Source organism: Notamacropus eugenii, chromosome 2, assembly GCF_028372415.1.
Source record: "Notamacropus eugenii isolate mMacEug1 chromosome 2, mMacEug1.pri_v2, whole genome shotgun sequence".
NCBI classification, from domain to species: domain Eukaryota; kingdom Metazoa; phylum Chordata; class Mammalia; order Diprotodontia; family Macropodidae; genus Notamacropus; species Notamacropus eugenii.
Genome location: NC_092873.1, coordinates 126,823,041 through 127,976,473, shown reverse-complemented (window position 1 = coordinate 127,976,473; position 1,153,433 = coordinate 126,823,041). Strand labels below are relative to the sequence as shown.

The 1,153,433-nt window shown below is 35.1% G+C and overlaps 1 protein-coding gene and 1 pseudogene across 6 annotated transcripts; one reads left to right on the top strand and one right to left on the bottom strand.

Moving 5' to 3' along the window:
- Positions 1 to 202,602: 202,602 nt before the first annotated feature.
- On the top strand, positions 202,603 to 1,129,091 carry KHDRBS2 (KH RNA binding domain containing, signal transduction associated 2). 6 transcript variants are annotated; one of them, XR_011974338.1, is made up of 14 exons: positions 202,645 to 203,026; positions 300,423 to 300,533; positions 403,193 to 403,320; positions 560,472 to 560,588; positions 702,895 to 703,041; positions 826,587 to 826,714; positions 844,525 to 844,723; positions 997,870 to 997,952; positions 1,026,008 to 1,026,066; positions 1,049,421 to 1,049,594; positions 1,051,530 to 1,051,590; positions 1,085,416 to 1,085,522; positions 1,088,692 to 1,088,881; positions 1,128,956 to 1,129,091. XR_011974338.1 is itself a non-coding variant. In XM_072642543.1 (10 exons), the coding sequence occupies exons 2-10, from the start codon at positions 300,470 to 300,472 to the stop codon at positions 1,049,516 to 1,049,518; spliced, it is 1,023 nt and encodes a 340-aa protein (XP_072498644.1). In that variant the 5' UTR covers positions 202,645 to 203,026; positions 300,423 to 300,469; the 3' UTR covers positions 1,049,519 to 1,050,515. The 6 variants fall into 6 exon arrangements, 2 of the variants coding, with proteins under 2 accessions (XP_072498643.1, XP_072498644.1); XR_011974335.1 differs by lacking the exon at positions 300,423 to 300,533; XR_011974336.1 differs by lacking the exons at positions 300,423 to 300,533; positions 1,088,692 to 1,088,881; positions 1,128,956 to 1,129,091 and adding exons at positions 1,094,076 to 1,094,227; positions 1,096,935 to 1,097,922.
- On the bottom strand, positions 759,984 to 796,363 carry LOC140530401 (charged multivesicular body protein 6 pseudogene; annotated as a pseudogene).
- Positions 1,129,092 to 1,153,433: the final 24,342 nt, after the last annotated feature.

The window sequence follows — 1,153,433 nt, the reverse complement described above, 5'->3', positions numbered from 1 at the left end:
TTTTAAAAGGCATTTAAGACTCAGAAATCTTCTTGATTCAATATATCCTATGCAACTGGGTTTACCTAAAACAACAAAGTAAACCAATTATAACAGAGAAGGCAGAAGCAATAGATATAAATTAATAAAGACAAAAAGGAAAGTTACCTAATTCAAAAATTTGTTCAGTATTAAGCAGAGGAGGGGAACAGATATATGATTAGATAAAGTTAAAATAAAGGTGAATAAGATAAGGTCATTCAGAGAATAGGTAAGGTGACCTTCACTCCAAGTGAAGTGTTCTTGATAAGGTCTGTTGATCTAGTGAATGGGAAAAAAAAAAGATTTCAGACATCATCGTAAAGGCAACTACAAGCTCATTATCAGTCCATGGAGAGTCATTGGCAACTGTGCTGGCACCTCTCCAAGCATTACTTTGTATCCTGCGTCATCTCTGTTAACAAGTTCAGAGGACATTCCTGTTGAGTGAATTCTCATCTGTATCTCCTTTCCTTTCAGAGAATTTGGTTTCTCTACTCTCTTCCTTCATGGTAAGTTGACCAAATCAAGGAAACTTAAATAGAATTTAATGACCAAAGATGCTCAGAGGAAAATCTTATGACAGTTGAAGAAACGTAGTGAATTAAGTAATTTTCTCAGAAAAATATGTAGGAATGGGGAAAATAAAAGCTTTCAGTAATTTAGTTCATCAGAAAGTAATGGTCTTAGTTATTCCTCAATTTCTTTTCAAACATAACATTCCATCCCCTTTCTCCATGATTTTGCATTGCCTATTCCTCATACCCCCTTCTCTCTTCTTAAACAGCACTACATTGTACAGGTTCTCATTTTTTCAAGCCTGGGCTATTATGATCGCTTGTTGGTTTGTTCCCCAGGTACACATCTGGCTGAACTTACTCCTGTTCACCTTCATTCGACTCTCAAATCCATCTTCCCAAAGTATAATTCTGACCATGTCACACACACACACACACACACACACACACACACACACACACACACACACTCTTCTCAAAGAACTCCATTGGCTATTTATCATCTTTAGGAACAAACAGAAAATCCTCTGTATTCACAGATTTTCACAACCTATTACCTTTCCCTCAGCGTTCTAGATTTCTTGTACCTTGTAGCCCATTTAATTACATATAGTGACACTGGTCTCCTTTCTGTTCCTTCAACAATATACTCATCTTACAACTGTGGGAATTTTCAATGTCTATTTCCCAATGCTTCAAATGTTCTCTTTCATCATCAGCTGGCTTCTCTGAATTTCAATTATAAATTCTATCTGCTTGGAGGTGGAGCCAAGATGACAGAGTAGAAGCAGGGACCAGCCAGAGTTCCCCCCTCAAACCTCTCAAAAATGTGTAAATTATGACTCTAAACAAATTCTAGAGGAGCAGAAGTCACAACATGGCAGACTGAAACAAATTTCTATTATGCTGGACTGGGCACAAATTGACATGGGCTGTGCCAGTGTGAACAGAGCTGGAGCAAACCTAAGGGGATGAAGTTGCTGGGGGCTGATGCGGTTTCCAGACTTCTAAACCCACAAACATCAAAGACAGCTTCAAAGTTCAGTGGAAAGGGTCTCTCACCTGGCTGAGCAGGAAGTGTGGTCCAACCCCAGCCCCAACCCTGCTCTCAGTCCCAAGGTTGTCATCAGGCCCTGCTGAAGCAGAGGCTGCTTCTGGAACCCTCCACTTAACAAAGAGTTCAAAGTCAATCAATTGGCTGGTGGCTGCCTCTGGAGTCCTCCACTTAAGAAATAGCCCAAAAGTCAAATAATCTTGTAGGAAAATGAGCAAACACTGGAAAAAGAAACAGACTAAAGATTTTTACTTTCTTGGTGAATAGGTATTTTCTTACATCACTGGTGATGAGGAATATCCAGACATACAACCAAAAGAAGACAACAAAGCCAAAGTTCCTGCATCCAAAACCTACAAGAAAAATACATATGTGTCTCAGGTCACAGAAGAGCTCAAAAAACATTTTAAAAATCAAGTAAGTAGAGCAAAAATTGGGAAGAAAAATGAGAATGATGCAAGAAAATCATGAAAAACGAGTCAATAGCTTGTTAAAAGAACCCGCCACCCAAAAGCTGAAGAAAACAGCACCTTTAAAAGTAGAGAAACACAAGTGGAAAAAGCAGTCCAAAACATCATTGAGAAGCAGAATGCCTTAAAAAGAAGAATGGAACAAATAGAAAAAAGAGGTCCAAAAGGTCACTGAAGAAAATAATTCCTTAAAAATTTGAATGGAGCAGATGGAAGCTAATGACCTTGTGAGAAATCAAGGAATTATAACACAACAGCAAAAGAATGAAAAAATAGAAAACACTGTGAATTATCTCACGGGAGAAGCAAGTGACATAGAAAATGAATCCAGGAGACGTAATTTTAAAAATATTGGACTGCCTGAAAACCATGATAATAAAAAAGAAGCTACATATTGTCTTTCAAGAAATTATTAAGGAAAACTACCCTGATATTCTATAACCAGAGAGTATAACAGAAATGGAAAGCATGCACTGATCACTTCCTGAAAGAAATCCCCAAAGGAAAACTCCTAGGAATATTGTAGCCAAATTCCAAAATTCCCAGGTCAAGGAAAAAAAGATTATAGCAGCCTGAAAAAAACAATTCATTGAATAGGCCTGTTTAAGAAGTAACCAGGGCATGGCCCCTTTAATGAGGCCAAGAAAAGAAAGACTTCAGGCTGAGAGGAAAACAGCAATAGTTACTATTGATAATCATTTCAAAGGTAGGAGGGTCCAAAAAAGGCCTTAGGCAGGGGCCCATTGGAGTCCCAGCTTCAGAGAGCAGTAAATTTAAGGTTTTGGGAAAAGACAGGAGACAGGACAGCACAGGAGAGGAGGGCAGGCCAGGGGACAGGAGAGGAGAGGGGAGGGGAGGGGGGAAGGGGAGGGGAGGGGAGGGAAGGGGAGCGGAGGGGAGGGGGGAAGGGGAGGGGAGGGGGGAAGGGGAGGGGAGGGGAGGGGAGGGGGGAAGGGGAGGGGAGGGGGGAAGGGGAGGGGAGGGGGGAAGGGGAGGGGAGGGGAGGGGAGGGGGGAACGGGAGGGGAGGGGAGGAGAGGGGAGGGGAGGGGGGAACGGGAGGGGAGGGGGGAACGGGAGGGGAGGGGAGGAGAGGGGGGAACGGGAGGGGAGGGGAGGGGAGGGGAGGGGAGGGGAGGGAAGGGGAGGGGAGGGGAGGGGAGGGGAGGGGAGGGGAGGGGAGGGGGGAAGGGGAGGGGAGGGGAGGGGAGGGGGGAAGGGGAGGGGAGGGGAGGGGAGGGGGGAAGGGGAGCGGAGGGGAGGGGGGAAGGGGAGGGGAGGGGGGAAGGGGAGGGGAGGGGAGGGGGGAAGGGGAGGGGAGGGGAGGGGGGAAGGGGAGGGGAGGGGAGGGGGGAAGGGGAGGGGAGTAGAGGAGAGGAGAGGAGAGGAGAGGAGAGGAGAGGAGGGAAATCAGTATGAAATTGAAAGACAATGTTATATAAAAAGATTCATTAGCTCTAGTCAAAACTCAGCATAATAGCTTGGAAATGACAAAGAAGAACATTTTAGTCTAAGTAGAAGAGCATTTTAGTCTAAGTAGAAGAGTATTACTGAAATTAACATAAAGATTAAAATAAAAAAATTCTAAAGGTTAGCAAAACTATGTTCACATGGTTCATCTTTTATAAGTGTGACAAAATATCTCTTTAAATTGGCATTTCATCATGGAACTAAGCATGGGTTCTTGAAGACTATCCTAAGAGATCAGTAGATCTACAAGGTTCTATCTAGCTTGAAACGCTTTGATAACATATGTAATGACTATTCACATTCATATCAATTGAAGACCAGTCTGAATAATTATATGTGAACTGATTACTAATAGGGCAACTCTTTGGTAAAGAATTATTTCAATATGAACATCCATGAGTTGCCTCAAATATAATATATTACACATAAGTTTATTAGTGTTTGGAGAAGGAGGTAAGGCAGGCAGATACAAAAGGAAGGAAGGGAGGGAAAAGAAAGGAAGATAAAAGTAGGAAAGAAAGAAGGAAAGAAGAAAGGAAGAAAAAGGTGCAAAAAGGAAGGAATAGATGCAGGAAGGGGAAAGAATGCATAGAAAGAGGGAGAAAGAAGGAAGAGGGGAAAGAAGACAAAAGGAAAATTGTGTAGCAATCCTCCATAGAAGAAATGAGGAAGGGGAAAGGTAATAGGAAGATGACATTGATTTTGCATAGATTTTAATGACAGAAAACTCACTGGCAAGGATTATTTAAAGAAGGAAAAAAAAACAGAATGTCAGCAAAAAGTAATACAAAACTCAAAAGCATATACAGTAAAACAAAACATATATCCAGTCACCATCAGTCATTTCTTTTACTAAAGCACACCTTCTAAGACTTTATCCCATAAAGGACATAATCATAATTTAACCCTTACTTCTGTTTGGCTATTAAATTACTGAGTCATAGTATTTTCTCATGTAATGCATTTAGACAACGTGTGTTTACAATCAGAATCTCTATGGGTTCAAGCTTTAGTAGTTCACATTTTTCTCATTTATAAGTTGTCTAGCTATTTGGATATGTTTCTTAAAACTATTATTTTTATAGTTTGCACTAAAATCACATCACTTTGGGGTTCGTTTCCCCTTACCTATTGTTCTTTAGTGTCCTCATTAATCTTTGGCCCCAGGCATTGGGGACATCCCTGTTTCCATCTATTCCAGATCATCAAATATAGTCAACTTGAATAAGATTTTGTCTAGTAAATGTGTCACTAGATTGGTTCAGATATAAATTAATACAAATAACTGACATATCTTAACTGTCCCAACCTTACCTCCCCTACCTGTGTCAGTTATGAAGAAATATAAATATACAGATTACTCTCATTCTATGTCCCCCATATTTCCTATGGCTTCTGTCCTCAAAGCAATGACAGTACTTTTGTCTGTTCACTTACCTTTCATCAAACAGAATACTTATTTTCATCCTAAATTTTAGATTATATGAAGTTATAAATTTTAATAATTCTATCTTTTTCCTCTGACTATAAAACGACCTCATTACCAAGAGTCTCCCTTCCTTTCTCAAATATTCATTCAGTGTCTACTATTCAGGAAATTGTTTCTTAAAAGAAATTCAAGGTCAGCTACTGTACTGATGATAAATTCTTCATTTTGAGAAGGGTGCAAGCCAAGACCAAAGTGGAGGGAGTATTGGTGCGTGATTTTCTGTTTGCAGATGATTGTGCACTCAATGCAGCCTCTGAAGCTGAGATGCAACAAAGTAGGGATCAATTCTCTGCTGCCTGAGCTAATTTTGACCTAATAATTAACATCAAGAAAACACAGGTGCTCCATCAGCCACCACCACACTATCCATACATGGAACCATCAGTTACAACAAATGGAGTTTTGAATGCTGTAGATAAGTTCACTTATCTTGGTAGTATAATTTCCAGGGATGCACACACTGATAATGAGGTGGACACGTGCATTACCAGAACTAGCTCAGGGTTTGGGAGGTTCCAAAGAAAAGTAAGAGAGAGAAGTATTAGACTGACTCCTAACCTGAAAGTCTACAAAGTTATTGTGCTGACCTCGTATGCCTGTGAAACTTGGACAGTCTATCAGTGCCACGCCAGGAAACTGAATCACTTCCATTTGAACTCTCTTAGGAATATTCTGAAGATCATCTAGCAGGAGAAGGTACTAGACACTGAGGTCCTTGCTCGAACTAAACTGCCAATCATTTAAACAATGCTTCAGAGAGCCTAACTCCAATGGGCTGGCCACATTGTTGGAATGCAAAAGGTATGCTTGCCAAAAAGACTATTTTATGGAGAACTAGCATGGGGCAGGTGATCACATGGTGGTCAGAAGAAGTGATGCAAGGACACTCTCAAGGTCTCTGTCAAGAACTTTGGATTTGATTGTGCAACATGGGAGACACTGGCACAGGACCACTCAGGATGGCGTGCCCACATCAGAGAGGGTGCTGTTCGCTATGAGCAAAACAGAATTAAGACAGCACAAAGGACACATAGAATGTGCAAATTTGGAGTATCCACCCCAAATGTTCACATGATCTATCTGTGGTAAAGCATTCCAAGTTCATATTGATCTGATTAGCCACAGTTGGACAAAATGAAATTTGACTTTATCATTGTGATGTCATTTTGATCCTCTTTGAGAACAAAGGGCAACAACCAACCAGCCAACCAGCATATAAACACATATACATACATATACACATGTATCACTATATACACATATACGTAATTCTATTTGTATGCATGTATACACACATATATTCATGCACAAATAAACATACACATATATGTATACCCACATGCCTGTCATGAACACTGGGCTAAACCTGAAAGGTTATTTCCTGAGGAGACATCAATGCAAAGTCTTATTTCTAGATTTGCCAGTGACTAGCTATGTGAACTTGGAGATACTTAACTTCTAGATGTCAACTTCTAGATGTCAACCGTTACTGGATAATTTTATCTTGTATCTCTTCCAGTGTGAGAAACTAGACGTTTCAATAATTAGAGGACTGTATTTGCAATCAAGAAGAGATGAGTTCATATTCAGCCTCAGAGCCTTACTATCTATGTAATATACTTTGTTTCCCTCAGTTTCCTCAATCAGAGAAATGAAGATAATAATGGTATACACCTTCTCATGCTTGCTGAGAGGATAAAATAATATAATATTTATAAAAGTGAGGTTTTTGCAAGCCTTAAATATTATTATTATTATGCAGATTGCAGGATATTCATGTTATTTTGAGGTAGATAATATCTTTCTCTGAGAATCTTGATTCATTTTTTATATGCTTGAGAGTCTGTTGGGCAGTGTATAAGAATTACTAATTTTTGAGTCCAAACATCTGGGTTTAAGTCTTACCTCTGTCGTGCTGGGCATGTCACTCAAACTTTTTAACTTGCAATTCCGTTGTTTGTACATTGAGAAATGGACTTGCGATTTCATTGATTTAGGGAACTCCCAGGTGAGGAAACTCTCTTCTAATGCAGGCTGGTAATTTCTCTGCAAATTATAATCTTAGAGAATTGACTAAAGATCCTAGTGGTTAAGAACTTTAACACACATGTCAGTACATGTCGTAGGTAGAATCTGAACCCATGTCTTTTGGATTCTGAGACCAGATTTCAATCTGATATATCATAGATGGAAGTATAGGCATGGGCGTAGGCTTTTTATCCATGCTAGCTCACACTTAATATTCCAGCAGACCTCTTCAGGAATTGGAGTTACCAGAGGGTCCAGAATCTGTCACATCTTTTTTCCTAATTTCTGAGAACATCTGTTCACTGCATCTTCTTCTGCTACTACAGCTCTATCTTTTCTGCACTTTCCTCTCTCTTGCTTGCTTCTTGGGAGAATAAGGTCAGAAAGTTTGCCTGCTCTCCCTATTCCTGACTCCAGAAGATCCCCAGTTCTTCCTGAAGAAACCATTCGGCTCTTGCTGAATTAATGAAAAATGACAGTTTTAGAATGATTGTTCTTTCTTTTTGAATCATTCCCCTTTATTTTCCATGAATAATCCCTTTTTTTCATCCTGAAGCTCTGGTTGGCATGAACACAGAAACAAAAATAGTTAAAATTTTACATTATAAATGAATGTAGCTGTAGTCACAAGACCTTAATCCTCTACCTTGGAACTTTATTATAAAGCCTATCTCTAGAGAAACAGGATCGAGTCAGAAAGATGACTTTTAAGGCAATAAAAGCTGAAAAGGTCACTCTGTATTTTAGAATAAGGGAAGGTTTGGTTGCTAATGGAAAAATATCTTTTCTTTAGCTTGTTATGAATTAAAATATTTTATAATTAAATATTTGACAAATGATTTTTTAAAAATTAGGAATAAAATTACCTAGGAACACACACTAATGAGATGTGCTACACATGTCTATGGATGATGATATTTGCACTTCAGAGGCAGTGGGGCATAATAAATGTGTAGTCATCTGGCCTCAACATTGATGGAGAACTGAGTATCATCAAGTATTACTGATGATACATGCTAGAATACATAGTATACATAGATGCTAGATACATTCTAAACCAGTCAGTTAACCTCTTAGTGACCCCAGCCTGCTTTCTAAAAATTTAATTGTAAAATACAGGCTGCTTAGCCTTTGTAAAGGGACTTTATTCATTAGGATTTCCTTGGATTGATGAAAACATAACACTGATTTAAAAAAATATTTGTTTCACCTACCTGTTGGGACTGCTCTGAGAAGAGTTCTAAAGCCTTTTAAAACACCATTAGCATGTAGGCTATGATTAAACTTCTTGTAATTTATTCTTCTAAATCTCAAAGAAAATAAGTATTTGACATTTTTAATTTGCTTATGAAGGAACTAAGATAATGTATGTGACTCAGGTTAGGCTAGAGAAGAAACTTTAGGCTATCAACTCCTAATTCAATGAAAAGAAGCAGTGTACTCTAATGGTTAGATAGATCATTGTGTTTGAAGTGAGGAAAATTTGTGTTCAAATTTCTCTTCTAGAAGTTAGTAGTTAGAGTTACTGTGCTAATTAGTTCACAACTATGTCCTCCAGCAAGATTTTAATCTTTAAATGGATTATTATGGTTAAAGAAATTCTTGAACCAACACTTCCCCATGCAGATGTTTGAGGAAATTAGTGCACCTACCTGGGTACTTCTGTCATCTGAAAACTCCCTGTGGAACTTCATACTAGATATAAAAATAGAAATGTAAATTCAAGTCAGTAGCCCCTTGAGTGCAGGGCAATATCAAAATAAGAATGGAAATCTAAACTAAAAACCACTAACCTTGAAAATAGTTTGAGAAGAGATAATTTTAAAATTATTGAATTACTTGAAAGGACCTCTACTACATATTTGAAGAAATTTTAAAGGAAAACTGCTTCAATATTTTAGAACAAGACAGTAAAATAGAAATTAAAAGGTCAACCATTGGTTAATTTGATTTTTTAAAAAGGAAAAAACCAAATTACCAATATAAAAAAAAAACCCCAACAACAACAAAGTGGTAATTGTACCATCCATGAAGGTGAAATAAAAGCCATTATAATGAGTGATTTTGACCAATTTATGCCATAAACCTGACAATCTAAGGGAAATGAATAAAAAATTTACAAAAGTGTAAATTATTGAGATTACTAGAAGAGGAAAAATAATATTTGTATAGCCTCATCTTTAAAAAAATTTAAAAAGCCATAAATTAGCTCCCTAAGAAAAATAATTCCCAGGACCAGATGGAATCACAACTGAATTTTAGCAAGCATTTAACAAACAATTGATTCTAATACTATGAAAATTATTTGAAAAAAATAGGCAAAGGTGTCCTATGAAGCTCATTTTGTAGCACACGTACTATTTTGGTACCTAAACTAGGGGGAGCAAAAACAGAGGAATAAAGCTATGGACAAGTTTTCCTAATGAATATTGATGCAAAAATTTCATTGCAAATACTAGCATGGAGATTACAGCAAGCTATCACAGAGATCATACACTATACTGAAATGGGATTTATTCCAGGAATATGGTGCTGGTTCAATATTAGGAAAACTTTCTGCATAAGTGACCATATCAATAACAAAAACAACCAAAGGAATATGATTACATCAATGGATGGAGAAAAATTTGTTTTAGAAAAGGCAGTACCTGTTCTTATAAAACAACTGTAGAAAATATAGGAATAAATGGAACTTTTCCTAAAATGATACATGGTCTCTATCTAAAACCATGGGAAAATACATGTAATGAGGATAAACTGATTGGTTGTTGTCCTTCATCTTTGAAGAGGACCAAAGTGTCATAACCATGATAAAGTGAAATTTCATTGTGTCCAGCTGTGGCTGATCAGACCACTATGAGCTCCAAATGCTCTACCACATGTTAGGCACAGAGAGTCCAGGTGAATACTTGGGGTGGAAATCCCTAATTTGTGAATCTTGCATTTACTTTGTACTGTCTCAATTTTGCTTTACTCAAAGAGCACAGCACCCTTTCAGATGTGGGCACACCATGCTGAGCGATCCTGTGCCAGTGTCTTCCATGTTGCACAGTCAAATCCAAAATTCTTGAGAGAGACCTTGAGAATGTCCTTGTATTGCTTCTTCTGACCACCATGTGATTCATGCGAGTTCTCCATAAAACAGTCTTTTTTGGCAAGAGTATGTTTTGCATTCCAACAACGTATCCAGCTCAATGGAGTTGAGCTGTCTGAAGCATGGTTTGAATAGTTGGCAGTTCAGCTCAAGCAAGAACTTCAGAGTCTGGTACCTTATCCTGTCAGGTGATTCTCAGAATCTTCGTAAGACTGTTCAAAAGGAAGCGATTCAGTTTCCTGGCATGGCATTGATAGACTGTCCATTTTTCACAAGCATATAACCATTGTTATATGTCAGCACATATTATGTTATAGGACATGTTATATAGGTCAGCACAACAGCTCTGTAGACCTTCAGTTTGGTAGTCAGTCTAATACCTTTTCTCTCCCAAACTTTTCTGAGGAGCGACTCAAACACAGAGCTAGCTCTGGCAGTGTGTGCATCAACCTCATTGTCAATGTGTACATGCCTGAAAAGTACACTATCAAGTTAAGTGAACTTATCCACAGCATTCAAAACTTCTCCATTTGCCATAACTGATGATTCCATGTATGGTATGGATGGTGGCTGATGGAGCACCTGTAGGTATGGGGGTGTAGGATGTGTTCAGGGAGGATCAGTACTTTTGTTGTGGTGGCTGCCAAGCCCTTTTCTGCGCTCTTTTCACCTTTGGTGTCCATCTGTTCCATGCAACTCTCACCTGTTGCTCCAAGAAGCTGCAGCATGCACAGCAGCCACACCCTGGCAAACCGTTTCAGCATATGGGCCAAACTAGATTAAGAGTAACCAAAGGTTCTCAAACCCATTGGTGAGTTGGAGGTATCTACCCCAACCATGTGAATACTTCCTCTGGTGAAATGGGTGTTTGAGAACAATTTGCTCCAATGGCCATGAAGGCAGCTGAAGAAAGCAGTGTGGAGCACTTAGAGCTTGGTTAGACATAGAAGACACCAAGGTCATCCACTGCATCCTGAGCCATCACTAGCTGTCTTGACTCTGTTCTGCCACTGGACTATGACGACTCTGGAGGAGAGAGTGAGGTTGACGACTTTGTGCATCTCTGCCTCACTTAAATCCAATTTATGCACAAATCAAAAGATATCAACCATACCATTTCATTATTATGTCTGAAATTCTTATGGCAATACACAAATGAAGAAGCAGGTGTAGATACCCTGGGAGCTGTATTCACAGCCCTGCACACAGATGGCCCAGGCCATAGGGTCGTTTCTCATGAGAAGCAGCAGTGGGACTCCAATCCCCTGGGTGTCTGAGCAACCTTTTGAGGATTGCACTGTTCACCTCCTGGTATGAGAAAGGGGTCTAGAAAAAGTGCCCTAAACATTGTCTGCTTACCCAACCCTGGCTTGATTACCCTGGCAGGCAAGGAATCCCACTATGCGGTCAAAACACACACAAAAAAATGTACAAAATTTGGGAAAACATCTGCAAAGATGATTCCACTCACCATTGACTTGTGGAAAGTACGCACAACAAAAGACAACACAAAATCCAGTAGGCCTGGAAGGACCACTGCTCTTGTTGCAAGAGAACTCAATAGGTATCGCATCTAAATAACAACCCTTAGTGAAACAAGATTGGCAAATGAAGGCCAACTTACTGAAGTTGGAGCTTGATACACCTTTTTCTGGAGGGGGCACAGTGAAGGGGAGCGCCGTGAAGCTGGCATGTGTTTGGCAATCAAAACTAATCTAATCAGAAAGCTGGTATGCCTGCCAAAAGGAGTGAATGATAGCCTCATGACAATGAGATCGCAGTCACAGGAAAATGCCATCCCACCATCATCAGTGCCTATGCTCCCACCATGTCAAATCCTGATGAAGTCAAAGAAAAATTTTATGAAGATCTAGAGACCTTTATTGTTAATGTGCCAAAAGAGGACAAGGTTATAATTCTGATAGACTTTAATGCTGCAGTAGACTGAGGATAAACTAGAATCCTTCCAAATAAGTTTGAGTGAAGCAAGAATTCCTTTTATCTCCATCATCATTCAACATTATATTACAAATGCCAGCTATAGCAATGACAAGAAAAATAAATTGAAAGAATAAGAATAGGAAATAAGGAAATAAAACTGTCAATTGTTGCCAACAGTTTTAAGGTATGCAAAGAGAACCTTAGATAATCAACCAAAAACTAGGTGAAATAATTAGTAACTAACAAAGTTACAGTATGTTAAATAAGCCCACATAAATCATCAACATGTCTACGTATTATCAACAAAATCCATCAGGAAGTGTTAGAATGAAAAAAAAACCTCATTTAAAATAACTGCAGACCAAAAAAAAAATACTTAGGAATCTACCAGCCAAGACAGGATCACAACAAATAATAATCAATGACTATAGTAATCTAATGATTGACAAATCCAGTGATCCAAGCTTTGCGGACAAGAATTCACTATTTGACAAAAAACACTGTAAAAACCATAAAGCAGTTTGGCAGAAACTGGGCATAGACCAATATATCACACTATATACAAATATGAAGTCAAAAAGAGGACACAATTTAGGCATAAAAGATGATACCATAAGTAAATTGAAGGAGTATGAAAAATGTTACCTGTCAGATCTACAGATAAGGGAAGATTTTATCACCGAACAAGAGATTGAAAAAAATCACAGGACATGGAAAGAATAATTCTTTGCCCCTACAAAAAGTAAAGCAAAAGAGAGCAAAAAAAGGAAAAAATGACCCACATGTACAGAAATACTTATAGCAGCTAACTTTGTAGAGACAAAGCATTGCAATCTGTGGGGATGCCCATTAATTGGAAAATGGTTCATCAAGTTCTGCTACATGACTGTGATGGAATTCTATTTTACTGTAATAAATGATGAGGAGTATGCTTTCAGAAAAACCTGGGGAGACCTAGAAAATTTCTGCAGAGTGAAATGTGCAAAATTAGAATACTGTTGTACAGAGTAGCAGCAATATTAATAATAATGATCAACTGTGAAAGACATAGATATCAACAGTGATCCAAGTTGTTTCTGAATGACTCATGATGAGGTGAAAAATTATGTAAAGTAATCAAAATCATCTAAATAGTCAAAATATGCCTTATTTTTTGACTACATTACAAACATTTCTTGAAAATTATTTTAAACTTATATAGTACATACATTTTAATTACTCATGTATAGGACAAATACAATGTAATTATGAGGCATATACATTTTTATGGGGAAAACTCCTTCAGTAAGTGGAACCAGGATGAGTCTATTCACTTTTCTCAAGGCCATTTTTATATTGAATATTCATTCTTTTTGTAGGAAAGTAGGAAAATATGACCCTGGAAGGAGAAATAAAATTACAATATTTCATATGTATTGTTTTTCTAATCTCATTTAACAGGCACTGGAAGATTTATCTGTAAGGTACTGGTTGTGCTCATTTTCCCTGATTGGACATAAACTGTAATTAGTCACAGGATACTATGTTGGCATGAAAGCTACAACTTGATGTTTTGTATAAAGGGAATACATGAGGAAGATATTTCTCAAGAAGAGGCAGCCATAATTAGTAACACATACTTTTGCCAAATACATAAATTTATCAGCTTCATTTCTTAAAAATCTCATTAAAATTAGTCTTTAAATTTGTTATTATATTATTTCTCCATTTTATCCTTGAAATGATAAGGAGAGAATTAAATTGAATAAGCATGGTTTACTACCAAAATGCTCATTTAGAAAAGCATTTGAGAATTTCATAAATATATCAGTGAATATTATTTCTTAGTTAGTTAACATGTTATTAAATTTATCATATCATAATAGCTCATTAGAGACAAATACAAACAAAATGTCTTGAATAAGTGTGGAGTACTAGAAAGAACATTAAACTTAGAACAGAAGATCTGTTTCGAACCGTAACTCTCCTATTTAGTAGTTATATGACTGTGAAAAATTAATTTTACCTCTCTAGCTCTGTGTTTCCTTATCTAAGCAGTTAAGTATCATACAGAGTGCTAGCCCCTGAGCCAGGGAAATTGGAGTTTAAACCTTACCTCAGACATCAAGAGGAAGGAAGATGAAAGGAATAAAAATTTTTATAGTACTTACTAAGGGCCAAAAATGTGCTAATTATTTTCTAAGTATTATTTTCCCCCTCAGAACAGCACTGTGGAGTATGTTCTGTTATTTTCTTCATTTTACATTTGAGGAAACTGAGACAAGCATAAGTTAGTGGACTTGCCCAGGGACTCACAGTTAGTATGTGCCTGAGACATGATTTGAGCTCATATCTGCCTGACTTTAAGCCCAACAATCTATCCACTATACTGCCTAGTTTCCTCTAAGCTGCATGATACTGGGCAAGCCGTTTAATCTCTCAGCCTCAGTTTCCTCACCTGTAAGATGTATATAATAATATTACAGTTGTGAAGATATATATGTAACACATATGATACATAACACATATACAATGCTTTGCAAATCTTAAAACACAAAAAGGCTACAAAATGAAAGGAATAATGCTTTCCCATTACCTACTTCAGAAAAGAAACATTCTGAGAAAAAATATTTTGTAAATTGTAAGGCGTTTTAGAACTGCCAACTATGTATTTTTGTTACTGTTACTCATTGCTTCTTAATCTGACTATTCAGCACAACTATTCCAGTCACCTTAACTCCCAACCTAGGAGTCACACATAATTCTTCCTTCTTCCTCTATCTCATATCCAGTCAGTTGCCAAGGCTTGTCGATTTTACCTTCACCTTTTTCTCCATGCACACACAAACTTGACCTTACTTGGGGTCCTTCTGATCTCTGGCCTGTACTATCACTATAGATTCCTCAGTTGTTTTCTTGCCTTAAATTTGGCACTTCTGTAATCCACTCCTCACTGAGCTGTCAAATTCTTCTTAGAAAGTACAGAACTAACCATGTTGCTTCCATGTGAAGAAGCTCCAGGGAGCATCACCTTCATTTTTGAAAGGAAATCTCTTTGGTTTGGCTTTTAAAGCTTCAGAGTACCTTTCCTAGCTTAGTGCACATGATTTTGCCTTACACAGGATACAATCACACCAAACTGACCTTCTTGCTGTTTTCTCCCAAGTTGTGTCCTGTCTGAGGTCATAAAAGCTTGAAATTGTCAGAAATAGGATACAAACAATACTATTCCTTACTCACTTATGCTAAAAATCCTACAAAATACAGCTGTAGAAGGCTTTTTTGATATAAAAAAGCATCTATTTAAAGTAAAAAAAATAGCAAAATATACAATAAGTACATCACTATAAGCTTTTCCAACAAATACAAGAGTAAACAAATGTGGTCTCCTTACACAGTAATAGATGTTAGCAAAAGCTAGAAGGCAAGAAAAATTAAAGTTATGAAAATAGGGGAAATGGGAAAAATGTCTCTACATATTGATCTACTAAGAAAATTCTAGGGAATCAGCAAAAAAATCAGTAGACAAAAACTTCAGTGAAGTTTTAGATGGGAAAATATACCCCCCAATCAAGAACATTTACAAATGACAAAAAAGAAAACTCAATAGTCACTAACAGAAAGTGAATTCCTGTTCAAAAATAATTAAAATATGCACAAAATATCAGAGAGTCAATCTGTTAGAACATACTCAATATTTTCATAGAAACAATTACAAAATGCTTTATAAAGAAATAATGAAAAACTTAATAACTGGAGGGTTATTCAGTGCTCAAAACTGGACCATGCAAATATAATAAAGATGACAGCACTACCAAACGCAATTTAGAGATCTAGTGCTATGCCAGCGGAAGAGAGACTTTACAGAGAAAGACAAACTGGTAACAGAATTCATTTGAGGGAATATACTATTTAGGATATGCATGAAAATAATGAAGAAGTAGGAATGAAGAGGCATTAGCACTCCCAGATTCCAAATTATATTATAAAACTGTAATCTTCAAACCTTTTGGTACTTAACTAGGATAAAGCTCATTTTTTGTTGAATGTATTATATCCAGCAAAACTCATGTATCCTGTTTATAGACTTATCTTTTATCTTCCTTCTATTTTTATGGTGTTTGGAGATATACTGGTTTTTCCCTCAAAAGGCTACTTTGTCTGAATACCTTAGATTTTCGGAAAACAACCTCACTTCTAATTATCTTTTATATTTGTTATTTTGCTTTGTTGTTTCATTTACTTATTCTTTATAATTACATCATTTTTCTCCATCTAAATCCGAAGTTTTACATCAAAATTTCCCTTTTGCGCCTAATTTTCTTGCAGTGTAGATGCCTACAATTATATTTGATGCATTTTCACTTCCTATATTTATTTATAAAACATGTCATAAAATGTGGTCAATTTTTGGAAAGCTGTAATATATAATTCATGAATATTATATATCTCATAATTTGGTAATTACCAAAAATCAACATGACTGATTTTTCTCATATTCAGATGTCTTCTTCTTCTTCTTCTTCTTCTTCTTCTTCTTCTTCTTCTTCTTCTTCTTCTTCTTCTTCTCCTCCTCCTCCTCCTTCTTCTTCATCTTCTTCTTCTTATTCTTCATCTTCTTCTTCTTCTTCTTCTTCTTCTTCTTCTTCTTCTTCTTCTTCTCCTCCTCCTCCTTCTTCTTCATCTTCTTCTTCTTCTTCTTCATCTTCTTCTTCTTCTTCTTCTTCTTCTTCTTCTTCTTCTTCTTCTTCTTCTTTCTCCTTCTTCCTCTCTCTCTTTCTTTTTTTTAAATTTATTGTTGGATTTGTCTGGATCTAAAGGAACCATGTTTAATTCTTTAGTTTATTTTTTAACATCTCATTCTCTCTGTACTGCAGTTATCTTTTCTTTGAGGACTTAAATATCTGTGTTATTTGGTTCATATTATTTTAATGTTATTCTTTCATTATGATGCCTTTGTGATATAATGGGAGTTACTTTGTTAACTTTCTCAAACATGTTGAATTTTATTGCTGACTTATGAAATCACGATTGACAACTCTTGTTGTATTGGATTTAACTGAAGAGAAATTGATTTCACTATAACTCCTCTTTTTAAATCTATATACATAATATATATATATATACATATATCTTCATGGTTAAATATATGTTTTGCAAATAACCATTTGGTTTCTATTTATTTCTGGTTCATTGATCCATTCTGATACCTCCTCTGTTTTATGGGGAAGTTTATCTTATCCCCATTCATGGTTAAGGTTCCCTCCTTCATTATACACTGTTATGATGTTCTTTGCTTCCCACTCTTCTTTTAAAAGAAAAAAAGAGGAATGAAGAAGAAAATTTGTGTTACGATCCTTAGATGGTATAGTCTGATCCTTAGTTTCTCCTTCTTTCTACTCAAGCTTGAACTCAAAACAGTGTCTTGTTCACAGTTTAAGATGTTGCTCATTGCGTTTCTCTGTGACTCCAGTAAATACTGTATTTTTTCATGCAGAATCTGAAATAAAACCTATGATTTATCCTGAGACTTCTGTTCTTCAAAATTCCTCCCTGACCACATCTATGAAACTGGACAAATCTTGATGACCTTGGTAATGAAAAGTTGGAGGAAAGTATTGTTTTCTTTGATATCAGCTAGGATGTGTATCATGTGCTCCCACCTCTCAACTACATTTTACAGTCAACAGCCATTTCATTATATTTTAATTCTGAGCCTCAATCACTGAACTAGCTTGAGATAGGCCTAGCCCAGAACATCTACCCAAATTACAGGAAGTCTTACTTCAGAGAACACAATGTTACTTAGGTTTATTTGTTTTAGCTTTTGCAAGATTCACTCTCCTTAGGACTCAGAACTGGGGGAGGGAAGACTTTTTTTTTTTATGAGTGACCCATTTTTAAGGTTCAAAGGCACTGGTGAAACAAAAGGAAAGCCTCCTTAAATTTATGTTTCACAATTCATGCTAGAGCACTACATTTGTTTACAACCATTTCTTTATTAAGTTAGCTAATTGGTACTATCAGCAGGGCACATAACAATTATTTATGGATTTTGTCTGTTGGTTTCAATAAAAACAGAAGTTGTTCATGCTGGGGTTTCACTGTTTGGTTGTCAAAATGCAGTATAATGTTATTAAAGGAGCTAAGGTTAATTATGCATTCCTTTGAATCAGGCATTCTGTGGTTAGAGTTTAGCTCACAAACATAGCCCATGAACACAACTTGGATATTAAAGCAGTAAATCATCATGTAAAACTCTGAAGCTCCATTTGTTCTGATACCTTTAGGGAGCCCTGGCATTAGGTTAGATAATATTATGAGATTAAAAGAATATCCAGGTTTTGGACATATAAAATCTTAAATTTTTTTTGTCAATGTTTACTCATATGGAGATAATAATGAAAATTCATGGGTTAAAAGTTAGAAATAAACAAAATTTTTACAATACCAAATTATTGAATGGAATGACAGCTACCTAGTCAGTTTCACATTCCCAAGTCAATAACAGTTTACAAAGTGAACTCTATGTCCAAAAAATGCATCTCACTCTGCATATTTATCCCATCATTCTTCATCATCATTAAAATGGAACCATTATTTGCCATGGGGTTGATCAGACTGCTTAATGCTTTGAAAGTTGTTTTTTTATAGTTTGTAGTTAAAAAATATTTTCATTGTTCTCTTTATCACATTTTTGGTATAATTGTTTTGCTTTCCTTCATCTTTTTTAACATGTGATGTAAGGAGGTAAAGAAAAGAAAGTCAATACTTCTTAACTAAAAGACAAAATCAAGTGCCTATAATGTTTGAGGGACAGTTTATTGGGCTGAGGACACATGTGTTCACATACATACATACATACACACACACACATACACACACACATACTCTAAGCCCTGCCTTATAGAAGCTTACAATCTATCAGGGGTAGGGCATGTAAGTAAATAGCAATAGAGTAGGGAACTCACTTGAATTAATGGAGTGGACTAATGCAAAATTACAAGGAATCTTCTTTGATTTTCAGTGTTGGTGCTTCCATGATATCATGACCTAGGTGTCAGAAATATCTGGAGTCAAGTCTTCTCTCTACCACATAATGTCTGAATGACTCTGAGCAATTTTCTGAGACAATACATTTCAAAGTAGCTTCAGGAGTAAATGATATATTTACCACAAGTTCCCTATACCACCAAAATCACATATCTAACCAAAATGGAAAAGTCATCATTTGTGGAATCCTGAGGTCACAGTGTTGGGTAATCACAAGGATAAAAGGAGAATTTACAAAATATAAAAGCTATCTTTGACCAATAGTTCAATACTTACCTGCAAAATAACAAACAAACAAAAACCAAATAAAACAAAACAGAGACAATCCTCTAATCTGTTGCTTAACATGAAGAATATAAATGTCAGAAGACTGTAACAAATGACTCCAAACATCTTCTCATTTCTGCAAAGGGAAGGAGAATGGGAAAATTACCCTGGAAAATTAAACTTAAAAAGAATAATATTAAAAAAGGAATTCAGGGAAATTATGTTTCTAAAAGGAATCTGGACAGAAACATTGTTACCAGAAGATAATGACGGAGGTAAAAACATCCACTATCAGGCCAAACAAAATGAATTTCCCAGACAAGATTCCAAAATATGGTACCCAGACATTTACCATTCACTCACACATGAACCCCCCCCCCTTAAAAGCTACCCAAGTCAAACATGGTCTATTTATAGTTCTGTATCCTCTTAAATTTGTCTATCTTGTCTAAGTTAATTAGGACCACACAGTTTCTTATATGGAACAATGTTGTTATCCTCATTCCACGTTTTCACATTCATACCTCATAAAGTAAATCTAGTAAGCACACATTAGATAGGAAGGCATACATGTTCTGGGGGATTTTTAATACATGAGAATAAAAAGAAAACGTTGGAAGAATTTTTTACAGTTTGGTCTAGCTTGAGTGACATTAAAGATAGGCAGATCACCTTTATGCAACAAAAGAGGAGAGATCAGTAGTTTCTTCATTGTGTGATAAATGAATTATTAAAGGAGCTCTCAGAGTATTGAATAACGTGATTATAAGAAACTGGAAATAGTAGGTTAGCTACCCTATTCTTCTATTTCACATCCGGTTCTCCATGATTAAGAAAAAAAAATTATGGAAAAATGGGATTGAATTTAGCTCATGGTCTTCAGACAATTTCAGTTAGAGAAGAATACACCAAAAGTAAAAACAAAGAGCTTTTGTTCTGGAATTAGAGCGGATTGAGGGGCTACCAGATAATGAGGTGCTGAAAAAATGTATAAGGACTAATTCAATTAGCTCAAACCTGATAATAAAATAAAGGTCAGTTAAGAAACCTAAGGGCAGTACCTAACATGACCTTTTTATTGCAAACTTTTCAGCCTGCCAGAGGAGGGAGAGATGCCTGTATAAGCAGATGCTCTGGGAAGAGTTGTGATAACAAAAAGAAATTCTAATAATGGTATAATGATGATGATGATGATGATGATGATGATGATGATAATAGGTGGAATAATCAAATAGGTTTCGTATTTCAAATTTGAACATATTCCAGTAAAATATACTTCCAAGTGCAACAATAACAAAAAAATAAAAATATTTTATTTCTTACTCTTAGTAACAGGTGTCTTACAAGAACTAATTAATAAGTTGAAAAATTATATCTTGGTCTTTAAAAACCAATTGTTATTAAAATGACTCTCTTTTAGTTTATCTTATACTTTGGTGAGACCTTGACCTCATTAATGTGGTTATTACTTCTTGTGGTACAAGTTGCATTCTATCCATGCCTTTTCATTTTGGTTGATCCTTATTTGTTTATCTATAGAATCTTTGGTCAAGTCTTCCATAACTTTTAGCTCCTTTGCAGAGATGGTCATGGAACTGGTTAGGGGCAGTGAGGTGGTGCAGTGGATACAGCATCCATGCAGGAGTCAGGAGGACCTAAGTTCAAATCTCACCTCAGACACTTGACACTCACTAGCTGTGTGACTTTGGGCAAGTCACTTAACCCCAATTGCCTCATCCTGGGTCATCTCCAGTCATGCTGATGAATATCTGGTCACTGGATTCAGATGGCTCTGGAGGAGAAGTGAGGCTGGTGATCTGCATAGCCCTCCCTCACTCAAAACAGTCAAGTGCAAGTCATGTCATTATTTCTCTGATGACATGGTCTTCTGTGGCAATGAAGGATGAACAGACAGACACACACACACACACACAAAATAGCTCAAAAGCGTGACTTAAAAACATTTATCTTTACTGGTCAGTAAGCAGATCAAGTTAACTCAAAGTAAAAGCATAAATGAAAATTTTAAGAAGAAAAGCAGCAAGAGAGCTCCCCCTCCCATAATGTTGAGGCATTTTCATCCATAAATACATGCTCCAGCAATTGGAAGAGTGAGAACACCTTGGGAAAACCTACCAAGGGGTATATGTATGGTGCCAGAACCTATTTAGAGAAGTTTTATTGTTTTGATGTTGTAGAAGGTTTTATTGTTTTGATGCTATAGAACTATCAGTATCTTCTGGTAATGTTGTCACATTATCCCTGTTGAGACTGTTCACCGCATAGAATGAACTCACAGTAAGGCACATAGTCTCTGTTGACGATGAGTTGGCAAACTATGATTGGTGGGCCACATCAAAAATCTGAAAAACATTCTTAGCACAAAACCAGAACAGAAAGAGGGAATGGGGTTGGATATGTCTTCAGGATATAGTGTGCTGACCCCTCCTATAGATCATTTACTCCATCAGTGTCCAATTGTTCTCTTTCAATTTCATGATCACTTGATTCAGGGACTGACTTTTAACTTACCTTTTCTCTTTTGGACTAATCTCATAGTAGGGCCCGCTGAACACCTCATTCCTTGTCTGCTATGATAAATATTTGAACAAAGGAAGGAAAGGGAGTGGCATTTCTTGGATGAAGGCAAGTTCTTTTCAATGAAAAGCCTGAAAAGGGATTGGTTCAATAAATTCATAAGGCATATTTGCAATCAACGATATTATTTGTGTAAAAACCATTAATGTTTTGAAGCTCTTCAAAAGTTTTTTCTTTAGTAGTGTGGACATTCCCTCTATTAAAAAAAAATCTATTAATTGATCTATTTTCAGTTTGTAACATTCACTTCTACAATATGTTGAGTTATAGATTTCCTCCCCATCTCTCCTCTCCCACACCCCAAGATAGCACGCATCCTGATTACCTCAAGACGTAATCTGTAGTCCCTTTAATCATCACTACCACCTCCCCCACCCCGCTTATCCCTTTCACTTCTATTTTCCTGTAGGACAAGATAGATTTCTATACCCCATTCCCAGTACATCATACTTCCAAGTTGCATGTAAAAGCAATTTTTAATATTCATTTTTAAAACTTTGAGTTTCATATTCTCTTCCTTCCTCACTCCCCACTCACCCTCATTGAGAAGGCAAGCAATTTGATATAGGTTATACATGTAGAGTCATGCAAAGCACTTCTACAACAGTCATGTTGTGAAAAACTGTTTCCCTCCACCCTATTCTGCCTCCCCAATTATTATATTCTCTCCTTTTACCTTGTCCATCCTCAAAACTGTTTGCTTCTGATCACCAACCATTTGCCCTACTTCTATCATTATGCCCCTCTCTTATCTCCTTCCTTGCTACTTTCCTGTAGGCTGACAGATTTCAATAACCAATTGAGTATGTATATAATTCCCTCCTTAAGCCAAATACAATGAGAGTTCACTTGCTGACTTTCACCTCCCCATGTTCCCCTCCATTGCAAAAGCTTCTTTTTTGTCTCCTTTATGTGAGATAATTTACCCCACTCTACCTCTTCCTTTCTCTTTCTCCCACTACATTCCTCTCTCACCCCTTAATTTTATTTTTTAGATATCATCTCTCCATGTTCAACTTATCCTATGCTCTCTGTCTACACACATACACACACACACACACACACACACACACATTCGTTGCAATTACCCTAATGCTAAAAAAGGTCTCATGAGTCAGAAATATCACCTTTACATGTAGGAATGTGATGAGTTCAACTTTAAAAAGTCCCTTATGATTTTTCTTTCCTGTTTATCCCTTCATGCTTCTCCTGATGCTTGCATTTGAAAGTTAAATTTTCTATTCAACTCTAATCTTTTCATCAAGAAATCTTGAAAGTCCTCCATTTCATTGAATATCTGTTTTTTCCCCTGAAGGATTGCACTCAGGTTTTCTGGGTAAGTGATTCTTGGCTTTAATACTAGCTCCTTTGACCTCCAGAGTATCATATTCTAAACCCTCTGATCCCTTAATGTAGAGGCTGCTAAATCTTGTATTGTCCCAATTGTGTTTCCAAAATACTTGAATTGTTTCTTTCTGGCTCCTTGTAATATTTTCTCCTTTACTTCAAAACTCTGGAATTTGGCTACAATATTCCTAGGAGTTTTCCTTTTGGGATCTCTTTCAGGGGGTAATAAGGGATTCTTTCAATTTCTATTGTACCCTCTGATTCCAGAATATCAGGGTAATTTTCTTTAATAATTTCTTGAAAGATGATACCTAGAATCTTTTTTTTTTATCATGGATTTCAGGTAGTCTAATAATTTTTAAATTCTCTCTCCTGGATCTATTTTCCAGCTCTGTTTTTTGCAATGAAGTATTTCACATTGCCTACTACTTTTTCATTCATTCCATTTTGTTTTATAATTTCCAGATTTCTGATAAAGTCATTAGCTTTCATTTGCTCCATTCTAACCTTTAAGGAATTATTTTCTTCAGTGAGCTTTTGGACTTCCTTGCCCATTTGACCAATTCTGCTTTTAAAGGCCTTCTCCTCATAGGCCTTTTGGACCATTTTTCTGCCATTTAGTTTACTCTAAGCTTAAGGTTTTATTTTCTTGAGTATTTGGGGAGTCTCTTTTGCCAAGCAGTTGACTAGTTTTTCATTATTTTTCTTGCATCACTCTCATTTCTTTTCCTAGTTTTTTCTCTGCTTCTCTTAATTTTCAAGATTTCTTTTGAGCTCTTCCATGGCCTACAACCAATTCATATTTTATTTTTGGAGATTTTGGATAATGGAGCTTTGATTTTGTTGTCTTCTTCTGGTTGTGTTTTCATCTTCCTTGTCACCAAAGTAAGTTTCAAAAGTCTGAGGGTTTTTTTATCTGTTCTTTGCTCATTTTTCCAGCCAATTACTTGACTTTTTAGCTCTTTGTTAAGGTAGGGCTCTGCTTCCAGTGTGGAGGGGGCATTCCCCCAAGTTTCTTTCTACAGCTATTTTCAAATATATTTCTAGGGACCTGTAAATTTTCAGTTCTTCCAAGCTGATATAATCAAAAGAGAGGTGTTACTCCTCTCCTGGCCTGTGCTGGTTTGTGAGTGACCACAAGCATTCTTTTCTGCTTTGGTACTGTGAGGAGGATTCCCTCTGTACCATAGCCACAACTTCTACAATGCTAGAGCTCCTCCATGCCCCAGGATCACCACCCAGGAATGTCACCTATATCCAAGCACAAGCAAAGCAAGAGAATTCTGCCTCAGAAAAAGATCCCTGCAATCCCCTTCTAATCAACCACTCAATCGCCCCACCATCTGTGGGCCAAGAACACTGGAAGCAGCCACTGCCTCTGCTGCCATAACTGCTCCTGCCCTAGGGTGGGGGCCTGAACACACTCCTCTCGCGCAGAGGTCTGACAGACCTTTCCTAAGTTGTCTTTGGCATTTTGGAGTTGAGAATTCTGGAAACTGCTACAGCTGCCAGTGACTCAGTGCCCTCAGGCCTGTTCCAGGTTTGCTCTGGCCTCATCTGTGCTGGCATGGCCCACACTGGACTGCACTCTTCTCTCAAACTGGTGCAACAAACCATGTCCATCAACCTTCCATGTGGTCTTGGCCTGGAAATTTGTTTCACTTTATCATTTTGCTCTAGAATTTGATTACAATCACTTTTTTTCAGGTATTTGGAGGGGTTTGGGGGAGAGTTCAAGTAAGTCCATTCTTTTACTCCACCTCTTCCTCCAGGCTCCACCTCGCCCTCTGAAATAAGAGCAAAATTATATCTCAAATACAACCAGAGAGATGCCACTATACCCACCTAGAAGCAAAAGCAGCACAGGGAATTCCAGGTTAAAGTCATTACTTAATTATTTTAGTTCCCCTTCTGGATGACTTGGGGCAAGGTTTTTTTTGTTTTGTTTTTTCTGAGCCTCTACCTAAATTAGGTTTAAATTGTCAATTGCTGTTTAATTGATGATTACTGAATTAGCCCCCTTAATGGATGGTATTTGAACAAACCATCAACCAGCTCTCTGGGATTGAGTTGCTTCACTCCCACTTTGCTTTTTTCATTCACCTGATTTTGGTCTAGGGTAAATGAATTCAAAGGGAGAAAGACAAAGAATAAAAAACCTAGTTCAAACCTCCTCTGTTTCAATCATTTGTGCCAACATTCTCCCTCTATGTGTCCAATAACAAAATACACACACACACACATTGATAGAACTGAAACAGAGAGAGAGAGAGAGAGAGAGAGAGAGAGAGAGAGAGAGAGAGAGAAAGGAGAAAAAAAGAAAGAACAGGAAGAAGGAAGGAAGGAAAGAAGGAAGAAATAAAGAAAAGACAGTGAGTTGCAATCCAACAGTGGAGCATAGTCAATGCAACAGCTTAGAGCAGAGAGATATAATGATGAATATTTAGGAACTACTAAGTAGATTGGCTTGACATGAACAAAGTATGAAGGAGAAAAAATATATAATAACCCTGGAAAAGTGGAAGCATGATTGTGAAAGACTTTGAATCTTAAAGTGAAGAACTTGTATTTAATCTAAAGGCAATAGGGAGCTACTGGAAATTCAAGTTCAATGGTCACCAGAATGGTAACCACAGCCTTGTCTGAATCTCAAGTGGAATATTTCTTCAATGAATAGTCTGTAGTGGAAAGTTGGCTGATATCCTATACCCTTTTCTATAACCCAGTATGGAGATTGTCTCCAACACTTTATTTACCTTCATCCTTCAATTCTCCCTTACCCTGACTTCTACTTTATGCCAACCCCCAAGCACCCTGCTTCTGAGACAGTCATTGACCTTTTAGGGCAACTATAGCTTAACTGGTACCTAGGCACACACAGAAGGGGTTATACAAGTGCCATAAAGAACTTCCTCCCCTTGCTTTCTCAAATTACACCCATCCTCTGTCCCTAGATCACCTCACACCTGTGGAGGTATCTTTCAGAAGATGATTTCTAAGTTTGGAAGTAACAACTAAGTTCCTTACCTTCCCTCTTTCCAAACTGGATTTAAAAAAAAGAACAACAGGTGATGGGTTATGATCTTCATCTCAGGTCAATTTGCATTATATTTCCATTCCCTCTCCCAAACCTCTTTATTAATATTGAGTACACGATACCATCTTTTACTCCTTCAAGTTCATCTTTAATTCATTCCTCCTTATTTCAGAAATTTGATGTCCACAGATCTTGGAATTTATACTTCTGCATCTCTCACATTTGTCCCCTTCTGTTTCATTTTCATAGCCACCACTCTAATTTAGGTCATCACCATCTTCCATTTTCACTATTGCAATAACCTTCTGAGTGGTCTCTCAACTTCAAGTCATTCTCACTCTCATCTATCCTATATGTAGTTGACATAATGATTTTTCTGAAATGTAGATTTGACCATATTTGTCCCTTACTCAATTAGATCTAATGCCTCCATATTAACTTTGGGATTGAATATTTCATCTTAACCTTATCCTATTTTAATTCCTATTTTGTATAAGTTACAGTATGAGCATAATTATTAGTAGAGTACTATATGCATATAATTTATATAAATTATGTATACACATGTTGTTGATGCATACTTAAGAAAATTTAAGCATATGGGTATATTATCAAAAAAAAATTTAGGAGACCACTGTTTTAGAGGAGTGGTAAGGATGATTTATACTTTTATATTATGACCCTATGGACCATACTGTACATACTTCTTAGCAAATATATAGGAATGATTTGTTATTTCCTACTCTAGCTCATTTTATAGAGGCAACTGAAGTAAACAGAGTTAAGTAACTTGCTGGGGGTCACTCAGCTAGTAAATGTCTGAGACCAGATTCAGATTCAGGTATTTCTGACTCCAGGCTCAGCATTCTGTCCACTGAGCCATCTAGTTGCCTCAGTGCTAATAAATTATTGTTGACTTATTGGACTGGAAGAAGAGAAGATTTTAGGTAAAAAAATGTTCAGTGATCTAAATTTTTTGGATATGTTAAAATTGACATACCATTCAATGATGTCCAACAGCCAGATGATGACATGGAATTGGATCTCAAGAGATTAGGATTGGATATATATTGGAGAATAGGGAACATCATGCATAGTCCTAAATGTTGTAAATAGTGAATGACCTTACAATCTTCCCTCAGGTGACAGAAACTATAAACTGGTCATGACACCTACCCAGAATGATTCCTTCTGACTCCAATGACTTGAATTCTACGCAGGAGTCCGCACTAATAAAGTGTGGCCTGATGTCCCATTTCCTCTTTTTTTATGTTAAACAGAATGCATGTGGGGCACAGTACAATAAATACTACATGATCTCCAGCCCCTTCTACGAATAGATGTGTTTTCTTTTACTTCCAGACTCTTCAGTTACAGGATCTGGGTTCAAATTCTGGTTCTGCCATGTCTTACATGGGTGACTAGACAAGTGACTTAACCTTTCTGTGCTTCAGTTTCCTCAGCTATAAAATAAGGGGTTGAACTAGATCACCTTTATTAAAGTAACTTCCCATTCTAAATCTACAGTCTTTTGATTCATAGGGAATTAAGGGAATGATAGTAATATATTAGTTTATCTACAGACAAAAATGTTTCAAAAATTTATATAGGAATGTCTGGCATATGGACAACTGGTAGCAAGTTGAGGTGTCAGATTGTATGAGTGTTGGAATATATCATTTATTTTTTTTTATTTCAGTGATGTATCAATATGTTCCTTATCCCTTTCAAGTACTTCTTTAAAGACAATGGTAAGTTCTACATAAATTCTTTTGAGACTTTTTTTTCACTAAGGAATGAGTAGGTCAGTAATCTATGGCTTCTCTTGCTTTCTGAAATTGTGAAAAATCCAGAAAACTCCTTGCTACAGTTTAGAAAATTTCCTGTTGTCAGTAAAGCCTTGAAGTTTACACAGAAAAGAAATAGATGTCTAATGTTCCTTCTGGGCCATTTTCAGTTGTATGGTTGACATTTCAGGATAAATAAAATATGAAAAGTAGCATGAAAGGTGAAAATTAGGATCTGGAATAGCTTTGCCAATAGATATACTAATATAATTTCCTAAAGCTATTATTCTATGTGAAAATCTCTTGAGAAGGAAATAGCAAGAGCTCTGTAATTGCAGAAAATATCAGCATATTACAATTGCTTCATGGGAAGACACTTAAAATGATAGCTCTCTATGTGGAAACTTTAGTAGTAGTAACTACCTAATTAAAAATACTTGGCTGTAGTAAATCAAAAAATTTATTCAGTCTCTTGCAACTCTTTGCATGAATAAATCATGCTAGTAGTTAAGCAAAGCAGGAATAGTCAGGAGTTTAAATCAAGTGAAAGACTCACCTATCATTTTAACTTTTGGAATGCTTTGTCAATTTCATGGAGTGACAGATTGTCAATGGTACTATACTTATGCCCCCTAAGTAATCTACTTTATAATTCTCATGGAGAAGACATTCTGTGGCACTCAATTTCTCTCTAATTCTGGATTTTATATAGATTAAATCTTACACATGAGATGTCAAAATGTGGCAAAAGGGAATGTAACATCATTGTATATTAATTTCAGCTCAGCATCCTGAATGGGCAAGAAGCTATTGAAATATCCATTGATGGAAGTTAATTCTTTTTAATGTCTTCATGGACTTTTTGCCAACATGTGATGATCTGGAAGCTTTCTGAGTTCTCTGGTTATCACTATCTACAAAAGGAAACGAAAGCGTTTGAAATCTTGGGTATATTTTGTTGCTTTCTTCTGGAAAGATAAGGGAAAGCTAAGATAGTTTACTTTGCATCATCATCATTAGTATTTATTATTTTTAGTGTTCCCTTTTTATTATTTCATTTGTTTTATATAGCATTCTACAATCATTTCCACATATCTTAGATTTTTTCCCCTCCCTCCCCCTTCTTTCACCCTACCTCCCCACTTCTTCCTTGAGATGTCAGATAATTTTATACAGGTTCTATACATACATTCCTATTGGATACATTTTCATCTCAGTCATGTTGTATAGAAGAGTTAAAATGAATGGGAGAAATCATAAAGCAAAATAAAACATAATACAGAAAAAAGTAGCCTGCTTCATTCTGCTATTGAATTATATAGGTCTTTCTCTGGATGTGGAAGACCTTTCGCCTTAAGAGACCAGTGGGAATTTTTTAACTCCTTGCATTGCTATGAAGAACTAAGTCTACCAGAAAAATTCCTCATACATTGTGGTTGTTGCTGGGCACAAAGTTCTCCTGGTTCTGCTCCTTCCACTCGGCATCAGTTCATATAAGTCTTTCCAGGCCTCTTTGAAATCTTACTATTCATCATTTCTTATAGCACAATAGTATTCCATTAAATTCATATACCACAATTTATTCAGCCATTCCCCAATTAATGGGCATCCCCTTGATTTCCAGTTTTTAGCTACCACAAAGAGGGCTGCTGTAAATATTTTTGTACATGTGGGACCATTTCCCATTTCCATGATCTCTTGGGGATACAGTACTAGAAGAGATATTCCTGGGTCAAAGAATATGAACATTTTTGTAGCTCTTTGGGCGTAGTTCCAAACAGCTCTCCACAATGGTTGACTCAGCTCACAGCTCCACCAACAATGAATTAGTGTTCCAACTCTCCCACACCTTCTCCAACATTTATCATCATCCTGTTTTGTCATGTTAGCCAATCTGATAGGTGTGATGTGTTATCTCAGAGTTGTTTTGATTTTCATCTCTCTAATCAATAGTGATTTAGAGTATTTTCTATATGACTTTAGATAACTTTAATTTCATCCTCTGAAAACTGTCTGTTCATATCCTTTGACCATTTATCTATTGGGGAATGATTTGTGTTCTTGTACATTTGACTCAGTTCTCTATATATTTTAGAAATGAGGCCTTTATCACAGATACTAGTTGCAAAATTTCTTTCCCAATTTTCTTCTTCCCTCCTAATCTTGGTTACATTGGGTTTGCTTGTGAATAAACTTTTCAATTTAATGTAATCAAAATTATTCATTTTATACTTCATAATGTTTTCTATCTCTTGCTTAGTCAAAAATTCTTCCATTCTCCATAAATCTGATAAATACACTATTCCTTGCTCCACTAGTTTTTTTATAGTATAAATCTTTATACGTAGATCATGTACTCATTTGGAATTTATTCTTGTGTACAGTGTCAGGCATTGGTCTATGCGTAGTTTCCACCACATGTTTATCCAGTTGTTCCAGCCATTTTTGTCAAACAGTGAGTTCTAATCCCAGAAACTGGTGACCCTGGGTTTATCAAACAGTAGATTGTAAAATTAGTTTACTACTTTGTCTTGAGTACCTAACCTATTCCACTGGTGTAACCCTGTTTCTTATCCAGTACCAAGTGGTTTTGATAATTGCTGCTTCATAATACAATTTGATATCTGGTACATCTGACCACTTTCCCTAGCATTTCTTTTCATTAGTTCCCTTGATATTCTGAAATTTTTGTTCTTCCAGATGAATTTTGATATTATTTTTTCTAGCACTAGAAGATAATTTTCTGATAGTTTTATTAGTAAGGTACTGGATAAGTAAATACTTTAGGTAGTATTGTCATTTTTCATTATATTGGCTCAGTCTAACCACGAGCAATTGATGTTTTTCTTCTTACTTAGATCTGACTTTATTTGTGTGAAAAGTGTTTTATAATTGTGTTCCTATAGTCTCTGGGTTTGTTTTGGCAGGTAGACCCCAAAATGTCTTTTTTGTGTCTATTATAAAATCTGGTTGTTTTCAAGATTTTACTGAAAACCCAGATTTAACTTCATGCAACTTATCTTGCATGATTCATTAACTGACACTAGTGAAGCGAAACCAGGTGGTTTAATGGATCCATTTTCTTTACTTAACATAGGTCAAAGCAGAGAATCCAGAGATACATTTTAGGATGTTTTATTCCTTCCAGGCAATCCCTTCATCATATAGCTTCTCAACATGAAGGCTGTGGCAAAAACAGTATCTATGAGGGTCTTTAACATATAGATTAGTTTATTATTTTTTGTCTTTACCAAAAGGCAAATAGACTATGTCCAGGTCTTGATTGGTCTAGCAACTTGGACTTGAGCCTTTGACAAGTTCACCTAAGTATGAAAAGAAGGCCAGCCTGAGTACTTATTATCACTAAAGCTAGGTAGATGTCCAATTGTTATGTGAGCCACTATTTCCTACTGACCACAATTTTTTGAAGGAAATAAATGGAAAGGAGGAAAGTGGGAGGGAAAGTACATCTATCTAATATAGTGGTGTCACTTCTGTGTATCTTTTTAATGCTATGGCTAAGCATTGATCAATATTAGATGCTTCATGAGTGTTTCATTTCATTCCAGTTTTGAACCTGCCAGACTGACTTGAGTTAAGCCTGGTCTGCAATAAAAGTCCAACATTTTCCATTGTTAGTCACTTAAGACCTACCATATTACTTGTAATATCTTTCGCTTTTTCATATTATTTCATTCTTTTCCTTATTTTTCTGAACAGATTTTGACCTAACTTCTGTAGTACTATTTCTTTCTTTCAGTTTCTCAGGAATGCCAGGATAAATTTTCATCTATCTATTGTCTCTCATTCTTACCTACATCACAGGCCTACTTACTTTTCTGTTCATAAATAGGATCACGAAATTCAGAATTAATGAGGCTTAAAAGTCATCTAGTCTCCCTGTCTGAAAAGAGATTAAGACCCAAAAAGTTACATGACTTCCCCAAGGTCTCAGAGATAGACAATATCAGAGCTGAGATTAGAACTTTGGTCCTCTGACTCTATTAGCTCAGTTTAAACATTCTTTTTATACTTTGTTGTTCCTTCTTCTTATTTACTCAGTTTTTTTATTCTAATCTTAAGACAGCAAACAGCATGAGCATTTCCATCTACAGTGTTGAACAGAAACTCTAAAGGTCTATGATATAGATCTTGATTTTTTCTTAAAATAGGTAAAAATCTAACCTGCAACTTTTAAAGCTGCCTTGCCTGTATATAATGATGTTGAGGGCTAGGATGGAGTGTAGTGTCAAGTCAAGGCCAGAATTTCAGGAAAGCTTGTTCTCTGAGACTGCTCATTATCACCCACTATTGCTCTTCATACCCCCCTGGATGTAGTTGTCTCCATGAGATAAACAAGAGAACTACAAAGTACAAGGAATATGTAAGATAGAAGGATGCCCTCTAGGATAACATTCCTTAAGACAATAAGACTGGTCAAATTACTAGGACAAGACAAGCAAATTGTCATGTAGATGTGTAGTTTTTGTCTTTTTAAAGTTGGACCCTCAATAAAGTGGAATTGTCCTATCTACTCTTGCCTGCCTATGTCTTTCTTCTTCACTGAGCCACATGAGGATGCCTGCTGGCCACCGCATATTTGTTTTTGTCTTTCCTTTTTTTTGGGGGGGTGGGGTGGAGGAGAGAACCATAGAACTATCCACAATCCCTTATTCTTAACTACTTTTTCCTATATTCAGTTGCTCTTTTCAATCTCATTTTCTTCAGGTTCTATGGAGTCACTCCTCACATGGTGCATTGTTGCCTGAAAGTATGGAGACTAAAAATAGTGCCTTATTGCTGTTGCTAATGAAAATACAACCCAATAGAAATGGTCATAGTTTTTGTTTTTCCAATTTTGACTGTGTGTGTGTGTGTGTGTGTGTGTGTGTGTGTGTATGTGTTTCCATCAGGCCTATGATTTCCTTGTTACAGGGATCTCCTGGTAAAGAGATTTTTCTTCACACCAGATTGGTCACTATTGAAAAACATGGAGTCTTCAAAATTCAGTTGGAATTGGGGTAACTAGGTGATACAGTTCATAGAGAACTGGCTCTAGAGTCAGGAGGAGTCGAGTTCAAATTTGGCCTCATATATTTTACCATCTGTGTTATCCTAGGCAAGTCACTTAATCCTGATTGCCTCAAAAAAAAAGTTCTTATGAAAACTGATTGGTTGACTTGCCCAGGTCACACAGCCGGAATGTGCCATGGGATAGATTTGCACTAAGGGCTTGCTTACCCCTAGGCCAAATCATTATCCACTATTCCACAATGCTTCAAATTTTTTTATGCTTTTGAGAAAATACGTGTAATAAAACATGTACTGTTTTCAAAGTCAGTAATCTTGGTAAGAATTACCTTGATTCAGTGCTTCTACTTCATTTCCACCAGCCATCACCTTTTGGCTTTGGGATCTTGCTTCTGTCATAACTCTTCTAATGAAATTGATTTCACACAGGTCACCAATGACCTTCCTAATTGTCAGATATGATAATTTTTTTTCCACTCATCTTGAAATTTATCCCTAGGCAGTAGTTTACACTAATGATTATTTTTGCTTTCTGGATACTCTTGTCCTCTCTTGACTTTGGATAAACCATACTGTTCTTTCTCTCTTCTTGCCTTTCTAGTTGCTCTTTTTTATCTCCTTCACTGGCCACTCACTCTCTTCTAAACACCTTATAAAGATAATTTCTTAAAGATGTGAACTTAGACCTCATTTTCCCTCTTTATGCTTCTTCCTTTAGCAATTCTCTTAATTTCTCAATTTACATAATAACTATGTTCACATTATAGGCACATATAGACTTTCTCCAGACTTCTTGTTCTTCATTTCCAATTATCTACAGATATCTATTCATACACATCTCTTCTCACTTCAAATCTATTATGTCCCAAACCAAATTTATTATCTTTCTTCAAATCTGAACCACAATTTGGATTAACTGCAGATTGGTGGAATAGCATATAGATCATTGGACTTAGATTTGAGAAGATGAGTCTAAATCCTGTCTCAAATTCTTATGAATTGTGTGGTGTTTGGCAAGTCATTTAACCTTTGTCATACTCATTTTCTGAATCTGTAAAATATAGATAATAGTAGCACCTACCTTACAAGGTGGTTGTGAAGATCAAATGAGATAACACATCTAAAATGTTTTTCAAACTTTAAAATGCTATAAAAGAGCTAATTGTTGCTACTGCTGCTACTACTACTACTACTACTACTACTACTACTACTACTACTACTACTGCTACTACTACTACTACTGCTACTACTAAATTCTCTGAGGGAAACTGACAGTCTTCCATCTCCTATGTTGCAATGTTTATTATTATCTTTCTTTTAATAACTTAGCAGTACCTTTTTTTGTTGTTGTTGCACTTATCCAGGCAGTTACCAAGTGCTGTCAGATCTAACATAAAGTACTTCAGTAATGTAATGGAGCTCTAATTTTAACAGTGCTTTTATTTACTCCATCTTTCTCATTGTGAGGGACATGTGTCAATGTTCTCCCATCAGTTCTCCTTGAAGGATTTATGCAATTTTATTAGAAGTCTTTCTTTTAGATGTTTATTTGCTTCATGGGTATGAAATCATACATTTTTTAAATAAAAAAGGTGATCCAGTGCAACTTCCTCTTTTTTATGAAATTAGGGTACTTAAATGTTAAAAGATTTCCCCCACCCAAGGGTCACATATGAAATGAAGTGTTTTAAGTTATATTCAGATCTAGTTCTTCTTGACTCCAGATTTAGTACTTTTCCCCACTATACCACCCTGTCTTTCATGAGGTGTAATGATCACAGGATAATGTATGTAGAGCTAGAAGGGAAATCACAGGGCACCCAATCAAAGCCCCTCTCCAAAAAGATGAGGAAACTGAGGCCCAAGGAAACAAAATGATTTGTCCAAGATCATATAGGATTTAAAAGGGTGTCCTTGTCTTCAGAACCACAACACTTTCCATTATACCACACAAATATCTATCTCTTATTGGCATCTCATCCCATGATTACTCTATCTCTTTTTCCAAAACAACCATGATTTTCACGACCTTGAATGCCAATGCGATATTCCATAGCAGCCACTATCAGTATGCAGGTGTATTTCCAGAGTAAATTCCCAAAATACAATAAATCTCTTCCTCAAAGGCAAAACAAAAATATTTATTTGAGATATCATTAGAATACCAGGAGGTAAGATTTAACAGAGTACTTATCACTAATCCAGGAAGTACCTATATCTTAGACCTTCTTTCTGTCAGACCTGCCCACAAAAACAAGTTCCACTAGACAAATTCCTCCCTCCACCCACTCACCGGTTACTTCTCTCTCTCTCTCTCTCTCTCTCTCTCTCTCTCTCTCTCTCTCTCTCTCTCTCTCTCTCTCTCGGCTCCTTGGGTCAACTGCTCCCACTCACAGCTTACTTCTCTCTCTCTCCTCCTTGGACAAACTCCTTCCAGTCTGAACTACATGTGACCCAGACTCCATGTCATCACAGACTCCATGTGTGAAGTCTATTAATGGGGAGGAAAGATCTTCCTATTCTCTTAACATTACACCACGTTATACATATATACACATATATACATGTATATCATATGTGAAATATATATATATATTACAACAATCAAAAGATATAGAATCACTGAGGAAATGCCTTTGTTAAAATGCATTTTTATTTTGTTTTGCTTTGGATGATTGAAACCACTGTAATGTCTCCCACAAGCAATTAATTCTATTCTCTTTGATTCTAGACCAAGATCATCATCCCGAATGTATACATCAACATACTAACCCAATGGACTGACTGTGAAGTTGTGGTTGGGGTAGAAGATATTTTTCATTTATTGGGATATTTCCCCCTCTGAATTGTTAATCTAGTATCTTTTGAGCAATGAAGGATCTCATTGCCAAGGTGCTGAATATTTGATGTAATCAGCACAACATAACCCACAAAAAGAGGCAAATAGAGGCTCTCACAATGTAGAAGGAATCTTTTTTTCTTTTTACATTTTGAACCCCTAGAGTGTGGCTAACAACATCTGTGAGCATGTGGTTATCTGTTTTATACCTTGTTCTGCCTAAGGGAAGGTACACTTCAATGGCCAAAAGCTGCCTTTTTACCCTTGGGTTTACTGATTAGATTTCTTGCTCAAAGACCAAGCTTTAAACCCAATTCACTCTGCAGTTCACTGATTGGACAATAGATCCCTACCCCCAATCCCCACTCCAGCACAGAAAGGATGTAAATTGTTTCTCTTTTTGCCCAGGAAGCCTGAGGGTCTTTCCCTCCCAGTTTGATTTTTTTTTTTATTAAAATAGGCATTCTTTGAATAACTATTTAAAAAGGCCTATTCATTAAATGGATGTGTCTCACTCAAAGTGAGGATCTGAAAAAAATTTAAAATGGCCATTCACTGCATCCTGGGTCATCTTCAGTCTTACTAATGAATATCTGGTTACTGGACCCAGATGGTTCTAGAGGAGAAAGTGAAGCTGGTGACCTTGCACAGCCTGCCCTCACTCAAATGATAATTAAAGCAAGTCGTGTCATCATCTCCCTGATGTCATGGTCCTCTTCAAGAATGAAGGACAAAACAGCAACACAAACTCACTTGACAGGAACAGTCTATTTATTTATTTATTATTTTTTTTTTTTGATAGTGAATTAAAGCATTTTTTTTTCTTTTTTTTTTTATTAATTTTTTTATTTTTTTAATGTTTAACAATCACTGCCATACAATTGCGATTTTATCCCTCCCCACCCACCCCCCACTACCTCCCTCCCTCCCCACGACTGCATACAATTCTGTATAGATTCTACATATACTTTCCTATTGAGTATATTTTCACTATAGTCATGCTGTGTAGTCAGACTAAGATAAATGAAAGAATCCGTATAACAAATCAGAACATGATACACAAACACATACACATACACAAACATGATCTGCTACATTATGTGAGTGACTTCCATATTTCTCTCTCTGAGTGTGGAAGGCATTTTGCCTTGAGGTCCACCATTGGGATTTTTTTTTTTTTTCAGAAGTTCTTGTGTTATTACAAAAATCTAAGTCTACCAGAAAAAACTCTCACACACTGTGGTTGTTGCTGTGCATAAAGTTCTCCTGGTTCTGCTCCTTTCACTCAGCATCAGGTCATATAAGTCCTTCCAGGCCTCTCTGAAGTCTTCTTGTTCATCATTTCTTATGGCACAATAGTACTCCATTACATTCATATACCATAATTTATTCAGCCATTCCCCAATTGATGGACATCCCCTTGACTTCCAGTTTTTGGCAACTACATAGAGTGCTGCTATAAATATTTTTGTACATGTGGGACCCTTTCCCATTTTTATGATCTCTTGGGGATATAGTCCTAGTAGCGATATTGCTGGGTCAAAGGGTATGCACATTTTTGTAGCCCTTTGGGCATAGTTCCAAATTGCTCTCCAGAATGGTTGGATGCGCTCACAGCTCCACCAACAATGAATTAGTGTTCCAACTCTCCCACATCCTCTCCAGCATTTATCATTTTCTTGTTCTGTCATGTTTGCCAATCTTATAGGTGTGATGTGGTACCTCAGAGTTGTTTTGATTTGCATCTCTCTAACCAATAGTGATTTAGAGCATTTTTCCATATGATTATAGATAGCTTTAATTTCTTCCTCTGAAAATTGCCTGTTCATATCCTTTGACCATTTATCAATTGGGGAATGACTTGTATGATTATACATTTGGGTCAGTTCTCTATATATTCTAGAAATGAGGCCTTTATCCCCGAGCTTAGCTGTAAAAATTTTTTCCCAATTTACTACATCCCTCCGGATTTTGGTTGCATTGGGTTTGGTTGTGCAAAAACTTCTCAGTTTAATGTACTCAAAGTTATCCATTTTGCATTTCATAATGCATTCTATCTCTCCTTTAGTAAAGAATTCTTCCCTTCTCCATAGATCTGATAAATACACTATTCCTTGCTTCTCCAGTTTGTTCATGGTATCAATCTTTATACCTAAATCATGTACCCATTTGGACTTTATTCTTGTGTACGGTGTCAGGTATGGGTCTATGCCTAATTTCCGCCACACTGTTATCCAGTTTTCCCAGCAATTTTTGTCAAACAATGGGTTCTTATCCCAGAAGCTGGGGTCCTTGGGTTTATCAAACAGAAGGTTGCTATATTCCTTGCCTACTGCGTCTTGAGTGCCAAGTCTATTCCACTTGTCTACCTCTCTGTTTCTTAGCCAATACCAAGTGGTTTTGATAATTGCTGCTTTATAGTACAGTTTAAGGTCTGGTAGTGCTAGGCCACCTTCCCAAGCATTTCTTTTCATTAGTCCCTTTGATAATCTGGACCTTTTGTTTTTCCAAATGAATTTTGATATTATTTTGTCCAGGTCTAGAAAGTAATTGTCTGATAGTTTAATTGGTATGGCACTAAATAAGTATATTAATTTGGGTAGAATTGTCATTTTTATTATATTAGCACAGCCTACCCATGAGCAACTAATGTTTTTCCACTTACTTAAATCTGACTTTATTTGTGCAAAAAGTGTCTTGTAATTGTGTTCATATAGTCCCTGGGTTTGTTTTGGCAGGTAGACTCCTAAGTATTTTATACTGTCTGCCCTAACTTTAAATGGGATTTCTCTTTCTATCTCTTGCTGTTGAACTTTGTTGCTAATATATAGGAATGCAGAGGATTTGTGTGGGTTTATTTTGTACCCTGCAACTTTGCCAAAGTTGTTTATTAATTCAAGTAATTTTTTACTTGAATCTCTGGGATTCTCTAGGTAAATCATCATATCATCTGCAAAGAGTGATAACTTAGTTTCTTCTTTGGCTATTCTAATTCCTTGAATATCTTTATCTTGTCTAATTGCTACAGCTAACATTTCTAGTACCATATTGAATAATAGTGGTGATAATGGACAACCTTGTTTCACCCCTGATCTTATTGGGAATGCATCTAGCTTATCCCCATTGCATATAATGCTTGCTGAAGGTTTTAGATAGATACTGCTTATTATTTTATGGAAAGTTCCCTTTATTCCTACGTTCTCCAATGTTTTTAGTAGGAATGGATGTTGTATTTTGTCAAAAGCTTTTTCTGCATCTATTGAGATAATCAGGTGGTTTTTGTTAGCTTTGTTGTTGATGTGGTCGATAATGCTAATACTTTTCCTAATATTGAACCAGCCCTGTAGTCCTGGTATGAATCCTACCTGATCATAATGTATTAATCTCGTGATAAGATGCTGTATTCGTTTTGCTAAAATCTTATTTAAAATTTTTGCATCTATATTCATTAGGGAAATTGGTCTATAATTTTCTTTCTCTGTTTTGTCTCTTCCTGGTTTGGGTATCAAAACCATATTTGTATCATAGAAAGAATTTGGGAGGACTCCTTCTTCCCCAATTTTCAAGAATAGTGTATGTAGTATTGGAATTAACTGTTCTTTAAATGTTTGATAGAATTCACTTGTGAATCCATCTGGCCCTGGAGATTTTTTCCTAGGGAGTTCATTGATGGCTTGTTCAATTTCTTTTTCTGAGATGGGGTTGTTTAAGTATTCAACTTCCTCTTCTGTTAATCTGGGCAATTTGTATTTTTTAAAATATTCATCCATCTCGTTTAGATTGTCGAATTTGTGGGCATAAAGTTGGGCAAAGTAGTTTCTAATTATTGTTTTAATTTCCTCCTCATTGGAGGTGAGTTCACCCCTTTCATTTTTAATGTTAGTAATTTGGTTTTCTTCTTTCTTTTTTTTGATCAGATTAACCAAAGGTTTATCAATTTTATTAGTTTTTTCATAAAACCAACTATTGGTTTTATTTATTAATTCAATAGTTTTCTTAATTTCAATTGTATTAATCTCTCCTTTGGTTTTCAGTATTTCTAATTTGGTATTTACTTGGGGATTTTCAATTTGTTCTTTTTCTAGCTTTTTCAACTGCAAGCCTAAGTCATTGATCTCCTCTTTCTCTATTTTATTTATGTAAGCATTCAGAGATATAAAACTTCCCCTAATAACTGCTTTTGCAGTGTCCCATAAGTTTTGGTATGTTGTCTCACTATTGTCATTCTCTTGAATGAAGTTGTTGATTGTTTCTATGATTTCTTCTTTAACCCAATCCTTCTTTAGAATTAGATTATTTAGTTTCCAATTGATTTTTGGTTTCTCTTTCCATGGACTTTTATTACATGTAATTTTTAATGCATTATGATCTGAAAAGGATGCATTGATTATCTCTACCTTTCTGCACTGGATTGTGAGATTTTTATGTCCTAGTACATGGTCAATTTTTGTAAATGTTCCATGTACCGCTGAGAAAAAGGTATATTCCTTTCTATTCCCATTTAATTTTCTCCAAAGATCTATCATATCTACCTTATCCAGAGTTTTATTTACCTCCTTAACCTCTTTCTTGTTTATTTTAAGGTTGGATTTATCGAGTTCAGAGAGGGGGAGGTTGAGGTCCCCCACTAGTATAGTTTTGCTATCAATTTCTTCCTTCAACTCCCCCAACCTCTCCTCTAAGAATCTGGATGCTATACCACTTGGAGCATACATGTTTAGTAATGATATTGCTTCATTGTCTATGGTGCCTTTTAGTAGGATATAGTTTCCATCCTTATCCCTTTTGATTAGATCTATTTCTGCTTTTGCTTTGTCTGAGATTAGGATTGCTACTCCTGCCTTTCTTACATGAGCTGAGGCACAATATATTCTGCTCCATCCTTTGACCTTTATCCTATGTGTATCCCCCCGTTTCAAATGTGTTTCTTGTAAGCAGGATATTGTTGGATTATGGCTTTTAATCCATTCTGCTATCCGTCTCCGTTTTGTGGGAGAGTTCATCCCATTCACATTCACAGTTATGATTACAATCTGTGTATTTCCCTCCACCCTCTTTCCCACCATTTGTGCTTTTAACTCTCCCGTCTCCCTTCCCCTCCTCAATAGTATTCACTTTTCTCCCCCTCCTCCTGCAGTCTTCCCCTCCTTCTTTTAGCCCCCCTCCCTTTTACTCCCCTTTACTCTTATTGCTTCTTTCCTCCCTTTTAGCCACCCTCCCCTTTCTTCCCCCTTCCCCTCCTACTACCTATAGAGCTAGTTAGGATTATCTGCTTAAGGTTATTGTTCCCTCCTTTGAACAAATCAGATGAGAGTACCTCTCAAACAATGCTCATCTCCCTCCCCTCCTTCCCTCTACTATGGTTTTGTACTTTTTCCTGTGATATAATTTGCCATTTTCTGCTTCCCCCTTTCCACACCTCCTATTACATTCCCTTCTCATACTTAAATCATATTTTTGACATGACATCATTTACTTTATGCCCTTTCCCTCTACATATATCCCTTTTATCATAATAGCTGCACAGTTCTCAAGATTAACAGGTATCTTCTTCCCTTACAGGGAGGTAAACAGATTGCCCTAATTGAGTTGCAAGTTTTTGTTTTTGTTTTTTCCCCTCTGTTTACCTTTTTATGATTCTCTGGAGACCTGCATTTGAAGATCAAATTGTCTATTGAGTTCTGGTGTTTTGGTCAGGAAGCTCTGGAAATCCCTTATTTCGTTGAATGACTTTCTCCTTGCCTGAAATGTTATGCTGAACTTTGCTGGGTAGTTGATCCTCGGTTGGAGTCCCAACTCCTTTGCCTTACAGAATATTGGGTTCCAATTCTTTCGATCTTTTAATGTAGAAGCTGCAAGGTCCTGTGTGATCCTGACTGTGTGCCCTTGATATTTAAATTGTTTCTTTCTGGCTGCTTGTAGTATTTTCTCCTTCACTTGATAGCTCTGGAATTTGGCAACTATATTTCTTGGGGTTTTGAGTTTGGGATCCCTTTCCGGTGGGGAACGGTGGATTCTTTCGATGACTATTTTGCCCTCTGAGTCTAGTACTTCTGGGCAGTTTTCCTTGATTTCCTGGAAGATATTGTCCAGACTCTTTTCTTCATCATGGGTTTCTGGCAGGCCAATAATTCTTAGATTTTCTCTCCTGGATCTGTTTTCCAGGTCAGTTGTTTTTCCAATTAAATATTTTAGATTTTCTTCTATCTTTTCATTCTTTAGATTTTGTTTGACTGATTCTTGTTGCCTCATTGAGTCATTAGTTTCTACTTGCCCAATTCTAATCTTGATCGTATTGTTTTCTTCAGTTAGCTTTCGCATCTCCTTTTCCATCTGGCCAATTTTTCCCTTTAAGGAGCTATTTTCTCCATTTAATTTTTGTACTTCTTTTTCCATTTGACCAATTTTCCCAGTTAGGTTTTGGGTTTCCTTTTCCATCTGATCAATTTTCCCTATTAGGTTTTGAGTTTCCTTTTCCGTTTGATTAACTCTTCCTTTTAGGGAATTATTCTCTCCAGTTAATTTTTGAACTTCCTTTTCCATTTCTTCAATTTTCTTTTTCAGATTGATGTTCTCATCAGTGAATTCTTTTTTTATGGTTTTAAAATCATTGGCCAGTTTTTCTTTTATATCCTTCTTCAGACGTTCCAGGTAATCTAGTTGTGCTTGCGAGAAATTCATAGTCCCATCTGAGGTTTCAGATGGAAGTACAGTCTCAGCTCTGACCTCTTTGGTGTTTGTGTTTTGGTCCTTATCCCCATAGAAAGATTCTATGGTTTTTTCACTTTTCGTCTGCTTTTTCCGATTCATGATGTTGGCTGAGTGTTGTAGCTTTTGGTTCTTTCAGTCAGAAGATACAGATCTTTTAAGTTGAGTTGATGTTTGTCTAGGCTAAAAGCAGGCTTTTTTTTTGTTGTTGTTGTTTCCCAGATCAACCCTGGGTTTAGCTTGATAGGTGTGTGGGAGGTGTGGTCTGGTCTCAGGATATCTCCTCAGCTGGCCTGAGGCAAAGGCAAGGTCCAGGGGATGGTGATCCCAGCTTCCCTATTGTCTTCCCTTTTCCCCTGGAGGGCTGGGGCACGCCTAGAGGCTAATGCGTGTTCCCGCCCCTCCTGGGGCTCGTCTCCCGGGCTGCGGCTTGCTTGGGTCTCAGTGCGAATTTTTCTCTGCCCTGGGTCGTCTGTCCCTCCAGATAGCCTCCACCACGGTAGGAAGAATCCCCCTTTGCCACCTCTCCAGCCTCTGGTGTTATGAGACCACCCGTCCCCTTCTGCTGCTCCCACTGATCCAGGATCAATCTGGGGAAGAATTTTATGGTTCCCTCACGGTCATCGGGGGGGAGGGGAGAGCACTTACTGATCACTCCGGCATCCCAGCTCCTGGATGTTCAAGTAGTGACCCACTGAAGTCCCGTCTTTAGGCTGAAGATTTCAAAGGCTGTTGCGCTGATATCGTTGGCTTGGCCAGGCTTATCTCCTGCTCCGCTGGTCTCGCCTGCCACTCTCGGGCCCCTCGGGTCGCCTCCGCCCTGCCGCGCCGACCGTGCTGCGCTGTGCGCCGGGGTCTTACCCCCGCGGAACAGATCCCTCCCGTGGACCCCCCAGTCCAGCCTGGGCTCCGAATCTGTCAAAGTCCGTCTCCCACTGGATTCTACACCTCCAAAGCCTGGTCAGAATCTCCCCCCAGATATATCCAGAGGAGTTTCTCCAGGAGCTTAGGTGAGTCGTAGCTTTCACTCCGCCATCTTGGCTCCGCCCCCCCCAGTCTATTTATTTTTAAGTTATAGTTATAAGTTATAGTTATCTCTGAGTTCAATTGAATTCATTGAGGATTAGGTACCTGCAAAGTAACATGTTCTGTGTTGTTCAAGGAAAGATAATAAACACACATACACACACAACACACACACTAAAATAAAATAAGACCTTAGCACTTGTATTCAACAGCATTTAATCCATTTTCTATGAACTTTTTTCTTTTTTCTTTTCCAATTAATAAGATTTCATTTTTTCCAAATTTGATGTAAAGATAGTTTTTAACATTTCTTTATAAGATTTTAATTCCAAATTTTTTCTCCTTTCTTAACTCCCCAAAAGGGCAAACAATCTATATAAGCTATACATGCACAATCATATTAAAATATTTCCACATAAGTCATGTTGTGATAGAAGTATCATAACAAAAGAGAAAAGCAATAAGAAAGAAAAAACAACAAAAAAGAGAAAATATTATGCTTCTATCTGCATTCAGATTACATATTTCTTTCTTGGGGTGTGAATAGCATTTCCCATCATGAGTCTTTTGGAGATGTCTTAGATCATTGTACTGGGGAAAAAAATCAATTCTCTAAAAAGTTGGTCATCACACAATGTTGCTATTACTGAGTACAGTGTTCTCCTGGTTCTGCTCATGTCACAAAGCACCAGATCATGTAAGCATTTCCAGATGTTTTTGAAATTTTTCTGCTCATCATTTCTTACAAAAGAATAATATTCCATTACATTTATATACCACAACTTGTTCAAGTATTCCTCAATTGATAGGTATTCCCTCAGTTTTCAACTCTTTACTACCATAAAGAACAAGCTGCTATAAATATTTTGTATACTTGGGTCCTTTCCCCTTTTTTATGATTTCATTGGAATATAGACCTAGCAGTGATATAACTGGATTCAAGTGTATGCACAGTTTTATGACTCTTTGGGCATACTGCCAAATTGCTCTCTAGCATTGTTGGATCAGTTCACAACTCCACCAATAATGCATTAATGTTCCAATTTTCCCATATCTTCCCCAACATTTATTATTTTCCTGTTTTGCCATATTAGTCAATTTGGTAGGTGTGCGATGGCACTTCAGAGTTATACTGATATACATTTCCCTAATCAGTAATGATTTAGAGCATTTTCTCATGTGATCATGGTTAGCTTGAATTTCTCTATCTAAAAACTGCTTGTTCATAGCCTTTGACTTTATATCAATTGGGAAATGACTGGTATTCTTATATGACTCCATTATTTGTCCATTTTAGAAATGAAGTCTTTATCAGGACACTGACTACAAACATTGTTTCTTAGCTTTCTGCTTCCCTTATAATCTTGGTTGCTTTGGCTTTGTTTGCATAAAAACTTTTTAAATTCATGTAATCAAATTTATCAATTTTGCATTTCATAACGTTCTCTATCTTTATTTGGTCATAAGTTCTTCTGTTCTCCAGAGATCTGACAGGTAAACTATTCCTTGATCTCTTAATTTGCTTATGTTATCAACCTTTTATGTCTAAATCATGTACCCATTTTTACCTTACATTGGTATATATTGTAACATGTTGGTCTATGTCTAGTTTTCTTCCACACAATTTTCCAGTTTTCCCCACAGTTTTTGTCAAATAGTGAATTCCTATTCCAGAAGCTGGGAGTCCTTGGGTTTATCAAACGGTAGATTATAATAGTCATTGACTACTGTGTCTTATGTACCTGCCTTATTCCATTTATCTACCACTATATGTATATGCCACTACCAAGCAGTTTTGATGATTACTGCTTTCATAATACAGTTTTTGATCTGATCTTCTTCACTTGCATTTCTTTTCATTAATTTCCTTGGTATTATTGAACTTTGTTCTTCCAGATGAATTTTGTTATTATTTTTCTAGCTCTGTAAAATAATTTTTGGTATTTTGATTGGTATGGCCCTGAATAAATAAATTTATTTATGTAGAATTGTCATGTTTTATTTCATGAACTCAGTCTACCTACAAGCAACTGAGATCTGACTTTATTTGTGTGGAGAGTATTTTATAATTGTGTTCACATAGTTCCTGTTTTTGTCTCAGCAGTTAAACTCCCAAATATTTTATATTATCTACCATTATTTTAAGTGGAATTTCTCTTTCTTGGGTTTTGTTAATAATATTTAGAAATGCCAGTGATTTATGTGGTTTTATTTTTTTATCTTTCTACTTTGCTAAAGTTTTTAATTATTTCAAGTTTTTTTTTAAATTGATTCTCTAGGATGCTCTAAGTATACCATACTATCATTTGCAAAGAGTGATAGCTTTGTTTTTTTTTTTTCATTTTCCACTCTAATTCGGTAGATTTATTTTTCTTCTCATTACAAAAGCTAACATTTCTAGTACAACATTAAAAAACAGTGGTAAACATGGATATCCTTGTTTCACCTGTGATCTTCTTGGAAATGCTTCTAACTTGTCCCCATTACATATAATTCTTGCTGTTGTTTTTAAATTTATACAGCCTATCATTTTAAGGACAACTGCATTGATTCCTTTGCTCTCTAGTGTTTTTAATAAGAATGTGCTGTATTTTGTCAAAAGCTTTTTCTGCATCTACTGAGATAATTATATGATTTCTGTTACTTTTGTTATTGAATTGGTCAATTATGCTGATAGTTTTCCTAATATTGAACCAGTCCTACATTTATGCTTTAAATCCAACCTGGTTATAGTGTATCATACTAGTGATAAATTGGTGTAATCTCTCTGCTAATATATAATTATATTTTTATATTGATATTCATTAAGAAAATAGGTATATAATTTTCTTTCTCTGTTTTAGCTCTTCCTTGTTCAGGTATCATCACTATATTTGAGTCATGAAAAGAATTTGAAGGGACTCTTTTTTTCCCTATTTTATGAAATAGTTTATATAATGTTGCAATTAATCTTAAAAATTTTGTAAAATTCACTTGCAGCTTGATCTCACGCTAGTGATTTTTTCTTAGGAAGTTCATTGATGGCTTATCAATTTTTTTTTGAAATGGAGTTAAGTATTTTTTCTTTTATGTTAATCTGGGAAATATATATTTTTTCATAAATATTTATCCATTTCCCTTAGAATGTTGTATTTATTGGCATACAGTTTGGCAAAACAGTTCCGAATTATTGTTTTAATTTCCTATTCATTGGTGGTGAATTCACCATTTTCACTTTTAATACTAATTATTTGGATCTCTTCTTTTGTTTTTTTTAAATCCAACTAACCAAAGTTTTTTAAATTTTATTATTTTTTCCATTAAACAAGCTCTTAGTTTTATTTATTAGTTTGATAGTTTTCTTGATTTCCGTTTTATTACTCTCCTTTGATTTTCAGAATTTTTGTATGATAATTTAGGATTTTTAGTTTGTTCATTTTCTAGCTTTTTGGTTGCATGTTAATTCATTGATCTTTATTTTAATCATATAAGCATTTAGAGATAAACAAATTTCCCCTAAGTATTTCTTTGGTTGTTTCCTATAAGTTTTTGTGTGTTGTCTCATAATTATCATTCTCTTTGAAGAAGTTATTGATTGTTTCTATGATTTGTTGTTTGACCCAGTCATTCTTCAGGATTAAATAATTTAGTTTCTAATTAAGTTTTAGCTTATTTTTTCATGGCCTTTTGTTACAAGGAATTTTTATACTGCATCATGATCTGAAATTTAAAATTTCTACCTTTCTGCATTTGATTGTAAGGTTTTCATGCTGTAAATACGGTCAGGTTTTTTTTTTTTTTGTAGGTGCCTTTTACCGCTGAGAAAAAGGTGTATTCCTTTCTATTACCATTCTGTTTTTTTCCAAATGTCTATCACATCTAGTTTTTTGTAAAATTTTCTTCACCTCCTTTACTTCCTTCTTGTTTATTTTATGGTTAGATTTATCTAATTCACAGAGCAGGAGGTTGAGGTCCCCCACTAATATAGATTTGCTGTGTTTTTCTTCCTATGACTCACTTAACTTCTCTAAGAATGTGAATGCTAGAACCAGGAGAACTTTGTGCACAGCAACGACCACAGTGTGCGAGAGTTTTTTCTGGTAGACTTGGAATTTTGTAATAACGCAAGAACTTCTTATAAAAAAAAAAAAAAAACCAAAGGTGGTTCTCAAGGCAAAATGCCTTCCACACTCAAAGAAATATCGAAGTCATTCACAAAATGTAGCAGATCATGTTTTTGTATGTGTATGTGTTTGTGTATCATGTTTTGATTTGTTATATGATTTCTTTCATTTATTTTAGTCTGACTACATAGCATGACTATAGTGAAAATATACTCAATAGGAAAGTTTATGTAGAACCTATACAGAATTGTATGCAGTCGTGGGGAGGGAGGGGGGTAGTGGGGGGTAGGTGTGGGGGGATAGAATCTCAGTTGTATGGCAGTGATTCTTAAACATTAAAAAATAATAATAGTAAAAAAAAAGAATATGAATGCTATACTACTTGGTGCATGCATGTTTAGTATTAATATTACTTCATTGTCTATGGTGCCTTTAAGGAGGATGTAGTTTCCTTCCTTATCTCTTTTAATTATATCTATTTTTGTTTTGATCTTGTCTGAGATCAGGATTACTACAGCTCTTTCTTCTTTCTTTTTTACTTCAGCTGAAGCATGCTATATTCTGTTCCAGTCTTTTACCTTTACTCTGTATGACTCTCTATGTTTCAAATATGTTTCTTCTGAACAACATATTGTAAGATTCAGGTTTTTAACCCACTCACCTACCCATTTCCATTTTTATAAGAGAATTCATCCCCTTCACATTCACAGTTATGATTAGTAGCTGTGTCTTTCTCTCCACCCTATTCCCACTCTCCTTTATACTTTTCTTTCTTGTTTCACCCTTTCCCTCCTCACCAGTGTTTTGCTTCTGACCAGCACTGCCCTCAATCTGCCCTTCCTTCTATCAGTCTCCCTCTCTTTTCTTTTCTACATCCCCTACTATATTTCCTTCCCTTCTGCCCCTAGTTCTAACAAGCCCCCTTCCTTTTCTTTCTAATTTCTCCTCATACTTCTCTATCAGATAAAATAGATTCCTATAACCAAATGACTGTGTATGTTATTCCCTCTTTGATCCAAATCCAATGATAGTAAGGTTCAAAGAATAGTCATCCCCCTACCTTTTTCCCTCTACTGTAATAGGTGTTTCTATCTCTTCATGTGATGTGGTTTACTCTATTCTGCCACCCTTTCTTCTCCTAATGTAATCTTTTTTTCACCCTTTAATTAATTTTTATCACATCAAAATGAACTTCTATCACTTCTAACTGTCTTAATAAAGAAAAAGTTCCCAAGAATTACAGATATCATCTTCCCATATGGGGATGGAAACAGTTTAACCTTACTGAATAGCATCTTTTTTTTTTCCTTTCCTGCTTACTTTTATAGGCTTCTCTTGAGTATTATATTTGAAGATCATATTTTCTGTTCAGTTCTAGAATTTTTTCATCGTGAATGATTGAAAGTCCCCTGTTCCATTGAATGTTCAGCTTTACTATGAAAGATTATGCTCAATTTTGCTTGGTAGTTGATTCTTGGATGTAATCCAAGCTCCTTTGACTTCCAGAATATCATATTCCAGACTTTCCAATCTTTAATGTAGAAGCTACTAAGTCCTCTTAATTCTGACTGTGGAGTCATGATATTTATTATTTTTTTCCTGGTTACTTAAATATTTTCTTCTTGACTTGGTAATTCTGGAATTTGCCTACAACATTCCTTGAAGTTTTCATTTTGGTACCTCTTTCAGGAAGTGATTGGTGGATTCCCTCAATGTCTATTTTATCTTCTAGGTCTAGGATATTAGGACAGTTTTCCTGATAATATCTTGAAAGATCCTATTGAGACTTTTTTTGACCATGGCTTTCAGATAGACCAATAATTCTTAAATTATTTCTCTTGGATCTATTTTCCAGGTAAATTACTTTTCCAGTGAGACATTTTATGTTTTCTTCCATTTTTTTCATTCTTATGATTCTGTTATATTGATTCTTAATGTCTTGTACAGTGTTTAGCTTTCACTTGCCCAATTCTCATTTTTAATAATTATATTCATCAGTTAGCTTTTAAACTCTTTTTCATTTGACTAATTCTACTTTTTAAGAAGTTGTTTTCTTCAGTGGATTGTTTCCCCCATTTGGCCAAATGCATTTTTTAAAAGTTTATTTATTTATATTTTTAGTTTTCAACATTCCCTTTTATAAGATTTTGAGTTCTGAAATTTTCCACTCTCTTCTCTTCTCCCCTCCTCAAGATGGCCAATATATTTATGTATTAGCCATGTTATTAAAGAAGAATCAGATCAAAAGGAAAGAAAAATGAGAAAGAAAACTAAATTTTAAAAAGAGAGAAAATAGTATGCTTTGATCTGCATTACACTATAGTTCTTTCTCTGCATTTGGATAGTAGTTAGGGTTAGTCTTGAGTCTTTTAGAATTGTCTTAGATCATTGCATTGCTGAGGAAAACTAAGTTTATCAAAGTTGAGCGTAGCAAAACATTGCTGTTACTGTGCACAATATTATCCTGGATCTGCTTGTTTCACTCAGTATTAAGTCATGTAAGTCTTTCCAGGATTTTCTGAAATCCTCCTGCTTATCAGTTCTTATAGAACAATAGAATTCCATTACATTCATAAAGTACAACTTGTTCAGTCATTCCTGAATTGATGGATATCCCTCAATTGCCAATTCTTTGTCACCATAAGAAAAACTGATATAAATATTTTTGGACATGTAGGTCCTTTTTCCTCTTTTTATGATCTTTGAGATAGAGACCTAGTATTGGCATTACTAGGTCAAAGGTTATGTACAGTTTTGTAACCCTTTGGGCATAGTTGCAAATTGCTCTCCAGAATTTTTGGATCGGTTCAAAACTCACCAACATGCATTAGTGTTCCAATTTTTCCACATTTTTTCTGACATTTATCATTTTCCTGTTTTGTATGATAGTCAATCTGATAGGTGTGATACAGTACCAGAATTGTTTTAATTTTCATTTCTCTAATCAATAGTGATGTAGAAATTTTTTTTCATATGACTATATATAGCTTTAATTTCTTTATCTGAAAACTGTCCATTCATATCATTTCACCATTTATCCCCATTATGTTTCTTAAGGAATTGTTTTCTTCAGTCAATTTTTTTGTCCTTCCTTTTCCAAAATATTAACTATCCCTTGTACACCTCTCATTATTTTCACAATTTTTCTTCTACCCCTCTTATTTGAGTTTTAAAATCCTTCTTGAGTTCTTACAAGAAGGCTTTTTAGACTCGAGACAAATTCATATTTCCCTTTCAGTTTTTGGGTGTTGGTACATTGAGAATATTGTCCTCTTCTGAGTTTATGTTTTAATCTTTTCTGTCACCATAGTAACTTGCTATGATCAATGTTCATTTTTGCTTCTTGCACATTTGTTTTTTGCCTATTTCTTGTCTTTCAAAGTTGAACTCTCCTGCTGGAACACAGCAGGTACTCTCCTAAGTTTCTTGTGCTAGAGGTTAGAAACCAGGTCACTGAATTTGTGTGCTGAGGTCTCTGTTGCTGGCACCTGGATGCTTGTAGGGGTTTGGCAGTTTACCTGGTCCTGAGTTGGGGTACTAGGAGTGGTGTCTTAATGTGCTGAGATCAGGTGGGTTTTTCTGTATTTCTCTGGTGCTACATTGAAGCAGGTAGATGTTCCACTGTTGGAGGATGCCTGCCTGCCCTGGACTACGCTAAAGTATGTGATGATGCCTGGAGCTGGAGTCTTCTATTTCTCCAGGCTATGCAGAAGAGCCTGAGGGTGGTGTTTGGGTTTCTAGTGTTGGCATCTAATTCTTCCACCACACTAGAAATTAGGATCCCCTTATGGTTTGCTGTGATGTGACTTGGTGCTGACTAGCTAGGACAACTCCTCTCCTGGATTGTGCTTCCCTTTTACCTGAATGATGCAAACTGTTCTTGCCAATCTTACAAGGCTCCCAGGCTAAAAGACTGCTTCATCCATCTTTCCACTTACTCTGCTGTTCCAGGATTTGTTCTGAGGTGCTATTTTATAATTGTTTGGAAGAGAATATGGGAGAGTTGCAGTGATTTACTGTTTATTCTATCATCTTGGCTTTTGGAACTTGTATGATCTTTTCATGTAAATGAGACTTCAAGTTGGCACAATGACTTTTAAGGTTGGATCTTCCTCTAAGTCACTTAGAAATACATAAACAAATAATAAATACAGTTGTGCCTTGCATTTTCTTCACATTAAGTAAATTGTGTTATGAAGAACATGTGTTCTATACGAAATCATAGTATTATCAGTTCAAAGAGACCTTGTAGATCATTTACTCTACTACAAGCATAACATGCGTTAGGTAATTGAAGCCAAGAAAGCTCAAGTGACTTACTTAAGGTCAAATATACATTTAATAAAAACTGTAGATGACACTGTTGTTTTCCTACCTCTCTATATATTCATACTATAGCCTGTCTCATGTTTATACATCTTCTTTCTGCCAACCTTTACCATAATACTAGTTTTGAAGAAGGAATAGAGCTTTCCTTTAAGTATCTTGCCACCTATTTCCTTTCAAAAAATGTATTCTAAACTTTTAAATCAATACTATCTAGAAAAGTTGTAGTATTCTGTAAATCTAATTTCACCTGTGGAAATTTTATTTCCCATTCAAAACAGTTTCTTCATAATACAATAGCAATAAGAAAGTTTTTTATATGTGGAATTAAATTCCAATTCAGCTTCTTAATATTTTTAATCATAATCTAATAGATTAAAATTAAATGCATTCCTTAAATTTAATCTTCATGCCTTGAATAAAGTAGCAGCTCCAAATATTTTTTGAGTTATCATAATGTCAGTAGTATTACAGCAAGGAATTCTCTACAGAAAATTTATGTATAGAAAGCCATAGACAAGAACTGCACAGGGTGAGAAAACATAAAGGAGATGAAATCTCATTTGTGAAAACTTAGCATTTTTAAAAATAAAGAGTACCATGAATATATGTATATATCATTCTCATAACAAGTTTTTTGTAAAGATTATAAAGTAAGTATGTGGATGAATATTTACTGAATTGTCTTTTTGGGGTACCAGTATTGTCTATGAATTTTCTATTCATTTAGTGTATTCTTTCCCCTGAGTCACTTTTCTGCCAATTCAGCAGCAACACTATGGGTGCCAAAGAAAAATGAAGGATTTTTTTTTACAAATTATAATTTATTAATTTTATTAAATTACTAATTACTAAAATAAATTTTACTAATTTACTAATTAATAATTTACATTTTTTTTACTATTCCCTTAATGATTTGCTCTGGACAAAGAATCCATAGAAAAAGCCAACCCACTTGTGATCTATTTCTCTGTTCTTATCAGGGTTTAGTCCTTGGTAAAAGACTGTCTTTGACCGCAATGGTACTTGAGACCTTAGTTTCCAGAAGACTAGAAGATAACTTGGCTATGCAGCCACAGACAATCCAAAATCCTGTGGCTAACCTTACTAGAAGAACCAGTTACAGTATATCTGCACATACTCCAAGGTACATGTGGAAAATCAGTAGAGCTTTCTGTGCTTACTCATAAGGACAAGGCTTATTGTCCCTTTTCTTGTTGCACTTCCCATATGTCTAGACTTCATGCCAGCTCAAGATGAATCAGACTCACTTCAAGTGTTTTTGACACAGAGTTGACACTTAAGGAATGCTTATTGAATTCATTTGGATTGAATTGAATTGAACTGAAATAAACGGAGTTGATTGAAGCATATAAGTCTCTACTTTGCAATGACATTTAGTATGCATAAATTAAGGGCATAATAATGACAAGTAGATAAGCACCATACAAGCGTACTCTAATCTTCTGTTCTCTTACCTGAATATTTATTAACTTTGTATGAAGTCTTTTGTCCCCAGTCAATTCTCTGATTTGTGAGTTAGATGTTATGTCTGCCTCCAAATCTCTGATTGTTGGTCAGTTTCCTCTAAAACCATTTGAAGATTCCATCCAAAAAAACACAAGAATATTCAGACCAGTAAAGACAAAATACTCCTCAGACACATAATGTTCCTAATTAGTGTGCAAATTTATATAGCAGTCAGGACAAAAGAAGTAGTTAAAGCCAAAAAGGCAGAGGAAAGCAGAGAAGAGGGAGGAGATGGGTTAGATCTCTTCATCTACATTCCTGCCTTTATTATGTGAACCTGTCAGTAATTAACTTATTGGCATTTGCTTTGGATTCTTTCTTAGTTTAAAAACAGAAACAAAAACAAAACAAAACTTGTTGGTATTCCTACACAGGCCTAAAATGTTCTGGTATTCCTTTCAATATAACTAAATAGATTTAGAGTTTCACCATACTCATCAATTAATGGAAAAAGGTGGGGGAGAAGGGCAGCTTGACTTTATAATGAAATTGTAATAGCTCCTCTTTTGAATTTATGCTATGATACAGTGGACCTGAGAGTTTGGTTAAAAGAGGCAAACAGGCTAAATTCATATTGTTTATTCCCTTAAAGCTAGCAGTTACATGATCATGGAGCCAGAAAGAAACTTCTGACTATCTGATACAAGGATGACCAGGCTTAAATCTGTTTTAGGACAATCCAAGGATGTCTGCCTTCCTCAGATTTGTGGTTTCTATGTTCAAAGTGTCAATTGAAATTATTACCCAAGATATCTGTGTTTTCTTTACCATTAACATGCCATAACATGGTATATGTCTACAAAATATTTAGATAAGGAAAAAGTTCCATTATTCCAGATCCTGTCTCTGATTAGGGGTCTCATAAAGTATGCGAAATCATCTCCTTCTGGCCTTGTTGACGTAGGAAGAGGTATTCTCTGAATTTACTTCAGAGAACAAAGGCTGTTAGGTCCAGGCTCTTCTGATTGATTAATTCAGGATCTGGCACTTATTAAAGTCCAAAAATGGTATTAAATGATTATCAATATCTATCTCAATTGTTAGTATTGTATTTTTATGCACATACACTTTATCTGTTTAAAATGAGATAACTGTGTAAAGTACCTTGATCACTGCCTGGCACAAGGTTGGTGCTTAATAAATGCTTGGTCCTTTCCCTCTGCTCCCCATGCTAATGGACTATACATTCCTAAAGGGCAGTAACTTGGTACAACTTTTTTTTTCTAAAATATGGGGAGTATCCCCTATTCCACCTATTAATGAATCAAATGTACCAGAACCCAATCTGTTAGGACATCAGACCTACCTAGGATGTTTTTAGGCCTCAGTCATAGCACACATGATGAACTCACGAGTTCACAAATTTTACTAACTAATAAAAGGCACACTCACAAGTCTCACTCAATTGTCCCTTTTTATTCTTTCTAAAATATCCCTCTGCAAGCAGATATTCTATGTATAACAGCTAGTTTGTATACAGCATACAGGTAGACTACAGTAAAATAAATGAGAAGAACAATACTCAAAAAACAATCAATATTGAATGTTGTGAAATTTAAAAGACCAAGTTTGGCCCTAAAGAGGAGATAAAAAAATATACTATTCCTAACTCCTACACAGAGGTCAGAGTCTATTGATAGGAAATGGTGAAGCATAAGATGTCAGATTTTTTTTTTTTTAATGTGATCATTGATTTTGGTAAATTGGATTTTTTTCTTTTCTTTCTTCTTTTTTCTTAAAAAAATCTTTATTATAAGAAATAGCTCCTTGGGGGAGGAAGGTGGACAAAACTCTAGGAGATATCACAATTTTAAAAATTAATAAAACTCTCATAAAAAATATAGAACAGTGATATTCATTCTGACTGCTCTCTTTAAATGCCATGGCAACAACAGCCCAGGGCAGGAAATCCAATTCAATTAGACATTTCGCATCAACTTTTCTCAGTAACCTAGGTACAGTGAACATCTCTTAAGGCAGTCACCAATAGCCAGCTATACCTGTACTTTCCTTTGCTCTATAATCCACTGTGCTTCCTTTCCCTTGATGCAATTAATCATCTTTGTACACTTCAAAAGACTTGTATTCAGTCTGTTGAATAAGTAAATTAAGAGACAGGCTCTTAATAGTAACATCAAGGAATGCAGAGAGTTGAATGAAATTATTAGTCTGGTTAAAAGCTAGTCAGTATTTTTAGGACAAAGCGGATAGAGAGCTAGTCTCCGATACATGAAGGCCTCAAAAAATAACTTCTGCTATATACTGATTGTGTGGCCCTGGATAAATTACTTATCATTCTAATGTCCTAGGTAAGTCTCTAATATTCTAAGTTGCAAAGGAGGCATGCAAAGCTGCAACGATAGTACAAATTTCCTTTCTGATTCTATTATCTATAAAATGAGGGGATTCATCTCCAAGGTCCCACCAACCTCTAACATTATACTTCTAGAATGTTATGTTGATTGGAGTGGGGGGGAATGGGTTTATACTGAGCATATTTCTTGATGATCAAATGACTTGTTCTAAGAAGAATTTCTTACGTAAGTGCCACATACTAGAATATACTTAATTGTCTCTAACTAAATGGACCACAAGACTAATTGTGGTTTCAATCCATGGGGGAGAATATTGCGGTCTCCTTCAAAGGAGGAGAATATTTTACATTTTCTTGACCTTCATGAAAGTGAACTGTCTTTCCCCTTGCTCTATGAAGCAATTGGTTTAACTAGCTTTATATTTTCTGATTTTGTTATTAATTTGGGAGGACATATAGAATAGATTCAATAATTACTGCGAAAATATTTGAAAACATTTGGACACAGAAGTTACACAGAAAGGCAAGACAGAATATTTTTTCCTCTTTCCTACTTAAGGAAAAGGTTATTTCTGGTTACCATTTTCCATTTGCTCAATTTATATTCCATGTTCATGGAAGAGGTGCTTCCTATAAAGTATCCTGTAAATAGAAGTCATGGTAACTGAGTCATACACCAATTCACAGCAGGCTGCTGGCCATGTGAAGTTAATCTTCCAAGGTGGATATTCATCCTGGCATTGTGACCCGCACAGGAGAATAACATGACTTCTATCTATATTCATGCTTAGATAGTGAGAGTACATTCATATTGATTTGCAACTGTCAAAACCATGGTAACATATGAATGCTCACTCTTTTGTATAAAACAATTACATTTAGAAATAATCTTTTGAGAAAACTGGAAGGCTTTCAGTTGAATGCTTCTCTGAGTATAATGTTCTGTCCTAATGAAAAAGTAAGTGACCAATGCTTATGAGCTTCCAAAATCTTCTATGTGGAAAAATTAGAGATTTCTTCAATATCCTGGTATTTGCTTACTGATTGGAGGAAAATGTAGCACATATTACTCAACTCAAAACCAAATGCAGTTGGAAATGATAGTTACTAAAATGAAAACTCAAGCAGGTTAAGATGAGGAGGCTTCATCATCCAAAGGTTTCTCGCAATTTGAATAAAGGTTGAAGGAAGTAGACCAACCCAGGAGAAGTTTCTTTTAAGTTTTGCGAAGTATAAAAAGGTAGCAAAAACCATGGCAAAAATTAAGAAAAATTAATAAGTTAATTTTAAAAATGATTTTTGGTTTAAGCATGCTAGTCATTTTGCACTGGGCTCTGCCATTTGCCATCCAACTTTTTCACTAAATAATGACAGGCGGGAAAAATTCTGTAGTATGAACTGCTGTAAATGGGGAATGACATTTGTAAATTACTGTCATGTCTTATTAATTAAAGCAGAATTGTTAGTGTAATGGATAATAACAGAGTTTAGGCTAAAGTTACACTTTTTCTTATGAGATAAAAAATTAATAACCTTTACAACATACTAGCCTCATCATTGTTCATGCTTGACCTCCTCAGCTTGAGCAATCTTCATTTCAATTCTGTTTCACATTCTCACAAGTACAACTAGGGCTTCATTACTACTCAGAATGTTTAAATCTTAAAGAACTCAATTTCTGAAAATCCCTTGCTGAACACAACCTTACGATAGGATAATTAGACTACAGAATTAGGACTGGAAGTAACTTCAGAAGTCATCTAATCAATAACTCATTTTACATGTGAAGAATCTGAGACTCATTGAGATTAAGCTAATTGTCCAATATCAAAAGCAAGCAACAACAACAGAAAAAAACACCAACAACTGTAAGTACTAGAAGCAGGATTTGAACCCAGATGGGTCCTCTATTTCCCAAACTCCATTATATCAGAATTTCTTTATACCAGACTGCTTCCTTATCTTTCATTTCTCATTTTCCCAATCTTCATAAACCTACTTTTCACTTATATAGAATATTCAAACACTGAAATACTTCCCAAGTATTTGTATGTATATATAAACACATACATACACACACCCCATATACATATATACATATATATATTCATACACAATTTTTTTTCTGTTATGAACACCTCCTATGCTAATCCCCAACCTATATATAATCCTGTTTTCTGCTTAATTGTGTTCCCCTGCACAGGCTGCCAAATATTGTTGGACATAGTCACAAAATTGTGCCAATTATTGATAATAACAATTTATACTATGCCTATCATGCCATTTCTCTCTTGAATGATCGAGTGCATGAATGAGTAAAAAAGTGAATAAATGAATGAAAGAAAAAGCATTTATTATCACTTACTGTGTCAAGCTCTATTATAATCCCCTTTATAATATTCAGTGCTATCAGTGAGTTGGCATTCTAATATTAGGAAAAAAAATATGTAGAATGGCTCAGATTTATGACACAAAACAAACTGTACTTTCACCTTGTTGTGTCTATCTTCTTACTAAAACAGTTGCCCATATTTGCTTTTTATTTATTTATTTATTTATTCATTTATTTATTTATTTATTTATATATATATATATTTTTTTTTTATTTAGCTTTTAACATTCATTTTCACAAAATTTTGGGTTACAAATTTTTCCCCTTTTCTCCCCTCCCCCCCCAAACGCCAAGCATTCTAATTGCCCCTATGACCAATCTGCTCTCTCTTCTATCATCCCTCTCTGCCCTTGTCTCTGTCTTCTCTTTTGTCCTGTAGGGCCAGATAGCTTTCTATACCCCTTTACCTGTATTTCTTATTTCCTAGTGGTAAGAACATTACAGTTGATCCTAACACTTTGAGTTCCAACTTCTTTAGCTCCCTCCCTCTCCACCCCTTCCCTTTGGAAGGCAAGCAATTCAATATAGGCCAAATCTGTGTAGTTTTGCAAATGATTTCCATACTAGTTGTGTTGTATAGGACTAACTATATTTCCCTCCATCCTATCCTGTCCCCCATTACTTCTATTCTCTTTTGATCCTATCCCTCCCCATGAGTGTTGACCTCAAATTGCACTCTCCTCCCCATGCCCTCCCTTCTATCATCCCCCCCTACTCTGTTTATCCCCTTATCCTCCACTTTCCTGTATTGTAAGATAGGTTTTCATACCAAAATGAGTAGGCATTTTATTCTTTCCTTTAGTGGAATGTGATGAGAGTAGACTTCATGTTTTTCTCTCACCTCCCCTCTTTATCCCTCCACTAATGAGTCTTTTGCTTGCCTCTTTTATGAGAGATAATTTGCCCCATTCAATTCTCCCTTTCTCCTCCCAATATCTTTCTCTCTCACTGCTTGATTTCATTTTTTTTTTAAGATATGATCCCATCCTCTTCAATTCACTCTGTGCACTCTGTCTCTATATGTGTGTGCGTGTGTGCATGTGTGTGTGTGTAATCCCACCCAGTACCCAGATACTGAAATGTTTCAAGAGTTACAAATATTGTCTTTCCATGTAGGAATGTAAACAGTTCAACTTTAGTAAGTCCCTTATGACTTCTCTTTGCTGTTCACCTTTTCATGGTTCTCTTCATTCTTGTGTTTGGAAGTCAAATTTTCTTTTCAGCTCTGGTCTTTTCATCAAGAATGCTTGAAAATCCTCTATTTCATTGAAAGACCAATTTTTCCCCTGAAGTATTATACTCAGTTTTGCTGGGTAGGTGATTCTTGGTTTTAGTCCTAGTTCCTTTGACTTCTGGAATATCCTATTCCATGCCCTTCGATCCCTTAATGTAGAAGCTGCTAGATCTTGTGTTATCCTGATTGTATTTCCACAATACTTGAATTGTTTCTTTCTAGCTGCTTGCAATATTTTCTCTTTCACCTGGGAGTTCTGGAATTTGGCCACAATGTTCTTAGGAGTTTCTCTTTTTGGATCTCTTTCAGGGGGTGTTCTGTGGATTCCTTGAATATTTATTTTGCCCTCTGGTTCTAGAATCTCAGGGCAGTTTTCCTTGATAATTTCATGAAAGATGATGTCTAGGCTCTTTTTCTGATCATGGCTTTCAGGTAGGCCCATAATTTTTAAATTGTCTCTCCTGGCTCTATTTTCCAGGTCAGTTGTTTTTCCAATGAGATATTTCACATTATCTTCCATTTTTTCATTCTTTTGGTTTTGTTTTGTGATTTCTTGGTTTCTCATAAAGTCATTAGCCTCCATCTGTTCCATTCTAATTTTGAAAGAACTATTTTCTTCAGTGAGCTTTTGAATCTCCTTTTCCATTTGGCTAATTCTGCTTTTGAAAGCATTCTTCTCCTCATTGGCTTTTTGAACCTCTTTTGCCAATTGAGTTAGGCTAGTTTTCAAGGTGTTATTTTCTTCAACATTTTTTTGGGTCTCCTTTAGCAGGGAGCTGATTTGCTGTTCATGCTTTGACTTCATGTCTCTCATTTCTCTTCCCAGCTTTTCTTCCACCTCTCTAACTTGATTTTCAAAATTCGTTTTGAGCTCTTCCATGGCCTGTGCCCATTGAGTGGGCTGGGACACAGAAGCCTTGATTTCTGTGTCTTTGCCTGATGGTAAGCATTGTTGTTCCTCATCAGAAAGGAAGGGAGGAAATGCCTGTTCACCAAGAAAGTAACCTTCTATAGTCTTATTTCTTTTCCCTTTTCTGGGCATTTTCCCAGCCAGTGACTTGACCTCTGAATATTTTCCTCACACCCACCTCACCTCCTGATCCTCCCAGCCAGTGTTTGGGGTCTGAGATTCAAATGCTGCTTCCAGCCTCAGGGCTTTGGGCGGGGGCAGGGCTGCTATTCAGTGTGAGATTAAATTCAGATGCTCAGGTGAGGGCAGGCCTGCCTCTCAGGCTCAGTTCCCTCAGGGAGTTTATGCACAGACCTTCAACAATGGATCCAGGCTCCTGCCTGCTTGGGGAGCCCTGGTCTGCCACTGCCCCTCAGCTTCTGTCTCCCGAGGGGGCCCGAGCCATGGGGGCACCCCACTCCCCCCTCGACCCGCCAAAGGGACTCTCTCACAGACCCCCGTCACCTGTGGGTGGAGGTACTTGTGCGGCCGCTGGAGATCCCGTCCCTGAAGCCCGCTCGGATCTGTTCCTCTCGGTGCCGCGGCCACGGCAGGGCTGTACTCAGCTCCCAGTCCCGGCGCCCAGTCCGCACCACGAAGGACCTTTTACAAGAGGTTTGCAGGTCTCTCCGGAACAGAAATCTCCCTCGCTCCAATGTTCTGTGGCCTCTGGGTGCAGAATTCGCCATGAGTTACTTCTTTGTAGTTGTTCTATGGGTTGTGGGTTTGGAGCTATGTGTATGTGCATCTTTCTACTACGCCATCTTGGCTCCGCCCCCCAGTTGCCCATATTTGTGACGAGCACGTCTCAACCACTCTGTCATTCCAACACCTTGCAATTTGACTGCAGCTGTCATGAATTTACTAAATTTGCTGTATTTAAGGTCATTAATTACATTGTAATAATCTGTTAGTGTTAATTCAGTCCTTACCATCTGAAGTAGTTGATTCTATCCAACTGTGGAATCATAATTAGAGGGGACCTCACATTCAATTTTAATTTGCTCCATCTCTGATCATAAATTTTGTAACATTAATAAAAAATGCTTTAAAATATTCATTGAGGGGGAAATTCCTACTTCTAGACCACCTCCTCCTACAAACTTTTCTCCGCTGCTTTAATGAGACTGCATTTTCCTGGTTTCCTAGTACTTGTATGGCACAGTGGATAATTCCACTCAGGAAGACCTGAATTTAAATTTGGCTTCAGATCCTTATTAGCAGTTTGACCCTAGACAAGTCTTTTAGTCACCATCTTCCTCTCTTTCCTCAAATTCTAAGTAGGAATAGCAATAACATTGCCTCGCAGGGATGTTGTGAAGGTCAAATGAGATAATACTTGTGAAACGCAGTACCTGCCAAATAGTAGGCCCTTGAAAAATTCTTGCTCCCCTCTTATCTTCTTCATTTCCTTTCTCTGTCCTTCACTAACCCCTCTTCCTTTATTTCTGCACCCTAAAAACAATGACTCTGCAAGGGAAGTTATTCTGGCTTCTTTACTCTTCTGTAACTGTCATTTATCTTTTCTCCATACTCTTTCTCTGAAATATAATTCCCTTTGCTACCACCTAGTTCAGGCCCTCATTGCCCCCTGCTCAGTTGAACCAATAGTCTAATACTTGATCTACTCACCTTTCCATATTGTTGCCAGTTTGACCTTTTTCTTTTAATCTATAAACACATCTCTGATCATACCATTTCCTTATCCACAAATCTTTAATACTTCATCATGATCTATGTAATAAATTTGTTGAGTTTTTATTGCTTCAATCAATGCTATAATAGGGGAAAATGCTGAATTTGGAGTCAGAAAAGCCTTATCTTGAATTCCACTTCTGATATTTGCTTACTGAATGGCCAAGGGACTGTTACTTCATCTCTAAATATCAGTTTCTTCATCTGTAAAACTAGGTTAATGATGCCTGTAATATCTCCTTCATAGGTTGCTGAGAAACTCAAATGAAATAATGTATGTAAAGTGTTTCATAAAGCTTAAAAATCTTCTGAGAAGCATCATGGTATAGTGGATAGAGTGCTCTACTTAAAGTTCAGAAGACCAACTCAAATCTTGTCTCTGATACTTTTTAGCTGTGTGACCCTGAGCAAGTCACTTAAACTTTCCATCAGTTTTCTCATCTGTAAAATGAGGAACTTATACTACATGAGGATCTCTGAAACTCCTACTAGCTTCAAATCTATAATCCCATGACTTGAATTGAAGACACATCTCTCACCAACATTTGATGGATGGACACAACTTCTCAATGCTTCTGGCAACTTGCTAATACTATGAGTTGCAGAGTAGTTACTGAGCCACTTTGGTAGTAGAAATCCCTCACCAGTATCTCTGTATACTAAGGAAAGCATTGCCCTGTTGTATGTTTCTTTTTTAAGTGTTATATAAATATCACTTATTCGTTTCACTTTTATCTGTTTCCCTTCCAGTTCTCATTATATCAATTCATGTACTCTCTAACCCTTCAAAAGGTCAGTGCTTACTCACTGTCTTAAAAACTTTCCCTCCAATCCTCACACCTTTGCTTATGTTTTTCAATCCACTTCAAATTATTTTCCCCTCATCTTATCCTATTTGTACTACCTACTCTAGGATACTAGCTACTAGTAAACTCAATCTTCCATGAATAGTTTATATTTCCTCAGCTAAAAGCAATTTATCCCTATCAAAATAGCATTTTATTTACACTTCTTTTTTGTCATTTATGTAATAATATTTTTGTGATACAGTACTATGTCTTCCTGCAATATTTCATACTGAAACTGACATGACTGAATTTTAAAAAAGGTTAGCATCATCTTTGGCAAACTTTTACAAAAGTAGAATGAAGTTAAGAAAAGAAATGCACAGGAATTGTATCATGAGGCAGACTATTCAGTTAAGAGTGATGGAGATCCTTAGAAACAAACAAAAAAACACATCTTAGAAAAATCTGAAACCTACTACCATCATCATTCATCCTGTATATCACACGTGGTATAAATCTCTAAGTCTGGTGAAACAATGTTGAGCACCTTTTTAGTGGGGTGCGAATGCACGGCTAAAATAAAAGGGTGCTATTGAGGAATAATAGACTGGGCCATGTGAAGGAACAAAGACATCATTCAAGTATATTTATAGGATATAAATATACTTTCATGTAGTAAATGGACTTTACATGATCAGTGAGTAAATGAATGATGGAAATGATTGAGTGAATACATCAGTATCTAGCTTAAAGTACAAATTGGAAGAAAAATGCTCAAGCAAGCAATGGACTTGAAGCGATTAAGAGGAAAGATTCACATATAGACAAGTATTCTCCCTGTACACTCATATGTAGTTACCATAGTAGTTACATTTGTATAATGTTTTCTTGGTTAAAATTTTGAGTTCATTTTAAGGGTTGAGAAGTAGAAGATGGAAATATTCAAAAAAATGAATGTAATAGAAAAAATGACAACATTGGCAACACAAGACCCTCTTAAAATTTGAACTTAAGCCAGATAGGATGAGACACTTGGGTCACATGGTAAATCAATCGATAAATAGCTTTCCAATCATGCCTAATAACTCCTATTTCTCATTAGTGGCTCAGAAATGATTATCATGGTGCGGATACTCTCATCTGACCAGTACTGTATGCTTTTAACAGTTCTAGTTATAGAGTATTCCTTGTTTTCCTTTGTTTCATTAAAGTTAAAATTATAAAACGAATTGTTTTCATCTGCTCTCACCACAGTTTTCACTTTCAGTGCTATTTTCTTTCTGCCCTGATAACTCAATAATGTGTCTCCAAATATAATCTCAGAAATTCTGCAAAAACATTTGGTTTTACACTTCTTTTTTTCTCTCCTCCCTTTATAAGTCCTGCCTTGAAGATGTATTTACTTGGCTAAAATATAGCTGTTGATTTATAGCTAATTCATGCAGGGAAATGTGTAGTCCAGCTTTATAAATATTTAAACCACAGTAATAATAGGAAGATATATAGAGGATACCTTTCATCTTATTATTGGACAATGGTTCCTTTTACATTATGCCATGGATTAAATACCTCACAGTCAACATAGAGAAGAAGAAAACCATTTTTCTTTCAAGATACATGAAATGGTACCTCATATTTTTTCATTTCTATAGATTTATACTAATGCCATGACATTTTCAGTACTTCCTTTAAGTAAATGATTTGTACCTTTGGTGGTAAACAAGTCTGATGGAAATTTTCTGACTCCCTATTTTCCATATGTCCTCAAGTTGCCATGTATGACACTGTAATCCATTACTTGCATACTCAACACTTTCTTAATTTAGTCTATGGAATTGGAAACAAAGGCTACCAATTATCTTAGTCTTTCTAACTTAGAGTTTTGTTATAATATTATTTAATATTTCTACATGAAGCCCTTCTGTCTTATGGTCTATGCAAGGGTCGTCATTTCTCAATTAGCGAAAAGATCTCAGTGGCATGGATCTTAAAGGGTTCCAGAGTTTTAATGTAGATTTTATTTTTATGGTGGTACAAATCAATTATTGTAGGGGAAAGAGTTAATAATTCATGGTGGTATAAATTATGTTTCTATGGGAAAGGGTGGATCTGTGATTTCATAATTATAGGGAACTTTGAGTTAAAAAACATGCCTCTGTAACTGTTTTAGAGTGTTGTTTTGGAGGTAAAATGACTTGTTCAGGTCATACAGTATGTATCAGAGAAGGGACTTGAAGCCAGGTAATCCTGACTCTGAGGTCAGGTCTCCATCTCCTATACTAAAACTATTGATAATATCAACTGTACTATGAAGGAAAGAACTCATATGTGACTTGCAATCCCTTATTTCTTTCACAGACTGACTCTTGTTCATAGCTTGGCCTCTTTTCTTCCAAAGAACCAACCCATCTCAGGTAATTTGCAAGTCAGGTTGGACTGTTTGTTGCTATGGTTTCTCAGCAGACATTGGCTATGCCGTGTTACTTCATCATGCCCTTGTTGCATTTTCTCTTTCCACTTCAACTTTAAGTTGCTCTGTTTCAGCTTATCATGCCCTGTTACCTCATCAAGTATTTGTTGTATTTTCTCTTTCCACCTCAACTTCGGTTGCTCTGTTTCAGCTTATCATGAAGTAAAAATCTGTTCTTTAATCTGGATTTACCTGAATGCAGCAAAATGTGATATATTCAAATAATGAAGGGAGACATGTCCAGTGCAGCTCATGAAGATGATCTTGTGAGTGCTGAAGGAAGACCTCTATTGAGCTGTGTGATCTAGATGTGCAGAATTAAGCTAAATATAGCCTTTGATCATATCTTATTCTGATCCTGCTGAACTCACATAAACCTATGATGTAAATAAGAACTGCATACAATGGATAGGCTATGATCTGTACCTGGGGTGGGGGGACGTACTCACATTTGTGAGATAACAAGATCTGCTGAAATATCAAATTGGATTGTTCCAACGCATTGCCTTCATGTACTCAAGACCAGGCACTATGTCTGCAAGACAATAGTGCTGAATAAATGTTTGTTGACTAATCAACTTTCAAAAGTCATGTGGTATCAAATGGCAGAACTGAAATTTAAACCCAAATCCTCTGACAGAAAATCCTATCATTCTTTGCACCATATCACATTGCCTGTTCACTCAACACAAACATGTGATCCAAATTGTATTCTTTCTAAATATGGCATCTTGAAGAATTTTTTGTGATATTTTACCATTTCATTTTTTGAAAAAATTATTTTTAGTGTTTGTATTGAATTTTTATTGGTAGCAGAGGATAAGGCATAGGGAAAGAGAAAAGGAAATAGGCAATGTAGAAACCACAAATTAGCAGTCTAAAGGCACCAGGGAAAGGAATACAGGCTAACCAGTGAGCTATGAAATCAATGTTAAATCATTTTAACCTTTTCCTTAGTGGATGTATCCTCAAATTCACATACATACAGATGCACACACATTATTTGTGCACAAACAGCACATACACAAACTTGCACACATACATACACCTTATAAAGCAGTGTTACACAGTGTAAAGACCCTCAATTTAAAGACAAGGGCCTCTTCTCTGCCCCAAAACTGTGGTCAGGGCCCCTACTCCCTTGATGCAACAAGCATTAAGTGCCATGGGATCAAAAACCAGAAGAGGATATGGGCAATATAAAGAGGTCCTGCACCCTATGCCACTAAAATGTCCTGATGAATTGTCCAACCTTCTGACTGTTTGTGACCTGACAGCTCCTGAAGTTCCTGCTGCCACTCATGAAGAAGCCTCTTCTGGCCTTGCCAGGCCTATTTCTGCCTTGTCAGAGTGTGGTGTATTCTGCATTGTGTTCCAGGGCTGACCATCACCCGTGTGAAACAGATGTTTCCTACTGACCTTGTAAGTTTTCTTTGATTAGAAAATTGTCTCATCCTGACCTTTTGTTTGCTCTGCAGCTCCAGATTTCAATTTGAGTTATTATTTTAAAGTTGTTTGGAGAAGAATTTGGGGACATTCAGGTGAGTTCCAGCTTTTTAAATTGTTTTTAACTGAAGTGAAATATTTCACATTTTCTCCTGCTCAGTTCCCAATGTTATATTAAGGGTGTCATTCTGGACTACAGAGATATTTCTGATTTTTTTCTTCTTTTAGCAACATTTAATATGTTGTCAAATTTTGTCTCACATGTTTATAGGAAAAAAAAGGTTTCCTAGAGCTTCATCCAAGTCCTCAGTGTTGAATAGAATAGGACTGAGAAAGCTGTGCGTTCAGGGGAAAAATATATTTCAGTGCTATGACTAACAAAATATTAAAACAGTACTTCATAAGGTCAAAACATAGGATAGACACAAATGATGGCAGTACAGAAAGAATGATTTGAACAGAATGAGAATGGGCCTACGAAACACAGGCGACAAGAAAACAAATTCTCCATTAGATCATTGAAAGGGTGGAAGGAAAGGAAGTTTTGGTCATGGTTCTAAGGATTATGGTAAAAAAGCACACTCAACCACATCAATGACTTGCACTAAAAACTAGAAGATATATGTGGGGGTTTTAGCGGACTGCAGGCTTAAAATTATTCAGTAACATAACGAAGTAATGTTATTCTAAATGGAATGAATAACATTACAAGTCCAGAAGAGACGAGGTAATGCTACTGCCATTTTCTGTGCTACCAAGAGTATTTTCTTTAGTTTCTGCCTCTTTGTTTTAGGAAAGGATTGATAAAAAATCCCAGAGACCATACTTAACAAGGATCATAATAACTATCATCATCATTTACAAAAAATATATAGAATTTGTTTGGAACTTTGCATGTTATCTCATTTGATCCTTGAATCAAAGATTAACTATATATGGGGGAAAAAACTTCATAATAAGTAGAAATATTACCAAAAAATTAAATGGGTGTTTGTATTCACTAGAGGTCTTTAAGATTAGGTGATCACTTGTTGTAGCTTGAAGAGTCTTATTAGCATATCTTTCATGGCGCCTACCACCATCCCAACTGGCAAATGCTCATGAGTAAAAATTTACTCTTCACTTTTCCATGAGAAACTTCAGAAACCAACATGGAAAATTGCTGATCTAAGAAAAGAAAAAAAAATGTGCTAAAAGTCAAGTATGCGCGCTATGCTGGCTAGTGATCAGGAACTGTGACCTGAACCTGTAGTGCTGAAATTGATTTTTACCCCTTTTTGCATGTGTCATCAATATCAGCATATGTTTGGAACTATTACTTTAGATTTTGTTATGAAATGTTGAGGTTGCAGTCTGTAAGAATGATTGGTTTTGTGGACAGCTACTGTGTTCATTTGTCCAAAGACAAAAGGCACATGCAAGCAGCTCTACAAAGCTATAAAACGGGCACTAGGTAGTTATACAAGGGAAGAAATGTAAAAATCTATTTAAACCTGTGATTGAAAATATGCATTGAAATAATAAAAATGGGATTGATTCTCAGTCCATGAGTTAACAAAATTGCAATTGTGGAGGATATGGTCCCATATGTGAGCAAATTTTAACAGCCTCAAAAAATGGTGAATTTGCTACTTGCAATTTGGAAACATTATAGGAAGGATCATAGAATTCATGCTTTGAATTTTTCTACAAAGAAAATCTTCAGGTATTTAAAAAACATACATTAAACTTTGGTAAAGGTTCTCAAAGGTTTGCACATACCTTTGCTTATATTACTTATTCAGGGCACATCTTTCTTTATATATTCCATTTTATTGTTACTTTCTTATCTAGCATTTGGCTTCGATCTTTGTACATGATAGGGTTAATTCAATAGTATTCCAGAGCTCCAATATATTGCTACATTTGGGATAGTCATGTATTAGGACTATGTTCTAGCGAAAAAGGTTAATTTCTTCTGCATTATCAAATAATAGGTCTCTTCAGATGGAATAGTGGTGATATGAAAGACTAATAACAGGTGCCTTAGGGCACCCCAGAATAGATCACTAAATCTTTAGGATATTTTCAGAGCCATAAGTAGAATTACATGATTGAAGTTTTTCCCATGGTAATGAATTTAGGTGGTATTGAAATAAGAAGTCACTGACAGTACTTGTGAGCTTTCAATAGTAGAGAAACAATGGAGTTTAACACCTAGCTAGCAAGAATATTTACTTAACATAGAAAATCACTAGTGGCATCTCGCCCTATATCACAGAACTAAAAATGAGTTTCATGCCACTTATTTTGAATGTGGTTTATGGCACGGCTGTAATCATAGGGGGTCAATAATACTACAGTGACACATAATTTTGTAGCACATTGGAAAACAGATCTATACAAGAGTATATTCTTGGACATTAGATCAGTTTAAGCTCAATTTTAATTCTGAGTTACTCTGAAAAGCTATTTTGAATACTGATTATGGAACAGATTTGGGGTTACAATCGCTTCCCTTTTTCAAATAACATTTGTTAGGGCCTTTTAAATAAGTGGTCAATGGAACACTGAAATTTTGGTTGTCTGAACATATTCAATAGAACAGAGATTATTTTTCTCAAAAGACGAAGCAGAGTTATTCAGTGAGTTTTTAAAAGAATTCTTAGTTCAAGAACAACATGCAAATCTATCAAAATGCCTTCTACAGATTGAGAATACAATTCTTCACAACAACAATAAAGATACAAGAAACATGAAAGCATTTCTCCTAATAAAATGGAATAAGTTCGCAAATCAATACGACACATGGACTTAATTGAGCTGGCTTTGACACAAGGTCACATTGATCAGATCAACAACCGAGAAAGAGAGGTAGAGAGAGAGAGAGAGAGAGAGAGAGAGAGAGAGAGAGAGAGAGAGAGAGAGAGAGAGAGAGAGAGAGAGAGCGCTCCCCTGGATGTTTCTCTTTCCATTAGATAAAGACTAGAAGAGTCTAAACCAAGAGACAGTGGGAATTCTCTGTTCCATTTAAATCGTTTTCCAGTAATCACAATTTCCACTGTGGAAGTCATGACTCATTGCCTCCTTGTGCCTATATTATCTCTAGCACATTTGAAGCTCTTCCTGACAGTTAGAAATAAAATACCATCACTGACTTCTTAAGTACTATGCCAGATATAAGTGTTATTCCAGAGTCCCCATCTTTTTTTGAAAGAAAAGACCACTCTCTTAGCTTAGTCATAGAACCTAGTAGTGGATGTTATTCTAAGGTCAACCTTTCTGACAAGTGCTGAGGAGGAGAGAAAATGCAAAAAGGCATCCTCCCTTCCAAATAGCTGGAAGCTATTGAGGGGTCAGTTGATAAGAAAGCAACAACACTGATATTTTCAGGCACAGCCCTGCAGTAAGATTCTTAAATTAAAAAAAAAAAATTGATTTATTAGAGCATTTCTGAGTTGTTGCCAATTATCTAGATCAAGTGTTCTTAAACATTTTTTTATCGTGTCAGGGATCTTTTTTTCAGTCTAGTGATGTCTATAGATACCTTGACAGAATTACTTTTAATAATAAAATAAAATATGCAGTCTTAAGAAGGAAACAAATTATATTGAAATACACTTATCTCTATGTCTTTCTACTTATTTTTTTGTGTTTTCTCTTTTTTCATTCTTTTTCTCCTTCCTTCCTGCTATCAGTCAAGATCATGGAAACTAAGCTAAAAATCATCTTTATGAACCCACCACCCCCAAAGGCCCATTCAGGATTATATCACATAAAAAGGTTTCTGCCCCTTTTGTACTGGACAGTAATGGTGCTACTACTTCTATCCTCAATGTCTGGATAGCTTTAAATTCCCTGGAGTTGTCTCTAAATGTCTAGCATGGACTGGGATTATGTAAATGTCTAATGAGTTCTAAACAGTTATAGGCCAAGCTCCAAATAAAACTTGGCATTTAGCCTCGCAAAATTCACTGTGTTGTTTTCCAAGGCTTTTCCAATATACTTTTAAAACCTAAAACATTTAATATTACACAAACCACAAATAGCACCTTACACCTCAAAAACAACAACACTAATAACAATAAAAATTCATTTGTTTTAATTTTGGCATGCATTGAATTGATTTTACTAGCAGCATTATCTTCCTATTAATATTTTCCTTAGGTTAATTCCTTAGGAATGCTCTGGTCTAGGATCATCATCTTGCTATGGATCATCTATTAATGAGATTAGTTTGTATCCAGATACTTTTAGATAAAACTATTGACTTCTACCCTCTCCTCCTTGTAGATGTCAATGTAAAAGGAAGGAGATATTTCTTTCAAAGGGGGAGTACCCTACTACAATTTCCACCTTTTAGTTTATTCATGAAATAATAGTTGTCTTTTATACTTAAAAGTATAGACCACTTACAACAACATCTATTAGTACTAATGGGAATTTTGTGTCATAAATCATTTCTGCACCCAGAAAATGTACTGAAATATCTTGTTAATTACCTGGTGTGCATACCCCTAGGTTTTTCAGGAATGATGAGCTATCATAGCCAGTGGAATATGGAGATTATTACTGCTTCCTTGGTTCAATATCAACCACCTGTTTTCTTAGGTTACGTTGCATGTGTACATGTGCATACATTCACAGAAATGCATTTATGAAAAGTTCAGGACGGAGCAAAGGAGAGAATTTGGACACTGTGGTATTGTAAATATATTTCTCATTAGTTTCAAAAGAGGTTACCAGTATGATTTAGATATTTATGTACATACTGTAATTTTATTTGGAGTTCACATTTTAAAAGAATTAATTTGAAAAGCCCTTGAAAATAACATGTTATTACAGATAAGATGTGAAAAAAATTAATATGCTGAAATACTAGGTCCAATGAGAGAAAGTTTGGTATAGTGAATTGAAAATTATGCAAATATTTGAAAGTAATGGGTCACACCCTAGTTTTAAATCTTACCATCTCAGTAATTTCAGGTCTAAGGGAAAAAGTATTTGTTCTCTTTTTAACACCAACTATATGTATACCAGCCACTTTGCTAAGTGCTTTGCAAATATTATTTCATTTTGTCTCATTCAGGCACATCACATAACCTATCTGACTTATAAGTTTCCTTTTCAAAATGTGAGAATGATATGCCACCTTAAAATTTGTTCTTTCAGATGAGATGACATAAGTAAAAGGTTTCATTCTTTTTTATTTCCTTTATGGGGTGAATGACGATCTGGACTGATCTTGTGATAGCCATATAACACTGACTATAGAAACTCTTTTCACTCACACAGATAATCAACTGTCATGTGACATTCTTTTTTTTAGAAGTTGAATATTTCCCATTATATGTTTAAAAACAGCATCGTAAAAAATCTGTAATCCAATTTTTCTACTATCTTCCTCTTTGAGAAGACAATTTGCTATTGAATATACATTTGAAGTCATGCAAAACATATTTATATACTAGCCATGCTGTGAAAGAAAACACAAATAAAACAAAAGTGAAGTGAAAGAGAATACTTCACTCTGTAATTAGTGATCACCAGTTCTATCTCCAGAGGTAGATTACATCTTTCATCCTAGATCCTTTGGAATTTCCTTGCGTGATTGTCTTGATCAGAATAGCTAAGTCCTTCACAGTTGATCATTCTCATAATGTTGTTACTATGTACAAGGACCTCCTGGTTCTACTATGCTCTTCATGAATTCATAAAAGTCTTGCCAGGTTTTTCTAAAATCATCCTGCTCACCATTTCTTATAGTAAAATAGTATTCCATCACAACAATATACCACAGCTTATCTAATAATTTCCTAACTGATAAGTACACCCTCAATTTCCAATCCTTTGTCAAGGCAAAAAAATCTACTATAAATATTTGTGCACAAAGAAGTATTTTTCCCCTTTAAGTTTATCTTTTTGTGATACACACCTAGTAGTGATGTTGCTGGATCAAAGGGTACACAGCTATATTGGACTTTTGGCACAGCTCACATTTTTTTCACCAGAATGGTTAGAGTAGTTTACAACTCAACCAGTAGTGAATTAGTGTCTCAATTTTTCCACCCACCCCTCAGAATTTATCATTCAACTTTTCTGTCATGTTAGTCAATCTAATAAATACATGTCAGAATTGTTTTAATTTGAATTTTTCTCATCAATAATGACATAGAGCATTTTTCATGTTACTATTGATAACTTTACTTCCTTCTTCTGAAAACTTCCTATTCATGTCTTTGATGACTTGTCAACTGGGGAATGGCTATCATTTTATTTTTTTTCACTAATTTGGTTCAGACTACTATATATTTGAAAAATGAGGTCCTTAGGGGAAATCATTATAGTTTTCTTCTAATTTTGGCTGCATTGGTTTTGTGTATGCAAAGCCCTTTTAATTTCATGTAGTCAAAATTATCTATTTTAGTTGCCATAATCCTCTTTATTTCTTGTTTGGTCACAAAAAACCTTTCCATATCCACAGATCTGACAAGTACATTTCTCTGTGCTCCCTTGATTTACTTATAATATTATACATTTTGTCTAAATCATTTGCCCATTTTGACCTTAATTTGGTATACAGTAGGAGATGTTGGTCTACAAGTAGTTTCTGCCTAACTGCTTTGCAGTTTTTCCAGTCATTTTTGTTAAACAGTGAGTTCTTGCCTCTCTAGACTTGAATTTGGGGTTTATCAAACACTGGGTTGCTATCATCATTTGCTACTATTTATAGTGTACCTAGTGAATTCCATAGATTAACCACTCTAATTTTTAGACGGTATCAGATTATTCGGATTATCACTTTGTAATATAATTTGAAATTTTGAACTAAAAAAAAAGACTAGGCCACCTTGATTATCCTTTATTTCCCTCCATTGATTCCCTTGATATTCTTTTGTATTTCCTCCACTGATATGTTTGACTTTTGTTTTTCCAGGCGAATTTTGTTTCTATTTTTTCTAGTTCTATAAAACAATTCTTCGGTAGTTTGATTGGCATGGCACTAAAGAAATAAATTAGATAGAATTGTCATATCTTATATTGACAGCCTACCTATGAAAAATAAATATTTCTCCAATTATTTAGATCTATCTTTATTCATGTGGAAAATGTCTTGTAATTCTGTTCATACAATCACTGGGTTTGTCTGTAGGCAGATTGACTTCCAAGTATTTTATATTGTCTATAGCTATTTAAAATGGAATTTCTCTTTCCATCCCTTACTGTTGGAGCTTGTTAGTATCCTGATGATTTGTGTGGATTTATTTTATATTCTAGAATTTGGCCAAAGTTGTTAACTATTGCAACCACTTTTAAAATTGGTTCTCTAAGATTTTTCTAAGTAGACCATCATATTATTTGCAAAGAACAATAGCAATGTTTTCTAATTGCCTATTATTACTCCTTCTTTTGTTTTCTTATTGCTCTACTTATGAATTTTAGTCCAGTGTTTTAACTTGTTTTACCCAATTATATGTAAAGACAATTTTTAACATTTATTTTTTATTCAATTTTGAGTTTCAAATTTTCTCCTTCTCCTTCTTCCCTAAAAAAGTAGACAATTTGATATGTTATGTATTTGCAGTCATGTAAAATATATTTGTCTTGTTGTGGAAAAAAAGAACAAATATAAAAATCACACAAAAATAAAGTGAAAATAGTATGCTTCAATCTGCAGTTCGATCCCATCAATTTTTTTCTCTCTCGATATGGATATGACATTCTGTCATGTGACTCTTCTAATTGTCTTGGTTCATCATGTTGTTGAGAATACCTAAGTCATCCATAATTGATCACTGCACAATGTTGTTGTTACTGTGTATAATGTTTTCCTGGTTCTTCTAACTTCACTTTGCTGTCATGAAATCAGAGTGAGAAATAACCCAATCTCAGAAAAACAAATGTATCTAGCTAAAAACAAACTACCAGGGAGGGGGTGAACTTGTCATCCTGATAGACTTGCAGGAAAACTCTATCAAAATTAAAAAAAAAAAAACAATTTATTCCAAAAGCTTCAGAAAATTTTCCCAAAATTTGAGAAAGAAAATCCCCAGATCAGAATTTGTTTATGAGATATATTCCTAATACCTAAATCATTTTTTGTTTAGTATTTTATTTTCCCTTAATTACATGTAAAAAAATTAACATTCATTTTAAAACATTGAGTTCCAAGTTCTCTCCCTTCCTCCCTTCCATACCTCCATCATTGAGCAGGCAAACAATTTAATATAGGTTAAACAAGTGTAGTCATGCAAAACATATTTCAATATCAGTCATGTTGTGAAAGAAAACATAGGCCAAAAGTATTTTTTTAAGAAAAACAAAGAAAATAAAAGAATATGCTTCAATATACATTGAGACACCATCAGATTTTCTCTGGGAATGGATAACATTTTTCATCCTAAGTCCCTCAGAGTTGCCTTGAATTATTGTATTGCTGAGAATAGCTAAGTCCTTCACAGCTTATCATCTTACAATGTGGCCATTGCTATTTACCCAGTACATGTCACTTTGCATCAGCTTCTGTAGGCCATTCCAGTTTTTTTCTGAAAGCATCCTGCCTTCTCTATAAATCTGATAAGTACACTATTCCTTGCTCTCCTAATTTGTTTATAGTATCAACCTTTATACATAGATTATGTACTCATTTGAATTTTATTCTGATATATGGGGTCAGGCCTTGGTCTGTGCTGAGTTTATGCCACACTATTATCCAGTTTACCCAGCATTTTTTTGTCAAACAGTGAGTTCCTATCCCAGAAGCTGGGGTCCTTGGGTTTATCAAACAGTAGATTACTATAATCACTGACTACTGTATCTTGTGTACCTGACCTATTCCTCTGATCTACCTCTCTATTTCTTAGCCAGTACTAAGTGATTTTGAAGATTGCTGCTTTATAATACAATTTGAGATCTGGTATGGCTAGTTCACCCTCCTTAGCATTTCTTTTCATTGATTCCCTTGATATTCTGGAACTTTTGATATTCCAAATGAATTCTGTTATTTTTTTCTAGATCTAGAAAATAATTTTCTGGTAGTTTGATTGGTATGGCACTGAATAAATAAATTAATTTAAGCAAAATTGTCATTTCTTTCCCCTCCTCATTTGTATGGATAGCTCAGTCTACCCATGAGCAACTGATGTTTTTTCCAATTAATTAGATGTGACTTTATCTGTGCTAAAACTATTTTGTAATTATGTTCATATATTCCATGGACTTCTTTCAGCAAGTAGGCTCTCAAATATTTTGCAGTGTCTACTGTAACTTTAAATGGGATTTGTCTTTCTGAATCTTGCTGTTGGGCTTTGTTAGATATACACAGAAATGCAGATGATTTATGTGGGTTTATTTTGGATCCTGCAAATATGCCAAAGTTGTTTATTTTTCAAGGAGTTTTCTGCTTGATTCTCTAGGATTATATAAATATATCATCATATGATCTGCAAAGAGTGATATCTTAGTTTCTTCTTTGTCTGTTCTAATTCCTTCAATTACTTTTTCTTCTCTTATTGCTAAAACTAGCATTTCTAGTACCATATTGAATAACAGTGGTGATAATGGACATCCTTCCTTCACCCCTGATCTTACTGGAAATGCATCCAGCTTATCTCCATTACATACTCTTGCTGATGGCTTTAATGTAGATAATGTTTATTATTTTAAGGAAGGCTCCCAGTATTTTCAATAGGTATCAGTGTTGTACTTTCTCAAAAGCTTTTTCTGCATCTATGGAGATAATCATATGGCTATTGCTACTTTTGTTGTTCATGTGATCAATAACACAAATGGTTTTCTTAATATTGAATCAGTTCTGCATTCCTGGTATAAATCCTCTCTGATCATAGTGTATTATTCATATGATAAGTTGCTGGGATCTTTTTTCTAATGTCTTATTTAAAAATTTTACATCTACATTAATTAGGGAAATTGGTCTACAATTTTCTTTTTTAGCTCCTTCCAGGTTAGGTATCAGAACCACAAGTGTATCATAAAAAGAATTTAGTAGGACTCATTCACCACTTTTCCCAAATAATCTATACAGTAATGGAATCAACTGTTCTTTAAATGTTCGATAGAATTCACTTGTAAGTTGATCTGGCCCTAGAGATATTTTCCTGGGAAGTTTTTTGATTGCTTGTTCAATTTCTTTTTCTGAGTTGGGATTATTTAAGCATTTTACTTCTCCTTCTATTAATTTGGGCAATTTATATTTTTGTAAATATTCATCCATTTCACTTAGCTTGTCAAATTTATGGGCATGCAATTGGTCAAATAATTTCTATTTATTGTTTTAATTTCCTTTTCATAGGAGAAGAGTTCAACCATTTTATTTTTGATATTGGAAATTTGGTTTTCTTCTTTATTTTTTAAATCAAATTGATCAAAGATTTATCAGTTTTATTAGTTTTTTATAAAACTAACTCAGTAATATTTATTAATTCAATAATTTTCTTAATTTCAATTTTATTATTCTTTCCTTTGGTTTTCAGTATTTCTAATTTGGTACTTAATTGGAGATTATCAATTTGTTCTTTTTCAGGTGAATGCCCAATTCATTAATCTTCTCTTTCTCTATTTTATGCGTGTAAGCATTCAAAGATATAAAACTTCCCTTAAGAACTGATTTTGTGGCATCCCATAAGTTCTGTTAGGTTGTCTCATCATTCTTATTCTTTTGAATGAAGTTATGGATTGTTTCTATGATTTGTTGTTTGAGCCACAAATTCTTTAGGATTAGATTATTTCATTTCCAATAAATTTTGGGTCTATCCATGGTCCTTTATTACAGAAATTTTTCTTATTGCATTTTGATCTGAAAAAGATGCATTTACTTACTACCTTTCTGCACTGGATTGTGAGGATTTTATGCCCTTTTACATGGTCAATTTTTGCATATGTGCCATGTAACACTGAGAATAAAATGTATATTCCTTTGTATCCCCATGCAATTTTCTCCAGATGTCTATAATATCTACCTTGTTCAGAATTCTAGTCACCTCCTTTACTTCTTTCTTATTTATTCTGAGGTTAGATTTTTCAAATTCAGAGAGGGGGAGATTGAGGTCCCCTACTAGTAGAGTTTTGCTGTCTATTTCTTCATGTAACTCCCTTAACTTCTCCTCTAAGAATCTGAATGCTATACCCCTTGCCACATATATGTTTAGTAATGATATTATTTCACAGTTTATGGTACCTTTAAACCTTCCTTATCTCTTTTGATTAGATCTATTTCTGCTTTTGCTTTTTCTGAGATTAGGATTGTTACCACTTTTTTTTTTACTTCAGCTGAAGCATAATATATTCTACTCCAACCTTTTACCTTTACCCTGTATGTGCCCCCTACCCTGTTTCAAATGTGTTTCTTGTAAACAGCATATTGTAGGATTATGTTTTTTAATCCATTTTGCTGTCTACCTCCATTTTATGGGAAAGTTCATCTTTCTTTCTATCCTAGTTGCCTCCTCTTTTTATTTCTCCCTTCTCCCTTCCCTCAGTAGAGTTTTATTTTTGACCACCATCTCCCTCAATCTTCCCTCCCTTCTATAAACCCCCTCCTTTTTATTCCTTCTTTCCCTTACTGCTTCTTCCCCCCATTTCAATGCCCCCCCCTTAGTTTTCTTTCCACTACTACTGTCTGTTGGGCAAGTTAAATGTCTATATTTAACTAAATATATTGTCCATTACTTGAAGCAAATCTGATGAGATTGCTCAAGCAATGATCATCTTCCTCCCATTTCCCTTTACAACACTATTGTTTGTGACTCTTTTTATAATGTAATTTACTTTTTTCTGTCTCCTCCTTTTCTCTTCTCCCATTGCAGAATCCCTTCACATCCTTTAATTATGTTTTTTATTTTCAAATCAGTTAATTTATACTCACTCTCTCTATACATGTATATCCCTTTTAAATGTCTTCAAATATATACATTTCTCAAAATTAACAACTATTATTCTCTGGATATAAACAATTTGCCCATATTGAAAAACAAGGTTTTTTTTAACCTGTTTACCTTTGTATGACTCTCTTGAGTATTGTATTTGAAGATCAAATTTTCTGTTGAGCTCTAGCCTTTTCATCAAGAAGGTCTGGAAATCCCTCATTTCATTGAATATCTATCTCCTTGTATGAATGATTATGCTGGGTAATTGATCTTTCATTGTAGTCCAAGCTCTTTTGTCTTAAGAAATATCATATTCCAATCCCTTCAATATTTTAATGTAGAAGTTCCAAGTTTCTGTGTGATCCTGACTGTAGTTTGTCAATATTTGAATTGTTTCTTTCTGACTGCTTGCAGCATTTTCTCCTTAACTTGATAGTTATGGAAATTTGGAAACTATATTCCTTGATATTTTCAATTCATGATCTCTTTCATGAGGTGATAGGTGGATTCTTTCAATCATTATTTTGCCCCCTGGATCTAGGACCTGAGCGCAGTTTTTCTTGGCAATTTCTTGGAAGATATTGCCCAGGCTCTTTTTTTTTCATCATTTTTAAATTCTCTCTCCTGGATCTATTTTCCAGGTCAGTTGATTTTTCAATGAGATATTTCACATTTTTTTTCTATTTTTTCATTCTTTTGGTTTTGTTTCATTGTTTCATAATTTATTGATTACTCATAAAGTCAATAGATTCCATCTGCTCCATTCTAATGTTTAAAGACCTATTTTCTTCAGTGAACTTTTGAATCTCTTTTTCCATTTGGTAAGTTCTACTTTTTCAAACATTCTTCTCCTCATTGGCTTTTGCCATTTGGGTTACTCCATTTTTAAAGGAGTTGTTTTCTTCAGCATTTTGTTTTGGATCTACTTTAGCAAGTTGTTGATTCACTTTTCATGATTTTCTTGCATCGCTTTCATTTCTCTTCCAGATTTTTCCTTCACTTCTCCTATTTCATTTTCAGAATCCTTTTTGAGCTCTTCCATGGCCTGAGACAATTGCATATTTTTTTGGAAGCCTTGACTTTGCTGTCTTCTTCTGCTCATCTGCTTACTCTTCCTCATATGAAAGGGTGGAGGAAAATACCTTTTCACCAAGAAAGTAACCTTCTATAGTCTTACTTTACCCCTTTTGTGGGCATTTTCCCAGTCAGTTACTTGACTTTTGAGCCCTTTGTCAAGTAGAGGATATACTACCCCAGGCTTCAGAGGTTTTGTGTAGCTATTCTCTAAGATATCTCTAGGGACCTGTAAGTTCTCAGTTCCTCCAAGATGGCACAATCAAGCAAGAAGACTTTACTCCTCTCCTGGCCTGAAGTCTGGTCTGTGAGCAACCAAAAGCACTATTTTCTGCTCTGGAGCTGTAAGTAGGGTTCCCTCTTCACAGCTGTCACCAGTTCTGCCATATCAGCTCTCCTCCTCACCCCAGGACAGTGACTCCGAACTGAGATCCAGATTATCCAATCGATTCCCCCATAGGGTCCTTATGCTGAGGGATCCAAAAGGGGATGCTGCTGCCACAGTGGCTGCCACTGCCCTGGGGCACGGACTGGGACTGGTCCATGCTCCCTTCTCACCCAGGTGAAATAGCTTTCTTAATGAACTTTGAAGATGTTTTTTGCATTTGTGGGTTGAGAAATCTGGAAACCACAGCAGCTATCCATGATTCTATGCCCTGAAGCCTGTTCTAGTACTGTCCACTTCATGTGTCCCACTCTGGCCTGCAGTCTGCTCTGAGCCTGGTGTGATAGACCTTTACAGTCAGCCTTCCAGGCTATCTTGGGCTGGAAATCTGTTTCATTCTGTCATTTTGTGGCTTTTGCTACCATAGAATTCGTTTAGAGTCGTTTTCATAGGTATTTTAAGGGTTGTGGTGGAGAGTTAGAGCACATATGTCCTTCTGATCTGTGATGTTGGCTCCCCATAACTTTTATTTTACCAATATATTAAAAAACCACTTTTTTATCATTGTGATAGCTAAGAATTAAAAATAAATAAATTACAATTGTTATGGAATGGATAAATAAATTGTGGTATGTGAAGGTAATATTCATTGCACACTGTGCTGCAAGTGACGTGTGTAATGAATACAGAGAGCCATGGAATCATTTGTGCAAACTGATTCAGAGTGAAGTAAACAGAGTCAAGAAAATAGTAAACATAGGGACTAAAAATATAATTCAAAAAATAAATGATGATTCATCAAAATGTCAAAAGCAAAGGTAAAAAATATTATGAAACTCAAACTGAATTCAAATGAGGAGACAAGGGGCATAGACAAGATGACAGAGTAGAAAGACAGACCTGTAGAGGCTCCCCCACCATAGCCCATAAAATACCTGTAGAAATTACTAAACAAATTCTAGAGCAGCAGAAGCCACAAAATGACAGAGTGAAAGAGATTTCCAGCCCAAGAAAGCCTGGAAGGCTGACAGGAAAGATCTATTGCACCAAGAACAGAGTACAGTGCAGCCCAGCCTTGACCACGGCATGGTAGGGACAGGATTGGAGCAGGCCTCAGGAGATCGAACCACTGGAGGTTCCCAGATTCCTCAACCCACAAGCACCAAAGACAGTTTCAAAGGGCAGTGAAAAAACTCTTTCACTTGGGTGAGAAGGGAACGTGGTCTTGCCCCACCAGCAGCAACCATTGAAGCAATAGTGTCCATTTTTGGAGCCCTCTGCCTAAAGACACTGGGGGAATTGAGCTGCTGATCTGCATCTCAACCCTGAGAGGCAGCCCTGGGGTGAGGAGGAGTGCTGGGGTAGTGGAACTGCAAGTGGTTCTGGAGAGGGAATTCTATTCACAGATCCTGGGCAGAAAAGCTTTTGAATGCCCCCAGACCAGTGTGCAGGCCAGAAGAGGAGTTTACCCCCCTCCCTTGATTGTGCCACCTTGGAGGAACTGAGAACTTACAGGTCCCCAGAGTATACACTCCTCTTGACAAAGGACTCAAAAGTCAAGTAACAGGCTGGGAAAATGCCCAAAAAAGGAAAAAAAAAAGACTCTGCAAGGGGAGAAGGGGATAAGTGGGGTGAGGGGAATGATAGAAGGGAGGGCAAGTGGGAGGAAGGAGTAATTAGAAATAAACACTTTGGTGGACAGACAAGTTCAAAAGAGAGAATAGAATAAATGTGGGGCAGGAGAGGGTGGAAAGAAATATAGTCTTATACAACATGACTATTAGGGAAATTTATTTCAGAACTACACATACATAGCCTATATTGAATTGCTTGCCTTCTCAGTGGGGATGGGTGGGGAGGGAGGAAGGGTGAGAAGATGAAACTCAAAGTTTTAGGAATGAATGTTGAGAATCTTTTTTGCATACAACTGGGAAATAAGAAATACAGGGTATAGAAATCTGTCTAGGCCTACAAGAAAAGAGAGAAGATGGAGATAAGGGAAGGACTGAGATAGAAGGGAGGGCAAATTTGGGGTAGGGGAGGGGAGAGAAGGGGAGAAAATTTCACACTCAAAACTTTGAGGAAATGAGTGTTGAAAACTAAAAATAAATAAATAAACATTTTTAAAAAAGAATAAAAAAACAAATGAAGAGAGAAGACCTTTTAACCTGCTCTTTCATGGAGGTGACAGGTCTACAGATACATTGCACATATTTTCAATGCATCAGTTGCATTGATCTTTTTTCCTCTGCAAGCATTATTTGTCAAATAGGATGGCTCTCTGGAAAGAATAGAGAAAGAGATACTTGGGATAACTATGGTGATACAAGAAATAAAATATCAATACATACTTAGAGAAATAAAGAACCATGAAAAAGAAAAAAGAAAAAAAGAACTATGATGTGAAATTGTCCTTTCTTAATATCGTTATTACATTTTCCTACATATTAGTAATTAGTGTTCACAACAGCTCATTTAAAAGCAGTATGTCCCCAATTGATAAATGGTCAAAGGATATGAACAGGCAATTTTCGGAAGAAGAAATTAAAGATATCTATAGTCATAAGAAAAAATTCTCTAAATCACTATTGATTAGAGAGATGCAAATCAAAACAACTCTGAGGTACCACATCACACCTATAAGATTGGCAAACATGACAGAACAAGAAAATGATAAATGCTGGAGAGGATGTGGGAGAGTTGGAACACTAATTCATTGTTGGTGGAGCTGCGAGTGCATCCAACCATTCTGGAGAGCAATTTGGAACTATGCCCAAAGGGCTACAAAAATGTGCATACCCTTTGACCCAGCAATATCGCTACTAGGACTGTATCCCCAAGAGATCATAAAAATGGGAAGGGGTCCCACATGTACAAAAATATTTATAGCAGCACTCTTTGTAGTTGCCAAAAACTGGAAGTCAAGGGGATGTCCATCAATTGGGGAATGGCTGAATAAATTATGGTATATGAATGTAATGGAGTACTATTGTGCCATAAGAAATGAGGAACAAGAAGACTTCAGAGAGGTCTGGAAGGACTTATATGACCTGATGCTGAGTGAAAGGAGCAGAACCAGGAGAACTTTGTGCACAGCAACGACCACAGTGTGCGAGAGTTTTTTTCTGGTAGACTTGGAATTTCGTAATAACGCAAGAACTTCTTAAAAAAAAAAAAAAAATCCCAATGATGGTTCTCAAGGCAAAATACCTTCCACACTCAGAGAAAGAAATATGGAAGTCATTCGCAAAATGTAGCAGATCATGTTTGTGTATGTGTATGTTTTTGTGCATCATGTTTTGATTTGTTATATGATTTCTTTCATTTATTTTAGTCTGACTACATAGCATGACTATAGTGAAAATATACTCAGTAGGAAAGTATATGTAGAACCCATACAGAATTGTATGCAGTCGTGGGGAGGGAGTGGGGTAGTGGGAGGCAGGTATGGGGGGGATAAAATCTCAATTGTATGGCAGTGATTGTTAAACATTAAAAAATAATAATAAAAAAAATCAGGAAAAAAAAAGAAAAAGAAAAAGCAGTATGCATGGAGAAATATCTACCACAGTGATACATCATTGCATATTTATCTGAAATGACTAATAGAGATTTTAACAAAAAAAGTTCTTAGTTTAATAGAAGCTATTCATTTTTCATTAAACTAGGGAATTAAAAGGCTTAGAAAATAAAGTGAGTGGAAAGTATCACTTTACTTGAGCAGTAGAAGGAGTAGTGGCATTATAATATGGTGGAAATAGTTTTGGATTTGGATTCATAGGATGTAGGTTTAAATTATCTAACCCCGTCATTAACTGTATAGCCTTGGGCAAATTAATAAATCTTTCTAGATTTTGGTTTCCTTTCCTAATCTGTAAAAAGAAAGTTTTTGACTTGATAGCTTGTGATGATTCCTTTAGCTTAATATGTATGTATGTGTGTGCATACATGCATGTGTGTGTGCATACACACATATATACATACATACAGATACACATATATGCACATACATATATTCATGCATATAACTATTTGCATTCATATATGCATATATATATGTATAGGTTTGAGTGTATTAATAATACATATGTGTGTATATGTACATATACACACATATGTGTTTTTTTAATCATCATATTTATGCCCTACTTTATTGTGTGCATATTCTCTACCCCATGCTGATAGACGATGTAGTTCTGGTGGATTGGATTCCATCTATATATGACTCAGTTTTGGGTTGAGCCTCTTGAATGGCTGTTGAACTGAAATTCCATGGGTATGCCAAATGACTGATGTGTCATCAGTTCTTTTTTTTTTTTTTTTTTTTTTTTGCTTTGTGCTTCAAAGTATCTCTGAGCTATGCAAATGGTCAGTTGAGACACAAGTCTATTGTCTGATATACCACTTTGGCAGAAGTCATTAGGCCATCTATTGCATATGTAAATTGGTGACTGGAATAAAAGTTCCTCCTTTTTTGATTTTTATTTTCTTTATTACAGGGCCTTTTGAGAAGCTGAAATGGCCAAGGCCTGGTGACACAGCAGTGACGTTTTCTACCAACAATGAAGACAGTAAACTAGTCATAATGTGGAGTGGCACAGGTTGCTTTAAGAAGCAATGCTCTGCACTGAATAGTTTGACCTTGAACAAGAGACAGAGTCCAAGCAGTACCAGGAGAGGGTTGGTGCTAAAGCAGGAATTTGGATCAGATAGCAACCACTATAAAGGTAAAGCTCATTGACTGATGTGACAGTCAGGTCAGAAAATCTAACATAGTTAATAAGAAATCAATCAATTAACAAACATTTATTTAGTGCCTACTATGTGCCAGATACTGTGTTAAGGCTTGACTTCAATTTTGTTATTTTAAATGACTGGTAGTAGTAAGTGAGTTATTGAATTCTGTCTCTGTAATTCTATGATGTATGTTGTGGTTCTCTTGTAGATATCTTTGTTTTATGAGCAGAAATAAATCACTTGTCCTGTGTGTGATTAATGTTTATGCACATCTCTATTACTAACCTTTCTTGAGACAAGCCCAAGACAAAGGCCAAAAATCACGTTGTCCCCAGAGAAACAAGAATGGTAATGATGAAGCAATGAATCTATGTGTGGAAAGACCAACCCTCTGAGAAGTCTGTCTTCCCTAGAGATGAACTTGGCACAATCTCTTAGCTAGGGAGAAGTAGGTACCATGAACCCCTATTTGTTACAGTTGTTTATATCCTTTTTGCTAGATGAATAACTTTATCAAATAAAGCCCTGAAAAATTATGAATAGATAAAAATGAGTTGTACTTTTGGGGAACTTACTATATTAAAATCTATTTAACCTAGTAATTTTATGTCCCCTCTTGCTAGTTTTACTTTTTTTCAAGTTTTTAAAAAAAATTTTATCATTATTCCACAGTAATTTCCCCTTAACTCTTCACTCACTGAATATTCTCTAGTAATAAATAAAAATAATATTTAAGCAAAACCAATCAAGACAGCAACTATGTTTGACAGCATATATCTCATTCTACACCCATGGTCTCATCTCTTTATTGAGAGGAGGGATATGTGTTTCACTATAGGTTCTTTTTGAGCAAGATTTATTGTGACAATTAACCAGAGATCACTTGCCTTTGAAAGGTGTTTTGTTTATATAACTATAGTCATCTAATTCTAGTTCTATTTATTTTACTGGGCATTAGTTTTTACAAGTAATACCATGTTTCCTTGAATTTCTTATATTTTTTGTTACTTATAAGATAATAGTTTTTATTATATTAATATACCACAATATTTTTGGCTATTTTGCAATCAATTGGGATTAATTTGTTTCTGAATTTGTTTCTATAATATAAAATTCTATATAAATATTTTGATATGTGAGAGACCTTTTCCTTTTTTTTAACTTCTTTGGAATATATTTCCAGTAAAGAGATCATGAAATCAAAAATATAAACAGACAAATGACTTTTATGGCCTATTCTGAAATATTTTCTAGAAAATTTTTAAATAGCTACAATAGTACAGTCGTATGTTTTTCTTTCCTTGAACATTTCTATGCTATTTTAACTAATTTTCTATATTGTCTATTATAATTTCATATCATCTTTGCAATGTTGAAAGTTCTCAGTTAATAGTTAAGAGCTATTTTAAATAATTTTTCTTATTAATAGATTATATCTTTCATATATTCATTGACAATTTACAATTCTTTTGAAAACTGTCCATATTGTTTGAAAGCTTATCCATTAGAAAATGGTCTTTGTTGCTCTATGTGCTTTGATTCTCAATAAGTCTTGGCTACCAGAGTCAGGGACATCCGTTGCAAAAAAATTTCATCACTCAACCATTATTCTTAGCTGAATTGATTTTGTTTCTACAAAATCTTTTCACTGTTAATGAATCAAAATTTTATATGTTCTCTTTTGTGATTTCTTTTATATTTGATGATCCACTTCACATTTGTTGTTGTGAGTGTTATCTCTTGTGATTCTAATATCTATGCTTTTAAATGATGTGACCATTTTATGTTTTCTGTTATCCTTTTGGAGGTATTGTGGAGTGCTGTATTCAAATACTTCTGGTCCATGTGTATGTAGTTTGCTCTACAGATTGACTTGCCCTCTTTTTAACTATTATCAAATCATTTTAATGGTTGATGCCTTAAAGCATAGTTTGTTATATAATTTGAAGTGTCAGGACCCAAAATTTTTATTATTTTCATTGTGATCCTAGAATTTTTTTTACCTACAAAGTGAATCTTATCATTCTTACACTTGCAAAAGGCAAATCTTTGGTACCTTGGTCAGTACAGACATAAATTTTTAAAGCAATAGAGGTAGTACAGATAATTATATAATATTGATGTGGGCTATCATTGTCAATTAATACCACTCAATTTATTTTTCTCCCTTCATTTCTGCAGAGTATTTGGGGTTTCATTTATGCAAGCCCAGATTTTGTATTAATAACTTAACTGCCATATAATATTGATATTCTGTAGCTATTTTTAATGAAATTTCTCTTATGATATTTCCTGGTTACTTTTGTTAAAACTGAATAGAGAAGATATTTTTAAGATTGTTTAATATGTCACAACTTTACAAAAACTATTAATAATCTCTGTTGGTTTCTGCACTTATTATTAATCTATTATAAATAAAGCACAATATCATTTCAATAAAAGAAAATTCTTTTCTTTTCTTTGCTAGTTTTATACCTTTCAATTCTCTCTGTGTTACCTTATTGTTACCACGAACATTTCAAATTATGTCATGTTACATAGTTATTATGAGAAATGACATAATTTCTTTAACTTTGCACTTCATAGCAAATATGATAATAATTCACTGTTGCACAAAATATTAGTTCAATTTTTGACACATAATTTTATCATATTGGAGTACCATTACTTACCTATGATATTTAGCATTTTTCAAACATAATATGATACTATATTTTGCAGAAGGCTTTTGTCTTACTTCTTGGTGTAATAAGGCAGCATACGGTTTAGAGATACAGAACAGATCCAGAATTTCCTAATAAGTAACCTCTTTCACTAAATACAGTCAAAATGTCTCCTTCAGTTCATAATCAAAGAATTGCTAAAAATTCTGAGAGCTTGTATGACTTGTCTTGAAGCATTCAATTTTTGTCAGCAATGGCATATGCAACTAAGTCTTCCTAATTTTAAGGTTAACACTCTATCCACTAACCCATGCTGCCTTTTGTGGTTGTTATAAATTATGTGGTTTTCCTAATATTGATACATTCTTTCTTTCCTGGTATATGGAGATATACGAAATGAGTTGTGACTCTACTATATTGTCATTTTCTCTTTCTTAAGTTTTTGCAAAATATTTTAAATCAGCAATAGTAAATGATTTTTTAAAAAATTCACTTTCTCTTCTTTTTATCATTTCCAATTAATTATTCTTCTCTCCTAGTTTGGCCATCAGATCTACACTTGTCATAAATGTCATTTAGTGGAATTATTTATTAACCATTAAAAACTGACTTCTGTTAAAGACACGAATTGCTCTTTAAATATATGATGAAAATAATTTTCAAATGTATTGGAACAAAAAGTTTTTCCTTGATATTTCATTTGTGGTTTACTCAATAGATATTCTAAGATTAGCCTGGTAAAAACTTTACATTTTATATACACACCTATCTCTATGTATACATGACATTTATTTGTTTGTTTGTTTTGAGGAATTTGTGTAGTACAGAATCACAAATCCTGTTCTTACTACTAACTCATATCCATCACTTGTCTATCAAAAGAAAAGTATATATCACCCATTTTCCCATCCTGATCTCCCAGTGTGAGAATCCCAATGATAAACTTCCACCTGTGGGGTAAGATGCCATCCTGGAACCCACAGCCCTTGTTAAAAGGGTTTTCCACATTATCCATTTTCACAAAGGGTCCATTCACGCCCCCCCTCCCATTTTGTGAATACATTTTAACATATCTCTCTCCCATCACATGATACACATGCCTAGGATGAGGAATGTGTCCTACTTTCCTACCCAAATTTTTCTCTCAAGTGTTATTATTTCACTTTACCATGTTTAAGTCAATGAGAAAAGAAGTTATTTTTCTTCTCTTTACTCAAAGGTAGAAAAACTTGGAGTTCATCTCCACCTTCCTCATATTACTTTGCTTCTGTTTATCTTACTTGAATAATTTTCCTCTAAGTTAGAGATTTTATTTAAAAAAATGCATTTAGGCAGCAACATGTGTCTTATTCCATGTAAGGTTAATTTATTTTATTATCTTGAATATTTTTGCAACAGTTTCTCTTTTTCCTCTTTGGCTGTCAACTAATACAAGATTTTTAAAATAGCAGACTTATCTTGTTCTAAAATTAGAAAAAGGCAAATTTTAATAAGGTTTTTTAGGCAGATGGGTATTACTGGTTTGTTGTTTAATATACTTATTCATATTCTTTCTTCCTTTTAGAGTGGTCAAGTGTCAAATAGTCTATTGACCTCTAATTTCTTTTGAATAAATAATTTAAATATTTTCCTTTTGGTAAAATTCAATCAATTTTGGTTGAATAAGATATCCAACTCTGCAGGAAATGTTTTGACGATGTGCATTAATCTCATTGGACTTTCAGAATTTTTTAGTCTCATAACTTCTTTGTTTTCCTCTATTTAAGGAATAGACCTATGTCACTCAATTTGGTTTTCCTTCATAACTGATGACCTTTTGAATCTAATCTTAGCTGACTGAAATATCTGTTCTTTGACACTGAAAATCTAAAGTGTCTCTGTTTGGAAACATCTAAGGGAAGGGTTCATTTACTCCTAACAGTTATACAGTAAGGGAGAGAGGACCTGAGTTGTGAGGAAATTGCACGTTGCATATCAAGATGAAATCAAAATTGGTACATGATTTATACATGAAGGGCCATATCAAAAACAAATTAGAGGAGCATGGAAAAATTTACCTCTTAGATCTCTGGATGAGGGAAGATTTTCTAACCAAACAAGAAATAGGAAGGATTACATGTGGTAAAATTTCTAAGTTTGTTTATATTAAATCAAAAAGGGTTTTACACAAACAGAATCAGGGCAGCTAAGATTAGAAGGAAAGCAGAAAAGTGAAAAAAGTAAACATTTCTCTGATAAAGATTGTATTTTTCAAATATCTAGGAAACAGTCAAATTTATCAAAATAGGGGCCATTGCCCAACTGATAATAGTCAAAGGATATGAACAGCCAGCTTGCAAAAGAAAAAAAATCAAAGGTATCAATAGTCATATAAAAATGTTCCAAATTACAACTTTGAGGTATCACCTCACATCTATCATATTGGCTGTCATGACTAAAAGGGAAAATGACAAATGGTGGAGGGAATAAAGGGTAACTAAGTGACACAATTGATAAAGAGTGTCAGGACTGCATCCAGGGGGACCTGAGATCAAATTTGGCCTCAGACACTAACTGTGTGATCTTGGACAAGTCATTTTAGCACTGTTTGCCTGAGTTTCCTTATCTGTAAATGAGCTGGAGAAGGAAATGGCAAACCACGCCAGTATCTTTGACAAGAAAACCCCAAATGGGGATATGTAGAATAGGACATGACATAAATGACTAAACAACAACAACAAATACAGTGTGGCTGGAGTTGTGAAGTGGTCCAACTACCTTGTAGAACCATCTTTCCAAAGGGCTATAAAGCTGTGTCTATCTTTTGATCCAGAAATACCAGTACTAAATGAAAAAAATTATTATTTTCTATAACACTTTAGCTCATTGCTAAATAGGATCAGACTTTTCCCCCCTCATTTAGGAACCGGCCCCTGTAGGTCAATCAGTCAGTCTCCCAAGGGCATGGCTGATGAAGGAGATTGCCCTAATACTTGGAATATATGCTTCTCAATTTTGTACAGGATGTCACCTAAGTAGGAGGCCTTACTTCTGTTTGAAGTGTAAACAGAATCCAATTTAGGTGAATTCTTGTCCTGCTAGCATAAGCCAATATACTTGTATCCCTCCACTGGAGTTTTGGGTGGTCCAGTCCAGGAAGGAGAAAAACCATTCAGACTGATCCAGTTGGAGATGGAGTTCTCTGTCCAGATTGCTTAAGATTGATGAGTCTCATGATTAAGCTGCATTCTCAGCAAGAGGAGCTAAAGACTTTTAGCTTGCCTCCTCCTTAATTGTTCACCAATCAGGTTAATTTTCACATGTGGGACACCTGCTTTTTTAAGGATATTTAAACATTCAGTATCTCTATGGTTTTGTCTTTGGTTACTGAGAGAAAACCATGACCATCAATTTATTGATTATTAGGTCATCTGATTAATAAATTGATTATTAATTACCCTGAAACTTTGTCCCTCAGGTTTTTTTTTTTTTATTCATCACAGAAGCAGAGAATTGGAAATTGAGGAGATAATCATCAACTGGGGAATGGTTGACCAAATTGTGGTAAATTATTGCAATGTAAAAATTGTATTTTAAGAAATGACAAACGTTACACATCTATACCCTATATTGAATTGCTTGCCTTTCCAGTGGAGATGGGTGGGGAGGGAGTAAAGTAGAGTACTTGGAACTCAAAGTTTTAAAAATGAATGTTAAAACTTGTTTTTACATGCACCTGGGAAATAAGATGTATAGGCACTGGGGTTTAGAAATCTATCTTGCCCTACATGAAAATAGAGGGGATGGGGATAAGAGAAAAGAGGGATGTGATAGAAGCGAGGGCAGATTGGGGGAAGTGGTAATCAGAATGCATGCTGTCTTAAGGTGGGCAGAGGGTAGAGATAGGGAGAATATTTGGAGCTCAAAATCTTGTGGAAGTGTCTGTTGAAAATGAAAAATAAATAAATGAGTTTTAAAAAAAATGACAAACTGTGTGGTTTCAGAAAAAACAAAGCTTGGAGGTACATAAATCAACTGATGCAAAGTGAAGTAAGCAGAACTCAGAGAACTTTGTTCACAGTAGCAAGAATTGCAAAGATTATCAACTCTAAAAGACTTAGCTACATTAATCAATGCAATTATCCAAGATAATTCCAAAGGACTTGTGAAGTAAATTGTTATAAACTCTGAGTTCAGATTGAAATAACTTTTCACTTACTTTATTTTTGCTGTATTTTGAAATATTGAAGGAAGGAAATATATCCTTCATGTCTTCAAAGATATAATTGATGTATTGTTTGTCTTCTTAATAGTTATTAGGGGAGATATTAGAAAGGGTTTGAAAATTTGGAACTCAATTTTTATAAATGAAGGTTAAAATAAAGCATAATTATTATTAGAAGTCCTAAGATAGTCTCTATCATATCTTTGATACAGGTTCCAAGAAGAGAGTACTCCATTACATTCATGTTTCAAAATCTGTTTTGTCATTCATTACCTAATGTTATTTTTTTTTTTATTTTGACATCAGGAAAAAAAAAAAAAACTTTTCCTACATCTTTGATCCCTTTGTGGTATATGCTTAGCATTGACATAGCTGTCAAAAGGCATTCATTATATAGTAAATTTTTGTATATATAGTTACAAATTGCTTTTGACATTGATTGTACCCATTCATAGCTCCACCAATAGTTTGAGATATTTCCTGAGCTTGGAAATATTTGTCATTTTCTTTTTCTCCTATATCTGACAATTTTATGAGTATGAGTTGAATCTAAGAATTGCTTTTGTTTGCATTTTTCTGTATGTCATTAATTTGGATAATCTTACAATGAGCTTATGTGCCTGAGTTTAAATGAGCCTGAGTTTCTTCCCTAGAGAACTTTTTGCTTATTTCTTTTAACCTTTTGTCAATTAGAAAATGGTTCCGATTCATATAAATTTGCATAGCTCCTTAAATATCTTGGAAATGAGATCATTATTAGAGAAAATTGTTGCAAATATATTTTCTCAGTTTATTGTTTAAATCTTAGCAGTTTTAAATTTGTTTGTGTAAAAAATTGCCCATTTACTCTTTTGTGATCTTTTCTATCCCTTGTTTGGTCATTAAATTTTGTTCTGTCTATGAACCTGACAGATAATTGTGGATTATTAAAAAAAAAAACTATTACTAATAAATTATCTCTGGGTAAGTTCTTTGGCTCTCCCCTATACCTGGAAACGCTTTCCCTCCTCTAGTAAGACTACCGAGTTCTCTGGCTTCCTTTAAGTGCTAATTAAAATCCTGCTATTTACACGAAGCCTTCCCTAACCTCTCTTGATCTCAACAACTTCCCTCTGTCAATTGTCTCCAATTTATCCTTGCTTTCTATAAATTTGTTTGCATATTCTGTCCTTCAGTAGATTCTAAGCTCCTTAAGAGAAAGTACTGGTTTTTACTTGACTCTTTTTGCATCACTAGTTCTTAGCACAGTGCCTGTCATATAAAAGGTGCTTAATAAATACTTATAAATTAATTGAATATATTTAATGTCACAAGGTCAATATTTAATATTTTAGACACTAATCAAGACTTCAATTAATGGTGACTACCAGCCTCAATGCCATAGAGAGAAGTTGCAACTAATAACTTCATAACAAATATGTGAGAAAAGAAACTTTTAAAGATTTTGGATGCAAGTTTTATTCTTCGACATGTTCAGATATAAAATTTAACTATTCACCATATTACAGGATTTCATTCGACTTTATTGTATCCTGATATGATGTAATACTGATCTTTCAAGGATTTTTCTGAGTTTTTAAAAGTAATTTTCCAAGTTTAATTGCTAGCATCCTATTATTCCCTCCCTGAGCTGTATGAACTATGATTTTTTCCTATTTTAATATATATGAAAATAAATCTATATACAGAAATATAATGATATGAAATATATTTTAGAATTGATTTTTCAATGGCATATAATTAGGTGAGGCAAAATCAGATTATTTAAAAGTTTTTTGTGGCTTTCATTGCATAGCTTTTAAGTAGTGGAGCCTTACAAAACTAAATATATTGCAAAATTCTCTAAAGTTCTGAACTCCCGATGGATCAATGCATAATAGTCTGTTTTGGGAGACCACTTGACTTGGATGTAATTTAAGAATCCTTTAAATAAGAAAATGAGAAACCAAGGAACATTCAGATCTCTAATATATGAACTATTCATCTCCTACAATTTTATGTTTGGCAGTAAAATCTACTGGATATATTCTTGACTATGTTTTTTATCATTTCTGAAATGCAAAAATAATTCCTTTTTGGATCTACTTTTATTACTTTCACTGTCTTGAAATTTCACAACTCAATAGGAAACACATCTTTCATCAATTCTTAAAGTGAAGTTTTTATGGTGACCAAGATGTTATTTCACAGATTCATAGAGTGCTGAAATCAACCTTCTGTCAATGACCTGAGGCCTCCACTACAATAATAGCCCTAATGTAAAGGGAATGTCTGATTAAAAGACATGTCAGTCATGTAGGAAGAAGCTGAACCTATGTCCTTTTAATTTCTAAACATTATTCCTAGGACATGTATGTGGAGCAAAGCAAATAAAGTCAGTTAAGCATGCATTAAGCACATGTGATATTCTAGAAACTATAGTAAGTATTTGTGTTATGAAGAAGGGCCAAAAAGTACCCTGCCTGCAAGACATTCACATTCTAATAGTGGAAATAACACCTAAAGAACTATATACATACAAGATAAATACAGAGTGAATTTGACGTAATTTTGAAGGTAAGGTACTGGCATGAGAGTGGGGAGGAGAAAGTTCAGAATGTTCTCTTAGAGAGTTTGGGATTTTAGCTTAGTGTTGAAAAATGCCAAAGTATCTGGGAAGTGAAGATGTAGAAAGGTTTCTAGGCATGAGGGCATATGTAAAAAAAAAAGAATTTAAAGAGAGATGGAGTTTTGTGTTCTAGAAAAACCAAGAAGTCTCATTTTGCTGGATAAAGGGAAGGGAGTAAACTGTAAGAAGACTAGAGTTAGAAAGGGACACATTATAAAGGAAATTGAATATCAAAGAGATAATTTTATATTTGGTTTTGGAGGTAAAAGGAAATCATTGAAGTTTATTGAGAGTGGTGAAGATGGTGAGACCTTTACTTAAGGAAGATCATTTTGGCAGCTGAGTGGAGGATGAATTGGAATAAGGAGAAACTTGGGCAGGGAGATTAAACAGAAGTCTATTGCATCAGATGAGGTATGAAATTATGATCTATTATGCTAAAATTGTGCAATATTTGAGGAGAAGAGGAACTATATACAAAAGATATTTGGAAGGTCTAGCTGATAGGAATTCAAAAAAGACTGGATAAGTAGGTGAAAGGTACATCAGAAATCAAGGCTGATACTTAAATTATAAGCCAAGGTTTTAGAAGATGGTAGTGCCCATGGTGGCAACAGGAAAGTTTAGAAGAGTTCTAAGTTCCGTTTAGGATATTTTAAGTTATCTTTGAAACAACCAGTTCTAGATGTTTAAAAGTCAAATAGAGTCAACAATTACACTCGAAATATTACTCTAAGCCTTGGAGATACAATAAACAAACAAAAACCCCAACAACAAACATTAATCTACCTCTCAGTAGACTGAATTGCAAAAATCTTATAGTAGTTCTTAGATTTAACAGTTTAAATATTATAATAGGTGAGGCAATATGTAAATGGCTATGTACCAAGTTATGTACATGACAAATCTGAGATATTGATAGAAGCAAAACACTGATACTAAGGGGGATTGACAAAAATTTCTTGAAAAAGGTGAAATTTTAGCTGGAAATTGAAGGAAGTCAGGAAAGACAATAGATGGATATGAGTAGAAGATTATTCTAATTATTCCAGAAATATTGTCCAATCAGAGAAAATGACCAGATTCAATAAATGGAATCTCTTACTTGAAGTGTAAGAAGGAGGTCAATGTGACTGGATTGAAAATTATAGAGGGGGATGAAAAATGTAAGAAGGCTGGAAAGACAGGATGGAAAGTGGAATTGTGAAGGCCATTAAAATCAGAGTATATTATATTTGATCTTGGATGTAATAGAGAGTCACTGAACTTCATCAAATGGGATGACATATGGCCAGAACTTCACTTTAAGAAGACATAGATAGATAGATAGATAGATAGATAGATAGATAGATAGATAGATAGATAGATAGACAGAGATTGAGATATTCAGATATACACATATGTATATGTATGTAAGTGTATACATACATATATATAGTATACAGGTATATGTAATTTTTAATTTAAAAAAAATCTTCCTTTCTCCCTCCCTCCTGAATTGAGAGCAAAACAGAATTTTTGTTACAAACATGTAAAGTTAAAGATGTAAAGTTAAATTTTGTCATTGGTCATGTCAAAAAAAATACACATCTCCTGTATTTGAGTCCTTCATTTTTCTCTCCAGAGGTACGTGGTATATCTCATCACTATTATTCTGGAGTGGCCATTGGTCTTTTCTTTTTAGAGTTCTTAATTCTGTCATACTAATTTGTCTTTCCAATATTGTTTTCTTTGTATAATTTTTTCTATAAAATATTCACTGTATCATTTCTTACAAGACACTATCTTTGTTCATAATTGAGTGACTGTTATCTGCAGAGTTCTTCCCTCACCCTATGAATTTGTTCCTGCTCTCTTTGCCTCTCATACTCTATATGCATCCTCTCCCTCTCTAATCATTCTCTTTCGACTCTCTCTTTCTAGACACTGTCTTTGAACAAGTCTCTCATGAGTTATTTCCAGGCCTTCTCTTTCTTCTTGCTTCTGCAAGGTGTGAATTCATTCCTCTCTTATACTTCATTCTCATGCACGTTGGGACTCTGAGACTTTGACCTTCCTGGAGTCTCTGAACTTACCAAATGACGTATCAAAATGTCCCACAAGCCAGCCATAAGCCCCACCTCACCGAACCAGTGGGAGATCCTGAAGCTGGTGCAATGCAGGAGGCAAATATCAACACCATGATCCCCAACAAGTTCCAGCATAGTCACTGGACTTTGTTTCAGCATAACCCCAGAAAATCAGGCAAATTCCAGTAGCTCCCACTAGCCTCTGTACATGCCATACCCTAGCACTAGAACCCAAGCCAGAGCCCTATGGCCTGTAGCATCAGCCATCCCCATCCCATTCACTCAGCAAAGTACCAGACACAAAGGTGTCCCGTGGGCCTCAGGGCAAAATCACTGTAAAAACAGGTAAATTGACAGGGCCTGAAGACCTTGGCATAAGAAGCCTGAGACAGTGCCCCTTCCATATCAGGAGCAAAGGTCAAATTTAAAAGAAAGAAAAAAAGTACAAAAATAATTAACCAAAAACAGCAATAAAAAAGAATTTGACCATAAAAAAGTGACTATGGTGACAGGGAAGATGAAAATACAAACCCAGAAGAGGACAACAATGTCAAAACACCTATGGGCACAACATCAAGCATAATGGGAAGTGATTTGAAGTCCAGAAAGAACTCACAAAAGAGCTCAAAAAGGAGGTCAAAATCAGGTAAGAAAGGGAGAAGAAACATTGGGGAAAGAAATGAGAGTGATACAAGAGCATTATGAAAAAAAAGAGTCAATAGCTTGGAAAAAGAAAGCAACTACTTGAAAAGTAAAATCGACCAGTAGGAAAAGTAGATACAAAAATTCACTGAAGAAAATAACTACTTAAAAATAAAACTGGCAAAATGGAAAAGAAAGTAGAAATGTTAACTGAGGAAAACAACTGTTTAAAAATTTAGATTGGGCAAATAGAAGGCAATGACTTTATGAGACATCGAGAATCAATTGAACAAATTCAAAAGAATGGAAATAAAGGAAGACAATATAAAGTACCTCACTGACAAAAAAACAAACAAAACAAAAGCAAAAATTACCAAATAAACAAACCAAAAACTGACTTGGAAAACAGATCCAGGAGAGGCAATGTCAAAATCACTGACCTATCTGCAAACCAGAACTTTGACAGCATCATTCCAGAAATTATGAAGAAAATATTGCCCTGATCTCCTGAAATGGGAGAACAAAATATGCATTGAAAGAATCCACCAATCTCCTCAGGATAAAGATCCCAAAAGAAAAACTACAAGGAACAATACATCCAAATTACAGAGCTATCAAGTGAAGGAAAAAAATACAATTCAAATAACAGGGAGTGACAATCAGGATTATGTAGGACCTAGCAGTTGTACCAGTGAAATATCGGAGATCATTCTGGAAGGCAAAGGAGCTAGGACTACAATCAAGAATCAACTAGCCAGCGAAATTAAGAAAAATATTTCAAAGGAAAAAGTAGTCATTCAATGAAATAAAAAAATGTCAAGCTTTCATAGGGAGAAAACCAGAAAGAAATAATAGCAACAAAAAACAATGATCTCTGATATCAAGACCCAAGAGAAGCCTAAAAAGTTTAAAAGGGGAAAGAATGAGAACAGCTTCAGCAGAGCCTAACTGTTTACCCCTCTCTACATGGGAAGATAATACTTGTAATATATTCCTCTAATAATACAACTATTTCTCTCTCTCTCTTTCTCTCTCTCTCTCTCTCTCTCTCTCTCTCTCTCTTTCTCTCTCTCTCTCTCTCTCTCTCTCTCTCTCTCTCTATATATATATATATATATACATATATATATGCATATATATGTATATGTATATAAATATATATATATATATATATGCATACATAGAAAGAGGGTACAGGTATAACATGAATTGGAAGAAATGACAAAAAATAATTAAGGGATGAGAAAAAGGAATATTCTTGATGCAAAAGGAAGGGAGAGGCGCAATGGGGTAAATTATTTCAACTGAAGAGGAACTAAATCCTATTACAGTGGAGGAAATGATTGGAGGGTAGACAAGGGGCATTGTTTGAATCTTACCCTCATCAGTCTTGGATCAAAGAGGGAATAATATACACAATAAGTTGAATATATAAATCTATCTTATCAAACAGGAAAGTAAGAACGGAGGAGATTAAGTAAAAGATGTGTGTGTGTTGGGGAGGACTGACAGAAGAGAAGACTGATTGGGGGAGGAGGTAGAAGTTGATGACTGTCAAAGACAGAAAGGGTAAAAAGAGAAAGAGGACAAGCAGGAGTAAAAATAGGATAGAGGGAAATACACAGTAATCATAACCATGAATGTGAATGGGATGAATTCTCTCATAAAACAGAAGCAGATAGTAGACTGGATCAAAAACCATAATTCTACAATATTTCATTTAGAAGAAACACACTTGAAGCAGAGAAATGCACACAGAGTAAAGGTTAGGGGCTGGGGTAGAATCCATTATGCTTCAGCTGAAGTAAAACAAAAAATCACACTGTAGCAATCCTGATCTCAGACAAAATAAAAGCAAACAATAAACTTAATTTAAAGTAATAAGGAAGGAAACTATATCTTGCTAAAAAGTACCATAGTTAATGAAGCAATAAAAATACTAGATATAAATTCAGCAAATGGGATAGCATCCAAATTATTAAAGGGTTCATTAAGTCAGTTACAGGAAGAAATAGATAGCAAAATAATACTACTGTAAAACTTCAAATGTCCTTTCTCAGAATTTGATAAATCCAACTGAAAAGTAAACAAGAAAGGAACTAAGGAGGTCAATGAAATATTAGAAAAATTAGATATGATAGACCTTTAGAGAAAATTGAATAAGAATAGAAAGGAATATACCTTTTTCTCAGCATCACATGGCACCTACACAAAAATTGACCAGGTAATAGGATATAAAACTCAAAATCAAATGTAAAAAGGCAAAAATATTAGATGCATTATTTTTCTATCATAATTCAATAAAATCATGTTTAATAAAGGGCAGTGGGAAAAGATTAAAATTTAATTGAAAACTAGATAATTTAATCCTAAAATGAAAAATGGTTCAAAGTGCAAATAAAAAAAAAACAATAAATGAGTTCATTAAAGAAAATGACAATAAGGAGATAGCATCCCAAAATTAATGGGATGTAGCCAAAGCACTACTTAGGGGAAAATTAATTTCTCTAAATTCTTACATCAACAAACTAAAAAGGATAATAATGAATTGGGCATGCAACTAAAAAAGTAGAAAAAGAACAAATTAAAAATCCCCAATTGAGCTCCAGATTGGAAATTCTGAAAATCAAAGGTATGATGGTTAAAATTGAAAGAGAAAAACTATATGAAGTTAATAAATAAAACTGGAAGCTGATTATATGAAAAAAAATCAATGAGACAGAGAAGTCATTGGTTAATTTGGTTTTTTAAAGTAAGAAGAAAACCAAATATTCAATAGCAAAAGTTAAACATGTGAAATCAACACCAATGAAAAATAAATTAAATAATCATTAGGAAATATTTTGCCCATTTATATGCCAAGAAATCTGACAGTTTGAGTGAAATTGATGAACATTTATGAAATTATAAATCACCTAAATTAACAGATCAGGAAAAAGAATGACATTAATGAACGCCCTAAGAAAAAATCTCCAGGAAAATGGATTGACAAGTGAATTCGATGAAATATTTACGAATAATTCATTCCAGTATAATATAAACTTTGGGAAAACAGGTGAAGAAAGAATCCTGTCAAGCTCCTTTTATGACACAAATACAGTGCTGATACTTAAACCAAGAAGAGTTAAACAGACAAAGAAAACAATAGACCAATATCACTAACGAATATCAATGCAAATTTTTAAAACAAAATACTAACAAGATGATTACTGAAATATATCACAAGGATTAGACAATGTGGCCAGGTAGGATTCATATCAGAAATGTAGGGCTGGTTAAATATTAGGAAAATTATCAACATAATTGACTATATCAATAATAAAACCAGTTGAAATTGTATGATTATCTCAATAGATGCTCAAAACACTTTTGATAAAATACAGCACCCATTCTTATTAAGAAACACTAGAGAGCATAGGAATAAAGGGAACACTCCTTAAAATGATTAGCATTAGCTATATAAAACCATCAGCCAGTATTATCTGTAATGGAGATAAGCTAGAAGCCTTCTCAATAAGATCAGAGGTGAAACAAGGATGTCCATTATCACAACTAGTGCTCCTTATCACAAATAGTTCTTGGAACATTAGCTATAACAAAAGGAGAAGAAAAGTAAACCAAAGGAATTAGAGTAGGTGATGATGAAACAAAACTATCACTTTTTGCAAAGTGTATGATGATATAAATAGAGAACGCTACCGAGTCAACTAAAAAACTTTAAAATAATTAACAATTTTAGCAAAGTTGCAGGATATAAAATAAGCATTCATAAATCATCACCATTTCTTTATATGACCAACAAAATTCAGTAGGAAGAGACAGAAAGAGAAATCCTATTTAAAATAACTAAAAACAATATGAAATTCTTGACAGTCCACCTGCCAAGACAAACACAGGAACAATATGAACAGAATTACAAAACACTTTTCGCACAAATAAACTCACAGTTAATAAAGTAATAATCTTTTTTTAAAAAAAAAAGGAAAAAATGTCAATTGCTCAAGGGTAGGCTGAGCCAACATTTTGAAAAAATTGCAATTCTGCCTAATTCTCTTATTTTTAACTTACTTATTCAGTGCCATACCAATCAAACTGCCATCAAATCATTCTTTAGAGCTAGAAAAAATAAAATCAGAATTCATCTGGAAGAACAAAAGATTAAGAACACAAAAGGAATAAATGGAAAAGTACAATGGAAAGTCTTCTAGCAATACCAGATCTCAAATTATATTTAAAAGGAGTAACCATCAAATCTATCTGATATTGGCTAAGAAGAAGAGAAGAAGAAGAGTAGTGGATCAGTAGAATCAGTTGGATACATAAACAGTGTAGTAAATGACTATAGTAACTAAAGCCAAAGACTTCAGCTTTTGAGATAAGAACTATTTGACCAAAAGTAAGAAAAAATAGCCCTTCTGGGAAAAGTGGAAAAAATAGGCGCAAATTATTTGTAGAGCAACATCTCACACCCTATACAAAGATATTATCAAAATGGCTACATGATTAAGATATGAGAGGTGATACCTTAAGCAAATTAGAAGAGCAAGGAATAGTCTACATTTCAGATCTATGGAGAAGGAAAGAATTCATGGCCAAACAAGAGATAGAGAGCATTGTAAAATGTAAGATAGATTATTCTGATTATATTAAGTTTAAAAGTGTTTGCACAAACAAAATCAATGCAACCAAGATTAGAAGAAAAGCAGAAAGATGGGAAACAACCAAATTAATAAAGGTCTCATTTCTCAAATATATAGAGAACTGAGTCAAATTATAAGAATACAAGCTATTTTCCAAAGGAACAATGGTCAAATGTTATGAACAGGCCGTTTTCAGGTAAAGAAATCATAACTATGTATAGGTACATGAATAAGTGCTCTACAGCATAATTGATTAGAAAAAATCAAATGAAAACAGCTCTGAGGAACTACCTCACGTATACCAGATTGATTAATATGACAAAAAAGGAATATGATAAATGTATGGGAGCATGTGGGAAAATCGAGATACTGATGCACTGTTGGTGGAGTTATGTACTGATCCAGCCATCCTAGAGAGCAATTTGGAACTATGCCCAAAGGGTTATAAAATTGTGCATACTCTTGGATCCAGCAATATTATCCCAAAGTATCCCAAAATACTAGCTCTGTATCCCAAAAAGGTCATAAAAAAGGGAAAAGGACCTACATGTGCAAAAGTATTTACAGCAGCCCTTTTTGTGATGGCAAAGAATTTAAAACTGAGGGGATGACCATCAACTGGGGAATAACTGAACAAGTTGTGATATATGAATGTAGTGGAATGCTAGTGTGCAATAGGAAATGACGAACAGGCAGATTTCAGAAAAAAAAACAACAACTAGAAATTCTTGTATGAGCTGATGCAAAGTGAAATGAGCAGAACCTGGGAAACATGGCATATAGTATCAGCAACGTTGTGTGATGATCAACTATGAATGACTATGCTATTCTCAGCAACACAATGATCCAGGACAAATACAAAGGGCTCATGAAAGACAATGCTATCAATCTCTTGCAAAAAACAACAACAACAACAACAACAACAACAACAAACTTTTGGACTCTGAATGCAGATGGAAGCATACTTTTTAAATTTACTTTATACTTTTTATGACTTTTCCTTTCAATCTATTTCTTCTTTCATGACTGAGACTCATATGGAAAAATGTTTTCCTTGATAGTCCAAGTATAACCTATATCAAATTGCCTACCATTTTTGGAAGAGGGGAGAGGAGAGAGGAACTAAAAATAATGTGAAAATAGATTCTAAAATTGTCTTGACATGTCATTGGGGAAATAATAAAATACTATATAAAAAAAACAAATCATAAAAGCAAACCACCCAGTTATTTTAGAATCAGAGGACAAATAGAAACCACTATTCACCTCTTGAAAGAGAATCACAAATAAAGCTTCCAAGAATTACATAGACAAAATCTAAAGCTTCCAGATCAAAGAAAAAGAATAAAACAAAACATTTCAAGAAGTTAGTGAGAAAGTAACACAGATCCTCAGCCAAGATGACACATAATTTAACACTTACAATCTTGAAGAAACAGTGAACTTGGAATGAAATATTCCAGAATGCAAAGGATATAGGTGTAAGACTGAGAATAACCTACCTAGCCCAACCTAGTTATATAAGAAAAAAAGAACCCTTTTTGAAACAGAGGAAATTCAAATACTCCTCTTTTTTTAAAGAGATGAATAGATATTATGAAATGCAAACAAAAGATTCATCAGAAACAGGACAGTCAAAAAATTAGCAAGAAAGAAGTAAAGAATGTGAATATAATGTTAGAAAAGTTATATAAGATTGTTCTATGAATATCATAGAACAGAACTAGAGAGGAATACTGTGTACATACTTCTTACCTCTGAAAGTCACCTCCACAAAAATTGACTATGTATTAAGTATGGAAAGAAGACAAAAGGAGAATAAGAAGAACATAGACAGACTAGAAAATGAAAGTTGTGAAAAAATTCCTCGCACCTTAGAAATAAATAGTTTCTGGATAGGACATTTTACACATAAAAAAGAAAGAGTCATACATTTTGTCCCCACATTCATAATCTTTATCAGAAGCTCTATGGAATTGTTTCAGACACAAGTATGGGAACCAATTACTGAGTCAAAAATGTCTCTATGGCTAATCTTCAAAGACTTACAGGTTATTGCACAGAAATTTGAAATCACAGAATTTCTCATTGAGAAGTCACCCCAAATCTGTATCATTAAATTTCTGCTGAGAAAATGAATTTTTCTCTGAAAATTTCAGAACCATTTTGGATCTTTTGGCCCTTTATTTATTGTAATGGCAGACAAAGTAGGATCTTTGTTGTTTTTCTGGATTGTTTTAACCAAGCAGATATGTGTATGTGGGCTCTAGCCAATCAGATGCTGAGTAGAACTATATATAAAGAGAGATCTGATGTTGAGAAAGCAGACCTGAAGAGAACCAGCCTTGAATGAGTGAGACTACTTTGAGAAGAAGAGAGCTGGTAGGAGACCTGAGGGAGGAGACCTCTGAGCCTGGGAGAAGACCTTTGGGCTGAGGGAGGAGACCTCTGATCACAGAGACTTGCTGAATTTAGAAAGCAAATAAAGCTGTAGGGCAGAAAGACACACATGAGGGTTAGCCCCTTGTGTGAGCTGTTAAAGTGAACTGAGATGTTAACACAGAGCCTCTGGACTTTGAAGGCGAACTAAGGTTATAGTGCAGGTGGAGTGTGTCAGTATTGTTGTTGCCCTATTGAGCTTTGTTTTCCCAGAGGCAGAAGCTGCTGAGTGGAATAGTCCACTTGAGCTGAGACATAGAACAGGAGTGGAGAGCTGCCTACATGTGAATCCAGGCAAGAGTCAGGAGTGGTCAGCTCACAGAAGAAGAGTCATGGGACTTGGAAGTTAACCTCGAGTTAAGATGAAAGAGGACTTTACTTGGACGCTTTGGTATTGATTAGGAAGATACTTCTTACTGTGACCTAGGGGTGGATAGTGTGAACTTTACTTGGACACTTGGCATTGATTAAGGATGTTGCTATAAATATTATGCTTTACTTTGTTGAACAATGTTTAGTTTATTGCTGAATAAATAGAAAGTTCATTATGCTATATGTTTAGACCCTTGAAATTATTCACAGCAGCAGTCCTCAGGTGTGCTGTCATGATTGGTGTTACTTATCAGATTTGATTTCACATAATGGTTATTCATTCATCAATAGACCAATTTAGATATTATTATATCCTGCTCTATGTTAGGGATTATATAGGCCAATGAGAATACAAAAAAAAAATATAAGAAGAAGGAAGTCCAGCTCCAAGAAAATTACAACCAAAGGAAGGAAGAGTAGAGATATGTTAAGCCAAAATGGATGATTTTGATTATATGAAATTAAATGTTCTAATATGAAGAAAATCAATTTAACTAAGATAACATGGGTAGTAATCAACTGGGGAAAATTTTGCATCATATGTCTCTAATAATGACCTGACAGAAGCTATGTAGTCTATAATTAATATGTCTGACAAATAATTCTTTGGAGAATAGTAAATTAATAATATAATTAATAATAATCGTATCAATCAATGTTCCAAATCACTAATCACTAATGTAAGATAAATGCAAATAAAATAACCCCTAAGTTTCAGGTCATACCCAGAAAACTGAAATGATGTCAATAGCATGTCCCTCTCTTCAGGGGTTTTGTGCAGCTGTTTTTAGAGATATTTCTAGGTACTTGTAGCTTTAGTGCAGCCCTAGAATTTGTTTAGAGTGATTTTTAAAAATATTTGAAGGATTTTGGGGGAAAAGTTCAGGTAACTCCCTGTCTTTACTCCACCTCTGCTCTTTACACATTTTTAAGATGCATTAAAACAAAGTACAGATTTCAAAAGAAAGGAAACGATAGTGTTTTTATTCTAGACTCTACCCTAATTAGAATATACTTGGAGAGTTATGTTGGCTTCCTGGAGTCAATTTTGTGAAGAATAGTGATCACATCAAGCCTATGCCAAAAACTAAAAATAAAAAAGGCAAACAAAAGTACACAAAACCTTTTCGTTAAAGGGGGGGAGGGGAATACATTTTTTAAAGGAACCAACTGTTTAGTTTGGGGTGGAGAGAGTCAAGGAGAACATGGTTAGTAACAAAATATTTTAGGGTTATTAGAAAATAAATTATACTTGATAATAGAATTATTATCATTAAATGAAATTCGCAGATAGATTTCAGATTGGTTTTTGATGGGAAAATCTTTTTTAACAATGACAAAAGTAAGTAAGTTTCCAAAGGAATTAAAGAATTTCTTAATTGTTTGAAGATTTCAATTGGAGGTCATTTATTATATATTTTCCTGGTGAGTTTTCTGCTTAAGTATATGGGCTAGATCAGATTAGATGCCTTCATATATTGTGATTCTGTGATTTTATCAACGCAATTATATCATATCTCTAAGGGGATTCATTGAGGATGAAATTGGTCCTGTAGACTGGTATCTGGAACATGGTTATATTGAAATTTTATTTTACCCAGGAGGTCTAAGGAATCCACTATAGTTGGGTGAAGTAGAACTTTATGACACAATGTTCCCAAAGGATAATTTGTGAGAATGTATCTTTCTTTTCCCTGACTTTAATTTTAAAACATCTCGTTTCCTTTAGTAACTCATTACAAGCTTACTCTACATTAATTGAGCTAAGACTTTTAGAAAGTTCATTATATTAATTACCTGCCTTCATGTAGAACTGCCTTCTATTTATTTTAAATACTTTAAACTTGAAGGGGTGGCTCTTAGTGTTCTGAGATTTGAGAAATTTTGATTATTTTGACAAAAGTCAATCATATCACCCTTAAATCTTTGTCATTTCAGACATAAGAGCTTTAATTTGTAGTCTGTAATCATGTTGTTAGTCTTACTCCATTTTAGTTACCCTTCTGTTAGACTTCTTCATTGTTGCTGTATCTTTGCTGAAGTAATTACTAGCATTCACTGTTCTTTTCCAAGAAATAAAAGTTGGAAAAAAAATCACCAGGCATCAATTCTAGGGAAACAGAATTCTGTCATCTGCTCTGCTCTCCACAGTGATATGGATTTTCCCCATCTGTCACTGATTTTTTTTTTTCTTGTGAGGAGTAATTACTTTTACTCCCCAATGCTATTCAACTCCCCACTTCTTTTTTTCTATCACTTTCTAAAATATCATTAACCTTTCTGTCATCCAGGATTAGATTACGGTGGTTTTATTTTAATCCTTGCTATCCATCTCTTTTAATATCCAAGCCCTTTGCCAAAAACAGTCGTTGATTTTCTGCTTCTAAAACTTGACTTGTATCTCTAGTAGTAAGATGCCATCAATATTGTAGCTATTCTTAAAATCTTGATTAAATAAATTTACTATTCTGCTAAGCTCCTCATTTTCACCTTTCTCCTCTCCAGCTTATTCAGCACAGTTAACATATTAAATGCTCTTTTGTATCAAAATCAGTACATTCTCCTACATCTAGAATCTTTGCATTAGTTTCTTTCTTGGAGATCAGGAATGATATAAACATCATTTTTCTCTACTTCTAATAAATTAAATCCATTCAAATCAAATGTTTCTTCATTGTAATCTTACTTCATCATATATCTATTATTGACTGACTTTATCTAATTTATTCCTTAAGTCAACCACTTAAATGTTCTCTCATTAAAACAAATTATTTAAGAGTAATGTCCATCTAATGAAAACCACTTAGAGACCTTGTAAATACAAAATGAAAGAATTATATTCTAGACAGAAGGACCTAGACCATTTGGCAACAGAGAGAACACTTTATTTTTTCGATCTGCTTCTACTGATTATGTATAAAATCACTAAGAAGATAAGCTGAACAAACATAACTAAGTTTTGACTAGGGAAATGGAGCTGTTGTTATGCTATAAATGAAAGATTAATGTTCCAAATGAAAGAAGACTTATGAAAGAGAGGTACATTTTTTCAAAAAAAGAATGATATCATTCTTCAACATTAATAGCACTTTCCTAGGATATCAGTGGATTTACAGTCAAGAACGGAAAATGTGAATGGAAACTCTAGAAGATTAACAAAAAATACTCTTGAAGTAAAGCAGTAATTTTAACCACTGTGATGATACACAATTACATTTCTTCCACCCTAGATAACAGAAAATGAATAATCAAAAACATTATTTTACCCTCCTTAGGAAGAGAAAAAGGAAGAGAAAAATGTTATAAGCAAACATCTGTTAAACACAAAACATGATGATGACTTGGATAGGAGTAAAGGGCAAAGGATTATATTTATGGTTGGGATGGAGGAAAATGGGGAAGATTCTGACTCAGTTGGGCTGGACTGGCAGCTAAAGAGAATTGCAGTCATCGATTTCATAGGAAGTAATTCAGCTCAGTTTAGAATATTGCAAAACATTTGTAGGTAATAAGTATAAAACAGCAAAAATAGAATGAACTAGACTAGTAAGTTATTAATGAGATTAAATAACACAAATAGAATTATCTCTAAAAGAAAGCGAAAGACAGAACATGCTTCAAGTAACCTTTTCAGTTCCCTTGTGAAACATAATCCTTTGAGTTCATTGGAAAGATGAATGATGCAAAGTTAATTTTTTTTATTTTTCTCAATAACATGTAAAAACAATTTTAGTATTTATTTTTTTGAAATTCTGATTTCAATTTTCCTCTCTCCCTCCCTCCCTTCCCCCACCATTGAGGAAGCAAACAATTTTATATTGGTTACACATACACAGTCACACAAAATACATTTCCATATAGTCATGTTGTAAAAGAAAACAGACAATTAAAATTAGAAAAAAGCTTTGATCTGCATTCAGACTTTATCAGTTCTTTCTCTGAAAATGGATAGCCTTTTCATTTTAAGTCCTTCAGAATTGTGTTGAATCATGATATTGCTGAGAATAGCTGTCATTCACCATTGATCATCATACAATATTGCTGTTACTATGTACAATTTTTTTCCTGCTATAAATATTTTTGCATATATAGATCATTTTTCTTTTATTCTTTTAAAACTTTCCTGGGGCTACAGACCTAGTAGTGGTATTGCCAGATCAAAGAGTAGGGATGGTTGTACAGCCCTTTGGGTTTAGTTCCAAATTGTTCTTAATAATGACTGAACCAGTTCATGACTCCAACAGTGCATCTGTTTCTCAATTTTCCCACATCCCCTCCAACATTTATCATTTTCTTTTTCTGTCATATTAAACAATCTGATAGGTGTGAGGTGGTACCTCAGAGTTATTTTAATTGGCATTTCTCTTAAAAAGTAGTTATTTAGAGCATTTTTCAATGACTATGGAGAGTCTTGACTACTTCATCTGGAAAATATCTGTTTATATTCTTTGTCCATTTATCAATCATAATTTTACAAATTTAACTCAGTTCTGTCTTTGACAAATGGAGTTTTTATGAGAAATTTACTGTATATTTTTTCAGCTATGATTACTGTTTATATTTCTCTCTATCCTATTCCCACCATTTTTTTCTATGCTCTCCTTTTATACCATCCATCCTGAAAAGTATTTTGCTTCTAACACCTCCCCCAATGTACCCTCCCTTCTATCAGCTCCTATTTCCCCCAGGATTTGATAAATTTCTATACCCAAATGGGTATAGAAATATATATATATATATATATATATGTATATGTATATATACATACATACATACATACACACATACATAAATACAGAAAGACACATGGACATATGTATACATATACATTTTTTCTTATGCTAATAATTTATTGAACATAGTTCTGTACACAGCAAACCTTACTGTGGGACCTAAGACACCAGAACTCCCCTACACCTTCCACCGTCCCTGTCCCAGGAGGCTGAAGGGGACAGTGGTAAGGGCAGATGGGAATATAGCTAAGGATGGAGATATGTGCATTGCAAATCATTGCACCATTTTCCTTAAAGAAAAAAATTGTTACAATCTATTTAGACCCCAGGAGGAAGAGAAGAGGTTAGTTAGCAATAAAGAGAGTCCTGAGATAGGGTGTGGTCTAGGGGTGGGGAAACTGCTGCCATATGTGGCCCTCTAGGTCCTCAAGTGCAGCACTCTGAATCCTTGGATTCCATCAAACAGCTGCACTTGAGGACTTAGAGTGCCACATGTGGCCTCAAGGCCACAGTTTCCCCACCCCTGAGCTGGTCCTATTTATAAAGGACAAATGGTGGGGGTGGTGGTAGGAATGAATGAGTTGGGGGCTTAGTGATTAAACCCCAGAACCAAGCCCAGACAGACTCTTCTTTCTCAATCCAACCCCACCCAGCCCCTACACCCAGTTAAATTCATCTGTGACAAAGCTAATTAGGCCTCTCTGCTCAGCGTGGGATAGGGGGAGAGGAAGAGAGGATAAAGGGGATAACCCATCTTCCATTTCCCCTAGTAGGCTCTTTCCTCTGTGAGGTAGGAGGGGCCTGAGTCCCTTTCCTTGCCCCCATCTAAAAACTGAACCCAACCAGAGATATGCAGAGAACAGGCTCTAGGACACAGGCCTCCAACCCAGGGCTTCTGAGACAGAAGGGGCAAGGGGTGCATATCTCTTTGAGGCCTGAGATGGAGTTGCCTTCACGTGTGAAAGGTTATTAAGGCTTCACAGGATGGAGAGGTCATCAGGGCTAAAGTGGAAAGGGGATGAGGTGGAGAGCACAACTGTGCGCTATTGGGTATCTGGACCCTGAGCTGCCTAAGTCATGGATGAACCGATGGGCACAGGCCTCATGGACACCCCTCCATGGCAGGAGTGGACCGCAGTGGGTGGGAACACAGTGTGATCACCTCTGATTGGGTCTATGCCTTACAGACCTTTGTCCACACACAGGCCTTAATCAGGAGGAACGTAAACTCGGTGTAATGTGAGTTCATCTCCAGATTTGTTCTCGTGTTGTCCTATATTTCTATACCCACTTGGCTACACAAACACATATGTACACACACGTATGTTATTCCTTCTTTGGGCTAATTCTAATGACCATAAAGTTCAACCATCCTCTTTAATCCTTCTCCAATTTCTCCTTTAACTGTAAAAACTCTTTCATGCGTTTTTTATGGGATATAATTTACCCCATTTCTACCTCTCTCTTTTATTTTCTTTCAGTGAATTCCTTTTTCACTCCCCTCCATTTTTTTTAACATTTCCTATCATGGTTAACTCATTGCTTCTAGCTGCCCTAATAGTTAGAAAGTTCATAGGAGTTATATGGTTCATTTGCCCATGTATCAATGTAAACACTTTTACCTCATTGAATCCCTAACAATTTTTGTCTCCTATATTTTTATGACTCTCTTGAGTCTTGTATTTTATTTCTTCAATTAATTAATTTACTTTTAGTTTTCAACATTCATTTCCACAAGATTTTAAGTTCCAAATTTTCTCCCTATCTCTCTCCTCCCCCCACCCCAAGACACGATGCATTCTGATTACCCCTATCACCAATCTGCCCTCCCTTCTAACATCCCTCCCTTCCCTTATCCCCATCTTCTCTTTTGTCCTGTACAGCAAGATAACTTTCTATACCCAATTACCTGTATTTCTCATTTCCTAGTTGTATGCAAGAACAATACTGAATAGTTGTTCCTAAAACTTTGAGTTTCAATTTCTCTTCCTCCCTCCCTCCCCACCCTTTGGTAAGACAAGCAATTCAATATATCCCATATCTGTGTAGTTTTGCAAGTGACTTCCATAATAGTAGTGTTGTGGAAGATTAACTATATTTCCCTCCATCCTATCCTGCCCCCCATTGCTTCTATTCTCTCTTTGGATCCTGTCCCTCCCCAAGAGTGTTGACTTCAAATTGCTCCCTCCTCCCATTGCCCTCCCTTCCATCATCCCCCCACCCTGCTTATCCCCTTCTCCCCCCTTTCCTGTATTGTAAAATAGGTTTTCATACCAAAAGGAGTGTGAATTTTATTCCTTCTTTTAGTGGAATGTGATGAGAGTAAACTTCATGTTTTTTCTCTCACCTCCCCACTTTTTCCCTCCACTGAAAAGTCTTTTACTTACCTCTTTTATGAGAGATAATTTGCCCCATTCCATTTCTCCCTTTCTTCTCCCAATATATATCTCCCTCTGTTAGGGGTGGAGCCCTAATTACCACATCAACTCACCCTGCCCAGGGGTCTTCAGACTTCTCTGGCTCCCCCCTTGGGGATCAGGGGGAGAAATTATCAGGCAGAACTCCGGAGGTGGATAAGAGCACCTTTATTACATGATAGTCAGCCAGAAGTCCCCCCCGTCCCCTTCCGTGTTGTGCCTCAAATCACCCAGAACTCGCCCTCCTATTCCGGGTAAGCCCCTCCCCAGTTCCTCCCTGAGGGCGGAGCCCAGCCCAGTCCAGTAGAGCCGCCCCAGTGCCAGCGTGGCAATGCCGCGTCAGCAGTGCCACCGTGGCAAAGCCACGTCAGCAGGTCCAGACTCTTGGGCATCTCCTATCCACCCAGGGGGCCCAGGTCCAGAGCGCCCCTCACATCCCTCACCCCTTAATTTCATTTTTTTAAGATATGATCCCATCCTATTCAATTCACCCTGTGCTCTCTATCTCTATCTCTGTCTCTGTCTCTGTCTCTCTGTGTATGTGTGTGTGTGTGTGTGTGTGTGTGTGTGTGTGTGTGTGTGTGTGTAATCCCACCAACTACCCACATACTGAAAAAAGTTTCAAGAGTTACAAATATTGTCTTTCCATGTAGGAATGTAAACAGTTCTACTTTAGTAAATCCCTTATGATTTTTCTTTGCTGTTTACCTTTTCATGATTCTCTTGATTCTTGTGTTTCAAAGGTCAAATTTTCTTTTCAGCTCTGGTATTTTTTTTCAAAAATGCTTGATAGTCCTCTTTTTCATTGAAAGACCATTTTTTCCCCAAAGTATTATACTCAGTTTTTCTGGGTACGTGATTCTTGGTTTTAGTTCTAGTTCCTTTGACTTCTGGAATATCATATTCCACATGGAACCGATGTTTCCCATGGGCCTTTTAGGTCACCCTGGGCTGGAAAACTCCTCCACTCTGTTGTTCTCCACTTCTGCTGCTCTAGAATTTGTTGAGAGTCCCTCTCTACAGGTATTTTATGGGCTGTGTGGGGAAAGCCTGCATATGTGTATCTTTCTACTCCACCATCTTGGCTCTGCCGCCCTTCACATTTGTTTTTAAAACTTTGAGTTCCAACCTCTCTCCTTTCCTCCCTCTCCACCCATCTCCACTGAGAAGGCAAGCAATTCAATATAGGTTATACATGTGTAGTTGTGCAAAAGACTTCCATAAAAATCATGTTAGAAAGACTATATTTCCCTCCATTCTATCCTGCCCCTGATTTATTCTATTCTCTCATTTGACCTTTTCCTTCCCCAAAAGTGTTTACTTCTAATTACCCCCTCCTCCCATTTTTCCTCCTTTCTATCATCCCCACACACACTACTTATCCCCTTCTTCCCTACTATCCGGTGGTTTAAGATAGATTTTCATATCAAATTGAGTGTGCATGTTATTCCCTCCTTAAGCCAAATGTGATGAGAGTAAGCTTCATTTTTTCCCTCTCACCTCTTCCCTTTCCCCTTCCATTGCAAACGTTTTTCTTGCCTCATTTATTAAAGATAATATGCCCCATTGCTTTTCTCCCTTTCTCCTCCCAATATATTCCTCTCTCACCCCTTAATTTTTTTTAGATATCATCCCTTCCTATTCAACTCACCCTGTGCCCTCTGTCTACATGTATATAGTCCTTCCCACTACTTTAATTCTGAGAAAACTCTCAAGAGTTACAAATATCATCTTACCATGTAGGAATGTAAACAGTTCAACTTTAGTAAGCCCCTTAAGATTTCTCTTTCCTGTTTACCTTTTTCATGCTTCTCTTGATTCTTTTGTTTTAAAGTCAAATATCCTGTTTAGCTCTGGTCTTTTCATCAAGAATGCTTGAAAGAACTCTATTTCACTGAATGACCATTTTCCCATGAAGTGTTTTACTCAGTTTTGCTGGGTAGGTGATTCTTGGTTTTAATCTCAGTTCCTTTGACTTCTGGAATATCATCTTCCAAGTCCTTCGATCCCTTAATGTAGAAGCTGCTAGATTTTGTGTTATCCTGATTGTATTTACACAATACTTGAATGGTTTCTTTCTGGCTGCTTTTAATATTTTCTCCTTGACCTGGGAACTCTGGAATTTAGCTACAATGTTCCTAGGAGTTTTTCTTTTTGGATTTCTTTCAGGAGGGGATCAGTAGATTCTTTCAATATTTATTTTACCTTCTGTTTCTAGAATATCAGGGCAGTTTTCCTGGATCATTTTATGAAAGATGATATCTAGGCTTTTTTTTTGATAGTGGCTTTCAGGTAATTCCATAATTTTTAAATTGTCTCTCCTGGATCTATTTTCCAGGTGAATTGTTTTTCCAATGAGATATTTCACAGTCTGCTATTTTTTCATTCATTTGGTTTAGTTTTATAATTTCTTGATTTTTTGTAGTCACTACCTGTTACATTCTATTCTTTAAGGAATTATTTTCTTCGTTGAGCTTTTGGATCTCCTTTTCTATCTCACCAGTTGTGCTTTTTTAGGGCATTCTCCTCACTGACTTTTTGGATCTCTTTTGCCATTTGGGTTGGTCTACTTTTTAAAGTGTTACTTTCTTCAACATTTTTTGGGTCTCCTTTAGCAAGCAATTGACTCACTTTTCATGATTTTCTTGCATCACTGTCAGTTTTCTTCCAGATTTTTGCTTTACTTCTCTTAGTTAATTTTCAGAATTCTTTTTGAGTTCTTCCATGACTGGAGACCAAAGCATATTTTTCTTGGAGGCTTTCAATGGAGGAGTTTTGACTTTATTTTCTTTTGTTTATATGCTTTTTCTCTTCCTTGTCACCAAAATAAGATCCCATAGTCTGATTCTTTTTCTAGTTTTTGCCCATATCCCCAGTCATTTATTTGACTTTTAAGTTATTTGTCAATGTAGTTCTCTGTTCCCAGTGGGGGTGAGGGGTGTAATGTCAGTTGCTCAATCGTCCCACAATCTGTGGGCCTAGAACTCCAGAAACAGTGACTGCAGTTGCCCCTGCTGCTTCTGTGGCTGCTGAGGGTTCCTCTGCCCCCTCCCCTTCCTACAACCCTGGGGATGGGACAGGACCAGTCCATTTTCCTGAACTGGTCCCACAGGCTTTTCCCATTGACCTTCCAATTTATCGTCAGTATTTTGGGTTTATGAAGTCTGGAAATCACAACAGGTGTGAGAGATTCAGTCTCACCAAGCCCTGCTCAGGTCCCTTCTGAGCACTTGCAGCCCACACTGGACTGTACCCTGCCCCCATCGTGGCATGATAGACTCTTCCCTTGGACCTTTCAAGCTGTCTTGGACTGGAGAATTGTTTCACTTCATCATTCTGTGGGTTCTTCAACTCCAGAATTTTAGAGCCATTTTTGTGGGTATTTGGTTGGAGTTGGAGGGAGTGCTCTAGAAAGTCTTTGCTGTTACTATGCCTTCTTGGCTCCACCCCCAAGTCTTGTATTTTAAAATCAAATTTTCTATCTTGCTCTTTTTCGGTTCTGTAATTTTTATCAGAAATGCTTGAAAGTTCTCTTTTTTATTAAATATCCATTCCCCCCCGCCAAGGGTTATATACAGTTTTACTAGGTTGATGATTTCTGGTTGTAATTATAGCTCCTTTGCCCTGCAGAATAACACATTCCAATGCTTCTGATTTTTTATGTAGAAGCTGCTGAATTTTCTGTGGTCCTAATTGTCGGGCCATAATGTTTGATTTATTTCTTTATGGCTGCTAGCAGTATTTTCTCCTTCTCCTCCTACAGAGCTCTGGAATTTGGCTATAATATTCCTCATTTAAATTGGGATCCATCTATCTATCTATCTATCTATCTATCTATCTATCTATCTATCTATCTATTTATCTATATGCTAGTTTGAGACCAATTCTCAGTTTTCTTTGCGACTTTGCATGTGACAGTTTTGACTTTGTTGTCCTTTGAGTTTGTGTTTTTATCTTCCCTGCCACAATTGTGACCTTCAATGGTCAGGTTCTTTTTGGTGTTGTTTGCTTATTTCCCCAGTCTGTTTCTTGACTTTTAACTTAATGTTAAAGTTGAGCTCTGCTCCTGGGGTGAAAGAAGCACTATCCAAAAGGTCAAATATTTTATGCAATTGTTTTCAGAGGTAGTTCTAGTGGTCTTTAAGTTTTCAATTCTTCCAAGGTGGTATGATCCAAGGAGAGGACTGTCTACTACTTACTCTCCTGGCCTATTTTGGGAGTTCCAGAAGCTGCTGCTTTCTCAGTCAATGATTCATTTCCCCCAAGGTTTTCTGCTGCTTTGATGGGTTGATGGAGTGTGGCCTACACAGGCTGTGCTGAGCTGCCCTGCACTCCCACCTTTGTGGGACAGACCTTTTCTGCTGATCTTCTGAGTTGTCTTGGGCTGGAAAATTGTTTGACCTCATACTTTGTGGGTTCTACTGCTCCAGAATTCATTTTGAAGCATTACTAAAAGTTGCTTGGAAGGGAATTTGAGAGAGCCATCTTGTTCCACTCTCATGGTTTTTTTTTGTTTGTTTGTTTTGATTTTTACATTATGTTTTATCGTTCTTTTCCTTGAATATTGCTTGACTTTGACACAAAGATGACTCGCTTGTAATATTTTGTAACTACAATTTATAAAATTTGTGTCAAGTAAAAAAAAAAGGTTTTGTGTCTCATTTGTGATTTGTTTTGGAATGATATTGCTGCATCTATTCTACCTTCCATGAAATTTAAATATTTTTTTTAATTTAAAACTTTTTAATGAATTTATTTAACTAAAATCAGGAAGATAAAAGGAATAGTTTTTATTACTTGGAATGCCTCCCATTGCTTTGAACTCACTGGGATAAATCAGTTTTCAAAAATTTAGGAAAACAACTCTGAATGTCAGATTACTAATGCTACAATGTTAATATTTGTTTTAAAATATGAAGTGTCCTTTATGTTTCTCTAAAATAAATTACTATTTTGATGAACTCAAATTTCATTATTTAAAGACTGAATTTTTTGTTTCAGTAATTTTAATGGAAATAATTCATACATTGCTTAAGAAAAATGTTACAATAATCAAGTCTGTTCATTTGTGAGTCAAAGTCATCTATTTATTGTATTTATTCCCCTAGTGTATAAATGTAGATGATTTAGGATATTAGGTTGAATTTGTTTTAATATCACTGAACTCCTTAATTGGACAAGATAGTTATAGGAGCCTGTATTCTTGTCATTTTCCTCTTTCTTATAAAATTCTAAGCAACAAGAGCAACAGCAAGCATTCATATTTTACTTTCAGGTTTGCCAGACACTTTTAAAAATATCATTTGATCCTTATAATGAGACTGTAATGGAGGTGATATTATTATCCCCATTTTATATGAGGATCCTGAAGCTGAGAAAGTATAAATGACTTGTCCAGTATCTGAACTATGAATTGAAATCAGGACTTCCTGACTTCACATCCAGCACTCTACCAACTACACCACCTTTCTACTGACTAGAACTGACTAGAACAGGGGTTCTTAATCTTTTTATGTCATGGACTCTTTTGGCAGTTGGATAAAACCTATGAGCCCCTTCTCAGAATGTTTCTAAATGAAATATATATATATATGATTATAAATTCATAGAATTACCGATCATATCCAAATATAATTAGCAAAATATTTTAAAAGTGCTTTCCTTTTAAAGTGTTCAGTCTCTCATTAGTTACTGAGTCTTGCCAATTTTGCCTTTCCAATATCTTTCATATATACTTGCTTCTCTTCTCTGACATTACCAATACCCTGGTACAGACTCTCATCACCTTATACTTGGATTATTGCAATCACTGGCTAATTGGCTTCTTGGCTTTGAGTATTTCCCCACATTAGTACATACACACTTGATAAAAAACTCTTAGCTATCAAAACCATCTTCCTAAACTATAGATCTGATCATGTCACCTTCTATTTAAAAAAATTCTGATTATATACTACCTCCAACATCAAATATGAAACCTGTGTGGCATTTATAATCCTTTTTATCTTGATCTTTCTCTGCCTTACCAAATTTCTTACTCCAGAGGTGGTCAGTATTCTGTCCATGGGTTGCACGCAGCCCACACCACTTTTGAACTGCTTTCCTTTGTGATTATTTTCAATTTATTTGTGTGGACTGCTTATGCATGATTCTTGACATGTTGCCTCCACCACAATGCGAGCTCTATGAAGGCATGTATTATTGTTGCCCCTCTTTGTATCCCCATCACAAGGCATATTGTAGAATAAGGAATTAATAAATACGATTGACTTGATATGTTTTAGTATGTACATGATTGTATAATATACTGTATGCACATTGTACAGTCAGGTACACATACTTGATTGGTTTACATATTGTGAACAAAAAAAAGAAGCTGGTTAAATTGTGCAATGTCTGTAGTTTAGTCTAATTGTATACCGGAGGGGAATGGAGAAATTGCTGTTTCCTTGATGACTACCTTAGAAGTGTTAAAAGTAATAACAACTATTCTAGAACATACACCATTTGACAGTGGAATTGCTTCTAGTATTTTATTGTCTTTCTCTTCCAGTTCACAAAACAGGTCACGCATTTCAAGTACACAGAACTTTACTATAGTCTCTCCGTAATATGGGCTTTCTTTTGTTTGTCTAGTAAACAAATTCATAGGATACTTTTAGAAAAGTGTGTGTGTGTGTGTGTGTGTATTTGTGAAATGGCATATTTTAGTTTTAGAGGTGGTCAGGCTGTTTCCAGTTGAGCTTTATTTGCACAAAAGGAATCCCATCTTCAGATGTATTTTTAGGATGTACAGATGTTGAGTACCCTTTCAAATTTACTGTCTTCAAGATTCTGTTAAAAAACAGCTTTTGTTTACCATAATACTGATTATAGTTGGTGAAAACACATAATTCATTATTTTTTACACAATTATTTCTTTGGCATTTCAATTTAAATTCGTTGTGTAAGAATGCAATAAATCTAAATAACGAATACCATTGATTTTTATGAAAAATATGTTTTTATATTTTAAAGTGATGCTCTTGATACATCTGCATGGAAAAAAGTACTTTTACTTTAATTAAGTAATACATAGAATATTTGACAAATTTGTATGACAAGTAAGTAGGAAGAGGCATGCTTTAAAATTTGTCCATAGATTTAATGCTTCTAATGACTAATCCCTTTGGTAAATAACTGAGATGATAGAAATTACTCAGGAATTACATCCTTTCTGGAATTCAGTTATTGTAATGCATGAAGTCATGTGATTTTCTGTGCAGTGCTAGAAATAATTGTTCTCATTTCTGATATCATGTAGAGTTTTCTTCCAAAATGATTTTTATTGTTCATCATTTTTGCAAAATAATAATGCATAAACCCACACTTATTCCATATACTGTATGAGCATACCTTTACTTCATAACAATGTTCAAAAAAGTGTAAAGAGAAAAAAATAAATTGAAATAAAACCTTTTTGTTCACAGAAAATGTAACACTGTACATGACCTATATCACTCTGAAAATTGTTAGCAACAATAAAGTTACTTTTAATAACACTCAACTGTCAGGCATGTTTGAATTCACTTGATTTACATTCCTATTTACAAAAATTCCTTACTACTTTATGGAGAGTTAATCATTTTCATTCGAACTGCCAAGTTTTGTAAATCCTTAAAAAATAATTAAAAATATTGAACTCTTACATATTAAACAGGGAGCAATTGTAGATAGAGAATCCTAGAAAAAATGTAGTTATCTAGGTCACCAATAGGAGAATTCATTACCACCCATTATTTCCTGAATGACTATTCAACCAAGAGTTAATCACCTATTTCACAAGAGCTTGCATAAAATAGGAAGACTGTAATCACATGTGTTCTTCCAGAGGGGTTATTACCTATAGTAAGTTTGAGATAATTATGAACATAATTAAATTTCAAGATATCCACAACAGCTATATTGTGGTGTCAAAATACTTGTGATTTCCATTGGTCTTAAATTCATAGGTACTAGATAACACTACTATAGTTTATTACCTATGTTCATAATTAATGAAAATAAGGGTTTTTTTTTCCTTTACGATTTATGGAACTCTTGAAATCTAGCCATTAAGTTCTTGGGAATCTGGAAAAGTCAGCTTAAGAACCTTTAGCCTAGAAGGTGGTGCAGTTAAATGACTGCTTTTCTGCCAAGATAGTCATTGAGTCCAAGACTGAAACATTATTGTTGAAGTGGTTTACTTGCTCTCAACAAAATCATCACTTTTGTTGTGAAATAAGTTTTCAGCACCATTCAAAATAATCTACCTTATTTTAACTTTCTTAGTTACTTCTAAAGGTGTAGATTGAAAGCTTGCTTTGAGTTAGGAAGGTGTAGGTCAAATAGTACCTCTGACAAATATCTCCTGACCCAGGACCAAAGTGTTTAAACTCTTTCACACTATAAGAAAGAATAACAATAGTGAGAGCTAGCATTTATATAGCAAATAAATGTTTAAAAAGTATTTTTTTCATGTTACCGCATTTGATCCTTGAAATAATGTTGTGAGGTGGGTGCTGTTATTTTTCCCATTTTACAAATAAGGAGCATAAGGCTCAGAGGATTTAAGTGACTTATCTAGGGTCATATAGGAAGTAAGTATCTTGGGCAGGATTTCACTCAATCACTTCATATATTGAAGTATCTAATTAAGAGACAGTTTTCTAACTTCAATTGTATGGGCACTACTACTACCAGTTCAATTCATGACCCTTTCACATCTCCCTCAGACAGATGCAGGAATTGCTGTAGCAAAATGAACAAAAAGTATCTATTGGCAAGCCTTCCCTTGAGGGGTCTCTATAACTTAACTATGCTCATTTTGAGGTGGAATTTATCTCCTCCTCTGTACTCAAAGTCCTACTAACTTGACTTACCCTAAGAGAGCTTGATATTCTACCTTTCAGAACTCAGAGTTGCCTCTGCGCTATCATGAAACATTAGAGTTTCTGCCAATGTAATATTAATTTCAGGTTAATGGCAGATGGGTGGAAGAGTTAAAGATCTTCCCTGCTCATTAATAGACCTCAATATCTTTTGTTAATTTCTATTGAGGGACTGAGTCAGAGGGTCCTGCCCTCAGACTCTGAAAAGTGTATAAATACTCTGATGTGAGGTTTTACTTTGGGGCTTACTCATTAGAAGTATTTGTTTGACCAGATGAGACTCTAGGCAGCTGCTAAGGAGCCTCCTGGTTTTGAAAATCCAAATGTTGGTGCTTCTCTCTCTGATAACTATGTATGTATCGTCAGAAAGTTGGATCTGTCTGTTGCTCTGTGATATATGTATTGCTTACTGTCAGTCAGTTGAAGTTCTGTATGTTGATTTTGGTTTCTCTGTATTTTCTCCGAAGCTCAGGGTGCTGATTTTTTTCCCTGAACTAAGTGAATACATGTGCTTGATTAAAGTGATTTTTGACTGCTCAAAAATTGCCTTACCTTTTAGAAAACAGCTCTAAGTATCTGTGATAGCATTGCCTCCAGTGTATGCAAGAATTCTTGCATTTATAGCCAATGTTTCTTAATATCAAAATGAGAAAATAATGGAGGCATCTTAATTTGCGCCTCTATGACTTTTCAAGCTATAAATCTAAATCAGGAGTCTTTTAATATTTTATGTCATAGTCTTCTTTGCCAGAATCATCCCCTTCTCAAAATAATGTTTGTAATTGCATAAAATAAAATACACAGGATGAAAAAAGAAACCAATAATATTTAAATTTAGCTACATATATTTGCATGTATGCTAATAATCATGTGTGTGATTATATGTTAATGAACACATATATTTTATATGTATGTGTGTGTATGTTCATTAACCTTCAGGTTAAGAATGTCTATTTCAAAAAAGACTTAGTAAAAGACTCAGTAAAAAGAATTAGTATTTCTTTCTTTCTTTATACTCTTTCCATTCACACTCTAATTTTTAGATTAGTGATCAAAATTAGACTTTTTAAGCTACACAATATAAATGAAAGAAATATACATTTTTTTAAAGTCTACACAATATGCAAAGCACTGTGCTAAGTCCAGAGGGTACAAACAGGAAAGTAAGGCACTCTCAAAGATCTCAGATTCTAAGGTGGGAGGCTACACACACAGTTACTCCATCTTTAACACATATGATTGTACAGCCCTATGGCATTTAACCACTCAGATAAGTCTCTGACTGTAAGAGAAAGAAAATGTGTAAAACTGCATCGAGGATATTTCTCCAAAACAAATTTCTTTAAATAAGTAAAATCATAATTCCAGTAGTTATTTCTTTTGAAAATTTACCTTTATTTAATAATAAAACACTTAGGTAAATATGTTGTATTGATTAGATTTGGATAAGGTTTTATAATATTTATGGAATGAACTTGTACTTACTATCATTCACCTCCATGAACGTGGATATGCAGATAAATTGGAGAAAACCAATGAACCTTCCTCCCCAGTGTTTATCAATGTCACTGTAAGATAATATAGTAAGTATCATTCTTGACTACATATATATATGTATATATATAAAAATACATATGTATGTTTTTTATGTTTAAACAATGTAGTATGTCACTTTTGTTAATAATTCACTAATGTGAAACTTCTCTGTTTAAAGACATTAATTTGGTTATTATATACCTAGACTGATAAAATTATTTAATCTTCTTAAGCTGTTTTTAATGATGGAAAGAGAAAATGGAATGTGTACAAACATCTTTATATAATCATGCTCTCTGCACTACGGGATTTTGAAAAAAAAAAGACTAATATTTCATCCTAAATTGAGTGAAAGATATTGTTGGAATGCACACATTTTGGTCATGAACTGCAATAATCTACCCTTATCACTAATTCCCCATACTTTCTCTAGTAAGGTCAGCATGTTTACCATGTCCTTCATGTGGTTCACTAAGACTACTTCCACTAAGATTATATATAAAAGACCTACAATTGCTACATAGAAAAACCCATTAATTCTTCCCCAAAATCTGCAAAAATCTCATTCAGTCTTGAGTTTGTCTAATATAAAGTCTTCCAGATCCTCATGCTTGATTCCCAATGATTTTGACTGCTCTGGTTTTTGACCCAGTTATTCCTTTACCCTTATCTCTCAGTATTTAAGTAAAAAAGTATTACTCCATAAAAATTGTATACTTAGTGGAAAGAGATGTCAACAGGTCAAATTATTTTCAGGATCACAGGACCCAAAGTCTGAAATCATTTTGTAGATTGTTGACTCCTTACACTATCAATGTGACCTTGGGAAAAACCCCACTGAACCTCAGTTTACTCAATACATTGTCAGAATAATTATACTTCTACTGCTTACCTTTGAGAACTGTTGTTGGCATCAAATTGCATAATGTATTCTTGCTTTTCAAACTTTTTTTATTTAAATGTAAGATCTTTTTTTTTAAGAAGCTTGATATTACTTGTTATTGGTCTGAAATTATAGTTGAGACCTCTGATCATGGAATCCAGCTGTCTCCTAAATAAGATGCACAGGGAGGTAGAGCCAGGGTGCTGGAGTAGAAAGACATACACATTTTAGCTCTTCCCCCACAGCCCATAAAATACTTATAAAGAAAGACTCTCAGCAAATTTTAGAGCAACAGAAGCCACAGAAATTTGGAATGGAGGAGTTTACCAGCCCAGGGTGACCTGGAAGGTCAACAGGAAAGATCTGTCACACCAGATGCAGAGGGGAGTCCATCCCAGTCTCAGCTGCATGACTCTGGGAGAAGCAGGTCCTGAGTAGGCTTAAGGGATGAAATCCCTGGAAGCAGCAGTGGTTTGCAGATCCGCAACCCACAGGCACCAAAAGTCAGTGAGAGGGCTTTTTCAACCTGTGGGAGAAGGGAACAGAGTCCTCCCCTGGCCATGGCCCAAGGCTGCTGTGGAGGCTGGGCAGCAGAAGCTTCTGGAGGCTGCAGCAGGCAGGTATTGTTCATTTGTTGGAGCACTGAGCACAAAGCCTCTGGGGGAATTTAGAGCTGATCTGAACCTCAGTCTTGAGTGGCAACACTGCTCCACATAAAGCTCCTGAGGGAATTGAGTAGTTGATCTGAATCTCAGTCTTGAGCATGGTCCTGGGGTGAGCAGGCGCATTAGGACCCTTAGGAGCCTTCTCTTACTGAAGCACTCAGAAGCCAAGTAACTGGCTGGGAAAATACCCCAGAAAGGGAAAAAAATAAGACCATAGAAGGTTACTTTCTTGGTGAACAGGTATTTCCTTCCATCCCTTCAAATGAGGAAGAACAAAGCATACTGTCACAAGACGTCAAAGCTTCTGCATCCAGTAACTCCAAAATGAATATACAATGGACCCAGGCCATGGAGGAGCTTGAAAAGTGAGTCACCAGCTTGCTAAAGGGGACTCAAAAATGCTAAGGAAATAGGCTACCTCAATTGGAAAAAGAGATCCAAAAAGCCAATGAAGAGAAGAAGACTTTAGAAGGCAGAATTACCATAATGGAAAAGGAGGTTCAAAAACTCACTGAAGAAAGCAGTTCTTTAAAAATGAGAGTGGAGTTCAAGGAAGCAAATGACTATATGATAAACTGAGAATCTGCAAAACAAAACCAAATGGAACAAACAAAGGAATGAAAAAATAGAAAATAATGTAAAATATCTCATTGGAAGAACAACCAGCTTGGAAAATAGATCCAGGAAAGACAGTTTAAAAATTATGGCACTACATGAAAGCCATGATCAAAAAAAGAACCTAGATATTATCTTTCCTGAAATTGTCAAGGAAAACTGCCCTGATATTCTAGAACCAGAGGGCAAAATAAATAATAAAAGAATCTACTGATCACCTCCTGAAAGAGATTCAAAAAGAGAAACTCCTAGGAATATGGTGGTCAAATTTCAGAGTTCTCACATCAAAGAGAAAATATTGCAAGCAGCTAGAAAGAAACAATTCAAGTATTGTGGAAATACAATCAGGATAACACAGGATCTGGAAGCTTCTACATTAAAGGATTGAAGGGCTTGGAATAGGATATTCCAGAAATCATAGGAACTGGGATTAAAACCAAGAATCACCTACCCAGCAAAACTGAGTATATACTTCAGGGGAAAACATGGTCATTCAAAGATACAGAAGACTTTCAAGCATTCTTGGTGAAAAAACCAGAACTGAAGTGAAAATTTGACTTTCAAACACAAGAATCAAGAGAAGCATGAAAAGATAAAAAGGAAAAAGAAATCATAAAGGTCTTTCTAAAGCTGAGCTGTTTACTTTCCTATATGGAAAGATAATAGGTGTAACTCAAGACTTTTCTCAGTATTTGGGTAGATGGGGGGATTATACACACACACATACACACACACACAGAACGTAGGCTGAGTTGAATCAGAAGGAATGATATCTATAAAAAATAAAATTAAGGGGTGACAGAAGAATATATTGGGAGGAGAAAGGAAGAAATGGAATGGGGCACAGTATCACTCATAAAAGAGATCAGAAAAATCTTTTTTCAATGGAGAAGAAAAGGAAAGAGGTGAGAGAGGAAAACTGAAGCTTACTTTCATCACATATGACTTAAGGAGGGAATAACATGCTCACTCAATTTAGTGTGAAAATCTATCTTACACTACAGGAGTAGGGGAGAAGGGGACAAGTGGGGTTAGGGAGAGGATAAAAGGGAGGGCAAATGGGAGAAGGAAGTAATTAGAAGTAAAAACTTTGGGTAAGGGGTAAGGTCAAGTGAGAAAATAGAATAAATGGGGTTGGGGTAGGATGGAGGGAAATATAGTTAGTCTTACACAACATGGCTATTATGGAAATCTTGTGCAAAACGACATATATAACTGGGAAATAAGAAATACAGGTAATGGGGTATAGAAATCTATCCTGCCCTTCAACAAAAAAGAGAGAAGATGCGGATAAGGGAAGGATGGGGTGTAATGGAAGGGAAGACACATTGAGGGAAGGGGTAATCAAAATGCAAGGTGTTATGGGGTGGGAGGAGGGGAGAGATGGGAGAAAAATTGGAACTCAAAATTTTATGGAAATGAATGTTGAAACCTAAAAATAAATAGATAAAGTATAAAAAAGTGTTAATTAAGCTTCTGTTAGGATCAAGGGATTGGGCTACATATTGAAGATAAAAAATAAAAAAAACAGTACATAGTTTTTAACAAAAAAAAATTAAAATAAAATAAAATGCACAGAGGTGCTGAGAGCAAGAGAAATTCATACTGATAGTGAGACACCAAGAGATTTGGGGACCTTTGAAACTAAGTTATAGATGAATAAATCAAAGTAAAATTTCCTTTAACATTGAACAAATATTGTTGCTTTTTCTTACTGAAAGCAGTTGGCAGTTCCATTTTTATCCAGGAAACATGTAAATAAGGTCTAAGAAAGATATTTCTTAGAATGGTTAATATTTATGTTAGTTTTACTATCCTATGGCAATATTTTATAGGCAAGTGTTTCAAGGTAAAGGAAATTCAAAAGTTTTGTCGTGAAAATAACTAGTGCCATCAATTAATGTTCATGAGAATACATAGATATTCCTTTTAGAACTTCCATAGATATCTTTGTTTTCCTTCTTCTGTTAAATTTACTTATTCTCAAACACTAATGGCAAAGAATTTATTCTTTTTTAGAAAATCCATACTAGCTTTTTTCATTTATCAGTTTGTTTTCCTTATGGTGTATCAAGATAGTTATGTTTATCAGTTTTTAAAAAATATTTTAAATACTTTATAGGTACATTTTATGTTTAAAATATAAAAGGAATTCTATAGTATTATATTCTACCATTTTCATAACATTATAGTTTCTTTATCTCTCCTCCCCATTTAATGGACTAAATAATTGTTTTATGTGATAATTGGAAAGTCTGGCTCAACTCAATCATTTACTCTATTGATGAAGATGTCTTCTTATTCCACAGGTCTGATCAAGTAACTGCCAGTCTTAAAAATCCTTCTGAAACCTTGTTCTGAAGTCACATCCCCTTAACATGTCATGTAAGTCTATATACACTATGGTTTCTAACTACTGCAACTTGTACGTTTCACTTTACTCCCTTTCATGACCTCTAAATTCCTGTCAAGCTGTTGTCCACTCCTGTCAACCTATTTTCTGTCTCTACATTTGGACATTCATGGTATGTTTTATTCCTGAATTGCAACCCATCTATATCTCTGCTTAATAACATCTTGTTCTTTCTTTAGGACCTATCTCAGTTGCCCCTCCCCACTCCTTTATAATTTTATGATGTCGCTTCTTTTATTTCATAAGATACTTTGATAATAGGTAAAAAGCTGAAAATATCACCAGAAATCATCCAGTACAACTTTCCAACTTTTTTGATGTGAAAAATTAGGCACAAAGAGGCTTGTCCAATGTCATAAAGGTAATATTCATTAGAGAAGGAATTTGACCCATGCTTTCTGACTTCAGTAATAGTGCTCTTTCTACTTTAGTTCAACAATTAAGGCCCTATTTTAAGCAAGGAAATTTGATAGCTTTGCAGTTATCCAAAGATAAGCAATGACGCAAGCCTTGTTTTCTAGGAGATTCAAATCACCACTCCACATGAAAATCAGCAAGGAGATTGACAAGGGTAAGTAAATTAGAAAATAATGAGCATAGAGATGATATATTTGATTTGATAAGATCAGAAATGAAGTAATATAGAGGGATAAGAGAAGGACCCAGGACAGAACTCCAAAGAATGCCTGTAATTAAAGAGTTTAACTGAGAAAATGATCCAGCAAAGGAAGCAGAGAAGAAGTGGTCATATAGGCAGGAGGAGAACCAAGAGTAAGGAGTGTTCCAAAAACCTCTAAAGAAGAAAGAATCAAGGAAGAGAGAGTTATCAATAGTGTCAAAGGCCCCGAAAAGGCCAAGGAGACTGAAGATTGAGTAAAGGCCAGCCCTCGTGACTGGACTACTGAAACTGTCTTGTTGATGGTATTCCTGCCATAAGTCTCTCCCCACTGCAGTCCATTCCATCTTTCACTCAGATGTCAGAGTGATCTTCCTAAAGCCCAGATCTCATTATGTCACCTCATTCCCCTGCCCCAACTCAGTGAACTCAAGTGGCTCCCTATCACCTCCAGGATCAAATGTTAAAAAAAAAATAAAGGTACTGTTTGGAATTCAACAGCCTTTTTAACCCATATCTCCCCCCATCCACACTGTTCCAGTTTTCTTACATATTACCCCATATATATATCCAGTGATATTGATCTTCTTACTGTTCTTCACACAGCACATACTTTCTTTCTAATCTAATAATTTTCTTTGACTCTCCTATCACTGAAATTTTCTACCTCTATGCCTGTACCTACTGGATTGCCTGCCTTACTTCAAGTCATTGAAAAATGTCAGCTTCTAAAAGCTAACTTTTTAATGGCCTTTAATGTTAATGACTCCCCTGTTGGTTATCTCCAATTTATCCTGTAAATATTTTCTTTATACATAATTGTCTGCATATTATCTCCCAATTAAACTGTGAGGTCCTTGAGAACAGGCACTTGTCTTTTATTTCTATTTGTATCCTGAGCACTTAGAACAGTACTTGGCATATTGTAGGCCTTTTAAAAATGTTTATTGACTCACTGAAGAAAGGAAAAAAAAGTAGGCTGGGAAGGAAAAAAGGAAGTAAGGAGTTAGGAAGAAAGGAAAGAATTAAAATAAGAGGGAGGGAAGGAAGCAGACTAATGATTATAGATGTAATCAAGTTCAAGACTTAATTTAAATATGAACAAAGCTAATTCTAAAAAGACAAAGGAGGGGTGGTCAGAACCAGAGAGGCAGGGAATAACTGAGCTGAAATTTGAACCTAGGCCCACCCATTCCAAATTCAGTCCTTTTTATATAATACAGCATTACCTCTCTCTTAATATATGTAGATAGATAGATAGATAGATAGATAGATAGATAGATAGATAGATAGATAGATAGACAGACAGACAGATAGATGGATATAGCCTAGTTAAATGACTTTTTCTAGATTTGATTTTCCAGTGAATAAAAGTACAATTTGTCATTGATCCTTAACTGTCCAAGGAAATATGAAATGTTTAGAACTCCTTGATTAGACATTCTTATTATTTTATTCCTGAGATGTATTGTATCAGTTATCACTAATAATTATTTGAAACTATCGATTAATAGACCTCTCTCCTTTACCTTCCATCTCTTGTTCCAGAGAGGGTTGTTCTGAATTTCTTAAATTCTCAGTCAATATGATGAACTTTCCACTTTAAAAAGCCCCTTCTGTCCAGAACAAATTTTGGTGTTTCAAATGCCTGGGTAGTTGGTTTATCAGTTGTGGATGGATGAAAGTGTGAAACGAATGCCTTCTTAGGATAAAATCAAATTCAATCTTCTGTGTGAAATGTGATGGATATAATTATCAGAGAAAAGTAACAGATAAGCAGAAATTCTACTTTAAGGAATTCAATAACATTTTGTCACTATATCAAGCGTAGTCCTGAATAAAACATTGGAAAAAGTAATTTCTGCATACATTTTAAAACATAAAACAGTCCTGAACTGGAACAAAAAAGCCTATGGTCCTATGAAAAGAAAATTCTACATGAATAAACTCAGCATGCAAAGTTGATAAATATTTTTTTTAAACTTTGAAACTCTAATGGATTAGTGGTTTCTGAAGTAATATTCGTTTTTATGTAGAACATTAAGCATGCAGACCCTCTCTGAAGAGATATATCAAGGGAATGTTAAGATTAACAAAACTCAGGAGTAGGGAAGATTATCTGCAAAGTTTAACAAAAGGCCATCTTAAGATCATGACCCCAGAAAATTTTAGATGCATAAAGAGTACATACAGGAAATCCAATTTCATTTAATTACCTTTATTACCTTGACCTTTATCTATAAATTAGCAAAAAGAAGTTCATAAAACACAGTTTATTTTACAGAGAATTTCATTTTGTATGTTTGCCTCAATACAGTTAAGAAAACATTTCCAAATTGCTTTATCAAATCATTGACATAAAAACCAAGGCATCCTTTGACTTGAAGAAAAACTGTTTGTTAGTTTTAGTGATTCTGATTAATTAATGGTTTTCCTCATATATTTCAAAAATGGCTTTAATTGTTCTACTTTTAATCTGAAATCATTTTTGTAAATGCAATATAATTCAACGAATATTTGGGTTTTTTTATTCTAATATATAATTTATTTTTGGTTCTTAAGCTTCACTTCCACAAGAATGGGAATTCAAAATTTTCTCCCCATTTCTCCCTACCCCCACCCCAGGACAGTATATTCCTCATCCACCCCTTCCTCCAGTCTGTCCTCTCTTCTGTTACCCATGTTTCTTTCATCACCCTTCCCCTTTATTTTCATATAGAGCAAAATAGATTTCTGTACTTCATTGCCTGTATAGCTTAATTTTCAATTGCATGCTAAAAGAATTTTTAACATTCATTCTTAAATATTCTTTGAGATCCATATTCTCTCTCTCCCTCCCCACCTACCCTCATAGAGAAAACAAATAATTCAATATAGGTCATAAATGTGTAATAATGCAGAGCACTTCCATAATATTTATATTGTAAAAGACTAACCACATTTTCCTCTGTCCAATTCTGCCCTCCATTTATTCCATTCTCTCCCTTTACCAGTCCCTCCACAATAGTGTTTACTTCTGATTATCCCTTTCCCCAATGTGCTGTCCCTTCTATCATCTTCCCTCTTCTATCCTTTTCCCCCTTTCCTTCCTGCAGGGTAAAATAGATTTCTATATCCAATTGAGTGTGTGTTATTCACTCCTTAAGCCAAATCATATGAGAGTAAGGTTCAATTATTTCCTTTTATCTCCCTATTCTTCCCCTCCATTGTTGAAGATCTTTCTTCCCTCGTGTACTTGAGATGATTTGCTACATTCTATCTCTCCCTTCCTCTTACTCCTAATACATTGCACTCAACAGTAAATTTTATTTTTTTAGATATTCTCCCTTCATATTCAGCTCACCCTGTGCCCTCTCTCTATGTGTGTGTGTGTATACACACATACACATATATTCATACATATCTATATATATACCCACATTTACATATACATGCCTATACATATGTAATATACATACATACCCATACACACACACATATATTCCTTCCAAATATCCTAATACTGGAAAAGGTCTCATGAGTTACAAATAACATGTATCCATGTAAGAATGTAAAAAGTTCAACTGTAATGAGTTCCTTAAACCTTCTCTTTATGTTTTATGTTTCTGCTTTTTATGTTTCTGTTTTCATGTTTCTCTTGATTCTTGTATTTGAAAATCAAATTTTTAATTCAGGTGTGATCTTTCCAACAAGAATGCCTGGAAGTCCTCTATTTCATTAAAATTTCATTTTCCCCCTGCAGTATTATATTCAGTTTTGATGGGTAGGTGATTCTTGATTTTAATCCTATGTCCTTTGATCTCTGGAATATCATATTCTAAGCCCTTTGATCCCTTTATATAGAAGCTGCTAAATACTGTGTTATTCCAATTGTATTTCCATAGTACTTGAATTGTTTCTTTCCTGCTTCTTGTAATCTTTTCTCCTTGACCTGGGAACTCTGGAATTTGACTACAATATTTATAGGAGTTTTTCTTTTCAGATCTCTTTTAGGAAGTGATAAGTGAATTCTTTCCATTTCTATTTTATCCTCTGGTTCTAGAATATCAGGGCAGTTTTCCTTGATAATTTCTTGGAAGATGATGTCTAGGCTCGTTTTTTGATCATAGTTTTCAGGTAGACCAATAATTTTTAAATTATCACTCCTGGCTTTATTTTCCAAGTTAGTGGTTTTTCCAGTGAGATATTTTGCATTGTCTTCTATTTTTTCATTTTTTTGGTTTTGTTTTATAATTTCTGGGTTTCTCATAAATTCATTAGCTTCCATCTGCTCCATTCTAATTTTTATAGAGCTATTTTCTAAAGTGAGTTTTTGAACCTCCTTTTCCATTTGGCTAATTCTGTCAATTTAAAAGCATTCTTCTCTTCATTGACTCTTTGGACCTCTTTTGCCATTTGGGTTAGTCTATTTTAAAGGTGTTATTTTCTTCAGCATTATTTTCGGTCTCCTTTAGGAAGCTGTTGACTCACTCTTCATGATTTTCTTGCATCACTCTCATTTCTCTTCCCAATTTCTTCTCCACTTCTCTTACTTGATTTTCAAAATTCTTTTTGAACTCTTCCATGGTCTGAGACCATTGTATATTTATTTTGGAGGTTTTGAATGTAGAAGACTTCACTTTTGCATCTTCTTATGATGGAATGCTTTGTTCTTCCTCATCCAAAAGGATTGAAGAAAATACCTATTCACCAAGAAAGTAACATTCTGTAGACTTATTTTTCCCTCTTTATGGCCTTTCTCCAGTCAATTACTTGACCTTTGAGTCCTTTATAAAGTGGGTGGTGTACTTTAGGGGCCTGTAAGTTCTCAGTTCCTCCAAGGTGACACAATCCAGGGAGAAGAGTTTACTCCTCTCCTGGCCTGTGCTCTGATCTTTGAGCAATCATTGGCACTCTTTTCTGCCCGGGATCTGAGAGAAGAATTCCCTCTCCAGAGCCTCAACCAGCTCTACCATGCCAATGCTCCTCCTCACTCCAGGGTCACCATTCAGGAGTGAGACTGAAATCAGCTGCTTGATTTCCTCAGGTTCTTTAGGCAGAGACCTCCAAAAGTGAGTGCTGCTATTGTTCTGGGGCTGGGGCTATGGTCAGACAGGGCTCTCTTATCAGTCATGTGAAAAAACTTTCTTACTGACCTTTGAAACTGTCTTTGGCATTTGTAGGCTGAGAAATCTGGGAACCACAGCTGCTACATGTGATTCCATGCCCTCAGGCCTGCTACAGTCCTGTCCATGCAGTGCTTGAACAGACTTTCCTGTTGACCTTCCTGGCTGTCTTGGACTGGAAATCTCTTTCTCTCTGTAGTTTTGTGGCTTCTGCTGCTCTAGAATTTGTTTAGAGTTAGTTTTTACAGGCATTTTATAGGTTATGGGGGGAGAGCTACAGCAGGTCCATCTTTCTACTCTTACATCTTGGCTCTGCCCTCAACAAATATTTGTTAAGGATCTACTGGAAAGAGATCATAGTACTATGTAGTTAAAAAAATAAACAGTGTCAGTGGAAAGATGTTATTTGTACCCATATTTGAGACCATTGTCCACTATCCACAATGAGCTCATGAGATCGTTGAATGAAATAGTATAGAAATAAAAGTGAAGGATCAGGAGAGACCCACGGAATTACATCCATGGTCTCTAGATGTGACCTTGATTCAGGTCTAATAAAGGAGAGTGAGAAGGAGTGGCCAAAATGGTATGAGAACAAGGAAATGGAAGTGTCATGACAATCTAGAGACAAGAAAATACCAAGAAGAAGAAGGTGAGGAGTTGTGCCAATTGCTTCACAGAGATCAAGAAAGATATTCATTGAGAAAAAATTCATTAGATTTGGCAATTATGAGATGAAAGGAAACTTAGAGAAAGCAAATTCATTTGAATGAAGAAGAAAGTGAAAGGAAAGGACATGTAGGCATTGATTATGGATGCTCTTCTCAAGAGTTTAACCACAAAAAGGAGGAGAGATATGGAATGATAGGCAATAAGGATAGATGGATCAAAGGAAAGATTTTTGTGGATAGTAGAGACACGGCCACATTTGTAAGGCAGTTAACAGGGAGAAATTGAAGATAAATGAGTGAGTGGACATAATAGGTGGGACAATGTGCTGCAGAAGACAAGGAGAATAGGAATTACTTGTGCATGTAAAGGGATTTGTCTTGTCAAATCAAAGGACTTCTTTTTAAGACAGGTTTTATGAATGATCTTCATATTGACAAGGATGACAGTTACTTTGCATCTAATGCACACTATATAAGGAAGAAAAAGAAAGAAAAATGAGGAGGAGGAAAGAGAGGAAGAGGCTTAGGAAGAGGAGGAGAAGAAGAAGAAAAACAAAGGAGAAAGAAGAAGAGCAGAGGGGAGGGGAAAAGAGAGATGGAGAGAGAGGACAGGGAAGAGCGGGGATAGAAGCAAGAAATTATTATTTGCCCTTTCAGCTTAAACAAACAAATGGAACCTGAGGAGGGCAGTATGATGTAAGAACCCTGACCATGGCCACAGTCACCGATGCTGCAAACTCCAGATAAAACAGATATACTCTAGGAGGAGAGGAAAAGGACAGTTCATGGGATCTTGTTTTCAGCTCGTAACTCTGCCACTAATATTCTGTGTAACTTTGGACAAATAACTTAATTTTTTGTGCTAGGGTTTTCCCATTTTTAACTAAGTAGGACACTTATTCAACTCTAAGCATCTTGCTGCAATTATAGGATGGTAAAACTGTATCAGAATTTGGGGAATGGTACATAAAGTTCTTGTGAAATGACAATTAATGACTTGGCTTTTTGTAGGTTTCTTTCAATTCTAATAAACTGTTTTTCTTAGTAGGATTATAGCAAGAAAGTTGACAGGGACCTTAGTCATCTAGCATAGAAAAAAATCTCATTTTTTTCAGTTAACAATGCATATGTTTCATAGATGAGGAAATTTGTGCACAGAAACTTTAATTGACTTGCCAAAGATCGCATCAAAAATGGCAGAGCCTAGATCTGAGCTCAAGTCTTCTGGTTTTGAAGCCAGAACTCTTACGACTACATCATGCTTCTTCCCAAGGGAAGCTTCCCAATAAATTTTTGGTTTTGGTTGTTGTCCTTCATTCTCAAAGAGGACAAAAATGACATCACCATGATAAAGTCAAGTTTCAATGTGTGTGATTGTGGCTAATCAGATCAATACGAGATTGGAATGCTCTACCACAAACTGGACACAGATAGTACGTGTGAATATTTGGGATGGATACTCCAAATTTGCACATCCTGTGTTTCCTTTTTTCTGTTTCAATTCTGCTTTGTTCATAGAGCACAGCACCCTTTCTGATGTGGGTATGCCATGCTGAAAAGTCCTGTGCCACTGTCTCCCAAGTTGCACAATTAAAGCTAACATTCTTGAGAAAGACCTTGAGAGTGTCCTTGTATCACTTCTTCTGACCACCTGCCCCATGTAAGTTCTCCACAAAATAGTCTTTTTGGCAAGCGTACATTTTTGCATTGGAACAACAAGGTCAGCCCATAGAAATTGTGCTCTCTGAAGCATAGTTTGAATGCTTGGCAGTTTAGTTCGAGCAAGGACCACATTGTCTGGTACCTTATCCTGCCAGGTGATCTTCAGAATCTTCTTAAGACAGTTCAAATGGAGGTGATTCAATTTCCTGGCATGACACTGGACTATCCAGGTTTCACAGACATGCAACAATAAGGTCACCACAATGGATCTGTAGACTTTCAGTTTCACAGTCAATCAAATACCCCTTCACTAATGCACTCTTCCTCGCAGCCTCCCAAACACTGAGCTAGCTTTGGCAATGTGTGCATCAACTTCATTGTCAATGTGTACATCTCTGGAAAGTACGCTACTGAGGCAAATGAACATATCTACAGCATACAAAACTTCTCCATTTGTTCTAACCTATGGTTCCACATATTGGTGTTGTGGTGGTGGCTGATGAAATGCTTGTGTTTTCTTGGTGTTAATTATTAGACCAAAATTAGCACAGGCAGCAGAGAATTGATCCAAAATTTGTTGCATCTCAGCTTCAGAGACTGCACTGAGTGCACGATCATCTGCAAACAGAAAATCATGCACCAACACTCCCTCCACTTTTGTCTAGGCTTGTAGACTTTTCAAATAAAAGAATTTACCATCAATATGGTAGCTGACCTTGATGTGTTTTTCATGCTCATAGAAAGCATTTGACAACATGACTGAAAGTATCATGCTAAAAAGCATGGGAGCAAGCACACAACCTTGTTTCACTCCATTGGTTGCTGGGAAGGCATGAGAGTATTGTTCACTATCCACAACCTGGGCAAACATGCCATCATGAAATTTGTATACAATACTGATGAACTTCTCTGGGAAACTAAATTTTGACATAATTTTCTGTAAGCCCTCACAACTAACAGTGTCAAAGGCCTTGGTCAGATCTACATTGTGTACAGAACTTTGTTCTGCTCCTGGCATTTCTACTGGAGTTGTCAGGCAGCAAACACCATATTAACTATTCCTTGGCCCTTTCTGAAGCCACACTCACTCTCAGGTAGATGAACATTTTCCAGGTGAAGGAACAGCTGATTAAGGAGGACTCTGACAAGAATCTTGCCAGCAATGACTAAGAGACAAATTCCCCTGTGATTGTTACAGGACAATCTATTTCCTTTACCTTTATAGAGATGGACAATGGAGACATCCTTGAATTCCTGGGGGATAGCCTCTTGCCGTATAATATTTTTTGACTTTTAAATCTCAGCTGGAATAGAATCAGCACCAGGTATTTTGACACATGAAAGGAGCCTAATGGAACTATTCTTTAGCTTGAAGTTCAGCTAATGAGAGATTGACTTCACCTTGAGGTAAATGGTCAATGGTCTCAGCATTGATTGATGAAGGTCTGTTGAGAATAGTATAGAAGTATTCAGCCCATTTCTCTAGGATCATGTCCTTATCACTAATCAATATGGCATCATCAGCACTGAGTAGTTGTGATGCACCATAGGTTTTTGATCCACAAATAACTTTCAGGGAATCATAAAAGCACTTTGGATTGTTATTATTGGCATAAAATTGGATTTCATCTACCTTCTTACTGAGCCAGAGATCCTGCATCTCTCTAAGCTTTCCTTGTATGTTAGTTTTGATGGAATTTATACTGCCTTCTTAGAGATGGATGAAATACACTGCTGGTAAATCCTGTGGATTTCTTGTTTTTCATTTAGCAGCTTCTGAATTTCCCCATCATTTTCATCAAACCAGTCTTGGTGTACGTGAGTGTTCTGACCCAGATGAGCAAATGCAGTACTTTACATCAAATCCCTGAAACCTGCCTACTCCTTTTCTGCTCCACTGTTGCTAATTGTGTGTTGGCTCAACTTTCTCTTAAATTTAGCAACAAACTGTTCATACTCAGAGAAGAGCTCTAATTTGTTGACTTTATTTCTTCTGGTAGTCATTTTGCCTTGGAGGCAGCACTTTTGATGAATGCAAATATGTAGCTTGGAAAGGACAAGTCTTTGATCAGTCCAGCACTCTGCACCACACATGGTCTTCCTCACTATCACATCTTGTCTGTGTCTTCTTACAATCACATCATCTATTAAATACCAATGTTTGCTATGAGGGTGCATCCATGAGTTCTACTGAGTTTAGATAAATGGAAAACAGTGTGGTAATGAGAAGGTCATGCGATGCACAAGTCTGCAGCAGTAAATGACCACTACTATTGCTGTTTCCAACTCCATTTCTCCCTAGGACTCCTTGCCAAGTCTGGCAGTATGGGCCTACTCTAGCATTAAAGTCACCCAGAATCATAAGCTTGTCCTCTTTTGGCACATTGATGATAAGGGTCTCTAGGTCTTCATAAAATTTTTCTTCAACCTCATCAGGATTTGTCATGTTGGCAGCATAGGCATTGATGATGGTGGCATGACATTTTCTTACAATTGGCAATTGCATTTTCATGAGCCTGTCATTCACTCCTTTTAACAAATATATCAGCTTGCTGACTAGATTAGTTTTGATTGCAAAACCTACTCCAGTTTCATGGCTGTCCCCTTCCATAAGGCCACTCCAGAAAAGTATGTATCCATTTCTGATTCCAGTAAGCTGGCCTTCATTTGCCAGCCTTGTTTCACTCAAGGCTGCTATTTGTATATGATATCTATTGAGTTATTTTGCAACAATAGCAGTTCATCTTTCTCATCTACTGATCATAAGAAGAGACAGACAAGATGTGACAGTGATGAAGGGCAGGGTTGGGTAAGTAGACAATTTTAGGGCTCCATTTCTAGCCCCCTTCCTCATATCAGAAGGTGAGAAGTGCAATCCTTAAAAAGATGCTCAGGGGGCAGAGCCAAGATGGCGGAGTAGAAAGACGCACATATACATAGCTCCGAACCCACAACCCATAGAACATCTACAAAAAAAGTAACTCACAGCGAATTCTGCAACCAGAGGCCACAGAACATTGGAGCGAGGGAGATTTCTGTTCCAGAGAGACCTGCAAACCTCTCGCAAAAGGTCCTTTGTGCCGCCGACTGGTCGCCGGGACTGGGAGCTGAGTACAGCCCTGCCGCAACCGCAGCACCGAGAGGAAAATATCCAAGCGGGCTTCAGGGACAGAATCTCCAGCGGCCATATGGGTCCCTCCACCCACAGGTGACAGGGGTTGGTGAGAGGGTCTCTTTGGCGGGTCGAGAGGGGAGTGGGGTGGCCCCATAACTCAGGCCCCCTTGGGAGGCAACAGCAGAGATGGGAGCGGACCGGGACTCCCCAAGCAGGCAGGAGCCCAGATCCATTGTTGAAGGTCTCTGCGTAAACCCCCTGAGGGAACTGAGCCTGTGAGGTGGCCCTGCCCCCACCTGAGCACCTGAACTTAATCTCACACTGAACAGCAGCCCTGCCCCCCGCCAAAAGCCCTGACGCTGGAAAGCAGCATTTCAATCTCAAACCCCAAGCGCTGGCTGGGAGGATCCTCAGGCGAAGTGGGTGTGAAGAGAATATTCAGAAGTCAAATCACTGGCTGGGAAAATGCCCAGAAAAGGGAAAAGAAATAAGACTATAGAAGGTTACTTTCTTGGGGAACAGGCATTTCATCCCTTCCTTTCTGATGAGGAAGAACAATGCTTACCATCAGGCAAAGACACAGAAGTCAAGGCCTCTCTATCCCAGCCCACTCAATGGGCTCAGGCCATAGAAGAGCTCATAGAAAATCAAGTTAGAGAGGTGGAAGAAAAGCTGGGAAGAGAAATGAGAGACATGCAGTCAAAGCATGAACAGCAGGTCAGCTCCCTGCTAAAGGAGACCCCAAAAAAATGCTGAAGAAAATAACACCTTGAAAAATAGGCTAAGTTAATTGGCAAAAGAGGTTCAAGAAGCCAATGAGGAGAAGAATGCTTTCAAAAGCAGAATTAGCCAAATGGAAAAGGAGATTCAAAAGCTCACTGAAGAAAATAGTTCTTTCAAAATTAGAATGGAACAGATAGAGGCTAATGACTTTATGAGAAACCAAGAAATCACAAAACAAAACCAAAAGAATGAAAAAATGGAAGATAATGTGAAATATCTCATTGGAAAAACAACTGACCTGGAGAATAGATCCAGGAGAGACAATTTAAAAATTATGGGCCTACCTGAAAGCCAGGATCAAAAAAGGAGCCTAGACATCATCTTTCATGAAATTATCAAGGAAAACTGCCCTGAGATTCTAGAACCAGAGGGCAAAATAAGCATTCAAGGAATCCACAGATCACCACCAGAAAGAGATCCAAAAAGAGAAACTCCTAGGAACATTGTGGCCAAATTCCAGAGTTCCCAGATCAAGGAGAAAATATTGCAAGCAGCTAGAAAGAAACAATTCAAGTATTGTGGAAATACAATCAGGATAACACAAGATCTGGCAACTTCCACATTAAGGGATCGAAGGGCGTGGAACAGGATATTCCAGAAGTCAAAGGAACTAGGACTAAAACCAAGAATCACCTACCCAGCAAAACTGAATATAATACTTCAGGGGAAAAATTGGTCTTTCAATGAAATTGAGGACTTTCAAGCATTCTTGATGAAAAGACCAGAGCTGAAAAGAAAATTTGACTTTCAAACACAAGAATGAAGAGAAGCATGAAAAAGTAAATAGCAAAGAGAAGTCATAAGGGACTTTACAAAAGTTGAACTGTTTACATTCCTACATGGAAAGACAATATTTGTAACTCTTGAAACTATTCAGCATCTGGGTACAGGGTGGGATAACACACACACACATGCACACACACATAGAGACAGAGTGCACAGAGTGAACTGAAGAGGAGGGGATCATATCTTAAAAAAAATGAAATCAAGCAGTGAGAGAGAAATATATTGGGAGGAGAAAGGGAGAAATGGAATGGGGCAAATTATCTCTCATAAAAGAGGCAAGCAAAAGACTTTTTAGTGAAGGGAAAAAGAGGGGAGGTGAGAGAAAAACATGAAGTTTACTCTCATCACATTCTACTAAAGGAAGGAACAAAATGCACAGTCATTTTGGTATGAAAACGTATCTTACAATACAAGAAAGTGGGGGATAAGGGGATAAGCAGGGTGGGGGGGAGGATGGAAGAGAGGGCACGGGGAGGAGGGAGCAATTTGAGGTCAACACTCATGGGGAGGGTCAGGATCAAAAGAGAGAACAGAAGTAATGGGGGACAGGATAGGATGGAGGGAAATATAATTAGTTCTTACACAACACTACTATTATGGAAGTCATTTGCAAAACTACACAGATCTGGCCTATATTGAATTGCTTGCCTTCCAAAGGGAAGGGATGGGGAGGGAGGGAGGGCAGATTGGTAGACAGGGGCAATTAGAATGCTCGGTGTTTTGGGGTGGGGGGAGGGGCCAAAAGGGGAGAAAATGTGGAACCCAAAATTTTGTGAAAATGAATGTTAAAAGTTAAATCAATTAATTAAAAAAAAAAAAGATGCTCAGATACCCAGTGGGCTGCCAAATCCCACTGCTGCTTTGAGTGGGAAATTTCCCTATGGCCTGTGCCCCTGTGTGAAGAGTTATAACTATAACTCCCAGTGTATCCACACCTGCTGCTTCATTACTTGCCTTGTCACAAGACTTTGCGGTATAATAATAAATTGGTATGAGTGATATGCTTTGATTCATGTGAAAATTGGATTTAAGTGAGGTAGAGTTACACGGAGTTGTCTGCCTCATTCTCTCCTCCAGAGTCATCATAGTCCAGTGGCAGGACAGAGTCAAGATGGTTGGTGATGGCTCAGAATGCAGTGGATGACCTCTTCATCTTTGGTGTCTAACCAAGCTCTAAGCACTCCACATCGCCTTCTTCCGCTACCTTCATGGCCATTGGAACAAACTGCTCTCATCCACCCATTCAGGGGAAGTCTTCACATGCTTGGTGCAGACATCCCCTGAACTCACCAATGGGCCTGAGAATCTTTGGTTACCCTTAACTAGGTTTGGCCCATCTCCCGAAATGCTTTACCAGTGTGTGGCCTCTGTGCATGCTGCAGCTACTTGGAACCACAGGTGAGAGATGGTAAGAGCAGGTGGACACTAAAGTGGAAAACAGCCCTGAAAAGGGCTCAGCAGCCATCACACCAAAAGTACTGGATCTCCCTGAACACACCCAATACCACAACATCCAGTCAAGAACTGGAGAAGAAGATGACAAACCATTTAAATGTCTTTTCTAGGAAAACCCTAAATGAGATAACGAAGAGTCAGAAATGACTGACAGAACTGAACAGATATATGGCATAATTTAAATACTTGATGATGATATTCTCCCTTCCTCTTTCCCTCCTCCTGAATCATGTATATGAGTAAACTAACATGTGTATCTAGACATAATACATATAATCACATATCCACTGATTCCTTCACCAGAGAATATAAAAATGGTCAGATCTCTACATCTGAAAAATCTTCCCCTTAGTTATGAATTCCCATTGAACTATTGTCACATCTTTTTCTCTCTCCTGATTGCCATCCTTACTAAAAGATCAGTCTTTACTAGTTGTTTTCACTATCTTATCACATTATTAATTCCCATCTCCTTTTCTGATTTTTGCTCCTACAAATCCACTCAAACTGCTTTCTTGAAGGTTACTAATAATAACTAGTCTTTATATAATGCTTTATAATTTTCAAAGATTATTTTTATATTTTATTTGAGCCACACAGCAGCTCCATGAGATAGCTAGTATATGGATTATTTTGCAAACTTTTCAACTTCAAAATTTTGAAATGCAATGTATTTAATTTAAGCCTCTCTTATTGCAGATCAGGAAACTGAGATGCAGAAAAGTTAATTGACATTCCTGCAGTTGTAGTGTGTCTGAGGCAAGGATTGAAACCAAGTCTTCTTCATTCAAAGTCTAGTGCCTGACCCACTATTCAATGTTGCCTAATTTTCATTTTACATATGAGGCACAGAGAAGTTAAAAAACTTGCCCTTGTCTTTGGGTTAGAAATAATCACAAATCTAGGTTTTTTCTGATTCCTGGTCCATATATTTTCCTCTCACGCTACTTTGCCTCTTGATCTTAATCACCAAATCACCACTTTCTTAGTATATGCAATGAAAAGGAAAAGTCTGGGGCAGTGTTGGGTGGGTAGGGGACCAGATAGGCAGTGCTTGAACTTAATTGTCTTTTGCATTGGTTCTAGGAGAGAAGTATATCTATATCTATATCTATATCTATATCTATATCTATATCTATATCTATCTATGTATCCATATAGATAGATAGACCCCCACACACATATGTATATATACACAAGTATATGTATATGTGTATGTGCCTGTATATGTGTATATATATACATACATACATATATATATACACATACACACACACATACACACACACAGACAGTTGGATATAGGAGTTCTTGCCCAACAAGGAAGAATTAGGGGAAGAGTAAAAGAGAAGGAGTATATTAAGGGTCAGGCAATGCTCAGAAGCAAAACAAACTTTTGATGAGGACATATTATTAAAAAAACAGAATGACAAGTAGAAGAGAATATAAAGGAGAGAAATAAAGAATTATCAATCATAATTAATAATGTGAGTGTGCTGAACTCATGTGAGAATGGAAGATAACAACAGAATGAATTAGGGAACAGAATCCAACTGTCTATTAAATAGAAGATACACACTTGAAACAAAGACACACACAGATTTAAAATAATGAATTGGAGCATAATCTATTATGCATCATCTGAAGTTAAAAACAAAAGAAAGGTAGCAAGCACAATCTCATACAAAACAAAAGCAAAATCAGACCCCATTAAAAGGAACATTCAGGGAAATTACATTTTTCATTTAAGTGTCATAGACAATGAATTAATGTTTGTTCTGAACATGTATGTACCAAATTGTGAAGCATACAAATTCTTGAAAGAAAATTCAAATGAGTTACAGGAGGAAATAGAAAAAAAACTGTAGGACTAGAGGATTTATTTTTACCTCAATCTGACAATAAAATAAATGAGAAAGAAGTTAAGGAGATAATAGAATTTTAGAAAATTTAGATATGATAAATCTCTAGAGAAATTTGAATATGCAGATGTAAATATGTTCTCAGTTATTGAACCTTCACAAAATTTGACCATGTATAAGGGCAAAATTATCTCACAGACAAATGTAGAAAAGCAGAAATTTTAAATGCATTTTCTCCAACCACCATGTAATAAGGATCACATCAAGTAGGGATTTCTGGAAGTTTAGTTTAATAATTAATTGGAAACTAAATAGTCTAATCTTAAGAATATGTATGAATCAAAAATATAGAAAAATCAATAATTTCATTAAAGATCATGACATCAATGAGAAAACATACCAAAATTTGTGGCATGAAGCCAAAACTGTATGTATAGGATAATTTATATTTCCAATACATCGGTAAATCAGAGGAAAAAGGAAATCAATGAATGATGCCTTCAGCTAAAAATAGAAGAAAAAATTAAATTCCAAAATAGAAATCATAAATATCAAATTATAGATTAACAAATTTAAGAAGAAAAAATAAGCATTGAAGTAATAAACTATTGGCTAATTTTCTTTTGAACAGATAAAACATTGGTTAATTTTGTTAAAAAGATGAAATTCAAATTACTTCTATCAAACATGAAAAGGATGAAATCATAAACAATGAAGATAAAATGAAAGCAATTATTGGGAGCTATTTTGTCCAACTTTATATCCATAAAACTAAATTGAAGTGAAAAGGATGAATATTTACAAAAATATAATTTTCTCCAATTAATGGAAGAGTAAATAGAATGCTTAAATAACACTAAATTAAAAACTGAAGAATTGATAAATGAACTTTCTAAGAAAAAAAAAACAGCACTATTTGGAATTACAAGTTATTTCTACCAAATATTTTAAAGAACAGGTAATTCCAATATTATATAAACTCTTTTAAAAATTAGGTTTAAAAAAGGAGTCCTACTACATTCATTCTTTAAATGTATATTTTGATGAGTAAAACAAAGAGCAAAAACAGATATAGAAAACTATAGGCCAATTTATTCTTTTCTAACTTTTTTATTTTTCCCATTACATATAAAATAATTTTTAGCATTTGTTTTTAAAACTTTGAGTTGCAAATTTTCTTCCTCCCTCCTCAAGCACTGTTATTGAGAAAACTAACAATTTCATATAGATTATGCATGTGCAGTCATTCAAAACATTTCCATAGCAGTCATGTTATGAAAGAAAATGAACTAAAAAACAAAAGAAAAAAATGTAAATACAGTTCAGTCTGTATTCACAAACCATCAGGTTTTTCTTCCCCCTTTGGGGAAAGATATAGCAATTTTCATCTTAAGGCTTTCAGAGTTGTGTTGGATCACTGTATTGTTGAGAATAGCCAAATCATTCACGATTGATCATCTTAGATTATTTCTGATATTGTGTAGACAGTACTTTTCACTTTGCATCAGCTCATGCAAAAATTTCAGGGATTTTCTGAGATCATCTCACTCATCATTTCCCATGATACAGTAGTATTCCATCACAATCATATACCACAAGTTGTTCATCCATTCCCAGACTGATGAGCATCCTCTCAATTTCCAATTATTTACCAATCAGAAACGAATTGCTATAAAAAATTTTGTACATATAGATCCTTTTTCCTTTCAAAATATTTTTTGGAATACAGACCTAGTAGTAACATCGGTAGATCAAAGCATAGTGTTATGGTCCTTTGGACATAGTTCCAAATTGTTCTACAGAGTAATTCAAATCAATTACAGCTGCACCAGTGTTGCATTAATGCCCCATTTTTCTACTTTCCCTTCAACAGTTATCATTTTCCTTTGTTGTTCTATTAGCCAATCAAATAATTATGAGGTAATAGCTCAGGGTTATTTTAATTTGCATTTCTCTAATCAATGGTGAGCTTGAAAATAATTTTTCATATGGCTATAGATAACAGATTACTTCACCTGAAAACTGTTCATATATTTTGATCATTTGTTAATTGGGGAATGGCTCTTACTTTTATAAAATTGATTAAGTTATCTGTATGTTTGAGAAATGATGCATTTGTTAGAGAAACTTGCTTCAATTTTTTCAGTTACTCTTTCTATTTCACTTCATCCCAATCCCATGTTTATTCTATTCTCCCTCTTCTTTCCCCCTGTCCCTCCTCAAAAGTGTTTAATTTCTCACTGCTCCCTGCATCAATTTTCTATCACCTCCCCCTTTTCTTATTCCCTTCCCCTCCTACTTTCATGTAGGGTAAGATAGATTTCTATATCCATTTGATAAGACTCCTTCTTTGCCAATTTCCCTAATAGTCTATATTGTATTGAAATTGACTGTTCATTAAATATTTGATAGAATTCACTTGTAAATCCATCTGACCCTGAAAATTTTTTCCTAGGAAGTTCACTGATGACTTGTTCAATTGCTTTTTCTCAGATAGGTATATTTAAAATTTTTTCCATCAATCTGGGCAACATATATTTTGTAAATATTCATCCATTTCACTAAGATTGTCAAATTTATGGCATACAATTTGGCAAAATAATTCCTAATTATTTTTTAATTTCTTCTTCATGGAGCTGATCTCACCTTTTCATTTTTTATACTCATAATTTGGTTTTCTTTACAATTAGTTTATTAAATTTCCAATTAATTTTTTATCTGTCTTTCCATTGCCTTTTCTTATGAAATTTTTATTTGCATCATGACCTTAGAAGGATGCATTGAATATTTCTGCCTTTCACCACTGAATTGTGAGGTTTTTATGCCCTAGTACATGGTCAATTTTTGTTTATGTCCCATTGACCACTGAGAAAAAGGTATATTCCTTTCTATCCCCATTCACTTTTCTCCAGAGGTCTATCATATCTACCTTTTCCCAGAATTTTATGTATCTCCTTAGCTTCTTTCTGGTATATTTTGAGGTTAGATTTAACAAGGTCAGAGTGGGGGAGACTGAGGTCCCAAAATATAGTTATGCTCTCTATTTCTTCCTGAAACTTCCTTAACTTCTCTTCTAAGAATCTGGATGCTGTATCACTTGGTGTATATATGTTTAGTAATGATATTACTTCATTGTATGTGGTGCCTTTTAGCAGGATATAGTTTCCTTCCTTATCTCGTTTCATTGATCTATTTTGGCTTTTGTTTGTCTGAGATTAGGATTGCTACCCCTGCCTTTTTTTTGCATAAGTTAAAGCATAATGCATTCCACTCCAGTCTTTTACCTTTGCCTTTTGTATAATCCCCTGTTTCAGATATGTTTCTTAAAAACAACATATTGTAGCTTTATGGTTTTTATTCCATTCTGCTATCATCCTCTGTTTTATGGGAGAGTTTATCCCATTCACATTCTCAGTTAGGATTACTATCTGTGTCTTTCTGTCCATCCTACCCCACTCCGTTTATGCTTTTATTTTTGCCTTCTCCTTTCCTCTCTCCAAAAGAGATTGACTTTTGACCAAGCCTCTCTCAATCGGTCCTCCCTTCTATCACCCCCCTCCCTTTTCTTTCCCTTATCCTTTACTACTTCTTCCCTCCCTTCTAACCACCCCCTCTGTTTTCTTTCCCCTTTCCCCTCCTATTGCCTGTAGGAAAAGTTAGATTTCTATAGTCAGCTGAGCATGCTATTCCCTCCTGGAATCAAATCTGATGAAAATAAAGCTCAAACAATGCTCATCCCACTCCATTCTTTCCTTCTACTATCATATATTTTTGTGCCTCTTCATGTGATAGAATATACCCTTTTCTGCCTCCTCCCTTTCTCTTTTCCATTCCCACCACTTAATTAGTATTTTTTTGTTATCAAGTCAGTTAATTTATACCTACACCCACTGTCTATGCATGTCTCTCTTAAATGCCACAATAAATATACAATTCTCAAAATTAACAAGTATCCTCCCATATAGGGTTGTAAACAGTGTGCTCAAATTGAATAAAAAGGTTTGATTGATTCTTGATATCTTGTAATATCATTAGCTTCCACTTGCCTCCCCAATTCTAGTTTCTACAGCATTGTTTTGTTGAGTTAGTTTTTGTACCTCCTTTTCCTTTTGTCCAAATTTTCCTTTTAAGGAGTTATTTTCTCCAGTTAAACTTGTACTTCCTTTTTCATTTGGCCAATTTTACTTTTTAAGGAGCTGACTGTATTTTTACAGTCATTGGTCCATTTTTCTTCTTCCTCTGTACTTTGGCTTTTAAAATATTTCTTGAGCTTTTCCAAGAATGCTCTTTGGGCTGGAAACCAGTTCATATTCCCTTTTCAGGTTTCATATATGTGTATAGTATCAATGCTATCCTCTTCTGAATTCATATTTTGATGTTCATTTTCCCTGTAATAAGGTTCTATGTCTTTGCTTTTCTTATTTCCTTCTTACTCATGGTCATTGCCTTTTCCCCTGGCTTACATAGCAGAACTCTGTTTCTGGGGGACAGGGGGCTCTGTCTCACATTTCTAATGTTGTGAGCTAAGTGTCTGGTTACTGACTTTGTGTGCTATGGCCTCTAGGTCTTTCTTCTAGAGGGTATATAATGCTACTGAGCTGCCTGGTGTGTGCCAAGGAGTAGTTGCTGTTGCTGCTATGGGCTCTGTGTTTCTCTCTCACCTAGCTCCACCAGATTCCCCTACTGTGCTGAGAGGTTTTGGAATCAGCACTGCTGCTACTGATTCAGGCCCCCTGGAGCCATTCCTGCTCCTTGCTGGCTGAGCCTTAGCTAGATATAGGATGCTGTTCTGTGCTCCACCAGCCTGGTGTAACAGATTCTTCTCATACACCTTTTGGCTGTCCTGGGATGGAAATCTGCCACACTCTGTCTGTGGATTCTGCCATGCTAGAATTTCTTCAGATTTATTTTTTAGAGGTATCTAAAAGAATTGTGGAAGAGCTAAGGTGAGTCCTTCCTTTCACTCTGTCTTCCATCTTGACTCTCCACCCTCCACAGCAAAATCAATTATAATATTCTTCTTTTAGAAATGAATTATAATTGCAGGCCTAGAGCATAGTTCTTCCCCATTATCAAAATTCAGTTAACACTATTATAATTGACCTTTATTTCCACAATTATTTTGAATTAATGCTTATTTGTTTTCATTGTAAAATGAGTTTCCAGTTTTTCATGAGGATTAAAACTCTTAGTTCAACTCCTGTTTTATGTTCTTATTCTTATAGGTTCTTACACTTTAAAATAATAATTATAATACAAGCATTTGGTTAACATTTTTGTAACTTATACATCTGTCTAACAGATATTTCAAATGTTACCTAATTTATACAGATCACCACAGTATATGGAAGCAATTTTACTACTCTTAGAAATAAATAGGCAAACAATTGAATTCATCCATTCATTCCATAAATATGTATTGTATTTTAGTTGTTGACAATATTGGGGTAGGCACTTTAGGGCACAGAAAAAAATCAGAAATAATCTCTATACTTATGCAACTAACAGTCTGTTAGTGAATATAAGATGTGCATGCAAATGATTAATAGAAGACTAAGAAATTGTAATCATAGTTATATACAGAAATATATGAATTCAGATGGGGGAGAGTCAGCATTAGGAGCAAGATGACAAATTAGAGTCAGCATTAGGTGCACGATGACTTGTGAGCAAGTTCTGAATGGAAGATTAGGAATTTTCTTGCAGAGCTGACTGGATTCAAGTGTTTCAAATGGAATGAACAGCATAAATAAATCATCTGAAAGGAGAAAGAAAAGTATATGTTTGTTAGATTAGAATGTGCTTGAAGGAGAACAGCATAAAAGAAGTCTGAAAAAGTTGAGGCCAAATATCTGAGCGCCTTGAATACCAAGTGAAGAAGATTGTTTTTCAACATGATTAATGTGAAAATATGTTTAATAAAAATGTATATGTAGAGCCCATATTGGATTACATGCCATCTTTGAGAGGGGCAAAGGGAGGCAATTTAAAACTTATGGCAATGAATGTTGAAAACTAAAAATAAATTGATTTATATTATAATTTATATAAAATTATATATCATATACATTAATTTATTTAAAAGCGTGTCAAATTTCAAATTTTTTTTTATTTTAGTTTGGTAGGTAAATGGAAATTATTGAAGCTTTTAATAGAAACTCTGTGTGTGTGTAGGTAGGGGAGTCTACAATATTATCCGATCTTTGATTTAAGAAAATTCATTTGAAAATTGTTGGTAGGAAGTCTTGGAAGGAAGTATTACAAATATAGAGATCAGAGTTAGTGATGGCCTAAATTATGGTGATAGAAATTGGAATGGATAGAAAAAACTCATGACAAAAAATGTTATTCATCTCCAGAGAAAAAAACTGATGTCTAAAAATGAACTAAATCATGCTGCATTTCTCTTCTTTCCCTCCTTCCTTCCATCTTTTCTTCTTCTATTTCTTTTATTCTTTCTGTATGAGTTTTCTCATGCAAAATGATCAATATCAATCATGTTTTACATGATTGCACATGTATGATCTGTTTCAGATTTTTACTGAGGGAAGGAAACTTAAAAGACTTAAAACTTAAAAAACTTAAAAGAAAACAAGTGTTAAAATTGTTTTACACATAATTGGAGGAAAATAAATACTGTTTTTAAAAAATAAAAATTTAGTATGCAATGGTTATTTGAAGAGGAGGAAGAGACAGAAGGAATAAATAGTTATTAATCAATGATAACAGATTTTCAGCCTATGGAATTGAAAGAATATGGATAGTATCAAGAAGTAGGAGGATGAAGTACAATTTTTGTAAAGGTGGATAATGCTTTTGAGCATGTACAATTTCTGTTGCTAGTGGAATATACAGTTAATTATATCCAGTATATGGTATGAAAAATAAACTTGAAGATCACGAATATCAGGATCTAAAATTAAATGATTTTAGAGTTAGTTAGGCAGATTTGATAATAACTGTTCCATATAACTCCATGAGATGATTAGTTCCACTTAAAAAGTGAGAAAACAAAGGCCTGGAAAGGTTAAGCAATTTTTCTGTCGTCATATCTCTAATAAGTTTTGGAGGCAGAGTGTGAACCCAAAACTGACTCCACATCTAATGCGTTATTTATACTATATTGGTTCTCTAATAATGATCAACTCTGGAAAGAGATAGAGATCGCCAGGAAAAAATCATATTGAAAGAGAATGGAAGTAAAGCAGTCTAATAAGTACTAAAATTTAAGAGTAGAAAGAAGGGAATAGAGAGATTGTTTGCTGTCCTTCATTCTTGAGAAGCATCAAAACAGCATCACTATGTTGGAGTCAAAGTACAGAGTGTCCAACTATGGATGATTAGACCAATACAAGCTCTGAAGGCTCTACCACAGTTGGGCAAAAGAGTTCCTGTGAACATTTGGAGTGGAGATGTTTCTAAATTTGAGCATCTTATGTTTCTTTTGACCTACTGCAATTTTGCTTTGCTCCTAAAGTACAACACCTTCTTTGAGGCAAGCCTGTCATGCTGAGTGGTCCTTTGCTAATGTCTTCCAGGATCTAGAGTTCTTTAGAGAGACTATCACAGTGTCCATTTATCACTTGTTCTGACCACCATAAGAGCACCTACCTTGCATAAGTTCTCTGTAAAACAGTCTTTTAGATAGGCTTATGTTTGGAATTCAAACAATATGGCAAGCCCATCAGAGTTGTTCTCTCTGCAGTAGAGAGAGTGTGAATACTTGACAATTTAGCTTGAGAAAGGTCTTCAGTTTCCAGTATCTTATCCGGCCAAGTCATCTTCATAATCTTCCTAAGACAATTCTTATGGAATTCTTATGGAACTGTTTCATTTCCTGTTGTTGGTATAGTGTCCAGGTTTTACAGATATACAGCCATGAGATCAGTACAATCATTCTGCAGACCTTCAGTCTGGCAGGCAGCCTAATGCGTCTTCCTTCCCATACTTTTCCTTCCAAGCTTCCCAAACACTGAATTAGCTGTACCAATGTTAACAATCAATTTCACCATCAATTTGTATATCCCTGGAAGGTATACTACCAAGGTAAGTGAACCTATCCTCAACTATATTCAACGCTTCCCTATTTTGCTGTAACAGAGTTTCTCATATAGGTGGTATGGTGCAGGATAGTGGAGAATTTGCATTTTCCGGGTGTTAATTGTTAGACCAAAACTAACACAAACAGCAAAGAATTAATTTATTCTTTGTTGCATGTTAACTTCAGAGGCTGCCTTTTGTCATTTGTCAACAAAAAACATGGCGCCAACTTTCCCACTACTTTGGTATTGGTTTATGGACCCTTCAAGTTAAATAATTTATTATGATTGCGGTAGCTGACCTTCATCCTCATTGAAAACATCTCACATGGTGAATATGGTCGGTCCTGTAAGGGAGGACTCTCAGGCAATTGATGATGACCAGGAAAAAAAGGTAGTGAGAGAGACAAAGATATTATGAGATTGCTAGAGGAGAATCAGGAAGATTTTATGTCACAAAAGTCAAGGGAGGTGAGAGTTTTAAGAATCAGGCAGTGAGAAATAGTTTCAAATAAAGAAAAAAGAGGTCAATGAAGATTAGTGCATTCATATCTCTGGAGTTGCTAACTATGTCCCATTATGTAGAGCTATGGTCAGATTGTTATCCAAGAGGTAGTAGTGCAGTATTCTTATCTAAGAAAATGACCCTTGGATACGTGGAATATATATGCATAGGTATAAATATATATATATATATATATATATGTATACGTGTATATGGGCATATATATGTGTATGTGTATTTGTTTGTATTTGTGTATATATGTGCACATACACATGTGTATACATATAAATATATATATATACACATATATATGTAATATAGTATATATATGGAGAGAGAGAGAGAAAAGGAAATAAGAGAGGGAGGAATCTTCTAATTGCTGATGAGGAATTGATCTTTCAGAGAAGAGTTTCCATATAGTGGTGGGATTAGAAATCCGAAAGAAGGAACTGGCAATTTTTAGAATTTATTTTTAAATTAATAAATTTATTTATATTTAGTTTTCAACATTCACTTTCATAAGATTATGAGTTCCAAATTTTCTCCTCCTTCTTCTCTTTAACCATCCCCAATATGGCACGCAATCTGATATAGGCCATACATGCAAAATCATATTAAACATATCTTCACAATAGTCACGTTGTAGAGAAGAATTAGAAACAATGAGAGGAACAACTATAAAGAAGAAACGAGAGAGAGAGAGAGAGAGAGAGAGAGAGAGAGAGCACAAAAAGTATGCTTTGACCTGCATCCAAACTCCACAATTCTTTTTTTCTGGATGTGGATAGCATTTTTTATCATGAATCTTCTGCAGGTGTCTTACCTTCCATTGCTGAGAAGAACTAAATCTGTTGAAGCTATTCATCAATGCATCAATGTTGCTGTTTTTGTGTATAATGTTCTCCTTGATCTGTTCCCTTCACTCAGCATGTAAATCTTTCCAGGTTTTTCTGAAATCTGCCTCCTCATCATTTCTTGTGGAAAAAATAGTATTCCATTACATTTGTATACAGCAACTTGTTCAACCATTCCCCAGTTGATGGACATTCAATCAGTTTCCAATTCTTTTCTGCCACAAAATGAGCTACCATAAATCTTTTTTTGTATATGTAGGTCTTTTCTCCCTTTGTAATGATCTCTTTGGAATACAGACTTAGAAGTGGTAATTCTGGATCAAAAGTTATGCACAGTTTTATAGCACTTTAGGCATAGTTGCAAATTGTTCTCCACAAAGTTTGATCAGTTTAAAATTCCATCAACAATGCATTAGGCTCCCAATTTTCCCACATCTTCTCCAACATTTATCATTTTCCTGCTTTGTCATGTTAGCCAATCTGGTAGGTGTAATGTGTTATGCCAGAGTGGTTTTGATTTGCATTTCTCAGATCACTAGTTGATTTAGAACATATTTTCATATGACTGTAGATACCTTTATTCTCTTCATCTGAAAACTACCTTTTCATATCCTTTGACCATTTAACAATTGGAAAATGATTTGTATTCTTATAAATTTGACTCAGTTCTCTATATATTTTAGAAATGAGGGCTTTATCAGAGACATCGTTTATAAAATTTTTTCTCAGCTTTCTGTTTCCTTTCTAATCTTGGTTAGATTGGCTTTATGCAAAAACTTTTAAATTTAATGTAATATATGCAAAATCATTCATTTTGCATTTTATGTCCTCTCTCTGTTGTTTAGTCATAAAGTCTTCTCTTCTCCATAGATCTCACAGGTAATGGATTGTCCTCTCTTAATTTCCTTATAGCATCAGCCTTTATATCTAAATTTAACCTTGTCTTGGTATAAGATGGAAGATGTCAGTCCAGGCCTAGCTTCTGTCATATTATTTTCCAGTTTTCCCAGCAGGTTTTGTTAAATAGTGAGTTCGTCTTTGTCTTTGAGTTTACCAAACAATAGATTACCATCATCATTGACTGTTGTGTCTTGTGTACCTAACCTGTTCCATTGATCTATCATGCCATTTCTTAGCCAATACCAAATCAATTTAATGATTCCTGCTTTATAATACAATTTAAGATCTGTTGCAGCCATGTCACCTTCCCTTTTGTTTATAATTTCCTTGATATTCTGGACATTTTCTTTTTCTAGATCAATTTTGTCATTTTTTTTAACTCTACGAAATATTTTTTTTGTAATTTTGATAATATTCAATTTTATTGTATTAGTTTGGCATACTCACGAGCAACTAATATTTTTCCAGTTATTGAGATCTGACTTTATTTGTGTGAAGTGTTTTGTTATTGTTTTCATTTAGTTCCTGGGTTTGTCCTGTCAGATAGACTCCCAATTATTTTGTAATTTTTACTGTAATTTTAAATTGAATTTTTCTTTCTATCTCTTGCTGTTGGGCTTTATAATATACAGAAATGCAAATGCTTCATGTGGGTTTATTTTATATCCTAGAACTTTGCTAAATCTGTTAAGTATTACAAGTGTTTTTTAAATTGATTCTCTAAGTCCTAGACTATCATTTAATCTTCAGAGAGTGATAGCTTTGTTTCTTCTTTGCCAATTCTGATTCCTTCAATTTCTTTTTCTCGTCTTATTGCTAAAACTGATATTTCTACTACAATATTAAATAACAGTGGCTATAATGGGAATTCTTGTTTCACTCTTGATCTTATTGGAAATGCTTTTATCCCCATTATATATAATGCTTGTTGACAGATAAATGCTATTTATCATTTTAAGAAAGTCTTCGTTTACTCCTGCACTCTTTAACGTTTTTTAATAGGAATGAGAAATGTATTTTATCAAAAGATTTTTCTGTATGTAGTGAGATAATCATAAGATATCTGTTAGTTTTGTAGTTTATTTGGTGAATTATGTTGATAATTTTCCTAATATTGAGCCAGTCCTGGTACAAATCCTACCTGGTCATAATCTACTATCTTCTCCATGAGTTGCTGTAATCTCTTTGGTAATATTAAAAAAAAATTTGCATCTATATTCATTAAGGAAATTTACCCATAATTTCCTTTCCCTATGTTTGTTGTTCCCAATTTAGGTGTAAGTACCATGTTTGTATCAGAAAAATAATTTGTAAGACTCCTTGTTCACTTATTTTCCCAAATACTTATATAATACTGGAATTAGTTGTTCTTTATTCACTTGTAAATCCATATGGTCCTAGAAATTTTTTTTAGGAGTTCTTTTATGACTTGACCAGTTTATTTTTTGGAAATTGGGGTTAAGTAATTTATTTCCTCTTCCATTAATCTAGGCATTTTATGTTTTTTTGTAAATAATCATCCATTTTACCACGATTGTCAATGTTATTGGCATAGAGTTGGGCAAAATAGCTCCTAATTTTTGTTTTAATTTCCTCTTCATTGGAGGTGAATTCACCCTTTTATTTTTGTTATTGGTGATTTGGTTTTCTTCTTTCTTTTTTTAAAATTAAATTAAACAGAGGTTCATCGATTTTATTTTTTTTTTCATAAAATGAGTTCTTACTTTTATTTATTGGTTCAAGTTTTCTTAGTCTCAATTTATTAATCTATCTTTTGGTTTTCAGAATTTCCAATTTGGTATTTAATTGAGGACTTTTAATTTGTTGTTTTTCTAGCTTTTTTAATTATACGCCCAATTCATTGATGTTCTTTTACTCTATTTTATTAATGTAAGCATTTACAGATATGAAACTTCCCTTAAGAGTCATTTTTACTGCACAACATAAATTTTGTCATATTGTGTCATTATTGTTATGCTCTAGGATGAAGTGATTGTTTGTGTGACTTGTTGTTTCACCTATGTATTCTTTTGGCTTAGACTATTTAGTTTCCAAATAAATTTTAGTCTTTCTTTCCATGGCCATTTATTACATGAAATTTTTATTTGATCATGATCTCAAAGGGTGCATTCAATATGTCTTATATTCTACATTGGACTGAGAGGATTTTATTCTCTAGTACATGATCAGTTTTGTATAGGTTCCATGTACTGCCAAGAAGGAATATTCCTTTCTATCCCCATTCTATTTTATCCAGAGGTCTCCCACATCTAACATTTCTAAAATTCTATCCCCCTCCTTGATTTCTTTCTTGTTTATTTTGTTGTTACATTTATCTAGCTCTGAGAGTGGGAGGTTGAGGTCTCCCACTAATAGAGTTTTCCACTCAATTTCATCCTGTAACTCTCTTAACTTCTCCTCTAAGAATTTAGGTGATATACCACTTGATGCATATATGTTTAATATTTATATTACTTCATTGTCTATAGTACCTTTTGGTAGAATGTAGTTTCTTTCCTTATTTCTTTTAATTAGATGCATTTTTGTTTTTGCTTTGTCTGAGACTAGGTTGGCTCCCCCTGATTTTTTTTTTGCTTCAGTTAAGCATAATATGTTCTTTTCCAGCCTTTTACCTTTACTCTGTGTGTATCCCTTTTCTTCAAATGTGTTTCTTATAAACAACACATTTTTAGAGTATAGCTCTTATGGTTATGGTTCTTAATCCACTATGCTGTCTGCATCCATTGTATGGGAGAGTTCACCCCATTCACATTCAGAGTCATGATTACTGTCTTTGTTTTTATCTATCCTATTCCTATACCCCTCATTTATGCCTTTCTCTCCCTTTTCTTCTTTTCTCTCCTCAGTAGAATTTTGTTTTCATCTACCACATTGCTCATTTCCATCCCTCATTTTCATCCCCTTCCCTTTTCTTTCCCTCTTTCCCCTACTACTCTCTATAGGTTAAGTTAGATTTCTATACTTGAGTATATTAATCTCTCCTTGAGCCAAATCTGATGAGAGTAAAGTTCAAACAATGGTCATCTCCCTCCTTTCTCTCTCTCTACTGTAATAAGTCCTTGTGCTGCTTCACAGGATATACTGTACACTTTTCTGCCTCCTCTTTTCCTCTTCTCTTTATCTAGATCTGAGAAGAGGAGGTTGAGGTCTCCCATTAACAGAGCACACTGCAATATAATACTATACAGTACCATACCTTTTTACCACTTGATTTGATTTCTTATTATCACATCAAAGTCAACTTATACCCACACCTTCTGTCTAGGTATTCCCTTTCTAAATGCTGTAATAAAGACAGAGTTCTCAAGAGTTATAATTATCATATTCCCGTGTAGGGATGTAAAGAGTTTTCTCTTATTGCATGACAATATTTTCTTTCTTGTTTGCCTTTTTATGCCTCTCATTTTATGCCTTCTACATTAAAAGATCAAAAATTTTTTGAGTTCTGGTAGTTCATATGAAAGGTTTGGAAGTCCTCTGTTTCATTGAATGCCCATCTTCTCCCCTGAAAGATTATGTCAATTTTGCTAGATTGTTGATCCTTGGTTTTAATCCAAACTCCTTTGTGTTATAGCATATCATATTCCAAGCCCTCTGATCTTTTAATGTAGAAGCTACAAGGTCCTGATTGATCTTAACTCTCTTCCTGCAATATTTGAATAGTTTATTTCTAGCTGCTTACAATATTTTCTCCTTGACCTGATAATTCTGGAATTTGGGTACAATACTCCTTGGTGTTTTCATTTTAGCTTTTTTTTCAGAAGGTGATCACTGGATTCTTTTAATGACTATTTCACCCTCTGATTCTAGGACCTCAGGGAAATTTTCCTTGATGATTTCTTGAAAGGTGTAGTCCAGGGTCTTTTTTTCATCATGGCTTTCAGGTAGACAAGTAATTCTTAGATTATCTCTCCTGTATTCATTTTCCAGGTCAGTTGTTTTTCCAGTGAGGCATTTTCTGTTTTCTTCTTTTTTTTTTCATTCTTTTAATTTTGTTTCATTGACTCTTGATATCTTATAGTATAATTAGCTTCTACTTGCTCCCAATTCTAATTTTTAACTAATTGTTTTCCTCAGCTAGCTTTTATACCTCCTTTTCCATTTGACTACATTTTTGCTCAAATGGAAAAGGAGGCACAAAAAACTCACTGAAGAAAAGAACTCCTTAAAAAGTAGAATTGGCTAAGTAGAAGAAATAATTTTCCTAGAAAATAGATCCATGAAAAATAATTTAAGAATTATTGGTCTACCTGAAAGCTATGATAAAAAAATGAACCAAGAAGCCAGAAAGAAACAATTTAAATATCATGAAAGCATAGCCAGGGTTATGTAGGACTTAGTAGCTTCTACATTACAGGATTGGATGTCAAGGAATATGACACTTCATAAGACAAAGGAGCTTGTTTTATAATTAAGAATCAGCTCCCCAGCAAAACTGAGTATAAACTTGCAGGGGAAATGATGAACATTCAATGAAATAGTGGACTTTCAGTCATTCCTGTTGAAAAAACCAAAGTGGATCTGAAAATTTTATCTTCAAATACAAATACTAAAGGGAAACAAAACAAAAGACAATCAGGAAAGAAAAAAATAAAAATGTTATTCAGTAAGGTTAAACTGTTTACATACAGGAAGATGCTATTTGTAACTCTTGAGAATTTTATCTTTATTACAGCATTTAGAAGAGGTATACATAGACAGTTGGTGTAGGTGTAAGTTGACTTTCATATGATAATAAAACAATTAAAGGGTGAGAAAAAAGTAATCTACTGAGAGGAAATGACAGGAGGAGGCAGAAAATGGTAAATTACATCACATAAAGAAGCATAAAGATCTATTACAGTGGAGGGAAAGAAAGGAGTGAGGCATGCATTGTTTGAACCTTACTCTCATTGAATTTGGATCAAAGAGGAAATAATATACACATTCAGTTGCCTAAAGGAATCTTTCTTACTGTAGAAGTAGGAGGAGAAAGGGAAAAGAAAAAGGAGGGGAGTAGATAGAAGAGAGGGCACATTGAAGGAGATGGTGGTCAGAAGCAAAATTCTGGTGTGGACCAAAATGATGAAAGGAGGGAGGAAAGTATAAGCAGGGTGGGGGGTGGGGAATAGGATGGAAAGGAAGAAACAGGTATCATAACTGTGAATGTGAATAAGATGTAGTCTTACATAAAATAGAAATGGATAGTAGAATGAAATAACATCTGGAATCCTGCAATATGTTGTCTATAAGAAACTAATTTGAAGCAAAGAGATACATACAGAGTAAGGGAAAAACTGGAGCAGAACATATTATTCTTTAACTGAGGTAAATTAAAAAGAAAACATGGGTAGCAATCCTGATCTCAGACAGAGCAAAAGCAACAATAGATCTATTCAAAAGAGATAAGGAAGGAAACTACATCCTACTCAAAGGCTTTAGGCAGCAGCAGCACAGTGGAATGGCAGAGTGGCAGCCCACAGCAGGAGACCAGCAGAAGCCATTCCAGTTACAGCTGCTGAGCCACAGGTATCAACCACAGCCACCACTGAGAATTTCATTCCACAGATTAAACATCTGTAAATCACTTACTTGAACTTCTGGGAGCCAAAATGGCAGAGTAATCAGTAAATGTTCTCTCTCCCTCCCCTTGTTGACCTCTAAAGAACCATAAAATACTTCCCCAGAAAAATTCTGGATCAGTGGGATCAATAGAAGGGGCAAACAGTCTCGTAGCACCTGAGGCTGGGAAAATCTCTAAAGAATATTGCTCTAACTGTGGTGGAGGCAAAGTAGAAGGACAGGAGCCCCAGGGGGTGGAGCCTCAAACTAGACCCAGGTGTGCCTCAGCACTCCAGGGGAAATGGGAAGACAATAGAGCAGCCAGAATAAGCTTTCATTTGCTCTAGCTTCCCTCCCCCACACTTCACAAGTTAGCCCCAGGGCTAATCCAGGAAACACTAAACAAAAAGAAAAAAGGCACCTGCCCTTTGTTTCTCACACCAGCAGAAATAAATCTAATCAAAAGAGATAAGAAAGGAAACTATATCCTTCTAAAAGGCACCATAGACAACCAAGCAATATCATTACTAAGCATGTATGCTGCAAGTGGTATACCATCCAAATTCTTAGAGGAGAGGTTGGGGGAGTGACAGGAAGAAATAGACAGAAAAACTATACTAGGGGGGGATCTCAAGTCCCCTGTCTCTGAGCTTGATAAACCTAACCTTAAAATAAACAAGAAAGAAGTTAAGGAGGTGAATAAAAATCTGGATAAGGCAGATATGATAGATCTCTGGAGAAAACAGAATGGGGATAGAAAGGAATATACCTTTTTCTCAACATACACAAAATTTGACCATGTTCTAGGGCATAAAAACCTCACAATCCAGTGCAGAAAGGCAGAGATAGTCAATGCATCCTTCTCAGATCATAATGCACAAAAAAATTACATGTAATTAAAGGCCATGGAAAAATAAACTAAAAATTAATTGGAAACTAAATAATCTAATCCTAAAGAAGAAGTGGGTTAAACAACAAATCCTAGAAACAATCAACAACTTCATTCAAGAGAATGACAATAATGAGACAACCTACCAAATCTTATGGGATACTGCAAAAGAAGTTCTTAGGGGTAGTTTTATATCTTTGAATGCCTACATGAATAAAATAGAGAAAGAGGAGATCAATGACTTGGTCATGCAGCTGAAAAAGCTAGAAAAAGAACAAATTGAAAACCCCCAAGTAAAGACCAAATTAGAAATACTAAAAACCAAAGGAGAGATCAATAAAATTAAAATTAAGAAAACTATTGAACTAATAAATAAAACTAAGAGTTGGTTTTATGAAAAAACTAATAAAATTGATAAACCTTTGGTCAATTTGATTTAAAAAAAGAATGAAGAAAATCAAATTATCAATATCAAAAATGAAAGGGCTGAACTCACCTCCAATGAGAAGGAAATTAAAGCAATAATTATAAATTACTTTGCCCAACTTTATGCCCATAAATTCGACAATCTAAATGAGATGGATGAATATTTTAAAAAATATAAATTGCCCAAACTAACAGAAGAGGAAGCTAAATACTTAACCCCATCTCTGAAAAAGAAATTGAACAAGCCATCACTGAACTCCCTAGGAAAAAATCTCCAGGGCTGGATGGATTTACGAGTGAATTCTATTGAACATTTAAAGAACAGTTAATTCCAATATTATGTAGAATATTTGGGAAAATTGGGGAAGAAAGAATACTCCCAAAATCTTTTTTATGATGCAAATATGGTTTTGATACCTAAACCAGGAAGAGACAAAACAGAGAAAGAAAATTATACACCAATTTCTTTAATGAATACAGATGCCAAAATTTTAAATAAAATTTTAGCAAAAAGAATACAGCAAGTTATCACAAGAATAATACATTATGATCAGGTAGAATTCATCCCAGGAATGCAGGGCTGCTTCAATATTAGGAAGACTATTTGCATTATCAATCATACCAACAATAAAACTAACAGAAACCACATGATTATCTCAGTAGATGCAGAAAAAAGCTTTTGACAAAATACAACACTCATTCCTGTTAAAAATACTTGAGAACATAAGAATAGAGGGAACTGTCCATAAAATAATAAACAGTATCTACCTAAAACCTTCAGCAAGCATTATATGCAATGGAGATAAGCTATACACATTTCCAATAAGATCAGGGGTAAAACAAGGATGTCCATTATCACCATTGTTATTCAATATAACAATAGAAATGTTAGCTGTAGCAATTAGGGAAGGTAAAGAAATTGAAGGAATTAGAATAGGCAAAGAAGAAACTAAGTTATCACTCTTTGCAAATGATATGATGATATACTTAGAGAGTCCCAGAGACTCAAGTAAAAAACTAATGGAAATAATAAACAACTTTGGCAAAGTTGCAGGTTACAAAATAAACCCACACAAATCTTCTCCATTTTTATATATTAGTAACAAAGCACAACAACAAGAGATAGAAAGAGAAATTCCATTTAAATCTAGGGTAGACAGTATCAAATATTTGGGAGTTCACCTGCCAAAACAAAGGCAGGGACTATATGAACACAATTACAAGACACTTTTCACACAAATAAAGTCAGATCTAAGTAAAGTGGAAAAACATCAGTTGCTCCTGGGTAAGCTGAGCCAATATAATAAAAATAACAATTCTGCCTTAATTAATTTGCTTATTTAATGTCATATCAATTAAATGATCAGATAATTATTTTCTAGAGCTGAAAAAAATAAAATAAAAATTCATCTGGAAGAACAAGAAGTCCAGAGTATCAAGGGGGCTAATGGAAAGAAATTCTATGGAAAGTGGCCTAGCACTACCAGATCTCAAATTGTATTTTAAAGCAGCAGTTATCAAAACCACTTGGTATTGGCTAAGAAACAAAAGAGCAGACCAGTGGAATAGGGGGAAAGTAAGAGGGAGGGAGGGGAAAAAAATCTAAGTTATCTGGTAGTGATTGTAGAACACAGAAAATGAATAACATTAATAAATAAAAAAAGAAAGCATTAAATTTTAAATAAAAGAATAAATAAATATACAATAGAATAACATTTCTGATTTTAAGTAAAAACAAGCAAAATATTTATTGTTCCTACTTTGCAGAATCATATTAGAAAACATGAATATTTTAGTGCAATTATCATTTGTGAGTATATTAGTGATTTTGTTGTTGTCAAAAAGTTTAATATTGAGTTCATGTTTTCAAAACTACATCAACTTTCATCATTTTGTGAACTAATACTTTTAAATTTTATTTCATTATAGCAAAGTTATTTGATTTTTCCTATTATGCAATTGTAGCGGTATATGTCTACAACAATTCCGTTTTATATATTAAATTAAAAATTGTTGTAAACCTATATTTCACTTGACTTAAAAATCCCCTCACCCCATTTTCAGCTTCCTATTGTGTCTTCTCATTCTCCACTAAAATATAACCTCCTTGAGAGCAGAAGGTATCTCGTTTTCTTATTTACATCTCCAACACTTGGCACAGTGCCTGGCCTTTGGAAGGCACTTAATAAATGTTTATGAAATTCAATTAAATTGAAGATATGTAGGTTAACATGGCAGTAATAGATACTGACCTTTGAGCAAAAGAGAAAATGCTGGAGGGAAAGGTTTACAAGTAGACCATTTTTGCTAGACTGTATTCTGTCAAGAGAACAGAGCACAAAAAGGGGAAGATGACAGTGGCTGAAGATAACTAGGAACAAGTGATCTAATTGGTAATAAGAAGGCAGTGGTAGAGTGGTGGGCTTAGACAAGGGAAAAGTATATACCAAAGAAAGACAACAGAAAACATAATAAAGTTACTTTTCCTCCAAATAATATTTTTTTCCTTAATTTAGATGCTATGGCAGTACCAGGTTTGGAATCAGAGAGACCTAAGTTCAGATCCTGTCTGAGATATTTATTAGCTATAGATCCTTGAGGAAAAGTTTATTTTGTCTCAAATTCACTATCTTTATCAATATTTTGTAGTTAGCAATTATTAATTCTATGCTATGTGTCCATCACTATCCAAATATCTCATTGGTTTTTAAAAAAATATTTTCTTACTGTTTTATATTAGCAGTTTGTTGTAAAGGAAATATTTCCTTTGCTTTTAAACAGAGACATAGTTGTAAGGAATAAAATAAAATTTGAAATAAGCACAAAACAGGATTTTTGGAAGATTATTTTTTGGCCTTTATGCAAAACTAAACTAAACTAAACTAAAATGCTAAACTAAAATTACTGTGATGTTGTCTACTGTAGAAATAACAAACAAAATGATACATAGCATTATTAGTCTGAAATAAAGAATTCAAGAATATTATTTTATTTATTAGTAGAGGTCACTATATCAAGTAATTGTGGTTAATTTCTATTGGTAAGCCATTACTTTTAATTCTAAAGGAAAATATTTTTGTAGCAAGAAGAGATTGCAATGTAAAATAACAGAATGCAATATTTGTAAAAGAGATAAAACTCAATGAGAAACTGTTGGAATCCAAAAGCAGATTGTCTTCATCCAACTGATTTCCTTTTCTATGAAAATACATTCCATTCTTCCTCCCAAGTGGACATATTACAATTCCTTCTGGCTAGAATTGGCAGTGCCCTTTTATTTACTTGTCTTATTTCTCAATTTAATCTCATGTGCTAGACCATCATTCTTTATTTTATGTCTTTACTGCCAGTAAGCTTTTATTTTCAACTCATTTAGGAGGCATTATGCTTAGAAAATGGATTGCCTGCCCACGAGACTAAATTATAATTTCTTAAAACTTCATTTTAATCAGTGCCAGGGGCAACCTAATAGACACAGGATTAGTCAGAAGAAGTTCTACTTCTAGATTTGCATCTCTTGGGAAGAGGGTATATGTACATGATATATGAATATATGGCAATACATGAAGTTTTTTCTCTTGTCATCAGATCCATGATTTTATAGTTGTATGGAGATTGTGGCAATGAATAAATTCTTGTGAGAAACTTCCTCTATCAATTCTGTACGGCAGGTATTTTAGAACTTTTAATCCTAGAGTCGCCTTTCTCTGTGTATCTATAGCTATATATTTCCTGTAATTATAATTTCATGTCATTCAAAATTATTTTTACATGATAATCATAGGAAAAAAGAAGGCAGTTATTATTCCATGTATCAGTCGAGTTCTGAACCCATGCCAAAAGAAAGACTTACTATATAGGAAAAAAAATTACCATGTCAATTAACATGACTGTTGTCCTTCTAGGACAATAATACCAAATTAAGAATTTATTTTAGGCAAACTTGTAAATTTGATTAATGTTAACACTTCAAATAAGGAATCTCCTCTACCAAAATATAATGGCATTTTTTTCTGGAACGTGGAGTATTGCTTGGGAATTTACCCATTTTTGTGTTGTCACAAACTATGATGAGTTAAAGGGAGAGTTAAAGTCAAAGTCTCCCAAGTCTTCTAAATTCTAAGGCTGCCACTTCCAAATTTTTCACTGTAGGAAGAATCTATCCTTTCCCATTTCTTACTGCCTTTATAATATCTCTTTGGAGCTATAGAGGGAATATAAAGTACTTTTTTGTTATTAACAAAATTAAGAAACTGATATAGTGAGACAATGGCTAAATGCACAAATTGTTTAACTTTGAGAGAAAAGTCAGTGAAATCAATTGTCCATTTTAATTATCATAAAAACTAACTTGTTTGTAATCATGAAGTAATTTGGTACCATAAAAGGAGAACTGGATTTGGAATCATACAACTTAGCTTCAAATCCCAAAGTTGATATTCACTACTTAAGTAAAACTCACAACCTCTGTGGTACTAGAAATGTATGTATATAGCTACACTAGCTCTTAACAACTTGTTTCTATTGTGAGAAAAGAAATTCAAGCTATTTGAAAGAGTTGGAAACCATGCCAGTTAAAGTATACTTTGCAGAGCTTCACAACTAATATAAAGGAATACTATTGGGCTATAAGAAATGATGAGCAGGAAAACTTGTGAGAGACATGGAAAAACTTATAGGAACTGATGCTGAGTGAAAGGAACAGAACCAGGAGAATTTTGTACACAGCAACAACCACTGTGTGTGAGCAATTTTTTCCTGGTAGACTTAGTCCTTCACAGCAATGCAAGCATCCAAAAAATGCCCAGTGGATTCTGGAGGCAGAATGCTTTCCACATCCAGAGAAAGAACTATGGAATTGGAGTGCAGGATGAAATAGACCTTTTTCTTTAGTATTATGTTATGTTTGGTTTACTTCTGCTTTATGGTTTCTCCCATTCATTTTAACTCTTCTACACAACCTGACTAAGGTGAAAATATATTTAATAAGAATGTATGTGTAGAAACTAGATAAGACTGCACACCATCTCAGGGAGGAAGTAGAGAGGGAGTGGGGAAAGAGGGGAAGGGAGGAGAGAAAATCTTAGATATATGGAAAGGATGATATAACACTGAAAACAAATAAAATATTTTTTAAAAAAATAAAGCAAAATAATACCCTTTCATCTGTTAGCAAGAATAAGAAAGAGAAGTTTAGTAAACAATGCATTTTAAAACTGGAAAGCCAATCCAAACTAAAATAAGCACAAAAGAGGTTTTAAAATTAGAGGGGACATTGAGATACTGGTAACAAAAATGTTATACAAATGATAAATAAGCCTAAAATCTGATGCTTTGAAAAGACTAATAAAATTGATAAATTCTTAACCAATCTTGTAAAAAAAAGCCAGAGAGCAGAAAGTCAAACAAATTAGGAAATGAGAAAGATAAAATGACAGCAAAACCAGAAGAAATTAAAATTATAATGAGAATTTATTTGATGAAGCCATCTGATAACAATGAGAACACAAAAGAAATGGAGAAATACCTTTAAAATATAAGATATTTCTATTTTTCGTTGTATAGTTTCAACAAAACTTTTTCAAAAAGAATTCATAAATTCATAGAAACACCAATCATACATTAATATTCCTTTTCCTTCAGCCATTGTAGTAGCTGTTTTTATTTCTTTGTCATCCTTGGGAATTTCAGGACTGTGAAATGAATTCTTGCAGTTGATACAATTTGCTCTTTCCAAATTGTTAATAATTTGGAACATTTTTTTCAAAATATGGTCGCTCATATGCTTGCATTTCTTTCTCACAGCAGTGTCTTTTCTTACTCTTTAAATGGAAAATGACTCTAATTATAAATTTAAATCATTTCCTTTTATATATTGGAATTAATACTTTAATCTGAAAAAAAAAATTATCACATGGATACTTTTCCCTCAGCTTCTCATCCAATGCTACCTGCCTTGGGTTTTTTGTTCAATACTTTTAAATTTATGCAATCAAAATTACATGTTTAACTTCTGTGAGCCTGTCTATAGTTTTATTTGTTCACAAACTCTTCCCAATCCATTTATCTGAAAGTCAATTTGTTCAATAGATCCCTAATGTGTTTATGATGTCATCCATTATCTTTCAATTTTGTATCAGTTTGGAGCTTATCTTGGTAAGTAGTAGGAAATATTAATCCAGACCTAATTTCTGTTAGAGTGCTTTTCAGGATACTAAAGAAATTTGTGTCACATATTGAGTTTTTACCCCATTGAAACTGGTGTGTTGAGATTTATTAAAAATTAGACAATTATGTCCATTTTCTTCTGTGTGTTGCGTACTTAATCTGCTTTTCTGTTTTCACCTTTCATTGTTTCTTTTGAGACTGTAGATCTTTCTTTTCCCTTTAGATGATTTTTGAAATTGTTCTAGCTATATAAAGTTATTCCTCAGTAACTGCTGTGCGTAAATGATTTAGATAGTATTTTCATTTCAGTTTCTCTTTATTTGGTAACCTGAACATTATGAATTATATATTATATCTCTGATCATTTGAATGCATCTTCAAAGATATACATATAATATACATACACATCTTCAAAGATATACATATAATTTATATTTGTATGTATGTATCCTGACAGATTGTTTTTATTTCTTAATGTAATATATCTTTCTATCCTTTCTTTCTTGGTTGTATTGATAATGTAAACACATGTTTACGATACATTTGGGCTTATTTTATATACTTCAACTTTGTGAATTCATTTTCAATTAATTTTCATTGATTCCATAAAGTTTTCTAAGGGAACTATTATATCTTCTTCACAAGTAATAGATCTGTTTCTTCTTTGTCCACAATTATTCCTTGTAATGTTAAGGTAATTTGAAGATCTTCCCTGCCCCTTCATAGGCCCATGTTTCCTACTTTGAGCTTGGACCCAGTCTACAGCCTGTTTAACATGAAGTCCATGTTGGGAGGAGCTTGCTGCAGGGATGGGAGAAGAAGGGTGCAGCAGGAAGAGAGAGTGATGCAGAGCTGAGAGAGAGGCAGCAAACAGAGCAGAGCAGAGCAGCCAGCCTGGGGGAGAGAGTGACATTTTGCCTAAGGGGACTTGTTTGTGGGGAGGCCTGATGGAGGGAAGGCTTGGAGTTGCAGTCCTCCCTCTATTAGTAAAAGGTACAAAATTATTTGTTACCATGGTGGAATCGGCTTTGTGGTATCTGGATATATATTTTGGTTTCATCTTTGAGGAAGAGAGTCTATATTTTGCAACTTAACCTTAGAAATATAAAGTGTTGCTTATAAAAATTTAATCTTTTATTTTTAATGTGCATATGCATGGTAAAATCTAGAATTTATTTCCTTTCATATTGAATATTACATTGGTGCAATTTTCCTTTAATTACAATTACTTTTTCTATTGCTTTAACTAGAATTTCAAGTAGTTACATAACTGAATTTTGATTTTAAGTAGTTACTACTTACACTGAAGTTTATCTATTTTTTTTTGAGTTTTCAACTTTCACTTTCATAAGAATTTGTATTCCAATGTTTTTTTCTTCCTCCTGCCTCCTCTCCCCAAGATGACATGCAATCTGATAGAGGCTATACATGTACAATCATATTAAATCCATTTCCCCATTAATCATGTTGTGAAAGCAGAATCAGAATAAAAGGGGATAAGAATGAGAAAGAAAAAAAGAGAAAAAAGTATGCTTTGATTTACTTTCAGACTCCATAGTTCTTTCTCTAGATGTGGATAAGATTTTCCATCTTCAGTCTTTTAGAACTGTCCTAGACCAAGAGAATTGTCTTAGAGAAGAGCTAAGTCTATCAGGGTTGGTTATCACACAATGTTGCTGTTACTGTACACAGCGTTCCTTTCCTTCTTTTAAGGAATGATCTATTTTGTCCCCTGCAAATCAACTCCTCTATTTGTTAATTCAATTTCTTCTCATAATCAATAATATAGAATACTAAATATAATATATATTACATAGTGTAATATATTTGTATTAATAATATAATATGATAATATACAATACTTAATTCTAACATAAAACACTATTTAATATACAATACTTTTCTTCCGTTTTGCATATACTGTCATTTGTCCTGTAAGTTAAAAGAGTCTACAACCCTGTTGAAGTCAGATATTTCATCAAATCAAGACTTTGCAGTATATTACCTATAAGGCTAAATTTCCCTATTTGGGTTGGATATTTAGTTCCTCTTGCTTACTGCTGATCAATTTCTACCGAAGAAAAATATTGTCTGAAAGACCCAAAAATTATGATTTGGAAAACTTCCTCTTTCCCTGGGAGAATTTTTTGCCTTGGTCCTCTAAATTGATTGGTCTCTAATTATCACGACACAGCAGTTTAACTCCCTCTTTTGAAGATCTCTGCTGCAAGCTATTTTCATTTCATGTAATATTCGTTTAACTTGGCATGATTGCATGGCCTCATTGAGGGCAGTTTGATACCTTTTCCTTGGTTTAAATAGGATTCATCTTACTGTTAGTTATTTTTATTTTGCCTCTATCTGAAGATTATAGGATCATGGAAATTAAAAGCAGAAGGAAGAGAGAGCTGCAGGAGGAGATGGAAGAAGACCTTGTGGTCAAAGGGAAATTTCTTCCTCTTCTATCCAGAGGCTGGAAGACTTCCTTCAGGAAACACATACAGAAGGAGATAGAAGTTTCGGGATCAGAGGAATACTTCACTTCTTTTCTCAGTAACCTTTTATTAATTGTTTATCATGTGTCAGGCACCATATTGTGCCATGCAGATAGCTACAAAGAGAAAAGTGAGATGTCCCTGCTTTAAAGACCCTATATTCTCATGTGGGAGAAAATATGTATACATGTAAATGATGGCAGCAAAGCATGCACCTGAAAGTAAGGACATCAAGCAACTGATGATGGTGTTTTGAGGGAATATGGAAATGTATGTTTAAGTGTCCTATTATAAAGAGAGGAGATAGGGTAGATACAAATATTGTGATCCAGACACCATACGAATTCTTTGAGAAGTAAAGAATAACTTGGTGTTTAATATATATTAAGCACAGGGATCTTGATTAAATGATACATTTATATATAGTGAACATCAAAGGAAAAAGATGCTAATTGATGTCCATAAAGGAAGGATCTTAAAGTGACAAGAGAAAGCAAGGACACTTCTGACCCCCTAAAAACCAATGTTTTGTACAGGAGGGAAAAATACAACCAATGCTGAAGATGGTGGAGGGGAACATGGTTATCATCTGAGGTTAGCCAGGTCTTTATAAATATCAGAAATTCAAAAGAGTTTAATAGGAAGAAATCTAACATTAAAGAAGCATATTAATTCTGGAAGGATTTGAGAGAAAATGATAGTGAGAGAAGGTACTACATTTCCAAGAGTGTTAGGAATCCATTGTATTTTCTGGGCATAGGATGACTTATCAGACTCAAATATCAACAAAGAACTGTATAGGTCAAGAAATTTACTGTTTGCCTAAGTGAAGTCAGTACCCTGGAGAGAGCAACTGAAATCTTTCCCTCCAACTGATTGCCTCTACAATAATCCCATTGCTTCAGTCTTCAATCTATCCTGAGATAATCCTTGCTGCCTACAAACATTCCCAATTTTCCATCATTCTTTAAAAAGAAAAACAAAAAAGCCATGATTTGACCTTACCATCTCCTCAAGCTATCATCCCATATTGGTCATTCATTTATCAATTACATTTCACTAAAAAAGCTTTTTGCTCCCTTTATCTCTATTTTCTCTCCTCACTTTGCAACTAGTACCATAAGTGGCCTTAGGGAACTTGTGTTACCATATTTGTAAGACTTAGGAATATGTAATAAAATTCTGTTATCACAAAGTGTATAAATGTTTTGTTCTTTTTGTTAATAGGTAACTGTTTTTGATCTGTTTGGGAGCAAACTGGTACAAGTGGAAAGGATGCTGAAGTTGGAGACTGTTGACATGGGTTCAGATCCTTACTCTAGAGCATATTACTAAGTCACCTTGACAAATCATTTAATGTCCCTTGTCTCCATTTCCTAAAAAAGGGAGGGAATTGATGACTATATGATCTACAAAGTCACTTCAGACTCTGAACTGAAGATCTTATGCTCTTTTACATACAGCCAACATTGCGTTTGACTGTGGAGCTGGTGATAGCATATCAAATTGTTCTTTAAGTTTTTCTAAAATCATTAATTTGGAGCCAGAATGATGAATCACAGATTTATCAAAAGTCTTTTATTCATATGTATCTTTTATATGCAATAATATTTGCAAATGAGAGTAAATTTATTGTTAATAATTGACTATTAATATTTCAAGAAGAAATATATTGATCTGGATAAACACTCTCCATTGTTGTGCATACATATGTATTGCAACACATCCATAAAGGGGACTCTCTTCATGAGTTACTACAGACAAAAACAATTATCTTGTGACCAACCTTTTAGTCACGAGCCTTGCTAGATTTAGTTAGGCTAGATCACAGGGAGTGAACACAGTCCATCACTAGTCCTGCACTTTAAAACTTTTCATCTTGGTGTAGGATACATTCAGGTTTCTTGTTTGCTAGCATAGACCCAAAGAGCAACTTGCCTTGATGAGACATCAGAATAGAACTTTAGTGGAGGATTAATAATAATAAATATTTGCAATGAAGTAAGCATGCCATAATAGAAAGAAATCAAGTCTTAGAATTATCCCACTTTGACTTTAAGTCCCATCTCAAATACATCTGGCTGAACCACATTAGGCAAGTTAGTTAACATCTCAGTGCTGTGGGAGAAAAAAGAAAGAACTTTATGATCATAACTTGGAGAATAGTTGCCAAACTCATTACTAAACAGTGTACTACATCAAAGAAATAATAGAAGCAACCACAAAAAATTATTAATGAGATGACAGTAAGAGTAACAGCAGTTCAATCATGTCAGTGGATAAGTAGAAATATAAATGCAATCTTAAGAAAAAAATTTGAATTTTATATAAACTCTGATTCAAAATGAACATACTTTTAAAGATAACACTCTATACGACCACATGAAGCAAGTAAAATATGTATGAAAGACCATATTATTCAAAGATATCCTTGAGATGTCAAGAGAAATCAAGTAAAACACCAAACAGAGTGGTTTTAGTCCTGTGATGAAATTTGAGAACATGGATAAGAATTTCACTAGATGGACAGTAAGGAGTGGATTTTTACCTGCATCATTGGAGGGAATACATATATTGCAGAACTCACAAATCCAATGGAATACTGGTAGGGTTGAGATTCTCATGGATCTAAGAACTTTAACTTCTGAGACAGAGGAGGGTATGGGATCTGCCTCCACATTGAACATTTATCTTTTGTTTACATACCAATAGTTATCTTTGGTGACAAACTACTACATATTATTACAAAAATAAATTAACATTTTCTTGGTATTTTTAATATGTAGACATTTCCATATATATATAGCTTCTAGCTAAACAGTGTTTTTTACCTTGAAACCATAATTTGAAATCAAATGATCCTGTGGAGAAAAGATGCAATAAAGATTTAGAATTTAATTCAGTCTTAGGACATTGCCTCTTAAGGAACAATCTCTGATAGCTTTTCAGAATAGAATTTAGGACCAAAGGCTATTAGGCATCTGCAATCTTCGACTGGAAGTATAGAGATTCAATTTTTGAATACATTAAGAAAACACTGTGTCTGCATATTTGTAAGGAAGTGAAAACATATTTTAAGAGAAGACTTTTTCCAGTATAGTAACGGGAATGAAAGTGTTGTCTTGAATACAAAATCGTTTATTCTAGAAATCAATCCATTTGGATTAAGTGTTCTTGAATATCTTACAAAACTTTGTCATTCCTAAATATCCCTTTTAAATTTGCTGTGTGTTCAGTTGTCAATAGTAATATCCTGCTTTGCCTTTTCCAGTGTGACAGTTTTTTCTTACATTAATGTATGTTTTTTAAAAAAAGAAATTGAACACAATATTCATCCTGAAATTGCACTGGATTTTCCCTGTCCTTTTTTGTTAGTACAGTTTGTACTTTGATTAGTTTTATTTAAAGATTTTCTGTCATGGAATGTTGACTTATCATTTAGATTTTCTTTTTTTTCTAAATCATTGATTTGGTTTCATTTGTTCTTCTGGTTTGCCTTTTAGGAGATTTACATTTCCATTCATTTTGCTTTTCACAAGCTGACACCATGATATTTGCTTCTTTAAAAACATCGCCAAAGTGAACCTCAGAAACATTTTGTGGAAGAGCACATTGCCAATAATTTTGTCCAATACATATTTTATATTTAATGAAGGGATATATTAGTATTCTTGAGAGAATGTTGTTAATGAGGGGGTATATGTTTTCAGCTGGATGCCTCACAAAAAACCATTTTTTAACAATGAAAAACTTTTCTGAAAATGAAAAAGCTAGAAATGACCATAAGAAATTATTTAGATTATTCCCTTGCCTTTAGGTAGAATTCATTGAATGTGTTTACTTTTCAAAGGGAAGCATGGTATTTGAAAATAGTTTTTACATGGTTCATTTGGATTGTCTTAGAAGTCCTACTTTTCACAAATGAACATTTTCTGCCTGAAGTTCTGCTTGGTTTGAACTCCAAGGAAAATGAAACCTTACCCAGGATAAGCTGATCACCTGAAAATTTATCATGATGCCAAGTCAGTTTTGGATACTTGACACTTTTCCAGCTACCTCAGCTTCCTTTTTCTTCTGATTAGTGGTTGAATCACCAACTCCTCCCAAAGCTTTCCTTTATAGGGACCTGCAATTCGGTCTTTACAGGTAACTCTCCACTTTGCATCTGCTTGTTTGAACTCCAACGGACATGGTAATCTCTGGTCCCCCACTCCCTACATACCCACCCATTCCTAACTTTCTTTTGTGTGTTATCTTCCCTTATTAAATTATAAGAAGAACATTTCTTTTTTCTTATTTATAAGAACTTAGTAAATGCCTGACATATAGTAAGGTCCCAATCACTCAGTATTTCATAAATTGAAATGATAAACACCATAGGAATCTTTCTTAAGAGTAATTCTTACTCTTATTAAATATTACAAATTAAGGTACCAAATAACTTTATAAAAATGACCATTTAAAATTCTTTAAAAGGCTTGAAAATAGTTAAATGAAAAATATCACAAATTGGATATTTCCTGAAGCATTGCTCATTGTCTGGATGTAATAGGATATTATTGTGCTACAAGAAATAATGAACAGGTGAAATTCAAAAAAACCTGGAAAGACTTATATGAAGTGATGCTGAGTGAAGTGAGCAGAACCAGGCAAACACAGTACACAGTGGGAGGCACAGTACCTGATGAATGATTTTGATAGCCTTAAGTCCTTCTCAGTAATGTAAGGAGCTAAAACAATTCCAAAGGTCTCATGAAAGAAAATGTCATCCTCATCACAAGAAAAAAGTATGGAGAGTTAAATAGACTATTTTCTTCCTTTTATTATTTATCATGGTTTCCCCCACACATTATAATTCTTCTATGCAACATCAATAATGTGAAAATGTGTTTGATAGAAATGTATGTGTAGGATTTTGGGGAGAGAGGGAGTGGGGGATGGGGAGAAAATTTAAAACTTATGGAAATGAATGTTGAAAACTGAAAATAAATTAATTAAGGAAAAATTAAAATAAAATCCATTTTGAGTTCTTCCATAGCCTGAAAACACTGATTCATATTTTTCTTTGAGGCTTTGGATATCAGAGTTTTGACTTTGCTGTTTTCTTCTGCGTGTGTGTTTTGATCTTTGTTGTCACCTTACTTTCTATAATCACATGTTTTTTTTTTTTCATTTACTCATTCTTCCAGGCTATTTCTTGACTTTGCTAAACTCTTCTCTAAAGTGAGGCTCTGCTTCCATGGTGCAGGGTGCACTGTTCAAAGCCTTAGGGCTTTTGTGTAACTGTTTTCAGAGTTACTTCTAGGAACCTGTAAGTTTTTGGTTTTTCCAAGATTGTATGATCTAAGAAGAGGAGTTATTGCTACTCCCCTGGCTTGTACTCTGCTCTATGAGTAAGCACAAGCAGTCTTTTCTTTCCTGGAGCTATACCCTGCTCTGCTGAGGCCACAAGTTCTGGTATTCTAGTACACCTCCTTGCACTGGAATTATTTCCCAGAAATGTGCATTGGGACAGAGTATGGGAAAAGTGGCAGAGGCCTGCCCCTAATACTAGGAAAGAAACCTTTCTGAGCAGTTGTACCTCCTTTCTTCCTGTGGGCTGATTCACTGTCTCCCAAGGCCTTCTCCTGGTTTGCTGGCAACTTGGTGTGCACTGGTTCAGCCTGCACTGAACTATGCTCCACTCTCACTTTCATTAGACAGACCTTTCCTACTGACCTTCTAAGTTGTTTTGGGCTAGAAAATTGTTTCAACATCCTTTTGTAGGGTCTACTATTCAAGAATTTTTTTTAAGTGGGGCATTATTTATAGATCTTTAGAGGGTTTTGGGGGAGAACTCAGGTTACTCTGTCTTTTCTCTGCCTTTTCTTTACCCTCCCACCTTATTTCTCTTATTTCATATTTAATTTGTATATACCTCATATAGATTATACAGCATTGTTTGTTTCTTCTCTCTCACATTAGGTTGTGAGCTTCTTTTAGGCAGGAACTCTCTTTTGCATCTTTGCATCCTTAGCACTTAATATAGTAACTAGCACATAGTAGGTTCATTTTAAAAATTTTTCTAAATTTTTTAATTTTTTGTTTATTTAAGTTCCTTAAAAATTATTTATTTATTTTAAGTTTTCAAAGTTCATTTCCACAAAATTGAGTTCCAAATTTTCTCCCCATATCTCCCCTCCCGCACCTCAAAACATGAAGCATTCTAATTATCCCTACCACCAATCTGCCCTGCCTTCTAAAATCCCTCCCTTTCCTTGTCCCCATCTTCTCTTTTTGTCCTGTAGGGCAAGATACATTTCTATACTCCATTATCTGTATTTCTTATTTCCCAGTTGTATGCAAGAACAATACTCAACAGTTGTTCCTAAAACTTTGAGTTCCAATGTCTCTTCCTTTCTCCCTCCCCACCCATCCCCTTTGGGAAAGCAAGCAATTCAATATAGGATGTAGGATGTGTGTGTGTGTGCGTGTGTGTGTATATATATATATATATAGATATATATAGATATATATATGTATATATGTGTGTGTGTGTGTGTGTGTGTATGTGTGTGTGTGGTTTTGCAAATGATTGTGTAAGGCCAACTATATTTCCCTTCATCTTATTCTACCCCCCATTTCTTCTATTCCTTCTTTTAACCTTGTCCCTCCCCAGGAGTGTTGACTTCTAATTGCTTCTTCCTCCCATTACCCTCCCTTCCATTGTCCCCTGCACCCTGCTTATCCTCTTTTCCTCCACTTTCCTGTACTGTAAGATAGTTTGTCATACCAAAATGAGTGTGCATTTTATTCCTTCCTTGGATCAAAGGTGATGAGAGTAAGTTTCATGTTTTCCCTCTCACCTCCCCCCTTTTTCCCTCCGTTGAAAAAATCTTTTTCTTGCCTCTTTTATGAGAGACAATTTGCCCAATTACATTTCTCCCCTTCTCTTCCCAATATTTTCCTCTCTAACCCCTTAATTTTATTTTTTAGATATGTTCCCTTCCTATTCAACTCACCCTGTGCCCCCCCTCTCTCTCTATGTGTGTGTGTGTGTGTGTGTGTGTGTATGTTTGTGTGTGTATGTGTGTATGTATAATCCCACCAACTAAAATACTGAAAAAAGTTTCAAGAGTTACAAATATTGTCTTTCCATATAGGAATGTAAACAGTTCAACTTTAGTAAGTCCCTTATGATTTCTTTTCGCTGTTTACCTTTTCATGCTTCTCTTGACTGTTGTGTTTGAAAGTCAGATTTTCTTCTCAGCTCTGGTCTTCTCATCAAGAATGTTTGAAAGTCCTCTATTTCATTGAAAGACATTTTTTTCCAATGACATATTATGCTCAGTTTTACTGAGTAGATGATTCTTGGTTTTAATCCTAGTTCCTTTGACTTCTGGAATATTATTCCACACCCTTTGATCCCTTAATGTAGAAGCTGCTAGATCTTGTGTTATCCTGATTGTATTTCCACAATACTCAAATTCTCTCTTTCTAGCTGCTTTCAATATTTTTTCCTTGACCTGGGAACTCTGGAATTTGGCTACAATGTTCCTAGGAGTTTCACTTTTTGGATCTCTTTCAGGAGGTGATCAGTGGATTCTTTCAATATTTATTTTGCCCCCTGGTTCTAGAATATCAGGACTGTTTTCCTTGATAATTTCATGAAAGATGATGTCCAAGCTCTTTTTTTGGTCATGGATTTCAGGTAGTCCTATAATTTTAAAATTGACTCTCCTGGATCTATTTTCCAGGTCAGTTGTTTTTCCAATGAGATATTTCACACTGTCTTCTCTTTTTTCATTCTTTGGATATGTTTTATGATTTCTTGGTTTCTTATACAGTCATTAGCCTCCATCTGTTCCATTCTAATTTTTAAAGAACTATTTTCTTCAGTCAGTTTTCAAACTTCCTTTTCCTTTTGGCTAATTCTACTTCTTAAAACTTTCTCCTCATTGGCTTTTTGAACCTTTTTTTCCAATTAAGTTAGCTTATTTTTAAAAGTTTTTATTTTCTTCAGCATTTTTTGGGTCTTCTTTAGCAAGTTGTTGAATTGCTTTTCATGCTTTTCTTGCATCTCTCTCATTTCTCTTCCCAGTTTTTCCTCCACCTCTCTTAATTGATTTTCAAAGTCCTTTTTGAGCTCTTCCATGGCCTGAGCCCCATTGAATATTTATTTTGGATGTTTGGGATACAGAAGCCTTAACTTTTATGTCTTTCCCTGATGGTAAGCATTGTTCTTCCTCATCTGAAAGGTTGGGAGAATATATCTGTTCACCAAGAAAGTAACCTTGTATAGTCTTATTTTTTTTCCCTTTGTTGGGCATTTTCCCAACCAGTTACTTGACTTTTGGGTCCTTTGTCAAGAGTAGGGTATACTCTGGGGATCTGTAAGATCTCAGTTCCTCCAAGGTGGCACAATTAAGCGTGTACACTGGTCTGGGAGCAACCAGAAACTTTTGTGCCCAAAATCTGTGAATAGTAGATTCCTCTCCACAACCACCTGGCCTCTACTTGCACCAAGCCAAGACTGGGGGCTGAGATTTGGATAAGCTGCTCAATTTCCCCAGGAGCATTAGGTGGGGGCAAGGTCACCACACAGGGCTGAGGTAAGAATCAGCTGCTCAGATCCCCCCAGGGCTTTACAATCCAACAATGGATGTGGGCTGCTGTGGGAGCTGCTGCTGCCTGATCTGGCCTCTGACTCTGCCTCCTGAGGCCAGAGATATTGGAAGACTGTGCTCCCTTCTCAGTCAGCTGAAAAAACCCTCTCACTGACCTTTGGAGCCTGTGGGTTGAGGAATCTGCAAACGCTGCTACAGCCACTGGGGATTTCGCCCTAAGGCCTGCTCTGGTCCTTCTCCCAGAGCTGTTCAGTGGGGCCAAGGTTGGGCTGGGCTCTGCTCTGTGTCCAGTGCAACAGACCTTTCCCATTGGTCTTTCAGGTCACCCTGGACTGGAAATCTCCTCCACTCTGTTGTTCTCTGGCTTCTGCTGCTCTAGAATTTTTTGAGAGTCTTTCTTTACAGGTATTTTATGGGCTGTAGGGGAAGAGCTAGTGTATATGCATCTTTCTACTCTGCCATCCTGGCTCTGCCCCCACATAGTAGGTTCCTAATAATGTTTATTAAATATCTGACTGAATGATTTCTACCTTCTTGGCATTCTGCGTGTGTATGCTGATATACTGTATGTATATATTTATACAGTATGTGTATATATATATATATATATATGTGTGTGTGTGTGTGTGTATGTGTGTGTGTGTGTGTATTATTGTTGTTGCTATGTTTGCCCTTCATTCTCGAAGAGGACCATGACATGTATGTATGTATGTATGTATGTATGTATGTATGTATGTATTACTTTTTCTCCACTCACACCAGCAGCACTTTGGTATAGATCCTTATCATTTCACAACTGGATCATTAAAATAGTCTTCTGGTTTCTCTTACTGTCTCATGATTTTCTCCACTCTGATCAATTATCTATTCAGATACTAAAGTGATTTTCCTAAATTATAGGTATGATTATGTCATTTTACTATTCAATAAACTCCAGTGGCTCCCTATTACCTCCAGGATCAAATGATCAATCTGACATTTAACTCCTTTACTATATTATCCATTTCTACAATTCTAATTTTTTGTAATTTGCTTTATGCACTACACAGTCTAGGAGTACCTTCTCTCTTGATATTCCTCACATATGATGCTGCATTTCCCAACTCCTCAAATTTTAATTGCTCCCCTCCATGCCTAGAATTTTCTCCTTGCTCATTTCTAACTATTGACTTGCCTGACTTCTTTCAAGACTCAGCTTACTGAATCATTCAGTAAATGACCCTTCCAAGTGCTTCCTACCACACTCACACTCCAGATATTAATGTCTAATTCCTGAGATTACCCTCCATTTGGAGAAAGAGAGAGACAGAGAGACGGAGACAGAGGCAGAGGAAGTCAGAGACAGAAACACACACAGAGTGAGACAGAGACAGACAGACAGACTGACAGACAGACAGAGACAGAGACAAAGACAGAGACAGAGTGGAAGGGAAGGAGAGAGGGAGTATATTGTTTCCCCCATTAGAACAAGAAGTTGTTGAAGACAGGAACCATATTCTTGTCTTTCTTTTTTCTTCAGCAATCAGCACTGCATTTGGCATATAGTTAATGCTTAATAAATATTTGTTGAGCTTCTGATCTCCATAATTAGATTCCACTGGTCAGATCTAAAATTAATAATTTTAGTTCCTGGGGCAGAAAAGACACTTGATATGTGCACTCAAATCTATTTATGAAATGAAAATAATATGAGGAATAAATAAGATTCATCTGTACAGGAGGAGGAGTTACAACACTTTCCATGCTGCTGAAAGAAAGCATAAGCTAAATTTTTGTGTATTATGAAACTTCTTCCATTGATACAAATTGACAGCTCATGAATAATCTGTAGTCTGAGCAGTAACAAGTCAATCATTTTGTTTATGTACACACAACTAGTTTGTGTCAATGAGTGAACTTGACTACACATCTTCTTGACTCTATGTGTTGTCCTATCTCCAATAGAGATTCTCACTATTCTGTCTTAGTGACAGCAATAATGTGGTTTTTTTTTTGGTTGTTTGTTTTGTTTTGTTTTGCTTTTTTGGTATTCAGATCATAACTTTTACTGTGTTTTCATCCTAGCTGAACTTATTTGTCTCACAGTGATTTCAACCAAGACCCACTTCTAGATGGGGCTCCAGGACCTACTCTTAGATCAAATCTCTGAGAGTGGCTGTATCCATGCAACACTGCGTGTCTCTTAGGTAAATTATTTAGTTAGTAAGTCAGAGGCACCTTGAAGCAGTTAATGCATTTTTCCCTCCTTTTTTCTCCCCAGAGTGCTGAGCAAAATCCCAGGCAGTTACTTACATACTGTGAGCATCTGGCTTAATATGTCACATTTGTCACAATATTATATATATAATGTATAAACTGTCTGGACAATAAAAGTGCTATACAAACTGTTATTTTTCACACTGTCCTATGAAAAAGATTGTTAATATTTTGCTGTCTAGATAAAGAATACATACACGCAAGTTGATGAATTGACTTATGTAACATTGACACCAGAAGGCAGGAGGTACTGATATAGTAGAAGGTGTTGGAACAGATACAATTCCCCAAAGGACTTAATTCTCTCTGTTATTACCAGCCATGAACACCTTTGGAGCCCTGACCTGCTCTGCAGAAAAAGCACACCTTTTCTCATAGTTATTTAGAAATATTTCCCTACTGCGTTAACCATATTTAAAACAAGGGAACACAGACCGAATTTAAGGACCAACACTCACACGCAATTGTGCTATTACATGATCCCAACTGACCTTACATATTCTAAAACATTTCTGTAATTTCATGTGATTTACTCTGTCATCTAATTTCATACCAAAGTCCTTGGAATCTGAACCATATTTTTAGATTCATACTATGCTTCTGCTTACACCCTCTTGTCCAATTCACATTTCTGGACACTTACCTGGTTTGACTACTTGAATCTTCTATTTTGACTATTCATCCTATGACTAAAAAATTCAGAATCAGCAATTACAATATGGAGAAAGTTGCTATTCATGGTGCTGATACACATGACCCAAAAGACATTCCAACACCTGGAAGTAACAAGACAAATGACTCCCATGATAGAGTTATTTCTATAAAAAGATGTTGAGGTGAGGTAGTAGCTGCAGTAGTCATGGTAGTGATATAAGCAGATATCAGACCATAAGAAGCAGTAAAAGAGCTGTGCCCAAATCTATCTATCTTACTAGCATTTCCTCTCATACGGATGGGAGTGTCTTCAGAGTCTTATTGTTGAGTGAGGGTAGGTTGGCACTATATGTTTTCTTCTGAGGTTTCTGCACATGTAAACTCTACTGATTTGTATGCCTCTTTCAGTTGCTGAATTGTAGTGCCTTGGACTTGGTGGGAAGGATTGTCTCTGTGCTGTAATTTCTCTATATCATTGTAGAAACTCCTGCTTGTGAGTGTGTGTGACAGGAGACTAGAGGAAATTGGGACCTGGTCTTTATTTTGGTGAGGAGAAGTAAGATGTTGATGTGCACAATAGTCTGTTCCCTCATAATGTATACACACTTATGCATACGTAGTTATAGACACATATAGACATGCCATATATAATATGCTATACAACATGTTTATAACTTATCTATAGATACATATATATACATCATATATATACATGATGTAATATGTAATAAAATAAGTAATGCATATTAAAATCATATGGGATTTCCTAATAAATAGCATGGCTTACTTTAGTGATACTATGATTATCAGTATTAACTGAGGAATGACAAATTTGTTGTGTTTGTCCTTTGTTCTCAAAGAGGATGATGACATCAAGATGATGACATGACTTGTACTTGACTTTGACTTGAGTGAGGGAGAGCTATGTGAGGCTACCAACCTCACTTTCTCCTCTACAGCCATCTGGGTCCAGTGGTCTGATGTTCATCAGAACAACTGGAGATGACCCAGGATGCAATGTGAGTCACTGGCCATTTTAGGTGATAGGGTCTTATCAGATTCTCACTTTGAGTGATATACATCCATTTGATGAATAGACCTCTTTAAAAAGTTACTCAAGGGATGGCCCCTTTTAATAAAAAAAAAAAAAGCCAAACTGGGAGGGGAAGAACATCGGGATTTCTGGGTAAAAGAGAAAGAGTTACTATTTAGTGTCTACATTCACTTTGTGCTAGGTGAGTGGGAACCTGTTGTTCAATCTATGAGATTCAGAGTGAATTGGGCTTAAGGCTTGGTCTTTGAGCAAGAAATCTAGTCAGTAAAGCCAAAGGAAAAAAATAGCAGCTTTTGGCCATGATAATGTACCTTACCCTGGGTAAAGCATCCCAGGCATGAACAGAGAGGAGGGGAAGGGAGAGGAGGGGAGAGGAGGAGAGAGAGGAGGGAGGAGGTGTTGCTGCTCACTCATAGGCTGTGTTTGTCCTTCAGCCTCGGAGAGGACCATGACATCAAGATGATGACTTGATTTGCTCTTGACTTTGATTTTAGTGAGGGAATAATGTAAAAAAACAGTGATAAAATGATGCTATCAAGTAGTTTTCTGAAGAAGAAAGTTAACAATCTTAAGTTGCTCCTATCCACTAAGATTAAGGTTAATGAAATTTAAAACTACTTTTTGTTTCTCTCTTAAAATCATCAGATTGACAGTGATCTTGAAAAGAGAAATTCTAGTTGTTTATTGGGATATGGGGAGTCAAGGACACTAATGCAGGGTTGCTGGAGCTTAGTTGTCCAAAATTTAAAAAAAATAACATAACTATATGTCAAAAGTCACTAAGCTATCTATAACCTTTCACTTAACATTACTACTTTTAAGCCTAGACCACAAAGAGGACAAGGAAAGAGAAAAAGAAATTATATAAACCAAATATATCTATATCATTTTTTCTGCTGTAGCAAAGAGTTTAAAACAAAATGAATGTTCATCAATTAGAATATGGTTGAAGTAATTTTGAAAGCACAGTATTATTTTCACAACAAATTATGACAAGCACGGATTCAGAGAAACTTATGAAATCTTGAAAAATTGATTAAGACTGAAATAGAAAAAAATAGCAGTTTGTATAGTCACAATAATTTTTAAAAAATCCTTTGAAAGGCTTAAGAAATTTGATAAATGAAGTGACCAATTGTGGCTTCAGAAGACTGGTGATGAAGCCTGTTTCTTGCATCTTGGCAATGGTACAAAGGACAAGGGATGCAGAATTAGTCATACATTTCACATATTTCTCAGGTGTGAATTTATGCTTTAATATTCTAAAATATGAAAAAATGATTAAGAGGAAAAGAAATTCTGATAAAAACACAAGCAATTTTATTATAATTGCATGCAATTTACATATACTTTAAAATATGACTTTATAAAAGTTTATTAAAAAGCTTCATTTTCTCTTCTTTGTGTCTGGAAACATTCATATTTGTTGAGCTATATAAGGGCATAATAGAATATTTTGAAAAGTTATCAGCCTAATAATGATGCAGAAAAAAATGGATGAAGAATGTACATTATGCCAGTTATGGTAAAAAGATAGATAGACCATTTGATTAGTCAATCTTTATATTTATGTTGGAAAGACATTGAAGATGGGCAACATTTTAGTATATGTCAGGTTGAATAGAAAGAAGAAAATAGGAAGAATTGGATTTGAGAAATTGCACCATAATTTTAATAAACAATAACAAACAAACAATATCATCTGATATTAGAAACACCATGGTACAGTGTCTAGAAAGGTAGACTCAGAGCCAGAAAGACCTGGGTTCATGTTTCATTTTTTATTTTATGTATGACAATTCTTTGAAAGTGGGTAAGGTTCTTAACCCTTCAGTGCCTTAATTAATTGTTTAAATATCATAGATTGCAGTGAAGGTATTTACCTACAATGGTGCTGACAGTTTTCTCATTGAAGAGTCAATAATATACATTAAATCATAGGTACACTCCCTATCTCCAATATAGAGATATATAGAAAATGAGAAGTTTGCAAAGTGTTTTAATTACTTCATCCAAATTAATCCCAGTATATACATATACATATATGTATACATATATGTATATATATTATATATATTCTAGACATGATTATAACTATGTGTATTACTTTTCTCTAGATCTCGTTATACCAGCTTTAAATATCAACACTGGGTTCAATGATGTTAAGTGCTTTGTATATGATAACATAGCTGGAAGCTCCAAAAGTCTGATTTGAAGCATGATGTCTCCTTACTCGACTTCAGAAATTCTTTGCATTGTACCAGGCAGTACATTTCAAGTTGTGCCATGACAAAAATCCATCATTTTCACACCAATACTTCTTCAAGTATTAATACAATTCATAGAATACCATAATCTAAAAAACCAAATTTTGGATCACCTAAAGGATAACTACTGAGGGATGAAAGATGAGCACAAATAGGCTGAAATATATTGTTAATACTTTCTTATGTACAAATAATATCATACAATATATTGCCAAGGGAATTTATGTTTAAAGAGGAACTGGAGATATGTATGAACAAGGCACAATAAACAGCTGGAATTCTGTTAATTGATTAAAAATCTATTAGATGGTGAAAGCTGTAAAGGGATTCATCGTGTTGTTGAGTAAATAACAGGGGTTGGGGTGGGGAGAACATGGACAAGAGTTATACAGAACAAGGTGGAGGTGGAATATGATCTATACTACTAGATGGAATATTCACATCATGAAGTCATAGATCCAAAACAGTATCAAAATATATTTCCCCATATCAACCAAGATTAAAATTTATTTAAAAAGTCAAAAAAGGGACATGTTATCTTTAGAAGAGACAATAGGAACAAAGGGAAACGTTTTCCCTCTCCTATTGGCAAAGATGATTGGGAAGGGCTGTGAGAGAGATTATAAGATTATAAAAGAGATTATGAAATACTTTTGGTTGGAAAACCCATTGAGCTACCAAAGATGGGGAATCTGTGGCCTTGAGGCCCTCTAGGTTCTTAAATGCACCCCTTTGACTGAATCCAAACTTCACAGAACAAATCCCCTTAATAAAAGGATTTGTTATGTCAAACTTGGATTCAATCAAAAGACCTCACTCAAAGACCTAAAAGGCCACATGTGGTCTCTAGGCTGCTCATACCCTACCCCTAATTGCCTATCTGTACATCTACTTAGGTGCAGGCATTGCAGTTGAATAACATGCCAGTATTAGAGTAAAATAGGGAGATGAGAAAGGGACTGATTGTTTTTTTTTTTTAATTAGACCATGAATAATAACATACTAATATATAGTACTTTGTGATTTGTAACGTGCTTTAATTACTGTATCTCATTTACTCTTCAGAATAGTCCAGATGGAGGAAAAAGTGAGCCAAAAGTTTTCTGAAGAAAAGAAAGTTGAAAATAGACTATTTAAGAGGTACGTTAATTTATATATGACATATTTTGTAACTTAAGCACTGATCAATGATGTTAGCAAAAAAAGCTATTGTAATTTTGTCACTATTATATTTGAAATTATTTCAATTTAAATATATGATTATCATAAGAAGTTATTAATCTTTCCTTGTAAGTTTACACAACACAGCTGTTAGAAATTTCTGAATTATTTGCAGATCAAAAGGAGCTAAATATCAGTTTAATATGTGATACATTTGTTGTTTCTTATATCAGATTAATTTTATGTGTCATATTCTAGATCATCCCCAGTAAACTACTTCCATAACTTTAACTTTGTCACATTAATTGAACTGATGTGCATTTTTTTACATTCTTGTGCTTGTGATCTAGAAATTTACTTTCTTACGTTAAGAATTTTGAAGATTTATTAGAGCAAGAGAGTTTTTAATTAGTAGAAATTTGTTGAATTCATGAATTCATATATTTTAGATCCAAAAGAGACCTTGCTGTCCATAAAATGCAAGCTATTAATTTTACAGATGAAGAAACTGAGGTCCAGAGTGATTTACACAAGGTAATACAATTAGTAAATGACAAATCCAGGACCCAAACCCAGTTCTTCAGATTCGATTTAATCACAGTTTTGTGCTGCACACTTTTGTGCTATTTTGTGCTGCACACGTGCAACTTTAAAATATGAGAATATGTGTTGCATTAAGAAAACCTAAAAATCTCTACCCTTAAGCAGAGAGCATTCAGAAGTAAATAATTGGGGGAGGATTGGACATATTTTAGAGAACAATGTAGCTTACATGACATTGATTGCAAAAGTCTGTCAGAGTTTGCCATTATGTGAAAATGTATTTAGGGTAAAACAAAAATCATGAAAAACACCATGGGAAAAAATCTCCTTCAAAGGACCTTGCATTTTGAGTTGCTTATTGAGTAACTTCAGAATGATAAGGTGACGAAGGACATATCTCTTAATAAATGTTGTGCGGTAGAAGAATTTATTTCTTCCCACTTGAAAGAATACAAAATCACAAATGTTTGCAGAAATCAATTACCTCTTAAAATGTGCACCTTTTCTCCATTTAATTTTTTTATTGTTTGAACTAATACTTGTCACTAGCGGTTCAAATGATATATAAGGTGTCTTAAGCTCTCAAATGAATGAAAGGAACCAGTTAGCCATTAATATTGACACAATCAAAATTCCTTCAATATTCCACAGTGAATAGTGAAATTATACTAGCTTATGCTGTCATTTTCATCCTTTTTAGGTTATATTATTTAGGGAATATCTGAAAAGCTCCTACCCTTCCCGTGTAATTAGTAAACAGAGTTTGATGGCTGAAGTGGATTAAGCTAAGTTACTTCTTCCCCATATGTATGAGTGTGCAAGTATATATTCTTTTTCAACTAAATAAACCCAAGTACCTGCCATTTCATTACCAGTATCTGACAAGAAAGGAATCTGAATGAAAGAAGCAACTGCAACATAACCAGAATAAATATGAAGAGGAAGAGATCCTCATTAGCACAGGAATTATTCTGAGGAAGTGATCTAAGGAAAACTTATTCCTTTACTGGTTCTGACTTTTAGATTGTAAAATTCTTAATTTCAACTGCTACACCACTTGCCATAGCAATACCAGGGTTGCTTATCAATGAATCCTAAAACTCTTTCCTCTTCCCTCTCCTGATGAATCAAAGTAAATACTAAAACATGAAGAAGTTATTGCTTCTTTCTTTGCTCACATAGGTGATGCAGTCGATAGAGCACCAGTGCAAGAGGCAGGAGGACCTGAGTTCATATCTCACCTCAGACACTTGACACTCACTAGCTGTGTGACCTTGGGAAAGTCACTTAACCCCAACTGCCTCATCCTGGGTCATCTTCAGTCATTTCTGATGAATATCTGGTCTCTGGATTCAGATGGCTCTGGAGGAGAAGTGAGGCTGGTGACCTGAACAGCCCTCCCTCACTCAAAACAAAATCAAGTGCAAGTCATGTCATTATTTCTCTGATGGCATGGTCTTCTTCGGCAACGAAGGACGAACACACATACAGGTATTCAACAGATGCATTTTTGATTATGTAGAACAAGTTTACATGGGACATAGTATATTTGTCTGCACAGTGCCTACTGTACTAAATACTATACTACTGAATAATATATACCATAAAATACTGTACTAAATACTACAATATTAAAATAAAGAGTTAGGAGAGTGTAGGGTATAACCAGGAATTCATTAATCATCTGTCAGAAATAATACAAAAACCCATTTTAACACCAATATTCCTCTAGTAATGTTGTATGACTGACAATCAAAATTATGGTTAACTCAAAGGACAGTGGGGAAATGCAAGATAATTGCAAGTAGGTTATAGTACATCAGCAATCATGACTGGTATATAAGAGGTGGCAAAAATTATATTTCTTAGGAAAAGGAAATGAGCTGCTTATGAATGAGTGAGATGTTTAAAATAAAGGATAATAAATCACTTCACACTTGGAATATTGCAATAACTTGCTGGTTTTGTCTCCCTGCCTCATCTCTTTCCATTCAGCTGCCAAAATGATCTTCCTAAAGTATAGGCCTGACTGTCACTCCCTCTTCAGTGAATTCCAATGGCTCACTCTTATTTCTAGGATCAATTAAAATCCCCTATTTGACTTTCAAATCTCTTCATAACCAGGACCTGTCCTATCTTTTCAGTATTCTTACACTTCACTCTGATCCACTTTTCAATCCAGCGGCATTGACTTCCTTGCTATTGCTCACATAAAGCATGGAAGCACCAAACCTCATATATTTTCACTGGAATTTGTTTTTCAGACTTGGAATTCTCTCTTGCCTCCTGGCTGCTTCCTGGCATCCTCCATGCTTTAGCTAAAAATCTAACCTTCTGAAGGAAGCCATTCCCAGTCCACCTTAATGCTAGTGCTTTTAATCTGTTTTTTTTCCCTAGTTTATCCTGTAATATCTTGTTTCTACAAGTTTATTTCATAGTATCTCTCTCATTATATTATGAATCCTTTCAGGATAGGGACTGTTTTTGCCTTTCTTTGTATCTCCATTGCTCAGCACAGTGCAAGGCACCTAATAGGTACTTAGTAAATGCTTCTTGACAGATTTACTAATTTTTTTTTTAAATAGCCTACCAGTACCCATGAACTTAAAGTGATGCCCCAGAATGTTAGGTAAATCATCTTCAAGGAATTTATATATATAATGAACATAATGAGAAGATCTGGATATATTACATTAATAGGTGTAATGTCATAACAGTTAGATTTCGAAGTTTAGATATATTTCCCTTTTTAGTAACAAAACTTACAAAAACCTGAATTATGTGCTGAATTCAGAGATGAGGGTAAGAATGAAGACAAAATTTTCATTCTCTCCTATTGTCAAATTGGGGTGACACAGAAACAAGGTTGAGGAAAAAGGTGATGGCAGAAAAAAACATCAGTAGAGGTGACAAAAAAAAGAAAAGGGGACAATTCTTAAATATATAGACAGAAATTCTCACATATGAAACAGTATTATCTAAAACATTTTTATGCTTTATTTTTAAAGAATATGTTATTTTATCTGTATGTCTAATCCCTTTACTGGCACATACCAGTATGCTAAAGTGCCCATCAACTGTTGTGGCAAAACAGACAAATGAACAAACAAGTTGAACCTAATTCTCTGGTGATAGTAGTCTCTAAATTTAGCTAGGCTGGTCTTGGACAGTAGAAATCCTGTTCATCACCAGCCCTAAATTCCAGTTTTTGAAACTTGATAAAATTGTCAGTATTTGTGTTCCACTTGTATAACCTTTTGTGATCAAGAATAAACTGTCTATTATAATGAGGCATTGGACTAGCATTTTGTAAATAAATCAAAATTATTATTGTTAAACAAATAGCACTTACAGGTTTTCAATGTACCTTATGGCATCTTATTGTGTCATGAAAACAACCTGGAGCTATAGGCGCTATTATTTTAATTTCCATTTAATACATGAGGAAAGTAGGAGAAAAGAAGTTTAAGTGACTTGCCCAGGGTCACAGTGCTAGTTAGTTTCTAATGAGACACTTGAACTGAAGTCTTCCTGACTCTAGGTCCAATCTTTGAGACCAATGAGTGCCATTGCACCATATTTCCTGATTAAGGGCTTGGGCTCTTTGGGGCTGATGAATTTTTTGGTTATTTCTGGCCATGTGCTGGTCCAGCCCTGAAAGGTCTTGTTCTTTTGTTAGTGCACAGAAACCCTTGGCATTCCTCTAAATGTGATTGTGGCAGAGGAGTAGTTTGTGTAGTTAGTTAAAATAACAAAGAACTTTTGACCTATTTTTCTCCTTTATGTAGCATTATGTAACAGAGAATGACAGTGAAAGATAGAGAAGAGCTGATTCTTCTCCACTCCAACATCATAATGACTTTAAAGATTTGGTAGTTTTATCAGGGCCCTCAATGAGGTGTATTTGTATGTCATCCCTTATATCCTTCTTCCAGTTTTGTGTTTCCTTTCCTGAATGTCAGTCCTCAGAAAAGCTTAGAGATACAGTTGTGCTTTTGAGAGGTATGGAGGTTCATCAGGTTCATGGGACATGAGCCCAGAGAAATTTCTTCATCTGAGAAAGTGCCCATTTGAAGAAAAATAACTTTAATTTATTTTTTACTATGCATAAGTGAGGTAAAATGTGGCTGTGGTCATCCAATAGTCCTGAGACTTTTATGTCCTGATGAGGTTTAGGAATCAACATAACAGATATTGTAACAGCAGTTATATGTTAAAATAATGAATCTTGTTTTATATTGTTCTGTCAATGTGCTCTGTGGTTCTACACTTCTTATTATGTCAAGAGTAGCACCATGTTTGGGGGTACAGCCAAAGTGGAGAAGTAAAGGTAGGGACTTGCTTAAGCTCTCCCCAAACCTTTCCAAATACCTGAAAAAAATGACTGAACAAATTCTAGAACAGAAGAACTCAAAAAATGACAGAGTGAATCACATTTCCAACTCAATACAACATGAAAGCTAGACAGGAAATGTCTCTTGCACCAGCATGAGAGAAGAGTACAGTCCAGCATGGGCAGCATCAGCACTTATGAGGCTAGAGGGACTGAATCACTGACAACTGTGGCAGTTTCCAGACTTGTAAACCCACAAAAGTCAAGGACAACTTGAAAGGTCAATAGGAAAGGTCTCCTGGACCAAGGTGAGAGATGAGCAAGTTGGGTCCTGGCCCCAACCCCAGGGAGACAGTGGTGGTGGAGCTGCTTCTTGAATTCTTAACCCACAGAGAGTGGGGGAGATGTAGTGGCTGATCAGAAGTGTACTGAAAGGATCTCTTTGGTGGCACTGAGGCAGATTCTCTTGCCTTGCCCATGCTTGGATCTAGACTGAACTCCTGGATGATGGCCCTGGGATGAGGAGGAATGCTTGTGTGGCAGAATTTGTGGTGGTGGTGGAGAGATATAAACACCTCTCCTTTCATCATGCAGCCTTGGAAGAACTTAAAATTTATAGGACCCTAGGAATATCTTTGAAAACAGCTGCACAAACCCCTGAAGCTTTGGACAATACTCCACAGTGGAAGCAGAGACTGACCTTGACAAAGAGCTAAAATGTCAAGTAATTGGCTGGGAAAATGAGCAAACCAGAAAAACAAAAAAAAACAAAAAACACATTATAGGGTCTTACTTTGGTGACAAGGAAGATCAAAACATACAACCAGAAGAAGACAACAAACTCCTACATCCAAAGCCTCCAATAAAAAATATTAATTGTTTGCAGAAGTGAATGTTGAAAGTTAAAACTAAATTAACTGATTTTTAATTTTTTTTTTAAAAAGAGTGACATCATCTTCATAGTTAGCAAGAACAGCAAGGATTGCAAGTTCATTATAATCCTTTACTCTTTACTTTTAATCAGCCTATACATCCAATAAGTTGCCAAATACTGTCATTTCTATCTCAATATCTCATGTATCCATCCCCTTCTATCCACTGATACAGATAACTGAGGTCAGCTTTGCCTTTACCTCCACTACTATAATAGCCTCCTAGTGATACTCCAAGTTTTATTTATTTATTTTTTACTTTCAGTTTTATTAATCTCTTCTTTGATTTTCAGTATTCCTATGTTGGTGTTCAATTGAATATTTTTAATTTGATCTTATTCTCTTTTATTTTGGGGAGGATTACATGTCCAATGCATACACCTATTCTATCTCTCTTTTACTGATGCACACAGTTAGAGATATGAATTATCCTCTAAGTATTACTTTGTCTCCATCTTGCAAATTGTGTTCTGTTGTCTCAGTGTTATTTGTTTTAATGAAATTATTGATTGTTTCTATGATTCATTCTTCTACTCACTCATTCTTTAGGAATACATTATTTATTTTCCAAACAAATTTTAATCTATGTTTCTATTGACCTTTATTACTTGTAATTTTTATGGCATTTTGGTCAGAAAAAGGTGTATTTGATATTTTTGCTCTTGTTTGTTTCTTTGTGAGGTTTTTGCATCCTAATACATTTTCCATTTTTGTGAAGGTACCATGTTCAGTTGGGAAAAAGGTATACTCACGTCTACTCCCTTTCAGTTTTCTCCAGTGGTTTATCATATTTAACTTTTCTAAGATTGTACCCACCTCCTTAATGTTTTTCTTACTTTTTTTAGGGTTGGATTTATATAGTTCTTAGAGGAGAAATTTGAGATACCTCACCTCTCTAAAATTACATTATACTTCTTACTGAAATTCCTTTAACTTTTCCTTTAAGACTTTGGATGCTATGACATTTTTTCATATATGTTTCATATTGATATTACTTCATGGTCTGTGATACTTTTAGTAAGATGTAGTTTTATTGCTTATCTTTTTTAATTGGGTAAATTATTGCTTTTGCTCTGTAGGATATCATAATTACTATCCCTGCCTTTCTTTTAACTGTATCTGAAGCATGATAGATTCTGCTGTAGACTCTTATTTTAATTTCTTGTATGTGTTTCTGTTTCAAGTGTTTCTTGTAAATAATATTTTGTGGGATGATGTTTTCTAATCCATCATTCTTCTATCTGCTTCTGTTTTATGGGCAATTTCACCCCATTCACGCAGTTACAATTACTAATTGTGCATTTCCCTCAATCTGTTTTCTTCTTTATCCTTTTCCCTCTCTTTATCCTTTCTTCTGAAGTCTATTTTGCTTCCAATCACTGTCTTTCTTTTTTTGTCCTCTGTTTTATTATTTTCACCTTTCTCTTATCTCCTTCCCCTTCTACCCTCCTATTTGGTAAGCCAAATTGCTATGCCCAGTTGAATGTACGTGTATTTTCCTTTTTTGAACCAATTTAAATGAATAGGATTCAAGCACTGCCAACTTTGACAATTTTCTCTTCCACTGAAAAGTCCTTCTTTGTGAACCTCTTTTATGTGAGATAATGCTCCCCATTATTCCTCTTTTTCACCCTTCTTCCCATTAATTCTTCTTTCTCAATAATCCATTTTTAAGTACCATCTCAGTGTTATTGCCTCACTGTAGTACCTTTTGCCTATGTAGAATCCTTATGTCTGCCCTAATAATCATAAAGTTCTTAGAAGTTACATGTGTCATCTTTCTATATAGGGACATAAACAGTTTAACTTTATTTTGTCCCTTATTGTTTTTCATGTTTTACCTTTTTATCCTTCTCTTGAGTCTCATATTTAAAAGTTACTTTTTCTATTCAACTCTGACTTTTTCATGAGGAAAGTTTTAAGTTCCTCTCTTTTATTTAATATCTATTTTCTCCCTGAATCATTATACTTAGTTTTGCTTTATAGATAATTCTTTGTTGTAATCCTAGCTCTTTGCTATCTGGGATATCATATTCCAAGCCCTCTGTTCCTTTAACATGATAGCTGCTAAATTTTAAGAGATCCTGACTGTGGCTTTTGTCTCATGATTTCTTTCTGGCTTCTTGAAGCATTTTCTCTTTGACCTGGAAGTTGTGGAATGCGGCTTTAATATTCCTGGGAATTTTCATTTTGGTATTTGTTTTAGTTGGTAATATGTAGATTATTTCCATATCTGTTTTACTCTTTGGTTCTAGGGTATCAGGGAAGTTTTCTATGATAATTTCTTGAAATTTGATATTTATCCTCTTTTTTTGATGGATGACGTCTTTTAGATAGTCTAATAATTATAAAATTATAAATTCTTGCTCTAATTATTGGAACAGTTATTTTTTACCAAAGAGATATCGCATATTTTTATTTATTTATTTTCATTCTTTTAACTTTTTAAAATAACAGTTTTCTGGATTCTCATAGAGTCATTAGTTACCATTTGCCCGATTCTAATTTTTTTTAAAAAAATATATTCTCTTCAGAGACTTCAGTACTTTTCTTTTGATTTGGCCAATTTTACTTTTTAAAGGAGTATTTTTCTTCAGTGAAATTTTGTACCTCTTTTACCATTTGACGAATTCTAACTTTTATGGTATTTCTGGCATGAGGTAGTGAGTGAGGGATGCTTTCCCAAGCTTCAGTATTTTTTATAGTGCTGTTTTAGAACTATTTCTAAGAGTTTTAAAATTTTTGGTGCTTCTAAGGTGTTGGGATGCAGTTAAAGACATGATCCCTACTCACTTGTTCTGACCTCTGGTCCTTAACTCAGGAAGGAACTGATCCTTTGGGATTGCAATTGATATTACTCCGCAGGACCTTTCTTTACTTATGAACAGAAATGATCCTCATTGCTCTGGAATTTTGTCCTGGAAGTGGATATAGCAAATTGAATTGCCAAACAATATCCATTTGTACACCTGCTTGCATGGACGTCCCCTATAGTTGCTTTCTGATTTCTTGCCAGATCCCCTTAACATCTCTGGGTTAAGATTTACTGAAGCTGTGGCTGCTTCTGTCACCAGAATGAAGTCTCACCACCGTGTTGCATCCACATGGGCTCCAAGGCAACAGCCAACCTCATGTCGCAGGTCCTTCTAACCTTCCAAGGTGTCCTTGACTATAAGAGAATGTCCCCTGAATTTTTATTGAGTATGCTTCTCTGGAATTTGATTTGAGACATTATTTTAAAGATTTTGCTGTGGAATGTTGGTATAGATTGGTCCAGTTCTGTTTCTACTCTACCATCTTTCCCCTACCCCAGAAGTCCACATCAATAAAATATGTAGAATTTTCAACTCTTCTTGTTTGTATCTTTAAATGACTTAGGTATCAAGGAAAGTATTTATCAATTTGTATCAGCCCCTATTATGTCTTTGTTTTCATGCCTTACTCAGAATTATTACATGCATAAAATATTCTGCATTGATGAGCTTTTTGTATTTTTCTAGCTACTCTGACTTTGTTTAGTTCTTTAAAGTCTCATGTTTTATTATTTTGACACAGCCCCAAAATGAACAAATGTATGCATATCTAATTATTTTCCCTTTATTTCTGCAAAGATTGATATGTAGTTCTAATCATATAAGTTATGCATGTCTCTATAGATTAGTTAATCAAGTATTTTATGTATTTTGACATACTCAAAAATAGAATTTAATTTTTCAGTTGTTTGCAGTTTGCAGTTTTCAGTTGTTTTTTTATTAGTAATATCCACAAGGTCAATGACTGTTGATTAATTTTATCCTATTATTTTACTGAAATCATTAATAAAGATTTTCTAAAAGAACCATATAGAAACAGAGATAGTTCTTCCCCTGAATTGCTCATTTTCCCCTTTTTAAAAAAATTCTAGCCTTATTGGTAGAGATAGCATTTCTGGAAACACATAAAATAATGAAAGTGACAGTGGTCATTAAGGTGTTAACATTGCTCTTACTACAAAGGTTTCTAATGTTTCTTCATTATAAATAGAGCCTGTTGACTTTACGTAAAGATAATTTATCATATTAAATAAAAAATCTTTTGTTAGTATGTACATTATTGTTTTAGATGCATTTTTTCTATAACATATTAAAGATTTTTCTACATCTATTCATATAAGCATATGATTGTTACTACTTTCATATTTATTTGTTTTATGTTAATAGTTTTCCTGATATTGAACCATTCTTGAATTCCTGATATATATTCAAATTGGTCATATATATTCTGTACTTTTTGCTTCCATAATAATTAGTGATGTTGTTCTATAGTTCTCTTTCTCTGCTTTATAATTTCCTAGTTTGGTTATGAACACCATATATGGAAGAGACATGAATAAGGTGTGTTCTCTCTTTTTTGAAATGTATTCTTTATGTTGTTGTTTAGTCATTTTTCAGTCATGTCCAAATCCTCTTAACCCCATTTGGGATTTTGTTGGTAAAGATACTGCTATTTATTCTTCAGATCATTTTACAGATGAGATACTGTGATAAATAGAACTAATGACTTGCCCAGGGCACACAGCTAGAAAATGTCTGAGGCCAGAAACCGTCTTAATTTGTTGAACCAATACTCATATAAAATATTTTTCAATTCCATTATTATGATGACATACTATAGACTGAGTTCAGTTTTCAAAAGAAGACTTTTCCAAATGATGAGAAAACCAAGGCACTCTTCAGCCTGTTTACTATTTGAGAAATGAAGCAACAATTGACCATTTTGAAACTTTATGGTTTTGGAGCTTTGTGTAATGGGGTCAGCTTTTAGACATTAATAATGTTTTAGACCTGAATCCTTAGCTCCATTATGGAAAAAATATAGTAATGAATTTGTTTCATTATATATGACTTACCTATGTACATGCAAACATATACATATGCATACATTTGTGCATATATATGTATACACATATGCATCTAAACACCTACTTGTGCAAACATATGCATTTGTGGTACATATCTATATATTTGGCAGTATAATTTTACATGGAATACTCAATCAGAAAATTGCAACACAGTTGACTTAATGGGTGCCTAAAAATGAAACAGAAAGGTTCAATGTAGTCTAATTTAAGAACTTTGGGGTATAACCCTGTATGAAGAGATAGTCTTCTTTTTATCTCTTTCTAAATAAAATGAGGAACTAAAACATAAGGAAAAATAAGAGGTGGTCAGGTACAAGAAGTTGGAAATGATAAGGAGTGTGGAGTTTGCTAGTGTCTTAACTTAGGATATAGCAAGGGAGGCAGGGAATGATACATAGGGTAGAGTTATAGGGTATAGCTGTTGCCATGAATGCTGGCATGATAGTGGATGAGATATTGGGGTGGAGGAGAGAGACAACCTACCCAATGCAGAGTGTCACTGGCTGTCCCTGATGCTGAGAACAAAAATGGTGAAACTCTTCTCTTATTATTATTTACCTCATATTAACTCTTTTACAGACCCTTATATCATTTCTTCTTTCTTTAAGAATTTTATCATTCTCCATTTGCCATATGTTCTCAAACAAAACCAGTCATTCTAACATGCATGTATACACATACACATAAACACACATATTATATATTATTATATATAATATATATTATGCAATATTTTATATTTTCATATATTATATATACATGCATTGTATATTATATCTATATATATTATTATATACATGTGTTATGTATATAATATCTATGTGTATATATGTGTATATGCATACACATATACACACATACAAAATATACACACATCTATAAGCATATATGTATGCATAACATATGTGTTATGTGTTATATCAGGAATATTTCTAAGGTCACTAAAAGATACCAAAAGGTAGAATCTTTGTGTAATGCCTGGTATTTTTCCAAGTGGGAAGCTTGAGGGAACAAAATAGACTATGTGTATATGCAAATACACATATATCCATATCCATATGTACATTTATGTGCCTATGTGTATGTATCTATATAGTTCCCAAAGAACGGAAAATATCAATTTAATATGGACTTATCCTGAGACACAGAATGAACAAATAATGTTCTATTAGGAAGAGATAATTTTCTAATTAGATTTAAAAGAAAGTCTTTATGAGGCAGTGGTCTCTACCAACATACCTCCACATTATTCTCTGCCTCAGACAGATTTCATGGAAACATTTCCTGTTTGTGGGAGAACTGATAGTCAGTTATTAGATAGAAATTCATGTCTGTAGGGAGAAACCAAGAGTTGGTGACCAAGACCACTAGATAGTTCAAGTCAGAGAGAAGGAAAAACTAGTTCTTTTCAGATAAATACTTCTATTCCCCAGTTAGACATATCAGATTTTATCTCCTACAAACTTTCAAAAATGTCAATTATTTTATTCCTCTAATTTGTCCACCCTCCACCCTTGGATGAAGGGATACTGGATAATACAAACTTTTTCATTTTGACTCCCAGTAAGGATAGCTAGTTATTCAATTAATGCAACCTTATAATCATTGAAATATAGATCTGTTTGATCTGTATATCCCCTGGAATGAACCTCAGTGGTCAATTGATCCAGCCTCCTCATTTTACCGATGAGGAAGCTGAACTCTAGCAAGCTAAATGGATTTGATCAAGTTGACACAGCAAGTAAGTGGCAGAGGTGAGATCTGAACCATATCTAAACACCATAGTCATTATTCTTCCCCCTGAAGAAGAAAAAAAACAAAAACAAAAACAACACACTGACCAAATTAGAAATACTGCAGGCCAACGGAGAGACTAATAAAATAGAAATTAAGAAAACTGTTGAACTAATAAATAAAACTAAGAGTTGGTTTTATGAAACAACAATAAAATTGATAAACATTTGGTCAATTTCATTTAAAAAAAAGAAAGAAGGAAACCGAATAACCAATATCAAAAATGAAATGGGTGAACTCACTTCCAATGAGGAGGAATTTAAAACAATAATTATAAATTACTTTGCCCAATTTTTTGCCCATAAATTAGACAGTCTGAATGAGGTGGATGATTATTTTAAAAAATATAAATTGCCCAGATTAACAGAAAAGGAAGTCGAATACTTAAACAACCCCATCTCAGATAAAGAAATTGAACAAGCCATCAATGAACTCCCTAGGAAAAAGTCTCAATGGCCAGATGGATTTACAAGTGAATTCTATCAAACATATAAAGAACAGTTAATTCCAATACTATATAGACTACTTGGGAAAATTGGAAAAGGAGTCCACCCAAATTCTTTTTATGATACAAATATGGTTTTCTTACCTAAACCAGGAAGAGACAAAATAGATAAGGAAAATTATAGGACAATTTCTCTAATGAATATAGATGCAAAAATTTTAAATGAAATTTTAGCAAAAATAATATAGCAACTTATCATGAGAATAATACATTTTGATCAGGTAAGATTCATACCAGGAATGCAGGACTAGTTCAAAATCAGGAAAACTATTAGCATTTTTGATCATATCATCAACAAACCTAAGAGAAATCACATGATTATCTCAATAGATATAGAAAAAGCTTTTGACAAAATACAACACCCATTCCTATTAAAAAACACTGGAGAACACAGGAATAGAGGGAACTTTCCATAAAATAATAAACAGTATCTACCTAAAACCTTCAGCAAGCATTATATGCAATGGGGATAAGCTAGATGCATTTCCAAGAAGATCAGGGGTGAAACAAGGATGTCCATTATCACCACTATTATTTAATATGGTACTAGAAATGTTAGCTGTAGCAATTAGACAAGATAAAGAAATTGAAAGAATAAAAATAGGCAAAGAAGAAACTAAGTTATCACTCTTTGCAGATGATATGATGATATACTTAGAGAATCCCAGGGATTCAAATAAAAAACTACTTGAAATAATAAACAACTTTGGCAAAGTTGCAGGTTACAAAATAAACCCGCACAAATCTTCTGCATTCCTATATATTAGCAACAAAGTACAGCAGCAAGAGATAGAAAGAGAAATCCCATTCAAAGCTAGGGTAGATACTATAAAATACTTGGGAGTTTACCTACCAAAACAAACCCAGAAACTATATGAACACAATTACAAACCACTTTTTGCAGAAATAAAGTCAGATTTAAGTAAGTGGAAAAACATCAGTTGCTCATGGGTAGGTCGAGCTAATATAATAAAATGACAATTCTACTTAAATTAATTTACTAATTTAGTGCCATACCAATTAAACTATCAGAAAATTATTTTCTAGAGCTGGAAAAAATAATATCAAAAATAATATCAAAATTCATCTGGAAAAACAAAAAGTCCAGAATATCAAAGGGACTAATGAAAAGAAATGCTAGAGAATGTAGCCTAGCACTACCAGATCTCAAATTTTGCTTTAAAGCAGCTATTATCAAAACCACATGGTACTGGCTAAGAAACAGAAGGGTAGACAAGTTCTTGCCTTCAAGGAGCTCACGATCTAATGTAAGGATGAGAACAGATATGTATAATCAAGGCTTATAAAAATGAATTAAAAATAAGCATAGATGGAAAACACTGGGATTAAGGGAGAGTAGAAAAAAATCTTCTTGAAGAAGGTATGGTTGATTTGAAGCTTGAAGCAAAACAAGACACCCAGGAAGTACAGAGCAGAAGGAAGAGGATTCCAGGCATGAGATACAACTAGTGATAATTCATAGATTTGGGAATTAAAGTTTGAGGACAACCAAAGAAGCCTGCATAAGTTCAGCAAAGAATGCTTTGAAGGGAGTAATGTGTAAAAATCCTGGAAATATAGTAGAGGGATAAATAATATAGGAGGGATTTAAAAGTCTAAGAGAGGAATTTTTGTTCAATCCTAGAGGAAACACAAAGCCCCAGGAATTTATTCAATGGGGAAAAATAGAAGTAACATGATTAAACCTGTGCTTTAAGAAAATCATTTAGTGGCAAATGTGTTGGAGTTGGGAGAAACTTGAGGCAAAAATATCAAGAAGCAGATTGTGGCAATACAATCCAGGCATGAGGTTATGAGGGCCTTCATCAGGGTCATTTATCACGAAACTACAATATTAGTTATTTTTTATAGTCTGATAATATTGCAATGTACTCATATACCATGATTTGTTTCATTACTATTATTTTATATGGGGAGTTATAATTTTATGTTTATTGACATATTCTGTGTAATTTTCAATGTTTGATATAGGATATAATGTTTTCAAACCTTTAAAAAATTTTTTGATATTCTTTAAGAAAACATTACTGGACATTTTTATGGTGATCAGTACTTCCTAAATAAAATCAGTAGATTAAGTTGGTGACATCTAAGACATTTTCATGATAAAAAATATATGTTCCTATGCTGATATTTCAGTATGACATGGGTGTGACTTAGGGTTTCATGTTTCATTTTAATGGAATCTAACACAAATTGTGTTTGTCATTGAAGGATCAGCCTAATTAAATGCATCGATGTTCATTAGCAGATGGTTAGTCACAAAGTGATGCTTTTGGCCACAGCAATTCATGAAGAATGTCTATGAAGGAGCATAAGGGTTGCAATCTGCATTATTCTAGGGAATACTCACACTGCTGAAATCAAGATTCTTGAAGTGTTATATTATGTCAACACATCCACAGCTAAACTGTTGTATCTTCTAAATGTACACTTAATCATGGAAGAGAATGTTGTGAATATATAATGTAATTGTAAGACAGAATAATATAGTAAAATATCTGCATCATTTTAATTCATGAAATTCGGTTTCTGTGTACCTCTCTGATGGGTGCATACCATTGGTCTCTTGTAGACTATATAACAAAATGTGAAAGCAATCATTATCCAATAAGAATGGCTATTTATTCCAATTTATAATTCCCCATCCCATACTTTTAATAAATGTTAGCTCTGTTTCTCACCTAACTCTTCTCAGCTACTGCAGTAACTGCCAACAACTGTCTATCAAGTAAGAATTGCTCTATTTGTAATTTGCTGCAGGGTCAGGACCATGGACAGAAAACAGTGCAAAGGAACTTTCTAGGGACTAAAATCTATTCAAGCTGCTGAGCATGATTAGTCTCTCAAGGCAGTACTTCTGTCTGAACTCATTCCTAAATTACAATAACATATAGAAGCTAAAAGTTGCAAAGAGGTGACCAAAGATTCAAGAAGAATTGGATTTAGAAATGGATGAGGAGAGGAAGTGTGGTATAGAGATCTGGGAGTCAGTGGATTTGGTTTTGTGGAAGAGCACTAGAGGAAGGAGTTATAGGACCTGGACTTGAGTCTGTCACTTTCTAAATGTTTGGTTTTATGTCTGTCACTGAAGCTCTCTGAGACTCAATTTACAAATTCAAATCTTTAAATTGAGGCGGTTGATCCATAAGCCTTCTAGTTATAAATGCACAGTCCCAGTTTTACCCAGTTAAGTGACTAATGAATACTATCTACATCATTTTCCTCTCCTATAAAAAGGCAGAAGTCATATCTACTCTATCTACTTCATAAGTCTGTGATGATGAGAAGAACATGAATTTGAAGGTGTTCCAGCAGTTTTAATGTTATAAAATAAATATACTATAATTATTATGAAGAGAGAATATATATTTTGGGAGTATGGGTTTTTTCAAGTTATATAATGGTAAAGTATTATTATTTGTTATTGTACATGGAACAAAAGGGATTTGAAATCCAAAAGGAACAACATATTACAAATACTAATTTAAAAGTGAAGCAATTCAATTCTAAGCACATGTACTTTGCTGTTAAGTTAGCCTGAAAAATGAAATAATAATAACTTGCATTTATGTATCCCTTTAAATAATTATCTCAATTGATCCTCACAGATAATCTGAGAAGAATTTTCCATTACGTCTCCATTTTACAGATGAGGAAGTGGGTCCAGGAAGATTATGCGAATTAAAGGGAAACATTTCTGGGAGGGAAATCACCCCAATAACACACTCTGGATCATTAAATAATGATTTAAAGGTATAGAATAATTTTTTGCATGAAGATTCCATATTGCTTAGGCTCTTGTGTAAATGGAACTCGTGCTTTGTGTACCACTATTCCAGCAGTACAGATGACACCTGAGATCTGAAACCTCTTAGCTCTGGAATATAGTGCGATAGTCACTGGAACAGCGTTGGTCTATGGTCAAATGCTATGTTCTCTTAGAAGAAGGGAAAGGCAAGCATAAGAACTACCTGGTTCAGTGTCCCTTTCCTGATTTTCTTTTTGAATTTCTTCCTGAACTGTTTAGCTAAGTACTTGAATTTAGCTTCTAGATTAAGTGAAGTCGGGCAGGAAAGAAAAAAAAAAGAAACCAAAACTCTGCTCTATTTACTATACTCTAGAGGATTGTCACATATTAATACCCTTAAATCATTGGAGGTGATTTATCTTTTTTTTTCTTCAGTGAAGTTCCTGCGTTATCTAAATAATGCCTTTCTCAAGCCAATGTCCTTATGTCTTTAGTCTTTGAGATTATGTGTGTGTGTTTGGGGGGTAGAGACACTCCTGTATTTTAATTATTTCACGGTTCAGAAAGGCATTTACTATAGAAGACACTTGTGCTCTTAGAGACGCTGATGAAGTAGAATCAGCCCTTGAGAGACTTACTCTAGCCGTAGTGCATACTCCATCCCGACCTTTTCCACTTTTCATCACTAAACCTCTTTTTTTCCCCCTGTCCGGATTTTGGTCCCTATATCCTATCTAGGTAGGGCCAGAATCTTTTCTGCCAACACCGGACGATACCCAGAACTCTCCTAATACAAATGCTCAAGCTCAGTAGGCAGGGCAGGTCGTGGTCGTATGAAGGCTGCTTTTGCTCTGCACTGCTGGACTCCCTCCGCCGCCAGCTCCTGCTCTGGTCTGCCCGTCAGGCGGTCAGACTAAGCTATCAGCCCAATCGCGACACCAGAACCTTCTTTGGGTTCTCCGCCTCCCCGGGCGCGGTGGCCAATGAGCAGTCCGAAGAGGTGGGGTGGGGGGACCCCTTCCTCCCGCCTCTCTAGTTAAGGCCGCTGCAATTAGACTGAGCTCAGAAAGAGAGCGAGGGGAGAGCTAGAGGGGTCTGTGTCTGCGCGGGGCAGCGGCGGCGGCGGCGGTGGCGGCGGCGGTGGCGGCGGCGGGAGAAGGTAGTGCACAGCCAGCCCCACAGCTGCATGGGTCAGTGAGAGCTCCGCGCCAAAGGCTAGGAGGCGGCTGCGGTGGCAGTAGCGGCGGCAGCTGCCGTGGAGGAGGCGGCGGCGGAGAGGGAGGACGAGGAGGAGGAGGAAAGGGAGAAGGAGGAGGGGAGAGGCATCAGGCGCCACTGCCATTTGAGCAGCGCCTTTTTAGCTTTTGCGCGCTGACCGCCGCGCCGGAGTGCCCGCTATGGAACAGGAGAAATATCTGCCTGAGCTGATGGCAGAGAAAGATAGCTTGGATCCATCCTTCGTGCATGCAACGCGCCTCCTGGCAGAAGGTAGGTAAGACTGGTCTGGCGCGTGATGGGTAGATATCGACTGACTGGCCGGCTCGTGCCTGGCTAGTGTGTTAGGGAAGTGAAGTTGGGGAAGCAGACCTGTCTCCTCCTAGCCGCCCAAGCTCTGGCTTACCTAGCATCCTAGGAAGATAAGAGTCAGGGCTTGGGAGTCTGCAGATGTTTCCCCGCCCTCTTCTTCTTCCTCTGCGTTTGCATTTTAAATTGAGAATCAGCCCATGAGAGAAAAGCTACCGAGATTGTGACCTGTCAGGAGAATGGGTAAGGAGGATTCTGATAAGGGTTCAAGGATTGTCAGAAAAAGAAGCTGAAAGTGGAAAGGCGGTCTGCACAACAAGACACTTGGGGAATGAGGGAGATAGATGGATGATCAGTTGGGAAGTCATTTATGTTCCCAGTAGGATTCCACGCCTGATCCTTAACGAACCTTGTCGCTACCGACTAGCGCTTCCGCAGCATTTTGGAAGGGATCTGATGCCATTTAAGCCAATCAGACAGTCTTTACCATAGCCTATCTAAGTCATGTTACTAAGTAAGTCAGATGAGACCACCCGTATGTATGTATTTACATGTGGGGAAGCATAAGATGGGATGGCTGGTAAATCTATTTCAAGGGTGATGATTAGGCGCTGGGCAAGATGTACCCAGACACGCTTTCGCCAATTGAACAGCTGTTTTACAAAGTATGTGTTTTCTTTTGTGAACCTCTAACGTAAAAGACATTACATTCCTAGGGATGCACGAGGACTCTTCCTTAAGGAAGGCTCTTGTATATTGTTAGGATTAAAGAAATGGATAAATGCAGGTTCAAATAATGCTCTTCAACTACAACTTTAAAATAAAAACAGCAATTAAGACTAGCAGAGATCAATACATTTTTTTTTAAAGAAACTACAGTGGGGAGGAGTGCTCATCAATTATTAATTTCCTCATTATCAAATTAGCCAGAATGCAGTTATGTAGCTTGGGTTGCTGTGGGCTAGTGTATGCTAAAATAAGTCAAAAGTTGGGTATTTTAATGAAACATGAAAATATGCTTATATTGTTTGTATGGATAGTTCATATAGAAAAAATATGCATGCTACTATTTCATACACAATTAAGACTGGTTTTCAATGCACTTATTTACTTTATAAACACATAGATGAAAGTTTTATTAATACTTGTGCTTTCAAAAGTAAAAAATGCAACTATTTCCCTTCTTTATTCTTTAGTTATATAAGAAAATAGCTACAGACAGTTTTGCAACAGTATTCGTGATTTAAGTAATTATCTGAAGAACTTAATCTGTGAGAATTTGGGAGAGGGAAGACTGCATTCATAATTTCCACAGTGCTGGGTACTGAATGCAAGATTGAACAAATGAAAGTTGAAAAGTCAGTTATTTTTGTCCACTTTTCCTCTCCTTAAAAAAAAAATCAGGAACAAATAAGAAAAACATATTTAAGAGTATGAGAAAGTACAATTAAAGAAATTTAAATTTTTTTCAAGACAGCAAATAAAGTCATGAAAAAACTCATAATCATACCCCTGAAAAGGAGTACACTTTGAAATATAGAATTGGCTTATCTGTCCCTGTTTTGTCCATTTGTTGTTATTGTTGTCTTTAGTTTATAAATTCAGTTTTAATCTGGTATACTAATTAACAGTTCTCTTTGGAACAATGGATTTTATGATTAATAAATAGTTTAAAAAATCAATTGAGTTTGACAGTTTGTAAGAGAAACACTAAAGATAGCTGATAGCTCTACTGTGCCTGGTAAGACAATCAAAATACTTGGTGTACTTTATTAGGAATCTTCTATTGAGGACACAGACTATTTCAGCATGTAATTTAATATTTTTCCAGCAGGGGGAGGCATCCACTGCTTTTCTAAAAGAGGAGGGGGGGGGGGAAGCATTGGGGAAAATTACCTACAGAAAGAAACAAAAGAGTGAGGCTCGATTTGAATTCATATTGTAGAGGAAATGGGTAGAATATGATTTCTTTTGGGTTTCTCAACTTTCTGTCGATGTATATGACATACATTTACATTTACATATACATATATGTAAAATGAATGAATAACTTTGTGGTATACTCTGAGTTTACCTAGGGACGAATGTAAATGGATATTACAAAGGACTAAAGTGAGCTATCTTTGGCATCTGTAGGGAATGTTAATGTAGACTTCACACTATATACCTCATATAATCCTATATACAACACCATCTACCAAATATTTTGAAGATGGTTTCAATCCTCTTCAGAAGAGTTTTAATTCAGGATTGTGACAAAGTTACTAGTAAAAGTGGTGCACATAAAATAATTCTATCTTCTCATTGAAAAAAAGCACTGACAAAAATTTTCAGTGAGCAGGAAAGCAAGCTTCAGTGTTTATTTCATTGTCTTGCTGGCAGACATAACAGTGAGAGCAATAAAAATGATACAGAAGATTTTTTTTCTCACAATGCTTTCCCTGGATCCAGGTCCCTGTGGGGGGGACAGGGGAAGATGATTGCTTAAAGTTTGTAATAGAAACTAACTAGCATTCTCAGGTAGTTGTTTCATATAGTTTATGATTGTGTAATGGCAATCTATGGCCAAATAATGGCTGTTCTTATTTAATACGGTTAAGCTAATCCTTGAACTTAAAATTGCTATTATTTTCCTCATATTACTTGGGATATTGACACCAGAGAGAATTCTCAGGAAACTATTGGAGGGACCTAAGAATTCCATAAATTTTGTCAATATACAGAACTGATTTTATATAGTTTGTTGTGAAAAATTTAATGGTTTTTTATTTATTTTCTTTAGAGAAATGATGGATTACAGTATTCTCATTTGACTTAAAAAACTTCTTGTTGGTATATGTGGATTATTTATCCATTGTTTTAGAAGATAATTTTGAGAGGATAGCAAAATGACAATACAGCATCTCTCCAATTGGCCTTACTCAAATACTGACTTTGTTTGTTTGTTAAGATTCTTCAATTTCCTTATCTGGGAAAGTTTCATATACTTATGAAATTACAGGTCTTGACAAAAAAAATAAATGCAAGAAATACTAATTGCTATATGAATATTGAAATAGAATAGCTAGCTGTAACCTGAGAGCTGGATCTTGAAGAATGTGTGTGATTTTAATAGACTAGGATATATATGATATATATGTTATATATGTATGTATACATATATGTATATATTTATAATATTTTTGGACACACTCTTAAAAGTCAAGGGTAAAATAGATTTTTTTTTTCAGTTTGACTGAGTGTATATTTCAATAGAATATTAGCTTCTTCCCTGTTCTGCTTTGGTCTTTGAATCTCCAGATTTAGCATATTAGTCAATGTTTATTGAAAGGAGTTGAAATGAATTGTGTATGCTATCAGCACTAGATGTTGTTTATGACTTCTATGAGCAAAGCAGCACCTTGCCAAGGTACTGAAGAAAGGAGATATAACATACTTCTTTCCCTTAAGGTGTTTGTTGTCTAGTTGTAAAGACTGGAATATACTCAAAGACTCTATTGGATCTAAAATTTCATTGATTTGTAATTTCCATCTAATGATGTAAAAAACAAAACATCCATATCTACCTATGCTATGCAACTCTTACCCACGGCCTCCCAAAATTTGACCATAAAGAATCCTCTCAATTTGCTAGGAGTCTTCCTCACATTTTCACAAGGGTGTTAGTGAAACAGTGACTATCCACTTGTTATCTCAGTGAGGAATTTCACCAGGTATAGAAAGAGAGATAACCATATTGTACGAAGGTTTGTACGAAGGAAATGTACAAAGGTTTAGTTGATAGAGTAATGGACTTGGAATTAAGAAGACCTGTGTTCAAGTCCCACATTTGACACTTACCATTTGTGTAATCAAAGATAAGTCACATCTTCTCAAAGTCTCAGAGAGTTCTCTGAGACTATAAATAGATCAAAGAAGTCCTGTGCAAAAGAAATTGCAAATCCTTGTGTGCATGGGCATAAATGATATGGTGCTCAGCACAAATGATTCCTTTTATCTAGAATGCACTTCCTTTTCATCTTTACTTCTTGAAATCACTGGTTTTCTTCATGACACATTCTGGTGCCACCTCCTTGATGAGTCTTTTCTTGATGCCAAAGTTGTTAATGTTCTCTCCTTGAAATAATTTTGTAATTCTTTGTATTTTCTTATCTGTGCACACATTATATGCCTTTATTACATGTAAGCTTCTTGGTGACAAAATCCATGTTATTTTAGTCTTAGTTTTAATAGTACCTTACAAGTGTGTGACATTTAACGCCTACCACCTAGTTGTTGAATTTTGTTGAAGATGAGAATTTGGCATATGAAATGAGTGGTAAAAATGATGAGATCTATAGGGACAGAAAATTCCCTCACAATATGGTGTAATGGAATGAATGCTGGATATGAAGGTAGGAGACAAGTTTGACACTTTATAGGTGTGTAACAGTGAACAGTGGCAGTGACTGGGCTCTGCAGGTAGGAATATTGTACATTTACAAAGGCCAGACAATTATATTGATAACAAAAAAATAAAAATAGACAAGGAGGAGCTATATTTCAAATTAGTAAATGTTAAGACTGCTAGATGCTGGACATATAAAGATTCAGGTATTCTTTAAAGTGGAAAATAAAAATTAAAAGTCAATCTAATAATCACAATAAAAACTGAATGATGGTAACATATTGTACTAAGTTCTGGAAGAATTATGACACTTAAATAAGTTATCACTCTTATCTCATTGAGCTTATGGACCAATAAGGAAAAAAAAAAGACAACATAAACCTATCCATATATATATAAATATAACATGGGTTAAATTAAAAGTATTTTGGAAATAAAAGTGTATTAGAGAAGGACAGAACAAAGTCTCTATGAAATATGAGGAGAAAGATTATTAGTAACAGGGAATATGAGGGACTGTTTCATTGAGGGGACATTTGAATCTGTATTGCGCAATGGAAAGTTTGCTGGATTGGAGCAAAAGTTGCAGAGCTTTATTCTTGATCATGATATTTGCTAACTATATGATCTTGGCCAAGGCATTTAGTCTTCTTTTGATTCAGTTTTCTTATCTATAAAATGCAGAGTTGGAGTAGCTGCTAAGTTCCTCTCTAGTATTAAAATCTTATGAATGCTTTGGAATCCAAAAGAGAAAGAGAGGCAATCAAGGGAAACCATTCAAGGCACTAGGAAAAGCATAAGCAAAGGCAACAGGCCAAGAAAACACAGGATATGTTTGGGTGTAATCATATTTTGTTGGAGCACAGAAAAAACAGAGGCATGTAAATAACAAAAAGTTAGTGGTGAAGAAATGGGTGCAATGAATGCTGACAAACTAAACATTGACTGATAAAAAAGAGAAAGAGAGAGATAGAGAGAGAGCTGAGGGGAGCTGACAGAGCACATTTTGAATGGCCTCAATCTTCTTAGTGAAGTAAGTTATAGGCTTTGCATATTAGGAAGTAGAGGTTTGGGGGTCTCAGGGGAGAATAAAATGTTTCAGTATTTATGCAGAATGTGGTAGTAAGTTGTTTATTCTGTGTTAGAAGTGTATGTAAAGTGACTGAAAATAAAATGAAGATGAAGTGTATGTTTAGTGTAAATTAGTGGGAATAGTAAAGAAATCAGAGGTCATGGATCAGAGAATTGTAGCTTTAGATTTGGAAGGTGGATGGTACACCATCTAATTCAACTACTTAATTTTTCATATGGAGAAACTGAGACCAGGAAAAGTTCCTGAGGTAACACAAAAAAGAAGCAACAAATTTAGGATACGAATCTAGGTCATCTGACTACAAATTTAATATTATTTCTGCCACATCACTTTATGTCTTATTGGAACGTGAAATTTCACAATTCAAAATCTTGGAACAAATGGAGTTCTGAGAGATAGTGAGTTATAAGGTGTAATATGAGAAATGACATAATCCCTGTCCTCAAAAAAATTTCAATCCAGGCAAGCTGGAAATAGAAAATATACTTCGGTTATAAGGCAGGAATTATTGTCAGGTATTCTAACACAATGCTTGACTTGAGTGGCAGATAGGACTTTACTCTGATATTTAGAAGTTTTAATATTGAGAACAGCAGGGCAACAGTGAAGGGATGTAGGAAAGAGCAGAAGTCTTGGTGGGTTTGGAAGTTCAAGAATTACATGCAAAATATTAGTTATATTATAGATGAAGTGACATATATTAAGTGGTAGTTTAGGGGCAGCCAAATGTCTAATTGGACATTTTCAAAACTTTTGGGGAATTTATAGCATAAGGATTGTATTCCAAAGATCCATTCCAAAGTTAGTATTTTTTGGTAGGGTAAAATAAGTGTTGTCAGTAATGGGGATTTTTTTGGAAATTAGGAGTAACTAGACTGGAAGTAGGAAGAGATAAAGGCAATACTGAGAGTAATCTAATTTCTGTAGCAATGTTAAATCAGAAGCAAGAGTTGAATTTTACAGTAAATTCTTCATTGTTAATGATAGGTGCCCTTCAATACTCCTAGACGCTGAGAAGTTAGTAGTGGAAGCTCTTTTGTTTTCAAGGCAGAAAGCAGAGCAATTAAATTAAAAAACAAACAAGAGGACATTGAGTTAGTGTCTTCTATGTTCAAGGCATTGTCCAAGAGATAAGGATATAAAGGTCCTCAGTCAAACTGAGACCTGTTTTAAGACCTTAGCTTGAAAAGACCAAGGTCCCCCACTGCATCTTGGTCATTGAGGCTGGTGACTTTGAACATCCCTTCATTCCTTCTCTTTGTCATTCTCTCTCTGTCTCTCTCTGTTTCTCTCTGTCTCTGTCTCTGTCTCCCTCCCTCCCCCCCACCTCTCTCTCTCTCTCTCTGTCTCTCTCTCTGTCTCTCTCTGTCTCTGTCTCTGTCTCTCTGTCTCTCTGTCTCTGTCTCTGTCTCTCTCTGTCTCTCTCTGTCTCTCTCTGTCTCTCTCTCTCTGTCTCTCTCTCTCTCTCTCTCTCTCTCTCTCTCTCTCTCTCTCTCTCTCTCCCTCTCTCTCTCTCTTTCTCTCTCTCTCTTTGTCTTTCGCTCCTTCTCTGTCTTTCTCTTTCTCTCTCCATAGGGTATCACAACCTTACCTGTGCTCTGCCCAAAGGCAATGTAAATTTTAATCTTTGAGAATTTATTTTGTTATATTTTTTCTTTTAAAGACCAGCCTTAACCTCAAATCCCTCTGATTTCTCTTCCATTGCCCAACTGTAAATTGCAAGTCAAACCCTACTTGGTCATTGTTTGAGTCCAGATTGGCTCTAAATGAATGTAAATAGCAATTGTTTCTGTTTTGACCAGAAAGCTTAAGGATCTTCCCCTCCCAGAACTATTTTTTTAAAAGAGGCCATTCTTGCCTCATCTCTTATTAAGTGTTAATCACTGAATAGGTGCTGCCTCACTCAAACTAAGACCTTTTCAAGACCTTAGCTAAAAAGGCCAAGGTCCCCCACTGCATCCAGGCCATTTCCAGTCATCCTAATCCATATTTGGCCACCAGACCCAGCAGGATCCCAAGGGGAAAGTGAGGTTGGTGACTTTGCACAACCCTCCCCCTCTTAAATCCAATTCGCTTGCATGTCATGGTGTTACCTCCCTTATGTCATTGTGCTTTTTGAGAATAAAGGAAAACTAGAAGTAACCTTTGTGAGCAAGGGATATAAAGATAAAAATGAAAGAGTCCCTGACATCAAGAACTTGACTTCTATAATGTGGACACAGAGACAACATAAAAACAATATAAGGAGGGAAGAGACAGAGACAGAGACAGAAGAAGACAGACAGGGACAGAGAGAGACAGAATTAACCTCTGAGAGGAATCAGAATGCTTTGAGTTGAAACTAACAAGAAAGCTGAGGTTCTAAGAATGTAAGAGTTTTTTTGTGATAATTTGATGGTAGTACATTCAGACATATTTAGTGTCCTATGTGAAGACAAAGAAAAATGGAATGTCAAGTTTGAGGAAAAGATAATGTCAGTTTTTCTGGAACATAGAATGAATAGAGAGTAACCTCATATAAGTATGGAAAGGTAAATAAGGGCCATACTGTAAAGGCTTGTAAATACTAGGTAGAAGAGTTTGCATTTTCATCCTCGAGCTAAGATGGAACCATTGAAGTTTTTTTTGAGATATGCAATAATATGATTAGACCAGTGCCTTAAGAACAGTGATTTAACAACTAAGAGAATGTTCAGTTAAGGGAGAACTAAGGGAGAAATGATAATCAGGGGAAACAGAGAAGACTTGCATTAATATAGGCAGAAGTAATGAGGGTTTGTGAGTCAGAAAAAAGAAGATGGAATCAAAAGATGCTGAAGGTAGCATAACTTAGCAATTCAGTGGATATAAGAGGTGAGGGACAGTGGATTCAGTGATGACTTTGCAGATGTATAGCTGAATGATAGATAATTACCACCTCAACAGAAATGGAAAGTTTAGAGAATGAGTGAGTTTGTGGGATATTATGAGTTCCATTTTGAAAGGCAACTGATGATAACTACCTCAAAAGAAAAGGAGAAATGTAGAGGAATAGTGGGTTTAGAAGGGAAAACAATGAGTTCCATTTTGAGTATGTTGAATTTGAGACTCAAAGTGGGACATATGGTTGGAGATGGCCAGTCAGTAATTGTTGATGCAAGACTTGAAAGTAAGAGGAAGATCAGTGCTAGATATATAGATGTATTCTATATATTCTCTATATATTATCATCTTCATATAAATTATATTTGACCTCATGGGAGCCAATGAGATTACTGACAATACATAGAGAGAAGAGCAGAGGGCACAAAATGAAACCCTGAAAAGAACTCATGTTTATTATGTGGATGTTCTAAAATGATACATCCAAGTATACTGATGAAGAGAGGTCATTTAGGTAGGAGAAAAAAACAATTTTATACCATAATAGAAGTCAAAAGGAGATGGCATATTCTGTAGAAGGGGGGGTTAGGTGCTTACTAGTATCAAAAATAAAGGAGAATTAAAGAATAAGTAGAGATATAAAGGGCATTGCATTTAGTAGGTAAAAAAGCACAATTTTTTTTTTAAATTTTGGCGTAATGAGGGCAACTTTAAATTTTTATTTTTTATAGAATCACCTCAAAATCCAACAGAACTATATTTTTCTCCCTTTTATAGTTACTTTATATCTAGTTGCACATTGAAGAATTTGAAAAGAATAGTTTCAGTGTAGTGGTAGTGTTGAAAGCTATTTTAAAAAGGATTGAAATTCGAGTTGTAAGATATGAAATGGATTCTACAATCAAAGACAACTCCAGGAGTTTTGTTGTGAATGGAGGAAGAGATATAGAATATTGCTTTAGGAAAAGGCAATGTCATATCTAGTTACTCCCCATGATGAGGAAGACCTGTGTCCATAGGAAACAGAAGGAACAATGGCCAATGAACTTGGAATAAATGGAGATAAGAAAAATAGAAGGGGATGAATGAAGGGTTAAGCTCCAATAAGATAAAACATAGGGTGGTTTTAAGAGTTTTAGTAGTAAAGGAGTTGGCCTAGGAAAGGAAAAAGGCTGTGTCTTTTCAAAGATCTGAACAACATCAGAGAAAATATAAAATGATGCTCTAAGTTTTGAGGGGTGAAGTAAGGAAGAAGTTAGAATTAATCACAGATATCTCTATTTTCTCAGCACAATAGAAGATGAGACTGTCAGCTAAGAGAGACAGGGAAGCAGGTAGTGCAGGGGTTGAAGAGAGAAGAGAAGGTTTAAAGCAGTTACTGTGAGACATATGGTAAAGAATCAATCAGGGAAGAACGAACAGTTTGCATGCACCAATGAGGGTCCAGTTGAGATTAGGTAACATTAATTTCGAGTTAACCCAGTTGTCATGGTTATGGATTTCCCCAGCAGCATTTGACAGAAAAAGAATACGAGTGAAGAACGCACAACCTGTTTTGGAGTTTGGAATGATGTGACTAGCAATAAGACAAGTGGGAAGGTATTTAAAAGTAGAGGACAAAGTTCAGTTGAATTTGCTAACTATAGAATCAAAACTGTAAGTAGAGAAAACTGAGGCAAAAATTGAGGCTATTGGAAGAAGGGGGAATGTCATAAGGAAACAAAGTTATGGTGAGATTAAGTATTATGGCACTAGCCCAGTAATGTGTGATATTAGCCTAAGCTGTAACCATGAATATGGGTGGCCAAAGTAGATGTAAGTAAGTGGAGCTGATGAACTGGGAGGTGAGTTTTGTAAGAGGATACCAAAGTATATAGCGATGTACAGATAGAAAGTATGGACGTAAGTTTTAGGAGTTTGTTTTAATAGACAATTTTGAAGTTTAAGAACATGGCAAAAGCATAGTAACATGGGATTGTAGGATCTAAGCAGTGACCAACCATGTGGGTGGAGCATGTGGAGTCAAAATATAAGTCATGGGAGCTGATGAATTAGAAGGTGAGTTTTCTGAAGGGATATCAAGGGTATGGTAAAATCCTCAAGCTGAATGGCAGGACTTGTGGAGAATCAGAAGATTGTGAAATAGGGACTTAACTGGAAGATAGTATGTGAATAAAACAAGGATAATGGACTTGGTGATGTCAGATGGCATGAAGATCAAAGCAGACAAGTTACTTGGATACAGGGGTAGTATGAAATTTATAATTAGGAGGAAGAAACACAATTGCTCTTTCTCTTGACCTGTTATATTTGGGGGCAGTGGAAAAGGCCTGTCCAGTTCTGAATACTTACAATGAAAGACTTAGAAAGTGTGAACTAGAATATTTGTTTTTTGTTTGTTTTCCACTTGGGGATATGCATTTACTCAACCTACAATCTCAGGCAGAATTCTGCTTTCAGAATGGTTGTTGGTGGACTATCCAGGTGCACAAAGTACTTAGAGCAGTATACTTGTGGTTATGCTGTTTGTATACAAATCAATTCAAGTACTCATCATTAGCACTAACCTTCCTACAGGGATTGGTCATTGCTGAAGCAAACAAGCATGAACTATCAGTTACCAACTTTAAACAGTTAATGGAAATAAACAATTATTTCATTTCATTAGAGATAGCTAGTGGGATTTTTAAAATTAATTTTTATTTTCTTTATTATGAATGTATCAATCATTAACAAAACAAAAACATTTCAATGAATGAAAAATGATTGCATAACAAACAACTTCTTGGAAAAGTTTTTTATTTTTTTTATTTTTTTAAGAAATGCTTGTTTCTTTCAGGAAAAGTAAAGATATGTGTGTGTGTGTGCGTGTGTGTGTGTGCACATGTGTGTGTCTGCATATATCTATCTCTCTCTGTAAATAGAGATAGATATATGTATATCTATGTGGACACATATATACTTAAGTATATATGTAGTATGTGTGTGTTTGTATATATGTGTGTGTGTGTATGTGTGTGATTATATAAGTATAAAGAAATACATTGAAAATCAAATGTTAATTAACTTTAGTTCTATTTGGATACAGGTATTCCTGGTATTTATTTGACAAATTAGTAACAAAATTACTTGATGTTCCATTCTGCACTTTCTTTTTCTGAACAACCTAATAACTCTATGTAGCAAACTAGCAAACTAGTAAGAGGTAGTGACTTTAACTTTTTTTCTTTTGAGACCATTCTAATCACATAATTACCAATAGTGAACCATGTGGTTTTACAGTTGTTTTTGCATCTGTTCAACAAGAAAAAGAGGCTTTTCAGAGACAGAATTGATAAGGCTACCCAGAACAAAAATAGTCTCAACTGTTGATATCCAGCTAATTGACTCTAGCACTACATCTGCATCTGAAGAATAACCTATCTCTATCTTCACAGCTGTATTTGTTGTCTGTAGTGTCTCAATACAGAACCGTGTTGTGATGTTTCTGAAGTTGCCTGAGGATGTAAGTGACTGGCAACTTTTCACTTATCCCTAAAGTGCAAGTGTCAAACTTCTATCATACTTGCAAGTGAACATGTACCAATCATGTTAACACTAATAAGGGAAAAGAAGATTCCCTACTCATCTAGAGATGACTGATGCTGAAATCTGGCAAGAAAACTGTCTTGGGAGATTGTAGATATAGCCTGTAAGTCTGAACTTCATATGAAAACTAATGCATCATATGGGATTTGAATGTGTAATTTTCATGGCCTTTTAATTTCTTTTTTGTTTTTGGAACAGTAGAAAGTAGAACCCTCAATGACCATGTGAGATATCTAAATTGGATAGATTGAACAATTTCTTGAGTTAAGATTATAAGATCCTGGAATATTACTAAGAAGATTTAGAGTCCTTAGAAAGGCAGAGGTGGATTAAGGGCAAATTTTGAATCAATCTGTGGTCAGATCCTGCCTCTGAAATACATTAAATATATTACATATATTAAGAAAAGTTAAGGCAACAATTAATTCATGAAGGATATAAACTTGACACCAGTGCCTCATTCACATCTATGGAAGGAGTTTCTATAATATATTCCTCAAATGAATAAAATCACATATTTACCCACTGTACCTCCTCTCTTCCCTTCCAGAAAGGGAAGGAGACACCAAAAAGGCAAAAACATGTCTGGAATTGTTTTATCCAGTCTTTCCTGGATGACGAGGAGTAGACTAGAGAATTGCTAGAGGATACTTCAGTCTTCTGATATTATTATTCTTCATTTAGTTATTGGCTGCCACATTGCTTGGGACTGAGAAAGGAGGAGTTGGTTGCTCTTTCCTCAAAGAATGATATTATCTTCTACATATACCTTTGAGTTTGTTTAAAGCCATTTGGTCACCCTGGTAATAAGTTGATATGTATTCTGCAAATGTGAATTATGTTGCATTTCCTTAAGAAATATTAATGTCTTTTTGTTCCAGGATCCATGGCCATTTAGATTGTAAGGCCAAGTGTCTTGGAAGGGTGGAATGTGATGGCAATAAAATTAGGATCTTTTGCTGATTTTGTTTCACTGAAAGGACCTCTTATTGAATAATGTGATTTAAAAAGATATTTCCCATCCATTGATGTGCTTTCCCATTGAGGGAGCTTGATTAGGGGAGCTGTTTTGTAGGAGCATCCCAAGGACCTTTTCTTTTTTCTATTGAGGCACTGGGTCAGAAAGTTATGCCCTATAGCTCTGAAAAGTGTATAAATACTCTGAGGATGAGGTTTTACTTTGAGGCTTACTGACTGGAGGTTTTTGTTTGGCCAGATGAGGACTCTAGGAAGCTGCTAAGGAGCCCCCAGACTTTGAAAACCCAGATGTTGGTGCTTCCTTCTCTGGTAACTATAGTCAGACAGTTGGACTTGTCTGTTGATGGTCAGGCCGAGGAAGCCATGTCTGTTGATCTTTGATTTCTCTGTATTTTCATTGAAGTTCAGGGTGCTTACTCTCCTGAACTAGGTGAATGATATATGTGCTTAAATAATGAATGATGCATGGCCTTGATTGAAGTGATTGTTAACCCCTCAAAAGTTGCCTTTCCTTTTATGAATGCAGATCTAAGAACCTGTAGTAGCAGGCTTTCCTGTTGGGGTGCTTACTAATACAGAAGGGATAATATGATGTTCAGCAAGAACAATTATTAGGGTTGTGAAATATCTGAGAATTGTCACATAATTCAGCTATTATCTATGTTACAGACAATTCCCAGAACCATGTAACTAGTCTTTTTCTATTTCTTCAGCTCAAATTCCATATCCTCAACTAGTTTATGGACATTATTTGCCTGGAAGTTCTACCGTTAGTTCAAATTCAACATATGCAAAGTAGAATTTATTATTTTTTTCCTTCTAATTGTCCTAATTCCATAGAAGATACCATAAAATTCTCCTATTCTCCTAGGATAACCATAGAATCATACTTTTGTCTACTCCTTCATTCCTCTCCTCATATTCAATCATTTGTCAATCTTGTTGATACTAAATCTACAACATCTCCCTCATCCTTTCCCTTCTCTCAACTCACACTATGATGATCCTAGGACAAACTCTCCTTAATCTCACCTAGATTATTGCAGTGCTTTTCAATTGTTCTCCATCTGTCTGGTATCTCTCTTTTTTAATCCATTATTCATCTTAAACTCATTTTTCCCAAAATGCAGATCTGATCATGTCACTCCTTCAGGGATTATCCAAAGTCTTTCATGGACTGATTATAGTGGGATTGCACATTATCGTCTACTTACACATTAGTATTTCCAATTTACTTTATATTTAAGTTGAGCTGAAATGTTTCTTTTTCTCTGTACATAACCTTCTTGCTTCTACCACCCTGATTTTGCATAGTCATGCTTGAAATTCCTTCCGTCCTCACCTCTGCCCCATGTAATCCTAACTCCCTTCATACAAGAAGACTTTCCTCATTACACTTGTTTCTATTGTGTCTCTTCCTTCAAAGTCACTTTTTTACTTTCTTTGTGCATACCCTAAATTTATATATCTAACAATGTATCCTCTTAATAGATTATAAGATTCTTGAATAAGACACTGTCTTATCTTTGTATCTTCATTCCTAGGGCACAGACCAGTGTATGACACATAGAAAGCATTTAATAAATATTTATCTTTTTAAGCATTAGCACAAACTATAAGCTATCAAATTATATCTTTCACTACTTTATGAGAGGGAAACATAAATTCCATTTTTACTATTAGATCCTATAGGTCCTCTTTCTTTCCCACTCTATGCATCCACATACATTCATACCTCCCCCATACAAAGCATTTTTACAGTGATTTATCATATTTCATGTGTATAATAATAGAATTTGTTCAGAATTTTATCATACAATTCATTTGCCATTGCAGGAGAGTCTAAAGAATAAATTTATTTTTTGAGGCCATTTTATCTACTAATGATGATTATATGGCAACAGGCAATACTTGTAGAAGGCTAAAAGTGGTTTTCCAGTTTATATTGTACCCTTTCCACTGGAGGAGAGAATTCATTATACTCCAAAGATACCTCCAACTTTCTAAATTTTTTGATCTGACAATTCTTTGTGCTCTGATGCCCAATCATAGCATGAACATGACCCAGAATTCTTGATGATTTTGCTACAGAAACACAAATTTTGTCAGGTTCTGTAGAAAGACTTCATGTACCTGTAATACCCTTCTCTGGGTTACATTCCCAAATTATACTTAAATTCACACTTGGTAATTTGGTCCCAAAGGGTGGCCACGATCTAAAGATTCACAATGCGTCGTACTTCACAAAGGGTGGATACATCACAAGGCCTCTCCTTCGCCGTAGCAGTACTTAACAAATGTGTCTACTAAAACAAGACATAATAAGAGTACCTACTAAATATTCCCACCTATTAGCCTGGTTTGTGTTCTCTCACAAACACTTTTTAGCATTCATGAGAAGAGTGAGTACAAACTTAGAATACAATAGTAGTGAGAACCCCATGTAGGAAATATGTGCTCAACACAGTACATGTGTTACTGCATGTCCCAAAATTCCTTTTTATTTTCATAAAATCTTCATGCACCTTCCCCTAGGGTTCATCTCTGAGAAGTGACTGGCTCAAATGAGTTCTCAGTCTTTTGTCTGTAGCACAATTTTGATAGCCAAGGATTGTTCTCTCTGAATAACAACCAATTCTCTTTTCTGCTGCTGGAGGTCCGATTCCTTAATCTACTTCTGGCCTTAAGTGAATAGCTCTTCATATCTCTATCAATGGGAGTCTTGTGTCTTTACTTTCAGCTAGATTCATTGTTTTTTCAAAGAGACATCTTCATTACATTAAGGTAGAGACGTTCAGTTTTTCTGCCACTGTAACTTTTAAAAATATATTTTATTTCTATATTTCAGTTTTATATCACCTATAATTTCCAATGTATCTCTGTCTGTCTGTTGCTTTCTGTCTTGTTCTATAATAAAGAATTAAATAGAGGCCAAAAAGAGTGATTCATCAAAAGTAATCAAAATATTGAAAAAACCTGACATCATATGCAGTGTTCCTAGTGTATTATGCACAAAATAAAATGTTGCGGAGATGTCTTCTCTTCCCTCTTATTTGGGAGCAATTTCAAGTATTATGACTTTTGAAGCATTTACTTTCAATCATTTTACTATTATTTTTCCATTTACATTGTCTTAACCACTATATATATATATATATATATATATAGAGTCAGGTTCTACAATCATAATTCTGCATCAGTTCATATAAATTTATAATAATTTTCAAAGACCTTCTGATGAATTGTTTAAGTAAGGCAGTCTTTCCCTCCACTGCTGGATTGAAATTATTATTAGAAAAAGATATATAATCAAGATTATGCACAAATTTAATGAGACTCTGCTCAGTGAAATTAGAAAAAGATGGCATATCCAATTATCCAGTTTATTTTACTTCGCTCTCATTTTAGTGAAATCAAGACTAAAACAGATGAGGTATCTGGGAAACATGATGATTATTCCGAGGTGTGAATCTATGTGTGTGCTGCTGCATGTGTGTGCGTGTGTGTGTGTGTATGTGTGTGTGTATGTATGTGTGTTTGAAGGAAGTGAGAGATGACTTTCTTTCCAGAAAGTAAATAACGCTATTCCTGCCTTATCCTCCTGAGAAAATTGAAAGGGGGAAGTGGATAAGTGGACATGAAACTGATCTTAAGAGGCCTTTCCCAATAGGGTTTCTAAATGCATAGACCCTCAGAATAATGTTGTTTTAGATCGAGCTGAGGCAGAATATGTTAGCTGTCTGATAACAGCCTGCCACATTACAAATCTCCACTTGCAAGGTTATACAAGGTGCCTTTAGAAAAAGCTAAATGAATTACCTGAAATAGTATGTTTATATTCAAAAGGAAATTGCTGGTAGTTTGGGAGTGACAGTCTTTTCTTTTGGTTTCAAAAGACCCATTGCCACGGTTTAACATTTCATTTGCCGCTAGAAAGTGAATGTCTGCCTTGAAAAGGTGAATAGAAGGTGTTCCTAATTGAGAAAGAAAGTAACAGAAAATCTGTGTGAATTATTCACAAGGTTCCTAGTTTTAGTCTTGCAACATTCATAGATTTTCAGGTTGGTTAAGCCAAAAGCATTTGAAAGTGATGATCCTTAGTTAACTCTTTTTCCATTTTTCCTCTCAGCCCACTTCACTCAATTTCCCTTTTCTGTTTATAGGATCAATAGAACATAATTTTTGTGTTGGACGGGACCTTAGATGTCATCTAATTCAGCCCCCCTAATTATATGATTGTGGAAAATGGTGTCTCGAGAAATACACTGACTGTCCAAAAGTGACACAGGTACTAAAAGATGGAACTGAAATTTTCAGTCCGGATCCTCTGATTTCAAATGCCATCAACTTTACTGTGAACCTAACTGCGAGGCCTTTTGATACCATCCTCTCTCCAAATCTGGCACTCTCTTAATTATACTATACCACACATTTCCCTTTCTTCATATAATTTGGGAAAATTAATTATTTTCTGGTTAGCAATTCCCTTTGGAATTATGAAAAAAAGAGCTAAATCTTATGTTCCTGTCTTCCCTTTTGAGGACAGGCTCTCTCTTCTTTCCAAGGTTGCACTCAATTAATTTGGTAAAATGAATGAAAAAAACAAGCTGTGCCTCTGACCAAGGCCCTTTCTTTCTTCAGTCTATGTTTTCATTTTTGGAAAGATCTTCTGGAGTCAAAGTTACTGCTATCTCAAATGAAGTTATTCCTTACATTTATTAATACATTTGATGAGAGAGGGAAGTGCTCCAAAGAAATGATTTTATGAGACAATTTTTTTTTATTTCTATAGACCTTTTCTCGACCAAAGTTTTCAAATTTTCCTGCTGCATTTTAAAATTTCTTCTTTAAGAACAGTACTCAAGTAAAACTTCAGTTTTCTTTAAGAGTTTTGTCCATTGTTTAAATGATCCCTACTTATGAAAATAAGAGGATCACTTGTAAGTGAAAATAGTTGGCTAATTTATCTGATTTAGAAATTCTAGATTTCTGCATTTTCCTGTAACATATGTAGGCTTGAAGTGAGAATACTAATTTTCATTTCTGAGATAGATATTTTGAATGTCAATTGGCAAAGCCTGAAAATTTTTTAATGTTAAGCAACTTTTTTTTTAGAAAATGATTTACTGTTTCATAAAAATGAACCTTGAATTTAAATAAGTTGAGCTGTATTTAGAATATATAGCACATTTTATATTATCAAATGTTCATTCTTAAGAAACTACATTCACCAAATTAAGTCTCTTGTTCAGTGAATCTGATGGCTTGTGTACTCCAGTATTAATAATACTGACAAAAAAGGCACTTTCTCAACTTCTCGAAGAGGTCAACTTTGAAGAATAAAGTTTAAATCGTGAGATCTACGTTCAAATTCCATCTCTTCTGCTTATTAATTTGTGTGACTGTGGGCCAAATAAGTCACTTCAGCTCCCTGTGCTTCATACTCCTCTACCTTGCCCTCAGGACTGAATGGGAATTGATTACTTCTGAAGTCCCTCAAGCACTAAACCTACACATACCTGAGCCTATTAAAAATAACGAAGAGGAAGTTAAGTGAATTTGGATCATGTCTAAAAATATGATGAGTTTGGACTATATGACTCTAAACTTTTTTCAAATTCTGAAATCTAAGTTTCCTTGTGCTTAGTCATAAGGTATAAAAAAGGTACATACATACATGACTGTATGTATGGATATGTATATATGCATATGATATATATGTAAACTTTATTTTTCCATATATGTGTATATATACACATATATACACATAAGTGCATATATGTATTTTTTATTTGTATTTTTACTCTTATCAATAGAAGTGGTATCTATACCCATACATAAAAATACATGAATAGGTATGTATGTACATATGTGTATATGTCTGTGTATGTAATATGTATGCATATACATGTATGTATACATGTGTGTACATATATATTATACACATACATATATAGATATAGATATAGTGCTGAATATGTACATAAGAAAGCTCAAATACAGTTATGTGTAAGAGAATACATTTGGAAATATACCTAGGGAATATATTTATATATTTTCAGTAGAACTGCAAAGTTGGAGGTCGGAGAACAGGGACTAAGGCAAAGGGCTAAAGGAAGGAGTGGTATAGATAAGATGTAAGAGATTGTACCAGGATAAACACAGCTCAAGAAGAGGGATAAAACATAGTACAGTAGAACGTTTGATGAATTAAAGTCAGAAGATTTGAGTTTGAATCCCACATATCCTACGTGATAAGTATGTCATCTTCATTTAGACTCTCTGGGCCTCAGTTTTTCATCTTTAAAATGAATGATCTGGACTAGATGATTTCTGGACTTCCTTTTATTTCCAACTATTAATCTAGGAATAGTGAAAAAAATATGTTCACAAAAAGATAGAAAGAAAAAGTTGAAGGCAGATGATTACAGCTTCAATTTCAGCAAAAATTTTTAAATAATTTTTCCTTCTCCACTTCCTTCAGTTCCTTGTGGTTTTGCTTGCTTGCTTGTTTGTTTATCTGATTTCATGACACCGGTCCATTCTTCTGTCTTCCTACGACCAAGTTTCTTTTTGAAAACTTCCTACTTTAATAACATTACTCTTGGGAAATGTCTGACGAAAAACAGATATCTTGCAATATTTTAGAGAGAGCATGCCACACTCATCAGTCCATTTTTCAACTACTTTCAAACTAGGTACTTTTAGTTGTGTTGCTGGGTTGTTTTATCCTCCTTCCTTTTAAATTATGTATAGGTACTAAGTGATGCAGAGCGTTTCATTAATATTGTTTATTACATCTACTTGGTACATTTTACTAAAGTATCATATCAGGTGAAACATTAACATCTCTAAGTTAATCATAATTTTAGGTTACAATTCTTTCACAGGTCAAATATCAAGAATGCCTGTCTTAGAATAGTATAAGTGATTTTGTAGTTGATAATCTTAAGATTTCATTGTTTCTTGTTGAATGAAACTTATATTTCTAGGACTTCTGATATATTCAAGTAAAACCAGATCAATAAAAAACTTACTCATGGACTTTCTACAATTGATACAGATGAGAATTTAATCTCACATAGTGTTGATATTTAATGTTTTTCATTCTTCATATAAGAGGATTTTTTTACTTAGTTGCAATGTGGCACATAGTGATAAAGGTACTAATTATGTGACTTAGTTGTGGTCAAATAGTCACTATGCATCAGAGGCATACTTCAAGACTGATCTTTTATCAACTGTGATATGTAGTGGTTTGAGTTTAAGACTTCAGGCGTATTTTAAAACTCAAAAAGTTTTATATATATCTATATATCTATATATCTATATCTATATCTATCTATCTATCTATCTATCTATCTATCTATCTATCTATCTATCTATCTATCTATCTATAGGCTACCTGGTGACATGTGAGAGAAAAACAAAGATAGCAATTCTCAAAATGTTTCCCATACTGCTTACACACTGCATATCACTCTCCTCTGTTTGAAAATCCATGCATGCTCTGTTATATGAATATGCTGCATTTTGAAATATATTTTGTATATTAAAATATATATGTATCTCCATATACTCATGAATATACATATATGCACATGTTTATACAGTCTGTGTATGCATGTGTGTATGTAAGAGATTCAGTTGTTTAGGGACCTTTAATAAGTCTCTTAACATTTTTTAGTTTTAATTTTCTCATTTGAACTAGATCATCTCTAAGGTCTTTCAACCTCAATATCTATGATCTGCCTCGTAATTTTCTATGCCTTAATAATTTTCTTGTAGTTTCTTCTAGCAAGAAAAAAATATTACCTGTGATTTTAACCTTCTATTAATGATCTGTTCCAAACTCATTTAGTCTGGTCTTTCTATGAGAGATATAATTAGATTCTTCTTCAAAGTCATTTCCCTTTTGTATGATGGATCTGTCAGTGCTTCATTGTCCTGGAACAACTTTTGAGAACCCAGGACCACTTTCATGGCAACATCAGCATAAAACTAGATAGATAAATGGTAGATAGATAGAGAGACAGATAGAGGCATTTCTTAATTTTACTGCTTTACATAAAAAGCTCTTTGTCTTCATTGGTGATTCATTTTTATGTGGCACCCTAGTGATCGAGATTACAATCTTAGTAGATGATTTTAATAAGTTGTCAACATAACAAATTCATCATCTGGTTGCCAACCTTTTAGTGATAAGACTTTCTGAACTCAGCTATGTTCATTCTGGAATGACAGGGCCATAGTCCAGAACTGAACCAAGAAGTATTAAAGAAATATTGGTTTTGACCTTTAATTAGTTTACCAGTATAACAAATTTTCTACTTAATACTGGCTCAGGAGACTGACCTTCTGTTCCCAAAGTTCATCTTTATACTACTTTCATACTACCATAAGTTTACTTTATATTACCCAACCTCATCACTGAACATCATGTAAGTCATCAAAGCCTACAAGTTCTTCTTAGGTGTTTTGGCTTCTTAGGTGCAGTGATTTGTAATCTTTCATATTACCTAAGCACGAATTACCTATCATACCTTCTTCTATTATATCTACTACATGTGACTTTACAATCTTAACACCTATCAATTTCTTACATACCTTCTTCCATCTGCACACACTTCAGGCCAAAGGAGGTGCATTTTATGGACACATTTGTAAAGTTGACTAAGATGAAAAAATAAAAAATAATACACAAGGGAAAGAGGAATAAACAGAAATATGACTAGTCCTAGACAATCATTAACAAGCTATTCAAGTCTAGATATCAATGTCTGAAAACATATTTCTGCTTTTTGGCCCCCATCCAAAAAGGAATCTTTATTCACCAAGTCCCCTCTTACAGATTTTTCACTTGACCTGTGTGGCCTCTCAGAATTGAATTGATTCAATCTTCCAGTACTACTAGTTGCATGCACAAAAAATTAGTAATTGTGCTGATGGAATGGTGAATTTATGGATAACATAGTGAATATTATTTTGTAAAACAGCTAACTGAAGTTTTGAGTTTTCATACCTGATCCATCAGTGGAAAGCTATTTATTATCACCCTGGATACATCATCTTGGAGAGACATAACAGATGCATCATGAATGGGATCCATCACTAACAAGGAAGAAGAGAATAGTTTAGAGGGCATATCAGAAACTGTTTAGCATTTCTGTAATATCAATTGCTCCTTAGAATAAAAGAAACACCTTTATAACATCAACAGTCTTCTAATCATGTACTATGACTGAGAACCTCTGAAGAATCAAAATTTTAGCATTCGATAAGGGAAAAGGAGAAATTTATAGTGGGACTAGGGAAGGTATAGCATTGTTTGTAGACATGGCATGGCAAAAAGCTATCCAGTTTTGTAAATGGTAAAGAAGATACAGAATTCATTCATGGAGGGCAAGGAGTAACAGATATATAGACATTGTGATACACTATTATCCATGTAATATCAAAAGCCCAAGAAGAAAGTCTCCAGAGTATTGGCTCACCATGGATGAGTTATGGGAAAATGTAGACAGTAACAATAATAATAGTTAAAATTTATGTAGTGCTTACTATGTGCCAAGCACTGTGCCATGTGCTTTTCAATAAATAGCTAATTTGATCTTCTTATCAATTCTGGGAAGTAGATTCTATTATTATACCCATTTTACAGATGACGAAACTGAGGCAAAAACAGATTAAGTAATTTGCCTAAGGTCACATAGCTAATAAGTGTCTAAAATCAAATTTGAAATTTGGTGTCCCCAACTTTCAACCCAGTACTCTATCCACTGTATGATATAATTGCTTTGAGAAGAGTCACACATAATCAGAAGTCATTGCAGGTTTTATAATCTGCCTTTTTGCAGAGTGAGGAGGCATTGTTGAGACTACTGACCTAATAAGTATGTGTATAAAGTATCTCTATAGATAGGCATTATATAGATATTGAAAAATAAAGATGAATTCAAAAAGTTAGAACATATTTTATTTGAAAAATTAATATTGCTTACTCAATTAATTAAAAATTTCTTGAAATTTTACAAAATATGAGCTGAGGAGCATGCATTCCAGGGGCAAATAACATCAAGAAACCTATTCCAGTTTTAAGATAGTTTAGATTTCTGTTTTAATAAAAATCTATAAAAACATCTGAATAGAGATAAGAGTTGGAATTGTCAAAATTATGTGACCTCTAGGTCATCAACTATATGCTTTCTTTTATGTCAGACTATTCATTAAATAAATATTTTTGAAGTATTTATTATGATGCAGATCACTGCCATAAGTATTTGAAATGAGACAAAATTTAGATAAACCATGACCCCTGTCCTCGTGGATCTTACATTCAACTGTGAAAAGACACAAGCACAGCTAACTATGACACAGAATATTCCATTAAGTGTATTACGGAGGGGCAGAGGAAAGTGCTTTCTGAGGAAGAAAGGGAATATAGTGAGAAAATGAAATCAGCAAAGTGTTCACTGGTACTTTATTGAGAGATAATATGTGAATTGAGCTTTATGAGTTTAGCAGGAATGCAGGGGCTAGAGGGAGAATGAGGTACATTCCAGGCAGAAGGAAAGTTTGAGTAAAGGAATGAAGTTTGGACAGCTCTGGCTAACTCACTGTATTCCTATAGGAAGGAAGTAATATAAAATAAAAGTTGGAAAGATGCAGGTAATGCCAGGTCATTTTTATTATTATTAAATATTATTATTAACCTTGAAATACCAGCAAAAGTTTTTGAACTGTATATTTTAGTGGCAATAGACAACCGCTGGTGGTTTTTTAGTTGATTGATTTAGAAATAAAAATTCTGGTTCTGATAGTAAGTTATATATCATGCATATATTTCTATCTAAAGATATACTATTCTGCATTCCTTAGATTTAGGACTACTTTTGAGAATTTACTTAGAAGTCTTGGATTTTAATCTGTCCTTAAGTCATTGTGAGACTTTAGAAGTGACACTTTGTATCTCTGACCCTAAGTTTACTCATCAAAAAAAAAAAAAATAAAGGCAATAACACTTGACTTTTATATCCTTAAACTTCTTCAAAGTAAAAGTGAGATGTTATTATTACAAGGCATTTTAAGAAGAATATAAATTGCTTTGAAGGATAGTTTCACCTAATGAATAAAACCACTCTTGTATTAAGGAAGACCTAGGTTCAAGTCTCACCTCTGATACATGCTGGCTTTGTGACCCTGAGCAAGTTACTTAACCTCTCAGTGCTCCAAATAAGTACAAAAATTAATAAATATCAGAGAAGTTATGCTTTTCTTGTTATTATCCTTGTTGAAGGTTCCCTACTACTGTGAAATCACAGCTTTGGTCTTATCCTTTGCTTTGGAAACAGCAGTATGTTCGTTTCTGAAAATAAAATTTTGGAAATAGAGAAATTTATGCTGGTTCTGTTGCTTTTACAACCTTAATAATACTGAGCCAGTTGTATCCCTTCTCTGGACCTTAGTTTCCTGATCACCAAAATGATAGGTTTGGACTGAATGACCACTAATCTCTGTTGCAGATGTAAATCTATGTTCCTATGATCCTGTGGGGTTTGGAATGAGGAGGAAAACAAGAATTCTTAGGAAAAGCATAAATCTTTCATATTTGAAAATATGTGAATTACTCTAAGCCTTCTTTAAGATTCCTTAGCATGTTTGGTATGCTTGTATGATTGATTTTCTTTTAGTTTAGAAGGACACACAGACACATTTATATGATAACACTGAGATTATCTTTCCTTCCTTCCTTGTAAACAAAATTAAGGGCCTCCCATAAGTAATGGTTCCAATTCCACATACTATGTGACTCTCGGAGAAAACTATTTTCTATCCAATTTCTCATCTATGTAATACAGTGATAAACTTTCATAACATAATGTGGGATATTAATCTGGCCATGAGTTTTCCATCTACTGAAAATATTAAAAAGCATCATTTCTCATACTTGAAGTAAGTGATCATCATAATAAACACATTTGATTCTTTTTGTGTCCAAGACAAGCCCAAAACAAACAAATGAAGCTATATTTCCCTACTGCAAAATTTCCATTTTGAATATTACAGTCAGCAAATTTATTGCATTCCAAAAGTGCCAGGCCTAGAGGCCTGTGTGGGCTACCCGAGTCTTCTTACCTCACCTCCGAGGTCTTCGGTTGGCCAAAACCGGATGCTCATATGAGAGAAAGGACGTTCCAGAGTCGAACAAGGGTTGAGCTTTATTACAGGGTCTCGGTTACAAGTGCAGGGGGTTCTTCCTTAGGAGGAAGAGAGAGAGGTCTCCCAAGGAGGCAAAGATCTTACAATAAGGGATTAGGAATAAAAGTGTAAGTGGGGAGAGAGGGGGAGGGGGGAGAAAGAGAGAGGAAAGTGAGGAACCTAGTAAGCTCACACGTGGTCCTTCGCCCAAGAGGCTTTTTCTGGCTTTCCTGAACCTACTTAAGCCCTTTGCCCATAGTTTACATATCAATATCGAGCCTGTTAGGAGACAACAGGTGTGCCCAATCCGGGATGACCTCGAGGGCAGGGAGACTCCACCCATCACGTATCTCCCGGGGAGAGGCGGAAATACCCTAGCTAGCCAAGCTAGCTCAGTCTGACCTTCTCGAATCCCCGCTGTTCATGGAGGGCCTCGTAAGACTCTAAGATTTAGAAGTCCCACTTTTACCCGCCCGAGACCGTCCACACGGAATTGAACTTCCAATCCTCACACAAAAGAATGTATTTCTTGGTGCTCAATGTTCAGTAAAACTGAGAAGAAAAAAACAGACTGAATCACTTCTTTTTCAAGTTATGAGAGATTGAAGTTTCCTCTCTTTGGAAGAGGTGATAGTGAATACCTTTGTTTCCCCTTATGAAAAGATAACATAATCCAAAATTTCTGCACATTTACCTGTATAGTTCTCACATTGGTAAATTGTGCAGAATACTTCAATGCATATAAAGAAGGCATGGAAAGGTATTTCAGTTGTTATAGAATAAAAAATAACCCAGTATGTAGAGCAGAAGTATAGAATTTAGCATTCAAGGAAGTTTTAAAAGAAATTTACTTTAAAAGTAGTATCACTGCAGAAAATGTGAATATTGACTGAATTCCTGTCGTATGAAAGACTAATAGCATGCTTCCTTTGTACTTGCTGACACCTTATGATTGGTTCTTCTCCTGTTGCCTGTAGAAGATATGAATACGTAATTAATCCTTATAGTCGTTTAGTGATTATTTAGAATCCTTAATTCATTTATGGATATGAGGGTTGTCTGCCTTAGTCTGTATGCTTTCTAGGTGCCAGTGTAAGAATTCTCAGAGATACAGTACATGGTGAGTAAGCAACGAGAGTAATAAGTGAACCTAATGAATATTTCCTGTTGGCACATTTGAAAAAATTTGGTGAGAAAAATTGACGATTTTCTTGTCACTGTCTTTTGGGGGGAAATGACTCCCTTTGTGTAGAAGAGAGACATGAAACAGAAGGTAGTTTTTTGAATATGGAAAACATAAGCCTTTTAGGGCAAGAGCTGTGTATTTTTTGTCTTTGCTTCAGTAGCATCTAGGGCATCATGTGTAACATTGTAGGTGCTTAATAAATACTTATTTTCTTGACATACAACCATTAAATAAACGGAAGACCCTATGTTATAGTAGAAAAGTGCCCTGGACATGGAATTAGAAGACTTGGTTTGATTCGAAGTCATATCACTTGAAATTTATGTGGTTATGAACAAATGGCATTACCTCTTTGGATTTTAGAATCATCATCTGTTAAAATGAAAGGATTGGGCAGAATGATCTCTATGACCTTTTCCAGTGCCAATATCCTATATTTCATAATCAATAATCAATAAACATTTGTTAAGTGCCTGCTATGTACCAGTGACTATACTAAGCACTGGATTACAAATATGGAAAAGAAAGTTAGTCCTTGGCCTGGAGGAACTTACAATCTAATAGGGGAAGATAACATAAAAAAGAAAGCTGAAATGGTGAAAGACAGGAGAGAGTGTACCTGCTGTGGGGGCATGATGAAGAATTCAAAGAAATCCGTAAGGTGGGCAACTATGTGGGAAAGGGGAAGATATCCTGCTCCACCTGCTTCAATGAATGTTGAATAGCTCATGTCTCTGCCATCCAATCAGAGGGGCAGAGGGTATCAAGTTATGAATACCAAGGATCTCCTAGGATGATAAAATATGATGAGATCATGTCCTATGAACTTAGACATATGTTTATTGTGGTGGGAATCAATATTAGCTAGTCCAGGATCCCTCAGGGACTACTTCTTATATGTGTATGTATGTATGTAGTATGTAGTATATGTGTATATACATATATGCATGTATGTATATATGTGTTTGCATAAATATGTCTATGTATATATGATATATATACATAGATATATTTGTTTGCAAAAATTAACAGCTTTCCTTAGATGTTCTTTTATTTGCTAGTATTATAATTCCTTAGTATATCTGAGAACTTGGAAGCAACTTATTTCTCATGTGTGAATTTTTTTTTCAAATCAAATCACAGAACTTATTGTAAGTTACCTTTTTCATAAATCAATTAACTTGTGAGAATGGTGTTTTTAGAATGACGAGGTGCACTTTTATAATAATGATGAAAAGGAGAGAAAAGTCGTTTTACCAATTATATGTTGAAATTTGAATTATGGATTATTATTTAACGTATCTAACATTTGCAAATATGAATGTTAAATATGAGATAGTCTAAATGATACAGTTAAAACCACAGTGTCTTATTAGGGCAATCTTCGCTACAGGGAGTAGTTTGTCACTTTTTTTCTTTCTAATCAACTCTATGTATATCTCATAAAAGCCAGACTGTTTTATCTTCTATGGTCATTCTCAAGATATTTTACAGGTGATAGCAACTTGCTTATAGACAAATTTCCACTTATGATAATAAATGATAAAAAACAGTACGTTTGTCTCTCTTTGGTATTGCACTTAGAGTGTCAGAACAGCACAGTTATTAATTTTTTTAAAAAATTGAGAATGATTGTGAGCAATGATCATATTCATGACTCTTCTGCATATATAAGAAATCTACTTTTAAATGTGAACTCTGACTAAACGACTGATTAATTTAGTAATATGAAACAGTGTCAGGTATTCTTTTTGAAAATAGGTGGTCTAGTTTTAATCATAGGTTCAAATTTCTATTAGAAACACAAGTTTATTTTCTTTTCACGTAGAAAAAGAAGCCACTTTAAAAGTTTTTGTTTGTTTTTCCTTTTTCTGTTCAGACAAGGGAAATAAACCTTCTCAGATAACAATGAAGAGTAAACACTGTGGTCAACTATCAGTTACTTAAGAATCTTCATTCACCAAGCATTTATTAAGGGGTTTTTACATTTTAGGTACTGTCCTTGGTATTAGGGATTCAAAGACCCCCAAGGTCTTAAGCGCATAAAAGAGAGGTTGGAGATTTGGGCCCAGTTCTTCCATTATGTTCATAGTGCTGATCCACCTTACTTGGAATATGTTTTCAAGAAAAGGGTGGTATGTGTGTCCTCCAACTGTATGTTTTTAATCATATGATTCATTACTTTTTAGACTACTTCCACTCCCGTCTGGAAGTAGAAATGATATAGAGTTTGAAAATATGGTTAGGTAGAAGTCTGTCTTAAAATGATATGATGATTTTAGTGAATGCGACAGGGTCAATGTGAATCAAAACTATGATATGACAGCCCAAAAAGCTATTTTTTTTCCTACATTGAGAGAGATATTACTTCTCTAAGGAATAAGGAAGTTATATTTTTCTTTTATTTATAGTTGGACAGATCACATCTGGACACTATGGGCACTTCTGGGTATCACTGTGTAGGGAAGACATTGATAAACTGAAAATCATACAGAATGATGAAGCTCTCCACCCCAATAGCTGTCATACTGAAGGTTGTCTCATTGAAGATATTTTAAGATATTTTTCTTCCTTGGGCCCAGAGGGCATAAATGGAAGCAAATGATTCAGTAAAGAGGGGACTTTAGGTTTGATGGCAGAGAAAGATATTGATAACAATTAGAACTGTCCAGACCTTGAATGGAATGAGATACCTATGCTGGTATTGATTTTCTTTCCATTGGAACTCTTGAATTGGACCATGGATGAATACTTATTACATAGAGTTTAGTAGTCATTCTTTTGTATTTTGTGTATTGGATAATACTTCCAGTACTGAAATTTTGTAAGGATATAAGTTCTTATAAGGGATTAGAAGAGGAAAAATGTGGACTATGAAAAGATATATTTTATTTTCTTTTCAAAATCACATTATTACAAATGTTGTAATGTTGAACAATCAACTTCTTTGTTAGTCACCCAATTACCTAAATCATGTACAAGATGAGATATATCATAGGTGAATTGAAGAATCCTTTAGAGAATAAAACCATGTTTGTATGCGGGATAAGTGTATAAAAACTTACATTTTGGCTTAAGCTAACAGACAGAATAGCTTTTAGTTAAGAAGACTTTTGCTTCTGAATAACTCTTTAAAAATTTGCCTTATACCAATACTGAAATTCTGTCATTCATAAACCATTCTATACAATTTTTATGTACCAATACATGTTTTTTTCTGCTTTATTATGGTTTTTCTTATAAAATGCTATTCATTATATTCATACCCCCAAATTTATATTCAGATGTCATTTGTCATTTATATACTATAATTTATTTAGCCCTTCTCAAATAGATAGATACAGATCATTTTTGTATATATCTGTTTCTTCTTGTCAATAACCTTCTGAGGGTACTATCTCAGTAGTGGAGTCAGTGAACAAAAAGGATAATTTGTTTAAGAGATGTTCTTATGTAATTATGAAATGATTTGGATAAGGGTCAAATCACTTCAATAATTCTTTGGTAGTGAATTTGCATGCTTATCTTTTCATGATTCCAGTACAATGAGTGTTCCCATACTTTCAATGTTGCTAACTTGATGGATGTGGAATGAAATGCAGAGATGTTTTAATTTGCATTTCTCATTTTAGTGATTTCTAGCTTTTTCAGTGGGCTGTTGTTAGTTTGTATGTGTTCTTTGGAGAACCTTTTTTTGGTCTTTTTGTTTCTGTCAACTGAAAAAGTCAATATTTGTTAACTATCTAAAGTTGCTGTTGTCTTTCTTTTATATTCTTGTTTAATTTTCCCATAAGTATTTCGATATTATGCATTTGGCATGTATCTATTCAATATTCTTATGATTTCATGAAACCTAATAACTTTAAGCATTATACAATTTCCTTGTTTATCTCATTTCAATGTCTATTTTTTATCATTAATTTTGTTTGTGATTATGATTGCCACAACTGGTTCATTCAACTTCATATATTATATCTGTATGAATCTTTATATGATTTGTTTCTCATACGTAGAAATTTGATGAGTTTTTATTTTTCATTCATTCTGCTATCCTCAATTCATACTTAATATGCTTAGATTGTTGTTTTATCTATCAAATGATTTTATTCATTTTTTAAAAAATTAACAAAAAAGAAATAATTAACATGTTCAGCAATGGATATCCTTTGGAACAATATAGTTCCAGTCTTCTGTCTCCCTTTTCCCCTCCCAAATCAAACTCAAATCACTGGGTAATGTGTTCTCCCCTTTTGGTGATATGTGGTTGGAATAAGGGACATTAGTAATCAGACGTCTAAATCTTGAGTTTATTTTACTTGAGGCAATCCCCTCCTTTGCCCTGACCTCCTAATCAAAACCCCTACTTTTTATCTTTCTTATTCATGCTATTCTACTTGTAATATCATAATCAATTTTTTAACCTTCCTTTGTTAGGCAGACTTGAGAGGTCAATTAGTACACGCCATCTCTGTGTTTAAATGTCTTTAATTGTTTTAGAACTATTTTAACAACTACTGAGTCTGTTGCTTCTCTCCTTCCTTTGTCCTTTTCTAGGGTGCTAGAGTGCCTTTTTTTACTGGTATAGCCAAAAATTTTTCATTTCCTCAATGATTTCAAACTAGATGCAATTTCCATAGGACCATAGTGTTATCACTTCATTAAACATGGAGTCCTCACCTAGCTTTTGAAAGATACTTTAACTTGAAAGGATTTCTCTCTCTCTCTCTCTCTTTCTCTCTCTCTCTGTCTCTCTCTCTCTCTCTCTCTCTCTCTCTCTCTCTCTCTCTCTCTCTGTTTGTCTGTCTCTCTCTGTCTCTCTTTCTCTCTTTATGTCTCTCTGTCTCTCTGTCTCTCTCTCTCCCTCCTTCCCTCCCTCCCTCCCTCCCTCCCCCCCCTCTCTTTTGACTGGATTCTGAGAAATCATTTTTTTCATTTCATTTTAATTATATCTTTTCAATGATCTTTTGTGGAAGAATCTGCTTTGTTAACTTTCTAGCTTTTGTTCTATGCCATTAATTGTACTTTTTAAGTTTTCAAACTTAATTTCTCACAAATAATTCTCCAATTATTTTTATTAAGTTTCTCATCAACTATTTCATTCTTCTGGCAATCATCCTATTCTCTTGTGGGTGGTCTTCGTTGTAGTTATTATTGGATTATTTTCTTCTTCTGGGAACTTCTAGTGGATTTATTTTCCATCATATTTCTTCATTATATTAAGAAATTTTCTCATTGCTACATTCTCTCTTTTTATACTTCTGTGGATATTTCCCTTTGAGGATTTCCTTTCACTTACTTACTTGGTACATTTCCTTATACTTTGAGATGATGATTGAAACCTTGGATTAGATTCAGTTTTTCTCTTAGCTGTCTTGCCAAACGATAGCTTTACGTTCAAAGATTTCTTTACCTTCATTTTAAAAGCTCACACAATTTGCCAATGTATTAGATAATATTTACTTTAAAAATGTTGTTCAGTCTTTTTAGTCATGTCTGCCTCTTTGTGACCCCACTTGAGGTTTTCTTGTCAGAGATAATGGAGTGCTTTGCCATTTCTTTTTCTGGCTCATTTTATAGATGAGGAAAGGAGGTTAACAGGGTTAAGTAAGTTGCCTAGAATCACACAGCTAATAAGTGTCTGAAGCCATTTCAAACTCAGTAAGAAGAATTTCTATGACTGCAGGTTTAGCTCTTTGTCAACTGAGTCACCTCGCTGACAATGTATGTATGTATGTTTCATATTTTGTAATAATAATATGCAAAATTATAAATGTGTGATGCTATTTAAATGGGCAATTGATCATGACATATTTTACTACATGTAAAATTTTATTCATCTTAGCTTTTCAGAAATTTGCAAAAATTCACAACGAAATGAATGAACACATTTAAAGCATATATATATATATTTCTCACCAGTGAGCTGTGAAAGATTTATGAGATTTTTAATTTTTTTCAGGTCAAAATACTGTAATTTGATCTAGTTTTAGTATGCCTACTCTCTTTCATCAGTGGTGATTTCATTTTATTATTCTTCATTTCTGTTTTGAAACTTTTCTTTCCCTTTTTCCTTAGAGAGTTCCTTTTTCAGTATTTGATACATAGGGTGAAAGAAGCAAATTCATAATTTGTTTTTTGCAGAGCTTGAAGCTATTTGAGACTGTCTAATTGTGTTAACAAAAGCATCTTCACCTTAGACTCTAACATTTCTTTGACAATACTGTAGATTAATGAGAATTATCATTTCTATGAATCTCACTCCTTCACTCTCTGTCCCCATTCCCACCTCTTGTCTTAGCATGAAGCAGTTCTACATACTTTTATTATGTCATTCTTTCTTTGGACAGAGTCCATAAAAATCTGATTTGCCTGACTGACTGTCATATTCAAATAACTGTGCTTAATAAAACAAAACTATAGACCAGCACACATCCATGGCAATTAAAATGTAAGACAAACACACACACACACACACACACACACACACACACACTTTGAAAGAGAAACAAAGGAATTTAACTAGGTCTCCAGTGACTATGAAGCAGTTTGCTAGCACAGTGGATAGGAAGAAAGGAAAGAAAGATGGAAAGAAAGAAATGAGGATTTGTCTATCTTTTTGCCAGACGTACTTAACATTTTAAAAATATTCTCTCATTTGATGCTAACAACAAACCTGAAAGTTAAATTCTACTTTTATTCTCATTTTATTGTTGAGGAAATTGAGACAGGCCTGAGTTGTAATCCAGCCTCAGACACTAGTTTCTATGACTCTGGGCAAGTCACTGAGGATAAAATGAGATAATATTTGTAAAGTGCTTAGAACAGTACCTGAATATAACAGGTGCTTAATACATATTTGTCCTGTGCGTATGTCCTGGTAAGCTTTCTATTTCTATTACTTAATTTTTAGTTATGTATATCTACTATTCTATCATATGAGTTCATGAAAACTAGCAACTTTAACTTTACTTTCCATGAAAATGACTCTGCTCGGGATAATAAAGTGTATGATTGATCTCACATTATAATTTTAAAGATAAAATAATATGATTGAATCAATTATTATTGGACCCAAAAGTCAGAAGAGACCTGTGTTTGATTCCTACCTGTGGCATTGCTGATTATATGATCCTAGATAAGACAGTTAATCTTTCTGATCTTTAGTTTTGAGGAGATCTGTGCAGGCCAAAACTGTCCCAGATAGCCTCAACTCAGTGAACCGGGAGGAGATCCTGAGCCCCAGAGAAATGGAGCCCACAACTGCCAACACCAGGACACCAGGTGTACTTCAGCACCCCAGGGAAATCAGGAAGACATTAGCACAGACAGGGTTCACCAACCACTGAACTTGCCTATGCTCTAGTTCAGCAGAAGAGACTTCCTGGCCAGACCACCCCTCTCCCACATCTAATGCAGAGAGCTCCAGGGTAACCCCAGGGAACTCAGAAAGACTTCACCTGGACTCTGCTTTGGCATACCAATCAGCTCAGAACTAGGTAACCTACAATATTTTATCTTCTAGTTGAAAGAACCAGAGGCCACAACACACAAAGCCTCAAGTTCTAAGCACAACAATCATGGGACAGAGCCCTCTGTGGCTCAGAAGAGATCCACTTTAAAAGCCAGGAAAAAAGGTGATCAGCATGAGCAATTAGCAAATCAGTAAAGAAAAAGACCATAGAATCTTTCTATGGGGACAAGGACTACAACACGAATACTAAAGAGGTCAGCATTGAGACTACACCCATCTGAGACATCAGAAGGGATTATGAACTGGTCTCAATCCCAAGGATCATTCTTGGAAGAACTCAAGAAGGATTTTAAAAGCCAAATTAGAGAAGCAGAAGAAAAACTGGCCAATGATTTTAAAAATAAGAAAAAAGAATTCACTGAAGAGGTCCTTAAAAAGAAAAAAAAAATAGGACAAATGGAAAAAGAAGTACAAAACCTATCTGGAGAAAATTTCTACTTAAAGGAACAATTGTGCAAATGGAAAAGGAGATGCAAAAGTTAACTGAAGAAAACAATCCATTAAAAATTAGAATTGGGCAAGTAGAAGCTATTAACTCTATAAGACATCAAAAATCAGTCAAACTGAATCTAAAGAATGAAAAAATAGAAGAAAATGTGAAATAACATTGGAAAAACAATTAACCTGGAAAATAGATCCAGAAGAGAAAACTCTAAGAATTATTGGTCTACCATAAAGCTGTGATGAAAAAAAAAGAGCCTGGAAAATATCTTCCAAGAAATCATTAAGGAAAACTGTCAAGATGTCCTAGATCCAGAGGGAAAAATAGTCATTGAAAGAATCCACCATTGACCTCCTAAAAGGGATCCCAAACTGAAAATACCAAGGAGTATCATTGCCAAATTTCAGAACTATCAAATGGAGAAAATACTACACACAGCCAGAAAGACACAATTCAAATATTGAAGAGCAACAATAAGAATTACACAGCTTTACATAACATTAAAAAACATTGAAACATTAAAAAATCAAAGGGATTGGAATATGATAGTCTGTGACACAAAGGAACTGGGACTATAACCAAATATCAATTACCCAGCAAAATTAAGCATGATATTTCAGGGAAGAAGATGGATATTCAATTAAATAAAGGATTTCCATTCTTGATGAAAAGGCCAGAGTGCAATAAAAAATTGATCTTCAAACCCAAGTCCCAAGAGAGGCATAAAAAGGTGCACGGCAGGGGCGGGGGGGGGGACTTGTTATTCAATATGGGCAGTTTTTTTTTACATCCTATAACGGAAGATGATACTTGTTAATCTTGAGAATTGTGTACTTATTATGATATTTAAAAGGGATATGCACAGATAAAGGGAGTGGGTATAAGTTAAATGATGTGATGATAAATATGTGATTTAAGGATGAGAAGTAATGGTAAAGAGAGATGTGTGAAAGAGGAGGCAGAAAAAATTAAATACATCGCAAGAAGAGACACAAAAAACTTATCATAGTACAGAGAAAAAGGGGAGGGAGATGAGCATTGGTTGATATTTACTCTCATCTGTTTTAATTCAAGGAGGGAACAACAAAGTCTAGACATCTAACTAACTGTATAGGCAATGGCGGGGGGGAAGGGGAAAGAAAAGGAAGGTTATGCTAGACAAGAGAGAAGAAGAAGAAAGAGAAAATGTGAGTAAAAGGGAGGGGACCTTACAAAAGGGAGGGAAGACAGAGGGATACAGTGCTTGAAAATTAAAACTCTCTTGTGGAGGGAAAGGGAGAACTAAAAGCATAAATGGGGGCAAAGAGGATGGAGGGATAGACAGAGATAATAATTATAACTGTGAATATGAATGGAATGAACTCTCCCATAAAACAGAAGCAGTTAGCAAAATGGATTAAAAACTATAATACAACAATATGTTGTTTACAAGAAACACATGTGAAACAGGGGTATACAAACAGGGTAAAGGTAAAAGGTTGGAGCAGACTATATTTCACTTCAGCTGATGTAAAAAAAAAAAGCAGGGGTAGCAATTCTAATCTCAGAGAAAGCAAATACAGAAAAAAGATCTAATAAAAAGACATAAGGAAGAAAATTATGTCCTGGTAAAAGGCACCATAGGTCACTAAGCAATATCATTGCTAAACCTATATGCTCTAAGTGGTATAGCATCCAAATTCTAAAAGGAGAAGGTAAGAGAGTTACAGGAAGAAATAGACATAAAACTATACTAGTGAAGTACAGCTTCGTAAATCTAACCTCAGAATTAATAAGAAAGAAGTTATGGAGGTGAATAAAATTATGGATATGGTAGATATGATAAATCTCTGGAGAAAAATGAATGGGGATAGAATGGAATAGACCTTTTCTCAGTGGTACATGGCACATATACAAAAATTGACCATATACCTGGGCATAAAAATCCTCACAATACAGTGCACAAAGGCAGAGATAGTCAATGCATCCTTCTCAGATCATAATGCAATAAAATTATATGTAATAAAAAGCCATGGAAAGGTAAGCCAAACATTAATTGACAATTAAGCAATCTAATCCTAAAGAATGAGTCAGATAAACAACAAATCATAGAAACAATAAACAACTTCATTCAAGATAATGATAATAATGAGACAACCTAGAAAAACTTATTGGATACTGCAAAAGCAGATCTTAGAGGAAGTTTTTTGTTTGTTTGTTTGTTTTATCATTGAATGCCTACATAAATAAAACAGAGAAAGAGGAGATCTATGAATTGGGCATGCAGCTGAAAAATCTTGAAAAAGAACAAATTGAAAATCCTCAAGTTAATACCTAATTAAAATACTGAAAACCAAAGGAGAGATTAATAAAATTGAAATTAAGAAACCCATTGTACTAATAAATAAAATTAAGAGTAGGTCTTATGAAAAAACCAATACAATTGATAAACCTTTGATCAATTTGATTTAAAAAAAAGAAAGAAAGAAACCAAATTACCAATATTAAAAATGAAACTGGTGAACTCACCTCCAATGAGGAGGAAATTAAAAAAATAATTAGAAATTTCTTTGCCCAGTTATATGCTCATAAATTTGATAATCTAAATGAGATGGATGAATATTCTAAAAAATATAAATTGCACTTATTAACAGAAGAGGAAGTTGAATACTTCCTCATCTCAGAAAAAGAGATTGAACAAACCATCAATGAACACCCTAAGAAAAAATCTCCAGGGCCAGATGGATTTCCAAGTGGATTCTATCGAACATTTAAAGAACAATTAATTCCCATACTATATAGATTATTTGGGAAAATTGGTGAAGAAGGAGTCCTACTAAATTGTTTTTTATGATACAGAAATTGTTCTGATACCTAAACAAGGAAGAGCCAAAAGAGAGAAAGAAAATTATAGACCAATTTCTCTAATGAATAAAGATGCAAAAATTTTAAATGAGATATTAGTAAAAAGAATATAGCAACTAATCATGAGAACAATAGATTATGATCAGGTAGGATTTATACACAGAATGCAGGGTTGGTTTAATGTTAGGAAAACCATCAGCATTATTGATCATGTTAACAACAAATTAACAGAAAGCACCTAATCATCTCAACAGATGCAGAAAAAGCTTTTGACAAAATACAACACGCATTCCTATTGACAACATTGAAGAACATTTGAATAAATGGAACTTTCCATAAAATAATAAGTAATATCTACCTAAAACCATCAGCAAGTATTATATGCAATAGGGATAAGAGAGATGCATTTCCAATAATATCAGGGGTGAAACAAGGCTGTCCATTCTCACTACTGTTATTCAATATGATACTAGAAATGCTAGCTTTAACAATAAGAAAGGAAAAAGAAAATGAAGAAATTAGAATAGGCAAAGAAGATGCTAAGTTATCACTCTTTGTAGATGATATGATAATATACTTAGAGAATACCAGAGAATCAAGTAAAAAAACTATTTGAAATAATAAACGACTTTGGCAAAAATAAACTCAGATAAATCATCTGCATTTCCATATACTATTTAAAAAGCCCAACAGCAAGAGATAGAAAGAGAAATCCCATTTAAAGCTACTGTAGACACTATAAAACATTTGCGAGTCTACCTACCAAAACAAACCCAGGGACTATATGAACACAATTACAAAACACTTTTCCCATAAATAAAGCCTGATCTAAGTAAATGGAAAAGCATCAGTTGCTCACAGGTAGGCTGAGCTAATGTAACAAAAAAGACAATTCTACCTGAATTAATTTACTTATTCAGTGCCTTACCAATCAAACTACCAGACAATTATTTTCTAGAAGTCAAAAAATAATATCAAATTCATCTAAAGGAACAAAAGGTCCAGAATATCAAGGGAACTAATGAAAAGAAATGCTATACAGAAGGTGGGATAGCTATAGCAGATCTCAAATTGTATTATAAAGCAGCAATCACCAAAACCACTTGATACTGGCTAAGAAATAGAAGGATAGACCAGTGGAATTGTTTAGGTACTCAAGACCCAGTAGTCAATGAATATAGAAATCTGCTGTTTGATAAACTCAAAGATCCCGCTTCTGGGATAAGAACTCACTATTTGACAAAAATTGTAAGGAAAACTGGATGACAGTGTGGGAGAAACTGGACATAGACCAATGCCTGATGCCATACACAAGCATGAAGTTCAAATGGATACATGATCTAGGTATAAAGACTTATACTAAAAAGAAGCAAATAGTGATCAATGACTGTGTGATGAATCAACCTGACTTTAATAACAAAAAGTTTTTCTGTCCTCCCATCCACATATGTAGGATTTTTTGGAGATCCTCAGACACTTCTTAAAACTGATAATCCCGACCCACTCATGATCCAAGCTGTAGCACCTGTTGAGGACTATAAAAGTATTATTAAAGATTATGCACTCTTAGCAAGAAAAAGAAGGAAGAACAAGCGTTTTTTAAATATGTACTATGTGCCAGGCACCATGCTAAGCATTTTAGAAGTACTAAGTTATGTAATCCTCACAATAACCTTGGAAGGTAAGTTCTGTTATGTTTATTTTACAGGTGCAGAAACTGAGAGAGAGAGAGAGAGAGAGAGAGAGAGAGAGAGAGAGAGAGAGAGAGAGAGAGAGAGAGAGAGAGCAGTTCAGTATACAGCTTAAGGTAATCTAGCTAATAAGTATCTGAGGAAGAATTTGAACTCAGGTCTTCCTGACTTCAGACCTACCAAGTGCTTTGTTCAGTATATCACCCTGATGCCAAGAAATTAAAAAGCTTAGGATCATATCATGTATTATTATCCCTCTTGACAAATGGAGGAATTCCAGTATCTTAAAATGAAAACAGTAGCAGAAGAGAGGCACTAATTAAAACAATGATGTCTGAGAAATGATTTCTGTGTCTGTAAGTCATCTCAACATATATGAGTGATAGACACTTGTTTGAGATGATAATGCCCTACAAGTAAAAATACTGTCTGTTATGAGTTTTCTTTCAAATCAACTCTGGTTGGCATTAAAGTGAAAGTGAGAAACTGTTATACTGTATCTGCCAGTAATTCACAAGAGACCATATTCAAGAAGGCAGCCAACATTAAAACACCAAGTCAAAAATATCTCTACAAAAATATAGACTATGACTAAAAAGCTAGGTGAAGTAGAGATTATAATGCAAGGAGGCAAAGCTGACCACAACTTGATGAGATACAACTGACTGAAGTAGAGATATGGAAGGACCTACTTATTTTAAAACATCAGAGTAGATAAAACTAGTGGTGAAATAATATTTCATTTGAGAAAACATAAGAAGAAATTGGAAGAATAAGCATAATCAAGGAGAAAACAAAATTAATTCTTTTTGCAGATGCTAGGAAGGTATACTTATGAGAATCAAGAGTCAACTGAAATTAATTGAAAGAATTGATAATGAGCATAGTTGTTGGATACATAATAAATCCATGCAAATCATCGCTGTTTCTAATATTACCAATAATACCAGAAGATAGAGATAAAGAGTGAAGTTGAATTTATTAAGATATATTTTCTTATTTTGTATACCTATTTTATGATATTTGCATAACTTTTTTTCTGAATATTTTATAAAATTCACTTATGAATTCTGTTGTGATTTTTTTCCTCCTTTAGGAGTTTGTTCATAATTTATTCAATTTATTTCATCTAAAATTGTGTCTTTTAATCTTCTCATTTCTTGATTTCTTAATCTGCATACTTTATATATTTCTATAAATATTGATTTTATTTGTTTGTTTTATTAGAATATATTTGGCTAAAGTAGTTCCTAATAATATCTGGCATTTCTTCTGCAATATTGGGGAGTTAGTGGAAAAACAGGACATACTGATATACTCTTGGTAGAGTTCTGAATTATTTCAGCCACTGAGGAAAGCCATTTGAAAATATGCCCAGAAACATCACTGCTAGTATATGCTCTATAAAAATGAAGAGGAAGAGGACTTACAGGCATGTGTGTGTGTGTGTGTGTGTGTGTGTGTGTGTGTGTGTATTTATGTACATAAGCTAACAACTCTTCTTGTAGTGGTAAAGAACTGAAAACTAGGCAGGGTGCTCATCAGCTAGGGAGTGGCTAAGAAATTAAGATGTATGAATGCAATGAAATTCAATTTGCTATGCTGAAATAAATGGTTTCTAACAAATTTAGGATTTTTTATAAACCATTTTAGAGTAGAATGAAAGTAGCCAACAGAATAATTTACCATATAAAAATTGTACTTTAAATGCATAAAAACTTTGATCATAATGATTATGATCAATAAGAAGTCTGATGATGAAGATTCCTCACCTGACAGAGTCCAGAGTATAAACACAGTTTTGTACCTGGCCAATATGGCATTTTGTTTGGTTAAGCATATTTGTTAAAATTTTTTGTTAAAATTTTTCAATTTTATTTTTTGTATTCCTTTTCAAATGTTTATTTATTTATTTTTAATTTTAAACATTAATTTCCACAAAATTTTGAGTTCCAAATATTCTCCCCATCTGTCCCCTCCCTCAACCCCATGCATTCTGATTATCCCTTCCCCCACTCTGCCCTCCCTTCCATCACACGCCTCCTTTCCCTTATCCACATCTTATCTCATCTTGTAGGGCAAGATAAATTTCTATACCCCATTACCTGTATTTCTTTTTTCCCACTTCTATGCAAAAACTATTCTCAACATTTGTTCCCAAAACTTTGAGTTCCATCTTCTCTCTCTTCCTCCCGCTCCACCCATCCTCACTGAGAAGGAAAGCAATTCAGTATAGGCTATATATGTGTAGTTTACAAACGACTTCCTTAATAGTCATGTTGTATAACACTAAATATAATTCTGTCCATCCTATCCTGCCCACGATTTATTCTATTCTCTGCTTTGACCTTGTCCCTCCCCAAAAATGTTTACTTCTAATAACTCCCTCCTTCTGTTTGTCCTCCCTTCCATCATCCCCCCACTCCACTTATTCCCTTCTCCCCTACTTACATGTAGTGCAAAATAGATTTTCATACCAAATGGAGTGTGCATGTTACTCCTTCCTTAAGCCAGATGTGATGAGAGTAAGCTTCACTTTTCCCCTCTCACCTCCCCCCTTTTCCCCTCCATTGAAAAAGCTTTTTCTTGCCTCATTTATGAGAGACAATTTGCCTCATTCCATTTCTCCTTTTCTCCTCCAAATACATTCCTCTCTCACCCTTTAATTTTATTTATTTTGATATCATCCCATCCTATTCAACTCACCCTGTGCTCTCTATCTGTCTATCTGTCTATCTATCTATCTATCTATCTATCTATCTATCTATCTATCTATCATCTATCTATAAACGTGTGTGTGTACATGTTTGTATATGTATAATCCCTCCAACTACCCAAATACTGAGAAAAATTGCAAGAGTTGCTAATATTGTCTTTTCAAATAGGAATGTAAACTGTTCAACTTTAGTAAGTCTCTTATGATTTCTCTTTGCTGTTTACCTTTTCATGCTTCTCTTCATTCTTGTGTTTGAAAGTGAAAGTTTCTATTCAGCTCTGGTCTTTTCATCAAGAATATTTGAAGGTCCTCTATTTCATTGAATGACCATTTTCCCCCTGAAGTATTATACTCAGTTTTGCTGGGTGATTCTCAGTTTTAATCATATTTCCTTTGACTTCTGGTATATCACATCCCAAGCCCTTCGATCCCTTAATGTAGAAGCTGTTAGATCTTGTATTATCCTGATTGTATTTCCATAATACTCAAATTGTTTCTTTCTAGCTGTTTGGAATATTTTCTTCTTGACTTGAGAATTCTGGAATTTGGCTACAATATTACTAGGAATTTCTCTTTTTTAATCTCTTTCAGGAGGTGATCAGTGAATTCATTCAATATTTATTTTGCCCTCTTGTTCTGGAATATCAGGGCAGTTTTCCTTGATAATTTCATGAAAGGTGATGTCTAGGCTCGTTTTTTGATCATGGCTTTCAGGTAGTCCCATGATTTCAAATTTGTCTCTCCTGGATCTATTTTCCAGGTCCATTGTTTTTCCAATGAGATATTTCATAATACCTTCTATATTTCATTCTTTGGTTTTGTTTTGTAATTTCTTAGCTGCTCATAAAGTCATTACCTTCCATCTCCTCCACTCTAATTTTTAATGACATGTTTTCTTCAGTGAGTTTTGAACATCCTTTTCTATTTAGCTAATTTTGCTTTTTAAAGCATTCTTCTCCTCATTGGCTTTTTAGACCTCTTTTGCCAGTTGAGTTAGCCTATTTTGAAAGGTGTTCTTTTCTTTAGCATTTTTTTTGGAGTCTCCTTTAGCAAGTTGTTGACCTGCTTTTCATGATTTTCTTGCATCACTATAATTTTTCTTCCCAATTTTTCCTCCCCTGCACTTACTTGCTTTTCAGAATTCTTTTTGGACTCTTCCATGGCCTGAGACCATTGCATATTCATTTTGAAGGTTTTGGTTGCAGAAGCCTTGACTTTTATGTCTTCCTCTGATGGTATGCATAGTTCTTCCTCATCTGAAAGATTGGAGGAAAATACCTCTTCATCAAGAAAGTAACCTTCTGGGGGGCGGAGCCAAGATTGCAGAGTAGAAACACACAAATATGCTAGCTCCGAACCCACAGCCCATGAAATATCTGTAGTAAAGAGCTGCCAATAAATTCGGGAACAGGAGAAGCCACATAACAGCAGAGCGGATGAGATTTCTGTTCCAGAGGGACCTGCAAACCTCTCGCAAAAGGTCCATCGTGCTGCGGACACGGAGCCCAGCCCAGCCCTGCCCCGGCCCGGCACCGAGAGGAGAAGATCCGAGCGGGCTTCAGGGACGGGATCTCCAGCGGCCGCGCGGGTCCCTCCACCCACAGGTGATGGGGGTCAGTGAGAAGGTCTCTTTGGTGGGTTGAGAGGGGAGTGGGGTGCCCCCATACTCAGGCCCCCTCGGGAGGCAACAGTGGAGGCGGAAGCAGACCAGGGCTCCCCGGGCGGGCAGGAGCCTGGATCCATTGTTGAAGGTCTGTGCATAAACTCCCTGAGGGAACTGAGCCCGTAAAGCGGCCCTGACCCCACCTGAGCACCTGAACTTAATCTCACACTGAATAACAGCCCTGCCCCCGCCCAAAGCCCTGAGGCTGGGAAGCAGCATTTGAGCCTCAGACCCCAAGAGCTGGCTGGGAGGATCAGGAGGTGAGGTGGGTGTGAGGAGAATATTCAGAAGTCAAGTCACTGGCTGGGAAAATGCCCAGAAAAGGGAAAAAAACCAAGACTATAGAGGGTTACTTTCTTGGTGAGCAGGATTCTCCTCTCCTCCCTTCTGATGAAGAAAAGCAGTGCTCACTATCAGGGGAAGACACAGAAGTCAGTGCTTCTACATCCCAGCCCACTCAATGGGATCAGTTCTGGGAAAAGGCCATAAAAACGTCAAAAAATTTTCAAAATTATGTTAGAGAGGTGGAGGAAAAACTGAGAAGAGCAATAAAAGACTTGGAAGCAAAGTATGAACAACAGATCAGCTCCCTGCTAAAGGAGACCCAAAAAAGTGGTGAAGAAAATAACACCCTTAGAAATAGGCTAACTCAATTGGCAAAGGAGATTCAAGAAGCCAATGAGGAGAAGAATGCTTTCAAAAGCAGAATTAGCCAAATGGAAAAGGAGATTCAAAAGCTCACTGAAGAAAATAGTTCTTTCAAAATTAGAATGGAACAGATGGAGGCTAATGACTTTATGAGAAACCAAGAAATCACAAAACAAAACCAAAAGAATGAAAAAATGGAAGATAATGTGAAATATTTCATTGGAAAAACAACTGACCTGGAAAATAGATCCAGGAGAGACAATTTAAAAATTATGGGCCTACCTGAAAGCCATGATCAAAAAAAGAGCCTAGTCATCATCTTTCATGAAATTATCAAGGAAAACTGCCCTGATATTCTAGAATCAGAGGGCAAAATAAATATTGAAAGAATCCACCGATCAGCACCTGAAAAAGATCCAAAAAGAGAAACTCCTAGGAATATTGTGGCCAAATTCCAGAATTCCCAGGTCAAGGAGAAAATATTGCAAGCAGCTAGAAAGAAACAATTCAAGTACTGTGGAAATACAATCAGGATAATACAAGATCTAGCAGCTTCTACATTAAGGGATTGAAGGGCATGGAATAGGATATTCCAGAAGTCAAAGGAACTAGGACTAAAACCAAGAATCACCTACCCAGCAAAACTGAGTATAATACTTCAGGGGAAAAATTGGTCTTTCAATGAAATTGAGGACTTTCAAGCATTCTTGATGAAAAGACCAGAGCTAAAAAGAAAATTTGACTTTCAAACACAAGAATGAAGAGAAGCATGTAAAAGTAAACAGCAAAGAGAAGTCATAAGGGACTTATAAAAGTTGAACTTTTTACATCCCTACATGGAAAGACAATATTAGTAACTCTTGAAACTATTCAGTATCTGGGTACTTGGTGGGATTACACACACATACATGCACATGCAGACACTCATAGAGACAGAGTGTGCAGAGTGAATTGAATAGGATGGGATCATATCTTAAAAAAAATTGAAATCAAGCAGTGAGAGAGAAATATATGGGAGGAGAAAGGGAGAAACAGATTGGGGAAAATTATCTCTCATAAAAGAGGCAAGCAAAAGATTTTTTTAGTTTGGGGAAAAAGAGGGGAGGTGAGAGAAAAACATGAAGTTTACTCTCATCACATTCCACTAAAGGAAGGAATAAAATGCACACTCATTTTGGTATGAAAACCTATCTTCCAATACAGGAAGGTGGAGGACAAGGGGATAAACAGGGTGGGGGGGATGATGGAAGGGAGGGCATGAGGAGGAGGGTACAATTTGAGGTCGACACTCATAGGGAGGGACAGGATCAAAAGAGAGAATAGAAGTAATTGGAAGCAGGATAGGATGGAGGGAAATATAGTTAGTCTTATACAACACGACTATTATGGAAGTCATTTGCAAAACTACACAGATTTGGCCGATATTGAATTGCTTTCCTTCCAAAGGGATGGGGAAGGGAGGGAGGGAGGAAAAGAAGTTGGAACTCAAAGTTTTAGGAATAACTGTCAAATACTGTTCTTGCAGCTAGGAAATAAGAAATACAGGTAAAGGGGTATAGAAAGTTATTTGGCACAGCAGGACAGAGGAGAGGATGGAGACAAGGGCAGAGAGGAATGACGGAGGAGAGAGCGGAGTGGTGATGGGGACAATTGGAATGCTCAGTGTTTTGGGGTGGGGGGAGGGGACAAGGGGGGAGAAAATTTGGAGCTCAAAAATTCTGTGAAAATGAATGTTAAAGTGAAATAAATAAATGAATTAATGAAAAAAAAGAATGTAACCTTCTATAGTCTTATTTTTTCCCTTTTTTGGGCATTTTCTTAGCCAGTTACTTGACTTTGTAGTCTTTTGTCAAAAGCGGGGTATACTCTAGGGACCTGAATGTTCTCAGTTCTTCCAAAGTAGCACAATCAAGGGAGAGGAGTTATTAAGCCCTTGGCCTGCGTTCTGGTCTGGGAGCTACTAAAGCTTTTCTGCCCAGAATCTGCAAGTAGAATTTCCTTTCCCGAGCCTCCTTCATCTCCACCACACCAGCCAGCTCTCTTCCTCACCCAAGGGCCACCAGTCAGGGCTGAGACCCAGATCACCTGCTCAATTGCCCCATGATTTTTAGGCCAAGGGCTCCAAAAATAAATGCTGTTGCTGTTGCTGCTGCTGCAGTCTGGAGCCAGGATTAGAGGAGGATCCTTCTCCCTTCTCACACAGGTGAAAAAACTTTCTCAATGACCTTTGAAACTGTCATTGGTGTTTGTGAGTTGAGGGATCTGAGAACCACAACTGCTGCTGGAGCTTGCCCCTGAGGTCTGCTGAGGAACTGCTCCTGACAAGTAAACTACTCCTTCCTCTCATGGTATGCTTATAGTGTCAGCTTTAATATGTAAATTATGTATTACTTATTTTTGAACTAACGTTCTTGTTCATGTATTTGTATACTTATAAAGAGATACTTGCAAATACACACACAAATATGTACACACACGTGCGTGCGCACACACACACACACACACACACACACACACACACACACACACACACACTAGTTAAAATTGAATAACACTCAGAGGCAGGCTTGGAACCTGGAAGACCTGGGTTTAATTCCTGCTTCTGACATATCTACAATAATGTGAGAAAGAAATTAAACTCAGCCATTTGGTAACTTTTTAAGACTATTGTTATTTAAATAACAATTGAAATCTGTGATGGGAAATTCCATACCATGAGGTATTAGCATCAATAAAACTATATTTTCCTTCTTCTCCCCTTCCCAAATAAAAATACTAATAAACATTAGCTTATTTTTTTTCAGAGAGCAATTTCAAATTCAATTAAACTGTATATGATTGAGTTACAATATGTAAAAATAAAGCTCAGTGTAACATCTTTCAATTTTTTTTTTAGTATCTTATATTTTGCATCAGGCTATAATAAAAAATAGAGAAGAAATAATAATATGGAAAAAATTTAATAAAAATGGTTATATATATATATGTATATATATACATATATATACATATATATATATATATACATATATATATATATACATGTATATACTACAGAATTGAAAGCCTATACTGAGTAATCTGGGTTTCAATTACCATTTATAGAAACATATCATTTGCTATTTTTTCAAGTCAATAAGCATTTTATTTTTTTACCTTTAATTTTATTTATTTTCAGTTTTCAACATTCACTTCCATAAGATTTTCAATTTCAGATTTTCTCCCCATCTCTCCTCTCTCCCTACCCGAGGACAGCATGCATTCCGATTACCCATTCCTCCAGTCTTCCCTCCCTTCTATCACCTTCTGCCCACTTCTCTTGTCCCCTTCCCTTTTATTTTCCTGGAAGGCAAGGTAGATTTCCATACTCCATTGCCTATATATCTTATTTCCTAGGTGCATAGGAAAATTATTTTTAACATTCATTTTTAAAGCTTTGAGTTCCACATTCTCCCCTTTCCTCCCTACCCCACCCATCCTCATTGAGAAGGCAAGCAATTCAATATAGGTTATCAATGTGTTGTCATGCAAAACACTTCCACAACAGTCATGTGATAGACTAACTATATTTCCCTCTATCCCGTCACACTGTTTGTCTATTCTGTTCTCTCCTTTGTCCTGTCCCTCCACAAAAGTATTTACTTTTGATTACCCCTTCCTCCAATCTGCCATCCCTTCTATCATCCCTTCTCTCACTTATCACCTTATCTCCCACTTTCATATAGGGTAAGATATATTTCCTTGCCCAATTGAGTGTGTATATTATTCCCTCCTTAAGTCAAATCCAATTAGAGTAAAGCTCACTTATGTCCTCTTATTCTCCCCCTCTTCCCCTCCATTGTAAAAGCTCTTTCTTGCCTCTTTTATGTGAGATGATTTCCTACAGTCTACCTCTCCCTTTATCTTTCTTCCAGTACATTCCTCTCAACATGGAATTTTATTTTTTTAGATATCAGCCTTTCATATTCAACTCACCCTGTGCCCTTAGTCTATATGTACATATACATATGGGGCAGCTAGGTGGTACAGTGGATTGAGCACCAGTGCAAGAGTCAGGAGGACCTGAGTTCAAATCTCACCTCAGACACTTGATACCTACTAGTTGTGTGACCTTGGGCAAGTCACTTAACCCCAATTGCCTCATCCTGGGTCATCTCCAATCATCCTGAGGAATATCTGGTCACTGAATTCAGATGGCTCTGGAGGAGAAGTGAGGCTGGTGACCTGCACAGCCCTCCTTCACTCAAAACAAAGTCAAGTGCAAGTCATGTCATCATTTCTCTGATGGCTTGGTCTTCTTTGGCAATGAAGGATGAACATACACACATATACATACAGACATATAGATACCCCCCATAAACATGTATATATATATGTGTATCTATATGTATGTATATGTATATGTATCTAAATAGGTGTTTATGTATATATACATATATACATGTATACACACATATATTTAGATACATATATGTACACACACACACATATATATACATGTGTATGCATATATGTATTTATACATACATATTCCCTTCTACTACTCTAATACTGAGAAAGATCTCATAAGTTACAAATATCATCTTTCCATGTAGGAATGTAAACAATTCTACTTTAATAAGGCCCTTATGGTTTCTCTTTCCTATTTACCTTTTCATGCTTCTCTTGATTCTTGTATTTGAAAGCCAAATTTTCTATTCAGCTCTGGTCTTTTCAGCAATAATGCTTGGAAGTCCTCTAGTTTATTGAAATTCCATTTTTCCCGTGAAGTATTATACTCAGTTTTTATGGGTAAGTGGTTCTTGATTTTAATTCTAGCTCCTTTGACCTCTGGAATATCGTATTCCAAGTCATCTGATTCCTTAGTGTAGAACCTGTTAAATCTTGTGTTATCCCGATTGTGTTCCCAGAATACTTTAATTGTTCCTTTCTGGCTGCTTGTAATATTTTCTCCTTGACCTTGTAAGTCTGGATCTTGGCTAAAGTGTTCCTAGGCATTTTCCTTTTGGGATCTCTTTCAAGAGGTGTTTGGTGGATTCCTTCTTTTTTCTATTTTACCCTCTGTTTCTGGACATCAGGACAATTTTCCTTGATAATTTCTTGAGATATGACGTCTAGGCTCTTTTTTTGATCATGACTTTGAGGTAACTAAATAATTTTTTAATTCTCTCATTTTTCTAGGTCAGTTGCTTTTCCAATGAGATATTTCACATTGTCTTTGCTGTTTTTACAGTAGCGAATAGGAGAGTTATGCTTATGAAGGAGGGAACTTTGAAAAAGAACATGTTGAAATTATGAGTTTTTAGTTAAATTAATTTAGCAATGTTCCTTAAGCCCAACTGTATTAGAATACTCATCATAAGCCCCTTCAAAGAGTCTGGATATACATATATACATACATATATAATTTTAAATACTGCTGAACTTTTCCTTCTATTTTTAGAAGATTTGCAATTGACCACAAGTTATCAATTTGTAAAAATTTGACTTTTCAAACTAAGAAGAGTTACCTTTGAAATCAGATAAAAATATTTTACTTTGAAAACAGCCCTTGACATATACAAATAGATTAATTTCTTTTGCTTTTCTCACTTCAGCAAAGTGTACAAATGTTTTTATGTCTTCCTTTTGAAAAAAATGATTTAGATTAATGATTCCTGGGTCACCCATTTCTTTAAAGATGAAAATTTATGAGATATGTACATAGATCAGAGGGAATGCCATCAGACCTCCTTTAACATACTTCTCCTGTCTAACTGATAAGGAATTGTGTTTGCTTATGCTACGTAAAACCAGGTGTTAGCAATGGAAAGAAACAGGTATCTTAAAATTGTATCCCTAATGCATTTAAGTGCAAAAAATTGTCTTGCTCCATTCAAAAGAATATGACCTCAGTTAACCTTTATCCTTTGCTGAATGACTCAACAAACTCTCTTCACAGCACACAAGTTTCCACCCTTCTCTAAATACATAATTCTTCACCTTTGCCTCCTTTCTCTCTTACCCTTCCTCAGTTCTCATTTGGAAGCAGTTGCCTGCCAACTGATACATCATTTAAGCATTTTTCTCCCCTTTGATGCAGATCTTCCCCAGATTTAGCAAGACCAATATTAGTCCTATGTGGGTGATTTTTTTACCCTACAATTTATGATGCTCATAGCTGTATTAATTATCTAAAGTTATTTAATTTACTAGCTAAGAAAATAACCTTGGTATCCATAAGTACTCTTTATCTAAAGTATTTGTATGTTTTTAAGCTGACATTTCATTGTTTTGCTCTTAATGTACTTGTGTGTGTATGTGTGTGTGCATATGGGTGATTGTGTGTGTGTGTCTAAAAAGTTGGAAGACTGAATAACCTCTTCAGGTAATTTGTATCTTTTTAGGTAAAATGTGTTCCAAACATTGGTTAAAGTCATTTATTGGCATATGTAAAAGGTTTTGGGGGGACTCTCTCCCTACAGGTAAATTACAACCACATTATGAAATAGTGGATTAATTCTTGGGGTGGGGGGAGGAGTTGCCTGAAGAAAACCTTAGGTTAAAAGACTTTCTTAGTGTCATGTAGCTAATAAAAAGCCACAGTTAAACCCAGGTCTTTCAATTTTCAAAATCAGTTCTTTGTCAGCTTTACCACAAAGCCTCTATAAACTGACATTCACTAGTAGGAAACAAAAAATAAATCACATGGAATTATCTGACATCAATAAATTGGGGTTCATACAACATTAGCTTTGGAAGCATTCTACTCATATTTCAGGATTCTAGGGAGTAGAAACAATTGTATTTAAACCAAGAGTCAGAGTTTCTTTTCTAGTCTATAAAGGGTAAATGATTACTTTAAATTGTAATATTGAACCCTTTAGATAATGGAAAATATTTTTATTAGACTGAACTGAAGAAAAGCAATTGAAAAATTTTTATCCATTTTACTATGGAATTAACAGTATTTTTCTTGCATACACATGAATAACAGGAAGAATGAATATTTATTTTGATATCATAGCATTTTTGTTTCCATTAGCAAAGCTAAATACATTTCTGGATCTCATTTTCAATCTCATGTGGCTATTTTATCCATTAGTTGCTGAAAACCTCTCTAGTTATATGATTAGTTCTTAGATATATTTACAGATCACTAATAGATTTTGGCTTTGACAATATATTTTGTAAAACATGTCATGATACAGTTTTTAGCCTTTTCAATGGAAGATTTTACCTCTGCTCCTTGAAAGAGGTAATTGTTTTTGCTTCTCTAACAGAGGCCTACCAGATGCAGATGCACATTTGGCAAGCAGAATCTATTATTTTATTTAATATTCATAAAATGCAGTGAATGTTGGTGATGAATTGATGCCAAAGCAAATGAAAATTATTCTATTCCAGTGATATTTACTGTTCAAAGATGAGATTCACATCCACCAAGAGCTTGTATTCCAAAAACCATGAATGAAGGCACATAGAAATAAGTTAAGAAACATAATAGATAATGTGGAGTTAGCCATACATTGAATGAAGAAAATGAAGATGATGACAATGCAGCTCTCTTTTTGTAAAGCAAGGCTTAGGTAGATATTTCAAAGGTTAAAAAATGAGTAAAATGCACTTGTTCTTCCACACATTTACTTATGTACGGAGCATTTTTTAGGTGCTTGCTCTGTGCAAAACATTGTGCTAACTAATGGGAATACCGATAGAAAAGTATGAAAGAAACGTTTCTCAAAGAGCTCACATTCTAATGTGGAAAAATTCATGTATTTCACTGATTGCTGAAACCTATGCTTCTGTCTGATTCTTTAGCCTCTTCTCAGAATAAGGTCTTTCATATCATAAATCAAAATTCCTACTTATTCTTTGTATGACACCTTTCCCCCCCAAAAAATCTATAATAAACCATACTATTCTCTCTTGTTACAGTTTTTTTTTGACTTTTTCTTGATCTATGGAATGGATGAATGAAAGAATATAAGAGAGGCTAATTTTTATAGAATATGAGGAAAAAGTATTTTAACAAATAGGACTGGCCAAAAAATGGAATGGATTGTCTTACAATTATTGAAACCTCAATTGGAAGTATTCAAGAAGATATATATAAGAGTTTTGTGGCTAGCAAACTGCCTCTCACAAAGTAAGCATTTAATAAATGCTTGTGGACTTAAATTGTATAGGAGAAGACAATATGATATGAAGCTTGAAAGACAGGGAAGCACATGTTTATTGAGTTTTACTTGGTAGGAAATTGGGAGATTGTAATGGCAATCAAATTAGGATCATTTGCTGTTCTTATTTTACTAAAAGTGCCTCTGATTGCATAATGTGATTGGGGAGGATCTTTCCCACCCATTAATGGGCCTGCCCATTAAAGAGAGTTTGATTAGGGAAAATTTGTAGGAAGGCCCACAATTTTTGTTAATGAGGCACTGGTTCTCAAGGGTTGGGATGCCCTCTAGTTCTAAAAAAGTATAAATACTCTGAAGGTGAGGTTTTATTTTGGGGCTTAATTTTGTTATTTTTTTTTACAACTTTTTAAAATTGTATTTATTTTCAGTGTTCTACAATAATTTCCATATAACTTAGATTTTTTTTCTCTCCTTCCCCCTCTGTCCCCCCTGCCTCCCCACTTTTTCCTTGAGACATCATACAATTTTATATAGGTTCTACACATGCATTCCTATTAAATACATTTTCACCCTAGTCATATTGCATAGAAGAATTAAAATGAGTGGGAGAAATCATAAAACAAACCAAAATGTAATACAAAAGAAAATGATGTGCTACATTCTGCAATTGAATTCCATACTTCTTTCTCTGGATGTGGAAGGCATTTTGCCTTAAAAGATCATTGAGACTTTTTAAAATTCTTGGATTGTAATGAAGTTTTAAGTCTACCAGAAAAAATCTCAGCAATTTTTGTCAAACAATGAGTTCTTATTCCACAATATAGGGTCATTGGGTTTATGAAGCAGTAGATTGCTGTATTAATTGATTACTATGTCTTGAGTACCTAACATATTCCAGTGGTCTACTCTTTTGTTTCTTAGACAATAGCAAGTAGTTTTGATAACTGCTGCTTTATAATACAATTTTTTTTATTATATATTTTTTTATTTTTTAATGTTTAACAATCACTGCCATACAATTGAGATTTTATCCCCCACCCCCTCCCTCCCCACGACTGCATACAATTCTGTATAGATTCTACATATACTTTCCTATTGAGTATATTTTCACTATAGTCATGCTATGTAGTCAGACTAAAATAAATGAAAGAAATCGTATAACAAATCAGAACATGATACACAAACACATACACATACATAAACATGATCTGCTACATTTTGTGAGTGACTTCCATATTTCTTTCTCTGAGTGTGGAAGGCATTTTGCCTTGAGAACCACCTTTGGGATTTTTTTTTTTTATAAGAAGTTTTTGCGTTATTACAAAAATCCAAGTCTACCAGAAAAAACTCTCACACACTGTGGTCGTTGCTGTGCACAATGTTCTCCTGGTTCTGCTCCTTTCACTCAGCATCAGGTAATATAAGTCCTTCCAGGCCTCTCTGAAGTCTTCTTGTTCATCATTTCTTATGGCACAATAGTACTCCATTACATTCATATACCATAATTTATTCAGCCATTCCCCAATTGATGGACAACCCCTTGACTGTTTATAATACAATTTGAGATCTGGTAGAGGTAGGTCACCTCCCCTAGCATTTCTGTTCATTAATTTCCTTGATATTCTGGATCTTTTGTTCTTCCAGAAGAATTTTGATATTATTTTTTCTAGCTGTAGAAAATAATTATCTCATAGTTTGATTGGCATGGTACTGAATAAATAAATTAATTTAGGTAGAATTGTCATTTTTATTATATTGGTGTGACCTCTCCACAAGCAACTGATGTTTTTCCACTTACTTAGATCTGACTTTATTTGTGCAAAAAGTATTTTGTAATTGTGTTCATAAAGTCCCTGGAATTGCTTTGGCAGATAGATTTCCAAATATTATGTAGTGTCTACTCTGATTTTAAATGGGATTTCTCTTTCTATTGCTTACTATTGGGCTTTGTTAGTAATATGTAGAAATGCAGAAGATTTGTGTGTGTTTATTTTGTAAACTGCAACTTTGCCAAAATTGTTTATTATTTCAAGTAGTTTTTTACATAAATCTCTGGGATTCTTTAAGCATGTTATCATATCATCTGCAAAGAGTGGTAACATAGCTTCTTCTTTGCCTATTCTAATTCCTTTGATTTCTTTTTCTTCTGTTATTGCTACAGCTAACATTTCTAGTGCCATATTGAATAATAATGGTGATAATGGACAAATATTGTTTCACCCCTGGTATTATTGGAAATGCATCTAGCTTATCTCCATTGCATATAATGCTTGCTGAAGGTAGATACTGCTTATTATTTTATGGAAAGTTCCCTCTATTCCTATGTTCTCCAGTGTTTTCAATAGGAATGGGTGTTGTATTTTATCAAATGCTTTTTCTGCATCTATTGAGATAATCATGTAGTTTCTGTTAGTTTTGTTGTTGATATGATCAAGAATGCTAATAGTTTTTGTAATATTGAACCAGCCCTGCATTCAGGGTATAAATCCTATCTGATCATAATGTATTATTCTCGTGATAAGTTGCTGTATGCTTTTTGATAAAATCTTATTTAAAAGTTTTGCATCTTTATTCCTTAGAGAAATTGGTCTTTTCTTTCTCTTTTTTGACTCTTCCTAGATTAGTATCAAAACCATATTTGTATCATAAAAAAGAATTTGGAAGGACTCCTTCTTCCCCAATTTTCCCAAATAATCTATATACAATATTAGAATAAACTGTTCTTTAAACATTTGATAGAATTTACTGGTCAGTCATCTGGCCCTGGAGATTTTTTCCTAGGGAGTTCATTGATGGCTTGTTCAATTTCTTTTTCTGAAATGGGGTTATTTAAGTATTCAAATTCCTCTTCTGTTAATCTGGGCAATTTATATTTTTTAATATAATCATCCTTCTCATGGAGATTGTCGAATTTATGGGCATAAAGTTGGGCAAAGTAATTTCTAATTATTGTTTTAATTTCTTCTTCTTTGGAGGTGTGTTCATCCTTTTCATTTTTTGATATCAGTAACTTGGTTTTCTTCTTTATTTTTTAATCAAATTGACCAAAGATTTATAAATTTCATTGGTTTTGTCATAAAACCAACTGTTGGTTTTATTTATACATTCAATAGTTTTCTTAATTTCAATTTTATTAATCTCTCCTTTGGTTTTCAGTATTTCTAATTTGGTCTTTACCTGGGGATTTTCAATTTTTTCTTTTTCTAGCTTTTTCAGCTGCATGCCCAATTAATTGATCTCTTCTTTCTCTATTTTATTCATGTAGACATTCAAACATACAAAGCTTCCCCTAAGAACTACTTTTGCAGTATACCATAAGATTTGGTAGGTTGTCTCATTATTGTCATTCTCTTGAATGAAGTTATTGATTGTTTCTATGATTTATTGTTTTACTCACTCATTCTTTAGGATTAGATTATTTAGTTAACAATTAATTTTTGGTCTGTCTTTCCGTGGCCTTTTATTGCATATTATTTTTATTGCATTACAATTTGAGAAAGATGCATTGACTATCTTTGCCTTTGTGCACTGGACTGTGAGGTTTTTATGCCCTCGTACATGGCCAATTTTTGTATATGTGCCATGTACCACTGAGAGAAAGGTATATCCTTTTCTCTCAACACTCAGTTTTCTGCAGAGATCTATCATATGTACTTAATCCAAAGTTTTATTCACCTCCTTAACCTCTTTCTTTTTTATTTTAATGTTAGATTTATCAAGTTCATAGAGGGAGAGGTTGAGGTCCTCCACTAGTATAGTTCTGCTGTCTATTTCTTCCTGTAACTCCCTTAACTTCTCCTCTAAGAATCTGTATGAGACTATCAACCCGCAGATTAAATGTCTGTAAGTCACCTTCTTGAACTTCTGGGAGCCAAAACTGGGGCTTAATTTTGGTAAGAAATGGGGAGGATCCAAGATGATGGAGTAGAAAGATATATATATGCTAGCTCCTCCCCCACAGCCCATAAAATACCTGTAAAGAAGAACACTCAACAAATTCTGGAGCAACAGAAGCCTGAGAACAACAGAGTGGAGGAGATTTCTGTCCCAGAGAGACTTGAAGGACCAGTGGGAAAGGTTTGTCACCCACCTGACTTGGAGCTGAGCCCAGCCCTGCCTTGGTCATTCAGCACTGAGGGGAGAAGATCTGAGCAGGCTTCAGAAACAGAATGTCTAGGGGCAGTGCAGATTCCTCAACTCACAGGCTCCAAAGATCAGTGAGAGGGTCTTTTAGGCTGGCCAAGAGGAGAGCAGGGTGTCCCAATAACTCAGGTCTCCTCAGCAGGTAACAGTGGAGGCAGCAGCAGATGGGGTTCTCAAAGCAGGCAGTAGCCCCCATCCATTGTTGAAGGTCTCATCAGAAAGCCCCTGAGGGAATTGAACCCAGTGTGGTGTCCCTGCCCCCACCTGAGCAGCTGAAGTTAATCTCACACTGAATGGCAGTCCTGACCCCACCTAAAGCCCTGAGGCTTGGGAGCAGCTCATTTGAATCTCTGCCCCCAGTGCTGACTTGGATGGAGCTGGAGGCCAGGAGGTTGTGGAGAGGAAACTCAGAAGTCAAGTAACTGGTTGGGAAAATGCCCAAAAAAGGGGGGAAAAAAAAGTAAGACCATAGAAGGTTACTTTCTTGAGGAACAGGTTTCTCCCCCCATACTTTTGGGCATACTGTCAGAGGAAGTCAAGACCTCTGCCTCCAAAGGGATCTTAAAATGGGCTCAGGCAATAAAAGACCTTAAAAAACAAGTTAGCAGCTTACTAAAGGAGAACCAAAAAAATGCTGAGGAAAATAGTAGATTTAAAAAGAGACTAACTCAATTGGAAAAAGAGGTCCAAAAAGCCAATGAGGAGAAAGAGGTTTTAAAGAGCAAAATTAGCCAAATTGAGGAGAAGGTTCAAAAACTCACTGAACACAATAATTAGCTGAAAGAGAGAATTGAGTTCAGGAAAACGAATGACTATGAGTTAAACCAAGAAGTTAATAAATAAAACCAAAAATCTGAAAAAAGTAGAAGATAATGTGAAACAACTCATTTGAAAAACAACTGACCTGGAAAATAGATACAGGAGAAATAATTTAAAAATTATAGGACTACGTGAAAGCCATAATCAAAAAAAGAGCCTAGACATTATCTTCCATGAAATTATCAAGGAAAACTGCCCTGATTTTATAGAATAAGAGGGCAAAATGGATATTGAAAGAATTCACCAATCACCTCCTGAAAGAAACCCGAACGGAGAAACTCTTAGGAATATTGTGGCCAAATTTCAGTGTTCCCAGATCAAGGAGAAAATATTGCAAGCAGCTAGAAAGAAACAATTTGAGTACTGTGGAAATACAATCAGGATAACACAGGATCTGGCAGCTTCAACATTAAGGGATTGAAGGGCTTGGAATGGGATATTCCAGAAGTCAAAGGAGCTGGGATTGAAACCAAGAATCACCTACCCAGAAAATCTGAATATAATACTTCCAGGGAAATAATGGTCATTCAGTGATATAGATGATTTTCAAGAATTAATTTTGAGGAAAAGACCAGATCTGCATTTAAAAATTTGACTTCCCAAGACAAGAATCAAGAGAAGCATGAAAAGATAAACAGAAAAGAAAAATCATAAAAGACTCTCTAAAGCTCAACTGTTTACATTACTACATGGAAAGAAAATATTTTTAACTTGAATCTTTTCTCAATATTTGGGTAGTTGGAGAGATTGGGTAATTGGAGAGACTGTACAGATAGATAGAGAGTACAGGGTGTGTTATATCAGAAGAGATGATATCCCTCCCACACACAAATATAAGTAAAATTAAATAAAAATTAAGAGGTGAAGGAGGAAATTTCTGGGAAGAGAAAGGGAGTAATGGAACAGGGCAGGCTATAACTCATAAAAGAGATAAGAAAAATCTTATTCAATAGAGGAAATAAGGGAGAAGGGGAGAGGGGGGAAAATAAAGCTACTCTCCCCACGTGTAGCTGAAGGAGGGAATAACATGCTCACTAAATTTGATATGAAAATTTTTATCACTCCACAGGAAAGTAGGAGAGGAGGCAACAAGTGGAGCAAGGGGAATGTTAGAAGCAAGGGCAAATGGGAGAAGGGAGTCACTAGAAATAAACACTTTCAAGAAGGACAAGGTCAATTGTAGGGGGGATAAATAAGGGGGGATAGGGCAGGACAGAGGGCAATATAATTAGTATTACACAACACAATTATTATGGAAGTCTTTTGCAAAAGAACATATATTAGTCTGTATTGAATTGCTTGCCTTCTCAGTGGGGCTGGGGAGGGAGAGGGGGAGGGAGACAAGTTGGAATTCACAGTATTAGAAACGAATGTTGAGAATTTTTATTGCATATAATCAGGAAATAAGAACTATGGGAAATGGGGTATGGAAATTTATCTTGCTCTGCAAGAAAAGAGAGAAGATGGGGATAGGAGAGGGGTAGGGTGCGATGGAGGGGAGATTACATTGAGGGAAAGAGTGATCAGAATGCAAGGTATTAGGAGGTGGGGGAGGGGAGTGATGAGGAGAAAAATTGGACATGTTACAAAGTGAGGTAAAAGCAATTAATATTAAAACAATAGACTGAATTAATTACTGAGAATAAATCAATGACATCTTTAGTTTGGAGAAAAGAATTTCAGTCTAACTTTCCAAGAGGAAGGTAACCTCTGATAAAATTTGACATTGATGGAAAAGTCAAGGTTTTAATGGTAAACTTGATTTTATGATTGCCATTTAATCAGGAACTAAAACATGTATAGAAAGGCAGGTAAGCCACTTAAGACTTGCCTCAAAAGATGTTCCTTAACCAAAGTGAAACTATAATCATATTTGAAACCTGGTTATTGGAGCCTGCCATTTTTAGATGCCATGGGACTATTAAGTAGCTGTTCTTCTGAGTCTAACTCCAGGTATGGGTAGCAAGAAAGGCGATCTGAGCCTCCAATCCATGATACCGGTAAGCTGATGAGATGCTGGTATGAACTGCATAAAGTGATCTCAGGGGAAGGGTGGGAGAGTGGCTGTTCAGCATGGGCTGAGGTCGGATTCTCTTGACTCAATTTCCCCACTGACACCAGCAGATTTTAAGTCTGACTGAATGCAAGTGGATAATTCAATTCTGCCCGGAACTGACATGAAGTTGGGGAGATATTGTATTCCTGAAATGTCCCTACTCTTGGTTGCAATTTCCTATAGTCAAAAGATTTGTAAGCTTAATACCAGATCTATTCCATTATAGATTATTGGTAGGGGAACATCTGAGGTTGTCTAAAATTAAGCTATTACGCATAGGACTTTAGACCAACAACAATAAGTTAGGGTCCTTTAATTCTTAGTAATACTGTGGAGACGATTAGATCAAGAGCTTGTGAAGTTAGCAACATAAATATTATTTGTGTCTCAGTTGGTTAATGTTTAAAAAAAAATTTTTGTGGCATATTGTAAATACTTTAAAAAGAAGTATCACCCAACCAAAAATTTGAATTGCTTTATCTGTTATAAACTGTGTTAAAAATAAATTAAAAAAAATTTTTTTTGGTAAGAAGGTTTGAGTGCCAGATGAGGAGTCCCCTGGGTTTGAGGAACCAGATGTCCTGCTTCCCTCTCTGGTAACTGGTCAGACAGCTGTATCTGTCTGTTGAATTATTGTCAGACAGAGCAAACCATTTATGTTGATTACTTTATGGTTCAGGATGTTGACTTCCCTAAACTAAGTGAGTGATATATATGCTTGGCTAAAGGATTGATTCATGTGCTTGATTAAAGTGATTGTTAAGCCCTCAAAATTTGCCTTTCATTTTATTAATGCTGTTCGAAGAAACTGTGATAGCTGGTGCCTCATATATGTTGGTGTTATTAATGATACAGAGGTACTCAAGATTTTGAGCAGAAGAGTGACATCAGATCTATATGGAGTAAGATTATTCTGGAAACAATATAAGGGAAAGATTAGAGTCATGGGTTAGGAAATGTAGTGATTCATGCATGCAATAATGAAAGCCTTACTAAGATGATTGCAGTTGGATTAGAGAATTTGAAATAATCAGACACACATATACATATACAAACATATACACACATATATGCATATGTATGTGTATGTATGCAGACAGACAGGGAGATAGAAGGATGGATGGATAGATAGATAGGTAGATAGATAGATAGATAGATAGATAGATAGATAAATGGATAGATAGATAGATGAGAAATATTAGCTATTTATAAGTGCTTCTCTGGTAGATAGTAGGTTTCCTTCATCAATGTTTTTCAGAGAAAGGGTAGATGACCATTTGGCAAGTATCAACCAGTTTGAACAACTGGGCTCAGTTGTGCAATGTATGTAAAGTAATATGCGATCTACTCAGAAAAGCAGACTTGAGTCATATTACAAAAGTCTTTAAAAGGTTTGCATTTTGCCATAGATTCAGTAGTAGATTCTGCGGGTCTTTAATTTCTTTTAGACAAAAATGAAAAGGAAACTCCTTACATTCAGGTTCTATTATATCTTTATATTTGCATCCTCAATGCATGAAACAGTGTTTGACTCACACTAGGCACTTAATAAATGCTTATTGATTTAACAGAAGATAGAATCAGACTCTATTTGGCAACTAGTTGGATAAAAAGGAGCAGGAAGACAAGAGTAGAAGATAACTCCTATGTCATGAATTCCCAATTATATCTAAAAAAATGTTTAGTGGTGTTTTTTGCAGAAATAGTTTTTAGGAGGAGAAATGGACCTTCGAGGAAAACTAAGTAATGTTTTGAACGTGTTGATTTTTTTGATGTTTATTTAATTTTAGTTTTCAACATTCATTCCCACAAAATTTTGACTTTCAAATTTTCTCCCCATCTCTCCCCTCCCCCACCTCAAAATGCTGTGCACTCTGATTACCCCTTCCCCCAATCTGCCTTCCCTTCTATCATACCCCTCCCTTCCCTTATCCCCATATTCTCTCTTTTCTTGCAGGGTAAGATAGATTTCTATACCCCATTACCTTTATTTCTTATTTCCCATTTGCATGGAAAAATAATTCTTAACATTCGCTTCTAAAACTTTGATTTCCAACTTCTCACCCTTCCTCCCTCCCACCCATCCTCACTGAGAAAGCAAGTAATTCAATGTAGGATATGTATGTATAGTTTATATGTGTGTGTGTGTGTATGTGTGTGTGTAAGTTAATGTGTGTGTAGTTTATATATATATATATATGTGTGTGTGTGTCTGTGTGTGTGTGTTGTGTAAGACTAACTGTATTTCCCTCCATCCTATCCTGCCCCTCATTTATTCTATTCTCTCTTTTGACCTTGTCCTTCCCCAAAAGTGTTTACTTCTAATTACTTCCTCCTTCCATATGCCCTCCCTTCTGTCATCCCCCAACCCCACTTATGCCCTTCTCCCCTACATTCCTGTAGTGTAATATAGATTTTCATACCAAATTGAGTGTGCATATTATTCCCTCCTTAAGCCAAATGTGATGAGAGTAAGCTTCACTTTTTCTCTCTTACCTCCTCCCTTTTCCTCTCCATTGAAAAATCTTTTTCTTGCCTCTTTTATAAGAAATAATTTACTCCATTCCATTTCTCCCTTTCTCCTCCCAATATATTCCTCTGTCATCTATTAATGTTATTTTTTTAGATATCATCCCTTCCTATACAGCTCACTCTGTGCTCTCTGTCCATATATATTTTTCCTCCACCTCTCTTACTTAATTTTCAAAATCCTTTTTCATCTCTTCCATGGTTTGAGACCATTGCATATTTATTGTGAAGGTTTTGGATGAAGAAGCTTTGACTTTTAGATCTTCCTCTGATGGTATGCATTGTTCTTCCTTCTCCCAGAGAATGGAAGAAAATACCTGTTCTCCAAGAAAGTAGACTTCTATAATCTTATTTTTTCTCCATTATTGGCCATTTTACCAGTTGGTTACTTGATTTTTTAAGTCCTTTGTCAAGAGGAGGATATACTCTGGGGACCTGTAAGTTCTCAGTTCCTCCAAGATGGCACAGTCAAGGCACTACTCTCTTGACCTATGCTATAGTTTGGGAGATACTGTGAGCTTTTATGCCCAGGATCTTTGAAGCTGTCTTTGGCATTTGGTTGAGCAGTCTGGGAACTGCAGCTGCTGCTGCTGGGGATTCTTCTCCTGAGGCATGTTTGTGCAGCATGGCCAAGGCTGTGGTGTGCTCTTCTCCAAGACTGGTGTGATAGAATTTTTCTGCCCAGCATATGTGAGTGGGGTTCCCTCTCCACAACTGCCTCCAGCTCCACCATACAAGTGCATTCCTCCTCACCTCAGGGCTGCCACTCAGGCTGAGATCCAGATCAGCTGCTTGATTCCCCCAGATGCTTTAGGCTAAGGGCTCCTAAAATGGATGCTGTGTTGCAGCTGCAAGTGCCACCCTGAGACTGCTGGAGCAGACCACGCTCCCTTCTCCCTCAGGTGAAAGGACTTTCTCACTGACCTTTGAAGCTGTCTTTGGCATTTGTGGGTTCAGTAATCTGGGAACTGCAGCTGCTGCTGGGGATTCCACCTCTGAGGCTTGCTTACACCATGTGGCCAAGACTGGGCTGCGCTCCAAGTGCTGCCCTCCACTCTGAACCCAGTGCAATTCTTGTCTTCCTTCCAGACTGTCTTGGTCTGGAAATCTCTTTCACTGTCATTTTGTGGCTTCTGTTGCTCTAGAATTTGTTTAGGGTCATTTTTGACAGGTATTTTATGGGCTATGGGAGGAGAGCTGGAGTAGGTACATCTTTCTACTCGACCACCTTGCTCCACCCCCAGATATGTTGATTTTTGAAACCCTAGTTTATGTCTAATGGGAAATATCTGATGGTCAGTTAAAAATCAGAGACTTGACCTCAGGAGAGAGAAAGTTGCTTAATATTTGGGGTTTATATACATCAAAATGATAATTAAACCTATGGGAGCTGATCATTCAGAAGGAGGGCAGAGAGAGGGAGGAAAAGAAGGATAAAATCAGACCCATAGGGAAGGGAAGGTGTAGCTATACTTAAAAAGTAGGGGATGGAAGGCGATACAGAGAAAGAGCCTTAAATATTTTGGAGAGAAGTCCTGTTTAGGCACAGGTGGTGCTAAAGAATTTCTGAAATCCTTTTAGCAATTGAGATTCTGGTATTTTATTTTGTAGATAAAATCAGTAATGCATAATAACTGTGGGTGAAAGTAAGAGAGGGAGAAGGTCAAAGATAACCTCATACTTATCATTGTGAGAGGCAGGATGTGGTGGTCCCACAAAGGAAAATGCAAAAGTCATTGAAGCAGATTTAGGGGGAAATATAAGAATCTTGGCTCAGGTTCTGCTTTATTTGAAGTACCAGTGCAACATCCAGTTGAAGATGCTCAATAGACATTTTGAGTAGTGCTTCTAGAGATCAAAAGAGTAGTCATGTCTGAAGCAATATATGATATATCTAAATGGAAATTATAGCTATGGAAGTGGATAACTTTGTTAAGGAAAAGATAGAAGGGCAGATGAAGGGACAAGAAAGAAGACAAAAGAAAGGGGAAGGGAAAGGACAAGGGAGAGGAGGGGAAAGAAGAGAGAGGAGAAGCAGCAATGACAGGAGAAAGGGGAAATGGAATGAGAGGAGATAAGGGAAGAGAGGAGAAGAAAAAGGGGAAAGACAGATGCTTATTGAAAAGTACAACAGGATAGAACTAATGAAAGATTCTTGGGAAAGAAACATATTTAGGGGTTGGAAAAAGAAGAAAATTCCAGTGATGAAAATATAGAATATTTTGAAAAATAAGTGAAGAGTCAGCAGATTATAGTGTTTTAGAAGAGGAGGAAAGTGGTTCCAGTAGGATAAGGTCAACTGTTTTAAAAGGTACAGAGTATTGAAAGATTATAAGCACTTAAGAAGGTCCATAAATTTTAAATTTTAAGGTAGAGAGGTCTGATCTTTCTGATAGCAGTTTTTAATGTTGAAATATCCAAGTCACAAGTGATTCTGTAGAAAATAGGTAGCGAAGAATAAAATGCTCTGAGTGCTGACTTTTTCAAGAAATTTGGTAGTGAAGGGATATTAGCTGAAAGAGGGATTGGAAAGCAAATCTTTTCTGTAGGAGAATGGTAAAGAAGAATTGGATAGGGAAAGGTAGAAGATGCATGAGGGAGAAGGAACTGTAGAAAATAATTAGAATAGGCATTATAATGTGTTGTATTATTACATGCCATCATATAATATCAAAACACCTCATAGCAACATTATGAGACTTAATGGCTTAAAGAAAATTGAGAGTCAACAGTGATTTCAGAAGGGAAAAAACTATCTTCAAGATCCATCTCTAACACATCTTGGCTATATGAGTAAAAAAAAAGATTGTTCTATTCTTTTGTTTTATTTTTTAAATATATCATCTATATTTAGATTGCATAAGCATTTTAACATATTTTAGTATATAGCAAAACATTAGGGAATAAACCTATTTTCTACAAAATTATTTTCCAGTTTTCACCACCATTCCCTTTGAAACTGAGAGTCATTCATCTAGTAGCTCATATTATTGTATTTGTTGAAAATAGGGCTACTTTTTCATTTGTATTTTGGTTTTGCACATCTGATCTTTTTTGCTACCTACTTAAAAAAAAGAATACTAAATTTTATTAACATCGCCTGACATTTTCTACCATGTTAGAAATCTGGATTTGCTAGACTCTTTTCATTAGTTTTAAAAACTTATCTTTAAAAATGCAACATTATTTTTACTTTTAAATTAATATGCAATTACAAATAATCTATCTCACTAATTCCTCCAACACACTGAGATAATTTTTATTTGAAAATCAGAAAATAAGGCCCTCAACATGTAGCAGCACAATCTAGCAAGGTAAATTTCCATTTTTAGGGTTTCTGAAGTTGTTATCTCTTTCTGTATTTTAAGATTACCCCCTGTAATGCCAGTGGACACCCACAGCAGCCATTATGGATAGGCATGTGTATTTTGATGGTAAATTTGTAAAATATAATCTCCCTTCCTCAAAAACGAAACCAAAATATTTATTCAGATACCAGAAAGTCAATTCCACCATGGTAACAATAAAGTTTGTACACATTACCAATACAGGGAACACTGCCACCGCAAGTGTCCCCTCTGTTAATCCTCCCCACACATAAGCTCACATAGACAAAATTCTACCCTCTCTCACTTAAGGTAGCTGCTTGCCTCAGCTTTGCCTAGCTCTCTCTCTCTCTCTCTCTCTCTCTCTCTCTCTCTCTCTCTCTCTCTCTCTCTCCTCTATCTCACTTCTGCCTCACTTTTTCTCAGCTCTATTCTTCCTACTCTACCTGTTAGATAAGCTCCTCCCACCATCAGCTCCATGTGACTCAGACTGTGAAATGAATCAGAGCTTGAAACAAATCGTATGGGCCTATTAAGTGACAGGGTAGATCTTCAGGTTCTCTTACTATTATACCCTCTCCCTAGGTGAGAGGCATGTTTTATCTTCATTTTTTTTTAGAACTTTTTTATTATGACTGTGTTAATCAGAGTTCTAAAGTCATTCAAAGAATTTTATTTTATATAATATAGTGATTATTGCACAATTAGTTCTGCTCACTTCACTCTGCATAATTTCATAAATGTCTTACCAGTTTTCTCTGAAAGTGTCCATTTCATCATTTATTATTTTACAATAATATTCCATTAACCACAACTTGTTTAATCATTTCCTTATAGTAAGATACACCATTAGTTTTCAGTTTGGGGCTACCCTGAAAATAGTTGTTATACAAAACTTTGTGCATAGATTTTTTTTAAATTTTTCTATGATTTCTTTGGGGATAAAAATCTAGTAATAATAAATGAGATTCTAAATTTACTTAGCTTGGTAGCATTCTGGACATAGCTTGAGACCGCTTTCTAGAATAGTTGGACTATATTATAGCTCCCCCAATTAAGCTGTATTGTACATATTTTCCCACAAGCTCCAATATTTGTCATATTTTTCTTTTATAATCTTTACCAGAGTGATAGGAATGAAGTGACAACTCAAACTTCCTTTAACTTGCATGTCCTAAGTTATTAGTGTAGAATTTTAAGAGAATTCTCGAGAAGACGGATTTATTCTTTTTAAAACTGACTTTTCATGTCCTTTGAATATTTATCTATTTGGTCATGACTCTTAGTTTTATAAATTTTAGTCTCTTCATTATTTAATTTGCATCTGAAAACTTATCTGAGGAACTTTGAAATTTTATGATTTACCTGTTGCCCTTCTACTTTTTATTCCATTAGATTTGTTGTGTGAAAACTTTTAAACAGGGAGTCAAAATGGGGGAGTGAAAATTCAGAACTGCCAAATCTCCCCAAAAACCTTTCCTACAAAATCATCATAGAGAATGCTGAACTTTATTCTGAACTGGAAAGTTAAAAACAAAGAAGCAAAAAAACCCAACGGTGTCACAGGGAATCATTTTTTTTTTCCATTCCAGGGAAACTTAAGAGAGAGAGAGAGAGAGAGATTGAGAAAAACTGGGCTGGGTGGAGGATGACTAAGAATAAGTAGCTACTAGTAGAAGTAGCACCAAGTTGTGGCATCTGAGACATCAGTTATAGAAGCAATGGTGGCAGCATCAGCAATAACAACACCTAGGGAGGGTAAGGATAAGGAACACTTGATCACAAAGAGGTACTAGGGGACCCTTGTTTTAGCATTTTGTGCAGGATCAGTTGCCACTTGACAGCTCTGCGAACCTAGAACGGATAGGAGAAGTCACTCTCAAGATTAAATAGGGACTCAAACTGAGAAAAGCAGAGTGAAGACCATGAGGGCAGTGACCAGATCTAGTTTGCACCACTTTTGAGGCACCAAAAACCTGCAAGCCCACGGATTGAATTGTGAAAGCAGGACATACATAATCTGCTCAAATGTGTTATTTACCCTCCCATTCCCACCCCAGAGCTGAGAGAAACTCACCTCTGACATAAAGTCCAAAGTCAAGAAGCAACTCATACCATTAAAAGACTCCACCACAGTTACAAACTATTGATGAAAAATACTATTTACCTCCAGAGAGAGACAGAGAACTAAAAGATTCTGAGAACTTTTTGAAGCATATTTTTCTTCTTTTGTTTTCTCTCTGAAATATATCTAATGTGGAAATATGTTTTGTATGATTCCATATGTACAGTGAGTATTGCCTTTCCAATGAGTGAGGGAGGAGTTGAAGAGAGGGAGAAAACTTAGAACTTAAAAGAAATTAAAATCCTAAAAGTTAAAAAAAAAAAACAGAATAGGTTATTGACCAGTTTGGATGAAGCAAGGTTAAGTAAAAGGGAGTCGTGAGAGGTAAGCATAAAACTTAAACTGAGACTAGATCATTTTAAAATACTCTACAATGTTACATAATATAAAATACAAGAAATGAAATTGTATTATGTTTGAACTTGCATTGATTTTAAGACTTGCTTTTGATTTGTTTCCTAATCCTTTAATGAATACTTAAGAGCATGTACTTTATTCAGGAGATAATTGGGAACAATGGAAGGATATTAAGCAGTGGAATGACATAATAGGAGAAATGCTTCAAGATTTTTCTGACATGCTCATGTTAATTGTATTGGACAAAAAAGATACCAGGGAGAAACTTTTACTGGAAGTTTGAATTAGGGTAGCAGTGAAAATGGAGAGAACTTGGATGAAAGAAATAACAAAGTAGGATAGTTATACGTTTGTATGAAGAATTAGGAAGCAGAACTTAAAAATGGCTTGAAAACTGTGAACGTTGTTGACTGGAGAATGGTCTTTGGAAATAAATGCTTTTTATTTTAAAAAAGCAAGCAAACTGAAAAACTTTATATGATAGAAACTTTTCATTTTATCTGATGTGATCCTGTCTATCACTTGTGTAATTGTAAATTCTTTACATATGCTTAGATCTGTCAGAGACTTTATTTTCTTGCTCCTAGAATGTGTTTATGTTATCACTTTATATTTAGATCATATATCGATTTGGATCATGTGTTATTGTAGGCCTTCTATATGGAAATTTTTATTTCCCTTCAAATTCTTGCATTTTTCTAGAAATATAGTTTTGTATTATTTTGCCTAATTCTTTGGTAGTTTGATTTATATTATACTTGAAACCTAGGCATCAATATAATAAATGCCTTGCATAATATATTTGTAAATTAATTTGGATATTATAATAATGTATAATCCATTGACATAGTCCATCAAAGAACAATGAATAGCTCCCAGATTACTCCAATTTTTATTTTCCATTTTTTTCTGGTTCTAAATATCTAGCATCTATATTGCTTGAGGTTAAACTTTCCCAACTTTTATTTCCATTTTATTCCAGGCATGGTTTCTGTTTCTTACTCTTTTTCCTCTTTCTATTTGTAGTTCATTGTCTGTATTTCCCCAAATCTACTCTCCCTTCTTCACCTCATCCTCGACCAGTCTTCAATATATATCTTCTTATTATCACAATATTGAATGCTGTTTTCCTTGGCAATAACAACTACAGTATTAAACAACCTTCATTTGCCCTGTCCAGACGTGATTGAAATTCACATGGTGCCTGTTTAATCTTTCTTATGAGTGCTATCTTTATGTATTCATCTATAGCTGTGTTTGTTTTTTTCCTTGTAATATGCCTCTCTACTCCTCACTAAAACATTTATCTCCTGTTTCTCTCACTCTAATGGGACATGACCAATGCAGACAGAGCTGGGGGAGGAAAAAATGCAGTGAAATTGAATGGCTCATTATTTTGACACCCATTTACCAGAAGATGGTTAGAAAGAAAATAGATTTAAAAACATTTGCATGTAATCCAGTGTAATAACATATGCAATGCTTTGCACACATTAAATCTCTGTCTGAATGTTAGCTGTCATAGTGATTCTATGTATTGTTCATCAGAACTATATATGTGTAAATATGTATATACATATATGTACATGTGTGTGCATATATGTTTATGTGTGGGTATACACACACATAGGGTGCCAATAGAAATCATAGAAGCAGGCTAGTTTTCAGGATATTTCATTCTGTAACCAATGTACTATCATTATAATTTAAAACAAATATGTTGGTCTCTCAACCATATGTTCATTTTATTGGTAAACCTTATGTCACAGTTAAGCTACTTTCTGTACTGTCTGATCATTTTAAAAGCTGCATATTCCCCTTTTTCTTTACCTGAAGAGTTATTGACTAATCTGATATAAAATTCACAAGGGGAAAAATGCTTTAGAAAAAGGATCCTTGTTTTATGTATTGTTCTTTCCATCCCTTTTGTCAGTCTGTGAGGGTGATGTCTGTGGTATCTGACCGAGTGTATAAAAGGAGAGAGACTTGTCCTACATGCACAACCTGCAGGCAGGCTTTCGATTGGATTTTAAATTGTGTCAATGCCATAAGGGCAGATGTCTTTAAAGAAACAACAAAAGGATTGGTTCTGAGAGAGATTACATTGTTCAGCACTCTACTTGTGAGGATGTAGTATATAAAAGAAATACATTTTTCTTTTTCTTTTCTGGTGACTGAGTGACTATTTTTGGAATACAATTTAGTGGTTTAAGTTCTGGAAAATTGTGTGTGTGTGTGTGTGTGTGTGTGTGTGTTTAACCAGTATTTTTCACTGCATACTGTGTACTATGTTCTCAAAGGACCACTCCTTCCTTATTTTTATGAAACTAGTTCCCAAAATATACTTTCTCTTTTTTGTGGAATTTAAGAAATTAACTAAGAAAAGTTACCAAAATATTTGTTTTTCTATAGATTTGTCAGCAAGCTTATTCCATGTCATAGAATAATGGCATTGGAGCTGAAAGAAACTTGAGACATTAACAGATTTCATCCCCTATTTTCCTGATGAAGAAACTGATTGCAAAGATGTGAAATGACTGCTCAAGATCACATAATACTAAGTGGAAAAATCAGAATCTGAACACAGGTCTTATGACTTATGTAAAACCTCTTCAGATTAATTAGTCATCTTCTTTTGGTCTTCATCATTGTTCAGGTCTGTATTATTTTGTTTCAGGTGAATCTGCCTGCTTATTTCAGTAATAGTATGCTAACTTTGCAGTGAGTTTCCTTATTATTTCCATAACTCATACTCATTAATTTTGAGAAAACCTTAAATAGTGTCACAAGAAATTGATAAAGATGCCAAAAGGCGGTAACTGGAAACATTGGAAGTCTTATGGGAAGATAGGCACCCTTTTACACTATTGGTGGAACTGTGAATTGCAGTTTGCCATTATGAAAATTAAGTAACTAAAATGTCCCTACCCTTTGACTCAGATTCCATTGCTAGGTGTGTATGTCAAGGAGTCCACTAATAATAAGAGTTCACCTATATACCAAAATTTTTATGACATCAATTTTTTTTGGAATGTTGAGCAACAAAGTAGAAACCCATTGACTGAGAAATGACTAAACAGATTCAGGTATATGAATGCAATAGAATATTAGTGTATTTTAAGCATTTGTGAAAGTAATGAATGCAAAGAAACATGGAAAGGTATATATGAACTGACGAAGAGTTAATTAAGCAGAACCAAAGAAACAACATACATGAGTACAACAATATAAATTGAAAGAACATCCACAAACAAAAAGAAATCAAAAATGAATGTCACAAAACAATAAAGAACAAGTATGACTCAGAAGATTATCTATGAGGAAACACTCTTATGTCACCCCATTCTTGAGGCAGGAATTGCACAACTATTGTACATTGCACATATTTTCAGAATTGTTCAATGTGTTGTTAAGTTATCCAGACTTTTTTCATTCTGTTTTCTTTTAATAGTATTTTACTAGTATTTTTTTTTCCATTGGATTGCTCTTTGGGCAGGGTCAGGGGAGAAATGCTGGGAGAAATTGTTGTGATATAAAAAACAAAACACATCATAGATGTATATAGCCCTTCTAGCACAAGAGGCCAGTAACTTTAAAAAATTAAAAGATATATTTCACATTGCTTTCAAATGTTGTTACAAAAGGTTAATGAGATGGGAACAAACTTTTTGAATTGTGCAGTTAAGCATTTTTGTTTTAATCTAAATTAATACAATTTTATATATATATGTATATATAATTTTAATATATATAATTTTTATTTTGCACAGCAAATGGTAATATATTCTTATGCTGTTTTCAATTGTAAATATTAATGATTTCCTATTACACAAATAATAGATTATAATAATAAAATATTACATATTATTTTCATTTTATCATCATGATTATATAATGAAATTCCTACTTTGTTACTTAAATGAATTAGTTCTCTCATCAACATAAGTATCTCTAGGACAATGCAGTTTATAATCTATCTCTGATTTCCTCACTCCTGTGTGTCTCTTGTCCATTTCCTCCTGTTATCCCACACAGGGGCTCTATCCAGTGCATTGAGGGGACATTATTTGACTAATAATGGATCATGCACACTCTCCATAGTGTGGTAAAAAGGAAAAAATGAATAAGACAGTAATATTTTATTGATACCTGAATGCAAAAAAAATTAAATGTCAGTTTGTCATATGTTTGATCCTTCAATGTAATAGAAAACAACTGGAGTTTTTTGACTGAGGAAATGAGCATAGACAGACCTTGATAATCATGAATGGCATTATGGCAAAATCATGTGTATCTGAAACTACAATAATTTGTGTGTGTGCGTGTGTGTGCGCGTGGATGTGTGTGATTTTAATTACAGCTTACAGTGTTCTATACCTACCTCCTAATGCTCTTCTCAAAGAACAACTCGTAATATACAGTATTGAAGCTTCTACATGATCTACAAGTCATTTGGCTTTTTCCTTTCTCATTTCTGAACAAAATTAAAAACAAACAAACAAAATGTACCTTGTCATCCTCCTCGCTATTTATTTTTGAATAAATTCATAAAATTTATGTTGATGGAAATATGCAGTACCTTATAAAACTTTTGGCAGAATCTGTATAACTCTTTTCTCTCTGCATCTTGTTCTATCACACCCTATACTTATTTCCATGGCAACCTTTTTGCAAGTGATTATAATGAGTTAACGGTACAGGATTATAAGCTCAAATGTGCACTAGACTGGTGGATTTTGTTACTCTTCCATACATGATAATATCAAGTCTAGCAACTTCATTATTTGACTCTCAAAATACCATAGTAACTAAAACCTTAAAAATAGACACATCCAAATGGCAAAAGAAGTCCAAAAGGCCAATGAGGAGAAGAATGCCTTAATAAGCAGTATTGACGAAATGGGAAAGGAGATCCAAAAGCTCACTGAAGAAAATAATTTCTTAAAAGTTGGAATGGAGCAAATGGAAGCTAATGATTTTATGAAAGATCATGAAATTTTAAACTGGAACCCAAAGAGTGAAAAATAGAAGACAATGTGAAATATCTAGTTGGACAAACCACTGACATGGACAATAGATTCAGGAGAGAAAATTTAAAAATTATTAGACAACTTGAAGCTATAATCAAAAAAGGAACTGCACATCATCTTTCAAGAAATTTTCAAGGAAAACTGAACTGCTATTCTAGAACCAGAGGGTAAAATATAAATTGAAAGAATCCACTGATAAGTGGAATAAGAAGGGTTGAAATCTAAAAAATAAAACTAAGGGATTAGAGAGAGAGGAATGTATTGAGATGAGAAAGGGAGAGATAGAATGGGGTAAATTATCTCACATAAAAGAAGCAAGAAAATGCTTTCAAAATGGAGGGGAAGCAGAGGAGGGAAGTAAGGGGGAATGAGTGAACCTTAATCTCATCAAATTCTGCTTAAGGAGGGAATAACATACACACTCAATTGAGTATTTTTTCTTTTGGAGTTTATTTATTGAAATGATATGTATACATATATATGTGTATGTGCACATACATATATATATATATACATGATTTTCTCCTCAATTTTATGTTAAAACAATTTTTCAACATATTAACATTTAAATTCAGTGTTTTTCTGCTAAAATTTTTAATTAATTAATTTATTTGTTTTCATTTTTCTACAATCACTTCTATATACCTTAGATTTTTCCCCCTCCCTCTCCCCTCCCTCCCAGAGATGGCATGCAATCTTATATAGATTGTACACATACATTCTGATTAAATACATTTTCACCTTAGTCTTGTATAGAAAAATTAAAATGAATGAGAGAAACCATGAAAACAAAACATAACACAAGAGAAAATGGTCTGCTTCATTCTGCTATCCAATTCTGTAGTTCTCTCTCTCTGGATGTGGAAGGGGTTTTGCCTCAAGAGTCCTTTGGGAGTTTTTTAGATCTTTTCATTGCTCTGAAGGCTAAGTTTACCAAACAAATTCTTCACACACTGTGGTTGTTGCTGTGTACAAAATTCTCCTGGTTCTGCTCCTTTCACTAAGCATCAGATAATATAGGTCCTTCCAGGTCTCTCTGAAGTCTTCCCGTTCGTCGTTTCTCATAGCAAAGCAGTATTCCATTACATTCATATACCACAACTTGTTCAGCCATCCCCTAGTTGGTGGGCATTCCCTTGATTTCCAGTTCTTAACCACCACAAAGAGAGTTGCTACAAATATTTTTGTACATGTGGTACCCTTAACCATTTTTGTTATCTCATTGGGAAAAAGTCCTGGAAATGATATTGCTGGGTCAAAGGGTATGCACATTTTTGTAATCCTTTGGACATAGTTCCAAATTACTCTCCAGAATGGTTCAATCAGCTCACAGCTCCACCAACAATGAATGAGTGTTCCAGCTGTCCCACATATTTTCCAACATTTATCATCTTCCTGTTTTGTCATGTTAGCCAATCTGATAGGTGTGATGTGGTATCTCAGAATTGTATTGATTTGCATCTCTCTAATCAATATTGATTTAGAACATTTTTTCATATAAGTATAAATAGCTTTAATTTCTTCCTCTGAAAAAGCTCCCTATTCATATCATTTGACCATTTATCAGTTGGGGAATGACTTGTATTCTTCTACATTTGACCTAGTTCTCTCTATATTTTAGAAATCAGGCTTTTATCACAGATACTAGTTGCAAAAATTCTTTCCTAGTTTTCTGCTTCCCTCCTAACCTTGATGGCATTGCATTTGTTTGTGCAAAACCTTTTCAATTTATTGTAATCAAAATTATCGATTTTGCACTTCATAATGTTCTCTATCTCTTTAGTCAAAAATTTCAGCATTCTCCATAAATCCCACAAATGCACAATTCCTTGCTCCCCTAAAGTGTTTATAGTATCAGTGTTTATTCCTAGATGATATATCCATTTTCACTTTGTTCTTGTGTACAGTGTCAGACATTGGTCTGTGCCCAATTTCTCCCAGCAGTTTTTGTCAAACAATGAGTTCTTGTCCCAGGAGCTAGGGTCCTTTGTGTTTTTCAAAGAGTAGATTGCTATATTCATTGACTACTGTGTCTTGAGTACCTAATCTGTTCCAGTGGTCTACCCCTCTATTTCTTAGCCAGTATCCAGTGGTTTTGATGATTGCTGCTTTATAATACAATTTGAGATCTGGTAGGGTGATATCACTTTCCCTAGCGTTCCTTTTCATTAGTTGCCTTGATACTTTGGACATTTTGTTTTTCCAGATAGCTTTTGATATTATTTTCTTCTAGCTGTAGAAAATAATTATCTAGTAGTTTGACTGGCATGGCACTGAATAGGTAAATAAATGTAGCAAGGAGTGTTATTTTTATTATATTAGCTCAGCCTACCCATGAGCAACTGATGTTTTTCCACTTATTTAGATGTGACTTTGTGCGAAAAATGTTTTATTATTGTGTTCATATAGCCCCTGGGTTTGTTTTGGCACATGGACTCCCAGATATTTTATAGTGTGTACTGTAACTTTAAATGGGATTTATCTTTCTATCTCTTGCAGTTGGGCTTTGATATTAATATATACAAATGCAGGTGATTTATGTGGGCTTATTTTGTAGCCTGCAACTTTGCCAAAGTTGTTTATTATTTCAAGTAGTTTTTTACTTGATTCTCTGGGATTCTCTCAGTATATCATCATATGATCTGCAAAGAGTGTTAACTTGGTTTCCTTTTTGCCTGTTCTTATTCTTTAATTTCTTTTTCTTCTCTTATTGCTAAAGCTAACATTTCTAGTGCCATATTCAATAACACTGGTGAGATCGCACGTCCTTGTTTCACCCCTGATCTTATTGAAAATGCATCAAGCTTATACCATAGCATATAATGCTGAAATTTTTAGTAAGATACTATTTATTATTTTATGGAAGGCTCTATTTATTCCTATGCACTCCAGTGTTTTCAATAGGAATAGGTGTTTTATTTTCTCAATGGCTTTTTCTCTATCTATTGAGATAATCATATAGTTTCTGTTAGTTTGCTGTTGATATAATCAATAATGCTGATAGTTTTCCTAATACTGGACTAGCCTTGCATTACTGGCACAAATCCTACCTGATCATAATGTATTATTTTTGTGATTAGTTGTTGTATTCTTTTTGCTAATGTCTTATCTAAAATTTTTGCATCTATCTTCTTTAGAGAAATTCATCTAAAATTTTCTTTCTCCTTTTTGGCTCTTCCTGATTTTGGTTTCAGAACCATATTGGTATCATAAAGAATGATTTAGTTGGAGTTCTTCTTCACCAAGTTTTACTGTCTAGTCTATATAGTGTTGGAATTAACTGTTCTTTAAATGTTTGAAAGAATTCACTTGTAAATTCAACTGGCCTCGGACACTTTCTCCTAGGGAGTTCATTGTTGGTTTGTTCAATTTCTTTTTCTGAGATGGGTTTTTTTTTAAATATTCAACTTCCTCTTATGTTAATCTGGGCAATTATATATATATATATATATATATATATATATATATATATATGTTTTTTTTAATATTCATTCATCTCAATTAGACTGTCAAATTTATGGGCATGCAGTTGGGCAAAGTAATTTCTGATTATTGCTTTAATTTCTTTCCTATTCGAGGTGATTTCACATTTTCATTTTTAATATTAATAATTTGGATTTCTTCTTTCTTTTTTAAATCAAATTGACCAAAGGTTTAAAAATTTTATTGTTTTTTTTTCATAAAACCAACTCAATATTATTTATTAATTCAATAGCTTTCTTAATTTCAATTGTATTAATCTCTCCTTTGGTTTTCAGTATTTCTACTTTGACATTTACTTGGGGATTTTCAATTTGTTCTTTTTCTAGCTTTTTCAGCATGCCCATTTCATTGATCTCCTCTTTCTCTATTTTACTCATGTAGGCATTCAGTGATATAAAACTTCCCCTAAGAACTGCTTTTGCAGTATCCCATAAGTTTTTGTACGTTGTCTCATTATTGCCATTCTCTTGAACGAAGTTGTTGATTGTTTCTGTGATTTGTCGTTTAACCCATTCTTTGTTTAGGATTAGGTTATTTAGTTTCCAATTAATTTTTGGTTTATCTTTCCATGGCCTTTTATTACATGTATATTGTATTGCAGTGGTCAGAGAAGAATGCATTGACTATCTCTGCTTTTGTGCACTAGATTGTGAGGTTTTTATGCCCTAGTACATGGTCAAATTTTGTATATATGCCATGTACCCCCGAGACAAAAGTATTTTCCTTTTTATCCTCATTCACTTTTCTTGAGAGATCTATCATATCTACATCATCCAGAGTTTTGTTCACCACCTTAACTTCTTTCTTATTTCTTTTGAGGTTAGGTTTATCAAATTCAGAGTGGGGGAGGTTGACATCTCCCACTAGTATAGTTTTGCTGTCTATTTCTTCCTATAACTCCCTCACCTTGTCTCTTAAGAATTTGGGAGCTAGATGGGAAGAAAATTTGGAACTCAAATTTTGTGGAAATGAATGTTGAAAACTAAAAATAAATAAATAATCATGAAAAAAGGAATTTGAATACTATCGCACTTGGAGCATATCTTTTTAGTATTGATATTGCTTCATTATCTGTGGTGCCTTTTAGCAGGGTATGGTTTCCTACCTTATGTCTTTAGATTATATGTATTTCTGATCTTGCTTTGTCTGAGATAAGAAATGCTATCCCTGCTTTTTTTACATCAGCTGATGCACATTACATTCTGCTCCAATTTTTCAGCTTTACCCTATTTGTATCCCCCTGCTTCAAATGAGTTTCTTGTAAACAACATATTGGTGGATCATGGTTTTTAATCCATTTTCCTATCTGCCTCTGTTTTATGGGAGAGTTTAACCCATTCACATTCACCGTTGTGATTAGTATCTTTGTATTTCCCTCCATCCTCTTTGCCTTAATTTATGCTTTAATTCTTCCTTCTCCCTTCACCTCCCCAATACAAATTTAATTTTAAGCACTGCTCCATCAGTCTTCCCTCCCTTTTTTCAACACCTTTCCCTTTTACTCCCTTTTTCCCTTACTACTTCTTCCCTCACTTTTAGTATCCCCTCCCTTTTCTTTCCCCTTTCCCTTTCTATTGCCTATAGGGATGTTAGATTTCTGTACCTGAGTTTTTTCTTCCCTCCTTGAACCAAATCAGATGAGAGTAAATCTCAAATGATGCTCATCTTCCCTCCCATCTTTCCCTCTCCTGTAATATGTTTTTGTGCCTCTTCCTGTGATGTAATTTATCTTTTTCTACCTCCTTCTTTTCATATATCCCATTATAGTTCATTTGCACCTTTAAATCACGTATTTATCATCACATCATTTAATTTATACCTACTTCCTTTATCTATCTATATCCCTTTCAAATATAATAATAAATGTACAGTTCTCAAGATTAACAAGTATCATCTTCCCTTATACGGTGTAAACAGTTTGCCCATATTGAATAACAATTTTTCCCATGTTTTATACCTCTCTTGAGACTAGTGTTTGAAGATCAATTTTTTTTTTTATTGAACTCTAGTCTTTTCATCAGGAAGGTCTGAAGCTCTCTTGTTTCATTGAATGTCCATCTCATTACCTGAAATATTATGCTCAATTTTCTTAGGTAATTGATCCTTGGTTCCACTCCCAGCTCTTTGCCTTATGGAATATAATAATTCAATCACTCTGATCTTTTAATGTAGAAACTTCAAGGTCCTGTGTAATCCTGACTGTAGCTCCTCAATATTTGAATCATTTCTTTCTGGTTGCTTGCATCATTTTCTCCTACTCTTGATAGTTCTGGAATTTGGCAAAGATTTTCCTTAATGTTTTCAGTTTGGGATTCCTTTCAGGTGGAGAAAGGTGGATTCTTTTGATGACTATTTTGCCCTTTGGGTCTAGGACCTCTGGGCACTTTTCCTTGATGATTTCTTGGAAGATATTGCCCAGGCTCTTTTTATTAATCATGACTTTCTGGTAGACCAATAATTCTTAGATTTTTCTTGACTCAATCTATTTCTATGTCAGTTGCTTTTCCAATGACATATTTAACATTTTCTTTTACATTTTCTATTCTTTGTGTTCTGCTTCACCAATTCCTGATGTCTCATAGAGTCATTAGCTTCTCCTTGCCCAATTCTAACTTTAAATATATTGTTTTCTTCAGTTAACTTTTGCATCTCCTTTTCCATTTGCCCAATTTTTCCTTTCAAGGTGTTTTTTTTCTACAGATAAGTTTTGTACTTCTTTTTCCATTTGTCCAATGTTTCTTTTTAAGGATCTGTTCTCTTCAGTGAATTCTTTTGTCATATTTTTTAAATCCTTGGCCAGTTTTTCTTCTACTTCTCTAATTTGTCTTCTAAAATCCTTCTTGAGCTCTTCCAAGAATGTTCTTTTGGCTTGAGACCAGTTCATATTTCCTTCTGAAGTTTCAGATGGGAGTACAGTCTCAATGCTGACCTCTTTAATATTTGTGTTTTGGTCTTTGTCCCCATAGAAAGATTCTATGATCTTATCTTTTCTAGTTTGCTTCTTCCTTATGATGATCACCATTTTCCTGGCTTTTAAAGTGTATCTCTACTTCTGGGCACAGGGAGCTCTGTACCATGTTTCTTGTGCTTAGAACTTGAGGCTTTGTGTATTGTGGCCTCTGGTTCTTTCAGCTAGAATGTAGAATGCTGTAGATTATCTGGTTCTGAGCTGGCTGGTGTGCCAAAGCAGAGGCCAGTTGAAGTCTTTCTAAGTTTCCCCAAAGTTACCCTGAAACTGGCTGTGCTAAGTGTGGGGGAGGGATGGTCTGGGTCCAGGATTTCTCCTCTCTTGAACATAGGCATGCCACAGGAAGTCTTCTCTCCCAAGCACAGAAAAATCCCATTTGCCCTAGTGTCTTCCTGATTCCCCTGCTTGTGCTGAGGCATGCCTGGGGTCCTGGTGTTGGGGATATGGGCTCCACCCCTCTAGTTCTCAGGATCTCCTCCTATTTTGCTGAGGTGGGTCTGTCTGGGGCAGCTCCAATCCTGCAAATGTCCCTTCAGGCACAGCAAGTGGGAACCCCCTTTTGCAATTTTCCTAAACTCATGGGCTAAAAGTCTGTTTACCCTTCAACTGATTCCACTGTTCCAGGATTTTTCCTGAGGAAATATTCTCTGGGTTTTTCAAGGTCATCAATGGGAGGGGTAATACATTTACCCTTGGTCACTCTGCCATCTTGGCTCCTGGAAGATCAAGTAGTTGACTTACAGACATTTAATCTGTAGGTGAATAGTCTCTGGAGCAGCTGCTATAGTTACCTGGAGTTCTGTGGTTTTCTCTGGCTCAGTTCCCCTGGACTCCTGTCCTGGGCTGATATGTTTGAGATTCTGCAGTTCTACTGCTGCTTCACACTGCCTAGGGCTTCCTGCTCCACTTTGCTTTGGTGGGGTCTACAATGATACAGCCTGTATACTGTCTCCTCTTCCACCCTCATGTAACAGATCCTTCCTGTTGACCTTCCAATCTGTCCTGGTTTGAAAATTTGCCACACTGTCTCTTATTGGATTCTGCCCTTCCAACATTTGTTCAGATTCTCTTTTTAGAGGTATCTGAAAGAGTTTTTCTTAGAGCATAGGTGAGTAGTTGCTCTCAGTCATCTTTGCTCCACCCCCTCAATTGGGTATCTTACCTTACAGGAAAGTAGGGGGAAGGGGATAAGAGAAATGGGATGATAGAAGGGAGGTCAGATTGGTGGAAGTGGCAGTTAGAAGCAAACACTTTTTAAAAAGGATAGGATCAAAGAAGAAAATAGTATAAATAGGGGTGGGCTGGATAGGATGTAGGGAAATATATTAGTCTTTCACAACATGACTATTATGGAAGTGCTTTGCATAACTGCACATGTATAACCTATATTGAATTGTTTGCCTTCTCAATGAGGGTGGGTAGGGAGGGACAAAGAGAGAGAATTCAAAACTCAAAGTTTTTACAAATGAATGTTAAAAATCATTTTTACATACCACTGTGAAATAAGATATGGTTGCAGTGGAGTATAGAAATCTATCTTGCCCTAAAGGAAGTAAGGAGGAAAAGGATAAATGAGGGGGGTTGATAGAAGGGAGGGAAGACTGGGGGAAGGGGTAATCAGAATGCTTGCCATCTCAGAGGTGGTGGAGAGAAGAGATGAGGAGAACATTTGGAACTCAAAATCTTGTGGAATGAATTTTGAGAACTAAAAATAATTAATAAAAAAATAGAAACAAACAAGCAAACCTATACTCCATCTTTCCCTTTAAATGAAATCTTCCATCTTTGAATTTTATGTACATAATGAATGGCAAGTTTGCAAGTCATCCAGTGGTAAATTCAATGAAGGGTCATTTGAAAATAAGTATTGACAACATAGTATATATTGTTAGACAATCTAAAATTTATATTTATTAGTGATATCTGTATCCCTTTCCGTCACTCTTCCACTAAGAACTGCAGAAGTAGAAAGGCCTGAGTAGTAGAAATACAGAGGCCTCAGGTTTTTGTGCAATGTTCCCACTTTCCGGGCTTTCAATGGACGTGGTATTCATCCCCAGGCAGTCACATCACTGGTAATGACAACCCCACTCCCATATTTAATAAGATTGTTAGTCTTTAAACAGAGTCTTCTCTCAAGACCATAACTGAACTCTTTCTACTTTGTTAGAAAATGCAAGAATTTGGGCTCATCTGGAATTCATTTTGAAAATATAGATTACTTTCTATGCCATGCTTGAATTTTGGGGTAGAAATTTGTTAATTTCTAAAAGCAGTTAGAGCAATGTTGTGTCATAATTAATTTTGATCAACTTTTCTCACCAATGTAAGGATCAAAGACAACTCCAGGACTCATGATGGAAAATGCTATCCACATCCAGAAAAAGAACCGTGGACCCTGAATGCAGATTCAATCATATCATTTGTTCTCTCTCTCTCTCTCTCTCTCTCTCTCTCTCTCTCTCTCTCTCTCTCTCTCTTCTGTCTCTCTGTCTCTGTCTCTGTCTCTGTCTCTCTCATGGTTTCTCCTTCCAATTGGTTCTAATTCATCTTTACAATATGACCAATATGAAAATATTTTTAATATGAGTGTATATGTAGAGCCTATGTGAGATTGCATGACACCTTGGGGAGGGGGGATGGAAGGAAGGAGGGGAAAATTTAGAACTCAAAATTTTAGGAAGTGAATATTTAAAACTAAAAATAAATAATTAATCTAAAAACACTAGGAAAAAGAACTTTGTGTAAGATAAAGAAATTGTATTATATTTTAATGAGAAAACTGATTAAATAAATACATTTGGATTCTTTAAAGAATGCTTCACTTTTGGAGCATTTTTAGGCCACCAAATATTTATCTGAAGGAAAATGTGAATTGTATTCCCTTAAAGACCAGCTTATCATTACTACATGATGAATTTTACCTTGCTAAAATTCATACTTTATTAGATACAAATATGCATGTGTGTGTATCTGTATATATATACATATATAATTATAATTTGATTCATAGAGTTATTTTTCAGTTCTTTCTCTAAATGCAGATAGTGTTTTCCTTCATATATGCATTGTAGATAATTTGGGTATTTGTAATAGTCAAAATGACTTATTTGCCCAAACTTGTTTTTTAAAATTAAATATATCTGATTAAAATGTTCTGATTTTCTATTCTTTATGTTTCTCCATGGAATTAAAATGATACATATATGTCACCATCAAAACCATACTTTTTTAAAATTTCACTTATTTCAAAGAACTTTATTTATGTCAGAAGACTATAGCAGTGATTACTCTTAGTTTAGAAGTGATAAACCAATACTTGAACCATATGTTGCCATTTAAGATAATTTGGAGTTATCTGAAGCTTCTGGTTTGGCTTGAATCGAATGTAATACTTATCTTTGCTTATTTTATTCCCTAAGACGTTATTGGGATTTTAAGGGGTGATACAGATCTCCCCAGTTCATTTTTTAAAACAATAATGATTTTTTCTTTTTGAAAGTTGCAAGCACATACACACAAATACTGATACAATGATCTACATTTTACATGGAGGCAAAAAGCAAACATATGCACCAACAGGATTGAAGTAATTCCTATCTGCATTTTCTTGTACATTTTATAAGTATCTTGAGCCCTCAGGGAGATCAGAAATATAGCACTTTTACTCCACGGGATGAAAATATTATCTCTAATGTGAATTTTTCACTCCAGTATGGAATTACATTCTGCTGACATTAAGGATGCTGCAACTGTCTCATGTAAGGACAATAAAGACTGTTGTACCACTTTTCTGGGAAGAGCACTTTCTCATCATTCTGAAATGGTAGATTAATCTCACTTTCAGTGTGTTGGTAATGGGCTTTGTGTTTCCAGGGGCCTAAAAAAATGTAATTTATCATTAAAAAAGCTCCAGGATACATGCAAGAAGGTGCATTGGAGCATCTATTGAATAAAGTGGTTCTTTAAGTGGCTGTAGCAAAAATAATGCTATAATTTTTATCTTTCATATACTTTAACTCTTTCATGAAATCCTTAATACCTGATACTACATTGTAATTTGAAGATGGCAACAGGCTTTCAAAGAATTTGATAGTAAAGAATAGGTTTCCAGTAGACTTTATCAACCTGGGAGTCATTTAAGTAGTTCTGCAGTGGTAGATCACTTTCTGTTGCCTGAGGAATTGTCTAACTAACAATAAAGAGGCTCATCACTAGATTGGCTTCAGGGTGATTAATATTTTTGATTGCAGTAACTCTTGAAAACTATCTCCTATATTATAAAGGGTTTCTGATAAGTATTGGGAAAGAGTGTCCAGAGTGATTAAGTAACTGATTCTTCTAGTGGGGTTTAGGTTGGTAATATTCTGAACAATGTTTTTATCCCATCGTGTACAGTTTTCAACGATGCAATATTTAAAATTTTGAATATAAAAACCAGTTATTTAATCAGTGAAGGATTGGGATTGGTAATTGATTTTTAGGTTTTTCTGAAGTTGAGTTATTTTTAATTTGTAGAGAGACCTCATTTCTTTTAAAGGAGTGTTAACTTAAGAAAAGAAAAAAAATCATTGTAATATATATATATATATATTATATATAAAATTATGACAAATTTAAATACAAAATCCATTTTTTGTAAAGAATTAGATTACAGGGTTTGGAGCCAAGATGGTGGAGTAAAATTAGGGACTTGCTTGAACTCTCTTGAAAACTCCTCCAAATACCTGTAAAAAATGACTATAAACAAATTCTAGAGCAGAAGAACCCTCAAAATGACAGAGTGAAACAAATCTCCAGACCAAGACAACCTGGAAGGTTGATGAGAGGGTAGTATAGTACTGGGCTGGGAGCTGAGTACCATCTGGCATCGGCATTGCCAGCACACATGGAGCCAAAGCAGACCTCATGGGACTGAATCACTGGCAGCTGTGGTGGTTTCTGGTCTTCTCAACCTGCAAACTACAAGGACAGCACAGAAGGTCAGTGGAAAACTCTGTGGGACCTAGATGAAAGAGGAGCATGTTGTGGCCCTAGGCTCATGGTGGTGGAGATGGTAGCTGCAGCAGCAGCAGCAGCAGCAGCATCTGTGACTGATTCTGGAAGGGATTCATCAGCTGATAAAAACCCTTGAAATCAGAGACAGCACACCCACCCTCATCCCCACTCCCACTGGAAGCAGAATCCTACCTTGACAAAGAATTGGAAAGTCAAGTATTTGACAGGGAAAATGAACAAACAGTGTGGAGAACTCAGACTTTAGAATCTGTGTTTGGTGACAAAGAAGATCAAAACAAACTACTGGAACAAGACAATGTAATTAAAGCTCCTACATCTAAAGCCTTCAAAAAAAAAAAGCATGAATTGGTCTCAGCCCATGGAAAAGCTCAAAAAGGATTATGAACAGAAGTAGAGGACAAATTGGAAGAGAGATGAGAGTGATGGAAGGAAATAATGAAAAAAATGAGTCAATGATTTGCTAAAGGAAATCCACAAAATACTGAAGAAATAACACCTTAAAAATAGTCTCACCCAAATGGCAAAAGAAGTCCAAAAACCAATGAGGAAAAGAATGCCTTAAAAAACAGAATAAACCAAATGGAAAAAGAGGTTCACAAGATCACTGAAGAAAATAATTCCTTAAAAGTTAAAATGGAACAAATGGAAACCAATGACTTTATAAGAAATCAAGAAATTCTAAAACAGAACCAAAAGAATGAAAAAAATAGAAGACCATGTGAAATATTTCATCGGAAAAACCACTGATCTTGAAAATAGATCCAGGAGAGAGAATTTTAAAATTATTGGACTGCCTGAAAGCTACGATGAAAAAAAAAAAGCCTAGACATCATTTCAAGAATTATCATAGAAAACTGTGCTGATATTTCAGCACTAAAGGGTAAAATATAAATTGAAAGAATCCACTGATCATCTCTTGAAAGATACCCCTAAAGGAAAACTCCCCGGAATGTTGTTGCCAAATTCTGGAGTTCCCATTTCAAAGAGAAAATATTGCAAACAACTAGAAGGAAACAATTCAAGTATTGTGGGAATACAATCAGGATAGCACAAGATCTAGCATTTTCTACATTAAGGGATCAGAGGGCTTGGAATATAATATGCATAAGTCAAAGGAGCGAGGATTAAAGTGGAAAGTGCTTGGGGAAAAATTCGAACTTCAATGAAATTGAGAACTTCTGATCATTCTTGCTGAAAAGACCAGAGCTGAATAGAAAATTTGACTTTCAAACACAAGAATCAAGAGAAGCATGAAAAAAGTAAACAGGAAAGAGAAACAATAAGAGACTTATTACAGTAGAATTGTTTATATTCCTACTTAGAAAGATGATATTTGTAACATGAGACCTTTGTCAATGTTAAGATAATTGGAGAGTGTATATATTTGTATGTGTATTTGTGTATATATATATATATACATGCATGCATATGTGTGTATGTAGATATATGTATGATGTACACATGTATAATGAATATATGTGTGTGTGCATGCTAGACCATGGAAATAGAACAATGAATGTGAAATAGTCCTCGCCCTTAAGAAGACTGCATTATATCCTGTGTTCAAATAAATAAACCTAAGATATGGACAAAGTAAATACAATGCATTTTTTCGATAGATGAGGGAGAGGGGTCAGAGACTAGGGGAAGGTCCAGAAAATTTTAAATACAGTTAAACTATAAACTAAATTTTGGTGGAAGACAGGGATTGTAAAAGACAGAAGTGGGATTACATCTGCAAAGGTACCTAAATGAGATATGGGATGTAGTGAGGAGGAAAAAAATGCATATGGAGACATAAGACCTAGGTTTGAGTTCTTTTTTAAAAATACTATTTAATTTTTCTTTACAATTATCTGTAAAGACAAATTTCAACATTCATTTCTAAAAAAAAGATTTTGAGTTCCAAATTTTTTTCCCTCCTTCCCTCACTTTCTTCTATCCCCCTTTCCCAAGATGCAAGTAATCTGATATTGGTTATATGTGTTCAATAATGTAAAACATATTTTCATATTAGTCATGTTGTGAAAGAAGAAATAGAAAAAAAGAATATAAAACAAAGAAAGTGAAATAATGTGTTTTGATCTGCCTTCAGACTCAATCAGTTCCTTCTCTGGATGTGGATAGTATTTTCCCTCATGGGTCTTATAGAATAGTCTTGGACTATTATATTGCTGAAACGAGCCAAGTCAATCAGTCGATCATCATGCAATGCTGCTCTTACTATATACACTGTTCTCCTGGTTCTGCTTACATCACTCAGCATCAGTTCATATTAGTCTTTTCAGGTTTTTCTGAAATTCATCTGCTCCTCATTTCTTATAACACAATAGTATTCCATTACATACATCTACCATATCTTGTTCAGTCATTCCCCAAATACTGAGCATTCACTCAGTTTCCAGTTTTTGGCCACCACTAAAAGAGCAGTTTTGAATATTTTTGCACCTGTAGTTCCTTACCCTTTTTTATGATTTCTTTGGGATACCGACCTAGTAGTAGTATTGCTGGATCAAACGCTAAGCGCAATTTGATTGGGTATATTAACCTGGAGTCTTTATATTTTTTTATTTCTGAATGCATTTGTTTATTTTCAGTTTCAACCTTTACTCCCACAAGGTTGCAAATTCCAAATTTTCTCCCCATCTTTCCCCTCACCCAAGGACAGTATGCACCCCAACCACCCCTTTCCTCAATCTGCCCTTCCATCTCTCACTCCTCCTTCTGCCAACTCCCTCCCTTCTATTTTCCTGTAGGGCAAAATAGAGTTCTATGCAACATTGTACAACTTATTTCCCAGCTGCATGCAAAAACAATTCTTACTACCGATTTTTAAAGCTTTGAGTTCCACATTCTTTCCCTTCCTCTCTCCCTACCTATCCTCATTGAAACAGCAAGCAATTTGATATAGGTCATACATGTGTAGCCATGCAAAACACTTCCATTACAATCATGTTGCAAAAGCCTAACCACACTTTCTTCTATCCTGTCCTGCCCTCCATTTATTCCTTTATCTCCCTTGATATGCTTTTGCTTCTGATTACCCCTTCCCCCAATTTGCCATTCTTTCTATTATCCTCCCTCTCCTCTCCCCCTGACTTCTTGCAGGGTAAGATAGATTTCTATACCCAATTGAATGTGATATTCCCTCCTTAAGCCAAATCCAATGAGAGTAAGGCTCATTTATTCCCTCTCACCTCCTCCCCCCATTGTAAAAGCTGTTTCTTGCTTCTTTTATGTGAGATTTACTACATTCCACCTCTCCCTTTCTTCCAGTAAATTCCTCTCAACACTTAATTTTTTAGGTATTGTCCCTTCATATTCAGCTTACCCTGTGTATGTGTATGCATACCTATATATGTATGTGTATATGCATATATACATATACATATATGTATGCACATGCATAAACACACATATACACATACATGCATACATCTTCCTATGCATATGTAATATACACATGCACACATACATCTACCTGCACATACAATATATGTATCTATATATACAAATATGTATACACATGTGTGTATATGCATATATATGCATACACACATATATCTCTATCTCTATCATCTATCTATCTATCTATCTATCTATCTATCTATCTATCTATCTATCTATCTATCTGTCTGTCTGTCTATCTATTTCCCATTCTAACTACTCTAATGCTGAGAAGGGTCTCATTATGAGCTTATATTGCCAAGACAATATTCATAGCACTGGTGGTGATTATGAATATGCTGGTATAGTTCGCAGTCACAAAGTATAAAAGATTCTCCATATAGAAAGCAGAAGAAAAACATTTATTTAGATGCCACAAAGCCAAATTATAGAACTGGAAAGCTCAATTTGTCATTTTGACCAAGAAATTAATAATAATGATCACCACAGGGGGCAAAGCCATTCCAAAGCCTTCTCCCCTCTGCTGGGGCCTTCTCAAAAGCAAACACTCAGAAGCCTGAGCCTTGCCATGTCTACCTGCCTGTGTCATCTGTCCTGCACCCAGACTGTACTCACTCACTTCCTCATGGTTCTGCTCCACTCTTCCTGTCCTGCCTGTTCAGCAAGCTCCTCCCATCACATGTGTTTTTGGCTTTCAGGTGACTTAATCAGGTCACATAAGACTATTAATGAATGAGAAAGATCTTTCAATTTAAATTGATATTACAGAGCTACAAATATGTTTCCACATAAGAATGTAAACGTATTAACTTTAATAAGTTACTTATGGCTTCTCTTCCCTATTTACTTGTTTCTCTTGATTCTTTGAAAGTCAAATTTTGTATTCAGCTCTGGTCTTTTCAACAGGAATGTTTGGAAGTCTTCTATTTCATTGAAATTCTATTTTTCACCCTTGAAGTATTATACTCAGTTTTCCTGGGTAGGTGATTCTTGGCTTTAATCCCAGCTCCTTTGAACTCTGGAATATCACATTTCAAGCCCTCATATCCCTTAGTGTAGAAGCTGCTAAATCTTGTGTTACCTAGAAAGTGTTTCCAAAACACTCATTTTTTTTTCTTTCTGGATGCTTGTAATACTTTCTCTTTGACCTGGGAACTATGGAATTTGGTTACAATATTCCTAGGAGTTTTCTTGTGGGGATTTTTTTTCAGGAGATGATCAATGCATTCTTTCCTTTTTAATTTTACCCTTTGGTTCTAGAATTTCAGGGCAATTTTCCTTGACAATTTCTTGAAATATGATGTCTAGACTCTTTTATTATCATGGTTTTCAGGTAGTCCAAGAACTTTTAAATTATCTCTCTAGGATCTATTTTCCAATTCAATTATTTTTCCAATGAGATATTTCATATTATCCTCTATTTTTTTTCATTCCTTTGATTGTGTTATATAATTTCTTGATTTCTCATGAAGTCATTAGCTTCTGTTTTTTTCCATTGTAATTTGAAGGAATTATTTTCTTCCCTGAGCTTTTGGACCTCCTTTTCCATTTGACTAATTCTGATTTTTATGGCATTCTTCTCTCCTCATTGGATTGTTGGACTTCTTTTGCCAATTGGGTGAGTCTATTTTTAAAGATTTTTTTCTTCAGCATTTTTAGGGGTTTCCTTTAGCTAGCTGTTGACTTGTTTTTTATGATTTTCTTGCATCACCCTCATTTCTCTTCCCAATTTCTCCTCTCCTCTTACTTGATTTTCAAAATGCTTTTTGAGCTCTTCCAAGGTCTGAGATAATTTCATATTTTTCTTGGAGGCTTTGAATGTAGGGTTCTTGACCTTGTTTTCTTCTTTTGGTTGTATGATCTTCCTGTGGTTGTATGCTTTGATGTTCCTTGTTGTAACAAAATAACAAAGTAACATTCTATAGTCTTATTTTCCCACTTTTTGGTTATTTTCTATAATGTTAATGGGATTTATGTTAATAAGAGATAAAGATCTTAAAGGGAAAGTTTGCTTATGGGAAGGTATGCTTGCTTAAAGGCTTTCACACATTTTGTTAATTAGGCACTGAAGCAGGAAGGTTGTGATGCCTTCTGGCTCTGAAATTGTTGAAAACCCAGATGTTGGTGTTTCTCTCTGGTAACTATGTATGCATGTAATGACCAGGCAGTTGGAGCTGTCTGTTGATCTATCATGTATATATTGGTTATGGTCAGAAAGTTAAAAGTCCTTTCTGTTGGTCTTTATTTCTCTGCTTGTTTTTTTCTCTCTTGGTATATGTAATTAAAGAAAGTTGTCACCCTCAAAAGTTGCTTTCCTTTTAGAAAAGGATATCAAAGAACCTGTGCTAGCAGGTCATTCTGGGCATGCTAGGATGCTTGCTTGAGCTCTTTGTTAATGGTGGATGCAGTGCGCCAAATTTCATGGGTTTTATGCAGCTGTTTTCAGAGATATCTCTAATGACCTGTAAATTCTCAGTTCCTCCAAAGTTATATGATCAAAGGAGAGGTGTTTATTCTCTCCTGGTTCAGCATTCTGGTTTGGCAGCAACCACAAGAACTCTTTTCTGCTCTGGAACTGTGACAGGATTCCCTTAAGACAGCTGCCACCACCTCTGCCATGTCAACGCTCCTCCTCAGCCAAGGACTGCCACCCAGGACTACAACAAAGATCTGTTGCTAGATTCCCCAACCATCTCTAGGCTGCTGAGAGCTCCAGAAGTAGCCCTCACTGTGGCAGTGGCTGCCACCACCCTGGGGCTGGGGTCAAACCAAGTTTCTCTGTCACCCAGGTGAGAGGGCTTTCCCACTGATTTTTGAAGCTGTCTTTGGTATTTTTGAGTTGAGAAGTGTGGAAACCACTACAGCTGCCAGTGATTCAAGACCCTGAGTCCTGCTCCACTGCCATCTGTGCTAGTGTGGCCCATGCTGGGCTGTACTCCACTCTGAGCTTGGTGCAATAGACTCTTCCTGGTGACCTTCTCTATTGTCTTGGGCTGTAAATCTGTTTCACTCTGTTATTTCATGACTTCTGCTGCTCTAGATTTTGTTTTGAGTCATTTTTACAGGTATTTTGAGGGGTTTGGGGGGAGAGCTCATGCAGGTTCCTGCTTCTACTCTTCTATCTTGGCTCAGTCCTCTCCTAGGTTTGAGTTCTTACACCACCCATTTACTAAGTGAGTGATTTGGAGCAAATTTCTTATTCTCTCTATGTTTCATTTTCCTTGCCTCATAAATGAGGATAGAATTCATAAACTGTTTTCCAAAATACTTTTGTGAGGATTAAATAAGAGTACATACAGAAAATTGATTTGCAACTATAATAATACTAATTTTAATAGTTAAATAATATTGTTTATAATTTTGGTTATTGATTCAATGTATGAAAAGAAATTTTATAATTTTCAAAACCCTGAATAACTTTTAAGATCTTTTTCTGCATCTTATTAATAAAAAATAGAATATGAGATTCTGAACACCTTTAAAAGTATACTTTGTCTTCATTTGTGTTCTTGAATGTAAAATTGTGGAACTTTCTTATGGTTAAGATATATTACCATTATGTATTCAGAAAAAAAAATTAAGAGTATATGTCAATAGGCATATCTATCTGTCTGTATGTCTATCTTTCTGTCTCATTCAGGTTGTTGTAATACTGGACTAGAAAAGTTAGTCTTTGACTTGGATTTGATATGTACAATGAGGAATGAGTACATTCATTTTATCCATGTAAATCACTTTGGGAGCAAATATAGTTCAGTTTCTGAACTACTTTAAAAACTGTGTTGCAAGGCAGTGGAATTCTCTTTTTAGGAATCACTAAATCTTCCTGATAGCATCTCAAATAATATTTGATATGTGCTTGTGTCTCATAAATCCATTCAATCTTAAACTGTCTTATTTAGTCTGTGCTCTATGATGAATCCAATATGATCTGGAAAGAATGACACATTATAAAATAGTGTTTATGCTATAACTAGATTTCTTCTTATTTTGAAAGATGGTATGGACATATGCTGCACTGATATTTACTCTAACACATTCATGCATCTCACTTAGTATTTCAGTTCAATTCAATAAGCATTTATTAATTATCAACTGTGTGCCAGGTACTTCTCAAGGTATGCGGATTCAAACAGAAATATGGAAAAGCCTATGTCCTCATTAATCATACATTCTATTGGTACACTGCACATGCTGTGTGATCTTTATCCTTACATGTTATCCCTTCAGTCCTCCACAAAGTATCTACCAAAACATTGGATGCCTGCCTCTCATTTGTTTAATACCTGAAGTATCCCTGTATACTTACTACTTGGACTGTCACTTCATTATAATTCATAGTACATGACTAGAATAGTTTTTTTTTCTAGTCATAGGTGTACCCAAATATGCCTTTCCCACAATTTATCTCAATCAAGTCATCATAGGCAATGTACTAACTTCTAATTCTACTCAACATGTATTTTACAATACTCTTCAGAGAGTTTGTTCTTTTAATTCTTCTGAGATTTTATAGTATGATTTCTAGCCAAACAGAATTACTATCAGTGTACTCATTTTAAAGAGATCACTGCACCATTTCCTGTATGCACCCAAGATCGATATTTTTCTCCCGTTTAATTCTTGGCTTAGTTTATTATTCATCTGTAGCTTTTGACCAAGATGTAAATATTGATAGACTATTTAATGAGCTGCCCATATAGCTCTATATTTTAATCTGGAAGATGTACTTGTTTCATTCACTTTTGCTTTTCCAATGTAATTAGGTACACTGAAATCTTTTGTACTGATGTAGAATTTTATTGTAGAGGTTTTGAGTGTTCCAAGAATAGATTAAATTAATAGAATCTCATCTGGTAATAGGAATGTTTGAAGAACTTCACAAGGAATAGGAAATCATCCTTTCTTTAGAGCCTTTGGCAGAACACTTTCCATAATGCTGTCAAATACCTTGTGCAAACATATATCTCTTACTTTAACACAATGGTTGACATCAATACTTAGTGGACCATTAAACAAAGTTATTTCATCATTGTGTTTTATTATGTAATCTCATATAGTTTTGGCATATATATGAGACATAACTTGTCTGAGGAGAGCCTTCAGGGCTTAATTTTGCTCTATCTGGTCAAATGTTTTTTTTAAAATCAATAAACACATAATAATCTTATGTTCTTTATACCTCTCAAGAAAGTTGTATGCCTGTAAAAATGTAATCTGCCATAGAGAGATGTCTTCAAAATCCTTCTTTTCTTTTTCCTTTTCCTTTATTTTTCATTTTGCATACTCTCTATACTTGCATAGACAATTCTCATAAATACTTCATAGGAAAAAAGAAAGTCAATATATTGATTGGTTTTTACTAATGTCTCTTCATTCACTCAAAATGGTCCATTCTTTTCAATTCTTTCCATCTTTAAAATATCTAGAACATCAATTCCTGATTTCTTTTAAAGTGGTTACCTCTAGCATGATTATGGTAGTTTATTTTTAAAAAATGATACAGTTGAGTCACTATTCCAGACAATTTACTCAAATGTCATTAACACAAAACAGCAACAACAACAAAAGCCTTTATATGGCACTAATTATGTACCAGGCAATACACTGTGTTAAGTAAACTAGTGATTTACAAAGAGAAATAAGAAACAGTCCTTGCTCTGAAACTTACACTTTAATATAACTTCTTCATGTAAGTATATTATTTTGAAAGTTGATAAGAGTATTACTTTTGCAACTTCACTGCTATTGGCAACATGAATAGACCTTTATTGTTGTTTTTTTTTTATCAGTGGATATTCTTGAGGCAATATGGTTTCACTGGATTTCTGCAGGTTGAACTGCTGTTTGCCATTTTATAAAACAACCTTCCCTATAACTGTCTGTCATTCTTTTTGTAGTTTTTTTTATAATTTCATCTGTTCTCTAGAAAGGGACTGACCATCTTTTACTATACTTAACAGCATATACTTAAATGTTTGGACTATGGATCAAGAAGTTACAGATTATACATCAGCTAACAATTATTTTGTAAATAATCAACGCGTTCCTGTTTATCCATTTCCAGTATTGCTGTTGACAACTTGCTTAGGTTGGTTTAGAAGTACTGCAATTATACAAAATGCCTTTGTATCATTTCTTTTTTTAAACATGCAGTGATCTGACTACATGCCTAAAACTAAGTAAGAAGTGCCTTCTGTGTGTTGTCTATGGCCTTCCTAAGTCATGTTCAATGTTTTTTCATGCTGTCTTCTGTGCTTACATTGGCCAGAACCTCCTTCTTGAATTAAATGTTTATAATTTACACGATTTAAGCTTCTGGATTGTCCTAGAAATCTTTGTCCTTTTAAAAATGTCTTTAACTTCTACTATGTTTTCCTATATGATGTTTACTTTCCTTCCCTCTTCTCAATTCCATATTGAAATTATGAAATTATTTGAAGGACCTCTCAAAGTTCTATATGATGCTCTCCTTCATTTTCAGTGATAGATTTTAGTGAATAAGCTGCAATTATCAAAAAATTAATGAATAACATTAGGTCGGCCTTGCTTTTATAATTCTTAACCTCCAGAACCCTACCTTGAAGAGCACTACTATCATCCATAAAAGATTCTAATACATTTTGAATACTACTTAGCATGAATAGCTGTTTGTGTTATATTCAGTTTCATGACTTGATTTACTGAGTTAGACAAATCACAGTGCCCTAATGGGGTATGAAAGTTTTGTATTCTGTTCCTAAAGGAAAATTGTATTCCCTTAATATTTCAAGATGAACTTATTTTGACATTAAGATGGGATTATGCACCATCCAATTTTTCAAACCAGGCATGCTATTTCATTGATATAGGGAAAGCCTAGTAAGATCTACCCTCTCTTCTACCAATCCACATCTGGATTTGTTTTATAACTTATAGTTTTCATGAGCTATCTGAAACATTGAGAAATTAACTGACATGCTCAAGGTCACACAGCCAGCATATGGGAGAGATAAGATTTGAACCCAGGTCTTTCTTCTCCTAAGGTCAGATCTATATCCTCTATTCCATGTTACCTTTCACTCCAAATTTTACACCAAAACTTTTTTTTACTATTTTTTTTATTATTTTGAGATTATCTTTATGTATTAGAAGACCTGAAGGGTTCTAGACTATTTCAGACATACTAGTGATCTTAATGTATATTGGCCTTCAGTGACAAACTCTTCTATTTCCCTTTTCAACTCCATTAGTATTACATAGACCTCATCCTAGGTGGCTTTTGTGGTGACTTGATGGGAAGCTTATACTACTTGGAGAAATTGTAACTCACCAAATACATTCTTTCCAATAAAATGAAAGATGACAGTACCTTATAGAGAACCCTTCTATTGCATTTTAAAGTCATCTGTTTGATATTTGCCTTAAAGTTGAAATCTCATATATGAGAAATTTCTGATATATGTTCTTTCTTTCAATTAAAATGATCTCCTGGAGAGCACATACTGCATTTACTCTGTTTGAATTCTCAGACCCGACACAGTGCTTTCATATATGTACTCACTCCTTTTTTTCATTTATTTATTCAAGTTTCTAAGTTGTTATTTTTTAAAGTGCTTATGGCAGAGCTATAACTAGGAATTTATATGCCTTGGGCAAGGACAAATATGGAAGCTCACTTGGGTTGTGGTCAGTTGATTGACCTGTGCATTTGATAAGCATAAGTTTTTTATACTGCTGAAACCTGAATCTTTCTAGGAAGATGATAACAAGTACCAGGGGTGTAACTAAGCTTAGCTTAGAAGGAGGACACTTACACATGAGGTCGGGGCTTGATGGGGAGAATTCCACCTGCGATGTAGTTGAAGATAGGCAATGCATGACAAGCCCCATATAAGTTTTCTTTTTTAGCAAAATAGAGAAAATCTTTGGTTTCTCCACTCTTGTTATGACTCTGCTCATGTACCATTTCTAAACCTCACTTTTACTGGATGCTTTTCAAACAAAATATAGAGCATAATTTGACCTAATACATTTGCTAAATGAGTAAATGTTTATGTTTTCCCTAGGTTAGTCCTCTGACACTCCAATTCTACATTTGTTTAGATCCTTGCCACTACTCTATTTTTACTGTTATTGCTCAGATTTCTTTTCAGAGCCTGAGAAATTCATCTGCATAAAGGAACCAGGGACTTTGTGAATAATGTGACTGCAGAGATCTCTATTTCCTTGGGGTCTGATGTCCCTTCCCTAGACCACCTCAATGTTTTGTCCTTCAGGAAAACAGTTTAAAAATATGTTTTGGTACAATCTTCTAGGACCAAGATCCATGCCTTCCGACAGAAGAATATTTTTAATTCCTTTCTCTAACTAAAAGATCATCAGGAATTAATAGATGGGCCACATTGTGATAAAATATGAAGAAGGAGCTGAGGCAGGTTCTAGGCTCTTTGATCTAAAGGACAGTCTTGGGTGTCAATCATTCAGTTGGATGAACACATTAAGGTACTTTGTTCCACTGTTTTAAAAATTGGAAAATTGATTTATTCCACCTTTCTTTTAAGGCTTTGAAGACGTACTAATTTCCTTTGCCTTTTTCATTACTTTTTTAAAAATAAGTTGTCCTTCCACTTTTTAGAGACAGTGATTAGTGGGACATTTCTTGCGATGTTTTTTATTAAAATAACAAGAAAGTGTTTAATGATTTGGGAATATAACAATCCTTATATTAAGTACTTCAAGGAACAAATTATTGGAATGCATTTATTTCAATATGGCTACCCTTCTTGAAAAAAATATTTCACTCAAGCCTTCTCTGGCTTCTTCAAGAACCAGATAAAATCCTGTGTTCTATAGGAAGCTACTAAATCACTCTTAATTGTAATGCCTCCTTTTTATTGATTATTTTCTATTTATCCTGTGTATAATGTAATTGTATATAATTATATGTTATCTCTCTTATTATATTGTGAACTCCTCAAAGACAGGGACTGTCTTTTACTTTTCTTTCTATCCCTAGGGCTTAGCAGGAGCCAGACATCTATTAGTTATTTAATAAATGGTTATTTACTGATTAAACATCAGCCTAGATGTATCCTAGATGGATAGAATGCTGGTCTTGGACTTAGGAATACCAGAGTTCAAAGTTGGCCTGGGATACTTCCTAGGTATGTGACACTGGGCAAGTCGGAGTCTGATTCAATTTCCTTAAAGATAAAATAAGGATAATAATAACACCTACCATGCAAGGTCATTGTGATAATCAAATGAGATAATATGTATAAAATACTTAGCACTATGCCTAGCACATAGTAAGTACTTATTAAATATTATTTTACATACTTATTCAGAGGTAGCTTAAAGTAATATAGTGGCAATAATAGAATTTCTAAACATTAAATAAGCTTAATCATAAATCACACACACATGATATATATATATATATATACATATCACTTTAAAGTTAATCAACTGTTTTTGTTATTGTTTAGTCATTCCATTGTGTCTGACTTTTTTCAGCCTCATGGGTCATAGCATACTAATACTATCCATGAGGTTTTGTTGGTAAAGGTGCTTTAGTGGTTTCACATTTCTATGCCCAATAGATTAAGGAAGAGGCTAGGTGACTTGTTTAGGGTCACACAGTTAGTAAGTGTCTCAGGCCATATTAAATTCAGATCTTTCTGACTTTTGGCCCAGTGCTCTATTCACTGAGCCACCTAACTACCTCTTAGGTTTATAAATACATTCTTTGTTATCTCCTAAGAAATTTTATAGAATTTTTGTCCCCATTTCACAGTTGAAGAAATGAAACCTCAGAGATTTTAAATGTCTTGCAGGGACACAAATATAGTGTCTTATCATTCAAGTCCTAGATATTGTCTCCAAAAATATTTCCCCTTCACCATGTGAAACTCCTTCTGAATGCATATGTTTAGCTGATGTCATTGTTCCTTCTTGTTTTCTTTTTCCTAAGAGAACAATTATTTTCCTAGTCTTGCTTTATGTATTTTCCATCTTAGAAATATTGTAATGCCATAATTTAGATCCATTGCCATTTACAATTTCTCTTTGCCTCACTTCTAATTTGTATGTCCATAGTTTCTCTAGGTCACATTAACTAGAAGTCATTAAGTTTCTATTTTTAGTATCATTACCATTTGTGTTTCAGGTACTTATGAAGCTCTGGTTTAACTCTTTACTCATGACCAAGACATTATGACAACTGCTCTTCTTGATGCAAGACAGAGCAATGATGGAAGAATGTTGGCTTCCAGAAGTGGTGAGCATTTTAATTCTCCACCCTCTCGTTGCTCCATAGCCACAATTGACAGCTTTCTTGGGCTTCTGATATATCTGTGATATTTTTCAGGGAAATCTTCATTCTGGTTTAGGACTACTTCTCAAACTTTTGACCTTCACTTCACTTCAAATTTTTAAGGGAACCTTCCAGTATAGTAAAGAAAGAAACCTGTTCTCTCTCACCTCTTCTTACTGCCTCTTCTCTCTTTCTTTTTGTTTTTGGAAAATCCCTTAAAGGAGATAGCTAAATTAGCCATTAGTTAAAAATCCATGTCTAATGAGTCATTTGGGAAAGGAACTACAGTAATATTTCCTAACCATTAGTCAGATACATATGTTTCATAGTAAAAAAACAAACAAACAAAAAAACAACCCAGTTCATTACAAAAAATTCTTATTAAAACAACAACAACAGCGCAATGATCTATTTTTGGAGTGCCTTGGAGTGTCTTTTTTTTCAGTGCCTCATTTCTTCAATCCCCAATGCAATCCAATCCTCTCCTTCCCTCCAATTGCAAGGCTCACTCTATGAACTGGAAAAGCTGCACTGCTGATGCTTCAAAATGCTAAAGTGCATCAAGGTCGAGATTGTTAATATTTCAAATTTCCCACGTATCGATTGGGGAGGTAAAGCACTAATACATTTGGATAACTAATAATTTTATTTATTATATTCACTTATCCCATTGACTGATAAGAAAATTTGTAATTTTCATTAAATTCCTCCAAGTAAACAAATTTAGAAATGTAAATACCTCACCTATTCAGAAACCGTCTGTTTGGTGTCATAACTTATATAAAATATTACTGAAAAGTGGGAAGTAGGCAAACAATTCCCCAAAAGGTAAAATGTATGCCACAGTTTATGTATAAGAAAATTATGTTTGTGATCAAATTCCTCCAAGGAACCAAATGTATAATGTAAATTCCTTACCTATCCAGAACTCATTGGTACAGCATCCTAACTTCTGCAGAACTTAGCCATAGATGAGAATTAGGATCTACGAAAAATGAATTCTGAGACTAGAAAATATCTGCTTCTAAGTTTCTGAAGAAAAAAAGAAACTATGTATTTTACTTGTAAGAAAGTGTGTTTTTATTAATTCATCTTACTTTACACCCTATAGCAAATCAAAAGCAACAAATTATGAGGAAAGAGAGGCAGCTAGAAGCAAGAAGAGTAGTGGAAACAAAAAAGAGATGACCATGCAAAAGCAAGAGAGAAAAAGAGAAATTATATGGATGTATAAGAATTCAGACGACACAGTCATATGGAGTCATTAAATGTAGTGGTGACTAGTCTTACATACCATAGAGAGTCCTGTAGATATTGCTGTATAGTTGTTAATAAACATGATTTAAAGTTCAGAGAAGCATTTAGTTAGGCAGAGTTGTGTGCATATATGTATACATATATGTGTGTGTGTATACATGTAGGTATATGTGTGTATACATACATAAATATATATATATGTATACATATAACTTGTCACCTAAAGTGGATCATTTTTGGAAAAAAACTACAGCTTAAACAGGTAAACTTTAATTCTCTGAATAGTTCTGCTCTCTAGAAATAATCCACTCTTTTACATTTTTACCTTAGTCATGTTGTATAGAAGAATTAAAATGAATGAGAGAAACCATGAAACAAAACAAAACACAAGAGAAAATGGTCTGCTTCACTCTGTGATAGAATTCCATAGTTCTATATCTGGATGTGCAAGGTGTTTTGCCTAAAGAGTCCACTGGAAATTTTTTAGGTCCTTGCATTGCTGTGAAGGACTAAGTTTAACAGAAAAATTCCTCACACACTGTGGTTGCTGTTGTAGACCAAGTTCTCCTGGTTCTGCTTCTTTCACTTAGCATCGGTTCATATAAGTCCTTCCAGACCTCTCTGAAGTATTCCTATTCATCATTTTTTATAGCACAATAGTAGTCCATTACATTCATACACCACAACTTGTTCAGCCATTCCCCAATTGATGGGCATCCCCTTGGTTTCCAGTTTTGGGCTACCACAAAGAGAAGTGCTATAAGTATTTTTGTACATGTGGGACCCTTTCCCATTTTTTGATCTCTTTGGGATACAGTCCTAGAAGCGACATTGCTGTGTCAAATAGTATGCACATTTTTGTAGCCTTTTGGACGTAGTTTCAAGTTGCTCTCCAGAATGATTGGATCAGCTCACAGCTCCACCAACAATGATTTGGTGTTCCAGCTCTCCCACATCCTCTCCAACATTTATCAACTTCCTGTTTTGTCATGTTAACAATCTGAGAAGTGTTATGTGGTACCTCAAAGTTGTATTGATTTACATCTCTCTAATCAATGTTGATTTAGAGTATTTTTTCATATGATTATAGAGAGCTTTAATTTCTTCCTCTGAAAACTCCCTGTTCAAGTCCTGTGACCACTTATCATTTGAGGAATAACTTGTATTCTTGTAAATTTGACTCAACTGTCTTTATATTTTAGAAATGGGTCCTTTATCACAGACACTAGCTGCAAAAATTCTTTGCCAGTTTTTGCTTCCCTCCTAATCTTGGTTGCATTGGGTTTGCTTGCGCAAAATCTTTTCAATTTAATGTAATCAAAATGATCTATTTTGCACTTGATAATGTTGCCTATCCCCTCTTGGGTCATAAATTTCTCCATTTTCCATAAATCTGACAAGTACACTATTCCTTGCTCCCCTAATTCATTTATACTATCAGTCTTTATACCTAAACTGCATTTGAATTTTGTTCTTTTGTACAGTGTTAGGCATTGGTCTATGCCCAGTTTCTGCCACACTGTTATCCAGTTTTCCTAGCAATTTTTGTCAGACATTGAGTTATTACCCCAGAAACTGGGGTCCTTAGGTTTCTCAAAGAGTAGATTGCTACATTCATTGACCACTGTGACTTGAGTATGTAAGTCCCTCTCTTACTTAGTCCAGTACCAAGTGGTTTTGATGATTGCTGGTTTGTAATACAATTTGAGAACTGGTAGGGCTAGGACATCTTTTATAGCATTTCTTTTCATTAGTTCCCTTCATATTCTGGACCATTTTTTCTTCCAGACAAATTTTGATATTATTTATTCTAGCTCTAGAAAATAATTTTCTGGTAGTTTGATTGGTATGGCACTGAATAAGTAAATTAATTTAGGTAGAATTATCATTTTAATTTCATTATCTCAACCTACTCATGAGCAATGGATGTTTTTCCACTAACTTAGATCTGAGTATTTTTGTATGAAAAGCATTCTGGAATTGTGTTCATATATTTCCTGGGTTTGTTTTGGCGTAGACTCCCAGATAATTTCTACCATAGTTTTAAGTGGGATTTCTCTTTCTATCTCTTGCTATTGGGCTTTGTTAGCAATATATAGAAATGCTGATGATTTATGTAGGTTTATTTGTAATCTGCAACTTTTCCAAAGTTGTTTATTTTTTCAAGTAGTTTTTTACTTGATTCTCAGGGATTCTCTAAGTTTACCATCATATCATCTGCAAAGAGTGGTAACTTATTTTCTTCTTTTTCTAATTCCTTCAATTTCTTTTTCTTCTCTTATTGCTACAGGTAGCTTTTCTAATATCATATTGAAAAACAGTGGTGATAATGGACATCCCTGTTTCACTCTGATTTTTTTGGAAATGCTCCTAACTTGTTCCCATTGCATATAATGTTTGCTGATGGTTTTAGATAGATACTGCTTGTGATTTTATGGAAAGTTGCATTTATTCTTATGCTTTCCAATATTTTCAATAGGAATGAATGTTGTATTTTGTCAAAAGCTGTTTCTGCATCTATTGAGATAATAACGTGCTTTCTGTTAGTTTTGTTGTTGATACGATCAATAATGCTGATAGTTTTCCTAATATTGAACCAGCCCTGCATTCCTGGTATAAATCCAATCTAATGACAGTGTATTATTCTCATGATAATTTGCTGTATTCATCTTGCTAATGTCTTATTTAAAAATTTTGCATCTGTATTCATTAGAGAAACTGGTCTATGATTTTCTTTCTCTGTTTTAGGTCTGCCTCTTTTAGGTGTCAAAACCATATTTGTATCATAAGAAAGAATTTTACAGGACTCCTTTGGGAATTGTCCCAAATAGTCTATATGTTATTGGAATCAATTGTTCTTTAAATGTTTGATAGAATTCACTTGTAAATCCGTCTGCTCCTGGAGATTTTTTCCTAGGGAGCTCATTGATGTCTTGTTCAATTTCTTTTTATGGCAAGGAGTTATTTATGTATTCAACTTCTTCCTCTGTTAATCTGGGCAATTTATATTTTTTTTAAAAATATTCATCCCTCTTGTTTAGATTGTCAAATTTATGGGCATACAATTGGGCAAAGTAATTTCTAATTATTGTTTTAATTTTCTCCTTGTTGGAGGTGAGTTCATCTTTTCATTTTCCATATTGCTAATTTGTTTTCCTTCTCTCTTTTTTAAAATAAAATTGACCAAAGGTTTATCAATTTTACTGGGTTTTTTTTTCATAAAACCACCTCTTAGTTTTATTAATCAGTTCAATAGTTTTCTTAGTTTCAGTTTTGTTAATCTCTCCTTTGGCTTTCGGTATTTCTACTTTGGCATTTAATTGGGGATTTTCAATTTGTTCTTTTTCTAGCTTTTCCAGCTCATGCCCAATTCATTGATCTCTTCTTTATCTATTTCATTTATATAGGCATTAAAAGACATAAAATTTGCCTTAAGAACTGCTTTTCCAGTATCCGATAAGATTTGCTAGTTTTTCTTATCATTGTCATTCTCTTGAGTGAATTGTTGATGCTTTCCATGATCTGTTGTTTAACCCACTCATTCTTTAGTATTAGATTACTTAGTTTCCAATTAATTTTTGGTCTATTTTCTGTGGCCTTTTATTACATATACTTTTTACTGCTATGATCTGAGAAGGAGGCATTTACTATCTCTGCCTTTCTACACTGGATTATGAGGTTTTAGTGGCTTCATACATGGTCAATTTTTGTATATGTGCCATGTACCACCAAGGAAAAGACATATTCCTTTCTATCCCTGTTCAGTTTTCTCCAGAATTCTATCATATCTTCCTTACCCAGGGTTTTATTCACCTCCTTAACTCTTTTGTTTATTTTGAGGTTAGATTTATCAAGTTCAGAGAGGAGAACTTTGAGGTTCGCTACTAGTATAGTTTTGCTCTTTATTTCTTCCTGTAACTCCCTTAACTTCTTCTCTAAGAATTTGGATCCTATGCCACTTGGAGCAAATATGTTTAGTAATGACTTTGCTTCATTGTCTATGGTGCCTTTTAGCAGGATATAGTTTCCTTTCTTATCTTTTTGATTAGATCTATTTCTGCTTTTGCTTTGTCTGAGATTAGGATTGCTGAACTTGTTTTTTTACATCAACTGAAGCACAATTTATTCTGCTCCAACCTTTCAACTTTACCCTATGTGTATCCTGCCATTTCAAATGTATGTTTCTTGTAAACAACATATTGTTGGATTATGGATCTTAATCCATTCTGCTATCCACCTCCATTTTTTTGGAGAGTTCATCCCATTCACATTCACACTTAAGATTACTGTCTGTGTCTTTCTCTACATCCTCTTTGCCTCCATTTATCCTATTTCTTCTACCTTCTCCCCTCCCCTCCACAATAGAGTTTTAATTTTTGATCACCACCTCTCTCAGTCTTCCCTCCCCTCTTTCAGACCCTCTCCCTTTTACTTTCCATTTCCCTTACTACTTTTTTCACTCCCTTTTATCCTCCCCTCCCTTTTCTTTCCTCTTTCCCCTCCTATTGCCTCTAGAGCTAGTTAGATTTCTATACTTAACTGAGTTTCTTGTTCACTTCTTGAACAAAATCAGATCAGAGTAAATCTGAAACAATTCTGATCTCCCTCCCCTCTTTACCTCCACTGTAATATATTTTGTGCCTCTTCCTATGATGTAATTTACCTTTTTCTGCCTCCTCCTTTTCACATCTCCCATTACAATCCCTTTGCACTCTTAAATCACATTTTTGTCATTCCTTCGTTTACTTTATACCCACTCCCTCTCTCTATGCATATCGCTTTTATTTATCATAATAAATATGCAATTTTCAAGTTTAACAAGTATCATCCTTCGTTATAGGGATGTAAGCATTTTGTCTGTATTGAATAACAAGTTTTTTTCCCCTGTTTATCTTTTCTATGCCTCTCTTGAAACTTTTGTTAACAAATTGAATTTTCTATAGAGCTCTGGCCTTTTCATCAGAAAGGTGTGGAAATCCCTTATTTCATTGAATGTCCATCTCCTTGCCTGAAATATTATGCACAATTTTACTGGATAATTGATCCTTGATTGTAGTTCCAGCTCTTTGCCTTAGAGAATATCATATTCTAATCCCTTTGATCTTTTAATGTAGAACCTGCAAGGTCCTGTGTGATCCTGACTAGCTCCTCAATATTTCCATGATTTCTTTCTGGCTGCTTGCAGTATTTTATCCTTCACTTCATAGTTCTGAAATGTGGCAATGATATTCCTTTTTGTTTTAGGTTTGGTATCTCTTTCAGGAGGTGAACAGGGTATTCTTTTGATGACTATGATGATTTCTTGGAAGGTATTTCCCAGGTTCTTTTGTTCATCATGGCTTTCTGGTAGAACAATAATTCTTAGATCTTTTTCTCCTAGATCTATTTTTCAGGTGAGTTTTTTTTTTCCCAATTAGATATTTTACATTTGCTTCTATCTTTTCATTTCTTCAACTAGCTTTTACATGTTCTTTTCTATCTGTCCAATTGTTCTTTTTTAAGAAGCTATTTTCTCCAGTTAGTTTTTGTACTTCCTTTCCCATTTGTCTAATTTTTTCACTTAGGTTTTGTGCTTCCTTTTTCATTAGTCCGATTTTCCTTTTAAATTCTTCCACGGTTTCTTTTTTCATATTTTCAAAATCATTGACCAGTTTTTTTCTTCTAGTTCCCTAATTTGGCTTTTAAAATCCTTCTTGAGCTCTTCCAAGAATGCTCTTTGGGCTTAAGACCCGTTTATATTCCCTTCTGAAGCTTCAGATGGGAGTACAGTCTCAATGCTGACCTCTTTGATATTTGTATTTTGGCCCTTGTCCCCATAAAAAGATTCTATGATCTTATCTTTTCTGGTTTGTTCTTCCTCATGATGGTCACCCTTTTCCTCACCTTTTAAGTAGATTTCTGTTTCTGTGGCACAGGGACTCTGTCCCACCATTCTTGTGTTTAGAACTTGAGGTTTTGTGTATTGTGGCCTCTGGTTCTTTCAGCTAGAGGTTAGAATGCTATCTCTTACCTGGTGCTGAGCTGGCTGATGTGCCAAAGCAGGGGCCAAGTTAAGTCTTTCTGAGTTTCCCCAGAGTTACCCTGGAATTAGCTGCTTTTAGTGTGGGGGAGCAGTGCTACATACAGTGGTATGTCGCCTCTCATGAGCACAGGTAGGCTCAGTGTTTGGTGAACTAGTGCTTGCACTAGTGTCTTCTCAATTCCCCTGTGGTGCTGAGGCATGCCTGGAGTCCTCATATTGAGGATTGTGGGCTCCACCCACCTGGGTCTCAGGATCTCCTCCTGGTTCACTGAGGTGGGGCTGCCTGGGATAGCTCTGTTCCTGTACTGGTCCTCTTCAACCACAACAAGAGGGATCCCCATTTGCAATTTTCCTAGCCTCATGGGCTAAGAGACTGTTTACCCCTTGAGCTGATCCCACTATTTCAGGATTTTTCCTGGGGAAATATTCTCTGGGATTTTCAAGGTCAACAAGGGGAGAGGTAGAGCATTTACCTATCACTCTACCATCTTGGCTCTGGGAATTTCAAGTAGGTGCCTTACAGATGTTTAAACTGGTGGATGATAGTCTCAGGCGTGGCTGCTGCAGTTACCTGAGGTTCTGTGGTTCTCTCTCACTTAGTATCACTGGACTCCCATCCTGGACATATATGCCTGAGAATCTTCAGCGCAGTTGCTGCTTCTGACCACCTGGGCTTCCTGTACAGCTTAGTTCTGGTGGCGTCTGTGATGGTACAGCCTGTGTACTGTGTGCTGTGCACTCCTCCAGCCCCATGCAACAGATCCTTTCTGTCCCCCTTCCAGTCTGTCCTGGGTTGGATATCTGCCACACTCTGTCTCCTATTGGATTCTGCCACTCCAAAACTTGTTCAGATTCTGTTTTTAGAGGTATCTGAAGGAGTTTGTCTTAGAACTTAGGTGAGTAGTTGCTCTCACTCCACCATCCTGGCTCCACCCCCTATAGAAATAATCCTTGCCCTAGAATTCTGGATAACTAAAGCTTTACTTTAAAAGTTAGTAAATAAATTTCTGTTTAATGTGTCTGATACTACTAAAAGCATGATCATTTCTTGTTAATAAGACAGTAAATGTCTATATCTCATTATTGATTCTCATTAAGTATAATTTAGGGAAAAGTATTCTAAGACAAGGTTAATGGTGTATTACTTGGTTGAAGTGATTGTAGAAAAAAACCATTGTATTTAGAATTACAAGATGTGTTCAAATCCTGGTTCTTTTTCTATTTTAATTCTTTTTCACTGTGTCCTGTGATTTCATTTGTTTGGAAAGCTGGAAGTGTGGACACTCCTTCTACTAATGCAGTTGGAAAGCTCCTCTGTAACTTGTACTTAGATAGAACACTGGGATGTGAAGTTATTAGCTCATCATCTCATAGGTAGTAAGTGTCAAAGGCAAAATTTAAACTTTATTCCAGTATGTTAGATTGGCCCTTTGTACAGGAAACTACATTGTCTCTTAATTTTTTTAGCTACTTCTGTGACCTTGGATAGGTCACTTAATCTTATTGAATTTCCATTTCCTCCTCTGTAAAAATGAGGGAATTATACTAGCTAAACAATTCTAGATCTATAATCCCTTGATATCTTCTGCTGACCTAAGTTTATTAGGATACCCAGAACCTTTCAAGGTGGTTCATTTCTTCATGCCACAAGCCTGAATGTTACACATTAAGTAAGAAAAAAAAGTTAACATTATAAAATTTTTGTCTTCTGTTTCTGTATCTGACCCTATCTCTCTGTGTCTCTTTCTGTCTGTGTCTCTGTTTCCTGATTAGCTATTATTGATAAATTTTGCCTATGAGACCAAGAACTCAGGAAAAAAAATTCACATCGTAGCAAGTGTATTATGAATATCAGTGCATTCCTTTCTAAAAAAATCAGGACAGAAACAGAGTGTGTATCTAATAGTTGGATGAGGTGATTAGTAGATGGCTATAGGTACCACTTTCAGTGGTACCTCAGGAAGAGAATGTGAGTATGTGTTAGCACTTGGGTAGACTGAGGGGATTTGGCAGGGCAGGCCTTTGCTGGCTAGGCAGACACTAAGTTCTAGGAAGCTAAAGGAAAATGCAAGAGAGCATGAACAGAAGCCAAGGTTAATATGAAACCACATAAAGAAAAAAATCATCAGCACTTCTTCCACCATTTATCATTGAAAATATGTCATAAATATGAGGTCATCTTTCACTTGAAAACATAAAACAGAAGCGGATCCTAAGGGAGGCAGCATCATTAGTCCCACATGACTATTGATGAATATTTGGTTCTGGAGCTGTGTCGGTTCTAAAACAAGTGGAAATTTTCCAATTGGCAATCTAGTGAGCATCCTACAAATATAGAGATTATTTTGCAAAAACACTTTTAAAAAAATCTTGATGTTCCTAATTTAATCAGCTGAACTTACTAATATTTCTAATACTGCCTATTTTAACAGTTAGAATAGAAATATTTTTCTTAAAGTAAAATGGCCTTTCTTGGTTTTAGAATGTAATTCTTGGCAGTGTCTCCCTCCCAGCTGTGCTCTAATTCTATAAAGCACAGTTTTAATTTTCATTATGTCCATTAAACTTTGGAATCCATATGGTGTAATAGAAGATGGATAAAGCTTTCTAGTAGCTCATAAGCTCTATGAAGACAGGGACTCTATCATTCGTATTTTTGCATCCCTTATACCCTCCAAGCTCTTGACCTATTAACTTATGAGCCTATCACATTTTTCATTTGAGTCCATTTTGATTTTCCTCTTTCCCAATCCTTTCTTCTTAGTCCTTTAACTTTCAATAGAAAGAACAAATAGTGTAACTGAGTAAATACTGAAAAGGAGTCTGAGATATTGGCTCTAATTCTTCCTCTGACACAGCAGATCACTGAATTATCTGAGTGGAAATTCTAACTCTATAACATAGTTTTATAACCTTGAAAAAGTAATTTGAATATTTTGGGCATCACTTTCATTATGTAAAAAATAGTTTGGACAGATTAACTTCTAAGTTCATGTCTAACTTCAAATCCATTGAGCCTACAGTATGACCTTGGACAAGTTGATCAATTTCCTTTGGCCTTAATTCCCTCTTCTGTTTGTATTGAAAGGACTCTGTCTGCTCTGAATATTTTGCATGAAAGTACTATCCATGAAGATTTCAAATAGAAAAAAAAAACATCCTATCCCTTATTGGTCTGTCCACTCACAATTTCAAAAGTTGGAAATTTGGAGGTCAACTTAGATTGAGAGATCCAATTGCTAACCTTCAGTTTCCCCTTTATGTAGGGTCTTCCCACATTGCAATATAAGCTGCTTGAGAGCAGAGATCGTATTTGTTTTGCTTGGATTTATATTCTCAGCGCTAAACAGATTGCCTCACACCTAGTAAGTCCTTAATGTAGTCTTGTTGACTGACTGACTGATAGAAGAATCAGTTATTCAGTCAATAGTCTGTGAAAAAGAACAATTCAAGGAACAGCACTGAAATATTTAATTACATCTGAATTATTTAAAAAGAAAACAAGAGAACATATTTCAACCATCTTCTTTAATAAGTATAATTTCATTTCTTTTCAACTCCTTAGCTCATTTGTTACATAGGTTTTTCAAAAAAATGCTTGTGATAATATAGCAAGGTCTAGACATGATGCCTCTGCAGCTAAGATAAATGGTAAGAAATTTTGTCTATAAAACAGTTACATTTCTTTTGGGGAATATCAGATTGCCCTCTGTACCTGGAATGAAGGCTGTGAAACCTTAACACTGTCAGCCATGAAGGCTTAGCTTGAAATTGTCCCTATTGTGATATGATATCTACTACTCATTACACTCAATACTATGTCATCTCTAGTAAAACTTCACATCTCCTTTATCTCCTTGATAAAACAAAAAATCACCAGGAAAAGGAGGTTAGGCTAGAGATTTGGAGGAAGAAAATGTCTTCCCTCTTCATGTGTTCACAGTGAACTTTTCTTCCTCCCATTGAAAAGTGGGGAGAAAACTATACCCAGTCCTATGGCACATACTCTATGGAGCTCATAGGTACATAGAAAAAGGAGTAACAATAGAACATTCCTTCCACCTCTAAAAATTCTAAAATCCTTTGACATAAAAAGCCTTGCTATTTCTTTTCCTCGGCAACTAGGTGAGTCCCTATTACCTTTGTTTTGGCCTATTATGCTGATATTATCTGATCAACTCATGCATCTTACTACTTCACAAGATCACAAGTTCATTAGGGAAAAAGGCCCTGTCTTCCACTGCCTTTTTTCCCCATCAAAATAACGTTTATGATACTAGGGATTGTCTTCCTAAAAATTGTATTTTTTTAGGAAGTAACTTTTGCTATTCATATAGCTTAAATGTAGTTGGTTTCAGGTTCAACATGAAAGGCTTATTATCTGCATAGGACTACAAAGACTGAAAAATTCAGACTTCACTTTCAATGACTTGCATACTATATTTAAAAAAAAGAAAAAAAAACTTGAATGATGGTGAAAAGGTTGTTGGATTTATAGTCCAATGACCTGGATTTGTAGTCCAGTGACCCAGATTTGAATCTGCTTCCCCCAACGCCAACACAGACAAACACACACACACACACACACACACACACACACACTCATTACTTATTATCTCATAGGTAAGTCACTTCATTCATCTAGGCCTTGGTTTCTTCTTGCATAAAATGAAGGGATTGGATTAGATTGCCTATAAACCTGCTTCCAGCTCTAAATCTTTAATCCTTCCATTACAAAATCTAGGTTTAAGGAAACAACATATGATTAAGAATGAGAACAGGAATGAAATTGTGTTTCTATTACTAATGGTCTAATCTAGAATGATTTTATTCAACTTACTGGGCCTTTAATTCATTAGTATTAAACAAGGCAGCTTCACTATGAATTCTAAAGTCGTTCTATTTCTGATATTCTACAACTTTTATATATCTTGCAACATCATTACCTAATAGAATCAAGTAAAATGAAGTTAAATAAAATGAAGAGGGGAGTTAGAGTAAATTGAATGGGGAGCAGATGGATCATGGAGTAGGGTGATGATTATGCAATTGGCTCAGTTTTGTAAAGGAAGGAGTGAATACAGAATCGCTATTTTGAAGAAGGACATGATCTGCTATAGAGGAAGTACCTCCATTCGCTTTCTCTCTTTTTCTTATACCTACCCATTCTATACATTAGTGGTGGTAGAAAGGATGTAAAAAATGTTTATTCACAATTTCAAATGGAAGAAAAAACAAATTATTTGCTTCCAATTTCCAGTGCTTAAATTCTGTATTGTAAAACCTCCATGGTTGTTGAAATGGTGACAAAAATATTAAAATGTATGTATGAGGAAAAACAAAGCTTTTCTTCCTTTGCAGAACCATTTATTTCAACAAATCTTTAGTTTCAAGACTGAAAATGATAGTGCAACCATGATTTAATACTTTCCTTATTGAACACAGCAACTGGACACATTAGAAACGCAAGCAATTTCAAAACATATTAATCTAGTCAACCATGAATCAATTCATTATAATGAAAAATGATAAATTAACGTTTATAAAAATATTTTTAATGTTGCACCATAAAGAATTCATCAGAAGGCAATCAAGACAGATTAGTGTCTTTTAAGGTACATTAACACTAGTAATGCCATTTATTCTACTTTATCACAAATAAACACAGAGAGAAAATGCTTTCTGCATAAGCATATCCTTCAGTGAGCAAATGCATATAGGGAGGAATAAGAAGATTAAGATGTACGTTTGAATTTGAATTTGAGTGTGGCTTCATAGTTTCACTAATTTGAGTTCAAGTGTATCAAGATGATCATAATTCATAAATTATAATGAAATGGTTTATTTAAACATTGTCCTATCTTAAACACTGTTTACATAATAGACATTCAGGTCATACTTTTTAAAGTAATTTGTTCTTTTCATAAGAAACACAGATATTTGAAAAACATTAGTAATACATTTTCAAAAATCAATTGTATCTTTAAAATATTAATAGGCATCTTAAGGAGGAAATTCAAGAATGTATCAATATTGGCTATTTAAAATAATTTTTAGTCAAAAGTTTTCTTTAGCTTTCAAAATAAAACTAAAAAAAAACAACAAGGATAACAATAAAATTGGGATAAAGGATAGTGTTGCATCTAGATCAAGAATTCTTAAGTTAGGGGTCACATGCCCATCAATAATAGCTTTCAGGGAGTCCATATACATGGATTGAAAAATGAATAGAACTTAATTGTTATTTTACTAACCTTACCTGGAAACTAATATTTCTTCCATTTTTTTTTAAAAAGCATTGTTCTTAGATATTCATAGGCTTCACTAGACTATCAAAAGGGTCCCTGACATGCCCCCAAATTTTAACAACCTCTCTTCTAGCCCCTTGCAAAACTGGAAAATAATAAATTCAGGCAAATGAACTTTGAAAATACTGTGTAGCCTGGAAGACGACTGACTACTGACTGCAAAATCCCTGCTGAAATACTTAGGGCTTAGCTGTGTCAACACAGTACTTATCCATGGGATGGATAGCATTCTGCATTGGCAATGACACACCTGCCAGGCATCTCCAACCATATTATTTGTGCAGGTGTTCTGCTTTCAAATCAACCTTTAAACCAGAATTGTGAGATCATCACCTCATCACAAATTGGTAGTCCCAGCCATTTCCCGTGATATATCCTGGTGCTTTAATTCCAGACTAATTTTCTTAAGTTTTAAACCCAATACCTTACCACCAATTTAGAGATTTCTGTGATTCAATTAACTTAATAGCAAAAGAACACCTGGAGAGTCAGGCTTTTAAACATCTACTTATCAACACTATTTATTCCTACTGAAGTTCATAAGGGACATAGGCACTCATAATCAATAAACCTAATGGGTGGGACAAATATAAAGTTGCAATTATAAAACCCCCTTTCTCTTCAACAATGTCCTCCCCTAAAGAAGCAAATAGTTGAGGATCTCTGAAACTATGTTTATGAGAAAAACACAGAAGTACACATATTTCTGATTTTTCTTCATTCTGATGAGACACTGAACACACTTGTTATTTTTAATTTAAAATAATAAAATAGGAACTGACATACTGGTTTCTGAAGTAGCATTTAATTAAAATTTACTACCCTATCCACATATTTGTCAGTAGTCTGGCATCTTGTAGGTGGCAATTGTTCTGAATTTTACTAACAAGAGTCTGCTGAAAGAATTAGCTTAGTAGTACAGGATATTGAATGTTAACTTGAAGATTAGAAGGACTATGTTCAAATGTTGTCTCTCAAATATAGTACCTATGTGATGGACTTGACACTTAACTTCTTTGGGCCTCAGTTTCCTCAAATGTATCATGAGGCAATTTGTCTAACTAGAATTGGAGACAACTTCTGGAGTCCAGTGATCTTATATTTAGATAAAATACAGTACCTATGTAATATATGTGGATTGGATTAAATTTATCCCTCCTTTATATTCTATTTTAATTATCATTTCATTTGTTATTTTAAAAGTATTCTTAGCCTCATTTAATTTTTAGCCCCCCTTCTCCTATTCCTATGTTACTCTTTGGTAAACTGAACTTCTAGAGTTTATGTACTATGTCTTATTTAAGAACTGATTTACTCTAGTCCCTAAAAGAGATATTTTCATGTAGTAGCCTTAATAAGTATTAACAACATTTAATAAATGTTATTAGTTATTCAGCCCAATAAGTTGGGTTGAACTGAATTCCACTCATCCTTTATAATATCTTTAGAATCTTCTTTGTTCATAATATATAATTGCTACGTCCATCATCAAATTTTGTGCTCTTATCTCTTTACTCAGATTCTGTTGTGTTTGTCTCTTAATAAGTTTCCATTCCTATATTTTCCCTTTGAGCACCATTACCAGATTAAATTTAGTAAATCCTGATTTTTATGGCATTCTCCTTCCAAACAACCTCCAATAGCTCCTCATTGCCTGCAAACTTCTTAGTGTGGCATTCAAGGACTCTCTAATTTGTATTAACCTACTTTTCTAACCTGGTAATCTTATCTTTCACCACATTCTCATTGTGTTTGCCTGTAGTTTTTCTGTAACTTACCTTCCTGTAATATGCTTTCTACCCTCCTATGCCTACATAAATTGTTTCCATGCTTCAAAGTCTACTTTGAAGTTTAAATCTTTTTTTTTTGAAATCTTGACTAACTACTCTAGCCTTAAGTAAAAACTCTCACTCTTAAACAGATTTTCTGCATTATTAATTTACTGTCTTGTATAGTACCATGTATTGCTAGCTATCTTTTAAAATACTTTTAAACTATTCATTAATGTTTTATTGTTGCCTTTTGCTTTTACAGTGCTATAGTTTCTAGATACAACACGTCCACTGACCAACCTTTTGATGGAGAAAAATTGTAGTGAAATTATGAAATAGGAAGACAGTAATGCAGAATGCCAGTGACCAGCCTGAACACACACATGTGTGCATATATATGTATATAGCCATGTATTTATATCTGTGTCATTTTGTAAACAGTTCACCACTTCTTCAAGAAAAGAAGGGAAGCGACTTACTTTACCTCTTAATGATCACAATTGCAAATCATTTATATTTGCTTTGTTTTTATTTATTTCTGTTTGGCAATCAAAGCTGTTCATATATTAGCCCCTCCCACTACCCGTTTTACTCTTCTTTCATGTTGGTGTTTTGTTCTGTTTCAGTACTATCCAACTCTTCATGACCCCATATGTGGTTTTCTTGTCTAAGACATTGGAGTGGTTTGTTATTTCCTTCTCCATCTCATCTTATAGATGAGAAACTGAATTAAACATGGTTAAGGGACTTGTTCAAAAGTCACACAGATAGTAAGTGTCTGAGGCCAGATTTGAGCTCAAAAATATGAGTGTTTCTGAGTCGAGGCCCATCATTCTATCCACTGCAATACCTAGCTGCCTCATCTTATTACCTTTTCATAAATCCAGTGACACTGGCCTTCTCCATGTTTGTCAAACAAGTCATCCCAACTCTTGGCTCCAGGCATTTTCACTGGATGTCCCTCAGGGATGGAATGTTATTCCTCCATATTGCTACTTCCCTGACTCATTTCAAGTCCTAGCTAAAATCCTAGCTGCTCCAGTAAGTATTTTTCAATTTCTCTTAATTCTATTGCCTTCTTTCTATTATTTCCTATTTATCATGTACATAGCCTGTTTATATATAGTTTGTTGCCTGTTGTTTCACCCATTATCTTGGGAACTCATATAAGGCATTTGCCTTTCTTTGTATCCCTATACTTAACCATTTGCCTGGGATATAGTAGACACTTAATAAATGGTTTTTGATAGACCGGCCTTTTGACTGACCATTATTTTCTTGCATACTGTTTTCTTAATCCTAATTACATAATTTTGCATCAATTAATGTTTCCCCATGTTCTCTGAAGTCATCACATTTATCATTTTTATTGTGTAATAATATCTTGTAGTGGATCCATACAACACACTTTATTTAGAAATTCCATAACTGATAGGCATGCACTTTGTTTTCAGATTCTTATTCCCACAAAGAAGTGCTTCTACAAAATTGATATTTTGTTAAATATTCAATCTCTTTTTCTGATTTCGGATGACTGGGAATATATGACTAATAGTAGGATCTGAGAGTTAAATGGTGTAAATAATTTAGTGACTATTATTGCATGAATCTAAATTGTTTTTCAGAGTAGTTCCTAAAGAGTCAAAATTCCATCAATGCTGCATTCATATTCCTTTCTTTCTATTGTTCTTCAAAAAATAACTTTCTGTATTTCATCACTTTTGCCAATTCAATGAGTTTGAAGCAACACTCAGTATTTTTTTAAGTTGAATTTTATTATAAACTATTTAGAGCAGTGATTTTTTATCCAGTTTACAATTAGTCTTTTAACTATTCACTTTCTTTGATGATATCTATTTGGAAATGGCTCTTAGTTTCCAAATTTATATTAATCCCCTATGTATTTTGATATCAGATTTTATCATAGATATTTCAGCGATCCATCATACCAATTTCTATCATACCAGTTTCTCTCCTTATGAATTTTCTTCATGTAAAAGTTTTTTTTTAAATTCTCTTTAATGTTATTTTCTATCCCATGTTTAATAATTCTCTTTATAATGTTAGTTGTGGAAGATCCTTCTTTCCATGCTTCTTTACTTTTTTAAACCAGGGCAGCTAGGTAGTGCAGTGGATAGAGCAGCAGTGCAGGAGCCAAGAAGACCTGAGTTCAAATCTCACCTCAGACACTTGATACTAATTGCCTCATCCTGGGTCATCTCCAGTCATCCTGATGCATATCTGGTCACTGGATTCAGATGGCTCTGGAGAAGAAGTGAGGCTGGTGACCTGCACAGCCCTCCCTCACTCAAAACAAAGTCAAGTGCAAGTCATGTCATTATTTCTGATGGTATGGTCTTCTTCAGTAATGAAGGACAAACACTTTTTAAAGACTTTAGCCTTTTATATTAGGTTACATAAGTTATTGGAATATATTTGGAAACATTTTGTAAAAATCACTTTAAAATTGTTCAAGTCGTTCATATCAAACAGTTTTTCCCCTCAAGAACTTTATATTCTGTTTTCTGAACACTAAACTATTGAGTTTTATTGATTTTAATCCTTCTTTATGTGATCTGCTCCAATGATCTTGTCAGTGATCTTTTCATAGGTATATACATTTATTCCTTTATTTGGACTCTAAGATCCATAAAGAAAAATAATTTTGTATCTTATTCATTTTTTTCTATCTCCCACAGTACCTTGCCATTTAATTTATAGGTAATAAATGTTTAATACATATTTTATTTTTAAGTTAAGAACTAAGTTCAACTAAACAAACATTAAGCATTTTCAGTACTTGAGAATACCATATTGTGTTCTGAGAAAAAACAAAATTCAGACATAGTACAGTCCCTATCTACATGAATTTTATAGTCAAAGAAGGGACACCAATACAAATAATTGCAATGTATGGTATTCACATATTAGAAGAATGAAAAAGTGCCATGGAAAGTACATGGAAAGAAAGGGGGAATGTCATTATGGACAAAATATTGCAGCAAATCTCATGAAAAAAAGTAATTTTTGAGTGTTTTTTTTTAAATGGGCAAGAATTTATCAGACAAAGATAGAGAGTGATGACATTCTAAAAACACATAAAGGAAATGATGTAGAAAGTTGATGAAAATGACAAATAGTCCACTGTGTTTAAAATATTAATTACATGAAAGAGAATAATATGAGAATTCGTTGGAAAATAGGGATAATCCCACATTATAGAAGGGTTTGGATTTCAAGAATTCATATCAAGACAGAAAGAGTTCCATTCTTAAGCAGCATTAATGTTTTATTCTCAGCCTCCATGAAATTCATCCTGTTTGTAATACTATGATGTGATATCGAAAACATCTTAAGTTTTACAATTCTAATTAAATGTCCCTTTTCTCATGTATCATTACCCCAGAGAATTTCGAGTCCATTTAGTTATCATTGTGAAAGTGAAAACTTGTTTATTTCAAGTCTCTAAATTGATCCAATTTCTGAAAATTTAATGTTTTGCAGAAATATAATAAAGATATTTTCTTAAGAATGTAAAAGTAACATTCTTAGCTGTATATGGTTTAGTCAAATATTAAAAACAAATTAAACCTTGAGATTGACTGGATTTTAAAAAGGAAAATGCTTGGGGTCAGGGCCCGAGCCCCCTGGATCCCCCTGACCCACGCGCCTCTAATCTGTGGGCCCTGAAGGAAGGAGACCGGAGACAAGATGATCCAAGCAACAACCCTTTATTCAGCTGAGGGTTAGGGTTTATTAAGGCTGTATCCACCACTCACATACAAGCTGAGCTGATCCCATTACTTCACCATCTCATGACTATTCCACATCCTTACACCCGCAGTAAGGAAGGAAGCTTATTTTGTTCCTGCAGCTAGTTCCTGGGTTCCCAGGCTCACTTGTAACTTTACTGTACAGGACATCAGTATCTGTAGGAACATCAGTTTCCAGGGTCACACAGAGCTTCTGCCAGGGTGTGTGTCAGCACCATTCCCACGGGAATAGGCTTTGCCTCTGACTTGCACCCCTGGGACCCTCTGGGCCCCTTACAAGAAAAGAAGATGAACTTTATTTCTAAGGATCTCATCCTATTTGTATGTTTTTCTTACTTCTTTACCCCCTTGTAACTTCTTACCTTGTTTCTTATTGTGAATGGAATTATGCTTTTAACGATAAATTCACACTCTTCCTGTCATAAATTTTCTGGATTGACAAGTCCTCATAATATTATCTGAGTTGAATTTTGCACCTCAGATAATGCATTCTATGAAGAGGTTGATTAGGTAGATAGATAGTCAACGGTATTTTTGTTTTAACAGATTTTATTGGAAGTTATACTTTGCAAGATTTATTAATCTAGTTTAACCACCAGTTTTCTGATTCATATGTCCTCCAAATTAATCATTTCTTTTACATGTCTTCCTCTATTCCACAAAAGACTCAAATCATGTTATTTCTGGGGTTTGTCTCTTTTTCAATATAAGTATGATATTAAATATATTCCCTAATCTCGGCTAGGCACTTGTTGATTCTTTCAGTTGAGATGTCATTCCAAATAAGCCTGATTATAGTGCCATCTTGTTTGGACAAGTTTGTGTGAGTTTCAGAGGAAGAAAAAGATTATTTAAACACCATAGATCTTAGAATAATTTGATATTTGTGTCCCTAACACACCTGACAGGGATATTTCTCCAGACTATTCTCTTTAGTTGTGTGGATGTGACCTTTGAAATACCACAAACTTGCCTATTAACCAGTGATCCTTAGCTCTAATTTTCTAACAAACTAATGTGTATAAAAGTATCCTAAAGGGAATTCTTGAAATTCTCATGTTAAAATAAGTTAGGTCACTTAAATATTGAAAAATAAGAAAAAAACTTTTGAATTTGTGATTATTTGTTCATCGTGATAGGATCTTTTTTTCCTTCTAACATCCAGCATTGAGAAGAATGCCTAGTACATAGTAGAAGTCCAATAATGCTTATTGAATGAGTGACTGACTGACTAGGATTTTGCCCTTTTGGAAAGATAATCGTATCAGAAGGTAGAATCAGATATATAGAATTTGCTAAACCTGAAATGAAATCATCGCTGGCCAAAAGTGGAGGTCTTTAAATATGGTCCTTTGATTGATGATAAGCTGGATGGAGTTCCATTAAGATCTGGAGTGAAATAACAAAGGTCATTATCACCACTGTTACTCATTGTGGTACTAGAAATGTTACATTTAGCAGTAAGAGAAGAAAAAGAAATAGAAGAAATTAGAATAGACAAAGAGGAAACTAAGTTACCACTCTTTGAAGACTATATGTTGATATACTTAGAGAATCCTAGAGAATCAAGTAAAAAACCACTTGAATTCATAAATAAGTTTAGGAAAGTTGCAGGATACAAAGTAAATCCACCTAAATCATCTGCATTTCTATATATTTCTAACAAAGGCCAACACCAAGAGGTAGAAAGGAAAACACCATTTAAATTTACTGTAGACATGGTAAAATATTTGGGAGTCTACCTGCCAAAACAAACCCAGGGACTCTATGGACACAATTACAAAATAATTTTCACTCAAATAAAGTCAGAAGTAAACAGTTAGAAAAGCATCAGTTACTCATGGGTAGGCTGAGCTAATAAAATAAAAACAACAATTCTGTCTAAATTAATTTACTTATTCAGTGCTATACCAATCCAACTACCAAGAATTATTTTATAGAACTAGAAAAATGGTATCAAAACTCATCTGCAAGAAAAAAGGTCCAGAATATCAAATGGATTAAGGAAAAGAAATGGTAGGGAAGGTGGCCTAGCCATATCAAACTTTAAATTGTATTGTAGAGCAGCAATCAACAAAACCACTTGGTACTGGCTAAAAAATAGAGGAGTAGACCGGAGGAATTGGGTACATGCTCAAGACACACTGGTCAATGAGTATTGCAATGTACTCTTTGATAAATCCAAGGACCTCAGTTTCTGTCATAAGATCTCACTGTTTGACAGAAACTGCTGGGAAAACTGGCAAATAGTGTGGCATAGACCAATGCCTGACAATGTATACCAGAATAAAGTCCAATGATCTAGGGTACATGATTGATGTATAAAGGCTGATATTATAAACAAATTGGGGGGGGCAAGAAATATTTTATTTGTCAGACTTATAGAGAATGGAGGAATTTATGACTAAACAAGAGATAGAGAACATTATGAAATGCAAAATGGATAACTTTGATTACATTAAATTGAAAAGTTTTAAAGAGAGAACTGGGAAAGAATTTTTCTAACTAATGTCTGTGATGAAGGCCTTTTTTCTAAAATATATAGAAAACTGAGTCAAATTTATGAAAATATAAGTTATTCTCCAGTTGCTAAATGGTCAAGGGATATGTGCAACAGTTTTCAGAGGAAGAAATTAAAGCTATCTGTAGTCATATGAAAAAATGCTCAAAATTACTATTGATTAGAGAGATGCAAATCAAAACAGCTTAGAGGCATCACAACACACCTATTAGATTGGTCAACATGACAAAACAGGAAGGTGATAAATGTTGGAGAAGATATAGGAGATTTGAAACACTAATTTATTTTTTGGTGGAGCTGTGTGCAGATACAACCATTCTGGAGAACAATTTGGAACTATGCCCAAAGGGCTGTAAAAATGTCCATACCCTCTGATCCAGTAATACCATTTCTAAGGCTGTATCACAAAGAGATCATAAAAATTGGAAAAGGGCCCACATTTATAAAAATATTTATACCAGCTCTTTTTATTTTTGGTGGTCAAGTACTGGAAATAGAAGGGATGTCCATTAATTGGGGAATGGTTGAACAATTTGTGGTATATGAATATTATGGAGTACTATTGTCTTACAGGAAAAGATGAACAGGTGGATTTCACAAAATCCTGGAAAAAAACTTACATGAACTGATGCTGAGTGAGGTGAACAGAACCAGGAGAACATTGTACACAGTAACAGCCACTGTATATGAGGACTGTTTTTGATAGACTTATCCCTTTACAACAATGCAAGGACCTTTCAAAAGGACTCATGATGCATGTATTAATTATATTAATAATTAATGTTTTTCTAATTATTTACATCTGACTTTGTGTGAAAATTGTTTTGTAATTGTATCCATATAGTCCTTGGGTTTGTTTTGGCAGGTAGACTCCCAAATATTTTACCATGTCTTAAGTAAATTTAGATGGTGTTTCTCTTTCTACTTCTTGGTGCTGACCTGTCTGTGGAGTTGGAAAACAGAATGAAGCAGATTATATTCTCTTTCATTACATTTTGTTTTTCTCATGGTCTCTCCCATTCATTTTAATTCTTCCATGCAACATGACTAATATGAAAATATATTTAATAGGAATGTGTTGAACCCATATAAGATTTCATGCCATCTTGGAGAGGGAGGGGGAGAAAATTGGGAACATATGGAAGTGATTTTTGAAAACTGAAAATAAATAAATTAATGAATTTAGAAGAAAAATAAATGTGTTCCCTTGGAATTTCTTGTCCTATGACCTAAATGGGGGACACATCTACAGGAGAATCTTTCTTATGCAGTCTTTGAGATCTCTTCAGAATCTCACTTAGAGTGAGGCAATGCCCATTCAGTGAATAAGCCTCTTTAAGAAGTCAATCAAGGAATGGCCCCTTTAATTAGAAAAAAGAAAGAAAATCAAGCTGGAAGGGAAAGACCCTCAGATTTGCTAGTCAAGAGAGAAACAGTTATCATTGACATTCACTCTGAGGCAGGAGGGCCCAAAATATAGCCATTAAGTGGAACTTAGAAGGGACCTATTGTGATCTAATCTATGAGCTTGAGAGTGAAATGTTTGAGTAGAAAAAAAGAAAGAAGGGAGTAGGAATCTAGTGAGAAGATCCCAAGTTAACTGGGTAGCTTCCAGCCATCAAAATTTACCTCTCCTTGGAGAGAAAGAGAAGGAGAAGAGGAACTGAGTTTCCCAACTGTCTGTGTTCCCATTCATGCAGCTTGGACTACTCATAGGTTGTGTTTTTCCTTTGTTTTTTAAGACCATGACATCAGGAATGTGATGATAGTGTGACTTGCAATTGACTTTGATTTGAGTGAGGGAGATCTGTGTAAAGTCACCAGTCTCACTTTCTCCTCTAGAACCACCTGGATCCAGAGGCCTGATATTCATCAGGATGAATGGAGATGGCCCAGGATGCAGTGGGAGATTCTGGCCCTTTTAAGCTAAGGCCTCTTCCCCTCGCAGTTTGATTTTTTTTCTCCTGTTCAAATTAAAGGGGCAGTCTCTTGACTGACTTCTTAAAGAGGCCTATTAGCTGAATGGTTGTTACCTCACTGAAAGTGAGAGCCTTCCTGAAAGTGCCTTAGGCTTTCATTGACATTTATCATATAAGGCATATTCCCATTCTCATGTTAATGGAAAAGAAGAAACATTGAGATAAAGATGATTTTCATTTTCTTGAATTTTAAGAATGGTTTTGCCACCATAATTTTAAAAGACTGCATTAGTGCCTTTTTTTCTTGCAAGTCTTTTCAATAAAAATTCTCGTAGATAGAAATGATTAGCTTCTCTAAAGTTCTGTATTTTTAAGCTCATATTAATGACAATCTGATCCTTCCTCCGACGTTCATGTTACTCTTAATCAGAAGACAAATGGCTTTTGAGAACAGCCAAGTGAAAGGAAAGCAAACTTTTAACTTGCATCTAAAAGCAATTTATAAACTATAAATGTCCAGTGGGAAGAGGCAATCAATCTACCAAATGTCACATGGGGAAAAATAATGTGCCTAAAATCTTTTTAAAATGCTAACAGGACAGATTTGTTTTGGCTTATTTTTGCCATATTTTGATTCATCCTAATATTTCAAGGTTGAATGATTGCCAATAAGTTTTGTTTCACAAGTATTTGCTGTTAGCTTGGTTTGAGAAATTTTAACATTTAATTTCTTCACGAGAAAGAAGTTCTATTTGATTCTCTTCTTGCATTACTTATTTATTTAATACTATTTAATATTAATCTTAGTAAATTAATTCTATACTCTATGCAATATATATGGAAGTGAGGGTGGGTGTATTGCTGAATACTCCTAACCAAGAATAATTTTCAGTGTCAACTTAAGAAAAGAATAAAAAATCTTCTCATAGAGCTCCCTAGAAATGGAACTGAATTTGAATCAATAAGTGCTATTTTTAAAATTCATGTAAACCAATCAAAGGATATGGTTTCTTTAATTGGATCAGCACTAAATACCTGGTTAAGGTCAGCAGTTCTGAGGGAAGGCAGGCCTTGAAAGTGGTTGGATGAGAAATTGCATGGAGGTCTGGGGGAATGGGATCATTTGTAAGAGAAAAAGGCCTGGATAGAAACTGGAGAATTAGAGGGTTCTCTAAGAACCTATAAGAACAATAGAGGATTTTAATTTTTTAATTAGGTGGAGCGGATATAGATAAAATTACAATTTTGATAAAGACTTCTAGTGTTAGACAATGTATCAATGAAAATTATCTTGTATGCTAATTATTAATGATCTTTGCATGACAGGTTGCCAAAGCTTGAGTTAAGATACCAAATGATTTTGAAAGACTATAGCCTTCAGCTATAGTCTCTCTAATATATGTAGTCTTATATAGTTTCTCATATATATATATGTATGTATATAGTCTTATATAGTTTCTCTTATATTAATATATTCTTATATATTTTCTCATATGTATATATATAGTCTTATATAGTTTGTCTTATCAAAGACACTGAATTTCCCAGCATCTCCTCATCTAAGCCCTCTCATATGCAGAAGGGGATCAAGATATATCAAAAAACTATTCTTATATGATCTTCCCCTTTTGCTCCTTACCAAATTTTCCATGTCTGTCTTGTGTATACATGTGTGGAGTGAGGTCAAGCCAAAATGATGAAGGAGAAATAGTAATTCACCCTAACTCTCTCTCTATTTTTTCTTTTTTTTTAAATTTTTAAAATTTTAAAAAATAATTAATTTGATTTCAGTTTTCTACAATCACTTCCATGAGTCTAAGATTTTTCTCCCCCTCCCTTCCTTCTGCATCCCTGAGATGGCATGAAATCTTATATGGATTCTACACATATACTCTTATTAACCACATTTTCACATTAGTCATGTTGCATAGAAGAATTAAAATGAATGGGAGAAACCATGAGAAAAAACAAACCAAAATAAAAAATAGCACAAGCAAAATATTCTACTTCATTCTGCATTCAGATTCCATTGTTATTTCTCTGGATGTGTATAGTATTTTGGTTCAAGCATCCTTTGGGGATGTTTTCGGTCCTTGAATTGCTGTGAAGGGCTAAGGGTACCAAAAACAGTCCTCACACAGTATGGCTGATACCAGTATCAGTACAATGTACCAGTATAATAATCTCCTGATTCTTCTCTTTTCACTCAGCATCAGTTCATATAAGTCTTTCCAGGTCTCTCTAAAGTCTTCCTATTCATCATTTCTTATAGCACAACACTATTCCATTGCATGCATATACCACACCTTGTTCAGCCATTCCCCAATTGATGGACATAACCTCAATTTCCAGTTCTTGGCAACCACAATGAGAGCCGTTATAAATATTTTTGTTCATGTGGGACCCTTTCTCATTTTTATGATGTCTTTTAGAAACAATCCTAGAAGTGATATTGCTGGGTCAAAGGGTATGCACATCTTTGTAGCCCTTTGGGCATAGTTCCAAATCACTCTCCAGAAATGTTGGTTCATTTCACATCTCCACCAACAATGAATTAGTGTTCTAACTCTCCCACATATTCTCTCACTGTTATAATCTTCTGGTTTTGTCATGTATGCTAATCTGATAGGTGTGTTATGGTACCTCAGAGTTGTTTTGATTTGCATCTCTCTAATACATAGTCATACGACCGTAGGCAATTTTAATTTTTCCTCTGAAAACTGCCTGTTCATATCCTTTGACCACTTATCAATTGGGGAATGACTAGTATTCTTGTAAATTTGACTCAGTTATCTATATATTTTAGAAATGAGGCCTTTAACACAGACACTAGTCACAAAAATTCTTTCCCAGTTTTCTGCTTCCCTCCTAATCTTGGTTGCTTTGGATTTCTTTGTGCAAAAACTTCTCAATTTAATGTAATCAAAATTATACATTTTGCACTTCATAATGTTCTTTATCTCTTGTTTGGTCATAAATTTATCCATTCTCCATAAATCTGACAACTACACTACTCCTTCCTTCGCCAATTTGTTTATGGTATCAGTCTTTACACCTAGATCATATATCCATTTAGACTTTATTCTATCATGTACCATGTCAGGCATTGATTTATGCCCAGTTTCCACCACACTGTAACCCAGTTTTCCTAGCATTTTTGTCAGTGAGTTCGTATCCCAGAAGCTGAAGTTCTTGGGTTTTCAAAGAGTAGATAGCAATACCCATTGACTACAGTGTCTTGTGTACATAACATATTCCTCTGGTCTATGCCTCTGTTTAACAGTAGCAAGTGGTTTTGATGATTACTGCGTGATAATACAATTTGAGATCTGGAAGGGATAGGCCACCTTCCCTAGCATTTCTTTTCATTAATTCCCCTGATATTCTGGATCTTTTGTTCTTCCAGATGAATTTGATATTATTTTTTCTAGCTCTAGAAAATAATTATAATGTAGTTTGATTGGTATGGCACTGAATAAGTAAATTAATTTAGGTAGAATTGTCATTTTTGTCATTTTAGCTCAGCCTACCCTCAAGCAACTGATGTTTTTCTGCTTACTTAGATCTGGCTTTATTTGTGTGAAAATTGTTTTATAATTGTGTTCCTTTAGTCTCTGGGTTTGTTTTGGCAGGTAGACACCCAAATATTTTATAGTGTCTACCATAGCTTTAAATAGGATTTCTTTTTCTATCTCTTGCTGTTGGGCTTTGGTAGTAATATGTAGAAATGCAGATGATTTATGTGGGTTTATTTTGTAACCTGCAACTTTGCAAAGTTACTTATTATTTCAAATTGTTTTTTTTTTTACTAGATTCTCTAGGATTCTTTAATCATATCATCATATCTTCTGCAAAGAGTGATAGTTTAGTTTTTTCTTTGCCTATTCTAATTCCTTCTATTTATTTTTCTTCTTTTATTGGTAAAGTTAACATTTCTAGTACCTTATTGAATAAGAGTGGTGATAATGGTCATTCTTGTTTCACCCCTGATCTTATTGGAAATACATCTAGTTTCTTCTCATTGTATATAATGCTTTCTGAGGTTTTATGTAGATACTGCTTATTATTTTTTGGAAGGCTCCATTTATTCCTATTCTCTTTAGTGTTTGCAATAGGAATGGATGTGGTATTTTTGCCAAAAACTTGTTCTGCATTTATTTAAATAATCATATAGTTTCTGTGGGTTTTGTTTTGATATGATCAATAATACTGATGGGTTTCCTAATGTTGAAGCAGCACTGCAATCTTGGTATAAATCCTACCTGATCATAATGTATTATTCTCCTCATAAATTGCTGGTTCTTTTTGCCAATATCTTATTTAAAGTTTTTGCATCTATATTCGTTAGAGAATTTGGCCTATAATTTTCTTTCTCTGTTTTGTCTCTTCCTGGTTTACGTATCATAACCATATTTATATCATAAAAAGTATTCAATTTTCCCAAATAGTCTATATAGTATTGCAATTAACTGTTCTTTAATTGTTTGATGGAATTCACTTGTAAATCCATCTGACCCTGGAGATTTTTTCCTAGGGAGATCATTGATGGCTTGTTCAATTTCTTTTTCTGAAGTGGAGTTATTTAAGTATTTAACTTCTTCTTATGTTCACCTAGGCAATTTATATATTTTTAAAATATTCATCCATCTCAATTTGTCAAATTCATGGGCATACAGTTGGGCAAAGTAATTTCTATTTATTGTTTCAATTTCTTTCTCGTTGGAGGTGAGTTCACCCATTTCATTTTTGATATTGGTTATTTGGATTTTTTCTTTCTTTTCTTTAATCAGATTGACCAAAAGTTTATCAATTTCATTGGTTTTTTCATAAGACCAACTCTTACTTTTTTATAAGGCTAATAGATTTCTTCACTTCAGTTTTATTGCACTCTCCTTTGGTTTTCAGTATTTCTAATTTGATATTTACTTGGGGATTTTCATTTTGTTCTTTTCTAGTTTTTTTTCAGCTACATGCACAATTCATTGATCTCCTCTTTCTATATTTTATTTATATAGGTATTCAATGATATAAAACTTCCCCTAAGAACTGCTTTAGTACCATCCCATAAGTTTTTGATAGGTTGTCTCATAATTGTCATTCTGTTGGAGGAAGTTACTGATTGTTTCTATTATTTGTTGTTTAACCCACTCATTCTTAGGATTAGATTATTAAGTTTCCAATTAATTTTGATCTGTCTTTCTGTGGCATTTTATTACATATAACTTTTATGGAATTATGACCTGAAAAGGATGCATTGACTATGTCTGCCTTTCAGCACTGGATTGTGAGGTTTTTATGGGCTCATACGTGGTCAATTTTTGTATATCTGCCATGAACCTCTGAGCAAAAGGTATATTCCTTTGTATCCTCATTCAGTTTAGTCCAGAGATCCTTCACATCTACCTTATCCAGAGTTCTAGTCACCTCCTTCACTTCTTTCTTGTTTATTTAGCGGTTAGATTAACAAATTCAGAGAGGGAGAGGGGAGGTCACCTACTAGTGTAGTTCTGATGTTTATTTATTCCTCTAACTCTCTTAACTTCTTTAAGAATTTGAATGCTGTTGGTGCACAAATGTTTAGTAATGATATTGCTTCATTGTCTATGGTGCCATTTAGCAAGATATAGTTTCCTCCCAATCAATTTTGATTGCATCTATTTCTGCTTTTGCTTTTCTGAGATTAGAAAATCTCACCCCTGCTTTTTTTTTACATCAGCTGAAGCATACTATATTCTACTCCAACCTTTTACCTTTACCTTATGTGTAACCCTTATTTCAAATGTATTTCTTGTAAGCAGCATATTGTTGGAATATGATTTTTAATCCATTCTGCTATCTGCCTTTGTTTTTTGGACAGTTTATCCCATTCACATTCACATACTATTTGTAATCTTTTTCTTCATCCTATCCCCACTCTGTTTTTGGTTTTAGTTCTCCCTTGTCCCTTCCCCTACACAATAGAGTTTGAATTTTTGACCAACACCTCCCTCATTCTTCCCTCCCTTCTTTTTTTAATTGGATTATTTTATTTGCTTTAGTGTTCAACAATCACTTCCACATATTTTAGATTTTTTTTCCACTCCCTCTCCCTTCCTCCTCCCTCCTTCCCCACTCCCTCCCTTAGATAGTGTACAATATTATATAGGTACTACACATATATTCCTATTAAATGCATGTTGCATAGAAGAATTAAAATGAATGGGAAAAACCATAAAACAAAACAAATCATAATATAAAAGAAAATGGTCTGTTTCTATCTTTGATCCCATTCCATAATTCTTTCTCTGGATGTGTAAAACATTTTGCTTCAAGAGTCCATGGGAAATTTTTAAAGTTCATGAATGTCAATGAAGTACAAATTCTTCCGGAAAAATTTCTCACATACTGTGGTTGTTGCTGTGTACAAAGTTCTCCTGGTTCTGTTCCTTTCACTCAGCATCAGTTCATATAAGTCTTTTCAGGCTTCTCTGAAGTCTTCCTGTTCATCGTGTCTCATAGCAAAATAGTATTCCATTACATTCATATACCACAACTTGTTCAGCCATTCCCCAATAGATGGGCATCCCCTTGATTTCCAGGTTTGACCACCACAAAGAGAGCTGCTACAAATATTTTCGTACATTTGGGAAACTTTCCCATTTCTATGATCTCTTTGGGATAGAATCCCAGAAACAGTATTGCTGGGTCAAAGGGTTTGCTCATTTTTGTAACCCTTTGGGCATAGTTCCAAATTGATTTCCAGAATGGTTGGATCAGCTCCCAGCTCCATCAAAAATGAATTAGTGTTCCAACTCTCCCACATCATCTCTAGCATTTATCATCTTCCTGTTTTGTCATGTTAGCTAATCTGATAGGTATGATGTGGTAGTACCTCAGAGTTGTTTTGGTTTGCATCTCTCTAATCTATAGGAATTTAGAGCATTTTTTCATATGACTATAGGTAGCTTTAATTTCTTCCTTTGAAAACTGCCTGTTCATATCCTTTGACCATTTATCAATTGGGGAATGACTTGTATTCTTATACATTTGATTCAGTTCTCTGTATATTTTAGAAATGAGGCCCTCATCACAGACACTAGTTGCAAAAATTCTTTCCCAGTTTTCTGCTTCCCCCCTAATGTTTGTTGCATTCAGTTTGACTTTGCAAAAACTTTTCCATTTAATGTAATCAAAATTATCTATTTGGCACTTCATAATGTTCTCTTTCTCTTACTGGGTCATAAATTTCTCCATTCTCCATAAATCTGACAAATACACTATTCTTTCCTCCTCCAATTTGTTTGTAATATCAATCTTTATACTTAGATTATGTATCCATTTGGACTTTATTCTTGTGCATGGTGGCAGGCGTTAGTCTATGCCGAGTTTCCACCACACTGTTATCCAGTTTTCCCAGCAATTTTTGTCAAATAGTGAGTTCTTATCCCAGAAGCTGAGGTCCTTGAGTTTATCAAACAGTAGATTGCTATATTCATTAACTACTTTGTCTTGAGTACATATCTTCGTCCACTGGTCTACCCTTCTATTTCTTAGCCAGTTCCAAATATTATTGATGATTGCTGCTTTATAATCAAATTTAAGATCTGGCAGAGCTAGGCCATCTTTGCTAGCATTTCTTTTCATTAGTTCTCTTGATATTCTAGACCTTTTGTTGTTCCAGATGAATTTTGATATTATTCTTTCTAGCTCTAAAAAATAATTATCTGGTAGTTTGATTGGTATGGAACTGAATAAGTAAATTAATTTAGGTAGAATTGTAATTTTTATTATATTAGCTCAGCCTACCCCCGAGGAACTGATGTTTTTCCACTTATTTAGATCTGACTTTATTTGTGAGAAAAGTGTTTTGTATTTGTGTTCCTTTAGTCTCTGAGTGTGTTTTGGCAGGTAGACTCCCACATATTTTATAATGTCTACAATAGCTTCACACGAGATTTCTCTAACTCTTGCTGTTGGACTTGGTTAGTAATATATGGAAATGCTGATAATTTATGTGGGTTTATTCTATTACATGCAACTTTGGCAAAGTTGTTGATTATTTCAAGGAGTTTTTTTTACTTGATTCTCTGGGATTCTTTAAGTATATCATCATATCACCCACAAAGAGTGATAACTTATTTTCTTCATTATCTATTCTAATTCCTTCAATTTCTTTTTCTTCTCTTATTGCTACAGGTAGCTTTCCTAATACCATATTGAATAAGAGTGGTGATAATGGACATCCTTGTATCACCACAGATCTTATTGGAATACATCTAGCTTGTCCTCACTGCATATAATGTTTGCTGATGGCTTTATGTATACATTACTTATTATTTTATGGAAAGTTCCATTTATTCCTATGCTTTCCAATGTTTTCAATAGGAATGAGTGTTGTATTTTGTCAAAAAAATTTTCTATATGTATTAAGATAATCATGTGGTTTCTGTTAATTTTGTTGTTTATATATGCTTACATATATATATATATATATATATATATATATATATATATATATATATATATATATATATATATACGCTAATATATATGCTAATAGTTTTTCTAATATTGAACCAGCCCTGTATTCCTGGTATAAATCCTACCTGATCATAACATATTATTCTCGTGATAAGTTGATGTATTCTTTTTGCTAAAATCTTATTTAAAATTTTTTCATCTATATTCATTAGAGAAATTGATCTATAATTTTCTTTCTTTGTTTTGACTCTTCCTGGTTTAGCTTTCAAAACCATATTTATATCATAAAAAGAATTTGGGAGGACTTCTTCTTCCCCAATTTTCCCAAATAGTCTATATCATATTGGAATTAGTTGTTCTTTAAATGTTTGATAGAATTCACTTGTAAATCTATCTGACCCTGAAAATTTTTTCCTAGGGTGTTCATTGATGACTTGTTCAATTTTCTTTTCTGAGATGGGGTTATTTAAGTACTCAAGTTCCTCTTCTGTTATTCTGTGAAATTTATATTTTTAAAAATAATCATTCCTCTCATTTAGACTGTCAAATCCAAGGTCATACAGTTGAACAAAGTAATTTCTAATTATTGTTTTAATTTCCTTCTCATTGAAGGTGAGTTGACCCTTTTCAATTTTGATATTGATAGTTTGGTTTTCTCCTTTCATTGTTTTAATAAAATTGACCCAAAGTTTGTCAAGTTTGTTGGTTTCTCCATAGAATCAACTCTTAGTTTTATTCGGTAGTTCAATAGTTGTCATAATTTCAATTTTATTGATTTCTCCTTTAGTTTTCTGTATTTTCAATTTAGTATTTACTTGAGGATTTTCAGTTTGTTATTTTTCTAGATTTTTCAGTAGCATTCCCAATTCATTGATCTCCTCTTTCTCTATTTTATTCATGTAGGCATTCAGAGATATAAAACTTCCCCTTAGAACTGCTTTTGCAGTGTCCCATAAGACTTGGTAGGTTGTCTCAGTATTGTAATTCTCTTTAATGAAGTTGTTGATTGTTTTTTAATTTGTTGCTTTATACCCTCATTCTTTAGATGATTTGGTTTCCAATTAATTTTTGCTTTATTTCCATGGCCTTTGATTGTGTACAATTTTTATTGCATTATGATCTGAGAAGGATGTATTGACTATTTCTGCCTTTCTGCACTGGATTATGAGGTTTTTGTGGCCCAGTACATGGTCAATTTTTATATATGTGTCATGTATCACTGAGAAAAAGGAAAATTTATCTCCATTCCCATTCAGTTTTCTCCAGAGATCTGTCATATCTACTTTAGCCAGAGTTTTTCACCTCCTTAACTTCTTTCTTGTTTATTTTGAGGTTAGATTTATCAAGTTCAGAAAGGGGGAGGTTGAGGTCCCCCACTAGTATACTTTTGCTGCCTATTTCTTCCTGTAACTCCCTTAACCTGTCCTCTAAGAATTTGAATGCTATACCACTTGGAGCATACATGTTTAGTAATGATATTGCTTCCTTTTCTATGGTGCCTTTTAGCAGGATATAGTTTCCTTCCTTATCTCTTTTGATCTATTTCTGTTTTTCTTTGTCTGAGATTAGGATTGCTACCCCTGCTGTTTTAACATCAGCTGAAGCACAAAACTATTCTGCTCAAACCTTTTCCCTTTTCCCTGTGTGTATGCCCTTATTTCACATGTGTTTCTTGTAAACACCATATTGTTGGATTTTGGTTTTTAATCCATTCTGGTATCTATCTCTGTTTTATGGGAGAATTCATTCCATTCACTTTCACAGTTATGATTGCTATCTGTGTCTTATCCCCCATCCCTTTTCTCCTTGTTTATGTTTTTACTTCCCCCTTCTCCCTTCGCCTCCACAAAAGAGTTTTAATTACAACTTCTTCCTTCTCTTTTAGCATCCCCTCCCTTTTCTTTCTCCTTTCCACTCCTACTGCTTATAAGGCAAGTTATATTTCTATACCTAACTGGGTTTCTTGTTCCCTCCTTGAACCAAATCATATGAGACTACATCTCAAACAATGCTCATCTCCCTCCTCTCTTCCTTCTAGTGTATTATGTTTTTGTGCCTCTTCCTGTGATGTACAATCCCTTCACACCCTCAAATCACATTTTTGTTATCACATCATTTAATTTATAACCACTCTATCTATGTATCTCCTTTTTGAATATCACAATAACTATATAATTTTCAACATTAACAAGTATTATCTTCCCTTACAGGGATGTAACCAGATTGCCCATATTGAATAACAGGATTTTTTTCCCTGTTTACCTTTTGATGCCTCTCTTCAGGCTTGTATTTGTAGATCAAATTTTCTATTGAGCTCTGGCCTTTTCATCAGGAAGGTCTGGATATCCCTTCTGTCACTGAATGTTGATCTCCTTGCCTGAAATATTATGCTCAGTTTTCTTGGGTAATTGATCCATCCTGGGCTGATATGTTTGAGAATCTGCAGTGCTTTTGCTTCAGCTCACCTTAGTGGTTCCTGCTTGGCCCCTGCTATTGTGGGGGTCTGCATTGGTACATCCTGTACACTTTGTACTCCCCTAGCCCTGTGTAACAGATCCTTCATTTTGCCCTTCTGGGCTGTCCTGGGCTGGAAATCTGCCACACTCTGTCTCCTATTGGATTCTGCCACTCTAAAATTTGTTCACATTCTCTATTTGGAGGTATCTGGAGGATTTTGTGGTAGTACTTAGTTGTGTATGTGCTCTCACTCCACCATCTTGGCTCACCCCCCGCTCCCAACATTCCCTTTCAAATAAGCTTTTTTAAAATGTTTCAGATTGAATTCTGGGGTGATAGAACCAATAAAAGTTGAGGGTAAAGGTATTTTTTAACCCCAAGGTAACTTAGGAAATGAAAAAGACCTCTTCATTCTTTTCCAGTTGGAGTAGGAAATGGTGTAGAGCACATATGTCAATAGCACCAGCAGGAGGTCTTAGAGGTAGCTGCTACAATGGTGGCATTAACTTCTGGTTATGTCAGGCTAGAAATATTATGGGATTTTTATGACTGATCAGAGATTACAGGGGAGTCTGAACTGATACTAGGTACAGAACTGGGAGATGTTTGGGTTAATGCTTATACACAGTATTAAGTCCTTCTTCCAGGGTGTAGAGGAACACTAGTGCTTGTTTCTCCAGGGAATCAGAAGATCTCATCATAATTCCTAGGACAAGAGGAGTATTATCATTGCAGCAGCAGGAGAGTAGGAGTCCTTTTTAGGTTAAATGCTAGGCTACAAACCAGAAGAGCAACGACCACACCTCTTCCTGAGTCCCACCTCCTTTGACACACTAAAACTTGCAGACTCCTTAGGGTTAGTTCAAAAACAAAAGCACTAAAATAATTGAAGTTTGAAACAGTGTCTCTCTACCACAAGGTGCAAAAAGCCAAACTTTAATATAAACTTTGAAATCAAGAAATAGAATAAAAAAGTAGCAAACATCAACAAAAAAGAACTTGGTCATAATTTACTACTGTGGTGGGGAAATTCAAGACACAAATTCAGAAGAAGACAATGTAAAAGTAGCTACTAGTAAAAGCTCAAGAAAAAATGCAAATTGGATAGAAGTCCAACATGAATTCCTAAAAACAAATTTAAAAAAGATGTAAGATTCATGAGGGAAAATGGGGGGGGAGAGTGGAGAATGAAGGATATAACAAAATTTTGAAAATAGAATTTAGGTAAAAGAGATGCAAAAATACAAGAAAACAAAACAAAGCAAAAACAACAACCTCATTACAAAGCAGAATTAGCCCAATGAAAAGAAAAAGGTATAAATTTCACTAAAGAAAATTAGTCCTTAAAAATTAGAATTAGGCAAGTAGATAAGAATGAAAAAAAATAGAAGAAAGTGTGAGCTATATCATTCAAAAAATAACTGATATGGAAAATAGATTGAGAAGAGATAGTTTAAGAATTATTGTGCTACTTGAAACCAGGATAAAAAAGACACTAGATATCATAATAAGAACTAATGAAGAAAAACTGGCCCATATCTTAGATCCAGAAGGTAAAATAGAAATTTTAAAAAATACATTGATTACATCCTGATAAAGATCACAAAATGAAAACATCCAGAAATATTATAGTTCATTCCAGAACTCTCAGCTCAATGAAAAAGCTACTTCAATCAGGTAAAATATTCACATGCCATGGTATATCACCAAAGTGATATCCACAGTGGCAGCTATGAATATGCCTGTGAATTTCCAGGTTTGAATGGCAAAATATAACAGACTCTCTCCATGGAAGATGGAACCAAGACATTTAATCAAACACCACAAAAGCCAAATCCATCATAGTAACCAAGAAATCTATACCCATTGTCATCCTTCCCACAAACCAACTCCCTCAAGCAAAATTACTCCCACTCTGAGAGTCCTGCTTTGCTTCCTCTCTCTTTCCCAGCTCTGCCTGCTCTTTCTCACTTCCTCTCAGCTCTGCTCCACCCTTCCTGCTCCCCCATTTGATAAGCTCATCCCACTACAAGCTCCATGTGACTTGACTCATGTGACTCAGGCTTCCATATGACTCAGGCAAGTCACGTAGGCCTATTATTGTATAGGAAAGATCTTCCCTTTCCACTAAAAATGCATTAACAATCCACATGGCACTAATTAGGTTCACAAAAGATTTATCAGCCACCATGTTAAAGGACAGAAGAGCTTGGAATATGATATTCTGGAAGGCAAAAGAGCTGGAATTACAAGTAAGAATGAGCTACCCAGTCCATATGATGAATTTAATTCTTTGGGAGATAATGTATATTTAATGAAATGGAGGACTTTAAAGCATTCCTGATGAAAAGACCGGTGCTTAATAGAAAATGTGACATTCCAGTGCAAGACTCAAAAGAAGAATAAAAAGGTCAACATGACAGACAACTCAGAAGTAACTCAGTAAATTTGAACTACTTACATTCCTATATGGGTAGACAATGAATGTAACTCCTCAGAACTTTATTATTATTAGGTTAGTTAGAAGGAATCTACAAAGACAGGGAAACATAAATGAGCACTTATGTTGGGATACTTAAAAAAAAATGGATGAATGAGAAAGAGGGATTCATTGGGAGAAGGGGTAAGGGAGAGTCAGTATGGGGGAAATATTTCATATAAATGATGCCCAAGACAAAAATTTTTGTAGTGGATGGGAAAGAAGGATTGCTGGAGGTGTTTGATCCTTACTCTCATCAGAATTAGTTCAAAGAGTGAGTACACACAGACACACTCAGTTGGACATAGAAATCTGCCTTATCCAACAGAGAAGTAGGAGGGGAAGGGGACGAAACAAAGTGAGAAGGTGATCAAATGAAGAAGGGAGTAAGAGATGCAGTAGTCAGAATCAAAATAGACTTTTGAGGTTGGGCATTGTAAAAAGAAAGATAGAGAAGGATAAATAGAATAAAATAGGATGGAGGGAAACATAATCAGTAATCATAATTATGAATGTGAATTGACTTTATTGTCCTATAAAATGGTACTGAAGAGCATCCAGAATGGAATGATGCAATTTACAAGAGACACCCTTGAAACAGACAGACACATACACAGAGTTAAATAAAGAGCTGGGGCAGAGAAATTATTCTCCAACTGATGTTAAAAAAGGTAATGATAACAATGATGATGTCAGACAATCAAAAGTAAAATTAAACTCAAATTAAAAGAGATAATTAGGGAAACTACATTTTTCTTAAATGTGCCATAGAAAAGGAAGCTTCATATGCTTTCAATAACATAAAGTTTCATGAATAAAAGAGTAATTTATCAAATAAATGGGAAACTGAGTCAAATTTATAATTTGCAGCAATTCACCAGTTAGCAAATGGTCTAATAAGAGGAATAGGCAATTTGCAGAAAAAGAAACCACGCCTATAGACAGCTATATCAAAAAAAAATGTGTCAAATCACTATTGATTAGAGAAATCCAAATTAAAATATCTGTGAGGTACCACTTCACATCTATCAGATTGACTAGTAAAATGAAAAAGAAAAATAACAAATGCTAGGACTGATGAAGGAAAATAAGAATGATAATGCTCTGTTACTAGAGTACTAATTTGGTTCAACTATTCTGGAAAAAAACATTGAATTCTGCTAAAAAGGGTTATAAAATTCTGTATACAATTTGATCTAGCAATACCACCATGAGGTCTGTATTTCCAAAGAGATCAAAGCAAATAGGGAAAAGAATTATATGTACAAAAATGTTTATAGTAGCTCTTTTTGTGATGGCATACAATTTTATAATGAAGGAATGTGCTTAAATTGGGGAAAGGCTGAACAAGTTCTCATATATGACTTTATTGGAATACTATTGTGTTGTGAGACATGATAAGCAGAGAGGTTTTAGAAAAACTTGGAAAAACCACTATGAATTGATACTTGAAGTGAGTAGAACCAAGAGAACATTGTATATAGTAAAAATAATATTGAATTGATGATCAATTGTAAAAGACTTAGCTGCACTATTTAACACAATGACTCAAGTTAATTCTAGAGTCATGATGAAAAGTGCCATCTATCTTCAGAGAGAGAACTGATGAACTCTGGGTGCAGATTAAAATATATTTTTTTCACTTTTTTATTTTTCTTGTTTTCTTTTATCACATTGACTAATATGGAATTATAATTTACATAATTTCATATGTATATTTGATATGATATTGCTTGCTTTCTTAATGGGTTTGGGAGGGAGAGGGAGAGAATTTGGAACTCATTTTTAATGTAAAAAGATAAATTCTAAGAAAAAAGACCTATGTAGATTTCCCTGATCATATTACTGAATGCTCATCTCTTTACTGTCATTTTCATATTACTCTATCCTTTTAGAGGATCTATTATCATTTACAACATAATAATTTTTTCTGTGCACTTCATAAGGATTTTTATATTCTCTATTTAAAATAGGCAGACTTGATATGCTTTGCCATGAGAATCTCAAGATCTACAAATAAATCACCATGTCATGAATTCTATAGAGAATTATTACTCAACCTTTTCATTGCTGGTCATAAGTGAATTAAAAATGTCATTTAATACATTATGTAGCAAATTTAAACCTTAATTTGTGTGGCTATCTAAGACCTGAAAAGTCAAACTTAGCAAATACAATTGAAATTTAAAACTAAATTTTGAAAAGTAATGCTCATATGCCATATCTTTTTGACAGCTTCACTTAACATATGTCTAAACAGGAAACTTGAAGTAATGATCTGAATAATTATAGGGGGAAATCACATGGTGTGGACACATAATATGAAAATTTTTTTTCTGATGTTTTTAGGTACTTAAAATCTGAGGATGAGACAATGACTTCTCTTAGATCACCACTAAGTTACTTGTAAATTTTTACATATTTCATTTTTTTCCAATTAAATGTAAAGACTTTTTAACACTTATTTTTTAATAGAAGTTTTAAATTCTTCCTCCTCCCTCTCTTCCCCCTCCCTAAATCAGTAAGCAATTTTAAATAGTTTGCATATGTGCAATCATGTAAAACACATTATCATGCTAGTCATGTTGGAAAGGAAGAAGCAAAACAAAAGGGAAAAAGCATGAAATAAATAAAGTGAAAATGTTATGACTTCATCTGCATTCAGATCATCAATTATTTTCTCTAGATTTGGGTAGCATATTCCATCAGATCATTATATTGCTTAGAAAAGTTAAATCATTCATAGTTGGTCATTGTACAATATTGCTGTTACTGCATACAATGTTCTGGTTCTGCTCATCTCACTTAGCATCAGTTCATGTATGTCTTTCCAGGATATTCTGAAATCCACCTGTTAATCTTTCTATAGCACAACAGTATTTCATTACATTCATATACCACCACTTGTTTAGCCATTCCCCAACTGATGTACATCACTTCGATTTCCAGTTCCTGGCAACTATAGAAAGAGCCACTATAAATACATTTGTACATGTGGGTTCTTTTCTTTTTTTATGATTTCTTTGGAATACAAACTTAGTAGTAGTATTGCGGGACAATAGTCTATACACAGTTTTATAGCCCTTAACTCAGAGTTCCAACGTGCTCTCCAGAATGGTTGAATCAGTTCACAACTCCACCAACAATGCATTAGTGTTCTAATTTTCCCATATATTCTCCAACATTTATCATTTTCCTTTTTTTCATATTAGGTAATCTGATATTTATGAAGTGATATCTCAGAGTTGTTTTAATTTGCATATAAGGAAATATAAACTGTGATCCTGCTGCCTTGATTGTCTTTGGTCTAAGAAAGAGAAGGCCAAATGACCATTCTCTTTATTAAAATGCACTGACATTATTAACAAAATGATTAAATTACTCAGAAATAATCTCTCTCAAACTTTTTAAATGCAACAATCCACATTAAATTTTTTTCCAGAAGTCTATCATATCTAAATTTTATCAAATTCTATTCACATCTTTAACTCATTTCTTGTTTATTTTGGGGTTAGATTTATCTAGTTCTGAGAAAGGAGAGTTGAGATGCACCACTAGTATAGTTTTACTGTGTATTTCCTCCTATAGCTCAGTCAACTTCTTTAAAAGTTGGTATGCTATACCATTTGGTGCATGTGCTTACTATTTATATTACTTCACTATCTATCATATCTTTTACCAAGAAATGATTTCCTTCTTTGTCTCTTTTGATTAAATCTATTTTTGTCTTTTCTGAGATCATGATTGCTACCTCTGCTTTAAAGAATTACTTTGTATTTTATTTTTCCCCAGTTACATGTAAAAGAAATTTTTAACATTTGTTCTTGATAAATTTTGAGTTCCAAAATCTCTCTTTTTCTCTCTTTTCATTCTTTCCCTCTTTGAGAAGGCAAGCAATTTGATATTGATTATACATGTGAAGTCAGGTAAAACATTTCCATGTTAGACATTTTGTGGGGTAAAAAAACATAGACCAAAAAAAAAAAAAACCACAAGAAAAATGAGGAAAGTAAAAATAAATGTATGCCTCAGTCTGTATTCAGACAATATCAGTTCTTTCTCTGGGGATGGATAACATTTTTCATCATAAGTCCTCCAGAGTTGTCTAGTATCACCATATTGCTGCAAATAGCTAATTCATTTACAGCTGATCATCATATGTTTCATTATTACTTTGTACACGGTACATTTCACTTTACATCAGCTCATGTATGTCTTTCTAGGTTTTTCTAAGAGCATCCTGCTCATCATTTCTTATGGCACAATTGCACTTCATCATAATCACATACTACAGTTTGTTCTGCTATTCCTCAACTGATGGCGATTCCCTTGATTTCCAACTCTTCACCATCCAGGAAAGAGCTGCTATGTATATTTTTTTTTGTGTGTGTATGTATATATATATATATATATATATATATATATATATATATATATATATATCTCCTTTTCCTGTTTGATTTTTATCTCTTTTGTGATAAAGATATAGTAATGGTATTGCTAGGTCAAAGAGTATTATAGACCTTTGATCATAGTTCCAAATTGCTCTACAGAATTGGTGAATCAGTACACAATTTCAACAGCAGTTCACTAATGTCTTATTTCCCCACATTATCTCCAACATATGTAATTTTCCTTTTTCTCTCCTAATAGTCAATCTATAAGATGTGGCAATATTTCAGCATTGTTTTAATTTGCGTTTCTCACAGTAATAGCAAGTTGGAGTAGTTTTTCATATGGCTATGCATAGCTTTGATTATTTCACCTGAAAACTGTTTATATCTTTTGATTATTTATCAATTGGGGAATGTCACTTATTTATATAAATTTGATTCAGTTCTCTATATGTTTGAGAAATGAAACCATTATTGGATAAAAGTTCTTTAATTTTTTTTCACAGTTACTATTGCTTACTTTATTTCCCTCAATCCTATTTTGTCCCTCTTTATTCTATTCTCTCTCTGCTTTCATACTGTCCCTTCTGAAGTGTTTTGCTTCTGAGTACTACCTGCTTGAATCCACCCTTCCTTTCATGAGCACCTGACCTTCTTTTATCTCCTTCCTGCCCTACTTTGCTGTAAGTATGATAGATTTCTCTACCCAATTGTGTGTGTGTTTTATTCCTTCTGAGACAATTCTGATGAGAGTATGATTCACTCATCCTTTCTCACCTCTCATTTCTTCCCCTCCACTGTATACACCTTTTCTTCACCCAATTCTACCTCATCCTTTCCCTTTCTCTCAGTTTCTCTCACCCCTTGATTTTATTTTTTAAAGATATTATTCCTTCATATTCAACTCACACCTGTGCCCTCTGTCTATATGTACTCGTTCTAAACTGCCCTAATAATGAGAAAGTTCTCATGAATAAGTATCATCTTCCCATGTTGGAACGCAAATAATTTAACCTTACTAAGTCCCTTATGATTTCCCTTTTCTGCTTACCTTTTCATGTTTTTCTCTAGCCTTGTATTTGAAGGTCAAATTTTGTATTCAGCTCTGGTCTTTTCATCAAGAATGCTTGAAAGTCCTCTGTCTCATTGAATATCCAATTTTCCCCCGAGGGATTGCACTCACTTTTTCAGAATAGGTGATTCATGGTTGTAACAATATCTTCTTTGCCTTTCAGATTATCATATTCCAAGCCCTCAGATTCTTTAATGTAGAAGATCCTAAATTTTATGTTATTCTGATTGTGGCTCCATGATATTGGAATTGTTTCTTTTTGGCTGCTTGCCATATTTTCTCCTTGATTTGGGAGCTCTGGAATTTGGCTATAATATATGCTTGGGAATTTTCCTTTGGGGATCTGTTTCAGGAAGTGAACCACGGATTATTTCAATTTCTATTTTACATTCTGATTCTAGACTATCAGGGTAGTTTTCCTTGATAATTTTGTGAAAGATGATGTCTAAGCTCTTTTTTGATCATGACTTTCAGGTAGTCCAATAAGTTAAATTAAATTATCTCTCCTGCACTATTTTCCAAGCCTGATGTTTTTCCAGTAAGATATTTCACATTGTTTTCTGGGTTTTTTTATTCTTTTCGTTTCATTATTTCTTGATTCCTCATAAAGTCATTATCTTCCTTTTGCTCATTTTTAGTTTTGAGGAATTATTTTCTTCATTGACCTTTTGTATTTCATTTTTTGTCTGTCCAATTCAACTTTTTAAGGATGATTTTTCTTAAGTCAATTTTTGTGCCTCCCTTTTCATTTAGCCAGTTCTGTTTTTGTAATGCATCCTTCTCCCTATTGATTTATTGTACCTCTTTTACCATTTGGTCTATTTTGTTTATTTTTCATTTTATTTTAGACTTGAATGCTAAAACTTTAATATATAATAAGAAAAGAAAAAGAAACATTTTGTAACCTTGAATATTACACTTAAATTTAAAATAAGAAAAGAAAAAAATCATGCTCACAGCAGACTATGAGAGGATTCAAAATGTAGAGCAATAGATTACCGTTTCCAGAAAGCCTGTTTATTAAACACTCCACCTTGTGTTAAAAGCTGTTCATCTTTGTTTCTTTGTAGATTTTCTTTTGTTTGTTGTTGTACACTTTTTATTTTGTTGTTTTTTCCATGTTCCTCCCCCCTCCACCAGGCTACAATTAAGTATATGTGTGTATACGTATGTATATATGTATATGTATATATGCACATATTTCCACATACATATGAGTATATATTCATAAATACATATTTAAACACACATTTTTCCTGAGATTCTCCGCCTAATCTTTTTTTATATTTAGTGTCTATCTTTTATTTCCTATCCCTCTTAACTTCTCTACTTTACTTCTACATGCTAACTTGCACTCCTTTTACTTAGCCTACCCGCCTCCATGATCCCTCTCTTGTCTGTCTATTCCCATAAATTTGAACACACCTTTATATCCCCCTCTGACCTATTCCCTCACCCTATCCTGTAAAAAACCCTCCCTTATCCTCTCCCCCTCCCTATCTCTCTAGTGTTTTATTTCTTTCTAAAGTTAGAAGACTTTTATACTCTTCTGAATGTATATGTATTGTTCCCTTTTGAACTCATTACTGATGAAAGTAGGTTTCTACAACTACCAGTCCTCCTCCCCCATTTAGTTCCTCTGTATCAGTTCTTTCTCTTGCCCCGCATTTTTTTAAGATACTTATTGTTATTAGCAGTTCTTTACTGGTTTTACTTTTTGAAGTCAAAACATGATCAGGTCTACCAAAATCTTCCTTATGATCTACCCAATTATTAATAACAATCTTAGATACACATTTTGCATACATAAAAAGTGAATAGTCTTGTCCTTATAGGGTCCCTTATTAATCTTTGTCATGTATCATATTTCTTTTGTCTTTTGTATGTCAAATTTTCTATTAATTTCAAAGTCCTGAAAGTCTGACAATACATTATATGTTCTTTTTTTTTTTTAAATTTAGGATTATGCTTAGCTTTACTGGGTATATTATTTTCAGTCAGAAGCCCAGCTCTTTTGCTTTTTGAGGTATATAGTGTTCCAATACCCATGGTCTGCTGCTGTTGCCTCTCCTAAGTCTTGAGTGATTCCAATTGTAACACTAACATATGTATTTTTTTCTTGTTGCTTGTAATATTTTAACCTTTAGATGGAGGTTTCAGGATTTGACTGCCATACACCTGTGTCTTTTCTTCCTAGAATATCTTTCAGCTGGTTATCTGTGGATTTTTTTCTATTTCTTCTTTTCCCTCTTGTTCTAACAACTCAGGATAATTTTCTTTAATTATTGCATCAAGATTCCTTTGTTATCATAGCTTTCAGGTAGTCTAATTTTCTTATATTTTCTCTTCTTAATCTGTTCTCTAGATTAGTTGCTTTTCTTATGAAACATTTCACATTCACTTCTATGTTTTATTCTTTATATTTTGTTTTATTATTTTTTTTAATTTTCTTTCTTATGATTTCACTGGCTTCGCCTTGCCCAGTTCTGATTTTCTGATATTTAAGATTATGGATTTCCTTTTCTAATTGGTTGACTTGCTTTTTATAACTTTTGTTTGTCTTTGATTGTTCTTATTTTATTTTTTTAATTTTTCCTTAATCTATCCTTTGATTTTCAATGTCTTTTTAAAGTTCTTCTGTGAATTCTTTTTGAGCAGGTGACCATTTGTCACTACACTTTGGAGTAGATGAGGGCTTTGTTACTTCTCTATCATCCTCTGAAAAAGGACCCAAGTCTTCTCTATTCCCATCTTTTCTCTATGGTTGGATTCTGACTCCTTTTCTTGCGCATTTTTTTATAATAGCTTATTTTTTTGAAATCATCTCTAGTCATGAGATATGGGGGATAGTACCTCTGTCCTCAGAGCCTCCTTCAGTTCTTCTCTCTTACCTTGAACACAAACCAAGACCTCTAATCTCCTATAAGTACCCACAGCCAGTGGTATCTCTGACTCTCTGCTTCTGCACTCAATATCATTTTTTCTTGCCCAAGGCCATTCCTCTACAGCACAGGTGGCCTGGAGTTCCTTGTCAGCAGAGGTTCCCTCCACTTTCCCTGCTTAAATGTCTAACTCCCTTGGCTATCTCTTGGGGTTTTCATACCAAAATGAGTGTGCATTTTATTCCTTCCTTTAGTGGAATGTGATGAGAGTAAACTTCATGCTTTTCTCTCACCTCCCCTCTTTTTCCCTCCACTAAAAAGTCTTTTGCTTGCCTCTTTTATGAGAGATAATTTGCCCCATTCCATTTCTCCCCCTCTCCATCCAATATATTTCTCTCTCACCGCTTAATTTCATTTTTTTTAAGATATGATCCCATCCTATTCAATTCACTCTATACTCTCTGTCTCTGTGTATATGTGTGTGTGTGTGTGTGTGTGTGTGTGTGTGTAATCTCACCCACTACCCAGATACTGAAACGTTTCAAGAGTTACAAATATTGTCTTTCCATGTAAGAATGTAAACAGTTCAACTTTAGTAAGTCCCTTATGACTTCTCTTTGCTGTTTACCTTTTCATGCTTCTCTTCATTCTTGTGTTTGAAAGTCAAATTTTCTTTTCAGCTCTGGTCTTTTCATCAAGAATGCTTGAAAGTCCTCTGTTTCATTGAAAGACCAATTTTTCCCCTGAAGTATTATACTCAGTTTTGCTGGGTAGCTGATTCTTGGTTTTAGTCCTAGTTTCTTTGACTTCTGGAATATCATATTCCACACCCTTCAATCCCTTGATGTAGAAGCTGCTAGATCTTGTGTTATCCTAATTATATTTCCACAATACTTGAATTGTTTCTTTCTAGCTGCTTGCAATATTTTCTCCTTGACCAGGGACCTCTGGAATTTAGCCACAACATTCCTAGGAGTTTCTCTTTTTGGATCTCTTTCAGGCAGTGATTGGTGGATTCCTTGAATACTTATTTTGCCCTCTGGTTCTAGAATCTCAGGGCAGTTTTCCTTGATGATTTCATGAAATATGATGTCTAGGCTCTTTTTTTGATCATGGCTTTCAGGTAGGCCCATAATTTTTGAATTTTCTTTCCTGGATCTATTTTCCAGATCAGTTGTTTTTCCAATGAGATATTTCACATTATCTTCCATTTTTTCATTCTTTTGGTTTTGTTTTGTGATTTCTTGGTTTCTCATAAAGTCATTAGCCTCCATCTGTTCCATTCTAATTTTGAAAGAACTATTTTCTTCAGTGTGCTTTTGAATCTCCTTTTCCATTTGGCTAATTCTGCTTTTGAAAGCATTCTTCTCCTCATTGGCTTTTTGACCCTCTTTTGCCAATTGAGTTAGCCTATTTTTCAAGGTGTTATTTTCTTCAGCATGTTTTTTGGTCTCCTTTAGCAAGGTGTTGACCTGCTTTTCATGCTTTTATTTCATCTCTCTCATTTCTCTTCCCAGTTTTTCCTCCACCTCTCTAACTTGATTTTCAAAATCCTTTTTGAGCTCTTCCATGACCTGAGACCACTGAATATTTATTTTACCTGTTTGGGATATAGAAGCTTTGACTTCTGTGTCTTTCCCTGATGGTAAGCCTTTTTCTTCCTCCTCTGAAAGGAAGGGAGGAATTATCTGTCCACTAAGAAAGTAGCCTTCTATGGTCTTATTTTTTTTTCCCTTTTCTGGGCATTTTCCCAGTAGGTTACTTGACTTCTGAGTATCCTCTCCACACCCATCATGCCTCCAGATCTGCCAGCCAGCACTTGGGGTCTGAGATTCAAAAGCTGCTTCCCAGCCTTAGGGCTTTGGTGGGGGCGGGGTTGCTATTCAGTGTGAGAATAAGTTCAGGTGCTCAGGTTGGGGCAGGGCTGCCACATGGGGCTCAGTTCCCTCAGGGGGTTTATGCAGAGACCTTCAACAATGGATCTGAGCTCCTGCCTGCTCTGGGAGCCCCCCCCCCCCTCAGCTGCTGCTTCCTGAGGGGGCCTAAGTTATGGGGGCACCCCACTCCCCTCTCCACGAACTCAAAAGCCCCTCTCACTGACCTTTGGTGCCTGTGGGTGGAGGGACCTACGCTGCTTCTGGAGATTCTGTCCGTGAAGCCTGCTAGGATCTGCTCCTCTCAGTGCTGCATGGCCAAGCCAGAGCTGGGCTCTGCTCTGGGTCTGGTGCACAAGAGACCTTTTGGGTCAGTTTTTCAGGTCTCTCTGGAACAGAAATCTCCTTTGCTCCGTTGTTGTGTGGCTTCTGCTACTCCAGAATTTGTTGAAAGTTCTTCTTTACAGGTATTTTATGGGCTGTGGATTTGGAGCTAGCATATGTGTATCTTTCTACTCAGCCATCCTGGCTGCTCTAGTCTAATATTTCTAAAATTATTTCTTCTGGTTCTATTTTCCAGGTCAGTTTTTTTTTCAATGATGCATTTTACATTTTCTTCTATTTTTTTTTCATTCCTTTGATTTTGATTGGTTCTTAATATCTGATAGGGTCATTAGCTTCCACTTACCCAATTCTAAATTTTAAGCAATTATTTTCTCCAGTTAGCTTTTGTACCTTTTTTCATGTTGGCCAATTCTGCTTTTAAGGAGTTCTTTCTTTCAGTGGATTTTTGTACCTGTTCCATTTGACTAGTTCTACTTTTTAAGTTGTTTTCTTTTACTATTTGTCATGCTTTTTCCAAAGTGTTATCTCTTTTTTCATGATTCTCTTGCATGACTCTCATATCTTTTCCCCCATTTTTCTTCTACTTCTATAATTTGAGTTTTAAAATCCTTTTTGAACTCTTTGAGGAGGACTTTTTGGACCTGAGACCAATTCATATTTTTCTTTGATGCTTTGCATGTAGATATTTTGATACTGTTGTCCTCTGAGTTTGTGTTGGGATCTTCCCTGTCACCATAGTAGTCTTCTATGATCAGGGCTTTTATTTTATTTTTGGCTCATTATACATCCTATTTTGTGAATTTTAATTTCAACTCTTCTCCTTTAATAAAGGGGTACTGATCCATACTTTTACTCTGGAGCCAAGGGGGCTCACTGGTTTTCTGTACCTGTGTGTCTGGCACCAAGGGGGCTGGTAACTGTCTTTCTGTTCAAGGGTCTTTGGGGCTAGCAGTCTAGTTCTAGCTAGCTGTGCTAGGATCTTCAGGCCTACCAGGTATGAACATCTTCCTGCTGCATTAGGGTTAAAGTCTTGACAGCTGACCTGTTAGGCTGCTGAACTTATGAACCAGCAATCTGGGGCTTCAGCTGATCTTTTATTCTTTGGTTAGGGATCTCCCACAACCTTTCCTGCAGTCCTTCTAAGTTATCTTGGGCTGGAAAATTGCTTCTCTTTGCATTTTTGTGAATTCTGTTGCTCCATAATTTCTTTTGATGTGTTATTTAAAGTTTTTTGTTGGAAATTGGGAAGAGATCAACCAACTTTCTGCCTTTTCTGTGAAACCTTCACTCTGCCTCTCTGAAAACTGATTAAATCACTTAGTTTAGAATAGGAGATAGCTATAAGGCCTGAAAGTTCTTTTAAAATAAAAAATGACATCGAAATATCAAATATGTATGAACTAAAAATGAGTATCTAGCAGAGTGCTATAGGATGGCTTTACATTTCAAGCAATAGAAGTGAATTTCTGCTTGTAAGGCTCTTGCACTATACTGACAATTGTCCTGATCATTTGTGTGTGTGTGTGTGTGTGCAGTAGATAGAGTCTGGAAGAACTAACTTCAAATTCCACTTGATATATTTACTAAATGCATGATTCTTTATACCTTGGTTTCTTCATCTTTAAGTTGGTAAAAATAATTCCTCCTCCAAAAGTTGCTGTGAGGCTCTTTCTGTATTACACTTCCATTAACTACTGCTGTTTGGTTGCCTAAGTCACTGCATAATGTCCCTCCCACCCCAGCATGCCACTACTATAGTATCCTCTTTGTGGTCATTCTCTTTAATTCCTACTACCTATGTCCATAGAATAAGTTCTTCAGGGTTCATGCTCTTTTTTCCCCAATTTAAAAAGAAAATAGTAATTTTTCTTATTGCAAGAAAATAAGAGAAGCCATTTGTCTCAACTAAAGCTATATTGGGAAGAAATAAAGTCATAATGTTATGAGACAGCTAGAAGAAGGAGTTTTCAAAAATTAATGAAGTTTATTTTTCATGCATTGTACTTTTTATTCTTTTTTCTAATTTCTTGACAACAGAATTATGTTTTAGGTTCTAGAACACATAGAGGAAATTATTTTTGGGGGGAGTTTTACTTATTTAATCAACCAAATACTTAATATACTAAATTGTGAGATTAGAAATAGACATTGAAAACACCCCCTTCCTTCCAGAAACTTACATGCCAATGGGGGATGCAAAATGTTCATCAGTGGATATCAACATGCAAGATGAAGGTAAGATACCAGGCTACCTAGGAGAGAAAATTATTAGCAAATAAGGTTCTGAGAAATATATTATGCAGAAAATGGCATTTGAGATAAGCCAGAGATGATAATATCAAAGTTCAAGGGAACATTCTAGGTATTTGGAGTAGTAAGTACAAAGGCAAGGCAAAGAAGCAATAGAATTTTTTTTTCTGAAGAAAATCGAGGAAGTTAATATCACTGGACTATCATTTTTTTCTTTTATTAACTAAATAAGAAAGATAGAAGAATTTATATTTTTGCAAGAATAACTAGTCAGTTATTGTATCTTAACATTCTTAATATTTTCTATTAAAATTATACACTTGTGATATTTCTCTTAGAACAGTTATGTTTATACTTGTCAAAAGCTTTTGGGTTTAAAATAATCCCATAATAGATGACTGTTTTATTTTATTTTAATTGTATTTATTGCATCTTTCACAAAATTTAATACTCTTAGGAGAGTGGAGAGACTATATTCTTATTACATGAAGAATTCTTGCAAAGAGTTACATCTTACACTTAAGAAAATATTACTATAGTAGCTTTTCTTAGGTATTAAATTTACCTTGAAAAAATTAGGGATAAAAAACTGGGATTCAGTGAGAGAAGGAATAAGGGAGAGACAGAATGGGACAGTTTTCTCACATAAAAAGAAGATTTTACAACGAAGGGAAAAGAAGATTGGCAGACAATATATGATTCTCACTTGCATTGTGTTGGTTCAAAGAGAAGAATGTATATACATATACATTTGAATATAGCAATCTATCTTACCCAATAGAGATATAGAAAAGAAATGGGATAAAAGATATGGGGTAGGATGATAAAAGAGAGGATTGATTAAGGGAGACAACGATCAGAAGCAAAACAGACTTTTGAGGACAGGAGGAGAGAGAGAGAGAGACAGAGAGAGAGATAAACAGATGAAAATTGGACATAGAGAAATACATAGGAGTAATAATTGTGTGTAAATAGGATGAGCTCACCCATAAAATGAAAGGAGATAGCAGAATGGAATAGAAACCACAACCCAGCAATATGTTGTTAATAAGAGACACATTTGAAAGAGAAAGACACAAACAGAGTTAAAATAAAAGGTTGAGCTGAACCTGTTGTGCTTCAGTTTATGCAAAAAAAATGGACCTAATAGTGATAATTAGGGAAACTACATGTTGCTAAGTGGTAGCATAAACAATGAAGTGATATAAAATGTTTACACTAAGGTTGTGTGATAAGGGCTGCATTTCTTAAGCATATAGGGCACAGAATCAAACTGATAAAAAGACAAGCCAATCAGCAGTTGATAAATGGTCCTCAAATGGTCATAAATGGTCAGTATTCAGAAGAAGAAATTCTACCTATAGTTACATGAAAAAATGCTCTACCTCACTATTAATTAGAGAAAGGAACTCTCAGTTCTCACCTCACATATATCTGAAATTACAAATGCTGGAGGGGATGAGAAAAAGTAAATGCAGTAACAAACTGTTGGTGGATTTGTGAATGGTTCCATCCATTCTAGAGGACAATATGGAGCTATTACCAAAGGGCTATAAAACTGTGCATATCCTTTTTTATTCAGCATTGCCACTACTAGATTTGTACCCCAAAGGAACTAAAGAAAAAGGAAAAGGATTTACATAGACACAAACAATATTCATAGTAGTTCATTTTTTTGTGTTAGCAAAGGAATATTTATGGAAAAGTCATCAGTTTGGGAATGGCTGAACAAGTTGTGTCATTTGATTGTGATGGAGTAGTATTGTGTTATAAGAAAAACACAAGAAGACCTATATGAATTGATGCAGAGTGAAGTTAACAGAACTGAGAGAACATTGTACATAATAACTGCAATCTTGTAACAGTGATCAATTTTAAAAGACTTGGCAATTCCAATCAACACAGTTATCCAAGGCTAATTCCAAAGAACTCATGACTAAAAGATGTTACTCCCTCTCAAGAATGAACTGATGAACTCTGAGTGTAAATTGAAGTATAATGTTCTTGCTTTCCTTTTTTTGTTTTTGAAATATGGCTAATATATATATTTTGCATGAATTCACATGTATAAATGATATCATATTGTGTGCCTTCTAAATGGGTTGGGGAGGTGTGGAAGAGAGGGAGAGACTCTGGAATTCAAAACGTAAAAAGAAAAAATATGTTAAAAACAAATACACAATAAAAAATGAGAAGAGACTAAAAAAGAGGGCTAAGAAGAGCTTTGATCTCTTCAAAAAGAAAGAAAGAAACCTAACCATGAAGTTGGTGCAATAACATTAGATAAATAAAACATTAAATAGGTAGAAAGGCAATAGTGAACACAGCATATAAGCAGAAATAAAATAAGGCTAAAATAAAATAAAATGTGTGCCCGTACTGGAAAACAAAAGCTGAAAGGCAGTTTCTCGATCGCATTTCATATTATTTAACATAAATGTCAGAACACCATTAAGAGGTCCTGGGAGATGAGGGGACAATTTTATGTGTAAAATGTTTCATAAATCATTATTAAAGATGATGTTTGAGTTAGAATCTCCATCAGTTTTATGCCAACCAATTGATGAGATTAGATTTTTTTTTATTTCCTACTTACAGAAAATACCATTACTGAGCAGAATGCAAATGTAAGATCATTAGATGAGGAAAACAATTTATTCCTCTTTATGAAAGTGTAACTTAGTAGAGGGTTGTTGGACTATAGAGTTAGGAAGACCTGGATTCACATACTCACAATTAGTTGGGTGACTGAGAAAATCACTGAATCTCTCTGAATCTCAGTTTCCTAAACAACTATTTTTAAAATGAGGATATTAGCACTTGTGCATAGGATTTTGAGACTCTAATGAGATAATTCACAAATGTAAGCCTTAAAACACTATATAAAACTTAACTCTTCAAAAATCACAGAAATTTGGAGTTAAAAAGAGACTTGTTTCCCTCCTCTAATTTTCCAAGTGAAGAAAATGAGGCCCAGAGAAGTTTTATGATATGCACAAAGTCATAAAGATATTAAGTGTTAGAGCTGAGAACTTCAAATACATTATCTGGAACCAACAGGACTGAATATTCTTTTGGCTACACCACACACGTTCTTGCCTTAAGCCTTTTGGTTCTGAACTCCTACTTTGATTGCAGTCCACATCATGTTCGCTAGTTAAGTTTATGCCATCACTCTATCCTAGGCCCACTTCTATTTCCTCTCTTCATTCCCTCACTTCCAAATCTACATATCCAGTCCTAGTCTTTCCCCTGAACTCTGTCACATCACTATCTCCCCCCTGGATATTTAAAGTAGTGGTTCAATAGACATTTCAAATTTGTGTAGGTGTTGAGAACGTCACCATCCTTCTGGTCATCCACATTCAAAAATACTGTGTTAGCCACAACCTCTCACTGTTTATAGTCCTGTGTATTTAATCAGTTGCCAAAATCTTGTCATTTCTAGGTCTACAACATCTTTTGTATATGTCTCCTTTTTTCTACTTACAGGGCCACCATCTTACTTCTTGTCCATGTCCCTTTCCCCTTGAACTAGTACGATAGCTTTCTAATTGTGGCCCCTGGGTGTGAAATTTTCTTTCAACTTCACTTAATTGTTAGCACACCTGTCAAGATAATCTTCCTAAACTGCAGATTTGACCATGCCACTCTCCACTCCATAAACTTCAGTTAATTCCTGATCGTTTTAAGATCCAAAATAAACTAGTGTGTTTGACTGTTAAATGTCTTCACAACCTGATCTCTGTCTAACTTTCCAGTCATTTTGCATTTTAGTCCTACATTCTCAGCAATCCATAAAGGCTGATCTTGTTCTTCAAACATAGTACTATATTTCCTATCTCTCTGATTTTTCATTGGCTGTTCCACATCTCCAAGAAAAGAATGAGTCAGAATGCTTGGGATAGTAAGACCTTTCATATGGGGAATGCATTCCATTGCTCTCAATATGCTTTCAAAAACAAAATTGTAACTGAGTTTTATGTCTTCCATGGCAAACTTTTTTTTTCCTGTGGCAGTGCGTGAGTGTATGTGTGTGTGTATGTGTGTGTGTGTGTGTGTGTGTGTTTTAGAATGTGTTAGGGAAAGCATAATACTCAAAGTGTGTGCATAATATATAATTTAACCCTTAGTAGGTGGGTTCTCAGATAAAAAACATTTTGTCCTCTAGTCACAGATATTATGGAAAGATGCTCTATTTTGAGGGAGAAAACAATTCACTTAAAATATACAGAATTTTTGCTAGTTTACTGCATTTTTACTCTTGCTTAGTAACTTTTCACATTTGACTCTTTGAGACCTCTATTAGGGATTTCTTGGCAGAGATACTGAAGTTTGCCATTTCCTCCTCCAGCTTATTTTACAGATGAGAAAACTGGGGCAAAAAAGGGTTAAGTGACTTGCTCAGGGTCACACGGCTAGTAAGTATTTGTGTTTGATTTGAAATCATGAAGATGAGTCTACCTTACTCCAGGCCTGGTACTGTATCTACTGTGCTACCTAGCTGCCCCTAGTGCATTGCATACAGCATTATATTTGTATGTCATAATTACAAAAATGATACTTTTTTTGAAGATCTACTTAGATACATTTTTTTGAAAGTGAAAAGCACATGATGTGAGTTTATATATTAATTTTATATGTGTGTAAGAGATTTTTGACCATTACTTCAGGTAATAAAATTTTATTATGTACATAATGAAAACCTCCATAATTTTGAAGGTTTTTTTCATACGATTTGGTGGATATTTTTTAAGTGCTGATAACATTTTAAAAATTGAACAGCTAGTAAACTTATGAAAAATGCAGTATGGTTTCAGTGTAGTTTTGATAGTCATAATATATTAATACTTTTCTATCTATTGCACTCTTGAAAGCACAAAAAGCACATTTAATTCTTTCAGTACCCTCATGAAACACCAGCTTGGTAAATTGTGTGCTGGTCTTCTCACTTTACCCTATGATTTCATTTCAATATATGTAGGTGAACTTTTAAATTAATTACTTTTTAAGAGTATATGGTACTTCATAAGACTATCTTTCATATCCTTAACCATTTTATAACTTGTGTGCTAATCAATCAAACAGTTTGGGCTAGTTTAATTACCCAAAATGACCTACAGACTCATCTTTGGCTGTCTTTTTTCTTGTATCTCCTTAACTCCAATGTGTCTCCCATTACTGACCATCTTGCTGTATAATAGCCATGTTTTACTTTCTGAAACATAGATTCCATTCACTCAGTGATTGTCTTATGAGATAAAAATCAATGCAGGAGGAAAGCTCTACTAACAATATCTCCCCAAGTGTACCATTTCTCCTTTATACCAGACTTCCACTTTAGTCAATCTGTTCCCTTCACTATTCCCTTGGCTACCTCCTACTACTTGACACCTGCATAGCTTTGTTTCCTCCTCTCTCATTTCTTCCTGTTAGTAGCAAACATATCTCATCAATGTCCAGTTTAAATTCCAACTTATCTCTCAAACCTTCCCAGATCATTCCATCCCATAGTGACTGCCCTCTTTCTTTGAAATCTTATGAGTTTCTTTAGTCATCAGTACCACCTACTTGGTGCTTATTATGTTTAATTGAATTTAAATAAGCATTATTTAACACCACTTGTGCCATGCACTAGATTTGTTTGTGTGTGTGAGATCTCCACAGATGTATAATATGCTATTATAAATCATAGGTTGTCTTTCACTTCTCCATATCTCTTTCAGTATCTAGAAAATTCATTGTGTACATGTGTATAGCAGGCACACAAATATCAGTTAGCCATTTTTTTCTATCAAGCCAGAAGTGTATAGCAGAAAAAGCATAATACTTTATATTAGAAAGTCTGCGTTTCTTCCACTGATACATTATGAGTAATCTAGTCTTTTAATTTCTCTAAATCTCACTTTACTTATACATTGAGTGGCTAAGAATAGCCAATGAACAAGGTTATGGTATAGAACAGATGTTATTAATATATTTTAGAGGTTTTTTTTAACAACTTTAAAATCTACTTGTGAATTTTTATATTTTTATTATTTATAGAATGGTAGAAACCAAAATGCTTAAAAAAATTGAGCAAAAGACAAAGCTATGCTAAATGGTATTTTATTACTAGAAAAAATAGAGGGAGGGAAGTATTGATATTTTACTTATTTTCACTTCACTATCAGTCAAAAGGCAGTGTAATAGAAAGAGAAAAAAAATTGGATGTGGTAATAAAAGACCCATGTTTGAATTTCATTTCAGATATTTACTCTCGGTGTGACTGTGAAAAAGTAAGTTAAATCTTTTTAGAATTCAGTTTCCTCATTTGTAAAATGAGAGTATGGATAACTGAATATTTCTGCCTCTAAATGTATGACAACCCATTTTAGCTGTACTTTGACAAATCTTAATGAGTTGTTTTGCTTAGGAATTATTAACCTCAATTGATTCTTACCATGCCAAATATTTATTAGCTTCTAGCAACAGCTTTCCAAAATACAAAACTAATCCCTTGATCCATCTGTAATTCCAGGCTATCGTTTATCTTCTAGGTTCATTTTTCTCTCTTCAATATCTTGAATATGGTCTACTTCTTCAACAATGCATTGTTTTGCACCCTTGAATAATTTGCCTCCTTGAGCATTAGTCCTTCCCACCCTTGATAAATTCCACTCTTGCTGTTCAATGATGTTATGGGCTGTGTAACCCTGGTTAAACCACAGTTTAGTGCTCCTTGCAACTCTTTACAATCATAAATTGCAGAGCAGAGGCATTGATGGGGGGGTAGGAAAAGAGTGTTATTGAGAGTTTCTTATGTCAAGGAAATAGAAATCTTGTTTAAAATATATTACACAATACATGTGCACATATATGTATATGCGTGCATATTACATGCAAACATATGTATGTGCATTTTGTTATGAATGGTCATATGTCATTATATTCATTGTTAAAGCAGACTGAGATTTTAGCTGTATAGATGAAAGGAAAACTTATTTATATCATTAGACAAATAAGTGTTTATTCACTTCACTTCCATCTCTAGTTCAAACTTGGGAGAGAGTGACAGAACATGTGTACTTGACTAATGTAGTAGGATGGGTGTAATGGAAAACCACTTGCACTAGAAATCTGAGAGGAAGGGCCAGGTTTCTCTATCCAATCATAGTAGCACATTTTAAAAGAAGTAGAAAGGGGAGATTTTGGAGAATCATTCCACCTCCATTGATACTTCATTAAGGAGGGTTAATTTTAATATTTATGTTTTTATAAGAATACGAAATATTAAATTCATATTGCTGTCTTTAAATCCCCAGCTTCCATCAATTTCAATAAAGAATGAAAGATACTAAAGTAGTAATTTTCACATGTCATATCCTCACCTAATAGTACTTGGGGGAATAATTTTAAGTAATCTTACATGTAATCAAATATTACCTATGCAAAAACTAGCATTCAGTGTCATTCAACTTCTCAATTTTCCTTTGTCTTTATAAAACAGATTCCTATGAGAAAAGAAAATATTCCTGTTCACTAGGTTTATCATATACAATTAACCAATCAGAAATACGTTATTCTCTTGTTCCCTAATAGGAAACGAATGAAGAATTCTCAGAGATTTCTCAGTGTTTTTTTTTTCTTTTTTTCTTCACTGCATTTGCTCCAATCTGAGGGTTGAATTAAATTGCTTCATGTCTTTTGAAACGTGGAACAAATGGACACTTATTCATAGGAGTATTGACATTAAAACATCATTTCCTAAGTAAAACTGATAAGAGACCTTGGGGGGAAAAGTAAATCAGAAGTGAAAAAAACAAGGTTTTTTTTCCTCTCTTTTTCGTGCTTAATCTTTTTTTTCTTTTTAGTTACAAAGAAACACGAGATGAATATTTGTGACCCAATGAATCATAGAAGTGTACAAGTATAGAAAAACAAGTAGTTTCATTGTTGTTCATTTTTCCTATTTTATTTGGAAAGATTGGATGTGTTGGTTAGAATGATAATTTTTTTTGGTATGCTTTCTCACAAGTGACCAGACAGAATCATTGCATTCATTAACTAAGAAGCATTTATTAAAACATCTGTTCTGTGTCAGACACTGTGTTCAGTATTATTGGCCAAATTTCAAGATTAAAAAAAATATTTTCAAATGTATTTCCATAATTATGTATGTATATGTATACATATACAGTATTTTATGAAATTAGATATAATTTTGGATTCTATAGGACATAAATCTTGTAGTTTTGTGACCCTTTTCAAGTCCTGAGCTTCAGTCTTCTCATCTATAAAATGCAGAAGGGAAAGAACAAAGATTTATTGAGCTCTTATTATATACCAGGCTGTGTGCTAAATCCTTTAGAAATACTCATTTTACCATAATAATTCTGAGAGGTAGATGTTATAATTATTATCATTTAACAGTTGAAGAAACTGAGGCAGACAGAGGCTAAGTTACTGTCCCAAGGTTACACACCTAATAAGCACTGTGAGCCTACATTTCAACTCAGATTTTTCTGACTCCAGCCCTAGGCTTTCTACACTGGGCGACCAGCAACCTTTGCACTTGGGTGAGATAGTGGGCTAGATGATCTGAATTGTATCTTCTAGTTCTACACTCCATAATCAAAGATTTTAAATTTCTTTTGTTGTTTTTATATTACTACTATGATATGTTGTTTTGCTGGTATTCAGGAAGTAGTAAAAGGCCTAGAGGAAACTTTCCAATATATTGGAGAGATTTTTTTTTTTTATTGAAGATTTATAGAAGGATATGGCTACACATCACACCAGAAAAGAAAGACTGATTATAACCTTGTGGGAAATGTACTCATATCAATGAAATCCCAGATCCATTGCATTTGTGATCATATTCCTTTATTTTCCAAGGAGAATTTTCCTGATATGAACAAGACAAAGAACAACTCTGTCCTTGATTTTTTTTTAATTATAGAGGAGAAGAAGGGGAATGGTTATACTCAGTTCTTTTTGTTGATGTTGTTATAAAGCTTCCAGATTAATTAATATAAGGTTAATACCTTTCTGACTCATAAGTACATTGTACACATTAGTCTGTCAAAGATGATTTTCAAATCCAGAGCTCACACTGATATGAAAGCATTGTTGTTTTCTGATCTCTATGGGCAGTTGAAAATTAAACTGCAAAAATGAGGTAATAATGTCTCCTGATTGTAAGGCCTTATTGTAGTATATCTTGTATGTCTGAATTCCAGAATATCTAGGGTTATTATTATTTCCATTTTGCAGTCTGTATTCAATAAATGTATGTACAACAAATGAAAGGCACACAGAGAAGGGAAAGGTAATACTTGGACTGACTGATTTGCCACAGCATTACCTGCTCTGAAATTTTCCTATGGAATTGGACATTCTCTAAACCCATGTGGCAGTTTTCTAATGCTACTGAAAGAAGCCAATAATGTCTTTGATGGGTCTGAATCAATATTTGTTTTCTTGAGTACTTTTTCTCTAGTGAAAACTTTATGAGAAAAAGAAACAAAATGACAGCTATTTTATGACCAAATATTGAGGTTTTCTGTTACACATGTAGCTAGGTAAAAAGCAGTTGTTTCAGAAATGAAATTTAGAAAGGTCTGATCAATAACAAATTTCACAAATTTTACTAAGGATTTTCTTCTTTATGGAGTAATAGTCAAATGATCCCTAGTAAAAGCAAAAATTTGATAAAATATTTCATTAAAAACTTATTTAATTTTGTTTAAATTTTTTTATTAAACCCACTCAGCCCATGAGAAAACAAAGTAAATAACCATGAAGAATAATGAAATCCCAAGTGAGGAACAAACTTTAAACTAGTCACATGATGACAAAATATAAAATAAGCATCAAAATTACAATAATGCCTTTTCCCAAACCCCTTCCTTTTTTATCAGCTGTGTGCTCACTGACATTTGTTAATGATGTATTTTTTCATATTGTCATGATCAGCATTCATTGTTTTCTTAATTACGCATTCTTAGCTCTGTATATTATGTTTTTATTTGCTTTGTATTTTTTATATTTGCAATATTAATGGTGTAATAGTATTTCATCCAATTAAAATGACACAACTCATTCAATGATCCCTCTCATTGTTGTAAATGTAAGTGGTTTCTGGCTTTTCTCTTAGTAATAATGCCTCCTTTGTAATTTTTACACCAATATGTCTTTATTCTCTTCTAATAACAGTCCAATTATGTTCTTCATAGTAAGATCATTTGAAAAAGGGTATAGTAATTTCTTCAGCTCATTGTATATTGCCAAGAGGATTTGCAAAAGTGTAAATCAGTTTACATGATCTATTAGTTTTCCTGTTTCTCAAAAGCATTGAGTTTTTTAAATATTAAAAAAAAACAATTTTGGCATGTTGGTGTGAATGAATATCATGAAAATTTAAAGCTATAAAGGTTCTTAGAAATTGATGAGTATCCAACAGATTTCAATTCACTCATGAACAAACTGAGGCCTAGGGATGTTAATCTATTTTGTAATGTTTTATGTGTATTAGTGGCAGAGCCTGAATTTCCTTTCAATCAAATGCCCTTTCATTTCTTTTTTTAAAAAAATCCTGCTTCATTTGATATAGTATTAAAAAATATATTATAAATAATCCATTTTCTTCAAGAAACAGAAGATTTCTAGAACTGAGAAAGTGAAAGCACAAGATATAGGATATAGTTTTTTTAGGTAAAGAGTACAATATCAGGACATTTTAAAAGGTTCAGAAGAAGGAAAGAAGGGAAAGAGAGGGAAACATTGATTAAATGCCTAATATGTGCCAAATATCATGCTAAGTGCTTTACAAATATTATGCAATCTTATCCTCACAATAACCATGAGGTACTATTATTTTCACCATTTTATTTTACATTTTAACTAATTTGTTTTCAGTTTCTCACAATCACTTCCATGAGTCTTAGGTTTTCTCCCTCTTCCTCCCCCCTCCCTCCCCAAGATGGCATGCAATCTTATGTGGATTGTACACTTATATTCTTATTAACCACATTTTCACATTAGTCATGTTACATAGAAGAATTAAAATGAATGGGAGAAACTATGAGAAAAAAACAAACCAAAACAAAACATAATACAAGAGAAAATATTGTGCTTCGTTCTGCATTCAGATTCCATAATTCTTTCTCTGGATATGGACGACATTTTCCCTCCGGAGTCCTTTGCCAATGTTTTAGATCCTAGGTCTACAAGAAACAGGCCTCTCACACTGTGGCTGATACTGTGTACAATGTTTTCCTGGACCTGCTCATTTCCCTCATCGTCAATTCATATAAGTCCTTCCTGGCTTCTCTGAAGTCCTCCTGTTCATCGTTTCTTATGTCACAATAATATTCCATTACATTTCTATGCTACAGCTTGTTTAGCTGTTCCCCAATTGGTGGGCATCCCCTCGATTTCCAGTTCTTGGTCATCACAAAGAGGGCTGCTATAAATATTTTTGTACAAATGGAACCTTTTCCATTTTTATGATCTCTTTGGGATACAGTCCTAGAAGCAATCTTGCTGGGTCAAAGGGTATGCACAATTTTCTAGCCCTGTGGGGCTAGTTCAAAATTGCTCTCCAGCATGGTTGGACCATCTCACAGCTCCACCAACAATGAATTAATATTCCAACTCTCCCATACCTTCTCTAACAATTATCATCTTCCTTTTTTGTCATGTTAGTCTGTCTGATAGGTGTGATGTGGTATCTCAGAGTTGTATTGATTTGCATCTCTAATCAATAGTGATTCAGAGCATTTGTTCATATGACTATAGATAGCTTTAATTTCTTCCTCTGAAAACTGCCTGTTCATATCTTTTGACCATTTATCAATGGGGGAATGACTTTTATTCTTGTAAATTTGACTCAGTTCTCTATATATTTTAGAAATGGGGTCTTTATCACAGACACTAACTGTAAAAATTCTTTCTCAGTTTTCTGCTTCCTTCCTAATTTGGTTACACTGGGCTAGTTTGCGCAAAAATGTTTCAATTTAATGTAATCAAAATTATCCATTTTGCTTTCCGTAATATTCTCCATCTCTTATATTTCTCCATTTTAATATTGAGAATACTGAGGTAAAATTTGTTTAAATGATTTGCTGAGGAAGCACAAGTTGAAAGTGTTTTTATTCAGATTTAAACTCTTATCTTCATGCCTCCAGGGCCAGTGCTCCATTCACTATACCATCTAGATGCTCTAAAAATCATCACTCTTCATGGTATGAATAATATTGTAGCATGCAAGATACTTGTCAAGAACATGGCTGATGCTCCATAGACATAATGGCTCATTATCCTCTTCAATTAGGGCCTTGTTGGTCCCAGGGTTAGAAATTCTTAAACTGATAGTAGTTCCAGAGCTGTGAATTGATTGATTCAAGACAGATGGCCTCTCATGTTTTTCACTGTAATCCGAACCATTTTGCTACAAGATGGGTAGACAGTGCTTATTCATTCAATGCCTCTAATTCTAAAAGATGCTCAGCTTCTTGGAATAATCACTGACACTATTAAGTAATGACTTTTCTTCCTCATGGCCTTGTGAATTATACTGGTTATTTCCCATATTATTTATCCATATCATTTCATGCAAGAGAAGAGGAAATATTTCTCAACATCAACATAATTTCAATTGACTATCATCAGTCTATGGTTCAAGGGTAGAAATAGTTTAGTTTTTTATAAAGATTCATTTAACTTGGTCGGAGAATTATTATCCTTTCAAATTAGTGTTTTATTATTTGTTCTTTGACTCATTTCAATGAATTTTAGCTGCAGAAACTTGTTTTTAATTGTAAAATGAAGTACAAACTATTGTTTGTACTAAAAGCTAAAAGCTCACAACCCTTTCCCACAAGTTCCAAGTAATGTCTTTCATATGTCTGCCACATTTCAAATTTACCTTTAGTTCTTCTGAATAAGCTCCTGGATTTTATCTGTTTATGTAAACATCAGAATTCAAAATTTTATGTCTTGCCTAGGCATACTTGTGGGATTTTAGATTTACTATTCTGAAAGACCAGATATAAGAAAGCTCATTTTTAATGTCCAATGTGATAGATACTTGAATTAGTAAATATATGTCATATGAGTAGAACAAGCTCCTTTAGGAACCATTATCTTTAGAAGCAATAGTCTTAGAATAAAGCTAGAAAAAACATTTTATATAAATGATTGGTGAGCTATTGTTTGAACTGAAAGTTAAAGGATTTGTTGATTTTATCTTTTACTGTAAATATTTTTCTCAGTCTATTTTATTTTATAAAAATACTTCTTTCTTCCTGATTAAACATGAGTTTGTAGTAATAACCTTAGAGGGGCACAGACTTATCTTGATCCCATCCCCCTTGCTTTATTATTCCTTGGTGAAGGTATCTGATTAAGTTGCTTGTTTGACTAGCCCAGATTTCCCAAGAAATCCCCAATTCCTGCTCTTTGACAGAGGCTACATTTAAATTTTGTAGAACTGTGATTTAACAGTTTTAGAGGAGGAAAAATTCACTTATCAAAAGAAAGCTCAGATTCCTCAAACTGCTTCTTTCTACCTCCACCCTACTCCACTCCCTGCCCCTCAGGAAAATAAGCATTACCATGTTCTTTACTTATTTCATAATTTGTTTTATCAATTTGATTTTTGGTTGAGGAGAGAGTCTATAATGTACATATTTTTGGCAAAAAAATTCTTAGAACTATCTAGTGCATCTCCCTCATTTTACAGATAGGCTATTTGAACTTCAGAGAACTGAAGTGATTTGCTCCTTGCCAAAAGTCATAAGGATAGTAATTTGTTTGGCAGAATTCAAATTCAACCCTCTGACTTCAAATCTGTCATTTTTTCCATTGTACCTTACTGCCTCCTTTTCTATGTAAACTGATAAAATATGCAATTTTTATTTCCTTAGAAAAGTGTTAATATTTTGCTGCTCTATTAGTTTATTTTTAGTCAAAGAATACTAGAATTGTAGATTTCAGATAATCCTGTCCTTTTTTAAGAATCTTTTTTGTAAACCAGGAGAACCTTATACACAGGAACAGCCACAGTGTGCAAGGATTGTTTCTTATAGACTTAGCCCTTCATAGAAATGCAACAACCTAAAACATATTTTTAAAATTTTTAACATAGTTTATAATAGATAAAGCAATTCAAACTTTTGGTCAGGTGATACACCTTTTTAAAGCATTTACAGTATGTACGACAAAAGAATTTTTTTTTTAAACATAAGCCAACTGAGACACAGATAATATTTACGTTGTTAACTTCACAATCTCTTGATCTAATTGTCTTCACAGTATTACTAAGAATAAAAGGACCCTAACCTAATGTTGTTGGTCTAAAGTCCTATGCTAATAGCTTAATTTTAGACAGCCTCGGATGTTCCTGTACCCATAATCTATAATTGAATAGATTTGGTATTAAGATTACATATCTTTTAACTATAGGAAATTGCCACCAATAGTAAGGACATTGCAGGGATACAATATCTCCCCAACTTCATGTCAATTCCAGGCAGGATTAGATTATCCACTTGCATTCAGTCAGGCTTAAAATCTGCCAGGTGTCAGTGGGGAAATTGAGTCCAGAGAATCCCACCTCAGCCCATAATGAACAGCTGCTCTCCCACTCTTCCCTTGAGATCACCTATGCAGTTCATGCCAGCATCTCATGAGCGTACTGGTATCATGTAATGGAGGCTCAGATCGCCTTTCTTGCTTCCCATACCTGGAGTTAGAAGAACAGTAACTTAGTAGTCCCATAGCATCTAAAAATGGCAGGTTCCTATAACCAGGTTTAAAATATGATTATAATTTCACTTTGGCTAAGGAATATCTTTTACGCAAGTCTTAAGTGACTTACATGTCTTTCTATACATGTTCTAGTTCCTGATTAAATGGCAATCATAAAATCTAATTTACCATTAAAACCTTGACTTTTCCATCAATGCCAAATTTTATCAGAGGTTACCTTCCTCTTGGAAATTTAGACTGAAATTCTTTTCTCCAAACTAAAGATGTCATTGATTTATTCTCAGTAAATAATTCAGTCTGTTGTTTTAATACTAATTGCTTTTACCTCACTTTGTAACATGTCCAATTTTTCTCCCCATCACTCCCCTCCCCCACCTCCTAATACCTTGCATTCTGATCACTCTTTCCCTCAATATAACCTCCCCTCCATCGCACCCTACCCCTCTCCTATCCCCATCTTCTCTCTTTTCTTACAGAGCAAGATAAATTTCCATACCCCACTCCCTGTAGTTCTTATTTCCTGATTATATGCAATAAACATTCTCAGCATTCATTTCTAATACTTTGAATTCCAACTTTTCTCCCTCCCCAGCCCCACTGAGAAGGCAAGCAATTCAATACAGACTGAATATATGTTCTTTTGCAAAAGACTTCCATAATAATTGTGTTGTGTAATACTAATTATATTGCCCTTTGTCCTGCCCTATTCCCCCTTATTTTCCCCCCTACAATTGACCTTGTCGTTCTTGAAAGTGTTTATTTCTAGTGACTCCCTTCTCCCATTTGCCCTCCCTTCTAACATTCCCTTTGCTCCACTTGTTGCCTCCTCTCCTACTTTCCTGTGGTGTGATATAAATTTTCATATAAAATTTAATGAGCATGTTATTCCTTCCTTCAGCCACATATGGGGAGAGTAGCTTTATTTTTCCCCCCTCTCCCCTTCTCCCTTATCTCCTCTATTGAATAAGATTTTTCTTATTTCTTTTATGAGTTATAGCCTGCCCCATTTCATTACTCCCTTTCTCTTCCTGGAGTTTTCCTCCTTCACTTCTTAATTTTTACTTTATTTTGTTTTATTTTGTATGTATGTGTGTGTGTGGATGTGGATATCATCTCTTCTGATATAACACACAGTGTACTCTCTATCTATCTATGTGTATGTGTGTGTGTGTGTGTGTACAATCTCTCCAACTACCCAAATACTGAGAAAAAATTCAAGAGTTAGAAATATTTTCTTTCCATGTAGTAATGCAAACAGTTCAGCTTTATAGAGTCTTTTATGATTTTTTCCCCTGTTTACCTTTTCATGCTTCTCTTGATTCTTGTCTTGGGAACTCACATTTTTAAATATAGATCTGGTCTTTTCCTCAACATGAAATCTTCAAATTTGTCTCTGTCACTGAATGTCCATTTTTCCCCTTGATGTATTATATTCAGATATGCTGGGTAGGTGATTCTTGGCTTCAATCCCAGTTCCTTTGACTTCTGAAATATCCTACTCCAAGCCCTTTGTTCATTTAATGTTGAAGCTCCCAGACCCTGTGTTATCCTTATTAACACAATACTCAAATTGTTTCTTTCCAGCTGCTTGCAATATTTTCTCCTTGATCTGGGAACTCTGAAATTTGGCCACAATATTCCTAGGAGTTTCTCTGTTTGGGTTTCTTTCAGGGGGAGAACAATGAATTTTTTCAATATCCATTTTGCCTTCCGATGGTATAACATCAAGGCAGTTTTCCTTGATAATTTAATGGAAGATAATGTCTAGGCTCTTTTTTTGATCATGGCTTTCAGGTAGTCCTATAATTTTTACATTATTTCTCCTGGATTTATTTTCCAGGTCAGCTGTTTTTCCAATGAGTTCTTTCACATGATCTTTTATTTTTTTTTTAATTTTTGGTTTTGTTTACTAACTTCTTGGTTTAACTCATAGTCATTCGTTTCCCTGGACTTAATTCTCTCTTTCAACAAATTATTTTGTTCAGTGAGCTTTTGAACCTTCTCCTCCATTTGGCTAACTCTGCTTTTTAAAACCTTCTCCTCGTTGGCTTTTTGGACCTCTTTTTCCAGTTGAGTTAGATTCTTTTTAAAGCTGCTATTTTCCTCAGTGTTTTTTTGGTTCTCCTTTAGTAAGCTGCTAACTTGTTTTTTAATGTCTTCTATTGCCTGAGCCAAGTTTAAGTCCCCTTTGGAGGGAGGGCCCTTGACTTCCTCTGGCAGTATGCCTTGTTCTTCCTCATCCGAAGGGATGGGAGGAGACACCTGTTCCACAAGAAAGTAGCCTTCTATGGTCTTTTTTTTTTTCTCCCTTTTCTGGACATTTTCCCAGCCAGTTACTTGACTTCTGAGTTTCCTCTCCACACCCATCTCGCCTCCAGTTCTACCCAGCCAGCACTTGGGGGCTGAGAATCAAATGCTGCTCCCCAGCCTCAGGACTTTTGGCAGGGGCAGGGCTGCTATTCAGTGTGAGATTAAGTTCAGGTGCTCAGGTGGGGGCAGGGCCACCACATGGGGTTCAGTTCCCTCAGGGGGTTTACGTGGAGACCTTCAATAATGGATCAGGGTTCCAGCTTGCTTTGGGATCCCCTGTCTGCTGCTGCCTCCTGAGGGGGCCTGCATCATGGGGACACCCTGCTCCCCTCTCTGCGACCCACAAAGACCCTCTCACTGACCTTTGGCGCCTATGGGTGGAGGGACCTGTGCTGCTGCTGGAGATTCTGTCCCTGAAGTCTGCTCAGATCTGCTCCCCTCTGTGCGAGGCAGCCAAGGCAGGGCTGGGTTCTGCTCTGGGCCCAGTGCTCCAGGCACCTCTCGTGTCAGCTTTTCAGGTTTCTCTGGAACAGAAATCTCCTCCACTCTGTTGTTCTGGGGCTTCTGTTGCTCCAGAATTTAGGGGAGTTCTTCTTTACAGCTATTTTGTGGGCTGTGAGTTAGGAGCTAGCATATGTGTGTCTTTCTACTCCACCATCTTGGCTCCTCCCCTCAACCTAAAACATTCTTGAAGGACTCGAAGTAAAATGCCATGCACAGCCAGAGAAAGAATAATGGAATCAAAATGCAGAATGAAACAGACTATTTCCTGTTGTGTTATGCCTGGGTTTGGTTTTTCTTATGTTTTCTCCCATTCATTTTCTTTTTTCTTTTTTTTTTTTTAATGTTTAACAATCACTGCCATACAATTGAGATTTTATCCCCCCCACACCTGCCTCCCACTACCCCACTCCCTCCCCACAACTGCATAAAATTCTGTATGGGTTCTACATATACTTTCCTACTGAGTATATTTTCACTATAATCATGCTATGTAGTCAGACTAAAATAAATGAAAGAAATCATATAACAAATCAAAACATGACACACAAAAACATACACATACACAAAAATGATCTGCTACATTTTGCGAATGACTTCCATATTTCTTTCTCTGAGTGTGGAAGGCATTTTGCCTTGAGAACCACCATTGGGATTTTTTTTTTTAAGAAGTTCTTGCATTATTACGAAATTCCAAGTCTACCAGAAAAAACTCTCGCACACTGTGGTCGTTGCTGTGCACAAAGTTCTCCTGGTTCTGCTCCTTTCACTCAGCATCAGGTCATATAAGTCCTTCCAGGGCTCTCTGAAGTCTTCTTGTTCCTCGTTTCTTATGGCACAATAGTACTCAATTACATTCATATACCATAATTTATTCAGCCATTCCCCAATTGATGAACATCCCCTTGACTTCCAGTTTTTGGCAACTACAAAGAGTGCTGCTATAAATATTTTTGTACATGTGGGACCCTTTCCCATTTTTATGATCTCTTGGGGATACAGTCCTAGTAGCGATATTGCTGGGTCAAAGGGTATGCACATTTTTGTAACCCTTTGGGCATAGTTCCAAATTGCTCTCCAGAATGGTTGGATGCGCTCGCAGCTCCACCATCAATGAATTAGTGTTCCAATTCTCCCACATCCTCCCATTCATTTTCATTCTTCTATTCAACATGACTAATGTGAAAACGAGTTAATAACAATGTAAGCATAGAATCAATATAAGATTGGAAGGGAGGGGAGAGGGAGGGAGAAAAATTTAAAACTTATGGACATCTGAAAACAAATAAAATAATTAAATTTATAAACACTATCCCTTCTGTAATATATGTCAGAAAATCATTGATCTGTTTTTAAATACTTTTAAGGAACAGTGAGCTCATTATGTCCAAAAATGAACCATTCCAGTGGATCATACATCAAGATCTGTAGAAGGTCTTGGAGGTGATTTAGTTTAGTGACCCCTTCTTTTTTATAAAAGAGGAAACTGAGTCCAAGGAAACTTCAGTTTGGTTCCTCCTACTCACCTCCTCCAGCGTGTAGTCATTAAATTCCCTTAAACATATCCAGGCTCACAGGACTCTAATCAAAAATAGGTTTGCTAATCTGTTAATAGAGACAAATAGGCTTTGTTTTAGAATCTGTAGGAAGTACAAATACCCATAGGTGCAAAATGTCCTGTATCTGTATAGCCTTAAGCATTTATAGCAATTTTCTAGATAGGATTCTAGCAAAGCCACTTAGTATTTGGTAATCACAGTAGATGCTCCCCATTCATAGCTTTTTAGCTATATTCCTTTTTCATGGACCTCTTATCGCTGGATGTTCTTATCAGATTTGATGCTATATATATATACTTTCTATTGCTATTATTACTATTGCTCTTTCTGTTCTGTTCATCACCATGTTAGCTACCTTAGAAGTGGATCTCTTTTCCATTTCTTCAGTGCTGTGTTTTCTGTCTCTATTGGAACTTTCTGTTACATCTAGAAGCTTGTACTTAATACCTTGCTTTCTCTATAGTTGTCTCTCGGTTCACCATTTCCCCAGGGCTGCTGGCCCAGTTTATTCAAGTTACTAAAGACTATGTCATGAGACCTCTAGGAAAAGGGCAAAAAGGAACCCTCCACTCTCATCCAACATTTTCACCTTCCTAGGAGAGAATTATTTGTAATTCCTGATAAACAATTGTTTAGGTTTAAAGAAATTGCTTATGAATGTGATTTGACAAGTGGCTCAAAGAAACTAAGGTAAGAGACTAAAAGGCAGTTCTGTCTCATTAATTTGAGTTTTGTTAGGTAACTCCTTTCAAAAAACATGGCAAACATAAAAGAAAGATGCTTTTCAAATTCAGTCTGCATTCAAGTCATTTGTGTATCAAATATTCGAATGATTCTGATTTTCACTGTTGTAGTTTATTTCTTCTAACTACATAAATCATTAACCTTTCTGAGTTACTATAGCCCAGACATTTCAAATAAATTAATTCTTATCCAGTAAGTAACTGGCCACTGGATATGAGCACTCCCCTCCAGAATTCAAGAGGACCCAGAGGCAATTGCTTGCTGAATTGTACTTGAATGAATTTTGCCCAGTAGGGCAACATTAAGCACAAAAGAAGGCAATGTGATTCTGAATATCATAGGACTATTCAAGTTGCCATAGCTTTGATACCATTCTGTATGTTCAGAAGACCCTTGATTTAGGAAATTATTTTTCCTTTGTTTTTCTTATATTTAAACATGTCTGTACTTATTCTATTTGACAACCTGATTTTATTCTTGATCTCTGTGGGATTTGTCTTTTGGATAATCTGATTTAGGGTCCTTCATAGTGCTCTACAAATAGAATACGCATTGTAAAATGGGAATGGTAGAAGCTATTTGTTTATTTGCATTTCTGTATTTGTGTACATTTTTGTCATTTGTGTTTCCATCTTTATCCTTCTGAATCTCCTAGTCTGTCTGATACTCCAGAAAACCTTCCCTGATTTCCCAAAAAAAGGCAATCTGTAAATATGACTTCCAACAAGGCAAAATTACAAAACATTCAAGGGCCCTGAAAAAAATACTTAAGTTCACAAGAGATCATAATTTTTATGAAGATATATTGGATAAGAACATTTAGTGTGATGTGCCAAGTATAAACATTAATGCTCAAGCTTCATTAAGGAAGGCCTGGCATCCAGGACAAGTAAGCTGATTAACAGACATGAACTTATGCCTTGATCAGACCACATTTAGACTATTGTACGCACTTTCAACTGCTACACTCTGGAAGGATATTTAAAAGCTGAAAGACATCTAGAGGAGTGAAATTTCAGTGATTAAGAGCCCAGTGTAAGATGAAACAGATATTGACTGAAGGAAATAGAGATAGGTAGTCTGAGAAAAAAAATGAAGCCTCACAGATTCATTCTAGTTGGCTTCTGGTATCTGAAGAATGGTCAAATGATATAGAGACGAGACTTTCTTTTCTTTGGCATGCAAGGCAGAACTATACGCAGAGTGAAAGTTGTGGAGGAGGTAACATAAGCTTGATGTAAGAGAAAGGAAAAAAAAACTCCTCAATATTCAGAGATATTTCTAATAACTAATAGAGATGACCCCTCTTTTTATTTGGATAGGAGAGGAGTTTCAAGTAGATTCAATGAAGAAGAGCAAAGTGTTATCTATTTGTAACTTCAAATTTTCAAATATCAAATTCAGTATTTCTTGAGAGAGATGGTAATATAGCAGTGAAATGTTTTGCAATTTATCTAACGATAACTAAGGAGGGGAGTGTGCAGGATCTTATCTGTGATCCCAAATACTATGCAACCATGTTGGCCCAGGTGAGTATTTATCTATGAAGTTATAATTAGGAGATGGTAGATGGGAAGAGAAATATTTTTAAGCTGGTCTTAAGAGTGAAAGGCAGGAAACCAAGAAGTAATTAAAATGACATGATATATAGGATAGTACCAAATTAATGTGGACATGAATCTTGACAGGGAACTCTAGTAAATTGTTCATTGCCAGAAGGAAAACCTCGTGTTGATCTTTTAAGTGTGAAAACAAATACTTTGCACACAAAAAAAGATTGTATCATGCAGAAAAGACCTTCAAATATGCATATATATGTATAATATTTATATATTTTACATACATACATATAAACATTATATATATATATAAGATGTGTGTATATACATGTCTACATTCTCTGACATTCAATGTAAATTCATGTGTTTCCCAGAAGAAGGATGGCAATTAACAGATACAAAATTCTAAGAAGCAAATAAATACATAGATTAAATAAATTAACAAATATGTAAATAAGTAAGTAAATAAATAAATAAAAGAAAGCCTTTCAAAGACATGAGGTAGCATAATATGGTGGCTAAAGCACCAGAATTTGATGCTGGCAGACCTGAGTTCATAAACCATTTTCTACCTTTTACCTTAAATCATTTCCTCTCTCTCTCTCTCTCTTTCTCTCTCTCTCTCTCTCTCTCTCTCTCTCTCTCTCTCTCTCTCTCTCTCTCTCTCTCTCTCTCTCTCTCTCTCTCTCCCCCCCCCGTCTTTTTCTTACATGATGTCCCTAATATCTTTTATAAATATTTTATTTTTTCCTTAATGACAGGTAAAATATTTTTTCAAAATTTTGAGTTTCAATTTCTCTATCTCTCTTCCCTCTTACACTTATTGAGAAGGCAAACAATTTGATACAGGTTACGCATTGCAATCATTTAAAGTATTTCCACATTAGACACATTGTGAAAGAAAGAAAAAACAGATAAAAAAAGCAGAATGAAAAAAAGAAAGAGTATTCCTTGATTGGAAATCAGACTCCATCAGTTCTTTCTCTAGAAGTAGATAGCACTTTTCATCATGAGTCCTTCAAAATTTTCTTAGACCATTATCTTGCTGATAATAGTAAGTCATTCACAGTTGATCATTGCACAGTATTACTGTTACTTTCTACAATATTCTCCTGGTTCTGCTCACTTCACTTTGCGTCACTTGATGTAAATCTTTCCAGCTCTTTCTGAGACCATCTTGCTCATCATTTCTTAAAAAACAGTAGTATTCCATCACAGTCTTATACAATTTGTTCAGTCATTTCCCAGTCAATAGACATCCCCTCAATTTCCAATTCTTCTCTGTCATTAAAAGAGTTGCTATACATATTTTCATAGATAAATAGAGAGATAGATTCTTTTTCTTTCTGTTTTTCTCATCTCTTTGGGAAACAGATGTGGTAGTGCTTTTGCTTATAGGACATCCATGGTTTTTAGTCCTTTGGGTATAGTTCCAAATTGCTCTACAGAATGGTTGAATCAATATGCAACTTCACCAACAGTGCACTAGTGTCTCGATTTTCCACATCCTCTCTAACATTTATAATTTTCCATTTCTGTCATGTTAGCCACTTTGATAGGTATTGGATTGTAGCTCAAAGTTGTTTTAATTTTCATTTATTTAATCAATAGTGATTTAGAACATTTTTCATATGAATATACAGAAATTTGATTGCTTTATCAGAAAACTTCATCTTCATATCCTTTGACTATTTATCAATTGAGTAATGGCTATTATTTTTCTAAATTTGGCTTAGCTCTTTGTATATTTGAGAAGTGAGATCATTATCAGATAAACTTGCTGGAAATTCTTGTTCATAGATATGATTATGGTAAACACACACACACACACACACATATATATATATATATATATATATATATATATATATATATATATATATATATCTTCTAGTTACAGATATCATTCAGGAAGGCAAAACATTTAACATAATTGAAATCCTTGTGACTTCTCTTCCCTGTTTTCCTTTTCATGCTTCTTTTGAGTTTTTTATTTGAAAGTCAGAATTACTCTTCAATTCTTTTCTTTTACTCAGGAATTCTTGAAAGTCTTCTACTTCATTGAATATCAGTTTTTCCCCCTGAGGGAGAACATTCAATTTTGCTGGGCAGGTGACTCTTGGTTGTAATCCCAGGTCCTTTGTCCTCTGGAATTATATAATCCAGGTTCTTCCATCCTTTAATGTAGGAGCTGCTAAATCTTGAATTATCCTGCCTGTGGCTCCATGATACCTGCATTTTTTTTTTCTGGCTGCTTGCAATATTTTCTCCTTGTCCTGGGAGCTCTGGAATTTGACTATAATATTTCTAGCCGCATTCATTTTGGAATCTCTTTTAGGAGGTGATAGGTGAATTCTTGTAATTTCTATTTCACCCTCTGGTTCTAGAATATCTGTTTATAAAATTCTGTTCTTTAACTAGTTCTTTTCTTTTAGTTAATTTTTATGCTTCTTTTTCTATTTGGTCAATTCTACCTTTTAAGTTCTTCTTCTCCTTACTGGATTTTACCTCTTCTACCATTTGGTCTATTGTTTTTTAAGGTTACATTTTCTTCACCATTTTTTTTGTGTGTGTATGTATATCACCCTTATAAAGCTGTGCACCCCTTTTTCATTATTTTCTTTCATCACTGTCATTTCTCTATCCAAATTTTCCTTCAACTCTCTTGCTCTCTTGTTTGATTTTTAAAAATTCTTTTGAGTTCTTTAATAGCCTAAAACCAAGTTATATTTTTTCTTCGAGGTTATGGACATATGAATTTGACATTGTTGTCTCCCTCTGAGTGTATATTTTTATCTTCCTTATCACCATAGTAACTTTGTACAATCAGGATCTTTTTTTTTTCTGTTCTCTGTTCATTTTGCCTGCCTATTTCTTGACTTTTACCTCTACTAAAGTGGGGCACTGTTTCCAGCATGGAGGACACATTTTTCCATGATTCAGGGTTTTTGTGCAGCAGAACTATTTCTCAGAGTCTGTAAGCTTTCAGTTCTTTCAAGGTGGTGTGATCTTAGGAGAGGTATGTTTACTACTCTTGGCGTATGCTCTAGTCTTTGAGTGACCACAAATACTCCTTTCTTCTGTAACTGCGATCAAAGTCCCCACTCCCCTGCAGCCTCAAACTCTGTCATCTAGTCTCCTAGCTCAGGGACTGCCTTCCAGGACTGTTACCTGGCTCCAAATATGAATAATACAATAAATTCCTTCACCCAATGCTAGCAAAGGAACTCCTCTAATCTGCTGACCAGTTTCACCTATCCCTTTTACCAACTTCAAGCTGAGAGCTCTGGAAACAGTCGCTGCTACTGCTGATTCATTCTCCCTAACACCTGCTTCTGATTGGCTGGGACTCACCCTATTCTGGAATGAACTTCATTCTCTCTCCAAGGTAACAGACCTTTCCTGCTGACCTTCTAAGTTGTTGGGCTGAGAAATCACCCTTTCCTTTTGAGGTTTCTGAAAGTCCAGAATTTGTTGTGAAGCATTATTTAAAGGTTTTTGGAAGGGTTTGGGGGAGAGCTCAGGTAAGCCTCTGTCTTTTTCCTATCATTTTGATTCTGCCCTCCATTACACTTCTTAAGATTCAGCTTATTAGTTTGCAAAATGGGAATTGTAATAATCCCATCTATTTCATAGGATTGATGTATAAATGAGATAATGCATGTAAAATTTTCAAAGTGGTATATAAATGTGAGTTATTAGTATGAGAAAATGTACTTGATTTTCAGTTTTACTCTGAGGAATGTAGACTGAAAAATGAGAGGAAAGGGTTATAATCAGTGGCAGATTTTGTCACAGTGAAAGGGAAAAAATTCTAATGAATAGAACAGTCCATCTGTGGAACAATCTTATTAGCTATTGGTGTCCTCATCCCTGGAATCATTGACAGCGAGTAAATGACCACCCCATGATTAGGGCTTCTTTATTGTGTGGTCAATTGTATTAGACTTATTATTTGAACCCAAGTTCTCTTTAATCCCAAATTTCAAAGATTAATTAATAATTCTTTGTTGTTTCTGCCAGTGGATATGAGAACAGTGTCCATAAATTGTTCAAGTTGATTTGTAGAGGGAAATGGACTGTCATTAGTTTCAAGGTTCACAGAGTATCTCCCTGTGCTAAATTTACTAAATGAGGGCTTAGGTGTTAAAAATGAATGTAGTGCAGTGGGTTTTCTGGTAAAGGTTAACTTTGCCTGAAAGAGGGAGGCCCTTAGAAAAAGGTAGACTTTTCGACGCATCTAGATGTGTATTGTCTTATGTTCCCATCTATCATTAGTTCATTGAGATTTACATGTTACATGCTTACACATTTTAATGCCATTTATATTTTACATATTTTATAAGATGTGTTTAATCCTCTGGATGAGCAGGGGGCTGGAATTAGAAGCAAGACAAAGATAAGGATGTGAATCAATGAGTTTCAAAAATACTATGGGTATTTTTTTGTAATCCTCTTAAAATGGGCAAATTGAATTTTGTTGGTAGATATATAAGGCATCTACATAACTGATATGAGCAAAGTGAATATTGATTAAAGGTAAAGACCACTTTAAAATAACTAAAGGATGAGTCATAACAGCAGAAAGTGAAATTATTTTTTCAACAAACCAGTACATATTCAGTTTTTTTAAGTCATGAAAACTTTTGGCACCTGAGGAAGTTTAAACTTCAATGAATAAAATCTGTGTTTTACTTCAGAGAAATTGATTTGTTAAACTAAAGTTTGCATGATATGATTGGATTTTTGAAAATCTTGAAAATAAATTAGTAGATCCAAGGATATCTGAATTCAATATTTTCAAAGATATATATTTTAAAGGAAGAATGGATACTAGTGTGGATTAAATACAAGTATGATGCAGGTTTAATAATAATAATAGCTCAAACAGTGCTTTCAGCTTTGTATTGTTTTTTATAGAAGTGATCTTATGTAAATCTCTTGGAATTTGAAATATACTAGGATAGCATGACTACTTCAAGAGAATTATCTCTTTTTATTGATTCTTCTTATGTCCCAAGAAGTCTTTTGTGAACAATACTTCCTTTCCTCTTCCAAGCAAAATGTCTGGCACGTGGTAGGCGCTTAATAAATAGTGACTGATTGATTGATTCCATAAATAATAAAGATAATATGTATTTCCCACTCTCTGGTAATTATCTTATGAAGGAAGGAAGGAAGGAAAAGGAGTAGGAGGAAGGAAGGAAGCAAGCAAGCAATCAGGATAAAACAATAAAAATAAATCATTTCTTTTAGTATTGCTTCCAGTAACATATTTGAGGTCAGCTATCAATTCTTTGGACATCTTCTTAGATATGCATGATATTGTAGCTGGACAGTCTGTCATAATTTATTTCTTTATGTTTAGTATAAATAGCATTTGTATGTTAGCATCATATGATGAAGACAAATATAACTATTATCAAATAATAAATTTAAACTGTAACTCATTTAATGCCACAGACTCATGTAGTTTCTATCATGTGGCTATATCATAAATAAGTTTATATGGTAGAATACTTAAGTAAAATTCATGTTATTTTTTTCAATAATAAATATGAATTCCTCTTTTTGTGTTTTAAAGTCCCAGATAATCTGACCCCATCATCTTTCAGTTTCATTCACATTATTTCTGTGATCCAACCCAATTAGCATTCCTGTTCAAGGTACAGAGGGATGATTTTAAGGAAATATTAACCCCTTCTTATTTTGGGAGAAATATAATAGAGGGAGACTTTTGCTATTCCTTATTCTGATGTTCAATCGTGAAGTAAATAGAAAGAAAAAAGTCACACAGTAGCTGTGTATGTTCTGAAGAGGGCTGCTAGGTGATGCAATTAATGGAGCACCAGCCGTGGAATCAGGGTGGTGTGAGTTCAAATGTGGCCTCAGACATGCACTGACTGTGAACTTTTACTAGCTATTTAATCCTATTTGCCTCAATTCATCACCCACAAAATGAGCTGGTGGAAGAAATGGCAAACTGCTCCAATATTTTTGCCAAAAATCAAATAAATAAAGGGGGTCATAGAGAGTTAGACACAACTGAAACAACTCAAAAAGAATACATTAAAGTGGAGGTCAGGGGTCTCTATTATGTATTTTTAGGAGAAAGCGCACCAAACCTTAAGGTGACACAGAGGGAGGAGTCAGAATGTCTTATGCAGGGAATGGGTAGTAGGCCCATTGGGTGGAATATAAAGTGCATGTATGGAAACAATGTGAAGTACACCTAGAAATTCTAGTTAGAGTATTCTCCATTCTCCTCTCTTCAGGTTTCTATATTTAAGGAAATTGATGAGTGACAGTATTTGTGGAACGGATTAGCCAAAGTGGCCAGGCCTTTTGGTTATGTTTTGTTATACACAATATGCCAGATTCAGGTATAACTCTGCGACACAAAAGAAAGGCATGAGCCTGAAGTTTTTTATTTTTTTAATTTTCTTTTGTTTAAGGGAACGCCTTTTTTACTATCCTGTATTTGTGCATGCAAAAAATAAGCAACCAAATGAACAAAAACTTATATGGACCTTTGGTTGTAACATGTACTGATCAGACTTTAACTCTGATCTATTAAAATATGAAAACATTTAAAAAGATAACTGAAAGGCAGTGACTGAATGTTAATTGAGGGAGTCACTGATATAATATTCTATTGAGCTTTCAGCAAAAGACTTTAATCTTTTCCTGTATCTGACATCTAATTTACCATCTGTGACATTCTCACCGGGCGGGCCTTTCTCTTGGCTCCTTGCCTTTTGTGAATTACCACTACTCAGCATCTATGCTTGACAATTTAATCAAAAAGTTATTCAAAAGGGGTTTTGGCAACTTGCTTTCCTAATGCTACCCCTATATGATCCACCTTGTGCATTCTTCAATGTGAATCCATTAATTTATGCACCCGTCTGCCCATCTACCCACCCCTCTATCCATCTATCCATCCACCCATCTATCCATCTAAACATTTGAGGATTAATCTTTTGCTGTGTGCATAGAAGCATGCCAAGTCTATGAGAGATACTAAAGAATAATTGGTATGTGTTCTGTACACCTGAATCTCATAGTTTGGTTGGGGAGACAAATTATTTAAATAATTTATTTAATTAGAAATTTAAATTTATTTAAATTTACATTTAAAATTTATTAAATCAAAAACTTAAACAATACAAGGATATACATGAGATGAACTAGTCATGGAATCAAATCTTAAAGATCCATTAAAATGGACCTCAAAGGAGAGAAGCTATTCTAACATTCTGCCTTCAGAGAGGTTGGCTGAGATTGGTTATGATTACCTCTGTTTTGTAAATGAAGCAATAGGGACCCAAAGACATTATAGAGGACTAATTTCCAAATATAAAATGGAATTACTATTGGTTGAGAATGTGCAGGACACAGAGGCTTATTCATCATGAGAAACCATAGGCTGAATTTTGAATGATATATAGAAATATGATGCATAGAAAGAAATTATAAAAAATTCTCACTTATTCTATAAAGTTTTAGTAGGCTGAATTTTGAATGATATATAGAAATATGATGCATAGAAAGAAATTATAAAAAATTCTCACTTATTCTATAAAGTTTTAGTTTAGTAAATCAACATTATTCAGTTTTATTGCTTAGATTCTAAATACTACTGAGGTATCAGTTATTAATTTGATATTTCTCTGTAAATATTTATGAAATGGTAAAGATCATATCCAAATTAAAAGAAAAATGTGCTTCCACTATTTTCAGCTAAAGTTTCTCTACCTCCCAAAAGATCCTTCAGAAACATAATCATATCCACTAAGATTAGCATATTGATCTCCAAGTTTTTCAAGGTATTGGTCAAACACTATGCTGTGGACCTCAAGGGATATAAAGTATTTATTATAAATTGGACATTTTGTCATGTGTATATTTAGGCAAAGACCTGGGTAATTAACCTTTGTATGCCTTAATTTTCTTCTTTGAAAAATGAGAGAACTAGCCTCAGTGGCCTCTAAGATTCCTTCGTCTTATAAATCTATGATCTTACATTATGAATTCTCACTTGGACAGTCACAAAACCTTCTTAACTGGTTTCCCACATACAATCTCTACTTTATCCAATTAGCATCTCCACACAGCTACCAAAGTGAATTTTCCCTACAACACAGGTGTGACCATGTTCAAGAAATTTGATCGCTATTGCCTTATGGTCAAAGTACAAATTCCTCTGTTTGGCACTTAAATTCATAATCCAGTCTGTGCATAGCTTTCTAGATTTATTATACAAAACTCCCATTCATACATTCTATAGTCTCTCCAAACTGACCTATTTGCTTTTCCTCATATACAGCATTTTAAATTCCTCATTTGTGCTATTTCAAGTTTGTGCTATTTGTGCTATTTCAAGCTTTCTCTAGTGCTTGGAATTCAGCTGCTAAACTATTCCTTCATAGGTCCTTGAAGCTCAATTTAAGTACTATCCTTACATGAGATGTTCCTAGTTTTGGGCTACTAGTCGCCCTATATGCCACCAAAATTGTCTTGTATTTACTATGTATGTGTGACCCTGACGGGGCAAGTCACTTAACACTTTTGTACCTCTGCTTCCTTGTTTGTCAAATGGGCTAGATAAGGAAATGGGAAACCACTCCAGTGTCTTTGCCAAGAAAACCCCAAATGGGGTCAGTAAGTGTCACAGACAACTGAAAAATAATTGAAGTGGACACATATACAAAATATTATACATATATACACACAATGCTACATATATGTGTCAATATATGTAACATGTGTATATGTATGTACACACTTTATACTTTCTGTATACCTGTTTCTACTTCATATAATAGAATATAATTTCCTCTACAGTAAGGAACTTCATTTTTATCTTTGTGTCACTATGTGTTATACATTGTAGGCATTTAACAAGTCCTTTTTGACTGATTTCTTGATCATATATATTTTTTTTTATTTGGAATAGATTGTAGAGTTCATCAGCTACAGCCCTTAATAGGAATTAGATGTTTAAAAAAATCTTATGATGAACTCTTAACAAGATTTTAAATATGGGAACATAAAGGATTTTCATCAAGTGAAGATGATCATAGGCTGTTAGATACCATATTAATCTACTTTCATTTTACAGATGAAGAACCTAGGACTCAGAAAGGCATAATAATTTGAACAAGGTCATAACAAGTCAAAAGTATCAGATGAAAGTTTTAAACCCTTAATTTATGACTTCAGATTCTGAGCTCTTTTTTATTATACAACATTAGCAATTATTAGTAGTGTTTTCACAGTCATCAGTTAGTGAAGATGTTATTACTGTATTCCTCAGTTACTTATATCAAAAAAGGTATCCATGTGGTGATTATGTTTGGAGCATGATTTCCTATTCAGGAGCTATAATTTTAATTAAATTCAAGATTAGTACAGGCTAGTATGTCAAAAATCAATAATTAATGTGAATAGTTTCCATCATATTTCTTGAAACACAAATATGTTAAATGGAAATACCTTTTAAAGAACACATGTTATTACATAAGAAGAATTTAATGTCATATTTAACTTTCTAAAACCAAAAAGTGGTCCCTTCTTTGAAGATATTAAAATATCTTTTAGATATTATGTATTTGCCTTTAGGATATTTTTATTCACTTTAAGTATTTTTAAAAGTACACCTGAGGTATAAGATTCATTCCTCTTTACAGTCTGAGCTTCCTTAAGGATAGTCGAAACTCTATTGTAGTCTATGAAATATTACATGAGAAAACTGATGGGAAGAGCACTTGACTTGGAATTCATAAATCCAGGTTCAAATTTCAGTATTTTACTTATTAGTTGTGTGACTTTGAGCCAAATGTATGCCAAATTTTCATGTGAGACCCACACCTCTGCATTTCATTTTGTCTGATGCTGGAACTTAGTTGTTGGTATTCAACGTTTTCTTATGAATTGTAACATAGAGCATTTTTTATTGTTCTAGTAGTTGTAAAGCTAATAGAGTTTAATTTGAGAATGGAATTCTCTCTTCTTAGAGAATGACCTTTACTCTAGTATATAGTGTCTCCATATAGCTGGTTTTACACCATCTATAATAAGGATTTCTAGTAGAAAAGCAATTAAGCGTCCTTTGTATTTAGCTAAAGATGCCTTTTATGAAGTTAACAAAATAAAATTTTGGTTTTCCACAAATTTTTATTGGCTTTTCATTTTCAGTGAGGACAAGTGTGCTAAGACTTGAGTAGTGGGCATCCTTCCGTGTTGTAAACATGAAAGGTCATTTACATTTTATTGACAAATAAGTCTTTTCCTTCCAGGACTAATGCTAAGTGTTCCTCCTTTTAATGTGTTCTGAAATTATAGTTTGTACACAAACATTCATTTTTCTTATACTGCATTTTAGGAAATTTATTTTCAAAGGCTCCATGGTAATTAAATGAATCATTTTGACTATTTGGAGTTTCTTCTAGAACTGGAAATTAAGTTTGTATATATTTTTAAAGTTTGTCCTTGCATATTTTATAAAGGTTTTGTAGATTTTTATTACTTGGAGGGAACTTTCAATATCATCTAGTCTGAAATTCTCATTTTACAGATTAGTAAAGTAAGGTTCAGAGACGTCCTATGACCTGCTGAAGGTCAACAGCTCAGTCGTATGTATCCGTCACCCAAAAAATATGCACACAATTCCCCAAATTTAAAGGAACAAAAACATATATTTATATGTCACAAAGAGCTGACAGATATAACAGCAGCACTCATTACAAACAGCAGCATCCACCCATGAACAACTTTTACCATAAACCTGTATGGACTCAGAATCTTATCATCATGCCTCTGATAAAATTCCCTCAATTGTGGTGAACAAGTGTGAAGGTGGTAACCAAGCTGAGTATTATGAAAAATTTTACTGTTTCTGTTACACAGTTAGGAACTAAGGAATTGTCAAAGCAGGCCTGAAAGCAACCAAAACTGATGCTGAAATTTATTTTGTGAAGTGTCTCAACCAACAAAACAGTCAAGTAAGCATTTATGAAGCAAATGGTAGTAGAGTGATGACCATAGAATCAGGAACAGCTGAGTTGAAGTACTGCTTTTGACAAATACTAATTATATATCCCTGGGTATATCAGATAGATTGACAGCGTCTCAGGAATTCTACATGGATTTAAGTTGCAGACAACTTATCGTTCTACTTGGTGGTGGAAAATTCCACATCACGGCATTACCTCTCCAGAATAAATTGGAGATCTGTCCAAAAATGGATTTTAAACATAGTTCAGCATCTAAGCATTTCATTCAAGACCTTTGTTTTACGCTTATTTTATAGTATTTCCTACAAAGTTAGTTATGATTATAGCAATTCATATTTTCATCTATTTACAAAGTGCCCTTATCACAATAACCTTGTAAAGTAAATAATCCATGTTACTATTTTCACTTGACAGTTAAGGAAACTGGAATTCAGACTGATTAAGCAACTAGCCCAGGATCTCTCAACCAGGGAGTGTCTAAGTTGTGAATCAAACAAAGGACTCTGCCTAAGATAAAATTAAGAATTTATACAAATTAAGAATTAGTATATTAAATTGATTTGTATGTACATTTGTATATCAAATTAAGAATTAAGTACACCTCATTAACTTGTTGGCTTTCAAGGCTATATCAGGATAGACGTGTTAGAAAAGACAATTTCTATGGGAAGCAAGGACACTGAAAAAACCAATGAATTAAGATTCAAATGACTTAAGACCTAATAGTAAATTTGCCATTAATTGTGACCATTTCCCCCCTCTGGACCTATATATATCTAGACATATGCATTCATACATACATATATGCATGCATGTATGCACATATACAAAAGTACATGTGTATACATCTGGATTTTATGTATAAATACAGATATATACACATGTGCATATGTGTACACATACATCTAGATGCATGTATATATACATATGTACTCTGACATATATGTATACACACATATGAGTGTATAGTATATGTGTGTATGGTGTATATATATAGCTTTGAACCATGAAGAAAGTTTGCTTTCATTAAGTCGTTTAAGAAAATATGCTGTAGCCAATACACTCTGTTGAAGAATGAACAAGCACATGTTACAATTTAGAAAGAATTCCACCAAGAATTTTTAAAATTGATCTGAAAGAGAAAGAAAATTTTTGTGGAGAGGAAATTTATCTCTTCCCAATGAATTGATCCCTCTCTCTCTCTCTCTCTCTTTCCTTCCCTCCCTCCCTCCTTCTTTATCTCTCTCTCTCTCTCTGTCTCTCTCTCTCTCTCTCTGTCTCTCTCTCTCTCTCTGTCTCTCTCTCTCTCTCTCTCTCTGTCTCTCTCTCTCTGTCTCTCTCTCTCTCCAGCTTTATAAAACTGCATGCAAGTTGTCTATATATAGCTCCAAATCCAAATATTTTCTCAAAAATTTTCCTAGGTGTTGAATTGAGCAAGCCCACAATATACTATTTGAGTTCTTTGGCAGACTCACACATAATCACCATTATTCATCACTCTTTCTTATCAGTTTTGGCTTGTTTTCCTGTTGATTTTAACGTGTTGATTTTTTTTTTAGTCACTTGTTAAAAAATTGCTAGACAGAATGGATTCTGTAGGGAGAAAATAGATGAATGGAAGTATGTGAGTGGCTACGGTTCTCATTCTATTTATCTACCATACAAAAGCTTCTTTCTAGCATCAAGTAAGTGAAATTCAAAGAGCATACTGAGTGAATTAAGCAAGCAGTTGAACAAGTAACTGTACTAAGATTTCTGGCTTTCATTATTTTAAAACTAATTGATACTCTAAGGGTTTAGAACGTATTTCTGTTCCTTTTTGAGGATCCTACTAAGATGAAACAAAAAATTTGCTATTGAGAATTGGAATGAAATTTGGAAAAAATACAGATATAAATAAATGTTCTTTAATTATATTGGCATATACTAAAGAAAATAGCATCCTCTTGATAAATAATGACATATAAGAAGTACAGAATGACAGAGCCTCACTGTTGGAATGATTTATGACCATCTAGTCTAAGTCATATCTGAATAAGAACCCATTCTACAATATTCTTATCAAGTGATCAGCCACATGATCTTTACTTGAAATCATTTAGGGAAAAAAACCCATGCTGCCTGTTTCCCATGCCTAGAATGCTCACCTTTTCTCATCTCTACTTTCTGACTTCTTTCAAGTTCCAGCTAAAATTCCACCTTCTATAGGCAGTCTTTCCTAATTCCCCTTAATTGTACTACCTTCCCTGTGTGAACTTTTTTTGCCAATTTCCCCAATTCTCCAATCCCCAAATTTGCCATTCAGTCATTTTAATCATATTTAATTCTTCTTGACCCCATTTGAATTTTTTGGCAAAGATACTGGAGTGGTTCGTCATTTCCTTCTCCAGTTCATTTTATAGTTGAGGAAACTGAAGCAAACAGAATTAAATGACTTGCCCAGGGTTACATAGTTAAAAAGTATCTGAGGCCAGATTTGAACTCAGGGGGATGAGTCTTCCTGACTCTAAGTCTGGTTCTGTAACCACGGTACAACTTAGCTGCCCCAATTTAATTTGAGAGTTTAATGCATATTTAACTCAATTTAGCTTATAGCTTGTTTGTACGTAGTTGTTTGCATCTTGTCTACCCTAACAGTCTGTGAATTCCTTGAATGTAAAGGCTTTCTTTTCTTTTTCTTTGTATTCTAAATGCACAGTATTGACACATTAAGTACTAAATAACTATTTCTTCCACCTCTGTTTCTTTTGATAGACCTTCAGATATTGAAAGAGAGCTATCTTTCCCTCTCAAAGTCTTCTCTTGTTCATGCTAAACGATCCCACTCCATTTTAGCCATTCTTATGTTGTATGTTCTTGGGGTCTTTAATAGTTTTGGTTAACAGCTTGTAATATTCACCAGTTGATGAATGCTCTTCCTAAATTGTAGTGCCCCAAAGAAACACAATACTATAGAGCATGTGGACTCTCTCCTAGGTGGCACAATGAACTCCACTTGTCATGGAGTCAGACAAACCTGAATTTAATTCTGACCTCAGACACTACCTGTGTTACCCTGGTGAAGTCATTTAACTTCTTCCCTCTGTCTGCCTCAATTTCTTCATCTGTAAAATGGGAATAGCAAAACAATGCTGTGAGAATAAAGTGAGTTAAAATCTGTAAAGCTCTTTGACAAACAATGTGCTACACAAATATTGTTATTAATATGATGCAATATCCTTTAGATTTTGGGGGGATGCCATATTCCACAGTTGACTTATACTGAGTATTTTCTCTGACAGTATCTTCTATCTATCTATACTACTATTATTTATCTATATTAAATCTGTGTGTGTGTGTGTGTGTGTGTGTAAAAAGAAATAACACTCTCTTTTAAGATGTGGAACCATGATAAAACAGGCAAAATCAACTGTGTAGATATTCTGCCTAAGCACTTCCATTCCAAATCTACTCTGTGTAAATCACCTTAACACTAAAACTCACACAATCCCATGAGTTTCATCATATACCATTAAAGGGTTTTGACAGCAACTGTACTGTGGAACTTTTCAGCAGTATTGTTGTTTTATGAACCACAGCCATCTGGGACTGGGTGGATCATTCATTCAGCTAAGCCTCAAATCATTTATTACCTGCTAAGAAATAAAGGGGCCCTGCACAATTTGAGATTAATGGCATTATTTTGCCAGTGCCCTTATGGACTGTTATACTTCTGACTGCATCAACTTCCAGCACCTCACTCGACGAACTTGAGAGTATCAATTGTTCTGTATAGAATCTACTTACTACTTACTTGCCTTATTGATTTTCCTCAACAGCTTTAAGTGGAGACTGATCTATGTAAACTGAAGGGAAATACTTGTCATTCCCTTCATAATGGTTACTTGCAGTCCTGTAAATCTCTCAAATGATTTTCTCCTAGCTGAATTGTTGTCTACACGTCTCCTTCATCATGTATTTTGCAAGCATTTTTAAAATTAAAATATACAATGCTATATTTATCCCTATCAAATTTCATCTTATTATATTTAGTCAAATATTCTAACTTATCCAGATATTTTGGACCTTGACATTGTAATTCATTGTGCTACCTACCTGCTCATACTGTTATGTAATACTCATATAGAGGGGCATGCCATCTATGTGATTTTTCATTTTATTGATAAAAAATTTAAACGGTCCAAGGCTAAGCTCAGATTTTTGGGACACAATCAATCGGCAAACATTTATTAAGTTCCTACTATAGGCCAGATACTGTATGAGGATATAAATATATAGAAAGAAATAATTCTTATCCTCAGAGAGGTTACATGAAAACAACATATACAAACATATGCAAAATATGTGCACAACACATACAAAATAAAGGTAAAGAATATAAATACAATTGAAAATTACAGTTTCAAACTACTAATTTTATTATGTTCTAGCTAACATCTCTCCATGGTTTCCATGAGAACAGCAGGAATATCTTTGTTAAAGATTTTGACAAAATTTAGGTAAATTCTGTCTATGTGACCAAAACACTGATTCATTCTCTCTGTCTGTCTGTCTCTCTCTCTCTCTCTCTCTCTCTCCCCCCGCCCCAAACACACAGACACACACAGACACAAACACATATACCCACTATATAAATAACAAGATTTCCTGAAATTCCTGCTGAAGGTTACCCTAATTCATAAAAACCTGGCATTTAAGGCCTTCAAAAAATCTGACCCCATTATACATATCTAATTTTATCTCCTATTTTTCTTTGAACCATTACTCCAGTCCTTCCAGTCAGGCTCCAGCCAGAAGCCCTTTTCTACCATGATCCACCCCAATCAAAGTTCTTTATTCTCTAAGCTGTTAGAAAGAGAGGACAGAACCAAGAACTCTGAGTAGTAAGTAGAAATGAAGCTAAGCTCCCATCTATAAAACTCCAAATATCAAGAAAATGCATTATGAAAATGCTGATGAGGAAATGCAGAAAATGCCAAACACATAGCTGAGGCTTACAAAAGGAGACAGAGAAGTCTGGGGATTGGTTTAGGACAGATGGAGTATTCTGGTACCCAGGGTGATGCAGGGCACCAGGGCAAAAAGAGGTCTCAGACCCATAAGAGGGCACTCCTAGAACCATTCTATGGTAATACAACTAGGAATGTACTGCCAACTTTATCACCTACTACCCAGATCTAGGTCACAGATCCAGGGTAGATTGAGAAGGGGTTATGTCCATGGAGGTGACAGTCTGAGTAGGATGATCCTGGGTGATGTATAGAGGAAAATGAAATGTTTCAAAGGTAGCAGCAACAGTAGTGTAGCTCATTTTCCAAGAAAAGAGTAGGATGGCAATTCTAATATTTTATCCAGCCAGTAGAGCAATAATGAAGACTGAAACCCTGAATCAAAGAGAATAACACAGTCATTAACCAGCAGAGCTTCCTAGCTGACTGATAGGAGCTGAATCCATCAGAAGTTTGTTGTTATTCTGATCAAAATCCAGTTCAGGAAGTTGTAGAGCTCTGACTGGGGAGAGGAGGGAGAAAATAGACTTTGCCCTGGATTAGATCATTTTGTGTTTATGAATACTGAAAACTTAGAGGTTCCCAATCTTTCCATGAAATCCTAGAATTGGCCAAAACTCAATTCTTCAATAACACAGCAACAGAACTAGAACAGATGTTTCCTCCAGAAGTATCATAGAACCTATTACTAATAGCAAATGCAAATCAAGGTTATGAGCTGGGAGAATGGGCAAACAAACAACAAAAAGCCCCACCATGTATGATGACAGGGATACATGAGAAAAAAATGGAAAAGAATAAATCCAAAGCATCTATAAGCAGTGACTCACAGTAAAATAGAATTTAGGCACAAATTCAAACAGAATTCATGGAAGAGATGAAGCCAGAGTTTTAAAGGGAATTAAAACACATTTTAAATGTAATGAAACTGCTTTAGGAAAATAATCACAAAAGAAATGAGAGCTATGGATGAAAGAATTGGCAAGGCACCTAAAAGCTTGGCACAGAAAGTAAAAAACTTTGTGTAACAATCTCTGAAAATTAGCATGGATCCAATGGAAGCCAATTAATGTGATGAGAAAATATTAAAATAAAGTCAAAGGTTAAAAAATTAGAAGGAACTGTAAGCTATCTCATAGCAAAAATAACTAGAAACAGATTAATGAGAAGAATGAGAAGAAATTTAAAAATCATTGAAAAATTTGAAGGTCATGAACATAAAACAAGCCTTGACATCCCATTTCAAGAAATCTTAATAGAAACCTGCCCAGATATCTTGGAAGCAGAGGGAAAACTGGAAATAAGAATCTACCAGCTACCTCATCAAAGAAACTTCAAATAACCAATTCCCAGGGATATCATAGCCAAATTCCAGAGATTCTAGAAAAAATAAATTCTTCAAGTAGCTATAAATAAAGAATACAAGTCCTGAGGAGTCACAGTTAAAATCATACATGATTTAGTTGCCCATACTATAAAGGAAGGGAAAATTTGGCATATGACATCCTATAAGGCAAAGGAAATTGGCAATACCTTACCCAGAAAAACTGAGTATAATACTACAAAGGAATAGTGGAATTTTAATTTAAAAAATATTTTCAAGCATTCTTGATTCAAAGTCCAGGACTGCATAGAAACTTTCAATTCAAAGACAGTAGTGAAGAGAAATCAGTGAAATCAGTAACAACAGCAGCAATAAAAGTTAATTAATTGACTGGACAAGAGTAATATGGTCATATTCATTCAAACACACACACACACATGAGAATATATATAAATATAATATGTGTGTGTATGTGTGTGTGTGTGTGTGTGATTAGCTATCCATGACTGTGACAGAGTTTCTTTATTCCTCATTTTGGGAAAGGAGTTAAAATGAGATGATGAGAAGGAAGATTTTTGTTGATTAAAAAAAGTATTTTTCTTTTTTTTTAAATTCAAATGTATTTATTTTCAGTTTTCAACATTCTTTTAAACAAGGTTTTGAGTTTCAAATTTTCTCTTCATCTCTCTGCTCTGCCCACCCCAAGACAGTGTGCATTCTAATAACCCTTTCCCCCAATCTAATCTCCTTTCTATCACATCCTTCCCTTCTGTTATCCCCATCCCCTCTATTTTCTTGGAGGAAAAGATAGATTTCTGTACCTCATTGTCTGCATATCTTATTTTCAAGTTGCATGTAAAAACTATTTTTAACGTTCGTTTTTAAAACTTTGAGTTCCAACTTCTTGCCCTTCTTCCTTCCTCACCCTTCCCCACTGAGACAGCAAGCAATTCAATATATGTTATACATCTGTATTATGCAAAAGACTTTCATAAAAATCATGTTGTGGAAGACTAACTATACCTCCCTCCATCCTATCCTGCCCCTCATTTATTCTGTTCTCCCTTTTGACCCTATCCCTCCTCAAAAGCATTCACTTCTAATTGTGCCCTCCTCCCATTTACCCTTCCTTCTATCATACCCCATTCCCCACTTAACATCTTCTTCCCTACTTTCTTGTAGTGTAAGATAGAGTTTCATAACAAATTGAGTATGCATGATATTTCCTCTTTAAGCCAAATGTGATGAGAATACGGTTCACTTTTCCCCTCTCACCTCCTCTCTCTTCCTTTCCATTGACAAAACTTTTTCTTGCTTCTTTTGTGTGAGATAATTTGCCCCATTCTGTTTTTCCATTTCACCATCCAATATATTCCTCTCTCACCCCTTACTTTTATTTTGTTATCATCCCTTCCTATTCAACTCACCCTGTGCCCCCTGTCTGTATGTATATAATCCCTCCAACTACGCTAGTACTGAGAAAATTCTCAAGAATTATAAATATTATCCTTCCATGGAGGAATGTAAACAATTAAACTTCAGTAAATCCCTTACGATTTCTCTTTCCTGTTGACTTTTTCCTGCGTCTCTTGATTCTTGTGTTTGAAAGTCAAATTTTCTATCCCACTTTGGTCTTTTCATCAAGAATGCTTGAAAATCCTTTATTTCATTGAATGAACATTTTTTTCTCCCTGAAGTATCATGCTCAGTTTTACTGTATAGATGATACTTGGTTTTAATTCTAGTTCCTTTGACTTCTGGAATGTGATATTCCAAACCCTTCAGTCTCTTAATGTAGAAGCTGCTAGATCTTGTGTTAAACTGATTGTGTTTTCACAAACCTAGAATGTTTCTTTCTGGCTGCTTACAATATTTTGACCTGGGAGCTCTGGAATTTGGCTACAATATTCCTAGGAATTTTTCTTTTGAGATCTCTTTCAGGAGCTGATCAGTAGGTTCTCTCAATATTTATTTTACTCTCTGGTTCTAGAAGGGCAGTTTTCTTTGATAATTTCTTGAAAGATGATGTCTAGGTTCTTTTTTTTTGATAATGACTTTCAGGTAGTCCCATAATTTTTAAATTATCGCTCCTGGATCTATTTTCCAGGTCAGTTGTTTTTCCAATGAGATATTTCATATTGTCTGTTATTTTTCATTCCTTTGGTTTTGTTTTATAATTTCTTCATTTTTCATAAAGTTATTAGCTTCCATCTGCTCCATTCTAATCGTTAAGGAATTATTTTCTTCAGTGAGCTTTTGGACCTCCTTTTCCATCTGGCCAGTTCTGCTTTTTAATACATTCTCCTCATGGACTTTTTGAATCTCTTGTGTCATTTGGGTTAGTTTATTTTTTACAGTGTTATTTTATTCAGAATCTTTTTGGGGTGTCCTTTAGCAGTTCACTCATTTTTCATAGTTTTTTTGCATCACTCTCATTTTTCTTCCCAATTTTTGCTCTACTTCTCTTACTTGATTTTCAAAATCATTTTTGAGCTCTTCCTTGGCCCGAGACCAATTCATATTTTTCTTGAAGGATTTGAATGGAGGAGCTTTGACTTTGTTGTCTTTTGTTCACATGTTTTGGTCTTCCTTATCACCAAAGTAAGATTCTATAGTCTGATTCTTTTCCAGTTTTTGCTCATTTCCCCAGCCATTTACTTGATATTTGAGCTTTTTGTCAAGGTAGATGTCTGCTTCCAGTGGAGGTGGGGTATGTACGGTCAGCCTCTCAATTCCCCCACACTCTGTGTGCCTATAGCTCCAGAAACAGTCACCATTTCTGCCTCTGCGCTGCTTTGGTTGTGGGGGTTCCTCCACCCTCTTCTCGCTCTGCCACCCTGGGGCTGGGGTCAGACCACTCCACTCTCCCACACTGGTCCCATAGGTTTTTTCCAGGTGTTTTGGCATTCTGAAGTGTAGAAACTGCCACAAGTGCAAAAGATTCAGTCTCACCAAGGCCTGCTCAGGTCCTGTCTGTGCAGGTGCAGCCCACACTGGACTCCTCCCTGCCCCTTGCAAGACCCAATAGATACTTCCAAGCAACCTTTCAGGCTCACTTGGGCTGGAGATTTGCTTCACTCCTTCATTCTGTGGGTTCAGCAGCTCCAGAATTTGTTTAGAGTCACTTATTTATTTATTTGTTCATTTATTTGTTTGTTTATTTATTTATTTTAATTTTTTATATTTGTTTTCAGTGTTGTACAATCACTTCCACATATCTTTGATTTTTCCCCTCCCTCACCCCCTTCCCCCCATCTCCCCACTCTCTCCCTGAGACAGTATAAATTTTTATATAGGTTCTACACATACATTGCTATTAAATACATTTCCACCTTAGTCATGTTGCAGAAGAATTAAAATGAATGGGAGAAATCATATAACAGAACAAAATATAATACAAAAGAAAATGATCTGCTTCATTCTGCGATCAAATTCCATAGTTCTTTCCCTGGATGTGGAAGGCATTTTGCCTTAAGAGACCATTGGGAATTTTTTAAGTCCGTGCATTGCAATGAAGTACTAAGTCTACCAGAAAATTTCCTCGTACACTATGGCTTTTGCTGTGTACAAAGTTCTCCTGGTTCTGCTCCTTTCACTCAGCATCAGTTCATATAAGTCTTTCCAGACCTCTCTGCAGTCTTCCTGTTCATCATTCCTTATAGCACAATGGTATTTCATTACATTCATATACTACAATTTATTCAACCATTCCCCAATTGATGGGCATCCCCTTGATTTCCAATTTTTGGCCACCACAAATTTTTGCTGCTATAAATATTTTTGTGCATGTAAGACCCTTTCTCATTTTATGATCTCTTAGAGACACAGTCCTGGAAGTGGTATTGCTGAGTCAAAGGTTATGCACATTTTTGTAGCCCTTTGGGCATAGTTCCAAATTTAAAGCCATTTTTTAAGGGTATTTGGCTGAGCTTGGAAGCAGTGCTCCAGAAAGTGCATGCTGTTGTTTCACCATCTTGGCTCCACCCCCAAAAAATGTATTTTTAAAATATCCTTTTAAACTTTTAAAATTATTTCTGCTTTTTTGTGATGTTTTCTTTTGAATAGACAATTTATTTCTTTATCAGCCTATCTTGATTTGTTGAGTAGAATATAAGTTCCTTTTGGTCATGGATTTGTTTTAAAATTTCTTTATACCTTCCATAGCCTCTACTATAGTTATAGAGACTTATTAAATAACTGGATAAAAAGAAGAAACAGATAAAAGAATAAAAATGGAGTGTATACATTTTTTTGCTTTTTTGACTAGACAATGCCTGATTTAAAGAACGAAACACATTCTTATAATCTTGGAACTGGAAAATGTTAGATTAGAACATGAAGAAAAATTTGACTAAGATTTCTTGAAATCAGATGTTCAAATCAGATAGCTTTTGGCATCTGTCCCAGCATGCTTGTCCAATTGGCAAATGTAGTCATTCCTCATGTGAAAAATTTATTGGACGCAGAACAACTCCATAAAAGTGGGGAAAAGAAAAATAATCCACATATTTTAAGCAAAAAAAGAGGAAGATAAAGCTTTGGTAAAGATACTTTGCTCAGCTTAAATATAATGTCTGAAGAGTTACTGGAATCCATCATGAAGTATTCAAATTTCAGACATCTAAAATTGAGGGACCTTGGTTAAAGTCACATGACTTTCATCACCATTAAAGACAGTTATTTTGTTGTTGTCCAATCATTCAGTCATGTCCAATTCTTTTTAATCCTATGGACCATAGCACACAAGGCCATTTTATCCTCCAGTATCTCTCAAAGTCTGTTCATGCAGATAAGGGAATAGATAAGTCAGGATTTGAGGCCAAGTCCTCTAACTCCAAATCCAGGACTCTTTCCAATGTAACTTAGCTTTACCTTCGTACTGTCATACTAAAGTGTTAAATTAAAATTGGAAGGTAAAGTAACTGATGGGTAAAAATACCTACTATCCCTTTTAAGGTATAATCACAGACTTTCTCCATTGGCCTATAATCACTCTTGATCTAGCCAAATCAGAGCACTCCTACCTTCCTTTTTCCAGACTGCTACTCCCAAGCACCTCAGTCAAGCTAGAGAAAATCTTACAAGTCTCAAAACAAATCAAAAGAAAATATGCTGACTGATTTCATTTTAAATTCATGTTCTCTAACCTTTGCTGGTCTCTCAGTTCAGTAAGGTGATCCTTTTATTCCACCCTATTAATTCTGTAGCTTACTCCCTCTGAAGCTGCTTCAAATTTTCTTTTTCCTTTCCAAATTTCCTGTACATCTTTTATATATCTTTTTATCTGGGGACCTTGCCTCTTTATTGAGAAAAATAATGAAACTTCAAAATTTCAATATTCTATGATTTTGTTGATTTAAAACAAATCTTGAAATCGTTTTCTACTTCCTCCTCTTTTGGTCCACTCTCATGACATTGAGGTGAACCTTCTTGCCAGGGTAAACCTTTCTACATGTGTACACAATCACATGCTCTCCTATCTTCCCCAGATCTTCAAGTAACCTCTTTTCTTAAATCTTAACCTTTTTTTATCAACTGATTCTTTCCCTACTGCCTTCATATATGCTTGAGTTTCCTAACTTTTAAAAAAAATAGAAATAAACACTTGCATTGTACCCTACTATATGTTCTTTAGCTTTCATCCTATACTCTTTCTCAGCCAGACTTCTTGGAAAAGTTTTCTTCACTGAACTGCTTCCACTTCCTCCATTTCCTCTTCTCTTGATTGGTCCTCAGGCAGTAATCTGGCTTCCAAAATAATCACCACACAAATGAAACTACTCTCTCTAAAGTTAACACTTAGCTTTGAATTGTGAAATCTGATGATCCTCAGTCCTAATCCTTCTTAACCCATCTGCTGAATAAGAGACTAATGTCTACTTCTCTTATCCATTTCCTTTCCTATGTGTTTGACATCCCTTTCTCAATCTTTTTTTTCCTGGTTCATCATCATCATCGTACTTCATTACTGTGGAGATTCTCCAAGATGTCTCCTAGATTCTGTTCTCATACTCTCTCTGTCTCTTTTTGCTTCCTCTTTCTGTGTGTTTGTCTCTTTCTCTGTCTCTCTTTTACTCTGTCTCCCTGTCCATAAATTCATCATATCTTATCAATTGAATTATCATTCCATGAATATAACTCCCAAATTGATGAATCAACTCTTTTGTCTCTTTTGAAGTTGAGTCCATCAATTACCTATTGGTCATGTCAATATGGATGTCTTTGATATAACTTAAAGTCAACCTATCCAAAACTGAACTCAGAAATCTATCCCTGTAAATTATCCTTCCCTTCAAAATACCCTATTTCTACCAAAGGAACTATTGCCCTTTTTTTCTCCCATACTCATATCATTTGCTTAATCCTGAACTCCTCATTCTTCCTCATCCTACATATTTAATTAGGTGCCACATCTTTCTTGTTCCATCTTGATATTCTTTCTTATTTGACATCTGACCTCTTCTCTCTGTTTGTATCAACCACCTAAGTTCTGGACTTCATCACCTCTCATATAGATTGTTACAACAGTCTCCCACTTGGTCATCCTGCCTCAAGATTTTCCCTACTTTGGTCCGTCCTACATAGTGCTAAAAACATCTGCTTAAGCAGACATCTAACTCTGTCACTTCCCTCCTCAAACAATTACAGTCACTTTCTATTGACTTTAGGAGAAAAATAAAACCTTCTGTGTTCAGCTTTTAAAGTCTTGTATAAGCTGCTCCAATTTGGATTTTTAGCCTCATTGGACTTTACTCCACATCACACACTCTGTGATTCCATCAAACTGACTTTCCCTACATTCTTTCCACATAGCATTTCACCTCTCATCCCCAATCATGATTTTCTACTTGCTATTTCTCATTCCTATAATATGCTCCCTCTTTATCTTGGCCTCCTCAAGACACAACTTAAGTATCATATTCTGCCTGAATTTCCTAATTTTCCTACCTGCTCATATTTCTGCACCCCCACAAAAAACCTTACTACTTTATATTTAATTTCCCTGTATATATTTGAATTTATTACTTTTATATTTATGTTTTATATATACATATATGTTATTTTTCAATTCTTTCATGCTGTTAACATGATTAATGATTGTTTCATTTTCTGTACTTGTATCTCAAGCATCTGTAGCAGTTACTGGAAAATTGGAGGTTCCAAATAAATACTTGCTAATTTTAACAATTCATTTTTATAATTATCATTTCATAAATCTGTAGCTAAAAAGAAAATTCCATGTTATAGAAATCACACTGGCCTCAGAATTAGGAGCCCTGAATTTGAAAGGTGGCTTGGACACTTACTATCTGCGTGATAATAGTAAAGTCAATTAACCTCTCTGGGTCCTGGTTTCCTTACCTATAATGTAAATCCTTTAAATTAGCTACCTCATGAGATAGCTCTGATGAAAGCATTTTGTTCACTTTACAATGGTATTTAGTATTTCTCTGCCTAGGATTTGTCAATTCAGGTTCTATATCTAAAGCTTATACAATTTACCGTAAAATTATCGGGCTGTCACTGGAAAGCATATTCCCCATTATATGTCAGTGGACAACTGAATGGCCAGTCACATACCCTTGTCATATCATGAGAAAAAGGCCTTCGACATAAAAACTACTTAATATATCTTCAGAAATTACTGTAGGGAAACTTCTTAACACCTGCCCTCCTTTCGAATTTTATCCCAGTATTTCTAACCTCCAAACATATTCCTGCAAATAATTTGGGAGCAAAGGTAAAGATGAAGACTTTTGTTTCCATTCACAAATAAATAACTCAGGGAAGCATTTTGAGCAAATTCATGCCCTCTCTATATTTTTACATGGAGAGAGAAATAGAGTTCATCATGAAAGTAGGATGTGTGATAAACAAACTGCCATTTCCAATAACTTTTTTTTTTCTATTTTACCATTGAAACAAAAACAGCGAGATTTACAGAATTTTAATGTATTATGTGGAGGGAGGGTAATCGAACCATGTGAGAGTAACCAGTCACCTACCAACAACAACAATAATGAGGGCATCAATCTCTCACTCTGAGGCTGACATAGGAAGGACAGCCCATGTATTATATGGTGTTCCTAAACTGTCCTTTGCAATGTATAGAACATTGTGATGGAAGGAGTAGAGAGCACAGTTAGACCGATTCATGGCAGAGCACTGTATCTCTAGGGAATTTCTTTCCATACATGGCTTTCTCTGTGTTTTCTTCATGCTTTCTAGTAATGTATACATCTCTGGAGAAATATTATACATAAGCTACCAGGTTTCCAGGGTCTTAAACTTAAACTTAAACCTAGACAATGGTGACTCTGTGGCATCAACCCAGTGAGAGTGGTGTCCTGAAAAAATATTTCTTTTCCAACTACTCTAGAGAATAATTTGGAACTATACCAAAATAGCTATAAAACTGTGCATACCATTTGACCCATCAATGCCATGACTATGTCTGTATGCCAAAGGGATCAAAGGAAGGGGAAAAGGACCTCTTTGTGCAAAAATATTTATCACATCCTTTTTTGTGGTGGCAAAATATTGGAAAGTGAGAGAATATCCATCAATTAGTGAATGACAGAAATAGATGTTGTATGTGATTATGTTGGAATGCTACTTTTGCTAAAATAAATGACAAGCTAGGGCAGCATCAGAAAAACTTAGGAATATGAAAGTAAAGTGAGTAGAACCAGGAAAACATTGTACACAATGATATTGTAAGGATGATCAACTGTGAATCATTTAGCTACTCCACTTAAGACAATGATCCAACACAATTCCAAAGGACCCATGATGAAAAATGTTATCCACCGAGAGAGAGAGAGAGAGAGAGAGAGAGAGAGAGAGAGAGAGAGAGAGAGAGAGAGAGAGAGAACTGAGGAATTCAGAATGCAGATTAAAACACTTTTTTTTTCTTTTTCATTTTTCTTGGGTATTTTCAGTCTCTGTTTCTTTTTCAAAACAGGTAATATGCGTATATGTTTTGCATGACTTCACACGTATAATCGATATCAAATTGCTTTCCTTCTCAAGGAAGAATGGAAATGAAAGGAGAGAATTTGAGACTCTAAATTTTTTTAAAGTAAAATGCACACAAAGAAATGTGTATATGTATATACATATATATATTATATGTGCATATAATATATATGCATATATATATACACACAAGTGTGTGTGTGAGAGAGAAAGAGAGAGAGAGAGAGAGAGAGAGAGAGAGAGAGAGAGAGAGAGAGACAGAAAGAGAGAGAGAGAGTATGTGTGTGTGTATTTCAAATAGGGAAAAAAGAAAGTATTTTTCATCCAGGAATTTGAGTAAAGACAACCTCAACATAGTGGGGAAAAAAGAAAAAGAACAACAATTCTGAACATTTTCCTATTAGGATGAAAGGGGTGAGGAGCAGGCCTTTGTCACAAAGGTTGTAGGATACTGGCAGTCTGTGGGAACAGGAACCTTGTTAAAAAAAAAAGGATATGTATGTGTGTGTGTATATATATTATATATATAATATATGTACATACACACAAATATATAATATATATGTATATATTTATGGAATGACTGAATATGTTTATAATTCAACCTAGAAATACATGCATATTTAATACATTTTTCAGAATACACTATAATTATGAAACTATGACTGACACTTAAAACATTTTAAAATCTAGAAATTTAGTGACATGATATATTGGTGTCATCTTTCCATTAAACTCAACACCAAAAATATAAACAAACCCTTCAGGAATATTGTTAGACTGGCATAGAAAAAAAGAAAATAATTGGCCATAATATGAAATAGGAAAACTTTGCTGAAAAAAATGATCCAAAATTTTTACAAACCATTTTTGCACAATATCTCTTTGAATCCATCCACTATATCAATTTCATTCTATTCTTTCCATAGCAACCCATCAATATGAGAGAGAAATATTAAATTTATCCCTAAAGCTGTGTGTTAATATCAGCATATCTGTTTAATCAGAATTTAAACAACTTCAGATTGTGTAGTCAAAGATTCAATATGGAGAGTTATATTTTCCCTCTGGGATTCGGTTTCTTCTGCCATAAAATAAGGTGATTTCAGTAGTTGAATACTAAGTTCCATCCTAGATCAAACACTTTGATCCTACAGAATATTATGTCCATATTTTTTTTTAATTCGTGAGTCCAATGAGTAAATTTCTTTATTCAAAATCTAATTTAAATTCATATGAATCATCAATATTCTTTGATATAACTATTGACTTCTCCAGTAAATGCTATATTCTTGATACTAGAATCAACCTAGAGCAAAAGAGTTTATCTTTGATTCTACAGAAGCTATTGAAATATCTCATACCTTTGATTTGGTGGAGTTATTGTTTCCAAGAGGAATTTAACCCTCTAATATAGCACTGGAGTTTTAATTCAGAGGTACCAGTGCTATATCACTCAACTACTATGAGATCTGTGTAACAGTCAGTCACTTGAATTTTATGACAGGAGATAGATGAAATTGGAATATATAATGAAGTCCTTCTGGAGGAGGTGGGAGAGTACCACTACCTAGAGGAAGCAAAATGCCACTATTTAGAGCAGCTTATGAGGCAGTAGATAAGAGTCATGAATTTGGCATTGGGAAAACCTGAATTCAAAGCAAGACTCAGATATTTAATAGGTGTATGATCCTAGAAAAATCACTTTAAGCTCTGTCTACTTCAGCTTCCTCATTTGTAGAATGAGAAAAATAATAATGCCTGCTTCCCAGGGTTTGAGAGAGGATAAAGGGAGGTGATATTTACAAAGTATTATATAAATACTTATCATCATAACCATCATTATCATAATTATTATTATTTACAGTGGTTAGTGGACAAGTTCAAAATCACATGGTAGCAGGAGGAAGGGGGAGAAAAAAGAAAAGAGGAAATAATAACAAACGCCTATTTAAAATAAAACTTAGTTAAGTATAGACTTGGGGGAGGGGGAAGGTAGATTCGCCCAGTTTTGCAACCTAGAGTAATACACAACTCTCAGTCATATTCCATTTACAATTAATTGGCACATTTAATAGTATCTATCTCAGCAATATATCTTGCATTCATCCTCTTCTCTTCAACCAACCATCTTAATTTAGGAAAAGACCACTTCTCTCATGTGCTGTTGCATTACAACTTCCTAATAACCTTCCTTCCTCTTGATTACACAATCCTATCTGTCCCCCACAGCCATCTTTGATGTAGTTACCAAAATGATATCCTTAAAAAAAAAAAAATCTGATCGTGTTGATGCTTCATTGCCTCCCTACTAGTAACTCTATAATCCAAAACTCTTACTGGCCAGTTAAAACTTAATAACCTGATTACAAGCCTATCTGTGGTATACATTATGCTCATGCTCCAATTTATGTCCCTGAGCAAGAGCATGTGCAAACACACACACACACACACACACACACACACACACACACACACACACTTGCGTTCTGTGGCTTATTTTGCTTACCCTCTTACAGGAAATTATATTTCTCATCTCAGTGCCATGGCATGAACTAAGCCCCTACCCCCATGCTTTGTACTATCTCTCCTTTCTCACTGTTAAGTGTTGGAACTCCTAGCTTCCATCAAATGCTATTTCACATTATTGTTGTTCAGTCATTGTCATGTCCTACTGGTTCTGACCCGATGGACCATGCTGTCCATGGGAGTTTCTTGGCAAAGATGCTGGAATGGTTTTCCATTTTCTTCTCCACTAGAGTAAGCTAAACAGTGGTTAAGTGAATTGACTCAAGTCACACAGACCAGAAAGTATCTGAGACTGGATTTGAACACTGCCCTTCCTGACTTCAGGTTCAGAGCTCTATCCACTCAGCAACCTGGCTGACTTCTTATGTCAAGTACCATCTCCCATAAAATAACTCTTTTCCCCTATCAGGTAGTACTTTTTCTCTTTCCTGAATATATTTTGTATATTTTAAATTTATTTATGTGTCTATATGGTCCTCACTCCTAATACAGAGATAGAAACTAATAGAAAGTTTGTTCTGTTTTATTTTTGCCTCATTACCACCAATACCAGGCATAATGATTAACACATAGTAAAGATGTGATAAATACTCATTTAATTTAATTTAATTTAATGAAATTAAACTAGATGACCTATAAGATTCCTTCCATTTCTAAACTGATGCTTCAATGGAGAATTATTACATTCCTACAACAATTAGAGAATTCAAGGTAATATTCCTCTAGAGAAGACAATATTACTACTTGTTTCAAATGAATACCCAAATTAATGTATTGCTCTTGTCTTCATATTTATAAATACTGTATAATCAAAATAAATACATTTTTATAGAGTTTCTTAGTGAGAAATAATAACTATGGGTGAGGAAGAATATCTATGTTCTCAATAGTTACCACTGATCTAGTGTTTTAAGACTTGAAAATCACATTATAATTCTTCAATTTGAGTCTCACAACCACTCTGTGAGATGCTTCAGCTAACATTATCCACATTTTCTGAGTATGGAAACTGATATACAGAAAATTTAAAAGACTTATCCAGAATCAGTATTTATGAGACAAATTTTGAATGCAGGATTTCCTATTTCCTGGTTTAGCAGTCTACCTACTATACCCTTCCAACACTGTTAATACTGAGACTTTTCAACATAATGCCTCTCTACTTGGACTGTGTGTTTACAGTATCTCATTTCCTTATAATCACATTATGTAAAAGGAGAAGACATAAAAATGTGTTTAATAAGAATATATGTATAGAATCCATATAAAATTGCATGCTATCTTGGGGAGGGAGAAGATAGAGAAGGGGAGAAAATTTAAAACTTATGGAAGTGATTGTTGAAAACTGAAAACAAATAAGTTAATTCTTTTTTAAAAAGGAAATGAAATGAAATGAATACTTATATCCATACCCCGAAAAAAAGATAAAGTATGAAATATTGTGGCAAAGGTAATTTCTTCTTAATAGAAACAAATAAGATAAATGAGTAAAGCAAATTTGCTAACAAAATTATCTCAGAAAATATTTTTAAACCCATTCGACATTGTGAAATTGATTTTGTCATGCCAAATAGCATGAATTATATTTGACCAATGCTGCTTAATTTAGTGAGTATATAACTGATGATCTGAATATGATTGTAAGAGATGCAGAAGACAGTGTTAACTCCTTGTTGCTGTTGATTGTTTTGCCATCATATTTCGATGCATGTTGACTACTACTAGTAATCATATTTAAAATTTTAATTATCTTATTGGTTATTTCTGATTATCCATTGACTCCATCCTAAAATAGAGATGTCATTATCAACCATATTTGAAAGTTCATAGTGTATCCTTTAATATCTGTTAACAAATAGTGGTTTTGTTGTATCGATATACATTCCATATAGTATTCACAATCTTTTCTAAGCAACTGGACAAACTATATCTAAGTTCGAATCATTATTCTTATGTCTTTTTGGACTTCTTTCCTTGTAGATTTTAATCCCTTGGAGCTTAGGGGGAACAAAAATATTCATCTTTTTTTTTCACTTTAATGATCATTAGAGTACATAAAATTCTCTAAAGAAAACAATGGGCGAATGAATGAAACAACTTCTTTTCTGTTTTCTTAATAGAATTTTTAAAAGAAAATGGCATACCCTTTATAATTGCTTGATTTAATCTGTCATGATTAGTAGAATACTTTTATCTCCTTTGAAATTTTCAGCACCCTGAGAATTTATTCTTTTTGTTGTAATTTTTTTTGAAATTTAATTGAACTTATTTGTTTCACAATAAAATATTCTGCATGGTATTCTGTTATGACTTCTTATTCCTAGGAAACTGAGGTCTTTTTAGAAGTAGTGTCAGACTGATTGAGCCAGTACCATTGTAGGAAACACATAACACAATATATGTTACATTTTTCCCTAGCTGTCATCCCAGATGAGCATATTAGGTCCTAAATAAATGTTTATTAAAATTGAGTGAGGAAAGATAAGCCTAACCAAAATAGCTATTTTAAAAATACTAATCCTTTCATTTTTTTCTCTTTGTTCCATTTTCAGAAATTGAAAAGTTTCAGAGTTCTGATGGGAAAAAAGAAGATGAAGAAAAGAAATATCTTGATGTCATTAGCAACAAAAACATAAAACTGTCAGAACGAGTACTGATTCCTGTTAAGCAGTATCCAAAGGTAATCTAAATTTTGCCCTAGTAGTTGAAACAACAAATGATATGGGGATAAGATGGCATTTGCCTCTTTTTATATTTCAGACAAGAAATATTAATGCATCCATTATCTATGAAATTATGAAAACATAAAAAAAAAATCATCAGAGTGAAAATGTTGGTCTTATGGGAAGTATAAAGTAGCCACATTTCATTTGTGCATTAAGAAAGTAATGCCACATAATGGTGAAAACATATAGTTAGATACTTATGGACAATTGATGAAAATTAATATCATATTTTTGGCTATTTATACAAATGTTCATGCTATTTCTCCTGTCTTAGACTGCTTTGAAATGAATACTCATATTTTAAGCAATGTGTATTTAAGGTGAGTGAATTTGTATTAGACAATGAATTAGGAATGGCTGTGCCTAGGGTATATCAGTATAATTTTGGTAGGGTCATGTAAAACAGTAGGCTATTTTTTGAGAGTAGATTTACTTTTCCATCAACATTTCTGATAACATATTCTGAGTGATGAAAAGCTTATCCATTTAGTTCTTGCTATGTTTTTTTCTGGTTAATTACTATATTGTCATACAATATTTGGTTCACTATTCGCCTTGATTATATCTTTCCCATCTCATTGTACGTTTTTAGCAGTAGTAGGAATACATTACAATGGAGGGGAAAAAACCCTAGCAAATGAAGAAAAAAAAGCTGTAATAGATGATGATCCAGTGATTCAAGCCAATATTTTCTTTCAAAATAATGAATATAGAGTCAAGAATTTGCAATCACATACCATATATGGGCCATGCGGGCTGCAATGTGATTTTTCTACACATATATATATAAGTATATATGTATGTTTACATGCATGATTGGTATGTATGTATACATACCAGTTGACATTATTTATATGTGTAAATATTATATATTATATATCACTAATATGTAATCTCAGTGTATATCTATAATGTGAAATCTCCTAGTTTGGTGAAATAAATGACCAAAGTCTTTGTACTCTCTATTAGTGGGTAGGTTTTTGCAGTATGTTAAAGCTGATTGTTATTCCAGGCAGAAAAAAAATTCTCATTATTTTGAATTTGAATAATAAAATGTTATTGTTTTCTTAATTCAAATGTCTAAATTTGGTATGATGATTTAAGGATTTTAATTTTTTTGATTTATGAAATTAAATCCATGAGACATTTTTCCAGTTTCAGATAATCTTTTCAATGACCAAAAATATAAACAGGAGAGTGCTTCCAGTACAAAAATACCTTTGTTAGGTTAGAAAAATAAATGTTATTGAGGTGAAATTAGAATAATATTATTGCATGTAACATACATAAAATTGAATTTCCTTGTAAATTTAGTATGATCCCCCTTAGCCCAAGCTTATAATATAATATTTAGGAGAATCTACTGGTACATTAGAAGCATTAATTAATGAGAATGTCCAGCTTGTATATATAATTTAGCTTGCGGATCATCATGCAGTGTTAAAATCAGAGCTCCTGAAGTAATATATATATATATATATATATATATATATATATATATATATATATATATATATATATATATATATATATATATATATATATATATATATATATATATATATATATATATATTCAAATATATTGTAATGATATGATTCCTCAGAATAACTTCTTATAGTGGCCTGAAAGAATGACAATCTAGGTGCACAATAAAAATTAGATCTGTTATCTTTGGTCAAATTAGCTTGTCAAGGTACAAAAGGTTTCTAAAGTGTTGAATACTCTTCAAGTTACAACATGAGTGGTTTTGTATTGAGTACTAATAAAAATCTGTAGTGGATTCTTCAAATTGTGCATTGAAACAAGGCTTAATAATGTCTTGTGGAAACCAAGGTAGAAAAATGTTTTCTTGCGCTTATACTTTATAAATGGAAAGATAGGCAATCAAAGTATATAGCAGCACTTCAGTATTTCATCAAGCTTACTAAGTTTTTTTTTAACCACTGTAGAAGTCTTATTACTCCTGGCATCATCATTTTGTTGAATCTTACATGCAGAATTCACCTTAGAGATAATTTAGTCCCATTCACTCATGTTCTAGAGGAGAATTCTGCAGTGAATTAGCTTTCTAAAAGTGACATCTTTTGTTAGATATTATTTTAACAATCTGTACTGATACTCTCAATCTTTTATTGATTATTCTTCTTGAGTTTAGATTTTCTGTTCTTTCAGGGGGAAAAAATTTCTAATTTTTATGCTTCAGGCTTTCAATTGGATTGATCATGTAAAAACACTTGGGTGATATGCAGTTCTTATTTTGCTTTGTAACTTAGAAGGTGCAGAGATATGAAAGAACTAGTTCGTAATAATCTGTCAACAGCTGTTCAAGTGGCCCCATGCCTGAGAAGATTGAACACTCTTTTATTTAAAAAATAGATTATATATCTACTTTTTTTCTTTATTAAAAAGCATGCTCATTTTGTATCATTATTCCTTTAAGTTTGGAATCTTTCTGGAGAAAATCAGGCCATAGTGAACATTTCCCTTTCCTTATATTTTTATGAAATTATTCTTTCTTGGTACAGACATTTTACTTAATCACAAGCCACTGCTTGCAAAAAATAATTCAATAAATTTATTGCTTATTCTTGGCAAGTTGGTTATTTGTGCTCATCTAGAATAAAGAAGATTAAATTGAGTTAAAATCACTTGATACCTACTTCTAAATCTGGAGTTGACTATATATATATATGCATATATACATATGTAACTGTGTATATATTATGTGCATAAAAATATAGATTTATATGTAGAGATCTAGGGTATTTGTAGAGATGTATCACCCAGCATGATGCAGCATAGAGAGAGGACTCTATAAACATTCTATAACAACTTATAGAAGAATGACTTTAATCCTTTTTTCTTCAGTGAAAGATATATTCTCATCTTTATAAAGACCTCTTCTTTAATGCCTTGCTTATTATTTTGATGGCTTTTTCCACTTTGAACTGCTCAAGTGGGGAAAGATGGATATTAAATCCTCTGGAGAGGGGCTGTCAAGGCCTAGTAAGCTTCTGTGAAAAGATACCATGTTATAGCTTCATCAGATGACTACTCTCATTAGAAAAGGTTAAAATCTGCATGAAAATTTGAGCTTGTTACAATACATGAGTGTTGACACTAAATCCCTTTAGGCATGTAATTATATGACATGATGTGCAATATGGAATAAATGTGTTTGAGAATTAGTATCTTTTTAAATGTGAACTATTATTCTTTCAGTCAATACATGCAGAGGTTTGATGCATGATGTCCCCACTGGTAGTATATGATACTCTTGAGGGTAGGGATAGTTTTAGCCTTTCTTTGCATCTTCAGCCCTTAGCATAATGCCTGACACTTAGCAGGAATTTAATAAATGCTTGTTGACTTTACCTGAATCAATAAACTTATATTAAAGTTATTGTCTTTTAGGTGTTATGCTAAATTATCAAAACAGTCTCTGCCCTCAAGGAGCTTATATTCAAATATTGATGATAAATAGACCGAGAAATTTCTTCAATAGACACTGAGAATGGACAAGTTGGGCCAAAGATTAAACAGAAGGAGAGTGGACTGTATTTCTTTCGTGAAACGACAAAGTTATTTTAATAACCTCAAATATTTTCCTGAAACAAATAATGGTCCTTATTATTACTATTAATAATAATAATGATTTTCCTTCCTAAGAACAATGAAAAACTGGATTAAATAATGAAAAATTAATATTACTCAGAGGGAAGTAAAAAGATGCACATGGTGGTTATGAGCAGGCTGCAACATATAACAAATAAGAAGCTAAAAAAAGAATTGAAGCGAAAGGTGTCATTAAAGAAATGTCACTAAAAAACTAGTAGATAGAATGCAGAGAAAATAGAGAGAGAGAGAGAACTGGAGACAGATATATAGAGACAGAGACAGACACTGAGACATAGAGATAAAGACTGAAATGGAGAGAAAGATAGACAGAGATACAGAGAGACATAGAGAGACAACGATAGTAAGTACTAAGTGAGAAAAATTTCTGACATGTTTAAAAAATCTTTTTTGGCAAATTTATGGGGAAATATACATGTGAGTCACAAAGAAAAAGCAAGAGTGTTTGGGTTGTTATCTTTACAGCTTGAAATTCTATATTGATGAGACCAAAATGCATTTGAATATTTGGATATTGAAAATGACATTGACACAATACATAAAAAGTGATCCCAATGCTTACTTTCAACGGATATCTCCTTTTCATTCCCCTGATTTAGTTCCTTAAGTCTCATTACTAAGTACATCTATTTTGTAATCTATTTTGTAAAAGTACATCTAATTTGTAATCTATCTGATCAGTTCCCTCTTCCCCCACACTATATCTGTTGCACTTTCTTTTCCTGTGCCTACAAATTTCTTTTCCTTTATTATCTTTCCCATTTCAACCAATACTGAGAAACTGAATGCTTTCAAATTTATAGGAGTATCCTGAAAATGGGACTTTAAAAAAGCATAAGGTTCCCCACCCCATTAGGGTGTTGTAATTTCTTTTCATTTAATTAAGTAATTAAACTTCAGTTTTCAACATTCACTTCCACAGTATCTGAATTTTAAATTTCTTCCATCTCCCCCTTTACGTCCCCAGGAAAAAGTGTACTCTGATTACCCTTGCCTACAATCTACCCTCTTTTCCATCACCACCTCTCTTATCCTCTTCCCTTCTTTTTTCCTATAGGGTAAGATAGATTTCTGTACATTACCTATATATCTTATCTCCTATTTGCTTGTAAAAGCAATTTTTAGGATTTGTTTTTATGGCTTTGAGTTCCACTTTCTTTTGCTTTCCCCTCCCCACCGACACTCATTAAGAAGGCAAACAATTCAATAAAGGTTATACATGTGTGGTCATGCAAAACATTTCCATAACAGTATGTTATGAAAGACCAACCATATTTCACTCTACCTGTCACACCTTCCATTTATTCCATTCTCTCTTTTGACCTTTTCATCTACCAAAGTGTTTGCTTCCAATTATCCATTCCCCTTACCTGCCATCCCTTTTATTATCCCCATTCTCTTATCCCCTTCCTCCCTGCTTTGTGGTAGGGTGAGATAAACTTCCATACCCAATTGCATGTGTATGTTATTACCTTCCATAGCCAGATCTGGTGAAAGTAAGATTCATTTATTCCCCTAGTCTTTTCAACAAGAATGCTTGAAAGTCCTCTACTTCACTGAAGTGATATTTTTCCCCTGAAGTATTATACTCAGTTTTGATGGCTAGGTGATTCTGGGTTTTAATCTTAGTGTCTTTGACCTCTGGAATATCATATTCCAAGCCTTGTGATCCCTTAGTGTAGAAGCTACTAAATCCTGCATTATCTTGATTGTGTTTCCACAATACTTAAATTGTTTCTTTCAAGTTGCTTGTAATATTTTCTCCTTGACCTGGGCACTCTGGAAATTGTCTATAATATTCCTAGGAGTTTTCCTTTTGGTATCTCTTTTAGGAGGGGATTAATGGATTCTTTCCATTTCTATTTTACCCTCTGCTTTTAGAATATCAGGGCAGTTATCCTTGACAATTTCTTGAAAGATGTTGTCTAGGCTCTTTTTTTAATCCTGGCTTTTAGGTAATCTATTAATTTTAAAATTATCTCTCCTGGATCCACTTTCCAGGTGAATTATTTTTCCAATGATGTACTTTACAGTGTCTTCTATTTTGTTCTTTCTTTTGGTATTGTTTATAATTTCTTGATTTCTCAAAAAGTCATTAGCTTCTATTTGCTCCACCCTAATTTCGAAGGGATTATTTTCTTCAGCGAGTTTTTGGAACTCTTTTTCCATTTGACCCATTCTGCTTTTTAAGGCATTCTTCTCCTAATTGGCTTATTGGACTTCTTTTGCCATTTGAGTTAGTCTAATTTTAAAGGTGCTATTTTCTTCATCATTTTTTTGGGTTTCCTTTAGCAAGCTGTTTAGTCATTTTTCATGATTTTGTTGCATAACTATTTTTTCTCTTCGCAGTTTTATCCTCTATTTCTCCTACTTCCTTTTCAAAATCCTTTTTGAGCTCTTCCATGACATGAGACCAATTCACACCTTTCTTGGAAGCTTTGAATGCAGGAACTTTAACTTTTTTGTCTTTTTATGGTTGTATGGCTTGATCTTCCTTGTCATCAGTGATGTAAGAAAATAACCCTTCACTGGAAAAGTACCAATCAATAATCTATTTCTTTCCCCCCTTTGCTCATTTTCCCAGCTTGATCTTTGAGCTAGGGGCTTGAGAAGCAGACTTAGTTTCAGCAGTGGCTGCTGCTGCCCTTGGACTGGGGCAAGGGCTGAGGTTAGTATTGGAACACATTCCCCTCTCAGACAGAGAGACCCTTTCCACTCACCTTTGAAGCTGCCTTTGGTGTTTGTGGCTTAAAAAGTCTGAAAAATGGAGTAGTAACCAGTGATTCAGTCCCTGATGGCCTTTTCCAGGATGTCCATGCTTGCATGGCCCATGATGAATGTTGCTCCACTCCCAGCCTGGTGCAATAAACACCCACTGTCAATTTTCCACATTGTCTTGGCATAGAAATTTGCTTCAGTCTTTTATTTTGTGCCTTCAGTTTCTCTAGAATTTGTTTAGAGTCATTTTACAAGTGTTTTCAGGAGTATGGGGGAAGAGTTCTAGAAGATCCCTGCTTCTAGTCCACCATCTTGGCTCTGCCCCTCAAGGTGTTACACTTTCTTAAGTCATGTTTTGTTACCTGTCTCCCTTCTTTAAGTTCATTCATTTTTTTTACAACAAAAGCACCAGTAAACTTTAAGAATTTATCATTACAGTCTCTGTGATATTACATCTTGATTCATTTTTAGTTTTCAACATTAACTTCCATAAGCTTTGAATTTTTAATTTTCTCCCTCTCCCTCCCTGTCACCTTCTCCAAGACAGTGTTCAACCTGATATAAGCTCTACATATACATTCAAATTAAACATATTTTCATTCTAATCATGTTGGAAGAAGTATTAGAAACAATTGGAGAAACCACGAGAAAGAAGAAAACAACAAAAGAAAAAAGAGAACAAAATAGTATTCTTTGATCAGCATTCAGACTCCATCAGATCTTTCTCTGGAGGTGAATAGCATTTTCCATCATGAGTCTTTTGGAGTTGTCTTAGATCCTTGCATTGCTGAGAAAAGCTAAATCTTATCAAAATTAATCTTAGCACAATGTGGCTGTTACTGTGTACAAAGTTCTCCTGGTTCTGCTCATTTCACTCAGCATCAGTTGATGGAAGTCTTTCTAGGTTTTTCTGAGATCTACCTGCTCATTATTTCTTATGGAAGAACATCATTCCATTGCATTGATACACCACAACTTATTCAACCATTCCCCAGTTGATGGGCATTCCCTTAATATCGAATTCTTTGCCACCACAAAAAGAACTGCTTTAAGTATGGTTGTACATTTGGGTCACTTTCACATTTTTATGATCTCTTTAGAATACAGATCTAGAAGTGGTACTGCTCGATCAAAGGGTATATACAGTTTTATAGCCTTTTGGGCATAATTCCAAATTGCTCTTCAGATTTGTTGGATGAGTTCACAACTCCACCCACAATGCATTGATTTTCCAGCTTTCTCACATCTTCTCCAACATTTATCATTTTCCTATTTTGTCATGTTAACCAATCTGATAGGTGTGATGTGAGCACCATTTATTTCTTTAAGCTAATTTATTTATTACCCATTTTTGCCTCATTCTAAAGTGAAAGGTGAAGTTTTGGACTTAGAAAAATGAAAGAAAGATTTCCATCAATATTATGTATTCCTTTCTGAATTGCTCATAATGGTATAATCATAGGTCACAACATTTTGCAGATATCTACATAATAATCTTGTAAATCTAACCTTGAAGGAAACTTTTCCTCTGGAGAAATTGTTACATTTTTCCCCTAGTCTTTATTATTTGACATTCTAAATAACCTCAATTAAGCACAAGAAGAAACATAATTAGTTAGCACTGTGATGTGAGATAACTTTTTAAAATTTTTTAACCATATGGCTTTCAATTCCACAACATGAAAAAAGCATATTTCTCCACTCATTATGTTTTATTTTTAATGTAGTTTTATACTTTGAAAACTCCTGTGCAGTATTATTAAATTCACCCAGTGCATATTTTTCCTAATTCATTTATTACTACTGTGAATTGATTAAAAGGGATGTTCTACATAGATCTATTGCTTGAATTTGGTTACCATTTATTATGTTTAAAAATTTATTTTATTCTTGCTTTACTTTTAGACTCTAAAATCCTATAAATTTCCTATGCATTAATTTAAACTTCTGTATACTATCAGCATTTTATTTTACAGCTCTGGAAACTTAATTTGTCTCATTTGCTGTTGTCTGTAAAAAAATGTGAATGAAGAAAAAAATATTCTCTACTCTGTGTATTTGAGTATACATAATCTCAAAAGTTATTGTTTTGGAAAATAAATTCTTTCAGATAATGAGAATAACCGGAATATTTCCAAAAAGTTCATTGCTTTGGGAACTTATTTGCCTGTTGTTCTTTCAAATAATAATAGCATTTAAATGGTGCTTTAAGATTCATGAAGTACTTTAATTATAATATCTCATGCATACCTTTAATATGATGTTTGCTATCACTTTCTAGGATATAGCTTTCAACGCTTCTAGAAGGTTATTTTCTCTTCCTTTTAGCATATTTTACTATAATTTTGGTAAATACAAATTCATTTCATTAAAAATATTCATTAATTAAGAAGGAGCATTGCATCTAAAGTGGAATACTAGGCTTAGAATCAGAAAGATCTGTGCTGGACTAACACCTGCTGTTCTTAGTAGTTGTATGACTTTAGGCTACTCACTTAACTCAAGTCTGAGCTTCCTCACATGCAGAATGGGGTTTATAGCACACACTTCACTTGATTATGGTGAAGTTTAAATGATATAATTTGCCCAAAATTCAGTAGTTCTCCTAACTGCATTATTATATTATATAACACTAACAACGTTAATATTATTACATGTTAGCAATATATGACACGCTCTAACAGAGTATGAAAAAAAATCATTGCTCCATACACGCAAGAAATTTAGATTCTAATGGAGAAGCAATATGTGAAAGTAGATGTGATATAGATTAAATATGAAGATGAATAAAAGAATTACAAACAAATTGTCACAAGAGTTGTGATAAAAGTATATTTTTTCTTTGGGGGAACAGAGAAGGTTTATCGTAGAAAGTAAGCTTTGAAGGATATGTAGGGTTTGTTTGTTTTTTTAATCGCTTCAATAAATAACTCATTTTTATTTTATTTTAAGTTCTGAATTCTCTTGTACTACCTCCCCCCTACCCAATGACAAAGAAAGAAAATAAAACACATTACAAATATGCACAGTCATATAAAACAAATTCCCACATTAGAAATGCTCAAAAAGTGAAAGAAAAAGAAAATATATTTGCTAATCTGCATTCTGAGTTTATCGTCTCTCTATCTGGAGTTGCCTAGAATGTTTCAGCATTAATCCTTTGGAACTGTGGTTGGTCCTTGTGTTGATCAAAGTTACTATGTATTTCAAACTTGATTATCTTTAAAATACTGCTGTTACTTTTAGTTCAGTTCATTTCACTTTGCAGTTAATATGAGTCTTTCCAGTTTTTTTTTTTCTGAAATCAACTCTATTATATCTTATAACACAATTGCATTCCGTTACATTCATATACCATAGCTTGCTCAGCTGTTTCACAGTGAAGGGTATGCACCTAATATCCAAATTTTTCACCACACACACACAATAAGAGGTACTTTCCATATGGTAATACAGCTATTATCTGAGGCAGAATTCAAATCTATAGCTTTCTAACTCCAAGTCTAACACTGTCCAAATCAAAATAAATGTGACTTATTAGGACAGGGGCAAAAGGAAAGGAGTAAACATTTATTAAATGCTTAAATGTGTCCAGCACAGTGCTTAGTACTGTATTAATATTATCTGATTTGTCCCTGACAATAATTCTTTGAGGTAGGACATGCAGGGTCTGGAAAGAGGAATACATCTAGAGTACAAACACCTGACTTTGAAATCCATCTCTACCTGTGTGACTTTGGCCAAATTAGGACAACTCTTGATCTCAGTTTCCTCTTTGTAAAATGAGAGCATTTTGCTTCATGACCTCTAAGGACAATTTCAGCTTTAAATTTTATGATCCTTGACTTAGATGGGAGCTTCCAATCTACTAGCTCCTAGCCCTATGAGAGGGAAAATTAATTAAATGCTCATTTTAATTGATATTAGTTAAGTTTGTAACAAAAATAATATTCAAAAAGAAAGAAAAAGAATTGAAAAACAGGAAGATTGACTTGAAAAAGGATAAGTCAGAGACAAACAATAATGAGTCTAGTGCATTAAGGGGAAAGAAATGAGAGCCTAAAAAAAGTGATTGCAGTGAAATTTGAGAGGAGAGAATAAATGTGAGAGTACTGAGAAGGTGGAATCAATAGGGCTTGGCAACTAATTGAATATCAGGGGTGAGGGAGAGGAAAGAGTCAAAGGTGACTTCAAAGTCATGAGCTTGTGGAGAATGGTGATGACATCGAAACAAGTAGAGAAATTGACAGGGAAGAAGATTGTAGCAGATGATTAGTATATTTTTGGATCTAATGAGTTTGAAGTGCCAGTGGAATGGATATCTAGAACAAATAGCAGGCATTTGGAAAAACAAGATTGGGATTCTGAAGAAATGTGGAGGGTGAAGTTAAGAATTGATCTACAGAACTGATCATTAAACTTATAGGAATTTAAGAGGTCATCTCCAGGGGATGATCTGTAGAGAAAAAGAGGTCAATGAACAGATATTTAGGGGATCCACGCTTAAGAAATAAGACAATTAAAAGAAAGCATCATTCCTAAGATGGAACTACAAAATTATAATTTTTAACATAATCTAAATCCATCTTGTTACAATATAAACTCATTTCTTCTTGAGTTAATACTGAGGGAAAAGAACAGTGCATTAATTTAATTGTGGCAAAAGTAATCAGAGAACACCTGATTTGCTCTACTGGAGTACTTCCCATGAAGGTGAATAATATTCACTGATTCCTTTCCGGAAAATCTGTGCATTTCTGGCATGATACAGGGAACTCCTGATTGGTCCTCAGTAATTACTTAATGATTAACAACAAAGAGTCAAAGGGATGAATTCTTGTTGGGAAGAGCCAACTCTTCACTGATCTAAAAAGTGGAGGAGAAATAGTTCAACTCTTTTTTGGGATTCTTATGCTTTTGCTTCCTTGAACTTGGGGAAGGGACTACTTTTGGTAAGGATCAGGTCTAATATAAGAAGTATTTGGAGTGTGCATATGCAAATAAGTGGTTGCTTTATGATCTAGGAAGGATACAACTCTCAAAAAGTTGTGGAAAGTTATGCGGTGAGTATGTCTTCCTCTTGGTGCTCATTTTCCCCTCTTAAGTGATGCTTAGTGGCCACAAATATAAATCTTAGGCAATTTATGTGGGGGAATTTCCTCTTTGGTTTGAACTAATTGCATCATGTCTCCTATTTCCTTCTTTTGAACTTCTACCTTTCGCATATCCCAGATCAACTAACAGCCCACTCTAATGGGGAGGTGATATTTCTCTACTTCTAAGTGACAATGGGGAAGTGGAAAAGAAGCAAAGGACAGTGTCATGTTCTTAGCTACTCACTTCTCTTTTGTCCTTTCTGAGCACAAATCAGAGAGTAGGCAATCTGAGTATTTTCCATTTGTAGCTTTGATGTTAACTCTATATTGGTAATCCTGATTTTAAGATTCATGATCTCCTGAGTTAGGTCAATGATTATACTATTTGAAATTTACCTACCAAATTGTTTCAACCCGGAGAACAGCACCATCGCCAGGCTCATCCTAAAACTGAAAGCCTAAATAATGCCTTTCTGAAGCTGATTAGGAGCCCTGTATTCTGTCAATTTCTTGGACAGTGCATGTCTAAGATGAATATTAACTATCCATCAGTTCCACAGAGTTTTCTTTATTTCCCTAGTGAATATGGTATGTTTAATGTGATATTTGTGATGTTATTTTTTTCTTTATTTGTTTATGAAAACCTTTGAATCTTACGAAATATATACAAATATTAAGCATTTTCTTCAGAGTGCAATAAAAGTAGGGTGTTCTGCACTCAGTTTATATATTTTGTAAACTTGCAGGATGGAAAACTCTTGGTAACTTTTGGAGAAACTTTAGACATAAATCATACCTGATTTTTGTTTTAGAAATTTCCCTGGAGTTTTGTTCCAAGCTGGGGACAAAGCAACAGGGAGAATTTTACCCACCTTGGAGTCAGTGCTCCCAGAATGACCATATCCATGTGATACTTAAGGCAATTGTTTCTATATGGGCTATAAATAATATAACTAATTTGGAACTAGAAAGCAGTTGAGTGTTTATTCAGTTTTGTATGCTTCAGAATAAGTAAGTCAACTCTTCTAAATAGACTTTTCAGTTAGATTCCTTAGGCTTTCTTGCAACTACCTAGTTTTCATAATACATTCATTAAGTAAAGTGGAGTCTAAAACTGGTCTATCATGATAAACAATTGGTGCTTAATTCATATAATTATAGCAAATATTGTATGGCGTTTTATGTTTTGCAAAGTTCTTTACTTATTTTTCCTGATTTGATACCCACAGCAATACTGAGAGATAGTCACTATTATTGTCCTCATTTGACAGATGAAGAAATTAAGGCTTTGAAGTTGTAACTTTTCCAGGGTCAAACAACTAGCATCTGATAGCTTCAACCTCCTTCATTCCAAGACTCTTCCTTACTCTCCTACCTTATACAAATTGTGCCTACTTATTGTTTCCATGACTTTTATGCATGACCGCTAAGTTCTCACAATGTATCTGTGAAAGTATGTAGGTTTCATATTGAGCTTAATCCTTTTTTGCTTTGTTCACAGAATAGTTTAGGAATATTTTGTCCTTTACAGTTTAATTAAAAAAAAAAAAACCTTTCATCTAGTACAACAATCCTATGAGGTAGACGAGGTAGGCATTATTACAGCCATTTTATACATAAAGAAAGAAATTAGTTAAGAGAGAAATACTACTTGCAAAAGTTAAATATGAATAAATAGCTAAAAAAAGATTTGTACCCAGGTGTTGTGACTCCTTTCAATCCAATGATTCATATAAACATAAATGAACAGGTAGAAGGACAACTGCAATATTTCTATCCTAATATCATTATTAAAAATAGATAATTGAGGCCTATACTTGTCTAAGTTCACATAATAAGTGATAGAGCCATATTTGAACCAGGTTTTCTAAATCAAAATCTATTGCACTTTCCACTGTTTTGTATTGCCTCATTCTATGCCACCTCTTTTATTTACCCTTATTAATAATTTTGGAACATATTTTGAATTTTGTTCCTTTAACCCCACCTAATTTTGTGTTTTGTGACAACTATTTAGGATTATCCTTTAAAAAAAATATTCTTTCTTACATCTAAATATTGGGATTCTCACCAAGGTATTTAATTTTGATTGCTGGGAGAGAAGGGTCCCTTGAATAAACCCCTTAATCTGTCTTTGTGGAGGTGGTTATGGGCTGATTATATAGTTAGTCTTGAAGGATTACCTTAGACCAGTTATCTCATGAGAACACTTCCTTATTCCCTGACTCTTCACCCCATCATTGCCATGCATCAAATGTATAAGATACTATTTTCACACATATATAAATTTAACTGTAGGAACCATCCAAATCAGAAGCAAAGGAAATAATAAACCATAATTATTTATTAGCACCAATTAAGCAGAATGCTATCTGAAGCCAAGAAAAGTTCAAAATGCTAATACTCAAATAGAGCATGCTCACTTTCTTTTTTATTTTGACATTCCAATTTATTTATGTATTTTAACATTCTTTTCTTTTTGAATTTTGAGCTTCAAATTCTCTCCTTCTCTCCCATCCCTTTCACAATGACTGAAAAGAGAAGCAATATGATATAAATCATACATGTGGGATCATACAAAACATATTTTCAGATTAGTCATATCACAAAGAAAAAGAGAAAAAAAGAGCATTAGAAATTTATACTTCAATTTGTACTCAGAGTTTATCAGTTCTCTCTCTAGAGGGGAACAGACGTTTTTCATGATGAGTCCTTAGAATTGTGTTGGATCATTGTTTTGATCAAAGTAGTCAAATCTTTCACTCTTGATCATCATTACAGTATTGCTGCTACAATGCACAGTGATCTCCCACTTCTTTTCACTTCACTTTGCATTCATTCATATAGGTTTTGCCATAATTTTTGAACACCTCCCCATCATTTCTCATAGAAAAATAGTAGTACATCACAATCATATGCAACAACTTGTTCAACCATTCCCCAATTGATGAGCATCTCTTTGTTTCTAATTCTTCACCACCACAAAAGGAGCTGCTATAAACATTTTTGTGCATGTAGCCCCTTTGACATACCTAGTAGTGGTATTGCTCAGTGAAAGGGTAAGCAGTTTTATAGCCCTATGGGCAGATTTCCAAATAGTTATCTACAGTGATTGGGTCAGTTCACTACTACACCAGCAGTTTATTGGTGTACCTATTTCTTTTCTTGCCTTCCCTTCCCTTCTTTTCCCTTCCTTTTCTTTTCTTTCCTTTCCCTTCCCTTCTCTCCCCATATCCCCTAAAACTTTGGACCCCATGCACTCTGAAGCCCATGGATTAAACAGGAAGGGTCCGTACCCAACCTTCACTCAATGGCTGGTTTTGAACCCTCCTGGCGTAGAGTGAACGCCAGTAGTAACAGTTTCTCTTCCAAACAACAACCCTGAAGCTCTTGCCCATCCCAGAATTATTTCTCTATTTATTTTCTCTTTTCTTTTAAAGAGGTCATTCCCTTCACTACCTTTTAAAGAGATCTATTCACTGAATGAGCATTATTTCATTTTAAGTCAGTACCTGAAAAGGCCTTAGCCTAAAAGAACAAGGTCTCCCATTGCATCCTGGGCCATCTCCAGTCATCCTGAGGAGTATCTGGTCACTGGATTCAGATGGCTCTGGAGGAGAAGTGAGGCTGGTGACCTGCACAGCCCTCCCTCACTCAAAAAACAAAATCAAGTGCAAGTCATGTCATCATTTCTCTGATGCCAAGGTCCTCTTCAAAAGCAAAGGACAAGCACAACAACAACAATAATTTTTCCCTCATTGCCTCAAGATTTTGTCGTTTCTTACAGGTGTGAGGTGGTACCACAGAATTGTTTTAATTTCATTTCTCTAATCAAGAGTGATTCAAAGCAATTTTTCATATAACTACAGTTTTGATGAAAATTGCCTGTTTATATCCTTTGATCATTTATCTATTAGGCAATGGAGCTTACTTTAACAAATTTGAGTCAGTTCTATAGTCAATATATATTTGAGAAATGAGACCCTTATCAGAGAAACATTGTAAAACATTTTGGATATTATTTCATTGGCTGTGGTACCTTTCAGCATAATGTAGTTTCCTTGATTAGCCATTTTAACAGGTTGAATTTTTCTTTTACTTGGTTTTAGGTCATGAATACTACCTCTGACTTTTTTAAACTTCAGCTGAAGTATAATAGATTCTGCTCCAGACCTTTATTTTAACTGTGTATTTGTATTTCAAGTGTGTCTCTTGTAAACAACATATTATTGGATTCTGTTTTCTAATCTAGTCTGCACTCTACTTCCATTTTATGGGTTAGCTCATCCTATTTTGATTCATAGTTATGATTACTGTGTATTTCTTTTATCTCACTTTCTTCTGTTTCTTCTCTCTCTTTTTATTCTGTTCCTCCTCAAATGTCTGTTTTGCTTCTAACCACTGCTTCTCTTGGTCTGCCTTACCTTTCATAATCCCACCTTTTCTCGTCCTCTTCTTCTCTTATTTCCCTATTGAGTAAGTTACATTTCTATACACAAGTGAGTGTGTGTGTGTGTGTGTGTGTGTGTGTGTATTTTTCCCTCTTTGAACCAATTCAATTGAGATTCAGACCTTGCTGCTACCTCCCATTTTCCCTTACATTGTCGAAGGTCTTACTTGTGTTTCTCTTCTTGTAGTACCAATGAGATATTCACATTGCCGACAGTAGCCATGAGTACCCTGGTGCAATTCTGAATCACAAAAGGTAACAGACTCTCCACATGGAAGACAGAGCCAAAACATTTATTCAGACATCAGAAAGCCAAATCCATCATCGTAACGAAGACATCTACACACAATAATAATGCAGAGGACAGCACCATCCCCAAGCCTTCCCCCTGCCAGGCTTCCCACAAACTAGCTCCCTTAAACAAAATCATAAACAAGCTCTTTCACTCACACTAGCCAGTAGCCTGCTTACCTGCATCCTTCCAATTCTGACTAGATTCTGACCAATTTCCTCTCAGTTCTGCTCTAGCTGTGTCTCTTTCTGTCCCATCCATTCAGCAAACTCCTCCTACTACAGCCTCCATGTGACTCAGATTCATTTGACTCAGGCTTCCATGTGACTGAGGCAGGTCACGTGGGCCTATTAATGAATGGGAAGGATTTCTCCATTTAAATTACCATCACACTTCTTTGTGACAAATTTTACCCCATTTTACCTCTCCCCCTCAGTTTTCCCAATGCATCCCTCTTTCTCATCTCTTCATTTTCTTTGGAGACCATTTCAACATAATTCACTTATATCCATGTCCTCTGTCTATATAAATTCCATTTAACTCCACTAATAATGATAAAGTCCTTAGGAGTTACAGGTATCATCTTCCCATACAGAAATGTAAACAGATGAACTTTATTGCGTCCCTTAGGCTTACTCTCTCATGTTTATCTTTTGATGCTTCATCAGAGTCTTCTGTTTGAATGTCAAATTTCTATTCATCTGTGGTCTTTTCATCTGGAATGTTGATATTCCTCTGTTTCAGTAAATGTCAATTTTCCCATGAAAGTTTACATTAAGTTTTGCTTGGTAGGTTATTCATGCTTGTAATCTTAGCTCTCTTATCTTCTGGAATATCACGTGCCAAGCCCTTCATTCCTTTATCATGGAAACCACTAAATCTTCTGTAAGCCTGAGCAAGGCTCCATAATGTTTATCTTTTTTTCTTTCTGAATGCTTTCAGTAAGTTCTCTTTGACTTAGGAGCTCTAGAACTTGACTGTATTCTTGTGAGAATTTTCATATTGAGATTTCATTCAGGAGATGATGGGTGGAGCATTTAACTTTCTTTTTACCTCTCTGGGTCAAAAATACCAGAGAAGTTTTCCTTAATAATTTCCCGGAATATGATGCCTAGGTTTTTTCTTTGATCATGGCATTCAGGAAGTCTACTAATTTTTCAATGATCTCTTCTCAATTTATTTTCTAGGTCAGTTGTTTTCTCCATTAAGATATTTCTCATTTTTACCTTTTTTTCATTCTTTTGAGTTTGTTTTTATTGTTTCTTAATGTCTCATGGAATCATTAACTTCCACTTATCCAATTCTAATTTTTAAGAAATTATTTTCTTTATTAGAATTTAGTACCTCTTTTTCCCTCAGTTTGGCCAATTCTGCTTTATAAGGAGTTATTTTCTTTAGTGAATTTTTGTACCTCATTTATCATTTTGTCAGTTCTGTTTTTAAAGTGTTATTTTCTTCAGTATTTTTCTTGTGCCTCTTACTATGCTGTTAGTTCTCTTTTTATAATTTTCTTTCATCACTGTTTTCTTATTTTTTCTTCCATCACTCATCTCTTTATTTAAAATTTTCTAGTAATTCTTCATGAGTTTGGGTCCAACTAACATATTCCTTTGAGGCTTTTGAGGATAACTTTTTTCACATTTTCATTTTCTTCTGAGTTTATGTCTTGATCTTCCCTGCCATGATACTAGTTTTTTGTGGTTAAATTCTTGTTGCTGCTATTTGCTCATTTTCCCAGACTATCTCTCAACTTTTAAATTTCTGTTAAAATTGAGCCCTAGTGGGGAAAAATTGTCCTGAGTTCTAAACTTTTTCCTGTTCCTGTTTTCTGAGACAGTTCTGGGACTCTCTAAGTTTTCAGTATTTCCAACGTGGTTTGATCCTGGGAGAAGTATTGCCTCTGTTATCCTGATCTGCACTCTGATCTTTACATAGGAAAGACTTCTGTTCCCTTGCCGCCACAAGCTGTAGTGCTTTCTTTACCTTTTAATGGTGAACAATGCCCTCACTCCCTTTTGACTAACCCCCAGCACTCTTCTCTGCTTGGGTACCATGACCTAGAATTGCATATGAGTAATAGAATTGCCAAACAATGCTAGCTATACCCGTGCCAACAAAGGATTCCCTGTAATCTGTTGTTGACCAGTCTAACCCCCTTACTCTCTCTGAGCTGAGAACTCCAGAAACTGCTGCTGCTATTGCTTGAGGCACTTTTGCCACCACCCTACGTGTGGACTCATGACAGGATTTCCCCTTGAGTGTCATAGATTTCTCCTCATGACCTCTTAAGTTTTATTAGGCCAGTAAAATGCCTCACCCCAACCTTTTGTTGGTTCTGCCACTCTGAAATTTGATTAGAGGCTTTATTTTCAAATTGTTTTCAGAGGAATATTTGGTGAGTTCCGCTGGGTAGGTGCTTCTAATATGCAATCTTGGCTCCACCTCCCATACCTACTTTTCATATCCATCTGAATAAGTTTTCATTTCCTTATCTATAATTCTTACTGAAGAATATCTTGATATTGCAAGTACAGAAGCTGTTTCTAGTGGGTGGATCTAGGAAGATGATTTCATATCTTTGCACTGTAAGAGTACAAGCCCATAATAATAAATCCTCCACTTTTGTATGATGCATAGGCAAAGAATATTGCAGTTCTTGATGAAGAAGATTTAATGAGTTAATTGACTTAGTTATTTAAATCAGAAAGAACTCATTTACCAATATAATTCAGCACATTTTCAAAATAGATAAGGAAAGTGTCCTAGACAGATGAAGTCATATACCCCATGATCAGAAAGTAGAGCTGATACTTGAATCCAGTTATTCTAACTCATAAATCAAGAGCTGGAAAGATCTGAGAATAAATCTATATTTATTCCACAGATTAAAAAAAATGAGGCCATGTGACTTGCCTAAGGTCACAAAGCTACTAAGAATTGGAGGAGGAATTTGAATGCAGATCTTGACATGAAACTATACCAACTAAACTAGTTCTCTGTCCACTGAACTGCTTTACCTTTTTAAGTCCATGATGGTGATGGTGTTATTGTTGTTGTTGGTGGTGATAACAATAATAATCAACCTAGGACTCAATAATATAGCACTTTAAACTTTGCATGATACTTCACAAATATGATATATTTTATCCTCCTAAGTATAGGATAGTAAATGCTATTATTATACCACTTTTACAGATGAGCAAATTTAGTTAAATAGAAGTTATTTATCATATGTTACAAAGCTAGTTTGTCTGAGACTAAACTTGAAAATTTGAACTCATGTCTTTTTGCCTATATGTCAACCTCTCTCTCTCTCTCTCTCTCTCTCTCTCTCTCTCTCTCTCTCTCTCTCTCTCTCTCTCTCTCTCTCTTTCTCTTTCTCTATCTTTCTGTTGCTTACCATAAAAATAAGAATAATTTCTTTATTGGACATGTTTGAAACCTCAGTCTCTTCAAAAACTTTCTCATTTCTTATGTAGCAATGTTTTGTTTTAGATATCACCATGTAATTGAAATCATTTATCATTTTAACATATTTTTTGTCACAAAAAAAGCTGGTTAATCAATCTTTAATAAGAAACCTCCCTAACTGCAAAGCAGCAGTGATTTTTGTCAGTGTATGTAATCCCTCCAAAGATGCAGAATATATTCTTGCTGAAAGTCAGTAGATGACTTCCTTAGTTATTGTGTCCACATTCTCTGAAAATAAGCATCATTGAAGTGAGAAAGATTGTTTATTCAAAATCAGATATTGAGCCTACTTCTGGACCCTTCTTGAAGCCTTTTCAACTTGATAGAACTTGATATAGTTTGTAGGTTTCTGAAAGAATTTTTTGAAAAAAGCTAAGAGGAAAAGGCCTGATAACCCCAAATCCTGGAAGGCTAAAACTGCTACATCTTTGAGCTGATGAGTTCTGAGGCCATGACTGAACAGGCATCCCCAGAGAGATCTCTGTAGGGCTCTGCCAGGAGTGTGGTGCCACCACACTGACTAAAGAGATGTGATCTAATGCAGGTCAGAAACATAACATATCACAAAGTTCCCATGCCTGTAAGTAGTGGGACTGGTCTATGAGAAATAAATAAACAAAAAATAAGGAAGAATGGAGAGGAGAAGAGAGAAAGAGAAAAGAGAAGAGAAGAGAAGAGAAGAGAAGAGAAGAGAAGAGAAGAGAAGAGAAGAGAAGAGAAGAGAAGAGAAGAAAAGAGGAGAGGAGAGGAGACGAGAGGAGATGAGAGGAGAAAAGAGGAGAAGAGTGAAATTTTGAGGTTGTGTCCATGTCACAAGAGGTACAAAAAGATGCCTAACTTCAAGTCCTTTCTATTGCTCTCAATAAGGAATTTTCTCTACTAATGTAGATAAACACTTTCTTCCCCAGTCACATGGCCATATATGTCAGAGACCAAATTTAAACTAAGATATTATTGACTCAGAGAGCAGGTCTATATCCACTATGTCATGCTGCTTCTCTTTAAAAAAATACTTTATCCTTTTTTTCCTAGAGAGTGGGTAGGATTGAAGTATTTACCTTACAACTTTGTTGTGAGTCAAGTGTTTTGTAAGACTCATACCTCTTTACGTACGTGAGCTGTTTTCATATTTTATATCTTGATTACAGTTTTATGGATCTCCAGTCAAAAGAAAGCCAAAAATTATTATGATGGCAGGTTTAGATAAGGCCAACTTTACGAATATCAGGGAGTTAGATTACATTTTTCTCCTTCCCAGCTTTCGCCTTTGTTAATGAAAAAATAGAAGATAGACAAATAGATAGGTGTATTTATACACAGACATATTTACAAAGTGCCAAGTATGAAATTTAATCCTCACAACAACTTTGTCAAGTAGGTACAATTACTATCTTCATTTTACAGTTTGGGAAACTGAGACAGACAGGTTAAGTGAGTTGCCCAGGGTCATATATCTGAAGCCTAGTTGAACTTGGATCTTCCTGACTCAAAGCCTCGTATTCTCCCTAATGTGTCACCTAGTTATATAGATACGTAGATAATTAGATACAAAATATCTTAAAACTAAATAAAAGTTTTAGAAAGACATACTAAGAATTAGAGGAATCAGGAATCACAAAAGGTTGTATGTAAGAAGTGACACTTTGACTGCCCTATGAACAAAGGTGGGGGCTCAAAATTTTGAGGTGAGAAAGTGCAGTATACTATGTCTATGAGAAAGCATTAAAATGGAAGATGGAATTAATATATACAAAACATCAAATAAGCCAGTTTGACTAGAATGTTAATTTGTGAAGTGAAGTAATGTGAAATCAACCAGAAAAAAATTTGGATCCAGAATATTCTGGGATGCCAACCTCAAACCCAAACAATTTACTGTGCAATTCCCCACTGCCTCCAAACTCTCTTGCCTCACTAAAGAGATTTTTTCCTTCCCCTTATCCATATTGATTTATACTCCAAAACGCTGAAGACATAGTGCTATGAAATAAAAAAAAAAATACCTGAACGTTTCCTAGTAGTATGAGCTGCTGGATCTTTGTGTCCACATCTGTAAAATAAAGGGGTTGACAGTGACGACTTCAAAGGTCCATTCCAGCACCAAATATATAATTCTATGAATATGTGGTCATAGACAATTGAAGCCTTGGGGAAAAAAAAATCACTTTTAGTATATTTATTGTCCAGTATCAGTGTTTGAAGGACAGTGGTCTTGTCTGTACTTTTCTACTCGTGTGTTAATGACTCTCAGCCAGAAGATGCTATCATCAGTTAAAATTTAGAACTGGAATGAAATTCTCTACATTTAAAGTAATGAGGCATCTCATTTCTGCGGGGCCATTTTAAAAAGGGTCCTTCCCTTTATTTTTTCTCCCAGTTCCTCAAGCATCTACTCATTTCCTTTCACTTTTTCCAATCTTTAGAAAGAACACAAGGGCAGAAAGTGAGACTCAGAAATAGGATAATTAAAGATAAAATGAAGAAGTTATACAGGGATAATATTATAGGCTCATTCTGTGGTCAGTTGGTTTCAGACATTTCCCTGATATGCAGCTATATCATATTCTATACGTGGACCTGATTCCCTATACTATGCCTTCCCTCCCTGCCCTGATATCCTCATTCCCACCAGGGCCAAAACAGAGACCTTTTTGGGTTTGGTTTAACTCATAGTTCTTGTCTTTCCACACCTTGAAGCTGCTTAAATATGATTTTTGGCTAGTTTTGTCAAGGACATGTGGTGGCTAATTCAGTTCCCATCTCTTTCATGAGCTTTTCCTATTCTAGTCTACATAGGTTTTGTTTTCTTTCTTAAAATGTTGCTTTTATAAATATATATTTTAATATATTTTATTTTTCCCCAATTATTTTTTATAACTTTTTAAAGTTTTTTTTTTTTTTTTAAGTTTTGAATTCCAAAACCTGTCCCTCTCTCCTTCCTTCCTGATATGGTAAGCAATCAGATATAGGTTATACATGTGCAATCTTGTAAAACATTTCCATATTAGTCTTTTTTGTACAAGAAGACTCTTATAAAAGAAAAAGAATGAAAGAAAGGGAAAGTAGAATGCTTAAGTCTGTATTCAAACAATATCACTTCTTTCTCTGGAGTCTTATTGCATGCTTAATCATTAGTCCTTTGTGATAGTCTTGGATCATTGTATTGGTAAGAATAGCTAAGCCATTCACAGTTCTTCATCATTTTATATTTCTGTTATTTTGTACAATGTTCTCCTGGTTATGCTCACTTCACTTTGCATCAGTTCATATAAGTCTTTCCAGGTTTTTCTTAAAGTCATCCTGCTTGTCATTTCTTACAGCATGATAACTTTTCATCTGAAGAGTATATCACAGCTTTTTTAGCCATTCCTTGATTGATGGGTGCCCTTTTGATTTCCAATTCTTAGCCACCTCAAAAAGAGCTGCTACAAGACATTTTTGCACAAATAAGTTATCCGCCTCCTTTTAGGGGGTAGGGATATAGATCAAACAGTGGTATTGCTAGATCAAATACCATGCAGTTTTATACCCCTTTGGACCATGAAATTTTTCTCTAGAATGGTTGGATCAGAAATGTTGTTATTTTTTTTTAAAACATGGTTTACCCTTTGTTTGGAATCTTTTCTCCTCCTATAGAAATTAGTAATTCATAGTCTTAAAGAGCTGTCTGGGACACTGAGAAACTTATATCCTGGTCATACAACTAGAGTCTGAGTCAGAATATACCCATGGCTATCACTGTAGTGCTTGACAACATCCTCATACGAATTCTATTGTGAATGGTCAATCATTAAGCATTTATTAAACTCTTGTTGTGTGCCAAACACTGTGTCATGAGCTTCCAATATACAAATTAACCCAAATAGCTCTCAGCCCTCAAGTGGTTGACAATTTAAAGAAGGAATCAGCATGTAAACACAAAATAAATCCAAAGTATAAAAAAAGTAATTTGAGGAGAGTTGTGTGTTTGTCCTTCGTTTCAGAAGACTATGCCATCAGAAAAATGATGATATGACTTGCATTTGACTTTGTTTTGAGTGAGGGAGGGCTGTGCAGGTCACCAGCTTCACTTCTCCTCCAGAACCATCTGAATCCAGTGACCAGATATTCATCAGGATGACTATAGATGACCTAGGTTGCACTGGAAGACCTTGGCCCCTTTAGACCAAGGTCTATTCAGGTACTCACTTAGGGTGAAGTAATGCCCATTCATTGAATAGGCCTGTTTAAGAAGTAGTCAGGGGGTGGCCCCTTTAATGACCCCGCCCCCCCCAAAAAGGAAGACATCAGGCTGAAAGGAAACAGTAACAGTTACTATTGATAATCACTCTGAGCCAGGAAGGTCCAGAAGAGAGCCCTTAGGCAGGGACCAAGTGCAGTCCAACGTATGAGCTTCAGAGTAACAGTAGCTTGAAAGATTGTGGACATTGTGCCATGTGAGCTGCACTATGAAGGAAACTTGGGCTTCTATGAGGTGGAGGTGAGAAGGGAAATAACTCCAGGCATAAGATTTATTATTTTTTTTGGTAGTCACAGAAATGGCAAATGGAAGGAGCTGCGCAAAGAACAATAAATAGGCCATTTTGGCTGGAACAAGATCCATGAAGGGATGTGATATTTAGTAAGGCTAGTAAGAAAGGCTAGGGTCAGATTGTGAAGGACTTTCAATGCCAAACAGAAGAGTTTGCGTTTCTTTCTAGAGGCAATAGGGAACCACTGGAGCTCTCCGAGCAAGGAAGTAACATGGCCAGACCCGCACTTTCTTAGAATATTGCTTTGGCATTATTTCCAGTGAGATAATGTATATAAGGCATTATGTAAATGTTAGCTATCATTAGTATCCCCTGCAGCATCTAGTACAGTGCTGAGCCCATAGTAGTGCTCAATAAATCCTGTTGGTTGCTTGATCATACCAGTGGGAGACCAATGTCCTCTCACTGTGCCTGGTCAGGCCATGAACCTGCAGTGACTACCATTCTTCCTTCTCCACTAGACCTTCAGCCTGGCTCTGCATGAAAACATCGGCATGGTTCCACTATTGCTTTTCATTTTCAAAGCACGTCCTCAAGCATAATAAAAAATAAGTATTAAGATCTATTATCATTTGGCTTGGAATGAACACATAACATTTTAATAAAGTAGAGACTTGTGTTAATTTAGTTAAGAAGAACAGTTTATAATTCTGCACATTTTTAATGAAGAGTGAGAATATTTTAAATAGAAGCATAAAGTCAAATACTTATTGCTGCAAATATTCCAATGATAATTTTTTTTTCTTTTTCATTTGGAACACTGACAGTATGAAGATTAAGGGACCCATTATCCTCTGAGAGATGATACATTACCCTTCTGTACTTCATAGTACTTAGTATGGTGCAATTCACGTAAAAGGTGCTCAAATATTTGTTGAATGAATGAAAGGGAATCACGAGAAATCCAATGAATAGTCCTTTCTGGCAATAGGGATTCAAATACATAATAGAAAGTCAATGTGATAATGAATTTTTCCTTCAGTTTCAATTGATGGTGTTTAATTTTAGTTCAGTTTTGGCATATTAGTAGAGATCATATCTATCATGCATTACTGACACATGAGTATATGCTCTGTAGATATGGGATTTTTCTTCTGCATATAAAATTCTATGTATTGAATATAAAAAAATCAATTACTCAAGGTCTAGACTTGTAGAAGTAACTTTACTTTTGGTTTCTGGATAGAATGGCTAGTTTTAAATCCTAGCCAGGTTATAATTCATCAACAATCCTTCTATTCATGATGTATAATGACAATTTATATATTAGAAAACACTGAAGCAAATCTTTGAAATGTGACCTTAAGATTTGTAATTTAATGCTTATCCTATCAAGTGAATGATAAAATGTGAAGTGATATTTCAAATTTGGAAATCTATCCCAAAGATTCTATTACACTTGTAGCCACTGTAGGGTGTCTCATAAAGCTAAGTGAAAATCAAAATAGGTGAACATCATCATTTCCCTAACCCTAAATTTTCAATGAAAGTTAACCATTCAACTTAAGAAACTAGTAAGAACTTCAATTCATATTCATTCTTTTTTCCCATCACCTGATTGATGTTCCTTGTTGTTCATCATACACAAATTGCTTTTCAGTTATTCACAAAGAATAACGTTGTGTGTGAAAGGTAGACACAGAGAAAATACATGTTTTTTTTCAGCTTTCTCCACAGAGCAAGCAGGTGGCAAAGGCACAATTGAATTGTAGAACAAGATCAGAGACATTCAAGCCTTAACAGTGGATTTCTTGTGTTCCTGAAAAATATATTAATTATTCTGTAGAATATGTAGGACTGGTCCCTTCTGCCTGTTATAACCATTTGGGGTTATATGTCAATGTTTTTTGGGTTTTGGGGGTTTTTTTGAGTATTCCACCATCTAGAGAGCATGATGGATTTTAATATGGATCAGAGCCCTATTAAGTAGTGTCTTTACAATCAAACTTGAAGAATTTCAGCCTTCATTTTTACTTCCATGATTTTAATCCAGAACCCTGTATTTGTATGCAGTGGATGCTTGGTTTAGCGTGCCCCGTTTCTCAACTATCTGCAGATTTGCCACTTTACTTGATGAGCGACATATAATTCCTGCTGCAAAAGAAACATCATTTCTGATGTCATGAGTCAAATTGTTCTATTTCTAAGCATGTTAATTGTTTTCTTTCTATTTTTGTTTTAATCAGACTTTTTAAAAATCATTATTGGAAGATACCGAAGTGGAACATTTTTTCCCCCCAAATTAGCACCTTCTTATAGTTATTTGCTCAGGATACTAAGTCTTCAAGTAACTTGTTCCTGGAAATAGAGACAACATGAATGTGTGCTATTGCATTTTTAAAATGTTTCAATGTATCCTTTTAGGCTTCAGTTTGCTTCACCTAGTAGATGACACTTTACTGGATAATCTGTGGCTCTTAAGCATTTATGTGTATGTGTGCATATATATGTATATGTTTGTATCTTTAACAGAATGATCATGTTATCAAGTTAAGGAATACCTAGTGTTGAAAATTACTCCAATAATTAGCAACTTCTCTGCATTTTGTAGTCTTAGAGAGGTGTCTGGGCTACAGAGAAGTGAAATGATTTGTCCAGGCTCACACATTTACCATGTGTTCAAGATTAAACATTTAAACATGAACCAATGTTTTCTAGATGTTGAATCCATCTCTATGTACATACACTATATCCATCTCTGCATTGGTTGTCATTTGTCATAGATTGCTGGTTTCCAGAGACCATTAACTCTGCTACTAAGATACATTACATCCTCGCACTCAGGTTTGTCTTGGTGATGATAATGAAATCAAACAACTTAAAATTTGGACTTCAGTTTCTTCTCTGTAAATTTAAAAATCTTCCTTGTATATTTTAAAGCACTGATTACATGCTGATCAAATTTTTCAGGAGTCAGTTTTAGGCTTCACATGAGGAAAAACTTCCTATCCCTTACTTAAACTGGCAATAGTGGAATGGGTAGTCTGCCTCGGGATTTAGTAGAGTGCACACTTTCTCACTTGACCTCTTTTTCTTAAGTTAAATTGTATTCTTTTCCAAACAGCAAAAATCAGCCTTCTCACATACTATCTCACAATATAAATTCCCTGTTACAAAAATGTATAGTCATGCAAAACGAAGTTCTTCATAGTCATGTCCCCAAAATGTCTCATTGTGCATTGTGAATTCTTCACCTCTCTAACACCTGTTGGGTAGCCCGTTGCATGAGGCCTTTGGAATCATGGTTGGTCACTTTTCTGATCAGAGTTCTTACGTCTTTCAAAGTTGTTTGTCTTCACAATATTGTTGTCATTTTACAAACTATTCTCTTGGTTTTGCTCACTTTAATCTGTATCAGTTAATATAAATCTTTCCAGTTTTTTTTCTGAAAATATCCTATCATTTCTTACAAAGTAATAGTATTCCATCACATTTACATATCATAATGTTTTGAGTCATTCTATATTTGATGGATATCCCCTCAGTTTCCAATTCTTTGCTGCTTCAAGAGGTTTTATTAATGTTTTCATATAACCTTAATCAAAGCTTAACCTTCTTCTTATTCTTCTATTCCTTTTCTCCCTTTTCTTGCCTGTTACTCTTTCGAGTGAAATGTATGTTTCTATACGTGCTTGTATTCTCTCCTTTGACCAGTTCAGATGAGAGTGAGATTCAAGTGTCACCTGCTCCCTGAACCCACTTTATTTAAAAATTTATTCCCAGTGCCCTCTGGGAAAAGTAACAAAACAAAAGCTCCTAAGGAATCTTAATTCAGAGTTGAAACTTTACATAATGTACTCTTTCAAAAATATTTTAAGAAATCACTGTCAGAGCTACTTATATAAAGAGAAGTATGTGTGTATGTGTTTGTGTGTGTGTGAAAGAAAATCTGGTCTTGTTACTGGGGACATTGATTGTACATAGGGTTTCGGAGGTACTCTGTGTTCTTGTGATTAACTTAGCAACTTTATGCTGGAAGGAAAAAAAAGTTCTTAGTGAAGCAATGGGAAAAATGCAAGTCAAGGGTAAGCTAAAAGGAAACTAGATTTTTAATATGATTGTGAGTTTCAGACTGGGTAAGCAAGTAATGCATTGTAGCAAGTCTGAGAATAATAAAGTTTAGGTTAGGACAAGTTATATAAAAATAGTAACATAAGTAGTGAACTTCTATCACACTAGTGTGAGATAGAAAAAAAAGACATTACTGAAAGTCAGATAACCTTGTCTCTAATGTTAGATGTTTTATTAACGTATGTTGTGATGGTGAGAAAATCACTGCCTCCGTGGGGCCTGATTTCTTGACCTGTTAAAAGAAGAGGCTGCACTATAGCTGTACCGTCTTCCAACTTTAAAGCTCTATGAGACATTGGCTAACAGATTTAGTATATAGAATCCTTCTGATAAAACATAACTGGAATATTCTCTTATTTCTAATAACCATCTAAGTAAAGCCCATCAGATCATGAGCTTGTGAAGGCAAAATTTTTGCCATACTAAGTATATATCTTTACTATAAGCCCAATATCAAGAGGATTCACCCTGGCCAGCAAAGTTGGTAGCCATGCTTCTGGATTTGCCCTGTTTTTCAAAACTCATTGAAAATGTAGATGAGTGATATCAAACTCCAAAAGAAACAGGTGCCACTAAACCACATATAAGTGTCCCTGGAGTCTGCATATTTTCCTTAGAAAAACACATCAACATCATATATGCCATTTTGTATTTTTATTTATTAAATATTTCACAATTATATTTTAATCTAGTTCAAGCTATGCTTGGGGATGCCGTGGGCCGAGTATTTAACATTTCTGGTCTAGACTCACCTCATCATAATAAGTTTGATTTGTTAATAACTGATGAAAACATTTAAGAAATCATTTAGTTTGTTGGAAGCAACCACAAGATAACCCTATCTTCCCACAAACTTTTAGCTTGGTCTTTTAAGTTTGTTGTTACTGAACTTTATGACTAGAAAATCATTACCATTCATTTTGTACTTTGTGTTCTGCACAAATTGAATGTGCCCCGAACTACTCTCTCTCTTTGCCTGTATGCCTCACACATACAATCCCCCTGCCACCTAATCTTAGCAGTTGAATTTCTCCCAATCATTGAAAACCCTACTGAAAAACTATCTTCTTCACAAGTCTTTTCTTTCTTGCTCATTAGTCATGATTCTTCTCCTTGAATCTCTCATAGTTCTTTATTTTACAAGTTTCTAAACTACCTTTCATCATTATTTCTTCATTTGTGTATCTATTGTGATCTCCATTAGTGGAGAATCCCTACTACACTGAAAGATCCACAAGGGCAGGTATCATTTCTTATAGTGAAAGGCAAAACAACTTTCTTCCTTCACAATTGATGTAACTATCAATGATAAGATCACTGATTATAGAAAAAATGCTAAGAGCTTTGTAGTTTTGCTGTACATTACTCATCTTAATCCACTATGAGATGAGTTACTTTCCTGTCAATCTATTTCCTTCTACCACCACCTTCTCTCTCTCTGGGAAACATGGATAAGAGTATGTAATTGACATAATCACACATACTTGCTCTATTAACATTGTGATGTCAATTTTTTGTGCTCATGATAGGGATGAATCAGTATATCTCTCATCTACCAGTATTTCAAATGTCAGTTTAACCCCCCAACCTTGACTATGGGAATAGAAGTCTTTTTTCAACCCCATTACTGCTTTTTCATCAGAGCAGTCATGAAATTTATAGAATTTATACACAAGGGATGTAGACTCTGCATTATGATTTTCAAAATATTATGAATTTCTTTATGTTTGGTCTCAAATTTATTACCATGACTCTTGAATTGCAATCTCTAGAAAAGAAGGCCTGACAGAGAAATAAAGTATTATAGAAGTATAATTTAGAGTAAAGGAGATCAAGAATATATAGCTTCTCACGATTTAGCTTATAACTACTGTGATGATTCCTAATGAGAAAAAAAAGACAGGAAATTCTCAACTCATTTTTCTTTTGGAGTTCCACTGTAGAATTGATAATAAAAAAAGACAATTTCAGCAACCAAAAAAAAAAGGTCAGGGATAAAAGTGGTAATTATAAAGCAGTAACCAAGTACATATATGTGTTTTCTTTTATTTACTTAGTGATCATTGACCCACTTACCCCAGTGTAATCCTCAGGTGATGAATCAGACAAAAGGCTGTCTGTAACAGCTGGGGTATATGCATCATTTTAATGATTGCACTGCACTTTCACATATTATCTCATTTCACCTTCACAACAAATCTGAGAAGAAAGTACTGTATTAGCCCCATTTTATAGATGAGGAAAGGTTAAGTGACTTGCCATAAGTTGCACAACTTGTTAGCGTCTCCAGCTGAATTTGAATTCAGGTCTTTCTATTTCCAATTGTTTGTGCCTCAAATGCTTTAGTATATTTTTGCTTGTTTGGCTGTGGGAAGTGGAATCTGTTATTTGGTGTACTCTAATGAAGGAACTTCTTCAATGAATCAGGTTAGCAACTCACACATAATAACTAATGTATCAGAGGGGATATTTTCTAGGCATGGAAGATAGTGTATACAAATTCTTAGAGAAAACAGAGAGTAGGATGAGATCAGAGAACTGGAAGAAGGCTGGTTTGGTTGAATCATAGAATATGTGAACAAAGGCAGCATGAAATAGTTTGCAAAGATTGGAGCAAATACTAGAGTATTTCAGGCTAAGGAGTTCCTATTAAATCCTCATGAGACTACAGATTCACAAAAGTTAAGATATTTTTAACAAAATGAGGAGAGGGAAGAACATGATTAGGCTTGTATATTAAGAAAATTATTTTGGTAGCTCCATGTAGATAAGATTGGACAAAGGGAAAGTTCCATTTTACATGGCAGCTTAAAAGGCCGTTGCAATAACCCATTAGGTGATGAGATCCTGAACCACATTAGAATATAGAAATATAGAAAAAGACATGGAGTTAAAATTTACAAGTCTTGGCAATTTATTTATATATTGTACAGATAGGAGGAGGAAAGGAAGTGAAGTCAGTGATGAATTGAGGTTTTGAGCTTGGGTGAATAGGCTATCCTGGTGGGAGCTATTCACATAAATAAGATGTTGGGAAGGAGGATCTAATTTTAAAGATAATTCACTTTGGAACTTGTTGAATTTTTATTTCTAGTGGAACATGTAGGAAGAGTTCATAGTATGCAGGATTTAATAATAATAATAACAATAATAAATAACCTTTGTCTAGCAACTTAAGGTTTGCAAATAATTTTGCAAGTAGTGTCTCATTTTTTCATCACAAAAATCCCAAGAAATAGGTGCTCCTATTATTGATATTTTGTGGAGGAGGAAATTGTGGCAAACAAAATTTAAATGACTTGCCTAGTATTATACATCTGTTAAGTCTGATTTGAACTTGTCTTCTGAGCACAGGTCCTGTGTGTTATATCTGCTGTGGCATCTAGATTTAAAGAAAAAAGGGCCCTTAAAAATAAGTTGGTTGGATCTTCTTATTTTATAGTTCAGGGAACTGAAGCTTACAGATAGTGAACAATTCCTCAAAGCTATTTAGTGGTAGAACAGGAGTTTAAATCTATTTTTTAGATTTAAGCAAAAAGCAATTGAAGTGCAGAAATGACAACCAGCAGAGAAATCAGGGTTGAGTATAGATTTAAACAACTAATTAATGAGCATTTATTGAGCTCCAATTATTTATTCAGTGTTATCTCATATAGATATAGAGATGGATTGGTTATCACAGGCCATCTAGTTCATCTTTCTCATTTTAGAGATGAGTATACTAAGGCGTGTGGAAGTAAAGTGACTTGCCAAAGGTGCACAGCTCTGTGCTAGGCATTGAGAATATAAATACAAAACTGTCATAATCTCTTCCCTCAAGGAGGGAAGGTCTGCAAAATATTGACAAATAAGTAAATATTATACATACACAAATGATGTTTAAAAAAGTGATTTTATGATAGGGCACTAAAAACAAAGGAAAACAGGAAAATCTCTCAAAGCCGACTTTGTAATTAAATGATTTTTGACTTAGGGGCTCCATAAAGCATAGGTAAGAGTAGAACACTTTTAATAGGGATAACGGGTGGGTAAAGGTGGTAAAGCAGCTAATGCAAAGGAATGGAAGTAGACATTGGTGAACGGGAAGGATGCTAGTTTGATAATGATTTTGGAGATGAAGGAATAATGAATAATCAGCCTGGAAAGCAAGTCCAGAGCCACATTGTGAATGATCTTAAATGTCAAACAAAGAAATCTGTGAATTTTGAAAAAGGCAACAAGGAGTCAATGAAGCTTCTTGAACTGGTGAACAGTCAGATCTGTATATTAGGGATAGCAATTGTATGACAAATGAATTAGAGAGGAGATTCTGAATGCAGGGAAATCAATGAATAGACTCATAATAGCTTAGTTAAAAGGCTACGATGATCTGAAATATTATTATTGTTTTGTGAGTGGAGAAAAGTGATGGGCATGAGATATGTTGTGGAAAAGATAATGTAAACATAAAGTATGGTGTATGTGTGTGTGTTCGTCCTTCGTTGCGAAGAAGACCATGCCATCAGAGAAATGATTACATGACTTGCACTTGACTTTATTTTGAGTGAGGGAGGGCTGTGCAGGTCACCAGCCTCATTTCTCTTCCAGAGCCATCTGAATCCAGTGACCAGATACTCATCAGGATGACTGGAGATGACCCAGGATGAGGCAATTGGGATTTAAGTGACTTGCCTAAGGTTATACAGCTAGTAAGTGTTAAGTGTCTGAGGTGAAATTTGAACTCAGGTCCTTCTGACTCCTGCACTGGTGCTCTAATCACTGCACCACCTAGCTGCCCCAAAGTAAGGTGAAGTTAATGAGTGAAGAGTAGAGGACCAGTTTGAGATGGAAAACCTGGCTGACCAGAAGAATGGTGATGTTCTGGACAGAAATACAAAAGTTAAGAGTAAGAGTGGGTCATTCCCCTACTGACAATTTGTCAAAGGATATGAACAGTTTTCAGAGGAAGAAATTAAAGTTACCTATAGCCATATGAAAAAAATGCTCTAAATTTCTGTTGTTTAGAGATGCAAATCAAAACAACTCTGAGGTACCAGATCACACCTATCAGATAGACTGACATGAGAAAACAGGAAAATGCTAAATGTTGGAGAAGAATTGGGAAGTTAGAACACTGATTCATTGTTGGTGGAGCTGTGAGCTTATCTAACCATTCTGAAGAGTAATTTTGAACTATGCCCAAAATCTTTAAACATGTGCATACCCTTTGACCCAGTAATATAGCTTTTAGGTCTATATCCCAAAGAGATCATAAAACTGGGTAAGGGAAGGGGGCAGATCTAAGATGGTGGAGTAAAAGCAGAGACTTCTCTGAGCTCTCCCTGAAAACCCTCCAAATACTTGTAGAAAAAATTTCTCTAAACAAATTCTAGAATTGCAGAACTCACAAAATGACAGAATAAAATGAATCCCCAGTGCAAGAAAACCTGGAAAGTCAACAAAAAGGGTCTTTATCACTGGGAAAGGAGTGGAGTGTAATCCAAGGCAGACTGCATCCACACAGACCAGCCTGGAGTAGGCCTCAGGGGACTGAAACATTGGCACTTGTGGAAGTTTTCAAACTTCTCAACCCACAAACACCTAAAAGGTCAGTAGGAAAACTCTGTGGGACCTGAGTGAAAGAGAAGTATCTGGTCTGGCAAGGTCAACCTAGCCTGAGGGCAGTGGAGATGGTGGCTGCAACAGATAGTGGAAGATTGAGCAGCTGATACAAAATCCTTAAAGTCTGGGACAATACATCCACCCCCACTGGAAATAGAGTCCTATCTTGACAAAGAGTTAGAAAGTCAAGTGTTTGGCTAGGAAGATGAGTAAACATGGTTAAAGAACTCAGACTACATTATCTTACTTTGGTGAAAAGGAAGATCAGGGCATGCAGCCAAAGAATCAAAGCTCCTACATCAAAAGCCTCCAAGAGGAATGTGAATTGGTCACAGGTTATGGAGAAGCTCAAAAAGGATTTTGAAAATCAAATAAGAGAAGTAGAGGAAAAAGTAGGAAGAGCAATGAGAGTGATAGAAGAACATCGTTAAAATCTAGTCAGGAGCTTGCTAAAGGAGACCCCCCCCCCCCTCCAAAATATTTCTCTCTCCTTTTGCCCTGGATATCCTCAAAAGTGTTTTGCTTTTGACTACTGCCTTCTCCAATCCACTCTCCCTTCTATAAACTACCCCTCCCCTATCTTATTATCTTGCCTCCTACTTTCCTATAGGCCAAGAGAGATTTCTATACCCAATTGAGTGTGTATATTACTCCCACTTAAAGTCAATTCTGATGAGAGTAAGGTTGAAGCATTTCCTGTCACTTTCCCCCTCTTACTGTCCACTGTAATAGCTCGTTTATGCCTCTGTTATGTGAGATAATTTGCCCCATTCTACTTCTCCCTTTTCCTTTCTCCAAATGCATTCCTCTTTTTTACCACTTAATTTTATTTTTAAAGAATTGTCATAATCAGCTCATACCTGTGTACTCTGCTATATACTCTGAGTTACAAGTATCATCTTCTCATGTAGGAATTTAAACAATCTAATGTTATTAAGTGCCTTATGATTTTCTTTTCTGGTTTACCTTTTTTAAACTTTTCTTGAGTCTTGTATTTGAAAGCTAAGTTTTCTGTTCAACTTTGGGTTTCAATTGGAAATGCTTGAAAATCCTCTATTTATTTCTGGGACTTATCATTTTAGGATCTGTTTCAGGAAGTGACTGGTGAATTTCTTTCAATTTCTATTTTACCCTCTGGGTCTAGTGTTAGGACAATTTTCCTTGATAATTTATTGAAAGATGATGTCTAGGCTCTTTTGTTGGTCATGGGTTTCAAGTAGTCCAATAATTTTTAAATGATCTCTCCTGCAGCTGTTTTCCAGGTCAGTCAATTTTCTAATTATATATTTTACATTTTCTTCATTTTTTTTGTTCTTTCAGTTTTAATTTATTGTCTCTTGATGTCTCATAGAGTCATTAGGTTCTAGTTGCGCAATTCCAATTCTTAAGAACTCATTTTATTTAATTAGATTTGTACCTCTTTTTCCATTTGGCCATTTCTGCTTTTCAAGGCATTCTCCTCATTGGATTTTTGTACCACTTTTACCATTTGGTCTTTTCTGTTTTTATTTTATTAATATGTTATATTCTTCCATTTTTTTGTGCCTCCTTTACCAAGCTATTGACTCTTTTTCACAATTTTCTTACATCACTTTCATTTCTCTTCCCAATTTTTCTTTACATCTCTTACTTAATTTTTAAAATCCTTTTTGAGCTCTTCCATAGCCTCAGACCAATTCACATTTTTTCTTGGAGGCTTTGGATGTAGGAATTTTGATTTTGTTATCTTCTTCTGAAAGTGCTTTTTAACTTCCTCATCACAGTAACTCTGTATGGTCAGAATTTTTTTTTCTGTTCTTTCCTCATTTACCCAGGAGTTTTAACTCTTTAATTAAGTGGGTATCTGTTTTCAGGGTAGAGGATGTACTGTGCTAAGCTTCAGGTGTTTTGTGTAATTGTTTCCAGAGGCATTTCTAGGGACCTATAAGTTTTCAATTCTTCCAAGATAATATTATTTAAGGAGAGATATATTTACTACTCTCCTTATCTGCATACTGGTTTGTGAGTGACCACAAGCACTCTATACTTCCTTGGAACTGTGATGATGGTCCCTGATCCACTGGCATCTACAAACTCTGTTGTGCTATGCTCCTCCTCATGCTGAGACTGTCACACAGGTCTGGACTGTGGCATGGATTTGACTATGGACAAAGCAACAGAATCCTACACCATTATCCACAAAGAGATCCCTGTAATTTCCTTCTGAGTAGTTGTTAGACTTACCATCTTACCATCTGTGGGCTGAGAGCCACTGAAGTAGCTGTTGCAACTGCTGATTCCTTCACTCCCAAATCCTGGTTCTGACTTGCTGAGACCTGGTCTGAATTTCACTCACACACGTGCAATAGACCTTTCCTGCCAAACTTTTAAATTGTCTTGAGCTGGAAAATTGTTTTAATCTGTTCTTTTATGGGTTCTTCCACTCTAGGATTTTTTAATGACATTGTTTAAAGATCTTAGAAAGATTTTGAGGGAGAGCTCCTTTGAGTTTTTGCCTTCTCTCTGCCATCTTGGCTCCATTCATGGACTTAAGACCATGTACAGTAAGGCAGGTAGCTACCTATTTAGGTAGAAAGCATCTCTCACTATGAATGTCCTACACCAAAGAAGTCAGAGGCTTAGTGAAAACACAACAAAAACAATCATTTCAGACACAGACATATAGTAGACAATACTCATTATTATCCCTTCAATATGAGGAATTATAAAAATTAAAGATTCTTCTTTTTTATTCCCTCAAATATCTATTTTCCTATTACTCTATATTGAGTCAATTCACTCCTTCCCTATAACAGATACAATACCTTAGAGGAGGTTGCTGTAGTTTATCTGTTTGGGTTTGGGGATATTTTTGCCTTATTTTTTTTAACAAGTAGATTGTGAAGTGATTCACTGTCCTGGTTTTCTCTAGGGATAAAAAGGTTGTACAAACCTTGACAATAACAAGAAATACTAGCAATGCATATAGCAGACACATGGAAATGTGTGGGCACACATCCAGTGCGAGGTTAGTCTATCCTCTCAGTTACAATGAACAGCTACGGTCATCTGGGGACCCTTGTCTTCCTCCAACTGACAACAAATACTTGCCAACAACCTTGGTCTAACTACACTCAGGACACATAAAACCAGAGCAGGGAGTTGTTGGTCACTGTTCTCTCTCCTTAATGACAGGCACCAGACCTTGACCAGTCTTAAACTGTGTATTTCCCTTGGCAGCTACATTAAGCAGGCCTTTAAAAGTTTGCTAATAAAAAAAATGGCATAACAGAATTTGTATAGGATTTGGAGTAATTGGATATGATTTATAATGTGGGCTTGACCACTTACTAGTTGAGCGACAGTGGATTCTGAGATGCACTTTTGTCACCTTTGTATGAAATGAATTTGACTTTATGGTCCCTTCCAACTCTTAATCTATCATAAAATCATGATGACAATGGCAATGAAGATGACAATGACGAGGATGAGGACGACAACGATGATGATGATGATAAGCACTCATGACTTCACAGGGGATAGCCCTTAAATGATCTTCCAATTTGAAACTTGCTTCCTGCCCATCTAGATTTAAATCTATGATTCTTTGATCTAGCTGCTATCACCGACTATGTCTGAACTATTTAACGTTGAACCAGGTTCCCTTATTTGGTTTCCTATGTGCTCCATCTTGACCTGGAAAATAGTCCAGAGATATGCTATTCTACCTTTCCTTACCTCTTTATAAATCATTGTTGAAAATAAGATAATATCTTCAATAATTTATCCTCCCCTCTTATTAAAGTGGTTCATGCAACATGCTGAACACAAAAATGAATAGGAAATAGGCCCATTCTGGCATGTACCCCACTCATGTGCATGCCCATGACTGTACTCTTTCTACATATAATTGTGACAAGATAGAGGAAACAAATTACTAGAGTTGTTTAAAATAATACTATAGCATTGAAGACCAACGTATTTTCACGATCAAGTCTGAGATGTTATAAATCTCACATAGATTTATCCAAGATTTTAGCTTTAAACATTCAGGAATATTTAGGGAAATAATAAGAATGATCTTTTGTATTGTTGAAGCAGTATGGTTAAAAAAGAACAGAGGGTGTTGTTTAAATTTTCAGCAAAATTTAATTTGAACATTGATATTCTTCATAAGAAATTCCTGTAAAATGACAAATGAGCGTATATATTTTTGGACAGGCACAACCATTTTACTCTTGTCATCCTTACTATACATGAAGAAAGAAAATGGGCTCATCATTTGTTGAGTAACATAAAGACAAATTAAGGAAGTCCTGCTATGCCTTGGCTGAATCCTATGGTAAACATTGTCAAGAGTACATGAATAAGAGACATAAGGATAAACGGGCACCAAGGGGTTGGGATCCAGATACAAGAGGAGACTCAAAATGATGAGATTACAAATCATTTGAGTAAAAGATGAGACATTAAAAAATTTCAAATTAGAGTAGCAGGCTTGCACTTCAATGGTCCAAAAATTGGATGAATATAAATTTCCTCAGAGTCCTCAAATTGTGTTTCTTGTTCAGTGAAACAGAGCTATGATTCTGGGATTACTCATCAAAAGGAAAATGAATGTGTTTTCTGTCTAGGTTTGCTGCTTTGTGTAGTAGTTGTCTGCAGCTGATGAGAGCACCTTTGTTCATTTGCATAACTCCTACTCCCTCATTACCCTCATCCACAGATAACAAATGTTAATACTGGCATGCTGATAGACTCTCTAATAGCACCATGATTAATCACTATGTTCTGTGTAAAACCTGGAGTCACACTAAGAGCAGTAAATGATCACCCACAAACACTTTCCTTTTGTTATCCTGATTCATGACTGAATCTATCTAGGGAGAGCTAGACCTCAGTTCTGTCTCCTAGATGATCTTGACAGTCTTTTGTCTTATTTTTCTCATAACTTTTTTTTCATTCACATACCTTTAGACTTTCTTAATACAGCTAAAGAAATGGCTTCAAAATGTAATGTAGTGCCTATTACAATCACCTATTGGATCTGGAGACACAGGGTGTCAGTAGAAACCCTATTTCTTCCACTGACTACCTGTGTAACCCTGGACAAGTCACTTTATCTTTTTGAATGTATCTTAATTTCTAAAATTAGAAGTTTGAACTTGATAATCTAAAAGGTACCTTCCTGATCAAAATTTATAATCACATAATACAAATTGTTTGGTAAACGATTTTGATTTCTGGGGAAAATACTATTAAACATGATTTATGTGTATTTCTTTTAATTATCTGTTAAAAAGAGTTACCATTGCCTAGGAGCTTGAAGTCAGGAAGTCCTGAGATCAAATTCTGCCTCTGGCACTCAGTAGCTATGTAACCCTGACCAAGTTTTTTGACCTCTGTGTCCTGAAGGCAACTCTCTAAGTAATAGGTGAGGTGAAATGTAAAAAAAAAAAGTCCATTCTTCCTTCCATAGCTCCTGTCACAAACACACAAATTATAGGCCTCCCCAACCACAAATGTATAGATCCTTCAAATCTTTGCCGTTTGTAAATCAATGTTCCTCAATAAGTCTACCACTATAATATGTCGCACACAGACCAGTACTTTACTATTGCTATGACCTATTTCAAATGCTCATAACTTAACTTACAAAAACTATGATTCTACAGTGAGTTGTTGTGTTATCTTTTTTGCACATAATCCTAAAATAGCATGCCTGTTAAAAAACAATAGGAATAGCAGAATTACTGAAGCTTGTTGAGGTCATTGAGGAGGTTGATTAAATGTAGAAGTCGTTCAGCATGAAATTGCCTGTAAACTGGAATTTAGAAACCCATTAAATTCTACAGACAGTGGGTATCGAGCTCGGCCATTGAAGAAAATTTATAGAAAAAACAGAAATGAAGTCATTGAGAGTATAGGCATTGGAAATCAAATACAATATATGGCATATATTAAACATAATCATCCAAACATGCAATTTTAATGTTTCATCTCTATAGTTCGCTAGAGTAATAGTGCAATATCACAATATGTCTATGTCCTTCAATGGGTAAGAAGAAATAAATTTCTTGAGTGGTTTAAAATATAATTCTTTTAAAAAAAATGGAAGCTTCCATCAATTGGAATAGAGACCTCATGATGCAATGGAGACAGGAATGGCAGTGGAGTCAAGAAGACTGAGGTTCAAATTCTACCTCTAACAAAAATAGTTTGGCATTCTTGGATGCTTCAGTTAAAACCTCTAAGCCTCAGTTTTCTGCCCTATAAAACAAGGCTATTGGTCAAGAAGCCCACAAAAATCCCTTCACATTCTAAATATGCTATCTTACGATCCTACGACCTAGGGCCAAGTTATATGCCTGTGGCGATCTTAGCTGTGTGATCATGGGGAAATCAGTTCACTTTCTTTACCATTCCACAGAAACTTCTTTACCCTGGAAGTTCACTCTACAGAAGAAATACTTCTCATCTTTTAAGTGCTCTCTGCCCCTGTGGCCTCACCTCTTGATTGGCTATTTCTTCCCAGAAAATTCTTTTAAATTTAAGTAGAAGGCCCAGTCCAAAGATATTTACATCTCTCTCCAGACTTTATGGCTAATTTTTTTCCACAGAATTTTCTCTACAATATCCCCTTGCTGGGTACTTTCTTCACACCTCTAACCATCTTTTCAAGTACCTTTTCTGTTTTGTCTTCCTCCTTTAGAATGTAAACTTCTTAGGACCAGGGGCTATCTCCCCTTTTGCTTCTCTTTTGTATTCCCAGTACTTATCACAGGGCCTGGCACGTAGTGAGTGTTTAATTAATGCTTCTTCATTGCCTTCACTCAACTCTAAATTCGACAGACAGATTGCTAATCTGTCCAATGGAAATAATCTCTTGGGGTAGCTCTCAAATTTATTTTCTCTCAGAAGCACTTCAAAAATTTTAAGGAAAAGTAAGGAAATATTGTAATCCCAAAAGGTAGAAGATAAACTACGTTGAAAAAATTTGGCTATAATTACTCATACTTTGACTAATTTTGATTCAATGTTCATGATTTTACCAAATATATTGTTAGGAAAAAAGGAAATGTAAATCACTGAAATAAACAAATGCAGATATAAGCTCTCCATATATCTTCTGTTCTCTGGGATAAGTATCACCAGTTCATTCTCCAACAAATTATTATGGTATGGTCTTCAAATCTCTCACTCTCTCCTCCTCTTCCTACCTATTTGTTTCTTTTTCAGTGTCTTTTACTGGATTTTTAAAATTTTAATTTAACATTTTATTTTTCCCAATTCCATTTAACACAACTTTCAACAGTCATTTTAAAATTAAGTTCTAAATTCTCTCTTTCTCCCTATCCCCCTCAATGAGAGGCAAGCAATTTGATATGTTATACACTTGTGATCATGCGAAGCATATTTCCATATTAGTCATATTATAAAAGAAAACAAAGACCAAAACAAAGACCCAAGAAAAATCAAATTAAAAAAAAAAAGATATGCTTCCCTCTGTATTTGAATTCTATCAGTTATTTTTCTGGAGATGGATAGCATTTTACATGATAAGTACTTCAGAGTTGTCTTGGATCTTTGCATTGCTCTGAATTGCTGTCCTTCACTGTCAATCACCTTACAATATTGCTGTTACTGCTTACAATGTTCTCTTGGTTCTACTTATTCTTCTTTGCATCAGATAATTTAACTCTCTCCAGGTTTTTCTGAGAGCATCTAGCTCATTATTTCTTATAATAGTATTCACAATCAGATATCACAAATTGTCCATCCATTCCCCAAATGATAGGGACCCCTTCAATTTTCAATTCTTTACCACTACAGAGAGAATTAATATAGATATTTGTGCATAATTTCAAATTGCTCAAAACAATGGTTGAATCAGTTCACAACTCCATCAACAACACATTAGTGTCTCAATTTTCCACATCACTTCCAGAATTTCTCATCCTTCTTTTCTGTCTTGCTAGCCTATATAATAGGAGTAGTACCTAGTATTGCTAGTGTTAACCTGGAAGGTTGGTTTAAAAGGGCAAACAGATTGAATGCATATTGTTTATTCCCTTGAAATTAGTGGTTACATGATCATGGGTCCAGAAAAACTTCTGCCTGACTCATACAAGAATGATCAGGCTTAAATCTGTTTTAGGACAATCCAAGGTTGTCTGTGTCCTTCAGATTTATGCTCTCCATATGTGTTTAACCATATCATGAGAAAGGAATTTCTTAATTGGATAGGTTGTAAATACAATAAGATAACAGAGTTGACAAAGTTTCGATTGAAATTATGACCCAGAATTTTCTTTACCATTAACATGCCATAACATAGTATATGTGCACAAAATATTAAGATATGGAAAAAGTCCCACTATTCAAGGTAGTGTCTTGGGTTAAGGGTCTCATAAAGAATGTTGTCAGCCCCATTTGGCCTTGTTGACATAGAAAGAGGTATTCTCTGAGTTTACTTCAGAGAACAAAGAAGCTATTAGGCCAGGCTCTTCTTCTGATTGATTAATTCAAGTTCTGGTCCTTATTAAAGCCCCAAAAATGATATTAAATATTATCACTAGGTAGTAAGTAGTATCTCAGTATTATTTTAATTTGCATTTCTCCAGTCAATATGGATATAGAACACTTTTTCATATGGTTACAGATTTGATCACTTCATCTGAAAGCTGTTTGTATTTCTGTACCATTTGTCAATTGCAAGATGGCTTTTTTAAAATTTGTGTCATTATTCTATATTCTTGAGAGATGAAGCCTTTATCAGAGAAACGTGCTTCAATTTTTTTCACAGTTAAGATTGCTACTATATTTCCCTCCATCCTTTCCTTTTTTAAAAAAAAAATTTAATTTAATTTTTTTTAAATTCTGGACTAAATGAAAATGAAGTGGTCATTTATAGATGCAAAAAGAAAAAAAAAAAGGACTTTCCTGCCCCTGAGAGGTATATGTCACAGCTGGGCCTTGATCTCAAGTCTTCTACATTTTGATAGTAGTTTTCAATTACTGATGCTACATTTCCTCTCTGTTTGAAAAGGTATGTAGAAATTATGATTTATAAAACTCACAAAATACCAATCACTGGATTTTAGAATGTTGTTATGCACTAAATGTTGTCAAATCAAGACAGTAACCACAACAACAGCAATAATAATAGCTGTCATTTTTATAGCACTTTAAGGTTTTACATTGCTGATTAACAAAAATTATCATCAGAAAATAAGATATATTTTTAAGTGAATAGTACTGCTTTATTTTGTATTTATATTCCCAGCATTGGAGAAATGCATCACACTCTTATGAAATTTTTATTGGATTTTGAAAAGTGCTTTCCAGTTTTCTTGTTGCATTTGAGGAACTTAGAGCCCAACCGGAGATGCAAAGCATAAGGATGTTGACAGCAAAATGAACTATAGCTTAACATCCTGGAGAATTACAGGCTACATCTGCTACTTTACTAGGTATATGACTTCAGGCAAGTGACTTCCCTTTGATAAATCTCGGTTTCCTAATTTGCAAAATCTGGAGGTGGAATTACATCCTTAAAGTCACTTCTCATTCTATCATTCTGTAACTTTTAAAAGTGATCACAGTGTTAGTTATGACTGCTTTGTCAGATGAGTTGTTCATGCAGTAATTGCCTAGAATTTCAGAGAAGCACTAGATTATTATGGATTAAGGTGATCACTGATAGGTTTTATAGAAATGAGCTGAAAAGCAGAAAGAAAACTCTTCAGACACAACTAAAATTTTCTTATCTGTGTGAATTATATGTTGCATTCACAGCTTAAGTGAAGACCATGCCATCAGAGAAATGATGACATGACTTGCACTTGACTTGGTTTCGAGTGAGGGAGGGCTGTGCAGGTCACCAGCCTCACTTCTCCTCCAGAGCCATCTGAATCCAGTGACCAGATATATACATCAGGATGGCTGGAGATGACCCAGGATGAGGCAATTGGGATTAAGTGACTGGCTCAAGGTCACACAGCTAGTGAATGGCAAGTGCCTGAGGTGAGATTTGAACTCAGGTCCTCCTGACTCCACACTGGTGCTCTATCCACTGCACCACCTATCTGACCCCCTTTAGAAAACCTTAAGCGCTCTTGAAATTGACTATTCACATGGTTCTTCAATTAATGGATAAACTTTTTTTTCACTGCTTCCAACTAGGAAACTAGATGTGCAGCTTAGAAATGATCTTCCTTCCTTTCTGAATCCATACCAAGGGATTTCTGAATTTATCATTAATATATGTCTCTTCTATCCAATTTTTATCTCCTCTAAGAAAAGACCTGTTTCTCTTTCTGTACCAGGGATAATGTTAGGTTCACCACACATGCTTAGCAAATATATTTTTATCTGACTAGTAACTACTCCATTGAATTCTGTTTAACAAATATTGAGAGGATGCAATCTTTATAGTTCCTGACAATTTGCTTAAGCTCTTTCCTACATCTATATTTAATGGATCAGATTCCTACAGTCGTAATACTTATTTAACAATCTAAGGTTTGAATATAGTAAGTAGAAAACAAAAACAAAAAGCAAAGAAACAAAAAATAAACAACCAACAACACAAACTAGACTGTGAATCAAGAGACCTGAGTTCCCATATAAATTTGGCTGTTATTTTATGTTTATAAACTCAAAATCTCTTTGCCTCAATTTCCTTGTCTATAAAAAGGGTGATTGGATGAGATTACAAAAGATATTTATTATTTGAAGATAACTGATACCATAAAATATTCACTTAAAGTAATTCTATTTGAAACAGAGGGAAATATTTCAAAAAGAAGAGAAGAAAGAAGAGAAGAAGAACTAAGAGAGGAGAAGAGGAAAGAAAAGGGGGGAGTGCCAGGGGCAAGAGATTCTAAGAACAAATTCCTGGAATTTTTAGAACAAACAAAAATGAATCAAATATTTATACTTTAATTTTTTTTGTGAAATAACTGTAGGAGGGCATGATTATAAATCCTTCACTTAAAACTTCACTTTTATAACACAGTTATCTATCTATCTATATCTATATAGATATATAATTATAGCAAAAATATTAAAAGATTATTAAATTTCCCTATAATGTCTCAATACTCTGATTTCAGATGTTTTGAAACTCTGTTAACAATAAGTAAAGGAAAATTAGCTGAGATTAGCTAATTAATGGAGATGTGCAAGGACAGAAACTACTGATAAATAGGATGAGGATAGTTAAGTGGAGACTAATCTTACAAGTAGGCAGTTCTTTAGTGAATATTGTTGAATTTCATTTTCCTTTGCAATTTGATAAAGTGACAACATTTCATTGTGGAGAGATAGCTGGTCCCAGAATCAGGAAAACCTTGGTTCAGATCCTACCTTTGAATGGTACTAGTGCCATCTATTTCCATATATGCAATTTATGGGCCAGTTAATATTACTTACTTGAAAAGCAGTGTGACATACTATATATACTTCATTTTACATTTACTAGCATGATGAACATGAATACGTCCTTTAAACTCCCTGAGTCTTACTTTCCTCATCTGTAAAGTGGGGATAATAACTGTAGTACCTTAGGATTTTTTAAGGCTATAATGAAATAATATATCAAAAAACACTGTATAAAATTTCAAATGTTGTATGAATCCCTATCATCATCATTTTCTTCATTATCATCAAGTGGAGTTTCATTAGGTATGATGTCACTAATGGTACAATGGAAGAGGCATTTAAGTCCTTCAACAAAGTCATTTTCTCCCATTTGCGATGATGTATTTAATAAATTACCATGATAACACTTGAGTTACTTAAAAGACACTGAAGTTTAAGGTGAGCCTTTAAGGAGATTTTTTAGCTGCATATTAATTTTAAAAGCTGGATATTAGTTAAAATAATAAAAACTTAGTTCTATGAGCCACATGTTTGACAAGTAAGAAAATAATGTGTTACAGTCATGCATACAGTATAACCATATAATTTAATTTTAACTGTTTCATTAATAATGAAATTAATATTTAAACTGTGAAAAACATGGATTGCAATGAAATAACAACTAAAAACAAATGACATATTTGTGACTAAGATAAATCCTGATCCAGTCTTTGAAAAAAAAATCAGTTTTTCTTTGTCCTTCAGGCTGCAATAGATCATTTCATTCATTTTGATCAGCTGTATCTGTTTCAGGTTAGACTTAGCTGTTTGTTAGTATCAAGTTGCAAAATATACTTGCTTAGCCTTCTCCCACTTTTAGCTTCTCTGAGAATAAATTCTCTTTATTCTCAGCCTTAGCTTCTTTCTGCTTTTTCTCCTTTTATTAATGATTCTGAACAACCTTTAAAAGAGAAATACCCATAACTGTCTCTGACTCTTCCTAATTCACCTCCTCTGGGATATTTCTTTAGGGATGAAGTCCCATTTTTGTCTAAGGGATATAACTTTATTCATTCTGAACATTCACAGTTTTCTTCACTAGTAGCAGATATCAATATAGTTCTTCCACTACAAAAGTGTGCTGATTGGAGCACAGCTGCTGAAAGATGTGTACTAATTCTAATCAACACAACTGAGAAAATTGTAACATATTCTAAATTACTTTTTTCCTTATGATTTTCAACATTAAACCCGTAATAACATAAATTCATTCTGGGAATCCCTTGTTAGAAATAGGAAATTCTGTATTATGAATGATTTTTCTAAGGTGAGTTTTTTTTTTTTTCCACAAAACATTGATATCTTATCCTGTGACTTCATTAGTATTTGAAAACCTTCTTTATGTGGTAGATCTTTCCCTAATAAAGGTTGGAAAATCTTCTACTATTTATTGTCTTAGAGAGTTTCCTGAGAAGCAAAGTGACTTCCCCATAGTCATACCACTAGTATGTGTCACAGGCAAGACTTTGAACTCAGGTGTTTTTGACATGGAGGTCATTGCTCTATCAACACTGCCATGCTGCTTCTCGAAAGTCTTTAGATGTATTTTTAATATATTTTAGGTGGACTTTTAATTTTCCAATTCTCTTGGTATAGTATTGATATATTTTTTAGACAGTTGGATTTCTTCTATTTTCTCTTATTTTTTCTCCTCCAAATTTATTTATTTGTTTTCAATGTTCAACAATCACTTCCATAAGTTTTAATTTTTCTCCCTCTCCTTCCCCAAGACAGTGTGCAATCTTATTTGGGCTCTATACATACATTCTTATTAAACTCATTTTCACATTAATCATATTGCACAGAAGGATTAAAAGGAGTGGGAAAAAATAGTCTACTTCATTCTGCATTCCAATTTCATAGATCTTTCTCTGGATGTGGAGGGCATTTTGCATCATGGGCCCTTTGGTAATGTTTTAGGTCCTTGGCATTACTGTGAAGGACTAAATATATCAAAAATAGTCCTCACAGACTGAGCCTGTTACTGTGCATAACATCTTCCTCGTTCTGCTCATTTCACTCAGCATGACTTGATATAAGTATATCCAGGTATTTCTGAAGTTCATCTGTTCATCATTCTTTTAGCACAATAGTTATTACATTACATTCATAAACCACAACTTGTTTAGTCATTCCCCAGTTGATGAGCATTACCCTGATTTCCAGTTCTTGGCCATAAAAGGAGTTGCTATAAATATTTTCTGAGATGGGGTTATTTCAGTATTTTACTTCCTCTTCTGTTAATCTGGGCAATTTATACTTTTGTAAATATTCATCCATTTCATTAAGATTATCAAATTTATGGGCATACCATTGGGCAAAATAATTTCTAATTATTGTTTTAATTTCCTCTTCATTGGTGGTGAATTTAACCTTTACTTTTGATATTAGTAATTTGATTTTCTTCTTTTAAAATCAGATTGGCTAAAGGCTTATCAGTTTTACTGGTTTTTTCATAAAACCATCTTTTAGTTTTACTTATTAGTTCAATTGTTTTCTCAATTTCAATTTTATTAACCTCTCCTTTGGTTTTTAATTTTGCTAATGAAGTATTCAATTGGACATTTTCTATTTGTTCTTTTCCTAGCTTTTTTCAGTTGCATACCCAATTAATTGATCTCTTCTTTATTTTGTTCATTTAAGCATTCAAAGATATCAGACTTCCCCTAAGAACTGTCTTTGCTGCATTCCATAAGTTTGCTATGTTGCCTCATTATTTCTCCCTTGATTGAAGCCATTGATTATTTCTATGATTTGTTGTTTGACCCATTAATTCTTTAGGATTAGATTATTTAATTTCTTATTTATTTTTGGTCTTTCATGGTCCTTTCTTACATATAATTTTTATTATATCATGATCTAAAAAAGATGCATTGACTATTTCTTCATTTGTTCACTGGATTGTTAGATTTTTATGCCCAAATGCATGATTAATTTTGTGTATGTGACATGTGCCCCTAAGAAAAAGGTATATTCCTTTATATCTCCATTTACTTTTCCCTAGAGGTCTATCATATTTACCTTTACAAGAATTCTATTCACTTCCTTAACTTCTTGTTTTTTTTTTTTGAGATTGGATTTATCAAGTTCAAAGTGGGATCCCACACTATGATAGTTTTAATGTGTGTTTTTTTCTATAATTCCCTTAACTTTTCCTCTAAGAATTTTGATGAGGTCATTTTGCTGTCTGCCTTCATTTTATGGGAGTGTTCATACCATTCACAATCACAGTTAGGATTGCTATCTGTGTCTTTCTCTCTATTCTATCCCCTTCTGTGACATTTATGGTTTTATTTCTACCTTCTTCCTTCCCCTTCTCAAAAGAGTTTTTACCACTGTCTCCCTCACTTTTCCCTCCCTTCCATCAGTCCCCCTCACTTTTCTTGCCCTTTTCCCTTACTACTTCTTCCCTCCCTTCTAATCACCTCTCCATTTTCTTTCCCCTTTCGCCTCCTACTGCCTATAGTGCAAGTTAGATTTCTATACTTAACTGAGAATGTTATTCATTCTTTGAACCAAGTCCAATGACAGTAAAGCTCAAACAATGCTCATCTCCCTCACTCATTTCCCTCTACTATAATGTTTTTATACCTCATTATGTGATGTAATTCATCCTTGTCTGCCTCTTCCTTTCCTCTTCTCTCCTCACACCCCATAATGAGTTTTTTTTATCATCACATCAGTTAATTTTATACCCATACCGTCTATCTATGTATATCCCTTTTAAATGTTGTAATAAATATACAGTTCTCAAGATTAACAAATACTATCCTCCCATATAGAGAAACAAATAGTTCATCCATGTTGCATAACAAAGTTTTTTTTCTTTTTTTTCCCTATTTATTTTTATAGGCCTCTCTTGAGTCTTGTATTTAAAGACCAAATTTTCTACTGAGCTCTGGCCATTTCATCAGGAACGTCTAGAAGTCCCTTATTTTGTTGAATGTCCTTCTGCTTGCCTGAAAGATTATGCTCAATTTTGCTGAGCAGTTGATCATTGGTTATAGTCCAAGCTCCTTTGCTTTATGGAATATCATATTTCAATCCTTCTGATATTTTAATGAGCTTCAAAGTTTTGTGTGATCCTGACTGTAATTCCTTGATATTTGAATTGTTTCTTTCTAACTGCTTGCAGTATTTTCTCCTTGGTCTGATAATTCTGGAATTTGTAAATATTCTTTGGTCTTTTCAATTTGATATCTCTTATGGGAAGTGATTGGTATATTCTTTCAATGACTATTTCGCCCTCTGGATCTAGGATCTCAGGGCAGTTTTCCTGAATGATTTCTTGGAAGATACTATTTAGGCTCTTTTTCTTCTCATGCCTTTCTAGTAGATTTTCTTAAATAATAAATTCTTAGATTTTCTCCCCTGGATCTATTTTCTAGGTCAGTTATTTTTCCAATGAGATATTTTATATTTTCTTTTATTTGGTTTTCATTCTTTAGATTTTATTTTGACATTCTATTTTTACCATATAATTTATTTTTTAGTTCTCAACTTTCACTTCCACAAGATTTTGAATTCAAAATTTTCTACCCATCTCTCCCCAGCCTCCACTCCAGGACAGCATGCACCTCATCCATCCCTTTCTCCTGTATGTCCTCCCCTCTGTTTCTCACACTTCTTCCATCCCCTTTCCCCTCTATTTTCCTGTGTGGCAAAATAGGTTTTCTATACTCCATTGCCTGTATAGCTTAAATTCCATTTGCAAGCTAAAATAATACTTAACCTTCATTCTTAAAGCTTTAAGTCCCATATTTTCTCCCTCCTTCCTCACCCATTTTCATTAAGAAAACAAGCAATTCTGTATAGGTCATACATGTGTAACAATGCAAAGCACTTACGTAATAGTTATGTTTTAAAAGACTAGCCACATATCCTTCTGTCCTATCCTGCCCTCCATTTATTCCATTCTCTCCCTTGACCTGTCCTCCCACAATAGTGTTTGCTTCTCTGCCTATCACTTTCACCAATTTACTGCCCCTTCTAATATCTTCTCCCTCCAGTCCCCTTCCTCCTTGCCTTCCTGCAGGGTAAAGTAGATTTCCATATCCAATTGAGTGTGTGTTATTCCCTACTTAAGCCAAATCCCATGAGAGAAAGGCTCAATTATTTCTTTTCATCTCCCCCCTATTCCCCTTCATTTTAAAAGCTCTTTCCTCTTTTATGTAAAATGATTTACTACATTCTACCTCTCCCTTTCTCTTACTTCTAGTACATTCCATTCAATAGTAAATTTTATTTTTTAGGTATCCTCCCTTCATATTCAGCTCACCCTGTGCCCTCTATTTGTGTGTGTGTATGTGTGTATAGATTTGTTTATATATGTGTGTGTATTATATAGGTATCCATATGTAAACATATATGTCTGCACCCACAAAATGTACACAAATACATGTAGATCTGCATGCATACATGCATGTATATACACTCATGCATGCAAATGCATATACTCATACATATATACATATACACCCATGTACATATAGATGTCTACACATATATAACATACACTTCCATACATGGCCATACACACAAATACATATATTCATTTATTCATTTATTTATTTGTTTGTTTGTTTGCTTGTTTTTCCCTCTAACTACCCTAATACTGAAAAAGGCTTCATGAGTTACTAATAACATCTTTCCGTGTAGGAATGTAAACAGTTCAACTTAACGAGTTCCTTAAGGCTTCTCTTTGCTGTTTACCTTTTCATGTTTCTCTTGCTTCTTGTATTTGAAAGTCAAATTGCCTATTCAGCCCTGGTCTTTTCAACAACAATGTTTGCAAGTCCTCTATTTCATTGAATTTGCATTTTTTTCCCCGGAAGTAGTATACTCAGTTTTGCTGGGTAGGCGATTCTTGGTTTTAAACCTATCTCCTTTGACCTCTGGAATATCATATTCCAAGCCCTTTGATCCATTAGTATAGAAGATGATAAATCCTGTGTTATCCTGATTATATTTCCACAATTCCTGAATAGTTCTTTTCTGGCCGCTTCCAATATTTTTTCCTTTATTTGAGAACTCTGGAATTTGGCTACAATATTCCTAGAAGTTTTTCTTTTCAGATCTCTTTCAGGAAGTGATTGGTGAATTCTTTCCATTTCTATTTTGCCCTCTGGGTCTAGAATATCAGGGCAATTTTCCTTGATAATTTCTTGGAAGATGCTGTCTAGGCTCTTTTTTGGTCATGGTTTTCAGGTAGACCAATAATTTTTAAATTTTCTCTCCTGAGTCTATTTTCCAGGTCAGTTGTTATTCCAATGAGACATTTCACACTGTCTTCTATTTCTTCATTCTTTTGGTTTTGTTTTACTGTGTCTTGGTTTCTCATGAAGTCATCAGCTTCCATCTGCTCCATTCTAATGGTTTTTTTTTTTTCATTTTTTTTAGAGGTCCTTAACCTATAGTCTCTGAACTTTATTTTATTTATTTATTTATTTTTTATTTTTAACACGGTTCATATCACATAAAACAATTCCAACTTTTGGTCAAGTTATACTTCTTTTAAAGCATTTACAATATAGGCTACAAACTATTTTTTTAACATTGCCCAACTGAAACATAATATTTATGTATGCTAACTTGACAAGCCCTTGACCTAATTGTCTCCACACTATTACTAAGAATTAAAGGACCCTAACTTATTGTTGTTGGTCTAATGTCCTAAGACTAATAGTTTAATTTTAGACTTAATCTTGGATCTTCCCCTACCAACAATCTGTAATTTAATAGATCTCATATTAAGCTTACAAACATTTTGCCTACAGGAAATTGCCACTAAGTGTAGGGACACTGGTGGGAAACAATATCTCCCCAACTTCATGTCAATTCCAGGCAGGAATAGATTGTCAATTTACATTCAGTAAGGCTTAAAGTCTGCCAAGTGTCGGTGGGGCAACTGAGTCAGGAGAATCCTACCTCAGCCCAGGCTGAACAGCCACTCTGCCACCCTTCCCATGAGATCAACTTTTTCAGTTCCTACCACCATCTCACAGGCTTACTGTCATCATGGATTGAAGGCTCAGACCGCCTTTCTTGCTATCTATACCTGGAATTAGTCTCAGAAGAACAGTTACTTAATCGTCCCATAGCATTTTAAAATAGAAAGTTCAAATTACCAGGTTTCAGATATGACTACGATTTCACATTGGTTAAGGAACATCTTGTGAGGCAACTCTTAAGTGGCTTTCCTGCCTTTCTATACATGTTCTAGTTCCTGATTAAATAACAATCATAAAATCAAATTTATGATTAAAACCTTAACTTTTCCATCAATGCCAAATTTTACCTGAGGTTGCCTGCCTCTAGGAAATTTAGACTAAAATTCTTTTCCCCAAACTAAAGATGTCTCTGATTTAGTCTCAGTAATTAATTCAGTCAATTGTTTTAATATTAATTACTTTTACATCACTTTGTAGCAAGTTCCATTTTTCTCCCTATCTCTCCCCTCCCCTCACCCTCTAATACCTTGCATTCTGATTACCCCTTCCCTCAATGTACCCTCCCCTCTATCACACCCCACCCTTTCCTTATCCCCATCTTTCCTTTTTTCTTGTAGGGCAAGATAAATTTCGATACACCATTACCTGTGTTTCTTATTTCCCAGTTATATGCAATAATAATTGTCAACATTCATTTCTAATACTTTGAATTTCAACTTCTCTCCCTCCTTCCCTCCCCATCCCCACCAAGAAGACACACAATTCAATACAGACTAAATATGTGTTGTTTTGCAAAAGACTTCCATAATAATCATGTTGAGTAATACTATATTGCCTTCTATCCTACTCTATCCTCACTTATTTTTTATTCCCTCATTTGACCTTGTCCCTTCCCAAAAGTGTTTATTTCTAGTTTCTCCCTTCTCCCATTTTTTCTCCCTTCTTTCATTCCCATCACTCCATTTGTCACCTCCTCCCCTACTTTCCTGTAGCATAAGATAGATTTTCATACCAAATTTAGTGAGCATATTATTCCCTCCTTAAGCCATATGTGGAGAAAGTAGCTTCACTTTTCCCCTCTTCCCTTCTCCCTTTTCCCCTCCATTGAACAAGATTTTTCTTATCTCTTTTATGAGTTATAGCCTGCTGCATTCCATTTCTCATTTCTCCCAGTATTTTCCTCCCTTACCCCTTAATTTTTATTTTATTTTATTTTGTGGATATCATTTCTTCCAATTCAACACAGCCTGTACTCTCTGTCTACATGTGTGTATGTATGTGTGTATGTACAATCCCTCCACCTAGCCAAATACTGAGAAAAGTCTCAAGAGTTATAAATATTTTCTTTCCATGTAGGAATGTAAACAGTTCAGCTTTAGAAAGTGTTTTATGATTTTTCTTTCCTGTTTACCTTTTCATGCTTCTCTTGATTCTTATATTTGAAAGTCAAATTTTCTCTTCAGTTCTGGTCTTTTCATCATGAATGCTTGAAAGTCCTCTATATCATTGAATGACCATTTATTCCCCTGAAGTATTATACTCAGTTTTGCTGGGTAGGTGATTCTTGGTTTTAATCTCAGTTTCTTTGACTTCTGGAATAACCTATTCCATGTCTTTTGATCCCTTAATGTTGAAGCTGCCAGATCCTGTGTTATCCTAATTGTACTTCCACAATATTCGAATTATTTCTTTCTAGCTGCTTGCAGTATTTTCTCCTTGACCTGGGAACTCTGGAATTTGGCCACAATATTCCTAGGAATTTCTCCCTTTGGAAAGGTGTGGAAAGCTGCCCCCACACTGACCTTTCAAGCTTTCTTTGTCACTTGTGGGTTCATGGATCTGGGACTTTCCCTGCCGGGAACTTTGCCCTGGAGATCTGTTCAGGTCCTGTTCCTCCCAGTACTGTGTGGCCAGGGCTGTGCTCCACCCCACTCAGTGTTCTGTGAGATAGACCTTTCCTGTCAGCCTTCCAGATTACCTTTGGCTGGAAACCTCTTTCACTCTGTTGTTATGTGGCTTCTGATGCTCTAGAATTTGTTGAGAGTAATTTTTTACAAGGTATTTTGTGGGCTTTTGGGGAAGAACTAGAGTATATGCAACTTTCTACTCTTTCATCTTGGCTCTGCCCCTCCATTATAATTTTTAAGCAACTATTTTCTTCAGTGAGCTTTTGAACCCCTTTTCCCTTTGGCTAATTCTGCTTTTTAAAGTATTCTTCTCATTGGCTTTCTGGACTTCTTTTGCCTTTTGAGTTAGTCTATATTTAAAGATGTTATTTTCTTCAGCATTTTTTGGGTCTCCTTAAGCATCCTGTTGACTTGCTTTTTATGATTTTCTTGCATCACTCTCGTTTCTCTACCCAATTGTTCCTTCATCTCTCTTACATGATTTTCAAAATCCTTTTTGAACCCTTACATGGTCTGAGACCATTGTATATATTTTTTGGAGATTTTGGATAGAGAAGACTTGACTTTTTTATCTTCCTCTGATGCTATACTTTCTTCTTCCTCATCTAAAATGATGGAAGAAAATACCTGTTTACCAAAAAAGTAACCCTCTATAGTCTTATTTTTTTTTCCTTTCTGTGGGCATTTTCCCACCTAGTTACTTGACTTTTGAGTCCTTTGTCAAGTTGAGGTTATACTCTAGGGACCTGTAAGTTCTCAGTTCTTCCTAGGTGGCACAATCAAGGGAGAGGACATTCCACTTCTGGCCTGCACTCTGTGAGTCACCACAAGCTCTCTTTTTTCCCCAAGATCTGCAAATAGGGTTCCTTTTCGACATTCACCACCAGCCCCAACACATCAGTTCTCTTCCTCACTCCAGGACCGTCACTCAGGACTCAGACCCAAAGCAGCCACTCAGTTCCCCCTGGGTCTTTAGGCCAGTGACTTCAGAAGTAGATGCTGCTGCCACTGGCATTGGGTCCAGATTGCACACCCCTCTCGCCCAGGTGAATGTGCTTTCTCACTGACCTTTGAAGCTGTCTTTGGTACTTGTGGGGTGAGAAACCTGGGAACCACAGCAGCTACCTGTGATTGTGTGTCCTGAAACGTGCTCCAGTCTTGTCCCTGCCATGGAGCATGGATGAGGCTGGGCTGTGCTCCATTCTGAGCCCTGTGTTATAAACCTTTCCTGTGGACCTTCCAGGCTGTGTTGGACTGGAAATCTCTTCCATTCTGGGGTTTTGTGGCTTCTGCTTCTCTAGAATCTGTTTAGAGTCATTTTTACAGATATTTTATGGGCTGTGTGGGGGAGAGCTAGAACATATCTGTCTTTCTACTCTGTCATCTTGGCTCCGCATCCTTTTTGACTAATTCTTGATCTCATAGAGTCTTTAGTTTCTACTTGCCCAATTCTAATTTTTATTGAATCATTTTCTTCATTTATCTTTTGTACTTCCTTTTCTAAACAGTTATTTTTTCCAGTTAGGTTTATACATCTGGCCAATTTTACTTTCTATGGAGATTGTATTTTTAAAATCACTGGTAAACTTTTCTTCTCTAATTTGGCTTTTAAAATCTTTCTTGAGCTCTTCCAAGAATGTTCTTTGGACTTGAGACTAGTTCATATTCCCTTTTGAGGTTTCCCATGTGAGTAAAATGTCAATGTTGTCCTCTTTTGAATTTGTATTTTATTTCCATGTCCCTGTAATAAGATTCTGTGGTCTTTGTTGTCTAATTTGTTTCTTGCTCATTGTCATTGACTTTTTCCTGGCTTTTAAAGTGGATTTCTGTTTCTGGGGTAAAGTGGGTTCTGTCCCACATTTCTTGTGTTGGGAACTCATGGCATGACATGTGAGGGAAGAATGGTCTGTCAACTGGAGGTGTCCTCCTCCCCTAGGGCTGCACTAACCCCATGTGTGCTGGTTTCTGCTCAATTTCCCTGGCTGTGCTAAGGTATGCCTGGTGTCCTGGTGCTGACACTTACTGGTTCCACTCCCCCTTTTGCTCAGGATCTGCTTTTGGTCCACTCAGGTGGGGCTTTCTGGGATGTTTCTCCTCCTGCATTGGTCCCCTTCAGCCACAGAAAGAGAAACCTTTCTCGGTGGTCTCCCTAGCCTCCCAAGCTAAAAGGACCCTTCTGTTGGCTCTACTATTCTAGGATTTTTCCTGTGGCAATATTCTCTGGGTTTTTCAAGGTTAATCTAGGAGCATGAGAGTACCTACAGTTTTTTCTGCCTTTATGGCTCCCAGAAGTTCAGGTAGGTGACTTTCAAACATTTAGTCTGGGCAGGAGTAGCGGCTGCAATTGCTGTGGGTCCTGCACTTCTCTCTCATACATTTCTGCTGAACTCCCATCCTGTGCTTAGTGGTTTGGTAATCTATACTGCTGTTGGAGCTTCAGTCAGCCTGGGGCATTCCTGCTGTGCTATGGCTTTGTCTGTGCTGGTGCCTTCTGTGTGCTTTGTGCTCCCCCAGCCCAGTGTATCAGATCCTTCCCTTTGATCTTTCAAGCTGTCCTAGGCTATATATCTGCCACACTCTGTCTCCCAATGAATCCTGCCACTCTAAAATTAGTTTATATTCACTTATTATAGATATCTGAAAGAATTTGTAGATGAGCACAGGTGAGTCCTTGTTTTTCCTCCAGTATCTTGGTTCTGCCCCTTTTAGTGTTTTCCTTTAAATAGATTTTATAAATCAATCTAAGCTACTGTTTTGACGATCCACATCTCCCTCTCCTCATCTTGAAATCATGATTTAGAAGCGTGCAGTTCATTTTATGAGAGAAGAGACTGAAGTCCAGAAAAGAGAAGTCATGACCTAAAGTTACAACTGTATTATAGAGTTGTTGATAGTTCTTAATATGTTTATGCTCATGAATGTAAACTGCTTCTCAGTACATCTGCTTGTAGTTTTTGTCCTTTTCCCTTTCTTACTGCAGCAAACTATATTTACAGTTTTGATCTCTTCATCAGCTGTGAGGTATATTGGCATTTTACTCTGATACTTAATCACATGATACATTTGTGTTAAAACACAGACTTGCATGTCTTCTATAAATCCTTAATCCACTACAGAATTTGTTAGTGGGTTTTAATAAAGTTGTTAACACAGAAAATGCAAAGCCATCATTTGACATGGACTGTTTTCATTAGTAAAACAGTGAAAAGTGGTTGTTATCATATCCATCTGCAGCAATAGAGAGTAATTCTAACAAGCTTTGGAATAAATACATTGAATATGATGCACATTTTTCACTTGAGTCTGACATATAACTTCATGAATAAAAAAGGTACCATTTATCATGCCGTGGTGGTGACACACATCGTATTCATCATGCTTGTAAAGGAATGAGTTGTTTCCTGATACGGTTTTGAGGCATTGCTTAGTAATTATACCATACAAATATGTCAAGATAATATTACTTTGTATGGTGTAGAACATAACCATTTGCAAATTATCTTCCATTTTATATCTACATTTATGTTGGTTAGAATATGATAAAGAATGTTGCTCTGTTCCATGCACATTGAGAGTGATTTTTGTCCTGGCCATGGAAAGAGTCCAAGTTATTATTGATTTTGCAGTTGTAAAGTATGTCTTTTGAATTTGACATCTGGGACAGCTCATAATGGTAAATATTTTTAACAAAACACAAATTTGCGTTTATATTAGACATGTTTTGCCTGTACTGTTTATGTATGAAAAATAAGAAGTCATAAACAGGCTAATGAGATTAAATTATTTAGTGAAAGCTAATGACCTTTTTCATTTACAATGCAGTAGAATTGAATGGGAACAATTATTAATTTGACATCTATTTCTTCCATCAGTTACTTCAAGGACAGAAAGGGAAAGACCTGAGATGAAGCTGGTGTTTTGGGTTGGGTTTCTTTTTTGAGATTTAGTAGTAAGATTTCATTTTGTGTTTTTCTCACTTATTACTTTGTTTCCCCAGTTACATATAAAGATAGTTTTCAACATTTCTTTTTATAAAATGTTGAGTCTGAAACTTTTCTCCCCCTTCCCTAATACAACAAGGTATCTGATATAGGTTATACATGTACAATCATATTAAACATTTCCACATTAGTCATGTTGTCAGAAAAAGAATCAGAACAAAAGGGAAAAAAACACAAGAAAGAAAAAAGTGAAAATAGAATGCTTCAATATTTATTCATACTTCTTACTTCTTTCTCTGAATATGGATAGGATTTTCCATCTTGGGTTGTTTGGAGTTGTCCTTAATTATTGTATTTCTCAGAAGAGCTAAATTTATCATAGCAGATCATCACACAATGTTACTGTTACTCTGTACAAGATTTTCCTGGTTCTGCTCACTTCACTCAGTATCAGTCTATGTAATTTCAGATTTTTTTCTGAAGTGTGCCTGCTCATCATTTCTTATGGCACAATAGTATTCCACTATATTTACATCAATAACTAGCTCAACCATTCCCCAATTGATGGACATTGCTTCAACTTCTAATTCTTGGCCACCACAAAAAGAGCTGCTATAAATATTTTTGTACGTGTGGGTCTTTTCCCCTTTTTAATGTTCTCTTTGGGATACAGACCTAGAAATGGTATTGCTGAATCAAAGCATATGGTTGAATCAGTTTGCAACTCCACCAACAAAGAATTAATGTTCCAGTTTTCCCACATCTTTTTCAACATTTATCATTTTCCTTTTCTGTCATATTAGTCTATCTCATTGGTGTGGGATGGTACCTCAGAGTTTTTCTTTATTTGATTTCTCTAATCAATAATGATTTAAAGCATTTTTTCATATGATTATAGATAGCTTAAGTTTCTTCATCTGAAAACTTGCCTGTTCAAATATTTTGACCATTTGTCAATTGCAGACTGATTGGCATTCTTATTAATTTGACTCAGTTATGGATAAATAGATATAAATGTTTGTATGTATATGTATATATGCATATGTAATGTATGTGAATATGTGTGTATCTATGTAGGTATGTGTTTATGTGTGTATTTTAGAAATGAGACCTTTATCAGAAATAGTGGCAATAAAAATTGTTTCCCAGCTTTCTGCTTTCCTCCTAATCTTGGTTGAAGTGGTTTTCTTTTGTGCAAAAAATTTTTAAATTAATGTAATATAAATGTTCCATTTTGCATGTCATAATGTTCTCTATCTTTTATTTGACCATAAATTCTTCCCTTTGCCATAGATCTGACAGGTAAACTGTTCCTTGCTCTCCTAATTTTTTATGGGATGACCCTTTATGTCTAAATCATGTACCCATCTTGGTATGCTGTGTAAAATGTTAGTCTAAAATTCTAGTTTCTGCCACACTGCTTTCTAGTTTTCCCAGCAATTTTTGTCAAATAGGGGGTAATTATCCAAGAAGCTAGAGTCTTTCTGTTTATTAAACAGTAGATCGTTGTAGTCATATACTACTGTGTTTTGTGCACCTATCCTATTCCACTGACCCATCACTCTGTTTCTTAGTCAGCACCAAATAGCTATGATAATTGCTGTTTTATAATACCATTTCAGATCTTGTACAGCTAGGTCAAATTCTTTAGCATTTTTTTCATTAATTCCCTTGACATTCTTGACCTGTTGTTCTACCAGATGAAATTCATTATCATTTTTTCTAGCTTTATGAAATAATTTTTGGTAATTTGATTGGTATGGCACTGAATAAGTAAATTAATTTAGGTGAAATTGTCATTTTGGGGGTATTTGGTCACCCTACCCATGAGCAACTGATATCTTCCAATTATTTACCTTTGACTTTATTTTCATGAAAAGTGTTTTGCAACTGAATTCATATAGTTCCTGGGTTTGCCTCGACAGAGAGATTCCTAGATAATTTATATTGTCTATAGCTATTTTAAGTGGAATTTCTCTTTCTATCCCTTGCTTCTGGGATGTGATGGATATATAGAGAAATGATGATTTATACAGGTTTATTTAATTTTCTTCCCTTGTGCTAGAATTGCTAATTATTTCAAGCAGTTTTTTAGATGAATCTGTGGTATTCTCTAAATATACCATCATATCATCTGCAAAGAATCGTAATTTTGTTTCCTCATCCTATTCTAATTCCTTAAATTTATTTGTCTTCTCATATTGTTAAAGTTAACATTTCTAGTACAATACAAAATGATATTGGTGATAATGAGCTTCCTTTTTTATTTCACTCCTGATATTACTGGAAATGCTTCTAGCTTATTCTTATTACATATAATGCTTATGGATGATTCTAGATAGACTTCCTCATTTTGAGGAAAGCTCCATTTATTCCTATGTTCCACGGAGTTTTTAATAGGAGTGGTTGCTGTATTTTGTCCAAAGCTATTTTGCATCTATTAATTTAATAATATGATTTATGTTCATTTTGTTATTGATATGGTCAATTATGGTGATAATTGTCCTAATATTGAAGCAGTCCTGCATTCTTGATATGAATTCTACATGGTCATAGTGTATTATATCAATGACAAATTGTTATAAAGTCTTTGATAATATTTTATTTAATTTTTGCCTCAGTATTCATTAGGGAAAATGGCCTATGATTTTCTTGCTCTGTTTTGGCTCATCGTGTTTTAAGTGTCAGCAGCATATTTGAGTCAAATAAGGAATTTTGCAGGACTCTACCTATTTTCCCAAATAGTTTATATAGTATTGGAATTAATTGTTCCATAACTCTTTGGTAGAATACACTTGTAAATCCATACAAATCTGGAGATTTTTTTCCCTTCGGCAGTTTATTGATGACTTGTTAATTTCTTTTTTTCTAAAACGGGGCTATTAAGTACTTTACTTCCTCTTCTGTTAATCTAGGCAATTCATATTTTCATAAATATTCATTCATTTCACTTAGATTGTCAGATTTATTGGCATAGATTTGGGCAAAATAGCTCCTAATTATTGCTTTACTTTCCTCTTTACTGGTGGTGAGTTGACTCTTCATTTTTATACTTGTAATTTGGTTTTCTTTTTTCATCAAATTTACCAAATGTTTATTTTTTTCATAAAACCAGCTCTTAGTTTTATTTATTTATTCAAGAATTTTTTAATTTCAATTTTATTAGTCTGTCCTTTGATTGTTCAGCATTTCTAATTTAGAATTTAATTGGAGATTTTTAAAATCATTTTGTTTCCAATGTTTTAACCACATGCCCCAATTTATTCATCTCTTTCTCTATTTTATTCATTTGAGCATTTTAGAATATGAAATTTCTGCTAAGAACTACTTTGGTTGCATCCCATATATTTTTGGTATGTTGTCTCATTATCATCATTCTCTTTGATGAAATTGCTTGTTTCTCTAATTTGTTGTTTGACCCATTCATTATTTAAGATTAGGTTATTTAGTTTCCAATTAATTTTATTCCACTTTTCCATGTCCCTTGATTACTCCTAATTTTTATTGCATCATGATCTGAAAAGGATACATTTAATATTTGTCTTTCTGCATTGAATTGTGAGGTTTTCATGGCCTAATACATGGTCAATTTTTGTGTAGGTGCCATGTAGCATGGAGAAAATTGTATAGTCTTTTCTATCCCCATTCAATTTTTCTAACTTTTCTAAAATTTTATTCACATCCTTAATTTATGCATATGTAATATAATATATGTACATATATGTATATGAATGTATCCATATTTGTATAACATATACCTGAATATTTATATATATATATATATATATACATATATATATATAATATACAACGATGATGATGATGATGATGATGATGATGATGATGATGAAAAGGAACTATTTGGAGTAGCACAGCAAAGGAAAGCCTTTTTAAAAATCTTTCCTACCTCTAGTGCAACAAGCAAATTTTCTTTTAGATGTGTCATGAAGGACAGCTCACTACTTCCTGAAGAATCTATTCTACTGTATATATATATGTGTGTGTGTGTGTGTGTGCGTGTGTGTGTGTATATACATATATATATATACGTATCTATACTAAATAAATAGTAATCCTTATTGCTGCTGTTGTTATTTTTATTAGTTATTGTAGCATTTCATATCATTATGATTAAGTCTAATTTGCATATTTATTCCTTGGAAGAAGTAATAATGTTTAATGGATATCAAATTCATTCATTCATCCATTTAGCAAATAATCATTGAATGGCAATTATGTTTAAGACACCAGAGCTTAGAAATGACATTCATATATCCTAGGCTTACCAGTAAAACAAGGAAACATAATTCTAAAAGTTAGGATATGCCATGTTTTATATTCCACTGGTACAGACTTTAGCAAACAAAATCATGTGTATGTCATAATTAGGAATTAAAGTTTGGTAGTAGTGGTGCACATTGTTATCTTTGGACAAAGCTGATCATGTTTGAGAATGCAATTTTAGTAAAATGTTTAGAGCAGGAATTAGATTGCTGTACTTTGATGAGAGAATGAAAATGAAGGGAGTGGAAAGAGTAAGAATGAGAAAACTTTTCAAGAAGTTTAACAGTGAAGAGGTAGGAAAAGAGAGATGATGACGATGATGATGATGACAATGACGATGATGATGATGATGAAAAGGAACTATTTGGATAAGCACAGCAAAGGAAAGCCCTTTTAAAAATCTTTCCTACTTCTAGTGCAACAAGCAAATTTTCTTTTAGATGTGTCATAAAGGACAGCTCACTACTTCCTAAAGAATCTATTCTACTTTTTATAACTCTCATAGTAGAAAAGTTTTTTTCCTTGCCTCATTTGTAAATGTACTTTGAAATTTCCATTCATTGCAAAATGCCCCTGATCCTCTAGTATGATAACCCAAGAAAAGAAGAAAATGAAGTAAATCTGGAATCTATTATCTTAATGATTCTTTTTGTTACATCTTGCTTCTGTGTGCTCACTACATTAATAATACATTACAAAATTTAACTAGGAATTGTAGTAAAGCTCCTTAACCCAATGTTTTCATCTATCTTTTCACATTTCATTTGACATTTCATAATGTCTTCGTGAATATGAAGCATTTGTGCTCTTCATATATTTTAAAAATTGGGATATTTCCACTTTTTGTTTGTTTTGCAGTGCTTATCTCAGTTTATATCTTCATTTCAAAGACTGTTGACAGTGACTTAGCAATCACACCCACCAACTGTCTCATTAATAGAGGATGTATTTTGTTTGATTCAGTGACTTGAACTTACTGAGGTCAGCTAAGTACTCTCTTTAGGTTTGAAGTGGTGGAAAAATAAAACAAAAAGAAGATCCCATCTGAAACACCATCATGCTAATGGCCAAAAGAAAGAACGTTTGCATCTAATGAATACATTTTGAGAAATAAAGACACATCAAAATTTCACTTTAAGCCACAGAACTAAAATGTTCTTAGTCCCTCATCCTATTCTTTTCCTGGTTCAGTTCTTTTCCTTCTTCAAGTGCCTCCTAATTTCATCCACAGAAAACTCTCCTGATATTCCACTCCAAGTTTCTGCATTTTTTGCACCAAAGGAAAGAATATAAAATTATGTTCCTTTATAGTTGCAAAGTAGTTATCTTAAATACTTTATGTATTTGGTCTTTGCCCATCAGCTTTGCAAATGAGGCAAAGTGTCTCATTATTCATATCCTTTTTATAACTATGCTTTACACCTATTGCATATCTTTTGTGGTCTTGCTTTGATGTCTACTTAGTCCTCTCTTTAACTCTTTAAATCTTTCAAAGGCCCAGTATGTAATTGTTTCTTTTCCAGTCAGTCCAAATAGCTTGCTCAAAGTTGACTCCTTCACTCTGGCTTTTGAAATAACTGAATAAAAGAACACAGCTAAACAAGCTTAATAAATAGTTGAACAGATTTTAATTACTACACTTGTATTTTGTAAGATCAGAAATAGAGATCTCTGATTCCTTTTAATTCTGTTTTCTATATCTATATGTAATGGTGTTCTTGAAATGCCAGAAGTGTGAGCAGGCATTATTTCTGTGGATGTTTTATTTTAATGTTGAAACTTCAGTTATACTTTATAATTAGTAGTTTTGAGGTCTTTTTTATCTGTTTCCCTGGCCTATTTGTGGTCTCCACCACCCTCCAAGTTATTTTTTATATATTTTGTCTCCTTTTCTACATACATGATACCCCTTCTCACATCGGTAGACTCCTTTAGGGCAAGGACTTTGTATCTGTAAAGCCTAGCACATTCTATGGCATTCATTAATAAATGAATGTTCATTTGAAATAAATTTATATGAATTGGATGATCTCTTTATATCCATGTGGCTCATGTAACTAAAAGAATTTGTACCTTTTTCTTCTTCCTTTCTCTTAAAATGGCTATGTCATTCCTTTTGCTATAAGAAAGAATGAAAAATCTTTCCTACATACCCAAAATCCCCACTGCCTACTAGGTTTTTCTTTTTCTACTTCTCTTGCACACCAAGAATGTTTACAAAAATTCAGAGCTTTCAAGAATTAGAAGTATCATTTGGAGCTTTTCAAAAATCCTATTTATAATGCCTATATTTTCAGAATATCATCAACTCATATCCATAACATTCTTAGAACATTCTAACATTTGCTATTTGTCAAAATTTGGACCACTAATTACTTATATTTATACAGTATTTCAAGATATACAAAGTATATTATTTACTGCAACTATTTAAACATACATTCCCATGAATATACTTAAACTATCACAAAATATATTGTGTAAAGATCCCAAAATTAAAGAGCCTAGTTTTTCATTAAATAAGCCATGATATTTTTTCCCATTTGTGCATTAAAAAAGCAGAGTCATATACTGAAAAAGTCCTGGATTTGAAGTCAGCAGAAGTACATTCAAATGTATAATATTCTCTTGAATTCAATTTCATGATCTATAATATGAGAGGGTTAAACTAGACAATCTCTAAGGTCACTTTCAACTCTAACATAGTGTGATTTCAGTTTGTATTCTGGATCCGCCAAGTTGATCATAATATCATATATAGAAAGCTAAAAGTGAACTATGAGGTCATCTAATGTAATCCTCTCATTTTACAAGTAAAAAAGCAGAGGAGGTTTTATATATGTATATATACATACATATATATTAACCAAGGTCCATACAGGTAATAAGAATCAGATAACTTGAGAGCCATTGATCTTTCCCCTTTAACACAGGTGTGTGATCTTTAGTCAAGTCACTTAATATCTCTGAATTTTAGTTTCCATATCTATAAATTGTCAAGTGATAAATTTAACTACATTATAGGACTAGTATGAAGATAAAATATTTACAGTATTTTGTAGCTTGTAAGTTTTCTAAATAAATGTCAGTACTGAAACAATAATTCATATCAATTTATTTTTTTCATATGAGCCCTGTACTATTATAGTGCAAGAATGGTAGTACATTCCTCTGGAAACTGACCACTAAGGAAGTGTGTTAGCTTCCCCAGGATCAAACGTTTAATTACAGAAAGGCAAAATTCAAATTCAAGCCTTATGACTATAAGATCAATGTTCTTTTTCTTGTACCATGCTGCCTCTCAAAACAATGTCTATTACTATTAAACTCACGACTTCTCAAAACAATGTCTATGACTATTAAACTCACTACTTCTTCCTCAAAATTTCATGGCTAGCCTTCTGCATGAAAAAAAAAGAATAAAATAAGAAAAACCTGTATAAAAATTTTTTCAACATTTCCACATGTGAGAATTAAGATGATATAGAAAGTGTTCCTGAACTTTAGTAAGGTGATACATGTAGATGCTCTCTTGGTCCCCTCATCCAACTCAAAAGGCATTAACAGTTTCAATTCACATGAAAGAAAATGTTGCTCTTCTTAGTGTTTTATAGATAACCCCGAGAGGTGAGGCTTCTAAAATTTTAGCTCGTGAATTCTCATCTGCTATGCTTCCCATTATTAGTATCCATTAGATTCCATAAAAATGTAATTCATTGACAACCAACAGTAAAAACATTAGTTAACAACAAATCCCTTCCAACCCAGTGGTATACTTTCTCCTTGCACTCAAGTTTCTCAAGGACAGTGTACTCAAATGTAAATACAAAATGGTAGTAAGGCACATATATAGAGAAAATAAGTCAATGCTTGATAAAAAGTCATTTTTAAAACACGTAGAAGTCATACTACTCCAGGTATTTCTATTATGTTAATTACCCCATCATGTAAACTCATCTATCTCAGTGCCTTAGTTATATTACCCAAGGACATCATTCTCCAGTTGGAGGACAAATTCTTCTCATCTTATTAATGATACTATTTAATATGAAATACTTATGGATTTGAAAGTTTAGTACTTTAGAAACTTCCAAAAATGCACCAGACAACTCTTTTCAGATACTAATTAGTATTCATTTTGCTTCACTTCAATGAACAGGCATCTGTTATTCCTTAGGGTTTCAGTAATAAAGAACGACTCATACCTTGCTTTCAAGGAATTTAAGATTACTTAGGTGTATGTCACCAGCTTTTTTATGAGATAATATATCTTAATTACTATGAACTCCAATAATCATAGAAGAAGAAGTAGAAGAAGGAGGAGGAGAAGAAGAAGAAGAAAAATGTGGAGAAGGAGAAGGAAAAGGAAAAGGAGGAGGAGAAGGAGGAAGAAGAGGAAGAGAAGCAGGAGGAGGAAAAGAAAAAAGAAGATAAGAGGAAGAAGAGAATGAAAAGAGTTTGTAATAACTAAATTTTCAATTTGCTGCTAAAATTTATATTTACTTCATAATACCTATAACTAATTTTTTGCCCATATCTATGATTTATTTTTAATTAAATTATTATATTTGTTTTCAGTGTTAGAAAATCACTTTCATATATCTTAGATTTCTTCCCCTCCCTCACACTCATTCTCCCCTCTCTCCCCGCTCCCTCCCTGAGACAAGGTACAATATTATACAGGTTCTACACTTACTTTCCTTTTAAGTACCTGTTGCATAGAAGAATTAAAATGAATGGGAGAAACCATAAAATAAAACAAAACAAAACAAAATACACGAGAAAATGATCTCTTTCTATGTGCAATGCATTTTCATAGTTCCTTCTCTGAATGTGGAAGGCATTTTGCCTCAAGAATCCACTGGAAATTTAAGTCCATGCATTTCAACGAAGTACTAAGGCTACTACAAAATGCACACTGTGGTTACTGTTGTGTACAACATTCTGATTCTGCTCCTTTAACTCAGCATCAGTTCATGTAAGTTTTTCCAGGCTTCTCCGAAGTCTTCCTGTTCATCATTTCTCATAACACAATAGTATTCCAGTACATTCATATATCACAACTTGTTCAACCATTCCCCAATTGATGGGCATCCCCTTGGTTTCTAGTTTTGGTCACGACAAAAAGAGCTGCTGTAAATATTTTTTGTACACGTGGGACCCTTTCACATTTCTGTGATCTCTTTGGGATAGAGTCGTAGAAGCGATATGGCTGGGTCAAAGTGTATGCACATTTTTATAGCCCTTTGGGCATAGTTTCAAATTGCCTCTCCAGAATGGTTAGATCAGCTCACAGCTCCACCAACAATGAATCAGTGTTTCAACTCTCCCACATCTTCTCCAACATTTATCATCTTCTTGTTTTGTCATGGTAGCCAATCTGATAGGTGTGATGTGGTACCTCAGAGTTATTTTGATTTGCTTCTCTCTAATCAATAGTGATTTAGAGCATGTTTACATGTGATTATAGATAGCTTTAATTTCTTCCTCTGAAAACTCTGTTCCTATCCTTTGACCATTTATCAATTGGGAAATGACTTGTATTCTTGTACACTTGACTCAGTTCTCTACATATTTTAGAAATGAAGCCTTTATCACAGACTCTATTTGCAAAAATTCCTTCCCAGTTTTCTGCTTTCCTCCTACTCTTGGTTGCATTAGATTTGTTTGTGCAAAAACTTTGCAATTTAATGTAATCAAAATTATCCATTTTGCACTTTCATAGTGTTCTTTATTTCTTGTTTGGTCATAAAATTCTCCATTCTCCATAAATCTGACAAATACACTATTCGTTGCTCCCCTAATTTGTTTATAGTATCAATCTTTATACCTAGATTCTGTATCCATTTGAACTTCATTCTTGTGTATTGTGTCAGGCTTTGGTGTATGCCCAGTTTCTGCCGCAGTGTTACCCAGTTTTCCCAGCAATTTTTCTCAAGCAATAAGTTCTTATCCCAGAAGCTGGGGTCCTTGGATTTATCAAACAGTAGATTGCTTTATTTATTGACTACTGTGTCTTCAGTACCTAACCTATTCCACTGATCTACACCTCTGTTTCTTAGCCAGTACAAAGGTGTTTTGATGATTGCTGCTTTATAATACAATTTGAGATCTGATAGACATAAGCCACATTCCCTAGCATTTCATTTCATTAGTTCCCTTGATATTGTGGAACTTTTGTTCATCTAGGTGAATTTTGATGTTCTTTCAAGCTCTAGAAAGTAATTACCTAGTAGTTTGATACGGCACTGTATAAGTATATAAGTTCAGGTAAAATTGTCATTTTTATCACATTAACTCAACCTATCCACTAGCAACTGGTTTTTTTCGGGCTTACTTGGATCTAACTTTATTTGTGCAAAAACTGTTTTGTAATTGTGTTCATATAGTCCCTGAGTTTGTTTTGGCAGATGGACACCCAGATATTTTATGGTGTTTCCTGTACCTTTAAATGGGATTTTTGCTTCTGTCTATTGCTGTGGGGTTTCGGTAGTAATATATAGAAATGCAGATGGTTTATCTGAGTTTATTTTGTAACCTGCAACTTTGCCAAAGTTGTTTATTATTTCAAGTAGTTTTTTTACTTGATTCTCTGGGATTCTCTAAGTATATCATCATATCATCTGCAAAGAGTGATAACTTAGTTTCTTCTTTGCCTGTTCTAATTCCTTCAATTTCTTTTTCTTCTCTTGTTACTACAGCTAGCATTTCTAATACCATAGTAGATAACCATGGTAATAATGGACAACCTTCTTTCACCCCTGATCTTAGTGTTTTCAATAGGAATGAATGTTGTATTTTGTCAAAAGCTTTTAGTCATGTGGTTTCTGTTAGTTTTGTTTTTGATACGATCAATAATGCTAATAGCTTTTTTTAGTATTGTACCAGCCCTGCATTCCTGGTGTAAATCCTACCTGATCATAATGTATTATTCTCATGATAAGTTACTGTATCCTTTTTGCTAATATCTTATTTAAATTTTTTTATATATTTTTTATATTTTATTTATTTATTTAACTTTTAACATTCATTTTGACAAAATTTTGGGTTCCAAATTTTCTCCCCTTTTGTCCTCTCCCCCCACCCCAAAACACCAAGCATTTTAATTGCCCCTATCTGCCAGTCTGCCCTCTCTTCTATCATCCCTCTCTGCCCTTGTCTCCATCGTATACCCCTTTACCTGTATTTCTTATTTTCTAGTGGCAAGAACAGTACTCGACAGTTGTTCCTAAAACTTTGAGTTCCAACTTCTTTTCCTCCCTCCCTCCCCACCCCTTCCCTTTGGAAGGCAAGCAATTCAATATAGGCCAAATCTGTGTAGTTTTGCAAATGATTTCCATAATGGTCGTGTTGTATAAGACTAACTATATTTCCCTCCATCCTATCCTGCCCCCCATTACTTCTATTCTCTCTTTTGATCATGTCCCTCCCCATAAGTGTTGACCTCAAATTGCTCCCTCCTCCCCTTGCCCTCCCTTCCATTATCCCCCCCACCTTGCTTATCCCCTTATCCCCCACTTTCCTGTATTGTAAGATAGGTTTTCATACCAAAATGAGTGTGCATTTTATTCTTTCCTTTAGTGGAATGTGATGAGAGTAAACTACATGTTTTTCTCTCACCTCCCCTCTTTATCCCTCCACTAATAAGTCTTTTGCTTGTCTCTTTTATGAGAGATAATTTGCCCCATTCCATTTCTCCCTTTCTCCTCGCAATATATTTCTCTCTCACTGCTTGATTTCATTTTTTTAAGATATGACCCCATCCTCTTCAATTCACTCTGTGCACTCTGTCTCTATGTGTATGTGTGTGTAATCTCACCCAGTACCCAGATACTGAATAGTTTCAAGAGTTACAAATATTGTCTTTCCATGTAGGAATGTAAACAGTTCAACTTTTATAAGTCCCTTATGACTTCTCTTTGCTGTTTGCCTTTTCATGCTTCTCTTCATTCTTGTGTTTGAAAGTCAAATTTTCTTTTCAGCTCTGGTCTTTTCATCAAGAATGCTTGAAAGTCCTCAATTTCATTGAAAGACCAATTTTTCCCCTGAAGTGTTATATTCAGTTTTGCTGCGTAGGTGATTCTTGGTTTTAATCCTAGTTCCTTTGACTTCTGGAATATCCTATTCCATGCCCTTCGATCCCTTAATGTAGAAGCTGCTAGGTCTTGTGTTATCCTGATTGTATTTCCACAATACTTGAACTGTTTCTTTCTAGCTGCTTGCAATATTTTCTCCTTCACCTGGGAACTCTGGAATTTGGTCACAATGTTCCTAGGAGTTTCTCTTTTTGGATCTCTTTCAGGCGGTGTTCTGTGCATTCCCTGAATACTTATTTTGTCCTCTGGTTCTAGAATCTCAGGGCAGTTTTCCTTGATAATTTCACGAAAGATGATGTCTAAGCTCTTTTTTTGATCATGGCTTTCAGGTAGTCCCATAATTTTTAAATTGTCTCTCCTGGATCTATTTTCCAGGTCAGTTGTTTTTCCAATGAGATATTTCACATTATCTTCCATGTTTTCATTCTTTTGGTTTTGTTTTGTGATTTCTTGGTTTCTCATAAAGTCATTGGCCTCCATCTTTTCCATTCTAATTTTGAACGAACTATTTTCTTCAATGAACTTTTGAACCTCCTTTTCCATATGGCTAATTCTGCTTTTGAAAGCATTCTTCTCCTCATTGGCTTTTTGAACCTCTTTTGCCAGTTGACTTAGCCTATTTTTCAGGGTGTTATTTTCTTCAGCATTTTTTTGGGTCTCCTTTAGCAGGGTGTTTACTTGTTTTTCATACTTCGCTTGCATATCTCTCACTTCTCTTCCCAGCTTTTCCTCCACCTCTCTAACTTGATTTTCAAAATCCTTTTTGAGCTGTTCCATGGCCTGAGTCCATTGAGTGGGCTGGGATACAGAAGCCTTCACTTCTGTGTTTTTCCCTGATGGCAAGCATTGTTCTTTCTCATCAGAAAGGAAGGGAGGAAATGCCTGTTCACCAAGAAAGTAACCTTCTGTAGTCTTATTTTTTTCCCCTTTTCTGGGCATTTTTCCCAGCCAGTGACTTGACTTCTGAATATTCTCTTCACCCCCACTTGGCCTCCAGATCCGCCCAGCCAGTGCTTGGGGTCTGAGATTCAAATGCTGCTTCCCAGCCTCAGGGCTTTGGGCGGGGGCAGGGCTGCTATTCAGTGTAAGATTAAGTTCAGGTGCTCAGGTGGGGGCAGGACCGCCTCAGAGGCTCAGTTCCCTCAGGGAGTTTATGCAGAGACCTTCAACAATGGATCCAGGCTCCTGCCTGCTTGAGGAGCCCTGGTGTGCTCCTGCCTCCGCTGCTGCCTCCCAAGGGGGCCTGAGTTATGGGGTCACCCCACTCCCCTCTCAACCTGCCAAAGAGACTCTCTCACTGACCCTTGTCACCTGCGGGTGGAGGGACCCACGTGGCCGCTGGAGATTCCATCCCTGAAGCCTGCTCGGATCTGTTCCTCTTGGTGCCGCATGGTCAAGGAGGGCTGGGCTGGGCTCTGGGTCCACAGTGTGAGGACCTTTTGCAAGAGGTTTTCAGGCTCTCTGGAACAAAAATCTCGTCTGCTCCGTTGTTCTGTGGATTCTGCTGCTCCAGAATTTGTTGGTAGTTCTTTTTTACAGATATTTTATGGGCTGTGGGTTTCGGAGCTAGCGTATGTGTATTTCTACTCCGCCATCTTCACTCTGCCCCCCCCCCCTCTTATTTAAAATTTTTGCATCAATATTCGTTACAGAAATTGGTCTATAATTTTCTTTCTCTGTTTAGGCTCTTCCTGGGTTAGGTATCAGAACCATATTTGTATCATAAATAGAATTTGGGAGGCTTTCTTGTTTGACAATTTTCCTAAATAGTCTATATACTATTGGAATTAACTGTTTTTTAAATGTTTGATAGAATTCATTGTAAATCCATCTGGCCCGGAAGATTTTTTCCTAGGGAGTTCATTGATGACTTGTTCAATTTCTTTTTCTCAGATGGGGTTATTTGAGTACCCAACTTCCTCTTCTGTTAAGCTGGGCAAATTATATTATTTTTTAGAAATAAACACCCCTCTCATTTAGGTTGTTGAATTTATGGGCATACAGTTAGGTAAAAAATTTTAATTATTGTTTCAATTTCCTTCTCATTGAAAGTTTACACTTCTCATTTTTTAAATTGGTATTTTCATTTTCTCCTTTCATCTTTTAATCAAATTGACCAAAGTTTTATCAATTTTATTGGATTTTTCATAAAACTAACTCTTAGTATTATTAGTTCAATATTTTTCTTAATTTCCATTTCATTAATCTCTCCTTTGGTTTTCGGTATTTCTAATTTGGTATTTATTTGGGGATTTTCAGTTTCTTCTTTTTCATGATTTTTCAGCTGCATGATCAATTCATTAACCTCCTCTTTCTCTATTTTATTCATGTAGGTATTCAAAGATATAAAGCTTCCCCTAAGAACTCCTTTTGCATTATACCATAAGATTTGGGAAGTTGTATCAGTATTGTCATTTTCTTGAATGAAGTTGTTGATTGCTTCTATTATTTGCTTAACCAACTCATTCTTTAGGATTAGATTGTTTAGTTTCCAATTAATTTTTGGTCTGTGTTTCCATGGTCTTTTGTTACATATAATTATTATTCCATCATAATCTGAGAAGGATGCATTGATTATCTCTGCCTTTCTAAACTGGACTGTGAGATTTTTATGCCCTAGTATATGGTCAATTTTTGTGTATGTGCCATGTAACACTGGGAAAAAGGTATATTCCTTTCTATCCCCATTCAATTTTCTCCAGAGACCAATCACATCTAACTTATCCAGAGTTTTATTCACCTCCTTAACTTGTTTATTTTGAGGTTAGATTTATCAAGTTCAGAGCGGGGGAAGTTGAGGTCTCCCACTAGTATAGTTTTGCTGTCTATTTCTTCCTGAAACTCCCTTATCTACTCCTGTAAAAATTTGGATGCTATACTACCTGGAGCATGTATGTTTAGTAATAATATTGCTTCGTTGTCTGTGGTGCCTTTTAGCAGGATATAGTTTCCTTCCTTATCTCTTTGGGTTAGATCTATTTCTGCTTTTGCTTTGTCTGAGATTAAGATTGCTACCTCTGCTTTTTACACATCAGACGAAGCACAATATATTCTGCCCCAACCTTTTACCTTTACCCTGTGTGTATCCCTCATTTCAAATGTGTTTCTTGTAAATATACTGGTGGATTATGCTTTATAATCCATTCTATTATCTCTCTCCATTTTATGGTAGAGTTCATTCCATTCACATTCACAATTATGATGGCTATCTCTGTCTTTCCCTCCATCCCCTTTCCCCTTGTTTATGCGTTTAGTTCTCCCTTCTCCCTTCCCCTTCAAAAGTTTTAATTTTTGCCCACCACCTCCCTCAGTTTTCCCTCCCTTCTTTCAGCCTCCCTCTCTTTTAATCTTCTTTTCCCTTACTATTTCTTCCCTCCATTTTAGCTTCCCCTCCCTTTTCTTCCTCCCTTCCCCTGCTACTGGCTATTGAGCTAGTTACATTTTTATACCTAACTGAGTTTATTGTTCCCTCCTTGAATCCAATTCAATGAGAATACCTCTCAAACAGCACTCATCTCCCTTGCCTCTTTCCCTCTACTGTAATATATTTTTATGCCTCTTCCTGTGCAGTGATTTACTTTTTTCTGACTCCTCCTTTTCACATCTCCCATTACAATCCCTTCCCACTCTTAAATCACATTTTAATCATGACATCATTTACTTTATATCACTCCCTCTAAATATGTATATCCCTTTTACATATCGTAATAAATATACAATTCTCAAGATTAACCAGTATCATCCTCACTTATAGGGATGTAAACAGTTTGCCAATATTGAGCAACAAGTTTTTTTCCTGTTTACTTTTTTATGCCTATCTTGAGATCTGTGTTTCAAAATCAAATTTTCTACTGAGTTTTGGCCTTTTCATCAGGAAGGTCTGGAAATCCCTTATTTCATTGAATGTCCATCTCCTTGCCTGAAATATTATGCTCAACTTTTCTGGGTAATTAATCCTTGGTTGTAGTCCCAGCTCCTTTGTCTCATGGAATATCTATTCCAATTCCTTTGATCTTTTAATGTAGAGGCTGCAAATGGTCCTGTGTGAACTTGACTGTAGCTTCTTGATATTTGAATTGCTGCTTTCTGGCTGCCTGTAGGATTTTCACCTTCACTTGAGAGTTCAGGAATTTGGCAACAATATTCCTTGGTGTTTTTAGTTGAACTTTCAGAAGTTGAACTGTGGCTTCTTTCCATGACTATTTTGCCTTCTGGATCTAGGATTTCTGGGCAATTTTCCTTGATGATTTCTTGTATGATATTGTCCAGGCTCTTTTTTTCATCATGGCTTTCTGGTAGACCAATAATTCTTAGATTTTCTCTCCTCAATTTTAAAAATACATTAAATAAAAATAAAATGAAATAAGATAAAAAAAAGCATTTTACATTTTCTTCTATATTTTCATTCTTTAGATTCTGCTTGCCTGCTTCTTGATGTCTCTCATAGATTCATTAGCTTCTACTTGCCTGATTCTAATTTTTATCTATTTATTTTCTTCAGTTAACTTTTTCATCTCCTTTTCCATCTGTCCAATAGTTTCTTTTAAGGAGTTATTTTCTCCAGGTAGGTTTTGTACTTCCCTTTGCATTTGTCCAATTTTCTTTTTAACTTCTTCTTTGATTTTTTCATATTTTTAAAGACATTGGTCAATTTTTCTTCTATTTTGTAATTTGGCTTCTAAAATCCTTCCTGACCTCTTCCAAGAAGAATTGGTCTGTGCTTCATACCAACTCATATTCCCTTCTGAAATTTCAGATGGGAGTACAGTCTCAATGCTGACCTCTTTGGTATTTGTACTTTGGTCCTTGTCCCCATAGAAATGTTCCATGGTCTTTTCTGCTTTGCTTCTTACTCATGATAATCACCCTTTTCCTGCATTTTAAAGTAGATCTCTGCCTCTGAGGCACAGGGGGCTCTGTTCCACAGTTCTTGTGCCTAAAACTTGAGGCTTTGTGTGTTGCAGCTTTTGGTTGTTTCAGCTAGAAGCTAGCTAAAACGCTGCAGCTTCCCTGGTATTGACCTGGCTGGTTTTGGAATGCAGAGGCCAGGTGAGGTCTTTTTGGAGTTCCCCACAGTTACCCTGGAGCTAGCTCATTAAGTGTGGTGGAGGTGTGATCTGGACACAGGATGTCTCCTCTGTTGAATTAGAGCATATGCAAGCTCAGCAGTTGGTGATACCATCTGTTCTAGTGTCTTCCCAATTCCCCTTGGATGTTGAGGCACACCTAGTGTCCTGGTGTTGGCATTTGCTGGCTTCACTCCCCTTGGGTTCAAGATCTTCTCCCAGTTTTTCTGAGGTGGGGCTGTCTGGGACAGTTCTGGTCCTGCACTGATTCCCTTCAGCCACAGCAAGAGGGACCCCCCCCCGCCCCCTTAGTGATTTTCCTAGCCTCATGGGCTAAGAGACTGTTTACCCCTTCTGCTGCTCCCACTGTTCCAGGGTTTTTCCTGGGACATATTCTTTGGGCTTATCAAGGTCAACAAGGGGAGAATGATAGCAACTAGTGATCACTCTGCCATCTTGGCTTCCAGCTCTATGACTTCACCAGTAAGAGGCATACCAGTTTGTAATTTCCTCCACTAGACCAGGTCACCAATAAATACATCAATGTCTTAAGAGTCTGTGAGAGCTTGCCAGTCACCTCGGGATGTCAAGTGTCTTACCTACAGTTAATAGCTCAGATATATCAAAGGGAAGATGAACCCAGTTTAAGGAAAGATGATCCTAGCTTCTCCTGATTATAAGGACAACCCATTATTATACATGCCCCCTCTGTATATCACTAGCAACAAAGCATTTTTTTTAGTTATAAATTAATATTTGTCTCATTTATATCAATTTCATTAACCTGTTAATGCATTTCTATTACTTCTATATACAGACTCTCATTAGAATGTTCCTCTGAAATTTAATCTTCTTAAATTAGCAAAATCTTCTCAAGGTGTGAATGACACTTCTGTGACTTCAGGGCTACTGTGAGTCAAAAGGCTTTGAAATTACCTTCTTCAATACCAGCAGGATTCCTTTCTCTCTTCTCATACTTTAACAAATTGTATTTTTTTTATTTTGTAATGTTTAACAATCACTGCCATACAATTGCGATTTTATCCCTCCCCACCTACTCCCCACTACCCCCCTCCCTCCCCACGACTGCATACAATTCTGTATAGATTCTACATATACTTTCCTATTGAGTATATTTTCACTATAGTCATGCTATGTAGTCAGACTAAGATAAATGAAAGAAATCATATAACAAATCAGAACATGATACACAAACACATACACATACACAAACATGATCTGCTACAATATGTGAGTGACTTCCATATTTCTCTCTCTGAGTGTGGAAAGCATTTTGCCTTGAGATCCTCCATTGGGATTTTTTTTTTTTTTTTTTGGTAAGAAGTTCTTGTGTTATTACAAAAACCTAAGTCTACCAGAAAAAACTCTCACACACTGTGGTTGTTGCTGTGCATAAAGTTCTCCTGGTTCTGCTCCTTTCACTCAGCATCAGGTCATATAAGTCCTTCCAGGCCTCTCTGAAGTCTTCTTGTTCATCATTTCTTATGGCACAATAGTACTCCATTACATTCATATACCATAATTTATTCAGCCATTCCCCAATTGATGGACATCCCCTTGACTTCCAGTTTTTGGCAACTACATAGAGTGCTGCTATAAATATTTTTGTACATGTGGGACCCTTTCCCATTTTTATGATCTCTTGGGGATATAGTCCTAGTAGCGATATTGCTGGGTCAAAGGGTATGCACATTTTTGTAGCCCTTTGGGCATAGTTCCAAATTGCTCTCCAGAATGGTTGGATGCGCTCACAGCTCCACCAACAATGAATTAGTGTTCCAACTTTCCCACATCCTCTCCAGCATTTATCATTTTCTTGTTCTGTCATGTTTGCCACTCTTATAGGTATGATGTGGTACCTCAGAGTTGTTTTGATTTGCATCTCTCTAACCAATAGTGATTTAGAGCATTTTTTCATATAATTATAGATAGCTTTAATTTCTTCCTCTGAAAATTGCCTGTTCATATCCTTTGACCATTTATCAATTGGGGAATGACTTGTATGATTATACATTTGGATCAGTTCTCTATAAATTCTAGAAATGAGGCCTTTATCCCCGAGCTTAGCTGTAAAAATTCTTTCGCAATTTACTACATCCCTCCGGATTTTGGTTGCATTGGGTTTGGTTGTGCAAAACCTTCTCAGTTTAATGTACTCAAAGTTATCCATTTTGCATTTCATAATGCATTCTATCTCTCCTTTAGTAAAGAATTCTTCCCTTCTCCATAGATCTGATAAATACACTATTCCTTGCTTCTCCAGTTTATTCATGGTATCAATCTTTATACCTAAATCATGTACCCATTTGGACTTTATTCTTGTGTACAGTGTCAGGTATGGGTCTATGCCTAATTTCCGCCACACTGTTATCCAGTTTTCCCAGCAATTTTTGTCAAACAATGAGTTCTTATCCCAGAAGCTGGGGTCCTTGGGTTTATCAAACAGAAGGTTGCTATATTCCTTGCCTACTGCATCTTGAGTGCCAAGTCTATTCCACTTGTCTACCTCTCTCTTTCTAAGCCAATACCAAGTGGTTTTGATAATTGCTGCTTTATAGTACAGTTTGAGGTCTGGTAGCGCTAGGCCACCTTCCCAAGCATTTCTTTTCATTAGTCCCTTTGATATTCTGGACCTTCTGTTTTTCCAAATGAATTTTGATATTATTTTATCTAGCTCTAGAAAGTAATTGTCTGATAGTTTAATTGGTATGGCACTAAATAAGTATATTAATTTGGGTAGAATTGTCATTTTTATTATATTAGCACGGCCTATCCATGAGCAACTAATGTTTTTCCACTTACTTAAATCTGACTTTATTTGTGCAAAAAGTGTCTTGTAATTGTGTTCATATAATCCTTGGGTTTGTTTTGGCAGGTGGACTCCTAAGTATTTTATACTGTCTACCCTAGCTTTAAATGGGATTTCTCTTTCTATCTCTTGCTGTTGGACTTTGTTGCTAATATATAGGAACGCAGAAGATTTGTGTGGGTTTATTTTGTAACCTGCAACTTTGCCAAAGTTGTTTATTAATTCAAGTAATTTTTTACTTGAATCTCTGGGATTCTCTAGGTAAATCATCATATCATCTGCAAAGAGTGATAACTTAGTTTCTTCTTTGGCTATTTTAATTCCTTGGATATCTTTATCTTGTCTAATTGCTATAGCTAACATTTCTAGTACCATATTAAATAATAGTGGTGATAATGGACAACCTTGTTTCACCCCTGATCTTATTGGGAATGCATCTAGCTTATCCCCATTGCATATAATGCTTGCTGAAGGTTTTAGATAGATACTGCTTATTATTTTATGGAAAGTTCCCTTTATTCCTACATTCTCCAATGTTTTTAGTAGGAATGGATGTTGTATTTTGTCAAAAGCTTTTTCAGCATCTATTGAGATAATCATGTGGTTTTTGTTAGCTTTGTTGTTGATGTTATCGATAATGCTAATAGTTTTCCTAATATTGGACCAGCCCTGTAGTCCTGGTATGAATCCTACCTGATCATAATGTATTAATCTCGTGATAAGATGCTGTATTCGTTTTGCTAGAATCTTATTTAAAATTTTTGCATCTATATTCATTAGGGAAATTGGTCTATAATTTTCTTTCTCTGTTTTGTCTCTTCCTGGTTTGGGTATCAAAACCATATTTGTATCATAGAAAGAATTTGGGAGGACTCCTTCTTCCCCAATTTTCAAGAATAGTGTATGTAGTATTGGAATTAACTGTTCTTTAAATGTTTGATAGAATTCACTTGTGAATCCATCTGGCCCTGGAGATTTTTTCCTAGGGAGTTCATTGATGGCTTGTTCAATTTCTTTTTCTGAGATGGGGTTGTTTAAGTATTCAACTTCCTCTTCTGTTAATCTGGGCACTTTGTATTTTTTAAAATATTCATCCATCTAATTTAGATTATCGAATTTGTGGGCATAAAGTTGGGCAAAGTAGTTTCTAATTATTGTTTTAATTTCCTCCTCATTGGAGGTGAGTTCACCCCTTTCATTTTTAATATTAGTAATTTGGTTTTCTTCTTTCTTTTTTTTAATCAGATTGACCAAAGGTTTATCAATTTTATTAGTTTTTTCATAAAACCAACTATTGGTTTTATTTATTAATTCAATAGTTTTCTTAATTTCAATTTTATTAATCTCTCCTTTGGTTTTCAGTATTTCTAATTTGGTAGTTACTTGGGGATTTTCAATTTGTTCTTTTTCTAGCTTTTTCAACTGCAAGCCTAAGTCATTGATCTCCTCTTTCTCTATTTTATTTATGTAAGCATTCAGAGATATAAAACTTCCCCTAATAACTGCTTTTGCAGTATCCCATAAGATTTGGTATGTTGTCTCACTATTGTCATTCTCTCTAATGAAATTGTTGACTGTTTCTATGATTTCTTCTTTAACCCAACCCTTCTTTAGAATTAGATTATTTAGTTTCCAATTGATTTTTGGTTTCTCTTTCCATGGCCTTTTATTACATGTAATTTTTAATGCATTATGATCTGAAAAGGATGCATTGATTATCTCTACCTTTCTGCACTGGATTGTGAGATTTTTATGTCCTAGTACATGGTCAATTTTTGTAAATGTTCCATGTACCGCTGAGAAAAAAGTATATTCCTTTCTATTCCCATTTAATTTTCTCCAAAGATCTATCATATCTACCTTATCCAGAGTTTTATTTACCTCCTTAACCTCTTTCTTGTTTATTTTGAGGTTGGATTTATCGAGTTCAGAGAGGGGGAGGTTGAGGTCCCCCACTAGTATAGTTTTGCTATCAATTTCTTCCTTCAACTCCCCCAACCTCTCCTCTAAGAATCTGGATGCTATACCACTTGGAGCATACATGTTTAGTAATGATATTGCTTCATTGTCTATGGTGCCTTTTAGCAGGATATAGTTTCCATCCTTATCCCTTTTGATTAGATCTATTTCTGCTTTTGCTTTGTCTGAGATTAGGATTGCTTCTCCTGCCTTTCTTACATGAGCTGAAGCACAATATATTCTGCTCCATCCTTTGACCTTTATCCTATGTGTATCCCCCGTTTCAAATGTGTTTCTTGTAAGCAGCATATTGTTGGATTATGGCTTTTAATCCATTCTGCTATCCGTCTCCGTTTTATGGGAGAGTTCATTCCATTCACATTCACAGTTATGATTACAATCTGTGTATTTCCCTCCAACCTCTTTCCCACCATTTGTGCTTTTAGCTCTCCCGTCTCCCTTCCCCTCCTCAATAGTATTCACTTTTCTCCCCCTCCTCCTGCAGCCTTCCCCTCCTTCTTTTGACCCCCCTCTCTTTTAGTCCCCTTTACTCTTATTGCTTCTTTCCTCCCTTTTAGCCACCCTCCCCTTTCTTCCCCCTTCCCCTCCTACTACCTATAGAGCTAGTTAGGATTATCTACTTAAGATTATTGTTCCCTCCTTTGAACAAATCAGATGAGAGTACCTCTCAAACAATGCTCATCTCCCTCCCCTCCTTCCCTCTACTATAGTTTTGTACTTCTTCCTGTGATATAATTTGCCATTTTCTGCTTCCCCCTTTCCACACCTCCTTTTACATTCCCTTCTCATACTTAAATCATATTTTTGACATGACATCATTTACTTTATGCCCGTTCCCTCTACATATATCCCTTTTATCATAATAGCTGCACAGTTCTCAAGATTAACAGGTATCATCTTCCCTTATAGGGAGGTAAACAGTTTGCCCTAATTGAGTAGCAAGTTTTTGTTTTTTCCCCTCTGTTTACCTTTTTATGATTCTCTGGAGACCTGCATTTGAAGATCAAATTGTCTATTGAGTTCTGGTGTTTTGGTCAGGAAGCTCTGGAAATCCCTTATTTCATTGAATGACTTTCTCCTTGCCTGAAATGTTATGCTGAACTTTGCTGGGTAGTTGATCCTTGGTTGAAGTCCCAACTCCTTTGCCTTACGGAATATTGGGTTCCAGTTCTTTCGATCTTTTAATGTAGAAGCTGCAAGGTCCTGTGTGATCCTGACTGTGTGTCCTTGATATTTGAATTGTTTCTTTCTGGCTGCTTGTAGTATTTTCTGCTTCACTTGATAGCTCTGGAATTTGGCAACTACATTTCTTGGGGTTTTGAGTTTTGGATCCCTTTCGGGAGGGGAACGGTGGATTCTTTCGATGACTATTTTGCCCTCTGAGTCTAGTACTTCTGGACAGTTTTCCTTGATGATTTCCTGGAACATATTGTCCAGACTCTTTTCTTCATCATGGGTTTCTGGCAGGCCAATAATTCTTAGATTTTCTCTCCTGGATCTATTTTCCAGGTCAGTTGTTTTTCCAATTAAATATTTTACATTTTCTTCTATCTTTTCATTCTTTAGATTTTGTTTGACTGATTCTTGTTGCCTCATTGAGTCATTAGTTTCTATTTGCCCAATTCTAATCTTCATCGTAGTGTTTTCTTCCGTTAGCTTTTCCATCTCCTTTTCCATCTGACCAATTTTTCCCTTTAAGGAGCTATTTTCTCCATTTAATTTTTGTACTTCTTTTTCCATTCGACCAATTTTCCCAGTTAGGTTTTGGGTTTCCTTTTCCATCTGATCAATTTTCCCAATTAGTTTTTGGGTTTCCTTTTCCATTTGATTAGCTCTTCCTTTTAGGGAATTATTCTCTCCAGTTAATTTTTGAACTTCCTTTTCCATTTCTTCAATTTTCTTTTTCAGGGTGATGTTCTCATCAGTGAATTCTTTTTTTATAGTTTTAAAATCATTGGCCAGTTTTTCTTTTATATCCTTCTTCAGACGTTCCAGGTAATCTAGTTGTGCTTGCGAGAAATTCATAGTCCCATCTGAGGTTTCAGATGGAAGTACAGTCTCAGCTCTGACCTCTTTGGTGTTTGTGTTTTGGTCCTTATCCCCATAGAAAGATTCTATGGTTTTTTCACTTTTCGTCTGCTTTTTCCGATTCATGATGTTGGCTGAGTGTTGTAGCTTTTGGTTCTTTCAGTCAGAAGGTACAGATCTTTAAGTTGAGCTGATGTGTGTCTAGGCTAAAAGCAGGATTTTGTTTTTTGTTTCCCCGATCAACCCTGGGGTTAGCTTGTTAGGTATGTGGGAGGGGTGATCTGTCCTCAGGATATCTCCTCAGCTGACTTGAGGCAAAGGCAAGGTCAGGGGATGGTGATCCCAGCTTCCCTATTGTCTTCCCTTTTCCCCTGAAGGGCTGGGGCACGCCTAGAAGCTAACGCGTGTTCCCGCCCCTCCTGGGGCTCGTCTCCGGTCTCTGAGGCTTGCCTGGGTCTCAGTGCGAATTTTCTCTGCCCTGGGTCATCTGTCCCTCCAGCCATCTCCGCCACCGTAGGAAGAATCCCCCTTTGCCACTTTTCCAGCCTCTGGTGTTATGAGACCACCCGCCCCCTTCTGCTGTTCCCGCTGATCCAGAATTAATCTGGGGAAGAATTTTATGGTTCCCTCACGGTCATCAGGGGGGGAGGAGAGAGAACTTACTGATCACTCTGCCATCCCAGTTCCTGGAAGTTCAAGTAGTGACCCACCGAAGTCCGTCTTCAGGCTGAATATTTCAAGGGCTCCTGCGGTGATGTCTGGCACTCAGCGGCTCTCACCGGCTCGGCCTGGCTTATCTCCTGCTCTGCTGGTCTCGCCCGCCACTCTCGGGCTCCTCTGGTCCCCTCTGCCCTGCCGCGCCAACCGCGCTGCGCTGTGCGCCGGGGTCTTGCCCCCACAGAACGGATCCCTCCCGTGGACCCTCCGGTCCAGCCTGGGCTCCGAATCCATCAAAGTCCGTCACCCACTGGATTCTACACCTCCAAAGTCTGGTCAGATTCTCCCCCCAGAGATATCCAGAGGAGTTTTTCCAGGAGCTTAGGTGAGTCATTGCTTTCACTCCGCCATCTTGGCTCCGCCCTTCAACAAATTGTATTTTCAAATGAGAACATGTATGTAAAGTTATTTACAAACCTTAAAAGACTATAATAACTTCAGCTATTATCATTGGAGATAACTTTAATTGTAGTCTCTAGAATAACTATTATGACTAGTACTGGCAGTTAAGATGAGGAGCTAGTTACCCTTCAGTAGGTTTGTTTTCTTGTTCAAGAAACATCACTTCAGTATATATTCACCCCAATCTAGAGAGCTACCTTTTTATCCAGAGATTCTCTTTAATAGTACAATATAATAAATTATGTCAGAAATAATCATTTGAATATTTCTGAACCTGAGTTTAAAAACAACAAGCCTACAAATTATTGGAGGCATAACAAATCACATTTAATACTAGTTATTCTTTACTTTTCAAATTCTAATTTCCACATGGTATATAATTCTATACTTCCATCATTCCTAGTCAGAGATGTCATGAGTTTTGTGTACTCTAATTCTTGGGATTGCAAAATAATTGAGGGAAAAAGCTTACCATTCAGGTTTGTTGCACTATTCCTGCTGATGGTCTTAATTAGGTACAGTGAAACCCTGGGATTTTGAAATCAAGTGTCTTTAGAATGCATGAAGCTGAAACAGCTACAGATCCAGAAGTAGTTAAAAGGAGAATGGTGAAGAAATATTCTGGTGAAAATTGATCCATTTACATTTGACGATAAATGGATACAACTGTCAAGCTAAAAAAGCCAATTCTACTTCAGAACTTTGGAGATTCTGATATTTAACTGACACATTGAGGCTGGTTGTGTCTTCAAAAGGAAACAAAGGGGATTCACTAATAGATAGCAATGGGGAAGGAGCACTGACTCTAGAATCAGAGCTGTTGGGTCTGAAGTCCAGCTATTCTTCTTAAATCTATGTGACTTTTAGCAAATCATTCTGTTTTTATGGACCTCAATTTCACCTCTATTTGGTAGAGAATCAAGTGGAGCATGTGCTGGTCTGCCCAAACTGCCTGTCTGGAGGCAGCCTCTGGTTTAACAAACAAAATCAGCCCTTGAAGTACTTCTAAGAAAGGACCCCAAAACAACTTCTTCCTCATGTGATTGATCAAAGACTCTGGACTTCATTGAGATATAATCTTCAAGCAAAGCTTGATTTGATAGTGTATAAAGGATTCCTCTTCAAAGCAAGACAAACTCCTCTTGATTTTGTTATTTTTGAAGTGGAGAACATGATAACCTAGGACTGGTTCACGAAGGGAGTTGTGTAGCAGTAATAAAGGGCAGGAATAAAGACAATGAAAAAATAGTGGCTATCAAGAAATACTTGGAGAGCGCAAATGATACAAATTTGCCACAAGAGAAATCAAATTATTAAACCATTTGAAGCCTAAGAATTTGGTGGATCTCCTAGAAGTATATAAGAAAAAGAAACAATGGTCAAAATGATCCAGCCAACCATGATAATGCAAACCTGGTCATATAAGCCTCTAATGAAAATAATATTCTTCAGATAAACAAAAAAAGATGGGTATTCTACAAGATAAAGGTATATTTGAAATCAGAGGAATTAAAAGTATAATTTAAAATTCCAGACTGATAAAGAATATAAAAATTTTTCAGAATCTTGGATTCTGTCTCAGTCTGCTTTTCAACTGTACAAACTTAGTAATGCCATACATCATGTAGCAGGACCTTCCCTGCCAGATGCTTTAGAGACCAACTTCTTTCAAGTTGACTACTCAAATTGCAGAACATTTGATACCAATTCATGAGGATTCAGACTATTGACATCCTAGGAGGAGAGTGACATGGGGTGAAACCTATCCCATTGAATTACCTTGTTTTCTTTAAAAGTAACACTGTAGAAATGAAAGGAAAAGAAAAGGACAATAGTTTTCCAGTATATACAAAACAGATTCAACATTTCACCACCATCACAACATGACCACTTCCACTTTGGTAATTATATTTCATAATGCCTCTGAATAGAGAAGAGGGTTGCTAGGTATATAAATGATCATTTGCTGGGGATGAATAACTAAACTTAATTTAATACATTATATTGCAGTTGGGGAGAGTGAGGAATAAAATATAGGGGTGTTCAAAGAGAAAACTTGTGTACTTTTTTAGGTGAGGGTGAAGTGCAGTTTGACAATGGCCCCACCAGCACAAGACAGAGCTGGAGCACGCCTTAGGGGACTGAATCACTATCAGGAGCTGTGGTTTCCAGACTTCTCAATGCCCTAATACTATAGACAACTTTGAAGATCAGTGGGAAGGGTCTCACCTGGCTAAGAGGGGAAAATGGCTCAGCTCCAAACCCTGCCCTGGTCCCAGCCCCAGGGTTGCTAGAGCCATAAACAGCTCAAAAATCAAGTAATTGGCTGGGAAAATTAGCAAATCATGGGAAAAAGAATAGACAATAGATTCTTAATTTCTCTGTGAAGAGGTATTTTCTTACATCATTGATGATGAGGGAGATCAAAACATACAACCAAAAGACAGCAAAGCCTAAGCTCCTGCATCCAAAGCCTCCAAGGAAAAGAAAATAGAATTAGTCTCAGGCCACGGAGGAGCTCAAAAAGAATTTTGAAAATCAAGTAACAGAAGTAGAGGAAAAATTTGGAAGAGAAATGAGAGTAATTCAAGAAAATCATAAAAAAAAACCCCAAGTGAACAGCTTCCTAAAGAAAACTCAAATAAATGCTGAAGAAAATAATAATTTTAAAAATAAATTAACCCAAATGGCAAAAGATGTCCAAAAAGACAATGAGGAGAAGAGTGCCTTAAAAATCAGAATACATGAAATGGAAAAAGAAGTCCACAAGTTCACTAAATAAAATAATTTCTTAAAAATTAGAATGGAGCAAATGGAAGCTAGTGACAATGAGAAATCAAGAAATCATAAAACAAAACCAAAATGAAGAAAATATATAGAAGACAATGTCAAGTATCTCTTTGGAAAAACAACTGACCTGGAAAATGAGTCCAAGAGAGATTATATAAAATTATTGGAAAATTTGAAAGCCATAATCAAAAAAAGGGCCTAGACATCATCTTTTAAGAAATTATCAAGGAAAACTGTCCTGATATTCTTGATAATCAGAAGGTAAAATAGAACTCATCACCTCCTGACAGAGATCCTAGAAGAAAACTCCTAGGAATGTTATAGTCAGGGAAATATAGTTAGTCTTTCATAACATGACTGTTGTGGAAGTGTTATATATGAATACACATGTATAATCTGTATCAAATTGCTTGCCTTCTCAATGAGGGTGGATGGAGAGGGGTGATGGGAGAGAATGTGGAACTCAACACGTTAAAAATGAATGTTACAGATTGTTTTTCATGCAACTAGGAAATAAGATGCATAAGCAATCAAGTTTAGAAATCTATCTTACCCTACAGGAAAATAGAAAAGAAGGAGATGGGAGCAGGGAGAAGTTGATACAAGGGATGGCAGATTAAAGAAAAGAGTACTTAATCAGAATATATACTGTTGTGGGGTGGTGGGAGGGAGGAGTTGAGGAGCAAATTTGAAATTCAAAATTTTGTGGAAGTGAATGTTCAGAACTGAAAATATATTAATTAAATAAATAAAAAAAGCTTCATCTTGTTAGTTTCAGGCTTCTCTCCCAACCTATCTACATGTTTTTTCCATCTCAACTCTATCACCTTTGGTTCCCAACTTAAGTTCACCATGAAAGAAAGAATGAAAGAATGAATTATTTAAATGCTTAACATTGCAAAGCACCACATATGGCATCACCTAAATCATTGATAATGGTATTGTGCAAAGCAGAGATATTGACACTGGAGCACCACAGATTGATAAGAACTCAGGCTGACATCAGTCCACTAATAGCCAGTACAGAAAACAGTAACACCAGTAGCAACAACACCTGGATGCTTTATAACCCAAACTGTTTTCTCCATCTTGTTCACAAAAATCCAGAGAAATGATGTAGAAAATGAAATATTTGGTTTTTGACCAGACCTTGGCATTATACCCACTAACTTGTGACTGCTATATCTAGATCTCAAATGTTGAAATATCTGAGGACCATGATCATACTGAAACTTTTGCAGACAGGAAAAGTGAAACAAGGTTGCTATGGAAGAAAATAGGAATACTTGAGGAAATAAGAATACTCAGCCTGTCGAAGAGATGACTCACTGGTAGAGCATAATTGCTGCTTTCAAATATTTGAAGGACCACCATGTACAAAAAGGAACACATTTATTCTACTTAATTCCAAAGACAGAACTAGGCCCAGTAACTGGAAGTTGCAAAGGAAACAAATTGAGGTTTGATGTCAGAGAAAAAATAATAATGCATAAATTTTCTTAATATCAGAGCACTGTATGGTGAAATGGGAGTGACAGGAGGGCAATGTGAAAAGTAATTTATTCCCTTTGGGTTTGATGGCCTCAATGATCCCTTTTGACTTAGAGATTCTCTGATCGCTGGCATTCCTTAAAGCCTTTTATGTGTTCTCCTCTAGAACAAAGAATAATTTGTACTCATTGTGCATATACATTTTAATAACTGTTACAGAAATATAAACATGACAATGCCTGCAGATAAGTAGATCACTTCATTTGGCTTCTATACCTGATGAAATTGAGAATCTATTTATGTCTCCACCTGACTAATCCAACATTTAGTTGTTGTAGAAAGCTTCTTACACAATTGAACTAAGCATACTGTAAAAGTCATCCTATGAGCTGGAATTAAATTTTTCTCAAGTGAAAAACATGCTTGTATCAGTAATAGTCTACACTGGTAAAATAATTACATAGTAAAGCCACAAGAACAAGTTTGGGGGGAGGGTTACATGAAGGGGGGTAGGATATATTTCTTTTACGTTTTCAAAGAAATATATCAAATTTCCATATCACTTTGTTTTATTAGAATAGAAATATCTAAACTATATGTATCATACTGCTAATTAACATAATGAAACAATGTATCTCAGAGACAAGAGCACTGGACTTGGTATCAATATTGCTTGGTTAGACTCCTGACTTTACCATTCACTAATTGTGTGACTGTCTCCTTCACATAACCAGTTTTAGCTCATTTATCAAATGAGAATAATAATACATACACTACCTCAGGAATGTTCTGAGAAAGGGGTTATGTAAACTTAAATAATATTCATTCGCACTACTAGTATCCATAAAAAGCCAGCTTGGCATAGTGGTAGAGAAGTCAGGAAGTCCTGGACTCAAGTCCACCTTTAGAGATATCTTGATTTTGTGACCTTGTGCAATCACAACCTATCAGTACTTCTAACAAGTTCTACAAAACTATAGACTGCAAAGCAGGCGGTGAGCATTATTGGTAGGAGTTTCCTCAATAGATATTTCCTAAATCAAACAAATCTTTAGTCTGATTTTTAAAAAATCTCCATAAAGGCTAATACTTAATCAAATTATCCCCCCTCAGGATTAACCATATACCTTACTATTCACCTTTGGAGAATAAAAGCTTTCTATATTCAGGAGAGGAAGGTGAGGAACTTTGCCCTTATGGCAAAGTCATAGTAACATTTAAAAAAGGAAAGTTCTGACAAGAGGAGGATTGCAAATTGAAGGGGTACACAACTTAAAAGATTTTTTTCCATGACAGATGGAGGAAACAGGAAATATTTGAAAATTAACCACAACATCAAATTGAAGCCTATGGATTCCAGGTGTGATAGGAAAATTCATGTCATAAAGGGATCCAAAATCAAAGAGTTTTTATTATGCCTAAGTAAAACAAATTACCTCTTTCTCAAAAAAGATAAATTAAAAAACCATATGTATAATTTTAGTATTTTTTTGTTTCTTCCACCTTCTTAAAACAGATCTATTTTCAAAAAAGTTATTAAGATTAATTTGAAAATTAAGAAGTAGGACCCAAAAGCAGTCAAGGATTTCTATATTTACAACCTAGAATATTTCACTAATGTCATGGATAGGTGGTTATTTTGAACATATAATAGGAATTTGCACAAATATTATTGTTATTTTATTCACTTAATTTTGTTCCTTTGAAGAAGATGAAAGTCAAATTGATAATGGTGGCATTACATTTTAAAAGAATAATTACACTTGCATTCATTTTTTACTTCTTTTTTTTTGAAACACTAAGGTTTGAATTGCTTCATTCTAACATTTGTCTTTTCCTCCCTCCCTCCCTCCTTCCTTCCTTCCTTCCTTCCTTCCTTCCTTCCTTCCTTCCTTCCTTCCTTCCTTCCTTCCCTCCCTCCCTCCTTCCTTCCTTCCTTCCTTCCTTCCTTCCTTCCTTCCTTCCTTCCTTCCTTCCTTCCTTCCTTCCTTCCTTCTTCCTTCCTTTCTTCCTTCTTTCCTTCCTTCCATCCTTCCTTCCTTCCGTCCTTGTAATTGAGAAAATACAAAAAATAGACTCCTAGTAGCTATTTTTCTTTATAGAAAATTAAGATTTCCTTCAAGTTTCATTCATTCTGGTCACTGAAGCATTTTACCAGTCCTCATTATTTCCCTGATGTGGGAGGGAGTCTAGCCATACTGTCAGATCAAGTGAATCATTATTATTTGTGCTAATGCTGCAAGACCTTGGGATGTATACAGTCCCTGTTAGTGAGCACATTCTGTTACATCTCCTGTCCTTTCTGTTAACTTCCTTCCCCTTTAAGACAAATAACAAATTGGAAGTGAATTATTCCCTAAACACACTTCCCTCCATGTGCTTCTATGTAAAAGTAATATAATACCGCATGTAAGTACTATTAACATAACAAACATCCATGACATACCTACTGTGTTCAAAGCAGCATATCCTTTACAAAATAATATCATCATAAGAAAATGGGGAAAAGGTTATTCAAATGGTTTTTTATTTAATGATGTTTGTTTATTTTTTCTAAATATGATTTACTAAAATTAAAGGGAAATGTTTTATGAAGCAACAATGGAAAGAAAACATGAATTTTATCTTTTTTTGTTTTTAACACTAGACTTGACCATTTGCCTCTAAAATATAACTCAAAAATAATATTCACTTTTCTACATAATTGAGAAATAAGACCTTTGCCTTCTTTGGCTATTTTAAGAAAATAGTTTACATAGTACTGTAATTCGTTGTTCTTTAAATATTTGGTAGAATTCTCCTGTGAATCCTTCAAGACTTGGTGATTTTTTCCCCTCGGGGAATGTTGTTGATGTCTTGGTCAACTTATTTTTCTAGGCTATGACTATTTAAGCTTTCTATTTCCCTTCTGATAATCTGGGTAATTTGTATTTCTGTAAATATTCATCAATTTCACTTAGATTATCAGGTTTATTGACATATAATTGAGCAAAATAGCTCCTAATAATTGCTCAAATTTCCTTTTCTTTGGTAGTGAAGGCACCCTTCTCATTTTTGATACTGATAATTTGGGTTTTCTTTTTTCTTCCTTTTTGAATGAAATGAACCAATGGTTTATCATTTTTTTGTACTTTTATAAAGTCAGGTTCTAATTTTATTTATTAGTTCAATGTTTTTCATACTTTTCATTTTATTAATCTCTCTTTGACTTTCAGGATTTCAAATCTGGTACTTAATTAAGGATTTTTTGTTGCTTTATTTTCTAGTTTTTGTTGTTCTGGCTGCATGCCCAATACATTAATCCATTTTTCTCTATTTTATTGATATAAGTATTTCTAGATATAAAACTTCTCCTAAGTACTGCATTGTTTGCATCTCATAAATTTTACTATGTTGTCTCATTGTTACCAATCTCTTTAATAAAATTGTTAATTTTTTATATGATTTGTTCTTTGATCCCTCATCTTTCATGACTTGATCATTTAGTTTTCAATTAATTTCTAATCTATGTTTCTTAATTCATTTCCTATAAATGTAATTTTTATGTCATCATGATCTGAAAAGGATGAATTTAATATTTCTATTTTTTCTTCATTTTACTCTGATGTTTATGTTATTGGTTAGTTGTTTCAGCCATGTTCAAATCTTTGTGACCCTATTTGGGGTTTTCTTGGTAAAGATACTGGATTGGTTTGTCCTTTTCTTCTCTAGCATGTTCTATAGATGAAGAAACTGAGGCAAACAGGGTAAAGTGACTTGTCTAGGGTCACACAGCTAGTAAGTTTGGAAGGACAGATTTGAGCGCTTAATGAAAAGTCTGTCTGACTCTAGGTCAGGCACTGTGTGTGACTTTTTAATTTACATCATTTCAAAAACTATATAAGATTTTTTTCTTATAAATTTTGTTATTTTCAGTTTTCAATATTCTCTTCCACAAAATTTTTGAATTTCAAATTTTCACCCCATCCCCTCACCCCCACCACATGACTGTGTATCCTGATTTCCCTTTCCTCCCCAATCAGCCCTCCCTTCTATCACTGCCCCTTCATCACCTTGCCTTCTATTTTCCTGTAGGATAAGATAGATTTATATACCCCATTTCTTATATATCTTAATTTCTACTTGCATGCTAAAACAGCCTCTAACATCCATTTTAAAAGCTTTTGAGTTCCACATTCTCTCCCTTCCCCTCTCCCCACCCACCCTCAATGAGAAGAAAAGCAATTCAATAAAGGTTATACATGTGTGGTTATGCAAAATATCTCCATAACAGTCATGTTGTGAAACACTAACTGTATTTTCCTCTGTCCTGTCCCACACTCCATTTATTCAATTCTCTCCTTCCACCTACCACTCTACCACCTTCTACTCTACCAAATTGTTAGCTTCTAATTACGCCTTCCCCCAATCTGCTGTCCCTTCTATTATCCCATCTTTCTTATCCCCTTCCTTCCTGCTTTGCTGTAGGGTAAGATAAACTTCCATACCCAATTCAGTGTATATGTTATTCCCTCTTGAAGCCAAAACTAATGAAAGGAAGGCTCACTTATTCCCCCTCACCTTTGCCTTCTTCCCATCCATTGTAAAAGCTTTTCCTTGCTTCTTTTATGGGAGATGACACTACTTCTCCCTTTATCTTTCTCCTACTATATTCCCCTCCACCCCTATGTGTGTGTGTGTGTGTGTGTGTGTACATATATATATATATACATATATATGTATATATATATATGTACACACACACACACACACACACACACACACACACACACATATTCCTTCCAACTGTCCTAATACTGATAAAGGTCTCATGAGTTGCAGATATTGAATATGAGTTGCTCTTCCATTGCCTGAGACCAATTCATATTTTGCTTAGAAACTTTGAATGCTGGAGCTTTGGCCTTGTTGTCTTCTTCTAGCTATAAGTTTTCATCTTCCTCATCACAAATGATGTAAGAAAATACCTCTTCACTGAGAAAGTAAGAATCTATAGTCTGTTTCTTTTCCCACCATTTGCTCAATTTCCCAGCCAATTACTTGACTTTTGAGCTTTGCTAAATGGAGGACTCTTCTTCAGCAGTGACTGCAGCCATCCTGGGGCTCCGTTAGGGGCAGGGGATAGGGCTGGGGCAGACCATGCTCCCCTCTCAGCCAGGAGAGAGACCTTCCTAGTAAGATTTGAAACTGTCTTTAGGATTTGTGGGTTAAGAAGTTTGGAATTTATAGTAAATGCCAGTGATTTAGTTCCCTAAACCTGCTCCCATTCTGTCTGTTCCAGCATGGCTCAGACTGAACTACATTCTGGCAGGATTACACTCTTCTCCCAGCCTGGTGCAATAGACCCTCCCCACTGACCTTCCAGCTTGTCTTTAACTGGAAATTTGCTTCAGGCTGTCATTTTGCACGTTCTACTTCTCTGGAATTTGTTTAGAGTCAATTTTTACAGGTTTTTGAGGGGGTTGGGGTAAAACTGTAGCAGGTCCCTACTTCTAACTCCTCCATCTTGTCTCCACCTCCTATATAAGATATTTTTAAATGATGATTCATAAATTTATTTATATATAATGTAAGTGTGTTGGGTTTTTTCCTGCACTGAAATTTCGATGATGTAATATTGCATCATATAACCATATTGTATTTTAAGCAAGTCATTACTCTCACATATTACCATTGCTACATGCTGAACTTCCCAACAATGAGAGACATACTCCCTTGTCATCACTTGTTTTTCAAGACCTGTCAGTGAACTTCACCACTGATTGGTTAAAAGTTGCATTTTGTGTGTTTATTTGAAAAATAATGTAGTCACTACAACTTTAACTCTGTTACATAACAGATGAAACGTATGAATTTTTTTCAAAGTTTTCTTATTTTCTCTTCTTTATACTTCTACCTTACCCTTACTTTTATTCAAAGCCTCCTAATTGCACCCGAGGTACATACCACCTCCCTGTATTATACTAGGACCCCACAGGGGGTGGTATTTCCCCCTTTGGGAACCTATGTATCTAGAGTATGAGGGCAATTTTCTTTTGTATTTTCTTGAAAGATGATGTCTATATCCTGTTTTTTATATCAATGCTTTCACATAGTCCAATAATTTTTAATTTATCTCTCCTGGATCTATTTTCCTTGTCAGTTCTTTTCTAGTGAAATATTTTACATTATCTTCAATTTTTTCATTCTTTTTAAAATTGTTCCTTGATATCCTATAAAGGATTTTTTTCTTCAGTGAGCTTTTGGACCTCCTTTCACATTTAGTCTATTGTGCTTTTTAAGGCATTCTTCTCCCCGTTGGCTTTTGGGAGCTCTGTGTTGTTTTCTTCAATAGTTTTTTATGTCTCCTTTACCAAGCTGTTGACTCATTTTTCATGATTTTGTTGCATCACTCTCATTTCTCTTCCCAATATCTCCTCTATCTCCCTAACTGGATTTTCAAAACCATTTTTGAGCTCCTCCATGGTCTGAGACCAATTCACATTTTCTTGGCTATTTCTTATACTAACCTTTGACTTTGTTGGCTTCTTCTGAGTGTGTGTTTTGATCTTCCTTGCCACCATAGTAACTTTCTATAGTCTATGGTGGTTTCCCCCATAATTGGATCATTTTCCAGGCCTATTATTTGACTTTTTAACTCTTTCCTAAGGTAGGGCTCTGCTTCCAATATGTTGGGCACACTGTCCCAAGTTTCAGGGATTTTGTGTTCCTATTTTCAGAATTTATTCTGAGCACCTGTAAGTTTTCAGTTCTTCCCAGGTGGTATGATCTAAGGAGTAGTGCTCTGGTCTATGAGTGACTGCAAGTCCTATTTTCTGCCCTGGAACTGTGAGGAACGTCCCACCTCCACTGCTGCCTGCCACCCAGGGCTGTGACTTGGATCCAAGTATAGGCAGTGTAACAGAGTCCTGCCCCAGTGTTAGCTATAATCTCCTTCTGACCAGTTATTTGATCCCCTTACCATATATGGGCTAAGAGCTCCAGGAGCAGCCACTGCTGGTACACTGCTGATTCAGTCACTCCCCAGGCCTGCTCCTGGTTTGTTGGGACCAGGGCTGTGGTGGTGCCTCCTGCACTTGCCTGTGACCCACTCTCACCCAGGTGCAACAGACCTTTCCTAGTGACTGTCTATGTTGTTTTTGGCTGTGAGAGGTCTGGAAACAACCACTGCTTCCAGTGATTCAGTCACCTGAAGGCCTGCTCTGAATTTGATATATATAACAGACCTTTCCTGCCAAACTTTCAAGTTGTCTTTGACTGGAAATTTATTTCATATCTTTTTGTATGTTCTCTTGCTCTAGAATTTGTTAAGTCACTTTTTAAAAGGTGTTTGGAGGGGTTTGGAGAGAGCTCAGGTGAGTCCCTGCCTTTACTCTGCCATCTTCTGCACCTTTTTCATTCTACTTCTTCCTTCTCTTTTCTCCAAGTATCTCCTTCATTCTGATTCCTTAATTTTATGTTTTTTAAATCCTCCCCTCATCCTATCACAATAGGATAATCCCCTCATAATCCTTGCCCCATTCTTTATGTATACACCTTCTAACTTTCCTAATAATGATCAAATTGTTAGGAATTATAAGTGTCTTGCCAAGGATGAATATATGTAATTTAACTTCATTGAATCCCTTATGATGTCTCTTTCATGTGTACCTTTCTATGTTTCTGTTGTGTCTTATATTTGAAAATCATTTTCTATTCAGCTCTGACCTTTTTATCAGGAATGTGAGGAAGTGATCAATTTCATTAAATATCCATTTCCCCCTGAAAGATTATACTCAGTTTTGCTGGGCAGGTGATTCTTTGTTATAATCCTAGTTCCTTTGCTTTCTGTAATATCACATTGACATTTTCATACAAAAACTTCTAAAACTTGTGTTATCTGCACTGTGGCTTTGTTAGATGTTTTTTTCTTCTTGCTTGCTTTTTACAATATTTTCTCATTGACCTGGGAGCTCTGGAATATGGCAATGTGTGATAGTAATTTAAAATAGAAAGATCTTTCTCATTAATAGGTCCATATCATCTGCTTGGATCTCCTGGAAGCCAGGGTCACATGTGACAGGATGAGCTTACTGAAGAGGCAGAATATAAAGAGTGGAGAATGGGGAGCAAGTGAGTGAGTGGGGTCAGACCAGAGGGGAAAGAACGCAGGCCAACTGAAACATTGTGACAGTTGAGGGTGAGAAGACCCTCTTTGAGTGAGAGGAGGTTTGAGACTGAAACATTGTGACAGTTGACAGTTGAGAAGGCCCAAGCTGGGGGGAGGGGAGGTTGGAGAATGGCTTTGCCCCCTGCTGTGAACATGGTTATCAACTTCTTGGTCACCATGATAGATTTTGCTTTCTTGTTCTGGAATTTGTATTTTTGGTTCTGGGATTTAGCTTTCTGGGGCTTAAATAAATGTTTTTCTTCTGTCTTTCTACTTGGAGAGTCTTTTTATACTTTGCAACTGAGAAACTACACTGGCATATTCATAGTCCCCACCAGTGCTGTGAATATTGCCTTGGCAATACACAATGATATTCCTGGGAGTTTTCATTTTGAGATTTCTTTCAGGAAGTGATTGATGGATTCTTTCCATTTCTATCTCATTCTCTGGTTCTTGGAAATCAGGGCAATATTCTTTGATAATATCTGGAAATTTAATGTCTAGGCTCTTTCTTAATCATGGCATTCAGGTGGTACAACAATTCTTAATTTATTTCTCCTTAATCTGTCAATTGTTTTCACAATGGGGTATTTCATGTTATCTTCTATTTTTTTTTATTATTTTGATTTATTTTATTGTTCCTTCGTGCCTTATGGAGTCATTAGCTTTCACTTGCTCAGTTCTAATTTTTTTATAAAGCACCAAATTTTTTTTAAATTTTATTCACTTTCAAGACAGAACTCCTTAAAATGAACATTGCATTGCCTTGACTGATTTTTTAATAAAGAAACTAACATTTTTTTGTCACTGTTTCCTCCAAATTTATTTATTTTCAGTTTTCAACAATCACTTCCATAAGTTTCAAATTTTCTTCCACTCCCTCTCTCCTCCTTCCCCAAGATGGCATGCAATGTTATATGGGCTCTACATATACATTCTTATTAAGCACATTTTCACATTAGTCATGGTACATAGAAGAATTAAAACAAATGGGAGAGACTATGAGAAAAACATAACAAAAGAGAAAATAATCTTCATTCTGCATTCTGCCTCCATAGTTCTTTCTTTGGATGTGGATGGCATTTTGTATCGTGAGTTCTTTGAAAATGTTTTAGGTCCTTGCATTGCTGTGAAGGACTAAGTCTATCAAAAGCAGCCCTCCCATACTGTGGCTGTTATGAGGTATAATGTTCTCCTGGTTCTGTTCACTGTACTCAGCATCATTTCGTATATGTCTATCCGGGTATTTCTGAAGTCCACCTGTTCATCGTTTCTCACAGCACAATAGTATTTCATTACACTCACATACCGCAACTTCCCCAGCCATTCCTCAATTGATGGCCATCCTATCTGTTTCCAATTCTTGACCACCACAAAAAGAGCTGAGATATACATACATACATATATATATGTGTGTGTGTGTGTGCGTGTGTGTGTATGTATGTATATATACATGTATGTATATATGTGTATATATGTATGTATATATACATATATATATATTTGTACAAGTGGGTCATTTTCCCATTTTTATGATCTCTTTGGGATATAGCCCTAGAAGCAGAATTCCTAGGTCAAACAGTATGCACATTTTTTACAGTCCTTTGGGCATAGTTCCAAATTGCTTTCCAGAATGGTTGCATCAGCTCACAGCTCCACCAACAAAGAATTAGTGTTCCAATTCTCCCATATTTTCTCTACCATTTATCATTTTCCTGTTTTGTAAAATAGGGATAATATCAGCACCTAATTACTCCATTGCTATGACAAGTAAATAGGATAGCATATACAAAGTTCTTTGTAAATATCAAAGTATTTTATAAAAGCCAGTTATCATCATCATCATCATTGTCATTTACTTTGCTTTGCTTAATTTTATGGAATGTACAGTCATTCAGTTCTTGAATGAACATGAGAATTGGGGAGTTTGGAGTAAATAGGAAATAACCACAATAAGAAAAATATTTATATAACATTGTGAGATTTCCTTGTTCACTTAAGTGTGGTTATACTAGTTCCTTATGCCTATTACTAGATCTTAGCATCATGTTGTTTTGGTCTTGGGAATGTAAGATCATATAGATCTGTAGTTGGATGGGAGCACAGAGACGTTCGAGTCTAAATCTATCACTTTATAATTAAGGAAACTGAGTCTCTCAAAGGTTAAGTGGCATATCTAAGATAATATAGCTTGAGATACAACTTCTTGATCCACATAAAGATAGAGGCTATATCTCATTTAATTTTGTATCTTTTTTTTAATTTAACTTTTCAACATTCATTTCCACAAAATTTGGGGTTCCAAATTTTCTCCTCATTTCTCCCCTCTCCTCACCCCAAAATGCTGAGCATTCTAATTGCCCCTATCACCAATCTGCCCTCTCTTCTAACATCCTTCCCTTCCCTTATCCTCATCTTCTCTTTTGTCCTATAGGGCAGGATAACTTTCTATACCCCATCATCTATAGTTCTATTTCCTAGTAGTTGCAAGAACAATACTCAACAGTTTTTTCTAAAACTTTGAGTTCCAACTTCTCTTCATCCCTCCCTCCCCACCCATTCCCTTTGGGAAGGCAGGTAATTCAATATAGGCCATATCTGTGTAGTTTTGCAAATGACTTCCATAATAGTCCTGTTGTGTAAGACTGACTATAATTCCCTCCATCCTATCCTGCCCCCCATTGCTTCTATTCTCTCTTTTGATTTTGTCCCTCCCCAAGAGTGTTGACTTCAAATTGCTCCCTCCTTCCACTGCCCTCCTTTCCATCATCCCTCCCACCCTGCTTATCCCCTCTCCCCCACTTTCCTGTATTGTACAATAGGATTTCATACCAAAATGAGTATGTATTTTATTCCTTTCTTTAGTCAAATGTGATGAGAGTAAGCTTCATGTTTTTTCTCTCACCTCCCCTCTTTTTTCCTCCACTGAACAATCTTTTATTTGCCTCTTTTATGAGAGATAACCTGCCCCATTCCATTTCTCTCTTTCTCCTCCCAATATATTTGTCTCTCACCGCTGAATTTCATTTTTTTAGATATGATCCCATCCTATTCAATTCACTCTGTGCTCTCTGTCTCTCTCTCTCTGTGTCTCTCTCTATGTGCCTGTGTGTGTGTATTTCTTTCCTGCTTCTTGCAATATTTTCTCCTTGACCTGGGAACTCTGGAATTTGACCACAATGTTCCTAGGAGTTTCTCTTTTTGGATCTCTTTCAGGAGATGCTCGCTGGATTCTTTCAATATTTATTTTGCCCTCTGGTTCTAGAATATCAGGGCAGTTTTCTTTGATAATTTCCTGAAAGACAATGTCTAGGCTCTTTTATTGATCATGGCTTTCTGGTGGTCCCATAATTTTTAAATTGTCTCTCCTGAATCTATTTTCCAGGTCAGTTGTTTTTCCAATGAGATATTTCACATTCTCTTCCACTTTTTCATTCTTTTGGTTTTGTTTTGTGATTTCTTGGTTTCTCATAAAGTCATTAGCCTCCATCTGTTCCATTCTAATTTTGAAAGAACTATTTTCTTCAGTGAGCTTTTGAACCTCCTTTTCCATTTGGCTAATTCTGCTTTTTAAAGCATTCTTCTCCTCATTGGCTTTTTGAACCTCTTTTGTCAATTGAGTTAGCCTATTTTGGGGGGTCTCCTTTAGCAAGGTGTTGCCCTGCTTTTCATGCTTTTCTTGCATCTCTCTCATTTCTCTTCCCAATTTTTCCTCCACCTCTCTAACTTGATTTTCAAAATCCTTTTTGAGCTCTTCCATGGCCTGAGCCCATTGAGTATTTCTTTTGGATGTTTGGGATACAGAAGCCTTGACTTTTATGTCTTTCCCTGATGATAAACGTTGTTCTTCCTCATCCAAAAGGATGGGAGGAGATATCTGTTCATCAAGAAAGTAACCTTCTATGTTCTTATTTTTTTTCCGTTTTTTGGGCATTTTCCCAACCAGTTACTTGACTTTTGGGTCCTTTATCAAGACTAGGGTATACTCTGGGGACCTGTAAGATATCAGTTCCTCCAAGGTGGCACAATCAATTGTGTACTGGTGTGGGCACAGGGAAGGATTTTGTGCCCAGAATGTTAGCAGAGTCTCCTCTCCACAGTCACCTGATCTCTAGTTCCACCAAGCTAGCACTGGGGTGGTGGGATTCAATCAAGCTGTGGGAGCAGGGCCACCATTCAGTGTGAGAGAAAAACCAGCTCCCTTAGTGCCCCCAGGGGTTTTTACGATCCAGCAATGGTCTCAGGCTGCTGCAGGGGCTGCTTTGAGAATTCCTGCCACCTGCCCAATGTGAAGGCCCTTCTCCCTTCCCAGCCAGCTGAAAAACACCCGTCACTGACCTTTGGCACCTGTGGATTGAGGGATCTGCAGACCCTCTGCTGCTGTGACTGGGGATTCTACCCCCAAGGGCTGTTCACTAGCCATGAGCTGTGCCAAGGCTGGGCTGGGCTAAGCTCTGCTCTCAGCTCTGCGTCTGGTGCAACTGACGTTCCCTATAGGTCTTTCAGCTCACCCTGGGCTGGAATTCTCCTCCACTCTGTTGTTCTCCACTTCTGCTGCTCCAAAATTTGTTGAGAGTCCCTCTCTACAGGTATTTCATGGGCTGTGTGGGGAGACCCTGTGTATATGTGTCTTTCTACTCCACCATCTGGGTTCCCAAGCTTAACTTTGTGTCTTTCTCAGAATTTGGCTAAATACTTTACCCACAGGAGACATAACCAATACTTCTTGAATCAAGAAATATTATTGTTGTTGTTGTTGATGATGGTGACAATAATGATGATAATGATTTGTTTCCATCATGAATGACTCTTCATGACCCCTGTTTGAGATTTGCTTGGCAAAGATATTGGAGTGTTTTGCCATTTTCTTCTCCAGATCATTTCACAGATGAGGAACTAAGGCAAACATAGCTAAGTGATTTACCCAGGGTTCCATAGATAGTAAGTATATTAGGTAAAATTTGAACTATGAAAAATAAGTCTTGCTGACTCTAGGCCCAGAAGTTTGTCCACTGTGCCATCTAGCTGCCCTGAAGGAATGAATAAAAATTAAATAAATATTAAATGGCTGCTTATATTTAACATGTAATTTGCGCTCATCATCAAATCCTTGATTTGTATCCAATCTAAATCAAGAATCATGTGTCTGGGTGATTGGCACCTGTGCTTTCTCTTAATATATACTCTTCCACTGAAACTAAACTGCCACGTATTCACACTATGCTTCAGAGAGCACAGCTCTGATGGGTTGGTCATGTAGTTCAAATACAAAATGTACACTTGACAAAAAAGACCATTTTATGGAGAACTAGCATGGGGCAAGCAATCACATGGTGGCCAGAAGAAGCAATACAAGGACACTCTCAAGGTCTCTCTCAAGAACTTTGGATTTAATTGTGTGACATGGGAGACACTGGCACAAGACTACTCAGCATGGCATGCCCACATCAGAAAAGGTGCTGTGCTCAGTGAGCAAAGCAGAATTGAAACAGCACAAAGGAAATGTAGAATTCGCAAATTTAGAGTACCCACACCAAATGTTCACACGGACTATCTGTGCCCAATCTGTGGTAGAGCATTCCAAGCTGATCAAACACAGTTGTACACATTTAAACTTTACTTTATCATAATAATGTCACTTTGGTCCTCTTCAAGAACAAAGGAAAATAACTAATCAACTCTTTAACCTTCATACGAAATGTTCTGTCATAGTACCAAAGGAAGAAAAAATGCTTTTCACCACAAAATCAATTTTATCCATTAAGGAACCCTTTAACTCATTTGGGTTGGCAGCAAAGGATGCATCTGCTGTATCATTCTGTTGTAGGTATGCAATCGAAATGGCTTACTATTGAAAAGCTCAGCTATTTGTTCCATGCTCCTTGCAGTATAATCAGGAAGAATAAACAGCAGAGGAGGTGAAGCCAAGATGGCAGAGTAAAAGAAGGGACTTGTTTCAGCTCTCCCCTGAACCTCATCAAATACCCATAAAAATAACTCTAAACAAATACTGGAGCTGCAGAACCCACAGAATGATGGACTGAAGCAAATCTCCAGCCCAAGTGCTTGACGGGAAGTATATATCTCACCAGGCTGAGAATAGAGTGCAATCCAACTTGGGTCACTCCACCACAGATGAGGCCTAAGCAGACCTCACAGGATTGAATCACCAGCAGCTGTGGTGGTTTCCAGACTTCTTGACTCCAAAACCTGGAGGACAACTTGGAAGGTCAATGGAAAAAGACTGTCAGACCAGTGTGACAGAGTAGCAGGTCCAATACCAGGCCTGGTGCAGTGGAGGGGGTGGAGGAGTCTGCAGCAGCAGCAGCTCTTTCTGGAGCTCTAGGCCCACAGATTGTTGGGGGATTGAGTGGCTGACAATACACCTCCCAAACCCACTAGAAGCAGAGAACTACCTTGATATGAAGCTCAAAAGTCAAGTGATTGACTGGGAAAATAAGCAAACTCTAGGGAAAAAAAATCAGACTATAGAATCTTACTTTGGTTACAAGGAAAACAAAACATACAATCAGAAGAAAAGACAAGACAGTCAAAATTCCTATATCCAAAGCCACCAAGAAAAATATGGGTTGGTCTCAGGCCATGGAAGAGTTGAAAAATGATTTTGATAAGCAAATAAGAAAAGTAGGAGAAACATTTTGAAGAGAAATGAGTGATACATAAAAATCATGAAAAAGCAGTCAACTGCTTTCCTAAGAGGACGCAAAAAATGCTGAGGAAAATAACACCTCAAAAATACACTAACCCAAAATGGCAGAAGAGGTCCAAAAAGCAAATAAGGAGAAGAATGTCTTGAAAAGCTGAATTGGCCAAATGGAAAATGTGGTTTACAAATTCACTGGAGAAAATAACTCCTTAAAAATTAGAATGGAGCAGATGGAAGCTAATGACTTTATGAAAAATCAAGAAACTATAAAATAAAAATCAGAAGAAGGAAAAAAAGAAAGCAATGTGAAACAACTCATTGGAAAAATAACTGACCTGGAAAGTAGATCTAGGAGAGAGAATTTTAAAATTATTGGATTACCTGAAAGTCATGATAAAAAAAAGAGCCCAGACATCATCTTTCAAGAAATTATCAAGAAAAAATGCCTTGATATTGTAGAATCAGAGGGTAAAATAGATAATGAAATAATTCACCAATCACCTCCTGAAAGAGACCCCAAAAGGAAAACTCCTAGGGATATTGTAACCAAATTCCATAATACCCAGGTCAAGGAGAAAATAATACAAGCAGCCAGAAAGAAACAATTCAACTATTGTGAAAACACAATCAGGCTAACACAAGATCTAGCGGCTTCTACATTAAGGGATTGAAGAGCTTGGAATATGATATTCCAGAGGTCAAAGGAGATAGGATTAAAACCAAGAGTCACCTACTCAACAAAACTGAGTATAATCCTTTAAGGGAAAAAAATGGACATCCAATGAAATTGAGAGCTTTAAGCATTCTTGATGAAAAAACTTAGAGCTGAATAGAAAACATGACTTTCAAATACAAGAATCAAGAGAAGCATATAAAAGTAAACAGGAAAGATAAATAATAAGGGACTTACTGAAGTTGAATTGTTTACATTCCTATATGGAAAGATAGTATTTGTAACCCTTCAGACTTTTCTCATTATCAGGGTAGTTGGAGGGATTACATATAAATAGATAGATGATAGACAGATAGATAGACAGACAGATAGATAGATAGATAGATAGATAGATAGATAGATAGATAGATAATAGATAGATAGATAGATATAAATATAGATATAATATATGTATATAATATACAGATATATATATATAGACAAAATGCATAGAGTGAGTTGAATATGAAGGAATGAATTCTAAAAAAATTATGTAAATTACCTCTGAGAGTGGAGTATATTGGGAGAAAGAGAAAGGGAGAAATAGAATGGGGTAAATTATCTCTCACATAAAAGAGGCAAGAGAAAGCTTTTGCAATGGAGGGGAAGAGGGGGATGTGAGAGGGAATGAGTGAACCTTACTCTCATCTGATTTGGATTAAGGAGGGAAAAATATGCACACCCAATTGTGTATTATAATGTATCTTCCCCTATGGGAAAGCAGTGAGTAAGAAGACAGGGGAAGGGGTGATAGAAGAGAGAGTAAATTGCAGGAGAGGGTATTTAGAAGTAAAGACTTTTGAGGAAGGACAGGGTCAAAAGAAAAAACAGAATAAATGGGGGGGGGCAGAAAAGGATGGAAGGAATTACAGTTACCCTTTCACCATGTGAAAGTAGAAGTGTTTTGTGTAACTATACATGTATAAACCTGTGTCAAATTGCTTGCCTTCTCAATGAGAGTGGGAAGGAAGAAAGATAATTTGCAGCTCAAAGTTTTAAAAAACAAATGTTAAAAGTCATTTGTATTTGAAACTGGGAAATAAGATTTACAGACAATGGAGTATAGAAATCTGTCTTGTCCTAAAAGAAAATAGAAGGGAAGGGGATCAGAGCGGGGAGGGGTGATGCCATTTAGGGAAGATTGGGTGAAGGAGTAGTCAGGATGCATGCTGTCTTGGGGTGGGAGAAAGAGAGAGATGGGGAGAAAATTTGGAACTCAAAATCTTATGGAAGTGAATGTTGAAAACCAAAAATAAATTAATCTCAAAAATCTAGCTTAACCTCACAATTCAACTGAAACTACTCTCCCCAAAGTTACCAATGGCCTCCTAATTGCCCCATTTTGTCCTTTATGCTATACATGTGGGCCTCTTACTTACAATTTTGATTACTATGCCATTCATTTTTCTTCTAGTTGATTATTATGTGCTTGTAAACTAATTAGATTATTGATCTGCTTAGAATTTCTAGTAGACTATAGTTGCAAATTTGGGTCAAATCTCATTTTGAAGCATTCACTTGATTCCAAAAATCTTAGGGTCTATTTTTTTCCTGTTAGAAAGACAATGTATCCAAAATTAAAAAAAAAAAGAAATAGATTGTGAAAACTTTTTTGAGTTAAATAATTGTAAAGTTGATAATCTGAATGCAAATATAATATTTTACATTTGTTCCTATTAAGTTCCATCTTTTTCAGATATTCCAAACCTCGTATCTGCCTCATTTTTATCTGGATTATTGTACTGTATGTTATGTATGCTTCCCTGCTTTGTAGTACTTGAAAATGTCATGAATGTGTCATTGAAATCTTTATTTGAGACAGCAGTAAATATTAGAAACATAGGGTCAAGCAGAGATCCCTAGGTAAGCCCACTGGATACCTCCTTCCAAGTTGATACTAAACTATTAACAACTCCTCCTTGAGTCTGGTCATTTGATCAGTTACAAACTCATCTAATTGTGTTCTTATTTTGTTTACATCTTTCCATAGTTTCCACAGGATTACATGGCATACTTTATCAAATACTTTGCCAAAATCTCAGTCATCTATATTTACAGTAATCTCCTCACCTACCAGTTTAGTAATCCTATCAAATACAGAAAATAAAGTTATTGTGACATTATTGTAACACAAACCAACCAACAAAAAAAAAATATAAGCAGTATTCATTTACAGATGGATATAGTTTTGTTGTTTTTTTTTTTTTTTTAGTCTTTGCTCCTACACTTTCATTCTGCAATTACTTTTGTCTGCCCTAGGACATTTCTGAAAATAATTATTTTCTTTTATCTGGCATTGTTTGGGTTTCCTTTCTTATTCAATCATGGCTGTTTTATTCCTCTCCACAAAACAGTGGAGGGATAAGTTTGCTATGATCTATGAATACTAGTGAAGGTGGCCTGTTTATTCATTCTTACTGCTTTCCCATGTACTTGGAGGAATTTCTGCAGATCTGTTGATCAAAAATATGCTTTTAATATTCTTCAGTTGAACTCTTAAGTATTCATACTCACAAAGATATGTGGTACCAGCACAATTGCTTTAATAGGCTCACTCTTTAAATCAGTCACATTTGGGAATGGTGGAATTACAGTGCCAATCTTGCCAAAGAAATTTAACAAGAGAAATGGCTTCACACACACTGGTTTATTCCAAATGTTTATTTCATAACATTATAGGTTTAGAGCTGGAAGGAACTTAGATTTCTCGTTAAACCATCTATCATTTGACAGTTAAATAAACTTAGTCCCAGAGAAGTTAACTTATCCAATTTCACTCCAGTTTTCAGTTACAGATCCAGAATTCATAACCAGGTCTTCCGACCATAAATCCAATGCTTCTTTTACTCTCCTATGTTTTATTCATATATATGACTTCATGATATGAAGGAAACTTAAAACAGAAAAAAGAATTGCCTTAAAAACAATCCAGTATGACAAGTCTACCTAAATTAATTTATTTATTTAGTGCCATACCAATCAAACTATCAATGGCATATTTTATACAACTAGAAAAAAAAACTTTAAAATTCATTTGAAAGAACAAAAGGTGCAGGATATCAAGGGAATTAATGAAAAGAAATGCAAGAGAAGGTGGCCTAGTCATACCAGATTTGAAATTGTATTATAAAGTAGCAATCATCAAATCTATTTGGTACTGGTTAAGAAATAGAGTTGTGAATCAGTGGAATAGGTTAGATTCACAAGACAGTGGTCAAGGACTATAGCAATCTACAGTTTGATTAACCCAAAGACCCCAGCTTCTGGGATAAAAAGTCACTATTTGACAAAAACTGCTGGAAAAATTGGAAAATAGATGCAGATCCTGGGTATAGACCAATACCTTACACCATGTAACAAAAAGAAGTCCAAGTGAGTACACAATTTAGACAGAAAGTCTGATACTATAAGTTAATTAGGACAGCAAGAAATAATAGCTCACCTGTCAAATTCATGGAGAACAGAAGAAATTATGATGAAATAAGAAATATAGAAGATGATGAAATCCAAAACTGGATGACTTTGATAGAATTGAATTGAAAAGTTTTTGCACAAAGTCAATGCAACCAAGATTAAGAGGGAAGCAGAAAACTGGGAAAATTTTTACAGTCAATGTCTCTGATAAAGCCTTCATTTCTAAGACCTATAGAGAAACAAGTCAAATTTACAGGAGTACAAGTTATTCTCTAATTGAAAACTGGTCAAAGGATATGAGCAGGCAGTTTTCAGAAGAAGAAATTAAAGCTATTAAAGTCATATGAAAAAATCTCTAAATCACAATTTATTAGTGAAATGCATATCAAAACAACTGTGAGGTACCACATCACACCTATCAGACTTGCTGATGTGACAAAACAAGAAAATTATAAATGCAGGAGAATATGTGGGAATATTGGAACACTAATGTATTGTTGGTGGAGTTGTGAGCTGATGCACCATTTTGGAGAACAATTTGGAACTATGCCCAAAGGGGTATACAAATATGCATACTTTTTAACCCAGAAATACCACTTCTAGGGCTGTATCCTAAAGAGATCATAAAAATGTAAAAAGAACCCTCATGTATAAAAATATCTATAATAGTTCTTTTTGTGGTAGCAAAGAACTGGAAATTGAGGGGATGCCCATCAATTGGAGAATGACTGAAAAAGTTGTGGCATATGAATGTAATTGAATACCATTGTGCTATAAGAAATGATGAACAGGCAGATTTCAGAAAAACCTGAAAGACTTATATGAATTGATGCTGAGTGAAGTGAGCAGAACCAGGAGAACATTGTACACAGTAATGGCCACATTGTGTGATGACTAACTTTGACAGACTTAGCTCTTCTCAGCAATACAAGGTTCTAAGACAACTCCAAAAGGCTCATGGTGGAAAATGCTATCCACATCCAGAAAAAGAGCTGATGGAGTCTGAATACAGATTGAAGCATACTATTTGCTTTCTCTCTCCTTTTTTTTTTATTTCTTCTTTCTCATGGTTCATCCTATTGGTTCTAATTCTTGTTTACAAGATGACCGTTGTTTTCACATTAGTGTCATGTATTTATCTTTATGTCATATGTTTAATATGAAAGTATATGTAAAGCCTTAATCAGAGTGCACGCCATATTGGGGAGGTGAAAGAGAAGGGAGGCAGAGAAAATTTAAAGCTCAAAAGCATGTGAAACTGAATGTTGCAAATTAAAAATATAAATAATTAATTAAAAAATAAACTACCAAACAAAACCACATTCAGTGGCTTTGTTGGTTGCCTGACTTTCACCATTACCATTGTTGTCCATATATCTCCCTTGATTTGATGTAAGTCCATTGAAAGCAGGGATTATTCTACTTTCATCTTTGTATCCTTGGTGAATAGCACAGTATCTGGCATGTAGTAGGTGCTTAATAAATGTGTGTTGGTTGATGGCAAGTAAAAATATATTGGTGCTTTCTGTCATATTATACAAACTATTAAGGAAAACTTGGAGGATAGAGTTGGGTATGTGTTTTCTTGTGTATTTGCATGGGGGGGGATTACCTAGAATATGTCCAGCAATACCGTTTAATTTTATAGAATGATTTTCCAATTGTCCCTTCATGGACATATCACAATGGAGGAAGGTATAGACTTTTTAATGCATAATTGAAATTATTTCACTGTAACTGCTTGCTCAAAGGGTGGTAATGCTCCCATATTAAGGAAATGATGCTATGACGTTATTGTTTCATGAGATGCATAGCAAATTTTACTGCAAAAGCTGAATTTAATACACATATGAAGAATCGTTTGACACTAGGATGTTCTTGTACATTCTACAAACTAAGATGTCTAATTAAGCTAAAGTCTTGTTCCTGATAAGAACTTATCAAAGCCATTTTTCCTATTTCTTCCTATCATAACAAAAATCTACTTGGTTTAGCAAAAATTGAACATATATATGTGATTTTGTAGTTATGTAAGTGATATTCTAGGACGCCCTGTAATCTTCTTGGGTTGTAACATTTCTCCAACATAGTATCTGACTTGTCTGCTCTTTTTTCCTCACGATGCTAGATTTTTCTCATCGGTGTTTGGTAAGGCTATTTGCTCTTGTTCATAGAAAAATGAGAGGGGCATCATGCTATAGTGTTTGAAGAGCTAGTCTTACAGTCAGGAGGAAATGAGTTCAAGTTCTACCTCTGACATATGCTGGCTGTGTGACCCTAGGTAAGCCATTTTACCTATCAGTGCTCTAGCCCAGTAGTTTCCAGAATTTTGTCCTCAGCTCCCCTTTAACTCTAGTAAAAATTGAGAGTCTCCCAAGGGTTCTTTCATGTAGGTTATATCCATTGATGTTTACTATATTATAAATGAAAATCTCTTAGAATTATTATTAAGTTAGTTGAAAAACACAGAGCCTGTGAAAGAATATTAGGGACTCCCAGAAGTATCAGGCCACACTTTGAGAAATGCTTCTTAAAATGACTCTTTGAGACTATGAATTGAAGGGATGATACTGACAAGCATTGGCAGAAGAAGTTTTCTCATCCCGGAGTTCCCTATACCAATGAAATCACAGGTCTAAAAAGAAGCAATTAGAACACTGAATCTCCAGACTAGTCATTATTACAAGAATCACACATGGTGTGATTCAAAAAACACCTACTGGTCATAGAATCAGAAGAACTGAGTTCAATAACAGTCGCAGTATATTATTTTTTTACGTAGCCATGAGTGATCCAGTTATCCTATCAGATCTTTAGTTTCATCATCTGAACAAAGGGTTGAATTTTTTGGAATTACCTACCTCACAGAGTACTTTTAGAAAGAAAACCCAAAATCTTGTGGTTTAAATGAGACTTGAGGGACCATGTATACCAACTCATACCTGAGCAAGAATCCCCAGAAAACAGTATTCACTTAAAAACCTTTGAGGAGAAGAAACCCTTTTTTACTGATGAAGTTCTCTTAAATGTTTAGATATTAAATTTGATATAAATACTTAGATATTTATTTAGATATTCTAATAATAATTAAATATTAACTATTAGGGACATTTTTTTCTGAAAAACAGATCTAAATCTGTCTTCCTCTTTCTTCAATTCATTATACCTGGTTCTGTCTCTGGCTTCAGACACAACAAATTCAATCTCCCTTCTCTGTAAAATATCTTCAAATGGTTGAGGACAGCCATCTTATTTGCCCTGGGTCTTCTGTTCTCCAAGTTGATCATGCCTATTCATCCAACCAATCTTCTTAAGAAGATGCTATTCTGGCTCCTTCTTTCTAGGAACACACTTTTTCCTCATCTCCAGCACTTATAGTCCCCAATTTTTCTCAAGGCTCACTTCAAAACAAAACATTCTACATAAAGTCTTCCCTTATCCTCTTAGCTACAAGGGCCTTCCTGTCAAAATTGTCTTATGTATGGTTTGTTCATTTTTTGGAAAACAATTCATCATTGAAGTCCCTACTATGTGCCAAACACTGTGCTAATCACTGAGCATGTGGACATGCTGTCCCCCTTAATTAGATTGAAAACACACTGAGGGCAGAAACTGTTTTGACATATCCCTTTGTATCTCTAGCACTAAATAACCTGACACATAAACATATATAATAATTTTTTTTGCCAATTTATTGAGACTAGGGGTGCAAGTCTTCTTGCTGTTCCTCATATAATATCATATCTCCTAATTTTTTACCTTTTCATTTATTGTACCATATATCTGCAATGCTCTCCCTGATCATCTCCAACTCTTGGCTTCCTTCAAGACTAAGATTAAACCCCATATTTTACAAGAAGCTTTTCCCAAATACTTGCCCTGTCCCTACCGCTAGTTCTTCCCTCTGATATTATTTTCCATTACACCACTTCTGTATTATTTTTTTCTAATATTGTCTTCTTCACTAGAATGCGTCTGTGCTTTGTTAGAACTAGATCTCAACACTTTTTGGAGTGTCTGTCATATAGTAATCATTCAGTAAATGCTTTCTGACTAACTCAATGAAGTACTTGACTTGGTGTCAGGAGGTCTGCATGTAAATCCCACAAGAGAAACTTAATAATACCCTATCCCCATTCCACCTACCTTCAAAGGCATTGACTATCCTGCTCACCTTTTTTGACTCTTCTCAGATGAAAATAACCTCCTAAAATGCAACACAAGAATCAAACATAAAATTCCAAATATGATCAACTTAGATTAGAATACACTTGTACTATAATCTTTTGAATTCTGAATACTATTAATTTCTTAAAATGAAGTAATAATAATTTATTTTGACTGCTATTTATTGTCAATTCATCTTAAAGTTGTGCCACTAACCCCCTAGACTAAGATATTTTTCAAATAATCTGTTATCTAGACCAACTTCCCCACATTTTAGGTTGATTTTTATAGAACCAAGTATAAGATGTTACATTCATCTTCCTTCTTATTAAATTCATCACAACGATCTAGCCTGTGGAAAAATTTTTGCATCCTTATTTTGTCATCCTGTATGATTGATAGATAGTCCTTGATGCTTTTTGTCATTACCGTGTTTGAGAAGTGTGTCATCTATGTTTTCATGAATCAGTGATGAAATGCTTAAACAAGGAACTAGTAGAGGAAGAACACGGTGGACAGAGTAGGAGAATTATCTGATAAAAATTATAGGATTTAAGAAGTAAAGAAGTGTAATAATAAAATATATAGTCATGCGGGGAAAAAATTGCAAAGGAGGGAAAGAGAGTTGAAGGATATGTAATGAGTATCATATTAATATAGTGCTGTAAAAGGCTAATATACATTCAGTTGTTGAAGAAGAGGAGAGAGTACATTTTAGACATGAAAATATTGTGAGTGAATACACAGAGGCAAGGCAAGATAAAATTCTTTCCAGGACAGAGAGTAGCTTATTTTGGCTAGAGTATAGCCTGAAATGAGGGTAATAATATGAGATAAGAATGGAGAGGCAATGTTCTTATTGTGAAGGATTTCGATTGACATTCACGTTGAACTTTACTACAGGTGACAATAGGGAGATGCTGAATATTCTTAAACCAGATGATGCCAGGAAGCATAAGGAAAATAATCCTGCTGGCAGTACCAAGTGTACACTGGAAAAGGGATTGGAAATTGTAGAGATGCCGAGGCTTATAAAGAAGCTATTATTACCAAGTAATATTACTACTGGGTCTGTAGGTCAAATAGATTTTTTTTAAAAAAAGAGGAAATATGTAAAGATCATTTAGAGCAACTCTTTTTATAATGGCAAAGAAGTAGAAACTACAGAAGTGTCCATCAGTTGGGGAATAGCTGAATACTTTATGGTATGTGAATGTAATAGGATAATGTTGTACCATAATAAATGACAACAGTGACTGATGCAGGAAAACCTAAGGAATGTTAGAATGACCTGATACAAAGTAAAATGAGCAAAACAAGGAAACATTTTTGACACAGTAAAACGTGGTAAGCAATAACAACAAAAACGTTTGAAGCCACAAGCACTTTCATCAAAGCAATGACTACTCATGATAACTGAGGAGAATGAATGAAGAAGCATTCTATCCATCCCCTGACAGGTAGGTGATGGACTCACAATGCAAAATGAAACATACAGTTTTGGATGTGGCCATATGTATTCATGTTTCTCCTTTAAAACTTAAAACACAAATTTGTGTTGTAATTATTCCCCTAAAACGTAGCTGGGCTCTAAGGTGATGTAGAGACCTCATCAGTCTCAGTGTCTTCCAACAGCCCTAGCAACCTCTCCCTTAGTTTTCAGAAAGCAGCCTAACTAGAGAGGTTTACCTCAGTGCAGTATGCTGCTACAATGCACTCACACTGTCAGCAGACAGTTGAAAGTGAGGCAGGTTTAAAAATGTCTTAGTTTTAAAAACTTTATATTTTATGGTACTGTAGATTTCATATATTATGAAACATGAATATTTCCTGAAATCAGTATTTTGTTTTGTTTTAATTAAGATGCTAGCAACAAAAGGACATAGAATTCTAGTGAATTACTAACAAGAAAACATGCTTTACGTGTTACCAATTTTATTTTGTGTACTGTGTTTTGTGGGTTATTTCATGATTAATGTTTTAGGAAAGGTGCATATTAGCAAAATTAATGATTTGTTGTAGGGAATTCTATGTGTAAAAGTATATTTTAAATAATCTTTAGTTAAAGATTACAGTTTACAGTGGTATGTAAATACAAACTCCAATTTCTCATAGGTTCAGTTTATCACATCCATACATTTATAGTTTTTTTTTCCTTTTGCACCATTTTGTAGTAATGTTGCCCCCTCAGAAAGGTTGAGGATTTACTATGTTTTAAAAGATGTTTTTCCTTTGAATAATAGTGGAAAAAGTGGGGAGATAAAATTAATTTTTGTTCATTAAATACACATAATTACATTTATATGTAAATACATGTGCACATACACATTTTATAATGATATGATACATTTATATTTAATATACACATAATGTATGCATATATCTATTATACACATATACACATGTTTACATACTTCCATATATATGTATGATATGTGTACACATATGGAGAGAAAGAGAGAGAGAGAGAAGACAGAATGGCTACAAGAATTATTCAAGTGATGGGATGAAAAAGACTTAAAAAGTATTCACCTTTTTATTGGGGATAGGAAAGAATCATAATGCTACTAAAGTTTCAAATTTCAGAACTGGATAAGTTGTAGTATCTAAATATTTAAAACAGCCTTGCTAACAAATATACATAGAACTTGCTGATGCCATTTCTGGAAACCAAGAAAGAAATTAAATTCCAATATTACAATAAATCACCCAAACCAGAAGGCATGCATCTGCAAGTTCATAGTTTTGCTTCTGATGAGGAAAGTAGGTAATTTATCATTAGAACAGCTACTTTGTGTGAAGACTGGGACATAGCCAAAATTGCATCTATCTTTAAATAGGGAACTAATGGAATCTCAGAAATTATATTGGATTGTCTGCTCCTCTAAGCCCCCAACTGAGAAAAAAATTGCTTAGAAAATCATTAAAGATTATTTTTAAAATACCTAAAGAAAAAGGAAAATGAAACATAATGCCAATTACCTAGGAAGAAAATGCACAATTTTTAATTATGTAAAGATACATATATGTTTGGATTTATAAGCAAATTATTGTGGAAATTCATATCATTTCATCTTCTAGACGAAATTGATTTACATATTACAGACATAAAGGAGAAATAGTAACTTTTTAAAGCAAACCTTTGAATATTCACATTATTGTTTTGTTTAGTTTAAACAACAGTTTGACTTTTGCTTGTGATTTACACCAACATCTCAGTTTCTTTCGGATGACATTAAAACTGACACACAACAATTAAGGTAAAACTTTTTGTGATATGACCACAAGCATTTAACTTCCTGATGGATTGTCCAAAATAGAACATTTTTTTTAAATTTATTGAGTACTATAGAAAATGTTATTGTTATTTTGTAAACATAGTCCAGTACAAAGTGTGCTATATTTGGCATCAATAGACTCGGGCTTTGAATTTCAATTGCCACTTAATATTAATGTGATGTTGGGCAAGTTGCCAAATCTTTTGAGACACATTTTCTCATATGTAAAATGAAGGATTTGGACTAGATAACCTATAAATCCTCTTCTACCACTAAATCGTCCTTCCCTGATTCTATCTTTCTGTGCCTTAGCTGTTTCCTATTATATGCTTAACCCTTAACCCAAACGAGACAGACTATACAATCCATGTTGCTAATGTTGCACTGTGGTCTTTGTGCCTTTGGTCATGTCATCATGCCTTTCTTTGCCAATCATCATGTATCAAAATCCTCTGAAGTTTTCTTTGGTTTCTTCCCTTCTTCCCCAAAATCAAAAGTGTTCTCTCTTTTCCCTGAAGGCTTATACATAAATTTGTACTGCCCTCTTGGTCCAGGAGAATATTATACATAGTAACAGGAATATTGTTTTGAGAATTGCTTTGAACAAATAAGCTATTTTGTCTATTATAAATACCCAGATTAACTATAAAGGTCATATGAAGGAAGTTACCATCTCTGCATCCAGAGAAAAAACCTAAACAGAAGTATGTATAATATTATATATAGGAGAATTTCACATACATAATATATACACATATTTATGCTTATGTGTGTGGATACATATCTATACATGTTCAAATGTGTACATAGATACTGTATGTGTTTATTTTTGTATATATAATACACATATATACATATATGTTGTGTGTGTATATAGACATACATAGATATAGCCATAAATATTTGTGTCTAGTAATAGCCATCTCTAGGGAAGGAGGAAGAAAAATATTGCATGATAATTTTATTGTATATTTGAAAGGAATAGCACATGGTACATAACAGATTTACAATTCCATGTGCAATCATCTTTTTTTAACTGTACTGTATTATGGAAATGTTTGTTTTATTGAAAAATTTTTTAGAAAGTGAGTGGTGAAGGCAATTTCCTTATTTTAGAGAAGTATTGATTTATCTCACTTTCCCTTTTCCCCATTGACCAGAAGATGACCTTATAGATTTTAAAATGTTGTGAGATTTGGATGTTACTTTAGTATCTCCGTAACATCGGTGACTAGTGGATATAAAGATAGAATCAGAATTTGTATCAAGAGCCGAGAGAAACAAGAACAAACAAGAATGACCTAGAAAAGTTAGCTTTGATACTTTAAAAAAGACAGGGATGCTTTGAGTACAGTCAAAAGTAACACTTAAGGAAAATTCATCAGGACCCTGCAATGAAAGTAAAGAACTTTTAGTAATCAACAATTTTGAATGACTTTGCAAGGATGTATGTTCTCTAATTTTAAGCTTACTCTACACAAGAACTTTTTTGGTTGGAATGTGTACTACTGCTTTGGGGAGGGATGTGTTAGATCAGTTACTACTACTATAACACTTTAATAAATGTTTCTTAAAGGTATTTAATTCTGAATGTCAAATTGATAAACAATGGGCAGCACAGAAGAGAGAGCTCATGAGTGATAGCACTAGAGAAACTACAACCACTTAGGGTTACCCCTAGAACTCTAAGGAGAGAAGTAGCTAGCTGTCCACTGGGGACTCAAGCTCCCTATGAAAATGAAAGTTAAGAGAGTAAGTCATGAGAGAGTGCTACACAATATCATAGGGTAATTATGATAACTAATTGGAGCATTGAATAAGAGCATTGGAGCTAACCTTGGATTCAAGAAAACCTTGAGTTCAAATCCTGCCTCAGACTAACTGCGTATCCCTTGGCAAGTCACTTAATCTCTATGTATTTGTTTCCTCATCCATAATTTGATGATAATAATAGCACCTACTTCACAAAGTTTTTAGGAGATCATGTTGAATAATATTTGTGAAGCATTTTGTAAACTTTCAAATGCTTCAGAAATGCTAGTTGTTGTTTGGCAGGAACGTTGTTTTATTCCTCTTAAAATCAACTTTCCTATGGCTCTACTCATATCTCCTTAATCCACCATAGTGAAAGCTCCCTTACCTGTCCTTCATTTCCTTATAGATGTCATCTCTCCCTCTCAAATGTAAACTATTTGAAGGCAGAAGTAGACTTGCTTTTTATTTATATCCTCAGATATAATAGGCATTTAGCATTTGTCCATTCATTAATTGATTAATTTATTTTGGTATCTCTCCTAATCACTAAAAATAATCCTTTGCAAATGATTTTGCTGTTCAGCCACTGTTCAGTCATGTCTGATTTTTTGTGACCCTGATGAGGTTTTCTTAGCAAAGATACTGGAGTGGTTTGCCATTTCCTTCTCCAATCCATTATACAGATGAGAAAACTGAGGCAAAGTTAATGGCTTTCCCAGGTTCCCACAACCAAGAAGTATCTGAGACTGGATTTGAATTCAGGAAGATGAGCCTTGTTTATTTCAGGACCAGCACTCTATACACTCTGCTACCTAGCTGCCCTTTGCAAATAAAAGGAGTTTAATAAATATTTGTTGAATGAAAGTAGAAAGGGATTCATATTAGATATTCGATACACAGAGCTGTACATTACTCTGTGCCACCATAGATGGGTTTTACAGAACTCAATACATGATCATGATTTCAGGTCACAGAGAATGCAAATCTTTTGAAATATGATAATTGCCATTACATCTGGGATTGTAGATCAGGTTTCTACCAAGGACTTAAAATGCTGATGAGAACAAATGTTAAGGTATTTTTTCTGATAGTCTAAAATGGTATTATTTAGTTGTTTGTGGTCATTCTTCTGGCTCCATTTTCCCCATAATTTTTATCTTCCTCTAAAATGTCAAATTCCAAATTCCCGAAGAGTAAAGATTTTGTTGATGATGAGACAGAAGGATTGGTTTTGTCGTTATATCAAGTGGTACCTGCTCTGCTACTTATAGTCTTAGAGATTTGAGTAGGTACACTGATGGGTTAAGTGACTGATCTAAGATACAGCCAATGTGTGTCACACATGATCCAGATCTTACTCTGAGGACAGATCTACCTCTTTTAGATTTAGGGACTTTTATTGATGCAAATACTACCATATACATTCATGATAAACTGATTTATAGAAATGTGAACTTTGGATGAGATAACCTCTAACCTTTCAGCTCTAAATTCCATCATGCTTTTATCCATTGTGACAAGGATTTGCTTTCCATTTTCAATTTGTAATTTCTGTAATTGTTTTAAAAAGAATCCATCTCATTCAATTTGTAAGATTCAAGATGAAAAATGCATATCCAGTAAATACAGTTTAATGAAGTATTACATGGATTTACAGTCTTAGTATCTTAAGTTTCTCAAACAGTGCCTTAGCTGAAATCCAGTACTCCAATTAAATAGTTCATTAAATTTACTTTCTCCATTACAGAAAAATGATTTTCATGAAAAATTAAATTACAACTGTTTGTCTATTCTTTCAAGAAAGATAAGTGGTCCAATGAATTCCAAAATCACATAACCCATGCAGATGAGTTTGGGGCCCTATAAAAACAATTATCTCAAAGCATTTTGTGTACAGAATTGAAAAACAAGTATCTAGTAGTGAAACTGTGCTAGATGACAATTGGTATCACCCTTAAATTCCTTGAAAACAAAATGCTTTATCCTTTATCTTCCTAAAAGTTTTCTGTGCTCGTAAGGGGTATAAATATACCCTCCATTTAAAGGGTGACAGTAGTAAATAGTCTTGAGAAAACAGTACATTACTCAAGAATATTGTTCCTGAAAGGTCAGGAGTCATTTTTTTTTTTTATGAGGACAGATCATATATTTCTTCTGACAATGCCTATACTGGCAAATCCTTAGAGGTGTGTGTGTGTGTGTGTGTGTGTGTGTGTGTGTGTGTCTGTGTGTGTTCATCCTTTGTTGCTGAAGAAGACCATGCCATCAGAGAAATGATGACATGACTTGTACTTGACTTTGTTCAGAATGAGGGAGGGTGTGCAAGGTCACCAGCCTCACTTCTCCTCCAGAGCCTTCTGAATCCAGTGACCAGACATTCATCAGGATGACTGGAGATGACTCAGGATGAGGTAATTGGGGTTAAGTGACTTGTCCAAGGTCCCACAGCTAGTGAGTGTCAAGTGTCTGAGGTGAGATTTGAAGTCAGGTCCCCCTCACTCCTGGACTGGTGTTCTATCCACTGCATCACCTAGCTGCCCCTCTGGTAAATCAAAAGTGGTTGGAGCCAGATAGAAACTGCTCAGTGATCTCACAGGTAAGTAGAAAATATGTGGACAGAAATGACATAATCATTAGCAACTAATATTTATTGAACAATCACTGTAAGCTTGGCAACACTTTCTGAATTATATGCACTGATTATTCAACTGCAAAGCCAAGCCCCCAGCGACACAGCAAATGTATCATAGAGCAGATGCAAATCTGTGTCTGTCAATGACTCACTGTGATTTTAGGGGTCCTGGTGGTTCATGTTTATTGAGCACCAGATATCTACAAGGTGCCAAAGGGAACCAAATGCTCTTATGTGCCAGATAGAACATAACTATCCTCTTTACTTTCCAGGATCATCAGAATTTGACAGACTCAGAAGTTCCTAAAATAAAAAGTGGAATAAAATAATTGTATTTGTATGGAATCTTTTGCCACAATTGAAAACCTGAGGCCCAGAGAGATGAAGTGATGGGCCCAATTTCACATAGCTAGAAGATAGATTTGGATCAGGCCATTTGCTCCCTAAACTATCTCTCATAAACATATGTTGTTGTTGTTCAGTCATTTCAGTCATGGCTGACTCTTCATGATCCCATTTGGGATTTTATTGGCCAAGATGCTGGCTTACCGTTTCCTTCTCCAAATCATTTTATAAATGAGGAAATTGAGACAAAGTTATGCAACTTTGCCCAGGGTCACACAGTAAGTATCGGAGGCTAGATTTGAACTTAAGTCTTCCTGACTAAAGGAATGGCACTCTATCTACTGTGCTACCTAACTGTCCTAAAATAGAAATATATTTTCAATAGGGAGAAACCTCAGAGATAAGATAGATAAAGCATTAGTTAAGCACTTACTGTGTGTCAGGTACTATGCTAAGCATAAGGCATACAGAAACAAGACAATGTCATAATCTCTTCTTTAAAGGAGTTAATCCTTTAAAGGAAGATAATACATATATAATACATATATGAGAGATTGAAAGAAGAGGAATTGAGTCATATTTAGAGGGCAAGGTAGACAATAGGGAGGTGGAGTAGCATAGAGAAGAGGAAGTGGATATGAAGTCCAATATTCTATCAATGAGGAAATTGGGGCTTAGATAGCTGAAATGACTTCACAAGGGTCACAGAAGTGACAAAGTCAGGACTCAAACCCAGGTTCTTTGTCTACAGATCCTTCCACAGTGTATGCTTCTAAAATAAATGGATTATCTCACTAAGACTATAGTCCTAACTCAGCTTGATGCCATAATCAGAGAATGACAGTAATGAAACTAACCATATGATCCTTTGCCACTCATTGTTAGAAAACCTTAGAAGTCCTCAGTCCATTTTGGTAGTTATGAAGTGAGACAACAGGGAACCTTACCAAGAAGAACCAGGTTATAGGAACCCAGAATCCAGTTAGGAAGCTTAATTTACTAACTTCTGTTAATCAGGCTTAAGACTATGTTTCACATCATTGCTGAACATCAGCATGTTGCTAATGATAGTCTAGATAGACTGTATTAAACCAATGAGCTAGAATTTACCGCAAAGATTGTGATAGGACCATTACTATCTTACAAGGTCATCTATCATTCTCCCCCCCACACACACACACACACAAACTCCTTACAGACACACATACACTCAGGAGTCTGAAAATTCATTTTGTGTTGTTTTTCCTTGAAAGATACCAAAACTGTTCCCAAGACTTGATTGACCCAGAGGCCCAAGACTCAAGCTGTGATTATTATCACAAAGCTTTCTAGTGGCCTCTAGTTATATTGATCTAACCTCCTGGACACATGGGGGCATAAAAACCCCATTCACATGTAGTTGAAGCCCTTTGGACTTTCTGTGTTCCAATACCACAAGTCACCATGTTCTCTCCAGTTGGCCAGATGCTTTATCACATGGAGGCAAATGAGCCATGTCTACCAAAACTAAATGCAGCAATATCCTTGTTGAATATCCTTTCTATGCTATATCTAAGTAAACTTTAGTTTGTTAACTGTTGCTTGATGTATGAATGTATTACTCCATGCCAACGTTAAAGCTAATCAGAAGCTTGACCTGTCAGCCTTGCCCAGAAAACTGAGTCTGATAAGGGTTCAAAGATATTTCTGAAGTCATACAGTGTAAATGGTAGAACAAGTTTTTTAATCAAAGTCTTCTAATTCCAAATCCAATATTCTTTCTACTGAGTGAAGACATCCATATGTATTGGTCAATTAGCTTAAAATTCCTTTAAAAGTAGGTGCAAATTCTGAATATAATTCAAATTCCCTATCTTTTCATATACTGTCCTAATAAGTAAACTACATATATTGCCTTTCAAAATTAATAGTTACTACTTAGTTCAATAGACATTTATTAAATTTCTTGTTATGTATGAGGTCTCATGTCAGCTCAGCATCCAATATTTGCAGGTTCAGATTTGATATGTAACATATAAACAACCCAAATTTATGACTAAAAAATGTAAAACAGTGTCATAGTATATCTTATTATGTCACCATTATAAATCTTATACATAGAGACTATATCTCATTGGGAAGCCATATGTTCCTACATTTCTTTATTAGATGAATACAGTGCTTTTGTATACAAATAAAGATAATACCACATTGATAACAAAGGTTAAATCATTTAAATAAGAAAATTTTTCTTTAATTAAATAAAATCTTTTCTATGAATGTATAAATGAGAGTGTTTTTGAATTTTCCAAATTATTTGACTTCCACTTACTTCCATTTCAAGAGCCATGCAACAAAATCAATAGTTTATCATATTATGAATCCATTTATGTCCAGAATACTGAAATGAACAATATTCATGGCTACTGAAACATGGAATTCAGAAAATTCTGCCATTTGTTGAGACATTTCAGAAGAATGTTTGATAAATTGGGTTGACAATGAGCTACATATGTGACAGCTTCTTCAAGCTCCAAGATTTACAGGAACAATTGAGGTCATTTCAAGTTTCAGATCTGAAATCCCATTGTTGGAAAGACAAAGGCAGAAACACAGCAGTTTAGAGAACTGAGGGATGTTAATTTAAAACTGAAATAATGAGAGACTTCTGCTGAATATCCTCTCAGCAAACTTAAACCCCTGTACTATCTTAATTAACTTCCACATTCTTTCTGGGCCAATAAAGCAAACAAAAAAGTAATATAACTGACACAGCTTCCAATCTTCTGTTCCAGCACTCTCCTACTGACACAGAGACCATCACAGTCTTCTTGTCTGACAAGCAAAGCATTACACCTGCCATGTTTGCAGAAATATCTGGCAGAACCACCACAATATTTCCTGCATCCATCCCCTTTTGTTTATTCATGCAGTTGCCACTCTAGTTGCCACTCATAATATTACTGTCTCTCAGCTGGACTATTGCATCAGCCTCCAAAATAGACTACCGGCCTCAAATTTTCCCTTCTCCAATCTATGTTCTATGTAAGTGCTTAAGTGATATTTCTGAAACTCAGGCCTGACTGTCATTCCACTGCTCAATATACTACAGTGCTTCCATTAAGTATATGGTCTAGCCAAATTGGTATGCTTGTTATATACGATGTTCCATTTTAAGTCTCTCAGAATGTATAATTTCCTTCAAAGCTCAGCTCAAGCACTACCTCCTACATAAGACCCTTTTATAGTCTTCTAGCTACAACTGATTATACACCTGGAATTATTATGCATTTATCTCACACATATTTTTATTTCATTATATGTGTACATATTGTTTCCTCTAGTAGAATGCAAGATCTCTAAGACCAGGAAATATTGGCTTGTTGTCTGTGCACCCCAAGAACTAGAATAGTGATTAAATCATCATAGGCATATGATAAACTTATTGGTTGACTGACTAATTGAGCAGTTCCATTCCTGTCTGTCTCACTTTCATGCCCAAATGGACCTTATATTCTAATGAGGGCATCAACCTGTATAAATCAAAACCTAGAAGAAAAAGAGTAGAAATAAAATAATCTTATAGGGGATGTCCCTGAATACTGGAGGAGAAGGGATGACCAAGAATACACTAGGAAAGTCTTCCGGACATGTTTCTGTCTTGAACTTCCCCTTCACCAGTGGAACATTTTATGGTCAGATACTTTTGTTTGTATTTTATTTTCATTTTTCCAGAGTATTTTTTGCTTTAGATTTTATGTTTATGTTGAGATCTGATCACTTCTGGGATTAGGGGCTATCTGGTTTGAGCTTCTCTCTTTTATGTCCTGTTGTTTTCACAGCTGAGTCTGGAGTAGGAACAATACGTGTATGTTGGGGAGGAGGTAGTTGGAATTAGAGGAACAATTATGAAAGAAGGAATAGTTGATATCAGGGAGGTGGTTTTGTCCTATGAATTCCAGGGATACAGTGTCATAGGGATAGGGACAATTGTTTGGAAGGAGGAGTATACAAATCACTAGAGAATAATTAAGAGGTAGAGTACATTGAGGTCTACTGAACGAGGCAGGTAAATCAAATTATAAAGGTCTATAATTTGTGTTGGTAGACATCTCAATTGCCTGACCTGTTCTCTTGCTAAGATTTGAGCCAAGCTTCAGGTTATAACCCTAGCCTCATTTTACCTTTGGGTTGGTCTGAAAGTCTGATGAGGTTGTTGGAGGTAGTTTGCTAACAGGTCAAATCTATCAAGTCCAAAGCAGACCTAGGTGAGGTTTGTTGTTCTGGTTATGACATTTGTGTGTGTGTGTGTGTGTGTGTGTGTGTGTGTGTGTGTGTGTGTGTGTAGACATATGTAGATACTCATTTGGATCCCCTTTTGAAAACACAGAAATCCATCAGCGATAAGCAGCATGTTAATTACAGGGAACTGCAATTAGTACACAAGCCCTTAATGGAAGTAAGAAGTGATTATATTTCAAAAGCGAGTGTAAACAAAATTCTGATTCATGAATTTGCTAATTGTTTTTCTATGCCTTGGGCGCTCTCCTAAATTTAATTGTTATACACACAAAGAGGTCATTGATGAGCACAAATGGATGTTTCTAACAGTTATAAAATTGAAAATCTCAGAGTTAAAAGTGACTTCTGAGATTTGGTAGGGCAGACCATACCAAATGTAGGAATGTTCCGTTTTTTTATATATTTCTGAACAAATACAATGACTGCAGATACTATTGATATATCCAGGTTCTTGTGAGGAAAGTGCTTTCAAAACCTTAAAATTCTGACTTTTTTCTTTTTTTCTAGCATTTTTTTCGTTTTTACACACTGCAGTGTGATGTATTGAAAAAAAATGTATTGGGGTCAGAAGACCTAACTTTGAATCCAGATTTCTACTCTTGTTGACTCTGTGACCTTAAGGAAGTTTCGTCCTTTTCTCTGAAAAATAGTTTGTTTCTTTGTTTAAATGAGTGGATTGGACCAAATTGGACCTTTGAGCTCTAAGACTTTGTAATTTCCTGAGTCAGAATCTTGTTTTTTCATTTACCAATTTAACTTGCCCTCTCTGAGACTTAGTTTCCTCCTCTGTAAAATGGGGGTAACTGTACCACCCATCTCAGAGGACTAATGTGAGATCAACTTGGATAGAGTATGCAGAGTGCTTTGTAAACTTGAAAACACTACTACATAAATGACATTATACCTGTCTCTGTGAAAAAAGATACTTTGATTCATTGTGATGTCCTTTTAATAGATGAGAAAATTTAATATCTGAAAAACCGATTGCTTATGTTACTATAATTAGAACGTCTGAAGTGGGGCGAATTCTGTTTTCTCTGATTCCAAGTTGCCTTTCTTCAATGATCAACTCACATCACACCATCTGGGGATTTCTTAACTTAAATTTTTAAGCAGTCACTTTAGTTACATCATTGTTTCAAGTATTCAGCAGAATTTGTTAAGCAAAAAACCCAAACTGGTTTGTGTATCTGTCTTTACTCAGACAATGTAACTTGTAAGTAACAATGTGTTCCACTCCTTTTAAATATGGAAAACAGAAGTCATCAATTAATAGAAAACAAATGTTGAATTATAGAAAAGAGTTTCTTAACTACCTCTTACCAGATGAGAGCAATCATTATTGGGTTATTAGTACTTTCATGTTTTATAGAATTGTTAATGCATATTAGAGCTCCTTAATCTTAGAAATGCTTTCATGTTTGCTTTTGTATGCCCTGAGCAAAACATGGTGCCTCTCACACAGCAGGTTATTAATAAATTCTTGTTCCTTGATTGTGGATAGAGGTCACCCCTAAGTGGAAACGATTGAAACTAAGGAGTTAATGATAACAAAGGTAATGATAATGGTGATAATAATAATAGCTAGCATTTATATAATCTTTTAAGGTTTGCAAAGTGCTGTAATGATATTATCTTATTTGATCCTTATCACATTCCTGAAAGTAGATATTCTTATTCCCATTTTGGAAATGAAGAATAAGGCAGAGATTAAATAGTGTGCTTAGGGTTCTATAGCTAGGAAGTATCTAAGATAGGATTTGAACTTGGGTCTTCCTAATTCTAGATACAGAGTTCTACCACTTTAGCACCTAAAAGTTTTCTAGATGTTTATTTTTTTTCAGGGGGAGAATCCATGAGCAAGTAATTTTTTTATTTTCATAGTATGCAAAGTTATCAGTAGTTATCACAAGAAATATCCTAGGGATATTGTCAACAATATTACAAAATATTAGGTTTGGTAGAGAAATTATTATTTTTTCCTAAGTTATATAGGAATCCCCTCTACACCATCTGAAATGGTCATGCAGTCTCTGACTTAAAATTTCCACCAATGGAGAATTTACAGTAGAACTCATTCCATTTTCTTTTTAAATGGTATTCTCCATATATTCATATTATAACTTAAACAAAATCTGCCTCTCTAAAACTTCTACTCATTTAGTCCTAGTTCTGAATTCTTGTGTTTTATAACATGAACTTAATCTGTATTCCTTATGAGCAGCCTTTCAATGTGGAAAATCAACTATTTTGGTCAGTTAATTCCTCAGTTGTCTAAGGGAAACTTCTTCAGTTCCTATAATCTTGTTTTTATGTTCACAAGATCATGAATTTAGGGGAACATCAAGGTCATCAAGCTCTGTGTTTTACCAATAAGGAAATATGGTTCAGAAAAGTTAAGTAATTGGCTCAGGTCACACAGCTACTAAGTATAAGAGGCAGTATTTGAACTCAGGCACTCTCCACTCCAATCCATCTTTTATTCAATACCCTTCCTAACCTTGTCCATATCTATCTACACATTTTGCTCACACCTTAAAACTCTTTTCCAAGTAATATTTAAGTCAATGATTCTGTCCCAATGACTAACTCATACAACATGTTTTTACTGGCTATACTCATGACTAGAATTTTCTTCCTCCTCATCTGGATCACCCACCTCACTCCTGGATTTCTTAGCTTCCTCAACTTCCTAAAACCTTAGCTAAAATTTCACATTATGCAAAAAACCTTCCCTTGTTGTCCTGAATCATAATTCTTCACTTCTCAAATTATCTCCAATTTATCCTGTATATTTGTATATACTTTTTTGACAATTGTATTCCCCAATTAGATCATGATCTACCTGAGGGTACACATGCATGTGCGCACACACACACATTTATACATATATAAATGTGTATATATGAATGTATATATAAAGGTATGTGCATATATTTATGTGTGTATGCATGGGCATATATGCATATGTGTATATACAAATGCATACATACATATATGCACACATATCATTCCATGTAACCTTAGCACTTATCATAGTACCTGGCACATGGCAGGTGCTTAATAAGTGCTTGCTGAATTTACACCAAACATAACACTGTTTCTAGTACTCCATGCTGCCTCTCCAGCTTTGTGATCTTCTGTACAGTTTGTTAATATAATTCCTGAAATATTGTCATTGGACCAAGTCAGAGTGAAATACTTATGGATCCTTTGTACTAGTCACTGTATAGCATTAGTGAAGCAAAAGACTGTACTGCCATTTGGGGGGGCACTATTTCACACACAGAGCTTGATGCTAACTGAAAGTCACTTGTATTTATTTTTTCTTCTTTTAGATAAGCAAGTGTTTCTCTTTTGTGCTTTCAAATAAGCAAGTGTTCTCCATCTTGATATATGTGTGTATGTATGTGTATATATATGTATGTACATGCATACATATGCATGTATATGTATATATATACACATATAGGCATGTATACAATACCCAAATACATGTAACACATCTGCATCTGCTGCATTCATCCTTCATTTTCAAAGAAGACCATGACATCAGGGAATTGATGACGTGACTTGTACTTGACCATATTTTGAGTGAGGGAGGGCTGCGGAAGGTCACCATATATATATATATGTGTGTGTATATATACATATATATTTCAAAATTACTCTGAGACTTTTCACTTATACCAATTATGTTTTCTCTTAATAGATTTGGTCCATTGTTTAAGCCTGTGAACAATTCCTGATTTTAACATTTGAAACATTAATTCTCTCAGTTTTTTGTCATCCACATATTTCATGGGCATGTTAGCTAGATAATAAAATCCAGTGATAAAAATGTATAACAGATAAGGGACAAGGACAGAATTCTATGGCATCCTTGGAATGATACCCTGCCAGTATAATATTAGCCCATTAGTCTAACACTTTTGGATATCATCATTAAATTAAATGTAAATCTACTTAATTGTACTGCAAAGCTATCATGAAAGAATTTGCCACGTCTTGCTGAGATTCAGATAATAATAATCATTTTTCCCTGTCATTCTCTATGCCTAAAATGTAATTCTCACTTCTTCCTCTTAGCCCTCCTATTTCCCCTCAAATATCATCTCCTACGAAAGGATTTTATCTTATTCTTCCAGTTACTATTGTTTCATCTCCAAAATTATTTTGCATATAATGTAGATGCATTCATACCTATACCTGTTGCCCTTCCTCTTCAAATATAAGCCCCCTGAGATCAGAAACTGCTTCATTTTTACCTATATAACCATAGTGTTTGATATATAGTAGGGTTTAATAAATACTTGTTGGATAATTGATTATTAATATGGTAATCTTAATAAATGTTAATTGAGTTCATTTAAATCAGGATTTTGATCTGGAAAAGACCTTTAAAGTCATATAATACTTCTCTACCATTCTACAAATGAGGAAATTGACAAACCATAAGTTAAGTAACTCAAGACTAATGATTTGAATTTTTGTCTCTGATTCAATCTGGTGCTCATTCCACTCCACCACACAGAGAACTCTTGAAACCAACTAATGATCAATTTTTCCCTTTCTAAGTGTTCACAAACCTTCTATATAAATAATGTTGGTAATACTTTATAGAACAAATTCATAGGGAAAATAATCTCCTTCAAATATTTTGGAAAGAAAATAAATATGACAAATGCATGTATAAGCTGATATTTATTCTCTGCTTTTTGAAGCAATCAGAGGAAGTAAAGGTAGAGAGAAATTTATTTCACACATGATGGAGAGACAGTTATGGATCATTATATTATAGTCTGTACTTAGCTCATGATTTATTGTAAGTCTTTTTGGACATAGGCCTACTAATTTTTTCCGGGAAGATTTTTGCCAGATTGATTACTTTAGTTTTCAAGGCAAGGAGTATGATTTGTTTATGGAAAACTGCAGCATTACTGTATAATTTCAGAGATGGAGATCACTTTAAAATAGAGACCAGTTCTCTGCAAGCAAATCTTCCAACAATGACACATGATCACGTTCCTTTATAGTAGCAAATGTAAACATATATATGTATGAATATATACACACATTATATATACACATATATGTATATGTACACACACATATATATTGTCTTCAAAGCATGTCATTTGGCATTTTGCATGAAAGCACTTTAGAAACTTTTAACATCACAAAAGTAGAAATTAGAGTAAATGTTTTCTTTCCTTTTCTTTTTTTAGAATATTAAATTGTCTTTTATGTAGACTCAAAATAACTGTTGCATTTCACTCAGATTCATACAATTTAGGAACCATATTTCTAAATTTTGTCATGAATTCTCTGGTCTAAGTTATTATAGACTATTAGTTATTGTGCCTTAGTCCTTTCCACTCTGAGATTCGGAAAAGTCAGTTATCACCTTAATCCCCCTTTTAAAAATAACTACAAGGGAATTTCTGATGACATAAGGATGAAATCTTATTATTGTTTTGGAAATCTGATTAGTTAAATAAACAAGTAGATTTTAGAAGACTAAAATTATAAATGTATATTTTCTCCTATCAAAAAGGTATTATTCAAAGTAAACATAATATCCTTAGGAAAATAGTATAGTTAAACGAAGAAATGCTGCAATTTCTTGTAAAGAAAAAGAAAAGTACTTTAACATCAATCCCTAATTTCATTTGTATATTTACATATAAATTTTACACTATAATAACCACGCACATTGAAAATTTTCAGAATTCCCCGTTTGCTTAAAAATCATGTTTGGAATATATTGTATTTTCAAAGTTTCACATGTTTGAGTATATTTTTAAAACACTTATTAAATTCACATTCTGTTTAAGGTTTACTGCTTATGTAGACAAAATAGTTCCTACCCTTAAGGAGTGTATATCCTATGGGTGTAAGGAATTGGTGATGGAATACAACATTTACACAAGTAAATATAGTACATGGGGAAGTAAAGGGCAAGAGAACATTAATGGGTGGAATGTATGAAGTAACATAATAATTCAGAAAACACAGGTCCCAGACAAAAGGAAGGGTTTGTGTGATTTAAAGATGGAAGGAGAGGGATTATGGAATTGAGGAGATGACTAGTGTCTATTCAGACTCAAAAGTAGCATTCATCAATAGTATAAGGCTGAAATTGTAGCTATAGGTGAAAACTGTGAACATAACCTATGAGGAGTATATATTTTATTTATTTTTTTATTTAACTTTTAACATTTATTTTCACAACATTTTGGGTTACAAATTTTCTCCCCTTTTATCCCCTCCCCCCCCCAAACCCAAGCATTCTAGTTGCCCCTGTGACCAATCTGCTTTCTCTTCTATCCTCCCTCTCTGCCCTTGTCTCCATCTTCTCTTTTGTCCTGTAGGGCCAGATAGCTTTCTTGACCCCTTAACCTGTATTTCTTATTTCCCAGTGGTAAGAACATTACATTTGATCCTAACACTTTGAGTTCCAACTTCTTTAGCTCCCTCCCTCCCCACCCCTTCCCTTTGGAAGGCAAGCAATTCAATATAGGCCAAATCTGTGTAGTTTTGCAAATGATTTCCATACTAGTTGTGTTGTATAGGACTAATTATATTTCCCTCCATCCTATCCTGACCCCCATTACTTCTATTCTCTTATGATCCTTTCCCTCCCCATGAGTGTCGACCTCGGATTGCATTCTCCTCCCCATGCCCTCCCCTCCATCCTCCCCCCCACCCTGCTTGTGCCCCTGTCCCCCACTCTCCTGTATTATGAGATAGGTTTTCCTATCAAAATTAGTGTGCATTATATTCTTTCCTTTAGTGGAATGTGATGAGAGTAGACCTCATGTTTTTCTCTTGCCTCCCCTCTTTATCCCTCCACTAATAAGTCTTTTGCTTGTCTCTTTTATGAGAGATAATTTGCCCCATTCAACTTCTCCCTTTCTCCTCCCAATATTTCTCTCTCACTGCTTGATTTCATTTTTTTTTAAGATATGATCCCATCCTCTTCAATTCACTCTGTGTACTCTGTCTCTATGTATGTGTGCATGTGTGCATGTGTGTGTGTGTGTACTCCTACCCAGTACGCAGATACTGAAATGTTTCAAGAGTTACAAATATTGTCTTTCCACGTAGGAATGTAAACAGTTCAACTTTAGTAAGTCCCTTATGACTTCTCTTTGCTGTTTGCCTTTTCATGGTTCTCTTCATTCTTGTGTTAGAAAGTCAAATTTTCTTTTCAGCTCTGGTCTTTTCATCAAGAAAATTTGAAAATCCTCTATTTCATTGAAAGACCATTTTTTCTCCTGAAGTATTATACTCAGTTTTGCTGGGTAGGTGATTCTTGGTTTTAGTCCTAGTTCCTTTGACTTCTGGAATATCCTATTCCATTCCCTGCAATCCCTTAATGTAGAGGGTGCTAGATCTTGTGTTATCCTGATTGTATTTCCACAATACTTGAATTGTTTCTTTCTAGCTGCTTGCAATATTTTCTCTTTCACCTGGGAGTTCTGGAATTTGGCCACAATGTTCCTAGGAGTTTCTCTTTTTGGATCTCTTTCATGCGGTGTTCTGTGGATTCCTTGAATATTTATTTTGCCCTCTGGTTCTAGAATCTCAGGGCAGTTTTCCTTGATAATTTCATGGAAGATGATGTCTAGGCTCTTCTCTTGATCATGGTTTTCATGTAGTCCCAGAATTTTTACATTTTCTCTCCTGATTCTATTTTCCAGGTCAGTTGCTTTTCCAATAAGATATTTCACATTATCTTCCATTTTTCGAATCTTCACGCTATGTTCTGTGATATCTGTCTTTCTCATAAAGTCCTTAGCGTCCATCTGTACCATTCCAGTTTTGAAAGATCTATTTTCTTCAGTGAGCTTTTGAATCTCCTTTTCCATTTGGCTAATTCTGCTTTTGAAAGCATTCTTCTCCTCATTGGCCTTTTGAACCTCTTTTGCCAGTTGAGTTAGGCTAGTTTTCAAGGTGTAAATTTCTTCAACATTTTTTTGGTTCTTCTTTAGCAGGGAGCTGATCTGCCTTTCATGCTTCTCTTTCATCCCTCTCATTTCTCTTCCCAGTTTTTCCTCCACCTCTCCAACTTGATTTTCAAAATTCTTTTTGAGTTCTTCCATGGCCTGAGCCCATTGGGTGGGCTGGGGCACAGAATCCTTGATTTCTGTGTCTTTGCCTGATGGTAAGCATTGTTCTTCCTCATCAGAAAGGAAGGGAGGAGGTGTCTTTTCTCCTAGAAAGTACCCTTCAATAGTTTTATTTCTTTTCCCTTTTCTGGGCATTCTCCCTAGCCAGTGGCTTGACCTCTGAATATTCTCCTCACACCCACCTCGTCTCCTGATCCTCCCAGCCAGCGTTTGGGGACTGAGATTCAAATGCTGCTTCCCGCTTTAGGGCTTTTGGCGGGGGCAGGGCTGCTATTCAGTGTGAGAATTAAGTTCAGATGGTCAGGTCAGGGCAGGGCCGCCTCTCAGGCCCAGTTCCCTCAGGGGGTTTATGCACAGACCTTCCACAATGGATCCAGGCTCCCGCCCGCTTGGGGAGCCCCTGTCTACAGCCACCTCTCAGCTTCTATCTCCCGGGGGGGCCCGAGCCATGGGGGCACCCCACTCCCCTCTTGACCCGCCAAAGAGACTCTCTCACCAACCCTCGTCACCTGTGGGTGGGGGGGCTTGTGCCGCCGCTGGAGATCCCGTCTCTGAAGCCTGCTCGGGTCTGTACCTCTCGGAGCCGCAGCCACTGCAGGTCCGGGCTGGGCTCCACGTCTGCAGCGCGACGGACCTTTTGCGAGAGGTTTGCAGGTCCCTCTGTGGGTGGAGGGACCCTCGTGGCCGCAGGATATCTCGTCCCCATAGCCCGTTTGGATCTTTTCCTCACGGTGCCGCGGCCGCTGCAGGGCTGCACTCAGCTCCCAGCCCCGGCGCCCAGTCCACAGTGCGAAGGACCCCCCCGCGAGAGGTTTGCAGGTCTCTCCAGAACAGAAATCTCCCTCGCTCCAATATTCCGTGGCGTCTGGGTGCAGAATTCACCATGGGTTGGTCCCCTCTAGCTGTTCTGTGGGTTGTGGGTTCGGAGCTAGTATGTGCGTCTTTCTACTTCGCTATCTTGGCTCCGCCAGAGTATATATTTTATGCAATTGGTGGGGCAAAAATTCTGGAAAATGCTTGGTAGCTTATATGGCAGTTTCCTATTAACTTGCATTTTCTACCACCTGGAAGCACCATGTGCATTATTACATTGGCTTTCCCAACCTAAGACTTTCTCTTCCAAGTAAATGCATAAATTAATATTTTCTAATAACATTATCTTCATTAATTATTGGTCTTTTGACTAATGAGGTATTTAGAAGCAGATTGCTTTGACCTCTAGGAAATACAGTAAATAGGACTTAGTAGGTACCTATTTTATTCACAGAACTTGGAAAATTGGGAGTACAGGTGGAATGAATCTAAAGAAATTATTTGGTTTCCCTTATCATTTTGATATCTACTTCAGGGAACATAGGAAGATAGAAGGACATAGGAACACTGCAACTCTCTAGGGAATCACAAATGTTCTACCTAGAAGATGAAGCCACATTGAATTCACACACACATATGTGTGTGTATATGGGTATACACACATATGTTGGTATGTATACACATATGTTTCTTGTTCTGATGGCAAGATGCAAGTAGATATTGTGGCTGGCAGAAATAACCATATAGAAGCTTGCGATAAAGAGATGAAGTAAAAGTTTAAATATCTAGTCATTGTATTCAAATGTTGGCTCAATAATTGTAATCATCTGGATCTGTATACAAGCTGGGAGAGAGAAACTATTTGGGTTTTGGTCCCTTTTAAATTGGTAATTGTGCTTGCATCTGCCATCACACAACATAAGCATGCGTTTTGGCTTGATTTCTGTGGATGAAAAGAAAAATACGCAGGGAGAGATTAAACTTCTAATCTGAGGCAAACATCTGTGGATTTTCATATTTCAAATGCAACCTAGAAGAGATTTATATCATGAGAAATTAAGTAAAAGGAACATTTTTTTTAGATAGGCAATGTTTCATTTGATGACAATGATGAAAATGAGATGCTTCTGAGAATGAATTAACTAATTTTTTAAAACACCAATGCCTAGAAATGCAGTTGACAGGAGATTATTTTGGTAAGGTTTTCATAAGGAAATCCACAATCTTGACACTTTAAATGTTGAATAATAATTCCATATTGTTGTAGACTATCATTTACTGAGAAGTTTCATTTTACTCCTCAGATACTCTTGGAGGACTTTGTCTAAATCTCTTACTTCACTATATTGCATCTTACCTTGTATTCTACATGATCATGTTGATAACAACCTACTCAATAGACTGTAAGCACCTTAAGTGAGGCAATTTTTTTCTTCATCTTTGTATTCTCAAAGATTCTCTTAATATTTTGCACATAACAGTTGCTTAATAAATGGTGGTTTAGGGATGGAGTCAAGATGATACATTAAACACAGGGACTTGCTTGAGCTCTCCACCAAACCCCTCCAAATACCAGTAAAAATGACTCTTAAAAAATTTTGGAGCATGAGAAACCACAAAATGTCAGAGTGAAACAAATTTCCAGCTTAAGACAACCTGAAAGGTCCACAGGAAAGGTCTGTTGCATCAGGCTCTTAGAGGAATGTTGTTCAGTGTGGGCCACACTAGCACAGACAGAGCCAGAGCATCTCAGGAGTCTGAACCACTGTCAGCTGCAGCAATTTCCAGACTTCCCAACCACAAAGTATCAAAGACAACTTAGAAGGTCAGTAGAAAAAGTCTGTCAGACGTGGAGAGGAAAGGAGTTTGGTCACAGTCCTGAGGTGGTGGCAGCTGCAGTGGTAATGGCTGCTTCCAGAGCTCTTGACTCACAGATGGGGCAGGGAGGGAATCAAGCAGCTGATCTGAGGGATCTCTTGCAGGGATCTCTTTGCTGGCACTGAGAGAGGATTCTCTTGTTTTGCCCTCCCTTTCATTTGAGTCACAATCCTGGGTGGAAATCCTAGAGTGAGGAGAAGTGGTGGCATGGCAGAGCTTGTGGTAGCAGTAGAAAGAGAATCCTCCTCACATTTCCAAGGCAGAATAGAGTGCTTGAGGTCAGTCACAGACCACACTACAGCACAGGAGAGGAGGAAACCCCTCTTCTTTCATCATACCACCTCAGGAAAGTTGAAAATTTACAGGTCACTAGAAGTATCCCTGAAAACAGTTACACCCCCCCCTCCCCAAAACCTGGGACAGTAGTCACATCCTCATCCACTAGAAGCAGGATCCTGCCTTAACAAAGAAGTGAAATGTAAAGTAATTGGCTGGAAAAATGAGAAAACAGCAGGAAAAAAAATCAGACTATAGAATCTTGCTTTGGTGACAAGAAATATCAAAACATACAACCAGAAGAAGGCAACAAAGTCAAAGCTCCTACATCCAAAGCCTCAGAGAAAAATGTGAAAAAGTTATAGACCATGGAAGAGCTCAAAAAGTATTTTGAAAATAAAGTAAGAGAAGCAGAGGAACAATTGGGAAGATAAATGAAAGTGATGCCAGGAATTCATGAAACATAAGTCAACAGCTTGCTAAAGAAAACCCAAAGAAATGCTGAAGAAAATAACACCTTAAAAATTCACTAACTCAAATGGCAAAGAAGTCCAAAAAGCCAATAAGAAAAAGAATACTTTAAAAAGCAGAATTGGCCAATGGAAAAGGAAGTGCAAAAGCTCCCTGAAGAAAATAATTCCTTAAAACTTAGAATGGAGATACCATGAATAAACTGGAGAAGCAAGGAATAGTGTATTTATCAGATCTATGGAGAAGGGAAGAATTCTTTACTAAAGGAGAGATAGAAAGCATTATGAAATGCAAAATGGATAACTTTGATTACATTAAACTGAGAAGTTTTTGCACAACCAAACTCAATGCAACCAAAATCCGGAGGGATGTAGTAAATTGGGAAAGAATTTTTACAGCTAAGCTCGGGGATAAAGACCTCATTTCTAGAATATATAGAGAACTGATCCAAATGTATAATCATACAAGTCATTCCCCAATTGATAAATGGTCAAAGGATATGAACAGGCAATTTTCAGAGGAAGAGGTTAAGGCTATCTATAATCATATGAAAAAATGCTCTAAATCACTATTGGTTAGAGAGATGCAAATCAAAACAACTCTGAGGTACCACATCACACCTATAAGAGTGGCAAACATGACAGAACAAGAAAATGATAAATGCTGGAGAGGATGTGGGAAAGTTGGAACACTAATTCATTGTTGGTGGAGCTGCGAGCGCATCCAACCATTCTGGAGAGCAATTTGGAACTATGCCCAAAGGGCTACAAAAATGTGCATACCCTTTGACCCAGCAATGTCGCTACTAGGACTATACCCCCAAGAGATCATAAAAATGGGAAAGGGTCCCACATGTACAAAAATATTTATAGCAGCACTCTATGTAGTTGCCAAAAACTGGAAGTCAAGGGGATGTCCATCAATTGGAGAATGGCTGAATAAATTATGGTATATGAATGTAATGGAGTACTATTGTGCCATAAGAAATGATGAACAAGAAGACTTCAGGGAGGCCTGGAAGGACTTATATGACCTGATGCTGAGTGAAAGGAGCAGAACCAGGAGAACTTTATGCACAGCAACAACCACAGTGTGTGAGAGTTTTTTCTGGTAGACTTAGATTTTTGTAATAACACAAGAACTTCTTACCAAAAAAAAAAAAAAATCCCAATGGAGGATCTCAAGGCAAAATGCCTGCCACACTCAGAGAGAGAAATATGGAAGTCACTCACATATTGTAGCAGATCATGTTTGTGTATGTGTATGTGTTTGTGTATCATATTCTGATTTGTTATACGATTTCTTTCATTTATCTTAGTCTGACTACATAGCATGACTATAGTGAAAATATACTCAATAGGAAAGTATATGTAGAATCTATACAGAATTGTATGCAGTCGTGGGGAGGGAGGGGGGTAGTGGGGAGTAGTTGGGGAGGGATAAAATTGCAATTGTATGGCAGTGATTGTTAAACATTACAAGATAAAAAAAAAAACTTAGAATGGAGCAAATGGAAACTAATGACTTTATGAGAAATCAAGAAATTATGAAACAAAACCAAAAGAATGAAAAAAAGAAGACAATGTGAAATATCTGATTGGCAAAAACAACTATATTGGAAAACAGAACCAGGCGAGATAATTTAAAAATTATTGCAATACCTGAAAGCCATGAGCAAAAAAGAGGATAAACATTATCTTTCAAGAAATTACTTTGATGTTCTATAACTAGAGGGTAAAATAGAAATGGAAAGAATCCACCAATCATCTCCTGAAAGAGATCCCAGATGGAAAACTTCTAGGAATATTGTAGCTAAATTCCAAAATTCCCAGATCAAGAAGAAAATATTCTAAACAGCCAGAAAGATACAATTCAAGTATTGTGGAAATACAAACAGTATAGCACAATATTTATTGGCTTCTACATTAAGGGATCAGAGGGCTTGGGATATAATATTCTAGAGGATTAAAACCAAGAATCGCCTACACAGCAACTCAGTATAATGTTTCAGGGAGGAAAATAGGCATTAAATGAAAAAGAGGATTTTCAAACATTCTTGATGAAGAGACCAGAGGTGAATAGAAAATTTGACTTCCAAATGGAAGAATCAAGAGAAACAAGAAAAGGTAAATAGGAAAGAGAAAACATAAGAGATTTATTAAAGTTGAACTGTTTACATTCCTACATGGAAAGATGATATTTGTGACTCATGTGACCTTTCTCAGTATTAGGGTAGTTGGAGGGATTATATATACATATGTACATACATACATACATATATATGATATATACATATGCACACACATGCATATGTGTGTATATACAGAGAGAGAGATAGAGAGAGAGCAAGCAGAGGGTGAATTGAATATGAAAAGATGATGTCTAAATAATAAAAAGGGATGAGAGAGGAATGTGCTTGGAGAAGAAGAAAGGGAGAGGTATATTGGAGTAAATTATCTGACATAAAAGAGGCAAGAAAAAGCTTTATTACAATGGAGAGGAAGAAGGGGGAGGTGAGAGAGAATGAGTGAACTTTACTCTGATCCCATTTGACTTATGGAGGAAATAACATGCACACACAATTGGGTATAAAAACCCATCTTACCCAAAAAGAAAATAGGGGGAAAGAGGAAAAGGGGAATCATAGAAGTACAGGCAAATGGAAAGATAGGTTAATCAGAAGGAAGCACTTTTAAAGAGGACAGGGTCAAATGAGAGAGTAGAATATATGGGGGGGGGGGGAGGATAGGATGGAGGAAAATATAGTTAGTCTTTCATAACATGACTGTTATGGAAGTGTTTTGTATCACTGCACATGCATAACCTATATCAAATTGTTTGCCTTTTCAATTGGGTTGGGGAGGAAGGAAAAGAGAGAATGTGGAATGAAAAACTTTATAAACAAATGTTAAAAATTTTACATGCAACTGGGAAATAAGGCATACAGGCAATGGGGTATAGAAATCTACCACAAAATATAGGGGAAGGGGATAAGAGAAGTGGGGTGTGTTGGGGGAAGTAGTAATCAGAATGCTTGTTGTCTTGAGGTGGGAGTAGGGGAAAGATGGGAAGAAAATTTGCAGCTCCAAATCATGTGGAAGTGAATGTTGAAAACTAAAAATAACTTAATTAATAGAAAAAGTAAATGATGGTTAGATTAAATTCAACATAGCTGGAGGAATGTAAATCATTACCTGTAAAAATGTCTTTTCAGCACAGATCAATATACATACATATAATTCCTGAGATAATTCTACAAAGAAGAAAGAATTTATTTTCATTTTTTCCCGATGAAAGATGATGGTGCATTTCACATTTAATTAAAAAATATCAATGGTAAAAATGTTGAGAGCAAAAAGAAATTTATCAGAATTCAGAATTTTACAGCTGGAAAGGATTTTGGCAGCCGTCTAGTCCAACTGATACCATAAAAGTAATCTCCATTTCATCACACCCAGTAACGGTTCATCTATCATTCACATGAAGATTTCTAATGAGGGACAACTCACTGCTCTTTAAAGAAATAAATACTTTATTTATTTTAGTTTTTAACATTCACTTCCATAAGATTTTGAGTTCTAAATTTTCTCCCCCTCAAAATGGCATGCAATCTGATATAGGCTTTACTTATGCATTCATATTATGCATATTTTCACATTGGTTATGATGTAAAGAAGAATTAGAACTAATGGGAGCAACCACAAGAAAGAAGAAATAAAACAAAACAGTAAAGGAAAAGGAGAGTAAATAGAATTTTCCATCATGAGTCTTTTGGAGTTGTCTTAGATACTTGCTTTGCTGATAAGAGCTAAGTCTTTCAAGGTCAGTCATTGCAGAAGTCCCATTCCATTCCTGTATATGGCAATTTTTAGGAAATTTGTCCAGAAATCAAGTTTAAATATTCTTCTTTGGAACTTATACCCATTTCTCTATGACCTGCTTCCAGTGATCAGAAAGAGTAAGTCTAATTTCTCTTTCTCCATCAGAGTCCTTCCAATACTTCCACACAAACAAACAAACAAAAATATCATCCCCTCCTCAATCAATCTTCTCTTCTTCAGACTAAACACACCCAGTTCCTTCAAATGATCTCCATGTGGCACCAAAGTAACACTCTCCACTGTACTATTTTTTTCTTTGCTCTCTAGCTTATCAATGTCTTTGATAAATAATAAGTTATACTCAGATTTGAAAGCAGTGCTTAAGATATGGCATTTTACAGCCTTGTAAAACGAATAGAAAAAATCGACCTGGTAGTTTTTCATCTTTTTAAAAAATTTAGTTTAGTCTAGCAAAAGGAAAAGAAAATGAAATGTGTGGCATAGGGGAAAAATACAACATTTGGTAAGGAAGAAGAGGAAGAATCATGGTTGAATAGTCATTGCTTTTTAAAGAATTAAGACATTTGAGCTGCTTTCCCTAACATCATAGTAATTACATAAATATTTCTCATCATTTTGTTCATTTCATTACACATTATTTCATATAAATTTTCCAGATTTCTCTGAATTCTTCATATTTGTGTTTCTTATAGCATAATAACGTCCCATTATGTTCACATACTATAATTTATTCAGCCATTTTCTAAGTAATGGACACCCAGTTTTCCTCTAGTAATTTGCAACAGCAGTGATTACTGCTGCAAATATTTGTCTATGTGTGGATACCTTCCCTGTTCTTTTTTCTACAGTTTTTGGTACATTCCTACACATGGTATCATTGGATCAAAAGTTTATTAATTTCTCAGAGTTTAGTTCCAACATGGTTGGACAAATTCATCACTCAGCTCTCAATCATTTCCACAAGAATTATGTGAGATTCTTTAGCAAATACTTTGCTAAAAAAATCTATGCAAATTATCTACAACATTCTCTTAAGGTAGTTCATTAAACCTGAACAAATAAAAGGTAATAAATCTATTCTGCTATGACCTGCTCTTCATAAAGCTATGCTGACTCTTTAGTTACCTATTTCTTTACTAAATTTTCACTGTTTCTCTTTAATCATCTGTTTTATAATTTCCCCAGGAATTGATGTTAAGCTCATGTACCTATCATTTGCAGGCTCTATTCTCTTCCCGTTACAGAAAATCAGGAAATTTGCCCATCAGTGGTCCTGAAATATCTCTCCTACTTTTCACAGCTTTTCAGATGTCATTCAAAGTGGCATATTTTAGAAATCACATCTATCAGTTTTTCAACACCTGACAGAGTAGTTCATCTGGACAAAGTTATTTTTCCCCTCCAAATTTATTTATTTGTTTTCAAATTTCAACAATCAATTCCATAAATTGTAAATTTTCTCCCACTCCTTCCCTCCTCCCTACCAAAGATGACATGCAATCTTATATGGACTCTGTATATACATTCTTATTAAACACATTTTCACATTAGTCATGTTGCCTACAAGAATTAAAACCAATGGGAGAAAGCATGAGTAAAGCGAAGCAAGACCAAACATATAGAAAGAGAAAATAGTCTGCTTCGTTATGTGTTCCAACTCTATATTTCTTTCTCTAGATGTCAATGGTACTTTGCATAATGAGTGCTTTGGAAGTGTTTTACATTCTTTGTTGGCTGTGAAGGACTAAGTGTATCGAAAACAGTCTTCACACACCATGACAGTTACTGTGTATAATGTTCACCTGATTCTGCTCACTCAGCAACAGTTCATATAAATCTATCAAGGCTTTTCTGAAGTCCAGCTGTTCATCATTTCTTATATCACAATTTAGGTAGAATTGTCATTTTTATTATATTAGCTCAACCTGCCCACAAGCAACTGATGGTTTTCCAGTTACTTAGATTTGACTTTGTTTGTGTGAAAAGTGCTTTCTAATTCTGTTCATATAGTCCCCAGGTTTGTTTTGGCAAGTAGATTCACAAATATTACACAGTGTCTAGAGTAACTTTAAATGACTTTAAACTTTAAATTTCTCTTTCCATATTTTGCTTTTTGGCTTTCTTAGTAATATATAGTAATGCAGATGATTTATGTGGGTTTATTTTGAATCTTACAACTTTGCTAAAGTTGTTTATTATTTCAAGTTATTTTTTATTTGATTCTCTGGTATTCTCTAAGTATGTCATCATATCATCTACAAAGAGTGATAACTTTGTTTTTTCTTTGTCTGTTCTAATTCAGGCTTTCTTTTTCTTTTCTTTTTGCCAAAGCTAAGATTTATAGTACCATATTGAATAGCAGTGGTGATAATAGGCATTCTTGTTTCACCCCTGATCTTACTGGAAATGCATCTAGCTTATCCCCATTATATATAATCTATGCTGATGGTTTTAGGTAGATGTTACTTTTTATTTTAAGGAAGGCTTCATTTATTCCTATGCTCCCAGTGTTTTCAGTAGAAATGGGTGTTGTATTTTGTCAAAAGCTTTTTCTGCATCTATTGAGATAATCATATGGTTTCTGTTAGTTTTGTTGTTCATATGATCAATTATGTTGATAGTTCTCCTAATATAGAACCAGCCTTGCATTCCTGGTAAAATTCTACCTGATCAACGCTTATTATTCTCATGATAATTTTCTGTCATCTTTTTTGCTAATATCTTATTTAAATTTTTTACATTTGTATCTTTAGGGAAATTGGTCTATCATTCTCTTTCTCTGTTTTAACTCTTCCCAGTTTAGGTATCAGCACAATATTTGTATCAGAAAAAGCATTTGTTATGACTCCACCAATTTCCCTATATAGTCTATCTAGTATTAGAGTTAATCATTGTTTGAATATTTGATAGAAAATTTCCTTGTAAATCCATCTGGCCCTGGAGCTTTTTTCTTAAGGAATTCATTGATGGTAACTTCAATTTCAGTTTTGGAGTGGGGTTATTTAAGTACTTTATTTCCTCTTCTTTTAATCTAGGCAATTTATATTTTTGTAAATATTCATCAGTTGCAATAAGATTGTCAAATTTATGGGCATACAGTTGGGCAAAAATAATTTCTAATTATTCATTTAATTTCTTCTTCACTGGAGGTTAATTCACCCTTTTCATTTTTAATTCTGGTAATTTGGTTTGCTTCTTTGTCTTTTTTTAATCACATTGACACACATTTTATCAGTTTCATTGTTTTTTTTCATAAACCAGCTCTTAGTTTTATTTACTTGTTCAGTAATTTTCTTAATTTCAATTTTATTCATTTCTCCTTTGGTTTTCAGTATTTCTAATTGGTATTTAATTGGAGATTTTCAATTTTTTCTTTTTTCTATCTTTTTCAGTTGCATGCCCAATTTATTGATCTCCTCTTTCTCTATTTTATTCATGTAAGCATTCAGAGATATAACTCACTAAGAACTATCTTTGATGAATCCCATAAGTTTTGGTAGGTTGTCTCATTATTGTCATTCTCTTGAATGAAGTTGTTAATTGTTTCTATGACTTTTTTGTTTGACCTCATTCTTTAGGATTAGAGTATTTAATTTCCAATTAATTTTGGTCTATCTTTCCATGGGCCTTTATCAGATATAATTTTTATTGTGTCATGATCTGAAAAGGATGCATTGAATATCTCTTCCTTTCTGCACTGGATTGTGAGGTTTTTATTCCCTAGTCCACGGTCAAATTTTGTGTATGTGCTATGTACTACTGAGAAAAAAAGTATATTCTTTCTATCTCCATTCAATTTTCTTCAGAGGTCTATCATATCTACCTTTTGCAGAGTTGTATACACCTCTTTAATTTCTTTCTAATTTATTTTGAGGTTAGATTTATCAAGTTCAAAGAGGAGGAGGTTAAGGTACCCCACTATTATAGTTTTTATGTCTATTTCGTCCCATAATTCCCTTAATTTTATCTCTAAGAATTTTGCAACTATACCACTTGGTGCATTTATGTTTAGCAATTATATCAGTTTATTGTTTATGGTGTTTTAGCATGATGTACTTTCCTTTCTTATATCTTTTGATCAGATATATTTTTGCTTTTGGTTTGTCTGAGATAAGGATTGCTCCCCCTCCTTTTGTTACTTCAGCTGAAATATAATATATTCTGCTCCAGTCTTTTACCTTTACCCACTGTTTCAAATGTATTTTTGTAAACAACATATTGCAGGATTATGTTTTTAATCCATTCTGCTATCTGCTTCTGCTTTATGGGACAGTTCATCCCATTCACATTCAGAGTAATGATTACTATCTGTGTGTTTCTCTCTATTCTATTTCCCATCCTAGTTATGCTTTTGTTTCTCCCTTCTCCCTTGCCCTCCTCAAAAGAGTTCTACTTTTAACCACCACATCCCTCAGTCTTCCTTCACTTCTAACCACCCCCTCCCTTTTCTTTCCCCTTTTCCCTCCTACTGCCGTGGTAGAAGGTAGATTTCCATAAAATGAGAACGTTATTCATTCCTTGAACCAAATCTGATGAAAGTAAAGCCTAAACAAGGCTCATCTCCCTCCCTTCTTTCCTTCTACTATAATATGTTTTTGTACCACTTCATGTGATTTAAATTACTATTTTATGCCTCCTCCTTTGCTCTTCTCCCTTTGTCAAACTGGTGGGTGTGTGACAAGGGGGAGGCCAGGTGAAGTCTGAGTTTCCCAAGGTTATACTTAAGCTCAAAGTGTGGGGTATGGGGGAGCAGTGGCCACTGGAGGTCTCCTCTTACCCTAGGGCTGCACTAATCCTGTCTGCACTGGTGTCTGCCTGATTTCCCTGGCTGTGCTAAGGAATGCCTGGGTTCTGGAGATGGCACTTACTGGCTCCATCTCGCTTGGGTTCAGGATATCCCATTGTTCTGCTCAAGTGGGGCTTTCTGGGACACTTCTGCTCCTGCACTGGTCCCCTTCAGCCACAGCAAGAGGGACGCTTCCTCGTGGTCTCCCTAGCCTCTCAAGCTAAAATATTCTTTATCCTTTCTGCTGGATTCACTATTCCTGGTTTTCTTTTTTTTCCTGTGGCAATATTCTCTGGGGTTTTTCAAGTTTAGCCAGGAAGAGTGAGAGCACTTGCAGTTTACTCCGTCATCTTGTCACCCCACAAGTTCAAGTCTCAAGTTACTTTTAATTCATTAGAGAGTTAGAAGCTTTCTTACTACCTCCTATTTTTCTTGTACATCAAGTACTTGTTAGATTTTTTTTCTCTTACTGTTTATAATGGAAATGTATAGATTCAAATCGTGTTTCCAATACTTAGCAGCAGTCATTGCAAGCAACTTAAATTGGCAGAGCCCCAGTTTCCTCATGTATAAAATGGGGACAACAATAGTAACGACTCCTTTAAGAAGATAAAGAAGATAGTAAGTACTCTTTAGGTTTATTATGAAGATCAAGTGAGATGATCCAAGTTCAATAATTCACAAAGCCCCAAAGTGCTATTAATGTGCTGTATAAATGTCTACTATTATTATTATATTATTAATTATTCATTCAAAATTCTATAATCACCACACATCAAGGTCTATACTGGACCAGTGATTTCACTGATATAGGAACCTATCCACAGGAGGAAATTCTTTCTCTTGAAGCTAATTGACACTTTTTTTTTAGTCACAAGTTGCTCAGGGTACTGAAAAATTAAGTGATTTGCTGAGAGACAAGGTACCAAGATGTATCAGTGGCAGAATATCAATGTCCATTTTAATTGTTATTTTTATTGAGTCTTATTTTATTTTACTATTCATATTTTTTTCATATTTTTATTTCCTCTTACCAAATAGATAGATTTACCATTGAGATCATGGTTGTGTCTTATGCTTTTTGCATCACCAGTAAAGAGCAAGTGCTGAGGCTGTGGGATGAGAGATTTATTGGCTTTAATTTCATTTAAGGAGAAGACAAAAGGGAAAGCCCCCAAAAGAATAAAGGAAAAAGAGAACTGCAGCTGCTACTGGGAAGTAATAGTGAATGACTCTGCCTTTTAAAACCTGTTTTATTTGAATTTTTGTATGCCCAACAACTAAGATGTTGCCAGCACATATTAAGTGCTTAACATTTTCTTGTTGGTTGATGGATTTATATTACAATTCACTAACTTTGTCTTTGTCACATCTGAGTTGTTAGGAAAATAAATAGAGTTAGCTATTCCTGGCTTTAATCAATTAGAAACATTGTCCAGTCTTACTTCGCACTTAAGACACTTAATGCCTTCCATAACAACAATAATATTCAAGTGGTGATTTTATATTATTTTTACAAAAGTAAGGATCAATAAGGGATAGTTAGATTTTAAGCATCTTCAATTGAATACATTTCAGCAAACATTTATTAAGTATCTCCTCTGTGCTAGGCATTGGACAATGTACTAGGAACAGAAAGATGAAAAAGAAGAAAAAGTAAGGAAGAAAAAGATAAACAAGTAAGGGAGCTTACATTCTCTTGGAATGGGAAGGGCATGAAGAGAGGTAAATGAATACAAAGTAGGTCAAAAGCAATTTGAGAGGAATTAAAATTGGGAGAAACCTCATATATGAAACTTAAGCTGAGCCATGAAACCTAGAAGCTCTACAAGTACTATAGGGATACTTTCTTTCTTGTCTTTTTTTATCTCCAGCATCTTGTACAATTAGTGTTTAAGAAATGCTTGTTAAATACAACAGAACTTAATTAGCTAGATCCTGCTATATTAATTTACTCATATTTAGTTTTATTAACATTCACTTATATAACTGCCTGAGAAAGTCTTAACCATTTAAAAATTTATGGGGTTTATTTGTTTATTTTTTTTTATTTTAGACTTAAATACTAAGACAAATACACAATAAGAAAAGAAAAGATAACATTATAAACTTGAATATTAAACATTAAATACAACATAATAAAAGGAAAAAAATTGCTTCATGCACAGCAGAACATGAGAGAATTCAAACTGTACAACAACGTATTTCCATTTCAAGAAAGTTTATATTATAAAAACTTCACATCATGTTGAGAGCTGTCTATCTTTTCTTTGCTCCCTTGTAAGTTTTCTTTTGTTCTCTACTGTGCACGTTTTATTTTGTTATTTTTTCTCCCTTCCTCCCTCCACCCAGGATACACATACACATAATTAGATATCTACAATCAAACTCATATATAGAAATATACGTTCATACACTTCTATGTAAGACATATTTGTCTCTGAGGGTAAATAACATCTTCTGTCATACCTAAGTCTTTCCATATTTTTCTAAGCTTACTAACTTGCATTTCTTATACCACAGCAATATTCCAATCTTACGCTGTCTGCTTATTTTAAGTAGTCCAAAATAACTGATGAATATTACTGATGCATTGTGTAGCTTCCTTATTTTTCTCTTTTGATTAAATCTATTTTAGCCTTAACTTTGTGCGAGATCTCATGATTACCACCCCTGCTCCTTTTTCCCTAACAATTTTTTCTCCAATCTCTATTTTATGTTTGTGAATATTCTGTAATTCCTCTCCTTCCTTTCTTTACTTCTGCCTATTACCTTGCCCTCCTATTGCTTTACCTACTCTCCTCCAAGGATCCCTCCTTTATCCTTTCATTCCCGTTAGTCTAAACACCCTTCTATATACCCACTTTGACCTATTCCCTCACCCTCCTTCTAAAGATTCTTGCTTCATCCTCTCCCCGCCATCCCATTAGTGTTTTATTTCTTTCTGAATTTAGAAGAGTTTTACACACACACACACACACACACACAGACCTATATATGTGTGTATGCATATCTATTCTCTAGATCAGTTGTTTTTCTTAAAGATGTTTCACATTATCTTTTATTTGTTTAGTCTTTGCATTTTGCTTATCATGTTTTTGTCTCATAACTTTACTGCTTTTCCCTTGCCCTATTCTGATTTTCAAGAAGCTGTTTTCTTAAAATTCTGGTTCTCCTTTTCTAATTGGTTGACTTTATTTTTATAATCTTGTTTTTCTCAGTTCTTATAATTTTCATTTTTCCTCAGTCTCTCTCATTTCATTATTGGAATCTTCTTTATGTTCTATGAATTCTTTTTGGGCAGGTGACCATTTGACATTACTCTTCGGGGTAGAAGAGGATTTGTTTGCTTCAGTAAACTAAGCCCAGTCTTCTCTATTCCCATAAGTACTCTATATAGCTAGAATCTTTCTCCTTTGCCTTTTTATGTAGCAGCTTATTTTTTGTAATCATTTTGTGTTGTGGAATTTGGGGGATGGTACCCCTGGCCTCTGATTCTCCTTCAGTTCTCCCCTCTGGCTTGGAACTGAAACCAAGACCACCAGCCTCCTGTAAGTGCCCACAGTCATCAGTGTCTCCAGCCCACTGCTTCAACACTCTAGTAGCGGGGTGGGGTATTTGCTAATTCCTTATCAACCAGGGTCATATTTCTGCTGGACAGTTCTCCTTGTCAGTGGACGTTCTTTCAATCTTCTTAGAATCAGATGCCCAACTCCACTAATGTACCTGGGGTAAAAAAAATGTATCCCTTAGGCTGATCTGTCTCCTAATCCAGTTAACCCCAGGGCTTACTACTTGTTGATTAAGTGTAGCTAGCCTGTTTTTTATTCTTTACAGAGACCAAATCTCATCCTGGGCTATCTGCCCCCTACCCCCACCCCAGGACAATGTGCATTCTGATTGCCCTTTACTCCAATCTGTCCTCCCTTCTATCACATCCCCCTCCAGGTCCTTTTCCCTTCTATTTTCTCATAGGGTAAGATAGATTTGCATATATATCTTATTTCCTAGTTGTATGTAAAAATAACCTATAACATTCATTTTTAAAGCTTGGAGTTCCACATTTTTTCCTTTCCCCCCTCTGCACCCACTCTCCTTGAGAAGGCAAGCAAGTTGATAAAGGTTAAACATGTGTGGTTATGCAAAACACCTCCATAACAGCGATGTTGTGAAAGACTAACTATATTTCCCTCTATCCTGTCCCACCCTCCATTTATTCAGTTTTCTCCTTTGACCTGTCCCTCTACCAAAGTGTTTGCTTCTGATTACCCTTTCCCTCAATCTGCTGTGCTTTCTATCATCCCACCTCTCATTTCCCCTTCTCCCCTGCTTTGCTGTAGGGTAAGATAAACTTCCATACCTAATTAAGCATGTATTTTCTTCCCTCTTGAAGTCAAATTCAATGAAAGGAAAGTTCACTTATTTCCTCTCACTTTTCTCATTTTCCCCTTCATGTAAAAACTTTTTTTGCCTCTTTTAGGAGAGATGATTTACTACATTCTACCTCTCCGTTTCTCTTTCTCCTAGTATATTCTTTTCAACCCTTAAGTTTCTTTTTTAGACATAATTCCTTCATATTCAGCTTACTCTATGCTCTCTCTCTCTTTCTCTTTTTCTGTATGTATATATATACACACACATATACATATATATACACACACATATACATACATATATATGTATATATATATACATATACATATATATACACACACATATACATACATATATATGTATATATATATATTTATATATATATATATATATATATATATATATATATATATATATATATATATATATATATATATATATATATATATATATTCCCTCCAACTATTCTAATACTGAAATAGATCTCATGAGGTACAAATATAAGCTTCCTATGATTGGCCAAGGTACAATCTCTCTGTGCCTGGGTAGGTGATTCTTGGTTTTAATCCTATCTCCTTTGACCTCTGTAGTATCATATACCAAATCCTTCTATACCGTAATGTAGAAGCTGTGTTATCCTGTGTTATCCTAATAGTGTTTCCACAATAGTCGAATTCTTTCTTTCTGGCTGCTTGTAATATTTTCTCCTTGACCAGGGAACTCTGGAATTTGGCTACAATATCCTTAGGAGTTTTCCTTTTGGGAGCTCTTTCAGGAGGTGGTTGGTGAATTCTTTCCATAGTCCATTAATTTTTAAATTACTTCTCTTGGATCCATTTCCAGGTCAGTTGTTTTTCCAAAGAGATACTTCAAATTGTCTTCTATTTTTTCATTCTTTTGATTTTGTTTTATAATTTCTTCATTTCTCATAAAGTCATTATCTTCCATTTATTCCATTCTAATTTTCAAAGAATTATTTTCTTCCGTGAGCTTTTGGACCTCTTTTTGTGTTTGGTTCATTCTGTTTTTTAAGGATTTTTTCTCCTTATTGGATGAATTGTGCTCCTCTCCCAGCCTGGTGTGATAGACCTTTCCTATCCACCTTCCAGATTATCTTGGGCTGAAAATCTGCTTCAGCCTGTCATTTTGTGGCTTCTGTTGCTCTAGAATGTGTTTAAAGTAATTTTTACAGGTTTATTGAAGTGTTTGGGGGGAGAGATGCAGCAAGTCCTTGCTTCTACTTCACTATCTTGACTCTGCCCCCTAGAATGACTCTTCTAAGAAAGGAATGATTTTCTCTTTCTTCACAGAGTCTTTAAACAGAGGCCAGATAAACACTTCTCACTTATGATGCAATGAGGCTTGTTTTTCAAATGCTTCTTGGATTCTGTATAGCCCTTGATGCATCTTTCATATCTAAAAGTAGGTGATTTCGTGATGCAAAAGCAAACATAAAACATTTTCTATCTTTAAAGGACTTAGATTCTACTAAAGTATCTGTTGTATCCACAAATAAGTAAATGTCATGATATCTTTAAGTCAATTAGGAAAAAAAGACTTTTTTTTGTTTTTTAGATTTGATCTTCTATAGGCAGGGTAAATGCTGAATACACATTAGTATTAAATTGTCTAAGATAATGATTAGTGGAAAAAAATCATTAAGTTGTGCTTTATAGCTTTTACTATTTCTCTTGACTTAGCAGAATCTGAAATTTAGAACTCAATAGTTGCCAAACTGTTTACTTAAGGTTACTTTTGCCCATTATTTGGTAAAGTTTTGAATTAGCTATACCAAAAATACATCTTAAGTGTTTCTGCTCAATTTGGAATGTCCTGAAGTTCTATTACATGCTTGCTTTTTCCAGGAAGTGTGCTTTGCTACCTTTAGAATTCCCCTAAATATATTCTTTGTTTCGTTTTACTCTTGGCAAAATATGAGCATCTGTTTTTAGAAAAAGACTGATTAAAATTGCTCAAAAGGTTTCTTGAATCTAAAACAGCTATTACAAAACAACCTTTCATTGATTTATGCTTAAATGAAGCCGATATATATATGAATTTAATTTTCTTTGAAACACATGTGGGTGAAACATTTTAAAATTAGTTCAAGATATTTAACAAACTGAAAACACAGCTGGGTATGCTGTTTTTACTCAGAAAAAACTTGAAATTGAAACGTTTAAATTCCTCAATTATGTCAAAATGGGGGGAAAGCTATTTAATTTTTTTTTATTTGTGATACATTCCGTATGTTTAAAAATAGGTTATACTTACAAGAAAAAGCTCAAAACTTTTGGAGTTATTAGGTTAAAATTTTGCTTACAAAGTTTCTCATTGTTTAAAAAAATCATTTAAGGTAGCTCTCTACTCCCTTTCTAGGAATGTGAGTTGTTTGGAGGAAAAACCTAAGTGAGAATGGCATACTTCATTCTCTTGTAAAAATGTTCTTGTTTGGAGTATGGGCAGATGAGAAATTTTGAGATTAAAGTTGTAAACAGACTCTGTTTTCTTATCTATGCATTTCAGATTTAATCAGAATTAACTAACTTAGAGGAAACATGGCTTGTCACGTTAATACACACAATGGATACAGTACTGGGCCTGGAGTCAGGAAGACTCATCTTTCTGAGTTCAAATCTGCCTTCAGACACTTACTAGCTATTTGATCCCTGGAGAAGGCACTTAATCTTGCTTTCCTCTGTTTCCTCATCTAAAATATGAACTTAAGAAGGATATAGCAAATCACTCTCATATTTTTGCCAAAATGGTCTAAAATGGGATCACAAACGGTCAGACATGACTGAAACAATTGAACCACAAGGATTGAATATACTCACCTAGAGTCACCTAGAGTTGAATAAATTATGACCATCTAAGCAGCTTCATAGTTACTTTGATGCTTTCAATCACAAACTGGCCTAAGCTGATGAGCCAACAGATAAAATTGTTTGGGGCTGAGTCTGAATATGCATACCTACAACAATTAGAGAAAGGATGAAATTATTTTGAAAATGTAAAAGAAGCCCAATTAGAACTGGTTTGGCATAAAAACAATTGGGACATAGTATATTTGGGACACAGAAAACATTAAAAGTGCATAGATTTTTGTTTGCTTAAAATTGGGCCCAAAATCATTATTGAATTCAGGCAAATGATATATATATATATACAGAGAGAGAAAGAGAGAGAGAGAGAGAGATACTTAGTGGAAAGAGTTCTGAATTTTAGGTCAAAAGATCTAGTTTTTAATACCAGTTATCTTATTTCTTACATGTCACTTCACCATGAGTGTTTCATTCATAAAAAAAAAAAAAAAGATTTATAATATGTAAACACTAAGGTCCTTTTCAGTTAATTCCATAACATTTTTATTGCTATTATTTTCAAATAAAATTTTGTAAAATTATGCCTCCTTGTTCTTAGTGTATACTGAGATCACATTTCTTCCTTATAAATTCAGATCTCTTAATCATTTTCGCCCTCACTCTTCACTTAGTGACATATTCCTGATCTCTTTTGTACTCTGTATAACTGGTCTTCTGTGTACTTTTGGACAGATATATTGCCTTTTTCACATAGAATCACTCTTCTATTTGTGTTAAAGTTCTTTGAATGGAAGTTGATGGAGATTAGGCTAAGAATCCTCCAAGCAGATACTGACTAGCAGATGTAGATCATCGGAAACTTTAAACATCACTCATGTATGAGCAATGGCAGTGATATGGGAACCAAACTATGCTTGTTAGTCCATAAAAGCAACTAAAGCAGAAGTCCCAAAAGGAACCTCTTGCAAATGAGGTTGGACCCTAGAAATGTCAATAGGGAAGAAAGGAGAAGTATTTTGATTCTCTGACAAGGACCAGCGAAGTCAAAGGAGGTAAAGATACTTTCCCAAGGTCTCATAGGTATAATGATGCCCAAGTCCCAAAATAGTTCAAGTCTGATAGAAAGAATTGCTACAAGAGTATTAAGGTTTAAAATGTCTTTAGAAGGACCTGCATTCAAATTGTTTTTTGTAAAACTAGCTACATTAACATTAATGAACAAATAAATACCTTAACCTCAGTCTTGTTTTCCATTAAAAGGGAATTACAATGTCACCTTCCCTATACTGTGATAAAATTATGTGTTACCTGTGTTGCAGAACTTTATTCTTTTTAAATGTTAAAATATAAAAGAATATATGACTTAAAATAATATCTTCTCTCATGTACCAGAGATAACCTATATTATGTAATGCGAATTAAAGTATGTAATTATAAACCTATTATTGATTTTCATACTATTATTATAGTTACTGTCATTTTCATTTTTCTCTAAATAGTAATGACTATAGAGATTCTAGACTTTTTATTTCATTGATATAGAGGACTCCTAGATGAGAATCCTTCTTCTATAAAGGCAGGCCAATACCATCTCTACAATTCATTGTATTAATGAATTTTCTAGAGTACAAAGGGAATACTTGCAATTCTCATGCCCTCTCTACTGTTACTTATCCCATTATGTGTTGATTTTTCTCAGGAAATAGTAGTTAAGATACGTGAGCTCCAACCCTCTTTCCAAAACCTATCCTTGCCTTATAGGACCAATAAATTTGATATTTTCTTATCATATTCTGTTCCTGATTTTCTGGTTCTTATTGTTATATCTGTGATTTCTCTTAATTCACATAATTGAATTTTTTATTGAACTTCTTTATTTTCTTTCTCTAAGAAGCAAAACTACTTTTTCTTCTGGGCTATATGTGGGAAAATAGTTCCACCTAGTGGAGAATTCCTCAAATAGCAGACATTAAGACCCTAGAGCCCAGAAATAATTTCAAGGGATTTCTCTGGTAGACTCAAATTATTTGAATGTGCAACCAGCTGTCCATGTCATAATTCTTTTAAGTTCTTGCTTTTGCATGATCATACAGAAAATATGTTGACTTTTTCATAAAACAATACATTGGACATGATTATTGAAAGGCACCAAAAGTAGAAATTTTTGCTCATATTAGTAATGTAACAACCAAGTGATAGCTGCCGATGTGTGGTTTATTTATGTTTTGAAATATACACATTATGGAATATTATTAATTGTAATAAAGGAGTATCCAGTACAGTAAATGGGTTGATTCCATTATAAAATATTGATTCATAAAGAGCTGGTAATAAATTTAAGTCATGGAAGTTACAGTATCTCACAAACCTGTATATACAACATTAAAAGGAAATAAATGTGTGGTGGACTTTTTAAATCTTCACTGACCTAGAAAATTGTATATACAGTTTATTTAAAGATATTAAAAGAGTTCCTTTGTTTTTTCCTAGCACAGAGAACATTTGGCTCTATAATAAATATATATTTTACGTAACTTCAGAAATTCAGGAGACAGATGGTTAGTGGCTTAGACAAGTATCTTTCTCAGTCTAAATCCTTGAGGAGATTGAAATTATTTCCCATGTTTCATTAAGTCATTTAGGTTAGAATTTGGTAACAGCTTTTGTCATTTAGATAAGGTAATTTAAATAAAGCTTCCATTATGAAAATACATTTTCAGGTTAATTCAAATAATTGTTCTTAGTCTCTAATGCATTTTGACTTAGCTCAATCAAACTAAAGTTTTTTGAGTAATATTCTAATGTTTCCAGTACTATTATGTACTTCAAATATTTCAAGTAAAGTTGTTTCTTTCACTTCATATTGTCAGTTACCAAATTTTGTCAATTCCTATGCAGTCTTTTCTGTTCTTCTTTTCCATTCCTGACTCTACAATTCAAGGCAATAATGCCTAAATTAAGTACTGTTGCAAACTACATCTATTTGGTTGGCTCTTTCCTTCCATTCTCTCTCTGCAATAATTCATCACCTCTGCCAGCAACAGATATTTACTTTGTTTTAAACATGCAACTCCACTTTTCAAAATAGTTCAGTGGCTCCATATGATTCACTAAATAAGGAATAAATCTTTATACTGACATTCAAAGTCTTTCACAAAATATCTCTCCAAACATTTTAGAAGGCAATTTGGAAGTATGCCCACACTTCCGTTAAACTGTATTTACCCTTTGACTCATGATTCCAGTTCTCAATCTAAATATCAAACACATATGAGAGAATAAAATGATGTGTATTTTTAAAATGTATTTAAAAAAATGCTTTTTGTTATATCAAAGAACCACAAATTAAAAGGTTTCCCAATCATCTAGGAAATGGCTGAACAGAAAATATCATATGATTGCAATGGTAGAATATTAAACCATAAGAAATTATTAAATTTTGGGTTTTGAATCAAATTACAAGACTTGTATGAAATAAGTCAGAGTGCAGTAAACAGTACCTAAATATTTGTATGATAAAAACAAAATTGTAAATAAAAACATCCTTAAAGACTTAAGACCTCTCTTCAATGCAATGAGCACACAGGATCCAGAGAACTAATGATATAATATGGCTACCCACAGCCTTCCAGAAATATAATGGACTTCAACTAAAGAATGAGTTCAGGAATTACATGACTGATGTGAGAATATTTCCAGTCTTAGGGATTTGGTTGGAGCACTGGGAAGTTTAATGACTAACCCAGTATCAAATCAGTTTTCTATGAGACAAATCCAGGTCTTCCTGATTCTGAGGTCTATTTTCTTTCCATTACGCCACGTTGTCTCTCTAAAAGAGATATAAGTTGCCTTAAAGTGAAGGAGATGATTGACAGATCATTTCTATTTTTCCTTCTTGCATGTTATCATTTTTAAGGTCCCTTTCTGTACAATTTTGCCATAGCCTATCTCCTTCTTTTGCACTACCATGCTACACTTAATTATATTATCTTTATAAGTAATCTGTTTAGAAGGTCTTGCTAAATATTTGAAAGAAAGGAACGTACCTGCCCTTATAATGAATTTATTGGAGGGAGAAATAATAACTCAGAAGGATTTTTTTAAGATCCAAAATTTGGAGAGCTGAAAGAACAAAATAATTTATCAATTATAAATAAAAATAAATGAGGGGAAACCCTGAATAATTTATTTTTAATTAAAGAATGAAAGAAAGATCAGTGCCTAATAGGTGGAAATATGAAGATAAACACATTTTTGAAATATATTTGAGTAATTATGGTGAAAAACAGTGCTGCAGTTTTATCAATATATCTATATGGTTCAGGGCTACTGGCTGCTCAAAATGAAGTGGTAGGAAAGCAGATTCATCTTACCAGTAATTTGATCACCAGGATGTTAATGCAGTTATAGAAAATGCATTTGTAAGTCCTAATAAAGAAAAATTGAATGAGAGTGAAGTATTTTAAATGGTAGAAAGTAAAAGGTATAAAGTTTCATTAATGACTAGAAAAGTATGTAAAGCACCTATTATTCATTTTTAATGTTATAAAGAGTCTAAGAAAGACTCACTGTGGGAATATGAAATAATGATGATCAACTTAACTTGTCTGGAAAATTCCAAAAGAAGTCATGTCTTGAAGCAAAAAGAGAAAAAAAAAAGGGGGGAGGGCATATTTGTCTTTAAAACAAAAGTGCCAACATTGCTATGCAGTTTCATGCTTGATCAGACTACTTATGGTTCCAAAATGAAGATTTGTGCTTTAAATATTAATAAGTCTGAAATATAAATTGAAAGTGAATATTATTCCTTGTCCATCCTGGGTCTAGGTAATTCTAAACTGATGGACTGTGTTGCTGAAAGGGAGTTGTAAGTCAAGCTATCACCAATCGGATTTAAAAAACAAACAAAAAATATGAAAATGGAAGATAATATTCCTGACCAGATGACTGACAACTAACTTTTTTACAGGAGTGATGACAAAAACTATATTTAATCAGTTGTTCATGATATCCTGTGTAATCTACAGGATCAGACTTTATAAGGTGCCTAAAAATAATGAGGCTAATGTGATATGAAAGCACATCTGATTGCATTTTTTACTGATTTTGAAGAACTTTGATTTCGATATATAGAATGCTCCTTTACCAACAAAGATCCCTGTATGCTTTATTAGATCATCTTTTTCATTTACTATTGTAGAAAAACTCATCACCCTGTAGCCAAACTGTTGACAATACCACCAAAAAAAAAAAAAAATTCTAGCTCTCATAAACTCAACTAGCTAATTCTTGGATGATAAATACACAATTAATTACCAGATCCATATTTGAAACATTTCCATCTTGGTAAAGAAAGAATGAAAACTCCTTATGAATAGGGCTTGTTAAATCCATCTGGCTATTTCGCATAAACTTGTCTAGCCTGCTTCCAATATATTTTACTTTTCAATTCACTAGACTGACTTCAGTCATCAGTCAGATAAATAGGACAGAGTTAGGATTTGGAGAAATGAGTTCAAATTCTGACTCTGATACTTATTAATTTTGTGACATGTGGCACATCAGTAAGCTTCTCTTGTCTTCTGTTTTCTCATCTCTGTAACTGGATAAGGAAATACTATTGCTTCTTATATGACAGGAATGTTTGAGTACATTGCTTTGTAACTTTTTAAATGTGAGTCACTGTTACAGTTATTCTTTTGATAAGTTTTGTCATAATTCTAGTTCTTTTCTAAATTTAGCTAGCCATTTCAATTCTGTGTAATCTATAAATTTAACAAGATTGTCGTTTGTTTTCTAAGTCAGTGATGAAAATGTTCACTAGCATAGAGTCAAAGAGAGATTCCTGGATCATTCAACTAGAAAACTTCCTCCAAACTGAGAGACATTTAATATTTGTGGTTCTTTCAGTCTGGTCATTCAAACAATTCCATAATGTACCAGGCTATACTAGCTGTCCTCTAGCACTAAATTTTACCCACAAGGATTTCATGAGAGGTATTCTTGGTAGTTATCTATAATGGACTTTGTCAACTGCCTTGACAAAATGCAGGTATGCTATACTTATGGCATTGTCCTAATCTAAAAATTCTGTCAGAAATTATGTCTAAAATGACCTGTTAAAGAAACTTGTTAAAATGAAGTTAGTCTACAAGAACTTATTATCTTATGTGATTTTCTGTACAAGTGATATTTTTGGCTTTAGGATTTGGCATATTGTTATTACCTTATAAAGCTATTTTGATCAAAAGTTGAACTAAAATATCATTTAAATATGCTCTATATAGTTTAGCTTTATAAATATCTATCTCTCTCATTGAGAAAGAAATTGATCAATTTAAAAAATTTGCTCCATCATATGGCAACGGTATCATTTAAGGTACAGGAAGAAGCATTTTACTGAATAGACCTCAGAGACCTGAAAGGGTCAATATAACCTCCGTACCAAAATAAGCATCTTCACGATATTGTGTAGGTTTAAAAAAAAATTCTTATTGCACATTGTCTCTCTACTCGATTCTAAAACAGACATTTTATTGATTTTGTTTCCTAGTTCAATTTTGTGGGGAAATTGCTTGGACCGAGAGGAAACTCCTTGAAGAGGCTACAGGAAGAGACAGGTGCTAAAATGTCTATCCTGGGAAAAGGATCAATGAGAGATAAAGCAAAGGTACTGAACGTTTGATTTTGTTATTTAACGCTTCCAGAAGGTTAAATGTCACATGGATTGCCAAATTTGCATTGCTGCTCTGAGCTCCTCACTTTGAATCTCTCCTTCTTCCTCCTGAGTCCAGTCTCTCTGCTCTCTCCTTTGACCATAACTCAATCATTCATCTTTCTTCCCCAAACATACACCTCCTCTACTTTTTCCTAGTTCTGTGTGCAGATTACTACCCACTCTTTTTGTCATTTTCTGTGTTTTTTTCAGTGGTTCACACAGTATTCATTTTCTCTAATGCCCTACCCTAGATTCCTTTTGTCCTGTTCCATCATATTACATAATCACTTCCATTGTAGCCGTCTGCCATTTTCCTGTTTGTTCACTTTCACTTTGATCCTCTTATCTAAAGCAATTGTTTATTACTTATCTACAACCCTGAGAAAAACTGACTTCGTTCTTGAAGTACTTGAGCCAGTACAACTCCCCTCTAGGTAAGACAGGAAATATGACAACATTTATAGATTTTCTGTCTGTTATTTCTATTTTTCCTCATCTGAACACTGTAATTTACTGATTCATGAAGTAGTAGGGACTTTCTGACTTTCTGCTTCAAACCCTTTAATAAATAGCCATTTTAAGTTTTTTCCTTTTATCATCATTTTAAAAAATTTGTTGTAATGAGTGTTTTAGAAAGTAACTTATAATTATAATATTGAAATAATTACATTTTACTATAGAACAACTTGAAAATAGTTTAGTTATTTTTTCCTTGAATCAATAGTAAATGAAATGGACTTGAATTAAAGTTGTTTTTCCCTAATCAATTGGCATTAAAGTGATGAACATACCTTATGGTAAATTTTTTTTTTTTTATTACAAGAAATAGGAATTTGAAGTTGTACCAAGGCACTTCACAGGGTAAATCATTCTAAAGTTTTAGTCAGCAGTCTTATTTGGAAAGAAGGATGTTTGTTTATTAATCTTCTAATTTATGTGGTTTCTTGATTATTTTATCTTACACATTTTAGTTATGGATTATTTCCTTGCCAGATTTTTCCACTCCCTCCCCTCAGAGCTGTTCAATCCTATAGGCTTTTTCAAGTGGTGATAGTATCACTGGCCACCCCAATGGAAACCCTTTGTTTAATCATTAGTGAGAAATTATTACATAGTAACACCTTATATTCATTCCTTAATATTCTGTTGTATATCACTTTATGCTACATTTTCTAATCATGAAATCAGAATGCACCAATGCACTTTCACAAATTCCAAAATAAAATTGAGATTTTTCCTGTTGCTTTATACAAATAGCAATGTGAGAACTATGAGATTTATACAAATTAATTTGGCAGTTTTATTGTGTTTGTAATACATGAATTGTAGTTTTTGTCTCTCTTAGAACACATTAGTTGTACAAATAAATATTTGCTTACTGGCATGTAAAAAATTTAATTATCTTAGGTTTAATATACTACTAGATCACATTCATTGTAAGCCTACTTATAGCTGATTATCTCATAGTTTGTTTCCATCCCAGTTGATTATGCTTTTAATAACTCTATTTTCTTTCTCTATAATCTAAAAGGAAACCCCAAACAAGCTATTCAAAACAGCAATTCATGACTGTATCATATATTTCTTAGAAATCAAACAAACTAATGTTACAAAATAATATTCTTTGAAGAAGCATGGAAAGATGGCCTGTTAAAAGAAATCACTTTTTATGACTGAAGCATAAACTTCTGTGTTCAATCCACTTCTTCTGACATGTGTTCTGACCTCATTGGTCTTTTTATATCACCATAGCTCTACTATTCATATTCAGAAACAATCTCCTATGCTGCATTTAGGTCATTTTGAAATAAATTATTCTGTTGAGCTAATGCATAAAATAAGAACTTGCTGAACCCCCCTGAGAGATAATTCTGGAGAAGGCTTATGCTTAAAAAAAAAAAACTACATCTAAAATTGTGTTTTACTTCCTAAGGGAAAAAGTGAATCCTTGAGAAATTGACAGAATATTTCATGCTAAAATGAATCAGTTAGCAGATATTCTACATATGTTTACATTGTGCCCAAAACAGTGGTAGGCACTGAGAAGAATCAAAAAAAGTCCAGGAAATGATTGGTATTCTGAAAAAGTTTATACTTTTTTTCAAAACTTCTCCATTTCCTTATCTTGTTAATGAAAGAAAGTATGATTGGAAGATAATGCATTAGAGGGAGAACTAAAATACCTGGTCAACTTTAACTTGTAGAGACATTCATAAAATTCTGAATGTCAACAAGCTTCAGCCAGAAAAAAAAATGACAATTAAGGATGGAAAAGGTTTAGGTAGCTAATGACATAATGCAATCTTAGGCCCTGGAATTTTAGAATTTAAGATGTCTTTTTAAAAATTATTATATTTGTTTCCTTCCCTTCCATTTTGTTAACAATAAAATCACCAAACAGACTGTGAGCAGTGATAAGTATACAAACACACAAGCCTGACAGAACTCATAGTGGTAGTTCCTTCATCAGAGCACTTACATTTTGTGTTCCATTTACCACTCACCCACAATCTTGATAAAGCTAATATGCAACTGCAGTGTTTTCCATTTATGTAATTACGTGTCAGATTATCAAATCAATGATCATCCATTTTAAATTGGTTTGTTGGGGGGAGGGGAGAGTCAGCCTTAAAGAAAAGTAGGGAGCAAAATATAATGAAAATACAAAATATATAAAACAAAATGTAATTTTATATTTAAAATACATTTAAAACAAACATTTAGATGCATTAGGAAATTAAATGGCAGCAGAAAGATTTCTTCAAAGCCCAAACTCATTGTGCACCATATGGCCAGCTCCTTCTAAAGAACCAAGCAGCTGCATGCTTCACTGGCAGTTTGCTCCTGAGAAGTCTTCAGGGGTAACTTGCCCTAGCTTCAGACCTGGCATTGCTATTTTTAGTGGTGCTAATGGCTAAGATTGGTGAGGGAGAACAGTCAAGATGCTGATTCCATGGGCTTTTGATTGAAGGAGAAACTATACAAAGAATTTGTGTCATGCTACCCTAAGATAGTGGGTAGAGAGATGGGGAAACATGATGGGAGTATTTGGCATAGTGACTTAAGAGGAACTATCACATGAACTGGTAGTATGGAATAGATTGGGAGACAGTATGAAAGGTGAGAGAGTACTGCATTTAGAGTCTGAGGACGCGGGTTCACAGTCCAGTTCTACTAAATACAGTCTGTTGACCTTGGCCAAGGCACAATCTCTCTGTGCCTGTTTCCTCATGGGTTTGGACTTCATAACCTCAGAGGTGTCTTCTAGTTCTTTAATGTATGCTTTTATGATCCCAGATCAATTAAGACCCCAGCACTTTAATACTTCTGTGACTTTGGGTGAACCAGTTAACTTCCATGGGCTTCAATTTCTTCATCTGTAAAATGAAGTTATTAGACCAGATGAAATCCAAAATCCTTCCAAAATCCAAATCCATGATTCTATGAGTGTAGAACTAACTAGTCTCATTACTATCATTATGGGCAAAAAATAACATTCACACTATGATTCTTGATCCTGATTCATCAAATAAGAGGATATTTTCTTGAGCTATGAAAATATCTTTAAAATATAATCAGTTGTTATGCTAAGAGAGAATTGTGTTTGAAAAGTCAAATTCAAGAGTTTCCCCCTTATTTATATGTTGGTGTATGTAAAATTTTGCTTATAATAATTATATTTCTCTGACACAAATTTTGCAAAACTCTAATTCACAAAATCCCTATAAAAAAGGCAATATGGCCAGCCTCATTTTCCATACTAAAAAACTGAATACTCTAAGGCTAAGGAAATTTTCTGTTATTATAGTAGCATCTCCAAAATACTGCAGTGCCTCTCAATTTGTATATACGCCTATATCAGTGGAGTGGATAATTTATATGTATGTATCTATGTCTGTCTATACATATATGTATACAAGTGTATATGTATGTTTGTACATCAACACATATGCATATATATCCAGCTCTAGTCTCACATCAACAATTATTGACTTTTGGATATTTCAGAATAGATGGCCTGCAGGCAGCTCCAGCTCGACATGTTCAAAATTGAGTTTATTTTCTTTCCACCAAAAACAATTCTTCCAGTTTTTCCTATTTCTTTAAAAGACGCATTTTTCCAGACTTCCAGATTTGTAACCTCAGCAGTAGTATCCTAGAATGCTCACTTTCCCTCACTGTACATATCTAATAAGTTGCCAAATCTTGTGTAACGCAGGAGTATTTGGGGCAGCCAGAAGGACAGAAACAAAGACATGAGTAGGGGATAATTAATTTATTCTTCTCAAGAGGATTGCTGATCATGAGAGCACAGACTCCTACAGCTTCCCCTAATTACTCTTCCTACAGGATCCAGTGAGAGCAAAAGTAGAAACACTAACCCCTACAGCATCCCCTATGTCTATATGGGCCTGTGGAGAACAAGCACATACATCCCCCAGACCTCAGTTGAGGCCAGTCTAGGCAAGCACAGCATTCACATTCCTCCAGCCCAAGATGGTGTCCAGTCAAGGCAGGCACAGCATTTCAACTTGTGCATTCCATAAATTTACAAATCCATACTTACTGACCAGTGCTTCTTGATATATAGTGAAGCACACAAAGAAGGTAATTTGCCAGCAATAGTCTCACAAGTTTACATTAACTTTAGCAAAATCATGGTGATTCAGCATAGCACAGGAGCAGTGTGCTGTTTACAATTTAACTCAAATGTTTACATTATCTTGGCTCAGTGAGATAGTTCATGATGTGAAATTATGTTAACTAGTAGATTGTTTACGACTATGGATCCTGGGAACTAGTACCTTAAAAAAGAAAAGAAATCGACCATTTAAACTTTGTTAATATTTTTTTGCATCTGCCTCCTCTCCACTCATACAGCTACCTCCTTCATTCAGGTCTTCATCCCCTTTTTGCTAGATCATTTCATTAGAATCCTAGTTGTCTCAAGAATCTCTTACACCATTTACTCTACATGCTACTTCTAAAGTAATTTTCTTTAAGTGCAGATCTACCCATGTGACTCCCCTACTCAGTCAACTCCAGTGCCTTCATAATGTCCCTAAGATAAAACAAAAATCCCTCTGTTTAAGCTTAAAGCACTACGCAACCTTTCCTCATCCTATCTTTATAGTCTCACTGGACATGATTCCTTCTCTCTCACTGTGTGACCCAGCAAAACTGGCTTTCCCTCTGTTTTTCATTCATCATACTCTGTTACCTTTCTCAGTGCTTTTGTATTGACTTTTCTACATGGCTGGAATATCCTCACCCCTTATTTTGTCCTCATGACATCTCTCATTATTTAAGATGCAGTTCAAGCACTATCTTCTGTCTCAAGCCTTTCCTGATTCCTCCACCTGGTAGAGTCCTTCTTGCCAAAATACTTTGTATTTAATTGCGTTGTAATTTGTCTACTTTATATTTATTTATTCCTGTATTTGTCTCTGCCTTTAGAATGTAAGCACTATTCCAATAGTGATTACTTAATTCTTTATACTTGTGTCACTAGTATCTGACAAATAGTAGCTTAATAAATTCTTGGGTTTTTTGCTGTTGTTTTCATAATCTAGGCCTGTGTTTTCTTCAGTATGGGACATGCTCAATGGTGAAAACATTTCTTCTCAAAGTATAAGATCAGCAACCCATTTATAACTTAGTATATTATAAAGTTGTCTGAAACACAAAGAGGTTAATTAACTCATCCTTGGTCACAAACAAAGCTAATATGTGTCAGAACTAGAAAACTGGTAACTCTAACATCAACATTCTACCCATTATAGCATGTTGATTATCTTTTTATTAATCAATTTTATTTTATTTTCAGTTCCAAAATCTCTCTTCTCATGTTCCTTCCCTTTTCCAATGAGAAATTAGGAAAAACATAAGCCATTACAAACATGTATAGTCAAACAAAACAAATTCTAGCCTTAACGTTGACCAAAGAAATATGTATCAAGCTGTACTCTGGGAACCATCACCTCTCTATCTGGAGATGGTTAACCTGTCTCATCCTGAAATTACTATTGATCCTTACTCCATACTGACTTTCTTAGATATCAAGACAGAGATAGAGACTGAAGAGGTGATTTTATTGACATAGGAAACCCTTATGTGAGTGAACTCCCTCTACCAATGCATATGGATACTTTCTCCATAATTTAGTCATAGAGAGTTCCCTCAGGTGCTGAAAGATTAAGTGAATTGCCCAGGATCACACTGCATATATGTATGAGAATTGAAGTCCACTATCCACTCTCATGATGTATTGTAGATATAAACAAATCTCACACACACATACACACACACACACAGATGCACATATACATACACATATGCAGACACACAGGTGTATGTGCATGCTTAGTATTTATGTTTTTGCATTTAGGTTCCATTTTCTTTTTGCATGCATATGTTTCATATTCAACTACTTATTTTGAACATCTTTGATTTTGTGCAGGATTAATTTCTCGTAACAATGAAACTAAAATAGAAATCCCTATAGTAATGCTACTGTCTAGTGCCCTATGTAGGTGAGAATTCTAGACCAGGCACCCATATTTTATTTGACTTTGGGACTGTGTAATATCAGCTATAACAATATTTTCTCTAGTCCTGAAGGATTTGCACCATACTCATTGCACATCACTAAGGTTAACATTGCTGATATTAGACAACTCTGCAAAAGTTTAATATCCTGACTATGAAAGCAATTTGTACTCCAATGAAAATGAGAGCCAAGGCACCTGGGATAGAATTTGGGCAACAGACCTAATGAGCTGGGTGATTCCTTTCCTAGCAGCTATGTTTCTCCTTCATCTCTCTGCTCTCAAGAAATTGATGCCTATTTCCCTTCCCTCTTCACTTACTAAAAGTGGTGCTAAAACAACAAATGAAATAATTTTCCTCACTACATTCTGAGTTTTTAAAGAAAAAGACATTATAAATTCCAAATAAGTAGTATTTTATTTTCATTATATTGATTGGAAGTTCCTCTGTTTTTCTATTCTAAGTGCTGAGTAGGAAGGAGAATGACAGATTAAAAGGCTCCCCCAAGGAGAGAAAACAAAGGAGGGGGCAGAATGACTGAGTTAAATTTAAGAATGATAATTCTACGTGAGGGATAGAGAAGATTAAAAAAAAAGAATTCACTAACTTGAAAAAGAAAAGAAGTTTGTGCATCAGTACTTAATTGTTGGAAAGTGATAAAGACACATGATATTAGTGGGTGTGATGTGATCACATAGTGGAGGTTGGTGTTTCCTTTTGAGTAAAATCCCCTGAGTAATTCGAGTTTAACTGGAAAAAAAATGTCAGTTGTATAAAACCATACAGGAAATGGCTATAAAAAGAGTGAAAAATTATAATGTATTATGTGCATGGGAAATAATCTTTTAAGCTGTAGCATCTTTGTCAAGAAAAGGATACTTTATAAAGATGAATAACTGTCCACTTTGTGCAGCCAGCCATGCAGATAAGATGGAAACCTAATAAAAGCCACAAAACTACCAGGCCTACACATTTTCTCAACACTTCATATACCAAATAATATTCCAGTGATAATTCATCTGATGAAAATAAAATACAAGTTTGAAAAATCATCAGAGGAACTATTGGTCAAGTTAAAATTTCGTTAATATATAAAGCCCATGAAAGAGAGACTGTTTTGTTTTGTCTTTTTTTAACCAGTGCTTAACACAGTATTTTTCTCATAGTAAGTCCTCCATAAATGACTGATAAATTGAATTATTAATTTCATATTGCTTTCATTTATGTCTAGGCAAATTTGTTTTACTCATTGAATCTGAAGATCCAAAGTTATGCCTTTCAGTTCTCATTTGTGCTGTAGTGGAAAGATCATTGCAATTGAAGATTTAGGAATGGGGTTAAAATTCAGGCCCTGCTATTTATTACCTCTATGGCTTTGGGCAAGCCACTCCACTTTACTTCTCTCAGTCCCAATTTTTTTGTTTGTGAAATGTTGTGTGAGAAAGTTGATCTTTAATATCTGTTCTAATTCACTATACTATGATTTCCTCCTCTTCCATTACTAGCAGCCAGGGTTGATACAGAAAAGAACAAGATGACAATTACTTCCAGAGTGGAAAGTGGAATACACTTTCTTTTGCCTTCTGTCTCTACTGCTCATATCATTTTGCCATTTTTACCTACCTCAAAATCTTGTGGCAAAAGCAGGTGATGAAGCAGCAGGTATAGATACACAGGAATCTATAGTCACAACAATGAAGACAGGTGGTATAAGCTGGAGGGTTGTCTTCTCACTTAACTGAAGCAGAAGTGGGATTTGGCAGCCCCCTACGTATCTGAGCAACCTTTTTGAAGGACTTCACTGCTCACCTCCTGGAATGTGGAAGGGTCTAAAAACAAATGTCCTAAAAAAAATTGCTTCACCTAACTTTGGTCTGCTTACTATAGCAGGTGAGGATACCACCCTGCAGCTGAGAGAGAAAAAGAGAGAGAGAGAGAGAGAGAGAGAGAGAGACAGAGAGAGACAGAGAGAGACAGAGAGAGAAAGAGAGACATACAAAAAGCTTTTGCAAAAATGATTTCACTCACCATTGACACATGGAATGTGTGCATATTTATGTACAACTCTATATCCAATAGACCTGAAAGACAGAACATCTTATTGTGAGAGAACTCAGGAGGCATCACATCAAAATAGAAGCCCTGAGTGAAACAATGCTGGCAAATGAAGTCCAGTTAACCAAAGTTGGGCCTGGATATATGTTTTTTTGGAGTGGCCACAGTGAACATGAAGATGGTATAGGTTTCACAATCAAAACTAATCTAGTCAACAAGGTTGTATAGCTCCCAAAAGGAATAAATGGCAGGCTGATGACTATGTGTTTGTCAGTTGAAGGAAAATATCATGCCACCGTTATCACTGTGTATGCTCCCACCATGACAAAGAATGATGACGGCAAAGAAACATTTTATAAAGACCTAGAGAACCTCATCATCAATATACCAAAAGAGGACAAATTTGTTATTCTGATGACTTTATCACCAGAGTAGGCACAGACTAACAGAAGTGGCAGGGAACAGTTGGAAGGAATAGTTAGAAACAGCAACATCAACAGTCACCTATGGAAGACTTGTGCATCTCAGCACTCTCTTCCATTTACTTAAATGCAATAAAACTGCATGGATGCACCCTCACAGTAAACACTGCCACCTAAGGGACTGTATCATTGTAAGAAGAGACAAGATGTGAGAGTGATGAAGGCAATGTGTGGAATAGATTTGATAGACAATCTTAGACTTATCTTCTCTAAGCTAAACATTTGCATTCAACAAAAGTAGAGGACCCAAAGGAAGATAACTACTAGAAGACTTATTGACAACAAATTAGAGGGCTTCAACAATTTGTTACTAACTTGGAGGGAAAGCAAAGTCAACACATGGTGGGCAACAATGGAGCCAAAAAGGAGTGGACAGCTTTCAGAGACTTAGTGTTCAACACCCCATTTGTTTCTCTGGGTCAGAACACTCAAAAACATCAAGATGGGTTTAACAAAAATGATGGGGAAATTCAGAGTCTGCTAAATGAAAAGCAAGAACACCACAGGGTTTATTAGCAGAATAATTCATCTCTAAGAAGACAGCATTTAATCCCATCAAAAGTAAAGCACCAGTAAAGCTTAGAGAACTGTATGATTCTTGGTCCAGGAAGAAGATAGATGAAACTCAGTTTTATGTTGATAGTAAAAATAGAAAGAGCTTCTATGATTCCCTGAATTGCTTTCATCATAAATTGTGGTAAACACAGCAGACCTACACAAGAAGATGGTCCAAAATGACTGAGGGAAAAATTAAATATCAGTTATCACAATCTGCAAATGGTCCACATATTCAGTAACATGTATTTATGAAAACATAATTGAATCATGCGATTATTTTTATTTAATTTTTCAGGTTTTATGAAAGCCTTTTTACAAAGATATATTATGGTCAGTTTCTATATTCTTCAGCCCAGCACTTAGCATAGTACTTGACAAAGGTTAGGTACTTACCAAATGTTTATTCATTGGGTGACATTTCCTCAAATCCTCCCTTGTAATATGTTAAAACAATTGAGTAAATTAACTGATATGTCAATTACATCGGACACTGCAAAGTACTCTGCACATATCCTCCACTTCTCTACTGAGAGAAGAGAGATATGCTTGATTATGTATCTCTTAGAGGAGAATGAGTCATTTCATTTAAACAGAGTTGAGTTGCTTTTTTAGAGTTGCTTTCATATTTGTTGTTATCATTAAGTATATAATTTTCCTGATTCTACTTTCTTCACTCCACATCAGTTCATATAATTCTTCCCATGTTTCTATGAAGTCCTCATATTTTTATAGCAGTAAATTAACATCAAATTTATTTATAACAATGTATTCAATCAGTTCACAAAAAACACCCACTTTCATTTTAATTTTAATTTCTCCCCCTTTAAAATTGATACTACAAATATATTAATATATATGCAGCTTTTCTTTCAGTCTTTGACTTGTGGCAGTGTAAGTTCTTAGTAGTGGGCACATGTAGGGCATTAACTTTAAATAACTTTTCTTACATAATTCCAAATTGCTTTTGATAACAGAAGGCCAATTAGCCTTTTGTTAGTGAATAATTTTGCTAATCTTCCCACAGTTCTTTTGATAGTAATTATTTCACTTTTATCATTAAACATAAGGGCTACTTTATTGTTTTGTCATTATTATGACAATGATTATTAGTGTCAATATTTTATCCCCAGCTAATAGCTGGTACATGGTAGATACTTTATAAATGCTTTTTAAATTTAATAGAACTGAATCTTTGACAATTTGATGTGTAATACTTCTGTTGAGTCTATAGACAACGATACAGACATCCAAACAGACTTCATGAAATTTTATGATTGCTTTGAAGATAAGAATGAGAAGAAGGGAAAGACTGCCCTACTAACAAACTATGTAGGTCGAGGATCAGGACCATTTTATCGGTCCACAATTATGTTTTTTCCTATACATCCTTGCTAAACAAACACCAGTCAGATCAAATTCAGCCATCAGAATCAGATGTCTTCATTGAAGACAGAGCTGCAGTGATGGTGTTTGTGTAGTCTGTTGATGGATTTTTCTAGTGCCCCAACAAACTATGAACAACTCTTGACATGAACAAGCATTTTTAGGAAAGATGGAAAAGTCTTTTATGAAAAGGTATACTACACTGCATGTTGTAACAGTTCTCAGTTGCTTAATAGACACAATGAGGTATTGTTGATCAACAAAATCAAATCCTCCAAGGTAAATGACATTTTTTAAATCTCTTGGAAAAAAACCAACATGATTTCTTTCATCTGTTTCCTTATTCCTTTCTTTTTGCAAAGAATTCAGTTGACATTTATTAAATAACTACCATTTGTAATACACAATGTTATCCTCTGAATATCTTTGTGTTAGTACTCACTTAAACTCATTTGGGATATAGTCATCTTAAACAATAATAACCGTGAAGCTATTTATAGTACTGTATGTTTTATACACCTCTTTAGGAGTTTTTAATGATGGGAGTAATACCATATAATCCTCTTTGATTTTCCAGGCTCAGAGTTTTGAGCTGGACTTTAAATTGTAATGCTAGTCTTTATACAGTCCTGCATGTGTGTTACCCAGATAAGCCATCCCTGGGCTATTGAAAGATAATCACCCTCGTCTCTTATTCCATTACTAAAAAGAATGAAAGCAAGCAACATGTGGCACTTGATTTAGAAAACTGGAAAGCCTCCAGCATCTTTAAAATAATGTTTCAGAGTGCTTAATACCTTATATCCCTTTATTCTCAGTGTGACTTTTCTTAAAGCTCTGATTTGTTTTATGTATGTATAGGTAATAGTGATTTCACTTTGTCTTCCCAACAGATGTACTGTCTTTACGTTATCTGAAAGTGCTGTTCTTTTCTTTCATTTGAGAATTGCATCACTGACCATTTTACCTCAATCCTTCTCTTTATCCCACATCTTTTCATAAAATGCTAATAATCACAAAAGAAGACAAGTAACAAAATCATTTTGTGCATTAATAATTTTTTTTTAAATCACAGAATCTTAGAATTGAAAGGGACTTCAAAGTGATCATTAGAACTTTGTCTAAAAAACTCTCTGAGAGAACTCATTATCTCCAAATACACTCTTGTAAAACTCTAAGTGCTATGATTTTTTCTCATATCTTGAAGGTTAATCTTCACTTTTTTCAAATTCTTCCCATTTCTAATAATCCCATCCTCTTGGGGTCAGTCAGAATACCCATCCTTCCATAAGATCCATTCAGATATGTTACAAAATCATGCTTTCTTTTCTCCAGGTTAAATATCCCTGAGTCTTCAGAACAAAGAAAAGAAATTTCACTGCAAGATGCCTGTTATATACTTATGCACCTCTGTAAGATTGCTCTGAAATGCTACCACAATAAATCACTTCTCATCTCTGCCCTCTCTTTGACCTGCCTGCCACTGTTTTGTCCCACTACATTCAAGGCTGGTAGTAGGGGTAGGAGGAGGGAGAGACAACTGAAAACTTTATGTCTATGCTATTTCTCAGTTATTGAGCAGTCTTAACCCACACTCTGTTCTCCCCTCTTCCTACTTGAGAAAAATTCCTTTGTATGATCCTAACACCACTTATTGGTTGATTAATAAGAAAAGGTGTTTTTTTTTAATCTCTGAGATATTAGTTCAATTAGTTCAATTTCTTTAAATGACTGTATCAGTTTTTGCTTAGGTTCCTTTAGCCCTAAATGTTCTTTTGCTCTAAATATTTTCACACAATTTGCAAGCCTCTTTAAAAAAGAAAAGAAAAAGAAATTTCTAACACATTAGCTAATACTAAATAAAGAAAACATTAATTTATTTGTCTAGCCCTAGATACATGAAAACATTAATTACTTTTGTCTCTCATTACTAGATGAATATATTTAACTTTCTCCTCTTTGGCAAATTTACTCATCTGGGTGGTTTCTAGATTCTTTTGAGGGAAAGACAAAAATTATTTCCTTTTTGCTGAATGTCTCTCCCAACCCCTTCATAATTTAGTTGTGCTCAACTTTACAGGATATGCAACATATGCTTTTTCGGATGACCAGATTGAATTTTCCCCTATACTAGTCCCACAGATTTTTCTTGAAACATGAAAGGTTCCCCTCCCACCACAGGTACATTCCTGTAGACTATGTTATATTTTTGATATTGTAATGCTAAAATCTGACCACGATGTTTTTTGAGAATTGATTTTCATGTTTCTTGTAGACACATATTTTGTATGATTGCACAAGTCCTGTAGGTTCTCTAAATCTGTATTTTAAATCCATTTTCAATATTTCTGGACAATAGTCCTACACTATTTCCTGAATTATAGTGTTAAATTTTTAAATCATTTTTACCTTTGAAGGTCCACAGTCTTTAGATGATCTTATTACTTAGCATATTCCTTTTCATTATTCTTGTTTTAAAACTCTCATTTGTTCTTCCATCTACTTGTATTTTTATTTTAATTAATTTTCATTTTGCTTCTGGATTTTTCTATTACAATTTTGACTTTCTCCTTTTCCAACTGCTCTACTCTTTGGTGCAGGAGCCTATTTATATATTCTAAATTTTCTATTATTTAAACTTACTGATCTCTTCCTTGACAAATCAAATTTCTGTTTTTATTTCTTTGCTTTATTCACTTGATTCTTAATTCTCTTGGTTCTTTTATTTCTAATCAGTCTAGAAATTCTTGGAATCATTAAATTATTTCTGGCAGCATTGTAGAATTTATCATAATGCTTTCCCTTTCCATTGAGAGTTTTCACCCAATTTCCATGGTTTTGAAAAACTTGCTCACTGTAATGAAAGCATTTTTTTAAATTTATTTTTCCTTTCACCATTCTTTCTGTTAATTTTTTAAAATGTGGTCCTTCCTATAATTCTGCTTATTTTTCTTCAGCTCTTCTGTTTTAGTTAACTTTGGACAATCCCTTGCAATATATTTCTTTCCCATCTTGTTTTCTCTCTGTTCTTTCCATAAAACTAGGGTTCGGATGAAACTCATGGTCCTTAATAGGAGGGCAACCATTTTTGGTAACTAGTACTAGGAGACAGTTTCCTTCTTCATAACTACTGGGATACAGTTTCTTGATTCAGGCTTTTGGTCTTTGCTTTTGAACTCAGTGGTCAACTTTCTGCTGTCCTTAGAGAGATCCCTGAGGTTAATAAGATTCACAAGCCTTGATTAGGTTCTCTGGAGGGTTCTGTGCAAAACTGCTTATGGGAAATCCTTAGAGCTTTTGCAGTTGGGATTCTTCTTTACCTCTTTCTCAATTTTCCTACAAACTGCTTCCTTTTTCATCCTGATCACATAAAATCAAGAAGACCTTTGATGAAATTCTTTCTCTGACATTTACTATGTCCAGCTGAGCATGTTTAACTCTTTTCTGTTTGATAAATTTACATGCCATCTACTTAGTTTGCCTCTATATTCTTTTGAATTTAGTTGAATCTTTTTTTCCCATTGAGAAAGTAGACTTAACTTCTTTATTCCTCAATTTCCTGATTTGCAAAATGGAAGTGAATATTGGATCCAGTGGCTGCTAAGTTCTATTCTAGGCATAAACATGTGAATTTGTGATCATGCTGTATGAAAGTTGTAACAGAACAGAATCTCTGGACCTTTCATTTCTTCACTGCCACTGAAATGTTCATTTCAGTCTATTCAAGTTCATAAGGCTTCAGCCCATAAAAAAATGAAGACCCATTCTGGTAAAGCTATTGATACCACTCACAGAGGGGAAATTCTACAGCTGAACTTCTCTTGGATTCTACCCTCTTCTACATCTCCTGCTTTTCCCCTCTGGGCTTAGTTCTGGTCTGAATCATGAGAATCCATGGGATGGGATGATACAAATACATGGTTATAACTCAAAAAAAAAAAAGAAGAACCTGGTATCTAAAAACTAAAGCAGTCTGGCACCACAGCAGAGTTTGTGGAGGAATGCAATGATTGAACTAGTTCAGGGGAACACTGAAAGGAGGTAGAATAGGGATAATGAAGGTAAGGTGATATTCAGGGTTTTTTTTTTTTATTTCTCTAAGAATTGCCTTGAGCTCATTTATTTTTTTCCTTTTTTTTGTCATTCCTTTCCTAATATTTTGTGACATTGTTGAATGATTTCTTGTTGATTATAAGAGGTAAGGGAAACTGAGCTCCATTTTCCTTATTACTCCCAGTTCTTTGGAAAGGGTCCTCATGTTTTATAAAAGACCTTCCACTCATTATCTTCACAGGAAACTCTCTGACCCTGAATTAAATCTAGTGTGAATAGTTTAGAATGTATTCTAGGATGAATGTAGGACCATGACTTCTCTTTTTCTGAAAGTGATTACTTCCTCAATGTAACCTATTAATACATTAGCTATTTTTTGGTTGTTCTATCACACATTTATTTCATATTGTACTTTCAGTCCACTAAAACATTCAGGGTTTTTTTGTTTTAATTTTCAAACTAGATAGAAAATCAGCAGATGGCATGGTTTTGACAAATAGCTAACAGGTAGATTACAGATCCTGAATGAAACATTGCAATACAGAAGAACTATATATAAATTTAGCTACTGATTCCTTTTCATAATCATTGATTTTCAAAACTGAAAGATTAATTGGTGTAGGGCCAATGATATATCTTGTGGAACTTCACTAGCTACTCCTTTCTATGTTAACTTTCAGTTCTTTGGTTCATTCAAAGAAAACTGAAATCCATCTAATTACACCATCATCAAGTCCATATTCTCAATTTTATTCACAAGAAAGGCATAAAAACCTTTCTTGTATGCTTGGCTAAATTCTAGATAAACTGTTTTTACATATTTCTACCATTCCAACTACCCTATCAGAAAGAGAAATGAGATTAGTTTGGGTCACTTGTCTGAGGAAGAAGTGTTTTCTCTTTGTGGTCACTGTTTTGTTGGTTTTAGTAAATGATCGTTAAGCATTCTATTTATTTTGCAGAGAAAATAAAAGCAAGAGAAAAATATGATAGTTTTATTTTCTATCCTTAATCAATTAGTATTATTGCATCCACACCATATGTGTTCCTATTCTTTCTCTGGACTGTTCCTTATCTGGTCATCCTCTTTTCTCCAGTCTAACTTTAAAAAATAAACAAAAATTACAAATTTTTGTCATTGTTTTCCTTCATATTATTTACTATATTCAGCTTATTCATAACTTCACCTCTGTTGCTGGCATTTTTGGTATAATGTTGCTCAGCTTTTATATTCATCCTGTGTTACTTGCCATGTCTTCCATGTTTTATGCATATCTTTTAAAAAACAGGTTGATTGATGTTTCCTACCTATCCCCATTAGTCTTGCTGTAGAGCTCCCCTTTTCTGCCTTATCAGAGTTGTCTTCTTATGTAGTCAAAAATTAATTCATGAGACTGACTCATCTTCTCTGATTTGGCTTCCTATATCAATGGCATATTACCTACCATTTGGCTGATGCCTTTGAAATCTCTCACAAAATCTAGGGTACATGTTAGACTGTGCTCAATTTTCCTCTCCTTTGTCACAAATGTTAAGATGAAGCATTCACTTTCCTACAAAAGTTAATTCCTTTGTCATCAAGTAGAATCAAATCCAGGAGACCAGTTCTATCATGGTTTCCATTATCTTTGAAGGATAAAATTATCGTTAAATCTTATAAAACAGTCTTTTCAAAGAGAAGGAAATCTGAAATTTTTTGACTTAATAAAACAGAACTTATATCTGGTATCTCTCCACCCAAAATGAGAGAGTGTCTTTGTAGGAGAAGAAGAAAGTTTGTAATTATTAGTCACTGCCCTGGAACACAGTGATATCTATTGTAATCCCAAGTTAATGTAAGAGGTAGAAGGTAGCAATTCTGCATAAAATGGGGTGGGGAAATTTTGCCAATTACAGCTCATAGCTGCTGTTCTGAGGGCCCAGGTAATATCTTATAACTGACCTAAGGAATCAACACCTGATTCAGAATGGAGAAGATTGGGAACTTGCATAGGAGTGGAAGGGGGCTACTTAGAGTTGAAGGTAGAAATAATACTTGTCTTAGAGAAAAGTCCAAGATTGGCTATCAAAGTGAGATTGAGATGCAACCTTTCTTCATGCTTGATTGCACAAATCTTTGGTAACATCACAGGGCTACATTCCCCATTTTGTTTAATTTTTTATAACATTGTTCATTTTTGTTTAAAATTTATGTATGGCGGTGGAGCCAAGATGTCAGAGAAAAGATATAGACTCCCCTGAGCTGTCCTCAAAACTGCTCTGAACACCTTTAAATAATACCATAAAACAATTCCTGGGACAGCAAAACCCATAAAGGACAGGGTGAAATAACTTTGCAGCAAAAGACAACTTAGAAGCAGGAAATGTCTATCACACCTGGGTAAGAGTGGAACACACTGCAGTGCAGGCTGCACCAGCACAGTCCCAGCTCCAGCCCAGCTCCAGCCCCAGCAAACTAGGAGCATGCTTTGGGAGCCACAGAATCTGGCATGGCTGCATCTGCCTCCAGAGCTTTCAGCCTGAACTGGTTACAGGGGTCTCTTTGCTAACACTGACCTGAAAACCTGACCTAGAAAATAGACCCAGAAGAGATAATTTAAAAAAAAAAATTGGACTACCTAAAATCCATAATAAAAAAAAAAGAGCCTACACAATCTTTCAAGCAATTTACAAGGAAAACTGCCCTGATATTCTAGAATCAGAGGAAAAATAGAAATTGAAAGAATCTACCAATCACATCCTGAAAGAGATCTCAAAATGAAAACTGCCAGGAATATTGTAGCCAAATTTTCTAGAATTCCCAGGGCAAGGAGAAAATGCTTCAAGCAGCCAGAAAGAAGTAATTCAAATTTTGTGGAGCCACAGTCAGGATAACACAAGATTGAGCACCTTCTACATTAAAGGATCAGAGAACTTGGAATATGATATTCCAGAGGGTAAAGAAACTTGGATTACAACCAAGAAACACCCAGCAAAATTGAGCATAATCTTTCAGGCAAAAAGATGGATATTTGATGAGATAGAAGACTTTCAATCCTTCTTGATGAAAAGGGCAGAGCTGAAGAGAAAATTTGACTTTTCAATACAAGACTCCAGAGAAGAATAAAAAGGAATGCAGAAAAGGGAAATCATGAGGGACTTAATAAGATTAAACTATTTACATTGCTATATGGGAAGATAACATTTTTTAACTCATAAAACTTTTCTCTTTATTATGGTAGTTAGAATGAGTATATATAGACAGAGGCACAGGAGTGAGTTGAATAAGTGGAGATAATGTCTAAAAATAATATTAAAGAATGAGAGAGAGAATGTACTAGGAGAAGGAGAAAGGCATGGACAAAATGGGGTAAATTACCTCACATAAAAGGGTCAAGAAAAAGATGTACAGGGAGGGGAAGTGAACAGGAGTAAGTGAACCTTACTATCATCAGAACTGGTTCAAAGAAGAAATAATGTCCACTTTTAATTGGGTATAGAAATCTATCTTACCATACAGGAAAGTAGGTGAGAAATGGAATAAGAGAAGGGGGTGGGGCAGATTGGGGGAGGCAATAGTCTAAAGCAAAGCATTTTGGAAGAGGGGCAGAATGAAAGGAGAGAGAGAATGAAATAAACTGGGATGGGGATAGGATATAGGGAAATGCAGTTAGCAATTATAATTGTGGGGGGGGAAATTTGAAGCAAATTTCTCTGATAAATACCCCATTTCTCAAGCATACAGAGAACTAAGTCAAATTTATAAAAATAAGAACCATTCCCTAACTGATAAATGATCAAAAGACATGATCAGTTTTCAGATGAAGAAATAAAAGCTACCTATGGCCATATGCAAATATACTCTTACTCACTACTAAATGGAGGAATGCAAATTAAAATAATTCTAAGGTACTACCTCATACCTACTAAATTCGCTAATGGGACAGAAAAAAAAAATGACAAATGTTGTTGGGGATGTGGGAAAGATGAGACATGAATGCACTGTTGGTGGAGTTGTGAAATGATTCAACCATTCTGTAGAGCAATTTGGAACTATGCCCAAAGGGTTATAAAACTATGCATATATTCTTTGACTTTGCAATACCAATACTAGTTCTGTATTCCAAAAGATATTTTAAAAAGGAAGAGGGCCTATATGTCTAAAAATATTTATAGCAGCTCTTTTATAGGGACAAAGAATTAGAAGTTGATGGGAAGCCCATCAATTGGGTAATGCCTGAACAAGTTGTGGTATGTAATTATAATGAAATACTGTTGTGCTATTATAAGAAATGAGGAGCACACTGCTCTCAGTAAAGCTTAGAAAGACTTGCATGGGCTGATGCAAAGTGAAAGGTATTATGTAGAAATTAATGCAATATTGGAGATTGTGAATGACTAAGCTATTCTCAGCAATACAGAGATCTCAGACAATTCTGAAGGACTTGAGATGAAAAATTCTGTCCATTCCAAGAGAAAGGACTAATGCTGTCTCAATATAGACTGAAGCATACTTTTTAACTTTATTTTTCTTGAATTTTTGTTTAAGTTCTCTTTCACAACATGACTATTATGGATAGGTTTTGCATGACTATGCAGATATAATTGAGATCAAATTGCTTTTCTTTTCAGCAGGGGTGGAGTGGGAAGGGAGGATGGGAGAGAATTTGAACCTCAAAGTTTTAAAGATGAATGTTAAAACTTGTTTTTACATGTAACTGGGGAAACATAAAATACTAAATAAAAACTAAAAAAGCAAGCATACATATCCTTTGATTTAGAAATACCACTACTTGGTCTGTATCCCAAATGAGATATCTTGAAAAAGGAAAAGGACCTATATGTACAAAAATATTTATAGCAGCTCTTTCCTGGTGGCAAAGAATTAAAAATTGAGGGAATGGCCATCAATTGGGGAATGGTTGAACAAGTTGTGGTATGTGATTGTGATGAAATATTGCTATACTACACAAAATGAAAGATGAATGTTCTCAAAAATTGTAGACAAACTTGCATGGGGTGATGAAAAGTAGAAATGTACAGTGTGGAAAGTAACAGCAATATAGTGAGATGATCAGTTATGAATGACCAGCAATTCTCAGCAATGCAAAGATTCAAGACTGCTCTGAAGGACTTTAGATAAAAAAAATACCATCCATCCCCAGGGGAAAAAAAACAAAACAAAAAACAAAACTGATGGTGTCTGAATATATACTGAAGCACACTTTAAAAAAAATTCTATAGTTTTCTTTTAAAAAAAAATGGAGGGGGGCGGAGCCAAGATGGCGGAGTAAAAAGATGCACATACACACAGCTCCAAACCCACAACCCACAGAACAGCTAGAGGGGACCAACTCACGGTGAATCCTGCACCCAGAGGCCATGGAATATTGGAGCGAAGGAGATTTCTGTTCCGGAGAGACCTGCAAACCTCTCGCGGGGGGTCCTTCGCGCTGCGGACTGGGCGCCGGGACTGGGAGCTGAGTGCAGCCCTGCAGCGGCCACGACACCGTGAGGAAAAGATCCAAGCGGGCTACGGGGACAGGATCTCCAGCGGCGGCACAAGCCCCCCCACCCACAGGTGACGAGGGTCGGTGAGAGAGTCTCTTTGGCGGGTCGAGAGGGGAGTGGGGTGCCCCCATGGCTCGGGCCCCCCCAGGAGATAGAAGCTGAGAGGCGGCTGCAGACAGGGGCTCCCCAAGTGGGTGGGAGCCTGGATCTATTGTGGAAGGTCTGTGCATAAACCTACTGAGGGAACTGTGCCTGAGAGGCAGCCCTGCCCTGACCTGACCATCTGAACTTAATTCTCACACTGAATAGCAGCCCTGCCCCTGCCAAAAGCCCTAAAGCGGGAAGCAGCATTTGAATCTCAGTCCCCAAACGCTGGCTGGGAGGATCAGGAGGCGAGGTGGGTGTGAGGAGAATATTCAGAGGTCAAGCCACTGGCTGGGGAGAATGCCCAGAAAAGGGAAAAGAAATAAAACTATTGAAGGGTACTTTCTCAGAGAAAAGACATTTCCTCCCTTCCTTTCTGATGAGGAAGAACAATGCTTACCATCAGGCAAAGACACAGAAATCAAGGATTCTGTGCCCCAGCCCACCCAATGGGCTCAGGCCATGGAAGAGCTCAAAAAGAATTTTGAAAATCAAGTTAGAGAGGTGGAGGAAAAACTGGGAAGAGAAATGAGAGGGATGAAAGAGAAGCATGAAAAGCAGATCAGCTCCCTGCTAAAGGAGAACCAAAAAAATGTTGAAGAAATTAACACCTTGAAAACTAGCCTAACTCAATTGGCAAAAGAGTATCAAAAGGCCAATGAGGAGAAGAATGCTTTCAAAAGCAGAATTAGCCAAATGGAAAAGGAGATTCAAAAGCTCACTGAAGAAAATAGATCTTTCAAAACTGGAATGGCACAGATGGACGCTAAGGACTTTATGAGAAAGACAGATATCACAGAACATAGCGAGAAGATTCGAAAAATGGAAGATAATGTGAAATATCTTATTGGAAAAACAACTGACCTGGAAAATAGAATCAGGAGAGACAATGTAAAAATTCTGGGACTACCTGAAAACCATGATCAAGAGAAGAGCCTAGACATCATCTTCCATGAAATTATCAAGGAAAACTGCCCTGAGATTCTAGAACCAGAGGGCAAAATAAATATTCAAGGAATCCACAGAACACCGCATGAAAGAGATCCAAAAAGAGAAACTCCTAGGAACATTGTGGCCAAATTCCAGAATTCCCAGGTGAAAGAGAAAATATTGCAAGCAGCTAGAAAGAAACAATTCAAGTATTGTGGAAATACATTCAGGATAACACAAGATCTAGCACCCTCTACATTAAGGGATTGCAGGGAATGGAATAGGATATTCCAGAAGTCAAAGGAACTAGGACTAAAACCAAGAATCACCTACCCAGCAAAACTGAGTATAATACTTCAGGAGAAAAAATGGTCTTTCAATGAAATAGAGGATTTTCAAATTTTCTTGATGAAAAGACCAGAGCTGAAAAGAAAATTTGACTTTCTAACACAAGAATGAAGAGAACCATGAAAAGGCAAACAGCAAAGAGAAGTCATAAGGGACTTACTAAAGTTGAACTGTTTACATTCCTACATGGAAAGACAATATTTATAACTCTTGAAACATTTCAGTATCTGGGTACTGGGTGGGAGTACATACACACACATGCACACACGCACACATACATAGAGACAGAGTGCACAGAGTGAATTGAAGAGGATGGGATCATATCTTAAAAAAAAATGAAATCAAGCAGTGAGAGAGAAATATTGGGAGGAGAAAGGGAGAAGTTGAATGGGGCAAATTATCTCTCATAAAAGAGGCAAGCAAAAGACTTATTAGTGGTGGGATAAAGAGGGGAGGCAAGAGAAAAACATGAGGTCTACTCTCATCACATTCCACAAAAGGAAAGAATAAAATGCACACTCATTTTGATAGGAAAACCTATCTCATAATACAGGAGAGTGGGGGACAGGGGCACAAGCAGGGTGGGGGGGAGGATGGAGGGGAGGGCATGGGGAGGAGAATGCAATCCGAGGTCGACACTCATGGGGAGGGAAAGGATCATAAGAGAATAGAAGTAATGGGGGACAGGATAGGATGGAGGGAAATATAGTTAGTCCTATACAACACAACTAGTATGGAAATCATTTGCAAAACTACACAGATTTGGCCTATACTGATTTGCTTGTCTTCCAAGGGGAAGGGGTGGAGAGGGAGGGAGCTAAAGAAGTTGGAACTCAAAGTGTTAGGATCAAATGTAATGTTCTTACCACTGGGAAATAAGAAATACAGGTTAAGAGGTTAAGAAAGCTATCTGGCCCTACAGGACAAAAGAGAAGATGGAGACAAGGGCACGGAGGGAGGATAGAGGAGAGAGCAGATTGGTCACAGGGGCAACTAGAATGCTTGGGTTTGGGGGGGGAGGGGATAAAAGGGGAGAAAATTTGTAACCCAAAATTGTGTGAAAATAAATGTTAAAAGTCAAATAAAAAAAAATGGAAAGAATTACATGAACTGATGCAAAGTGAAATGTACTGTGTACAAAGTTATGGCAATATTGTGAGATGATCAGCTGCGAATGACAGCTATTTTCAGTAATACAGTGATCCAAGACAATTTTGAAGCACTTATGATGAAAAATGCTATCCATCTCCAGAGAAAGAACTTATGGTTTCTGAACACAGATTGAAGCATACTTTTTTAAAACTTTCCTTAATTTTCTTGAGTTTTTTTTTTGTCTGTGTTTTCTTTCATAACATGACTAATATGGAAGTGTTTTTCATGACTGCACATGTACAGTCTATTTAGAATTGCTTACCACCTCAGTGGAAACTGGGGGTGGAAGTAGGAAGGGAGAGAATTGGGAACTCAAACTTTTAAAAACATATGTAAAAAATTGTCTTTACTTGTAACTAAGAAAAAGGGAAATAATAAGAGTGACAAGAAAAAAAACCAAAACTTATCTAATCAAATGAATGAACATAGACTTTGAAATGACAGAGTGAAATAAAAGCAACAAAATGAGAAGCACAATGTAAATGAAAAAGATCAATGAATAGAAACAACTCTAAATAATGAGAAACCAGTGATGGTCCTATGCAAAAGGGTGAAGGAACTACTAGAGCATGATATTATATTCCTTTTCAGATATGGGCAATATAACTGATGCTTTACTTAACTGTTTTTCTTTTATTATTTTTTTATTCTTTTATTATTTTTCTTTATTAAATGGAGAGTTTATTAAAATGGAGAGTTAAATCTCTATATGTGATTGGGGTGGGATCTCAGAAATGACTGATTTAAAGACAAAATATATATGTTTTAAATATGAAATGACAGAAAAATAGTTTGCCATACCATGTGCAAGGAAATCAAATGCTAATTCTTCACATTTTTGCACATTAATGAAATTTAAGTAGAGTGGTCTGAGGAAACCACTTTATTATTCCTCTATTTGAAAACAGTTTATGGTCTATTTCATTTTAAATACATGTTCTAGATGAAAGATTTTATTCTTTCTTCTAAGTAACTGAGTGTTATACAGCATAGAGTGTTGGGTCTGGAATCAGGAAGAATAGTTTACTATTCTCAGGAATCTGGCCTATACAGCATAAAACTAGGGAAAAGAACATTGCATTTTCTGCTACCCAACATATATATCTAGTGCTTAACATAATAAGCATTTCATTAATTATTATTTGTTAATTGATAAAGAAAATATTTTAATAATATTTCATATTAGCAATAGCTGCTATGTATAGTGTCATGTCAGTTTAATAATTATTGATGTGTTTATGTATGTATGTATGTGTGTAGATATACATACATGTGTGTAATTTTATTTAATCCTTGTAATAATTCGGTGAAGAAAACACTGTCCCCTATTTTATAGAAAAGCAAGATGGGACTCAGAAAGGTTACTTGATTTGCTAATGGTAATATAACAGATACATGTCAGGAACAGAATTTAGACTCACTACTCATTCATCATCCATCCATCTATCCAGCATCCATTTATACATTAATTCATTCATTATACATTCAAGAAATTAAGAAAATAAAAGATATTTTCTTTTACTGTGAATATGAACAGTAGCAAACATGATTCTCATTCATTAGCTAGAGATAGTATATTTGTTGTAAAAATGAATCTGCCTGCAAAACTTTAAATATTTCCTACCATATTGATTCATGAAATGTCTAATATTTCCATGTAATTAGCAGTGGCATTTTCAAAAAGGAGTAACCAAGAGACCAATTTAACCCTCTCTGAAGAATTGCATTCTCTAGGGCAGATAGGTTAGACAATTGCATTATTCTGAGGGAACACTCACCAAAGAATTACATCAGGTTTTTGAACAGATGCTCCAAGAACCCTGTTTTATTGCTGGTGCACCACAGTGGTGATATTAAAAGTCTTCATCTCCTCCCTCGCATCTGATGTTAAAACAGACTTTCACATTTCTCAGCTCTGACAGTTTAGTGGTAAGCCTCATGTTACTGTTCAAAGAAACTTTTAAAAAAATCATGAAGAGAAGTGTTTTCTTTCTTTTTTTCTTACTGTAAAAGTTAAACTAACCCATTAAGTTATTTTTTTATGAGGACTCTAAGGAGTCTTCACCTCTAATGGTTGGGAAAAGACTAATTCCGGTGGAAGATTTTTTTTCTTTTTATTTCTTCAAATATGGCAAAAAATAAAATTAATTCATTTTAAATTTCTCAAAAGTCATAATCTTTCATGTATTTACAAGCCTAACATGGTTTTTATCCATGTCATTAGTAATCGATAAGCACCATATCTCACAAACCAATTGCTTTATCTGGAACTTATTCAGAAAATCTGCAGTACTTTTAATAAGTCACATTCTCTTTTTCTTCATCTTCTCTACTCTGATTTCTGAGTTTTTTTCTCCGTGCTACATTGATGATAGGGAATGCAAATGAGGCCCTAAAGAATATGTGAAGTCAGACATGTTCACATAATTAAATAGCATTTGTCTCCCATAGCCTATTAAATGTGTCTCAAATTAATTCTCAAATTTAAGCATGCTTTACAATGCCATTTTTTCTATAGACTCTTCAATGCAGATGATAGGTTTGTTTAATCATAAAATACTTTGATCTTATTGGTAAAGCAGATTTTTTATGAGCCACAACTCATGAACCATGAACTTCCTGAAGTGTTCCCAAGATGGGAAATGCTAATCTTTAGGCAAGAGCACAGACTACCTATGAAAACAGATGTAAATGTCTAGGAACATAATGCTATTCGTTCTAATGTAATATGATTGTAATTTTCAATTTTGTGTGTATGTATGTGCAAAATGTTTACTTCAGTACTTGTTATTTGTGGGAAATTATCTGATGTATTATTCTGTACGAAAAAAGTTATATTTTGAAGAAATGAATAGGTCTTATGGTCTCAGAAAAAAACATTGCAAATATGAGAAATGATATTCTATTTTGTACAACAATTGTACACAATGAAATACAATTTTGGATTAGTTATATACCTCTTTATGGCAATGTGCATGTAGGTAATATGTACTACTATATTATATAAAGAAGATAGATATATAGATACATAGATCCAAGCAAGATTTTCAAAGCTATCCAGCCCAATCATCTTATTTTACAAATGACGATATTGAAAACTTTAAGAAATTAAGTGATTTATCCAAGATCTTATATGTATTAAATGAAAGCTCTAGTATTTAAAATTAAGTCTAATTCTAAATTCAGTCTTCTTTCCAACCCATCATTCTGTAGGTGTCACAGAGATAAATGGCTTATGTAGATATGTCTTTGTGGATTTCCCTCAAGAAATTTTAGGCATGAGGCTAAAAGATCTATCTTGCCTCCTAGGTCAAAAGCAGAATAGAAGACACATGCAAAAACTTATCTTATATTGCCTAGAAAACTCAAAGTATGAGATCCATTAGAATGTGAGATTCTTTAGCACATGTGATGTGTAGTATTTTATCATTGTTCTTCCAGAACCTTGTATAATACACAGAACATAGTTACTTCTTGATAACTGATGGTTGGAATTGAACTGAAATGAATAAAATCTATTTATGAGCCCTAAGATTTTCATTTTATAATATTATTATTAATCATTATTAATAACACAGCACATTTATAGTCAGGAAAAGTTTGTTAAATTGAAATGAACACAATTCAGGGTGTGAGAATGTCTTCTAATTAATGAAAGTAATCAAGTTTGGCATTGATAGCAAAAGTAAAATACTTGGAAAACTTCAAAGTTGACATCTTGTAGGTACAAAAATATATGTATCACAAGTGAATAAACAACTGAGCAATTAGTTATATATTTAAGATAATAAAGAATCAAAGTAGTTAATGAATATCTGCACAAAGATATTGTGAGAACTATGAAAAACTGCTCAATACTATTGATCTATTTTTCAATCTGTATCTCAGTTGCACAGTCCGTTGAGCAATATTCTGTTTAGTTTCACCCAATTTTGTGTACATATGTGAGAGAGAAGAAGAGAGGGGAAGAAAGAAGAGGGAGATAAGAAAAAATGGAAAGGAAGAAAGGAAGAAAAAAAAGGAAGGAAGGAAGGAAGGAAGGAAGGAAGGAAGGAAGGAAGGAAGGAAGGAAGGAAGGAAGGAAGGAAGAGAGAGGGAGGAAGGAGGGAGAGAGGAAGGAGGGAAGAAAGGCTAAGCACAAAAATGTCAATTCAGATGTAAGAACATCAAATGGCTAATAAGGCCAATTTCTGAGAATTAGCCTATATTACTCTCCAGTGTGATTTTTCTGTCTATTCTTCAGATAGAGAAATGTTGTTTTTGGTTGTTTGTTATTTTTTTTCTAAGAGTTCTACTGACTTGTTTTGGGTTCTGTAAAAATCATATCTTATTTTGCTTTTTGAGTATAGATGTTGTTCTTTCTGTTTTACATACAGATAAGTGCAGAATGCTTGTTTGAATTATTTGTACCAATTATGTTAAATCCCAATTTTCATTTGTTGTGGTGTTGGTCCCTCTGAGGATCATGATTAATATTTTTAATAGGTTACTCTTACAGAAAATTTTGCATAGCCACAATAGAATTAGACAACATTTACATTAAATTAAATTACAGTGCATACAATTAAATTGAATGATGAAAAAATCATACTTAAAACAACAACACTTTGGAATCTGGCAGAATTGGATTCCTTGATAAACTGTGAAAGAACACAGTGAAGAGAATGTAGATAGCTAAACTAGATATTATTTTTGTTTGCAATATCTCTATCAGGGATTAATATTCTTTCACTCAGAGACATTGATTGATTTCTACATTATTTTTCTTCTGATTGATTAGTACAGTGTCCCTTCTTCATATGTCTAATGAGAATCAATGTGACTTTATACCTATAACTTCATCTTAGCACAATTATTGTACAATCTGCAGTAATTGTGACTTCTCAGTAACATTTTTAAAGAAAATCTGCACATTCTGTTACTTCAGCTTATCGCCATAGATTACTGGGGAAGTGTAGTCTCCACTTCAGCTTTTTGGATTAGAACAAAAATTCTCCTTTATGTAAACCGGCAATGCTAATCTTCCCAACAGAAAAAAAAAAGGAAGAACGTGTAATTTAATGGAATATTAAATGAGTATTGATTTTATTATGGTCAAGGAATTTCTGTGAAATTTAATTTCTTTGTGTATTATTTTGTTATTAATGTTACTTATTTTATTTAAACTAATACCTGAAAATTCTGGACTGCATTTATTGTTCTGATTGTCTTTTTCCGAAAAGCAATCAGGTATTCAAATGGCTGGAGGTATATGTTATAAGCCTTTATCCTTCGTTTTCCCTTGGAGAATTAACTAGTTTTTCTTTGCCTTGATTTCTCCCATATGAAATGAAGTAAACATTTGCCTAGAGATAATATTCACAGTTTCTCAAAATTCTGAAGAACCCAGGAACTAATAAATTTCAAGTAGTTGTAATGGTGATTATTTCAATATATGTCAAGTCCAGATCTTAATATATATTTTTTCTAGGAACTAATTATCCACTGTATATTATTATATGTTCTTATTCATACATATAACTAACTACATGATTTTTGAGGTTTTTTGTTTAATCTAAATGTAATAGAATGGCCAGTGAAGATTTTCTATGGAGCCAAAAATTTGATTTTAATACAGCTTCCTCTTCTTTTAACGTATATAGTATAATCCAACGTGTTATTTTGAAAGTCAGTCTTTTGTCTGTACCTTCTACTGATCTCCCTTCTATTCTTATGCATTTGTTAAAAAAAACTTTGATGACCCTCTTTTGTAAATATAAATAGTTTTCTTTATTTTTGTAACTCTTATCACCAGTGTCACTCTCCTCCTCCACTTACTTCTGATCCCCCCTCATTGAAAGAAAGAAAAAACTAAGTCCTTGTTTCAAATATAAATGGTCAAACAGAAGAAATCATCCCGTATTAGCCATGGCCATGTCCTCTTCTGCACCTTCAGTTTATCACCACTCTAGATTAATATATCATTTATGGGTCTTGGAATTGTGGTTGGCAATTGCGTTGATCAGAGTTCTTAAGTTTTTCAAGGTTGTATTTCTTTGCAATGTGGTGTATTAAAACTTGTTCTATGGGTTCTGAAGACTTCCCTATGCTCTATTCCTTCCCACCTTATACATGTCTTTCCAGTTTATCTGAAACCATCTTTTTAAGTAACTTCTTATGACAGTAAGATGGCATCACATTCATATGTCATAATTTGTTCAGAATGTCAGTTGGACATCCTGTTAACTTCAGCTTCTTTGTCACTCCTCCTTACACACATTAAAAATTTGCTGTAAATGTTTTTTGGTGTATATGGGTCACTTTCCTTCTTTGATCTCCTTGAACTTTTTAAAAACTCATTAAAAAATAGAAACTATTAAATGACCTTTGGGTATATTTCCAAGTTGTTTTCTAAGGTGGCAGGACCAATTTACAGTATCAGAATGTACAATGTTGATGAACAATCGAGGTAGTATTTGATTTAGTTATATGTATACATACATATATATGCTTGTGTGTATGTGAAAATTTATCCATTCTATTCAAATTAGATATACTGACATATAATTGTCCAAAATAATTTCTATAATTACATTTTTTTAATTGATGCATATTTTCTTTGTTCATTTTTGACCTTACTAATTTGGTCTCTCTCTCTTTGTCTCTCTCTGTTTCTCTGTCTCTGTCTTTGTCTCTGTCTCTGTCTCTGTCTGTCTTTCTCTCCCTCTCCCTTTCTCTCTCTCTCTCTCTCTCTCTCTCTCTCTCTCTCTCTCTCTCTCTCTCTCTGTATATCTCGTTATATTGGTCTGACCCAACTTGGAGTAATTAATATCTTTCCAGTTATTGATATTGAGGTTCATCCTTCTTTCTGTTGAGTGTTTGCACTTGTGTTCATATGATTTTCATGTATGCCTTTGGAGTCAAATTCCACATAGATTATGTATTTTCTAATTATTTTGAATGTCATTTCTCTTTCTATTTCTTCCTGATTGGTTTTGTTGATAATATGTAGAAGGATAAAAATTTATACAGGTTTATTTTACATCTCTATCTTTTGATGAAATTGGTTTTTATTTAGGTTTCTTTAAATTGACCATCATATTATCTGCCAAAAAGTGATAATTTTATTTTTTCTTATATTTATTCTCTCAAATTATTTTTTCTTGTTTTATTACAATAGTTAGCACATCTAGCACTATATAAAATAGTGATAATAATGTACATCCTTGCTTTATTCCTAATGTTAATAGAAGGACTCATAGTTTATACCAACAGCAACAGATAATGTTGGCTCTTTGTTTTAGGTAGATACTCTTTACCATAATTAGGAAAGCTATGTTTAGTTTTACTCATTTTTTTAACAGAAATGTGCATTGGATTTTGTCAAAAATTTCTTTACATACATATGTAATGTGTGTATGTATAAAGTGAATTTAACTTTTTTATTATTAGTATGTACTCATTTTCTGAATTTGGACTTTGTATCAGGGTCAGGTTCTATACTGAAAGGTGAGACCTTATTTTGTCCTGTTTTATATCCTTTGAAGTCCTACCATCATTTCTAGTGGGTATTGAATGCTGTGTTCTTCAAACACCTCAGGGGCAGAAAGCTGCAAAATTTTAGGTCCTTAAGTGGTCTGATCTAATGAGAAATTTGATTATTGCCCTCCCAATATTAACTTTTTAGGTTCTCTTCTCTAGTTTGGGGTTATGCAATACAGCTATGGACTTGTCCTTCATTGATGTTCTAGTTGACGGTTACTGGGCCCAGTGCTTTTAATTGTACTAAAAGGCTTCAAGAATTGTGTTTTTGTTTTGTCTGTGTCTTTCATAACATGACAATTATGGATATGTTTTGCATAACTATATGTAAATAACTTATATTGAATGGCTTACCTTTTCAATGGGGGGATGGAGCACAGGAGATAATTTGGAACTCAAACTTTTATAAATAAATATTAAAAATTGTTTTTATGTGTAACTGGGAGAAAATAAATAGATTTTAAAAAATAAAATAAAAGGCTTCAAGGGTGAGAGTAAGAAAATTACAGATTCATTACATGTCCATGTTACCTACCATGGTACAGTGCTACAGACTGCAGGGAACCTTCACTGAAAAGGTCTTCAAAACTCATCTGAGCTAAGAACAACATAACTGCATTCTTGCCCAGGGTCAGAGTTCCATGTCCATGTTATATGGTAGCAGTTGGCAGTGCCAGTCTTCATGCTAGAAGACTAGAAGGCACTTGCTGCATCTCTCCCTGTTCTGACCTGACCTAGGTCAAAAAGGCACTCACTGTAAGGTCTCTCTACATTTTCTGATTACCACTGATCTGATATGCTTCTTCGGCCTTTGCTGGAGTACTTTTGGGACAAAATTGTGCTGTGTTGTTTCTCACTGTGCATTTTTTGCTGGTCTCATATATTTTTAAAAGAATATTTGCAACTAATTTTAATTAACTTAACATTCCTTAGAGTGGAGAAATATAAAGAATCAGTGCTTCCATGTGCAAGTTAATAATTCAGAATCATTGTCATCCAATTATATGTGTGTAGATCCTCTTAATAAGTTTAGTGAGGAATAGTTTGCAAGCAGATCATTGGAAAAGTTGATCTTTTGTACTCTTTTATGATGCTAAAGACCCATAGACCTTTCTTGATGGATCTCCTGAGGTGTTCTAAATATAATAACTTGCCTAGACTTCTGCTCTCCCCATTCCTCCACTTCCACTTTATTGTCAAGGGATTTGCTAGGCTTCTGGTTAGAGCAGTTACTACTGTCACCAGATTAGATCAATTATCATTTTTCCTGTCATACTAGAAGAAAGGTATATCAGTTAACTATATCATATACCATTAAAATCAGATAAAAAAAAAAAAAACCTTCTTGTATCTAGTGCCCAGTGATTTTTACCTACCACCACCTCCACCTCACCTTCTTCTAGAACTATGAAGACCTCGCTATGGAAAACTTCCAGTCCTGAAACTTCCTTTTTCATTATCTATGGGCAACTCTTCCTTAATTTATTGTCCTAGAGAAGCTCTGTTTCTTCCCTGTGCTGAATGTAAAGGAAAAGGGAAAGTGAAAAAGTAAAGGGAAGTGATCCCCACCATTTCGTTTGTTTTTACAACATCAATGAATAAATGGTCTCAGAATTTAATTGTGAAATATTAAGCAGGCATTTCATTCCTACAACACTATACAAACATAGTGTGGTTTCAGTATATGAATGACATTCTTCTATTCTCTGAAATATTTGTGAGGTACAGATTCCTCTCAGTTGGTTGAAGCAGGAGACACAATGATTGACTGAGGAAAGCATTACCCATTAAAGCATTGAAATTTCAAGCTTGGGAGCACGTTGCCTATAGCATTTGTTAATCGGGTCAGAGGTATAGGTGAAATTTCTCTCCTCTTGCTCCATATCAGTCTTGTCATTGAGATTACTAGAGCAGAAGGAGAAAATATTTCTAGCCAGGAGAGACATATCCAAGTATGGGCACAGATGTGGAAAGAAAGTTATCCGAGAAAGGGAGGTATGCTACCTATGGGATCAAGAAAGGACTTCCAGTGGCAAGACTTATGAATTACTCTTTGTTGCCCTTGTATCCTGCATATGTCCAACTACTATTGTACTCTAATTTTGAAGTCAATTCTTTACATGAACACTGTGAAGTTGTGGAAATTCGAGCACTAGGTTTCTGTAGGGGAGGGGTTGTAATGTGTCTACCAATTATTCGTACTATGCCATTTAAGAAATGTCTTTACTATCAACTAATTAAATCTATAGATTTTTGTTAACAGAAAGGACAGCAATAGGGTCTAAGGAAATACAATGTTATGAGCAGACTTCTGTAAGGTAATTTCCAGAACTGTGAAAGTGTTCATTGCTTTAGGGACCCAAAGAGTGAGGATGAGTACAAATTGGAGGAGTATTTACAGAAAGGTCATGAGGCAGAGACTGAAATAAAATAAGCTCTTCCAGACTCTATGGCCAGTCATTCCTCTTTCATAATGTATTAAAACTCTTTTTTGGGGGAAGTTACAAATTTATTTAGATAAAATTCAATACATTCTCTTCTCTGTGTGTTATGAGTGTGTATAAAATAAGTATACATACACATGTGTATGTATATATAATATGCACATATATACACTATAAACACACACACACACATGCACACACACACACACATACACACACACACACACACACCCCTAATGAGATTGGGAAAATTTCCCTGAAAAGCAAAGTAGATCAAACAAGAAATAAATGACTCCATGAGACAGCAAGAAATATTAGTATAAAATCAGATGATTGAAAAGAATAAAAAAAATTAACATCAGATTTTTAAAATTGACCTATATAATTGGTCAAGAGGAGATTACTTAAGAGCAAATGAGCTACCTGAAACCATGATTAAAAAAATAAAAGCCCAAAGATTCAATTTGAAGAAGTCACATAGGAAAGCAGGGTAGATCTATTGGAACTAGAGGGCAAAGCAAAAACAGAAAGAATCCATTAATCCCTCTTTCCCCCCAAGAAAATTATTTACTAAATGGAAGAAAAGGATTCATAGCAAGACTATGTATATCAATAGCCATGCAGTCACTCCAGGTCCCAGGAATCCTGAATCTGGGATATGCAGTCGAATGGTTTGAGAATTGTAGATACTAAAATTGCTCAAGATCCAGTAAGAATTGAATGAACTGTTTTTCCTTTGTATTATAAAAGATTTTTTCACTTTTTTCCAAATTTATTTATTTATTTTTCAGTTTTCAACAATCATTTTCCATAAGTTTTCAATTTCTCCCCCTCCCTCTCCAAGACTGCATGCAATATTATAGAGGCTCTACACATACATTCTTATTAAACATATTTTCACATTAGTTATGTTGCACAGAAGAATTAAAAGAAATGGGAGAAAGCATGAGAAAAACTAAACAAAAACAAACATAACAAAAAGAGAAAATAATCTGCTTCATTCTGCATCCTGACTCCATAGTCCTTTCTCTGTATGTGGATGGCATTTTGCATCATGAGTCCTTAGGAAATGTTTTAGGTCCTTGCATTGCTGTGAAGGGATAAGTCTATCAAAAACAGTCTTCATACCCTGTGACCATCACTATATATAATGTCCTCTTGTTCCTGCTGACTTCTCTGAGGATCAGTTCATAGAAGTCTATTCAGGTATTTCTGAATTCCACTTGTTCATCATTTCTTATAGCACAACAGTATTCCATTACATTCATATACTACAACTTTTTTTAGCTATTCCCCAATTAATGGGCATCCCCTCAATTACCAGTTCCTGGATGCCACAAAAAGAGCTGCTATAAATATTTTTACACATGTGGGTCCTTTTCTCATTTTTATCATCTCTTTGGGATTTAGCCCTAGAAGTGCTATTCCTGGGTCCCATCAATCCCTTCTTGAAAAGAACCTCAAAAGCAAAGTCCAAAGAATAGCATTATCTAAATCCAGACATCCCATGTGAAAGAATATAATGTTATGGAAAGAAGTATTTCAAGTTCCAAGGAGCTATAGTCACCATCACATAAGACAGAACAGTTTCTGCTATAGACATGAAGAGAACTTGACATATAATATTCAATAAGAAAAGCGTGTATGTATATATGTATAAACACAGATAGAGAGATTCACAAACAAGACAAATGTATTCTGCAAAACTGGGTATAATTTATGGAGTTAGGTGGAAGCAGGAAATGGAGCTTGAATGTACTAGAAGACTTTTAAAAACATTATTAAAAGACAATAGCTAAGTAGAAACTTTGAAATACAAATGTTCAGAGAAACCTGGAAAGTTAATCTTTTTGAACTCTTGGGTGGAATTTTATTTTTTCCCATAATTTGAGTGTGTGAAAAAATATATGTGTTGATTAAGGAGTGGGAGAAGTGGGCATCTGATGAACCCCATGCTTAACGGAAATGGACAAAGGTAAGCTGAACACTCACATAACACACACATAACACACACACACACACACACACATCCATCAAACACATCAAACTCATTAGAGAAATGATGAAGGATACCGGGAGAGGGATATTGAGGGGTGATGATACCAGAAAGTCACCCTCAAATAATAGTCACCATCAAAACAAAATTCCCAATCCCACAGGAGGGATTAGAAGAAACAAACAAACAAAAAAACAAACCCTTTAATCTAAAGGTGAAGGCATACTAAATTGTTTGTTTGACAAGTAAGCAATGACTGAACAAAGAGTCAATATAAAATATAATGGAATATTGTACCAGAAGAAACTAGGAAAGAGACTATTTCAAAGAAGCCCAAGTAGTACAAGCTAATCTGGAGTGAAGTGAGCAGAATGGGTTGAACAGTAACATTGCAGAACAACAATTTAAGAAATCTCATCCAAAACAATGACCAATCATGTCTCCAGAGAACCAGTGTTGAAACAAATTACCTACCTCCTAACAGAGGTGATGGACACTCTTCCAAGTCCACTCTTTAATTTAAGTGAAAATCTGATCATAGACATTAACTAGCTATGTAACCCTGGACAAGTCACTTAACATCTTTTTGCATCAGTTTCTTTTTCTGTAAAGTAGAGATAATAAGAGCACCTACCTCTCAGGGTTATAGGATAAAATGAGATAGAAAGTGCTTAGTTCAGTAACTGGCACACAGTAAGCATCATATAAATGTAAGTTGTTGTTGCTGTTAAGTTTCAGATACACATACACACATGTATGTTTGGACATGGCTACTGGGTACGTCCATTTTATTTGACTGCTTATTTGTTACAATGCCCTCCCCTTTCTTTCTCTCAGTTTTAACTGATGGAAGGGGTAGAGAGATGGCAGATTAGCAATAGCAATGCAGACAAAGAGCAACAGACGCAGAGAGTGAGAGAGAGAGAGAGAGAGAGAGAGAGCTGTTATAACATTTTTTCACTTTTTTTAAAAATTTAATTAATTTATTTCTTTTCAGCTTTCAACAATAACTTCCATAAGTCTTAAATTTTCTCCCCTTCTCTCTACCCTCCCTCCCTGAGATGGCATGCAGTCTTTTATGGGTTCTACACATACATTCTTATGAAGCACATTTTCACATTAGTCATATTGCATAGAGCAATTAAAAATGAATGGGTGAAACCCTGAGGAAAAAACAAAACAAAACAAAACGTGACAAAAGAGAAAAGAGTCTGCTTCATTCTACATTCTGATTCCATAGTTCTTTCTCTGGATGTGGATGGCATTTTTGCCTCCAGTCCTTTGAGGATGTTTTAGGGCCTTGCATTGCTGTGAAGGGCTAAGTCTATCAGAAACAGTCCTCGCACACTGTGGCTGTTATTATGTATATTTTTTTCCTGGTTCTGCTCATTTCACTATTATAACATTTTTAAATGCAAAAAGAGAATAGAAGCATATCCAGAAGGAAATACACAAACATGATAGTTATTAAAATAAGATGTAGACTACATGATATACTTTTTAAAAAATGGTATGAAATGGAATTGCTGTGTCATACACAATTTTATTTTGTGTGCCTTATTGTATATATAGAAATGTCCTTTTTTGATGATGAAATTTAGTATAAATTTTTTTTAAATACTTCAATCTGTACCTCATGGACATTCTGGTGAACTAATAATTGTTTGGCCTTGAAAATGTGAAAGACTCTAGAAATGCTTTTTAAAGCAATGTGCCAGAATGATTTGAAGAAAACCACTAGTCTGCCCTTTTCCTTAAACATAATTGAAACAGATGCAGAGTGCAATGCTTTGTGTTTCCAAAGTACTTTAGTAAAAATCATATCATCCAAGTGTTATTGTCATTACTTTATTAATTTAACTGTGTTCAAATTTCAATGGATAACTCATTCATTCTCAACTCTGCACAAATAATAGTTCTGTTTGTGGTGAGCATTAGCATTTCCTTTTTTCCCCTCAGACAATTTCTACTGTCACTTCACTTTACATTACCCCTTCCCCTTTCAGGGAAATCTTTTATTCATTTCACTTTAATTGAATAAGTATTTACTGAGGCAACTTGGTCTACATGCAGAATGTTTTGAAGATCCATGGACTTGGATTCAGGAAAACATAGATTCAAATGCTACCTCAGACACTGACAAGCTGTGTCACCTTGGAAAAGTTAATTAATTTGGGGAGGCTTCAGTTTCCTCATGTGTAAAATGAGGGATGTAGATTCAATGATGGTTGAGGTCCCTTCCAGTTCCATATCCATGATCCTATGTACCAGGTATTTTATTAAATATTAAATGGCAGAAATAAAATCATTCCTACCCACAAGGAGCTTATTATGTGGGTAAAGTTATGTGGAGAAATTTTCCATGTATTCAGATATGTAAATTCCAAATCTATCCAGAGTATGATGTGAGGTTTTTTTGTTTATTTGGGGAAGAAAGACCATTATGACTAAGGCTGGGGGTGGAGTGGAACAGAAAATCATAGAAGACCTTGCCTTTGGCAACTGAGCTACAAATTTAAAATAGCTGGTATCCTATGAAGGGGAAATAAAGAGGAAAAGTATTTCCTGTAGGAGTTAAGAGAATTCATGGTTATTACTTAGTATATGCAGTTGTCAACTGCAATTGTCAGAATGCTTAGCCACAGAGTATGGTAGTAGTTTCCTTTTAAAAAAATGAAAATATGTTTCTAGATCACAGTTTGGTTTTTTTGTTTTTTTCCATTTAGTTTCAATACCTGTGTATTAACTCTTTGGACAAGTAGGCAAGTTACAAATTATTTATTATTCTCTGAGGCTTAGCTTTACTCATTTGTAAAAATAGGGGGTTGAAGTAGCCAGTCTGTGGGGTCCTTCTCAGCTCTAAATCTATAAAACAAGCCAAGTTTTATTGGGAAAATAAACAAACAATAGAGGAAAAAGATACAAACTAGGACAACACCATTGAGTTTAACTCCAAAAACTACAAAAGATTTCAGAATTAAAACATAGTTTGTTTGGTTTTACCCCCAGAGAATTAATTTAAGTACCATATCTTCATTTGCCTAAAATTGCAATTTTAAATTAATTCTGTTCATCACTTGAATCTACCTTCAATCCATTTCCTGTTGTTGGGTGCCAAACCTCTGAAGGTACTTGAATAAATACCAAGTTTGTTTTCTTCAACTAGGTAAAAGTTTGCTAAGGGAATTTAATAATTTCATTTTTTTTCTCCTTATTCTCTACACAGTTCAATAAACTCAGTGTGTCATAGACTGTTCTAGTGTAAGGACCAAAAAATCATTTCCAATAAAAATCCCAATCTCACACATTTCTCCTACAGCCAAGATGAAATTCATAACACATGTGAAGGTATTAGGTTTGTTTTCTCCTCTGAGCCAGATGGGAAACCTTACCTCATGCAGAATCAGCTCCTTGCTTGTAAATAGGTTCCTAAAATGTGAAAGGGATCTCTGAGGACCCATCAAAATATCTTCCCTCCCCACCCAAAAAAGCAACTGTGTAAAATGAGTGGAAAGAAGGGTAAAGATGCAACATATTCACTAGAAGCAAAATTGATAGAACTTGGCATCTGAGACATGGTACTGAGACAGAGAGAGAAGTTAAATGTACTTGTAAGCTTAGAGTCTGAATGAATGAGATGCTGATACTTCCCCCTGAAATTGGGGAAATTTGAGGAAATAGTTTGGGAGCATGAGGGGAAAAGGACCAGTTTAGTTTGCTGAATTTGAGGCAAGGATTAGAATTCCAGGAGCAGAAGACAGATAAGCAGTTGGAAATTAGGATGGAGAGTTCAGTAGAGAAATTTAGCCTGAGTAATAATTTTGAGAGTTATTTATGTAGAAGTGACTAATGAGCAAAGGAAAGGTCATTTTGTTGGTTGTTGCACCCAAATTATGAATTTGGGTAAAGATTTATAAAGAATGTTTAACATGAAAGCAGTCACCTTTAAATAGACATGATTCAGTTTAGTAAAGGTACTCTTGGTTGGTTCTCCAGCTCTAAATTTCTAGGTTAATGGGACAGATTGAATGGTGTCACATTTCTTGGTAACTACAATAGGAGCCAATGAGAAAAGACATTAGAAGGAGAGATGTCATTCTGACTCTAACAGTTGGTTAACTTTGTTTAGCATACTGCCTTTGGCAAACCAAGGAACTCTTTAGAACAAGAGGATTTCATGCTGTAATTGTCTAATTATGCTTTTTTTACTTCATAGAGGTAAATTTCCTTCCAAACTCTGTGGGTAGTAAGTCATCTTCCACTGTGAAACATAACAATTGATTGATAGATTTTCAAACTTCTTGATCTAACATAGGAGCAAATATTATTCCTTATAGTGCATGTATCTATTGCTTCTCTGTGTCTCACTAAACTGTGTCAAGGATTTCTTTCACAAACAGATGTTGTAGCTTGAATTCTTACTATTTTTCATTTACCCAGTTTTAAAAGATTGCCTTTCATTCCACAGAATTTCACCCTGTTTTTTGTTCTGATGACAGTAGTTCCTTGTCAGTCTTGAAAGGTTTGTTTTCTGACATTTTATGATGTAGCATGCTAAGCTTATATTTTGGTATTTCTCTTGTTTACATGCCATATTTTAAAATTTCAATTCAAAGGTCTAACAGGGATGTTAAGTGTATTTTGGTTAAGATCAAAGTTTGGTGACATTAATAGTATAAATGTTTCTCCTGTTTGACAGAGTGGATGACTAGTATTGGTCACAACTCATTTTACTGTCAAAGGCATGCCATGACAGTAGATTGAAAACCAAATGTCTTTTGTGTATGGGGGGATAGTGGTATTTTTTTTCAAAATTATATTTTGCTTACTTTATTCAAGGTATTTGATATCATAAATGCAGCAGAGAGGTAATTTGAAACAAGTTTCAAATATAACTGTACTTCCTCTTCACATGGCATGTTTTTAGCTTTTTCCTCTCTAATCAGGAATTATTTTGATAGATCTTACATTTTAACAAAATATTGGGATTTATTATTGCCAGACCATCTTAGAATCCCCCACTTTTCCCTTCCTTCCTTTTTACCTCTCCCAACATCTTTACATTGTCTGATCATCGTTATTTGTCCTTCATTCTCAAAGAGGACTGTGACATCAGGAAACTGATGGCATGATTTGCAAGTGAAATAAGTGAGGGAGTGCTATGCAAAGTCACCAGCCTCACTTTCTCCTCAGAAGCCATCTGGGTGCAGTGACATGATACAGATCAGGATTACTGGAAATGACCCCTCATTGTCTGTTCAAAAATAAATGTTAAAATAATCATTAAAATACCATATTTTATTTCTTTCATTAAGCAATTAATCTAAAAATTCAGTAGAAGGCATATACATTGAATGATTTTCAAAACTTTCTGACTAAGAAAAATTCAAAAGAAGGGATCCTATCTGTTCTATTAGGAGTCAACAAGCCACAGTAGATAAAAATCTTTCTCATCCTGCACAATTCAGTTACCCTCTAACGGCCCCTGGGCATATTCCTAAAGCTATAAATTTCGGAGCTCTTGCTAAACTGCCCTGATAAAGGGGATTTCCTCACTTAGAAGCAACCTATAGAAATAAATGTTCTGGTCCAAAAACAACAACAATGACAACAATACAAAACAAAGGGGAAGAAAACACAAAGTCTAAAATTGTTTTCTTGGGGTTTTTACCTAGAATTTATTAACCAGTATATTTGAGCTATTCTGATGGAAAATTGCTTAAGAAACTATTCTCTGAGAATATGATTCAATGCTACTAGAAGAAGCTAAGTTAAACCGATAATTACCTGGATAGACATAAAATTGTGCTGTAATTCAGCCAGTAAACATATCAACTGCATTATACTTCAATTTATCGTTTGTTCCATGAGCTGTGTAGATGCTACCTCCTGTTGTGCAAATTGTGACCCATTTAGGCTTTATCAACCTTTGTGATTCTCCTCCTTGTGACACCTCCTATAAAATCTCCACAGGAAATGTTGTTGTTCAGTCTTTCCAATCTTGCCAGATTCTTTGTGATGCCATTTGAGAATTTTCTTGGCAAAAAGACACAAATCTTTTATCTTTTCCTTCTCCAGCTCATTTTACAGATGAGGAAACTAAGACAAATGGGTTGAGTGACTTGCTCAAGGTCACACAGCTACAAGTTATCTAGGAAAGATTTGAACTCTGGCCTTCCTGACTGGAGGCCCAGAGTTCTATCCATTGCACAATCTAGTTGCTCCCAGAGGAGACCTACTCAACATAATAGAGGGCCTCCTCTATTTCTTTTAACTTTCCATGGGCAGCAGTACATCACTAACACTTTATATGACTAACCTAGCTTCTTTTTCTTTAAGTTAAACTTTAGCTCATGATCCTCATTTATTCCCTCCCAGTCCCCCCTCTAAAGTTCTTTTCTAACCATACATTTTTAAAAATATGAAATAATTGCCCTCCATAAATATTAATAAAGGAAACAATATGTAAACAACGTTTAAACTTATATACATAATACTAAAAGTAGATACAAGATACAAAAGGCAAAGATCAGAGCACCTGGGAGAACTAGCAAAGGCTGGGTGGCACAAGTGCAGGTTAGCGGGCATAACATTTCAGGCCTAGGGGACAGCCAGTGAATAGGCAGAGGAGTGGAAGATGGATTGTGATGTGTGAAGAACAGCAATTCTACAAATAGCTTAGTAATATGACTAAGATGGAACTGCAAAGTAGAATGCAGTGGCACAGAACCTTAGCCATTTATCATCTAGTACACCTTGTACCATCTTAGTACTTTGGAATCACCATCTCCTTTACTGCTCGTAACACATTTCCTTCCTGATTTTACCTCTTACCACCTTTCTGGGAATAGATATTAAACCTCACTTTGCCTTCATATCCAATTTCCACTGGCAATTCTACTGCGATTCTACTTCACAAAATAAGGTGCCCCTCCCAAGATAAGCTAATCACTTCAGATCTCATCACTGAGCTACTGACTCAGCCTTCTACACTTATCACCTTTTCACCTCCTGGAACTTCCCCTTCATTCATATGGGAAGGCTGGAGGGTGCAGTACTGCCAAACACATTGTAGGCACTTAGTACCTATAATAGTTCTTGCTTTACCATAGATAATGCAGATTTACCCCCATCCACTCAGAGAGACAGAGACAGAGACAGAGCACAGTACAGTACAGTTAAGTTAAGAAATTTTTTTTGGAGGGGGAAGAATGCTGATTTTCAGAATTCTTTACTTAAAATCCAATCTTCAGAATGTGAATTTACATAAAGCAAGAACTGTCTGTATGTACAAAGCACTATAAATACTGTGAATACAAGATATAAAATATCCCCTCCCCTCAGGGAGCTTACATTCAACTGATTGTGGGTAGAATAGATGACAATGTTAGAATTGGTCATGGCACACTATTCTCTTCAAACCGTCAAGGTGGAATTACCCTGCAATGACTTAATCCACCAGCAACTCTCTTAAGAGTTTATCTGGGTTGTCTTCCTTTTTTATTTTTCAAACTTTTTTTTTCTGCTTTGCAGTTTCAGATGAAACCATCATTATGCTCTGATGGAAACATGGTTAGACACTTGATACCAACAAAGCAGAAGATTCAGTAATTTCAAATGCATAGGAAAAGCCTGAGGTAAGGTAGTGGCTCTAAAGGATGAAAGACATTCTAGAACAGCCGCTGACAGAGTAATTTAGGATGGCAGACTTTAAGCCAAAAGATCAGAAGGCCTGAGAGGCACACCACCAGAGGCCTGTAGCATTCAAAGGGAAGGGAGGATTGGAGAAAATAGGAAATTCTCATGGAGAATGAAAAAGGAAGGTGGAATGAAGAAGGACAGCCTAAGTCTCCATTGGCTTGATTCTTCTCTGAAGCAGTCAAACTATCACATCTTTTTTTAATTTATTTTTAGTTTTCAACATTCCCGATTTTCTCCCCATCTCTTCCCCATGCTCAGCCCCAAACAACATGCATTCTGATTGCCACTTCCCCCAATCACCCCTCCCTTCTCTTATCCACATCCTCTCTGTTTTCTTGTAGGGTGAGAAACACTTCCATACCCCATTGCGGGTCTATCTTCTTTTCCAGTTGTATGTAAAAACATTTTAAACATTTGTTTTTAAAACATTGAGTTCCATCTTCTCTCCCTTCTTCCCTCCCCATCCAGGAATGGACATGACAAGCAATTTAATCTAGATTATACATGTGTAGTTATACAAAGCATGTCCATAACATTCATATTATGAAAGACTAACTATTTTTCTCTCCTTACTATCCTTGTCCCCATTAATTCTATTCTCTCTTTTGACCCTATCTGTCCTCAAAAGTGTTTACTTCTAATTACTGCCTCTTCCCATGTGCTCTTCTTTCGACTGTCCTCCCCCAACCACTGTTCTCCCCTACTTTCTTGTAGTGTAAGATAGTTTCATACTGAATTGAGTGTGCATGTTATTCCCTCCGTAAGCCAAATGTGATGAGAGTAAGCTTCACTTTTACCTTCTCACCTCTTCCCTCTTTCCCTTCATTGAAAAGCTTTTTCTTTCCTCTTTTAGGTGAGATAATTTGCCCCATTCTGTTTCTCCCTTTCTTCTCCAAATATATTCTTCTCTCACTCCTTAATTTTATTTTTTACATATTATCCCTTCCTATTCAACTTACCCAGCTGCCCTCTGTGTATATGTATATAATCCCTCCAACTACCCTAATACTGAGAAAAGTCTCAAGAGTCATAAATATTATCTTTCCATGTAGAAATGTAAACAGTTCAACTTTAGTAAGGCCCTTATGATTTCTCTTTCCTATTTACCTTTTCATGCTTCTCTTGATTCTTGTGTTTGAAAGTCAAATTTTCTATTCAGCTCTGGTCTGTTCATCAAAAATGCTTGAAACTCCTCTATTTCATTGAATGATCACTTTTTTTCCCTTTAACAAATGGTCTCAGTTTTGCTGGCTAGGTGATTCTTGGTTTTAGTCCTAGCTCCTTTGACTTCTGAAATATCATATTCCAAGCCCTTCAATCCCTTAATGTAGAAGCTGCTAGATCTTGTGTTATCCAGATTGTATTTCCACAATACTCAAATTGTTTCTTTCTGGCTGCTTGTAATATTTTCTACTTGACCTGGGAACTCTGGAATTTGGCTAAAATATTCCTAGAATTTTCCATTTGGGATCTCTTGAGGCAATCAGTGAATGCTTTCAATATCTACTTTACCCTCTGGTTGTAGAATATCAGAGCAGTTTTCCTTGATAATTTCATGAAAGATGATTAGGCTTTTTTTTTTTTTTATCATGGCTTTCAGGTAGTCCAATAATTTTAAAATTGTTCTTCCTGGATCTATTTTCTAGGTCAGTTGTTTTTCCAATGAGATATTTCACATTGTCTTCTCTTTTTTCCTTCCTTTGATTTTGTTTTATAATAAATGTTTACATCATAAATAAATGTTTTATAATATTTTGATTAGCTACCTTCTGCTCCATTTTAATCTCTAAGGAATTGTTTTCTTCAGTGAGCTTTTGGACCTCCCTTTCCGTCTGGCCAATTCTGCTTTTTAGGGCATTTTTCTCCTCATTGGCTTTTTGAATCTCTTTTGTCATTTGGGTTAGTCTCTTTTTTAAAGTGTTATTTTTTATATCCCCTTTAGCAAGCAGTTGACTCATTTTTCATGATTTTCTTGCATCTCTCTCATTTCTCTTCCCAATTTTTGCTCTACTTCTCTTACTTGATTTTCAAAATCCTTTTTGAGTTCTTCCAAGGCCTGAGACCAATTCATATTTTCCTTGAAAATTTTGGATATAGGAAGTTTGGCTTTGTTGTCTCATTCTGATTGTTGTGTTTTGATCTTCCTTTTCACCAATGTAAGATTCTATAGTCTGATTCTTTTTCCACTTTTTGCTCATTTTTCCAGATATTCACTTAACTTTTGAACTTTCTGTCAAAGTTCAGTGAGGTTGGGGGGTGTACTGCAAGTCTCTAGATCCTCCCATAATCTGTGGACCTAGAGCTCCAGAAAGAGTAGCTGCCTGTGCCCCTGCTGCTGTGGCCATGTGCTGCTTTATCCCCTCCACTGCCCTGGGACTGGGGCCAGACCACTCTCCTCTCTCACACAGGTCTCACAGGTTTTTGCCACTGATCTTCCAATTTATCCTTGGTATCTTGCAGTTATGAAGTCTGGAAACCACCATAGGTGCCAAAGATGCAGTCCCCCCAAGGCCTGCTCAGATCCATCCTGTGCTGGTGCACCCCATGCTGGACTGAGTTCTGCTCACCATACGGCCTGATAGTTGCTTCCCTTTGATCTTCCAGGTGATCTTAGGCTGGAGATTTCCTTCCCTCTATCATTCTGTGGGTTCTGCAGTGCCAGAATTTGTTTAGAGTCATTTTTACAGGTCTTTGACTATGTTTGGGAGGAGAGTTCTAGTAAGTCTGTGTGGTCATTCCAACATCTTGGCTCCACACCTTATCATATCTCTTTCCTGGCACTTCTTAGGTGCTTAGATTGTGGAAAAGGAAAATAGAAACATGACTCAGGCGAAAATGTACTTAATAAGAACGTATGTGTAGAACCTATATAAGACTGCATGCCATCTCAGAGAGGGAGGGTGGAAAGAGGGAGGGGGAAACAAGGGAGAGGGAAAGGGAAAAAAAATCTAAGATGTATGGAAGTGATTGTGTGTGTGTTTGTCCTTCATTGCTGAAGAAGACCATACCATCAGAGAAATAATGACATGACTTGCACTTGACTTTGTTTTGAGTGAGAGAGGGCTGTGAAAGTCACCAGCCTCACTTCTCCAGAGCCATCTGAATCCAGTGACCAGATATTCATCAGGATGACTGGAGATAACCCTAGATGAGGCAATTGGGGTTAAATGACTTGCCCAAGGTCACACAGCTAGTGAGTGTCAAGTGTCTGAGGTGAGATTTAAACTCAGGCCTTCTTGACTCCTGCACTGGTGTTTTATCCACTGCACCACCTAGATGCTCTGGAAGTGATTGTAGAAAACTGAAAACAAATAAAATAATTTTTAAAAAGGGAAAACAAAAAAGATCATGAAAAGAGAAGTTACTGTTAATTTATGGTATATGTCAGTGGACACAAGCAGATTTTGACATTACTGCAGTATTTGTGATTCACAAACATATTTTCTTCAAAATGTGGAAATCCAGAATAATTTAATATTACCAACAGTGGCATGGTAGATAGAGTGCTGAACCTGGAGTCAGGAACATGTGTTCAAATCTAACCACAGATAATTAATAGATACATGACCCTGTGTAAATCACTTAAGCTCTGTAAGCCTCAATGTCCTCATCTATAAAATGGGGGAAATAATAGCACTTACCTTTCTGGGATATTATGAAAACTGAATGACATAATATTTGTAAAGCTCTTTACAAACCTTAAAGTGCTATATGAATTATAAATGTTATCATTTCCAATGTTATTAATTAAAGAAATGTATGGAATAAATACCTTGTTGTAATCCTTAGACAGTATGTAAGAGGGTCTAAATTCTGCCTTGGGTCTGGGTAGATCACTGTCTAAATGGCACAGAAATCCAACTGGTTTAAGTATATATGAACTGACGCCATTTGGGGGTACCTGCAAAGAAACCTCAGGGCAATAGGTTACACAAACCTTTACCTTCAGGGAGCTTACTTTCTACGAATTGGGTTTATGATAATTGCCAGTTTAAAACAAACTAATTTACGGTAACATAATACTATTGTCCAAATAAAGAATACATGAGGAAAGACCTAAAGAGTTTGTTATTGTTGTCATTGTTGCCTTTTGAGATACTTAAGAGATATTAAAAGAGAAGAAGAGATAGGATTTTGTTGTGAAAGCTCTTTGTGAAAGTCTGTTATTTCAATGAACTTTGAGGAAGGATAGAGAATTTGCTGTCCTAATAACCTCATTTCTAATGTCCTGAATCTATAGAATTCTTCAGGATTTTAAACCTTTTTATTCCATAAAACCCCTTGGCGATCTGATTAAGTCTGTGCACCCCTTCCAATAATATCAGAATAATTCTTTTAAATGCATGAAATAAGACAGATATGATTGTGAAGGAAACAAATTATATTGAAAAGCAGGTCTCTATTTTATTTTTGTTGCTGTTTTTTTTTTTAATCACATAACTTAGCTATAAAATATTCTGCACTGAGAACATTGCAAGTAGATGTCAATTCATCTTCTGTAATAGTGCTTAATTAAATCCCAGAGAATACATCTACAGTACCTGTGTTGAGTTAAAAACATTCATTTGAGTTATCCATTACAGACACTGTCCTGGGTTTCCAGGTTGGAGGGTGTAAACCAAAAGTTATAAAAGCTGAATAATCACACAAAACAAAACAAAAGAACCTGTGCTTTTTGTATTACTGATATACCAGAAGTATGGTGTTATAATGAAATAATGGAAATTATTAAAATTTTGAACATCTTAATAGCATATTTCTAAGAAAGAGATTTAAAAAATTTTTGGTTTCTGAAAAAAAATTCACAAATGTACACATTTCCACACTATATTCCCCTAAATCCACTTTAAATATTTCCAGACTTTTAAAGATGTTAAAGCATTTCTTTTCTTCCCTGAAAGGTAGTAAGAGGTTGAATTTGGAAGAAGCTATGATGAAAGTGGGCATTGCAGTTACTATTCCAGAGAATTTATATATATACATATATGCTTTATGCTAGGTAATGAATGACATACTCTGTTTTTTGAATTCTACCATCACACTTTCTTCTTAGTCTTAGACACCTTTGGCATTCTAGTGAAGCATATTGATTCATTTCCCAGATACTGTTTGTTGCTTATATTCATGACTGAAAGAAATGTTAAATTTCAGTTAGAAGTTAGTGAAAATAAAGATGCTATTTTTTCTCCATTTCATTTTACAAATTGCCTGAAATATATCCTAAAGGAGTCCATGGACTAACTTCAAGTTAAGAACCTCTGATACAAAGATTTATGCTATTAATGAAAGCATGAGGAAAGAAAAGAGCACTGAGATTATTAGCATAATAATACTAGCTAGAAAACTCAGCCTTAGTGATTAATTTATCTTTTATTACCCAGATTTTATTACCCAAAGTCTGACTTTGCCCTCAGACATGTAACATCTTTGGGCTAAGATTTCTGCTGTTATATGTGAAAGAGATATGACTGGATGATATTAACAATTTTCTCCAGAGTAAAAAAAAAAAAAATAGAGATTGCTACCTCCAAGAAAAGTGAAAATGCCAAAATAACATCCAAAACCCCACTTTGAATAGTCCTGCTTATTCAATCATGTATTACTGTATTTAATTAATTATTTCATATAAGGCATTTATGGTATGGATTTAACTACATTTCTGATATAACAATTTCAAGAGATCAGAGATACTAGGAATACAAATATGACTTAACTAAGGGATTTTCTACATACCAGCAGCTCATGTAAATGAAATACAGTGGGTGAGACTAAGTGGTGTTGACAAAAAGAGCAGCAGTTTCAGGAACTCTTAAGCTATGTACAGTAAGGGGAGCTTGTAAATGGTCAGAAAGCGATTATAAGTTATTCCTGTGCTAGCACTAGATGAAGGACCAAAATAGGTCAAAATCATGGAGGGGCACTTTCATTCAAGAGGGAGTGGGAAATCTGAGGGACAGCTGTTTGGTAACTCTGTTGCTTGTACCCACTTCTGGCTCAAAGTTCAAGGGAGGAGAGGAGTACTTTTGGTCAAGAAAGAGTGGAAGCCATGAAGGAAAGTATCACTTCTGATCCTTAGGGAGGAGATCTTCCAAGAAATACTATCCCTTTTAGTTGGTTACAAGGCATCAGTCAGGATTAAGGACAAGAGTGCAGACCAAGAGAACAAGGACACATCTCTTCCTAGATCACACTGTCTTGAAAGTACTGAAAACTTCCCAAACCCCAGAATTAGCTCTGAAAGCAACAGTCCATAAAACCTGAACTTTGAGGCAGTTCCCCTCCCAACCCCCATGCCAAGAACAGATCTCAACATTAACAGAAAATTACAAATCAAGAAATATTGAGCAAATAACCGAACAACAACAACAACAAGAACCTGACTATAAAGAGCTTCTATGGTGAAAAGGAAAATCAATATAGAAACTCAGAAGACAATGAAGTCAAAACACCTAAAAACAAAACTTCAAAGAAAAATGCGAATTGGAGAAAAGCCCAATAAGAATTCCTGGAAGAGGTAAATAATAATTTTCAAAATCAAATGGTTAAGATATGAAAAAAATCTAACTTCCACAGTTATTATAAATTTCTTAGAAGGTATATGTATCATTTTCCCATATAGAAAGAAACAGTTGAACCCATAATGAATTCTCTTTCATGTCTTTTGGAGATAAATAGCAGAATGGATTATTAACCAGAATATAATAATGTTTTTTACAAGAAAAATATTAAAGACAATGAGACACATATAGACAATGAAAATAAGGTGGTCTGAAAGACAAAGAAAAACCTAAACTAGACTTAATTAATAGGGAAAATAGGGAAACTATACTTTGCTAAAAGATACCATAGGCAATGAAATAATATTGATACTAAACATATATGCACCAAATGGCATCACATCTAAATTCCTTTTTGTAATAGTGGAGATGTTAATGTCCCCCTCTCTGTTTGACAAATCTAATGGAGAAAAGGGAAAATACAGGGCTGAACAAATTGTGGGGAAAAAGAAGGAAAAAAGCATGTATTAAATACCTCGTATATGCCAGATACTTTACAAATAATAGGTGATGTTATTATACCCCTTTTAGACAAATGAATTTAAGTGACTTGCCCAGTTGCTGAGTTTTTGAGGCTGAATTTGAACTCAAGTCCTTCTGTCTCCAGGTCTTTTGATCTCTCTGTTGAACCATTAACCTGCATAGAAAGTGTAGCTAAAAACTGTATAGCTGTATCAATACTATAGATAAAAGGTTTTTATTATCATTTCAATGGGACTTACAAAGAATATATATTTTTTCAACACCACATGAAACTTTTGACTATTAAGGCAAAGAAACATAATAATGTAAAAAGGCAGAAATACTAAAACATCTTTTATAGCCCATAATTCAAATACATAGCATTCAGATCAGGGATCTCAAACAAAAGACCTACTCAAATGGGACCTTAACAAAGAATGGGTTAAGGAACAATAAGTAATTATGTGAAAGAAAATAATAATAATGAAACAACATATCAGATACAGCTAAAATAGTCTCTCAAAGGGAGGAATCATAGTCTAAAAAAAATCATATTTTATCAAAATAGAAAAAGAAGCAATTGATGAACTGAATATTCATTTAAATATTAGAAAGTCTACAAATAAGCAAACCCAAAATAAGTGTAAAAGAAGAGAGAAAAAATAGAGGAGAAAATGGCAATTAAAAAATGATAATCACAACTAAAAAACAGTGAAAACCAAATTGATAAGCCTTTAGCCAACCTGATTGAAAAGGAAAGAAAATTAATTCAGTGAAATAACAAATGAACAAGGTAAAATTACAAAATGGCAGAAGAAATAAAAGGAATTACTGGAATCCATCCTGCAGAATTATATGCTAAAAACCGGATAATATGAAAGTCATAGAGAAATACTTTTAAAATATCAATATGCAAGCTAACAGAATACCAAATAGTTATATTAAACAATACTATCCAAGTAAAGGAAATAGAAATAGCTCTAAAAGAACTAACAAATTGGGGGGGGGGGGGTGTTAGGGAGCAGAGTTCCTGATCCTGATAAGTTCATAAGAGAGTTCTGTCATACTTTTAAAGAACAAAGGATACTAATGCTCTAGAAATTATTCTCAAATTATTTTAGCTATTATCTTTGCCACATGATAAGTTCTTATTCCTTTTATGCCCATTGTTGTGAATATAGACCCCTTCTGTCAAAATCTTTAATAGTAGCAGGTTAATTTCCATAAATGAGTATTTTCTTTAAAAATGTTTTCTATATAGGATAAAATAGAATGTTTATTTGTAATTGTATTTGTAACTCATTTTTTTCTCCTTACTTTAGTAAGTTATGGAAATTAAAATGTAACTAATCAATGACATCATCCTTTGAAAAACCTTATTGATAGATTAATGAGTTCTCTTTTTTTTTCCTTTTTATTGCTCATCTTAATTCCATTCATTCCAAGGAGAGTATGTATACTAGCCCATATAGTATTTTATAAATTAGAATCAATAGGTTTTGTGACCTATTCAGCATTCAGATCTTAGTGTGACATCCAAATACTTAATATATGGAAATCAACTTCTACAGAGAATATATATTTTAATTTGTCAGATCTTTTTGCAGTTTATTGTGTGAATAAAGCACATGACTTGGATTACTTGTAAATACATCAATATCCTGGTAACATTTTTTCCCAATCATGTAAAATTATTGCTATGCTTCATTTATCTTTGTGCTCCATAATACCTAAGACAACATCCTACACATAGTGAGTAGTGAAGAAATATTTGCTGACTGAGTTGTCATATCTTCCTCAAGCTAGGCAGAAAGAAAAAAAAATGAGGCAAAACTTATATCTGTCATTTTTCAGCAGGTTTGGCAAAGAATTTCATTTATCATGAAGTGATATTCATGATTTCTTTTTCTTTTATTGGGAATGTAAACAGTTCAACTTTAATAAGTCTCTTAGGATTTCTCTTTCCTATTTATTTTTTCATGCTTCTCTTGATTCTTGTGTTTGAAAGTCAAATTTTCTATGCAGTTCTGGTCTTTTCATCAAGAATGCTTGAAAATCCTCTATTTCATTCAATGTCTATTTTTCCCCCTGCAGGTTTACACTCATTTTTGCTGAGCAGGTGATTCTTAGTTTTAATCTTAACTCCTCTGACATCCAGATGAGGAGAATTCCAAACCCTTCAATCCCTTAATGTAATAGATACTAGATCCTGTGTTATCCTCATTGTATTTCCACAATACTGAAACTTTTTTTCTTTCCAGCTTCTTGCAATACTTTCTCCTTCAATTGGAAACTCTGGAATTTGGCTACAATATGGCTAGAAATTTCCTTTTTAGGATCCTCTCCAGAGGCAATCATAGGATTCTTTCCATTTCTATTTTACCCTCTGGTTCTAGAATATCAGGGCAGTTTTCCTTGATAATTTCTTGAAAAATGACATCTAGACTTTTTTCTTGATCATGGCTTTCAGATAGTCCAATAATTTTAAAATTATCTCTCCTGAATCTTTTTTCCAGGTCAGTTATTTTTCCAATGAAATATTTCACATTGTGTTCTATTTATTTTCTTTCCTTTGACTCTGTTTTATAATTTCTTGATTTCTCATAAAGTCATTAGGTTCCAGTTTTTCCATTCTAATTCTGAAGGAATTATTTTCTTCAGTGAACTTTTGGACCTCCTTTCTCATTGGCCATTTTTGCTTTTTAAGGCATTATCCTCCTCGTAGGCTTTTTGGGCTTCTTTTACCATTTCGGTTACTCTATTTTTAAGGTGTTATTTTCTTCAGCATTTTTTGATACTGTTGACTCATTTTTCATTATTTTCTTACATCACTATCATTTCTCTTCCCAATTTTTACTCAACTTCTCTTAGTTGATTTTCAAATGTTTTTTGAGCTCCTCCATGGCCTGTGACCCATTCGTATTCCTCTTAGAGGCTTTTGATGTAGGAGTTTTGACTCTGTTGTCCTCCTCTAGTTGTATGCCCTGATCTTTCTTGTCACCAAGGTAAAATTCTATAGTCTGAGTTTTTTTTTATGATGTTTACTTATTTTCCCAACCAATGACTTGACTTCATAACTCTTTTTCAAGGTAGGACTCTACTTCCAGTGGAGGTGGGTATACTGTCCCAGGCTTCAGGGATTATGCTTCAACCTCTCAATCCCCCATTCTGTGGACTCAGAGCTCTGGAAGGAGCCTCTGCTGTGGCTACTGCTGCTGCCACCTCCACTGCTGCTGCCACTGCCACTGCTACCACCACCACCCCCCACTGCTCTGGAGCTGGGTCCAGACCTAGCCAGACTTAACTCCTCTTTCATCCAAGTCCCACAGAGTTTTCACACCAACCTTTTTGGTATTTGTGGGTTGAGAAGTCTGTAAACAGTCACAACTGCCAATGATTTGATCCCTTGAGCCCTGTTCCAACCCATCTGTGCCAATGTGACCCATGCTGGAGTGCACTGTGCTCCCTGCCCAGTGTGAAAAACATTTTCTATTAACTTTACAGGTTGTCTTAGACTGGGGATTTGTTTCACTGTGTCATTTTGTGGATTCTGTAGCTCTAGAATTTCTGTACAGTAATTTTTACAGGTATTTGAAGAGCTTTGGGGGAGAGCTCATGGAAGTCCTTGATTTCACTCTTCCATCTTGGCTTCACTCCCATAATCTAAATTCTTAAAGGAAAAGTTAAATGAATTATAGGAGGAAATAGACAGTAGAACTCTGTGTGTGTGTGTGTGTGTGTGTGTGTGTGTGTGTGTGTGTATGTGTGTGTGTGCATGTGCTGCACCTATGGTTCACCAATGTTCCACTCTCAAACCTAGATTAATTTAACCACACGCACACAAAAAATAAGAAGGAAGTTAAGAAGATGCATAGAATCTTAGAAAAGGTAGATATAATACACTTTTAGAGAAAACTGATTAAGAATTCTAGGGAATATAATATTTTCTAAGCTATATATGACACTTTCACAAAAATTGGCCGTGTATCAAGACATAAAAATCTTACAATTGCAGAAAGGCAGAAATAGTAGATGCATGTGTTTTTTTTGTCCATAATACAATAAAATTACATTTAATAAAGGTCTTTGGAAGCAGAGATTAAAAACTAATTGGGAACTAAATAATCCAATTCTAAAGAGCAAGTAGATCAAACAACAAATCATAGAAACAATAAATTATTTCATTAAAAGGTATAAGAACAATAAGGCAACATTCCAATATTTGTGGGATGCATCCCAAGCAATACTAAAGGAAAATTTATATCTCTTAATGCACATGTCAATAAAAGAAAGAAAGTGCAGATCATGAATTGGAATGCAACAAATAACTAGGAAAAAGAACAAATTAAAACTCCAATTAAACAACAAAATAGAAATGTTAGAAATCATACAAGAGATTAATAAACATGCAAAAATCAGAATTAATAAAGCAAAGTAGGAGATGTTTTATGAAAAAGAAAACAAATAAACTATTGGATAATTTGACTAAAAAAAGGGAGAAATCCAAATAACTATTATCAAAATTGAAAAGGATGAATATACCACCAATAAAGATGGAATTAAAACAGTTATTAGGAATTATTTTGCCCAATTATATATCATATTGACCATTTAATGAAATGAATATTCCTGAAAATATAAACATCCCAGAATAACAGAAAGGGAAATGAAATACTTAAGGAATCCTATCTTAAAAAAGAAAATTTAACAAGCCATTAATGAACTTGCTAAGAAAAAAAAATTTACCAGCAGCAGATGAATTTACAAGTGAATTCTACCAAACACTTAAGGAAAAAAAATTATCCTGATACTATAGAAAACTATTTGAAAAAAAAAAAAAGGTAAAGATGTTCTATTCAGTTTCTTTCATGACACTAATATGATTTTGAAACTTAAGCCACAGAGAAATAATACAAGTAGAGGAAAAATTGGGAAATGAGTGATGCAAGAAAATCATGAAAAATGCGTCATCAGCTTTCAAAAAGAGACACCCCCCCCTGCAACATGCTAAAAAAAAATAGCACTTTTAAAAGTAGACTCACCCAAATGGCAAAAGGGGTTCAGAAAACAATGAGGAGAAGAATACCTTAAAAAACAGAATTGTCCAAATAGAAAAGGAGGTCCAAAATCTCACTGAAAGGAACAATTCCTTCAAAACTATAGTGGAGCAAATGGAAGCAAATGATTTTATAAGAAAACAAGAAATTATAAAACAGAGTCAAAGGAATGAAAATAAATAAAATACAAAGTGAAATATTTCATTGGAAAAACCACTGACCTGGAAAATAGATCCAATTTAAAAATCACTGGTCTGCTTGAAAAATATGATCAAAAGTAAAGAGCCTAGATGTCATCTTTCAAAAAATCATCAAGGTGAACTACCCTGATAACTCTAGACTCAGAGGGGACAATAGAAATGGAAAGAATCCACTGACCACCTCCTGAAAGAGATCACAGAAACAACAACAACAACAAAAATAACAACTCTTAGAAATATTGTAGCAAAATTTCACAGTGCCCAGTTCAGGGAGAAAATATTGCAAGCAGCCAGAAAGAAACAATTTAAGTATTGTGGAAACACAATTAGGATAACACAGGATTTAGCATCTTCTACAGTAAGAGAATGGAGGGTTTGGAATATGATATTCCAGAGATCAAAGGACATAGGATTAAAACCAAGAATCATCTACTCAGAAAAACTGAGTATAATATTCAGGGGGAAAAAGTAGTATTTCAATGAAATAGAGGACTTCTAAGCATTCTTGTTGAAAGAACCAGAGCTGAATAGAAAATTTGATTTTAAATACATGAATCAAGAGAAATACAGAAAGGTATACAGAAAAGAGAAGCCTTAAGGCACTCATTAAAGTCAAATGATTCACTTTCCCAAATAGAAAGATGATATTTGTAACTCATGATACCTTTTTAAGTATTAGGGTAGTTAGAGGAAATATACATATGCATATACATACACACACATTTACATATGTGTGTATGTGTATGTATGTGTGTATATTACATGTGTCATACATGTATGTATATGTGTGTATCTATTTATCTATCTCTATATATCTATGCAGACATAGATATAGATAGAAGGCACAGGATGAGTTGAATATAAATGGAGGCTACTTAAATGTAAAATTAAGTATTGAGAGGAATGTACTGGGAGAAAGATAAAGGGAGAGGTAGAATGTAATAAAGCATCTCACAGAAAAGAGTCAAGAAATAGCTTTTACAAAGGAGGGGAAAGGGGGGTAGGTGAGAGGAAATAAGTGAGTCTTACTGTCATCAAATTTTGCTTGAGGAGGGAATAACACACATTCAATTGGGTATGGAAATCTATCTTACCCTACAGGAAGGCAGTGGGGAAGGGGATAGGAGAGGGAGGATAATAGAAAGAATGGCAGATTGCGGGAGGGGGTAATCAGAAGAAAACGCTTTTGTAGGGGTACAGGTCAGGGAAGAAAATGGAATAAATGCAGGGCAGGGCAGGACGGAGGGAAATGTAGTTAGTCTTTTGCAACATGGCTGTTATGGAAGTGTTTTGCATCGCTACACATGTATGAGGGATTTGAATGGTTTGCTCTCTCAATGAGGTTGGGTGGGGAGAGAGGAAGGAATAGAATGTGGAACTCAAAGTTTTAAAACTGAATGTTAAAAATTGTTTTTACATGCACCTGGGAAGTTATACAGACAATGGGATATAAAAATCTTTCTTGCCATACAGGAAAATAGAGGGGAGTGGAATGGGAGAAAGGGGGTGATAGAATAGAGGGTACATTTGAGAAAGAGGTGATTAGGTTACACTCTGTCCTTTGGTGGGAAGAGGGGAGAGATGGGGGTAAAATTTGGAATTGTGGAAGTGAATGTTGAAAACTTTAAATACATTATGTATATATATATATACATATATATAACAAAATATAATAATATATAGTTATATGATATAATAATAATATAAAATTGATGATATAAAATTATATATAATATATATACATATGTGTATAAAATAAAAAACAACAAAAGTCCAGCAAGAAGACCTAGAAAGAGAAATTATTTTTATAATAACTGCAGATAATGTAAAATACTTGTGAGTCTACCTGCCAAGATAAACTTAGAGATTATGTGGACCTATTTATGAAACATTTTTTCATAAAAATAAAGACAAATCTAAACAATTTGAGAGATATTAATTGCTCATGGTTAGACTGAGTCAATATAATAAAATTGATCATTCTACCTGGGTTAATCTACTTATTTAGTTGCCCTACCAGTTAACCTACTGAATAATTGTTTTATAGAGCTAAAAAAAAATAGTAGTAAAATTAGTCTTCAGTAACAAAAGGTCAAAAAAATCAACAGAATTAATGGGAAAAAGTTATCAAAGGTGCCCTAAAAATTCTAAATTTCCAACTATATTACAAAACACTAATCATCAAAACAATTTAGTACTTATAAAAATATAGAGTTCTGGATCAGTGGAATAGATTAGGTATGCATTACACAATAGTAAATGACCACTGTAATTTAGTCTTTGATGTATCCAAAAATCCAAACTTTTTGGAGTGACATCTCAATATTTGACAAAAATTGCGGGGAAAACTGAAAAGTAGTTGGGCAGAAATGAGGCATAGACCAACATCTCACATTATATTCCAAGATAAGGTCAAAATGCATAAATGATTTCTACAACAAGACTGATATCATAAGGAAATGTACCTGTTCAATCTGTGGATAAAGAAAGAGTTTGTGACCAAACAATAGATAGAAAGGATTACTAGAAGTAAAAAAGATCATTTTTTATTTTGAAATTTTAAAGAAGTTTTTAAATAAACAAACAAACAATGAAGCTAAAACCAGAAGGAAAAGTGGAAATTAGGGAAATTTTTGGAAGTTTCTCTAGTAAATGCCTCATTTCTCAAAAATATAAGAAATTGAATCACATAAAAATAAAAGCTATTCCCCAATTGATAAATGGTTAAATGACAGGAATAGATGGTTTTCAGAAGAAGGAATCAAAGTTATCAATAGCCACAGGAAATATGTTCTGAATCACAGCTGATTAGAGAAATTCAAAAACAATTTCTGAGTTCCAATCTCATGCTTAGTAGATGGGCTAATATGACAGAGTAGGCAAATAACAAATGCTGGAGGGAATATGGAAAAGTTGGAACACTGCTGCAGAATTGTGAACAGATCCAACCATTCTGGAGAGAAAACTGTGCCTATAAAATTGTGTATCCTTCTCACCCCAGCAACACAGACTAGATTTTTATTCTAAAGGGAAAAAAAAGGTGGAGGAGGAACCTATTACTAGAAAAAATTTTTATAGCTTCTTTTTTTCTAGTGGCAAAGAATTAGAAATTAAGGTGATTCCCAATAATTCAAGAATGGATAAACATTTTGTGGTGTAGGATTGTGTTGGATTGCTACTGTACTATAAGAAATGATGAGTAGGCTGGCTTCAGAAAAACCTGGGAAGACATATATGTACTGATACAAAGTGAAGTAAGCATTACCATAAGACCATTATACACAGTAACTGCAGTGTTGAAAGGATGATCAATTGTGCAAGGCTTAGTTACTCTGATCAGTATAATAATCTAAGACAATTCTAAAAGACCTATAATGAAAAAATGCCATCCACCTCCAGAGAGGCAGAATGAAGTATTTTTTTTTTTTACTTTGTTACCATTGTTTTATTTTGTTTGTATTTTCTTTAGCAACATCCTAAATATGGGGAAATGTTTTGAATGATGTCATATGTATAATCAATATCAAATTGCTTTCCTTCTAAAGATGGGGGATGTGGAAGGGAGAGAATTTGGAACTCAAAATTTAAAAAATGATTCTTAAATATGTTTACATATAATTGGAAAATAGTAAACAAAGTAAATAAAGATAATTTTAAAAATCAAGTCATCTGATTCCAATTCTCAAATATTTTCCAATGTATCAGATAAGATTTAAATTTAAAAATTCATAAGAACTGATATGGAGTAAAATAAGCAGAATTGCTTTTTAAAAATATATCGTATGCAGTGACTCTGACAGTGTACATGAAAGGATCACTAAAAAGAAAAATGTTTATGATCCCATAAAATAAGTAATTAAATAAAACTTCCTTTTCAATATAGAATATTCAGGACCATTACAGGAGAATGTCATACACAAAAATTTTAGACGTATATCAGACATTTTAAATTTTTTTTCCTAGTGTGAGGGATAATTCAGTTTTGTAGAGATAGGAGGATAGTATTTTTCAAGACTATAAAAAATAGGACCAAAAAATTCTAACAGTTTCATCATTATATAGCACATGAACACAGCAAATGTCACAGTGTTCCCTATTCCCTCATCTTGTTTAAGAATGTTTCCTTCTTCTGTTTATCTCCTGGCTAGGCAATGGATTCCCTCTCATTCTTAACTTTCTCAGAGGGGGTCTAAAATTCTTGTTCCATTCAGACCATTATGCCAACTTCTCACTTCCCAATAGTGTAGGACTTTCCAGGCTCATTATAAAATAACCATTATATAGATCCCAACAGAGGCAAATAGTAAAAGAGCCATTACAGATGGAATGCAACTGAGGTGGAATAAGTGCAGAACAAAAATATTGGAGTCAGTCATTAAATAACATTTACTTATGTCTTACTATATGCCAGTCACTATGCAAAGTGTTACAGATACAAAGACAAAAAAAAATAACCCCTGTCCTCAAGGGGTTTATATTCTAATGAAAGAGATATCTATGCCTACCTACATACATACATACATATGCATATATATGTGTATATACATATAAATGTATAAGTGTATCTGTGTGTACATGTACATATATACATGTGGGTATGTATATACACATGCATACATACATACAATGTGTGAATATGTGTGTATATATATGTACATATATAAAGTATATTTTATATATGTGTATGTATGTATAATGAATACAAGGTTACAAAAGTGAGGTCACTGGCACCTAAGGAGACCAGGACGGGTGTTTAAGCTGAGTTCTGAGGAAAACCAGGAAAACCAAGGCTCAGAGGTGAAAAAGGAGAGGACCGCTGGCTTGAGGAATATGAGTTCAAAGAGCATGGAGCAGCCTGAATGTGGAATACTAAATAGGCTAGAATGACTAGTTTACAGAGTACAGGAAAGGAAGTGATGCATAAAATTGGAAAAGTAGGAAGGGCCTAGGTTGTAAAGAGCTTTAAATGTCAACTGGGGGAATTTATACTTGATTCCCCAAGTCAGTAGAGAATAGTGTGGAACATTTTGTATCTAGGCAATAATGTTCCTATCTGATTTCACTCCTTCCTAATTCTCCTAGTTTGCAAAGATCAATTTGTGTATTCATTCATATTTTTGAAGGATTGGGGGGCTATTTGTCTGGTCACTTTTTCTAAAAGCCTAGCTATCTTCATTCATTTTAAGGGCTCTCATATGGGGAAAAATAATTATACTTATTTTGCTTGGCCCCAGAGGGTATCATTAGGAAAAAAGTACAGATTTGCAAAGAGGCAAATTTGGGCTCTATATAAAGAAAAACTTTCTTAATATTTAGAGCTACTTAGAAATTGAATGGTCTACTTCAGTTCCAATAGATTTCTCCTCACTAGGAATCTACAATTTAAGCCAACTGACTAATTTCTGGGGGTGTTGTACTGGTCTAGTTGGGTCTGAAAAAAATTTGGGAAATTAATAGCTGGCTAAGAGGATAGTATCTGAGAATAGGATTTATATTTCTGAACTCCACCTTGAAGTGTAGGAATTATGTTCTCCTGAGAAAGAATGGAGTTTACCTAACAAAGAATGCTTAAAAATCACTTTTCTAATTTCTGGAAATGTAATCAAGAGAGATTTAAAATAAAAACAGAAGAGACATATTCTGTCAAGCTAAAAAAGGTAGAGATAGTCTAAGAAATTGATTTAGATACTCAGGAAAGTTATCTACTAATATAAATGAGTTGGTAGATCAATAGATCAATAGATAGGATGTAAAAACAAGGACAGGCACCAGGATGAATATCAAACTATGGTATCTGCTTATGATAATAATATCAGGAATAATAATGTTCAAAATGACTTAAGCATGGCTTTTGTTATTGTTCAGTCATTTTCAGTCATGTCTGACCATTTGTGACCCCATCTGGAGTTTTCTGGGAAAAGATACTGGAGTAATTTGCCATTTTCTTCTCCAGTGGGTCCAAGGGATCCATTTTGTCAGTCAATCAGAGGTTAAGTAACTTGCCCAAGGTCACACAGCTGAAAAGCGTCTGTAACTAGATTTGAACTCAGGTCTTCCTGACTCCAGGCCCCGTGTCTTGTTCACTGAGCCACAAGTTGCCTGGAGAGGAAAGTTATAGACAATAACCATTTTTTTTTTATTACTTATAATGAAGAAAAGGGGAAATTCAAAGAAGGAATATGTTAGCTACTCAGAGTATAAGAAAAACAATCAGTTAGTTATATGAATGATTTGAATCAAGTCACAGAAGCTATGACTGTCAAAATTGAAAAGGACATGGCACTGGGAGGGGTAGTGAACATATTGAATGACAGAAGCAAAATCCAAAAATGATCATAATTGCCTAGAACAGGGATTTTTATCTATCTTAACCATAGGATGTGTGTGTGTAAACAGGACATGTGATTGTCCACCATTCTTCCAGTTTGAGTAAGTACAAAAACTCAACTAAGAAATAAAGACAGAGAAGGAGAGAGAGGGAGGGAGATAGGAAAAGGAAGGGAGGAATAAAAGGAAGGAAAGGAAAGAATAAAAAAATGAACTTTAGATCTTCAAGTAAAGAGAAAAAAAAAGTCTGGGCTCTCAAATTGTAAGAAAATCACAATTCACAAGGTCCAGATCCAAGAAGAATGGACACAGCCCTTCTCTCAGCAATATACCCACACGTGCCCCCTTGAGAGTGCACACACACACACACACACACACACACACGCGTGTGCACACACACCACTGGGAACCATCTGGAAACTCCCAATACAGATGGAATGACTATGATTCTAGGACTGAGCTGCTAGATGTTATTTTGGTGACCAGTGAGGACCCATCATTAAAAAGAACCTACAAGGAACCGCCTGACCTGGAGTTCAGAAGCTCTAAGAGAAGTTGGCACAAGACCCTCCATCTTTTTTCCTGAGAGTGCAAGAGACATGTCTCCTCCTACCCAGTTTGACCTGCGTCCCCCAGAACTAATCTATCCTCCTATCATACCCTTCACAGGACTTTCCTACATGGACTGCCAGGGCATAGGGGTGCAGGAGGGAAGCACTCCTTTCTGAGTTGAGGAGACAATGATTTTCTCCTGTTTCCCTATCCCTTCCACTCCACAGTTTGGGCACTTCATTATCATTAAACCCTCCAAGTCAGCTCCCTCTCTCACAAACCAGCTATTCTCTTAGTGTTTGATTATAAATTATTTCAACAATGCTGAAACAAAGGAAGAAAGCATGGTGTAAAGGGAAAAAAGCAGAAGAGAAGAAGAAAAAATATTTAGACATTTTGGTTGAATTCAAGTTCAATGCCTGTAAGTAGTATATGGCAGACGAAGAAGTCCATGTGATGCTAAGCTTAGGTTTCATTAGGTGTCTAGGATACTCATGTAAGCAGTACCACCGTACTCTACCCTGGTTGGATCATTTTTGAAGTATCATTGATTTCTAGGCTTCATATTTTAGAACAAAACTGTGATAAGCTAGATTATTTTCAAAATAGCCCAATCAAGAAATTGAGCAGAGCACAAACCATGTTATAAAATGTGTCCTAAAGTTTTAGTGAAATTTTAAACTTTTGAAAATGTAAAACTTCATTAAGACTTTTGGGACATCCAGTATGAAGATTTTTAAGCTGTTGAGGATGTTTAGCCTGGAGAAGAAAAGATATATTTGATGAACTGTCACATGGAAGAAAGATTAAATATGTTCTATTTGAAACAATAGGGTAGAGTTAAAAGTAATAGGTAGGAATTACAAATAGATGGATTTAGACTCATTGAAATGAGAAAAAAAATCCTTTGGAAGCTATCCAGATGTTTTTAAATATGGTGGATTCTGTCACATAGAAGGTCTTCAAGCAGAGATGAAATGAACATTTGTTGAGAATATTACAGCAAAGATTCTAAAGTGAGTTGGACTGCCTGGCCTCTGCAGGTGCCTTTATACTCCTAGATTGTGTGAATCTGTGTGGTTCCTTATAATAAGCCTAGAATTTAGCTGTAACTATTAGTTATACATAATGTAACTAATAGAGTAGCTATAACTCTATTTTACAGATTAGGGAAAATATTTTTCATAGACACTCAGTTTTTCACAATTCAATAAGACGCTTAATTCCGCCCCCTCCCCCAAAAGCATCAAACAATAAATTGAAATGCAAATATCCTGATTTCAGACTTGGAACTCTTCTCACCTCATCACACTGTCCAATTTTTAAGTAGTCTCCTCTCTTAAAAAGAATAAAGTGATGGAAAATGTTGAGGTTAATGTATGAATCTATGAATGGCCAAGCAATATAATGCTCCAAAGGAACTTAAGCTGTTTTCTTTAATACTATTATGTGTGTCTGACAACAATAAAAATCGTAATGACAAAAGCATCATTTTCCTCCAGAGGAAATATAAATGGCTGAACTATATCACAGATGTCCCGGCCACACTATTCTGCAAAGTACATGAGTTTATTTCAAGGTGCAATTGGTGAAGGATTATGTACAAGACTGAATATAGGTGTTCACCTGAAGTATTTAACACTCTTCTTTTTAAAGGAGCTCTGGATAATATACTCATCTTATATTCTATTAAACCAAAGTGGTTGGAATCTCATGATCTCAGCTTAACTTGACGTTGAAGGTAGATTTATGGACCAGCTCTTAGTGATTCTTAACTATGGCACTTATTTAGCAATCATCAATCTGGTTTATAGATTTTCTTATTCATTGACATTGATTATAAGTTATTTCCTCCTTACAATGACTGTACAAGGAAATATGAATTAAAGATAGTTTCATCTGAGAGACAGTGTTAATTTAATCAGAATAGAAGTTCGTGTTACAAAGTATCTCTTTTGCCAAGGCAAGAGAAAAACGTTTTTAAAACTTTTACTTTAATTAATTTAAGCATGAGGATCTTCTTTAAATAATGAATGTTATGACAGATTAATATGTGGAAGTAGGTCTCCTGCTATGGTCCTTCAACAGATTGCATCCATGCCTTCTCTGACCTCCACCTGTACACATTGCTCCAGGCCATTTTCTAATGCACTGATTGGAGAAGAATAATAGTAGGAAAGAATTTCTAACGCCAAGGTACCCTCAAGCAATGGGATTACTATGGGATTTATTTTTCCTCAGTTTTCTTCAAAATTGTAGTTTTTTGTTTCTTTCAACTGATCCAAGAAATTTCCCCTGATACCTGACATTAACTTTCATCAAAATGTTTCAAAAAAGTAAAGTTTTCAGATCTGGTTTGAAATGACCTGAATGACAGCTGGGACAAAAGAAAAAAATGTCAAACAGAAAAATAAAGACAAAGAAGAAAACTGGAGTAAGAATTAATTGAAAATAATAAGCAAGTCTGAACACATACTTCTATGAATTATTTGCAATTTGAGCTCTAAATATGATGCAAAGTATGAATATTTATGAATGGGAAAGCAAGTCGAAGCTCAGTATCCATCCGCAGTGCTTATATACCAAAATATATAAAATGTCTTTTAACTCCAGTTAGGAGTATTATTTCTCTGATTATCAATGTTGATGGCATGGAATATCATTAATGTCTAATTAGAGGGAATGATAGACGTATTTATTTTTTTCTTTTCAAAATAGAGCAAGAGAAATCCCTAAATAGATCATGTTTTTTTGTGCATCATGAGAAGTTAGATTTATAGGAAAAGAGGCATGGTAATTAGTCAAGCATTGTAATAAACTAAGATTTACAGTATTCAGTGTAATACTCTAGGGTGATTAAATCTGTATTCCAGACAAAGCCTCATATCCCACATAGCCTTCTACTAGAGAACTTGCACCCACTTGAGCATCTTATCATCTTTCCTGTTTCTGCCCACCATCACCCCTCTTTATCCCTCCTCCTCTGGAAATATACGTCAAATCAATACTTCCATTTTTACTGGAAAGACCATGGTAATCAATTGCCATATAACATCACTCATAGTATCTGTGACTTCCCAACCATATCTCCTTTCCTGACTACCAACCACCTGTGCTGCCTGCCTATCCAAATGTAAGTTCCCTGAAGAGAGGGAATATTTCACTCTTATTTTACTATGCCCAAAGCAAGTGCCCAATATAGAGCAGACACAAAGTATGTTTTTTTCCTATTTGTTAATTCATTCTCACGGGGGAATTGAAAATTTCTTACTTTTAGTTTAGATTAAGTTAAAGAAATGCCAATTTTGATGTTACCTCTGGATCATTAAATAGGGATAGGGAGAACTGAGTCTAACTTAGGAAAGGGACTGTGGGACTAAAAAACTAAGGCTCATAAGGATAAGGAGACAGGGAAAGTCTGACTTCTAATCATCTCTAAGAACTTCTCAAGCTGCATACTCAGGGTCCTTATTCTGCAAATAGGAATATTCGTACTAGCAATCCATTCTTGACAGTTGTGAACAAAACTCATTGTAAACTTAGATCACTAAGAAAATGTCATTATCATTCTTCCCATCCTTTTGATGGACTTCCTATAAAAATGATCAAAGGATAGGGGAGTAACCTGCTTAATTAGCCAAAGGAAGGAGAGAGAAAGGAATAAGCATTTATGTAGCAACTACTGTATATGGGATACTTGGGCTTAGCAATTGCTATCTCCATTTTACAGTTGTAGAAACTAAGGCAGATTGAAGTTAAGTGACTTGCCTTGTATCACAAAGCTAGTAAGTATCTGAGGCCTGATTTAAATTCACATCTTCCTGATTCTATGCCCAGTGCTCTAACCACTTCACCACCAATATTTCAAGTGATTATTTTTAAAGAATTAAGTTCAGCTTCTATAGCTTCCCTGAAAGCATGTTCATAAAATACCTGTAGTAAACAAAATGTCAGAAATCATATATTTCCATGTATTTTTTTTCTTCCACCAGAATTCTATAAAGAATTTGAAAGCCTTACATTCTTTGGAAGATGGAGATAAAGAATGCTCAGCATGATAGTATATCAAAGTTTTTCTTAATTTATTTTTTAATATCAGTGGTTGTGTGCATGAATTTTGTCCTACCTTTATGATAACTAATTTGTTGAACTCTTGAGGATGTAGGAGAGGGAGTGAGTCATGTCTTTGTTTATAAATAGTAAAAATTTCTTGTGTATAATTGTAGCAACTTGCTCTTTCTGGGGTTACAGTATACATATTTTTTTAATTTGCAATTTCCCCAATTTTGCTATATAATCTCTTATTGATCAATAAACCTGAGCTCACTAAGAATAACCTTTCTATAATTAATGTTAGCAGTTACCTGGATCATTGTGATGAATACTTTAATTTCTATAAACAAATATTCATGATCAGAAACTTGTTAGATACTTCTTTGTCACCCTACTATTGCTTGGCATCATAGGGAAATAGCCCATGGAGCTCTGCCTTTTGATTCTTTCTTCACATTTTCATGGGATCTATCCAGAGTGAAAGCAAATTTTAGTTATATTCAACAAATCCAACAATGTGTTTTGACTGAAAGCCTTTACCCCATCAATGGGTGAAATGATATGGTTGTTCTGAGTGTTTCTGTTAAGTCTGTAATCTATTATTGGGTCCTCTGAGTATATCTAGTAACCCTCTTCCTTGTTTTTGGCAAGTAACATTATTTTTTTATACTTTGCCTTGGGGTAGGAAGTTCAGTTTTTCATTAACACTGTAAGACTTTTTGTTTTGACAGGGTTTAATTCTTGTTATCTATTTTACAAGTATTGAGTGTACAATAAGAGCAATATTGTATGGATCTTAAATGTTCTAAATGAATTATTTCCTTTTAGTTTTGAAGTCGGGAAGCCAGTTAGTCTCTCAATATGGATCTTAAATGTTCTAAATGAATTATTTCCTTTTAGTTTTGAAGTCGGGAAGCCAGTTAGTCTCTCAATAAAAATACATTGATTCACATGCTTTTCTTTCTCCTCAACCTTATGTTTTATATATCTATGAAGATGAAGGTATTTGTAATTATTTCTTCATTAATTTGATCAATTTGACATCTAGATTTAATCTCAGAATTTAAAAAATGTTTAAGTTGAAATGCCATTTTGATGTCATTGAAAAAGTTTTCTTGAGATGAAATGCTAGTTTTATATTTTTTTAGTGGAGTCACATAATTTTACTATCCCCGCTCATCAAGTGATTGCTACAATGTTTTTGCATGCACCTTTGTTAGGCACACTGCATTTTGTTCTACTTAACGTTGATAGCAACATAGTTAAGGTTAGACACAATCATAGTAGATTTAAATAACTTTCCTGGAAAATATCATATTTTATATAAATTGGTCTTGATATTATTATGTTAATTGAATTTTTCTAAAATTGATTTTTTTTTCCAATGTGGACATCAAATTCTCTAATAGTCTCATTATACTTGGACCTGTTATATGCATTTCAAGAACATAAGAAACTGAATCAAAAACCTTTTTTTAAATAATCAAATAAAGCGATGGATATGTTAACAAAGTTTTTGAGTAGCTTGTTTAAAAATAACAGAATCAATAATGAGATGCTTTTTTATTTTTTGTAACTTGTTGCATATTCTATTTTCTCCTTCAAGAAGGGATCATTTTCTTTTAAGTATTTAGAGATGCATCTTGCCTTCCTGTGGCATCAGAGGACAAAGGAGCACTACTTGCTCTGCTATCTTCCTTGCCAAGGTGATCATCAAGATGGTTTTTAAGGGGTCAGTCTTCTCTCTTATCCAACTCTTTCTTGGATTCATGACTGGGGATCTTCTTCATGTTGACTAGGATACTAACCCAGTTATTGTTATCACCAGAGAATAGTTGGCCAGTTTATGAATTCCAGCAAGGTCTTCATAGCCACCAGAAAAAGTCAAGGCAAACATGAACCCCATCGTATGTCACCCAGGCTGTCATTGCTTTGCTTTGCTCTTTCATCCCCCACATAACATGGATTATGAATATTCACCCAAGGGGCCATTATTATGGTTGGTGTGGGCTTCATCCTTGACCTGTTGGTCATTGCTTTTCAAGTTGAGGAGAAAATCTGAAATTTCTCTAGAGAAACAACTATAACTCTGTAATTTTAAATTACACTTCTCTCAAAATATTTTCATTTACAAACTTACTTGTGGTCACTCTGACTGCTAAAGAGAGTTAGTGATGGAAATTTCAAATACTCCAGTTCCTGGAGTTTCCTAGTTGAAAAAGTGTCAAAAATAGCAATACATTTCAAACTGAGGATGAACTGTTTCCTTTTATTCTATCAGCCAAAAATAAATTCAAGTGAACAATACTTGCCCATAAGTTTTTTATAATGACCTAAAGAACTGTATGTTTAGCTTCTTTGTTTTATTTCATTACTTTTCAGAAATCCAGTTTTAACAGACCTATCAAGAATCTAGCCAAGAAATATTGCCAGTTAAAAGACATGTATTTAAAAAAATAATTTCGATACCTTTGACCTTATAACTGGTTTATTCATGTACTTTTTCAAGTGGCTAGGCTATGAATTTTTTAGCATATTTTACATCACATTTCCATTGTTAGCAATCAAATATATATAAAATCTATCTGAAATGAGTAGAACTTTTATTTAATACCACTGAACTAACTCTAAACATGGACACAATGAGCTGATTTCTCTAAAAATAAATCTTAATTAATTACTATTTTACATGTAAATCACATTTTCCCCTTTTAAGTCCATAATTTTTTTTTTAACTTTCAACAGTTGTTACTCTGATGTTGCCAGTGGAAACTGATTAATGGAATTTTATGATAGATTCATTTTTGAGATTAGTAATAATGGAATAGAATTGTGTCTTTTCATTAACTTTCAATGAAGAGAGAGGGTTTAGATAGCCGTTCTCAGAGGTAAATTTGTTTTTCAAAGTAAACCAGCTATAACTTTTGTCTTTCTCTGCCCTCATTACTAAGGAAATCAAATTATCATTTTCAGTAAAGTCACATACTGAAAAAATTCTCTTACATATTTTCTTTCTCTGCTAATTTATCTTTCACTTGAAAAAGACTGTAACTTAATATAGTGTTTCAATTTATGGTAACTGCTAAATCAAATTTAACCTGTGGGACAAAGACTTATGTATCCAGTCTTGCCATGTGACTTTGTATAACATGGAGTTTATGTTGGCTTGGATAAAAAGTTGGCACGGATTACTTCTAACATCTTTTCCCATTCAAAATATATTCTTTTGTTGTGTGAGGTCAGCTATATCATTAATATCAAATACTCAAATTTATCTGTTATCTCATCAATTCTGATATTCCCTCCAGTGGTATAGACCATGATCCAGGCATGTCTACAAAGCCTGTGCTACTATTGTCCATGCTCTCATATATTTACCACAGAAGGTCCATCTGACATGCTTTGTGACCTTCCATTTTCTCTTGATATGCAGAGAGGAGTAGAATTTTCCCACAATCCTTCTGTCACACCTTCCCCTCTCCACATGATTAGTTCATCTTCCTTTCTTATCAGATTATTTCAATTAACTATTATTAAAGATAATAACCCAACAAACTGAATGATTTCTAGTGACACTTTTTGGAGGTAAAATTGCTATTTTATATTTCTGTGACTGATTGTTTGGGACAACTTGATTAGCATACACACTTCAGAGTTGATGTCAAAAAAAGAGAAATCTTGATTCTTTTTCAGCATCTAGCCTTGAACACCTCACATTTCTACTTTTCAGTTTTTATGATGCTGCTCCCCTGAAACTCTAGTCTTTTGCTATGTTTTGATCATATGCATTCTGATTGTCATATAAACAGATCTTATCTAAATGTATCATTCTTGCTGTTCCTACAGCAGAAGTTATTGAAATTGTGTTCCCCAGTTGTCTAGGAAGATTTTCCATTTTCTGGTGAAATTTAGTTTTTTGCAAAGTTCTTGACATCTCTTTCCTTCACTTACCTCCTCCCTAAGACTGTAAGCGGTTTGATACTGGTTATATATGTGTAATCATGTAAAACATTATTTCTACATTTCCATGTTGTAAAAGAAGAAACAGAGCAACAGGAAGAAAAAACACCACAAACTGTCTTCTACATATGCTACTCACTAACTTGGGAAGCTGGAATATGAAATAAAGTTTTCTTCTATTATTGCAGTAAATTTACAGTCATCTCTTCCATTTCATGGGATTAGGGGTACAATGTCCTTGAGATCTGGAAAATCAATGTAAAAATTTTTGACCCTCCCTGCATAGCAGACAAGTAGACTGAATTATTATGTATTAAAGATAAAAATGTTATTACATAAAACTATACACATATGTTTTATGCATTTCTGAGTTTTTAAACTTTTTTCTATATCATCTGCTGGCCTTTGTGTGTCATCTGCAGCTTCCATGAGGCTTCCCAAAATACCCACTTAATTTCTTATGCTGACCCATGTAATGTCAATGGGAGCTAAAAATCTTCCCCACACATTAATCAGCCTGCTCATTAAGGAAGCTTGATTGTTTCATAAGAAGGCCCACACCTTTTGTTAATTTCTAATGAGAAACTGATAATCAAGGGTTGTGATGGCCTCTGGCTCTGAAAAGTGTATATATACTCTGAGGTGAGGTTTTTTGGGGGCGCTTATCCAGCTTTGAAAACCCAGATGTTGGTGCTTCTCTCTCTGGAACAATGTACGTATGTATGTAATAGTCAGCTGGATCTGTTGATCTGTGATGTATGTATTGCATATGGTCAGATGGTTGGAATTCCTGTCTGTTGATTTTTATTTCTCTGTCTGTATTTTCTCTGAAGTTCAGGGTGTGACTTTTTTTCCCCTGAACTAATTGAATGATGTATGTGCTAGATTAAAGTAGATTGCTGACCACTCAAAAGTTACTTTCCTTTTAGAGAAGAAGATCTAAGAACCTATATAACATCCTTCCTGTATATGCCAGGGTCCTTGCTGAAACAACCCACAATATATCAAAATTCCAATGGAGAAAGTCATGATGGGAAAGGGATAACTGTATATGCTTTGTGGACATCATAGGGAGGGCAAACCAAGGAGAAGAATTTGAAATTAGTAGAGGACAATAAGAGATCATGAAAGAAGAACGTGGTAGATGGGAAAGAGGAAGTGGTAGAGAATAGAAAGACTTTGAAGGTAATATTTCGTTCCTTTAAATTTAAAGAAATAAAGGGAATTGGAGCTCTATGTGAGTATTTAAATGACAAAAATCTGAGCAATAAAAAAGAAAGTGTACATTATAATTCAATTATATACTTTTTATAATTTTGGTATTGAAGGAGATTAAACTATGTCTTTAACTTAGGCTAGTAGACTAGCCTAATCATAATCTAATCACTAATCATAAGATGCATTTCCTTGATTGATTATCATTGAATGGCAATTAAAAAAACTAACAAAGCATTTAGTTAGCTTACTGTAAAGTGTTCTCTAAGCCTTAATAGTAATAATGGTAATAACTATAATCATAAAAAGTGAAGTATAGCTTGTAATTACCCAGATTTAAAACTGATTCATAAAAACTTAAGAACAGCATTATTAATAATACTAAGTACTCATCATATTCAAGCCACATGGAACAAAGCAGTTTTCACAATATAGGGGAAATCAAAGTTGTATGGGAATGAGATAAAATATATATTATCCCATTATCCTGTCAGCTACTGGAATTGTACCAGAGATACCTTCATTGATCCTACAGATTATGAGTTTGCACTCCACTACTTTTTTTAACTGGAAAAAAGACAATGATTTTATGGAACTGTGCAATAGTCTATATAGAACACTGTTTTCTTTAATGGCATGATGATGACTTGTTCCCAGATACTTTCTCTCTAAATCCCATAAGATAAAAGAACCAGATAATACAAAAATAAAAATAGATAATATTTACACAGTAAATTATGGTTTGCAAAGTTCTTTATACATATCGTGTCATATGACTCTCCCAATAATCCTATAAGTTAGGTGCTATTATTATCCACACTTTAAATTTGAAGAAATTGAAGACCTTTTAGGATTGTATGAATACAAATTATCTGAGGAGGATTCAGTCTAGGATCTTCCTGACTCCAAGTCTACTACTCTAACTTCTGTATAACACTGTATCACATAAAATATCATTAATTTCTAAGTGAGGAGGATAAAAACTACTGGTATGGCTTATGTGTTTGCATTTTACTAGAAGAACATGTGTAGGAAAAAGGAGGAAATTTTAGAAAAAGTTGTCTATCACCAATGGAGATCACAGTTGATATGGAAGACAGACAATCTTTTACAGGAAGAGTTTTGGAAAGACAAAAACTAAAGAGCAAGGAGACACTCATATGGTCAAGAATAAAGAGGAAATTGAGACCAAGGAAGTATCACAGTAAAGGACAATCAAAAGACAGTCTAGTTGGTGTTCATGCAATATCAAATGATCTAGAGAAAGTCCCATGACACATTGGGAGAATTTAGGAAACAAAATGTACTTTTGTATTACATTAGTCACAGGGAAAAAACTCAGAGTTCCAAGTATGAACTAATGACTGCATGCATCACTAGTCCCTCTTGGAATTTGTTGGGATCTGCTATTTTCTTTGATCTCAATGCAGAACTTTTTCAGTTTTAAGTTTTTTAAACTAATTCTTAACTGTGGGGATTCTTTTTCGAACCTATAGAACTCAAGTCAATTAATCCAAAACTTCTTAAGTATGTGCAAGTTGTTATGCCAGACATTGTATAGAAAGTTCTTGGATACAAAGTCCAATCTCTGTACACTGCCCCTCCCCCAATCCCTAATCAGAAAGGATTCCATCAACAGGATCTCTGCTTTGTCGTAGATTTTGACAGTCCTAGGAAAGAGGTAGTTTGGAAAAATACAAGAAGAAAATCGATGGTTACATTGTAAATTTTAAGTTATGGGTGGTAAGGGAAAGAAGATGTTTTATGGTAAAAGTGGGGTAATATTACTCATCCTTTTAAAATTAGCCACTGACTGCATGAAATAATGACAAAGTATATAGCTGTACATTTTATTATCTTCCTGCTGAAGTGATTCATGGAAAGGAACTTTTAGTACCAGAACTGGAGCAAAGATAATCTCCAAGTGTCTACCATGCGTCTTACTCTGTGGGTACATGAGGATCTCTAATTATTTCTCTAATAAATGTTGGCATTTAATCTTCACAACATTGTTTTGAAACACTATTGCCTTGCTAAAATTTGTCTAGTTGAACAAATTTGCGTTGAACAATCTATCATATTATTTGCCAAATGCCTGATCTAAAAGAAAATAATCAAGCCTAAAGCATTTCCACTGGCAATACAAACATATATTCTGAGGAAAGGAAACAATAAACAAAAAAATCGTAATGCAAAAGTGTTTTGAATGTTTATGAAGCACACTATCTCTAGGAATATTTTTGTTTCTTTTAGGAATCGGAGATTTAAATTAGTGATTTATTTAAAAGTTTACTTGTTTAACCAAACTAGACTGAACAATTGACCTTAAAAGCAATTTTCATTTTTCATAGTTTCTTAAGAATTTCCCTACTACCTTCATTGTGCATGAAATTTTATCCACTGTATCCATTCTCTACCAAAACTTCAGCTGAATTCATTCACTGAGATTTTCTAGCAGAGCAAAATTCTATAAAGACAGTTATCGGTGAGCTTAGAAATAATGTGTCTTCACAGAGGGAGATAAATACATCCCTCACATCTGTCATTTCTACCTGAAAAATTAAGATGTATATTTATTCAGGACCCTCTTGATTATTGTCACTTGTCATTTACCCTTTCAGGACATGCCCCATTCTCTCCTCTGGTACCCCCTAGTGTAGGTTGTCATCACCACACATCTGGACTGTTGCAATAGTCTTCTGCAACAGTCTCTTTGCCTCAAGTCTCTTCCCATTGTAATCCATTATCTCTTTAATTGTCAAATTGATTTTCCTGGAATTCAGGTCTTTCTCTCTCTCTCTGTCTCTCTCTCTGTCTCTCTCTCTGTCTCTGTCTCTGCCTCTCTCTCTCTCTCTCTCTCTCTCTCTCTCTCTCTCTCTCTCTCTCTCTCTCACACACACACACACACACACACACACACACATACACACATACTCTTCCATACCCTCTCATTCAATAAACCAATAAACTCTACAGGCTTCCTTTTACCTTCAGAATCAAATACAAAATCCTCTATTGGACTTCCATAGTCCTTCATAACCTGCTTTCTTCCTGTTTCCAGTTTTCTTACACTTTTTGCCCCCTCCATGTACTCTTCAATCTAGGAATTATGACTTCCTTGCTGTTCCTCACACTACACACTCCCTTTCCTAATTCTCAGTATTTTCATTGGCTATCCCACAAGTCTATAATGTTCCCCCTCCTTGTCTTGGCCCCCTAGCTTCCCTGCCTTCCTTCAAGTCTTAGATAAACTCCCTCCTTTTGCAAGAAGTCTTTTCTAGTTCTCCTTAACTTTAGAGAGAAAGGGAAAGAATGAGTATTTATTAAATGCCTATTATGTTCCAAACACTGTGCTAAATGATTTATTATTGTTGTAATTAATAATTTCTCATTTGATCTGAGTGCCTTCTCTCTAAGTTTACCCAGAAATTATGCTCTATATAACCTTTGGACATAATTTTTTGCATGGAATCCACCCCATTAAATTATGAGTTCCTTGAGGACAGGGGTTGTATTTGTTTGTTTGTTCTGCTTTTTTTTCTATTCTCTGTACTTAGTACTGTGCATAGTAGGCACTGGATAAATGATAGCTAGCTGACATTTCCCAAGCATGTTTGTGTTTTTCCCTGTTTTTTTCTTTCCCTGAGAAATTAAGGTAATTTGGCTATTTTGTGGTTGGGGAAAACTTGTACTTCTTCTATGATTCATGCCTTACACAGGACTACAGATTGTCAAGTTTGGAGGGAGACCATGTGCCTTGAGAGAGGTGCCCAGATGTGTCCTAAAGAAAGCCTGCTCCAGCTTTAAATAGGTTTCTAAATTTCAACTTTAATAATGTTTTCTGCATCTCCTTTATCTAACTTCCCTACCTCTTCAGCTTTTAGGTTATGAGCAGATCTCGAGTTATGAGATCCCACAAAAGACTCTCACCTCACTTAGCTTTATGAGCAGCTACATAATAGTTTATGCATGGGTCTGTTGCCAAGCCTAGACAGCATCTTGTGTAATTCACCCTACCATGACTATTATTCAAATAGTCTCCCTCTCAGGTAAAGCCATAGCTGGGAATGAAGTAGCTCCCAGTAAGGGCCAGTTCAATCAACAGGTGCAGCATGTAACTTCTGACAGAAGCAACTCCAGCTCTAGAACAGTTATTGATTTTTACCTCTTAACATTTCTCACATATTCCCTATCTTCTCTTCTGATACTGCTAGCCGTACACCCTGAAATAGTTGTTCCTCATCAACTCACACCTGGCCTATTGCAATAGACTAGTGGTTCATCTCTCTTACAGAAGCATTTCCCCATTGCACTCCATCCTCTATTTAGCTGTCAAACTGATCTTCCTAAAGCACAGATCCAATCATGGAACACTTCTATACGATAAATTCCATTCTGTTGAGGAGGATGTAGAGATGATTATTTGAGTGAAAAAAGGAGAGACAGAATTACTGGAGATATCCAGGAAGTCAGCATTTCTCTTACATGTTTATAAGTAATTGCATTCTTATTTCTATACTATGCATGTGACCAGGCCATCAACCAGATACCAGAGGTTCCAACTTCCTTGATATGGCTCTACCCCATGATGAGTATAGAGATTCAGTTTGATAAGGAAAAACCAAACCACAGCTACCTAGAGGAAGTTTGTCTGAAAATCCATATCCCTCATAGAGTCAATGGTGCTCTTTGTGAAAATCTGGAATAAATGGTGTCCTCAATTCTTGCCTCAGTTATAGAGCTTTTGACATGATTGATATTTTTAAGGGATAAAACCCAGATACTGTTGCTCAAAGTTCTGTAACTGGAAAAAAAGTTACAGTCTTCATCCATGGAACATCACAGGAACATAATTTGTTCCTCTAGCAAATACTCCAGCTACAGTGCTACCCACCCATGAGGATATAATCAGCACCCAAAATAGTGTTATGATAGTACATGTCTTAAGAAAATGCTTGTAGATTTCCACTGCTGAAGCATCTTTCACAAAGGATGTGCTCAGTGTTAAGCATTGCCTTACTCAACTTGTGTTGTCAAATTGTGATAACTGCATCCAATGAGAAAAGAAAGCAGAAAATAAAGAAACTTGAAAGAAGGAATATGAAGTGTTCAATGTATTGTGAGGGGGTGGGGGGAGCAAGGGCAGAAGAAGCATTTTAGGGAAGTGGGAAATACTACTCTCCCTCTTGACCTTCACAATCCAAACACATATATATACTGAAGTTTATTTTCTCTTTTTCTTAGTGATCAGCAATCATAAATTATTAAACATTTATTAAGCACTGAATGTGTGTCAAGCAGTGGACAAAGTGTCAGTATGCAAAAATTAAAGGAAAATAGTCCCTATCCTCAGGGAACATATATTCTAAAATATGATGCATGTATACATACAGATACATAAAAAACATACCATCATAAGAACTGGCTAAATCTTTCTTGAGTCTGATATACAATGTAGTGGATTTTTTTATGCAAGTAAAACAAGAAAGATTGAATTTCACAAATCCATCCTTTTGGTATTTTAAGGACTTTTTGTAAGCTTATTCTACGATATCAAAATATAACCAAATTATTATTGTTTCTCTTTGTAGTGTGATTTAGACAATTTGTTCAGCAGATGCTAGCAGATCATCTGTCAAAAATAATTTCATTCAAAGAGAAATAAATTATAATATTTCTCAAATTGAATAACAATTGATGTGTGCAAGCTTTCTCATCTTTAGGAAAAATAAAGAAATAAAAATGTTAAAGTCTCAATAAAGTTTTGAATATTATTTAAGATTCAGATATTATTCAACTAAACTTTATTGGAGAAGGAAAAATTAACTTACTTTTGCATTGTTTAAATGGCAGTTTTATGTCTCATCAATGCCAGTCAGCCCTTGTATTATCTTTCTAATTCTTTTTCTGTCACTCACAATCTGTCTAGCCAATAATGTTATAAAATTGTACAAAAGAAAAGAGATATAGTAATGTGTTATGTCTAGACTGCCAGGTAACTTAAATGTCACTTAGTTATGCATAGAACAATTTGGAGTTTGCATTTTGACAAATCAGAGTAGTCCCTTGGTAAAGCTGAACTCTCAATTAAAAGGAACAATGATAAGAGCAAAAAGAAAACCTTTTCAATTGACTGGAGAAGGCAGATTTCCACCATATTTATTTCTTATTTGTGAATAATCTTGTAAAAGAATGATCCTTTGTAAACACAAATGATCTTTCTTTTTTTTTAAATCAGGCACAGATGTTACTAGACTATCAGATTTTTTAAAATTTATATAGAGATCTCATTTTAGGAGACTACAATTAGATGGAAAAATTCTGTTTTTATCTACCAACATATATTAAGGAATAGTATTGGTTAAGCAACTATTTCCAATTTTGAAAAGCTTCCTTTAGAAAGGACAAAATAGATTGCCAATAACACTTGCAACTGGCTGTGGCTTGCCTTTGTAACATCTAGTAGCTTTCAACATCATGGGTAGTGGAAGAATTGGCCTTGAAGTAAAGAAGACCAAGGTTCAGGTCCTTATTTTGCTCTTGTTCAACTGTGGACATGTCACTTGATCTCCCAGTTCCAAAGGGAATTCTCAGACTATAAATTTCAGGTGAGTTTTTTACTGACTTCTGAGGAGTGGAATACCTAAGAATAAAAATATTTGTCACTGGATTTAATGTCTATCTCAAACCGGTCTTCATTAAAGACAACTCCAAGTGTTCCTCATTGTTTTATTTAAAGATCAGTTGTCTTTGTGTGATATTGTTTGTATTTTTAGCCACCTCCTCCATAGTTCTTCACCAAGACACATCTTTTCCGATGGCACAAATGATGAGATAGCTTGCCAACCTTAATTATCCCTCATGTCAAATAATTAACTAAGAGACTGGAAGATTTATAGATGGTTATCACCATGAGCTTCCAAACAGAGGAAAGAAAAAACAAAAACAAAAAACCCACCTCTCTCTAAAACTTTCTTAGAATTTGTCATCTATATCACCTTCAAAATCACTGCATGCCATTGTTTTCAACAGTGTTTGGGTTAAGGGTTGACAATGAAGCTAGAGGGTATGGTGAATAACAAAGCTCTGGGCCTGGAGTCAAAAAGACCTGAGTTTATATCTGGGTAAGAAATTTAATTATTCTGTGACCTTGGACAAAGGTGGGGAAGATCTGTGATTATCATAGGAGTTCCTCAATCTCCCTACCACTCCTCAAAAAAAAAAAAATGGGAAAAAAGAAAAACTAGTTAGTCTTATCTGTGTAACCTCGAGCAAGACACATAAGCTCTCTCTAGATCAGTGATTCCCTTGACCCAATGTGTATTAAAAGTGAGAAGAGATTCTTACCCTTTTTGTGTATGTCATGGTCCTCTTTTCCAGTAAAGTTCATAGACCCCTCCTCACAATAATTTTTGTAAGTGCTTAATGTAAAGTTCATGGGATTATAAGGGATATCAATTATACTGAAAGAGCTATAAATAATAATTATTATAAAATTGTTTTTAGAAGATCATAATCTTTTGAATTGAGACATTCCAAAGAGATACACCAATCTTCATCCCTACATTTTAAAATCTTAAAACTATCCAACAGGTTCCACATGATGATTGTTTTTTAAGGTACAAAAAAAAAAATGGAAGAAATTTTGGGTTCAGAAATATATTATAAACATTTTATGCTTTTTGGTGTTATATTGTTGCCTAAATGTGTTGTTCCAAATTTCATTGTATGTAATGATATCCTGGGCCATGATTTGACCTCTGGAATATCTAATAATAATTCACGGTCTGATTTAGAATCATGTGGGTTTCAAATGCTTTCTAAGTTCCAAAGGATACATATTATGGTAAGTCAAAGTGTGTACTTAAAACATAAGTACTCTGTTAAAACTGCTGTAGCAAGGGTCTATGATGGTTAATTCAAATTAATTCAGGAAATGCTCAAAGCTTTTAATTTGCATTAAAGTTCAAAATGAATAGTAATGAGGTTGACTAATCCTTCCCAAATGATACTCTTGTAAACACTAACACAGAGGTCAAAATGCAGAAGTAAAGAGGTACTTTTTCCAGAAATTTGAGAAGTGGGGCCTCCTGACCAGAAAGCAGGAAGGAAAAAAGAGAAGGAAGGAAGGAAGGAAGGAAGGAAGGAAGGAAGGAAGGAAGGAAGGAAGGAAGGAAGGAAGGAAGGAAGGAAGGAAGGAAGGAGGGAGGGAGGGAGGGAGGGAGGGAGGGAGGGAGGGAGGGAGGGAGGGAAGGAAGGAAGGAAGGAAAGAAGGAAGGAAGGAAGAAAGGAAAGAAGGAAGGAGGGAGGGAGGGAGGGAGGGAGGAAAGAAGGAATGAAGGAAAGAAGGAAGGAAGGAAAGAAGGAAGGAAGGAGGGAGGGAGGGAGGGAGGAAAGAAGGAATGAAGGAAAGAAGGAAGGAAGGAAAGAAGGAAGGAAGGAGGGAGGGAGGGAGGGAGGGAGGAAAGAAGGAATGAAGGAAAGAAGGAAGGAAGGAAGGGAGGAAGGAAAGGGAAAGTGATCATGATCATGATGTAATTCATATAGAGCTTTAACACTGGCAACAGTATTATCTCATTTTATTGTCATTACCTTAGGAGGCAGGTGTTATCACAGATGAGGAAACTGAGGCAGAGAAAGAATTAAAGTGATTTGCCTTAGGGTCACAATGCTAATAAGTGGATTTGAACTCAAATTTTTTTGACTGTAATTTGACTGTAAAATTCTTTTCACTGTACCATCTAGTGACTCTTTAAAATAAAGATAGATAGGTAGATAAATAGATAGATGGATAGATAGATAGATCGATCGATCGATAGATAGAAAAACGAGAAAAAAACAGCATAGCCACTAACACCACTACCACCTAATGAAGCAAAAAACGGCTCTCTCTAAAACTATCTTAGAATTTGTCATCCACATTACCTTCAGAATCAATACAATAGTTTGCAGTCAATGTTTAGATTAAAGGATGATGTTGCAGCTGGGTAGCACAGTGGATTAATAGGCCTTTATGATTAGAGTGGAGATCTGAAATCAGATCAAATCATGTATGAAACATTTAACTTGCTGTGTAGTGTTGTACAAGTATTTTAACTTCTGTTTGCCTGAACTATGAAGTGGAGATCATAATATTCTACCTCCTGGCATTGTTGTGAGGATCAAATGACACATATTTGTAAAGCATTAAGCCAAGTGGCTCTTAAAAATGCTTATTTCCTTCCTTTTCATGCCTCTGTTTGTGAAGAGGGTGACTCTCAGTTTCACTGTCTGAAATTTAACATCATATTTAAAAAGTAATGGGGGAAACAGAGGTATATAGCCCAGACAATACAAGAGTGAAGTAAATAAAAAGTGAAGAGGCATGGGATCACTGGATTTGGAGCTGGAAGAGACTTTGGATATACTTTAATCTAATCCCTCTGTTTTATAGATGAGGAAACATACGTAAAGAAGTGACAAGATTTACCTCATGGAAACGTAGGCAACCACACTGAAATTATAATAAGGCTTTATGTCAAGAAAGCTTTCTGCTTAGTACCATGCAGCTTCCCTTTATATAACAAAATTATGAAAGGTTATAAAACTGATAGCAAAAGTGCCAGCAAACAGGATGTATGCTCATGGAGTCTTGGAAAGGGGAGGAAAAGGTAGAGACTGGATTGGTTTAAATACAGGGAGTTAAAGCATCTCTCCTGCATATGCACAGAGAGGGGAAAGGCTTGGCAAGTAGGCAGTACTCAAGGACTACTAGTACCTTTAGTATGAAGACATGCCAAGCCTTTTTCAGGGCTGCTCATCCTCTTTTGGTGTCCATTTGCCATACAATTCTCACCTGTGGCTTCATGAAGATGAAGTATGTACAGCAGCCTCACCCCAGTAAAACCATCTCAGCTGACAAGCTAAACCAGGTTGAGGCTAACTGACTGGCCAAAAACCGGTCAGTGAGTTAGGGCAGAGTCTACCCCAAGTATGTGAAGACTTCCTCTGGTGGAATGTGTGCTGAAGAACAAATTGTTCCAGTGGTAGGCACTGTGGAGCACTTAGAGCTTGGTCAGGGATTGAAAAAATCCATATCATCATCAGCTTCCCAGGTCATCACCAGCTATCCTGAGTTTTGTCTTGTTACTGGACTTTGATTACTCTGGAAGACAGGGTGTGATTGATTGATGGCTTTGTGCAACTCTGCCTCACTACAATCCAATTCACGAACAAGTTAAGACATCATTCTGTGATCTCACTGGTCTTTGAAAATGAAGGATAACAACTATGCTTCAAAATGTTGGTATCCAGATCCCAAAATAAACAGGTAACAAGGAACATATATATTGTCATCCACCTGCCATAGATATCAAGAATTACAGGAGTTTAGCCTTTTTAAGAGAGCACAGGCCAGTCTCCTGTGGTGGTAATTTTGAACAAAACGTTTGAGACAGTTCTCTGCATCACTCTAATAGGACTAAATGTGGATTACTTTGAAGGCCAGATTCTTAGGCTCAGGGTGACTTTATGGGACCATGTCTTTTATCTTGCCAAGTCTTTCCACCTGAACATTTATGCTTGAACTTGTACCTGATGATCTCTGAGCTACTTTCTAGCCTATGATCCGAAGAAAATGTAATGAAAATGTGTTAAAATAAAAAAATCCCATTGGAAAATTGTTAATAAAATATTTAAGTGCCAAAACACCTTGGTTGAAGAACCAGTATTATGGAGTAATTTCATACAAGATCTCTGACAAAAGGTTTTATTGATTTATTTTTGTTTTTATATTACGTTCATTTATAGATTTATTTATTACCACTTTATGAATGATCTCTTATAATTATAAAGTGACCTCCTCTGAAAATACATGCAGCATTACACAGCTATAGCACCCTCACCTCTTTAAAAACAAAATAGTAGAAACTATTTTCTCTCCCTCCCACACCAACCTCATTGAAAAACAAGCAGATTTCTTGTTTCAAATATGTATATTCAAGTAAAACTACTCGCCCTAATGGCTGTAGCCATAATCCATGACCTCTCTGTAATGGGTAGTAGCATCTTTCATCATCATTCCCCTGAAATCATGAGTAGTCATCATATTTATGGATTTAAGGAAAAGACTAAAAATATTTTTGGGGAATTAAAAGAATTTAAGAATTGAAAGAACACACTTTATAGACAAACTTTGCATGTTTCTAACCTTGTCTTCCTTCCAATGAAGCCATGGGCTGGGTTATTTTGTAGTACATAATTCTAAATGTAGAGAGCTATGCTCTGCATAATTTATGAAGGTTTTGTTTTTTTCTTCTTATATTTGATGTAATCCCCAAGGTATTTGATAATCTAGGATCATTACACTCCCTACAAATTATATATTCCAGAAAGAGTATCTTGGTACAGCTTGGATCATAATACCTCTCCTCTGATTTTCAGAATGGTTTGCAACTACTCTGATTTTGGTTTAGTACACTGGTCTCTACTTCTGTATTGGCTTAGTTTCTCTCAAGATTGCTTAACCCAAAGCACTCCAATAAAGATATAAAAGCAAAAATTGATACAGCTTAACAATATTACTCTATAAGCTTTATTCCAGAAATGATAGAATGATATGATAAACCTTTATCTTCTTTCTGTATTAATAAGTTAGGAAATCTTTCATGGTTCAGGACATGGCCTTCTGCATTATTTTTTCTGTAATATTTTTGCTTTTAAAAATTCACAGGCAAAGCCATGATGCATTGTTAAAGAAATTCAGTGTTGTTTAACATAGATAATTTTGTATAGAAGCACCCACACCTCACCAGATAATATATAAATGAGTCTTTCTGATGAATGAAGCTTAACCTTTTAAACAATGAATTTTTACAGTATAAATTTACTCATTTTATTTTACCCATTCATTTGGAAGCCAAAAATCTTTCTCAAACATATTCTACCTTATCTTGAGTTGCAAAAATAACGGATACTGAATGTAATGTAACCTTTTTCTTTAAGATTTGGATTCATTAAAATATTAATAATTTAACTTTATGATCAGTTTTCTTTCCTACTAAGAAACCCTGATTTGAATTCTTTCTGAGTAATTTATGATCAATATGATCTCAGAGAAATCCTTTATTTCCTAGTAAGCCTCAGTTTTTTTTCATTAATGAAATGAAGGATTTAAAATAGAAGACTTCTGTGTTTACTTCCAGCTCTAAATGATACAATCCTAAGTGGCCCCCAAGCCCAATAATACTTCTACAATATGTGTTTGTCCTTTAAATTTTCTTTTTTCCCCTTCTCTGCATGATCTATCCTATCAAGGTTCCATCCTTTGTAGCCTTCTTTCCCTACTCTCACTTTCAAATATGGAGCAACTTTTCTGAAATAGACTAGGGAAAGGAGTGGCTGAGATAATAAAAAGACAATGGCAAAATAAATTCTCTTCTACATACAATGAATGGATGTTATCAGAACTCTTAACTCTTTTGGTAATTCAGAGATTCTTCAAAGATCTCACTTGTATTCTGGAAAACTTCCTGCCAATATGGGGAAAACAACTTTTTTTCTTTTTTTTCTTGCTATTTCCTTTCCTTCTTTCCTACCTGCCTTCCTTCCTTCTGGTATGTATTGAATGCCTAGTATGTGATAGGCAGCAGAGATACAAAAAAATGAAAGTAAAATAGTCTTTTCCTTAAAGGAGCTTACAATCTATTGGGAAAATTTGGAGAGGGTAGTCATGAGTATTAGTATAACAGTGTAAATGAATGTATCTAACATTCATAAATGTAATAAACTGCTTGACCTAATTGAGTGGTTCCCAAATTCATGGTACAATATTATTCTTTGCTCTGAAGAATCTTGGCACACCAAGTATTTAAGTGGGCATCATTAAGGCAAGTCTACCCAGAGGTTTGATATGTGCAAGATGTTGCAAGTATAAGTTCCAACCAATCTGAGCACACCTGGTAAAACTTGAAGCTTAGAGAGTGCAGTACTTGGCACATAGTAAGTGCTTAATAAATGTTTATCGACAAATTGATTTTAGAGACATTTCAGTTCACTGGGGTGAGGTATATTGCTTGTACAAATGTACTCATTTTAAAAATTATAGTTTTAGAAGATTTCCTGGGATATTGGCTATAAACTGACTTGACCAGAATCACCCAATCAGTATGTAACAGAGACTGGACATGAACTTGGCAGGACTTACTACCTCCAAAGCCAGTTATCTATATACTAGACAACTAGATACGTTTTATTCCAAAATCAAGCAATTTCGCTAATAATATAGCCAAGAACATACATCCAGCAAAGAGTAGAGCTAAGATTAAACTATGCTTTTCAGAACTACAACATGCTGCCTCAAATAACACGACTGCATTTACTTTCTTTTGTCCTTAGTCTTGTTCAGTCACTCCTAACTCTTTGTGGCTTCATTTGGGGTTGTCTTGGCAAAGATATTAGAGTGATATTAGATATTATGATAGATAGATATTAGATATCATTTTATAGATAAGGAAATTGAGGCAAACAGGGTTAAGTGACTTGCCTGGAGTCACACTGCTAGTAAGTGTCTGAGGCTAGATTTGAACTCAGGGAGTATTTCGGACTCAAGTCCCAGCACCCTATGCATTCTACCTTCTAGCTGCCCCTTTTATTTCCTACCCTTAAGAAAATACTTTGCATGTATGTATGCAATAACATTTGTTTTCTTCCCCAACAGTCTATCTCAATTTAAGTAAGAATTAGTATTAGTCAATCACAAATCTCAGCAACATGAATTCTTATTCCAGTAGTGCAGATTACAACCCATTCACACCTTCTTATCCTTTGTGGTTCTTATTCATGACCTCCGATAAAAGCCTTCTAATAGGTCTTTACCATGATGATAACTTTTATATCACTTCTTTTGTGCAATTCATCAATATGAATTTACTAAAACCCATTTATTCTGACCATGCAGACCATTTGTCCTTTGGGTCAGTCATGATTCTAATTCATCAGAGATTTTAGTGTTCCATGATCCACAGCCATATGGCATCCCTGAGAGAATATTGGTGTTAAAAAGATGGGTTTTTATTTTATGGAGCAGCTTGGGACCATTAAAATTACTATGCAATTAGGCAAGTACGATCCCTCCTGCTCCCTTTCTTCTTTTTAGTTCTGGGCCAACTCATTCCCCATCTGTGATATTTATCCAAAATATACATACTGGTGAAAAAACCCACCAATACTCTACCCATTAAATTGTATATCATCCCACTGGATAGACTCCTATTTGAGTATTCCCAATACAACACTCAAAGTACATTAAAAATAAATGAAGGATTATTTGTTTTAGAAGAGCAGTCATCATAGGTTATTTTAAATGTTTCCTTATTGCACTTTATATGTGTTTGTTTATATGCAAATTGCATATATATGTATGTAGGTGGGTGTGAGTGTGCATACATATATACCATATGGAAGCAATATGCCACTAAATTCCTTATATTTTCTAGTCATTCAGTTTGTGGTTAATTATTTGACCTTGTGTCTTAAGGAATGAGTGATATGTGTCAGATTATAAAACTCCATAAAGTAGAGGTGCTATATGGATCTCCATCATTATATGCCTCAATCTCCTGTGCTTTGGATAAGGCTGAGGGATATCTGGAAGAATACAAATGAAACAATGTAGTTTAGGTAAAGAAGAATGGATGGGGGAATCAGCAGATTAGAATTGGTATTCTGATCAGTTGACATTGTGATTTCAGACAAATACAGCAATCTCCTGAGTCATTTTCCAGCTCTTTAAAATGAGGAGCTCATTTGATATCACTAGCCTTTTCCATCTCTATCATTCTATTACTCTCCAAATCAGGCTTTTCTAAAAAATGTGAATATGAACTTAAATGCTTCTCTGAAGTAACCTAAGCACTATGTGCCTAAGCTTCTTCTAACTTATTCCATGTATATCTGCATGTAGAATGGCTAAAAATGCCAGAGTTTGCTATCAAGTATTTTTAAATTATTTATAAAAACAGCTTCTATTTAATATGCAGCATGAATACAAATGGCAATGAATACACTTTTAATCTGAAAAAAGCACATTTTCTATAAACTATATTCTATCTGTGATTAAGTGTTTGTCTATGGCTGAATGTCACTGTGTTTGCATAATTGTTGACTTTGGGGTATTCATTTTCATGGTACATAAACAATGTTTTATTGCTTGGTAATGTTGAATCTTAGAATAATATTCATGTTTGTAAATAATGACATGTGATTTTAATTTTATGACAAGTTTTGTCAGCATTACATGGAAGAATTATAGAATCTATTTCTACCTGGTTCATTCTGCATTCCAAGCTCTTGTTGAATTCAGGATTTGTGATTCAGAACAGATGGCACAATCCTGTTAAGATCAATTCTAATAATTTCTTTCACACTAGTCTATTAAGATGCTAGAAGGGAAGGAAATTTTAGAGTGTACGTTTTTAGAGGAAAATGAACATGATCCAAATGGCACTCTTCTTATATGCCTGATTATTATTTAATAAAAAAAAAAGTGCTGCTTGAGGCACACAAAGTTGAGCCTTATATGAGACAGAGCTTCCTAAATCAGAATTAGAGAAAAAGGACAAAAATGTAGACTTTCTTTTTGAGTATGTTTTATTGTCTTATTTTTAATATGAATTTTATATAATCTTTACAAAATCAGATTTCCAACAAAACATGCATTTAAGATGTCAGATTCAGAACTGGATGTGTAATCAAAATATTATGAAAAAAATAATTTAAATTTCATTGTATATTTTAAGAGTCTTTTTTGATCCCTTGTATCTCTCAATTGTTTCTCAATAATCATTGATAATTTTCCCCAAAAGATTGTTATTTGTTTTCCATTTTCAATATTCCCTTCCATAAGTTTTAAAATTTTCTCCCACTCCCTCCCCAAGACAGCATGCAATCTTATACAGGCTCTACACATGCATTCCTGTTAAACACATTTTCACATTAGTCATGTTGTATAGACAAATTATAACAAATGGGAGACCCATGAGAAAAATCAAAACATAATAAAAGAGAAAATAATCTGCTTCATTCTGCATTCCAGCTCCATAGTTTTTCTCTAAATGTGGATGGCATTTTGCATCATGAATTCCTTGGAAATATTTTAGGTCCTTGAATTGCTGAGAAGGGCCAAGTCTATCAAAATCAGTCCTTGTACACTGTGGCTGTTACTGTGTAAAATGTTCTCCTGGTTCTGCTCACTTCACTCAACCTCAGCACCTATAAATCTTTTCAGGTTTTTCTGAAGTCTTCCTATTCATCATTTCATATAGCACAATAGTGTTCTGTTACATTCATATACCACAGCTTCTTCAGTTATCACTGACAAAATTTAAGAACATTTTATAATGCTGATTTATTTTGTCAATATTTTAGACATATACAAAGATTGAAAGACAGTTTTACCTGATCAATAGAATTGGGCTCAAGTTAGAAGGACCTGAATTCAATTCTTACCTCTGTCACATAGGAGCTTCATGACCTTGTGCGAGTTATATTTAAATTGTTCCTCCCATCATCCCGAGGACTGTCTAAGATTAAGAAGAAGAAGATGCTGATCTCCTTTGGTACATGAATTTCCTAATCAAAAATTACCTCCCTCTCCCCCAATCCCACAGAAAAAAAACACTTAGCTAACAGAAATAAGGGAGCATTCCAATCTTATTATATTTGAAGGTTACTATTTATTTTTTTATGAGATCATTTGGATTATTTTAATAGAGAACTAGTGTGCCACTAGGTGGTGTATTGGATAGAGCTCTGGGTCTAGAGTCAGGAAGACACATCTTAGTAAGTTCAATCTGGCCTCAGACACTTGCTAGTTGTGTGACCCTGGGCAAGTCACTTAAACCCAATGAGCTGGAGGAAAAAATGGCAAACCAACAACAGCAAAGGTAAAAGTAACATTGTTAAGTGGAAAATTGCTGATGTGAAAAAAAAATCCATACTATTGTTTTGTGAAACCGTACATTTTCATCTTAATAAAAGATTGATAAAATTGATTTGGGCATTTGTTTTGGGAAATATATGGTCAGCAGTACTCAAAAATGACATATCGGCAAAGTTTGAAATATGGTTAGCAATTTCCATGTTTTATCTTTCCTCATCTATTCCACTGTTTAAAAGGCCATTTTCTGGTCATTAAAAGGTCATTACCTCAAAACTCTGTACCTGATGGAGTCCTGCAAGGCCTCATTCACATCACACTCCTCCATGCAGTCTCCTCTGACCGTTCCATTGAATTTTTCTTTCTCTGAGTTGCATTAGTAGTTCAATAGTAATTTTTGTCCTTTAAAAAAAAAGTTTTATTTTGCATACTTGCTGCTATCATTATTTAATTGTTTTATTGTATTATCTTGTTCTGCTTACCTTTGAGCAAGGTCTGGACTTTTCTTTTTAAATGTGGGTAGTCTATTTTGTCAGTTTCTTCTACAGGTGATCAGGCCCAGGGAAGTAAATGCATAATACATTAGAGTCTGACATAAACTTTAGCGTCAAGATGTAACTTACCTTGAAACATATGACTACAAAGTGGATCTTAAGAACTCAAGAAATCCCCTTCCTTGGACTTTACTAGGGAAATGAGGATTTGTCCTCATTTACACTCCTTTTAGGCTTCCAATCTGTTTAAATTTGTTAGATTGGACATATTTCTAAGATTAGAATTTACTCATTGATGCCTGAAGTGCATGAAGATCAGCATTTCTGTTTGTATTTGTCTTTCATAAGTTGTCCAGGTTACAGATTTCCTTTTTATTACATGTATTTAGATTTTTTTTGTCTGATGTGATTTGTTAAACATCAGAGGCTTATGTACAAAATATTGTACAGAGTATTTACTTTTGCTTATGAAAAATCTTTTTTTTAATGTGTTGAGCCTTGTTAGCTTTGATTTTAGAGGCTGTTGTTTGACCTTGTCCCAAATTTTAAAGATGTTATTTTGGGCAGGCATCTTTTTTTGCCTCAATAAAATCCTACGTGAATACATTGTCATGTCACAAGATAGAGAGGACAATGGTTTCTAGAGGGATGTTTCTGCATAGTCTAAACTGTGGCAGGTCCTACCTAGCTACATAGGTTTGAAGTCGAGGACAAGATGTTTTACAAGGACTAGATCTATAGGCTACTCCCTATATCTCTCAAAGTCCTGACTATTCCCCCCCAAAAAAAGTTCCCTGAGTGATTTTTGTCATTTTAAAAAATCTTTCATGTATATTACCTATATCTGTAACTCTCTATGTTGAGACATTGCTATGGAGACTTGCTGGATACATATACTGCATTGCCATGGAGACTTTCAATGTAGGGAGACAATGTCAAGGAGACAATGCAATATGGCCATATCTAGACACAGATATTTTAGATAGAGCTATAGATACAGAGCTATAGATGTAGATCTAGGTATCTGTAGATACACAGAAGCTGATGGTCACCAACAATGATTTCTTTGGTTAATAATAGCAGTGATATGAGATTAGGAACAGAAAAAATGGCTTATCTCCCCTTTAGTTCTCTCTTTTCTGCAAAGGAGGAGAAATGAAAAGTAAAGGTTTAGTCATTTAAGAAAAAAAAAAACTATTTGCCCACCAGGGACAAAAAAAGACAAAAGGATTTGGTATACTACTATGACTTGCCCACTCCACAATCTGTCATTTCCACTGGCACCCCTTCTTTTCTACTCCACTGCTCATAGATTCATTTGCACCTCCTTCCCCACATACCTTTGCTTTGGGCTCTGTCTATGCCATTTATTCATGCTCCCTATCTGGACTTTTCAGAATTCATTATTAGCCCCAACCAGAACACCAGCAGGACTACCGTTCTGCCTTCCTTGTCTTCCTTCCTCATGTGGATTCATGAGGACAGGAATTTGAGAAAGATGATTGATTGCTCACTTGTCATAGTGACTTCTTATATAGTAAATCTCTGTAAAATTCCAGAAGAATGGTGAACTATAGATATGGTGATATTTTATTTAAATGAGATATTCTTAAGGAAAATGAACAAAATGTAATGACACATATATCAGATAATAAAACCCTGGTTTATGTAATTGATGAAATGCTATTCATTTTTGTTTAGTTGAAAATTTCCATTTTCATTGATTTCCCTGACTCTTGTCTCTTTTTTTCTAGTCTAACCTCCACAAATCTACCAAAAGCATTATTCATAAAGCACTATTCAGCTCAATAACTCCAGTGGCTCCCTATTACCTCTATTATTAATCATAAGCTCAATGGAATATAAAGTCCTCCAAACTCACTTGTGATATATATTTCTAGGCTTGTTTCACATTGTTCCTCAGATCATTCTCCAACTCCTTCCTACCCATACTTGCTTTTCCATGAACACCGTATTCCTATTGAAACAGCAATTTCCCACCCTCCAAAGCCAGAATGAACTTTTTCTTCTTTGCTTCATGTAATCTTTAGTTCCCCATAACATTCAGCTCAGGCATGGCTAGCTAGGTAAGAGGCATAAGAGACTTATGCCTCCACTTATTAGTGTCCCCTCCAAAGAATTATTTTTGAAGAAATTTTGATAAATTTTATATTTATGAATGTATACATGTGTATATTTGTATGTATATACATATGTTTATGCATACATATACACCATGAAACCATAAATATACATTCCGAATGAGCAGACGCTATTTCATTTTGTTGTTGTTTTGTAGTATCCTCAGTGACTAGCATAGTCCTATAGATAATAAATACTAAATAAAAACATACTAAATCAAATTAACAGATACATACATATGTAGAAATATGTCTGTTTCAAAATTCAATTTTAGTTATTTTAATCAACTTACTGAATAAGATTTGATACTAAGAATTCTTAGTTACTTCAATTATTTCAATCAAAAAAATCTGGATTATATTAATAAAATAAAAGCATTATTTTTACTTTTTTTAATTTGGGGGATTTTTATAACAGCTTTAATATATAAATAGGGATGATAGATCTCAATATTGGCCAATTAGTTTCTGCTTACTTCACAGGAATAGCAGCCCCAAATTTGCCTAGGGGAACTAGGTCAAACAGTTAGGATCAAAAAAATATCTCTCCTTTAGAGATTAGATATAGAAAATTCCCTTGAAGCATCATTTTTTACTATAAAAGGAATAGCACTTAATTATAATAATTGTTTTCCACTGTATACATTTTTAAAGTTCTTATCAAAAAGAAATAATGTATACATATGTGATTATATATTTAAATTGACATAACACCTATAAATAGAAAAGACAGAGAATTTGTTTTTGGTCTCATATTGTTCTAATGTTGGCTAAAAGACTATATGTTTTAAGGCAGATAACGTAGTTTTTTTATTCATTTCATAAATATATGATAAATTTATGTGAATAAGTATTCCATTAACTGATAGGGTGGTAACCTTTTGTCCAGAGTTCATAAAAAAGCTTCTTTCATTTCGGTAATTTGCAAGTTATATGGAAAGCAGTATCAGGATTTTGCAATATATTTCCAGATGAATCAATATTAAATGGAACTATCAATGGTTCATAATCACAAAAAGAAGACCTCTAACTGTTTTATGTAATTCCATTTTTTTAAATTGATGACTGACACTGTGTTTAGCATGGAAGCCCTGGGGAAAATCTTAGCCTGTCATTTATGTATTCATTTATTTATTTTTTTATTTTAAAGAGCAAGCATGATTTACTATTAAGAATCAATAAGAGTCTAATATTTATAAACTAGCAAGATCTGGACAAATGTAATTGTGGGTGAGTATATTAATATTCACATACATATTTTGTGACCATTCAGTTGTTTCAGGTATGCCCAATTCTTTATGACCCCATTTGGGGTTTTCTTGGCAAAGATACTAGATTAGTTTGTCATTTTCTTCTCCAGGACATTTTACAAATAAGAAACTGAAACAGGCAGGATTAAGTGACTTATCCAGGATCACACAGCTATTGTGTGTCTGAGAGTCTTTCTGTCTCCAGGCCCTGCACTCTATCCACCATACCACCTAACTGCCCATTAATTCTCTGCTAAAATAATTCAAATGACCTCATAAAACAAAAACAACTAGTATTTATCAAATAAAATAAAACTGGAATGCCTGCATATTTCTACTGCTAACTAGATTCCTTTTCAAGCTAATTTTATATCTTCAGCTGCTCAAGAAGTTTTAATTCCTAATAAGAGTAGAGGTATTGAATGAGTGAGTGAGCAAACATAGGTCCATATGTCCAAAGGTTAAAAACAACCTCAAGAACATCTTTATATTTCAATATACCATTGAATTTGTGATCTCATCAATATGAATACTCCTTTCAATCATATATATCCCAATACAAACAATTCCCAACAGATGACTGTTCATCTTCTCCATATCTCTTCAAGTTTTCCATGAGAGATCCACATAACACTTATAGGACTTATTTTATTTTCTTTTACTATTTGTGAGTGGTATAGTGGGAAAAGTATAAATATGGTTTCAGAGGATTTGAATTTGAATCCTGGTTTTGGGCTTTTTTACTTGGATAACTTTGAGTATAATTCAATTACCCTATATGGAGATCAGCTTCCTTATCTATAAAATGAAAGGCCTATACTAGGTAATACTGAAGATTTCTTCTGTCTCTAGATCTATGTTAATATGACTATTGAGGTGTTTGGTCTATGTACCAGCTATCTCTTGCTCTGACTTTTCTATCCACTCTCTCATTTTAGTCCATACAAATCATTTATTATTTGTAAATTGTTATATGTTCCTCACTGCTAATATTCACTACACCATTTCTACATTATCCATTAGCTCATCCTCAGCCTCATTATTTTTGGTAGGCTACAATGTTCCATGATTTTCAGTCATTCTTCTTCTTTAGAAAAATATTGATATTCAGAAATGGACCTTTTTACAAAAGAAGTTTAGGGTCATAAAAAGATGTTTGCATTTTCCTAAAGACAATCCAATTTTCCCTTCTGTTTACTTTCAATTCTGTTCTCAACTCACTATCCATTTACAACAACTTTCTGTACTATAGTATGTGTACTGATGGATGAGCTCTACAGGGTGCCCATCCAGTTGCATGCCATCTTCTGGATAAGTGTTCAGCCATAACAAATTCTTATTGAAAATAAGGCTGGAAGACTAGAGAAGCAGTGTAACATAATGTGTAGAAAGTTATTCTCAAGCTGAGAAAGATGTGGCTTTAAGCCTCTCATCTTTTCATATAGTCTCTCTGATACTTGAGATTATTCTGATACTCTGATACGTACATACATATATAAGTGTGTGTGTGTGTATTGCTATTTTTATTCCTAGAACTTACTTCAGTGCTTGACACATAGTAGGTAGTCAGTAAATGCTTATTACTTGACTGAATGGTCAAGTCACTTAATCCATTAAGATTGTAAATTATGTATCATTTACCAGTTTGTGGGAATTTCTTCGTGAAAAGTTCTTGACACCAATAAAATCATGTCTAGACCACAATAATTAAAATAAAAAATTAATTGAAAAACTAGTGAAAACCTTGGCTTATTCTTTTTTTTTCCTTTTTCTATACTTTTATTTTTATGTTGTTGACACTGTTTTTTCTTTTGTTTTCTTTGGGGGTAGTAGGCAGGAAGATTACACTATATTTTGTTACAGTTGTATGATTAGGCATTTTTAGGGTAGCCATTAATCTACTATTTTCACACCATCAAAAACAGCCTTTATTTAAGAGTGATGAGGATATTTTTTTCCAGTTCTCATACATCATTTTGTCTACCAATATTATTAGTATACTGGAAAAATATACAATGAATATATAATAGAAAAATATAGGATGGATCTGAGATGCTAATTTCTTATCAATAAATGTAGATAATAGAAAAACATTTTGAAGAACAATTTGAGTTTTAATAGTTAATGATACATATTTGATTTAATTCTATATAATAACAAAATATTCACTGTTAACTAAACAGAAATCTGTAACATACATATCAGTTCAAATTGAAAGATTCATTAGCATGTACTGTGTTCTCTAGGTTCAATTGATTTTTTTTAAAAAGACTAGGTTTACAATTTTACCTAATGCACATGAAGGAGAGTATCCTATGGCAAATATCTAAGGGTTTCAGTGGAATTCACTTTCTCCTTATTTAAAGAAACTGCCTGGGAACTCTTAAGCAAACAGCTTATCTTCTGATTTATCAAAAACAGCATTAAGACATACTTTGGTTGTTTCGTTTGGAGTAAGTGTGGTGTTATAATATGTTGAAGTTTAATTTCCTCTTTGATGTACTCTGCAAGTACACTCTGCTCTTTCAAATGTTTTCTTAAATACCTCTCCAGGATCATAGCCTTTGTTAGGTAATCCACATCTATATAACCAAAGGATGATTTGAATGTGTCAGAAGAAAGTAACAAAAAAAAAGAAAGAAAAGAAAATCCAATAACTTTTTATCTCTCTGTTTTGTCCATCTTTATGGGTTGTTTTATTTTTGTGATTCACCTTCTGAGTGTATCAGAACTTAGGTTTTTCCATCGTGGGTGTGTATTCACCCATGCACAAAGACCTAATTATGTAAATGACCACTCAATAAATCCAATAAATGAAGCCAACACAACCTGTAAAAGAATTCATTTATGTTAATATTCACTAGCTTGTACGGACTGAGGACCAGATTGGAACTTTATTTTTTAGAGAACTTTAAATCTTTATTTTTGAAAAAAAAAAAAAAACACTTGATAGGCTGGAGCCAAGATGGCAGAGTAGAAAGACAGACCTGCTCTAGTTCTACCCCCATAGCCAATAAAATACCTGTAAAAAATGACTTTAAACAAATTCTAGAGCAGCAGAAGTCACAAAACGCCAGAGGGAAAGAGATTTCCAGCCCAAGACAGCCTGGAAGGCTGACAGGAAAGGTCTATTGCACTGAGCTCAGAGCAGAGAATTGCCCAGCCTTGGCCATGGCCCAGTACTAACAGGACTGGAGAAGGCTTCACAGCGTAGAATCATGGGTAGCAGCTGCTGTTCCCAGATTTCTCAACCCACAAATGCCAAAGACAGCTGCAAAGGTCAGTAAGAAAGCTCTTTCACCTGGGTGAAATGGGTGTGTGGATCTGCCCCAATCTCCAGTGCCAGAAGGGCAGCAGTCACTGCAGCAGCAACAGCATCCACTTTTGGAGCTCTCAGCCTAAAGACCCTGGGGGAATCAAGCAGCTGATCTGCATCTCAGTCCTGAGAGGCAATCCTGGGATGAGAAAGAGCTCTGCTTTGGTGGAGTTGGTTAACATTTAGTGGGAAAATTGAAAAATCTATAAAAAACCTTAAACACATTAATGTTGATTCTATAGGCACACACACACACACATATAACAATACATGTTCAAACTTGTCATCACAAATCATTGACACAAGTGTAATTCACAAATTTGTCACTGTTTCTTTCTTGAAAAAAAGTAACTTGAGGTTACTCTGAGGTGCTTAATTTCACTGTCTTCAGTATGAAGTCAATGTTCTAAATTTTTCTAAACTCTATAAGAATGACGTCTTATCATTTAAAAAAAGGCAAATATATCAACTCTGATCATATTATTGAATTCCAACAGTTTGGAACTCCTCTGTTTCTATGGATGTGACAGAATCATGTATTTTCTCTCAGATTCATATTTCTTGAAGTCATTGCTTTACAAGAAAAGAACCTGAGGCATTTTCATGAGTTCTTCTGCTCAATTATATCTCATTTAGTAATATATCCTTTTTTATTTCTAATCTTCATTTTCCTTTTGCCACTGTATTTCAAAATCTTCTCAAGAGTTAAATGGCAAGAGTTGAATGGTGCATCATCCCAACTTCTCAGGGAGGTTAATATTCAGTTAAGATACAGTGTTGACAGCTGCATATCTAGAACAAAGAAGATACATAATATATCTGAAAAATGACTATCTCATGATCCATCTAGAGACTTTTTTTTTGCAAGGTCATCTTAGTACTGGAAGGACACTGAAGCTCTGTATCTGTTTGAAAATGATCCTAGGTATTTTTTAGTCCACCCAAACAAACCAACACCTTTCCATATTTCTCTTCACATCTTGAAATCTACCAAATAGTCATTTAAAAGCCAACTTCAAGTGTAATTAGAAGTTATCCTGGCTTCTCTGTTCTAGAGACGATGTTTAAACAACAATTAATTTATGTTTTTATGATGATGCTCCCCTTACACTACCAATCCCAGCCAAGAGCTTTGCAAACGACTGTTTTAAAAAGTGCTTTTCAGTACAGGGTTACTATTCTTCCATTAAGACCAGCACAATCAGCATGAGTTCTAATTGTTGCTTTTGAACTTTTGATTGAACATTTCTTTCTTTTGTCATCTAAGGCTGGCATCTAATCAATTGATACACCAATTAAAAGGATTTCTACAAACTAATGAAAGAAAATGTTACTTAAGAGGCAAGCAAATCATACAGTGGATACGGTGCTGGGCATTGAGTCAGGGAGAGGAAATTTCAAACCCTCAGACCTCATTTACTTACTAGCCATGTAAACCTGGGCAAGTCTTTTAACTTCAGTTTCTTTCAGTATCCTTAATTATATAATGGGGATAAAGACAGCATATACCTTCAAGGATTGTTGTGACAACATATGTAAAGGACTTAGCACAGTGCCTGGAATATAGTAGGCACTTAATAAGTGATTCTTTACTTATACTCTATTGTGATATTTTATACAAAATATAAAATATGGTGAAGAATAATAAAATAAAGATTTCATTGTCCTGTTACCACACAGCTTTGGAGTTTGCCAGTTTTTAGTCTAAAGACTCATTGTGAAATAGGACATAATACCCTCCTTGAACTCCCAGTTGTTTTAATGTACTTAAAAGTTCAAATGTGCTATTATGCCAAGGCTTTTATGGCTTCTATAAAACAGTTTCTATTTCCCATTACATGCTAGGTTGCTAACCCAAGAGGACTTCTCTGATAACAGCACAGGCTGAATTCTAAAACTGATGTGAACCAGCAGCAAAAAGCATTTGCAACTGTCTATTTAAAACAAACACAATGGCAATTAAGTCATCAAAAACTTTCTTCTGTTTTCTCTTAGTAGGTCATTCATTCCTTCAATAATAGATCTCATTGTTAATCTCATCAGCACAATGGTAATGGCACAGCTACTGCCTTTCTTTTCTGCCAGTAGGAAACGAACCACCAGATATTTAATTTGAGGAAATAGTGTTTTAATCCCCTACCTCCCATGCCTAAAAGGGGGTGTTTCACAAACATTTTTTTTTCCCCACAGAGGACCTAAATAGTTAAATACAGTAAGTCCTAATTGGAGCATGGAAAGCCAAACAACAAATGGGAAAGAAAGCATAATAGAACATTTTGGGGAAAATAGAGTTACAAGAATTTGTCAGCATCAATAGCAAATACTTATGCAGAACTATTGGCTAATATTTTTGAGAAGTCACAGAAGATGAAGGTTACACAGATTAGACATAGGATTTCCCAGAGGAAGGAACTCCCTTCATAAAAGCAGGACAACAACTCCTCTGGAAATTGCAGTCTTGGGAGAGTTCTTTTTAACATTAAGAGGTTGTTACTTACATAGGATATCATACCTAATCTGTGTCAGTGGTTGGACTTGAACCCAGATCTCCCTGGCTACTAATTCAGTTCTCTTACTACTACTACATTTTGTCTCTCAAGCTTCAATTCAATATTCTCCTCAATCTGAGTCATCTTATTTCAAAATGATATCCTTCATAATAATCCAGAAAAACTGGATGACACTTCTCCATCACAGGATATGCACATTTTTATAGCCCTCTAGGCATAGTTCCAAATTGCTCTCCAGAATGTTTGGATCAGTTCACAACTCCACCAACAAGCATTAGTATTCTAATTTTTCCACATCTCCAGCATTTATCATTTTTTTCCTTTTCAGTCATATTAATCAATCTGATCTATGTAAGGTGGTACCTGAGTTGTTTTAATTTGCATTTCTCTAATAAAAAGTGATTTATAACAGTTTTTATATGCCTATACATAGCTTTGATTTTATCTGAAAACTACCTATTCATATCCCTTGACAATTTATCAATTGAGAAATGACCTGTATTCATATAAATTTGACTTGGTTCTCTATGTAGTTGAGAAATGAGGCCTTTATCAGAAACACTGGCTGTAAAAAATTATTTACCAGTTTTTTGTATTCTTCTCATTTTAGTTGCATTTATTTTGTTTATGTAAAACTTTTTTAATTCAATGTAATCAAAATTATCCATTTTGCTTTTCATAATGTTCTCTATCTTGTGTTTGGTCATAAATCCTTTCTTTCTCCATATATCTAATAGGTAAATTACTCCTTGCTCTCCCAATTTGCTTATAATATCATCCTTTTATCTAGATCAAAGGTTCCCAAATTTTTTGGCTTACTATCTGTCCCCTTTTCAAAAAGAAATTCTCAATGCCCCATGGAAATCTACTTTTTTTTAGCTTTTTAACTTTTTTATTTGCATAATTTCAAAAAATATGAAATGTTTTTTAAATGACAAATGTTAAGTTTATTTATATCTATTATAAACTTGTGGGTTTTTCCTGCACTGAAATTTTTATGATGTAAATTTGCATCATGTAACCATATAGTATTGCATTGTAAACAAATCATTACATACACATATTCCTGCCAATGCACACTGAACTTCCCAACAACATGCACCATGCTCACCTGCCACCATTTGACTTATTTGACCTGTTGGTGGACTTGATCACTCCTTGGTTATCACTTGTGTTTTGTGTATTTTTTTGGAAAATAATGCAATCACTATGGCTTTACCTCTGTTACAAAACAGATGAAACATGTTACAAATCATTTGTCAAAATTATATCTCCTCTTCTTTCCTTATACTTCCACTGCTCTTTTATTTTTATTCAATACCATATAATTATACCCCAGGCTACTAACACCCCCCAGATCATTCCAGTGCCCCCCAGAAGGCAGTATTACCCATTTTAGGAACCTCTGAATCACGTACACATTTTGATATTGTCTTGGTATATAGTAGGAAATGTTGATCTATGTCTAGTTTCTGCCACACTGTTTTCTAGTTTTCTCAGTAGTTTTTTGTCAAATAGTGAGTTCTTATTATGGAAACTGAAGTCTTTGGGTTTCTCAAAAGTAAATTACTTTAGTCATTTTCTATTGTGTCTTGTGTGCCTAACCTATTCCACTGATCTACCACTCTATTTCTTAGCCATTATGAAAGAGTTTTGATGATTGCTGCTTTATACTATAGTTTCTGATCTGATACAGTTGGCCACCTTCCTTTGCATTTTTAAAAATTAATTTCCTTGATGTTCTTGACCTTTTGTTCTTTCAGATGAATTTTATCATTTTTTCATTTCTATAAGGATAATTTTTGGTAGTTTAATTGATATGGCACTGAATAAGTAAATTAATTTAGGTAAAATTGTCATCAATTGATATTTTTTCCAGTTGTTTAGATCTGAGTTTATTTGTGAGAGAAGTGTTGTGTAATGGTGTGCCTGGGTTTGTCTTAGCAGGTAGATAACTAAATATTTTATTGTTTATAGTTATTTTAAATGGAATTTTTCTTTCTATTTCTTACTGCTGGGCTTTATTGGTAATATGTAAAAGGTTGGGTTATTTTTTTTATATTCTGCAACTTTACTAAGGCTATTGTTTCAGGAAGTTTATTTAGTTGATTCTCTAGGATTGTCTAAGTATACCAACATATCATCTACAAAGAGTGATAGCTTTGTTTCTTCATTGCCTATTCTAATTAGTTCAATATCTTTTCTTTCTCTTATTACTAAAGCTAACATTTCTAGTACAATATTGAATGACAGTAGTGATAATGGGAATTCTTTTTTCACCCCTGATCTTATTAGGAAGGAAAGATTCTAGTTTATCCTGATCACATATAATGCCTACTAATAGTTTTAGATAAATTCAACTTTTCTTTATAAGGAAAACTCCATTTATTCCCATGCTTTCTGGTGTTTTTAATAGGAATAGGTGCTGTCAAATTTTGTAAAAAAATTTTCTGCATCTATTGGGATAAACGTATGGTTTCTATTAGCTTTGTTATTGATATGGACAATTGTGCTGACAGAGAAATTGGTATATAATTTCCTTTCTCTGTTTTGGCTCTCACTGATTTAGGTATCAGTACCATATTTGTGTCATAAAAGGAATTTGATGGGACTATTTCTTCACCTATTTATTTTTTTTATTTCATTTTTTACTTTTTGCAAATAGCTTATGTAACATTGGAATTGATTGTTTTGTAATTGTTTCATAGAATTCACTTGTAAATCCATCTAGTCCTGGAGATTTTTTCTTAGAGAGTTCGTTGAGAACTGTTCAATTTCTCTTTTTTTCTAAAAATGGGATTAAGTATTTTATTTCCTCTTCTGTTAGTCTGGGCAATTTATATTTTTTATAAATATTCATCCATTTCACTTGGACTGTCAGATTCATTAACAATTTGGGCAAATAGCTCCTAATTAGTGTTTTATTTTCCTCTTCATTAGTGGTGAATTCACCCCTTTCATTTTTGATACTGGCAATTTGGTTTCCTTCTTTCTTTTTTTAAAATCAACTTAACAAAAGATTTATCTATTTTTTGAGGTGCCCCCCCCCCACATAAAACCAGCTCTTAACTTTATTAGCTGAATAGATTTCTTACTTTCAATTTTATTAATCTCTCCTTTGATTTTCAGAATTGCTCATTTGGTCTTTAATTGGGGGGTTTTAATTTGTTCTTTTTCTAGCTTTTTTTAGTTGCATGCCTGATTCATTGATCTGTTCTTTCTGTATTTTATTCATGTAAGCATTTAAAGATATAAATTTTCCTCTAAAAACTGCCTTAGTTGCATTCCATAATTTTATGTATATTTTCTAATTATTGTCATTCTCTTTGATGAAATTATTGATTGTTTCTGTTATTTGTTGTTTGACTCATATATTCCTTAGAATTAGATTATTTAATTTTCAATTAATTTTAGCCTATCTTTCCATGTCCCTTTATGACTCATAATTTTTATTGCATCATGATCTGAAAAATGATACATTTAATCTTTCTCCCTTTCTGTCTTTGATTGTGAGGTTTTATTCCCCAATACATGGTCATTTTTTGTGTAGGTGCCATGTACCACTGAAAAAAAGGTATATTACTTTTTCTCCAGGGGTTTATCATGTCTGACTTTTCTAAAATTCCATTCACCTCCTTACCTTCTTTCTTGTTCATTTTGTGGTTAGATTTATATAGTTCATAGAGGAGAAAGTTGAGGTCCACTATTAGTATAGTTTTGTTGTTTATTTCTTCTTGTAATACACAACTTCTCCTCTAAGAATTCAGATGCTGCATCATTCAGTGCATATAATGTTTAGTATCAATATTACTTTATTATCTATGGTACCTTTTAGCATGATGTAGTTTCCTTCCTTGTCCCTTTTAATTAGATCTGTTTTTGCTTTTGCTTTGTCTGAGATCAGGACTGCTACCCTTTTTTTGTAACCTCTTTTGGTTGAAACATAATATATTCTGCTCCTTCATTTTACCTTTACTCTGTATGTATCTATTTCAAAAGTGTTTCTTGTAGACAACATGTTGTAAGATTCAGATTTTTAATCCACTCTGCAATTTGCTTCCATTTTATGGGAGAGTTCACCCTGTTAATATTCATAGTTTTGATTACTGTGTATTTCCCTCCATCTTATTTTTTCCCCTGCTTATATTTTTCTCTCTTCTTTCATCCTGCTACTACTCACTAGTGTTTTACCTCTGACCAGGGACTCCATCAATCTGCCCTCCTTTTTTCTTTCCCCTCTGAACTTCTATTTTGGCTCTCCCTTCTATCAGCCCCTCCACCTTTTCTTTTCCCTCTCACTTTCTATTTCTCTAAAGGAAATGATAAATTTATATGCCTGTGTGTACGTTACTCTCTCTTTGAACCAAATTCGATGATACTAATATTCAATCAATGTTCACCACCTCCCTTCTTTCCTTCTATTGTAATAGGTATTTTGTACCTCTTCATGTTATGTAATTTACCCTATTCTGTCTCCCAGTTTTTTCTTCTCCTGGTCAATCCTTATTTCACTCCTTATTTTTATATAGCATCACATCAAAGTCAACGTATACCCACACTCTCTCTATATACCCCTTTTAAATGCCCTAATAAAGATACAGGTCACAAGAGTTACAAGTATCAGCTATCTATGCAGGGATATAAACAGTTTAATCTTATCGATTACCATGTTTTGTTTTCCCTTTCTATTTAGCTTTTTGTGTTTCCCTTGAGTCTTGAAGTTTTGAAGGTCAAATTTTCTGGGTTTTTTTAGTAATTAATTAATTTATTTTTAGTTTTCAACATTCACTTCCACAAGATTTTGAGTTCCAAATTTTCTCCTCATCTTTCCCCTCTACCCACCTCAAGACATCTTGCATTCCACTCCTTCCCCCAATCTGCCCTCCTTTCTATCACACTCCTCCCTACTCTCATCCCCTTCCCCTCTCTTCTGATGTAAGGCAAGATAGATTTCTATTCTCCATTGCCTGTATGTCTTATTTCCCAGGTGCATGTGAAAAACAATTTTTAACATTTGATTTTAAAATTTTAGTTACAATTTCTCTCCCTTCCTCCATTCCCACCCAATTCCAACTGAGAAGGCAAGCAATTCGATATTGGTTATACATGTGTAGTCATGGAAAACATTTCCAAAACAGTCATGTAAAAGACAAATTATATTTCCCTCCATCCTATACTGCTCCCATTTATTCTGTTCTCTCTTTTGACCCTGTCCCTCCTAAAAAGGGTTTTCTTCCAATTATCCCCTCCTCCTATTTGCCCTGCCTTCTATTATATCCCACCCTCCCACTTATCCCCTTCCCCTCTACTTTCCTATAGCATAAGATAGATTTTCCTACCAAATTGAGAATGCATGTTATTCCCTCCTTAAGCCAAATCTGATGAGAATAAGATTCACTCTTTCCCTCTTACCTTTTCACTCTTCCCTTCCATTGTAAAAATTTTCTCTTGACTATTTCATGTGAGATTATTTTTTACATTATATCTCTCCCTTTCTCTTTCTCCCAGATCATTCCACTCAATATTTGATTTTATTTTTTAGGTATCCTCCCTTCATATTCAGTTCACTCTATGCCCTCTCTCTCTGTATCTCTGTCTGTCTCTCTCTGTCCGTATATCTCTATTTCTCTCTCTATCTCTCTGTGTCTCTCTGCATGTGTCTCTCTCTGTCTCTGTCTCTCTCTCCATGAGTATATACATACACACACAAACACACACATATATACATACACACAAATACTTACTGTCTGTCAGTCTCTATATATACACACATACTTATATAATACATACATATATGTATATATACACACATATCTACACATATATAAAACACATATATACTCATATGTACATATTTGTGTGTGTATGCATGTGTGTATGTGTATATAGATATGTATATATCCCTCTAACTACCCTAATACTGAGAAAGGTCTCATGAGTTATAAATATCACCTTTCCATACAGGAATGCAAGTAGTTCAACTTCAATGAGTCTCTTATGACTTCTCTTTCCTCCTTACCTTTTCATGTTTGTTTGTTTGTTTTTATTTTGTATTTGAAAGTCAAATTTTGTATTCAGCTCTGGTCTTTTCAACAAGAATGCTTGAAAGTCCTCTATTTAATTGAAATTCCAGTTTTGCTGGATAGGTGATTCTTGGTTTTAATCCTGCCTCCTTTGACCTCTGGATTATCATATTCCAAGCCCTTTGATCCCTTAGTATAGAAGCAGCTAAATTCTGTGATATACTGATTATGTTTTCACAGTACTCAAAATGTTTCTTTTTGACTTCTTGCAATCTTTTCTCCTTGACCTGGGAACTCTGGAATTTGACTACAATATTCCTAGGAATTTTCCTTTTGAGATCTCTTTCAGGAGGTGATTAGTGATCTTTTCATTTCTATTTTACCCTCTGGTTCTAGAATATCAGGGCAGTGTTCCTTGATAATTTCTTAGAAGATGATGTCTACACTCTTTTTTATATCATGGTTTTCAGGTAGACCAATAATTTTTAAATTATCTTTTTGGGATCTGTTTCCAGGTCAGTTTCTTCTCCCAATGGCGTATTTCATATTGTCTTCAATTTTCATTCTTTCAGTTTCGTTTTATAATTACTTAATTTTTCATAAAGTCATTAGCTTATATTTTCTCCATTCTAATTTTTAAGGAATTATTTTATTCAATAAGCTTTTAAACCTCCTTTTCCATTTTGCCAATTCTTCTTTTTAAGACGTTCTTCTACTCATTGGCTTTTTGGACCTCTTTTGCCATTTGGATGAGTCTGTTTTTAAAGGTCTTCTTTTCTTCAGCATTTTGTGGGGTCTCCTTTAGAAAACTGCTTACTCATTTTTCATTATTTTCTTGCATTGCTCTCATTTGTGTTCCCAATTTTTCCTGTACTTCTCTTACTTGATTTTCAAAATCCTCATATTTTTCTTGGAGGCTTTGGATGTAGGAGCCTTGATTTTGTTGTCTTCTTCTGATTCCATGCTTGGATCTTATTCATCAAAAGAAAATACTTTTTCACCAAGAAAGTAACATTCTATAGTCTTTTTTCCCCTTTTTGGTCATTTCTCCAACCAATTATTTGAATTTTGAGCTCTTTTTTAAGTGGAGGCTATACTACCCCAAGTTTCAGGGGTTTTGTGTAATTGTTTTCAGAGATATCTCTAGGGACCTGTAAATTCTCAGTTCCTCCAAAGTGGTATGATCAAAGGAGAGGTACTTACTCCTCTCTTGACCTGCACTCTGGTCTGTGAGCAACCACAGGCACCCTTTTCTGCCCTGGAACTGCGAGTAGAATTCCCTCTCCATAGCCACCACCAGCTCTGGCATTCCAGTTCTCCTCTTAGCCCCAGGATGACCACCCAGTACTGTGACCCAAATCAGCCACTCAAGTCACCCACTGTCTGTAGTCAGACAGCTCCAGTAGCAGGCACTGCCCCTGGGGCTCCAGTAGCAGCTGCCACCACCCTCAGGCTGGGACTAGGTCTTGGACTGGGCCACATTTCTTTCTCACCCAGGTGAGAGTGCTTTCCCACTGACCTTTGAAGCTGTCTTTGGCTTCTGTGGGTGGAGATGTCTGGAAACTACCATGCCCTGATGTCTGTTCCACTCCATCTAGGCCAGCACAGCTCATGCTCAAATGCTCCATTCTTAGCCCGGTGTAATAAACTCTTCTTTTTTGCCTTCCAAATTGTTTTGGACTGAAAATCAGTTTCACTCTGTCATTTTGCCGTTTCTGCTGCTTGTTTAGAGTCATTTTTACAGGTATTTTGAGGGGTGTGGGGGGAGAACTGAGGCAGGTCCATGCTTCCACCACCTTGGCTCTGCTTCCCAGGAATTATTTTCTTCAATTTGTTTTTGTACCTCCTTTTCCATTTGGTCAATTATACCTTTTAAAGACTTGTTTCCTTCAGTGGGATTTTTTTTCAAGGGGCCAATTGCATTTTTAAGGAATTGTTTTCTTCAATCAATTATTGCCCTTCCTTTTCCAAGTGATTGACTTTCTCTTGCATAACTCTCATTTCTCCCATTTTTTTCTTCTACCTCTCTTATTTGATTTATAAAATCCTTTCTGACTTCCTCCAAGTAGACTTTTTGGACTTGAGACCAATTTAAATTCCCTTTTGAGGCCTTGCAAGTAGGCATTTTGACATTATTGTCCTCCTCTGAGTTTGTGTTTTAATCATTTCTGTTGTCATAGTAGTTTTCTATGGTCAGAACTCTTTTCTGTTTTTTATTCATTTTTAGCCTGTTTTTGACTTTTAAAATTGATCTCTGCTCCTGGGACACAGGGGGCACTTTCCCAAGCTTCTTGTACTGGGAATCCAAAGGACTGGTCACAGCCTTTCTGCACTGGGGTCTCAGGTGCTGGAGATTTTCCCACTGCACTAAGGTGGTGTGGCCTAGTTGACCTCTTGTGCCAAACTTCCAGGGTTGGAAGTTTGCCTCTGTGCTGGCGCTGGAGGATTCACAGCTGACCTACTCTGTCACTGACTTACTATGCCAAGACTGAGGGTACTCGATTGCTGATCTTTACTGTGTCTAAGAGCTTCACACTGGCTTGCCTGGGCATAATCTGCATTGGGTTATGCTCCTTTTGTACCCAAGTGAGACAGACCTTTCCTGAAGTTCTTATAAGTTATCTTAGGCTGGAAAATTCTTCACTTTTTTTTTTATGGGTTCTGTCACTCCAGAATCTGTTCTAAGGCTTGGTTTAATGTTGTTTCCAAGGGAAACGGGGGAGAGTTCAGGCCTGAACTCTCCAGGGATCTCTCTACCATCTTGACTCCACCCCCTGTGTCTTTTTTTAAAAGCCAGAGTTAAGTAACTTGCCCAGAGTCACATAGCTAGTAAGTGTCTGCGGCTGGATTTGAACTCAGGTCTTCCTAACTCCGGCATCAATTCTCTATCCACTGTATCACCTAACTGCCCCACTGAGTTTATCTTAAAATTTTATATAGTTCTCTTTTTCCTTCTCATAGAAGAAGAACCTTAAAACGCTTTATATATTCCATACTTAGACAGCTTTCCCACAGATGATTCATTGTTTATACATAACTAAATGTATTGAAGATTTGTTGCCTCTGATATAATATTTTACCTCTGTATATAATAATGACTATATTTTAAGATAGATGATACCAATAATTTAAATTTTCTTATTTTTATAATGAAAACAAACATGCTATTTGAGTCAAAATTATATTAAACAGCTTTACATGGTATTTTTACTATTACTTGTATTTAGCATGTATGTATACATTCTATAGCCCATTGGAGCAGTTAAAAGGCATCTATTTATTACACTCTACTCTTTGACAACTTTTGTTAGGAATCATTAAATTGAAGCTCCTGTTGATTTGACCCAAAGAAATCTCAGTTAGTTTGCCCTATTCTCTTCCCTGAGAAACATTTTCTATAAATGATATCTTATCTCGCATCTATAAAATTTTTTATCATGAAATCGGGAAATAGAATGTCAGGTAATTCCTGCTATTGGAGATAGTGTTTCAGAATAGCTTAGCAATTTTTGGTTGGCTTCTTTGCCAGTACAGCTTATATTGGTGAGATGACATACATAATACCAAATATAGTATCTGTGTGTAGAGATTTAAATGAGTTTGAAGAAACAGAAAAATCACCCTGGCATCTGATACACAACCATGTTGCCCCCCCCCCCCCAAATTGTTGGTGTCATATTTGTTATAGAAGACCAGTATCATATGGATGGTAGTGTATGGAGCATTTGAGTAGTGTCCCTTTACATATTGTGATTTCAGAGATAGGTGCATTATCAGGTCCTAGAATGAGGTTCACAAGCTACTGGAGCCACTGATCTTCCACTCAATTTTCCACTGTTCCGCCACTCAATTTTATCCATGGGAATTACTAAATGCTTCCATAGTACTCTCCAATTCCATTGTGAACAACCTGTTGTGAATTAATTTAGCAGTTTTAGTTTTATTTAAACTATAAAGCTATTTATTATAGTTTAAAAAGCAATAAAACTATTTAATTATTAGTTTTCCATTTCCGCATTGGGAACTGAGAGGTTTGTTATAAATCATAATTCTTTCAGGCTCTTTCTTAGAGTTCAGTAGACTTGAGTTCACAGACGCTTCAATTTGAAAGGGGTCAGCATGCTTTGGGGAGTTGGAACTGAGAAGTGTTTGAAATGTGGGGCAATTACAAAATGATGAGTGTATATTGCTTTTTGTAATTTTATCAAGTTTTACTCATTCAGTTAAACTATTGCTTGTCCACTAAAGTATAAGTGACTTAAAAAACACTATTTTTGTAAAGGCTAGAAAAGATGGTAAGTAGGCATTGAATTAATCAGGTCATGTCATGATTGACAGAAACTGCTTAACTTAGAGGTCTATATACAATAAGCAGCAGAGTGCTGAGTAGTAGACATCCAACTGCCCTGTGAGCCTGACTGTTGACAGGATGACTGCCAGATGAAAAAATAGAATTGTTTCATCTGAGTATATTGAATGAATATTTGTCATTCCCCAAATAAATCCTTTACTTTCTCACCTTTATTTCCATACACTATTTCTTAAATATAGAATATTTCTTCTTCGCCTAACTTTGATTATTGAAATCCTGTTCCTCCTGTGGAGCAGCTAGTTGGTACATTAAACAGAGTGCTGGCCCTGGAGTCAAGAGGATGTGAGCAAGTCACTTAACCCCATTTGCCTCAGTTTCCTCATCAGTAAAATGAGCTAGAGAAGGAAAAGGCAAACTGCTCCAGTATATTTGCAAAGAAAACACCAAATTGGGTCATGGAGAATTCAACACTACTGAAATAATTCAACAACAATAAAATTCCTCCTAAGTTGTGATGAGAAAAGTAATTGATGTGGTGTTAAAGGACCTACATTCAAATTTAAACTGCCTTTCTTACTACATCTATGATTTTGGGCAAGTAAATTACCCAGTTATAAAAACACTATATATCAGAGGCAAAACTTGAACTTTTAGATCCTCCTAGCTTAAACTGTTTTACTGTCTACAAAACTGCAGTCCTAGATGATGTAGGTCATGTATATATATATAATGTATAGAAAATAGATATATGGTATTTGGTAGGGAGAAGGTTTTAGAAGGTTAACAAGCAGGAATTCATGATCACTGCACACACACATATATACACACATACACACACATGCACATGCATATACCCTCACACTGTGGGCAAATTAATCACCCTGGACCTCACTTTCCTTATCTGTTAAAAAAGGGGAATTGCATTAGGTTGCTCTGAGCTCTCATCTACCTCTTGATCCCTGAATCAAGGATCCTTGAATTTCTGAAGTAAATATTTTTAACACTAACACCTGGTTCAGTACTGTTTTCCTTGGTTTCATGTGTCTTCTGTCCATGAACCAGACATTTTAGAGATATTGCTTACTTTTCTCCTCCTTTACCCCAGGAAAAGTGCCTTTATTTTGAGTGAACCCCTTCATCACAGATACTGTAGTTATGCACTTTATTGATCTGTCTGTTGCTTTGGCTTCCCAGTGGGCAGTATCTTGATCACACTGTTTGACTTTCTTCCAGCAAGCTTTATGAATTATTTCCCCTATTTTCCCTCTCATTTCTTCTTTCATCTGCCCATCCTGCACTTTCATGCACTACACAAGAGATATTTGAAGTGCCTTTCTACCCCTTCAGAATGTTCAGTCAGTTCAAACTCACTCTCCACAATCAAATTCCCAAATCTTATTCTTCTTTTAGTGCTCAGTGTCTTGTCTCTTGGATTTTGCCAACTAGAAAACAGATGGGTTTGCTCTCCCCTTCTTAGTTAGCAATACCTACTTGACCTTTCATTGTCACAGGTCTCTGAGGGTATTCTAGCAGTTTACTTGACTAAAGATCGTCCTACTGAGCTTCCTTCAACCATTTTATTGGCTGCCTTCACTTTCTAATTGGTTTCTTGGTTGATCTGCCTTTCCCCCTTTTCCTGGTCTTATTCCAATCACGATGCATTTGTCACACTTCAGTAACTCTTCCTTTCCTCAGGAGTAGTTCTTGAAGTGGAAAACTGAAAGTATATGTTCCAAGCATCAATATATTATGGAAAGTGGTTTATGGAACATTTTTTCCATCTTTTTTTTTGTGTTTGTTTTCTATTTACCTTTTATTTTCACGTATTTATATGCATACATGTGTGTTCTCCCTCTGTTGTGTCAGAACCTTGAGAGCAGGAGCTACTTCCTTTATGTTTTATATTTTTAGTGCCCAGAATAGTGCATGGGGGATGGTAGGAGATTAATTAATGCTTATTGTTTGATTGACTTTTTGCCAAATAATTTAAATTGTACTTATTGTTTTTATGTGTGCACTAAAAACATTGATGTATAATGTCAAGCCGTTCAACAATAGTCAATCCATTCAATTCTTCTTGAAAAAAATGACTTATTCTTCCATGCTAATTAGAGCAATCCCTACCCCTGAAATTTGGCTTGCAAAAACAAATTCCCCAGTCATCTAAAATTTTACTTATTGGCACAATTACCTTAACGATGTGGAGTAGTATAGCCAAAATAATGTAATAGTCTTTGTTCCAAAATATGATATATTTCAAGTCTTATGTGTTTCCAAGTCCTCCTGACCACATGATAGCAAATAACTTGAAATAAAAGAATTAAATTAGCTCTACCTTAGAACTTAAATATGTTAGCATTAAAACATACACAAGTAATTTTTTAAAAATTAGTTTGGCTTCGTTCTTCATCACTGAAAATCCCAGTTTTAATTAAGATATACTGATCTCTTCTCAAAACATTCAGAATTAAATTCTATATTAGTTCTAAATGATCTCCTCACCCAAAAATAACAACAAAACAGACATCTACATTATTTACCTTACCTATATGATCATGTACACCTATTAGAACATGAGTCCTTTGACATCAGGAATTCTATCCTGTACATGATTTTATCTTCTCTGTTTCCTATTATATTAAATGCATTTACTACAAACTATTGTGGAATAGTACTGGATGACTGAACAAACAAGAACAGATCTATGACACCTGTAGGAGAAAAGGATTAGACTTGTGACTTCACTGTTATATGGAGCTCCCAGATAGGAAAAATCTCTCTACCAATGCAGTTCAGCACCTTCTCTGTGATTTTGATTCTTAGTTTTCTAGAACATTGAAAGTTAAGTGAAGATCCTTAAAAATCTATGCACACTAAACAGATACTATGAAAAGACTTTATTTTTAAAGTACTATTTTCAGATGTTTTATTTCTTACCCTTATTTGCATGTCATCCCAAAGGATCTATATTTGCTGTTTACTCTCTTGCTATGAAGTCCATTTGTTTCCATGGCTTTAACTATCACTGTTATGCAGATAAGTCCCAGATCTTCATCTCTAGTTCCTGTTTATCTACCTTACTTCAATATCATGCTTCTAAACATTTCTTGTATATTCTGAAGACACTCCAATTCCATTTTGTTTTGCTGTCATACTCTGGGCAAATTTGAGAAAAGTTTCAAGGAAATCTTACATCCTGAGCTACAAAAAGTAAAACTTTGTTCTCTAAAATTAGTAAGCAGTCTGCTTTAAGGGATGGATTGGTATTGCCATATGGTTCTTTTCTTGTCAGCCCACAAGGTGTATTTTGAAGGAGTGAGGTTCATTTGGAATTCATCTTTACTAGTGAAATGTGATTTTGAATTATGTGGAATGAGATATATTTCTTTAATTAGAGAGTTGTTCTAATTTTCTATTTAGCACAAACAAAAATTTATTACTTGGATGCTTTATTGTCTCATGGAGGTCGTTATGTTAATAAGGGATAAGATGTAGTACATTTTATCATGATGTAAATGTTCAAAGTCCTGGACTGGTGACAGTATAGTTCAACTGATGAGAAATAGAGAGAGATAATAGATCATGATAGACCAACAGAAGATAGATAAATATGTATTATGCATTTACTATGTGCTAAGCATTGTGCTAAGTGACAAAGATTTGAAAAGGAGAAAACAAGACAGACCTTCATTCAATGAGATTATATTCTAATAAGAAAAGGCAAAACATAAAAGGGGATATCATGGTCCGGTTTGGGATTAAGGAAAATCACATTGTCAGCAGTGTGTACGATGAATTGAAATGGAAAAAGATGAGGCAGGTAGACTTTCAAGGTATCCATCACAATAATCTACAGGAGGAGTGGATGATAAGAACTCTAATTCGGGTCATATCTATGTAAGTAAACAGAAATGAATGGATATGAAGTATGCTGGGCAGATAGAAATGGAAAGATTTGGCATCTGATTGGATATAAAATGGTGAAAGAAAATGTGGAGTACAGAATAATCCCAAAATGATGAATCGATTATAGGTCCCTATCTATGACAGAGAAAGTGAAATCTGGAAGAAGAATATATTTGGGTAGAAGGAGAAAGTATTCTTCTTTGAATTTTCTGTGTTTGAGATATTTCTAGGTATACACTTTGAAATGTTCAGTAGGCTATTGGTGAGGCAGGATTAAAACATCAGGGAAAGACTGGAACTGGAGAAAGAGAGAGAGAGAGAGAGAGAGAGAGAGAGAGAGAGAGAGAGAGAGAGAGAGAGAAAGAGACCTCATCAAACAGATGAAAGTATAGAGAAAGTAAAGCAAGAGGTGTTTAGGATCAATTTTTGAGAAACACCCTCTTCCCTTGTATCTAATTAGTTGCCAAGTATTAAATATTTTACAGTAATATTTTACAGCTTTACAGTATACTTAACATCCAACTACCTACTCTCTACTCACTCAGCTCCTTCACATCCTCACCTCTTCTCATCTGAGCTAAAGCAGCAACCTTTAAATTGGTCTACCTACTTCCAGTTTCTCCCAAATAAATAACTAACATTTACATAGTGCCAATTATTTGCCAGGTACGGTGCTAAATGCTTTATGAATATTATCTTATTAGAGCATTACAACAATTTCAGGAGGTAAATACTGCTATTTTACAGCTGAGGAATCTGAGTCAGAGATTAAATGATTTGGCCAAAATAAGTGTCTAAGGTCATATGAGAACTCAAATCTTTCTGACTCACATCAAGCACTCTGTCCACTATGCCACCTAGCTGCCTCAGTAATAATAAACTAATAATGATGAGCATTAAATTAAGAACTAATGGTCCACCCAGGGATGGTATACAAAGTAGCACAGTGATCAGAGCTAGAATGAATCTCAGAGACCATTTCATTTTGGTGATGAGGAAACAGGTCCAGGGAAAGAGAGGTGACTTGCCCAGAGTTAAATAAGTTGCAAATATACAAGGTAGGAGTTGAGCCCAGGTTCTTGCCTGCAGAACCAGTGAAATTTGTATTATCCCAGTATGCTGATAGTTCTATTAACATGTTTTTACTGCCCATGACATAAGTATTAATATTATCAACAGCAATTGTTGTGTTTGTCTTTCGTTTTCAAAGAAGACCATGACATCAGAGAAATGATGACATGACTTGCACTTGACTTTGTTTTGAGGGAGGGAGGGCTGTGCAAGGTCACCAGCCTCACTTTCTCCTCCTGGGTCCAGTGACCAGATATTCATCAGGATGACTGGAGATGACCCAGAATGCACTGGGAGACGTTGGCTCCTTTAGGCCAAGGACTATTTTGGTATTTATTTAGGGTGTGGTAATGCCAATTCAGTGAAGAGGCCTGTTTAAGAAGTCATCAGGGGATGGCCTCTTTAATGAGCCAAAGAAAAATAATTATATCAAACTGGGAGGGAAACAGCCACAGTTACAGTTATGACTGGATATGGCCCAGGCTGCATATGTTAGAGGGAAGAAGTTTCTTATCAAAGAGTGTTTTAAACAACAGAACAATACACATTGATCTGTAACAGAGGCAAGCCTCTCCTGGGAAGTACCTAGGAATAGAGAGGTTTTAGAATTGTCCTGTCTGCTGTTTTTAGGTAACAGATCAAAGAAAGGAAAGTTCTGTCTATTCTCCTCAGAGGGAGTTAGGTGTTGAGGAGACAAAGGTTTGGAAAGGAAAAGATGATTTAGCTAGAAACCAGAAGGAGATGCCAGTGACCTATATTCTGGAACATAAAGATAAAAAAGAAAAGAAAGGCCATGCAGGTTGTGAACTCATGGGCTTCTCCTGGGCTTTCACAAAGTTAGCACAAAGTATTTGTTTTGTAGCTTCTGCCTCATGGATTTCATTCACCTCTTCAACATTACTCCTTAATGTATAGACACAGCAAGAGGTCTTTCAAGCCCCAGATGGTGTGCCTTCTCACCTTCTCAAAGATAAAAGATGATGGGACTCTTCTTAAGTTCACTCTACGGATATATAACTATGAATTTCCATTTTTTTCCCATAAAAATGAACTGTTTGTTAAAAGAACTAATCTTTAGCAACTTTATGCAACATTGCATTTTAAAGATGACCATTCAGAACTCTTTAAAAAATGCAATTACAAATGTAAGTTTTTCTTCCTTCTTTACTCCTAAATCATTTTCATTCTTAGTCCTTTCCCTTTTTTAACTCTGACTTCAACCTCAAAGAAAGAAGCTCAGTTATTTTCATTCACCTACTCAAATCTTGTGTAGACTCATCTTCACTTCCACTCCTTCCTCATCCCCATTCCCAACTAATTGTCCCTCAGTTCCAGATATGTTCTCTACAGTCAAGGGATCATTCAGCTCTTCTGCTCCTTAATGTTTCTTCCACAAAGACAAAATATAAAGTGAAAGATGTGGATATTTTTAAGCCATTTGAAAGAAGCATTCAACCCCTCAATTTGTAGGTACTACCCAATGTAAGTTTGGTCCCTGTTATACTTCTGCATGCAACTGAAGGTAGGAATCATGATCCCAAACTAAGCAAAAGCAAAAATAGACCTAAAAAAGACATAATCAGAGAAACTACCTCTGCTAAAAGGTATCATAATAATGAAATGATATCAAAATTTTTATATCAAACTTTTTTTTTCTGATAAAGGCTTCATTTTTCAAATATATAGAGAACTGAGTCAAATTTGTGAAAAAAAATAACAGCCATTCTCCAACTGATAAATGTTCAAAGGATATAAATAGGCAATTTTCATAAGAAAACAAAACCATTTATAGTCATATGAAAAAAATACTCTAAATCACAATTGATAAAGAAATGTGAATTAAAACAGTTGTGAAGCACCACCTTACATATCAAAAATGACAAATGCTAGAGGGTATGAGAAGAAAAAAGGTACGTTAATAAATTGTTGGTGGAGTTGTGAACTGGTCCAACAAGTTTGGAGGACAATTTGGAGGCATATGCCCAAATAGCTATAAAACTGTGCATAACTGTTGACCTAGAAACACCACTACTAAATTTGTACCACAAAGAGATTAAAGAAAAAGGAAAGGACACACCTACACACACACGCACATACAAATATACACACACAAATATACACACACATATATACGCGTATATATACATACATGCATACATATAGATACATGCATTTAAACATACATGCATATATATACATATATATGTATACACACACACACACACACACACACACACATATATATATATATATATATATATAGGTATACACACACATATATATGCCTATGTCCTCTGATTTCAGAGGGTTTTAGGCAGCTCCCAACCTGGTATCACAGACCTCTCCTCCCAATCTCCTAAGTTGCTGTGGAGTGGAAAAATGTCTCATTCCAACCTTTTATTGGCTCTCCCCTCCAGAACTGGAATCAGTGCATTATTGTAAAGTTCTTTGGAGGGGAATACTGAGAGAGCTCAGTCACTTCCTCTGTTCCACCATCCTAGCTTTGTCCTCAACTTATAATTCTCCATGATTGGGCATTGTATTTTGGAAGGAAAGTTGAAAATGTGCAGTGTGATCAGAAGGGATCCCATGAAAGTTCTGGAACCCATGGATAGCAATATTAACTAAAAATACTGAGAATGTTTAGCCTGAAAAATAATTAATTTCTGATATATTTGATTGCTTTATACAAGTATTTCAAGGGACAAAATGAGAAAGACATATATCTCCTATATATCTACATATTTGTGTACATTTTGGTAGTCTTTTAGAATGTAAGTAGCTTGAGCTCAAGGACTATTTCTTGCTTTTCTTTCTGTCTCCAACATCCAGTGTAGTACAGGACACAAAGTCAATGTTTGTTGATTGCTTTAAAGGAAGAAAGTTTGTTCTTAGTTTTATTTCTTAAGGAAGAAAACTTATTCTGTTGAGAACAAAGGATAGAAACAGCATCGATGAGTACATATTTTTTTTAAAAAAAGGAAATTTAAGCAAGATTTGAAGCAGAAAAAGACCATGAAAGTAGTAGCTATCTACAAGTTGATAAGTGAAGAAAAAAAGGAAAAAATGAAATATGACTGAAAAATGAACTTCTGATTTTTACTCAGGTAACAGTTAAAGACTATGTCTGTTTATATTATTTTTTCTGACAGGAATGCGCTTATTGTATCAAAGGTAAATGACCAAGTTAAATCTATATCATATAAAAACAGAGAAAGTCCCCCAAAATGACTTAAGGTATTCGATTAAGTTTCACTTAACTCTCCCACCCACCCACCCAGCAACTGAACTCCTGGCAAAGTGATAAAACCAATGTAAGCTAAAAGTTTATCATGACTATTAGATACCATTATTTACATACAGAAAGTATTAAAAAGAATACAAGGAATTGAGGATATTGCTTCCAACAAGAATGGAGAACAGGGAACATTTTGAAGTGGCCCATCAAAAGTATATTCTATATATGTATCCTCCCTTGTCTAGTGTGACATGAAAAGCCACTATGGAATATTAGAAAGAGCACTGCACCTGAGACAAAATCCAGATTGTATAATATGCCACCTATATAGCCCTAAAGAAGTCGGTTAGACTCAGAGTCTCTGGATCTTCCTTTAAAAAACCAGAGGTCTATTCCAAGGTATCATCCAGCTTTAAGTATGTGATCCTAAGATGAGTCTTCAATTCTAAATCTATAACCTTAAGAACTCAAGATGAGTAAGACTGAACTGATGATTCTCCATAATATCAGATGCTACCGCTAATTTCCCCATTTCTATTAATGACCACAACATCTTCCCAGTCACCCAGGATATAATATTTGACTCAACTTAAAGTTATATTTGGCTCAACCAATCAATAAACAAGTTATTTATTAAATATTTACTATGTGTGCTTAATATAAAATACATAATTATTTAGTAAGCCTTCAGTATGGATATTGTGCAAAGTGTTGAAGATATAACAAAAACATTTGTAGCCCCTGTCCTCAAGGAGCTTATATTTGAATTTAACAGTAACATGAATACAAATAGGTATATATAAAATATTTACAGACAAAATTGAAAAATCAGCTGTGTGCTGGACTTAGCTCAAACAGGAGAACTCTTTGAAAAATGTTTGGTGTGAGAATTTCAACTTTGGAAATCACCAAGCGCTAAAAGTCAGGTCTTGATTTATTTTTAATTGATTTTCTAGGCCTAAGAAAGTAATGGAGAAAATTAACAATAAAGATTAAACAGGGAGAGAATTATGGGAAGATGGTGGAGTAGGTCAGAAAATTTCAAGCTCTCAAAATTTTCCTCCACTAAAGAGATACAACAGCGCCTCTGGTTCAATATAGATCCTGGAAAACCAATAAGGGTAGGAGCAGAACAGGGGTCCTCTTGGACAATTCTAGAAGGCCTGAAGAAAAATCCTTGGACTAGATTTCTTCCTTGTGAAGAGTAAACTCCTCCAGGGCAAAATGTGCTTTGACAACAAGCAGCAAACTGCTTAAACAAGTGACAAATCCTGGGATTAACAGATTTGGGAAGCTGCCTTGGCCTGAATTTGGTATCTGATCTGTGGAAGATCTAGGGAACTTCTCCTAACAAGAAATGCCAGATCCAGCTGTGCTGCAGAGAGCAAAAGCGATGAGAAGCAACCAGCTCAAACCCAGTGAGTGCAGAAGCAGAGGGACAGGGAAACTGCTGGGCTGTGGGTGCTTACAGGACGCTGGAGGTCTTGTGTTGAGTTCAAGGGGAGAGGGAAAAATTGAAGAGGATCAGAAAGGTACCCCATGCCCCAGAACTAGAAGTGTTTATAAAAACTAAATTATTACCCCAAAAAAGAAGAAGAAACACAGGCAAAGGAGAAAGAATCCAACTATAGAGAGCTACTATGGGAATAAAGAAGTTGAGGTTCAATTTCAGAGGAGGATACTGAAGGAAAGCAACCCTCTTCTGCTCGAAAGAATAATGTCAAATGGTCACTGGAGCCCAAAAAAGAATTCATTGAAGAACTTTAAAAAGACTTTCAAAATTAAGTGAGAGAGATTGAGGAAAAATTAAAAAGAAAAATAAGAATTATACAAGAAAAACAAGAAGATTATGAAAAGAAAGTCAACCAATTAGAAAAGAATATCTAGAATCTAAATGGAAGAAAATGACACATTGAAAATAAGAATTGGGCAAGGGAAAGCCAGTGAAGTTATGAGATGAAGATAGATAGATAGATAGGTAGATAGATAGATAGATAGATAGATAGATAGATAGATAGATAGATAGATAGAAATAGATATTTATATAGATAAATGTAGAACACATTTTTCTATATTTATCTATATAGACAGAATATATCTATATAGAATAGAAAAATAGAAGAGAATGTGAAACATCTAATAAAAAAACAACTACTCTGGAGAACAGATCAAGAAAACATAAGAATAATTGGACTACTTGAAAGTTCTGATTAAAAAATGAATCTTGATACAATATTACAAGAAATTAAAGAAAAACATCCTGAAGCATTAGAACAAGAGGGGAAAGCAGAAATAGAAATAACAAAACAAAACTACCAATCACCACCTGAAAGAAATCCTACAAGGAAAACACACAGGAATATTTTAGTTAAATTCTGAAATGGGTAGGGGAGAAGGAATTGGGGAACAAAAGAGCAAAGCAAAAAGTGTACAGCAGAGAAAAAAAGAAAACTTGCAAGAAAGCAGACAGGCAGCTTTCAACATAACACATAGTGTTTAACATATAAGGTTAATTGAAATAATTTATTGCTATATATTCTTAATCCTCTACTATGTTCTGCTGTGCACAGGATGTGTTTTTCTTTTATATTTAAATTTATACTTCTTTTTCTTTTCTTATTATGTATTTAGTATTTGTCTAAAAGAAAAACATTAAAAATTCTAAAAAATAAGCATAATTTTGAATGAAAAAATGGACATTTGATCAACTGTCAGACTTTCAGGACTTGGTTAAATTAAAAAAAAATACTCTGAACTCAGTAGAAGATTGGACATAGGAGAGCCAAGAAAAATATAAAGTTCATACCAATGACCAATTATAAGGTACCAAATAAGGAAAGAATGCTTACCTTTTATGTATGGAAAATATAAAACCTACGTCTAAGATTGTTACTAATAATTAGGTAGCTTATAAGAAAGATGAGGGTAGACCTGAGTATGATATGACTTTAAAAAGTAAAACCATTCAAGAAAAACTAAAAGAGTAATTATTTTATACAGATGTGTTTGTCCTTTGTTATTGAAGAAGACCATGACATCAGGGAAATGATGACATGACTTGTGCTTGACTTTGTTTTGAGTGAGGAAGGGCTGTGCAGGTCACCAGCCTCACTTCTCCTCCAGAGCCATCTGAATCCAGTGACCAGACATTCATCAGGATGACTGGAAATGACCCAGGTTGCAATGGTGCATCTTGGTCTTTTCAGGATACTCTCTTAGAGGGAGGTAACGCCCATTGAGTGAATAGAGCTCTTTAAGAAGCAGTCAGGGAATGGCCTTTTTAATGAACAAAAGAAAAAAGTAGCTAAATCAACCTGGGAGGGAACAGAAACTGTTACTAATGATAATAAAAACATTTCCCCTCTTAAAGTTGTTTATGGCTTTAAATTTGTAACGTATACACTTGATCTTTCTCACCACCATAAACCAAGCTAATAGTAGAAGGCTAACAGTGTAACTGCACCATGACTGAGAAGATGGTCTGTGCTACACTGCCTCCCTACCACCTTTTTACCCCTACAGAGGGGTAAAGTAGGGGTTGATCTAAAGCAAAAGAGAGTCCAATTGGACAAAATATAACAGGTAATGGGCCTGTACATGTCATCAGACTTAGCTTGATCATGAGAACATGGGCCATCAGAAATGACCAGTAGACATTCTGAAGTACTCAGATCCATTAACTTTTCTATACTTAAAAAAGTTCTTCACCATAAGAGCAAATAAAAACATGAAAAAGGTACCTAAGGAACTTGTAGGATTTTAACTTTAAAAATAGTCTAGACAAACATATCCCCAGACTGACTTAGATATTGACCCACTTAGCAGCAAGGGACTAGTGCTAATGATCTCTTGAGATACTCAAAGAACAAAAATAAACTGATTGTGAAGACTTTATATGAATAATCCCCCAGGGACCACAAAAATGATTCCATTTACAAAGAGTTGCTGCTCTAATCCTTCTCGGGTACCCCAAGATGCTAATTGACATGAAGTCTTGTTTGTTGCTACCTGTAAAACCATGACATATCATGACCATAAATACTTGATGCGAAGGACTCTCCTACTTGTGAGTCCTTCAAAATCTAGAACCAACACACTTCCATCATCCCAAAATTTGCCAAACACTTCCTACACACCCCAAACATGCATATACATACACACACATACAGGCACACACACAGATACTGACACACACACACACAATTATCTACCCTAACCATTTATGACTTGAATGCATTTCCTCATACATATAATGTCATAAAAGACAAATCTATTAAAGTTATTCTTATCACAAGATATATACCTTTTTGAGGCTATTCTAAGAATTCTTTGTAAAATTATTCATGTGATTTATGTGGGTAAGTGTGTTCAAAATCCCAAATAATTTAATTGCAATCCTAATACATATAAGAAAGGAATTGCCTCCATATAAATTTCAACTTTTGCCCCAAGTGGATGCTGCAGATTTTTCAATAACCTCTGTACAGTTTGTGCAAATTTACTTTTCCCATTCCAATTTATCATTCTTATAACTAGACATCTTTTTACATATAGATCTAGTCTTGCTACTCTTCTATTCAAAAAATTTTCAGTGGCTTCTAGTTGCCTACTAAGTAAAGGACAAAATATGAAGCCTACAATTCAAGATCATACTTGACACCTTCCTAACTTTCTAGTCAATCTCATATTGGTTCCCTTCCTAGACTCTGTACTCCAGTCCAACTGAATAGCTCTGTTCGTGGAACATACATTGTATTATTTCATTCATTTCTGTGCCTTTTTTTGGCTATTCTTGTCCTGTTCACCTGTTAAAGCTGTACTCATCCTTTAAGATCCAACTGGAATTCTTCCTTCAGCAAATCTTCCCTTATCCCTCCAGGTCAAAAAGGAAATGTGCCTTGTTTTTAAATCTCTGATATACTTATCATGAATTATTTTGCCCCATCACAATATTTGATTGTATTTTATCTTTGTCTTAGGATGTAAGTACCTTGAAGGCAGGAACTATACCATATCTAAACTTTGTATCTCTCTTAGCACTGAATACAATTCTCTTTATACTATAGACACCTGATATTTACTTACTGTGTTAATATTTGTTCAAAAATGATAATAATTCACAGTGCCTACCCCTCAATAGAGAGAAAATTTTGACTCTGGTGCTATTTTTAAATTAGCTTGTCTTGTGTAAACAAATAACTCATTTCTGTAGTGTTGGCAAGTTCAAGAGTCAATGATTTATTTTTCTTGAACTCATCTTAACAACAAAGTACAGAGTATTTACTTTGTAAAAATCACCATGCTAGAACTAGGAATATAGAAAAATAAAAGGCAAAGTCCTCACTTTCAAAGATTAAAATCTAGTTGGGGAGATAATAAATGTTGGCTGTACTGAATTAGGCTGAATTAAAATGAAAGGGTAAGAGACTCATCAGGATGAAAAATTGAAATACCTTGACAAATCTATTATCTCAGTGATGCGCATCTAACCTCCAGTAGTTGAACCCATTTAGACCTTCTCATCTTCTTTTCCATCAGCTAACATGTAGGGAAGGAGGGAAGAGGGAGAATCTTCTAGATCTTTTTGATTTCATATGAGTTTTAGCAGTTCACAATTGCTTCCCTTCAGTTATCTTCCTTTCTTACCACTTGACTACTTCATCTCTTTCTCCTTTTGTACATCTTTTCATTTATGTCTTATGCCACAGTTCTTCATTGATAATATGTTGTCCCCAATATATATATTCCTGCCATGCATTTCTCCACTGCCCTTTGGATAACCTACAACTTTAATTCACTGGAGACTGTGATATTCCATGATCTGAAGCCATATAACATCAATGGAAAATTATGGGAGAGTTTTACATTTTCCCTACTGCAATATCTTGTCTTTCCCCATCCCATTCCTACTCTGATTCGGTTCTGAACACAGTTCATCATCAGTCTCTAGTGTCTGGAGACATGCTTATGCACACACACACACACTCATGTATGTATGCATGTATGTATGTATATGTGTGTACACAAATATATGTGTGTACATAAATATATATGTATGTATAAACATATCATCATAAATATATGGATGCACACAGATAAACACATATATTTGTTTGCAGTGTATAAAGATAAAAACCAATACACACAAACACATGATAACTGCTTATACGGGGTGTTCCAAAGTTCTTAGTGTGATTTTAATAGCTAAAATATCTTTAATAGCTTAAAACTGCACTAAAACTTTTGGAACACCCTGTATGTACATATGTATACATAAAATAAAGATAGATTGATATCTAGACAGACAGATGGACAGATAGATGGACAGACAGATTGATAGATTCTGTGTAATTCACTCTATGTAACAGTCTAGACAATAAGCATTAATCATCCCCTTTGTCTTTCCAATGTTGATTGTTAACCTGAAATTTACTTAAATATTTCAGGACTTGATACAATCAATATAAGGTAATATACAAATAGGAATATTAGAAAAACCTTCTAGCATAATACAAAGAGTACTGGAAATGCAATTGGAGGACCTGTGCTTAATCCTGGCACTGCTGCTTTTAACTAGTATAACCTTGGGCAAATCAATTAAGTTATCTAGGCCTCAATTGCCTCATCTTTGAAATGAGGAATTTAGACTACATGACTTCTAGAGTCTCTTCCAGCTATAAATCTCTAAGCTATATGAAGTCATAATCTATAAGTAATCTCTTTTATAATATACTTATGTAAGCTGTTTTACTGGGTTAACATGTATAGAAAGCAGTTTATGTTGGCGAATTTGCACAACTATCTTGTGGTGGCTAAAAAGATTTTCTCTTATGCCTTTTAAACAGAATTCAGACAAATTCCATTCAGACTCAAGTATAAATAATAAATGTGTGTTTATTTGAATTTCTTGATGCTGAAAGCTATTCAGACAATAGACATTTATTTCTGAAGAGGATTTATGTTAAAATGAGGGTTCCCTGGGGCATTAAGAAGAAAAAAGCACACAAAAAGCACTCTACTAAATTATAACTCTGTGCATAAAATACGACAATTATAATTGCTAAAGTATAGCCAATGTATGAAAGTCGAATATATTTCATGTCATGGTTTTGTAACTTTTTCATCAATAATTTAACTTGTTCTTGTCTAGAGAAGCTCCTTTTCTAGTGGAAATCAGTTACTTTTATCTCACTCATTTTTTTTCCTTGTCATAAACCATTTAGGAGAGTGTACTACAGTGTAGTGGATGGTCAGGTAGACTTGAGTCCAATCTGGCATCTCACAAATAACAGTTGATTGACCATATGCAAGGAATTTAATCTCTCTAGTTTCCAGGTAAATCTCCAGAATTATTTGTTGTAGAACAGCAATAGATCTGCCTTGGTAGAGAAAGTCGATTCCCAGGGAGCTCTGTACTCAAAAGAAACTATAGATGAAGTAGTGGGGGAAAAGGAAATGATTAATGAAATTCTTCTCTCTATGAAAAAGACTGAAGATTTTATAACACCTGCAATTTAATAAACTATGGTGATGTTTTCTTTTTAAATGGAAGAAAACAAACTTGATAATTTAACTTCAGAATCATTCTTAACTTTTTCTTAATGCCCCAGCTCAGGTATCATTTTCTCCATAAAATTTTCTTTTGTATGCCAATCTGAAGGTTATTTCTCCAACCTTATACATTAATGTAATTCTTTGTATGACTCTTTTTTTTTTTGGTTTTATCAAATTCTATCTTCTATAATAATTTGTGTAGTGATTACTGTCCCCTATTGGATTGTAAACTCTCTGAAGATAGAGACTTTTCATGTCTTTTTTTTTTTCCTCAATCTAAACTTGAGAAGGCACTTAATGGACTAGTTTACTCTCTACTATGCAAAGACTTTACCTTTCCATTATATTCAAGCTAAAGATCTGGAATGTTAATTTAATAACAACTGAATTAACTAATAATGATGTCATTCAGTATCTCATTTTATTAGAAGCAATTATATTGAAACATTTATGAAATCATTTCAGATGAATTGTTAAAAATTTATTTAAAAGAAAATATTTGTATTAATATAATTCTGTATTTTACAAAACTATTGCGTTTTTAAAATTTTAATTTAATTGCTTTAAAAACTAAAATATAGCATGTGATTTATTCTGGAGAAGAAAAGATAACATGTCGGAATGTTTTATCTATCAATCCAGGAGTTCTATCCTAATGTAATGTATGGTTTAGAATTTTAAAGAGATTACTCCCATCTCCATATTGAATGTTGTGTCAAAACTTATCTCATTTTTTAATATATAGAATACAAATGTGTATCCTTCATTAGCAATGATCATTTTAGCACACTGGTTCTGAGTTCAATCATGATATATTTGTATGGCAAAGGGAAATTGAGAGATGGAATGTAATTGTAGGAGAACAGTTCTGAAAAATCTCAGCAGTTAAGTCATTACTGTAGAAGTTTAGAACTGGTGGGGATTGTGGAGAAAGATTAACAAGTGTGTGTGTGTGTGTGTGTGTGTGTGTGTGTGTGTGTGTGTGCAATGTCTGTGTAATGAAAATGTAACATTTTTTTTGCTCTAGTGAAGTCACAATTCAAGTGTCACTTTCTATAGGAGCTCTTTTTTATTATCCTTCATTCAGGTTTTAGTGCTGCTCCCTTCCCCCATTATTTGTGTGTATTTGTGTGTGTGTATAAACATACATATATATATACAAACATATACATATATGTATGCATGTGTATATGTATAGGTATATATGCATTTTTTTTCTTTATTACTCTCAGCCTCCCCTGAGTAAAATGTAAACCGGGTATGAAAATTACTTTTGATTATATGGTTCCATATCATTTATGTTCCTAGAGCCTAGTATATCTTTTTCATAGCAGGAACTTAATAAATTTTTTTTTAAATTGAATTAAAATATCTGCTGTTTTAACACTGGAGCTGGGGAGGGTTCTTAAGTTAAGTTCCCATATGCTTTAGGTCGAATAATACTTTTACATATCCATTAGTAATTTAACAAAGAGAAGCATGAGGTGAAATAAAACATGCTTGATCAATTTCACAAGAGGAAAGGAAGGAGAAGGAAGGAAGGAAGGAAGGAAGGAAGGAAGGAAGGAAGGAAGGAAGGAAGGAAGGAAGGAAGGAAGGAAGGAAGGAAGGAAGGAAGGAAGGAAGGAAAAAAAGGGAAAGAAGATTATGACTGAGTTTGTTAGGAAGATGTAAAAATATGGTCTGATATATTGCTTTTGCCATTGTAAAGAAATACCACAGAGATGCTAAGCTGTTGATTTTCACATTAATATCAGTGATAAATGAAATTACAAATAAATATTATTATTCTATTAAATATTAATTTTTGTACACTGGATGTCTTTGCCTTCATCAGGTGCCCTAATCAAATGCTGAACCAGCTGTGATCTTTCTTCCTAAGCATAGAACCTTCTATTCCTAAGTGCTCAGTACCTAAACATTCAACCATTAACATTTAAAGACTAGTTATAATATGTTCACCGAAGTGCTAGGTGTACTTTGAGAGAAAGAAAAATGTAAGATATGATCTTCACTTATATTCTAGCTAGATAGGCAACACATGTATTAGAGAACAATTTAAAGTTAGATGAAGATGTTTAAAATGAGGAAGTTATAAATAACTGTGAACTGAGGACTTACAAGGTACTTCATGGAATGAAGTTATTCAGGTAATTTATTTTGGTGGGGATGACTTTTTAATGAGATTGGAATAAATAAGTTTCAACTTGATTTATCACAAATGAGATAGAGAAGAATGTCCAAATATTGATTATTCATGAAGACTACGGTTTTTTGAGTAATTAAGAGAATAGATAATATGTGAGGTAAACAGCACTAAATTTGGTGTCAAAGAGGACTATAGTTCTATGCCTGACCTCTTACTTGCAATTGAGTTTGGAAAAGTCACCCAAACTCTCAAGAGCTTCAATTTCCTCAACCAGATTAGATGAGATGGAAGATCCCTTTGACTAGCACTATGCTCTTAAATGTTTAACAATCAGAAATTTGTAAATAAAAGAGAAAAAAGGAAAATGAGAAATAAAAAAAGATATTACCCAGGGTACACTTTTAAGATTAATCCTCATTATCAAGATCTCCATTAATTTCTTAAGTCTGGCAATCAGCAAAACAATAAATTAGGACCTCCTTTGTAGTGTTTGTCTATTTCTGAAGTGTAAATGAGCATGCTAGAAAGTATAACAACTGGCTTTCTAGCATTCCAGTTGGCTCGAGAATATCACTCTCTATAACCTGCTAGTAAAATAGTCTAGTAACTAGCATTCTGATGCCAGAGAATCTAGCTTATATGAGAAAATGTATCAGGTTGTTGTAGATAGGATGTGGCATGTGGTCAGGAAGATTGCCACAAGCACAGGTATATAATTTCATCAGTTTTCTGTCTTTTGTCAAAAACCCAAAAGGGTTTGGAGAGAATAGTCAGATAGAGAGATGGCAATCAGAGGAGAACATTTCATTCATTATCTCTTTTTTTAGCAAGAACAATTTGGGAAGTCTGTCATGGTACTGTGGAAAGTGTATGTACATTTGAGTCATAAGAAGAGGATCTGAATTAAAATCATGGCTCTGTTACTGTTGTGTGATCTTGGGTCAAGGGGGGACATCATCATCATCATCATCATCCTCATTACCTTCTTCATCAATCATCATAATCATCATTAACCATCACAGTCAACATATCCATCATCATCACCGTCATTACAGACCTATGGTAGAAATTCTTGTTGAGCCAGTGGTAGCAAATGTGATCACTGAGAGAAAGTATACAGAAAAAACAATCATAATGATTCATGAATACTATGGCTTACAAAGTACTTTACACACTTTATCTTACTTGATTCTCCTAACAACCATGTGGCTAAAGTAGCATTGTTATTATTCTTACCTTGTGCTAAGGAAACTCAGGTTAAATGACTTGATAAAAGTCATACTGCTAGTAAATGACACAGTGGACCCTAAGTCTCCTTACCGACTCAGTTTCATTATCTCTCTTAATCCTTCGAGAAGTCACTTAATCTCATTATAGCTCATTTTCCCCTTTATTCCAAAAGGAATGATAACAGATTGAGAGTAGGATAGAACTTCCCAACCATTCTTTTCATTTTATAGAGGAGGAAACTAAAACCCCAAAAGATACTTTTTATAACAGTCAAAATTATTTTAAGCTATAACTGTAAAATATACAATAACTTCCTCAATCTGCTAAATGAAGAAGCATATGGAAAACTGAACTCCTGAGTCAAAGTGAGACTAGAAATAATAGAACTCAAAGCTGCCTAGAGAGTTTGAATATCAGCTAGAGTCCAATCCCCCTAAAGTGAAGACACACACATAGAGCATAAATCAGCACTAATGCCCATGTCCTTACTCCTCCTCCCTTTAATATCTGGTACTAAGACCAAGACAAGAACTCTAATACAATTCCACTAATTTTAGTCATCATCAGAAAGGTGCCTCCTTCCTTTCAGGGCCCCAAAGGGGTGCCCAATTCCTCCCAGAAGTCCAGCTGACTAATTTCTATGATTTTTCCTAAATACCCTTTTACTTTGTATCTACCTTCCATAAAACTGTTTTGCTTCACTGTCTCATTGTAGTTCTATGTTTCCTTGTACCTGATTGCTGATATCTCCCAAACCCTCCTGAGACTAGATTCAGACACTATGTCATCCCCTGGCCCATGATGACACAAGTAATAAGTAATGGAGGCATGATTTGAATTCAGGTCCTCTTCCTCTGACTCAGATGTAGGTACACTTTTCACAGTAAAAAAAAAAAAAAAGACAGAGCTAGTCATTATAATCTCAGACAAAGAAAAACAAATATAGACTTAATTAAAAGAGATAATAAGATAAACCACATATTGCTAAAGGTTATCAAAGAAAAAGTCATATAAAAATTTTACAGAATTTTTTTCTAATAAAGGACTCATGTTTCAAATATATAGGGAACTAAATCAAATTTATAAAAATAAGAGCCATTCTCCAATTGATAAATGGTCAAAAGATACGAATAGGAAATTTTCAGAAGAAAAATCAAAGTTATCTATAGTCTTATGAAAAAAATTCTATTATTATTCCAAAGAAGAATGAAATTTAAAACAACTCTGAGGTACCACCTCAAAACTATCAGAAATGACAAATGCTAGTGTTGAGGAGAGAGATGCGAGAGCTGATTCAAAATGTGAATGGATTCACTTGGACCTTCTCTGTAGCCATTGGGAGCTTTATTGATGCAAAAGCAGTGGACCTGAGATTTACCTAGGAGCTAAACAAAGGGCAGTGATATAGGATTTCCTTATGGGGGTTGAAAATCTAAGGGTAAATCTTGCAAGATAAAGAAGTCTTGCAAGACAAAGACACAGGATGAGGAGTATGAATGACACAAGATAAGAAAATCCCATTCCCTCAAGGATGAGGGGTATGGACAAGGAATTTTATGGTCTAAGATAAGGGGAAGTTTTTTGTTAAGGGGAGACTTTAGGGAGACTTCAGGTTAGAAAATAAACCAGGAGCTTCACAAAGTCAATCCTTTACATTATTTTTAACTCTTAGGGCACGGTTTGTATCCACATCCCTGGAGGGGATATGGGAAAATAATTACACTAATGAATGTTTATTGTATCTATGAACTGGTCTAAGCATTCCAGAAAATAATTTGGAACTATCAAACTGTGCATACTCTCTGACCCAGCAATACCACCATATATATATGTATGTATGTATGTATATATATGTGTGTGTGTGTGTGTGTGTATAGATAGATAGATATAGATATATCCCAGAAAGATCAAAGAAAAAAGAAGAAAGGCCTATATATGCACAAATATTTATAGCAGCTCTTTTTATGGTGACAAAGAATTGGATGTCCATCAATTCAGAAATAACTAAACAAGCTGTATTATATGACGATGGTAGAATATTATTGTGTTGTAAAAATGCTGAGCAGGATGGTTTCAGAAAAAAAATGTCAAAACCTATGTTAATTGAAACAAAGGGAAGTAAGCTTAGCCAGAATATCATTGTTCACAGTAACAGCAGTATTGCAGTGATGAACAACTATGAAAGACTTAGCTACTCTGATCTATACAATGATGCAAGACAGTCCTTAAGGACTAATGATGAAAAAAAATTCTATCCCCCTCCAGAAAGAAAATTAAGAAATTTGAATACAAACTGAAGTATAATTTTCTGACATTATTTTTATTGTTTTCATGCAATGTAGTCAATTTGGAAATGATTTTGCATCATTTAATGTGTAAATTGATATCTTATTGCTGGCTTCCTCAATGGATGCCGAAGGTGCTCAAGAGAGGTAGAGGATTTGAGACTCAATTATTTAAAAATAATGTTAAAAATTTTAAAAATCAGAAAAAAGGAAAAATGATCCAACTGTATTGATTTAAATTTCCTTTCCTTTTATCCTGGTGTTTCTTGTGTATTTCCCTGTCTGCTGAGCCCCCGGCTTGGGTGTCATCCATAGTCTGATCCCCTGTTCCTTGAGTGCAAAGACACCAAATTAATAAAAAGAAATTTGCAAAATTATAATGTGTCTTACAGAGGAAGCTGACCTTTTGCAATTCAGATAAATATTTGGTTACTTTGAAATATTGCCCCGGGATGGGTATCTATGTGGTAGTAACGATAAAGTCAATGAATTCTTCATAAATTTTATAATGTGGACTCCTTTACCAGTTTTGTGAAATGTATGAACTCCTTTAGAATATAATGTTTTTAAATGCATGAAATAAAATACATATAGGACTACAAAAGAAATTGTTTCCTAAAAGGGAAGGGGAATGGTGTCCATCATTTCTACTGCTGCCTTTTATATACACCATAAAACAGTTACTATCACTCATATATTATGTTAACTTTTGAATCTATGCTTTTCTATTGCCCCATATGCCAAGAATGCCCTCCATCTTCACACCTCCCTCCTGGCTTCAATAGTTTCTTTCAGGACTCTATTCAGAGGTCTGACAGAGACCTTTCCCACCCAACCCACTCACTTCTTGTGATAAAAGTCATAAGGCACTTCCTGTGCCTTTCTTCTGAGATTATTTCCAATTTGCCCTATAATGCTAGTAGAGATAGATATAGAAAAATAGTTGTTGCCTCCATAAGGGTAAGAGCATCTCAAAACAGGAACTGTTTTTACATTTCTTTGTATCCCCAATATGTAGCACAGTGATTTGCGCATAATATGTACTTAATAAATGCTTATTGACTAGCAAATATGAAATATAATAATATTGAAGTATAATGAAATATATATGTATGTATATATGTGTTAATGTTCACAAAATACAGTTTAGGGATCTAGAATAGATCAATCCCTTCATTTTACAGAGAAGGAAACTGGAATGCCTAGAGTTCAAGTGGCATGCCCAAGATCATACAGTTTGTTAGTGGAGAGCTGAGAATAAATACAGTCTCCTGATTTCCTCACTGAGTGCTTTTGTTCCTACTAGATTAAGTTGCTTGCTGAGAACTGTTTAACAGGCAGTAGACCTGGATTTTAGTCTGGGCTTTTTCCATTTTTATGCCTTGTGACCTTGAGTCAGTAAGTTCTATTGTCTGTGAAAAAGTTTCCCATCTGTAAAATGAGAATATCAGCCTTGCCCATTCAATAGTTTTGAGAACCATAAAATAAGTTATTATGAAAGGTCTTTGCAGCTCCATATAAATGCAAGGCAGTGGTATTACTCATCCCAGTAGACAACAAATATTCCAAGACATGCTGGTTACATAGCTGAAAGATTCTATGGTCCTACTATTTAATATTTTTTTACTCTTCATGATTGAATGACATAGTAGTGCTCTGATTTTGTCTTTTCACTGTGACCAGTGCAAAGAACATAATAAAACTATCTCCTTATTTCAGTGAAGCACCTATTAACTTAACCAATCAAAGTATATGAATTCTACAATTCATTTCAAGAATGTCTTTCCCTCAAGGAAAAAATGATGTGAATAAACACAATCCATGAAATACTGGATTTAGGTTCAAATTCCATAATTTTGCAATTATTTGAGCCTATATATTCTCCAGTAGTATACTTAGACCAGAAAGAGTGATACTGAGAAAATTGTCTTGAGTGGATGTTGTCATCATGTAGCCTGGTGAAAAATGGTCCTTATATCATAAAAGACTTAAAGAGTTGCCTGCAAATATAAACTTTCCCTATTGTCCCTTTTCAAAGATAGAATATTAATGTAAGAGAAAGCTAGCTTCAGGGACAGGAAAAGATCGATTCAAGTCCTACATCTAAAGCAAACTGGTTTTGTGACCTTGAATACATTATAAAATCTCTCAGCACCTCCGACAAGTTTCTACAATTATGTCTCTAGTTTGCTACATTCATGAAATTGCAAGATTGACCGTATCCTCAATTTTTCTTTTATCATTTTTCATGAATAGATGACGGAATTTGGAGTCAGAAAGACCTGGGTTTGCATTTTCCTTTTATTTTTGCAAGCTGTGTGTTCATAGCCTAGTCACTGAACCTTCCTCAGCCTTACCTGTTTCCTCTATAATCTGAGAATAATACTTATAGAATCTAACCCACACGGTTAGTGGAACAATTGTGACAAAAAACGTTGCAAATTTTAAAACAATATAGAAATTTCTATTGTTATTACTACTGTTTTTTTCTATTCAAGACCATTGAAAAGTAATATGTGGCTTTATATTTTATATATGCATTTAGATACTAAGTATATTATTGCAACAACTATGTGTACCTATTTTTTCTATATAATGGATACATGTGATATACATTTTAAATGATTTTATGTGATTTTATAAATGATTTTATCATTTTATATGATCACAATCTATATTATATATTTATATGCAGATTATAGATATGAGAATAATAACAAAAGTGTCCAGAGGTCCTCATTAAGAGATTATTTGGGCTCTAATTCTCCGTTTGTTTTCCATGAGTAGCAATGAGAGACTTCAAATTTTACTACAAGAGACAAAATTCAGTCCAAATATTTAAGATTCAAATGTTATTATACTTGGTATCATAAAACAGCATTTTGTAGTACGTGAATATATTACTGCCAAAAGAACTACATGCAGGTAATAAGGGATACATGGAACACATTTTGAATAAAAGCTTCATTAATATTTTCTTCATTGTTTGATTAAGTTTAAATGATCAACAAAATGATAAATGAAGTTCTTTAATTTCTGAGGTCTAAAGTCTCACACTAAAAATCTAATAATTGGTTCTCTTGGTCAATACACTGATTTCTTCTATGCTTTATCCTCTGAGTGTTTAAATGTAAGCTACTTTGCCGTGAATTGTTCTTTTAATTCAATTTCAAATTATAACAATAACTTATTAATCCTAGTACATATATGGGGAGGTGTAGTAAGAGAAAGAATATCTCTACTATCTGTCACAAAGTCTATTGATGAAAGGCACAGACATTGTTACATAGACATTTATTGAATAAATTTTAAAATATGGATAAACCTACTGGATTTAAAATGGAAAATTTTGCTACATTAAAAAAGAAATTTCTGTCCATCATATGTAAAAATTAAAAAAAAAATAGGATTTGGATGGGAAATTAGATTTAGTTCAGTAAATATTTACTAGTCATCCACTGTGAAATTTCAACATGTTATACCTTGAATATACAAAACCAAAAAAACAAATGACGCTTTCAGCCCTCAAGGACCATTCCTTCTAATATAGATTTAAACTAGTTGCTTAAAATGTTGCAGAGCTAGTGAATCAGTGTCTTCATGGCTGCTGCTGCTGAGTTATTTAGTTATAAGCCTGACTCTTCAAGACCCTGTAGACCATAGCAATCCAGGCCTGTCAATTTCCAAGTTTTTTGAAATTCCCTTTTCATAGCTGAAGATATCATTGAAATTACAAAGGAAAAGACCAACTTTTCAAATTACTTTCCATAAATTACTTTCATGAATATGAAATCTAATACAAAAATACAATTCCCATTTAAACTTTCTCCTAAAGTATCTTTAATAGTAAATTAAATTAATATAATTGAAATTCTAATTAATGCCATGCTGATATGTACATATAAGTCAAGTGATAACTGTCATTCCTAAATAATAAGAACCAGGCATTTCTTTTCTTTTGTCCCCCATGATTTAAATATATTTTATTCTTTCACATATCCCCCAAATGAGTGCCTCAGCACCTTCTAAATTGGTTTGCCTATAGCTTATACCTTCTTTTTTGTGAATTCAGTCCAGTCAATATGTTTTTGGTTGTTCATTTTTATTTTCTTTAATGCCATTTCCCCTTCTTATAAAATGATACTTGGGACTGCTTTTGAAGTCCAAATATACTGACTACACTGTTTTTAATAGTGAGAAGAGGGTTGGATTTTTTGTAATTAAAAACATCTTTGTTGATCTTTTCCAATTGTTATTTTCATCCTTTTCATTTGTTATTTTCATCCTGATTTTATTTTCATCCTTTACTATCCCCAGAGTGACATTTTTAAATTGTATCTCTTTCCAAACTTTCTGTAAATGAGTTTTATCCTCTTTTTCTCCTTACACTTTTGAAATCTTTGGAAAATCTTTCAACATGCTTCCATATAATATTTTAGAGATGAGTCTATATTTTAAATCAGTATTGTCCTTGACAGTCATGACTCTCCATTTACCAGGTGGATTAAATGTTTGCTGACTAGAGTGATTTTTAGGATCTTATAATCTTCTTGTTATAGCAATTGGTTTACAATCATGAAAATTATGTATGAAATTGATATAGTCAATGTCTTTTGGTCTAAATATTTCCTATCTCCAGTAATCAAAAATGTATTTAAATGGTTGGAGTTCTTTTTAACAGATGATACACACATATTTAAATTGGTCTGCTTAAAATGTTGCAGAGCACACATACACACATAAGTTTGTTATTTCTTCCAGTTTTAAGTTAATTTTTACTTCTACAAATTGGTAGTCTGGTTTGTAATCTGTTCTGACATCCTAATTTAATGGAGAAGTTTATCCTATTTACATTCACAGTTATGATCTGTGTATTTCTCCCTATATTTTTATTTTTTATTTATCCTTCTCTTCTTTTACCCTGCCACCTTCTCAAAAGTCTGTCTTGCTTCTGACCATTGCCTCCCTTAATTTCCCCTCCCTCTAATTATACCCCCTTTCTCTCAACCCCTTCCCCTCCTACTTCTGTATTGAGTAAGATGATTTTCTATACCTAAATGTACGTATATGTTTTCTTCCCTCCTAGAACCAGTTTCTAAGAGAATGAAGTTCAAGCACTGCTTCCTCCACTCTCCCTACTTTCCCCTCCATTGTAAAAACTCTTCCTTACTCACCTCTTTTATATGAGACCAATTTTCCCAATTCTTCGTCTCCATTCCTCCTTTCCCCTGTGCATACATCTTTCTACCCTTGCATTCTTCTTTTGATATCGTCCCAACATAATAACTCACAGCCATGTTTTATGACCTCAGGTGAATGCCAAATCAAGTGGAAAAGAGAGTTCAAAGGGGTTCCCAGAAGCTATATCCCATCAAACAAATGGGACCCAAATTATTTTGGGGAGAGGGGTGTCTGCTTTTGAAACTGTTCCCTGCTTGCAAGGGATGTTGGACTGTCCCTGCCTCAGTGGGACAGTCCTGTTCAAGGGGTGTATAGCCTTAGCAGTCATCTGGGAATTGGTGGCTTGAACCCTGGAGGAGACAAACCTGGCAAGGAGGTTAAGCAAACAAGAACCAAACAGGTACAAAAGGAGTAAAAGACAATTTCCTTGGATGGAATTAAAGATGATTGTGACAAGGCCAAAAATTAAAAGGGCATATTTGATGGGGAGGGGGGGAGTTTGTTTTGTTTTTGATGTCAGAGATCCCCTTTCTTTTCCAAATTGTTCCATGGGCACGTAGAACATGGAAAGCATATTTTGAGTCAGTAAAAATATCCACCTGGCCTGGTGTCAGGTCCTAAGGATGAATTAAGACTCTCATAGCCTATCCTCTCCTTTCATCAACGTACGAAATGAAAGGTTTTCCTAGATCAGGTAGAGCTAATGCTGGAGTGGTGGTCAATTTAATTTTCAAAGTCTCAAAAGCTTTAAGCCTAGCCAGGTCTCACTCTAGAAAGAGTAAGTCAGGGCCTTGAATAGCCATTAAAGGTTGCAGTCCCTCTCAGGCCTTGGACTTAATTGGATATTGGCCTTGATGGGGGAACACTTTAGAATCTCAAAGGTGATCAGTGACTTGAGGTGGTAGAAGTAGCTTTCTCAGGAATTCTCTGATCCCAAACAACTGGCTCAACTGTCTCCCACACTTCCAGGGAAACTTGGGGAAACCTAGTGAACAGAGGAAAAAGGGAGATGGGATACTTAACCACAGAAAATTTGTTCCCCAATTTCACCATCAGATCCCTTCCCAACTAGGGAGCAGGGCACAGGGAGAGTATAAGGAAGGAATGTTCAAACAAAAGATCCTCAAGTAGGTAGGGGAGGGGGTTGGTCTAGAGACAACTCTTAATTTCTCCCACAATGCCCATGACCCTAAAGGTAAAGTGGTGAGTAGGACCAGAGTAGCTAATTAAAATAGAGAACATAGACATGATAGCCTTACCTTTGGCCTTGATTTTTGCCCAGTGTTCTCTGTGAGAGATGGAGAAAGGGGGAGAAAGTAAGAGTGCTGATAAGCCCCAGGCTCCTCTGTTATTCCAGTCTTGAAAAGACTGAAGGACAGGGTACTGGGGTAGAGTGGGGCTTGATCACTTTTCCAACATGGGGGATAATTCTTCCTCCAAAGTCCCTCCTGGTCACATGGACATGGTTCCAGGGCATCAGTTCCTGGGACTCCCACTTGGGTGGGGAGGACTACCTTGAGGGGTCCTCCTTGGATCAGTGATCCTTCTTGTGGCATCTAAGCAGGTTTCCTCACTACCCAGGTCCCTGGTCTTCCTCCAAGGGGGCACCCTGGAGGGGTACTACTTGGGTCTTCCTGGCCATGGCAGCAACCAAAAATTGAGCATATTCTCTGTCTTTAGCCCTATATCTGCATTCTCTTTCCTCTGTTACAACTAGGTCTTTGTTATTAAAGACTCCAAAGACCATCTCCAGTAATTGAGCCTGAGGTATTTGGGGTCCCATTGCCAATTTCTGCAGTTTCCTCCTAAAATCTCAGGCAGACTGATTAATAAAATACATACTAAAAATTGCTGCTCTTTCTATACATTCAGGATCTAAATTCATGTATTTGTTAATGGTTTCTACCACCTGATGTTGGAATAGGTCAGGGTTTTCCTTTCCTCCTTGAGTAATTTTCCTGACTTTTTAAAAATTTATTTGCTTTTGAAATAAAGTTCTTAGGCCTTCTAACAGGTAAATTACCATATGGCCTCTCTTTCCTCTTTCCTCACTCTTTTGATAATCCCATCCTGGGTCACTAATGGAAACACAGCTGTTCCTGGGGGGTAGTTTATTGGGGCATTGCTAGCCAAATGATCCCCAAATGTTTGAACTTGTTCCCAAATTCTCCTCTTCTCCTCAGTGGTACAACAGGTGGAGAGGTGGACATGGAAATCACTCCAAGAAAGCTTGAATTAGGATATGTCCCTAAAACCCCCTGTAAAGTTAATAGGGTCTTCTGAGTATCTCCCCAGTTTCTCTTTAACCTGAATGAGGTCTGAGATGGAGAAAGGACGTGTACTCTCCTTGTCTTACTAGGCAAGGCAGGCACTTCCCTAAGGGGAAAAAGTCCTGAAGGTACTGTGGAGATGGAGGCTTGGGATGAGAGATAGGAATTCCCACTTCTTATGAGGGAGGGGTTGGGAATGGTGACTAAATTGGATTAGACTGCAAGGACAGGGCATCTGGCTATCAAGGGAAAAGGTCAGCAGGCATCTGAGGAGGGGAAGTGGTCAGAAGGGGAGATACCTCAGAGGGTGCCTTAGGAGTGGGTCCTGAGGACTGAGTGGGTGTTGAATGGGGGGGTGGGGCCACAGGGAGATCAGCCATGACAAGACCCTTGTGTGGGACCTGAGCAGGGGGGTCACCTGGGGTGGGGGGGCATTGGAAGAGATGCAGGGTAGATGCGAAAGGTGAAAGAGGCAGACAATGAGGGATGTTGGGTTAGAGAAAAGGGGATGAGAAATCAAAGGAAAGACGGGGTGGCCATGAAGGGGGTAGCCTGGGAAACAGAGGGTCCTGGGGGATATTTGGAAACAGCAGGAAAGACAGTGGGAGATTGGGTCAGGGATAGGAACTGGAGAGGTGGTGGGAATAGAGACTTGGAAGGGAGGATGAAGCCCTGGGGGCCATAAGAAAGGGGCCATTTAATTGGCCCCCATTTTACTTTTGTGGATAGCTCTAGCTACGAGCATCTTGCAATCCTTCCTGAGAACAGGCTTCTGAGAGAATTCGACAAAGGCCATTGCATAGGAACCTTCTATCCATTTTCCTTCTAGGTGACAGTATAATTCTAACTGCAAGAGAGTATTATTTTTTAAAGTCCCAAAAATGGGCCATGTTTTGTGGCCTTCTAGGTGATGCTGATGTCAGTGTTGCAAAAGAACACAAGCTTTTTCTTTTTAAGTTTTTTACAAAAACTAATTATTTTTTACAATTTTGTAAAAAGCAACACAAAGGTGAATTTTGGGGAATTGAGAAAAATTGACCCATTATAGGCTTGGGGGCTGGAAGTCCCTTCTTCAGTAAAGGAGGATCTAGGAGTAAGCCTTGAAAAACAAACAAAATAAAACAAGACCACAATAAAAACAAAACAAAACACAAAAAGGTATCTGAAATCCCAATTCCCTAGCACTGAGGGAATTGAAAGAATCAGACAAACACCAGAAAACCTGAGAGAGTCAGGCTGAGCACAAGACAGCCTCCTACTTGTCTGACCTACTGGTACCTGAGAGGTCAGGCCAGAAAAGCAACTCCAAGGGAGTTGGAGAGAAAGATACGGACAGGGAGAGGGGGAGACTTACATACCTTCCAGTCTTGACCGGAAAAAAACTTGAAATTCATCATATGTTGAGGTTATCCTGGGCCTGCCCGAATGAATTCAACTCAAGCCTTCTTTTATCCAAAGAAAAGCAAAGTTTATTCAAGATCCACCATATTGGGTTGATTACTAAGAAGCCTCACTGTTTGTGAAGCTTGTATTGACAAGCAGACCAGATAGAATCTGAGACAGATTGAATCTGAACCTCATGTAGGAATTCTTGGACTTGTGTCGAATCTGCATTTTCCTCTGAGGCTTTGATTATAAATATTTTCAAATCATTATCTTCTGCATTTGTGTCTTGAGCTTCCCTGTCACCTTAGTAGATTTTTTATGGTCAGGTTCTTTTTTGTTTGTATGTTTTGCTCATTTTTTCCAGCTTATTTCTTTTCTTTAAATTTTATGTTACAGTTGGGTTCTGCTCACTTCTGGGGGTGCGGCTGAGGATGTCTTTTATGAAATTCTGTTGCTTTTATAGCTCGGTGAATGTCATTAAGGTTTTGATGCTTCCAAAGTCTTGTAATCCAGGGAGAGGTATGATTACTGACCTCCTCCTCCTCTGTCTCCTTACATAGGTAGAACCTCTGCTACCTTATGACTGCAATTATTCTTTTCAACCCATGAACCTGGAACTGGATAATGAGCAACAGAGCTTCCAAATGACAACTAATTTTAAGGCTAGAGTAGCAGTCCTCTGGGGCCTCTTTCTGACCAGATATTCAGTCCTCTCACTAGCCCTGGGCATTTGTTGCTTCCACTGCTGCCAGCCCAGAGCCCAAAGATGGTACCACTTCTCATACACCAGCCCTGCACAATCCCCATCCCAGTATCCACAGACCTCTCTGTTTTTCTAAGCTGCAATGGGTTAGAAAAAATGACTTATCTTGACTTTTTCTTAATTTTTTCTGTGCAAAATTTGGTTTTATGCATTTTAAGTTGTTATAGAAGGGTGTATGTATGTATTTCATTCTGCCATCTTAGCTCCCCCTCGCAAACCCTCTTGGTGATCTAATTGTATTTAGACAGCTGATTCAGGAATAATTCTAATTAGTAACAGGTCAATTCCAGTCTGTCAAAGTATTACCAGTTTCTGTGTGTCTATTTCTCTGTGTGCATGCAAATGTGTGTGTGTGTGAGTGTGTGTATATGTTTTCTTCATGATCAGTACTTTTTAATTCTGTCCTGGAAAAATATGTTGTTGGTGACTGGACGTGAAACATATGTGTTACTGCTTCTATCTTTCCTTACTCCTCTAAAGTATTTTCATGGCACTCCTGACCCATAATCATCTTTGAACAGAATTCATCAAACATGAAATGATACATGAAACCATTTTGTGACCCTAAAAGTTTTATATGAATACAACCTTTTATATCAATGCAATTTGAAAATCTTATGAAGTTTCTTTTTTATTTTGTTTTGCTTTCTTCTAGAAGAAACTTTAACAACAACCATGTGTCCAAACATTGCAGTTATTTTCATGATAGTCTTTTTTTTTTGAATAATGGTCATCCTTACTGCAATATTAGTTGGTCAAATGTTCCACAAAATAATGTTTCTCATTGCCATTAGATGCAGGATAAAGATACTTCTTCATACTTCTTCATTAATTTCCCCAAGGTAAACCTGTGAGTCATGCTTCCATCTTGCTGAAACTGCCTCCTCATTTCATTTATAATAGGAATATCAAATTTGATAATACTTTGGCTTTTTAATAGTATATACATTAATTTTTCATTAGATAAGGATCTCATGTGTAGAGTTAAAAATTGGAAAGTTAAAGGTTATACATTAAGACAATAGGCATTAGTACCCTTCATCCCACTTTCCTCCCACCCTCCCACCATTAGTCAAGAAACAGAAGGGGACAAGGGAAAAGGTCTTAGGATCTACTCTTGGAGCAAACTGGAGAAATGTTGGCATGATCTGGAGGAATATCCAATAAAAGAGATTGAGAAAATATGAAAGTCAGAGAACAGATGGTTTGAAAGAAAGTGAGAGGAAAGGAAATGGAACCTCAGGGTATAAATTATTCTCAAAGAATTTAGAGGAAAGTTCCAGGATGATGTCTAGTAAGGATAGTTAAATCAAATGAAGATTTTTCTAAGTATGTGGAGAGATATGGGTGTATTTGTAGGCAGCATAAAAGTTACCAGAAGACAGTGAGAGATCACAATTGAGTGAGAGAATGGGGATGGCACGGAAACAATATATTGGAGAACACTGAATGTAATTGGATCATAGATGGTTATAGAAGCGCTTCCATTTGCAAGAAGAGGGGCTACTTAATAATAATAGTAATAGTAGCAGCAATAGCTACCATACTAGTATTAGCAATAATAATAATAATAGATAGCTGATGTAGTAGATAGAGCACTGGGCGTGGAGACAAAATGGTCAAGTTTAATTTGGACTTCAGAGACTTACTAGCTGTGTGACTTTAGACAACTCATTTAAAAACTGTTTACCTCAGTTTCCTATATTTTAAAATGGGAAAAATTATATTTCCTAGGTTTGTGGTGAGCAGTAAATGAGATAGTTTGTAAAAAATACCTAGCACAGTACCTAAAACATAGTAAGTGCTATATAAATGCATATAAAAATAATAGCCAGAAACATTTAAGTAGCACTTCAAAGTCTGTAAAATATTTTACATATTTTATTTGATCTTTACAACAACCCTGGTAAGTAGGTGCTGTTATTACCCACATTTTAAAAAGGAAGAAACTGAAGCTGAGATATGTTGCCTTTTCAAGGATAACACAATATAATTTTTTGAGGGAGGATTTGAACCCAGATCTTCCTGTCTCCAAGTCTGACACTATGCCAAACTATCCTGTTTTGTCTAATTAGCCTCAATGGTAACAGCAAGTTCAATTATTCCTTCTAAAAAGACAAAAGGGATAGATCACAGTTCTTCTGATTATGAAACATACATAAATGTTCCTTTTGTAAGGGGGGTACCTGAGATAAGTAAGCCCCACTATTGATTATTCTTTCAGAGAAAGATGAGAGGTAGAGTCCAAGCACTGAAGTTATGTTAGCAGCTGAGGAGGTAAAAACTATGTCAATTAGGCATGTGGTTGGATCCAGGAAATCCAGCTATCAGGTGAGGCAGGTGTTCTAGAGAAGGCAAAAAAATGGATAAGACGTAGCAGATTGCGGATGGATAACCCCTACCTGAATAAAATAACAGTGGATTTGAAATAAAGGATTTGAATTGCTCAGGTGACTAGCTACATACTCTTTCTCTTATGATAATGAGCCCTGCCCCATTTTTGTAACTGTAGGGGTGTACCTTTAACATGACTGCACGTAAAAATTTCTTCATAGTTCACAGGACATAAGATTCTTTCTTCTTTGCAACGTAATGAACAGGTTTATAATTACTTAACGGACAAAGTCGTGTCACTTGGATTTCTTTTTAGATTATTTTATGCCTATATACTTTAGAGGTGGGAGGCTCTTAAAATTCACAGATAAGCACACAGACATACTGACATAGATACTGCCACTTTGTTAATAAGGACATCTCCTTAGTCTGCTTCTCATCCAAACAGAAACTGCATAATAAAGAGGTAATCATATTTCTGTAACCATTTTTGAGATGTTTAGCATTTACACAGTGCTGATTAAAGTCTGTTGCAGATGATAATTATGCCAGATTTATCACTCAAACACTCAAAAATGATTCTAAAAATCTTTGAGAGGCATATACCAGATTTAATTTCTCAAAGGGCTTCCATTTATGAAACATCTGACTAGATTTTGCCCTTTTGTCACGTTGTCTGTCAATGAGAAATCACTGTAAAAACAAGTAGATTGTTGGTGCTAAAAATAACCTCTTTCACAGGAAGAAGAACTGAGGAAGAGTGGGGAAGCCAAATATGCCCACTTGAGTGATGAACTTCATGTATTAATCGAAGTCTTTGCTCCACCTGGGGAAGCTTATTCACGTATGAGTCATGCGTTGGAAGAGATTAAAAAGTTCCTTGTTCCCGTAAGTGCTTGACATGATTTTATATGCATTTTGTTGCTCTTTTCTTACAAGTGAATGTTATTCTGTCCTTATCCATCCTTTACAAAGCAACTACCGTTGATCATCTTAGAGTCCGTAGGATTGAAAGGAAAAAACAAACAAACAAAAAACAAAACTAGAATTGAAAAGAGTACTTGACTTCGATTCCCAGTCCAGGCACTATTATGTGTGACCCTGAGCAAACAGTATAATTTTTATAGGCTTCAGTTTCTTAATCTGCACAATTGAGAGGTTTGAATTTGACTCTCTAAAGTCTCTTTAGGTTCCAAGTCAGAACTTTCGTTTATGTTTAATTCTAATCTTCATATGTCCTAAAATGTTCAGGCAGTTAGTAAATTATTTAAACAATATGCTTGTTGAATAAAATATGTTTTAAACTAAGAAGGAACTTTAGAGATAATTGAGTTCAATCCCCTTATTTTACAGATGAGGAAACTGAGACTCATAGGGATTAATGTTCTGTGCAGGATTACAGTTATTAAGTGTCTGAGGTTTCAACCTTTTCCCTGATTCCACAATGGACTGTATCAGATGAATTGAATTTATTTGATTATATTAAATATAAAAACGTGTATATGTAGTGAACTAGGGGAGAGGGGAAGAGAGAATATTATTGAGTTTCGATACCCATTCTTTTCTGTAATGTACTCAGTCAGCAATGTACTACTTTTGGACTTTGAGGATCCATCACAGAACATTTGCCTGAATCAGACTGATGGTATTATCAGTAGAGGACTATTGAGTGCCATGTTAGGATTCTTGTCTTGTTTTTGTTTTTTTTTTCCATTGAATATTGTCAAAACTTGAATGCAGTCTCAGATTGGTGGGGAATTTCAGTCTTTCCCCAGGGTTTTTGGAAAAAACCTTGCTAGGGCATAATGGGAAATTGACACATCTTTTCAGAGGTATCCATCTGAATTACCATCAATCCCTCATGTCCTGGGGCATAATCAATGAAATTTATGAGCTTTTATTACAGCTTTTATGAAAGATGCCATCAATAAATCCCAATAATAAGCTCAAAAAAGGAAATACATATATATATGAAGACATCATTTTTATTAAATAGTTGCATTAACTAACCAATAAGGATTTTAAATTAACTCTTATTTATCAGAACTGTATTGGATGTTTCAGGAGATATAATAATAATTTCTGCTTTCTAGGTCTCAGTTTCCTTATGTGAAAAATGAGCCTTGATTTAACGTTATTTGATTATATCTTCATTGACTCTATCTCTTATGTCTTTGGTATTTATTATCTGGACCTAGGTAATAGACAGTTGAGACAATCTTTTAGATACTTAAAACACAAAGACCACAGAATCCTTAGTTATCTCCTGTATTTAATAATACTATAGTGAGTAACTTAGGTTAATATAAGCTACAAATTGTATTTTTACTCATAATGATATACACCTGCCTCAATTTCTTGTCACCATGTTATAAAAGAACTAATAATTTAGAATGCTATTCTAACAGAAAAAAATTTAACATCCTGCTATTTAGATAACAAATAGGCTTATATTTCATAGATCTCCTCTTATAATATTTCAGATTCAACAAGATTTATTCTATGATGTGTCATGCCCAACCCTTACACACAAAAGAAGTATTAACTTTGCCATAAGTGAATGCGAGGATGTTACAGAAGCCATTGATTGTTGAGTTCAAAAGCAGCTGCTATGGTTGTTTTGTCATAATTAATTGAGTAAACATGTATATCTGGAGAGAAAATAAGGAGTTGAATCTGGAAGAAAAGGAAAAGATACTAACTAAAAGATAATAAAATGCATGATTATTTATGGCAAGGTATTATGAAGGGCAAACCAAACAATATTTGTCCTGCATTTCTAGAGTGTATGACTTCTAATGGATACCATTGGTATACAGAAAAAAAAAAAAACTAAATAGGCAAACTTTGAGCAAAAGTATTACATAATATGTAAACAAACAATTAAATAGATTTAATTGGGTAGTAAGCAAATTGGGGATTATATGTTAAGACAAATTCCTTACCATTTTCTAATAGAGGAGCCACATTTCATAGAGGTTTTTTTGTTGTTGTTATTACAAAGGGTAATAACTTGGCACTCTGGGAAGTGACTATGCCAACTGAGGGTATGGATTGGCACAAATTTTCCAGATGTGGGTAAGTCACCTTATGAGATCATAGAAAGTTACATTGTCTAGGGTACCCAGATAGAAGACTTGGATATAGATAGATAGGTTCTGATTCATGTCATGGAAAATCACTTTAGGATTGTAGAGAAAAGAAAAAATTCTAAGTAAGGAATAGAAATGGTGACTCTAACACTGGAGTAAAAACATGGGAAATTGATTGGAGGAGGGACAATAAAGCAATGACTTAAAGAGGAGATAGTCCAAGAGACGTATAGTTAGAAAAATTCAGTGTTATACTTTCATTTTCATGGTATTTCCTTAAATAATTCTTTCCTTCCCCATTTCTATAAATCACTGAAAGGAAAATTATCACATTAAATTTACATAATGGGATCAAATCTTGCTTCTTTTAATACTTCCAGAATAATAATATCTAAGTCTATTCCATTACTCCAACTTCTCTCATCAATAATGAAACATAATAATGATGAAGATGCCTTACATAATATATTATTTATAATATATAGTATTTTATAGTTTACCAAATATTTCACGTTCATTGTCTCATTTGAACTTCACAAGAATTGCTCTTCTTTCCAACCAAACTTCCTAACCAAAGTGCTTATTATAGTTGAACACAGAGCAACTATTCAGTCATGGTTAATTCAAAGACTAAATGAAAGATTGAATTTTGTTGTATTTTGGACAATAAGTGGTATGAAGACAGTGCCTATCAATGTTGTCCCCTGTAAGAGGACTGATTATGTAATGATATCATTATTCTAAGTAGCCCATAAAACTGCTTTCCTTTTCCTAAGGAAGTAATACAAAGATAAACGTTTTTCATTTATATTATGAGAGTGGCATTATGCCACTCTCGGATGTCACTGACTAGCATAAAAAGCAGAATAAAAACTTGAACATTTGTGTTACTGTTTATGTTTCATCTTATAGCCATATTCATGTGTTCTAGTTAGAAGTCTCCCATTATATGGTGTTTATGTAGAGGTCAGTAATATATAATAAGTAATATTTCAAATGTTCTTCTATTTTTTGTTTTTGTAATAGTTCCCTTTATATTTAAGTCAGGTATCCATTTTGACCTTGTCTTAGAAAATGTTGTAAGATATTGGTCTATGCCCAGTTTCTGCCATACTATTCTCCAATTTTTCCAACAATTTTGATCAAATAATATATTCTGATTCCAAAATCTTACATCTTTACACTTGTAAAATACAAGATTATTATGTTTATTTGTTGCTGTAAGTTGGATGTAAACTTGATTCCATTAATCTATCTTTCTATTTCTTAGCCAGAACTATATGGTTTTTAATAATTGTTGCCTTATAGTTTAAGATCTGGTACTGCTAAACCTCCTTCCTTTATATTTTTTTTTTATTATTTCCATTTATATTCTTGACTATTCACTCTTTCAAATGTATTTTTTACTTTTTTTCTAAATCAGGAAAATATTTTTGATAATTTATTTGGGTTGACTTTGAATATATAAGTTAATTTGGATACTGGCCCTACCTACCCATGAATAATTAATATTTTTCCAATTATTTAAATCTGATTTTATTTTCATCAAAAAGTTTCTGATAGTATTTGTTGATAAAAATAAACTAATTGTAAATATTGGAGGATTTTTTGTGATTAGTAATAATGCTTCTTAAATGGGGGAGGAAACATTAAATGAGAAGTGTCTAGATCAAAAGATAGGTAGGGCAGACATATGTAGACATGATAGACAATAGAGAGATGTATGGAAATATAGATCTCTGTCTATGTATCTGTCTCTCTATAACGAGAGCATCAATCTCAGTACGATATTTTGATGTACTAACATATTTACAATTCGGTCAATTGGCCTCCTTTTCTAACTTACCGACACTTAATTTCCTTGAGGGCAAAAATTGTATCATCCACTTCCTTTTCCTGACAAGAGCTAGCATGATGACTTACACATAGCAGGTATTCAGTAATTGTGTGTTGAACTCAATTGAATAATACAGAAATCCAATATTGTAGGTTCATTCTATGGGAGAAAATGTGATTTTTAATAATATATAAAAATATTAAAACCCACAAATTAGGATAAATAAAATAATTTTAAGAAAAGTTTGATAGCTTCTATTTTAAAACTAAATACATGAATACATTTACTCTGAAATTTCACAATGTCACTGGACAATGATATATTTTTTAAAAATATGGAATAACAAATTATCAGTAACTTGGATGTATTTACTGACTTTTAAAAACAAGTGAATTTTTCTAGTAATTTGCTGGATGTTAACAGTTGACAATTTGATTGACAGTTCTTTTTGATCCAACAACATATTCAGTGCTATAAAATATATTACTGTGTGGTCAAATGGCACAAGGTTAATTTTACTGTTTGTAATTTTATTGTTTTGCTTGGTAATCTTTTGTTGTTGTGGATGCATGTCTATCGTTGTAGAGGGCTTTGGTACATTGATGGAGTCACGAGAGCACTGAGTGCTCTTTCTAGTAATTCAGACATCTTCCTATGCTCCCAGATTGTTGTACTTGTCTTTCCAAAATTCTCTGAAGAGGGTTCACATAATGTGCTAGAAAACTCATTTTCTCTTAATGTCTCAGATAGCCCTATTCTGTATTATCTTTCCCTATGACTGGTCCATCTCCATGTCACAGAGCTTTGAAGCAGCTTGCTATACTGAGGAGAACCTCACATTTCTAGTTGCAAGATCGGAGCTGTAATTTTGTCTGCCATTTACTCCTGATGTGACCCTGAGCCGGTCACTTCACCTGTCTGTCACTCATTTTCCTTATCTGTTAAGTGAGGAATTTGTAAAAGACTATCACAGAGGACCTTTATGAATCTTACTATTATAATCCTATATCTTTTATATAATTTCTTGCATGCATGTCATTGTTGTAATATACTGCTACCTGAAGATATGCCCCAGGTGTCTCTTTAGGTTACCTATAATTTTGGTTTTTCTGTGATCATAGCATTTTACGATACAGAGCTACACAACCTCATTGCTGTTATCAGTATTATAAGAGATGGGCTTTAGTGGCTGCAAACAGATTGGGATCACTGAAAGCATTAGAGTTTTCCAAATGTGATTTTCCTGTTCAATTTTGGGACCAGTTTCTTGCCATCATCTGGAAAATATTATTTGTATATATATATGCATATATGTATGTGCATGTGTGTATGTGTATATATATGTGTGTGTGTGTGTATGTATATACACACATCTTCCCAAAATACAAGATATCTCAAAAAGTGTTACTATAGTTTTAAACTTTCATAGCATATATGCTATTATATACATACATACGTACACACACATACATACAATATATATTCATACATATGCATAAGAGAGATTGGATGGGTCTGTGTTTTCACTGATATAGGGAACTTCTGTGTTTGCTGATTTGAACTGAATCTATCCCTAAGTATGTTGTCCTGATTAATTACAATATATATTTTAATTCAGGTGGATGTAAAATGTTTAAATAAGGCAGCTAATATTTGCAATTTACAATTTAATAACTAAATTCAGACACAGTTGTATTGCAAAATAGGAATTGAGACTATTCCAGAGATTTCACTGATAATCTCAGATGACATAATTCTCTCTACCGGTTTAAGTCATCTCCTCTTCAGCACTTTATAGTCCTCAATAGTTGTCTAGAGCACTAAAAGAGTGAATGATTTGTTTAGATTATGTACCCACTATATGTCAGAAATCTTCCTGCCTTTGACTATAGTTTTCTATCCATTATACCTTGCTGCCTCTCATACATACATGTGCAAATTATGTGTTTGTGTGTGTATATGCATTCTCATGTATGCTTTTTATTTGCACCATGTATTTATACATGGAAGCATATATACTTTACTATATTGAGTGTTGGTAGTTTGCTTAGTTTGACAACTCCTTCCACTGATGAAGACTTCTGTCCCTCTGAATTTTGTTAGATACTCATAGAGATTTGACTGTGGCTGAAAAAAATGCAATATCTTGAGACCAACATGGTAATGAATTTCTGCATTGGTGGCTGGACAAAACATACCTTGTCAATGAGTGAATTCTATTTGAAGCTTTGGTTTAATCCATGTTGTAATGAGGTTCCACAATAGAAAGGAACAAATGACTTTGTGTGCATACATGCATGCATACTTGTCTCTTAATGAATTTATTCAACAGGCTTCCTGTTATATGACTATATATATGACTATATATAGTCATATATAACAAGTCTGGAGCAACATGTACTTTTCATTGACTTTGCTTTCTTAATGTGGGGAATTAACCCAGATTCTTTTACATTAGACTATTACCTGCTAATGGGAGTTTATGGAAAACAAAATCATCAGTAAGGAATTCTTCTTTGAACTCTGCATGAGACATCTTCTATTAGTAATCTACCAACAATCATTTAGATGACCCCTTATTGTAGCCACAATATCTATCAATGTCTTCCATTTAGTCTAAGTTAATTCTTTTCCTGAAAGTCCAGGAACTTACCCTCAAGCCTTCATCTTCTGGGTAAGTCAAGTCTTAGGCACAACTTCTTTGACTTTTAGAAAAACAACTTGCACAACCTTATGACATAATTTTTCAATTTTCAAATCCATTGTCCTTTTTCTTCACCCCCACACTTAGTATCAATTGGAAATAGTCAAATCTCAGTTCCACACTTCAATAGAATCATCATCTCATCAACATAAATATCCTCTCCAGCAATATAAGCAGTATTTATTTATATCTTCCCTTTTATATGTCTTTATTTTATTTTATTTTAAATTTATGAATAAAACATGCATTTCCATAAGAGTACAATTTTTAAAAAAAGATGATTGTACATGAAACTGCAAATCTACTGTACACAACTTGCTATTCCTTTCAAATATGCAACAGAATTATTTGTTTTTCTTTTTTTTCCTCCCCCCATTTTAGAGATGGCTACAATTAGACACACACATATATTCACACACATGTACACATATACATTTATATTATTATTCTATTCATAATTCTATTTATCATTTCTTTCTCTGGATGCAGATAGCACCTTTCTTCATATGACCTTTATATTTAATTTGGGTATCTATAAAAGGCAAAAAAATGTATTCGTTCAATGTCATTCTTAAAACAATATTTCTTTACTGTGTGCAATGTTCTCTTGGTTCTGCTCATTTCATTCACCATTATTTCATGCAAGTCATTTCACATTTTTTTCTAAAATCATTGAGTTCATCATTGCTTATAGTACATTAATATTCCATAACAATTATATGACACAACTTGTTCAGTTATTTCCCAATTGATGGGCATCCCTCAATTTCCAGTTCTTTACCATCCCAAAGAGAACTTCTATAAACCTTTTTAGAAAATATAGATTTTTCCCTAGTTATCTGTGGAAATAGATCAATTAATGGTATAGTTGAGTCAAAGGATATAGGTAGCTTAGTATTGTGGCATATTTGGGGTATAATCTTTGGGCATAATGCCAGATTGCTCCCCAAAATGGTTGGATCACTTCACAATTCCACCAACAATTAATTAGTGTTCCAATTTTTCCAATCCTCCGCAACATTTGTTATTGTCCCCTTTTCTAAATCTTGTCTATATTCTCTTATCAGTCCTCTACTGGAGATTATCCTCTATATCCCTTACCATTGTGTATAAACCAGTGGAGTGTATAGAATGTGCATAGGTTATCTTAAGCATTTCCAGATTTATTTTACAGGTGAAATCTGTTATGTGGGGTAGTTTGGTGGGCAGAAGAGGTGGGAATGACATATCCTGGAATTAGAACCTGGAAGATTTAATTTCAAGTCTTGGCTTAGGAACACACTTTCTCTATGACCCACTGTAAGTCATTATATTTTTTGCCTCATTTTCCTCATCTGCAAAATGAGAGTTTTGGATTCAATAACTTCTAAAGTGCCTTCAAACTCTAAAACCATGATCCTATGATCCCCTCAGAAACAGAGGATATACAAAGAGGAATCAATAATATTTGGGGAAGAAAGAATGACTTACAGCAGTCATTTGAATATTTCTATAATTGCCATGATACCACACTGGTTCTATGGACAAAATATTACCTAGAACATAAGTTGGCATACTCTCAGCCTTGCTGAGACAATTCATATGTATTTAGAATATTGTTATAATTGATTAGAAAATATAGGCATTTTTCTTTTCCTCTTCTTGTCTCTTTGCTTTATTTGTCCATTTTATAGCTAATGCCAAACAAGTCTGTCTGTAACCCTGCATGCTGAGCTGCTGCTGTTAGCACACTGATGCAGAGCTGTCAGTGCGCACCTTAGTGGTAATGGTATTTGCCATCACTCATCTGTTGCTTCATATTTGGTCATTTATTATTGCCTTTCTCTCAACTGCATCCATAACAGTGAGAAACAACTATGACAGAAGAACTATGACCAAAATATTTTTTCCAACCTGGTGAAAAGTTCAGTAAGGAATTTTCATTTTATTATTTTTAGCTAGCCTTCTCTGGGGATGAATAGGCATGATAGAGTGAAGGATACTTTTTCATTGACAGATATTCAGTAGGCTTTCCTCTATCTATTTCCAACATCTCAAATTTATTACACTGAGGATTGGCAAAGAGCTGATCTAATTAAACTTAATGTAATATACTTAAGTGTATTATAGTTAGTTTAAAGTCCCTCAAATCAGAGGATAACATGCAACTAAATCAAAGATTATATCTAGAGCTCTTCGTTGTGACTGAAATCCATACACCCTGAAGCTCTCTCTTATGCCTAAAAGCAACAGAGTGTGCTGTGAATGTTATTTTTTTAGGAATATATCTCAAAAGAAACACAACAGGAAGGTACGGGTGGAAAGGTAATCAGCTATTGGTCAAGAGTGCAGGGTTCAAGTATCAGCTCTGCTATACATATATTGTGTCACAGAAGTCTTTCTCTAGTTACTTCACTTTCTCAAAAGTACTATCTGTTATCACTCCTTCTTGCAAAAGAATATTTTTGAGGAGGTTCACAAATTATATGACCAGATGGGGCTCATTCTTTCCCTAAAATAGAAGGAAGCTATCTCTAAGGTTTGACTGTTCCAGAGGACTAAGACTTGAGGATTAGTTTCTTGACTTTTGAGGAAAGAATTAGCCTAGTCTCCAAGGCAAGGGACCTTGGCAGTTATTGCTAGTATCATAAGAGTTCATCCAAATGATGAAAAAAGTCCCTAAATATGATATCAGAGGATGGAAACAAAAGGAATATTCAGAGGATGAGCTGTCATTAAAAAAAAAAGTCTGGATAATAACTTGAATAGATCTGATAGAAAAGCAAACAAGGATGGTAAAGAGACTGCAAGGGCTTCAAAATGGTTCAGAAATTACAGAGAATACTAGATGGATGGTCTGTAAGGGCAGTAATAAACAAGGTACATGCGTATCTGTCTTCCTACTCCTGCAGGTCAGTAAGAGGAGGAAGAATGTGCCCATAGAAGAGAGGAGGCTACAAGGAATATTGTGTCTTCAAAGGCAGTGAATAATCTCTGAAAGTGAAGTGGAAGGAATGTTCATTGAATGCATATGGGATGTAAGGGAGTTTGGTGAATATAGAGCAGGTGTTCCAAATGGAACAGTAGACAGTGACAACAAATTATTCAAGTGGAAATGGGCAAGAGCAGAGTTAATTAGAAGTGAGTTTATGACTCAGGAGAAAGTAGTGTGGGACATCTTTCTGGCACCTAAGAGAAGGATGCTGATTGAATAAGACTGAACTGCTACTAAAAAAAAAAGTAAGCAAGATGTGTATGATGGGTTCCATAACCGAAAGATGTACAGAATTAATCCTTCCTAGAATTCCAAATGAAATGAGGAATGAATGGTAGTGTTTGAGTGTGAGCCCCCATGAAGTTTCTTTCTCAGCTGTGCCTGAATACTTGATAGAGGGAACTGAGCTTCTGGGCAGGGGGTCAAGAAGCAGGGAAGTTTTGGCTAACTGATGTTAGTTCTGTTTCCCCTGAATATCTGTAATATGGGCAGAGATTGCTTGTGCCTTTAATTTAAGCATTCCAGCCAGCTTCAGCTGCTCTTTAGAGAAAGCTCCAGGACATGAGATTCCCAGAGTGCCTTGCACCTGACCATGGGTTTGCATCAGGCAGATATGAACAGAAAAGAGAAAGCAGCTGTGTGGAGGAAAGCCAAGGGGATGTGAACAGGGAAGAAGAGAGCAGCCATGTGGAGGAGGAGAAGCAGACACAAACTGAGAAGGATAGATGACAGCTGCCTGGAGAGAGATAACAGTCACTGGAGACAGAGAATGCAGGCACAGATCTGGAAGAAGAAGATAGCAGCCGCATGGAGCAGTGATTATAGGAGATAATGAGAACTGATCAGCAGGAGAACTTGTGGGTGAAAACAACTATGCTGCAAAATCCACTGGGAAAACAGAAGGAGACCTTGCAGCTCAGAAGTACTTTAATGTTACAGAGTCACAGGAAGAGGCTTCAGTGAGTGTCAACTAGCTATAAGGTATTAGTACTCTCTAGTCCAGAAGGGTCAAACATGTGGCCCATATAACTTATGAAAATATAATGGGGAGACCTTTGCCAAAATTGAAAAAAACAAACTAGCAAATGAATGAATGAATGAAAAGAATGAATGAAGCAGATAATGTTAATGTGTTCAGTTTTTTTTTTTTAACGTCAGTATGTGTGCTGCCCTCATTTCTATTTGTGTTTGACACCACTGTTCTAAACTGCCTTCCTGAGAATAGAGAAAGAAATTCAAAGAGGGAGATGGGACTAGACCCTAAGCTTCACCACTAGGACCATATGTCTGAACTACCTGTGTCCTAGTATGGTGAAGGGTCCCAAAAGATAAAACGGAAACAGAATATCACTAATCCTGAAGCATGATGATCATTTGGTGCATGAATGCAACAAATCTACTCTGAGAGTCATATCTGTATTATCTCCCTATTCTACTTCAATTAGATGAGCTTTGCATTTAAAATTCAAGTGTTGTTTTTATGGTCTGGCTTAAAGATATAATAGTAGGGGCTTAAGCCATTTAAAAAATAGTTAATGATGTAAAATTACACCCACAACCTAGAAAATCACAGCTTCTCAGATCATAGGGTCATAGATTTAAATCTAGAAAAGCTAGGGTGAGTACTAAAAGGTATCTAGTCCAGTCCTCATTCTACAGAATAGGCTAGTAGAAAGGCTAATAGAATTATGCCCAAGAGAGAAGTTGAACCCAGGTAATCTGACTTCAGATCTAGTGTTCATTTTCCTATACCATGCTGATTTAGAGTCATGTGGAAACTTGTGGAGGCCCAGTGCTATTTTAGCCCAAGCATCAAAGTCCTCCTCATTCTTCAACCCGCCCACCTTTGTATCTATATCCCAGAAATGATACTGTAGTCAAATTTCTCCTCATTCCTAAAATATATCTTATACATTTCTGTATCAGCCCCTTTAATCATGGCATTCAGTCTTAGATTCCTCTAGGGAATCTTTGCCTAATTAAGTCATTTTCATCCTTTACAACATAGTGTAAAAGCCATCTTCCCATGAAGACTTCACTTATACATCTCTGCAACTGACATACCACCTGTGTAATACCATGTGGTCTAGAGTGGTACTTGGAGCATAATAGGGACCCCAGAAATATTTATGAATAAAAATGAATGAGGAAAACTTAATGAAAATCAATAGTAATAGTGTTATACATATTTTCATACACTATCTGTTTCCTTTTGTCATGATAATTTGCAATTTAATTGTTTTAAACATCTTAGGACATCAAGATTTTCTTGATACAGGATGTTATAAATGACAAATATTTTGACATAATTAGTTCATTCTTAACAATCTTAAAACCTGTTTTAAAATGCTCATTCAATTTCTACTCACTCAGAATACCTTAAAGCTTAAATGTATGTTTTCATCTGGTTTCATATAGTTTTCTCACTTCTCTGGAGTGAGAGGTCAGGAAGAAATGAAGGCATGGTTTTGGGTTATGAGTACTGTTATTTTAAAGGATGACTTACAGATGAAAGGAAAATCAGTGATTATCACTACTATGGTCCTTCCTAACCCTATAAGGTAAGAGGAGTGTTGACCGGTATATTGTGTGAATAGTGGAGTTCAAATCTGACCTCATATGCTTATTAGCAGTGTGAATCTGGACAAGTCATTTAACCTCAGTCTATTTCATTTTCCTCATCTGTAAAATGGGGATAATATTAGCTCTAATCTCCCAGGGTTGTGACCAGAAACAACTGAGATAATTGTAAAGTGTTTTGCCATATTTGAAATGCTATATAAATAGTAGCTATTATTATAAATAAAAAAGGTCAGCAAAAATGATTCATTACTTTGAAAAGTTTCTCATCTCTTTCTATACTCCATAATTTAATAGAAAGGATATATTTTAGACAAATGGGTTTTGACTATTTAAAATCATACAATACTGAAAATAAATATTGTGTTAGTGTTTATTAGGAGAATTATTTTGTTCAGTTTTTTAGGCTTATCCTCTCAAAGGAGAGGAAAGAACAGGATAGGACAGGATAGAATAGGACAAGAGAGGAGAGGAAAGCAAGAAGATCCAGACATTACCTACTTTGCACATTTTACATGATTAAGAAAAGTTGTTGTCTCTATTTTCCCTTAAATCCAACTATTAATTAGGGAAAACTCATCAAAGTGTAACACTAGGTGTCACTGTGCAGTGCTTGGTAGGTTGGCTGACATTCCTCCTGACAACTAAAAAATTTCAAGGTTGAAAATTCCATAGACTCAGCCTACTGGGTCTCTCAGAAAGGAGACTCTGCTTTGGTCCTTCTTTCTCCCCTTGACCTTCCTTCATTTTCCTCCAGGATTAGGGACAGGAGCAAGGAAAAGATTTAGTCCAAGATTCATGCTGCTTCTTGCAAACTTCCCCATAGTGAATCACCAATGAAAATGAGACTATTTTATTCTTAGCAGATGAAAGTTTCTAAATTCTTTGCAAAATTCTAATACTAAAAGTTTAATAACATTGCAATAAAAAATGATAAATGAGTGATAAAATATGATCTCAGTTACAGAGTATTACTGTCTAACATGAGTCAGGAATTCAAGCACTGGTCCTGAATTTAAAAAACTATTTGTTTGTTTTCTAGTCAATTTCTTGAACTATCAGAACTATCCAATCATGCACATATTCCATGAAAACAAAGACATATCTTTGTTCAACCACTATTGTTTATGAGAAGCAAGACTAGGTCACTTAAACACATATAACCCACACATGACAGAGTAAAGGAACATGTTTAAAAATGACTGCATCTAGATGAAAAGGAACAGGGTGAGAGGTTAAGTAAGGAAGAAGAATAAGGATGGTTCAATAACCCCACAGGCATTTACTTCCAAACTTCAGTCAAATGGGAATGCTGCTAAGATGGATTACAGCACATTCTATATTTCTAGTAACTCATATTGTCTTCCCTTTTACTCCCCATGGGCTTAGCAAAGTAAACTGCATTTCAGCTGTTGCCCCTCATACAGACATTATCAAACTGCTTCTAGCCACTTTCCTTCCATCTTTGCTGCTTCCACTACCTGGGGAGTGAGAGTGGACCAATAGTCTCAGCTGACTTTATCTAAGAGATAAGAGTGTTCAACTGGAGCTGCACAGGAGATGAGAGCTGTATGTTTTTCCTATCCTTTATTTCCCTTCTTTTCCTTTGTTTGTAAGTTTACTCCAAGTCTTCTTCTGTGTTTGCATCACATGGTAATTCTTTCATATTTTTACAGAATAAATATGGGATTTGGGAATGAGAAAATGCTATTGCCAAAATGACCATGTGTAATTTAAAATATTTGTTTGAAGATAGTCTTTAGCATGTGTGTTTCAGTAGGATCATTAATTTAGAGAGACCCTAACATACTATTACATTACCAAAGCAAAATTCACAGCACTGACAGTGATTATCAAAATGCTGGCATAATTCTGAATTGCAAAGCATAACAGAATCTCCATATAGAAGGCAGAAGATAAACATTTATTCAGGCACTAGAAAGCCAGATTCCAACACCAGAAAGCCAAATCTGTCATAGTAAGCAAGTCAATGCACATTAGCAGTTCAGGGGACAAAATCATTCCAAAGTTTCCCCCCGCCTCCCCCTGGGACCTTTCCACAAACAAACACTCACCAGACTAGCTTTGCCCGCCTGTGTCTTCTCTCCTCTGCCCTAATCACTCTCACCAACTTCCTCCCAGTTCTACTTCTCCCTTCTTTTCCACTCATTCAGCAAACTCCTCCCACCACATGTGACTTAGGCTTCCATGTGTTTTAAGCAGGTCACATAGGTCTATTAATGAATGGGAAAGATCTTCCCATTTAAATTACCATTATTTTCGACCCTGAGATCTTTCATACTCATTATATAAGTCACTGGGGCAACTGGTATCAACAGAATTGTAACAAGGATAAAGGAAAATAAGCATAAAAAACAATATCTTAGGCAACCAGTATCAACAGAACTTCAGAACAATATAACAAGTATCACACAAAATAAGCACTTAAAACAATATCTTAGGGCAAGGCTTGAGCATAAGCATCTCATCATTCCCCTCTCAAACAAATGGAGCCCCAGATCCCTTGAGTTAAGTAGTGAATGTCTCTTCTTCCATAGCTACTTTTTGCTGAAATTGGACATAGAGCTGTCCATGCCCAAAGAAAGTTCCATTCACAGTCAGTTCCTCAGCCAGCATTTGGAGTTTGGTTGACACCAGGTCCAGGGGTGATGCAGCATATCAGACAGAGGGTGACATCCAGTTTAAGTGATCAGGCATCTACATGTGGATGGTATTAAACCTGCAGGAAACAAATTTAACAAAGAAGCTTAACAGACCAAAAGTCAAAAAGAAACAAGGAGGCAATAACCAGAAACAGGATAGATAGGGTCAACTGTGCTTCTGCAATCCATAGCTTCATTCATAGTAGAATATATGAGTTAAGGGTACAATTTAGTAATCGTCTTCTCCTGAATAAACAACAATTACTATATTATCTTTCCCATGTGCTATAATTTCTACAACCTCTGGACTGTCATCTGGTTTCTGTTTGACCCATACTTAAGTTCCCACTTTTATTCTGTCTTTTAGTTCCTCTGCTAGTTATTTCAGAAGAAGGGTCAGTTTTCACAAGGGTTATTGTTTCATAAGAAATAATAATCACTTGAACTATCCTATCATTTGTACAAAACTGTATGGGTTCATCACTTAAATTTTGGAATGTCACAACAATTTCTCCTTGATAGTTAGAACCTATCGCTCTAGTCAATACACGTATTCCTTGTGCTGCTAATCCTGATTTAAGTACTATCTGTCCAAAATGATTTATAGGGATTTTCATACATATTCCAGTAGAGATTTTTATTTCTTTTCTAACAACCCCAAAGTTCTCTAAACAGTTTAAATCATACCCTGCCGAACAGGTGTTCTTGAATACGGTGTCGGGACATCTGATCTCATAGTCCAGTACTCAATATTTGAAATCTTATGTGTTTGTTCTTTTCTAATTTGCCTATTTGGGGTCATCATTCTGGCTAGATGTGTATTTCCTCCCAATGGCCTATTATTCAAATTACATAAGTTAGTGAACAATGTTTCCCTTCCAATGTTGATAAGAATTTTAGATCTTAATTGTTCTTTAAATAATTTTTCCATTCTTTCAGTTAACCCAGATGCTTCTGGATAATATGGTATATGATATATCCATTCTATATTTTAATACATAATATTTCTTCATTTCATTATCATTGAAATGTGACCTGTTGTCACTTTGAATCTGCGTTGGTGTTCCATAATATAGACTTATGATATCTGTAGTTTTACAGGTGTTTTTCTGGGTCATATTCTTATAGGAACAAGCCACTAGTACACTTGAATAGGTGTCAAAAGAAATGCATATAAATTTGCATCCTTGATCTTGGGGTAGGGGTCTGATATAATCTATTTGCCAAATTTGGGCTGGTACTTTTCCCCTTGCTATCTCTCAGGTTACTACCTGAATTTCTTTTTCCAAATTAAGTATGTAACATTCCTCTGTGATTTGTTTTACCAGTGGATGAAAGATACTAATACCTATGTTTTGTGCCCACTGGTGTGTGGTCTGGACCCCTAAATAGCCAGCCATTCAATGGACCCATTTTGCTAGTACTGGATCATCAGTTGATGCCAGAGTAGGGACAATATTTTGAGTAGCAATCTTTGCTAGTTGATCAGCATGTGCATTGTACTTACATTCTGGCATGGTGAGGACCACATGAGAATCTACATGAAAAATTAGCAAATTAATAACCAAAAACATGTCCCATATATTGTCCCATAGTTCTTTGCCCCAGACTTGTTTGCCATGAATTTTCCAATTTTGATTTTTCCATGTGGGCATCCATGTAGCTAACCCATTAGCTACTGCCCATGAATTAGTGAATATATGACATTGTCCTTCTTGTTCTGTTTTGATCCTGAAAAGCTTTTTTATCCTGAGTCATTTGGAAATAATCTAGGAAAATAAGTTTCTATGATTCCACCTGCTGTTCTTAATCTAAGCTTCCTTTAGATTTCTTCTGCTCAGTACTGGGGCACAATTCATTAGTTTGTGACATCAAGTTCCCTCAGTAGACTATCCCATCATAGAATCAGTCCATCCCTCTCAAGGTATCATACAGATTTGGATATTTGAGGACTGAACAGTTTTCTTTTTTTTTTTTTTATATGTATTTATTTTTAGATTTCGACATTCATTTCCACAAAATTTTGAGTTCCGATTTTTTCTCCCCATATCTCCCCTCCCCCATAACACCTTGCATTCTGATTACCCCTCTCCTCAATGTATCCTCTTTTCTATCACACTCCACCCTTCCCTTATCGCCATCTTCTCTTTTCTTGTACGGCAAAATAAATTTCTATACCTGTACGTCTTATTTCCCAGTTATATGCAATAATAATTCTCAACATTCGTTTCTAATACTTTGAATTCCAACTTGTCTCTCTCCCTCCCTCCCTACCCATCCCGACTGAGAAGTCAAGCAATTAAATACAGGCCTTATATGTGTCATTTTGCAAAAGACTTCCATAATAGTCAAGTTGTGTAAGACTAACTATATTGCCCTCCAACCTACCTTGTCTCCTCCCTTTCTTTTCTATTCTCTCATTTGACCTTGTCCCTTCCCAAAAGTGTTTACTTCTAGTTACTCCCTCCTCCCATTTGCCCTCCCTTCTATCATCCACCTCATTCCACTTGTCCCCTTCTCCCCTACTTTCCTGTAGTGTAAGATAGATTTTCATACCAAATTTAGTGAGTGTGTTATTCCCTCCTTTAGCCATATGTGAAGAGAGTAAGCTTCACTTTTCCCCTCTCACCTCCTCCCTTTTCTCCTGCATTGAACAAGACTTTTCTTGTCTCTTTTATGAGTGATAGCCTGCCCCATTCAATTTCTCCCTTTCTCCTCCCAATATTTTCCTCTCTTGCTCCTTAATTTTATTTTACTTTTTTATGGATATTATCTCATCTGATTCAACTCAACCTGTACTCTGTGTGTGTGTGTGTGTGTGTGTATGTGTGTGTGTGTAGAATCCTTCTACCTACCTAAATACTGAGAAAAGCCTCAAGAGTTAAAAATATTATCTTTCCATGTAGGAATGTAAACAGTTCAGCTATAGAAAGTCCTTCATGATTCTCTTTCCTGTTTACCTTTTCTTACTTCTCTTGATTCTTATGTTTGAAAGCCAAATTTTCTATTCAGTTCTGGGCTTTTCATCATGAATGCTTGAAACTCCTCTATCTCATTGGATGATAATTATTCCCTTGAAGTATTATACTCAGTTTTGCTGGGTAGGTGATTCTTGGTTTCAATCCCAGTTCCTTTGACTTCTGAAATATCCTATTCCAAGCCCTTCGAACCCTTAATGTAGAAGCTGCCAGATCCTGAGTTATTCTGATTGTATTTCCACAATATTCAAATTGTTTCTTTCTAGCTGCTTGCAATATTTTCTCCTTCACCTGGGAACTCTGAAGTTTGGCCACAATATTCCTAGGAGTTTCACTTTTTTGGGTCTCTTTCAGGAGGTGATTGGTGGATTCTTTCAATATTTATTTTGCCTTCTGGCTCTAGAATGTCAGGGCAGTTTTCCTTGATAATTTCATGAAAGATAATGTCTGGGCTCTTTTTTTTTTTGATCATGGCTTTCGGGTAGTCCCATAATTTTAAAATTGTCTCTCCTGGATCTATTTTCCAGGTCAGTTGTTTTTCCAATGAGATGTTTCACATTACCTTCTATTTTTTCAGTCTTTTGGTTTTGTTTTTTAACTTCTTGTTTTATCTTACAGTCATTAGCTTCCCTGAGCTCCAGTCTCTCTTTTAAAGAACTATTTTGTTCGGTGAGCTTTTGAATCTTCTGTTCCATTTGCCTAATTCTGCTTTATAAAGCCTCCTCCTCATTGACTTTCTGGACCTCTTTTTCCAATTGAGTTAGTCTATTTTTAAAGGTGTTATTTCCCTCAGTATTTTTTTGGTTCTCCTTTAGCAAACTGCTAAGTCACTTTTCAAGCTCTTCTATGGCTTGAACTCATTTCCTATTCATTTTGGAGGTACTGGATGCAGAAGTCTTGACTTCCTTTGACAGTATGACCTGTTCTTGTTCATCTGAAATGATGGAAGGAGACACCTGTTCACCAAGAAAGTGACCTTCTATGGTCTTATTTTTTTCCTCTTTTTTGGGCATTTTCCTAGCCAGTTACTTGACTTCTGAATCCTTTTTCAAGAGAAGGGTCCTTAGTGCTCCTCCTCCCCATAGTACTATGCTCAAGGCTGAGATTCAGATCAGTTGCTCAATTTCCCCAGGGGCTTTAAGTTGAGCTTCCTGAACAATGATCCCAGGCTGCTTCTGTGGCTGCTGTAGCTGCCTGCTGCCCACTGATGCTGCTGCTGCTGCTACCACCTCTGCTGCCACCTTGAGCCAATGCTGGGGGGACCCCACTCCCCTCTCACCCAGCTGGGAAAGGCCTCCCACACTGACCTTTGGAGTTTTCTTTGTCGCTTGTGTTGAGGGATCTGCGACCCTTCCTGCTGGGAATTCTCTCCAGAGGTCTATTCAGGTCCTGTTCCTCCCAGTGCTGTGCAGTCAGGGCTAGGATCCACTCTGCTCAGCATCCTGTGAGATAGACCTTTCCTGTCGACCTTCCAGGTTACCTTTGACTGGAAACCTCTTTCACTCTGTTGTTCTGTGGCTTCTGCTGCTCTAGAATTTCTCAAGAGTCATTTTTTACAGGTATTTTGTAGACTGTAGAGGAAGTGCTAGAGTATATGCATCTTTCTACTCCATCATCTTGGCTCCATCCCCGGCTGAACAGTTTTCAAAAAAGTCTTCCTCTTACATACAACCCTCCCTCCCCATTATGATACTGAGAAGCACACATACAGGTTGAATCCTAGGAACAGTAGTAGGCATGACATAATTCCCTAAAGTAGAAAATATTAAAAAGAGTCATGAATTATATCATATAGTCAAATATCTAAGTAATGTTTATATAAAGGGCTGAGATTTTCCAAAATACAGTCAGATCTCATTAATGTAGGTTTATAAATGACTGGGCTGAAACTTACCTTTGCTCTAATTATAAAAAGTTTACAAAGCAAATTATTGAGATCGATATGGTTGGGGTGGAAGGTTTAGCAAGATTATAAATTTAATTTTAGGAAAACTAAGTCTTTTAAAATAAATCATTTACAAATAATAAATTAGTTAAAAACACAAATTAAACTCTTAGATTATTCCTCGACAACTCCTATTAGGCAAGCCCTTTGTTGGACAAATTCTAGCAATATTAGGAACTTAAAAGTCATAAAAGGACTTTTAAAATAAGATAATACAAACTTTTCATTAACTCAGGGAGGAACTTCACCAGTAAGGATTACAGGCTACTTCTTGACTATTTTAAAACCTATTTGTTATAGACATAGAACTTTGGAGATGGAGTAAGATTGGTTCTATAGTCATCCAACATTTATCATATGTTGCTTAATGAGATCAACTAAACAATTGTATCTTTATTCTAAAGGGTTAATAATATCAGTGAATGAAACTTTAAGACAGTAAATTGGTACTGGTTTGGCTTTAGACTAAAGTTTTTATATGCATTGCCTATAATTCTGTCATTTACCATACAACTATGAATGACTTATTACTGTTATTTTTCCTTTAAGCTAGCAGGGGGGAAATAGAAGATGAAAAGTTCCTTTTTTTGCATATATAGCAAAATGCTTTTGATGCTTATGGTTAGTGCCCCTACTTCCTTCATTGCAAAGGTGGGAGGCTATGGACATGGAATATTACATATATTAGTAAAAATCTGATGATAATGATGATGATGATGATGATGATGATGATGATGATGATGATGATGATGATGACAGCTAGCATTTATATAGCCTTCATTATCTGCCCGGCATTATCCTAAGCACTTTTCAATTAGTATCTCATTTGACCTTCACAACAACCATGAAGTAGGTGGTATAAATTACTTACATTATTAAACACAGTGAATTGTTTGGTTGGTTATGCTCAAGTACTTTTTTCCTCTTTTTTCAAAGTCTCTATTACAAATCATGGCACACTGAGTACAAGAAGGGAAAAAGCATAAATAAAATGATTTTAGTTAAAAGCAAAAGACATCAATAAAAATCATACTTAGCTTAAATGTTTGACCAGCTTATTTGTGTGCTGTCTTATAACCAGTTAAAAGCAGAGGTTTGCTTGTTTGTTTGTTTTTTGTTTTCCCTAATCTTGAAAATAATTGCTTACGGTGTTATTGTGGTTGAACATTCCACCATGTCCTCTATTTTAGAATATCTGTGATTTCTTTGTTTTGGTTTCTCTGTACCAATGCAGAGTGCAACCACCTATACTTTCTTACTTTATCAGATTCTTAATGATGTTTTTTTTTTTCATAAATCCCCTATAATGGATCTAGTATTCCTGGAATTGTTTTGTTAATAACTCAAGAGTACCATTCAATCTATTCATAGATTATTTCACATTTTTGCTATATGTCAATCTTCTCTTTTTTTTTTCCTGTCATTCAAGTCCTAAAAAATGTTCTTTTTGACATCTCACACATAACTGGAAACATGATGCATTGTCCTAATTCCATAATGCAACTTTGTATTCAATTTTGGGTTATTTTTAATTCTAATTTTCCTGAGATTTTAGTTTTTGGTGATTCTTAGACATGCTGTATATTATCAAGGGAGCCACTAGGTGGTGTAGTGGATAGGACACTGGGCTTGGACTCAGGAAGACTCATCTTCATGTCCTAGACATTTACTAGCTGTGGACAAGTCAATAACTCCATATGACTCAGTTTCTTATCTGTAAAATAAACTAGAGAAGAAAATGGCAAATTGCTCCATTATCTTTGTCTGGAAAACCCCCGAAAATGATGTCATGAAGAGTTAGACACAACTGACCAATATAATCAGGAGAGTATTGATATTAATGAGGTAAACTTTTGTGCTGTGGGTAATTTGAGATTGTTGAAAACACTGAACAATTTTCCAAAAGCCATTCAGATTGCTCCCCTACCACTTAATTCCAGGTCTAGTTTATCATCCATATAAAATGCATAACCAAGATTACTTGTCTTGATGGCCGAATTATATGCATTGGAGTCATTATCAAATATCATTACATTGACTTGTTTATTTTTAATATGGTTATATTGACCAATCTCTTTCATAAACCATGAAGGCTCTATATAGTGTTAAAAGAAAAAAAAAGTTGAAAAACTCTGTCATCAATAAGGACTCTTCACTTTGTTTTAAAATGCATCATCCTTAACCCTGTTTCTCAACTCACTTGATGTCAATACTCAGTCCATCATTTAACTGAGTTAGGTTTATGCTCATATTTGTCATAAACATATATGATTTTGGTGAATATGAAGGAATGATCTTATTTAAAGAGGGTTTTAAAGTTCAATTTTGCTCTTTCAAATTGTGTGTTTTCTTTTTAATCAATGAATAGTAAATTTAATAGAACTATACACTTTCTACATTTGTCATTCAGTTATGTGATGGCAATGATGTATAATATAGGTAATCACTTAACATTGATTCCCTTTTCCCATTTTCATAAAGTGAACCTGAATAAAGATTCAGAAAATTCCTAATTATTACAGGAATGAAAAAGTAAGTATATTGTTCAGTTTTTAAGTTTCTACTGATTTTAAAAAGGGTAAAACTGCTATCTATATCTATGATAGTTTTAATTCTTTAGAAATATTTCCTTTTTTGAAAGACTTTAGAGTTATTCAGCAAGTAGATTTGCCATTGAGTAATTTCAGGAAAGATTTTTGTACATATTTTAGCAACCATTCCTGATGTCAACTTTTTAACTATTATTGATATTTTGTTACATACCATAGCAAATATAGATGAGATCCAGTCCCCCTATGCTTCCTGTCAGGAAAAGATCATGATTAAAACTGCAATAAAACTATTCCACATTTTAGCTGTTTGTTACCTTTAGCTTAAATATTTTGGAGATAATTTCATTTGACTGAATCTCACACAAAAATCTCTGGATTCTCTTTTCTTCTATTTTTTTTAGAGTTTTCAGAGACTATATGGTTAATAATTTTCTGTCATTTTTCCTTGTTTTACAAATGAGCTTATAATCAAAATAAGCTGTCAATGACTGTGTTTTATATTTGAGTGTCATGCAGATTAAATATTTATGAGTTCAGCTGGTTTCTGGGCTTTGTTAAGCCCACTCATTTTGACAACTTTTTTCCATTGCAGTAAATTTCTCTTAAATTGTCAGTATCCTAGCCAACTCCCTCAGACTGTAAGATGTAGAGAAAGAACAGATTTTGGGAGAAGTTCTCAAGAGGAATCATATAGCAATGAAATTACAGGCCTAATAAACATACAAACCAATGGAAATCTCTTTAGCGAATGGTAATAGCCTGAATTGATATCGTTGCTTTTGCCTATTTCTCACTTTTTGGAGTTAACAGCCTCACATTTTTTGCTGCCCACAAAAACCTGTTACAGATATATTTGCATATATGGAATCTTTTACTCTTTGTTTCATTTCTTTGTAATATAGACTTAGTAGCAGTATTGCTGGGTAAAAGGTCATGCAAAATGCTTTTTTTTTTTTCACATAGTTCCTAATTATCCTAATGGTTGTACTATTTCAAGGCTCCATCGATCATACATTAGAGCAGTTATTTTCCCCCATTTCTTCTATATTTGCATTTTCCTTTTCTGGTCATTTTATCCAATGTGATGTGTATAAAGTGGTACCTCAGGGGTTCTGTTTATATTTCTCTAATTATTAATTTAAGAATGTTTTCATATGGTTTTTTATACCTTTGATTTCTTCCTCTGAAACCTGCCTATTCACATCCTTTGACCATTTATCATTTGAGGAATGATTCTTTTCTTATAAATTTGACTTACTGATATATATTTAAAAGTCAGTCCTTTATCAAAGAAAATTATTGTAGATATGTTTTCCCAGTTTCCTGCTCTTATACTATCAGCTCAATTGGTTTGTGAGAAATCATTTTAACTTGATATAATGAAAATTATCCACTTTGCCTCACATGAACCTCTCTATTTCTTATTTGTTTAAGAACTCTACCCCTTTCCATAAAAATGATAAACAATTTCTTATATGTTCCACTATTTTGCTTTTGAAATTACCATTTATTTATGTCTAAATCATTTAGTTTAATTTTGTATGTGCTATGAAATGCTGATCTATGACTAATTTCTGCCAGGATATTGTCCAGTTTCATCAGTGATTTTTGTCAAATAGTAAGTTCTTACCACAGGAGTTGGGATGTTCGGGATAATAAACATTAGTTCACTATGTTCATTTACTTTTATACTGTATGTATCTAACCTGTTCCATTGATGAATGGAACTCTATCAACTACAACTACAACTATGCTATCCAGTACCAAATTGTTTTAATGATTGTTGCTTTGTAATACAATTTAAGCTTAATTACTGCTAGACTCCTCTCCCTTTTTCTTTCCCTTATTTTCTTTGATTTCCTAGATATTCTTGACCTTTTTTCTCATCCAGATGAAATGTGTGATAATTATTTTTGGCTCAGTAAAGTAATTCTTTGGCATTTTGAGTAGTATAGCACTGAATAAATATGGAGAAATTATCATTTTATTATATTGTCTTGGCCTATTAATAGGCAATTCATATCTCCCCAGGCATGTACCTCTAGTTTTATTTGTACAGGGTGCTTTAAATTATATTCATGTAATTCCTATATGTCTTGGTGTAGCAGCAAGCACCCTGACACATCCAAGATGGCCTGCTAGTATAGGTTCTTAGATCTACTTTTCCTTTTTTTAATTAATTTATTTGTTTTCAGCAATAACTTTCATAAGTTTTAAATTTTCTCTCCCTCCCTCCCCAAGACAGCATGCAATCTTATATGGGTTATACACATATATTTATATTAAACACATTTTCACATTAGTCAGGTTGCATAGAATTAAAACAAATGAGAACAACCATGAGAAAAAAGAAAACAAAACATAACACAGAAGAAAATAGTATACTTCATTCTGCATTGTGATTCTATAGTTTTTTCTCTGGATGTGGGTGGCATTTTGTATCAAGAGTCCTTTGGAAATGTTGTAAGTCCTTGCATTGCTGTGAAAGGCTAAGTCTATCAGAAACAGTCCTCACATGCTGTGGATGTACTGTGTATGATGTTCTCCTGATTCTACCCATTTCAGTCAGCATCAGTTCATATAAGTCTTTCCAGGTTTTTCTGAAGTCTGACTTCATTTCTTATAGCACAATAATGTTCCATTCCATTCACATACCACAACTTATTCAGTCATTCCCCAAATGTTGGACATTCCCTCAATTTCCAGTTTCGGTCCACTACAAAAAGAGCTGCTATAAATATTTTTGCATATGTAGGTCCTTTTCCTATTTTTATAATCCCTTTGGGATACAAATACTAGAAGCAGTATTGTTGGATCAAAGGGTATGCACATTTTTATAGCCCTTTGGGCATGGTTCCAAATTGCTCTCCAAAATGGTTGGACCAGCTCACAGCTCCACCAACAATAAATTAATGTTCCAACTATCTCCAACATTTATCATTTTCCTGTTTTGTCATGATAGTCAATCTGATAGGTGTGATGTGGTACTTTAGAGCTGTTTTGATTTGCATCTCTTTAATCAATTGTGATTTAGAGCATTTTTTCATATGATTATAGATAGCTTTAATTTCTTCCTCTGAAAACTACCTGTTCATATCCTTTGACCATTTATCAATTGGAGAATGACTTGTATTCTTGTACATTTGAGTCAGTTCTCTATATATTTAAGAAATGAAGCTTTTTTCACAAAAAGTAGTTGTAAAAATTCTTTCCCAGCTTTCTGCTTCCTTCATAATTGTGGTTGCATTGACTTTATTTGTGAAAAGACATTTGAATTTTATATAATCAAAATTATCCATTTGGCATTTCATAATGTTCTCTATCTCTTATTTGGTCATAAATTTCTCCATTCTCCATAAATCTGACAAATAAATTATTCCTTGCTCCCCTAATTTGTTTATAATATCAGCCTTTATACCTAGACCATGTACCTATTTGGACTTTATTCAGGTGTATGGTGTCAGGCATTGGTCTATGCTGAGTTTCCACCATACTATTATCCAGTTTTCCTAGCAGTTTTTTTCAAACAATAAGTTCTTTTCCCACAAGCTTGGGTCCTTGGGTTTATCAGTCACTAGACTGCTAAAATAATTGACTACTATGTCTTGTGTACCTAACTTATTCCACTGATCTACCCCTCTATTTGTTAGCCAATATCAAGTGGTTTGGTATTGCGGCTTTACAATACATTTTGAGATCTGGTTTGGCTGGACCACCTTTCTTAGTATTTCTTTTCATTAATTACCTTGATATCCTGGACCTTTTGTTTTTCCAAATGAATTTTGATATTATTTTTTCTAGCTCTGAAAAATAATTATCTGACAGTTTGATTGATATGTCACTGAATAAGTAAGTTAATTTAGGTAGAATTGTCATTTTTATTATATTAGCTCAGCCTACCTACAAGCGACTGATATTTTTCCAATTACTTAGATCTGACTTTATTTGTATGAAAAGTGTTTTGTAATTGTGTTCATGTAGTCCCTGGGTTTGTTTTGGCAGGTAGACTCTTGAATATTTTATAGTGTCTACAGTACCTTTAAATGTGATTTCTCTTTCTATCTCTTGCTATTGGACTTTCTTAGTAATATATAGAAATGCAGATGATTTGTGTGTGTTTATTTTGTATCCTGCTGCTTTGCTAAAGTTGTTTATTATTTCTAGTAGCTTTTTACTTGATTCTCTAGGATTCTTTAAGTATATCATCATATTGTCTGCAAAGAGTGATAATTTAGTTTCTTCTTTGCTTATTCTAATTCCTTCATTTTTTTTCTTCTCATTACTAAAGTTAACATTTCTAATACCATACTGAATAACAGCGGTGATAATGGACATCCTTGTTTCACCCCTAAACTTACTGGAAATGCAGCTAGCTTATCCCCATTATATATAATCCTTGCTGATAGCTTTAGTTAGGTACTTTTTTATTATTTTAAAGAAGGCTTCAATTATTCCTATGCTCCCAGTGTCTTCAAAAGGAATGAGTGTTGTGTTTTGTCAAAAGCTTTTTCTGCATCTATTGATGTGGTTTCTGTTAGTTCTGTTGTTCATATGACCAATTATGCTGATAGTTTTCCTAATATTGAACCAGTCCTGTATTCCCGGTATGAATCTTACTTGATCATAGTGTATTGTTCTTGTGATAAATTGCTGTAATCTTTTTGCTAATATCTTTTTTAAATTTTTTGCATCAGTATTCATTAGGGAAATTAATCTATTATTTTATTTCTTTTGACTCTTCCTGGTTTAGGTATCAATACCATATTTGTATTATAAAAATCATTTGGTAGGACTCCTTCACCAAATTTCCTGAATAGTTTATATAGTATTAGAATTAACTGATCTTTAAATGTTTGATAGAATTCATTAATAAATCCATCAGGCCTTGGAGATTTTTTTCCTAGGGAGATTATTAACAGGGTGTTCAATTTCTTTTTCTGAGATGGGCTTATTTAGATATTTTGCTTCCTCTTCTGTTAATTGGGACAATTCGTGTTTTGTTTTGTTTTGTTTTTAAATAATCATCCATCTCACTTAGATTGTCAAATTTATGGTCCTACAGTTGGGCAAAGTAATTTCTAATTGTTGTCTTAATTTCTTCTTCATTGGAGGTGAGTTCACCCTTTTCATTTTTGATATTGGCAATTTGTTCCTTTTTTTAATGAAATTGACCAAAGGTTTATCAATTTTATTGTTTTTTTTTCCATAAAACCCACTCTTACTTTTATTTATTAGTTCAATTGTTTTATTAATTTTAATTTTATTACTCTCTCCTTTGGTTTTCAGTATTTCTAATTTGGTATTTAATTGGGGATTTCCAATTTGTTCTTTTTTTACCTTATTCAGTTGCATTACCAACTCATTAATCTCCTCTTTTTCTATTTTATTCATGTAAGCATTTCATGATATAAAAATTCCCCTAAACTGCATTTGCTGCATCCCATAAGTTTTTATAGTTTGTTATTCTCTGTAAATGTTATTTTACAGTGTTATTCTCTGTAAAGAGAATTAAGAGCTTGATAAGAAGTACAAAACAATATTGAAAAAAATGTTTCTTTAAAAATTGGAATTGGCCAAATAGTCAAAGAGGTACAAAACCTCACTGAAGAAAATAACTTTTCAAAGTTAGAATTTGAGAAATTTCTTTCATAGCTCTCTTTTCTTTTCCCAATTTTCCTCTATTGATCTTTTATTCTTTTAATATATTTTTTTGTTTTTTTAAAAAAATCTTGCATTCCATACTTCTAGGAATTCTTATTAAGCTTCTCTTCAATTTGCAATTTTCTTTGAGGCTTTTCTTATAAATATTTGCCTATTCACTTTCCTGGTCTGTGCTCTTCAAATTCCTGAATCAGGTTTGTTTTTGTTGGCATGTGTGTGGTTAAGTTTCTCTAGACTAGTGCTACACTCAGTTACCATTAGCCTGCTGGAACGTTCTGAATATTCAGAGTGTCTGTACTGTTGTGTTCACCTTAGCTTTCATCTCCTGTCCTGGTTTATTCTACTGCAGGCTTATTATGTGTGAGGTTAAAGGTTAAAACTGAGTCCCTTACCCTCCTCCACACAGCTATGTTTCTGGAACTTGACCCTTGCTCTTTTCACTGGGGTGAAGAGGGTCTACTCCCTCATGACTACTTCCCTCTAACCTGAACTGTGACCTTGGCCTGAGAAATGGATAACAGAGGTGAGAGATAGTACTCCTTTCTCCTCCCACTGATAGTACAGGGGTACCCTAAGATTTCCTTCTTTCCAGATGTTTTCAGATCTACACCTCAGTCCCCTTACTGTTCCTGAGCACTGAAGAGATCCTTACTTATGTGGCTAGTTCTGATACCTCTACTGTGCTGCGCTAGTCACCAGTCCCTATATTGGTGTCTACAGAAATCACTATATTCCTAAGAGACATTTGACTGGAATAGATGAGTACATGAACTTTTCTTAGCTTTCTTAATCAGAATTTAACCTGGTACATTTTCCATGCTGTTGTAAAGGATATTGAGGAGGAGCTAAGACAAAAATGGGACTTCTCACTCTGCTATCTTGACCTCCTTCAGGAGAGTGTGCCATGAAACTCATAGCCTCTGAACTTTGTGTTTCCATCTGAGTGCTATTATTTCCAGAAAGACTGTGGCCACTTTGGATGTCTTCTAAGGTCCTTGCTATATTTTTTAGTGACACTAAGGCTCTCTTATGGGATTCTGTCCTCTTGCATCCTCCAGATACAGACCCTTGAAAACTAATCATATCATTGGCCATTTTTTGTATTTATTGACACTGGTTTTTCTGGTTGGCCTCTTTTCCTATTGTCCATGTCATTCTTGCTATCTTTGTATATTTTGGAACTGAATAAAATGATGTCTTCTTCATTCAATCTTCTTTTGGTCTATTTTGAAGTTTTTATTAAACTAGGGATGTGGGAGCTTGTCTGCCTCCCTCCTTTCAAACTTGGCTCCATTTTTTTCCTTATTGGTGGCTAACTTCCTGCTGAGTTCTCTGTATATAACTATGCTGGATACAGATCTAAGAATCCACAGAAGATTGAGAAAGACCTTAGAGGTAATATATACAAACATTACATTTGAAATACGTGGAGTGTCAGAGATCTTAAATGACTTACTTATGATGAGCATGTGCTGAAATAAGAGAATTAGGAGTCAGACTCAGCTTCTTTGCCTCCAGATTTGTTCCAAAAACTCAGCTCTATTTCTTCACCCTTGCCTTTTAGAATCCCTGGTTTACTTAAGAACACGTCAGAAATGCTACATTCATAGGAGGATTTTCACAACTCCAACTTACCTTTTTGGTTTTTTTTTTTACTTTCCCCATGTGAAATTGCCTTCCATTTTCTCTGTACTTGTTGTCTCCACCTTTAGAATGTAAGCTCCTCAAAGGCAAAGATTGCTTTTACATGTTCTTTATATTCCCAAACTTAACTCAGTGCTGGGTACATTGTAAGCACTTAATAAATTATTACTGATTAGCTGACAGACTTTTTCACCCCACCATCTACCTATGAATTTCTGCCCCAAAGTCTCTATGTGTATAAAACTGTGCCATGTTGTCCTAACAGAACCCGTGTTTTCTGGAATAGTCTTTGAAAGCCCAAGGTCACATCTGTCCCACAATAAGATATCTGAACAGGTCTTTAGTGGAGTACCACACACTGTGTCAGCACATTAAAAGAAGTGTCAGTTTTGTGTTTTGGTTGCTGAGAGCAAAGAAAAAAATTCAGTGGAGCTTTTATTCCTTCTTCCTCTCAAGGTCAGCTATAAGGACAACAAACAAGTTTCTGCCTTAGCCTCCAGTCAATCTGCTCTTAGGAGATTTACTCAAAAGTGGCCTTCATATCACTCATATATGTCTGGCATAATCCTCCTTTTTTATTGTGGAGAGCTATTATTATTTTCAATGACTTGTCTATCTCCCTTTAAGACCTATCTCTTTATTCTCAATTTATATATTTATGGATGGATTCCAGAAGATTCCTGGCCTCAAAAAAGAATGCTAGCAGTTTGAAATACTTGAATTTCCATATGTAGATAACAGATTATGATTATTTACTATCTGTATTTTGCTGTCTTGTTGGATGGTTGAACTTTTCCCCACATATTTGATTTCATAATATTTAATAAAAACCATAATGTCAAAGTACGTATATAAAATTTAAAGTCTAGTTATATAGCTCATTTTTATGTGCCATTTTATAATTTCAAAGTTCTTTCCTCTCTAGAGAACTATTTAGGTGTGGGAGTTGGAAGATGGGACTCCCCAAGGTGGAAAAGAATTGCCTTGATGATTTGTTTTCGGTCTGGACCTACCTGTGATTACTTTAGTATAGGGGATTCTCAGTGAGGAAACTTGCTCTTTGGCAACCTAAAAAAGCATGATGATTGAGGAAAGTGGAGTGACTGGAGGGTAAAGGTTTACTAGTGAGGACTGAGAACAAATGAAGAGTGAGGGAGCAAAAGGTAGAAAACAAGGCAGCTGTTTTGAGAGAAAGGATTAACAGAGTCTGACATATTGTAGACATCCTTGTAAAAGGTAGGATCATTTTATTGACCTTTCTAAGTCTCTATCCTGATATTTTTGTGGTTTTTTATCATTCTTTGTCATATTGCCCATCTTTTCTACAATGTGACAGAAGGGTACTATAGACCCTCTTTGTCTGCCCTTGGCCATTTAGAACTTTTTCCAAAACAAATGGTAATGCCATTTATGGGGTGCTTTTTACATTCAAGGTACTGCACCATATGCTTCTTAAATATTGGCATTTTGCTTCTGTGACTCAAGATCAGGTGTGTCATTCAAATCAATGACAGAACCCTCATTCCCTCTATAAAAATGATACTTAGGACTGAAGATGAAAAACAAATTCAAAGTCCATTTTTAAAATATCCCTGTGTCTGTCTCTGTCTCTCTCATTTGCTAAAAGCAATGAACTCTGGCACTTTCAAGCTTAGTACTAATCTATTCCACCTCCCTATTGTTAGAGACCCTATTGTTAGAGACTGAAACTCAAGAAAATTAAGGCACTTTCCCAGGTTATTTTCTTGCTGTCAGATACTAGGTTTCCTGCCTCCTTAAGAAGTGGTTCTTTTCAATAGTGGTGTCAAACTGAAATAGAAATGGCATGCCTTAAACCATGCGTAACATTTCCTGTGAACCACATACATTTATATATTTTTCTTTTTGTTAATTTATTTACGTTAAATATTTCCTGATTACATTTTAATCTGGTTCAGGCTGCACTTAGGAGTGTTGTTCACTTGCTCCGTTTGATCTCTCTACTGCTCTACACTCATTCCTTTCCTCTTGTTCTGCCCATTTTAGAAGTGGGTGAGCTGTAGCATTTTATTTTTAGAATATGGACATTGATGACCATCAACACCATAAACACAAAACTCACTAATTTGATATTATAAGGTTTGCAGCGTGTTTCCTTCATAACAAACTTATGAGGTAAGCAGTGCATTTTTCATGTATTTTACAGACGAGGGAGCTGAGGTTCTGAGGATAAATGATTCACCGATGATCATATGCCCCTCTAGTAAGTGCATAAAGTGCAACTGAGCCCAAATCTCCAATATCTAGGCTCTTTCCTTTATCCTCTATGTCATACTGTATTTTCATACTTTATAGTGGTAGCATTTCAAATAATCTGGAAGTAAAACAGTGGAGGCTGAAATTCGTTATGTTCCTCCTACCAAAAAAAAAGATGAGGAGTGACTATGATTAACTTTATATCCTGACATCATCATTTGCTTTCAGTTTTGACCCATGATAAAGCTGTATTCTAAAAGCATGATTTAATTCTGGCTGCTGAAACTGAGCATGAGAGGTAGTAATGATGGACTGGATTTCATGAAGACCAGGGTTCAAATCTCATCTCTCACAATTACTAGATGTGTGACCTTGGTAGGTCACTGTGACTCCAGGGACTCCCCAGTTCTTACCTTAAGTCAACAAGTTGCTTACTAAACAACTCCTCTTTGCCAGATACCTTCCTTTTCCTCAAGAAGTTCACATTCCATCAAAGGTAATGACATACAAGCATCTCTTCTTGGCTATTAAAGTCTGTCACAGTCCAATCTAACTTTCTGCACTTATTATACATTACTCTATTTCATGAATTTAGCCTTCCAGCTCAAGCTACCTGTTTGCTGGTCACTAAACATGGCATTCTATCTAGGATCTCTTCCTTTGTTTTCATTATTGTTGCTTCTTTGTTGTTTTTTCTTGATGCAAGCACTCAGTCACAGTAGATGAAGCCTGGCCCTCCCCTAATACTTTGAGATACCCTAGTCATCCTATTTTGATTAGAAGGGAATTTCCTCTATATGTCCTCCATTGAATGTATGTATAACATATACATGTATACACACATATACAAATACATGTATACATTTATATATACAATACCTACAGATCTGCATGTATCTCTATGGATACATATGTGCCATACATGACATATACATGTATACATATTATCTATCTAGATATCTACTACCTACTTCTAGATACTCTAAGCCTTTCGCCTCTCTATCAGAAAGTGAGCAGCATATTTCATCATTAGTCCACTGGAAATATGACTTATCATTACACCAATCAAAGGTGATGTTTTTCAAAGTTGTTTAATTTAATAATATTGTAGTCTTCATAGAAATTATTTTTCTGAGTTTTTGTTAAATCTTGTTCTGTTTAATTCATAAGGGTCTTCCAAGGTTTCTCTGAAACCATCCCCTTAATGATTTCAGTAGCACAGTAGTATTCTATTATACTTATACACCATACACTGCTCAGCCATTTCCTAATTTATGGGTACTCCCTCAACTTCTTTTTTTTTTCTACCACTACAAAAAGAGCTATAAACATTATTGTTCATGCTTAATTAAAGTTTGTTTTGTTTGGGATCATTCCCTCCCTTAACCTACTCTCATTTTAATTCCCCCTTTTCCTTTCTTCCCTTTATCTCCTCTTTCCCTATTGAAGTAAGTACATTTTTGGATCCAACTTTGTGTGTATATGCATTCTTCCTTCCTTTGAACAGTTTAGAGAAGAGTCAGGTTTCATTGTCAGCTGTTCCCTTCATCTCTTCTTTCTTGTTTGTATACACTTCTATTTTTGCACCTTGATTATGTGAGATAAATGTGCCTAATCAGTCCCCACCTTCAAGAATATTTCACTTCTACTCCCTTTCTATTTTTCAAGATCCTCAACAGAACTACTTACAGGCTTTCTATCTAATTTGATTTCCTCTATGACTCCTGATGATGGACATATATTTATCGTCTTCCCATATCAGAATATAAGTAGTTTATTCTTATTTAATTTCTGGTATGATTGTTCATTCATGTTTATCTTTGTATATTTCCATTGTCTTCTATTTTTGAATTTCAAAGTTTCTCCATGACTGTGATCTTTTAATGAGGAATGCTTGGAAATCCCTTATTTCGTTAGAGATTCATTTTCTCCCCTGTTGGATTATATTCAGTTCTTCTGGGTAAATTATTCTTATTTATAAGCCTATATTCTTTGCTTCCTAGGATATTGGATTCCAAGATTTCCACTCCTTTGTAATGTTGTCTGTTACATCATGTGTGATCCTGATATGATTCCTCAGCACTTGATTTTTTTTTCATTTAAAAGTTGTTGGAAATATTTTTCTTTGAACTGGAAGTTCTGGATTTGAGTTATAATATTCCTTGAAATTTTCATTTTGAAGTTCACCATTGGATTATTTCTATTTCCACTCTGATTCTAAGAAACCTGGGGAATTTTCTTTTATGCTATCTTGAAACATAATGTCTAAGTTCTTTTTTATTTTTGGCTATGAGATTTAGGTAATTCAATGATCCTTAAATTTTCTTTCCCCAATCTGTTTTACAAGTTAGGTATTTTTGCTAAGAGATACCTCACACTTTCCTCTATTTTTTCAGTGTTTGGGCTTTTTAAAAAGTATTTCTTATTGTTGAATGTAGTTATTAGCTTCTAATTAGTGCATTCAAATTTTCAAAAAATTTGTTGACCGAACAAGGTTTTGTCCCTCTTATAGCAAGCAGTTATTTCCCTTTCTGATTCATTCTTTTCTTTTCTCATTTCTTTTCCATTCTTTCTCTAATGAACTGATTTCATTTTTAAACTCTTTTGTTTTTAACTATTGGTTTATCTCTTCTAGTAATTCTAGAATTCAAAAATTCTAGGAAAATACATGTCCACTTGTGGGTGGGATTTTTTTGAGGATTTTCTTTTAGATAATTTGAAGCCATTCTCTTCTGGGTTTGTGTCTTGAGCATCTTTGTCATAATAAATTTTATTGTGGTTTAATGAAAATGAAGATGGCTATGATAATAATGATGATAATTTACTTATTCCTGGTTTAGATATTTGTGTAAAGCCAGGCTCTCAGGGACAGTTCAGGCTGGAGATTTGCAAGTTTTATGTGTTACCCAGGGTATCTGATCCAGGGCAAGTCTGATCACTGCTACCATGGATTAAACTCTGTGAGTAACTGACCAGGGTTTAGACCTGAGCAACAATAATGTGGGCTTGTCTCCTTTGGAGTTTCACTTGATTGCTACTGATTGCTACTGAAAACTGTAGTGTTTCAGAGCAACAACCTATAGTTGTAACCTTCACTTTGATCAGAGTTTTCTTGCACTGGCTATTCCTCTGTAGGACCCAGATTAAGTTAGAAGTTTGAACTGAGATCTGTCCCAGTTTTGAAGTCAGAGTCACATAACAAATATTTTCTTCTAAATTTGTTTCTTGCTCAGTGTACAGCTGGATATGAATGTTTTTCTTCAACCCTCTTGCCCACTAAAGGTCACCTCCTCAATTCATTATGCATGTATGACCTGGAACTGGGAAGCAAGCGGCAAAGCTGCTAGTTGGAACTTGTTCCTTCAACTTGCATGAGATTGTGGTACCTGGTTATGGATTTAGGACCTCACCTTGCCCCAGTACACAGCCTCCATTCTCTTTCACTCTGTTTGTATTGAAATGCTCAGTTAAGTACACTCCTGCCCAGATGGAACCCTTGTAATGTTAATTAGAGAGTCAGAGATCTTCTCCACCCACTGATGGACCTGGGAGGCCCACAACTTTTGTTAATTTCCATTGAGGCACTGGGTCTGAGGGTCCTGCACTTCATCTCTGAAAAGTGATAAATACTCTGATGGTTACTCTGAGGGGCTTACTTATTGGAAGTGTTGCTAAGGATTCCCCTGGTTTTGAAAATCCAGATATTGATTGATGCTTCTCTCTCTGGTAACTATGCATGTATTGCTTATGTTACCTAAGCCTGTCTGTTAATTTTTATTTCTCTGTATTTTCTCTACATGTGCTTGATTAAAGTAGATTGTTAACCCCTCAAAATTTGCTTTGCTTTTAGAAAATCAGATCTAAGAACCTGTATAGCAGGCCCTCCTGTGTATGTCAGGGTCCTTGCTGTTACAACCCTCAGTATCCGCAACGTTCTCTTTTATCTTCCAATGGGATAGAAAAAAAAATTACCATTTTTTTTTCTTGTATTTTCCTATCAGAATTCAGTCTGGTGTATTTTGTAGATCTGTTCAAAGGACTGTTCTTTCCTTTATTTCATATTCCTTCCTCACTTCCTCTTTCATTCATTCTTCTTTCTTTCCTGCTTTCCTTCATTTCTTTCTTTCCTTCTTTCTTTCTTCTTATCTCTTTTTCTTTTCTGATTTACTCTCAACAGTTGCTGGTACTTCTCCCCTCAAAATGACTGTTGATATTTGAACTTAATTTTCTATTTAGATGTTTTTCCCATAGTACATATAAAGTTCTTAAGAGTAGGGATTTTTTCCCCTTTTCTTTGGTTTCTTTCTTTCTTTCTTTTTTTTTTTGTATCCCTAACTCCTAGCATAGCACCAGACACTTTTAGAGGCATTTAATAAATACATCTTGAACTGAATTGAAATCATAGATTTACTTCAAAATCTGTTAGTGAAAGGAATTTTTACACCAAAAATTCATCACAAAACCAGAAGTATAGGTTCTTCCTAAGGTCTCTCAGGGAGCTAGTGCAGCTTCTGAAATCAAAGATTTTAACTGTGGTGCATTTCATTACCAGACCATCTCCAGGCCCCATTCACTTTTTTTAAAGCATTGACATTATTGCATATCACCACAAGGGGTCCCTGTCTATATAATTTCGTCCTTAAGGACTTCATAATCAAAGACTAAAGATCTGTGACTCATGGTGACTAGGTCACAGCCCCAGAAATTAAAGCAGATATCTCAGATTCAGGTATCAACAGACAAAATATTTATTGTAGAGGACATTCCATATAGTGTATGTAAGGATAAACCTATGCTCTGGTCACTTCATATGCATTATAGATTTAATTAAAAATCATTATAAATAATCTTTCTAATGAATTGCAATTAAAAATCATGATAAATAAAGATGCTGATTTAGAAGAGTTGGAGTAAAATTGTAGAAGAGTTGATGATTGATATCAGTAAAGAGATTTTCCTCACAAGTGAGCTCCCTACAGGAATGAAACCAAAGCTCCAGAGCAAAAAGATAGAGAGGCTGTCTTTAGAATGTGTCATCTCTTTCAACATTAGCATAATTTAAATATACATGTTCACATAATTCAGATGCATAAATAGATTTTTCTCTACTAGACATATTGTATCTATTACAACTAAAGAAAAAAGTTATTTTACATAATATTGAAGAATAATTACAGAATCCATTGATAAAGACCTTTTATACATTGCTATTAAAGAGGCTTATCATCAATTTATCTAATAGATTAACTGATGATTAAAGTTGTTAGCACTCAAATGTGTTGACCAAAATTGAATCCAGATGTGAAATTCTCAAATGCAGATCTAGAAAATTTGATCACATTTTGATTTATTTTAGCCATGAATGACTTTGCTATTGACAGACCATCTTAAATTAAATGATTAATATTTTCAGTAGATTTACCAACAAAATCCTAAATTTAAAAATTTGTAGGTTTGTTCTCCTACAGTAGATTTAGATAGTATTCTATCATTCTGCCATTGTACGGAGTCTTAGGCAGTGATAAGATACAGCAACTCAAGAAATACAAGGATTGGAAGTCTGATTGATTAGATGATTAGATCTAAGAGATATCAATTTCCTTTGATGGCCAAAGATCATGACAAAAAGATCAGATTGTAGAGAAAGGACACGTCAATATGAAAAATTGAGGAAAGTCAATAGATTCAAGTGTCCAGGGGATAGCATCAGCAAGGAAGAACAGATAAGTTCAGGAAGGCAGACATAGTCAATGTCAGTTCAAATAGGGATCAAGAATCTTGGTTAGTAGTCTGAAGAAGCAGAACCAGAAAATGTCTGAATAGCACATATAGGAGACATAACAAAAACGACCTTGTTGCTTTGCTATTGTCTCTTAAGGCCATTTATCCTTGCAGAATAGGTGAGTTCAGCCTCATAGGTTTGGGCAAATATGTACACCTGACTGCAGGAACAGAATGTAAGGGTGAGGTCCCGTCAGTAAAATACTAACTTTAAATATTTTGCTGCAGGGGTAAGAGGGGGTTATTATAACAAAAAGGATGAAAAAAAGAATATGTTTTATAGGTTTATGTGTAAAGTATATAATACTACTGCTTTAGAATTTAAGGATTTTAAAATACTGTACACTTATTAGTATACTTCTTACTATGGTAAGAATAATACACTTCTTACCATTCTATTGAATAGAGAAGCACTGTCTTGTGATGCATCTCATGTCTTGCTTTATTTTGCCCTTATTGGAACTATAAAATCACAATGTATTTTTTCTTGCACTGAAAATGAAAGCTTGAAAAAAAAATAGTTTTCTATTACTTTTTATATTGTCTTCTTTGTCCGATTTTATAATTAAGTAGACTAGAAGTACCTAGGAACCTCTGGTAGAAACTCATGAAACCTTTAATGGACTTTCCTATTAACTTTTCCAATTTCACTACAGAAATTGTTTCTATCGATATTTTAATTTCATGTGAGCTGAATGGCAGGAAGTAAAGAGATTTCAGCAGATGGCTGCCACAAACTACAGACTGCATTTCAGAATTAGTCTACAAAACTCGGAAGCTTGGCACAGTGTGGCGGAACATTTTACTGCCTGTTAATGCCAAAAGAAATCTGGCTGAAATGTGTGTGTTTTCCCAGTTTAATTTATTTCCAGACTTTATTAAGGACCACCAGACTTGATTTACTTATGTTTGGTTTTTCCATAAATTCATATTTATGAAGTTTATGGATCACTAAGTCAATGTTTCCATTCAATATTGAATGAAATTTCATAACCTATAATATAAAATATGTAAGGAAATTATAAAAAGTTTTAAAATATGCAGTGTTTATTTTAAAGTATTTTTCAGTAGATATTCCATGAATGTAAGTGATGAAAAATAGTAAAGTACAAACAAATTATCATAATATGCCACATTATTTGTCCTGCCTTTTTTAAAAAAAAATTGAAACTGCATTTTCTCTTCTGAAGCTACACTGGGTGCCTGATCTGCAGAGCTTTCAATAACTCAGAGGTTCTGGGGTTCCTCTGAGGAATTCATCTTCCACAGTTTTGGAATAAACAAAAAAGAGACTCTACATATTATCATTGCTACTTACTCAAAGTAACATCGAGCATTGATATAGTAGGAATGTGCTAATATCACTAGTGAGAACAGAATGCTATAGAAATGTTGGCAGATCCGATCCATTTCATATCTATTTGCTGTCTTTCAGTTTAATCAATAAACATTACAGGTATGTTCTAGGAGGGACTGATTTACCCTTCACTGGAGGGAGGGTCTTTAAGCAGAAGTTTAATGGCCACTTATTTGATGGTAGGGAAGATTATTGTAGAGGGAAGTCTGTATGGTGCACAGGAAAAGGTAGAGTCATGGACTTAGATTTCTGGCTAGGTCTCTTACTGTATCATTTCAAACTAGTCATTTAGTCTCTCTAAACCTCAGTTTCTTCAACTATAAAATGAAGAGTTAGGACTAGATCATCTCTAAAAAAGCTTCCACTCTAGATCTGATGCACAGGCTGAACTAGATGAGATTCTATGATTCTGCCCAGAAACTTTTGCATTTTAAGGATGAGCCTCCCTAAATATATCTTCAAGTATGCGCTCATTAACTCTCATGGTCAAAGTTCAAATGATGGTGATGACTAAATTGATCTATCAGTGCCATTCACATTTCTATTGTGAAGGATCATCAGATTAGTTTGCATAAGTTTCTGTTCTCTATCACTATAACTGTAAGTAAAAAGTAAAATTTAAAATAGGAAGTACTGACAAAACCAAATATTCTCACATGGAAATTCATGTGATAATTGGTCTATATTAATATCTCTAATAAGGGAAAAGATCTTATTAAAATCAATTAGTCTCTCTACAATTCAATGCATTATTTTTGGGAAGGAAAAAATTCAGAAATAGTAAAAAAGAAAATCCCTACTCCTAAGGCAGTTACAGTCTATAGGAAGAGAAATACGTACTCAATTGTTTGAATGATAATAATAAGACAGAATGTTTGAAAATCAATATGATTGACACAATTGGTGTTATAAAAGTTAAGGGAAAAATACCAGTGAAGAGATGGATTTTGAACTCGACATTTAAGAGTGGAAAGAAATTTGGAAAGTAGGAAGAATGGTAGAAGTATTCAAGGCAAAATAGGCTAACTTGGGTGTGTTGTAACATTTGCTTAGGGGTATTGTCAGAAACACTTTTGTTAGAGTAGGTTTAGAGTTTAGACTATTTAGTGAAGGATGTAAAATCTAGGCCTGAAAAAGTTTACTTCTTATACTGCAGTTAACGAAGGCATTTAGAGTTGGAACTATTAAAGCAACATTCTTTTTTATAATTTTTAAATTTTGCTTTATTTTCTCCCTGCAGAAAATGTTGGTAATTAGTTCTATCAGTTGATGTATTTGCTTATGTTTTTATGAATACATAATTGATGAGATTGGAAAGAAGGGGACTGATATTAAGAAAAAAATCTAAGTGATGAAAATAGAATGATTAATTTATTAGCATGCTTCTTTCCCCTCTTAGGCCATCATTTTATTTTTTCTAAAGGAATAATCAGCATTGAAATGTTTGCAAGTGGTTAGATGCTCTTTTATACTTATTGATTCACTACATGCAGACATAAACACCAAAATGCCTACCATACAACCCCATTTTAATTCCACATGTGAAATTACTATTAATATTAATAAAGGTGATACTAGAACTCAGTAGAACACAAAAGTACCTAGAAATGAGACAAGCTGTTGCTTCCATACTTTATAACACACTTAAACAAACTTGCTATGTGTGTGTATGATATTTTCACAGGGGGAACATGATGATGGAAAAATCAGTACTTAACCAAACGAGAGGAGGACTATTGTATAATACAGTAGAGAGTTGACCTTAGACTCAGGAAGACAGATTTTTATGTCCTTCCTATGATATAAATTTTGAGCAAAACTGTAAGATTATAGATTGACAAGTTCTTTTTCTGCTTCAATGGATGGAGTTGTCTGACCGTTCATTTAACAAACACTTATTAAAAGCACACTTATGTGCTGTCCTAGGGCGGCTAGGCAGTACAGTGGGCAGAACGTCAGATCTGGAGTCAGGAAGACCTGAGCTCAAATCTGGCCTCAAACACTTACTAGATGTGTGATCCTCAGCAAGTCACTTAACCCTGCTTACCTGTGTTTTCTCATCTCTAAAATGAGCTGAAGAAGGAAAAGACAAACCACGTTAGTGTGTTTTCCAAGAAATGCCCAAAAAGAAATCTGAAGAATCAGACAGAACTAAAAATAATCAAATAACTATGTGTCAAGAATTGTAAAATATACTTGGAATACAGAGACAAACAAAATGAAATATTCCTCATACTCATTGAGCTTAGTTTGGTTCCATATCTAATTGAAATCACACGTCCAGGCTATCCTGATGCCAACCCTACAAAAGTATGCTTATACTTATTTTTATGTTTAGTTTTTCATGCTTTTGAAATGTTCTGTGTACTGTTTCATTTATTTATTTATGGATTATATCCCAGTGTGGCACAGTGTATCAAGAGCTGGCCTCAAACGTAGGAAGACTTTCTCTGAAGTCCTACCTCTGACTCATAATGGCTATGTAACTCTGAGTAAGTCCTTTAACCACTCAGGACCCCAGGCAATTCTCTTAAGATTATAAATAGTATATCAGATTAGTATTAGCCTTAATAGGAATAATTTCTCACTGGAAGTTCTCTATACCAATGGAAAAAATAGGCTCCGTACTTATCCATGCCTCTTCCTCTCTCAAAATTTTTTTTTAAAAACCATGACTTATACCATAAACCTCAAGAGGGCAGATATTGAGTCTAATCTTGATTTATGTCTTTCCTACTTCCTTACTTAGTTCTCTGCTTGGTGTAAGTGCTTAGTGATTGTTTGTGGAGTGGAAATGATCATATATTTGTATGACAGGATGCTACAGAATGTATAGAGAGTTGTCCTTGTCACCAAGAAGAACTAAGTTGATGTATACACTATGACACATAAAGACTGTGTGATCCTGGTATGTCACTTAGTACATTTGTTGTCAGTTCTCTACGATTATAAATTGGAGGGAAAGTGCTAACCTATATTGGCAAAGGGAATTTTCTCGACTGGGATTTCCTGTACCAATGACGTCAGATTAAATCTCTATCTATCTGTCTATCTATCTATCTATCTATCTGTCTGTCTGTCTGTCTATGTCTGTCTATCTTTCCATCTATCATATTTTCCTATATATGAACATAATACATGTCCTAATACACTGAAATTCCAGACTGAAAGAAATAGGTCCTAAAGATAGTGAGAGAACTTGGCAGGTGCTCCATGGAACAATGACATACCGCCAAAGCATATTCCTCAGCATTGTGCCTGATAGCACTTGAAGATGCCTGTAGAGTCTCACTCTGCCAGAATATTTCTCTGTTGTTATTTGACAGACCTTAATTTTGTGGCAACTTTCTACCTTATGTCTTGTTTATTCACTTGTGGTATTGTCAATGCCATCTGTTTCCCTTCTCAATTCTATCCCTGCCTTCACCCCCTCCTCAATCCATAAACTTATCTTAAGTCTTCTTCAACTTAAATGTGCTTACTGGTTTCTTTTTGCTCTCTCCTGGCTGTAAAGTTAACTATGCTGTCTGGCTTTGGCTTCCTTTCTTTCTGACATATGCCCTTACCCGAGCTCTTCAGCAGTCATTATCTAAATTTGTTCTCTCTCAGGCTACACTTATATCCTTAAGTAGACAGAAGGACAACAGCATCCAGATCATTTCAAGCAGCATCAGCAAACTGTTTGTGCTACTGGAGCATGTCTGGGTCATATGTTTTAGAGTTGTTTTTCTTTCTTATTTTTTTTCCTGTAGAGGAGATGGATTCTGCAGCAAATAAAAAGAAAATTGCTTTTCTTTTTTAGAATAATTTTCTTGAGAGTAGTCCTTAATAGTTCAAATAGCTAGCTCTTTAATTGAGATGCTGAACAGGATCTTTGCGTTGCTAGACACAGAAAGCAGTGACCAAAATGGGATGAAAAGTGTGTTCCTAGCTGAGTTGGCATACTGATTAGCAATGTTGCTTCATTGGAATTCTTTTCCTGGGCAAATTCAGTATAGATAGAAATTAGAATGTGGGAATTTATGGATCAAATCCCAGACAGGTCCACTCCATAGCAGAGGCTATCATGATATGAGTAACTAAACATAAAAGAAAGACATGTTTAGTCTATAATGACTACCTAGTGAGCATTCAGCTAATGAGTCAGTGAAAACCTATGGACCAATCTCAGAAATGTGTCTTTAGAAAATATGCTTACCATGCTCATGTGGACTTTCCTCCAAACCACTCTGACCAGACACCCCAAAATGGTGCATAGTACTGAAGAAGGAGGGACAGGATGAGAGGTACCACAGTGATCAAAACAAATTGCAGCCCCAGGGTCAGCAGAGGGAACAGGGATGTAACAAACAATGGCATGGGCTGACTGAGATGACTATAATGTATGAATACAATGACCCAGAAGACAGTTCTTTGAAGACAATCCCTCCTCATCCCACCAGTTTGATAGCCTCGGTCAAAGATGAACTCATTCTGTCCTAGTTGTGATGTTATATTTACTCAAATATCTAAGGCTAATAAATGTAATGGTTTTAATGACATATTCTCTGTTTTTATTCATTTATGTTCTGTTTTGCTAAGTGTATGGAGGTGGGGGGAACATCAGTTCATAGACAGAAAAGAGTAGGATGCAAACTAATATATTATCTTCTAATTTTTAGTATCATTAGATGAAAATTTGGAAGAAAATATGTTTGTTTCATAATATTCCCAAATCCCTCCAAATTAAAAAAAATAAAAATTGCTTTGAAAAGTCAATGACATAAAGAAGTCCAGATAACATCCTATGTACTTGTCTTATTTCTTTCGGAAACAGCACACCAATAATGCTGAAAGGGAAAAAAAGGAAGACTTTTATTTTTCTCCTGTCTCCTACAAAGTCTCCATTTCTTCATTTGCCAAATGGGTTTATGATATTTAAACTACATAGATCAGTGTGTTACTCTGAGTATTTAGGGTTATTATGTATATGTCTATGTTAATACAAACATGCATATAGTCATATATTTGCATGTATGCACATATCTGTGTGTATACATGATTATCTACAGTTTTGGGGGCTGAGCATTACTCAGTTTTTAAATACTCTCTACCATTACAGACTGGCAGCTCATCTATTAGTTGTCTGGGGCAATAAGAAATTAAAGTGATTTGTACAATTTCACACAGCTAGCATGTATCCAAGGAAGGACTTGAAGTTATGACTTTCTGACTTGAAGCCCAGTCTTCTATCCATTAACCCACATCGCCTCTCAAAATGCTATAAAAAGGTTAATTGTTTTTATTAGGTTACTGATCTTTGCTTCTAGCAAAGTCTTCTGCACATTGAGTGCTCAATGTATTTACTGGGAAAAGAAGTGACTCCAATGTATTTCAGAGTATTTTTCAGCTAAAAAATGATGAGGTCTCTTCTTATCATCAAAGAACATCAAATTCTATATCATCAGTTTCTAGAGTTGCATTCAATTATAATTATAATGAATGAATATGTTACAGAACAAACAAGCAAGTTTGACCACAACTCAGGTCCAAAGTGTGGCAACTTACATGTAAATAATCCATGATGGTAGACTACCTAAAAGTTGCTTCTTGGTGAGCTGAAATGGGGAAATCAAAAACAGAGTCACAGAGGAATGTTGGTCTTGGTTTAATGGACACTGACTGAGATGCAGTTGCAAACGTGGTAAAGCTGGAAAATCTTGAAACACAGAAGCTTTGTGATTACAAAATAAATAAATAAATCATTCTTTTCATGTGTTAAACATCAAAGTAAGCTCCTTGATGTCATGAATTTTCTCACATTTGGGCTTGCTTCCTCCATACGTCACACAGTGCCTGACACATAGTATATACTTCAATACTTACGGGCTGATTTGATTAAATACTAGCTATTGCATTCCTTTCATTTTATATTTGGGAAAATCAGCACCTAAAGAAATGACATCACATTCCAAAAATCTCAGTTTTTATTAAACCAGTTTCTCTTGATGCCTCCATCATTTGCTCCATTCCATTAAAGTTGGTACTGTGTTGCCTAAAAAGTAACGGGTCAAATACCAAGGAATATAAATGAAGGCCAACCCAGTTTTCTAGGAATTCCCTTATTAAATTCTTTCTTATATTTTAACTCACTAACACTTTACCCATTCATTGCATGTTTTTGAAGCAAAACTTCATGCTCCACAATTAGTAGCTGGAATATACAGGCACAGATATACATGTACATGTAATGTTAAGTCCTTCCATTTCAGTGGTATAGGGAAATCCCAATGAGAAAATGCTTTTAACCAATGAAGACCAACAACCTTTATACAAGTTAACATCTTAAAGATTTACCTAGGAAAATGAGAGTTAAATGGACTTGGCCAGTGTCTTACAGACAGTATGGGTTACAGCACAAATTAAATCTAAGTATTCTTGACACTGAGGTCAACTCTCTATCCAGTACAAATGATACCTCTTTGTGTACTCACATTATATTGCATGGTTTATTTTTTCATTCATTCATTCATTCATTCATTCATTCATTCATTCATTCATTCATTCATTCACAGTACTCCCTTCTAAGCATAGGGCCTAAGAATAGTCTTCTAATATGTATAGTTGAAAACGATCATTCAAAACTTGAAAAATGAAATAAAATGAAAGACTGCATTTGATATTTGTTTACTTTTAGATAACAAGCTAGATGAAATAAACATTAAACTATCTTAAACATAGTTAGTCTGTGTCTTTCTGCTTTTGTCCTGAATATAAAGGATCTATTTATCCAACTGTATATGTGTATTTACTCATACATATAGGTATATACATGCATATTTGAATATATACACATACATATGCATATACATGTATATGTGTGTATACACACATATATATGTACGTACATATATATGTACACATATATACATATATATGTACGTACATATACACATATATAAAATTCTTCATTGGTATGTATTGAGTATAATTAGAAAATTATTTTGTCAGTAGTTTAACTGGTAGACCAAAGAGGAGATCTCTTTGATGATAAAGATATTATATTACCTCACTTTAGCCATCTTGTTGAAAGTGCAATAACTCTGATTGTAGAGTCTTCTCTGATGGCTTTGTGAACTTTCCTTAGGGCGTGCCAAAAACACACAACCCCAACAAAAATGTCTGCCTTATGCAGATGATGATGCAATAAATGCCTTTTATCCACTTAAGTTTAAATTGAACATTTTAAGCATGACAGTAAATAACTAAGCCAAGGTCACTTTATGACAACTAACCCAGCAGAAATGTTCATTATGTAAAAGTGATCATTTATATTGTATGTGAATTTTTATAATCCTATCTTTGAAAGCTTTAAACTATATTTCCTAACAGGCTAATGTATTTAAGATATCTGGGTGAGATATTGATCTACATATGTAAGAGAGTTAGAGGCTTACATTCGAAGGTGGACTTGACCTTTAAGCTAAAGAAAGATATGAATTCCTTTAGCTTTGAATATGTTAAAAATAAAGATAATAAAATATTTAAAAGTCATTCAACTATAATTTTTAGTAGAGTACGTATTGACAAAATACCTAAATTTTATCAGTGTAGACAGCCCCTCCAAAGATGCAAGCCAAAATACCTCTTAGAATTTAATGTTATTAGAGTTGCTGTACCTGAAAACTTCATCACCATATGACCCGAAGCTGCTTACGTTCCTAGCTTAAGACTCAAAGTTTTGTGAATTTGTTTGTTTTGTTTTTCAGTTTGGTAGAAGGCAGCATGTTACAATGGGAAAAATCTGGAGTCAAAAGATCTTTGTCCAAATCTTAGCTCCAACATAACCTCTGTCACAGTGGCAAGAACTTTTCTTGACTGAGTTTCAGATTTCTCTTCCCTAGAAAGAACGGTTTAGACTTAGTGGTCTCTCCCTCTTTCCCTCTTTAAATTATCTTTATCTATCTGGGTTGATATTGTAGCTTTCAATAGAATAGGTGCTGCTTAATGATCAAGATCATTTTGTTTCTGTATATTCCAAGTACCTAACACCTTACACAGGTTTCTTTTTAGTCTTTTATGTATAATTATAATTATTATCTTCATTGTTAAATTTGGTCAGAATTAATTTGAAGGTACTAAAACTGGCCTTTGGTGCTAAGGGGATAAAACAAGAGACCACTAAATAGAAACAAGGAACAAGGTCAGAATAGGATCAGGGATGAGGTTTTTAGTGTGATGCTGGTCTGCTAGTTGAATAGGAATAATGTTGATTTTAGAATTCTGTAGTAGACCTATAAGTAAAAGTCACTTAGGTCTGATTTTCAAAGGGTCAATGTCTACAAGAGCAGAAAGCCAAAATTATAATACTACGAATAGCACAAAACCTTCTTTCACTCCTCACCCTACTTTCTATTTCTCATTACTCTAAGCTATAATGTGAACGTTTTTATCAGAAGACCTGAATTCAGATCCTGACTCAGCTACATATTATTATGATTATATGCTTTGTGAAAGTCACTTCCTCTCTCTGGACCTTGGTTTTCTCATCTAAAAAAATGGAGATTGAGATAAATGACCTTTACAATCCTGTCTTGCATTAAACATATGATCTTATGATCATAGTTGAATTTTGAGTTCATGATTTTACTATATCAGAATAGTTCATGCTCTTTCCCACTCTCCCTAGCTTCTATCCCTACTTCCATAAGAATTAGCAAGTTGATCCCAACCAGGTTGCTGTCATCAGGGAGAACTTATGTAATGACAGAGATAAGAGAAAGAATGTCATGTGTAAGGAGTAATCTGAAGGAGAATTTGGCTGGATTAGAGAGTTTGTAAAGGGTAGTAATGTATTAAAAGATTGTAAAGGCAGGTTAGAAACAGGTCTTGAAATGTGTTGAGTGCCTAACAGAAAAATTCATACTGTGATGAAGAGGGGGTTTTTTGGTTGTTTTTGTTTTTGATTTTTGCCTATACGATACTTGAACCTTGTTCAATGCAAGTGTTTGCTTCGTTGGCTGATGATCCCAAGGAAGAATATTTTATTTTGAAACTGGTCGATGAGGTTTTAAAAATAAATCATTTTCCAAGACCACAGTGGTTTGAAGGATTAAAATTTTACCTTACCCAAAGACCAATGGAACTACATATGAATGGGCTGTCACTTTGTATTAATAAAAAAAAGTGAAAAAAAGTTGTGTAGACTGAAATGAAGATATGTGAGAGCCACCCCCAACTACTACTGTGTGGGAATGGAATGTCTATAGATATAACACATTATACTTCTTTTCAGAATTTTTGTGTATATTTTTGTATAAGTTGTGATGATGTTTTTCCTCTCCAAAAATACTATTGGTTTTATGGAATAGACCTCCTGGAGGTGAAAGGGAGAGATGATGTAACTATAATGATGTAAGAAATAGAAGATATAAATAAAAACATTTTAAAAGAGAAAAAACTGAATAGCAGAAGTCATCAGAGAGACATATAACCAGAAAAAAAGAGCCAAATTGGTCATATAATGAGAGTGAGGGATATGGAATGTGCAGACTGTGCTGCCTTCCTAACCATATAATGTCAAGCATTCGAAAAGAAAGACCCTACCAAGTATGTTGCGCCACCCTCAGGTGGGACGTAGGGAGTGATGTGGACAAGAATTTGCAAGGTATGAAAAACATGTTCGTGTCATAACCTAGACCATTGATTAAAACTTTCCACATCTTTGATCAGACAGATCTATTGGAATTTTGAAGAAATAAATGTCACTGCAATTGATATGTGGACATAAAATAAAACACTTTAATAGTAGAAAAATTAGAAATATATCAAAATAAAAACAAAACAATAGACTTTAGCATTATTAGGTTCCTTGAAAAGATATGTGACATTCAACTGTCCTTCAAGGAAAATCAAGGAGATACATAATAGTACTTAAAAATCCCAAAGGATTGCATATCTTCCATTTTCTGTGACTTGAAAAGATAAATGATCTTGCTTCAGGGGAAAAGAAAAAAACACAAATAAAAATCCCTACAAACACTTCATATCAGAAAAAAATAAAACAGTCTAGAAAGAAAAAAGACTGATCCAATCCCCCTCTCCCCATATTCAGTTGAAGTATGTTTACACAAAATAACCCAGATGATCATATCAAGACCTCATAACGCTCTGGGAAACAGAAGGTGGTTTAGAGATAACTCTATCTGTGTGGGGGAGGAAGGGAGGAGGCTTAGAATTTAAAGAGTATTGGAACATCTGGAATGTTAACTTATAGTGAGTGCTTCAACACTCGACTATCTTAATTCAGGAAATTCATTTCCCAACATCTGCTTCAGAAAGAAGCTGGTGATATCAGTAGTGATTACTACACGATTGTTTGCACCAGAGTAATACATTGAATTTTCCCCATCAGCACTTACTGTTAAATAGCGAACCATTCATATCTTGGAGTCATACAGTACCCAGGGAGGGAGAATTAAAATCTAACAAAATAGCAGTTTCACACATAGAGTAGTTTCTGCTAGTGTATCAGCTGTCATCTGACAAGCATGCCAAAGACAGCTATTCCCTGCGATGCAAAAAGAGCTACCTACCCCCTTCCTTACGGTGTTCCTGGCTTTCTAGGAGAACAAGAGAGAATGCTGGATGGTCACACAGGGTATCACTCTTCTTTTGATTTTTTTGAGTCTAATATAAATAACACTGTAAATTAAAATATTTCTTGAACTTCATAAAAATGGATTTTCTATCGTCACATAGAGTTCAATCAATTTTTTAAAAGTGAATTGATATTTACAGTACTTCTTATTTCCACAAGTCAGTAAAAGTATGTAATAAAATAGTGAAGAAAAGATACAAAAGATGATTTTTTTCCAATGAGAAATTCAATTTGATCTTGAAGAAGATTTTTAGTTGAGAATTTAACAGAAGGTGTAATTGGCAGATTGGTCAGTCATTTAGTAAATCTGTGGTGCTGGAATAGGATAGAAGAGGATGAGAACTAGAATGGTGATTTCACTAATATAGGAAAATCCTGGATGAATAAATTCTCCCTGTCAGTCGAGGTTGGCACCTTCTCTTCAATTCATATTCTTAGAGCATTGCCTAAAATACTGAGAGTCTAAGTGACTTAGCTAGGGTTATCAACAAATTTTTCAGCATTAAGACTTGAACTGAGATCTTGCTGGCTTGAAGGGAAGGTTTCTGTCCACTATGCCCAGTTAGCTCTTCTATAGATAATTATGGGATTATAAACCCCTATTTTGACTATTGTGACTTAAAACTATGTGTTTTTAAGTATTAACATAGTTAATAATGACCATTTGCTTTTACTAAAATTTTTCTTTTACATAAAACTGTCAAGATAGCTCATGTGTATAGACACAGAGATAGTAAGGTGACACAGTGGATATGTGCTGACTTGGATTCAGGAAGACCTGAGTTCAAGTCCAACCTTGTGCACGTAAGTACACTATGGTACATGATTGCAATGAAAACTTATGGTACTATATGAAATAATAATTGGAAATATAGAGAAGCAAAAACAAAGCAATATAAACTTGTGTAAAGTAATCAGAACCAGAAAACAATGCTAAAAGTAATTACAAAAGTGTAACTAGAAAGAATAATAAAAAATAATCAAAATTAAATTCTACGAGGAAAAGAGGTATATTAGTGCACCTTTGGCAAAGCTATAAATTTATTTGGTCTTTGTGCAAAGAAATTTGGTATTATGCCCAGAAAGTTATTAAACTGGATATAAATGTCCTTTGACTCAGCAATATCAGTACTATTATATTCAAAGAGGAAAATTATCCATAAATATAAATTGTTTATGACACTAATTTTTTGTAGTGTGAAAGAAATGGAAAATAAGAAGGCTCTCATCTTTTGAGGAGTGACTGAACAATGTGTGATATAGGGATATAATTGTGCCCTAAGCAATGACAATAGGGATGGTTTTGGAAAACCCAGGAAGATTTCTATGAATTGATATAAAATGAAGTGAGTAGAACAAAAACTATTTGTATAATAACAACAATATTGTAAAGGCATAAAAAAACTCTGCTCAATGCAATAATCAGCCATGATTCTGAGTAACTAATGATAATGCATCTTACTGCCTTCTTAACAGTCAGGGGATATACTCAAAAAAACAGGGTTTTACATATATATGTATATCTATATATACATACATATACGTACACATATACATATATTTTCGACATGATAAGTGTAGGAGTTTGTTTTGCTAAAGTGTGTGTGCAATAGATTTTAGTGAAAATGACAATGAATTTTTAAAGAGACAGGGTGGTATTTTCTTGACTTTTTTTTGAGTAATTTGTTTTTGCATTTATATGATCTTTGTAGCCTATATCCATTAACCCTCTTTTTAAGTTTTTGAGACAAGACAGAGTTATCCTGTCTAAAGACAGTTGGTACACATCTATTTGAAAAGTACAGAAAATATTTAAAAATAAGAATATTATTTCATTAAAATGGATCCAAGTAAATGGAACTCAATATAACATCAAAATGTTCAATGTGAGAGAGCATGTCATAGTGAGAAGACTAACTTTGGAGAGAACATGGGCTTTGCAGCTTATACATTGTGTGACCTTGGCTAAATCACTTAATTCACTCTGGACTTATTTCCTTATCTATAAAGGGGGAAGATTTGAATCAGTTCTCAAGCTATGATCCTATGATTTAATATTCATTTATCATATTGGTGAACAAATGTATCTGTTGTTTAGCCGTTTTACATGTAATGCTCTTTGTTTTCCACTCCATCTACTGATCTCCTTCATTTCCTTTACTGGAAAGATTCCTAATGCTCTTAATTCTAGTACCTTCCCCTCTTAATTATTTCCCACTTATCCTACATAAAGTTTGTTTTATATATACATATATATGTGTGTGTATATATGTATTTTGTATATGTATATATGAATGTAAGTATGTGTCTTTATTCATTTCATATTGCCTCCCCAAATAGATTGTAAGCTCTTTGAGGTCAAAGATTGCTTATTGTCTTTTTTTTTTAAATTCCCCAACACTTTGCACAGTACTTGTCAAATTACGGTTTCTTAATAAACGTTTATTGATTGATTGAAATTATCTTAAAACCTTATAACAAATGGGAATAAGTGTGAAAGAGGGCAAAGAAGATAATATTAGAGGCTCTTTCAATGTAATACCCTCATGGTGTAATTTATCTTCTTTGAAAATGAATGCCAAACAACAGCAGCTGTCACTTATGATACCATAATATTTGTTTCCAAGGGTTGAGTTATAGATAGTCTGTGAAACTGAGTGTAGTCTGAACAGGTTGGTCCAGTGTATATGGGTGGAGACACATATGTTATTGTGAGGTGACACAGTAGGAAGCATATAGCTTTTGTTGCTCAGTAGTTTTCAGTCATGCCTGACTCTTTGTGATCCCATTTGGCAAAGATATTAGAGTGGCTTGCCATTTTCTTCTCCAGATCATTTTACATATGAAGAAACTTAGGTAAGTAGGATTAAGTGACTTACCTAGAATCACACAGCTGTTAAGTATCTGAGGCCAGATTTGAACTCAGGGAGATGAGATCAGATTCAGCACTCTATTGACTCTACCAGCTACCTGCCCATTAAAATAATTTAATTTTGTTGACTCTTCATGATCTTATTTTGGGATTTTCTTGGCAAAGATACTGAAGAGATTTGCCATTTCCTTCTCTAATTCCTTTTCCTTTTCCAATGAGGAAAGTGAAGCAAACAAGGTAAAGTGACCTGCCCATGGTGACACCACTATTAAGCATCTAAGGTCAGATTTGAACTCATGAAGATGAGTTTTCCTGACTCCAAGCTTGGCACTCTATCCCTTGTGCCACCTGGATGCTCACTTTATCTATCTATCTATCTATCTATCTATCTATCTATCTATCTATCTATCTATCTATCTATCTACCTATCCATCTATCTATCTATCATCTACCTGTCTTTCTATAAAAATATATTTTGTCTATATACATGCATACATACATGTGTATACACATGTATGTATGTATGTACACATATATTCACATCTAAGACATATATGTATATGTTTATACCTGTACATAATGAACTTTCTTGTTCACTCATGTCTTACTCTCTGTGACCCCATGGACCATAGTACTCCAAGCCCTTTTGTCCTGCATTATCTCTCAAAGTCTGTCCAAGTTCATGTTCATTGTTTCCATGACACTATCTGCCCATCTCATCCTCTGTCATCCCCTTTACCTTTTGCCTTCAGTCTTTCCCAGTATCAGGTACTTTTCCAATGAGTCATGTCATTATGTGACTGGCCAAAGAATTTAAGCTTTAGCTCCAGTATTTGACCTTGCAGTGAGTTGTCTGAATTAATTAACTTAATGATTACAATTTACTTATACTTGATGAAACTATAAATGATGTTTTTGACTCATTAATCCATTGGCAGATTTAGTGGCTTAATCAATCAATCAATAAACATTTATTAAGCAGCTACTGTGTTTCAGGCACTATATTTAGATCTGTATATACAAAATAGATAAAAGACAGTCCCTGCATTCAAGGAGTTCACAATCTATGAGAGAAACATGAAACAAACAAATGTGCACAATTATTTCTTATGCCTCTGACTTGGAATTTAGCATCCCTAAATTAGTTCCTATTAGTTGAGCAAAACAATTTAAGTCTAGTACCTGTGGGGGGGAATTGCATGTAGTGGGATCCTTATTGAATTATCAATTTTAGGAAGACTTAACAGCTTTCATTTTAATTTAGATTGTGGCATCCTATATGTAGTTTTGACATTTTCCCCACTAAAATTGTCATTTTACATGAATAAATGCCTTTGATAAATTGATGAAACTATTCTACAAATTCTTACACATAATTTTTTTATGTTATACCTAATTTTCTTTAGTCTCTCTAATTATATCTACCACATCCTGATTAGTTTTAATAAGATTTGATTTTTTTAAATATAGAAATAATAGGGGAAAATCAAAATCAAGAAAAGGTTTATGAAATTAAATCCATACAAATGTGATTTCTAGGAAACAAGGAGGAATACATTGCAAAGATAATTATTTTAAATAAATCAAAATTACTTATACATGCAAATATATCTACTGTATAATTATGTATTTAATTATCTTAAAATGCAGATGTGCTTGAATTTTGCATTATCGACTGATACTTGTAAAAAATATTTGCTCTAAAAAATTCAACTGCAGGTAGAAAAACCATCTCCACTTTCCTAATCTGACTGCCACATGAAGCACAATCAGAATTTGCAGATGGGTAAAAACTGATGAAAATAGAAAAGTTCTCTAAATCTAAAATGTGCATCTTCCAAATAAGGCTCCTGCCAATATTAGGTGCACCACACTAACTGCACTCAATTGTGTATAATTTCCTAAGTGCTTTTTGCACATTTACTCTGCAGAAAGCACTGGACAAGGCACTAAAGGAGATAGTGAAAGAGTAAGCTGTAAGCATAGGTCTGCATGTGTTCGTAATTGTGAAAATGTGACATTCAGCTAGTACAGGAGTTCTTAACATGAGAGTCTACTAACTTAAAAAGAAATATTTGAAAAAGTAACTGAATTGGTTCCCTTTATAATCCTATGTATTTTATTCCATACATTAAGAAAATCATGCTGAGAAGAGTTCCATAGCCTTTACCAGATGAATGTGCCGGGGTTGGGAGGGTGTCTATAACACATACACACACACACACACACACACACACACACACACACACACACACACACACACACATTGATAAGAATCCTTGGCTAGTGAGACATGTTCTATTTAAACCAATTTTAGCTTTGTTCATGATTGATAAATCTAGCTAATTAAACTATGGAAATGAGAGGGAGAAGAGAGGTTCACATGATAGGCTTGCACTAGATTGCCTTATTAGAGTAGAGTTGGTTTTCTAGATATAGATTATTGAACTTGTGTAATGACCTACCTCCTAATGACAATTTTGGAGACCAGTCATTGTTCATTAGTAGCTTTAAGGTCATTAGATTTTCTGTTATCCCTGAATACCTGCCTTACTAAAGTGCAACACCTTAATTGCACTAAGAAAGTCATTTTTATATGACTTAGAAAAATAACAAAGTTTAACCCTGTTTTTCAATCACTCCACCTCACTTATTTCCATATAGCTTTGTTCTCTAGTGGGATAGTGTGAATGATTGATTGAAGGGAGATGGTGATTGATTGATTTAATCAATTTCCACCCTTACAACTATAAAAAAAAATCCCAGAATTTTTGCTAGTACACTTCACTTAAGGAAACCGGAGGAAATTTGTTTATAGATAGAGAGGAATAATTTCACATGTACAGACAAAGAAAGGTTAATATAGGCTTGCATTATCCCTGAATATGCAAATACTAAATTTTAATAGTGCACTATGATGTCTCCTTAGAAAAGGTCACCTTGCTAGGAACTTTTTTTTTTCTTTTCAGTTTTAAACAGAAAGATTACACAGAAGGGAAATTTTGCTCAGTAGCTTTTGCATAGAATTTTTCATAGACAAAAGTTATTGCTTGAGGCAACACCACTGTGAAGGAGAAGTTAGATATTCTGAGGTAGAAGAAATACTTAATATAAGAATTGATTTGCATATAGAACACATACTCAAAAGAGCTAGATATTAGAAAATCGTGATATAGCTTCTAATGAATCCTTTGTCTCTTCTATATGAATCCCTACAATGAATCTCTAATTTCCATCTAGTTAACTTTTAAATAAATGGAGCTTTCAAATTCTACCACTTTCCATAGAAGAAAAACTAAAACAGAAATGTCAAACTACCGGCTGACTGCTTATGACCCACACCACTCCCAAGTGAGGCCTGAAACAGATTAAAATTGAGTTGGGAAATATTGAACAAAAGAAATAAATAAACGTATATACATATGCACACACACTATATATATATGTATGTATATATGTCTATATGTCTGTGTATATGTGTATTATAAAACAAAGATCACATTAATGTGTGGCCCTCAGAAATCCTTATGTGCAGGTTAGTGGCCCCCATTTCAATTTGCGTTTGACACCGCTCATGAAGTGGATGCAAAGCTATCATTTGACTTTCAAAGACCTGAATTCAAGTGTTGTCTCTGCTACATACATGTTGTGTGATCTGGGTCAATCTTCCAAGAAATATATAGACCTACATTGGTAGAGGAATTCCTTGTACCAATAATATCAAAGGTCAAGTCCCTATTTCTGCTCTCAGGAAGTTTTTCCTATAATCTACTTAATTTGTACTTTTTTATACTTTGCAAACAGACAGAAATGGTAAATCATTGGTCTTTCACCACTTTATTTTTAAATAATAAATATCCCTTTTGTGCTCTAATAGTTGTTAGGGATCTTACTAATTACATCTTTTTTTTTTTTTTTAACCATTTGTCTGAAGCATCAAAGTGAAGAAATATATGCTTCCTGTTCCTTCCATTTCAGCCTTGGATCATAGATTTAAAACTGGAAAATATGTTTGATTTTTTTTAAAGTTTTCAAGTCATCATTTAATCCAGAGATGAGAAAAGACAGCACTACTACAGTACATTCAGACTTTAAAGTACCAGGAAAAAATGCTCTAGAAGAAAAATCTTGATACGGGAGCAATAAATGTGCTGCTGATCAGTCAGCATTCCCCTGTTCAATTTGCTTTGCTCTGCTCTATCCAGTCCAGGAGAGTTCCAGGGCATGCCCATTCCTGGGACTGAGAACCCAAATTCTCTGGGCGTCATCGTGCCTTAGGAAGTCGCTCCAAGGCCCCAGTGGGGGAGGAAAGAATGTTAAGATGCTGCCACCAGTTCTGGATGTTTTGCCCTTATCTTGATGGATTCTTTCCCTGCAATCTTCTAAGATTCGGGTTCTGAAGGAACTTCTGGAAGTTCTACTTGTTCCTGAGTGATCACTTCCAGTTCCTCTAAGGTAGCATCTTCATCTTCTTGAGTAAAACTGCCAGCCAAGAAATCACCTATTTGCTTCTGGTATTCCACAGCATCCCAGGTTTCATGCATTATCCTTTCCACTTTTTCTATGGACATAATCTGATGCATTCTATTCAGACACTCATTTCCAAACTTCAGGCCTTCGATCACTTTCATTTCAGTCTGGGTAAACTCAACATTCTGAACCATACTTTCCAGATTTGTGATCTGGTTTTCTATCTTATGCAAGAGCTGTTCCTAGTAGCGCTTCTTCTTAAGCATAACTTTGCTCTTTCTTTCTTTCCATCATGAAGATGTTGCCTGGCAAATTCCCTTTCCTTCTCCAGTTACTGGGTGATCCTCTTCTGATACTGTTTCAACTTATTCCATTGTTATTTCAATTGTAGGATTGCCTTGTCCTCTTCCATGATCCGGTTTTGCTTTTTGCAGCAGAACAGGTTACCCGTGGCGACCACAGAGCCTCGACCTAGCCAAGCTTCCTTAAGTCCTCCCTGGAAAATTTGTTAGAGGACCTCTTACTCAACTTCTTTATGTTGTTATGGGTGAGGAAACAAAGACCTCCAGAGTGGGAATGACTTACACAGGGTCACCCAGCTGCTCATTAGCCAAGAAAGGATTTGAACTCAAGCTCATTGCTTCCAAGTCTAGGCTCTTCCCAATGCCCCATGCTGTGCCCTCCTATCTAACTGATTCTTTAGTCTTAGTGTATCTGTCTTCCCCATATTAGAATGGCAAGAATAAAATCCAGAGAGAAATCATCATCACCCACTTGAGCATTCCTTTTCCTTCATTCATGTCATATGCTGTATTTTTTCCATCTCTAAATAGTATTAGAGTCAGTGCTGCCACATATGAGTGACGTCTCAATCTAATTTTGATTCTCACTTTCACCCCTGGGTCATTCGTTTTCAAAGATGACAGATGCTCAGCCCCTCTTGAATATAAATAGTGATTTGTTTCCTTCCTACAAATGCTTCAATTCATGGCAACCATATATTTAGGAGTTGCAATAAATCTGAAGAATTCCTACTTTTGTGTTTGCCTCTGAATTTTAGGTCTCAGAATATCAGCAGAAATGCTAAATAGATAATTGTCATTACTCCTTACTTCAGATTAAGTTGTGGTACGGAAATTTTCTTTTCATTTGAATCTGCAGGGTTTAGCCTAGGAATTGGTAGATATTAAGTACACAATAAATACTTTGTCCATTTTTGTCCAACATGAATTAGATGAATTAGCAACTCATTTAAAGTTACCTCAGTTTAGTAAATATTTATTGAGTATCTACTATATGCAAGACACTATACCAGGTACTGGGTGATGCTTCTAAAATGAAATTTTATAATTTCATTGGTATAAAGTATTCATAGTCTGATAGGCTTCATCTCTTCTTCTTGGATATTGATTCAGCTTTTAAATTCAGTACCTCCTTAGCCCTCTCAGTTGTCATTTGTCTCACTCCCCCCACCCCAATATACATACTTTTCAGTTTCCTTTTGTGTCATCCCCCATTAGATTGCAAAAATAGTAACAATAATGACTAAACTTATGTTTAAGTTTCAGAAAATACTTTACAAATATCATCTCATTTGATTCTCACAACATACCTAGGAGGTAGGTTGCTATTATTATCATCAAATTTACAAAAGAAGAAACTGAGGCAGGTAGAGACTTGCCTGGGATCATATAGTTAATAAATGGATAAGGCTGTATTTGAACTTGGGGATTCCTGATTATGGATCCAGTGCTTGTCTTTTTCTTACTTGTATCCCTGGAACTTAACTCAGTTACTGGCAAATAATATATCATTGTTGATCATCGACTATTGAGAGATAATATGAGACACATAAAAGCAACATGGAGAAGTGGAGAGAGCAATAGAGAGAGTGAGGTGGCACAGTGGATAAAATGCTAGCCCTGGAGTCAAGATGATCTGAGTTCAAACTTAGTCTCAGAGATTTACCACCTGGGCACTTAACATCTATGTGCCTCAGTTTCCTCATCTGGAAAATATGGATAATAATAGTACTTACCACTTAGGCTTGTTGGGAGGATCAAATGGGATGATATTTGTAAGGTACTTAGCACAGTACCTGGCACATAGTAGGTGTGATATAAATATTAGCTTTTTTTAATTATTGGTATCCTATTTTGGGACCTATTCATTATGTATACTCAAAAAGTCATTTAACTTCTCTTTACCTTGGTTTCGTCATTGTTAATATTCCTAGTTCTTAAAAACTATGAGTTTCAACATTGTTGCTAACTTTTATTTTCAGTCTATATGATCTTATGATCCCAGACCTGTGGTATTTGGTAAGTGCAAAGAAGATGCACAGAGTTCTATGAGAAACTGGAGGTGAGAATGATCTTTTTAGTTTGGGATATGATGGAGGGCTTTATGAGGAAGATAGCAAGGTCCAGAGAGAGACCTTGAAGAAAGAAAAGGATTTCAACAGAAAGATATGGGGAATGTCTGCATATTCCAGGCTTAGAGAATGGCTTGCTTTAATGAAGAAAGTCAGGAGAATACAAAAGGCAATAGCTACTAGTATTAGTTGGTTAGGATTCAGAACACACGATGGTAGAACTGTATGAAGTATCACTGAAAAAGTTAGTTAGGTTGTTTGAAATGTTAGTTTAAATAACGTAACAATCTGTAAATATTCATAGTATGAAGCGTATAAGTACAATTTATTAATTTAGCCCAATCGTTAAAGGAGTTTAGGAATCAGTTGTCATATAACCAGTGTCTTAATTAGTAGAGAGCAGTACTTCGCATAGTGCCTGGCACATAGTGGGCACTTTATAAGTGGCAAATGGAGTTGGAAAGTCCTAGACACAGGCACCAACTCTTCCTTGCACTGTCGGTGTGATCCTGGGCAAATTGCTCAATTTGTGGCACAGGCAACTATTTAAGACTGTAAGTTGAAGAGTAGGTACTGATCAGCAATGGTAGAGGAACATTTCTCACTTGGAGTTCCCTATTCTGGTGAAATCTCAGTTCTAGAGCAAAACAACAGTGGAAAAATGTTGAAAAAGGTGACCACGATCTGATTCTTTGAGAGATACCTGAAAAACTGGAGCAGTGGATAAAAAGATGTATAGAGTAATATTTTTCCTCTTAAAATGCACTATTGTAAATAATGCAAATGGTAGGCAGAGTAAAGTGTTAGAAGTGAAGAACGTATGAATCTTTTTTTTTTCTTTCTAAGAGGAGCTAACCATCCTATTTTTGTTAATTTTATCATCATTTCTGCCAACTGGCAGTCTTGAGAAGTGTCTCTTTACTCTAGACTAGGGCTTCTTAAACTTTTTCCACTGGCGACCCCCTCGTATGGAATCACCACACACAGTTTAAGCACTGCTAGACCCTATATCCAAGGGATGAACATGTTCTTTGAATTCTTCCTACCTATTTTCTTTATCTTTATCTATCTATCTATCTATCTATCTATCTATCTATCTATCTATCTATCTATCTATCTATCTACATGTATATACATGTTTTTCTCACTAGCACCCTCCCACCCCCGCAGACCAGACTTTCAATACAAACATTCTTTCCTACAGTATAACCCTTCTTACAATATTCTTTGCAATATTCCTGCTCCTAAAACAACATTCTCTAGTTAATGCCAGTACTCAAAATAGCTTCCATGTGGACAATGGGAAATACATAGAGAATAAAATTCAAATTTCTTATCTGAGCAGTCAACATTGAATCCAACTGAAGTATACCTTTACAAACTCAATTCACCAGCCCTCCACACCTTTACAACAGAAATACTCCAACTCATAGAGCTTATCCATATCTCATCTTATCCATTTCTACCTGACAAGGCAGCTACAGGGTACACAGGATAAAACATGTACTGAGAATCAGGAAAACAATTTCAAATCCAACCTTCATCACTTACTATTCATGTAACCCTGGGCAAATCACTTAATCTGTATCTGCTTCAGTTTCCTCAACTTTAAGATGTTGAAAATAACACCTACTTCCCAAGGTTGTTATGAGGATCAAATGAAAATGACATTTGTAAACCACTTATCACATAGTAGGTATGTAACAAATACATATTTCCTTGCCTCCCTTTACCTAAGATATTTACAAAATACAGAATGCCCCTTCATCATGTCTATATCAATCCAAATTCAACCTGTCCCTGAGGGCCCATCTCAATTCCTACTTCCTTCAAGAAAGTTTCATCTACCATTCAGGCCAATAGTAAATTTAGATATTTAGTCATATGAAAGACCATTATCATATTAAGTACTTCATCTCGATTTCCACCCAGATTGCATATTATATTAAGGGTAGGGATGGTGCCTTATATTTCTTTTCTAATGCCCAATCCACCCAGCTGTGGATATGTATACACACACACACATGTGCACACACACACACACACACACACTGATATATAAACATATATAAGTAACTGTAGGTACTTAATAGGTGCTTAGTTATTCAATTAATGAATTGAAAGCAGCTGAGAAGACATATATAGCTACCAACTCATATGTTCACTTTCTTGTCTCTAGAAAACCTTTAGATAATGTTATATATGCATTGCTTGTGTCCTCAGTGAAAACATAAGAAGGAAACGAAGACTTTTCAGGACTTTTGTTAACAATGGACCAAACATAATAACAAAAATTATAATATCTAGCATTTATATGGGGAATGTAGATGGAACAGTGGATAGAACAGCAGGACTGCAGTCAGGAGGACTTCAGTTTAAATCTGGTTTCAGACGCTTACTAGCTGTGTGACCCTGGACAAATCACTTAATCCTATTTGCATCAGTTTCCTCATCTGTAAAATGAACTGGAAAAGAAAATGGCAAGCCATTCCTGTATCTTTACCAAGAAAACGCCAAATGGTGTCATTAAGAGTGAGACACAACTTGCAAAAAAAGAAACTGGGAAGACTTTTGGGCAAAAAAATCAATTTTTATTAAGAAAAACAAAGATGAGGTCCACAGTCCCCACAGTACTGTCTGAGACTCCAAGGTACAAAATTCACCATTACTTATAGTTTTTTTGATTCATGCATAGTGAAAAAAAAGACTTGCTATGGCACAAATGAGTTTCCTTTCCCTTTTGCAGGCTCTTGTTAAAAAACAGGGTCCTTTTACATAAGAAGCTCATGGCAAATTACTACATTTTAATATATTAATCTATACAGAGATATGATTATTATGGTCATATATTTAAGATAAATGCTTTATAATGATTTAGTTACACTTCTGAGCTTAACTTAGACAGGAATTTACTTGGGATTACATCAAAGTTTGGTTCTACACAGGTTGTTGTTGTTGATGTTTTATTTTCTTTAAACTCAGGACAATGTTCTTACTATAAATGACACAGTTGCTTCTTATCCTAATGATTATAGCTGATAAAAGATTAGCAAGGCAATAGAGCAAAGCGCTTAAGGCATTGATTATTGATCTTTTTCCTTTCAACTGAAGAAAACTACTGACTGATGAGTGAGCATTTATATAGTGCTTAAGATGCTCCACACACTGTGCCAAACACTTTACAAATATTGTATCTTTTGGTCCTTAAAACAACCCGTGGAGGGAGGTGTTATTATTATTCCCAATTTATTGCTGAGGAAACTGACGCAAAGAGTTTAAATGACTTGCCTTACACAGCTTAATAAGGGTATGAGATTGGATTTTAACACCTGTGTTCTTGACTGCAGGTGTATCCACTGCTCCACCAAGCAGCGTTGCATCTTCACAGTCACGTAATGGACTAATAAGAAATATAACATTCCACTCTCTTTATTGCTGGTAAACTTCTTTCTAAATGCATTTGCTACACTGGAATACCATATGGTTTTGGTGGCCCTTCTCCAACAGGATGAGTCATAGTTAGGCACAGCTGGGTGAGAGTGTTGGACTTGGAGTCAGGTATTCTCAAAATCAAATCCTTTGTCAGATGCAAATTGTGAGAGTCTGAGCAAGTCTCTTCACCTTTCTGAGATCAAGTTTCCTGATCTGTAAAGCAGAGATAATAATATTTACATCATGGGGTTGTTATAAATATCAACTGAGATAATATGTTTATTTTGTAAATAAATATTAGCTATTATTTTTATTACTACCACTATAGCGCGTATGATTTTTATTTGTTAGATCACCTTTATTCAGCATTCTAAAATTGAAGATACATTCCACTCATGATTGTTTTTGAGAACAAAATGGTCACTGAATGTCTTGAGAAACTGCACATTTAATTTCATTAAATTAATTGAATATTTTAATGCATATCTTCTATGTGTCATAAAATGTGAATTCCTTTAGAACAGGTACTGTTTGGGTTTTCATTTTTGTATCTCCGTGCCTAAATATATAATAGGTGATTAATAAATACCAAATGAATGAAGAAAAGGATTGCAACAGATGTAGATATCAAAAAGTATATTCAGGCATAAGAGATGAATGACATCCCAAAGCATAGAGACCTAAGAAGGTAGATTGAAATCAAGTCCTCCTAGTGGTAAATAGCTAGGTGGCATAGTGGATACAGTGCAAGGGAAAGAGTCTGGAAAACTACCTCAGATACTTACTTTGCTATGTAACCTTGGGCAAATCACTTAACCATTATTTGTCTTGGTTTCCTCAGTTTTAAAATGATCATAATAACAGCACCTACCTCCCAGTAAAGTGGTGAGGATCAAGTGAGTTAATATTTTAATTAATATTTTAAGGCTCTTGGAAGAGTGAGTGGCATATAGTAGACATGATGAAAAAAATGCTAGGCATTATAAACATTAGTAGAAAGATTCTTAACCTGGGGGTCCATGAAATTTTAAAAAATACATGTGTTTATTAAATATATTCCAACATATTTTGTTCTTTTCATAATCCCATATATACTCTGGTATGCATTTAAAAGCATAACTCTGAGAAAGGGTTCATAAGCTTCATCAGACTGCTGAAGGGGCTTGGACCATTGCACAAAGTTATGAAACTCAATTTTAGTGAATCTACTTCAAAGAATATGAACAAGTCAGTTATTTGGCACACCTATTTTATGATCATTCTTTAGTATTATGTGGGAGCCCACTATAACTCCTACTGAGCTTATCAATTGATGTATCCTTGTTAGTCAATTACTCTCTGCTTCATAGTTCAGAAAAACAAAAAAAAAATCCTTGTTTGGTATCATTTTCTCATAAGTCTTGCCTCTTCGTTGGATTTTAGTATTTTTTCCAGCACCACTAGCTTTGTGTCTTTGTATATACAAATTATAAACTTAGACTAATCAAGAATTTATTAAACTCCTATTATGTTCCAGGTACTGTCCTAGATAATAAGGATACAAAAATGGAGAAATCACATGTACACAATTGTATAGAATATGAACAAAACCGTAAATATATTATAGTTGTAAATGCACTGAAAAGTAATTAGGTGGGGAGAAAACACAGCATCTGAGGGGCATCATGACTATAAATATTATGTATTTTGATAACCAACATGGAATAATCAACTCTATTGATAGAAGTAGGTTCATTTTGAAAAGAATAAAATCCTATTAGCTTGATGGCCTTTCATTTGAGTTCCACTTCTGATTTAAACTGTGGCTTCCATTAAATTTCTTTTAAGCAAGAATTAGAATCCTCATGGCACAAGGGAATCATTTCTCTGTATAACACTGAAGTTTCTTAATAAATGTTATGCATTAATGCCTTTTCAGTAAGCAATTTTCAATTTTCTGTCTCCCCATGATAATTCTCCAAATTGCTGACATTGTTCTGTATGTGAGGGAATTTTTCCTCTTCTTAGTAAGCTGAACGTGAATGAATGGGGTGGTCTTAAAAATCCATAGCCATCCAGATGGCACAGAATGGCCTGTAAGCAGCATTTGATTATAATATTACTAAGATGACTAAGTGATGGAAATTACATACTGCTCTGAAAATTTGCTTAGGCCAAAATCATAAACTGTTAGAAGAGCTAATTTTGTTTCCTTTTGACCTATTTCCATACTTGCCCAAGGATAAATGTAAATGATAAATCTGAAGATTTGTATCATTTATTATCAAAAATATTAATACTAATATTGCTTTATTTAAAATGCCTTCATTCTGCTTCTAAGCCATTTCTGGCTTAGAAGGGTGTTCAAACTGCATTAGTTGTCCATGACTTCCAATGCAACTTTCTGCTCCACTTTAAAAAAGAAAAATACATTTCATAAATAATCTAGGTTAACATTTTAAAGTTGACCAAATCATGCTCTCATTCTTTCCTGGACCACACCCCTCACTCAAAGGACCATGTCCCTTCAATTGATATTTTAATTCTTCCTCAAAAGAGAGGCGGGTTTCTACTTCCAATCATTTCTGCCAGGTAGGTAAAGAGACTACTGGTCAAGGAATCAATAGTCAAAGCACTTTGGGCTAGGAGGGCAAATACGGAAATAAGAGAGTTTGGGTATTTCTTAAAAGTTTGGGTATTTCCCGAAATCTATTTCCCTAAGAAAGGAACAGAGCCAGTAAAACCCAAGTCAACCAGGAAGCTTTGGGATGCGCAAATTTACCTTCCTTTGGAGAGGAGAACAAAGGGGACAGGAGGCAGATAGGAGAGGAGGAATTGAGTTACCCAGCTTCCTTCCCTTCCCTTTCCTTCCCTTCCCTTCCCTTTCCTTCCCTTCCCTTCCCTCCTATCCCCTCTCTTCCCCTTCCATCTCATTTCCTATCCTGTCCTCTCGTTTCCTGTCCTGTCCCAAAACCTTAAACCTACTTCACTCTGAAACTGGGACTCCAATGGGCCCCTACCTAAGGACTCCTCTGGACTCTCCTAGCTTTAGAGTGATTTTCAATAGCAACTGTGGCTTGTTTCCCACCCAGCCTGATGTCTTTCTTTTTCTTGACTTCGTTAAAAGGGTCATGCCATGGCTACTTCTTAAACAGGCCTTTGCAATGAATGTGCATTGCCTCACCTTAAGTGAGTCCCTGCAAAGACCCTGGCCTAAATGGCCCAAGGTCTCCCAGAGCATCCTGGGTCATCTCCAGTCATCCTGATGAATATCCGGTCACTGGATTCAGATGGCTCTGGAGGAGAAGTGAGGCTGGTGACCTGCACAGCCCTCCCTCACTCAAAACCAAGTCAAGTGCAAGTAATGTCATCATTTCTCTGATGGCATGGTCTTCTTTGGCAACAAAGGACAAACACAATTTCCCTAAGAAAATATTGTCTTCAACTTTCCAAAGAGGTTTACCCCAGAGACTGGAAAAGACTGAACAGAAAAATATATTTTAATATTTCCACAGAAATGAATATACATATGCATATCCTTATATACGTATATACATACATATATATGGGGGTGCATGCATATAGATATATACACATACATACATGCATATGTGTACGCACATATACAGTGTGTGTATGTAGTTAAAATATATAGATAGTTTATAAATAGGTAATATATAGTTTAAATATATATTACATATCTAATATATATAGTTTATATAAACAGGATTATATATACATATATATACATATTTAAAATGTTTCCTTTTTCCTATGTGTGTGTATAATCAGGATATCTTTCCAAATCTAGTCTGAGAATAAACTTCCAAAAAAAGTGTCTCACATAAAATAGCCCACCAACAGGATTTAGATTTAAATTATCAAATACAGTTTATAGCTATTAAGATTTCATAACGGTTTTATATCAAGGGTAGTTTAGAACTTGCTCTATCAAAGCAAAGTATCCGGTCACTAGAAAAGGAAATAAAAGCCACTGTCATTTTAAGAATTTTCATATCACTGTGCAATATTGACTTAAAATGATAACCAAAATAATTATAATAACTAACATCTACATGGTTTTATAAAACCATGTAAATATAAAGTTTATAAAAATAGTTTATATTATTTCATTTTAGACTCGAATCAGCCCTGTAAGGAACATAGATGGCTATTATTACACCCATCTTACAGATAAACTGAGATTAAGAAGTTAATTGACTTGACTAAATGCAGAGAGTTTCAGAGGCAAAATTCACAGCCAAATCTCTCCTGACCCCAACTCTAGTACTCCTTCTAACATGTTATCTGACCTCACCATTTTATAAGATTTCTGTATCATAGATATTTAGCTGAACAGTACCCTAAAAGTTTTCTAGTTTAACATTTTCCTTTTACAGATGAGGAAACTGAGGTACAGAGAATTTAAATGGCTTAACAAAAATCATACAGGTCAAATGAGTAAACTGGGATTCAGTACTCAATTTTCAGACTAAATCCAACAGTATCCCATGCACCATTCTGGGGTCCCATATTCATAGATTAATGGTATCTTAATAGAACTATTCAAATAAGCACAAACTTGAAAAAATATTACATTCACTTAGGTATAATTTGATGGCATATGTTATTCTATATACTCTACCACAAAGTGGGCCCTTGTTATTCTAATAAGATGATAAATTTCTAAGTTCTAATTTCTAATCCAAGGTGGCTGCTGACTTTTTAGCTCAGCAAATTCACACTTCTTCACATCCTCTCCTGTCCCCAGCATTGTTGGGGACCAAAACGATGGAATTTGCAGCATATTTAGTTATTTGTGGGGAGGGGAGGTGTTTGTTTCTAATGAAATGGAATTGTTCTTGCTTCTACTATTTGGAACTCTCATCAGCCTGCTTCAGGAGCAAGAGAATTGCTTTTAAAGAAGATTTCATATTTAAAAAAAAAATTTCTATTAGATGGCATTTGTTATAAAGGCAACATTTGGTTTCCTGTTTTAGTACCAATGAACTGCCAAGAGAATTTAAAAATAATAGCAAACAATATAACTAAAAGAGAATGAGAAAGAAAAGCAACTAATTTTGCCACAGGATCGATGTACACAATCACAGTGAAAAATTCAGATCCCACCTCCCTCCACCAAATGAAGTCCCAATAGCCTTCCTGTGCTTCAATAGCCGAAGAATTATTCTAACTGCCTCATCTTTCCCCTTCATTTAACCTGTTTCCACATAGCTATTCTATCACTTTACCCATGGAAAACAATGTTTTTCTCCTCTGGGGGCAGGAGAAGTATAAATTAGAGGGTGGAATAAAGGATGTTTTCCTCTTGAGTTGGTTTACATTCCACATATTTTACACAAAGTAATCTTCAATAGCTGTAATTTCTAAGAGAGAATAAACATATGTGGAGGAAAGAAAGGGGACTTATTCAGTTGCCAAATGATGAATAAAGTCAAACAAACATAAAATGGGTTCCTAAGATCATAGATTTAGAGCTAGAAAGGGATTGAAGAGTTATGTAATCCAAAATCTTTATTTTGTAGATGGGGCAACCAAAATCAAGAGTAAGGAATTGACTTGGCTAAGGTCCAGGTTATTAAGAGGCAGAGCCTGGATAATTATAAGAGCTAGTATTTATTTAGGACTTTAAGATTTATAAAGCACTGGTTTCTCATATCATTCTCACAAGAAACCTAGGAAGCAGATGCTATTATTTCCCCAAGTTTATAGCTATGGAAACGGAGGCAAACAGAAGTTAGGAGACTTGCCCACAATTGCATAGGTGGTAAGTGTCTGAGACAGGATTTGAATTTAAGTCTCCCTGATTCCAAGTCTAGTAATTTACCTACTAAACCCCATGACCCCTAGGTCCACCCATTCCAAAATCATCTTGTTTTATAGTATCATGCTTCATTTTGCTTCATGTTGTTATTTTTCTTATGAAAACTTGACAGTTCACTTAACCCTGTTTCTCAGTTTCTTCATTCAGAAAGAGCTGAAGAAGGAAATATCAAACTACTCCAACATCTTTGCCAAGGAAACCACAAATGAGATCACAAAGAGTCAGACATGACTGCAACACATCTGAACAATAACAACATAGATTCTGACCAGCATTGCCTAAATATGTGTCACAAGTTCTTATGCTTCCAAATGGTTGGTTGGTGGTTGGTTGGTTGGTTGGTTGGTTGGTTGTTGTCCTTCATTCTCAAAGAGGACCAAAAGGACGTCACTATGTTAGAGTCAAGTTTCAATGTATCTGACTGTGGCTGATCAGACCAATATGATCTCAGAATGCCCTACCACAGGTTGGGCACAAATAGTCCATGTGAATATTTGGAGTAGATTCTCTAAATTTGTGCATCTTGCATTTCCTTTGAGCTGTTTCGATTCTGCTTTGCTCATAGAGACAACTCCTTCTCTCATGTGGGCATGTCATGCTGAGCGGTCCTGTGCTAGTGTCTCTCATGTCACACAATCAATTGCAAAGCAGCCCTGAGAAGGGCTCAGCAGCCACTACACCAGAGATACCAGTCCTCTCTGAAAACACCCTATACCCCTGCTTCCAAATAGACATCTAATGCATAATATAGATATAAGTCAACCTTTATTTCGCTTATATAGAAAATCTATAGGATGCAAAGAACTAACAAGAAACTATGAACAAATATACAAATATAAAGTTTCTAAAATCCCAATTATATTCTCTTTGGAAGATAAAGATCTTTTGGGGTTCTGCTGAACAAATTTTCATCATTCACCTTTTCTAGTTCAACAAGTACTCTCTGGAGAAATTCATAAGCATAGGTTACTTGTCAAGGTTCTTTCTCTTTGTTCCACTAAATTTAACCCTTCAACTGCTGAAATGGAGAAATGTCTTACTTTCTAAGAAGGCATTTGAGGAAATCTTCACCTGAAAGACTACTGATATTGCTGAATTTTGAAATTGTTGATTTCTTGGAAAGTCTAGAATTTGCATGTAAAGACTATTCCCAGGGTTTCAGTTCTCTTACCTGTGCTTACAAAAAGAAAGAAAAAGGCATAAGAAGGAAGCCTGGAACTAGATGACCAAGAAGTTCCCTCTTGGGCTCTTATGAATAAGCACAAATCACTGGTCAGGTGTTTCACAAATTGTTATTTTCTACTTCTGAGGGCAGGAGAACTCTCTTTTACCACTTTGTTTCACTCCACTTTGGAAGCTGAAGGAAGAGAGATCACTGGAAAAAGGAAAAGTTGGGGGGGGGGGGGTATTTCACAATTTTTTTTAAATTTATTTATTTAACTTTTAGCATTCATTTTCACAAAATTTTGGGTTCTAAATTTTCTCCCCATTTATCCCCTCCCCAACCGCAAAACACCGAGCATTCTGATTGCCCCTATCACCAATCTGCTCTCTCTTCTATCGTCCCTCCCTTCCCTTGTCCTCATCTTCTCTTTTGTCCTGTAGGGCCAGATAACTTTCTATACCCCATTACCTAGTAACAAGAATAGTACTCAACAGTTGTTCCTAAAACTTTGAGTTCCAACTTCTCTTCATCCCTTCCTCCCCACCTATTCCCTTTGGGAAGGCAAGCAATTCAATATAGGCCTTATCTGTGTAATTTTGCAAATGACTTCCATGATAGTCATGTTGTGTAAGACTAACTATATTTCCCTCCATCCTATCCTACCCCCCATTGCTTCTATTCTTTCTTTTGATCCTGACCCTCCCCAGGAGTGTTGACTTCAAATTGCTCCCTCCTCCCACTGCCCTCCCTTCCATCATCCCCACCAACCTGCTTATCCCCTTCTCCCCCACTTTCCTGTATTGTATGATAGGTTTTCATACCAAAATGAGTGTGCATTTTATTCCTTCCTTTAGTCAAATGTGATGAGAGTAAACTTCATGTTTTTCTCTCACCTCCCCTCTTTTTCCTTCCACTAAAAAGTCTTTTGCCTGTCTCTTTTATGAAAGATAATTTGCCCCATTCCATTTCTCCCTTTCCCCTCCCAATATATTTCTCTCTCACTGCTTAATTTCATTTTTTAAAGATATGATCCCATCCTATACCATTCACTCTGTGCTCTCTGTCTCTGTGTGTGCGTGCGTGTGTGTGTATGTAATCCCACTAACTACCCAGATACTGAAAAGTTTCAAGAGTTGCAAATATTTTCTTTCCATGTAGGAATGTAAAGAGTTCAACTTTAGTAAAGTCCCTTATGACTTCTCTTTGCTGTTTACCTTTTCATGCTTCTCTTCATTCTTGTGTTTGAAAGTCAAATTTTCTTTTCAGCTCTGGTCTTTTCATCAAGAATGCTTGAAAGTCCTCTCTTTCATTGAAAGACCATTTTTCCCCTGAAGTATTATACTCAGTTTTGCTGGGTAGGTGATTCTGGGTTTAAGTCCTAGTTCCTTTGACTTCTGGAATATCATATTCCACACCCTTCGATCCCTTAATGTAGAAGCTGCTAGATCTTGTGTTATCCTGATTGTATTTCCACAATACTTGAACTGTTTCTTTCTAGCTACTTGCAGTATTTTCTCCTTGACCAGGGAACTCTGGAATTTGGCCACAATGTTCCTAGGAGTTTCTCTTTATGGATCTCTTTCAGGAGGTGATTGGTGGATTCCTTGAATACTTATTTTGCCCTCTGGTTCTAGAATATCAGGGCAGTTTTCCTTAATAATTTCATGAAAGATGATGTCTAGGCTCTTTTTTTGATCATGGCTTTCAGGTAGTCCCATAATTTTTAAATTGTCTCTCCTGGATCTATTTTCCAGGTCAGTTGTTTTTCCAATGAGATATTTCACATTATCTTCCATTTTTTCATTCTTTTGGTTTTGTTTTGTGATTTCTTGGTTTCTCATAAAGTCATTAGCCTCCATCTCTTCCATTCTAATTTTGAAAGAACTATTTTCTTCAGTGAGCTTTTGAAGCTCCTTTTCCATTTGGCTAATTCTGCTTTTGAAAGCATTCTTCTCCTCACTGGCTTTTTGAACCTCTTTTGCCAATTGAGTTAGCCTATTTTTCAAGGTGTTATTTTCTTCAGCATTTTTTTGGGTCTCCTTTAGCAAGGTGTTGACCTGCTTTTCATGCTTTTCTTGCATCTCTCTCATTTCTCTTCTCAGTTTTTCCTCCACCTCTCTAACTTGATTTTCAAAATCCTTTTTGAGCTCTTCCATGGCCTGTGCCCATTGAGTGTTTATTCTGGATGTTTGGGATACAGAAGCCTTGACTTCTGTGTCTTTCCCTGATGGTAAGCTTTGTTCTTCCTCATCTGAAAGGATGGGAGGAGATATCTGTTCACCAAGAAAGTAACCTTGTATGGTCTTATTTTTTTTCCCTTTTCTGGGCATTTTCCAGCTGATAACTTGACTTCTGAGTTTCTTCTCCACACCCACCTAGCCTTCTGATCTGCCCAGCCAGTGCTTGGGGTCTGAGATTCAAATGCTGCTTCCCAGCCTCAGGGCTTTGGGCAGGGGTGGGGCTGCTATTCAGTGTGAGATTAAGTTCAGCTGCTCAGGTGAGGGCAGGGCCACCACAGAGGGCTCAGTTCCCTCAGGGGGTTTATGTGGAGACCTTCAACAATGGATCCAAGGTCCTGCCTGCTTTGGGAGCCGTTGTCCCTGCTGCTTCTGCTGCTGCCTCCGCTGCTGCCTCAGCTGCTACCTCCTGAGGGTGCCTGGGTTATGGGGACACCCCACTTCCCTCTTGGAGAGCCAAAAAGACTCTTTCACTGACATTTAGCGCCCGTGAGTGGAGGGACCTGCATGGCCGCTGGAGATTCCATCCCTGAAGCCTGCTCGGATCTGCTCCTCTCAGTGCTGAGCAGCCAAGGCAAGGCTCTGCTCTGCTCTGGGTCTGGTGCGTGATGGACCTTTCAAGTCAGTTTTTCAAGGCTCTCTGGAAGAGAAATCTCCTCCACTCCTTGTTCTGTGGCTTCTGCTGCTCCAGAGTTTGTTGGGAGTTCTTCTTTACAGGAATTTTATGGGCTGTGGGTTTGGAGCTAGTATATGTATGTCTTTCTACTCTGCCATCTTGGCTCCTCCCCCAATGATTCACAATTTATTTTTTAAGCCACAAGAAAAGGGAGCCAATTCTGATAAGGATTCTGATAGGGATCAATTTTTTCTGACTCTTAGTTACTAATCTTCTAAGAGACAACCCTAGTCACTGGGGAATGATAAATAGGAGTTCTGCGTATCTTCACAAAAATGTACTAGGATACATAGATGCTTTTGCCACTTAAATCCGTGTTCTATAATTTCATCAAGATTAATGGAAAGCTCATCAAATTGGTCAGTTATCTCCTAATCCTTTCACATTAATCTCTTTTATTTACCATTATAAAACTATTACATGTACCTATTAATAACTGGAGTTTGAAAATGAAAATATAACACTTTTGTGTTATATTTTTTCTAACGTAATGAAAGCATGTTGTATTATATACATTAGAATTAACTTCCTGGCAGATCATAGCAATAACTTCACATGTGTCTTCAGAGAGATGAATTCATAATCCAATAATATGAAGTAAGAAACCCTGGGATTAAATCTCTTTTCTACTACTTACTTTACCTTTACCTTGCATAACACCTTTGATATGTGGATTAACTTTTTTAGATCTTAGTATCCTCATTTGTTCAATTCCAAATTTAGAACTGGAAGTGGAATTAGAAATTGATTAATCCAAACCATGCATTTTCCACATGAGGAACTTGAGGCTTATAGAGATTTAGGAATTTGTCCAAAGTCTCAGGCTGTAAATAGTAGCACCAGGACTTGAATATATATACTATTCTCTTTACACGGTACCATTCTATCTTGTTAGGATGGAATAAAATGAGGAAATTACATTAGATACTCACTAAGATCCCTTCAAGCTCTAAATTCTAAGCTCCCAAATTCTATGATCCTAATTCCTCAAGCCCACAGACTTATTTGAGTGATTAAATTGTTTCAGGACAGGTGCTGGGTTGAGGGCTTTGGGTAAATTTCAGTTCTGAGGCAAAAAGAATGCTAGGAAATTTAGGAATAAGGAATCATCCTGGCTGGCCTAGGGGATCTGTAAATTGAACTTTCTTGATTTTGGTAACACTCTTGTTAACTGGCTTCTAAATTATGCGATGTTTCAAGAACATGCTACAATGGGTCAGTAACTGACTTGAGAATCAATGGCCACCAACTTTAAAATGTTAACTATTTTATTTTGTGCTCTGGAAGAAATTAGTTAACATTAACCCTGGAGATACCCCTGGGAAGAAGAAATTCAGAGGGTTTGGACCATAAGTGGAAGAATAACTATAAATCTCAAAATTCTCAACTGTATCTGTGATAGCATCTGTCTGGAAATGCAAACTTTTTATATATCCTCAAATATTCTGGAGTCTTGCCCAGCATGCTTTTCTTGAAATCTGAAGGATCCAAAAAGAGCAGAATGACTGTTGATTAGCTAGACCTTTATCTTGCTATAAAACCAGCCCATCTCCTTTGATTCTCGTATATTTCTTTGGTGATGTCTTTTGTACCATGTCTTCTTCATAATTTCTGATTTGTAACATATTATAGCCTAACCCCCACCCACCATGAGCCTTTTTGCTAATCTCTTAGTGTATCCATTTTCATCGTTTCAGAGACTATGGTGTTCCATTATTACAGCTCTTTGGAAACACTGGATGAGTATTGATATTAAAAAGAAAGTATGTACTTTAGGAAGAAGTTCAGGGTAATTAAGAGAACTTTGTAATTTACCAAAGACCAGAGAGCTCTTAAGTAAAATCCGTCAAATATTTCTATTACTAGACTAATCTTTAATGGGAAGAGTCTTAATTAATTTTAATTGTCTTAATCTTTATATCTAAAAAAAAACTTGACAGTCCATCTGAGTTCAAAATACCGCTATCACTTCTCTATATGTATTTTCTTCCCCAATTAGACAGTAAGCTGCTTGAGATTAGGACCTATCTTGCTTTGTATTTCTATCCCCAATGCTTAACACAGTGAATTGCATATGTGTGTGTGTGTGTGTGCATGTGTGCATTTATATATATATATATACACACACATACACATACATACATACATGTATATGTATACATATGTGTATATTCATGAATTCATTTCCTTATAAGAGCATCTTACAAAGTGGATATTTTTAAGTAGATTTAGTTGTTAATAACTATCTTTCTTTACCCTACCTTTTCCTTGAACACATGATGATCACGATCAATCAATCAAATGCAATTTATGAAGCCTTGTTATTTGAAAAGCACTGTGCTAAGTGCTAGCGATAAATAAAAGGTAAAATACAGTTTCTACCCTCAAGGAGTTCACATTGAAGAAAACATACAAAAATATGATGAAAAAAAGATGTGGACAGTGTAATGCAAAGATTTCTTTCATGCAAGACACTAGCACCTGAGAGGACTAGTAATCTCCTCCTGGAGAATGTATGACTTGAAGTGAGACTTCGAGAATATCAAGTAACTAAGAGATCAAATCAAATCAACTAGCACAGCTGCCTACTATGTGCCAACCTGAAATACTGCAATGAGAAGGGAGAGAATTCTAGACATAGGAAAGGCTACTGAAAATGAAAACATTGCATATGACCTTTGAGAAACAGTAAGGAGGGCAGTGGAAGTGGGTTGTAGAGTAGAGTTGAGTATAGGAGAAAAAGATTAAGGTATGAAATGACTATATTCTAAAAACTTTTAATTATAATTAATATACCAGATCACAAAGGTAAAAGAGAGCCCCTAGATTTTATTGAATAGTGGGGTGACATGGTCAGATCTAGAAAATTTATTTAGAAAAATAAATTTGCCAACTGAATGTAGGATGAAGACTAGAGAGATGTTTGAAGAAGGAAGGGGAATCAATTAGAAGGCTATTGGAATAGTCCAGGTAAGAAGAGATGAGGGTGAGAAATAGGGTAGAATTGTGAATGGAGAGAAGAACGCCTATGAGTGAGGATGAAAAGAGAGTAATCTGAGTTACACTGTCTACCCCAAGTACTCAATTATCTTGGAACACTTCAATTGTTCTGAGTCTTGATTTTCACATCTGTAAAATATGGAAGATACTTATAATCCTCTTATTTGTGTTACAAAGATTATTTATTATTTATTATAAAACTTTGTTAGGCATATGTCCTTTATTATCTATGCATATTTTATCAAACATCAATGAAATTTCTTGCTTTTTCTTAAAATTATCAGTCTCATTTCTTAGAGGAAGTTATTCTTTCATTCATCATTATTAACTACTGATTTTTTTTAAACCCACATTTTGTTTTGGTTTTTTTCATGTAAGGCAATTAAAATTGTTTTTAGAAATTGGGGGAAACAATGCACAACTCAGTACTGACAATATAATGATCACACCCGAACCAATGACCAGGATTTTTGATATTTTATCTGAAAAATGATTGGAAAGAAACCACATTCCATTGTGAGCTTTCAAATCAATAGGTATCTAATGACAGATTTATAATTTTAAATATGTTAGGAAATAACTGATTATGGAAAATATGTAAAATAATTTTTCTATTTTCCTTTTGAGAAGTTGTTTTATATCTCTGGTTCCCTAAGTATTAGTTTAATAAGATCCCCCCCCCAAAAAAATTAAGATATTTCCTGGGTAAGGAAAAGAAAATAGGCTTAAGGAAATTATTACCTAATTACAAAATATTTGGCTTGCTTGGAAAGTTTATAGAAATTGTGATTGATCTTTCTTTAATCTTTTATAATATCTGAGGATCAGTTTAAACATATTTCAACTTCACTTTTGAATTTCACATAACTTTTAAGAACAAAAAGAAAAAATCAGTAGAAAATCTAGCTAAACAAAAGAGAATCAAGGATTTTTAAAAACTTCTTATATACTAAAATATTAATAGTACACACTCTATAGTAGCAAATAATTTTAAGAAACTTAAAAAGTTAAAACAAAGATCATTGCTTAGGGAAAGGCTAAGTAGTTGTGACATGAACTGATGAAATAGAATTGAAATGGAGAACTGAGAAATTATAGTGACCAAAGTTACCTCCCCCAAAAAAGATATATTTGTGACCACCTCTCTCTCTCTTCTTTGTAGAGGTAGGTGGACTATATCTGCCTTTCTCAATGTGTTGAATAACTTTGCTGAATTATTTCTTTTTTTCTATTTTGTATTGGTTGTTAGAAAGGATGTTATTGATAGTCATGAGAGGGATACATTTACAAATATGATGTAAAAACAAAGGATAAAGATATATTTTTTAAAAAATATTGCTATGTTCTATTTCTACTACTATCTTAGAAATTCGTATAAAATCCCTAAACTGGAAAATCAGAAGATTCTGAGAAAAAGACTTGGATAGTGAAATAGGACTAGAATTAGAATTCAAAGACTTGGGTTTCATATCTTGTTTCTGACACTAATCAATAATGTTACTATTCCCAAGTCCCTTAACTTCTCTTTTCCTCAATTGATCACTAAGCATTTGTTAAGTACCTACCATGAGTTGTACATACAAATACAAAAACTAGTTAATTTTTGCTTTCAGGGAGCTTGTAGTCTACTGCTTCAGTTTCCTCCTCTTCAAAATGAAAATTATATTATTTGTTGTGAGGGCCATCTCCAGTCATCCTGATTTCTACCTTGCCAATGGACCCAGATGTCTTGGGAGGAGAGAGAGAGGCTGTTGACTTAGTACAGCACTCCCTCACTTAAATCCAAGTCATTTGCAAGTTATGACATCACCTTCCTGATGTCATGGTCCTCTTTAAGAACAAAGGACAAAGACCAAATGGGTGATAATATTTGATGTGCCATGACTAGAACTATGGGCTCAGAGGCAGGAAGACCTGAGTTCAAATATACACTCCATAGTTCATACACTCAGTAGCTCTATGACCTTGGACAGCTAATTTAATCTCTTTTCACTCCCAGTTTCCTCCATTTTATAATAAGGATAGTAGTAGTGTCTGTCTCTCAGGATTGTTGTGAGGGAAAAATGAAATAGTAGGTTTTTTTCTTTTAAAAAAGTACTTAGCACAATACCTATAACATGGTAGGTACTATATGAATGTGTGTTCCCTTTGCTTTTTCTTCCTTGTTTCCTATAATTATCTTGAAGAAAAGGCTTGGTAAAGTGCTGTGTAAACTGTCATTAAAGGAATGCTGTGAAAAAGCCAAGTCAGTCCAGTTCATGGGTTTACCATGAAAGCCAGGTACTAAAACTGGAAATGGTCAGTGTGTATCTGTGTGTATGTGTCTGTGTGTTCATGCAATATATATTCACACAAAATGTCTATTGTACACTTCAATCTAAGATGTCATGAAATTTAAAATAACCAGGAAACCAAGGAGAAAAAAGGGATCAATTTTTATAAACTAATGAGCTTATTTTTAAACTTCTCAGTTGTTTACACTTCTCTCCTCAATTGAATGAACTTTACATTATTCCCTTTATTATTTTTTCTATTTCTGTTCTTTTGGCCTTTAAAATTTTCTTAATCGCTGGAAAGTGGTTAATCTTTTCATCCCAGATTATCTCCCTTGCCTTATGTTGCCCTTTTCCAATTTTTAATTTTTAGGAATAGGTTTCCAAAATGGTCTCTTCTTTACCACAAGCTTTCAATTTTGCATTCATTCAGAGACTTTAAGTAAAAACTCTAATGTTTATAAGTTCAATGTTTTTAGTTCACTGTGCATTCTTCAAAGCTGCATCAACATTTTTTACCCTGGGATATTATGATCCCTAAATCTAAAATGCTCTCTGGCATCAAACTTCCTCAGGATTGGCTCATTTCCAATCACCCAGCCCAGAATAGCTTGGCAGATCTGGCTGCCTGTTATGTAGACTGGGCAAAGAAGCAATCCTAGACAGATTCATGGACACAACTGTTTCTCTGAATTTCTTAACTCACTTTGACTGAAATACAATCTCAGTGATGTTCTTAGCCCATCTGGGAGGAATAATAACCAAGGATAATTTTTCACATTTTATAATCTCCTTTAATCCAAAAAGGCATAGCTGAAATTTAAGCTCCAGTAGAATGTAAATTCCTTTGGGGATAATGTTTTTTTTTTTTAAATCTTTATAGTTTAACTAAATTGAAAATGTTGTTAGCATGCATTTATAGCACATGGGCTTCTGCACTTACTCATCCAACTCTTCTCAGACTAGAAGAAAAGGTCCCTAAGGAAAGGACAGCTATATTTCACCTCAAGGTTCTAGGTATGAACACTCACAGGTCCCATCAAATATTATCAACAGAATTAATTGTCAGTAATTACTGTCCCAAAAGCATCTTAACCAACTGAACTCTTTTAAATATCAATCAACATTTACTGGGAAGATATAACAAAAATCAAAGTACAAAAGCTTCTCAAACCAGGACCCCACTCTTCTCTGTTATCTCAGTCTCTGAGGTGGGCTCAAAGTTAGTTTGGTGGCTATTAAAGCACCCCCTGCATCCAGCCTCAGTACCAAGTTTTCTTCTAAATGTAGCATAGCTGAGCTCTCTTGCTTGCATGATAAAGTTTCTCAGTGTACTGATCAATCTATTTCTGCACCATGTCAAGCAGGCTGCTCTTCAGGCTTGGCTTATTACTAGGCTCAGATACTGTACAAACTCTCCTATAGTCTCCAATTTCAGAAGCTTTTCTAATATTTTAAAGCTCACAGGAGTATAGTTTGGACCACTGTGATACTGATTCATTTAAGATCAGGAAAGAAAGAACACAACAGATATAGAACAAGAGTAGTTCCTAGCATTCATGGCCACATGGCAGCAAGGTGTGAGAAAAATGGGACTTGAATCTTCCATGAATCAGAGGCCCACAAAGATTCTACTTTCTCACTCAAAAACTATGAGAGAAGAGATAAAAATTTTATTTCTTCAAACCCTTAGTATACACTCCACAGGACAGCTCTCTTCAAGGCTCTCCTCTGTTCACCCACTAATGGGTTTCTCCTAGAATCTCCATTTTGTAGAGGAGCTGAAGTTCTGAAATTTGGCTGTAATGTTAATTGCAGTTTTTATTTTGGGATCTCTTTCCTGAGGTGATCAGTGTATTCCTTCAATGCCTAGTTTGCCCTCTGTTTCCATGAAATCAGGGCAGTTTCCATGGATAATTTCTTGAAATATGCTATCCAGGTCCTCCTTTTGATTATGACTTTCAGATAGTCTAGTGATTCTGATATTGTTTCTCCTGGATCTATTTTCCATGGTGGTTGTTTTTCCCATGAGGTATTTTACATTTTCTTCCATTTTTTTCATTCTTTTGAATTCATTTTTGTTGATTTTTGATATCACATAGAGTCATTTGCTTCCACTTGCCCATTTCTAACTTTAAAGGTGTTTCCCTCAATAAACTTTTGTATTTTCTTTTTCATTTGGTGAATTGTACTCTTTAAGGAGTTGTTTTCTTTGATGGATTTTGTCTCTCCTTTTCCATTCATTTAATTCTACTTTTTAAGCAATTTTCCAAGATGTTGATTCTTGCTTCATAATGCTCTTGCATCACTCTCATTTCTTTTTCCAAAATGGGAAATATTAATGGAAGTAATGCAATAAAATTAACAAGAGTTGAGGAAGCCTTCCAATAAAATATAGGACTTTAGTTGGGATTTAAAAGGAACCACAGAAGTCAATCATTGCAGAGGGGGAGAGAAAGCATTTCAGGTATGGGGACAGCCAGAGAAAATATGATGGAGTTTCTTGTTCATGGAATAGATAGGAGGCCAACGTCACTGGTTCAAAGAGTACCTGTTGGGAGTAAAAAAGATTGGCAAAGTTGATTTGCTCTAGGTTGTGGAAGACTGTCAAACAGAGCATTTTTTATTTGATGTTGGAGGTAATTGGAAGCTATCTGAGTTTACTGAGTTGAGGGAGACAAGACCCGACTTGTGCTTTAGAAAACAATCATTTTAGTAGGTGAATATAGAATGGATATGTGGGAAGAGACTTGAGAAAAGCAAAGAATGCTGAAAAAGAATCCTTGTAAAGTAATTGCTACAGATATTATTATTCCCATTTACATATTAAGAAAAGTATTCTTAGAAAGTTTATGCTTTGCCTAGGATTACACAGTTTGTATCTGATACATAATTTATACCGAGTTCAACCTGACTCTCTAAGGTCACCTCAGGAAAACGATTAGGGCTGGATATATTGATCTGAGACCCATTTATATAGAGATTATGATTAAACCCATGGGAGCAGATTAGCTTGCACAGTGAAATGTCTAGAAGGAATAGAAAAGTGGTCCTAGGACAAATATCTGGGAGATACCCACAGTTCATGTGTGTGGTGTTAATTAAGAACTAGCAAAAGGGATTTCAAAAGAGTAGTCCAACAAGTGGAAGGAGAACCAAGGAAAAGCAGTGTCAGGAAAACCTAAAGAGATTTGCACATGTAGGTGATTGACCCTGTTAAATTTTACAGAGATATTAAAAAGAATAAGGAGTGGGAAAAGATCATTAGATTAGGGAATCAATCACTGATAATTTCATTTGAAAATAGAACACATTACAGGCCAGCGGGTCTACACTAATATTTTAAAGTCAGGTCAAGCCAAATCAAGTTAACAAGCATTTATTCAGTGACTACTATGTGGCAGGGACTGTGCTAATCATTGGGCATACCAAAACCAGTTTTATTTGTTCATTTTTTTGAAACTTGCATTGACGTTGAGCTCTCTTTTGATTTTCAGGGTTTTCTATTGTGGCATTTTGTTGGATATTTTTAATTTGTTCTTTTTCTCCATATTTTTAGTTGCATGCACAATTTATTGATCTTCTCTTGTTCTCTTTTGCTGATATAACTATTTATAGATATAACTTTCTCTTAGGTACTGTTTTTTCTGTATCTCACACATATTTTACATTATCATATTGTTATTATCTTTAATTAAAATTATCATTTCTGTATTATGTTCATTAATCCATTCAGTCTTTAGTGTTAGATTATCTCATTTCCAAATTATTTTTAATCCATGCTTCAAAAGTATTCTATTCAAAGTCATTTTTATGCTCCCCCCCCAAAAGTGCATTTAATATGGGTATTGTGTTAGCTTGTGAGATTTTTATGCCCTACTAAATGGCCAGTTTTTTGAAGGTGACATAGAATTTGAAAAATAAATTTATTTCTTTCCTTTCTCATTCAATATTCTCCAGTGGCCTGTCATATGTGTTTTCTTATGATGTGTTCAGAGAGGAACAGTACCTTTGGTGTGATGGCTACTAAACCTTTTTCAGGGCTCTTTCCACCTTTGGTGTCCACCTGTTCTGCCTAAATCTCACCTGTGGCTCCAAGAAGCTGCAGCATTCACAGTGGCCATACCCCAGTAAACCATTTCAGCAGACAGAGCATACCAGGTTGAGGGTAACCAAAAGTTCTCAAACACATTGGTGAGTTAGAGGGGTGTCTACCCCAAACATGAAGACTTCATCTGGTGGATTGGGCAAATGAGATCAATTTGTTCCAATAACCATCAAGGCAAATGAAGCAGCTGATGTGGTGAACTTAGAGCTTGGTTAGACACCGAAGATGCCAAGGTCATCCACTGCAGCCTGAGCCATCACCAGCCATCTTGACTTTGTCTTTTCACTGGACTATGATGACTCTGGAGGAGAGAGTGAGGCTGATGACTTTGTGCAACTCTGCCTCACTTAAATCCAATTTACGCACAAATCAAAGGACATCACCCATACCACTTCACTATTATGCCTCAAAGTCCTGTGGTGACAGGGAAGTGATGAAGCAGCAGGTGAGGATACACTGGGAGCTGTAGTCACAACGCTGCACACAGGTGGCCCAGGCCATAAGATCATTTCTCACTGGAAGCAGCCGTGGGACTCAGCAGCCCCCAGAGAGTCTGAGCAGTCGTTTAAGGATCATACTACTCACCTCCTGGTGTGAAGAAGGGGGCTAGAAAAGGTGCTCTAAACATTGTCTGCTTGTTCAACCCTGGCCTGATTACTGCGGCAGGCAAGGAATCCCACTATGGGGTTGAAACACAAAAAAAATGTACGAAAACCTTTTGCAAAGATGATTCTACTCACCATGAGCACATGGAATATGTACACGCTAATAGACAACACAAAATCCAATAGAGTTGAAAAAAGAACTGCTCTTGCTGCAAGAGAACTCAGAAGTTATTACATCCAAATAGCAAGGTTGGCAAATGAAGTCCAGCTTACTGAAGTTGGAGCTGGATACAAGTTTTTCTGCAGTGAAGGAGAGTACCATGAAGCTGGCATGGGTTTTGCAATCAAAACTAATCTAATCAGCAAGCTGGTATGCCTGCCAAAAGGAGTGAATGATAGGCTCATGACAATGCAATTGACACTTGCAGGAAACCGTCATGCAACCATCATCAGTGTCTATGCTCCCACCATGACAAACCCTGATGAAGTCAAAGAAAAATTTTATGAAGACCTAGAGACCCTTATCATTAATGTGCCAAAAGAGGACAAGCTTATAATATTGGGTGATTTTAATGCTAGAGCAAGCTCAGACTACCAGACTTGGCAGGGAGTCCTAGGGAGGAATGGAGTTGGAAACAGCAACAGCAATGGTCATTTACTGCTGAAGACTTGTGCATCACATGACCTTCTCATCACTGTCTTCTACTTATCTAAATGCAATAAAACTTCATGGATGCACCCTCGCAGCAAACACTGGCATCTAATAGATTATGTGATTGTAAGGAGAAGAAACAGACAAGATGTGAGAGTGACAAAGACAATGTGTGGTGCAGAGTACTGGACTGATCACAGACTTATCCTTTCCAAGCTAAGTATTTGCGTTCATCAAAAGCACCACCTCCAAGGCAAAATGACTACCTGAAGAATTAATATCAACAAATTAGAGCTCCTCTCTGAGAGGGAACAGTTTGCTGCTGACTTAGAGGGAAAGTTGAGCCAACATACAGTTGGCAACAGTGGAGTAGGAAAGGAGTGAGCAGCTCTCAGAGATTTGGTGTACAGCACTGCATTTACTCATCTGGGTCAGAACACTCACAAACACTGAGACTGGTTTGATGAAAATGATGGGGAAATTCAGAAGCTGCTAAATGAAAAACATGAACTCTACAGGATTTACCAGCAGGATAGTTCATTCACCTCTAAGAAAGCAGCATTTAATTCCTTCAAAAACAAAATACAAGCAAAGCTTAGAGAGATGCAGGATTCTTGGCTCAGTAAGAAAGCAGAAGAAATTCAGTTTTATGCTGACAGTAACAATCCAAAGTGATTTTATGATTCCCTGAAAGCTATTTATGGAACAAAAACTTATGATGCATCACAACTACTCAGTGCTGATGGAGCCACATTGATTAGTAACAAGGACATGATCCTAGAGAGATGGACTGAACACTTTCATGGTGTTCTCAGCAGACCATCATCAATCAATGTTGAGGCCATTGACCATTTACCTCAGGTTGAAGTCAATGCCTCTTTAGCTGAACTTCCAACTGAAGAAGAGGTTTTGAGGACCACTAGGTTCCTTTCATGTGGCAAAGCACCTGGTGCTGATTCTATTCCAGCTGAGATTTGCAAGGTAGGGGAACCATTGCTCATACAAAAACTGACTGAAATTTTCCAAGTTATATGGCAAGAGGAGGTTATCCCCTAAGAGTTCAAAGATGCCTCCATTGTCCATCTCTATAAGGGTAAAGAGAATAAATTGTCCTGCAACAAACACAGGGAAGTCTCTCTCAGTCATTGAAGGCAAAATTCTTGCTAGAGTCCTCTTTAAAAGGCTGATCCTCCACGTGGAAAATGGTCATCTACCTGAGAGCCAGTGTGGCTTCAGAAAGGGCTGAGGAACAGTCGATATGGTGTTTGCTGCCTGACAACTCCAGGGGAAATACCAGGAGCAGAACAGAGGTCTGTACACAACATTTGTAGATCTCACCAAGGACTTTGACACTTAGTCATGAGAGCTTATGGAAAATTATGTCAAAATTTGGTTGCCTGGAAAAGTTCATCAATATTATACATCAATTTCATGATGGCATGTTTGCCCGAGTTCTAGATAATGGACCAAATTCTCATGCCTTCCCAGTCACCAGTGGAGTGAATCAGAGCTGTGTGGTTGCTCCCATGCTTTTAGCATGATGTTTTTAGGCATGTTGACAAATGCTTTCAATGAAGATGAACACGGTATCAAGGTCAACTACCATACTGATGGTAAGTTCTTCAATTTGAAAAGGTTACAAGCCAAGACCAAAGTGGAGAGAGTGTTGGTGCATGATTTTCTGTTTGCAGATGATTGTGCACTCAATGCAGCCTCTAAAGCTGAAATGCAACAAAGTGTAGATCAATTCTCTGCTGCCTGTTTTAATTTTGGCTAATTAATTTGGTTAATTAACACCAAAAAAAACACAGGTGCTCCATCAGTCACCACCACAACATTCATATGTGAAACCATCAGTTACAACAAATGGAGAAGTTTTGAATGCTGTGGATAAGTTCACTTACCTTGATAGTGTACTTTCCAGGGATATACACATTGACAATGAGGTTGATGCACACATTGCCAGAGCTGGCTCGATGTTTGGGAGACTCTGAAAAAAAGGTTTGGGAAAGAAGAGGTATTAGACAGACTACCAAATCGAAGGTCTACAAAGCCTTTGTGCTGACCTCATTGTTATATATTTGCAAAACATGAACAGTCTACCAGTGCCATGTCAGGAAACTGAATCACTTCCATTTGAACTCTCTTAAGAAGATTCTAATGATCACCTGGCAGGATAAGTTACTAGACACTGAAATCCTTGCTCGAGCTGAACTGCCAAGTATTCAAACTGTGCTTCAGAGAGCGCAACTCTGATGGGCTGGCCAAGTTGTTCGAATGCAAAATGTACACTTGCCAAAAAGATTATGTTATGGAGAACTTGCATGGGGCAGTCGATTACATGGTGGCCAGAAGAAACGATACAAGGACATTTGCAAAGTCTCTCTCGAGAACTTTGGATTTGAATGTGCAACATAGCGTGCCCTCATAAGGAAAGGTGCTGTGCTCTATGAGCAAAGCAGAATTGAGACAGCACAAAGTAAACGCAGGAGGCTCAAATTTAGGGTATCCACACCAAATATTCATACGGACTATCTCTGTCCAACCTGCATCAGAGCATTCTGAGCTTGTATTGATCTATCAGCCACAGTCGGACACACTGAAATTTCACTTTACAATGGTGATGTCATTTTGGTCCTCTTCAAAGGTGGAGGACAAACACCACCACCAATATCTGTTTTCTAGAATTCCATCCATCTTCATAATTTATTTTGTGTTTATTTTACAGTAAGAATTATAAAGGTCTGTGGGTAGCAAAATTGAACTCCCACTCTAGTATACTTTTACTATTTTCTCTTGTGATCCATTTAACTTTTTTTAAAGAATTTGGATGCTATGTCACTTGGTATATGTGTCCAGTATTGATTTTAATTCATTGCCTATACCTTTTACCCAAATGTAGCTCGCTGATTATCTCTTTTAATTAGAGTCTACTTTTACTTTTACATCATTTGAGACTATGATTGTTACATTGGACATTCTTATGCTTCAGCTGAAACACAAAAGATTCTGCTCCAGTCCATTATCACATCACACCTATCAGATTGGCTAACATGACAAAACAGAAAAATGTTTTTAAATGTTGAAGATATGTACAGCAATTGAAATCCTAGTGCATTGTTGGTGGAGTTGTGAAATGATCCAGCCATTCTGGAGAAATATTTGGAACTATGTCCAGAGAGTTATGCAATTGTAAATACCCTTTGTGTGGTATCTTAGTCATTTTGATTTGCATTTCTCTAATCAATTGTGATTCAGAACACTTTTTTCTTATGACTATAGATAACTTTAATTTCTTCCTCTGAAAAATGCTTGTCCATATTCTTTGACCATTTATCAATTGGGGAATGACTTGCATTCTTATATGTTCAGCTCAGTTCTATATGTATTTTGGAAATGAGACCTTTATCACAGAAACTAGTTATAAAACTTTTTTCCCACCTTTCTGCTTACCTTCTAATCTTGGTTGTATTGGCTTCATTTGTGCAAAAACTTTGCAATTTAATGTAATCAAAATCATCCATTTTGCATTTCATAATATTCTCTATCTTTTGTTTGGTCATAAATTCTTCTCTTCTCCATAGATCTGAAGGGTAAACTATTAATTTCTCTCCTAGTTTGCTTATAGTATTGGTCTTTATATCTAAATCATGTACGCATTTTGATTGTATCTTGGTATAGGTTATAAGACATTGGTCTATGCCTACTTTCTGCCATATGATTTTCCAGTTTTCTCAGAAGGTTTTGGGTAAAATACTGAGTTCTTATGCCAGAGGCTGGAGTCTTTGGATGTATCATATAGCAGATTGCTATAGACATTACCTGTTGTCAGGACCAAGTGTTTTAGTGATTGCTGCTTTATAATACAATTTAAGATCTGGTTTAGCTATGCCACCTTTCCTTCCATTTCTTTTTGCTAATTCCCTTGATATTCTGTACTTTTCATTTTTCTAGATGAATTTTGTTATTATTTTTCTACCTCTATAAAATATTTTTGGTAATCTGATTGGCATTGGCATTGAATAGGTAAATTAATCTAGGCAGAATTATCATTTATATTTCGCTAGCTTAGCCTACCCATGATCAAATGAGGTCTTTCCAGTTATTTAGATTTGACTTTATTTGTGTTAAAAATTTGTAATTGTGTTCATATATTTCCTGGGTTTGTTTTGGCAGGTAGACTTCCAAATATTTTATAATGTCTACAGTAACTTTAAGTGGAATTTATCTCTTGCTGCTAGCTTTTGTTAGTATTATATAGAAATACTGAGGATTAATATGGGTTTGTTTTATATCCAGAAACTTATTTTGTTTTTTGTTTATTTGTTTATTATTTCAGGTAGTTTTGTAGTTGATTCTCTAGTATTCTCTAAGTATACCATCATATCATCTGTAAAGAGTGGAGGCTTTGTTTCTTGTTTGCTTATTCTAATTTATTGAATTTCTTTTCCTTCTATTGTTGCTAAAGCTTCCATTTCTAGTCCAGGTTTCACAGATATACAACCATGAGGTCAGCACAACACCTCTGTAGATCTTTAGTTTGATAATCAGTCTAATACCTCTTTCCTCCCATACTTTCCTTCAGAGCTTCCCAAACACTGAGCTAGCTCTGGCATTGCATGCGTCAACTTCTTTATCAATGTGTACATCCCTGGAAAGTACACTACCAAGGTAAGTGAACTTATTCACAGCATTCAAAACTTCTCTACTTGCTGCAACTGGTGGTTCCACTTATGGATGGTGTGGTGGTGGCAGCTGATGGAGCACCAATATTGAATCACAGTGGTGATAATGAACATCCTTGTTTCACTCCTGATCTTATCAGAAATTCTTCTAGCTTATCCCCACAGCATATAATGCTTGCTGATGGCTTTAGATAGATGCTTCCTATCTTTGAAGACTCCATTTATTCCTATGTTCTCTAATGATTTTTATAGAAATGGTTGTTGTATTTTGTCAATTTTTTGTTGCATCTATTGAGATAATGATATGATTTCTCTTAGTTTTGCTGTTGATATGGTCAATGATGCAGATAGTTTTCCTGGTATTGAAACAGCCTTGCATTGCCGGTATAATTTCTACCTCTTCATAGTTTATTATCCTCAAGACAAGTTTCTATAATTTCTTTGCTAAAATTTTGTTTTAAAATTTTACATCTATATTCAGCAGGTATATTGGTCTATAATATTCTTTCTCTGTTTTGGCTCTTTCCAGTTCAGGTATCCACACCATATTTGTATCATAAAAAAATGTAGTAGGATTCTTTCTTTACTTTTTTTCCAAAATAGTTTATATAATATGGGAATCAGTAATTCTTTAAATGTTTTATAGAATGTGCTTATAAATCCATGTAGTCCTGGAGAGTTTTTCTTAGGGAGTTTATTGATAACTTGTTCAATTTCTTTTTCTGAAATGGGGTTAAGGATTTTTATTTCCCTTCTGTTAATCTATTCAATTAGTATTTTTTATAAATATTCATCCATTCTACTGATTGTCAAATATGTTGGCATATAGTTGGGCAAAATGGCTCCTAATTATTGTTTTGATTTCCTCTTTATTGGTGAATTCACCTTTTTTTTTTCATTTTTAATGCTAGTGATTTGGTTTTCTTTTTTCTTTTTTAAATCAAATTAACCAAAGTTTTATCTATTTTATTGTTTTTTTGTAAAACCAGCTCTTAGTTTTATTTATTAGTACAATTGTTTTCTTAATCTCAATTTTATTAATCTATCCCTTAGTTTTCAGAATTTCTAATTTGGTTTTAATAGAAGATTTTTAATTTATTCTTTTTCTAGCTTTTTTAGTTGCATGTCCAATTCATTGAACTCTTCTTTCTCTATTTTATTCCTGTAAGCATTGAGAGATATAAAATTTCCCCTAAGAATCACTATCATTGCATTCCATAAGTTTTGGTTTGTTGTCTCATTATTGTCATTCTCTTGGATGAAGTTATTGATTGTTTTGATGATTTGTTGTTTGACCCGCTCATTCTTTAGGATTAAATTATTTAGTTTCAAATTAGTTTTTAGGCTATCTTTCTAGGGTGCTTTACTACATGAAATTTTTATAGCATCACAATCTGTAAAGGATGCAATTATTATTTCTGCTTTTCTATACTGGTTTGTAAGGATTTTATGCCCTAATACATGGTCAATTTTTGTGTAAGTGCCATGTATCACTGAGAAAATGGTATTTTCCTTTCTATCCCCATTCATTTTCTCCAGAGGTCAATCATATCTAAATTTTCTAAAATTTTATTCATCTTCTTAACTTCTTTCTTATTTATTTTAGATTTATCTAGTTCTGAGAAGGGGAGATTGAGGTACCTCACCAGGAACATTTTGCTTTGTATTTCTTTCTGTAACTCCCTTAAATTCTCCTCTAAGAATGCGCATGTTATACCATTTTGTTCACATATGTTTAGTAATGATATTACTTCATTGTCTATGGTACATTTTAACAGGATATAGTTTCCATCCTTCTCTCTTTTAATCAGGTCTATTTTTGCTTTTGTTTTATATCGGATCAGGATTCCTACCTCCACTTATTTTTTTGCTTCAAGTAAAACATAATATATACTTGTCCTGCTTTTTGCCCTTACTCTGTGTGTATCCTTCTGCTTCAAATGTGTTTCTTGAAAACAACATATGGTAAGATTATGGCTCTTGATCTACTATGCTATCCATTTCTATTTTATGGGCATTCATTTCATTCACATGCACAATAATGATTACTATCTATGTCATTCTCTCTATCCTGTTTTCTGCCCTGTTTGTAATTTTCTCCTTCCTTTCTCCTTTTCCCTCCTCATTACAGTTTTCTTTCAACTAGTACTTCCCTCAGCCTGCCCTCCTTTCTTTTAGGCCCCTTCCTTTTCTTTCTCCTTCCCCTCCTACTTCCTATAGAGTAAGTTAGATCTCTATAGCTAACTGATTAGGTTATTCCCTCTTTGAGCCAAATCTGATGAGAGTAAGGTACAAACAATGGTCATCTCCCTCCCTTCTTTACCTCTGTTGTAAGTTTTTTCCTTTCATGTGATGTAATTTGCCCTTATCTGCCTCCTCCTTTCATCTCCTGCCAGCACAATCACTTTTCACTACTTAATTAGATCTTTTATCATCACATCAAAGTCAACTTAGACCCATGCCCTCTATCTATCTATCTATCTATCTATCTATCTATCTATCTATCTATCTATCTATCATATATGTATATATGTATATATATATATATATATATATATATATATATATATATATATATATCCCCTTTAAGTGGCATAATAATAATACAGTTCTCAAGAGTAACAAGTGTCATCTTCCATTGTGGAGATGTAAACAGTTTGACCTTATTAATAATAATATTTTGTTGTTTTTTTCTTTTCTATTTACCTTTTTATGCCTCTCTTGAGTCTTGTATTCAAAGAACAAATTTTCTGTTGCACTCTTCATCAGGAAGTCTTCTACTTCACTGAATATCCTTCTCCTGCCTCGAATGATTATGCTCAGTTCCACTGAGTAACTGATCAGTGGTTGAAATCCAAGCTCCTTTGCCTTATGAAATACCATATTCTATGCCCTCTGATTTTTTAATGTAGAAGCTGCAAGGAGGGGCTGTGTAGTCCTGACTGCAGTTCCATGATATTTAAATTGTTTTTTTCTGGCCACTTATAATATTTTCTCTATGACCTAGTAATTTTGGAATTTGACTATTTCACATTTTCAGTTTGGGTTTCTTTCAGGAGGTGATCAATGGATTCTTTCAATGACTATTTAATCTTCTAGTAAAATATCAAATGAGGCTTTTTATGTTTTCTTCTTTTTTTCATTTTTTTGTTTCTATTTGATTGATTCTTAATATATCATAGAGTCATTAGCTTTTGCCCAATTCTAATTTTTAACAAGTTGTTTTCTTCAATTTGATTTTGTGCCTCCTTTTCCATTTAGCCCATTTTACTTTGTAAGGAGTTCTCTTCAATGAGTTTTTGTCCCTCCCTTTCCATTTTATTGATTCTACTTTCTTAAGAAGCCATTTTCTTCAGTGTATTTTTTTTTCCAATTTGACCAATTGTATTTTTTAAGGACTTGTTTCCTAGAGTCAATTTTTATTCTTTCTTTTCCAAGCTATTGGCTCACTCTTGCATATCTCTCATTTCTTTTCCAAATTTTTCTGCTATCGGTCTTATTTGACTTTTAAAATCCTTCTTGAGGTCTTCCAAGAAGGCTTTTTGGGCTTCAGATCAGTTCATATTCCCCTCTGAGGTTTCAGATGTAGATATATTTACAATGTTGTTCTCTTCTGAGTTTTTGCCTTGATCTCTCCTGTTCCCATAATCAGAATCTATGGTCAGTGTCCATTGCTGCTTTTTGTTCATGATTTTTGCCTATTTTCTGGGTTCTAAAGTTGAGCTCTCTTGCTGGAGTTCAGGGGCCTCTGACCTAAACATCTCCTTCTGGGAATCCTGAACCTGATCACTGGCTTTGTGGGTTAGGACCTCAGGTGCTGGCAGCTGTAAGGGAATGGAAACATACCTGGCACTGAGCTGTGGTCAGAAACACAGGAGCTCTCAGAGTGGAAGTGGAGAGTTTGGCACCTGGATGCCTGCTCACCTAAGCTTTGCGCTCGAATGTTGGCGGCTGAAAGATGTCTGCCAACTTGGAGTTGTGCCTTCTGGAGTTGTGCTTCCTAGAGTTGTGCAGAAGGACTAGGAGACTTGACTGTTGCAGAACACCAGTGTACATGATGGTTTCCTGAGCTGTTGTCTACTGGTTCCCTTGCCTGTGCTGATGGACTCATGGAGTTCTGGTGTTAGTGCATGTCTGCTCCACCACCCTGGGACTCAGAATCTCCCCCAGGTTTTCTGAGGGGGGCTTGCCACTACTTACTGGGATTCCTCTCATCTTGTACTACCCCATCCCTCAGAGTAAGAGGGCCCTTTCCCATTAATCCCCTAAGCTTATGGGGCTACCAGACCATCTTTCTGCTGGCTCAGCTATTCCGGAGTTTTTTCTAAGGCAATATTTTTCTGGGCTTTCAGAGATCAATAAGGGAGGGCGAGAGAACTTATTTCTTAATCTGCCATCTTGACTCCCAGAAGCGGAACCAAAATTGTCATTTATTTTAATTATGTTGGATTTACCTACTTATGAACAATAAATATTACTTCAGTTATTTAGTTCTGACTTTATTTGTATAAAATGCATTTTATGTTTATGTTCATATAGCTTTTATATCTGTTTTAGCAGGTATACTCTCAGGTATTTTATACTGTCTAGTTCTTTTAAGTGGTCTAAAATATTATTGCTGACACATAGTTTAATTTTCCTATTTTTCTCTTTTGATTAAATTTATTTTAGTTTTAACTTTGTCAGATCATGTTTCCTGTCCCTTCTTTTTTACATAATTAATTCTGTTCCTGGCCTTTATTTTATCTTTGTATATATCTCTCATTTTTATAGCATTTCTTGAAACCCACATACTGTTGAATTCAAATTTTCAATCTCTTATCAGTTTCCATTTTATGGGTAAATTCATTCTGTTCACATTCCAAGCTATAACTACCTGTGTATTTTTCTCTTACCTATTTTTCCTTATTATCCCTCTCTCTCTATTCCCATGCCACCTCATTCCTCTGCTTTACTTCTATTTGCTGCTTTGCCCTACTATTCCTTAAACTACCCACTGCTCTAAGAGTCCTTGCTTATCCTTTCCTTCAGCCCTATCCCTGTATCCTCTTATTTCTTTCTGTATTAGGAAGACTTTTTACCTTCCAGGATACATTTGTTGTTTCTTGTTTAACCCATTCCTGATGGGAGTAAGTTTCCATCACTTACCTGCCCTCCTCCTGTTTAGCTTCTTCTCTTTCATTTTTTCCTTTCATGCCTAATTTGCATGTGATAATTTTTCCTTTTTATCTCTCCTTACATTCTTTTCTGTGGATATTTTTAGAATCACTTCATATTACACAGTTCAGCCCAAGTCTTTTTTTTTTCAAACTACCCAAATAATGATGACAGTCATTAGAGTACTGATAATATTTTCAAATATAAGAAGTAAGCAGTGTCCCTTATAATTGACCTTTAATGTTTACATTATTTCTCCTGGATATTATATGTCAAATTTTCCCTTAAATTCTGTTATTTTTGTCACAAATATGTGAAAGTTTTTCAGTTCATTAAATGTTGATTTTTTTTTTCTTTTTGTTAAGGATTATGATAAATTTTGCTTGATAATCTATCCTTGGTCATAACCCCAGCTCTTTTACTCTATGAAATACAGTATTCCAAGACTTATGGTCCTTCAATGTAATAGCTGCTAGATGCTATGTAATCCTTATTGCAGCTTCATATTTTTTTTCTTGTTGGTTCCAATATTTTATCCCTTAACCTGGGAGCTTTCCAACTTGTCTGTGATATTCTTCTAGGTTTTGCTCCTGGGATCTCTTTCAGGTGGTTATTGATTAATTTTTTTCTATGTCTGCTTTGCCTTCTTGTTCTAGAATTTCAGATCATTTTTATTCAATAATTTCTTGTAATGCTGTGCCAAGATTCTTTTTTTTATTGTAATTTTCAGGTAGTCTGACTATTTTCATATTATTTCTTCTCAAATTGTTTTCAAGATCAGTTGGGTTTTTTTATATGTTTCACATTCTCTTCTATTTTATCATTCTTTTGATTTTGTTTTATTTCTTGGTGTCTTAGAAGGTCATTGGCTTCCTTTTGACCCATTCTAGTTTTCAAGGAATTAAAGGAACCTAGCTTTCAAGGAATTAAAGGAATTATTTTCTTCTGTAAGTATTTTAATCTTTATTTCAAGTTGTTTGATTTTTTTTAATAATTTTCTTGATTCTCTTGGATGGCTTTCATTTTTTAAATCTTTTTCTCAATCTTTTATTTGATTTTTAAAGTTTTTTTTAGTTTCTCTAAGAATTTGTGTGTGGGTGTGAGTGTCTGTGTGAATGTATGTGCGTGTGTGTGTGCTTGGGACCATTTGATGCTTCTCATTGAAAAAGGGGTGGCTTCTTTTTGCTCCACCGTCTTCCTCTGAGTATGATCACTGTACTTTTCTATGGTTGAATTATTCTTCTTTTGCTTACTCGTTTTTATTGTTTTGTTGTTGTTTGTTTTTAGCAGCTTTAAGAGTAATCAAGTCATAGTCCCAAGGTATGGAGAATCATGCTCCAAGCCTCAGGTCCCTCTTGTTATTTTCTGATGTCTGTCCTGGGGCTCAAACTTGGGGTCTCTTCTCCACTCTTACAGCCTCTAGCCACATTGTCACACAAATGATTTTGCTCCCTCAGGTGGCTACAAACTATAGCTGTCCTTTCTGTCCTGTAAATGAAACTAGAGACTATGTTCTTGTGCAAGTGCCCATAGCCAGAATCAACTGCTGCTGCAGTCACCAGGTGTGTGCTAACTCCTTCTGTCCCAGAGCCACAGCCTGGGACTTGTCTGGGCAGCACATCTGTGCTTGGCAACTCTTCACAGTGGAAGGTACTTCAATCTTTTCCTACTCAGCTGTCAGACACTCCACCACCACCATTTCCATCTGTGAGATGACAGTTTCTAAAACTGAAGCTGTCTCAAAATCCAGCTGTCCCTATGCTTGTTGTTTGTTGATTCTGAAGAGTCCTCCTGGAGGTGTTTACACTTCACTCAGGCTGAAACTCCAGCCCCGAAGGTCAGGTCTTTCCTGGGGTCTTCTCAAGTTGCCTTAGGAAAACAACTGCTTTGCCCTAACTTTTGATTACTTCCATTCCCCTACATTCCTTCTGAGGCAGTGTTTTGTCTTTTTTTTTTTTTTTTTGTCAAGGAAATTTGGAGAGTTAAAAGTTTTCTGATCCACTCTTCCTGCCTCCCAGAATCCTCTCCAATTATACTTTTTAAGCAGTTATTTCCTTCAGTAAGGTTTTGTGCTTCTTTAGTCATTAGGCCTAATCCGATATTTTTAAGAAGTTATTTTCTTCAATATTTTTGTGCCTCTTTTTACCAAGCTGTTGATTCATTTTCATGATTTTTTTGAATAACTCTCATTTATTTTCTAAGTTTTTCTTTAAACACTCTTTTCTGATTTTCAAATTTTTAAAACATTGTTTGCTTCATCTAGGTATTAACATTGGACTTGTGTCCAATTTGCCTTTTTCTTTGAGGCTTTGGTTCAAAATGTTTTCAAGTCACTCTCTTCTTCTGAATGTGTCTCAAGCTTCTCTGATACTATAATAGATTTTTGTGGTCAGGCTCTTTGTTGTTGATGATGTTAGTTTGTCTGTTTATCAGTTTGCTCATTTTTCTAACCTATTACTTAATATTGAACTCAATGGTAGAGTTGGACTCTGCTTACCTCAGAGGGTGGGGTGAATAAAGTCATCCCTACCCACATAGGGCCCCTGTCCCCTAGAGACTGTGATGCAACTGCTGCTCTTTGCTGTATATCTGTGACATGAAAAAGGGTAATAAGCAACAGAGCCCCCAAATTGTACCTGTTCCTACCCCTGGTGTAATTACAGTGGTCCATTACGATCTCTTTCTGATCAGGTGTTTAGTCTTCTTACCATCCTAGTACTTATATACTGCTGACTCTTAGTGCTGTGGCCACCACAGCTCACAGTCAATGCTGCTTCTTCCATACTATACTGTTTCACTCCTGAGTATCTGTAGACCTCTTTGTCTTTCTAAGTTCCTCTGGGCTGGAAAAAAAGGACTCACCATGTTTTTTTCTTGGTTTTCCTGTTCAGAAATCAGTTTTACATATTTTTAAGGTGTTATAGAGGGTGGTAAGTTGGGAGAACTTGACAAAAACGCTGAATTCTCTCCATGATCTTGTCTCTAAAATTACTTTCTAAAGTCACACAAAACTAGCTCCTCTGCATTCTAACCCTAGAAGTCTCCATAAACTACAATTATATCTTTAGCTATCTTCCACATTTTGTTTTTGCCTTTTTAGAGAAATTTTTTTTAAAAAAATATTTTTAGAAAAAAATTTTAGAAAAAGTTTTTGCCTAATTAGAGAAAATATTCTATAAATTTCGTCATAAATTCAATATCAAATGGTTGAATCCACACCCTTATTGGCACAGCTAAGTCAGGAATTCTAGAGTAATGCAAATATTTTATGACTTGAGAGTGACAGGGAAGATAAATAGTTGCCATAAAATGCTAGTTGAGCCAGGTATATGATCAATATACTTATCCATAATGCACTCATCTTTCTCTATGATCCAGTTATAATCTTATAGCTAAAATTCCTATTCTAGAAGCTGAATTTCCTACTTCTCTTAGTCCCTTATATTTTAGCACTTCAAAGAAACTCTGGTAATCACTTGGACTAGCCATTAGAATCACACATGTGCAAATATCTGTTTATATCCTTTATCTCTCTGCAGATAAACCCTATTATTCCCTCAGCCCAGTATTGCCTAATAACCAACAGACACCCAGCATTTTCCAAGCTGAACACAATACTGAAAAAGATATTCTCTGCTTTTATAACAGGTCCTCTTTGAAAGTAGCAGTAATTCTAAAATATAGCCCTTCATTAAGTAATCATACTTCCAGTCTAATATGTGTAAGGTGGAACTCTGAGGACAACATTCTTTACCCATACCACTGCTTTCTAAACAAAGCTAGCATTGGTTAAAATCAAAGCACTCTGCAAAAACCAACTTTTTAAATGAATTGGAGATGAGACATCAAAGATCTTTTCAAAATGTCTTTTTACTACTCAATCCCTGCTTACAATTTTCCTCACATATATCACTTAACCTCTGAGTTCTATAAATGGGTTTAATAATCCTTGTTACTTTTACCATTCACAGAGGTGCTATAAATATGACTTTGGTAATGTTTGCAATGCACTTATGATTTCTTGGAGACCATGCATTACATCTGCATCAGGTTTTAGGATTCTGTTAATTTTAACAAAAAGAAAAGAAAGATTCCCCCACCTCCTCTCTCTCTATATATGTGTGTGTGTGTGTATGTCTATATATACATATAGACATATATGTCATATATATGTATATATATTTATAGATTAAAAAACCTCATTTGTTATTTCATTTTAAATCCAAATTTAATCTAGCACAAATATCCTTTAAACATTATCAATATGTGAGATGACAGTGGACAGGGAATCAACCCATACTTTCATTGATGTTGGAAACTCCTGAACATCAAAACTTCCAGAACCAGTGCAGGTTGGCAAATTCTCTGTGACTTATAGTCTTAGAAAGTTGCCTAGAGCAGTGAGAGGCTAAGGGTTGGACTTTGCCAAAGGTCACATACCCCATGTAAGATAATGGCTTGGTTATTTTAAAGTTGTATCTCCCATAAGAATAACTGGTATTTATGAGATACTTTAAGGTTTGCAAAGCATTTTGTGTGTTATCTCATTTGATTCTCACAACTTTTTGTGGTAGATGTTGACATTATTCTCATTTTCAGATGTGAACCTGAGAGAGGTTAAGTAACTTGCACAGGATCACACAGCAAGTAAGGGTCTGAGGCGGGATTTGAACTCATGTCTTCCTAATTCCAAGTCCTGTGCACTCTCCAGCATTGTGTACTTCCTTCTGACTTTTACTTTTCATTTTCAATTTCTACATTTTAGTCTCTAAACCAATATTTTCCATGGTGGTCATGAGCTTTTTTTTGTTCATCCCTATGGAGGCAGTGTGGTACAGCATGAAGAACACTGAATCAGGGTCAAATCCTTTCTTGGATGCTTACTACCTGTGTGGCCTTGGGCAAGTTACTTAAACTACATATGTTTTAGTCTCCTCATCTGTAAAATGAGAGGGTTAATTTGATGGGCTCTGAGGTTGCTTCTATTTCTCTAGCTGTGATACTAGTGACACTAAAGCATTAAAAATCCTTCATATATACACATTCCTTCCTATACTTTAAAAATTTATTTATTTTGTTTTTAATTTGGAGAATAAAAAAATTTCCATAAAATAGTATAATAAAAAATTGAGCAGGAAACTTCAAATCTGTTATATATAACTTGATATTCCTTTAAAATATATAATAAAGTTATCATGGAAATTTCATCTCTATTTTTGATTTTTTTCATCTCTACCTGGGATTTTACTAATATAAGGAACTTCTAAGGAGGACACTGCTTCCTTTTTTGCAGATTGAAAACTTTTCTCAATCCAATAGTTTTACAAGGTTGTCTGGAGCTCTGAGAGACTAAATGACTTCCCCAAAGTCCAACATCATTCTCCAAATGTAAACCTAACATCAAATGTACTAACAATGTAATGAGCAATAGTTCAGGGGTTCAGAAATATAAATAAGCTCCCATACAATATTCCATTATCTTGTTGTTGTCATCCTTCATTTTAAAAGAAGACCATGCCATCAGAGAAATGATGACATGACTTGCACTTGACTTTGTTTTGAGTGAAGGGGGCTGTGTACATCACTAGCCTCACTTCTCCTCCAGAGCCATCTGAATCCAGTGACCAGATACTCATCAGGATGACTGGAGATGGCCCAGGATGCAATGGGAGACCTTGGCCTTTTTTAGCTAAGGCCTATTTGGGTACCCAGAGTGAGGTGACACTAATTCAGTAAATAGACCTCTTTAAAAAGTAATCAGGGAATGGTCCCTTTAATGAGCAAAAGAAAAAATACAAGTAAATCAAGCTGGGAGGGAAAGAGCAACAGTTGGTATTGATAATCCTTTTTAAGCCAGAAGGGTCCAGAAAACAGCCATTAAGTGGAGACTAGGTAGGGACCTGTTATGCAATGTATGGCCTTCAGAGTGCATTTAGTTTAAGGTTTGGGGAAAGAAAGAAAGAAAGAAAGAAAGAAAGAAAGAAAGAAAGAAAGAAAGAAAGAAAGAAAGAAAGAAAGAAAGAAAGAAAGAAAGAGAGAAAGAAAGAGAGAAAGAAAGAGAGAAAGAAAGAGAGAAAGAAAGAGAGAAAGAAAGAGAGAAAGGAGGGAGGGAGGGAGGGAGGAAGGGAGGGAGGGAGGGAGGAAGGAAGGAAGGAAGGAAGGAAGGAAGGAAGGAAGGAAGGAAGGAAGGAAGGAAAGAAAGAAATAAAGAAAGAAAGAAAGAAAGAAAGAAAGAAGGAAAGAAGGAAAGAAGGAAAGGAGGAAAGGAGGAAAGGAGGAAGGGAGGAAGGGAGGAAGGGAGGAAGGGAGGAAGGGAGGAAGGAAGAAGAAAGAAAGAAAGAAAGAAAGAAAGAAAGAAAGAAAGAAAGAAAGAAAGAAAGAGAAAGAAAGAATAGAAGGAAGAAAGGAAGGAAGAAAGGAAGGAAGGAAGGAAGAAAGAAAGAAAAGGAAAGAAAGAAAGAGAAAGAAAGAAAGAGAAAGAAAGAAAGAGAAAGAAAGAAAAAAGAAAGAAAGAAAAGAAAGAAAGAAAGGAAGAAAGAAAGAAAGAAAGAAAGAAAGAAAGAAAGAAAGAAAGAAAGAAAGAAAAAGAAAGAAAGAAGGGAGGGAGGGAAGGAAGAAATCTAACCAGTAAACCCCATGTTAACTGGGCATCCTCTTGCCATCCAAATTGACCTTCCTTTGGAGAGGAGAAGTTGGGGGGGGGGGGGAGGGGGACAGAAGGGAGAGTTACCCAGACACTTCACCTAGTTGTCTTAATGAAAAACTAGACACCTAGGTGAAGCAGTGGACGGAGTATTGGTCCTGGAGCGAGAAAATCCTAAGTTCCAATCCAGTCTCAGAAGTTTACTAGTTGTTTGACCCTGGCTTTAGTCACTTAACATCTCTTTGCCTCAGTTTCTACAATTGTACAATGGGGATAATAATAGCACCTACCTTTCAGAATTTTTGGGTGGATCAACAGAGATGAGAACTGTAAAGCACTTAGCATAGTGTGTGGAGCATAGTGATGCTATATATGTGTTAGCGAGTAGCTACTCTGAAGCATTTTTAAAAACACAAAATATCTTATGCATTATTTCGTTTTTGCCTCACAAAGATCCTAGGAGGATGACAAGTGGTTGTGATTTTCATTTTAGATATGAGGAACTTTGATAGAGAAGCTGGCAAAAGTAGACAGTGGCAAAAGCAGAAACCAGGTCAGGCAGTCAGTAAATAACCATTTACTAAACACCTATGTAATAGGAGTTCTTCAGATTTTCTGAATCTGAGACTGTACTGAGAGTTAAAAATCTTCCCCACCCTTTGAAAGGCCTTAGGTAGGACTATTGAGGGAGGCTTGATTAGGGGATGCTTGTTGCCTATGAAGGCTCACACATTTTACTGATTGTTAATGAGTCACTGAGTCACTAGAGAGTCTATCCTCTGGCTCTGATAAGATTATATATACTCTTAGGGGAGGTTTTGCTTTGGGGCTTAGTTTTGGAAGAAGATTTGTGAACCAGATGAGACTCTGGGAAGCCACTAAGCAGCACCCCTTCCCACCCCCACCAGCTTTGAAAATCCAGATGTTGGTATTTCCCTCTCTGATAACTGTGTATGTATATATGTATGGATGTATGTATGTATGTATGGATGTATGGATGTATGTATGGATGGATGGATGGATGGATGGATGGATGGATGGATGGATGGATAGAATGGTCAGACAATTGGAAGCATGTCTGTTGGTCCCTGTATGTTGAATGCGACTAAAATGATTGTTGACCCTCCAAAATTGCCTTTCCTTTTATAAATGCAGATTTAAGAATCTGTGCTACCAGGGTGCTTACTGATAGACTTATGTTCCTTCTATTCTACCAGACTAAGGTCCAAACAAACCAGAGTCATATCTTCACTGTTCTGCAATTGTAATATGTTAAATCTCCTAATCTCAGTAATGAGTCTTAAAGTGACCTATTTGAAATGTTAATTCACTGTCCAAACATCTTTCCAATTAATTATTACTAAAGTATAGGTCAAACGCTATTACTCTTCTCTCTGAGATAAAATACGTCTCCTTCTCCTTGTCCTCCTTCCCCTTCTTCCTCATCCTCCCCCACATGCTGAAGGGGGCCCATATGTTGTCTGGGCATGGCCCGCAAAATAGACTTCGTTAACATCTTCCCACCAACCTTCTTCAAGGGTGGCTTTCATTCCTGCAAGGAAGCAAAACAGGAGGCTGGGATCTGAGACCACTAATCTGCTCTCCTGAGAGAAGCAGGTTCTGGTTTAAAAATATGTGTATCTGCTCTCTTAAATACAGTTCATCCAGGGAATTAATCATATTGTGTCTAACTTCTGATCACTTTGTCATTTGGAGGAAAGGAGAACCAAATGTTCTATATCAAAGTTTGAACCTTTTCCCACCTCATATCAATTATGCAATAAGTATTCATAGTAGAATGGTGGAGCCAAGATGGTGGAGGAGAAGAATGCACATACACTAGCTCGTCCCCCACAGCCCATAAAATACGTGTAAAAAATGACTCTCAACAAATTCTAGAGCAGCAGAAGCCACAGAAAGACAGTGAAAGAGATTTCCAGCCAAAGGTAACCTGGAAGGCTGACAGGAAAGGTCTATGCCACAGGACATTGAGCAGAGCAGAGCATAGCCCTGACCACATGGCACCAGGAGGAACAGGACCAGAACAGGCCTCGGGGAAGAATCCCCAGCAGGGAGGGTCTTAGATCCCTCAACCTACAAGTGTCAAAGAAAGCTTCAAAGGTCAGTGAGAGGGCTTTCCCAACTGGGCGAGAGGGAAGCAGGTTCCCTCCCAACACTGGCCCCAGGCAGTGGTGGAGGTAGCAGCAACAGCAGCAATGGTGGCAGCAGCTGCAGCTTTCATTTGTGAAGCACTCTGCCTAAGGCTTCTGGGGAAATTGAGCAGCTGATTTGAATCTCAGCCCTGAGCATGATCCTGGGATAAGGAGGAGTACTAGAACCCTCCTACAAAAGTCAAGTAACTGGCTGGGAAAATGCCCCAAAAGGGGAAAAAATAAGACCATAGAAGATTACATTCTTGGTGAACAGGTATTTCCTTCCATCCTTTTGAATGAGGATATCAAGGCTTCTGCATCCAGTACCTCCAAAATGAGTAAGCAATGGTCTCAGGCCATGGAAGAGCTTGAAAAGTGAGTCAATAGCTTGCTAAAGGAGACACAAAAAAATGCTGAAGAAAATAACACCTTTAAAAATAGGCTAACTCAACTGGCAAAAGAGGTCCAAAAAGCCAATGAGGAGAAGGATGCTTTAAAAAGCAGAATTAACCAAATGGAAAAGGAGGTTCAAAAGCTCACTGAACAAAATAGTTCTTTAAAAAGGAGAGTGGAGCTGAGGGAAGCTAATGACTTTATGAGAAAACAAGAAATTACAAAACAAAATCAAAAGAATAAAAAAATAGCAGACAATGTGAAATATCTCATTGGAAAAACAACTGACCTGGAAAATAGATGCAGGAGAGACAATTTAAAAATTATGGGACTACCTAAAAGCCATGATCAAAAAAGAGCCTACAATCTTTCATGAAATTATCAAGGAAAACTGCCTTGATATTCTAGAACCAGAGGGCAAAATAAATACTGAAAGAAGGGGAAAAGGAGACAAGTGGGGTGAGGGGGATGACAGAAGGGAGGGCAAATGGGAAAAGGGAGTAACTAGAAGTAAACACTTTTGGGAAGGGACAAGGTCAAATAAGAGAACAGAATAAAGGGAGGACAGGGTAAGATGGAGGGAAATATAGCTAGTCTTACACAACATGACTATTTTGGAAGTCTTGTACAAAACGACACATATATAGCCTGCATTGAATTGCTTGCCTTCTCAGTGGGGATGGATGGGGAGGGAAGAAGGGAGAGAAGTTGGAATTCAAAGTATTAGAAATGAATGTTGAGAATTGTTATTGTATTTAGCTGGGAAATAAAAAATACAGGGAATGGGGTATAGAAATCTATTTTGCTCTATAAGAAAAGAGAGAAGATATGGCAAGGGTGGGGTGTTATAGAAGGGAGGGCACACTGAGGGAAAAGTAATCAGAATGCAAGGTATTATAGGGTGGGGGAAGGGGAGAGATGGGGAGAAGAATTGGAACTCAAAATTTTGTGGAAATGAATGTCATAGTCTAAAAATAAATAAATAAATAGAAATTTTTAAAAAAGTATTCATAGTAAAGAAAACCATTTGTCCAAATCATTATAAAACAGAAATCAGAGAAAGTTCACATAGGATAATATTATACCAGATAACCCAGAGTGAAAGACCTCTCATCCTGAGAGAAAGATAACTCAGCTCTATGAAGAGCCAGTGTCCTAGATCTCACCCAAGGAGTAATTCCCTAAAATCTCTAGAACAGCAAACTGGGAATGGGGACATGATGGAGAATGCATGTTCTTCCCACATCTTCTCAGAAGTTTTTGTCCTTCAGAAACCTGAAGTAGTATTGACTTCTTCCATCTTCTTCTCAAAGCATGAAGCCAAAATTTAGACACCAAAAACTTGATGTTTGACCAATCCAAAAGTAGAAGGGATGCTGAGAATTAAAGCTCTCTATGTCTTGCCATCTCTTCCGTACCCTAATGTAGGTAGGGCCTTCATTTACATCAATAAGGAGAGAGTCCCATAGCAATGGACTTTGGGGCCCGTTTAGTTTAGGATTTAAAGCCCTTCACAATTTGGCTCCAGTCCAAAACAAAGCTTGTTTTCTCATTATCTTCTCTTGCCCTGGGCCCCTCTGTGCCTATGCACACACACACACACACACACACACACACACACACACACAAACTATATTGTAACCAAAATTATCTGCTGACTATTCCTCACATGTCCTGTGCCTGAAACACCCTCCCTCTTCACCTCTGTCTCTTAGAATCTCTGTCCTTTTCCTAGACTATGACCAAAGACTATCTCCTACACAAGTTCTTCCCCCGTTTTATTAGTTTTCTTCCTGCTGAAATTGCTTTGTATTTGTGTACATATGTCACCTATTTTAGTAGAATGCCCTTCAGTGGTTGGGGCTGCTTTGTCGTTGTCCTTGTGTCCTCAGCCTTACCACAGTGCCTCGAACTTAGTAGACAATAAATGCTTTGGATATTAACAACAGGAAACTGAACCAACAAGAATAAATTTAGACTTTACCATTTTTTTTTGCTAAAACATATGCATATTTTTTCTATTAGAGCACTTTGTTTTCTATATTACCCCCCCAAAATTGCCTATGTACAAATTTCTAGCCTATAAATTACCTTGAAAATGAGAGAGGAGAAAGAACCATAGATCTCTGCTGTACTTAATGACACTGTGGAAGTAATGTTCACAGTACTGGAGAAGATGGCCAATTAATGGCTTTTGAGGTTCGCTAAATGTCTGAGTAAAGTTGAGATATTTAATAACCACAAAAGCTATTTACTACAAGTTTGTTCCTAATCCTCTAATCATGATTCCTATTATATGTGTGGATTAAAACTGGTACAACAAACCAGTACATAAATTTCTTTTTAACGGGTCTGTTTTCTCTTCTAGATGTTTGTTGTCGGCGTCATTATATTTGTCTGATTTTTTCCTCCTTCCAGTGACTTTACTTCCAAAGAATGATTCAAATGGGTCAAATGACAAAGTAAATCTGTCTTTTGCTGTACGATTATCTCAAAGAAAGGGGAGCTAAAGAGACAACCTTTGCACTATCTTTTTTAAAGCCACATCAGGCTGAAATCTGGAGGGAAGGAGAAGGAAGTAGAACAAGAGAAATAGAATTCCTCGAAATTATCCTCACAATTTGCAAATGTTCTCTCTCTCCCTCTCTCTCTTTCTCTCTCTCTCCCTCTGTCTCTCACTCACACACACACACACACACACACACACACACGCACACACACACGCACACACACATACTTCAAAAACAGTGAATGGGTGATTGTAAATGAACATCAGGAAAATTAAAGCACATAGGTGCAAATGATAAGATCAAATTAAACTAGGTCAATCAATCCCTCAACAAGCAATTATGAAACACTATGTAGCATGCTCTGGGATACAAATATGATCATGAAACAATCTTTATTTATAGGGGTTGAGGAAACAAAAAGACATATATAGGTGGGTTTAAATAAAACTAAGAACAATAATGGTAAACCATACAGGAACCAGGTCATTATCACAGAACTATTGTTTACCATTGCTCAGAAAAAAAACAGCAATCTATTCTTTACATAGTTATACCAAATATGCATAATATCCAAGCTATGTTAAATGAAAAATTTTCAAAACATGGATATCTAGTGGAAGAAATCGAATCATGTGGTTATAGGATGGAGTACATATCACACATATCAACCTGTCTACCATTAGAATAGTCTCAAACGTGCTTTCACTGTGACTACAGAAGATCCCAAAGCTTTAATTATAAAAAGCAGTGTCTGTTGGCCAATGTAATAGTCAATTCAACGTCAATTATAAAAGAATCATAACAGGATAGAAACTCATCCTAGAACGATTTCCGTGTGAGCTCTGTAACAGAAACTTCATGTGCTCTCAAACTGCTATAATAAATTTAATGTCGGGAGAAACCTTGTTAATATGAGGAATTCAAATATGGTTATGAACGGATGCAATTAATACCACAGTACAATTTAAATTCCTTTAAGATTCAAATAGAAAAGGTACTATAAGGTTGTAGGCTGACCCTACCTGCAACCATTGTGATGTTCAGACTGGCATGGAGGTTAGCAGAACAAGTGTTGTTCCTTCATCTTCTCCATAAGTCAAGCTATACTGAGACCAGTTTAAAAATACCAATAGCCCATGTACTGGAATTGAAGATTCTACTGAACAATGAAGTAGGCGAACCACAAGAGCATATGAAATGGACAAAAACTATGGATGCTTTTAGTATTGCCAGCATTTGATTATGACACAACTGTAAATACAGTTTGCTAGATGTAGTATGGGCTTCATATTGCTTTTGTCAATGCTATCTGCAGCACCAAAACACACAAGAATATATTGCAGAGGAATGCAGAGCATTAAAAAAATACTTCATTCAAAAACCTTATCTTAAATAAGAGTTTAAGATAGAGAGCAATTTCCATTCTGAAAAAGGAAAAATTAAATAAAATTTAAAATTTTGAAATTAGAAATCTTCACTTGGCATAAATTTTAGAAATGTTACAACATGATAAAATGTATGACACAAATAATCCCAATGTCACAAATGATTTTGAAGAGAAAACAGTCATATGTAGAATATGGAAAAGTCATTTTCAGGTTGATAGCACAAATCCATCCAGCAGATCGATTATAGCAAAACTGTATTCAGATCAGCTGGCATTTTTCTTAACCATCATGGCCAAATGAATTTTCCCATAACATTTGAATCTAGAATAATCAGGTGTGTCCATTGATACACAATTTTTAAAAATTCTTATAATTTACAATCATCTTTCAATCTATCCTAATGGGCTTTAAATAGAAGAAATTTCAAGCAAATATTATGGTTTTACTTTGAAATAAACATTTTCACCACTTTATTTCTATTCCTTGTGAATATTATGTGGCATCAATTTATGACACTTAATCCTTTAAAGTAATCTTAAATTCTTGTCATTCTATTGGTAGAATACATAAAATAGTATAGGACATGCATACATCAATATATCTAGTAGCCATTGCCACTGTAAGAATCATAGAAGAAAATGTGGAGTAACCTAGGCATATTCCTGAATGTGTTTTTTCCTGTTCAGTTTTCCTATCACATAGATAAATGGGTTTACTTCACTGGATCACATGTCTCAGTCTACTCAGAGTGGTTTAAGATGTGAGATCTGAGTTTAGAGATTGAGCAGAATATCTCTCCAATGGTTCTACATTCTTTCCTTGAAACAATTGCAACTTTCTTAGGTAAGATCACAACAAATGCTCATCTGTCCATTTTGGGAGAATCTAATCTATATCCTCCTATAAAACTGACAAAATTGATCAAACCATCATACTATCTCCTTCTATATACCCTATGAACTTTTGATTCTACTAGAAGACATAGGTTTTTGATCGTGGTTACACAAACAGTCCTTTTATTTTTCCAGTCATACACTTCTTTGTGGTCATCTTTTCACTAATTCCCCAATTCAGTCCTTTAGTTGTACTTACTTGCTCTCATTCACCTTCTGCTTCTTGATTGTACCACTTTAATTTTCTCAGATATTGTAATGTTCCCTGACTCACCACCACATAGAATCACTGAACATCCACTAAAACATTGTTTTATTTTGTTGTAAGTTTTGAAATTTCACTAAGCAAAACAAACAAATATAAACACTGCTAAAAGAAAAAAAAGTTTCCAACTGTAAAATTTTTCAGTTTCTATTTCTCCTAAAGAATAAACTGGACTAATTATCTAAATTTCCTAAGTTAGACACCTAAATCTATGCCATGTGCCAATCTGGATCTTGATTTCCTGCTTTTTCTGTACATTGTATGTTTTTTTTTTTTTTAATCCAGGTTCAAAACCATACAGATTAAAAGATGTCTTGTGTTGGCTCAGAGATATGTTCTCGCTAATGTGGTGTAATGCAATTGAAATTCATTTGAATTTCGTTTATTTATTGAAACAATCAGAAATATTTTCTATCTAAAATTTTGACTTGATGTTCATGTTTCATTTCATCCTCTTTGAGTTTGTAAGAGGGATGGATTCCCTCTGACCTAACTATTAAGAAGGTGAAGAAAACTTGAAGTTTTTCCTCCTGATCTTCTGGGCTGGGTTACATTTTCTGCTTCAAGGTGTTACTTCTGTCTACTTTGCTTGTACTGATGTAACTTTGCCTATGGTGGTAGAAGCTGTAATCACTTCATTAAATATGTGTAGTTCCACTGAGTGTTCCAGTCACAGTGGAGGGCATTCTCACAGAAAGAAAAAAAAATGGCCACTTGATGCATTAAACAGACCATTCATCTAAACCTGTCCTTATCTGGCACCTGTGCCCAAGTGAAATAAGCTTCTCAATTTGTATGTGGGCATAATGCCATTGTAACAGATGGACATGAGTGTAGGTAACTGGGAAATTATGCATATACATTAAATATGGGTACTAAGAGCATGAATCCTATCTAGGAACATCAAAACATCTGTCGGTTCTGAGCCTTTGAGTATACTGTTAGTGCCATATGCCGTCTCAGTGGGAGGCCCATGTAGGATGGGCAAAAATGAATTCTCATGAATTTCATGTAAATTGTTTCACTGGGTGTATTTTCCTCAGCACATGCAAAAAGACTATGAAATAAGTATTGTGAATAAAGACTTACATATCATTGAAAAGTAACATAAAGGGGAGAAACAACTAGTTTTAGAAAAGACAAATTCCTTGTAGTATCTTGGAACACATAAAGGAATTTTTAGATGGATGTGTACTTAATTATTTCTGTATGTAATCCATAACATTATACATAATATATACATATTTTCATGAATATTAAATTTATACATTTAGACTGTTGTTTACACATGCATATATGTTTGTGAATTAATATTTAATTCCTTGTCATACTAGATTAATGTCATTTTCATTCTTCTGTTTAAAATAGCCACATACCATAACTCTTTTATAGCATCTTTATAATTTTACTATCACAGTTTGAAACAGTATGAAGAAGTGAACTATTTCAGGGAAACTTTTATTAGTTTATTTTTATTGGATGTTGTTTTGTATGATAGAAGCTACATCTCCTCTATCATTTGAAGGATTTTATTCCAGTATGTTGATATCCACTTTAAGGAAATAATGTTAATCTATAGATATGTTTCATTTTGATATCCCAGAAATGTCACTTTCACAATACAAATGTTTTATTTTTAACAATAAAGATATTTTGGGGGAAATATATAAAATTTTATGGAGGAGTTATTTTTCTTTGGCATATATGTACCAGGGTATTAGATGATAGATAGACAAATAGATATCTCTGGCACTCTGGTGAAGTCAATAAACCCATTTTGGAATAATAGTTTTAAATGAATAAAATAAAATGTATTGCATTATAAAGAAGAACAATAAATGCAGTGCTAGAAAGAAATTTTTATTAAAAAATTTATGGACCTTAAGTTGAGAATTTCTAGAATAGAGGCAATGTGACAAAAAAAGAATTTGCGATGTAACATCAAGAAGACTTAAGCTCAACCTCTACCTTACATGCTTAACTAGCTGTGTGACTTTGGTAAAGTCTCAACTTCTCTTGGTCTGTTTCCTCATGTATAAAAGAGTCGGTTTAGACCTGATAACTTCTAAGGTTTCCTTTATCCCTAAATATATAATATTTGAATATTTATAAAGCAAATTAAATTTTCCCATAAATTCACCTAATAATAGCAAAGGTGACATAACCATTTCTAATTGATTTTTTTTAAATAGTGACTTAAAATTTTAACATTATGCTTATTTTCCCAGTAGTCAAATGATTAGTTAGATTATTAGATATACATGCCTAAATTTAGGTACAGAATAGAAAGTGACCATATGTCTAGGTCTGGACTTTATTTTTGTGTTTGTGCACACATAACATGCAATAGAAACATACATAATACATATATACATACAAAAATACATACACACAAAAAGTCTGCACTTGGATGAATAGTCACTTTTTTACTTTATCTAACTGTATATGTATAGCGGCATATATACAAACATAAATATGTGGTAAATTAGTCCAAAATTTTCTGTTTAAGATATAGTTTTTAAATATTTATTATATGTGTGTGCATTTTAAGTAGTTAACATTTGCAGCAGTAAGCTTAATTTGTGAAAATAATATATTTCATATATTTCACCATAATTAAATATTTCAGATGTAACTAATGAATGACATAACTTTGGAAATGTCATGCGCCTCAACAGTCATTATTTAAATATATGCAATCTACTTTCATCAGATGTTCTATTCAGTGAAGAAAGCTGCCTTCATGACAATGTCTTATATTTGTTCTTGGATATATTTCAGGATTTAATATGTCTGAATTACAAACATTTTTTAAACCTTAAATGGGATGCCTAGAACTTTGCCAAAATTAAGTATTCAACAGGATGTTCTATCTTCAACTAAAGTCATGTAGTAGTTATAAAAGATTAATTCACTGCTAGGCTGTACTTAATGAAAAAGTAAAAATAAGCACTGCAATGTAAAATTGCAAAATCAAGTTTTAGATCATTATATTTTTGGTCTCTAAGAGGTATTAGTCACAGAATATATATACATAGTACACTTTCAATAAGTACTTTCTGTGTGTGCAAATATGTGTGCGTATGAATATATTTGTACACCTAATACCGTTTACCTATACATGCTCATATATGTGTATGAACAATGTCTATGTATATTTCAAAAGGCATATAATTTTGTAACTACCCTCACTCATGCAGACTACAGCACATCCATTTCTTATAAGCTCACAGTATTCTTTCTGTAAGACTGCCTTTGAAGATACGCAGTACTCTGGAGGCCTTCCTTGAGTTCTTCAAGCACTTTTGCTATCGCAATGTTTGGATTAGTTAGATGTCAGATATTTTTGGCATTTTGGCATTATTATACCATTTCTACACTTGTTCATCCTTCATTCTCGAAGTGAACCAATGACATCATGACTGTGATGCTTTGACTTGTGCATGAATTAGATTTGAGTGAGGTAGAGTTGCAATATTATCATCCTCACTCTCTCTTCCAAAGTCATTAGAGTCCAGTGTCAAGACAAAGGTCATGATGTGTGGGGTTGGCCTAGGATGTAGGGATACATTGACCTTGAAGAAAGTAATGGAGGAAATGTTAGAACTGCAGTACTGTTTTGTTTCCCAGAGAATCAAATGGTAAACATTTACCAGCTCATCATTGCTTGCAATCCTGTGTCTATCTTTATACAGAAGTCATCAAGTGTCAAGGTATAAGTTGACTTAGATGGGAGGATTTTGTCAAGTTCTTTAGAGAATTTCTCTCTTTCTTCATTCCCTACAACAGGATTTGGACACATGATCTACCATTATATTCTCAGTAAGTTTTTTTTGCTTAGGTCTGTCATGGATATTGCAAGACAATATGACTGAATATTCCATGGTGTGATTTATTATTACCTTTGAAGAAACTATGAACCCTAAGACACTAACTCCTTTCTGAGAGAAAACCAAAAACCAACAAACAGTTAGCTGTGCTAATTACCTATGTCTTGTTTACCTATCCCCATTCAATTTATAGTGAGAATGGCAACATGTTGGTTTCTGTTCTGTGAGTGATGCTCCAGCTTTTAACACATAAGTCAAAGATATAATATTAAAAATGTCAAATGTTAAATTAATACTTATCAATGATGTGAAAGGAAAGGAGCCTTAGGCTATTCTGTCCACTTTTATTCCACTATATTAGCATCACTGTAGAAGTAGACTATAAAGTCCTGAGGGCCATTTTGTGTGCTTATTTCATGTATTTCCAAGGTCAAAGAAACCATTACACAGTTGCTAATCTTCTGGTGATGAGCATCTGTGTACTTAGACTAGTTGGTAAACATCAAATACATTTTGTTTCTGGTTCATACTCTAACCTTTCCAGTTTGGCAGAAACTACCAGGTATTTTGCTCTTCTGGAGTAGCATTAAAGAGCCTAGAGTAGGGTTTGGCAAACTACAGCTTGAGAGTTAAATTCGACTTGCTGCCTGTTTTTGTAAGGCCCAGGAGTTAAGGTTATATTTTTTTCTTTTGTTTGTAAAAGTGTACAAAAACAAGTAGGTGGCTAGATTTGGCCTGTGGACTGTCGTTTACTGACCCTTGGTCTTCACCATGTCTCTGAGAAGACTATAAATAAAGACTTTTGTGAAGAAATCAATTCCTTGAAAATGTGACATAATGAGTACCCAACGTATTTATCTTTTACTAAAGCTATTTTTGGATAACCTGGTTATGGGCAGATCAATTCTATTAACATTAATATATTGGATTTCGTGTATGAACTTTTTTCTGATTAAATTAAAAGCTATAAAATTGAATTTTAAAAGTGGAGCTTTGTCACCATTAAACAGTATATTACTGCTAAGTGAAAACCACACAAGTGAAAGAATTTCAACTTCCTTAGAGATACTGAGATAGCAATGCCTCTAGGGAGAAACATATAAATAAATGATTAATAAATATTGGTTAATGATCATTCTTAACCAGAGGTTGCAGTTGGTTTCCCTATTTTCCTCATCCTGAACTTAATATCAGATAAAACTAATATATAAATTGAACTTTTCTGCTTTTTAATGAAAATCCTAGGAAAAGGAATTTGATTTAGCATCATTTGTCCCATTATCAGTTCTCTGCAATTTTACTTCTTTTATCTTTTCAGCTTTACCTCTGCCTACTCTCCTATATTGAGTTGTTCTAGATCAGTTATGCTGCTTAGTATCATTTAAAATGCTTTATTCTGTCCCACATCCATGATTTTGCTCATGATCTTCCTTATAACCCAGTTTACAGAATCTCTGAATTGGAGGGGAACACAGATGTCATCTGCTCCAAGCTAAATCTGAACCAAAATACCACCTACAAAATCTTCCAGAAGTGGTTATAATGACTTTGCTTAATGACCTACAATGACAGAGAATATACTACCTCTACAATAGTCCATTTAACTTTTAGATAATCTAGTTATCATGAAATTGTTTCTCCTAAAAACTAGTATAAATTTATTTCTTTATAACTTCTACCCTTTGTTCCTATTTTATCTTCTGGAACCAAGCAGAACAAGCCTAATACAGATTCCACATGACAGTTTTTCAAATGACAGCTAGCATTTCCCCCAATTTAAATGTATATCTCTTCGAGCTAAATGTCCTTAGTTCCTTTAGATAGAACTTGTGCAGCATGATCTCAAGATGCTTCACCATGCTATTGACCCATATGTAGATACTCCCAGCTTGTTAACAACCTTCCTAAAATGCAGTGTTCAGAACCAGTTCGATACTTCAGATACTGTATGACAAAGGCAGAGTAGAGCAGCTCTGTTACTTACCTGATTGTAGATATTAAGTATGTTTTAATGTACTTTAATTTAATTAAATATGTATTTGTGAATCTATTATGTACTAAGTACATGTCAGTGTTGCAGATACAAAGACAAAAACAAAAGATTGCTTGTCTACAAGGAGACTTCTAAGGCAAATGCTGGCAGATAGTAAATACAGCATATATGTAAAGTAAATACAAAGTAATTTTCTGAAAAAGGAGAACACTAATAACTGGAAGGATGAAGAGGGGACTAATATAGGAGATGACATTTACCTGAGCCTAACTTCTCTACCTTAAATGGCAAACATTCACATTATCGACTCTTTGATCTCACAATCCACTAGACATACCCAGGTTTTTCAGACAAGAAAACTACTACCCAAACCATGCCTCCCCCATCATATTCTTACTGAGTCTATCGCCTGTCAGTTCTAGCTTTGCATATTGTCACCACTTTAGATAACCATTTTATGCATGCATTTGTTGGAGCTATTAGTAAAAATGTTATGTAGCATAGAGCCAAATGCAGATTCCTTTGCATCTGTAATAGATATCTTTCTCCAAATTAACACTGAACCATTGTGTGCTCATTAAATCTGGCTCTTTTTTTTTCAGTTAGGTTGAAACATACCTAATTGAATTGTACTCTTGGCCATACTTCTACATATTGTCCATGAGGATAGCATGGCAGACTGTGTCAAATGTTTTACATAAACGTTTTCACAGTAACCCTCAAATCTAGTCTAGTAACCCTGTTCAAAAAGAGAAGAGAAAGGGAAAAGAGGTTGGTGTGGCACAACCTTTTAAAAAAATATTCTGAGATTTGAACCTTCAGTGACTGCTTAGGACAAAGTATTTTACCCTGGTAGTCCCATGCATCTCAGTCATGAAGAGAGAGCTATGTTTTTATTATCTTTAAGGTATCACCACTGATTTTTTAGGCACTCAAGATTTCAACTTCCTTTTAGTGATCTTTTCAGGGCCATTACTATTCTATGTACTCTATTCTATGTAATACATAGTCATTCTATGTATTATATTCTTTTTATTCTGTTGTTTTATTCTTCCTGGATTAGTTCATAAAGATTACTCTTATATCTTCTTCAGAATTCCTCATATTTCTTAATTTTTACTGCCCAATTATATTCCATTATATTCATCTATAATATTTTAAAGCCATTCCCCAGTCATTGAGCATCCATTATGTTTCTAATTATTTGATACCACAAAGAGTGTTGCTATGAATATTTACTAAATATTGGACTTTTGGATCTACCTTTACCCTCCTTGTGACATGTGCCTGATAGTTATATCTCTAGACCTAACAGAATGAATGGTGTTTTCACTCTTCTTTCACAATTCCAAATTTACAAAATCAGAAGTTTTAATTTGTAGTTTTCTTACTGTTAAATATTTTGAATAGGTTTCAAATAATCATTTTAATGTATAGTTCTTCTTTTGAAAATTGTTCAGATTTTTTAAATATATCACTACTGGGAACTGGTTCTTGGTCATATATTTGTGGATATCAGGTTTTTAAAATTATAACAAGTATTTCCTCATTTGAAAGTTTGTCTTATAGTTTTCATTTATTAGTAAAGAAATTTTTCAAATTTTCTTAAAACTGGCTATTGTATATATATTTTTTTAGTCTCTGTATCTCTCAACAGAATATCCCTTCTAATCATTTTTATGCCTCTTTCCAACTCTCTCTGTTTTTCAAATTCAGTGAACTTTTATATTGAGACAACATATTGAAGTTAAGCTTACTGTGGTAGGTGGTGTAAAATGTTAGATTCAACTTAGTTTCTGCCAAAATACTTTCCTTTTTATTTCCCAACAGTTATTATTTAAAAGGGAACGTATGTTCTTGGGTTTATAAAACTCTGAACTACTGTTTGTAATTGATTCTATTTCTAGTTATATAATTTGATCCACTTTTCCATGTTTTAAACCAGTACCACATATTTTACTGACTGCTACTTTATATTTGAAATCTATAAATAGTGTGCCCATTTCATGCATACTTGATTCTTCTTGGCCTTTTATTACACAAGGAAATTGAATTTTATATTTCCTTTTTATTCATTTAGCAACTCGATTGACATATGCCAAATTGATAAATTAATTCAGGTAATATCATATTTTTCATTGTATTAGAGCAGCACACAACCATAACTCTATTATTAAGTTTTCTTTGGGGATGGGAGATAGGGAAATAGTGTCTCTTATGAGCATTTATAAAAATCTTACATTGCAATTTGAATGTAATGCATGCTACCTGAAAACCTATGCCATTTTGATGGATAAAAAGGAGGATATCTTATTCATGTTGTAGTCATTTCTAATGTAATTTCTCTTATTTTCACTTCCCTTTTTAATTTTTGGTTTTTTTCTCTAAATGAATGTTAATTATGGTTGTGGATTTATTTTGGTAGCCTGTTAATTAAATGAATCTTTTAATTCATTGGGATTTTCTAAATAGGTAGCAACATTCTCTACAAAACAGGATCATTTTATTTCATCTTTGCCAGTGTTTCACTATTTAACTTTGTTCTCTTGTTCTATAGCAGATTTCCTAAAATATGCTGGGATTTCCAGAACTATATCAAAAAACTGGAGAGAGCCCCTTGCTTTATCCCTTTATGTACTGAAAAAAAAAGCAGTATTTCTCTACTCCAAAGAATGCTAGTTCTTAACATTAGACACTATATAGGGATTTGATTATACTACAGAAGGAACATTTCATCCTTGGTTTTTAAAGTTTTTAATATGAGTACATTATTCTGTTGAAATATGTTTTCTGTAACTATTTAAATAATTTTTTGCTATTTTTGTTGTTTATATGTTTAGTTATATAGTTTTCTTAATACTGGGGCATCCTGGCATCCCTGGTGTGAATAAAAATTTTATAGGATGGTAGGGAAGTCAGTTTAGAGATAGAAAGAACCTCAGAAGTCATCTGCTATGATCCTTACATTTTATAGATTAAGAAACTGAAGTTGAGAGAGGTTAAGTGACTTCCACTAAATCACACACCATATAAGTTTCAGAGTAAGGATCTGAAAACTGTGAAAGCTAGATTGGAAAAGGAGAAACAAATCAGGGAAGCACATTAACTACACTTTTTTCTCATAAATTTGAATCAGTTCCTCATATATTTTACAAAAGATAACTTTATCTGAGGAATTTTTCTGCTAAGATTTTTTTCTCTATTGTATCCCTCTCTTTAATTTATTCATTCAAAAACACTTCAATTTTTGTGATAAATTATCCATTTTATCTTCTGGGATCACTGCTAGTCCCTCCTATCCATAGATCTATTAGGTATTTTTTTCCTTCTTTTTCTCTACTTTGTTCATGATGACATCATGTGTCAATTTGGAGCTCACCTTTCTGTAAGTTGTGAGGTGTCCATTTAAATCTAATACCTTCCATACTGCTATCCAATTTTCCAACACTTTTTGTCAAATAGTGAGTCATTATCTCATTAGCTGGAATGTTTATGCCTACCAAACACTAGGCTGCTAGATTCATTTCCTTCTGTGTGTTGTGTATATAAACTGCTAGATCTTTAGATTCCACTAATTGATCTCTGTAAAGATATGAACAGACACTTCTCAAGGAGAGAAAGCCAGGCTATCTGTAACCATGGTAAATAAGTAAGACTCACATACACACACATATAAGTAAATATATACACAGACATATACACACATATATACATGTAGCTATATACACACGCATACACACATATATTTCAAATTGCAACTAATTAAAAATGCAAATTAAAACAATTCTTAAATTCTAACACACACCCTTCAAATTTCCAAAGACAACAAAAAAAGGGAAATAATAAATGTTGAAAGGACTATAGGAAAATAGGCACATCAGTATATTATTGATGGATATATAAATATGTACAAACATTCTGGAAAGTAGTTTGCAATTTGTTATACACAGAAAATTAGTGAACAATACATACTCACTGGTCCAGCCATACTACTGATAGACTTGTGCTCAAAAGAAATCAAAGAAAAAGAAAAAGGTTCTTTATTTATAAGAAAAGTTATAGCAGCAATTTTGTTTTGTCCACAACAACTGGATGCTAAGAGGATGCGCATCAAATGAGGAATGATTGAATAAACTGTGGTACATGAATGAGATGAAATACTATTGTGCTTTAAGAAATGAAGAAATTAATGATTTTTGAAAGACATGGAAGGACTTAGATGAAGTGATACATAGTGAAGTAAGCAGAACTAGAAGAACAATGCATACTCGATTACATCAATAGTATAAAAATGAACAACCACTGGTTGAGCTATTATTATTGCTCTTCTGTAATGTCTATGATAGCAGCAACTATTTCTGATCTTCCCAGTTACTATTCCACTTTTGGGAACATAATAAATGTTTAATAAATTGATAATATTCAAATTGTTGTTGGATTCACTCATCATAGATACATTTTTACAATCACCAGACCCAAATCCTTACTCTGACACTTACAAAGTGTATGATTCAGTGGAAGTCACTTAATCTCTCAGCCTCATTTTCCTATTCTTTAAAATGCCAGAGTAGATGGCCTCTGTGATTCTTTTCATCTCTAAATCTGTTGTTCTACTTTCCAATAAGACATTAATTCATACCTGGGTTGCAAGAATGGTTCACCATTAAGAAAACAGTATAATTAAACATATAAAGAACAAAAAATAGCAAAAAAATCAATTTTTCAATATTTAGCAAAAATTGGATTAATTCATTAACTACTAAATGTTAGGAAATGGATTCAAGAGGTATATGCAACACATCCCCCTGGCCTCAAGAAGCTTAATGTGTAATAGAAGAAGTGAAATACATGCACAATTAACTATTAAGTACATATGTAAAATAAAATACAATCAGGGAAAATATTTGTTAAACATCTCATCTCAAGAGAAGCATAATATCTAATTAAGCTTCATAAGGGTTAAGAAGAGAAAATGGTTATTTCTTCCTGAAAGGATGAGAGAAGACTTTGCAGCAGTGAAAATGGTAAAAAAAAAAATGATGATAATAATTATAGCTAATTTTTATATAAGACCTTCATATTTGGAAAGTACTCTATATCTATTAACTCATTTCAGCCTCACAACCACTCTTAGACTTAAGTATTCGGGCTGGGTGTTGAAGGATGACTAGGATTCTAACTGAGAGGTTCAAGGTTGTATCAGATAAAATTTGTTAGAGTAGAGGAAAAGAAAGAGCAAAAGATGTTTGAAGCATAATTAGTACAATTGGAAAGAGGGAAGGGAACAAGGATTTATTAAGTACCTAATATATGCCAGACAATATGATAAGTATTTTACAAATATTGTCTCATTTGATTCAAGTATTTTCACTTATTCCCCTCAGCTTATTGGTTGAGGTGGAAGTTGCCGTATTTCTTGTTCCCCATTGCTACTCTGAGGTTCTTCTTCTATCTCCATTACTCAGAAATCTTTCACCCTCTGAAGTTCATGAAGTTCATATCTATTAACCCACCTAAATCTTGGTAGCTGTCATTTACTGACCTCTACGTCACTCTCCTTCAGTGAGTTTGGTACCTAGCTTACAATTTTCCTCTGCTTAACTCTTCCCCTTATACTTAATCATACATACTACTGACTCTCCCTTAAACACCCTAAACCTCAGCTTAATCTTCTCCCATGAGCTACTGCTCCACCCCACTTCAACCACACACAAAGACTGTCATAGTCTTCATCTTGTCATCACCCACAAATACACCAATTTCCATGTTCAAGAATTCAAAAATCCATTCATCTGATCATAATCTACTGGATCTCAAATCTCTCCCTGATTTCTTTTAGCAAAAAAATGTTCTTTGCTTTCAACATGGCCTTCAATCACTTGACCCACCTGATTCTCTCCCAAGTCATCATCCTTGAAGTAGTTACTCTCTTATCTTTTCATCATCTTGACTCTTTGGTTTACCAGATCAATTCTACATCATCTTCTTTTGAGTTTCTAGCCTTAATATTATTTTGCCAAGCTTCCGCCTTGGATCACTTCCATCATCTGCCACTTTTGTGACTACATACATGCTGCTGAACATGTTTTGATTAGGTCCAGTAAAATTTTACATTACCCAACCAAAACTGGGCCCTCACTGATGCGAGGAAATCCTATTATACTTTCCTTAGCAACTTACTATTTTTTTTCCACAACAGTTCTTCCAAACCTTTTCATCCCAACTCAAATATACCTTGGCTGCCCCTGCCCCCTCCCTCTCAATTAAGAATCTTTCCTCGTATTTTACAGGAAAAAGAAAGGAGGCTCACATGAAAAGGTGGCCTCTCTCATTACAAAGGATAACCCCTTTACCTGCAGGAGTGATCCCATTTGATCCCATCTCCTCGATCCTATCGAGGGAACCAGTTGTTCCCACTATGACTTATTTTCAGTTTCTCCGTGTTTACTAGTTACTTTCCTACTGACTGCAAGCTCACCCATCCATCCTCATCCCCTTGGAGGGCAGCTAATGCAAAGGTTCAGAAAATGGAGTCTCATGTGCAATGGACAGCATCTAAGTTAACTTTGTTGGCTTTAGAGCACATGAAGGCAAGCAATGTATTAAAAAAACATAAAGATAGGAAGGGGGCAGGTTATGAGGAGCCTTAAATGGAAAACAGAGGACATTTTATTTGATTCTGGTGGTAATAGGTAGCAAAGACCCTCTTTATTACCCTCTGCTTTCTTATTTTAATGCTCCAGAAACAGTGTTATACCATGATTCATTGCTCTGCAATCATTCACTACAGTAAAAATTGTTGTTGAAAAAGTGGGCCCTCATTCAAGGTTGGGATGAGCACTGCATAATTTCCTATGATGGCTCAATTCTGGGTCCAGTTCATTGTGTATTTGCAGCATGTATCCACAATAAATTCATTATTAAATAAATATTTATTGAATACCTATTGAGTATGGCGTGAGTAAACTCTCTCAAGGAGAAAGGAAACTTTTAACATAAATAGTCTTTTATGGATCACAACTAGGAGCTTGCTCAACTTCCCAGAAGCCCTCAAAGATATATAACAATTTAGTCCATTTACTCAGTATGTTTTAATCCTTTGGCTTTGATGAAAGGAGAGAGTTCACAAAGTTATTTTTAAACTCGTGAATGTAGAACAAACAAATGATACCTTTTTACCAATTCAATTAGAAAATAATAATTATTTACTTCATTTATGTACTCTCTATATATTTCCTACAAAAATATTTCTATATGTGTTTCTGTATTTCTTAAGAAATATAGCTTAAAATATAAATTTTGACAGCTAAAACCTTGCAAGATATCTTGAAATTTGTGGGCTAGATTTCTTTTTTTAAGGATCATACCTTAAATCCAATTCCCTCATTTATTGACCACCAATGTGTCCCAGCCTAAACCTTACAGGGTCATCATTTAGGTTCTGATGTCTCAGTGTCTGAGTATAAATAGCACTTGTTTCTGCTTTTGCCAGAAACCCTCAGGATCTTCTTCCATCAGATTGGTTATTTTTTTGTTTTGTTTTTCTCAAAAATTTTTTTTTTGGCCTCATTTCTTACCTTGTCTTAATCATTGAATGAGCATGCAGTCAAACTGTGACCTACTGTAAAGACCTTAGTTTAAAAAGACCAAGGTCTCCCACTGCATCGAGGACCATCTCCAGTCATCCTGATCTATATCTTGCTATTGGACCCAGATGGCTCCAGAGGAGAAGGTGAGGCTGGTGACCTTGCACAACCTTCCTCGCTTAAATTCAAATCACTTGAAAGTCATGCATCATCTTCCTGATGTCATGGGTCTCTTCAACAAACAACAATAGTCCCCAGATCTTGGCACATAGTAGACACGTAATAAATGTTTATTAACTGACTATCTTCACAACAAACCTGGGGATTTGGTGCTATTATTAATTCCATTTCACAGTTGAGGAAATTTAAGCAGACAGACATTAAACAACTTATCCAGGGTCACATAACTAGTCTGTGTCTGACACTGTATTTGACCTTAAGTAATCCTGACTCCAGGTGCAACATTCTAACTTCCATTGCCACCCAGCTGTCTTGAATATGTACTGGAAAGTAATGATTATAGGGGGTTTGTTATAAACCCCAGATAAACCTGGTCCTGATTTGAATTCCTCTTATTATCTCCTTGGATGATCCTCAGCTTCCCTCAGTAAAGAAGCTTTGATGTTCTCTGATGCAGAAATCTTTCCAATACATGTTCTCTAATTAGTCAGTTTAGGGGTTTGTGGGTTTGAAATTTCATTTTTATGTTCAATCATTCCATTGTGATAGTTCTACCAACCTCCTACTCCTAACGGATTGATATAAATATTTTCCTTTTCTTTAGCAATTGCTGTTAAATTTGAAAACTAGAAGGTAAAAAGTGAATAATATTTGACTTGGTTAGAAATCCTAATTATCTTGTGTATGGGCCTACTGTCAGCCAACTGTGTAAGAGTCTGTTTTCATTATCATCAGATGCTACAGGAAGTAAACAGAAAACCAATGTTATTGCAATTCAAAAAAAGTAAAGACTGTGAAGCAAGACTATATTTTTATAAAAATTATTTATGGAAGGCAAGCTTAAGAAATCTGGTGACAAAACTCTGTTTTGAACCCCTTAACAAGCAGAAGAAAGAAAAATGTTAATATTTATATATGCATCTATCTACTCATAGTCCCTTACGCCATTCCTTTAGAGGAAATGAGTATAAACTTATAAGGGTTCCCAATATTCAAACACACACACGCACACACACACACACACACACACACACGAACACAATTTAAAATTTATAGATTTAGATCTAGAGGGATCTTAGAAGCCAATAAGTTAAATACCCTCATTTTACAGATGAGGAAATTGTCACACAACTAATAATTATCTAAGGCAAGATTAGAACTCAGATCTTTGAGTCCTCAAATCTAACATTGTAATATATCATTTTGTCTCTAAAATATTCTGAAATAAAAAGGAATATTTTATGCTAAAATTATGTTTCATGATACTGACAAAACTACAAATCTATAGTTATCAAGAATAACAGTGATATTGTCCAGGCGGGTTTTTTTTATATTTATTACTTACTTACTTTCTTTAATGAATAAAAGTAACTCAAACACTGTAGTCTATTGATTATGTTGTTTACAAATTTCTTAAAAACGAAGACACCAAGCACAATGAATATATAGTGAATAAGCCTATTTCCATTATGTAGCACTAATAATTTCTTCTGTTTCTTAAACCTTCTTTAGCTAGCAATGAATGGAGCTATGATAGTACAACCAGTCCTTTATACCAGGGCACCAAAATTGAGAGCATGAAATAAACAAACCAAAACAAAAAACAAAGAATTACTTTAAAATTTTGTTCAGTTATATAAATAACACAATATCTGACACACAGTCAGTACTTAATAGTTGAAATTTTGGGTTTTTTTTTTGTTTTGTTTCAGAATTTCTTGTGTTTTCCCTTTGCTGTCACTTTAACTATGTTGGTACCATAGGAAGTAGAGAGAAAAAATGTCTCTACCATTTGCTTGTAAGTGCTGTGCCATGGCATACCCTGTTTAAAAAAAATTCAATTTTTTTAGTTTTTTCAAATTTGGTATTTTTTATCTCATTTTTAAGATTTGTACTTTTAAATGAAGTTTATTAACTAAAATTTAATTATCCTGTAATAGTTGCTTTAGTTTAATTGATGGATAAAATATTCTTTATGATTCAATAAGTGTTTTCATTAATTAAAAAAAAAAGTAAAATCCCTTCAGTGCACTTTGTAATATATTTGCCTTTGCTTGCTATGTGAACATGGATAAATGACCTTCCTGAGCCTCAGTTTTCTCATTTATAAAATGAGTATAGTAATAGTTATGATTTCAAAAAAGATATCTGGAAGTCATCTAGTAGAAATCAGATTCAGAAACTGAACCCCAGAGAACTTAATTACCTTGCCCCATGTGTAGTAGTAAATGCCAGAGCCAGAATATATACCTAAATTCAGTGCTCTGTCCACTATACCATACCCCACAAAACTGTTATTATTACTGTAAGGTTCTATAGCATAAAAAAAGTTTAGGAAATGTACAAATTATTTCTATTATGATTTATGTTTTACATCTCTAAGACCTTCACACCAAATACTATTATTTTTGGCATTCTTTCTTTCAGGATTACAATGATGAAATTCGCCAGGAACAATTGCGTGAACTATCTTATTTGAATGGCTCAGAGGATTCAAGTCGTGGAAGAGGTATTAGAGGAAGAGGAATTCGAATACCTCCTACAGCTCCTTCAAGGTACGTTTGTTCATTCTGCAATCATAAGTGAATTTAAAGACTGACACGTACTATGTGACTCTGGACAAATCTCTAAGGCTAAAATTGCAGTCAGTGGTATAAATTTCAGAGAAGGTAGCAACCTGCATTAGCAGAAGGAGTTTCCTGACACAGGATTTCCCTGTATAAATGAACTCACGAATCTAATCTCAACCTCCCATCTATGCATGCAGAAATACTCCAATCTGTCTCAAGTTCAGGCTTCCCAATGGGAGCTAGAAAAAACGATTCAGAAGTAATATACCAAGGGCACACCTTGCACCTAGCAGGCCACATTTATTTCCATGAATTCAACACAATATGGAGGGGTGACAAAATATTTATTAAGTACATACTATGCATCAGAAAAAGGGCAACTAGGTGATGTAGTAGATAAAGCATTGGGCTTGGAAAGAGGAATACGCATCTTCCAGAGTTTAAATGTGGCCTCAGACACTTATTAGCTGTGTGACTCTGGGAAAGTCACTTAATCCTGTTTGCCTCAGTTTCCTTATCTGTGAAATGATCTGGAAAATGAAATGGTAAGTCACTCCAGTATCTTTCCCAAGAAAATCTCAAATGGGGTCATGATGAGTTGAACATGATTGAAAAGTGACTGAACAACAAATGAGCCAGGCACTGGGCTTAGCTCTGAGAATATAAAAACAAGCCTCTATGAACCTGCATTTTACTCACACATACTATGTATGCCCCCAAACTATGTGTGTCAATTCTGATGTTGGATTTTTGGACCTCTACTATTTACCTGGAATTTCAAACCAGGGATTCAAAGACAAATAGGAAGCAGTCCCTGCTATCAGGACCTTACATATGGGAACCTAAGTGGTGCAGTAGAGAGAGTGCCAGGCCAGGAGTCAGGAAGGTTTCCCTTCCTGAGTTCAAATCCAGTCTCAGACATTTATTAACTGCGAGACCCTGGTAAATTGCTTAACCCTATTTCCCTCAGTTCCTCATCTATAAAACAAACTAGAGAAGAAATGGCAAACCACTCCAGTATCTTTGCCAATAAAACCCCAAAAGAGATCATGAAGAGTTGGACATGACTGAAAAACTATTCAACATTCTACATATGCCAGACGCTGTTAAGAGTTTTGCAAACATCTCATTTAACCCTCACAATGATCCTGTATTACAGATGCTACTATGAGTCCCATTTTACAACTGAGGAAACTGAGAAAGACAAAGGCTAAGTGATTTGCCGAGTTCACACAGCTAATAAGTATCTGAGGCCAGATTCAAACTTAGTTTTTCCTTACTCAAGGCCTAGTACTCTATATAGTGCACCATATAGCTAGCAAGTATCATCACTGAAAATATGAGGAAAAAATTGTTATGCCATGCATTATTGTACTAGGAATGCCAGTAAAGATGTGGTAATAGGGAGAACGTTGAATTTACTTGTATCTGAAACTGTTACTGCATCCACATAGACTTAATAAATATATTGACAAGAAACATCAGAAAGCCAGAAGAAATGCTCTTGTCATACATTGTTGCTTAAACCCTTAGAAATTCAGATATATTTCACATGGTAAAGCTATCTGAAATCAAGTCAACATAATTGATATCATGCTACTGTTCTGGGTGGGGCGGGGGTATATTGGTGTTCAGGGAAGAGTAGTACCCCTGTTGTAAGAACTGCCAAGCCCTTTTCATTACTGCTTTCCACTTTTGGTGTCCATTTGTCACCCAGTTCTCACCTGTGACTTCAGAAGCTGTAGCATGCTTAGTGGCCACATCTCAATAAACCATTTCTGCAGATGTTCTAAACCAGCTTGAGGGGACCCAAGGGGCATTAAATCTGTTAGTGAGTTGGAGGTGTCTACCTCAAGCATGTAAAGACTTCTGCTGGTGGAATGAGTGGATGAAAATGCTTTGTTCCAATGGCCATGAAGACAGCTGAAGCTGGCATTGTGGAGTGCTTGGAGCTTGATTAGGCATTAAAGAGGTCAAGGTCATCCACTGTATCCTGGGACATTGCCAGTAATCTTGACTTTTGTCTTGCCACTGGACTCCAATGACTTGAAGAGCAAGTGAGGCTAACAACTTCACACAGCTCTGCATCATTTCAATCCAATATAGGCATGAGTCAAAAAACATCACTCATACTATTTTAAAATTTTTCCTTACCTCAAAGTCCTATGGTGTTAGAAAAATAACAAAGCAGCAGATGTGGATACACTGAGAGCTCAAGTTGTTACCTTGAACATGGGTGGTACAGGTCATAAGTAATAATTATCTTCTCACTGGACTGAAGTATTAGTGAGATTCGACAGCATCCTGGGTATCTGAACAACCTTTTTGAAGGACCATACTGCTCACCTCCTAGCATGAGGAAGGGGCTAAAAACATTCCCTAAAATTTGTCTACTTCACCCAACCTAACCCTCGCTCACTTACTGAGGCAGGTGTTTCAACTACTCTGCAGTTGAAACACAAAAAAATGAACAAAAGCAGCACTGTCTTTCATTTACCTAAATACAATAAAACTCCATGGATTCATGCTCACAGAAAATATTAGCATTTAATAGACTATGTCACTGAAAAGAGAAAAGACAGACAGGATGTGAGAATAACAAAAATGATGTGTGGCACAGAGTGCTGGACCAATCATAGGCTTATCCCCTCTAAGCTAAATATTAACATTCAATAAAAGTGTTGAATCCCATCCCATCCCAAGGCAAGATGACTACTAGAAGATAATGTCAACTTATTAGAGTGCTTCTCCCTGCATCAACAGTTTCTTGCTAACTTGGAGGGAAAACTGAGCCAACGTACAGTTGGCAACAGTGGAGCAGAAAAGGAGTAGGTGACTGTCAGAGATTTGGTATACATCATTGTATTTACTCATCTGGGCCAGTACATTCAAAAACATCAAACTGATTTGACAAAAATGATGGGTGAAATTCAGAAGCTGCTAAAAGAAAAACAAGAATTCCACCGGACTTACCAAGCAGGATGGTTTATCTGTCTCTAAGAAGTCACCATTTAACTCCATCAAAAGTGAAGGGAAAGTTAAGCTTGGAGTGATGTAGGATTCTCGGCTCAGTAAAAAGGCAGATGAAATTCAGTTTTATGTTGATAGTAACAATCCAAAGCACTTTTTACTGCTCTGAATGTATACTGCATCTCAACTACTCAACACTCATGGGAGCCACACATTGATTAGTAATAAAGGTATGCTCCTGGAAAGATGACCTGAATGCCTTCATAGCATTCTCAAAAAACACAATGGTGAAGTCACTAACCACATACCTCAAGTTGGAGTCAGTTCCTTTCTAGGTGAACTTCCAACTGAAAAAGAGGTTTTGAATACCATTAAGTTCATCTTGTGTGGAAAAGTACCTGTTGCTGATTCTATTCTGGCTGAAATTTACAAGGCAAGGGATTCACTGCTCATATAAAAGCTAACTGAAATCTTCTGTGTTATATGGCAAGAGGAGGTTATCCCCCAGGAGTTGAAGGATGCCTTCATTGTCCATCTCTATAACAGAAATAGAAATAGTTTGTCCATTAAAAATCAGTCAAAGGGACTCTCTCTTTTAGTCATTGCTGGCAAGATTCTTGCCAGAGTCTTTTTAACAGGCTAATTCTTCACCTGGAAGATGGTCATCTACCCAAGAGCCAGTGTGGATTCAGAAAGGGTTAAGGAACAATCAATGTGGTATTTGCTGCCTGACAACTCCAGGAAAAATGCCAGGAACAGAGGAGAGCTCTGTATGCAGTGTATTTCAATCTGATCAAGGCCTTTGATACAGTCAGTTATGAAGGCTTGGGGAAAATCATGGTAAAATTTGGTGTCCCAGAGAAGTTCATCAATGTTGTACACCAGTTCCAACACAGTGTGATTGCATAGGTTCTGAATAATGGACAGTGCTCCTGCACTTTCCCAGTCATCAATGGAATGAAGCAGGGATGTGAGATTACTTCCATACTTTTTAGCATGGTGTTTTCAGTGATGTCAGACACTTTGAAGGAAGACAAAAATGGTATCAAGGTCAGTTACCAGAATGACAGTAAATTATTTAACTTCAAAAGGCTACAAGCCAAGATAAAGATGGAGGAAGAGGTGGTGAATGACTTTTTGTTTGCAAATGACTGCGCACTTAGTGCAGCCTCTGAGTATGCATTAATTCTCTACCACTTGTGCTAATTTTGGACTGACAATCAATACCAATTAAACAGAAGTTCTCTACCAGCCAGCACTACACCACCCATATATGGATCTATCACTTACAGCAAATAGAAAAATTTTGAATGCTGTGAATAAGTTCACTTAGCTTGGCAGTATACTTTCCAGGATTGTATACATAGATGATGAGGTTGATGCATGCATTGCCAGAGCTAGCTCAGTGTTTGGAAGGCTCCAAAAGAAAGTGTGAGAGAGTAGAGGTATTAGACTGCCTATCATTGTACGGATCTCCTTGCTGTTTGCCTGTGAAAAGTGCCATGCCAGGAAGCTGAATTGCTTCCATTTGAATTGTCTTAGAAACTGTCTTAGGTACGAGACACTGAGGTCCTTCCTTGAGCTGAATTCAAAGCATTAAACTCTACTGCAGAAAGTGGAATTCTGATGGGCTGGCCATATGACTTGCATGCCAAATGTATATTTGCCTAAAAAAAAATATTTTTCACAGAGCTCACATAAAGCAAACATTCACATGGAGGTCAGAAGCAGAGATAAAAGGGCACTCTCAAGGTCTCTCTGAAGAGCTTTGGAATCAATTGTGAGACATGGGAGTCACTGGCACAGGACCAACTAGCAAGGCATGCTCACATCAAAGAAAGTGCTGTGCTCTACAAGCTAAGTAGAATTGCACTAGCTGAAAAGAAACATAAGATAAGCATATTTAGAGACATTTCCACTCCCGATGTTCAAACGGATTTTTTGTGCCTGACTTGTGGTAGAGTCTTCTGAACTTGTATTGGTCTGATCAGCAACAATTAGGCACACTATATCTTCACCTCAACAAAGTGATGTCATTCTATCCCCAAGCATGAAGGACAACAATCAATTGTGCTTGGATAGGAGAATCTCTCGGTGTCAAGTGTGGTTTGTGGGGGTGAAGATTTTCAAAAGAAATCACTGGTTTTCAGGTAATCATATGTCTGTTCACAGACAACATTCTGAGAAATGCGATTCAGTTATTGTCTACACAACTTCGGCAGATGGCCTTGAAATCCATAAAGATTCAGATATGGCAAATTATTTTCTATATTATGTGGAAACATTTCTCCAAAATATATTGATACAATAAGCAGGCTCAACCCAATATTTGAATTTTCTTCAAGGATATTTTTACTTAACTCTTAACAGTCTGCATCATTTCCCTATAATAGTCTAAATTTCTAGTTTAAACATCATTTAAATACGAGGAAATATGAGGGCAAGATTTGACTCTATGTGACTGTGGCAACTTAGAGTTGACAAAAGCAAAGTTTTCCTGAAATAATCAGGGTTTCAATTTTGCATTTCAGCTGACTAAAGAAAAACACAAAAATGAAACACAGTAGCTGTTCTTACTGTGCAGGAGTACAGATCCATTAATGACTCAGTGGCAACTGTAGCATGGGGAAAGTGCATTAGATATAACATCAGAAAACCTGGAAGAATTTCCATGCTCTGCTACTTATTCATTTTATAGCCATGACTATGACATTTCACCTGGTTGGAGATTGTTTTCTTCATCTGCAAAATGGAACCAATTTCATAGGATTATTGTGAGGAAAATCTATTGTAAGCCCTGAAACATTACATGAATTTGAACAGTTCTGGAGAGTGGGGAGTATATGCCCATTGTTTGGAAAAAAGAGTGAACAAATTGTGGTACAGGGGTTTAACGGAAAAACCACAGAACTATAGGAAATGGTGAATAAGAAAAATATACATATGAGAAGTCATACGAACTGATATAAAATGAAGCTTATGTAAGAAGGAAAATAATATTACATGGTTTACATAAATTAAATGAAAATAATGACAATAATAACAAAAATTGAAACTGAATACTGTGCCATTTTTATGACTGTTTGGCCTTAAAGAAGAGATATAAGAAGTTAAAGTCCCTTCAACCTCTTCAGAGGTAGTAGACTATAGGTGTGGAACAATGCAAGACCTATCAGAAATGGCTGATGTGTTAGTTTCACTTAATTTGTTTTGTTATCTAGGATGGTTCTCAGAGTGGGAGAGAAGGTGAATTATATGGAAAATGAAGGAAGTGAAAAAACAAAAGTAATCAGTCCTTCTCTCTCCTCCAGAGAATATGAGTAATTAACGTGGAGAGAAGAACTTACTTTAGGAGTATCTAAGTATGCAGTTTTACTGTGGATCCCTTCATATCAACTTTTATTAAGTACCTACTTAGGGGCAGTCTCTGATCTCAAGGAGTTTACAATTGTAAATGCAAGCACCCCGACATACATAGGAAGGCTTGTTATCACAGGTTCTTTGATCTGTTTTTCTAAAAGGAAAGGCAACTTTTGAGGGGGTCAGTAATCTCTTTTAATCAAGCACATATATCATTCACTTAGTCCAGGGGGAAAAGTCAGCACCCTGAACTTCAGAGAAAATACAGAGAAATACAGGTAGACAGATATGGCTTCCAACTGTTTGACATAAGCAATATATACATCATAAATCAACAAAGCGATCCAACTAACTGACCATTACATGCATACGTAATTACCAGAGAGATAAGCATCAACATATGGGTTTTCAAAGCAGAGGCTCCTTAGTGTCTTCCCAGAGTCCCATCTGGCCACACAAACACTTCCAAAGAATAAGCCCCAAAGTAAAATCTCACCTCAGATCCTTTATACACTTTTTAGAACCAGAGAGCATCACAACTCTTGAGAACCAGTGCCTCATTAGAAAATTAACAAAAGATGTGGGCCTTCCTACAGATCTTCCCAGGCCCATTAATGGTTGGAGAAGATCTTCCTGTTAGAAGCAAAATTATATTAACAATTAGCAAAAATGTATTATCAATACAACAATCTGATGGAGGAAGACAAAATTCAGGAGGAGACTGAATTTGAAGAGGGGTGTGTAGAAGAGAACACGGTGAAGTAGCCCAGAGAAATCCCAACTGGGCTCTCTCAAGTTAGAGATTTGGAATTCATAATCCCACCCTCCAATCAGAGAAGCAGAAGGTAATAAAGCAGATCTTACTGGATGATGAGGTTATCCCAATACTGAACTTTCTGAGGCAGTATGAGGGTCAGCCAGGGAAGTCTCAAAGTAGTGTGGTCAGGTGAAAAATGAGGAAGTCATATGAAGTCATGTGAATAACTGGTAAATTCTGAGAGACAGCATAACCCTTAACAACGAAAGGAAGAGAGTAAGCCCAACTACAATGCTGTTTTTGTTTTTGTTGTTTCGTTTTTTTCTGAAATGGATGGCTTTATATTTGGGTGACTATAAAGAAGATCATTGTCCAGAGTTTTGACTTCTATACTTTATTGCTTAGAAATAGAACTTGAATTTTTTTTCAATACTGTACTTTTCTGGCTCATTGAAAATGTTAAATTGTCATATGAATGCATATTGCTAGGTTACTGATGCTCTTTATTGTAAATAGCAAGGACAAATTAGAGTGAATTGCATAACTACTTTGATATGAATGAATTTATTCTTTTTTAATCTGAAATAATACTAAAGTTTAGTGAGTAATATCTCATTGAAGTGTTTTTTATTTATTTTTTATTTAACTTTTAACATTCATTTTAACAAAATTTTGGGTTCCAAATTTTCTCCCCATTTGTCCCCTCCTCCCACCCCAAAACACCGAGCATTCTAATTGCCCCTATCACCAATCTGCCCTCTCTTCTATCATCCGTTTCTGCCCTTGTCTCCATCTTCTCTTTTATCTTGTAGGGCCAAATAACTTTCTATACTGCTTTACCTGTATTTCTTGTTTCCTAGTAGCAAGAACAGTACTCAACAGTTGTTCCTAAAACTTTGAGTTCCAACTTCTCTTCCTTCCTCCCTCTCCAGCCCTCCCCTTTGGAAGGCAAGCAATTCAATATAGGCCAAATCTGTGCAGTTTTGCAAATGACTTCCATAATAGTCATGTTGTGTAAGACTAACTATATTTCCCTCCATCCTATCCTGTCCCCCATTACATCTATTCTCTCTTTTGATCCTGTCCCTCTCCATGAATGTCGACCTCAAATTGCTCCCTCCTCCCATGCCCTCCCTTCCATCATCCCCCCCACCCTGCTTATCCCCTCATCCCCCACTTTCCTGTATTATAAGATAAGTTTCCATACCAAAATGAGTGTGCATTTTATTCCTCCCTTTAGTGGAATGTGATGAGAGTAAACTTCATGTTTTTCTCTCACCTCCCCTCTTTTTCCCTCCACTAAAAAAGTCTTTTGCTTGCCTCTTTTATGAGAGATAATTTGCCCCATTCCATTTCTCACTTTTACCTCCCAGTATATTTCTTTCTCACTGCTTGATTTCATTTTTTTAAGATATGATCCAATCCTCTTCAATTCACTCTATGCACTCTTATCTCTATGTGTGTGTGCGTGTGAGTGTGCGTGTGTGTGTGTGTAATCCTACCCAGTACCCAGATACTGAAAAGTTTCAAGAGTTCCAAATATTGTCTTTCCATGTAGGAATGTAAACAGTTCAACTTTAGTAAGTCCCTTATGACTTCTCTTTGTTGTTTACCTTTTCATGCTTCCCTTCATTCTTGTGTTTGAAAGTCAAATTTTCCTTTCAGCTCTGGTCTTTTCATCAAGAATGCTTGAAAGTCATCTATTTCACTAAAAGACTAATTTTTCCCCTGAAGTATTATACTCAGTTTTGCTGGGTAGGTGATTCTTGGTTTTAGTCCTAGTTCCTCTGACTTCTAGAATATCCTATTCCACGCCCTTTGATCCCTTAATGTAGAAGCTGCTAGATCTTGGTTATCCTGATTATATTTCCACAATACTTGAATTGTTTCTTTCTAGCTGCTTGCAATATTTTCTCCTTGACCTGGGAACTCTGGAATTTGGCCACAATGTTCCTAGGAGTTTCTCTTTTTGGATCTCTTTCAGGCGGTGATCTGTGGATTCCTTGAATACTTATTTTGCCCCTGGTTCTAAAATCTCAGGGCAGTTTTCCTTGATAATTTCATGAAAGATGATGTCTAGGCTCTTTTTTTGATCATGGCTTTCAGGTAGGCCTATAATTTTTAAACTGTCTCTCCTGGATCTATTTTCCAGGTCAGTTGTTTTTCCAATGAGATATTTCACATTATCTTCCATTTTTTCATTCTTTTGATTTTGTTTTGTGATTTCTTGGTTTCTCATAAAGTCATTGGCCTCTATCTATTCCATTCTAATTTTGAAAAAACTATTTTCTTCAGTGAGCTTTTGAACCTCCTTTTCCATTTGGCTAATTCTGCTTTTGAAAACATTCTTTTCCTGATTGGCTTTTTGAACCTCTTTTGTCAGTTGACTTAGCCTATTTTTCAAGGTGTTATTTTCTTCAGCATTTTTTTGGGTCTACTTTAGCAGGGTGTGGACCTGCTTTTCATGCTTTACTTGCATGTCTCTCATTTCTCTTCCCAGTTTTTCCTCCACCTCTCTAACTTGTTTTTCAAAATCCTTTTTGAGTTCTTCCATGGCCTGAGCCCATTGGGTGGGCTGGGATACAGAAGCCTTGACTGCTGTGTCTTTGCCTGATGTTAAGCATTGTTCTTCCTCATCAGAAAGGAAGGGAGGAAATACCTGTTCACCAAGAAAGTAACCTTCTATAGTCTTATTTTTTTTCCCCTCTTCTGGGCATTTTCCCAGCCTGTGACTTGACATCTGAGTATTCTCTTCACATCCACTTTGCCTCCAGATCTGCCCAGCCAGCGCTTGGGATCTGAGATTCAAATGCTGCTTCCCAGCTTCAGGGCTTTGGGCGGGGGCAGGGCTGCTATTCAGTGTGAGATTAAGTTCAAGTGCTTAGGTGGGGGCAGGGCCACCTCACAGGGCTCATTTCCTTCAGGGACTTTATTCGAGGACCTCCAACAATGGATCTGGGCTCCTGCCTCCTTGGGGAGCCCTGGTCTGCTCCTACCTCAGCTGCTGCTTCCCGAGGGGGCCTGAGTTATGGGGGGACCCCACTCCCCTCTCGGCAAGCAGAGAAGACCCTCTCACCCACCTTTGGGGCCCATGAGTGGAGGGACCTGCGCAGCTACTGGAGATTCTGTCCCTGAAGCCTGCTCGGATCCACTCCTCTCAGTGCTGTGTGGCCAAGGCAGGGCTGGGCTCGGCTCTGGGTCCGGGGTGCAAGGGACCTTTTGTGAGAGGTTTTCAGGGCTCTCTGGAACAGAAATCTCCTCCACTCTGTTGTTCTGTGGCTTCTGCTGCTCCAGAATTTGTTGGGAGTTCTTTTTTACAGATATTTTATGGGCTGTGGGTTTGGAGCTAGCGTATGTGTGTCTTTCTACTCCACCATCTTGGCTCTGCCCCCCTCATTGAAGTTTTAATTTTAAAATATTTTCCTCAGCAATAATTTATTTGCAAGTGTTTTTGTTTGTTTGTTTGTTTGCTTGTCTGTCACATAATTGTATGGCATCAGTGCATGTGCCAACAAGAAAAGGGACTTTAAGTTAAATATTTTGAAGAAAGTTTCATTAGAGAAAAGGAAGATAATGTATTAACATTTTGCAAAAATTAACTTAGAGTGTTCCAGGGTCCCCAAGAATTCCACAACATCTATTTTCCAAGTTAATTTTCAATCCTTATGTAAGGAGCAATTTTGCAGGAAGTCCTCATTGCACACTTAAAATGAAGCGTGGTGTGCCACATGTGTGTATTGGAAGGTATCTTTGTTCTTCCCTGGTTTTGGTGCCTTACTGTCCTCTTTCATCAACTGATGTTCTTTCCTAGCAAATATATCTTAGAAATGAATATTAAAGATTCATTTTTGAACTTCCAGTGCCAAGATAGTAGAGTGAAGAAGGAACCCTCTGAAGCCCTCCCAAAGAAAACCACCTCAAAGTTGATTTAGGACCAGGAAAACAACTTACTAGCCTGGCAGGAAAAGGCTGTTTCTCTGGAAAAGGAGGGGAACCCACTCCAAAAGCCTCAGCAGGGGCCACACCCAGCCTCACAGAAGGGGTCCTGCAACAAGAATCCAAACCTGTGGCAATCCACCCTCTTGCAAACCAGCAACCACCTAAGCAAATGAACAGTCTGTACAACACAGCAAGGCCCTATCCCACCCATTTCACCCCCAGCATAAACTACCCACAAAGCCTTGACCTCATTGCTGACCAGTAGCAAAACCCCACCTCAGGGCTGGCCAAGAATGAGGTCCTGCACCAGGGGCCTACCAGTAGAGAGCTCTGTTTCCATAGCAACAGGGCCCAAACACTAGGACAGATCTGCACCAAGATTTCTGCCCCAGGGTCACTAGGGGAGAGTCCCTATTTCCATAGCAATGGAGCAGCAGGGCCCCACCCCTGGGATAGACCAGCTCCAAGATCCCTCCTCCAGGAGCAGCCACCAGAAAGACTGTTACAATAACAATCCTGAAGATAGACCTCACTCCAGGGCAGGACAGCAGCGTAACCAAATACTCAGGGTGAGCCAAGTAGGAGGTCCCACACCCTGGTATAAACAAGAAGGGTAGCCTACCCTGCAGTGGAAGCGAACAGCTAAGTCCTAAGACCCAGTGAAAGTCAGTAAAACCCTGAACCCCAGAACAAAAACCTTGGGACAGTGCAGGACAAAGGCCAACTCTCTCATAAAAACACTGTCACGCAACAAAAAAAAGAACTTCACTATAGAAAGTTACTGTAGTGACAGGGAGATTCAAAGAGTAAACTTAGAAGAGGACAATAGTGTCAAAATAGCTACAAGTGAAGCCTCAAAGAAAAATGTAATTTGTTCTCTGGACCAAAAAGAGTTCCTGGGAGAACTTTAAAAAGTATTTTTTTAAAAATATACTTAGAGAAGTGGAAGAAAAATTGAGAAAAGAAATGAGAGTATTGTCAAAATCATGAGAAAAAGAGTCAATAGCATGGGAAAAGATATATGAAAATTTACTGAAGAAAATAAGACCATAAAAAATAAAATTGGCCAAATGGAAAAGGATGTGCAAAAATCTCACTGAAGAAAATAATTCCTTAAAAATTATAATTGAGCAAGTGAAAACTAATGATTCTGTTAGACATCAAGATATGGTAAAACAAAATTAAAAAATAAAAAATGAGGAAGAGAATGTGAAATTTCTCATTAGTAAAATAAATGACCAGAAAATTGATGCAGGAGAGACAATGTAAGAACTGTTGTACTACCTTAAAGTTTTGATTTAAAAAATAGCCTGTACAACATAGAGCTTCTCTTAAAATGATAAGCAATATTTCTGTAAAACCATCAGCAAGTATTATCTGTAAATGGGGCTAAGATAGAAGCTTTCCTGATGCCATCAGGGGTGAAGTAAGGATGCCCATTATTCCCCTCTGTTATAAATTATCAACATTTCTTCATATTACCCACAAAGACCAGTAGCAAGACATAGAAAGAGAAATTCCATTTAAAATAACTGTAGATAGTATAAAATACTCGGGAGACTACCCACAAAGACAAACTCAGGAATTATATGAACAAAACTCAAAAACACTTTTCACACAAATAAAATCAGATCTAAATAATTGGGAAAATAGTAGTTGCTCATGATTAGTCTGAGCCAATATGACAAAAATGACAATTCTACCTAAATTTATTTATTCGGTGCCATAGCAATCAAATTATCAAAAAAAATTACTTTATAGAGCTAAAAAATAATGACAAAATTCATCTGGAAGAACAAAAGCTCAGGGATATCAAGGAAATCAATAAAAAAAATTCCAAAGAATTAGCCTAGTATTAGACTAATTAGAATTAGAAGTAGTCTAGCTATACCAGATTTCAGACTGTATTACAAAAGAGTAATTAGCAAAACAATCTGCTGTTGGCTAAGAAATAGAGTGAAGGATCAGTGGAATAGATCAAGTACAAATTACATTATAGTAGATACATATCAATCTAGTTAGTATATGATAAACCCAAATAAACAACCTTTCAGAACAAAAACACATTGTTTCAAAAAAAAAAAAACTGCTGAGAAAACTAGAAAACCATATGGCAGAAACTAGGTATAGACCAACATCTCACACTGTACGCCAAGATGAGGTCAAAATGGATACATGATTTGCACATAAAGGATGATACCATAATCAAATTAAGAGATTTATGTATAAGGAATTTATATATAAGGGAAGAATTTAGAATGAAAGAAGGTATAGAGAGCATTACAAAACGTAAAATAAATAATTTTGATTATAAAAAATTTAAAAGATTTTCCACAAACAAAACCAATGCAACCAAAATTATTAGGAAAGCAGAAAACTGGGGCAGGAGGGTATTAAGTATCTCTGATAAAGGCCTAATTTCTTAAATATATAACACACTGGGTCAAATTTATAAAAATACAAGGCATTCCTCAATTGATAAATGGTCAAAGGATATGAACAGGTGGTTTTCAGACAAAAAAAAGCTATCTATAGTCATGTGGAAAAAAAATACTCTTAATCACTGTTGATTAGAGAAATGCAAATTTAAACAACTCTGAGAGGCCACCTCACAGCTATCAGATTGGCTAATATCAGAAAAAAAGGAAAATATTGGACTTGGAGATGATGTGGAAAAACTGGGACACCAATGCAGTCTTGGTAGAGTTGTGAGCTGATTCAACTATTCTGGAGAGCAATTTGGAACAATGTCCAAAGGGCTATAAAACTGTTCATACTCTTTGATCCAGTAATACCATTGCTAAGTCTATATCCCAAAGACATCCAAAAAAGGGAGTAAGTGATCTACTTCTACAAAAATATTTTTAACATCTATTTTTGTGGTAGTTAGGATTTAGAAATGAAAGGGATGCCCATCAATTGAGGAACGGCTGAACAAGTTGTAGTCTGAGAATTTAATGGAATACTATTGTTCCACAAGAAATGATGAGCAGGCAAATTTCAGAAAAAACCTGGAAAGATGTATACGAACTGATGGAAAGTGAAATGAGCGGAACCAGGAGAATATTGTACACAGTAACAGCAACTTTGTATGATGACCAACTTTGATAGACTTTGTTCATCCAGCAAAACAATGATCTAAGACAATTCCAAAAGACTCATGATGGAAAATACTATTCACATCCAGTGAAAAGAGTAATATTCTTAATGCAGATCACTATTTTATTTTTTGTTGTTTTTTTCTTTCTTGTGTTTTTTCCTTTTTGCTCTGATTCCTCTGTCACAATATGACTAATGTAGAAATGTGTTTAATATGATTGCACATGTATAGCCTATATCAGATTGCATGCCATCTTGAGGAGGAGGGAGAGTGGTGAAGGGGAAATTTCAGAACTCAAAATCTTATAAAAATAAATATTGAAAACTAAAAATAAATAAATAACAATGTTATATGAATTAATGTATAGTGAAGTGAACAGAACTAGGAGAATGTTTCACATAGTAACAATACTGTACGATACAAAACAATGATCCAAAACAATTTCAAAAGACTAATAAGGAAGTATGCTCTCCACCTCCAGAGAAAGAATGAAATTGTTTGAATATAGACTGAAGCACTCTTATTTTTTCACTTCATTTTTTTCTTTTATTTGAGTCTCTTATAAAAAATGACTAACATGGAAATATTATGCATAATGTCACATGTATCACCTGTATCTGATTACTTACTTTCTCTGGGAGTTTGGAAAGGGAGAGAGGGAGGGACAGATATAATTTGTAATTCAAAATTTTAAATAAAAAATATTTTTAAAAATGATTTAAAAAATAAGGTGTCCCAAATCTCTCAGTTCATACTATCTTTTGGTACCACTAAAACTTTCTGGGATGTCCTATGTAAGTGATTAAAGCACAACATAGAAAATATTGTTATTGTTTTGCTTAACATGTCTATAATTTTTTCCACTGAAAATATAGAGATTAGATGTAAATTTTTATTTGATATTTTATTAATGTTTTGTTTATTTGTTTTTTATTAGTTGCTATTCTTGGTGTTTGTTCTTGAAACAGACCATGACATCAGGAAGGTGATGTCATGACTTGCAAGTGAATTGGATTTAAGTGAAGGAGGGTTGTACAAAATCACCAGCCTCACTTTTCCTCTGGAGCCAACTGGGAACAGCAACAAGATATAGATCAGTATGACAGATTATGACAAAAGAATGAAAAAAACTCACTTTTAATGTAGACTTGACATCATTGGTGCTATTTATATATCAACAAGGTACCAAATTGAGTAAAACTATGTCCTATTTAAAAACAAGCAGAAAAAATATCCCTGATTATTGAAAACAAGAAAGTAGGGATGTATCATTTTCACACTCCTAACAAAATATTAGAAAAGGAAATAATACAGAAATTAGAAAGTACTAAGTACCCTTCAAGAATGCAAGTTAATATGTAAAAATATCAAAGCTGAAATATTATTATAAACACGCAGTGAATCATGTCTTGAATATATTTATTTTAGAATCATTTTTTGAAATATTCCAGATGAAAGATCTAATATTTCAGTTATGATGCAAAAGAGACAGCCAAGTGTGGACTATATATGTTAATTTGATATGTACTACACAGCTGATGAAACCATAATTTGAAAATTCTTCAAATAACCTGTAGACAAATTTCTCAAAGGATTTTTCATCTGATGAAAAATGCACCATTTCTGGGTGAAGAGGTTTTTAACTTGGCTCAGTAGATAGCACTTCAAAAGCATCCTTGAAGTTGGAAGGATAAGGCATGACAGATAAGGTAGGACAAGAGAATCAAACACATGAAATTCTAGCATGAAATATTCTGATGTTCTCTGAGTCACTAAACTTTTCACAGCTTGAAAGGACCCAATAGATCACATAGTCAAACCTCCTTGTTTTACAGATGAAAAAATGGAGGCCATCCTTTCAGAAATAATCAAAAGAAAAATAGCCTAATTCCTTACATGTTTCAGAAGTATGTGGAACCTTTCCAGAGGCCTCTGAATGTCATAAAATTTGACCGATCCCATTTGATCTGCTCCTGTTAGAGAAAATAGCATTTTTCTTCATTCCTATGGCGGAAAAAGCATTTAGTCATTTTCTTAGAATGGTATGCTGATGAGTTTCCCCAGCTCCATGGTTACAGTAAGATGAGCTGTGGTTCAGGTTACACCTTTGGATGGCAACTTAACAACATAAAAAGCTCCTAGGAAGAGAAGAACATTAAATTAAAATTTCATGTAATTACAAATATATTGCAATATAATGTAACTATTTTTGTTTGCTTTGATCATTAGAAATTTTAGTAAAATTAATGTTAGTAATATATAAAATGCAGTGTGGAATAGTGTATGGAGAACCAACCTCAGAGTCTAGATGAAAACATGAATTCAAGTCTTATCCGTGACTTTTAATAGCTGTTCATTCCTGAGTAATTTGCTTAACCTTTCCAGATCATAAGAAATTTTCTTAAGTTGTAAATTGTATACTAGTGACTATTCTTTATCATTTGAGGAAATTTTAATGATGAGAGCTCTTCTGTGCTTATGAAAGCACACGTCTAGGCAAAGAGAGTGGGAAGTGTATTTCTTTTGTTTGAGAGGTAACAGCATCAACCATCTTCAAAACTAGAACTATATATACATGACCTTGACATATCACTAAATGTGTAGATAATTAAACTGATAATGTATTATCAATACACAGTTCACTTTCCTATATTGCTTAAAAGTTTATGAAATGATTAGCTCACAGCCTTTTGGAGAACATAGTGCAAATATTATTATCTCTAGTTTATATCTGAGGAAACTAAAGCTCAAAGAGATTACATATTTTTTTTCCAAATTTACACAACTGATAAGGGACAGAGTTTGAATTCAAACCCAGTAACACTCACTGCAAATCCAAGGCTCTCATCACTATAAACCCAGACCTGTCAGATCTAGATTGTAGTTTTAGATCAACATGGTGTTATAATTCTGTACCTTAATTTTCCATGTTACATGAATGGAATTCCATGCCTGTTTCATCCTCCTAAGGGGTATGGTAGGTGTATTAGAAAGAGTTAGTGTCATGATATTGGACTGTAATTCTTGCCATTGGGGAAGTTGAGCCTGGTGGATTACTTAAGCTCAGAAGTTCTGAGATGCAGCAGGCGAAGTCAATTGAACTAAATTCAACATTAATATGAGGAGTCCCTGAAAATCCTGGGTCATCAGGCTGCCTAAGGGTGTGAGATGGGATAGGTGGAAGGCTGGGTCACATCACAAAAAGGACAGAATCATTCCCCCATGTTGATCTGCAGTAAGATTGGGATCATGAGTGATCTCTGCACTTCCAGAACAGATTCATTCTGAAGAAGAGGAGGAGGAAAAAGAAGAAGGGGAAGAAAAGGAAAAGGGGAAGAGGAAGAGAGAAGGGAAGGGGAGGAAGAGCAAGAGGAGGGGAAAATAAAAAGAAAGTAAAAATATTGAAATAGGAGGCACAATGCCTGAGTTATAATCTCAACTCTGCATTTACTAGTTGTATGACTCTGAGCAAGTCACTTCATCTGTAATGCTCCTGATTTCATTTGTAAAATAATCTGGATAGACTAAATTGATAGGCATATTCCAGGTCTAGACCTATTATCTTATGATCATAGACATGATATTTGATAGCCTTCCATCATGTATCATCTTTGTTCACTCTTCCTTTATGTGTCATTGGTATATTAAGTTTTTTTTTTTTTCTCATAGGGGCCGTGGGGGTGCAATTCCTCCTCCCCCACCACCTGGACGAGGTGTTCCAGCACCCAGGGGGACAACTGTGACACGTGGTTCTCTTCCAGTACCCCCAGTAGCAAGAGGGGTTCCAACTCCTAGAACAAGAGGAGCTCCAGCTGTTCCAGGATACCGGCCACCTCCTCCCCCAGCCCATGAGGCCTATGAAGAATATGTAAGTCCAGTTAAGGCATCAGTCATTATTATGATCAGCTAAACTGCTTGAACAATCATGAAATAACTTGGACTTCAAAGACATTACAGTTAAGAATAAATTAGTTAATGCCTGTCCTTGTATCTGATTTACATTGCTCAAAATTTATAGAAGTATATTTGATACAATAGAGTCCAAAAGTTTGTAATTTAAATGATTAGAACATTTTTTAAATGAGCTTTATTTTTGCAGGTATCCATGGGCTTTTTACCTATTTAGGTATAGTTAGCTTAATATTAAGGACTAGATGGAGTACCAAGATTTTCATTACTTAGCTTAGGTGAGAACCTAATGTTTCAAAGTGGAAACTGACGCAAGGCATAAATGCAAAGTATTCTCTTCTTTCCCTTCTCTCTGTCTCTGCCTGTGTGTCTCTGTCTCTGTGTGTCTCTGTCTAAGTCTCTTTGTCTCCATCTCTATGTCTCTGTCTATCTCTGTCTGTCTTGGTCTCTCTATCTGTCTGTCTTCCTCTGTCTCTCTCTCCTCTCTCTTTTCTCTCTTCTTTTTGTCTTTCTCCCCTTGCTCTGTCACAATGTCTCTGTTTTTCTCAGAAATGTATAAGAAACAAGACTCTAGAATGTAGCAGAAATGTAGCAGAAACATATTAACATGTTCATTTACATGGCTGATTTCCTATTTAATTGCCCTTAATGGTTTTATCCCTATTTATTCATAGACTAGAAGGGGTTTTAACATTCTTTTTGGAGAAAATTTAGTTTATATGTAAAGGATATTACAGGTGATTTCACAGTGGGAAAATGCTTGACTTTCTATTGCTTTCCGGAAATCAAAAACTTCCCAAAGATCCAAATGATAGGAAATCCACATTCTATTAATTCTAAACCATTTGAAGGAGGTGTTTGTGTTGGTTGGATGCTGTGTGAGAGCTTTCGAAGCAACACAAAAGATGTTTTGAGTCCATACTTTGAGAAGATTTCTTAGATAACAGTGGTCTTCCAGACACCTCTCATACTGCTTCAGCACTTTATAATAATCTTTATTTTCTGCCAATTCCCCCATAGATTCTTAATTTCAGCTGGAAAAAGTATCTAACCATTTTCTAAGCCAAAGAACATATAGTTTTCTCTGAAAACTTTCTCTAATAGCTTAAAAAAATAAAAAAATATAACTTTTTCATTCACTGATCCTTTTTCAAAACATTACAAGCAAAGTTTAATTTGTCCATGCAATTGTCCTGACTAAAAATGATATAGATTTTTTTCTACTTATTTTAACCTCTGCACTTCTTTTATCTCTTCTAACTCTATGTATGCATTTTGACAAATAAAAATAACTGACATTTAGACGGTGCTTTAAAGTTTTCAAAGCACTTTTCCCACAGCATTTACTTTCTTCTCCCAACAACTATGTGGGGTAAGGGCTAAAGATACTATAATGCTCATTTTATATGGGAGTCTCAGAAAGGGAGCTGGTGATTTGGTGGATGCACTGGACATTAAATCAGGAAAAATTAAGTTCAAATCTGATCGCATATGCTTCTTAGCTTTCTTACCCTGGGCAAGTCATTTAATCTATTTTTGCCTCAGTTTCCTCATCCATAAAATGCTACTAAAAGCACTTACCTTGCATGATTGTTGTTAGTATCAAATAAGATATTTGTAAAAAGTGCTTTGCACAGTTCCTGGTGTATGGTACGTACCGTACAAATATTTATTGCTTTCTTCTTCTCTGACTTGCCCAGTAATTGTCTAATATGAACCGAGTTCTTCCTGGCACCATGTCCAGAACTCTATTCACAATATTGTACTCATTATATCACTGATAGCACACAATCTGTACTACTCACTGTGTTTGCATGCTCACAGTATATTTATTATAATAACAGTTCAATATTTACAAAGGACTTTCCTCATAGTAAGCCCCTGAGGTAAATAGCACCTGTATTTTACAAAAAAAAAAATCAGATGCTTATTTTGATTAATATAGACTAAAGAAAGTTGATCATATTAAATAAATCGAGAGTTTAGTTAAAGTCAAGCCTTAGAGATAATCTATGGTAGGACAAATTATAAGCTAAAAATACAGGCCACATTATTGTGCATGTTCTTTGTGCATCTGGAAAACAATGAATATTACATTTCGATTGGGATACAGTTTGCGTGAAGAAGTATTTTCACCTGGAGGTAAGTTTAAGGACAGGTCATCTCAGGATAACGTCATTTGATTGACTTGAACCATGACATATAACGGCATATTTATAAAATACTATTAAGATGATCTAAAGCTATTAGAGAAATTGAACACATTAGACTATGGAATCAAGATCTTGAAAGATCTTGGTATTCCTGAGGTTCTTTCTAACTCTGAGTTTCTGTGGTACTCTGGAACCAAATAATAAAAGTTGGTAAGATGAATTTAATAGAGATAAATGCAAAAATCAATTTCACAAGTGTTAAATGAGATAAGGATGACTACATAATAGTTAACCTGAAAAAATTTGGATATTTTAGTGAATTGTAAGACCAATCTAAGTCAATAGTGTGTTCTAGTAACCTGAAAAAGAATATGATTTTTTGGGGGGGAGGGTAATTAATTAGTCATTTAAATTTTTTTTTCTGTACATGTAAGTATATTGTTGTTCTTTTATTTTAGTTTTCAATATTCACGTTTATAAGATTTTGAGTTCCAATTTGTTCTCCCTTCCACCTCCCCAAAACAACAAGCAATTTGATATATAGGCTATACATGTAAAATCGCATTAAACATGTTTCCACCTTAGTTATGTTGTGAAAGAAGAATCAGAATAAAAGGGGAAAACCACAAGAAAGAAACAACAAAAAAGAGAAAATAGTATGCTTCAATCTGCATTCAGACTCTGTAGTTCTTTCTCTGGATGTGGATAGCATTTTGCATCATGAGACTTTTGGAGTTCTCTTAGATCCTTGTATTGCTGAGAAGAGTTAAGTCTATCAAAGTTAGTCACCACACAATATTGCTGTTACTATGTACAATGTTTCCCTGATTCTGCTCTTTTTACTCAGTATCAGTTCACATAAGTCTTTCTAGGTTTTTTTCTGAAATCTGCCTGCTAATCATTTCTTGTAGCATTACATTTCACAACTTGTTCAGCCATTCCTCAATTGATGGGCATCCCTTCAATTTCCAATTCTTGGGCACCTCCCAAAGAACTGCAATAAATATTTGTGTACATATGGGTCCTTTTCCCTTTTCTTATGACTTCTTTAGGATAAAAGGAATATGATCTTAAGCTGAACTGAGAGACTAAGCAAATGATAGTCTTGCTATGTTCTTTCTTGATCAGATTTTTGTGTAGAGTATTATGTTCCATTGCAGATGCCATGTTTTAGGAAATTAAGAAAATTCATAGAATAGTAAACTATGGAAATGAACTTTAAGATAACATGAAGACTGCTTGAAAGAAGTGGATTGTATAGCCTAGAAAAGAGTAAACAGAGTAGACTGATAGATATTATCATATATTTGAAGGACTATCAAGGGGAAAATAATTTTTTAGATCTGTCCTTATTTAAGCTCCAAAAGATTCCTAGTTCAGTAATGAGTGGAGGTTATAGAGAAGCAAATTTAGGCTTGATGGAAGGAAAACTTTGGAATAATTAGAGTTATCCAAAAATGGCATTAGCATTCTGTGTTTTTCCTGACTAGGAAAGGGCACCTTCTTCCCAGGTTCCAGGGAATTCTCAGTCAGTTACATAATGAACTATGATCCCAGATAGCTAAGGTCATTTATTGCTCTTAGATTTCATGATTCTATTTTTAAAGAAGGAGAAAGAGACTGGATTATGGAAGGTTTGAAATGTATGTTAAGGAAATTTTCTTTCATCCTATTACATAAGCAAAGCAGGCTATGAGTGACAAGGACCATTTTAGGAAGATCATGCACTGTCAGCACTATCTAGCATAAATGAAGGGGAAAGACCAGACCAAGGAGATCAGATAGGAGATGATCAGAAAAGACCAGTTTTTAGGGGATGAATGTCTGAACTAGTGTAAGCACAATATAAATGGACAAGGAAGAATAGATATTGGAGATGTGATTAAGAATAATTTTTAAAAATTAATAAACAGATAGGGAGGAGTTGAAGATAACTCAAAGATTTTGAGCCTGGGAAACTCTCTGGTACCTTTAAATGAAATAAGTTTGTCTAGGTAGAGTAACATCAGGTTTGAGGAACAGATAATTAAAATCATAGGAGATATTGGTACATTTAGTGAGCATAGAATGTACCTGTGTATATACAATCCTTTAAATTAACTTTATGATTGAATGGAAAGATTAAATGTATTATTATAAGCAGAATATGCTTTAATATAGAGGTTTGCAGTTGAGTTTTATTCCCTACAAAATGTTTTTGAGAAAAATATATCTATTCATTGCAATTTTCTTTGATTTATGTACCAGTGTATCACAAAACAAAGCAAATGAATCATATTAAAAAAACATAAAAGAAACTGAACTTTTAACTTTTCTAAATACATGTGTGGAATTTTTTTTTTTTTTTTGTATTTCGCCTTCAGGTAGTACAAGGGTATCAATAAAATAGACTAACACACAACAAGACAGACAGAGAGGATATGATTAAAATTCATTTCAACCCTACACAAGAAACTTTGGCCCAATACAATCAATCATGCTAACCTAATTTATAAAATTTATTTTGACAAGTTTTTAAGGAGCTTTTCTTTTCATTAGTCTTAACTAAGTCTGTTGGCATTCCAGTCTATCCTATCATCTAATTCAGGCTCAGCAGCCTCCTTCCAGGAACAATAAGGGAACTCTGCAATTCACTGTTAAATCAATAGCTCTTAACACTTCCATAAATGAATACAGGCATGCCAACTTTCAGTTTCATGTATACAGTGTGATTGTTAGACAGGAGAAGGAAATACATATTAAATGATAATTGCAATCAATTCTTCTGATGTTTTGTGGAAGAAAAGATTATCGTCCAATCTATAATACATTTTGTGGGGTGCCATATTCTGTGGCTTTTTGTGAAACAGCCACTTAGCCATGGCCCAGAAGGTAGAGTTTTAATTAGGATATCTGAATTATATGACTGTTGCCTGTGCATATTTCCTTTGGAGTTTTGCAAACTTATTTTCCCTTCATGCATGCCTCTATTTTCATGGAAATTTATATAACCATTAAAAATATATCTATATTATCCAATATCTTCATGGTAACCTCATTGTGAGATACAGCATGATGATAGCTGATTAAGATGAATCCATGAATTTAAGGCTATTTCAGTTACTTTAAGGATTGTTGATATTGTGACATAATTAAAAGAAAACTGCCCTCAGATCATGGTAGATCTGGGTTATTAAACTGCTTTGATATATGACAAGTAGGTCACATGGCACCAGGGAAGTCACTTAAATCGTCAGTGTTCTTTGCAACTCACTAAAACTATAAACAGCAGAGATAGTGATGAAATGTATTGGTGGTGGGAATTTTTTTACACTAGAAGTATGCATACCAATGAAATTAAAGAGCAAGTCACTATAACTAAGGATTATTTCTCCAAATAACAAGTATTGTCATCTTTTGAGACAGCAAGGTGAGTGCAGTGGACAGAGTGTGTGGTCTGGAGTCAGGAAGACCTGAGTTCAAATTCAACCTCAGAGACTTAATTAGATGTGTGGCCTTGGGCAAGTCACTTAGTATCTATTTGCCTCAATTTACTGAACTGTAAAATGAGGATAATAAAAGCACCTATCTTGTAAAGTTGTAAAGATCACATGAAACAATAAGTATAAAATGTTTAGTACAGTGCCAGGCACATAGTTGTATAATATAAACATTTATACCTTCTTGAAAAATGTATGTTTCATTCTACTTGCTTCTTCTTAATATGAAGATTGTTGAAGAAAGTTCCCTTCATCAGGCAGTCTCTCTCAGAGCTTAATACTTCATTAGTGCAAAGATAATTGACTCTTTGACATAAAACTCAAAACTAGATATAAAGCTCGCCCTTGTACCAACCTTATCCATTAACCTCTTCGATGACATTTAGGATGCCCCATTACTATTATTTTAATATAAAGGCAATATCATTTTCTTGCTTCTGCATCAAAGATTTAATACAAATATTACTAATAAAGTACAGTTTGATTTGATTTTCTTATAGTAAATATATTTCTAAATATTTTGTATAAAGCAATTGCCTTCATGTCAAATTATTTTTCCTTGTCATTTTTATTCTAAATTTCAGACATTCCCAGTGAAAGAAAATCTGTCCTTATCTAACCATAATTAGGCCTGACACTTTTTTTCAATTGAGAACATATTGCTCAACTTATTTTATCATCTACTTATATTTTTTCAGTAGTATGGATCTCTTTGGGGGGGGGGGTATATCTTTACCTTATCAGAAGCTTTTGTTTTAGTATAGTTGAAAGTTAGAGACCAAATTATATCCCCCTAGCCACATTTTTGCAGCTTCCTATCCATAAGATATAGAATCTTATCTTGGAAGAACCTTCACAGTCATCGAGTCCAATCCTCTTGTTAAATAAGCTGCTTCCTTCTGCTTTTGTTGCTTTCATTTCTGAATGTATGTGTGTATACACATGTATGTATTTGTGTATGTGTGTATATATGTATGTGTGTATGTGTATATATACATACACATGTATGTGTATATATACATATGTGTGTAGATATATGTATGTATCTACACACATACACACACATACACATACATACACACTTGTCCCTCAGCCTTCCCTTCCCAGTAAGCCATATTTTGTGACAAAAATTTAATAAAGAAAAAAACATGACTACAGTTAATATAACAATATACCAACTTTGACTGACAGTACTTGAAATATTTCCAGATGCACCTATTCTTCTTATTTCTACCAAAAAGAGAAAAGAAGTATATTTTTTCAACTCTTGTCTTTGCCTAAACTTATAATGACAAAGATTCCAGTTGTATCTTTTTAAAAATCCATTTGAACTATCATAGTATATGAATATTATTTTTCTGCTTTGACTCCCTACTGTATCAGTTCTTATGTTTTCCTATCTTTCTATACTTCTCTGACTTTTTCATATCCATCGTTTCTTGCACATTAGTATTCTATTTCATATACCACAAGTTGTTTTTCTATATGTCATAATTAACATCCACTTTTTTCAACTTCTTTTAGCCTTAGAACAGTGTTTCTGTGAATATTTGGTATGCATGGGACCCTTTGATCTCCTTGAGGTATATATTTAACAATGACATCTCACAGTCAAAAAGAATGGGCATTTTAGTAGTTACTTTTTGCATAATTTCAAATTGCCTTGCCAAATAGTTGTACTAATTCACAGGTCCATTACTAGTGTCATAGTGATAATTTTTCTACAGCATTTCCAATGTTATTCATTCTTATCCTTTTGTCATCTTTACCAGTTTTCTGTGGGAGATGAAATCTTAAAGTTATTTTGATGTCTGTTTCCCTTCTTTTTATTAATTTTGTACAATATTTCATGATGTTGCAAGTGTTTTTCCATTCTCTAATTACTGTTCATTTCCTTAGATCATGCATTCATTACTTCTAGTAATTAAGTCTCTAGTATTAAAATGTCTTAAATTTTGTATTGATTTTCTATGTATCTTTGATAGAGTCTTATTGAAGATATTTGATTCACTTCCTCCTTCTTAGCTGTAATAATGTTTCTTTTTTTGAACAAAAGCTTTTAAATTTCATACAATAAAATTAATTTCTTTTATTTTTTTGATTGCCCTTGGTTTGGTTATAAATCCTCCCCATTGCCATACCTGTGAAAGTTATCAGATCTCATCTTCTGGTATTTTTAATGGTATGAGCATTAATATTCAGGTACTCTACACATTTTGAGCTCATTGTCATAAGTGATGTAAATTATTGATTTAATTTTTTTTCTTCTCTTTCTTTTTCTGTTTTGATGAGTTATTTTCCAGTTTGTCCTGTAGCTCTTACCACTGAAGGAGTAGTTAACGTTCAGATGTTTAGGGAATACTGGGTAATTGAATTGCATCCCAACTCCCTTGTTTTAAATTTAAGAAAACTGAGACTCAGAGAAAAGAAGGATTTGATCATGTAATATAGAGTGAGAAATCTTACAAATCACGTGGTTCAGAATTTCCCAGATGAGAAAAGGAATCCTAGGGAGGAAAAGGGTCTTATCCAAGGTCATAGAAGTAGGCAATAATAATAATCCACAATTATGTAGTACTTTGATGTTTGCAAAGCTCCTCATTTGCGTTGCCTCACCACAAGAGAAGTGCTATTATTTCCATTTCATAGATAAGAAAAGTGAGACTGAGCAAAGTTAGGTGATCCAAGACTCTATGCTTAGTAACTAAACAGGATTTGAGACAATACCTTATAAGGGTACTTTAGGAGTCAAATCACAATGATTCCTCCTAGCAACGTATAAAGCAAATGTACCATTTACCACATTTATTTGCGGGCGAGGGAAGACTTACATTGGAGCATGTTTCCAACTCTGTTTTGAAATAGATGAAGCAGCCCAAATAACCTTCCTCAGAAACCAAGTATAACCAATGGCACCCGAGGGTTCCTCAGGATTGATTCCATATTTAAATCTCTTTATTCTTGAGCAGAGCTTGTTCCCTTAACACAATCCATACATACGTGACAACAAATTACATTTGTGATGTCTCTTAAATCAACATGGCTAGCTATGAATGCTTTGGATACACAGTCTGAAGGTGTATGGGCCAACCTAAAGATCGGTATATTCTTATCTTTTCATCTATTACATCCTGGCCCAGAAAGGTATAAATGAGCCTTTGGAAACTTTTTTTCTTCTTCTTAGAGTAGGCAGTAGGGGAAGGAAAAAGACATTCATTCGTGCTATTCAATTTCAGAGAGGAATATTGACCTGGTCTAGTGGAACAGGGAATGGCCTTCAGATTGAGGAAGACCAGTGTTAAAGTCCTGCTTCTAGCATTTATTTCATAAATGACTTTGACCAAAGTCATTTAAACTCTCAGTACACCTAGTTAACTCTCTGAGATAATGGTGTTCAAGCTTTTACACCCTTGCAAAGTTTTGAGGACACTTTGCAAGGAGCTTTTGTTTATGTGGGTCATCTCTATCAGTATTTACTAGAATATAAATTAAAACATCTCAGTATTATTATGAAAATAGTTCTGTACTCCTGGACTCCCTGAAAGAGTCTCAAGGACTTCTAGGGCTCCCCAGATCACCCTTTGAGAACTGCTGCTCTAAAATAATAATTTCCAATATAGTTGCTAATGTATATATTCCCTATATGTTTGAAATCTCTGCTCTATACCAAATTCACTTCTTCCTATGTGTTATAATATTATATGGTAATGACATATCTTGTGTTTATCTGCATTTTCAAGAGTTTCTGGGTTAAATGTAACATTGGGGTAATATATCTCCTTTGTAGAAAAATAACCAGTCAAAAAGTAAGACTTGTTTCACTTTTGCACTGGTAAATTACATTGTTCAAATACACAGCATAAGAAATTTCTGCCAATTAGATAAACTAAATTGAGTTCTAAGTTAGTCCCTGTGGAAAATACATTTGCATTTCCAGGCCCCTAAAGCAGATGTTTGAGTCAGAGGGTGGCATCATATCCTAACCTCAGTCTGCCACAGTTTTAGCTGCAAACGCTGCCATTCCAGCATTTCCAGTTCACATGCTGCTATTTCTACTGCGTCCACAGTGTATCTAACTTTCTGCCCACCTGTACCACTTCTATGAGGGTAGTGGAGAATAATATGGCTGCCACTTGTTTATTTTCCCTTTTTCTTTGGTGTGACATACGGATAATAAAAATCAATCATTTAGCTTTCTGTTCAAAAGATCATGTGGCCAATGATGAAAGGGGCTTCAGGAGTTATCTAGGGCAGATCTTCAACCTCTTTTGACCATCAACCTCTAGCAGTAAAAAAAAAACAAAAAGAAGAAAGAAAAAAGAAAAGAATGTACACACATCTTCAATAGCTGTGTATTTGCTTACTTACAAATTATATAATGGACTACCATACTAATAATTAAGTGTAATATGATAAAAAACACAGAAATTTTTAAAAGATTAAATTATATCTGATCCTTGAGACAATAGTGAGCCCCAAAAGATTATCAAATAGGGAAGTGACATGGTTGGAGCGATGCCCTAAGAAAATCACTTTGGATGCTGTGTGGAAAATGGATTGGAGAGGAGGAAAATGTGAGCAGAGAGATGAAACAGGAGGCTTTTGTAATGCTCTTTGCCAGCAATTCTCAAGTGTTTTGGTCTCAGGACTATGTTATACTCTTAAAACTTATTGAGAATAGTCTAAAGAGATTTTGTTTAAGTGAGTTATAGCTATCTGTATTTGTACACTAAGAAATTAAAATATCTTAGTATTATTATGGAAGTAGTTTTGAACTCATGGCCACCCAAAAAAGGTTTTAAAGACTCCCCAGAGTTCCATGGACTACACTTTGAGAATTGTTAGCCTAGGCAAAGATTTCTGAGAGGCTAACGTCAGGATGTGGCTATGTAAGAAGGGGTCAAATATTCTGTTGTTGTTATGTTGGGATTTTTTGGTTTGGGGTATTTTGAGGTTTTTTGCAAAGCAGTTAAGGTTAAGTGACTGCCCAGGGTAACAAAGCTAGTATGTGTCAAGTGTCTAAGGCCTGATATAAATTCAGGTCCTCCTGACTCCAGAGGCTGTGCTCTATCTACTTTATCACCTAGCTGCCCCTAGAAGGGGTCAACTGTGAGAGTTGTCAGAGATAAAAATGACAAAATTTAGTAACCAATTTTACATGTTTAGGGTGAGGGAGAGTGAGAAGTCTAGAACAACAGTGAGATTGCAAATTGGAATAACTGGAAAGATACAGTCCCCTCAACAGTAATAAGGAAGAAGAGGTGAGTTTGGAGGAAAAGATGATGTTATGAGATCTGTAATATAAATCAAACTGCTCTGTACTTGCTCATATAAAATAACTCACTGTATCTCACCAAAACAAAAATTTGTTTCATGTATATAATGTATGAAGGAATAGGACAGTTTATAGTATAGAGTCCTCCAATAGAAGGATACTTGCAACAGTCAAAAGTTTATACAGGGACCAGGGAGGGTGATTCATGGTAATGGAGTAGAGGATTTTGCTTACATAGCTTCGAGAGTGACTGGGTCCTAGTTATGTGATAACCACCCACAGGGCCAATGAAAAGGTCATTCATATGAAGTAGAAGGGTAAAGACTAAGAAAATGTTGTGTGGTAATGAATAAAAGAATGTTGTGTACGAAGTGTCACTGGACCATTGAGGGGAAAAAGCTATGCAGCCTATGTTTACATCTTCTGATTGGTTGATCACACCCCTCCATGGCCCCTCATGGACACATTCTATGGCATGTTGTGGGTACATTGCTCTGATTTTGAGGAAAACTGAACCGTATGACCTAAGGTCAATTTGTGCCCTGAATCTATAATTTAATACAAGAAAAGCTATATTTTCTATCAAGAAAAATATATTTTACAATATAGATAATAAGACAAAATTTTAGGTGTGATATACAACCATTTAGATCCCTAAAGTTTAGCCCAGTGTCTGGCACATAGTAAGTGTTTAATAAATGCTTATTCATTGAATAATTGAACAAATCTACCAAATCTTCTTCAGAGGATTCTGCCCTGAAATCATCACACTCAAAGAACATATATTCTAATAGATATATAAGAGATATACCCAAACAAATATGATATAAGATATTATATCTGTTATATATGTATGTGTACATAAATATATATATGTATATATATATATATATATATACATATATGTATGATAAGAGTAAGGGATAGATCAATGTGCTCTAAGAAAATTTGAAGAGGGAAGGATCATTCCAGTTCCATGAATTGGGGAAGTTTTCATGAAGTATGTTGTACATAAATTAGACCCTGAGATATCAATTAATAGAGATGTAGGTGAAAAAAACACCAAGTTCCAGACCTGTGGAAATAGATGAGAGTGGGAAAAGTCTGGACAAGATTTAAAACACATGCACACACACACACACACACACACACACACACACACACACACACAGTCTCATCAATAAATATTTATTTAATGCCTAGTATAGGCCAGGTGCTAGGGATACAAACAAAGGCCAAAGAGAGTCTGCCCTGAAGGAGCTCACAATTTAACGAGGGAAACAATAATCAAACAAATACATACTAAAAGCTATATGCAGGAGAAATAAGAAATAATTAACAGAAGGGAAGCATTAGAATTGAGAGGGATTGGACTAGACATCCTACAGAAGGTGACATTTTAGCTGGGACTTGAAAGAAGACACTTAAGCCAGGAGGTGGAGAATGAAGAAGGAAAGAATTCAAGGCATGGAAGACAACCTCTGGAAATGCCCAGGGTCAAAGATTGAGTGTTGTATTTGTAAAATAGCAAATGGAACAGTGTCACTGCGACACAAAGAGCAATTAGTCCTGGGTAACTGGAAGATAGAATATGTGAAGTGAATAGAGGGAAACAAAGCAAGGAATAGATTAGAATGAGTTTTAAATAACAATCTAGGAATTTTTACTTTATCTTCTAAGCAAATAGAGAGGTTTTTTCTTTTTTAGCTGTTTTGTTTATTTGGGTTTTTTTCAGTCTCTCAATTAGGCAACTTAGAGGGTGCATGACTTAGATAGAGGCAGTTCTGTTCCCACCTCTGACACATACTGGCAATGTGACCTTCTCACAGTTTAGTTACTTTATCAGTTGTCTGGCCAGATCTTCTATACACACACACACACACACACACACACACACACACACACACACACACACACACACACACACACACACACACATATGTGTGTGTATATATATATATAAATTTATTTATTTTCCATTTTCAACATTCACTTCCACAAAATTTTGAATTTTAAGTTTTCTCCCCATCTCCTCCCTACCCCAACCCCAGGACACCATGTATTCTGATTACCCTTTCCTCCAATCTTCCCTCCCTTCTATCACCTCCCCCCCCTTATCCCTTTCCTTTCTAATTTCCCGTGGAGTAAGGTAGATTTCTATACCCAATTGCTTATATATCTTATTTTCTAGTTGCATGTAAAAACAACCTCTAACTTCATTTTTAAGCTTTGAGTTCTACATTCACTCCTTTCCTCCTCCCTACCACCCTCATTGAGAAGGCAATCTCATGCAAAACACGTCCATAACAGTGATGTGAACAACTAACTATATTTCCCTCTATCGTGTCCCACCCTCCATTTATTCAATTCTGTCCTTTGACTTGTCCCTCTACCAAAGTGTTTGCTTCCAATTACCCCTTCCCCCAATCTGCTGTCCCTTGTATTATCCCCCCTCTCTTATCCCCTTCCTCCTGCTTTCCTGTTGGGTAAGATAAACTTTCATATCCAAAAGTGTGTATTTTATTCCCTCCTGAAGCCAAATCCAATGAAAGGAAGGTTCACTTATTCCCTCTCATCGTAAAGGTTTTTTTCTTGCTTCTTTTATGTGAGATGATTTACTACATTCAATCTATCCCTTTCTCTTTCTCCTAGTACATTCTTCTGAACCCTTAATTTTCTTTTTTAGATATAATCTCTTCATATTCAGCTCATCCTGTGTTCTCTCTCTCCATATAGATAGATAGCTCTCTCTCTCTCTCTCTCTCTCTCTATATATATATATATATATATATACATCTAGATATAAATATATATATATATATATATGTATATATATATACACATTCACACACATACATACACACATGTATATTACCTCCAACTATCCTAATACTGAGGTAGGTCTCATGAGTTACAAATATCATCTTTCCATGTAGGAATGCAGACAGTTCAACTTTAGTAAGTTCCTTGTGTTTTCTCTTTCTTGTTTACCTTTTCATGTTTCTCTTGATTCTTGTATTTGAAAGTCAAGTTTTCTATTCAGTTCTGATCTTTTCAACAAGAATACTTGGAAGTCATCTATTTCATTGAAGTTCCATTTTTTCCCCTGAAGTATTATAGTCAGTTTTGCTGAATAAGTGATTCTTGGTTTTAATTCTAGCTTCTTTGATCTCCAGAATATCATATTCCAAGCCCTCCAATCCTCTAATGTGTTCTATTTTTTCATTCTTTTGGTTTTATTTTATAATTTTTTGGTTTCTTATAAAGTCATTCATTTCCGTTTGTCCCATTCTAATTTTTAAAGAATTATTTTCTGCAGTGAACTTTTGGGCCTGTGTTTCCATTTGGCTCATTCTGCTTTTTAAGGCATTCTTCTCCTCATTGATTTTTTGGACCTCTTTTGCCATTGGGGCTAGTCTAATTTTAAAGCTATTGTTTTCTTCAGCATTTTTTTGTCATTTACTTCAGCAAGCTACTGACTTGTTTTTCATGATTTTCTTGCATCACTCTCATTTCTCTTCCCAACTTTTCCTCTACTTCTTTGACTTGATTTTCAAAATCCTTTTTGAGCTCTTCCACGGCCTGAGATCAATTACTATTATTCTTAGAGGCTTTGGATGGAGGAACTTTGGCTTTGATGTCTTCTTCTGGATGTAAGTTTTGATCTTCCTTGTCACCAATGACCTAAGAAAATACCTCTTCACCAAAAAAGTAAGAATCTATATATAGTCTGTTTCTTTTCCCCTGTTTGCTTATTTCCCCAACCAGACTTTACTTTTGAGCTTTGTTAAGTGGAGAGCTCCAGAAGCAGCCTCAACTTCAGCAGTGGCTGCAGATACCCTGAGGCTGGGGCTGGGGCTGGGACTGGGACTGGGGCTGGGTCTGGACCATTCTCCCTTCTTAGCCAGGTGAGAGACCTTTCCACTGACCTTTGAAGCTGTCTTTAGCATTTGTGGGCTGAGAAGTCAGGAATCCACAGCAGCCACCAGCAATTCAGTTCCCTAAAGCCTGCTCTTACTCAGTCTGTACCAGCATGGCAGAACTGCACTCTGCTCTCAACCTGATGTCAAAGCTTGGAGGAGAAGTGAGGCTGGTGACCTGCACAGCTCTCCCTCACTCAAAACAAAGTCAAGTGCAAGTCATATCATCATTTCTCTGATGGCATGATCGTCTTCAGCAACAAAGGATGAACACACACAATGTAGATGTCTATGTATGTGTGTCTAAATATATGCAGAGAGAGAGGAGAGAGAGAATTTGGGAATTTGGGTTATCTGATATCTGACTATGTTTCAAGCATATATGGTTGACCATGTTAGGCAAACATCAAATCCTCAGGCCTGTCTCCAGAGAGGGCTCTGGGTTGTTGGTGAGCAAAAAGGATATTTAAAAGGTTGCTAATTTTCAGTTACAGTAATCAGAATTCACTGTTATTGTAGCCAGAATATTTTCTAAATAACAAAGTTTGTTTCAAAGCCAACTGCAACTAGCAACATGGTGTATTTCAAAGAACAATGACTTTGGAAGAATAGGTCCTGGGGTTTAAATATCTATTCTGTCAACTAACTGCTTGAGACATCTAGAGTAGATCATTTTACCCCTCCAGATCTAAGTTTCCTCATTTATAAAATCATGAGGTTGGACATGTAGCCTCTAAGCACCCTTCCAATTCTAAGATTATATTTTGTAAGTTTATTTTCCCATTATGGCTATGGCCATGCATATACATATAATGCTAAAAATCTCAGTTCTTTTTGGAATAGGCAATTATGTGACAAAATGGATTTTTCATCGTTTCCCTTATTCCTATATTTTTGGCCCTTTAATAATTAATTTTATAGGACATTCAAGTAAAAAGTGAAAAATTCATCCGCTCATTTTTCTAGATGATGTCCATGGATGCTTCTAACTATCAAATTCAATGATTTTACATGGGATAGAGAGAGGTTCCTGACTTCTAGCTTCCACATTTTTGCAGAAAATAAAAAAGATGTGTTCTCTTCTCAGTTTTGTTGGAGGATCAAATGAAATAATGTATGCACATGCTTTGCAAAATATTAAGCACTATAGAAATATAATTTATAATAAATTATTGTAGCATGACAGACCTGGAGTCAGGAAGATGTGAGTTCAAATACAATCTCAAACATTTACTAGCTGTATGACCCTGAGCAATTTACTTAAACTCCATTTGCTTCAGTTTTCTCCTTTATAAATTGAGGATGAAAATAATAGCAGCTACCTTCCAGGGTTATTGTGAGGATCAAAGGAGATGATAATTGGAAAGTGCCTGGCTCATAGTAAGCACTATATAAATTATATATATATATATATGATGATAATGATGATGATGATACATGTTATGGAAAATAATCCACATTTATGCATGGATTATCAATTTAAATTGCACAATTATCAATTTAAAATAAGAAGGACTTGAGAAGTAATGGCATTCACTTTTGTTGTTTACTTACTTATGTGACATTGCGTGACACTTCAAGGTCTCAGTTTCCTCATCTGTAAAATGAGAAGACTATACACGATGGCTTCCAAGGTGTCTTTCAGCTCTAAATATATGGTTCTATAATTCTAGTCCAACCCTAGGGTTTTTTTTTAATTTAAGGGAACCAAGATGCAAGGAGTTGAAAAGTAAGATTAAAAACTAAGTTCTCTGACTTCAAATCCATTATATTCTCTACTATACCTACCTCCTCACTATCTATACATATAAATATGCGTGTCTATATGTACTTATAAATATATACATATACACATGTATATGTATATATAGGTATGTACTTTGTGTATATCTGAATATGTTATGTGAATAGATATATATGCAGATATATGCTTATGTGTACATATATTATGCATATTCCCATGTTTGGTGAATTGGTGATCATTTCTGATATGTGTATTACATATTATATATATGTATATATGTTATTTGTATGTATAAATATAGATTATATGCATATGTAGAATATGTATATATACACACTTCAGAAATTGTTTATTTTATTTATACAAGCATGAGAATATATATAATTTATATATTTCAAATGAAAATAAATGACATATCCCAATCTTAAAAGCTACATTGTGCCATTGAAAGATGACTTGTAAATGCCCAATTTCATCAGATATCAGTAGCCTTTTTTCATTCATTAGTTTTAATTTTGAGAAGTTGAAGTATCATTGAATAGTCACATTCTCAATTAAACATGCACTATGGAAGTTAAAGTGGAATGTTGAAAAGGACAAGGTGATTCATGACCATGTTCATTTTGGCCTCATGGATGGAGTACTGGAATGTGAGTCAGAAAGATCTGGATTCAGCTCTTGCCTGTGATATTTATTAATGATGTCAGCACACTCAATTCACTGAACTTCTGTGGATCTTAGTTTTCTCATCTATAAAATGGGAATAATAATGCCGTTAAAAATATCTCCCTCACAATGGCTGAGAAGGGTTGGTGTATGTCTTAGGAAGGGCAAATGTCAAAGTCCCTGTAAAGATCAACTCTAGCTTTCTCTTACCACAGTAGTTAGGTCTACAAAGTAATATATATATACACACACACACACACACACACACAGACATATATACGTGTGTGTGTGTGTGTGTGTGTGTGTGTGTGTGTGTGTGTGTAAAATTCCAGAACCATCTACATTTTGGAATGTGCTGTTTTTCAAAGTTGTCCGGAGGCAAGAGGTGGGGAGACTTCAATACTTTTTCTAGGGATGTTCCTGTAACTCAAAGTATTTTTCAACTTCCAAGTGCAAAGTTAAGTGTAAAATGGACAATTTTAATTACATTAAATTAAAAGGTTTAGTATAAATAAAACAGATATAGCCAAAATTGGAAGGAAAGTAGAACATGGGGGGGGGGGAATTATGGAGAGTTAATCGCATAAAGGTCACATGTCTAAAATACATAAAGAACTTTCTCAAGTATAGAAGAATATTAGTCATTTCCAAATTGATAAAGTGGTCAAAAGATGTGAACAGACAATTTTCCAATGAAGAAATCAAAACAATTTATAATCATATAAAAGTGCTCTAAATCATTATTGAGTGAAGAAATGTAGATTAAAGTAACTGATACCCTGAGCTTGGCTAAAATGATAGAAAGGGAAAGTGACAAATATTGGAGAGGATGTGAAAAAATTGGGACACTAATTCATTGTTGGTGGAATTTTCAAATAATCTTAGCATTTTTTCAGGCAATCTGAAATTAGGCTCAAGGAGTTCTTAAACTACCTAGACCCTTTGACCCAGCAATATCACTACTTGGTCTATTTCCAAAGATGATTAGGGAAAAAGGAAAGGATCTACCTGTTTTATAAGGTTTTTAGCAGTTCTCTTTGTAGTGGCAGGGAATTGGAATTTACAGGGATGTCCATCAATTGCGAAATAGCTGAAGAAGTTGTAGTATATGAATGTGATAGAATAATACTGTGCTATAAGAAATGATTATGCCAATGATTTTAGAAACACATGGAAAGACTTGTACAAAATAATGAAGAGTGAAATGAGCAGAACCCAGAGAACACTGTATATTGTAATATCAATATTGTGGGGGGGATTATTTTTTAATTTTGTTTTTAATTTATGGAATAAAACAAGCATTTCCATGACATAATACAATAAAAAGGTGATTGTATATGAAACTGCAAATCTACTATGCACAACTTGCTGTTTCTTCCAAATATATAACAAAGTTATCATGCATTTTTTTCTTCCTCCCCGCCCCCCCCATCCCTATCCTAGAGATAGCTACCATTAGGTACAAATAGGTATATATGTATAAAATAATTCTATGCACACATCTATTTATAAGTTCTTTCTCTGGGTTCAGAAAGTATATGTTCTTTATAGTTAATGTGGGTATTTGTAATAGGCAAAATAACCTATTTGCTCAAAGTGATTCGTAAAGCAATGTTACATTATTGTAACTAAACATTGCTTAAGAAGGACTTTGAGAGAATAAGTTATTTTGTCTATTATAAATATCCAAATTAAGTGTAAAGGATATATGAAGAAAGATGTTATCTACATTCAGAAAAAGTACTGCTAAACAGAAGTGTGTATAGAATAATTTTACACATATATACCTATTTGTGTTAAATGTTAGCCATGGTAGAGGGAGACAAAAAAAAGAAAAAATTATGATAATTTTCTGTGTTTAAAAGAAAAAGCAAGTTGTGCTTAGTAGATTTGCATATCATGTACAGTTGTCTTTTTATTGTACTCTGTTATGGAAATACTTGCTTTATTCCATAAAATAAAAATAAATTTACAAAATTAATAATACAATATTTTTTAAAATTCCAAGAATCCATGCGGAGAATGGGGCTAGCATCATACTTCCTTAAATTACCTTTCTCAAGTATAGAAATTTTCAAGTATAGAAATACCCACCAGCAAAAACCAGACTATTTCAAAGCTTATTCTGCTTGAACCCTCTGGCTTCAAACCATTTGTCCTTCCTATCTTCCATCAAATTCCTTAGTATAATTTTTTTTCCTTAAATATAGCTTGATTTTGTAGTTTCTGATTTGCTTTCTTTGGATCATTCTTTTCCTCAGGAAGAATCTGGGTGGTAGATAAAGTTCTGGGCCTGGAATCAGGAAGACCCATGTTCAAATACAGCCTCGTACATTACTAACTTGTACATTTACTGAACAAATTGCTTACCTTCTGTCTGCCTCAATCTCCATGAGTTAGTAGTACCACCTACCTCCTTGGGTTGTTATGAATATCAAATGAAATATGTATAAGGCAATGCCTGGAAATAGTAGGTTCTTAATAAATGCTTATTCTTTCCATTTTTCTCTGAGATAGTCTTTCCCTTAGACTTTGATTATTTACCACTAATAAAAGTGCCTGACCCAACCTCAGCCCAGGGAGCAAGGAGCTGCCACTTTAGGATCCTCCCTTATGACTTTCAGAGCCATACAAGACAATGAGTCAACTTAATTTACAACCACAGCATTTTTTCCCAAAAATAAATCAGTTCCCCTTCTCCACTCATTATGCTTTACTCCACATGTATTTTCACTGTTTCAAAATTTTGTTCATCCTGTCTGATAAAGATTCTCCACCACTAATGTTATATCTATATCCATTTCTATCATATCTAATTTACATGTATGTTTATCTGAACCTGTACTTACATATACATCTATACATATATGTGTATATGTGTGTGAATGTGTGAAGGCACACTTGTGCCATTGTGATCATTAATTTTGAATTCTGAAGATGTTTTGGGTAATATTAGAATAGGCAGCTAGCCCTAAGAGGTGCCTAGTTTAAAAAGTGGCCTGGCTGATACATTTTTGCAATAAATCATTTTCATTAATTTTTAGCACCCTTAGTATTTCTCCATCATGCTTTTACCAGTGGCCTCAGATAGGTTCTATGCTTGCAGAATGTACCTTAGCATCTCAGCACAAATTCTCCTCCTCTATTAGACCATTTTCTCAAAGGAAAGCAGAATCTGTCATCAGTTGTGTAGTGAAGGGTGGTGGCATTGCTTTTGTATGTGTGTTAATTGAAAGACTCTAAATGCCAGGAACTGTAATGATTCAACTTTTCTCACTCAAATGGAGGTCTGTTTTGATTCTCCTAGTGTTTTCTTGTGTGCGGTTCTTATGTCAGCTAATGCTGCTTCCACTCCACTGAAGTTAAAGCCGTAGGTTGCCTGCATTCATTACCTTGAAAAGCCAGCTGAGAGATGAATAATGGCTGTGAGCTACAAAATTAAGCCTTCAATTCACTTCCATTCAGTGAAAATTATGGGGAAGTGGCTTGATATGGTGGAAAGTGCACTGATGACAAAGTCTAAAGATCTAGATTCCAACCCTCCCCTTTATATCATTATCTATGTGCGCTGTGACAAGTTGCTTTCCCTCCCTGGACCTCAGTTTCTGAGTCTATAAAATAGGAATGATGGTTATAATAACATCTACTTGACAAGCCATTGTAAGATTTGAATGAGATCATGTATGGCTAGTGGTGGAGGGGGGGGCATGCTGCTATGTGGGGCACAGGTTTTTATTCACACCACATCTTCATGTGAATGGAGCTATTTTTCAGCCATTCTTCCATTTCCTCTGCTCCCCCTCTCTGAACCAGTATTTTTCTTTAGAAACACTGTCATGGAAAACAATGGAGAGAAAAGTAGTGAGTATTCTATGTCAAATATTTGCTCAAGTAGCGATAGACTACTCCCTCCATCCCTACCAGGGGAAAAAAAAAAAGATGAGTTATCCATTGCCTGGAGAATTAGCTTGATGAATTAACAGCAACAAGAAAAAAACAAAAATAATAAATCTTTCTATAGCTCTGAGCCCCACCCAGACAAGTACCCTGGTAAAATACAGAAGATGCACATCTATCTCTGGTTTCTGGTTCTCCCTGATGATCCCTCTCTAGTGAATTTGTGCAAGGATGTACATAGATTAGCAATGAAATGTGTAACCATGTATGTATATACATACAAATATATTTGTTGTATGTGTGTTACAAAATAAACTGAAAGGCAAATACACCCTTTTTAAAGAAAAATATGGGGAAAATATGCACACTTTCTTGGGAGAGAGAGAGGGAAGAAAGAAGATTTTTAAAAAATCACCACCTTGACAAGTCTGCCATCCAGGGAGTTTCGGTGGCAGAGTATCTGCCCTTGCACTCCTCAGATATGATCCATAAACACTGTCCCTGTTCTGGAGTCCAACACAGAGGATCTCATGGATGACATATCTCCTTCTATAACTCCTATTTCTTCAGTCTATCGCTCTCTTGCTTGAAGGGTTATTTTTCAGGATGCTCCCCCTTTTGTATCCTCACCTCATTCTCTTAGCTCTTACACAGCTTCAGCCATATTCCCTTAGGCTGAGAAAGAACATTAGGCCCCTTTTATGACTTCCCAGGTTAAAGCAAATTCCTCAGGGGACCTTATTACCAAAACCTTGTCAAGTGCTACACGTGTAAATGGGAGGATTAGGTATTGTTTTAAAAATACATTAGTGCCCCAGAAAACCCAAAACATTCGTGACACCTGTAAGGAAGTGGGAACAGAGTGCACAGGGAATATGTTTCTAAAATGTTAGTGGGTTAAAGAGGAAATGGATTACTTAGTAGTTGTCTTTTGGGAACAAATTTGACTTTGTTTGGCCCCAGAGCATAGAACTGCAAGAGGTAGGTGGAAGGTGGAAAGAGGCAGATTTCTGTTCAGTGTTATTATAGCTGGTTAATAGAGCTATCAAAAAGCAAAATGGGCTGCCTTGAGATATCTGTCCTCTCAAACAAGGCAGGCCTTCAAGCAGAACTGAGCGAACATGGTCATTTCTTGATATGCTGCAGATGAGATTCCCATTTAGGAATCCATAGGCTAGGCTAGACAATCTCTGAATTTCTTTCCAGTTCTTTCATTCTGGTCTCTGGAATTTTAACTGGTACCCAGCGTGGATGACATTTCCCCATGACAGTTTTATCTTGGTTCCTTACAGCATTCTGTTAATAGTTATATGTAGTAAGGAATGCACTTATGAATTCTGAAAAATTCAATATGAAACCATATTGGCAGTTCTCAGATTTAGTAATTTAAAGTGGATTATTTTCATATCAGACTCCACCTTTTTTAATTAGAAGAGACACACATTATGCAACACAATATTTAAGTGATAATAAAAGCATGTGGATGCTGATGAAAAGAAAGAAACAACACATTTATTTTCAAACAGAAGCAATGAATGGCGGTTCACATAGGTATTGTACAGGGTGAGCATTTGGCTAAATGACAAATGATCTTTCTTCCTAACATTTTTCAGCAGGATGCAGGTATAATAATACTGAAATTTCACAAGACTGCCTACTGTTGATAAATTCTCTAGTGTCACTCCCCCAGAAGTCCTCAGTCTCTGACATTTGCAGTAATATGGTATTTTCAGCTCACAGTCAGATAAATACTTATGGAAGTACATGACTTGTTTCCTTCTGAAATACCCTGTGAACCGTCATGTGTCATAAAATCACAAAATTTAATGCATCTCTTTTAAAAAAAAGTATTTTGCAGTAAAACAAAAATGTCAGATAAATTGATCTTGATATAAATTTTAGCACATCAGATTCAGCATTAAGGCCACTTAGAGATTTCAGTAATCAGTAAGCCAGAAAGGGAATAACTGGATTTCAAGGTAATGGTATAGAGGTCACAAAATGAGAAATTCGAACATGTTTCAGAAGCTGATCGTTCATTTGTCAAATTGTTTTGTTCTAGGACAGTAGACAAGAATGAAGCAAAACAAAATATAAAAACTTCCTGAAGTTTGAAATTGGACAGCTGGTACTATGAATCTTGCTGCTAGGTTTCTCTGGGGAAAAAAAATAAAACAGAACAAAACAAATGACAAACAAATATACTAAAAACCCCAAAGCTGAAAGTAAGCAATATCACATTACTCCTCCTTACATACTCAGCATTTTACTCAAACTAGTCTAATTGTTGTTCCTCCAATCTCCTGGTCTCTCTCCCTCTTCTGTATTTTAGTTCAGCCTATTTTCCCTAATTTAGAATTCCTCCCCTCCTCACTTCCACCTCACAGTACACTTGGCTTCATTCCCAGGTTTAGCTCAGGGGTAGCACAATGTACAGGAACTTTTCCCTAGTCCCACATTTTGGTAGTTACTCCTAATATTTTGTATTCATTCATTCTTTCTCACACACACACACACATACACACATACATACAAATGTGAGTTCCTTGAGGACAGGAATTTTTTAAAATCTGTTTTGTCATTGCATCCTTGGAATCTAGCTGAGAGCTCAGTAGATAGCTGTTGAATCGTAGGGGTCCATAGAGGACAATCTGTATTAAGTTGTGATATTAACTAAGTTGATGTACTATAAAGGGATGATTTCTTTTGACTTCAGGAATGAAAACATTTAGAATTTCAAGATTTTAGGTGAATAGCTGAATTAACTGCCACACTGACAAGAGGGACAGTGTTCCAAAACATTTTACTTTGTAGCTTCTCTTTTTAAAAGTGAGATTATAATGAGTATTTTTAATGCAATAACATCATTCACTGGCTTTATCTGTCTATTTATCTATTTCCATATCCATATATATTTTAACTTGGAACAAGATTGTATTTTCATTAACATAGGGAACTCACACTCAAAAAACCCCATTCACCAATGCGGATTAGCACCTTTTTTATAGCTGATAGTGTGAGAGAGGAGACTCTCAACTTGGGCCCATTATCTTGTGTATATATGTATGTATAAACACACATACATACATATATATGTATATATATAATGTATGTGATTGTTTTTAATATAATTGGTTTCCCATATAATCTTACATGTTTTATTAAATTTATTTAAGAAATATTTTTGAGGGGGGGTTCATGGGCTTCACTGTATTGTCAAAGGGGTCCAAGATACAGAAAAAGGTTAAGAAACTATGTTTTTAAAAGTTGCCCAGAACCTAAAAGGTTAAGTGGCATAAACACATATATGTATGTATATATGTATGTATATAAGTATAGACAGGCATATATATGGTGTGTATGTACATATTACACACACATATATGTGTACACACACTCACAGAGTAAGTATGTTTTAGAGGCAGACTTTAATCCAGCTCTTCTTGACTCCAAGGTCAGCTTTCTATCTATTGCATCCTGTTGCCTCTCAGTTTATTATAACGCTACAAAAATCTAAGTAATTCCTTATTAGTCCTTGGTTAAAGACAGATAACATCAGTGAAAAGTAATGATTTAAAAATCTAATAAAGCAATATCTTCCTCAGAGTAAGGGAAGAATTATCCTTGGCAAGGGAATAGGTATAGTTTCAGAATCAGACCACAGGTTGATGAGATTCAATTAAAGTCAACAAGGATTTGTTAAGCTCCTACTCTGAACCAGGTGCTGTGGTGGGCAAAGACAAAAACAAATTACCTGCCTTCTAGGAGTTTATAATCTATAGAGATTTTCCTGAATCTTAACTTCAGATTTAAGTGAAGTATTTTTCATTAGCAGCTCATTTATACTGGTTTCTTATGGCATTTAAAGACTCATCCAGTGTGAATAAAAAAGACTTTTCCTCTGAGACAATTTTGGACCACCCTCAGACAAAAAGTTGTACCTTCAACACATCTTACTCAGCTTACAATTCTCTCCCCACAGCCCGAACCAGGATGTGGTATCTTGAAAGATCATATTAAGTAGACCAAAGAGAAGAGCTCTTCCAATCAGACAGTCAGACTGGAGACAGGCAGCTAGAAATGTGCTGCCTCTTTCTCTCTTGCTTTCTCTCCCTTTATTCCTCCATTTCAGTTATGAACTCCTAAGCAACTTAGAAACACAACACAATTTTCCAATCCAACCCTCTCATTTACAAATGAGGAAACAGAAGTCCCATGACTTGTCCAAAGTTGTTTGTAAAGGAGCAAAGCAGAATTGAAATCCAAGTTCCCTCATTCCCTACTTCAGTGATCCTTGAGTAATCTATTCTGCACTTCCAATTTGTCTTTGTTCTCTTTGTTCTATACTTTAATGCTCTACTTTCCATTATATTTCATGTACTTCTTTTCATCTACTTGATTTAATAAAATTTATTAAGCCAACCTATGTGTCAGGCAGGGGCTCTTTTCGCTGCCATTGTCTGCCCTCATCTTCAGTTAGAGACTGAACCTTGAAAGAGGATTCCTTCATATGTTTATAATATAGTCCAGATAGTTTGCATGCCATTTTGGGGAAAAGGTAGACAGTCAGCCTCAGAGTAAGGAAGACTTGGGTTCAAGTCCTGCCTCAGTCTAGGTAGGGAGCCTGAAAAAGTCACTTGCTTGAGGAGGCATCTGTATTCCAGGCAAGATAATGGAAAAACTCACTTATAAAAGCTCAGGGTCTCATGGGCAGAATGGAAGTCCTTAAGGGAAGGAGATGAGAGAGATGGCCAGAAGACAAATATATACGTAGTACTATTCACTTAATGTGTATCTATTTATATTCTCTTAAGACTTGACATTTTATGAGCCTTTGTACTCACATGGAATATTATGTTTTCAAGTCTACATCAATTTAATTCAATATTTAATGGGCACCTGACATGGACAAGATATTGTGGGGCACAAGTACTCAGTTTATCATTATAATAAGATATAGTGACTGAAACTTTTTTTAAGTTAGTCAGTCAATAAGTATTTAAGAAGTACCTACTAAACCTCAGACACATTTCTTGGAACGTTATAGGTACTCAGATTACAAAGAAAGGCAAAATGCAGTCCCTGTTCTCAAGAAGTTCACAGTCAAGGGAACTTGGATTCAGGATAGCACGTCACTTTCTAGCCATTTCTAAGCATTTGACTGCACTGATATCTACACCACCCACCCTTTCTAGCTCCCTTTCTTGTATGGTTTTTCTCCATTAAAATGAACACTTCTTGAGAATAGAACTTTTAATTGCTTGATTTGTATGCCCGGCACTTAATAGAGTGCCTGGCATATAGTAAGTACTTAATAAAAACTTTTTCATTAAATCATTCATGTGTACATGGAAGGGGGAGGAGTCCATGCATAAAATTCCATGGAATCTCCTTAGAATAATAATAAAAAGATTAATCTTAGTTCCAAAGAGAAATTAAGCGTTCAGAGAATGATAGAGAGGAAAAATTACTTCAAGGGTACTGACCCTGGTTGTGGAAAAGATCAACCCAGGCCTACCTAACAAGAGGAAGATGTAAGACTGGTGCCTTTGGGCTTGTTCATTCACACTTACATCCTCCACATCTCTTCTTGTGTGTAGATTTCCATAGCAGTGGCTGGTGTACTATAGAAATATAATCTAATTTCAATTTATAAAAGCAGAGATAGTCAATTAGATAGGACACATATATACTCACAGAGAGAGAGAAAAATGCCATTTATCTTTGCTTGAAAGAAAAAAAAACAACTATTCATGTTGTACTCGATCTTTCAGGGAAGTGGTTTATTGGATATCTGAGCTTCTAGAGGTTTTTGAGAGCCACTGTCTGCAGAGGATGATTTAGAGTGGTGCCAGCATCACCCCACTTTAGGTTTATGCAATGATACTTTTCCATCAGAGCTGACTTTCAAGGTGAATCTTTGCAGATGAGTGGCAGTGGCTCTCAGTGTTGATCAGGGCAAAATACCTTTGTTTAAAGACATAATGATCCCATTTCAAATGGTACCCACTAAGTAGTGAATGAATAATACCATTGTCTAGCACCCTTGCAAAGACTGAATAGGGATGTCAATCAAGGCTCAGGGAAATATTTCTGAAAATAAATTTTAAAAGGTTTTCAATGCTATTCAACAAACATTTATTATGTGTTCTTATTTTGTGTTCATATAAGATTGAAGGTATCCTGGCATTATGAGTAGAGACAACATTGAAGTTGAAGGCAGGAAAATCTAGGTTCAAATACTGCTTCCCATACTTACTCTCTGACTGTGATCCCAATTAACCTCTCTGATCTTCAATTTCCTCACCTATAAAATTGGATAAAAACAGCATCTGTATCCCAGGATTATTGTAAAGATAAAATTGATTCTCTGTGTGTGTGTTCATTATAGATAGATAGGTAGATAGATAGATAGATAGATAGATAGATAGATAGATAGATAGATAGATAGATAGACAGACAGATAGATAGATAGGTAGGTAAATAGATAGATAGATAGATAGCACTATAGCAGTCAACATGACATATGGCATAGAGAGTTAACCTTGAAGCACACAGAACCTGGCTTTAAGTCTGGAATCAGACCGTGCTGCCCTGGACAAGTCACTTAAATCATTCAGTGCTCTAGGCAACTCTCTAATACTCTGTTGTGTTTGTCTTTCATTCTCAAAGAGGACCATGACATCAAGATGATGACATGACTTGCAGTTGACTTTGATTTGAGTGAGGGAGGACTATGCAAGGTCACCAGCCTCACTTTCTTCTCCTTAGCCTCTGGGTCCAGTGGCTGATATTCATCAGGATGACTGGAAATGGCCCAGCATGCAGTATGAGACCCTGGCCCTTTCAGGCTTGTCTTATCACAGTCTTACTTTGAGTCTGCCTTAAACACCTTGCTCAAGTCCAATACTCTCACTGCCCTCACAGGGTGTAAATAAGGAAAGCACGCTGTAAATGTTAGAAAGCTATAAAAATATAAAAACTACCTCCCTGCCTCATGCCTCTCCCACTCCAGGCCATCCTATACACTTCTGCCAAAGTAATTTTTTTTAAATACAAAACTGAATCCTCTAAGTTTCAGAGAAGGTACCAACCTGTATTAACTTAGAGAGTGTTTCCTTGTCTGGGAGTTACCTACCTCTGAAATCAAAAGTTTAGTCCCTATCCCTAAAGCACTAAAGAAATGCAAGCTCTTATAGTTATAGTTCACCAGACTTCCAGAAATCAGAAGATGTGGGCTCACTTTCTGCCTTTGATAAATCCTGGCTCTGTGAACAAGTTATTTAACTTCTCTATGTTCCCAGGTAGCACTTTTAAGAGTATAAATTACAGTTACTGTTCTGTATTACTGGAGGGAGTTTTCACACCAACTGATGAAATTAGTTTGGGTCCATGCTCCAGTTGTACTTTTCCTTGCCCCCTCTGCATATCTGTAAAGCAATGTGCCAGACGCTGAGTACTTTCCTATATATTTAATTTGCCTTCTTTATATTCCACCATGTTTATTTGGACTTTTTTGCATTTGATATTTTGTAAGTTACCTTGAATGAACATGGATCACTCACTATATTTTAAAACATAAGGATGTAATTTTCTACATAGAATAAAAAATACTGAAAAAGCTAAGACATTATTAACGTAGTTTCCCCTTGCCCATAGACTTCATAAAACAATACAAGTCACATCCTATTGACCTACATAGAAAAGTCATGAAATGATAAATGTATTGAAAACTTTTGCTGGGAATATGTTTGAGTATGATGCCCAATAACTTAGTCAACTTTCTTTATGGAAGTAATAGTCCTTGAAAGTGAACTTTTCCACAGAGTTACAGCTTTGAGTCAAGAAATGGCCAACAATAGGCTCATAGATATAAAACTAAAAAGTCCTCATTTTACAGACATAGAAACTGAGACCCAAAAAAGTTAAATGACTTGCCCAGGGTTATATAGGTATTAAATGACAGTGCTGGTATTTGAACTCAAGTCCTATGACTTTCAATCTAGCACCTTTTGATTGACCCAGACAATCCAATTTACCTTTGAAATATTTAAATCAAAAGAATCACTAAAATAGTCATATTCAAGGTACAGGGGTCCCTTCTGGATGGATATTGGCTTCAAGAAATTCACCAGTAGAGTTTTTCTAGCATCCCATGGTTTAGTATACCCCTAAGCTTGAATCATTTTCCCATGTGGACTCCTTTTTATAGTACTGAAAATCAGTGACCCATTTTGGTGCTCTGTATAGCTAGGTCCCTATTAGTACAAATAATGGAGCACCTAAAATGGACCCATTAATTTATGTTGCCTATTCCCTTTAGACTGGAACTAATGGCCATATTTTGTATAATTATAAATCCAAATAGTGTAGATTTCAATTCATGTGGTCACTTCAAGGAAATTCCTTATTTGTACTCATCAGAACCTAGCTATAAAGAAACATTATCATAGATGATCATAATATTCTAAACACAGAAAAGTCATTAATCTCCCATTGTCCTCAGAACTATACAAAGGCAAAAAAAAAAAAAAAGACCTAAAGTGTTCATACATTGTACATCAAGCTACAGGATATTTCCAATGTCATCTTCCTCTTTCCCACAAAATAGAATTTGACTCTTTTCAGTACCTGAGAGTTTCACTAGTTTTTGCTATTGCGGTCTTAGAAAGGGCAATACATCACAGCAAGAAAACACACAAAAAAAGAAAAAAAAATTAAAGGAGAAGGGGAAGAGCAAGGCAAATAAAAGAAAGGGAAAAGTGATTTTCCCCCCAATCTGACAAAAAAAAAAATACAGACATGGTGACCTTAAACAGAGTGGTGACTGAATCTGTCCTCTTCCAAAACTTAGTGGAAAGAAAAATCTAAAAGTTTTTTTTTAAAGTCATATATTGCACTTAATAGAAGGAATATGCCTTAATTACAGCAATTTTATGCTATTTAGAGGCAAATTAACAGTTATCTGTTTAACTTTTAAATATCTGTCAGTATTATCAGAACCTTAACACTTTTTCAAAAATAGCCATTTTCTTAGTCCAAATGTAAGTTGACAAATGACTTCTGTCAAGAAATGCAAATGTATTCAAGTGGTTTAATCAGCTTGGCATAGTGTCCAGCTATGACTCAGATAAATCAAAATCTTTATAGGTAAAAAACACAATATTTTTGCTTTCTTAAATCCCACTTTCTTGTAGTAGATCTTGAAAACTATGGTGGAACAAAGTGATGTGGTGCTATTGAGGTAATGATCTCTACTATTAGGTAGTGGAAAGAAGCCAGGGGGTAACAACAAAGAAAAACCAGAGGAAGAAAAATGGAAGTAGGAACCTGACATTGAGGTTCAGAAAGCTACAAACCATCTGAATAAGAATGTAAAAAAAAAGACATGAAATAAGGCAGAGCTCATGTTATAGGGCAAAGGTGAGAACGCTGGGCTAACAAAAAGAATGAAGAAAGCTTGTAAACCAGGGGAATCTCTATATTTGACATCTGAAACTCTTGTATGCTTTGAAAGTGCGTTATGGTGAAAAGTGCATTGGACTAGCAGTCAAGAGACTTGGGCTCTAATCCTAGGACTTACCCTTACTGGTTGTGTGATTATGAGGAAGTGTGTATTTTCTCTAATTCTTGGTTTATCCATCTATAATTAACACGTGAAATACTGGGGAAATGGCTGTTATTTAACCTGGAAAAAAGAGAACTGGGAAATGCTTTGTTAATAGTTATGAGTAAAATAGCTAAATAAAAACAGTTTCTTGTGAGTGTAGCAGATATATGTGTGTATACACATATATGTGTATATATACATACATACATTATAATTTTTAAATCAATCTTTAGTGGAAAGTATAGGAAGTTTGATGAGAAGAAAAAGAGAAAGAGGATGATTTTTTCAAAAGAAAGAAAGTAAAAAAAAATATTACTCTGAAAATTTGTGTACACAAAGCTGTTTTGATCCTTAGAAGTGTTTATAGATTTTTTTGGATGAATATGGACAAAAATCGTATTCATTGTCTTAGTGACTTTGTAAGACTACGTGAAAACCAGATAATTAGTACAGTGAATAAAGTCAGGAAGATGAGTTCAAATCCAACCTCAGACACTTACCACCTGTATGACCCTAGACAAGTCATTTAACTGTGTTTGCCTCAGTTTCCTCACCTGTAAAATGTGCTAGAGAAGAAAATGGTAAATCACTTCAGTAGCTTTGCCAAAAGAAATAAACAACAAAAAATGAGATCACGAAGAGTTGGACATCACTAAAATGACTGAACAGCTACAAGACTTTATGAAAAACAATATGATTAGTTGATACTTATGGGAAAACTTCACCTTTCAAGCCATCTGACAAAGTACGAAGCCTTTCAAAGGTTCTTTCCCCAGGAAATCCAAAATCAACTCATTATATAGACCTATCTAAATTGTCTTTCTCTGAGACAATATTCATCTGCCAGAGCATAGACAATAACTATTTTTGCATTAAAAAGATTATGAAGAAGTATCTTTTCCCCTCTGGGTAGCAAAAGTATTTTTAAAGTGAATGTAATATTCAAAGAAATAATTTCTTCCTAAAAATACTCAGTATAAAAACTTAAAAATAACAATGAATTCTTACTCACAAGGGTTGATATTTGATAAATTAGCACTATACATCTTGCAGTTGCCGTTCTTAAAATTTAGACCTCTTAACTGCTAATTGAAGAAAGCAATATATGAGTATCAGTGAGAAATAATAAAAACTTTTTTCCCTAGAAAAATAAGTGAAGAGGAACCTTTCTCATTTTGTTTTCAGCAAGATTCCTATTCAATCTTTCCTTTTTCCCTTGTGATGCAGTATTCAAAGTATTTTAGACCTTTTCTTTCTAGACCTGCCATTTCTTCAGTTGAGAGAACTCCAGGAGTGTGTAACCCTTCCCCCCATGAAGATACGCTAATCTGTGAAACCTAATGCTACAGAGTTGCCAGAGGTACTGAAAAGTTAGATATTTTCTTGATGATCACTAGAAGTTTATGTGAGAGATAGGTCCTGAACCTACCTCTTCCAGACTCTTAAGACTGGTCCTCTATTTAACATTCTATACTGCTGCTCATTAAAACTTTAACTTTCAGCTAGCTTCCAAGATTACCAGCAGTATAGAGTACTAGAGAATAATGATGCGTCTAAAAACAGCTTAAAACTAAAATTATTAATTAACATCTATATGATACTATATGTAATGTACACATATGCATTTCTGAGTCTTTTAAATGGAGTTTTTTGGTCCTACATAAATATTAATTTAGAGAAAGAAACTTTTTCATATTAAAAACAAGTAGAGGACAGATAATGCTAAAATGATTAAGAACTGCACATCAAGATGACAAAAATCGAGGAAGAAAGACTTTAAAATAAGAGAGGAAAAAAAAAATCCAAGGATGCAATAAAATTGACCTTGCAAAGAAGAGGGCTTGGATTCTATCACTGAATCTAGATATCTTGGAATTTACTTTTATAGACAAAATTCATAGATGCAAAGTAAAGCCATGAGTTAAATGTGGTTTGAATAGTCTCTACTTTAGAATTAAGGTATATTCAAAATTTATTATTCAGTCCAGACCTACGATGCAAGATCATCATGTTGAATTCAGTGGACTTTCTCATTTTCAAGGTCATCAGACTGAAAAACCTTGTTCGTCTTCACAAGGGCAAGAATTTTTAAAAAAAGAACTTTTATTTAGAAATACAGAATCATTACACTTATATATTTAGATCTAGAAGGAACTACAGAGACCATCAAGTCCATTTTACTTACAAGAAATCTGAGCCCTATGGAGGATGAAGCTTGTTCAAGTTCATATCGGTAAACAAAATAATTGTACAGTTCTTAGCACAGTGACTGGCACATAGTAAGCTCCATATAAATTATTTGATAGCATCAGAGACATTATTTGAACCCAGATCCTTTAACTCCCATGCCACTATTTTTGTCATCATGTCAAGAACAGATACTGTGAGAATAGTATAACAGTATTTCTGAGGAATATTCATTAGTGAAACATTTCTACTTTTGAACAAACAATAGTTTTAAGGAAGATAAATTTTTTAAAAATTGAATGTTAGTATGTCTGAAGGTGGGCAAATTGCATCATTTCAATAAATCCGGGCTTATTTTCTTTAACATTCCCTATGGGAGGGCTAATCAAATGTAGAGGAAACTGATAATTATTTAGATGGTGCACTCTTAAGAGGATCAAAGATTCAGAATTGGAAGGGAGTTTTGAGTTCTCATCCAAAGATCTAGAACAGAGATGTTTAAACTTATTTTATGTCTCATGGACCTCTTTGGTCACCTGGTGAAGCCAAAAAAAGAAACTCTCAAAAGAGTGATTTTAAGTAATTGATAAAATTTCAAAATTTCAGATAGAGATTAGCTAGTTAAAATAAATGTATGATTTTTATTTTTCTCATCCTAGATTATGGACCCCCTGAAATCTATCCAAAGACCTTTTGGGACTCAAAAGCTTTCAAGTTAAGATGCTTTCTTCTAAAGTTATTGGGTACATATCCCAATTCTGATGCTTGTTCCTTTTGTAACACTGTTCAAGTCAATTAACCTCCATTGGTTTGAGGTTCTTTATATGTACAATGAGGGGGTTAGAGTAGAGAACCTTGGAGGCTCCTTTCAGCTCCCAATAATAGACAACATCAATGAAGCACTTCAAGATTTATAAGGAGTTTTACACATGTTATCTCCTTTGATCCCTAAACCATTCCAGTGAAGCAACTGCTATTTTACCTCCATTTTGCAGAAGAGGCTGAAAGAAGTTAAATGAATTGTCCAGGGTCACACAAGTAATAAGTGTCTGAAACAGGATTCAGATTCACTTATTTCCGACTCCAAGTCCAATACTCTATCCTCAATACCACTCTGCCTCCAATTCTATAATCCCTATATTTTACAAATAAGAAGACTGAGACCTAAAGAAGTTAAGTGACTTATTCAAGTTTACTAAGACCTGGGATTCAAACCCAAGTCTTCTAACTCCAAATCCAGTATTCTTTCTGCTATGCTGTACTGGTTTCTAGCTGTCATAGTTTTGTGGATATATCTATATCTATCTATCTATATACATATGTCTGTCTATCTATCTATCTATCTATCTATCTATCTATCTATCTATCTATCTATCTGTATCTATCTATCTATCTATCTATATATATATATAAGAATATATATATATATATATATATATATAAAACATTGATTACACTTATACAATAGTTACTGAACATTTTGGAATTTAAAAAAAATGTGTGCCCATTGCTAAAGTATTCCATTTTAATCTCAAATTAGTTCCCCATTTGGACAAAAATCGAAATAGATGATGAATAGAAGAATATCATCGTTATCTAATTATAAGATGTATTGATAAGTCATGTAGTTTTAATGGAACTTTGAACATTCATTTTTCACCATTGTGAAACTTCTAAAGCCATGCATTATGATTGAAAACATCATTCGTCTTGTCATTATATAAGATTGATTCTTGGCTGTGGTAGAGGTAACTCCTGGAAACACAATTGATGATGTGGCAATTATCTCTAAAAGATGGACACATCAATATCATCCCAGCAGACGCAGCCAGAGTGAAGTGTTGTTGGGGAATTGCTTTCTATCATATATTCAAAAACAATGTCATTGCAAGAAGACTAAAGGGAAAGAAAAATGCTGATTTTACAAATATTTGAATGACATTCAAACAAAATTTAAGAAATTTGATCAATGAAAATATTTAATTTTATGCTCGACTTGATAAGATATGTTTTTTTTTAGAGGACAATAGAACTCATCACATATTCAGGCGATGCCACTCCATTGAATTCAGGGTCTCTGTTTTTTAGAGGGATTGCCTATTCAGGTATTAATTTTAACCATAGTTTTTCATTTACCTGACACGTGGAAAATAGCAATATTTTTTTCCAGTGGTTTTACTCACAAAGCTTACCTTTAAAGTTTTGCTTTTGTTTTTAAATTCACAGCCCCACTGTGTTAACTTTTGCAAGCAATACATTTGACCCAGGCAGCACACGAGGCAAATGTGCCTTAGCTTACTTCAATCAGTCTATTCAATTTATACTTCAGAGCCAAAGGAGAATATGTTGTTATAATGACAAGTACTGAATCATGGAGATAGTATGGTATAGAGGATAAGGGACCCAATCAGAATCCAGAAGACCTGCATTCAAGTCCTGTCATTGACATACACTCATTATGAGACTGTATCACCGCAAAAACACGGACAAATCATTTAACCTCTCAGTGACCCAGACAACAGTATAACACTCAAAAGTTATAGACAGTGAGTTATTCAAAGGTAAATTTTTAGATAGAGATATCAAGATGGAGGTAGATAAATATCAAGACAGACAGACAGATAGATAGAGAGACAGAGAGATAGATAGAGAGAGAGAGAGACAGACAGACAGACAGATAGATCAAAACATCACATAACACAAGACTAAGGCATAACTTCATTGACTTATTTCCCATGTGTAGTATACTTTTTGCTAATTACAAATAGTCTAACTAAATGGTAATTACTTGAAGTTCTGTGTTCCTTCTGATACCCTGCAATTTGATTTTGACTTACTCACTCAAACAATAGAAATTTAGCCTTATGCTACTGTTCTCTAAGGTGAATAATAAGATTCTTTAGCATTTCTAACTCTTCTATCTGTTATACACTTTGCAAGGTATATCGTTTCCTATTCTAACCATAAGGTTAAGATTAGTTCTATTAAACCTTTTAGCACAAGGGACACTTTAAGAGTTCTTTATCCTCTATAAAAATTCTAAAGAGGTTTAATCATGGCCTATGATTCATATTTATAATGTTTTATAACCCTCATTGAAATCTCCTTCTATGTCTTTGGGAAGGATTTAGTTTTTAAAAAAAATCTCATTTCTGTGAGAGTATTTCTTGTCAGACAATTTATAATCCAAAGTCAATGTTAAGGACAATTATAATCTCTTGGCACTTGTAATTCTACAGGAAAAAAGGAATTAATTTCTTATTGATAATTAGTGGAATGGTTCTAGGTGACAGTGCTTTCTTTATAAAGTATGTTCATTATGCCTTGCCTATATATAGCACATAAGCACTTGATTGTGTTGTCCTCCTCTTTAGAGTATAAACTTCTTGAAGTCTGGGACTGTGTTTCCTTTCCTTTATAACCAAAGTGCTTAACACAGTGACTCATATACATTAGAATCTTAGTAAATGCTTGCTTAATTGCTTGGTCTCTTTTATTTGTCAATAAGGGTATGTTTATGTCCCATACCCACTCAAAAAAGATATGCAGTTTAGGAGTAACAGGGATGGTAAGGAATGTGAAGCAAAAAAAGAGTTTAAGACTGAACAAAGTTCAACTAAAGACAAGCAAATTTGTTTGATTTGAGTTTGGGAATTAAAATTAAACTTTCATTTTAAAAGTCACCTAATTATTTTGTATGAAACAAAACAAAAAAATAGAATGGCAGAAATCACCATTGCGTTTTAGGACTTGTCATTCATTAACTCATTCAACAAGTGACCTATATGAAAGACATGATTTCGGTTGCTATGTCAGATGCTGCCCCCTGCCATAACTATCTTATAATCTAATAAGAAAGATAATACCAGGCAGTGTGTAAGTGACAAAAAAGGGACAAAATCAAACAAACAAAAGTAATGGGAATTCAGAGGAGAGATAAAGGAATTCTGATAGGGAATAAGGAAAAGCTTCATAAAGAAGGTGAACTTGAAGATTGGACGGGATTTCAAAGGATGAAAATTGATAGGTCAGTTTTTTCAGGTAGAAGGAGATTGTAAACAAAGGTGGCAGATGGAAAATATATGTAACTTCAAGGGACTATAGGGAACCATGGAAGGTTTTTGAGTGGGAGAATGGCATGATCCAAGTATGTCTGTGGAAGATTAATCATAATCTTAAAGCTGTTAATAATAGCCCCTATATAATTCAACTCATATCTGAACAAAAATTCCCCTGTAGCACACTTAACCAGTGGTCATCCAACAGTTGTTTGAAGACCTTTTAGTGAAGGGGAACTCACTACGTCCTGAGGCAGCCCATTCCATTTTGTGGACTACTCCAATTGTAATATCAAGCTAAAACATGACTCTTCCTAACTGGTTGCCATTGCACTTACCTCTGCTCTTTCAGGCCAAACAGAACAATACTGATCCTCTTTACACATGAAAGTCCTTCATGTGTGGAAAGATAGCTATCATTTTTTTCATGAAGTTTTCTCTTCTCCAGGATGAACATCCTCATTTCCTCCAACCTAACTTCATATGATATAATCTCATGGTCCCTTGTCATCATCAGAAAGCTCTCTGGTTTATCAATTTCATTCTAAACTATGGGACCCTGAACTGAATGAAGCATTCCAGATGTGATCTGATTAGGCCAAAGTACAAAACAAATATCATCTCCTTGCTCTCTTGGATGCTATCCTTGTCCTCACAAAACCATGACATACCTTCACTTTCTTGACTGCTCTGTTTTACAGATGACTCATAGTTAGTTTGAAGTCTACTTTGCTTTTTCAGGCAAATTATTATCTAATCAAACTTCTTTCGTCTTATACTGGTGAAGTTGACTTTTTGAAAACAAATGGAAGACATAAAATTTATCATATTACATTTTATCTTCTAAAGTTAGGCACAATGTTCTGGTCTGTCAAGACATTTAGATACTGAATCTGAAATCTGTTGTTAGTCATCCTTCTCAATTCACATCATCTGCAGATGTCATAAATACACTATCTATGCCTTTGAGTCACTGATAAATAGAAAAGTTAAACAACACAACATAAGCATCAATCCCTGAGGCTCTCCATTTGAGTGATAGTACAGCAGAGCTATCACATCCCTAGCTCTGGACGTTATGATTTTCCTAATTCAGAATTGTCATATCGGATTTTTCTAACACGAGTGTGAAGGAGGAATTGGAAAGCAGAGTGATGAATCAAAGAGGTCAATTAAGAGACTATTGCAGTAAGCAACCCAGGCATGAATTTCAGGGCCTCAGCATTTGGAATTAAAAGAAAGAGACAAATGCCAGATTGTCTATTAAATATTAATGTTGCTTTCTGTAAGTAATGGGAAAACATATTCTCATGAGCCCAATGAAGTTGACTTACAACAGTAAATGAAATATGATGGTACAGAATACATACAGATAATAAGAAAGAATATGTAACAGTTTCCACATATAACAAACTTTGCAACTGGTTCATAAGTGAAGAGGAATGAAATATACCAAAACTGGCTACAGAATTAATGGGGAGTGAATCCCACTTACAAAATCAAGCTATAATAAAGAAAAACAGAATACAGGAAAAGGGACAGTTCTAATTTGTCTACTTTCACCTCTCAGCAAAAAGAGATATTATTTGAAAACATTGACTGTCTTCAATAAATCATCATCTTTTGAATAATGATTCTGAATATAAATCATTAATTGATGATATTCAAGATTTTAAACTATCTCTAACAAAAAGGTAAACAGAAATTGAAACCTCCCCATTTTTCATAATACTAAATTATATATAACTTAATCATAATCTATTTGGTGAGAAATGATATTATTTGCTAAATTAAGGTATTTTCCTTAATAAAAAGAATTGATAATTCCATCTCTATTAATTAAGCATTGTCATCTACTTATCTAAAGTACTAGTAAGTATAGTTTTCCTGGAAGGATATACATACATAATAATGGATCTGATTTAGTCTCTAAAAGGAACCAAACCTGATATCTCTATAACAGTCTGAATTTAGCAGACTTTTTCAAGAATTCTTTTAGGCTTTGAAAGTTTGATATGTTTATTAGAATCCAGAACTTTGTATTCCTGGTGTTTAGGGGCTGGTGTTGCCACTACCCAAGGTCCACAGGGAATACCTCACAGATTGTAAAAAGCATTGAATTACAAATCAAATCAACTCTCATTGCTTAGGGCCTATGTAATAATTACAGCATTTCCTAGAAAAGGTTGTAAATTACATTTGGAATCAATTTATTTTGTTGCTTAATTTTTCAACTCTAGCTTTTCAAGTGTAAAATAACTTTTGCAGGTAGAACAGAGTTAATGACAGAAACCTAGTGTAGCTCAATTCTTTAAGCTTGTTCCCAGGGTGTTGACATAAGCAGCTTTGTGAAATAACTACGAACTGAATGACCACAATCACAAATCCCAACAAATGAATGCAATAGGACATATTTACACCTACTGAATTCTTAATAAGTGCTGAATTAAATTGGTTTGTTCTATCCCCATGCATGTTTTCCTGGTTAAGAGCAACATCTGCTTGAGGGCTGGTAGAAATATACGTTTGTATGAAATTTATAGAGAGTCTTTGATAGAGATCTATGAAATATTGCCTATGCTGTCTCTTTTCCATCCAGGGAAAGAGTGGAAGGATGGGCCATGAAGCTGCCCTCTACGCTCTCCTCAGAGAGGGGATATCTAACTAGAAATATATTGATCTGACTATTGTCCTAACCCCTGATATTAGTAATCAAAGAAAAATTATTCTTCCCCTGTAGGTTCAAGCGGCTTTCCTAGTCACTATCTCTTAAAGAGTCAGGAGTACTTCAAGTTTATATATGAAAGCTTAACTCCTTCTCACTAAATACTAGGGTCACAAAATACCATCATAAATAATGAATAGTAAAAACAACTGTTCATTCATCCAACCAGAGTGAAAACACACATCAAAGTGTTTGCACATATGAGAATATACCAGACAATACACAGAATAAATGAGTTCTCCCACTAGAGTAAGATAACTCAGCTCAACTGAGAGAAAGAGACCTTGATCTCAACCAAGGAAAAAATCCTCCAAAGTTAGAAATGATAGGATTAAATCAAGGATGTGTTGAGGCACTAGTTCTATGTATTTAATGCCTCTCACAACCTTCTCTCTCTCTCTCTCTCTCTCTCTGTCTCTCTCTCTCTCTCTGTCTCTCTCTCTCTCTCTCTCTCTCTGTCTCTCTCTCTCTCTCTCTGTCTCTCTCTCTCTCTCTCTCTCTCTGTCTCTCTCTCTGTTTCTCTCTGTCTCTCTGTCTCTCTCTGTCTCTGTCTCTTCCTCTGTCTCTGTCTCTTCCTCTGTCTTGTTCTCTCTCTCTCTCTCTCTCTCTCCCTCTCTCTCTCTCTCTCTCTCTCTCAGACTCTGTGTCTTTCTATCTGTGTGTGTGTGTGTTGCTCCTTGAGCATGTCATGCCTCAAAACTAAACTACAAAGTGTATTTCTCTTCTCCAAGCTCTTGCACCAACTCCAACTCTCACACTGGCAAACACTGTGAAATAATCTTTCTTTCCATTGATGGGGAGGGTTTTAACAGCTTGATCATAGGGTTACAGAACTGTACAATATAATAAAGACACACACATAATGCAAAATAGGATTTCTTTTTTATAAGGCACTCTCAGGTTCTCAGGTGGGTGTCTTCTTTGTTTAGCTTAAAGGCTTAGAAAGCAACCTAAAGAAATGAAAAAGTTAAATGACTCTCCTAGCACCATGAAGACAGTATGTGTCAGAGATAAGGCTTGAATCTAGGACTTCCTGGCTTTGAGGACAACCCTTTGTCCACTATAGTAAATCGTCCCTTTTACAAAAATATTGAAAATTAAATTCGCAGAAACATTTCTGAAGCACCATGAGGAGTCTAAGGAGAGTATAGCTAATACCAATCGGAGGAGTCAAGTAAGGCTTCAGGGAAGAGATTGCATTTGAGGTGAACTTCAAAGTTGGATAGATTCAACGTGCAGAAATGGGGACGAGGATACTTTGAGCAAAGAGAATAGAATGACTTAGATGTGGGAAAGGGCACAGGATAGTTGAGGCATGAACATCTACTATTACACTATATTATTCTTAGTATATGAAGTATGTGGGGAAAATGTAGCAATGATGGAAATGCAGAGTGCCATAGGACTGTGGAAAGCTATGGAGCTGGGATCTTTTCCAATGGTAATAACCGTACCAAAAACTTATGTTTATAGAGTGCTTCAATGTTTGCAAATCATTTTACATTTATTATTTCTATGCATACAACTACCTTATGAAATAAGTTTTATCTCCATTTTAGTGTTAAGGAAACTGAGACACACAGAGGTCAAGTAACTTTTCCAGGGTCACATAGGTAGACAGTTTCTGGGCTGATTTCAAATTCTGGTCTTCTTGACTCCAAGTCTAGTTCTCAATTCAACAAGAAGTAGCTTGAAGGATTTTGTCAGAAGAACTAGAAAATCTGATCTGTGCAAAAGAGATATTTCTCTGCCAGCACTGTGAACACATACAAAAATGGGGCCATAATATGGCCCCATAAAGCTGGAAATGAACTTCCATGAAGTTTGTAGCTGGGGTAGGGAATCTGAAGCTTTGAGGCCACATGTGGCCCTCTAGGTCCTCAAGTGCAGCACTTTAACTGAATCCAAAATTCACAGAAAAACCCCCCTTTAATAAAAGGATTTGTTCCATAAAACTTGGACTCAATCAAAAGGCCACACCCAAAGACCTAGAAAGCCACAACTTCCCCACCTCTAGATTTAGCCCCTCATTTTGCAAATGTAAGATTGAAAGATTCAGAAAGGCAAAGTAGCTGGCCTATACAGTAAGTGACAGAGCCAAGATTTGTACCCAGTTCCTTTGACTACAAATCCAGGGTCCTTTCCCTTGTATCACATTCCATATAACATGGAATATTATAGAACTCTGAAGATCTGTTACGAGGGTTCCACAGAGTATAGGTAAGAAATAAGAATACAGCGAAGAAGGCAAATGGAAGAGATATTATGACTATTAGTCATTAGCCTTAGTCATTGAGAAGGAAGGAAAAGGAAAGAGGCAAAAATAACAAGATTTTAAACATAAAAGAAAAGGTAAATGGTGCGGTCACTGAGGAAAGTCAAAAAGAACAGACTTTGGGAACCAAAGAATAAACTCAGACTTGAACAAGTAGAATTTAGATGTTTCAGGAATCTTTGGGAAATGTTGCCCAGTAAGCAATTGGAAATATAGGTCTAAAGCCCAAGACAAGTTCAAAGTCTAGAGATATATACTTTTGAGTCTAGATAGAGGAGTTCTTGGAAGCAGTAGCAGTGAATGAGATTGCCGTGAGAAAATATAAACATGACGGTCAAGGACGGAATTTTAGGCCTTGGGGGGAAAAACAGCAGAGTCATCAAAAGACCCAAAGAAGGAAGTAGTATGAGAGGAGGGAGAGTCATTAAGGTATCATATCTCTAAAGCTAGTATGATTGAGGAAGGATCCAGGATGTGCTAGTTAATAGCATCAGTGCTTCAGAAAAACTGAAAAAAAAATTGTGGGCTGAGAAAAAGTCTATGCACTTTTATGGTTGGGAGGCTGCTGGTGATTTTTGAGAGACCAGTTTCAAATAAAGAAATGGAGATTTATTTAATAATATCAGTATTACAGGGGCTACAGATAAATGCAAATTACAAGGGATTTAAGTGAGAGTTGGGTGGCATGAAATTTGGTGGACTGTGTGTAGATCACTTTTTCAAATAGTTGACCCATAGAGTAGAAAGATCAAAGTAAAACTTTCAGGATTGGAAATATATGTAGCCAGACTGAAAAGAGTTAGTGGAGAAGAGGTGAAAGATTCAGGAGATAGATGTGGTGAGTGTTGCCAGGTCCTGAAGGAAGTAGCGGGGATTTTGAACAAGACCATAGATCAGGATTTGCTCTCTCAAGTTATAGGAATAACACCTACATGTAGACAGGAAGAGGGAAAGAAAGGGGGATGATACTGAATGTGATTGAGAAATCAGCACAAAAAGAATCTATGCAAATAGTATGTAGATAGTTGGGGAGGGTTATTACCCAGCTATTAGCACTTACACAACAGAGGAGAAGATATGCCTAACAGGATCCCAAATTCTAAATGAAATATAGGCCTCTGACTTCCAGGTGTTTTGCTGCCCTTTGTTGAGAGTGTATTTGGAGATTCCAAGTAAGAAATGAAGTCAAGTAAAGTACTACAGAAGATCTCCATGTTCCTGTAGAGGCTGTCATCTGTATCTGTAGTGCTGTTCCTCCTAAAGTCTACCTCTTGAGACCCCCAAAATTCTTCAAGGTTCAGCTCAAGTGCCACCTTTTTGTCCTGATATTCCACAGGTTTTAGTGTTTTACCTGAAAAAATACTTTACTTTTTAAAAATATCTATTTTTTGTGTCTACTTATCTTAGTCAATAAACATTTATTAAACACCTACTAGATGCCAGGCACTGTGTCAAGCTCTGTGGTTACACAAAAAACAAGGCAATTCAAGGAACTCACAATCTGATGTGTACAAAACCCCTCTTCTCAATAGAATTTTAGTTCCTTGAAGGTAGGTACTGTTTCATTTTTTTTCTTTCCGTTCCAAGTACAATGTCTGACAGATAGAAGGCATTTAATAAATGTGTGTTGATGTGAATTCAGTTTGATTGCATCTTATCCTAAGTCATTCTATTATCCATTTTGATAGCTTAAAGTGAAAAAAAATTCACAGAATGAAGAACATCATGGAAGGAAATAATTCCAAAATGAAACAGCTAAGAATATACTGGCAGTGACATATATAAACTTACTTTCTCATCTACAAAATCTTTATGAGGATGGTCAATATGTGCATTGAGGGTATACTCAATGAAATAGGAAAAGGGAACACATAGATTTTTATAAATTATTCTCTACAAGTAAATGCATTTTCAAAGTCAAACAAAAGACTGAGATGTAGAGAATACAAGGTCCTGCTCTATTATTTATTGATTGCATCAACAACAAAGCATTTGCTCTTTTAGAGAAAAATGGAGAGTTAAAGACCCTCTTCTAACAAGTTGTCTCACTTTGATAGATAGAGAAGTTTTTCAGTAAATATGTGTGTGTGTGGGAGAGAGAGAGAGAGAGAGAAATTAAAAAGACAGTTGGGACTTGAATCAAGGAATTGTATATGTATATTCAGCTATATATCCAAAGAGATGGTCCATAGAGATACATGGTAGACTTATACAAGTAATCTGTAGATGTTAAGTTCCTCTAGATACTTTTATTTTTCAGATGTCGGTATACTGATTATTTAAAGTCTTAGAATGCTAAGATCTTTCTCAGTAATACCCATGGCTATTCAATAAAATAAACTAATAAACTACCCTGGAAAAATCAAGTAGAAGTATATCTAGTGTCTATAATATGCATTTGGTTGGGTGGTACATTCAGTGGATACATCAGTATATGTATTTTGAACCAACAAAGACAGAGGTAGAATGGGGTAAATTATCTCACATAAAAGAGGCAAGTAAAAGCTTTTATAGTGGATGGGCAGAGTGGGGAGGTGAGAGGGAAAGAGTAAACCTTATTGTCATCAGATATGGTTTAAGGAGGGAATATCATACACACTCAGTTAGGTATGGAAATCTGTTTTACCCTACAGGAAAGTGTAGGGGGAAAATAGATAAGAGAAGGGATGGTGATAGAAGGGAGGGTAGATTTGAGAAAGGGGTAAAGAGAAGGAAATGCTTTTGAGGAGGGACAAGGTCAATGGAGAGAATAGAGTAAAAGGCGGATGAGATAGAATTGAGGGAAATATACTTAGTCTTTTACAACATGGCTATTATGGAAGTGTTTGGCATGTTTTTACATGTATAACCTACATTGAATTGCTTGCCTTCTCAATGAGGGTGGGTGGGGAGGGAGGGAGACAATTTGTAACTCAAAGCCTTAAAAACTAATTTTAAAATTGTTTTTACATGCAACTGGGAAATAAGGTACACAGACAACGGGATATAAAAGTCTGCCTTACCCTACAGGAAAATAAATGGTGAAGGGGATAAGAGAAGGGGATGGTGGTGATAAAAAGGAGGATAGATTGGGGGAGGGAGTAATCAGAATGCATACTATCTTGGGGTGGAAGGAGGAAATAGAGAGAAATTTTGGAGCTAAAAATGTTGTGGAAGTGAATGTTGAAAACTAAAAATAAATATGTTTTTTAAAAATTAAAAAAAAGAGTAACAGTTCCCAGGAATAAGACAATGTTCTCATTATTCTCTGCCCTGATCACATCACAAGTATCACATTGCGCTCTAGTTTTAGATGGATGCTGATCAGCTGGAGAGAATTCAGAAGAAGACAAGGAGGAGGATGAAATGAAGGAATGGGGTTGTGTATGATGGAAAAGAGATGTAGGTCACTTATGATTACTGTCGTAAAGCATTTAAATGCTATATCACCTGGCTGAGCAATTAGACTTTTACCTAGCCCCAGAAGGCATAACCAGGAATAATTTTGAAGTAAATTTAGAATTGAAGTCATGAAAAATTTCAAAACAGTTAAGGTTATGCCTAGGTGAAATGGACTATAGTGGAAGTTAATGAGTTTACTTTCAAAGAATTGACCCTTGTTGGGCATGTTATCTTGGGAATTTTTTTAATAAGTAGCTGGAATAGATATGAGCTGAAGTCTTTTGCAAGTTTAAAAAAAAATTGGTAATTTGGGAAAGTCCTAATAAGTTTTAATTTTATTCATTGCATGAATTTTTTAAAATTCTTCCAATCAGGTAACATTTATTACTCATCTATGTGCTATGGTATGATAAGTTTATGATGGAAAATAGAGCACTTAAAGTTTTAGAAGTGAAAAAAATCTTAATGACTGTTATTCTAAAAACTTCTTACATTAACTACATTTTTTTTCTTTTCTTAGTTATTTGTAATCTTGATTCTTCTGAGATTCTGTGGTTACATGATTCAAAGCCTTAGAGCATCAACAGGAAAATATTCCTGTCAAAGGAAAGGGCTTTTGCAATGATGAACAGTTTAGAGTCAATAGAAGTGTTACAGTTTCTCATGTAAAAACATTTAATAAATATACATAACTAAAAATCAGACCATGTAGTTTAATTTAAGGCAATTATTTGTGTGGACATTAAGATGCACAAGCATTAAATACAGTCCAGTGGATCTATTATTTTATCAAGCCTTGCAGTGGTAGACTCCTTCTTTGCCTTCCCATTCTGGGTAAATCGCATCAATGCAGTCCCATAAATTCAACACAAGAGGTTCACCCAATGTTTCAGAGTCCTTTTTGATTTTCTTTTCCATTGCATAGATAACCGTGTAAAAGGTATACTATCCATCAGTTTCCTTCAGTTTCAGTACATGAACCAACTCATTTTATTTTCCAGTCACATTGATTGTGACTTTGTAAATGTTTCTATAGAGTAATTCATTTAAAATGTCTTACAATCTGTCCATGTTTACCATATGCTTCTCCATTGCCTGCTGAATTATCCTTTACTTCAATTCTCTGGTGACATGTCATAGACATGTATAATACCAAGAGAAGTATAGTCATGTTAATAAAATAAAACTTTGTCTCAAAGGAAGGCTAAATTCATTGGGAGAACTGTACAAGGTCATCCAGCCTACTCAACTTCTACTAAATTTTGAGCTCAAATTATTGCAAATTTATATGTCTATTTCAGATGCATCTGTCAATGGACAAGCTCTATAAGTTACCCACTGAACTGCAAGTAATATTCTGGACAGCAACAAAAATTCTTCATCCACTTGATTTTTCCTGACTGGATAGTTAAACTGCACATGAACACAAAAATTGAAATGTTTCTGAACATAATCCATCATCTACATATAGAGTATAAAAAACTGATAAAATCATGAAAATCATACCATTTTAGTGCTGGAAATGACTTTAAAATAATTTAAGCTATTTTGTTTTATGGATGTGAGAAAACAAAGTAAAGTAATTTGTACAAGCTTGAATATTGTTAATAATAGTGCCAGAAAAAATCATATAAATCATGTAAAATCATGTAATAGTATCATAGATCTAGAACTGGAAAAGACATCAGAGACAACATATTAGCAAAAAAAATGATAGTTGAGGAAACTAAGTTATGTAATTCTGAAAGTGTCAAAGGGAAAATTTGACCAAAGTCCTCTTATTTCAGAGTCAAAATTCTTTTTACCAGACTATCTTTAGAATCCTGTGTATTTGGAATCTGCATTTTTTTAACCATCCCGCATCACTTCATGGTTAGCTATATGAGTTGGCTATAAATAAATGGAAATCACTAAGGTTTTATAATTAAAACAGTATATTTTACAATTCAAACAAATAAAGCTTATAAATTATCTCTGCTTCATAGAACTTTGGAAAGTATTAAAATTACACAAGGAAAACAATAACAAACTATTCTCAATTTCTCTGGTTTTCCTTACATCGGTCTCTTTTAAAGAAATTAATGGGCTCATAGATTTAAAGATGGAAGGGACCTCACAGTTTATTTAGTCCAAGAGTATCATTTTATCAATGAAGAAACTGAAAAAAGAGAGACAAAGTACTTTTCTTGGTATCACAGAAATATTAATAAATGGCAGATCCTGCATTTGAACTCAGATCTACGGACTCTAAATCTGACACTATCCGTTGTATCCATGGTTTGCTAATTTGTTATTATTTTTTGAGTATTTTGTCACAGGCTGTTTTCTTGATCTAAGGCAATGTGAACTTCGAGAAATAAAGAGGGGAGCAGCAAAAAGGGGAGTGGTTGTCGCATAAATTTTAGTGAGTTTGGAGTATAATTTGATAACTAAATGACATTATGGACAGGATCTTTTAAAGATTATTTTCTAAGGTTCATGAAAACATTAATTTTCAAAGCTCCTTCATTCTGACTATTTTTATACTTCCTAGTGCATTTCTTTCTGTAATGCACGAATAACTACCATGGATAGGGTTGTGGCTTTAAGAAAATATTAGACATATTCCAATGAATCTACATACCTAAATCCATTATTTTCTAATTTATCAACTTTGAGTAACTGCTTAAAGTAAAATACACATATGTATGCATGTACTCATACACACCACTAGACAGAGTGAAATTCCTTTTTTATTTCAGTCAGCTATTCAATTCAACATACATTTATTAATCACCTGTTATGATCAAAAGAGAGAGGTAGCATGGAAGTTAATAGAATTAGCAAGACTTTGGCTTAATTCTTGCCTCTGGTACATATTAACTATTATGACCATGCTCAAAATCACTTAACATCACAGTACCTCAGCCCATTCTCTATGACTAAAAGTTAGAAACAAGGGCATTGGTGTAGGAATTTCTACACTGATAGTCCCTTATACCAATAAACGCGTAAGTCTAGACTCTCCACTCTCCATCCTCACACCATTAAACCATTGTTAAAGACACCCTGTTAGGCACTAGAAAATTAAAAAGAAAAAAGAAGAAATTATAGGTTCCTTAAGAAGCTCACATTTTATGTAGATAAACATTCTATGTGTGTATATATTTATTCATAATTAGTGGTTTATTAATAAATATATTTGTACAATTCCCTCCTCCCTCCTCCTCCCTTTTTTTCTACTAGACATGTTTTTATTTGGGTAAGGAACTTCCCCAGTGACAAAACTCCCTCTTTCAATGTGACTCAGCTCTTGTTCTGCAATTCATAATCATAGAGTTACTGTGCACACTGAGGGATTAAATCATTTTCTCAGGGTCAAATATCCAGTATGTATCAAAGATAGACCTTGAACTCAGGTCTTCCTAGCTTCAATATTCATTCTCTATCCACTATGCAATGATGACTCTATAGATGATAACTAACATATTAAATAATGGGAAGGACATATCACGTAGAGTTATCATAAATAAAATTTAAGTTAGTTTTTTATACCTAGCCCACAAATCCAAAATCATACTATTATTATTTCATACTATGACTGATGTTAGCAAAGTCAAAAGTCTTAAAAACTGTAGTTATGAGGAAATCCTTAGACATCACCCAGAACTTCTTCCTTTTTTCATATAAATATAGGTCCAATAAGCTAAGTTAAAATCCTAAGTGCTATTGTTCCAAATAAGTTTGGAGTGTGACTTGTATCTTACTCAATCCTGAAACCATGGGTTACATAGCTCTGGTCCCAGAGCCTGTCAGCAAACATAGCAGTAGTCAATTTGCTTTTCCACACGTGTTATTGGGATAGTACATATGTAATAACAATCTCGATCTTTGTGCTGAAAGGGTGTTCTGACCTTGTTTTGTCATCACTGGCAGCACAAAGAGACTGAACAGCTTTCTGTGAGGGGAGCTGGGTAAACACTACCTCCTGTTAGAATCCAGCAAGAAAACAGTAAGACAACAATTTCAGATGTCATAAGAGCCAAGAGCACACAGGATGAGGTACATTTTCTTTACCCAGCTAAGAACATAAAGGATAGACCTTTTTTTTTTTTTTTTTTTTTTTTTGCCTATAGGATCCCTGAGAAAGATGCTCAAATGGCTTAGCATTGTTTAAGGTTCATAAACAGCAACAATAAATCAGTAAATTAGCTAATGATTGCCTCCAGGTGGTGTTACATGATGAAAAACAAATGAGGAAAGACACTGAAGCATTGCATTTGGAAGCAACAGAAAAAATTAAAATTCCTTATTCACACACACACACACACACACACACACACACACACACACACACACACACCAAAAACCCTGTTACAGGGATGTTACTGAAGTGACTACCCTGGTAGTAGAACAATTACTGCTGAAAATGAACATGTTTTATGGTAAATGTTCCTACGTCAGAAGGATGTTTCATTACTAACCATTCTCAATGATTCATAAGGTTCCCACAAAGACATAGTTGTATGATTTCTTTGCAAGCATGGAAACTGTAATTTTTACTTACCAATAAAATTAACAGTTGCAAACTCTTCATCTACAATGAACATAATTTTGTGAAATACTCACTGAGGGGACAAGAAGTATTTCATTATGATGAAGCTGAAAACATCACGTAACATTAGCATTATTTCTAAGTAAAATCACTCTTCTTGATATTGGCTATTTCTCGGATTGCTGACATTTTGTTGTAAAACTTTATTTCAAAAGTTTAGATATAATTACACTTATTCAGTCCTTCAACAGCATGCTACAGAAGAATTAGCATTGACGCTGGAGCCACAGAACGTGTGTCTAAATCCAAACTCTGATTTTCTACTATCTGCGTGACCTTCATCTCCTTACACAAAAATGAGGAGATTGAATGAGAGGAACCTTGAGGCAGAGTTGAAGCTTGGGAAAAAAAGTCATGTCTCTTGGAGTCAGAAAACTAGGTCGCAAATACTCTATACACAACTATGGGAAAGTCATGATCCCTGGACCGCATTTCCTCATGTCTAAAATGAGGAGGTTGAGGGTAGACAGTGAGAATTATGTTCTCTTCTAGATATGGATCTGTAATCTTGTGATCTCTTAAAATTCTTTCTGAAATAAAAGCATTTCAAATACCAGAATTATCATTTCTCAGAAGAGATATTTTATATAAACACAAACATACAGATGTAATATGTATATCCATTTAGATATTATTTAAGGTTATAAATCATTTTACATACATTATCTGATTTGATTTTCACAATAACTCCATAAGGTCCATGCTATTAATATTTTACATATGAAAAAACTGAGACTGAGAAATCAGATAATTTGCTTGGTGTCATAACTAATCATCTAAGGTCAGATTTTCCTGAATCCTGAAACCATCTCTCAGCTCTTAGTGACTTACTCATCTCAAACTTATTTGCTTCTCTATATATAGATACGTAGATATATATTCTCTATATAATTAATTATATTCTTATAAATTATATCTATGTATATAGAGAAAGCTTGATATATGACAATCTGACACATTTCTACACATATATGTTTATTATATTATATATATGTATATACATATACATATATATACACATGTTTATATGTGTGTGTACGGAGAGAAAGACAGAGAGATGGAGACAGAAAGAGAGTCATTCAAAATCACAAGAAAATTCTAGATAGTACAAGTCCAATAGCAATGAAAGCATTTTTATAGGTTGACACTAGAAGACATCAAATTCCCTTGTATTGTAGAATGGCTGAGAAGGGAATTTTATGTCTTGTCATAGATGTCTTCATAAAACATGAATTTCTTGTCTCATACATTGCCAGTCTACATCTATCTGCCAGTCTGTCTAGACATACATAATGATGTATACACATATATTTGTGTATGCATTATATATGTTATATGTAATATACATAAACTATATGTGTATATGTACATATGTAATTGTGGTTTCTCTTATGATCTATACACATACATGCATGCACATATACACATGTAAAAGGAAACCACAATTTACTATATAACAATGAAGCAGCATCACTGAGGTTACTCTTCATTCTCAGATTTTAATGTCTAGATTTGAGGAATATTGAATATTTTCTAGGATTATAATATTTAGGAAGAATCAACTTGGCCTAGTGGGTAAAGGGGCAGTTATATCGAGGGTCACACATTCAAGTTATGCCGTTTATTCATCATACTTACTATGTTACAATTCTTAGAATCTCTAAAGGCTTATGACAATTCCCTAAGACTTTAAACTGCAAAAGAGTTGTTCATCTGTATAGGAAATTTCCAAACCAGGATTTTACCACAGCTGAAATCACAAATCTGGACAAAAACAAACAAAAAAATGGAAAAAGAAATTTTTTTTCTCACTGTAGACATAGGGTCTCAGTATCCCTTTCCATTTTATAAAATACCTCTACTAAAATCCTGGATGCCATCCTGAAGATTCGCCATGGTCCACAGCTGTGGAATAAGCCAACAATTATGTCTCAGTCATTACCATATGCCACTACACATGGCACTTTGGATGAGAAAGGCCTATGCTCACTCTGTTTGAATGGGCACATTAGTTTTCTGTCACGATTGAGGTATTACCTTACTCTATAGCTCAGGACCTTGAAAAGAAAGTCAGCTCTATGTAAGCTTTTTGTATCTGAATATCCTTGCCCTAAAGCACTGTGCCAGAATGGAATGGAAAGTCTTATTTTTTCAAGTTTCTGATGCAAGACCACATCTTTGAGATTATCATCAGAATAACTGTTTCCCAGAAAGAAGATATTTTCTATCAAGTCTAGGCTTTGACCATGTATACACAATGTATTTTATTGTAAAGAGAGGGACTGCTGATATTTTAATGTTTTAATAAAACACAGCCCCAAAGCTGTCACCAGAGGTAATATGTAGTATGATGTAGTAGAGTCTTGGGAAATATGAACTGGGATGTGCAAGTAATGAAACTAAATCAGTTTTATATTAGTCAGCTTTATAAGATAAAAAACCATGGTATTTAACCAAGTCAGAAAATGGGATCCCACATAAAACTTCCCCATGGCTGACAAATCAGATAGTATTGACACAAACCAAAAGGTATATTTTTCTATAGCCACAGCTAATATCCTTTTAAAAGTATACATATTGGCTTTATTTTGTGCCAAATTCATTTGCTGTTTAAATTGGAGCTATTACTGCCAAACTTCCCCTAAATTGTCTTGGAAATTGAGCTTTTCATGGGTGGTGTAGAGTTGGTTCTAAAAAAATGTTTTTGTTTCTTGTTGTGGAAGGAATTCTGTCTGAATGTTGTTAAGTAAGGCTACCTATAAGCCTGACCGCTTGTTTTGCTACTGATGCAATATTATGAGATTGATTACTTTTCCTAACAGAAAGAAAACAATTTCATTTAGCCATTAATGCAACAACAGTGAGTGGATTATTTTTCTAGGATGAATGTGTTTGCCAGTGTAGAGAAAATGGAGAAAATATTCACTTGCATAAAAGGCTGTCCCTCTCCACTCCATGAGATTATGCTTCTCAATGAGCATTTGTCAGGACTCTAGAGGCAGAAAATAGGTTGGAATTTGAAATTTGTGATGATTCAGTTGGAGGTTACGCTGGAGTTTACCTTTGCATTCTCAGTGAGGAATGGGTTTGCTATGAAATTATCGTGGTACCATAAACAAAATGGCAAGGGGGAATATTTTAAGTCCGGAAGAGAATGAGGAATTTTTAAACCTCCTTATCAGCATGTGAGAAATAAGCATACAAATGATCAGAGTATAAGATATGACCATAAAACTTCCTTTACAAACAGTGGTTCCCCCATTGTAAGATCGTACTGCTGAAACTAAAAAGGCTTTAAAGTAGAACAAGATGAGTAGTTAATGTTTAAATAATAGATTCTTTTATTTGTTACACTTATGTAAAAGCCTAAAAACTTCCACATTTTTAAACTTAAGATACTCAAAGCAGCTTGGGGCAGGAACAATAAGGAAAGGGTACCAAGGCAACACAAAGAGCCCCTCAAATTGGGGCTATGATGGACAGCTCCAGACTAGGACTGCCCCTAAATGATGGGGCACGGGAATGATTACAATGAAGCCAATACAGGCACCCCAAACCAGGGCAACCATTTAAACCTCTCATGCTAATATAGTCTTAATAATACTAGAAATATAATTATGGCTAACATTTAAATAGTACTTTAAAGTCCACCCAGTATTTTACATATATTATCCCATTTGATCCTCACAACAGTGCTAGGAGGTAGATGCTCTTATTAACCCCATATTATAGAGAAGGAAACCAAGACTGAGAAAGTTTAAGTGACTTGCTTAGATTACATAGCTTATCTCATCTGAGATAAGACTGAAATCTGTCATCCTGATTCCAAATCCAGAACTTTACCCATTGCCCTTTAACCTCTGAATAGGATTGGACAAGACAACCAATAATGTTGCCAGAGACCTTCAGACAGGATACTATTCAGGCTATGGCAGGAAGAAAGATAGATGTGATTGGATTTCCACCACTGAGGTAATAGGCAAGGAAGCTTCTGATTGTCTAGTAAATTGTCTATCCTGAGAAGCTTCAAGATATATGAGGTCCAAATATGGGGACTTCACAATGAAGGAATATGGCATAAAGGAGGAAGCACCAGGTAAGATAAAGTGAAACCCTGTAAAGACAGATAGCCTGTTGAACAGATACAGACTGAGGCAGGGGGAACAGTTTGTTTTGTTTTGTTTTTCTTTGAATTACAAGATTCATGTCTGAAATGGACTCCCCCCTTACCCTTACTATATGCATACACTGAAATATAAGCTCCTTGAGAATATAGGCTATATGCTTTGGGTTTTTAGTTTGTTTTTCTTTGTATCCCTATAACCTAGCACACTTTCATGCATTTGGTAGACATTTACTAAATATCCATTGAACTGAACTTGTTTAATTGGATTGAAACTGGCCTCACAAGACACAATTGAAAACCAGTCTCATAATTATCATCACCAGCTGGGCACACTTGATATGTTAATCAAATCATTCTTTAAAAATCTCAAAATGAATGACAGAGTTTATATAACTCATGCTGTAATTAAACAGGATTCCCCTCTACAACAAAACTGACAAGTGATCATCCATCTGGATTTCATAGTTTATGTCTATAATCCTAGCTACCATGGAGGGTGAGGTTGATTGGGCTCTTGATCTCAGTAGTCTGAGCTGCAGTGAGTGGACTATTCTGATTGGGTGGCCCCACTAAGTTCACCATCAGAATGATGAGATCCCTGGAGCAGGAGCCCACCATGTTACCTAAGGAGTGGGTCAGAATTCCAGATAGGAAACAGAAGAGGTCAAACCTGTTGTATTGATCAGAAGTGAGATCAGTCCCATGAGTAGTACCTATACTTCCAGCATGGGTAAGATGGAGAGATCACTAATGTTCCAGATATTACTGTTTAGTAGACATTGTCGAGCTTATAACCATTATCCTTATAAATGATTATATTTAAGGAGATAAATATGAGAGTAGGGAGTCTTCCAAAGTGACTATGGTAAATAAAGCTAGGTAGGACAAATCTGAGAAAACTACATGACATCTTGCAAGGGAAAATTATTTTGAGGGGAGACATAAGAGAAGTGGAAGGCTCTTCTTGATTGTACCCTGAGTCAGACCATTTTTGATAGCTCTAATAGGATGTATATTCTGAAATACAGGCCAAAATCCTTCTCTTTATAGCCCACAAACAATGTTCCTGGATCAGCTCCCTGGAGTCAAGTCGAACAAGTCTCATCCCTTTTCCTGATCTCTTATTACATCTCCTAAGTGCCAGTCTCATATTACTAATTGTCTTTTGGACTTCTCACACTGGATACTCCATAGGCATCTCAAATTTACCATGTTCAAAATAGAACTCACTATTTTTAACCTGAAACCCTTACATCTTCTGAATTCCCCTCTTACTGGAACAGCATCACCATTCTCCCAAGTTATCCAGGCTTAGTGTCATCTTCTCCTTATTCTTATTCTTAACACCCATTTAGTTGGGTGTTAAACTTTGTTCTATCTCTGCCTCTGCCTCTGTATGTGTCTCTGTCTCTCTTCCATTCTATTTCTCTTGTGTAAATAACATTTACACATGTATACATGATGTATATATACAAATAGATGTGTGCGTAATGTAAGTATAATATATTTACCTAATTACTTACTTGTTGTCCCCCTTTAGAATGTGAGATCCTTGAGGTTATAGACTGTTTCACCTTAATCTTTGAATGTCTAGTGCTTAACATAGTGCTCGGCACATAGCAAGTATTTAATAAATGTTACTTACTGATTTAATTAACCTAAGTATTACTTTTATAGCATATTTTAAAAATATATGTGAATTATTTTAGATATTTGTAAGTAATGAAAATGAATTTCATTTTTACACTTTTTCTGCAAATTCAGATTGACCCCAATTAGTTGGAATTAATGAAGTTCTCTACAATGTGTAATGTTCATCCACTGCTTGGTTTTTTAAAAATAACATTTTATATATAAATATTACCTAACACAAGAAAAGCACAGAGAAGTTGAGAAGGAAAGACTTTTTAATGATCAAATTAACAGAAGGGTTAATAGATGAGAACAGATTAAAATGAGTAGGATCCAGTCATGGAAAAATCAAGTCTGTATCATCAAAATCATGGCAAATATCTATCTAGCAAGCATGATTTTCCTCAATTTCTGGAAAGCTAGGTCTCGGGAGCATTCTTGGAGGTTAAAAGAAAAATTCAGGAAATTTGAGATGTTATATATGTTTCTCTGTGTGAGCTCCAATTTCCACTTTTGGGAGGTTTTATTTACTCACACCCTGAAGGAAACGATAGGGACAAATAAATGTTTTTTTATATACATAGAATCCTTGGATTAAAACTATTTTGAGTGGTTTCAGAGAGGAAAATTTCCAAAAGAATCAATGGTAAGACTAGGAAGTCAGTGGCAAAAACAGGGACCATATATTTGGAGTGAATATCCAAAGGCTTTTTTACTTTTCCTTCCTCTCCCTTCTTTTCCCTGCTGCATCACTAGAGATAGCTTTACATGTGTAAAGCTACACAAATGCTAGCTACCATCATCATCATTAGCATCATCTCCTCCTCCTCTTCCTTTTTCTCATTATTATTCACTACCACCTGTGTCAGGTCAGCTACAGGATTTTCTAGCCCTATGGCAAGGAGATAAGAAGAAGGAAGTTGAAAGACAATCTATTAACAAGATTCATATATTGCAATTCAGACTCCATTCTGTTACTAGCCCTACTGCTGTTAATCTAATCTAATCTAATTCAATTCCAAATCTCGAGATGCAGATAGTTAGCCTGTAGAAGAAAAGGCATGACAGCAATCCTCGAATATTAAAAGGGTAGATAGACATTTGGAAGAGGATTGCAATTATTTCTGCTTGACTCCAGAAAGTGATACCAGGAACAATGGATAGAAGTTGCAGAAAGTTTGTTTTAAACTTATCAGGAAAAATAAAACTAACAAGTGGATCTGGACACAAGTTGAGAGGTGGGCTCCCTTCATTGGAGGTCTACAACCTTATTGATAAGGTTCTAGAAAGGATTTTTTGTTCAGGTATGTATCTGATTTTATGTCCTCAGAGCACTCTTCTGCTTCTGAGATTCTGTGAGTCTGTGAACATTCTGCATTAACGTGCAATATTTCTCTTCTGAGAATCGTTATATTTTCACATTCATCTTCTTAGATGTCATGTTGTACCTGGGTGTAGTTTTTATCTGTTTTTCAGGATACATAGGACATCTTTCAGTTATCTCTATAAGAAAAAAGGTCGTAACTTGTGGTCCATGAGCCTCCAAGCAGTCTGTGAAAAGGTTTCTCAGAGTCTGTGAATGTCAGGATTCTATGAACTTGAAAAATAACATATCATTATTTTCACTAACTTCTAACTGAACTCTTGCATTTCCTCCTATTATGATTATTTTTTTTCTGAAATAATGAACCAAAGAGGTCCATAATACAAAGACTAAGAAATACTACTATAGAAGAACTTGTTATAGGACAATGGTTCAAATAGCATCTGTTAAGCGACTACTATGTACCAGGCACAAATACAAAGGATAATACAATTCTAACTCTCCTCAAATTGCTTACATTATAAATGGGGAAATAACACATATACATATATATATATATATATACACACACATATGTATGCATATATATCTCTGTGTATATACACTATATACATGAATGCATATACATACATATATATGAATGTACACATATACACATGTGCATATTAGGGGAAAATATATGGATTCCATATTGATATTCTGTATATAATTTCAAAATATATTAATACATCATTTATACACACATACATGCACATACATATAAATTCCCAATTTGTAATGGAGAATATGTATATATGTACATACACATACACAAACACACAAATACATTCATACAAATTAAATAAAAAATAACAAATTGGGGGAGAGATTAAGAAAGGCTTTATATTTAATCTTCAGGATCTCTTCACCAACACTTTCAGCAGTTAATAAAATATGTATCTTAGGTTGTAGATGCTATGGAGAGCAGTGATAGATTAGCAGCTAAGTTCAGGACTATTTTGACTGTGGTTTACTTTTCAAAATGACCTCCCTTACAGTGGCAGAAATTTAAGGTATCTTTCTAGATTAAAAAAAAAAATTGTCCTCTGTTGAGCATTTAAAGCTCATGATGACTTAGTCCCTTTCTTCCTTTTCGTTTTTCTTACACCTTGCAATCTAACTACATTGCCTCCCTTGCTTTCACACACACAACACACACACACACACACACACACACACACACACACACACACACACACCACTACCACCACCACCATCACTACCACCACCACCAACACAACACAACACAACATTCCACACCATCCTTCATTCTCCATGCCTTTGTACTAGATGTTTCATGGCCTCGAATGATCTCTCTTCTGATTTCTCCATCATAATTTCCCTAGCTTTCAAGTCTTAACTAAAATCCAACCTTCTATAGGAGGTTTTTCCTGATTATCCTGACTTCTTGTGCTTTCCTCTTTGATATTACCTTATATCCCCTCTCTGTGTCTTGTATATACTGCTTTATTTGCTATCTTACACATTCAAATGGTACAAATGGTAGCTCTTTGGGCAAGGACTGTTTTTTGTTTTCTTTTGTTTCTCTACATATGGCCAGTGCTTCTTAGCATAGTCCATGACACATATGCTTTACAAATGTCTGTTGATACACTCAATGACAATCATTTCCATACAGTGTGATCTTCAGAGTGAAAGGGTTAGACTTCAAGGCTTCTTCCAGTTTTAAAACCTATGATGATATGACCTTCGTTTAAGACGTTCCTTTGTCCTCCTAAATTTGCATTCTGAGGGAAAAGAATTCTGACAGTGTAAAAGACTTTGAATTTCATAACTGATCAGACTTTAAGATCTCAGACAATTCATTTTTATATTGAATATTTTTGGCGGGAAGGGATAAGAATTTAACTTACTCTTGGGATAAATACAAGGTATATGACAGTTTTGTGGTTCCTTCCAGCTCTACATCTGTGATCCTCTAATTTATTACCTCCTGATGCTAATGTAAGTATAAATAGCCAGACTTCTCAAAAACAGATCTGTATTTTAGATTGTAAGACTCTCAGCATGCTAGCTTCTGTTGGTATTTCTTTCTGTGTTGAAGTTGAAGCCTATTTTGGAATTCCACCTAATTAGAGCAAAACTGAGTAAAGTAATGTTATCATCAGTTTCAGCCAACTGACACTTACTTCAGCCTTACTAAATAATTGAAGGGAGGTCATAGAAACCTATCTTATTCCTCCTGTTAGTTACAGCATTGATGTGTGAATACAAATTAGATTCATTTCTTTTCAGATACTGCAAGGTAGTCACAGGATTTTCCATGATGCAGTAACATTTTTCTTATTTATTGGAAACATTATAAATGTGTCCTACCTAATTTTAAATGAGTAGATAGATAATAAAACATGAAAAATCTAATGAAAGGAAAAATTTCCAGGATGGCTGCACTTCTTGTCACTAAGCCAGAGTCTCTTTCTCTGTTCATTACTCATATATGTCTTTCATGTGAAAGATCACATTTGGTTTCTCTGGATTTCTAGATAATACAGATGTGTCTAAGGGTAGGTAAAAAGGTAAAAAATATGGGAAAAAGCTTATTACAAACAATAATAGAGCCATTGTACTGATGTGGTATTCAGAGGTTTCTATTAATGTAAAGAATTTGTCTACGTGTTCAGGGGCTAAATGATACCAAATAAAGTTTGTCCTCTACCTTTTGGTCTGACTGAATACCTATATCCTTCCTTCTTAAATAATACAATTGCTATGTTCAAAAAACACTTCCAAGAATCTAAACAATCTGCTTGGTTTAACCAAAAGGTTTAATTAAATTATTTTTTAAAAGCAGGTGTGTTCTCATCAGAGAAGGGTTAGCTGAACTGTGATCTCCCTATTCCTGGATCCCATTACTCCCATAAAAAGACAACGTTGCAGAAGTTTTCTTGGCTGCCATATCTCACTGTTGACTCAGGTTGAGCCTGAAGTCTACTAAAATCTTGAATCTTTTTTTTCAAATAAAGAGCCATCTAACCATTTCTGCCATACTGTTTATGTATAAAGTTGATTTATAAAATACAAATTCAAGACTTTATACTCATCTGTTTTGAATATCACTTTACTAGATTTTATCCAATGTCCTAGTCTGTTTTTAATAATCACTCTGCTTCTAATGTCTTACCTATCTCTCTACGCTTTGTTTCATTTGCATACTTGATAAGTATGAGATCTGTGGCCTTATCTAAGATATTGATAAAATTTTAATAGCACAGATCCCTAAAGCACCTCACTGAAGTCATTGTTCCAAATTGACATTGAAATATTAAAGATTATATATTGGGTGTCTATATGATGCTCCCTTCTTCTCACTCTATGGTCCAGCCATTCTGGCCTTCTTGCTTTGCTTCTTTAATGAGGAGCCAAATCCCATCTCCAAATTTTGCTTTGATTGTGCTTGAAATGTTGTTCCTCCTCACTTCGGTCTCCTGGGACCCCTGGTCTCCTCCAAGTCAACTCAAATACCAAATTCTTCCTGAGTTCTGCATAACTTCCCCCCAGGCCCTAGGATAAGGGTTTGTGAGGTCAAAAATATCCAGTCTACAATAAAAGAAATTAAGCAGAGTGCTGAGCAGTTTAATAAGGGACTTGGCCCCCTCTACTGAAGCTGGCCTCAGATCTTCCTCACAATCTGAGATGCCCTTTGTACCCAGGACCTTGCTTTTATGGTATTTGATATCCAGATGGACAGGAGAGGCAAAGTAAGATACAGAGTCTCATTGGCTGATACATCTTCTTCTTAACCCTCCAGGAGGGCCAGAAATGATGTATCAGCACCAGTGGCCACAAGATGGGCAAGGCGAGGGTCATCTCCACTGAATGGTCATAAGAGGAGTGCTTCCTTATATTGGACAAGAGAGGGTGATGTAGAGGTACAAAAATAAGTTAGGGGATTTTCCATATCACCTCAAGACATCTCACTCACAAGGGATTTAGTCTTGGTGATTAAGTAAAAGAGGGTAGAGGTCCAGAATCCTGTTGTCCTCTCACCCACATTAGCATTTCTCCTCCAGGCCAAAAGAGTGGAGATGCCTTAGTCACGTCCTTGTGTTTAGGCAAGTGAACTTTAGAACAGGTTATTGAATAGCAAACTTATTGCCTGTAGGTTAAACTTGGAGCTTATTATAAGAAGGAATCTATCTTGCCTGATTATCCCTAACTATAATATATGTAAGAAATATATATATATGTAATTTTATACTAATATTAGCTGACTAGACTGACTAAATGTATGTTACTATTACTAGATAAGTATAGCGTTAATAATCATCTACCACTGTGGAATCACACTAAATTGATTGATACTGATTAGAATAAAATAGAGATCTAATTAAAATCATCTCCTCACCTTAAGGGGCCATGCTGTTTCAATTCAGAGTACCCAGGCACCTAGATACCACTTAATAGATATTGCTTTCTTGTTTGTGTTTTTTTTTTTTAACTTCTACTTTGTGTTCATCAAGAAAAGAATGTCTCTGTCTTAGATCTCTAGCTGACTTAGGCTAAGAAAATCTTTGTCACTTCTGGCTTAGTTTATTACTGTCAAATGGCATCTGTTTAGTGTGACTGTAGGAGTCCTCTTTCCTTCTCATTAACTACCAAGAAGATTACATGATTTATAAAATAATAGGGTCATAGATCTAGAAATGGAAGATGAAAGAGACCTCAGAGGCTGACAAGTCCAGTTACCTTTTTCCAGAATGGAATTTTTTTTTGGTCACCTATGTAAATGAATGGTAGGAAAAAAGGATCGTAGAATAAATGTATTCCTTTAGAACTGGATAGGATCTTAGAAGCAATAAAGTCCAACCCTTTCATCTTATAGATAAGGAAGCTGAGGCACAAAAAGACTGAGTGTTTTATCCAGGATCACCTAGCTAATGTGAATTTTGGGTAAAATTTTAATCCAAGTTCTGGCCCTATACACTGTGCCAAAGTGAAAAAGCAAAAGCCCCCTTAAATGGACATTTTTGAGCTATCTAAATTAACCCCATTCATTTCAATCCTTTGCTCAAAATTACTGATTTTATTATGCCTATTTGACTGGCATCAAGCATTTCTAGGCTCAAAGGGACACTTTACACAGAGAATATTAACATAAATAAAGAGGCTGCTTTTATTCTATGTTACCTTCTTTGTCATTACAAAATGAAGTTGCAGCCTCTACATACATTAGTCAAAATGTCAGGAGCGCATCCTGGCAGCACCTCTGCAGATTTCAGAGCTCCAGAAGTGCAAATGATCAACTAAAGTGCTTTTCCTACTTTGTTCATCTAATAGGCAGCCATAAACACCTGACAAGAGCCCAGGCTGAGATAAATGCAGCTGGCACAAACTCAGAGAGGAATCCCAATTAAGAGAATCAATGGAAGAAAATGGAACTCTTCTGGCAACATCCCATTTATTATTTCTGTTTTTAAATTTTTAAAAGTAGTTTCAATGAGTCACATTTTAGCAGATCTTATGACTAGATAATATTGATTTACATTATCAGTAAATGTAAATGCAATTGCTTTCTCTCTTCTACTTCTTAAAAGTTATTTCATGTTTCTTATCAAAGAACTAAACATTAGGAATTAATTTATTTGATACTGAAAGAAATTGAAGAACTCAAATGAATTTATTTTTGGTGGTAATTTTTATAATACTTTATGTTGATAGTAAATTCATTGGTGTTTCATTTTAAAGTAGAGGGATAACAATGTCAAATGCCATTCTTTGTTTCCCCATTTTCCCAAGATTTATTTTTTTTAGTTTCTATATTTTTAAATTTTACTTATTTTTAACATTTTTTTTACATTTTGAGTTGCAAATTCTTTTCCTTCAGCCCCTTCCCAACTCATTGATAAGTAAAACATTATAATAGCAATTATACTTGTGAAGTCATGCAAAACAAATCTCCACATTAGCTATATTGCAAAAAAAGAAAGAAAGAAAAAGAAAATGAAAAAAGTATGCTTTAATCTGCATTCAGAGTCCATCAATTCTCTCTTTCTGAAGGTGGATGGCATTTTTCAATATGTGTCTTTGTGGCACCAATGTGATATTCATTGTGCCTAATGGCCGTGAATATCCAGGCATAATTCTGAATCTCAAAATACCACAGACATTCCACATGGAAGGCAGAAGAAAAACATTTATTCAGACATCAGAAAGTCAATTCCATCACAGTAACAAAAAATTATACACAATAACAATGCAGAGAACAGCACCAACCCCAAGCCTCCCCCCTGCTAGGCTTCCCACAAACCAGCTCCATTAAACAAATCACAACCAGGCTCCCTTAAACAAAACACAAAAAAGTTCTTTCACTCACACTACCCAGGAGCCTGCACCCTTCCTAGCTCTGACTGCCCTCAAGACTAACTTCTCTCAGCTATGTATGCCCTAGCTCTGGCTCTTCCTGTTCCATCCTTCCTGTTCCACCCATTCAGCAAACTCCTCACACCACAGACTCTCTGTGACCCAAGTAGGTTACATCGTCCTATTAATGATTATTAAAAATTTTCATTTACATTACCATTACATGAAGCCCCAAGTCTTTCATATATATTCATTACATAGGTTGGGTCCATGGGGCAACTTGTATCAATAGAACTTTAAAAGGATAACAGAAAAATAAGCATATAAAACAATATCTTAAGCAACTGGTGTCAACAGAACTTTACAATATAACAGGGATCACACAAAATAAGGACATAGAAGAATATCTTAGTGTGGGACTTCAGCATAAGTATGCCATCATCCCCTCCTTCAAACAAAGGGGGCCTGAAATCCCCGGGGTAAGGGGCAAAGTCTCTTCTTCCATAGCTACTTCCTGCTGAGATTGGACATACAGCTGTTCCTGCCCCAACAGGTCCCATTGAAAGGGTCAGTTCTTCAGCTGGCATCTGGAGTTTGTCAACACCAGGTCCACTGATGGCATAGCATAGTCATAGATAGGGGGTGACATCTGGCTTAAGCGATCAGGCATCCACAGATGGAGGGTATTAAGCCTACAGAAAACAAATCTGACAAACAAGGTGAACACACAAAAAGCCAAAAAGAAACAAGTAGACAATAACCAAATGCAAGGTAGATATAGGGTCAAACATGCTTCTGGAGTCCATGAAACCATTATCATAGCCTTATTCACTATTATTTACTATTTTCCAATTTGCAGTCCCAGGGTCATCATTCTGGGTAGAGGTACACCCTCTTTACTCTGAGCTGGGGACTGGCCAACCTCCCATTCTCCCTGCAGGTATGATGAATTTAGATACAATGTATCAGGAGGATATGCAGGGGCAGTTCTCATCTCCCAGCTCAGTATAAAATCAAGCTTCTTTCCTCGATACATTTTATATAGTTCATTAGTTGGAATGACATCTATTCTTCCAAAATCTGCCCCTGCTCTCAATAGAGCAGCAAACAATTCATTTTCTGACCTCAAATCCACTGGTCATTCACTCCTCTCTCTGGAGGAAATTTATCTTTTTTCACTGATTCTCATCATCCCAGGCTCCAACGACTCTCATATCCCTTGGGTGAACCAACTCAAAATATCTGGTTATCTCCTGCTAAGCAAAATTCCCAATTACCCCCCCCCCCCCCAAACTCTGTAGGGGCTCTGATTCCCCTGCTTCCTTCTTAGGACTGGCTGAACCTTAGCCTCACTTGTTTCATTCTCCTCCCACACATCCTCCTGGCCTGTGTTTAGGCTCCAATCAAGCCCAGCCTGTACAAAGGCTGCATTCACTTTCCTGTTAACTTTTCCCCTTCTGTGAGCCAAACCACCACCTGAAACTCTAGCTTCCTTTCCTCAAGGATGGTTTGAATACTGCAGGATAAAAAGCTTCTCTTGCAAACCAGTCAATTCCCTTTCCATCTGAGCCTTCTCCTCCAGCAGCTTATCTCTGCTTTTACATATAATTTGAGAGCCTGTTAGCAAGGCCCAGCCTCTCCTACACACCCCTGCCATTTCTTTCCCTGGCTCAATTATTATTCCCCACAAACATTTCTAAGTATCTGGGTTCTCCCTTTTGTAGCCTCGGTTCCCAGTTTTTACAAAGTCTGTGCCTTTAGCCCATTCTCTTGCCAGGAAGGAATAAAGCAAATCATCCCACCCTGGAACATCCATTTCTTCCTATCTCTTCTGCCTTTCTGTCTCCAAATAGAGGTCTGATATTTCACCATCCCATCCACTTCACCATTTGTAGCGCTAGTGAAATATTCATAGTGCCTACCTCAGCCATGAACATCCAGGTGCAATTCTAAGTCATGAAATACCACAGACACTCCACATGGAAGACAGAAGAAAGACATTTATTCAGATACCAGAAAGCCAAATCCGTCCCTGTAACAAAAATCTATACACAGTAACAATGCAGAGAACAACACCATCTCCCAACCTTCCTCCTGCTAAGCTTTCCACAAAGCAGCTCCATTAAACAAATCACAAGCAGGCTCTCTTAAACAAAATCACAATCACAAAATCACTCATGCTAGCCAGCAGCCTACATCCTTCCTAGATCTGACTGCTCTCAAAACTAGCTTCCTCTCAGCTCTGCTCCAGCTCCTTCTCTTCCTGTTCCACCCATTCAGCAAACTCTTCCCACCACAGGCTCCATGTGACCAGGCAAATTACATGGGCCAGTTAACGAATATGGAAGATTTTCCATTTAAATTACCATTGCAGTCTTTGGAACTGTCTTGTATGCCTTTAGTTCAGTCCCTTGTTTAAAAGCAAGCTGTCATTCATTAGTAGGGGGTGAGTGTATGTGGGTGTGTGTATTTGTATGTGTAATTTATTGGTTTGCATAAACATAATTTAGAAAAAGGGGAAGAGTAAAGCATTAGTATTATTCCATGGCACTGCAATGACTATACACAGAGTTTATATTTACATGCAAAGAGTGAAATGGCCAAGACTGTTCATTAAAATCAATCTGTCATCCAAGTGATGGATAGAGATCAGTTTACCATCATTGACTGTGTTAATGATTGAAACAAATGGATCTACTTCTGTTCCACATTTGTACATGGGCACAGTCCAGTGCTAGGTGGCACATAGAAAAACTCACTCAGAGAATAATTTTGAAAATGGTCAAATAAAGGATAAAGAAGTCATAATTTTTAAATATGGAAAAAGTAAGCATTCTTGGAAGTGCTGTAAGAAGCATGTTGTATTGATAACTTATAAGAAAAACTCAAATTTATTTGTCTGGTGGGGATTCTGGCATGAATTTACTGTAATGTGTTATTTTTCACACCAAAATGTCTAGAAGTAGGCTTGCCCTTGGACCAGCTTTATTGAATCATTAATAGCTGTCTTGTCCAACTACCTTGAATGATGATAAGGGGGTATATGATTGGATCTCATTTAATTTGTATCTGAATAGTATGCTACATGTCCCAACTAAATGCGTTCCAAATAAACACCTTGTTGATTGATGGAAAATGCCATGAGACAGAAGGTTTTTGAATTGGAGATTTATGATAGAAACTGAACATATGGTATTATATAGGAAAGGAAAGTCTTCCAAAATGTGTGAATGAAGTAGCATTTTCAAAGCTATTTCAAAAATATTACATTTTGAGATTGTAGCAATTGCCTGTCCTAGAATTTTATCAGTAGCAAAAGCATTGAAAGGACTCCAGGACAAAGAAGATGGGTAATATGAAAAATGTCACTCAGGCCAGAAAGCATTACTAACAAATTGTCAAGTCAGGGAAACAGGTATCATTCGCATTGGTGTCAAGTAATGACTACACAAACGGCAATTTCATAGATCCTACAAGATGTCAAATGCAAACAACTATTCTACTCCATTCATAGCAGATGCAGTGTAGTATTGAAAAGGAGATGCTATTTCATAGCAAATTCATAGCAATAAGCCATTGGATCATTGAGAGTAACATTATTTTAAACATGTAGATTAACATTAGTTAGACGTATCTTTCCAAAGAGTACTTGGAAAAGGATCCACTTGTTGTAAAGGGGATTTAATTTCATTGTTTTTCACTAAAAAAAATTAAAATGAGACCTAATTTTTATTCTGTCAAGCACTTAGCACATTTGCCCTTCTGCCTCTCCAGTGCCCCATTCAAAGGTAAATGTATCCCTGCAATCAGCACCAAAGAATTCAGACATCAAGGGGCTTGACTTCTCTTAACCCTGAACCCCTGGCTGGGTTACAGTCAGGGTCAACCATGCAAATGTAGTGGATTACCTGGCTTATTATCTCATTTACATCGCTCTATTTCTAACATTCCTGAATGGCCTGGGCTCCTGCTGTCCCTTAGCTATGATAAAATGAATAATCATAAAGTTTTATTATTCTCCACCACCCCAGAGCTAGGGTGAAGTTGTTGTTGTTATTATGAAATTGTGACTTTTACTTCGTAAATTTAACATGAAATTCACAAAACTACCTTCCTTGTTTGGCTTGGTAGAAAGGGACACAAATTTTCATGTGGTGGGGGAAAGTCCTTCAAGATCCAGTAGAAATCTATTTAGAGAGCAGGATAGCAGACTTTTGTGTGCATCATACAAGCTTTTCACAGCATATGAATCCTTCCAAGAATAATAGTTTTGAAAGTGTAAAATGCAGAGAATTTGAAAGGATTTTTTTAAGTTCACAAATTTAAGGTAAAGAAACTTTATTGAATTTCTTAAGAAATTTGATACCCTAAAAAAATCCCAATGGTGGACCTCAAGGCAAAAAGCCTTCCACACTCAGAGAGAGAAATATGGAAGTCACTCACATAATGTAGCAGATCATGTTTGTGTATGTGTATCTGTTTGTGTATCATGTTCTGATTTGTTATACGGATTCTTTCATTTATCTTAGTCTGACTACATAGCATGACGATAGTGAAAATATACTCAATAGGAAAGTATATGTAGAATCTATACAGAATTGTATGCAGTCGTGGGGAGGGAGGGAGGTAGTGGGGGGTGGGTGGGGAGGGATAAAATCGCAATTGTATGGCAGTGATTGTTAAACATTAAAAAAAATAAAAAAATTAATAAAAAAAAAAAAAAAAGAAATTTGATACCCTTTCACAGTTGGCAGGCAAAAGAATTTCAAGGAAATGGTCTCAATCACCAACCCCCTCAAATCGTAGCATGTAGGTGGCCACCCACCTGCCTAATCTTAGGTGAGAACAAAATGAATTCTCAAGTTAGAGATGAAAGGAGCCACCAAATTTGATTCTGTAATTTTAAATATGAAGAAACTGAGACCCAGAAAGATTATGTAGCTATGTCTATATAACCATATCTATCTATTGATCAATCTGTTTGTATGTGTGTATGTATATATATACAGAGTCATACAGAAGTAGTTAACAGAGCTGAGATTCTAATCTGTCTCTTAATGATCAATTTAGATGGGTTTTTTTTTTGTCTGATTGATTTTTGTTTGGTGTATGTTTTCACTCTGCTATACTGGTTGCTTCTAGATGTATTTTCTAGCAAAGTCACTTAAAATCCATAGTCCCTTCCATGCCATACTAAAACACAAGTTTAGGGGAAAGTGTGATATGATTCAAAGGACTTGGATTGAGAAGACCCTGGTTCAAATCCTGATTTTTCTACTTAACTAGCTATGCAATCTTGGGTGAACCACTTCACAACTCAAGACCTCAACTTCTTCATTAATAAAATTAAGGTATTGGACTAGATGTTCTCTAAAGTGTCTTCTAGGTATCATAATCTTTCAATTCAATTATTTTATTTATTTAAATCTGCATAAATATGATTTAGCTTAATACAATGACTTATTATTCAAATTTATATGCATAACATGGCCATGGTTTATAAAGGTTAGGATTCCATTTAGAAATGATTAGGGGAAATGTTATGAGATTAAGTTATCCTTCAAGTTATAATACATATATTGGATAGTTAGATAATTTCATTTTCATCTACAAGAATGGTCTTTTTCTGACATATAATTAAGTTGTATTGACTGCAGGATCAAAAAAAAAAGATTTGGAAAAATTTTTTATATCATCATGGTCACATTATGTTCATTTTATATAAGCTGTATTAATTAGTGACACCTTTGCAAATAGAATAGTCCCTGACTTACCTGTAAATTGTCTCCTTAATGTTCACTTGTGATTAATTGTTTGGGAATCAGAATGCATTATTTCATTGATACAGTGCTATGAAGAGTAGTTAAGTTTGTTATCATAGCCCACAAAAGTCCATTGATATCACAGGGCAACTGAACATTTAGGTAACCTAGCCACCATTTGTTATATTGTACCTCTGGGGAAATTCATTCCAAGCTTCAAAAGACGATGCCAGCAGCACACCTTTTTTTTCTTTTCCCTCAAACAACACTGATTTGGTTCTGACAGTGGACTTCCTCTTCAAGGGAGGGCAGCAACACGACTGGTAATGCTCCTAAGGCTCACATAACAAAATAAATGCCTGGAGTAGTCATAGTGAAGAGATGTCTTTCATCCAGTTGTTCACATGTACCAGATTGAATAAGTTAAGGACTATTGGAATTTCCATGAGGTCACCCAACAATATTAGGTGGGAACAAAACGAATTCTTGACTTAAGAGTTGAAAGGAGCCACCTAAGATTTCTCTCTTTCTCTCATATATAAAGTCTTAAATTGATAAATAAGAAATTGGTGGTTAAAGAAATTTCTTATATTGTAAGAACTTGAATTTAGAAAGGCATAGGAGTATAGGAGAGAGACCACTAGCCTTAGTGTCAGGAGATTGGAATGAAACAATGACTCTGAAATTGATTTCTAGGCTATGCAATAGTAAAAAAATTCCCTTACTCTCTGAATCTTAGTTTCTTTCTCCATAAAATTTGGGTGATATTTGTACTGTATTCATCATCTATTATTGAAGGAAGGTGTTTTATAAATCTTAGAGTATTGTATAATAAATTGGAGAGTAGTAGTAGTGGTGGTGGTGATGGTAGAAATATGTAGTTGACTAGTAGTTTTTAACTAGCAACACTTAAAGCAAAAATGATCAAACACAATTAGTGCATTTTTAAACTGCTTTAAATTATTTAATGTATAAATAAGAGCTAGAACACAGTGATTTGCAAATATTTTCTTACTGTATCTTCACAATCATTCCAGTACATAGATGTCCTTATTATCCTGATTTTATAGATGAATGAGTTGAGAGAGGTTAAGTGACTTGCTCAGGGTCATCCAGCAAACAAATATCTCTGGAAGGATTTGAAACCATGTTCTTGATTTCAAAGTTTGACACTGGGCCAGCTACCAATCTCTAGTATTTAAGAGATTATTCACAAGAAAAGGGTTAGATAGACGATTTGGTCATGTCATAAAAGGTATATAAAAAACACATTTGTTTACACAATGATTTATTTTTTGAAATTTCTAAAAATATTTCTTTAATGTTAATTGGTTAATTTGGTGTTAAAAAGATACTGAATATACTCTTTTTTAAGTCTGAACTATTAACAACAAAACAGTTCTATCATCTTTTGCAGAAAAAACCTTTGAATTCTTATAATTTAACTGCTGTTTTCATATAAATTTGATCATATAGAAAAAAAATAAAATTTATTTGATCTGACTATTCTCAAATCTGTGGATTATCTAGGTCCCTTGATGCTCTTTCTCCCCCTGACTAACCACCTTCAGGCCATTGTACTGCTTATTAAGCTGGGAAAGGATGATGAAATTTAAATTAGTCAATTTAGCTACTAGTTAGCAACTTTTATCAAGGATTCGTCAGTGGAGAAGTTAAAGTTTAAAAATATGTTTCAATGGTCTAAATATACATATTATTCTTTGTTCTGCTGATTGTTGGTAGTCAAAAGGTTAAAGTGTATCGTTATCAATAAAGTTTAACCAATTTCTGGTTGCTTTTTTCTGCCAAAAAGAGAAATGACAGGCAGGATTAAGTCATTTCTACAAGTGTGATTGAGGATTGAGTTTTAAGTAAGAGTCAGGCTAAATGTAAAATAAAGACTGATAAAAAAGAATTAAGCTCTTTTTATGAGGGAAGGGGGAAAAAGGAAAAGAGATGGATAATAAAGCTTGATCATGTATGGTGCGGTGAAATGTGTACCAGACTTGTCAAAAGAGAGCAAAGAAACGGTAGACTTGGAAATAGAAGACTCAGGTTCAAAGTTTCTCTTCTGTATACCGCCTGTGTGAGCTTGGGTGAGGTACTTAACCTTTTATGGGTCTGAAGCTTCCATAACCGTGAAGTAAAGAGGTTCATCTTGATGATTTCTAAGGGCACTTCTAGTTTAAAAACTATGAGTCATTTCTACAACTCACTGTTTATTCCCATTAATTTCCTTCTGTTTTTATCTGTTGGGAACATAAAGGAATGAGAAGAAAAAGTCAACCATGAATTGGCTCACAGGGCCCTCAGTTTAGAGCTGGAATTAACCTCAAAACCCACAAAGCTCCTCAGAGAGTTGAACTGGCCTGCCCAGGTTCACAAAACTAGAAGATAGCAGACTCAAAATTCAAACTCAGATCATCTGATTCCCTACTCAGTACCTTGTCCCTACATTGTCTCTCAGAGAGGTCATAGGTAGTAGGGACAAAACACCATTCCCCTGTATCCCTTGGAGTGCTAAGGAAAGAGAAGGAAACGATGAAATAGAATTTTCATTTGCATTTTAATTTTTCTACCTCTTACAGAAAGGAAGACAATGACTGAACAAGATCCCACTTACAAATTGGGCAATCTTTAATAAGTCCATTATTAACCCTGTCTCTTTTTTCTCAACTGTAAAATAAAGTTGTTCTCTAAGGTATTTTCTATCTTTAAAATCCTATGATTTAAAATCCTATGATCCTATGGTGACTATTGTCATCTCTGGTGAGCCTTCCCTTTTTCTGAGTTCTCCTCAATTCATGGGACTCTGTGCTCTTTCATTCTTTTCCTTTTCATTCAGAATCTTAATGTAAATGTTACAGCCCAACCCATGTGAGTTGTACTGTTTTCTTGGGACAGTTTGGGACCCTGCTTGTTTTAACTGAAGAGTTAATATAGACATAACTACCAACTGAGGGGAAAAAAATAAGCTATGACATTAAGTATCTGCATGATGGGAGAACAGACTTATTCAGAGATGTGTGAAAGACCAGCGCCTGGTCTTGCTTTTCTCTTCCTCTTGCCTCTTCTGAAATTCTTGAACAATCTCTTTAAGCAAGTTGTTCACTCCTCTCCCAAGGTAATCAATATTGTGGTTTGGTGCTCTCTGTGTCAATTAGAAATCAAACATACTCCATCAAGCTGACAGATTCTTTGCAGTTATAGGCCTACTACTCAGGATAACTGCCCACTCAAGCCAAGTGAGCAAAGGGGTTACATAGACACAAACCACATTGCCGTCCAATGTTGGCTCCCTCAACTCTATCAAAATAAAGAAATAAATGTTATTCTAATAGATAGTATTTGGTTTCTCATTTGCACGTCTTTTTTGAAAGCATATGTGTTATAATAGGTGTAGGGAACTGCTGCTAAGGAGATTACCTTTACCAATGTAGGTCAACATCTGCTCTGCAGTCTGTAGTCTCAGAGGATTCCCAGAGCCTCTGAGAAGTTGAGTTGATTGCCCTGTTTCACGCAGCCAGTATTTGTCATAGACTCCTAGAAAAATGTAATATATGCAAATAGTCTTTCACATCAAGATGGAACCGACAGTGAATTTTCCTATAATTTTTTCCACTTTAGAAATATTGCCTTAAATGATAACTCCCTGTTTTTTCATAGAGGAAAAAAATGTGCCTGCTGTAGAATGTGATTGACTTGATAAATAGTGTTTAAGAGCTGGAATATCATTTTATAAAAAAAAGAATTCTTAGTTTAATATCAATTGAATTCCATACTCAAAATACAAAATATCCCTTTTCCAAGAAGCTTTAGCTTAATGAAACAATTTAAGCATTGATTTCACTTGAAATGTAGTAAGTATTGAACTGAATCTGCAATAAAAAGTTAGGTCTTTATAAAAACTTTCAGCATAAGAATAATGAATTTGTAGCTTTCTTTTCTTTTTGTAGCATCTGTGACCCAGTTTAATAATGTCAGGAATTGCATATTGTATACAACATTCTTTCCCAACTACATTATTTTACTCAAAGTCTTCCTGTCATTTTTTTAAGTAATTTACTTATAAGTATGATTTTAGGTAAGTTACCATAGCCAAAAAAAAACAAAACTGCTTTACAATGCAGGTCAGATTCACAGTCCATGGTTAAACCATGCCGTTGTACAGTCTGATATCAATTGTTACTTTTTGTTGTATTTTTCAGCTGCTAAGTTTGCAATTTTTTCATGCTGAAAAGAACTTGGGTGGACTAATTCAACATGTTTAACTCTGGAATACTTGAAGTTACTCCTGCAGATATATATGTTCTCTAGTGTATAGTCTCTTGTATTAGCAAATATATAGTCAACATTTCAATGGGTCTGTGATCTCATTAATGTAGTCATCTAAGTTAGGCTACCCAATGTATAAAGAGTCTCCTTCAACTTGTATTGATAGCAGTGGATCTGTTGATTATCACTTGTCCTTTACTATTGGTATATGACTTGCTCATTGTTTTTTTTTTTTTTCTGAGAATTTTTCCTAGTGACATCTTTTCTGTCATTTCTTCTTTGAAATTCTTTTTGTAGTAGTTATTCAGAAATACTAAGTTACTGTTTAATAAGACAGCACAGCTTAACATATGCAGAATTTTATATACTAAAACTCACATACTGGACACTCCTAAAATATATTTTGAATATCTTTGTAATGTATTTTTTATGTTTATTAATGTAAAAAAGACTGCTGGGAAAAGTCCTAAGAGGAAATAAATTTTTTCATATTGCCAAATTAAAAAACAAGATAACAAAAATTTTTGATCAGTTTAAGTTGGATTTCAGGCCTGATACATTAAGTGCTATATAGTGAATTCTATTTCTTCATTAAGTAAAATAATACATATGTTTTATTGGTTCCTAGTTCCTTGATGCTGCATTATTTTTCTCTAGCTTATAAAAATTATTTTGGGAAACTTTAAGTTGGAATAACCATTATCCTGGTTCATTAAAAATAAAAACTAGTCTACCTAGAGAAAATGTAAGTTGTTAAGGAAAAACAAAAGGTTGCTGAACATGGTGCTTGCCATAAAATGGGAAGAAAAATAAGATGCACAGGAAGCCATATATGAGAAATTATGTCATTATGTTAGTGTATTTGGTACCTTCTTGTTCTCTAGTTGATATTTCTCTGCCTTAGAGAATTTCTTGCTTTGTTCCAATTTAAGCTCAAGTTCTGTCTTCTAAAGAAAGCCTATCCTGGTCTCCTGGCATGCAAGTGAACTTCTTCCAAAAATTACTTTTTAAATTGTTTTTATATATTTGGTATTTATTTTTCTGCATATATATATAAATTTTTCCAATGTGATAAAAGTAGATAGGGTAAGGACTGTTTCCTTTTATATCTTTGTACCCCAAGTGACTAGCAGAGTGTCTAGTTGCTAATAGGTACCGAATGAATGAAATAATATAAACATTTGAAATAATTTGAATTGAAATAATGAAATAATTTTCACATTACTATGTGCATAGCACTACTCTAAGAACTAGTGATATACATAGAAAAATAAACAGCCCCTGATCTCAAGGAGCTCACAATCTAATCGAGGGGACAACATGTTTCAAAGATTTCATTTCTAAGATGGTTCCCTTGGTTTTTAGGGAACAGAGGCAAAGACAATAATAACTTCCTTTTTAAATGTCATTTCCACTGATTAAATTATATTAGTTTATGGGGTTGAACCATTTAATAATGCCTAGGAGAGAACTTTCTCTTCTGGGTTTTTTGTAGAAATAGCTGCAGTATCTACAGAAATAACAGGAAGGTGATTTCCTGTGATTATTAGAAGCAGAACTGATATTGTTCAGGGTGATCAATAAATAAATATGTGTCAATGATGATAACTTCAAGTCATTGAAAGTCCCTAACATTCCCTCACAATAATGGAAAAAGGATTAACTCTCTACTAACTTGAATATTCAATTAATATGAATATCCCTTTCCTAAACCATGTCTTGGTACCGTTGAGTGGATTCTGTTGATTAGCTTACAAGAAAATCTGTTATATTTCTTTAGATATAGGGATATTGTGACCCAAGAATTAATTGCATGTTTTTTTTTTTTATTCTGAAACTGCATTATGAACTTTGAACAAGGTATCTCCTAGTTCAGCTTACCTTTATTTCTTCCCTAAAATGAAGTATGGTTTAGAGTTTTCATTATAGATTGTAAGCATACCAACAAATAAATATCCAGAAAGGGAAAATTATGGTCAAATTGTTTAAATTATAGGTTATGCTAATGATCACATCTGATTGTCCTGTTTACTTCCAAATAACTGAAAATCTTGCCCAGGTGACATGTTTTCAGGATTCTTCAGATTCAGCTGAATTTTCTTTGCTCTGGTTTTGATGCTTGTGGCTTGGTGTGGCTCCAATTTAGAGTTGACTTGAAAGTTCTAACTCATAGTACTGAATGAAAATAAGATCTCTTCCCATGGGCTTCTGAGAGCTTGCTCTATAGTTTAAGGATACTTTTGTTGTTGTGTTTGTCCTTCGTTCTTGAAGAGGTCCATGACATCAAGATGATGACATGACTTGCAGTTGACTTTTATTTAAGTAAAGGAGGGCTGTGCAAGGTCATCAACCTCACTTTCTTCTCCTGAGCCATCTGGGTCCGGTGACCTGACATTCATCAAGATGACTGGAGATGGCGCAGGATGCAATGTGAGACCCTGGCCTTTTCAGGGTAAGTCTTTTCACATTCTCACTTTGAGTGACATATACCCATTCAGTGAATAGGCTTCTTTATGGCAACAAATCAAAAAGCCCAACCAAATACAAAAAGAGAAATTGTGAAATCAAAGTAGAGATAAAATTAAAACAACAAATAAAAAACAAACAAACTGAACTGATAAATAAAACTAAGAGCTAAAAAAACTAAAAAAATTAAAATATTAGCTAATATGATCAGAAAAGTAGAGGAAAATAAAACTGCCAGAATGAATGAAATAAAGGAAAATTCAGAACAAATAAAGAGGAAATAAAGGAAATTATTTAAAATAATTTTGCTCAATTATAAGCCAACAAAACTGCTCACTGAGATGAAATGGACTGAATATTTATGGAAATAAAGAATACTTCTAATATATAGGAACAAGAAATAGAGAAAAAAGCAGTGGAGCAAGCTATAAATAGGTGATGGGTTCCCATTCCTTGGGGTCTTCAAGAAGAGATTGAATGAACATGTCTGGTATGCTATAGCTTTAGGAGATGCATGAATGACCATAGAAAGTCAAGACTACCTCACTGGTTTCACTGACAGCTGGCAAATACTTTTGGAAACATCTCAGTTTGCACTAAGTACAGTTTTCAGATGCCAAAGTAGCCATAGTTCTGAGGCTACCTCAGAGCAACTGATACTGCCAGCCCCACTGAGAATGAACTATTATCATAGCCTAGAGATGATGGTTCAGTAAGTGAATTGGCCAATCAAACAAATCAGCCTCCCCTACAATTCTATTTTCCCTATGCAATCTGATCAATTTCAATCATATCAAAATGATGTTACATCTGATTATTACTGTGAAATGTAAGATTCTAGCCAACACAGAAGTGATAGTTAGATATAGACACAGTGTACAGAAACTGCTAAAAAATGTCCATTTCTTATGTTTGAGAGGGTTGGATTAAATGATATAAGTGGTTCCTAGAGAGAAATTATATAAACTAAACTATATCAGTGAAATCATTCAGCCTTGGAGAGCCAGTGGTTCTTTAAGTGACTTGCTCATGATCATGCTGGCTATCGAAGACTAGTTGTTAGTATAAGCAGGATCAGACATAAACACACATGTCTTCTAAGATTTCAGTAGTTTGTTTTATTTTTTTTAATTTCATGGATGTGGATATTATCTTCAATAGAATGTGGATATTCCCTCCAAAAGGCTGTGCACTTTATCTCCCATACATTCATGCCCATCTTTATTTTTACTCTGGCTTCTCCTAGGACCAGAATACATTCTATCCTTACTTTTTCTTCTGAGAATTTCTAGTTTCCAAAAAGTAACTCAAATGCCATCATCAACATGAAACCCTTGCTATTTCCTCTTATTTTCTATTGTCTCTCCTTTCCGAATCACATTGTAATCCTTCTTGCATATCTCATTTATTTACATGTATAATATGGGCTTGCATCTATGAGGTGAATTTATGTAGTATGGCCCAGATTTATCATGTTTATGATATGGCTCATATTTTCCCCCAGTTAGAGAACAGAGCTTACTAACAATGGACTGGGATTTACGGTTCCAGCTCTGTACTACAAAGGGTCCACCACTACTGAGGAATTCCCATTGTTCTCCCACATCCTTGTGTAGCAAACATAGAACACCAGATAATTTAGACAATATCAGTCATAGGTACTTGTAAAATCAATAATAAATACCAGCAAATTCAATCTTCAAACAAAATTTAAGAAAACTATACAATTGAGACAGAATAAAAGCAGTGACTTGCTTGAGTTCTCCCCCAAATACCTCCAAATATCTATAAAAATGAGTCTAAACTAATTCTAGAGCAACAGAATCCACAGATGACAGAGTGAAACAAATTTCCATCCAAGACAACCTGGAAGATTGATATGAGAGGTCTGATACACTGGATTGAGAGAGGAGCACAGCCTGGCGTGGGCAGTGTTATCATAGACCAGTCCCTCACAAACCCAGAGCAGGTCTCAGGGGACTGAATCACTGGCAACTATGGTGATTTCCAGACTTTTCAACCCACAAACATCAAAGACAACTTAGAAGCTCAGTAGGAAAGGTCTGTTGGACCTTGTTGGGAGAGGAGCACAGTCCAACCCCAGGCCTGGGGTGACAGTGGTAGCAACAGCAGCTCCTTGTGGAGCTCTCAGTCCACAGATGGTAGGGGAATTGAGCAGCTGATCAGAGGAGAATTGCAGGGATCTCTTTGCTGAAACTCAGACAGAATCCTCTTGCTTTACCCGTGCTTTGATCTCAATCACAGCCCTGGGACAAAGGAGAGTGCTGGTGTGGTGGAGCTTGTGGCAGCAGTGAAGAAAGAATCCTCCTCACAGTTCCAACAAATACAAGAGTGCTTGCATTCACTCACAGACCAGAGCACAGATGAAGAGAAAACACTTCTCCTACATCTAAAGCTTACAAGAAAAATCTGAAATGGTCTCAGGCCATGGAAGAGCTCAAAATGGATTTCGAAAATGAAGTAAGAGTAGTAGGGAAAAAATTGAGAAGACAAAATGATAGTGAGTCAAGATCTCCTTTGATCATACAACCTTGAAAGAACTAAAAATTTACAGGTCCCTAGAGGTATCTCTGAAAACAGCTGCACAAAAGCTGTTGTGCATGGGACAGTATCCCCTCCATACTGGAAGCAGAGCCCTGCCTTAACAAAGACTCAAAAATTCACGTAATTAACTGGGAAAATGAGCAAACAGCAGGGAAAAATCAGATTATAGGGGAAAGTAGATAAGAGGTAGGAAATTATAGAAAGGAAGGTAGATTGGGGGAGGAGTATTCAGAAGCAATCACTTTTGAAGAGGGACGGGGTCAAAGGAGAGAATAGAATACATTGGAGTGGGGTAGAATAGGGGGAAATGTGGTTAGTCTTTTACAACATGACTATTATGGAAGTGTTTAGCAAGACTACACATGTATAACCTATATCCAATTGCTTGCCTTCTCAATGAGTATGGGTAGAGAGGGAGGAGAGGAGAAAATTTGGAAGTCAAAGTTTTAAAAATCAATGTTAAAAATTGTTTTTTACATGCAATTAGGAATTAAGATATGCAGGGCAATGGAGTGTATAAATCTATCTTTGCCTATAAGAAAATAGAAGGGAAGGTGATAAGAGAAGGGGGGGGGCATTGATAGAAGGGAGTGTAGATTGGAAGAAGGGGCAATCAGAATGCATACTGTCTTGGGGTAGGGGGAGAGGAGAGAGGGGGGGAAAGTTTGGAACTCAAACTCTTGTGGAAGTGAATATTGAAAACTAAAAATAAATTAATAAAAAAAGAAAAATATACAATTAAGTCAAAATAACCTTGAGGCTTTATAGGAAACCTCCCCTTTCCTATTATCAAATCTTCCTTCTAAATATTTGCTAATGTAGGTTAACCCCTCCCCTGCATCACATACCATTCTACTTGTTCACATAAAAGTCATTTCTTAGGGCTCTGAAAAAGGAACTACAGATGACCTGATTACTGACTTCCATGTTTGTGTTACTATCATTACCCTCTCTTCTCTTTTCTTTTCTCATGTTCCTCCATTTCTACATCCAAACTCAACCTCCAACCCCACAGTTTAAAGACTGATCTGATGTTAATTTCTTTTCTTCCCAAACTAGGGAGAATTTATAAATCTCAGAAGACTTTGTGACCCACTCACCCTTTCCCTAGGTCGTTATAAAAATATAAATGTAGGTACAGATATAGTTTGGTCCCAATTAGTGTAATTAATGAATCTCATAAAGGGCTCACATGTATTTGAATCCACATTATTTCAAGTTGTAATCATGTAAAATGTGACAATTCATTCCATTCCATGGAAATATATAGTGTGAATTCTAATAATATGTCTTCTTCATCAGGGAAGGGACTGTTTTGTCTTTGTTTCCCTAGTATTTAAAATATTTATGCACAAAGCAAAACCTTAATCTCTAAACCAACTGAATTACTTCCATAAACTCACCACAAAGGCACCAGTCAATGCTTTGGGACCCTCCCTTACCTTCTTATTTTTTATATAGTACTAGGGTCTCCTATTGAATCCTGGGCCATCTCCAATTGTCCTGATGAATATCTGGCCACTGGGCACAGATGGATCTGGGGGAGAAAATTAGGCTGGTGACCTTGCACAGCCCTCCCTCACTCAAATCAAAGTCAACTGCAAGTCATGCCATCATTTCCCTGATGTCATGGCCCTCTTCCAGAACGAAAAACAAAAGTAATAGTACTGGAGTTGTTGAGGACATACAAATGATTTAGCCTTAGTAGAAGAAGTTTTCACACTAGGCCTTTCCTAAATGGATTAAATAATATGTCCAGTCCCCTTTGCTACAGAGAGAGAAAGAGTAGAGGGGGAGGGGTAGAGGAAGAGGAAAGAGGGAAGGAAGGGAAGGAGGGATATGGAAGAAAAAAAGAAAAAGAAAGAAAGGAAGGAAGAAAGGAAGAAAGAGGAAGGAAAGAAGCAAGGAAGGAAAGAAGCAAGAAAGGAAGGAAGGAAGTATAAAGGTGTCTTTTGCAAACAGAATAGATATATCCTTAGCAAATTTGTAAATCAGTAACCATTGTGCATTCTGGAAAATGTGAAGTGCTCTTTTTTGTTTGGATTTATTTAGAATCTTCACTGTTTCAGCCTATTGAACAAACCCTAACAACTTCAGATTATAGAAATTGTCAATCTTTGATACAAGATGCCACATTGATAGCCTTGGGGACATCAGTACCCTAATTACAGAAAATCTGGCTCTTTACCAATGTTTTAACACTTGATTTATTTCCTGTTCAATTTGTTCAATAGAGTCAGAGCTAATTGGTTTTCCAAATGAGTGTTAAAAACATAAAGATCTAGCTTCATTAAGGGGTGGTTATACTGATTATGCATGAGTAAGTCAGAATTCCATGTAAAGATGGGGTAAGATTTCAAGGCTTTGGGCATAAAATCATACATTTGGATTCCTATTAACATGGCTAATAACTGATAAATGTCCATCTGGAGTTGATGTCATAGCTTAAAATAAATTAAGGACAGAAGTTATATGAATCCGAAATACCCCCAAACCAAATATATTTAAACAGGCCATCTAAAAGCATTGCTTTATCTTTTTCAAATCAAATTCTTTTTATTTTGTTTGGGAAGAGGTATTAGATCTTTTCTGCAGTAGGAAACAAAAAGCAAAATCTTTGCCTGTATCCTAAAAGATATACTAATAAACTCTTGGTTTCTAATATTGTACTTAGTATTTCTATAATCAGCTTTCTTCTGCACTGCAGCAATATACTTAATGTGGTACTTGGCATCATAACTGACGAATGAGGACATAAACAAAGAAAGTTAATGTTCATTGGGATATTTCTGGACTCCTATATGGGCATAAATGCACAAATAATAAATCTAGGAATGATTTCTATCCTGCCACTTTCGGAAATGTATTATTTATTTGTTATCCTCAAAGTCATCCTCCATGCTGCTGGTCTCATTGCTACATGAAGTATTTCTCAAAAATGTCATCAGCATATTGCCATAGAGCCAACAAACTGGACCAGTATTCACTTTGTTTCAGGAAATCAAGAAAATTCAAGTCTAGATATAGTTTAGGAAAAAATTGCAGGGGGAAAGAAGATGTCATCAATAAGCTTAAGTACTCTTTCCCATACACCTTCATACAGCAATTTAAAAGATCATGGGATCAAAGATTTAGAGTTTGAATGGTCTTCAGAGACCATCTAATGTAAAGCCTTTATTTTTCAGAATTCAGGAACTGAGGACCATAGCCATTAAGTAATTCTTACAAGATTACACAGTTAAATTTCAGAGCTTAAATTTGAACCCAACTCTCACTCCATATTTGGTGTTCTTAACTTACCTCATTCAAATATCCTAACATAAGTGATTCAGTGATTCAGTCCCATTGTTTCTGAGGATCATAAGGGAAGTGTCATTAATAAAAAAAATCTATTAGAGCGATAATCAAATTGAACTGGTTTGTTGTTCCACAAGTATATAAATTATAGGGAATACATATGTTAGAATGTAAGCTCCTAGAAGGCATAGAGCCTTCCATTTTTGTTTATTCCCAGCATAGAAGTATATGAGTTATTTTAAGGAGGGCTACAAACTTATTGGTGAGTTAGGGAGATGCTACCCCAATCACGTGAAGTCTTCTCCTGGTGGAATGAGCGGGTCATAGCAGTTTACTTCAACTTCCATGAAGGATGATGAAGCAGGTGCTACGGAGCACTGAGAGCTTGGCCAGACATCAAAGACATCAAGATCATCCACTGCATTCTAGGCCCTTGCCAGTCTTCCTGACTTTTGTCTTGCCACTGGATTTCAATAACTTTGGAAGAGGGGAGGTTGGCTACTTTGTGCAACCTCCTCATCTAAATCCCGTTCACAAGCAAGGGCAGACATCAGAACATAATGTCATGTACCTCTTCAAAAAAAAAAAAGGAGAAACAACAATTCCTAGTATAAATACTTGTTGATTGATTGATTGGTCTGTCCATGCAACAATTATATTGATTGCAATGATCCCACATAATTCACATGCAAAAGTAACAGTTCACTTCTCACCTGGCTGACTACTTCAGGACTTTCTCTGTCTAACTTCTCCATAATGCTCCCAACCTTAGTCCTCCCTTTCCAGCTTCCTCTTGTGTGACATCTTCCAGGTTAGATTGTTAGCTTTGTGAATATAGGGACTGTATTTTTTTTCATATTTGTGTCACAGTGCTTAGCATAATGCTGGGTACATAGTAGGAATGAAATATTCTGATGTTTCTCCATTTGTCCTCATTTATCAGAAGTAAACAACTGGGTTTTTCCTTTACCTGTGGATCATCTCTTGTTGTTAGCAAAGGGGGAACTCACCATTCTGAGAAGAATAGGAGGCATAAATCTTTAGTAGTGATAAATTGGTCACCATAAATCTTATGGTTGAAAAGGGAGTGTTATTCATGTAGCATAATATTTTCTGGTCCTCTGTCTCAAATTCAGGCTGCTTCATTTGATCCTTAGGGCAACCCTGGGGGACTGACCTATATTTATTGCCATGTGCTTAAACCTTCATTAGTTGTGTGGCCCTTATTTTTAGAGGTCAGTGACTAACACTTTAATTCCATTTAATAAATTAACATCTATTAACTTTTGGGGGGAGGAGGGGGAAAAGCAAGGCAGTTGGGGTTAACTGACTTGCCCAAGGTCACATAGCTAGTAAGTCTAGTATCTGAGGCCGGTTTGAACTCAGGTCCTCCTGACTTCAGAACCAGAGCTCTATTCACTGTGCCACCTAGTTGCCACCATCTATTAACTTTTACAGAGATATTTACTTCAAAGATATAACAAGAATAAAATAGAAAAATGTCTTTCCAAGAACTTGGGTAGGGGAAATGGATATTCTCCTCCAACTACCTTCATCTCTCTATATAGTAATGTCCTCCCTATGGAAAGGTTGTATCAGCTGAGCAAGCTAAACAGGTCTATATGTATCATAACCCCAATACATTTATTTGACACTATGAATTTCCAGCCATTAAAAGTGATCCCTCTTCTCCCTTTGTCCTGACAGCATTGGTTCATCCTCTTTCATCTCTTCAATCTGGTTTTTGATCAGCACTTCTTCCAATCGTAATTGCCTCACTCTTTGGTCTTAGATTAGGTTTTCACTCTTTTTTTCTTGCTTTCCACCCACCCCCACCTATTTGAAAAAAATTGTCCAACCTACATTAGGAATATGTACTTATTTTCAGTTAAATTGAACAAACATCTATGAAGCACTTATTGCATGCAACACAATTAGGAATATATGATATTTCATTGCTTGTTTTGGCACAAGTGGCCACTCTATCTTAGATTTGTGATAGAAACAAGAAGAGTCAGCAATAGTCTGACATATACCCCCTATTTTTTGACAGCAGATTTCAAAGGGTTCAGAGAAAGAATTGGTAGAATTATATCACAAGGATTAATATTTGACTAGGAAGTAAGCTCAGGAGAGAAGAAGAGGTCTAAAATTAAATCCAAAAAACGTATAGAAAAAAATACAAAGAAAAGGAAAAAGGAAAATTGATTTTAAAAACCTTATGGATTCATAAAGAATTAACCAAACAACCTAGATTATGTAAATAAAATAGAAGTATAGTTAAGAGATGGATATAAAAATATGATCTCATCCTTTAAGAACAGGGTCACGATGATAAGACACCATGATGATAAGATATACCTTACTCATTTTGGCAGACAGATGGTAGACTCCAGGTGTTAACTGGATCATTTACTGTCAGGCTAGCTCAACTCCTTAAACACGCTCCTTTGTATAAGGGCAGATTCTATTGATACAACAGGAAGGGGATATTACTTAAAAGTGAAAGAGATATAAGAAAAACAAATAAAATATTTCTTTTGTTTTTACTTTTTTCAAATAAAATATTTCTAAAAAATAGTATCAGAAGTATAAAATCTCAGAAAGAGCTGAGGCTGAAAAAGAAAGCTAAGAATTTTTAAAAAGCTTATTTGTTTTTGTTAGGCTACATGAAGGAGCAAAATAGTACCAAACAAAGAAAGGAACTGATACTCAGGATAGATTAGAACACGGCAGTTTATGATAGTAAAAAAGGAAAGAAATTCAATTTCCTTAATTTTCCCTGGAAAAGTTGAATTTTTTTGAACTATAAAGAAATGAAAAAATGTAGCTAAAAAAGAGGTGATGCCCAAAATAAAATTAGGAAATAATAATAGAACACTTAGTCACCTATGATGAATTTGTATTAACTGGTCTAGATGAACTATATCTATGGGTAATGAAAAGAAATTTCATATAGGAACCCAAAATATAATCTTTAATATTTCAATGTCAGCTTGGAACAAGGACTACATTTGGGGTGCTTTAGGAATCTGTGCTATTAAAAATTTTACCAATAACTTAGATAAGGCCATAGATCTTTTGTTTCACAGTTTTGTAAAAAAAAAAAAAAAACACAATGCCTAGGGAAATAACCAAGACATTGGATAAAAAAGTTATTATTTTTTTAAAAGACTAGGACTTTGAGCTAAATATAGTAAAAATGAAATTTAAGAAAAATAAATATAAAGTCTTTAATTCTGATTTTTTTTAAAAAAACAACTTTACACATACATGTTATGGAAGCCATGGATAGATGGCAGTTTATCCGAAAAAACAAGACTTGAAATTTTCATGGAGTTCAGTTTCAACAATAATCAACTGTAAGAAAAAAAGAAAAACAACTACTGCAGTCATGTTGTTTTATTGAAGAAATAGCCTCCAGAAACAAGGAGGTCAGAGTCCTGCTAATCTTTCCCTGGTGAGTACACACCTGCTGGAATTATGATGTTCAATCATTGAGTTCAGTGAAGATAATATCACATTTGAGGAGAGGCATTGATAATCTAGTAAATATTCTTTCAGTTGTGTCTGACTTTTCATGAGCCCATTTGAGGTTTTCTTGGCAATGATACTACGGTGGTTTTCTACTTTCTTCTCCTGCTCTTTTTACAGATGAGGAAATAGAAGCAATAAGGCTTAAGTGACTTGTCCAGGGTCTCATCTAGTAACTGTCTGAGTCTGGATTTGAACATAGATTTCCTAACTCTAGGTCCAGCACTCTATCCACCTAGTTTTCCTTTTCCTGTCTTTCAATGTCTTCAATTGTGTCTAACTCTTGGGCAACCAATTGGTGCAGTGAATAGAATGCTGGGCCCTAGAGTCAGGAAGATTCATCTTCCCGAGTTCAAATGTGACCTCAGACACTTACTAGCTCTGTGACCCTGGGAGGATACTTAACCCTGTTTGCCTCAGTTTTCTCATCTGTAAAATGATCTAAAGAAGGAAATGGCAAATGTCTCCAGTGTCTCAGCTAAGAAAACCCCAAATGGGATCACTCAAGAGTGAGACATGACTGAAAAGTGGCTGGACAAGAATCCTTAGGAAGGTAGTCAGGATTATGAAAGCCCACAAATCAGGTCATATAGAACTGGCTGTGGAAAGAGCACCAAATTTAGATCCTCCAGGTTTTTATTTAAATCTTGGTTCCTCCACTTACCACCTGAATGATCTTGGTAAGGAACAACTTTTTTGGTGTTTGGTTTCCTCATCTGCAAGATGAAGCACTAGACCTCTGTAGTCCATCCAGCTCTAAGCTGAAGAACCTATAATCTTTAACCCTTTTAACTGGGGAAGTTTGACCCAGAGAGTTAGGCAATGGCATGGTGAATGTCATTGATTATTTACAGGGTTGTCACATGGAAGAGGAATTATATTTGTTCTCTTTGGTGTCCAAGAGCAAAACTAGGAAATATGAGTAAAAGATGCAAAAAGAGTAGATTTGATTGTGATGTAAGTAAAATACTTCTTAGCGATTAGAGCTATAAAACTGGAACCATAATTCCTAAGGAGGTCATTGGTTTCCCCTCATTAGAGATCTTCAAGTATCATGCAGGTTGAAGAGGGAATTTTTGTGAGGAATGTTTGTTGAACTAGAAGGCTAATAAGCTTCTTTCTAAGTCTACATTTCTGTACATTGGAAAATCATGCTGCTTAACATTTCTGTGCTCAGTGTAATCGTCTATACAAGTAGTGGTTTCTATCTTCATTAGGAGATTGTTAGCATGTTAATATTGTGTTATTGATCCTACCCATGCTGATGAATTGTATTTGTGCTGTATTTTTGTCCCCAAGTTGCCAGTGTGTATTTGGGGAAGGGGAAAGTGGAGTAGATAAGGGTGATGAGACAGGTTTTTATATTCCTTTTGATTTTTTTAATGCCTAAGGAACATTTATTTGAGGGCACAGAAGTCCACAGAAGTAGACTCTACTAAATTTCCAATTCTTGTGAAACATTGTTTGTTGGGCATTATCTAACTTACAGACATTATTCTTATAAAGGATTACATCTAAAAAGATACATATGAGAGTGAGAAGCCTGAAGAAAATAAAGCTAGCTAGAACAACATTAAGAAAACCATAGGACACAATGCAAATGAAAATTATTTTGAGGGAAGACGTAAAAGAGTATAATGCACTTATTGGTTGTATGGGTGGCATGACTCCTACTCTAAGCATCTAGAATTAAGAAGGCTGACATTGTAATAGCTTTTACCCCATATATCCATCTAGTTCACTGAGGGCAACTAAGTGACACAATAGATAGAGTGCAAAACTTGGAATCAGGAAGACTCATCTTCCCCAGTTCAAATCTGACCTCAGACAGTAGCTGTGTAACAGCTGTGTAACCTTGGGCAAGTCATTTGACCCTATTTGCCTCTTTTTCCTCATCTGTAAAATGAGTTGGAGAAGGAAATGGCGAAACACTCCGGTGTCTTTGCCAAGAAAACCCCAAATGGGATCATAAAGGGTTCAACATGACTGAAAATGACTGAACAACTTTTCTTGTCCCTTACTTCTTCATCTCTCCTACACCCGCTGACACTTATCACCGCAAACCAACCTTATTATTTTCAGTACTTCACCCTAAAAGATTAACTCCTAGCCAAACTCAAAATAGCTCATCATTACCAAAATTTATCATTAATTCAGTGACCACCCATGTCCAGTCCACTACTAAATCAATCTCCCCAGCTGCTAGTACATCCTCCATCCCCTCAAAATTACATTGCATTTGCTTGTAGTCTATGAAATAGAATGTAAATTCCTTGAAGGCAAGAGCTGTTTCATTATCATCTTGATATTATATTTATAATGCCAAGAAAAGTACTTGACATGTAATAGGTAATTAATACATTTGTGCTAATTGATGGAAAATGAGAATAAAGAGGACTTTGGTGATAGTGTCTTCAAAAAGTTTCCATCAAAAGTTGTCAGGCAAGTTTTTGACTTAGACATTTCCTAGGTATAACATTTGAAAACAACATTGGTTGGCGAAGCGTAATAAAAAAGACTTTGCCAGTCACAGTGGGCAAGATATCAATAAAACATTGGCCTGTGACACCATTAGTGATTTGATGTAGACAGACTCCAAACGAAGCACTTTGTAGATCACTGTTTTCTTAAGGTACATTTCAGGGACCTGTTCTAACCCATCTCCTGTATATTTTGAGCAGTTAGATTCCCTTGCATGACAAACTTGCGCAAGTTTCTAACTAACTAAATGTCAAAGTATGTACTTGGGCAGTAAACTAATTGGTAACAAATCTCATTAAGAATTCTGGATGCAGTAATGGCTTTTCTTCAATTGCTTCTGCACTTAATGAGAAGCAGCACAACACAAGTCACATTACTGGTCTGACAATTTGTTCTACTGATTTATTACGCCTGCTTTACCGCCGCCTACATGAAAGGACTACAGAGCACTGTCTGATATTAGTGCGTTTTTGACTTCTATGAATTTAGCAAAAGTAGAATAGCCTTAAAGTATGAGGAAACTGCTGAGTATTTATGCTTAGCATACAGAGTAATAAAAATAACGGGATCATGGAGTTAGAGTTAGAAGGGATATTTGAGGTCATGTATTCCAATCCCTTCATTTTATAGATGAGGAAACGGAAGCCTGGAGGCATTAAATGACTTTCCCAGGATCACACAGATAGTACCTCTAACAGAATTCAAAATCACGTCTTTCTAGACAGCTAAGCAGGGCAGTGATAGAGGTGGGACTCAGAGTTAGGAAGATTGAGTTCAAATCTTGCTTTGGACACTTGTTAGTAATGCAAGCCTGGGCAACTTACTTAACCTATCTGTGCCGAAGTTTCCTCATCTGAAAAATGTTGACAATAATAGTACCTACCATGCAGAATTATTATAAGACTCAAAGGAAATAATATTTGCAAAGCTCTTTGCAAACCTTAAAGTTCTACATTAATGTTAGTAATTATTATTGTATTTTATGATTATTCCTGAATATTAGTGAATCACTCTATCTACTATACTTGGTAAAAATAGGAGCTAACATGATGCTTATACCTAATCAAGGTACACAAAGTATTTTACAACCTGCAGAGAGTTTAAGGTACAGGATGTCATATGAGCTTCACAACAACCCCATGAGGCTACTTTTATTGGGATCTTCATTCAACAGATGAGGAAAATGTGGTTCAGAGTAGTTAAGAGGCATGCCTGGCGTCACACAACTAGCAGCTTTCCAAGATAAGAATTGAACTCAGGTCTTTATCAATCCAAATTCCAAACCATATCACTTATGCCACAAGTCCTTAGATTCTAGAATCTTAGGAAGTGCTTTGCAAACTGCATAAAGGTCTATGTAGTTATACACTAGGTTTTTTTTTTATCAATAATTGTGATATTTTTCATTATATCTTTTCAAAAATTGTTACTATAATATTATAAGGGATGTTAATATAATAGATCAAAATGATTTTTTAAAAAAAATCTAGTGATAGAAATGTTGAACAATAAACTCGTGTAATTACATTATATGTGTTATGCATTAGTTTAAAAATATTTATTAAAATTGTTTTATACCATTTACTTTTCTTTGATTTCTAAATAGGAATATACCTTATATTTTATTGAACTCACTATGAATAAAGTGTCGCTATATCCTGGATTTTTCAGCACCATACCTATTTCAAGTTAAAAAAATTTAATTTTCATGAGATCATGCCAAAGGAATATTCTTTGGCACACCATAAGTACTGACTAAAACTGTGGAAAACCAAATGTACTTAAGGACCCTGAGAAAACAACAAAAGAAGCTTCTCATCTTGAAAGTGGCTGCAAATATTTGAAATTAGGTACTGAGTAAATCTGTACAATTTACCACAATTTCATACCCTATCTTCAATCTTAAAATATCCTGTTTCCCTTTAATTACAATCACTCTGAGTGGATTACAGAAAGTTAAACTGTAATCAAAATCAACAGCTAAGAGAGAGACCTCAAAGGATGCATTTCTGACTTTTCCATTTTGCTGTGTTTCATCTTTAATGAGCACACACTGCAAATATATGCCTTCTGAAATGACTCCTTAGGTACCCTTTTATAGGCTTATATTTAGTAGAAAATGCATCATGTCACTGAGAGAAATCACATTTGCCCTTTGGTCAATACATTTTTTGTTCTTCAGAAATCAAATGTTAAGGTTCAGTTTCATTGTAATTATACTGGTTTCAAGTAAAAGCAAATTTAAAATGATCCTGAGACTACATTTTTGGACATAGATTCAATTTTCACTCACATTAGCTTATGAAATCTAAGGTTTTTTTTTTCCTTTGTTTTGCAATTATATGTTTGAGTTCTCCAAGTCCATATTGATACAGTTTTTCTGCCAGGTGGGAGTACACATGCATACTTTTCCCCGTGCATATCCATGTTTGTCTCTAAATGAAGCCTGCATGATTATGTTCTGAATTAAAAAAAAAAAGTACTCTTTTAAACCTATTTAAGAAATGGGAAAACAGTCCTACAAATGGAAAGTGGTAATGGTGAGCGAAGCTTAAGTTCTTGTCACATTTTTTTAAGTTCCATTTTATGTAGAGTGTTATATTCTTAGAATCATGAAGTAAATACATTTGCTAGAAGGAAAATTCTTTCTTGAATAAGACACCTGCTGAGTTGATGAGATGGTACCCATTGAGTGAGCATTCAAGCACAAGCTTTATTTGAGTGACTGAATGGGAATTTAATTTGTTCTTCAAATCTCCCCTGTAAGACAGCTGATTTAATATTGTTATCAACAAGAGTTCTTCTGTCTGTGTTGCTTAGAGTTCACTGTAGATTTCTTATTTTTAAATGGTGTATTTTAGGTTTGAGAAAAATAGTGTTTTGTAGGACAAAAGCTATATTTGATCTTGAAGAAATGATGGGCCACAGTTCATGTACTGAGTAGATTTCACAAATTGCAATGATAATCATATTTGTAAAATCTTTGCTCTTGATCAAGTGGATATAAAAAATGCATTGATAATAGAAAAGATTTAACTAGTTCTTACTGAGAGTATGTCTTCCATTTGAAAAATCATAACAATTATGCTGAAATATTCACATAGCATATGTTTGAAATACTGTGAAATCAGCATGGCATATATATTTTATTTGTATAAATACATTAGTTGACATGTATGTAGAACATTTGCTAAGCATTTTATATAGTAATAAATCTTTTTTTTTCTTTTAACACAACTATAGCCGTATTAAAAACAACCTTAGAACTGGGACCATGTAGCATTTAAAGCATGGAATTTCATATTGAATGAAACCAGTGGTCCATCAACTTATCGCTAGTGGTGACATTGATCAGCATGTTTATTTGATTGGACTATAAATTTTTAGAGAACAGGGATTCTGCCCTTTTTTTATTTTTTTGGAACCAGCACAATGCAGTAAACAGTAGTGATTTAATAAATGTCTGCTGTGAATTGACTAGAGATATTTACATAAATGCAAAATAAAATCATAGATTCTATTAGGTAATCTGTCAGGGAATAATATAACTCAATAGAACCTTAGATGTCACTGAGTACAGCAACTTCATTTATTGGTGAAGAAACTGAAATGGAGAGATGCAGCTTTTATCATAACAGCTAGTAAGTTTGACACATAGTTTGGACCCAAGTCCAAATCTTGATTTCAGGGTTCTAACCATTTCACCAAGCTATTTCTTTGTTAATTAATTTCATAGAATTTGACATTGCTAATATTTGAAGTAATATTACATTCCCAGTCATCCACAGAAAATATAATTCTTGATGATAAGGAAATAGGCTAAGAGAGAGAGAGTGAGTTGTGCAAGGTAACATAGGTATTGTGTTTCAAAGTTTACTTTCAAAACCTCGTTAAATTTCAAATGAAAAGATTGTACTGAGCAAGCTGTATGATCAAGCTCTTCCAACTCTAGTATTTCATGATCATTTGAATGATGAGAAAGAAGAGGTATGATATCAGGGTCCAAGATTATAAAAGAAAAAAAAATGTATATCTATAAAAAAACACAACCTGTTAGCGTCAAATTTTGTCATCCTAGAAGGTCAATCTAGAACTTGATTCTAGAAACATTTTTACCTCTGCTTCTACCGTTTCTTATGCCCCTTCTCTCACATGTTTAATTATCTATATAGTTAATCATTACTTATTGAGGATAACATGATTTAGTGGTTAAGGATGTAAATCCATTGATCTCTTTATTCATGAGCTTTAATCTTCCTCCTCCTTCCCCTCTTCCTCCTCACTGAATTTGGAATCAAAGGATCTGGATTCAAATTCCAACTCTACCATTTTATATATGGTATATATATGGACTGTGGGCAAGTCACATATGATTTCTGAGCCTTATTTTTGTCATCTAGAAAATGAGAGAGTTGCCTAGTGACCACTAAATTTTTAAACTTCAGCCACACTTTACTTGTATATATAGACAATGTAGAGAAAAATCATCAAAGCATATTTAGTAAATTTTCCATCCTGTCTAGCTCAAATTTGTGTTTTGATATCATTCTCCTAAAATTTTTTTCAACTTCCTCCTTAGAGTACCTCTTTCTGATCCAAAACAGAAAGATGAGAAAACCGTTCCCCCTAACAGTCTCCTCTCCCTTACCCAAAAGAGACTGAATTGGAAAAAAAGAGACATCAAATGAATCATGAAGGCAAGCACACATCCCACCACAATGTGCTGTGTGAAGTAGAAGAGGGAGAAAAAGCAACATATTTATTACTCTCTGGAGGGAGTGATATTTTCATATGCTGTTATATTCTGCATTCCAAATGACTTGAGGAAACAGGATCAGTTTGTAAATAAACCCATATTCCTATAAAGCCCCACCACCTTACAAAGCCATTTTTTTGAATTCAATATTTTGTACACTTCAATCAGAAGTCTAAGATTTTCTAAGACAGGCCTACTGTCAAGAAGGGAAATTGAATTTTTTGGTAAGATTTTTCAAGGAGGATTTCCTTTCCATGATTCCATTACCAGCTCATCAAAAAGGAGCACCATAATTAAATAAGTCTAGAATTGGAATTTTTATAACAGAAGGCAAATTATAATTCTTGACCCCCAAGATTTGTGGGCAGGTTCAGAAATCATGAGCTAATATGCAACGTATAGCATGAAATACAGTATTTTTGTGTAATTATGGCAGGACTATGTTTAACATTTGTAATTGCAAAGTGTAACAGACAAAGCAATTGATACCTCACTTCATTTGAAATGAAATCAAATTAAATATAACATATATATATATAAATATATATCAAAGATATATGTTTTTGAATAAATCTGCTAGCTCTTTTTCGTGGGGGCAAAGAATTGAAAATTGAAGGGATACCCATCAATTGGAATGTCCAAACAGGTTGTGGTACATGAATGTAATGGAATATGATTATGCTATAAGAAATGATGAGCAGGATGATTTCAGAAAAACTTGGGAAGACTTACATGAACTGATGCAAAGTGGAGTAAATAAAATCAGCAAAATATTGTACAGAGTAACAGTAACATTGTTCAGTCATCAACTATGAATGACTTATCTATCCCCAGCAATACAATGATCCAAAAAAATTCCAAAGGTCTCATAAGAAAAATTGCTATTTACATCCAGAGAAAGAACTGATGAAGTCTGAATACAGATAAAAGTCTGAATGCAGATACTACCTTCACTTTATTTTGTCATAATTTTATTTCTTCTTCATCTTTTTTCTTTCACAATGTGACATACGAAAATGTTTTAAATTATTGTACAGATATGTATATGTGTATATACATGTATGTATATGTGTATATATGTGTGTGTATGCATAGGGATGGGAGGGAGAGAAAATTTGAAACTCCAGGTTTTTAAATGAATGTTAAAATTTGTCTTTATGTGTAATCAGAAAAATGAAATACTATTAAAATTGTAAAATAAGTGTAAAAAAGGATATGTCTACTATCCTTCTCCAAGATTATATCTTTCAGAATATAAATTCATAAAGAAGGCAAAGGTTATGTCTATATGCAATGATCATTGTTTAACATACTCCAAAATCTTAATAAATTTTAAAAAAATATTTAATTTTTAAACACAAAACACAGTATGCAACCAATTAAAGTCACAAAATTATCATAGTTTCTATGACATAAGGGTTTAAATTTCCATAATGGCAAAATAATCTATAGGTTCATAAATATTTGCTCAGTTACCTTTTTAGAGGGTTAGGCTTTATACAGCTTAAGATTTTCCCCCACCCCATACAATACAGTTGGTATCTTTCTCTTCCTTGGAATAGTTTGATTATGAAAGCTAACATACAGATGAAACTTTAAGGTTTGTAGAGAACTTCACATATGTTAACTCATTTGTTCCTCACAACAACCTAGGGTGGTAGGTGTTATTTATATTCCCATTTTACAACTGAAGAAGGTAAAGTACAAGGATCATAAGCCTAGGATCATACAGCTAGTGTTTGAGGCAGAATTTTAACTCAGGCCTTCCTGACTCTTAAATCCAGTACTCCTTTCAGTTTGCCTCCAATGGCACTGGATTAAGTGAGAGTCAGGAAATCTACTTTTGAAACTTACTTGCTGACATCTAAAAATCTCAGTTGTATCATGATATCACTAATATGTTTGTTATACCCTTAATAGTCTATGAGTCTATCTCTCTGAGTGCACCTGAGCATGAGCAACTCAACTATATTTTATGAGATTACAATGCATTTAGAGAAAATGGGCAATGGAATAGATTGAATATAGATTTGGATGTCAGGAAATTGGATGTAAGGAAAGTCTGAAACTGTCTTGAAAAATATCTTTTGGAATAAACCATTCCATTCATGTATCTCTGTTGGAACAATCTGTCCCTCTGTCTTTCTGTGACTGTATCTATGACTGTTTCTCTGGCTCCATCTCTGACTGTGGCTCTCTCTGTCTGTCAGTTTCTGTCTCTCTGCTGTCTCTGTACCTCTCTCTCTCTCTCTCTCTCTCTCTCTCTCTCTCTCTCTCTCTCTCTCTCTCTCTCTCTCTCTCTCTCTTTCTCTCTCAACTCTTGAGTTAGAACCCTTCTTTGCCACAAAGGATAGTTTAAAGTTGCTATAATTGAAAGAAACATAAGAGTTCTGTAAAAAATGTTTTTTTTTAATTGTGACAAAAGAATAACTTCTTAATGATGTGTCAGAAAACAAGATCATATAATTGTTCCTTAATTTCATTTTAAAAACCTACATGTTTTCTTTTTTACATTTTCATAGTGTTTTGAGATCATGGTCTCTTTTCAAATATCATGATTATAATAATGTTTGGCTCTCTTATGAAAAGCAAACCTCATTCAAAAAATATAATTATCTTAGAAATGAGGTGAATTTTCTTAGCTAAAATCATTAGCAATCCACAATGAACCTGAATGTATTCTAGATGATGGAAATATTTTAAAGAGACATTTGATTAGTGCATCTCTATCAGCTTATTTCTAGTGTCATCTGTCTTAAAGATGTCTTTGGACAGATATTTTGGAAATAAAAAAACTGCAGAGTTTAAAAGTTACTGTGCTGTAATCCATGACTGATGCTGTGAGGCATAGTAAGAAGAGAAAGTCTGTAAGTTTATGTTCAGAGTCTAGACTATCTTTTCGCTTGTTCCTATGACTCCCTTTTTTGATCATTTAGTCAAATAAGCCAGAAAATGAAAATCAGATGTTTTCACACTCTTTCCTCTCCTTTTTTATATACTTCCACTTATTTTCCCCATGTACATTCCTTTATTCAACCTAGAGTATTTATTTACCTAGATATTATTTATTATAATTATTTATTAACCCAGAATCCATTTTTAATATTGTGATCAATTTATTTCAACATAACTGTTTCCTTTATAATCAAGTGTGTTTTATGAATTTTATGTCTATAATGAAATCCTTTGTTTCATCTTGCTACCAAAGGTATCCATAACAAAGAAAAACAAAAGATTTGAAGCCCCTTTTCTATTTGAATTGTCCATTTTTAATGACTATTTTAGTCTTTTATGTGTTAATCTATACATTAAGTTGAAATTATTTTCCTTTTTGAACAATCTACTTATTCAACATGCTTGTTGTATCAGAAGCTTACCACTTTTTTGTTTTCTGTTTGTCTCTGTTAAACATTAAATAAACTAAAATGCCTCATTAGCCAAGACATGAATATAAGCATGAAATAAAGATAATTATTTGTTTTTATAGGGCAATTGTGGTGGTTAAATCAAATAACTCTAACATTTACAATTTAGAGCTCAACTCTGAGTAGCATAAAATTGTGTGGGGTGGTTTTTTTCAGACTAAATAAGTTAAAACACATTAACTCTAAGTAAAGTTTGTTTATTATTTTTCTTAAATGTTCCCTCTAATGTTCCCTAACTACTCAACAAATCCTAAATGATTTCTCTAATGAACTCATTTGGCTGTAGACTTATTCTATCGTTACAGAGCATAGCAGAGTAGCATGAATATAGCTCTTAACAGTCAAGAACACTATTCCACCTTTTGAATGAGAAAATTCCACATTTCCAAGAAAATGTTGTCATTATATTTCTGAAGGCTGGTCTCACATAATGTCAGAATATACTATACTATATACTATAACTTAAGGGATTTCTCTCCCAAATAATCTCCACCAATATTACTAATAATATCTTTGGAAAACACATTGAAGATACCTCTAAAATATACTTATATTCTCTGGGAAGGAGAGCATACCTATAAACAACGTCTCCTCTTCCCCCACCATTTTTTCAGATTATAACAAATTATCTAGGGAATGGGACACAGAATAGCTCATTTTTCTTTTGAATGATGAGGGAGGAGACAATGCCATGAGCTAGGGAGAAAAAAGGATAGTTGGGGAAGGAGATATTATGAGGTAGGATCCTGGCAGAATTATGATACTAAGAAGCAAAGAAAAATTTCAGGTTGTAGCTGATTTTGCTCTTCTCATGCCATGCTCTCTCTGGAATAGTTCCCTCTTTCCCCGAAGTGAGCTAAACAGTTTCAAGCACATAGTTCATTTTGATAGCAAAATTATCAGCATGCTTTAATTTTAAAGTATAATCTCACTTTACATAAATTCATGGGCTCAATATTAATATTGTTAAGTATTCATGGTAGGTCCCAATGTCTCCCATTATTTGACACATTTCCAGAGGATAGTAAAAAATCTCTTTTAAAGCCTTGTGTCAACTGAGTCTTCCTCAAAGTCTCCCCAAATTCTAATTTTTCAAATTCATTACAATTTACATGTATATCCAAGATGATCTGCTCAAAGGATTTCATCAATAAAATCAGAGCTGTTCTCAAAATCCTGCAATTGTACCCTATTGCCTACTGTCAATAACATTGTTTTCAGTCATCCTTGTATCATGAAATCCACAAGAGAATTTGGAGAATGAAGAGCCTTACATGAGTGCCTGAAGTATACTTTGATGGCTTTGGAAAGAACAGCAATTTCTTCTTCTGCATCTTGGTGATAGAGAAAGCAAAACAAGTAGCTACCACAGTGATTCACAAGTCAGAAGTTTATTACTGTAAAGAACAAGGCTACCAAGTTTATTGGCTATTAAATCTCAACTAGATTAATTAATCTGAAGAGATGATAATATTATCACACATGATTTTCATATAAAAATAAAATACAGGGAGCTTGGGAACCCAAGTTCATTTTCAATATTTATGTAAAGTAATAAAGAGATAACATTAAATAATGGCAAACCCTCTTAGCTTATAATATACTTTAAATGTTGCCATCTGGTGATTGTAAACTAATGCATCAACGTACAAAAAATTGTAGCAAATTATTATCCATTGAAATTATGACAAGTGTATTATGGTCCTTTATAAAAATATCCCATATGGATTTCAAAAGTTAGATTAAGAAATCGTATATTTTTCAAATTGTATTGGACAATTTTACACATAGGCACAAAAAATGGAGGCTATACCACCTCCAAAATATATTTCCCATTTCTACAAGCATCTGTTGCAGATTTTTTCTCATTATCTACTATATTTTAGAGTTATTGCACATTTTGTTATCTTTAGTTCTTTTTTTTTTTCCAAATTCTTCAATAGTGGTGCATTCTAATGATTTCAAAGTAAAATAAATCAGAAGGACAAACCCCAGAGTTAAGAAAAGCATATATACCAATTGGTTAAATCAATCAGAAAGAATTATATCTTGAAAATCATTTTAAAAAATGGTTTCTCATTAGATGAGAAAATAAGAAAATTCACATGCTCATGGAAATTTGTTTAAAGTCTTCAAGCAAAGTAACTCTGTCCTTTCCATTAAGGGAAAGAAACAAGAATCATGTTTTGGGATTATGTGTTTCACATCCTATTTAAAAAATGGCTCTGTCCAACTATACCTATATTCTGAGAATTCACATCAATTTAAACCATAAAAATACACTGTATCTGACTCAGAGAAGGAAAGATATCTACCTTCCCTATTGTACTTCATAACACAAACCTCTAAGCTACTCCATACTGTTAGTGGAAAGAGTAAATAATGTCATTCAAAGATGCCAACAAAGCAAGCAGTTGCTCTTGATGATTATTAGAGTTGAAAGTAATATTTACCCTGAATGGAAAAAGTAATATGGACAACCTAAACACAAATAAAAGAGAATGGTCCAAACTTAACAGGAAAGGAGTGTCTTAGAGCTTGTCATCACTGAATTGTGGTTGTTGGTATCACGTATATTTTTTGTCCAGAACTGTCATTCTTAGTAGTGTAAAGTCCTAAGAGGTACTTAAAAGGTGAATAGACAATTAACCAGGGAGTCAGGGAAGCTTGGATTCAAGGCCAGTCTCAGATGCATATTGTCTGGGAGACCCTGAGCAAGACACTTACCCTTTCAGTGATTCAGGCAGCTCTTCCAGAACAGGTGCCCTTCTGATTTGGTAAAAGAAATTTCCCTACTGAGAATCCACTATACTAAAGAAATCACAGAAATATCCAAAAATGGGGAAAATACTTCCAGTTCAAAACTTCTCTCATTACAATAGATTAGAGAAAACAAACACAGCTTTTTCCCCCAAAATAAATAATTTTTAATTCTACCAAAGAAGAGTCAAATTTCATAGAAAGTTTTAAATATGAGATAAATTAACTGAAGAGGTAACTCCCCACCAAATGAAAATCTACCATGACATTATAGAAGAGAAATAGAGAAAAATACTGAGATCCATATTATTGATACCTTCTCTGACACCAAAAAAGCAATTTTTTTAAAGAATCTTATTTTTTTTACAAGACTTTAGATTGCAACAACTTTTTCAGCTAAAAATGATTTGGAAAGCAGGCATGGCTCAGTGTTTGAGAGTGGAAGAGGGAAATACAGTCGATATGTTCTGCTCTTTACCAAAAAGATTCATAAAAGCAATGAACCATAGAACTGTTCTTTGAAAAAAGGACTAATTCAAGAGATGTTGATAATCCTGGTTTCTTATTTCTCCTTTGGAATTTTCTTTATATTTCATTTGAGGCAATATCATTAACTGAAAGTATTCCTAAATAGAGTCTTCACAGTAGAAAGACTGCTTAATTGACAATGAGATGATGTTGGTTCAAATCCAATGGCTCAGTGACCTGAAGAATACCTCTTAATTTTCTGGATCTCAGTTTCCTCACATTTAAACTGAGACATTGCTTAGCAACTCCTAGTGTTAAATGTGCAGTGCTAAATCCAACATAATTCTATTTAATTTGAATCAATTTTCCAAATTTCATTTCTTCTATAATCACATAATTATTCTTTTTTTCTACTTTTCAACTACATTTTCATTCTTTTTTGTTTGTGATGCAATATATATTTCACTTAATTAATGCTTCAGCAGCACAGCAATGCAAGATATTGAGATCTTATGCAATTCACAGATGATGAAAATGCTATTAGTAAAAGCAGTGTCTTTACTTAAATTTTTTTTTGAAATAACATAACAAATGACAGCTAGTTTGAATGTATATATTTATTTATTCTACTTCGTATACCATAAGGACAGAATTTGATATTGCTTTCTTCCAGTGCAACATTTTTTTCCACGATTAAAGCACTCTGGCATTTGAGAGTTCATATTTTCTTAAGACTGCTTTAACATATTTTGTACATAAAGTAAATTCATGTTCACTTCTTATGCAGAATTCAAAGACTGAATTTGAATTATTCAACTAGGATTGAACCCATCCATCTTGTGTGGGTGAATTATTATTGTCATGTGGTCTCTTTTGGTTGCAATATGCAGCATTACCGTCTTTCTTATTCAAAGATGATATTACAGATAATGTTTATCTATATGTCCCAGAAAAGACAAATATGAATTCACTAATCACAGATTTTTTATACACATGTTTAAATTTAAAAGAAGTTTTGATTTCTGCTTTCTTTAAATATATGCAAAACCTGGTACTTTTTTTGACCCAACCTTTTGAGCTCTTAGTTGGGAGGAAGGCTCTGCTCTAAAAGACTTCTTCCTCCCCAGTTCCCAATGTTCTCAGGCTAGGATGAGCTCCCTTGATGCTGGTATAGTTCGTAAATTCAATGATATAAAAAACAGAACAAGAGAGAGAAAATAGAGAAAGAGAGAGAGAGTGACAGACAGACAGACAGAGACAGAGACAGACAGACAGAGACAGAAAATGAGGGAGAGAGAAGGAAGGAACAAGAGAGGAAAGAAAGAGGGAATTAAGGAATGAACAAATGAATGAAGGAAAGAAAGAAGGGACAGAGGAATGGAAGAAAGGAGGAGTGAAAACTGAATCCCATATATAGAAATCTTGGGATCAAAAGATCACAGATGCGGGTCTAATGGGACCTCAGTGCTCATTCCCCATCTCTCACTTTTACAATTACTTCTTCTAATAATCATGATACCACATCATCTTCCCTCCTAACTTCTGTGTATTTATTTATTTTGTCTTTATTTAATTATGGGCATCTTCATACAATCTTTGGATTAGTTTGTTTATTTTTGTTTCTCTGTTCCTATTAGCTCTGGAACTCTCACACATATCTCTACAGTTTTCCCTATTGCTATTTCCATTTTTTCTATACCTGTATTTATATCCTTTTCAGCTTCAACTTTTATTCACTCTATTCCTCTCTCCTACTTTCTTTCCTCTTTCTAAGAAATCTGAGATGACTATTGTGTTTTTAAGCATCTCTTTTAGCTGTTTTGCTCTTGTAGATTCTAATATTGTTTTCCACTAATAGTGTTTTGACAAAGTGATCATTCAATGTATTTATCACAACTGTTTATCATTGTTATGCATAGGAATAGTTTGTTCTATAGTTGGTATATTTTAACAGTACATTTCTTATACACACATCTACATTTAGTATGTTAATACATTCATTACAAGCTATGTAGTATGATAAAAAGAACATTTAGATATGAATTTAGAGAACTTGGGTTCTAATCCTGTCTCTGTCACTACCTACGTATACTTGCACATGTCACTTGATCTGTCTGAGCCTCATCTCTGCAAAATCTGTAAAATAAGGGGGATTGGACTAGATAGCCTCCAAAGTTCTCTTCTTGCCCTGTGTCCATGATCCTGTAATTACAAATTACAACCAAAAAAAAGTTACCCCAAATTCATATTTTGCATCAACTGTAGTCTTTTTAATTACAGTAGAATATCCATGATTTGAATATGAGGGCTCTAGAATCAGTATTGATTTTTTAAAAAGAAAAGCAAAACAAGTTAGAATTTTACTCCCAAATAAAATAATTTCATGTGAATTTACTCTGTAATAGAGCTTTACTTAATTAGATATAAAGCTGTCTGTCTTTGAGAACAAGGGAATATTAGATTTGCATAAGATATTCAAGCCTGTATAGTAGAAACAAAATAGTAATATTTTTGAAACACCACGTAAATATCACAATTAGATGTCAAGCAAATACTGACAAACATGCAGATATGTACACAGTACTTTGCATGATGATATAAGACTACATTTGAGCTCCAGCTGTGGGGGGTGTGAATGATTTTCTCAAACTCGTTAAAATACAGAGATGTCAAGCAATTGATTTGCCTTCAAAAGACAGTAAGCCAGGAAATAATTACTGCTAAAACCAACTATCACAAGTGAAATTTTTAATAAATTGTGTTCTGTAGTTCTGCCTCTACAAATTCTGTCCACCAAAATTTCCAGCCATAGATAGCAAATATGCAGAAATCTACTGCACTGGATAAAACTCAAGGGAAGTTTGGTTTTTGTTTTAAGATTTCTATTATGCCTCAGACACAAAATGATTATTCCATATTTCTCTATACCTGCTGGGACTAACCAGGAATTTAGAAATAGCTCTTTCTGATACAAAGGTAAATATTTCCTTTTTATATCATGGATTACTGACATGATCAGTATCATTCTTTCTAATGAAGCTAAACAATACCACATTATGCAAATGAAAGTCAGGATTAGATAAGAAAGAAAACTTTATTTTAAAAAAATAAGAAATTCACACTTCAACATATCCCTTCATTCAGAATAATCTTCAAGCATTTTGCAGGTTAACTAAGATTAAATGGCATTATAGGATCATATCTCTGGAACTAGAAGAGCATAGAGGCTATCTAATCCAAAGTCTCACTTTACAGATGAGAAAGATGATTGCCATGGTGGATGTGACTTATTCAAGGTCACTAGGAAAGACTTAATTTAGGTCCTAGGACTCAATAGGCAGTGATTTTTCCTCTGTACCTACCACTCTACTGTTACTGAAATGAGAGATAACCCAAAAGTTCCTCTATTCAAAATCTATCATATTGTTATTCCAAGCCAAATAAAAGGGAGAGGGGAATAAATTTCTCAAATGATTCTCTGGTCAAAAGTAAAAAAGAATGCAATTATTCAACTTGGAATAAGATCAGAACAAATGATAAGAACTTGACCAAAGCAGAATGCTAAGGAATCTTTTTTGATAGTAAGAGGTGAGAGCTACTTTTAAAAAGAAAAAAATACTTTCTTCAGCAAGAAAAATCCAGAAGCACTCAGTATGAAGCCTTTGAAATTTGCCCTGGGGTTGCAGAGATAACACAGAGCAATCATTTCTTTCCAGACTCAGTTCAAATCCAGTCTTCTATAGGAGGTCTTTCCTATTCCCTCAGGCCCATAGCACCTTCCCTTCTCAAATGACCTTCCATCTATTCTAGAAGTATCTTGGATGAAACTAGCTTTTGAAATGTTTTCTCCCCCATTAGAATGTATATTATTAGAGGGTTTGGATTATAGTTTTCTTTCTATGTATCTTCAGTGCTTATCATGGAACCCTAGCATTAATAAATGCTTCCTTTGGGTTCATTCATTCAGCTAATGCATATGAAGCACTTAAAATAGATTATAGCAACTCCCTAAAAATGAAATATAGGGTGGCATTTATGTCCCACAAAAGGGGAAGAGTAGTCAAATTCAGCAATTAAATCATCAGGGGTTGTGTGTTTAGGGGGAATTATTTTACATTTGTTTTTTGGGTGCATTTGTTTGCATTTTTAAATCTAGACCCAGTTTAGGAGGAATTGATGCATGAAGTAATACCAGTCAATGTATGATATACCAGTCTATTCACATACACGGGTTCAACTGAATGAAATGGAAGAATCTAATGAAAGATTAAGGGAAGACAGGTTCACATGACTTTTATTTGACTTCCACGTTTATTGCTTATTGATATCTGTCATTTCCTTTTAATTCTTCTACTATGTTAAATCCTCACTGCTAAATACTCTCTAAATTGTGTCCCCACTCTAAATTTTTCACAAATTTAAAAATAAATACAACAACCTAGTATCCAGTTTCTGCCGATTTCCACTTATCCTTCTATATTTTGATATGTCCTTTCCATAAATAATAATAACTTTTTGAGGATTTATTTTGTTATATGATATAATGCACCTAGAGGGTGCACCTACTTATTAAATCTTATGAATAATACAACATTTTAAGCCCTTATTATCAGGATTCATTAGATAAATATGTAAATATAGATAAATATCGAAAAATAGATAAAAACTCAATTCCTATGTGCGTGTATAGATATATCTGATAAAAGGATCATAGATTTAGCACTAGAAGTGCTTAGGTTTCATCTAGTCCAACACCTTTTATTTTACAGAAGAGGAAATCAAGGCTTAGAGACAGTGATTTGCCTAAGGTCACATGGCTAATAAGTATATGAGGTTGGATTTGAACTCAGATCTTCCTGATTTCACATCCACTGAATATCTATTGTACACCCTAGCAACCTCTCACATATGCTTATAAATACACAGGTCAGACCTAAAGTTTTATTGGTACATTAAAGTTCCTAAAGTCTTTCAATGAAAATAATTGCAGATCAACAATTCTTCTGCATTTTATAATTCCAGACAGTTGTCTTTAGAAGTTAAGTAATTTACTAAAGGTTACAGGGTCAGTGTGTTTGTCCTTCATTGCCAAGAAGACTGTGCTATCAGAGAAATGATGACATGACTTGCACTTGACTTTGTTTTGAGTGAGGGAGGGTTGTGCGGATCACCAGCCTCACTTCTCCTCCAGAGCCATCTGCATCCGGTGACCAGATATTCATCAGGATGACTGGAGATGACCCAGGATGAGGCAATTGGGGTTAAGTGACTTGCCCAAGGTCACACAGCTGGTGAGTGTCAAGTGTCTGAGGTGACATTTGAACTCAGGTCCTCCTGACTCCTGCACTGGTGCTCTATCCACTGCACTACCTAGCTGCCCTACAGGATCAGTACGTGTCAGAGGAAGGACTTGAATCCCAGGAATCCTCACTCTAAAGTCAATTTACTGTCAAGGGTGAGAAAACCATGGCCTGCAGCTATCTGTTTTATAAGAGCCAGAAAACTAAGAATGGTTTTTAGATTTTTAAATACAATCAGTTCTGCTCTACCTGATGTGGATATGCCCATAAATCATCACACAATGGCAAAACATGTAATAAAAACCAAAGAATTATGGGGAAAGTAGAGTTGGGGGCAAAACACTCAAAATCTTCATCAGTGATACAATAAAAATTAAAGATAAGACTAACAAAAATAATTGCCATTTGCATGTGTTAGATGGTTATGAAATACATAAATATAACAAATAGTGGTACTGCTTGCAGCCTTAGGTTGCTTCTCAGTCTGCATCTCAGCTCCTGTGATCCCTGGTTGGCATAGTAGGGTTGCTGTGGGTAAGAGAGCAGGGTCTCACTGACCCTGAAGTCCCAGCTGGGTCATCTGCCTTAGTGGAAGGTAGGGAGGGAGTAGGGACAGTCCAGCCTTTCTCTGACCAGAGCTCCTACTATACCAGAAGCTATACTGTGAATATAGCCCTTTACCTTGTAAAAGACCTGGATTGCTTGTGGAAGTGGTTGTTGGAAGAAATGGCAGCTTGTGAATTAGATAGCTCTTGCTTTTCATAAATTAGCATTATGCAAATTATTCTCCCTCACAGGCAGGCAGCAGGAACCCCATTTATCTACAAGGTTCTCGCTCCCACCACCCACCTTCACCTTGAAACAACAGTGCTGGGGGTGGCCTAGGGAATGAAGTCCCTGAAGCCCCTGTGGTTGCAGGGGTGGGGTTATGCTGAAGGTCTGCTGAAGGTTCCATTTAGATTAACCTAAAACTGTCCATCTCGTAAAGTGGTCCTGTTTTCTGTGTTCTCTTATTCTTTCTCCTGAAGAAAACTGTATGTAAGAAAACACAAAATTTAAGCTATGCTCAAATTATTCCTTAACATATCAATATCATGTTTCTAAAATATGTATTATAGCAGAACTCACTGTGCTACTATGTATAATTATACAAATGATTACAAGTACCCTGTACAAAACAGGCAGCAGACTGAATTTGGCCCTAAGACTGTAGTTCACTGATCTCTGCTCTACAGCATACCATATTACATCTCATATATGTAATGTGTACTATGTATACAAATATTACATATGTGCATGTGGCATGTCTCTATATATATATGCAAATATGGCAAATATGGCAAAATATGTATACATTTTATCATCCTTTTATATGGTATTTTACAAATGAATCTGTTTTGGTCCAATGTCTCATCACAGTCTGAAAGTTACTCTGGGTTCTCAAATACTGTGCTGGTAGAACAATAAGCTCCAACAGGTCCTACTGTTCTGGAAAGATGATCCCAGAAACAGATTAAATGTGATACGTATTGTCATATATTGCTAACTGTAAGAAGAATCATCATTAGTTCATTGGTCATTAGATGATGAATTTCTTAGCCATGGAAACCCATGAAAGAAAGGAAAAAAAAAATAAAGAACTATTTACCTTTCTGGGCCCCTTTAAAATTCTACAGTAGTGATATTATGGTAGAGTGATAGAAGGGGAAAGAAAGGTGCTGAGAATCACAGGTTTTAGACATCTTTGACCATTAATTTAACTGAAAGTAATTAAGAGGCGCAAAATGTCAGAAGACCAAAATTTGTAACATGGGAATGTAATATAATATTAATTTGCAATGAATATAAATATGAAGAAACAGCAGTAAGCAATTTACAGTGGTACAGGAGGATATATGAACTTATTTTGAAGTACGGAGAATCTGGAAAACAAAATACTGAATACTGTACAATTACAATAAGTAAGCATGACCCTGAGGGAATGATATGATGCTGTGTCTCCCTTCTTTCAAGAAATTTTTTTGGGGAAGAAGATTGTTATAAATGAGGAATAGTGCACACTTTTGTCAGATTAGGCTAGTGTGTTAGTTGACCCCCTTTCCTCTCTCTTTCTTCTTATATTCTTTGCTAAAAAGGATGGTTATCTGGAGTCAATAAGAATCTGCAGGTCAATAAGAAAATGGTGATACAAAAACAAAAGATCATTTTTAAAAGAAAATTATATTCAATATTCAATAAAAACAGGGAAGAGAAGCAAGACTACCAATAGAGTGGGTAGAGCCATGGGATTAATGGAACAATAAACTTTCCTGAGTAGTGGCAATGCTTAGTCTTGCTGAAGTAGGTGGGGATGTGCATAGGGTTAGAAATTTTGGTTAATATTCAGGCATTGTTCTTTATTTTTTTAGCCTCACTGAAAACGTTTTTCATAACCAAGTTATAGACATCAAAAGGATCTTGCTGATTATTTGGTGGACATTTTGGACTAGTTGGCCAATTGTTGTGTCAGTACATAATGAGAGAAGGATACAGATTTTCATACTATGAAAAACAGTGTCATATGTCATTAATATCTCTCCTCTCCTCCATCCACATGTGATTCAGGGCATCATTATGAAATCTATGGGAACATGGGAAGTCCAAAATTCTCCAAATCCTTTGAAGCTCAAAGGTTCTTGCTCTGGCCCAAAGCACAAGATAGGGGAGTTGTAAAGAAAATCTCTCTGGGGTCAAAGATGAAGCTTCTCTTTGCCCCTCCTCTCCTACTGAGTAGTCCTTGATGGAGCAGGTGCAAGTTACTAGAAAACAACACTGGTTCTAATATCTAGAATAATTCTGCAGGCCCCATGTTAAATTAGAAAACTCTAAATTAACATTACTTATGTTGTATTTTTATCAACTTTTGTTAAACATTTCTCAATTGCATTTTAATCTGATTGGGGGAAACAAAGGAGTTTTGCTGTCTGTCAGGTGTGTAAATAAATTTCCTAGCCAATCAAAATGATTCCTTTGCAAAGTCAGTCCAGTTTCAAGGACTTTTATTCCACTTAGTCTAAAGCCTATAATTAAGATTGATTGATCAATTGAGACTTGTTCTCATTTCCTTAAGGTATCAGGATATCTTATCACTTATTCTGAGTGGAGGTAGGGTGACTTGAGTGCTTTACTCAATTTGACATCCTTATCTTAAAATATACTGCCACCAAACCTTACAACACTATTGTGATAAACCTACTATGACAGCATTTGCCTGAGATACAAATTCTAATATTTTTCCTATAGAATTAACCATCCATTATAATGTTTTACCTGATATGTTTTCTGAACCCAAATAATAATATTAAGCAAGGGATGCCTATATTTGTAACCTATTGTAGGTACCTATTTAAACTTGTTTCCTAATGTGTAAGACAACTACAGTTACTGACAACTCTATGAAATGTTCCTAAGACTTGTCTTTAGGTCCTCTGACATTTGCTGCTTGTTTGGCATTTGACAATTTGATTAAAAGCACACTTATCAGAGAGAGAAAATAAGTATGGACCCTGAATTAACTGTGTACGTGTGGGTGTATATATGTGTGTATGTGTATATATGTACATTGATGGATGGATGGATGGATGGATAGAGAGACAGACAGACAGACAGACAGACAGACAGACAGACAGACAGACAGATAGATAGATAGATAGATAGATAGATAGATAGATAGATAGACAGACAGATAGAAAATTAGGTGCTTAAAATGTGCAGAGGCCTGGTGATATAAATAGAAAAGAAATTCTGCTTTCAAGAAACTTGTGTTACAAGGTGGAGAACAAGTCATATAGGATGCTTAAACTTCAGATCAGATGGAAAAAACCCATGGTCCTCAGGGTGCAGCAGCAAGAATGATAACAATGCTTTTTCTTTAATATCATTTTTACTAATAAAACCATATCTGCTTCTGATGTTGAGCCCTTTAAAGCATCAAGGACTATAGTAGCAAGTACTTTCTTTCTCTAGATCTTCCAGAGTTGTGACTGTCAAGGAGGCAGCAATTGTAGCACCTGCAGAGGCAATGATTAGGCCATATTTTTATAAGAGTTGTGACTTCACATAATGCCTACGAGTGCCAGGCTAGACAGACTTTTGCAAAAAATTTTCTACAGTACACCATATCTTTATCATCATAATATTGACTGGAAGTTCCAGAGAAGAGGAGATCCCACTGTGTTTATTATTTTTTTTTTTATTACAAAGAGAAACAAGTAAAATATTTTTTACACAGGAGAGGAAAATAAAGCCTTTAAGGCTTTCATTCAACAAAGATTCCTTCCTAAGCCTACAAGATTTCTTAGTAAATGCAAACACAGAGGTAACTCATTTTACTAATCTTCTAATTATTCTTTGCAAGCAAAGCGTGGAATAGGAAGACCAAAACATTCACCATTATCAGGAAAAAAATATCCTATGTTTGATCTAAACAAAAGGAAGGCTTGATTACTTCTTGTTGCTAAAGTACTCTAGATAATCATCTCTACAGATGATATTTTCCTTGTAATGTTATAGAGACTTGTCGATGGGTTCCAAAATTATTCAAAAGATGTCTCCCTAACAATTCAGGAAGGAAAAATCTAAATGATTGAAAAATACCTCTTGTCCAGAATTATGATATACAGTTGAATGACTAGTCCATTCGTATGTATCGGAGAGGTACTGTCAATAAGCCAGGACCCTAAGCACTGAACTAGTACCAAAAATATAGAAATACCTCCAGGAAAGTGAGCAATGTATGTTGTGTGGGTACAATAGGTAAATCCTTTACACAGGGAGAACCCACGGGCAAGAATTGCATAGACCGAGAGAAGAAGATTAAGTTGCAATCTTCCCTGATGGACAAATGAATTCCTTTGATCTTATATATAGCTATCCAGTCTTACAGATAGTAATTTAAATAATTTCCTGGGGCATAAAAGAATAAATTACTTGCTTAGGGTCATACTTCTGGTATACTTCAAAGGTAGGACTTGAACCCAAGTATCCCTTCCTTCTTACTCTAAGATCTACCCTATATCTATTATCTCATGTTGCTTCAATGCCCCCTGTAAGATTGTCAGTTATGGATGACATTCATTTTCATCGGTGGAGTAGTCTCAAACTTGTATAGAAATGAGAAACGTTAAATGATACATACAGATCCCTAATGGTCCTGAAGGCAAGATATTGACGTAGAAGATCACATGTTAGCTTTATCTATGTTTTACTACGTTTATTTTGCTAATATTTTCCAATTACATTTTAATCTGATTTGAGCTGCACTCAGTAGTCTTGTTCGGTCCATGTGACAGATGGCTACATATTTGACACCTCTGTTCAATAAAAGCATCTACTTCCCAGAATTGTTGAGATAATATTTGTAAAGTATTTAGAAAAGTGCCTAGAAAACAGTGCTTGATATCCTATATACTAATGAAATTATTCATCTGGATGAAAAATATTAAAAATTTGTGATTATTTAAGTCTATATGAGCAATATTGTGCATAACTTAAGATATATATAATATATAATATATGTGTGTGTACATTTATGTGTGTGTTTGTGACCAGAGATGTAAGAAATTCATTTTAGTCACACAATTATAAGTAATTAGAAATAATCTTGTCCCTAAGTGAACAACTACAAAAATACATACATACACATATATATAATAATATGGATGCATATATAATAAATTTCAATGCTGAAAATATTCCCAGTTCTCTCACCTTAAACACTGACTTCCAAAAACCAAAATCACATGGGAGTAGAGAGGGTATATACAAAAAAGCAGCAGCTCTCTTTCTGTTTTACTTTGAACTATATCCTCTTAAACACAAAGCATTAAAAAAAATAACAATCAAGCATGTTCTGTTGAGGTGAAAAAAGCTGACATTCGCTCTTCACCTTTCCCCATAATGGCTTAAAAAGCTTAAAATGATGTGTCTTCGCTGGAGATCAACCATGAAGTATTGGATGAGAAGGACTACGTTTTTGAGAACAAATTTGAATGGAGTGCGTCTCTCAGTTCTAAGCAACATTCTCAAATACAGCAATAATTAATATAGTAAATGCTTTCCTAATTCCTAATGGAGAAGCTTCCATCCGAAACATGAAGCCCATAAGACTCTTAAAACTCACTGATTGTTGGAAGCCTAAAGCCTTTTAGGATAAACAGACTTTTGTTAATAAATCAATGTGCTTAAAAAAAATCCTGGAGTCTAAATCTTCAAATAACTGTTCAAAAAAGCAATTTTCTAAAAGCTTCTTCCATTCAAGGGCTTTTTTTGATGCTCAGAAATTCTATTGGAAGATTTATTAAATAATTATAGCATTTAATATTTTTTTTAATTCTCTAAAAGCAAGACTATACCTGATACGGTTTTCTCTTTAATGAATCTTCCATTGAAGTGGAGTGTTGTGGCTGAATTGTCTCAAGGGTGAATTTATTTAGTGATTTTTAAAGAGCAACACCCACCTGGTATTAGTAACTGTAACCCTCAACAACCATGGTTTTAATAACAGTTTATCCTTCCTACTTCTCTGGTTTTTCAATACTTTATATATGATTAAAAACAGAGACTGTGCTTCTATGGGTAATGGCTACTTTTAGAAATTGTTTACATGTTTCATAATAGTTTTTTTTAAGCAGGTAATAAATTTGGGGTCTTAATGCATGCATATACATGTGACATCACTTTTTTAGGAGAAAGCACATGAAATTACATTGTAGCAGAACTGGAAAATCTGAAAAATATAAAAATATTTCTTCTTGGCATGAAAATTGGTATGAATCCATGTAATAGGCTGCTATTGATCTTATAATTCTTTTTTGTCACTAGTCTTTAAGAGAGATCATATTAGAGGGTATTAAGAGAAAATCATTAGTGTTCAGCAGTCAAACTTGGATTCTAGTTCTGAATATGGTACTCCCTCACCATGTAACCTCTTTGAGACTGAATTTCTTTACCTATACAATGAAAGGTTTGAACTTCCCTATTTCCACTGAGGCTACTACCATCATTTCAATCCTCTACATTCCTCACCTCAGAGCCCTCAATTCTATACCCTCGCTAATGCTCAATATTCAGTCAGTTGTAATGTCAACCCAAGTATGTTATTTTCATTCTTCTTGGATGTCTTCATCATAGGCAGTTCAAATGAACTACTTGATTGTGTGAGAATTTTATTCATAACAAGTTTTTAAGATGTTCTCTCAGATAATTCATGTTTTCCTTCAGACAAATTCATTTTTCTAGATCTTTCCTCAGAATGGATGAGAGTTGATGAGTTGGATTTATGAATCATTCCTTAGGCATATTCCACATCCCACTCATTCACTGAGAACACATTTGTCCTCTTGCTAAAATTTTATCTCTGTTGATCCTTTTACTTCTTCGGTACTGAGATAGCTCCCAAATAAAGTTCCCCTGCACCTACTTCAGATTCTGAAATACTAGGACTCTTATGCTGTTCACTGTAACAATTTGACTACCATTCTCACATCTCTGTGCAAGCTACACAAACAGTTATAATGTCTAGATCTTGACTCACACTCCTGTATCCTAGTAGATAGAACTGAGTTCTAATCAGAGCGAACACTCCATTTATACAGGATGAATCTGGGCATACCAGCCCCCAAAAGTTTATTGTTTTATTGACACCAGCAATATCTTCAAGAAATTCAAAAGATACTTCAGTGTATCCTAGGCATGTATAACTTTTAACACTCATTCTTCCAAGACCAAAACCTTCAAGAGGCTGTATTGTTACTTTTCTTGTATCACAAGTGAGCAAATATCTTTGATATGGTTAGGAGTCAAATATTTTTCCTATGTGACATTTCTTCACTTATCTATGTACTCAGGTGACTAAGCATAATCTGTCAGTTAATTTCAGGGCAACATTTATTTTGAATACTATGAGAGTGTTTATAGATTCTTTTAGTCTGACCCCAGAGACTTGAGGCTACTTGGGTCATATCAAACAAGTCCATACTCCTGAGAGTTAAGTGCCCTTCTTCTGAAAAATCTGGATAAGTAGTTAATCCATCCATGATAAAAATTGTGATGGCAGTTTCACTGAGTTTTTTTTTCAAAATTTAATCAGAGACACTATTTCCATTTGTCCAGGGCCAAAGAATAATGTGAGTTTGTGTATGGATTTCAAATATGTGAGTCCACTCTTTCACTTTCTTACTTTCTCCAAGTATCTAAAGGCAGGACCTTTAAGGCTTTCCATTATGCATTATATCTTGCCCCTCAGAGAGCCAGTTGTGATGGACATTCAATTCAGTTGTCTATAGCACTGGTTTTCACCATGTCATCTATGGACCCTTGGATATCCCGAGAACTATTTCAAGTGGTCTGTGAAATCTAAACTCTTTTCCAAATGACACAAAAATATTATTTGCCTATTAAAACATTCCTTCCTTTTCCAACTACATAGCTATGTAAAGCCCAATTTTCTTCAACTAAACTTCAAACAAAATAACAGATCACAACAGATAATAAAGAAGTAGAAACAAGGATCTAACTAATTTCCATCAAACCAAGCATTAGAGATTTCCAAAAATGTTTTAAAAAGTCATTCTTCTCACCTTTTTGTTTCAGAGACTATAGTTATTTTTCATTTAAAATGTAATTTGTTATAATACAGAGGGTTTTGTTATTTTAAAATATTTTAATGTTTTTAAGTGATCACTTTTAAATTGTAGTATGGTAAAAATCAATCTAACTCCTACAAATAAAAGCTTTTTTGAGGTCCTCAACAGTTTTTAAGGCTATAAAGGGGTTCTGAGACCAAAAAGTTCTATAGGGTCTTCCTTATTGGATCTAGAGACCTACTTTGAAAATTTTCCTAGATTTTATCTTTACTGGTTATAATAATATCTACAATTTGCAGTATGTCCTCAGGGGATGTTTTTTGGTACCTTCCAAAGGATTTACCCTGATGGAACTATCTTTGAGTGTTCTCCCTGAAGCCACACTGCTACTTGAGGTGAGAGAGCCTGAGTCCGATGACTGTCTAGGTGTCAGTAGGTGAAATATCTTTAACCTACAGAGTGTAGAAATATCAGTTTCAAACAAACATGTTTCTTCCAGAAGTAATGCTTTTATAACCTGCTTTAGAGGTGAAACCTCAAATCTGTTTTAAAACCCAAGTCTCACTTGTTCAATTATTATTATTTCCATTCATTTATTCTGCAAATTTATTAAAATTAGCAGGGAACTCTGAGAAAGAGAAATAAATACTATAATCTAGATATTGTAGGACAGGAGGTCATATGGTAAGAGAGAGAGATAACTGATGAACAACTAGATTGGTGTATTGGTACTCTCGTGATGTGAGAAGAAATCAAGGAAGGCCTCCAGCATGTTGAGTCAAGTATCTATGGCAAACTTTTGGGAGGATATTGACAAAAGTCTCATAATATCAACAGGTATGAGTAGGTTGCCAACTACATCTTTGGAGGGAATACTCAAATCAGGGACATCAGAGGTTGCTTTCAATATTTGTATAAACTTAGTTTCTTTATTGTTGCCATATAACATATATTTTAGTAGGCAGAAATTGAGTTTATCACAGTGAATTTTTTATGATTTTTATTTTTTTAAAGCATAAAAATCCTGATGCTGCTTTTTTTTTTTTTTTGGTGTTTATGATATACAGGAATTTGTGCCAGAAGTCAATCCAATAATGAATTTTAAGCAGATATATTGTGCCCCATCAGAACTGGTATGATTGAAAGGATGAAATGCATATTGGAACATATGCAATACAAAAGAAAAATTGGCTCATACATTCAATTTTATTGAATGATTTCAAGCTGCTCATTCTCAGGAAATGATTGGTGCCTATAGAAATCTTGATTTAGGTCAGGATGTGAATGGTGTTAGGATTCAGTATTATAATATTTACACTTATTAAATAATGGTTGCTCATAATATGTCTTCAGCTGAAATCCTACTCTGATACCTCATCATGAGATGGAACTGACCCTCATCAAGGCTTTGTTCAAAGGCTGTTCCAGCAAAGCATAGGCTCAGTGATGAATTCCCCAAGACCGCCATTTTAGGAAAAATCTCTGTGGTACTTTATTCACTCAGTGCTAAACCCATTAATGCTAGGCTCTTCCTTCTGAGATTGACTCCAAATGACCCCTCTATGTACATAGGTGTTTGTATGTATCTCATCTCTGTGTGTGTATGTATGTGTGTATATGTGTGCATGTGTACACACACAGAGAGAGATGTACATAGTTATAGATAGATGGATAGATTCAGATTAATATATTTATATATGGCTGCATATATATGTATGTGTGTATACATATATATATACATATACATATACACACCTATATATGTATACACACATTTTATATACTCACACACATGCAGCCATGTATGTATACTTATATTTAGTGTCCTTCAAGTTTCACTAAATGGGTTTCTTCAAGGTAAGGTAGATAGTGACTATTATCACTGTGTTCATTTTATTGATAAGGAAACAAGCTCAGGAATGTAAAATGATTTGCCTCAGTTCATACAGTAAGTTACTGTTCTTAAGTTACTAGTTCATACTAGTAAGTTTTAGATTTGGAATCTGAGCACACTTTTCTCTGTCTACCATCCTCACTACATACCAGATTACTTCTTGGTAATATGATACTATTATTTGAAGGAGAAAGAATCATTTGTGTCTCTCTCTACATGAAAAGATTATCCACAAAATTTAACATGTATTGCAATTTTTGCTTATATTTAGTTTTTTCAAGTGAAATTCCAGCTACTTTGTTTAATTTTCTAAATAAAATTGTTATCCTAACTCTCTTACATTATTTTGAATCAACATTTTGTGATTAAATCTTATTTCTGTCTGGGAGGCAACGATAACTTCAATCTTGAATAGACTGACCCTTGGCTTTTGCTTTCATGTATCTCCATTTGTTCTGTTATTATAGAGACATGCTCTGGTAAGTAACTTTTCTCTAATAATGTGAAAGTTGATATAAGATTCATATAGAGTTTTCCATGACACCTTTGCTATATCTGTTTCTTGCCTTTGAGAGAATTGCCCAGGAATCCTGGAAAGATACCAGACGTAGTTTTATTATATTCCTTCCCAAATTAAAGAAAGGCTTTCTTTCCTTTGAGGGTTTTATCATGAGAAAACATAGATGTACTGAGTAATTTCTTCTCTTTATGGATATCTGTGGATAGTTTTATTGTTGTATCACTATAGCTTTAATATGTTCTTCCAAAACTAATATAGAATGGTTAGAAGGGTCTTTTGATGCCCCCCTCTCAGAATTTCTTGGCAGTCTATATAGCCATATTTATTTGCTAATGAGAAGAAAATGACTTCTTTTTCCCCTTGTAGTTGATAGCTTCAAGTATTTCTACTTCAAATACACTGCCTCCATATTAATGGGCACCATAGTAAAGCAATGCTTTTTCCACCACTGAAAACAGTTCTTACTTAGGGTTTCTAATTAAAATAGCCAAGATTAGTCATTTTTTTAGAAATTCATGGAGGAAGATTGATTAGGGCCATTGTAGTTAAGCAAAGTTCTGTAGAGGAGGTAAAACTACAAGGGGTGGGGCTTAAGGATTTTCAATAGAATTTACATAGGCAAAGAGAAGCAAAGAGACAGGAAAGGAAAATAACATGAAGAGAAGGTGTAGAGGTGGGAACAATTAGAGTATGTTAGTTCATGGGACAGCAATAATGCTGGTCTGGTTCAAGTGAAAGGTATTTGTTAGAAATTTGTGTGTACAATATGAAAACAAAGTACGTGCAAGATACAGACATACACAGTGGAAAGGGTTGAAATATGATATTCTGGAAGTGAAAGAAGTTAGGATTAAAACCAAGAATCACCTACACAGCAAAACTGAATATAATATTTTGGGGGTGGGGGGGGAAATGGACATTCAATGAAAAAGAGGACTTTCAAGAATTTTTGATGAAAAGACCAGAGCTGAATAGAAAACATGACTTTCAAATAGAAGATTCAAGACAAGCAAGAAAATATAAACAGGAAGGAGAAATCATAAGGGACTTACTCAAGTTAAACTGTTTACATTTCTACATGAAAAGATGACATTTGTAATTCATGAGAACTTTCTCAGTATTAGAGGAGTTGGAGGGTGTGTGTGTGTGTGTGTGTGTGTGTGTGTGTGTGTGTGTGTGTGTGTGTGTGTATAAAACTAAGGGATGAGAGAGGAATGTATTTGGAGAAGGAGAAAGAGAGAGATAGAATGGGGTAAATTATCTCATATAAAAGAGGAAAGAAAAAGTTTTTACAATGGAGGGGAAGAGGGGGAGGAGAGAGGTAATGAGTAAATATAACTTTCATTGGATTTGACTTAAGAAAGAAATAACATACACACTCAATTGGGTATCTTACTCTACAGGAAAGTAGGGGGAATGGGATGAAAGGAGATGATAGAAGCAGGGACAGATTTGGGGAAGGAGTAGTTGGAAGCTAACACTTTTGAAAAGGGACAGGGTCAAAGGAAAGAATAGAATAAATAGGGGGATAGCATATAGAAAATATAGTTAGTCTTTTACAACATGACTGTCATGGAAGTGTTTTGCATAACTATACACATATAACCTATATTGAATTGCTTGCCTTCTCAATCATGGTGAGTGTGGAGGGAATAAGGGAGAGAATTTGGAACTTAAAGTTTTTAAAACAAATGCTAAAAATTGTTTTCACATGCAACTAGGAAATAAGATGTAGTGGCAATGGGGTATAGAATTCTATCTTGCCCTACAAGAAAATGAGGGGGAAGGGATATGAGTGGGCATTGATAGAGGATAGGGCAGACTGGGGGAAGGGGTAATCACAATGCATGCCATCTTGGGGTAATAAAGGGGAGAGATGGGGATAAAATTTGGAACTCAAAATCTTATGGAAATGCATGTTGTGGACTAAAATAAATTAATTAAAAAGTAATAGGAAAGTTTGAAAAGAGGATAAGATTTCATGTGAAAAATAATGATTTCTCTTTTGCACATTTAGCATTTGAGATGCTAGAGAAGATTCATTTAAAAATGTCAAAGAAGCAATTGGTGATGTGAGAATGGAGCTCAGGAGAAATGTTACGGCTAGATTTCCTTAAAGTCTCGATTAAAATCTCACCTTCTCTAGAAAGCCTGCCCTAACCTCATAAATCCAGTGTTTTTTCCTCTTTTAATTAAATCCTATTTGTCCTGTATATAGCTTGCTTGGTATATATTTGTTTGTATGTTGTATTCTCCATTAGATTATAAGCCCCTTGATGGGAAAGTTTGTCTTTTGCCTCTTTTTGTATCCTGAGCAGTTAGTACAGTGTCTGGCACATAAAAGGTGCTTACAATGTTTATTGCATTGAGTTGATATACAAATATAGGAATCATCTGGATGGATATTATAACTGAGCCCATGGGAACTTATGAATGAGAAAATATAAAGGGAGAAGAAGACCCAGAACAGAGCTTTTGAAATGTTTAGATGGCATAATCTACATGCCAAATTAGCAAAGGCTTCTCAGAAGGAGTGTTCAGACTGGTACAAGGAAAACCAGGAAAATAAAATGTCATGAGAGGAATATTAAGAAGAAGATCAAAAGTCATAGAAGATAAAAAACGATGAGTATTGAGAAAAATCTAATGTATTTGGCACTTAGGAGATTTTGCGTGTTTTTAGAGACAATGTTTTCAGTCAAAATGGTGATATCTGGATCCAATTCTACTTCTATATTAGTCTTTTCCAGTCAAGTGATCCCTCTCACCACTAGACTCCTATAGCATATATTTACTGAATCTGTCAAATGTCACTTATCTTTTAGCTCCATTGCCTACCACCTTTGTGACTTGATACTAGTCATGTCACTTCCCTAAGACTAAATTTCTTTATCTGCAAAATTAGTGATTTCTAATCTAAGTCCCATGGTCAACATCTGTTGTTCTATAGCCTATAAATCCTTAGCATGAATTATTCAAAGTGGTAAATATAGCCAGAATCAATCATAATGCAGATTCCATATATAAGGAAGTGTACAAAATTTGGGGGAAGGGTTTACCAACAACTCAAAGTATATTCATTCAAGGTTGATGCGAAAGAAATTCTATTGATATTCAAGATAAGGATAACAAGCAGAATGCCACTGAATTTGTTTACTAGAAAGAGTACATTCTCACTTTCACTTTGAATTCTATTGGCCCATGGTTTCTGGCATTGTGAGAGTAATTCTTGCAAAAGAATATTTTTTTTCCCTTGCCTCTTCTAGTAGTTTATCCAGGAATGTTCTGTTCCGTTAGGGAAATTAATAAGCAGGAGAAAAAGGCAAATGTTTAAGCATGCCTGAAAAACAGCCATGTGCTCACTCATGTCTTAGAATAAAGAATTATGATCTCAAAAAATTTCTTTTCCTCCCTTTCCTTTCTTTTTAACTGCTCCCCCTCCCCAAAATGCATTATAGAAAAGTGGAACATTTTTTAGCCTGTCCCAATAGTTCACACCAGATTCAGCGTCTTCCTTTTCTTCTAGACTGTGCTTTTGCTTTGTTCTGAATGACATGTATCCTGTTTCATGGACCCCTTTCATAATTTAAATAATCCTTATTGACATCTACGGCTAACTTCTCCTACTTTTGCACATGCAAAGTACACCAGCTCCTCTCCTGTTATATTAAGTCTTAGATAAGAGAAAAGGAAATGGTGATGATTCTGTGGCATTATATACAGTGCTTTGAGGATAATATCTGGAATTTTGATATTGTAATCAATGTTGTCAGATATTGTAGATAAAGTTGAAAATTAAACCATATAAAAGTAAAAAGTTTGTGGGGTGTGGTGTTAGGGAATGGATGGATATTTTACTTTCTCCTAGTTTCACTGACTACTAATCCAGAAAGGAATCCTAAACCTTTCCCAGTGTGTTCAAAGAAAGTCTCACTTAGTTTTGATTTGTTTTGATGCAATACAGTTAGCAGTATTAAGCATTTAGTAGTAACTTTTTAAAAGAAATAATTGATAGACTTGTCATTTAATATTTCTGAGCTTCAGTTTCCTTATCATAAAATGGAAATAATTGTATTATTATATAATTATTATATTATAATACAATATTATATTATTATTAACAACCTTCCTCACAAGGTTGTTGTTAAGTTTAGTGGAGATCAGATTTTAAACTGTCAAATACTCCATAGACCTTAAAATGCTAAATATATATATGAACTCTTTTATTTACAAAAAAAAAATAACTTTTATAATATAAACAACCCTGAACAATTGCTCATAGAAAAGAATTGGCATTTTGAATTTCTATTATATACAACTTAATGGCTTTTGTTTTTACCTATATATTAATGATAGTATGTAGTTCTGTTACTTCCCTGTTTGAGTTCCATTCTGAACTTGTCTGCTCTCTTCTTTATATGTTGAAGTTTAATATTATTTTAGGGCAAGGGTAATTACTATCTCTACACCCCCATGTCCACAGTAACTTTTTTCCTCATAACACTCCCTCCAAAAAAAGAACCCCCCTGTAATAAACAAGTATATTTGAAATCTAAACAGATGCACTTATTGGCTATTTTTAAAAAATAAGTCTCATTTTTCATGTCCATCACCTCTATACCAAGAGATGGGAAACATGATTTATTATCAGGCTTCTGGAGTACCTTTTTTTCTTTACAATTATACAGCTTAGTATTATATAATGTTTTTCTTCTCATTAGGTTTAACTCCTAGGTTTCTTTGCACATGCACGTTATTATTAAAAATGAAGTCCCAGGATCTTTAATTTCCATTTGCCATTTATTACACCATTAGAAATGGCTCTCTCTCTCTCTCTCTCTCTCTCTCTCTCTCTCTCTCTCTCTCTCTCTCTCTCTCTCTCTCTCTCTCTCTCATATATATACATGTATATGTATGCATATATATGTGTATATATATATGTATATGTGAATTGCTTTGTCTAACATTCCTAAAATCCAGATTAATCACTAGGGAAAATTCCTTTTATCATGAGCATTTTATTTACATTTAGATTGTATTTTAGATTACATTTAGATTGTAGTCATATCATATCATATTTATCATATATTATATTAATTGCATAGTTTAGGTAGCTCAATGTATAAGCTCAGCTGAACCTGGAGAAAGGGAGAACCTGTCTGAATGCAAATCCTACCTCAAACATTTGCTGGTTTTGCAACCCTGAGCAAGTCACTTAATCAGTCTGCCTCACTTTTCTCTTCTGCAAAATGGGGACAAAAATAGTTCTTTCCTCCAAGTGTTGTTGGGAGGATAAAATGAATTTATATTTGTAAAACATTTCATAGCTTGCAAAACAAAATGCTTTGTAAATGTTAGCTATTAATATTTGTTTATTTTTTGGATCAAAGAGTGGTCTCATGCTCTGATTTCACTGGTGTAGGAAACTCCCAGTACACAAACCTCCTCCATCAATTCGGATCTGCAATTCCTCTGTCTTACAGTCCTTTCCAGAGCTTCGATTACTTTCACAAGGTCACACAACTGATGTATCTCAGAGGTGGGACTTGAATGCAGTGTCTCTAACAATTCACCACCATGCTACCTCTCAATGTGATTTGGAAAAAAATTCCCCAAATTCAAATTAATCTTTGTGGGTCTTATAAACTTCTACCATTGGCATCCTGTTATTGTAAGAGAAAAAAGATAAATGCCATTAGCACAAAAATGAAATATGTGTTTAAACACAGAATAAACAAACAGACAAAAAAAAAACCAGACTTGTTTTCTCAAATATCCAGCAGACTACCATATATATCAATTAAGCTTTTCAGTCAAATTCAGAGCCAAGCAGCCTGACCAGGTTCCAAAGGACTGACAGCACCACTTCTGTCACTGCATCCTCATTTGAATTATTCCACCACACCATTATTACCCCATTCTTTCAATGACTGGATATTTTCAGAACTAGGAAACAGTTTTCCATCTTGTCTCTGGCATTTGTTGGCTGTGTAACCATGGTGAAGTAACAAAAGCTCTAAAGCAAAGCCTTAGAACTGTAAGATTCTGATCTACTTAGGTGGAGGGAATTTCCATATGGGGAGGTCTCTATACTGATGAAATCAAAGGCCAGGAAAAGGCATAAGAATGATCTGACCACATTCAGAGACTAGGTTTATTTGTTTTTTGAAGAATAAAAATAATGAAAGGGAATTGCTTAAAATCTATGTTTATATCTGTTTCTCTTTATTCAGCTGATTAGTTTGATCTTAGAAACATTTCTCTGTCTTCTGCTGTCAAACCGATTTTTTACTCTTATATCTGCTTTTACTTCCACAACTGTTTGCATTACCTCTTTTAAGAGAACCTTGTTTGAGCCTTTTAGAAAAAAAAAGTTTCCATTTTTATCAATTCATCTACCATTTATTCAGAAACTTTCCAAAGGATTACTTAAAGCATGACCTCTCTGGTTAAATGATCTGGTTATGAAATGCTCTAGCATGAATTTTAAATAATAAAGTTTGTTCTTTTTAGACAAGGTTCAATATTTCATCATGGTGGAAGGAGAGAGGTAAAGGTTGTCTTCTAAGCACTGTATTTTTGCTTATTTATTAATGCTAGTTTGTGTGTACTTTTCTACAGCTACAAACTAAATTCCTTTCAGGTCTATCAGTCATACTATTTACCAAAGGCCCAGAGTCTAAAAGAAATCATGCTTTTTGCAAAAATCAAAATTACTTAAAGGTGAAACACAATACACTGTACTTGATCTGATTTGGATTGATACTGTTTTACAAAGATATTGATAGAACATAAGTTTATTGAGATAATGGTTTAATTTTCTTTAAAGATGTGTTTCCAGTTCTTTGTAAACACCAGGAATGTAATAGGTACTTATTAAATGGCTAGTTTGTTGTTGTGATGTATTCAGATTCTAACCATGTTTTAAGTATACTCTTTGGAAAGTTTATTACCTGATATTCCTATGTCATTTTTTTTCCTGAAATATTTTAAAGGGAGAAGTCAGAGTTTATCTTGTGTTTGATACTTACCACATGTATAATTTTGAGCAAATCACTTTAACCTACCTGGACCACAGTTTCCTGATCTATTAATTTTGAAAGTTGTACTAAATGACTTTGAAGATTTCCAGCTCTCAGTCCATGATCTTATGATCCTATGCATTTTTAAAAACATGCCACTGTTTTTAAAATCAAGATTGTGATGACTTCTGAAGTCTTTCTGCCAAACTTAGAAAACTCCAGCAAGCAGGTATCTTCTATCCCAATAAAACTTAGAGATTTAGGTACAATAAATGAGATATTAGAATATTACTGTCATGTTTCATTTTTTGAAATGTTGGAAGTCTTGGATTTGGTCGTAATAATTCATTCAGTTTGATGCCCATTTGGGTATCACAAGGAACTGAAGAATAGGTACTTTGTCACATATCGGCTTAAAATAGTGTGTTTCACAGAAAACCACCGGTAGCTGGATAGAGAAGAAGGCAATTAAAGTAACTGGGGAATATGAATGTGTATGATGTGCCATTGTAAGTTAAATTATTGTTTGTACCTATCTTGCTGTCAAGTAGAGGAAAGCTGCTTATACAGCAGATCTAGTCAGGAAGCATCATATTCTATTCTCTTCTTTGTACCTATGACATTAAATGACTATATTTTTATCTTTCTATTGTACCTTTAAAAAAAAGATTAGTTTTCTGACAGCAAATGATCTATTTTCAAAACTATAACTTCTATGAGTGTTTCAGGCATAAGCCCACAATTTTATTTTTTAAATAACAGGATTCTGTGTCCTTCTGATGGCCTTACCCCATTACTAAAGGGGAAATACACAGTCTATGAAATATCAATTTTATAAATAGGGAAACTGAGATAAATTAAATTCTTCATTTCTAATGACATAGTTAGTATCAGAGAGATTCTCTCCACTCTACTATTAATTTTCTTTTCCTTTCATTCAGAGACCTTAAAGTCTTGTTAAGTTCTTGTTTATTGCATGCATTTTAATGTTTTAATCATAATATTTTATTATTTCTTGTTTCTCTGTCTTACAACACTTAACTCTGGACTCCAGTTTTCCCATGATCCTTTCACCCCTCAGTTCTTTCCTAGGTCATCACATTGACCCCTTTCCCTTTCCCTATCTTGATTCATTGGTAAATCAACTCAATTCTAAACTACCCTCTATTTTTCCCCTTTTTAAGAAAAAAATTGCATATCACACTGCTGTGGCCAGTGCAGCCCAGCAGGTCCGAGGTGGTTACGGGGCTCACAGAGAGAGGATGAAAAGACAGGTAGGACACAGCAGTCTGAACAAGCTGAGTTTATTCTAGACATACTGAGCCAATAAATTAGAGGATCAGGGTGCTTAAACAGTAAAAAACCATAAGGGTAGTGATTGAGGCATGGAACAGAACAGATAGTGATAAATAGAAAGGGAGGCCTTGAGGCCTCTTTATCAGAATGTTATCCTGTATAGCAGGGGCCCTGATTCCTGGAACTTCAACACCCGAATTCAAGGACATGCACCTGAGAACAATATATCACAAGTTCTCAAGTCTATTCTCCCTTGGGGGAGGGGAACTCTTGATAAGGGGCTCTCTCAAACCCCTCAAGGTTCTCTACATCACAGCGTAGTGAATCCCATATTTTGACTATGCCTACCACCCCCCTTCTTAGCTTCTGTTCACATGCTGCTAAAAGGAACTCGGGAAAATCATGAACTCATACTGAACCAGAAGATATCTATACAGTTATTTCTATTTCAATTAAGTTCTGAAATCACCACTGGGCTCTCATTGCAATAAGACAAATCTTTTACCTTCCTAATTGGTTATCTACCCCTCCCACAATGGTAACTATTCCAATTATTTTTAATTTTTCCTTAAACCTCTGATGACACCCTCCCTCCCCATCCACTGAGACCTTTGATTCATACTTTATTCAAAATATTGAAGACATTTGTCATGATCTTCCTCTTTTCTCTGCTTCCTCATTTTGCATCTCTCATATGTCTCCCCCTACCCTTTTGTTCATTCCTGTCTTACATGAAGATATAACCATCATTTTGCCACGTCAAACCCCTCTAAATGTAAATTTGATTCTTAAACCTTATGTCTCCACTAGCAGATTGACCCCACTGTCATCTTGATTCTCTATAATCTTCATTATTTTCCTAATTTCATCTTCCTTGTTGTTCACAGATAACTTTCTGTCATCCCCATCCAAAATCAAACAAAAAAGCCCTTGATCCAACCATCCCTTATAACTAGTGTCCTTTATCCTCCCCTTCTCAGCTAAATTCTTTAAGAAACTAATCCCTACTGGTTGGCTCCTTTTCCTTCTCACTTCCAAACCCTGTGGATTCTGACTTGCCTCCTTAATTAAATGAACATGCTTTCTCCAAAATTAACAAATGATCTCTTATTTTTGGAAGCCACTCCTATTTTCTCAATCTTTATCCTTCTTTACTTCTTTATATCCTTTAACACTATTGATTACCATGACTTTCTGGGTGCTGTTTCCTATTTAGGGTTTTATGAGCTAATTTTCTTGTGGATCTCTTCCTAACTTTCTAAGCATTCTTCTGTCTGTTTTGCTGGATCTGACTCAGGCAATGCCCACTAATTTTGGGTGTTTGTTAAGATTCTGTCTTGAGTCATCTCTTTTCCCTCTATACCCTCCTGCTTGGTGACCTCATCAACAATAAGTTACATTATCTGGGAGACTAACTGGCAGAATTTTGTAAATATGTTTTTTTAAGTTTAGATATTTGCCAAAGTTTTAAGGTAGAAGAGATGAATAACTAATAGGGCAACTGATGACAACACATAGAGCACTGGACTTGTAGCACTGGATTTAACACATAGAACACCCAAGGTCAAATCTTTCTTTAAATATTTAATAGCTGTATGACCTTAGACAAGTTAGTTAATCTCCCTTAAACTCAGTTTCCTCATCAGTAAAATTAACAATATCACTATTAATAGTAATGTTGAAATAGTTTTGCCAAACTTAAAGACTTATGTGAATTTGAACTCACAATTGTTAGTATTTACTTTGGTGAACTTTCTTTATAAAAGTAGATTCTATCCTAAGACCCAATACTCAAAAGGTTCCCATTATTTCCATCCCAGGAACCTTCCTGTCAAGGAGAATCAGATCCAAAAAGTAATTTAGCATTTTTCAATTCTTTCACCTTCCAAAGGATAAAATAATCATTAAAGCAATTCAAGGAAGCATCAGTTGCTTTGATTTTGGCAAAGAGAATTCCAGTAAATATATATAGCAAATTAAAGATATTCATCATGATACTAAGATACTTCTATGACCAGCTTGTGTTTCCCAAAATGACTGAAAATATTACTTCTCTTTTGTTTCAATACTCTGCCTTAATTTTCACTATAATACTCTCCAGTATACCTCTGCATTCTACTTCCTAAAGAACCTCACATGATTGTGTTTTCTTATTAACCAATAAGAATGCATTTATTGATGGCTCACCATGCCTGCACATTTTACTAGGTGCTAAGGATTCAACTAAAAAAAAGAATACAATGCCTACCTGCAAGGAGCTTATATTCTAATGGGAAAGAAAACAAGTACACAATAAATATAGCCAACTGAAAACACTGTAGTTTGAGAGAGAGGGCACTAGCAGATATGTATTAGGAAAGACTTCATGTTGAAGGAGATGCTTGAGCCACATCTTGAAGGAAGAAAGGATTCTATGAGGTAAAGGTGAGGATGGAGTGCAGGTGGGCATCAGAGGTTGTCAGTGCAAAGACAGAGATGCTACATAGATTGTCACATAAGAAGAACAAGGAGAAGTTCAGTTTAGGTAGAAATATGTGGGAGAGAGAATAGTGTCCAGTGAGGCTGGAAAAATAGGTAGGGACCAGAATATAAAGGGTATTATAAGCTAAAGAAAGTTTATATTTTATCCTAGCGGCAATAAAGAGCCACTGAGTTGATTGAATAGAAAAATAATATGGTGTAATAGTAAGCACCCTGCCATATATAGGGGGGGCCTGCTATCACAGGTTTTTAGATCTGCTCCTCTAAAAGAAAAGGCAACTTTTGAGGGGTCAACAATCACTTTAATTAAGCATGTATCATTCACTTAGTTCAGGAGAAAAAATCAGCACCCTGAACTTCAGAGAAATCAAAATCAACAGACATGGCTTCCAAATGTCTGACATAAAGAATATATACATCATAGATCAACAGACAGATCCAAGTGTCTGACTATTACATACTTACATAGTTACCAGGGAGAGAAGCACCAATATCTGAGTTTTCAAAGCCAGGGGGGCTCCTTAGTGACTGCCCAGAGTCTCATCTGGTGAAACAAACACTTCCAATCAGTAAGCCCCAAAGTGAGGTTTTATAGTCTTTATAGTTTCAGTCTTTATACACCTTTTACAGCCAGAAGGCATCACAACCCTTGAGAGCCCATGCCTCATTAACAGAAGGTATTAATTTCTACAAATTCCTACAAATCTTCCCAGGGTGAGAATAATCTTCTTTTATCACATTATTTAATCAGAGACACTTGATTATACTAAAACAAAAGACTGTATTATCAATACACATCAGATCACTTTGAAAAGTTATAGGATGAATTGGAATGGAAAGAGATGAGGCAAAGAGAACAATTAGGAGACTATTGAAATAATCTAGGTGAAAGTTGATGAAGGTTTGAATTTAGGTGACAGTAGTGTTATAAAATGCCTCTCTTCTCATAGCCAAGGTTTAGATATCCTTTTCTACTTAGCTAAAGCTACCATTCATGGGTCTTATTTCATCAAGTCTCAGTGATAACTATAAGGTCAAATTTGTCTTTTTGCATTAGGAACTCTAATGTGCCTCGTTTGTATACCTATAGGACTATCCTGTATATTTGTAGGTAGGCATTTAAAATGGTTCCTTTATTGGACTTTGTGTCCTCAGAATTTGGGGGCATCTCTACTATTATTATTTTTTTTACATCAATTCACTGTCCTTTGTGCTAATTTTGAACTGACAACCAACACCAAAAAAATAGAAGTTCACCAACCAGTACTGCATCATCCATACATAGAACCATCAGTTACACCAAACAGAGAAATTTTGAATGCTGTGGATAAGTTCATTTACCTCAACAGTATATTTTCCAGGGCTGTTGACATAAATTATGTGGTTGATACACACATCTCCAGAGCTAGCCAAAGCATTTGAGAGGCTCTAAAAGTGTGGGAGAGAAAAGTTATTAGGCTACATACCAAAATGAAGGTCTATAAAGCCCCTGTGCTGACTTTAGTATTATATGCCTGTGAAACCTGGACAATCCAGCAGCACCATTCCAGAAAACTGAACTACTTCCACTTGAATTATATTAGGAAAATTCTGAATATAACATACGATAAGGTACTAGATTAGATCCTCTTTGGAGCTTACTCCCAAGCATTCAAAGTCTACTGTAGAAAGCACAGCTCCAAAAGACTGGCCATGTAGTCTGAATCCAAAACACATGCTTACCTAAAAAACTATTTTACAGAGAACTCACACAAAGCAAACACTCACAAGAGGTGAAACATGGGAGACTCTGGCCCAAGACTACCTGGCATGACATACTTGCTTCAAAGAAGATGCTGTACTCCATGAGAAAAGCAGAATCATAGTAGCACAAAGGAAACATGGACTGTGAAAATCCAGAAATATCTCTGTCCCAAATGTTCTACCAGATTACTTGTGCTGGACCTGTGGTAGAGCCTTCTAAACTCATATTGGACTAATCAGCCACCGTCAAACACACTGTACCCTGACCCCAACATTGTCATGTCATTATTCTTCAGGCGTAAAAAAAATAAAGGAACATTGACTCCTCTCTATGTAATCAAGCTTGCTGGTTATTCAAATGCAATTTATTTCTTTGCCTTTTCTTTAGTTTACAAATGCACTTTTACCATACAATTCCATTTAATTCAATAAACATTTATTAATCACCTATTATACCTATTATGTGCAAGGCATTGTGCTAATCACTGGGGACTGTAGCAGCAAGGGCTCCAGCATACGTAGGAGGCACTGAGCTACAGGTTCTCAGATCAGCTTTTCTAAAGAAAGCATCTTTGGAGGGGTCAACAACCACTTTAATCAAGCACATATATCATTCACTTAGTTCAAGGAAAAAAGTCAGCACCCTGAAAGTCACGGAAAATACAAACAGAAATTACAAGCAGAAAGACCAACAGACTAGGCTTCCAACTGTCTGACCATGAGCAATACATGTATCACAGATGAACAGACAGATCCAACTGTCTGACTATACATACATAGTTACCAGAGAAAGAAGAGCCAGTATCTGGGTTTTCAAAGTGGGGGGGACAATGGGGGCTGCTTAGTGGCTACCCAGAGTCTCACCTGAAACACTTGCAATAAATAAACTCCAAAACAAAACCTCATCTCTGAGAATATATTTACATTTTTCAGAGTCAGAAGGCATTGCAACTCTTGAGAACAGGGCCTCATTAGAAATTAACAAAAGGTGTGGGCCTTCCTACAAAACAGATCTCACCTAATCAAGCTTCCTTTAATGGACATGCCCATTAATGGATGGGGAAGGTCTTTCACTTTTATTAACATAATTAACATTACAGGGATACAAATTAAAAAAAAAAAAAAGACAGTGTCCACCCTCAGGGAGCTTACAAGGCAATATACAAAAGGAATCTGGAAGGGTAAGGGAGAAGATGACCTCTTCTACTGGGCAGAATATACCCCCTGCATGGGTTGAGACAAAGCTTCCCTGCAAGATCAAATTAGATTGAACTGTGAGTCCAAATTCTGCCTTCTATAAAGTAAGGCTTATGGAAGATTTTCATACTCTAATTCATCAAAGGGGAGAGGAGGCTTGAGTTAGCAGCATAGTGATGAATTAGAAGTGATAAGCTTCTCCGGGGAGGTGCATTTTGTTCCCCAAAACTGAGATTTTAAGGTGCACACACCATCCATGGCCAAGAGTGTTTAAACTCTATATTTTAAGTTTCAGTATGAAATCCAAATCCCTTTGCTATGAACCAGCTTCTTAAGTAGCTTTTCATTTTCCAAATTATTATTTTTTGCCAGGCCTAGAGGCCTGAGGGCTACCCGAGTCTTACCTTACCTATCACAGGTCTTCGGCTGGCCAAACCGGATAAACGTATGGGAGAAGAGACTTTCCAGAGTCGAACAAGGGTTAGGCTTTATTCAGGGTCCTGGTTACATGTGCAGGGGGAACTCTTCCTTAGGAGAGAGAGAGAAATCTCCCAAGGAGGCAAAGATCTTACAGTAAGAGAATGAAAGCAGAAGTGGAAGTGGGGAGAGAGGGGAGAGGGAAGAGCGAAGAGAGGAAAAGGGGCCTTCTGTCCTCAAAGGGCCCCTCAGCGCTAAGAGCGCCTTCAGGCTTTCCTGACCCTACTTAAGCTCTCTGGCCGCATAGTTTGCACCTGAATACCGTGCCTGTTAGATAACAATAGGTGTGCCCAGATCTGGGCCAATCTCGAGGGCAGGGATGCTCTCTCCCATCACGTTTCCCACGGGAAGAGGTGGAAATGCACGAGATATCCCGGTCTCACACCTCAATTCCCTGCTGTTCCCTGGGGGGCCTCATGAGAACTCTAAGGTTTAGAAGTTCTCACCTTTACCCGCCCGAGACTGTCCACATGGAACTGAGCTTACACCCCCAACAATTTTTATCTTCTCTATCCATTGTTTTCCACAGACAGCAGTAAGGAAAATAAAACCTATACTTCTGCAATCTTCAGTTTCTTGTCAGAGAATATGAAATCCTCGGTAATAGTTAATAGGTTCTTTCTGCTATACTCTGTTTCAAGTTATAGTCCATAAATCAATTGATGAGATAATATCAATAATGAGATAATATCAATATTATCACATAGAAAACACTTGAAAATTTTCAAAATTCTTTACGTGTTTTCAATTCCAGACAAAGGGAAGCTAATGTCAGTCAAAAAGGTGAAGGGACATGAGATGTGTAGAAGGGATGGAACATAGTTTACTTTAGCTGGAATATCCAATAGGGGTGGGGAACCTGCAACCTCTAGGTCATGTTTAGCCCTCTAGGTCTTCATGGATTCAGTCAAAGGGTCACACTTGAGGACCTAGAGGGCCACATGTGACCTTGAGGCTACAGGTTCCCCACCCCAGGTAGTGCATTTTGGTGAACAGCATAAGATAAAGCAGGAAAGATAAGAATACCAGATTTGGTACAGTCTGAATGGAGGAAAATTAATGATGGTGATGATAAAAATAACTAGTATTTATATTGTACTCTAAGATCTTGAAAACATTTTGCATGTATTATCTCATTTGATCTTTACAAAGCTGTGATATAGGTACTACTATTATCCTCATCTTACAAATGAGAAAACTGGAGAGGATTCTGGAAAGATGGAAGTATTGTGGGAATAGAGAAAGCTGGGGTTTGACTTCAGAGTAGGGTACTGAAGCAAAGAAACCCTCTTCTGCTCCAAAGAGTACTTTCCAATGATCATCTGCCCAAAAATTATTCACTGAAAAACTTAAAAAAGACTAAAAATCAAATGAGAGAGATGAAGGAAAAATTTAAAGGAAAAATAAGAATAACACAAGAAAACCAAGAAGATTATGACAATAAAGTCAACCAATTAGAAAAGGAGATCCAGAATCTTACGGAAGAAAATGATCCCTTGACAATCAGAATCAGGCAAGGGGAAACCAGAAAAGTTGTAGGAGATGACAAAATTTTAAAAATATATATAAAGAATGAAAAAAATAGAAGATAATGTAAAATATCTCATAAGAAAAACAACAAATGTAGAGAACAAATCAAGAAGAGAAAACATAAAAATAATTGGACTACCTAAAAGCTCTAATCAAAAAAAGAATATTGATACAATAATACAAAAACAATTAAATAAAATTGTCCTGAAACATTAGAACAAGAGGGAAAAGTAGAAATAGAAAAAAATTACTGATCACCACCTGAAAGAGTTTTTATGAGGAAAACTCATGGAAATATAATAGTTAAATTCTGAAACCCCTAGATCAAGTACACAATATTATGAGTCACAAGAAAAAAGTAATATACATATGATAGTACCACAATTAAAATCATGCAAGACCAAGCATGGACAACACTAAAGATTGCAGATCTGGGAACACTATACATCAAAGATCAAAAGAACTGGGCCTCTAGCCTAAAATAGCATACCCAGCAAAGCTAAGCATAATTCTGAATGGAAAAAAAAAAAAATGGACGTTTGATCAATTGTCAGACTTTCAAGACTATTAAAAAAAGTGCTAAAGTCAGTAGATTTCACATACAAGAGCCAAGAGAAATATAAGATCCATGCCAATGACCAATTAAGGTCATTGAATGTTTACCTTTTATGTGTGGAAAATGTAAAATCTAAGTTTAAAACTGTTTCTAATAATTAGGTAGCTTATAAGAAAGATTGGGATAGACCTGAGTATGACTACAAAAAGTAAAGCTGTTCAATAATAGCAAAAAGACTAATTATGTTATATAAATGAGGTGCAAGAGGAAGAACTAATATAGAGGAATTAAATGGAGAAGCAGGACTGTTAGTTCTGGAAGCCCACTTTTATCTGGAATGGGTTTAAGAAGGGAAAATACATATCTAGAAGAGTATAAAAGTCTTCTAAATTTATAAAGAAATAAAGTTCTAAGGAGATAAGGAAAGGAAAACAAAGGAGCAATCTTTAGAGGGCAGGGTGAGGAAATAGGTTAAAAGGGGGATATAGAAGGATCTTTACATTTAGGGGAATGGGAAGATAAGGGAGGAAGTTTTAGAGGGACAGAATAGGTCAGAAGGATGTATAAAAGGGTGTTTAGATTTAGGGGACAGAATAGGTCAAAGGGGTATATAAAAGAATGTTTAGAATGGAAGGATAATGGAGGGATTGCTATAGTGGGGGTAGATTAAGTAATAGAAGGGTAAGGTAGCAGGTAGAAGTAAAATAGAGAGGAGGTAGGAGAGATAGGAAAAAAGAGATATGCACAAACATAAAAACATAAATAACATAAAAACAAGATTAGGAGTATAATCTCTTAGGGAAAGTATATTTTTATATATATATGTATGTATGTATATATGTATATATGTGTATGTATGTATGTATACCTGTATACATATATCAATACCTATATATAAATATGTTCACATTCAATTGTACATTTGGGGTGGCAGGTACATATGGGGAGGAAAGGGGAGAAAAGAATAAAATATAAAGTACACAGCACAGAACAAAAGAAAACCTACACGGAAGCAAAGAAAACATGGAAAGCTTTCAACATAACATACAGTATTTAATATATAATCTAGGGGCAGCTAGGTAGTGCATTGGATAGAGCACCAGTGCAGGAGTCAGGAGGTCCTAAGTTCAAATCTCACCTCAGATACTTGACACTCACTAGCTGTGTGACCTTGGGCAAGTCATTTAACCCCAGTTGCCTCATCCTGGGTCATCTCCAGTCATCCTGATGAATATCTGGTCACTGGATTCAGATGGCTCTGGAGGAGAAGTGAGGCTGGTGACCTGCACAGCCCTCCCTCACTCAAAACAAAGTCAAGTGCAAGTCATGTCATTATTTCTCTGATGGCATGGTCTTCTTTGGCAACAAAGGATGAACACACACAATATACAGGCTTTCTTGAAATGATATTATTGCTGTAAATTCTGAATCATCTCCTAATTTCTGTTGTGCACATGACTTTTTTTCATTTTACTTATATTTAATTTTGATATTTAAGTTTATATTTTTTTCTTTTCTTATTATGTATTTGTTTTAGTAATTGTCTAAAAGAAAAAGAAATTCCAAACAACAGAGGAGGAAACTAACTCTGTGAGAGGTTCAGTGACTTGTCCAGGGTCACATGCTGAGGCTAGTTAGTATCTGTGGCTAGAATAGAACTTCGGTTTTCATAAGTCTAAATCCAGTTGTCTTTCCACTACACCACCTATCTCTCTCTACTTGACCTTTATGCACTATTTGATACTGTTAACCACCATTTCCATCATAGAACTAACTCTACATAATATTGATTTCTATGACAACCAACCCCTTACATGGTTTTCTCCTTACCTCTCTTAAAATAATCTTGCTCTTTCTTCCCACCTCTCCTCCTATAAGTAATTAGTCCTAAATATGGTATTATCATCTCTTTCTTTTCTTTATGAATCTTCACACCACTGTTCTTATTTACTTTCAAAGCTGCACCTCTGTGAGTGAATCTCAAATCTGTCTGTAATTGAACTCTCCCTTCTAAATTCCAGGTGCCTATTTCCAAATGATGTCTCTACCTGGATGTCCTATTCCTATCCCCTCAAGTTCAGTGTGACTGAAACACAACTCATTACCTTTCCCTCAAAATCTATTTTTCTCTTGATTTCAATATCTCTCCCATCACTCTCAAATCAGGCAGTCTTAAAGCCCAGATGTCATATTGGACTCCTCCCTTGTTTCCTCACATCTAATGAGCTGCCAAGTCCTGCTGATTGAAATTCCCCAATATACTTCAAATATTTCTCCTCCTTTACATTCCTTCTGCTACTTCCTAGTTGAGACCTATTTACCTCTCACTTAAACTGTTGCAGTTGCCTTCTGACCAGTCTTTATGACCATATTTTCTTCTTTCTAATTCTCCCTAAAAGTTTATGTTAGACTGATCTTTCTAATGTGCAAATTTGATTGTGTCAGCTGTTTGCTCTAAAATGTCAATACATCCTCCTTTCCTATGAAATTAAGTTCAGTCTCTTTAGTCTTGCATTCAAGGTTTTCTGCAGCATGGTACTAATCTACAGCTCAAGTCACTATCCTGAACACATTCTAGGTCCTAGACAATCTGTACTACTTACCATTCCACAAACTATTTTTGCACATTCTCACTCATTTTGGCATGCCTTTTTTGTGACTTTTTGACATGAAACATGACTTTGGAATATCCTCTCCCATCTACCTGTAGAGATCCAACTGATTCTTCAAAGCTTGCCTCCAAGGCTACCTGATCTTCTGGTTGTGAGTTACCTCACCCATTTATTATATTATTTTTTGTGTGTTTGTGGAAGGAGAGAATAGGGTTGTTTTAAAGTCATTGCATGTATTTTTTATTTCCCCTGCCAGATAATAACTTTTTTGAAAAAATACATAGCGCATCATTTATCTTTGTATCTCTTTTAACACGTGCTTTGCTTTTGACATGTGTTTCATAAATATTTCCTGATTCCCCGTGACTGTTGTTTTCTCTTCACTGTAAAATACCATTTTCCCTATCCCCTAATACCAAAGATATTGTCATCCTGACGAATATTACATATGATATCACAATTAAAATATCCTTTGTGCAATATCTTGAGAGTTGACTAGATAGCAATCATGCAATATGTAGTTGACTTTGGAGGCAGGACACTTACCACTACCTGACGTGATTCTGGGCAAGTCATACTCCTCTGGGCCTCAATGAAAATAAAAGGACTAGAATAGATGATCTTTAAAGTTCTTTCTAGTTCTAAAAATTTATTATATTATTCATATATATATGTGTGTGTGTATGTATTTATGTATATTTTCTATATCATATACATATTTAAAAATATTGATTTATCAGGTATATAGGGGGTTGAAAGTCACTTCAAGGATAGAATATAGCAAAGATATCATCCTATTAATTTTTTAAGAAGAACAACGTAGACTAGAGGAGCAATGCCAACCAGGTGATCCTCTTTTAATAGCAACCCTGACATCAAAGACAACTGGGATATGGGTCTAATCCTTTTATTCTTCATTTTCATTATTTTTAAAGTGATTATGCCAAGGACAAATGCCATTTCCAGATCAAAAGAAACAAACATGTTCCATTTTGCTAAATCTCTGGTTGTTCCTTGCTTCTGTTATTATTTGTTTGCATACTAAAATCATTTTTTTTCAAAAATGCAAAAAAGACACGTCACTAATGGTCTTTTCAGTGCATTGTGTGAATGAGGCAAGAGAAGTGAGTCATGAAGGAAACTACTCTCTGAGAGCCCTGAGCTTCTATTCTATTGGTTGTAAAGAAAAAATGCACTACACTCAAAATCACAAAGGAAAAACATCAAGGATAATTTCTGTAATAAGTAAGATAAAGACCTGAGGAAAAACATTTCAAAAGACAACTCTATTGTTGCTATCAAAATTGACATCTTTTGCTGTATAAATCCCAGAAAAGGACCATTTTGAACCAAGGAAGAAAATAGACTTCTCAAAGGAAAAAATAATAAGTAGTTGGACCAGTATTATTATTTCTTTTATGTCTGGTAAGCTACAAGTATACCTATAAATATGTGAAATACAAAATGAACTTGAACTTTGTGTACCTACAATTGTCATTGTTATTCAGTCCTATTTGACTCTTCATGACCCCTTTTGAGGTTTTTTTGGTAAAGCTACTAGAGTGGTTTGCCTTTTTCTTCTTTAGCTGATTTTATGGAAGAGAAACTAAGGCAAATAGGGTTAAGTAACTTGCCCAGGATCACACATATGAACTCATGAAGATGTGTCTTCCTGATTCCAAGCCCAGTGCTTTATCCACTGAGCCCCGTGACTGACTGGACTTACAATGACATATGCCTGTTTGAGAGAGTAATAAACCAATAGAAAGAATAGATTTTAGAGAACAGAAACTTCATCTACCCTTCTCTGAGAATCCAGTGGGTACTTGGGTTTCCTACTACAGAGGGAAGGTTTCGAATCCCAAATGCTCATTATGGGTACTCAATGGGCCAAACTGTTCCACTGTAAAACAGAGGAAGAATATGGTGGACTAAAGACTGGTGATTAGCCAGAACACCCAAACTGCTTTTCAAGATATGAAAGATGAGTTTCTTTTTTTTTGTTTTAAAAATAGAACACCAAAGAAAAACCGCATTGCAAACTGAACCTTTCAAAAGGACTTTTTGTTTAGAATATTAGGAGAAACTGCCTTCCTTATCTTTAAAAACATGTTTCTCCTTAGATCTCTATTGAAAGCCATATAAATAAATCGCTACTGTTAGGGGGAAAAATACTTCAGAGCAAAGGATATTGAATAGTTGCAAATACTTACGTTAAATAGGCATGGCCTAAATTTCAAAGAAAACCAGAAGACAGATTTTTGTATACTTTGTATACCACAAAGGGAAAAAGATAAATGAAAAAATAAGTTATTTTTTAAGTATAAGACAGTTATATCATTTTAATATGATAGATACATTATTTTATACAAAAGTAGTCATTCTATAACCAACATATTTAAAATCACGTTGTGAATTTATGTAAATGTTATGACCTTTGATTTACTTATCCATGACTATTGAAAAAATATTTTCTAATCTGCATCAATAGAAGGAGTTTCCATACTGGTTGTTCCCTACCTATTGAAGTCACAGATTCTAACAAAAAAAAAAAAGATAAAAATAAGAAATTATTTAGAACTTTAGGTGGATGATATATGAGATACTTACATGAAATTGTCACAGTCTTTGCAGGTATGCTAGAAGTTCTCTTATTCAGATTTTTTTCAAAATCAGCAGCAAGAACTGATGGGAATAATATTGAAATTTTCGTTATAATTTCCAGATTACATGTGAGTAGGTACAAGCGCACAAGGCCATCCTGATGGCATAAACCTTTTAGGATTTGTTTCTTTCTAAACTCAGATATCACTTTAGCATAGCAGAAGCAGCAGTTCCAAGAGCAAGGTCATGCAGATCTGTTTGAGCTCAAAGGCCTATTCTCTGAAAAATATCTCATTTTTAAGAGGTTTTACTACTGGGTAGCCATCATTATAGTGAATCATTAAGTAATGGAATCTTTCTTATTGACAACCTTTGATTCTGAATTTTTCACATCTCCAACTATCCTTTGTGTTGAAACTTGGTCCTTCTCTTTGTTAGTGAAAGCAACACCGCTTTTGCCTGATTCTTTGTGTTGAGTTCAAAAAGAAAGCCTTGGAGATTCTCACAACCTGCTGACTTAAAATCCTTTTGCTTTGGGTGCCTTGCTTGAAAACCTAACCAAAAACAGTAAAACATTTGAAAGGAATGTATTAGCAAATTAGCACTGTGTATAGTGCTCTAAATGGACACTTTAATTAGTCTTATATAGGCCTTTCCAAATGGATTTAACATATTACCAGTCTGACATTTTAAGTTGGGTGTCACATAGGTGTGTTTTAAAACCATTATCAAAGCACCTATTAATGATTAAATAGATCAAAATAAGTTAGAGTTTAAAAAATAATCTTATCAAAAAGGGAAGGGGAATTGAGGGAGAGGAGGGCCAAGAACTTTAAGATATATATGATTGGATAATAGAATAAAAATTCCTATAAAAATGTGTTGTACTTAACCCTCTTCCTGCCCAGTTCCCTTGTCTAGGAAAGATAAGACAGTTTTTCTATTTCTTTCTTTTTCTAGGAATTCATGTTTTAAGTTTCTTATCAGTTAAGCCCCTTTCCCCCACCCAAGTTGAATACCTGCATAGCTAAGAATTAAACTACTTGAAGCCCCAAATCACATAAAATCATTTTGATTGCCAGGGAGATAGTTTTAAATGGGCTTAGGGATTAGTAAAATTTTCTAAGGAAAGTCTGAAAAATTCATTCCAGTAAAAGACAAGCAATTTCAGATACATTGATAAAAAATGTAAGTCCTCTATATCCCTTAGTGAGTCCTTTTTAAGACATGATTGTCTTTTAGGAGATGGTCTGTCCCAGGTGACATTGTTTATGGTTGCTATTAGAAAGGATTATTGGCCTGCACACCCCTTAGGTAAACGATGATATAAGCTGTGTTTGTAGCCCAAGGTATAACAAAGAAGCAGGGAAGACAGTCCTCTTTTGTCCAGAACCAAAATTAATGACACCCATTGTTATCTGGTGAGGCAAGGATAAAGAATATTAAATAAAGAAAGGAGATTTCTGACAAGCCTGACTTTTCTTATTAGTTTCCTTTTAAATGGAATCTAATGCTAATGATAATAGCTAGCAGTTATGTAGCCCTTTAAGTTTTACAAAGCACTTCACCAATGTTATCTCATCTGATCCTCGTGATAACCCTGGGATGTAGGTGCTAAAACAATATATGATGTTATACTTACTTCATCCTGCAACACAAGTTGCATAAGTTCAGGAAGGAGAGGGCGAGTGAATTACAAAACTTAAGAAATTAGTATGAATTAGTTTCAGTAGGCTGAAGATGAAATAGTCAGGAAGGTCAAGGCAAGATTGTTCACCTACACAGTCCTTCCAGGCATGATATCTACACATCATGGCTACTCTTTAAATATATGTTGAATTAAATTTGAAATCAAAGCTAACATCAACTTTCCTGTATTAAATAAGTCTCACCTCTGTCAATTCATTCAAAGCAATACATTTATGAAGTTCTTACTACTTACAAGGAACATAGAATATGTTAGACATATGTTAAGTTAGGCATAGAGTATAAAAAATTTTTAAAAAAACTTCCTGCCCTCAAAGAGCTTACATTCTTTTCTGCCAAAGTGATTAGTTTTTTGTTTTTGTTTTGTTTTGTTTTGTTTTTATTATTGTCAAAGCAGGGACATCGGATAGGACTAGGTAGTGCCCTGGATAGAGCATGGAACCTGGAGTCAGGAAGGCTCATCTTCCTGAGTTCAAATCTAGCCTCATACACTTAGTAGCTATATGATCCTGGGCAAGTCATTTAACTTTGTTTGCTTCAGTTTCCTCATCTATAAAATGAACTGGAGAAGAAAAGGGCAAACCACTCCAATATCTTTGCCAAGAAAATCCCAAATGGAGTTATGAAGAGTTGGATACGACTGAAAAAAAAACAACAGGGACAATGGTGTCCTAGTAAATATTTAATAATTTGCTCTATGGAAAAAGAATGTATGCAGAACAAATTTTTAGGTTTAAGTTACATTATTCACATTGTATCCATCATTTCCTCTATTCTAGCCATTTAAAAAAATAAGAAATCAAGTCTTGATGTATAACATATCCAAATTTCTTAGGTACTGAACTTCCATTGAAAATTTAACAATTGTTTCAGGCTTGTTCCAGTGCATCACTAACTAGGGAATAAAATTTTGGGTTCTTAGATCCTGGGATGTATGTGGCTAAATCCAATACAATACAATGAATGGAACATTAGACTTTTATTTAGGAAGACTTGAGTACAGGTCTCACCTCAGTCACTTGAAAGATGTCTTTGTGATCATCTGAATTTTTAAATGACCTAAATGAAGTAGTTTTAAATTTCATAATTATTAAAGCACTCAAAGTCCTGTCATTACATCAAAGAGTTCTCAAAGAGGGCATATATGGATTTGGTAACTTATTCCAGTCTGTGTTCGATATAGGAAAGTCAAAACCAATTCAATTCAACAAATATTGATTAAGCTCGTGCCGTGTACAAAGCTTAACACTAAGTGTTACAGGTGTGCGTGTGTGTGTATGTGTGTGTGTGTAAATTTACTCCAGACTTGTAATTTTCATTGCTCTAGGAAACTTCTGGTGATGATTTGTTTTTAAACTGAAGAAGATTCGCAACTGTTCTGCAATTTATACGTTTAGGGACTTGTATGGGACCCATACAGGGTTATGATTTTCCCCAGGTCACAGTGTAGTAGGTATCTGAATAGGTTTAGGAAACATAAAAGAATAGGAGATTGTTATAAGTGAGAAAAATTCTAAGATCATGAAGATAGTATAGCTATGGATGATGAGGTCAAGGGTATGATCATCCCTGTGGTCATAACAGTCCAGTTTTATAAATCTAGCCAACAGCAAAGCAATAGCAATGAAACGATAAATAGCAAGTAGGTTTTAACCTCCATTTAAAGTAAAATTGGACACATAGTGGAGTCACCAAGAGTTTGCCCTATGTGGTAAATCGTTCTATTTGAACAGTAGAATTTTTTGGGGGGAGGCTATGATTTTATACTATTTTGATATGTAATTCTGTCTATGGCTACAATTAGAATGTTGAAAGAAGTACTTACATTTAGAATCTTTGGTCTGCTTTAGCTTTTTAAAAACTACTTTAATTCCTGAGGTGATCAAAGAAGCTAATAATGAAAATAATGCCTCTCCCACAAATTCGGCACATCAAGGGGGTTGTGAGATAGATGGAAATAGAAGAAAAAGGCACTCTCATTAAACAGTCATTATTTTGAAAGAAATAATTGAGCCCCAGAAAAACTAAGAAATGTCACATAAAACAGGCATTCCTATTCATTTTCCTGTTGAAATGATTAACTGAAAATAAGGCAAGCATATGCTTAAGCATTAGCCACACTTCATAGAGAAAATAAAATTTCAGGTTCCAATCTGACCAGTTAATTTTCTTCAATATTGTTAAAGAGCAATGCATGCAAATCCCTTCTGCTTAACATTTGATGGCTTGTAAGGGGGAAAGTTATCACCTTGATCCAAGTACCTAAATTGCCAGCAATCCAATTTGAAAAGATCTTTCCTGGTTCTTAATTCTGATTGCATATTTCTACTATCTTTCTGGTAGAAAGAGGAAAATCCATATAATTTCACTTTTATGTATATTTTTCTTGTAAATGTAGTTGGCCAACTATGTAAAAGTAAAGTACAAAAAAAGACCATTTTTTATTGTTAATTTTTCATTGAGGCCTGTCAGAATTGTGTGTTGGAATGAAGTCTGTATTATCAGTAGCATTATGTTAAAAATATGAATGTGTTCAGTGTTAGGATGTCTTTTCTTTATCATCAGCTACCCATTAATATTAAATAAAACCAGATCCTTATAGTATAATGTAAGACCCTTGAGTACAGAGACTGCTTCTTTGTTCATTTGTATCACCTTTGTCTGGCACATAGTAGGCACGTTTTTTAAAAAATTAAGTTAAATTGAACTTTGATTTCTAAGTGGCTAATTTATCCCATGGTTATTTAGGAATCTGCAGCCATAGGTATTCATGATTTACAATAAAATGCAATAAATATTTATTAAGCATCTGCTATGTGAGCACATATACTAAGCCCTAGAGAAACAAATAAGAAAAAGAAAAACAGTTCCTGCTTTCAAAAAACTCACAATCATATGAGAAAGCAACAAACAAAAAGAAGTTGAAAATCAGGGGTGGGGATGGGACATCAGGGGTACCCAGTTTCAGGGTGCTATGTCCTGTGGAGTCCAAACCTTGGCTTTGTTCATGACAAGTAGAGATTGGGGGAGGGGGAGGGCAGAGCCAAGATGATAGTCTAGAAGCAGGGACCTGCTAGAGCTCTCCCCCCAAACCTCTCAAAAAACCTATAAAAAATGACTCTAAACAAACTCTACAGAAGCAGAAGTCACAAAAGGATAGACTGAAGCAAATTTCCAGCCCAAGACAATCTGGAAGATCTACAGGAAGGGTCTGTTGTGCTGCACTAGGAAGAGAGCACACTTTGGCAAGGGCTGAGCCAGGTGTGAGCACACCAGGAGCAGACTTTAGGGAACTGAATTGCGGGTGGCTGCTGTAGTTACCAGAATTCTCAACCCACAAATGCCAAAGACAGAGAGTGGCGGAAGCCACTCTTGAAGCAGCTTCAAGAGGCTGCTTCTCTCACTTGATTTTCAAAATTCTTTTTGAGCTGTTCCATGGCCTGAGACCAATTCATATTTTTCTTTTTCCTCTGACCCAGTGCCTCAAAAGAAAAATCAACAGGTACTTGAGACCCTCCTATAAAACAACTCCCCTAATCAAGCTTCCTGCAATGGGCTGGACCATCAATGGGTGGGAAAGATCTTCTTTATTCACATTATTCAATCAGAGGCAATTTTAACAAAACGAAACAACAAAAGATACTAATTTGATTGCCATCACAAAAGATTAAAAAAAAAAGTAGAGACTTACCTGAAAAGTTAGGATTCTAGCCCTCTTATAAAGGAAGGAGTTCTGCATTCCAATCAACATCTCTCCAATTAAAGGGAAAAAAGAAAGAAGGTTGAGGTAACTGAGAAGGTATTGAGTGTCCAAAACTGAGTCAATTAGCGTGGTGATGAGATTGATAAGTGATCAGTTTATCCTAAGTAGACTGTGAAGTTTTGTGGAGTCCAAACCAAGTACTACTGAAGAAAAGGATTTCTACCTAAGTGATATCAATATCCATTCTGTCTTTCCTATATACCAAAACATAGCACAAGTGTTAATAATGTACAAAGCAAAAACTTGGAAGATATTAGCCTTTAAGAGTCAAAATACATCTGTAATCTCAATAAGAATATGTGTGAATGTATACATTTATATATGCCTATGTTTGTATATTTATATGTATAAATACATACACATATATGTGTACATACATACACATGGGGTGGTTGATGATTTTGTATATTTCCATTTTGTTATCATCAATTGAAAGGACATTTATATTTACACACGCACACACACACACACACACACACACACACACACACACACTATGTGGTTGTAAATTCTTGGATTTGCCTGGTGCTATATTTGATTATTGAATTCTACACAGAGCCTATTCTAAACTCCCCTTCTCTCCTAAAATCTCTCTACAATACCCTTTCCACCAAGGTTTCAAATGACGAGTACATTATTTCTTACTTTGCTGAAAAGGTATCTTGTTTCTTACTTCACCAGGGCATGTTATGATGCAATGAATAGAATGCTAGACCTGTAGTCAGGAAGACCGAAGTTCAAATCCAGCCTCAGACACTTAACTTCCCTACACAAGTCTTTTAACCTCTATTTTCTTCTGTTTCTTTAGCTGTAAAATGTACCTGTTTTCCAGGATTGTTGTAAAAATAAAATTAAATAATATTTATAAAAACATTTAGAATGCCTGGCACATAGTAGGTGCTATATAAATGTTTATTGCTGTTCTTTCCACTTGCCCCTCACTTTAAAAAAATAGAGTACATTGGCTGGACATTCCCTCTTTTCCTATTCTCTGCATCTGAAAACCTCTTGTCATCACCATAGACTCCCTTCTCCTTTCCCATAGTCTCTTATAAGGAAGTTATTCTTCTCCTCATCAAGGTCAACTCTCTATATGTACCCTTGACCCAATCCCCGCCTGTTTTATCCTTCAGACTGGTCCTTCAATCATCTACTATCTTTGTTTAGTCATTTCAGTTTCATCTGACTCTTTGTGGCCCCATTTGGGGATTTCTGGGCAGAGATAGTGCAGAAGTTTGCCATTTCTTTCTACAATTCATTTTCCTCATCACCAGATGAAGAAACTGAGGCAAAGAGGGTTAAGTGACTAGTCCAGGGTCACAGGAGTAGTAAGTGTCAGAGGCTGAGTTTAAACTCAGGTCTTCCTGACTCCAGGCCTGGTACCCTATCCACTTGCAACCCAGCTGCCTTCATCTTTATTTCTCCCTTTCCACTTATTCCTTCTCTGCTGATTTCAAAGATATTCATACCCTGATCCATTAAAAATTAAATTAAAACTTAAAACATCACTAGATTCTCTGTTTCCTCACGCTATTTTCCTATACCACTCCTGTTCTTTGCTCAGTTAAATTCTTAGAAAAGGCAGGCTACATCTGTAGTCTACAGTTTTTTCTCCTCCCACTTCTCAACTTTTTGAAATATGATTTTGAGGCTCATCACTTAGGTAAAATTGCTCTCTCCAGTGTTACCAAATTTAATTAATTTGTTAATTACCAAATTCCATGACTTTTTCTCAATTCTTAATCCTCCTTGTTCCCTCTCCTGAATTCAGCCCATTTCACTGCCCTCTCTTCCTTAATTATGCCTCTTCTTAGGATTTTGTTATATTATTCTCTTTAGCTCATCATCCATATCTTTCCCTTAACCCAAATTCTATCAGTCTCTTTTTTTATATATGCTTTCTTAGTGACTTCAACAATTCCTTGGATCTAATTATCATCACTATGCAAGTAACACTCAGATCTCTATTTCTACCACCATTATCTTTCTGAAATTACCATTTTTTTAAACAACTTACTCTTGGACTTATCAAACAGGCTGTCCCATAACACCTCAAACTGAACCAGACTAAAACAGCTCTCCATATCCACTGGTCTTCTGAACTCCCCTATTTCTGTTGAGGGTATAACTACCCTTTTGGTCTCCCATTTTTCCCCCTTGGCAATATCCTTGATTTTTTGCCCTCTCTAACCCCATCTAGTAAAACAGTTGTCAAATTCTGACATTTCTGCTTCTGCAACATCTCTTGTATTTGTCTCATTATTTAGACAGCCACCAGTTTGGTTCAGGCTCTCATCATCTCAATAATTCTTTAATTGATCTCCCTTCCTCATCTCTTCTCCAATCTAATCTATCTTTCACACACTTGTGTAAAGTAATTTTCCTTGTTCATAAATCTACCTTCCTTCCTTCCCTTTTTTTCCTGCTCAATTAACTCCAGTGGCTTTCTATTGACTCCAGTCTAAAATCTTAACTTATTTGTTTGGCTTTTAAAATCCTTCACTACTTGACCCAGAACAATCTTGCTAGCCCTTCCCGTACTAAACAAAATGGTTTTCTCTGTTATTCACACAAGGCAGTCTTCCTTACTTCTGCATGAATTAGCATTTGTCAAACATTATGTTACACCTTGGGAAATCAAATGTAAGCAAGCAAGACAGTCTCTGTCCTTAAGCAGCATACTTTCAAGTAAAGAAAATTAACCTATATAGGGAAATTGAGTGGTGGTCCAGGAGGAATGTATGGTCAGAGTAATGGCATAAACATGGATTGAAAGCAGTAGGGTGGTGGATCTAGGTTGGAGATAGAAATGGTAAACTCAAACTAGAGGCCCAGTATACATGCTGTAGTACAAGATGAGATAAGGAGATTAGAGCTAGAACTAAGTAGCATAGCATGAAATTGGTAAGCATGAAGCTTTTCCTGATCCCATTACCTATTAGTACCATCCCTCCCTAAATACTTTGTATAATATTCATTTATTCTAAATGCCATTATATGTGCACTTGTTCTCTCTCACAAAAAAGGGTAAGGTACTTAAACGCAGGAATTATTTCCTTTTTTTCTTTTCTTTTCTACTGTTCTTCATAGTCCAAGCACCTAGCTTGTCTTTACACATAGTGGGTGTGCAATAAGCTTATGTTGATTATTTGATACACTGCTCAATAAATACTATAATTAAATAAGTTTTGACCCAGAAAAGAACTTAACATTTCACTTAGTCCAGGTGCCTCACTTTACATATTAGGAAAATGAGGCACAGAAAATTTAAAATAATAACTATATAGTGCAGTATGATTCACAATGTGCTTTCTTACAACATTGTAAAATAATAGTAGAGGTATTATCATGCTCAATTTACAGATAAGTAAACTGATGCTCGTATATCATAAGCCATTACCTTAAAGTAATTCATCAAGTTTATTAATTGTTTTGCAGGAATCTTGTGCCATTTTTAAAAACATTTTCCTCAGTTTCTCTTAAAGTCACAAAATAAAGTTGCATTATAAATTTAGTTATAAAGGAAACCAGACCTATACTTAGAAGGAATGTAAAATGCTTCTATTGTTTTATTTCCCTTCTTTTGATTTTCCACAGAATTTTGTGCCTAGAAGGAAACTGATCCAACATGTTTTATATCATACATACCATTCTATAATTATAAGATGCTGTTTAGTACTTCCAATAACTTCTGTCAAAATAATAATAAAAAAATTTCTGTAGCATTTTAACACTAATGAAGGACTTTCCTCCTGACAATCTTATGACATTAAAATATTACTATTCCTGTTTTATTGATATAGAAACTGAGAAATCCAAGTATCTTTGAACCACAGTGTTCTCTACTATGCCAGTCTGATTTACTTTTTGTAGTGTGATGCAATACAATTGCAGACTGACACTTGCCTTTCTCAACATAGTGAAATGAGCTGTAAGACAAGTACTGTCATAGAGGGAAACAACAAATATTCCTGATTGTGTTTGACATTCACAGTTAGTTTGTAGACTTGATAGACTCTCCTTAAAAAAATTAATTGGTTTTAAGTCCAAAAAATGGAATATCTTCGTTGTCTACTCAAAACTGGTCTGGTAGCTACTGATGTTGGCCAGACATACATGATGAAATTTAATTGAAAAAATTATATGACATTGTCAGAAGGAGGAAAAAATAAACTATGTAGAATACCATTGGTAAGAAGTGTCAGTTATGAGAGGGTCAAAATATACATCTTCAGTACAGTGCAACTCTTTCAGAAAAGCCTGTGGAACACTGAGCCATATACCTTTATATCCAATGGACAAGAAAATACAAAGTAATTCCCATATTATTTCTAGAACTGTTCAGATGAGTACTACTTCCTTCCTCTTCAATAAGATAATGGGAAACTTATGATCATTTTTAAAAAGAAACAGCTGAAAATTGCATAAGTCCAGAATATAAACCCTCTGAAAAAAGATCTAAAAGAAACCAGTGGTTGTTTGTCCTAAAGAAGAGAAGTTGGGAGGAGACTTTGTAATAATCTTAGAATGTCTGTATAAATATTGCATTAATGAGGAGGTAGTTGCTATTTTGTTATTGTGTTCTTATATAAATGCATGAATTACCTACACCAGCATTTTTTTATGAAAAACAATACATTTGTTCATTTGAGATAGAGAGAATTGAAATTAGAAGAACTCATGAAAGTCAGAAACAGATAAAAATAGTGGAATAGTCTCTGAACTTAGAAAGGGCAAATGAATTGTTGAGAGACACAAACAGTTGTTAAGTGTCAGAGGCAGGGTTCAAGCTCAGGTCTTTCCGTTGCATCCTGCTGCCTCTCACCCAAGGGAAAGAGAAAAGGAAAGACTTGGAGACCTGAAGAGGGCAGACCTACAGGGGAGGGGGAGGGAGAAAAAGGGTAGTGTGATGAGTAACAATGACATGTTTAGGTGACAGAACCCATCAGATCCCTACCCCTCATAAAGAAGTGATTTTATTGTTGCCACAGAGGAAGTGAGCACTGACTGTTAGACTCTCTCTTCAGAGATCTCACTGCTTACACCTTTGCCCACCACCACTCATGGTAACCTCACCTGGAGAGGTGCTAACTAGCCTTTTTGCTAGTGCATACTGGTGTCTCCACTTTCTACCTAAATGCGTATCATAGAATCAGGGGCAGCTACGTGGTGCAGTGGATAGAGCACCAGGGCAGGAGTCAGTAGAACCTGAGTTCAAATCTCACCTCAAATACTAGACATTCACTAGCTCTGTGACTTTGGACAAGTCACTTAAGCCCAATAGTCTCATCCTGGGTCATCTCCAGTCATCCTGATGAGTATCTGGCCACTGTATTCAGTGACTCTGGAGGAGAAGTGAGGCTGGTGACTTGCACAGCCCTCCCTCACTCAAAACAAAGTCAACTGCAAGTCATGTCATTATTTCTCTGATGACATGGTCTTCTTTGGCAATGAAAGACAAATACACACACATATATTGCTGGACAATTATTGAATTGAAAATGAAGATATGCATTCCTATATTTAAAAATAGCTAAAAGCACCTTAAAAGTAGATGTGTAGTGTTCCTTTTAAGATCATAAATGAGACACTAGTGCTTACCGCATTTAGTCATATCCTTTTCCTTTTAAACACCACTTATTTTTTATTACTCATAATCCAGCTAGATTGAGAAAACCAAGTATCAGTCTATTCTCCATTCACTGGAGAATGGTATAATGGAATTTACTTTTGCATAAAGCAGATCAGACTGGCATAGTGGAGATAACATGGCAAATAATTATTCAGAATTTGGGGGATGCTCTGCAATGAGCCAAACATCACAGTAAAACAGTGTGAGTGTATATACACATATATAAAACATATATATGTGTGTGTGTGTGTGTATACACATATATACACAGAGAGATATAGAAGTACATAATAAACCCATACACAAACATATATCCACTGTGCTGCATCATAAATATGTATGTATATACACATATGGGTATGCATATGTGTGCGTATATATATATATATATATATATATATATATATATATATATATATATATATATACGCACACATATTATATGTGTTAAAAACTTCTACCAGACTAGTTTGCTCATCAAATACATAAAAAATATCAAAGAAGTAATTATTACAAGTGTACTGCTAGACAACAACCATCTATGGTCATAAGAAACAATTTCATTGAAAGAAAGAACAGGAGAGTGAAATGTTAGGGGAAAGAAATTCTGTGTTATTTCACAATCTTTGATCCTTAGGATTTCATTCTTCTTATTCAACTATTTGTAGTATTTCTTCTGATCCTTTAATGTTACTTAGTTTGGTCATTTAAAATGAAAAAATATCACTTTTCAGTTTTATCTCATGCCTCTCTTATGAGAACTGGTAACTGATTTACATTAAGTGGGAAGAAACAGGGAAAGGTCATTCTCAGTTGTTTCCTTCCATTTTGTCTCACACCGTGGGCACATTTATTATAGCACTATTGCTTTTTATGGTTCATGAAATTTGGGGTTGCCACCAAGAGTTCTGCTCTGTTGGTTTTTAATAATTGCTAATAAAATAAAGTATAGGTGAGGAAGAAAAATACCATAATCTCCCACATACTTGAATAGTTATAATAATGCTGTGCTGTGCATACAAAGATAGCTCTTCCAATTCAGCATCTGCAGATCAAGCACTGTAGATTTATTTTTTCCAGCCACCGTGAGGGCTTACTACTAATCCAACCCTAAATTCTTGCCAGCTCTACCTTGTGACCTGTGAGACACAGTAGAAAGTCAATTGACCAAGGTTAAAGGTAAAATTAGTTGCCATAGAAAGAGGCCCTTAGAGTTCCTTTATATTGTCAACTTCCACATTCTGACAGGGAGGACTATATTAGACTTTGAATGAATGTAAAAGCATTTATTAAACATTTACTGTGGACCAATTATAGTTCTAACCAAAAAGGACACAAAAAACAAAAGGGAAAGAGAGCACATCAAAATAGGATGAGATTGTACAGATCATATGCAGATCATCAGTGACCAGGGTGGAGAATTTTTGGTTTGTGAAATGATGGTGAGTGAGCCATTGGGAAGTAGGCTGACTTCTGTCATTCCATTTGCAATGGCAGTATGGATTTGATTACGGTTCAAGAACTGGAAAAAAAAAAAGATATGGGGAAAAACAAAGGGAATGCAAACATCAGGAAGGTGAGTGGTGAGAAGAAGATAGGAGCAAAATTGAAGCATGGGTGGAGCTAGCCTGATGGTGGCTCACATGTGAGGCACTCATTGATCAGGACCTGAGAGTCCTTGGGCAGGAGTCTCTGAAAGTGTTATATTCATGGTCACTGTCTCTGCTCGATAGGAATGAAAAAAAAAATAGCTTTGTTGTTGAGTTGTGCCTGACTCTTTATGACCTTGTTTTAGAATTTTCTTGGCAAAGACACCAGAGTGGTTTGCCATTTCCTTCTCCAGTTCACTTTACAGATGAAAAATTGAGGCAAACAGGATTAAGTGAGTTGCCCAAGGTAACACAACTAGCAAGTGTCTGAGGCAGGATTTGAACTCATGAAGATGAGTCTTCCTAATTCCAAGGACATTGCTCTATCCACTGTGCTACCAAGCTGCCCCCTACTATCACACATAGCTTCTGCTATGACAATTGAATTTTAAGTGAACATCTGCTTTATCTATTGGGAACCATTGGAAAGTAGGAGGAATCTAGAGTCAGAGAACTCAGATTCCACACAAGACACTGCCACTGATGACTTAGATAACCTTGAAGAAAACAATTCATTTCCCTGGGCTACAGTTTTCTCCTCTGTAAGATGAGGGTTTTAGACAGCATTGTCTCTTAGGCCTAATATGGTCTTTCGATAAATTATCCTTAAGGGCTTAGAAAAAGTAGTTAGCAATTTTTATTTGCTCATTCTTTGCTGTGAGGAAACTTACTACAATGAATTGTCTAAGGAGGTTACGAAGGAGGGTTCTCAGGCAACTGGGACTACAGACTCATTGCTTATGCCTTGAAATTTCTTAGCTTCTTCCTTCCCTAACAGCCTCACTCATTTTTTTTTTCTCTATTTCTCCAGGTTTCAAATTTTAGTCTTTAAACCTCCAAGGACAGAGGTTCTATTGTGATTTTCCAGTCAGAATGATGTAAGACAGCAAATGGCAGTTGAGGATGAGGGCTGAGGAATGTAGAAGTCTCAGAGGGTTTGGAGGAGTAATTCAAGGGAGTTCCAAGGAGTAAAACTACAGTTAAAGATTCAGAGGCATTGAAAGGGCTTAGTAGTGGATAGAGCACTGGAGCTAGAGTCAGAAAGATTTGGACTCAAATTCCACCTCAGGCTCATTGTATCTCTGTGTGACTCTGGGCAAGTCTAACCTCTCTGTTCCCCATTTTCCTCATATTATCCAATCCTTAAATGAGAGATTTGGACTTAGGATATAAGGTCTTTCCTGATCCAAATTCATGAACCTATGAACCTCTTGTAATTAGCATTTTTGGGGGAAGGGATTCTGATGGTTCATTGCAGTTATTACAGTCTCAATAGGAAACTGATATTATGGAGAAGGCTAATGTGGGTAATTTATAATTTATGAAGTTTAAAATGGGTATGTAGAGAGAAAATTTTCATGAAACACCTAGCAAAACTTATAATATACTAGGGCTTCAGTTCATCCTTTGAGAACCACAATTCTAGAAAACACTAAAAATGAAAGCAATTCATTTATTTCAGTGATTATTTACAGAGATGACTCTCTCTGTCCTCTTTCCTCAATCTTAACAACATTTTCAAGGAAATGATCATTATGGCTTCATTCATAATTCCAAGATTCTTCATGGGGCTGTAGGATAAATATTATAACTTCTACTTGCTAAATTCAGACTATTCATTGGAAGGACAAATCCTGAAGCTGAAGCTTAAATACTTTGGCTACATAATGAAAATATAGAACTCATTGGAAAAAACCCCGATGTTGGGAAAGATTGAGGGCAAAAGGAGAAGGGAATGAGAGAAGATGAGATGGATAGATAGTGTCATGGAAGGAATGAACATGAGTTTGGACAGACTTCAGGAGACAGTAAAAAATGGAAAAGCCTAGTGTGCTGTGGTCCATGGGGTCATGAAGAGTTAGATACAACTAAATGATTGAACAACAACTGTTTGATAACCTTACTGATTCCTAGTCACCCATACATGTCAGCAAAAGAACATATCCTTTGCATTCCCCAAATTACCATTATGTTAGCACAGGCATTTTAGACCACTGCAAGCCACTTTGGGAAATTTTAGGGATTTTCACACTAGAAGTAGATTGACCAATATTGGTACATTTTACCTCACCCAGGAAAACAAGCTTAATTTTAGACCATTGGGTTGAGGTGGAGCAAGGAGTGGAAGAAAAAAAGATGGAAGAAGGAAACATTAGTTTCACTGTCCCCTGAAAGAAAAGGGCAAAGCAATATGGGGTAGGGGGATATTATAAAGAGCATATTGACTTTGGGTATAACGACCTTCAAACAGAAGAGCGTGAAAGTTCCAGGAGAAAAGCATCTTTCTACACTGGTACCCTGTTTATGCCAGACTCTTCAGAGTTAGAAATTTAACCATTCCAAACTATGCCTAGGGAAAACAAAACACTATGCCTCAAATGATAATTTGTTATCTGGCCTTTGCTTACAGATCTCTAATGAGGAGAAACCTATTATCTTCTGAGGCAGTCAGTTCTACTTTAGGAAAGTTCTAATATATGGATTTTTTTTCTGATTTCTAACTTAAATTTGTTTCTTGCAGCCTCCAGCCACTGCTTCTAGTTCCCTTCTAAAAAGATAAACAAACGAAACCAAAATGCAGCAAAACAATCAAGAAAACCCAGGGCAAATGGAGGTCCTCTTCCATTTGGCAACAGCTTTTGTTCTTTAGTATTCTTTAGTGGGCTATCCTAAAGTAAAGACTCACAACCAAAATGATGAATAAGACCCCAGGATTGATAGGGATGGGTGGAGTTATACTTGGGATGAGAAGATAATAGGACCATAGATTTAGAGCTAGAATAGATCTCAAAGATCATCTAGTCTAACCCCTGGGAAAAACCTCATCTCTGACACCACAAGCAAACTGTTGCCAATCAATTACCAACTAGGAATGTTTCAGGTATAGAAGATGTAGGGTTCAAGAGACTGGGCAAGGCAGTGGTAGCAAGAAGAAGTGAAATTCTCTCCAAAACAGAGGCAGATTGTGGTAAAAATAGACTACATCCCCAAACAAAAGCTTTTTCAAACTACTCCAGTGGCTCAAAATCCTAGACAAACCACAGGCATATTTCTACTCTTTGAAGCATAATTGGATTTTATTAATTAATAGACAATTTCCAAAATTATAGTATTTAATCTATGAAGTTCTACAGTTGAGTTACATGCAGTTACTATTCTAATATAATGTATATCATCATCACTAGAAAAAGGAAAGAAAAAATCTTCCTTCAGGTGTCATCTTATATTACCTAATTAATGTGGAAATGCAGATTTTTGCAAATTGATTTTTGCTGAGCTCTCTCTTTTTTCCCCCTTCTTTAGGGATATGATGATGGCTATGGGGGTGAATATGACGACCAGAGTTATGAGGCTTATGATAGCAGCTATGCGACCCAAACACAAAGGTAAAATTCAGATTACATGAATGATGGATTTCAAAATTCAATGAAAGACTTTTCCTTTAATTCCTTCATCTGAATGCCAGATATATGATGTGAGATTTTTTTTTTAACCTTTATGAATCAGCTAGTTTTTTTTTTTACTGCATTACGTGAGAGGTCAAAGTTGCTTATCTTGCATAGTCAAGTTAAGAAATAGCAGGGCCTTCTTTTATTCATGAAAAGACATCTTAGCAAACCTAGTTTTCTGTTGTGTGCCAAAAAATGCTTTACAGAAGAATATAGAAATGAAAATGATTATTTTGATACTGGGCAATTTTGATCACAAATCAATGCCTTAGTTGTTTTTGATGGACGGGGAGGTACGTTTGACATAAACGATTTAGATTTTCAAGAAAATGGAGCATTTGTTATATTTTTCTACCCTCTTAGCTTGTGTGTTTTTCTATTTGTTAAGGACAAGGTAGCAAAAGATATATATACTCTATTTGTGTGTTTTTCTATTTGTTAAGGACAAGGTAGCAAAAGATATATATACTCTATTGCTGCCAAAGAAAGAGACTCAAGATATATTAAAGAGTGAAACCTGGTTTTCCTTCCCTTACGTGACTCTTAGAAATTATTGAACTTACTATTCTTTTGAATCATCCAAAACATGGTCCTACAATAGTGATTTTGTTGTGGTGGTTTGTTTTGCTTTTTAGCATCTGGGAGATGCATTTACTTATTTTTTTTTAAATCACGAAGAAATTTCCATACATAAAAATGTAATGGAAACATAAATATTATTCTCCATGGCCATAAATATTTTCTGAAGAAAAAACAAAAACTAAATTTAAAGTATTTCTTCATACTAAGACATGAAATAGTAAACAATGGAAGCTAATTGATATAAATAGATAATGGAACTTCCAGTGTTTCTAGTATTAGTTATTCACAAACATGTTTTATTGACATTTTAGTAGACTAGGCTGCATTAAGGACATAGAGAGAAAAAGAATCTTATCACATCTGATAACATGGTCAGAAATGTGATTCACATAGAACATAATGCTTAATAAGATTGTCTGAAGCATGAAGGAAAAAGAGCATGGCCTTTATAGAAAATATATTTTTCCTTAATTGAGGGAAAGAATAGTGACTGGACCTATGATTTCATTGGTGTAGGGAACTGCTAAATTACTGAAGTCCATCAATAAAAATAGGGTGGGACCTTTTCTGTAATTTATAGCCTTAGAGAGTTGCCTGGAGCAATGAAAGACTAAAAGACTTGCCTAGGGTCATACCTCCAGTTGTCAGAGGCAGGTCTTGAATTCAAATCTTCCTAGGTCCAAGACGGGCTTTCTATTCAATGTAATGCCATGCCTTATCCAGTGAAATAGAATCTTGGGACTAATGGAGGAAAATGTTCACAAGTAGAAATAACAACCAATATCAAGGTTTATTTGAGCAGAATAGTGTCCAAATGGTATCCAAAACTAGTGACTAAAGTGTTTTGGTAGCTTTAAATTGGAGTGTAATGACTATTACAATTTTAAACAAAATGGACAACTTGAAGCTTACAAACAAAGGAAATAATATGCTCAAAGCTTCTTTGGTTGTGGGTAAAATTTCATTCTTTTGAATTATATAATTTAAATAATGGTCAATATTATTAACTTACAGGGGAGCCATGCCTCTAACCCCTGAAATATTGAAGGAATAAGTTTATACATATGGACACATTTTTATGTATACATACATTTCTATATGGAGAACTTAAAGAATTCATGCTAAAACAATGATTATGCTCTACTAAGAAAGGAAAGTGTTTAAGCAGTCTCGAGGATCATGCAAATCATTTAGAGTGCTACTGTATCTTTGGAGTGAGGTCCTGAAGGTGGTGAAATTGAATTTTCTCTTTCCCCAGTCGGTTGTCAGGTGAGAGACCTAATGAACAATGCACAGTAAAATGAACAAAGGTAGCCCGAGTAGAAGGGAATGAGGGAAAACAAGGCACCTTGATAATTCATTCTTGATAATTGCTAGTTGGCTATAGGATCACAGAGTAAAAGAATAAACAGAAGCTGTACTGAAAAATCAGTAAATTCTTTAGAGAAGAATATATAAATGAAAGTTTTCATGTTTTCATAATGGGCAATTTATATTATAAGGATTCGTGTCTAGTTTCCATGTACTCTTCATCCTTATACATTCATTCATTCATTCATTCAGTGGGGGCTTACTATGTGCCAGGAAATTTGGGGATTCGGTAGAAATAGAAAACATAAGTGACTTGGCCATACTCCTTAATGATTGATACAGCTATTATATTGCTTGAGAAAATATTAGTATTTTCCCCCAGATATTTACCTGTGGAAGGAAAATCAAGGCCAGGAGAGGATTCAAGAAAGTACTTGAAATAGTCCTTGATTACAAAAGTTAGTAGGATCTGCAACTATTATTTGCAAAAGCTATATGAGGCATAATGTTTTCCCCACTCTAAAAATAACAGAAATTAAAACTACCCAGCAGCATGGTAGCAGGTAGTACAGTGGATAGGGTGCCAGGTCTGCAGTCGTAAAGACTCCATGAGTTCAAATCTGACCTCAGATGCTTACTAGTTGTGTGTGCCTGGGCAAGTCACTTAACTCTGTGCCTCAGTTTCTCATCTGTAAAATGAGCTGGAGAAGGAAATTTCAAATCATCTAGTATCTTTGCCAAAAAAAAAAGTAAGGTAATGAAGGGTCAGATATGATTAAAACAACTCAACAAAAATAACAGCATGAACAAAGGTTATTTTTTTCCTCCAAGGTTTGTATAATATGTGGATTTTTCTCCTGAGATTTCTCAAGTATGCTACCATCTAAAGCCACAGGTACAAGCTGTCCATAATACATCTTGAACGAATGGTATATTTATAATTTAGGAAACTAGAAAGAAACAAAATAGCATATATTTAGAGAGAATTACTTCTCAATCCAGTGTTCCAGTCAGTTGAATATGAATTTGTGGAGCTTATAAATTAGGATCTTGCAGGCACCCAAATTGAAAAATTAGACCATCCCCAAATATGGATTCTAAGGGAAATTCATGAGGTAACATCCCAATAAAAGGTTCACCTGAAGTTCAGAAAGTATAACAATTTTAATTAATTCCCTATTGCCTTGTAAGATATCATTAAATCTAAAATTTTTCAAATAAATGAAAAAAGAGCCTCCATTAAAAGACTACTCAAGAGGCAGCTCAAATGAATGACATTTTAATGAAACCTGAAGTTGACAATGGATACAAAAAACTCTGATGTTCATCATTTTTGTCTCCTATGTCATATACGGCCTGGGGGAAGACAGAAAAAGGGAGTTTATTATAAAAGCTTTCTTTCACAGGTTTTCTTGGAAGCTCATTTTCTTGAGGCCATTGACTAAAGCTATGTTTCCATTTTGTTCTGACACAAGGAAGTGTCTTCAATAAAGCTAAATATTTAAAATCCTTTGACAGAAATAGCTCAGAATTGAGAGTCACAGGAACTGGGTTGGAATTCTGCTTTGCCACTTTCTACCCATGTGATCTTGTACAAGTCCCTTTACCTCTGTAGGACTCCTCTATAAAATTAGATCAGACTGAGCAACCTCTAGGGGGCCTCCCAGCTCTAAATCAATGATCTTATCTTGTGCTGAATTTCCTCCAAAGGAAATAATTTGCCAAGGAGAAACCAGTCTTCTTTCATCTCAGACTGAAGGGAGATCTGATCTGAGCCAAAAAAATGGCACAGAGCCAGAAAACCAAATTCATAATCATACACTATTTTTATGTTGTGATTAAAAAATATTTTTAAAAATGTAAATCCTTCTCTTTTAGGCTACCATTGAACATACAAAAAAAAAAAAGGATCTTTGTTGTAGAGAATGAAGTGTGAGGCACTGCAGTAACTAGATAATATAATAAAATATATTACATTAAGTATATAATAGCTTGTCCTATTCATTCAAGTAGCACTACTCTCTGCAAACCAACTCACCCTCATTTTGTAATCCAATTCTGTTATGTCTCAAGATTATATTCAAACATGAGATTGAATTTACAATAGGTTATTGAATTTGGGATTTTTTTCTTCAGTTATCCTACAACTTACTAGTATTTTTATGCCATCTACAGACTCTTGCATGCATAAACAGTACAATGAGGACACTTGGATTTATTTAAACAGAAAAGAACTCCAGTTCATAGCTGTCAGTATTTTTCTTTTGTTTTGCATGAGTATTTGGAAAACTTAAAATGTAATATAAATATTATAAACATTCACAGACACATAGAATGCAAGCCCTGGAAATAACCTTAAATAATATTATCAATAAGCATCATCATAGCTGACATTTATATTACATTTTAAATTTTACTAATTTCTTTGTATTTGAGAGATGAAGATACAGAGACCATAAGACGGGGGTGAAGAACCTGTTAAGACATTATTTATCCACAGTCACATAGCTATTAAATAGAAAGATCAGAGTTCAACCTGGAGCTCTTTTGATACTGAATCCAGAATTCTAGATTATGTAGCTTTATAGATTATATTTTTATATAATTTTATACATAAGAAAACTGAGACTCCAAAAGATTAAAGAACTTGCCCAGGAACATGCACTGAGTTCATGTCAAAGTTAGGATTAGGAGCCTTCTTGGTTCAAAAGTCTGTATTTTTACTTAATAGTGTTATCTATTGAATGTAAGCCTCTATATTGATTCTAATCCTGACTTTTATATTAACTATTTTCATGACACTAGGCAAGTTCCTTAATCTTTTGGGAGTCTCAATATTTTCATCTATAAAGCTAATGATCTGGAGTATGGGATTCATAGTCAGAAAAGATCTAGGTTTGAACTCTGCATTTTCTATTTAGTAGTTGTATGATTCTGGACAAATAATTTTTAGGGCCTTACTATCCTCACCTCTAAAATGAGATAATAATACCTAAAGGAGCGGGGACCGTTTTGTTTTTTGTTTGATCCTCAGTGCCTCAAACATGATGGGTACTTAATAAATGCTCAATGATTGATGTATTTGCTGTATTTTCAAAATTTTATGATTTTATGGTTCACTCTGATGGAACTTCAATACTTCCTTATGCGGTCTGCTTGTGCTTGGAATCTGTGCCTATTACAATTAATTTTAAAATTATAAAACTATAATGATAGGATTCTGGAGGCAAAAAAATGTATTCCTTTAGAGGTACCTAAGTCATCAAACATAGCCTAGAGAAATTTTTAGATTCGGGAATCTGATCCATACCAGTCATTTCTACTATAAAAGATGTGTTAGTGATCCTTGCTTTTACATAAGCAGATAGCTGGAACCATTCATCAAGCTGGAAAAAGAAACTTATTGGTATCTGCAGAGAAAGTGCAAACTTCAAAACAGGCAGAGCTAGGGAATTTACTCTGGCTGCTGAAGGGAGCAAAATTAATGCAGAACTTCTCTTCCTTCACCAACCCTTCCAGTCAGTTACCAGATCCTGTTCATTATTGACCTGAGATGTTTGTCACATCTCTATGTTCCTTTTCATTCCCATTCATATAAGAAGCACTGAGACACAATGGATGTGCCAATGGATTTGAAGTTTAAAAGACTTTGGTTAAAATCCATTTTTAGATACTTAATGACTACATTATCTTGAGTTTAACATCTCTAGGCTTCAACCTTTCTCATGGATAAAATGAAGGAGAAAGTAGAATTTGGACTTGTTAGCCTCTAAAGTTTCTCCCAAATCTACATTTATAATCCTATGACTTCCCTAGCCTAAGCACTTCAATCAATCAATAAACATTTATTAAGTACTTACTAGGTGACACTGGGGATATCAAAAGAGGCAGAAGACAGTCCCTACTTTCAAGGAGCTTACAGCGTAATGGGGGGGGGCGGGGAGAACATGCAAACAAATGTATTTGTACAGTATAAAGCAAACTATATATGTACCAAATAAATAAGAAATAATTAAGACAGGCAAGGCACTGGAACTAAGAGGACTTAGAAGAGGCTCCCTGTAAAAGATGAAATTTTAGTAGGGACTTACAGGAAAGCAGGGAAGTCAGTAGGTAGAGATGAGAAGGGAAGGCATTCCAGGCATGGGAGATGCTTCTCCCAAATGAGAGTCTGATAAGTTCTTTAACTAGTTTCCCTGCTCCAAATGATTAAAGGGAGCTCATACTTCTTTAAAGTTCTTTACCTAGATGCTCTCCTACAATGGTTAAAGCCTCTGCTCCTCTCAAGAAGGGATGTGGAGATATAACTGACCCTTAAACCCATCAATGTGTAATTCATGATCATTTATCCAATGGACAATAGGGTATTTAATTATCTATAATATAGCAAGATTATAAATTTAGAGGTCAAAAACACCTTAAATGTTAAATAGTCCAATCCATTGAAGTACAAGGAAGCTGAAAGTGGTTACATGCTAGTGAAAAGCTGTACTGAGATTCAAACCAAGACCCTCTCTCTCCAAATACACAACACCTTCCACTGGACCAAAAGAGAAATACATCTCTCATTTGGGCATCATTTTAGTACCATAGGGTAGCAGATAAAGAAGAAGGAAGGGAGAATAAAAGAAGGAAGGAACTTAATTTTATTTTTTTATATTTATGAAATAAAATAAGCAACTCCATGACAGTATGATAAAAAGATGATTGCACATGAAAATGCAAATCTATGACGTATGACTTGCTATTCTTTTTAAATATAGTGTAATTATCCTGTAAATTTCTATTTTTCCTTCTTATTTCTTACTTCCCTCCTTCTGCCCTAAAGATGGCTAACATTAGACATAAATAGGCATGTGTTTGTGTGTATTTGTGTATGTGCATATAAATTATTCTATACATACATCTATTTATCAGTTCTTTCTCTAGATACAGATAGCTTCTTTCTTCCTATGTCCTTTATAGGTAATTTGGGTATTTATAATAGTCAAAATTACTTATTTACTCAAAGTCATTCTTCAAACAATATCGCTATTACTGTATACAATGTCCTCTTGGTTCTGTTATTACTCATCATTATTTTGTTCAAGTATTTCCATGTTTTTCTAAGATCATCAAGCTTATCATTTCTTATAGCACAGTTGTATTCCATCACAATCATACACAAGTTGTGATTTGTTCAACCATTTCCCAGTTGATGGGCATCCTTGCAATTTCCAATTCTTTGGCACCACAAAGAGAGCTGCTATAAACATTTTAGGATTTATGGGTTCTTTTTCTTTTTCTCTAATCCTAGAAATGAAAGAGAAAAATTTAATGAGGACAAGTAAACACAATGACTTCTACAGTAATTTCTATCAGTAAAAATTATGCAAATTCATTAAAATGACTACTATAAATTATCCATATAATTCTGAATAGTTACCCTAAGACAAGGACAATGAAGCATTCCTGCAAAGAATATGGAAATAGATCATTAATTGACACTTGTCCTAGACCCATTCAGAATTCTTATATAGCCATCTTAGATGAATCAAGGAGAGAATGATAGAGTGAGAGCTAAGGATGTTAGCAACTAACATTTATGTAGCACTTACTATGTGAATGCATTGTTTCCAATTTTTTGCTGTTACCAAAAGAGCTGCTACCAATATGTCACTGTGCATGGAGTCTTCCTTTTTCATTAGTATTGGAATCTCTGGGCCTGTGAATAAGGACATTTTGGCCCTTTTATTTTCATTAATCACTTGTATATCTTTCTACTGTATAGAGGTGATAAATTTGTTACCAATCACAACTCAGAACCTGTAAAGACAAACTACTTTGATTCTCAAAAAAATAAAAAGGTTTAGCACAGTGAAATCAGGAGACAATAAGAAAAAAAATCTGATCAGGCTAGAAACATTTGCTACAAAATATCTAAAATATAGCTTAATATTTAAAAAGTGTGTGTAATTGACATGAATCTTTATAATAAACACTTCCCATATGTAATAACATTTCTCAAAAAAGTAATACAAATTAATAACCATTTTTAAAAAGTTCTCAAAATTGCAAATGGCTATAGAAGTTCATATCAAAAGAATTCTAGGAAATCACCTGATTTGTCAATACAAAAGATAATAAAAGATGGAAAAATATTTGTATGAACTTTGCAAAAGCATCATATAACACTGATTTGCTACAAGCAAAATTGTGAATTAGTCCCACATTTTGGGGAAAAAATTATGCATTATGCCTGAAAAGAGATGAAGTTATACATGTGCTTTAACTACATAATCTCACTATTAGATCACCTGCATTGAGATTGTAGAAAACATAAGAAAAATACCTGCACTAGAAATATCCAAAACCTTATTTTTCAAAGCAGCGGCTACAAAATATGGATCCAGTGATTGGAGAATAACTACAAATATGATGTACATGAAGATAATGAAATAGTCTATTGCTTTATTTTGCCTCCAAAGACAAATATGAAGAATTAAAATTCAGCAACATTTGCATGGAATGTTGCACAATAACTAAATAAATGAAGGCGACTTTAAATAGCAAATTAGTTTAGACCAAAGAGTAGAGACCGTTTGGGTACCAATTTATAGAGAGTTTTGGTACCAATTTATATCCACCATCTTTGCTTTTAATAAACAGAAGACTGCCAAAATGGAAGGTTGACTATATTAGTAGTTGCAATTATCCTTTTGTACACTGCTTTGAAGATTATGTATTTGAGGGAATCCAATTTGAGTACATAGGTGTTTCATACTTCACATTGAAACAAAATATCAACATAATATATATTCAGAAGGATTAGCACTTTTAGTGTGAGAGTTTGCTGAGCCCTTTTCAGGTATACCTTTGGTGTCCAGCTATCACTCAACTCTCATCTGTGGCTCCAAGAAGCTATAGTATGTTCGGTGGCCACACCCCAGTAAAACCATCTTGGCAGGTGAGCTAAAAACCAAGTTGAGGGTAACTGACAGGTCTGCTTCAATTGCATCAATGATTTGGGGAATGGGGGGATGTCTACCTCAAACCTGTGAAGACTTTCTCCAGAGGAATGGGTGACTGAGAACAATTTATTCCAATGGCCACAAAAGCAGCTGAAGTAGGCACTGTGGAGCACTTAGAGCTTAGATAGTCAAGATGTCAAGGTCGTCTAGTACATCCTGGATCATCTCCAGTCACCTTGACATTTGTCCTACCACTGGACTTTAATAATATGGAAGAGAGAATAAGGTTGATGACTTTGTGCAACTCTAACTCACTTAAATACAATTTATTCTCGTCAAGACATCTGTCATCCACTATTTTACCCCAACATGACGTCATTGGTTCTCTTTAAAGACAAAAGACAAACAACAACAAACAACAAGGTCAATATATATTTCTATGTACCTAATATTTGTCATACTCTGTACTAAGTTCTGGGAATATAAAGGTAAAAGAAGAAAGTCCTTGCTCATAAGGTGCTCAAAATCTAATGGGGAAGACAATATGCAAATAACTATGTGCAAACAATTTACACACAGGATAAATTGGAAATAACCAACAAAGTAGATGCTCTACAATTAACAGGGATAGAGAAACACTTCCTATAGATAATGAGATTTAAACTAAAATTGAAAGAAACCTGGGAAGCCACATGGCTGAGTTGATGAGAAAGAGCTTTCTAGGAATAGAGGGCAGCCAATAAAAATGCTCAATCAGGAGATGGGCTGTCTTATTTGAGGAACATCAAGTAGATCATCGAAGATAATTTGAAGAAAATAATTTACTAAAATAATTTTAAGGAAAAAAATACATGCCATAGTGGAACTGTTCCTCCTTTCTGATCTTTCTGTACAAGTAGATTAAAAGCATGCTTTCTTTTACCTTTCACATTCATTTCATCCCTCAGCTCATTAAGAGAATTACCCTTCCCGACACTGCCCATTATATTCTTTCCAATTTATCCTTGGTTATGCTTCTCTTTTTCAGTTTTTGTGTATACACTCACATACATGCATAAAACTTGTATTCATCAGAGAAATCTCTGTGGACACCCTTTAAAAAAAATATCCTTCTCCATTAGGGTTATTTATAATCATGTTCTCAGAATTTCTTTTTTTATTTTTATTTTTTTTACAATTTCTCATCCTTCCTTACTTTCAAAGTTCAAAGCCATGGTCCATGGTGACATCTTCTATCTGTTCTCTGAACACTTTTCAATCTATATAAATAGATCCTTAAAGCTAGGGCAGAAGTCTCATTGGCCAGTGCTCCCTTCCTTCACTGTTGTGTACTCATTCTAAGGTGGCATGGTAACTTTCTTCCAACGTTCCTGTCATTTCCACATCACCAACAGGTCCTTCTTGTTGGTCAGAAGGAATTTCAACTCTAGCAGTTTACTTCATTGTTTTCTCTTCTTTCTGAGGAATGAAGCCATCTGCAAGTCAAGAATTTACCAGACATCCTGCTATTAACAGAATAAGTCTGCCAGTACATCTCTCAATAGTGATAACCTCTCAAAATAATTACTACTTGATTCATTGCTGTTGTGTGCTAGAGGTTCTAGCTTTGAATGTCTATATCACATTCTGGCCACAATGAAAAAGAAAGAAGCATCCTTATAAGTACCTAGTTAAGATCTAGTTGGGTTTTTACAAAGTACAAGTCAAAATCAGATGGTTTTCGTTGGACTCAGAAGACTTTTTTGAGAATCTCAGTTCTACTATTTCCTGTGTGTGTGTGTGATCTTGTACACATACTTGGGCCCTCTGGGTCTAGTTTCCTCATCTATAATATTAAGGCTAGGACTAGATTACCTCTAAATTTCTTCCTAACTCTAAATTCCATGAATTCATTTCTGCCATGCATAATGCACCTTTTTTAGAACTTAACAATTGCCAGTTTCTGCAGGTATTCCATTCAATAAGCATTCGTTAAATTTTGTTGTCTGGTCACTTTTCAGTTGTGTCTGATACTTTGTAACCCCATTTGGGGTTTTCTTGGCAAAGATACTGGAGTGGTTTGCCATTTTCTTCTCCAGATCATTTTACAGATGAGGAAACTGATACAAAGTTAAGCAACTTGTCCAGGGTTACATAGTTAGGAAGTGTCTGATGCTTTATTTGAACTTGCGAAGATAAATCTTCCTGACTCCAGACCCAGCATTCTATCTACTGCACTACTTAGCAGTTCCATTTATTTTTAAAATGTTGTTATTTGTTAAATACCTTCTCTATATAAACAGCACTTGGTTAAGTTCTAGTGATATGACCAAAACAAAGGGAAAAAAAAACCATCCTTTCCCTCAAACAGTTCACTTTTTTGGATGGTGGAGAAATGGGGGATACATGTACCCAGTAAAAGCAAAAGACTTATAAAAAATCATACAAAGTAAATTCAAGAGAGAAGGAAAGAGAGAGAGAGATATGAGGAGAAGGGAAGGAAGGACATTTTTTTCTCCGCTGACATTACCACTTCTATGACTATGGGCAAATGATTTAATTTTTTATGCCTCAGTTTCTTTATCAGGTAAAGGAGTCAAGAAAAGAAGTATATAGGGTTGGAGAAGGGAAGGAACGGAACATGGGAGAGACCAGAGAGAGAAAGGACAAGACAAAGAGAAGATATGGTTAAAGAGTAGGAAGACCCAGATAGAAGGATTGAGGGATTGAGGATTGGGGGAATTGAAGGAGAGAGGGATAAGATTAGGTGAAAAAGGAATGGGAAAGGATGGGAGACAGTGGAGGCAGACAAACTGCTGAAGGGAAAAAACAAACGGAATGTGAAGCAGGAAAGGGACTGGGGGAAAAGGGGAGTGTGGTGGGCAGAGGAAGGTGAGAAGAAATAAAAGTGAAGAAAAAAAGTGAAAAAAGAAAAGAAGAAAAAGAAGAAAATGCCCATGGGAGAGAGACAAAGGATATGGAGAGGAACTGGACAAAGCCTGACGGGAATGGGAAAGTTAAATCACAGATCAGTGCAGATATATTACAATATTATGCATTTGACAACTGGCTTCACTGCTTCTACACACAAACTAGTTAACAACTTCCCTTACCCATTGACAGAATCTGAATCAAATTGTCTGCATTTCTCCAGATTTACAAAGAAAAGTCTTGGCAGGCCTAAATCACAGGCTAGTTATGCCTTTATAAAGCAATATTAGCTTTATTTTAATTTACAAAACCTATTGCATGATTATGACCTTGTAATAAACCAGCTCATACAAATTAGACTTGGAACATTCTCCAAAATGGGAGAGATTTATTTCACTTGTGCTTTAATGAGGAAGATAAATCAGTGTCAGTATATATCTGTAATGTAGCTTGAAATAGTGAATGTAGGCATCATGTCTGCTACCCTCTCAGTATCAGAATAATGAGAAATTATATGGATATTTATAATCCTAGAAATATGATTACTGCTGCTAAATTATGACATAGTCAAAGAAACGTGAACATACAGTTAAAATAATGTCTGAGCCATGCCAGGGTTCAACAGTTCTTCTGTATTTGTACAAAAGGCATGTAACAGATCATTTAGTAATGGCATGTCCCCCTGGGCCTAATTAATCAGTCAGCTAAAGGTCCTATTTATGGAAAATAATTGCTATGTTGTAATGATAATTCCACACAATAAAAGAAGATTAATGTTTTGTGGTAAAATTGCTCACCTCTCATTTATGTACTAAGGGTCAGAATAAGTTAAACAAAAAACACAAATTCACCGTCATACAGACACACACCAGCTAAGTTGGAAATAGACAATTCAAGAGAATCCAGAAAGGGAAATGAGTACACCATTGTAGTGGAAGGAAGAAGAGGAAAGATGTGGGGAGAAGAACTGAGAGGAAAGAAAGGAAGGAAGAAAGAAAAGAGAGAAGGAAAAGAGGGGAAAGAAAGAGAGACTATCTCAAGAATATAAATTATCTTATCATTTTGGGTCATTTCATGCTTATCAAAAAATAACACCCATTAACTACACTCCATAGCAATCTTGTTCATTACATGGCAGGTTTCCATTTTCTGTTAAGGGGAATCACTGCAGAGTTGATCATAATTCTACATTAAAGATCATCTTATGTTTCATGCATCTTGATCCTTAACCCACATTTAGTACAAACCTTTAATCGGCATATATTTCATCCTCCAATAGTTAAATACCACCAGCTAAAACTCAAGACAACTTGTATAGCTGCTGAATATTTCAAGAAAAGGAAATTCTTCTGTCATACAGCATTTATGAATATGAGCAGCTTTAACACTACTTAATGTGAGGGAGAGACATGTTTGCATGTAGGGGATAGCACAAAAAAGACCAGTGTCATCCTTTGGAATTTGTTTTAAGGCCTTTAAATTGAATATTTTTTGGTTAGTTCATATTGGGGAGCATCTAGATAGGATAGTAGATAGAGTGCCAGGTCTGGAGTCAGAAAGATTCATCTTCCTGAGTTCAAATCTGATCTCAGACACTTCCTAACTGTGTGACCCTGGGCAAGTCACTTAGTCCTGAAGGCAGAGCATGAACTACTGGGGAAAAGAGGAATTGTGAAAGTCCTCCTGAGACAGTGGCACTAGAACAGTCTGGAAAGGACTGAGGGATTCCAAGAGACAGAGACTAGTAGACAGGACCATCCTAGAACAAGAAACAGCCTGTGGAAAGGAACATCAGTGGGAGATGAAATCATGTGTGATTAACAGACAGCAAGTAGGTCTGTTTGTCCAGAATGTATATCTTGCTGAGGGGACTAAACTGAAATTCTAAGGAGATGTGTTCTTTTGGGCAGGCTAGTATTTTAAAACCTAAAACAAAACTGGCTACTTATTTATACAATTGTCAATTTTGAGGAAAACATTCCTTTACAACTCAGTATGAGATATCTGGGAACACTCATTCAGGGATGCAAAAGGGGATTGAGAGTGGGACAAGGAAATTTAAAAAATGTAAAAACAATCCTGACACTATTTCAGAGTCACTTTGAAAATATATTATAGTACTTACATCTAAAATATTAAAGTGTCTATTCAATTATTAGAGCTCTATGAAAACAATCAGTCCTACATGTAATTTGATTTTTCATTCTGCTACAGAAAATTTTTACATTTGGGGAAAAATAGGCCTTCTTTTCTCTTCTGAATAAAATAATAATACAGATGGGTTCTTTAGCATATATGTATTTTTAACATAATTGGTTTACTTTAAAGGAAGAGAATAGAAGATGCTACCCATGATAACTTTTTAAATTTCCTACAATTTAATTTCCTGCCAAAATAATTCTTTCCAAACTATGTTAACATCAACACATTGAATTCTCCTTAAAATATCTGATAAGATTTGCCTTTCTCATTCCTAATGCCATAAGACAGTTTTGTTTGTGTCACTCTTACTCTTGTGTTTTGCTTTTTTCAGATTTACATTTTCTGATCAGTTATATTTTAAAAATTTGTGAGTGGAAAATGAATTTGAGAAATTACCCATAAAATGAGGGAACTAAATTAAATGACATTTGACCAAAACATTTCTACTTTTGAAATTCTTGATCATACCAACACTATTGTCTCTTTCATTCTTGTTGTTGTGTATATCTTTTTTAAATTTAGTTTGATTTGTTTTAAATTTATAGAATAAAACAGGCATATCTGTGACATAGTATAATAAAAAAGATGATTACACATGCAGCTGCAGATCTAATATGTACAACTTTCTATTCCTTTTAAATATATTGTAAAATTATGTAAATTTTTTCTTCCCTCCCATTCCACTGTAGAGATGGCTACCATTAGACATAAATAGGTATATATCTACATGCACATACATTATAAATACATACATGTGAGTATATAAAATTGTTCTACACATACTTGTATTTATCAGTTTTTTCTCAGGATGCAGATTGCAGCTTTTTTCATATGTCTTTTATATTTAATATTGCTATTCATAAAAGTGAAAATAACTTATTCACTCAAAGTCTTTCTTAAAATAATATTGCTGTTACTGTATACAATATTCTCTTGGTTCAGCTCATTTCATTCTTTATTATTTTGCATAAGTCTATCCATTTTTTCTAAGATGATTGGGTTCATCAATTCTTATAACACAATAGTATTCTATCACAATCATATACCACAACTTGTTCAGTCATTCCCCAATTGATGAGCATCCCTGCAATTTCCAGTTCTTTGACATTTTAGAACATAGAGGTTCTTTTTCTTTTTTCCCTAATCATCTTTGGAAATAGACCTAGCAGTGATATTGCTAGATCAAAAGTATTGAACACTAAGTCTTAGGATGTCAGTGATTATAAGAAATAGAAAATATTAATATGAAATTAACATATTACTATGAAATCCTTTTTAAATGACTATATTTGGCATTTTTCTTTTATACACTTCCCCAGTGTGCCTAGAATGCATTATAATTGCATTTGTATAGCCACTTGTTTACAATGATTCAAAGTATTTCATTTCTAAACCATTGAAATTAATCAAATCACCAGACCCCAGAGATTTGATTTTAGGAATCTTCACTGAAATCTCTTTAAGGTATTAATCATCAGAGAGTGAATTCAGAAGTTACTACTCATTTATTCAATTCAGTTACCAAAATTCAAACAAATTCAGCTGTTCAGGACTAGAATATTGTTTCCTTTAAATCACTGTGTCTCCTTTCTTTTGAGCAAGAATGTTTCTGCCCTAAGAGTAATAAAATTTCACTATTTGGACAGACATCCAAATTCTTTTGCTTTATCAGTGTTAAAAGTCAACTTAACATTGTTTTTCCTCAGACCATCTTGTGAATTGAAAATTATGTATGGGGAAGTTTTTGCCCTTAGTGACATCATTTGTAGAATCCATACCTACCAAGAGAATATGTCACCTACAAATAACATTGTCGCACTTGCATATATATGTGTCTATGTGTTTGTGTGTTTGTTTGTGTGTGAGTGTGTGTTTAAACTCAGTGTGTATATCTATGGTGTGTTTGCTGGCCCTTTACTGAAAAATCAGTGCTATCTCTCCACTATAATTAGAGTGTACCTTGAGAAGTCTGTGGGGGTGTTTTTGTCTACTACAATAGACTACAGCAGTGCTAGAGATTGTGACTAGTATACTAGGTCCATTCAACTCCTAAACATTAGTTAGCTTTTGCAAAGTGATATTCATTTCATAGATATACCAAAAGCAACATTTTCACATCTTGATCTCTATGGGAATATGTTCTGCTTATCCAAGTTGCCAGACAGTATTGATCCCATGAAGCTTATATCTTGATTGTGGATTTCTGACAAATGTGTCCTTGTCTTCACTTTTTTGGGGGGCTGAGGTCCTAAAGGTCCTCCCTAAGGTAACTACTTACTGTTTGGAGCACCAACACTGGGCTTTCTGCAGTACTTAATCTAACACTCACTGCTAGATTCCTATGGCTTGCTCTTCCAGTTTTTCAAAATTCCAACGGTTGGAGACTCCACTCCTTTCAATGTGTACCAGGAGCAAAAGACATATTGAGATTCTCCCATAGCAAATGAGTTAAAACACACACACACACACACACACACACACACAGACACACACAGAGTAGCTAAAGTTAGCAAGCTTTTTTGGGATGCATACATGGCCAAAGAACCTCTCTACCATATGGTTGCCAACTGAAACTAGAATAAAAAAAAACAAACAAACAAACAAAAAAAACCTTTGCATGTCCCACTCTCTTTCCAAGATCCTTCTCTTACCCATTAGTATAGTTTTTTCAAAAATAAGGTCCTTAACATCCTCCAAGACAAGTCTTTATATTCTGAGGAGGAAAGAAGGAAGGAAGGAAAGAAGGAAGAAAGGAAGGATACACAAAAACGGCTCTCTCCAAAGTAACTAAAGTTTCTTAATTACCAAATCCAATGACCATTTCTCAATTCTCATTCTCCTTGACCTCTCTATAGTCTTTGCCATTGTTTGATCATTCTTTTTTCCTTGATATTTTTTTCTCTCTAAGTTTTCAGGAAACCAATCTCTCCTGATTCTCTATCTCTCTGATAACTTCTGTGTCTCCTTTGCTGGATCCTTTTCCAGGTCATGCCTTCTAACCCTAGATATTCCTCAGAGAAGGTGTAGGAAAAGAGGTTTAGAGAAAGGAGTAGGGGAGATAAGAGGGAGAATAGATTAAGAGAAGCAGTAATTAAAATTAAAACAGATTGTTAAGGAGGTGACAGGGTAAGGATAAGTATATGACAATAAGATGAAAGGAAATACATAGTTAGCAATCACAACTATAAATGTGAATGAGATGTACTCACCCATAACATGGAAGAAAATAGTGAAAAGCAGTAGAAACAAAAATCCAGCAATATGTTGTTTATAATAAACACACTTAAAACAGAAAAAAAAATCACACAAATTTAAAATAATGGACTGGATCAGAACCTTTTTTTTCTTCAGTAGAAGTTAGAAAGGCAGAGGTAGCAATCATGATCCAGACAAACCAAAGTAAAAACTGTGCTAATTAAAAGAAATAATCAAGAAAACTACATTTAACTAGAAGGTACCATGGACATCAAATTAATATCAATATCAACACTGAACATGATACAAATTCTTGAAACAAAAGTTAAATGAACTAAAGAAAGAAATAGATAAAACTAAAACAGTGGGGGATATAAATTTACTCCTCCCAAACTTATATAAACATAATCATAAAATAAAGGAGAAAGAAGTTACACAGATGAAAATAATTTTAGAAAAGTTAGGTATGATAAACCTCCAAAGAATATTAAATTAGAATAGAAAGTAGTAGACATATTTCTCAGATGTGCATGACATCACAAAAACTGGCTATGTGCTAGGGCATAAAACCCTAAAAAAAAAATACAAAAAAGCAGAAATATTAAAAACATCTTTTCTTCAACTACAATGCAATAAAAATTATATGCAGTAAAGAGCCTTCGAATCATAAATTAAAAATTAATTAGAAATTAAATAATCTGATGATGAAATAATACTTTCACTGAAAATAATAGTAACAATGAGACTACATACACAAATTTGTGGGATACAGTCGCAACATTATTTAGGGTAAATTTTATATCTCTAAGTGTATACATCCATAAAAGAAAGAATAAATCAGAGTGGCAGAGCCAAGATGGCTGAGTAAAAGCAGGAACTTCCTTGAACTCTCCCCCAAAGCTCTCCAAATACCTGTAAAAAATGATTTTAAACAAATTCTAGAGATACAGAACCCACAAAATGACAAAGTGAAACAAATTCCCAGTCCAAGACAATCTGGAAAGTTGACAGGAAGAGTCTTTTGTACCAGGTATGGAGCAGAGTACAGTTAGGTTTGGGCCACACTGGAAAAGACCAGCTAGAGCAGGTCTCAGGGGACTGAATCATTGGCAGCTGTGGCAGTTTCCAGACTTCTTGACCAACAAACACCAAAAAGGTCAGTGGGGAAAACTCTGTGGATGAAAGAGGAGCACCCAGATCTAGCCCCAGCCCCAAGGTTGTGGGAGTGGTGGTGGCACAGCCAAGGTTGCTTCTGGAGCACTGGGCCCACAGAGGGTGAGTGACTGAACAGCTGACACAAAATCCCTGAAGACTGGAACAGTTAACCCAGCCCTACTCCCATTGGAAGCAGAATTCTATCTTGACAAGGAGTTAGAAAGTCAAGGATTTGGCTAGAAAGATGAGGAAACATCACAAAAGAACTCAGATTATAGAATCTTACTTTGGTGACAAGGAAGATTAGGGCATACCACCAGAGGAGGACAGCAATGTCAAAGCTCCTACACCAAAAGCCTCAAAGAGGGATATGAATGGGTCACAGGTCATGGAGGAGCTCAAAACAGGATTTTGAAAATCAAGTAAGAGGAGTAGAGGGAAAAATAGGAAGAGAAATGAGAATGGTGCAAGAAAATCATGAAAAATCAGTCAATAGTTTACTAAAGGAGACACTGAAAAATATTGAAGACAATAAACCTTAAAAAATAGACTAACCCAAATGGAAAAAGAAGTCCAAAAAGCTAATGAGGAGAAAAAAGCCTTAAAAAAGCAGAATTGATCAAATGGAAAAGGAGGTCCAGAAGCTCACTGAAGAAAATAATTCCTTCAAACTTAGAATGGAGGAAATGGAATCTAATGACTTTATGAGAAATCAAGAAATTATAAAACAGAACCAATAGAATGAAAAAAAAGAAGACAATGTGAAATATCTCATTGGAAAAACCACTGACCTGGAAAATAGATTCAGGAGAGATAATTTTAAAATTTTTGGACTACTTGAAAGCCATGGTCAAAAAAAAGAACCTAGACATAATCTTTTAAGAAATTATCAAGGAAGACTGCATTGATATTCAAGAACAGGATAAAATAGAAATGGAAAGAATCAACTGATCACCTCCTGTAAAGATCCTAAAAGCAAAACTCCTAGGAATGTTGTAGTCAGATTCCAGTGTTTCCAGGTCAAGGAGAAAATATTGCAAGCAGCCCAAAAGAAAAAATTCAAGTATTGTGGAAATGCAATCAGGATAACACAAGATTAAGCAGCTTCTACATTAAGGGATCAAAGGACTTAGAATATGATATTATAGAGCTCAGAGAAGCTATGATTAAAACCAAGAATCACCTACCCAACAAAACTGAGTATAATTCTTCATGGGGAAACATGGACATTCAATGAAATAAAGGACTTCCAAGCATTCTTGATGAAAAGACCAGTGCTCAAATGCAATAATCAAGAGAAGCATGAAAAGGTATACAGGAAAGAAAAATTAAAAGATGCTTTTAAAGTTGAACTGTTTATATTCTTACATGAAAAAAATGATATTTGTAACTCATGAAACCTTTCTCAGTATTAGGATAGTTGGAGGGAAGAGAAAGAGAGAGAGAGAGAGAAAGAGAGAGAGAGAGAGAGAGAGAGAGAGAGAGAGAGAGAGAGAGAGAGAGAGAGAGATGGCCCACGTTGAGTTGAATATGAAGGAATGATATCTAAAAAATAATATTAAGGAGTGATGGGGGGAATGTATTAGGAGAATGATAAAGAGATAGAGATAGAATGAGGTAAATAATCTCAAAGAGCCAAGAAAAAGATTTCACAATGGAGGGGAAGAAGAGAGAGGTGAGAAGGAATGAATGAACCTTACTCTCATTGGATTTGGATTAAGAAGGGAATAACACACATACTCAATTGGGTATCTTACCCACGGAAAAGTAGGGAGAAAAGGGATGAGGGTGGGGGATGTTAGAAGAGGGAGCAGAGTCGGGGAGGGGGTAATCAGACGCAAACACTTTTGAAAATGGACAAGGTCAAAAGAGAAAATAGAATAATTGGGAGGGGGGATAGGATAGAAGGAAATATAATTAGTCTTTCAAAACATGAATATTATGGAAGTGTTTTGCATAACTACACATATGTAACCTATACTGAATTGCTTGCCTTCTCAGTGAGTGGCAAGGGAATAAGGGAGAGAATTTGGAACTCAGGGCTTTAAAAACATGTTACAAAATTACTTTTACATGCAACTAGGAAATAAGATATACAGGCAATGGGGTATAGAAATCTCTCTTGCCCTTCAAGAAAGCAAAGGGGGAGGAGATCAGAGCAGGGGTGAGCACACTGGGGAAAAGGCTTAACAGAATGCATACCATTTTGGGGTGAGGTGACAAGAAAAATGAGGAGAAAATTTGAAACTCAAAATCTTGTGGAAATGAATGTTGAAAACTAAAAATAAATAAATTTAAATCTTAACAAAAAAAAAAAGTTACCATGTGCTGAACAGGTTTGCAAATGGTGTGGCAATGCTTTCCTGGGAGTGCACAGATGTTAAAATAAAGTCATTATTCTTAAAAAAAAAAAAAAGATTAACAATTATACCATTAGTGTATCAGTTATTTGACTATCTTGTTTGCTCAATGTCTTAGTCTTATGTGTAATATTATTCAATGTTTTACATAGTTATACTTTGTCTCTCTAGTAGATTGTAAGCTCCTTGAGTGCAGGAGGCATATATTACATACATCTTCATACAAAAGCATTAAAAAGCATTTATTAAGTATTGACTACATATGTATAAGTATTGACTACATATATACATACATATATATATATACACAAATCACTGTTCTAAGGACTGCTGATACAAAGGGAAAAGCAAGACAATTTTTAGTATCAAGGAATTCATAGTCTAATAATAGTATTAAGAATAGTACTTCACACGCAGTAGGCACTGCAATAGTTATTAAATTATTGTTGACACAATAAAATAAAATTATTTAACAATACAGAAGTAAAAAAAAGAAAGAACAAATGAGCAAATTGGTCATGAAACTTAATAATAAAATATAATTTTAAAAAGCAATTTTCCTTGTAAACACTAAAATTGAAATTTTGAAAATGAGAGATTAATAAAAATTAAATGTAAAAAAACCCTCTATTTTGCTAGTAAAACTAGAATAATTTTTGCGTGTGTGACCGAGGGTGGTATTGAAACATATGTCTTCCTGGCTCCACGTCCAATGCTTAACCTTCTATGCCACCCAACTGTTTTCCAACATATCAATATACAAAAAAAAAAAAATGGAATGTAAATGAAAATGTGAACTTCTGTTTGGCACAGCTTTTTTAGAAATGTGTAAATTTAACACACTGGTAATAAAAACTGTTCTAGTTACTTCTGAAGTTCTTTCTGCTCTTAAAAGTCTCATAATTTTTTTAAAAAAAATTATCCTACAGATATTTATATTTTTATCCCACTCACATGCCTAATGTAGACCAAATATTTAAAGGTACACCTAAAGGTAACAACCTCCATTCATGAAGTCAAAGGTGACACCCAAAGATGAGATATAGAAGTCACCCAGCAAGGATATGAGAGAGCAATCTTTTATGTCTTTATAACCTGTGTCTCTGGCTTGTCTATGGCTTCACTGAGAGCTACTACTGCTGACATGAGTGAGAAGGTGTGAAATACAAAGCCATTTGGTAATTAAGTCATTTCTTTTTGAGGTGTCTAGATGGCTCAGGGGATAGAGTGATGTGCCTGAAGTCAGGAAGACCTGATTTCAACTCTGGCCTCGGATACTTACTAGCTATGTGATCCTGGACAAGCATTTAACCGCTATTTTCCTTAATTCACTGGAGAAAGAAATGACAAACATTCCAGTATCTTTTCCAAGAAAACTCCAAGGACAATATGGTCCCTGGGGTCATGAAGATTCAGACCTGACCCAATAACAATAACAACTGTCATCTTTTCCACATTCAATCCAATAGTAAACCACTCCCATGACAACACACTGAGAGTTAGTTTTTGATTGGCAAAGTCAGTCTCCAAAAGTAGTTCCAATTAACATTGCAAACAGGATATTTTTTGGGGGGAGTGAGTGTAAGTTAAGAAAAAGTTGGACAGATCTCTTTGGAGAGCTAACCTGGGTTCAAGGCTTGCCTCTGATACATACTGCTCACCATGCTAAAAACATTGAAGTGATCTTTTAGTAACTGGTTTTTGCTTCAAAATATTCCTCATCTATTCATAGCTCATTATCATCTTAATACAAATCCTCACCACCTCTGATTGGATTATACAAAGACAACTAGAAATGATAAAGCTAGAGGTCATGTTTAAGTCAAAAGACAATTATTGGTATTGTATTTATCACGAAGCAATCGTCAATATTTTCAAATATTGAAAATTCACTGAGGAAATAGAACTATTCATTATGAACTTATCTTTAGTCAATATTCAAGCACATGAAGAAAAGAGAATATTCAAGCATAACCTCTAGTTTTATTGTTTCTTCATTTTCTATGTCAGATAAAGATAAAAAAAATGACACCAATAAGCAATCAAAAATGACAATTTGCATTGAAATTTGAGGATCTTTAGCCCAATTTTTAATATGGGATTTGGGCCAAGACTTATGGTTACTAGCTGTCTTTGTACCATGCAAAACTGTAAACGGTTTTTGTGGTTTGTTTCATTTCTCATGGGGAATCTAGCATAGGGAAGCAAAATATCTAAAACGAAATTGGGAGAATAAAGATAGATGCCAGCCAATCAATGAATTTCTCTGGAACTTGATTTCTTCATCTATAAAATGAGGGACTTAAATGAAATGATCTGAAAGATCCCATCTCACTCCATGATTCAATCATTATATAGAAAAAATAAGTAGTTACTTTAATACATTCAATCATCTTCTTATGCCCACCCCAATGAATTCCATAAAATTGATTTGTATGTATAGTCTATATCTTAACATTGCCATTTGTAATACTGCCTATCTTCACTGAGATGTAGTGATGATTCAGTATATAGCAGTAAAATACTTTGCTAAATTGATTAGTCACTTTGAATTTTGTGAAGGTATGTTATATGATTTCTCTGAACACTAAGTGATAGATTGTGTGTGAATCATATAAATATAAACACCATTATAATGCTGAAGTTAGTCTCCCTGGGAATTAGTTTTTTTAAAAAAGAACTCGATTGGGGTGAACATATTATTTTGGGCTCCCTAGACTACTAATTTCATCCTAATTCATCTGTCCTGAATTTATCCCTATTTAGTTCTTCATCACAGCAATAACTTGAGAAGATAAATTCCAAGTGAAAATGTCCAACTGTGGAAATGAATTTTATAATCAATGTTGATTTTATTTTCTAATGTTTTCACTCTGGTCTCAGCATGATCCAAGTAGAATAGATCTCTTATCAATTATATACTACCCCAGAGTCTTGTTTCCATTGTGACTTTGGGAGTTGATATTTAAGACATTTTATTACACACCTCCAGAATACCTGCTAATTTTTGTTTTTGTATTAATGGGTGGACATAGTTTAATGAGTCGCTCAACTTTTCACACAGTAGGTCCTGATTTTAGGTAGGTGGCTGTGTTCAAGAAAACTAAATACAATGAAAAGAGCACAGCATGTTGAGTTAGAGAATTTGTGTTCAAATATCATTTCTGTACTTGCTACCTATGGTAAATGACTTTGAGAGAATCGTTTAACCCCTTGGGATTCTAGTTTCCTTATCTGTAAAATGAGAGCATTGGTTATTCTAAGTGATGTGTGGTCTCTTTTAGATCTAATACTATGCTTTTATATACTCTGTGTATATACTTTGTATATCCTGTACGCTCTGTATATAACTTTTTACATCATAATGAAATATTGGTCATCGATAATTGTGCATTTGAGATTCACCCAGAGGTTGTGAATACACACTGGATTAAATCTATGTGATAGACTTTTAAGTAGCGATTCACTTATCAACTGCTACAGGTGAGTTAGGTTACGACACAAAAAGCTCTGGAGGAAATCAGGCTTAAATCCATTGTTCTTTGATGTCAACAGACACTTCTCAGTGTTTTCCTCGTTCTCTTCATGAACATAAGCTACAACATTGATATAAAAGTTGTTGTATCTCACATCAAATGATGTTCTGGATATCACTAATACCTATATGAAAATTAGAGAAAGAACCTAGTATATCAGATAGAGACCTACCATCAAAACCAGAAAGTTTGGGGCTCAAGTGTCTCCTCTTAATTGTATATACCAGCTATGTGATCCTGAATAAGTCATTTAACCACTAAGTACTCTAGGTAATTCTTTAAGACACTAAGTTACAAAAAAGGTGAAGACCAGCTTTAGTATAGAGTTTATGAGTTCCCTATGTCAATGAAATCACAGGTCTAATCCTTATCTCTACATGAAAGTTACTTTTTAGGATGTTGTATCCATCCATTATGATTTATGTAAGCTAGTACTTTTTATGCATATTGTCTCTATTTCATCCTATCCTGACTCTTTTATTGACTGAAGTTTAAACTGTAAGCTAACACAGACCAGAAATTTCTCTTGAAAATGTGAATTTGGAGTCAGAAGGACTGACTTCAAATCCTACTTCTGCTAGTTTATAGCTCCTACTCTATGATCTTGGGCACCTAGTTGGCACAGTGGGTAGAGCACTGGTCTAGGAACCAGGCAGACTCATCTTCCTGAGTTCAGATTTGACCTGAGGCATTTCTTATCATTGTTACCCTGGGCAAGTTATTTAACTCTGCCTTAGTTCTTCATCTGTAAAATGAGTTAGAGAAGGAAATGGAAAACCACTCCAGTGCCTTTGCCAGGAAAACCACAAATGAAGTCACAAAGAGTTGTAAATGACTTTATAGCAATGCCACCAATTATGACTCTAGATAAATCACTTCCTTCTCTGTACCTTATTTTTTTTATCTATACAATGAGGACATAGATTAGATTAGTTCTAAAGTCTCTTCTAGCTTAATGCCAACACATTTATGCTGTTTGCCTCTAGTTCGTATTTGTTTATGGCATTTATCCAGTGTACGTGACCAAGTGATGGTAGCTTCTATAGGATGCTTTAGAAAAACAGACGGGGACTCATTTGCAAGGACACTTGATTGTGTAGAAAGAGGAGGGAAGTTACTGCCATCTCCAACATCTTCTTGCTCCCATTAAAAAAAAAAATCATGAAACAGAACTGTTTGTACCTAAATCACATTACCCAGGTCCTATGCATGTCACATCTGGGTCATCTTATCAGTTGATTGATAGAATAATTCTCTCAAAAATGTATTACTTGAAGGTGTTGAATCTAAGTGGAGTTACATTCTACATATGAGTTGCAGAAGGAAAAGGGGAACTCCTAGTTCAGGTCTTTACTATGTTTTGGTCATTGGACCATCATAAAAATATAATCACTCACTGACCCCAATTACTAAGGTTCTTCCTCCCTAATAATTTTATATTCACCTATCTGGCATTTATTCTCTTTATATGTGTTTATAGGTTCTTACACACATACATGCTGTTTCTCTGCAGCTTGCTGAATAAAGCTCTAACCCTGGAATCAGGAGGACCTGAGTTCAAACTTGGCCTCAGACGCTTACTAATTTTGTCACCCTGGGCAAGTCACTTAATCCTTTTTGCCTCCATTTTCTCATCTGTAAAATGAGCTGGAGAAGAAAATCACAAACTACTCCAGTGTCTTTGCCCAAAAAATCCCAAATGGGTCACGGAAGGTTGGACACAACTGAATCAACTCAGCAACAACAACATTATTTCCCTTGATATAATATTAAGCTGCTTGAGAGTAGGGAAAGTGTCATTCTTAGTATTTGTACCCCTGGGACCTAGTATAGTGCCTAACACATTTAATAAATATTTGTGGATTGTTAATTGATTACCTGTCCTGCCTCCGATAGTTTTGGTATATGTGCCTAAAGGAGGACGGCTAGCAAGTCCTTTTTAAAGTACTTTCCTTTGCTGTTATTCTCTAATGCTAGATTTTAGATGAAATAAAAACTCTTGAACCTTACATTTAAGGTCATCCCTAATCTGAATTCCATCCACTTTTCCCACCCTATTTCATTCTAATCCCTTTTATGGATTCTGCATCTCAACCAAATTAGACTATTAGCTTCTCTCAAACTCAAGACATTTCCATTCCAATCCCTCTGCATCTATACAATCCATCCCTTATTCCTAGAGTGGATTCCCTTCTCATCTCCACCTCTTACAATCTTTGCTTTCAAAGTTCAAGTCAGATGTCACCTCCTTTCTTAACCTTTCCCTTTCCTTCATTTCTACTCCTTTTCCCTCTCTGATCTAATCGATTTTCATTGTACTATACTCATTTGTGTCCATGTTGTCCTTCCCACCACCCCCAGGAGTTTATGAGCTCTTTGAGGTTAGGGATTATTTCATGTTTATACTTCCAGTGCTTATCAGGGATGCCTTCTGCAGTCGGTGCTTAGTGAATATTTATTGAATTAATAGGAATAGCATTTCCTGTCATAAAAATTAGTCTAATCTTCAGGATTCTCTTCTTCTAGACATTCTACTATTTCTGATATGTGTTATCACTACTTATTTCTTTAGTTTTCCCATTATTTTACAACCCGTCTTCCTTCCCATTTCTTTTTTTTTCTCTTTTACTCTCTTCTAAGAATCCCTAAGACCTAAGTTGTAAGACATTAAAGGGATTGTTTGGTTGTCTGAGAGTGGTAATGGCAATCATGAATGAGATGAATGAGTTTGATTCCAGGCCCTTCTATTTGCCTTTTATTTCTTTACCCTTTGATACTCCCATTCCCAATTCCAGCCTTACTAAAGAATTTCATATTTACCATTGGGCCATTTTTTTTTCTTATTAGGAGCACTTATATATGGAAACCACACCATGCTAAGATGTATATAGAGGAAATAATTTTAATTTATAAAATAAACTTATGCAAAGTTTATATATATATATATATATATATATATATATATATGATATATATATGGGAGTTTTCTTGGAACAATAGTTTTATTAGACCTAGGTAGGAGTAGGGAGCAGACATCTCTCAGAATTCTTATAATATATGGCTCAATACTTAGATGCTTTCATATTTCTCACATAAGGTATTTCAGAGATGGACTCATTAGTAGAACATTATGCGAAGCCAAAAGAGGTTCCCTTTTTTATACCATTATCCCAAAGGGTATGCCATTGGTATAATGCTTCTATAAGAAGTGAAGGAAAAATCTTTTAGAAAGACATTTATGGCAGTCATTGAAATATGGAAGCCTCTGACAAAATTCTGAATGAGAGGAAATCATTTGTATGGTTGAGAAATAGATATCATCTGGAAAATCAAGAGGGAAGTATAAATATTATCTCAGTGTTTGAAGGTAAGAATAAGATGGATGCATATTTCTTAAGGAAACAGTATTAACAATCATGCATGATTGACCACATTGTCACCTCTTAGCTCTTTTTTCTTGGAAATGGACCTTTTATAGCCATCCTCCTGACATACTTTTAAAGAATTGTGCTTGGGTTTTAGGAGAAGTTTGATTTATAAAATTGGAGGATGGAGATAAAGATGTAGGGAGAGATGAAAGGAGGAGTGAAATAGTATGAGAAAATCATGGCACTACTTGTCAATAACCTCTACTTTTATTACAGTTTTTTTTTTCAAGGATAATGTTTCATGCCTAGAATGTACTGAGATATTATCCTATCACACATTTTAACTTTATCTCCTATCTGAGCTGTTCTGGGCTGAAACCTTCTGATCCCAGTTACATTGATTGCTCTCTGAATCTATTGCAGTGTGCCTGAATATTATGACTATGGTCATGGAACAAGCGAAGACGCCTATGACAGCTACGGTAAGACCTCTTCTGTCTTTACAAAAATTGTGAAATCAGAAAAACAATCAGTCACTGACAATGCAAAAATTACCTCTGTCTCTCCTTCCCTTTCATTTTTACAGAAACTCAGACCAAATTGATTTGTGTAATTCCAGGGTGATATTTGACTTATGGAGTCAGAGCTAGAAAATTGGACAGATCAATTTTGATCAAAATTTCAAAGGCAATTAATCACAGTCATAGATCAATTTCAATAGCAACAGAGAGCATTCTGATTAGTGCCTTGTGTATTTCACTAGGCCAATTGTCAGTCTTATTGATTTGCAACTGTGGTGTGTCCTTCTGCTGTCATATACATCAAACTGAGTAATACAGCTTAACCATTCAAAAGGTTTGGTAGGAGGCAGTAATTATAATTATTGGGGTATTTATTTAGAGGACACAATTCTAAACACCTCTACCAGAGCAACACTGCTTTCACAAAAATTATGCTGAACAAAAGTTTTGTCAGACACTGTTACACTGAAAAAGTTTCCAGTGCAGATCCAGCACTGTGTTTTATGTATGTCTGTTGATTGAGGACCAGTACAGCTAAGACTGGAGAAATTCATCACAAAAATTGGCTACCAGGTATTTTTTTTTTTCAGTAAAAGCAAGTAATCTACTAAGGTATGGAGGGTTAGTGATCTCTCTTTATGGGTCCTATAATTAATGATGCCCAACCAGTGAAATAACAAACATTTAAAGGATTCATAGGGATAATGAGGTTTGAGGCGGGCATTCAGGAACCCCCTCCCAGAAACCAAAATACAGGAGAGGGTCATCTGGAATGAATTCACAGACTCAAGCAGTGTTTAAGGTAGCAAAGATTTATTGTAATGCCAATGTAGAGGTCAGAGCTCCTTAGGGAGCTTGCATTCCTTAAGGAACTTGCAACTTAACAGGAGTGATGCTACCATTTATATAGAAAAAGTGGTGAATTATGTGCCAGATGTGCTAATTAGGTGAAAACCTACAATCTTAATCACAGACATCATTTGTGACTGGAAACCGGGCAAGGGGTTTCTCAGGGGTGTATTTTTGGTCTATTATGTCTGTAATAAGATAACTTTGAGAGCTGGCACATATAGTTTGAGCTCTGGATTGAATATGAAAACTTTGGAAATTAATACATGATAATTCTGTGGTTACAAGATAACCTTATTTTGTGCAAGAAAATTTCTTCAGAGATCAGCTTGTTCTTGTGATGGGGAAAGATAGTTTATTTTACTGGGGACTTGCTTATGAATAATTGCAGGGAAAGATAGTTTGTCTTACTGGGACCCACTCGTGAGTTATTGCTAGGCATACTGTCTTTAGGCTGGGGAGAAAATTGTCAGAGATAGTGTTTTGAGGCTAGGGAGAAATGTGTTTTTGGAACTGGAGTCCAAGCACAAGCATTCAAGTACCCCATCAGGAATAGGAACTGGACCTCTAATTGTATTTGTATAGGCAACTCCCAGGTGAAGAAATGCCTTTTATTGATATATGTTGACACCTTTCATGTAACTTACATCTTACAAAGTTGCCTAGAGCACTGAGAGCTAGGTGTTAGAGAAGTTGAACTTGAACCTAGATATTTCTCATTTTGAAGCCAGTTGTCTATCCATCTCATAATGTTCAATTATATAATTTACATATGTTTGTGTGTATTGGATATATGGGTACATATATATATATAAACACACACTGTGGGTCCAAACCTATGAGTTCATTGATCTAAAGAACATAGAGTGTGAAAATTTCACTGAGGAGGCAGATCAACAAATCAACTACAATTTACATACTTTGAGATTTGCAGTTAAAGTGACTTACCTGCAGTCACGTGGCTATGACAAGTAGAAGAAAAATTCAATCCCAGGTCATCTAGTCTTGGGGTAGACCTTGGGATCTACTCTCTAGTGACTACATTGTGTTCAATCTTATTAAATTCAATGCTTTTAATTTTAAAAGAAGAATCATTTAATTAAAATATATAACTTCACCTAAATTGGAAGTACAATTAAAACTAAAAAGTAAAGTTTTAATCTCTTGACAAATATTCCTGAAAATTCCACCTTTCATCATTTTTGCCTTTAAAAAGAAAACAGCATTGCTTTATCAAATATTAGTTCACCCACATCCAATTTCTTCTAATCGTTTTTCCCATTCAAGATCATAGAACACATTCAAATAAGCATGACTACAGATCCTAAAGGACTATATACTTAAATACATTGGGCAATAGAAATATTTTGGGGATAAGTTGATCACTTCTTAAGGTAGCTTTTAAGAGTATGAATGCCATGTTTGTGTGTGTGTGTGTGTGTGTGTGTGTGTGTGTGTATGTCTTATATTCACACATATCCTATATGCCAAAACATGAGTATATAAATTCCAATGTTTATTTTACTTTTTAAAAATCAATTCTGTTCTTTTAATTACATGTACTATATATATTTGTGTGTACCATATGTGAAGAAGGAAAAGAAGAGCTTGATATTTACTTGGAGTTTTCAGACTTCAGATCAGCTAGGACAGGGGAACTGTCTCATTGTTTAAGCAAGGTGAAAAGGAGGAGAAAAATAAGAATATATTTGTGTTCACCAAGCTGACTGTGTTTGTTGCCAACATGTCAGATGGCTGAGCCAAACTCATTTCTAGGAATACGCTACACAGGATTCCCATCCTGGGATACATGTGTGCTCAGGGAGGACAAGAAACTTGTCAGTGAGGTACAAGGAATTTGGTAACCTACGCTATCCTACTGAAATGTTCGAAAAATTCCGAGTTGATTTCTAACTCATGAAGCTACAAAAATTTTGTTGTAATTTTGGGGAACAAAAATTAATGAATCTGTTTCCTTTGTATGTGCACATTTCCATTTCTGTTGAGTAGGAGGTAGAGAAGACTTATTGAAAATCCAAGCAGTATAGCAACTGACTATGATTGGGAACTACTGGGCTAAGAGATGTTGTGGGAGTGTGCTACTTTTCCTTTCTGAGGAAAGTAAGTGATAATACATGAAAGTATAATAAGATAAATTGGGAAGTCCTATCCCCAAAAGTCAGATCTATGGACAAGTATGGTAGAAGGGAGGACCTAGCATCCATTTTTAACTTTGGTATGTATTTACTAAGCATTGAGAATTCTAAAGAAAGTTCTTTCCCCTCAAAACCAATAACAGAAAATAAGTGATGATTTGTCAACTTTATTGTAGTATATAGACTTTATGTTAATGCACCAGATCCTAGATGGTGAGTTACAGTCTATGTTCAAATCCTAGCAAGTCACTTAATCTCAACTATAAAATGAAGATGGTGATAATAGTTTCATTCTGTACTTCCCACTGTTGTTGTGAGGAAAGTCCTTTGCAAACTACATGTGACCTGTCATCCATTATAAACAACATGTGATGTCTCAGTTCAGAGAAAGGATACCATAGATGTGGTATCATTTACAGACAAATTTTTTTTAAAAAAATGACTTTGCAAATTTATCATTACAAAATGTTCATTTGATTATGCTTGCCACAAATTTGTGAAGGAAACAAGACATAACACCTTTATAATATGACAGAGGAGACTGAATTCTTAGAATTATATGCATTGGTTGTTGTCCTTTGTTCTCGAAGAGGACCAAATGACATCACCATGATAAAGTCAAGCTTCAGTGAGTCAGACTATGGCTGATCAGACCAATACAATTGATACAATACAATCTTGAAATGCTCTACCACAGATTGGGCATAGATAGTCTTTGTGAACATTCGGGGTGGATACTTCAAATTTGTGCATCCTACGTTTTCTTTATGCTGTTTCAATTCTGCTTTGCTCATAGAGTACAGAACCGTTTCTGATGTGGGCACACTATGCCAAGCAGTCCTGTGCCAATGTCTCCCGTGTCACACAATCAAATCCAAAGTTCTTGACAGAGACCTTGAAAGTGTCTTTGTATCACTTTTTCTGACCACCATGTGATCACCTGCCCCATGCAAGTTCTCCATAAGATAGTCTTTTTTGGCAAGCATACATTTCACATTTGAACAACATGGCCAGCCCATCAGAGTTGTGCTCTCTGAAGCATACCTCAAATGCTTGACAGTTTAGTTCAAGCAAGGACCTCAGTGTCTAGTACCATATCCTGCCAGATGATCTTCAGAATCTTCCTAAGACAGTTCAAATAGAAGCGATTCAGTTTCCTGCCATGATGCTGTAGACTGCCAGAAGAATTATATGCATAACAATTAATGGAAGAAATGAATTGGATATCAAAGCTTCTGGTGTGGTGGTATGTCATAATGGATAAGATTCTTGCTCTTTACTCCATCGTTTACAGTTTTGAAAACCATAAATGCTGAATTAACATTTCAATGAGGAGACTTTTATAAAAACAGATTATTCTTTCTAAGATATTCCTCTTGGCCTCTCCAACTCTGATTCTGAGAACAAGAAGTGGGGTCAGAGGTGAAAGAGAAACCTTACTCTTAGTTCTTTTTTGAGTCTCATTGGGTTACATAGAATCTGTACTAATTGCCCCCATGAGGAGTAATCATCAAAAAAAAAAAAAATGTCCACCCTATTTTAAAAGTCTTCTCTGCTAATTAGCCCTAGCTTGCACACTGGGCAAATTAGCAAAATAAATGCTTGTTAACTAAGTAAAAAGGGAAATGAGAAAAAGAGACTAGCTGTGTAGACAGAGTAAGTGATATGAGTTGGAATATAAATTGGAAAGGCAGAAAGAACAGAACTTTGGCTGACCTAACCATTATTTCCCCAATTCTTTTCAATCCTCTGTGCCACCTAGCTGCACTATTTCTGTTTTGTTGTTGTTTAGTAATTTCATTTGTGTCCAACTCTTTGTGACCCTACCTCAGGTTTTCTTGGCAAAGATACACCCTTCTCCAGCTTCCTTTATAGATGAGGAAACTGAGGTAAACAAGGTTAAATGACATGCCCCAAATCAGGCAGCTAGCAAGGGTCTGAGGCCAGATTTAAACTCAGGAAGATATGTCTTCCTAACTCCAGGCAGGGTACTTTATCCACTGCGCCACCTAGCTCCCCTAATACCTATATATTAAATAAATCAAAGTTGGGGCATTTTTGGTTGAAAGAGGAACTGATGACTGAGATGATGGACAAAATTGGAAAATCTCAATATAACTTTGAAATTCAGTGAAGTGAATATTCACTGAATATATTGGATATTCCAGGAATTTTCTCCTTCCTCATCTCTTTCTCTTGCTACCCTGCTATCCCTTAAGTCCCTGTTAAAATCTTCTACAAGAAGCCTTTCTCAACTCCTCTTAATACCAATCCTTCTCTCCATTCGTTTTCTCCAATTGTGCTAGATGATTAATTGGACCCCTATTTTATTAGATGCCTATTTTATTGGACCTCTATTTTATTCCAGTCAGTTTGATATGATTCCATAGGGATGGTGATTATAAGTATTGATAATAAGCCTCAGCTGTGAACTACAGATTTAAGTTCACCTGCTTAATGATAGGAAGCTAACCAGAGGACCTCCACCCCTCTTTTTCCTTATTGTGATGACCAAGCTCAACAGGGGGGAAGTGATTCATTTACTTGGAAAGCCCACCCCACCCCCAGCTATTTTTGGTGCCCCTCTGTACCTCATCATCCCTCTGTTGCTCAACATGAGGAGATGACCATGAGCACTTGGCCAACAAGTGACCCTGGTTGTCAGTCACCAGTCTGTCTTTCTACTGGTCCATCTCCCATGTGGTTGTTTTGACATCTGTTTGTCAGCTCAGCCCATGGGTATGCTCATGGATTTGGTCGAACCTCTTGAAAGGTCAAGATAGGTTTGTATGGTCTGCTCATTAGCCCCTTTGTGAAGCAATGGGATTCTCTATTTTGTGTAGACCCTCCTGGAGGGTCAAGGACAAGGTCTATCAACCCATGAGATTCCGTATTGTTAGTTTACTTCACCTGTATTGTCTGAGTATCAAGCATCATAAAACTAAAACACTATAAAACATTATAAAACTAAAAGAAGGAAGCATCTCAGACTATGAGGAAGATGTGAGGTCCACCATTGGCTCAGAGCTGTGCCTCAGTTTCTTTTATCATAGATTAGACAATTTTAAAACCCCACCCAATTATCTTTTCTATATCTTACGTGAACATATTTGTTTGCATGTCTCCTTTGTTAGACTGTGAGCTCTTGAGAGAAGAAACTTTTTCTGTTTGTTTTGGAATTTTCTTTGTTTGTTTTCCCTTTCTTGTAGCCCAGCACTTGGCATAGTGCCTGGCATATAGGAGGTGTTTTAGAATGGTAATTGACTAAGTGAGCAAATGAAAAGCTTTTTTTTTAAATTTGTAATAATTGCTACAAGTTGGGGTTATAAAACAGAAAAAGACTCCTTGCACTTGAGGTTCTTACCATTAAATTATTAAAAGCCCAAAGTATAAACTACTGGTCAAAGTCATTAGTACACAAACGGGCTATAAACACATATTCCTAGAATCACAAAATGTCACAGCTAAAAGGAATTATAAGCTCATTATGAAAAAGTAATGGCTCCTATTTATGTGATGCCTTTGTATTTCCTCAAAACAATACTGACATAGGGAGTTGAATGTTATTTTGTACATGTACAAATTTGTACACAGGTACAGATATTATTTTACCCATCAAGGAGAAGAGAGAATTAAGGCTGAGAAACAGCTTGTATTCAACCTGCATGTAACAAATCTAGGTTCAAAGACTTGTCTTCTCATTCCAAGTGCAACCTTTTTTCCCCTGTACCACTGACTCCCATCATGTCAGGCAAATCATGGTGAGATTTGAGTATAAAGCTTCCTTCTCAATAGGAAGGCTGGCATTTGGATTACAACTCATGTTTTCATAAAACAGTAAGACTCTCTTAATTCAGACTAGCTTAAACTAGGCAGTGCAGTGAATAAAGTGCTAGATTCAAGTTCAGGGAAGACTTCAGTTATGAAGATAATAGCTACCATTTATATAGCTTTAAGTTCTGGAAAATACTTTTTTTTCTATGTCATCTCATTTGATCTCTAGAACTATCCTGTGAAGTAGGTACTATTATTATCCCTATTTTACAGGAAAGAGAACCAAGACTGAGGTTAATTGGTTTAGGTCATATAGTCAATAAGTGTTGGAGATGGGTTTCAGAGTTTTCTGACTCCAAATTCTAATCCTCTATCTATTACACCATCTAGCTGCATCCTGAATGTGAATCCTATTTCAGACAGGTACCAGCCCTTTAGCAGTTGGAAGGTCACTTATTGTTTTACAACTTTTATATCCTCACTGGTCAGATGGGCATTACAGCCCCTACTTCACAGGATTGTTGTGAGGATCAAATGAGATAACAAAGCTAAAGCATTTGGAGTACCTAAAACCCTATATAAATGCTAGTTATTGTTGCTTGAAATTTACAAGATTCAGGCTATGAAAAATTTTTAAACAACTCACCAGTTTATAACAGTCTGATCCTTTGCAAACTTTAACATGTTTCAACTTCTGGGTTAAGCAATTAATTCTTATATTTTAAAGGACTTCAAAAAGAAAAAAAAATTGTATCATTATTATATAATGTCCCATTATTTATTGTAATTTTATTAATTTACTTCTGTTTACCGATTTTTGCCTTAAACAATAACATGCGTCTTCATTAAAAGTCATTTTTTCTAGAAATGTTGTACAATTTGAACTTTTCACTAATTAAAATGGTACTTTTCCTCTCTCATATATTCATCTTAATTGGTGGTTTGTTAGTGATTTGTATGTTGTCTGTTCTGTCCTGTGTTTATAAATGCACCAATACTCAAACAGTTCAAAAGAAGCAGAATGGTAGAATGGAAAGAAGGCTGGACTTGGAGTCAGAAGAATGCGTTTGGATTTCTACTTTTGTCACCTTCTCTGGGACCTTGAACAAGTCTCTTAACCCCTTTAGCCTCAGTTTCCCCATCTAAAAAAATGAGATACTAATAATCACTGCCCTGTCTCTTTCAGAGGGTTGTTACGATGATTGAATCAGGTGAGACAGTTTATAAGAAGGTACTTTGTAATCTGTTGATATGTTGAAGACCAGAAAATGAAAGGTCCTTTTTTTCACACAGTTCTCTTATAAACAGACATGAATATTTAGGAACTAATTATGCAACATGGAATAAGGGAAGGAAGGTATCAAAGTGTTTACCCTCTTTTCACAAGAAACAGAAGGACCTCCTAAGGTTAAATGGAGGCTCTGGCAGGGGAAGGCTTTAATATTCACCAGGAAAATTGGGTCTTAGGATCAAAATGCTCACATAATAAACCTCTAAATTCATTTTTATTTACCATATTCTTTAATAACAAATTGAAAGGGGTTAAAATTCAGTCAGTCAGTATGTCACTTCACCCCTAATCCTCTCATAATGAAAGATAATTGATTATCAGTCAGGAGGCCTCTATCAGGTCAATTTACATCCCTCAATCCAATTTAACAAGCTTCTATTAAGTACCTACTGTGTTCCAGGCATTGAGTTAAATGCAGACAATACAAAGAACAACGAAAGTGTTTCCTACCCTCAGTCAGCTGACATTCCTCTAGATCTTACATTTTTCTGGAGCTAAAGTGATAGTTATTGATTAAATTTAAGGGCAAATCACAGAACCATAGATTTATAGCCACAAAGGATGTTAGAGGACATCAGATTTGATCCTTTCCTTTTACAGATGAGATGACTGAGGCCCATGGTTACACAAGAAGTAAGAATTTGAGGTAGTATTTAAGCAGATGTGCGTTACATCCAAAACTAGTCGTCTTTTCAGAGTATTGGACTGTACCGTGTTTCTCTCTGGCTTCCAGATTCATATTACGCAAGATGTTTTTTCTGAAAAATGTGGCCTGATAAAATATCCTACCAGATTTGTCTTTCTGCTTTACATGAATATTCATTTCTGATTAAATAAAAACTGAATTTATTTTCAAAGAATATGAATGTAAATATATGACTGGAAGTTTTTCTGGAGCTCCATAACAAGTGCCGCACATCTGCTTGAGGCACGGTGATTGATTGGGAAAAATCTGGAAAAGAAAATAATTTATTAAGAGTGAATTTCAAATGAGGCACATAAATTTGCCTGTCATAAGTATGGCCTATAGAAAGTGCCAGATAGCAATTTACCCTAAGATGGGAAGCTAAGAATGGATCATGATTTTAAAGTCTCAGATAAATACATTGTTTATTAAAACAGTTATTGGATGTATGAGTTGAAGAACTAATAATGTCCCCACTCGTTGGTGGGCTTTTAGATGATACCTCTGCAGAACAAGTGAGATAATAGGAATGTTCTGCCTGGAAATGATGAAAGGAAAACAGTAGTTTTAGCTCTTATTCCTAGATATTTGAATGTTTCATTTTGAATCAATTGCAGTACACGATGATTACCTTCCCAATTTGAAAAAAAGAACTTAGCATTAATGAAATCTGTGACCATAGCAGAACAAAATGAAACAGTATGAATAATCATACCAGCTGGGTGGCTGCAAGTTCATAGATTAACGGACCATTTTAAATGGAAAAGAGAAAGATAGGAGAAATTTTGATTTGTAGATGGATGTGGCAGAGTTTCATTTAATAAGGACAAATTTATCCATGATTCCCAGCATAATGTAGGCACAGCTACCATACTTTCTGGGAAATCAGGTAGCATATGCTGAGGTTTTAATAGAAAAGATGATGAAGAGAGGAGGCTAAAAAAGTTATTTTTGTTGGCTCTTATCTTTTCTAATTTGTGGTTGGTTTTTTTTTTTCTCTTTTAAGAAATCATGTATAAGTGACTTAAGGGGACTCAGCTTTTAAATTATTTTTAAATTAAATTTTAAGAAATAAAGAAAGTGATTTAGATTGCCTTTTCATCTTTCCTGTCTCATCTAGTCAGAAATGGCAGCTGGGGGTCAGTAAACTTTTAAGGGAGACAAGACATTTTATAAAATTCTTTGATTATAACTTTGAAAATAGTGGTTTGTTCTCTAGTTCAAGAAGTCAGAAAATAGATATAGCCACTATGCTCATAGTTGTTCCAATGAAAGAAATTATAATCATTCCATGCTTCAAAAGATCGTCTTCATGACTTACTGTGCACATGAAAAGATTATTGTCTCAGCATCAGTCTTCTGATGACAAACTTATCTATGCTTGGCTATGCTGTCCCTTAGACTATCCACAGGACTACCTTTAATTAGGGTCTTTATAGCTTGATAGAAACTCTGAGAACTTGCGCTTATCATTTATCTTCGAGAGTGAGACATTAGGAATTTAGTACAGATTTCGATCTATCTATCTGTCTCTCTGTCTTTCATTCTATAATTCAATCAGTCAACAAGCATTTATTAAATGTTGGCTAAGTGTTGGGCACTGTGTTAAGCAATGAGGACTCAGAAAAAAATAAAACATAAAATAAATGAAATAAAATAAAAAATAAATAAGCTGCCTTCCAGGAGCTTACATTCTATCAGGTAATACAAGAGGTTTTATGCCAGCTTCATCTATATACTTTTATATATATATTTTTTTATTATTTTGCATTATCATATACATAAATTAACACATGTCCTCTGAAGAGGCAACATGGCAGAGTGAATAGAGAGCTGGTCTCTAAATCAGGAAGTTCTGGGTACAAATCTAGTATCTCATACTTTAATAAATAAATAAACATTTGGAAAGTGCTAGGTATCTTTGCTGTGTGATCTTTGGAAAATTTCTTAACTTTCCATGGTTCCAGGCAAATCTAAAACTTTGCATTTGCAGAAAGATTGTTAATCTATTTTGGAAGAGGGAGTCTACTCACTAACAACTTTCAATGAGGAAATGCTCTCTACCATTCTAGATTGGCAAACTTTTTGCAGCACTAGGAGAATATTGTTCTTAGTTAAAAAAAATAATGAATATCTATTTTTATTTTGTGAAACAAATGACATATAACTGACAGATAGCACCTTAGTAATAATTTTATATTGTCTTCAAAAAGCCCTACTGTGTGGCTGAATAACTAAAAGAAAAATGCTCAGAAACTCCTACAAAATTCTTAGTTAGTATTGGTAAATTCAGATGAGTAGTAATTGTTACCTGAGAAAGCAGAAAGAACCTAGACCTGATGACATTAGAGAAAGGAGAAGAAAACATCTCATCAGAAAGTCTTGGAGAGTAAAAGAAAATGTTGATGAATGATGACAAAGGACTAAGGATGGGGATACAAATAAAGCACCTGTAGCAAAAGGAAGACCTGGGTTTGAATCGTTGGAACATCATAATAATGAGAGGCATGTTACTATAACAAAATGATTGAACTGACCTAAGCTCACATTGCCAAAAGCAGGGAGAAACATGGTTGTAGACCCTACAAATGGCAGTATATAAGGTAATCTGCCAGTATCAATGGATGGTTCTTGATAAAAACTTTCATTAGCCTAATTAAAGTGATTCTTTGTTTTTCCAAACAGCTATGGAGTATGCAGACTAGAAAGTTTTATAGGTCTACAAGAAGGGATTACAGACTGGAGGCTAGTGATGGTGGAGTGGGGTCTTTCCCTAGCTACCAGGGGTTCACACTACGCTGTACAACCCAGTAGTGCATTAAGTAATTATGATTAAAACTCCAAGAGACGTTTTGTTTACTTTATATTTCCCCATAAAATCTTGTGTAAATACTGTAGCCCAGTAAGGACTGTATCTTTGGTCAATGTGTCTTCAGGAACAAAAGAGATTTATTCATATCCAAGTCTAGGAGTTCATTGATTATAGTAAATAATATGTATAAGTGAGATAAGTCAACACACAAGTACAGACATTCATTCACTATTTATTCTAAAAGAGAAACCATTGAGTAATAATGTCCATGAACAATGAGGGTTGCATAGAATAAAATTTAAGATTGGGAAAGATTAAGGATATGAAAAGGGCAGGATCAGATAAACTTTCATGGGAGTTTAATACTTATTCGTGGGAGAAAATATGAGATAAAACGAGGGACAGACCTTTTAGTTCACAAGACTATAAAATCTCACATATTGATGAGACCTAGGATATATCTAGACTTGATTCTAACTCTGACAATAATATCAGACTCTGTTTTTGGACAATATAGTGCTCCAAATTTAATCTAGAGAGCTGGCATAGTGGGACAGAGCAATGGACCTGGAATCAAGAAGACAAGCTTAGATCTTGCCTCATATATTTAATAGCTGGGAAAATCAAAATCATTCAAACTCTTTTAGCCTCCTTAGTTATAAAATAGCTTTTTGTCTCCTTAGCTATAAAATAAGGATAATAACAACACCTCACAAAAATGTTGTGAGAATCAGATAAAAAAATATATGTGTAGTGTGCTTTGGAAAGTTGGAAACACTACAGAAATGTTACTAATCTTAAGTAAAGCACATTGGGAATCATAAAGTATTATGTAATTTTATGTATTATTATTATTATCACTTTTTTATCTAATTTAAAACAAAGAAATTTATAGCTTGTCAATCATCAGCTATCTTAATTTATCTACTAATCAGTTTAATTTATCTACTAATTATCTAGTAATATCTAATTTACTTATTGAATGTATTCATGCTGCTTAACTTCTACTTCCCCAGGAAGATCCATATGATTCTTGCCTTTTAGAGCCTAGAAGGTATTTCCACGTATTTTACTAACAGCTAACTTTTCTAATTTCATGGGACAGTACTAGAAGTTCTTTACTTGCTTTTCATAGCCCATTTCTACCATATTATATTTCCCTGCATCTCTATTCCCCACTAAATAAAGTGAGGAATATGGTTACGCAGTAGCTTGCTAAAACAAAGGTCCCATCATATTCATTGTCATCTTGACTTTGTTTGAGTAAAGTACATACACATGTACTCTATTGTTAAGTACTCAAATATCTGTTAATAGAGGAAAAAAAGAACTAGATTGATTTTGACATGGAAACATATTTGAGACATGATTCTGTGGGTACAAAGATTGAGAGTTATGAATGCCCTAGCTAATATCGATCACAGGACAAAAGGTTTCATGGTATGCAACTAAAAGTTCTGACAAGAAGAGGCTCACTTCTTTCTAGATAATCATAAGCTTTAGCGCAAGAAGGGAAGTTTGAGATTAATTAACACTCCCTCTCCACTTTAGAAATAAAGAAACTGAGACTCAGAGAAGCAAAAGAGTTTGTCCAAAAAAGTAGATTGTGTCAAAGCTATGGTTCACAGCAAAATCTTGTGATTCCAAGGGTACTTTAAGACAACTAGCTTCTTTGGTGCTCTCAGAGCACTTGTCTTTGGCTGAAACTGCTACATTACCGAAAAAAATCACTTTAAGATAAAATCATGAATACTCCAAGATATATTGACTTAGCTACACTATCCAAGTGAGGCAGTTTGGGGCTCAAAGATGCCAGATTTCTTTTCAATAATTTGTACACTGTCAAGAAGGTGACTTCTTGGAATGATTTCTTAATAATAATTCACGTAATCATAATTTTCTTTAATAGATACTTCCACCTCCTAGTATGTTGTGATTGTTTTGAATAAGGTCTTACGTACTTTTTCTGTATCTTATATAATTTGTATAGATTTCAAGCATTTGCCTCCTAAATTTTGCCTTCCTAGACGGAGTGATGATGATGGTGATGATATATAGTTTGGTTTTTCTATTCATTCTCAGAAATTTTTAGTCCAAGTTCTATACATATCTAAAAATGACCTTTATGCCCTTTTACCATGTCCCTAAGTTCTCTAATTCTGAATTTCCTCATCAGCACATGAAAATTCTAAAGTCACTTAAAATTATCTGAAAATTAAGTGAAAAAGTTAAACATAAAAACACTTAGATCCATTAGTTAGCAAGAAATTGTTGTATTAGGTCTTGTGGGAGATATAGAAAAGTGTAAAAACAGTTTAATTAGGGCAACAAGACCAACACATGAAAGAGTAACTTACAATGTAGGAAGAGTACATTATCAAGTACTGTCATGTGACACAGTTCTAAATGATATAGAAAATCAAAGCTAAGAAATCAATGAATGCTGCAGTAGTATAGGAAATCTTGTGAGAGAAAACAAGGACTTGTTGGTCTTTGAAGGATGTATAATAGAGGAGTAAGTAAAGATGAAATGAACTATCATTCTGGATGAGAGAAAGCACAGAGCTTTTCCAATTAAAGATTGAGCTGAAAGTCTTCAGTAACGGGCACAATATGAAGGCATTTAGATACCATCCTAGAATATTAAACTACAACATTTTGGGCTTGTAAAACCTTACATTTATATAATGTTTTGTAAGCTGCAGATCTCTATATTATCTCAACTGATCCTCACAACAATTTTGTGAGGGAGTTGGTACTCTTTTTCCCATTTTAAAAATGAAGCAACTGAGAATGTGAGAGTTAAGAAATATTTCTCTTCCAGGGAAAACAGAAGTGACATTTGAAAATATTCAAAATACTAACCACTATCTAGAACTGAATTTAAGTCCCAAGAACATAACAGATTGTGAATGAATTTAAATAATTGGCTATCTTTGTAGGGATGTACAGTACTGCCTTTTTCTGTTTGTAGAAATGGAGGCTAGAGGTTTTTCAGGCTTTTACTTTTTTTAAGTCTCCCGTTACTGAGCAATCAGTTACCTAAAGTGGGTTTGTTGTGTAGGGCTTCCCTCTCTCTCTTTAAGGTGCATTTTTAAAATGAAATTTTAAAATAGATTTCTTCCCTTTCTTTATAGCTTTAACCTGCGCATCTTAAAGCAAACCACTTTGAAATGACAAAAGTAGTGGATGATAATTACATGGATAGCTGAATGGATCTTTGATCTCATAAGTATGGGTACTTCCTTTAGAAACTAAGATTACAGCTTATCTATTTACTGTAGCTCTAAGCAGTTCTGGTCCATGCCCTCTCACAAATTTCCCACAGGGTTATATCCAACATTCCTCTGCATATCTTACCATTGCAAGTATACCAATGGATCAGATACATGTGGGGTGTCAATTTAATTATTCTTTCCTTTCACTTCTACCTACTTTTTTTGCTGGACTTTTTGATGTCATTGATTTAGAAGGCTCATGGTGAGAAAGCTTCCACCAATACAGATTGTTCTGTACTGGGGAATTAATAGTGTTAGAGAGTTTTTAAAATTCAAAGGGGTTAAGGAACTTACACAAGGTCACATAGCCAATATTGTAAGAGGTAAGATTTGAACAGTTTCTCCGAGCTTTGAAATTGACTCTTTATCCACTGTGGCATAGTAACTATGCCAAGTTGTCTCTCTACCACATGACAATCAGTAGGTAATAAACATGTATACAATTTATAGAACATGAACTAGTTATTCTGTCATTCAATTTCATGAATATGTTTTAAAAATTTTACTGAAATACAAAAATTATGTCTTTTCTCCATGCCAATTAACTCCAAGAATCACCCATTAACACATTAAATTGAATCAGCTGAAATTCACTAAGGCAGAATAAAAATAGTTAATTACTTCAATTACCTAATTAGTTGAGTGCCCTGGGAGTGGTTATTTACTATGGAAAACTAGGATCCTGGCCCCAGGGGTGAAAGAGATTGAACATTATTTTTTGAGGAAGGACAAATGGATTGCGTGTTCTCCCTTCAGATAAATGTGTACAGAAATCAAAGCAATAGATAAAGGCTTTACATTTCAACATTATTTGCTGATAAGTAGCCACAAAACAATCCTTAACCATACTTTTGAATAGCTACATTTACATAAAGTGATACCCTTAATAGATACCGGAAACTTATCCTGGAGAAAATAAACTTAATGGTTTAGAGCCAATGTGAATTTTAAGTAACAGCACTAAAATAGCACTATGTAATTGATGAACCTAGATGCTTGTGGTTTGAGATAATAACAATCAGCATGAGTTTTCCTTGCTAGTTGTGGGTTCTGTGTATTGATTCAGGGTTTACAAATCATAAATTGAACAAATTATCTATGTAGAAAAAGTACTATATTTAGAATCAGAGAATTTGAGTTCAAATCTCAGCTCTCCTTACTACCTGTATGAACATAAGCAAATCACCTTATCTCTCTGGACCTCAATTTCCTAATCTAGAAATTGAGGGATTTTTAGTAGATGAATTCAAAGACCCCTTCCAGCTCTAACTCATTGACTGTACAATTTTCTTCTCCTAACTGGTTCAATAGACAGTATACTGAGCCTAAAGGCAGAAGTAACAGAATTGAAATTTGCCCTCAGACACTTAACTAGCTGTGCAACCCTGGGCCAATCATTCTCCTTGAGTTTCCTTTTCTGTAAGAAAGGATGATAATAATAGCTTGCGCTGTCCATGGTGGTGAAAATTAGTGAGATAATATTTATAAAGCTCTTAGCGTAGTGCCTGACACATAGTAGGCACTTAATAAGTATTCCTTTCCTTCTTTCTTCCTCTTGAAGAGTTTATAATCAAGAATATAGAAATGTAGAAAGACTAACTCTGTATTTCTAATAAATTGTAAACATAATGCCCTTGACTGGAATTTGATACTCCCTCTGAAGGCATCTCTAAAATTTATCCTCCCTAAAGATAATGGTTTAGGAACTAATTCAGTAGGTACTCAATTTAAAGACTCCTTAAGCCTTAAAGACTTAATTGACCTCTAGCCCTTGTCCCTACTGAATTTCTTCAACAACCTCAGTACTTAAAAGTATCTCAGCAACAACCTAAGAGCATCATTTTGCAGCCTCAAAAATGCATTCAAATTTTTCATATGAATTCTCAATGCTCCCAGAGTGCATGGTCACACAGAACAATTGAGGACAAGTTGAGAAATGCCTACAACTTAATAAGCCTGGCAAAGACAAAGAAGACTTTAGAGATGCAAAAGTTTTTGAGGTCACTAGAGTAAAATAATGCACTAAAAAAAGCTGCTGGAGTAATTCACTTCTCTTTATCAAAAGGAGAACAATTCTTGATGCTTAGAGTGGTACTATGCAGTGAAACTTTACAAAAGTCTATAAAACTTGACTAACTCAGACTAACCAGGAGAAAGGTAATTCTAAATTAGTGATAAGTACAAATAATAGAATTTTAGAGGCAGAAGAATTCTTCAGGATCAATGCAAGCACTGCCATTTTTCTGGGATGGAAACTTAGCTCCAAGGAATGAAAAAATGACATCCAAAGTCATATATGTAGAAAACTGCCAATACAGGGGTAGAGCTTGGGTCTTCTAGCCCAGACCCCTTTCCACCATACTATTCTGCTTCCCTTTTTGAAAATGAGATCTTATTAATCCAAATAAATTCAGCAAATCTTACAAGGTGGTTCCAACTAAAAGGCAAAGCATTTACAATTAGCAGCACCATTTGCTTATAATCATATACCTAAAAAGTGTGTGTTGAATATTCAACAGTTTGTAACATACTATGGAAAATCTATTTCTGTTTTCAAGGAACTTATAATCCAATAAAGTTTACATACTTCAAGGAGTTCAGGAAACAAAACTAATGCACATTAAAACAAAATCATGTGACTAAAGCTCTACCAATCATTTGTTGGTTAACATTGTTTCCTCACATTAATAATATTTAAATGGTTTGTTTATTCAAAATGCTAGGAGAGTTTCAGAGGAAGAAGAAAACACTTTTGGCATGAACAGTTTAAAGTATCTGTTCAGCCCCAATTCCAATGAATTATCATAAAATCTGAATTCATGGAGTAAAAATTAATGATAACTTATTGCATACACAAATTAGTTATGATGTTCTAGTTTTCACTATTTAAAATATTCATTTTGACTTGCTAAATGATTATAAAAATGGCTAATTCAACTTGGTTTTAATGAAACCATGGAAAAGGAGCATCAGACCATAGTGCAATGACTAAAATAAATTTTAGTTCAATTCAGCAGAACATTGTGAAACATCTAATTTTTACAAGCTGCTCTGTGTTACGACAGAAAGAAAAAATAAGATTCTGCCCCTACTTTTAAAGAATTTAACAGTCTAATAGATTGCACATTTAAGGCATTTTGTTTTCAATTTTATTACTTTTGATGCTTCCCTTTTACTCATTTCAGACTTCAAATTATTTTCCTAATCTTCTTTTCTGATATCCTTTGCATTTTTGTTCATCTCTAAGGTTTATTCCAGAGCTAGCACTGTGATCCAAATGATTTGTTTCAACCGACTCTACCCTATAATAGTCCCATATTGCCATCTGCCTGAACTATGGCAATAGCCTCATAACAGACTGATTGAATTGGATCAAGTTGAATTTCTATCCCCCTATAGTTTGCAAAGAATTATTACAAAATAACTTTGAGCATATTTACAGCATAATCTAGTGTTAGGAAATCAGAAGAGGTAAGGAAGGATTATGTGATTAAATATGAATGGGAATGACGTAAGCATTACAAATAGATTAATAGAGAATAGATATCTACATACAAATATATATATATGCACGCATGCGTACATACATATATACACGAATAAAGTAAATATTCTAAGTACGTAAAAGACTTTGTCAAAGACTTTATCAAAAGACAAAGTCATAGACTTTGATAGAAATAACCTATTTATAGAACTATATTCTCTCCTAGTTGATGGAAATAATTTCTTTCTAGCCCTTCCACCAACCTTTGAAAACCCAATTTATTTCCTCCATATGCCTACCACCACATACATATACACACATCTCATACATCCATAATATGTATGCAGTGATTTCTGGATTATAAAATACATTATAACAGAGATTAGAACTCTGATTATAAGACACAATATAACAGAGATTAGAAGTCATAGTTTGGTATCAATTTTTTTCACATATTTATTATGATTAATAGCTCCAGCTAGATGTTACAATTGATAGAGCACTGGACCTGGAATCAGGATGACCTGAGTTCAAAACCTGCTTCAGATATTTACTATATTTGTGATCCTGGGCAAGTCATTTAAGCTTTCTCTACATGATTTTCTCATCTGTAAAAAGGAAATAGTATCTATCATGTATGGTTGTTTCAAGCATAAAATGAGATAATATTTGTGAACTACCTTGCAAACTTCAAAACACTGTGTTACTACTAACTGCTGTTACTGTTTTTTGAATAAAAGAAGTTGATTCTATATAATTCTGAAAAATTAATTCAGTAAGCTAATTAACTAAATCTGACATTCATAAAAGTTAGTATCTTCAAAAAAGTTGGAACAGAAGTAAAAATGTATATATTTAAAGGCATGAAAAGTCTAAAAGGAGAAAAATAGATGAGAGGAATCAGGATAGCTGATTAATAAATAGTTGCCTTTTAGCATGCTTTCACTTTTCAAAATGCCAAATAACATGAAGATAATAGATCTTGAGTTTTCTTTACCTATGGCATGGTATATGCCTGAAAGCAGGCATATGTAGTTTATGCAGAAATTTCAGTGAGTCCATGAACTTGAATCGGGAAAAAAATAAACCTTTATTTTCTTTAAACACTAACAGAAATTAACTTTAAAATGTAAGAAAGCAAAAATAACTCTACAACATTTTTGTGAGAATGGGTCCATAAACTTTAGCTGACTGCCAAAGGCATCTATCACACAAACAGGTTGAGAACCACTGCCACGAAGTCATATTTTTCTAATTCAAAAGCCAAAAATAACCTATATCTTGTTTGAGTCCTTCTCCCCATCACTTCATTTTACTCCCACTTTTTAATTTACTATTAGAGGTTCCATGGTACAGTGGAACAATTATTCTACTTTAGAATCAAAAAACTGTATTGAAACCTAGGGTCTCTCACTAATTGGTCACGACTTTGACTTTGGACAAGTCATTTCATCTTCATCATCATCATCATCATTGTCATCATATCTCTCTCTTTCTCTCTGTTTTCTCTTTAATAAAATGAAAGTGTCAGATGAAAGTCCTTTTCTGATCAATAACTAAGCTATTGGTTTATCTCACCTATGGCATAGCTAGTCACTCTTATAAGTGAATTCACCTCCAAGTCTCTTGGTCCCTATCCCATTTTCTCAAATGTCACAAGTCGTTTGTCTGGTTCCACAACTTGTTGACCTTTATCACTGAGTGAAAGTGAGCCACAACCCCTACATGACCTGGAAACAGTTTCAGAGTCTCCAAGAACATTTAAACCATGACAATCCCAAAACGTCTACTTTATGGATTCTGGACTGACTTCCCTATAAAAAAATTACAGAGAAATATCAGTTCTGGAACCATTTTGGTCCATTCTCTTACACATCAGAAGTATTGCTTTATGAGGACTCAAAATTGACCAATCTCCACCAAATGTTCCTCTCATCATGTAGAAACATAAAATAGATATAGAATAGATTCACTGCAGGTCAGAAATACCCAGCTTTTTTCCTAATAATAATCATTAAACTCTGGAACTGCCCCAACCCTCCCCACCTCATGTCCCCTGGAATGTGAGAGTCAGTTCAATGTCCTCAGTGCTGTCATTTTGATGCATTCTGTGAGATCATGTTACCATGTAAGTATTTTGATACTTTACTAACTAATTTCTGGCTAAGGATCCAAAGTTGAATTGCCTAAAGCTGTGCTTCATTCTGTATCAGTGTTACAGAACAATTTATGTCTTTTTAAATTATATAATGTTATAATTGAATTATTTTTATTCAATTCATCTTGTTTCTTGATTGTCAGAGGTTCCTCTTCCTGCCTCCATAGTAATCAAAAAGTATGCCACTGGAGTATATTTATTGTCCCCAAATTATCTTGGACTTTCTGGATAAAAGTAAAATTACTCTTGTCCTTTGAAAATAACGTTGAGAATCATCATATTGTCCTGCAAAAGCCACCTTGACTTTGATTTAAAGGATGCAATTTGGGGCTGAATAGACAACTGTTTTCAGTGTAACATTTTTTATTTTCTTTTCATTCCTCTATTTTCCTTTCTTTCCATATTATTTAGAGCAATATATAGAACTGAAAAGGGCAACCAGACTTTTGAGAGTTATAATAGAACCCAATTTATTCACTACTATCAGAGAAAATATTCTTAATGTATCTGTCACTTTAAGTACGGAAACATTTAAATTCCTAATCATTTTGTGGAAATATTTCTCAAAATGTATTTTGGATCATCTTGTCTTATTTGATAAAGTAAAGGGATACTTCAGTACTTCAAAGGCTTGCAATTTCATCCATGTTAGTAGCCCCTCAACTCATGAAACTTGCAAACCCTCTAAATCGAAGTAGGTGATTTTCAGGAGTTATTGTGGCCAAAATATTTATCACCCACTGGCCAACCTTTGGTTCTTAGATAACATTTAATTCATTACTAAGCCTGTACTCAAAATTTCCCCAGCTCAGTTGTACCTACCAAAGCTTGACTTCATCAGGCATATCTTTCAGAGACTTAAGTTAAATACTTCTCCATCCCCAAACCCCTTCCAGAGTGAAACACTAGTTTAGGACCCTGGAGTGAAAAAAACAATTTCAAAATATTATTTCTAACACTATCTGTTGGACCTTGAGAAAGTTAACCTCTGTCTACCTCAATTTTCTCATCTGTAAAATGGGGATAATAGCATCTGTGTTATAGGATTGCTGTGAAAATAAAATGACAACACAGGCAGATAGATGGGCACAAGGGATGGACCATGGGACCAGGATTCAGTAATACCTGAGTTCAGATCTGACCTCAGACATTTACTCTCTGTGTCTCCCTAGGCTGGTTGCTTAACTTCTGTCTGCCTCAGTTTCTTTTATTATCTGTAAAATGGTGATTAAAATGGTGACCTCCCAGGGTTAATATGAGAATAAAATGAGTTCATATTTGTAAGGAACTTTGAAAGTCTTAAAACATGATATAAATGCTGGCTATTATTTTAATGTATAATGCCCTTAGCTAATCAAACAACAAGTCTTTAATAAGCTTCTGCTATGTATCAGGCACTGTACAAACCACTGGGGATACAAGTACAAAGGATGAAATAATCTCTGCTCACAAATAGCTTATGTTCTTAGGGAAGAGATAATCAAAACATACATAAAGCTACATAGCTTATCTATTAAGTGAATGAATATGTATACCTGTTCATTTTTCATATTTAAGTCTTTTATTTAGTTTCTATTGTTTTTCCAGTAACACAATGATTTGGTAAGTAATCCTCTAAGTGTGGCCATACCTCTCCTATGTATTGAAAAGTCTAGGTTTTCTAGTGGGTCTTTCCCACCCCAATCCCCATGCTTCTCAGATGCTTTGCCATTTAGAGTCATAGAATCAAAATTCTAGAACTGAAAGGGAACCTTAGTGACCATCTAATCAAAGGGTCATAGATTTAGAGTTGGATAGGAAATTGTAGGCCATTCAGTCCAATGTCTCCACTTTAGAATTGTCATCTGAGACTCAAGAACTTTAAGTGACTTGCCCAAGATAACACAGGCAATAAATATCAGAGCTAGAATTTGCATCTAAGTCCTCTAGCTTCAGTCACTGCTTGATTCTTGGCTATATTCTGAAATTTTGAAGTTGCTGGCAATTTGATTTTCAGATAAGTGGGAAGTTGCTTTATAAATACAAATCCATTTTTAATCCTCCGTGTTTCATATTTAGTAACCTTTTTTTTAAATTGAATCTGGTTTCAATGATTTAGGAGGTTTCTGGTGAGGAACTTCCTCAACCAGCATGGATCAGTGATCCCTGCCACAGTTTTAGAATTGCATTGTGCACCAACGGATTAAATTATCTACTCAGAGTCCTGAAGATAATATATGTCAAAGGTTGGACTTAAAGCCAGGATTTCTTCATTGGAAAGCCAGTTCTCTGTTCATAACAACACGTGGTACCCCTCTGAAGCAGACATATTGTGTGTGTGTGTGTGTGTGTGTGTGTGTGTGTGATATCAGTCAACTTTTTCATTTTTTAGAATTAGCTGAGGTTTCAGATTTTACTACTCTTTCAATTCTAAAATTGTTCAGTTCTTGGTCCACGTAACAGCCTTAGTTAAGATGTAAACATGGAGTAATCTATCCTAATGATTCCCTTGGCTACTCCTGCCCCATTTCCCACATACACACACACATACACTTTATATTACAACAGATTCACATGCTGCTAATGAAAGCACAGTCTTCCAACAACTGATCTCTTCTCCTGTCAAAATAATTTTCCTCCTAAGTGTCTCATTCTGTTGTTGTATTTGAACAGGTTTAACTCTGGAAATGTTTTGTAGTTTTACCGTCCACTGGTGAAGATCAACAGTTTTAGCCTTTCAGAGTGTTAATTTAATTTTTTTTCCCTTTTGGCCAGGTAATGTGTCTACTGTTCCATTATTGAAAATGTAAAATATTACATGTATTTTACTGTCTTTCTTTTATTTGTAGCACAAGAAGAATGGGCCCCAACCCGTTCCAGCCTAAAGGCACCACCTCCAAGGGCAGCCAGAGGGGGATACAGGGAACACCCCTATGGTAGATATTGAAGGTCTTCCTCATCTGTGACCTCACCTCAAAGACAATTAATAGCCTGTGGTCTCCACATAAACAGCAACAAGACAAGTAATAGTCCATTTCTTTTCTATCCTAGGGATTACTGCTCATGATTACCCCCTGTACTTCTTGTGTATTTCTTCCTATACTGTTGGCGTAACATTGACATTAGTATTATTTTATAACACGGACTTAAAAGACTTTGGCAAGCATCGTCTATAAACCATTCAGTAGGATGATATACTCTCGGTTGTTTTTCATTGTTGTGTGTATTTTATTTCATTTTATTTTTTATTAAAAGAAAAAGCATGAAGCTGTTACGAGATCTTGAGTTTCTACCAACTAGCTGAGGTTGAGCTTTGTTTAGGGTTGCTAAAAGATTGTAATATGATTTTTGAACTAGATGATAATCAAGATGTAGATAAGCTGTTTTAACCTGTCTTTTAATATATGTTAGTTAGATGAAGATGTTCGATATTCAGTTTGTAAATTTAATTTTAAATGCTGTTTTAATGGGGTTGAAAACAAGCAGCTACTGTATGTATGTAGCTAACTGAATTTGTTCAGTGTTTTAACCTGTATTTGTTAAAAAAGAAAAAACCACATAAAGTTCCATGTGTAAGCTTCTCTAAATAGGAAACCACAATTTTGTCAAATATGTTTGCCATAATTTGTCAATAAAGCTGAAACCTTTTGTAACAAACTAAATTTGGAATTACTTGTTTTCTAGCTTTAAATGCCTGCTTTATTTCTTCTTCAAGAGATGCCTAAAATGTTTTCTATTTAAAATTACAAAAATGAACCCAAGTCTGTTTTAAGAATTTTGTGTAAGCCTTTAAAAAATTGTATTAATAACTTCTGGTTGTTAAATAATTTAAAAGTTAACAAACTAAACTGTTACATGAATCATGGTTAGTAAACACTAATGTATAACATGTTAATGGAAAAACTGGATTTAGAATAATAAATGGATTTTAAACTATCCTCTAAGCTTTATCTTGCTAAACACAAACTCTGATTGACTTGTTTGTATTAGCATGTCTCACGTGAGAATGTAATGGAGTATAAAGAGGTAAGATTACCACTTACCACTGTCTAAATGCCTAGTTCTTCAACCTTTGAGTTTCCCCGCACATTAAATATCCCATTCAACATGTAAGCATTGCATAGATTCACGTTCTTGTTTTCACTCCGAGGAGTGTGTTGATGGCATTTGCGTAGTTTCTAATAACTTGTTTTGACAAACAAATCATCAGTGTCACTGGCCAGTTATTGCTATTCAACCTCAAAAACTCTATTTGTAATTTTCAGTGCTAAATATCACCGCCCTTGAAGGCAGTTTAGAGGGCTGATATTTCTTTTGAGACTATCAGACTTGATGGCTGATGATTATTAAGGAAATATGTCGCAGGACTCAAAGGATGACTAAACGTTAAACAGGTAACACTAATAGTAACTGTAATTTTGAGTATGCAACAGTAATGTTAAATATTCTCAGTTATTAAGTTACTGATAGTTAAAAAAGTAAACCTACAAAAATATAACAAATAGGTGTATAGGCTATTAAAACAACTAATTAACATTAACTAGAGGCACCAAAATTATTTTACAATATATAACCCTCAAGGTAATAAACAGAACTAAAATTAGCGATAATAGTAATGCAACTCTTGCTAACATCAAATATATAACCTAAATTTTGGTGGAGAAAAAAAAGTGAAAGACTTGATGGTAGGGATGGATGCCAAAACTGTTAATTTTTTAAAATACAGTTTTTTTGTTTACAGTGGCTTTTTGTCAATGTGATTGGTTTACTTTTTTGATGCGAATAAAGCATAGACATATTGCTGTTCAGTTTGTGAACAAAAATCTCTTGCAGCTGGAGTTGCATGCTAATAGCTTTTTGAAGCGTGTCCTGTCATCTGAAAGTGAATTTTGATAGCATTGGCTTAAGTTGAATACTGTTGGATTACATTTACTTTTTATTGTGTCTCACTGTTCCAGGTTTCTACAAGCAAAAGGTACATAACTGAGCAACAGATGTGATGTGTTAGGAAGTATTCAGGTAAGCTTTCCCCCCCTTCTGCTTCAAAATACGTCTTCTTCAGCAACAGAATGACACAGCTAGATATAACAGGAAGTGTACTTTAAAGGTTGCCTGCTACAATTCTGGTAAAGTTGAGATTGCTGCCAAATAAGCAGCTGTTTTACATGTCCTTTAAAGTCAGTGGTCTTTTCTAAATACTTGATGCTAATTAAATTTAACATTTACTGGGACCAGCTTTCTGCACATAAAAATTTCATAGTTTTAATGCCAGTGGTTTTTAATATCTGGTGCATGTTAGACCGTGAGTTGCACTAATTTTCGCTTTAGTGATGATTAATGTGTAAGGTTAGGAAAAGCCGTGGTATTGTCCAGTGGAAGGAGAATTGGCTCTAGAATCAGAGGCCCTGGGTTCAAATTCTGACTCGAAGGTTTATCTACTGTGTGACATTGATTGATTGGGTAAGTCACTTACTTTTCTGGACCTCAGTTTCCTTATCTGTAAAAATGAAGGAGGTGGACAAATTAGGTCTCCAACTTTCCTTCCAGCTCAAGATCTAGGATTCTATGATACATGATAATAGTTGTTTTGAATGAAATGATTAGGTTGGTCCTTTCATGTTTTTCTCTTAGCTCCAAACCTACTATAGCTAGCTCTTCAATTAAAAACCATCTTCATTTTCACCAAAAATTTCAACCATTTTCATTAGTTATACTTTTACTGATGATAATGCCAAGGTTTTCCACCAAGGGAGGTGCTAACAAGGTAAAAATAGAAATGAATTTCCCCATTAAAATATACCTGTTTCCAAGAAACTTCAATTTTATGTCCTCTTTCTTCTCTCAAACTTTTTAAGTAGAAAAGAAAAAGAGATTATCGTTTGTTCTTTCACATGATAAACATTTTCACTCTTTCAACTTGTTAAAATAACATTTAAAATATGAGTTTCAAAAAAGTAACTTCTGCCTTACTACAGTGGAGAGAAAGAGTTCCAGAGTCAAAGAAGATGTTTGTCATGCACTAGAAAAAGAAAAAAAAATCCACTTCCCTAAATAAGGTATGAAAGCTAAAATGTGGTTTCAATTCCATCCTTAGACATTATTGGAATCATTTTCATGTTTCTCTTTTTTGGAGCAGGGAGGTTAGCTTTAAAAAGAATCACACCCCAGAAAACATTGATTTACTTGTCAGTTGGAGGGCTTGCCCACCCATGGCTCATATACACTAATTCGCCAATCATTCCTTAGATGTGGATGTGCTTTATGAAAGAGAACAATTAAGCCAAAAGAAGGATCGAGCTTTTGATTCCTGCCTATCCCTAAGGCAAAAGAATTAAAAAATGTATCTCATGATACTCAAGCAACAGGGGTGAAGATGGCTGTAGGACATCTGGGAAAGGACAAAAGATGCAAAGAGCAAAGATGATTCCAATTTTCTTTCCAAGTGAGAAATTGTTTTTCTGCCTCAGGCTTTGCAGTAACTGGTCTGATCTAGATCAATCCCCCAAGGGAAAACAGACTGATAGACCTCAAGTCTCATAGCCTATGACCTTTATTATTTCTCTAAATCATCATCAGGGGTAGGATGGAAAGAAACAAATATCTGTGGTACCTTTTGCAGATCAAGGAAGTCCTTCTAAGAGTTCTTTCCCCTATAAATTAAACCCAGGACCAAACCCCTAAATATTCTGGAATGAAGAGTTTCACTGAACATAACACTAACCTAGTCACACACAAATATATGGACACACACAAACACATACATATAACCATGTATAAATATGAGAGACATTTTTAAATGGCATAATTGAGAAATAGCTATCCTCAGAGTCTAGAAGATACCTACATTCAAGGAGTGCTTCTGACACAAATTGGCTGTGTGATCTTTGGAAAGTCATTTAACTAACTTCTCAGTGCCCCCAGGAAAAAAGGAGAAGGATACATATTCAAGTGCACCACCTGTGATTTCACTGGTGTAAGGAATCTGCCACATAAGAGAAACTGCCTCTGCCCATGCACACACACAACTTAATAGTCCTAAAGAACTGTCTGGGTATTGAGAGGTTAAGTGATTTGCCCAGGGTAGCATATGTATTAGAGGCAATCTTAAACAGAGATATCTTCCTGATGCTGAGGCCTTCCTGCCTCTGTCTTTCTCTGACTGTCTCTATCTCTATCCCGCTCTCACTCTGTGTGCTTTTTTCTTTCTCTCTCCTTCCTGCCTTCTCTTCTTCCTTGTTTCTCTTTTCCCCCCCTTTCTCCATTCCCTTCACCACGCCTATAACTTCTTATCGTTTGAGAGGTTTCTTCAATGTCATAAAACTGCATTTTAAATGAAATAATATCTAAAGGAATTTGGAATAGTCATTACCAAGAACAGGAAATTAAATATCTATTGTTGATAACGTTGTTCATCTTTCTCTAATACCTAAAGTTTAGACTGGGTAATTAATATACATGTATACATATACATATATACGTATACATATATATATACATATGCATATGTATATATATATATATAAACCCAAATAAAAATGCTGTTCCTTCAGTTATGGAAAAGCAGTGAGGTTAGTAGGAAAAGCCCTAGATCTTCAGTCAAGAAACATGGGTTTGAGTCCTGATTGTGCTACTTTAATAGCAGTGCAATTTAGACAGCTCTCTAAGTCCTCATTTACTCATCTGTAAATTATGAACAAATATGATTTCAGAGTCTGCCTCAGAGGATAATTTGAAAGAAATCTAAATTGTAGATTTGTTACATGTTATTGTTATTAAAATATTTCTTGATGAAAAATTAATACTTCTGTAGATGAATTTATGTGGCATGCCTGTGTGACCTCTTTTAGGCAAAAAGGGTATTATTCAAAACAGTGACATAGTAATTTACTAAATTCCCCTAAGAGAAGCTGACTAAATAATATTAAAAACTCAAAATACCATTCGTCTTAAAATGTAACCAATAAAAATGTGATCATTTGATATAATTTACTCATGTAGAGGTGAAGGGATATTTTTAAGTCCTCATAGTATTATTTAGGATTCATTCTAATTTAATCCAAAACACATTTATTAAAAATCTACTATGGGCAGATCACAAAGCAAGGCATTTTGGAATCTAAAGTGAAATGTAAAAAAAAAAAATGTTTTGTGCTCTCAAGAAGCTTACATTCTAGTGGGAGAAAATTGAATATATGATCATTTTAGGATGATATAGTGTATTCCATTGTATATTACCATAGCATCTTGTATAGCTTCAATTTGAACTTGTTATTTTCTTCCCAGGGCCTTAGATAGCCTATGTATTTCTTTTATAATATTATCACTATTCTGCATTATAGTTATTTTATATTTTTCACATACTCTAGGCCCACATATTTTTTTATATCACTATACCCACCCCAATCCAACCAAGATTCCAAGTACCTAGAGGGCAAGAACTATGTCCTTATTATCTTTCTATCTAGGCTAGCATCTGGCATGTTGATATGCATATAGCAGGAACTTAATGAATGAAGAATAAACAGATTAATGTGTGAATGAAGGAGATGAATGTAGGTTTAAAAGAAATAATACATTTGAAACTCTATCTTTTAAAGTACTTTAAGTCTTTTTTTTCTTTTCCTTTCAATAGAAAAACTTGGAGTTGAAAGCCTCAAATATTCTGTATCCTCTATGATTTTGTCAAACTACCAAATAATTTCAGGTTTATCACATTTTAAGTGCACTAAATGTCACATTTTCTCTTCATTCTACAAAGGCAATGTATGATTCTAAAGTGCTGTCTAAAATAGCTGCATATTTATCTGATTATATGCATCCTATCTTGTTACAGTACTTACAAGCTAAATTGCCTAGAAATATGTAAATTTAGATAGTGTCATGTTTGGTAATATTTTATAGCACTTGAAAACATGGCAAAATTATTTCCCATAACTCAAAAAATAAAGGGAGAAATCTCTTCAATGGATATATTTTGGAAGGAAAGTTTGGAGATTGAACGATTAAGGGAAAGAAAATTATTTTGGGGAAAATTGCACACATAAGAGATTAAAATGGAATTTCATAGTTAGAAAGGTCATTCCTTCTCAAAATGCAATGAATTTTCACTGCATGATGTAAATCACCTATTAAAGGAACCATATTATCATTTGTTTATGACAATTCATCAACGGGTTCTGTTTACTTGAATTACCTTCCATTTCTAAACACTGTTGGACTGGTCTCTGTCATGCTCATTAGACATTCAGTTTTCCTTATGATAAGCCAAGATTCATAGTCTTGAAATATTGACCATGTTAGAAAGTATTTAGATACTCTCTTACCAAGATAAAAGTTCCTTGAGAATAAGCATTGTTTCATTCTTTGTACTTGTATTCCTAAAGACTAACACCATATTTGGCATATAGTAGATGTTTAATAAATATTTGTTGAAGTAGAAAAATGACTAACATGTTATTTTGAAAGAATACGCATTTTAAAATATCTTATTGTTATACTTAATCAATTTCATTGTGCAGATCAGAATTAAGTACCATACAGTAAGCCTACAGGAGTGTGAGAAAGTGTCCCATCTTTAATTTAATGAACTGGAATATTTTATTTGAAAAGGAAAAAAAAACTAGCCAGTGGGCTATCTGTTTTTATACTTCTGCAACTTTAGAATTGTTTTAATTCTTTATTTTTTTCTTTGAAATAGAGCTGTTCAAAACCTTACTTATAAAAGATGAATATCCTTTACAATTTTTTTGAGTGGAAGTCATCTATATAGCACATGAATGATCAGTATTCTAAATATAAGACAATATTGCTGTTTTCCACTTAATTAGTGTTTTACATAGAATCCCCCATAATTCCCCTTCATCTCTGCCTCCTGGTCTCCCTGGCTTTCTTAAAATCTTAGCTGAAGTCTCACCTTCTGCAAAAGCTTTTCCAGTCCTCCATAATTCAAGTGCTTTACTTATTTAGATTGTCTCCAATTTATCTTCTATCATCTCATTTGTAACGACTTGGTTGCATGTGGTCTTCCCTATTATACTGTGAGATCTTAGAGAGCAGAAACTATTTTGTTTTCTTCTTTTTAAAATATTTTCTTTGTATTCTTAGCATAGTGCTTGCCACTTTAATGGTGCTTAATACATGCTTGTTAACTTGATGACTTGGACTGGCATTATATTATCTGTTGCAACCTAGGTATAAATATAGACACTCCCTCCATTAAGATCCTCCTACACTGTTTCATTAAGGCATGAAGATGATTTGGTGTTCTTGAGGGTTAGTCCAGGAGATCACAAGGTCTGATAAATACTACCAAATTGGAAAGGCCATCAGTAGAGGTCCAGCAATATTTCATGATTGTAGTTGAAGAATGAGACCCATCAAGTTGAGAAAGACTCATTGTCATGTTGGTCATGGAAAAATGATTTTTTTAAAGCCAGAATTATCCAAGATAATCACATAGTTTTCATAGGGATTTTGATCTATGCTTGTTGAGGAAGTAACCACACTGATGAAAGCACAAGAAAGTAGGGAAGCATAGTATCATTTTGCTATGCTCATGTAGTGGTCCCATAGATTTTTATGAAAATGATACATTTTTGGAATATCACAGTCATGTAGAATTTATAGACAAATCATAAATATTGCTTATAATTTGTTAGAATATTCATTTCATGAAATCTCAAAGTTAACAAGGACATTAGAGGTCAATTATCTTCACCAATGCCTGAACAAGCATCCCGTCTACAATGACATAATAATTAATAATAATAATAGTAATAATAAAACCTTAAGGTTTACAATGCACTTTACTTATATTATCATATCTGACACTCACAACAATGCTTTGAGGAAAATATTATTATTCTCATTTATAGATAAGGAAATTGAGATTGAGAGAGGTTTTAAGTGATTTGTGTAGTCATACAATTCAAAATTGTATGAAGCAAGATTTGAACTCGTCTTCCTGATTCTAGGTTCAGCACTTTATCCAGTGTGCCACTGTGTGATCAGTGGTCACCCCACCTTTGCTTGAAGACATCCATTGAGAGGGACTCTACTGTCTCCCCAAGCAATGTATTATACTTTGGGAGAGTTCTAAATCATATTTTCCCTCCTTTTTACCTTATATCTAGCTTAAAATTGTCTCATTGCAACATCAACAAATTTAGATCTGTTTTCTGGAGTCAAGCAGAAAAAAAAATCAAAGCCCTACTACATATGACAGCTCTTTTATATACTTGTAGGAAGCTATCCCATTCCACTCCATTTTTCTTTTCTCCAGTGTAAATATCACTACTTCCTTCAACACAGTCTTTTTATTGCCATCCAAGTCCTGGTCACTTTCCTTTGGATCTTTTCCAATACATCAATATCATTCCTAAAATGTTCCAGTCCCAGATTGGAACACAAGAATACCAATGTAATCTCATCAAGGAAAGACAGAGCAAGATTTCTCTACATGCTTATATATGTGCATATTGTCTTTCCCAATATTGTCTTTCCAAAGATCTCTTTGATACAGTTCCTGTCATGTACTAAATACTTGATAAATGGTTCTTGATTAATAACTCTCTAGACATGTAGACTATGTATCTCTTAATGAAGTCTGATTGTTTGTTGGTGGTGTTGTTATTTTTTCCAGGAAAGTAGGAGTTTATGTGTATAAGCATCTCCCAAGAGCTAACAATAAATCCTAAAAAAAACCCTCAAAACAATTTTTAAAATGTATTCTATAGTGAGACTGGTTCCATAGTTTCAAATCTGTGGAATGACATCTGAACACCTCTTTCCTCAGCACCCACTACCATACTCACTCTTCATCTCCAAAAGGTTGAGATTGCATAATTATTTCATTAAGATTATCCAATGACGATTTAATGAATGCCTAGTGGGTGTAAAGTACTATACAAAGAGCTAGGTTAGGTACCAGATTATTTCTTGATATTCTGAGAGGGTTTTTTTTTTAAATCCACATGTAAAAAATATGTTGTTTCATTAATTTCCTCAGGATTTATATATAACCTAGTTCAGTGACTATTATGTGACATTACAGCTTTCTAATTTTGTCTAAACAGGATATTGAGCCATTTACCATTTACCATTAGTAACCGAATGATCCATAGAATAATTTAATCCTTAATTGACTTCATTGAAATATAGCCTGTTCTGGGTAACTTTGCATGTCATAAGGCCATAGGTATCTCAGTTAAAGAGCATTCTGTTTCTGATCTGGGACTCTATAACTGGGCAATCTGATTATTTCAATAAGGATATTCTTAACCTAGGTTTATTAAAATTGGATTTGTGTTCAGGCACATTGAATCACAACTCATATTGATAAATCATCACTGTAACAATCCACGCTACCTTTTGTCACACTCCTTCCAAATTCTACCTGTGGCTATAGGGAGGCAAGAATCCCCATATCTTGAAATTCAGTCCACACCCAAGTTAGCAGGGAACCACTCAGCTATTCTTCAGAACAAAGAGCTTTTTTTGTTTGTTTAATACACATATAATATATACTATATATACTAATATATCATATATACATGCACACATGCATGTGTATATATGTGTATGTATGTTTATGTGTGTATCTCTTTATATTCATATCTACATATCTATATCAACATCAATATTGATATTGATATCCATGTAAATATAGATACTGGTATAGATATACATATGTATCATCCATGACATGCCAGGAATTTTGTTAAGTACCTTTTATACATTATCTCATTTGATCCTCATAAAAACTCTGAGAGGAAAGTACTATTATCTCTATCTTACCTTTGAGGAAATTGAGGCAAAGATTGAATGATTTACTCATGGTCACAGAGCTTCTAAGCATTTGAGGTCAGATGTGAACTTATGCCTTCTTGACCACAGACCCTATGATAGACCCAGTGGACTACCAACTGCCTCTAACCAAAAAGTAAGTGTGTGTGTGTGTGTGTGTGTGTGTGTGTGTGTGTGTGTGTGTGTGTGTGTGTGTGTGTGTGTGTGTGTGTGTAAGGAAAGAGATAGGGAGATGCACACCTGTGATTCTTCGAAAGTGGGAACTCCTTGTGTAGAAATTCTCTCCAAATCAATAACTCATCTATAACAGAGTCTTTGAAATTTTCCTGGAGGAAACTAAAAGGTTAGCAACTTACTTGCCTGTGGTAACACTGCTAGTGCTAGTAGATGACTGTCAATCAATCAACAAACATCTATTAAGTGCCTCCTATATTCCAGCCAGCATTCTAGGTGCTCAGAATACAAATACAGTTTGTTAAGCAATCCCTACTTTTTTTTAAAAGACTTGGTCACCATGTATTACCCTGACTGGAATCGCAAGAACTACTCGGGAGTCCATTTCCACTACTTACTGATTCCAGTTCTGACCTAAACTGATTTGCCCTTCCCTGGGAAACTCAGTGCCCACTTCTAGGATCTCACATTGATACAGAGCTTACCTCAAATACTGAGTCACCTTAGCCCTAATACCGTTCAGAATTCCTGAGCTCCAGAGCTCCACCACCTCCAGCTTCCTTAGTTGCTAGGAACAAATCCCTACTTGAAAAGAGCTTACCTTCCATGAGCAAATAGATACATATGTAAGTTATATATAAAGAGAATATGATAGAGACTAAATGTATGACTTCATTAGCATAGGGAATTCCTGGTGAAGAAGTTCCCTCTAACAATACAATTTTTCATTTTCTTGGCACTTTATTTTCCCAGAAAGTTGCAGAGTACAGAGATTAAATGACTTGATCAGTCACATAGCCAATAAGTATCAGATACAGATCTGGACTGTGAATCCTTCTGAGTTTACAGCCAGCTCACAACACACTTCACCATGCAATAAATATGGACAACTACAAGGGAATTAAAATACAAAATATATGGAGAGACTAAAAGGGAGGCACTCAAATTTGAATGGATCAGAAAAGGATTTGTGTAGAAGTTGTGAGGTTTGAACTGTCTTGAGTAAAAAGAGGAATTCCCTGACAGGTGACTAGTGCATTCCAATGCCCAAAGCAAAGGCACCAAAATAGGAGATGGAGTTACGATTGTGCAAAACAGGGAAGACAACAGTTTGGCTTTGTGTAACATAGAATGCAGGGGATGGAGAAATGTACAATGCAGTTGAAAAAATAGATGGTGCCAAGGTTGTGAAGCGCTTTAGAAGCTAAAGATCTGTTTATTTTCATTCTAGAGGCAAGAGAAAGATAATGGAGTTTTTTGATTAAGAGAGTGACAAACCTATGCTTAAGAAAAAGCATTTTAGCTGCATAGAGTGCAGAGAGATCAGTTAGGCAGATCCCAAGGGCACAATTGGAACTCACTACTTCATATTTCCTCTGGTGTCACCTTAATCTGCACTAAATAAAAAAAGATGTCCAGAATAAGAGGTAGTATTGACAGTAGAAGGCAGTTGGGTGGGTAAGTGGGTGAGAACATTGAACTTGGCATTAGGAAGAACTGAGATCAAACTCTACTTCAGCTATGTGACCCTGGTCAAATCACTTAAGCTTTCTCAGCCTCAGTTTCTCACCTGTAAAATAGGGACAATAAAACACTCAACTCACAGGATTGTTTCAGCATTCAAATGAGGTCATATATGTATAGGGCTTTGTAAACTTTAAGGAATTATACAAATAAACAATAAAAGTAATAGCGATAGTAATAGTGGCAGTGGCAGCAGCAGCAGCAGTACTAGTAGTAGTAGTGGTGGTGGTGGTAGTGGTTAATAGTGGTAGGAGTAGTAGGGGTGGGGGTGGTAATAGTACCCACTTTACACTGACCTAATCATACCATATCTGATATGTTGAACTCAATCCTGTCACATTTCATAAAGGACAGTGACAAACTGGGACACCTCTAAAAGAAGATGACCAGGAAGTGAGAGCTCAGGACACTTCTCATATGTAGATTAGTTGAAGAAATTAGTTATATTTAAATTGGAGAAGGCACATGAGGAATGCAACACATTATCTGTCTTCTTTCTTCAAGTAGGTACCTTGTAGTAGTAGTAGTAGTAGTAGTAGTAGTAGTAGTAGTAGTAGTAGTAGCAGCAGCAGCAGCAATAGTAGTCTCCTCTAGATTTGGAGGACAGGCTTCAAATTCCACCTCTGGTTCTTCCCACCTTTATGATATTGGAAGAGTCATTTTACCTCCCTGGGTCTCAGTTTCTGCATCTGTAAAATGAAGGAGATGAATCACATGCCTGTGATTTCCTGTCCAAATCTAGAGCTATGAGTCTATCTATGATCCTAAGTACTTAGGTGGTTATTTAATAGAAGAGGAATTCAACTTGTTTTGCTTATTGGTGATCAAGAGGAACATTTAATCTCTATAGGAAAACAATATTAGGAATAGAGTTGTCCCAAAATAAAATAGGCTATCTCAGCAGTTCAAAGTTTTCTTAGAGGTTTTCAAGTGTAAATGTCCAGTTCTTGGAACTATCACAGAGGAAATTCCTCTGTCTATCTGGGTTGAATTGGGTGACCTCTAAAGTACCTTCTATTTCTAGGATTCTATGAACTGAATTACTTTTTAAGGTTTAACTATAGCAAATTATTTTTATTCATTTTTCAACATTTTTCTTCATCAAATAAACAATTTCTCATCTTCACAGCATATTTATTATGGACAGTCTGACTGGGAAAAGGAAACTGGTATTACTTAAATGAGGAAAGTACACGCGATGAGCCTAAGTGTCTGGTGACAGATTGTGCTTATTTTTTAAAAACTGGGGAAACAACAGAACTATTTACTTTCTAATTCTTTAACATTTCTCTATCAGTCTTTTCATTGTGGACCTTGAGGTCAAAAACTTAAAGGCACCAACATTCTTTCCTAATCCCTGGTGAAAAAAGGACATTTTAATAAAGAAAAATAAATTTAAAAAATTGTCTATCTTTATGTCGATAATGTAGATGTGCTTTAGATTATCAGAAAGGGATGCTGAAAGAGGACAGATAGAAATAATCTTAGTTTTAGGGGATCCTATGCTGCAGTAATTAGTCTATAAAGTGCATTATAAATATCTTTAGAGGTACTAAATACAATAATACATTTAAAAGAAGATGAAGTGGTAAATTAAGGAGAGAGAAATAGAATTATAGGTTGTACTCTTGACTCTCCAGGCCTTTATAATGCCAATGCTTAGGGCACTTTCATTCCTCTCTCCATATCCCTCAGGACCCCTTTTGAGGTTGTTCAGTTGTGTCTGATTCTTTGTGACCTTGTTTTGAGATTTTCTTGGCAAAGATACTGGAGGAGTTTGTCGTTCGTTTCCTTCTCCAGCTCATTTTACAGATGAGGACTTGATAGAAATGGGCTTAAGTTACTTGTCCAGGGTCAATATAGCCAGTGATTGTCTGAGGGAAGATCTGAACTGATAAAGATGAGTTTTCCTGATTCCAAGTCCAGTGGTCTATTCACTGTGCCATCTAGCTGCCCAGTGCCCACTTTAGCTCACTTTTAAGTGTTATCTTCCCTTATTAGAATGTAAGTTCCTTGAAGTCAGGGACTGTTTTTATTTTCCCCTGTATTTATATTCTCAGAGCTTGGCATAGTGTCCTGTCTATAGTAAGTGATCAATAAATGATTGTTCACTTATTGATTTGAAATTTAAGCAAAAGCTAATTAAATTAAAATTCTACATTTTGTTGAGTACTGGCTTTGTGCAAATCATTATTCTCAGTTCTGGGAGAAATGAAAAACTCTTATGCTTTAAAGACAGATAGGTGGCACAACAGATAAGAGTGCTGGGTCTAGAATCAGGAATACTTGAATCAGGGATCCAGGTTCAGATATTTAGTAGCTATATGAACTGAGACAAATCAATTAATCTCTGTTGGGGTTAATAACATCACTTCCCAGGGTTGCAGTGGTTGATTTCTTGTTGTTCTTTCTTGAAGAGGATCAAAATGACATCACTAGGTTGAAGTCAAAGTACACAGTGTATCTGACTGTGGTTGATCAGTCAATACAAGTTCAAAAGGTTCTACCATAGGTCAGGCACAAAGAGTCTATATGAACATTTGGAGTAGAGATGTCTCTAAATTTGTGCATCTCACATTTCTTTTGAGGTACTGAAATTCTGCTTCACTCACAAAGCACAGCAGTTTCTTTGATGCAGACATACCATGTTAGGTGGTCCTTTTTCCAGTGTCTCTTATGCCTCACAATCAATTCTAAAGTTCTTCATAGAGATCTTGTGAGGGTCCTTATATCCCTTCTTCTGACCATGATGTATGTGAGTGCCTGTCTTGCATGAGTTCTCCATAAAATAGTCTTTTAGGCAAATGTACATTTGTCATTCTAACAGTGTGGACAATCCATCAGAGCATTGCTCTCTGTAGTAAAGTTTGCACGCTTGGCAGTTTAGCTTGCAAAAGGACTTCAGTGTCCACTAACTTATCTTGCCAGGTGATCCTCAGAATCTTCATAAGACAATTCAAATGGAAGCGATTCAGTTTCCTGGCATGGTGCCAGTAGACCATCCAGGTTTCACAGGCATACAATGAGGTCAGCCCAATGGTTCTGTAGATCTTCAGTTTGGTAGGCAGCCCAATACCTCTTCTCTCCCACACTTTCCTTTGGAGCCTCCCAAACACTGAACTAGCTCTGGCAATGCATGCATCAACGTCATCAGTATACTGCCAAGGTAAGTGAACTTTGTAAAGTATTTTACATAATGTCTAGAACTTAGTAGTCATTGTATAGATGATGATGATGATATACCTTATAGGCTAGTAAAACGAATGACGCATATACAGATAATTATAACATAACTCAATATATGTTGACTATAGAAGAGTATTATGTAAGATCAAGGAGGTTTCATAGAGGAGGTGAAAAATGAGTTGAGCAAAATTTGATAGAAATTCATTATATGTTAGGTTGAGAGGTAAAGGCATGCAGGGTAGTAGCATGAGCAAAGGCACAGGGAATCTGGATATGTAAGGGAGAAGGCAAATAGTCAAGATAGATTTAAGTGTGATGTATATGGGAGATAATTGTATGTGAAAAATCTAGAAATGCCTTGTTCAACTATAGAGGTAGAGAGTCAACAAGCATTAAGTGCCTACTATATGCCTGGAACTTTGCCAGGAACTGGTAAATGGGTGGGGGAATCCTTTATCTCAAGTTGTTCATAAGCTGATGTGTAAATATAATGTTCTAAGTGCCAGACCAAGGAGTTTTGAACTTTATTTTGTCAACAATAGTAAACGATTGAAGAATTCTTAGCCCAGCAGGAACATGACTAGCTCTACGCAAATGTAAGACAGCGATTTTAGGGATGGATCAGAGGGGGAAAGCATGAAGAGGACTGCTTAGAAGGCTCTTAACTCAGGTGAGTGATAACAAAGGCCACTTCTAGCGAGAGAATACAGAAGTCGGGACAGATATGAGGGATAATTTAGGGAGATATAGAATTAGCAGGATTTCATAACTAACTATATATTAAAAGTGAAGGAGATAAAAAGAGTTAAGGATGACCCCAATATTTCAGATATGAAGTACAGGATAAAGACGAGCGCCATTGAAATAGCTAAAAAATAATAACTACCACATTTTAAGGATTTGCAAAATGCTTTGTCTTCATTTTCTTTGAATCCTATAACAGTCTTTAAAAGACAGGACTACTATTATCTTCATTTTACAGATAAAGAAATTGAGATTCAGAGAAGTTATATGGAATAATTACATTTTAATCTGAGATGAAATTTAAACCCTGTTTTTTAAGACTCCAAATCTAACAACTAATCCACTACAAAATGCTATCTTTCAAAATCAGAAGGGTTTTTAGTGAAAAGATAATAAACTCATGTTTGAAACAGTTGAGCATAAGATTTCAAAAGGACATCTACATGGAGATGAAGTTCCATGTAGCTTGAATTGTGGGTTTAGGGCTCTGGTTAATGTGCATGCCTTATTTAAAAGAGATTTTGGTATTTATATGAACTATATTCAAATTCATTAATTCAGAAATTTAATTTATAATTTAATGATTTGGTTCTAGTGGACAGGTTTTTTTTAAATTGTTAGACTATTCTAAAAGGGCTTAAAGATATTGCAGATGTCACCGAATGTGATGGCACATGATGGTAATATCTGCCACTTGGGATAGTATTGCTGGTAGATCGCTTGAGTTTGAGAGTTCTAAACCATAGAGGCTAAGCAATTGTGTGTTCCCACTAAATCCAATACCAATATAGTGAGGCCCTAAAATGTGTACGTGGAGAGGAGAAATGTGCCAGGTTATCTAAGGAAGAGGAAACCAGCCCAGGCTGGAAATGTAATCCATCAAAAGTTCTGGCCATTCATAGTGTAAATAGACAAATGACTGGTCACTGCACTGCCAGCCTGGGCAAGAAAGAGAAAGTCAATCTCATCCCTATCTCTGCCTGCCCCGCTCCCCCATCCTCCAATGTATTACAGATGTTTCAGACTGGCTTAAATAGCCCAAGTTTTAAAGGCACCAAATGGTACCTCTGGCAGATTCCATTCCAGAACTTAGTTTATTATACTAGATATTATATTATGAATTATTTTATTTAAGAAAATCAGTCATGGAATAATTAACAAAAGATTCAAGTACTTAATAGTTTTGAAGCTAGGGTGCTTGCAGGGTCTGAAATGTTAGTGAGTGGTATTCTTGTAAGGTTATGATTAGAAAGCTATTTTCTGTTTGTATCTCATGCTGCTCATTTAGCAATGCTGTCAGTTTAATTCAGAAGTAATGCAAGTGAACATCTAAGTCTAGGTTTCCTTAACCAATTTCTGTTATAGAGGGACACGAGGAATTTTGACTAAAATATTTAAGAGAAAAAATATAAACTTGAATACCTTTATTTTTGGTATTAAAATATCCATCATTCTTTCCAAAGATATAATTTCTATGACAGTAGCCTCTATGTCTTTTAAAATATAAATTTCGCCTTTTGTGGAAAAATTGAATATGCTTTAATACAAATTTCATTTTAATGTTAATCAACTAACTACCCCCCTCCCAGCATTCTCTAGGTTACATGAGCCGCAAGCAAATTTCAGCCTTTCATTTTTCAATCTGTAAATCAAAGCAAAGGTTTGTAGAACAAAGGTCAAATTCAAACCGGTGCTACATTTGTAACAAGCAAGCAGTCATATGTTAAAAGCAGAAAATGGAAATAAAATTCTGTTTAACATGATCAAGAACAGAAATTTGCTTCTGCACAATTAACAAGACATTGTAGCACACTTGTCAATCCATTTCCTATTAAAATGCCCGAGTGGACACTGAGGTAGGGGTCCTTAATGACACTTTGCTTCTCTACCCTCCATGAAGTTTACCATTTTGACTTCTTGCTACTCAAAATTTATTAATTGATGACAAGTGGTCTGCATCTGGCAAAAAGGGCATTTGTTTTGAAATTTAATTTTCCATCATAATATTCATCCTGAATTTGGGAAAATTTGGGAGAATTGGAGGAGAGAATTACTTCTTTATTTTTCTTCAATTTTTTTCACTAACTGAAAAGGCTTAAATGTTTAATGATAAGCCATGTATATTTTATGGCTTTTGCCATAGTCAATGTTTTGATTCACTTTCTATGGATCATTTTCCTCTAATTTATTTGCTAAAGATTCATTTTCTTAGTGATCCCTAGGTACCTATAATGAACAAAGAATGAAATCATGTTGTTCAGTTGCTAAAGCAGAAGCTGTGTATAAAATTGTTGATACTGGTTTTCTTGCTTATCATTGGGCTGCCTTCTCTTCCTATCTATCACCCTGTTCCTGAAATGGACAATTCAAGGAAGATTTGCAAAATGGCAATTAATCCAGAAGCATATTCCAAGAATGTGTACAAGGTGGATATTATTAAAAAAAACCATGAGTGTATAGAAGGTCTACCCTACTTCTCTTTTCATCCTTGAGTATTGTGATCAGTAATCTAAAGACCTATCCAGTTGCTTCCACTAAGCAACCATTGCTTTTTTTCAAGCTTTTCACACTACCATAAAATATCCCATCCTCAGTCTTCACACAGAAAGAGTCTGAGATTTCCTGTCCCTAGTTTAGAAGAGGGTAGCCTCATAGCCCAACAAGCTATGTGACTGACCATGGAAAAGTCACTTATTCTTTCTAAATTTCAGTAACCTCGTATGTCAAAAATGAATTATAATAATTATAATACTAATGGCACTAAGTGGTTGTGAGGCTTAATAAGATAATGTAACTTCAACATTTTCCCCACTTGACACATAGTAAATGTCTACTAAATTTATTATTTATCATATTAGCATTTATTTATCATAAATGGTCATTCTTATTATTACATAATCCCTATCACAACAGTCATTTCCCCCATCTTAAATAGTTTTCTCCCTTTGTTTAGTATTCTCCTTGTCAATCTCATGATAACTGATTCTCATGGATCTAAAATATTTGGTATCTGTTAAGTTGACTAATTGTTAAACTTCATACTTTTCTTCAAATGTTAGATTGGGTGGTTGAGAGGAAGGCTAGAAGGAAAGCAATAATTAGGGCATGATGAATGGGACTTTCCCCATAGACCTATCCTCAAAAACCCTATCTATAATTGAGTTCATATTAGTGCATGACCAAAGCTATATTAGAATATGAATTTTAGCAATTTTTTTAGGAATTTTTTTTTTAGGAATTCTTTGTTGTCCAGTTGTTTTTCAGTCATATCTCACTCTTCATGACCCCATTCATGGTTTTGTTGGCAGATACTGGAGTAGTTTGCCATTTCCTTCTCCAGTTCATTTTACAGATAAGGAACTGAGGAAAACAAAGTCAAGTGACTTATCCAGGGTCACACTGCTAGGAAGTATCTGAGGCCAGATTTAAACTCACAAAGAAAAATCTTCCTGACTACAGATCCATTGCTCTCTCCATTGTGCCACCTGATAGCCCTTATTCATTTCATAAGACCTAGATGTGGTTTTAAAGTCTTAAAGGGTGTTTCGCACATTTGTGTTTTCTTAATCTAGAAATAAGGGCATCAGAATGAAATTGTTTTGTTGACGGTGGACAAGGTCAATGCTGACATGAGAGGTCAATGAAAACTATCTAAACATATCCACAAATATATGCTAAAAACCTCAGCATGTATCTTCTCCAGATTGTGCAGGAAATGAGAATCTTCTTTCTTGAATTCTAACCTTCCAAGCTTCTTGATTGCTTGTTTTCATGTACATGTCTACTACTGAATGAATGGAGACACCTTATGTTTTTCTAAGGGTAGATTGGCTCTCACTGAGTTTGTGAAAATGCTCCTAAAGAGTAGTTATTACCAATAAATATCTAAGAAAATGTATAATAAATAGTAATATTCCTTCATTTTCTCTGTAAGAAATAGTCATATCCACTTATTCGTTTACTCAAGATTCGATGTAATTTGCTGAACTGCCACACTTTGTGTGATTGTTGCAGTAAAATGGATTTTCCATTTCCTTTCTCTCTGCCCATGTAATTGATACCTACTATTGTATGGCATTCATTTTAAACCAAATAGTCAGATACCACCATGCAGATAGATTAAGGAAGAGGTCAACATGAGAGGCAAAAAAAAGGGGAGAACGAAGACAAAAAGATTGCAATGATAGAATATGACAGGGAAAGGACTAAAGCAGATGGCAACATGAAAGGGATGGGAGAAAATAGTGGTTTTCTCAATTCACACTATAATTTTACTGATATTATCTGGTTGCTATTTCTGCATTCCTCTTTTAGTAGCTGAAATTTTAAAAACCAGCAGGGCTTCCTGATGGGTTAGCCCACCCAGTATTCAAGTACAAAAAAGACACTTTAAAAAAGTGCTAGAAGGATGTCACATAAAGTCTTAGGCAGTTTTTAAAAGTATTTTTTTTAGTAATAGGATTATTATTAAAGGTTAATTAATAATAATGGAAAATTGGAAGCATGGGATGAAACATTATGTGCAGTAGGAAAAGTTAGACTTTGTCATAGGATATATTTTGTATCCTGGCTCTCTCAATTACTGCTTATGCCATCTTGAATAAGCCACTTACTCTCCCTGGTCCTCAGTCTCCACATCTGTAAAATGAGGATAAGTGAACTAGATTATCTTTAATATCCTTAATAGTTATACATTTACGGTCCTGTAATCCAAAGTGACAGAGAGTCATTGTGAGATTTGTCAGAAAAGTCACAATTTTCCCACTAACATGCCATTCAGTCAGTATATAAATTCTAGTTTTGCAAATACCGTAAGTAAAATCTAAAAAAGTATCCAAATTCTTTGACTTTTTTTCATTCCTAATTCTACAAGTTCATTATCGTCCAAAAAAAAAGAGAAACAAATAAGGCCTACCTTAATATGAAATTTAGATTGCAAATAAAACCTGCTATAAACCCATAAATGTCTCCTGTATAGAGAAAATATTTTTCTGACACCTGTCACAGCAATACCTCATGTAGCAAAATTTTTTACATGGTGACAAATGAAACCCTAATTACCCAATTAAGATTTCATAGTGGGAGAAAGAAGACATTTGAAATAAAGAAAAGCCAATGTAGAAGACAGAAGAAAAACATAGCCATACAATGTTCAGGAAACATTTTGAAAAGGTCTAATTAGGTTATGGTTTCTTGGCAACAAAACAAATTCTTATTTCAAAAGTGTTCATTCTTCTGGTTGCATGGGAGGCCTCTAGGGGGAAAAATTAGTTAAAAAATAATCAGTTCTAACCCCTTTTTACCTGTATATCAAGGGCAGCTAGGTGGCACAGTGGATCAAGTATGGAATCAGGAAGATCCATCTTCAAATGTAAGTTCAAATGTGGCCTCGGACCAAAATGACTGAACAACAAAAATATATTGGGGGAGCATGGGGTTGTCGTGATATGGCTGGAAGGGAGGCAGAAGAGAAATCTCGAGCTATCCTCTCCCCCTTTGCCTTTTCTCCAAGAATGAGAGGGAAAACAGGAAATTAGGATTGGAAGCTTGACTACTGTTTGCCTGCTAAGTGACTTTATCTAGGCTTATTCCCATCTGCCTTTAAATCTTCTTTTCTCACTCTAACATAAGATAATAGAAATTGGAGCGCACACATTTTACAAATAAAAATTTATGAAGTCTTCATCGTGAGTGGCAACTGAAGGCATTAGTAAGTACAGAATACTTTTTTTTAAAGTATATTAGATTCTAACATTTAAAGCTTAGAAGGGACTTTAAATTTCCTCTGGTCCAGCAATTTCATTTTACAGACCACAGGAATATAGATTTAGAGCTAAAAATGGCACTTAGTCATGACATTATTAATTTTGATTTCTATATATTACAGGTGAAAAAACTGAGGCTCAGAGAGGTCTGAGAACTTGCTGCAAACAATCCAGATCATAAATATCCAAGCCAAGTTTCAAACCCTAACCTCCAACTCTAAAACTCTTTTTAATATAACATTATGCCCTTCAATAACTCAGATTATGATTTTGAAAATAAAATGTAGATCATAATGATTACAAAGGGCCAGGATTCTAAGTAACCAAATAAAATCACATTTTTCTAGTTTTTATTGGAAGACCACACAATTTAAAACTAATTAAAATTGTAAAATACTAGGTCTAAAATTAGTGAGTGATTTTAAATTTGAATTTAAAATGTCTGTTACACCATTTGATCAATAGTTGAATGAAATCAATCATTTAATCAACAAATATACATTGTTCTACTGTACTAGCTTCTGGGGATGCCCAAACAAAAATATACAATCATTGTGCTTAATGAACTTATGTTGTAATAGAGGAATGAAGAAATACATATTTTACATGTATGTATATATGTGTATATTACACAAATGTACACACACATGTACACAGCATAAATATAAAATTAGTAAATGTATTCACCCCGACTAATTAAAATATGAAGCAGTTTGGAAGGAAGCATCAGCCGTTGGGGTTCAGGAAATACCTCTTGTTGATAGAAACTTGAATAGAGGGGCACTATGAGGTGAAGGAAAACTACAGCTCATTGAAGGCAAGGGAGAATGGCCAGTGTAAAGTCACAGAAATGGGTAATGGAGTGTAGTGACTGAGGAGTAAAAAGGAATAGATATTTGGCTGGACTGCAGAGTGTGAGACCAAGAGTAATGCCAAATAGGCCTGGAAAGATAGGGTAGGGACAAGTTGTGTAGGATTTTAAAATGGAATAGAAAAGTTTATTTTATCTTAGAGTGAATTTGAGAAATTGGAATTCATTTGGTAGAAAAAACACACAGCACATGTCTGTTCTGAAGGAAAATGATTTTGGCAGCAGGGTGTTGGATGGTTTGGAGTGAGGAGAAAGTCAAATCAGAGATCAGTTAGGAGGCTATTGCAATAATCTAGGTGGAGATCAAGTCAACAAGCATTTATTAAGGGCCAACTATGTGGCAAACACTGTGCTGAATTCTTCAGATACAATAAAAGACAAGAGCAAAAAACAACACCAAAAAAAACCCAGTCCCTGGTCTCAGGGAGCTCACAGTCTAATGAGAGAGATAACATGTAAACTACTGTGTACAAATACCTTACATACAGAATAAATTGGAGATAATCATATGGAGAAGACACTGGTGATCAAGAGAGAGGATTCTGGGAAGTGGATGGAGTAAGTCAGAAAATTCCAAGCTCTCCAGATTTCTCCCACAAACAAGCTAAAATAGTGCCTCAGGGTGAACAGAGAATGGCAAAAATAAACAAGAATTGGGGAGAAGAGTGATCCTCATGGGAAAACTGGAGAAGATCCAAAGAAAAATCTCATAGATTTGGTCCCTATGAAGTGTAAATACCTCCAGGCTAGTTCCACTGAAACAGCTAGTGTTAAATCCTGGGGCTAGCTGGGTTGGGAGGTAGCTTCAGCCCCAGTGCAGAAATTTTCACCTCCTGGACAGTATGGTGAGTCAGACATCAGAGGAGGGGAAGATGGAGGGAACCCTCTGCTCATAAGTCATGTCAGGCCCCCTGTGCTGCTGAGACATGATCCTGGGTGAGAAAAAAAGAGTATATACCTGGTGAGTGCAGAATCAGTGAGTCAGTGGTGTGGCTGACTGTGGGCCCTTACAGGAGGGCAGAGTTCTTGGTTTCCATTTTAGGCCACAGGAGAGAACTGAAGGAAGATCTGAGGGCAGATTTCTTACTCTCCCCCAGCCCCAGGACTGGTGGTGATTACAATAATAAACTGCTACATTTTTTTTTTTTTTAATGAGCAGGCAAAAGGGAAAAGAACCCAACTATGGAAAGTTACTAAGGGGATAGAGCAGACCAGGGTTCGTTTTCAGAGGAAGACATTGAAGAAAAAGAAAACTCTCTACTACCCCAAAGAGTAACATCAAAAGATCAACTGCTGAAAAAGAATTCATAGCAGAATTTGAAAAGACTTTAGAGACAGGATTCTGGGAAGATGGTAGAGTAGGCCAGAAATTCCAAGCTTTCAAGATTTTCCCCCACAAAAGAAATAAAATAGATAAAATCTTAAGGTGAACAAAATGCAGGGTGGGTGTGTGGCAAAAATAAATAACACAACAAGGATCTATCTGGAACAATTTGAGAAGATCAGAAGAAAAGTCCTAGGACAAGGTTTGGTCCCAGTGAAGAGTAAACACCTCCAGGGTAGGTTTAGCTTTAACAAAGAACAGCAAGCCCTGGGGTTAACTGGTTTGGGATGCTGCCTCTGATCCAGCCACAGAAACTTTTACCCCTGATAGGGAGGGGAGTAGAGCTTCTGACCTGGGGAAGATCTAGGCAACCTATGCTAATGGGGAGTGTCAGACCCAGTCATGCTGCATAGAGCAGGGACAAGAAGGAAAGAGCACAAGCCAAGTGAGTGCAGAAACAGTGGGGCAGACAAGCCCTGGCTGTGGGTATTTAGAGGAGGTTGGACTTTTGTCTTTGATTCCAGGATAGAGGGGACAACTGAAGATCTAGGGCAAGAGGCACCATCCCCTATACCTCAGGGCTAGAGGTGATTACAAAAATTATCAGAAAAAATTTACCAGAAAAAGATGCACAGGCAAAGTAAAAAGAATTCAAACACAGAAAGCTATTATGGAAACAGAGAAGACCAGGGTTCATCTTCAGAAAAGTATATTGAAATAAAGAAATCCCCTTCTACCCCAAAGAGAAGTTTCAAATGGTCACCTGCCCAAAGAGAATACATAGAAGATCTTTAAAAAGACTTTAAAAATGAAATGACAGAAATAGATGAAAAACTTTTAAAAAATAAGAATAATCCAAGAAAAATAAGATTATGAAAGGAAAGTTAACCAATTAGAAAAGGAAATCCATAATCTTAAGGAAGAAAATGACACCTTGAAAATTAGAACTGGGGAAGGTGAAGCCAGCCAAGTTATAAGAGATGAAGGTATATATCTTTAAAATGAAAAAAATAGAAGAGAATGTGAAACATCTCATAACAAAAGCAACTGATCTGGAGAACAGATCAAAAACAGAAAACATAGTAATAATTGGACTACTTGAAAACTACAGTAAAAAGGAATCTTGATTCAATAATACAAGAATTAAAGAAAATTGTTCTGAAACATTAGAACAAGAGGTGAAAGTAGAAATAGGGAAAAAATCCACTGATCACCACCTGAAAGAGATCTCATGAGGAAAACCTACAGAAATATCATAGTCAAATTCCAAGGCCCCCAGCTCAAGGAGAAAATATTACTAGCAACAACAACAACAACAACAACAACAACAACAAAACAATTTAAATATGGCAGACCCACAATTGGAATCACAGACCTAGCAGTAATGACATTGAAAGATGGCAGGTCTTGGGATGCCATATATCAAAGAGCTAAAGAAATGGGATTGTGACCAAAAATATCATACCCAGAAAAGTCAAACATAATCCTGAATGGAAAAAAAAACAACATGCCATGTATTGCCAGGCTTTCAGGATTAAAAAAAAACCTGAACTTAATAGGAAATTTGACATACAAGATCCAAGAGAAATATACAGTACAAATCAAAGACTAATAACAAGGGACTCAATAACAGACTGTTTACTTTTATTTGTGGAAATATAAAACATGTCTAAGATTGTTGTTAATAATTGGGTAGTTCAATGGAAAGATTGGGGTAGACTTGAGTATGATTTGATTCTAAAAGGCAAAACCATTCAGGAAAAGGTAAAAAGAATAATTATCTTATACAAATGAGATGTGAGAGGAAGAACTGACAAAGAGAAATTAGATGGAGACGACAGCTGGTAATTCTGGAACCCTACTCTCATCAGGAATGAGTTAAAGAGGCAATAGTGTATTATGTCTCGAAGGGTATAAAAGTCTTCTAAATTCAGGAAGAAATAAAAGGCTAAGGTGATATGGAGGGGGAAGGTGATAAAGGAGGGATATTTAAAGGTAACCCTACTCAGATCTGGGTTAAAGAGAGAATAATAATAAACTTTTAGAAAGGAATAGAAGTCTTCTAGATATCTAAAGAAATAAGAGGGTGAGAGAATAGGATGAGGGAAGGGGGTTATAAAGAAGGATATCTAGGTTCATGGGAATGGAATAAAGAGGGAATAGCTTATATCTTGGAAGGCTATAAAAGCCTTATTAGTCCAGATAGAAAGAAGATGATGAGGGCAAAGGTGGGGCAGGCAAGGATAAGAGAGGGATCTTTGCTGGGGGGTAGGTTAAGTAATAGGAAGGCAAGGTAGCAGGTAGGTAGAAGGAAAGTAGAGGAGTCAGGAGGGTTCAGCAATAAAAGATAGACACAAATCTAAAATAAAGATCAGGAGCAGAATTTATTAGGGAAATAATGGCAGAGGTTGGAATCATAGTCTCACACAAAGTTAAAGCTAAAAGAGATTTAATCAATAAAAATGTGGAAACTACTATATGTAAGTCATATTAGTCAATATTCTTTTACACTATTTAAAATAACTAGACAGAATAAGGCTGAAATTTTGCTGTGGTATGTGAAAGGATGAGTTGGTGAATCTAGAAAAATATGGAAAGACTGGGACTTATGAAGGAAAATGTTATCCACCCTCAGAAAAACAGGACAAACAAGTAGAATATAGCCTTACATAGATGCATGTGAATGTGTACATGTGTGTATATATGTGTGTATGTATATTATAGACATCTAAGTATATATGTGCATATAAGTGTATATATGTAGGTATGTATGTGTGTGTATATATATATATATATATGTATGTATATTTGTGTGTGTGTGTATCCACATTTAGTTGTAGCCTTCTTGGGGGGAGGGGGAGAGGAATGGGAAAAAAAAGAACCAAGTTAAAAAAAGTGCACAGCAGAGAAAAAGAACATTTATAAGGAAGCAAAGAAAAGAGGGACTTCTCTGAACACAATGTGTAGTATTCATTATATAGGCTTTCTTGAAATGGAAATTTATTGCTGTGCATTTTGAATCCTCTCTTACATTCTGCTGTGCACATGGCAATTTTTTTTCTTTTCTTATTTTGTTATTAAGTTTTAGTATTTAAGTTCATAATAGATGTCATTTTATTTCTTATTGTTTGGTATTTAAATTTAAAATAAATTAATAGAAAGGGAAAAAAGAGAGATCAAGAAAAGCTTTGTGTAGAATGTAGGATTTTATATGACACTTGAATAAAGCTGGGAAACTCAAGAGGTAGTGATGAAGAGGAAGATAGGAGATGAAAGCCTTAACCAAGGTGACAGCTGTGGAAAATGGAAAGAAGTTCGATGAGAGCGATTTTTGAGTAATATTGGGCAACTTATTGAATATGTGGGGTGAGTGAGAATGAGCATTCCAATTCCAGGATAATGCCAAGATTATTAATCTGAAACATTATCCTAGAAGGCAGAAATAAGGAAACTTGGTAGAGATGAGGGTTTAGAAAAAAAAAAAAAAAGAAAATGAATTCTGTTTAAATGCTATCCAACTCTATAGAGAATTGGTGAATTCGGACTTCAGATTGAAGTATACTTTTTTCACTTTTTTTCTTGCTTTTTTCCCTCTCAACATGCCTAAGATGGAAATAAGTTTTACATGACTTCACATGTATAATTGATGTCATGTTGCTTGCCTTCTCAGAGCGTGGGCAAGATGCAAGAATTTGGAACTCAAAAAAAAAAGTTAATTGAATGTTAAAAATAAATAAATATAAATTTAAAGGACAATTCTGTTTTAGACATTTTGAGTTCATGATGTTTCCTAGACATAAAGGTTGGAAATGTCCAATAGGTAATTAATGATCTGAGAATGAAGCTTGGGGAAGAGATTGAGCTTGTATATGTGAATATGAGAGTCATTGGGTAGAGATGATAGTTAAAAACTTGGGATCTAAGTAGGTTACCAAAATAAAGAGTACAGAGGGGAAAAGATCAAGATGGAATCCTGGGGAGTCCCAACAGTTAAGGAGTATAATGTAGATGATGACCCAGTGAAGGAGACTGGTCAGACAGGTAGGAGGCAAAGTCAGAGAGAAAAGTGTCACAACAGTCCAGAAAGAGGAGCGTCCAGAAGAAGGGGGTCAACATTGTCAAATGCAAGAAGCAGTTTGATTAGGAAAAGCATTATAAAAGAAATGAACATAAAAAACAACAAACGGATTTGTTCATTAAGAAATTATTAGTTACTTTGGAGAGAACGGGGGTTAAGTCATGAAGTCCAAAGTTGGACTGCAAATGGATAAAGAGTGAATGATAGAAAAGGAAATGGAAATACTGAGTATGAACATCATTTTACAAGGAGTTTAGCTGAGAAATAGAGAAATATAGGAAAATAGCTTAAGGAAAGGGTAGTATCTAATGAAGACTTTGTTGTTATTTTCTTGAGCATGGGGAGATGAATATGTTTAAATGTAGTAAGGATGTTGATAAAAAAACAATTGAAGATTCAAAAAAGAGGGGGATAGTTGAGGATGTAATCTCCTGGAAAAGCAAGAAGGAATCATACCAAGTATAATTCTAGAGGGAGTGACCTTGGCAAGGAGAAGAACAACATTATCATAACAGATTAAGGGAAAGGAGGAAAGGGTAAGGTGACAAGTCAAGGGATTCCAAGATAAAAAAAAAATGGAAAAAGAAAAAAATGTTAAAATTCTACCATTAAACATGAAGCAACAAAACTTTATACTAGGAATATTATTATAGGACCATAACTTTAGATCAAAAAGAACTCAGAGCTTATTCAACAACCCTCATTTTTAGATGAAGAAACTGAGCTCTGGAGTGTTTAAATGAGTTTATCAAAGTGACACAAATGAAGTAGGTTGCAGAATCAAGATTTAAATTTTACAAGTATTAATTCATTGCTATCAATTATACATAAAATTATTTCACATGTGTTTACAAAATCAAATAAAAAGTTATAGTAATTTTCTAGATGGAAAGAAAAATATACTCTACTCTTTAAGAAAAACAAAGTAAGGTTTGAGTTGGAATTAGATAGATTATCTGTTGACTTTAATTGGATTTCCTGAGCATTTGTTCAGTCCTCCATGTCACTTAGCAGAACACCTAGACAGACTAAATCTATGAGTGCAGGTGAATTGGACAGATTCAAAACATTTGTTCTGATTCATTACAGATCACCTTTATGGCTTCATGACCCAACAGGGTCCCTGAAACACCCATTCTGTCATGAATGTGGCATTAAGCCAGCCTCCAGTGAATCGAGTTGAAGGTGTTTTATTGTCCCACAGCAAATTCATCCAAATTATACTGCCCCTCTGTCCATCTCCATTTTGAACATAAAAGCAAGCAGTGTGGAAAACCTGAACTGACCCTAGAGGGGCTCTGAAAAATAACCAATCAGAACAGCTTTCAAACAGCATTACTGACTCACAGTCATGTGTTCAGATAATTAGACAGGCATCACACACCATCAGTTCTCATGTGTGCAGGACCATATGGACACCTGGTTAATTTGAGAGATCAAGAATTGGATTTCCTTCCTAGATTAGCAGCGGCGATTAATTAAAACATAAAGACTTAGCCAGTGTAAACAAGATGCAACACCTAAGTTGTTAATGACAAAACAGCTTTTATGCTCTTGGGGATGTAAAATAATCTTCTTATATAAGCTAAGACAAAATACAAAAGCATTTCCCTTTGCTTTTCAATCTTCTCTATAACAAAGTACAATACTGACATCATGCAGGGGTTCTCTAAAGTAGACTTATTTCTATTACCCACACTCCTTAATAAATGCTTCCCCTTCCAAGGCTAGATTTGTTCATAGAAAAGTAAATACATCATCAGAAGCATTTAATTTAATTACTTTTTGTATTTAGAGTTCATTTCTAAAATTACAGCAAAAACATACTTCATCTCTTAGATCAAAATAGCTTTTAGAAATACAAGTGGAATTGGTGTGATAGTTAAAGTGTCTAAAGTAACTAAAATAATGTCTAAATAATAACAAAGTCACTAAGATGATGTCTGTCAATAATTAACAAATTAGGAGATCACAACTTCTGGGTTCCCTAATGAGCTGTAAAATAGATAGATGATAGATAGATAGATAGACAGACAGATAGATAGATAGATGGTATGTGTACTACCATCTTTTTTATTACAGCAAGGCATCATTCTGGCTAATTTTAAAGTGGAGACCAATTATGGAACATCTCTTTATATTTTCTAAATTATAACTTAAAAAAAAGTTAACTTTATAGCAATAAATGAAACAATATGGTAGAGTAGAAAGACTGGGCTTAAAATACTACCTCTGCCATTTAGTAGTTTGGTGACCTTGAACAAATCACTTCACCGTGTTTGGACTCAAATAATTAATTTATAATAATAAGTGTAATTTTAAAAATAACATTTTCATTTACATCATATTTTGAAGATTGTCAAATTCTATCTCTTCTATGTCTAACTTTCCATGAATCTAGGTTGTTTTTTTTTTTAAAGAAATATGGTGAGTGCCCAAAATTTTAAGCATTAATCAAGTTTTTAAGTACTCACACTCAAATGGATCTGTAATCTAACTGATTCTGGAGTTCTCTTCAGTGATTCCAATTACGTCATTCACATTTGCCCAATCTGTACAACGCTCGTCCATATCTTCAAAGTTTTCCGTAAGGTTCACCCAATATGCTAGAAGCCTTCCTTGATTTCTCTTGGCATTATGAGAGAGTTAATGGAGTCATCTGACTGTGTACCTGCCATTTCTTATCCTGCCACATGATAAACTCATCTTCTCTGCCTATCAGTCCTTTTACTTCTCTTCCTTAGAACTCCTTATTGGTTATATACTGAAACCTACTTACACCTTCTATGTACCTCCCCATTGACTTCTGTGTGATACTTTAGTTCTTCAGATCTAACAGTATTCCTCATCTAGCTTAACATCATAATGTTAATATTATACATATGGATCTTTGCTCTTATAGGAATCTTGGGATCTGGAAAAGAACTTTGCAATATCCTGAAAATTTTTTATTTTTGAAAAAGTAGAGTTTTTTTTCATAACTATTGTTTCCAGGAGTGAACTTTACCAGAGATGTCAAACATGTAGTCTGCGGGCTAAATATTACCAACAACACTCCCACATGCAACCAAACCAGATTAAAATGTAAACAGGTAATATTTGACAAAATAAATTAAAATAAAACAAAACATAGTTAATATTACACTTTGAAACTAAGTCAATATTTGTTTTGCACTGACCCTTATGTAGTCACCTCTGTTTCTTTTTTCCTTTTTATTTATTTATTTTTGTATTTAGTAGTATTTTATTTTTTTCCAATTACATATAAAGATAGTTTTCAACACTCATTTTTGTAAGATTTTGAGTTCCAATTTTTTTTCTCTCTCTCATCTTTCCAACCTCCCCAAGACAGCAAGCAATCTGATGTGTTATATATGTACAATCATGTTAAACATATTTCTACATTAGTCATGTGAGAGAAGTATCATAATAAAAGGGAAAAAACCACAAGAAAGGAAAAAAAAATCTCAAAAAAGTGAACATAGTATGCTTTGATCTACATTCAGACTGCACAGTTCTTTCTCTGGATATAGATAGCATCTTCCTTTGTTAGTCTTTTGGAATTGTCTTGAATTATTACATTGCTGAGAAGAGCTAAATCTATCCTTAGCTGAGCACCTCACAATGTTGCTATTACTGTGTACAAAGTCCTGGTTCTGCTCACTTCATCAGCATCAGTTCATATAAGTCTTTTTTCCTCCAGTCCCATATAGGTCCTTTCTGAAATCTGTCTGCTCATCATTTCTTATAGAACAGTAGTATTCCATTATATTCATATACCATAACTTGTTCAGTCATTGCCCAATTGATGGCATCCCCACAATTTTCAATTCTTGGCACCACACAAAAATAGATGCTATAAGTATTGTTGTAGATGTGGGTCTTTTTCCCTTTTTTATGATCTTTTTGAAACATAGACCTAGTAGTGGTATTGCTGGTTCAAAGGGAGTGACCACTGTATTTGAGTTTGACACTATTAGTCTTAACAGATCAAAGCCTTACTGTTCTTCAGTTGTGCCTGACTCTTCATGACCCCATGGACCATACCACCATCAATGGAGGTTTCTTGGCAAAGATATTAGAATGGTCAGTATTTCCTTCTCCAGTGGACTAAGAGAAACAGAATTTAAATGACTTTCCCAGGGTCACACAGTATCTGAGGCAGGATTTGAACTCAGGTCTCCCTGACTCCAGGTTTAGCACTCTTTCCCCTGAGCCACCAAGCTGCCTCCTTTCAAAGCCTTCGAGGAACTTAATCCATTTTAATAACTTCCTATTTCTCAGCACACTTACGTGGCATGATAATGTAAAATCCTTCAGTTTTGTTACTTAATCCTATAAAACAATACTGAGTCTACAAAGGACTTTAGAAACCATTTTGTCCAACTTCCTCATTTTATAAAACAACAAACTAATTCCACAGTTTTAGTGACTTGCTCAATGCCACAAAGCTAGGGAAAGAGGAAGAATTTGAACGCAAGTCCTTTGACTCCAAATCTATCAATTGTACCATGACATTTCTCATAATTGAACTTTAGAATTGTCACTATTGTTAAAATATACTTTATATCCTATAATTAAAATTGTTTCTAAATTTCTTTTCAAATTGCCTCAATTCCCACTTTTCTCTTTGGAGACATAACCAGAGTCACTAAATATATAGAATGCATGTATCTAGTAAATAGCCTGACCTCCAAGTCATCCTGAAAATGTTCTAATTGAAAAATCTACTTCATAATCTCACAACTTGTCAGAAAAATCAACCTATCAAATAACTTTTCAGAGATACACTATATCTTCAAGTTCAGTGACATCATACAGTTGAGGTAATAAGATCTAAGTTAGTGAAATCTTCCGATGATTGTTGTATTGTAATATACTCCATATTTTCTTGGTTAACATCAGGGCCAGGGTCCAATCCTCATTGCATTTTTAGCTGTTTTTTAAATAAATAATAAAATTTAGAATGCAAGAATGAATGAAGGATCTATCTTTTACTTTCTTATCAATGAGAAATCCCAAAGCTGGAATTCCATGGAGTTAATGACTTATTAGATAAGACCTAGGGAGTGACTTTAGGTACATAGAGTTTAAGTGACTTATCCAGGTCCATATAACTAGCAAAACTAAGGGGCAAGATTTGAACCAATATTTTCCCATTTTCCCATAAGGCCATCAACTTATTCATTAAGTCAGGCTGGTTCTCAATATCTGGCTCATATTAGTTTTGGTGTTATTTTTGTTTTCTTTTTTAATCAGAATTTGTGATTTCCTTAGTGTGGGGAACTAAGTTAAATTCTCACCTCCAAGGAGAAACAGGAATTTATCTATAACTTAAAATCTTTGGAAGTCAGCAATGTCCCTAAGAGATTAAGCAATTTGATCATGATCCCAGACTTATTACAAGTCCAAGGAAGAACTTCAATTTAGATCCTCCTGCCTCTAAGCTTGGCTATTTTGCCACGATGCCTTTCTACAACTGAACAAGGGGATTTTTCCTTAATGTCTTAATAGGGTTCCTTCTTACTATCTTCCTACTAAAGACTTCCATATATAACATACAGGAAGGTTTTGGAGCAATTTTGAGATGATTTGTGGGAAAGTGCTTGAAAAATGCTATGCAAATAAATCAACACTTCTGATTTCAGCTATGAATTCGGCTTACATGACAGGTACAAAGCACTCCTCCATTATGAACACAGGAACGGAACTGTTTGATTATTGTAATTGTTTCTGTGAAGCTTCTGAAGTAGACAAGAAGTTTGTGAGGTTATCAATTCATCTCTGGGAACATGGAGAATCAAATCTCAAACAGGCTATCCCTTGCTAAGTTCTATAATGTGCTTCTTAAGGGAAAAAGTCAAGTAATAATACATAAGAAATAAAAATAAGTCAGTCGCTCTGCTAAAATGTTTCTTAATGTGTTATACCACCATAAAAGCTGGCTTTGTTTATTACAAATAATAAAACTGTAGAGTTAGACTAATCAAATTCAAATCAGTTCAACAGCGTAATTTTCACTTGAAGAGGTGCTTAGGAAACGCCAAATGAACTCAGCTACGGAAGGCTCATTGCCTCTTAATCAAATGCAGTCAGCTTCAAACATGGGCCAGCCAGGTGATCAGTTTGTTATCTCTCATCTCAGTTCTTTGCAGGAAGCTGTCAGGAAGGTTTGACAGCCCTTAAACTTGCCCGCCTTATTTGTCCCTGTTTATGAACTTTGTGTTGAGCTACAAGAACTGCTGGGTAGGGAGATAGAGAGCAAAGACACTTCTATCAAAAGTAATATCTATACTCATAGGTGTGTATTATATGTATATATATGTACGCACAAACATATATAGAGAGATGTAGATGTATGTAGGTATGTATGTATTAAGTGCCTTGTTTTATAGATATCTATATATATAAAATGTGTGTGTATGCATACATACACGTATGTATTGGTAGCTAGGTGGCATAGTAGATAAAGCATCAGTCCTGGAGTTATGGGAACTTGAGTTCAAATCCAGTCTTAAACCCTTATTAGTTCTGTTACCCTGGGCAAATCACTTAACCTTGTTTCCTCAGTCTTATCTGGAGAAGCAAATGGCAAACCACTCCAGCATCTTTGCCAAGAAAACCTCAAATAGGGACATGAAGAGTTGGACACAACTGAAAACAAAATAACAATATATGTATGTGTGTGTATTAGTATATTAGTATATTTATTCTGCTGCACGCAGCAAATATCTATCAGTGTTTATGATGTGAAAAGATGCTTAATTTCCAAAAAACAAATTTTCACCACTTTTTCCTTCAATTCTAGTTTTATTTGTTTCCCCCTTATGTCTAATTGTGTCCAGTTACTTTTGCAAACTGAAGAATAGTAATGATTAATAACCTTTCTCTCAGAGAAATACAGGCTTATAATACATCATTAGCATCCAGAGATCAGAGCTCTTGAATTAGAAGGGGAAGTGGTGGATGAGTATATTACTGCTCTGTACGATTAACTTATACCAGTGAGAAGTCAGCTCCTTTCTGAATTAGACCAACGCCTGTTCTTCAGTGAAAACGTATTTGCAGGGAAGTTGCACAGTTTTTTACCGACTTCCTCCTAAAGGAAGAGAGATGAATTAATATGCACTGAGAAACTGGCTAGAAGTCCATCTTTGATATACCTTTGGGGAATGGGGGTGGGGATCAACACAGACAATAACATAATGAAGGCAGAGTTATGAACAGGTGCTGAGTATTAGGTTAAGGAGGGCAATTGAAACGTAAAGGACTGGGCTCTCTGGTGGAATGAACCATCTGCCCTTTATCTGAGTTGACTTGACCCCGTCATCTCTATTTTAGCCCTGATTTGATCTGCAATTTCAAGGCAACAAGGCTGAAGCTACACAGACCATTTGCCTTTACAGGTTGGATTTTTTTTTCTTTGACTTTTACAATGAACACCAAAGGCAGGGAGTGGGCAAGGGAGAAGATGTATTGAGCCTTGATGAATGTTTTTGACTCTAAAAGAGTATATACATCTCAATTAAATTGTTGGGCTGGTCAGAACTGGGGGGATGGTTAATGTGAGTTGGGGTACACATGAAGCTTGCTTCTTACATGTCTTCTTCAAGTGCATTTACCAAATCATTCAGGGGATAAAAGTGGCCCCGTAAACATTAATTGAACAGCCATTAAGCAGGATAGCTGTTTGTTTGGGGTTGATGGAGGACATAAAGCTTCATACCCTGTGGTGGAAAACAATTAGGTCTGATGATGAACATGCCATTAAATGTACTATTACCAGTCTTCTATCTGTCTAACTTTATAAAATAGCAGTCAGCTGTAGTCAAAAGCTTGCACAAGTGATAGGAAGTCATATTTTTACTGTCATGTCATCACCCATTATAAATATTGTAGTGTTTCTAATGCTTTATGCTAATGGCAGTGACTAATGGTAGTCATTATCTCTGTTCAATCTCATAAAAAAAAAACTTCCTCACGAGAGACTGCTCATAACTAGAATGCTGTTTAAATTAAACTGTTTCTAAAACACTGAAAATAAAAAGCACTTAAATACAAGAGGTTGGATGGTTGATTTATTTTGTTTTGAGAGTGTTTGACAACGGCTGCCATCATTAGCTTTGCCACCAGCCAAATTGATATTCCACACCATAGCATCTTATAGACTCATATATGTGTATGTGCCTGCATAATACTTTAAAGTTGTTGGGGTTTTTTTTTTTCCCATTTGAGAATACAGGTGAAGATTTATGATAGGTAAACCGATGGCTGAAATCTGACAATTGCCTTTTGGAGATTTGGTGTTTTTAACAAGGAAGGTGAGTTCTCACCCATTTTTTTATTTCAGTTGTGAATTCTGCTTATTTGACAGGTACACAACACTCCATTTTGAGGACAGGAATAGAAATACTTGAATGAATGAGGCTGCTCTTTGCATCTGATCAGTGCTAAGTGGGATGTCAAATTTATGCCAAACAAGTAAGTGTTCATTTTGGTTTCATTTTAAGTGGCCAGAGTCAGAATGTGGAGATTTTCCTAGGACAAAACACTTCATATTTCATATCAAATTTCCCCATTTCAAGACCTTCAGGACTTATATGTTCATATTCTGAGATATTTATTTATGTTTCTGTGTACAAATATATATTTATATATCTATACATATATATATATATATATACATATATATACATAGATTTACACGTATGCCTATGCTACACAATTCTATATGTATGATTCTAATCAGTACAGTTTAATTAATGCAATACCATCGCTTTCTAGGCAGCATTGTCTTATTGGGGACAGCATGATATAGTGGATGGGGGGTTGGGTTTAAAGTCAGAAAGATCTGCTTCTAAATCTCTTACCCGACACTTCTTAGGTCTGTGACCTGGAGAGTCAATTAACTTCTACGTCCCTTTTTCAATGCCGAAGAATTTGTCTACTACCTAAGAGATTATAATGTACCTTAGAGATATTGGAATTCTAGCATTAAGGAAGAAGATGTTCAGTCTTGGATTTCACCAAACTCTGAGCTAAGCAATTACCATATCATCTTCTTCATTGCTGACTATTGTTTTCCAAGAATAAGTTCCTTAAGAGTGGAGTTATGGCGTATTAGGGCTTCATTATCACCCAGGAAATATCTGTGTATATTACTTCTATCTAGGGCCAAGACAGCGCCAAATGGTGAAGGTGTTCCAATGTCATTATGATCTTGATTAAGTAATACTAATTATACTAGGAAAGCATGGGTTCAGTGGAGACAAAACTGAAATGTGACTCAGGCAAGCAGGTTCTTTCATGAATTTTGTTGCTATCTGATCTAAGGACAAATTTCCAAAGTTCTACCTACTTTTTAAAATTATACAAATTTATTATGTGTTGAAAACATTTTGCACATTGTGCATTTTTATGGATTTGAGGAAATTGAGAGAAAGAGGTATTTAAAATGGGGATACCTTAGTCCTCTTGGCATAGTAACCTGAACTCAATCCCCAGACCTATGTCATGAATTGCACCATTCCTACAGATCTCTAAAAGCTCAGTTGCTCTCTCTCACAGAGCTACTTATTAATTTCATTCTATCAGAAAGCTACATTCTGCTAGGTATATGATAAATTAATCAGTGTTAATGTATTCAGTAGGTGCTCATGAGCACCAATAGTTTTAATATGTTACTTCTCTAGATAGGATATTTATAGTATGGCTGGTTCTCTCTGAGGGTAAAGCTACCATTCAATGGATAAATTGCAAAGGTAGATGACTTGGGAATTGTGACATACTGGTGGAGAAATTATTGGGGCCTGAGGCAGGGGGAATGGTTTTCTCAGTTATCCTAAAATCATGTTACATAAGTGGTTCTTCTTGGTTTCTTTGTAGGAGTCCTGTGTAGGTCTGAGTTTGACTTTCTTCAAGAAAGAAATGTTGAATGAAAGGCATTAATGGTAACTCCTGTGTAGAGAGTCCTATCAACATTTTTCTCACAATAGCTCCATGATGTAGATAACAAAAGTATGATTATCCTCATTTTGTAAATGATGAAAATAATTTTCTGGGAAGTTAAAATGACTTTTCTAAGGTCATACAGCAAGTATCAGAGCCAGCACTTGAATCCAGATCTCTGAACCTTAAGATCAGCGTTCTTTATACTATAAAATTCTCCATAAGTCTGTTTCTATGAAGTACAGATTAGTTTCACTACAGCCAAATATAAAGTGGGGATGGAGAATCAGGTAAGTTTATAGTAATATTTTTCAGTGCTTCATATCCATTTATTCCTTTATGATTTTTTCTAAGACTTTGTCAATCAGCAAGTGCTAGTTAGCTGATAATTCAGAAACAGATATCTATATGTATATGTATGCCTTTATCTTCTCTAGTTACCTCCATGGATATGTATATCTATATCGATCCATAGTGTGCATTTATTCATAAAGACATATGGAGAGAGACTTAAGGAGAGAGAAGACTGAGATGTATAGACAACATAGAAAGCTAGGATGCAGAGTGTTGTACATAGAAAAACAAAAAGCTGAGGATTCCAATTCCATCTCCAGCATTTACTGGTTAATCATTTCATCTCTTTGAGGTGTAATCACCTTATTTGTGTGGTATCAATAATGCCTGTAGTCCTTATCTCCTAGGATTATTATAAGGTCCAAATGAGAAAATGATATATACCTATAAACTTCTTTTACCCGGAGAAACAACCTAAGAGTGGATAGAGGGTTGTCCTGGGAGTCTGGAAATTCTAGGTTCAGACACTGCCTCTGCCTCAGGTACTTGCTCTGTGACCCTGGGCAAGACAGAATACTTAGACATATTTCTAAGACTGTATTTCATAGACAAGTAGCTGATGTATATCAATGGAGGATGTATCTTATTAGGTAATTCTCCATTCCAATAAAATCATAGATCTGTCTTCATAGTTACATTATCTGTAACATATTAATTATGTATAAACCACCAACTATATGGTAGGACTGAGTATAAAAAGGACGATGAAACTCTTTTCTATAATGAATACATAAATGCATATGTATATGTAGACACATGTGTGTCCTCATGCAGATCTGAATATAGTTGTATGCAAGTATTAATTTAAGCTGCTGTTATGCAGAAAGATAACATATTATTGACACTTTAGGATGGAGAACTGGCCTCAATGCCAGGAAGACCTGGTTTCAAATCACTTAACCATTCAGTATTCTAGACAACTGGTTAAGAATACATATAGCATATCAGATTGTTTGCTGTCTTGGGTGGGGGGAGAGAAAATTTGGAACTCAAAATCTTACAAAAGTGAATGTTGAAAACTAAAATTAACTTTATTTTTAAAAAAGAGATTTGAAAGAATATATGTTGCAAAGAGGGTGCCAACATGCATTGGTAGAGGGGGTTTCTTTTATTAATGAACTTGTAGGTCCCAATCAAGTTGATATACAAACATATATGTTGAACAGTATCTTAAGTGCAATGGAAAGCAAAATTGTTGCTGTTGTTTCCAGTTGTACTCAATTCTTCATGAGCCAGTTTGAGGTTTTCTTGGTAAAGACACTGGAGTGGTTTGCCATTTCCTTCTCCAGCTCATTTTAAGGATGAGGAAACTGAAGCAAACAGCGTAACTTCTATGTTGTCTTTCTAGGTTGTCTGTAAGAGACTTGCCCAGGGTCACACAGCTAATAAATGTTTGAGGCCAGATTTGAACTCAGGAAGAGGAATCTTTTTGACTCCAAGTCTGGTACTCTATCTACTGTGCTACCTGGCTGGCCAGAATGCAAAATAAAACAAAAAAACCACTGGCAGCACCAGAAGAGATGTCCTTTGCCCACAAGGTAAGCATGCAATTTAGTTAGAGAGAAGAGCTTTAAGGGGAGGTAGATATGAGAGAGAGAGAGAGAGAGAGAGAGAGAGAGAGAGAGAGAGAGAGAGAGAGAGAGAGAGAGAGAATGATAAGGAATTGTTTAAGCACTTATTTTCCAGGCACTATACTAAGTACTAGGGACCAAGGTTCCAGTGGGAGAAGAATGAGGAAATGATGGGCATGAGGGGGACAAAGGAGATAGCCATAGTACATAAGTATATCTGTATATATGAATGTCATGTATGCATATATGTATGTACATTAACATACATAGCTATATGCCCATGTGTATCCACATTCATGCATCTATGCATCAAAATTATTAAAAGCCTATATGTATATGCTTATATTTATATAGACACCAATGGACTCTACCTACTGTTAAGCTAGAAGGCTAAATTTTGTGGTTCAGGCAAATTGGACGATAAGACAGAATATTATAAGGCTTTCTATATTATAAGGACAAATGATAAGTTTTTGAAGATTTAGATAAAAGAGAAATCAGTGTAGAATGGGATTTTAAGGGAAAGCCTAAAGGAAGAGATGGGCTCAGATAGACTACTGTTAAGCAGAGGAATAGTTTTTATTTGACTTTTCTTTAATTCAAAAATAAATCCAAATCTCAGCTTCCATCAAGGTGTGTGTGTGTGTGTGTGTGTGTGTGTGTGTATGTATATGTGTGTGTGTGTGTGTATTTCAGATTCATAGAGGTTTTTCACTGATGTCACTGGTTTTTCTTTTTGTTTGTTTTTGACATGGTTAAAGTGAGAATTATTTTTTGTTTGACCATACATATTTGCAATAAGTTTTAGCTTTACTTGTTCTTTTCAGTTGGGTGGGGGGCATGGGATGAATGGAATTCTGAAATACAAAATGAAAATGATTTTTTCAAAAAGATGGCACTAATAAGTTTCTACTGTGCCTGCTACGTATTTTTCATCACCTTGCTTAAAGTTTTGTGCTATTTCAGTCCATAAGTTAGCATATTATTTGATTTGAAACCTAGTTTGAAAGATAAGCACTATGGCATCTTTCTTGTCATGAAAATTGAATATAGGCTTCAGATTCACATCTGTAATAAATAGATTTCATTATGACAGATTTATTTGCAGTGACTTAGTCTATTCTTTCTGAATTTTTTAAACATTCTGAATGTGAGCCAGTTTTGAAAAGAACTTTATTCTTTACTTTTGAATATACTCACTAGAAGGTGGGAGCCAGGGGAGTGGCCCATTATATAAGAACAGTTTTATACTTCACAACTGAATAACTCTAATGAGAGAAGTAGAAGAGACCACAGAAGGCATTTAGTCCAAACCCCTCATTTTACACACACACACACACACACACACACACACACACACACACACCTGTATATATACACATATGTATGTGTATACATATATATATATACATACATATGTATATGTATGTGTGTATATACATATATTATGTGTGTATGTATATGTGTGTGTATATATATATTGCCTTCTTGTTCCTACTCTCTTTGTGGTTGATTCTAAGATGGTAAGCATGGTTCTACAAGCTCTTCTTCAAGTTTTTCCCTTATCTAGAATTAGATTCTAGGTGAAACTTTGGGATAGCAGATCCAAGATAATCCAATACAAACCCTTAGGGATATTACCAGCTGTAAGGTAGCATTATCTTGCAATGGAGCACCTAGCATGCATCTTCATTTCTACCTCTGTTTCTTCTTCCTTCTTCTCCTTCATCTCCTCCTTCTCCTCCTGTTCATCTTCTCCTTGTTCCTCTACCTTCTTTTTGTCTTCTTTGTCTCCCTTTTGTTGATCCATCAATTTATTAAAGAGTAATGAACTAGAAGTAGTTCATTTGATGACTTCTCTGCCTCCTCTTCCCTCTACCATTCTTCCAAATTATTCGCATAAGAACTATACTTTGGTTGCTTTAATTCATGCCTGGGTACTCTCAGCAACTAACAGATCAAGAAATAAGCATAAGTCTTTATAAGCACCTAAGGAAATCAGCTAAACTCATGCCTTGTGTTGAATATAAATAATTGAAAACAAAATGAACAGGTCTTTGAGAAATAATTCAGGAGCTGATTTCTCTCACCTTGATGCCACAGGCAGCTTCCTTCAAGAATAATTGTAGTTACACCCACATTATCTGGGGGAAAATAGACTCAGTTGTGAATAGTTGACTATAATGACAAGAATGGGGAGGTGAATGAGACTGAACACTGTTTTAATAGAATTTAATATTTAGCTCAACAAAACAGAAGAATTCCTAAGAGAAAAATTAATTAGATGGAGTCAGATTACCATTTCCCTCAATTTCCTCCCTATATATTCTTTAGGGTTTCCATTGCTGAGAATTATACTGGAATAGAATTTGGAAGGGATTTGTACCTTTTTATAGTGTGTGTGTAACTGACGCAGTTCTTACAACTCCCAAAAAAGATATGAAACAATATGTGAAACCTTGCAAATCTTGAACACTACTTATGAGTTCTAGCTATTATTATATTATGATTTATAAGTGCTTTGTTGTTCAGCTGTTTCAGTTCTGTCTGATTCTTTGTGACCCCATTTGGGGTTTTCTTGGCAAGAAATAGGAATGATTTGCCATTTCCTTCTCCAACTCATTTTATGAATGAAGAAACTGAGGCAAATAGGGTTAAGTAACAACCAGGATCACACAGCTAGTAAATATCAGAGGCCACATTTGAACTCAGAATGGGATTATTTTTGACTCCAGACCTGACACTCTATCCACTGCACCATCTAAGAATCAGCAAAGATAAGTTGGGAGAGGTTCTTTGTCTGAGATACGGTTGGTTATTGGGCCTATAAACTTTTTCTACCATAAAAACCAAGAGAGAGTCTCTATTAAGGCATATCACAGCCATATAGAACACAGAATTTCAGATTTAGAAGAGATCCAGGAGGACATACAGTCTAAACCTTATCTGAAAAAGGATGTTTTCTATAACATACTTGTCAAGTAATTACCAGCCTTAAAGACCTCAAGTTGAACGGAGCCCATTACTTCCCAAGACAGCCTTTTCTCTTTTTTTTTTTTTTGCACTGTTCCTTTTTTTCTTAGAGTGGAAAATTTATGATAAATAGCAGATATAGACCTATAAGCTACCTCAGAGATGACCTAATCAAACATGTTCATTTCATAGGTGAGGAAACAGAGGCAGAGAAAGTTTAAGTGACTTGCCCAAGGTCACCCAGGTAATCTGTGGCACAAGTAGTTTTCAAAGCTAGGTCTTCTAACTCCAAATGCATTACCTTACCATTATACCATGTTGCAGTCAAGTTTTAACTCTTTGCAACTTCCAGTTTTATACTCTGAAGCCAAACAAAAGAAGTAGAGTTCTCTGTGCATATGTTAGATTTTCAAATACTTGGAGACAGCTATCATATTCCATACCTTTCACCCAGGTCTTTTCTTCCACAGGTTAACAATCCCCAGTTCTTCCAGTTGATCCTCACATGACATAAGCCATACTTATTGCCCTCTTCTGGACACTCTTTCTTATCAATATGTTCCCTAAAATGGAGCAATCATCACAGAACATAGCACGAAGACGTTGTATGATGGGGGAATCACAATAGGACCACTGCCTCTTTCCTCCTGAGTTCTATATCTCCCTAAATGTAGACCCAGACTGTATTAGATTTAATAGCTGTGTTGAAAAAGTATTGACTGATATTGAAATTGCCATTCACTAAAACCCCTAGATGATCTTTGAGAAGAATTTATGTATAGCATCATCTGTCCTTGCCAGGCCTAGAGGCCTGTGTGGGCTACCCGAGTCTTTCTTACCTCACCTTCGAGGTCTTCGGCTGGCCACGCCGGATGCACATATGAGAGAAAGGACGTTCCAGAGTCGAACAAGGGTTGAGCTTTATTTCAGGGTCTAGTTACAAGTGCAGGAGAGTCTTCCTTAGGAGGAAGAGGGGGAGATTTCCTAAGGAGGACAAGATCTTAAGGGATTGGAAGTAGAAGTACAAGCGGGGAGAGAGGGGGAGGGGAGACAGAAGAGAAGAGAAGCGGAGCCTACTGTCCTCTTGGCTCCTTACGTGCTAAGAGCTTTCAGGCTTCCTCAATCCTACTTAACCTTCAGCCACACAGTTTGCATCTCAATACTGTGCTGTTAGATAACAATAGTGTGCCCAGATCCGGGACCACCTCGAGGGCAGGGAGACTCCACCCATCACGTATCTCCTGGGGAGAGGCGGAAATACCCGAGCTAGCTCGGTTCACCTCGATCCCCTGCCGTTTCCTGGGAAGGTCTCGTGAGAGCTCTAAAATTTAGAAGCTCCCACCTTTACCCGCCCGAGACTGTCCACACGGAATTGAGCTTCCAATCCCAACATGTCCTATCTTGTACTTAGGAAGTTGATTTTTGTAAGGCAAGCATTGGACTTCATTTTTAAATCCTATTATTTTTCAATGAATTTTATTCAGTTTGGTGTTCTAATCTAAGATGTTTTTGAATCCTGACTGTCATTCAATGTGGTAGCTATCACTCCTAGTTTAATACATGGAGAGATTTCAATTTGTTTTTATAGGTGACACAGTGGGTAGAGCATTGGATCTAGAATCAGGAAGATCTGAATTCAAATCCAGACTCAGATAATTACTGTGTGACCTTGGGCAATGCATTTAACCTCTAGCTATTTCTGTTTCCTCAGCCATAAGATGAGGATTATAATTGCACCTACCTCTTAGGCTTGTTGTCAGTTGTTGTCAGTATCAAATGAAATAATATTTCTAAAGCTCGTAATCTAGTGTCTGGCACATAGTGGTGCCATGCTTAATAAATGTATGTTTCTTTTCTTGCTTTATGAGCTTCTTCTGCTTTTTGGTTAAAGTTTCTAGATTGTGATCCAAAACAGAATCTTTCAATGAACTAAATTCTTTCTTAATAATAAAGAGTATCACAGTAAAGTTAATATTTATCATACAAGTCACAGGGAAGAATAGGAGAGAACATTACATTGGGAACGATAGAAGCGGTTGCTATCCTTAGTCTTTGTTATACCTCAGAACTCTTCATCTCTCTGCTGGATTGGAATTCTAATCATGAGACTTTGGTTATCCTCATACCAAAGGACTCAGGTTTTGCTACACTTTCTCAACTTACCTTCTGTTGCCTCTCCTTTCTAAAGGGCTGGAAGACACAACACCAAAATCCTGCCAAAGCCTTCCTTCATAGAGAGCTCTTCATTTTCCGTCAGCTACTCAGTTTGGCTTTGACTCTATGGAACATCATTTTCCAAACACCCATCCCGGCCTCGTTTTCTGTTTTCCTCATTAGATTGTAAGTTCCTTGAGGGCAGAGACTGTCTCTTTTTCTTATTTGAATCCTTAGTCCTTAGCACAGTACCTGGAACATAGTAGGCGCTACATAAATCTTTACTGAGTTGAATTCACTTCAACTAAACTAGGAACAGAAGTTTTCCCAGGAATTAAATTGAAGCAATTCCCATAACTTGTTATATCATTTATATAATCCTTTTTCTTCTTCCAACACCTTTGGACCCACTGAAAGAAAGCACCACTTTTAGCTCGTTATACCAGTCAAAGTGCTGTTTTGGGATGAGTAGGGTCATACAATAGTCAACATGTCCTCTTAACCTGGAAAATTACATAGCTTAATAAGAACATAAAATCTAGCACCAACTTAGTCTTCTGTAAATGAGAAAATGGACAAGATAGCTAAATTCTTTCTTCCAGTTCACTTTTAACAGTTTCAAACAGAGAAATTGGGCCATAAAACAAGTAGACCATGTTAGAAGGTTTCAGTTCTGTTTCAGAGCTCTGAAAGTATAACAGTGAATTCAAGAAAATTAAGCTTAGGAAAGTTGAACTAAAAAAACGCATAAATACTTTCATAAAGACAATATTTTTTAAAAAATAATATTAGTAAGTAGCTAAGAAAACTCAGATCTGATGCAAGATAAAAGGATATAAATGCATAAAGAACAATGATACAGAGGACCTCTTTCCTATCTGAAGCACATTTCTTTGAATTCTTTTCATTCTTCAAGAAATGTCCTGTTCCAAACTGTTTCTGTTTTGTATTTGTGTTAAATATCTTCACCATTAAGAGTGGTGTCATATGAGAACATATGTTTAAAGCAGAAATTCCAGAGGTTCTTAGCCTTTTTTTGTATATTATGGACACCTTTGGTAATCAAGTTAAGCCAATGGACTTCTTCTCAAAATAATTTTTTTGTTTTTAAATGAATACGCTGAAATGTTATATAGGATTACAAAGAAAACAAATGTTTTTGAAATACAGTTATAAAAATATTTTTAAAATCATAACCACTAGATTAAGAAACCTTTTCATGTACAGATTTTATATAGGTATGTAGTCCAGCAAAGTCACAAGTTTAAAGACTTCTATGAAGTGCACAGTCTTGTGCAAGTTACATTGGATAAGTAATAATTTTATTATATGGTTTCATTATGTGATATCAATCACAAGTATGTCTTTCTGTTTGCACTAGGCTGACGCAGAATGTCTAACCTTGGCCAAATGAAATCAGAGCTGGTTTGTGCACATTTGATTAGTTCTCTGTCAGCAAGGCTCTGGTTTCCATGTATATTTGTGTGTGTGTGTGTATACATATATATATATATATATATATATATATTATATATATATATATATGTGTGTGTGTGTGTGTGTGTATATATATATATATATATATATATATATATATATATATATATATATATATATATATGTGTGTGTGTGTGTGTGTGTATATATATATATATATATATATATGTGTGTGTGTGTGTATATATATATATATATATATATATATATATATATATATATATATATGTCATGTACATATGTCGATGCTCTTTTTTGTTGTATTTTAGTTCTACATCATTTTAGCACAGGTACTATTCCAAAGAAATATGCAAAGATTGTAGTTCTGAAAGAACACACATCAGTCCCTATTAGAGATACTTCCATCATTGTTGGTATGAAGAAGTCTAATATTTTGAGAACTGGTCAAGACCACAATGAAACAAAGACATTCACAATAAAGTGCAAATGAAAGTGAGGTTGAAAATTTAAAACAATGCTAGGAACTGACAAATAATTGCTATAAAATAGCCTGATTAATCTTCAGAAAACAAGCAAAGACTTTCAGAAGGACATAACAGCTAGAGGGCTTGTTATTGATTTTTCTAAAGTGAAGGTGGACGTCTTGAAATTGGAAGAAGAGTGAGAAGTCCATTAGAGAAATAATTGCTCTTTTTGTGGTGGCAAAGAATTAAAAATTGAAGGGATGTTCCTCAATTAGGGAATGGCTGAATAAGTTGGGATATATGAATGTAATGGAATACTATTATGCAATAAGAAATAGCAAACAGAATGGTTTCAGAAAAATCTAAGTCTTATTTGAACTGATGCAAAGTGAAGTGAGCAGAACCTGGAAAATATTGAACGCAATAACAGCAATATTGTAATGATGATCAGCTGGGAAAGATTTAGCTAATCTGATTAAGACAATGATTCAAGACAATTCACAAGGACTCACGATGCAAAATGCTATCCACCTCCAGAAAGATAACATGAAGTCTTAGTGCAAAATAAAGTATATTTTTTCATTTTATTTTTTTGGGTTTTGTGTGTATGCTTTCTTTTGCAATGTGACTAATACGGAAATACATTTTGCATGACTTCACATGTATAATCAGTATCACGTTGTTTGTCTTATCAAGAAGTGGGAATGGTGAGGAGGGAGAAAGAGGATTTGGAACTATTTTAAAAGATCAATGTTAAATGAAAAAAATCTGGTCGGAAATATTTAACAAAATAAGTAAAAATATATTTTTTTAAATAGAAGCCAAAAGGAAAGAGACGCACAAAGAAACAGCTGTTAACTATTACTATTGGGGAAAAAAATTTGTCATGCAAGATAATACCAAGATTACTGTACTGAATATTGGAAAAAATGTAATTTTTATTAATGAAACTCCTTTTTTTTTCATTCAAGGATATATAAAAACTCTCAGAAGTCCAGTCAACAACTGGGCATTTTCAACAGACTGGAAAACATTCATCTCACAATGTTTGGAAGATTTAAAAAAAAAAATTCAATGACTCTAGAAGACATTCCTATTTGAGGAAAAGATGAAATATGATTAACATATTAATATGTAAACAAGCATGATTGTTCCAGAATCAAAGAAATTCCCAAAAGTAGTTAGAATGTCACTACCAGATCTCGTACTATGACACATAACACTGAATTCAAGAAATACAGCCAGGAGATGGGAGTGTTTTGATGACATGGGAACTCTCCTAACTTACACGCTATTGGAATCTTATGGGCTATAATCAAGACTAGCCTTGGGGGAAAAATGGACTACTCATTAAAGGCATATTTAATATCCAACCTAATAAAAGTTGAGTATATTATTTTCCTCACTTTCAAGATGAGAAAACTGAGATTTCAGAGAGGTTAAGTGACTTGCTCATGCCTTCACAGCTAGTGTATGTTGAAGGCAGAATACAAATTCATTTCTTTTCTGATTTCTAGTCCAGTAAACTTTGCTTTATTATACACTCTCTCTGAAGAATTCTGGCATGGATATTTAAAGGTTTAGAATTAAAATGCTTTTTCTACTACAGACTACCTCTATGACCTTATTCAAATCAATTAACTTCTCTGGATATCATTTTTCCTTATCTATTATGTGAGAAGTGGCACAACATCCATGGATTGACTCAAAAATCTTCCAGCTGTTAAGTCTTGTACGTTTCTCAGAGACACAGAAAACCAACTGCAATTTCAGCCAGTTTTGGAGAAAATATTCCAAATGTCTAATTTGTTTTTATTAAGTATTTTGTCACAATACTCTTTCTACCTTCATTACTTTATACTGCTTGACTTGTTGTTTGGCAGTGTGTGTGTGTGTGTGTGTGTGTGTGTGTGTGTGTGTGTGTGTGCATTTTGTATCTCCAATTACCCTCAGATTTGTGGACAGGTACTTTGCTTCATTTTTTTTTAAATAAATATTTTTGCATTTTTAAATATCAGCATCTCAGTAAGTGCTTATTAACTAAAAGACATTAAAATTGCTGAATTTTAGTTATGTAGCTTATTCTCCCTATATTCATAGGCTACCTGTTACCCATATTATTTTGTCATCATCAAAAGTTGACTATTAAAGAATTACAAGTGTCATAAACCAAAAAAACCCAATACCCCACAAATACTTATAGCCACCAATAAATTAGCCACTGTCACATTTAACCTGGCCATCTGATAGTCCTTCCTTATTTACACATTCTAGATAAAGGATAGAGATACTCTTTTATGAGAATATGCTTTTTGATACATCACTTTTATTCTGAACTAATTCCTGAAATGGTTCTAGGAATATAGTAAGAGCTAAACATAAGCTTTTATCACAGGTATTATGCATACATTCACTCATCTCAGTTCTTTAGTATTGTAGATAGATTTGTGATCTCCATGATTGTGGAATTCATTCCACTTGTGCGGATTACAACACATTCAGACCTTTTAGAGTGCTGTTATATTCTTCTCCATGCTGTCTCATCCTTCTATATCTTCTTATATTTCATGGGCATCAAAGAAGCTTTCAGACTTTCTATCTGTTATTGTTTCCTCTCATTATGTGGACATCTTTTTTTCCAATCATACATTTTCTGAATGATATCCCTTATGCCACTCATACTACAAATGCCAATGGTATACAATCAATTTCCTTCCAAAACAAATTTATCATCTACATTCTTATCTTTAATTATTGCCCATATGCATATGACACCCAAATCTTTATCTATATCCAGAATCTCTCCCTAAAATCCTGAACTGAATTTCCAGCCAGCAGTTGGATATTCCAGCAGAAACTCATACTCAACACATTTAAATCAGGACTCATCTTTAGTATAAATCTAAACCCCTTCCCAACTTCTCTGTTTCTGTTAGTGGTCCCAGTATCCTCATAATCTCCCTGACTTCTGACATTAGAAAACTTGTAGTCTTCTTTGACATCACATCCAAACCTTCCTTTTCATTCAAATTTCTGTTCCATTACTTTCAGTCATCTTAGACACTTTATGATCCCATTTGAGGTTTTCTTGGCAAAGGTACTGGGGTGGTTTGCCATTTCCTTCTCCAGTTCATTTCATTAAGATGAGGAAACTGAGACAAGCAGGGTTATGACTTGCCCAGGGTCACAAAGCTAGCAAGTGTCTGAGGTCATATCTGAACTCAGAAAGAAAAGCTCCAGGTTCACACTCTACTCACTGTACTACCTAGCTGCCCTTACACATTATATACATATACACTTAGATGTATATGTATGTTTGTATGTATGTGTGTATACATAGTGCATAGGTATATGTTATATATGCATAGTTTGTATATTCATGTGTGTGTATGCATATACATATGTGTATATGTACATACATATATGTGTGTATATATATATGTCTTCAATATCTCAATCCTTTATACATTAACTATTATAATAACTGCTTGTCCTGACTCTCTAAAACCATCCTTCATACTGTTGCCCAAATAATCTTTCTCCTTTACTCCTGTCATATGACTCCTCTATTAAGGAGGATTTCATAGCAACCATTGCTGCACAAATAAAGTTTTAAGTTCTAAATCTGATATTCAAGGTCCTTGATCATCTGGCTTCAACCTATCCTTCTATTTTTACTTTATATTACTATCATTTCTCCCCCTCCCCTTTTTATTTTGTCTCAGACTCTCTTTCCTCTGTATCTTTGTTCATATCCCTTCACAGCCAAATACTATCTCTTGTATACACTCCCTTTTCTCCCCTGGCAGATTCAGACCAACATTGCCTCATACCTGGACTATTGCAATAGCCTGCTGGGGGATCATTCTCTCTCAGATCTCTCCCAATTAAAAATCATTCTCACCTCTGCTGGCAAATTGATTGTCCTAAATGCAGATTGTTGTTGTATTTGTCCTTCATTCTTGAAGAGGACCATAGCATCAAGATGATGACATGACTTGCGGTTGACTTTGATTTGAGTGAGGGAGGGCTGTGCAAGGTCACCAACCTCATCTTCTTCTCCTGAGCCATCTGGGTCTAGTGGCCTGATATTCATCAGGATGACTGGAGATGGCCCAGGATGCAATAGGAGACCCTGGCCTTTTCAGGCTAAGGTCTTATCACATTCTCACTTTGAGTGAGACACACCCATTCAATGAATAGGCTTCTTTAAGTAGTTATTCAAGGGATAATCCCTTTAATCAAAAAAAAAAAATCAAATTGGAAGGAGAAGACCCTCAGGGTTCCTGGGTAAAAGAGAAACCATTACTCTTTAGTAATTATATTCACTCTGTAGCACAGAGTGGGTGGGGACAGATGCAGATAGGATCATATTAACACCCTATTCAATAAAGTATAGTAGATTCCTATTCCCTACAGGGTCAAATATAAAATCATCTGATTTCCAAAGCCCTTAATGAATAATGTGGTGTAATCGTCCTACCTTTCTAGTCCTCTTATGTCCCTCCATGTGTAATGCAATCTAGGGGAATTGTTCTCTTTGTTGTTCCTCATATTTGACACTGCATATCCTGCCTCTGACTATTTCAGTGGTTATTCCCAATGGCTAGAATAATCTCTTTCCTCATCTTTACCTCCTAGCTTCCCAGAATTCCTTCAGTCTTGGCTATAGTTCTACTTTCTGTAAGAAACCATTCCTAGTTGTCCCTAACCTTACTGCCTTCTCTAGAAGTCTACCCTCAAAGTATGCTGTCTGTACATAATAGTTTGCACACATCGACTCCCTCAATAGACTATGAGTTTAGTAAAGATAGAAACTGTCTGGTTTTTTGACTTTCTTTGTGTCCCCAGTATTTAATGCAGTGCCTGATGCACAGTAAATGTTTACTAATCTTTAAGTGACTAAATGATTCAAGTAGGTAATAATCATCATCATGCCTATATCTCTAGATTATTTTTTACTCCAAGTCTATCATTCTATCAACATTTGAATGTTTGAGATAAGATTTTAGATTTTATGAATTTTTAAAAACAGATATCCAAAGAGATAGGCCTCAGACCATTTCCAATATTAGGATTTTTTTCTTTATGTAAATTAAATCCACCATGATACAACTTAATTCTATCTCCTCTTGTTTTGTTACAAGTGATATAGAAATCAATTCATTACAATAACCTATTTAATAACCTTTGGCCTTCTTTTTTTCAAAGATGGTTAGCCATTGGTCAATGGTTCTCAAACTTTATTTGTGTGTTTATTCATTCCTTTATTTATTTGTGGTTTTTTTGTCCAGAGGCCCATCCTATCATAGAGTATTTATTTTCCATCCCTTCTTCATGACTTCAAAATAACAATGTCAAGATTTCTGTTCTATTCAAAAGGAAAGAGAAAAAGTAACATCTCATTTTTGACCAGTGGTAAAGAGATACTGCAGAAATGAAATAAACAGTGAGAGTGATGATCATGATGAACCTGACATCCTTTTAAGTTATATCCTATATCACTCTCTTTTAAAGTTAAACTTCCAGAAAAAAAAATACTGCTTACTCTCATTGCCTCTACTTTGCCTTTCAGTAATTCCTCAGTTGTTTGTAATTAGGCTTCTATCATCACCAAGTTGCCAATGAACCCTTAATGGTCTTTTCTTCGTTCTCAACATCCTTCCCCTCCCTGCCACCCATTTTTATTACCCTTAATTATTCCTCCTGGATATGTTCTCTCTGTCTCTGTCTCTCTCTGTCTCTGTCTCTATCTGTCTCTGTCTCTCTGTCTCTGTCTCTCTCTCTGTCTCTCTCTGCCTCTCTCTCTGTCTCTGTCTCTGTCTCTCTCTCTCTCTGTCTCTCTCTCTCTGTGTCTCTCTTTTTCTCTCTCTCTGTCTCACTGTCTTCTCCTTCCTTTACTGCATATCTTCCTCTTCTCACCCTACCCTGACTTTCAGGACACTGTTCTCTCATGGTTCTTTTCCTACCTGAGTGATGATTCCTTCTCAGTTTTCTTTGCTGAATCTTTATCCAACTCCCATTGCTTTAGCATGATTTTCTTGTACCCCACCGCTACCCCAACTCCCAAGATTTTATGCTGGGCCATCATTTCTCTATATATATTTTCTGGGTTGATGATCCCAATAAGTCTCATAGGTTGAGGTACTATATTCATGCGCATGACAAGAAAGAGAGAGAGAGAGAGAGAGAGAGAGAGAGAGAGAGAGAGAGAGAGAGAAACTGTCTGTTGAGATAGTAAAGACTGAATCTGTCCTCATTACCACAGCAAAAAGAATAATAAATCCTAGACTTCAGAATTTTAGAACTGCCTTAATACCAAATTTCAGTTTGTGAATGTACTGTCTTGTTCACTGCTATGCAATACAAATAAAATTCAAGCATACTTGTGAAAATTAAAATTTTAAAAATAGTATTCAGTGACTAGACCACTGATTTTGATGAAAGCAAAGGAATTAAATTGAAAGAAATAATTGGATTTAAGAATAAGAACAGAAATGGCCCCCAAATCAATGAATATTCTCATTGCTCTTCTGTACTAGGATATTTATTCAGAATAGTACGAGTACCTCAGAAAACATTACAGATGCATGATCTGTAAGGGATATTTAATGGAGATGATCACATATTGTCTTCTGGAGATGTATTGCAAAATGTTCATTCAGTTGTTACTGATAGTTTATCTATCAGAATGTTTAAAAAATGGTAATGTGGCATTATGGAAAAAAATGCTGGGTTGAAAATCAGGAGACATGAGTTCTAGTCTCAGGATGTAACTTGTAGTGTGACCTGAGACAAATCAGTTTATCTGCTAGGGTCTCAGTTTCCTCATTTATAAAATAAAGTTGTAAAACTAGAGGATCTCAAAGGTCCCTTCCCACATTCACATTTTATAATGTTCTCTCTTTGTTGGTACTACAGTGACTTAGCATAGAGTGAAATCTTTTGATGAAAGAGCCAACATCTTTTCATACATTCAGTGATCACTTTGTAGTGTAGAGATCAAATACACAGAACACAAATCCTTGGTTCTTTCCTGGTGAGGGAAGAAGAGTTCAAAAAGAATAGTCTACTGAAAACTTCACCTAGTTCCTTGGTGACTAAATGTCTAAAATTGTGTTAAAATTGGTTTAACCTGAATCTACTAGAGAAGAATAAGCAGTCAAAAAAGGAAGGTTTTTATTTAGAATTTATGTAATGTGAAAAGGTAAAGATTATGCATCTCTACCCTCCAACCATAATCAAAGAGTGGGTCCAAAATCTGAGCTACTTAATTGGGTTTTATATTTAAAATTGTGGAGTCTCCTAGGTTCTAATGGATTCTTTCCTCAAAATCCTTTATATTCATTTTATATGCATCACACACACACACACACACACACACACACACACACACACACTCAGTTTCAAGTTATCTCCTCCATTAGAAAACAAGGTCCTTAGAGACAGGAATTATGTCAGTTTCGACTTTCTATCCTCAGTCTTTAGTATAGTGTCTTGCGTAGAGTAAGCACTTAATAAATACTTGTTGACTGATTGATAAATTGAATGTTTTAGAAATTTTATTGACTATTTCTAGTCAGATCAAATCAAAAGATCTTTATGACCAATAAACATAGAATGGTGGTTGCATGGAGGGCTCTGTAGTCAGTAGGCTATAACAAAAGAGAGATAATAATAGGTTGTTTTTATAACTTTGAGTATCCAATTAACTCATTTATTAAATATCAGAAAGACTTTTTCCCCAAAAGTCAAATATTGAATTACGATTCTGCATTTGAATTACAATGTGATGGACTATGAGTTCAGAGAATCATAGGATCTAACTGTTTCATCCACTGCTGTCATAGGATTCTACAATTAAGTTAACCCAGAAAGAAAAATAGCTGTTTTCTAACCTTAATAAACCCTAAGAAAAGATACTTTCTACATTACTGCAACTGGAACACCAAAAAAATATTATTTTCTTCCATTTAAGTTTGATAATTCCTCTGGATTTAAATCTTTCAAGAAGCTCCAAGTTACCAATTCTTAGTCATAGATGGCATTTTCTCTCCAGGATATCAGGGAATAGGGAAAGCCCTAAAGGAAAGTCATAGGGAGACAGAGGAAAATAGATTAGCCAGCTTCACTCATCACCTCACCACAAAGAGGAATAAATTTTCTGAGAGCTCCTCGACAACCATTGGGGGATGTTAGCAAACCTACTTCTGCCTTACCTCCTGTGATCATTTAAGATTATAGTGGAACTCAATGGAAATGGAGAACACTTATTCCTCATCCTCACCCTTCACATGCTATACAGTCTTTTATGTGCTTTCTATCCTAGCGTTCTTACTCCAGGCCAATAGGCCACATTCTTTCCCCATAGGCCCAATTTTCTAGCTTATGAAGAATTTGTATTGTTCCCCTTAGGTCACGTTTCAACTCTTTACTTTATGTATGTATGGAATCCTGAAATGAATGTGTTTTTTTTTTTAAGCTGAGAAATGTATTCCGCTGAAGATCATCATACAGTTCTTACCTTCTGTATTTATATTTGTACATATCAATATAAATGAGTACATTTTTCATGATTAAAAAATAATTTGCAGCCTGCTGACCAGAAAGTGTTAATATATTTTCTGAAAAACAAAAGAAAATGTTTAACTTGACTTTGACAGAGAAAACTACCTGCTAGAAAAAAGCTATTACAATATTTGCTATTATATGACCTTAGCAAAATGACTGGCAATCAATGAATAATATTTACTTAAAGCCTACTCTATACCAGTCACTCTGCCAATTTGGAGGGAAATAAGTATAATGAATGAAATAATCCCAATGTGTAAGGATCTTACATTCTAGGAGAGAGGCAACATAGGCATATAAAACTATAAATATAATAAATATGAAGGCAATAAACACAAATACATAAAATACTGCCAAATGCAAGTTAGTTTGGAGAGGTGGAGGCAATCGGCAATGGCTTCATGTAGAAAGTGATGCTTAAGCTATGTGATGATGGAAGAAAGAAATAAAGATTAAAAAGTAATATTATCTACCCTCAAGGAACTTATTATCAGTCAACTATACCCATGTCTATAATACAAGCAGGTTGAGATAAATCTATCAGAAGGGACAAAGAGAGTGGTAAGAAAAATTTCAGGAAAGATAGATCACCTCTAATTGGGAAAATAAGGGAAGACAATGAAAGAAGTTTTACCTGAGGAGGTACTTGAAGGAAGAGAAAATGCTGATGGATTGAGATGTGGATGGAGCCCTTTCCAAACCCAAAAATGACCTAAGTAAACACATGGATGCTTGAAAATCAAACCTGGTTAACTGCTAATCATGTAGTCTGACTAGAATGGAGAGTGAGCAAAGGGGAGAGCATAAAATAAGGCTAGCAAGTTGGGTTAGAACACATTGGGGTGAGCCTTGAATTCTAAGCTAAGAGATTTGTATTCTATCCTATATAGACCAATGGTTTCCAAATTAGAGGAGGCTATATACTCCAGTGCTATGCAGGATGCTTTCCTAGGGTAAACCATGTGAGCTTCTGCACTTACAGGCAGTAGAAATGAAGTCGCCCACATATTTTCAATATAGGAAATGTACACTTCCCAAAGAAGCAATCAAGTGGGCTGTCATTCCCCACCAGGATCCAGCCCTGGCAGTAGACACTGTGCTGGATGGTTAGTCATGGGTGTTCCTTACCAGAGGCCCAGCCAGGAGGCAAGCAGGTAGGAAATAATTTTCCACCTGACCCATATACCCATATATTTCTATCCCCTCTCTCACCTGAATCATCCATTCTCTGCCCTGTACTTGCAATACAGAAGGTTCCAAGGTGTAACAGTTAGAAGCAGACTCTGTTTCCTCAGGAACGGTCACTCTGCCAGTGCCTAGGTAGTTGGAAAGAGAGGATGATGAGGACAAAACTGGGAAGGATTTTGGATTTCAAACTGAGGAGTTTACATTTGATCCTGGAGGTCATAGAAAGCTATTAGAGTTTACTGAATGGGAAAGTGACATGGTTAGATTTGGGCTTTAGGAAAATCATTTTGGTGGTTGTTTGATGAATGGATTGAAGAAGGGAAAGACATGAGGCAGGGAGATCAAATAAGAGCATACTGCAATAATCCAACCAAGAGGTGATAAAATCGGCATTCTCTGAAAGGAAAGAAGGAGATGAATATGCATATTGTGGAAGTATAAAGGACAAACTTTGACAGGTGAGTGGGATAAGAGAGAAAAAAGACAAAAATCACATAAATTGTCAATCTGGATGGTCAGAAGTATAATACTTCCTTCGACTGAAATTTGGAAGTTCAGAAACCCAAAGGTGGGTTTGGCAGGGGGGAAAAAGGCCAATTAAAGACATTCAAAGAAGCCAGGGAATTCAGAGAAACATATGAAGCTTCATACAAACCACAGCATAATGCTGCAGAGTTGAGAGCAACTACATTATAAATGCATTTAGGTAGTATAGTGGTCAGAATGCCAGTATTGAAATTAGAAAAACAAACTAGGTTCAAATCCAGATTCAGATACACTTATAATCAATGGTAGGTCATTTAACTTCTTTCAGTCTCAGTTTCCCCATCTTTAAGATGGAGATAACAATAGCAATTGACTTAGGACTTTTGTGAAGATAAGGAAGATACCATATGTAAAGCACTTTGAAAATCATATAAAAACATATAAATCTTAGCTACAACTAATAAAAAGTAAATGATGTAAATGAAAAATGGCTAAAAGGAAATCACACTCAAAGTATTTGAAAAACTAAAGAAAATGCTTCAGGAAAAAATGGTGAAATAATTGTCCCTTCACATCCATGAGTGGGGAAACTATTCTAAAATACATAACATACATTGTTAGATGTATTCATTGTATCAGGATTTTTTTTTATTTTGGTCAAAAAAAAAGTTAAATCTAGACTACCAGTGAAATGATTGTGATGTAAAAAATTTTTTAACTTCAATAAAACGTATTAAAATATATTTTAAAGAAAATAAATAGAGGATGATCTCCAGTGTCAAATACAGCAAACCCTTCAAGAAAGATGAAGGTTGAAACAGAAAAGACCTTTAGACATAGCAATTTTCAGGTCAATGATACCTTTGGAGAAAGCTATTTCGTTAGAATTGAGAACCAAAGATACAGATTACAGGAGGTGAGTAGCTAATTAGGAAACAGAGGCAGAAACTGTAATTTTTTGAAGGGAAGCAGAAATAGGACAGCAGCCTGAGGGATCCAGAAGAAATTTACAGTACAATTTGCTCACTGGATTATAATATCAATGCTTAAGAAATAGAAGAAACTTGTCATTTCTTGAGTTTCTGACCTGATCACTTGAAGAAAAGTTTAAGCAAATAAAGCCATCAAAAGTTATGTCTAATAGTCATATCATTATGAGGAAGTATTAGAATTCTCTAGTCTGTCAACATAAATGATGTCATATTACTTTTTCAATTGGGCTTTTTGGAACCACTCATATATCCTGTATTGAGGGGAAACCAACCTTCCACTCGTCCTTTTTGGTATTTTTATCATAATTTGTCAAAGACCTCTTCTTTGGTTGTTGAAATACTCATATGTCAGACTTCTATTCCTACCTGCCACTGGTTCTAGGCATTTTTCAGGGATGGGAATCTCTCAGGGCAGCACATGGTGTGATGAAGACATGGAGTTATCATACTTGCATGAATAATTGAGTCAGTGGTCAATATCACATGCAAATGCTGTTTTTCAGGTGAAATGCTACTCCTGTGGGTTTTAAGGAATCTCTCCTAAACCCTTTTTTTTAAGTTGAATGGTTTTGTCTACTTTTTTCCTTTTATTTAAGTGGTAGAGTGCAAATGGCCAATCTGTTTATTTTTATGTCAAATGGATCTTCATGGAGTCTTGCTTCCTGTAACAATCTTATTCAGAAACATGACTATAAAAATATTTTGAAAATTATTTCATTAGATTGATTTATAAATTCCCATTTGATCCTCACATCTACCCTGTTGATTAGACAGGGAAGAGGAAGAAACTGAGACCCAGACAAGTACAGTAACTCACCCAGTATCACACAAATGGTAAATGGAAGTTCAAAGTCTCAAAATCAGGGTGTCCAGATTCATATATGTTGTCTTCCCACTACAGCAAAGTCTGTAGAAGTTCATAGGAAAGAAAGAATGCTTTCAGATCAGATAACAAAGAGGAGACTGCATGAAGAAGTTGCAATTTAACTTGAATTTAAAAGACTAGTATGTTGTCATTCCCTTACCAAATGTAATAATAATATTGATTTGATTAATATTTCCAGAACAAAGGTTGTAAAACTATGGGGAAGAGAGTAGCCACATGAAGGCTTCAGGGCAGAAGGCAATGTTCTCTGTTGTCAAGAGTAGATAGATATGATGCATGATCTGAGACTAGCAATATATACTAAATGCTATTAGGCATTACATAAATATAGAAATGTCATTAGCAAGCCAAAAAAAGTTAACTCATTCAGAATTTTCCCTTAAATGACTACTTAAAAATTTAAACTGCCTATCTACTTTCAAATATTTATAGCAAATTGGCAAAATAGTTGAGGGCTTTATTTGGCTCAACAGTTAGATGCTTCACTTATAGAAATGAAAGCAAATTACAACTGAATTAACTTAAATTTCCTTTTCAGTTCATGAATGCTTGTGGTCATTTTCATATTGCACATTTAAATTGTACATGGTTCTACTCAAGGAGGATAATGTAGACACCAACTTTCCCTCAATTCATGCCTGAGAAATTATGTATTTGAGACAGACTAATTGATCAGAAAGAATTCAAACATGAAGCCAATATGTGAAAATTTAACTGAAGTGACAGTTAATTTTTCAATGGATTATTCTCTGATGTTTCTATGCCTCTAAGATCTCATGGGTTTGGGTACTCTTTCTAGCAGTGCATATTATATCTCATTCATGAATCCTTCTGTGCAATTCTCATCCATATCATTCCTTAAGTCATTCACAGTTTCTCTCCTCTCCAATACATAGTTGTCAAGTGGATATTTCTAAAACTGGCTAAATCACATCACTGCCCTGCTCAAGAAGCTCCAACAATTCACCATTACCCCTGGGATAAACTATAAACTCTTATTTTTGAAAGCCCTTTATAATCTGAATCTAGCTTGCCTGTCTGAGCTGGTAATACATTGTTTTCCTTCATACACTCTCTCTTTCAGCTAAAAGGACCTACTCTCTTGTTCTTGTATACAACATTCTATCTTCCATCTCTGTCTGGAATTCTGATCCTCCTCATTTCTATATCTTGGAAGCCATAGTGCCCATCATGGCTAGATTCAAGTTCTATCTCCTTCAAAAAAAGCTTACTTATTTATCCAGGTATTTGTATTCCTCTTCTCCTCTTGTATTTTTCCCTAAATATTCTGTACTTGTATAGCTATAAATACAGTATATTTTATATTCTCCCACTAGAATGGAGTCTGCTTTGCTTTCGTATTTGTATCTTTGGCATATAGCATAGTACCTGGATTAAAAATAAGTGAAACAGTGAGGATGACAGAGGGGACAATCTGTTAGAGGAGAGAGGATGGAATGGTATCACTTGAACAAGTAGAGGCATTAGCATTGGTAGGAAGTACGTCCATTTCATCATGTGAGATGGGATGAAAGACGAGAAGGTGGCAGAAAAATTCTGAGTGATAGGAGATAAAAAAGAGATTATAAGAGGGAGTTCACATCAAATGGCCTCAATTGTTTTCTAAAAGGTAAGTTTTTCAGCTAAGAGAATGGTGGGAGGAGGAGCCATGGGAGTTATAAAGAGGGATGAAAAGTCTTGGAAGATCTGTAATGGAACAAGGAACAATGAGCTGATCAAGGAGGTATAGTAGGATTACCTTTCATTAGTGTGACCCCAGTTGAGGTTGGATGATATAAATATGCCTGTTGATTGGGTAACAGTTGAACAAGTTGTGGTATATGATCATGATAGAATACTGCTATGCTATAAAAATGGTGAGCTCAATGATCTTAGATTTACATGAAATAACAAAGAGTGAAACCAAGAGATTGTTATACTGCAATATTGCAATATTGTGACTGCAATATTGTTTTAATAACAACTTTAAGTAAATAAGTCATTTTGAGAATTGAAGTGGAAAGGGATTGGAGGGGCAAACACAGAGTAGGGTTTTTTAGGGGAAGGCAATGAGAGGTGAAAAGCCAATAAGATGATTTCAGAATTCTTCAACACAGAGGTGCTATGTTTGTAAATGATTGGAAGAAAAAGGGGATGACCATCTTTGTGTGTGGCTGAGGTGGAGTGAAGGAGTGCTTATAGGAGAAAAGAAGGTTGAAGAACTGAGTGGTTAAGGTATTTGAGGGAGAATCAATATATAAGTTGAAGTCATCTAGTATGAGAGCAGGAGTTGAGGAAGAGAGGAAATTTGTAAACCAGGCATTGAACTCACTGAGGAAGTGAGGGGAATTACAAGGGGGTAAAGAACAGCTACCAGGATTTTGATTGGATGGTAGATAGTATTCTCATGAACTTCAGAAAAAGAGAGGGTAAGTTACTGAGGGATGGAGGAAGGGGAAGAACCTGTAAGTGACAATGGGAAGTAACAAGTATTCCAGCTTCCCAAACTTGATCGAAGCCAAGGAGAATAAGTGAAGGTGAGACTAATATTGGAAAGGATGTTAAAGGACACTGTCATCTGGGGAAGCCAGGTTTCAGTCATAGCTAGAAGAAGTCAGGAGTAGGAGAGAAAAAGATTTCATTGTTGCCTATGGAAAGAATGAAAGAAAATTTACTGTATTTGAAGGATACAGACATTTTAGGAGAAGGGAAAAGATAAGTCACAACTGGGCAAGGAACAGGAAGATTTTCTTTGGGGACTATCCTTCCAAATAAAAAGAAAGGAAAAACAGCAAAAAACAATAAATAGTCCAGTAATATAATGGTAACTGACCCTTAAGGTGATACTTTGGGTTTAGAAAGACTCTTATTTGAAATCATAGCATTTAGAGTCAGTTAAATCCTAGTCATCTAATGATGAATCCAATAACCTCATTTCACGTCTGAAGAAAATGAGAAAGAAGGATGTGAAATAATTTAGTCAGTGTCCCACAGGTAGAGCAAGTGGCAGATCTAGGACTGAAACCCAGAATCTCATTCCAAATCTGTTACTTTCACCCTGGTCCCAGATGTTGTTGTCACTTATTCCATGAGTTCACTTAAAATTGGAAAATGTGTATATATACATATATGTATATATTTATGTGTGTGTGTGTGTGTGTATGAATCATGTCTAACAGGGAAGAACAGAGTGCAAATGCATGCTTTTATAATCTTTGTACTTCTACTGAGAAGAAAAATCAATCTTTAAGAAAGTTTCCTAGGTCAACAAATACTGATTGGGGGTAAAGGGAAATATCATTATATCTTAGATACTTAGCAGAGATTATTTCTTTTCTTTTGTCTTTGTATCCCCAGTGGCTATCATGTATTAGACGTAATAAATGCTTATTGACATTGACTGATTGATGTCAAAAGTCTTTTAATCCAACTTCAAGGTATTAAATGACATCCCCAAGGTTACCCAAGTGTAATTACCAATTTTGAACCTAGATTCTCTGATTCCAAACCTACTATACCCAGGATGTCATGAGACTGTAAGTTCTACAAGGGCAGATATTTTGTTTTATCTAATCTTTGCCCACCCAAGCATCTCAGACATTATCTTGCAAATAGATAATTAATAAATGTCAGCTGAATGGATCCATGTTGGACATAGGACAAGACATTTGATGACAAATGCTTAATGAAGATAATGGAGGAGAGGGAACTAATATGGGGGAAAGAATAGGAAAAGGAAGAGAAAGTAGAAAGGAAATTATATTAAAGACAGGAAAAGAGAAAAAGAGAAAGAAGGTGAGAAAAATAGACAGCCCTCGACTGTACTTGGTTGCTTCATAAATATTTTCTGAAACTGGTTTCTGTGCAATAGGATTTAATGATTCATGGCATAGGCTAATTGGCAGGTGTGTTGAGTGTCTTGGGAAACAACATATTGCAGGATGGGAAGGAAAAAATTTCACTGTTATTGCAGATAATTTCTTCAGAATTCCCAAGACAAGATTGTTTCAAGGGTGACACCACTCAAAATGCAAAATATTAAATGATGTGGAATCTAGAAAATTGGGTTTGGAAAATTCAATATGGGACAAGCTCATATACTGCAATTTAAAAAAATATATTATTCTAGTATTTATTCCCAAGTAAATTTTGGAAATTTTCCCTTCCTCTACCCTACATATATGTTCAGTGTCTAAAAATACAGGTTGTCCAACCTCATGAGGAAAATGTGGAAAAGAATGTATATACATACATATATATATATATATATATGTATGTATATATGTTCTAGTGTCTTTTGCTTTTTAAACCAAAGCCATAAGGTCATAAATCTGGTTCTAGAGAAGACCTCAAGCTCAAACAAGTCAAATGGCTTTGTTGCTTGCTATATGCTTTCCCCTTCAAACCCTTCCTGTTAGCAATGAAAACAGGTAAGCAAAAAAAAAAAAAAAATAGTATGTCTGACAGCATAACCAGTATTGTGTTCCCTCATTCCCTTCTCTCTGCAGTAGGTGTGGTTTCTTTTCTGTATCTGGATCATTACAGTTAATATGAATTCAGCAGGCTTTTAGTGTTCTTTATACTTGCATTATTGTAGTCAATATGTTTTGTTCTCCTCTTTCTGCTGTCTTCATTCCAAATCAGTTTCCATGAAGGAATATTTTAGGGCTCACATTGTTTGACTTCATTTCATATATAAATTCCATATTTTGAACAGAGAGACAGGTTTATCTTAAGAGCAACTCATGCTTATTGCAGTCAGTAGTGAACACCTTGCCCTTTTCCGAGTACACAGGCATTCTCTTTACAGAGGTAAACCATGTAGCTTCCTGAGTTCATTATTTTCCTAACTAATCGGGAGTTGATGGAAGTAGGAAAATATACAAGCTCTGAACAGCTACATTCTTTGTGCACCTAAACAATACTTGGAAGTAGACTTTTAATCTCTCCATGGTGAGGTCTCTGTGAAAAGGGACTCCTCCTGAAAACAAACAGACAAATAAATAAATAAAACTCTTAAAGTTAGCTAAGCTAATTTTGAAATTTTAATATTAAAACTGGTTTGAGTTTCTAAATCAAGAAGATCTGGACACACACACACACACACACACACACACACACAGATAGTATGACAAACTCTCAGTGCCCAGAGAACTTCTACAACATTGTAAGTTGTTAAGCATCAGTAGAGAGATTTTCCTCAATGTAAATTCTTTATACCAATGAAATCAAAGGATGAGTATAAAAATAATTAGCCTTACATACTGTTTAGGACTCTAGGACCACCCACTTAAGTTTAGTAATCTCAGCTCCCCTAAACCATACCCCTAGTCAAGAGACCTCAGAGCACATAGATATACTTTTATGGGTATACTGATGTAGGGAACTAACAGGAGTTGAGGGAGTGGGAGTTAGGGAACTTGGTGGAATACTCCTATAGTTAAACAGAAGCTTAGATTGAATACGTACTTATTAAACACATCCAGCCCACACAGTACTTTATTAAGTGCAAATTGATGAGGACATATATGGGGGTAGGAGTGGATAACTGTAGAGATAGAAGAAATCCGATCTAATATTACAAAAATAATTACCAGTAACTCAGTGCCAAAATGTTTTCCTCAGCTCTTTATTTCTATTTCTGTTACAGTCAATATATTTCATACAGAGAAAGCATGAATCACAAGTTTGTGACTTTCTGACTTTTCCCTTTACTAGAAGAACTGTTTTGGCACAAAGAAGCCATGAATTTCCTGCTTCCTGACTTGCCTCCTTTTCTTAGCCATGGAAAATTTCTCTTTTTTTTTTGTTAGTCACTACCATAGTAGTACTTATCAGGCATGTCCAAGATAGTAGCCCTATTGGAGAGGAGCATCCTTGTGTCCCTATATAGGCAGATCCCATAATATATTCTTCTGAGCTAAGATCATCATTGTAGAGGAAAACCTGGAGTTTACTTTGCAGTGTTTCACTGTCCCCTTGTGTCCAATCTTGGCTGTTTAAAATAAGACAGTGACAATTCTCAGGTGGAATTTTGCAGAACAGAGAGAAACATGGAATAATCCTCCTCCAACCCGTCAAAGATTATATTTCTCTCAATCACTGGAGTATTGAAACCCATCAGACCAGTAAAAGAATCATTTCATTTAATGTGTGTGTGTGTGTGTGTGTGTGTGTGTGTGTTCGCTCTCTGAATCAAAGCATAGTGAAGTAAACAGAGCCAGGAAAACAAGATACACAGAGACTAAAAAGAAGCTGAAGTCAAATTTATTGTGATGACTAATCAAAGTCCTGAAATTCAGACACTAGAACATATTTCCTAGGTGAGGGACTATGGGTACAAAATTTTAATTGCACTGACAAATGTGGTCATTTTGTCTTTTTGTTTCATGTAGCTATTTTTTCTCTGTTAAAAGAAACAGTAATAGTACAGATGTTTTCCTTTATTGCACTTCACAGATATTAGATTTTTTTACAACTAAAGATTTGTGGCAAAACAGTATTGAGCAAGTCTATCAACTCCATTTTTACAACGTGTTGACAATGTCTCTGTGTCACATTTTGATAATTCTTGAAATATTTCAAACTTTTTCATCATTATTGTATCTGTTATGGTTATCTGCAGTCAGTGATCTTTGATGTTACTATTTTAATTGTTTTGGGGAACCCTGAATAGCACCCATAAAAGATGGCAAACAATTGATAAATGTATGTGTTCTGACTGCTCCAGTGACCAGCTGTTCCCCCATCTCTCTCCCTCCCTATCCTTTGAGAAACAACAATATTGAAGAAAACTCAAAACATAAAAAGCAGAGGCAGGGCTTGAGACGACTGACTCCAATTTTGAAATAAGTTCTACAGTGTGTAAAATGCTATCAAAGAGCATCACATGCTACAGAGAAATCTTTTGTAAAAGAAAGATTCAATTGATATAGCAAATTTAATTGTTGTCTCATTTTAAGAAATTGCCACAGCCGTCCCAGCCTTCAGAAACCACCATCCTGATCAGTCAGCAGCCGCAACATCAAGGACAGACCTTCCACCAGCAAAAAGATTATGGATAGCTAAAGGCTCCATTAATTGTTAGTATTTTAGCGATAAAATATTTTTTAATTAAGGAGTGTATATTGTTGTTTTAGAGATAATGCTATTGCACATTTAATAGACTGGAGTATAGTGTAAACATAACTTTTTATATGCACTGGGAAATAAAAAAAAAATGTGTTACTCACTTTATTTTAGCATTCACTTTATTGTGGTAGTCTGGAACCAAACTCACAATATCTCTGAGGGATGCCTGTGATAGCTAACATTTCTATGGTGCTTACTATAAACTAGACACTGTGCTAACTGCTTTGTAATTTTTGTCTTCTTTGATTTTCACATCAATCCTGGGAAGCAGGTACTATTATGATTTTTATTCTATATGATATTGAGGCAAATGGGTTGTGACTTGCCCAAAGTCACATAGTTCCTAAGTGTCTGAGGTTTGAATTCAGGTCAGATTTTCCTGATTCCAAGTGAGTGTTCTGTCACCTAAAAGCTCCCCAAAAGGAAATGTGTATATATCACTTTAAAGGAAATATACAGAATTATAGCTTTGAAAGGGATGTTAGTAGCCATCTACTCCAACTGATAGCCAGAATAAAATCCCTTCTACAACATAACTAAGAACTGGTCATCTAGCTTTTGCTCTAAGACTTTCATTGAAGGTGAAACAACTGTCTCCTTGGACAACCCTTTCCATTTTCAGAAAGCTCTAAATCGTTTGGAAGTTTGGTTTTTGAGTTTTTGTTTGTTTTTGCTTCCAGATGTAAAAAGTGACTGCTTTGCAATTTCCACCCATTTTATTCCTGGGTCTACATTCAGAAGCAAAACAAATGAAGTTTAATCCTTTTTCCCTGTAATAGCCTTTTAAATACTCAAACACAAGGGTCACCTGCTCTTTAAGTCTTCTTTACTTCAAATTAAATATCTCCAGTTCTTTCCAATATTCCTCATCTATGGATGTTCTGCATCTTATGGAGGAGTATGAAGGGACTATTATCTCTTTATGCATAGAGACTGTGACTCTCCTAATAAATCCCAAAAATCAAGATGGGGGAGCATAGAATAGTTATCAGTGTTAAGTGCTGTCTTTGCAGAAGAGGTTTTATAGTCATAGAAACCACTGACTACTTTTCCGCAGACAGAGACAGAGAAAGAGAGATGTATATATAGATGTATGTATATGCCCACAAGTACACATATACATGTATGTATGTGTACACATATATATTCTATGTACATATATAGTGTGTTTAAGTACATACACACAAATATGTATGCTTATATATGTATATATACATATATATGTGTATCCTCATGTATATGTATGTGTATATATATATATATATCATATATACGCATCTATTTGTGTAAGTGTATAACTATACAAAGCCCTTTCTTCAAAAGTAGCACTTCCTGTCCTAGTATATCTACATCTATACTTACCTCTTCATCAAAGGCAGCATGTAACAATACTGATAGATATCCTATGCTCTCCCATTTTCATTTTTAGGATGCATTAAGAGAATCAAAGCACCCACAAATAAGGAGATGAAAGTACCCCTATATGCTGCTTGGTCAGGAATGAACTATTTTTTAGATATGACATTTCATGGAAGACATTAAAAAGAAGCAATAATAAGGTAGATGAGGATCTTTTGCAACAATTGGACATATTTAGTCTGGGAAAGACTTAGGGGATGATAGCTATATTTGAGAATTTAAAGGGAAATTATTGGGAAAAGAAATTACATTTATTTTGTTTGGTCCTTGAATGCTATACACAGATAACATGTGTATATATATTCATGTGTATATTACATATGTGCATATGCATGTGTGTATATATACATACATATGTAAAATTACCTTCTCTTACTTTGGACTTGATGCAGTTTATTATACGTCTGCCTGACTAATACCCTCGTAAGGGAGAGCAAAAAATTATTTAAAATACTTTTGAAACTCTTTTTTTCAATCCTTATGCCCAATCTTTTTACATTTTACTTAAAGAAATTGAGAAAATGGATCAAAATTGAGACTGATAGTCAGAGCATTAAGTGCAACTCTCAGCTGAGTCTGATCCAGTCTATTAGTATAAGTTCAGGGGGAGCATGTGTGTGTGTGTGTGTGTGTGTGTGTGTGTGTGTGTGTGTGTGTGTGTGTGTGATGAATAGAGTGCTGAATAAAAGGGTATGAACATAATAGTCAATATCTTCTTATTTCAAACTTATTTCCATTATGGATGAGCTACTTCACAGCTCCACCAACAGTTCAATAGTATACTACTAATTTCACAATATCTCCAATATTGATTATTTCTTTATATTAACATTTTGTCTATTTATACTCTGTGAGGTGAAACCCAGGGTTGTTTTGATATATATTTTCCTTAGTTTTGTCTGCATTATTATATTTTTGTCACCATCCTATATTCCCCAAAACATTAATACTAATCCTAATTTGATTGTCAACTTACTCCTTATAGTTTTTTTAAGTTCTCTTTGTTGTTCTTATCATTTATTGTATCCGTAGCAAATTATGAGTTACATGTGATAGTTGATAGGATCAAGTCTGTTTTTAAAAAATGTATCCTCAACTAATTGTCCCCAATTCTATTTTTGTATTTGTCTTTTCTTTTCTTTTTTTGTTTACTTTTTTTAAAAAAATATTTATTTATTTTTAGTTTTCAACATTCATTTCTACAAGATTTTGAATAACAAATTTTCTCCCCATCTCATCCCTTCCTCCACCCCCAAACACCAGGCATTTTGATTATGCTTCCCCCAATCTCTCCACTCTTGTATCACACCCCTCCCTTCCCTTATCACCATCTTCTCTCTTTTCTTGTAGGGCAAGATAAATTTCTATACCCCATTACCTGTATTTCTTATTTCCCAGTTGCATGTAAAAACAATTCTCAATATTTGTTCCTAAAACTTTGAGTTCCAACTCCTCTCCCTTCCTGCCTCCCCACCCATCCCCACTGAGAAGGCAAACAATTCAATGCAGACTCTATCTATCTATCTATCTATCTATCTATCTATCTATCTATCTATCTATCATCTATCTCTCTATCTATCTATATCTATAGATATATCTATATCTATATATATAGTTTTGCAAAAGACTTCCATAATAGTCATGTTGTGAAAGACTAACTATATTTCTCTCCATTCTATACTAACCTCATTTATTCTATTCTCTTTTTTGACCTTGTCCCTCCCCTAAAGTGTCTACTTCTAATTACTCCCTCCTCCCATTTGTCCACCCTTCTATCATCCCCACACCCCACTTATCCCTTTTTCCCTTACTTTCCTGTAGTGTAAGATAGATCTCCATACCTAATTGAGTGTGCATGTTATTCTCTCCCTAAGCCAAATGTGATGAAAGTAAGCTTCACTTTTTCCCTCTCACCTCCCCGCTTTTCCCCTTCATTGAAAAAGCTTTTTTTTGCCTCTTTTATGAGAGATAATTTGCTCCATTCCATTTCTCTCTCTATCCTCCCAATATATTCTTCTCACCCCTTAATTTTATTTGTTTAGATATCATCCCTTCCTATTCAACTCACCCTGTGCCCTCTGTCTATATCTATATAATACCTCTAACTATGCAAATACTGAGAAAAGTTTCAAGAGTTACAAATATTGTCTTTCCATGGAGGAATGTAAACAGTTCAACTTTAGTAAGTCCCTTATGATTTCTCTTTCCTATTTTCCTTTTCATTCTTCTCTTGATTCTTGTGTTTCAAAGTCAAAGTTTCTATTCAGCTCTGGTCTTTTCATCAAGAATGCTTGTAAGTCCTCTATTTCATTAAATGACCATTTTTTTTCCATTGAAGTATTATGCTCAGTTTTGCTGGGTAGGTGATTCTTGATTTTAGTCCTAGTTCCTTTGATTTCTGAAATTTCATATTCCAAGCCTTTTGATCCTTTAATGTAGAAGCTTCCAAGTCCTGTTTATCCTGAATGTATTTCCATAATACTCAAATTGTTTCTTTCTGGCTGCTTGCAATATTTTCTCCTTGACCTAGGAACTCTGGAATTTGGCTATGATATTCCTAGGAGTTTTTCTTTTTGGATCTCTTTCAGGAGTTGATCAGTGAATTCCTTCAATATTTATTTTACCCTCTAGTCCCAGAATATCAGGGCAGTTTTCCTTAATAATTTCATGAAAGATGATATCTAGGCTCTTTCAGGGCTTTCAGGTAGTTCCATAATTTTTAAATTGTCTCTCTTTGATCTATTTTTCAGGTCAATTGTTTTTTCCAATGAGACATTTCATATTGACTTCTATTTTTTCATTCTTTTGGTTTTGTTTTGTAATTTCTTGGTTTCTCATAAAGTCATTAGCTTCCATCTGTGCCATTCTAATTTTTAAAAACTATTTTCTTCAGTGAGCTTTAGAACCTCCTTTTTCATTTGGCTAATTCTGCTCTTTAAAGCATTCTTATCCCCATTGGCTTTTTGGGCCTCTTTTGCCCCTTGACTTAGTCTCATTTTAAAGGGGTTAGTTTCTTCAACATTTTTTTAGTCTTCTTTAGCAAGCTGTTAGCTCATTTTTCTTGCATTTTCTTGCATCACTCTCATTTCTCTTCCCAATTTTCCCTCCACCTCTCTTACTTGATTTTCAAAATCCTTTTTGAGTTCTTTCATGGTCTGAGGCCATTGCATATTTATTTTGGAGATTTTAGATGCAGAAGCAGATGCAGAAATGTTATGTCTTCCTCTGATGGTATGCATTGTTCTTCCTGGTGATCAGATCTGCAAATGAAATGGAAAGACAGTTCTTAAGTGCATACTATATGCCAGGCATTATGTTAAAAACCAGAGGTATAATTAGAAAATGGAAACTATCTCTGCTATTAAAGAGTTCTTTTCTAATTAGAGTAAAGAACACTTATAGGAGGGTTCATTAGATGAGTGTATTGAAAGGTCAAGTGTTTCTTAGGGTGCAGCAATAGGTAGGAGAAGAAAGTCTAGGATTTACAAGTAATCCTTGCCTTTATTCTACAACAAACTGAACGTACGTCCATTAAGGATCTGCTATGTGGGGCTGCTAGACAGCTCAGTGGATAGAGTGCCAGGCTTAAAGTCAGGAACTCATCTTCCTTACAAGCTGTGTGACCCTGAGCAATTCACTTAACCCTGTTTGCCTTAGTTCCCTCAACCGAAAAATGAGCTTGAGAAAGAAATGGCAAATAAGTCCAGCATCTTTGCCAAGAAAACCTCAAATGGGTCACTAAAAGAAAGACACAATTGAAATAACTGAACAACAACAAATTTGTGATGATCTGTGCCAAATGCTAGGGATACAAAAAATAAATATGACAGTTCATGTCCTTAAGGATCTTTCAAACTCCTAAGGGCACACACAAATAGAATACAAGGAAAATTAAGGAGGAAGAGGGCACCACTAAGTAGAGAAAGAAGAAAAAGCTTCTCAGAAGAGAAGCTTCTGATCTCAATTTTGAAGATGATGATTCTGAGAGACAGAGATAAGAGAATGTGTTCCAGACACAATGAATACTCTGTTGAATACACAGAGGTGAGGAAGCAAATTTGAGGAAGAGCTAGCTGTCCAGTTTTTATGGAAACATTGGATTTGTGAAGGAGAGTAGCATAAAATAAGGCTGGGACATCAAGTAGGGACTGAATTTTAGCACCTTAAATATCAGGCAAAGAAACTTATATTTTAACCATGGAGAGACACTGAAGGTTTTTCAGTAGGGGAGTCACATTGTCAGACCTGTGCCTCAGGAATATTATCCTAGCATTTTATTTGATAGAAGAATAGAAGAAAAAAGAGACCAGAGGTTAAGGAATCAATTAGAAAGCTATTGTAGTAGCACATAAGAGACATGATAAAGATCTGAACTGTGGTGGTGGAAATGTAAATAGAGAAAATGGAATAGATATCAGAGATGTTGTGACTTTGGAATTAATAAGGCATGGCAATTGATTATACTTGGAGGGTGAGGGAAGGAGAAAAATCAGAAGTAAAGGTTAGTTTAGGTACCTGGGTGCTGGGGAGAAAGGTGATACCTTCAATAGAAATAAGAAAGACATGAACAAGGGGATATATGGGGGAAGGGGGGAAAATAATTCTATTTGGGACATACTGAGCTTGAGATGTCCATAGGATGCCTATAGGATATCTAGGAGCAAACATCTGAAGACTGTTAATGAGATAGGACAAGTTCTGAAAAGAATTTAGGACTACACATGTTGTTGGTACCTATCATTATCCCAAATAGATAATGCCACACATCTTCTGTTTACTTATACAAATTCAACATAAACTGTCCCTGAACCCCTCAGCAGGGCTTTTATTCTTTTTTTTATGTGACCAGTAATAAATGTCTGCCCTCCTGATGATATTAGTGGGTCCTGATCATCATTTTATGAAACACCATAAGCTCCTTCCTCTTCAGAATATCTAGTCCCATCTTCTGGTAAGAGAATCTCATATCTACTACATGGCACCAATATTTTAGCGTGCTTCTTTCACTTTTTCTCTTTTGCATGTTTCATACAACCTCCTCTTTCCTGATACACTTTACATTTTTTTTTTGCCTCCTTGAATTACTTTGCTTTTTTACTTTTTCTTTTAAATGAAGGAACTCTTCCATTCATTCATGAAATACTTAATTTCCCTTCATAAACTGCAGAACAGAAATTGATTAGTCCAATGATTTCACCTTTTCTTTCATTAAGGAAACCAACTTGTACATTGTATACCTGTAACTGTCATCTGTCTCTGGAAAAAACATAAACTTAGGGGTACAGAGCCAAGACGGCAAAGTGAAAGCAGGGACTCACCTAAGCTCTTCCACAAATTCCTTCAGATACCTCTAAAAAGTGAATCTGAACAAATTTTAGAGTGCAGAATTCATTAGGAGACAGAGTGCGGCAGATTTCCAGCACAGGACAACTTAAAAGATCGACAGGAATGATCTATTACACCAGGTTGGGAGATCAGAGAATGCCAGCACAGACTGGCCATAGCAGAGTGGGAATGGCTCTGGGTGGTCTGAGTCATCAGCTGCAATTCCAAAACTTCTCAGCACAGGACAGGAGTCAAGCAGAGCTGGGTGAGAGAGAAGTGGGGTCCTGCAACAGTAACAGAAGCTGTTCCTTTGGCTATCAGCCCACAGACTGAGTGTTTGAAGTCACCTACTAGAACTTCTGGGAGCCAAGTAAGTGCCCTTGTTGACCTTGAAAAAAACCAGAATACTGCCCCAGGAAAACTGGGAATAGTGGGGTCAGCAAAAGGGGTACAATAGTATTTTAGCTCAGGAGACTAATGAGATCAAAGGGAAGGGTCTCTTGCCTCTTGCTGTGGTTGAAGAGGACCAGTGCAGAACTGGAGACATCCCAGCAAGCCTCACTTCAATGGACTAGCAGGAGATCTTGAGCCCCAGAGGAGTGGAGCCAGGAAATACCAACACCAGGACCCCAGGCATGCTTTAATACAGCCAGAGGAAATGGGCAGACACCAGTGAAGATGGAGGTCCACCAACTGCTGAACCTGCCCTACTCTAGCACAGTCATAGAGGAGGAGAAAACCTCCAGAGGCCAGACCACCCATCACCCCCTCACACTGAGAACTTTAAGTGTAACTCTGGGGAAACTCAGATAGACTTCACCTGGCCTCAGTCTTCACACACACCAGCCATCTCAGCACCAGGTCAGTTGCAGCATTATATAGCTTCTAGCTGAAAGAACGAGAGACCACAGCACACAAAGCCAGTAACCAGTCTCCTAGCTCCCAGTACAAGAAACATAGGACACAGCCCCAAGTGCCCCAGAAGCAGATTCATTTTAAAAAGTCAGGAAAAAGGCAATCATCATTAGCAAGAAGCAAATTAGAAAGCCAAAGACCTTAGAGTCTTATTATGGGAACAGGGAAGATCAGAATATGAATTTAGAAGATGAGAAAATTGACAGTATAGCCACATCTGAAACCTCAAAAGGGAATACAAACTGGTCTCAAGCTCAAAAAGCATTCTTGGAAGAACTAAAGGATTTTAAAAGCTAAATTAGATAGGTAGAAGAAAAATTGATTAATGATTTTAAAAATACAATTGAAAAAATGAAGAAATAATTTAATGAAGAGACAGTTCCTTAAAAAGTAAAGTTGGCCAATGGATAAGGAGATACAAAACCTAATTGGAGAAAATAACTCCTTCAAAGGAACAACTGGACAAATGAAAAAGGAAGTGCAAAAGCTAACTGAAGAAAATAATTTGTTAAAAATTAAAATTGAGCAGGCAAAATTTAATGACTCTACAAGGCATCAAGAACCAATCAAACAACATCTAAAGTATGAAAAAATAGAATAAAATGTAAAATATCTCATTGGCAAAACAACTGACCTGGAAAGTAGATCCAGGGGAAAAACAATCTAAGAATTATTGGTCTACTAGGAAGTCATGATGAAATAAAGAACCTGGACAGGATCTTCTAGGAAATCATCAAGAAAAACTGCCCTGAGGTCCTAAATCCAGAGGGCAGAATAGTCATCAAAAGAATCTACCAATCACCTCCTGAAAGACATCCCAAATTGAAAATGCAAGGAATATTGTTGTAAAATTCCAGAATTAGCAGATCAAAGAGAAAATACTGCAAACAGAAAGAAACAGTTCAAATATCTAGGAATGACAGTCAGGATCACACAGGACATGGCAGCTGCTACATTAAAAGACCAGAGGGGATTCGAATATTATTCCATAAGGCAAGAGAACTTGAACTACAATCAAGGATCAATTATTTAGCAAAACTGAACATAATCTTTCAGGCAAGGAGAAGGATATTCAATGAGATAAAGGATTTCCAATCTTCCTGATGAAAAGGCCAGAACTCAATAGAAAATTTGCTCTTCAAATACAAGACTCAAGAGTGGCATAAGAAAGTAAACAGGAAAAAAGGGGGGGGGAGGAAACCTTGTTATTTAATATGGGCAAACTGTTTACATTCCTATATGGGAGGATGATACTTTTTAATCTTGAGAATTGTATATTTATTATGACATTTGAAAGGGATATTCATACACAGAGGATGTGGGTATAAATTAAGAAACATGATGAGACAAAGCTTAATTAAAGGATGTGAAGGGAGAATAGGAAAGGAGGAGGCAGAAAAGGACAAATTACATCACACGAAGAGGTATAAAACATATTACAGTAGAGAGAAAGAAGGGAGGGAGGTGAGCATTGTTTGAGCTTTACTCTCATCAGATTTGGTTCAAGGAGGGAATGACATACTCAGTTAATATAGAAATCTAAGGAGGGGAAAGGACAAAGAAAAAGAAGGGAGTAGTTAGAAGGGAAGGAAAATTGAAAAGGATGGTGATCATAAGTAAAACTCTTTTGAGGAGGGGAAGAGAAAAGGTAGAAATAAGAGCACAAATGAGGGAAAGGGAATAGGATGGAGGGAAAGACACAGATAATAATCATAACTATGAATGTGAATGGAATGAATTCTCCTGTAAAACAGAGGTGGCTAGCAGAATGAATTAAAAATCGTAGTCATACAATATGTTGTTTATGAGAAACACATTTGAAACAGGAGTATATACACAGGATAAACATAAAAGGCTGCAGCGGAATATTTTGTACTTCACCTGAAGTAAAGAAAAAAGAAGGGGCAGCAATCCTAATCTCAGACAAAGCAAAAGCAAAAATAGATCTAAGCAAAAGAGATAAGGAAGAAAACTATATTTTGCTAAAAGGCACCATAGACAATCAAATAATATCATTGCAACATATACATACATACATATATATAATACATATACATCTATACGTCTATAGATATATATCTATCTATAGATAGACAGACAGACAGATAGATAGATATAGATATAGATATAGATGTAGATATAGATATAGATACAGATATAGATATAGATATAGATATAGATATAGATATAGATATAGATATGGATATAGATAGCAAATGTGTTGCATCCAAATTTGTAGAGGAGAAGTTAAGGGAGCTACAGGAAGAAGTAAACAGCAAAACAATACTAGTGGGGGGAACTCAACCTTCCCTTCTCTGAACTTGATAAATCTAACCTCAGAACAAACAAGAAAGATGTAAAGGAGGTAAACAGAATTCTGAAAAAGGTAGATATGATAGACCTCTGGAGAAAACTGAATGAGAATAGAAAGGTTTATACAATCTAATGCAAGAAAGCAGAAATAGTCAATGCATCCTTTTCAGAGAGGGACTGGAACCCAATTAGGAGATGCGATTATTTGAAGTATCATTAATGCTACCTTTTTCAATATTTCAACAGATTTAGGGTCTCATCAATATGAGTACTCCTTTGAATGAAAGAAATCCAAATCTATCTATGCCTGCCCATCTTGTCCCACTTCTATCCATATTCTTCCATAAATCCACCACAAGAAGGAGGCATTCATTTTGCGGAAGGTCTTCCCCTTTTTCTCTTCACCTTGTATGCCATTTAGTGGAGTACACAGCATGTCCTTTGGTTATTACTCAATCCCACTACAGACCTGGCAATGGGAAAGTGTGCAGCGGCCATGAGCAAGTTTAACTAAATTGCAAAAGAGGAATCATATGTGAGAATCAAGTGACCAGAAAAAACAAGTAGAACTTTATTAAAATCAGTCTTGCAGCTCATTTGTAGGAGTCTGTAGGCTTACAGAAATATCCGTTGGATCCGCTCTAATTGTCTGGGTCCCCTTTTCTTTCCCCAATGCCACTGTCACTGCTAGAATACATACAGGGCAGATAGGACAGAAGAGAGTCAAACTCAGAGTCACAGACAGCAGGCAGAAAAAAATGTTAGGGAGAGATGCATTGGTACAGGCAGAGAAGCACTGCCAGAAGATAAAGAGGAAGAAAGAAAAGCAAAAGCACAAAAAGAAGGCACCCCTTTCTACTATGTAAGCATAGAGGACAGACAGGACAATTAGGGAGAGAGATGCTACTGGCTGCTCTATAAACACTTGTTCTCACTTCATTCCTAGACACTACACCAAGACATCATCCTTGACACAGATAGGATGCAATAAAGATTCAGTCCTCCCCCTCCAGAAAAGGATTTTTTCCCTGGTAATTAGGGTGGTTAAACTTGTTTCTACTGGTAGTATGTCAATATAGGCACTTTGAAGTGTATAGCTATGGATTTTATAACTATAGCCCTTATTACCCACAGGGATGAATCTAGAGCTAGAATCATCTTTAGACACCATCTAGTCCTAACCTCTTCATTTTCTAGATAAGGAAACGGAGGCCCAAGGAATTTGAGTGACTTTCCCAAAGATTCATAGATAGAAATAATCAGACATAGTAGTTGAACCCAGTTCCTCTGGCTCCAGAGCCAGGGTTCTTTCCACTGCATAGAGCTGTCTCCCTTTCCCTAAAAGATTCTTTTGTGTAAGTTTTATTTCTCTTTTCTAGAACCTGACCTGGTTCTAGGATCCTGGTCTTGAAGTCAGGGCATCTGTTTCCTATATGTATGTCTGTATACAAATAGGTCAAAATTTCTCTAGAAGGTCCTGTTACTTTATGTTTATCTGTGGCCAAAGGAAAGAACCCAGAAACCACACTGAACTAACCATGATTCCCTATGGAAAAAAAAAAAAGAATGAAAAATAAACTCTCAACTCCTCCAAGAAGTTTGTGGTTTAAAACATTTTTTTGAGGCTGCATTTTTCCCCACTTTGAAAATATATACTGGGGGGAAAAGTATTCCCTCATATCTACTATTTTTCCCATCCTAGTTTTCTTATTTCTTTATAAGCATCTCCTGTCTTAATAACACTTCACTTCTCTCAATGTGTCAGCAATAAAACAAAAATATTGGATGGGGATATAATCCTTTCATAGGGTAGTAGACAGCAGCACCTTAATTTTGGAGTTTCTTCCCCTTGTTTTCTAATTAGTATTTCTAGTTGTTTTTCTTCCTAAGCATCAGGAAAGGTTTCCAAATCTAGCTTCCTAGGTATGTCATCTTGATTGGATTATTGGCTAATAATGTTTTTTATCACCTTCTCTAGCCTCCCCGTTCAATTAGAAATTACCCTGTGTATATCTTAGGAATACTTTTATGCATACATACAATAAAGATTCTTGATGGTAGAAAATGTTTCATTTTTGCCTTTGTATCCCCAGTATTTAGCCAAGTGCTATAGCAGGTACTCGGTAAACACTTATCTGTTGGTTAATTATTGTATAACAGATAGGAAAAGAAAATAGAAGAAAGTTAGGTGATGGAATTCTGGACTTGGAGCCAGTAAAGCTTGAATTTGAATCCCATCTGAAGCAATTACTTTCTATGTGACCTTAGGTAAATGTCTTAACCTATTTGTGCCACAGTTTTATCTGAAGGAAGGGGATTTGAAGGCATCTAGGGTCTCTTTTTAGTCATAAACCTTTGACCTTATGATTAAATGTCAATGAATAAAGATATCTGTGTAGCCTCTAAATCTTACCCCTTCTATCCTTTTCCAAAGCCAGCACCCTAGTTCTAGTCCTCCATCACTTGCTGTTTGGATTACTGGTTACAACCAAGTCCTGGCTTGTTTTTGTATCTGTAGTATTTTCCCTATCCAAACTATTCTACATATGCATGCTAGTAAAAACTTTCTTAAACATGATTTTAATCAGAAGAGGCAATCTTAATGGATAGTGAGTTGACCTCTATTGGGAAGATTTGGGTTCAAGTCTTTCATCTAGCCTAGCATATACTGGTTCCTTGACTCTTGGTGAGTGAATAACTTCTTGGTTTCTCCAGGCCACTTTCAAAGACCATAAATTGCAGAGTAGGCTCCCATCTGCATTAGTAAATGGAGTTTTCTCATTCAAACTCCTGCCAATGCAAACACAGTTGCCGTTCAAATATATATTTTTATCATTATATCACCCCCACACATACTTCCCAAGATCAGAAAGTGGTTATCTAGTATCTAGTACATGAAATCCAATCTCCTAACTTGCCATCTGTTTTATATTTTACCTCAGCATGGAACCCATACTATAGAATAAGCAAACTTATTTAACAGTGGCCACACATGAATTTCTCTCTTGCCTAGTATGGGTCATTTACTCTACCGAAGATGCTACCCTTTCTTCCACATAAAGGACTACATTATTTCTGTTTATCCTGAATTCTTCAGAGCCCCATGGAATGCTTAGCAACAGATCCAAGAAGCAGGGGTAAACTTGCAAAGGGAATTGCCTTTTCAATTACTGGGTCATTTTGTAGATGGTGCTATCCACACAGAGCCCTGCTACTGCTTCTATTCCTTTGGGTTGATAGGAGTTAATAAAAAATTTTCTTGCCGAGCATTTTGAAAATGCTTATTGACCTGCAAACCTGTAAATGGTGGGAAGTACTATTTGAGAGCAGCCATTAATCCACAATTTAGGAATACAGAACCACTAGAAGATTATACTTGCCATAGCAAGATCTGTAAAAATGCATTTCCACTGACAATAAGTAAAAATAATGTGAAATTGTAGAAAGAGATTGGAGATTTATCAGACAGAGCTTTCCAGAGAAGTAAGTTTTCACCATTCTATTCATCCGTGTTTTCAAATACATTTTTCTTCATCCTCATATTAAGTATCCAGCACTTCAAAGTTCAGATTTATAACCTCCTTGTTTTGGTGGATCATTATTGATCAGTCAGGCCTGGAACATATAAAACTTTTAAAAGCAATGTATAACTTGTGTTTCAGAAGATATTAGTTGAATAAGCTTTTTAAACTTTCAATATTCACTTCTAAAAACTTACCCAGAATTTACATTTGCTCATAGAAGAACCATTTCTTTGGTCCCTTAGGACATGATTGTATTGAAGGAATATTTAATTCAGAATGATGACTGAAATCTTGAGTTCAGGAATTTGGAAGTGGAAGGACCCTTTAAAATGATCAAGACCAACCACTTATTTTAAAGGAAGGCAAGATACAGAAATGGTAAGTAATTTGCCCAATATCACATTTGCAGTTAGTGGCTGAAACAAGATTTGAACCCATCTCCTTGCCAAAATTAGCATTCTCAGAGAACTACACAGGACAACTTATTTTCCTTCTTTTTACCTTCCAAAGAGGAATAAAGAGATATAAATTCTATAGAACTGTTTCACGGGTGGAGTCACAAAGTACCAGAGGTTCCCAAATGAGTTTGCAAAAGTCTCTGAGATCAGTGATGAATTTCAATACAGGTCTAAGCATTGCTTAATCCACATTAAGAAAGTCTACTGACTTGGAACGTTTAGCTCTGTCCAAAGTCAAAGTCAGCATGTGATCTTGTTAACTTTGAATGAACACATGGATTTTTAAGAAGTTTATTAAAAGTTTGCTATGTGCCAGGAAGTTTGCTAGCTGCAAGTAAATTTCAAAAACAATAGCTTCTACCCTCAAGGAACCTACATTTTACTAGGAGGAAATGAATACTGGGAAGTGATGGCCAGAGAGGGGCTTGGCCTAGAAAAGCACAGCGATGTTGAATGGAGTCTTGGAAGAGTTAATAATGATAGACACACCCTTCCCAGAAGCAGAGGTAGTATTGATTTAATTAGAGTTAGAGAAAAACCAGAAAGTGGTAGAGTAATGAATCTGGAACAGAAGAGGAGAACAAATTGAATTCCTAGATATATGTATACTTTTGTTGTTGAGCGAGAATGAGCAAGAAAGATTAACTGAATCAATTAATCAACCAGGTGGTGAAGTGGATAGAGTGTGAATAGACTCATCTTCCTAAGCTTAAATCTGACCTCAGAAACTTAGTAGCTGTGTGACTCTGGGCAGGTCACTTAACTATGTTTGCCTCAGTTTCTTGATCTGTAAAATGAACTGGAGAAGAAAATGGCAAACTACTCCAGTATCTTTGCCAAGAAAACCCCAAATGAGTTCACAAAGAGTTGGATATGACTAAATAATATTCAGATATGAACAACAACATTGATTAAACACTTAGGTACTGTGTCAAACATTAGATATACAAAGAAAGGCAAAACAGTCCTTGTTCTCAATAAGTCAAGTGGAGGAGACATCTTATAGATCCACTCCCCACCCAAAATCCATGCTCTACTAAAGGTTATATCATATTTGGGTAGAAATGATAGCTCACTAAAATTATTCCTATGCAATTCTGCTTAGAGTTAGATGGAGAGACTAAGTAACATTTTGAGGTTCCTTCTAAAACTGAACATAAGATCAAATATGAATCTGAGTTGAAAGGGACCTCAAGAGTCATCTATTCCAACTACCTGATTTTACAAATGAGAAAACTGAGGCTCAGTGATATTAAGTGACTTTGCCAAAGGTCACACTAGCGAAGTATGTCAATGGTAGGAATTAATCACATCTTCTAAGATAGTATCAGTTGTTATTTACATACTGGATTTCATTTTAAAGTATTAGTTTAAAGATATATTTAATTGGCTTATTTATTTTTCCTTAGTAATTTTTAGGAATTTGAAAAGTTAGGAAATTTCTTAGTAAATTTTTTATTATTTTAAATAAAAATTTTATGCATCTATACATAAGTACCAATCAGTAATTGAAATCCTTTATTATCTTGTGCATATGCCTTGTTATTCCCACCCATACCTTATTCAAACCATACCACATCCATCGCTTGTGGAGAATCACAGCTAAAGCAAAGAAATAAGGACTTTGTTCCCAATCAATGGCATCTAGGGGAATTCACTAGCTCCTACAGTAGGATCCAGCCTGAGGTCCCCATGCTTCACAGCTCTCTACCAGTCCATGTTATACGATACAATGTAGCCAAGATTCCTGTCACTTTGGCATCCATCTCCTAGGGTACACATTCCCCTACTGACATCTTTATCTGCCCCACATATACACTACTTCCCTTAATTGAGGGGAATGATCTAAAATCCCTGGGAAATGACCTGCTTCTTTTCCTGGTTTGACTATCTTCAACCAGGACTGACTATACTCATGCCTCATATATATCTATACACATTTCAGCTGATCTTTTGTAAAAATATTTTTTAAAAGTATCTCTTTTTGCTTTCAAGACGAAGCTAAATTCACTTCTACCATAATTTTTTTTTTCTTGATCCTCCAGTTAAGTCATGATCTTGCCTTCCTTAGGACAAAGACTGCTTTTGTTTTGCCATCATATCCCCAGCATTCAAACCAATGCTTTACTTATGATAGTTGCAGAATAAATTATTATTAAATTAAATTGAATTGAATTCATGCATTCTTATGCATATATTATGTGCTATTTTGTATTACATGAGGTATATCACATACCTTGTAAGCTCCATGGGGGAAATGACTGTCCCATATTTTAGTGATTTTTCATCTTACCTAGTCTTTATTATAATACTGTGCCACTAAGGACAGAAGTCCTCAACCTGGGGTCTCTGAACATATTTTTTTTTTGTAATTGATAATTGTATTTCAAAATAATAACTAGTTTCTTTTGTAATCTTGTGCCAGGCCTAGAGGCCTGTGTGGGCTACCCGAGTCTTCTTACCTCACCTCCGAGGTCTTCGGTTGGCCAAAACCGGATGCTCATATGAGAGAAAGGACGTTCCAGAGTCAAACAAGGGTTGAGCTTTATTTCAGGGTCTGGGTTACAAGTGCAGGGGGGTCTTCCTTAGGAGGAAGAGGGGGAGATTTCCTAAGGAGGCTAAGATCTTAAGGGATTGGAAGTAGAAGTACAAGCGGGGAGAGAGGGGAAGGGGAGAGAGGAAAGAAGAGAAGCAGAGCCTACTGTCCTCTTGGCTCCTCATGTGCTAAGAGAGCTTTCAGGCTTCCTCAATCCTACTTAACCTTCAGCCGCACAGTTTGCATCTGAATACCGTGCTGTTAGATAACAATAGTGTGCCCAGATCCGGGACAATCTCGAGGGCAAGGAGATTCCACCCATCACGTATCTCCCGGGGAGAGGCGGAAATACCCGAGCTAGCCAAGCTAGCTCAGTCTGACCTTCTCGAATCCTCGCTGTTCATGGAGGGCCTCGTAAGACTCTCAGATTTAGAAGTCCCACTTTTACCCGCCCGAGACCGTCCACACGGATTTGAACTTCCAATCCCAACAATCTTGTATATTTTATTTTATTCATTTAAAATCATTATTCTGAAAAAGAATCCATAGACTTCACCAGACTGCCAAGGAGTCAATGACACAAAACATCTTGAGAACCTCTCATCTAGTAGTAGTAAATTGGTCAGTCAACAAAATTTTACTAAGTGTCTATTATGTGCCAAGCACTAAGCAGTGGGGATCCAAAGAAAGTCAAAACATAGTCCCTACCCTCAAAGAGGTCAAAATTTAATGGAGAAAGCTAATACATAAAAGAAAGTTGAAAAATGGGTTATGCATGATGAAGTTCAGAAGAGCAGCTGGAAGGGAAATGATAACTGTCCTGAGTGCCCTCCTAAAGTAAGAAATCTGAGAGAACTTCTGCCCTGTCCATCATTCACCCTTTCCAAGCAGAGGGAGGGAGGAACCCCAGACTTTCAGGGTTCATGTGATCTTGCAAGATGATGAGATTCTGAAGCACATGATGAAGTACAAGAGTGCTGTCTTGTTGGAAATGATGGTAGGAAGCTCTTTGTCAAGCTTTGTCAAATATACTTGTATTCTCATCAACTTAAAATGGGAGAGGATTTAGAAAGATTACTGGATTGCTACACATTTATAACAAGAAAATGCTAAAATATGTGGTACTAATTATATAATAGAAGTTTTTCAAAAGGAAATACCAATGCAAGCAGGAAAAAGAAAAGTTTCTTAGAGGAGGGTGCCTGGATTGATCCTTGATAGGTATGAATGTGATATGAATGATTGAATTAAAATACAGATTGTAAATTAGAATAGTATTTGTAGAGAAAAACAAAGAAACTCACCTGACTACATTGGAGGATGCTTTAACAGGAGTGATGGGGAAACTATGAAATGGCATTTGAACTTGAAGAGGGAGAAACTAGGAAAATATTTTTCTATGTTCCTAAACAGCTTTACAAGATGGTAAAAGTAACAGTGCATGTGTCAATGCATACTGGTCTCTCATAGAGCCATTTAGAGAAACACTAGCAATGGCAATTGAATTTCTCCTAAGCCATCTTCATGCTAGAGAGTTTAACTCAGATGCTACATTTCACATCTCTTATGTATGCATACCTACATCTAAAACATTTAGAAATACTACATATAATTAGATTGACTAGTTAGAGAGAGAGAGGTCAAGTGTCCTCCCCACCTCTCACCCCTGCTTCACTATATGTACAGAACAGACTTAGAAAAAGGTTTGAAAAGAAATCAATAGCAAAAAAATTCCTCAATCAGTAGAAAATCCTCAGAATTTTATAGGGATCTCTCCTTAAAGAATTAAGTGCCTACTACGTACACTAGGTACTGAGAATACAAAACGGACTTATCGCTTAGTTGTGTAGATATATGATTATTTTTTAAATGCAGTGCCAAATAAATGATACAGATTTTAAGTACTACAGATTTCCTTTTGGGACCTCTTTCAGGAGGCTGTTGGTAGATTCTTTCAACATCTATTTTACCCTCTGGTTCGAGAATATCATGGCAGTTTTCCTTGGTAATTTCTTGAAAGATGATGTCTAGGCTCTTTTTTTTTTTTTTTATCATGACTGAGGTAGTCATTATTTCTCTTAACATGCTGGACTTTGTGTTCCACCAATTAATTTTGTTCTTTATCTAGTTCTATAAAATATCTCATTGGTTATTTGCTATAACATTAAATCTATAAATTAATTACTGTGATATAATTTTATTATATTATATTATATATAATATATATTATATTGTATTATATTTATTATTAATCATGAGCAATGAATAACTCTGCAAATATTTTACATTATTTTTTGATGTTTTATATTATATTTGACTACAGCTTGATAGATGAATTCTTATTTTGTATATTTCATAGGTATTTTGAATGGACTTCCCCTCTCTTTTCCCTCATGATTTTGTTATTCTCTAGAGAAATGATGCTGATTTCTTGTAAATATGTTTTGTACTTGGCTCTTTTACTGAAACTATTAATTCTTATGTAGTTTCTGTTCTAATTTTCTAGATTTCTTTGTTGATTCTTCCTGTCATCAGAAAATAAATATCATTTTTGCTCCTCTTTGCTTTTTTTTTTTGCCTTTTTTTTATTTTGCTGCTATTATTGTCAGTTGTAGAAGTCTATTAAATAACAGTGGGAGAAAGGTGAAATCCCTTTTTCTTATATTTGCTCCTGTAGTTATTGGGAACACTTCTAGTGTTGACTCATTGCAAATAGCGCTAACCTGTTTTAGGTGTACACTTTTTATGATACAAAATGGCCCTTCTCTGTATTTTTTTTCAAAGACTAGGGAACTTACAAGATCATCTTTATGTATAGAGAGGAAGTAACCAGGAAAAAGGGAGAAAAGAGAGGAGGCAGAGAGACAGAGAGATGGAGACAAATATAGACAGATTCAAAGAGATAGAAGCAGAGAGAGAGAGAAGGACAGAGAGATAAACAGGGACAGAGAAAAATAGACACAGAAACAGAAACAAAAAGAGAGACAGAGAAATAGAAATAGACAAAGGGAGAGAGAAAAGGGGAGACAAAAAGAGGGGAAGAAAGAGAGGAAGAGAAGGATGAGGAAGAGGAGACTGAAGATTTAACAGGTATTATTTGATGGAACAAAAAACTAATTACAGATGCAAGTGGCAGGTTTATAATTATTTCTTCGAGAAATAAAAAGGAGTAGATGGGTGAGAATATAATGAAATTGCAATATCAAAATGAAAGTATGGTGACTGAGTTGCTGAGTAGCTTCAAAACGATGATGAGGATGAATAAAGTTCCCATTGGATCATCTTAAAGCAGCACATTAGTGTAATACTGTTAATAGTACTAATATAGTACTTTGTGATTTACAAACATTCTCCTCACCACATCCCTATACAAGACTAGAGGACATATAGGATAAGGAGGTAGCCACACATCCCTTATATTCCCAGATCAGTTAGCATTCACTCCATCATGGTAACAAAACTTCCCCTTCTCTAACACCAGCTTGGGACTTGGCAGAGTTGCTTTACCTCTATCTCGCTGCTCATCTAGGACTCCTAATCAGGGATAAAGGTATCTCTCTGCTATCTCCATTGGTTTTAATTGGAGCTTCCAAGAACCTGGGGAAAATAAGAAGCAGTTTGCCTCGATATGAATGAGTTCTGAATTAGTAGATATCTTCAAGCAAAGACTGTGGTAGAGGAGATTCCTGATCAACTAAGGGATGAGATAGATGTTATCTGTGGTCCCTTTCAACTCTAAAACCCAATAACTCTACTAAATCATTCCCATTTTACCAAAGGTAAAAGTGGGACCATTACAAACATGGCCAGGAAGCACCACTGTTGTGTAAAAGCTACCCTGTTTTCTAATTCTAACCTTCTCAATGTGAGCTTGGTGCCCACTAGATGCTAGAGCTTTCACCTTTCATCCTATTATAAAACTTTGGTTTAAACACGATACTTTCTGCTTATCTCCTTTTTCTCTGTTTTCCTTGATACTGGAAATATTTTTCCTTCTATACAGAAACAAAATTCTAAGGCAAATGGACATCTAATTTTCAAGAAGAAGGTAAGCTACTTGAGGGCAGGGAACAACCATTTCTTTGTCATTGTATCTTCAGCACCTTGCATATAACAGGTACCTAACAGATGTTTACTTAATTTCATAGAATTGTTGAAGAAAATGAGTTAAACATGTTAATATGTATATAAATGAATATTATTTTACATGTAAAATAAGTTGTATTAATATATCAACAATATACTCATGCAGTTTATGTTGGGCTAATATAATAATGATTATGTCAATAACGTTGGCATCCCCAGTATTTCTACTAAAAGCTTTTTTGCTGCCCTTCTCAGCATTTTCTCTCTTGATTACTCTCATTTCATTATTTCTCCACAGATTATTCAGGCTGTAAAATAGAAATCAATGAGAGACCAACCAAGCAAGTCCCAGCAACACCTGCAACAATTCCCAAGAGGCTTCTCCTTTGGAGAACATCAGACCCAAGAGAAGAATGCCACTTTTACTTTTTTTATGAGAATGATTGCAATGCAACTAAAATTATTCACAAGAGCTTTCATTTTATCATGTAGTCTCTTCTGTCTCTGATACTTCTGATGGATGTAGGGATAAATTTCTGAGCAAATAGCATCAGATGACTGGCTTTGTATGAACTACAGAGCTACCTGGAGAACAAAAAGAAAGTGATCACATTTTCTTTTGTGTAGTATAACATTTATCTTGTGCTGTTCTGTACTTCTGTGATTTCAAATTTTGGAGGTACATGACATTCTATACAAAGAAATATTTCTGTGTTTAGGAAATTAATGATTCTGCAGGCAGATTACGAAATGTGAAATACCTTCAGACCCAGGTATGGTCAAGAAGGTTTTATAAGATAGGCTGTGATATGAAGTTTTGAAGAATAAATTTCAAAGTTGTCACATCAGATATTAAGTCCATAGTCCATCATTAGTATCTTCTATTTCTATCAACAGCCAAAGGAATGTTTATGAAAGGGCATAAGAGGTATTTTTGAGAACCTTGAGAAATAAGTTAAAGTGTCTTAATGTGTTGAAAAAGATGGAGTCTTGAAGCATTTGGATAGCAGGGCAATAATGAAAGGAAAATGAGTGACTTTTTCCATTCATCCTTATATTTTAAAAAATCCTTTGTTCAAATCCCTCAAACATTAATCGATCTAACCTTCCAAGTTCTCTTAAAATTATTGTGTTTCCTGTCCAAAAAGTACATGTTGAACCATTAGCATGTGGTTTTAGAGCCCTGTCAAGGATGATCACAGAATCATAAATTTAGATCTGTAAGGAACCTTAAAGAACACTGGGTTCAACACTTTCATTTTGTAGGAAACTGAGACACAGTGATGTTAAGTAACTTGCCCAGGATCTAGTAAGCATCAGAAATACTGTTTTCCTTATTCCAAATCTGGTACCCATTCCACTTAATATAGATTGTTTCTTCTGATAAAGTATAAGCCTTCCACTGGAGTGAGAATGAAATGCTGGATTGATTCCAATTGTCTTTCTTTCCACCAATTTTAGGACCCATAAGTCAAATCCTCTTTCTTCCTTTAATTGATGGAATGGTTTGCAATATGAAAAGATTTCAGACATGATGAAACATAAAGTTTGGGGCTTTTCTTTTTGTGATGACTATGATACAAAAAGTGTCTTAAGTACCATGTAATTTACATTTTAATAAAATCTAAAAGGCATAACACATTTTGATTGATAAAAATCTAAAAATCATAAAGCATTTTATTTGATAAAGAGGAAATATATTTATGCATATTATACTTCTTAGGTTTAGGAGTATGTTGAGTTCTTTAATAAAATTTCCTATTAGTTCTACTGACTTTACAAAAATTGATATATGCTTTATTTTTCAATATTGATATTTATATCACAGACAAAAATGCCACGATGATTAACAATCAGTCAATCAGTAAGACACAATGTATGTAGTTCATTTCTCTGTAGTGATCATGGATTTGTATTACTCAATACTATCCTTCCACCTTATCACTCTTGTTTTTCTACTGTGACTACCATGTCCCATAAATAGGGTTGGGTGCAATATACATGGTCGGAAATAGAATAAATCTCATTGGCCTATTTTGGGTTTACATATTTATTCTTGGCCTCATTATCAAGCTATTTGCATCATATTCTAACCAAATGAGCTCACTGACCTAAGAGTAAAGCAATGGACTTACCCATCATCCAAGGAATGTATGTAATAGTTGATCAAGATCTGGGATCCTCTGAAGTCATTTAGTCCTGCACACTCAAAAACTAAAGGCCCAGAGGGCCTAGTTATTTGCTGAAATACAATCTGACTGGAGGCATTTGAGGGGTGTGATTTGAACCAAAATTCTTTGACTCAAGAGCCAGTGCTCTTACCACTTTGCTCACTGTTGCATGTAACAAGTTGAATTAAATAATTTATATGAAAGCATTTTGAAATTCCAACATTATATAAATTAAAAGAGGTCATTGTTACTATTGTTTGATGTTGACACATCCTCAGTGTCAAGTAGACATCCCTCAAAAAACACCAGAATTCATGAGTAATACTCTCCAGTATGCAAGCCAATGATATAATGTCTGTGTAGTTTCAGTCCTGTTCCCCTCCATTGCCATTAAATATGAAAATCTAAACTATTATGAGGTGTACCATCTATTCTAAAATTTAGTGTGCTATTCATATGGCTGTCAAACTAGTGTCTCATACTGGAAATGGTAAGGGGGCACTTCTACTGAAATGAAAGACTAAACGACTTGCAGTTCAGTACCCAACAGCACTTGTTTTCCAATAAATATATTAAGTGGTTACTGTGTCTACATATAGTGCAACAGTTGCTTCTTTATGCCTAATTTTATTCATAGTTCAGTAGGATTGGATAATGAATACCCTGAATGTGTCTTACAGCTTTAGTACCTTATTCATCGATGTGTACTACAAATGTGATGCTAATAACGGCTGATACTCAAATGACAAAGAAAATACGTTTTTTCTTGAGTTACTTAATCTGTAAAACAAAATAAATGAACATTTTTTTTCATTTGGATGTTTCATGTTTAATTTTTAAGTCATAACCTGTTTGGGCCTCAGTTTGTTTTTCTATAAAATGAGGGAGTTAGACTGTCAGATGCCTTCTAAGATCCCACCCAACTCTAAATCTGTGAGCCTATGAACCTCTTATGCCCAAAGATGGAAATTCCTGGGATAATAAGTAGCATCAGAAGAATGCCATCTAAGCAAGATTGTTACTTTGATTACATAGATCAAGGGCCCAATCTATTTTTTAGAATTGTAACACAAAATACAATTTAGAAAACAAAATACATTTAGCTTTAAAATGATAAAAATGAATGGATTGGTCATGCAAAAACTCTACTTTTAAATATTATAGAACTTTTTAGAAGTATTTCCCTTTAGAGTGAAATTGACAGTGCTACCAATCTACTCACAACAGTGATCTAGAATATAAGATGTGGAAAGTAACATAGAAATAACCAAGCCCAAATACCTTACTTTATAGATAAGAAAATTGAGACCCCAAAAGCCTTACATCTAAATACACACTTACATATATATATATACATATATATATATATATTTGTGTGTATATGTATTAACATGTATGTGTATATATACATACACATACTTATGGAATAGGTAATGGTCAGATTCTATATGGTATATACACAGATTTTATATATACCTATACATACATGCAAGCACACATATATATATTCATATAAACTTTACATGTCCCCTAGCACTTAACAAACTGTGCTACACCCATTAAATTCTTCATTGTGGTAGAACAGAAGTGAAATCGCATGCATTATAGGTGATGAAAAAAGCCAACCATTTTTTCATGTGCATCTTCCTAATTCCTTCTTCTTTTTAGATTTGAAGCCTTCTTAAACTGACAGTTTGTTTTTCATATGATTTCACCTTCATTTTCATCCAGAAAAAAAATGAAGCTACTCCTCCATGAAACAGACAAGATATTGAATGTTTTCTCAAAACATTTAAAATTTAACTTATGTCCATGTGGCCCAAACTAATTTTCTTATGATGTGCATGGGTTTTTTTTTTCCTGAAATGCGTTTTCATAATGGACTGTGGCAGATGTCTAGGATATATAATAATAAATCAGGCAAACCAACTGATTAAAACATTCAATTGACCATTTTTCTTATAAATGTTACAAAGGCTATGAATAATTTCAAAACTCACTGTAGTTTACAACTGTATCTTGTTTTCCTTTTCAAATGGAACCTTGCTATGCAACACTATTTACTAGGATACGAATAGGTAGGTAGGGATCTGTGATTGGATTCGTATAGAGAACTTCCATATGAGAATCTCCCTCTAGTGATGCAGGTCAACAATTTCTTTTGGATGGATTTGTAGGCTGACTGTTCTTCCAGATTCATTCCCTTGTTTTCTTATAGAAAATTACTGATTGCTTTGAGACCTCAGGCACGCTTCTGAATTTCAAAGAATTAAAATTTTGCCTAGCAATAATCCTTTTTTAGTTCTATCATTGTTTTTCTCCCTAGATATACTTTTCAAATATTTCACAAACAATAACTACTTCTCAGGTGTTAGAATAAGTGAGTTAATTGGCAGGTTATAGTAATTATTGGATTAATAACTGAAAACATACATTATTGAAATCCTTTTCAGATGGAAATGAAAATGAATTTGAAATTAGTCTTCATGGTTCATTTGTTAGAGTTGGAAGAGATTTTATACGTCATCTAATTCCATCCTTTCCTGCAGCATGAATCCCCTCTTCAATATGTCTGGCAATTAATTGAGCAGACTCAAAGATTTCCAGTAACAAGGAATCCATGACTTGTCAGGAAAGTACATTTCATTTTTGGACAGCTCTAAGTGTTAAGTTCTTCTTTTCATTGGTCAGAACTGCACATTCCAAAGCTTCCATTCATAATCATTAATTCTGGCCTCTATGGCTAATCAGAGTAGATATAGGAACAAATACACTTAGTAAGAATAATATATTTCTTCACCTATGCAATAAACCTACATATTCCTAAAGATGTCTAGCATGTTCTCCCTACATTTTCTTTTCCATGGGTAAAAGTGATTCTTATATGTCATGAGAGGTAGCGTGGTAAGTAAATAGCAAGTCAACCTCAGGGCAATAATTGAAAAAGAAGGGAACTAATGAAGGAAGGAAGGAAGGAAAAAAGGAAAGAAGGGAGGGAGGAAGGAAGGAAAGAAACAAAGAAAGAAAGAAAGATAAGGGAGGGAGGAAGGAAGGAAGGGAAGAAAGAAAACATTTTTACACACACTATATTTTAGGTATTGTGCTAAGTTCTAAGAATAAAAATAGAAAAATTGTAGCAGATCTTGATATCAAAAAGATCATACTTTAATTGGAGGAGACATAATATAAAAGAAATTTCAACTGTAGGGCAGAAGGAAAGGCCTAGATATACTAAGGATTTAGACACAAGGTAAATGGCATGGCCCAAAGCCTCTTAAGTTGTATAAGAGATCAGATGACAGTAGCACGTTGCTACCATCAGGCATAGAGATAAGGCAAACGATAAAGCCTAAAGCACCTTAGAGGGGCCTGTCAGAACAAATAGTGAGACCTGGATCTAAACCCAACTTCTAATACATTTTAATTTTGTGACCTTTTGTAAATCACTTAACCTCTAGGTTAATTATTTAGGCAGTTGTTCTTAGATTGACATTGATGGTGAAGAGATAGATCTCTTCTCTACAGGAGTTACTCCTCTCAGTGATAGCTGTGGGGGCTAAACTGGAAGCAGGTAGGTAGGGAACATTACTATTCCTGGGTCTCTTGGGCTAATAACTAGTTAATGACTCTAAGAAACTCTTTAAAATTAAGAATTGCGTTAAGTGCTAATCTGCAATGGTTAAAGATTTTTTCTAATCTGGGTGTTCCATATGTCAATGAAATTCCATTTTCATTTCTACTTTGTTCCTAGTTGTTTGGCCCCCTAAAATATTCTGTTAAGAATGAACTTTTCTTTCCATTTTTGCCTATTACATCTTTGAAATCAAAAGAAATACTACTATACTACTATATTATTTTGAATTTTCATTCTAACACCAGGACTCCCAGCCCATCCATGCCTTCTTATCCAGTGGGGATCTTTTACATGTATAAATCCTCTGTAGGAGTTTCACCTAATGTGATGGAACCTCTTGATATTGTTTGAATATGTGAGGAGTACTTAACTGATAACTATCCTGTACTCTTTTGTAAATCATTGGCTTACATGCTGCTGTTTCTATAAGGTTATTTTTTTCTTAAAGGGGAAAAACTCATCAACTCCCTTAACCCATTTTAATTTCTCCATTTGATAGCAAATGCCTGTTTAAATGAGCAATTTTGTGTAGCCATCTTAGTAAAGGAACAGAAAAAGATGTACAAAACTCATGTATGTATCTAAATGTCGTTTCTTTAAAGAACATTCTGTACAGATGAAATAAGCATGTGGGTTTGATTGGCAAGAATTGGAGAGTGAACTACAATGAATACTGTCCAAGTTTGTATTGAATACAATGTGGACAAAAAGATTCGGGGAATAAAGGGGAGCACCTACAAAAATGACTTCCTATTTGGTCCCATCAATGACACATATTAAAGATGCCTCCTTGATTTTTCGTAGGGTTTCTAGGGAAGTGATGGATGGGAGAGAAAATTGTTTTCTGTTAACTTAACAAATACCTGTGCTTTGGGATCTTTGAGTATTAGAAAGGATTATATTGGATAAGAGGTATAGGGTTAGAATGCTCATATTAATGAATGAATGTAAAAGCATTAATTAAACATTTGATATTTGCGAAGTACTGTGTTACACTCTGGGGATAAAAAGCAAAAAGCAGAGACAATGTACTTGAGGAGCTCATAGTTTAATAGAAGAATAGTTTAATAGTTTAATAGAAGAAATAGAAGAAAACAACATCCATAGGAGGTTCCATTTGCATGTTGAATGAAAAGGTACTACGATTCATAGAATGCAGCAGCAAAGCATATGGTAATGCATATTTTAAATATAATTTCCGTTAACAAACGATTTTGCTTTCTGATTTTGAACCATTTGATGGTGCCAAGGATTTGAGTGACAAAAACTTTTTTTTTTCCTTCTCTTTGGTAGCTGTGTCTGCTGAGGAGTTGGGGAATTGTTGGATGCCAGCTTGCTTCTCCTGAAGAATTGTTTCCCTGTATTATAGCTATAGGAGCCATGCTGGAAGCAACCTCACTGGTCTAGAAGCTGATGTTCCCAGAGGTCTTGGGTTTTTACTTGCCAGTCAGTGGCAGTTGGTTTTGGTTCACATCTATTGTGTAGATAGTGGGCCTCTTTTCTGTAAGAGTTACTCCCCTCAGTGGTAATTATGCGGGTTAAACTGGAAGCAGGTGGTCAGGAGACACTACTATTCCTTGGACTCTTGGGCTATTAACAGTACTGTGTTATCTTCACCAGGATTTGAGAGGAGGTAGTAGTGATTGTCATTTGGTGTCCCTGGAACATACTGTGTTGTCTCCTCTTTCATGAAATCTGTTGCATCAAAATGCCTTACTGCTTTAGATAGGCTTTCTTACATACCTCAGAGGTGTCAGCTGTTAGTGGTAGGGATGGCAAGCCCCAGTTCCACAAAGCTTGTCCCCCTTTTTGATGGCTATAAGGATCACTTTGCAAACAGAGCCAGTGGTTTGGGGAGTATTAGTATTCTTGTGTTAATCATGTTCAGGTCTATTTCCATTTCATTCCTTCTTTGCTGCTCAAAGTCATGTAACAAAGACATATGAAAAATTATCTGTGACCATAGGTTCTACGGGGATATATGGGGCAAAGATGGACACACTTATCTATGAAGGTCTAATTTTGGGGGCAGAAGGACAACCTGTCTATTTAAGGGCAAAAAAGAAAAGATAAATAATTAGAACCATAAAATAGATCACAAAAACAAATGCTTTGGACAGGAATACTCTTACAGAGTATTTGGTGAAATTATTTAGAGAAGTATCTTTGGTGAAATTGTTTAGACATTTACAGGAGAATGGCCTTGGACTATTTCCTATAGTGACAGCACAAAGGTATGCTATATTTGAATGCTAAGTTATATGAGGGAGAGTGGAACAGAAAAATGAAAAACTTCTTGTGAGAAGAATTCTAATAATAATTGTTAGTAAAACTGCATATAAATATGTGTATGTATCCTATATGTATATATATGTGTGTTTGTATGCATGTATGTATACATATATATGTACATGCACACATTCCATAGCAAGCAATATATATGTATTTGCATTTCCAGAGGATGGATGACACTTGCAGATACCAAAATTCCAAATAACATTCTCATATGCATTAGAAAGATAAAAGGTCATAGCGACCACAAAACAGAAACCATTAAGGGGATTGCAACATTCAGAGCTTAGTGTGCCCCTATAACATTGGTCACCTGACTTTCTCAGTCATCCTTCCATATGATAATGTGATATCATCTTTTCAATTATTGGTTGGTAATATTCTTCAATTTACTAACATCCATATAAACATTTACACTGCCCTTGAGTGACCAGCAAGTTCAATTATTTGATGACTATAGTACTCTATGATTTTATCACCTCAAAAATATTGATACTAAAAAGATGAATCTTGGGGCAGAGCTACGATGACAGAGTGAAATCAGGGATTTGCTTGAGCTCTCCCCAAAACCTCTTCCAAAACCTATAAAAATGACTCTAAATAAATTCTAGAGTTGTAGAAACCACAAAATGGCAGAGGCAAACAAATTTCCAGCCAAGACAACCTGGGAGGTCAAAAGGAGAAAGCACCACACTCTAGAGTGGACTGTGCAGGCACAGACTAAGCCCTAGTAAACCTGGAGCAGGCCTCAGGAAACTGAATCACGGGTAGCTGTAGTGGTTTCCAGACTTCTCAACCAGCAAACCCCAAAGAAAACTTAGAAGGTCAGTTGGAAAGGTCTGTCAGATCTGTGTGAGAGAGGAGGACAGTCTGGTACCAGAGCCAGAGTGGTGGTGGCAGCTGATTCCAGAACTCACAGACTAAAGACAGTGGGGGAAATCAAGAAGATGATCAGAGAGTATTTGAGGGATCTCTTTGCCAGTGCTGAATCAGGATAATCTTGCTTTTCCCATTTTTGAATCTGGGTCACAGACCTGGGTGGTGGTCCTGGGGCAAAAAGGAGCACTGGCATGGTGGAGCTTCTGGCAGTGGTAGAGAGAGTTCCAAGGCAGAAAAGTGTGCTTGTGGTCACTCACAGACCAAAGCACAGACCAGGAGAGGAGTAAAAAACTCTCCTTTGATAATACGACCTTGGAAGAACTGAAAATTTACAGGTCCCTAGAAGTATCTTGAAAACAGCTTCAGAAAACCCCTGAAGTTTGGGACAGTACACCCTCCCACTGGAAGCAGAGTCCTCCCTTAGCAAAAAATTAAAAAGTCAAGTAATTGACTGGGAAAATGAAAAAACAGTAGAAATATCAAAATATAGTATCTTTTCTTTGGATTATTTAAACTTAATAACTCACTTTGGTGACAGACTCTAGAATCTTACTTTGGTGACAAGGAAGATCAAAACATATATTCAGAAGAAGACAACAAAGTCAAAGGTCCCACATCCAGAACCTCCAAGAAAAATGTGAATTGGTTGTAGGTCATGGATGAGCTCAAAAAGAATTCTGAAAATCAAGTAAGAGAAGTAGAGGAAAAATCAGGAAGAGAAATGAGGGTGATGCAAGAAAATTAGGGAAAATGAGCCAACAGTTGCTCAGAGACCCTAAAAATGCTGAAGAAAATAACAACTTAAAAAAATAGACTAATGCAAATGGCAAAAAAAGCCCAAAAAGCCAACAAGGAGAAGAATGCCTTAAAAAGCACAATTGGACAAATGGAAAAGGAGGTCCAAAATCTTACTGAAGAAACTAATTTCTTAAAAATTAGGATGGAGCAAATGGAAGTTAATGACTCTATGAGAAATCAAGATATTATAAAACAAAACCAAAAGAATAAAAAAAATAGCAAAGAAAATTGAACTATCTCATTCGAAAAACCACTGACCTGGAAAATACATCTAGGAGAGAGAATTTAAAAATTATTGGACTAACTGAAACCACGATCAAAAAAGAGCCTAGACATCATCTTTCAAGATCAAGGAAAACTTCCCTGATATTTCAGAAGCAGAGCATAAAATAGAAATTGAAAGAATCCTCTAATCTCCTCCTAAAAGAGATCCCAAAAGGAAAATTCCTAGGAATATTGTAGCCAGATTCCAGAGTTCCTAGGTCAAGGAGAAATTATTGCAAGTATCCAGAAAGAAACAATTCAAGCATTGTGGAAACACAATCAGGATAACACAAGATTTAGCAGCTTCTACATTAAGGGATCAGAAGGTTTAGATTATGATATTCTGGAGGTCAAAGGAGCTACCTTTAAAACTGAGAATAACCTATCCAATAAAACCGAGTATAATCCCTCAGGGGAGAAAATGGACATCAAAAGAAATAGTGGACTTTCAGGCATTCTTGATGAAAAGATCAAATCTCAATAGAAAACCTGAGTTTCAAATACAAGACTCAGAAGAAGCATGAAAAGGTAAATAGAAAAGAAGAATCACAGGGGACTTATTAAAGTTGAACTGTTTAGATTCCTACATGGAAATATGATATTTGTAACTCATGAGACCTTTCTTGGTATGAGAATAATATTAGGTAGTGTATATATACATACGCATATAAGTAAATATATGTGTATGTGTACATGTGTGTGTAAATATGTGTGTATATGTATATATGCCTATATGCACAAACACATGGCATAAGGTGAGTTGAATATGAAGGGATGATATCCAAAAAATAAAATTAAGAGGTGAGAGAGAGGAATGTACCAGGAGAAGGAGAAAGGGAGAGGTAAAGTAGAGTGAATTATCTCATATTAAAGAGGCAAGAAAAAGCTTTTGCAATGTAGGGGAAGGGAGGGAGGTGAGAGGCAATGAGTCAAGCTTACTCTTATCAGATTTGACTTAAGGAAGAAATAACATACACACTCAACTGAGTATGGAAATCTATCTTACCCTACCAGAAAGCAGGAGGGAAGGGATAAGAGGGGGGTGATAGAAGGGAGGACAAATAGTGGGAAGGGGTAAACAAAAGCAAACACTTTTGAGTTGGGAAAGGGTCAAAGGAGAGAATGGAATAAATGGGAGAGGGATAGGATGGAGAGAAATATAATTAGTTTTTCACCCCATGACTATTATGGAAGTGTTTTGCATCACTACACATGTATATCCTATATTGAATTGTTTTCCTTCTCAATAAGGATGGGTTGAGAGGGAGGAAGGGAGAGAAATTGGACCTTGGAGTTTAAAAAATGAATGTTAAAAATTGTTTTTCACATGTAAGTAGGGAAAAATAAGATAAAAAGATAAAAAAGCTAAAAAGAAGATGAATCTTTTTTTTTTAAGGAAGAAGTTAGGGAGTCATGAAAAACATTGAATAATTTCCTAGCTATGATCCAATCTACTCTTCTCATCCTGTGTAGGGTCAGTTAAATGAAGCAATGAAGAGAATGCTAGGCCTGCAGTCAGTGAGAACTGAGTTCAGATCCAGTCTTAGATATTTATTAAGCTGTGTGACACTGGACAAGTCACTTAATCTCTGTTTGCCTCAGTTTCCCTACCTGTAAAATGGAAATCCTAATATCACCCACATGTCAAGGTTTTTGTGAGGATCATATTATATGTCTCAGTCAATATTAATAGTCAAGGGATCATCAAAATCATTTTTATCATTATTCCTTTCATGAAGTCACACATTATGAGAGAGAGCTTATTGGAGGACAGCCTTTAAAATTACCTTGTTCTCTATAAAATAATCTGCTTTTTTATAGTTGGCAAAAATATACAGAATGGGTTATCATATCCTCTAAACACTTTGGTCAAGTATTTGTGAGTTTGAAAACGTTTTAAAGGTGGATAACAGATTAGAAAAGATTGCATGTATATAGATTACTACTTTTGCAGATAATTTTAATTTTTATGAAAATGGTAAATTGCAACTGTCTTTGTGACTAAAGGGAAATAACTGAGCCAAAATATCTGATAAGAAGCCTGTGTCTAAAAATGTATACAATGGTCCATCTTAGTAGTCTCTTATCTCTGAAAAAAAGAGAGTTATTTTCTGTTCTCTGGGAGATTCAGTTTTTTTTCTGAATTCTACTTCCTTTAATGATTTGTACATTTCCATTTTTGTAAGTCATAAAATGTCTTGATTTTGCTTATTTTATTTTGTATCAATTTATGTGTGTCTTTATAAACTTTTCCAAATTCTTGATATTTATGATTTTTTTACTGAATCATAATATTGTATTATACTCCTATAGCATAGTTGTTTTTTTTTAGCCATTCCTCAACTATCAGGTCCCTTCCTTTTTTCCAAATATTTGCTACCACAAAGGATTCCACCATAAATTTTCTCTTCTATGTTAGACATTTGGATCTATGTTTTACTCAAGGCATTGATTATTGATCTTTTTGTTTTCAATGGGCTACAAGTATCTTGTTTCATTCCAATTCAGAACATGAACCAATGGTTTAGCAAGTCATGCCTGACTTGCAATACAATTCATGAAATTTGCTTCATAACTATTTTTCCATTTTATATATGGTCTCCATAACTATGTTTCAATACTCAATCATCCTTGATGCAGGTTAGAAAGTCAAATGTCACTTATATACTGTTCCATGCCCCTAAAGATAATATTCATTTCTACAATTAAAAGCATAAGCACTGGATTAATTGACAATATTAGAGAAATGAAGCCTTTATCAGAGAAAATTGCTTCAATTATTTTTTCACGTTTGCTGCTAACAGTATTTTGCTCCATCCTATTCCCTCCCATTTATTCTATTCTCTCTCTCTTTTCACTCTGTTCCTCCTCAAAAGTGTTTTGCTTCTGACTATCCCCTCCCCCAGTCTTCCCTCCCTTCTATTACCCCCCCCCAACTTCTCTTAACCCCTTTCCCTCATACTTACCTGTAGGGTAGGAAAGATTTCTATACCCAATTGGATGTGTACATTATTCGGTTCTCTTTGAGCCAATTATGATGATAGTAAGATTCACTAACTTCCTTTCACTGCCCCACTCTTTCCCTCTATTGACAAAAGCTTTTTCTTGTCTCTTTTATGTGAGATAATTTACCCCTTTCTACCTATCCCTTTCTCCTTCTCCCAGTACATTCTTCTCTCTTACCACTTAATTTTATTTTTTAGGTATCATCCCTTCATATTGAACTCACCCCTCTGCCCTCTGTCTGTATATGCTCCATCTAACTAACTAGTAATGAGAAAGTTCTTGTGAGTTACAAATACCATCTTCCCATGTAGAAATGCAAACAATTTAAACTTAATGATTATTTTTTAATGATTTCCCTTTCCTGTTTCCCTTTTTATGCTTCTCTTTAATCTTGTATTTGAAAGTCAAATTTTCTATCCAGTTCTGGTCTTTTCAATCAAGATGCTTGAAAATTCTCTAACTCATTGAACGTGCACTCTTCCCCCCGCCTTGATTCTTTCCATTTCTAGTTTACCCTCTGATTCTAGATTTTTCAGAGCAGTTTTCCTTGATCATTTCTTGAAGGATAATGACTAGGATCTTTTTTTGATCATGGCTTTCAGGGAGTCCAATAATTTTTAAATTACTTCTCCCAGATCTATTTTCCAGGTCATTTGTTTTTTCCAATGAGATATTTCACATTATCTTCAATTTTTTTCATTCTTTTCATTTTGTTTTATCATTTCTTGACTTCTCATAAAGTAATTAGCTTCCATTTGCTCCATTTTAATTTTCAAGGAATTATTTTCTTCAGTGAGCTTTTGGAACTCCTTTTCTATTTGACCAATACTCCTTTTTAAAGCATTCTTCTCCTCATTGGCTTTTTGCACCTCCTTAACCATTTGGACCAGTCTATTTTTAAGGTATTATTTTCTTCAGTACTGTTTTGTATTTCTTTTCCCAATATTGACTCATTTTTCAAGATTTTCTTTCAGCACTCTCATTTCTCTTCCCAATTTTGCTTCTTCTTCTTTTACTTTATTTTCAAAATCCTTTTTGAGCTTTTCCATGGCCTGAGACCAATTCATATTTTTCTTAGAGGCTTTGGATGTTGAAGCTTTAACTTTGCTGTTTCCTTCTGAGGGCATATTTTGATCTTTCTTGTCACCATAGTAACTTTCTATAGTAGAGATATTTTTTTTCCATTTTTAGCTCATTTTCTCAGCTTATTAACTGATTTTTAAGTCTTTGCTAAAGTAGTATTGTGCTTCCAGGATGGAGGTTGCACTGTGTCAAGGTTCAGGGAGTTTGTGCAGCTGTTTTCAGAAATATTTCTAGGAACCTCTAAATTTTCAGTACTTCCAAGGTGGCATAATCTAAGGAGAGATGTTTACTCCTCTCCCAGCCTGTGCTTTGGTCTGTGAATGACCATAAGCTTTCTTTTTTGCCTTGGAACTGTGAGGAAGGTCCTGTCTGCACTGTGGACACAAGCTCTGCTATTTTAATGCTCCTCTTCACCCTGGGACTGCCACCCAGGACTGTGACTTGGATCCAAGAATGGACAAAGCAAGTGAGTCCTGCCCAAGTGCTAGCAAAAAGGTCCCTGCAATCTCCTTCTGACCAGTCATTTGACCCCCTTACTGTCTTAGGATGAGAGCGCCTGAAGCAGACATTGCCAGTGCTACTACCACTGCAGATTCAATCACTCTCAAGGCCTGTTCCTTATTTCCTGAGTTTGGGACTGGGTTGACACAACCTGCACTGCACTATGGTCCATAGTGATGATGATCCACCCAGGTTCGATGCACCTTTCCTTCCTACCTTCTAATTTGTCTTTGGAATCTATAGGCTGAGAGGTCTGGAAACCGCCACTGTGGCAAGTGAGTCAACGGCCCAAGGTCTGCTCTGTCTTTGCTGGGGCTGGGTCTGTGCGGGTGGAGCCTGTGTTGAACTGTGTTCCTCTCAGTCTGCTGCAACAGACCTTTCCTGCCAACCTTCCAAGTTATCTTTTTTTAATCTGCCATCTTGCCAGGAACATTTCAGAAGTCTTCTAGTTAGTCTTCTTGTCACAGTTCTTTCCCTACTCTGGTCCATCCTTCATTCAGCTACCAAGTGCAGATGTTACCATGTGCCCCATTCCATTCTATATTCTAGTAACTCCTTATTCCCTGAAGCATAAGCATAAAACCTTCAGTTTGACTTTCAAAGCCCTTCATAACCAGGCCATTTCCCATCTTTCCAGTCTTCTTACACCTCCCTTGCCTCCATGTACCCTGAGATCCAGTGACAATACATTCGTTTTCTTTTATGTCAGTTATTGGATTTCCCAACTCAGTACATTTTCAGTGGTTCTCCTCTATGTCTAGAACTCTTCCCCCTCATCTCTATCATTTAGCTTCCACGGTGTCTTTAATATATCCACTAAAATCCCACCTTTGTTCAAGAAGTCTTTCTCAGCCTTCGTTAATCTCAGTGTTTTACCCAGGTATGATCTCTAATTTATCTTGAACAAATCTTATTTATACATAGTTATTTGCTTCTTCTCCCCCATCAGACTATGAGCTCCTAGAAAGCAGGGACTCTGTTTTTCTTATCTTTATTCTGCATGCTTAGCACAGGGCCTAATATATAGCAGGCATAGAAAAAGTGCTTTTTATTCTACTATGTTATGAAAGCACTTGTATTATTTCATAAATTAAAAAGAAAATAAAGGAAAAAAGAAAATGAGGAACTGACTGAGAAAAAGATAAGAAAAATGCTTGTTGACTGACTGATTTCTGTTATTTATCTCGGTGGTAGATTATGAATGTGAAAGGTTGACCATATAGTCAACCTAGATTGATGAATTTGTTGGTTTTTCTCTACTGCTTTTTTTTAATAGCAGTTGTAAGGGATGCTTCCATGAAGCAACATGGATGTGGAGGAAGGGACCATAGATAAAATGTGCAAAGTATACAATGGATGTTTGAAAACAACAAACTACAAATTATCTGTAACTGTACGAAATATGGAATTAGTGATAAAAGAAATGCAAATTAAAACAACTCTGTGGTTTCTCCTCACATCCAGTATATTAACAATGATTTTTTTTATTTGTTTGCTTGACCTATGATTTCATCATTATAGGGAGTTGGTAATGAGGAACTTCTTCTACCAGTGCCTACCAGGAGCTGATCAGCAACTTAAAGTCTTAGTAATTTAGGACAGTGAGAGGCTAAGTGACCCTGGGTCACTCAAATAGTATGGGAAACAGGAAAGGTTGAAGCTAGGTCTTTCCATATCCAAGGTTAGTTCTCTATGTTCTATATTCTACTATGCTGGCTTTTGGAAAATTCCTTTATAGTATTAGAATTGCGATGAATTTTGACATAGCCCTATGACAACTACTACAAGTTTAAAGATGAATGAGACACTTGCAACAAGGAAACTTCATGGTGGAGGTGACATTTGAGCTGGGCTTTTGACATCGTTTCTGTGCTTAAGACCTCAATTTGCTTATTGCAGAGTTCAGTGCATAGGACTTTTCCTAAGGGCACAAATAACAGAAAAGAGTACAATTACAAATGCACTTACATTTCCAATCTGCTCAGAGTTTCACTGTTCTAACTGAGGTCTCACAAGACTATTTTGCTTTCTTCTTATTATGACATTCAGTTCCACAGGTATATTACAAAAGGCAGCTTAGAGATGTAAGTCTGAAGATATGGGTCATATATACTCTACCTACTATATTGCCTACAGTCAGCCTGGGAATATGAGAAAATCTGCCATTCTCATTAAGGCACTCTCAGTGTATGTGTTTGTCTTTCATTGCTGAAGAAGACCATGCCGTCAGAGAAATGATGACATGACTTGCACTTGACTTTGTTTTGAGTGAGGAAGGGCTGTGCAGGTCACCAGCCTCACTTCTCCTCCAGAGCTATCTGAATCCAGTGACCAGATATTGGGTTTAAGTGACTTGCCCAAGGTCACACAGCTAGTGAGTGTCAAGTATCTGAGGTGAGATTTGAACTCAGATCCTCCTGCCTCCTGCACTGGTGCTCTATCCACTGTACCATCTATCTGTCCCAAGGCACTCTCAAGAGATTAGCACAATGCCTGGCACATAGTAAGTAAAAAACATTTATTGATTGGTTGGCAGCAGGGACTGCCTTCCTGATCCCACAGGTCAATTGACTTATGCCCCTCACTCCAATGATAAGACAGATGCTTTGCAAAAATGTGCTTGATTAGTCAGGAGCTTGGGAACTGACAAAGTAGTGTCACTGAGTAGCCACCCAGTTCAGTGAGACAGACTACTGCACATAAAATGCAGAAGCTAAGATTCTTTGGATCTAACTAAGTAAGCATGATGAAGTTCTTCAGTCTTGTAAATCTGAACTATTTTTCCAGACCTCATCACCAATGCAAATCTATTTCCCAAGTAATAGTCAACAGCTCTCCCTTCTCCTGTGGTATGAATACTGTGGCTGCTAACTCAGAAGGGATCTATCATTTGATAATGGGGTCATGACAGTGTTGCTAGTTCATGAGCTGAATTTCTTTATAAACACCAAAGAGAAATAGGAGAGTTAAAATGTCCTTGTAACACTTTGATTACACTGTCCTCTTTTATGT

Coding starts and splice junctions, on each gene's coding strand:
- KHDRBS2 (XM_072642542.1), top strand. CDS start 202,936: ATGGAACAGGAGAAATATCTGCCTGAGCTGATGGCAGAGAAAGATAGC. Junction 403,321..560,471: donor CTGTTAAGCAGTATCCAAAG/GTAATCTAAATT, acceptor TTTGTTTCCTAG/TTCAATTTTGTGGGGAAATT. Junction 560,589..702,894: donor CAATGAGAGATAAAGCAAAG/GTACTGAACGTT, acceptor CCTCTTTCACAG/GAAGAAGAACTGAGGAAGAG.